The 1,130,260-nt window shown below is 39.2% G+C and overlaps 3 protein-coding genes and 5 long non-coding RNA genes across 31 annotated transcripts; 3 read left to right on the top strand and 5 right to left on the bottom strand.

The window, feature by feature from the left end:
• The first annotated feature begins 151,196 nt into the window (after positions 1–151,196).
• robo1 (roundabout, axon guidance receptor, homolog 1 (Drosophila)) lies at positions 151,197–518,922 on the top strand. Of its 8 annotated transcripts, XM_081615060.1 has the most exons (32): positions 151,197–151,571; positions 188,904–189,028; positions 271,323–271,412; positions 331,851–332,177; positions 444,726–444,883; positions 453,188–453,308; positions 455,991–456,129; positions 456,239–456,366; positions 462,627–462,635; positions 463,535–463,659; positions 464,375–464,546; positions 468,218–468,423; positions 471,358–471,439; positions 471,534–471,702; positions 471,798–471,964; positions 472,576–472,697; positions 475,210–475,435; positions 476,151–476,272; positions 478,316–478,487; positions 485,871–486,071; positions 493,111–493,137; positions 495,582–495,624; positions 497,901–498,055; positions 503,075–503,458; positions 503,982–504,098; positions 506,061–506,208; positions 508,394–508,618; positions 511,878–512,374; positions 512,463–512,624; positions 516,478–516,747; positions 516,827–517,014; positions 517,638–518,922. In XM_081615060.1, exons 2-32 carry the CDS (start codon positions 188,941–188,943, stop codon positions 517,650–517,652), a joined length of 5,055 nt encoding a protein of 1,684 aa, XP_081471186.1. In that variant the 5' UTR covers positions 151,197–151,571; positions 188,904–188,940; the 3' UTR covers positions 517,653–518,922. The 8 variants fall into 8 exon arrangements, with proteins under 8 accessions (XP_081471186.1, XP_081471189.1, XP_081471187.1 ...); XM_081615063.1 differs by lacking the exon at positions 271,323–271,412; XM_081615061.1 differs by lacking the exon at positions 462,627–462,635 and having other exon boundaries at positions 506,064–506,208.
• Positions 297,663–299,246, top strand: LOC145554689 (uncharacterized). The gene is made up of 2 exons (XR_014090672.1): positions 297,663–298,025; positions 298,150–299,246. It is a non-coding gene; the product is annotated as an uncharacterized LOC145554689 (long non-coding RNA).
• A 47,911-nt stretch (positions 518,923–566,833) lies between the features above and the next one.
• On the bottom strand, positions 566,834–1,091,875 carry robo2 (roundabout, axon guidance receptor, homolog 2 (Drosophila)). 12 transcript variants are annotated; one of them, XM_008424864.3, is made up of 31 exons: positions 1,091,382–1,091,875; positions 847,022–847,348; positions 687,802–687,959; positions 686,673–686,793; positions 686,057–686,195; positions 671,650–671,786; positions 668,865–668,876; positions 660,938–661,062; positions 657,977–658,148; positions 648,296–648,501; positions 646,909–646,990; positions 645,386–645,551; positions 642,416–642,582; positions 641,203–641,324; positions 637,863–638,094; positions 632,056–632,180; positions 631,796–631,967; positions 629,628–629,816; positions 628,794–628,820; positions 618,755–618,797; positions 609,150–609,277; positions 607,320–607,592; positions 605,386–605,511; positions 593,156–593,315; positions 590,926–591,189; positions 588,478–588,689; positions 576,726–576,908; positions 576,090–576,248; positions 574,771–575,037; positions 571,862–572,044; positions 566,834–570,804 (listed from the first exon to the last, which is right to left on the bottom strand). In XM_008424864.3, coding segments are annotated over exons 1-31 (4,803 nt in total). In that variant the 5' UTR covers positions 1,091,506–1,091,875; the 3' UTR covers positions 566,834–570,802. The 12 variants fall into 12 exon arrangements, with proteins under 12 accessions (XP_008423086.1, XP_008423090.1, XP_008423093.1 ...); XM_008424868.3 differs by lacking the exon at positions 1,091,382–1,091,875 and adding an exon at positions 866,834–867,532; XM_008424871.3 differs by lacking the exon at positions 576,726–576,908.
• Positions 888,655–889,837, top strand: LOC145554629 (uncharacterized). 2 transcript variants are annotated; one of them, XR_014090618.1, is made up of 5 exons: positions 888,655–888,736; positions 888,826–888,937; positions 889,131–889,198; positions 889,277–889,392; positions 889,489–889,837. It is a non-coding gene; the product is annotated as an uncharacterized LOC145554629 (long non-coding RNA). The 2 variants fall into 2 exon arrangements; XR_014090617.1 differs by having other exon boundaries at positions 889,273–889,392.
• LOC145554720 (uncharacterized) lies at positions 963,987–965,155 on the bottom strand. Its single transcript, XR_014090706.1, has 3 exons — positions 965,082–965,155; positions 964,652–964,805; positions 963,987–964,070 (listed from the first exon to the last, which is right to left on the bottom strand). It is a non-coding gene; the product is annotated as an uncharacterized LOC145554720 (long non-coding RNA).
• On the bottom strand, positions 981,406–983,752 carry LOC145554711 (uncharacterized). Its single transcript, XR_014090699.1, has 3 exons — positions 981,827–983,752; positions 981,688–981,728; positions 981,406–981,599 (listed from the first exon to the last, which is right to left on the bottom strand). It is a non-coding gene; the product is annotated as an uncharacterized LOC145554711 (long non-coding RNA).
• On the bottom strand, positions 1,038,990–1,045,843 carry LOC103474122 (uncharacterized). 5 transcript variants are annotated; one of them, XR_014090653.1, is made up of 8 exons: positions 1,043,944–1,045,843; positions 1,043,084–1,043,141; positions 1,042,918–1,042,965; positions 1,042,713–1,042,830; positions 1,042,451–1,042,576; positions 1,041,701–1,041,971; positions 1,040,381–1,041,465; positions 1,038,990–1,040,235 (listed from the first exon to the last, which is right to left on the bottom strand). XR_014090653.1 is itself a non-coding variant. In XM_081614883.1 (7 exons), the coding sequence occupies exons 3-7, from the start codon at positions 1,042,953–1,042,955 to the stop codon at positions 1,041,368–1,041,370; spliced, it is 651 nt and encodes a 216-aa protein (XP_081471009.1). In that variant the 5' UTR covers positions 1,042,956–1,042,965; positions 1,043,084–1,043,141; positions 1,043,944–1,045,843; the 3' UTR covers positions 1,038,990–1,041,367. The 5 variants fall into 5 exon arrangements, 1 of the variants encoding a protein (XP_081471009.1); XR_014090652.1 differs by having other exon boundaries at positions 1,038,990–1,041,184; positions 1,041,303–1,041,465; XR_014090654.1 differs by having other exon boundaries at positions 1,038,990–1,040,522; positions 1,041,303–1,041,465.
• LOC145554692 (uncharacterized) lies at positions 1,071,315–1,082,565 on the bottom strand. Its single transcript, XR_014090676.1, has 2 exons — positions 1,077,849–1,082,565; positions 1,071,315–1,077,725 (listed from the first exon to the last, which is right to left on the bottom strand). It is a non-coding gene; the product is annotated as an uncharacterized LOC145554692 (long non-coding RNA).
• Positions 1,091,876–1,130,260: the final 38,385 nt, after the last annotated feature.

Below are 1,130,260 nucleotides of genomic sequence, written 5' to 3'. Positions count from 1 at the left end.
TATAATCTACCACTACTTCAAAGAGTTTGGAATACCAAAGCCCCCAGACCCTCAACATCACAGATCCTCCACCATACTTACTATTTGCATCTGTTAAGTAATCTGGAGTGTTCCCTGCTGAAAAGTTCAATCGGGATTTTATTTTTTATTTCAAGACCAACCTTGACCAAGCCTGGCCATGGCCTTCCAATGCAGCATCGATGGATTCTCATCTCACATCAGTGCTCCATCTGAGCTTTCTCCCATTGAGCTGGATTTCTCCAGTAGAATTTCAAATGGGCTAATCAGAGAGAAGTTGTGAAAGATTGGCGTCAATTTTCTGCTCTATTTTAGAATTGTATTCTACCTATATGGGGTTGTAGCTTGGCAATGGTAGCAGTGGAAGTGAACATGTTGGCCTCTTTTCCAAATATTGAATTAACATTAACAGCCATCTTGTTTGGCTCGTTTTCTATTCTCAGTAAAAGATGGCTGTTTATAGTGCAGGTAACCTCCGATAAACTACATATCGTAAAATTTGGACTCGCATGTCCAAATTTTACTGTCACTCTAAAGGAAGCAGAAAGGTAAACTTTTGCACTTAATTTTTTGACATGCGCCTTTTATTTCATATCTATAATAAGCATTTTGTTTCAATTGAAACGATTTGAATCAAAATTTGCCATAAGGTATAAATATCTTTTGGCCTAACTGTAGGACTTAGTAGACTTAAAAAGCTCCTAAATTTTTTAAAAGCAACCCAGTGAACCCCAAAATGCCACTCACCAGTGGGATGTGGATGTTTTTATTTTCCCCTAAAGCTTTTTCACTGTTGTAAATCTTATCCCTTTATTTAAATGAGACTGTCACTCTTTTAAGTTCCGTATCAATAATAATTTACAGTTCAATTTTTAACAAAAGTTCAACTACTTTGTTCTGTAAAACAATTTTTGCTTTTAATTTTTTTTTAAATGTAGCCCTCACGTACGTTGAGTAAGCACATTTTGACCTACATACCTAATAATGTGGAAATGTAGTGAAAAAATAGAACGTATTTAAAAGCTTTTCCTCGCCTCTCATGAGGAGGGTGCTCCATTTATCTGTTGTTTAAATGTGAAGTGAATATTTAGCCATCTGTCTCCATGTCACCTCTCTGTTTGGCTGCTTGCTATTCTCCCACCGTCCGCCTCTCCGCGTTTCTGAGGACAGATTCATGCACAGCCAACTTTGCTCTGTTGTCAATCACAATTTTCATAAGACTGCCCTTGGAGAAACTAATCAGGTTTATAATTATTCTTGCGGCCTAATTATGCATAAGGCATTTGTTTAATGGGGATTTATTTTTGAGTAATGAATGTGTAGTCTTGTGGAACATTGCTTTTGCTCGCGGTGTGGCTGAGAGGAGTTGTGCCTCGTCTGCCAGACTCTTCAATCTAATCACCCAATCTGAGGCGAGATAAAGGGAGACGGCGCGGGCTTCCTCTTCGGCCTTGTATCGAGCTCCGAGAAAGATGATGGAAATCCCTGCAGGGCACAACTGATTCATATTGGTAGACTGCACTTCTTTGTACAGAGATTCTTATATCTATGAAGAGTTTTTTTTTGTTTTTTTTTTCGGTTGTTTTTCTAATAACTTCGCCTACTTCACTGCGATTTCCACATTTTCTCTATCGACTGCAGAATGCTAAAGTGGTCTGCTGCTTGATTTTCCAGGAAGACAGTAACTGTGTCTTCATTGACCATGTAATTCTGCAATTTGACAATTTGAAAACAAATTTGGCAATTCTGAAAAAAAAAAAAATTGATAAAAAAAATGTTTTGGTGGTAGGATGAGATGTTTTATTTTTTGGTCATATCCAAATTGGTTTATTTCACAAAACTACAAGAGAAAACTTCTGCATTACACCAGTCACATGATCAACAACTGGATGTTGCCACTGATGCAAACCATGAAGAAGAACAGGACAGGAAGTAGTTGGAGGATCATGGCCTAGCATGTTTTATAAATTTGCTTAACAGAAACACAACAGTTTTGATGTGTCGCGTGAACAAACTTATTCACGTGATCTTTTTCATTGTGTTTCTTATTTAATGGAAACAGCACAATTGCAAACTTTTAAAATGTTCTTTTAAATTAGGGGAATTCTGCAACATTTTGCATACATTTGTAATGGAAATACAACTACAGTAAAAAAGGTAATCCAACACTAGCTAGGTTTCCATTGACCTTATAGTTGAGCAATTTAAAATTACAAAAATAAATGTGCTTAATGGAATCAATTCCAATTTCAAACAAATTTTGAGCTAGAATGAGGTAGTTTTTCAAAATTAGTGCATTTCGCAAAACTTTGTGTAATTCGCAAAACTATAAGGGAAACACTTTTTTTGTGGAAAAGACAAAGATGAGAGGAACTAGTTGGAGGATGATGCAGTGGCACGTTTATCGACTTATACAGTGAACAAACATATTCACATGTCACTTTAATTGCATTTCTTAATTTATGGAAACACCACAATTGTCATTTTTTTGACACTAGCGGAATATTGACAAAGGTTTGCACACATTTGTGATGGAAACGCAGCTAACGATGAGTGTGAGGCTTGCAGCCGGGCCTTAGAAAATTCAATATGTCCAACACAGATGTGTCCAGACACTGAAATGGATCAGATACAAAGGAACAAACAAAGCGGCTTTTATGCTGGGAGTTTTGGAACAAAACAATACTCCTACCTGTGAAATACACAACATTACAATGAGAATTTACAATGTGTAGGAAGAGCCAATGAAGACAGACAATGCAGGTTGGAGGCAGATGTACTGTGTCTTCTGTGGATGCTTTGAGCCACTTATTTTAGGATTAAGTAGTCAGAGCTCAAAATATCTGGTGATTATTTTTCTTCTTCCACGAGAAGAGAGAGAGAGAGAGAGAGAGAGAGAGAGAGAGAGAGAGAGAGAGAGAGAGAGAGAGAAAGAGAGAGAGAGAGAGAAAGAAAAAAAGGTGATTACCTTTCCAGTGGGAGCCGTCCGCTTCCTGCTGATGTCTGGATAATCGTTTCTCCAGTGGCGCTCCGGTGATTCCAATAGCTCAGCGGTCGCCATGTAACAGTTCAGTACACACCAATCTAACAGGAACCACAGCCTTTTAGTGAATCTGCCGTACCATGGCGTACAGCATGTGAGGCATGACAAGCTAACAGCGTGACCCAAGCCAATATGTTGGCCTCAAAAACACAGCGCACTTTAATGATTATAACTCGCATTTCCTGAAGTCAGAATTTTACACGGGGGATAAACGTATGCATTCAGAATTTATTGAAACACCGTCTGAGTGATAGTTATGTATCAATGCATTTTTCAGACTTTTGTTGACTAAGACAAAAACTTCCCACACACACAGAAAACTTTGTTGGTGTTTTTTTTAAGTTTATCAGAGTTTCTAGGCATTTCTTGTTAGCAATGACTTAACTGAGGTTTTATGTGACAACACAGAGGCAAATTCATCGTAGCCACTCAGCACTAGACTGGAAAAGGGTCTCATTTATGTTTCCACCATATATAGTGAAAAGGATTATAAGGTCAGAGCTCACTCTTAGAGAACTGCTGTGAAGGTTTGCGTTTTGAGACCAAGTCTCCATAACTACCGTTAGACGTTAAAATTATACCAGAAAAAACATAAACAACTGCCGTTTGCTAACCTCTAATGGGACATTGACTGGAAATCTTGATCTGATGAGACTCATAAAGCCCTGCACACACGTCGCCATTCATTAGAATGAATATTTCCACCACATTGTTTAAAAAAAATATCATACTCTCAGAATTGGTTTTAGAAAAGTTTTCATCCACATGAACCCTCACAAATCCACCCCTGAGCGTTGTTTTACACATGCCAATCCCATAGGGGGCAGTGTAGCACAAAGATAAAACCTAGCAACCAATCAGATTGCTTCAAAAAACACCCATGACTTCCTGTTAGGAATTAAACATGGCGCAAGGAGGTTCATTTGTATGGACCGATAAATAAATGCTGTATTAGAATATAGACTTATTAAAACACAAGTAGATTGGGAATTGTCTCAAAGCAAATATGTAGATATATTGGTGCATTATTTATTGCAATATGTGATGCACAGGATCAATACAGCTCCGTTTTCCCACGTGCATACACAGAAACAAATATGGAGTTTTCTCAAATCTCTACTCTTATCTGAGTTTTTTTTTATAAGCAATCATTTTCAGTCATATTAAGAGGGATTCAGTGACTAAAACATTGGAAGTAGGTTTGGTATGACACAAAAGATAAACATATAGGAACACAAAATTTACTTAGTGTATTGGCAAAATGAAAGTGTACTTTGTGAGATGAGTAGAAGAGAGCAAAAACAGGGAAGCTAGGACTGTGAATGACCGAGAGAGACGGAGCCAAAGATCCGTATCTGTGTTTTTATTCCCAGCAGGAGTATCAATAACTAAAAACCATTATTTCCTAACATGGTAGGTGTTTTTTCCTGCCTTCCAAGTAAGGCCCTGCAGTAAAAGATGAACTTTTACTGCATTTCTCCACATTTCTATTTTACCCAGCAGCAGTTAAAAGTTGAGCTCAGCGCCCCACCGTGGGACATGAAACACAAATTCAAGGACTGTGAAATGACATGTTTTAAAAATGATAACTCAAAGTATTTTCTTGCTATAATTCTCCAAAAAAAAATTGAGAAAAGTTAGCTTAGCTAATAAAAAAACAATAGTGTTTTTTTTTCTAATGATACTACCTACAACACTATGATGTTGTAGGTGTTACATGTTGATAAAGTCGAAAATAATCGACAAAAGCAGGACAAAACAGAGAATTCAAAATGAAACTTGACACAGCAAACAGAGGTTAAACAACAGCTCTGAAGACTAATTCAAACTTGACCTCTGACCCTAGTTCACTAACATCTGTTGGTAGGAAAACTAAAACCTCCTTCTAAGCGACTCATGCTGAGTTATGTAGAGGAATAATTGTTACTTCTGCTCCCCGGTTCTCCTGTTTGCAAAGAAGTAGTCACTCGCTGTCACTTAGTCACTAACAAGTCTTTGTTGAAAAGTTGACTTGTGTGGCGGTCCACAGCCACGCGTTCATTCATATTAAAACCGTCAGGTTTCCTGATGGAGTAATCACTGTAAGGAATTACAACTGTCACGCTGAAAGTGAAGGGTCTTTATGCAACCTGGACTTCTGTGTTAGGGGAATCTTTAATCATGGGATGACAGATGATAACAAGAATTCATACAGTGGGATGACTGGGGTTTGTGATGCTCAGTGAATTTACTAACATATAAAAAACTACAATATTGCATGAAAGTGCAAGATTTTCTGACAGTCATCTCAGAAAGTGAAACAGTTTATAGAAATTTGTTACACATCGAGTAAGATATTTCCAGCTTTTATTTTTTATTGATTATGACTTTCGGGTAAAACAAAAAAAAAAAGGAGCAAAATTCAGTGTCTCCAAAAATTACAATACCACATTAGATAGACCACTTAAAAAGAGAAGTTTTAAAGAAGCAATACAACAAAGTAACTATCTTACCTTCAGTTGTTATAAAAATGCTACATATATATCAGAAAAAATTAGCCTTCATAGTCGAACATCTTGAAATTGGGCCTCTGTCTCTTAAAAAACTCCAGCTCTTTCTGAAACCTTCAGGAAGTCATCACAACATGGCTCCTCTATTAACCCTTTAACGTTTATCCAGTTGGACTCACAAGTAGCTCCTATAATGAGCTCAGCAGATGCACAGTTCCACCAGGTGTTTGCTAATTGCTGCTGGCTAGTCTGAAGGAGTGGGAGGGATACTCTGTGAGGGGGAAGCTCACAGAGAAGAATGGGACCATTTTTTTTCACATAATACAAGTCATGTGATCAACTACCAGATGTTACTACTGGTGATAAAGACAAAGAGGATGATGAGATGGCACATTTTTTTATGATATTGTTTGAAAAAACTTATTCACATCTGATTTTAATTACATTTCTCACTTAATGGAAATACCACAATTGCAAAACTGTTTTTTTTTCTTACATTTTTCAAGTCAGTTCATGCATTTGAACAACTAAAGCACCACACTTATCCTTTTGATTGCTTGATACTTTAAGACCAATGAAATGAAATCCCAAATTGTGGCATGAAATTTTCAAAAGTCCTTCAGCTCACTTAGCTAGCTCCCAACACACGAGTGACTGTTTACCGTTGTAGAAGAGTCGAGATTAACAGTGAGATTAATTAACCCGCGAACACGTCTCTCCGAGAAGACAACAAGCACTTCTCCGTCGCCATCCCTCCGGAGTCTCCACCAATCACAGGCCTAAATCCCTCCCCGAAGGCACACTGACGCAAATTGCATTGTTACTTTGCAAATTTGTTCAAGCAATCAACTCAATCTCACTTGAGGTGCCGTTCTGACAACAGGAATGATTAGAATCCTGCCCGGCTCGCGCGCCCGTCGCCGGGGACCAGGATGAGAGCGGAATTACAATGAAGTCTGAAATTGCGTGTTATTGTTCCCTCCTCCTGTGTTCCTGCTCCCGTCTCTTCATCCGGCCCCGTTTCTCTCCGTGCCCATGCCTGTCCCTTCTCTTCCGGCCGTCGCAGACACGGTAACAAGGTGTGACTGTTAGAAACGGAGCCAAAAGGCCAGTTGTCTTGGATGAGAGACCAGAATAGCTCTCGTCTCCGTCTTTTATTAAAGAGAATCCCTCCCATCACTCGAGCGTAAAAGTCTTGATTTTTAAGAGATGAAATATGTTAAATAAGTTCAGGTGTAAAGCGTCATTGGTTTAGAGCCGAAGGTCTTTTTTTTTTTTGTAACAGACGTGAGCACGCAACATGTGGTTTAAAGAGAACGTGTATAGGAGTTTGGGCAAGAGGGGCGGATTTGTCGGGTTTTCTTCAGGTTTTGGGGCAAAATACATTAAAATGACCCGGGGAATTGTGGTGAAACGTGGAGGGCAAAGGCAGGCGGCTTTCCACTTGCTTTATATTTATCAGCCTCTCCTCGCGCGTCCGCTTTCAGGGAGGAGGGCGGTGGGGGTGAAATGACCTGACGGGAGCAGAGGGGAGAAGCCGGCTGTTGATTTTCATTTCAGCGCTCCCATCTCCCAGCAGGATTGTCTGAGACATAGATAAATACTGCCAGCTCTGCGATTTATAAGCTTTGCAGCAGACACAATTTCACCCATTACCTGACTGATTCAAAAGTCCAACACGCTTCAGTCGCCTGCATACAGAGTGCCACCATTTCAGCTGTTTTTTTTTTTTTTATTCTGGTTGCTTTCTTTAATTCTGCCTCTGTCAACATCAACGGGGGGCAAAATTGTTCTGAATAATCTTTTGAGACATTGAGGATTTGTATGTTTCAAAATAAAAAAAGATAAGAAAAACAATTCACAAAATACAAATACAAAACTGTTCTCACCAGAGCCCTTATGGGAAAATTTGCAAGTGCAAGATTGTTATTGAAATTTGCAGTAATAATATTGTTTGTAATTGATATCCACTTTCTTTAGTCTATTTCTTTCCACAATCACAATAAACACTGTGGACTTTAAGATTTGAGTACTAAATTCTATAAAACCTGATGTCAATATATGTCCAACCAATCAGGCTTTTAGAAATATATCAGTTCCATCATTTGCACTTGAAATTTTCCATTTATCTATCAACCAATCAGCCCACAAACCTAGGTGTGTTCGGATGAAGTGAACTCGACTGTGTATGTGAATGCCAAGCAGACCACGAGACCGCTTCAAAAGCAGGAAGTGGACTATAGGACAGGGCATTCTGGGTAAATGCAACCCAAACAAACGGGCAAGTCTGGCACTAGTGAAAGAAACGGCTCGTTGTTGTTTTACTAAAAACAAAAGAGAAATCCTACAATTGCTAAAAACTGACACTACTTCATTTTTCTTTACATTTTGTGAAGAAGGAAGTTGCGCTCAGGGTCTTCCTCAGAGGTTTTTTGTGTCATTTGCTTCAGGGGTTCTTGGTGTAGCGCCAACGCAGGTGAGGAGGATAACGGGTATATTTCTAAGGGTTTGGTTTGTTTGACTCAGTGCAGAGTGAAAGTGAACCGCATCAGCTAAAAATGTAGCAAATGTTGTCATTTTTTGGGTCCCAGGTTTTTGATAATGTGGTGACTGCGTTCATCAACGACAACAATGTATCTCATATTCAAAGGGTGGCGCCAAATACACAGCACATAACAGAAATGTTGAGTTGGACCACGACCAGAAGAAGAAGAACAACAATAGTAGTTTGTACACAATCCTAGGTATTGCTGGGTTTCAGGCCCCTGACCCGGATGCCGAGCGAAATTCAGATGGAGGGCCAGAAGGGGATTTCTCCAGTTCAAAACAAAGCAAATTTGATCACGAGTAGCTAATGCCCTAAATGGACTGGAACATCCGAGGTATCTCGAAAAAATATGGGTATATTTAGGATATGATCCGTATTATCTCGGTAAAAAAAAGACTTCTCTTATAATTTTGAGGATTTACCCGCGTCTAGGCAATCCACATAACTATCTGGAGCTGCAGATCTGATATTCTACGATGAGCCAGACGAAAGTTTTTAAAAGCCTGGAGAATATAATAATTTAGTTTCAAGTTGGGTCAAGCATGTAGGATCAAAAGAAGCATTAAATGGCTGTCGACTTGTTTCTGCTGGGTGACTAGTGAGTTGTGCTATTTTAAGTAATTAGTCTATGATAACTATGCTATCACTAACACCGAACTAACCCATGTTATTTTATGAGCTTGAATTTCCTGGTAAATAATTTATTTAGCTTCTGTAAACCCAAATTCATGCTGGAATTGTACGTTAATGTTGAGTCGCTGTAGGTCGCTGGATTCAGGTCCAATAGGTCAACGATTTGCACTGATCTACAGAAACCCCATGTTCGTGTCTGTTCGTGGCCAGACTCGAAGCATGTTGGGGAATAGTAACAGCTCACTGTGACTGTGTGGCTGGGTTGGTTATATTTTATTTATTTAGTTTTCTTCTTTTTTTTATCATGAAAGTCCCACTGAATAAACATGTTTTCTGTCAGTGGCTAGGCACTGAGCTAACTGCTAACAACATTAGCACTCTGAGGACAACCACGCTAGGGCATGAAAATAATATATCCTACCTTACATATGATTGCTTAGCTTTCTAAGTAACTGTCCAATAAAATATCGGAAAATACAATTTAAATGACGCGATTGTTTCCTGTTAGAAAGTGGCGCTGAAAACTCTGGCATTGTTAGTTTCTGCACCTTCTGTTATTAGCTGAAGATTGTTGATCCACTTTTCTCCTCTTTTTCAGCAAGTTTTTTTTAAATTAACTCCCTTGTGACCAACTACCTTCGAAACACAAAAATAACGTTTATCTTTCTCTCTGCTGGAACGGTTGGAGCAACCGTAAAGGACTCAGACTTTAGACATTTTGATGCTGGATCAACAGAAATAAATGGGCTGAATTTACTTCTGGCCCTCCATCTGCATTGGGTGATGTTGGTGCTACGTCATCCAGCAATTTATGTCAAACAGGCTTATGGTTGAGTTGATGGTGCAGGAAATTGGGAGGTTATCAAGGCAGATATAGTGAAAAATATCTCACTGATGTTGTCATCAAAAATGAAATGGTGAAAAGCCCATATGAACAGCACCTGTGTCATCCACAAGAAAATTGGATGTGAATTTTTCAAAAACTGTCCAAGCAAATCATGGTCTTGTTGTTCACTGTGGGTTCGCCAACAAAACAAAACAATTCAAAAGTCAAGAAGTCCAGTACCACTTTTTAATTGCCTTGTCTGGGACTCCTGTTAATGATCGTGATCGCTAATTCTTTGCCATAATGGTCACAAGGGAGTTGACATAATTTACAAAACCATCCACTGAACGAAAAAGCATTTCTTTCCAAACATGGCGAAAGTCAGGTCAAGGTGAAGCAGAAGGTGTGCTTTAGTTCAGCATCATTTGTGCAAAAACAAATCAATGCTTCAATAATTTCATCCTCTGGCAGGAGTTCCATTTCTCTCTCCACAGTCAAGTTAAAAGGTCATCACACCAAAATCACACAAGTAATCTTATTTTTCCCCACTTATTTCTGGAGGATTCCATCAAGCAGATGCAGCGACTTATATTGGACCTGCAGCAGAGATATTAGCAACTAGCTATCTTCCTCTATCACTATGGAAGTATAGACTCGTCAAACTTTTTTTTTTTTTTAAGAAACTAATTTCAAAATTAAGACAGACTGAGCCTTATGTGTGGATAAATTTTATATATTCATCTTTTTTGTTAATCTAAGTATTTAATCCACCTTGGGGTTATTGATTGTCTTAATCTTTCCCTTTGTGTAGCTGTATTCTAATCTAAAACCAGCTATTATCTGATAAACACTTTAGCCTGTGTGTCCTGATAACATTATTCATTCAGTCTCGCTTTATCTCTTCAGTGTTGGTGTGCAAAGAAAAAAAAGATTCAAGATTACTTTTTGTAAAGAAAACATATATATATATATATATATATATATATATATATATATATATATATATATATATATATATATATATATATATATATATACTGCAACTGTTTGCTGTGCATTTCTTTAGTTCAGCAGTTATAAATTCCTTGGGAAAGATTATATTTTGAGATTAATCAGAACAGGCAGATGATGTAAAAATGGGCAAGTAGATATCTCATCTTAAGAAAGATGCACAGCAAATTCAAGAGTAATTCATACCCTGGGTAAAAATGTGTAGTAAAAGTCTGATTTCTTTGAGGGGAGCTATGAATGCACAACTGTACATTGTGCATTCACAATGTACAGTGTATGTACTTTACTTTAGGCAGGGCATGTACAGTATAATACCCTGCCTAAAGTACAGGGCATTCTGGGTAAATATAACCAAAACAAAAACGCGTGTCTAGCGCGAGAGGAAAAAATGGCTTGTGGTCTTTTGCCAAAGACAAAAGAGAAATCCTACAATCACTGAAATATACGATGACATATTAGAGTCATCAAAGATAGAAACAATAAAAGAGGAGTAGATTTCTGACAAAAAAATCAAAGAAAGTTTTGTGGAAAAAAACTTGCAATTGACTGAGTTTGAAAACTTTCAGATTTGCTAGAAAAACAAGCTTTGAGATAAATCTTAGGAATTTATTTGAGATTTGTAATTTCAAAAGTCGCAAATTTTCAAACTGAAATTTTTATGCTTTTTCTAGAAAATGTATACGATTAATCTAGAAAGTTTTTCAACTAAATTTTTGACTTTTGAAGTGTCAGAAATGTCCTTTTTCTGTTGAAAAGTTCAGAGAATTTTTAGGCAGAAATGTACTCCATTTCTACAATGATCGCAATACACAGTTGTAAAAATGTGACGCCACTTAATTTTTGTTTGCATTTTATGAAAAAGGAAGTTGTGCTTGGTGTCTTCTTCTGAGGCTTTTGTGTTGTTTCCTTCAGTAGTTCTTGGTGCAGCGCCCCCACAAGCGAGGAGGGGAACAGGTTTTCAATTGTTAGCGAACCCTAAACACCCTTAAAGCATGATGATGGTGATTTTATTCTGCATTTGATGTAAACAAGAAAAAATAACTTGAGCCCCCGTATTATCTGCTGAGTATTTTATAAAGTAAAATAAAATTGACCCACTGGGGAAATTTAAGTGCAACAGTAGCATATTTTAGTAGAAAAAGTATTAAAGTAAAAATAACTTGGATCAATCAATTTTCTCTGTTTTCGTCCAAAGTCAAATTCCTCTTTCAAGGCCTGACAGTAAAACAGGTTAATTGTTCTGGATGGTTGGATCACTTCCATGCACTTCATCCAATTTCCATTTAAATTGAGCCGTTGGAGCGTGACAGAGGCGACATTCGGCTCTGCTCGGTTCGCAGGTGACAGGCGGCGCCGCTGCTGGGTGTGGAGGAAAACCTGTTTACAGGTCATGAGGGAAACTCAAGAGGCTCGCATGAAATGAAATGAAATGCAAGCACACACCTTGGTGGTTCTCTCAACAGGCCTTTAAAAGAGACTGGAGGGAAAAAAAGAAAAGCCTTGTATAGTTGAAGCGGTCAAGTGTGTATACGTTACTGCCTAGTCCGTCTCCTGATGGTTGACGCTGTCACCTGAACAATGGAGGGGGACAGCTCAGGAGGGATGCTCTGACATGTGTACTCTAACCTACAAATGATGGGGTCACACTACATTCCTGGGAGAATAAAAGCAAAATATTCCACTGTTTGTAATCAAGGCGTTCGTCTTCCCCTGTCCTAGAAATTGTGAATGTTACTAAGCCATGGTTGTTTTATGGCGTTTTCTTTCCTACTAAAATATTATGAAGTCAAAGCGAAAAGATCTCAACAAATAAAGGATCCTGTTCATCACACAGACACTTCCAGACATTGAAGCCTTTGATTTAAATGTCGAAATCGGAGTGCAACAATGACCAGTCTCTTGTGCCCTTCATTTGTTTGAAATTGAAGTTGACACTTTTGCTCTTCTAGCTGTACATTTGCATGAGAGGTGGGAGTGTCACGAGACCAAAATTAATTTATTTAAGCCGCAGTTCAAGCTTCACTTTTCCCTCATGCTGTGAGTTTTTTTTCTGTCATCGTACTTAATGTTAATGTCAAAGCTGTCCTTCTCGCAAAGATGAAAAGTAGAAGATAATAATATTCTGCATTGAATTACAGGGAGAAAGAGACAGAAAAGGACAATAATAACCCATCACTCATCTTTAAAAGACCTAACCTGCCCCCTCCGATTTTAGTAGATAGTGATTTATCTATGTTGGAAAAGTTACAAAATATTGTGACGCTCGCTAAATTGGTAACAATGGGGTAACTGTTTTTTGCTGGGTGGTTCTGTCAGACGGTAGCTGATTTTCAGACCTTTGCGATGTTAAATAAGATCGGTGGATAAGATCGGTTTCTCATGAAAGTATTGACTGATTGACGATCTCCTAAAATTAAGAAAATCAGGGCCGATTTATTGTTGCCTCCCTTATGAAAAAATGTCTATTCAAACACAATAATCTCTTTAAACAGGATTATTACTAGAGATGGAAATCTTTCAGTATCTAGTCATTTGACTCGTTTCCAATTTGAAGGGTCACAGTTCAATTCAGAAATAATTTTTAATTCAGAAACCATCTTGATTCTGTTTAAATTATGTGACTGATGAGAAGATATGATGACATAAAAAATAGAATGAGTTTTTTTATTTATTCAAAACAAATCTTTAAGGTTCTATCTAATCTTGATCAAATTTTATCGGTTTATATTTAAAAAATAATAGGCCTGTGCATAAAATTCTGTAAATTAAATTAGCAGTACTGGATTATTTTATTTCTTTATTTATTTTGTATTTCCTTTATTTAACAAAGTAAACCCCGTTGAGATCCAGATCTCATTTTCAAGAGGGACCTGGGCAGAAGTCTGCAATACACGGTAACCTGGTTACAAAATAAAATTAATTAATACATATGCACAAGTGTAAAACAGTACAAAACATTTTAAAAACAGTGACACTGTTTAGTAGAATCTCGTTGCCTGTTTTTAAGGATCGCTCAAAATAAGTCCAGTGAAATCAATTTTGACATCTTGATTTCAGACTAGAGCTGATTCCAGATTGAAGGAGCCATCACACTGAAAGCCTGCTTCCGTTTTTCAGTTCAAAAACATGGAACATGCAAAAGAAAAATATTGTTAGAACATAAAGAATGGGAATTAACAGATCTATGTAAAAGAGAGTTTAAGTATGCTGGAGCCAAGCCGAGTAGAGATTTATAAATCAGAATCATCAGGTGATTGTTTCTCTGAACGCTTAAAGGAGGCCATTCAGCTTTTGCATACAACTCACAATGATGTGTGAGACGTCTGCTACCGGTTATTACCCAATGCTGGCAGATACAGTTCACTAATTGATAAGTTTTTGTGTATCTTAAAATGCAGATGTGCACCAAAATAACAAGATATTCATATTTTATTATTATTATTATTATTATTATTATTATTATTATTATTATTATTATTATTATTATTATTATTATTATATTTTGGTCTTTTTCTTGCTTCCTCTGATTAAGTTTTCAAACACCTCACTAATACTAAAAATAGAAAAGATTGAGTATTCTTCCCTCAGTATTAACATCCACACTGAAGAGTGTTACCATTTGCACAACTACCTTCAGTGTTGATGTGTTCATACACTGATTGGACAAAAGATCTGGCTTTAGGTTTCTGATTGGTTGGTCTCAGATCAGAGCTGGTCAAGCAGAAAATTGTCTGACTGCAGTCTACAGCCTTTTTATTTGTGCATCTCTATAGATATTTTCAATATTGATGCATTTGGAAAATTTGTGTGACAGCAAATTTTCCACAGATCCAACCTTCCTTCAGTTGTTAACCACTGGCTGGAGTTAGACCAAACCCACCCTGGCCTAAATACTTGAGAGCTCTGTTCAATCAAATCAGTACCAAAGCTGCAAGTTTATCACAGCATGTGGCTGAAAAGTCTCCCGCAGTGCGAAAATCAAAAGAAATCACACAAGACATGACAAGCATTGTCAGGTGTCACTGGCTTAAAAAAGTGGGTTAAGCACCCAGACAGAGTTGTGGAAATAAAATTAAACTGCACTTGTTAAAGGGTCATGTGACTAGACTAAATTTGACTAAAACATTAGATGGCGATTAAAACAGAGTAGGCAGTCAGGGCACGCTGATGGTCTTGTCATTGGGTTGTCACACCCTGTTGGGCCTAAATGCAAGAGGCAATTCAGATACTGGAATTGCCGCTATCAGAGTAGCTGGCTCTTAAAATCTGTCAGTTTTGCTCTGGGTTGAAGATAACATCCCAGTTCAGGGACAATTTAGATACTTGACATTGTTCTGTTGACAGACTGTAGTAGTAGGCTGGCATTTCAGGAGGGCTTAAACCTTAAATGTTATTGATGGAGTTGATACTTGTTATGGTTATGCCACTTAATCACGTTGACACATGTTGGAAGTAAGGGACAGGAGTATTGAACGGAGATAAAAAAATTTTTCCAAGTTGTTTTTGCCAGTACAGCCATTGGTTCTACTTGTTTAGCTGAAGCTAATTTGTCTGTGGACGTAGCACACCTGGTCGGGACTCAGACAGTGGTATCCGGCTTAGTAACCAACCAACACCTTCTCTCTCTGGACGTGTTTGTTGATTTGATCAAATCCCCAACTTTGCCTAGAAGATTTATTCCACAAAAATGTCTAGATGCTTACCAGTTGTGTTTTTTTTGTATATAGTAGGGTACATAGTAGCCTGAATACCATCTCCGGGATGCAGTATTTGATTGCATCTTACAAATCTTCCTGTTGAAATATGTTATCTCAATTGTCTTACCTTGTAAAAAACAGTGTTTACTACAAATTTGTGAATACGAGGGCTGCTTACTATTGCCGATTGCTCTCCATCTTTGTCTTCTTTCCTCATCAACAGTTTACCTGAAAATGACTAGGCTGGTTTGCATTTTTAGAATAAAATCAACTACATAAATGTGGTTTTATGCTACAAAGTGTCTGTTTTTTTTAAGTTTACAAGGATTAACTCTTACATATGTTGTTTTGACGTTCATCACGGCAGAGTGGGCTACTTATGAAGAGTGACGTCACATGCAAGTGGTCAATATTAACCTTTTGGTTTTTTGTCCCTTCCCACATCTTTAAGCTCCAGCTTATTGTGGTTCTGGAGCTTCAGTGTGGATACATTTCTTGGTTTCTAAGTTATACATCAGTGTTTCTGTTCTTTTATGTCTGCTGGTGCTGCAACTTTGGAATTTAATTTACCTGATTAACAACCTGATAAAGTTTGGGTGGTATTCACAGATATTATGCATTTGTATAAATTTGCCTTCATATTATTCCTTCTTGTGAATTCATGTGAATTCACAATGTGACCCATCAAAGTTTGTCATACGCTTTCTGGTGCATCTGTCTGTTTATTTCCGATATTAGCATATTTCTCTTCACAAGAGGTATTAAAGTTAGCTGGAATCCCATTGCTTGCTCCATGACCTCAGTGACTCTGTAATCCATAAGAAAACCAATCTTTAGTTTTATTTACCTCAGCTGGCTGCTTCATTTTTCTTTCAGCATGTCATGTTTGCTGACCATGTGCAACGTCGATCGACTTCGGTGACTTGCATCTGTCACACTCAAGCACTTGGGGGTGGGGGGTTAGCCCAACTCCTCATAAAACCCACACCAATCCGGGTCATCGATCCGTTCCCATATAGAAATGAGCCTCGTGTCACACGTATTGTTTCTAGATTGGAAAGGAGTTTGCCAACATCTGCTGCTGTAATTCACATACTTCTATTAGCCGGAGTGATCCCTCCTTTCTTCCTCAATGCCCCGAGTTAAGCCAAACCACCGTCTTGGGTTCAATTTTGTTTTTGTTCCCTCTCAGCAGGACAGACACTACATCACAGTTTCTAACATGAGAGAGCTGACATGTGATTACAGCATTAAAACATTAAACCAAGGGGAGAGGTTCCTTGACCCTTGTTTCTGACATCTTCTCAAAGGTCAGGGAGGGAAAATGGGGGTCACCGAACACACAAACATATTTTCTTTAAAGAGACCTAATGGAGCAGGAAGGGAAAGACGGGTCACACACCACTGGGGTCATATTTAATGTTGATATTTTCTTTTTAATTGGTACTCCCAGATCACATATGTTGTTTTTACAGAAGCTGCTGTTGCTCTTGCACAGTAGATGTAAAATATTCCAAAGTGGAGCGGTGAGGGTGCTTTGGATTATTCCTCTAACCAGTTTCAGAAACAATATTTAAATATATTTTAATAATCTCTGCATGCAATTCATGCTTGAAATATGGCTTTATGCAGGATTTTTATTTTTACTTATGTACACAATTCTAGCATTAATATTGCCAAAAAAAGAGGCCATGAATGAATTTTACTGTGTGTATTAGGCAACATTTCACAGCACCAGTCATTTGTACAGCCCTATTGACATTAACATGATTTTGCAGCTAAATTGGTGCAAATTTATAGCACACTCATATTGCTGTGTTGCCTTCAGTTATAAAAGTGATGAACATAAAAAAAATAAACTAAAAAGAAATTTGATTTTGTAATTTTATGTCTTGAAATTGGACCTCTGTCTCTTTAAGAAGCTCCTGCTCTTTCTGACACTCCGCCTTCATCATGTCATCACGACAGGGAGTAGTGATGGACTCTGACCTGAACCTTCAGAGCCACATTAAAATAGTTACAAAGTTGGCCTTCTATCACCTAAAGAACATCTTCAGGATTAGAGGACTGATGTCTCAGCGCGATCTAGAGAAACTCATCCATGTGTTTATCTTTAGCCGCATTGATTACTGCAACAGCGTCTTCACAGGTCTCACTAACAAATCAATCATACAGCTGCAGCTGATCCAGAATGCTGCTGCTGGCATTCAGACTAAAACCAGGAAGATAGAGCACATAACACCAGCCTTAAAGTCCCTACAATGGCTCCCTGTAGCTCAGAAAATAGACTTTAAAATACTGCTGTTAGTTTATAAATCACTGAACGGTTTAGCACCACAATACATTAAAGATCTGTTATTGCTGTGCCAACCGTCTAGACCCCTCAGGTCTTCTGGTTCTGGTCTGCTCTGCATCCCCAGAATCAGAACCAAACGAGGAGAAGCAGCATTCAGCTTCTATGCACCACAAATTTGGAACAAACTTCCAGAAAACTGTAAAACAGCTGAAACACTGGGTGCCTTTAAATCTCAAATTAAAACCCACCTGTTTAGAGTTGCTTATGGCTAAATTGCAGGTTTTAATGTCTTAGGTTTGAGAATCCTTATAAGATGCTAAAACTCTGAGGTTTGAGAAGCTTGTCATTACGGTGTGGTTTTGATCTTGTGCGACGGGCGAAATATGACTGGTGCTGAGTTCTCTGAAAGTATAACTTATTGTCTTCTCTGAAGAAGCATACTGAAACACAGTTTTGGTGGGAGTTTGTTCTTCGGAGGACAATAAGTCCCTATTGGAGCCCTTTCCGTGAAAAGGCACAACACAGATCATATCGCGTTAAGTCGCAGAGTCATTACTGTTAATCCTTGTATGATGTTGCTCTGCTAAAACTCTGTTCGAGGAGACCCCATAAGGGCAAGTTCTCACATGGATCGATGTTTTTAATGTTTTTATCTTTACTTTTAATAATATTTATATCTTTTTATCTGTTTTAATCTTTTTCAATATCTCTTTCTCTTTTTCACTGTTTATTCTGTTTTTATTTTTTATTTTAATTATGTTAAGCACTTTGAAATGCCTTGCTGCTGAAATGTGCTATACAAATAAACTTTGATTGATTGATTGATTGATTGATGGGCTGCACAGTGGCACAGTTGGTAGAGCTGTTGCCTTGCAGCAAGAGGTTCTGGGTTCGATTCCCGGGCCTGGCTTTTCTGCATGGAGTTTTCATGTTCTCACTGTGCATGCATGGGTTTTCTCCGGGTACTCTGGTTTCCTCCCACAGTCCAAAAACATGACTGTCAGGTTAATTGGCCTCTCCAAATTGCCCCTAGGTGTGAGTGTGTGTGTGCATGGTTGTGTGTCTCTGTGTTGCCCTGCGACAGACTGGCAACCTGTCCAGGGTGTACCCTGCCTCCCGCCCGGCATGCTAGCTGGAGATAGGCACCAGCACCCCTCCCGACCCCACCGAGGGACAAGGGTGCAATAAAATGGATGGATGGATGATTGATTTATTTGACAGTGCTTCTCATTTACAACAGTTCTAAGGAGCATTGGACTGAGAAATAGTTTGCATGATTTGCTCAGCATTGATTTTAAACCATTTATAAAATTCTGTCTTTGATATTTATAGATTAAGCACATCTTACAAAATGATGAACTGGTCCTTTATTACACCCCACTGTGTTGTGTTTTATACCATTAATTTTGATAATTGCATTTCTACTTCTGGGTCTAGTAAAATTGCACTTTAAACTTCATGGCTTTATAAGTAAAAAAAAAAAAAAAAAAAAAAAAAAAAAAGAAAGGATATCTTATCCTTATGTTCAACTCTATCTCCAAGTCAGCCAGATACACCTCCATTTTAAACAAAATTGACTCGGATCTTGCACATTAACAGTTTCCCTTGAGCTGACCTTGACTCGATCACAGAGCCTGAGGCGGTGGGCTGAAGGCTGGACTCCCCCTAAGCTCCCTCCCTCCCCTCCCCCAAAGACTGCCTGCTGTTCGACTGCAAGAGAAAAAAAAATACATGTCCGGATGCCTCCATTGCTTTGTACTCTGATCTTCACACAGGTTGCTAAAACAAAGCCCTCATTAATATTTACAGCCTCTCTGATGGGACGGGATCAATGGAGAGAGGTGAGAGAGATGGGAGAGTGGGCTTGAATAATCACCATCAACTCTCAGGCTCTTCTCTTTTTCTCTAAAGTGAAGAGATTTCTAGGGTATGAATACAGGAAGCCGGCAACGGAGTTCACTCGAATAGGAAAGTATTTGGAAAACCAAATTTTATCTAAGTTCTTTTAGGGTGTGCTAAAAGAAAATAGTCTGGTAGATTATTTTGCAATTTTGGTTAACAAAATTGCAACATTTTCAGCTGCTGTGGTTCTCTTTCACTCTGTGTCAAACAAAGCAAAACCCTTTGAGAAAACCTGTTCTCCTCCTCGCCTGCGGTGGCGCTGCACCAAGAACCACTGAAGGAAATGACACAAAACGTCTGAAGAAGACATTAAGCCCAGCTTCCTTCTTCACAAAATATATGCATAAATGGCAAGGCATCAAATGTCAGTGGTTGTAGGATTTCTCTTTAATCTTTAGCAAAAGACAACAAGCTATTTCTCCCTCTAGCGTTAGACTCACATATTTGTTTGCGCATTAGCTAAATGTCATCTTTTGCCTAACGTTACTGCCTCTCTTGACTTTCATTGTTTGGAGGTGAAAATGTTACCGACTCCCAGTGTCTTCATCGACGGGCCCCAGTAGTGCAGAACTCCACAGTAAAATCCCAACTATCCGATATGTTCTGCGCCTCCTGCAGGCGGGCACGCTGCGCTGCGGCCCCTTAAGCGAATTAGACGGGCAGTGCTCCCATCACCGGCTGTCTTGACTGACAGCAGCCCTGCAGAGCGCTCTTAAACCGCAGAAGGAGCAAGCTGTTAATCACAAGTGTTTGCCACCATTTTTTTCCTTTTGCTTTTCTTTTTTGTTCCGACTGAGGGGAGACCAGGCCTCGGTGATGAATGCCCTCACTTCTTCACATTTCAAAAGTACAGTTTATCCATGAGGAATGGAGCCACTTGTGCACGGGCGGGAGGGAAATTGCTTGTTTTTTTCCTCTGACCTGAAGCCAAGGGTGAGAAAGTGAATGGAAAGCGATATAAGAGCATCTGCCCTCCAAGGTGATGAATACTGTGCAAATTAGAAGAAGAGGCCTTCCAATCTACACCGCTTTTTTTCCCCCGCGCTCACCGCTCTAAGTTGTTTTCTATTATTTTCTCCACCGCTCACTCCTTCTCTTCTTTTTTCTAAGTTCTACTCTTTTTTTCTTCTTCTTTTCTTTTGATGGCAAGTTTTTCTATCCTCGCTCTATCCGTGGTGTCTGCATGCTGCACGAGCGTTCGGGTTGACAGGTTCAGCTCGGGGAGGTCAGGAGGGCAAGGGCAGCATTTGCAGGATGTGAGACAGAAAGCTGAGGCAGCACAGCTTTTAGTGGAAACACACCATGCAGCAGGAACCAGGAGGCCGTGCAGAACCTCAGACAACCATGACCTCGTTTTGAAATTTGATAAATATGTTTTTTTTTTGCATATGTGTGCACGCCATCAGGAATTATTGCTGAAAAGCAGAGCACAAAAGAAAAAAATAATGCTAAGAATAACAGAAAAAGATCATCACCTCTGCCTCAAGCCGGTATGTCGCACAAAGTATTTGCGGCAATGATAAATAGTTAAATAATGATCGTGTATTTCAGTCCAAAATCCGGTGAATGTTGTTTGTATGCGCATAATTAATCTGAGCACATAACGTCGTCTTTTTATCCCATAGCTCATCCTGCTGCTGCTAAATGATGAATGTCTGGCTCAGAAAAATGCTAAGAAACAGAAAAAAAAGAAAAAAAAAAACAAACTGCAGAAAGTCGAACACAAAGCCAGTGTGACTTAGAAGGGATGTGAGCAGAATAAGAAAGCTGAAGGCAGACTGCTGGACAGGCTTAAAAATCCACTTTTTCTCCCCAACTGAGCTCGTTTTCTTTAGTCCTGCTGGATTGAAATGGACATTGATCTGGGATATAAGAATTAGCTACTTTGTAGTTAAATGTTTTTTATAAAAGTACCTTGCAAAACCTTTCTTATCCATTGAACTCTTACTGCATTCTCTCCACATCACAACCACAAACTTTAATACATTTATTAATGGAAGGTGGATGTTGAATAGGTTTTAATTTTTTTTTTTTGACAAATGTTATTCTTGAAAGTGAGGCATGCTTTTATATTCAGTGCTTCACCCATACAGTCTGACTGAGCTGGAGCTACTTTGCAAGAATAAAAAACCCCAAAAAACAATAGACAAATTGTATTGTATTGGTCGGCCACTTTTAAAAACACACTTTTATAAAATGGATGAATGTTTTGCGTTGTGATGTGACAAAATCACAACCCAAGAGAACATCACCCCAGTTCCAACGTCCCTACACTGGGTCCCTGTAGCTCAGAGAACAGACTTTAAGATACTGCTGTTGGTTTAAAAATCACTGAGCGGTTTAGCACAAAAATACATTAAAGATCTGCTTTATCTGGTTGTATCAACCGTCCACCTCTCAGGTCTTCTGGTTCTGTTTCTGCTCTGTATCCCCAGAACCAGAACCAAACATTCAGCTTCTTTGCACCACAAATCTGAAACAAGCTTCTGGAAAACAGCTGAAACACTGAGTTCCTTTAGATGTCTTTTAAAATCCCATGTGCTAGGGTTGATTTTGAAATGTAATCAATGTAAAAATTAACGATGGCACTTGACTAATTGTAATGTTTCAGTTGTTAACTTTGTGTTTTATGACTTTGTCTTTTTTGTGTGTTTTTATGAAAGCACTTTGAAATGCCTTGTTGCTGAAATTTGATTGAATTTTTTGATTTGAAGTGACAAAATGTGAAAAAGCACAAGTGTGTGAGCAGTTGTACAAAGCACTGTAAAACTACCTGCTTTGAAGAATTTGCTTAGAATTTTGATCTATAATTTTCTGATCACTGATACAGGGAATATTTTCCACAGTTAGTTAGACTAAACTTTTTGTTAGAAAGTCAATGACTCCTCCATGTGATGCAACTTTTTGTGAATTGCTGCTAGATTGTAAGCTGATTGCCCAATCAAGAAAGGGAGAGACAATTAAATGTGTTGTCATTCTTGTGAATAAATGAAAAATTTAGCATTTTGCATACATTCTGATGTGTGATTTCTCCCTTTGCAGTAATTTTTTGAAAACAGTCTAGGACTGTAAGGCAGCAAATTTGGGTTTAGCAATCTGGTTTTTCAAACCAGAGATTATCAAGCAATCTGCTTGGGGGCTGAAATGATCAGGTCGACATTTTTAATGTTGCAACACTTATTTCATTCAAAATGTTCTAAAACTCAGTTTAAAGGAGTTTCAACCCTCGGAGAGCAAACTTGTATCCTGCAGACGATTCAACATTAAAACAACTTCCCAACTTCAAGTTATCCAGCTCTGAATCTTCTTGCTCAGCCAAAACTAATTAGTGCAAATGTCTGACAAGTGTGAAGTAAAATACAAACTTATCAAAAGAACCAGTGATTTTAGGCAGTGCAATTATCCCACACATCATTTTGAGACATGTACAGATCAGAAATCAGATTAAAACAAACAGTGAACTTCACATAAAAATGTTTGTTATGAAACATCTAATCAAACATTTTACAGTCTGTAGATACTCTGAGCTGAGCTGTCAGCAGATCCCAGGGGCCAAAGTCACGGAAGAGTGGCTTGTCTGCAACCAGACAAGAAAAGCGACGCCTACCTGTTTACATCGTCTGCGTCTGCTCGCTTTCCCTGGAGGTTCATTTCAGTGACTGTGGGTACATCAGTTAATTTGAAGGATGCAATTAAAACGGCGAGAGATATTTCCAAGCCCCGTGTTTGCAGCTTCATCACCACAACAATAAAAGATGACAAATGAGTTTGTGTTTTTTTTCCACCCCGTATGCCAAAAGGGTAGCGGTCGAGTTCTTTGGCACACAAAAAGAGACCTTTAGACCAACATATGCATAACAAAAGAAACCGTTTTATCCATTCACTGATAAAGCCACCTGTGTACCAAAATAAACACTGGGACGGTGAGATCTAATTTATGCATAAGTTGATTCCCATTTGGTACAGATGGATATAAAAAGTCAGGGAAAAAAATGGTCTCAACTGTCGCTGTGTCATGACAGTAACGCTATATGTGATAATCTGTGACAAAACTTTGTCTTGTCTGCCTTCTCCCAGTGCTAACTAAAAACAACCAATCAGAGCCAGGAGGCGGGTCTTACTGCTGTCAATCATAATCATGTGGCACTACTCATTCTCTACTGGAGCCTAAAGGTTATGCCACAAGATCCTCCTTCTTGGCATTTTAATTCAGATTATATTTCTCGCTGCTTCTCTTTGTCCAATTTTTCAACAATCCATATTTAAATTCATATAAATAATCTCCCACTTTCCTAGTGGGAAATTCGACTTAAGTACATTGTAGTACATTTTTTCGAGTGTGAAGTCGGAATTTCCCAGTTCCGAGTACAACGGGACCTCAGCTTTAGATTTGAAGCTATCTTGGGCGTCTTAACGAGCTCCGCGCTCCACTTCTGCGTTAGCGAAACTGTTAGCTTACCAGAACGTCTTAAAAAGCAAAGTTTCCTTCAGCTAGCTCTTGTAAAAATATGTGAAACAGGATTATGTTGTAATGTTTCAGTAGCTTCGACGAAGGAGATTCTTGTCAGGACAGCTAACCAAGATCCGAGAGAACCACTTGAGGAAAACAGAGGAAGCCTGGGGAGTTACTTCAGACTGCCATGTTTTCTTACTGCACTTCAAGGTAACATTCCAGTAAAAAATTTTTTTAAATACATTAATGAGCTATATAGAAAGCTTACAGTGTGAAATAATTGCTTCCAGATTGCAGCTAATTGATATCAGCTGTGCTTCACAGCTTCAAAGTTTGTCCTTCAGATTTGGACTTCTTAGCTTCTGAGTTATATCAGCCTGGACAAATTAGCAAGTTTTAATAAGTTCTAGTTGCAATTAAATTTTAATAATGAAGAAAACGATTGAGGAGGAAACCGATTTATCTTGTAATTAATGTCATCTTGGTTTATGGACTTTGTTGAACCAGCTTTACGTTTTATATTAAATGCGTTGTTGTAAAGAAAAGCCACTCATGTCGCTGATTAATGAAACAAATATCTGATCTTTGTAAACCAAACAAGAACAGAGAAGGCAGGCCAGTCGGTCACCAGGCTTGAGGTCCAAGTGAAACCAAAAATGAGACAATGACTATGTGTTTTAGACTGTGCAGAATAAGGAACATAGGCAGGAACAGTATCTTGTCTTCCTCTGTCTGCTCTCAGAAGCAGTGGTGAGAAATGACTCTCTGTCGGTCTCTCTGCAGGCCGTCCTCCTCCCTGGGAAAAGCCGCTCCTCTTCTGCATGGCGCATGATTTGTTCAGGGACAACTAGAACTTGATGATGATTTATGGTCAGCTGGGAAGCTGCAGCTGTAAGGTTACAAGAGCAGAAATAAAAAAAAATAAAAAAAATTACACATTTAAAATGGACATGTAGAAGTGTACACTAAGTTTTTACTTTGTGTTTGTCGCATAAGTTGAATAGAATCCCAACTCAGCTAACGCCTCCTGAACCAGACTGGTATTTACCTTCAAGTCACCTCTGTTTGAAAAAGCTCTATTTTGCTTCTTCTCCTTTTTCCTTTTATAAACTGTTTAGTCTAATATCACCACAGTCCTATCAATCAACATGCTATTCCTATTGAGGGTAGAAACACATCCATACTTGTAACTGTACTGTGTAGGCAAATTTCTGCATTGTGTTTCATATTGGGCTATATGGAGGGGAGTGTATGTATTTTTATTTTATAATGGAAAAACAGGAAGGCCTAAAATTGGAAAGCTGCAATGTCTGCTTCGTAGATTGGCAATATGTTAACAGTATTACCAGCAGAGCAGAGTCAGAATAATTTTCGTTTAGTTCTTTATCTGTAACTCAGTTTTCTATATTAAAAAAATCTTTTCAGTTTATTTTTTAAAACATAACATCACTAGAAACTAGATACTTATTTCAAATAAATAGCTATATGCTATCTCGTGGCACAGAAAATAGTTCTTAAAAGAAAATGAAAGACTTTCTCTTCTTTGCTCCTTCAGACTAGCCAGCAGCAATCAGCATACACCTGGTGGAACTGCACATCTGCTAAGCACATTATATGAGCTACTTCTTTGGTGATGATGTGATGACTTCCTGAGTTTCAGAAAGACCAGGAGTTTTTAAAGAGACAGAGGCCCAATTTCAGTGCGGCAAATTACAAAATCAAATTTCTTCTAACAGCATTTTTTGAACAACTGAAGTTAACGTGATTGTGCTATAAAATGGCACTGTATGCCTGGAAAACACACAATACTTCCCCTTTAAGAACGAATATAATGTAGTAACTTTGCACCGCTAATCGAGGTTCCTAAATTCTTTGCAAACAAAAACGGATGAAAAAGGAAGTGATGACCAGTGAGTTTTACTGGTTTATTTGCTGTTGTCAAAGCTTTTAAAAGCATTCCATCCATGACCTGAAGTAGCTTCGTTTCATCTGCAGCAGAGCTTTTCCAACTATTGGTTTGTGAGACCCAGCCCTTCTTCACAACTACATCCAGAACCTCAACCTTCGCCTGCTAAGCGCCATGGTGTCATGGTTTTGCACGTCTGAGCCCCGTCGTGTAAGCGACACATCTGCAGGGACAGCAGACACGAGGTTAATGCTATTCGCCGCAGAAAAACAAACTAAAAAAAAAACCTGGAGCCTGTTTTGGCACCGGTGAAGGATGAGCAGTGACGAGCACAGATAGCAGATGGTGGGAGAATCTAATTATAATTCTTTGGTGGGAAACGTGGCACTGTTGGAATGAAGCGCTGCCGCCCGCCACCCTGATGGCGAAAGCGTTTGTGCGTTTGGCGAAAGGTTGAGCAGTCCGGGATTTCGTTTTCAGGTCGCAGTTTCTCGATGTGGGTTTCGTCTGTGGAGGACAGGCCGCTTAACGGCACCAGACTGCAGCGCCGTTGGTATCTGCCAAGCGCGTCTTTGGAAGGGTAATTACCTGCCCGGTCACAAACACAATGAATATGGACAAAGCCGGTCGAACTGAATTTAAATGGGATGAGCCTGTAATGGATCCCAAACGGGGAGCGGGGTTTGAGCTCTGCCCCGGAGGGACTCACGTGTGATTTAGCCCCCTTCCCTCTGCATGTGACGGGGGAGACATTGTGGCATCTTCCCCTGCGTGCCCCTGGTGACCCTGAATGCTCCCTCTTCCGTAGGAGGGTGCATAATTGTCTAATTAAATGTGGGGAAAAAACCCTGCCCCGGCGTAGCTCATTAAAGACATTGCTCCATCAGCTCCTGACTGTCTTTCTTTTAAGACGGGCTCCTCATCCTGGCGGCGAAGGTCAAACGAAGAACTGTGCTCAGGACACATTGTCTTCCCTGGTTGACCAAAGAAATGTATTTCTGCGCATGGGAATATTTGTGTAATTTGGCTATTTTGACAACATGACTAACAGACACAAAAAACAAAGGAATCTACAGAGAGAATATCAAGAAGGAAAATAAAGTAATTTCAGGCATCATTTCTTTTTTGTTTTCTCAAGATGTCTCAGGAGTTTTTCTTCACCTGATTCGGTTCAATCGTGGACCAAAATTGCAATATTTGTTACATTTTCAGTTGATCTGGTTCGTTTTCACTCTGCAATGTGTTAAACAAACTAAACTCTTCAAAAAAAAAAAATAGGAAACAACACAAAAACCTCTGAAGACATGACCAGAACTTCCTTCTTAATCAAATGAAAATAAGTGCGTTAGATTTTAGCGGTTGTAGGATTTCTCTTTTGTCTTTGGTAAAAGACCAAGCCATTTCTCCGGCTAGTATTAGGGTTGCATGTTTGTTTTGGTTCTTTACCCAGAATCCCCTGCACTATAGTCTGGTTCCTGCTATTGGAGTGGTCTCCGGACAGTTTGAATCACACCAGAGTTCACTTTATGTCAATAAAACCAGTCAATGTCAATGAATGTTACCAAACATACCAAGAATGGTCTGGTATGTTTGGTGATGACTTCAAAAAGTGAGTAATTTCTTTATGACTTCCTAAAGGAAAAGTTATCCAAACTTGAGGGTATGTAAAATTATGAAACCTGCCTGGATTAGAGAATCCGCACCACAGTAAGTTAACCTTGTGCACCAAATTATTTTCCAAATTCATGGAAGGCATTTGTTGTTTTAATCAAAAGTATTTAAAGGATCCAGCGAGGAGTGCAAGTTAACTTCTGACCTAAGCTACATGTGTTAGAATGTAAAAACCTGGTATCTAAGTTCAAATGTTATATTTTAATCATGTCATCAGCATGCAGCAGGGAGTTGTTGTTTTTTCTGTTTTTGAAAACAAAGCTTTTTTTCCCTGTAATTTTCAGGGAAAAACTGCACACAGCTGTCTCCAATCGTATGCAAATCGTGTAACACTGCCGCGTCCATGTAAAATCGTGAAGCTTTGTGCATTACAACACATATTGTTATCCTCATGCTGCAAAAAATGTACACTCTGACACACATCTCACCAGATAATGGTAATGTAACCTTTCCAGTTCCAATCAGGTCTACAAACACATCTCTTCCTGCCGTATGCTGTCCTCATATATTTATATGTACCATAAATATTTCATAGAACTGATGTCAGAGGTGAACATGTGTCCTGTCCTAAATATTTCCACCCCCTCCACTGACAGACATTTTGGTTTTGGGAACAGCGTAGGATCTGTTTCTTCATCCAGGTGTCTCTTGTTAAGAAAGAGAGGTGAAAAACTGTTTTGTGTCAGTTCTTTGTGAAAATTGGTCTCATAATATGCTTGATAACTAATCTACTCACAACTTCAAAATGTTTTTGACGTTTTTTTTTATTTTATTTTCTTTTTAGCTTGGATCTGGAAAATTGACCCAAAGACAGCATAATTGGTTCATAACCTCTAACTTGAACAATTCAAGTTGAAGCCTTTATATAGATTTTATAAGTCTTTCCTGTTATTGTAAACTTTGGTTAACTGGTAGTGCTTACCTGTTATTGATATAAATTTCAATATAATCCAAGATGCATAACATAATCCATAACATGATATTCATGTACATCATCTTATGTTGTAGACCTGCTGTTAATTGTTCTCTAGTGGAACCGAACACCAATAGGATCAAGGTTCAGATTAGGTTTAATTAGGCTTAATTAGGTTCAGATTTTTTGTTAAAAATAATGCCAAAAAATGCTTGTTGCAAAATACCAACTATGACCGTTGCATGGTGTTATGGGGTGGTGTTAGTTAAGTTACACAGTCAAAAACTGGCAGCAATAATTTAGTTTATTTAGAGAAGAAAAAGATGGAGGTTCAATTTTTAAACATTTTCAACATGTTATTTAATCATTTATAAATGTCACCTTTTAAAACTAGATGTCTAGGTAGCAAGACATACATTTAGTTTGGAGCTAAACATTGAGTTTAGTTTCCATGTAATTAGTTTGCCAACTAAATAATTATTTAGGAATTAAATATTTAGTTTGCTGATTAATATTGAGCTAAATAATAAGTTTTCTAACTAAAATGTTTGCCAGCCAATATTTACTTTGCTAACTAAATATGTAGTTTGCTAGACATACATTTAATTTGCTAGCTTTATGTTTAGCTTGGAGCTAATTATTTAGTTTTGATCAAAAATATTTATTTGGCAACTAAATGATTAGTTTGAAAAGGTGACACTCATAGACAAATTAACCTGGTGAAACAATGACCTTAAAACCCCCATTTTTCCCTCCTATGGCAGGATAAATAACCTGAGGATTTCTGTTCATTTTTTGCCTGCGTAACTTTACAAAAGCCACCCCATAGTTGTTAGGTGGGTAAATTAGACTTTGCTTGTTTGTGCATGAATAATTTATGAATAGTAGTGCAGACTTTAGCTCCTTAGAAACAATAAAGACAGAGAACATAGTTCAGGACTCATTTTTCTAATTAGACTCAGAAGCTGCGGTTAGTTCATGTGATCCTGCAGCAATAATAATCTGAGTGCAGCATTTCGTGTTACCCAGCTGGTCCAGAGAGCAGCTCAAGTCACAGTTCCAGAGATTAAAGAGGTGATGCCCTGCATATCTTTACACTGTATTATGTTCATTATTCAACATTTAATAATCTCATTCAACCAGAGGTTGAATAATGAAGTGTAGGGGGATTTGTTTTTCTGTTATCATTGCAAAGGAGAAAAAAAAATGCCATGAATTTTGTAGCCTGAGGAGAAAAATATGCTGTGAAGTCTGCTGGGATGGGTTCCTCTGTGCTGCCTGCCTGAAACAGGAGGATGAGCAGGCAGCCGATGAGAATTTATCTTTATATCATCTAAGATGTCTGCAGACACCAGATTTGGCTATTATTTTACAACTATAATGCCTCGAGCAGCCTTTGTTTCTTGCAGATTCACCTTGTAACTCTTGTTGAGAACACAAACTATTTCTACTTCTTAAAGCTTCAAATGTGACAAAATTACCAGTTTTCATACTTAACAAAGTTCCACATACAGACATGGACCACCTCTGTTTGCTACCCCCTCTGTTAAAGATGTGAAAAACATACTATAAATAAATTCATATTGTGCTGCAGTAGCACATGGAAAAATGCAACCTTGAATTTTGGGACATGTATTCAGTGGTTTACAGAACTTCTTCAGAATTATTTCTAAATATATATGATAAAATCCCTGTTGGTACATTTGTTGATACCTCTGCTATCAATACTTTATACAGACCCTTCAGCCAAAAACAAAACAGTATTTTTACAACATTTAACAAAGTTGGTGCATAAAGAGAGGATATTTGCACAATCTGTCTAAAACTTCCAAAGACCTTTTTCTCTTTCCTTATTCATGTCATGAGTTGTAAAGTATTTTGGTCTGAAGTCTGAGTTGGCCATGGAAAAAGGTTGATTTTCAAATTTTTTCATTTCTACTGAAATACCACACATTTCCAGGTTACTGGTAGAGTCCACCAGATCTTTAATTAACGTGTTTTGGTACTTGAATCCATGATCCAAGATCCATGTACCAATGCCCTCTAACAAAGTGCCCCCAGTACTTTCCCACATCTTAATGAGTCTCTTCAGATTGTTTTTTTTTGTGATTGTTGCAGCAAGAAATGACTGATTTTTATTTTATAGTTTTTTTAGCTTAATTTTTTGCCATAACATGATCTTTCAAAAACAGTTAAAATTGCACATCATCTTCCCAAGAAGGGTTTTAATTCAAAGTGCAAATAACATTTTCATGTACCGTATTTTTCGGACTATAAGCCACTACTTTTTCCCCACCCTTTGAACCATACTGCTTATAGCCCGGTGCGGCTTTTCTGTGGATTTTCCTTCAACCACCAGGGGGCGCTTTAGCAGGAAGTGAATCATTGGCAGTCAAAATTAGAAATCAAAGAAGAAAGCATTAATTTTCATTTAGAACAAGCACTTGCTAGCAGCAGGCATGACGGAGAAATGTTTTCAAACTCATACCCCCTCATCATGGAAACCACACGAAGAAGTTCATATGATGCAGCTTTTAACTTGTGGGCTATCGATCTGGTAGTACAGATTGACAGCCCACAAGGCTGCGTCCTTGTGGAAAACCGAGAGCGGCGGAGATATCAGCGTGTTATAGCCCAGTACGGCTTATATATGTACGTTACCAGTTTTTTTTTTTCTTTTTTAACTTTGTGGGTGTGGCTTATAGTGAGGTATGCTCTATAGTCCAGAAAATATGATACCTTTAAAAAAATAAAATAGCCCAAATAAAATCATGTCCTGAGGAATTGTAAAAGTGCAAAAGAAAAATGTCATATTGGTCATTCAAGTTAACATGAACTATTTACAGCAGTCCTACAGAGCATCTCAAAATGGTTTAAAAAACAAAATGGTGTCATGCTCTCATTTAGCAAGGAAATACAGAAAACGTTAAGATGATTTGCAGAAACGTTGTGCAAGTCCGCACAAAATCTGTGGCCGAGTGCAACCTCAACATCGTAACTTACTGAAGAGACGGACAAATCTTTTGGTTCAGTGCTTGTTGCTGAAAAGCTTAATCTTAGTTTTATCTGGCCAAATCCTGTGGTGATGGTTGGAATGAACTAGCTTTTTATTATTATTATTATCATTATGTAGGGTTGTAAATATGGTGTAAGGGTTGGAATGGTGACCCCACTTTGCTGCAGCTCTCTATAAGTGAGCTGTAAACTTGCATCTCCCATCTCCCTCACTTTTCCACCTGCCTCTGCATTTTGTCAAGATAAATATGAAACCTCATGTAGAGTAGAGTTTAAAACTGACCGGTTTCTGATTCATGTCATATTCATACCTCAGGGAAATAGAATAGACTGTGAATAAGAAGTTCTTTGAAAGTCAGCTGAAAAAAAAGTTGAAGTCGTCTTAATTTTCCCCCTTAAATGTCCTCAAAATAAACGATGAGTAGAACCTGTAAGCATACAGGTTCTGCTAATGAAGTGAAATATGACATAATCTAATGCATATGAAAATGAGTTGGAGAGTGCAAAATGTGATTAAAAAGGACTTTTACTACTCCAGAGAGATGAATATCCCCATACTTAACCCTTTTAACCCAGACAGGATGCAGATCTATGCATACAGGCCAACAGAGGGAGCCCAATAGCTATTCATCTTCCTGCTGAAACACTGCAAGTCTGCTGTAGTGTGTGTTCTCAGAAAAGCTTTATTAACGGAAGTCAGTTTAGTCAGAAATTCTCCCAAGTTGGATGGACGATGGACTTTTCCAAAAGAGATGTACGCTGTGGGTGTCGGCCTGCCATGCATGGTCTAAAATCTGCCTTCTGGCCTTTGGAAGAAAGGGCAAAAAAAAAAAAAAACCCACATGGAACTCAGAGAAGCTGAGTCTCTACTGGCAGGTGTGATGAAAGAGACTTGGAGTACACAGCTGTGATCTGTCACATTTTGAAGGTGATTTAGGTTTCAGAGGCTTCCAGAGGGTTTTTTTCCCTTTCTGTAAGCTGCCTCGGTAACATGTCAGCTGCTCCGGCTCCAGAAACGGAGACCACACGTCTCCGGGGACCGGCGGGCTTTTCTACCCTGCTCCGGCGCTGCGCTGCTCTGCGCTGTGTTTGCAGGAGTAGTTATCCCACCAGGCTGTCATGCTCCGCCGGTGTCCCACACTCGTCATGAGCCGGCTCTCCTGAATATTCAGCGAAGATTAATGAGATTGTAAGTAGATTGTGACAGATAATTTAGAGGTAATGAGATTCAGACATTTAATTTGCATCGTGGACAACAGGACTTCTTTGAGATAGCGTCAATGTACACGCATTCTAACATCACCAGAGCTCCTCTTGAATAGTAGCTCGGCAATAATCTGATCCTCGCAGCTGAGGGATGATGGATTGACTTTATATTTTTCATTAAGTCAAAGATTTGTATTTTTTTCCTTAATGAGTCGCAGTGTTTCTGCTCAGAGGCCACAGAGGTGTGCGGCTGAGCTCCAGAGTTCTTATTTCACTCAGAAAGGGGTTCAGGAATATTACTCCAATAAATATTGGATGGAAGAGGAATTCAATCACTTCATTACACTCTGTGAGTAATACGTGCATGCGTTCATTAGGCGGTCCCTCAGTATCTGCGTTTAATATTCTTTGTTTACAGTGGCGGCTCGGATATGATGAACCCCATGAATATGGAGCAGCTAGCCTTGTCGCGCCGCTGCTCATCTTGTATTCCGCACACAAACACGGCGAATAAAATTGCAGCCAACAATAGTTACTGTAGGGTTTTGCTTCCCCCCCCCTATAAACATTTGATAAACTTCATGTAGTTACATAGATAACAAAGGAACTTAGTCTCAGATTTTTTTTTGCCTGGTGGTGAAATAAAACCTAGCTGTGTCTGTTGTTTTCAGGCACTGGAGAAACACAAAGGCAGCCTCTGGAGGGGGAGAAAAAGTACTGCAGAGGTGCTGATGAACACATTGGAGGTGAGCATCTTTCTGCATCCTTCTCTAAGTGTAGATGTGTGTACAGCTGTGGCTGTGAGGGGGTGGAGGGAGGCTGAGACAGGAAAAGAAGTATGAGGTCTGGCCCAGAGCATTTGGCACAAAGGGACCCTCTCCCATTATGCATGCTGGCTGCATCTGTGGAAGATAAGGTTTGGACCAAGGAGATAAGGTCAGGTCCTGCTAATGAAACACATGCTGAAGGTTTGCACGGAAACCTCCCCTCTCTGCTGCACATTTTTTATTCTGAAGGATTTCATTTCACTCACCCCTTAATATTACCTCATTATCAAGCCAACCTTATGTCTTTGTTACCTATATGAATATGTAGAGGAGCACCGTTTCCCCAGATCAGATCATTCAGCTCCAGCTACTGATGCAAGATCACCCAAGGACATATACAGTACCTCAAACATTTTTTTTCACATTTTTCTTAAACCTTATAAGCTTCAATGTGTTTTATGGGGATTTTAGAGAGTAAAAATCTGAAAAGTGAAAAGTCACTCAGGTGAAAAGTCACCTGAGTATTTACTCAGGTGAGCAGCAGCTTTGTTGCACTATGGGTGTTTTCTCAACTGATAGTCAGGTACATTCAGTTCAATTGGGGAACAAAATGGAAACTTTTGTTACATTTTTAGCTGCTGTGGTTCTGTGTCAAACAAACCAAATCCTTCGAAAAACCTGTTCACCTGACTGATAAGTGTTGCCAATATGTCAGGATTCGACACCAAAAAACAAGCAAACATTTACCACACAAAAAACAGTCGGTTTCGGTGTTATGTTTTCAGGCTTGATGTTTATTTTGCGATAATCTACTACATCTAATCGATAATCTACAACTCTGTCAGAGTTGGTATGTGGGTTGTCTTATTTATTATTTTATATTTATTTCGAACATGAACAAGTATAAAATTATGCACATGAACAAGGAATGCAAAAGACATTTTTGTACTACAATAATCTTAACATGGTCAAAAAGGAGTAGGAAGAAGCAAACTTTTTAATAATTTTTTTTAACTGATGCAAAGCACGCTGAATTCCACAGCACATCTGCATTCTAAGGTTGTAAAAGTCAAGCTAGCATAACTGACCTACTTTTGCTCGCCGTTTTTATTTCTTTTAAAACTTTTCCTGACCTTCTGATCTAGCTTTTGTGATGTTGACAATTGGATGCAAAGCACTGCTTCCCTTTTTCCTATATATATCACACGTATAATTAAGATTTAGATCTTTATGTTGACAACTTAACAGCTAAAACCAGTAGCGGAATCTTGCGTGTAAAACATCACGCTGTATGCACACTTATGCACACCACACTTTTGAGATTGGTAAAAACATTTAAAAAAATCATTGTTTATGCATTCTTGCACTGTTTATGACACAAAATTCTAATAAAATACAGGTTAAAACTTAAAATGGGGAATCTGTCAAGAGGTGCAAATACTTTTACTGGGTGCTGTTACATCCTACAGTTGCAGCCTTTAGTCTATGTGTGACTGAGATCATCCAAGGACATGTAAAAGGGATCAAGTTTATTAGGGGCAGTTTTTATGAAACATGGCTTCAGTGCTGGGAGTGTTCCCTGTCGGAGCATAGCTGCCTCATTGTTTATATCCCTGAGTTTTAAGTGTTGCTGGGGGCGCAGCACCGTGAATCCGCTCAGGTGACCGTTTTTACTACCAGCGTAGAGGAAGCTGGAATGTGTCTCTCCTCCCTGCCGGCTCCAGCCGCCATTCTGTGCCAGACGACAGCTTGACAGCTGTTTCCAATGACTCGAAGAGAAAAAAAAAGCATTGATACCCTCCCTTTAGCTGGCCTCATTTGGGACAAAATGGAGAGCAGCCAAGTACCCTCTTCACTGGGACGGAGACATGGACAGCAGAGAAAGGTCATCAGCAGAGAGAGAGAGAAGGGATGGAGGAGGAGAGAGTAGCCTGAAATGACATGGACCGTATTTCAGCTATTAATGAATTTAAACCTTTTACTTTTGCCTAAAGTGAACACTGAGCCTTTTAAATGTCACCTACCCAGAAAAGAAGCTTCATATTCAATAAAATTGGACTGTAGACCTGAATCAAACCACCCAGACTCTCTACAAATGTAGCATAAAACAAAGGAGTGATTAAATATAAATAGAGTGCCCCGATTACAATAAACCTCATCTTATTTCTGACTCAAACAAGGTAAACCACAAATATCAGGTTCACACATGCTTTGTTTTAGTTAGCTATGCTATACTGATTCACTGTTTGCACTTTAGCAGCTGGGATTCAACTACTATCATGCAAGTTTAGTTCAATCTGGAATGACTCAGACGGACAAAAGGGGAACAATTAAAATATTTAATGACAGGAATGAATAACAGTTCTTTGGCGCTTGGACCCCGGCAGCCAATTTAAGCTGAGATTTGATGTGAACTCGATGAACATCCTGATAACTGATTAGGGATGCTCTCCCCCGGGGCCCGACACTGGTAGTGGTGGTCAGGAAAGGGTGCCATCCTAGAGAGCCAAAGGATGTGGGTGGAGAAGGGGAGGTGGTGGGTTGAACGCAGCTGGGAAGCGGCTGACGGCTTGGGTGTGGATCCTTTTATGCAGAGCCTGATTGCTGATTGAACGCACCGGGTGAGGTCCAGCGCTGAGGTCGGAGATGAGCATGACGTCAATGGGCGAACGGAGGGGGCGGAGTCTTTCAGCCTGAACTTCCGCTTTAGCTCCATTTCAATCTGGAAAGACTCAGACGGACAAAAGGGAAACAATTAAAAGATTTAATGACAGGAATGAATAACAGTTCTTTGATGCTCGGACCCCGGCAGCTAATTTGAGCTGAGATTTGATGTGAACTCGATGAACATCCCGATAACTGATTAGGGATGCTCTCTCCCAAAAACAGGGGCTGAGGCCGAGGCCCGAGGAAAGGTGAGACCTAAAACTTGTGTGCAGACTTGAGGATGGAGGGAGAGAAGTACAGTACAGGTCAGCCAATGGAGTGCAAAAGACTAGAGGGTGAGAAGCTGGTAGGAGGGGATAAACTAATGAAAAGTGTCTGCGTTACGAAGTATTGCGAGACTCGAATGAGACATGAGAATGCTACATCTTACCCTGGTAGCCTGAAATGGGCGTAGTGGGGGAAAACCAGAGGTGTTGCTGAGCGGGCTGACAGCGGCCATGCAGGAGAGGGAAACCGTAGGCATTGCTGATCCATAGCATGGCACTGGTGTGAAGGCGCCGAGGCAAAGAAAGACGGTGCGGGTTGAAAACAGTGGGATCACGTGTCCGCTTGCCAGAGGTGGATTGTGGAGTAGGTGGCGAGGGAGCGGGAGATGGAGAAATCCCAGTCAGGCGAGAGAAAGGGGGAAGACGCTACTTGAAATCATCGAGGAATCTCTTGCATCTGAGGAGCGTCTAAGCGGAAAAAGAAGGGGCTGAGCCACCCTAAATACGTTCATGACAGTAGGCCGACGTAGAAGGACAGGGAATCGAGAAGCTGTGACGTGCAGATGAGGTTTTAACACAGCTGGGAAGCGGCTGACGGCTTGGGTGTTTATCCTTTTATGCAGAGCCTGATTGCTGATTGAACGCGCTGGGTGAGGTCCAAAGCTGAGGTCGGAGATAAGCATGACGTCGATGGGCGAACGGAGGGGGCGGAGTCTTCAAGCCTGCACTTCCGCTTTAGCTCCATTTCAGTGACGCCATGAGTGTGGCGTTTTTGAGTTTAAAAACGCAAATGATCTGCAAATGCAGCTATCGCTGCATTTGCAGATCACGGGATGTAAGAATTAGTTTAGCTTTATACTTGAAATAAGAACATCTTGTATTGTCTTTTGTAAATTTGATGTTGTACACGGAAAACATTTAGATTCTTGTCCACAAAATTCTGTGGCATGAGAACTGCAACTCAAAGACCATCTTTTGCACATGCTCCACTGTTAAAAACTTAAATGTCAAAGTTATGTAGCAGGGACCTGATAATAACGACGTCTCTTAAGTTCATGATAAGCTAGGATTTGCAGATACTCTCCTTGGCATGTGGATTACTTGATGTGGCTGTAATTTCAATCCATTTGGTTTTATTTTCTAACGAATTCAGAAAAATTTTAAATACCCTTTGCAGACACTGCAGTATTAAGCGCAGAACTCCCAGTTCAAGATGGACATTGATTACAGATGGGAAATGAAAACGGGAGCTGTAATTCACACAATTGCACTTGTTTAAATTTTTCATCTTTCATCTCTATAAACACACAATACACACAACCTTCAAGTCCTTAGGTACACATCCTGTTTAGCTGGAGAGTGAATCCATTTTGCCTAAATTCTTCATGGTATCGATTTTAATGAGTCAAAGAAAATGCTCTTGACAGATTTTGGTTCATATTGACATGATGACATGTAAGTTCAAAGTGTGACACACTATAAAAATACAATGCAGTAACAAATTATGAAGCAAACCCCATAAACGACATGACAATCATCAAAACGTAGCATCAAATATATTGATCAATATTCCAGTTACTATGAAATGCGGCTCTGAACAGGTGGGTTTCTGGCCTCGATTTAAAGGCACTGTGTTTCAGCAGCTTTGCACGTTTCTGGAAGTTTGCTCCAGATTGGATGAGCATGAAAACTGAATGCCTTTCTCCATGTTTGGTTCTGATTCTGGAGATGCATGGTAAACTGTAACCAGAAGGCCCGGGTGGTCTGGACGGTTGATACAGCAACAGAACTTTAATGTATTTTGGTGCTGAGCCGTTCAGTGATTTCTAAAGAAATCAGGTGTGCATTGGACTGTCAGTTATCCTCTGACCCCTTTTTGTTATTCACACAACTGGACCATTTTCTCTATCCATTGATAATTTTGGCTAAAACTCCCAGTAGAGTAGCAATTTATGAACTACTCAGACAAGCTCATCTGGTACTAAATGATCCAGCATTAAAATGTCCTCAAATTGCTTTTCTTCAGATCTAGATGCCTAATGGCATCAAGTTGCTACCATATGATTACCTCCATTACTTGTGCTAAGAAGTAACTGAACGGATCTACTTCATAAAGTGGTTGTGTGTGGGAGCAGATAGAATGGATTAATGTAATAAGAGTCTACATTCTTGTGCTTTTAACAAAGACATGCAAGAACCACAATAGCATGATATTAGCAGTCTTTCCCATCACAACAGAATAAGGCAAGCAACAATCAGTGTTTGTCGCAGTAATGGTGTCTATATCCAGGCATTGGCGGTTTCTTTTCTCCTGCTGCCGTGGATATTGATTCATTTCGTGAAATCTCATGCTGATAGCCACCTTCCTTCTACAAGTGCTGTGATTGCTCCTGGATACTCTGCCTCTATACCTGTTCAATGCAAATGTAATCTCGTAGTTAATAGAAGCCCCGAAGTGAGGATGCAATAAGTGCAATTGAAGAATTTATTTCCATTTATGTGTACATTTTTATCACCTATATGCAATAAAGAAGGACCAGAGATTGTACACAAAAGTGTTACCTCAGCAAATTAGATTCATCAAGCAAAATTACCATGCCCGCTATCCTAATAACAAGACGAGCCCATATCATGTCATGCAGATTAAATCGCTGGTTTAAGAGATTTCTGTTGTGGACGAGAATCAATAGTTTTCCCATGCCTCTTCAAACATTGATCGCCTCCTTTGAGATTTAATTAGTTCCTGAATATGTTCAGTGTAACATGAATATTGCGGTATAGCTATCGAACAGTGGGATGACCTATACTGCAGCAGCCCAGGGATCAATTATGAACGTTGTAATTTGCTATTGATGTAATTGATGAATTTGTCCAATTATACTGGAGAAAGTGGTCAGCCTTTTTCTCTCCGCAGCTCAATGAGCAGCCAAACAGTAGAGCCGTCGTCAGAGGGAACAATGAGCAAACTGTACAATAGGTGGGCACTTGGCATTTTAGCTGTTTGTTACATGTAGATTGAAAATGCACTTTATACGCGATCAACTCTTACACACACATGGTGTGAGTGGATAACAGATGCAATCTGTTGTTGCTTTGGATAAATATTGTATAATACAGTATTCTAACCTAAAACATAGGAAGACGAAGCCTAAAGGCATATTTCAACATTATTTCCACATTTCCTCGTCAGTTGGCTTCAGCTGTAAAGCTTAAATTCAATTAATGCACTAATGGAGAAATACAAATATCTAATAAAATGCTTCTTCTTGCTAAGGAGTGAGGATGCTACATTTAAAATGCCATTGTCCACTCGGATTGAAAGCAGAGGTGCTAGCTAAATTTTAAGCTCATAAAGTAAAGATTTATATATAGACTCATCCAGTGAGGACGTGGACATCATTGTGACTGTAGTGAAATTCTAAACTAAATTCAGATTTAAAACCCAAACTTAAATCTAATTCAAGACATAAAACCTTTGGCAACACTCATCTACAGGTTATCATCATTACTCCTGTTCTGACTGGCATTGTTACTCTAATGCCCACAGAGATTCATTTGTTTGATTGTATTTACCTAGAATGTCCTGCACCATAGTCCACTTCCTGTTTTTGGAGCGCTTTCTTGTCCACTTATGCATTCAAACTGCACCAGATTTCACTTCAACCAAACCCACCAGCGTTCGTTTTTTTTTATCCACATCAGAGTTTGGTTGCATATACACACCTCCCCAAATGAACTGGACTTTCTAGACAAATGAACCAGAGTTTGATTAAAGTGAAGTAAAGAGGGCTGGTGTAAATGCGCCTTAACTATGTTCTCTACTTAGACAGTTTGGAAAGGACAATTGAGTTTTTGTTTCACCCTTTCAAAACGTTTTCTGACTCCATCATATGTCTTGCGTTAAATTTATGTAAAGAAACATTTAGACCTAAATTTCCCCTTGACATAACTTTTGTGAAGCCTACATTTATATGCAAGTCCCTCAATGTCAAGAAGATTAAATAAAAACTCTGCGTCTACAACCACAAATCACTAACATATAATGTCCTATTTCTCATATGTAATCTTGGCATAAAACAAGTAATTTCAAATCATATTGGGGAAAACTCAGCTTTCACTTGTCTGCTAGAGCTTCTCTAAATGTGTTATTTTACTATCAAGTCAGCTCAGTTGCTACATTATCTTGGAAAACTGAAAGAAAAATTGTTCTTGTACGTTAATTCTACAGCGCGGATCGTTTTTTAAATTGCTTTTAATGTGCAGAGACAGTTGCACTTTTATCCATAATGGAAACCCAGAATAAATGGAGACTGTAGGAGATGTTAGATTACTACTAAATATTCAGCTTTATTATGCAGCAACACTCTGCACACATTCTGTGCATTCTACTACAAAACAAAGAAGTTAAAGTGTAAATTACCTCCATGTATTAGGTGGAAGTATCGGTTCTCTTGGAAGCAATCCATGCTAAATGCAACTTTTTGACTTTTACAGTCTAAATCTTTAACCTGCAATGGTAATACATATAATATGTCTTGTTACAGCTGCATATTTTTTTTAATCTTACTGCTGTAGAGCAGTGGTCCCCAACCACCTTTAAAACCGCCATCTTTTAATGCACTAGCACAGTTTTGCATGGCAACAATTAGAAAATAAAACTTTTTATTTATTCACATGTATTGAGTAAGGAAAAATGACCACATTAGAAATGGTTGCTTTTGTAAAATATTTGTTGTGCTAACCTACTGAAACAATTTCCTATAAAATATACCCAAGATTTTTGTAGTTTTAAATTTTTCTGTAAGAAACTAAGAACTTTGAATGATTTCTGAATTTGTGGTAAAAATATGTGGCACAGTTGGTATTTTATTTTAACCACTCTTCAAAAATGGAAAAGATGAGACTTTAGGAAAGTAGATGTTCTTTGTTAATCAGGAAACTTCTTGGAGAAAATGGCAAATAACTCATATTTGCCCATACCTGCAATGAGAGCAATGATTAAAGTTTACCTTAAATTTTGATTTAAAGTAAACTAATTTATAATTTAAAAAATTTAGTTTTTCATTTCCAACCCGCTAACTGCCAAACATAGACGATTGAGTACACGTTTCTTGAGCTGTTCAACTAAAATAGCTTGCGGTTGCAAATTATTTTCAGAGAGAAATGTTGATGGTGATTTTTATTAGTCAAATGTTAAGACAGATTTGAAAGTACTTACTTGAGATGCTATCAAATTATTATTACTGTATTTTTTGTATATTTTGGACTCCTGCCAGCTTCAATACTTTATGCATAACGTTAACACAACAGTTCTCTTTACCATGGTGCACATGAAACCATATGACCTTTGTAAATAATTAAATATAACAAAGCAAAAAAAAAATTGTACCATTACGTTTTGTTAGTTTGTGCGCCACCAATTATCAATGGTCCCATAGTGAAAAAAGTCAAATATTAGCATGACTTAAATATGTGTTTAGTAGAACAGCCACAAGAGGAATGTAAAAACCAATGCAGATTTTTAAAAATGAATTTAAATATGCTTAATTACATCGAGTGAAGCGGCTCCCACCACTCTGGCAACGTAGCAGCCACTCTCATTGTTGTTCCAGAGCTAATTAAAATCACTCTGAGGGGTTTGTGGAGCAACGCAAACCACCTAAAAGTTGATCAGAATTGAATGAGTAAATTAAATGATTAATTTTATCTTTTGCTGCTGCTTCTTTTAGTGCGTAAATGAATCATATGATTATAGTCATGTTTAAACAACTGTACTGTTATGCTTTATTTGGCGTTTTGTTTTTGTTTTTTTTTGCAAAACATCTTCGAGCTAATTAAAATTTCATAAGAGAGCTGCAGTTGTAAAAATGTGTGCTTTTCTTGTAAAACATGTCATTCTGTTCAGTACGTGATTTAATTTGTTCATTCGTTTAGTCGTATTTTTTTGATAAGCCACATCTGTTCCATGCACAAACACTGCTCATTGCACAAAGAGGCTACTTCTGCACCACAACAAATTTGCGGTGAACAGTAATGTCCACACATTGATTTTTAGATGCGCCTTGTTTTGGTTCAAATCAAATATCAAATACGCCGACATCGCTTTCATCACTCCTGACTTTTGGCAAAGACTGTAGGGTCAGATGGTCAAACATTGTGACTGCTAAATCCCACCTACAGGGGTTAGCAGTCAGTATTTCTTACTACACTGCTGCCTTAGCCTTACTTGAAGTCAAGTTATAGTCTGTGAGTCAAATATAGTCAAATATACAAGTTCTTACATACTTCAAATTAGAGACTAAGTGATGCTTGAATCGCATTTCATTTTACGCAATAAAATGTTTTTTTTAATTAAGATGTTATGTGCTCGCATTTTTTCTTTCATACTCGCATTTTTTCTTTCATGTCTTTTACTAGCTTAAGAAGCACCTACAGGATGGGAAAATCTTTTATTTGATTACTTGATCAACAGAATAATTGATAGATTACTCAGTTAAAAGAATTACTGTTTTAAAACAGCCCTAGAATGTTTGAGATCAGAGCAAAAGTAGACGGGTATTTTCGGCAGGACAAGAAAATGAATGTTCAGATATTGTCAATTCCAGTTAAATTTAGCAAAGAAGTTTCTCTAGGTGAACAAAAGTGGCATCTTCCAGAGGAAAACAAAAAAAAGGTTCAGGGTGTTAATTTGGCTAGTTTGGACAAAAATGCATAACCAACTTGTCAAAAATTTTGAAAACTTGGAGAAAAAACGACATTAAATGTTCTTTTTTACTCTGGCTGTATAATTGAATACACATCTTGCTCATTTTCAAAGTAACATGTTCTCTTCCATTCCTAGTGAATAACACAAAGGGCATTACTTAAAATTAGACATACTGATAATTATAAAGGAAACCTTTGCAACAGTAAAATGTTTATGTACCGTATTGGTACTGTATTTTCCGCACTATAAGACGCACCTAAAAACCTTCAATTTCCTCAAAAGCCAACAGTGCGCCTTATAATCCAGTGCGTCTTATATATGGACCAATATTGAGCCACAACAGGTCTAGCAACTACGGTAAGCAGCCGCCGACTTCATTTTCGCCCATAGAAGAAGAAGTAGCGCTGGGATAGTTGTGAGAACGCTGGTTTGTTAATAAAGTTTGACTGACCTATCTACAGTACCTACCGACCTGATAATCAGGTCGTCTGCAGGACATTTAGCATCACGTTCTCCACCAATATGCTGTGCGCGAACGGAGAAGGGTGACCATCGTCCGGCCACGCCCCAGCCGAGTCGCAGAAGGCTCTCCTCGCCGACCCGAGTCGGACTGTTTTGTTGACATTCTTTATGTCAAGAAATTGGCTTTAGATATTCATCTGGGGTGCTTCGACTAGGGTTACCTACCTTATAGTGCGGAAAATACGGTACACACAATCACACTTTTTAAAGGTTGTAAATTATAAAAATGTGAAAATTAGGGAGAAAAAACATTTGATATTTTTGTCTGGCACAACTTACTGTTGTGCCAGACAAAAAACATGTAATAATCTGGTTTGTGGACTTTGTGGCTCGTTTTTTTTATGCAGCCTGACTGTCAAATCAAATCTAAAACCAAAACCAGTCTTTTAGATGTGTGATTAGTTCTCAGTTTTGCAAAATCCATTTAAAGATAAAACAAATGGGGGAAAAAAAAAACAACACTTTTACAGATTCGCAGGAAATTGTAGATACTTTTCACACTTTTTATTGGTATTTTCTGGTTCCGAAAACATTTCCTGTGACAGTAATTGCTCTGAAATTTCTTCACTCTTGTCCTCGAATTGATCACATCAGACTTACCTCTGTTATCGAGGGGCTTTGTACAATTGTTGTAATTTCAGCCTGTGGGAAAAATAGCCCATCTTTCCTAAGCCGCCGCTCTTGTTGAATTGCACTTTGCGCTGCAGATTGGTGCTTATAGCTGCGACTGCCTCCCCGCCTGGCGTCCGCACAAAGCTACCGATGGGGCCCTTTGATGTTTGCCTCGGCGGATCAAAGATGTTAGTGAGCAGACCTGCCAGGTGTGCCTGCTCTTTCATCTTACTTACTTTATCAGTCTACTGCTACCTATTCTCTGTAAAGCGACACAACAACATGTCCCGTTCAGGCAGCATCCATAATTCACAGCGAGATTTTCTCGATTTCAGATAGCCCCCCGTTCTGGATGCTTGGAATGAATTTTTGTAGCGGTCTGTAAAAGCTAGTGGAGGACGTCATCTCTTTGCGCATACTCGCTTATCGTTCCGTGCCCAGATTTGATCTTAATCCTCTTGACCTCAAAGGAGAAGAAAGGAGGGTTCACGCTTTCTCGAAATCATAAATATTTGAATTTGTGTGACTGTCTTTGATTGCTTGCTCTTTTCTGTGGCAGCAAGTGTGAATGTTAGACTTGTGTGGCTTTCCAACTCCGACTCTTCCCTAATTGTTCAGATATGTCAGGTTTTTGGCATCTTTACCAAGCAGACATTGCGGCTCTCATTAACAAAGAGTGGTTTAAAAGCAGACCACCACTTCTTTTTTTTTTTTTTTTCTTTCTGTTTGCTATTCAATTCTGAAATTCCCAGAGGACACCCAAGTGCTTCATCAGAAAATTTCCACATTATTGATTAAAAATGAGATAATAAAAGCAACATAATTTGGTAGGCCCTGGGGTAAGAATATCGTGTCTCCGTTTACATTTCTGTAATTCATCCCTATATTCATCTGTCTGGTTTCTCCTCTCCCCCACGTGGCGTATAGATCACGTATGGCTAGAACCCGAGTCGCTCCAGCTCAGATCATCGACGCTTTGATCTCTGTGTAAGCAGATGACGTTTTCATGCATAATCACCGTATTGATTTGGCCCCTCCTCTCTTCCCATCCTATCCCAATTGATCTGGAAACTAATTGCGCCCTTTTCTCTCTCAGCAGCGTCTTGTTGGGATCAAGTCTTCATCTCTAAACTACCAATCTTGTTAAAGGGAATGTAAGCAATCTTAACAGTTTAGCAGGAGAAAAAAAAGACCTCTTAAATGGCAATTAATGTCACACATTTTAGTTTAAGAGTGCCATTTGTGGCTTTGGTAATTGAGTAAACAAAAGCGGGTTTTACATCTTCACCCAGAAAAATGAGCGTGTCAACAGGTAGCTGAGGGCACCGTCACTGTGAGTCTTTGTTTCAGTAGAAAATTGTTAAGCCCGACAGACTGAGAAGCTGTCGGGCTTAGAAGCTGTCCCTCTTATTTTGAGGGAAAAATCTTGATGATTCCTTTTTGCTTGGAAAATGGTGGCATATATGACTCTGCAACCATTCAAAGAATAAATCAAGCAATGAAAATAAGTATATTCAGGGTTTCTCACAGAAAATTTTCAGTATTTTGTAAGGGTGCTAGTGCAGACCATCAGTGATTAACAGAATTTTTATATTAAAAAATGCTAAACGTTGCAAAAAATTCGGAGGCATCATAATTTTTTAAATAACTGCGTACAGGACGGTGCAATTGGTGCTCATCTCCTCATTCCCAGTTCAATGTGTCCACTATGGGGGGGCAAGTAAACCCTGTTGGCCTGCCAGACTTAAAACATACTGTTACAGGGACTGAGGGAATCCCCAGTCCCTGTAACATGTAGGAGGATGAAATCTTTCCAAAACAGTAATGATGGCATACAGTCTATGAAACGTATTTGTCCTCTCATAGATTTGCTTTTGCTTTCTTGTCACTCATAATTGTTTCAGATTACCAAATTTTAATATTAAACAAAGATTATTAGAGGGAATACTTTAGAGGGGAAAAACACTAACCAACCTGGCCCTATGTGAAAAAGTATCTGCCTCCCTCAAACTAATACCATACCATACCATACCAACTTTATTTATAAAGCACTTTAAAACAACCATAGTTGATACAAAGTGCTGTACATTAAAACACAACATAACAAAAAAGTAAAACAAACAAAAAAAATACTCTTACAGTTTAAAAACAAACAAACATACAATTTAAAACTAGATCCTGCTGGAGTTGAAAGCCAAATAAAATAGATGGGTTTTAAGTAGAGATCAGGTTTTTTCCTGCCGATACCGATACCGATCACCCATGAGGGCCGATCACCGATACCGATCACATAATTATTATTATTATGTTTTTATCATAAACACTACTGGTTACATTATGTGGAAAAAGGAACCATGAATTAACCTTAATTTAGACAAAAACTTGTTTTTAATAACTTTTTCCAAGAAGAAAACTAAACAAAACAGGCATTCTGCAAATTGTACTGCTATCGGTAATACTATATTTAACAGATTGATAACATATGAAGGCCCAGAAGAGGTTAAATAATGCAAAGAGCCAAAATAAAACCTCTCAACATTGCCAAAAAAATTCAAGTATAAAACTTAACATTCAAAGGCAAATACAGGATCCATTACAATAAACAATCCAGAGTTACTGAATGAAAACTTCCTGATAGCATGGCGGCTAGCTGATTACTGCTAGTTCTGATTGGCTGTTTCTGACTAAGCAGAGTAATTATGCAGAACAGGGAGGAGATCGATTATTTTTTTTAGAGATTATCTGTCTCATGTTAGGACAGCGAAAGTTTTAATACGTATGTAAAATGTATTTTTTTAAGTTAGATGCTGCAGCTTTAAACAGAGGTTCGGTGTGAGAGTCACTACCAGGTGGAGCAGAAGCGGCGCTCCGTCTGTCAAATATTACTACCTGTAGCGCGTAGCAGCGATTCAACAGCGAGAACAGAACCAGCGTCTTACATCGCAGCTCGAAGACTTTTGATAAGTCTTGGGCTGATAAATAATTTTGCGGGTTATTTGTTTAGCTTTCTGACCGTCATGCTAATCTGGGTGAGTGTTTGTAACTGTGCGCTGCTTTACCTGCTATCTGATCCTCCATATGTCTTTTTACTGCAGTGAGCCTCGATGTAGCCAAACTCTGTCAAGTATGGTATTGTTTTTATGTCGTATTAGCTTCGTTGTGCTGATGCATTTTGACGTGCTTCAATTTTCTGCCGCAACACGCAAACTTTCCCAATTACTCAGTGCGTTATAGTTCCACATCGCTTAGGATTTGTTGCTGCGCGTTTGCGCAGTGTGAAGGAAAGAGGAGACCAGCTGCACAGGCAGGCTGCGAAATGAGATGCAGGTGATCGGTATCGGCAACAAGAGCCAATGATCGCCGATCACCGATCAGGCACTTTTTCACAAAAATCGGCCGATTATGATCGGTGACCGATTGATCGGCACACCTCTAGTTTTAAGACGAGCTTTAAAAGTGGACAGTGAAGGGGCCTCTCTAACCTGCAAAGGCAAGTCATTCCATAACTTAGGACCCATGACAGAGAAAGCCCTGTCCCCTCTGAGTTTCCTTCTGGATCTCGGTACCTCCAAGAAAGCTGGAGGTACCGAGAGGTCCAATCGCTAGTAAGCGATTAGCTGTAACCACCACTGTTTCTTGTTTTACTTTGGAACCATTCAGAGGTAAACTTACTAGAGTGGTTCAGATTGAAAAACATCTTCCCCTCATCTGGTCTGCACCAGAAATACTGATGGAAATGACATAAAAACATCTGAAAAGGACATGAGAACAACTTCCTTAATAACCAAACATAAACAAAAATGGATGACGGCAGATTTTTGTAGGGTTTCTCCTTGTCTTTTACAAATAACCATGAGCCATTTTTTCTGAATTTACCCTCAATGCCCTGCACTGCAGCCAGCTTGCTGCTTTTGAAGTGGTCTCCATTATGCTTCGCATTCACAAATCCCTTAGACTTAGGTTTTTAGATGGACCAGAGTTAGCATTTTTGGTCTGCATCAGTTTGATATTCACACCTCCCCAAACGAATCAGACTTTCTAGGCAAATGAACGCCAGATGAAAACGGGCACTTTCCAAACAAATCAACTTTTGTATCAACAATCCAATTGACATCTGCCAAATCTAAGTAAAAAGTGGCGCATAATACATTTTATCACAGATCTTTCTCTAGATTTAGACTTCAGTAGTATATTTGCCGTTATCAAGACTAGCTTATCTTCAAAGTGTTTTTTCTTTCGTATAATCATCAGAATAGTTACAATGGAACAAATGTTTTTTTTTTCTTTTAACACTGACACATGAAGAGAGAATGTATTCAGCGCTGACTGTGACTGATGGCTGCTGTCTGAATAAGAAATCTCAATAATCCTAAAAAAACAGGAAAATGAGGTGTGCTTCGAGTCATTTGTTTCTGAAGACAGCCTGGCTGCTGTATCCCATCATTGCCCATGAGGCCCCTTCACCCTGAACAAACCGATCCCATTTCAGCCACACAGAGAGTGATAGAGGGGCCTCTGTCTGCAGATTGGCAGGCTGTTGATGGAGTCTTTGACTGGAAGAAGTATCCAGGTTGAGGAGTACTGATTCAGATGGAGAAGGGCAGAACAAAGAGGACTCATCCTTGCCTGAGGGCCACCATAACTCACTACTGTCGCCACTTTGATCACTGGTATAGAAAGGGTTCGGAATCTCCTTTATTTCCTGACACACAATTAAAACACACACACACAGATCATTTTTAAATTAAGAGATTACATGCAAAGTCCAAGACTTAATGCACTACAGCACGTACAACACGTGGGTATTTACAGAACGGAGAAACTTCAAGGTAACAACATCCTACATATACAGAAGGGTTGATGGTGTTAATTGTTGAAAGATTCAAATCACTATACTTGTCTTTCATAAGTAGATGGGTTCAAAAGGCACATATGTGAAGATGTGAACCTAAGGTGTTATAATATACTGTTTTTTATTTTCTGTGACACTGTAGTTCTGATTTCCTGCTTTTTGCATTTGCAAATGTGACAACTGAGAAAAATAGTAGCTTAGAGTCATTGTTCTGCTGGAAGGAATACCTCCACCCCAGTCTCAAATGTTTTTTCTCATCTCAAACAGGGTTTTTTAGGGTTGACTTGTATTTAGCTACATTCATCCACATATTTACCGTAGACTGCATGATGAGTAGGTGTCCCATCAACTTATCTCCATGTCTTCTGAATTTATGGTCTCTTGGTTGCTTCTCTGATTAACCTGGAAGTTTAAGTGAACTAACATGTCTTGACAGATTTAGTTGTTCTTTGTATTTTCAGATTTTGGATTGGAAAGTGCTTTGCTTAATGCCTAGGATATTGTTTTTCTTTCTCAACAAATCTCTCAAATGTGTTTTCTGTTTATGATTCTGTGTAACTACTGACTAGTTTAGACAGTCGTGTCTGGGCACTAGAATTGTTGCTTGTCAACACTGGAGAACACATACAGGTTGCATATGTTTGAAAGTGTGAACAACCCCTGCAAAAAAAATCAGATTTGGCAAAAAAACGGAATTGAGTCACTTCAGGTTGCAATGTGAATGCAGCCTAAGGTTTCCACTGTTTACAAAAGTGTGCATCACCTGTGCAAATAAGGTATATTTGCACAGGGGATGCAAATATACCTACTAAAAGTACAAGCATACTTTGTGTGCTTAAATATCATTTTATCAATCAATCAAAACATGCTGCCAAATTACATCATTCTGAAAAGATGTTGAACTATGACAATAGGCAGTTATGTGTTTTTAGATGAGTCTCCTGAAATTGCAGAATTCAGATAGATATTTTTTTACTTTCAGAATATGATGTTGCAGCTTATTGTAAAAGTCTAAGAAAGGATTTATTGCCTTGAGTGATTGAAATCTCTGGAATTTTCTAACAAATCAATGTTCTACATGACAACTGAATATCTTCAACTGAATCTAACAACTTGAGTAAAAACAGCAGTCTGTCACCGAAAAGTTGGATTCTATATTATCACCGATGATGTTTATAACCTTGAAAATCTTTGAGGAAGTAACATTTGAAAACATTATTCTACCAGCATCATTGAGTGTTGCCATTCAGAACAGGTGCAATAAACACTTAGAAGACGGCATTATCTTGGCATTCAGTGTTTGCTCACAGACACTGGAAGATAAAATGTATTTTTATGTTCCCAGTAAATCGAAGACAGCAGAGCATTGAGCGCACTGACGGCAGAGAGCTGCATAAACTGGCTCACCGAGTAATGCAGAGATAGATTCAAGGGGATTAATCACTGGTGTTTGAATTCATTTCTAGTTTTGGGAGCTAACGGCACAATCCACCAGAGCTCCGCTTTATCTCGACAGGTTCAGTTAGGATTAATAGTGCCTTGTCCTCAATAGATCAGCAGTATGCAGAATCACTGGATTTTAAGCTTTCCTTGAGAGCTGCACATGTATCAGATAAGAAACTTGTGGCAATGTAACTCATTTAGCTTCAACAAACCGCCTATATATGTATTTTACACGGCCTTTTTACTGAAAGATTAAGCATAGTAGAAGTTGAGGCCACCTCATCAAAACTAAAGCAAGAAAATGTTTTATGCAACTGTACGTAAAGAAATGTGAATGTAAACAAGGCTCCAGATGGTTGATTTGGCTGTCATTTAAGTATTGAAATTATAGCCCAGTAAAAAGATGATTATGAAAACAATGGTGGCGTGGAATGCAGAATAGTTTGCCAAAAGACTCGGACAAAACATCCCCCAAAAATAATTGTAAACAGATGGGACATACAAACCACAGTAAGGCGAGAACAGACATAAGTGATGGCTAACAGTGGGAGAGGTGAGCTAACATCTGCCAGGGAAGCATTTCATCTCTGCGTCTGGCAGGAGTATTGCACTCTGATTTGAGTTTAAAATATGCTAAATGTTAGAGTAATTGTGCCCTGCGACAGACTGGCGACCTGTCCAGGGTGTACCCCGCCTCTCGCCCGGAACGTTAGCTGGAGATGGGCACCAGCAACCCTCCCGACCCCACTGAGGGACAAGGGTGACAGAAAATGGATGGATGGTTAGAGTAATTGTATGTGGCATGTTTTTGTATCCAAATGTGATGAGTAATCTTTAAGCCACATGTTGGGAATAAAAATGACATTTTATGTAAGCCCTGTCAAAACTGAAGGCCCCGGGGGCCAAATCTGGCCCACTAAAAGTTCAAGCATACTTTGTGTTAGTTAGTTCATTTTATCAATCAAATAAAAACATACATCATTCTGAAAAGATGTTGAATTTCAATATGTACTCACTGAATGCAGAGCCAGCTATTTATTAATATTTACAGTTTGTTGATGGATGGTTTTATCAGAAGATTCTGCCTCAACTTTGAGGACATTCGTGAAATGCAATCTTGACATGGCCCAAAATGAAAGTTTGAAAACCTTCCACTAAACATAAATGTTTTTCTTTCTTTTTTTTTTTTTTTAACTCGTAGTAGTTTTCCTATAAAAGCAAAATGTACTAGAGATATGAGATATTTATGGGACAATACTAATATAGGAGCACGGCGGGAAAGGCGGGTAAAGAACAGTACTTTCTGGGCCAAAATGGGAGACTTGCCAGGTGTGGAACTTCAGTTTTGCTGCTATTTGTTAGTTTGCTTTAGCTCTAGTCTATCATTAGCATTTAACGCTCCATTTTGATAAAATTTTTATATTTTTGTTTGTAGCACGTTTTAAAACTGTTGCACATTATTGAATGGACTGCTTCTTCAGAAATGTTTTGACTCTGTTAGAGTTTCAGCTACAGTCTGCAGTTTTACCTTATATATTTCTGTTTTCTCTAAAGCTGCGTTGTTACGTCTGTGCTGAGTGCTAATAGTGCTGCTAACGCACCATTTTGCTGTTAGTTTGGAACTTTATGCTACTTTTATACGGTTCGTTCACGTAACAAAAAACTATTTTTGCTTCATATCTTGAACTTTATATTCATTTTTCCAACTCAGAAAAAATTATTCTTTTTGGGAATAAAGAACCCCTTTTATTTGAAGGTCAGTGTGCTCTGTTAATCCCAGCTTCATATGGTTTAGCTATAATGGAGCTTAATGTTGTAAGCATATAAAAGTGAGCCATGCTTGTTGCATATTGGTTGTTTTTGCAACTGCTCGAGTCATTTGCTTCAAGTTTGGGCTGTTTAAAAGTTCATGTATTTGTGGTGAATATTAAAATACTGCAGCTGGTCTGCAGTATTCATAATGAATATAATTTGAATGCCTGAGCAAACAGCACTCCAATTGGGAAGTTATTAAAAAAAAAGTATATAGGTCAGCAGTTACAACAATTCAACAATAAAAAGCTCATTTCATAGTTAATTTTTCTGGAGCTTTGTGTTCAATTTTGCTGGAATTTATACACAAATTAAGTGGGAGGTTAGTCTGTTGATCTTGGAGGAAAATGTCTACTGTGATGCAAATAGGCTTGGCTTGATTCTTACTATGTCAGTAAATTTAGCACGGTGTCACATTATTCACACATATTTAAAACAAAAATTATAAAATTGCATTTATTTCACAGAAAAACATATTCATGCTACTGTTAAAATTATTCCCTGGCTCTAATTATATGATCTCGAACATATTTATTTTGATTTTGAAACAAAGACTTTAGTCTCGCCCGGAACGTTAGCTGGAGATCGGCACCAGCAACCCTCCAGACCCCACTGAGGGACAAGGGTGTAAAGAAAATGGCTGGATGGATGGAACAAAACTTTAGCAAAATTTAGAAAAAGCACCAAGACTTATTCTAAAGACCTGTTGTCTTAGTACTCAATACTTCCAATTTTCTGCAAAAATTAGACTTTTTTTTTTTTGGCATGATTGGTAATGCTACCAATTTACGGAGCCCTTGGCAAATTTCTTTTTCTTTTGCATTCCCCCCCAATAAGTGTATATTGCTTACTGCAATTGTAGAGATGGAACTGCATATGAAAATGACCCTTTATTAACCATTCAGACTACCAACACAAAAAAGACACAATCAAAACTGTCAGATGACTTGCCCCATGAAAATAATAGTTCAAATATATATATATATATATATATATATATATACATTTTTTTTTTTTTCTTACGGAAAGTTTGCTTATGTCTAGAAGGGAGATGAAAAGCCCATGTTTGACCTGTTAATGCTTTAATATTCTGCACATAGGTCTGTGATGCATTTCTACCCTCAAGCAAAATATTTAAAACTTCAGACATCTCACAAACAAGGCATTAACATACATGTAAAACTCTTACGAAAACCTTATAGCAGAAAGTACCAAGGGCACCGTAAGAAAGATGTTCAGTATTAAATAAACGCAATAAGTTCAGTACTTATTGTGAGGTAATGCAAAGTATTGCGAGGGATTGCAAAAGAAAAAAAATCCTCCATGTCCCATAGAGGGCTAATTAAATGTGGCTGCAATGAGACTTTTATGTGAACAGTTTACGATCCCAAAGCAACCTACATACACAGAATAACGCAGACGTCACACAGCAGCACATTGTTTAAGTAAATAATGGATACTTCTGCCTATGAATTGATTTTAAAGTTATTCAGCAACGGGAGTCGACAGTATCATCACAAAATCGTAAGGCAAAAGAAGCTAATAAAAACGCACAAGTAAAAGCAACAACTTTTTGGGGAGCATTTCAGAATTTTCAGGATTAGAATTTTTAGCCACAGTTTGTTTCCGCATTTACTGAATGTCACTTCTTCTGGATCAGAATTGTGAGGCACGAGTTGCGTTAGTGCTGTAAAAAAAAAAAAATGCGACAAAACCGTTTTAAAGTGTCACAAATCCGATTTTTTTTGGTGGGTGAAAAGATCAGAATTGGGCTGTTAAGAATGCTGTGAAAGTGTGATCCAGGTCGCATCTGGGGAAAGAAAAAATTGGATTTGGGTCACATTTGCCTGCTGTCTGAATGTAGTCTAAGTTTATCAGAATTTTTAAAGTAAATGTGATTATGGTTATTGCACAGATTATTACACCTTCTCGCCATTCTGGTCTTTATTGAGTAACATTGGGAGTAAAAACAAGCTGGTGTGGGTAGTTTAGTCCAACCATCTGCTCTGGTAACAAGCCTGCAGTCTGCTGCTTTACACTCATGCTGGTCAGTGCTTGCCGTCTGTCTTTGAAACTGTAACCATAGTAACAATGATGGATGACACTCTTTAGTCATTTTGGTTACATTGTAAAACCATAATATAGTTTTCCACCATGCCCATTTCATACAGATGGAGCTCAGTGTTGCCACAGAGGGAATCACTCATCATGGTACCTGGGCTGATGGGATCAGCTCTCAGGAAGTAACCCTTCGTCTGTAGGCTAATTGAGGTATTTTACACCTCTACAGATCACAGGTTGATACTTTGACATGCATTTTAATCTGAAAATTAGAGGAGAATTCCAGGTCCATATTCCTGAGCACCAGGGAGACTGTAAAGATTATTAAACATCTATATCAATTATTGGACATGTAACATGGGTAGTTGCGCTGGGTAATTCCACGGCTCCTGCTAATGGCCACCATCTGGACCTTCTTACTAACTTCATTGCATGCAGAGCAGGCTCTAAAATCACAAGTATGGAACATTTTTATGTTGAAAAGAAGGTCTGGAAGATAAGGGCAGGAAAATGTCTTCCATGTACAACAACATGTTGTGCATCTATAACTTCTGTTTACTTGGACTGCCTTGCAAAAGTATTTCCATCCTTAAACTTTTTCACACTTTTTATTTGTATTACTTGTTTTTTTATATAATAGCCCCACATACACCAGTGGGGAATTATTGAGAGGACAGAAAACAATACACATTAAATGTATAAGTACAGCTGTTTTCAGAATTCTACATAACATAAATCGTTACTTTGTATTGGTCTATATTTCACTAAAATACATTGAAATTTGTGGTTGTAATGAGACAAAAGGAGAAATTTGAGGTGTATGAATGCTTTTGTAATGTATTCTACAGCTCTGGAAAAATTGAGATCACTTAAAATGATCAGTTTCTCTTATTTGACTTTTCATAGGCTTATTTTTTGAGTAAAATGAACATTGTTCTTTTATTCTATGAACAACTGACAAGCAAAAATTTTGTATTTATTTGCAGAAAATGAGAAATGGTCAAAAATAATGAAATAGATGCAGTTCAAGTTTATATTAGTTTAGAAACAAAAATATTAATGTTTTAACTCAGGAAAAGTTCAGAAATCAATATTTGGTGGAATAACCAGGTGTTCAGTGCAGTGGACTCTTCATTTTCTCTAGAGTTGTATATCTGTAGCTCCTTATCATCTTGGTTGCTGGTAATAAAGATGAGTTTGTTAATGTCCATTTAATTCTCTATGATAACCACTAGCTCCAAAAGAGTGTGGATAAACTGCAGCGAGTGGGACTTCTCATTTTGTTTTCTGGCTCGGCTCCCTCTCCCTACTCTCGTTTCTCCGTTAACCTTTCACACTCTATAAGGCACTATAACATTTGGCTCTTGTTCCAGTGTGTCCAGTCTGCCTGCCAGCATGACAATTTTAATGATTTTGTACTTAATCTGTGGGAGAATTCAGCAAACCGTATGCCGACTAGAAAAGGTCACATAAATTCAGTGTTATTGGAAAAGGTTCAGGGCTTTTAGAAATGCTGCTCCCCTTCCTCTGTGCTCTTCTGGCCAGGAATGTTCTGTTCTCTTTTCTGCACCTTCACTGACTCAATGGATGAGGTTGGGGATGACATTAATCATGTTGTTTGGGTGCTCAGCCACTTTGCAGTAATTTTTCACACCAAGCAGAACTAGTATGTAAACATCTTACGACCATGAAAAGAATCTGGGTGTCTGGTTGCCAATATTCAAACCTTCTACTAACAAATACAGCACTGGCACTGTGTTTAGGGTTTGTCAAAGTGTACATTTCAGATTTATCATGCTAATTGATTATACATTTGATTTTACATTGTTGAGTGCTTTTATCCAGGCTTATATTTTTTGTTGTTGTTTGGTCATAGTTCAGGTATTATTTGAGCTTTTGAGATGCCAATCAGCTGTCATTATTGTGAGTTAAAGTTTTCAAGTAAAATGTTAGTTTTTGTGGCGCATCTGTATCTTATTTTGAAGGGATATATAAACATTACCATAGCGACCACAGTCAGAGCGTTTGGGTAGTGGTCGAGAGGAGATGAGTAGAGCTTGTGAGTCTTAAGTCTGGTTTAGACAGCAAAATTTAAGAATTGTCGGCTGATTCTCCAAACCTCTGTGACCACAGAGCTGATAAAAGTCCAACAGGTTCGATCGGTTCGTGTGTCCAAGGCAGGAGCAACACGAACCGATTCCACTCACGAACATCCCGATTCCAGAGGATAATTCAGAAAAAACCCCAACATAGCGGGAATTTAGAATAACCAAACACGGATGACGATGTAGAAGCAATAGTGATAGTTTGTGGAGTCATTTTAAGAGATAAAAGACGTAACAAAAAGAAAAGGCGGTGGATAAAAGACGGCGGGAGCAGCCGCTCTATTTGCTGCACTATGATTTTGAGGTGACTGTGTTTTTTCATAGTTAACATTTTTGACTGAATAAACATAATAATGACCTTTAGATTTAATAATAAACATTTCCACATATCATCTCCGATGTCCACCGGACTCTCAGTTGCGCGATATGTCAGCTGTTTGGTTCCCCTCTGTTCTTACGTCACCACGCTTTCTGATTGGCTACCTGTCACATTCAGCAGGTTGTATTCTTGTTCCCAGTCAGGGAAAAACTCACAGGCTGCGATAAAAAATGCCAAGACAACCCAAATTGGGCATATTCAGGATTTAGCGGGAACACCAATATGCAGAAGCCTTATCAGTTTATATTTTTGTCCTTGAGCCTTACTGCTTGGTCCCTGATGAAACCAAAGAGCACAGTGAGAAGAAGGAAGTTTGATCATAAAGCATAAAGATCATAACCCAGACTCCAACATCTCTCTGCCTGGCTTTCTAACCAGACAGAGATTTAAAAGCAGTTGAGGTGGATTAGCAGAGCTTGCGAACAACTTGTGGTGTTACCTAAGACACCACAAGTTTTCTTGGATGACAACATCATGGTTACTCCATCAAATATTGACTTCTGTACTCTTTGAGTTCAAACATTAGTATTGTTGCTTCTAAATGAATATGAATTTGTTTTCTTTGCATTATTTGAGGTCTGAAGGCACTGTGTCTTTTACATGATTTTGACCATTTCTCATTTTCTGCAAATACTAACATTTTTCCTTGGAATTTCGGATACATGTTGTCAGTTGTTCATAGAATAAAAGAACAATTTTAATTTTACTCAAAAATATACCCATAAAAACTAAAATCAGAGAAACTGATAATTTTGTAGTGATCTCTTAATTTTTCCACAGCTGTATATCATGGCTTCTTTTATGCTGTCTACAGGAAATGCCATCCCGCATGTCTTTAACATCAAATAAAAACACTTTTCTGTTCCCAACTGCTCTTACTATCCCATGATGCATCTGTGTGATCAATGGGACTCGTGGCTTCACTCTTATCCCTATCTGCCTTCCCCAGCAATCAGCGATGTGATGTGATCAGAGCCACTCGCCTGTCCTGTCCTCCCCTCATGTCATCCAGAAACAAAGTATCCTCTCTGTCATTTCTGACAGTCGTGTGACAGCAGGGCTGAGAAGTAAGGTTTGGGGGATGGGGTCGTCCAAGTGTTATTCATCTCTGAAAGTGAGGACTTAAACCTCCACGCCACCACTTTGTGCGACTCCTACCCCCTTCTTCCTCTTAAGAAACTCTCCGATATGAAGGATGGAAGATGAAGTGCCTGAACTCGGCATGCCGCAGGAGTTTTACAGCCAGATGTCATTTCAGTATCAGCTCTTTTATTATGCACGCAGTTTTATTTACAAGGATGGCTATAAAGCTGCAGCTCGCAAACAAAGCCGCCGGCCACCAATCATTATTATTCAATAGGAGACCCTTCACCCCCCAACCCTCCCCTCAAAACACTCTCTGTGCTGTGAGAGCGTCCGCGGGCCAGGTTTCAGACTGCACACATCTATAAAAGTGAGTGATGTTTAGCTTTTCTGGAGAAGAAGGGAAAGATCCTTCTGTCAAAAGCGGCTCTTAAGATGCTGTCAATCATCCGCCGGACCCGGCGGCAGCGCCACGAGGGAGCGTTTGTCTGCGGCTCACAGACAGTTCAAGGTTAATTAGTGTGCATCATCAAATATTGATAATGGAATGATCAGGCACTGCTTTTAGCAATGTGGGGTGCATGTGAGGCTAGTTTTTAAGGGAATGGATATTACAGTTGAATAGACTCTGTGATAAAGTGGCATCTTGGCGCCTTTATGGTAGTTGTTGTGGAACTGGGTTAATGAGAGCTGGTTAATGGGAGAACTTTTCCCTTGAGGAGCATAGAGTAATTATTTTATTTGTGAGGAAGTGAAAAACTTTTATCTTGACATAGGCAGTCACAAGGTTTTATTTCATTTTTCAGATGAGCTAGGTTTTTGTGCTTTCCAGATTGCAAGTTATGCTATGAAGTTATAATGTCATAGCTTCCCATTTATGACCAAACATCAGCTAAGCTAATGTATGAGCCATTTCTAAACAAAATAAACTTAAGTTACTTATCTCATCATCTTACTGTGTAAGTAACCCCATATGTTCGGTTCTTCAAAATAAAACCACTTGCTGGTAGAAATCTGACATTCATAGGTGTTAAAGGGGTGGTATTATTTACATAATAATACCAGGTACAGCTCCAAGTAACTGTTACCTTCGGTTGTTCTAAAAGAGTGCTGTATATATAAAACATGACTGAAAAGAAATTTGATGTTGAAATTTTAAGAGATAGAAATTGGGCCTCTGTCTCTTTAAGAAGCTGCCGCTCTTTTCAACACTCCGCCTTCAGCACATCATCACGATGTTCTCTTTATGCCATTTACATCTATTGTTAGGAGTGTTGAGTGTATGATAAAATATGATATAAAGCTCAAAGTTAATTGTACATAATACACCCTTTTAACACATTTTCATTGTTTTTTGAAAGACAATAAATAGTTCCATTACAGGTGGTGTACAGGTGGCGCATATTATGCAAAGTTAACGCCTTTGACTTAATGAAGGAGCATTGTTGTGATGACACGCTGAAGATGGACTGTCGGAAAGAGTAAGTGCTTCTTAAAGAGAATGTGTTAAATTGTAAAGTAAATTTTCTTTTAAGTCATGTTTTGTTATTCACAACATTTTATAACAACTGAAGGTAACAGTTATTGTAATTGTGCTATAAAATGGCATTATATGCCTGAAAATACATACTACCCTCTCTTTAAAAGCTCCGTTATATTAGATTTAATGTTGTTGTGTGTTAAATTAGGCATAAAGACATTGCAGTGGGCATGCTAGCTAGTAAGTAGTCAGTGAGTTGATCTTAATTTTAGTTATTTAGTCTTGACTTGAAAATATGACTTGTAAAAATCTCTGCCTAGTCATGTTTAACCTCCCACCACAACTCATAATAACACATTTTTTTAATAGGTCCATGTTTTACACTGAACTGTCTTTTAGAGGAGACCATAAAATTAGACTGTAAATGAAAAATCATCCAGAGATTTCCATGTGAAACAATCTAGAGCTGTTTTCTGAGGATTAGGCCTCATTCCTCACCGCAGGGATCCAGTATTTGAGCATGTAAACCAGACGAGTTTAATAGTCCGAAATGAAAAGACCACATCTAATCACCGCACGTTGAGAGCCATTGTGATGGCTTTGTTTTTTGTTCCTGTTAAAGTTGTTCCATGGATAATCTCCTGGAGTCTGTAATCCAGCTTTTGGAACAGACGGAAATGTCTCTCGATTCATTCCCATACTGACGCAGGCAAGGGGATTAGCTGATGCTACAAGTCTGCAAAAACAAACAATGGGCTGAAGAGTGGGGAAAAAAAGCTCCTATTTAGAATTTTTGAGCACTTCTGGAAAAAAAGTATCTTCAGGACTCTGGTTTTAGCTGACGAGAAGTACGCTGTGTGATGGCACAGTTTGTCATTCTTTAATTAGGCTAAGTGAATGTGTTGCATGTCCACAGGCGTAATGACATGCAGAGGCAAAAGGTTGAGGTGCAGTTTGTCGGTGAGATTGGCCCGCCGCCTTGTGTCACCAACTGTGAAAGGGGAAAAAATAAAACGTTCTTGCTAGCACAGACGAAATGGTTTAAGTGTGGTTTAATGAGAGACTGTCAGTCAAATAAATGAAATAATTGCTCCTGCTTAATTAAAATTATTCATTGCTGATTTTCCGGAATAGGTTGTTTTTGTTCCCGCCATGTTGAAATTGATTTCCACTGTGAAATGGCCATGCTGTAATCAATCGAATTAACTAAATCATGCTAAATGAACAGCCCTTTTCATCAAAACACACTGTTTAGCAGCCCCCGTTGGTACAGAAAATAAATATTTAACTTTCTACTTCTGCTTTATGAATATGGGACCTAATTTGAAGTGAATTTGATGTCTGACACGATTTAAAAATGGAAAAAATTGACAGTTTTCAAGCTTTTAAAGTGAAATCAACACATTGAAAACACTAGAACAAGCAACTGGGTTGTCAGTGCAATGTACATTTAATCAAAATAAACTGTAGAATAGTAATCTCTTCCTATTAAGTTCACCTTTGTTGTATTAAACATAATGTGACATGAAGACAAAGGTGGAATCTACAAAAAAACGACAAGGCTCCTTCTTCACAACGGTTTGAAATATTAACAGAGCCGGTGAAGGAACATAGCAAAACAGAGTAATAAAATATCACTGGCATTATATTGTAGAACTATAAATAGTGCCTTACAAAAGAATTGATCAAAACCTTCCACAGTTAGTCATTTGAGCACACGTGGTTAATTTGGATTTGGTGTCAGACTAATTCGTAGTACGATGTATAACTTGGCAGAAGGTTCTACAATATTTGTGCAACAGTTGTTTTTTTTTTCAATTATTTTATTTTGAGAGCCAAACTGTATTTGACCAGAACATCAGATACAGTCGATTAAACTTACCAAGTCTAATTATTGACTTTCTGTAAGACCTTCACTGCTGCATTCATGATGAGAGAAAATTACATTGAGATGAAGTCTTCACTAATAAGCCAACTTCTGAATGGAATAGTTGCACTGGATATGTTTGGGTGACTATAAACGGAAGCCATAATTATTGAAGTTGTGAAATGTTTTGAATTAAAATGTTCCTTCAGTTTCAAAGCTAACAACCAGTTTTTTTTCTCACCAAGTCTTGCTAAAATTATCTGAAGTTTGTTGTTGAAATATGACAAAAGTTTGTGTAAATACTTTTGTTAATCACTGCATGTAGAATGTTTAAAGCATGATTCAGATGTCTTTTTGATGATGCATTATAAAATTTCCAATTAATTTGTCCAAAGTTGACAGAGAAGATATTAGGGGGGAAATATATTATATGATTATTTTTTTCAAATGGAGCCAACACAGGTTTAGATTTCACTATTTTCCAAACTCGTTCTACTATGTAAACCAACCCAAATTGAAACTTTTTAATTGCTCACATCTTTATTTTAGCCAAGTTAGAAGGAAAATTTCTGCTTGAGGACTAATACAGAAATAGATCCCACAGAGTCTATTCAGCCAGCCAGAGATGCCAAAGCAAGGACTGTCTCATTTCCTTGTTGCAGCTTTAATTGACATCAAAGTGTCATTTTGTAATTTAAAAAAAATGTCTTCTCCACTGTGTGATTTAGTTTTTCCATCTGCCCTGACCTTTTTTCCCTGGCTTCAAACAGGCACACAGTGGTTTTCCTTTTGTCAGACGCTATCCAAGGTTGTTCTGTTTTTCTATAATCGCTCTTCCTGTGAAGTTGTTGACCACAGACCATAATGAAGCTTCATGTCACAGCTGGAGAGATGAGAAAGACTTTGAGGGTTGCATTCTGTTTTCCTTGTTAATTTTACTCCACATTTTACTCCCTTTTTATTTATAATTGTCAGTTTTTTTGTAGCTTCCTCTTTCACTTTGAAGTGGATAAGGATTTTAATTGGGGATGATTCAATCCAAATTTTTTTTCATTATCATTATAAGGATACTTATAACAACATGCATTCTCCAGTATGCAGAATCTGATAGCTGCATTTAATTACAGCACTATATTTAACAACAATAGCTATATCACTAGGCAACATTTTTCACATGCATATTCAGCAGTACATTAAGCAATTTATTGAATTAATTGTGACAAATTGATTGGCATAATCAACTAATTTAGTAATCAATTATTAACTGGAGTATACAGACTTAAAAAAGGAATGTTTGTCAGTAATTAAGCCAAAACTGAAAACTATTTAACATTTAAGATAAAACAAAAAGAAAAACCTTTTGTCTATAAATCTGTTCTACCCAGAACTCTCCAAGTAACTGCACCTGGTTTAAATCCAGTTAAAAAAACAAGTATTTTCCTATTAAGTAACTTTTATTAATTGGTTTTCCACTGTGGAAAACCAATTACAGAACTGAACTGGTAAGGCAGCCAGTTCAGTTCTGTATGTTATTTTCTCTGTTCTAATTGTAAAAGCGGCTCATTCAACCAAACGCATCATTCTTGGGTACCCTTCATAAGGCAACAGTACTGCTAAGTTATCACACAACGCAGTTTATTGATTGGGGGACAGAAAAACTAAACTCTTTGCTATAAGGGAGAGAAGTGCTAGCATGTCACATTTGTCGTATGATGCCGCATTTGGGTTTAACCCTGATGCCCAGTGAGTGTCCACCTGATGGTGGAAATGCTCTCCTGAGTACACCGGACCATAAAATAGCAAACTGAACCACACTGACTAGCGACGTTCAGTGGAAACCAGGCAAAGGTGTCGTGTTGCACTTTGCTTCCCAAATTGGCCGGAGATTTCCCTGAAAATATAATATCACTCCACCAGAGTACTATGTAATGAACAGAATCATACTGGAGTGCAAACACATAAGTTTCTTTTATCTGAATAGAGTTTTAGTAATGCAAACATTTAAATATCATACATTTCTATTTATTCTAAACAATGGCCAATATCGAATAAAAACATAAATCACCGCTGCATTAGTTAAGTATACAAAGCTCCCTTATGCAAAAACTTTACACATACTGTTCTTATCTGTAACTGATGCTTTGTAGGCAGGGATATTTGCGCATTGTGAAACATTTACTAAACTGGAACAAATTTTTCTGGCTAGTTATTTACCAAGCTCAATAACTGCACTTTGTTTTAAAGCTACTACATGTTTCTTTGGCAGTGGCAATTTTTATTTTTTAACAGTGAGAAAAAAGAGAGATAAAGACTAAAATACGTTCCAGATCAGTCGCTCTCTTAAAAAACAGATGGAACAAAAGTTACACAGTTTCTCTTTTTCTCTCTGATTGCCTTGCCGTGTCTTCATGTCTTCGCCTATCCCGGCTCCCTTAGTCTTACACCTCTCATCTGGCCTGACTCCAGATGAGTTTGTGCTCCAGGCGTTCAGTTTAAAGTTGTTTGAACTTTACAGAAAAGCAGGGAGTTATTGAAAAGAGGTGGACTGCCAAAAAAAAAAAGGAAAAAGAAATACAACCTCAGAGAAAGTGTGCGAGCTTCTACGAATTGTCTTCGATCAAGCTTTGACACGGAGCTGGATGAAGGTTTGTGTTGTAGAATCTTCTAAGGAGGAGGGCAAACAGATACCCGCGGCAGTTTGACAGCAGAAAAACTGAAAGCCACAGAGGGGCTCATTTGAAGATAGTGTGGTCTGTGAGGGTGTATACAACTCGGAGGTTCTGAGAGACTTTGCTACCTAGCAGAGTCTATATTGAGAGCATCTCAGACATGCCCAACACTGTCCTTCAGGTTATTAGTATGTGACCTCTGAATCAGGGTATAAAGTTCAGAGGCTGTATTGATATTTCTGAAGCTCAATCTATCACATCTGCTGGTGAAAACCTCCTGCAGTTCTTGGATGAGTTTAGATTCTGATATGAAGTTAAAAATAAACTTCTTTCAAGAATTCATCCCTGTGTTTCAGTTTATTGGACCTGGTGAAAAACATATTTTATATTTAGTTACAAAGGTATATGAAAACAATCTTTCCGGATATATTTTTGAGAAATAAACCAGGCAGGCATTGTGAGTTTCAGAGGGTGACACACATTTTTAGGTGCATTTCTTCCAGTTCTGCAAAATCTAAAGACTGTTGCGTAACATAGCAGTTTAGATGAAAGTTAAATATTCATTTGTTAAACATGGATGAAGTCATATTTGAGAGAAAAAATAATCTTTTCAACATTATATAAAAAGAAGCTACATTTGGAGCAGAATTTTAAGAAAATGCCTAAAATGTACATAGATTGTGAACATTTTAATTTTCCTCAAACAATATTTTCTTTTCTATGGTAATTTAACCATCAAGATTGTTGTGCAAATGGTAAATAATCTATACCTTGCTGCAGACGCAACCGCAATCTACCTTTTGAGCTAATGAATAGACCTTACCAGGGAGGTTAGGGAGGAAGAAACCTTACGAGAGAGGTAATGTTTCTTCCTTACCAGGGAGGTTTCTAAGCCTCCCTGGTAAGGAAGACACTCTGCAGTCTCTTATTTTTTAAATAGGACACCACGACCTTGGTCTGTCAATCCAGGTTTAACTGCCTCAGATATCCATACAATATTGCTGAGTCGCATCAAACAACACAATCCTACAACATCCATAGCCTTAAGGAACTCTGGGCGAATCTCATCCTGGTGGGATTGAGAAGATCTTTGGAGTGTTCTTCCCACCAACCCACATCGTCCTGAGTCAACACCAGCATCACGCCATCCCCAAAATAGACACCATTGGTGGTGCACCAATTGTTAATAGATTTCCTATAAAGCTTGACAATTTATATCTATTTAAAATGAGCAGGTACAGTGCTTCAGAGATTTCTTCAGATGTTTTACAGACTTGAATTTAAACATACTTTCTGTAGAGCAGCTTTTGGTGAACTGCGTACATCCGCTGGGGTTGATGGGCATGTTGTACATGGTGAAATCTGCTTTGTGAATCCAGAGCATACAAAAAAGATTGAGATGATTTGAGTTTTTTTTTTCCCATTTTCAAACTTGCCACTATATGAATGTTTCCTTTCAGTCATATAACAGATTAATTAGTTTTCTTCATCACATTCAATCCCATTAATTAAGAAATGTGATGAATTTGCTTCTCACATGCGCTGATGATGATCAATGATTTTTTTCATTGTCATCGTCCACCATCACAGACCAGGCAGTGGTTTTAACAGTGCTGTAGAATAGAAGATGAGGATTAAAAGTAATTCTTGCTCAACAACTTTCATAATCACCCATGTAAAACCCTCGATCTGTGCAGTGGCAGGGTGATTAAAGACTTTGGTGATTAGAAAATGAGTTATTTGTGGAGCAGACAAATGGCGCGGGGAAAGTGTGAATCAGTGTGTCTCAGTGCTACATCAGGGGGGGATGAGCAGGATTGTGCTATCTCACAAAACAAAAGAAAAAAATGTTTTAACAAATGGAAACTTCCAGCTAGTTTCAGAATACACTTAACTTGAACAGGCGAGCATCAGTGGAAGATAATGTGCCTCATTCTGCCTTTTGTGGAGACATACAGCTTGGAGAAAAATCAGATGTCGCCTCAGGAGCTGTAGTTATTGCATATTTATTAAACAAATAATTAACATGAATGTGTGAGCGGCTGCCCTCCACGCTATTTTCATTCCACTCTGTTCCCTGGCATCCGTCCAAGGCAGTCCGGGGAACGCTCAGACCTTTGTGCCATGGCAGACGGAGTGGGACGTAGGCTGGATGTATTAGACAGAATTAACATCATAGGGCTTCCATGGATACCTTTAAAAGAGCTGGACTGTGGATCGAGCAGTTTGGTTTCATTAAGAAAGGCCTTGGTGTGTTTGGAAGAGGAAGACGAAGGTTTCACCCAGCAACTGGCTGGGAGATCTTCAATAAGCCTCAAGCACCTTTGATGTTTACCTCATTTTGGGTGGTGGCTCCAGGGTGTGACGCCTCTCTGCTGCACAGAAGCTGCATATTTACACCGTGTTGGGACATAAATATGTATGCAGGTTAACTGATGTGTAACACTCTAATTGCAGGGGAAGAGAGCCTGAAATCTAATGCTTGTAGAGGAAAAAAGTAGGGCCCCTTGGAGACTTTCAGCTTTGTCCAGATTTTAGGAACAAAGATTAAACTTGTATTTTCTTGACATTTTCCCCTCAATTTTAATGCATTTCTGGCACAACCAATCTATTTTGCCAGCATTCATCCAATTAAATTCATAGTAGCTTTTGTTGTCCTTCACTTTATGCCTCCCTACCTCTGCCAATTAGGTTTTAACCACATGTGATTATGAAGAATAAATGCTAACGTTCAGCTCCACTAGAGGGTGGCACGTCAGTTTACCTAAGGCAAGCCTTTTAGACTTCAGGGGAGAGAAACAGAATTAAACACATTTTTTCAAGTATATGCTTTTCATTTTGGATGTTTGCATAAGAACACTGGAGCATTTCAGACTGAAAATCCCCGCAAAGTGGGGCAACCATGAAATCGCTTTAATTAGACCATCTGACAATTTCCTGGTGTCTTTAAACACAGCGGACTTTAACAAAAGCAACTGAGTGACCTTTTGATGTGAAGAGAGTTACAAATTTATTTAACTAAAACAGTTATGTGAAAAGTATTGTCCCTCCTTAAGGTTTCTTCTATTTTCAGTTTTCCATGCAATTAAATGTTTCAGATAAGCAGTTTAAGATGAAAAATATCTGTAGACACCCTGTATTCATGTGCGATGGGGACAATGGTACCCATGAAAAGTTTGAATCAGTGATTACTTGTCTATTATTTCATGACTTTAAGTTAAAGTGCATATCAAAACATACAAAATTAAGGTGGAGGATTGACCTAGTAATATCTGCAGTATGCCACTTTTATGAAACTGTTTTTTAAATACAATTGTGTAAAAGACATAACATGAGACAACATTTGTGAAAAATGTAATCTGCTCTGTCTTCTCAATGCCTAAAGCCATTAGCAAGTCAATGTGCTAATGGCGGAGAACCAACTTACCGATACAGAAAAAACACTGTCAGAGGCCATGTTACCAGCCTGAGCATTCACAGCATGCTCAACTGTGAGGAACTAGCCACAGTCTAGCAGAAAGCAAGGGTGAGGGTGTGAGCAGCGCGTATATGAGCATGATTGTAAGACCCTTCTCCAACTAAAAGAGAAGGGTTGTAAAGACCCTTCTCTTTACAACCAATCAGACCCTGGAAACAACCAATCCAGGGTCTGATTGGTTGTTTTTGACCGAGCTGTGTTTTTTTTCTGCAGCTAGCAGTAGAACCACAGGGAGGAAGCAGGGGAGCTCAGCTTTTTTTTTTTTAGATTGTTTCAAGTTACTTTGTCATGAAATTTTAATAAATATGTAAAACAACAAGAAACAAACCAAAAAAAACATATTGATTATAAAAGTTACAGATAGAAGGTTTAAAGCGCACCGTGAAATATTTTGCCGCTCTCTTGGCATGACTTCAAACAGGCGATTCATGTTCACAAACCCTCCTGTCGTTGGATGAAAGACAAGTTGCTGCTGCCAAGGGCGGCACAAACAGCCATTATTAGGAGACACTTGCATACTCAGTTCTTTTTGATTATCACAATTGATTGGACCTGTTGGATTCAATTGCTATTTTTTTTCAAATGAGGTAATCCTTTCAAAAGCTGCATATTAACTTCATCTGAAAATGACATGTTTGACATGAAACCTGTTCCAAAAATGACAATGTTTGTTGAAGAAATCTGTAGGAGAAATACTTTTATATCTTCATATGTACGTTTATAACTCGTTTTGACCCTCCTTTATGATTAATGTTTGAAAGGACACTTTGAGATTAAAAGAGCTGGACACAGAGCTCTGCGGATGAGATGACAGACATCCAATGAAGGTCAGGCTGTTTCTGATGTACGGACAGAAAGACAGCTGACACTTTTTGAACAAAGGTCAGACTGTCAGATCACTCCATCAGATCCCAATCCACTGATATCACCTGTAATGATGGCAGACACTTAATGGGATGCACCTTAGCATAAAAATGCCTAAAGCCATTTTGAATAATCTTTACAGAATTCACCACAATTAGCGGTTTTGTTAAAAACATGGAGTTAAAAAAGACTGTTCAAATGTTAACATGCATTTATTTGTGCACTCATTCTCATAGCTTAAATTCATTGTCAAAATTCAGTTTTGATCTCCAAACATTTCCAATTCATGTCATTACAGGCAAAATGCAAAAGAAGTTCCCGTTGACACATTTTCTTTGTGCCCTTGTGTGTCACTACAGATTTCTTTGTTGTAGCATTGAAGAATAAAAAAAAAGTTCCTGAAATGAATAATGTAACATGTTTACTTCAGAAGGATGCTGTGAGGAATGTGTTACATTAGAGATCTGTGTTGCCAATCTGAAATGGCTTCATTATCCGTCTGCACTGCTACAGCATCCAAAACCATTCTTTATCCAAATCCATCAGCTCTTGGCTTTAATCATCACTGTGTGCTTCAGGAATAGGTTTAAATACATCCGTTTGCAGAATGATGGGAAAAAAATCATTACAGCTTTAGATGTTTTGCTTTATAATTGAGGTTTTGTTGAGCATTAGATGAAGATTTTAAATTAAAATGAAAGAAATTTCTCATTGGAAATTAATTACATGGATCCTTGTAGGTGAAACTCTTCCTTAGCAACATTCGCCGAGTTCTATATATTGAGTTTAGGCATGCTTTGGTGACCTATACCTAATGCTAACAAAGGTCATCCCACCATCTAGGTGCAACAGATTCAGCAGGTTTATCCCATTAGTTTTGGGTCTAGTATGAGGGATAACCAGTAAACGCTAAACAGCTGATCCAAGAGACCTAGAAGGACAATAAAAGCGAAGCAACTCAGATATGGGTAAAGATATAGCCCCTTCTCCAGAAGAACTGGTTCCAGTAAAATTTGTCTTCATTTGCAGATCCTACGCTGTTCCTCCCCATTTTTTGAAACCACAGAAATGGTAAAAGCTGGGCGAAACTGGGTGTTGCCTACAAGTACTTTGATTGGCAGCAGACTCATCCATTGACTGACCCATGGAATCTGCGATGAGGCCAAAGTAAGGCTGAGTTATACTCGTGCTTTTGAAAGTTTGTGTTGAACGAGCAGAGCAAGAGGTGTGGCGTTTATTCTCGCGGTTTACCTTGGTGAACCTTGAGTACACTCCAAGTCATCCAACTGGATTGAAAGGTGGCGCGCAAACTCAATCCATGCCAAGTTACAAAATATTAGAGGTGCAGAACCAGACGTGAAAACAGCATATTTGGCTAACGCACCAGGATGGGGACAGTGGGCTGTGGTTCAGTGTATCAACGATAAACCTGGCTTTAGCTGGGGAGATGGTGAGTGGTAAATTGATAATTCAATGGTGAAACATTGAGGTCCAAACCTTTAGTGATTGTGGTGGAAGGGCGCATACAGCATCAACTGGATGGGGCAATGAACAAATACAGTGGCGGAGAAAGAACTAAAAAAATTTACTTAAGTAAAAGTACAAATACACAGACAAAAATGTACTCAAGTAAAAGTAAAACTACCACATTAACATTTGTACTTAAGTAAAAGTAAAAAAAGTATTGGCTTTTAAAAATACTTAAGTATTAAAAGTAAAAGTACTTGCTGAATGCATTACCTAATCCCTAATACAATATCATTAAGTGAACCGATCGTATTTAATTTTAATACATTAGAAATGTGCCATTTTAATGAACAATGCCACAGATAAAGCATGTTGTGTTTACACTCTGTAACATAGTTTAGACTTAGTTATGTGATTCTATGCATCATAATTTCAGGGATGGAAACTTGTCTCCTGTCCTAATGTAGGACAGTGCTTGAATGTGGTGGCGCATATCACCAAAGTGTTGGATCAGCTCTTTGGGTTGTGGAACGTTGTAAAGTGTGTCCTTTGAAGAACGCCGTACTTGGCGTTCGTTACTGTGTGCTGGTGGTACAACGGTCAGTATTTGCTCCGAATTCTAAAGGCGAAGCCGCTGCGCTGTCGGGTGGTCCGAATAAACGGTCCCAACCACGATTTCAACCGCCGTGTGTGTCAGTTTCCTGTCTCGTTTCCTTCCGACAAAAACCATTAAGACACAACGCAGAGTCCAGGGAACAGCGAGGACTCATCTCATATGGACAGGGTTACACTAACATAGCATGAACTTCACTTTTTTGCCACTAGTGGCATTTATTTTTAAAGAAAACCAACAGGTGGATGGGGGAGGACATGCGACCGAGGAGCCATGTAGCAGAGTTGTAGTCAAGACCACCGAACCCAAGACCAAGTCAAGACCAGCACCCCACGCTATGTGACACAAAAAAATAAAGTTTTACCTATCAACATTGCTTCTCAAATTGATCTGAAAGATCCACATTCCCATAAAACATCTAGATATTAAATACTTAGAGCTGAAATAAATTGATTCAGTAAAGATCTGTCCAGAAGAATCGGATCGTTCCTGAATGTCATATCAATGCAGACTTTGGTCACAGCATTGTCCCATATTTGCGACACCTCAGTCAACACCTCCACACAATAATTCAGCGCATGAGTGACAACTTTGTTTCATTGCAGATGCAACATGTGTGTCTCAGTCAGTACAGCTAACTTTGCTAGCATCACGCCCACGGAGCTTACCTTTCTTTAAGATTTCCTTCCAAGTGACGCTAAAAGTTGGACAAAGTCCCCACCGTCTGTGAAAGCAAAGCGCTGCTGATTTTACATGTCGCCATATGTTATGATTTATTCAGCGCTATTATATTACTGACGATTAGACAGACATCTTCTCCCGCTCAGAGGAAACCACTGTGTATGTCTTGGAGCTCTGCATGCGAGTAAAGGGGGAGTCAATGGGTAACAACAAACACATAAGTCACGTTATTGCTCGGATTTTACGACGCCACCTTAAATCCCTGAACTTCACGGAAAAAAGAACAATGCGACTTGGATGTAACGAGTAACGCAACACTTTTGTAGAAATGTAGTGAAGTAGAAAGTACAGCTACTTAGTGTAAAATGTAGTGGAGTAAAAGTAGAAAGTGTCCATTATTAAATCTACTTAAGTAAAGTACAGATACACAAAAAATTTACTCAAGTACAGTAACGAATACGATACTTCCCACCACTGAACAAATATACCAAGAGATTTCCGAGTGACTGGCCGTCCAAGGATACACCTCCAAAATGACATCAGCATGACTACAGATCCTGCTCGCTGTCCCTCCCGCTCTCACGTCCCTGCCATATTCACGCCTATACAGTGAAGCCTACACTACCAATACAGACACCCCAATTTGACTAGAACTGAACCAATATTTTTTTCAGTAGGTGTCTGTTCTATGTTTTGCTTAAATCCATGTGTCAAAATCAAAAGAAATACATTTAAGAGAGTATTGTAGCAATAATTTAGGATTAACAATTGTTTTTTTTTTAATTTACAATAAAACCAGACAGTGCTATATATCTGTTTACTTCTTTTTTTGGGGGAAAGTACACCGTTATCTTGGAACTTTCTTCTTTCTTTTGTAAACCTAGGTTTTCATATTTGAGATCTCATACTTGTCCACCGCTTCTGGAAATGACGATATAAAATTATTGACAGAGGACAGAATATCTGTTTTAGATTTTCCAGTGGCTCATCATTTCTTGTTCTCAAAGTTTCCCCTCATCCTACAGAAATGTCTTTTGACCACTTATGGGAATAACGTGAAAGCAATAAAGTGGTAACATTTGCTTTGCAGCTACTCCTGGGATCTTACGCTGCACAATTTAATTGAAATCATCCTTCAGTTGTTCAAGACGACAGTTTTAATTTACAGAGATGAGGTAGATTGGCCTTGACCTCGCTCCGCTTTGACGTGGATCACGACCTTTCAAGGTGCCTTCAATCAACCCGGTTTTCTTCCAATGATACTTATCATTCCTCCCCACCCCAGATATTGAAGTGCTTCTTCCTCTACCTTCCTGCTCCCTTTGTCCTTTGAAATCTTCAGCAAGAGAAAAGATCTATTTAAGCAGTAGTTCAGTCAACAGATCAGCACCTCTATGTGTTCCGACTGACCAGTGATATTGATTGCATAATGCTTTGTTCACTGAGCTGCTTCCCTCTCTTTGTTGCCACTATGTGATGGTAAACATCAAGCCAGTCTCTTTTGCCATTCAGTGGGAGAATAAAAGCAGAGACTGCACATTTGTGAAGAGAAGTACGGGTGGTAACCATAAGGTAGCATATTTTTTGCTGGCACTCATCATGACTTAAGTCCTGCTTATAGGTGACTTTACCGAAGTGTGAAATAAAGTCCACTCTACTTGATTAGAAACTGATTCCATTTGCTAGAAATGCTGTGTGCTGTTTTGAAATATACAGACACAGAAACTATATTCAGTTGCCGAAGTCACATTCACACCCTTTCCTTTTATAATTAATATTAATTGCTTGTCAGCTGTGTTGCATTTAATTCTCCATGCTTGACTGCTCTGTGGACTAACTGGAAAGTTTACTGGTGAGCAGAGAGTCGCATACTAAAACAGGTTTTATTTTAAGCGCATGACTTACAAAAAGTCAGATAACCATTGATAATAATATAAATCAATCACTAAAACCTTTAGATGCTGCTGGAAAACATTGTTAAATTTACTGTATAAATTGCCCAATGATGAGGCTTTCTGAGCAGTTTAGAGCCATTGCTGGGATAAAGTGGCATTAAAATGTTGTGATTAAGTGTTTTTTTTTCCCCACTGGAGTTCCGTGTGAATGTTTTTATATTAAGTCTATGAAAGGCCAGAGAAGAGGAAGACAGAAAGCTGTTCTTTTTTTTTTTAGCATAAAAGCCAAAAGAGGTTGAAAAAAAAATCCTTTTTCACAGAGAGGAGGGGTTTTCTGTCAGCTTGAGGGTCCCTTGGCTTTGCCTCAGGCATAGATGCTGCATTAAGGCTTGCCCACTCTCAGTATTAAACACCTCTGCCTGTAAATATTCTCTCGTCAGTCGATTCTCTGCTTTACTCAAGTTCATGTTCCACCCAACAACCGGTGGAAAAAAAATATGGAAAGATAAGGAAATATAAACAGTAATGCTAAAGCTGAAGTGAGCAGCTTTAGCGCAGACGGCTCTCTTTGAAGACTTGAGCCTAATCCCATCTGCTGAACCACCATCTACGCCTCAGCTTTTGATTCTCAGACTGTAAGACCTGTTTCTGCTGGAGCCGGGGAGAGGGTCATCTCAAGAGTCCAGAGAAATCAGAAAGCTTTAGCTTGGTAGACTTAAACCTTACATTTAAAGATGAACGGGCTTTATTTAGACATTTCTTGATAACAATATTACTAATCCTGTTTTTGTATATGTATTATAGTAGTTTTTCTTATTTTCACAAATTACTTCCAAAGGGCTTATCCAGTAAAATTAGTTCCTAGTTTTAAAGGGGGTTAAGACTAGTTTGTGCATTAAGGCAAAAGCTGAAAGAAAGTATTATTCTACACTAACCCAATAGATTTTATGTTTTGATGTAATTTTAATTTAGCGAGGCCACTGTCTTCCTTCGCAATACAAAGGAAGGCATGGTAGTTCACAGATAGCCTTCTTGGCAGACATGTTGCAAGCTTAGAACTAGCTCCCACTTCGTCAGTCAATCTTTAGCTTATTTTATCAGAAACTGTAGAGTACTCACTATTTAGAAATGGAATTAGATACTTAGCAACCTTGAACAGGAGCACTTAGTTTACATACTCTAGAACAACATTAGATTAGTTTTCTTTCCTCTTTTTTTTCTTTCCTTTGGCTTGTTATTTTGTTTGTATTTCCTTTTAACTCATGTAAAGCACTTTGAATTGCCTTGTTGCTGAAAATGTGCTATATAAATAAAATTACCTTACCTTACCTCGTCCCTAACTTATAAACAATATTTTATTTTGGGCCTAGAATTGAAGAATATGCCCTCAATTGCTTTGCCACAAAGATCCCTGAATGGACCTTACCACAGGGGCCGCGTTTCATTGGCTAATGCCCATTTTACGTCACAGCGCAGCTACCACGTGCGAAACTGTCTCACAAACACAAGCTACAGTGGTAAACACATGCTAATGGACATTGTGGACTAGCAGACCGGCAGAAAGTTTTTGCGTCAGGACTCGGAAAAAGAATGGTTCTCCACCGTCAGTGGGGTATCTGTACAGGCGATGTCAGGTATCCTAATCGTATTTGTGGAACTAAAATTCACAGATTTCCAAAATCTGAAACGGAATGCCTTGCTTGGATCAAAGCTTGTGCATGACCACATTTGCAGCTCAACCGTCGTAGGATCAATAAGAACAAAGGATTGTCTGCTGGTGTAAGTATTATTGCATTGCTTTCTTTGTGTTTAGTGAATGAAAAAAATAAAGTCAATAATAAACACATCCATTATGAAAACCTTTTAGCTAAGTACAGCATAATGGCAACACCGATACAACTTCTACACCTTGAAGCCTGTCTGTTACACAGTCTTACATTAGCTGAACAGATCAATATGCAATGTGTACCGTATCTGACATACATAAAAGATTTTATTTCACCTGAAAAGGCTTTTTACTAAACTGTAATCATGTTAGCCACGCTAGCACAGAGTACAGTGCTTCGGGCCTAGGGACACTCAAACATTTGCCAACAACAAAAATCACTGATTTCAAAACTAACCTTCCAAACCATGAATGCCCGACTTACCCAGCCTTGCAAGAACAATAGGCATCAGTGATCTTGTCCACAGTTATATTTATGCTGAGGGTCTGAGGATCTACTGTTTTCCTCATCGACCCGTAGCATTTCGCTGTGACGCGCACAATGTTGGAGGCATCGCCTGACTCAAACACCTTGATGTCGTCCAAAAAAGATGAGATTAACTTGTTCGTTCCATTGTCATGGCTGATATTTTGTAAAAATCCGGCAGAAATGCTACACTAATTGACTCAGAAATACTCTGCTTTCCTGTGCTAATGTGTATTCTTCCTGGTTTGCTTTGATTTCTTTGTAAAATCAAATGCATGCATTCAAGGTAAAGATGTGACTCCACAGTAAATGTAGGTAAAGATTAAAGCATGAACGGTTGCATGGACCGCAGCTAAAATTCTAGATTGATTATTGGTGACGATGTGGCTGATCCATAAGGTCAGATCTGTTCAGTCTAATTCTATGCTGTGTCTTTTGAACAACATCATGCTTTATTTACTTTACATTGTATTTAGAATCACCAATTTCCCTTTCTGTAAAGCTTTGCTGCAGTTACAGAACTGGTGCAGAGTTATCAGCAATTTGTAATTCAGTACATTTACATCTGTTTAAAAAATTAAATGATTCATGTCAATTCAGCTGGGTTTTTCTATATCGGATCAGTATCAGCTGACACTAAACCTCTGATATCTCTATCGGAAGTAAAAAACAAAAAAAACAAAAAGTGGATCAGTGCCTCCCTAGTAAGTAGGCGGCACATTATATTAGCAAATGTCTAATTACCGCTGAATGGTTACCATAGGAAATTCAAGGATTTCTCAAACATGCAAGAAAGCATCAAGGTAACAATTGAGGCATGATTTTTTTTTTCTATCAGGGAATAACATTATTACATGATATAAAACTCAAAATGGATTTTACATCTTACACTCCAAAAAAAGGCATTGGACAAAAAGGTTCTATTAAATGATGGCAACAAATAGAAAATTGACGCATCTACAATGCAGCAAAAGTTCTGACTTGTAAGTCATTCTCCTGTTCTCTGAATTGAGAGGAGCTCTAGAGTTAGAAGGATTGTACTGTACAGTATATGTGCTGTGAAGGAGACTTTAACACTAAACAATTAGTGATTTCAGTTTCTTTCAGATTAAAGGGAAAGGAAAGCCATACATGGTCCATCTCACTGATAATCAGCTCCTCTTACGGTTCGGCTCTGGCAGAGTGGTCCCTATGGAATAGGAGCTTAGGAAACCTTAAGGTCCCTTTGAAAGGCTTGGCGCCGGTTCATCCGCTGTAACAACGTAAAGCCACTTGCCACAGTGTATACTGTTGTAGACTTTACTTGGGCTTCAAATGTACGTCTCCCATTCAATTATTATCCCATACGGCCATTGGTTTTTCTGCTGCCACAGCAATGAAGAGAAAGCTCACTTTTAAGAATTTCAAAGCTGGTTTGAACAGTGAAATCTCCCCATAGCAACCACGGCTCAAACGACTGGGGTGCAGGGACTGCCAATTAGGAGTTCCAACAAGCCCCATTAGATCCAAAAGAAAAAAAACTGTTTTCAAAAGGCAACACAGAAGAAAGTGCTATTTTATGGAGGGTATAAAAAACATTTATGCCACCCGACTATATAATACGCTGCATCTCTTTTGCTTCAGACTCAGTTTTTGAAGGACAAACTATTATTATAGACAGAGTTGCTCACCTGCGATATGTCAGATGTTGGGGCCGAGTGCCAGTTGATGATACTTTATAATGAACTCTTTCAAAATGCCCTTCAACAATGGTCATTGCAATCATAGCTGTGGAGGGTACAGCTAAGGGGGGGAAACCAGAGACTAGATGTCATAACCACACAGAGAAGATTTAACACCACCTTGAAATGTTTTACCACTGTATGGTAGCTTTAAGGGAACATTTCATATCCTGTTCTAAAGTAGAACTAGTCATTTATTAAACAGAAGCTGTTTGATAAAGTTAGAATCAATGACCTGTCAAAAAAAAGGCCAGAGAAAAAATAGAAGTTTATAGGCTATCTCCCAAGTTTAAAAAAAAAAAAATGCAAGTATGACAAGTTCAGCTCTGGGTCGACTTGCTCCTTTGCCAATTTTTACACCCATTTTTCTCTTACGCTGCCATTTTGAATTAATACCAGATTGCACAAACGTTTGTTTGTGAAAAGAAATGGAGACCCAAAATTAGAATCAGTCAGAGATAAAGTTCAGGATAAATTCAGGAGTGGTAATTCTCACATAGCCTGGGCAGGGGAATCAAATGTATGATTGACCTTCAAAATAAACATAAAGGATTGCTGGATCTTGATAAGTCTGGTCATGTACTCTCAGAAGAGCTAAATCCATTTTATGCTAAGTTTGATTCATGTGATTTTACAGACAACTTGGCAGAATCCGGGTCTGCTTTAGAAAGTAACCAAAGCTGACATTTGAAAGCACTAATATTAGGAGAAGTCATGGCCCTGATTGTAATAGTGGACACTTCTTCTTCTGTGATACTTTCACATTCATCTTTGAGTGTAACTGGAAAAAGTCCCTGTAATACGGAAGGTCTATTGTTATACCCGCAGCCAAGGTTAAATACCCAAATGTCCTGAACGATCATCATCCAGTGGCACTTACACCCTCAGTGATGAAATCATTCGAACAGATAGTGAAAAGGGAAATATTGCAGACGGTGCAAAGTAAAATGGAGCCCTTTCAATTTGCTTGACAGGGAAGGAAAGGGGTTGAGGACGTTACTGCTACATTGCTCTATCTGGTTGTTGGGCATCTAGAGTGCATGAAAACACACACTGGTGTGTTTTGTTGACTTTTGTTTGACTTCTGTTCAGCATGGATCCCCACATCCTGGTTGATTTCTATATATTTGACTTTGGTACCATTTATTAGCTGGTGGATTTTTTTAAATAAAGAGATCACAGACATCACGTGTTAACAATACCGTTTCTAACCCCACTGACATGCTCCACTGGCTCTCCAGGGATGTGTGTTATCTCCTCTTCTGTTTGTGTTCTACATGGAGCATCAGAGCCAAAGTGAGTGTGTTTATTATTACATTTGCAGGTGACTCTGTAATTGCTACTCTTGGGTCATGATCCAGTTTTAAAACACTTTATCCAGGAGTGCAATAATTTGTTTGCAGCTAAATGTTTCAAAGACAAAAGAATTGCTGATTGATTTTTTTCCCCCCGAAGTCATCAGTCTATGATTGTATCAATGTGGATTATTGGTACAGTCGTAGAAATTGTTAGCCAGTATAAATATTTGAGCACCATTCTCAATAATAAGTAAGTCAGACAATTTTTTTTCAGGAATCTGGCTTTAATGTTGCTCTCTTTTCAGATTGGGTTTTTTTTTGTCTTTAATTGAATCAGTCAGAACTTTTGATATGGTGTGCTGGTTTGGTAACTTGAGCATGGTACATAAAGAGGTTAATGAGGATAGTTGAGGTCTGTGATGGTGCTTTAAGAGGCCTTAATCAGGTTTTAGAACAGATCCATTCTTAAATACCCTTTGCACTCTGAGTTCAGACTTATATAATCAAGAAGATTTACTAATGCCCAACGGGCAAGATCAAACCAGTACCTTAGATATTTTGGTCCCTTTTAGATGTGGAGCTTTTAAATGATTCTAGATTAATGGTTCTGTTGGATTCATAATAAAATTTTGTAAATGTATTATTATTATTTTTTTTATCTCCATCTAGAGTGTGTGTGTTATTGCTGCATGTCAATTTTATAGATTCAGCTGCAAATAAATTGCCCCTCGGACAAAAAAGTGTTTCAAATAATGCCAGTTCACAACAAATGTTGTCTCGAGGCACTTTACAAAAAAAGTCACTGATTCTCAAAACCCCAACTGGGCGTTTGAGAAGACAGAGCAGACACAAGAATAAACAGATGGATTGATATGAGTTCTTTTTATATATCTCAGTAAACTAGGACGGTATCATAATGTGTGGATATGTCTTTTAACCTTTATGATGCAAAAGCACCATCTTTAAATAAGAGAATATACCAGGCACTTTACAATTAGTTTGCATCTTATTTAAACACATACTAATCACAAAGTGGTATCTATGGAGTTGCAGTAAAAAAGAAAAAAAGTGTTTTCAGTGTGGGATCAGGGTGGATATTTTCATCTCTGTTCACCAGAGAATGAAACCCCTGACCTGTCAGAAATCTGGTGGCAATTTGTTTCTTCTTCACACTCACTCAGCTTTTAATGTCTCTGTCCAGGACCTCTGACTTCTCATTTGATCCCTGGACCAGTGCGGTTATCAGATCCTCGACTCTACCCTTATTGGATTCTGCTCTATTGACTGTAATGTTTTTGACAGAAGTGTGCTTACCCCCTCACAATGCCATGCCACTGGATTCCAATACTTTCTGCTGTGGTCAATTCTAATAGACAGATGATTTGACCTGTATCTGTGACCTGAAGATGGATACAGATGAGGAGGATGGGGATTAAACCAAGATGATGCAACTCTTCTGGACGATTCTGGTGTTGGAAACTTTTATTTATTGTTTAAGCAAGTAGATTAACCCGTCTTTAAAAAAATAGAGCTGTACTAATCACAGTTTTTCTTGGTTGATATCCCATTTTTAGTTTTTGTGCAGCTCTGATACAAAATACCAATATTGACATCGACCATATTTATTTATGTAAGAATTATAATATATAACATTTTACAGGTGTAATTAAAAACTGATTCGCCAAAACAATATTTTAAAATTTGTTTATCAATTACCACAGTGATTGATAATTTAAATTAGGAACACAAGAAAGACGACTTAAATGATGACCAAAAATGTAATATTTTGCTGTTTAAATGATCTCTTTAAGTCCAAAGCACCGTGAATAACATTAATAACATCAGTGGTTCTCTACGGCTTACTGGACGAGCAGAAAAAGCTGTTATGGGAATGCTTGAGCCCTGGTCTACATTTAGCTTAGCTGCCATTAGCTTTAGGAAAACTGGATACTTAGAACATTTTAAGGGCTATTTTATTTAACTCAGTGGCAAGAAAGAGTAACTGGTTTGCATATCATCAGCGATGTTGGCTGGTGGGTGGCCAGTCTCAGTGAAACTGTTCTTTTCAACTCTTGGACGGGCATCAAGCTACTTTCTCTTCTCACGTTGACAACTTCGATCTTGGGGAACCTGAAATTCCAAGGTTCCTTCAGCAGAATTCTGAATAAAACCAGGACCAGAACAATACAGTCGTCTGCATTTTGGATCCAGAGCTCCGGGAAGTCTTTGCTTCTCTGCTTAGGCTGTAGTGGAAGACGATGGATGGATGGAGGAGTTGTTTTTTTTTTTCAGTTAAATTACATTGTTTTAATACAAGAATATGTCCGTATAAGAACAACAAATTTTGTGTTTAATTCATCATATTTCCTGTGGTAATAAGTTGTGTTACAATGAATAAAAAAAATATGTGCGAAAGGGAACACAATTGTGTTCAATTATTAGCACGGATAATATTGACTTGAACCAATTAATTATTATTATGTTGGGTTTCCACACAATTTAACACATCTGTTTTTAGAGTGCTCTCTAACGGTCCACGTGAACCTGGACTCTGCATGCTACATCTTGAACTCTTCTTTGTGGCTAATTTAACTCAAATACTGTGAAAACATTTGAAGAAGAAAAAGAAAACATCTTTACTATTGACCATCTCACCTTCTTAAAGTGGCTGACAAAGAAAAAACAACAACAAAAAAGACACCGCCATGATTCAAATTTTAAGGTCAACCCAAGTCCGCCTCAAAGACAGAATCAATGATTGATGGAGGGCAATGTTTTGTTATGGTCACATTCTGCATCCAATTAGCACTGATCTATTGTTGGTGCATACTGTTTTAATGGCTGCAGTGGGTGGGAGATGATTGGCCCTTATATCATCTGTCTCCCTAATCACACATACCTCTCTTGAGCGGTGTATGAAATGATGCTTTGTACCTACATCTCCCCGTTGTTGGGAAAGTCATCATTAACATGCAGAGAGGTTACGAGCATCCACGTGCGGGGGCAGGAAGCTGACATGAATCATCATTAAAAAAAAATTATAATCCGAGGCCACGTTTATCGATCAGCTTGGAGCTGGTTACTAAGCGGGCTGAGCAAATTGCCTTCTTTAAGACTGGCACCATCCAGCTCAATAGAGATAAACTATTCTGTAAATACCTTCTTGGGGCATCACTTTTGTGATATTGAACCACTCCATTCTCTGTTAATTGCCTCAGTGTAAGGTTAATTGGCTTGTATTGGAGCCAGGAAATCCAGTTAGCTTTGCTTTTTCTTTATTCTTTCTCCAACAACCCATCGATTCCCTTAGTTTTGATCACAAGTAAGTTGGGCTTTTTTTGGTGTGTTTTTTACATAATGGTTGCGATAGGTGCACTTGGTTGAGAAATGTGTAGGAGAGCTTTCTTTGTTGCCTTAGCAGCTCCAGTTAAAGCAACAGTATGTAACTTTTATAAAAATATGTTTTTTTATGTCACCGTGTTTTGACAGTATGGTATGAGACGGATAATCTGCAAAAAAATCGAGCTCCTCCGACAACCAATCAGAGGCAGGCAAGATATATTTGCGCTGTCAATCACCCATCCATTTGGCATACCTCGCCTCGTCCCCTCTGGCTCTCTGCTAAGCTGCAGCTAGCATAGCCTGCTGGGAATGCTCAAGCTAGTTAGCATGGTTACTGTTGTCGGCAGATAAATGGTTTTCCTGTAATGATGAGTTGTTTCTCCAACGTTAGCACATTTAGCAGCAAGCAGGCCCGTGCAGAGACCACTAAAGGGGCAGGTGCTCAAAAAATAAAAAGGGCACATCTAACCGCATTCTAGGACAGAATATTAACAAAGCCACTCAGCTTTCAGAGTTTAAAAAACAATGATACATTACAAAAATGTGAGATATACAATCAAAGCTAATGAACATCTCCATATAGAGCATAACACTATGCCTATGTAAGATATTTTATTAGTAATTTCTTTCTGCAGGTCTATTGTGTTATAGGAAAGTATTGCAATATTCAAACCCGCAATTTAGCAAGATATGTAAATCAGAGCTGGACCAGACATATATTGTCTTTACAGAATTACACTATTAAAAATATAAACAAGGGCACAATGCAACATTTTAGTGGACTGTAATCTATAAAAAAAAAGCTGCCTGTTTGCTGCGGTGGAGATGAAGATGGTCCATTCAGGACAGCAGAGCTGCATCAAACTTTAATGTGGAACTGCAGAAAAAAGAAAAAAACAAAAGCAAAAATTGAATTGTTAATGCATTTCACCATGAGAAAAGCCTACTGAGTATTGCTTAAAAATACTTTTTTAAACATTTAAATCACATTCGTCTCATGAAGTGCATTTTTTTGCAAAACAAACTTATTTTGCATGTCAGAAATCTTTTCTTAATATTCTAAATTTTTGTTGGAGTCAAAGTTTTGCTTGTGATTCTCACATGACGTTGTGGGCAGGGCCTAAAATCGCAACAAAAGATTTCTGATGTGTGCAAATAAAAGTTTATGTTTGGCAAATAACTTTAAGTTCACAAGACAAAAATTAGTTATTTAATTTAAAAAAGTTTTTTAAACAAAACGATTTGTTTAAAAAAAAAAAAGAAATTATTACAATTCCAAAAGTTTTGATTACAATTTTATTTTACTTAACTGAGGTTAGTTTTTTTTTCTCTCCATTGAATAATTGGGAAAACAAATTTAACTGCATACTCTGCGAACCAGAAACTAAACTTAAAAGTCTGGGTTGAGTTTTTTCCCCTTCATTAATGATACACTTTTATTACATTCATTATATCTATCATGGTAATTCTGAGTGAGTTATTTTTAATTCTAAATTAATATCCTTGTTGGACTGTTATTTAAGTGCTATTCTCCTTCAAGATATGTTTACCTAACGCCAGAATAAATAAAATGTACATTATGTAGCAAAGGAAGTTAGAAGATCGGACATATATCCATTATGGAGATGATCAGTTTTGGACGGGCGATGTGCCCTTATTGCATAAGCGATACTGAAGAATGACTGATGTCATTAAAGATACAGGGAAGAAGCTTTTTAGTTATCTTGCTTTGCTAGCAAAGTCGTTAGCTAGCAGCTAGCTAGTAGCACACCAACAACAGCCTAATGTCTGTATGATAAAAATACTGAATCGATAGATAAGAACAGTTTTTCCTCACCTGGCTGTCTCCTCCCGCTCAGTAGTTCTTCAGAGAAAGTCAGACGCAGAGGCCTGTCAGTGTCTGTTGTATTTCATTACCTCTCTGCTTAAACCGCGACTCCGAGCTGAAGCAAAAACAATACTTCAACGTTTTCCGTCATCTGACAAGTAGCAAGTCTACTCCACTTTATTCACCAAAAACTGTTCTGTAATCTGGAACGTTCGCTACATTGAGCTCCAGTTAGCCGCCTTATCTCACTGCGCGAGAGGCAACTGCATCATGCGTCACGGGCAAAAGGTCAAAGGTAATAAGGTGACCAGATGTACAAAAAAAAATAAAAATAATTTTAGTACATGTTATGTGTCAGAAGAGGGCTTAGAAAATAATACAAAAAAAATAAAATACAATAAAAATTTACCAAAAGGGCACTTTGGGGCAAGGAGCAAAAAGGGCAGGTGCTCAAGCACCCCCACCACCCCCTCTGCACGTGCCTGGCAGCAAGTACATGAGGATGATTGAGAGCACTAAGTTCCTCCTCCTGGATCTTATCGGCTGTTTTTGTTCAGGAGCATTGCACATCTTCAAACGGCTCAGTAAAGGGGTGGAGAAGATATAACTTTTCAAAGATTTGCCAGACAAAGTTCAGTGTGGTTAAAAGTTGAGCTGCAGAAAAGGCTCTGGAACAAACCATACCCACATGTTGCCGTTTTATACCTTCCCACTAATGTGCTGTACCTGTAATCCATCAATACTTCTTACGTCTTTCATCGTAGTTCAGTGCTTTCTCTGTTATTGTAAGGATTAATTTATTCTCTCAAAGAGTTTTCTGTCAAAAGTTTTTCTCCCAAGCTTCTCGGGGAACTCGGCACAAGCATCGTAGATCTCGAGGCAATCTGACAAAGGTGAGTGGTTCAAATGAGATGTCTGTGTATATACAGCAATGGGGCGTCGCAGGGGTCCTGACAGACAGATTCAAATGTGGAACAAAGGCCACCAGAGCTGATGGATGGAGAGATGAATGGAGTGATAGATGAATGGACGACTGTGGAAAAGAAGACAGGAGTGATAAATGGGCAGAAGATGGATGTGGTAGCCTTTCAGATACAAAGAGTACCTGACTGTCAAACCTTTTGAGATGACAAAATCACTCCCAAGATACCAGGTCAACACTGTAGCATGGAGGAAAAAAAAGCAGGTAATTGAACAATATTAATGTCTCAGGAAGGATTACGGCTTCATTTGATGGATTTTCTTGTTGCTTATATTTGGTGGGTTTTCTGGTCCACTGCAGAGGGGGCCAGGCTCGGGAAAATGTCAATGACGATTAGCATAAGAAGAGGTAAGGGCAGGTTAATCCATGCATATTCCACACTCCACTGGCTGAAAAGTATTAATAAAAAAGAACAACACAATAAGGGGCTTGGTTTCTAGCTCTCACTGCAGAGCCCATTACAAATAAGTAGTTTGCTTCTGCGTGTGAAATATTTATTCCACTCACCTTGCAGTGCCTCATTTAAAGAACTGTTTTATGTATATTTATTCCTAATGGCAACACTTTCCGTACGCCAACCTGATAACGATGCAGAAAGTATTCAGAAGCAGACTTTTCTTTCCCATTCTCTCCCCTCAATGCTCTCCCCACCGCTCGCTTTTCACCATTTTCTCTCCTCATCTGACTGCAGTGTTGTCGCAGTGAGTCTGTGTCGAGGAAGCATGCGTGTGCATACTAACGCCAAACCGCGCCACGATATCCCCACTACGCCGACACGGAGCACCCTGTTGCCCCGCGCACCAGATCCCTATGAATAACGGAGCAGGCGTCGAGCTGTTTATTAAAGTTGATGGAGACAGATGGCTGTTGTTGTTTACAAGTTTAACTAAATCACCATCCGATAAGCTGTGACAGCCCACGGAAAGTTGGTGGAGGTAAGGCGGAAAACAGCAGAGCGGCGGCGAACTGATAGCTGCGAAACATCTGCAGCAAACAACTGGCGAGATGATTCATCACTGCCTGCGTTACTGCAGGAGTCTGGAGTCGTTACCTTTCATGTATCTGAAAGATAAATGAGCCGCTCATTTTCAGGTTTACCTAACAGTCCATCTGAGCTCACAAACGGTGAGAGGGGTCAGCTTCCCTGTCTGGTGTACGTCACAACGCAGATAGGGACAGGATCATTCATCTTCTCCTGGAGACAAGACACATGTTTATGTCCACTTTGAATACTACAAAATGGACATTCAAGGCCAGATTGATTTTTTAAATTTTAATTACGAGAATACAGTCATAATATTGAGAGTAAAGATGCAATATTATCAGAAAAAAAGTAGTCTTGAGAGCAAAACTTCAACCGTTATGATCCAAAATGACCAGTAGACACAGTCGATTGCATGTTTGTTTCTAAGTCCTGCTGATAATAATATGATCCTGATGTGTTGAAAGATTAATTCATTTGTAAAACCGATATAAAGTATAACTTCTCTAGATGCTCAACATTCCACATTCTGATTTTAAAAAATTTTTGTGGGGAATTTTTGTAAAATTATAACTTCATTCATTCCCTATGTGTCCTTACTGTGCCAATAATATGACTTTGATTTCCTAATATTCCGGCTTAATTCTTGTATTATTACAACTTTATTTCCATATTATTTTCACTTTATTCTCTTGTAATTTTATTATTACAATATTGTGACTTTGTTCCCGTATGATAAATTTATTCTTGTGTGAGTTTCTTCTGGTAATATGACTGTATTCTTGTAATTTTATGACTTTATTCTTGTATTATTAAGACTTTAATCTCGTTTTACCTAATTATCGTAATTTTGTGACAATATTATGTACACGAATATTCTTGTACGTAATTATTCCTATACAAGTTCTTGTATAAGAATAAATATGACTATGACTTTGTTCTCAAAATATTACAACTTTATTCCTGTATTATTTCCACTTTATTCATGGACAACTTTATTATCATAATGTTGTGACTTTATTCTCATATGAGTTCTTGTAATATAACTATTGTAATTTTTTTCATAATATTGACTTTACTCTTGTATTTTTACCACCTTAATCTTGTGCAGTTTTATTGTAATATTGTGGCTTTATTCTCGTAACAATCCAACTTTACTTTCATACAAGCTCATTCTTATATTATGCCGATTTTTAACATTTTACTTTTCTTCTGAGCCCGACCCTAATACTATACAATAAAATGCTAGTGTATTCATTTGATATTTTACTAATGTAGTGATTCATTACCTATTCAAAGTCCTCAGGGTGACGACTTGAGCCGATCATCTTCATCTCAGTTGTATTATTGTGTATTGATCAGAGCATTTGGTGAAGGTAAGCTCATCGTCAGTGGGATGGCTCTATAGTGAAAGGGGGAGCAGGGCGAGCATTATGTATGCTCAAAGTGAGATGTTTTGTCCCAGTGCAGGTCTCATAATAAATTGATATTTCCCACCGTCCCATTCTACTCCGTCAGAGGTGACATTGATATTCATGCATCACAGCGGGCTCCATGTCAATTTCCAAGACTTATTCAAATCTGCTCGGAGTGGAGCGCAAACCCTTCAGCAGCGTTTGCTGTGAAGATGATTGTGCGTCCTGTTTGAAGAGAAAATTACAAGAGCAATACACCGGGGGGATCTTTTCTCATTCAGCCGGATGTCTGCACACATCTCGCAGTGATTTAATCCAAATGAGCTGTTTTCTTCGGTCTTTGTCTTTTCTTTATCTGAGCAAAATTTATGGATTCACTGACTCACATGGGACACTGAGCATTAAACATACAAGCACAGATGTAGACTTGCAATATCCATTTGAGGGGAGAGCCTATTCCAATCCCCGGACCGGTGGCCTTAACCTTCACCCCTTGTTGCTATACCTAAGCTTAACCTTTGTCCTGCGGGAAGCACTTTGTAATTCTGAGCATGTTGAAGGCTCCACAGTTTACAATAAATCAGTAAAAAGAACAAAAAATTATTTCTAGTCAAGTTTATTTTTATAAAACATTGCAACAGCAAGGAAATGCTTTACCTCACAAAAACATAATATATAATAGATTATGGAAACAATAAAGATATTTATCAAAGATATTATTTACTGATGTAAAAATTAACGTCAAGCAATTTAATATACAATATATTATTGCTCTTATTGTTATCCAGACTTCATTGGACTTTAGTGAACTTCAGTGTGAGAAACTTTGCATCCTATTCATCTAAGAGGAAAACAGAGTCAAGTTTATTTCTTCACCATCTATTCTTGTCCAGTTTAAGTTCAGCAGAGTAACAAGAGATTCCCGTTTCCTTTTAAGAGGTAGGCAAATTGATCCAAAATATTGATATCGATACCAAATCTATCAGTATCAGACTAATACTCAAATGGTAAGATCACTATTAGTTTTTAATTTTTTTTGTGTGTGTTGTGGTTTCACAATAGTAGCATGAATAAGATTTTGCTTTGATTTGATGACATACTTAAATAATAAGTATTGTATTGACAATATTGATCCTATGTTTATTTTTGGATTGATACTAATATGCAACATCACACACCTCCAGTTTTTAAATACACCGCAGGACCCCTAACCTCTCATCATATTGAACATTTAGTTGCCTTTCAAACTTCTCTGTGCTACCTGTGATTGCATTTTACATCTCACTGATATTAGAAATGGCTAGCTATGAATACGCTATGAATAAATCAGTGAATCACATCATAAATTAAACTGAGCACAGTCATTTTTATTTGGACAACATTGTTAAAGAAATCCTCCCTTTAAATATTGTTGAAAAGCTGACATTTTGAGAAACGCTTAAATGTGACACATGGAATAGAGTAGTTTGTATTACCTGCCATTTTAGCCTGTTTTCCCCTCTCTATTAATTGTATTTATTTTTTTTTTACTAATTATTGTTGTCTCTGCTGTTTTATTTATTTTGGGTGTTTAAAATATTGTGCCGTTCCAGTGTTAAACGTTCCATTGCTATTATTATTGAATAAGTTGAAAATGGACTCAAAATGACTATTATCTTTTACTGCAATAATTTCTGGGACAATTTATCGTCCAGCAAAACGTATCTTGACAAGCTTATCTTTGAGTCTTCTTCACTCAGTAATACTGTTCCTACTGAAGGGTGTTGTTGTCGGTGCAACCTTGAAATGGTCATGAATATTGCATTCAGTTTTAAAGCTGATATTAGACTAAGATTAAAGTCAACAGCTTATTACACTCCAGCATCATCCCTTGACAAAACGGTTTGATAGAAAAAAAACTCAAAAACGCCCCCAAAAAAACAGACGACCTTAAGGATGCTGCTGGGAGTTTTAATATGCAAAAGTCGACTGAAACCCCCTTGTTGATCCATCAGCTCTTCTGACCCCAGGTCCCCCCCAATGCCTGACCTTTAGAGAGTCCAGCTGTTCCCCCTCACAGGATGTGACTGAAGGGGCGGGCCTCCCAGACACCGATTGATTGGAGGAGCATTAATCAAGCCAAGGGATTATGCCTAGCATGGAAAAAGGCTCCTTTTTCTATAGTAAACCAATTATACTTTTTATGGGATGAGAAGGTTAACCGGCTGCATGAGCAATCCGTTTAAACTGTTGACACTGTGTCTGGAGAGCTGAAAACGGAGGAGAGTAATGGCGGCGGAGGAGTTGGCGAGGATGTTGAAGCCTTGGAGGGGAGTGTACGGATTCATGAAGGGGCTCAAATGGAAATGGTACAGAAAATAGAGTGGAAACACATAAAATGATATTACAGGCCGTTAAAGTTAATTGGGGAAGTTGTAGTAAAAGGTCTGTGGTAGGATGGGCGCATGGTGCTGCCTTGCTTCTATAAAAATAGTATTTTCCCTTCATGCTGTGTTGAGCAGTGAAGGAAGAGGAGGTGAGGGGGTGGAGAAACTAATTCTGATAGAGTTTTTGCTTTCACACTTTAATGATCTCTATGGTTTTGACCGCTGCCATGATCTCAGACTTAATGACCCTTTTCTATTTTTAGAGAGGGGAGTGTCTAAATTACACCTGATGACACAAACATTCTTTACCGCTCCCCTGTAACTTCAAATCTTATCAGTGCTCCAACAATTACAGCACATAAAGCTCTCCGTTTTAATGACGCCTCTTTGTTTATGGGACTTAATCTTCTGAAACTTATGAGCTGTAAACAACATGGTCACTCTATTGTTTTCTTGATTGATTCACAGTTAGTATGACAATGCTGGAGCTATTTTTCCACGTCAATGAAAGCATTGTGCTTAAAAATTCATGTTTGACAGTAGCAGCCTGGTCCTTCTTGAAAGATTTGAACATTCATGCACTCAAATCTTCAGTTTAAATATAAAAACTTGATGTTCTTTTATCATAGTAATCCATCGTCTCGGGAATGCTTGAAGTTTTTCTTCATGAAAAGGATCCAATTTCTTCAAAATGTGGATAAAACTTTTTTCTTTTCCTAGTTTCTGCACAGATATTTCTTTATTATTATTCTTTCGTGTAAGAATTTTTGCTTTCAACTAAGCGAAAATTCACTGAAAGATTACGTTTTGCATCTTTTTGGTCCAGTAAAGACATAATACAGAATAAGAAGTTTGAAATTTGAAATTGTACCTGACTTGAAGCAAACAAGAAAATGCATCAGAAGCTACCTATTTTAGCCAGATATGACAAAACATAAGCAACATTTACTGCTTGTAGAAACTGATAAAACCTCATTTTCTATGATTTCTAACCATAGAAAGATTTGGAACGTTCGCTACATTGAGACATTTGGACTGACCAAAATGAATCTGTAAAATTTAAGTTACCTGTAAAAGATGATCCTTAGCTATTTAGCAGAAAGTTGCTTAAATAATTTATTTTCTTAAAACTTTTGTAGATTTGTAACTTAATAACAGATGAGGTTTACTAACAAGCTTAATTAAAGCAAATTAAACCAATATTAAACTCTTAACCTGCAGAGGAAAGCCTGTGTGCTGTTTTCCCATTGCATTTTATGGGGTTTAGGGTTATACAGTATTGTTGCCTAGATTTTTTTTTTTTGTGTAAAGAATATACACGGATTATTTTTTGATTGTGAAACAAATCTAACTCCATAGCTAGTGGCAAGTTGTTCATTGCTCCCTAAATCTGAAAATTATTCATTAGAATATACTTACAATGTTAATGTTGTTCCAATGACAAGTGATTTAATTACATCATAAGATGGAGTCTGGAAGAGTTCCGTGATTTCAAATACTTACCACAGTTTAAAAAAAATTTAAGTTTTGTCAGTCATTTAATATTCTTGACACTCCACTATATTCCAAGAATCTCTTAGTTGAAAGGAATGGATTATTTGCTTCAGTTGTTTGAGTTTTCGTCTGCGGCCTTGTGAGGATTCCCCTGCTGTCTTTTTATCAGTAAACGTTGAGCTGGATAATATTGTTTAAGACAGCTTTCAGCTATTTTAAGGCTGTTTTCGTGCCAGAGATTGATAGACACTTCTTAAATAAACTATGTGCATGTCTAAGATGGAGATTTATTTATGCTTTGCAAAACAAATCTTCTCTTTAAGCCGCTTTGCTCTTTAAACTGAATAGTTTAGTTGGCATTAAAGATGTTCTGCAGATTATCGGCCTGTATCTGTCATTCCGCTCTCCTTCAAAATTCTTAAAGTTTAAATGGACGAGTGTAGAAGATGTCTTTCTCCTTGCAGGCACTGTAATGTAATATTAAAAAAGATAACGGTTTGACTGATGCGTCACTAAACCTTCCAAGCCACACAAGCTGCATCATTTCATATGGTATAATATGAATGTAAATACACATTACATTCATATATCAGGTTTAGTATTCATTTTCCTTTTCCATTAAATGTTTCGATTCAGATGACAGGAGCAATATAAGCAGCGAGCAGACATTTTTTTCAAAGATAGAAAAAAATAGAACCACTTCTGTGATACGTCCTGCTTGGTGAATTTTCACATTTCTTGTCGGACATCTTCATTGCTAACTTTATGATATGTTCAGCTGATATTTGACATTTTTAAGCCACGTTGTGGATTTCTTTGTGTGTCTCTGTAAATGCTGTGGTGTTGTGAACTGCAGCACAAGAACAAGCACAAATAAGAAAAAAAACGCTTGACACAAGTTACGTCTCCATTACAAACGTGACAAACACATGACAAAATGTATTCACATTTTAAAAAATTGCCTCCATCTACTTCATTTTGTCTTCGTTGTTTGCACCAGGGGCAACATCTAGTTGTTGATCATATGACTCATGTGCTGTGAAAATAGTGTTTCCATTGCAGTTTTGCGAAATAATCAAATTTTAATACAGCCAAAAAAAAAACTCCTGATCCTAGCACTACATAGAATACATCAAGAAAAAAAAATATGTTTTTTCAAGATTGGTATGTTTCCATTAAGCATATTTATTTTCCAAATGTCAAATTGTGCAATTATATAGTCAATGGCAATGCAGCTACCGTCACTGAAAAAAACAACAAAAAAACAGAGTAGCTTTCTTGGTGCAAGGCAGGAAAGCTACAAAAACTGCATGGAGCTATTTTTTTAAGCTTCTCTTTGCTACTGAACTCAGCAGATTAAGCTTCTGTGAGAATAACGGTGAAGACTAAACCCATTCTAGTGCAAATTTACTCATGAAAAGAAGCTGATTCTAAACCCAACCTGGGACTTTTCTGTTGCTGATGTTTAGCTCACATTCTGATAGATTTATCTTTGATCACAGCAGAGGAGTGCAGGAGATTAATTCTCTCAGCAGGATCCTGTAACGGTGCGCAAAGTCCAGATGCTCCTCCATTTTTGGTCTTTGCTTACTTTAGTCTTGAGCTTAGTTGTGCTTTATTGTTTTTCTCCTCATGATATGTAATTATTTATATCGAGGGGTATGTTACGGCCAGTGGCCTTTTCTGTGTTAATTTGTTTTTTTTGCAGGGGCTAATCAGACTGATTTTACCTGGAAGTGGGTGCTGCCTTGTTGTCCTGTTCCACACCCTGAGGCCCACCGTGATTGGGTCATCAATTGCCGGCTCCACCAATCACTGTTGAGGCCTCCCTTTAAAAACCAAGGACTTCCTGGGAGAAGGCGTGACTAGTTTCTTTGTAGAGACTGCGTGCCACTCTGTTGGGTGTGTGTGGGATTGCTGTTAACTGTATGCTAATCTATATTCATGATAGAAATGTCATCTCTCCTTTTGGTTATTGTACAATATTTAATAAAAGCCTTCATATTTTTTACAACAGGTAATTGGGCATTATATGACTGGCTTAAGCCCACCACTATTATACATTGGATAATTGTGGCCCTTTAAAATGAAGCTTACTGAAAATTTCAAAATAAAAGTGTCAATATTCCTCTAGTGCAGTTGTCCCCAACCCCCGGTCCGTGGACCGGTACCGGTCCGTGGACCAATTGGTACTGGGCCGTGCAAGAAATAGTGAAATATTTCCGTTTTATGTATTATTTGAGTCTGGAGGATCGTTTATTTTGAAAATCCTTTAACCGGATTCTCTCGGTTACTTGCGCACCAACACTGAGGCCACAAGCAGCAAAATGAGTAAGAGATAGATCAGATGTCTTTGGAAAGTTTCTTTGCAAAGAGGAAAAGGCCCAGAGAAGAGACAGGAGAATGGATTTATCCCGGACCGGTAGGTGAGTCCAACATTACAAGCCCGCTCTGCGTAACATGCGGCGACCGGCTGCTAATGAGGCAATGAAACTTCGAGCTGCTTCACCACGTAGAGACCAAGCAGGCTGTGGATATAAGCAACACTTCGGGTGCTATTGTCTCTCATCACTCCCAGATGGGACCGTCTCGTTGCAGAAAAACAAGATCAGGGCTCCCGTTAGTCATTATCGTGTATTAAAGTTTTCACGAAAGTAAAATGTTTGTTTTTGTGGCGCATCTGTATCTTATTTTGAAGGGATATGTAAACGTTACCACAGCGACCAGAGTCGGAGCTTTTGGGCAGTGGTTGAGAGGAGATGAGTAGAGCTTGAGTCTTAAGTCTGGTTTAGATGGAAAGATTTAAGAATTGTCGGCTGATTCTCCAAACCTCTGTGACCACAGAGCTGATAAAAGTACAACAGGTTCGATCGGTTCGTGTGTCCAAGGCAGGAGCAACACGAACCGATTCCAGTCACGAACATCCCGATTCCAGAGGATAATCCAGTATAACCCCCAACATAGCGGGAATTTAGAATAACCAAACATGGATGACGATGTAGAAGCAATAGTGAACGTTTGTGGAGTCATTTTAAAAGATAAAAGACGTAACGAAAAGAAAAGGCGGTGGATAAAAGACGACGGGAGCAGCTGCTCTATTTGCTGCACTATTGATTTGGAGGTGAATATATTTTTTCATAGTTAACATTTTTAACTGAATAAACATAATAATGACCTTTAGATTTAATAATAAACATTTCCACATATCATCTCCGATATCCACCGGACTCTCAGTTGCTCGATATGTCAACCGTTTGGTTCCCCTCTGTTCTTACGTCACCGCGCTTTTTGATTGGCTACCTTTCACATTCAGGAGGTCGTATTCTCGTTCCCAGACATGAAAAACCCCACAAGTTGCGATAAAAACTCCAAGACAACCCAAATTGGGCATATTCAGGATTTAGCGGGAACACCAACACCCTCCACACCCCCGGGCCGCAGCAAAATTTTCCAAGTCTTGACCGGTCCGCGGTAATAAAAAGGTTGGGGACCACTGCTCTAGTGCATTCTTAGGCAGTGCACTGATATTAGCCTTTACCATAAAATAAAAATCTCCCAGGTTAGTGCACTGCCTTGGACAATATTCCTCCACTAGAGTGAGAAACGGAGTGAATTTCTGACCCAAAACAGATTTTAATTCGCCCTCACGCCCACAAATATGGCTCTATTGGTATGAAAGTCGGTCATGATGACACCATCACTCTCTCATCACTGCTATTACTGTGAGTGAGGTACAGATATGAATCATGGTACTATCAAAGACGAGAAATAACCCTCTCGCACCCTTCAAACGGTTTTCAAATATGTCTCACGGTTCCTGAACAGGAAGGAGTCGTTCGGACTAATTTTTTCAGAAAAACTGCTTTTTTCAGAAAAACTGACTGTGTCTCACAAAGATAAATTCTTTCTCCGCCTTTCTGTCTCACACACATGACAGTTGGTTGAGGGCAGAGCTTCCCTTTAGAACTACAATGATGGCTGAAGGTTAGAACTACATGCGCAAGGCAGTGAATTAACATTAGCACCAACATTAGCATTTCACTGCCCCACATTAGCATTAGTCTTTTCCCTAAAAAAAGCTTTTAGCTATTTTTCTTATTTATTAGCCACACTTAGTATACTGAATGGAGTAAGGCAACATGCTAGTGACGCACCACATACTACTGACATCATATAGGCTAATGTTAGCAATTGGCTCATCTTAATTTGTACACCAGTTTCAACATACTGAATGGCATGTCCAAAAGTCTAAAGTCCATATTACTCAACATGCTTGTAACTCTCTACATGCTATTGAGTACATTGTAGCTTACTTTAGAATTGATGCTAATTTGTGGCATCAGAACGCTGGGTTCCAACCGACAGGCACACTTTGGCAAGCCCTGTTTAAATTTCTTCAGAAATTTTCTAGTATTCTTTTTATTGTTATCCGCCTGTGCATGTGTAGAACAAACTCCTGAAGATTCCTTCACTCCTTCATGAAAAACTACCATAAAAGGGGGAGGAATGCAATAATACAGGATATTTATGGGAAAATAATAAAACGGGAGCACTGCGGGAAAGGTAGGGTAAAATATGGAAGTTTTCTGGCCAAAACGGGAGACTTGACAGTTATGTCCCCAATACAAGCAGTTTACATCAGTTGTCTGCAAATTACATTACCAGATAATCCTCCTGGTGGCACTTAAGGTAGCCCACAAAATGGCGACAACAAAAGTTGGGAGAAAACGGAAGTCAGTTGTTGTTCCACAATATGTGAAAACATTTTTTGAGTATGTTATCTTTTGTTGAGTTTTCATCACTCTATTGATGTTTACATAATCACAGTACAATACTTTGACCTTTTTAAATTCTGTATCTAAAAATTAACCAAACTATGAAAAAGCTGAAACTCTTCTAATAACTATTAAAAAGCTAAACAAAAACAAAACAATATTTATAACCGATAAAAACTAGCAAACCCGTTCTACAGACTAAATTAAACAAAGCCACAACGAAATAACACTATAATGAAAAACCCCAAACCATTATAATTGTGGTGTAAACGAGCAGCTGGATCTCAACAATGTTACCTTTTCACTGAAAACCAACTTTAGTGGCCTTAGTGGCTTCATATTTCACTGCTCATCTTGATTTCAAGGAGGATTCTTCAGCTGAGCTACTAGAGATTAGAGGGAAACCGTTCTACTCTAGACATTCTTAAAGAGAGGTTGTTATGCTTAATAGTTGCCACGTTGTGTTGCCTAGTAGTTTGAGGTTTATCTATTGGGTGAAAGCACATTATTTGGGTCTGGGGACTTAGTTAAATTTTTTTTTTTATTTTTGCTAAATTTGAACCGGGTGAAACCAAAACTATCCCACTTGAAGAGTTCTGGGTCAAACATATTTACAGACAAAGTTTTTTTATTTGTCTTAGATGCAAGAAAAGTATACAATTTTGGCTTAATTACTGAAAAATCTCCTTGTTGGAGTCTGTATACTCTAGTTAGCAATTAATTGATTACTAAATTAGTTGGCAATTTTGTCGACAATCGATTAATCCCGATTAATCGTCTCAGTCATACCTTCTCATTCATTAATAGTGATCACTGGGCTCTAATAATATTTACCATCACTGATAGAGCGAGCACTTTCATGTTATGGAAGCAGCTGCGGGTCAGCCTGACACACACACCGACTGACCCCTTACCTCAACTCAGTCTGGCTCGTCGATCTGCTGCATACATTAACCTACAGGCGGATAAACTCCATCTGTCCCTCCGGACCTTTGTTATTGCTCTTTACAGCTTATTTTCAACCAGAAATAAGTAACAACATGGCCACTTCTTCTATGACAGAAAGGAAAATATGGACAAAAGGGAAGGCAGGCAGTCACCAACTGTTGTCCATTTCAGTAACGATGTTCAGACAATTATCCCGAGTCGCAGCTGAAAGGGTGAGGCGGAGAACCTCACCGTGAAACCGCTGTGGAGGAGGAACGTTCCTCGCACAAGCAGTGCAAATCTATTATGTATCTCTGCCCCCAGAGGAGGCGAAGGGGAAGTATTGGAGTGCGTGTGTGTGTGTGTGTGTGTGTGTGTGGGGAGGAGGGAGGAGGAGGAGAATTGATAAAACATATAAGGAGAGATGCGCAGAGCATGAGCCGCAGTGAACGCTGAGCAAACAACGGCACAGCTGGATTCGGACAGACAGCTCGGCTGTTGGAAAGATAAGGCCACGCCGACCTTGAGGTTGTTGTTTACCTTTGTGTGTTGGCCGTCTTCACACAGAGCTGGAGGTTACAGTTTCTTAAGTGCCGCCCGTGCTGCGGTGCGCCTCAGGCCGGTGGAAGTATAGAAATCAGGCGGAGAGGTGGCCGGCTGCGTAACCCCGGGCTTTGCTTTGCCACCTGTCTAGACATCAGGAAGATAACATCCACACATTTAATCCAGGCTGGAGGAGATGGATTTTAGCACCTGGGTCCTGCTGTTTATCTGCACACATGCCTGCTCCCCCCACCCACACAAGTAAATGAGTGCATTTAACTCTGGAGCAGCTACAGTTGGCAATAAGAGTTAGCACATGTTGCCTCTCTTTGCTTCCTGGTGGTGTTTTGTGACCACTAGTGAAATCAAACAAATCATCTCTGTAAAGTCATAGAGAGATGCATTATTTTCTGTCGTATTGAACAATTTGAACAGAATCTCCTCCCTCAGGTGTTAAAGACGGTCAGCTTGTTCTGAAATCATTCCACTTTGCTGGAGGTTAAAATGCACTTGGGGTCTTAAAACCTCCAGCAAAAACCAGAACTGTTCAGAGATTAACAAAAATTAACTGATCAAAATCTGTTGAAACATAAATTGTAATTCATCACTTTTCAAAGAAACTTATAATTAAGATGGATTCAGTCATCATATAACTCATAAATATTACAAAAGGTACTTTTGTAATATTGATTTTTTTTTTTACTCGCACTGTTTAAAAATGCTGCTAAAGCATTCATATCACTTGAAATTTTTACGTAAAAGACCAAAAGAAAGCAGCATACAATTCTGAAAAATTATACATGATTTAAAATATTGTTTACAAATAAACTGAAAAGTGTGGTGTGCAAAAGTATCTAGCCACACCAAGAGGTTTGCTGTGTTTTTTGCATCAAAGTAAAAAAAAAAAAAATATATATATATATATATATATATATATATATATATATATATATATATATATATATATATATATATATAATGAATGTTGAGAGACCATTTCAACATACCTACAAAAAACGGATGATTAGATGGATATAATCTGTATCAACGACCTTTCTCAATCACAAAACCAAACTATTTTATTTGGTGGCACTTAGACACTACGTAAAACTCAGAATATCCGTTTTTGATTTTAGCAACCAAGTTTGAAAAACCACCATTACTTCCACACTCTATAATAGATGGGCTTAGTTTGTGTATTTTTACTTATTTCTTTGTGTTTCATAAAACTTTTTGCTTTGCTTTATAGTTTTCATTCCGATCTTTTCTCTGGGAAGTAGAGTTGAACCGGTTGTTTTATTTATAATAATACACAGTTCTACTTATGTTTTCTTCTCAAGTACTGAAATTGGCATTATGCTACTGTAAGTATATGTTTTGTAAGATTTGATTGTTCGGGAATCAGTAGAGATAGAAAAACAAAACAAAAAAACAAACAAACCAACCCAGAACTTAAAGAAAATTACTTCTGTCACATTTATATTACCGTATTTTCCGCACTACAAGGCACACCTTCAATAAATGGCATATTTTAAAACTTTTTTCATATATAAGGCGCACCGCATTATAAGGCGCATAGAATAGACGCTACAGTTAGGGTTGCCGCCAGTCCCGTATTGAACGTATACGGGACAAGATTTGTTCCATACTCTACAAATGTGGATGTGTAATAATAAAAAAGTGGTCCCCGAGTACTTTATATAGTAGGCTGCCCCAGTCGGTGTTTCACTCACGGTGTTGGTGTTGCGATATTGTGTCCAACAGCTTTCTGGATAACACAGACCAACCGACACGTTGCCGCCGCAGTCTCTGTCTCTCTTACCCCGACCCCCCATGGGGGTAGCTGGTCCCTTGGTAACCCTAGTCGAAGCACCCCGGATGAATATCTAAAGCCACTTTGTTGACATAAAGAATGTCAACAAAACAGTCCAACTCGGGTCGGCGAGGAGAGCCTTCCGCGACTGGGCCGGGGCGTGGCCAGACGATGGTGACCCTCCTCCGGTCGCATGTTGGTGGAGAACGTGATGCTAAATGACCTGCAGATGACCTGATTATAGACGGTCGGTAGGTAGATTGTTCAGTCAAACTTTATTAACAAACCAGCGTTCTGACAACTATCCCAGCATGCACCGCGCGCTTCTTCTTCGGGCGAAAATGAAGTCGGCGGCTGCTTACCGTAGTTGCTAGACCTGTTGTGGCTCAATATTGGTCCATATATAAGACGCACCGGATTATAAGGGTCACTGTTGGCTTTTGAGGAAATTGAAGGTTTTTAGGTGCGCCTTATAGTGCGGAAAATACAGTAGCTAGATTTTCAGAGTATAATAATTACAGGATTTCCAACTAAATAAATAAACTGAAATTATTATTATTTTGCAATTTTTTCTGTCACCCATTTAGCGTTTAAATTCTGTTCGCCAAAAAGCTTGTTTTTTGGAGGGTTTTATGGTCTCTTATGAATATCATAAGTGTCTTTTCTGCAGAGAGCCGCTAATTCAGTTAGCGGCTCTCTGCTAACTGAATTAGCTCTCTGCTAATTCAGTTAGCAGAGAGCTGCTAACTGAATTGTCCGTTTTTGGGATAAATAAAGTTGCTCAATTGATTTGGTTGATTGTTTTAGGTTATCCTGCTGAAAATAAAATGATGGTTAATACTTACTTTCAATCTTAACATTTAAATGTCTTCCTTATAGTTTGATTCTGAAGCTGAATCACAAAACAGTTAAAATATCTGTAATTAGATTTTTTATGATTTATTTCTGCCACATCACTGCCCATCTAATCCAAGTTGTCTGTGAAACAATGTTCATCGGGTTTCATAACTGCTTTATGAACCTCAAGTCAGAGTGGAAGAGCATTTATTGATGATGCGATAAGACATTAATTTGATGGGGTAATAACAGTAAAAGTGTGGAAAATGATCTAATATGTTGCTTGGCTAAGCATATTATTGGGACAAATTGTTAAGTTGTTGAACCCTGTGTTTTTTAATGTAAAAGCTTACCTCTGTGCCTTTTTTATTAGCAATACCTGCTTTATGTTATTCTCAAACAGTAAGTGCTTTGGTTCTTCAGAACGCAGAGTTTTATTTCTTAGATGTGTGACTCACAAAATGTTGGAATGAGCCCAGAAATATTTGATATACTCCCTTCATTTTTACTTACTGAGTTGCACAAGAGCTTTTCTAATGCTTTATCATTTTGAAAGCTGGTGATAAACACATTTTATGAATTCATGCCTGAACACTATCGGCCAAAAATTCCCAAACTGAACAAACACTCTTGCCTTTCCTTTAAATCAAATGTAGCCATCGACAAGGCCCTTTTCAGTCCTTTGGGGTAAATCTCTGCCAGTTTTGTATATTCAGGTGAAAACAAAAGTTTTGCGTCTACACTGAAAATGATGTAGTAGGTACGCCGGGCCAATTGGCGGCGCTGTAACACAGCCAGAGAACCACACAAAAAATACGGAATGCCACCATTTTTATGCGTGAGAGTGAGTTGCATGTGGGATAGAGATAGTGCCACGATGTTATCGTTACAAAACAAACAAAACAAGGAACAAACAAAGGCAGTAACCACATAGAAACAAGAAACTGGTGTTCTGAAATCCATCCACTCTGGAACCCGGTTTTAAAAATATTCCCTGAAGACGGTGAATTTGTGCGGATGCACAGCCAAGTGATGAAAAACTTTTGCTGATACACTTGAAATCAGCAAAAGTTGCCAACTCGGCAACTTTCTTGCTATATTTCAGACAGAAAAATATAATTGGTATCTGTCAGAATCAAAATCATGCTCGGTATCGGGGATCTGCCCGAAAACTGCAATTGGGCACCCCCGCCCTTTATTTTATATACATGACTTTCAGTGGTGGAGGAAGTACTCAAAAAATGTACTTAAGTAGAAGTACAAATACACAGTCAAAAATGTACTCAAGTAAAAGTCAAAGTACCACATTAACATTTTACTTAAGTAAAAGTAAAAAAGTACTGGCTTTTAAAAATACTTAAGTATTAAAAGTAAAAGTACTCGCTGAATGCATTGCCTAATCGCTAATATCATAAAGTGTGCAGATCGTATTTAATTTTAATACATCAGAAATGTGCCATTTTAGTTAACACTACCACAGATTAAACATGTTCTTATTGTGTTTATTCTCTGTAACAGTTTAGACTTACATATGTGATTCTATGGATCATAATTTCAGGGATGGAAACATCTTGTCTCCTGTCCTAACATAGCATGAACTTCATTAGTGACATTTATTTAGAAAGAAATCCAACTGAAAGGGGAGGGAAAGAAGGTGAGGGGAGGCAACCAAGGAGCCATGCAGCAGAGTTGTAGTCAAGACCACCGAACCCGAGACCAAGACCAGCACCCCGAGCTAAATGACACAATAAAATTAAGTGTACCTATCAAAATTGGTTCTCAGATTGATCTGAAAGATCCACATTCCCATAAAAACACCTAGATATTAAATACTTAGAGCTGAAATATATTTAACCAGTATCAATTAAAACTCACTTCATTCTGTTTTGCTTTCATCGCTGTGCTACAATCCGCAGAGGTCTCCTGCCATCCCTAGAAAAATAACGCCCTGGGCGGTTGCCCATATTGCACATGTCAGAAACCACAACTGAAACATCGCAATTAACGGTAAATATTGTTCAACTATGAACACTGTCCAACGGCGCAACAAGTAACCAAGCAGAATAAGCACAGTGACTGTTCTCACCCTCCCTCCCACTGCGATGTTTACCACCATGACAGGAGACGAAATCAATCAATGAGCAATGAGCTTGCTCTGTGTTCATACGTTCAACTTTTACTTATTCAGTGATTAAATAAATGTGTGTGTGTGTATATATATATATATATATATATATATATATATATGTGTGTGTGTGTGTGTGTATATGTATATGTATATATATACTGCAGTGTACACAAGAACAAAGAACGGCTCTCAGTGCTCAAAGTGAGGCTTCAGTCCTTAGGACTTAGTAAAGATCCGTCCAGAAGAATCGGATCGTTCCTGAATGTCATATCACTATATTGCAGACTTTGGTCACAGCGTTGTCCCATATATGCCACACCTCAGTCAACACACAATAATTCAGCGCATGAGTGACAACTTTTTTTTATCGCAGATGCAACATGTGTCTCTGTGGACGTGATGCTTAGCTAGCATCACGTCCACGGAGCTTACCTTTCTTTAAGCTTTCCTTCCAAGTGATGCTAAAAGTTGGACGAAGTCCCGCCGTCTGTGAAAGCGAAGCGCTGCTGATTTTACATGTCGCTATATCGATGATTTATGCAGCTATTATATTACTGACGATTAAATAGACATCTTCTCCCGCTCAGAGGAAACCACTGCGCATGTCTGGAGCTCCGCGTGCGAGTAAAGGTGGAGCCGATGGGTGACAACAGACACTAAGTCACGTTATTGCTGGGATTTTACGGCGCCACCTTAAGTCCCTCAACTTCACATTTTAACGGAAAAAAAGAGCAACGAGACTTGGATGTAACGAGTAACGCGACAGTTTTGTAGAAATGTAGTGAAGTAGAAAGTACAGATACTTACTGTAAAATGTAGTGGAGTAAAAGTAGAAAGTCCCCATTATTAAATCTACTTAAGTAAAGTACAGATACACGAAAACTGTACTTAAGTACAGTAACGAAGTACTTGTACTTCGTTACTTCCCACCACTGATGACTTTAAGACTTTAAAGCAGGGGTCCCCAAACTACGGCCCGCGGGCCGGATCCGGCCCGCCTCCATATTTGGTCCGGCCCCCTGAACAATACCAGAGAGCATTCAGATTGTTTTTCATATATTGTATTTTCCGGTTTATATGTAGATTTTTCTTCAACCACCAGGGGGCTCTTTAGCAGGAAGTGTGTCCTGTAAACTGTGGGTGTTTTGTTTTGCATGGCGCATTGCTGCCATCTGTTGGACTTTTAGGGAACTGCTTGACTTTTATGTTATTTAATCAGTGCGGTTGTTTGATAGCAGTAGAGCAGATGAACATGTGTCTGTTATGAACGCCGCATTCAGGTCGAGTTCTTAGAAGTAATGCCTGTAAGTAGCAGCTTATACTTCAAAACGAGCCTTTATGTTAACATATGATAAAATAAGTAACTTGTTTATTGAATTAGTTTTGGAAATACCTGCGGGCGATTTGATTATGTGCTACGTCATTGCTAACTAGCAGGCTGCTAAGATTTCTCAGGTCGTTACATAGCATTGCCGCTCATAGCATTCTGAGGTAGCTGTTGTGTCAGTTGTACTATGCATCTGAATGTAAACCACTTCTGTAAGCTGCTCTGAGCTCATCCTGAGTTGTTTGTGTTTTGACAGTTTCACTCCATTCTACGTGGAAATAAAGGAGGAACTAATTAATCCATACTCGTGTGAAAGGAGTTTGGCTGATGGTTAGTTTTGGTACAAGACACCACAGTGAGACCATTACGAAGTGAATCACTGAAAATAAAAGAAAGCGCCCATTAAAACGGAATTAGGTTTTAATAGGGTTTTAAATTCTTTAATTTGAGAATGTTGTTGGATCAGTTAAATAGCATTGAAGGGAAATGCTATTTAACAACTTTTTAAATAATACTGGGATCATTATTAGAATTTGAGGTATAGATATTAGGATCCAGTAGATGGCAGTAGTGCAACAATAATGGATGCAAGCTGCTGTTGAAATCTAAAGAAGAAGAAGAAGAACGTGCCCATTTTCTTTTAGCACATGCTAGTACCAACACGAAGGATCAACTGTTACAGTTACCGTTCGGAAACGACCGCAATCAGTTCAGTTAAATCTAAACTTGGCAACTTTTTCTTTTTCAACTGTAATAAATGTGATATTCAATTGACCTGTTATGACTCAAATTTTGGGTGTCCGCTCCCCTCTGCTGCTGCTCCATCGCTGTGGAAAACCTGGACCGACAGAGATATCTGAGGCTTATATGTATGTTTACTGGTTTAAAAATAACTTTGGGGTTGTGGTTTATTGTCCGGTGCGGCTCATAGTTAGGAAAATACGGATTATAATCCTTCCTGGATTTTTTTCTGTGAAGAACCCAGAGAGGGTTGTTTGGTTATTATTTATTCCATTAATAGTGTTATTATTTATTTCCTGACTTTTGTTCTGTGAAGAACCCAGAGAGAGTTATTTGATTGTGCTTTCTGGAAAACAATACATTTTTACATTTACGAACTCCTGCAATCGTCACACTTTTTCTGTTACAAACTGACTCCGGCCCCCCAGCAGAGAAGGAAAAAGTTATGTGGCCCTCACAGGAAAAAGTTTGGGGACCCCTGCTCTAAAGAGTCTTTTTTTTTGTTTTGTTTTGTTTTTTTAGAATACTTTATTTTGATATTCTAAAACTAACGAGACAATAACAGCTCCGGAACGAGATCTTTTTAAGGTGTTTGGACCTTTTGCAAGACTCATCAAATAAAAGTGATGTTTTTCCAGGACTCAACATTCTGTCCAGTTAGAAGCAGCTGATGGGAGCTTGGCCAGCCGGTTTTGAATCGAGTCCCTTGAGTGAAGATGCTCAGCCTGTCTGATGGAGATTTCTGCCACCTGTTAGGCCCTCGTCTCTTCACTGCTCAGTGAGGCACAAGATGAAGCGCTTTACATCTTGGTGATCCTCCTCCCGCTGCTCATCACTCTTCATAATACCCTGTCCCATCACCCCGCTAATCTGCTAAGCAAAATGAGCAATGCCCTGATCTTTTCTGCTACCTCCCCAAAAGCCAAGACACGCTTCATTTCAATTTGTTGATGACAGTGATGAGACACGGGTCGGCCCTCCCCCCAGCCTCGCCACAAGATGCCGAAACGACGGACAGATGAGCTTTGCTTAACGCTAGAAATGTATCCGCAACGCCGGCAGATGGCTGAGAAGTCCAGAACCGACCCAACGTTCTGTTTAGTTTCCATTAAACGAGCTGACACAACGCCTCGAATGATAAATGATTCAGATAAGGGTTCCTTTTTCTAAAGCTCCCAAGTAAATATGCATCCATGGATGTTTAAATCTATTAAGCAGCTTAATGTATATAAATGCTTTCTATTTGGACAAAAATAACACACCTTGGCCTGACGCAGCTAAAGACTGAATTCTTTGATCCCAGTGGACATGAACTGCTTAGAACAGGATTGGATCAAAAGTAACAAGACCTGATCTCTCACCAAGTTAGGCCAGCATGTCTTTTTTAAAATTTACTAGTGTACATTAAGATACGAGATGATCGGATGAAATGTGATTTTATTGTCTATTTTAGTGCCGTAATGACATGTCTTTAAAGATTAAAGTAACTTGATAGCCACTGATCACACTGACTAAAGATTTCCAGGAAACCATTGTTTCCTTCTACAATTACTCAAGACAAATCCACAGCTGCAGACGTCTTCCTACAGTCTCATATTACTTTTATTGTTTTTAAATACTGAGCCGTTAATCACACAAAAACTACCGATTTAAACAGTAAAATTAGGATGTTTTCTTTTTGCTGTATCCTTTAACAGTAGATTGATACAATTTGAATATCTTCTGCTTCCCTCTAGTCTACTGCAGTGACACATCATTTGAAATCTTGTGCTGACAAACACAATTTTGCACCAGGCTTAACTGGGTTTTATTTTATTTTATTTTTTTTAGGTATTCCATAAGCTTAAAAAAAGACTCCCACTGATATAAACCAGCATACATGTGAGACCTGATGTGGCGTTTGAGTCAATCCTTTACTCCTGTTCAAACTAAGACTCCAGAAAGATGATAGAAAAAGCCCATACAGTCCTTTTTCTGCCATACGCACGTTTTAGAAACAAGGCACAACAAAACGGGCTTTAATAGACGGCCCGTTTGAACGTCTGTTTGTTCCAGTCGTCTTCGTCGCTGCTCTCCCCTGGAATATAAATTTGTGGCAATGCGGAACTCTTGGCAACGCGTACTGTATAAATGCCACTCTTTTGTGACATGTAATTTGAAATAATCCAGTTAGAGCTGCCGAGAGCTCAGAGGATTTGCATTTTAATTATACATTTAGATTCACCGGGCTTGATTACTTTCATTCTTTGGCAGCAGGTTAATTGTGCGAGCTCGGTTCCACAAGAATCTGGACTCATTACTCGTGTGAATAATGTAATGAGGTTCTGCCGTCCAAGAGCGCTGACCACTTCCCTCAGACAACAGATGTTTTTTTTCCCCCATCATTTCAGTACTTTGGGAGATTTCTCAGCGTCTGTTGCAATCTCTGAATCTGCAACCGGAGTTGTTGATTCCGGTTGCAGACAAACTGTCTGAAGAGGAGGAAAACAGTAGTAGGGGGTTTCACCTTCTGCTTGGTGTGGAGGTTTCTTACTCATTTGCATCCATTGACTCTTATGCATGGCCAGTCAGCTCAACTAACACCCGCTTGTTTGGACCCAGTCCACTGGGAACCCAGTTTAGCTCGGCACACACGCACGCACACACCCCCCCCCACACACACACACGCACACACACAGTTGGAGTGGGTTTTCAAAGGAAGGATGCTGCAGGGTTGGGCTGTGCATCGGAAATCATTGCTGCCTGCAGTTCCCGGCGGACCGGAGCGCCACTCATTTGTAAACATAGTGGGTGTGAAAGGACGAGGATGGATCACGGCATTAAGATTTGTTGTTGTGATTTGTTTCCGAAAAATAAAAATCAGTTTTGCTATTGCTGCACATTATCTGGAAGCACTTGGGACAAAATGCTGATTAAAAACATGCAGCATTTAGTCGGATCTTCAAGCATCTACACTTAAATTGGAGTTGAGAAAAGTTTTAGTAAAACTCTGAGCTGAGAAACAAACAGCTGAATGTGTTGAAATGAATATTTCTGTCTGAAGTAAATATGATGGACGACCTGTATTAAAAAAATGTATTCCAGTTTAAGCAGTAGATAAATTTTACATTTATAAAATAGATTTTTTATTTTCTTCTTTTGCTTTGTGGTTGACTTTAGGCCTGTCACGATTAAAAGTTTTAGAGAATGATAAATTATCCCAATAATTAATGCAACAAATAGTAACAGTAGTTGTTTTGAGACCATTTTACCTCATTTATTTATAATGGTGTAAGTTCACCATCTCAAACACTTTTAAGCTTTAATTTTGTACAGAACACACCACACTGCAACTGGAAGACATTTTAAATATCCAAAACACCTAAACAATAAATAATAATAAAACACACACGCACGCACACACACACACACACACACACACACACACACACACACGCACACAACCAATACCATAAATAAACTGGATTATGTCTCTAAAGAAAATTGCCCTTCAAAAAATATTAATCCTAAGAATATTAATCATCATAATGTACATTTTGAAGCTTTTTTTTTTTTTATTTATGATGTGATTAATTGCTTACTGTGACAGGCTTAGCTGACACAAACTCATTTTTGTTTGTGGCTGATCTTATGCAGCTGGGAATTATTAATTTGAAGAACATTTTAATAGTTTGTAACCAGATGCAGTAAAGTTATCTAACCTTTTTATTGTAAAAGTCCTCTACCAATCTGCACTAAAACCTTCAGAGTTTCTCTCATCTATTTTTTAAAAAACAACGTTCATTATGAATTTATTGCAAAATTGGAAAAACTACTCGATAGATGGACAGTTGGATGAACAGAAAAGAGACAAAAGATGCCCGAGGCTTGCTTGGACAGCGCTGGGTGGATGATGGATTAATGTACAGACCAAAAAGTTTTTACCATGAGTGCAGCTGTATAAAACTTGTTTTAGAGCCACAAACATTATAACCTTATAACTATACAGAACTTGTGGTCATTTTTAAAGAACCACCAGTTTCTTTCCGTTTCTATAATTTGAAACAAAGAAAAATATAAAACATGTATTTTTTTTTTTTTTTTAAAGCATTGATTTATTGCATTTATCTCTGTGGAATGTTTATTTTGTTTTGGAAATGTAATGCAGAATTCAGAAAAATAAAAAAAAATCATGGTTTTGGACTTTTATAGTCAAATTATTAAGAGCCATTGTAGAAGGTCCAATGAGCCACTTGCAGCTTCAGAGCCACATGTTGCAAACCCCTGATATAAACTAAGAGTTGAGAGACTGAAGGACAAACAGATGGATAAACTAATGAATGCAGACATTTGTCCAGACTGTTTTTTTCTTTCGCCATACAGCTACTCCAGAATTTTATGATTTTGTGATATTTTTTTTGTTTTGTTTGTAGAGTTACTTTAAAAATACTTGTAAGAAATTTTAAGATATTTTCTCCCCTAAAAAAATCTGTATATAGAAGTAAAAAAAATAAGCAGACAAATTGGAACAGAAACATTTTTATTCTTTAAAACGGCTTAAATACATAGATTTTTGTTACTCTTCATATTTATCACAGATAATTTTAACATCCAGTTATTCTGAGGCAGCAGTGATGTAGAAGTAGGAAAAACTGCCACAGAGTTAGCAGTGACTTGTACCCAGTGGCGCAAAAAGTGGGTATGCAGGGTATGCAACGCATAGGGGCGCAGCACCAGAGGGGGCGCCAAAACCCCGTCTGATGTTTTCCCGTACACTAATGCGCGCCTTACGCTCCTTCACCTCGCGCACATAACGAGGTAAATGTAGCGAGTTTTACCCTTCACGTATCGTCGCCTCCGGGGGGGGGGGGGGGGCCGATCTATGTTTTTGCATCCACCTGAATAATGTGTAGTTGCGCCACTGCTTGTACCCAATGTTTTTGAAAATTTTTGTGGAAAATTTGCAACAAACTCAGAATCATCCAATATCTTCCAAAAATAGGGAGAAATGTTATTCTTGTGTGAATTCCCACGATTGCAGAATCACAAAACAATGGAAGGATCATTCAACCTGGAAAAAACTTGAATCCAATTGCAAACTTTTGCAGACAGCAAATGAATACTGGGTAGATTCTCTCACCTATACCTAATCCAAATGTCTGATAAAATAAAAGCTGAGCCAAAATGCGCTTTGAAAAATTTCCTTCACCGTCACCTACATCACCGTCAGTTTTTTTTTAAACTCCATAAATAGGTGTTTGTGCATATTTTTTTCTGAGATGACTGATATTCATACATTGATATTCTCCTTTTGCTGCCACATCTGGCGCTCCCCTGCTGTGCAGTTCGGCTTCAAACATCTAAAATGTAACCTTTCCGTCGCCGACCATCAGACAACTTTCAAATGTCACATCAGAATCTCCTTTCTTTTGATATTTCAACACCTCGCCCTCATTTGTTGTGACTCGAGTGACGGTGGGTAGCTGGGGTTTTCATTGTGAGGCTAGCTGACTTGTAAACGAGGAGGGGTGGACAAAAGGGACCAGATGAGACCCCATCTGGACGGAGCCCACATCCTGCCAACTCTTCCCCCAACGGTTCGGGGTGCTCTCCACTCATCAGCCGCCATCAAAGTGCGGCTGCCCACCAGCAAACCCTAAGCGGGCTGCCATTTCTTTGAATCCCTCATCTCATTACTGGAATGAGTGATTCAAAGAAAACTAGGAGCTGCTCAATCATTCAGCTCACTCACACGTCTCAGTCCATCCACTTTTTAAACAGAGTGAGCTTTGTAAATTCAACCACGATGGACCAATCTTTTGTAAAATCTCTAAGGGTAAAATGGACAGAGAGGATCCCTGAGGCACACCATGCAGTTTTTTTTTTCTTTCTGGTGCCTGTGGCCAGCCACCGGGTTGGTTGGTCAGACGTAAACATCCTGTTGGAGTTCCTCAGTAGGTATAATTTAACTTTGGTAGGTTCTTCCTTCTGTTTTTTTTTTTTTTTATTGTTTAGTTTTTTTCAGACATGAAAAGCTGCAGTATGTAACTTTAATAAAATACTTTTTTTTTTTTTATTTTATTTTTTTTACATATTTGTTAAAGCTGTCACTAAGGCATGAAACAGATAACCTGGAGATCCTCTGTCTTCTCCCAGTGCTAGCTAGAAACGACCAATCAGAGCCAGAAGGCAGGTCTTAGTGCTGCCAATCATCCCACCCCTCTTACTCTGTACTGCGCTACAGCTTCTTCCAGGTAGCAAAATCTGCCATGAATGCTAAGGCTAGTTAGCATAGCCACCGATAAGGGCACATCGACAGCTTAAGTGCAATAAGTTGTTTTTCCACCATTAGGACATTGAACAGCGTGTACACAAACTTAATTGAGAGCACTAAGCCCCTCCTCCTGGCTCTGATTGGTTGTTTTTTGACCAGGAGTGGTGCATTTTTGCAGATGGAAATAGTAGCTGTAGGAGATTGATCTTTTCACAGATTATCTCATAGCATGCGTTCACAATATGGTGACAGTTTTAACAAATATGTCACCATATTTAACTTTACTTTGTATATTATTTAACTTTACTTAAAAAAAGACAAATAGTCATAGTTTTTAAATTAAAGTTACATACTTAATTACATTACTGCAGCTTTAATGTTTGAATCTATTATTTGTACCAAATTTTTCTGTGTTTTTCAGTTTCATTATTTATTTGGTCATACTTATTTTTAGTCAAATGCTCATTCTAGTGGTTTTATTTTTGGTATGAGAGATGTAGCTGTCTGCCCAGGACTGCACAGGCCTTAACAGGGGAGTAGGTGTGTGTATGACCTCTTCTGTGTGTCCTAAATAAAGTAAGAACATTAGGAAAAGGCACAAGGGTGTCATGTAGGCAGAATAAGTTAGGTCAATTCAAGGACCCCCTGACTGACAGCCAAAAAAGTTGCATTTCTTGTTAAAATATTAATTTGAGTTATTCTTATTGTTTAAGCCAGCTTTAATTCTGTTTTAATCGAATACACCATGGTGCATTTTATAAATTTATTTCCTAACTTGATGAGAATCGATAAGGAATCAAACCGATAAGTGAGATCGATAACGGAATCGGTATTCCTAATTCCTCATCAATTCTCATCCCTAATTAAGTTATAGTCACTAGTTATTGATTGAATTCATGAAAGTATTTTGGTTTTGAGCAACAAAATACCAACAAGCAAAAGGAAGCAATTTTTTTCCTCTCCTCTGAACAGAGGAGTTTGTACACCTTTTAGATAAATAGATGTCCTCACCACTGTCTCATCTCCGTGGTAACGGTTTAACAGACAAACGTAACAGGAACCCAAATACTTTACACACTTCACTCAGTCAAAGACATATTGCTCTCAGTGGCACAGACGTATCATCCATCATACTGTAGAGACAAAAGTTTTGCTCATTTCATAAAGTTCTGAGATGAGGATGATTAACCAGCTAGCATCTCTAAAAGTGTGCTGTAAAAGTGTAAACTGTGTTTTGATTTTCTAATTAATTAGGGTTGGTTATTAGTTAGGACATATTCTAGCTATATATGGTTATTAACTAATTATAATGATCATGGTTTGGGTGTTATCAAAGTTCTAAAAGTCAAAGTTTGGTAAATCTGTTTAAAATAAATGATTGGTTTTATGTAATTTTTAAGTTTTATTAAAAGTTAAACATGGGATAAACATGTAAGTCTTAATGATTAAAATGAACAATCAATACTTGAGGTATATAAAACCTGAGTTTCATTTTTTGAATGAAAATGTTTTTGTAATGTGTTCTTGTAATGTGTTTTATTTGTCTTATTTCACATCCTGGCATTCTGCTCTCTTGTGAACAAAAGCATTTTTAACTGTTGGAATTAAGAGTTATGTAGAAGTTTTGCCTGAGGTAAAACATTGCAGAACAAATCTAATAATTTCCCGCTAGTATTTAAACCCTCATCTGGTTTCTGAATAAAGTCAATATTGTTATTGAACATCTGAGGTTCGATTTGTCTTTCAAAATTTCCTTTGTTAAAGGGCCGGTGTTATGTATTTTATAGGCACATGGCGCTTTTTGAAAGCACAATCAATGTTATCTTCAGTTGTAACATTAAAAAAGACTATACATTTAACATACAGTGGAGCCTCAAGAAAAATTTCATAGGCGTGTCGAGACCAGTAAATGAAAATTTAAAGGCTTCACAAGTGAAAAAAAACACAAAAAAATAAAATATATGCATTTTTTATTGTATTTATTTTATTGTTTTTTCTTTTTTTACATTTATGTTTGAAGAAGATGACTGCATGCCTTTGTATGAATTAAATATGATTCTCTGGGAGGGCCAGTGGCCATGGAAACATAAAATAAATTCGCCCTGAAATTGGACTTCTGTCTCTTTAAGCACCAGGCGTTTGCCAAGTGCTGCTGCGAGGTGGAAACTTTACTTGTTAAAATATTATTGAGGAGGAGCTTTGTGAAAATAGGCGGTGCTTTGTGGGAGCCAGTGTTGAGGCATAATGAATGGTTGCCATGGGAGATTAAATGATTTCTCAAGCATTCATGAAAGAATCAAATCAACACTCAAGGTATGTTTTTAATGAGAGAATGTTATAATTTCACATATTACTGCATCTTTAAGAAAAATACAGGAAGCAAATCTTCCAAGTCTCATATTTCATCCACAGCATTACATGATGGTAATTTGAGAGCAGTGAAGTCACCATAGGAGGGTTAGGTGGTTAGGTTAGGTGTTATCATTGCTGTTGTCTTAGATTGATATCTGTTTCTGAGGGATGGTAACTCCAGCCTCTGTTTTTCCTGAGTCTTTTCTCAGTGCAGTAGGCAGAGACAAAAATCTGTTCCCATTCTGAATGCTACGGAAAAGACTACAGCTTTTTCTCTAACATGAAATATTGAAATTTGTCAAATATAAACAGCTCAAAATTACCCAATTGTGCCAGCACCACAGCTTTCATCATGTCTATTGAATGACTTATGAGGACCTTATTGATTACTTTAAAATAAAAGTGCCCGATTTTACAATTCCTTTTCCAGAAAAGTGAGACAAATGGACGTCAAGTTGCTGTTCAGATCCAATCAACCTCTTCAGCATCTGCTCCAGCGTCATTATTACCCTCTTCGAATTAATTCAGCTGTCATGAAGTTACTGCTCTGTTATTGGCTATAATTGGACCTTGTCTCCTTCACTCAAACCTCTTATAAAAATAGTTTGTTTTATTCATATGCCCAGACAAAATGAAGTGTCTAAATGGAGTCATTAGGGCCCATTAAAGCTGAAGTGTGGTGCTGCACCTCCTGCGCAGGATCAATCTCTTTTTTTGTTTCATCTTCTCACCGTTGAGCTGATTTATGGAGAAGAGCCATGCGATGCTCTTCTTTTCTACTTAAAAACTAATCTCCATACCAGACAGGATCACATGAAAACCTTCATGTTACTTTTCCTCCAGGTAATTTCTTTTTTGTCTGTGTCTAAGTTAATTGAATTCATCAACACACTTCCGCTTATGCTCCTCTGCTTGATTGCTTTTTTTTTTCTTTTTCATTTCATGAAAGAAATGTGTAGGATCAAACGTCGCGAACACTGTCTTTCTTAGCATGATTATTGCATGAGCTGAAACGGGATTTCATCAGAAACCGTCCTGAAGACAACAGTTCTGTGATCTTTTTTTTTTTCAAAAGTAAAAGAAACTAAAAGAAGAGTACTTTTTGTGTGTATACAGTATTACAGAATATGAACATTTTTTATTGTTTGCCTTGTATTTTGTCTGTATTTACTGGACTCATGAAAACTCGGTCAGTAGGTTCAGAGTTTGGTATGAACAACTGGGAATTATATCAACACAGATAACTTAGATTATCTCTGATGCCAACTCAGCAAAGGCTGGATTCTTGTGAACAATTGAACTACTTTTTTTTTTTTTTTTCTTTAACAAAGTTGTTACTATGGAGAAAATATAGCTTACAATGACAACAACAGATAATAGATAATGGAACCAAAGGACAAGAGACAGCCACAGATGCAGCAATAATAATAAATATTGAAGAAGATTAAAATTAACAGTAAATGTTGATGTCTACAAGAATGTTATGAGCTCTCTATAATAATAATAATAATAATAATAATAATAATAATAATAATAAAAATAACAATAATACATTTTAATTGTAGGCGCCTTCCTTGACACTCAACATCACCTTACATAACAAAAACAGACATAAAATTGAAATACACATTAAAAAGTAAGTACAAAATAAGATTTAAAAATACAATGCGATATAGTTAATCTCACAAGAAGTACAGTTTCATCCTGAACAGTTTTTTTCACGCTTACAAATGATGATGTTCCTTTAACTGATGTTATAAAGTGAAAGAGAGAAAACAGAGTAAACCAAACAGAGATGAGAGAGCAGACAAAAATGACTCCCTCATTCAGCTCCTTCAGACTAGCCAACAGCAATTAGCAAACACCTGGTAGAGCTGCGTATCTGCTGAGGTTGTTATACGAGCTACTTTTCAGTGCAGCGCTGGTAAAAACGTCGTTAAAGGGTTAATAGAGGAACCATGTTGTGATGACTTTCTGTTGGTAGAGATTTAGAAAGAGCTGGAGTTTTTAAAGAGACAGAGGCCTAATTTCAAGGTGTTAAATCATGGAGTTAATCATCTTTTATGTCATATTTGATATGTACAACATTTTTATAACAACTGAAGTTTAGCATAGTTTTTCAACTGTGCTATAAAATGGCACTCTATGTTTGGAAAATACATGTTACTGACCCTATAGAAAAAAAAGGTACAAATTACTACACCCCCATAAATTCTGCTGAAAGGAAAAGGCTTCTAGAGACGGTCTAAGGTTTCAGATGGGATCATCTTGTATTTTGAGCTATCACAAATGTTTCCTTAGATCCTCATGAAACAGCTGTAACTTGTGAGAAAGGGTCATGACGTCTTCCAGACCGTTTTTAGTTCAGCATCTGCGGCAGTACTTTCTGGGAGATCAGCGGTCCTCATATAGTCCTAATTTGTCAGGTTCAACTCCAGAGTTCGCTTTGAAGTCAGTGGTGACCTGGGTGACTTTACCATTGGCTTTTATCAATCACCTTCATCTAGGGTGAATTAATTCCAGATTAGTGTGTGGGGTGGTAATTAGATTTCACGAGCAGAGAGTTAAGATCCTGTAGCAGAGCTTTGTGAAGCTGCATTGTGCTACAGAGGATTTGTGACTTGGTTGGAAGATAAGCACAACAGGGCGTGGAGGCGTGGTGATGGGGGGGGTACCTGCAGTTCCAAAGATGGCGAATATGTGCAAAGCAGGTTGTTGAGAGAGAGAGTATTGCATTGATTTCTCCGCAAGGAGGAAGAGAGACGGGCAATAAACTTGGTTTACTTAAGTTGACAATCAATAGAAATTTAAACTCTTCCTGGGGAAATGAGCATCAATTACCTGGAACACAGGAGAAGACTTACAGCTGATAATTACGTTTCGCACAAAACGAGTTGAGGAACGGACAGACTGACCGCACCATCAACCTGTCAGCCCGGGGTTCATACCAATCAGGACGTTCAGAAGGCATCTAAATGCTCGTTACTGCAGATCCGTACCAGTGAGTCCGCTCATTTTCCCTTCAGTCAGCTTGACCTTTTCCTCTGTGGCTTTAAAAGGCTGCGTAAGCTAACAGCATCACTCAAAATGGGTGAGAGAGGCATACAAACGGTTTGTTGTTTTTGTTTCTCTCCCTGTCTTTTTTTCTGGTTTGTATACTCTGCGTTGATTAGGAAGTTTATGGAGTGATGACCTGATTCCACTATCGCGCGGCCTCAGCGGTTTGAAGTCGTCCCAAGGTAGCATTTCTGGATAAATTAATGAGCTATTGGTTGCTGTGATAAATAAAAATCCCCCATCAGCATTGGGAGTGAGAGTCCTCTGCACAGACATTTAGTGCTGTTAAAGAAAAGCCGAGGTGTAAGTGGGGAACGGCGGCAGCAGGTTGTGAAATTAGTAGCTGAAGTGTATTTCTTGCAATATTCAGAAAGTATTTCAAATGGCTGACAACGTTTGTTACAGCTGCTTCTGTAACAAACAACAAATACCAAACATGTCCGCTTTTACAGAACCATCGCGGAAGTCTCCAATAAATCAGAGAGTAGCTAGATTTTTTTTAAAAAGTTGCTGGAGAAGTCTGAAAAGTTGCCAAAGTTTGCAACAATGTCTCTTAGCTTCAAAAACATGTTGCCAAATTTGTATTTTTGTGCCCTAGCTAACAAGATCCCTTCTACCATGAAGGCCGAGAACATCTTTTTCTTCTTACCTGAAGAATGAGTAGGCCGGGATGGAGAGAAATTTAAAGGTCACGCTAAATGAGGGAGAGAAAGACTGTCTTAATTTGATCTTCTATGTAATTTTTTTTTCACAAAATATTTTTGGTTCAACTTAAAATGTCAGGCGATACAATGTTGACATTACTGTTAAAAATGCACTTCTAGTAAAGTGAGAATTGATATTTTTATGTGGAAGCGGTGGAGGCAGAGGGGAGTATTGTGAGCATCTGTAACATGAAATTAATAAAGCGGATTGTAATTTAGCTGCTGTTGACATCAAGTAATCAGGTTACTTTCTAAAGGTATAAAGGTATACTAACAAAAAAGTGTAGGATATTTTCCTTCCAGCAGAAGAAGAAATAACTCAGTTACAGAAAAAGTGTTTATCCGCCAACATTGGTGGCTATGCTGACTAGCCTTAACATTCACAACAGACTGTGTTAGCTGGAGAATTGATGTGATTGACAGCACTAAGACCCGCCCCCTGGCTCTGATTGGTTGTTTTTAATTAGTCCTGTAAGCACTAATAGAAGGCAAAGGAGCGTGACATTTTTCACAGATTATCTGTCTCATACTATACCATCACGATATGGTGACAGTTTCAACAAATATGTAAAAAATATTTTAATAAAAGTTACATTACTTTTAAAATCCTCAATTGTACTTTGATGTCAGTAACCAGCTCATATGTATCCCTTACTCTCGTTCTTTATTTTGTTTTTCATGATGTGTTGGCATCCATTTAGAGAAATACCTAGAATCTATTTTTTGGGTTGAGTATGATTGTGTTATAGGCCTTCTTTTTTTTTTTTTTTTTTTTTTGTTTTTTTTAGCAGAATCACTCTTAACCTGGACCTTGCAACACCTGACTGAATACTCGTTCTCACTGTAAATGTTTTAAGTGGACTCTTCAAACCCATTAGCCGAGGTTGCTTTGTAATTGCGGGCTGATTACTGCCCTCCAAAGCAGATGCCTTGAGCTTCGTCGGGATAAACACAGCCCTTGCAGGGTTCAGCTCGCTCTTTGTGAAAGCACCTGGCTGGCATTGGTAAAACACTTTGAAGAGAGCTAATTAGCCTCTCTGACAACAGCATAATAGGGAGATAGACAAAAGGAATTCTTTTCCAATCCATGTCCAATCCTAAAGCAAATTAAAGTGAGAGTGAGCCACTTAAGAGCCACCGCTCAGAGCGAAATAGGTCGGTATATTACGCTGGTTGTTTCCACCCAAAACTGACTTTCATATTTTACTGCTTTCCTAAAAAAAAAAAAAAAAAAAAAAAAAAGAAAAGGTAGAAACATTACAGCTACCTGTTCTGTTGCACAGCCCGCAATAATTACAAATCGACAAGTAGAGGAGAGAATAAAAGAAGCGTTTCTAACAGTTTCAGTAGGACACAGCGAGAAATGGGCGGCAGCAGGACATAAAAGAGTAGCTTGTATCACCGTGCAGCTTCCCCCCCCCTCCCCCCACCTCCAGCCACAGCTGCTTTATACACCGAGTCTTTTTATGTACAAGTGCCTGCAGTCCTTCACTGCGAGCCGGACTCACAAAAAGCCCTCACAGCTCCGGGCCTGTGGAGAGGTGACACAATCAATAGCCTCTCCGAGCACAGATTCGTCATGCTGGTTTTGTCGATGTGGATGGCTTTATCTCCCCACCTTTTTATACAGTGCGGCTCGGTGCAACTTCTCACACGTAATTTTCAAAGAAGCCATACCAAAAATAGAGGACAAAAGGACAACGATCAAAATGGACTCAAAGAGATTGTTTTGCCTGTCTGCTGGAAAATCTATCTCTGAAAGTTCACACCTCTGGCACATCAACCAAATTAGAAAATACTGAACTGTATTATTCCTTTTGTATGAGGTTAGTGACAATTTATTCATGCCTCAGTGACTCTGGAGTTGTGCTGTGTTGAATGATTAAATGAAGGATGTCACTAAAGATTTTGAGCGTATACTGATCCTTATGGGTAGTTTAGATTTAGGTTCATTTAAAATCCTGAAAATATTCATAATTTGTCATTATATATTTTTATACAAAACCTTTCTCCACCAATCAAGTCTCCTAGTAAAAAAATACACCATAACACACACTGGTTCAGTCTGACTCCACTAACCCTAACAGCTGCTGTTACCACAAGCAACAGATGACGGATCTTAAATATGGACCAGGAGTTGCATTTGTAGTAAACTCATCAGCAGATCTGTCAGCAATTAGTGTGAGGATGTACGTGCTCAATATACACTAAACATATAAGACTACATACAGTATATTGTTGAAAATAGAAAATGGTTTTCAGAATTTAAAATGAACTCCTCAAATACATGATCTTTCAAAGTAAATAAAATAAAAAAAATAAAATATATAGGCTCTCATTAGCAGTCATTCAGCTCTGCAGAGGCCATTCACATTATTCAGATGTGTTGGAGAAGCAATGCAATTAAAAGTTGCAGGATAATGGCGCTCAAGGCCTGGAACTGGACGACTGGTTCTAATCTAGAGAAACAATGTGAGCCGTGAAGTGAAACATTTATGTGTTGAATGTTTCATAGCAATATCTGCAACAAAATGTGAAACCAAACAAATGTAACAATTTTGGGTCACAACTTTTTATAGAAATTTAATTAAGGTGCACAAAGCATATCTCATTTGAAATGTTTTGCACAAATTCAGTAACAATGGAGCTGTTTCACATTGGTTTAATTTCAGTGGAAACTAAAAATCTTTTATTTGAAATTAATTTTGACTCAAAGATATAGAAAACGTGAGTTGTAATTGTTTAAGACATTTATCTAACTTAACACAGCTCTAGTCATGTTCAGGTCATTATTATTCGAATTTTAATGTAAGTTGATAATACTGACACTGACACCAGCATTTTTATTTACAGCATTTTAAATTGAAATCCTAGAAGCAGTGTAGATTCAGATTTTATTAAAATTTTATTGGGGGCAAAATTACTTCTTCAAATAAAGATGAAAATGGCAAAATTTCTATCATGTTGCCATATGAAATGTGTTGAGATGTTAAGGCTTTTACTATGCTATGTGTGCTTGTGTGATTTTACATATCAATTAAAAAACTAAGTTGTCATCTCATTTTTGAGGTTTAAAAGAAACAAAAAAAATCTTTGGTTCAGGAAAAAGCTCATTAACTAAAATATTACTAAAGGAAAACTGGTTTGTAAATGTAATTCATTGGCACTAATCCTCATACATTTGCTAAATTTTGTATCTCTGGCCTCATTCAGATAAATACTGAAACATTTATGCTGTATTAAGCATCCAGTTCAGGTCTGACTCTGTGCAGAAAGAAAACCAGAAGGAGAGCAAGTGAATAGTGCCATTAAAACAGAATAAAAGATCACATGTTTTATTCAGAACCTCACGTTGTTCATAATACAGTATTATTGTGGGACGTGATTACACGCGCTTTTTATAGCCATTCATGAAAGCTGTTTGGTTACCTGATGAAACAAATATTAAGCAGGTGCAAATACGAAAGCTAAAAGGAAACCCACATTTTTTTTCACATTTAAATCTGCATCATAATGAAGAGGTATGTAATATCCAAGAACGCTAATTAAAGTGGCTATTGCTGACGTAGCGCTCAGAAGTTGCTTAACCCAATACAGAAATATAAAAAGCAAATTATCTGATCACAAAGCAAACTACATGTTCCATGCCTGTCACGTTTTGGAGTTGAGAATGTGGGAAATAGTTATCTGTCCACGGCTGCGTTCGGTGGGGCAATTGTGATGTAATTACTCTAATACGGTAAATGCTAATACGGAAGCATGGCGAGGTACAGGGGTAAAATGCGGTAGTTTCCCAGCCAAAACAGGAGACTTGACAGGTAGCGTTTTAGTTTAAATATATCCATGTCAGCACAACCACACATGTTATGACTGCAAACATGTCGCAGCAGACATAGCTTTTTACCTATGCTACCATAGCTTAGTGCCAGGACTGCTAGCTAAGCACTAACTATTTCAACTGCTGATTGTTTGTAAATTTTTGCTGTTATTTTCTGTTATTGTAACATTTTTTGCTGTAATACCCTTTCTGTCCCTTTTGGAGTTGGCATCATTCAGCACAAGCTTGTTTTTTCAGGTTACTCTGTTTGGATTTTGAAAGCACATGGCAATATTGACAAATTCTTAATTTATTTGAAGTACAATATAGTAGAATGTGTGCTGTTAATTTTTTTTCTTGTCTTTAATATATTTTTAAGTTTTCATTATTTTGTATGTACAGTTACCAGTTTATAAAAGGCAAGACGAAGGGAAAGGATACTATTAATGTGAAATCAGTCTGAGGAACAGTAAAAACCTCCTTGTGCCACTGACTAATCTATAGCTCTCAATTAAACTCTTTATAGGTCTAACTGGATTAATAAAACATCTTACTATACTTACACAAGCCATTTAATGGAGTGGCCACCAGTATTAAGTGCAGCTCTGGCTGAGCTGTCTGGCACTGTGAGACCTTGTCTTCCTGCCAGGCTGAATACATCAGCTCAGCAGGGACTCAAAATGTCAGAAAACCATCTCAATTTATTCTTCTAAACTTAATAAATAGCAATTAGAAGGGAATAAAATTAGCTTCATTCTGACTTTTTATGTATTTTATACTTGTTTTTGTTTGTGTATTTGACTTGTTCTTCAGTCAGAGTAAGCCATTATTTATTTAAAGAAATAAATGGCTGTTGAAAACACTGAATTTAATCAGAATAAAGAAGTAGCTTGTAGCTTTTATAAACAATATGTTTTTGTTTACACTTTTGGTTAAACTGCCACTGTATTGTGACTGTATAATATGGGACAGATAATCTGTGAAACTAAACAAGCTCCTTTGCAGAAACGCATCACAAAAGCACTGTTGTGATGACATGCTGAAAGCAGAATGTCGGAAAAAGTAGGAACTTCTTAAAGAGACAAACACCTCTTTTAAGGTCTCAGACTGCGAAGTCAAGTTTGATGTATGCATCATTTTTATTACAACTGAAGGTAACCCTCTGACTTGATTGTGCTATGAAATGGCACTATGTATGTAAAATATATAACACTGCCCCTTTAAGATAAAGCTGGGCATTGGACCCAACAATACCGATGAGATGAAAGCCGCTAATAAAGCAACTTTAGATTCCCTGAATACTCAGACCACTGGGTTTTGGCCTCCTGACTGGACTGTTCATAAAATGGACATACTTTTCAATAGGCAGCCATTTCTTGTTTTATTCAGCACTGTAATTTTATGAGAAATTTTAGTTTCGCTTTCTAGTTGCTATGAACCACAATCATCAAGAGCAACAGAAATAAACCCTTGAAACATGTCAGCCTTTGTGTGAGGATTCTGTTTTCACCTTCTGAAGACATTAGCTTTAATATATTTAGATTTGTTGAAATGTGAAATAAGTGTCAGCAAGAATCCAGAAGGAATATTGGATGTGACTGGACTGTGTTGGAGCGATATAACTTCACTTCCATTCATCTGTTTTATTTAGTATCCACAGATAAGAAATGCAAATTCAGGCCTGGGGTCTTGCATTTTGCATTTATTGTTTAGACCCGGCAGGTGCAGATAAAAATTGTTTTCTTTCTATGCACACAATACCCCCTCTAACTGATTGCAGTATTTAGAATACATTTTGTTGGGGAATGTGGTAGAATATATAAATAGTAGTATTTCTTTTAATCTATTTTTCTCATTAGATTTTTTTTCAACGCAACAAATCATTTTTTAGACATCTACATAGGTTTGTTGTTGGCAAAATAATTACTATGTTTTTCCTCTCATAGGCAGAACTAATATACCATAGAGCTAAACATCCAAACCTTTATTGAAGAGTCTTTTTCCTCCACTAAACTCGTCCTTCATTAAGACATGTGACAAGGCTGTGCGTATTGAATTTCCTTCAAATATTATAGGTATATGAGCAAACACCTGACTGTGTTCTTAGATTTTTTAAAGAGACAATTCTGCTAAACACAGCTGATGGAATACATCCTGCAGCTGGATTGTAATCCAGAAAAGTCTTTGTACAAGTCTCACTATTCCCACTATTCAGATTCATTTGTTAAACTTAACTTCTTGACTTGGATGTTTTGAGTAGATTTTTTATTTGTTCTGTTGCACACTAGACCCATCGGATAGAGCTGCTGGTCTGCATTGCTCAGACCACAAGCCGCGCCATAGCAAATGTTTTCTTGCCTAAATCAACACTTTCCACAATTTGTCGTTACATTTTCTTGTTGAGGGGGAGAAAAATCCCCGCATGGATGCTTACATACAAAGCTCAAAGACACAGAGTGATGCTTACAATATTTCTTAAGAGATAGACTACCCTAAACATTTGTGTTTCTGTTTCCAGTCCATGTCAGATTTTTTAAATCCTTTTGTCCAATGTAGTTGGTATTTTATTTATTCCTGTTTTAATCCAATAGAAGCAGCAAGAGTGTACTTAGTTTTTTAGCACAACTTTTTCATGTTTACCCAATGTTTACTTAATAAATAATTGTATAGAATCTGTTCTTTGTTTTCTATAAACTTGAGATTAGCTTTAATGTAGTTGGTATTTTTTATTTCTCAGTTTTTGTTCATGCATGTCTAACAGTCCTGTGTGTGAAGATGTCCGTTTCCCCATAGGGGTTAATAAAGTTAGCTGTGTCTTTGAAATAAAATACATTTTTATGTAATGTAAATGATGTTAGAACAATAATTACTGATTATTTAAAATATGTGAATGAATCATGATTTGCTTATTTGTTTCATAGATACATACCCGATTTATTGGATGTCCTTCCTTACCTGAGATGTTGGTGAGATTTAAACAGATCAGACATTTTACACTTGAATGGAGTGGACAATAAGAAGTAATAAAACAAGTCATAGTTACATCAATTTCACAAACAGGCTTATTTTTGAAAAGTTATTCTTGACTATGATTTACTGTTAGAAGGGTCCAGTCCAATCCCCCCACCCCATCCCACCATGGACTTGGTACAATCTTATTCAGTCGCTTCCAGTGATGACGGATGAACCCAACAAAACCTTTAGTGTACAGTTCATTTCAGTTCTCTTCTGTCTCTAATCATTCTGTTGCTGGAAGGTTGGATGCTTGTTAAAGTCAAGAGTTTACAGAATGACTAATGCTTGATTTGCAAGATTTTTCAACGTATAAAAATGACCTTCTCAAGTCTCAAATCCCTTTAAAAACCAAAAAAACAAAAAAAAATACATGTCCTGTCCAGCAGATTTGTTGTCTGAATGCCAAAGCCTAGCAAATTCACTTTCGCAAGCGGAGCATTACATATATAATACTTTATTACTAAAGGGAAAGCAAGAAGAGTTGAAGAGATGACAGAGTGAATACAAGACAAGTCTGCTTCTACACCTGCAGAAAGAGAGAAAGAAACAGAACCGAGAACCATAGCAACAAACAACGTGCATATGCAACATCAGTAGCTGTTATCCCCTTGTTATTTAATGAAAACGGCAAAATTGCACAATTGTGTTTTTTCAGTATTAGCAGAATATTGATAAAGTTTTGCGGGCATTTGAAATGAAACACATCAACTGAAAATAACTGTAACATGTTAAGATTCCCTAAAGGTGAATTGAGCCATGATTGCTGCATGGTTTGATGTTTTGTTAACCTTAAACAAACAGGAGGAGAAACCCAGTGAGCCATCAGTTCTCTGGCTGCAGGAAACAGTTTATAGTCTTGGCTGTGATGTTTATTATGTTATAGGAAACTGGAGCTGTGACTCATCAATACCACCATCTTCAATGAACTATCAAGACAGACTATCTCTAATTTTTCTGTAGTTATAAATAGTTATGCACTAAATGCTGCTTTGGAATATGTTTCTACTCTCTCAATGAAATGAGAAAAGAAACTTCATTATCGTCTTTAAACAAGGTCCCTGCAGGCACCGACAAGTTGATGAGCCTTCTCTTAAATTATACTGAGAAGAAAAAAAAAGAATAAGATGAAAGGAGATGGATGTCTTTAACAAGTGTCAGACTGCCACCTGCTTCTTTCCCCACAGTAGGCTCATGATCCTCTGTCCATGGAAGATATTGGAAAAATACAAATGCAAATCCTCTGCCTCCCGACTATTCCGCTTGGGAGATCTGTGAGCTGTCAGTTAATGAATGAGAGGCAGGGGAACTGTGAGGGTCTTTGTTTCTACATGGAAGACAAAACAGACAAAAGTGTCATAAATTAAACAGAATACAAGGGAGTGGGTGTGGATAATAAACGTGTGTATGCAGTGGTTTATTTTTTTCATGTGTGACCCATAAGCATAGGGGTTTTGGCTGACCATAACCTTTCATATGCGTGTGTGTGCGTCAGTGTTAACAATGTGTACGCGTTCCCACTCCAGCGACTGAATGCTATTTGAATCAGCCCACCTGGGACCCTGATCCCATTCTGATCCCGTGCCGCTGCCATCCGCAGCTCAGGTGTTGCATGAATGTGATTTATTTGCAAACAGAGAGAGCTCCAAATGGAGATGAGGCGCCGAGAGTGAGTAAAATACAGAGTAAAAATGCAATAAATGGTAAGGAGGGCTGCTCCGTATTACCTGAGAGCAATGCAGTATTACCATGCTGCTTTTTGGTAGCAAAATACTGAAATAAACCATTGAATTTTTTGTTTTTGGAACATCCCATCCATTTCTTTACACCATTGTCCCTTAATGGGGTCGGCAGGGGTGCTGGTGCCCCTCTCCAGCTAACGTTCCGGGCGAGAGGCGGGTTTCACCCTGGACAGGTCACCAGTCTGTCACAGGGCAACACAGAGACACACAGGACAAACAACCATGCACACACTCACTCACACCTAGGGACAATTTAAACAGACCAATTAATCTAACAGTCATGTTTTTGGACTGTGGGAGGAAACCGGAGTACCTGGAGACAACCATGCATGCACAGGGAGAACATGCAAACTCCATGCAGAAAGACCGGGGCCAGGAATCGAACCCAGAACCTTCTTGCTGCAAGGCAACAGCTCTACCAACTGCGCCACTGTGCAGCTGTTTTTGGAACATTTCAGATCTATATGTTTGACCACATTGTATGTTTGACCATACAAGACAAACAGATTCAGTTTATGTACAGAAATATGTAGCTGACTCAATAGGATCTCATTTACTTACATTCTTGTTCCATTTATAGTTTTGAACCAAAGCAGGAAAGGTCAGTGTATTAAAGCTGCAGTAGGTAGCTTTCATAAAAACAACAAAAACTTACAAGTTGTTTAAAACTGTCACTATGTACCAGTTTTAAACATGTATGAGACATATATGTGAAAAAATCTAATTTATCTCCACAGTTGCCTCCTCTCTGTGAATGCTAATGCTTGCAAATATGGTAAGTGATGACGGTGGATAAACAGTTTTCCTTTAACAGTTGTTTCTCCACCATTAGCACATAGAGCGCATACACTAGTTTGATTGACGGTGCTTAGCTGGACATTTCTGCAGATGGCAGTAGGACCAAAGGCAGAGGGTGGAGGAGTTTGTTTTTTCTACTGATTTTCTGTCTCATGTTATGATGTCTTGACATGGAGACAGTTCTAACAAATAAGCAAAAAACATATTTCTTATAAAATCTGCCATAGTTTTATGTCAATTGGTAAAAAGTTTTTCAATGATTGCTTTGAATGAATGACTGATGTAATAAATTTTATTTATTATATGCAGACTCAATTATTTTTTTCAATTTTAATTGAAACTTGCACTTTTGTTTTCGTACATTATGAAATAATTTGGTATTCTCTAGATTTCCGATGTCTAAAGACGAACAAATGAGCAAAACACAACCACTGCAAGACCCTGCTCCAAACCTGAAATGCATCCGGTGCCCCCACCATTGCTTATTTACTTAAGTATTTTTAAAATGTTTGCATTTTTTGAGACTTTATTGTTGGTGTTTAGATATTAATCTTCCAATCTTTCAATAACACATATCAGGTGATACTTTCAAATTTCCTGTCGACTTTAAACATTTTTTAACTGAAAAACATGACGGGTCGCTGCGTGAATGGCTGGTCTAGCACCACCGGACTTAGCAAGTTTTCTGGGGAAAACCTTGTGAATTAAAGGCTGTAAAATCAGAGGCAGTGCAACCCTCTGTCTCTTGGGTCTGTTCATCTTTTGCATTACAACCTGCGGTCCTGGGATGTGTAGCGGTCACACTGAAGAAATTCAGACGTATTCGGAAAAACTATGTACATATGATGCTACAATGTGAAGAACTATGACATTACATTTCACTTGTAGATCATGAACATCCCTACTTGTTAGTATTCAGTATCTTCCACACCCTGTTACTAACATCATCTGTGTGCTGTAATGCCTCAGCAGCCTTCACATCTATGGACAGATGTATCTACTGTGAGATCAATGAGCCTCACAGTCTTTACAACCGGATCTGTCAAACGTAATGATACAACATGACATGGGTGCGTGTTGCAGTTGCCAGAGTGTACTGCATGGAGCAATTTGATATTAGAACGTAGGTTCCTACCTGGTGCCAAGCTTACATCTGACCTTTAAACACAAAAAACCTCGGAGCGGCTGCTGTCACATTCCTCAGTTTTGTCATAATTATACAGCTGTAATAATGTCGTTTGAAATGTTGTGTTCAACGTATGTGCTATAAAGTAAAGCGTCTTGGCTTTATGATTGATTCCCGATATTTATTACAAATTCATATGTTCTGGACTGGCATTTAATTAATTGATGAGCGTGTAGATCCGGGCCCAGGTGAAAAGTCAAGTGTGTGAAATTCGTAGTGGCCGTGAAATTAATTCTTCCAGTTACTGTAAATGAGATGTGCTCCATCACTTTGCGCGGCAGAGGAATTATGGGAAATGAATTCAGCATTGCCCCAATCATCCCGTATTCATTCTCCATCATGCAGCTGAGAAAGGAACGAACCGGCCGCCGAGAGGCTCAGGCCTTCAGCCTGCTGCTCCTCCCTGGTGTGAAAAACGGCTGACCTCAGGAAAAGTCAGGACTAAAACAGATGGCAAAAAATATATTTTTATTTGTTTACTGTCTTTTTGTTTTTTTTCTAGTTTTGTTGTGTGAAACACTGTTGTTTCTGTTATGGAGTTCTTGTGCTTTTGCCTTTTGACATATTTTATATGTTTTCTGTGTGCGCAGTGCGGGCGTGCGCTTTTACCAGAATTTTATTTTTTTTTGCGTGGTTTTGCTTCTCCGAAACGGACAGATGTTATGTCTGCAGCGCTCCTCCAGAACGCCGCTCTCCTGGGTAATGTGCACCAACAAGGCTCCATTTGTTAACACCGCTGGATGAGTTACTTCCAGCGGTTTTTAATTCTTTGCAGCGGCGGAGCTGCGTCTGCAGTGGTTGAGCAGCGGACTGCGCATGTTAGTCTAATTAACTTCTGCTTCGTCATTTATTTCCTCTAGACTGCCAGCTCCTCAAATGGATTAACACAATGTTGCATTCTCTTTAGTTTTCTCTGGTCTGTAATGGAGACTTAAATTCCCATATGCTATGTTGGGAGTTTTACTGGATTATCCTCTGGAATCGGGATGTTCGTGGGTGGAATCGGTTCGTGTGGTGTGTTGCTTCTGCCGTGTGGCTGGAGGCACGAACCGATCGAACCGGTTGTACTTTTATCAGCTTTGTGGTCACAAAGGTTTGGAGAATCGCCCGACAGATCTTGCCGTCTAAACCAGACTTAAGACTCACAAGCTCTACTCATCTCCTCTCGACCACTGCCCAAATGCTCTCTGACTCTGGTCTCTATGGTAACGCTTACGTATCCCTTCAAAATAAGATACAGATGCGCCACAAAAACGAACATTTTATTTTCATGAAAATTGTAACTTATTTTAACTTGACTAACAGGAGCCCTGAGCTTCTTTCTCTGCAACAAGACATCAGGGAGTGATGAGAGACAATAACACCCGAGGTGTTGCTTACACGTGAGCCTGCTTGGCTCACGTGGCAAAGCAGTTTGAAGCTTCATTGCCTCATTAGCAGCCAGTCGCCGCATGTTACGCAGAGCGGTCCGGGATAAATCCACTCTCCTGTCTCTTCTCTGGGCCTTTTCCCCTTTGCAAAGAAACTTTCCAAAGACATCTGATCTGTTTCTTACTCATTTTGCTGCTTGTGGGCTCAATGTTGGCGTGCAAGTAACCGAGAGAATCCGGTTAAAGGATTTTCAAAATAAAAGATCCTCCAGACTCAAATAATACATAAAACGGAAATATTTAATTATTTCTTGCTCGGCCCGCTACCAATTGGTCCATGGACCGGTACCGGTCCACGGACCGAGGGTTGGGGACCATTGGTCTGGAGGACTGCACCTGGGCACTCCTGATTTGTACCGTCAATGTGGTCCGTTGATGGTGGCCAATATGCTAAAGTGGCCCTCGGTGAAATTGAGTTTGACACCCCTGCTGTACGGTTCCCTCCAGAAACCATACAGGCCACCAGTCTTCCCAATACAACACTGTGCACAACAAATCATGCCTCCTCTCTGTAAGAAGTATGCACTTCTCACTCATTCACCTGTGATTTTAATTGCATTTTTTATTTAATGTGAACAATTCAATTGCAAAATTGTGTTTTTCTAACACTAGCGGGAGTTTTGCACGTATTTATAGCGAATACATAAAACGGAAATATTTAATTATTTCTTGCTTGGCCCGCTACAACAGTAGCAGTCAATGCTGCTACTGTTGTATAAACTGCATTGATTCCTCATCTATTAGCTCTGGGTAGTTCTTGTTCTACCAAGATTACCAGAGACAAACACAAAGAGTTTTATATTTATAATGGGGAGAAGAATAGGAGTCACTTTGACAAACTTTACTCATGGATCTTTGGGCAAAGTAATGCTGCTCAGTCCATACTTTTCTACAATGCCAGTAAAGAGCTACGCTTTATTTCAACACATCCCTGTTGGGGAAAAGTCATGTTTCTGTCAACAGATTGTCAGTTTAACACATGCAGACATCCACACAGCAATTACATTCATCATTCTACTGTAAAAATAAACATTTTTAGTTACAGTTCTGTTTAAATTCAAGCTAATTTGTCATCTTTTAAGGCACACAAACTTTGTTTCGTGGAAATTAGTGAGGTCCCTCTGTGGTGCATTTATTTTTTCCAAATACGACGCTGACTGCTGAAAAGCAATTTCTGAGTGTTGCTGCAAACATCAGGCCTTTCTTACTTCGGTGCACAGTAATGAAGTGCAAGGTGGGCAGGTCTGTGTCTTGCTGAGTTAAGATAAAGAGGCTTTGGAGCAGAAGATGTAATTAGCCATATTTACCGCTGCCAGCATCGCAGCTAAAGCACACCATCACTGACTTTGTCACAACTCACTAATTACACCTTCCTCCTCATTAGATCCTTCTCACTCCAAGTCGTAGCGTAGCTGGAAACAAAACGCAGACATGAAGACTTTGAAAGACAGTGAGTGCAGCAGGTGATTTCTGACATCACCTGCCGCTGCTACGTCTGTCAAAGCTGCTTTAAATGAACTCGAGATCCAGTCACCCCAGTATGTGTCCTGCTGAATTAGGAGGATTCAGAAAGTGAGCAGCAGTCAACAAGATAGGGTTGCACAATATTGCTTTAAAACATGTAACAAAAATAGGAGTTTCACATCAGGTGATATTGATGAATATTGATTAGATTTTGGTTTTAAATATCTGAAATACTGCCACACTGCTGGTGTGACCTTTCCTATTTTATCCAGTGTCCTCTGGAGTTGTACTCATTTGATCTCTTCACTCTACTCTCTTGTTTTTTATTTTATTTTTATTTTTAAGCAGTTATGAGGCATGGTGGAGAAACCTGAAACTTCCGCTCTGCATGTTACTCAACAGGATGTTGCTAGGTAGCCGAAGAGTGAGTTGTTTTGTTGATGCCACCCAGCTTGCTTAGCTGGTCATGAGAAATTGCACAACTAAAGCCAATTCCCCCAGAATGCTGTGCACGTCTAGATCAAGTTAAATGAAGTTATTGAAAATTCTATCACATGTATTGTCTATTGATATTGGTCATACATCTATCATCACACATATTATTAACTTAGTGGCTAGTGGGTTGAAATGTCAACTCCAGAATGATGTCAGGCAAACAGAAAAGAAAAGCATTAAATATAAATAATGAACTGAAGATGCAATGGCCATTTGAGTAGAAGAAAATAAGTAAATATATTTTATTTTATTTCATATTATTACATATTGCTTTCAGTTACACTTTAGTATACTACATGATCGTGATCTGGTTTTCTTCTTAAAATGTATATGCTTTGATCTTCTGCTATGGTCAAAAATGGCAAAAATCTCCTGCCACATTGCTTCTCTTTTAAAACTTGTCTTTTAAACAATGAGACAAAAAAGTTTTTGCAATTGGATTTTTAGTCTGTTATTTAAAGCACAGATGCAGTCCTGCATTACTCTATCTCCCACTCCCGACCCGACCCACTCCCCAAAAAAACAAAAAAACAAAAAAAAAAACAAATATTGCTTTTTGAAAATATTGACAGTCATAGTGTGGAATGAAGCCTCTTTTCCCCCAAGTGTTACTCTAACCGGTTCTTCCCCAGTCAGCCCGGTCAGTTTCTAGATTCTACACACTTCCTCCTCATTTTTTGGACCCACCAAGCCAGAACTGTCTCATCCATTTGATTGGCAGCAGTATGTGTTCATTAATTGGCCCATGGATTCCTCCTTGAACTACCTCTCAACCAATCCAGATGCAGTAGTTGTGAGATATGGATCTGAAAATGGATAATTACATGGTCAAACCTTAAGATCCAAATCTTTTCATCAAGTGTGGTGGAAGAGCGTGTACAGCATCAACTGGATGCGTGTACACGCCTGGAGCGCCGGGGTTGATGCTGTACACGCCTGGAGCGCCGGCGTTGATGCTTGACCTGGTATTCATTACCCTGAGCAATTACTATTTAATGAATGCAAGTACATCTCATAATACTGAGTACACAAAGATAAATTTGTTAGACATTTTGGTTTACAAAGTGGCAAAAGTTATTTACAAGTACAAATTTTGATTTACAAGTTCAACATTTACATAGCAAAGTCTTTTTATACACGAGCACATTAGATCAACACATGTACAAAGCAAACAGTTTAATATGTGTACCTTATGAAACGACCCATGAAAGTCTTTCATGTTCATTGATGAAAATAAGTAACCTTGGGTAAAAATAAGAATCACCCAGATGTTTCATGTATGGCTTAAAAAAAAAAGACGTTCTTTAATCAAACTGCATTAAACAGGAGAAGTTTGAAAACTTGAGAGAGAAATGCAATGCTCCTCAGCCTAAACCGTCAATCAGAAATGTGACAGTTTGATGCTGAACACACAGATGGACACCAACGAAGAAGTTGCAGAAGTTGTTTGTTCGTTTGGCATTTTGATACAATTCTGAACTGACCACCAGACTGTCAAACTTTTCCAGCTGTCGCTTTGGCGCTGGGACGGGTTTACTACGACGCAGCTACACAATTGCTTGTTTTGGACTTTGTTGCTCACTGCAGATAAATTAATTTGTACAAAAGAAGAGGAGAAATTGGGAGACGATCGGAGACGGGGAAGAGCACGTAGTGAATATTTTAGTTTGGTTTCCACTTCAGTATGCCAATTAATTTAAAGTAAGTTATTCATCAGATACATGTACATTTCTGCTCTCAGATGAGTAATTATCAGCAATATTACACTAATTATTTATGCAAAAATGAGGCATACAGAAGTATAGAGATGAATTGCTTTGTGGAAGCAGATGGGAGATGACCTCTGTATACAATCAGGACTCTGTCAATCCAAACTACCCTATATTGATACAGACGATTATCAAAGCTCCACAGTGTGTGATCCAACAGAGAAACCTGAAATAAAAAAGTAAGACATGCAGCGCTGCATTATCATATAGATAACCAGTACTGTACCGCTCAACAAGAGAGCTGGAGATCAATAAGGAAGTGTGTTTATTCCCAAGTGTGAGGCGCAAAGAGAGTTGCTTTGGCTCGCCAGGAAAGAACGGAAAAGTAGAAGGAGACAGAAATCCGAAATGACTGGACGCACCAACAAAAAAAACATAAAGCAAAAGCTAATTTAATTTTAGCACTGTTCTCTTTCAGGCGGATGATAAAAGCCCCTGTTTCTTCTCCTTGGCGACAGAGCGCACCGTGTTGCATCAGCCGAGGCATTCACTCATCTTGAGAGCCACTTTCCAAAGGGTGATTGGATAACCTTTCCGCAGCGCACCTTAGGCTAAATTGTAGTGCATGTTTATGGTAGCAGATCTGCTGTTCAGGCCAAGACCCATAAAACACATAATCCTTTATACTGACACGTCCGATTGCAGAGAACTTGTCAAATGTTTTTTCAATCTATAAAATGTGCTCCGAGGGATTTTTACACCGGAGTCAGCATGGATGGATGATTACTATTTACAGTAAGCCGACCCACTAGTAGGAAAAGTCATCCGGTGAAAGCAGGAGAGAAGGACCTGGCACAAAGGTAGTTACAGGAAGTTTGATGTGCCGTGTAATTGTTTCACCTCAAATGACAATGGACAAAACTATTACAAAGCGTATCAAATTTTTTCTGAGTTTGGGTAAGTATTTAAATTTTTTTATTATTATTATTATTATTATTTCATTGTGTTGTGAGGATTCCTGATTAAGAATATTAAAAGTATTAGAAATTATGTTGGTTACATATTAATCTGGACTTCTGAAATCTTTGCTAATGCAAGGCTAAGTGTTGAGGGTTTTCTTTTTCTCTCTCTCTGCTTCTACCAAGATGGCCATGCACAGAGACTGATTTATTGTTTGCACAAAGGGATGATAGGGTAATTGAAACTTAGCAAAAACAGATGAGAAACACACTGTTTTCCAGACCTTTACAGGTCAGTGCAAATCTACTCATAGATGACAAGAACATGGGTAAGCCGTGACTCAAAGGAGATCGTCTTGCTACTACCCCTCAGGTTTTTCATCAATCTAAAAACTGACATCATTCGGATCATAAGTCAGGGGTTGTGTCAACTCCAACTAAGAGGTATTGTCAGAAGGCTTTGCTTGGCGGAGCTCTACCACAATGAATGTAACGGTTGAGAAAATGACTCACAAGCGGGATTTGCTAGAAAACAACAATAAAAACTAGCAAAAAGGCAGGAGATATGAAGGCTGTTATTAATGGTGGTGATCTACAGGTCCTTCTCAAACAATTTGCATATTGTGATAAAGTTCATTATTTTCCATAATGTAATGATACAAATTAAACTGTCATATTTTAGATTCATTGCACACCAACTGAAATATTTCAGGTATTTTATTGTTTTAATACTGATGATTTTGGCATACAGCTCATGAAAACACAAAATTCCTATCTCAAAAAATTAGCATATCATGAAAAGGTTCTCTGAACGAACAGTTAACCCAATCATCTGAATCAACAAAGTAACTCTAAACACGTGCAAAAGATTCCTGAGGCTTTTAAAAACTCCCAGCCTGGTTCATTACTCAAAACCGCAATCATGGGTAAGACTGCTGACCTGACTGCTGTCCAGAAGACCATCATTGACACCCTGAAGTAAGAGGGTAAGACACAGAAAGACATTTCTGAATGTATAGGCTGTTCCCAGAGTGCTGTATCAAGGCACGTCAGTGGGAAGTCTGTGGGAAGGAAAAAGTGTGGCAGAAAACGCTGCACAACGAGAAGAGGTGACCGGACCCTGAGGAAGATTGTGGAGAAGGGCCGATTCCAGAACTTGGGGGACCTGCGGAAGCAGTGGACTGAGTCGGGAGTAGAAACATCCAGAGCCACCGTGCACAGGCGTGTGAAGGAAAGGGGCTACAGGTGCCGCAATCCCCAGGTCAAAGGTCAAGACACTTTTGAACCAGAAACAGCGGCAGAAGCGTCTGACCTGGGGTACAGAGAAGCAGCACTGGACTGTTGCTCAGTGGTCCAAAGTACTTTTTTCGGATGAAAGCAAATTTTCCATGTCATTTGGAAATCAAGGTGCCAGAATCTGGAGGAAGACTGGGGAGAAGAAAATGCCAAAAGGCCAGAAGTCCAGTGTCAAGTACCCACAGTCAGTGATGGTCTGGGGAGCCATGTCAGCTGCTGGTGTTGGTCCACTGTGTTTCATCAAGGGCAGGTCAATGCAGCAGCCATCAGGAGATTTTGGAGCACTTCATGCTTCCATCTGCTGAAAAACTTTATGGAGATGAAGATTTCATTTTTCAGCACAACCTGGCACCTGCTCACAGTACCAAAACCACTGGTTTTGAGCTCAATTGGCCTGCCAACTCTCCTTACCTGAACCTCATAGAGAATCTGTGGGATATTGTGAAGAGAAAGTTGAGAGACGCAAGTCCCAAAACTCTGGATGAGCTTAAGGCCGCCATCGAAGCATCCTGGGCTCCATAACACCTCAGCAGTGCCACAGGCTGATTGCCTCCATGTCACGCTGCATTGAAGGCTGCAAAAGAATTCCTGACCAAGTATTGAGTGCATAACTGAACATAATTATTTGAAGGTTGACTTTTTTGGTATTAAAACACATTATTGGTTGGATGAAATATGCTAAATTTTTTGAGACAGGGATTTTGAGTTTTTATGAGCTGTATGCCAAAATCATCAGTATTAAAATAATAATGCAAGTTTGAGAAAGAAGTTAGTTCAAGCTAAAATGTTATTGTTTTTTTTTCCAGCTCTGCTTAATAGAATAATGCCCTGAGCATGAGCCATGTCGCCTAAATCTAAAACTGCAGCCAACAGCAAACAATGTGCAGCAGACAATCCTCCAAAAACTGAGACAGTTCAGAAAAGTGGGTGCAAAACGAACACTTGGTGTGAGAAAGATGGTATGTTCATCAGGATTTTTTGTGTGTGCTTTTTAAGCATTGTTTTAGGCAAATGTAAATGGAACTTTTTTGTCTGTTTAGTGGGCCTACACATTTCACTAAATATTATTAATCAAACATTAGGACATTAGAAGTACATTAACAAAAATTAGACAACCTATAAAACTTGAAGCAAAAACAACTCTGCATTTAATAAACTAACAACTGGACTAAATGGAGAAAAGGCCATTTCCTAAATGAATTTATGATTCACCAGCAAAACTAGAACTGAAATTATTTTTTCCTAAACCATTGAGTCAGTAATCATTCTTAAAATGTTCCTTGTGCTGCACTAAAATAGCCTTTTATGACACATATCAACATGAAACATTTTTTTTAAAATAAGCCTTTAAGATCTAAACTAAGGACTAAACAACTACATTTTGATTGAATTTTAATATTTAAGTGGTACAAATGTTGTTTAAAAATAAATTTCTACTCCAACCTGTTCCTGGTTAGTGGCTCTGTTGGCCAGCCTTCCTTTTCACAGAGTATTAAATTGCTACCCGCCTTATCAGCTGGTTGCCTCTTTAGCAGTTGGACATGTAGTTTTTTTTTTTTTTGATAAGATGCTTATAATCAAAAGTACAGAATCCATTTATTTAACCAGAATAAACCAACGGTCCAGTCTCCACATATTTTCCTCCTTTCAAATTCCAGTTAGTTTTTGTTTTTTTTGCAAGACTTATTGTAACACAAACACATTTTTGGTTCCTAGCTGCTGAAATATGGGCGGCAGAAGCGAAATCACACTGAGCCAAACATTTTCCCTAAAATATCAAAAACCAGAGACGCTCTGTCTGAGGTTATTTATCCACACAATCCACCATGTTCATTAGTAGACAATAGGATGCAGCTCAATTTACCTCTCATTAGGGTTCTAATGTGTGTTATTAAATACATCACCATGTCCCAATTAGAAAACACCGAGACCATACATCATTTTAATTGATATCCACCTCGAGCCACATGGGCTCCACATATTCCATCAGCATTCTGAGTGATTTTAGTATGCAGGGCGGAGAAGTGGAGCCTTTTTTTATTATTATTATTACTGGAGCACAGTCATTGGGGTTGTATTGGGGTGTGTGGGCGGTTTTGATTGTATACATCTTGATTTTTACATTTTGCGAGCAATGGGACATTGGAGAATAGCAGCGTAGCGTCTCATTATAAACACCGCATTTCCCAAGATACCGATGCTTTCTGTTTATTGAATGGTAATGTGTTAGGAGATGCTAATGTATTCTGCACCCTTGCATTTTGTTAAAACAATTGCATTTAATAAGCTATGGCAGAGTGCAGCTAGGACATTCAAATATGTTTGAGATAAGACTCATTTTAAATAGCGTTACAGAAATTAACAGGATTTTATACGTTTTTGTGACCAAAGAGCTGTTTGACTTAAAGTTCTGGATGTTTGAAAATATTTTATACTGACAATCTGCCATGTGGTGCAGAGAAGGAAACATGTCAAAACATTTCGTCTCCTCAGAATATCAACGTACTTTCTTTTCTTATTGCTGTAAAACCAAAAATTAGATTCACCAATAATATGCCAGATTTTCTGTTCAGTTATCAGCATATCAACACCATAAAAAAATCCTCCAGTTTAATTGTTACACCATTTAAAACTAAAAACTCGGATCATTTTTGTTAGGGGTGCACCGATATAAAAAATTGGGTCAATAACAGATATTTATCTATGTTATATACTGTCAATGACTATATTATTGAAATGTTTATGTAAAATTTTGATTTATAGATTAATTGCACCCCAACTTATGTTTTAAAGCTTTTATTTTTGCTAGTAATGATGACTTTGTGCTTACAGCTGATTAAAATATGATGTATAATATCAGACCAATTAAAAACATTCCTAAAGCAGAAAAGTGTCTACTGAAAAATGTTAAATACTTACTGAAGAATTGTTTCCAAAACATAATTTGAATTTGACAAACGAGCCTCATGACCAACACGTTAAAATGTATTAAATATGACTATATGTATTTATTACTTTTCTGACACCTTCAATAAAACAGTCACACTACTGATTTCACCACTGCTTCAGTTAAACTCCCCACAATCCTTTACTGCATCACTCTCACTGTCACATGACCAACAAACAGCAACAAGATGGAAATAAATATCAGTGACTATACTTAAATGACCAATATTGATCAATACCAATGTTGATGCAGATGTATCACGCATTCCTAATTTTAGGTTTATAATTACATTCATCAGCAACATGTAACTTGATGTGATTTTTTTTTGGTTTAGAATCGGTCAGATTTAGTTGCTATCACTCCAGAATTGTAGAACTACATCTCTGAAACAATAGAGATCTAGTTGTGCCATATAAGTGTCATGATTAATGGGGCAAGGGAGGACGCAGGCAGACCCATGTTGAAGTGATGAATGATGATTTAATGACAAATTCCACAGAACAGAACAATGGGGAGCAAGACGTTACACGACAAAACACGATGAGGATTCGGCCAGAGACAAAGACAACAGGTGGGACTAAATACACTGGGAGGGTAATCAAAGAAACGAGACACAGCTGGGAACAATCAACAGGGAAGACAGAGATTCACAAGGGAACAGACTAATAAACACAGAAAAACCTCAAAAACATTACACAGAAAACACAGATCACCACAATAAGATTACTAAAATCAATTTGCGTAATGTAAACACATGATTTCATGGCAACACACGCCAATTTCAAAGACTCCTTTTTGATAAGTTTTAGTGCTAGGACGAGGTTGTTTTTTATTTTTAGCTTTTTTTTTTTTTAACTGTATCAAAATAGGGTTATTTCGCAAAGCTGCGTTGGAAACATTTATTTTGCAAGCCATGAGTCACATGATCAACAACCGGATGTTGCCACCGGCAGAAACCATTTCCGTCAGTGGCAACTGGCGTAATTGAAACACAGTGTTTCAATTACGGTGTTTAATTGAAACACCGTAATTGCTAAATTGTGTTTATTTTGGCAAAGTTTCCTGCACATTTGTAATGGAAACGCAACTAGCTACTGAAATTGTTGTAACATGTTAAAAATGTAATGAAAACACAGCCATTTGAGGCCTCCAGTTTTCTGTGCTGTTACCACAAATTACTTCCAAAACATAAATTACGCCTCCGCTTTTTAATTTATCGGAAACAATCTGAAATCACTTGACTCCAAAGCACAATCGCAAAATAAAGATGGCGACCTCTGCAAAATAAGAAGTGTGAAAATCCATCAGCACTTTTGCACCTTCCTGGACAGAGTTAGATTGCATTGTATGGTCATCAGAACTGAGGCAGATAAAGTGACTGTCGATCAATAACCATTTCTTATCCTCACCCTTCATCTTCTCTCAATCGGGCGGCCAAAAGCTCTTTTCACAAGTGATTTTACAGATAACCACCTGTTCAAGTCCAGACTGGTTGAATCTTTTCCTCTCCTCGCTGCCGGCCGCTATTAAAGCAAACCACCTCCGACTGTACATTATATCTTGCAAGGCTGCCACGCAAACAGCAGCAGGGCAGAGGGGCCATGTTTATTATGTGCTCTTCCCTTATCGCTTCTCTTCCTTTATTTTTACTTTTTTTTTTTTTTTTTTTACTAGTGTGCATCTGTTCCGAGTTCAGATTCTTTGTAGGATTGTTAGGTCTTCCCATTGACCACGTACGAGAGGGATGTTGGAATGCTAATGGGCCTGTGCTCAGCAGACAATGATATTTACAAAGAAGATCACAGCCAAGCAGAACAAACATGTCACTTTTGTTTGAAGTAGGGGAAGTGAGCGGTGAGAAAGACCAAACAAATCATGTTTAGAATGACAAGCGAGATGCTAGACTTCCTCTCCTCCTCATCCTCCTCCTCATTGGATGTCGGCTGCTCCTGCAGTTTGCCCGTAAACTTGAAAACACACTAATTAGTCAGACAAAATGTTTGAACTCCGCAGAGATGGGCATGAGGGAGTCTGCAGCTCCTTGTTCATTATGTTTTACTTGCCTAACAAGTTGTGCTTTGTTCACCGTAATTATGAAAACCTGCCCTGACCTTTCCTCACCCACACAAAGTATTGTTTCATAAAAACAGCCTTTTTAAGCATTTTTGTGTTTTCTGCTGCTTAGACAAAACCCATAAACATTGTTTTAAGCAAGCAACATGATGAGAAGTTGTTTTTTTTCAGTGACACAAAAAAAAAGTTAAGATTTCCAGTAGGATTTGGAGATTTTGTATAAGCATGCCTAAACACTATTTAGCATCATTTTTCATTCAACTAACATACAAAACCAGTTTTTCAGTCTCATTTATGTTAAATGAGTAAGGCTAATGCATTTGGAATAAACTGCATTGGTACAGTTAAAATTAAATAAGTGTCAACAGTTCTTAATTTTTTAAAAAGTTGAAATAATTAAAGAATGAGGTTGTCACAATTAAAATTTTCAACTCAGAAAAAAAAATGCTACTCTCAGTCAATCCCGTTTTAATGTCATGTGACCCCAAAGTGTCTGGTTGGAACAGGGTAACCTGGTCCTTTTCAAGATTTATTTGTACCGCCAAATGCTGCATTTTTTCACTAAAGCTCAAGCGCCACAATGGCGTTGGATGTACCAGAAAAACTTTAGAAAGGCTTATAAAAAGAGATTACTTTTTCTTTCAAATTGCGATGTTTAATATCATATTCAAAAAAATATCTTATAGACTCAAAATGGCATACGCCATGAACTGACAGAACAGATAAGCTATCCGACTTGTGAAAAACCTGTAGGCTAAGAAACAGAATTAAGATGACAACTGCTGAAAAGAATATGACCTACCCAAATCTTTATTTTATTCTTTCTGAGTTTTGATATATGCACAGACTATGTCCTGGCCCAAGTCTTGAACTCTTTCCACTGGACCCATGTCTCATTGGTGGTGACTGTTTGAAAAGGGCACCACACAAACCAAACATAAACATTAATTTTCATTAGAGTATGACTCTATTCCATGTCTCTACCTTCAATTGATTCTCTTTTTTGATGGTTTTACTCTTTTTAGATAAAGCAAATCAATTGTTTTTCAATATTGCTGAGTAACATCTTTATTTTTCAATTGTGAACATTGTGACGCCATCAGGGTTATTTTTTGCCAGCAGTTGCTAATATTTGCTAGCATGATACCAGCAGTTGTGCCAGCATTTCACTAGGAGTTGTGCTAGCAAGCATATGCTAGACTATTGCAGAAAAAAATTCTAATTATAGTCTAAATTCTAAATCCAAAATTGTTTATAGATGATTGGAAAGGAATACTGAAAAATCAATAGTTACATTATGATGAGAAAAACAAAAAAGATGTCCTCACCTCGAGGCACTGCATCACATGCATCACTGCATGTGATTCAGTGCCAGAAAGTTCCTCATTTCAATGTAAAATACATATCCTAGTGAGGAATTTGCTAAAATAACAATATGTAGTTTGTGACAACTGTTTTGAACACCCAAACATTTTACAAGAGCTGAACCTAAGGGCGAGAATTACAATCAACTTGTGTGACAACTCCGTTCTCCACTATTTAGGTTATATGTATTTCCAGTGGCATCCTAACATGCTTCTTAATCAGGAAAAATCAAAAACTGTAACTGAAACTGAGAAAAATATTTTAACAACAAAGTCCTTTGTGAGATCAATTTGATACTACTTTATATTTGATGTTTGGGATAAGGATGAAACCTGTTCACGGTAGGTCCCAGCTCAGATTGCATATTATTATACCCCTTTTTTTGTGTGTATATTACCTCCCCCACAAAGTGCCGCCACACTGGCGGCTTCTGAAACGGGAATTGGTTGGATAAGTGGGAAAGCAGAAGGTGTATTACGTGGGAGCACGGGGCCCGGAGCTGGGGGAAGAGACGACTCATGCGTTAGATTACAAACGCCCTGGGCTTGTCAAAAAATACACCTGCTTATTGCTTGACGGTAATTTGTTTGGACATGAGTTATAATTCAATTCCATTCAAGAATTAACTTCCAGTACAGAAAGCTATTAGCTGGTTAGATGTTGATCAGTAGAAAATCCTCCGCTGCTGCTCCGGCCATCCCATGTGACTGGTAAAAGTTTCATGCCTTCCTATAAAATACCACCTATGAATTTTGTGCACTACGGAACCATAATAAAAATCCAATCTAAGCTTAAAAAAGATTCTGTCACAACAGAATTGAGTCCAATTCCCACAACCTGCTATGCCTTATGCTTTACTGCCTTTAATGAGAATGGTGTGATAATGCATGTAGGACACGTGTGGCGCTTTTTTTTTTTTTTTTTTTTTTTGTAAGCGGATGGAACCATCATTATGGGGCTTTCGTAAAACCTATTAACACACATTTACTGAAACAGTGAAGGATGTTGAAGAAGAGAAAGCACAGCAATTACAGATACAATCAAACCAAATTAAAAGGCTAATAAATATTAACTGATATTTAACTTTAATTAAAACTGCAAATATGACAACAATGGCTAGACAGGAAGGATGTTGTTATTCTTTATTGTTTTCTGTAGTATTGTAAAGTACTACAAAATTACAAAACAAACATAATACAGATACTGTATCAGTGTATCAAGTATTGTGCTGTGCATGTTGTGTTGTACTGACTGAAACTCTGTGAAAGTATTTTATCTTTTCATAGTGTTTTTAGCTGTTTTTCCATCAACGGTTTTTAATGGGTTTTAAGAATTCAAATTAACTTCCTCAGTTTCACAATTCAAATTCTTACACTCATGTAATATGGTTTTTGACTTTTCTGAAAAAGAGAATGTGCAAAAGTGGAGATGGAAACACTTTTTCCCCCCATCCACAGTGGGATCCAAACCTCCAGCAGGAGTGTCCAGCATGGAGTGACCGACGAGAGGCACTCGTGACTGGGATGAAAGTGGTGGATTGCTTCCATCCACAGGGGGGTCTGTGCCTTACCAGAGGCATAAAAACCAAAGTTCAAATCTTGAGCTCCATTTTTTGAAGATGTGTCTCCATGCTATCTTGCAATATCTACATTTTTGTTATTACAGCCCATGTGTAGCATCTTCATCTGATTAAATGACACTTTATGTTTGCTTCAAACCTGTAGAAGGAAACGTGTCTAATTCACATTTTTCTTTTTTAAGTTTGCTTAAAATTCACAGAACAATTGGATGGAAACACAGCTATTATGTACTCCGTGTGCATCTTCCATACCATCTTAGATTGTGATATTATGAAGATTGTTAGGAGTTTCTTATGAGTTACAAACAATATTCATTCACTTCTATTATTTCTGTTTTGCATAACCTGTGAGTCAGTCTGCATCCTCTCCTCAGATAAATATGTGATTATTTACCACAGAAATCACAGCACTTTTAAGCCATATTACATATGTTTTAATGATCCATCAAAGAGTTTTCTTGTGCTAATTCAGGGATCTTACTAGAGCTAGTTGTTCTCCAAAGTTTAATGAAGGAACAGCAAAGTGCTGGCCAGGAAAAAACAACTAACTAACAAACCAGCATTTTTATTGTTCATTTTCCTGCACAGTCGCTGGTTATTAAGAGTGGAACAATGCGACAGAGCTTACTGCATGACTTGCAGTTCTTAGGGCCATGTTTACTATCATGGGAGCTGAGCGCTATCAGAGGCTCGTCTGTGGGTGTCTGCTTCTATCTGAAATTCCAACACAAACCTGACTGCATGTTCAGGTAGTTGTTTGTTTTCTGTTTTAGGGAAAAAATTACTTTTTTGTTTGTGCTTTCGAAATGACTCAATTAATATCTGCTGTCTTTTGCTTTTAAAGTGTACGAAGAACTGATGCTTCTGCCTGGGGGGGAGATGCTCTGGCATTGCCTTAATTTGCATTTGATACTGTAGCATAGACTTTGATTTCTATATAAACCTGGTTGATCGTTATTTTTTTGACTGATAAAATTCTGTCATATTTATACCAAAGATCTCAAACACACATACTGTACGTGTAGACTGTATGTGTGCCATTCCCACAGAATCAATAAAACTGACTGTAATGTGTCAGCAAATACCCATTAATATTACGTCAGATATTATGCAGCACTGTCTGAACTGACCTCAGGTGAAACAGATGGATCAATGTACTTGCTGAATAATTGAGTTAATAATTATCCTGTGAGCGTTCAATTCACATTTTATTCCCACATGATCTGTTGAGTCTAAGCTATATATTAATGTAAATAAATAAGACTGTTAAGTAATGTGCCCTATTTTGATTCAACAGAATACTGCAAATTCCACATCCTTGATCCTAACACACATCCACTATCCAAAACAGGATTCCATGAAAAGACACTTTAGAGCAGGGGTGTCCATCTCATTTTCCTTTTGCGCCAAATCAAAATCATGAATGTTCTTAAAGGGCCGGTTGTGTCAGAATGCATTGATAAAACCAGTTAAACCTCTAAAATATAAATAAATTCTTAAAATTAAATAATATTGAATATCTTTTCAGCACCCCAAGGATTTTGCAATTGTTTTTGTGATTTTTAAAAACATTTTTTCAATAATTAAATGTTTCTGGTAGTTATTTAGAAATATTTGCACTTATCTGTGATGGCATATGCAACTTTTTATTACTTGCCGCATCATTATGCATTGTAACATCAAGTAAGGCGGCTATTAGTAGACGTAGAAAAAGGCTGCCCCCTGTGGGTGAGAGCAAACCGTCACTTAAATCCAACGTTTTTTACCAATTTTGCAAAAAGTCTGCAATTATCTCATACTTATGCATTAGCATGAAAAAATGCAGGGATTTGTTGATTTTGTGTGAATTTTCACAATAACTCACAAGAAATTGGAGGAACTAATCCATACAATAAACATATAAAAACTGCGTTGAATTGACTTATAAGATAGTATTTAAGCACACTGTTACCTTAAAAAAATCTAATTATGTGTTTTTTCATTTATCATGAAACGTGTGACAAAGAACCATTGAACACTCATATTTAGTCAAATGTCTGAAACGGTAAATTTGACCTTTTACCTAAAAGTTATAGATAATTGGTCTTTCATTCATCCATTTGATATTTGCAATCAACTTTATTAAAGATAGCTTTCAAATGAAAACTCAAGAACTCAATTTGTTCTTAGCGTAACATTTTGCCCAAGCAGAGAATGGTAAGTAGAATAAGGATAACATCTTTTTGTGAAGTTGTATTCCCTAAAAACTAAACAATACAAATTCTTTAACACAGCAAGCAGTAATATTTTTTGTCCAATTAATACATATTTAGGTTCTCTTATTAAGCAACTCAAGTCCAATCTGTTTCGACAAAATGTCTTGTTTTGACGTTTGCAGCTTGTCCACACAAATGGAGAATCTCCTCATTGGAAAACACCCTCGTCTTGTCTGCAAAACCAGTTTCTGCTACCCCCAGAAGGCCACAGCCAATTCAGTTGCAAATAATGAAACACTTTTCCTTGCATTGAATAGTGCCGAGATTGGCAGCAAAGTGGTGTGTGCAAAGCTTTTTGTAAAAGTAGACGGTTTTTATTTTTTAATAGTTTTCTTCCCAAAGTTAGTATTCAGAGGAGGTAGCGGCCCAGAACATGGTTTAATGCTGGGTTTCACATAAAGGCCAGTGTTCAGGCAGAGATGGTTTGGATTTCGATCCATGCTTTAACAATGAAAGCTGAAGTTATGACAATGTGTCAAGATTCAAATTTATCCTTAAAAATTTAGTGAGTCTTGAGATGCTTTACATTTTGCTTCCAAACAAATAAATACTTTCTCCCATTGCAAGTTTGAATTTTTTTTATTTTTTAGAAAACTGCATGCTAACATTCCTCATTGATTGTCTGTGCAGTCAGGAAACTAGTAAAACTCTATTTGATTTTCGATTTAAATGAGGCGAGCGGAAGCAGACATCACACGTAAAGCCAGTCCTGTCTATACCACGATCAATTTGTGACGACCAATCCTGACTTCTCTTTTGAGTTTGAAAGCTTCTGGGAAAGAAAAAAAAAATGTTTTAATAACGCTAAGTAAGGTTCTCCTGTGCTGCAGGCTGTCATGAGTTGGGATGACAACGTCACTGTAATAAATGGGCCAAGCAATTAAGACTGCAGGAAAAACAGAGTCTGAAAATCTACTACGGTTTTGGATGGTGATAGAAAATTTGCCTAAATATAACCTGGATAGGGTCTTTTTATTTTCCTTTTGCTTTTTTTCTATTGATTTCAGGCAGATATGACTAGTTTGATAATAACTTGTTCAGATGGACTGTAGTGTTGAACGTAGGTCTTTTATATTCTGTCCACTGAGAACAAGTCAGCAGTGTGATGTTCTCCGGCTTTTTCCAATGCTTTTGTCAGTGTACTTGCCCTCATTGTTTTCAAAGTCTTTGACAAAGGTCTGTTTATTTATTTTTTATTCTTTTCAGTTTTTATTAGTCACTCATGAGAACAGTTAAAGAAAAACGCCACTTTCATAGATACTGAACACATTTTTAAAAAGTTTTAATAAAGGGTGAACATTATCGTTAAATATCAAGAGCAAAGGTGCTTGGACTAACAATAAGGCTGCAAAATATAATTCCTCTTCAGGGTTCTGGCAGGAACTTAAATTTTACAAAGGTTAATAATTTCATCCACCTTACGAAAATGCTAATACCGTCCAGGGTTTCCCCCGGTGTATTTCAATCAGTCTGCCAGGCTTTACTTGCCTTTCAGAGCAGGTTCACAGAGTTTTAACAAAGAATGATACAAATTTTTTTTGTCGTTTTACCAATAAAAATGTGAAAAAAAGTCATATTTGTATTGAATCCCTAAAATCTTAGGGCACAATCATACCAAGCCTTTTCAGTCCACTTTAATCAAAGTCTAGTTAAATTGTCTGGTTTATTTGAACCATCTACTAACCGAGGTCTCGGTTCAGTTGAAGTGAAATCTGGTGCAGTTCAAATGCATATATGAACGCCCAGCGGACAGGAGACCGCTCCAAAAGCATGAAGTAGGGCATTCTGGGTTACACAATCAAAACCTACCCAAGACACTAACACTAGTGGAAGAAATGGCTTGTTGTCTTTTATCAAAGACAAAAGAGTCTGCTAAATCCTGATGCCATTCTATTTTTGTTAACATTTTTTCAAACAGGAAGTTGAGCTGTCTTCCTCAGAAATTTTTGTTTTGTTTCCTTCAGCATTGGAGCAGTGCCACCACAGACGAGGGGCGGACACAATTTTCACGTTTTAGAAACGGTTTAGTTGGTCTGACATGGTGCAGTGTGAAAGCAATCCGCATCAGCTGAAAATGTAACAAAAGTTGCAACTTTCATCCCCAATCGAGCCGAGTGTATTGGACTATTAGAAACACAGGAGAGAGTGCAGAGACTAAGTTTAAAGGAATGCTACGCTAAACATTCCAACTATTCAACATTTTGCAAGCCATAAACTCTAAACCCAATCGACCCAAATGTCTTTCTTCAGCAGCGGCAGAGAAGCTGGTGATTGGACGATGGGTGAAGATAAAAACAGGGCAACACTGTAGAAAACTTGAGACTCAGATGGAGGTTCACCTCCACTTCCAGATTTAACCTTCAGTCAGAGAGTTGTTCAAAGTATATTGATTACCAGGTCAAAGTCTAGACATAAAGGCTAATGTGTGATAGAAGGAGTTGAAACAGCTGTTCACAGAGACCCTCCATCCAATCAGACGGGCCTTTCAGCTAAGAATCAGCTAAAATTTCAGTGAATCGTGGATCAGTTTCTTCCACTTCACAACTCTGTAATGTCAAGTCTAAAGATAAAAAAAAGCATCACTAATAAAATACACCAAAGTGTGTTGGTAATGCGTGATAAAATGTGAAGCAGTTCTAGGTGTGTGGATACTTCAGAAGGCGTAGCGTCGGTGCCAGCGTCTGGATATTAGGAATCAGCATGTGGAAGTTCTGAGCGTGGATATCAGCGGGATATTTTTGGCTGTTTGTGCCGAACATGTGGTCTGTCTTTGAGGACACCTGACCTGTTGGGCTCGTCTTCTACAAGTTAATGTTCAAGTCAGCCAATCTCCCATCTGCAGCTGCTTTGTTCCCATCTGTTGGTTCTCTTGCTAGGATGCACACACAGAAAATATCGAAACTCCAGTTGCAAGTTGTGCATAAATTGCCAGATTTATCAGGCAAACCGAGCATCTCTGGATTTAGTTTTTATACTGTTTATGGATTTTCATCCCTATGTAACTTAAAAGAAAAGATTTTCATTCAGCTGTCAGGTAAAAGTTGTGTTTGATTTTGTAAAAACTGTGACATTACACGCCGCTTCCTACCAGCTGCCTCTGCAGCCGTACAGGCAAAGTGGCTTACATTAACAAATAACCCTATTCTGGCTCTTCCCCAGCATTTCTGAACCAATATGGCACCAACACAATAATGCATTTATCTCTGCAATATTTTTACATTACGCCGCACCAATCCCCAAATTACCCCAGGGTTCTTCTCTTCCAGCAACACCTGCCTTCCTGAATAAATAATGAACAAAAGATTATCAAGTGTTATTCTCCTGTTGGGGATTAATCCATGACCTCATTGTGTGTCATTGCTTTCTTCTTGTTATATGATTAACAAGTTGCAGATGCAGGCGCTTATCCTGCATATCAAACGCGGCTGCTGACTCCTCAGTTTTCTCCGTCGTTCGGGCGCAGCAAGTGAATGCAAATGGATGTGAACTTCAGCTGACTTTCAATGTCAGACTGCCTGAACAACAATAACATGTTGCCGCTTTGGAGAAATGAGCTTGTATCAATGCAAGCTGAATTTAAGCAGGAATTTGCGATTGGATTTTATGTGATTGTACTACTGGGACCATTTTCTCAATTTCAAGAGTCAATTTTCATGTCTTATCTGACCGGTGCACCTTCCACCTGAGTCTGAGTAGCTTGTAGCACACTTGAGAAATGTATTTTTATGACTTTCTTCTCGTCGTTCTTCCAGATTTGTAGAGAGAATGTTATGCTGAGAGGTTTTCTCACCGAAGCTGTGACATTCGACACAGTGACCCTGTAGCTCCTCCAGGGTCACTATGGGCCTCTTGTTGCTTTTTTTGGTTAAGGTGGACATCTTGTCTTAGTGGGTTTGCAGCTGTGCCATACTCTCTCATGAGTAGATTCAACATTGCTCTGTGGAACAGTTAAAGGGACAGTATTATGTATTGTTGGAGCACATAGGGTCCTTTTATAGCACAGTCAAGTAACTGTTACCTTCAGTTGTTATAAAAATGCTGCATAGATCAAATATGACCTAAAAGAAATTTGACTTCCCATTTTAACACCTTAAAATGTGCCTTTATCTCTTTAAGAAGCTCCTGCTCTTCTTCTCTTGGACTTTAATATCTTCAACAATGTCTTACGCAAATTGGACTGAGAAGTATTTTGTATGAAGCTGCCACTAGTCTGGAGGAACTCAGTCGCATGGAAGGGGCCAATCAACAAATTCAATGTGCTGCTCATTAAATTACATACCCGGAACCAAGCTGGGTCCATCTTGTTCAATCTTTGAGGTGATTCTAAAGAACTGGAAAGAACTTTTCAGAATCTACAAATGGAGACAAATTGAACTGGAGCTGCCTTGGGAAGAACCGGTTAAAGCCACACACACTGAGAAGAAGCTTTTGTGGTCCATCACTAAAAATCTCAATAAAGGTCTTTTCTTTATTTGATAAAATGTGAAAAGTGGTATCATTAGTTAATACTACTTTTTTATTAGCTGCGTTTCTAATGAAGCCCAAGGCGTAAATTCAACCAACCGGCATCACCTATCACCATGCCTTCGCCCCAGCCAACCAGGACACGCCACCGCTTCATCTCAATCCAATCACCCTGCAAGAGCTCATTTAAAAGGTGAAGCAAACACAGATCCACCCGATTTCAGCTGTGCTTCAACTCACCTCCTCCCCGTCTCCACCCTCAGCCTCCCGGACGCCTCCATGTCCCATCAAAACTCCTCTCTCCAAGCTCCGCTCCACCACCAGTGACCAGGCCCAGGGGAAGACCTACCTGAGCTTTGTTCGAGCCGATCATCCAAGCTGTGGCGATTTTCAGCATGCATGTCTTCTACCAGTGTCCGAGTGCCAAATTCTTGGTCAAATAAAATTGTCTAACTGCTGTTTCTCTGTCTATGTGAGTCTCTACAGATTGAACTATTTATGTGCATAAAACTTTAATATTCCGCTAACATCCAAAAAATGCAATTATGCGATTGTGGTGTTTAAATTAAGAAACTGAGTTAAATTCACATGCGAGTAAGTATAAGTCATTAAAAATCATGCTACGCCATGATCGTCTCAACTTCTTCCTGTCATCATCTTCTTCATGGTTTGTGCCACTGGTAACATTTGGTTATTGATCATGTGACTCGTGTGATACGTATCATTTCCCACAACAGTTTTGCCCAATACCCAATTTTCACATGGTCACAAAAACCACCTCATCCCAAAACCTTTCATCAAAAACAAGTTTTTTCAAAGTTGACATGTTTCCATTAAGCAAATTTTTTTTTTAAATGTCAAATTGCAAAATTGTGGTCAATGGAAACATAGCTAAGGAGTAGAATTAGGACTGATCTTTGTTCTGCACCTCATCTACACCTGCCCTCTTCCTCTCTATGAGACAAACGGAGCCTGAAGATACAAAGCAGGATCAGAGTCGGCCTGAATCTCAGTTCGTTCCCATTCAGCCTGCCTGAGTAATGACTGACAGAAGCAGAAGTTCTGTTTGTATTTATGCTTTCAGAAAAACATTAGAGTTTAAAGAAACATAAGCATGAATAAGTACAAATACTGGGTCACAAAATGGTCCAATACTTGAATAGCCAATGCAGGAAGAAAAGAGACGGCATAATGCATGAAGTGATGGGCCGTTTTGACGGGATGATGGAATACATAAATGCATTATACAGAAATTCAATTCTGAAGCCAATTGTTTGTGCTTGTGAGAATTTTCTTTTTGTTTTACAGATGAGGGAAAAAAAATGTCTTCAAGCAAAATACATTTTAAATGAAACTGCTGTAAGTCTTGAGATTTCTTTGGGCTTTGCTTGCACCAAGCTTTTGAAAATGATTAATTTCTAAGATTAAAACATAAAAACACCTGATGATTTTCCCTAAGACTCCTTAACAAACTGTTATTTTGCAGTTTAACATAAGGTTTACAATCCAGACTCAAGAATCACGGGAAGGAGATTTGAACTCTGTTTTGGTAAATGCTGCTGTTTTAAAGTCTAGAGTTTAGAGTTATGCTTACTATTGCATTTCCTTTATTTTAATTTACTAAATTCATTTACACATATTGCAGAAATAAAGCTTCAATATAACCATAAATGCACAATGTCCATTACTTGATTCTACCTTTAGAAACTATAAGCGATGTTTCAAATGAAAAACACATTTTTAATTATCTTAACAGAAAGAGTTTTTACTTTGGTCTTTAAGCAGAATTTAATGAGAGGTCAAACATTTCAGCCCATCATCCACCAATTTGCCTCTAATAGTGCGGCTCCACCGGGTGTTTACTAATTTCTGCTTGCTAGTCAGAAGGATCTGAGTTGGGAGTCGCTGAGGAAGGCTGGGCTGTGGAAGCTTGTACTGCATCTCTGAGGAGGAGCTGCGTCTTGAAGGCAGTGCTTGGTCCTGCCAGGCATTTTGCACAGCTGGATGGTTGCCATAGGAGACTAAAGGAATTCTCAAACAGGCATAAAAGATTTAAGGCAACACTCTAGGTCAGTTTTTGATTAAGAAATAACATAGCATGAATTAAAGCTGAAAAAAAAGACTTTACACAACGCTGACCCTTTAAATAAATTACTGAAATCAGTCAACTTTTTATGAAATTCTTATTTATTGAGATGAACACACGTTTTCTGAGTAAAAAGCCAGACTCTCTCCGGGTCCGCCACCCCTCTTAATCTTGTAACAACAGCTTAGCTTGCTTATTTATGCCTTGGGTTGGGTCTGACGAAGAGCTCTGTTATACAAATGCCATTTCTTATTATTGTTCAGTGTTGAGCTTTTAAGCTTCAGGAAACATGGATCTTCTGGGTTTCTGGGTGTCTATGAAGGAGCATCATGAAATAAAGCAACAGCCACGATTATTCTCTTGAATTAATTCCTTTTTTTCTCTCGTTTTTTTCTTTAAAGTTTTTATTCTGTAATCTCAGATCTGTTAAAAAAAGATCACAGGGTTTGTAATTCATAACCCCTTTGATTGTCCTGTGGCTCATTAGGAATCCCGTATTGATTGTGGTGCCATTGTTCGCGCACAGCGTTAGGACCCGGGGAGGCTGACGCTGCTGCTCTCCGCCAAAGCAGCATGGATACATTTGTATGCGCCGGGCTCTCCACTCTCCCCCGCCGCACTAGCCGCACCGCAGCCCGCAACACCGCATATGATACACGTTGTTTCACCACCCAAAAGGATAAGACTTATCGCAGGACTCTGCCTAGCAATGGTTCATCCTTGAAACAGCGGACTCCTCGCCTCTGCTCCCGCCGCTCTGTTACTGAAGACTCCCCGTTTTCTGCCGCTGGTGCAGTTCTCAAACACGCGCGCGGCGAACTAAAGTTTTGCTCAGCCCGCCGGTATGGAGCTGCTCTGCTTTTAGGGAGGCTTGTTTGAAGCTTTGCGTCATTTTGGAGAGGTGAGTGCAGTTTACGTTCTCTGTTAGCCGAATAAGCGCTCACAGCTCACGGATAAACGCTTTCTGCTGCTGTAGGGTTTGTCGGTGTGGTTCATTGACTCTGAGCTGCGGCTTCTCAGGCTGAGAAGCATGTTGAGTATTATGTTACTCAACATTTTTATGAATAGGCTAACATAAAAATGTTGGATATACGTAAATGCTTAATTGAGCAAAGTACAACTTTTGCATTTAAAAAAAAAAAATCACCGCTAAATATGAATGTTTCATATTTTGAGGGGAATTAAGTCTTGTATTACAAATTGTTTTTTCGCAGCTTGCGTGCTGCTGCGCGCGCGAGTTCGTTGTCAAAGCAGCCTGTTGACTGACAGGACGCTCGCGCAGCTCTCCCGGAGCTGTTCTTTTTTTCCGTGGTGCTGAAAGTTTCCCAGCTGGCCACATGACTTGACGCATCGAGGAAGGAAAAGACAGAAACGGGCCTTAAAAGCGCAGTCTTGCTGTCTTTTCTACAGAAAGACGTTTGGGCTTTTTTCTCTTTCTTTCTTTTGTCATTGAATGTTAGAATTGAAACCATCCTCTCATTTCCAGGAGAAACTGAAAAAAACAAAAAAACATAACTCAACGTGCTTTGAATCGATAGAGTCCCTCTGTGGAGTTTCATCAGTTGTGATATGCGACGTGAAAGGAAATAGTTTCCATTGTTCCTCTGTTATCTACTTTTGCTTTGATGTTCTCTCGAGACCAATAAATAATAAAAAATATATCCGTAGTTGTGATTTTACGTTAAAATCCGAATTTAGCTGAAAAGTAAACCGTCATTTACTTTCATAAAAAAAAAAAAAACTTACTTTAAGCGATTATTTGATGGATGGCGTGGTAAATACGAGGCTCTGAATTTCGGGGAGATAAATCTAGAAGGATGTATAGACAGGTGAAGAGACACCCGGTCTCTTCTGTAGCTTCCGTTTTCCCCACGTTTTCGTTTCCTGCTCAGTGAATCCAACCATCTTAGGTCACTGATAAAAAAACAAACAAATATTATTTATTTATTTATTTTGTTATTTTACTACAGTCCATTGATGGAAGGAATAATTCACTGGCGCCAACGACGGGGGGACCCCAGGGGACACCCTGCTGCTCCTTAAACTCCACCCTCCACAGTCTTTTATGCCTAATATAATTTCCAAAATGTTTTTTTTTAATGTATTTATGCACCTATTTATTCCTGTGCTTTTTAATTTTGTCCTCCAGGGTGCCACTTAAACATCAGTCCTTCTTCCCATATGGCTAAGATTTTATTAAGCCCCACATGCTATATTCTGGACGGGCCCTCGGTGGCCACTCCTTTAAAGTTTCTTATTGATTAATTTTTAAGGCAGCCATGTAAAAATGCTGGATTATGTAATTCTTGTTTATCTGTTCTGGAAAAAGCCACATTATAGATTATTCTGGAGCATGTCTGATGCCTGCTTCTGTTGGCTTTTGCAGAAAACAATGATGGCAGAAAGTGGCTGGAGAGTATCCCAAAATATTAAGTTACAGTTGAAAACTTATAGGGATGAAAGTTTACTCTGAGTAACACATCACAGTGTTACTCAGAGTACCACCTGTTGCTGCACATCCCTCATCAGTTAGCTGAAACAAGGCTTCCTAAAGGCATGTTACAGTTCTGAATATTTCTGTACATAAAAAATATGACCATATAAACCGTGCCACCCATTGCAGTTACAACAGTAATAATGTTTAATACTACAATTAGCTAAGAGCTAATTGCTGTTATTCAGCAGAAGACTGTAGACTGGCTGACAGCCTGATCCATTACCAGCTGATGTGAATTTGTAATCCTTGTCACTCTGTAAAGTACTGAACTCAGGACCATTGCTAGCTATTTGGGTGCACAGATCCTTTGTGGTGCCATTATCGTCCCACCATCCATCTTTTTCAGCAGTGGTAATATCCGGTTAATCATGTGACTTGTTTGATGCGAAAAAAGTGTTTACATTTCAATTTTGCCAAATGTGTTAATTTCTATACGGCCGAAAAATCCCCGCATCCTAGGGCAAAAGCATTTTGGCAAAAAATGTAACTTTTTTCCCCCCAAAATTGCCATGTTTTGATTAAGCAAATTTATTTTTGTTATTCCAGTTTTCGCAATTATGTGGTTAATGGAAACACAACTACTGAGAGGAGGGGCACCCCTGGAGAGACTGGAGCAAATATCTTACTTTTGTAATTCTCAAATCTATTAATCAGTTAATAAACCTGTAAATCCATCCAACATGGTAGCATGTGTACAATACGAGGTTTTTATAAACTATTCTTGTAAAGTGAAGGATGGGAAACAAACAAGAAATGAATGGTTATATGTTTTGGTGTTTTAGGTAGTTGGTGTGGGCTGTAGGTGCTAACTGTAGCAATCTTAAAAATACCACTATGTTAGTGTATCACAATATTTACAAAAAAGTTTAAAACATTTTTTAAAAATTCACTACATACTAGAAATGAATCTGATTTATGGCCAACAAAATTATACAGATGTTGAGCCATAACTATTCTTAAAAGCTTCATGCAAAAAAGTTAAGTAAAAAGAAAAAAAGTGCAGTTGAAGCAGTGATGTAGCTCCGCCCACATGCACAACACACTGCGGGTAGGACACCAAGTGGCCAGGGAGCACCAAATAAAATCTGGCTTAATCTTTATAATCATTCATTACTGCATATTATTTAACTAAACGTTGTGAGGCACGTTAATAAATCTTGAAGACTTAAAGTAATTTCTTTGTTAAAACATGTTGGATAAGAAACATTTCCCTGCATCAACTGGTGACCATTTGGTCATAAATTGGGGTAAAATAAAGCTGTGCAGCAAAAGATGTATGAAATTCAGGGAAGAAAAGGAAGTGAAGCAAAAAGTGTTTTTATCTGGTTGTTTGTGTTGAATCCGTGGCTTTGCCCACTGCGAGCCGCCGGTCACACGTCTGTGGTCGTTTCAGTAAGTCTCTCTAATCCAGAGAGGAAGACCAGATATGCCTTCATGGCACATTTGGGGCTTATCGGCAGACTTGGACATTTCCGCGTGGCAGTCTGAAGCAGAACATTAATAGATCTCATCTAACCGGATTATGGTGATATTTGGGAAGTGAGACAGGAAGAACCAACAACACTAACTAATGTGTGAATAATGATTCGATGAGGGACACAGAGGATTTTGCACATGAATCCATCAGAGCTGCGTTGCTGAACTGAGGCTGTGTTTGCAGCGAACGTCCCTGTTTGGAAAAGATACTCTTTCATTTGTATTCACTAGTAAAGAGATTAGAAAGCTCTCTAAGAACTCTGCAGTATTTTTTTAGCAGAGGAAGCATTTCTGTCTAGACACTTGAAAAAAAACATAATAACCTCTTGTCAGGTGCAAATGATAAAGGAAGTTGCCATCCCTCTCCTTCATCTTCCTCCACCCTAAAGACGCCTGAACGCCCAGAGGCTGATGAGGATTGATTTTCATTTTATTGTTTTTATTTTTCATTCCTCTGTCAAAACTCATGAAAACCAGTGTCCTGCAAGGCTGCTTGATTGAAAAACTCCAACCCCTCCTCCCCATTAACGGTCTGTGTGGCTTCTCCCCACAGAGCCCCGCGGCTGTGGCTCCTACATCATGGAGACCCCCGTTCCTCCTGACATTCGACCTCACATGCGAAAGGTCGAGTGCTGCTAGTGATCATCGGGTCTCATCATTTTCCCATGACGCTGTCATTTTGGTGCCCTGCGGATGGCATGTCGGTCATCCGTGCTGGCGAGTCAATTAGTCATGTCTGAGGGAAAACAATGCAGCTTTTCTGATAGGAGGATTTTCGGTCCATATAAAGGCAGGTTTTGCTCTATATGTAGTTGAGCAAACCCTAAAAGTCACACCATCAGAAGGATTTTTTTTTTCAAAATATGTTCATAGAATGTAAAAGCGTATGAGATATTTACACACTTGTACTAACCATGATGATTTCTAAATTATTATAAATATGAAAGTTCTAGGCAATAAATCAGTAGCAGTGTATATTGTGATAGATATACATATACATATCTATTCCAGTACAATGTTCAATAATTTCACTGCACTCCAATCCAGAACAGCATGACATTCTGGGCAATGTGAGGACAAGAAAGGCAGCCAGCTAAACAAAGTGGGTGGCAGCAACTAACTCACTCGCTCATTGGTTGCCTAGCAACAGCCTGTTGAGTAACTTGCACATATTCAGATTTCAAGTTTTGCCTCATAACTTCTTAAAAATTAAAAGTAATACAAAAAATAACAACAACATGGAATGAAAGGATAAAATGAGAACAGCACTTCCAGATAAAACTGTGGATAAAACGGAAAAGGTCGTCATGTCAACAATTTGACAGTATTTCAGATATTTAAAACTAAAATTAATCAATAATTATCATTACTGACCAATATAAAACCCTTATATTGGGATTTTGCTTTTATCCATATCGTCCAACCCTAACGAATTGAGTTTATTTTGAAAAACCAACACCGCTGGCTCCTGCTTGGCTGGCTGTGTAGCTGACCACTGTGCACTGTGCTGCTCTCATTAGTGAAGACCACAGTCTAAAGTAGAGATACCTAAGGAAGGCTAAGTTGAATGCATTTTTAGTTTGAGCCTCTGAAAACAACCCTAATGTTAACATATGTTGAATTGAACAATGGCAACATAGTAATTTAATATAGTTTAGCCATCATGTGTATGTTTGAGTTACGCTTTGAAGGCCTCATGATTATAGTATTTTATTGCCGTATCAAATGCCTTTCCACCCGACAGCCCACTACTATGGTTTAAAAAAATCCTAGAGGAAACCCTGAAAGGTGTTCTGCCTAAGAATAGCATCTCTGCAAATCACTGCAAAATTAACCCTAAAAAGCCAGCTATTCATTTTATCTTTCAAAGATTTTCTGCATGGTTTATGGGTAAAGCAAGCAATTCTGCTGGTGCAAGTTTGTCTTAATTCCGTGAGAAGAGGAGGAAACAGATTTAGGCATCAAAGCAAAAAAGACAGATTTCTGTTCACCAGTGTGAGAAGAGGAGATTGTGATCAAAGATGTGGAGATCAAGTGTTCTGTAAATAAAAGGCCCAGTTTGCAGCACTGTGTGGTGTTTGGTGCTGGTGAATACCTCAGGGGGAGATGTTTGAACAAAAATCTGTCACAATAGATTTGCATGCATGTGCACAGAGATACTGTCTGATTCACACACATACACAACAGTATCAACATCTCTGGAAACTTTTCACTTTTGTAATGTTCACTAGTGTTACATGATAATTAAACGCAAAGTAGTGTTTAATTATAAAGTGGAAGGGAAATACTTAGTTTTTTTCACTCAAAAACATGGTATTGATTTGTATTTAGTACCTTTGACTCTGATACCCCCAAATAAAATCCAGTCAGAGCACGCTAATGCCAATTCTGGTCGAGTCCAGTTTCTTACCATTAAAACGTTTTCCCCTAAAAACTGTTGTAAACGACATAATGGATGGAAATTTTTTTGATAACATGCCGAAAGCGGAGTTTAGAAATAGTAGGAGTTTCTTAAAGAGACAGAAACCCAATTTTATGGCATCAAATAGCAAAGTCAAATTACCTTTATGTCATATTTGATATGTACAGCATTTTTATAATAACTAAAGGTAAAGTAGTTAGTTGACTACTTTACCTGAAAAATACATTTAAAATGATTTTGTGTCTAACATTACTTCTGTAAATAACCAGTACTGAGAATTGATTTCTATTTCTAAGAACTTGTATTCTCTTCCAGGCTAGTGATTAAAGAATCGTGTGTGCTGATTCTCTTCACATCAGCAGGGAAGTTAGCCAGATGGTAGAAACTAAATACAGGGAAATACTGAAAATCTGTTATTTGCTGCAAAAGACTTGAAAATACGATGGAGGTTCACCTTCCAACAAGAACATGGCCCAGCTCTATTCTAGACCTCAATCCAATTCAGAATCTGTGTTCAAACCTTGAAATCGATCTTAAGATACCATTCAGACAATCAGAGTGTCTAAATGGATTCAGTCCAAAGGAAATCCCTCTAGAAAGTGTTGAGACATGGAACGCATAACAGAGGACACCAAGGTTTGTTTTCAGGAAACGGTTAGAGTCCCTTTCATCTTCTTCTTGACCTAAATTCTGTAGAAATTGTAGTTTGAGAATAATAACGATGTTAACAAATTGGAGACCTTTGGCCATCAACTGTTAGATAAAATGCATTAGGAATTCTGCTAGAAGCAGGTGGTAAACCACATTAAAAGCAAAAAGATGCTCTAAATCAGTGGTTCTTAACCTGGGTTCGATCGAACCCCAGGGGTTCGGCGGAGCCTCTGCCGCGGAGGTAAAGACACACTTGTGTAAAGTTGTAATGATGTCCCGCTTTGGCATCCCTTGCTGCAGAGGATCACATTACATTGCTTAGCCAATCAGTGCTGCGGAGGAGCACTGATTGAAGGAGCTCCACTCTCAGCATGGATTTGAACTTGTGTCTTTAATTACTTCAGCAAAGCTCACAGTTTTTACCAAATTTTGTAGCTTTCGGTGTACTTCTAAATCTGCTCCTTAGTCGCATCTTTTCAGGCCTGCTACTGCCTCTAGTGGCGTGGGGGTGGTAACACAACTAATATAATTACATTACTAAATCAGAATATTTATTATTTATTATTAATTTTTCATTCTCTTAAGAATGTAGAGCTAATTAAATGATCTAAACAAGACCTTAAAGTGGTTCCAGTTTCTCTCTATGACCTGTTGAAACTGTGTCAAATTTTTAATACCTTGGGTCGTTCCTGGACAGTCAGCTCAACTTTGCTGAAAACACTGACTATATTTTGAAGAACTGTTCTCAGACTCTACCTTTTGAGAAGACTTAGTGATATTGGGGTGATCACTAAGTCTTGAATTTGGGGGTGCGGGGGGGTCATATTTTATTTATCGCTACAGAAGGGTTCGGTGAATGCGCATATGAAACTGGTGGGTTCGGTACCTCAAAAAAGGTTAAGAACCATTGCTCTAGATTGACTGAATAATTGTGAGATGCTTCTTATCATGAAAAGTGGAATTTAGTATTTTATGAGAAACCATATATAATAGCAACTAATTCAATAGATTTTGATTAAGCTGAATTTGAACTGAATCTGTGCAATGAGGGATGTTACTTTACTTGGATTTGTATTCGATGTTGGAGGTTACTACCATGGAAGAAGCATTGGGTTTTGTAAAAAGTGTGTGGCCAAACCGATGTAGAGCTCCATAAAGTGTGAAATTGAAGAGATAGAGAATGTAGCAGAGAGTGTGCTCAGTGATTTGTCTCTAAATGAGTGCACTCCAAAAGTAGTCATGTAACCCACACAAAGCATGATCCCCGTTGCTGCTTGGTTCTGGCCTTCACTGTAGCAAATATTTTAGAAAAAAATAGAACGCACACCACTGAGGCTTGTCACTTAGTGTTTGAGGAAATGCTTAAAGGAAGACTGCTGTTCCTTTCAAAGGTTTGTATTGTTCACCTGCTGTAAGCTGCTTTATCCCTCTCCATCAAGTGATAAGTGCTTGATCTGTCAGCGACTCTTACATCCAACTGTTCAATGTCTAATGTAAGAACAGAACACCATTTTGTGGATTCAAAAAGCTTTTACTGTTCACTTTTACTTCAAGAACTATGTCTATGATTTTCACTTCTGAATATACCAAAGTTAAATTTTGTTGAAGGAGTGAACCTTGGTGTAATGGAGATGACCACAAAACACCGACCCAAAGTCTATGTTCATACAGGAAACAAATCCAATATTTTATTTCTTTTTTTCTCTTATGTGACCCATTTTTTGCTTTTTTATGGCAGTCTGAATGGTCCAATTGTGATCTCTTCACCCCTTGAACCACCAAAAATATCTGATTTGTGCCACTTCCATATGTGATACTAAGTTGAATACATATCCAATTGTTTTCCAATTGTGTCTAGCCTTAATGATCAAGAACCATTTTATCTGACATTTTATGTCATTGATATGAGACAGGCACCATAATTTTGCGCCAACAGAAGCCAGACACAGTAAATCCGGACATAAATAATGGCTAAAAATTATAATTATGAACTTAAGACAGACTTTTGTCTGTGTCAGTGACATATCCTAATCACACCAGTCTGGGCTATGACTACACATCCAAACAGATTTCTCTGTGCTTTATTTTTATTAGCTGCCTTCATCTTATGATTTTTGGGATGGTAAACTGCTCACACAGAAATCTGATTGCGGTCGCATTCAATTAGTATTATTAGCAACCACACAAAAGCAGTCTGATTTCAGCAAAAAATCAGAAATGATCATGAGCATCAAGACCTGCTGTGTGATCATAGCCTAAGAATCTCATGGATGTAAACAAAGAATCCCAAATGATTTCCAACACTAATATCACTGCTTTAAAATGTATAAACCCTAAATACTGTTTCACATTTTTCATTTTAAACCTCCAACACAAACTAGCACATATCTCTGAAATAAAAGGAAGCACTTCTATATGTTCAGCCTCTTTCACACCAAACATGAGCAGTGCTAGAAGCTTTGAAAAGCTAATTGAACTGGTCAACCCTCTGTTTAAACAGAGAAATGGTATGCTAGAGTTGATAGTGAAAATGACTAAGGTAAATTTATACACAGCAATCCTGAAAGAAAACCTGATAAAACTTGGAAAAGGTTTGAGACCTTAAGCAATACAACCCCTATTACACATCCAGACTTGCAACATAATTTGAATCAAGAAGTGCAACACTTTAATTTAATTCACTACACGAAAAATATATATTCTCACACCTTACTCTTGTTTTAAAAGCATAATTTTAGTTAAGTATATCATCCATACAGCCTTACATGCACACCGCAATGTAATGTAATGGAAGTCCCTCTCCAGGTGCAGAGAGGGAAATTCATCCCCCTTCGCCACTTTCTTCGTGCCATATCTTGATTTCCCTGGCCCCCAGTGTGCAGCAACACACTCACTGTGATAAACCTCCACATAAGAACCCAGACACACTCTCAATGGCACCCACTCTGCCCACCATTTGGCAGGGTATCTGTGGTCTATTATTTTGTGTTTCCTCTTGTGGTAAAGTGCTGCATTATTTAGCAGGTTTTTAAAACTCATAAAACAGCTTGGATCCCAGTGGGAGGCACTGGGGTGTTTCTCATTTCGGAGGTTTCTAAGGTGTCTTTTATACTGAAGTGCCTTGTATCTGGAAGAAATGCTGAGCTGACATGACAAAGGGCAACTGATAAACTATTTTTTGATTCAACTAAAGCATGACTTGTTTTCTTCCATGGTCTCATTCACTAACTCTACCTTGCTCCCTTTTAGTTTGATGAGTACTTGTAGTTCAGTGCTTCTATATTGCTTCCAGAAAACACTTGTTGAACCTATGCCCCACCGAATAAATGTGGTAATCAACAGAAAACACAAGTCAATCAATCAATCAATCAATCAATCAATCAATCAATCAATCAATCAATCAATCAATCAATCAATCAATCAATCAATCAATCAATCAATCAATCAATCAATCAATCAATCAGTGTATTGTTTTGTAGCTTCTTTTGGGACAGGTTTTGAAAAATACCAAATGACAAAGGTGCAAATATCCATTTGGTTTGGTTTGTCTCTGGTGGTATCTTTAAGCAAGTTTTTGCGCACTCAGCACTATCGTACTGTTTGATGTCAGTACCCATCTCCATATGGGACAAGGAACAGCACACACTTAGTTGATTTTTGATTGCCTGTTTGTGCCGCAGATGTGCGATCTGGTTTCATTTTTCAGATTTTAACTCTCTTAATTGCGCACGCGTGCACATCGATTTGCATGGTGCGTTTGTAAACTTCCATCTGTCTTTGTGAGCCTTGCGTGCGCCACGTGTGTAGCATGCGAGAAGAGATCCGTAACGGAGGTTGGGGTCATCACTATGCAGCGCATCGTTGTGTCTGGGCCCCAGGCGGAAACAAAGGCAGTAGACATCCTCTTTTGTGGCAGCTGAGCACAATTCATATTGTGTGTGCGTGTGCCTGTGTGTGTGCGTATCACTTTTTTGTTGATGGTAGGTAAAAAAAGAAAAGGTACATAGATTAATCTGGGCAATAGATGCGTTGAAATGTTCTTTCTTATGGACCACTCGAAATCAATGGTCATTATGTTTCCTGAATGGATGTGTGAGGAGTCCCTTTCTCCTGGTGTGTGTGTACACATCCTGCAGTAGTTGTGCCTTACTAATGATGGGCTCGCCGCGGCCCCGTGGACATCGTTTGTCCCCTTTAATTACCTGGAGGTAGTGATTGTTATTCATGGTGAGGGGCAGGGGAATAGTCGTCTGCACGCCCCCCTTCCCTGAGGCCTGCGTCTCTCAGCATTGATGTGGGAGGATGTGCGGGAAAACAGATGCTACCCCATGATTTCTGAGTGTTTGTACTAATGATGAGCTCCACTAGGCTAGCGTTCGAGCCTTTAATGGAGGTTCACCCTGATTTAGAGTCAGATTTTATGGATGGTGCCACAGTTTCCGATTTTGTTTATCACCGGTGAGTCTGCTTGCCTCTGTGTTTCTTCAGGCCTTCGTGTAATGTTAAGGGATTTGGTTTATGGTAAGTTCGGAGCACGGAGCTGTAGATATAATGATCTCTATTCACCTAGAAAGTTATTGATTGCTGTTTATTTCTTTGCAATATAAAGATAAAGTGGTGGGTGATTGAAAAAAGTTGATCTGATCAAATCAGTCAGACTTCTTTTAATACAATAGAGAGTATCCAGCAAACGTTATTGCAAAGAGGCTCATCCTCAGATTGGATGGAGAGCATCAGTGAATGGCAAATTTCAAGTCTTGCCACAATTTTTTCAATTAAATTTAAGTCTGGAATTTGACTGGGAAATTCCAACACATTTTCATTATTTTATTAAGATATTTTTTCTTTGTTCCATGAACAAAGATTCAATCTTCATGGATTAGAATATTGCTCTGTAGCTTGGCCCTGTTTTAAACCTCTCCACCACTTTATTCTCAACCTGTCTGGTGTGTTCCTTGATCTTAAGAGAATAGCACTGTTTCTACTCAGATTACAGACTTAAAAATTAATAGATTTGAGTTTATTTATGAGTCCGTGTTAAGCAGAAAACAACAATTGTATCCTTCATTTTTCACTCTGAGAACAAAAACTTTTTGGTTGCCTGGCAAGTGCAAAAAACCTCCTCAGATGTGATTCCCTTTAAGTCTTTGTCACACAATTGTCACCAAGACACACAGCTACTGATATGGACCACGGTGTGCAGGAGGGGCTGTGTTTAAGCGTTGGATTGGATGTGTCCAACAGGCTGGCTTAAATTCCCTCTGATGTCCATCAGACCTCTCTGACAGAAGGAGCTATTATTTTCTCATCGCCCTGGTGGCTGGGGTCTCCCGAGAGCGGCGTCACCGTGGTGCTGACAGGTCCGTAAACACGGCCGACCTGCAGGTGACGGAGTGAGAACTTGCTGCAGCGATGCCCCTCGTCCCGCCTTTCTCCTCGCTTTCTTCAATTCGTCAGACTTTTCCTATCTGTAAATCTTTGTGTTGTGACCTGATTCACCCTCAGCCCTCCCCAAAATACCATCCGGGGTCAGAGGTTGTCTGTATCGATGTGAATTCCAATAGCCCTCCAAAACCTTCCTATTTCACCATCAGTTTTCCTGATCAAAACATCCTTTTCCATTATGTTTTAAATAAGCTTTTGTGGCGTTCCGTCAGTTTGTTTAATGCAGCATCATAAAACATTGCAGATATTGCCACAGCCCGCTTCTGTGTCAGCAAGTCTCACTCCTGTATAACTAAGACAGATGACTGCATCGCGTTTGCTCCCCCCATGGGGCTTAGGAAGTGTTTGTCCTCCCAAGATGCTTCTTTCCAAACTCTGAAAAGGTTCCGTCAAGGCTTTGCTGCTTGTTGTAATGAACTATTCAGCATCAGCCGCAGGAGACATCCAGCTACATCTGGAAAAATGAGACAGAGTGTGATACGTCTGTTTTTTTTCTTAGTAATCTTTTAAATTGTGACATACTGTGGCAGACATTTAGACAATTATTCTGTTGTCTGGCTGTCTAATAAAAGTCTCACTAAGATTTGTCAGTATGCAACACTAATGCTGTTGGTGTGACTAACTGAATGTTGGGAGTTGTAAATCCACGATTGGACACATTTTTCATGTTGCTGTCCTTTGCTCTGGAAATAAAGAACAAAAGTCCTGAAAATGAAGAACTTTGAGAATGACTGAGCATGAAACACAGCAAATCAGCTCTGGGTAATCCCATTCTAGGAAATGATTGGTTGACACAAATATACACAGTATTTTTCCCACAATGTCAGAGTGATGATTCCCAGTAGTTTAACCAAGGGTTTTTTGTTGCAAAGGGGCAGTATTAAGTGTTTTCCAGACAGATTGTCAATTTAATAGCACAACCAAGTAACTATGATAACTTCAGTAGTAAAAAATGCTAGCATGTATATAATATTACTTAAAATAAATTTTAATGTGTAATTTAATACCTTGAAATTGGGCCTCTGTCTCTTTAAAATCTCCTGCTCTTTCTGAAACTCCACCTTCAGGAAGTCATCACAACTTAGCTCCTCTATTAACCCTTTAACAATGTTTTTGCCAGTGTTTCAATGAGATGTAGCTCCTATAATGAGCTCAGGAAATGTGTAGTTCCACTAGATGTTTGCTAATTGCTGCTGGTTAGTCTAAAGGAGCTGAGTGAGCGAGTCACGGGGAAGAGGTGATCTGTGAGGCAGAAGTACGTAAGCTTGGAAACTGCATCTCCTATGAGGAGCTGCGTCTCAAAGGCGGAGCTAGGTCCACCCAGGCATTTTGTACGGCTGAATGGTTGCCATGGGAGATTCAAGGATTTCTCAAGCATGCATAAAAGAATCAAGGCAACACTCCAGGTATACTTTTGATGAAGCATTAACATAATGTAAAGCTCAAAAAAAGCAAATTTTTCATAATACTGCCCCTTTAAACATCTGGCTATGTCATTACTGTTGTCCAGTTTACTAAGTTAAAATTAAGGATCCCTCAGTTCAAATTTTGTGGCTGATGTAAGAAATAAAAAAAGGATGATTTAGCTCTAATTAGTGTAACTTTAATGTGTAGATTGTAAGAATTTTCTAATCTTCACACTGCATTAAAATAACAGAATCTAGAGCAGGAGTAGACATTTTCCAGCCTTTGGGGGGAGAAAAGATCAAAGCTAATCTACCTTATTGATCCATTAAAATTGTTTCCTGTTTCCCCTCCTTGATACTGCTTCTATTTAGCCCTTCTGGACCACATTAGACCTCTGTCAGAGTAATTATTCTGTGCTACGAGGCAAACATTATCCTCTTCTTTCTAAATGCAATGAGCTCCATAAATAGAAAGACCTGCTCTTCCTTGTTTGTTGTCTGTGTTTTGAGTGCTTTGTATTGCCTTTATTCATCACTTTGTCTTGAAAGAACTTACTGGATACATTCATTTTATCTTTCTCTAAAATTACAGCAATGCATTAAGTAGAGACGCTTTACAGAATAATTCAAAAAGATGTAATCACATGGAAAGTTACCTAAAAACAGATTTTTTTTTTTTTTGTTATAAAGCATTGGTAAGTTGAGAAAACTGAAACATTCTAAAATAATTTAAAACATGTCCTCTATAAGATTGGTAACAGGATTATGTTGCCTAATGTATGATAATAAATCATCTGTAATGCCTCTCCAGCTCATTTTACCTTTGCGTCTTATCTCATTCACTCCTACCTTTCCTGCATGGAATCGATCAACATTTGATGTCTTTATTTATTGAGAAACCTATGGAACTAATTACATTGATTCCACTGGTTTACCTTCTGACTCCCACTAACAAGTATATGTTTTCAGGCTTTAGATGATCAAACATGCAACTACCAACAGGTGGCCTAATAATATGTTTAAATGTTGTTAACTACATCACCATCAGCTAAAGTTAGTGATTTCACACCAGCTCTGTTTAGTCCGCAAACAGTTCGTTTGCCTAGAAAGTCTGGTTCGTTTTTGGATGTGTGAATGCGCAATTGAACTCTGATTCGTACCAAAAAAATCAAACTCTGGTCTAAAACCTAGGTCTCAGTTCTGTTGAAGTGAACCAGAGACCAAGCATACCAGAAAACGCTCCAAAAGTGGAATGTAGACTATACTGCAGGGCATTCTGGGTAAATAAAACCAAAGTAAACGCATGTCTCTAGTGGTGTCTCTTTTTTGCTAGAGACAAAAACAAAAGAGAAATCCTACAACTACTAAAATCAACCACAACCACTTTGTTTTTGTTTACATTTCATGAAGAAGGAAGTTATGCTCATTGGCTTCTTCAGAGGCTTTTATGGTATTTCTTTCAGTGGTTCTTAGTGCAGTGCCACCACAGGCATGGAGGGGAACAAGTTTAAGTTTGTTTGCCACAGTTCAGAGTGAAGTCGAACCACACCAGCTGAAAATGTAACAAATGTTGGAATTTTGGTCTCCAGTAGAACCGCTTCTTCCAGAATATCGGATATGAAAACACCGTTAGTTAACCTCTTTCCTTTCATTTCTGTCTGAAACTCAAACTAACAAGTCTCTCCTCATCACCTACAGTGTGAAGCAAAGAATGGTTTCTAAAAGCAGTTCAGACATGCAAGTCTTATTAACAAGTAGTTCAAATGACATTAGGACTTAGGAGAAAAACAAATCATGTTTCATGTGAAATAGTTCAAACTGTAGATTTGATTTGACATCAAATATTAGATAAATGGCAAAACAAATTTTATTTCTGCAAAATATTATTATTTCTATATTAATTGTTGAATAAAATTGTCCAGTTTAAACACAGTTTTATTAAAAATTGCTATTAGAAAATAAATATCTTCAACTGTAATGAAACTTTAGGCTTTTTGAAAACAAAGGAGGCCTTACTGAACATGAAACTGTTGCAAATACCTAAATTCAATAAATATAAGCAAACATAACAAAAAAAAAATCTGTTTTTCTCCTGAGTGCAGCCACTGTCAAAGATCTGAAACATCCTGGAAATACATGGGGAGCAGAGTGCAGGTGCTTAAAGTCATGAGCAGATTACTGTGAATCGGACTGAAAAAGCATGGCTGAGTAGCTTCCACGAAATAAAATGTCAAGACTGGGTCAGAAAGTACCGGAGACAGACTTCCAATTTTTTATTGAAAATCTGAGAGACTCTTCTTGGAACAGAAGGATGTCTGGATTATTAATGGCAGCAGGACATGGCTCTAAGTCAGGTAGTGGGACGGCGAGGGAAGGACAATGGCTTGGAGTCCTCAGCTTGCTGAATGTTTTTGTGTTTGAATTGTTGCATGAAAAATCATTCCAGTTGCAACTGTGCAAGATAAATGAGACGGTGGCAGAGGAAGGCATTTGTAGTGCTTAGCAGAGCTGGACAATACTTCCATTATATGATTTTACACGTGCTTTTTCTCAGCTTGTCAGCAACAATCTCTCAGAAAACCAACCATTGATCCAGCATCTTTTTAATCTAAGATATATTGTTACAATTAAGATCATTGTGGTTATTTTGAACCAATATGACAGAAAACATCTGGAAAATGCCTTTAATAACTCAAAAGTATAAGTTAGATACAGGCATTATTATGAACTGTGGCTAATCTGGGAATCAAAGCTAAAAAAAAAAAGTAAAAAGAAAACAATTTTTATATATATATATATATATATATATATATATATATATATATATATATATATATATATATATATATATATATATATATATATATATATATATATATATATATATATATATATATATATATATATATATATAATATATATATATTTTTTTTATTTTTTTTATTTGTAACTAGGAATTGTTACAATTTCGAAATGTTTAAAACAAGAACATTTGCATATATACTGGTATGCACTGGTGTCGGTATTCACTTAATGATTGTGTCTGCCTTCTTTCTGAGTTGTAGTTATTCGATAAAATATCATCTTGAAATCTCACAAAAGCTATTATTGTTTCAACGTAAACACTTTCAAATGGGATATAAATCGAGGGTTTTGTATTTTTTTTATTTAAAGTAAATTAGTTTTTTTAATGTTTTGGTTTTCGATTTGTTAATATAAACGTAAAGCTTATTAGCATTGTGCTAGCTTGTCTTTTAGCACTTTAATTTGTATCATCTTTGGTCTTCTGAACTACTTTAATCCATCATGCCTTAGAGAAAACAAACTTTCTGAAGCATCCATGCGTTGACCTTTCTACTGGGACATTCTGAGTGAGGATTGTATCATTAGTCTCCTGTTCTGGCCTAACAGGAGAGGCACCTGATGTGGTCTTATGCTGCTGTTGCCAATCAGCTTCACGTTTGTATTCCACATGCCTTGGTTGCAGTGAGTGGTTTATTTAAGCTACTGCTGCTTTTCTGTCATTTCAAATCAGTCTGTTCATTTTCCTCTGACCTCTGAAATCAACAAGTCTTTCTCATTCACACAACAGCAGGTCACTGGATATTTAAACTTTTCCCTGTCTTTTTCTTTAAATCCAAGGGAACTTTGTGTTCCCAAGAGAATCTGCTTGAATCCTGCATTAAAAGTTAGTTGAATTTTCTTCTTTTCCCACTCTGCCTGGTTTGAACTTCAGAAATCCATCTTCAGCATGTCCGGATATCCAGTTGTATTATAACACTGTTATATATGATTAAAAGCAATTTTGTGTTACATGCACAAGACACTGTAAAAAAAAAAAAATCAGCCTATAATTTATGCAGATCCTTATTTTCATTAGAGGAGCAGCTCAATAATTTAAAATATCATTGAAAAATTTATTTATTTCACTAATTCATCTCAAAAAAGTGAATTAATATATGATAGAGTAATTTCACATAGAATATATTTCTGTTGAATCTGATTGTGGTCTACAGCTGATAATCCCTAAATTTAGTTTCTCCAAAAATTAGTGTATGCACACACCCCCACTCCCGCCCGCACCCCTTATGAAAAGTTTGCATCTGTGCAGCCTGATGCTGCACAGATGCAGGATGTAATCATTTTGATTACACCCTTTAGCTTAGCTGCATTGTTGTGCCACAGTGTTGTACCTTTTTCTGCAACACTTTTTCCTTCCACTCAACTTTCCATTTACATGCTTGGATACAGCAGCCTGGGGCTTACCATGCTTGTGGAGAATGTCAGTGAATTTTCTCTGCTCAGCTGTCATGTGAAGGTCATGTACAACCACATAACATTTTTATTGGTCTTTTGAAATTTTCTAATTTTCTGAGAACAGAATTTTGGGGTAGCAGGACATTGGCTACATCTATAGAGACTGTCCCTTTTGATTTACACCCTAATGACAAACCAGCACTGTTCTTGTTTAACTGCCTTCTCATAAATGACAAAGGCCAAAATATAATGAAACAACCAAGGAAAACAACAAAGTCTTTGAGCTTTTTATAAACTCTTATTCCACCGGTGATGGAGTTCTTATTTCATTTAGCTTCTGTGAACTCGATGGGTTAAAAAAAGTAACATTTTTTCAGGAATACTGCTTCCTTTAACACATTTGTATTCTTGCAGGGAAACGTGAACAACTAAAGAAACTTTTTTCTCTCTCTCTCTCCCTCTTTCGTTTTGACCCTGAATTTTAATTGGCTGTGGGAGATGGAGGCTGGGATCCCTGGTTGTCAATGTGTGAATACTCTTAATTAACTGGAACCTTGCAGCATTGTAATCTCTGGATTTTGGAGTATCATAATGTATTAACTTTAATTAAGCTCATGTACTATGCTTGGTAATTAGATGAATGTGCGTATTTGTGATGTGGATAATAGGAATACATTTTACACATGCTGAAATCAGGGGCTCTTGCTAATTACAGAGTGTGTGATAGCTCTAATTGGTGATTGCGAGCCTGTCTGTGGATCATACGCCATGTAGCCGCTGCTGCTGCCGCTGCTATCTGTGCGCCCGGCTTAGGCTAATGTGATGAAATCCTTATGGAGAGATGATGTGCTCTGCTGAAGGCTGACAGTCCCAAGGAGAAGAGCTGGCCGTGTTGGAGGCTTGTTGAACCACGGACGCGTTCAGGACCAGCGCTTCTGTCTGTCAGCGAATGAGACACTTCAAACCCGCTGTGTTTTCATTATCTACCTGTTTTCTCTCTCCCACTCTGCAGCGATCACTGTTGCAGGTTATCTTCTCTATAGTTTTCATGTCTCAGATCACACATTTGATCTTTGGCTGCTGTGTTGTGGAGCATGAAAGTCTACAGCGCCGGTTTGTAACGGCCAGCGGTTTGAATATTAGTGGGAGGAAGGGAAAGCGATGTGTTATTTTCACAGATCAGATTTTAAATGAGAGAGAGAGAGAGCACAGTTTAGCAGTTAAAATGGTTTTCTGGTCACAGATGTTTGTTCAGCAGTTAGTTTGAAATGCGAGGTATGTGTTTAGCACATTAGTGTGGTGTATGTGCAGATTCATCTGCTGAAGTTCTGTGGCAAATGTTTAAGTCATGTTCCACTGAAGGTTCCATTGGTCTAAATAATTAACACAACAGCCTTATCATGCATTTGTTTTTTTCATTTAAAATTGAGAGGTTTTAACTATACCCCTTAAAGATAAGGGGTATAGTTAAAACCCCCCAAAAGTTATATTAGAAAAGTTGTAAAACCTACAGTAAATGCCACAATACACCTCTAAAGGGAGTGGAAGCAACATTTAGATTTTAAATATGAGAAAGAAAAAAGCAAGAATAGAAGTAATGGAAAAGTTAAGAAAGTCAGATTATAAATTTTCTGTATCTAAGAAAAAAATAGAAGAATGATCACCCAAGGTTCAATCCTGGGCCTCGTCCTATTTAACATGCTACCACTAGCAACAATGAGATTAGTTGCCATTACTATGCAGATGATACACAGCTTTACATTACGATGCCACCAGGTGACTCTGAAACCATGCAAGCACTGAACAAATGCTTAGAGCAGGTCAGTGTGTGGATGTCCAAAACTTTCTCCAGCAAAACAGAAACAAAACTGAAGTTATTATCATTGAACCTAAAGAGGAACAATCTAGATTCAGCACATAGCTAGAAACTAGAGATCAGTGTGATGGACTGAAGGTTCAGACCTTCAGAGTTATATGAAGACAGTTAGTCAGACTTCTATCACCTGAAAAACATTTCCAGGATTAAAGGATTAATGTCTCAGCAAGATGTAGAGAAACTCATCCATGTGTTTATCTTTTATCTTTAATCGTATTGATTACTGTAACAATGTTTTCACAGGTCTGCCTAAATAATCCTTCAGCTACAGCTGATCCAGAACGCTTCTGCTGGCATTCTCACTAAAACCAGGAAGATGTAAGCTAAATCACTCAATGATTTAGTTTATAAGTCATTGAATCCCTTAGCACCAAAGTACATTAAAAACATGCTGTTGTTGTATCGACCTCCCAGATCACTCGGTTTGTCTGGTTCTTGTTCTGGTCTGCATCCCCAGAACCAAAACTAAAGACGGAGAAGCAGCATTCAGTTTCTATACTCCATATCTAGAGCAAATGTCTGGAAAACTGCAAAAAATGCTGAACCGCTGACTTCTTTTAAACCAAGGCTAACACCTCACCTGTTTAGAGTTGCTGTTAATTATTAGTAATTGGAACATTGACCATTTGATGATCTCTTGATGATTTTGATGATAGAATTTGACAAACATGTTTGTTGCTTGTTTCATACTTGGTGTCTGTAGCACGTTTTTTATCCTTTAGAGCACTTCAAACTGCCTTGTTGATGAAATATGCTACACCAGTATGCTACATCGTTAGGGATGATATCGCAGTTGCAAGGCTCTGAATGGAAAGATAAAATGTAAACAGCTGTGTTCAGTGATAGTTGAGTCTATCTTTTTTTTTTTAAGTTCAACAGGGAAAAAGTGGGCAGTGTCTATTCAGAACAAGGCGCAAATGGAAAGCTGTAAAAGCAGCACTGAAGTGGATCCTGTTAGCTGGATGAAACTCGCACAGAACCACTCATCAGAAGTAAACAGGCAGAAGGGCTGGATGAAGTAGCAGCAGATGTGAAGCTTTGTGAAAAAAAATTCCCAGTTGACTTAAGTTTCTGTAATTTGCTTCTCTCCTTTTACAAAACAATATTCCTGATTTTGCTGAGTTTCGTTTTCGGTTAAAGCTGATTAGAAAGCAAACCTATGAGAAAGAAGTATGGTTTCAGTGGAATGTAAAAACATAACTCATGCTACATAAATTCCTTAAATGACTTGTTTTATGCTTTGATAGTCTGTATGGACACTCTGCGATATTTTAGGTAAATATTGATGTTATTTATTTCACTCGAGGTTACTGGCCCCTCCACTTCCAAATCGCAAGACATATTGAGTTTTTGCATTCTTCTAATGCTATTTCGAATATAATGTGTAGCCATTAAATTATGACCACATCCCTAATGTTGTTAGGGAGAATTTTTCATGCCAGAACAGCCCTAAATCCTAAACGGTGTGCTGTGGTTTCTGGCACCAAGACGTTAGAGCCAGATCCCCTTCATTCTGGAAGCCAGAGGCCAATTCAGCACATCAGACAAGTTGTTGTGCCCCTTTGGAACCTTCCTGAAATGATTTATTTTTTTGCTTTGCTTTGTGGCATTATGTTTTTGAAAGAGGCCATACCCTACAGAGATGACCATGAATGAATTTCTATGGTGTGCAGTCAAAGTAAGATCCACATGAATGGCGGGACTCAAGGTTTCTCAGCAGAACATTGCTCAAAGTATCCAGCTGCCTCTGCTGGCTCACCTTCTGTACATAGTGGATCCTTGGGAATTTTTTTTTTTTTTTACGTCCGCAGGTACATGTGCCACACAATTTTTACATCATCCAAATCACACTGTTGTCACTCCTTATGTCATTGGAGTTTTTCTGTGACATAAAATGAAGGCGATTCATCAAACCCAGCTGCCTTTTGTCTGTTGCTGGTGGACTGGTTTGTGTGTGTGCTCAGCATACTGCAATTCAGTGTGTGTTTTCTGACACATTTCTATCAATAGAGAATGTGCTTATTCAGAAAATACAAGTATAGTAGCTTATTTGCACAGTGGCGCATTGATAGAGCTGTTGCCTTGCAACAAGAAGGTTCTGGGTTTGATTCCCGGCCCAGTCTTTCTGTATCGAGTTTGCATGTTCTCCCTGTGCATGCCTGGGTTTTCTCCGGGTACTCCGGCTTCCTCCCACAGTCCAAAAACATGACTGTCAGGTTAATTGGCCTCTCCAAATTGCCCCTAGGTGTAAGTGTGTGCGTGCATGGTTGTTTGTCCTGCGTGTCTCTGTGTTGCCCTGCGACAGACTGGCGACCTGTCCAGGGTGAACCCTGCCTCTCACCCGGAAAATTAGCTGGAGATGGGCACCAGCAACCCTCCCGACCCCACTAAGGGACAAGGGTGCAAGAAAATGGATGGAAGAAAATGGATAGCTTATTTGTTGGTGACACAGAGCAGCCTTTACTGTACATGTGTATCAACAAGCCTTGACTTCCCATGACTCTGTGACCGAGTCACCTGTTTCATCCTCAGATCACTTTTGACTACTTCAAAGCAGGAACGTCTCATACCCGTTTCAGTTTTGCTCTGTCCCTTGTCGAGCTCCTTTAACCCTTGTATGTAGAAATGGGGTCCAACCGACCCCACACACGTAAAACTTGTATCATTTACCATAGTCCTCTACGTTTGCCTCAGTCCTCGCACGCACAAGGGTTAAATCTTCTAACACATCAGCTTTAAGGACAAAAGCGTGCTTCCTGCCTAATAGTAGTTAACTTTAACCATCTGGGAGGCAATTCAGGGTTACAGAAATTCCAGGTACAGAAACTTCTTTGTGCCATCAAACTGCTAAATCAAAGGAAGAATGAGGATGTTTTCACACCTGATAGTTTGGACCAAAGTTGCAATATTTTTTACATTTTTATCTGTTGCAGTTTGCTTTCACACTACACTGTGTCAAACCAACCTAAACCTTTGAAAAATGTGTTTCCTCCCCTTCGCCTGTGGTGGCACTGCAATGAGAACTAATGAAGAAAATGACACAAAAACCTCTGAAGAAGAGACTGAGCGCAACTTCCTTCTTCACTAATGTAAACAAAAATGGAGTGGTGTCACGTTATAGCGGTTGTTGGATTTCTCTTTTGTCTCTGGTAAAAGATTTAAAGCTATTTCTCCTGCTAGCGCTAGGCTTACACGTTTGTTTTGGTTGCATTTACCCATAATGCCTTACGCTGTAGTTCATTTGCAGCTTTTGGAGTAGTCTCCGGTGCAATTAGTATTCACATTTGCAATCGAATCCAAAGTTGGGCTTTTAAGCAGAGCAGAATTTGCTGTTTTGGTTCACCTCAGATTTTAATTGTGCTTTCAGACCTCTCCCTAAAAAGAGCGAAGTTAGTGGCTATAAAAGAAAGGGTAGTTCCTCCATGTGATCAGTTTTCCTCTGCTATAACCATCGGATTAATCATGTGATTGCTCAAGAATCTCTTCTGTACCACTTCTCTGATTGGTGTCGTTATTCACTTGAAGAATGTGTCTGCCTTATTCCTCACTTGCAGTTATTAACTCTGCCAAAAAGCCTTTGTTTGGTCAATTTTTTTCACTTATTGCTTTGATTGCTCATTGTTAGAGGAAACCAATTCTGGCTTGAAGGGATTTGTAGAATTTCCCTCTAAAATTAGACAATTCAGCAACGTAGCGCTCTCCAAACCCAGCTTTTCCTTTAATAGAAAACCCTTCAGACTAATTCTTTAAATGGGACTTGAGAAATGCAAGTTTTGTGCTGTTGTATAATAGAGTACATTATCTTAAGCTCATATTTGTGAAAAATTATATTCCTTTTCACACAAAATTGTCAGTTTGCTCGTAAAGTCAGCACATTATAACGTGCCAGTGACACTCTTAAAAAGCAAGCTAGATCTACACAAGAAGTGTAACGCTTAGCGTGGAAACGGCAGCTGATGTGCCAGTGGCCCAGTTTCAAACCCACTCCCACAGTCGTGTTGTCTTCTGTGTGCCTGTGTGGTTGTAAATTCTGTTTATCCAGCTCCAGGCGTTCTCTGACAGCTGTGCACAAGCTAGCGCTACAAAGTGAGGTAAAGGCTTGTAAAGTCTAAAACAGCCTCACACAACCAACAGTCAGAAACTTCCCTCAACCCAAACTGCAGTATGACTGCAATCAGACATCAAGTCGAGTAGACGGGAAAACAATCGCTCACCATGATGTTTATCCGGACCGGGAAGGGGGCTGATACACAAAAGGCACACCGTGCCCCGGTGGAAGCCTTGATGCATTTACAAGGTGTAGCGCGGAGCAGGTGGAAATTTATGAGGCCATACGGGAGGCGGGAGGGAAATCGCCGGCCACTGTCGCTTCGAGTGAATGAAACCCCTAGCTCTTCCGTCCCCTGGAAAGTGCATCTGAAACACACTATTAACTTTCCCATTGCTGATGTCACTTTTTATTGCCCCGTGGGTTCAGCTTTTTTACAAGTTGGCAGACCCCGCTGGGCTGCTTTCTACAGCCAAATAGATGCTTCAGTCAGAGCAAGGAAACACTGTGACGGAGATGTGGAGACAATATTCTGAGGATTTAACTTGCCGAAATGAGTTGGTAAGATGCAGCTGTACGGTGATTAAAGAAAATGAAAAATAAAAACAAGCAAGTAAATAGTGAAGGAGCTTTCTGAAAGTCATGTCTATGACTTCTGTTTATGATGTTAAGGATTTTGCTGTTTATCATGCAGCTGCTCTCAAGAAAGGGCATAAAAAATTACTATTAATATGCAGTGTCAATATCTGCCCATAAGTTGGAGAGAAAACAAACTCACTTACATCTTACTGATGCTGTAAATCCTGTGTCAATCCACCATCTAACAATTGCAAGAATACAGCACTTCAGCAAACCTACGATATGTCCATACGTCTAAGCTGATGCTGTTAAGCCAAGAGGCCCCATAAGAGTGGTGGGAAAAAAGAGTGAACAAAATGCAGTTTTTCATAACTTCTGATGTGACTTAAGTTTTTTGACTTTTTGCTGTTTTGTCAAGGTTTTATACTGTTGTGACATTTGGTGTTGTGTTATTGGTTATCACTTTTGTGTATTGTTGTTTTGCTGGTGCCATGTGACCTTTTCCTATTTTGCTATGAGTGTTTGCTGTTGTTTCATATGGTGTTGTAGCTTTTTGCTGTTGGCTTTTATTCTTTTTGCAGTTAGTTTTTCCCTGTTGTCTTGTGGCTTTTTGGTATTTTTTGTTTTTTTGCTGTTGTGACTTTTGCATTTGTTGACCCTTCTGGGCCACTGTACATAGCAGCTCAGGAGGAGTTTCAGATCTCCATAGCTCCGGTAGGAGAATCTGTTGATGGACTTGCCATTAGTTATGAACCAATGAACTAATGAATCTAGCCTTTTTGGTCAGAGTGGAAAAAGAAAACCAACAGTAATTTAGCTCACCACACAACATCCAGGGGACATGGCAAACATGTGTAAGACGGACCAAAGAACCCAACACTAAACACAATCCCCATGGTAAAACTCGGTGGTGGCAGTATCATTCTGTGAAGAAGCTTTCCTTCATGGTAAGAGTTGTTTGAAAGATGGATAGAGTTAAGCTCAGGCTACTCCTGGAGGAAATACAGTCGTTCTAATTGAATGTGTGGAAAAGTTTCAGTGACATGAATACTTTAACTGGCACTGTAATCTGGTGACATATAAAGGTTACATGTTTCACCTTTTGCTAATGAGATATTAACGGCCAGTGATTGCCGCATGAAGGCTTAAAACCAGGCGCCCAGGGACCCACTCGGCGCTCATATGGCAGTGTTAAAACATGTAACACTTTTGTATGTAGAACAACAGCAAATGGCATTTAAACATTTGCTTGCCCCATTGTGCACTCGTAATTAACATTGCATAATCTACCTGCTTACATAGCAACTTTTGTAATTAGAGTTATGATTGCAGCAGGATAATGAAAGCGATTTTACAGCCGATAATGACTGTTGTGCTCTTGGCAGTTGCTGCTTTGAATGTGTGGCAGACTTCTGACATATGGGACACAAAAGGACACGGCAGCCAGGCGGTCAGCCTTTGTTCCCGCTCAGGCAGACCCAATCACTGCAGACAAATTGCGTTGTAAGCCTTCCAAATGAAGCTGGCCCTGGAAAAATGGCTCAGACACACGGTAGGGAGGAGAAAGGGGGTTGACGCAAAAGCCTCAGCTTTGAGGAAACTGTTAATGTAAGCTCCATGCTGCTCTCAGACTTTATCTTTAAAAGGGACGGTGATCTCAGTTACGCTTCTTATTTGAAACAACACTGATCTCCGAAGTTGCTTAGTATAGAAAATACTGGACTCTGTTAAATTTACATCTCTTCTTTTGTGTAGAAAACAGACATATGTGTACTTTATTGATAACATTTTTTTATTGATTTATGTAAAATACATTTAAAACATCAACTAGAAATCTGTTTTTGTGGAATTGTGCTTTTTATACAGTTGGGCATTTATTGACATAAAACAGCAGTAGTCAGCAGTGACATGTTGATGGGAGAGACTCAGGTCTGTCGTTGGAGACGGGTCAAACATGCAGGCTGCGGCCCAATCCATCACCGCCACAGCACAGAAGATGCAAGCCATGGACTTGGCTTTTAATTTAACACAGATCACATTCATAAGAAGATAAATGACTGACAGGAGACTTTGTGTGATCAAGTCTGCCTTTATAGTTATAATAAATAGCTTTAGCTTTAGTAATACATGTTATTGCTGTGTTTTTTCTCCCTTTATTTTAATATCTAAACATCTTAACACATTTGCATCTGACTTCCAATATTACAAAGATAGCTAACTAGCATAAAAACAAACTTTTGCTTTTTAAATTTGTAAAAGCATTAAGATCCCTGGTTAATGAAATTTATATGGACACTTAACAGAAAGAATCACAAACGGGAAACACTGACTAATCTCAACTATTCAAATATTGCTGAAGCAAGACACCAAACAAATTAATAACGTATAATTGTAGATCCCTTCCTTGGGCTGCCACCTTATCGTGGTGGAGGGGTTTGAGTGTCCCAATGATCCTAGGAGCTATGCTGTCTGGGGCTTTATGCCCCTGGTAAGGTCACCCAAGGCAGACAGGGTCCTAGGTGAGGAACCAGACGAAGCGCAGCCTGAAGACCCCTATGATGAGTAATAACATTGGACTTGGTTTTCCCTCGCCCGGACACGGGTCACTGGGGTCCCACTCTGGAGCCAGGCCTGGAGGTGGGGCACGATGGCGAGCGCCTGATGGCCGGGCTTTTACCCACGGAGCCCGGCTGGGCTCAGCCCGAAGAGGAGACGTGGGTCCCCCTTCCAATAGGCTCACCACCTGTCAGAGTGGCCAAAGGGGTCAGGTGCGTTGTGTTACGGGCGGCAGCCGAAGGAGGGGACCCTGGCGGTCTGATCCTTGGGTGCAGAAGCTGACTCTTGGGATGTGGAACGTCACCTCTCTGGTGGGGAAGGAACCGGAGCTAGTGTGCGAGGCTGAGAGGTTCTGGCTAGAAATAGTCGGCCTCACCTCGACGCATGGCTCTGGTTCTGGAACCAGTCTCCTTGAGAGGGGCTGGACGTACTTCCACTCTGGAGTTGCCCACGGTGAGAGGCGCCGGGCAGGAGTGGGCATACTTGTTGTTGTCCCCCATCTTGGCACCTGTACGTTGGGGTTTACCCCAGTGAACGAGAGGGTAGCCTCCCTCTGCCTACGGGTGGGGGGACGAGTTCTAACTGTTGCTTGTGCTTAAGGGCCGAACAGCAGTTCAGATTACCCACCCCTCTTGGAGTCCTTAGAGGGGTACTGGAGAGGGCCCCTCCTGGGGACTCCTTTGTTCTACTGGGGGACTTCAACGCTCAGGTGGGCAATGACAGTGAGAGCTGGAGGGGCATGCTTGGGAGGAACGGCCCCCCCGATCTGAACTCGAGTGGTGTTCTGTTGTTGGACTTCAGTGCTCGTCACGGATTATCCATCACGAACACCATGTTCAAGCATAATTGTGTCCATATGTGCACTTGGCACCAGGACACCCTAGGCCGCAGTTCGATGATCGATTTTGTCATCGTTTCATCGGATATGCGACCATATGTCTTGGACACTCGGGTGAAGAGAGGGGCGGAGCTGTCCACTGACCACTACCTGGTGGTGAGTTGGCTCTGGTGGTGGGGGAGGAAGCCGGTCAGACCTGGCAGGCTCAAACGTGTAGTGAGGGTCTGCTGGGAACGTCTGGCGGAGTTCCCTGTGAGACGGAGCTTTAACTCCCTCCGGCAGAACTTCGAACACGTTCCAGGGGAGGTTGGGGACATTGAGTCTGAGTGGACCATGTTCCGTACCCCCATTGCCGAGGCGGCTTATCAGAGCTGCGGCCGCAAGGTTGTTGGTGCCTGTCGCGGCGGCAACCCTCGAACCCGTTGGTGGCCGCCTTCGGTGAGGGATGCTGTCAAGCTGAAGGAGTCTTATCGGACCTTTTTGGCCTGTGGGACTACAGAAGCAGCTGATGGGTACCGGCGGGTAAAGCGGCATGCGGCTCGGGTGGCCGCTGAGGCAAAAACTCGGGCGTGGGAGGAGTTTGGAGAGGCCACGGAGAAAGACTTCCGTACGGCTTCAAGGCGATTCTGGTCCACCATCCGGCGACTCAGGAGGGGGAAGGAGTGCAGCACCAACACTGTTTATAGTGGGGATGGTGTGCTGCTGACCTCAACTCGGGACGTTGTGGGCCGGTGGGCGGAATACTTCGAAGACCTCCTCAATTCCACCAACATGCCTTCTGTTGAGGAAGCTGAGCCTGGGGACTCTGGGTTGGGCTCTCCAATCTCTGGGAATGAGGTCGCTGAGGTGGTCAAAAAGCTCCTTGGTGGCAGGGCCCCAGGGGTGAATGAGATCCACCCGGAATTCCTTAAGGCTCTGGATGTTGTAGGGTTGTGTTGGCTCACGCGACTCTGCAATATCGCATGGACATCAGGGGCAGTTCCCCTGGATTGGCAGACTGGGGTGGTGGTCCCCCTGTTCAAAAAGGGGGACTGGAGGGTGTGCTCCAATTACAGGGGGGGTCACACTCTTAAGCCTCCCTGGTAAGGTCTATTCAGGGGTCCTGGAGAGGAGGGTATGTCGGATAGTCGAAGCTCGGATTCAGGAAGAGCAGTGTGGTTTTTGTCCTGGTCGTGGAACACTGGACCAGCTCTACACCCTCAGCAGGGTCCTGGAGGGTGCATGGGAGTTCGCCCAACCAGTCTACATGTGTTCTGTGGACTTGGAGAAGGCGTTCGACCGTGTCCCCAGGGGGGGTTTGTGGGGGGTTCTCCGGGAGTATGGGGTACCGGGCCCTTTGACCCTGTGTCAGAGTCTGGTCCGCATTGCCGGCAGTAAGTCGGGCTCGTTTCAGGTGAGAGTTGGACTCCGTCGAGGCTGCCCTTTGTCGCCGATTCTGTTCATTACTTTCATGGACAGAATTTCTAGGCGCAGCCGAGGTGTTGAGGGGATCCGTTTTGGTGGCCTTAGGATCGCATCTCTGCTTTTTGCGGATGATGTGGTCCTGTTGGCTTCATCAGATCGTGATCTGCAGCTCTCGCTGGAACGGTTCGCAGCCGAGTGTGAAAGCGGCTGGGATGAGGCTCAGTGCATCCAAATCCAAGGCCATGGTCTTGAGCCGGAAAAGGGTAGAGTGCCTTCTCCGGGTCTGGGGGGTCGTCCTGCCTCAAGTGGAGGAGTTTAAGTATCTGGGGATCTTGTTCACGAATGAGGGAAGAAGGGAGCGGGAGATCGACAGGCGGATTGGGGCAGCGTCTGCCGTGAAGCGGGCGATGTACCGGTCCGTCGTGGTGAAGAGAGAGCTGAGTCAAAAAGCAAAGCTCTCGATTTACCGGTCGATCTACGTTCCCACCCTCATCTATGATCATGAGCTTTGGGTCATGACCGAAAGAATAAGATCCCGGATACAAGCGGCCGAAAGGGTTTCCTCCGCAGGGTGGCTGGGCTCTCCCTTAGAGATATGGTGAGAAGCTCGGTCATCTGGGAGGGACTCAGAGTAGCACCGCTGCTCCTCCACGTCGAGAGGAGCCAGTTGAGGTGGCTCGGGCATCTGGTCAGGATGCCTCCTGGACGCCTCCCTGGTGAGGTGTTCTGGGTACGTCCCACCGGGAGGAGGCCTCGGGGAAGACCCAGGGCACGCTGGAGGGACTATGTCTCATGGCTGACCTGGGAACGCCTTGGGATTCCCCCGGAGGAGCTAGAAGAAGTGGCTGGGGAGAGGGAAATCTGGGCCTCCCTTCTGAAGCTGCTGCCCCCGCGACCCGACCCCGGATAAGCGGCAGAATATGGATGGATGGATGGATGGATGGATGGATGGATGGATGGATGGATGGATGGATGGATGGATGGATGGATGGATGGATGGATGGATGGATGGATGGATGGATGGATGGATAATTATAGATAAAAATTATTTCAACATCTGTAAAAAAAACTACAAAACACCCTTGGATATTTATGACACATCGTTCGGTTGCAACTGGTTAATAAATAAGTATAAAATTAAGCAATACAGTTTTATTTAAATTATCCAAACTGTCACAAGTTCAACTGATAAAAAATGTAAACTACATTATGTGTGAAGTGCAAGTTTGCATCTGATTGGTTCACAATGACTGCTTCATTCTTCCTCAGCCAATCAGCAGTACTCATGCGAATGTTTTTGCCAATGGAATCACCATTTCTCCTTGCATTTTCACCATTTATTCTTTCACTTTGCTGTTATGCACTACTTTATGTTGTCTTAAATAAAAACTAGGCTTGTAGTTTTACCAAATATCAAAATTGAATGTGATGTCCAGGTATCTTCAAGGGACTGTCACACATTTCCAGTATTGAATGTAGAAATATTTTTCAGTGTTACATTTCTGCAATTTTCAATTTTTCACAAACCATAAAAATGTGTGTGAAAGTTTGCACCATTTAAAAACAATTATGCTTACCAGCCCGTAGCGAGCTACAGGACCTAAGGTAGCAAAGCTCGTCTTCCCCTGTAGAGCGTGATGCATGTTTTATTATGTCGGTCAACTGCGGGATGTCCTAATGGGTAGAGATATTTTACTCCCTGAACCTGAATATAAAGTATAGCTCTCTGCTGGAGTCTGGATGATTGTTCTGAAGGCTTGAAGAGCCTTCAGAACAAGCGATGTGACTCAAACAAACAGGGAAGGATAATCCTGTGGAACATCATCCACCTTCCACACAGATCAACTCAGATACCCAGCATGTTAATCCTTATATTTTAATCAAGTGAAGGTGCATACCTTCAACATAAACTGCTTAATCTAATGTTGGCACTTTTATGAGGACGGAGTTGCCACAGCGGCATAAAGGAGAGAATGGTTCAGAGACATAGCAGCGATATATCATAATATGTCACAGAAACAGCTCAACACAACAGACTTAATGAGATTTACGGGGGTCTCTGCACACAGACAAGCTTCCCTTCATTTTGTTAATGCCCAGAGAAGAGTTTAACATGTCAGTCTTGACAGGTTCATAGAAACAGGATTGTTTTACATTCCTAATATTTCCATGAACTTATGACTTCTGTCAGTCACAAACGCAGTTATTTACATTCCAGAAATAATATCATGTTGAATTGTAGTCTATGGTTAAGATGGAGTCTGATCATCTGTTGTTCTCTGAAGGAGCGGTATTATGAGTTTTACCATTTTACATCTTAGTTAAGTAACTATGTTAACTTCGGTTGTCATAAAAATTCTATATCAAATACGACTTCTTACTAATCAAGTTAATTTTGTATGGCAATTTCAGCATTACGGCAGTTCAAAGTGCTTTACATTGTGTAGATATAAACATCAGTTGTGAAAACCAATTACAGACATCACATTTTGTCAAGTGCCATCGTTTGAATTATCAATGCTCATCAAATATGTTGGTCAATGTTGCATTAATTATGGTTTCAAAGAAATTCTACTCAAGTATTTTTTTGGTCTTGATTTAAAGACTAATATTTTTTGCTTCCTAATTTATCACCTTGAAATTGGGTCGCTGTCTGTTTAAAAACTCCTGCTCTTTCTGAAACTCCATCTTCAAGAGGTCATCACATCATTGCTCCTCTATTAACCCTTTAACATCATTTTACCAGTGTTACACTGAGAAGTAGCTCGTATAATGAACCCAGCAGATGTGCAGTTCCACCAGGTATTTGCTAATTGCGGCTGGCTAGTCTAAAGGAGCCGAGTGGGAGAGTTGTGAGGATGTCTGCTCTGTGAAGCTGAAGCTTGGAAGCTGCGAGGAAAATGTGGAGCTACTCAGGTGTTTTGCACAATTGAATTTTTGTAGTTATTTTAATGAGATGCCAGAGAAAGTCCTGGAGAGATCAGGTTTTACTCCAGTTGCATGGAACATAGGGCAAAACACCAAAAGATTACAGTAGTACATTAAAATGTCTTTTTAACGTGTTCATTTAGTTTTTATTGTAAATAAAAGTTTCTGACATGCTACTCAAACACTCAACTCGAGTCTACGGACATTTCTAAGTCTTCCAAACTCTGAGAGAAATTGAAAGGACCATTGGGGAAACCCTATCTTTGGCGCAAATATTTCCTTAATATTTTTGTTTTTAAAACAGCCCATACCAGCAGCATGAGGTTGCCTACTAACATTTTTAATGTGGCTTCAAGTGATTCTTCTCAATCCTGCTCTGTTCAGAAGCCGTACTTCACTACCACGTGTCCAAGACACGCTAAAGGAGCCTACTGAGGTGCATTAATTGACATGACGCATCACTGCACTCCCGATTTGCGTTCCCCCTTTAGTTTCAACTTCTCCTTCCATTTGGGTTGTTAATAAGGCTGTGCATTGTGCATCAGGGGCAGAGAGCAAAGAGAGAAAAAAACACAATAAAGCAGTGATTAGAGTGGAGGCCTCAGAGGTAATATGAACTCCAATTAACTTTCCCTAAAGGTGCTATCGAAGCAGCGTGATAGTGAAGAGAGTGAAACATGTAAAACAATTTTACTTCTTCGCCAGGAAAGAGAATTTGTCGATCTGCAATGGTGAAGATGTAGCATCCCTATGCAGGTGGGTTTTAAGAGGTTGGTTTATGCTGAAAAGTCCCAGTGAAAAACCACATTCTGCATGGCATTGCCCCGGGTTACTAAGTGTTCAGAAATCCATTTGTGGACAGTGACTGTTGTGCTGATGGTCGATTGAGGGACTTGGTCCCTGAGCCAGCAGCAATGCTTCTTGTCACTGACTGATTAATTGGCTTGAATCCATTCAGCGGTCATCAAGTCAGATAAGGAGAGACAATGAGGGCCTTTCAGTCCTCTCCAGCTCAATTGGTAGTGAACTTAGAAGAAACAAGTATTGTAAAACATCTCCTTTCTTTTGATGCAATTGGGCTGAATAATGAGGAGGGAGAAATAGTCATTGATTGGATTGCCAGGCATCTTCACATAAGTGTTTGTGGTTTCCAGCAGGGAGGGTGAGGATAGATTTTCCTCTATCTTTAATCTGTCTGTTCATTAATCAAATGGCACTCTATGATGCTGCGAATTATGGGTTTAGCTCCGTACTTGCGTCGGGGTTGAAAAGGCCACCTTACTGCCATGTAACCCAAATTCCAACGCCACAGACCCCCAGCGCCCGCTTGTCTCTCTCAAGTCCCGACTAGTAATTGGGTGTTTATCAGACTGCCTGCAAAGAATGCCGCAGTGTTTATCAGACATCATCATCAGGAAAACCTATTCCACCACCAGGATAGTCTTTCGAATGAAAGTCTTGAAATCTTCTGGTGTAACAGGGACTTTATCAGGTATTACCTAGCATTTTCATCATTATTAAATGTAAATTGTGTGACTGTAACCCATAATTCCTTTGCCATGCTGTGACACCGGATCATCGAGGTGATAACGCACATGCAGCAGTGAGGTCCCCTCAGCTGAGATCTGATTTTTCCCTTTCCACAGTTCTGCTAATTGTGAAACCAGGAGTTGAAAGGGCTCGTAAAGTGGCCACTCTGCATCTACAGATAGCAATGTAGCAAATGCAAATTGGTATGAATATGGCTTCCTTCTCCTAGCAATGCTATTACAAAAGGAAGGTGATCAAGATAAGAAGGAAGGACAACACGAAACCTTGAGCTGGTTGTTAGATGTGGAACATACAGTACCTTTACCTTCATAGCCCTTGAACATTTGTTCATCTTTAACAATGCCGTCATTATATATTTTTTTGTCACTTTATGTGAAAAACACAAAATCATGCATACTTGTGCACTTGAAGGATGATCTAAAACCTGAAAAGCATGCATTATATTCAGTGCAGCCTGAGTAAATACATTGAAGACGTACTTTTCACTGCAACCACAGTTGCAAATTTTGGTTGCTCGTTCCTTTTGCCCAATAGGTCAGTGTGCTATAGATACTGTCTTGTGAATATCAGGTTGTCAGTTAGATTAAGGTCTGGGTTTTGACTGTGTATGAAGATGCTTCGATCTGCATTGTTCCATTGTAGGTTTGGTTTTATCTTTAGAGTCTGCATTGTGCTGAAAGGTGAACTTCCATCAGGTCTCAAATTTTGTTGAGGTTTAGTTTACATCTATCTTCCCATTAACTCTGACCAGCTTTCCTATCCCTGTGTAAGAGACCTGAGTTTTTCACCATGGGGATGATGTGTTCAATGTAATAGTGTTTTCATTTCAGTTTAATTTGAACACAGCCCCTATCTTGTGTTTGCTGTGTCTCCTACATGACTTTAAGAAAACTGAAAAGAACATTTCTCAAGTATTCTTTCAGCAGCAACTTTATTCCTACATAAAGCCCAGGTTTATAGAATGTGATTAATAGTTGTACTGTCAAGAAATTGTGCTACCTGGAGTGTGAACTGCTGTAGCTTTTTCATGTGCCTTTTGGCTTAAGAGAAATTCAGTGCTTAGCACTGTTTTATAATGTAACCTTGCTGTAAGCTTCACAACTTACAGAGTTGTAAAATAATCCACCTTATAGCTGCAATATGTAACTTTTACCCCAAAAAAGAAAAAAAAATCCTTTTTGCATATTTGTTAAAAATATCATCATGTTGTGACAGTATAAAATGAGACAATCTGTAAAAAAAAAAAAAAAAAAGCTCCTCTGCCTCCTCCTTTATATGGTTCTTCTGTCAAATGCAAGATGTAATCTCTGCCAAAAAAAAAACCCAATCAGAGCCAGGAGGAGGGGCTTAGTGCTGTCAGTCAGGCTTGTGTATGGACTGCGCTTGAGCTCCTTCCTGACACTTATCTTTTGACTGCTTCTGAACAACAGCAAGACCCAAGTGACGGGTCTGATATGGTATAAAAATCTTTTTATCATATCTGTGAGTTTTTAAAAAAGAAATAGTTCATTTTTGAGGTGGTATGATTTCACCTTATTTTCTCAGAGGAAATACTATCCAACAACCTTTCAGCATTCAAACTCATATAAGACTGTTCAAACTGTTTCTAAAAGCTAAAGCTAAAATTAGCCTCGGCTAATTCAGGTGGAAAGCACAAACCGTGCAACTGATTTATTAGAAGCTACTGATTGCATGCTATATTCAGCTTCTAACAGCAAAAAAACACCTGATAGCATTACTTAGCTCAACTCCAGCTGAAGTTAACATGTTAGAAATGTTAACTGTATGTTGAGTTTCAAAGTGGAGCTCTCTTCAACAGTTAGCCCCCTAGGCATTCGACTCTGTGCTCTGTGCCAAGAAATGCAGCAAAATAATAATGTCTTTCCTTTTCATGAATGCACGTGTTGCTCCTTTTAGCCCTGAAGGAGCTACGCTAATGCTAAATGTGAAGATAGAAGACTGGCGTAGGCTCAGTCATTGTGTCGCTGCCTTGGTATTCACGACAAAGCAAGTCCATCATATTTGAGGTGAAGCATAGCCAATTCGAGGAGTGTGTCATGCCTGAGGAAAGGGCTGCAAAGAGAAAGTCACACTGCAAAGCTGTGTTTGGAGGAAGAAGGGAGTCTGAAGACAGTGAGACACAGAGAGAGGCAGAGAGAGAGCGGGAGACGTATAGATGTTGGGGCTGTCGGGCACGCTGGATGTAATCAAACAAGGGTGAACAGGTTGCTCCACAGATGGCTGATCCAGAGAATCCTCCGATTTATTTCCCCGCCACAGACGGTCTCTGTCACCGTGTGCAGGTGATGACTGCACGGTGGCATTGTCTCACACACACACACACACCACTAAACTCAGATGCTTTTGTCTCTCGCCTGATATCAGTGTGAGGGGAATTTGTTGTGTGTTTAATGTTTCAATCCCTGCCTGCTGGAGTTGCAGGTCTAATATCATAACAGATGATGGTAGTTTGGGAGGGAATTACTACTCCTGATGAGAAGAGCTAAGACAAGCAAAAATAAAACGCGTACAGCAAAAATCTGAGTCTGACACTAAACAAATAATCACTAAATAACAAAGCCATTTATTTATTCAGCAACAGAAGTTGACTTAACTTGAATTTCAAATAAAAAATTAAACTTGTTAAACACGGATATTGTTCACCCTCAACTTTAGTTCTTTGCGTAGCCTCTTCAGCTTTTAAGACTTCCCTAAATGTTTATAAACTTCTTCCATCTCTTATTTGGAATCTTTTTCCTTTTGCTCACTGATATTTGATCACTTTTGTAATACAACTGTCTTCCCTAAATCCCTCCAAAGATTATGCAACCTCATTTTAAATTTGGTTGTTGAGAACTCCAATGTTCCAGTTCTCCATAAATGCATTTTCATTACAAACATGTGTAAAGCTTTGTTGATATTCCGCTAATGTTGGAAAAACAGTTTTGCAATTGTGGTGTCTTCATTAAGTGAGAAACACAATGAAAATCTCAACTGAATAAGTTTGTTCACATGTTAAGTCATTAAAACATGCTGGAAATGATGTTCCTACCACTTCCTGTCGTCTTCTATGTCTTTTCTGCTAGCAGTAACATCAGGTTGTTGATGACTTGACTTGTGTGATGTGAAAAAAGCTTTTCCATTGCAGTTTTGTGAAATACTCTAATTTTGATACAGCTCAAAAAACACTGTATCATATCTCAAAAACATTTTATAGAAAAGTGAGAATTTCTTTGAAAATTGGTGCGGTTCAATGAAGCAAATTTATTTTTGTAATTTCCATTTGTGCAATTATATGGTCAATCGAAATGCTGCTTATGACATCTTAATATACATTTGTCAACCACACTGTGGTTGGTGTGATTGGCATCATTGCCTTGTTTAGAAGTCCGGTGACGGAAGCTGATGCATTTTTATATATGACCTGAGTTTTCTGGGAATCCATGACACCAACACATGATCAAGACTGGCACTTCCTGCCATAGAAAAAAAAACAAGCCCACATCATTATTGATCAATTATCATGTTGGGCTACAGGCTTGCCCTAGTCTTGCACATGCCAGGCAATTCTGGTCCAAATCTTCAAACATTTCCGGTGTTGCTTTATCAGTCCGTTGAACATTCAAATCTCTGTAATCTTATCCAATTTCTCCTTACTCAGTTCACTTCCTAACATTTGGAAACTCGATTATTTGAGAAATAGTGAAGGCTTTTCAAAACCTTAAGCCAAGTATGGTTTAAGGATTGTGGAGTAAGGGATCATGAAAGAGTCCCAAAAGACTTCAATGTGTTAATGCCACGACTCTTACCGCTTTAAGGATATCAATATTTAAAGAACTTTTGGAATTTTTATGTAAATATCTTAATCATATACTGCCACGCAAACACAACATAATATATTTTCTGTGTGAGTTTACAAATCACTAAAGTACAAAATCATGTTTTTGTGAAACATGATTTATAACAAGTTTATACCTGTTACAGTTCTTAAAAGAAGAAGGATAATCGGAATTAATTCCAACAAAAGTTGAAAATTAATAAACAAATAGTCCCAAAAGACTACAATATGAATGAGAACTGCTCAGTCTCGAACAATCCCTTTTTATACCCTTAGCATGGTTGAGTCTTAGGAAAGAAACATAACGTGGTCATAACAGCTGAATAATCAGACATATTTGAGAAACTCTTGTGGAAGTTAATTTGATCAAATGCCATATAAATACAACGTTTTTACGTTATTTTAAAGCTCCATAAAGCTTTGTAAACAACACTCAGTGGTTTTGTTTTGCCTTTTCCTAGTTTTACGTCAAGTGATGCCAGGACAGTGAGCACCGTGATGCGTGGCGCTTGGTTGGGGACGACCCCCATCGTAATAATGGTTCTGCTTCAGCTGGCTCAGGCCGAAGACGCTCCTTTAGCCCCAGGTAAGAGTTTTTTATGTTCTTCTCTAACCGGCATGTCCTCCCATTAGTGAAGTCTGTGCTGTGCTCCATCTTCATGATTTGTCAGCATCTTTCAGTCTGAGTGATTGTCTGGCCGTCATATGTTTGACATCGTCGTAGACTGGAACTCATTACTGAAAAAAGCCATTTCACAAAAAAAATTTGAACAATTTTATTTAGCTCTAAACTGAAAGGTTTTGCACTACCAGTGATAACACAATTTGTGGCAATTTGATTTCCTAAGATATACCAGATTCTCATTTAGGTGCTTGTATCATGTGACTCTAGAGAAGTGGTTCTTAACCTGGGTTCGATTGAACCCCAGGGGTTCGGTGAGTCAGTCTCAGGGGTTCGGCGGAGCCTCTGCCGTGGAGGTAAAGACACACTTGTGTAAAGTCGTGATGACGCACCGCTTTGCCATCACTTGCTGCAGAGGATCACGTTACAGTGCTTAACTAATCAGTGCTGTGGAGGAGCCCTGATTGAAGGAGTTCCACTCTAAGGATTTGAACTTGTGTCTTTAATTACTTCATCAAAGCTCACCGTTTTTACCATATTCTGTAGCTTTCGGTGTACTTCTAAATCTGCTCCTTAGTCGCATCTTTTCGGGGTTGGTACTGTCTCTAGTGGTGTGGAGGTGGTAACACAACTAATATAATTACATTACTAAATCAGAATACCGCAAAGTCTTTATTATTTATTATTAATTTTTCATTCTCTTAAGAATGTAGAGCTAATTAAATGATCTAAACAAGACCTTAAAGTGGTTCCAGTTTCTCTCGATGTCCAACCTGTTGAAACTGTGACAAATTTTAAATACCTTGGGTCGTTCCTGGACAGTCAGCTCAACTTTGCTGAAAACACTGACTATATTTTGAAGAACTGTTCTCAGAGACTCTACCTTTTGAGAAGACTTAGTGATCATGGGGTCACCCCTATGTCTTGAATTTTGGGGGGAAAAAAATAATATTTTATTTATCACTACAGAAGTGTTCAGTGAATGCTCATATGAAAGTGGTGGGTTCGGTACCTCAAAAAAGGTTAAGAACCACTGCTCTAGATTGGATTATACACTGTTGGAAATTAATTTCATATATTTGAATGCAAAATGTTACAAACTTCATATGAGATAAACAGATATTTTAACTATCTTATACAATTTTTTTTTTCTAAATCTCACCCACTCCACATAATACACCACAAATATTTAGTTTGAGAAAATGCATGTACAAAAAATCCCAATGTGTCCATGTAGCTGAGCTCAAAATGAGCTTAAAAGCAATGGACTTGATTCATTGATTCATTTTATTTGCTTTATTTGCTGTGTTGGGATCTTGGCAGTGAGTATTTTTTAATAGCGATTATGTAGTTGGACTTAAATTTAGAGCTTAATACCAAACCTTTGAACCACCAGACTCAGAAATAGTTGTCTCCCACTGCTCATCAGATTGCTCAACAATCCCATCACTAAGACTGTCTGAGACTGCTTGAAAATACTTAGTTATATATAACTATATAACTATAGTTATATATATTTAGCAGTACATTATTATTTGCATAATATGTAATTATAGGCACACTTGTGTTTTTGTGTGTGACATTTCATTGCTAATTTCACTTATATTTCTTTGTGCATTGACAATAAAATAATTCCAAGTCTAAGTTTCGTCTAATATGTAAACTAAGAATTCTTTAAAGCCTGATAAAATATTTTGCCCCATGCAGCCACCTTGATGCTTTTTCCTCCACATGTCTCATTGTTCTTCAATGCCAATTTTGGTTTCTTCTGATCACAGCACGTACTTCCAGTATCCTATTATTTTTTCACATATCAAAAGTCTTTATTTTATCTAGCTTTACTAGAATGTATGTTTACTTTGATCTGGAGAGTATAAGTTACATTCCTCTATTAGTGTAACTTAGGGTGTATTCACATCTGAAAACTCCTTTGGTTTGCTTGTGTGGTCCAGACCAAAACTGAACTTTATTATTTCGTTACAATCGCTACACTCAGTAGTAGTGTTAGTGACACTGAAGGGCTCATTTTTATGTTATTACCCATCTCATGAAGTCCAGAATGTTGTATATTTCCCATAGTTTATACGGGTATTTTTCCTGTATCTTCGCACCAGTTTGTTTTGACCAGAACTTGGACCAAAATTTTTCATCTGTTTAAAGCAGAACAAATGTGTCAGGTCTGACTAGACTCTTAATAGGTGGGAAAAAAAACCAAACAAAGGCTAGTATCCCATGGAAGTTGTATCTTTATTTATTCAAAAGATGTTCACCTCTGTAAAACAGTTTTTTATTATAATCCTTTTTTCCAAAACAAATCACTTATTTTGCATTTAATTTAGTCTCGTGCACCTCCTAATTACTTAAGATGTCAGAGTTTTAGCATGACCCACATCTTCCCTGACAACCTCCCTTGTGCTTTGCTTAAATAAGAAAAGTATCTGTACTATGTATTTTTATCATAACGACGTTCGACAGTCGCCATAGTTACATCGTGTTGCCATCACTCTGTTTCCATCTCGTCCTGATCAGGCGGGACGACAGGTCCCTGCAGCCCTGCTTAGAGGAGCTGCTTTCTTATTCTGGTGTGTCTGCTGCTTTAGATTGCCTCTCACCTTTCATTCATTCTCTCTACCCGCCATCCCTTCATGCTACCCACTCCTTTCTTTTCTGTATTATTTTCTCGCCGGCGCTATCTTCAAAGCAATTTACCTGTCAACTGCAACGTGATACGTTTCTCCCCAGTATACAAAAGTACCAGTATACGTGTCCGTGTGACACTCGATGACTTCTCCTAACACCATAATTAGCATGTGTTGATGAGTAATTTGTAGCATCATCATCTGACTAGTAGCAGTTCCTATAACAACACAACACCTAGTCGTTGAGCATCAAACAACAATAAAAAAGTGTTTAATTTTTTTTCCCCCGAACTCGATCACGTATTGCTGAGCGAAATAAAACCTACAGGAAACTCAAGTGGCAGATATTGTGTCAGAACATTTGAATTTCTTCTTCTATTTAAGGCGCCTGCTGCCTGCAGCAGTATGTTCAGCCTTTGTGAAGATTTACCCCGACTACAGAAGGCCTGTCAGATCTGAGGTGTGTACTCTACTTTCAGCGTGTGTCATCATCGTAAAGAAGGAATTTCATAAATACCTGGATTAAGAAGAGCCGGGTTTGAAAAAAGAAAGGGGGGAATCTTTCTCTTACTGTGTGTCAGAAAAAAAAGATAAATATTAAGGCTTCGGTTTGATTTACATGGTTTTTCATACGTCGTGACTGACCTTTTCCTTTAGATTTTCTCTGTTCTAAAACAAAGAAAAAAACCTTTCTCTTGTCTTTTATTAAAGTCACTTCCTCCTTTTCTGTTTGTTGTGGAGGTTGCGGTATAGCGGCGTAGCCAACCCTCTCAGAATCATAAGTTATGTTCCACTTTCCTGAGTGCAGATTCTCTCGCACTCACATTTGTCTATTAGAATTTATGTTCGTACCGGGTCATTCTTCAGTTAATAAAACATGATCAATACTCGAGCAGGAAGTTGTAATATCTGTCGCAGTATGTATGGGTAACGATAGGAAGGTCAGAATGGTGGATTAATATCTCAGCCGCTCCACTTTATCTTAACCGTTTTAGCGGTCTGAAGGATATCTCGAGCGGCTTCCATGCTCCGTCTGTGTCTGTATATAATGCAATTAGGCGAAGACTTGAGCGAATGCCAGTGTTTTGGCAGCGCTTAGAGCTTAATATGCAGCTACAGAACAAAGTAAATTTATCTGGCTCTGCTTTTCTGCTACATGACGGATGGCAAACAAGCTGAATCATAAACGGTATTGACATGCTTTAACTTTTACTGTGTCATAGCTCCCATGAATCGACTTTGCAGGGAGCGCCATTTATTATGGTCTACAGTGTTTTAAAGGAGTGTATAGATTTTGTTTTATGTACAGTTTGAATTAAAATTTCTGCTGTTTCATGGAAATACAGTTGGTATTTTCTGTAAATCGGAGGGTCAATAAAAAGGGGGCAATGATACATCCAGTCTTCCAGGACAAGGCAATAAGCCATATCATTCCACGAGAATGAATCTTATAACGGAGGATTTGAGTCAGACTAAGCAGCTTTTTTTTTTCAAGTAATGGGAATTGTCACAATATTTTGAGAATAAAGCCAGAATATTACAAGTATAAAATCATTAGATTATAGGAATAAAGACACCATATTACCAACAAAATATGCAAAATTATAATAAAGTCTTTTTATGAGGAAAAAAAACTTTAATAGTTGTAACTAGAGGAAAAAAACTTTAATAATTGTAACTAGTTAATCAACTATGTGTTTTTTTTCTTTGCCAAAGACAAAACAAAACAGTCATTTGTACAATTGTTTCAAAGTCTTGCTACTGATTGTAATGCGATGCCGAAGTGTCAAAGGATTAAAAACCGGAACTGAACAGGGACAAGCAGCATTTAGTTTTTATGCTCCACTAATCTGGAACAAACTTTCAGAAAACTGCAAAACTGCTAAAAACCCACCTGTTTAGAATTGCCTTTAATTTATAATATTGGCAACATTGATCTTTATATGTGATGTATATTCGCTTGATGATTTTGATGATGGCATTTGACAATGTGTAATGTTTATTGCTGCTTAACTGGTTACTATTTTGTTATTATGTTTTTAAAGTGTAAAACATTTTGAGGTGCCTAGTTGCTGAAATGTGCTATACTAACAAACTGAACATGACTGAATATTTAAAATTGTGGTAATATAACTTTATTCTTGTATTATTGCAACGTTGTTCTATATTATTACAACTTCACTATATTAATATTAGGACTTTATTCTCATGTAATTGCAACTTAATTGTTGTTTATTGTCGCACGACTATTCTAAAAATGAAAAAGATGTCAGGACTTGGGGGTTTTTGGGTTTGGTTTTGCTTTTCATATATTAAATGTTTTAGTTCACTTGTTTTACCCTTCATGGTCATTTTAGTTTTATTATTTTGATGTAAATTATTTTGGCTAGTTTTGTTTCTTGCTTTCCTTATTTCAGTTCCCTTCTAGTGTGTTTCTAGTTATGTTTATTTCTTAGGTATTTCGTCACCCTAGGTTCAGTTATTCATATATTAGGTTGCTTCCTTAGTCCTTCTAGTTGTTCCTTATTTCAGCTCCCTCATAGTCTGTCTAGTATTCTTATCTTGCCACCTTAGATTTAGTTCTGTTAAGTCTACATCCATGCCCATCTTCCTTTAGTAATCCTAATTAGGTTATTTTTTAAGTCCTTCTTGCTCCCCCCGTAATGTTTCTAGTTTTCTTTTTTTTTTGTCACTTTAGGTTTAGTAAGTCTTTTTGTCTGAATTTATGTCCATCTTTCTTTCAACAGGAAGTCAAACTTAACTCCAGCCACTTTCATATCTGGAGCTCTTAATAACTTACTTTGCTAAACCAAGTCAAATGCAGACAACAATTAAATAGTGCTTCCAGAGACGGCCTTTAATATCACAAGAAATACCATGGTTGTTCATCTTAAATCACAGGAAGTTGATTTTATAAACTTTAAAGATTGCATCTTTTCATTTGTTAGCACTACCACTGTCAAAAATTCAATATTCATAGTTTTTTCTCATAAAAAGTTTGCTTTCCTCAAACCACTGGTGATTGTTTATCGGTGATGCTGCCCTTTAACTGGATTGTCTTGACAAGTGAACTCCATAAGACAGCAATATAACTGTCACACTGATGCAAATTTAATACAAGGCAACGTAAAATACTCTTTTTCCATAGCATCTGATTTAACATAACATCTGATTTTTTTGCTTAAAGAAAGTTGAAAACATCTTCCTCATCCTCATTTTCATCTTAATCATCCTCAACATACGGCGGACGCCTGGGCTCATGTTTTACTGCCGGTCGCCCCCCTCTTCCTTACCTTTACATTAAGCATTCAGTTTGCATACCACCCTGAGGGTGATTAAATATGTGGTTAATACAGCACCATGAGAGTATTGAATTACACAGGAGCCACGCTGACCTTTTTAAATTACAGAACCAATTGTGCAAGACGGCAAAGGAAGTTTATAACAGGTACTGCCAAGATGGAGCCTGGAGGAGAATGGATCTGCTGCCGTCGTCCTGCTGACGCGTTCCTTATTAGTGCTCTGCTCTATAAGCACTCTGTCTGACACTCAGACTTTCGCCTTATTCTTTTAGACTGCTGTTCCATCCAATGCACTTCATTGAAATCTCACTATATTTTGTGAACAAAAACCCATTAGCTCATTCTCGTAAATGAGCTGACCACCCGGCACAAGCGCACGCTCGCGTTCTAATTTGACATTTAATTTTGCCGTGGATGAGACTCGTATCATTCTTGACGCACGGTAGAGCCTCACTCTATAAATCTTGATCAGTGGCCATTTTCTCAAATGCATCCTAGTAAGCATATTGGGTCTGCTGATATCTGAAGGTCGCCTCCCTTCTCCCTGATTTAATTTGTAGCTGAGGCCAGAGAAAAATGAGGCAGAGCGCTTTAGCGTCAAGCCCACAAGTCCACAGAGTCGCTGCCATTTTTCAGAGATAGTTGTAATCATCTTCAATCCCCCCATTGAGAGAATTCAAAGCCCGCCTGGCATCGGCACAGGAAACTTTGCTTGGCAGAGGGCAGGAAAAGCTTTTTGCCAATGAAAAAGTCAAAATGAAACACCGGGACATTAAATACTCAGTGTGTGTCTCTCTTGCCAACTTTAAAAGTGACTCCTGATTGCTTTTTACAGCACTTTGCAGTACGCCTGGTAATTGTATTTCAGAGAGAAATCCTCATTTCACCACTTTTGCTCTCCTTTCTCGGGGGAGCATGCAGTGTTATTGGGGGGGAAGAGAGAAGATGGAAGATGTGGCATTTTATGTAATGAAATTCTCGTGACAGAATGTTTATTTTCAGTGGCATGATACAATTTAGTGACACGACTCTTTCCATTAAGACATATTGAACAGCTTTGTCAAAGGAACCCCCTTACCAGCTCCGTCCTCTGAATACCGGCTTCACTAATTCCTCAAAGCAAAACATCAAGCTTCATCCTGTCAGCCTCTGTGCCAATAGATATTCCAGTTATTGCGTAGTTTGCGTTTATTTAAGTGTATTTCAGAAGAAAACTAACCATCCAGACTTTGGTTGCATGAGACTAAAACATGGACATAACTTGACACAAAAACATCACATGGCATGTCAAGAAATTACTGGGACTGTATGCACTTGTTCACATTGACATTACACAGCAAAAATATTACAAAAGTAGAAGAGGGAAGCTACAGTTGAGGCATTCTGAAACTCGTATTGATTGTTGGATTTGTGTCTGGAAGGTAATTTTGCTGAGATTCTCTATCTGTGCATCCCTGTTGCAGCACTTTGATACATTCTTCCTTTGAACTGCTCCGATTTGCCCTGCAGAATTTTCCTTTTGCTATGTCCTTGCTATTATCGTGGTTGTATACAAGTACAGTGCCTTGCAGAGGTATCCATACCCGTGCCCTGAACACAGATTTTGTCAAAAGATTTCCTGTGATAAAACAACACAAAGTGAAGCATAACTGTGAAGTGAAATGGAAATAACACAAACAATACATTTTGTAGAAGTCAGAAACTATGGCGTACATTTGTTTTCGGCCCCCTGAGTTGATACTTTGCAGAATAGAACAGAAATGGAATGGACTTTTTTTGTGTTTCTCTGACTAATGTTCTTGTTACCAAGGTTTCAGAGTTAGTGCATGACCGTGTCTTGATAGGTTTTATCATTTGCTACTTTATCTATTGTCACAGAATGGACTGAGCACTGCTCTGTGAAATATTCAAAGGTTGGGTTATTGTTTTTTTTAACACAATACCGCCTTCGTCACTGCTTTACCTCTGACCTCTCTGGTGATCCTGTGATTAAATGACACCGGTATGGATTTTGTTTATGAATTATCTGACCTCTGTAGGAAACTGGTTGCTCTGGATTCTGTTTAAGGATAATAAAGAAAAGGAGACTGAATCTAAAGGTGTGCTGTTCTGTTTAGGTTTTTATTTTATGAATAATTTTCCTTACGTTCCACAATGATGTGTTGGTCAATCTAATAGCCAAATGAAAGATATTTAAGGTGGAATCATAACATGAAAAACAAGTTAATTTGTTTAAGGAAAATGAATCATGTTAATGCATTCATGTTGTGAATCACTGGGTTGATCACTTTTGTAATCAACCATATTTCAAGTCATTCACAATATATATTAAATGAATTAATCTTCTACATATTTTTTTATGTAAATGTACATCGCCTATAAAAAGTAATCACTCCTTTGGATGTTTTATCTTCTTCATTCCTTTTACAAATCAATCATGAACAACAAATTTTGATTTATTTTTTACAATTAGGAAAATTGTAAAAAATAATTACAAAATTGCAATTAAATAAGCATGTGATTGCACAAATATTTTCTCCTATTGGTGCTAGCAGTTTCACAATCAGTCAAACGCAGATCACCTCAGTGTAGTGAGTATCTAAAGTTGTGGTATAAAGATCATTCCTTCAACTGGTTAATAATTATTCCTGGGTGCATTACAGTACAAAGACTAAAGAAAATTCCAACTAGATCAGAGAAGATGTATTGTGAAGTATAAGCCAGGGGGGCAGATACAAAAAATCTCAAAGCCCTGATCATCTACTTGAGTTGAGTTCAATCCATCATCAAGAAATGGAAGGAATATAGCCAAAGTGTAAACCTGCCTAGATCAGGCTGTCCTCACAACCTGAATGACCATCTAAAAAGAAGACTAGTAAGAGAGGTCACCAGGTCACCATGACTACTCAGCATTCAACAACTTTCCCCCAGGAATGTCACCAGTCGGAGCTTTATTGGCAATGAGAAAACCACTGCTGAAGAAAAGTCAGATCAAGGCCAAACGATCTGAGAGAGACTCCCTGATCAAGTGGAAGGAAATTTTTTAGTCTGACGAGAAAATTTTTTAGCTTTTTGGTCATTAGACAAGACACAATTTTTTTTTTGGCACCAAACACTTCGCAATCCAGCATTGACACTGTGAAGCATGGTGCCTGGTGATTCTGGACAGCAGGCCCTGGATGGTTTGTGAAGGTAGAAGGTAAAATGAAAGCAGATAAACGAAAGACAATCCTGGAGGACGATTAGTTTCCAACTGCCAGACAACTACAGCTTCAGAGAACATTTATTACATTTAACAGACAATCTGAAGCATCCAGCTAAAGCTGCACAGAAATGATTGGAAGACAACAATGTGGATGTTCTGGAGTGGCCCAGTCAAAGCCCAGACCTCGGTTTGATAGAGAATTTGTGGCAGGATGTGAAAAGGTCCATTCATCCCCACCAACCAGACAGAGCTGTTTGAGTTTAGCAGGACGACTAAAGGAAAAACTGCAGCCTGACTGAAACCGATCCACTCAGACTGCATGCTGGCTTGAATAGTTTGATTTTGACATTAAAGAGGTTTTATTTGGCTTTTTTTTAAATCAAAAAGCCAAATTTTGTTGATCATGATAAAACATGAATAATTTTTTATTGGCATTTTATTGGTGTATGTTTTTCTTTCAATTTTGTAAGATATCCAAAAGAAAACAATAATATCTGTGTATCTTTGTGCCTTTCTTCTTTGTGTCTTTTACTTTAACAAAAAAGGACCAAACGGCAAATTCCATGAAATGTGAACATATTGTTGAAAGGATGTGACTCAATTTTTCCTGGAGCGCAGAGCCCAGTGCTTATCATCTCCCAGTCTCTTGCTCCGCTCAGCCATCATTTAATTACAGAGCGCAGTACTAGCTACTGTTCCCTCATCACACACCACCCTCAGGCTCTCATTTAATGATGCAAAATCTGCTCCAGGAAATCTGGGCGTTTACTCCTGCTTTTTTAATGTTGATTATGTCGCATTTTGTGTCTTTAGAGGGTTTTGATGTTGTCTTTACATAAAGTCAGAGTAGATTTTATTCAAGGCAAATGCACACATATTCAAGGTGGATTAAATGTCCTGGTCTACATTTCTCCATTTCCTGTATTAGGCCATATTTTTTCACGTGTTTTTGTGTGATCTCACCTTTTGTGAGCTTTGAAGTAGGAGTGTGAGATGTTGGGAATTTTGATATCAACCTGATAAATACAGCAATAATATCACTGAGGCCGATGCTGATAAAGTTTCTTGAAATTTTTAAAGTTTGTTTAATAATTTGGTGATTCGACTTCAGTTATGATAAAATGCAGGACAAACATATTGGGGAATTAAAAGTGTGCAAACATTACAAAGGTATGAAATTCTGTTCTCAAATTCAAAAATGTAAGCTCTTCATATTTGGTATTTCTGTTTCTGCGTATGCACTGGCATGATCTCTGAGGAAATTCCAATAATTTGCTGGATATATAGAAGAGAAAATGCGAACAAAAGGACTGATATGATCACACTAGTCTTGAACCCATACCAATAGTCGCTTTGGTATTGATGGTATTGATATTTAGATTGGTACACCCTAACAGGCACACCGGAATATAGAACTGACAGAGGAGGAGAGATGGAGAAATTTGTGAAAATGAAAAGGAAACCGTGAAGGAAGCAGAGGCAAGATAAGATCAGGAAATCCAATGAATCCTGCATCTCCTTGGTTATCCTGCAAATGTTAAATGTCATTCACTTTTTACCTCTTTTGATAAGCCAAAATACTAGTGGTACTCCTGAAAGTTTAGTACAAAAAGTGTTGATGTAGCTAACAAGTAACCAATCTTTAGAGTTAAAAAACTTTTGAATGCTAAGGTATTTTATGTAAAAATGTTAATAATTTCCTCTCTCTTTTTGAGGCTGAGCAGTCCTGATTAAATAATACAAACTGAGTTAATAAACTGAACTTAAAATTAGTTTTAAGACTAAAACCAATAAATATTCTGCAGCAACTTATAATTTAGGCTGTTTTGATAATCAGGTGAGTGTATGGTGATGCAAGAAACATGTAAATAGTGAATTGTATCAGGTTTTTTTATTTGAGGGTGGGGGATGGACGTGAAAAATAATTCTTTCCCAAGGGAGTCATGACAGAAAATAATTGAAAATTATAATTAATTGTTTTATAATTGTGGGGGTTTTTTAATGTTGAGAAAAATTAAGCAGTTTTTGTAAAACATAAACTCCTTCTCTTTGTACGAAGTATATCTGTGACCAGTGGCGCAAAAAGTGGGTTTGCAGCACATGCAACGCATAGGGGCGCAGCACCAGAGGGGGAATAATGTGCAGTTGCGCCACTGTCTGTGACTAATGATGTCCACCCATTTTGTATGTGGTATATTTTTGTATGTGTTGATTCATATAAAATCAACACATATAAAATTTATTGTGAGATGTTTCCATCTGGTCATGTAATACCCCCAAAATTGGTGTGACGTAAAACTGACATAATTATTAGGTGAATTAATCAGATAATAGGTCAGGCAGCCATACTGTCGCATCCATTTCAAACATTCGGCATGCAGAGGTGAGTGGATCTTCCTCAGTGCAGACAAAGCATTTGATTAGCATAGCATAAAATTTAGTAATATTATTGTCCTTTGTTTATTTGTAGTATCTCTTACATAAATTTTGTTGCAGTTGAATCAATAAACAACACATAAACTTGTAATTTGTAGTTCTGCTGCCATGGTGAAAACATAAGCAGCAGGATGTTTGTGAGTGTGACGGCGGTGTAATGGTGCACATTCTTTCCAGATAGAATTCTGCCATAGCTCATTGTTCCTGCCAGCAGCATCGATGTATGTAAACTTGTATTCTGGTGTTCGATGACGAGCTGTGCATGCAGCAGGGTTAAATCATTTCCATATAGACACGACACAGACACCTCTGCATCTCTTCACCCCATTCCCCAGTATGGCCTTCACGCATACAAGCACACGCACGCACACCCACACACACGCACGCACACACACACACATCCATCCCCCATCCTTTGAGCCACAGCAGGCCTCTCATGGGGCTTGTGCTTCGGGGCTGTGAGAGAGTGTCATCTCGCAAATGAATTTCTCCTCACATCCCTCTCTCTATTAAAGAAGCTGTTTGTGCTCCTGCAGCAGCACGCCACACTCCCCTGTAGTTGTTTGTGCTCTCACACACTCCGCTACTTGTTATTTGGATACCTGTGTCGTCTTCTCTGGCTACCTGTATCAAAGGGAAATAACAGGATGACTTATTCTCTCTTGTTATAATAAGTATTATTTGTTTTATGTGTTTAGCTCACTTCATGTCAGTATGTCATTCTTTTTCATTTTCTCAAGTTTGCAAAGACTTTTGATTTTTTTGTTTAGCCTTTTTTCTGCTGTTTATCCCAAATATTAGAATTATGTTTAGTAGACAAGCTTAACATTCAATCCTTATTAGACATATTATGATTTAATACTTGAACTGGGTTGGTCAATCAGTAGACAAAGTATACAAATGACTTTTTGCTCTGCTGAGAACTCACTTCAGTGCAGAAGTTGTTCTTGAAGAAAGACGACTCAACTAGGACTTCAACTAACAGCTATTTTAGTAATTGATTACTCTTTCTGTTATTCTGGTGAATAATTGTATTCAAAAATTATTACATTCTGCAGATTTTTCATTTAACCACTTAACCCTTTTTTATCCAATGTTAGAAATACAATTTATAACATAAACAAATAATTAGTCCTTTTTAAATAAGAACATATTATTTTTATTGTCTAACATAGGATTCCTTTAGTGTACACTTGATCATCAGTAGAAAAGGATCCATCTGCAGCTAAAAAATATTTCTAACATTGGAAAAGTCAGCCCTTTCTTCTTTACTTAACATTAATAAAGTGCACGGCTGATCTGGTGATTATTTTTGATTAGCCAATTAATAATTGGACAAAAAGACAGGCTTACTGTAATAGGATCTTTTTCCTTTATTTTACAACATTTGAACCAGAAGAAACTAAATCTAGTACACTTGAGGGGTTATGGACAGAACATATTTACAGGCAAAGGTATTTTTTTTATCTTAGAAGAAAAATATATATGTATCTTTTGTAATGTAAAAGATAAATATACTGCTGTGAGTATTTTGTTCTGGCCTTTATTCTGGCCTTTTTTCAGTCTGTATAATTCAATTAATTATTAATAGATTTATAAATTAGTCAATTATATTTTCAGTAACCAGTTCATAGCGATTAATTAGATCAGTCATTTCACCCCTAGACTATTTTTGTAATGAATGTGACTTTAAAAAAAAGAAATCATAGTTTTAAGAAGCTCCTAGAAAGGAAATTGTATTTTATTTTATCCTTTTTGCCAACAAGAAGCTGTAGATATTTTCAGAAACCGTGCTGTTTTACACAAGATGTACTAAATCTATAACACACAGACTGATGTCTTACAGTTAGTAATGCCAATATCACTAATTGTGCTGAACACTCTCATTGTGCTGCAGCCTATTTTAATATGCTAAAGTCAGCTGAAAATGTGATCATGTCTTCCATGTTTTGAATTCAGCTTAACTGCGGAGCTGTGTAACATTAGCTGCGTTTTCATTCACTTCAGTGGAATTACAAAAATAAATAAATTTGCTTAATGGAAACAGGTCAATTTCAAAGAAGCAAGTTTTTCGAGAAAATTGTTTTATGATGAAGTGTTTTTTTTTGGTTGTAATAGATGTTTTTTGCAAAACTGCAATGGAAACCCTTTTTTTTTTTCAAATTGCACGAGTCACATGATCAACACTGGCAGAAAACATGAAAGAGACGACTGGAATTGGTTGGAGGATGAAGGTGTGGCATGTTTTTTAATAACTTAATGTCTGACCAAACTTATCCACATGTGATTTTAATTGGGTCTTTATTTAATAGAAACACCGCATTTGTGAAAATGTGTTTTGAAACGAAGCTTCTGTCTGCTCTCCGTTACACAAACAGCGTGTGACGTCGCTTCTGGTTTATAAGCCTTTTTTAATCTTATTCAAGTCTAACTTGTCTCCTCTTTTACCTGCAAGGAATATTAATACAGCTTTAAGAGTACTTTGCTGCTATACTCGAAGGGTTGAACCATACCTTTTAGGAGTTGTACATTTAATTACCATTTGGGATGAAAAGAAACCATTTCAAACGCCGTTGTGTCGCTCCTTGAACACACGGTAGCAATGCCAATTGGGTTCACATGAGATGAGCATCTTAAAAGTCCTTCATCTCAACAGTTTGTCTGGATTCTGCACCTTGTGTGCACTTAACATGAAAAAAAACTGGTTTATTTTACAGACTTTCACATTTACGTTTTGAGTGTCCTTTCTAAGGACAAGTTAGCTTTCACTAACCATTGCTTGTTTGTGTCGCTGGCTTTACCTCTCGTTGATTCAGGGAGTACTTATTCCAGTATTAAACTTTTTAACCTGAGTGGAAAGAACAGTGAAATGCAGTACCAACTCCCACACCTCCACCGCCAAAAGGCTTGAGCTCTATCTCTACTTTCTATTGAATTCCAGCTTTAAAGGCTCCGCAGTGCGTCTGGGCATTCTTTGCATTTAGCCTAAACGGCCTTTGTAAAGTACTGAATTGTTAGCTCAATTTCCCATGCACACTCATCTTTTTTTTCTTCCATTTCCCATCTGAGAAAAGATATTGAAGGTGATCTCCCTGTTCTGGCAAGTGGCCATTTTAAATGAAGGCTATTTCAGCTCTTTCATTTGTCAATCAGAGTGAAGAGTGACTCTCCGACAGGTGCCTGACTGTGAGCCAGTAATTGTTGGCGTCCCCTTCTGCCCGGCGCGCGCGCCACTGCTTTGCATGTGAAAGGATCTTGAAAGAAGAAGTGATTGCTGAATTAATACTCAAACTGCCTTTTGTCTCCCTCGCTCTGGCTTCTGCTATCAAGAGACACAGAGGTGTAGACGAGCGGACAGTCGGAGAGGAAGAGCTCTGTTGTTTTTTTTTTGGGGGGGGTTTTCACCCGTTTAACTTTTTAAAAGTTTTTTCTCATTAAAAAGAAACTGCAATACATTGGGATTCATGCCTGACTGTCTTTCTTGAGTTATCTGTTCATAGCCTCTTTAAAAATTCAAGCTGTTGTAGCTTTCAGACTAGAAAAATAAATAATATTTCAAAGAATAGAACTGAAAGTTTGATATTGGAAAAACATACAGTATTTTCTGAGTAGCATACGACACAATACAGTAATTGTATTTATTTTCGGGAGATACCCTACAACACATGAACAACATTAGATAAATATACAATAATTGGTCTTAAAGTCTTGCTCCAGCATAGTGAAATAGTTTCTGTCACATTGTTCTGATGATGGAAAGATTGCTACAAAGTCTGTGATTCTTTGCAATTGACTTGTCTTGATTAAATAGTTTACCAACATTTAGACATTTTATAATAAGCTGAATTTAATGATAGTAAACTCTAACTAGGATTTAACATTAAGTAATATGACCAGAATCTAACTACTGGACTGTATTGTGTTAGAATGAAGTGGATTGGTTATAATTGGATTTGTTTCCATTTAACTAAATATACATTTCATTGGTTTGTCCTTTGACATCCCAAAGAGATAATCCATCCATCCATTCATTTTCTTCCGCTTATCCGGGGTTGGGTCGCGTGGGCAGCAGCTTCAGAAGGGAGGCCCAGATTTCCCTCTCCCCAGCAACATCTTCCAGCTCCTCCGGAGGAACCCCAAGGTGTTCCCAGGCCAGCCGAGAGACATAGTCTCCCAGGGTGTCCCGGGTCTTTCCTGAAGCCTCCTCCCGGTGGGACGTGCCAGGAACACCTCACCAGGGAGGCGTCTAGGAGGCATCCTGACGTCCAGCCCCTCTCAAGGAGACTGGTTCCAGAACCAGAGCCATGCGTCGAGGTGAGGCCAACTATTTCTAGCCGGTACCTCTCAGCCTCGCACACTAGCTCTGGTTCCTTCCCCACCACGTCCCAAGAGCCAAATTCTGCAGCCGAGGATCAGACCGCCAGGGTCCCTTCCCTCGGCTGCCGCCCGTTACACACTGCACCCGACCTCTTTGGCTCAAGAGTGGGGCCCCGGTGACCCGCGTCCTGGCGAGGGAACGCTAGATCCAAGGTTGTTGTACATCATAAGGGGACTTCGGGCTGCGCTTTGTCTGGTTCCTCACCTAGGACCTGTCTGCCTTGGGTGACCCTACCAGGGGCATAAAGCCCCAGACAGCATAGCTCCTAGGATCATTGGAACACTCAAAACCCTCTACCACGATAAGGTGGCAGCCCGAGGAGATACAGATGAGATTTGTTTTAATTTGGTTCTGGGAAAATATACTGAATGGTATTAATAGAAGGATATTTTTAGTTCAATCTTACAGCTTAGTAATATCAGTCACATTAAAATGAAATGAAAATGCATTTGTACTAACTACAGTGCCATATATTTGAATGCAAGACTACACATAAAATGTATTTACTATATGCAACAACTTTTATATTTCCGTCTATTTGATTTTTTGCACCTAATCCGTTAAGAAGCTGGCAGTTTTTCCAGATGTACTAAGCTCAGTAAAAGTCTTATCTTGAATGAGCTTCCAGAGGACAATTAAACAATCCTCGGAGGCACAAAACTCTAGCAACAGTGAAACGCATACTCAAATATAATATGTGCACTTTTTGTTTCGTTTTATCAATAAATGTTCCTTTTTTTAAATTTAATGACTTATTTGGTCTCTCGATGAATATAAACATTAGTCATTTAAATACATAAAAAAACAGATTTAGAAATATAAATCCATGAGTTTAAAACTCTGAAGTGTGAAGCAAGAAGAAGAAATATAAGGATTGAATATGGGTAGCTCAGAAGAGCAATCCTTTGAAGGTATCAGGTTACCTTACCTGTAGTACAGCGATGTCAGATTATCATAATAACTTGACATCAGATGAGTCTTACATCTGATGTTTTGCAAAGTAACATGGAAGATGTTCTGCTTAGAAAAGACAGAATCAATACAAAGGTTTTTCTTCAGCAGAGTTAACAACTGTCTTCTCTGGGTCGAGGCATTGGAGGTTTTCCTAATGCAATTGGGATATTTTTTTTATAAAAAAACTGTAATTGAGGAGCCTCAGTGTAATTGAGGCTCCTCAATTACACTGAGGCCAAATTGGATACAAAGAAAAAAAGTGCTGTTAAAGAAAGTCTTAGATAATACCGAACACATGGAGACCAGAAGAAAGAACTAGATAAAATATTACCTGGAAGTTAAACTACTGAAGTACAGGAAGCAAAAAAAAAAAAGGTTTTTTTTGCTGCTACAGAACCTTGAACAAATTGATCAGTCATGATGAATGGATGAAAGGTTTTGTTTGTTTCTCATACTATCAGTCCTCTATCTGAGTTAGTTCACAGAAGATCTAACACTGCACTGGCCACCGCAGCAGGGGAAAAGTGTGTTCCTTGCCGCATTACATGACTGGCTGTAAAAAGTGGTTTTGTTGTTTTCAAACCTTTAAGTTTTGAGGGAGAAACTTTTCAAAACTGTTAGACGGCATTATATTTATGTCTAAAAGCCGAAAACAGGAGACCTTTAAATTGTTAGTTTCAAAAGCTAGCAGAGAAAAATCATTACTTTGAGTAATGTTTGACAAGTATTGGAAGGCAGCTAAATGGTCGGATTATCAAAGCAAACATGACTTATAAGAAATCTAATTTCCCAATTTGATGCCTTAAAATTAGCCTCTCATCAGAACAGTGCTTCTCATTATATTGTTTACAACCTTTATTAGGAGTGTTGGATTTTGTATTAAGAAGCACTGTAGTTTATATGATTCGCTCAGCAGACACAATTCCAATTTTTGTCAGATTGGTTTTTTTGCCGGGGCCATTCACACTGCCGAACATATGCGACCTGTATGCGTTTTGCAGTGTGAACAGGCAAATGAACTGAAAGTGTCCCGCATGCGCAGTAGAGGGCGCAATAGCGTCAGCGTTCTCAGTGTTCTGCCAACTGCCATATAAAGAAGTGTTCAGTGTTTGCGGAAGTAAGTATGGAGGCTAACGGTGGAGCATAGTTTACATATTTGAAGTTGTTGTACGGCCAGGACAGCATATTAACAACTTAATCCTCGTATAGTCCGTCATGGTTGTTTTTCTTCCCGCTTGTGGGTACCAGGACGCAGAATAGAGAGATTTGTTGAGAATCAGTGACGTTCAGTTTGAATGAATGCGTCCTGAACATTAGGTCACATTTGAATTGGATACTTGTCGGATATGGGTCACATTCGAAAAGAATCAGACCTGTGCTGTTCACACTGCCATGAAAAGATCGGATACAGGTCGCATTATGTCAAAAAAATCGGAATTGAGTCACTTCAGGCTACAGTGTGAACACAGTCTTAGTTCCATCAGGTGTTTGCTATTTACTGTTGTCGCTAATTTGGAGGAGGTGAGTAGGGGAGGCTTGGATGATTTGTTAGGTGGAATCTCGACTGGGGACTGTAGCTGCAGCCTTTTGAGAGCAAGTGTTTTGGCACCTCATATGGTTGCCATGGGAGATTCAATGATTTCTCAAACCTGCTTAAAAGAATCAAAACAACTCTCCAGGTATGTTTCTGGTGAGGGAATATTAATTATAACATGACATAAATATCCAAAGAGTTGATAGTACATTAACTTAATGCAAAGATATGATCAAGGCCTTCTGTATGTTCATAGTCGTAGCTACTCCAAGTTTCTGTAAAGAGGTTTGTCAGGATGCTTGATCATTTTAAAGCTCCTTACCTTGCCATTATTGTCTGCCATGATAACTGACGTATTACTCCTCCGCCAAGCTGATGGCATCCAGTTATAAACCATTGACAGCTATTGTATTTTAAGGAAATGAAACAGTACTTTTTTATGAGTTTTTCTTATCTCTGAATGTTGTCTGTCCTGCTTTCCTGTAACGTCTGTAAGGAATCGCAGTCCCAACATGCTGCAATCTGTTCCACCACAACATTTTGGATAAGAGAACTAAGCCAACATTGGGAGCCAAGATCACTCTTTGGACATAATGACAAGTGAACTTAAAGATAAGGGAAAAAGATAGAGTCCAATTTTAGCTTTGGGCAGATGGTGGCAAAACAGTGTTGCTATATTGCTGTGTGTTTGCCCTGCTGAATGACTACCGTCTGTCCCTGAACTCTCATATGCACTTTATAACATTACACTTTCCTCGCCTGGATGAAAGGACGCAGGCCGGGCAGGTGGCCATAGCCTCTGTTTGATGGGCGACAAGAGATTTCCCTGCACTGATGATCATCGCCCCTACAATAAACCCCACACAGTACACAGCCCCATTCTCCTAATGTTCACGACAGGCACATGCTGCTTTAATTAACAAAAGGCCCACAGCCACTCCAGAACAACGTCTCCTGATCAATCATTTTCATTTAGAAATGCACACTTTCCCGGAAAGCTCCAACGGAAAACGACATTAAAAGCAGCGAAGCTCCTTAACGAGCGCTTAAACCAGGAGACAAGAAATTAGACCGCTGTCAGCACTTAATGGTGTGTATGAAAGACTGTGGGAAATTAATTTGGAACAAAAAAGAATGAAGATTTCCTTCCCCTTATCTCCGATGTGCACTTTGCTGCGAGAAGGTTGACATTGGTTTTATTGCCGAGCGGCACTGATGACGAGCCAGATGAGCGAAAGTGCTGACAGGAGGGAACGAGAGGGTGATCAGTCACTGGCTGGTTGCCCATCACCGGTGCTCAAGGATGCTGAGAGGACGTTGGCCTCTGTCATATGAATGTCTGAGTAAGGAGACCTATGACAGAGTCCTTGTTTTGGGGTTAAAAGCACACAACCTTAAAACACAGTATCAAAGACGGAGAGCCATCATAACCACCGTGCACTCAGGTGTAAGTTCAGTAAGTCTTCAGCACACATTTGTTTGAACTGACAGCTCGGTGGCTATGATGATGGTGCTGATGTCAGTAGAACCCTGATTGCATTCAGGTGACTTATGTCAAGTGTCAGTTTCTCTGCTTCGTTCCTTGTCTTCCACCTATCTCCCCTTGAATCCATATGTTGCACTTCCCCCCACATTGTCTGTTTCTCTGCATGTCTTGTATGAATGTCACGAGAGCCGGGGTAAGAGAGCTCAGAAAGCCTCTTTTGATGCTTTTTATTACCTCTGTCTGTCACACCTTCAGGCTTTGCTGTGTGATCAGAATTGCCTCTTGGAGTTGCTTGTACAACATACAGCTTGAAGGTTATATTGACCCGACTGGAGTGTCGTTCAAAACTATAGTAGATGAAGGAATTCAGCCGTTTTATTGCTTTACCACTGACAGTACTTAGTTTGTAGGCCTCATTAACTTTGATGGGAAAAAGAATTAAACGTGTTAATGTTTATTTAAAACACTGAGTCATACTTGGCTATAATTTTCAACGTAACAGACATCTGCATGTGGAAGTGGTAATATTTGTCTCTTTAGCGTTGTTGACCCTAAGAGACAATGTGCAGCAACCAGGAAGGACATCACTGCAATAACCTGTTAAATGACAGAGTATTTCAATGCCTTTCCTCATATGTCTGCCTTTCTGAAGATTTGTACTTGCATACAGTAGCCTGGTTGTTGCCATCCTTCACAGTTCAGCTCGATTCTCATCTCCTCTCAATGCCCTGTCTTTGCTTTCCCCCATCGACCCAACACAACAGAGGAAAGCCCAGGACATTTTTTCTTTGAGTCAGCAGTGCCAACCACTGTGGTGACATACCGATCATTTCAATAGTTTATTTGAAATAAACTATTGAAATAGTTTATTTCAAAAAATGACGTTTTTGCCAGATTTTCTTTTAGAAAACAGTTCACCAAAGTGAACTATAAGTTGCTGTGTCCACTCTGTCCTGATAAGTTTGAGTATAATGTAGAAAAGGCTTTGACAGCATCCATCCATCCATCCATCCATCCATCCATCCATCCATCCATCCATCCATCCATCCATCCATCCATCCATCCATCCATCCATCCATCCATCCATCCATCCATCCATCCATCCATCCATCCATCCATCCATCCATCCATCCATCCATCCATCCATCCATCCATTTCTTTATTGTTACCTGGACAACATGGAAAATCTTTACTGGTTACATTGTGCATTGTCTGGTCCTCTTTGACAGATTTATGAGGGCATAAAACTTGAAGGCAGAACAAAGCAGCCTCATCATTGTCTGCAGCATAATTTTCTTGGACTTGTGCGATCACTGTTTTGACAGAAATTAATTACCTCCAGTGCCCTTTATCACTCTGACAATGCCCGGAACTTTTGAGGTTGACAGTGTTGACTTCATTACCGCTCATTTCCATATGAACAACAGCACCGAGGAGACCTTCACCTTGCCCATTTACCTTTAGCCTGCTTTTAAATTGCAGTGTGATGCACACATACAGTCAGTCACACACACTCTCTATTTGAGTCACCCACTCACACTAAAGATCAACGTATTACCATAAATGACTTCTCTTGACAGTGTCTGACACACTTTTTTTCCCTTTCCGTTTGTGATTTTGTATCAAATTATATGTATTATGCACTGAAAGGGGTGAAAAGGGAACATATTATTTTAAAGATTGCTTCTCAATGAGATACTTGAAATGGACTAAATATTCTTTGTGGGCATGCATCCCTTTTGGTGTTTTGTTTTGCCATGCCCTCACACTTCTCATTTCTGTGCCCCCATCACTCTTTGTTGTGAAAGCAAATGGCTGCTCATCCATAAGAAAACCACTCATCCAATCACTTAATCAGAGCTATATTTGGAGATGAGCGAGTCAAGTGGAGATGAAAGTCTTTACTTGTTACTGATTGAATGTTGGAACATTATAGATTTTATACAGCCAATCCTCCTCCTTCTTGATTCTCTTTGTCTTATGAGGTGAATAAAATATTGTTCAGATTGCTGTGCAGCCAGGGCAGAACACTGTAGATGTTTTAGCATGCTGAGGATGTCCACCCTGGTAGCGTGCCCTCATTGTGTGCTGACATGGCCATTCTGTGCATGTCCAAGGGAGAGGCCAAGGTGCTGAGCTCATGTTTCCTGACCCAGCAAGCAACAGCCAGCAGAGCATAGTGATAAGAACAGAAACTTTTGATGGTCACTCAATAAAGACAGTGTTAGTGACTGTGTCTATGTAGCTTACCCTTAACAATATATGCCAAAAACAAAATCTGAATAGATGTTTGATGTGGTTTTTTTGTTTACTTTTATCAAGTTTCAAATTTAACACTTATTTAATAAGCCTTAAATAAGTGTTAAATTTGAAATCTTAAAAATGTGATGGGCATTTTACACCCTGGGCTCACTATAAGCTCCACATTAAAGTTGTGAGTTGTCTGGTAATGTAGCTCAAGTTCAGTCACATTAGCTGATGAGAGTTTATGAACATGTTTTCAAGTCTGGCCAAAGATCCTTAGTGTTTTCACACCTTATAGCCCAGTAGACCTGGTTCAATTGGGAACCAAAATTACAGCATTTCTTACATTTTCAGCTGGTGCAGCTCACTTTCACACTGCACTATGTGAAATGAACCAAACTAAATGAAAAACCTATTTTTCCCCTCGCCTGTAGTGACGCTGCACCAAGAATAACTGAAAGAAACAAAAACCTCTAAAGAAGACACTGAGCACAATGTTCTTCACAAAATATAAACAAAAATGGAGCCGTGTCAACTTTTAATGATTGAAGAATGAGCCATGTTTCCTGATGACGCAATTGTTTTGGTTGAATGCACTCTAACTCGTTTCCTGGCACACTTTGTTGAAAATTGTGAATTCTTGCATTCATTCCACTTTTCAATTATTATCCACTTTGTGTCAGTTTATTACACAACATAACAGAGAAGTGTTCTAAGGTTTGTGGGTGTAACATGAACAACAAAATGGTAAAAAGTTCCAAAGGTACAAGCACTTCTCCAAGACACTGCAGTTTAGCAACAGTTTCAAAGTAGCATTTGTTTGCAGCAAAGTTAAATAAATGACAAATTAAATATTCAGAAGGATTTAAACCAATTCTAATGATTCTTGTATTAGTCTTTAGTTGTCACCTGAACCTAAGTTTCAGTGAATGTCAATGGCTGAAGGTAAAGGTCCAAATTCTGTCCATCCAAAATGTCTTCCTCTCAGATCTAACTGGGTTTGTTTAAAAGTTATTTTTATCTTGAGATTTTTTTAGTGTGCATCAGCTGAAATGACAGAACAGCATCCAGAGTAGCAATTACAGGCTTTAATGAAACCTTTAATGGTAGATTTAACACCTGTCTTATAATTTTTATAGGAGCAATAAAGAAAGGCAGCAAAATCTCTTTGAAGAAAGCTGTGGAAAACCTCTCTCTGCTTAAAAGCACACACCCTCTTTAAGGTGTGTGTGCACTAGGTCCAGTCAGTGCTAATTGCTCTTGGAGGGAGGTTCGGGGTTATGTCAAGGTGACCATGTCGGCGGGTCATTCCTGAGCACCCTCATGCAGAACATTGCTTATTTATACATCTGATTTCTCTGTTCAATTGGTTTTGCTGCCCCCCACGACTAAGGATTAAGCCCAAATTCCCCAAAGAAGCCTCCTAATCAATAACGTGGTAGCTGACACAGCAGTCCTGGGCTGGGGTGTAAGTGAGTGAGGAGCTGACAGAGCTCGCATCACTCCTGCCTGACACGTTCTCAGCACATCTGACGTGTGCTGTCACAGTGCCCTCTCTGCTTTTACCACGTCAGCACTGAACACATCCAGAGGAAAGATTTACACCGCTTTGCCGCCATTTCTAGAATGTCGACCTGCAAGTTTTCCAATCCTTTAGCCCACCACGTCTTGCGTGTATTTGTGCTGCATGTGGTTAGGCTGGGTCCAATGCTGGCAAATAATTGTTAGAAAAAATTAATATGCACAGCCATAAAGAACTATTTTCAGCCCAGATTTAAACATTATCAGAAATGAGTCTTGTCTCACTTCTTCATGAAATATATTGTGTGTAGATTTTATAACAATCTAACACATCAACTGAAAAAGTTATTTGCTGTTTTTATTTTAAATATCTTCCAACACTCTCCTTGTTTTTACCTGTTCTTTTCAAATTCTGAAAAAAAAAAAATACATTAAAAGCCCCCACATTACTTGACTTCACAGACATCTCCGCACATACTTGAAGGGGACTCGTATTTACGACCACGTACTTGTGGCGCGACTACTTATGCAGCATTTTGGGGAAATTGTAGTCAGCAGTTTTACAGAAGAGATTCAACACATTCGAATGACACAACTTTTTATTAACTGTGTGATGCTGTGAGAGCTCTGGGGGAGCTAACAACACATTGTCTGAAATCCCCCCCCTAAAAACAAATCTTCATCCTTCTACTGCTTCCTGTCGTCTTCTTGGTTGGTTTTCACCAGTAGTAGCATGCAGCTGTTGATCATGTGACTCGTGTGATGCCAAAAAGTGTTTCCATTGAGGTTTTGTCAAATGCATCTATTTTGATATGGCTGAAAAACCACCTCATTTACCTTTTGTTGAAAAATGTAAAAATGTATGTTTTTTTAATTAAGACAAGTTGCTTTTTAAAAATTTATTTGTACTATACAGTACTTCTGACCTTAAAGATGATTTTTAGGTAACATTTATAGTATGTTTCTTTATGCTAGGCATATACTCTTATCTGTGTCATAGCCATAACTGCAAGTATACCGGGTCTCTCTCTCTCTCTCTCTCTCTCTCTCTCTCTCTCTCTCTCTCTCTCTCATCAGGCAGGTTGCAACAAACCTATGCATAATTAATCGGTCTAAATGGTTATGACACAAACATTTGATTTCTGTTATTAGGTGTAAAACATTGAGGAAGGTACTATTGTCCTGTTTAAAGTGACTGGATAATGACTGTTATCATTACTGGGTCCCCTATATGAGACATGTCTCTGCCTGGATCTCATCTTTGTTTATTCCCAGCAGTCAGCGATTACTTGCCTTCAAAAAGAAATGTTGCATACCATTCCAGGTAAAGTTCCCCATAAAAGTCTGTTTACATTCAGTCCCAAATACATCCTTGTTTAATGACACCAAGGTAACTGGTGTTCAGTTAAAGGGTTTTTATTTTAATTTTATGAGGGACAAAGAACATCATTGCAACACCAGAAGCAGTGTTTTATTTTGCAGTTAGAACTGCTAATCCTCAACACATGAGGCTTTAGAAGTTTAAGAGAAGAGAAAGAGAAAAAAAACTATCTAATGTTGTTCTAAAGTATGTCAACTAAGTGCTCTGGTTCAGGGTTGCTAAGTATCTAATTCCATTTCTAAATAGTAAGTACTCTACAGTTTCTGATAAAATAATCTAAAGAGTGACTGACCTAATTTCTTTTCTGGGTTAAAGTGAGTTCTCCACAATTCTTTTCTGGGTTAATAGTAGTATAAACTAAGCAGGGACTGTTCCTGTTAAGTATTTCTGGGATCCAAGTTCGTAGTTATTATAATTCTAATTCTGATTCCATTTGTGGGCTGTATAATATTGATCTAAATAGTGCGTACTCCACAATTTCTAATATTACTAATAAACTAAAACAACCCTTTTCTGGGTTAAATAGGGAGTACTCCACCTTTTCTAAAACAAAAAAGAGGAAAGGATACAGGGCAAATGGCAACATTCAGTCAAAACAATGGGAACAATGGGCAAAACAAAGACACAAGTGAAGGCGGTGACATCACAGGGCCATGAAGCCACCTTACTGAGCCTCCTGGCAAAGTCTGATAGAGGTGTTGTTATTAAGGCATGATGGGAGCGTTCAGCTTCACAACTCCATGGATACAGGAGGGGGTGAGGAGGGAAGTGCGTTGTGTTTATATATCTTCAAGGAGATTAGAAATATGCAGCCCTTCCAAGGCCACACGGGGAAAGCCAATTCAGAAACAGAATGTCTTTGGTCGGGAAGATTATAAATTTCAATCTTCCCTAAAGTCTCTCCGATACACATCTCAGTTCCCAATCATCCAAATTAGTTTGGTCATTCCACTGAACTGAAACTAGCAACTTCTCCAAGTTCGATTCCATCCCGTTAGTGAGTTTTAGAGTCCTCATCTCTGTCCACACCAACAGTCCGAGTGTTTGCCAGTTCGGCCAAGTCTGTCACAAATTTGTTGATAATCCAGGAATGCACAAGCTGCAAACAGCAGAAATCCTGTTATCATGAATAAATCCAGGGTGAATCCCGCTGGGTGTGTCCCTGCAGGACAAGAGGGCTCTCCTGTGCCCAGACTTCTCGTCGAAAATTTGATCAATTGCATTGGGAGATCGGTTGACCAGATCCATAATTTGTACATTTGGATGATGTGCAAAGAAAGGCTCCAAAAATATAGAAAAAGACAGGACAAAAAACAGAGCAAAAAACAGAGCAAGCAGGGCAGGCATGGGCAGGGAGGCTTAGCCAATGTTGAATTCTGAATTTATTGGTCACATTGCCTGGTTTTACACTTTAGGATTAGTGAGGTTAATAAAATATTTTGTACCTACAATAGACAACATATATCAGAGGAATTAAAGTCACTAACAAGCAGAAGCAGTCACTTTTTCCAGTGTTTTGAAACTTGTGTTGTTTAGGGCTGTATGAATAAATTGATTCGGCAATATATATCAATATTTTCCGCCCTCGAAAAGTATCGATTTTTCATCCGCGAGTATCGATCCGTTAAACCATAGGGGTCTATAGCCTTATAGCTCTTTTTAACGTCTAGTTTGATACGGCGTATAGCAGCAATACTCCGCCTCCGTCTGTCTCACTTTTAGCTTGAGCTTAAAGTGCACATTATAAACTACACACCAGTTTTTAAATTGTGTTAATAGGCCAACTATAACCGAAGTTATGCTAAAATTAGTAAACCATATTTTTCCGAATGTCAGAGAAATGTCAAAAGTGCCGCCATTCCCCGACTTTTCGATTTTGTGAGAGGGAATGAGCTTCCAAACTACAAAACGAAACGAAACATTAGATTCCTGTGTTTTTGGAAATGTAAAATCTTCAATAAATAACGATGGGCTGTATTTTGTTGCTGAGAAACGAAGTAAAGTTGCGCAAGTAACCATGAAAGAGAAGCGGAACGGAGCAGCTGCAAAAGCAGTGAGATCGCGAAATTAATGCAAATTTCGACTGGTAGCGGTTTCTGTTTTCTGTATATAAAGGATTACCTGAAGAATGAACATGGGTTGATAACATCCGAAGCGGGCGCGCAGCGGCGCTGTGTTTTGAGCAGGAAGACGAAGAGGAAAAACCCCCAGCCGGAATCCGCGGCGCAGTGAGGATTTCCATGATAACAATGGCTGATCGATCATTCTTATTAGCAACAGACAAAGAGTATCAGAGACTGAGAGAACGATGATATCCTGGCAGTCTGAGAGTCAGCTACTCAGAGATCCAAGCAGGGGAATAGCGGCGCTGCGTAGCTGCAGGGAGTCGATCACTACGGGGTGAGGCGGAGCCACGACTTTAGCAGTTAGAAGAAAGCAGCTTACAGCCACGGCTAACTCCGGGAGCCAACGTAGAAAAGCCTTTTTCCCCATAGTCCAAAAGACTGCATTTGTGGCTACATTTTACTCCAAAATGCAGCAACAGTGTCCAAAAGAAAAAACATAAGTGCAATCATTTGCATATTGAGAGTCTACAGAGGCTGATAATCTCCCCACTCTGCTCCTGGATTACTGTTTAAATTTTTGAGTTTTATGTCAAATCCACATGAATTAAATGACAGAAACTAATTCTCTCACTGCATCTTTGATTCATTTTGTCCAGCTGCAGACTGTTAGACTGTCCAATCAGAGTCAGGTATTGTGTAGTTGGTGCTTTTAATCCGTTTTCAGTTAACTAAATTCAAGTCTATGGAACACAAAATGTCACAAAAATCACTCTGGCCTTCTAAAATCTTTCAGAAAATTATAAAAATGGACTGGATTGTAGCGAATCGTATTGTTCAACAAATATTGTGATACACCAGAATATCGTATATCGCATCGTATCATGAAATTATTGTACACCCCTAGTGTTGTTGCCTTCCAGCTTCAGATGTGTTTCAGACTTCAAACTATCTTGGTTTTGTTATGCACCCCCGTCCTGTAGCTCTTTAGCTCTCTCTGCTGATAACTTCTCCATAACCCGTAATGCAGCCCTGCAACTGTCACACTCACTAATTTAGTAGTGACAATCCATCACCTAAAAAAAAGGTCCCATGGCTTTAAGTGTATTAGTGAACATTAACACTTCCATCTGTTGTGAACCCACCCCCACCTCACCCTTCCTGCCAGCCTCCTTTTGAGCGATGATGAAGGAATGGTGAGACCGACATTTATTGTTCTCTACTATTGACCTGCAGATTCAAGGTGATTTATCCTTCTTTTTTTTTTATTAGGGATGGTTGTTTTTTTTCTTTAAGTGAGGAGGTTTCACAATCACCGGCGCCACTCAGAACACCCCGGTGTGACCGTACGTTCAGCCGCTTCTGATTTGATTCATAATGTTGAAGAGGAAATTAAAGAAAGCAAGGAAGAAGTGATGTTCCAGTCTATTCATCAAAAATAAAGGCTGGTTTACCCTTGGAACAGCAGGAATTCCAAAAAAAGCCTTAAACGTGCCATTGTGGCTGACTAAAAAAACACGTTCAGATGATGCTCTATTGATTTGTTCACTTCGACGCAGTGATGCATGATGCAAGTATGCATTAGAATTGATAGAAAATAGGCTTACTGTAGAGATCCGTGGTCTACCAGCTAACTGCAGTAATACTTGTTGATGAGCGCATTATTATTACATAATGTAGATTAATCCTGAATTTAAAAAAAAACTATTATTATTTGGTTTGAAACTATAAAAGATTTTCTTTAACCTTGTTACATTTCAAGCTTGCAAAGTTAATCGTGGTGGACCACATTGCTAGCTAGAGTGTGATTAATCTAATTAGATTTTTTAATCAAATGAAAGAACTACTGTACATGTGCTTTTTAACATAATTTCTGTTGTGTTGTACCTAAAACATATCTATTAGGCCTGTCACAATACACAATGGCATGATAAATTAAAACAAGCTCAATAACTTCCATTTGCATGATTTATCATTTTTCGCTTTCTACCAAAAACTGGATTATAAAAGTCTTCAGTCTGGTTTATTGGTCTCAAATAGCCATTTTTTGAAGGATAACGATAATTTTGATTACAGAGACTTCATAATTTATTTTATATGTTCTTTCTTTTCTTTTTGTTTATTTATTTTGGACATTTAAAATATCTTCCAGTTCCTATGTTAATTGTTCATTAGGATTTAAAGTTCATTGAGCTTTAAAAATGTGTTCTTTCAATATTATGTCATCAAACATCACTTGAAAAAGGTATCAAAACAACAATGTAATCGCTTATAGCAATAACTTCAGGGATGATTTATCATCCAGCAAAGTTTGTTATTGTGACAGGCCTATATGTCATGACATATGTTGTTACCACAACCCATCTGTATAGATATCGGGAAATGAATTTTATGCCAAATTGCACATCCCTACTTCTGAGGGCAGATGCTGTCCTTCCCTTCCAGGCAGCGCAGTTTTAGCCTGTACACCGTGTCTACAGTCCAAACTTAAACATATAATCATATGTTTATATGATTTACCCCGAGGTGGAGGGCATAGGGAGGGCTACATCTCTTTATACCCAATTAAGCCTGCCACAGGAGGTAGATGGTCCCGACTGAAAGCCCCACTCTCCCTCTGTGCCCCATTAGAGTGCTGAGAAGCCCGGAGAAGCCGGAATCCCTGGCGAACAAAAGCCGTGACCTAGAGCCAAGGAGAAGCACTCCAGCTTCACACCTAAATATACAGATGTGACAACCGAATAAGAAGCTGCAGTGGTCCAAGACGGATAGCAGAGGGTTTTGAGATGGGTGTGTGTGCGTGTGTGTGTGGTTGTGTATCTGTCAGGAGAGGTGAGAGGTTGTGGTTTGTTTATTTTAAGAAAAAGAATGAGTAGGTTGTAAACAAGGAGAGAGGGGGGGATAGCAGCATTTTATAGACAGAAACACTCCCAAAAATAAAAAAGAAAGCTTAACCCTAAGTTGAATTTCTCCCTCAGTAGATTTCAGTGTCATCTATTTTCATTTCTTTCAATCGACCGTAGAAATCAGTCATGGCTACACGCTGTGTTGTGTATTAGTTGTTATTTTGTCAGTGAGCTGGCCAGCATTACCTCTACCTGGTCGTCATGCATCTATCCAAATCATGACAAATGCTCCGCTGTGCTTACCCAGAGGTTTTTTTTTTGCGCAGGTCATAATTCATGGTTCCCGGCCTCCCAGCCATTTGGGATTGGCCAGCCCCAAAGCTGGAGTCGAGTCAGTGCTGCTGGAGCGCTTCAGTGTCACTAACCCATCTGTCCCCCCTCCAGGCTGCTGTTTCTATCCTCAGCAGTCTCACAATCAATGACCATGTGGATGAGGGAGCGGAATATACTTCTGCCTACCTCCAAGTCTGACTGGTCTGGAGGTTTGTTTGTGCTCCATTAGGTTTTTCAGCTCTTGATTTTTCTTTTTCTGATCTATTGTTGGAGCACAGAGCATCAGTGGTTTCCAAACTTTTCTGGCCCCCCACCAATCCACAGGATATTATCCTCTGGCTGTGACCCCCTGTGCAAATCAACAGACAATGCTATAAAATATGTAAGGAAATATCAACTTTTAGAATATTTTTCTCTGTAAAGTTTCAGCAAAGAACTGTTTTCCATACTTCCATTCGACATGCACAGCATCACTCAGTGGCTTTCTTCAAACGTGGCACCAGATTCTGAATCCAAAGTGAGGATCCTCTGGATCTCCCAAAGGGCCACACCAGGATAAACCAGGTCTGCTTGCCTTTTTATGAGCATCCTTCAGGCGGACGGCTGTTGGAGCCAAAGTGATTATCCCTCCAGCCCAGATAACAGCCATGTCTGACCAGGAGTAGGCACCATCTTTTTATGTTTTATCCCTGACGTTCTGCTCTACTTGGCTTGATGTCTGGATGGTTTCCAAACTGCTGAATTTTTTTTTTCTTATTTTTCCCCTCTCTCCCAATATGTTTTCCCTCAAAATTATTCTTCAGGAGTCTGAATTAGACCATCTAGTATGAGTTCCTCTTGACATCTGAGAATAGAACACATGTAAGCTTTTGGGGAAATAGCTTTTGTGTATTTTTCTGTAAAGCAGTGAGTAGTTTGCAATTATGTATTTTTCTAATTTAATTGATTTGTTTATCAGTGAAGCATCAGACTTTGTCTTATTATTTTTTAGCTTGCTCCATTATTAAGTACAGATCAGCTCTTAGCTGGTCTGAATCATCTTTTTAGGAATGATTGTTTCTTTCCTAACGGGGCACAGATGTACCATGAAACAACACACAACAAACCAGTAAAGAAAGTCATTTAAACCGTCAATTAGAAGTTGGGTTTTATATTTGAGGATGTAACTGTATATGATGTGAATGTTGCTCTTTTTGTTTTTGTTATATTGTATGTCATACTGCCTGTTAAAAAAGCAAATTGCTATTTGGGTATAATAAAAAAACTCAAAACCTTCTTCTTTATGAGTGCAGATCCTAAGAATGCATTAGTCGGTGTAATTCAGGCTTTAGATTAAATATATTTCATTTACAATATGAGACTGATTTGCTGACCCATTCAATTGGTTGAGCTTTGAACATTAGTTTTGCTTTAGGTAGCCAATAATTGCTACAAGGGATGTATTTAATCCATAACTCTGAGGTAATTTCTCCCTAATTCAAATTTTAAACCAAAACTCTAAAGCTGATGAGTTTTTTTTTTCCATTTCTAATGACATTTGTTGGTTTATCCATTAATTTGTGTCAATAATCCTTATTTAATTCTTTAATTTTTATTATTTTTTATTTCCTTTGGCTGTCCCAAAGAGTGATAATTTCGAACAAGTTGAGCTCACATTTTATTTTATGTTTTATGTGCTGATTATTTGCAATGAGCACCCTACACCAACATCAGTAACTTCATAAATTCCCCGTTAGTTTCCATAGCACTTGGCTCACTATCCTGTGCTATCCATTAGTAGGGGCTTCATCATTCCAGCTGAATTGTGTAAACTCTTCTCACCTCTTCTCACCTGAACAAAGTTTTCTTTTCCCTAAAAAATATCCACTTTACAGCATTTAGAAAACTCTTTTTTTGGGTGACATTTTTAAGCATAAAATTAAGTATGAGACTTTAAATGTCAAGCAGATATTTCAGCAGTTGTACTTTGGAGGCTTGTCTGAATTTACTATCTTCCTATTACACTTTTAATTCATGCTAAGTGGGCGCTTGGATTATAAGCGTGTAGGCTTACTTTTTAAATTAGGTCAGCGATCCTTTTAATTTCAGGACAGTCAGGTAATCCATTATGAGACACACAGTTGTTTGTTAACACTGAAACTGTGGCTTGAGGAAATGACCTAATTACAAAGATCAGATTCTGTCTTGTGGTATACCAGTCGTAAACCACTAATAGTTTACTACATTGAGGCACAAATGGTTTTGTGATTCATCTGCTCACCAGATTTTTGTTACTTCAGTTTCATTTGGGTTTCTTTGAAGACAGACAGGGGTTGAATCCTGTGTGGAGATTACACCTTCAGAAAAGATAAAAGCTACTCAAGTGTAGATCAACTCGAGTGCCCCCTACCTAAACCTGGGGCCATTTTATCCAACAGAAGACATCATCAAGCGTGGATCTTGATGTGTTTGTCGTGTCTTGGTGTTATTGTCTTATGTAAGATCCAATTCAGAATGAGGGGATTGAAGTCAACCCACTTGAAAACAGCGACAGAACCAAGCTTGTGAGTTGTGAAGTAGAGGAAGGAGCAGCACTCAATAAAATCAACAATCCATGTTCCACTATCCCTACTTTACTTATGTAAGCTCTATACTAAATATAGTACTTCTTTTTTTTAATTTTCCCTTCAGGGGGAAATCATCTGTCTCAGTTTAGTCCTATCCTCACACCAACTTCATGTCCTTTCTCAACACATCCATGACTTGGTCTTCTTTCATAGTGCTCAACCTCAGCATCCTTTAACTCATACATCATCATTATCTCCAGAACATTTCCAACTATCTCAGTCTGGTCTAAATGACTCTGTCTCCAAAACATCTAGCATCTAGTTGCCCCTCTGATTAAATCATTCTTGATTCTATCCTTCCTCGAGAGCCTCAGTGTCTTGAACTCTGCATCCTCCAGTTCAATCTCCTGTCTTTTCCTCACTGTAGCACCACTTGTTCCACTTGTGCCGCTCTCATTTACACACATGTATTTTGCATTGTCACAACTAATCTTCATTTCCATTTCAACTAAACTCTTTTCCAGTACATACCTCTTGCCCTCACTACAGATCACAACATCATGTTCAAACACAATAGCCCATGGGGGAAAAAAAAAACTGTCTTCCCTCATCTGTTCGCCTGTCTGCCACCAAAGCAAACAAAAAGGGGCTTAGACCTGATCCCTGATGTATTCCCCCCTCCATCTTGAACTCCTCTGTCACTCCTACAGCACACCTCACTGCTGTCTTACAGCTGTTTTGCAACACTCTACCATACCTATCATGCTTCTTACTACGTATATTACTAGAGTAAATGTTTCACAAAGCACAAACGATGCTGTATTGAATAGCAATACATATAAAGTATGATGGTTTGGCTAGTCCTTGTATTACACATTTTAAACCAATCTGCAGTGGCTGTAATGTCATTAAAAATGCTCCATTCTGAATTTTCAGAAATAGAACAAATATTGAATAAATCTGAAATTGTGAGAAGTGTAGAATTGCTTAGTTCAGCTTTGAGGTTTTGAACTAAATGTGATCAGACACACTTTCGCACACTGTAAAAAAAAACGGCCTCAATTTTCGGTAAAAAACTGGCAGCTGTGGTTGCCAGAATTTTACCGTCTTTATACGGTAAAATTCTGGCAACCAAAACTACCAGTTTTTTACCTTGGTTTCAAAATACGGTAAAATACTGGCAACCAAAACTGTCAGTTTTTTACCTTGGTTTCAAAATACGGTAAAATTCTGGCAACCAAAACTGCCAGCTTTTTACTGTATTTAGGAAATGCAGAATTTTACAGTTTTTTTAAGAATACGGTAACATTCTGGCAACCAAAATTGCCAGTATTTTACCGTATTTCCCAAATACGGTAAAATACCGTATTTCCCAAAATATGTTAAATAAAAAATTAAAACCGTACAGTGCTGTAGAAATTACATAATTACATTACATTTTAATTTCCATCATGTCATGCTGACAAAGGTTCCTCAGTGGGGTTCAGGAATGAACAGTAGGGTGGGAGAACATCCATCAGCATCATGTTGTGGGTTGCAGCCATATCCTGATGTTGGACTGATGGAAACTGGCAGATGTCCTCAGCCTCTTCTGACTCTTCTTCTGCTTCCCTCCCAACTATTTCCTCCTCAGCCTCACTCTTCTTCTTCTCTCTGGCTGTCCAGATACTTGTTCTCAGAAATGTAACATTGTGTTGTGTTCTGGCTATATAGACCATATTGTTGCCAACTGATGGTTCACAAGATGCACCTGTTTCAGAAAACTGGTTGATCGTTGGATGAGCTAATGGTTCATACCATGGTCCTGTTAGAGATACTCAGGACTCACTTGGGAGCAATTTACCAATTCAGGACAGATTTAGAAAATAATTAATTATAAATTAACTAAAATATCATTGACATTATGACGACTTTAAGACTTATGCATGTTAAGACTTACACAATGAACTTATGCTGTTTTGGAAGTTGAAAATTCAACACAGACACGTTTAACATATTTTGATCAACACGATTAAAGCAAATTACAACGGGGGAAAAGCAGAGAAGTGCACATAATCAGTTACAGGATGTACAAAAGCAAAACTTGCAAAAGGAATGAGAAACTCATATTTTGATGTGCAGAAGTGACACAGTAATTTGAAGATTGAACAGGTAGCTTTAAGAATTTCAATTCTGTTCTGAGAAATGCACCCAAACTGACAAAAACTGTAAAATATTAATATTTAAATTCTCTTATCTCAAAATTCTTCAACTGTCTTGGACCCAGTGACTTTAGTGCAAGTATTTTGGGGGTGAAAGTCAAGAGGTCAAAGGAAAATATTAAATATTAGCTCTGACGCCAAGCTTTATACTTCCAAGTATTACCAAAGTATTGAAACAAAAACTAACATGTTCTTCACAGATTTAACTTGCATGCATGAACATTTCACACTCAAAGTAATTCAAATTAATTGCTGAACCAAACTTGGAAAAAGTTGCTTCTGCCATTAACAACAACTTTAAGCACATGCAGTTTAAAGTAGACCAGAAATATAATCTATGCAGTCGTTCCTACAGAAACATTGATGGAAGTGTTGCATCTGAGAAAATTAAATGTTCCATATAGTAAAAATATCTAGCTGCAGTGCATGTACATAAACAGCATGGCTCAGAAATTACACATTTCTTTATCAGTTGGTTAAAGTTAGCTAACTTCAGTTAAAACCGTGAAAGGACCTCACATGTGATGCAGAAATGTGTTTCCTTCTCCTCCTCCTGAACGCGCAAAAATAGCAGAAGCTTGATTTCAAAGACAGTAGCCGCATCCTGACAAGGACCAGGCCTAGGCTTCACAACTTTTATGATTTTGGATAACACTAGAATTGTTCTTTATTGAAGGTTCACAAATCAGATAAAGGTTTCACAAATCCCACATTTGGTTTTAAATATTTTGATATGAGCTGAGAATAATCTAGCCCAGATTTGAAGAGTCTAGGTGTTGTAGTTTTTTAGCTAGAGTAAATTAAAGATGCTGATGGTAGTGAAAAATTAGGTGGAATTGCCCTTTAGCCATTTCCCAAATTGGAAGCAGCAATTGGAAACCAACTTCTGCTTCAATTAACTGCTGGCAATAGTACAATATTTTTCTATGAACTTTACAATTACTTATATTTTTACAATATATTTCTGTATTTTCTACATTCATGACTGTCAAAATTACTTAGGATATATGTTTATTGAGTTATGATAATTCCATGTATTTTCTACGATAATATAATGCTTTGGATATTACAGTCAGTTTCTGTTGGTATTTTATCTTTTTTTTTACCATAGATTTACGGATTTTTTTTGCAGTGTCGACTTACTGTAATTCCATGTATTTTCTACGGTAACAAAATGTTTTTGGATATGACGGTCAGTAACTGTTGGTCTCTTACCGTTTGTTACCGTAAATTTACTGACTTTCTTTGCAGTTTCGACTTACGGTAGTTTTATGTAGTTTCTACGGTAATGAAATGTTTTTGGATATGACGGTCAAAAACTGTTGGTCTTTTACCGTTTACCATTAATTACTGACTTTTTTTACAGTGCATCATTAACTGCTAAAGATTAGCCAGTCATTGTATTCTGACCCTAATTTTAAAATATTCAACAGGATAGTGCTTTGGGAGACAGACTTTAGTGTCGTGAGAAGCAGTCTTAGGTCTCATGCCATAAGAGCAACCAATAATCACAATGTCGCAGGAAAAGGAGGACTGGAGTGTTTGACTTTGAAGGCCATGGTAGGTCAAAGAGATTTGTTTTTGTGGCCTTATCAGGGAAACGTGGTGTGCAAAAAGCATTGTCATCTGCAGAAATTGAGAAATCAGGCCTGCAGCTTGTGATAATAAATACCTTATTAAATTGGGTGGCTAGAGTGTGATAACATGAGTGTGAGAGGAAGGAAAAAGACAAAGAGAAGGAAACGGTCATTTAAGGACAGCGACAGAAACACGGGGGAAAGAAACTTTGGACATTTCTCATACTTTAAAGGCAATTAAGATATTGTACGTTTCAGAAAATCCCAGCATACTCAAAAGTGTTATTCCTTGCATTACTGCTTGCCCTTAACGTAGTGTGAGTGTGGAAAAAGAGGCACAGGCAAAACAAAGAGAGCAGTGTGTGTGCGTGGGTGGGTTTGTGTGGGTGAGTGAATCTGAAGCTTTATTAGAAGCCTATATTGCAGCCCAAATTACAAACCTTGGAGCATTTATTCCTGCCTCTAGACGTTAGTTCAACCCCGCGTTTGAGGCAAATCATCCTGTAATGATATTGCTTATTGCAAATAAGGGAAGTGATGGAAGGTAATGAATGAGGCGGAGGTACAATCCGATAAGGCGGCGTCTAACTAAGTGGGTCTCTCCTTCTCAACCTTCGGCTGGTCGACCCCCCGTCTCCCACTGCTTAGACCATTATTCATACCATAACAAGGCGATTCATTTAGGCTGTCGGAGAGCAAAATTAGATTCCCGCTTGAGCGACCATTGAGCAAAACATAAAGATGTTTTTTTTGAGCGCCAAACATACACCATTTACATAATTTTAACTGAGGGTTGGGTCTACTATAATAAGTTATGATAAAACTGTCATTAGGGGCAAGGATGCACAGGAAACAGGAGATGCTCCGCTCAAGATTAATATGGGACCTCACTGTGGTGCTTAAAATGTCAAGGGACACAGAATAATGAGACTGTCTTTGTAATGGTGACATACCTACGTATATGACCATATACTTGCATAATTCAGTGTCAGTACATTTGTGAGTCTGTGTTTACTAATCTGAAGGTCAAAATCTGTGGACTTTAATGTGCATCAACCATGTTTCTCTGTAAGGCAATGCTTATAGTTTTTACCAAGAGTGGAAACAAAAGAAATGAGGGAAATATGAAGAGAATTCATACTCAAATTTCATTATATTTTGCAAGTTATTTTTCTGATAAGAGCGTCATCACAGTCACTGAACAATATGGCAGATACTATCAGGAGGGTTACTTTTATCATATTGAATGGGTTAAGAAGTATCTTCTCCTTTTTGCAAAGCTGAAACATGAGAAAATAGAAACAGCAAATAAAATTTCATTTTAACATTTTATTTAAAAATTTTGCACAGGTTTTATTTTCTAAGGCGCAAATATGCTTCTTACAACTTTTCCTTTTTCTGCAGTGTAATTATTGGGATTTTAGATCACCTGATTTCATCCTTGAAATAATAAAAAAAAAGATGTTTGCACAAAGCAGGCAAATGTTACTCTCATTTGGCTAAGACACTGAGAAAAAAGTTACAATTGAATTTGATTAGCATGGCAAAATATACTAGTTATTTGTTTGAAGAGAGAACCATTAAGGATTTAACAGCTCTAGGATTTACAGTTACAGAGGCGATGGAAAAAGTTAAAACCACTTTGAAACAAAGCACTTGCTTACCTGATGAGCTGTGTGCTCACAGACAGTTGCTGTCAGTTTGGCTGTTTACTCCTTCTCTAAGGCAACGAAGACAGTATTGTGTTGTGTTCCCATGATAGAGCCTTGGGTTATTCCTTCCATTAAAGTCAAGATTCCATTTGCTGATAAACCTAGGGCAAAAAGTGTGTCCTACTGAGAGTTTGTGATGGGACCTCTTTCACTTGTTTGCTTCAATGTTTCCTGCCTGGATGATCTTTAGAGTAAATAAGATAACCCCCTCATTTTTCTATATTTTCTTTTTAAAATGTCCTTTCTTTTAGAAAGAAAGGGCATCTGTCATTACTCTGAGAGATTTTCAGACGGTACCTTTAGAGAGGCAATGTCACCATCCACATCTTCCTGTTTTAGTAGCCCTGACTCAAATGTGTTGTTTTATTTCAAAACTGAGTTTTAAAATGATCTGTCAGCTTAGAGTAGCAACGGAATGGTGGAATGTCATTTATTTAGGCTTCGTACATTGAAGATATTAGTTTTTTTGACTGTAAAATATGATGACATAAGCACTTTTTTACTGTGCGTGTGCGCCTCCCACCTCTGGATTGACTGTTCTGAGGTCAGAACAACTTATTTTATTCAGAGTAAAATGACACTGAATGCAACGTTTTATTACTCCCTGCTTGTATATGTGGAGAATTGTTAAAGCTCTGTCAAGGGACGAGCATTATATTATATAGGCTTTTTTTTTTCCCTGAATATCACAATGACAGTTTTCACTATTTTATCATACATAGAAACTAAGCAGAAGAAAATACCATTTACAATGAAGAACATTTTTTTAAACCGATTTTCAAATGCAATTCACATCTATCACTTAAGACCTGAAGTACACTGACTCAAACTGGTCAGCTTTAAAAACTGTTTTAGTTTAAAAGCAGAACTGAAATTAGGTCAAATAAATCAACTAAATCTGCCTTTCAGCAACAAATAAGTTAGGGTACATAGAATAGACATCAGTAGTGATAAACTGCATGTCCTTTCCTTTTCCTCAAAGGAAAAAATCTTTACTGGCATTTTGGCAATCAAACCTTATAAACACTGACCACTCAAATGGCTGACTAATTGTTTCTACTGGTATTTTTGCGATTTATCTTCATTGATAAGCTGTATTTCCTGGAGATGCTGTCACACAATTTTTTTGCTCCCTCCCTGGTTCTCTATCAGATTCATATTGGGACTCTGGACTTAATGTTACTTCCAGCAACTACCAGGGGTGAAAGTAAGGGGGTACGGCTGAGTACTGCGTACCCCTAAAAGATTTAGCGGGGGTACACAGTACCTGCAAGAGAGGGGAGCGGCTGTCTGCTGTAAAGAATCAACAGGTTCACTGTGCAGCCGTGAGTTCACCCACTAATCAGTCGTGACTGATTAGTTTTTCAAGAACAATCTAAAACACGACTTAATCAGTTAATGAATACCTTTTTTTTCCCATTTCATTTTGTTTCTGAACTCTTCGTGCTTTGCTAGAGCAGCGTGCAACGATCGATCTCGCCTTTAGGTGACAAACTGAACGCAGCCAGCTGAGACCAGCACGTCCTCCACTGATTGGCTCAAAATGTTCGTAACTTTATTAAAGAACAACAAAAAAATTAACAAAACGTGTTCAAATTAATGACCCAACAACAATAATAATCTCAGTGATTATTGTTTCAACAAGGTGTTGCGCAATTCTGTGCGTTTCGGTTCCATTACCAAATAACTAGCAGAGCAGGAGTTTAAAATGAACTAATCAACCATCGCTGTGCTCATTGAGCGCTTATTAATGATCGCAAAATAAATATCAAGCCTGCAAACCTGATATCGTAACAGACTGAATGTTATGTTTTTAAAGTAATCTCTGGTCGGCTTGGGGAGCGCAGGAGGTTGCCATGGCAACGGGTGTGCTTGAACGACAGAGAGAGAGAGTAAAAAGGTGCGAGTGGTTTCGAGTTGATCACCTGTTCAGGTTATTTTACCTTTGCTGTGGCTCTTTACAGGCGCTGTAATTTCTGAACATTCAATTAACGACAAACTTGGACTAATTACCTCGTTCTTTGTGAGAATACATCATTTGCAACAAACATCAAACATGTTAAATATTTTACATTAAGGATTTAACAAACAAATGGCTTCTACCGCGATAATTATGTGAAATTAAATTAATTGTCTAATATAAAAAATAGCTTGGTGCTGTCGGGCTCAGAGTCTGAGAGGCTTTTTCTTTATCAAACAATTTTTTTTTTGCCTCTTATTTAGTGGAAATATTGATGTCGATGAGATTTTCTCCAAAATAATAACCTTTTTCAACCTTTATAGCTCCACTGTTGAAAATGAGATGTTAACATTCACAAATAACATTGAAATAAAATTCAGTCCAATATCTGGTTTGAGATGATTCCTCTGGAAAATGTTGGGGGAAAAACAGCCCAACTTCAGAAGATGAGCTTTAACCTTACAGAGCTCTGTGGTTCCTTCTATCAGGATGAGATTCAGGGTGAGGAGGCGCCATGTTAGGAAGATGAAGTGGAAGCTGCAGGATCTTCAGAACAAACAGGTCATGATGCTGGGCTACTGATTATCCCTCTGTCTGGACACAGGAGCAATAGAACCAGTTTAAAAGCTAAAATGAATGGTTACATGCCAGACATGGAAAACTGGGATGCACTCCATGATGTTCAGAAATTAGGTCTCATGGCATCTCAAGGTGTCAACATTGCAGCCAGTGGGCTGAGGGAAATACAGCTTTATTTTGTAGCAATTCAAGAGCTACCAGCTTTTATCGCTTTGCAAAAAAATTAATCAGCACAGAAACTCCAAAGGACACAAAGAAGCAGTTATATATATATATATATATATATATATATATATATATATATATATATGTGTGTGTGTGTGTGTGTGTGTGTGTGTGTGTGTGTGTGTGTGTGTGTGTGTGTATGTAGTTGTCATAGTACCCCCAAGAATTTAAAACTACTTTCACCCCTGGCTACTACCAAGTTATTTCAAATTTATATTTACCTGGAGTATGAATAATATTGAACTAATGATCAGAAATGCTAAGTTGTTTATACCTCCACTTTTCACAGTGTTTTATTAAATGTGGCAGCTGTGTTTGAAATTTGACTGAGAAATTACTATAGGAGTGTTCTTGTATTTCCAGCAGGAAACTCAGAATGTCCAAATTTTTAGTGCAAACAGAGCACACCAGAAGTGCTGGCAGATTGGCAAAAACAACAAACTCTTGTTGTGCTTCGAGGGTCTAGTTCTTTGCATTGCCAGTGGGTTCTGCAGGTCAGTATGTCGTGAAAGTCAATATACTGTTCTTGTAATGTGTCATACAAAATGGCCGTAGGTTTATTGGTTGTTTCTAACCATATAGTAGGTTTTACTGAACTCATACTGTCTTTAATAATCTGTTGGTTCTGCTTGGTGCCACAGTTGTTAACAAGAGGCTAATTCTAGCATATTTTGATTTGCTAGTTATTTTTGCTCGTAAAATTTCTTTAGTGGAATTTCAATTAGCTGTATGCTGACAGAAAAAGGAGTTCTGCTGACTCTGACACTTAATGCTTTGGCTTGAATGATCAATATATTCCCTATTACAAAGCTTTAGCTTCTCTTATGGGCAGTGTGTCTGTGGCTAACTCAGCACAGCAGTGCTAGCAGGTCACTTAACTCATACATACAGGAAGCAGATGGATGAAATGGACTCAGAATTATAATGCATTTTCACTTTTTGATACCAAGACATCTAACCAGCAACTGTTGGTTAGATGTCTTGGTTAAATGTCAACACCAGGATTAGAAAATACTCAAATAACATCGAAAACTTTGGGATTAGACAGCTTAAACAAGCATTTAGCACTTTCTCTTGTCAGGTTATAAATATTTTATATCTATACATGTACTGGTCCTTCTCAAAAAATTTGCATATTGTGATAAAGTTCATTATTTTCCATAATGTAATAATAAAAATTAAACTGTCATATATTTTAGCTTAATTGCACATCAACTGAAATATTTCAGGTATTTTATTGTTTTAATACTGATGATTTTGGCATACAGCTCATGAAAACACAAAATTCCTATCTCAAAAAATTAGCATATCATGAAAAGGTTCTCTGAACGAGCAAGTAACCTAATCATCTGAATCAACAAAGTAACTCTAAACACGTGCAAAAGATTCCTGAGGCTTTTAAAAACTCCCAGCCTGGTCCAATACTCAAAACCGCAATCATGGGTAAGACTGCTGACCTGACTGCTGTCCAGAAGGCCATCATTGACACCCTCAAGCAAGAGGGTAAGACACAAAGAAATTTCTGAATGTATAGGCTGTTCCCAGAGTGCTGTATCAAGGCACCTCAGTGGGAAGTCTGTGGGAAGGAAGAAGTGTGGCAGAAAACGCTGCACAACGAGAAGAGGTGACCGGACCCTGAGGAAGATTGTGGAGAAGGGCCGATTCCAGACCTTGGGGGAAGCAGTGGACTGAGTCTGGAGTAGAAACATCCAGAGCCACCGTGCACAGGCGTGTGCAGGAAATGGGCTACAGGTGCCGCATTCCCCAGGTCAAAGGTCAAGACACTTTTGAACCAGAAACAGCGGCAGAAGCGTCTGACCTGGGGTACAGAGAAGCAGCACTGGACTGTTGCTCAGTGGTCCAAAGTACTTTTTTCGGATGAAAGCAAATTTTGCATGTCATTCGGAAATCAAGGTGCCAGAATCTGGAGGAAGACTGGGGAGAAGGAAATGCCAGAGTCCAGTGTCAAGTACCCACAGTCAGTGATGGTCTGGGGAGCCATGTCAGCTGCTGGTGTTGGTCCACTGTGTTTTGTCAAGGGCAGGTCAATGCAGCAGCTATCAGGAGATTTTGGAGCACCTCTTGCTTCCATCTGCTGAAAAACTTTATGGAGATGAAGATTTCATTTTTCAGCACAACCTGGCACCTGCTCACAGTACCAAAACCACTGGTTTTGAGCTCAATTGGCCTGCCAACTCTCCTTACCTGAACCTCATAGAGAATCTGTGGGATATTGTGAAGAGAAAGTTGAAAGACGCAAGACCCAAAACTCTGGATGAGCTTAAGGCCGCCATCGAAGCATCCTGGGCCTCCATAACACCTCAGCAGTGCCACAGGCTGATTGCCTCCATGTGACGCTGCATTGAAGGCTGCAAACGAATTCCTGACCAAGTATTGAGTGCATAACTGAACATAATTATTTGAAGGTTGACATTTTTGGTATTAAAACAATTTTCTTTTATTGGTCGGATGAAATATGCTAATTTTTTGAGACAGGGATTTTAGGTTTTCATGAGCTGCATGCCAAAATCATCAGTATTAAAACAATAAAAGACCTGAAATATTTCAGTTGGTGTGCAATGAATCTAAAATATATGACAGTTCAATTTTTATCATTTCATTATGGAAAATAATGAACTTTATCACAATATGCTAATTTTTTGAGAAGGACCTGTGCATATGTGTTGGTAGCATTTTGTATTTTACCAACACCATAAAGGTTGAAAATGTGCTTCCATAGATTTTGCATCACTGCTTCACTCTTCCTTGCTGTTCAACCTGGTGGCTTCGGTATGAGATTGACTCTCTTGCATCTGAACCCAATCAAACACAGTCTCGAGTCGTGTCAGACTGATCTTTCTCCTGACACGAGGCTTTATTGGATAAGTCACAGCCTTTTATGGAGAGGGTGTCAATTTTAAGACAAAGTCAAGATGGCAGTTGAGCAGAATCCATATTTAATAGTGGCAAACGGAGCAAACACAATCGAGGAAAATCAATACTGCTTTCGCGTTTGATCATATATCACCTTTCTCTGTACTGCTGCTTACCTCTCTGTCCTTTTGTCTCCCTGACAAAAGGTTGTCGATCTCTGACAATGAATTATAAACAAATACACAAAACACTTCCTCTTCTCTCTGCTGTTTGTGGACAAAGACTTATCTAAAGCTGTGTACACATAGAGTAAATAACTTCAAAAGTGTGCCATTAAATCTGCCAGCCTAAATACAATAGGAGAAAAGTCTGCTTCTACCATAATGTTGAGCACTGTCTTCCTCTGTAATTACAACAAAGCAAACGGCTGTGAAAGAAAGGTGGAAAATAGATTGCATTGTAAAAGTATTCACACCCCTGTTTTGCATTTTGTCATGTGAAATCCAAAAACTTCCATGGGTTTTGTTAGGATTTCATGTGGTAAGTGAACACAATCTTTGTAAAGCAAAACCATATGTTTATGGTTTTCAACACTTTTTACAGTTAATTTCCAATTCGTTCATTTTGTGGTATGTCTTTGTATTAAACACAGAATAATACCTCATGTTTTGTTGCAGCTACAAATCTTTTTAGATGTGTCAGGTTTGCATCTTGAGACGGACATTTCTGCCATTCCTCTTTCAAAAATAGTCAAATCTCCGTCAGTTTGGATGGAGACTATTTGTGGACACCATTTTTAAGCCTTACTATTGATTCACAATCACATTTAGGTGTGAAGTTTGACCAGGTCATGTGAACATTATAAATTGATCAAAACCATTTTATTATGGTTCAAGCTGAATCTGAGGGTAATTGTCCTGTAGGACAGACATATTGAGTTTTTTTTGCTGCCTTCTATAGATTTTTATTGTCTACTCAACTCCAACTGAGATCACCAAAGTACATAGTGTATCAGTAAGCACCAAAGAACTGTTATTGTTTTACGCATTTAATATCCAGTCATCTGGATGTGAATGGAGTCCCCTAGGGGTCTGCCACAATATCTTAATAGTTAGTTGTAAAAACAGTTTGAAAAAGTATTGTTTTTCTTTCACTTCACAATTATAGACTTCTTCTATAGCCATCTATCACACAAAATCCTTGACATTTAAGTTGTAAATATGATGAGTTACAATATTGTTATACTGTTGAATTGTTTTGAGTGAAAGTAGTCGCCTGCTTGAGCCGGGATGACTCTGTTTGTCAGGCAGCTTGTTCAGCAGCTGGGCCTTTGGGGCTGACAGCCATGACAGAGCGAAGGTGAAGGATGGCTGGGGAAGGACATGGGGAGGGCACCCACATGATGACCTGTCGACTCCTGTCACCCATCTTTTTCTACCTTTCTTGTCCTATTCACATGTTTCTACTACAAAGACCCACAGGTTTTGTGCATCATTTGGTAATTAAGGATCCTTGTAATGGATCTTCTGTATATTAAAGCCTTTGTTCGGAGAACACAAACTGGTGTCAGCAGTCATGAGTCAAAATTTTGGACAAAGGAATTTTGTTACAGATTGTGTTTTTGGTGAATTTGACATCGGGGGGCAAAGGCAATTTGCAATGCCATGAAGATGTGTTTATTTCCCTTAACATTTTTATTTAAGACCTCAAACATCAGTGTGGTGAACTGGAATTTTATTTAAGAGATGAACATAAATCTGTACCTACTTGTGAACTGGGTTTGTATTTCTGTTGCTTTGGTTAGCAAGATCGTGGTCTTGAGCTGCCAGGATAAGGTAGAGTGCCTTATCCGGGTTGGGGAAGAGGTCCTGCCCCAAGTGGAGGAGTTTAAGTATCTTGGGGTCTTGCTCATGAATGAGGAAAAAAATGAAGCAGAAGATCGATGGGCACATTGGTGCTGCATCTGCAGTGAAGCAGGTGCTGTACTGGTCTGTCTTGGTAAAGAAAGAGCTGAATCAAAAGGCAAAGCTCATGATTTACCAGTCAAGCGATATTCCTACCCTTTTCTATGATTATAAACTTTGGCTAGTAACGAAAAGAATGACATTGTGGATACAAGCGACAAAAATGAATTTCCTCCACAGGGTGTCTGGGCTCTCCCTTAGCCCAGAAGCTTGGTCATCTTGGATGGACGTTGAGAAGAGCCAGTTGAGGTTGGTTGAGTATCTGGTTAGAATGCCTTTTGAACGCCTCCCTGGTGAAGTGTTCTGGGCATGTCCCACTGTGAGGAGACCCAGTGGAAGACCCAGGACACACTGGAGGGACTATGTTTCTCGGCTGGCCTGGGAACGCTTTGGGTTCCCCCAGAGGAGCTGGTCCAAGTGTCTAGGGAGAGGGAAATCTGGGTCAAACTAATTAAAAAGGAGTTTTGTGTATGACTGCTTAGCAAGACCAGGTATCTGGGCATTGTATGCACAGTATCATGGTTATTCTTAACATTAAAGATCCAGAGGGAATAAATCTGTCACTATTCCCAAACAAGCAAACACTGTATGATAACAATCTATTTGCTGCTATTCTTCATAGATTGGTCAGTAGGGTCAACATGCAGTTAGACTGCTTTCTGGGACTCAGAAGAAACCCCATTTCAGCACCAGCAGGGAGGTGATTGACATTCAAGGTTTCGTTGTAATGTAAAAAAAATAAATAAAAAAACGTGCCTCTGATCGCTGTTCACTCATGCAGTAGAGCATGCTGGAAAATACCAAGCCCGCCAGGAGCTCCAGGTCCCCTATCAACGGGCAATGTGTCCCTCCACCAACCCCGGTGCTCAATCTGGTGTATGAGTACCCACAACCCCCTCCCCCTTCTCTTCCACTGCCTTGGCACACACACTCTGGTAAGCACTGAAATTCAATCAGATGCTTAATTACATCTTAACATGGGTTCCTACCAGCTGGCTTTATTCCCCTGTTTCTGATTAAAGGGATTAGAAAAATGAAATTTAACAGTGGATTTGCATATTTTTCTAAAAGGAGGAACCGACACATCTCTGCGCCTGTCAGACCAGCGCTTCTAAGTTGTGGAGGGGAAATAAGGAGGGGAAACAGATATAACTTCCTGCCTCTCCAGGTTAAGACAATTATTAGAGATAGGAGTTCAGATTTCTATCTTACACCATGTGTGTGAATGAAATAGAAGAGGAACCTAGTAATCATGGAGCACATTTCATGTTCGCTGGATACTAAACACTTTCTGCGGCTCATCATGTTTGCCTGATGAATGGCGTACAGCAGAACCGGGTGGCTTTGGGCTCCTTCCTAATGGGGCCAAGTAGACCCACTATCCAAGCTGCGCAAAGAAAATGGACCCATTAATCACAGAGATGCCACCATCATCTCCATATGATTATTCTCCTCATGTGTTGGCTGACTCCACGCTGCACGGGAATTATTTGCAACATCCTGTGCCATCTTCCTGCTCCCTCACCCGTTTTTTCCCTCTTCCTCCTCTTCCTCAAAATAACTTGTGGCCTCACTTTTCAACTTAATCTCCTGTCTGCTGTCACATTAAATATCTCCTCAGAGAAGATGGCGTTTTACTTCCACTGTTTATTACTTCACTATTAAGAAAGAATTCTGCTGGAAACTTAAACTGCACAGATATGAATAAGAGAGGCTTATTGCTTTGTCAATTTAAAAGAGAAAAATGTAGAAAATGAGAGTGTAAAGTAGATTATGGAATGTGGCGGGGGAATGAGGAGTAAAAGGAGTCTTTAATCCATCATATCATGTAGTTTAAACATGCATGTGTTTACTTTGACCAGTTAGAGAAAGGAATCCTTTGCTGCATCTTTGCTTTCACTTTGGGAACAAAATGAATCAAACATTAACATTTTGCTTTTGATGAAGGCCACTTTTAATTAGTCCCAATGAAACGGCGTGAGGAGGCTCCAAAGTGGAGAGTTAACACTTGGGTTTTCTGTTTCTCCATTAGGTTCACAACGCAACGCTGTACTGCCCCCTTTTGGAACACTAAATAATTTCAATCAAGGCATGGATATTTAAACAATACAGGTGCATCTCAATAAGTTAGAATATCCTTGAAAATTATTTAAATTAGTAAGTAATTCAAGTAATTAAGTTGAGAGGAAAATTAATATGATAGATTTATTGCAACAAGTTATTTATTTCAATTATTCCAATTTCATTGTACCTTACTGAACATGGACCTTTGTGTAATGGTGAGGGAACAAACTGCTAAGTTCTCCTTTGTTGCATCGATATGTAGTGTATATTATTTAGAAAATCTTTTCAAGAGATAATGGATAAAGGATGGAGGAAATACGTAAGTGTTCTGTACTTGTTCTGTTTCTTTGGGTTTGATCAAAGAAAACAATCAAAGAAAAGTTTATTTTCTTCTGTCTTCTTTTGGCAAATGAGCAAAATAAATGCGATAAAGTGAAGTGAAATAAAGTTTCTAGACACGTGGAAAACAGACTTGCTGTTCAAAATAACTACAAAATCTGCTCCTTCATTATCTCTAGAGATAAAGAATGAATTCTGCCTGTTTCAAATTGCTGGTTGGGAAGGCTGGGAATGTGGACTGGGTCACAGTGCCCCCGTGTGGTCATGAAAGGTAGCATTCCGTTTCATGTGTGATTAGTGGAACAGGCATTAGAACTTGTTGGACAAATATTTTCAGGTTTATGTTGGTTTTATGTGCAAAACACATAAAATCTTGGCTTACTTTTGTAGATGTTAACCAGATAATTTTAGAAAAGAATTGGGAATTTTATTTTATTTTATTTTATTTATTCATTTTGTAGAAAAAGTAGTTTCATGATTCCATTCACTTGATGTACCCATTTGTGCAACATACTGTAATTTAAAGAGAATACAGACTTATTCCAGTAATATTATGAATATACTCCAACATATAGAAACATTTGAAGAGCTTAAGTTCATACATAAATATTTTATAATTTTATTTGAAAATCATAAATCTGAAGAATAATCCAAACTTATTTTAATGAATGGTGCCCAATGAATTAAGAAAAGTTGATGGAAGAAGCAAATAATAAAGATATATATACAAACTTTAAACATTTTACGGCCCTACTGAAACTCTTCTCACTGGTATTATTTTCCTGGATTCTACATTAACATTTGTTACATTAACCCTAAGTAGAATAATAATAATAAAAAAAATGATTTCTTATTGTTTTTGTTACATACAGGTAATTGGATCATTTCTCAGATATCAGCCTAGTTATTTAATAGACCTGCATATTCCCTTCGACTCTGAAGATCCTATCCTTTAAATGATTTATTGCGCCTCTTGGTGATGAAAGTGATCTCGTAGCAGAAGAGTGTCTGATTTACAGATCTAATCTGAGCGGATCTCATTAGAAAGTCACTTGAACACATTAACCCCGCTTTTCTCAGGAGGATCTGTTATCACGGAGGAGATACCGAGACCGCTCAACCTGGTACTTAATAAGTCCAGCAGCGCCTCCTGCTGGTTGGTTCGTCACACTGCAGAGGCTGACCTCCGCAGCACCCTCTGAACATCTGCACCTGTTTTCAGGCTTGTATGAGTGTGTGTTTAATTCTCCAACACCTTTTATGTGACAGCAGATTTTTCACCTGGTTCTCATCAGCCGGTCCATACTGCACACACACGGCAACAGAAGGCTCTGTAGGGACGCATTCAACTGGAGGCGAGGGTAATTAAAAAAAATGCAGCTCCATAATCCAGAACAGGGTACATTAACACAGAGCTCGGTTCACGGAACACCAACGTGTTAAAGTTCAGATTTTGTTGTGTGGGAGGAGCAACTTTAAATTGCTTCACACTCCATAAAATATTCTCCTATTTTGTGAAGCCGTTTGTCTGACAATCAGCTTGTTGATGATCATCCTGATTTAGCACAGAAGGATGACAGCAACCAACCAGACTGCTGTGGTGTTCAGTTTCTTCAACTTTTCCTAGAACTGGCAACTTCCAACTTTATACACAATTTAATTTGATTAAGAAAATGGATGTTTTGTCAAGATAACACTGAACTTATTATTATTATTATTATTATTATTATTATTATTATTATTATTATTATTTATGAAAAGCTACAAGAGGAATTCTGTGAAAGCTAATCCTTAAAAACTGCATGTTTTTAAGGATTAGGCTTTTTTCTAAAATTTTAGATATGGTTTGTGACATAGATAATGTCATGTTTTGTAATAAATAATAATGTCATTTGTTTTGCTATTACGTTGTACTTTATAAAAATCTGTCCTGAAACGAACTTTCAAGACAAACAAACCAGAGTTGGATTAAAGCGGACTAAACAGGCCTGGTGTGAATGCATCCGTAAAAGCCACACTGCTGGTCAGGTCTTTACATCTCAAACATGTTTCTTTCAGAAATGCTGCATCACCCGCTACTTCAGCTGAAAAGAAAGACTAGTTTTATAACGAGCCCAGCCTTACATCATGTCTGTCTGCAGTCCAGCCTATTCCATTGCCTTTATTCCCATCTCCCATCAGAGGGAAGAGGGAAGAAAAAAAATCATCCCCCATTGTTCAATCAGGAGCAGAGAAGTTATTCAGTGAAGCTGAAGTCCTATAAGTTCAGACTACATTCACTTCCACTGTGCTGCTAAATCATGAAGCTATTTAAGGTACTTCATTGTAGTCAAACTTTTTTCCAGACATCCAACGTTGAACTTTTTAAAATTGAAAGGCTTAAGAATCTTTCAGAATCTGTCAAAACTTGTTTTCCTTTGTGTTTTCTAATATGTACCAATAAACATAACCTTCTGTTTCTCATGATATTATGGACCTAAATACAGATTAAGTGAACTGAACTGATTTTTTTCTTTCTAGAATAAAGTGCTTTTTAACTTCTTGTTGAGGTGTGATAACTGCATATTATGGTATTGATTCAATACCAAGTAAATAAAGGATCCCTATCGCTGATATCAGTACAATTCAACGTGAATTGTACTGATTCACGTTGAATTGTACGTGAATTATTAATTAATGTGTTAATAATTAATTAACGCATTAATTATGCGCTAATTAAAACGCATAATTAACTTTATGCATTTTGTGGATTTTCCTTTGAATTATTTTATTAAAAAGTTTATAGGTGTCACAGAATACTTGAATAACATATTCACATAAGAAACAGAAACAATAGAGAAACCAAAAAAGATGGTGTGCATTGTTTCCTAAATAGAAGAATGACACAAATTGTCATTTAAGAGTAAATCAAAGCAAAATCTTGAAAAAGTTGAGAAATGACAGTACAAAAATAAAATAATTCAAAGTATTGATCTGATACTGATAACAACGTAGCAGTGGCACTCCTCTGAAACTTTTCATGTGGGCAGCCAAGCAAGGCGCTTAAGAATTATTAGGGGTCACAGTTAAAAAAAAGAACACCCTCTGATCCCTCTTCCAAAGAATGCTAAATAACTAAATACATTTATAAGATTAAAAAGTAAATTAGAAAGTAAAGAAAGTAAAAGAAGAATTTGGCTAAGACACTGAGGAAAAAGAGCAACACTGAGAGAAAAAATTCTCTCAGTATTGTAGCATTTAACAAATAGAAAAATCTTTGGTAATCCCATCTAAAATGGGAAACGTTTACTGATTTCATATCAAACAGTGTGGAAGCATATATAAATGTATTTAGATTATTACATTTTAGTTAAGTTTTTATATTATAAATGGGTTTATTTTGGGGGTTTATATTCATGTCTTGATTGAAGATGACTTTTTATAAGCTGAATATAATTCTCTATGGGGCTCTGCGGGGTGGCCAACATGGCCCCGTCTCTGGGTCACCACTGCAACTTGGAAACTGTTATCGACATTTTGGATCCATACGCCCACCTTTTATCAGTTGCACGAGCCATACTCAAATGAACAACTATATCTCATTTACAATCTATTTAGGTGAAAAAAAAAATGGATGGATTGGATATTTACAGAGAAAACATGAGGCACGCATTGCAGGAACGGTGCAGATCTTTAGGCTGAGTGTTGAAGGGTAGTTAAGGTCCAGATGGCCTTAGCTACCAGAGCAGCTGTAAATCACAGGGCCGCCGATGCTATCAGGAGCTAGCTGGAAGCTCTTCAAGGTGAGAGCATTGACAAGAGTCATTACAGAAAATGAAACCCGGAGAGCGGGGCTGAGGGGCAAATGGCAGCCATCCAGCTGATCCTCATATAGAGCACATGCAGTAAAAGTGGAGCTGTTTCTTAATCACCTGTAGTAATATTAATATAGCTTTCTGTTTAGACTGAAAGTTTGTAGCTATACCACAATACTGCTATGTTTTTTGGGTTTCTTTGTGCCAATTTTTCGCAGTTTATCACATTATTTTTCTCCTCGCATTACCCTTCAGCTGCGTCCCCTCTGTGTTCTCATTGATTGGAAAGAGCTGTTGGAGGAGGAGGATTAAGTGTGTGTGTGCGTGCGTGCGTGCGTGCGTGCGTGTGTGTGTATTGGGGAAGAGAAGGCTGGAAGTGTGCGTTGGACAGCCGTGCTGATTGAGTAGGGCACCATAACCCAGCCTGGCCATGAATCCTGGGTGTGGCTGCGTTCATCATCCTCTGTACGTCGCGAACATAACTCAGTCAGAAACAGGAGGAAGAGAGGAGGAACTGCTCCTCACACCTGGGCAGAACAGCCCAATTCCTTACTGTGTTTCCAAACCAGGGTGTCACTGCTGTAGGTTTTGCTTTGGGCGGACAGCTCCCGGGCGTCGGAGTCGTTTCTGAGGCGGCCATGAAATATGGCGTAATAGGGCCCCTGTGAGCAGGTTGAAGCCAAGCTGTCATCACAGTGTCACCGGACAGGCAGAGTCCCGATGGCAGATTCATGCTCCATCTGCTTTCCGCCAAAGCACTATCATTAAAATTCCCCCCAATCACGCTGACAAGGGAGAGAGGTTTGTGAGTTATATTATAGTTTTAATAAACACAGGCACAGTTATCCTTCCTAAAATTCAGCTGCCGGACCCAAAACAAAAGCGCACATTACTTCAGGGTTGAAGTGTCTGCATTGGCCAACTTTTTGGCTTAGAATTGATTTTGAAGTACTTTAAAGACTTTGACCAGTTGTTACTGGTTTTACTCACACTAACTTGTCAGAACAGCCTTTATCTTGTTTTCAATGTGTGGGAGCGTCCCCCCGCCCCACTGCTACACTTGATGTTCATGCATGTTTCACAAATGTTGTGGGTTTGCCTCCTTTAGGTTAGTCTTTAGAGCTTGTTGCAAAACATTAACGTTGATTTAAATAGCAAAAATGAATGTTAGAAATAAATTAACAAAATAATGGACATTATGTAATTATATACAAACAAAATTATATCTGTGACAGAAACAATCTTGAATTCAGTTCCATGACAGGTTTCTATTTTATTTTCTGTGAACTTTTTTCCATACATTTTTAAGAAGGGTATAATTCACTTTTGATGGTTTTATTTACAGTAATTTAAATGTAAATACATTCAAACTGTTCAAGATTTTTACCATTTGAATTATGTTTTTAGAGCCAAGTTTCGTTTCCTATCAGATACAAACTTCTTCTAAATTCTAAATTTACCAAGGTGTAAACGCGTTCAGCTTAACTGTATCTTTTTGGTTTAGCTTTTACCTTATATTTTTAATTTAATATTATTTTTTTCCTAATTTAACCTTTGGTTACTTTATCAATAGTTATATGGCACCTAAATGTTTGTTGCTTGTTTCACTATTGGTGACTCTATGATGTTTTATCCTCTGCAGCACTTTGAACTACTGTGTTGCTGGAATAATCTTGACCTAAAAACTTGAACTTAATCTTCTGTAGTATTTTTTTGTTTTTGCTGTTCATTGCAGACATTAAGGAGCTATAATAAAAATAAAATAGAAAGTACAGCACAGATATAGCTGCGCAATAAATTCAAATAATGCACAGAAACAAAGATGCACTTTAGACAATTTCTTACTGGTTTTATATAAAACTGTGTTAAAAGCAAACCTGACACTAAAGCCATCAGAGGACTATTTTTTTCGTCTCTGCTCCAAATGTGAAAAAACGGCTCGTTTGTCTTAAAAGTTCATCACTGAAGTTGCAGCACTGTTGCTGACACTGTGCTGAGTGTTTGAGGGGCTCAGAGTTGGACAGAGACCCTCTCCCTCCCCCTTCCCTGAGTGTCTTGCTGTGCTCCAAGCTGTGTACTCATGTCCAGTTTCCTCGCCTGTTTCTCTTTGCTGGATGTCTTTGTACCATCCATCAACCATGCTGTCACTTCCCACAGGCTGAGTGAAGACGGGCCAGACTGGGAGCAGCCTAAGCACCACACCGACCAGCAAACTAGGATCTGGTGATTCAGTTGTCAGAAAATAAATTTTTTCAGTGGCAGAGAAGTTTGCATGAAAACAGTAAAGATACAGTCATAAATATTTTTTTTTTTGCTATTTCCAAAAATAAAGATCCATATTTAATTCATTTTTCTTTTGTGGAAAAAAAATCTAATGTCTTAATATTCCTTATGAGATTATTTACATTTACTCTGAGTTCCTCCCGGATGATATGACATATGACATATACAATATATGACTCAGAGCAGAGCCGCTGCTCCTCCACGTCGAGAGGAGCCAGTTGAGGTGGCTCGGGCATCTGGTCAGGATGCCTCCTGGACGCCTCCCTGGTGAGGTGTTCCGGGCACGTCCCACCGGCAGGAGGCCTCGGGGAAGACCCAGGACACGCTGGAGGGAATATGTCTCTCGGCTGGCCTGGGAACGCCTTGGGGTTCCCCTGGAGGAGCTGGAAGAAGTGGCTGGGGAGAGGGAAGTCTGGGCCTCCCTTCTGAAGCTGCTGCCCCCGCGACCCGACCCCGGATAAGCGGCAGAAGATGGATGGATGGATGGATGGATGGATGGATGGATGGATGGATGGATGGATGGATGGATGGATGGATGGATGGATTATTTAAATTCTACCTCATTTACAATACTGGACACATTTATGAATTCCTCTGTTAAAGCTGCAGTATATCATTTTTAGAAATAAATGTATTTTTTTACATATTTCTTAAAACTACCACTATCTTCCGACAGTAGAATATGAGACAGATAATCTGAAAACATCAACTTCCTCATTGCCCTGATTGACACCTGCATTAATGCTACACCCCCGACCAAAAGCAACCAATCAGAGGCAGGAGGAGGGTATTAGTGCTGTCAATTATGCTTGTGTATGCTAAACATGCTAAAAGTGAAGAAACAATTTACGGCATGTCCACCGTTTTTCTGAAAACTGATTTTAATTACCAATAGGAGGATCATGTCAGTCATGTCAGTGACCATTTGCGTCACTGACATGACTCAAATGGTGAAAAGCTAAACTTTTCTATTGCAGCTGTGCTAAGCTATATGTTGTGTTGCTACTTCCCTCTTAACCAGACTGATTTCCTGCTGTCACAAACTTGAGGTTTACATCTTGTTGCTGAAAACTGTAACTAACATTCACCTTCCAGCAGGACAACAACCCAACTCATAGAACCAGAGCTGCACCTGAGCAGTGTAGGTCAAAACATATTCATTTGTTTGAATGGCCTGGTCAAAGTCACAACTTAAAATCAATTCAGAATCCATGACGAGACTTGAAGTTCTCTAATTCAACTGAGTTTGAGTAGTTTTTTGCCAATTGTTAGGAAAAAAATTTAAATGTTTTCAATATTTCATTTTTGAAAACCACAATCTTGTTTTACCTCGTGCTGCGTTACTACAATAAATCCCACATAAGAACATTAACGTTTGTGGTTGTAAAGAGACAAAATGTGGAAAATTCAATGGGCATTAGTAATTTTCAATGCACTATTGTATGCTTTGGAAATGGATTTCCTGGCATATCAATCATGAAGTTCATATCTTTGAAAATAAAAAAAACGATATCGTTAAGAGTGATAGATGAGGCTACCTGTAGACAGTTTGAAAGTTCTGCCGTCTGGCATGTAATTTGCACTCCATTGTCTGAACGTCTTCTCAGCCGGCATTAGCAGTGACATTTAAGAAGGTAGTAAGAGAGTTGCACTGGCATCCTGAGGGGCTGAAGTGGCGTGTCCTTTGTGTTCTGGTAATTATTCTGGAGGCCTAATCACTAGAGAGCTCTTTTAATCAGACTTCCATCAGTGGCCAACGTAACACTCTTAATTACATCTCCGGCTGCGGCGTCGCAGAGAACTACTTCATCAGGTTTACATAACTGACAAATAGAGCATCATTCTGTAAGCTATTTTCCACATTATTAAATAATGGCAAGGGTGAGTGGACCTAATCCAAAACTGGGAAAGGCAAGCGTATACAGAGACTCTCAAGAGTACACACCTTTTTAAAAAAACTAAACCATGACACGATGTGAACGTTTTTCACCTTTCCTTTCCTTTGATGCTGCTCCATAGTTGACGCTGTAAAAGATCAAGAATTCGTTTGGCATGTGCATTTGACAGATTGACAGATTCGCTTCCTTATAAACACAGTTTGTAAGGAAGCGAATTAATGTCATTTCAAAACAGTTCCTGTATCGGTCACGTGACTTGCTTAAACTTCAAGAAAATACTTGATTGAATATGTACGCCAAGTCTGTTAGAACTTTTAAAGTTTTCTTCATATTTTCTACTAGCATTAGTTTTTTTCTGTTTAATATTAAAGAAAATATGTCACATACATAGATGCGTGAAAAAATGGATAGATCCTTTACAAAAACTTCCCATTTTCAGGAAGGTGTGTAAACTTTTAGGAGCCACTGTTAATCAGAATAACTCACATCGTAGCTTACAGTAATGGCTGGGTTGTAAAATGAATGTTCTCCATTTGATCTTACTGATCTAGTGTGTGGAGGTTTGTGGTTAATACCTCAGCTAAATAGAAAAACCGTTGATTCGGTGTGAATACTTCGTTAATGACAGCGTTCCACTCTTTTTGATGGCTTTTCACTTATCAACAATGAAGGTCACATGAAAGAGACATTGGGACATGCAGAGAGGAGGAGGTGCTGCTGACACCTTCAGTTTCCCACGTTAACCTGCACTCACCTGCCTTCTGACAGCCAGGGCAGCTGGAGGAAACGAGCTGTGTAACTCTAAACCCAAACTTGCTGAGCTTGTTTTTTTACAAAAATAGTCTTTGTGAGGTGTGTGAGCTTTTGTGTACCTACAAGAAGTGTGGCTTTAGTCTCTGCACGAAGTCAATGTGAGTAGTAGTAATAGAGTTTAATACTTTAACTGCAGAAATCTAACAGCAGGATGGCTAATCAGGCAGTTTGTGCTACAAATCATGTACATTGTTACTCAATCAATCAATCAATCAATCAATCAATCAATCAATCAATCAATCAATCAATCAATCAATCAATCAATCAATCAATCAATCAATCAATCAATTAAATTTTATTTGTATAGCATATTTCAGCAGCAAGGCATTTCAAAGTGCTTTACATAATTAAAATAAAAACAGCATGTCACATTAAATAAACAGTGAGAAAGAGAAAGAGATTTAAAAAAAAGATAACATTAAAACCCACACCCCTTTAGGACTTCAGTTAAACGCCGTTTAACTGGGATTCTAACCCTCAGGGACTTTAGTCAAAAACACTGTTTGACAAGGACTCCAACCTCTAGGTTTTTAGTTGAAACTCTGTCAACTGGGACTCTAAACCCCGTAGAACTTTAGTTAAACGTCGTTTAACTGGGACGTTTTCCGGGGGGCTTTACATCATTAAAACGTAGAAAAGAAATAAAAAGAAATTAAAAACATTAAAGACATAAAAACATGGAAGACTTCAAAACCCGCACTCTAACCCTAATTTAGCCATAAGCAACTCTAAACAGGTGGGTTTTAAGTTGAGATTTAAAGGCACCCAGTGTTTCAGCTGTTTTACAGTTTTCTGGAAGTTTGTTCCAAATCTGTGGTGCATAGAAGCTGAATGCTGCTTTTCCTCGTTTGGTTCTGGTTCTGGGGAGGCAGAGCAGACCAGAACAAGAAGATCTGAGGGGTCTAGACGGTTGGTACAACAATAACAGATCTTTAATGTATTGTGGTGCTAAACCGTTCAGTGACTTATATACTAACAACAGTATTTTAAAGTCTATTCTCTGAACTACAGGGTGCCAGTGTAGGGACTTTAAAACTGGTGGTATGTGCTCTATCTTCCTGGTTTTAGTGAGAATGCCAGCAGCAGCATTCTGGATCAGCTGCAGCTGTTTGATTGATTTGTTAGTCAGACCTGTGAAGACGCTATTGCAATAATCAATGCGGCTAAAGATAAACGCATGGAAGAGTTTCTCTAGATCGTGCTGAGACATCAGTCCTCTAATCCTAGAGATGTTCTTCAGGGGATAGAAAGCCAACTTTGTGACTGTCTTAATGTGGCTCTGAAGGTTCAGGTCAGAGTCCATCACTACTCCCAGGTTTCGGCCTGATCGCTGGTTTTTAGTTGTAATAACTGAAGTTGTGCGTTGATTCAGGTTCGCTCCTCTTTAGGTCCAAAGATAATAACTTCAGTTTTGTTTCTGTTCAGCTGGAGAAAGTTTTGGCACATCCACACATTGATCTGTTCTAAGCATCTATTCAGTGATTGGATGGGTTCAGAGTCACCTGGTGACATCGTGATGTAGAGCTGTGTATCATCCGCATAATTGTGGTAGCTAATCCTATGTCCTGTTATAACCTTAGCCAGTGGGAGCATATAAATATTGAAAAGAAGGGGTCCTAGGACCCCTTCTTGATGGAGAAATTTTTACTTTTTAGCTAAAAAATTAAGCATTCCTTTAAATTTAACTCAACTGAATTTTTTGGTAACACTTTCAATTATTTGGTAAATACTGACACTTTAATGAAAAGTTGACACTTTTAATGGATTTTTAGTGCAACTTTTAAAGAAACTCTGCATTAAAAGTATCATTATTTACCAAATGACACTTCACAACAACAGTCATAAACATTCATAAAGACTCCTTCATGTTTATGACAGGTGTTATGTCATGTTTATGATAGTGTCATGTCAGTCTTATGCACATCCCTTCAAATAAAGTGTTACCAACTTTTTCAACTAAACATTTTCATTAGAAATGTTTTTGATGCGAGTGACACACATTTGACCCACTTGTCTAAGGTGGTGGTTATATTTAGAGGTTCTAAGCTTTGTGACCTGGTGTAGTAGTCTGCTGCATCTGGCCGTCGGAGCATGGGGACACTAAAGTCATAAAGAGACAGACATGGTCGGCAACTCTGCTAAGAGAACACAATTTCCTTAATTGATAGGAATGATGATAGGAATTGACGATTTCCTATCATCAGCCGATAGTTGTATGAGAAATCGATCTAATCCGCTAATCATATTTGCCTCCACAAAGATCTGAAATTCATCCGCTGTTCCCTTTTGTTTTGCTGTTAGAGAGAGCTGAGTGACAGTTTAATCACCCCACATAGTAACAGCGATTTTGTTACTATATTTAGCAACTTTTAAGCCAAAAATATCATATGGGCCAAATTCTGAATCGGCAGGTCAGGTTTTTTAAAGATTGATGATCAATAATTGTCCAGAAAGATGAAATTACTGAGCCCCTAAACATACCCAGCATGGTTACACCAGCAGTCTGAAGTGTTAATGGAAGGAAATATGAATACATGAATATGTTCTTTACTCCAAATTCTGACCCTGCCATTAAAAAAGTTTCAGTGATCCTGGTTGAATTGCAGTCTCAGCTTCCTTCATAGCTGACAGGAGTAGCTGTTGGTGAGGTTTCTGCTGTGGCAGGCAGACCATCTGTTCCAAAGGTTTAAAGTGAAAATTTAAGGTTAACCTCATTGGTTGTTCAAGCTTCTGTTGCCTTTCTATCAAACGAGTATAACCATTGTCCTCTGACGCAAACAAAGCATTTTCATCCACACATTTTCCGTTTTCTTTATTTGACCAATCCATTTAAAACAGCAGTCGGTAATTTTTATAAGAAGAAAATATAGGATTTTTATAAATTCTATATTTACGAAAATCTGCCTTCTCCTAGTTCTCCCATACTAACAACAGAAATACTCCACTTAGTCATAAACAACCAATCAGAGCCAGGAGAAAGGCCCTAGCATGGTCAATCAAGCTTGTGTATGTGTTGCTCACACCCTTACCCTTGCTCTCTGCTACACTATGGCATCTTCCCGACAGTAGAGCCTGCCATGAAGGCTCAGGCTGATTAGCATGGCCACAGATTACAGCTGATAAACAGTGTTTCTGTTTATCTGCTGTACCGTATTGGTACCGTATTTTCCGCACTATACGGCGCACCTAAAAACCTTCAATTTCCTCAAAAGCCGACAGTGCGCCTTATAATCCGGTGCGCCTTATATATGGACCAATACTGAACCACAACAGGTCTAGCAACTACGGTAAGCAGCCGCCGACTTCATTTTCGCCTGTAGAAGAAGAAGCACGCGGTGCATGCTGGGATCATTGTCAGAACGCTGGTTTGTTAATAAAGTTTGACTGACCTATCTACCTACCGACCGTCTATAATCAGGTCGTCTGCAGGTCATTTAGCACCACGTCCTCCACGAACATGCTGTGTGCAAACGGAGAAGGGAGACCATCGTCCGGTCACGCCCCGGCCCAGTTTCAGAAGGCTCTCCTCGCCTACCGGAGTCGGACTGTTTTGTTGACATTCTTTATGTCAACAAAGTGGCTTTAGACATTCATCCTTTAATGCAGCTCCATCTAGTGGATGCATCACATAACTCCAGCCTCTACTGTAGCATCTATTCTATGCGCCTTATAATTCGGTGTGCCTTATAGTGCGGAAAATATGGTAAGTTGTTTCTCCACAATTAGCACATTGAGCAGCATATACACAATAATTATTGATGGCGCAAAGACACTCCTCCTGCCTCCATTTGGTTGATTTTGAGCTGGAGGGTTAATTTTTGCAGATAACTATAGTAGTTAAGGGAAGAGGTGGAGGAACTTGATTTTTTTCACAGATTATCTCTCACAACGCGCTGACAGTTTTAACAAATATGCAAAAAACTGATTTTTTTTTTTTTTAAACAAAAGTTACATGCTGTAACTCCTATCAGCAGATCAGCAGTTTCAGAAAATCTCATAAATCCCCTTTCTTCACCCTTCTGAGTCTAGGTTTAAACTTCAGCAAGCTATATCATAGCCATGTCAATGTTTGATTTGCTTACCATGCAGTTAGACAAATGTACAAAATAAAGTGGCAAGTGAATATATGTTCAAAAGTGCAAGAGCCCTTGCAGTTGAGGAACTGCCATCCACACAGCACCCTGTTCTCTCACTCAGCCTCTCTCTTCAGATTTCCCCTCCCTTCTTGGTCGCTCTCTTTCTCTCCCTCAGTCTGTTGACAAACTCAAGGCTGCTCTGTCATGAACCATCGCTTTGATTTATGCTGTCTTTTCGCATCAACACTGCCTCGTGTCATCTGAGCCATGCGGTAGGTAGACGAAGAGAGGAAGAGGGAGGTGACAGACATACACACAAGCTCCTCACTCTGTAACTGCCAAAGCGCCGGTGGCAAGAGTGACCAAAGCAACTTCTGCTTTGCATCCGGGAGGATCACTTCTATCTACCTGTGCTGTATCTGTTGCATGGAGGTTTGAGTCTCCATCGAATCGACTGAACTCTGGGAGACACTGAGGACGAACAAGAGTGCAAGGGGGAAGAAAATCAATTCTTCAGAGTCTCACAAATTCAAGCTTACTTTTTCTTGGTCCAGAGCTGTGATGTTTGCTCTCTGTCACGTGGAGGAGGTGAGTTCGCCTTGAGTCTGACCCGCGCTCGGCCGGCAGAGACCTGACCCAGGGCAGGCGCTCCAGGTGGGAGCCATTGAGGACATGTTGTTGTTTTGAATCACTCCGGACAGCTGCGCGAGGCATGACCACGCGTGGGATAGCTCCAGTCGCGGCCCTCGGCTCTCCGCTCTAGCACTGGATGAGAGCTTCAGAGGCAGGCATGGCTGGCAGGCAGATACCCCTGCTCCTACTGGTGGTGGCGGCGGAGATGCTGACCGGAGGTTGTGTGCCATGGGACGGCTCAGGGAAGCAGAAGGGAGGGTGGAGGGGGAAAGGTGACAGGAGCAGTGAGTAACTCATCTTTACATTCACATTTTTCTTCTTCTCTTGTCTCGTGCCCTTTTATACATTATCTTAGGTTGTACTTCCCCACGTTTGTCTTCACTGAACCTGCCAGTAAAGATCCCAAAAGCATTAAACTTTACGTGCCACTTTGATTATTCCGGTTGCTGGTAAAGCCTTGCCTCATTTCTCTGTGACAGCCACCTGGATATGAGAGTGAGGTAAATCATTTATATGTGGCCAACAGCCTTGGAGTGTGTTGCCAGTTTTAAGAGGTATCAATACCCGTGTGACTGCGAATGCGCATCTCTACCTCTACACATTACGAGGGCTGCATTTTACGCTTTATCATCCTTTTCTACACTTCTTCCCCGCAGCATCACTAATTTGCCCGTATGAAAATCTTCCTGGGTCTCACTTGCAGTCATCAATTGTTTAGAGCTGGGTTGCAAATAGCTACTTAGAGAGATGGGGCAGCCAATTTCCTTGGTGTAAGAGCTCAGTGTTGCTCTCAGTTCATTACGTATGCTGACACATGAGTGCATGCATGACGGGAGGAGAGAGCAGCAAGCTGCGGTCGCTTCAGGATATTGTTGCTGGCTTCAGGCTTTTGGCTGCCAGCTAATGGGATTGTTTGGCATGCCGGCACTGCTTGGAGCTGAGTGATGAAGTGAAAGGGCGGGTGGTGGTGAAGGGGTGGGAGGGTGTCCCTTTGTGTCTGTCCCCTCTTTGGAGGTTAACAGGGAGATCACTATCTTGATACTGTTCCAAGATTAAATGACTGGGGTGGGGTGGAAAAGGCGATGGGGGCAGCTGGGGGTAAGCCATATTCCTTTCCAAGGAGACACAAGCTGCTCTCAGGGTGACATGAAAAGTGATCTGACTCACAGTTTTAGGGAGGCAATGTCACCAGAACTTTGGTGCTATGTTTAGCCATGGATATTAAAACAAGTCAAGTCAAGTTTATTTATATAATACATTTCAGCAAAGGGGCAGCTTCTTTACATCATAAAGGCACCATTCAGTCAACAGTTATGAATAAAAGTATGTTTGGTCAAATGTTCCACTTACTACTAATCAAAGGCAACTTTAAACAGGTGGGCTGTTAGTCGTGATTTAAAGGTAGTCAGTGTTTCAGCTCTTTTGCAGTTTTCTGGAAGTTTATTCAGATTAGAAGAGTGTAGAAACTGAATGCTGCTTCTCCATGTTTGGTTCTGGTTCTGGGGATGGAGAACAGAACCAGAACCAGAAGAGCTCAGTGGTCTAGACCATTGATACAACAGGTCTTTAATGTAAAGCCATTCAGTGATTTATGAATTAAGGGAAATATTTTGAAACAAAGTCTGTAACATACAGCAGAAGTTTCAGTTATGAATTTAATGGGAATTTGTATATACTTCATAAGATATGAAGTGAATGGACTATTTTCACAAATAAAAATGGAAAAGATTTAAGGGTACATTTGTATTTTGCCCCCTTTGCCCTTTTACCTCTAAATCCATTGCCATTAAATGCCTTGAGAAATCATCTTATGGGTGAATAAAATTCCCCTGTGTATATAACTGAAAATGAACATGAATATAGCAGAACGATTTTAGAAAAGCTTAAATCAATCAGTATATTCATGTGTTGGGATGACCCAGTCAAATCCAGACGTAAATCCAATCAAGTAAATGTGGCACTGTGGATTGTACTCAACCATAAATACAAATCTCTCATTGTATCAGATATATTGTTTTGCTTAATTTACGACTCAGGCTTTGTTCCCACATCCATATATCCAGGTCAGTATATTCCAAACTGACCTGAGGATTCAATAGGCAGATACATAAAAGACTTTTATGTTCCATAGTTATTAATATAAAAGCTGCTCTGCTCCTTAAGCCTCAATCAGACTTATTAGCCTTTTGTAGTTTTAAAGCTGGAGCAGAGCACTGTTTGTTTTGAGAAAGTGAAAATGTCTGCTGTGCTGAAGTATGATCACACTCTCATGTTGAATAGGAAAAGTTTTTTGTTTTTTTAGCCTGCAGTGTATTGGAATAAAAATCTGATTAGTTTTCAGGTCTGAGGGTTAATTTTTGGTAGCACTTTATTTGAAGGGGGGTGAATAAGACTTACATGACACTGTCATAAACATGACATAACACATGTAATGAACATGAATAAGCCTTCATGAATATTTATGACTGTTGTCATAAAGCGTCATTCGGTAAATTATGACACTTTTAATACAAAGTTGACATTATTCAAAATGTTTTTGTTATGACAACTTGACATTAACCAATAAATCATTACTGATATAAATTTGTTATAAAAGTATTACTGATTGCACTTTAAAAATTAGGGAACTTTATGTTATTAAAGGTAAAGTTTAAACAGTAACACTCATGTACGTGTGTCAGCTGTGCTAATGGTGGAGATAAATTTACCGGGTCTTAGCGCTGTCAGTAATACTTGTGTATTTGCTGCTCACACCCCCCCTTTTGCTCTCTGGTTCACCACAACAGGCCGTGCCTTGGATCCTAAGTCTAGTTAGCATGGCCACCGATAATGGCAGATAAAGTTTTCCAATAACAGTAAATTGTTTCTGTTTCATTAGCACATTGATCGACATATACACAAGTGTGATTGACAGCACTAAGACCCTCCTTTGATTGGTTGTTTCTGATTGGGAGTGGTGTGTTTCTGCAGATGGCATCTGGACCACAAAGAGGAGGCAGAGGAACCTGATGTTGTTACAAATTATGTTTCATATTACACTGTAAGCACACAGTTTTAACAAAAATATAGAAAAATACTTTTAAAACTTTACCTGCTGCAGCTTTAAGCACAAACAGTCTTTGTTTTCATAGAAATGTATGAATGTGGATATGTAATCAATAATGAACTTCCATTTTCTGCCTTTTCTCTAAAAGCCTTTTCCTTCCTGCCCACATGTCTCCCGCCTCACTTTTACAAGATCTTTCACTGAAGCAGTCGGCTCAGGAGTGGGGTAGCAGTGATTTTCCCAACAGATGCTAACCGCACTCAAAATTACATCATAATTCGTCATTCATACATTGAAACTTATAGTATTCATGCATTAAAAAAATATAAGGCCAAATTTTTATGTGCAAAACCAAGTATTCGACTACAATCATTGCCCCACAGGAGGTTTTGTTTGTCCTGAACTAGCCTTGTTACAGTGATGGATGAGGTGTATTATAAGATTTACAGCTGTTTTGCTCAGGGGATTCCACATGAAAATGACCCGCTGCTTCTCATATGCACATGCTAACATGTTTTACATGTTAACAGTTTATAAAAGGTTTGTTTTGTGCAAAATATACATTCTTCTACTGTCTATACCTTCTTATCATCACACCGGTATGAACAATAATTCAACTTTTATGTTTTCTGTTTTTTGTGCAGCACACAGTTAAGCAATTTATTTCTTCAGAATATGAACTCTTACATCCATCAGATGGCAACAGTGACACAAAAGTCTGATGTGGTTTAAGGGAAGGAATGATTACTAATGAGCATCATGTGGTTTGGGTCAGAGGCCAGACAGCCTTAACCACAGACAGTCAGTCATCAGAAACCCAGGCCAAACCAAGAGAAGCTCACAAGCATGTAGAACAATTATTACAAATGCCTCACTGTATGTAAGGAATGCAGGATACTTTAAATAGGCCCCATGAGTATGAGGTCTAAATCTTTCTTCCAGCTTTGAGATCTTATGTTTTCTCTTTATTGTTTTGTTTTTAATTCCAATATTGAATTTTCAAAAAAAAAAAAAAGGTACACTGTCATTATTCTCATTCACCCAATTAATGGTTAGAAATGCTAATGAGCAGAGATAGACTGATATGTTATTTTTGCTTGTGTGTCTCAACCTTTGGCAGTTTCTATTTTCAAGGTTTCTTGGAAGTATGATTATCTTTTTAATTAGTTGCAAATCTCAATTATCGCTTGTCACACAAGGTCAGGGATAAGACCTTCGAAGGTCAGACAGCCAGTCATGCAAGGGGAAGAGGTGGAGAAGTAACTGGAGTGCTTCAATTTCCGTAATAATTGAAAATTCATTCCCCCTGACTGCTTTAAAATCAGGCTTCCTTAATTAATGACTGAAAATGGAAAAACAGGTGATATTAAGTCATGTTTTTTATGTTTCACAAATTACAAGATCTCCTAATGTGCTAAGATAGGTTAGTTTATTTTGCTGTGACCGTTCCTGCACAGGAAGTTGGATACCACTTTACAGTAAGGCTCCCCTTACAAATGGCTAAACGAAAGTTTAAAGTTATGTTATTAATTGATCTGTAGGCTCTTTATAAGTCATTAAAAGGTGTTTATTATCCATTTAATATGGGCAAGAAAGAGACAAAACTGGCCAGTTTTGTGCCAGAATAGTGAGCCAAAATTGTTTACATGTATATTTCACGTAGTTTCTAAATCAAACAGTTCAGATAAAGTTACTATCCTGTAATCACAATTGAGCATTTGTAACCAAAATTCTTTAGCATATAATATTGTACTCTTTTATTCCAACATAAACATTCACAACCGTCAAAGGGAGCCGTATTATAATGTTTTGAGGCTTATCACAAGGTAGTGACTTAGTCAGAAATGTTTAATTTAACAACTCTGACTGAGGTGTATAGGAAAACAGATTTTGCTCACTATTTGCACAGAAACTTGTCAACGTTCTTCCTTTCTCACTCCTAATTAATGCCTGAGAAACTCTCAAGTGTTTATAAGTTAACAACACATCTCTAAACTATTTATTAGCCATTTATAAAGGGAGCCTTATTATGAAGTGTACCAGAAGATCAATTCTGTAGTTTTGGCTCATATAGGTGTGGTACATGTTGTATCTCAGGTGGACAATTTTGACTTAGAGCTGATGATCAAACTGTACATGCTGAAATATTGGTTTCTCAGAAAGAAACACAAGGCATTTTTTTATTTACCAAAAGCAGAGTATCTACCAGCAGCATTAAAATGCAAGGCAGATGTCTGAAGATACTTTCTGAAATTCTTCAGGAAAGCCAAAGCAGGGAAAATCCAAATTCATCCTCAGACAGACCGTCTGCCGAGCTGAAGCAGCAAAGCATCACCATCCAACCACAGCTAAAAGCTAGCCTTACCATCCCAGACAAACATCTGCTTGGGTCTGCTTTCCCCTCACTCCACTGATGAGGTGGTAATTATAGGCAAGGCCTCACACCTCTGGTGAGCAGAATAACTTGATGCTGAAGTCACTCTGCCATTTCTGCTGCCATATTTCCATAATTTTGCTGACCTGAGGGTTCATAGCACTTAAAAAGGTGGATATTTATGAGCAAGGTCAGTATGCGTCAGCAGGATTCTTGCTTTGCTTGGTTAATTGTGCAACAACTAGATTTAATTGCATGAAGCAAACATTGTGCAAATGTTTTTTAATGCTTTTCATCCAACCTGAAACCAAAGGAAGATTTAAAAACAACAACAAAAAATCACCTCAGTGTCTTTTTCTGTTGTGCTCTGCTGTCTGGATTGATGCAGTAGAGGCAATTAGACCTTAGTGTGAAAATGATCCAGCTGCATCAGTAGTTAGATATAAATGGAGAGGATCTGTAAGTCAGCATCCCTTTACAGCTGGGAGAACATTCACAAACATTTCAGTTTTCATGCAAAAGTATTTATAGCCTGGACTGCTTTTCACATTTATCAACACTGCAACACCAGTCCCTGTCAGTGTTTATTGGGATTTTACATGACAGTAAGGAACGTGATCATGATGGTCTGGCTTGGTTTTGTTCCGTAATCTAAGTATGTTCTTTGCACTTCCCGATTAGTTGGATGGTCTAAACTGTATAGGATTATATGACGAGTGTGACAGAGCGATGTGATATAAAGTAAAGACAGCTGCAGGAGCCGCAGGAGGCTGTGGTACACAGTGAGAGCAGACAAACAGTACAATCTTCTAAACTCCATTTGATCTGAGAAGCATTGTATGTTGGCCAGCTTTTACTCCTCAGCCTCTTCCCTGACATGTCAGGCATGTTTCTTGGTCTTCATGACTGACTTGTAGATAAAAGGGGGGTTATGATGTAAAATTGACTATTTTTACTTTATGTCACAATATATTGTTATTCCCACATCGAAAACATACAAAAATGTAGCTCATCATACAAACTACTTCTCAGTCCAACGCTCCTAAGTGCATGTTGCATTTTTCAGATAAAAAAAAAAGCCATTTGAAAACCAGGTACTGTATGTCTTATCTTTCACTTTAGAGTTATGGGTTACTTTGTGCTCAACAGAAATCCCAGTAAAAGATGTTGAAGTTTGCGTTTTCTTTGTTACAAACTGTGTGAATAGTTGGTAGCATAGCACTCAAACTGTTGCTGAACTTGAAAATATTACAATTCAGTATTCCAAGAAATAACTACCTTACAGTCATTGGTTCATTCAGAGCTCTAGCTTCAATTGAACAGTCTGATTCCAAATAGTTTTTTATATTTATACATTTTAAACCTCAGACATGTTTTTGTAGCATTACTGTGAGTTGGAAATATCAAAAGAGTTTAGAAATTGCTGCAGACCACATGAAGGCACTGTTGGACATAATACCACTGACTGTGTGAGACTTTGAGAAGCGTCCCCACTCCATCGCCCTATGAGCCCTCTTGACTGTTTTGTTTTTTTCTTGTCTTTTTTTTTTTTGCATAATTTGTGGATTTGTGCCTATAGTAATTAGCTTAATCCATTAAAATTTTTAAAAGTCTTAACATTTTGGAATTAAGATGCGCTTACATTTTTCCTGTTTTTCTGCCCATTGTAAATTTAAAAATAACCCAAAAGAACCACACACCACTAACAGATTTATCGGAATTTAACGCGGTGCAGACCTGACAGAACGGAAAGCTGTGCGACGCCTAGACAGAAGGTGTGGAGAGTTGCACCTCGTCCCTGACTACATTTCTCGCCTTTGTGAATTTACGACCTTCTCCTCACAGCCTCTGGCCCTCCGGTGTCTCGGCATTCCCATGTGTCATGTGACACCACTTCCAACCGGCCAGCAAAGTCATCAAAAGCCGGGCCTGAGGCTTTCCTCTGCGGGGTTTATTTAACACTGAACACATAATACTACTTTTTGTCTGATGAAGCAATAAAATAATTCTTATACTATAAAGAGCTTTGCTTCTTGTAGCTAAGAAGCACATACAGAAGTTAATCTTTTTCTATTTAATTTAATTGCTGTAGGTTAACATCTAGAGGAAATTTGCACATTTTCTTTCAAGAAGCTTTTGTTAATGCAATATCCATGCAAACTGCTTTGGTTTCTTTGACATGAATGAATAATAATTATAATAAGAGTGGGAAATGTAATAACTAAGGGGGTAGAGTAGATGCAGCACTGGTCAGAAATTCAAATGTACACATCGTATGCATGAATAGCTTATTTTGGGTTGTTAATCATGCATTTGAACTGATCTTTTTGCAGGGTGGAATAATAGCACAAGATGAATACATTTTAGTTGCACAAATTTGAATTAATTGTGTTTTTTTATTGCACTCCACATGCACTCTAAATAATTCAGGCTCATATATAAATATATACCCAGCAATGTTCAGTGAAACAACACACTTATGTGTTGCCATCTGTAGTGTTGCCATAGTCAACCAGCAGTAAGAGAAACTAATGAAGATTTTAAAGAATATTATTCCAGTCAGAAAACATGGAGTGACCTAATTGAAGGTGTTTTCCCATCTGATAGTTTGGTAGACTTAGTTTGGTTGGGGACCAAACTTGTTACATTTTCAGTTGGTGTGGTTCACTTTCACACTGCAATACTGTCAAATGCACCAAACCTTTTGAAAACCTGTTCTCTCCTTCTCCTGTGGAGGCGCTGAACAAGAGACATTGAAAAAAACAACATGAAAAGTTTTAAAGAAGACACTGAGCGCAACTTTCTTCACAAAATGTAAGAAAGGCAGATTTCAGTGATTATAGGATTTCTCTTTAGTCTCTTTATTCTTTGGTAAAAAGACAATTTCTTTGGGTTGTAACCATGCAGAATTCCCTGTATTATTATCCACTTCCTGCTTTTGGATCTGTCTCCAGTCCACTTGATATTCATATTTGCAATCGAACCCCATCAGCATTCACTTCAACCGAACTGAGACCTTGGTTTTTAAGCAGACCAGAGTTTGGTGTTTTGGTTCATGTCAGAGTTTGATTGCACATTCACACCTCACCACACTGACTACTAAAGTTTGATTGAAGCGGACTAACAGTGCTGAAGTGATTTCACACTAAGTAACTCTCATAGGTCTCACTTAATTTTTTTGGTGAAGTAGCTTCAAGGTAACTGGTAAACCAAAAATAAATGAATCTGCTGCATATCACCAAATAAAGTTATGGCAAGGAGGAAGACATATCTTGCAAGCAAGACAGCCTAGCATAAGTAAAATGATTAATCCGTAGCAGAACTGACAGCTGTATGTAACAACATGCAAATAATTTAGCCCTGAACAGTCAATAATAGAAAGGAGTTCACATTCAGATCTTTTGTTTGTTGTGTGTGCAGCAGGGGCAGCCATCATAAAGCCAGTCAGATGTTTGACCAGTCAACTTATCATTAATCATGAAATAATTTGCAATGGGGGCTGCACAGTGGCGCAGTTGGTAGAGCTGTTGCCTTGCCCTCGGTTTTTCTGCATGGAGTTTGCATGTTCTCCCTGTGCATGCGTGGGTTTTCTCCGGGTACTCCGGCTTCCTCCCACAGTCCAAAAACATGGCTGTCAGGTTAATTGGTCTGTCTAAATTCTCCCTAGGTGTGAGTGTGTGTGTGTGTGTGCATGGTTGTTTGTCCTGTCTGTCTCTGTGTTGCCCTGCAACAGACTGGCAACCTGTCCAGGGTGTTCCCCGCCTCTCGCCCAGAATGTTAGCTAGAGATAGGCACCAGCAATCCTCCCGACCCCACTAAGGGACAAGGGTGTAAAGAAAATGTATGTATGTATGTATGTATGTATGTATGTATGTATGTATGTATGTATGGATGGATGGATGGATGGATGGATGGATGGATGGATGGATGGATGGATGGATGGATGGATGGATGGATGGATGGATGGATGGATGGATGGATGGATGGATGGATGGATGGATTAATGGATGGATGGACGGATGGATGGATGGATGATTTGCAATGGATTGATTTCGGACTCTGACCCAGTTTTTTAGCATAGTTCACAACTTTTCAACAGGGCATTCCAGCCTTCTTTTCTCCATTCAGAGATTGCTTTGTGTCTAGTCGTGTGAACACCCAGCTGTGTCCAGCTTTCACCCATTTAGCAGCTGCACATTGTACTCAGGCTTAAAGTTGTTTATTTTTTTAACAGTGCTGCTTTCTCAGTTTGCCTTCTCCAAGTTCATAATAATAATAAACTTGCATCACTATGGGTTCATATATTGGCATTTCTAGAATTTTCCAATTTATGAACCTTTGAGGTTGGTGTGTTGTTCTTAAACATTAGGACCAATTTTCCTTGGCATGAGCGTAATGACATGGATCAGATCTCTGACTGTCAGAACCAACTGGGTGTTCCCAAAAAAACATATCGGCAGTGGTTTTGGAAGAATTGTATTGTGCTTCCTGAATGGCCACCCCAGAGCCCTGACCTCAATCCAAATAAAATTTTGCGGACAATCTTTAAAAAGCGAGGTCAAAGACCTTAAAGTAGTGGATCCAATTCTGATGGGAGGAGAAGTTAAATATCCACCTAATTCTTTTTTAAAATCCTTTTTATTTTATCCTTTTTTTTTTAGGGAAAAAATTTTTAAAATGTTTTATTTTTTAATCAGCATTTATGTTCTTGACAAGTGCACATAAAGTTCTTACCGGCATTGCATATATACATGCTTGATTCTTAATTGTAAAAATTCTCTGGGTAGATTTTGCAAATGTGTAATAAAACACTGTGAATTTCTTACAGCCTGTAATTATGTCGTCATCTAATTGCCATGGGGCGAGTTCTCAGGTGGAAACAAGCTTTGATTTAATGAGGTAATGGTTTGATGAATCGCAGAAAAAAGAATATTGTAGGTGTTTTTGAGGACATATTTTAAGTTGCGTAACATAAATTAGCTACCTCCTTTTGCGGGAAGATGTACGCTTTTTTGTTGTTTTTGTTTTTCCCTTTACATCAAAACTCCTGAACACCGATTTGAATTCCACAAGTAAAATGAATGGCTTAACCTGTCAGACACAGCGGACAATCTGGTATGACATAGTAAATCTTAATCTAGGCTTCATCTTTAAGCATTTTGATTCAAACACCTGCCTCAGGTGAAATGTCTGCATTTTCCTCCCACGACACCATTTTGCTTTTGACAACCTAATGAATTTCCTCGCTTGACATTTTAACAGATCGTTTGTCTTTCTTTTTACACAGCACAACTTTCCTGTCAATGCCAACGGCTCTCCGTCAAGTCTATGAATGGGTCTAATCTTGCATGGCTTAAAAACTACTTCTCCTAAATTCCTTTCCAATGACCTATGTGGTGTTTGAAACAGTGATCCCTTGGATTTATCAACCAAAGAGCGGTGGAGTCACTTGAAAACTGCCTGGGAGTTACAGTCCAATGAGACGTAGGCCAAAATCAAACCCTTGCCATGCTACGACTGACTCCTACATCTGCAACAAGTTACTACAAAACGAGAGAGACCTTTCGTGTTAGTCATTGTGGTCTCACTGACTCTTTTGCATATCTCTAAATGACAGCAACCAGAATCCCGACTCTGCTACTGAACCTGCTTGTGCTTTATCTGATTTTCGAGTCTGCAGAGATGCTGGCTGCATGCCTGCAGTGCTCTTACCGCTCGTCTTCGCGTCCCAGAGCTCTATTTTTATGTCTTCTAATCAGAACTCGGCCCACTGGGGAGCATAAGTCGGTTTATCTGCGCTCTGTCATTGGGCTGTGAATGGTTTAGCAAATTAACATACCCGTTTCTCTCTGATGAGCACCGATCCATGATGGAACGAGTGTTTACTCATACAGCCGGGAACGTGACGCTGCTGACAACAGATAACACTTGTTTGTTCAGTTTGACAAGCTTCAGATCAGATGGCGACTGAACTGTAACAGCGGCAATCACGGGCAAATTTAAAAATAATCCTTACTTTGAAAATACTGCTATAGCTTCTGTGTGTGAGATAGGCAATACTACAAGGTACATGATGAAGAAGAAGTGCCAAGCAATGTTCTTCAGGTAGCTAAGGAGAGGTAATTGCATGTCAGCAGCAGGAACTATTCAGGAAACATTATTCCAGAGCATGTTGCATCATTGTGTTTCCTCTCCTTGTTTTCACCATAACACAGCTAAGAACAGATTAATAGGCGTGCGTAGTCGGAGCTGAAAGGTCTGTCATAACATCAAAGTTTGATCTTTTGCTCCTTTTTGATCTTTAATTAAAAAGTCCCATCAATTACCTTGACACAAAATAATGCCACAAACAGCCGTGAGGCATTCACATTATCTAAGGCCACTGGCAAACAGGGAATTATACACAGCCATTAAAGGAGCATTATTATGTATTTTCCAGGCACATAGTGACACTTTATAGCACAATCAAGCAACTGTGTCACCTTCAGTTGATACAAAAATGCTGTAGGCTATATATAAAAAGCTAAAAAGAAATTTTATAATTTGATGGTAAAATTGGACCTCTGTCTCTTTAAGAAGCTCCTGTTCTTTTTTTTGAGGAGTTATAAACTATTTATGGAAGGAGTTAAAGTGATGTTGTGGTTCATGAGAGCACTTATTGAAACAAAGTTCAACTAATATTTTACAGCAAGGAAAAAATAATTACAGGGTCATTATCCATTTTAACAATTAAGAAGGTTAGCATGGCAAAGATCACAAAAATAACATGTGTATTTTCAAGAGAACATACAGTCTGACATTGACACATTGGAAGCTTCAGACGTTAAAAAAAGAAGCAACATTGTTTTCTTCAGGTTCAGCCTTATTAGCATGTGCTGAAAATATCGCTCTCTCTCGCAGACAATTAATCACAGATGTGTCTCAACTTAAAATTTCCACTTTTCTTTTACATTTCTTCTTTTGTCTGTGTTTCCATAGACTTCATCTTTATGCACCTTATTGATACTAGAAGTAGATATGGTTCCTTTACTGATTGGAAACACATCAAATGGCTCCTACTTTATATTTCTGCTTGAAAACGCACCTTTAAAAACAGTTTAAATTTTCATTCAAAACGCCTCCATAGACTTTGTGGGCTATGGTTTTCACTGAGTGTTTTTGTTTAGTGCACATTCCAAATAGAGAAGGTAAAATAGAATGAATAGGTTACCTAGAACTTGGCATTATAATTCTGTAACATTGATAAGACTTGCTTTCTATTTCAGCATTTTGCGGACATGCAGTTTCTCTGATAGAATATTCTGTCTGTTTCCTCTTGATTATTTAAAAAAAATTCAAGTGCCAACAGCCATCGCTGACTCAAACAGCCTGCATAAATATCATAACTCTTGTGTGAAACATTTGGACGAAGCAGATTTCAGAGCGAGAGGAAGTCATAGAAGGTCAGAAGTCTGACGGCTGCAGGGGTGAGGACTTAGACAATCTGGCTCTGAGTCACGACTCTAATCATCAGATACAAGAGCAAACCTTGACACAATAAACAAGTAAGCTAACTACTAACATAACTTGCTCATGACCTTTAATACAACCTAATTCCAGAAATCTTGAAGTGACATTTCAGGAAAATCCATAACTTATTTTCTTTCTTTGCTTTACTTTTTTAAACTTAATTAAACAATACATTTATTTTGAAAAATATGTATTTTTTCTAACACACAAAAACTATATAAACCTATAATGTACCATACCTTCATTGCTGCAAGAAAGTTATTTTTGGTCTAGACCAATTTGAAATAAGACAAATTTAAAATAAGGAAAACTATATTACAATCATTTTTTTATGATTGCTATTTTTTAAGTTTAATTATCATTTTCCTCGTCTCTATACTTTCCAGTTTGCTTCTTGAGCTTTGAACGAAAAGCATTATGTCTTCAGCATATTGGCGATCGGTACCGACGCTCCGTAGGCTTTGAACTTGTTCAAGATGGCTGTTTCGAAACAAACATAAGAAGCTAAGTTCTGAGTGAATATTAAAACACGTTACATGATGAAAAGCTGTAGAAACATCACATTATTGGAAACTTCTCAGATGTTCTCCCACTTAACAGCGCTCAGTGGGGATAAAACTGCACTGAAAGCAGCTGTGGCAGTCACGGCACGAGCTGCTTACACGGCAGTGACAGACTGCACAGAAGTTCACTCTAGCAACCATGCAATATTTAGCGCCCTCACTGCCAATCAGCACAATTTGTCCTGAAGCTGTCTCACTATTTTTCTTTTTGTGGTTGGCTGCTGATCTCCCTCCAAGCAGATCTATCAGCATGCAAATTGACACTTTTTTCCCTCATCCACCCGTCACCCCACCAACCCCCTGAACATTTGCACTTTTATTTAACCACAAAAACCAATCAACCATTCAAAAATGAATCACATTCCAACCCCCGAGGAATGACGTACCTGTATTTACTGTGGGTTTTGTAACCAACGAGATAATGTTTGGGAAGAGATTAAACACACAAAAGTGCAATGTAGCTGTCAACACCAGAATCTGTGTGCATGCATTCACTCACAAATTGGCAAGTCTGATCAAACTGAAGAACTGTTTGTTATTTCACTGATGATCCCTCCAGCTGGAATTATGAAACTTTGACTGGAAAAGGACACTGGAGGATTATGTGAAAAATATCAGCTGTTAGTAACACTTTCTATTTCAGTTGACACTGGAGAAATGACTTGTCTAAATACGGCGCTTTGTCAGACAAGGCTAAAATTTTCACCAGCCAATGAAAACATAATGGCTGCAATGGATTAAAGAGTATTCCTCAGCAAAGTTTATGGTAATTTCTAAAAAAAACTTGATTTGCAATGTAAAGGTGTCCAATAAAGCAGATTTTGGAGTAGATCCAATCACTGATACTAATACTTTTTATTAAGTTTGATATATCATCAAACTTCTGACCTTTAGAATTTTTTGTAGTTTTTCCTTTGGATTATTTTGTTCACATCTAAAACAATATTTTGAAAAAGTTTATAGGTATCTACAAAATACTTTAATAATCTGTTAACATCCATCCACCCATCCATTTTCTGCTGCTTATCCGGGGTCGGGTCGCGGGGGCAGCAGCTTCAGAAGGGAGACCCAGACTTCCCTCTCCTCAGCCACTTCTTCCAGGTCTTCCGGGGGAACCCCAAGGCATTCCCAAGCCAGCCGAGAGACATAGTGCCTCCAGCATGTCCTGGGTCTTCCCCGAGGCCTCCTCCCGGTGGGACATCCCCGAAAAACCTCAACAGGGAGGCGTCCAGGAGGCATCCTTACCAGATGCCCGAGCCACCTCAACTGGCTCCTCTCGACGTGGAGGAGCAGCGGCTCTACTCTGAGTCCCTCCCGGATGACAGAGCTTCTCACCCTATCTCTAAGGGAGAGCCCAGCCACCCAGGAGGAAACCCATTTCGGTCGCTTGTATCCGTGATCTCGTTCTTTCCGTCATGACCCAAAGCTCATGACCATAGATGAGGGTGGGAAAGTAGATCGACCGGTAAATCGAGAGCTTTGCTTTTTGACTCAGCTCTCTCTTCACCACGACGGACCAGTACAGCGCCTGCTTCACAGTAGATGCTGCCCCAATCCGCCTGTCGATCTCCAGCTCCCTTCGTCCCTCATTCGTGAACAAGATCCCCAGATACTTAAACTCCTCCACTTGAGGCAGGACGACCTGGAGAAGGCACTCTACCCTTTTCCGACTCAAGATTAGACACTGAGCTTCATCCCGGCCGCTTCACACTCGGCCGCGAACCGCTCCAGCAATAACTGCATATCACGGTCTGATGAAGTCAACAGGACCACATCATCCGCAAAAAGCAGAGATGTGATCCTAAGGCCACCAAAATGGATCCCCTCAACACCTGGGCTGCGCCTAGAAATTCTGTCCATGAAAGTAATGAACAGAATCGGTGACAAAGGGCAGCCTTGGCGGAGTCCAACTCTCACCGGAAACGAGCCCGACTTACTGCTGGCAATGCGGACCAGACTCTGACACCGCTCATACAGGGACCTGACAGTCCATATCAAAGAGCCCGGTAACCCATACTCCCGGAGAACCTCCCAGAAGGCCCCACTGGGGACATGGTTGAACACCTTCTCCAAGTCCACAAAACACATGTAGACTGGTTGGGCGAACTCCCATGCACCCTCCAGGACCCTGCTGAGGGTGTAGAGCTAGTCCAGTGTTCCATGACCAGGACAAAAACCACACTGCTCTTCCTGAATCCGAGGTTCGACTATCCGACGAACCCTCCTCTCCAGGACCCCTGAATAGACCTTACCAGGGAAGCTTAAGAGTGTGACCCCTCTGTAATTGGAGCACACCCTCCAGTCCCCCTTTTTGAACAGGGGGACCACCACCCCAGACTGCCAATCCAGGAGAACTGCCCCTGATGTCCATGCAATATTGCAGAGTTGCGTGAGCCAACACAACCCTACAACATCCAGAGCCTTAAGGAACTCCGGGCGAATCTCATCCACCCCCGGAGCCCTGCCACCGAGGAGCTTTTTGACCACCTCGGCGACCTCGTCCCCAGAGATTGGAGAGCCCAACCCAGAGTCCCCAGGCTCAGCTTCCTCAACAGAAGGCATGTTGGTGGGATTGAGGAGGTCTTCGAATTATTCTGCCCACCGGGCCACAATGTCCCGAGTTGAGGTCAGCAGCACACCATCCCCACTATAAACAGTGTTGGTGCTGCACTGCTTCCCCCTCCTGAGACGCCGGTTGGTGGACCAGAATCGCCTCGAAGCCGTACGGAAGTCTTTCTCCATGGCCTCTCTAAACTCCTCCCATGCCAGAGTTTTTGCCTCAGCGACCACCCGAGCTCCACATGCCGCTTCGCCCGCCGATACCATCAGCTGCTTCTTGAGTCCCACAGGCCAAAAAGGCCTGATAGGACTCCTTCTTCAGCTTGACAGCATCCCTCACCGAAGATGTCCACCAAAGGGTTTGAGGGTTGCCGCCGTGACAAGCACCAACAACCTTGCGGACGCAGCTCCGAGAAGCCGCCTCGGCAATGGAGGTACGGAACATGGTCCACTCAGACTCAATGTCCTCCACCTCCCCCGGAACGTGTTCGAAGTTCTGCCGGAGATGGGAGTTAAAGCTCCGTCTCACAGGGTACTCCGCCAGACCTTCCCAGCAGACCCTCACTACGCGTTTTGGCCTGACAGGTCTGACCGGCTTCCTCCCCCTCCACCAGAGGAAACCCCATTAGTCATGCAAGGAAAAAAATAAGTAAAAAATAATTTAATCAAAATGTAAATGAATGCAATGTAGTTATGAAAACACATAAAGCAGACCCTCCAATCTGTGCTCCATTTTTGTCCATCCAACACAATGCTAAAGTGTTCAGCATTTAATTATCTTTGCGAGCCTTACAGTTAATGTGTCGAGGTGAAAATAGCAAATAAAAGATCTAAATTTGTTTAATATGAGTAAGCAATTCTCCTAGTTGTTTTCCTCTTGATGGCAGATCGTAAAACTGGTGTTAAATGAGCACATTTTCCAGGAAATCAATTCTCTCTAGATTTCTGGAAATGCTCAAGGTCTCTCGCCTCTTGATCAGAGTGTGTGAAAAGACGCTTGTCCTGCAGCAAATAATCGGACGGATTTGTTAACAGGCTCTGCCGTCTGTATCCCCAATGTCACCATTTCAGACTCATCCATCTTCTTTATGTGCCGCCTTGGTCACGATGACGCTGCCTTTAACAAGATTACAGCAAAACAACCTAACCTTGTCATATTCTCCTTTCATATCCTAAACATTAATTACTACATAATCAATAATTATTATTTCTTTTTTTGTTCGTTTTATCATACCAGATTCAATCTGTTAATTGCTTGCTCGATTTAGAAAGTCTCAGTTTCTCCAAAAAGCCACTTTCAACCTGATCCAACTGCTGTACACTGTAAAAACAGAGCGCACTGTGAATTTTTCTGTGACTAAAGAAAGACTCATGATTGGAAGGGTGAGGGGGCTGCGAGGGATGACACTCTCTCATGTCTGAGGGGAGACTCTGGGGAGCAGCAGGACGAAGAATGGGGCCAAGCCTGCTATTGTATCTCCTCTATAAGTAGTCAGTTATTTGCACATGTGTCACACTAATTAACCAGCAGGGGACTCTGATGTTGGGTGAGTTCTTGAGGCCGGAGAGGAGGTAACACCGTGGTCCTTGGTTGTCCTGACGCCCCTGGGGCAGCTGGGTACGCCACCTGTTAATGAACTCTGAAGTGGTCTCTAATTGGCCCGCTGACTGCAGACCACCCAGGGAAATCAGAGTTCACATGAAGACAGCTGATGAGGCTGCTGTGCAAACAGTGTACAACATTTCTTATGAAAAAATAAATAAATAAAAACATTCTCTTGATAAACTGTTTAATAAATCACAAAGTACAAGGAAAATTTGAGGAATTGTTGGAAAATCTCATAATTTTCCTCAAATGCATACAATTTCTAACTTGGTAAAGACCAGCCCCTTGTTCTACACTTCACCTCGGCTATTGACAAACGATAGCTTGCTGGAGGAGTGGACTCTGTTGAAGTTTGACATTTTACCTGATCGCTAATATTAGGCCGTAATGCATGTAAGCTATTAATGTTAAATCAATATTTGGAAACGTTGCCAACATGGACTGAACGCCTGAGTTCCCTTTCTACCGCAACAGTACAGAAAATCAATGTCATCATTCGTAAATTCTCCTTTTGTTTGTTGATTGCCCTGGGATTTCTGCCATTGAGCAGGAGAAAGGTAGAAATCCCAGACCAAACTCTGAAGGGAGATGAGAATCAAGCGCAATTGCATTAGAAGGCAATGAACAGGTGAAAAAAATGTTACACAATTTGATAAAAATGAAAAATGAGAAAAATCAAATAGAAATGATGCTGAAAGCAACTAACCAAACAGCAAATCAAACTTTTCCTTTTATTGCTATATATTGTTGAATATTATTTTAACAAATATGTTGTCTGCTTTTGTCCCAACAAACTACAATCACTAAAACCACTGACAAATAATTCTATTGAGCCATTGGTGTCAGAAGATGAACGTAATTGCTGATGTGCGTGTTTGTGTTAAAGATGTCAAGCATGTTACCATCTCATGTGTGAACCATCACATTGTTCATGTCATATTCATTAAAGGAATAGTTCACAGATCTTAGGAGGTTATATAGCGGGTCATATTTAACCCGCTCTTTCAGTCCCTTAATTTGGTATGAATTCAGATTAGCTTGTTGCTGAAGCTAAAACTAGCTGCCAGTGGGAGTTGTGCCGTCACCAAAGCAAACCATATTAAAATGAATCCAATCTCATCACTGTTGATTATTGGCATTAGCATGAAGCCTTGTAACATTTTTAGCTTCAAGTTGTTTTAGCAGTTAGTCTTTAGCAGGACCAACTAGCCCTCTGTTTTTTTTTATACATATCTGTCCAATTCGAATATATAACTGATTTCAATAAACAGTGTTTGGATTGAACTCCTATTTACTCTTTTAAGATTTCATTGGTTTGCTTTCGTCTTGGCCTCTCTCTGGCAAATTGTAAGACAAGCTCATTTTTATTCAAGCTAAATTTATGTCCCAAGGGAAGGATTTACTGAAGGTAATGTACTATTATAAGTTGCTCATAACCTTTTCAGGAAAGATCCTGAGCTATTCCTTAAACCTGCACACGTATCTGTGTGATTCTCAGTCTCTGGCCTCCTGCAGTGACGCCAGTCAGATACTGCTCTGTGGGTAAACAGATTACATGAGAGGAGCTAGATAATAAGTTTTGCTCGACATGCAGCCGTTTTAATGTCAGTTTAATTGCAGCACTACAGGCACACAGACGGCATAATCACAGCATGGGAGATTTTTTTTTTGCTTCTTACTATTATTACTGTTTTTATGTTGTCTTTGTGCTTAAGAAAACCTGCTCTGCTTTTATTGTCAATTTTCTAATGGTGGCAGGAGCCAGTAAAATGACAGGTCACCTTCCTCTTCACACTTTAGCGATATAAAGTACTCTCCAATGAACAATTCTGTCTGGTTGTCTGCTGCCCGTCCACAGCAAAGCCAGATCTCATTTAGGAAACAGATACTTCCGACAGACTGCCAGTCACTCAGCCAAAGGGGTTAGCTGATTAAGATTCCTCTTATCTCCCTACCCTAACTGCCCAGCCCCATATTAACCCGCTGTCAGCGGTACACAATGAGAATGGGCACGTCTCAGTCTGATTTATTTCACGCAGAGCCATCATAAGGGCACAGTTGGCCTCCTGTGTCCTCGATGAGCAGCACACACCCAGACCCTCGTGGCCCTTTCTTTATCATCCCCAGGCCCCTCCTCACCGTCCCGCCCTCACACCGCCTGTCTGACACACTCAACCTGTCAATCTGAAGCCGGCACACGCACAAAGATAAAGCCAGTATCAAAAGGAACTGATTAGCAATTAACGCCGGATCAGTGTATTTGCATTGTGAATGCATGCAGTGTGTGTGTGCGTAAAGATTGGCATTGTCAATCACGTAGAGTGTGTTCTGACTCCCACTCCCCCCTCCTGTCTATGTGCTCCTTTGGGGTGCAGCCACTTCTGGCTATTGATATGGTTGAGATGACTCTGTTTAACACTCAGAGTCCCACACAAGATCAACTCACGCTGAGCACAGAGAAAGGACCACATCCACACTTTAATCTGAAGGATTCTCATGCGTAAACTGATTGAAAAGTTGAAGGATTGCAGAGGTTTGGCTTGTTTTTTGTTTTGTTTTTTTTCTGGAGATGTTTGTGTTTGGATACCAGAGACTGGCTTTACAAAAAGGGACCCTGGTACTTCTGAGCATGTTTGCCGTCTGCCTCGATGGAAACAGAGGACTAGAGGTTTGGGCCGCGGGTGTGGAGAGTGGGCAGAATGCGTCCAGTTTTTCAGTCCCTGTGGTGTTATTGTTGACAGAGACTGGAGTCGCTCAGGACGATGCTGGTGAAGGGGCAACAGCAGCTCCAGCCTCCGAAACTGAGGACGACAACTCTTTGGGCTACACAGGTACTGCTGCTGCTTTGCTTGATGTTCAAAGAAACAGGAACCCCTGAAATTTGTTTCAATTTGTTGCTTCGAAATCAGAGCAATGTTTGAGTTTAGATAATATAAACTGAAGGTGTGTCACATTTTGTTACATCAGAACAGCTTTTGTTACTATAATGACATTTATATAAAAGTATATCTGGAGGTTTATATTTTGTCAGCCTAATTTAAGATTATAGAATTATTTATCCAGAAGGAAACCTAAACTTGGTTAAAGATTTTCTGTACAACTCCTATTAAAACTTTTATTTAATTTGATACAACTTAAATTGTTAAATGGAGTTGCTGTAATGGATTAAACATTCTCCATTTATTAATCAGTGATGGGCACAGCTAGCTAAAAACCTAGTTGTGCTAACCTAAAAGCACTACGCCTAGTGTTTACCAAAAGCTAAGGATAAATTCAAATGATACCAATCCCTTGAAGGACTATAACTCTTAAGTAACAATTTAATTTTAACAATATATTTTACACATGTATTATTTTGTTACTGTATGTTTCTCGTTTGGAATAAAGTTATTGGGGAAAAAAAGAGGAGAGGAAAGTAAACTGCTGCATAAACCTTCTTCACCCACTTCAAAATAGTAACATGAATATAAATATGTACTAGAAGGCGCACCTAAAAACCTTAAATTTCCTCAAAAGCCGACAGTGCGCCTTATAATCCAGTGGGCCTTATATATGGACCAATATTGAGCCACATCAGGTCTAGCAACTACGGTAAATAGCCGCCGACTTCATTTTCCCCCGTAGAGAAGAAGTGCGCGGTGCATGCTGGGATAGTTGTCAAAAAACTGGTTTATTAATGAAGTTTGACTGACCTATGTACATACAGACCTGATAATAAGGTCGTCTGCAGGTTATTTAGCATCACGTTCTCCACGAACATGCTGTGCGCAAACGGAGAAGGGTGACTATTGTCCGGCCACGCCCTGGCCCAGTCGCGGAAGGCTCTCCTCGCCGACCCGAGTCGGACTGTTTTGTTGACATTCTTTATGTCAACAAAGCGGCTTTAGATATTCATCCGGGGTGCTTCGACTACATTTAAAGTCGGGGGGGCGGGGGAAGAGAGACAGAGACTGCGGCGGCAACATGTCGGTTGGTCTGTGTTATCCAGAAAGCAGTTGGACACAGTGTCGCAACACCAACACCGTGAGTGAAACAAACCTAGTACTCGGTGACCACTTCTTTATTATTACACATCCACATTTGTAGAGTATGGAACAAATTGCGTCCTGTATAGGTTCAATACGGGACGGGTGGCAACCCTAACTGTAGCGTCTATTCTATGCGCCTTATAATGTGGTGCGCCTTATATATGAAAAAAGTTTTAAAATAGGCCATTCATTGAAGGTGCACCTTATAGTGCGGAAAATACGGTAAGTTATTTACGAGTTTACAGTCAAAAACCAAATCTTGAACACAGAAGTTGAACAGTGAAGTAAATTAGTGCCATAGAATTTATCCTGAATAGTTGACTTGGGAAAGCTAAGTGCGCTAAACATTTTCAAAGTTAGCTAAAAAAATCAATTAGCTCCACTTTTAGCAGATTAGTAGAAGTTTGCTCACCACTGACAACTTCTCTTACATACTTTTTAAATACAGTGGTGGGAAGTAACAAAGTACAAGTACTTCGTTACTGTACTTAAGTACAATTTTCGTGTATCTGTACTTTACTTAAGTAGATTTAATAATGGATACTTTCTACTTTTACTCCACTACATTTACAGTAAGTACCTGTACTTTCTACTTCACTGCATTTCTACAAAACTATCGCGTTACTCGTTACATCCAAGTCGCTTTGTGCTTTTTTTCCCTTAAAATGTGAAGTTCAGGGACTTAAGGTGGCGCCGTAAAATTCAAGCAGTAAAGTGACTTGCCGACCCGAGTCGGTGTCTGTTATCACCATCGCCTCCCCTTTACTCGCATGCGGAGCTCCAAGAAATGCGCAGTGGTTTCCTCTGAGCGGGAGAAGGTGTCTGTCTAATCATCAGTTATATAATAGTGTTGCATAAATCATAAGATTGGCGACATGTAAATTCAGCAGCGCTTCGCTTTCACAGACGGTGGGGACTTCGTCCCACTTATACTTACTTGGAAGGAAAGCTTTAAGAAAGGTGAGCTCTGTGGACCTGATGCTAGCAAAGCTAGTTGTACAGAGACACATGTTGCATCTGCGATGAAAAAAAGTTGGAAAAATGTGGATCTTTCAGATCAATTTGAGAAGCAATGTTTATAGGTAAAACTTAACTTTTTTGTGTCACAAAGCATGGGGTGCTGGTCTTGACTTGGTCTTGGGTAGGTGGTCTTGACTACAGCAGATGTTTTGTTCTAATAGACACCAAAGCTCTGTTGTGAACAGTTTAGCTGAAAATAATTTTACCCAGATGAATCACTGGCACACATTGTGAACATGCTTTGAACTTTTACACATTTAATCACATCGATTTTATGTGATAAGCAAACACAAAGTAGTACATAATTAAAAAGTAAAGGAAAATGATATATGTCACACTAAGTGACATATATCATTTTCCTTTACTCATTTCCCCTTAATTGTACCCATTGAAAACAACCACCTTCACAAGGTAACAAACAGTAAATAAAGTCATGCTGTTATGTGAAGGCCTGAAGTGTTTGATACAGAACACCAGCGAACAAACAGCCCCATGAAGACCAAGGAACAGGTCAAAGCTGTGGAGACATTTGAAGCTCTGTTAGATTATAAAATAATAGCTCAAGCTTTGACCACAGTAGCTAATGTTTAATCCATAATCTCAACATGGAAACTGAATGCACAACCTGAAATTAACCCAGACAAGCCAGATTAGGAAAGTATTGATCATAAATAAGCTCATGGGAACTCTGGAGGAGCTGCAGCTCAAATCGAACAATCTGTCAACTGGACAGTTAGAAGAGCCTCACCGCACAAATCTGTGTGATTTATATGAAAGTGTTAGTTGAAAGGAAGCGTTTGCATTTTGCCACGCCACAACCCCTTGTAGCAGATATGGCCAACACTCTGAAGAAGATGTTCTACTCACATGAAACAATCCTGGAAAAAACTTGTTAGAGGCTTTAGAACACTTGAGACGACGAGACATAGAAAGACTTCAAAAGACTTCAAAAGACTTCCAGCTGTAATTGCAATGAAAAGTAGAACAAAGTCTTGTTCCAGGCTTTTGAATGCAAAAGCTGGTAACAGTTTTCCGACTTTCATTCATAAAACATTGACAACCATGTATCTTCCTCCCTCTGTATAATTCTGTATTACTTTGTGTTGGTCTCTTGTATGAAATTATTCGAAATACATTGAAGTTTGTGGTTGTAATGTGAAAAAACTACAATTGGTTTCGTTTTTTTTTTTTTGCAAGGCACTTTTGTGTTTTATTGTAGTCTTAAAAGGTCTAGAAAACGTGTGTCAAATTCAGGATTGGGGGCTAAAATCTGTCCCTCTGTAGCTTTTTATGTGGCCCTCTAGACTCCAAATTACATCAATAAGTCCCTCCAGTTTTTTTACAAATATGCAAAATTAACCAAAATCAACAGATTTTTTAAGTGCTTTATAAATAAAATTAACATTGACATTTGTTTTTCTAATTTTTACTCGAAATGTTTCTCAGAATTGGCCAAAAATATTAAGTTTTGCCTCAGCCTTTCTTGATGTCAAGTTACAGTCTGTGACCAATACGGTGATTAATAAAATGTCATCATACATTAGTGCAAATATCATAAAAGTCATTACAAATATTTCTAATTTAGTACCATGAAATTTGTGATTTTGATTACAAAACCCACAAAAACAATCACAAAATCCTGGATGGACTGACCAGTGTGAAAATATGTTCAATAATATTTAATTAGAAGACACAATTACTGAATACTGAAACAGACAGATATTTATTGATATGTTAACAGTTTATTGGGTTTTATCAATACATTCTGGCACAACCGCCCCTTTAAGAACATTCAGACTTTTGATATGGCCCAAAATGAAAATAAGTTTCACGCCCCTCAGACATCTCCCATTTTTTTGCATTAGACAGCAGTGACTGATCAATATGGAATGTATAAAAAATTCTGCATCTGGCTTAGGTTTCTAGAAAGGCTTAGCACTTCTGCAGATGTGTCTCTGGAGACAATGAGGGTGAGTCGGGATGTTGGAAACAGGTTCTCACCCTAAAGAATCACTGGCATACATTAATGTGAGCACAAAGGACCTGAGTCTGCAGACGGCTGTGGATGACATGTGTTTTCATTGAGAGTTTCTGGCCTCTTTCCATCACAATGAAAGGGGAAGGTGTTTTACCACAATGAGGAAGCCCACACCCCAAGGTGATTTACGGGACCTCACACTGCCTCCAACAGAAAGAGGCAATCTAAATAGCAAGGGCCAGCTTTTTGCGTAATTGTTTGACAACATCAAAAGTTAAAAACAAAAAACAAATACATCTTCTATTTCTGTAATTTCACAACATCCAGCAATTCGAGCTGCCAATAGAAGGCCTAATTTAATTTAAACCCTTAAAAGTGGAAAATACAGATAAATTCAAATATGACTGAACAGAACCTGGTGTGTTTTTTTTATTGCATGAGCCATATACATTCCTTATTTTCTGCAACTGTAGATAGAAGTGTATTTGTGTCATTAGCCTAATTCCTCATATCTCTATTATTAACCAACAGATTCAGCTATTCTAAGTCATATGACATTTTTTTATAACACTCAAATATAATTTCTGTCTTTTAAAGTGTCCCTGTTTTTCCACTCACAGCTTCAGTCCTTTTATTTTAAAAAAAAGGATCAAAACATAATTTCTGCCTTAATGCCCTCACGTTCATTTTAAGAACCATAAATTTGTCCACTGCACGGTGCCAAGAGTTCACCTTTAATCTGGCCATTTAATCCCATCTGTGCATGAAAATGAAGGCAATCGACCCGGCCTGGTCAGTGAATTGGAAATGAGACTAATGCGCCTAAATACATTTGGCCTGCATCTGATTGGCCGATGTGCTCTCCTGCCACAGGCTCCATTTGTAGGTAATCCTGCTGGTAATCCTGACAGTTGATAGTTAAATCATTTAGGTCTCCTCAATTTTACTTGGTGTGTGTCCTTCATAGTTAAAGGTTTTACATCTATAAAATTATTCTTCTCTCCTGCATTACTTTTTGTTGTCTTCTTGCTAATCGGGCATTAATTTTTATCAGAGATGCACTGATCCAATATTGGGGGGAAAAAAGGGCAGATCCAGTCAGTCTCATTCTATGATTTTTGCAACGTCATTTTATTAAAGATAATAAAGCGACATTGAGCTTTATTATTTATTTTACATCATATTTGGAGTTCATAATTGCAGTTTCTGAACCATTTGAAAGAAGGGAAGTTGCAGTTTTTTATGTTCAGCCTGTTTTTGTCGGCTTCAGTTTCTTTATTTTACATTGGCTGTTCTCCTGTTTGAACTGACTGAGCTAAAGTTGTTTTTACATGTTTGACCAAGCTTGTGAAGATGTTGGTGTATTTAAATGTGCTGTTCTGGTGTGGAATTCAGCATATTTAGGTTTGTGTTTAAAATAAAAAAAGCGAAAGGTTTTAAGTCAATTCTGCATTGTTTTTCTGTCTGGCACTGTTTGGGGTCTGTCTCAGCAAATACTAAACCTCTTGCATTTGTATCAGAAGTGAAAAAAGTGGATTAGTGCATCCGTATTCAATCTAAAACTAAAAGTATACGGCTTAGGTTTGGGGGAAAAAGCTTGTAATTGTTTTATACCACTCATTTGGGACTAATCCAGCCCACAGCGAATGTTATCACGCTGACCTAAAGTTTGCACTACATTAAAAGGGTTTTTATTGGTCCCCCTTCATACCAACTCTGAGCCAGCTCATAATTGTTTCCCGATATCAAAGAGCTCTAGCAGAACTTCCCATTCATAATAAATGAGAGTGACCCATGTGAAGCGCGGGGGATTAGCGAGCCCTGCTCTCATTTTTACACTTAAACTTTGCTAGCTGTCTCTTGGCAGGCAGGTGGGGAGGCACACGGGGGGCGGAGGGGAGAGACAGCTCTTTGGTTCTTCTGCCTCAACATGAAAGGCCGAGTATTACTTCAGAGAGCACATCAGCGCCCGTATCCTCCCTCTCCTCTGACAGCTACCATTGCGCATGTGACACATCACAAAGGCACGGCAACTTCAGAGAAGCGGCTCTATTTGTCAGGCTACGGAGATAAGGATATAGGGAGGAAGAGAGGGAAGCGAAGGTTACCGCGCTGTCATTTCGGATTGGCTCCAGAATAGACGGGGTCCAGACTGCTGCAAGCCGGAACAGAAGGAGGGATGTGCAAAGAAGGAGTGGAAGAAAATCAAGATTTATTGTAAGAGACTGGGAACTGTCAAAGACATCGCTTAGTGTCAGGTCATGCGTCTTTTTTTTGGCGGGGGGTTGGGATAAAAGAGAGAACATTGGTAATACCACTTCTGAACTGCATAGACCCTTTAGAAAGGCTTTATATCACTTTTTTTGTTTTATGATATGTGTTTAGCAGACCTGAGTGAAGTTGGCCCTCCCACCTTCTTCAAATTAATATAAATTGTTGTTAAACATTAGTGCTGGTTTGCGCAGCAAAAATGTATGTTTCCGTTTAATCATTTTCAAGATAAAAAAAAATTAACAGAGCAATTTTTTTTTTCTCTGGTAAGGAGGACTAGCGGAGACAGCTGCCACCTCACATTAACAAAATCAAGCTAAATTGATATAAATTAATTTCTTTATGTTTGTCATTTTAAACATAGTGTTTCAAGACGTCATCAAAGGTCAACCAGCACATTTACAAAATCGAACGGGATATGGTGTTAATCAGCTGTGCAATATTTGTGCTGCTTTGTGCAGCAAAAACTTACACTTGTGTTGCTTTTATTTTAAAGATAATAGATGGTTCCGGTGGTCATCAAAGGTCAACGGGTCCACATCTATAAAAGTTACAAAATCCCTCTTCCACCTACATTAACATAACCAAATAAAATTTAAATAAATTACCGTAACTGTCATATAATAGTTTATGCAGCTAAAAAATTTCTGGTACAGCTGATTGACACCAAATTTGTTTATTTTTGTAAATGTGTGGTTTGGGGGGCTGGTTGACCTTTGATGACCTCTGGAAATGTTTAAAACAATAGCAGCATGAACAAAAATGTTTGCTGCACTAACCAGCCCAAACCTTTGATGGCCTTTGAAAACATTTGTTTATATCTTTAAAAGAATAGCAGCACAAACAAAAATATTTTGCAACACAAATGTTTGACACCATTTTGTTAGTGATTTAAAGGTGAGGGGGCTAACTTCACTTCACTCAGCTCTTTATCTTGACATTTTTACCAGTTCACCTGCGAAATGGCTCCAATACCCTCTGATTGAAAAGAAAGTGTGAAAGTTTGTGTTTGGAGGCGTTGTCCTCCCGAGAAGGCAAACCTCCGCCCAGTTTTCTTCTAGTTTTGCTCATTTGCAGTTTAATCCTGTCACCTGTGAACAAACCTCTTCTGTTCACATCCTCACCGGAATATTTCCCTGGCACGTTTCCAGGGCTAACTTTGTTTGTATCCATTACAGATCTCTGACCTCATTCTGCTTTGATTCCTGCAGGCTAAACAGCCTAATTCTCCCCTCTGCGGAATCCTGTGCAGTCATGTTGCCGCTGTGGTCTAAGAAGCAGCTCACATTTTGTGTCTTAGTCACTGTTCCAACTGCAGCATATTCAGGAAAACATAACCATGTTATAGTTTACTGTGTCTCTCTGTCAGACTGAGCTTTAACAGGCGATTCAACTGATCCTGTCAAAACATTTAATATGGACCTCAAACTAATATTTAGTTTGACTGCCTTCAACTTTGATTCTAGCACACATTTGCTGTAGCATTGTGTTGATACCACAGCAAATGTCACAAGATTTATTTCTGTCCAGTTTTGCATTCATTTTTCATCAAGATCTGGTATTGATGATGGGAGAGTCCCAAAGACGCTCATAGGCATTAAGCACCCATCTCTCTGGAAGAGGGTAAGTCTGGACCACATGACCTTCTTATGTCACTTCAGTGTCTAATCTTCATGCTCCTTTTGAAAATGTTATTCCTTTTTCAAAGTTAGCCTCAATGATTAGTTTTCTTATGGCTTCCCAGCTGATTAGTCCCTTGACTGATCCCTCCAGTGTGGAAATGTTCATACTTTGACTATTAAACATCGCCATGAGTTCTTCTGTTGTTTTTATTCAGTTTGATGTCACCATAAGTGATCGCAGATCATAGTCGTTCGGGTATGAACAGACTAGAAATGCAGCACTGGTGTTACATATTTCGTAAAATATTGTCTTCGCATTATTGGGTTTTCCTGTTATGAAGTCTGGTGACGAGGCAATTGTCTTTTTAGCGCTGACAGGTTTATCATGAATGAGATTGAGAGCTCTGTTCTCCCATCATCCTTTGCTATCATCGCTAGGCCCTTACGTGTGGCCTTGAGTCTCTCCCTGCTGAAAACCAATTTCCCTGACAGCGTCACTCTTATTTATATCGCCCCAAAGACGGAGCGCCAGCTCTGTGATACATCTTCATGTCTTCATGTTACACATTTCATCTGCTTGGTCTTTGTGTTGAGAAAGAAAAAAAAATGATTGAGGAAGTAAAAGATTCCTGCACTTTTAGCCGGATGCGGTCTTACACATCATCTCCGTGTAGCTACAGGGTTCAAATCCCACAGCAACAACAGAGAGAGAGCCCAAGATTTGCCTTGAGGAGAGATTCACTGGAGATACAATTAGATGTAACCACGGCCTACATAATGCTTCCTTCCAGCTTTAGCTTCGCAGAGGTCAGTGGAGGATTCTTTTTCCACTTTCCAATTTCTTTTCATCTCACTAATCTGCCCTACTTGACTGTAGCCATACTCAAAGGAGCGGCTCTGTTGGCCATTCTTGTCAGGTCGGGAAGTGGAGCGATGTGGTGAAGAGCCACTGGAGCAGAGGGTAAGACTTGAGCCGCTCCAAATTACAATGACTGTGTGCCGAGAATTCAATTAGAATATTCTGACTCACACCTCCAGTGTTCTCACGGTAATAAGGAGGACTAGCGGATACAGTTTGGCTAAGTGCTAATAATAAGCTTCTCTCACCCTGTCAAACACACTCAGCTTCATAGTGAAAGAGCTCGTGTTTTTCTATCTAAATGAATTTTAACGTTTTCTGTTTAACATCGGAGGAACTGTCTATTTATTTAAATTAAGATTTATTTCATATTTTCATTTAACTATCTATGATAAAAGATTTTATGTACCATTAGAATCACTAAACCAAATAATAAAAGTATGCAGGTCTGTGTCTAAAGTTTTATGTTTGCTAATCTACTATTTTTTCTAAATAATCTACCATTCTCAACTGTTTTTCCCCTCATAAAGCCATTTTATCTTTTTATATATTTGTTTTTTGCTTAAAAGGGGGAAAAATGTAAGCAAATTTTATTATTTGCAAGTTTACAAATGGATAAATGGCATATTGACAAAGTGAAATGTGATGAGACTGAACTTGGAATGAACAAAATAAATGTTAGTTTAGTCAGAGTGGAACTCTAAAGCAAAAATATCTTTCTGTTATATGGTTCAAATCATATTGCGATAATAATAATTATTAGTATTTAGTAATTGCATGTGTTGCTTTGGAATTTTTTTGTTGTTAAAACCTGAATGAGACATTTACATTTTGAGCACCAATAAATGTGAGCTAATCTTTCAAATATGGGAAAAAAACAAAACTGCGCCAGGTAGATTATCTAATTAAGAGAACATTCATCAGCTTTTGGTTGTTTTTTGCTCCCTTACATAGATCTCACCTGCACTGTGCTACTGCTGTTCTTAAAAAATGTCCAGACCAGAAATGTCCTTACCTTCCTTCTAACTTTAGGCACATCTGTCCACTTAGGCCTTTGAAATTGGCTCAGAAACTGCTTACACAGCTTTTTTGAAGGAGAATTGACATCAGTTTTGTTAGAAACAGACAAAAATATATGATGACATAGGGTCTCATTTAATAAAATCAAACCACTGTAAAAAAAAAAAGAAAAATCATTATCACACCAAGAGCTTATTTTTCTTTATACCTGCGAAGTCTTCTAAATTCAACATATTTTCTCACTTTTGTTTTTTCCAACTGGTAATTTACATCCGCTCCCTTACACAGATGCCTTAGCCTTCAGATCATTTAGTTATCTTTATGAGCAAACACAAAAATCCCCTGTAAGCTCACTAACAAGCCCTCCCTGTTCAAATGACTATAATAACTGTCAGCCAAAACTGATGGCTTGATGATCTGTGAAACCATTGCTTGTTTTATTGCTGATAATATGATTCATGCACAGACATGTTTTATGTAAAGTTCTGCCTGAGCCAGAGTTAGGTCTGTTTGTCTAAGTTTCTGTGCTGGAAAGAGGGGAGTGGAGGCTCTACTTTACTTTTCCTCTGCTCAGGATCTTCAAAGAGATTAGTCACTAATGTTGACTTTGAAGTGCCACTCGACTGCAGTTTTGATATTGTATTGCTTTATAGTTCACTGAAATGTTCATAACAGAAATATTCTAAGTGCTCAGTTAGTTTCCATGGTAACGGCAAGTGCCTTTGCCCATCAGCAGGAAGGAAGCTGGAATCAAACACAACAACTTTCCAGTCGAAGACCCCAACTCTATTAAGTGAGCCATGGCCCAGGTGGAACTTTAGGTTATTTTGTTTCTATGGGATATTAATTCACATTTTATATGGATTTCTGATTCAATAAACAAAATATCTACAATTATCTACAGAAAAATGGTCTAACTCTGGTGGATCTGTGGGTCTGCTGAGTTTACACTGCTACAATGTTCCTAAGATCGGTTGAAAATCACATAAATAATGATGAGCATTGTTCCATGACATGCTGAATGAGCAGGAGCTTTTTAAAGAGACAGAAGTCCAATTTCAAGATGTCAAATTGCCAAGTCAAATTTCTTTTAAGTTATTTTTGATATATACAGCATCTTTTTAACAACTGAAGGTAGCTTGTGTTATAAAATGGCACTATGTGCCCAGAAAATACATAAATACCAGCCCTTTAAGAGATATAAAATTTGTGCTGTTAAGAAAGGACAAACAAGACAAATCCTAGTAATTGTTGGCTTTCTCTAAATATCGTCAATTATTACCCTATAGCTTTTATGCCTATGTATTTTTTGTATATCTTTAAAATTATAATTTGAATATGGTAGAGACTAGAAATATTGTTTATTGTTCATAAGTGGGGGAAATCAAGTTCAATGGCAGATTCACATAAACAAAGTGAATACTTAGAACTATCCAAACAATTCAACTAATAATAATAATAATAATAATAATAATAATAATAATAATAATAACAGAAATTATTATCCTTACTACCAATATTATTTCCAAAATATATATTTAAGTTTTTCTTCGTTTTCTAAGTTACCAAAAACTATGCAAATGGCAAATCTATATTCTGTAAAATATTCCTTGCATTTTATATTTCTTTCAGTAATAATAATTTGCAAAATCTATTCCCTAAAGGAGAATCACAGTCTCAGAGACTTTTTTTTCTGCTCCTTAGTTTGTTGGAAGTCTGAATATGTGCAGCGTGTTGTTGATTAAAACAACCACAGCATCTGGTTTGAACACAAACACGCAAAGAAAGTTGCACAATTTTCCACAGTGACAATTCACTGTTCAGAACTTTGTTGTTCAACTAGTTTGATTTAAATGATCACTTAAAAGTTTTTTTATTCACTCAAGTTGCATTGGTCAGCTTGTGTGTTGCTTAATAACTGACCAAAACCTGATGATTGGCTGCCGGCATGTAAATACAGTTTCTAATGAAGAAGCACTTCAAATGGATGAAGACTTCATTTAGTCTTCATCCTAAATGCCTGCAGATTTCTGCAGAAATATCAAATTCTTGTGGCTTTCTGCAGAAAAAGTGTATATTTTGTATCTTTCCATATGGCGCATAACCTCCCTCCAGGACTGTTTGAACAGAAGCAACTAATAAACCTTCTATTGTCTGCCAGAGTGCAGAACACTGATGCTAACCTCCTGAATGTCTGCTGCTGCAAGGATTCCAACATCTGACTGCAGTTTGATGTTCCTGCCAGGATGTTACGGGATAGGATGGTTATTTTAATCAGCCTCCACAGGCCATGTCGAGCCTGACGCTAAACAGATGCTAATGTGAGGCCCATTAAAAGACACAGGGAGAGGGGGATTCAGCATGCGCAAGCAGGCAGAACAGCAACAGCCTGTTTATCGCTCCAAACTTCAGGCATCCTGTGAAGCGCCCCGGCTTTCTATATTCTTTCTACCCCTCCCCCTCCCTCACTCCCTCAACCCAAAACACTCCGTTTTTACTGCCGCCGCGCGATTCTACTGGGTGCTCCCTGAAGAGTTTGTTGAACTGTCTTTAACTTTATTGTTAATCATGAAAGCTAAGCGGAAAAGGTTATTGTGGTGAAACAAATTCTCACACCGATGTTTATGTTTTGTAGCTCATTGCTTTGCATTTTGCCGTGTTTGGGCCCCCCTGGCGCGCTCTGCTCTGCCAACCCCATTTTTATGAATACCTACTTGGGATGTTCAAGTAGGCATGTGAACTTTATAAAGTGGTATTTAACAGAAACAAGGTCATGAAGAACAATAGAAAACAAGAGTAAAATAAAAAAAAAGTCTAATGAAATAGTTTTGAGCTGTTGTGTTTTTTAAGGTTTTATTGCCTCTGGTGGCCTTTATTTGAGAGTGGTTAGACAGGAAAGTAGGTAATGACACGGGGGGAAGACTTGCAGCAAAGGTAATCAGGCCAGGACTTGAACCTGTGATGTCTGAATCAAGGACTAAAGTCTCCATATGTGTGTTGTGCTTGCCCACTGTGCCACCACAGCACTTTGAGCTGCTTTTTAAAAATTCTGAAGAACCCTTTCTTATTAATTTGGGTTTGCTTTTGCTTTTGCTGTCACTGTCCATCCCCTTATTATCACAGTGTAGTCAGGGAAGACTGTGGTCATATTTTCTTTAATTCAGTGGCCTAAGTGCCAGTATTGTTTAAGCTATAGAAACACAGGTGAAAAATATTGTACTGTTTTAGATTGGACCATCATTATTGTCTTAGTTTTGTTGGAATTTGGGTGGAAATAAATGCTGAAGAAATACAGCATTTATTAATTAATGCTGATGAAACTTGAACAATTCATCTTAGGCATGTTCACCTAAATATCATTTGCATGTTAAAGGAAAGGAATCGAAAGTCAGTACAAAAATAGATTAAAAAAACATAATGGACTTGGAGCTGAATCTTGTGGGACTTGCAGCAAGATTATTTATATAAAAGTTTACTTTTTTGAAAAGCTTTTTCACCTGAGACTTTGTTTGTTCTGAGTTTGAATTGTATATATTTTGTGGATTGTGGGCTCTGACTGATGCTTTTTTTGGGGCTCTCATGTATAGCTGAAGAGGCAGGCTAATTGTCCACCGTGGACAGGAACTGTCAGGTTGTTCGACAGCTACTGAAGTTTCTGTCATAGATGCTCTAAAAATATGACAAGACTCCACTTAGTGCTTGCTGAGTTGTGTCAGGGTCCAAATGTGACGGGCTTTTGCTTGACAGTTATTTATCGGATTTACTCCTTTTTTTTGACAGTCAGTGCTTAAGTTTTTGATGTCATATTCATGGCAGTTATTTATTAACCTTATTCATAACCGATATAGTAATTTGTTTGATGCTTACAAGATTGAGTCATGACAGCAGACATTGAGCATGTACCTTCAGTGGAGTTGTGGCTTTTTCTCCATTAAATATCCAACGTTTTCCTTTAAAAAGACACAATATGTCTAGTAGCCTAGTTATAAACGGTTTAAGTAGTTTGAGTAATATATAGTTTTTTTATTTTCTGCAGGCAACAGTACACTGGGAGCTGATGTAGCACGACATTGACTGATAATCCCTGTACAATACAATATTATAACAGAAATATCATACAGTTATAAAAAGTAGAAAATCTAACTCAAGACTTGGAAATAGGAGGAACAGGAAGGTTGGTTACTGAAACCCATATGCAGAACATTAACCCATTACTATAAAGTAACTGGATTATTCCAATTAAATCAGAATTAAAGATGAAAAACTATTATAGTCATAGATCTGTTTGTTACCATTTAATGATACAGTGATGTCTAGCGCCGACCGTTCACCATCAGAGTCTTCACCATCAGAGTCTTCATTGTTTCCTTAACTATATGGCTAAAGAAATGAAGTTTCATTAGAACCAACTCCCTCTTCTTCATCACTCCATCTGGCTTCTTCCTTCCAAACCATAGATAAATTGCTTAAATCCTCACTGAAATTGCTTTCAACGTCCTCCGCTTCTGGATACTCAGCCTTAGTTGTTTACGTTTTGACTTACCCTCATTACATCACAAGATGGCGCTGGCGTTTGACTATATTACTGCAGACAAAAACTGACACTGCATTTATAGTAGTGTCTGAGAAATATTTATTAAAAGTGTTTGTGTACACACAACATAAGCAGTAGTAGTTAATCTTTTTAAATCATGTCAGGGATATTTTAAGCGCCTAGCATTTAAGTCAACTGAGTCAAGAACATAGATTGTTTAACCAGATGTATATTTGTGTACCGTTTTAGTAGTTTATTTGTGTATTTATTTAATTGCAGTAACTCTTAGCTTGTGTAAACATCTTGTAACAGACTGGCAATACCTTCAAATGGTAACTGGTTGTATTAAAATTAAAACGAGTTGGAGGGAAAAACTTATGCTGAGTTTAAAGCCTCTAAATGGAACTTCAACAATCTGCTCTCTGTACAAGGTGACTCACGTGGAAATATCAACAAAAAAAGAGAAAAAAAAATCAGTTCCCATCTTGTATATTCCTGAGAGAAAAATGGTTAAATCCCAAATTGCAACACTTTCCTGAGGTTATAAAATGTGTTTCTGTCCACTGGGAAAATGACTTGTTGTGTGTTTCTTCTGAGCAGGCAGCATCTTTTTCAGGGGAAATGTTTTGTTTCATGCCATCCTGCTCAGTGGGATGGAAATGAAAGCCATGAAATAGACTTAGCAAGAGGGAAAAAGGGGAATGTGGGCCCGCTTTGCCTTACCCCTACTTGGCTGTCACCCCATCACCTCTGGACCAGGGGGTGAATGGGGGGCTTGGGAGGAGGAGGTATTGTGAGACCGCCAGTATGTCTGAAAAGAAGCCCAGTGTGTTTTCTACAGGAACCCCACGTTTGCTACATACACAGACACATCATAGGAAAAGACGGAACATCCCAAAACTCTCTCTGAATATTAAAAAGAGACTTATCACAGATAAATAGGCCGGGAAGATGAGAGACAGTCGCTCCATTGAGCAGCAGAATGGTGAAGTTCAGCATCTTCGGTGTGTGTATGGTCCCCCAATCCCCATTAGCATCCCAGTGGATTCAGAAGGATGGTGAAACCGACAGGGGTTTATGTACTTAGCAGATCTCAATAGCAGTGTGAAGAGCTACTAGTGGGAGACGTAGCAACATTTGCAGTTTGTTTTGATTATTTTTGAAAAGGTCTGGTTTAAAAGTTCTTAATTTTCTTTGTTTTTTGAAAGAATATCTGAAATGGAACTAGGACGATGGATAACTGTGGAATCTACTCTGTGCTTCTTTGCTTCTGCTAATAGTTGCTGAACTGGAAAAAAATCAGCAATTTGTTTTTGTTTCACAGCTCTGAGTCTGTGCATTGAACACATACCGTCATGCAAGTTGTGTGTTTTCTGGTAGTGGTGTTTGCGGGGCTCGTCATGCTTGGAGTTCCTAAACACCATAAAGGTTTCCGCAGGCACCCCAGCCTCACCGGCTTACTGAAGTCTCAGTGGTGTAAGCGGCTTCGCAGTCAACTTCACCAAAGCCATCAGACCTTGAGGCGTTCCCATAAATGCAGCCAGGTCTTCCTCAGTAAGTATTAAAGTGCTGCGTTACTGTACCATCTTGGAAACTGAGAAAACACTCGGAGCACTTTGCAGCAGGTTTCCTTTCATCCCCTCTTAAGTTCTTGGAAGTTGTTTTGTGCTTAAACTCCTCGGAGGGGGGGCGTGAAAAGCTTGTTTCCGCTTGGTCGGATGTCATTTCTCTCGCAACTGTTGCTGTGTTCAAGGTCGCAGCGGGAAGAGCAGGACAGAGACTTCATTGTTTGCACAACTTCAAATTTATACAGTGCGCAACGGAATCTGAGGGATTCTGACGTAGCATGAAAACTTTAACTTTAAGGATAGGGGCACGGTCACACTCAGAGTTCAAGGCTACGGAACGTCGCTTTTAAAATGTGACATTGATTGGAATGCAACAGTAAATCAGGGGTATGGAGTTTGATTTGAGTATTTTCTAAATCTGTAACTATGGAAAGAATATTGAATAGACAAACATTTGATTTGTATTTCTAGACTTTTGTTTTCGGGCTGCACAGTGGAGCAGTTGGTAGAGCTATTGCCTTGCAGCAAGAAGGTTCTGGGTTCGATTCCCGGCCCCGGTCTTTCTGCATGGAGTTTGCATGTTCTCCCTGTGCGTGTATGGGTTTTCTCCGGTTTCCTCCCACAGTCCAAAAACATGACTGTCAAGTTAATTGGCCTCTCCAAATTGCCCCTAGGTGAGAGTGTGTGTGTGCATGGTTGTTTGTCCTGTGTGTCTCTGTGTTGCCCTGTGACAGACTGGTGGCCTGTCCAGGGTGACCCCCGCCTCTCGCCCGGTACGATAGCTGGAGATAGGCACCAGCAACCCTCCCGACCCCACTGAGGGACAAGGGTGTAAGAAAATGGATGGATGGATGGACTTTTGTCTTTCCTAGTCGTCAAAAAGTTCTATCATCTATCCATCTGTTTTATTTTCTATTCATTTATTCTTCCTTTGTGAAGAAATGTCTGTTATTATTTCAAATGAATGACTGTATTTATCAGTGGTGGGACACGATTAAAATTTTAAATCAGATTAATAGGGTTTGCAATTAACTAGTCAAAATTAATTAATTTAATTGAAAACCATATTGTCAAAATCTCAAAAACCTTGATTGCCCCCACATTAATAAATAGACATTAGAGCCCAGCTGTGACAAAAATATTTCATTTTAATCTTAGTTAAATAATCATATTTAAATTGAAAACTATATAATGACAAAATAAATATTTTCAATTCAAAAACCTTGTTTTTACTCCTACATTATTGAATAATAATAATTATTATTCGAATAGGAGCAACAGTATTGTTTGTTTCCAATCTGTTTAAGTTTTGCAAAACTTTTTTAGAAATATGGACAGTGGACGCTAATTTAGGCTTGAACAGCTTCGCTGACAAGCTAACAAGTTTTAGCACCACTGGAATACAACAATAGTCTTTTTAAGTGTCACTTCAAAATGTTTTTGAAGCTAAATGTAACCCCTAATTTGCCAAATTTTGTCCATTGATTTATTTGCAGATATATCGTGTGTGTCAGATTTGCGGATGTACCAGAAACACGCAATAAAGGTTCCGGTTCAAAATTTTTGTATGTTAAAAGAAAAAAAAAGATTAATTGTGTTAACATTTTTAACACATTAAATCTATGTAATTAAGTAACTGACTGAAACTGACCCACCCTAGTATGTATATGATAACATTGTGGAAATGTGATTGAATGTGAGTCTGGAAGCTCTAAAAAATAGGACATGAAGAAGCCAAGACCGAATTCCTGTTTGTGTCTGTTTTGGTCTCTTCCTGGATATATTTGCATGTATCTGTTTATTACAGCTAATGCGAGTACAGAAATACAAACAGTCCTATGCGTTTCATTTGTGCACTTTACTCCATGAAATGCTGCATCACACATTTAAAATGCTTTCATTTAGCAATCAGAGCTGCACTTCTACATACCCTCCAAGGTTGATGGATCTAAAAGTGGACTTTGCTGATAATTGCTTCAATTTTACCACTCTCAGCTATGGGCTTGAGGAAACGCAACTGTTCATTTGGTGGTATTGAGCTGAGGAGCCACTTTGCAGATCCAGGGCTATAAAAGCTTTCAGGAAAATCAGGTACATGAGGAACCGAGTGAGAATGGAGTGTGTAGGACTGCAATGTAATTCGCACACGGAGGAATGGGAAATAAAAACATGCTCCGAGTTGAAGGAAATGCTTCTGTATGTGCTTTGTGTGAGTCATTATGCTTTCTCCTTTTTTTCTCAGTCTTCTGCAAGTTAAATTTTTTATTAAAGTAGGAGTTGTATTCCTCTTTTCTGCTAATACTTTAGTTTTAATTCAAACACCTTGAAATTTTATTTAATATTTGCATTTGCCACTGTTTATATGACACTGAAAAAGATGGATATGCTTTGCACTAAATAAAACGAGCAAAAGTTCTAAAGCCATCTGATGACGAGTAGCGGGGAATACATTATGCATTATCTTGATGTATTATTAACTCCATCTGAATTTGCGATTTAAAATTCACATTTAAAGACTCAAAGTTTAAGCCTTAATGACGTTTATTTTGCAGAAATAAATGTTCTTTTTCACTCATGTAGAGGACACTCTTGGCTTCTGTAGCCTTATTGGAAATTGGAGGTTTGCTCTTTGTGAATACATTCGCTGAGTACATAAAAATGTTGAACATGCTTTGTGCCTCATTACTGGATTTGAAAATCGGTTATGGAAATCTGCTAAACGTGACAGAGCAACACAAAGTGGAGTATGAATGTGAAAATGATTCGTAGTTTAAAAAACCTTTTTTATGAATAACAACCTGAAAATGTATGCATGGTTATTCAGCTCATTTTAATCAGACTCCCTCAAATAAAACTCTACATTACACTGGAGAAACCATGCTGGTGCAGCATTATGCTACGGGGATGCTTTGATACCATTGATAGGCAGATTGTGGGAAGTAAATACAAGACAAGAAATTTCAGGAAGAACACCTGTTAGAAGCTGCAAAACACTTGAAACTGGAGCAGAGAGTCCCTTTCTAACAAGACAAGGGCTAAAAACATTCAACCAGAGCTAGAATTTAACAGTTTACTGTTTCCTAGTGAAGGAATGGCCCAGTCAAAGATCAGATCTAAATTAGTGTGTGGTGTTGATTCTGCTGCTCTGGTTGAGCACACGGCTCAGCTGCTCGCTTGCTTGTGCTGAATATTAGTTCCACTGGTTTTGTGTTGAGTTCAATTTGGGTTTGAATAAATAAACACATGAATAAATGAATAAATAAAAACGTTTTGGAGCTAAAAGTGGATTTGTTCTTGAATTAGTTTGGCCAGCAACCACTGGAGGGAGCTATTTGAAAACAAATGCTTAGTGGAGCAGAGAGAACAGCTTTCAGCTGAACCCCGTTTGGAAGATTTTCTGTTCATTTTTAGTCATTCTTGCTTTGATTCGCCAACAATTCGGTTTAAAACATTAAAACTATTTTCATTGTTGCATTATTTCAGCGAAATCGGCTTTACTTCATCTAAGGTGGAACTAATATCAGAGACACGTTTTTTTAATGGGTGTCCCAAATAACACTTATAAAAATAATTAACAAATTAAAATAGAAATTATCACACTAAATTATTTTATTAACCAACTGATTAAAATTTGGAACTCAAGCCTGGGGGGCAATAATGAGCTGCATTAGTGAGCTCTTTTAATTGGATTATGCTAAAATACACAAGCACGTTAAAGACGTTTGAAGAAGTTTTAAACCAAAAGTCAAACGTCTGTGACTTTCAGTGCTCTGAAAAGAAACAAGATCCTGGAGCCTATCTCCAGCTGTCATCAGCACCTTGTATACCTAAAAAGTACGCAAAATACAAAATGAATGTGAGTTGAGCTGTTTTAATTCTGTCTGACATCTGAAGTCAGGTTTGAGGTTCTTATGGTGTCGGTTCAGAACCAGCCCAAGGCTTAATCTACCTAAGCTGCTGCTTGGGGCCCCTAAACCTTCAATTTAAGACATAATTTCAACATTTGCTTATTGAGAATACTGTTAAATTTGATTTAACCATTTCAACTTAGATAGATTAAAAGATTAAAAATTTTAACTTTTAAATGTAGGACTTAATTGGCGAGTTTACTTGTCAAAATGCAAAGAATCATTTTAATAGTTTGATTGCTGTGTTACCATAGCTGCTATGAGTTGAATCGTTTTGTTTGTTTACAAATATGTCTCTGCTAACAATAAGTAGTTATCATTGATTGCTTTTTAAGCTCAGCCAATTAAACTTGGTCCCCTCGCCTCGATTCCACCAAATCTGTATTGAAATACTCTCTGGAATGGCCCTGTATTGACTTGACTAAAATACCACAGGTAATTCATACATAACCAAAAATATAGAAGAAACACAATCAAAGTAGATTCTTTAATGGAAGGGTTGAACATTGACACTTTTTAAACATTCTGTTCAGAATAGAATAGAGCTGGCCATACAGCAAGCTAATGTTATGCTAGTGAGGCTATCAGCTAGTTAGCTTGGCACCAGTAGTTTTACAATGACCAGCTATGTCTTTGTGATGTAATGCCATTTTATAGCACAGTCAAGTAACTATGTCACCTTCAGTTATGAAAATGCTGTATATACCAAACATGACTTAAAAGAAACTTAAGTTCAATATTGATGCCATGAATGTGGACCTCTATCTCTTTAAGAAGCTTCTTCTCTTTCTGCTTTCAGCACTTCATCAATTGTTCTTAGGAGGAGTAGTTTGTATGATGACTTTCTGCTTCACCAGGTGTTTGCTAATTGCTGCTGCGGCTAGTCTGGTGGAGCTGAGTGGAGAAGGAGTAGGGGGGGAGTACTGTGTTGGGGGGAAACTCAGCTACAAGAAGGAGCTATGTGGAAATAGATAGATAATACTTTATCTAGGCAGTGCTTTGTGAAATCAGCCATTGAGGCACCCCTGAATGCCATGACTGCCATGGGTGAGTCAAGGATTTATAAAACACATTAAACAATCAAAGAAACACCCCAGGTATGTCTTTGATGAGATAATGACATCATAACATCATAATATGATATAAAACTAAGAAAAAGTCAATTTTATGTAATACTTTAAACGATGTAATCGTTTAAACGATGACAGAAACATCTTCCTAGTTTTAAAACGAGAACTTTCTTGTTGTAACAAATATCCAAATGTATTTGGATACTTCCTAAGCGCTCCATTCGTAATGGGAAATAATTTCTGAAAATAGCCCTCCAGCACTCAAAGCTAGCCTAGCATATAGCTCAGCTAGGCTACCTTTGGCCTAATTACGCAAAGCCAGTCTAATAAGACCAAAGCTATCCAGCTAGCCTACAGCTAGTAACCCCCACCGGAGTCTGCTGTGAATGCTCAGGCAAGTTAGCATGGCCATTGGACAGATAAACAGTTTTTTTTTCTGTAATGGTAAATCGTTTCTCCGCCTTTGTACATTGAACAATTTATACAAGGGGGGTGGAAGAACTAAAATTTTTGTCTCATATTGTCATAACATAAGAATTTTTTCTTAAGAATTTTTTCTTAAATAAACATAAAAGTTACATAGTCCAGCTTTAAACCACAAACCAGAAAATAGTTTCAATATAGTGGTAACTTATGAGGTCTACAAAGTGTACTCTTTTTTATATTTATTTATTTATTGTATATATCTGGTACTGCCTACTTTAAGGGGAATCCAGTAGGCTGACGCGCTGTTCTCCAGCGCTGCGTTCAGAGGGATCCAGGCGGGAAGAGGTTAATTTTCCTCTCAGACTCGGGTCTACTCAGGGGGGTAGAAAGGCGCATTACCAACTGACGGAGCACTCCGCTTTCTCTGAATGAAACGCTGTGAGTGGGAATCCGGATCCCCTCCTCTCTCAGCAAAAGATTCGCTCCAGGATCCGCACGTCCGGCAGCGGAGCAGCAGAGGAGGTGAAACGGGTGGAAAGTGATGGAAAAGTTGCGCTGATACCGGGTCCGATCCGGTGGATGAGAGAGAGAAAGACCGAGAGGGAGGGAAGTCGGGAAAGTTTCCGAGCCCAAAGTGACTTATCCAAAACTGGACTCAAATAATGTGACTGTGGACTACAGATTGCTCTACTTCGGTTTGGATTTATAAACTTTCACTGCGGATTTACAAGCTTGTTTTCTTCAGTTTCTGCACAGAGGAAGAAGTGAATGACTTGAGTGAGATCGCCTGGCTGATCAGCGACGGGATGAATTCAAAGAAAGGATAAGAAACTAGTTATTAGATTTTTTTTTTTTTCACTTGGGCTGAACTTCGTGAACAGAACATGCGCTGAAAGTGCTTCTGTGTTGTTTTCTAGGTTTTGTACGTTTTTATAAAAGAAAAACTAAAGCAACCCCCGTTTTGCCTTTGGATTGAGAGACTGCTTGTCATGAAGGAGCGGATGCCTAACCTGGTTTATTGAATCGTTTGGATTACATCGAAGCATTTCTTTCAGGAGACGCGCTGAATGATGTCTCCAACTTCAATCGGATTTGTATTTTTCTTAGCTTTTCTCCATGTGAGCTCAGGTAAGTTAGCCATTTCTTTTCTGGTCATCTGTTTGACTTTGCAAAAATGGAACAAAAAATTGCTTTGCTTTATTTATCTCCCTCAAAAATGTGTGTGTGTGTGTGTGTGTGTGGGGGGGGGGGGGTGGGTAATCATTTGTTAGAATTAGAGATGCACCAATCAAGAGATTGGAATCGGCCGATTTTTCCATGACCAACATTGACTTTGTTATATTTTTCTCCCTTTAAAACAAGCATAAAATGTAATAATTTGCTAGGATTAGAGACCCACCAATTGAGCGATCAGAATTGTAAAATTTTTGTGCATGATCAGCTTTGATAAGTTGCAAATCTATTGAAATTATAAAGGTTTTATGACAGACTTTAAAATGTGGTTTTAATCTCAGAATTCCTTCCAAATCTTTAAAGAACTGGGTGCAAATTTTCCTTTTCCATGTGGTATGACCATTATAGTGGAAAAAACAGAATTAGTCAAAATTAGATTTTATTTATTTTTTATTTTTTTAAGGGATAAACATCACTACCATTAAGGAAAAATCTGATCGGTGCATTCCTAACATAAAATATTTTCTCCTTGTTGGGAAAGTTTGTCCCAGAGCAAAAGTTACTCAAGACAAACCAGAACTGGGACTTTTCTCATAGAAATATTGCATTTTCTTTCACTTTTAGCAAGTTTCTGTTGTAATTTATCTGGGAAAAACCCAGCAGATTTGTGTTTTGGCTGTAAGAGGGTCAACATGGTGGGCAAAAAGGATTGTCCAGCTTAAAGCTGAGCACACTGAAAGTCACACATAAAGTGCTGAGGCCATGTGGGATCAGTGAAGAGAGCAGCTATCATCGGTCATAAAGACAGCCTAAGCCCCGTTGGGAACCGTGTTTCCCTGTATGTCTTGATTCTTCCACTGGTTGACGATTATTGCTGAGTTCGTCTTTTTTTTCTTTTAACTAAAAAAAGCTGCAGCAGATTTTAATTTCTGTTCCAATTTTATATAAAATAATTTTCCTTTGATTCAGGTTTGTCGTTGAACTTCCTGATGTGAGCTACCGACTCTCTTTTTCTCACTGTGCTGCTTGTACTGTTTTCACACATTTCTCTGTCTCACCCGTCCCGTGGCTATCTGTTTAGAATCTCCAGTCAGAGCTAGCTTGGGGTTTTCCAGGTCAGTTGCTGTAGACTTGAGAAATGAACCATTCCAGTACACAACGTGGAACGCAAGGTGGTTTCCGAACAAATATGTGGTGCAAAAGTAGCTAAATTAATGAAATATGTTTGGTCTCGATCAATAAACCCAACAAAACATCTTATTTCTCAATATCACTGTCTTTGCCAGCCCATTAGCCACTGGGGTCCTGGTGCTCTGCATTTCTGCTGCAATACTTTGGCCAACCTGTAATTATCCCAGTAACAGTCAGCTTAATTATTTTCAGGTTGAAACCTGAAAGGCTGTTCGGTCACAATTGCACCAAAGTTTGTTGTTTGTTGAATGCGTCATTCACTCTTAAATACCCACTTACCTCTTAAAAATGGAGAACAAGATGTTATATCCACACCTTTAAGACGCACCGATCTATCTTTGATTTTGTTTATTTTTTTAAAAGTCTGCCCTGCCATTCGTGGTTTTGAACAATTCCCCCTTATTTATTTATTTATTTATTTATTTATTTATTTAAAATAAATTGTGAAAGCTTTAATTCCAGTCTCTGGGCGATTGATGGGTGCACCTCCACACTTTGGTCGATCGGTTTCGTTTGCTTTTTGTTTGAAGGCAGAGAAGTCGTGTTGAGGAAATCTGGTGTAAAATCTAAACAGGAAATGGGGTCAAAGGTTATGGATTGAGGTCTATCTGCTCCACCTTCAGTTCCTCAACCCGTCCTGTTGTGTGAGAAAAGTCTTTCATACGTCTGGGTTTCCAGTTGCACCTAAATGTTGGGATATCTGAGGATTGTCTTTTTCTGGGGGAGTAGGTGAGATCTCAGTGCCTCGCCTTAGAGATCAACTGGACAGCAGATCTCACCAGCTGATGAAAGGTAGTATCTTAAAGCAATAGCTGACATGTATCCATAAAACATGCAACTTCCTTTTTTACAATTTTCGTAAACTTTACATGGTTCCTCTGGTTTTCCCTTTAAACACCCCACCCATGCTTAACAGAGACAGCTGAGTCGTCTTATTGCTGGAACAACTTCCACACTGAAGAATGTTTGTTATGAGAAAATCTAAAATTGTTAAATTTTTGGCTAGTAAATCCCTTATAGGAGTTAACCAAGCAGAAAATCGGTCTATCCTTACCAGCTGATTCCCCTTCGTTGAAAACTGGCCTGTAAGCAGAAGGCCAGTTTACGGAACAGGATTAGGGCAACTGGAAAAAAAAACAAAAAAAAACAGTTCTGACTTTAATCTCAGAATTCTGTTTCCAGGTTTCAGAAATGCTGGCCTGGTTGTTGCCTTTCTAAGCGGTTTCACACGATTCTCATCTCTCTTCAGTTCTCTGTTTGGGATTTCTCCCACTGAAGTGGATTCCTCTGGTAGACTTTCGTCCAGGCCAATCAGCGAACAGAAGGTGAAGTGGTTCCTGAGGAGGTCGATTTTCTGCTCTTGTTTAGAAGTGTAGTCTGGTTGTAATTTTAGTAGTGGCAGCAGAAGAAGTGTGCAAAACCCTTCAGTCCGTGTCAACCGCACATCTGAATATTGCCATATTAAATATTGATATTAACAGCTGACTAACTTCAACAAAAGTTTTGAATTTCCAGTCAGTTTGAGTCATTTATAGTTGTTTTCATACATTGTTTCCTGGCTACAGTAGTGCACACTTTCCGTTTTGATTTGTGGAAAAGAGTAAAATAAGATGGCCTTTGCCCTGTCACACTTGTAATGACTTGCTCTTGGCTTTGCTCTGTCTGACTGTTGTAAATTGATACCTTCATCTGTCAGCTCTCACCCTGTTATCTTGGACCTGTCCTCCTTCTAACACTCTAAATGCCTGTTATCTCCGCGCTAAGTGCTCATCAGACCTCACACTCCCCACACTGATACCGCTCAGGCAGGAGGTGACTACAGTCAACACGATAACCTGGATCATTCTGAAGAGATAATTATCAAGATGATGTATAAATATTAACCGGGATGGTAAAACCTTAAGGCAAATATCGGAAGTATCCGTGACAGTTTACTGTAAAGCTTCGATGATTGAATGCAGCACAACAAAGCATGTAATGATGAGTTTGTGCTTAAGATGATGAAAATACACTGCAAAAACACAATTTTACAAGTACTTTTGGTAAGTTTTTAGTGGAAACATTTTAGTACACTGGAAACAACACAGAACTAACTTAAAGGTAACTTTTTAACAAGATATAGGAGCTTCGTTTGAGTCAAGAATTACTTAATATTGATTAAAAAACAGTTCTATTTCCCTGGCAGATTATTTAACTTGTAACATTGGAAAAAGTCATAATGTGCCATTAGAAGTAGCACTTTTTCATCAATATCATTAATCCTTATTTTTTATTTTGAACAAATCAATGAAAACAAAATTAAAAACTTACATATTATATTTAAATATATATATATATATATATATATATATATATTCTTTTGTCCATTTTATTGAATATATTCAGTATTGAATACACTGCTTCAGTTCTTTAGCAACACTGTTCCACAAAGTCTCTCCACAGGTTAATATATGTTAGAGAATTATTGACTCAATAAAAAACAAGCTTGTTGAAAAGTTCTTTGTAAGTTTTTTTTTTTTGTTGTAATATTTCAAGTGTGTTAAGGTGTTTGCACTAAAACCTGACCAGAATTGCTCTGTAAGATTTAGTTGTTTTTTGCAGTGTGTGGGGCAGAGGGAGTGGCTCACCAGTAATCAGCCTTGGCAAAGACACGCAGGTTCTGACAAATTGACTCATAAGTGCTGATAAATTGCAGGGCTCTTCAGCCTCTTACATCATGGGGACATGACAGGACACAGCTGGCTCCGCACGGCCAATTAATGACCAGTGCCCACAGGTGAGACGTGTCTCCGTCTTCACCTCCACCTCCACCTTCCACCTCTCCCAGACTCCTGAACTCAACCCTGCTATGGCTCCTAATTATAGTGATGTTTTTTTTTTTCTTTGGGGTTTATCCCTAGGATCTGAAGCCGTCACAACACATTACGTCTTCTGGAACAGAAACATAATGAGGACAACTCTCGATTGCGCCATGCCAATTTCTTCCTTCTCCCACCTGTGTGATGTGACGGCTGTATCTCCATAACTTCCACTAATGCACATTAATCAAATCCTAATCCGAATGAAACAGGGTTTTACACCCCAAGATCCGGGATTAGGCGGACTTTGACTTAGTGAAAGCGCATGGAGGAATGCAGGAGGGGTAATCGGCATCCCTGTTTTTTTTTCTTCCCTTCCTTCATGGGAACTGCAGTTAAGTTCTTAACGACTGACGAGATAAACATTTCAAGGCAGTTTGTTTGAGGGCAGAGAAATTAGCCGGCGATGCTTAATGATCTGCTTTCCTCAGACTGCTCTTCCTCTAATGACCCAAAAGTGCCGCCTAATTGGATTAATTTGCAAATCCAACTGACGTCAATAGTTTGTAATTCACTCCGGCTGCAGCCTCGGCTCTTAGGCTTGCCAGGAGAAAAGAAGAGATATGATTATTCCATAAAACTGAGGATTCCCTGGCATTTCGGCACCGATATTCTGTTTACAGTGTGAATAAAGGGATGTTTGTTAAGTCTGATATTATGATTTGGTATTGTTTGTAACTTATTTATAAACATTCATTGCATTTTATTGGGATTTTATATAATACAGTATCATTTTTAAGAGGAAGAAAATGACATCTACTGTTGACATTTTTATCCTGCTCAGTAGATTACAGCCATCTTGAGTTAATAATCTAAAACACACATTTTCTGCAATTACAGCTAATTCAAATGGGATGGACACAGGTTTTTAAATAGCAATTTACAACTCTGGCCAGATATTTTCAATTGGATTTAGGATTGGACTTTGTCTAGGCCACTCTAGCACTAGAATATCTGTTTAAATTTAGTGCTTGGATTTGTTCATTTTTTTTGTATTGCAACCTTCTTTCCTTCATCTCTGCCCAACTTTCCGGTCCTTGTTAAAGAAAAGCGTTCCCACAGCATGATGCTGCCACTAACGCCACTGGGTTTCAATTTTTTATGTCTTACCTACAGATTAAACAACACAAATCTGGAAACTGTTGAGTGTGTTGCTATTTTTGCCCTTTTGAGTTAGCTGAAATTAGGTCTGTAATTTGACTGGGCCATTCTAAGACATAATATGCTTTGAATAAATTGATTCCATTGTAGCTTTGGCTACATGTTTCAGGATATTGTGTTGCTGTAACCTTTGACCCTGCCTGAAGTCTCTTGCAGCCTTGAACTGTATTTTTTCCTGAGTAGACTTGTTTGTAGTGTCAATCCTTGTCCAGCTTTGATTAATTCAAAAGAAAATGAACAGCTTGATACTGCCATAACTATTTTTTTATCCTGGAGCCTGCTGTGTTCAGGGTGATGTGCAGTTTTTTTTATTTCGGCACACATAACATTAGCTTATAGATGAAAAAGCTCATTGAGGGTCTCATCTTCTCATATCTTTCTCCTCCATGTAGTGCCGATAACATGCATGCGTCCCTAATTTATTTGTAACATTTTAGGCATCAAGTAAAATCGAAACGTTGCTGTTAACTTGACAAATGGTGAAACTAAATATTTCTGCAAGACACTATAACATCAGATAGATACATATTGAAACATAGTTTTATGAAAAGTTTTCACCCTGAGCTGCTGAGCGGGAGGCAGATCCAGAAGGTTGCTGCCCTGGTGAGGCAGCGTGGTTAATGCATTTCTCCCTGACAGCTGACGTGGAGGACAAACACTCTCCCCGTCTCCTGTTGGTGTTGAAGTGATGAATGGTTGTCCCCTCGCAGGACGAAAAGTGCTGTCTGCTTTCTGTCCCACAGCGAAAGTTGGCACGCTCTGGATTCCTGCAGCTAAGTTTACAGCTTTAAAAAAAAAAAAAAAAAGCTTGGAGGTATTTCTTCTTTTATTAAAGCCATTTGATCTGAGAGTTGTGCACGCTTCCTTGTAAAAATTTTAGTCTTCAAATTGACAACAGCAGCTGGGTTTCCATTACAAATATGGCCAAAGCTTTAATATTCCGCTGACGTCAAATAAACCCAATTTTGCTATTGCTGTGTTTCCATTGATGAAGAAAAGCAATTAAAATCACATGTGAATAAGATTGTTCACATGAGAATGCTGCGCAGTCATTCTCCTACCACTTCCTGTCATCTTCTTCTTGGTGGTGTGCACCAGCGTCAACATCCAACTGTTGATCATGTGACTGGTGTGATGCGGAAAAAAATTTTTTCCATCGCAGTTTTGCAAAATAAACAAATGTTGATATTTTTTTTTTCTTTTTAAACATCTCAACATTTTATCAATAAACAATAGTTTTTTTGTCCTGTTCTCATTGGGCGAGCCTATTTTCAAAATGTCAATTATTCGGCCAATGGAAACGCAGCTAGTGATATAGATATGAGCAAGAAGAAACAGCAGACATAAGGATTTGTCTGTGGACAAAAATGGCTTATAAGAATCCTCTTACCCATCTCCCTCCTCTCTCTCTTTTTTTGTCTTTTGGCCCAATTTTTTAAGACTTGCCTTTTTTGTGACTGGTCAGTGTGAAGTCTTTCTTAAAGCCAGTGGGGATGGGGATGGGGTAGCTGCATTGTGTTACCTTAACGGGGCTCTGGAATGGGAAAGGGATGGAGGAGGGGAGGAAAATGAGTGTGTGTGTGAGGGGAGGAGTGCGGCTGCACAAAGGCTACCCCGGGGTGTGTGAGGGAGGATGGAGGGAGGGAGAACGGAGAAGAGGACAGAGGAGACAAACATACCATGATACACCAGCTCTGGGAATACGTTTTGATCTGGCTTCTGAGCTCACATTGCATATTCTCAGTGGTCCCTCGTGGCGCTGAATGTGCTGATTAGGGTGATATGGGTGGAAGAGGGGGAAAAAAAAGAAGTGTGAGGCAGGAGTGCTGGTGTTGGTTTTTCTTTTTCCTTATAAAGGTGAACATCTGGGGAGATGTGAGGTTGTTTCTTTTTTTTATTTTTTTTTTAAGGAAATGCTGAGTAAATAAAAGGTGCTGGAGAGTCATTCAGCCAATTCTCCATGTGTCTGAATTCTGCATATTCAAAAGCTCCCAGAAGGCCTTTCTGTTGGGCTGTGTGGTGGCTGGAGTCCTGCTACCAGTTGGTGTGCATTCAAAAAGGCTCAGACCTCCCTCTCTTTCATTTTCTCCACCGGGGGAGACGGAGGGATGACATTCAGGACACTCTTCCCCTGTTTCCGTCCTTTCATTCCCCCTGCCTGAGTTCAGGCCTCCTCCCTGCCTCTCTAACTGGTCTATTAAAGGCCTGAACACTGTTTTGAAATGCTAGACTACTTTTTTTTTTCTAGTAAAATATGGAATGTATGGCAAACAGTGGAAAATCCTATTAGAGATTGGGGGTATAAATTAAATTGGGGGGCAATTGAAAGAGAAACTGCTAATTAGTTAGAATATTTTATGGAAATGAAACAATTAACTTAATCGTGATTAATTGAGTTTTGAAATAATGGTCAACTAATTTAATCAATTAATCGTTAACTGGAATATAGAAACTTAAGGCAATTAGCAGAAAGAACGGAAAATATATACATTCTCTATTAAAGATAAAACAAAATCTTCTATCCAGAATTTCTTAAGTGACGGTTTTTATTTCACGTGGTTCAAATTCAGCAAAAGTAAAAAAAAGCCTCCTATAAAGCATGCTTTGGTATCTAATTATTAGTTGGTTAATTGAAAAAAAAAAAGTAAATGAATATAAGCTCTGCGCTGTAAGGGGAAGTCAACCAGAAAGGGCCGAGCTTTTTTTTGCATTAGCTGCAGATGGATCCTTTGCTGGAAGTAATCAAGTGTTCACTAAAATTACTCTGTTCCAGTTTAGGCAAGAAAATTATTATTTTCTTTAAAAGATATTGAATTACTTATTAGCATTTTATGTGTTTTTGGCATTATATAAAATAGGCTTAAGTTCTTAAAAATCTGCAGAATGTGCCCATTTTTTTTGTATAATTAATCAATAAACTGTCAGAATAATCGTTATACTACTAATACTTTATTTAGCTCCTCCCACTCTGAGCTGACTCCAGGTAAAATTTCATGAAGTGAAAAAGCTTTCTCATTCAATCAAACATTAGTTCTCATTTGTATTGATGCTGCAGAGTTGTTTTACCAGCTTTGTAATTCTTTTTGCAAATTCTTCTTTGTAATATAGATTGGGAAAAAAGGTTTTGTGAACAACCGTTTCAAAGTTTTTCCTTAATAATCCTCAATTGTACTTAAATATGGACTGTTTTTGAGTTTTTTTTATTATCTAGCCTTTTTTGTGTTGAAGACCCAACTAATGTAGCAGCAACACATTTTACACGAGGGACAAATGAGAGAGTAGTGACATAAAAATCCACCAACAAACATTTACCTAAAGTTGAAGACTTTGGAGTTTCCATCTGCACTTTAAGTTCAAGTAAGATCTCCTTATTTTTTAGATGCAGTTAAGATTAAGATTATTCAGGTTTTAGGTGCTAAAAAAACTTGTTTTGTTAGCAAATCCACTACATTTTAAAGTATTCACTGTTTGATGTCTTTGATTTACTTCTTTTCCAAACCAAAACGAATGACAGTGGGAAGGAAATTCCACCCAGAGGGACTTTGCATTTGAAAACAGAGCAGTGACTGAAGTGACGAGCGTGCAATGTGACTGTTTTACATTAAATGTGGAGCAGACAGCACAGAGAGTGGAAAAACAACAACCCGTTAATTGGAACTCCCAGTTCCTATGATTTACACCATCCTGCATGCAAAGACAATAAGAATATGAATTTATGGGCAGTAAGTTCCAGTAATCATTGACAGACAGTAAGATAGCTGTTTTTCATTTCATATGAAAAGAAAAATGTGACTTATTTCTATAATAAAACACTAATTAGAGCTTCATCGTTATAATAATAAGACAATAAACTGTATGAAAGAAAGATGATGTGTTCTATTAAAGGGGAGTATTATGCAAATTTGACTTTCTTTTGTCTTATAATATTATTCCCTCATCAAAAACATACCTGGAGTGTTACTTTGATTCTTTCATGCATGTTTGAGAAATCCTTGATTCTCCCATGGCCACTGTTTAGGTGTGCCTTAGCACTTGTTCATACTAAGCTCTGCCCATTTACCCAAAGCTCCTCCTTGAAACTGCAGCCTCCAATCGAGTTCTCACTTGATTCCTCCAAACAGCAATTTGCAAACACCTGGTGGAACTGTGTTCCTGCTTAGCTCATAAGAACTGTTGTAAACGACATCAGTAGACAGCGTGGAAAAATATTGCTGTGATACCGTACTCAAGGGTTGGAGCTTCTTAAAGAGACAGAGGCCAATTTCAATGTGTCATTTTTTGCTATGATGTGAAGTTAGAGATCTTTTAAGTTATGGTTGCTAAAGGCAACAATTTTTGTAACAACTGAAGGTAACAGTTGATTGTGCAATAAAATTGCACAATGTGCCTGGAAAATACACAATGCTAAGTGCGTCAAATTTTGACGCATTTGTATGACTTGTTTGAGGTCATAGGCCAGGTTATGAGCTTATACGTCAGTATTCTTGCAAAAAATATGCGTTCACAAAAATGAGTCCTCTACACCATTTCTGTGTAGATGCAGGAAAAATAAGTCAAAAACCTTCCCATTTTAGAAACAAACTGCGTGGACCAGAACCTATGGTAGAACCATCTATCTGAGGCCCTCTTTACACAGAGCTCTTTAGTGAAACTATCATTTTTATTGCGATCTAACTGTTTACATGTGATCAGAGTTTGTATTTTTTGAAACACGGTATCAGAGTGAAACCTTTCAAAAACAATGACTGATAGCATTGCATTGTGCGTGTTCAGATGAACAAAACTTTAGATGGGGAATATATGTGCATTACATGAGTCCTTGGGTCATTGGGGATGAGTTGCTGCTTTCTAAATGAGCTTGAAGCTACTGTGGTGGAAGCTAAGGGTCAAAAGTGCAGTTGCGTTTCGAAGACATTCTGAGCTCACAGTCCCATCTAGTGGCCTGGCGTGACAATTACAGCAGATTCAAGGTGTCTTTCATCTTTGCAGTCTGGACTAAGTATGGAATTTTCTCCAACCAACTTCCATAAAGACCATCAGTTTCCAGACAGCGGTTTCATTTCAACATGACCTGAATGATTTCTAATTCATGTTTGAGTTCTAATGCGAAACATTCTATTTTAGCTTTAGCTGCATGCTGGTAGTAGTTCCTGCTTAAGAAAATCATTCCCACATCACTCTGTAGCCACCACTATGTTTCCCAGTGGGGAACCATTCTTTTTTTTTTCTCCCTCCATGAACTCATGCATTTCTCCCATCCCCTCCTCTCCTTGTTCCCTCCCTCTCTCACCATTGTATTAAAATCCTGGATACACTTTTGAGATGCTAAACCCCTTTTCTTCTCATAACTGACAGGGCTAAATGACATTAAAAAGCTGTGAGGAATAAATTAAATTAGCAATTAAAAGAGACTGCTAATTAGTTGATTCATGTCTCTGGATTCCCCCACTTTGAGCCGTGCCATTGTTGTTTAAATCCCATGAAGTGACAAAGCTCTGTGCTCAAATCAAATACTAGTCCCTGCATGTTTGTGTTTTCATATGCTGCAGAGTTTGTGCATTATGTTTTTTTAATTCTCATTTAGAAGTCGTTCTCATCCATAGCTGCATCAGCAACTCAATCAGTTCTGGGGGTTGGTGTGTGTGTGTGTGTGTGTGTGTGTGTCGGGCGGGGGTAATTCTGTCGCACAAAAGACAGTAATAAAAGTAGGAGGGGTGTCCTTCTATTTCAGGGGAAGCGCTGAAAAACATAATTAATAAGAAGGTGACCTTGAATTTCACCATTTTACGAGTCCCGCCATTCAACTGTAACCATGGCGAAGGGAGGTGTCGCATAACCTGGCTGATTTATTTTTTATTATTATTTTTTTTCTGTTTTTCTAGTGTGCAAAGATGTGGCTGCTTTGAGCTCGGAGATTAACGTTAATCGCGCCCTATTATCGGGTTTACTTTACGCTCTCCAAATTGCTGACATGCTAAATCTGCTGTCTCGACTGAAGTGAATGTTTAAATGCACAATATTAGTCATGTTATTTATTGCAGATAAGTTTTTATCATTAAAAAATGTAAGCTTTTTTCTTTTTTGACCACAATAATTTCCCAAACTTTTAAACTCATTTGCTTTTATAGGGCTGGTAATTATCCTTAATGTCAACTTTTCAGCTTCCTCCAACAGCCTCTCCTCCTCTGCTTTTATTGAGTATTGTAGCTGCCGCCTGAAATACTAATTCCCCAAAGCTCTCAAGACAAGATTACTTTTGCATTTTGCAGCATCCGTCAGTAAGTCCTAATCATAAGCTTCGTGCTTTAAACCATTAGCAATTCACTTTGGTTTAACACCTCACCCCGTTTTTTGGGACTCTCACTCCTCTCAAGTAATGTCACCTTTGTTAGTTCAGAACACACACTTTACAAAATGTCTGAAAGCATTCGCTAATCATTTTTGCCCTACTTCCTGTCTTCTTCCTGCTGCACTCAGTCTTGACAGCCCATGTTTATGTTGTCTTGAGCTCTGCCTTGTCCTATATTGAATACAATTATCTTTGATGGGTGTAGATGTGTGTTTGCCTTTCTGCAGTAGAATCAAATAGTACTGAGCTGCAACACTTTGTCTCACTGCAACCTTAAATGTTACTACTACTTCATTTTAAAAAGTTCTAATATTGTGAAAAAGCAAAAATGTTTCTTGTCATTTTCATAGAAATTCATTACACATTAAAATTTTTCAAGCTTTTATTTTTTTGAAATTTTAATAATTATGGCTTTCAGGTGAAGACCCAAAATACTGTCTAATAAAATTAGAATTTCACATTAAAAAGTTATGTTTGTGTAGCCAGCTGACCCAGAGTGAGTGACCGATTAAAGGCTCAGGAAACCTTTGCGGGTGTTTTAAGTTACCATTCAATTAATTTTTTCACAGTTTTCTAATTTTCTGAGGCACAAAGTTTTGACATTTTAAAGCCATATTAATCAAAAATCACTAGAAGAAAAAGGCTTGGAATGTTTCACTCTTTGCTTGATTATTTTATATGATATAAAGAGTTTCCTTCAGAAAACTTGCTAGGCCAGGTGGTAGGTGGCACTAGGGCACACCAGTAGTGGCCCACTGTGCTTATATGTTAAATGGTTAAAGTTCTGAGGTGCAGGAGCAGGCTTCATAACTCAAAAACTCACATCCAGTTCAATGCATCAACTCTGAACCTAGGCTGGTCCGTCTTTACCGTCACTGTTACACCACAACTCTACTCCTTGGGTACAGTTGTGATGTATACTGAAGCAGGAGGGAAGCTTCAAAGTTAGACTTTGAAGTATTTAAAAGTGAGACTGACATGGAGAATCTGTATAAATTGCACTCAGTTGGACACCATTTACTGATTCTGTAGTAATGCTAAAACAATTATTTAAGGGTTATGGGTTAAGTCAGTATTACTCAGTTTTATTTGCAAAAGACTCTGAGAACCATGTCTTATTTTTCCTTTAAATTCACATCATTGTGAATTTCACAGCGATGTGAAATTCACAATGATGTGAATTTAAAGCACAAAGCATTGCTCTGCTTTGTGTGTATCAAGTTTGAGGTTATCACAAAATGTGCTTTTACAAAGTTTTAAAAATACCAATACCAAAGCTGATGAGACTTTATGGGAATAAGATTGAGATATGATGGACTAATAATGTGACTGGAATGTGACAAAGTGAAAAACTTTAAGTATATGAACATATTTACATTGAAATGCATTTTGTTTTTCTGCTGAGCGTTTCTGCTCTGTGGTGTTTGCTGCCGGTTGAATCTGAAGGATTTACTGCAACCCATGAGTTCAGCGTGAAAATGATGAATCCTTTGACTACTTCACAGTTTATTACTTTTTGTGGGGGAGAAGTTAAGTACAACCAGTGGAATCCAGTGTCACTGGAAAGAAAAGTTGAGGTTATTTCCACTTACAAAACATTTTGGGAAAAGCTGTTGGAAATCGGAATATTTGCTCTCTCTCATCCATCACCTCGATTATCCCAATCTCCACTTCCATTTCCTACTTGAATTCCCCCCCCAAAAAAGAAGAAAATAAAAACCAGACACCTGGAGGTGTTTCTGTGCGGGGTGCAGACAACAACCTGATGAAAAAGTAATGAATTCAGATTCCTTCACCCCTATTGCAAGCAGTTTGGTTTGCATCATGAGAGAGCAGTGTTTTCTTTTATTTTATGTTTTTGGAACCGTTGTGTACCTGGACAGCTGGTACGTGTTTGATGGCAGGGTTTTGGTAAGTGGCTGCTGGAAAGCAGACGGACCAGTGAGCAGTTGTCTGCAGAAAGGAAATTTCTTCCTAATGCCAGACTGGGCACAGGCTTTCCTCCCTGCGGATGTCTAGAAAAAGGCTTCTTGGCAGACTTTTCCACTCCATTAATTTTTGACCAAATATTTACTGTGCATCTCCTGGCAAGCCTTGCATCCCTTTTTTTTGTTTTTACTTTTCCAAGTCAGGTTTTTGGATACTTTGGGGGCAATTTCTGTTCCATTTGGCTGGACTCGGGCCATGCCCTTCTCATTGGACTCGTTTCCGTTTCACCATATGGCTCCACTGAGTCTTAACCCCAGATTCACTTTAATAATACCTCTGCAGCTGCTATACATGAGGTGCTCTTGCGTACAATCCCTTACTAGAGCTTGCAAATGTCGGCATGGGAACGTTATGTGATCCATTCTCACCTCTTGTAACCTAAAGGGCACCAGAGGACGACGTGCCAAGTTGGAACTCGCAGATTTTGTGTACCTCTGACTGCATGGTGTTCATAAAACTCCCTTCCAACACCCAGTTGTCTGGGGTTTTCTTTATTATGTGTTTGGCAGAGCGTTTAGACCAGCCTACACAAGTATTTAAGGTCATCAGCTCTGCTACCAGACTCAGCTGCTCCAACTGTAGGCCAATACAGTGCCAGCAATCAAATAAATAACATTTAGAAAGCATTATGTGTTTTTTTGGGGGGGTCTTTTGGCCATGCCTCACCGCCCCAATCTGCTTTGGCACCCTCTCAGAGCTCTTTTCTCTTGGCAGCGAGCCCAAATGTCGCACTCTGTGTGGCTGGACTGTGCCAGCCAAGTGTGCTGCTGGTCCCTCTTCCTGCTCACCGCGCTGCAGCTTTCCCTCCGCTCCGTTCTTCCAACCACAACTCTTCCTGCTCTGCTCGGAAATTCTTCTTCTGCAAAGAACATGTTGTTGGTTTATACTGCCTTACAAAAGCTTTAAGGTGTCAAGTTTTTTTGAATGCTACAGTCACATACTTCAAATTTGATCTTACAAGTAATGCATTTGAAATGAAAACAGCTGAAACACTGATTGCTTTTAAATCTAGACTAAAAACCCACCTGTTTATAGTTGCTTTTAAAAAAATAATCAAACACTAATCAACAATTGATGGCACTTGAAAAAATGTAATGTATCAAATGTTGACTGCGTGTGATGACTATACTTTGGTCTAAGACAATGTGCTATGCAAATAAAATTTGATTGACTGATGGAAGTCAAATGATGCAGGGTTTTGAAAAAAATTCTGCACATTTTGCATTTAAGATAAAACAAACTTTTGTCTGTATTCTACCAAGAACCCCTGAAGTGGCAGTACACTTCACTTCACTCGGTTCAAGTTCTTTAAGAAATCTCTCATTTTTAGCACATTTTGCTATCCTATTATTAATCAGTTAAACCAAAAAATGAACAACAGATCAACCTTTCACTGTATTGACATTATATAAGGCAGAAAGGGCTGAACTTTTTAGATGTTGACATATGTTTTTTTTAGCTGCCGATTGGTCCTTTACTATAAAAGATGAAATGTTCACTAAAGGAATGCTGTGATAGTATTTTAGGCAACAAAATGTTATTTTCTTCAATCAACATGATGTTTAGTAAAAGCTAATGCTAACAAAGTTGATAGTCTCCATGTGACAAAGATTGCCATCAACAGGGTAAATTTAGAATTGCACATTTAACTGCAAGATTCGGCTTCAGGAAGTGAACATTACACTCGTGGTCTCGGTTTTATAGTTGACGAAACATTTTCAAAGTTAGCAAATTTCTAATCCACTATTAGCAGATTGCTGGTTAGTTTTAAATGGGACTACTGATGGTTTTCTCCCAACAACAGCTTTCTCCTTGTTAGTCTCTTTCATTAAACAACAGATTTGTGGGGTTTATAACCACCAGCCATCCTGCTGATGGATTCTCCCACCTGAGCTGCTCTGCCTGAGGTAAATCATGGGCCTCTCGCCTACTGCTCTGATTAATGTTGCTCAGCCTGCCTCTTCATCTAGATGGCCATGTAATGAAATGTTTTCAGCACTTTCCATTTTCAGATGAGGGATTGAACTCTACTCTGTGAGTTGTTCAAAGATTTTGAGATTGCTTCATTGCTGTTTTTCTACTAAGACAAATTTATACAAATAGGCACTGTTTAGCTATTATGTAACTTCTGAAGGTAATTCGCCAAACTAGACATTATTTAGAGATTATTAGAGTTATCAGAATAAGTGGGACTGACGGGGAAATGTATGTCACACTTTTCATCGCAATTTCCTAAAATCCCAACTAAATAAATTTAAGTTTGTTGTTGGAATTGGACAAAATATGAAAATGTTTGAGTTGGAATTTTCTTGCAAAGTTATAAACTCCACTGGTATGCGTTTCTAAATGAAATTACAGTTGGGTTTATTATGCATTTTTTATGCTCGTATATAGATTCAAATTTGCTCCAAAGTGCTAAATAATGAAACACCTTCAGCTTTCAAAATCACAGAGGGAAACAAAAATCAATGAGATTCACATTCTCAGATTTTGAAAACAAAATGGAGTCCTATTCCTTCTATTCTGCTGTTGTTTTGAAACATTCATGAATTTCCGACGTGGCTCTGGTCAGACCTCATTAAAAAGCTGCAAAACAGAAGCAAGAGATAATTGCCGACTCTTACTCCCCTGTGCTTCATTTCTGTAATCCCCGTTCTACAACACAAACCCTCAGCTATTCTGTGTGCTGAAACAGGAGGGTCCCCAGCCTGTCATCTGGGCTCTGGATTAATTACAGCCCCTTATCCTGGAGTTTCTGCTCCACTAACAGAGTGACATCTCTGACACCGGTGTTGGCGATGTTTTCGTCCCAGGTTGACACCAGGAATACATGGGGTCAAGCTGAGGAATCTGCGAGCCTGCGAAAGTCGCATTGTGATAAATAACAGACTGACTCTCCACTCGCATCCACCCTGTTCCATTCAGCCCCATCTGCCAGCTCTGCAGTGCCAACTTGACAGGCAGCTTCCTAACAAGCCCCACAGTCTTTCCCACCACAAAATTCCCAACTGGTTCCTGAAGAACTGATAAGATAGGGAGAAGAAATTGGATTTATTCTTGCAAGAATGACTTCTGGCCTCATGACCCGTTGCAGGGTTTGACAGCTTTTGTTTGTTTCTAACGACACTTGCTGCAGCAGACTGGTGTCGAGAAGAGCTGCAGCTCATCCACACTCGTCCCTTTGGTTTTTGTTTAAGAATTTTGTGTGGTATGTTTGCCTCCTAGGCTACAATAGAATGTTCAGTTTCAATGATAAAAACAGATCAGCAGTGATATTACTCTGATACCACAAAGGAATCTCTCTTGCTCACAGAGTTTTCTCAGACCTGTTCCATAGTTCTATTGCGACAGATCACTCTTCAGAGCACGTTCGAAATTAATCAAAACAAGTGGGATATCGATTCCAGATATTACATGCCTTTCAGAGAAGCAAGAATTTACCAGAATATAGACATGAAGCAACAGATTGCTTGTTACCATGAAGCTTTTCCAGCTAAGCTTTCATGGGTCGACATGGTGGACCTCAATATCCAAGTTCACTACGACGCTGTCATTTTCCCTTTCGAAGATGACATAGAAAACCCCATTAAGCCGGAAGATGAATCAACAGAGATCCAGGGGGAATTAACTCTTTCTGGCGACTTTGAGAGTCCAACATCATTGGAATTCGAGCAGGTAACAACTCCCTCTGCTGGCTTTGTGATTACCCCCTCAGTGGAAGTCATGGAAGAGACAAGCCAATACGTCATTGATCTCACAAAGCAGGTAGACGATCTTAAAGAATTGCAGAGTACGATTTTTGATCTCCATGAGGAAAGAGACCGAAGGATTGCATATCAGACTGAAGTCAAATCACAGCAGGAGGAGATTCAAAAACTGCAGAAAATAGGCTAACAGAAGGCTCCCTACAAACAGAGGAGTCCAAGCAAAGACAGACCTTGAATCAACAAGGGGTCTCCACATGCTTAGCCTGGCTCAGCCTTTGCGCCGACCCACTCCCAGGTTGCAAAGAGAATGCTCCCTACAAACAGAAGAGTCCAAGCAAAGACAGAACTCCTATCAACCAGGTAGGTCCGAGGAAAGATGGACCTTGAATCAACCAGGGGTCTCCCTGCATAGCCTGGCTCAGCCTTTGCGCCGACCCACACCCAGGTTGTAAACAGAGGAGTCCAAGCATAGCCAAACCTCCACACAATCATTGAGGTCTGAGAAAAGACAGACCTCCATGCGACCAACCTCCACTGATTGCATGGAGGGCCTTCATGTTGGCATTGGCATGAAAGCCAATCTATGCCCGGCTCGGCCAGTACGCCGACCCACACCCAAGTGTCACTAACCTAGGTCACTATTCAAACCTGGGTTTTGCTAAAGACTTGGCATTATGGAAATTTGAGGCTTTACACAAATTTAGGAAATAAAACCCCACCCCACACCCCACCCCCAGCAATGGCACGACGACCCCCCTAGGGGGCGCGCCCCACAGTTTGGGAACCTCTGATTCAACACACCAACAGAAAACAAAATAAGTGTGAAGTGTGCGGTTCCCTTTACTATAGGGTAAAGGGATAAAACCCAGCTGAACCAGTTGGATGAGCTACAGAGATATACGTAATGTTTACGAAGTCGTGCTCTTCACAAATTTGACCTTTTATGAAAGAGACGTAAAGACATTCCTCGAAGAGAGCCAGAAAAAATCCAGTTAAACTTGTGTCATCTGATTCGATGCACCGTCCCAACCATAAAACATTGTGGTGAGAACATCATGATGTGAGATTTATTTTCTGTTTTGTTTTTTTATGGGAGAAAAAAAAGACACAAAACTATTTTCTTTACACTTTTCAAATAAGTGATTCTTTGTGTGAGTCTCTCACATAAAATCTCAGTACTCTTTAAATTGTTTCTAATTGTAGCGCAACAGAATGTGAAAAAGTTTAACATGTGCAAATATTTGTGCAATACATTTATAAGTTATCTTGCTATTCATAGTAAAACAATTCACCCATTACTAAGAAACTATTTAAAAGTTACAAAGACTAGGGGGAAAAAAAGACGTTCCTGTTCTTTGGTGTTTATGCTCAAATCATGCTTCGAACCACGTTGTCTTCCAAATCTGTGTGTGTTTAGTAAAACGGCCTGAAGCAGAACTGAAAATATTGTTTCCATTGTTTTTGGTCCCCACTGGAGCCCAATCACAGGATCGCCCTGCTAAATGAGTAAAAGGATGTTTTTCCCAAATGAAGGTGTCGGGAACTCATGCTTGTGCTCCTGCTCTAAAGATCTCACCGGGTTCATTGACTGATGAGCCATTACTTTAAATGTTCCACAGCCTTTGAGCTCACCGTGTGCTATTTATCTCTGGTGCTAAGTGTCCCCTTATGCTGTCATCAGCAGAAATGTTGTCTCTTTATTACAGATGACGAATGAGGAGCAGGGCGATCAAAGGCGGCGACTGTAATAAAGCAATTCTGACTGGTGTCAAGAGTGCAATGGTTTGTAAAACTTCAAAACTAGAGCGAGAGTTTAAGAAAATATCTTATGTAGGACATGGGTCCAGTTTGTCTTTACTGTGTTTTTCTAAAGGGAAAGGTGCAGTGGTGAAACTCGATTAAACTTTTTGATCAAGTTAATTGCTTAATTTGTATTTAATCAATCAAAATTATTTGCATTTTAATGAAAAACCATATATTGACAATATAAAGATATTCAATTAAAAAATAATTTTAACTGCTTTATTATTGAATAAATAAACATATAAGCTCAAACAATAAAGATATTGAATTTAAAAAAAAAAAAAATTGCACCCCCTGTGAGCCAAAAGAAGTGGTTCTGTCATTTATCACTTGTTTGCGGAGACAGTGTATGTGCATCTACAGAGGCCGACAGGTACAAATGCGCAGCAACAGAGAAAACATGCCAACAACAAAAGAGATGCAAACAAATGAAATGCAGCAAACAAGAAGAGATGACGCAAACAAAAAGCAAATAAAATGCAGCAAACAAAAAAAGATGCAAACAAAAAACTAATAAAATGCAGCAAACAAAAAGCATATAAAATGCAGCAAACAAAAAAAGAGACGCAAACAAAAGACCCTCCTGCTTTTCTCGACCAAAACAGCAGAAGATGCCTCCTCAGCACTGCGGGATATTGTTGATCAGATCGACAAACTATTGACGTGAAGACTCGACAGACAACATTTCGCAAGTAAGATGGACATATCATTGTATATTTTGTGATTAGAATATTACTGCACAATGGCGCAGTTGGTAGAGCTGTTGCCTTGCAGCAAGAAGGTTCTGGGTTCGATTCCCGGCCCCGGTCTCTCTGCATGGAGTGTGCATGCGTGGGTTTTCTCCGGGTACTCCGGTTTCCTCCCACAGTCCAAAAACATGACTGTCAGGTTAATTGGCCTCTCCAAATTGCCCCTAGGTGTGCATGGTTGTGTGTACTGTGTGTCTCTGTGTTACCCTGCGACAGACTGGCGACCTGTCCAGGGTGACCCCGCCTCTCGCCCGGCACGCCAGCTGGAGATGGGCACCAGCAACCCTCCCGACCCCACTGAGGGACAAGGGTGTAAGAAAATGGATGGATGGATGTATTTATGTCCACCGGCGAAATACCAGCTAATGCTAGCTGGTATATGCTATAATGCTTGATGTTGAGCCCCCGCTCTGAAAGCTAACCAAGATTATCTTAAAAAGTTTCAGTTATTTTCTAACATTGACTTAAATTATCTGATACAAGAGCCTACTATAGAAATTAAACAATATATATTATAAAAATCATAATATTACATGTTATAACATTCACCAGCAAAGTTTACACAGGTGGCAATGGCAATTATTTATTTCACTTTGTCAAAGTAAGATGCCTCCCAAATCTCCCGTTTTTGTTTTGAAGGTTTCCCTAAAACACGATGTGAGAAAGAAGGGAGAAATGTCTTTAAGGAGAGACAGATTCACAGCACAGCACGGATTAATCTTGCATCGGATTTTGGACCCTTAAGTTAGAACTCGTCGGCTGGAAAACATGAAAAAACCTATATATGTGTGTGGGTGTGCGTGTGGGTGCGTGCGTGCGTCTGTAGGTGTGTGTGCTAAACATGTATAGCTTAATATTCAGTATTAATCAGGATTTATTTCTGTTTATATTTATATAAATATGTATTGATAAGACGAGAACGGTCCATTAGGCGTCTGTCTTTTTATTATGTCTATGTGAGAAACGGCCCGGTCTATGGAAGATGGGTCCTTCGAAGGCCACGAATATGGATGACCAGAAGAGAGAAACTGTAGCCTTCGGCTAGCTGCCTAGCCTCCTTCTTGGCGTTATGTTGTTTAGCAACTGTGGCAACGTAAAGCACAGAGCACCGAAGGAAAAAAAAACAGACTCGAAGTTTGTTTTTTACTCTTTATTTCTGTATTGTTTTTCACCTTTTGTAATAAAGGTTGTTCCATAGTAAAAAAGAAATCTGTTTGTCTGATTCTAAAATGTTTAAACACGTATAGCAAGGATTGTAAGCAAATTATTCATTTTCAAATACTCCAGATCTCAGGAAGTAAGACATTACAGTTAAATAAAACTGTTAGGTAACACTTTATTTGAATGGGGTGTGCATAAGACTGACTTGACACTGTCTAAAAAATGACATAAGGCCTGTCATGAACATGAAGGAGTCTTTATGAATATTTATGACTGTTGTCATGAAGTGTCATTCGGTAAATTACATTTTTAATGCAAAGTTGATCTAAAAGTTGCATTGAAAGTCTATTAAAAATGGCAACTTTGCATTAAATTGTCATTATTTACAAAATCATGCGAAGTTGGCACTTTAAATGGACTTTTAATGCATTTTTTAGATCAACTTTGCATTAAAAGTGTCATTTTTTTTTCCCGAATGACACTTCATGACAACAGTCATAAACATTCATAAAGACACCTTCATGTTCATAACAGGTGTTATGTCAGTCTTATGCACATAACACCTGTGCATAAGACAGGTGTTATGTCTTATCCACATAACAAGTGTAACATATAACACTTGTTATGTGTTACAGTTGGTAACACATAACAAGTGCTACCAACTGTTATGAACAAATTTTTTTTACAGCTATTACCTGGCTTAATATCTGTGTTTCACCTTCACTGATAGGGGAAAACTATCGGGAGTTTTTAAAACGATTTGCTGGGAGACGTGCGTTCTCGCTTGGTGTACCGAACCTGGAGCATCCGGCCAGCTGTTAATGCAGCGGGAGCAGACATCTCCGAAAACATCGGAGCAATATTGCAATTAAGTGATTTATTGATGAACCGAGCAGATATTTGAGATCTATACATCTACATTCTCGCCTAAAAACATTGTAAAAAATAATTGTGTAATTTTAAGTGTAATGCAGCAAAAATAATTTTGCCGCCATTGCTGCTTTTCTGAACACCCGTTTTAAAGGATGCAGATGCTAAATTTGGATACAGCTGTTTTTTGTTCGACTCCCTCTGCTGGTCTGGAGCACTTCCGTTTTCAGCACTTTTTGTTTGCATCTTTTCTTTTGTTTGCTGCATTTCATTTGCTTTTTGTTTGCGTCTCTTTTTTTGTTTACTGTATTTTATTTGCTTTTTGTTTGCTGCATTTAATTTGTTTGCGTCTCTTTTTTTGTTTGCTGCATTTTATTTGCTTTTTTGCCTTTCTTTTTTTGTTTGCTGCATTTTATTTGCTTTTTGTTTGCGTCTTTTTTGCTTGCATTTTATTTGCTTTTTGTTTGCGTCTCTTTTTTGTTTGCTGCATTTTATTTGCTTTTTGTTTGCATCATCTCTTCTTGTTTGATGCATTTCATTTGTTTGCGTCTCTTTTTTTGTTTGCATGTTTTCTCTGTCGCTGCGCATTTGCACCTGTCGGTCACCGTAGATGCGCATACACTGTATCCGCAAACAAGTGATACATGACAAAACCACTTCTTTTGGTATATGGGTGTACCAGAAACACCCAACAATGGTTCCAGCTTGAGACAGCTCTATGTAAGAAAAATTATTAATACAAAGTGATTAATTGTGTCAAAGTTTTCAACACATTACAATCTGTCATTAATTAATCAAACTTAATGTATTAAAGTCCCTCCCTAATTTCAACATGTCTGTGTGAATGAATGAAGCGCTCCAAATCCTATGCACCGCATTTTTTGTTTCCCTGTTTTGGGAGCAACACTGGAGAGCTGTTTTCCTAAGGCCTAAGTTTGCTGTTTATAGAAACCAAACAGAAACCAGAAAAATCTTGTTTTTTTTTAATGAGCCACTGAAATAAAGGGTTTTTCAATGGCTGCAAGTTGTTCCATCCTTTTGATTTGAAATCCTGAAACAAGGATGTCCCTTAAAGCTTGAACTTTTTCTTTTACCTAACAATAACAAAACATTTTGAATGTAGTGCTACTAATAGGTATAGATTTGTATGAGGTGGTTACTTTGTGAAAAGCTTGATTTCTTAGTATTTACAAAAAAGTTATAGCATGATACATATTTGTTATTGACAACAGGAAATAAACAATTATCAGTGTTTCCCAAAATAATGATTATACTTAGCAATGCACTGATTGCTGTTTTCTGGTCAATAACCAATCTTTAAAAAGCTTGATCTGTCCATTCTGATTTTTTAATTTTTTTGCATGAAAAGTTCTAAATATGGCAACAAAGTCACTACGTTTGCAATGGTGGCATGACTATTGTTAACCACAGTGACAACCTTATCTGTATGTCAGTCCTCACTCATGGAAGCTAAGATTGATTTGGTCGATCACCTAAAATTAAGGGAATCTGGGCTGATTTATTGTTGCACCATTGTTAGCTATGTTTTAGAATAATAGACTTGTGTTGAATACACACTAAATTTTGCAGTAGAATTAACTTGTTGCACCAAAGTATAATAACCCAAACTTAGCTTTTTAGTCAGGCAGCCAGCCTGCTGTCAGCTGCTTAGTAGACAGATAAACTACTCTTGGTTTGCCTTCTGCAGTGGTAAAATAGAACTAATTTAAATTTGAAACCAGGAATCATTCCAAACCATTCTGGTCTTAAACCAGGATGCTATCAGAAACCTTTTTCTGTCAATTGACAAATAGGCCGCAGCAATAGAGTAGGTAAAGGTCAACTATGAACTTCACCTACTCTGGCACTTTCTTTGGTATCACTTTAAAAAGACCATATAGTGAAGGAACACTAGGATAGTGTGTTTGAGACTGGATGCTCTTAAAACCTTGGTATATCTGATGCCACTAAAACCTTTTTCACACTGCAGGGTCCGGCACGGAACGACACGGCATGGCATGGGTTCAAAGTAGGGCCGACCGTTTTTGCATTAGCACTTCCAACCCGGTTCCACCCGGCTCCTTGGAATCACAAGAGCTGTGGTTCCAATCGGGCCGCCAAGCGGGGCTGCTTTGAATTCAGCAGCTGATTGGTTTAGAGTCAGCCGTTGGTTGTTTTGCAGTCAGACGTTGATCGAGTCTAGCTGGCTCTCACTAATCTGTTCTTACTGTATTTTGTAAAGAGTGCTCTTTTTAATATTTTTATTATTTTTAATTTGAAATTAATTGTCATGAAGTGTCATTCGGTAAAGACATTTTTAATGCAAAGTTGATCTGCATTAAGAATGATTTATTGTATTAAATTGTATTGTAATTGTATTTTGTATTGTAATTGTACATAATTGTATTTATTGATCTGCATTAAAAATGCATTACCTGGTCCCATGATGAGGTCATTTTTTTCCCTCTGCTTACTTCCTGACTAACGAATACAGAACGAACTAGATTGGTCAACAAGGAAAGAGAAAGTTTTCCGCTGCATCTCTGAGGAAATGGCTTCGGCTGCTGCATCAAAACCATTGTTTAGTTTCAAAAATAATGATGTCAGGTACAGCTTCGATGCCGCCCTCATTTATATCCAAACACAACCGGGTTGCAATACGGGTGGAACCGGACCGAAGCGTGCCGTGCTGTTCCGTTCCGTGCCGAACCCTGCAGTGCGAAAAGGCTTAAATGTGCCTGTGTCTGAGCCCACTCCAATATCAACAGGACCATTGTATTCAGCCTTATGATTGCCTCAGTTACTGTAACAGAAAGGGAGATAAACAATCAAATGATGCCAGTCAAGATGTTGTGATGTGTACAAACGAAAAAGGTATTAAGCAGTGTCTTTGTTTGACTTGAAAATGCACAAATTTGAACAGAGGTACCATTTTAAGTCAGGCGATACCGCTTCTCAAGTGCTGCTGTAGCGTAAGGGAAGATAACAATACACCGTTCTGTTTGGCAAATGGAGACAAAGAGATGAGGAGAGAAAGAGGCCATAAAGCCATCCATCACCCCCCCCTTATCGCCCCATCCCTGCGTCTCCACGTACACTCGCGCACAGGCCTCTAATCCCGGCTCTCAGGAGTGTAAGTGATAGCCTTGTGTAACATTAAAAACAGGTTTGATCTGATCCAACTGGCAAAGTCGTTCATGCAGCACATTCCGGGGTGGGATTGTAGGAGCTGAAATGGCTACAGATTCCATTTAGTTTTTCCTGCTTGTGTCATCCGATCAGCAGAAGTACAGTACCTCAACTCTTCCCCGGGTCTCCGTCTCTCTCCGTCTTATCTCTGCCCAAACCTCCTCTGTTATCTCCCTTAATTCAATAGAAGAGGTCGCCTTTTCTTTTGCGTTCAATCATTAAATTGGCCAGCCACGTTCCGCACTACGCATGCCTCTGGTCTTCTTCGCCCGGCTGCCCCCAGAGGGACATGCCCTCTGCTCTTATCTCTGCCATAAATCCCCCCTTAAGTCCCCTAATCACAGATTAATGGGGCTGTAGATAGGGAGTGCCCTACTGTGCCTGGCCTCCTTTATCACAAATCCATATTCCATATCTGTGTCAGCCTGGTGAAACACCTGATAATTATGGTCTTTCTCTTTGACCTTCACCTCCTTCAGTGGGTGAAATAAAACTTTACCGCTTTATAATTGGTGTAAATCTTCAGTTTTTTTTCTTTTTTAAAACATCTCTATCGATTTTAACGAGCAAATAAAAATGCTCATGTAAATGAGTTACATTTACATATACATAAATGTAACTCAGATAAAAAAAACACACACACACACATAGGGTAGGGAAAAAAGCAGACACACCAACAGACCAATCAACATAAAAACCAGTTTTTCTTGCCAATGACCTTATGACAAATCCTCTTTCCACATGTTGAGTTGGATATTATTTTGGACTAATCGAGTGTAAAAGAAAGTTCAGATTTCTCAAAATGTGTCAAGCTTGTCCTTAGTAAAATAGCAAATCTTCAAGGGCAAAGTAAAAAGTAATTCATTTAATTCATTGTGAAATTCCACAAAAATCAAGTTAATTTGTATAGCATATTCATTCACACGTCAGTTCAAAGTTCTTTGCTCTTTGCATCATAAAAGCAGAAAAAATAGAAGTCACTAAAACATCATTAACAATTGAGAAACCAATATGTTTTGTCGAGTTTCATCATTAAAATCATCAATACACCTAACATAGGTTGATCAGTGTTCCAGTAATTAATGGTCTACCCTTGATTTAAATGAATTCAGTGTTTCAGCTGTTTTGCAATTTGTTTTTGCAAGTTTGTTCCAGAATACTGGTGCATAGAAACTGAATGCTGCTTCTCCTCATTTGGTTCTGGTTTTGGGGATGCAGAGCAGAACCAGAAGACCTGAGAGGTCTGGAAGGTTGACCTCTCAGGTCAACCTTTCAGACCTGAAGGTTGACCTGCATCCTCTTTCTTCCATGAGGATGCAGGAGGCAGCTATTTGCTTCCAAAAGGTAATGCCCAGTTAGGACACCCTCATAATAGAATAAAAACCCTTTCTTGTCGGTGCATTTAATTCATGTGTCAGGAATATTAGATTTGAAGTGATGTAATCTAGTTGGAGTGATGTATTGCCTTGTTAGCTGTTTGTATTGTAATAATTAGGAGTTTGTAGATTGAGCTTGAACCAAAGTGCAAGTCTCTGATCACTCATTGCCCGATGCATTCTCTCTCAAATCTGTACAGCTTCAGATTTATTCGGTTGCAGCAATTAGAGTGAACTGTGTTGTGCTGTGAAGCTGTTTTTATCATTCAAGGAAGCAGACACATTATCCTGTCTCCTGACCTCGGGGGGGCTGAGTTGACAACAGATCTAAATTGCTTCACTGTCCTCCTTCCCTGACGAGTTCCTCTAGATTAAGGGCATGCGCCAGGCTCCCTTACTCTTCCCCACATGTTGCCAAGATAGTAGCCATGGAAAAAAAGCTGTGCAAAACAGAGGCACACTTATTTTGAAGCTATGGAAATCACTGGACTGCAACTGATTACTAGTGAAAGGTAATTGTTTTATAATTTCCTTATAATTCCTTTCAGCTTCTCTCCAGCGTTACGGCACTTCTTCCTGTATGTACATAGCGAGTGGAAAGTAATTAGGGTTCTATGTTTTGCAGGCATTATTCTGTTCTTGTGGGTTTAGGCTTTTATTTGAGGAGGCCAAGAGCGCTGTGTTTAAAGAATGACTGTGGGTCTGAAAAAAAGCAACCCTGTCTGGCTTTTTGTGGTCCTGAAGGCTGCTGGGAGTCTGAGGATATCTGAGGAACTCTCCTGCAGGGTTGCCGTGCCGGCTGTCAGCCATGCAGCACCAAAAAACAAAGTATATTCTCATACCTGGTTAAAACGATGTAACTTTTTAAAACAAGGACAAAGTTACTAGAGATTAATATTATAGCAATTTTTTGTTATCAACTATTTTAACAATTATTCTGACAATCAGTTATTGTGACGATCAATCAATTGTTCTGACGATGAATCAGATAAAAAATTGGCACATTCTGCATATTTTTATTTCACCACTTAGGGCTTTTTTATAGAATATTGTAAAAATCCATTAAAATATAAAAACTAAGTAAATAATAATAATAATAATAATATAATACAATAATCCTATCATTATAGAATAATTCATCATTAACTTTTTTTTAAATTAAAAAAATAAAAATGTTATAGCCTAATAAACGCATTCCTTTAGTGAACCACTTGATCATTTGTAGCAAAGGATACATCTGCAGCTTCTTCTATCATAGCGGATCTCAACGTGGGCGGTACCGCCCCCTGGGGGGCGTTCAGAGGGGCGCTGGCGGACATTTTTACAAAAGGGGGGTGCTGGGATTCCTTTGGGGGGCGTTTGGTCGAAGGTAAACTTTACACCTGATATCCACAACAATACCAATTTAGACTTTGAGCAACTTGGTAAAACTGTATTGTGTAACATTAAATCATGCTTGGCTGAAACGGTATCGATGGCAGCTCTTCTTCTATTCAGTGTTTGTTAGCTTCTGTTAGCTTTTTGGCGCAGCTTTGTTCTCCTGCTACTGGTAGCTTCACCGCATCAGTTCAGTGTTACACCGGCTGATGACGTTGCTGTGATTCACTTTGTCTGGTGTCTGATTTTCAAATATTGTATGTTTTATTGAGGATTTTTATATGTTTTTGGGAGTTCGGTGATCATGTCAAAGACGCAACTTATATTAGAAAGTGTTTTATTTCCGTTTGAAAGAGGCCTGCTTCCATGGAAGGACAACAGAAAAATCACTCTTATTAACATGTAATTACTAAAATCAAGATACCCTCACTGTGTATCCCTCTGAAAAATGAACCCATTTAAATAAAGAAATAAAGAAATCCCTCCATGGGTGATACCACGGTAGAGAGCGTTCATTTTATAGCGTTAACACCGGTGCTGTAAGTGGTCCGGTATGAAACGGATGTAATAGAACAACGGTACCACAGCACTTTTAAATTTCAATAGTCAGAATACCGAAATTGTTACCGTTGTTTTAAAAGGTTTATGTCAGTCTATATTTTTCCCATCGATACTTCCCGACCGCCCTGCACCTTATGGGGTTAAAAAAAATGACGCGCACATTGCGCAAAACTCTGAAACAGGAGAAGCGGAACATAAAACGGAGCGACGAACTAGATGTGAATTATGGCATAAAAACAGAGAATCCGATGCTGAACAGTGAAAAATCAACACTTGATGTGAAACACATGACGATTAGGCGGCGCAGCAGGTGATGAGTGAAGATTACTGATGGTGAGCGTCAATAAACGATAAAATAAATCTAGCAACAGAAACTAAACTAAAGTAGACATAGCAATAAACCAATAGAGGATCATACTAAAGAAAGAACAAAATGCAACAATAAACTAAGAAACTAAATACAGAGGAATAAACTGGTATGGCAAGACCTTTCGATCAAAACTTAATACAGAGGACTGTATGGCAAGAATAAACAGACACTATTTCCAGATAAAAGGTAAAATAATATTGTTGAAGTGCCATGGGTTCGTTGAGACCATATCTAGTACTGAGAATAAATATATCTTACAGACCATAACAGTAAATAACTTATCACTTAGTTATATTTTTAATTAGATTTGATATATTTATTTCTTCAATATTATTTTTCATGTTTGTGTTATTGTCATGAGGCTGATGACTCCATGACACTTTCAATTTGACTCACTGGGATTTGACTAAGAACCAGATTTGTTCTTTGTAATTTCAGTCCAGTAAAACTATTAATTTATAAATCAATAGACAGGTCCATATAAAGATACAATCCATGTTTCTGTCTCATATTTGTATGGCATTAAAAGGATCTGGAAGTTTTGTTTTTCCACTGAAAGCTCTGGTTTGCACAACAAATGTCATGTGGGTGAAATTTTATGGATGGTACTCTGATGTCCCATTCTCCTGAAGGCAGCACAGAGCTGCACCACCAGAAACCGACAGAAACGCTGAAGAGAAGAAGAGTTATGATTAATGTAGTTACAGTTCTACCCATGTTTTAATGTTGCAGAGCTCAGTCGTTTTGCAAAGTTTAAACTGGCATGTTGTACATCTTTTATCTGGTCATTCTGTGGAATATTTAGCAACTAGAAAATGGCACAGAACAAGAATATTTTTTCCACTCTGATTGGCTGCTATTAGGCCTACCGATTTTAAGTTGAATGTTCATTGCATTTTTCATAGACACCTGTGAAAATAATTTCTATTCCCATGGCTTTTTTGTTCTCTGGGGAATTATTTTTGATGATAAATAAAGAAACAAGCATAAAAATCAAAACATCTACAATAGCGATAGTAATATTAATGATAAAATAATAGTGCAAGGTATCCTACAAATTCTTTGGTGGGGGGCGGTGAGGGACCTGGTTAAAGGCTAGGGGGCGCTGGCCCGATAAAGGTTGAGAAACACTGTTCTAACATCAACATTTATAAAACCCACGCCTTTATGATTGACTTATCATCAATGCGATGTAGGACTGATCTATTGATTATTTTTTTGGATTAACCGATCAATAATTGGACAGTGTAAGGTGCAGACAAAGTCAGAGCTGTTTTTTTTCTTCTTTTCCTTAAATGCAAAATCTTTATATATTTTATACACTGTTGACTTAATTTCTGCTCTGAATACGTTGTTTTTTCAGCAAATGGTTTTTTTAGCCTATTGGTGCAGCTTGCATCTAAAAGATAGCTTGTGTATTTGTTGTTATTGTACATTAATATAATCTAGCTAATCAGTAATCCCAATAACTGTGGGATTTCCAGAAGTCTGCAACATTTCCAAATCGAATATGACCAGTGAATAAAAGCTCAAAATGAGAAAATAAAAATGTACTCTAGATCCAGAATGTTAAACTTTGCAAAAAAGTGGACATTATTTGAGCACCTTTGGTGTACTGTGTCCAGCCTTCCTGTTATCTTCTGAAAGCATCACTCTCTCCCAGCTTGACTGAACTTTGTTCATCTTGTCACAGAAAACAGTTTCTGTTTGAAAAGTTACTCTTTCGAAAACTATTACAACTATTACAACCAGTAGTTGTAATAGTTCAAGACTTCATCAGTAAAATAGTGTTGTTAGCACAAATAAGTGGTTGAGTGGAGTCCAATGACCTTAAAAAGGTTGAACTTTAGAGTTTCTGACCCATCAGTGATTGATAACTGGATGATGACTTCTCTGTGTTGTCTCCTTGTTTGCATTGTAAATCAATGTCTTACCTACTTGCGCCCTACATTGAGGAAGCCAGCTTGTGTTGTGTGATTTTTTTGACAGATCAGGAACCCAAGTGGCCAGATGAAAATCAGGTTTGGCACCAAAACACAGATGAATCAATTAAAAAAAGACCTGGTTACCTCAGCCGTAATATGCAAACAGCTGCTGATGCCTCTGGCTTATTGAGAACCATCACAAATCTCTTTATAAGGCTATTTTTATCCAGATCTGGAGAGTGATAGGAACCTGAACAAAATGCCCGAAGGCCCTCATGAGTCTTAGCATTTCAACTGCAGGTGGGTCAGTTTCAGTCAGGGACGTTTGATGGGATTGGACGATGTATGCCTTCAGCATGTTTGTTACCGTCAGGCTTTGCTGGGGGCTTTTTTTTGTATGTTTGTTTGAATGTCTCTGAGAACTGCTGTTTTCTAATTGCCTCCACTGCAAGCGTGAAGCTTCCTAAAGCTTAGCTTGAAGTTTGTGAATGTTTAAATGTGTGTTCATGAGTAAATAAAGGGGAGAAAATCAAAACAAAATAAAAGAAAAAAAAAACATAGAAGCTCACTGGCAAGTGTGAGGGTGAAGGCAGAGGGAGAATCTGGCCCCGAGCAAAAATCGATCAGATTCTTGCAGTAGAAGTCCCAGGTTCCCTTCGGTAAGGCTGTGTGTTGCATTAACTCATCTCACATTCTCTGTCTGCAAGCAAATGGGGAGGGGGCGGGGGATGGAGGCTGGAATAAAACATAGGAGAGAGGTGCTTGAAAGCAGTAGAGGGGAAGGAAGGGCAGCGCTGGGGGTGGGTGGGTTAGATTGACTCAAAGTAAAAAGAGCGAGAGACTCTGAACAGCTTGATTCAGTGGTGAAGTGTGCACTCTACTCTCTTGTTTCATTTTTAGAATTGGCCCTCCGTCTGTGCAGTAGTTACAGCAATTAAATCAGTTGTAATCTTGGAGTGCTTCCACCTGTAGAGTGGAGCATCAGGATGTCCTGTGGTGGGACACTCCCACCCTCGGCGTGGGTCTCTCTCTGTTTTTTTTTATGTTTTTTTTTCTTGACGAGGGGTATTGGAGTTGAGGTAACAGAGTTCACATCGAGTATCTGTTTGGATCAGCGTGGCAAAGTTGACACAGGACTGTACTCAGAATGCTTTCCCAACTGATCCTCCTCAGCTTTTCCATAACAGACTAGAGGTGTCCCAGTCCGACGTTGACATCGTAAATCGCTCCGATATCAGCCAAAGAAAGTCAGTATTGTATTATATCGACCTGCATTAAGATTGGACGCTGATAGAAGCATTCCACTGAAGTATTTTGTCCGCCCCAGAATTTCTATCCAGCATTTACGGGTGGGCATTTATTATATTGTTTATCATTTATCCTGAAAAATGTCTTATCATGACAATAATTTTGATTTACTGTTGTCAGGATACATTTATTAAAGCTATTGATGTTAGATAAAACAAAAAACAAAACTGAAAGTGTGACCAGAAATGTTGTTTTATTGTTTTCTCTGCTTTTTGTTCTACGAGAGTATCAAGTACGTTAAAAAAGACTAAAAATATAGATTAAATACAGTTACTTTTTGCGAATGCCATGTCTGCAAAACTACTCGTTACCTAAATAATAAGCAATAAAATGTTTTTTTTTAAACCATAATCTGTATCATTATCATATTAGTACAACAAAATGTGATAAAATTTTTAGTCAATTTCGCCCTCCTCTACTGGCAACACATGTATCCTGCTAAATGAGTCAGTTGTTTTCATGTCTGTTGTTGTTGACTATTGTTCTGAGTAAAATCACTTGATCAAGCCTTTTCTAACATTCCTCACTACAAAATAATAAAAGTATGTATGATTTATGCTGATATCGTATCATGTCAATATTGATATTGGCCAATACTTAAAGCTGCAATATTTATATCGCATCAGAGACTAAAAAGTTGTATTTGGACACCACCACTAACAGATATTACTGAACTTTACATCATATACCAAGCTTACATGTTAGTTATGCGAATCCAGCGTTATCATCTGCAATGAACACTCAGCACGTTTATTATTGATTGAAGTGTTCTCCGCTCATTAAGCCATACCTAAACAGTTAATGGTTCCTCTATAAAATGCCAACCCTCTCTCTATTAGTGCTTTGGAAATTCTATTGAAATATATTTTTAATCACTTTTATATTTCAAGGCATTGCTTATTTCTTACTAAATGTTCCTGTGTGGTGTTTAAAGAGCAACTTGCAACTCTGGAGTTGCAGACCCTGAGGTCTACAACTTCAGAGCAGCAAGTTCGCAATACCGACTCAATTTTCAGCATCTCACTGACTCGAAACGATCACCCAGATCTCCAATAAAAATTCTTCTGCTTTCCATTGTATTTGGAGTTTACATGTTAATCATGCAGATCCAGTGTAATCATCCACAGTGAGCACTCTTTGATCAAACACAGCGCTCATCGTTGCACAGTTCTCCTCCCAGTGGGTCACATCTAAATAGTTAATGGCCTCTGTAAAAACCCAAACTTCTGCTTCAAATTAGAGAGAAGCTGTCTAACTCTGGGTGGGTAAGAACAGAGCAGATAGCAGTGGCGCTTTTAAAGTCCTCTTTAATAAAACATGCTAGCATGCATTGGCGGGTAAAGGCGGTGGCAGAGGGGCAGTTGATGCAGCAGTAATGGAGGGTTCCCCATAACCGTTGGATGACCCTTGTTGTCATTAAGTCTGTTAGTTCAAAAGATTGTCTAATGAGAGTTGGAATATAATTAGTTTATTCAAGCTTGAGGCGGTTCCAAAAGCTGGAAAGGCTGGACTTTACTCAGTGCCAGAGAGTGAGATAATTAATCTCACCAGAGGGTTGATGTGTTCCTATCTAATTTTCCATCTGTTTCAGATATAATTTTTCACCCCTGCCAACTGTTAGTCGTGTATCACTAAATTCCAAAATATGCAGTTCTGTAAGCAAGCTTTTAAAAAAAAAGAAATATAAACGCTAAATTTGAACTGAAATTAATTCCCTCAAACAGATCATTCGCTTTGTCCAAATTGGAAAGAGAACATAAACAGTTTATGACAATGTTTTCTGAATAATTTTAAGCTAAAAGACTCTTACACCACAAAAACATAAAATCACACCAAGTCTAGTTTCTAGTTTAAATATCTTGAAATAAGACAAAACTAATTTATAAGTAACAGTGGAGATTGTTGTCAATACTTCATTAATACTGATGAAAAATTACTGGTTGGTGAAGTAATCTGCAAATGTAACAAGACATTTCATTTATGAGAACAATTTAGTGTTCCACTTATTTGTTTTTATCAATATTAAGGAATTATGAACTTAAAACAGGCTCTTGTGTCTTTCTGAAAAGTAACTTCTAAGTTAGTTTTGTCTTATTTCAAGTGTACTAAGATATTTGAAGTAGAAACGGAAAACTTTGACAAGATTTTGTGTTTTTACACAGAATTATGTACAGAAAGTGCAGTTACTCAGAATATCAATGATTTTGTATAAGTTAAGGAAGAACGAAAGGTTGATGAGATGCATACATTTAATGGGAGAGATGACAAAATGTAAGCATTTGTCATAATTTTATCAATGAGTTAATTTTCAAAACATCCACTCAGTTTTAGCCTGCTGTCACTGTTGGGCTAAACCTGACGTTTTTACAGGAGCCATGATCAAAATGTTCTCCGCTGGGCAGCTGGATTAATTATATTTCACCGGCCATGCTATGCATTTGCATTGAAGTGATTAATCTTTCAACAGAGCTGTCACTAATTATACTGATTTCACTTAAAAAAGAAAAAAAAAAAAAAAAAAGAACTTGGCAACCAATGGAAGATGCCTCCTCAGCACTGCTTTCTGAATAAAACCAGGGCGGAGGCTGGGTAGATGGAACATAAATGAGGCAGTGTGGCAAGTTCACGGGATACTGGGTAAATTAATTGCAGGCCGATGCCTCCTATTAGACCTGATTCCCTCTAATTGGTGCTGAATAGGCTCCAAAAGCCTACGGTGGGCAATATGGCGAGGAGGGATGAGCCCTGTGTCACTCTCTGACGAACAGAACTTGCGTGGAGAAGTGCAGTGCAAGACCCACCCTTCAGGAATTAACAACAGGGAGCTGATTTGCATGTAAATCAGCTTTGATAGCCACAGCTGAGTGGTCAGGGAGCAGAAGTAATGACCAGAGATGGCACTCGGGTGTTAACTCCTTTCACACGGCTGTTGACACTGACGGTGTCCCTGGTGATGTGGCTCCCTGTTTGGGAGGCCACTGTGAGGTGTGCTCTTATCTTATCTCTTATCTCTTAATTTCCTTTTGCCTTTAAGGTGCATTGCTTTTTTTTTTTTTACAGATCCCTTCCTTGTTTCTGTTGCTCTGTTCTTTGATCTGAGAAATGACGGTCACATAAATTGCAGCGTCGTTAACCTTTACTGAAGGAGCACATGCTCTAATTAAAAAGTAATGTTCCAGATTGGTCAGTTGTTATCTCTACCCTTTGTTTCTTCAAAACCTCGCATTTCACTCTTGACAGATTTTTTTCTCTCTGTGTTCATTTAATTACTCAATGTCAGTTCAGTAGACATGCAATAAGTATTGTCTTTTATGCATTCACACATGCTAAGTGTTGTCTAGGGAACTGAAAGAAAAAGAGGCACACATATAAGCAGTGAATGTGGGTTGGGATGGAGTACCACTCATAAATAACAGAATGTTAAAAAAAAAGTTATACTATTAAAAGGCTAACAATATGGTTAGGGCTTTCCAAAAATATTTATACTGACTGGACTTTTTCATGCTTGTAGATCTTAAGGCATTGTATTCAGCCCATTTGCTTGCACCTTTAGAAGTGGCCTAGTTCGTAAATATATGGTGTGGTAATAGTATTAAAACAACGACCTTAGTGTACCCAGTGGTTTCTGCTTTCTTGTCACAGGAGGCTATATCCATTCTTAAGATAGCTACTGATTGGATTAATGATAAGCCGACACCAGTAAGTGAGTGACCGGCGCTGGCTAATGAGAAGGAGAGTTCTGACTTGTGTAAGCTTTAGAGAGGCTGGTGACTAGCATGCGCAAGCTGGTCATCCATTGGATTGTAAAAATGTAAGCTTCTGTTCTGTTGTCCATTAGCACATATAGACTGGGCTTAGCCTTGCATAGGCTAGCATTAATCTTGGATAGGCTAACAACTAGCATAGCTAAACTGGTCACCTGTGACTTAATCTCTTCTTGGAAGAAAACTATATCAAAATAATTGTTGGCAGGGTTGCCAATTAATGAAACCTTTATTTGAATTGTGAAAGTTCAATAACTCTCACAATTCAATGTGGCAAGACGATGCGTTCACAAATAAAATAAAGTTTTCACAAATTAGACGCTATGTTTAAGTATTCCGATTTAGTGTACAATAATCTAGTTCATATTAGAAAAGTCTTATGTATTTGAAGTTTGAAATTAGACCCAATTAAAGACGTTTTGGTTTTAAAATATTAGGTGGAAACACCATCTAGCCATCAACTTGAATCAGAAGCCACCTTCAGTTTTGTGTAATAGATTATGTTTATACTTGATGTCACATTGGATTACAGTAAAATAATCTGTCTAAAGAACACATCAGTGCATCTAATGTATTGACATTTTTATTGACAAAGTTTTCTTTAAAGAAATAAGTATGAGTTGTGGGTGACCAGTTTAGGCATCCTAAACGTATCCAGTGTTGATGCCTGCCCATCCCTGCAAACGGACAGTAGTATGCAATCCAGTGTGTGACCAGGCCAGGCATGCTAATCATCAACCTCTCTAAGGCTAACGCAAGTCAGTACTCTAATGAGTCACTGGTGCTGGCCTAGTCACTGGTGCTGGCCTATTATTACTCAGATCGATAGCTGACTTTAAAATGGATGTAGCGTCCTGTGACATGAAAGTAGCCACCACGGGCAATAGTCTTAATTTTTGTCCTTATACCTTCCGATTAATAGAGTCCCTCTGTGAGTTCTTTAATCTAAGAACAGAGCTATTCAGGCCTCTAAAGTTTGTTAGAGAACATTAACATAAGAAGGGCATCACAAAGAACAAGGAATACAGCGGATAGGTCAGGGATAAAGTCCTCTAAATTTAATGAGGGTTAGGTTATGAAACAGTAGTTCAAGCTTTGAACGTCTCCCAGAGCACTGTTCAATCCATTATCTGAAAATGGAAAACATATGACACAACAGCAAATCTACAAAGACATTTCCACCTAAAATGACAGGTTGGGCAAGGAGGGAATTAAGACAAACAGTCAAGAGGCTCATGGTAGCAGCAGACATCCACAGTTCAGGTGGAAGTCTCTCGAAAGGAACAACCATTAGTCATGATCTCCACAAATCTAGCCTTTATGAAAGAGTGGAAAGCAGCAGGGCATCTTTGAAAGAACACCAAAGAAGTCTTGTTTGCGGTTTGCCACAAACTATGTAGGGAACATAGCAGACATGTTTCCCCACAGTGAAAGATGGTGGTAACATCTCGTGCTGTGAACCTTTCTTCAGCAGACTAGAGAAGAGAGAAGCAGGCCGGAGTTAATGAGAAGGTAGATGGAGCTAAACACAGGGAACCTATTGGAAGCTGCAAAAACTGAAGACTTGGGCAAAATCTCCCCTTACAGCAGGACAGTGACAATAAACATACAGCCTGCACTATAATGGAAGGGTTTTGATCAAAGCATGTTTATGTATTAGAAAATTTGAGTGAAAGTCCAGACCTAAAATCTGTTGAGAATATGTGGCAAGACTATCAAATCTATGTACAGATTTTCTCCATCCACTGTGACTGTGCTTGAGTTGTTTTGCAAAAATAAATGGGCAACAATTTTAGTCTTTGGTTGCCAAAAGATGGATTTTTATTTGCAACATTTGAAAACCATGAGTTGTTTTTCTTCTACCTCACAATCATATCTAAAACACACTGCAGGTTGTAATGTGATAAAATGTATGTCACATACAGTGCTATGCCTGTCTAAAATTTCTTTTTAAACTATTCCTACTAGGTGGGCAAGCCACCTATTTTCAGCCAAATTACTCTTTTAGATTTCTGAAGACCAACCTGCTCACTGTAATCTAATCAAGATGGTGAAAAGTTTTCACAGTTTCATTTCCTTTTCAGGATCTCGGCTGCGCCAAGAGGACACCCCACCTAGGATTGTAGAGCACCCATCTGACCTGATCGTATCCAAAGGGGAGCCTGCCACACTCAACTGTAAGGCGGAGGGACGGCCAGCTCCAACTGTGGAGTGGTACAAAGATGGTGAGCGGGTGGAAACAGACAGGGACAATCCCCGCTCCCAACGCATGCTGCTGCCCAGTGGCTCCCTTTTCTTCCTGCGCATCGTCCACGGACGACGGAGCAAACCGGACGAAGGTTCCTACGTCTGCGTTGCCCGCAACTACCTGGGAGAGGCAGTGAGCCACAATGCCTCGCTGGAAGTAGCAAGTAAGTGCACGTCTTCTGGTTTCTTTCTCCCTCTCCGCTGTTGAGTGCGAATAAAGACTTCTGGTTTCAGATAGAGCTGAATAGCAGGCTCCAGTTTCGTCCACTGTTTCTACTCTCAATGTGTTCATTGAGTTGGATAATCTCTCAGGAGATGGGCAGGATGTGTTTAGCCCAGAGGTCTCGGCAAGGCCTGTGGAGCCTTGGGGGGCGATGTGGTCTGATCATTCCAGGGTGAGCGCTTCACTAAAGGACCCCTTGGTAGGTGGTCAGGAGCCACAATAGGAACAAAGGCCTTTCTGTTTTGGCACAGCTTCTGCTTTTTTTGTCAGAGAGATAGATATGAGGCTTTTATTCTGAAGCCAATGCAATCGTTGCATCTGTGTCCAGTCACCTTTTGATGCAGAGGTTTCTTACACAGTTTCTTGAAATATGGATATCGAGAGACGGATATCGTTTGAAATGCTCCGATTTAGTGAAAAGGGGATTCAAGCACATGCAAGGTCAGCTAGTAAATATTTGTTCAAGCACTACATGAGTTTCTAAAATATATCAGTTTTTGCCTATTGCATTCAATGTTGACAAATTAGTTTCAAAGGGACCCTTCAGAAGCAGTTTTTGTCAGTAAGGTCAGCTCTTCAGACATATTATCTCTTTCCGTCTTGACTGGCTGAGAGTGCGGGGCGAGGAGGACGGCTCAGATATCAACCGCTCCTCAGGCATGCCCAGAGGCTGTCACCAACCCGCTCACTGTAATCTAATCAAGATGGGGAAAAGAAAGAATGGTACATGTGTGTGTGTGTGTGTGTGTGTGCGTGTGCGTGTGTGTGTGTCCGTGTGTGTGGGTTGATGGCATTTAGGTGTGAATGATTGTGGAGTGGGGTGGGTGGGGTAGTGGACTGCTTTTGGACTCTGCAGAGGCTGATTTGGAGGTGCCTGCTGAGTAGTTTGCAATTTCACTTGTAATGGTCAACTGCCTGGTTTCAGATGAGACATAAAACCTCAATTTGGAGTACATAGAACTGATAATGTACAGTGCCTTAATCAAAAGCATTTAGATCTCTTGAAATGTTCCACCTTTTTGAGATTTCAACTATAGACTTTATTTTTTATTTTACGTAACAGAGAAAAACGAGGCTGAACATAATTTATGACTGGAAGACTTGCTTGGTCCCTTTACTCATATAAAGTAAAATTCTGAAGTCTGAAGACTATTTTGTAAAGGCTGTTTGTTGAAGAATATAATAAAAACTAGCAAGAAAGGCAACTTCTCTAAAGTAAAATTGTTCTATCTAAAGTAAAATTGGTGTCTACCAATGGTAACGCTTGTGATAGAACAATTTTACTTTTAACACTTAAGAAGTGTGTAAAAATTAACACACTCGTCTTGCCGTTTTCTTACAATTGCAAGACGAACGGCATTGTAAGAAAAAGATAAAAAAAACAAAAGGATGCTTTATTTGTAATTTGCTGCCAGACCTGTAGGTGGTGAATGGTCTAGAGACCATTCACAGCATGGCATTCACACACATGGCTGTCAAATCAAAGGACATGTCAACGTTCTTGTCAAAGTTCTGCTGAAGACCTACATTCTGTTGAGAATCTGTGGTAGGACTGAATACTAATGACCACGGATGTTCTCCATCCAATACTACTAAGCTTGAATTACTTAGCAAAAAGTTAAACAAAGTTGAAAGCTATTTTTTTATTTACTATTATGCACTACTTTCTGTTCTATCAAATATACTTCCAATAAAGCTAATTGACGTATGTGGATACAACTAAGGCTACTCAAAATATTGTGAATATATCATCATCAATAATTGTTGGCTTATATATTCAAAGTGTCTAAATTTGCATTTCATATCTTATTGTCACCTTTAGCCAGTCTTACGGCTGCAGATGTTCAAATCGAACACATTGCCCAAAAGGCTAAAGATCACAGGATGATGGAAATGCAGATGAAACAGAATCATCATCGCAATATTTACCAAAATGTTCTAATATATGTTCTAATATTGTGACATCGAAAAAATATTATTTTTTAAGCCAATCAGTACTTTTGCAAGGCACTGTATATTCCAAAATTGTGAAAAATGCAGTTTTACGAATTTGGCTTAGCATGTTTTCACACATATTTGAGCTGTAGCGATTTCTCTCCCGTATTTGAGACTTTATGCTGTTTATGTATGCGGTGAGCTTTTCAACTTGAAAAAAAGAAGACTTTTGGCAAGGAATGGGAGCAGAGTACAAAGTACCACTGGCTCAGTCTCAAGTTTAGGCTGCTTATTTTCTGTAAGGTTCAAACAGACCAGTAATGACAAACCACTACTCTCTCTCTCCTCCATGCTTAGCGTATGCCTCTCACTCACTCCTCTCTGCAGCTTATGCTTAACTACATATAATTATGTTGTTTTAGCAACCAGAATGGAGGCCTGCCGACTAAAAAAAATGGCAGAAGGAGAGGGAAAAAAATATAACAGAAACCCTGACATTTCTTTTTTCAAGGCTACATTCAAATCCAGAGTGAACAAACTATAAGCTATAAATCTGCCTTATGAAGCTAGAAGACAGTTTTGTATTTATTTTAGTTCAAGATGTTTGCCATATGCAGTGAGTGCTTTACAGAGTTAATTTTAGTTTCAGGTGAAATTCCAAAGAAGGATGTCTTAGGTTTTAAAAGTGCTTACTTTGCCTTGGTCTCCCTCTCTGACATTAACACTTTAAAGGCTAAAACACAATTTTTTTTGAGAGAGAGAGGTGATTATCTCAGTATTTACAGTTTCAACAAGTACTGTTTTGCAAGGTTACAGAGCTAACCCAGCTTGTTTGGTTTATCATTAACTGAATGTACAGTTCAGCACACAGTCTCCCTATCTCTGGCCTCTAACCCAAAACCCGGTCTAATGCATTAGCCATGAATCCTGTTTGTGTTCAAACAAGCTTAGGATTTCCCCCCCCCCATTACTTTGTTGTTTTCTTTTTATTAAATATGTCAACATCCTTTAATGAACTTCCTTCTTAAGAATGTGCGACTGATAAAGAACAAAGAGTAAAACCCAAGAAAAGCATGTTCCACGTTGGAAGTGATGTGTGGAGGAGGCAAATTTTAAAAGAAGCTTTTCAAGTTTTTATGCTAAACAAACATTTTAGACATTTTTGAACAATGGTGGTCAAATATAAATTCAACCATCAAAGGCAACAAAGGAAATTACTGCAGTACACTTTATCGACTATTACAGGACGTATATGGCGGCATAATTATTCAAACTTTTTCCACCTGTGTTCAGGCTTGTAGCTCATGATAGTTGTACCGTGTAACATATCCGAAAAAATAAAGAAGAAAAATAAAGTAAGCTTAACAAATCCAGAAAGGAGAAATGGTAATGACATAGCGAATGGAAAAGTCAAATTAACATTTAATCAAGCCAAAAGTATTTATGGCAAATTTTTTGCTCCTATTTAACTTCATAATGAGAAGATTTATATGACAGTTAATCAATTAATCAATCAAATTTTATTTGTATTGCACATTTCAGCAGCAAGGCATTTCAAAGTGCTTTGCATAATTAAAATAAAAACAGCATGTCACATTGAATAAACAGTGAGAAAGAGAAAGAGATTTAAAAAAGAAACGGTGAGAAAGAGAAATAAAAAGAAATTAAAAAGTAAACATAAAAACTTTAACATTTAAAACTTCTTTAGTCAAACCGCAATTTGACAAGGACTCAAACCTTTAAACCTTCTTTACATAAAAAAAGATTAAAAAGTATTAAAAACGCAGACAGTGAGAAAATAAATAAAAAGAAATTAAAAACATTAAGGACATGAAAACATGGAAGACTTCAAAACCCGCACTCTAACGCTAATTTAGCCATAAGCAACTCTAAACAGGTGGGTTTTAATTTGAGATTTAAAGGCACCCAGTGTTTCAGCTGTTTTACAGTTTTCTGGAAGTTTGTTCCAAATCTGTGGTGCATAGAAACTGAATGCTGCTTCTTCTCGTTTGGTTCTGGTTCTGGGGATGCAGAGCAGACCAGAACCAGAAGACCTGAGGGGTCTAGACGGTTGGTACAACAATAACAGATCTTTAATCTATTGTGGTGCTAAACCGTTCAGTGATTTACATATATACTAACATCAGTATTTTAAAGTCTATTCTCTGAGCTACAGGGAGCCAGTGTAGGGACTTTAAAACTGGTGTTATGTGCTCTATCTTCCTGGTTTTAGTGAGAACGCGAGCAGCAGCATTCTGGATCAGCTGCAGCTGTTTGACTGATTTATTAGTCAGACCTGTGAAGACACTATTGCAATAATCAATGCGGCTAAAGATAAACGCCAGTTGGCTGGCTTGCATGGATGAGTCTCTCTAGATCGCGCTGAGACATCAGTCCTCTAATCCTAGAGATGTTCTTCAGGGGATAGAAAGCCAACTTTGTGACTGTCTTAATGTGGCTCTGAAGGTTCAGGTCAGAGTCCATCACTACTCCCAGGTTTCGGCCTGATCGCTGGTTTTTAGTTGTAATAACTGAAGTTGTGCGTTAATTCAGGTTCGCTCCTCTTTAGGTCCAAAGATAATAACTTCAGTTTTGTTTCTGTTCAGCTGGAGAAAGTTTTGGCACATCCACACATTGATCTGTTCTAAGCATCTATTCAGTGATTGGATGGGTTCAGAGTCACCTGGTGACATTGTGATGTAGAGCTGTGTATCATCCGCATAATTGTGGTAGCTAATCCTATGTCCTGTTATAACCTTAGCCAGTGCGAGCATATAAATATTGAAAAGAAGGGGTCCTAGGTTTGAACCTTGGGGTACCCCACATGTGACGTTTGACCTCTCTGATGAGAAGTTTCCAATTGAAACAAAGAAATCTCTGTTCTTTATGTAGGATTCAAACCAGTTGAGCACTGGACCGGAGAGTCCGACCCAACTCCCCAGTCGATTCAGTAAAATGTCATGGTCAACAGTGTCGAAAGCTGCACTGAGGTCCAACAGAACCAGCACTGTGGTTCTCCCACAGTCTGTATTTCTATATATATTTACAGTTTACTCAGCTAGGAGGCTGTAGCTGAGTCCTCTAACTTGGAAATTTAGCAAACTGGTACACTGTGCAGGGATTTAAAAGTGGTTTATAATAATAAGCAATGCATGAGTTGCTTAAGTCTCACTTTTTTTACACATCAGTCCATGATTTTCTCATTGGCGGTCATTGACACTACAGTAATGTAGCTGTCAAGGCATCATTCCATCACACTCGGTAAGTTCATCTGCAGATAATTTGTGCAAAACATATAAATTGGCCCTAAAAGTCACTTTAAGCTAAGCCTGTATATATAGCTTGAAAGGAAATTAAACTACTCTTACATAATCTGCATTTGAATAATTAATTTTTCTCATGCACAAAGAAAGAAGATAATCTTCAGCTATATACTTTAAGAACATGTTTTTTTTATCATAAATTTATACTCACAAGCCACAGTCGGCTTAGTGGATTGTCTGTTTACTCCCTTCTCTAAGTGTTTGTTCCAGCAACAGCATTAACTGTGTAGTTCAATTTGTATGTCTGTATATTATTTGTGCATATATAATTGATCATGACTCAAGTCTCTTTTGGCTTCTTTTAAAAATGTGTTTTAAGATTGTCTTCTTTTAAACCCAAATGGAAGACTTATCTTGATCTATGTTTTATGTGAATTTTTTAATGTAATTTGATTTATGTTTCGAATCAAATTACAAGTGTTTATTTTGTTCATACATGGTTTTTGAATAAAGTGCAATTAATGTTAATTAATTAATTACAGACAGTGCAGGTAACTTGATGAAAACTTTTAATCGAGTCCCACCACTAATGAAAACATGTTAAGGTTTGTGGTTTACAAAATTGAAAAACTTCAAAGAGTGCAAATACTTTTGCAAAGCAGATTCTTCAAAAGTCAATTTTTTTTTTATCATTCGCACATATTTAGCTTTTAGCACCAAGGCTAAGGAAGGAGGGCTTTACAGAATTTATGGTTTTGTGCCTCCATATTTGTTTAAAAATTACAAAGATAGACACAATGAGATATGTCTTCTTACTATATAATCTTTACCCAGCACTCTGCCTGGGGCTCTGAGAGGCCCTATGAATAGCTTGTTTCCCTTTTTTCTGGATGTGGAGATAGTAAAGTGAGGTAATGGACGGCACACTGCACCACTTGAGCGTGTGATAACCTCGGGGCTCAAGTTTTGTCTAGTGGCCTGGCTGACTACACAGTGTGGACCGCACAAGGTTGGCCGTGGGCCCTCACCTCCACACGCAGATGCCTCACACCAGAGGCCGGGTTTACTTTTCACAGCCACTAACAACAGAAGTAGAAGGATGTTTACATGAGTTTGGTGCACTGCATGAAACTCTCCTCAGCCAAGTTTATCTCACAATCACATTGATCTCTGTGCTGCTGAAAAATCTCTGTCACCATATGAAGACAGCTGGCTTCAATGACTATCTGATTATTGGGGAGGGGGAGGGTGTCAGCATGTCAGAAGTCTTGAGGGGAAGGGGGTCCGTCCCAGCAGATTTTGTGTCATCTGTTGCGTGGGGAACAGTTGGCTGGCTTGCACCGGTCTAAAGGAGGCATTGCAAGCTCCCACTGATGTGAAAACCTGTCAGTCAAGCTGTGATCGTGGTTGGGATTTTTTTGCAGAACCCCGTTTGAAAAATGTTCTGTTGAATTTGTATAATTTTGTGTAAAGTATAATAAGACTTTAGGTTTATTCACACCAGCCCTGTTTGGTCCGTTTTAATCAAACTCTGGTTTGTTTGGGGAGGTGAGAATGCAAAACTCTGGTCCGCCTAAAAAACAACTTAGACTGGCTCTTTCCTTGACTTAACACTAAATGGACTTCAAATATTAAGAATCCTGTGATAGAAAATCCTCAATATACCTTGATAGCTGTGATCGTCCTCTGCCTACTCAGGACTGTTAAAATGCAGCAGAAGTGGCATCAACTGATCTGGCGGTCTTCTAGTTTTGCTACATCTATGTGGCCGTTATTTGTTTCACTGAGTTTTGCAGCAAATTGGTGCAAGCAGCTCACTCAGGGGTCTTGCAGCAGAAGTCGACAGCGTAGGCACACACTCCTCGGCCCCTCTTCCTGTTCCATAATTTTGACTCCGGTGAAGTGTGCTTGTGTGGCTGATTTAATAAATCCTTCTTTATTTTTAGTCCCTCTGCTTCTAAACAGTTATGAGGTGCATACTGTGGTACAGCCAATTGCAGTCCAGCGTTGTGAACTTTAAAATTACAGTATGTCTGACTTCATTTCCAGGAGCAGTTGGATTTGTTTAAGGAGCCTATTCTGGTTAAATCAGTTCGACACATGCATTTCAATTTGACCACCTCTAAAAAATTTACATTTACGCAAGAATTGTGTGGTCTGCTGAATTCAGCATCGTTAGCAATTTGGGCTATTTGCATTATTCATTGCAACCTTGAGTCCAAGTTAAGTTAAATGCCATTTTTAGATAAGGTAAAGTAGGTTGTTAAATGAAATTTTTAGAGAAGGTAAATTTTATAAAAATTTTTTTACATATTTGCCTCTATGGTAGTGTAATATAAGACAGATAATCTGTGAAAAAATCAAGCTCTCTGCCTTTTACTTGAGGCCTTACAGGACAAATACACTGCTGATGCAGAAACAAACAATCTGAGCCAGGAGGAGGATCTTAGGCTGTCAATCATGCTCATGTACGCTATGCTCAGTCTCAACCCCTTGCTCTGCTATGCTACAGCTACTTCCCAACAACGGAGTCTGCTGTGGACGGTAATCCTAATTAGCATAGCAACTAATAATTTAGGATTAACATTTTTCCTGTGACGATAATTTGTTTCTCCGCCAATACCACGTTGAGCAGCACTTTCACGACCATGATTGACAGTGCTAAGACCCTCCATCTGGCTCTGATTGGTTGTTTGTGTTTCTGCAGATAGCAGCAGAACCACAGGGAGGAGGCAGAGAAGCTTGATTTTTCTTCACAAATTATCTGTCAGGCCAGAGGAATAGTTTTAGCAAATAAGTAAAAATCATATTTCTATAAAAATTCTATCATGCAGCTTTTATAGAAATAAATATGATACTGTGGGGTTTATGTAAGCTTGCTACAAAAGTATGTAAAACAACATATGGGCATAGACCTGCTAGGTATCAACAGACCTAAAACACTGCTTTTGTGTCCCACTGAGAGCAGCTCTGCAGAGCCAGCATAAAAACAAGCTCACATCTCTCTTTTTTCTGGTTGTGTATAAATGTGTGAAATGTCAGAAGATTTTAGAACCGTGTGTTTTGACAAACAGGCAAACAGAACCTCGCCCACACACAGCCCTCCCCACCAAAGCTAATACTGAGGGCTTGATAGAGGGCCAAGAGCAGAAAATACTTACCATGGGAAAGTGTAGAGCACAGCAGATAAGAGCCAGTGCAGAGAAGCAGGGCAGCTTTTTAAGAGTTTTAAGAGCTTTGTGTTGTTCTACAGTGAACATTGGCATCAAGCCTAAACACAACACAACACATATCCAGTCAGGTCAGAGGAACTAGAATGAATGGACTGGTTTACATAAGTGTGAAGGCTTGGATAGGACACGATGGGTGAGGCATCACTTCCTGTGCAAGTTATGTATTTGATTCCATCAATCTGTCAGTGCCTGAACACTGCCCTATTGAACAATATCTAGTCTAGTGCTTTGTGAAAAAGGAACTACCTGAGCGGAAGAGGCAGGTGTGCAGACGTGGTTAAAGGAGTGCATCAATCACTCTGTGCTCCGCCCACCTCTGATGGATTACATGGCCAAGACGAACCAGAAGGACGAGTCCTTCAGAAGTACAACAGACCAATTTTTATATACATCTTTTGTCTTTCTTAAGAAAACCAACATTTAAAAACAGATAAAGCTGTAAACTTTATCGCCTAAATGAGGTAAAATAGTTCATCTTACTCTGAAACTGTGACAGAAAGTTTAATGCATTTTTACTTTTGTCTACTCTGCTTTGCAAAATAGCTAAAGCTCAGTAGTATTGGATGGAGAGATTATGTGTCAGTCTTAGCACGTTTTCTCACCAATGAACAGCGTACATGAGTCATTGAAAATGACTAATTGCATGAAGGTACATGAGGTATATTTATATTTCAGCCATGCTAGCAGCGCACATCATCCGTTTGTGTCTTGTTGAGGCTTTGGAGAGACAAACTCCTTACACATTGAAGAGGCTGCATGTGCACCGTTTTAGGGAATCTGTAGTGGACGATTTTACAGAAGAGCTGTAGATCGAACACTTGCGAATGACGAAATTAACTTTTGATTAACTGTGCGATGCTGTGAGACTTCTGGTGGAGCCAGCTGCTTAAGGAGGCCAGTGCGTTCTTGCTGTATACAAACTGGTGTTTCTCGTGATGTGGAAAAAAAAAATTTCCATTGCAGTTTTGCAAAATACATAAATTTCTATGCTGCTAAAATAAAACAACTCATCCTATCGCAAAAACATTTGATCAGAAAATATGTATTTTTAAAATATAAAAAAAAAACATTTAAATTGCAGTGTTTCCATTAAGCAAATTTTATTCCTACTTCCAATTTGTGCATTTTTATGGTCAATGGAAACATCTTTCTCTGTTGGTCTATTACATAAAATTCCAATAAAACATGTTGAACTTTAATACAGCATTGCAAAATCTAAAAAGCATTTTAAGTGAATATTTATGGAAAGCATTGGACATATATTGCTGTTTGATGTCTCCTTATGTATATAACTTGAGAACCTAAAGTATGATCTGTTTAAATGCATCTGCTTAGCTGCGACTTTCTCGTCTCTCTGTCTGCAGTTGTGTAGGAAATGCTTCATCTCCTTTAAGGGGAAAAGAAATAAACTGATTCATGGAGTCCACTTAAACTGCTTTCCTGAGCGATTATGCCTCGCATATGTTGACGTTGCACAGGTATCGTAAAACGTCCCTGAAAAAGAAGCTCTGCTGCACTCTGCTCTGTATGTTTTGGTTGGGGCTTTAGTTTTCTTCCCTCCTTCTTCACGGTCGTGAATAGTTTTTGACTTCCCTGCAATCCTTTGACTGCTTCCAGAGCACAAAACCACCATGCTCACAATGGCTGCTGCATCCAGGACCCTCAAGTATGATATTAGTATTTTGAAGTGCTGGTCTAGAGCAGATAAGATGCACTATGTGTGATCTTTATTCAATTGCCCTTGGAGAGCCGCTCGGAATGAGAACTGATAGCTCATTCCGAGCCTTCCCTTCTCACTCAAAATAACTGTGTTTTCTGTACACACAAAGTTCAGTTCAAATGTCTTAAGTTGTTTTGAAGTATCCGTTTGCTTAGATTGCATCTTTGTCTGCATGTCATGAGGCAGATGAACGCATGCTGCTTTCTCTAATCTTCACCTCTTCTGCAGAGACCTTGATATTTTTCGTGCTGTAAAGTGTAATCTTCTCTTGGCAGTGTGGCCAAAAAGAAAAAAAAAAAGTCAAGAGTCTGCCTGAACATGTGTTTGTGTCTGTGAGGGCCGTGTGAGCAGTTCTTGTATCTGGTCATATGATGAGGCTTTCTGCTACACGGACATACTCTGGTTATTAAACCCAGTTAAGCCCTTGCTTGAAACCTTCCGACGTGCTCCTTCAAGTTGATGAAGCTATGGGGTGATTAAGCGGTTTGGTGAGGAGAGCTTGAAGGGGTTTTCACCCAGTACCTTAAAAGGGTCCAACAATGTAATCAAGGTCCACATAAGATGAGTCTGAGCAAATCATGCGACGCTTTGCCATTACGATTCATTCAGGGATGACATACTACCAACTTCTCAACTATTAGCTAAAACTAAAGCGTACAAACGAGACAAAGAGAAAAGTGGGGGGGAAAAAAACAGCTGAAATATAATCAGCTTTGTAGCATGTTGCTGAGTCTGCTGCATGACAGGCAGCCAGAGCTGGTGAGGTAAGCAGTAGACCCAAACACTGATAATGATCTGCCTTGTGCTCTTGGACTACAAATAAGACAGTCTTCTTGCTGCTGACTAGGAATAGTCACAACTCTGCCATCAGTCGATGACTAATGCAAACAGCGAATAAGTGCTGGCATTCTACTGACATCTAATTATCCTTGTTACCTGAGGTAGATAATTTGATCTTTAGGGTGCCTACTGCTTTAAAACGAGCCTTTTGTTGAGTCACACACACCCAAAAATAGGTCTGTATGAGAGAAAATTGTTGCCAGTGATTTCTTTGGGATTCTACTGGAATCTCTGAACATAACACGCACATTTTTTGTAGTGGTGAATCGACTGCAGTTTTCTGGCCGATCGTCAATTATCTTTAAAAAGCCTGAACTGCCAATTTTCTTTGTCTGAAATGTCGCTAAAGATAGCAAGAAAGTCGCCAACTTAGTAAAAGTGTTGTGACTATTGTTAACTGCAAACATGCAGACATGACCTGGTGGACCGGTCTGTCAGACAAACCTCTGTCACTGCAGAGCAGAAGAGGACAGTGGTTGATTTTTAGACCTTTGCTGAGGTTGATTTGATCGGGGGATAAGATCAGCTTCACATGCAAGTATCAGCCAATCTTAGATCGGTGCCGATAAATTGGTGCACTCCTAATCTGCTAGTTTTACTACGGGTAAAACTAACAGAATGCTAAATATTGAGATATTTAGCATTCTGTTAGTTTTACCCATAGTTGCATAAGGTTAAATACTGTGACAGATGATCAAGTTCACAGAAATTAGTGATGCACTGATCAGGATTTTGTAAACCATTTAAATTTTATGCACATTTTTGATCTGCTGCTGATCCCAATTTCTCATTTGGAACTGTTGAAAATGTATAAAAATATAATTGACAAATATTTTCTTGTAGTCACTCTCCCATGAGTTTTAAAGCTATTTATAGCAGCAGCAAAGGATTTGGTGCCTTACATTAGTGATTAGCATGGCTAATGAAAAAAAAAAAAAAAACAGAAATGTAAACTTACCTTCGTTTTGAGAATTCTAAAAAGTCTGCAATGTTTCCGAATATAACATTTTTGGTAACAGAAAGAGGTTAAGGACTCAAAATGAAACATCTTTGTCGTTCTGCTTTCAGCCTGCCATTGCCTGGTAAAAGACTTGCTTGGCACTTGTGAGTGGACAAAAATTATATATTACTCTGTCATAAAAAAATGCTATTTATTTTTAAATAGCTTCTTACATTCACCTCATTGTTGGTTAAAAAAATGAAAGAAAGAAAAAGGTAGACAGAAAAACAAAAAGGTTATGAGGTCTTATGTTTGTGTTAGATTAATTCAACACAAAATTAATATTGCACAAAAAGTACCGTATTTTCCACACTATAAGGCGCACATAAAAACCTTTAATTTCCTCAAAAGCCGACAGTGCACCTTATAACCCGGTGCGCCTTAAATATGGACCAATATTGAGCCACAACAGGTCTAAGCAACTACGGTAAGCAGCCGCCGACTTCATTTTCGCCCGTAGAAGAAGAAGCGCACGGTGCATGCTGGGGTAGTTGTCAGAACGCTGGTTTGTTAATAAAGTTTGACTGACCTATCTACCTACCGACCGTCTAGAATCAGGTCGTCTGCAGGTCATTTAGCACCACGTTCTCCACGAAGATGCTGTGCGCGAACGGAGAAGGGTGACCATTGTCCGCCCACGCCCCGGCCAAGTTGTGGAAGACTCTCCTTGCTAACCGTAGTCAGACTGTTTTGTTGACATTCCCTTTAGTGGAACTCCATCTAGTGGATGCATAAAGTAATTCCAGCCTCTACTGTAGCGTCTATTCTATGCGCCTTATAATGCGGTGCACCTTATATATGAAAAAAGTTTTAAAATAGGCCATTAATTGAAGGTGAACCTTATAGTGCGGAAAATATGGTACATATATAGATGTTATAGATATTGTAGTCCCCCCTCCCCCTTTTTTTTGAAAAATCTGGTCGAGTAAATTAATTAGATATTCATATAGATCCTGCTCAACCAAGGATTTTCAAGTTGTGGTATTTTGTGACTCTGTAGGGCAGTGGACCCCAACCCCCGGTCCGTGGACCAATTGGCACCGGGCCGCGCAAGAAATAATTTAATATTTCCGTTTTATGTATTATTTGAGTCTGGATGATCTTTTATTTTGAAAATCCTTTAACCGGATTCTTTCGGTTACTTGCACACCAACACTGAGGCCACAAGCAGCAAAATGAGTAAGAAACAGATCAGATGTCTTTGGAAAGTTTCTTTGCAAAGGGGAAAAGGCCCAGAGAAGAGACAGGAGAATGGATTTATCCCAGACCGGTAGGTGAGTCCCACATTACAAGCCCCTGTGCGTAACATGCGGCGACCGGCTGCTAATGAGGCAATGAAGCTTCAAACTGCTTCGCAGTGGATATAAGCAACACTTCTTATATAAGCAACACTTCGGGTGTCATTGTCGCTCATCACTCCCAGATCGGACCGTCTAGTTGCAGAGAAACAAGCTCAGGGCTTCTGTTAGTCATTATCGTGAGATAAAATTTTCACGAAGTAAAATGTTTGTTTTTGTGGCCAAAAAATTGTGAAAATCGAATTTTAATAAGTTTTCACAAATCAGAAAAAGGTTTCACAAATCCCAAACATGGTTTTAAATATTCTGCTATTAGAGCAGAATAATCTAGTCCAGGTTTGAAGTGTGTATGAGTTGTAGATTTTTAATTAGAGCAGTTTTAGTAATGACAGAGGTGCCAAAAATGGTGAAAATCGAATTTTAATAAGTTTTCACAAATCAGAAAAAGTTTTCACAAATCCCAAACATGGTTTTAAATATTCTGCTATTAGAGCAGAATAATCTAGCCCAGGTTTGAAGTGTCTAGGTATAGTAGATTTTGAACTACAGTCGATTAATGATGCGGAAGGTAGTGAAAAATTAAGTGGAATCGCCCTTTAGCTATTGGAAGCTAGAAATCGAAACCAACTTCAGCTTCGTCATGCAGAGGCCTTATCTGAAGGTTCACGCCCCCTTCATCCCCCGGGCTGCAGCAAAATTTCCAAGTCTTGACCGGTCCGTGGTAATAAAAAGGTTGGGGACCACTGCTGTAGGGGACCCTTATATTTCAAATTTTCTGTCCAATAGCATTCCAAGATTGAACATTTCAATTCAATCTCTACAAGTGGGTTTAAAAAACATTTTCACATTTTTGTTTGAAATTTTACAGCACTTATTGTTGGAGGCCACCGTGGACGTTATTCTAGTGTTCATAGAATGGAAATAGATATTATTTTCCAGTCAGGTTCCATCAAGATGAATGCTAATTCCAGTTGACAGATAATTTCTTGGTGCATCTGTAACAAAAACACAAGGATGGGTAGGAAAGCATCAAACTTACACTGAACAGAAATAAAAACCTGTTGCATCTTTAGATGTGTTTAAACATCTGCCTCACTTTATTAAGTCAGCAAATCGTGTTTATCCACCTCAGGCCTAACTATATGTGTGGTGAACAGCCCCAGTGGTGGGTATGTAAACATACACAACGCTTTAAGAAAGATCATAAGGAGACATGGAGCCAGGCAGAGCAGTGAATAGAACAGAGACACTCTCACCCCCTCTTTGTTCCCAATTGACCTTTCTAAACAGGGTGTGGCCAGATAACAAAAAGAGCTCCACGTAACCATATACTGGCAAAGAGCTGGATAAAAGACAGACACAGGGACGTCATGTGCGAAGAAAGAAAAGATGAGGACCCATTCAAATATCAAGCAGTTCTCTGTGTCGCTTTGGATACGTTTGAAATAGCTGACATCTGACTCAGCAGTGAAGCTTTGAATTGGATGGATATCGTATTGTTGTTCGGCTCGAGGGGAACTTCTCTATTCTTCCTCTCTGGACTCCTTCCATTCCACCACCACCTGGTTTACTATGGCATCAAATGCTAAGCTGTCATGGCTACCCTTCGCTTCTTTAACCCATTGGCTCACCTACGTTTCCATTAACCACAGAATTGCATAAATTGAAATTACAAAAGTAAATTCACTTAATGGAAACATACATTTTGGAAAAAGTAAAGTTTTTTTGCAAAAATATTTTGTGTGAGAATGAGATGGTTTTTCAGTCGATGTGTTTTGCAAAACTGCAATGGAAACGTCATATGAGTCACTTAATGAAGAACCGGAGGTTACTACTGAAAACGACAGAAGACGACAGGAAGTGGAAAGAGGAGAATCAATCAGCCATGAATATTATAAATATAATCTCATTTAACTGTTAACATTTGTAACTGCCATGTTTTTGATGACTTATCGCATAAAAAAGATTATTCACATGTGATTTTAATTTCTTATTTAAAGGAAACACCGTAATTGCCAAATATATTTTTGACATGAGCAGAATACCGACAAAGGTTTGCATACACGTGTGATGGAAACGCAGTATCAGTAAGACGGTACAGAAAGGCCTCAAGTCTTCTTCCTCTCTAAAATTAGCAAAGGTTTGACCCACCCTAATGCTGCTTTTCAACTCCAGTTTAACCAGTACTCATGTTTTGTTCTTTACTTACTTGTTCCAAAGAGACCCAATTTTTCTTTGGCTTGTTAAGAAAGTAACTTGTTTCCATAGTCATGCCTCAGAACTGGTTGTAAGTTCACTGTAAGAATATTGCTAATAGTAACGATGTGGCAGGTGATTAGCTCAAGAACCAATCTTTGCGTCTCATTGGGGGTTTTTTTCGCCCTCCGGTGGAATTAGCTTGGAGTGCCGACTCTGCAGGGGCAGCCCTAAGCTAATTTGCCTGCTGTTTGGAGCTATAATAGCTTATTGATTGTCTGACAGAGATGCAACAAGCAACATGGAAGGGTATCAGCAGGGGGGGGAATAAGTTAATCGTCTCTCTGCGTGTTGCTGAGGTTTATTAATCATGGTAGCCGAGGTTTGCTCCTGCCATTTAAGTTTTCCTTCAACTCCCAAAGAGTTGCCGTGCTCTGAGACCGATGGAACCCCGGCAGACCGGTGCAGCCATTCCTCAGTTGGCCTGCTTCACTTTGCCTGGCACCCGCCTTATTCCTGAGGGATGGAAGCTCCCCGCTCAGGGGGCCCACCTCAATCCACGCTTAACTCCTGGGTTAATTTTAGCTGTTCTTCACCGTCTTGGACTACATCTGTTGTCACACGTTTCAGGCAGCCTGAAAAACATCAGCCTGGCCTTGCTGATTCAAACCATAACTCAGATGCAGCTGGTTGAACCATCACGCATTCCTTGTGCGATTGCTTCCCCTTGCTAGCTGCTCCTGTGTACTTTGTACAGTATGAACAGGACGGTTGGAAAGTGTGCTTCTCAGGGGAATTCTGGCCCATTAGCACTGCCCTTATATTCACATGCTCACTACGGCTGGTTACCTGGAAACAGGACGTGTTGTTTTTATTTGACTTGTAGCCCCTCTGGTTGCCAGAAAGGATTGAGTTTATGCTTCCTTTACTTGATTTGATCCATGCAAAGCCCTCATTTGTTTCATACTCTAACTGCATCAGTTCCTTGCAAAAAGTATGCAAGTCCCTTGAACTTTTTTTTTGGCATTTTGTAACTACCTACAACTTTGGTGTATTTCAGGGAAAATTGTGTGCTAACCATGCAATGTTAAAACTTTTTGCCATCTGAGCCACCATTCTTCAGTTTTAGGACCAGATTTCTTGTCTTGTGATTAAAAACACACACAATTGAATGAAACCAACCAGTTTGACTTATGTAGTTTTTTGCAGTCCGTTATTTTCCCACATTCATATTGAACATTTTGGGTCTCTTGTCAATGTCAATGTCAAATTTATTTATATAGCACTTTAAAACATGTAAAAAACTGCACCAAAGTGCTGTACAAGAACGACAACACAAATGACAAAACAGAGCACAAAACAATACATCAATTAAATGCCAAAGAGTAAAAATAAGTTTTAAGAAGCGATTTAAAATGATCCAGGCTGTGGGCAGATCTAATCTGGAAAGGTAAGTTATTCCATAAAACAGGAGCAGCAACAGAAAAAGCTTGATCTCCTTTCCTCTTAAGTTGAGTCCGAGGAACTGTCAGTAATAACTGATTATTTGATCGTACGGTTCTGGACACAGATCGGAAATTTAAAAAGTCCCAAAAGATAAGGGGGGGCTAACCCATTTAAAACTTTATAAGTTAACAAAAGAATCTTAAAATCTATTCGATAAAAGACAGGCAGCCAGTGTAAAGATGCCAGAGTTGGCCTTATGGTCATGCTTCCTGGTTCCTGTGAGAAGCCGTGCTGCTGCGTTCTGGATCATTCGAAGTCACTGAATCTGTGATTTATCCATCCCTTTATATAAAGAGTTGCAGTAATCCAGACGAGTTGTTATGAAAGCATGAATAAGTCCTTCAAAGTCCTTAAAACAGAAGTAAGATTTAACTTTTGCTAAAAGCCGAAGGTGGTAGAAACTCAATTTAACGACAGAACTAACTTGTTTATCTAACTTTAGGGAGCTGTCAAAAGTGAAACCAAGATTCCTAGCAGAGGTCTGATAAGACCGAGCCAAGGAACCGAGAATTTGATCTGGATTTGTAGTCTGAAGTTTTTGACCAAATAATAGAACTTGAGTTTTGCTTTCATTGAGGTGAAGAAAGTTTTTTTCCATCCATAATTTAACTTCAGCTAAACAGTTTAGCAACAGATGAAGAGAATCATTTGTACCATTTTGCATTTTAAGGGGCAAATAAATCTGGATGTCATCTGCAAAGCAATGAAAGGAAATATTAATTTTTTGGAAAATCTTACCAAGAGACAGTAAATACAAGATAAACAAAATGGGCCCTAAAATTGACCCTTGGGGAACATACTTTAAAGGTCTGACCCCAGAACAGAATTGGTTAAGATGAACAGAGAAGGTTCTGTTTTCTAAGTAAGATTTAAACCATTCAAATACTGAGCCCCTCAGGCCAACACAGTGTTTTAATCTATGTAAGAGAATCTGATGATCTACAGTGTCAAATGCAGAGCTCAAATCTAGAAGTAATAAAACTGCAACGTTGCTTGAATCAACTGTTAAGAGGGGATCATTATACACTCGGAGCAAAGCAAATTCAGTGCTATGAGCAACTTTAAACCCAGACTGAAACTTCTCAGTTATATTATTATCTTTTTTTAAAAACATTTCAAGCTGAATAAAAACAAATTTTTCAAGAATTTTAGATAAAAAAGGCAATTTAGAAATGGACCTGAAATTTGCTAGGTCACTGGAGTCTAGATTGGATTTTTTAAGAAGGGGTTTAACCACAGCATGTTTAAGAGTAGATGGGACACAACCTGACTGCAATGAGGCATTTATCACCTTAAGGATATAGCTGCCAAAAATCAGACGAGTAGGAAGACAGTCCAATGGATAATTTGAAGGCCGCAGATGCTTAATAACCAAAGTCAGTTCATCTATAGAAACTGGCTGAAAATGTTCCAGAATAGCTATGCATTGTGGCATTCCATGGGAATCTAAATCTACCAGCTTATTCGAGCCTCTAAGAACTTCAATTTTTTCTATAAAAAACGTAGAAAAAGCCTCACAACGTTCAACAAAGCCTAAAGGGCTAGATATAATCGAGGGATTGACAATCCTATCTACTCTTCACAGCACATAAAACTAAATTAGTATTCATTCTTTCTTTGAAAAGGCTTGCTTTTTACAAATAAGACTGAAACTAACTGCATTTTTCTAGGTAATTCAATGTTTTATTGTCCCATTTCTGATTAAATTAAAATGAAAGCAAAGAAATGTGTTTAAAACACATTGGATCTAACGGTTTCCATTTTTGGAAGATTTGTATTTTTTATCTTTTCTGAAAGGTCTTGAATCAATTGATATTTCTTTCTGAAAACCACCTGTGTGGACAAATTCATACCATTTGTGAATTGTCTCCGTTGGCCATACAACATAATTATAAGGGCCACAAACAGACCCTGTACCACCTTTATACACCCCAGTCTTAAACAAACACACATTTGTGCATAATTGTCAGTTGAAGGGAAAATTACACTAAAGACACAACTTCCCAATTTAATCTAGGTTTGGACACTGAGTGAGCCGTTTTAAAACATAAATATTCTTTGACCTGCAGCATTCTGTTGCGTCTCTGGCTGCTTGTTCAGGGTCATTGTACTGCTGGGAGTTGAACTCCCTTCTCAGACTCCAGTCTATTAGTTTATGACTTGTCTTCTTTCAGGATTCCCCTCTATTTAGCTCCATTCATCTTCCCATCAAGTCTTCACATGTTGGCCAAAAAAATTCTATTTTGGTCTCATCTAATCCGAGCAGCCTCTCCTTCAGCTGTATGCATTACATGGCTTATGGAATTTTATAAAAGGTGCTACTTATGGCTCTATCTCTGACATGCCTCCCTGGCATTACTGAAGGAAAGCCCTACAGCATGGTGCATGCTGCTGCCACCACCAGCAATTTTCCTCCACAAATCTAATCTGGCATAATGGTGCTGTCATCACTTTGCTTGAATGACCACAGCCACATATTTGCTGTTGCCTTACATTATTTATGACAGACGGCAAACAAAACTTCTTAAGTCTTTCTGGTGTTACTTGGCATTCATGATGCTGTTTGTTCGCTGATGTTTGAATATCTTTATTCATACTCAGATTAGCTTACACACCATTTGGGTATTTAGAGATATCATGATGAAGGGGTTGAATAGCAATGTTTGGAAAACGTGTTAGCTTGGCATTTGGAAAAAACAAATGTTTTACCCACCATCATTAGTTGGGCTGCCCATCTTTTCTATTGGGCCTACAGGGTTGTGTCGCTTCATTGTGTTGGTTTGTGTTCAGTCAGAAACTAAAGCAGGTTGATCGGCAGTTGGACTTTGCCGCCCCGTTGCTTCGCCTGGCTTCTATCAAAGTGACTGAAATGCACAGAACCGTGGGCTCAGAGAGAGAAGAGCTGAAGCAATGAGATCATATAAACACAGAGACAGGGAATCGTTGACCTCGCACCCCCGTTCCATACACATGCCATCGCTGACCCGATGGCCGAATTCCTAACTGGCAGCAAGCAGGAGAAACATCTGGCCAAGGCGTCCATATTAACCGCCTACACCGTCCTCAGGTTTCCTCTGCTAAGATACTGCGTCAGAATCGGCGCGTCGCCTTGATGAGAGATGAAATGCCTGCCTAGAATCTAATGTTTTCAGATCAAACATGCCGAAGGACAGATAGCAAGGACGAACAAAGATATAAAGAGAAAATTGCAGACAAGCTGCCATTAAGTGTGGGATAAGAGAGTTAAAGGAGGAGGCTGCAGTTGGACTGATTGTCTCTGTTGGCTCGCGAGGCGGAGATAAGGAGACAGGTGGTGTTCTGTTCTCTAAGATCTCCGACAGCTGGCAACTCTCTCGCTATAAGCGTGCTGCGTGTGTGTGTCCAAGAGAGTGTGTGTGACATTTGTTTGTGAATGCATGTATGTTTATAGCTACATGTGCCTGCAACTGAACTTTTACCAACTGAAATATTGGCAGAAAAAAGTTTTTGTTGTGTGTTTTCATGGCAGTTTGTGAGCAAGACTTTTATTTAGAAAACCTATTGGACCTTAGTACAACGCACAATCCTAACCCATGCCAACTTATTGTAGAAAATATATATATTTTTTCTTTAATTTAACTTTTAAGCACCTTATCGATACTTAAAATGGGTAACTTTCACTATTCTTCACTCAGAAACATTGTTTGCTGCTGGTAGGAAAAGGAACAGATTTTTGATTTTCTGACCTGCAGAAAGTTGATGAGCTCTAGTCATCAGCCAATTTTGCGAGGGAGGACCGATTTTTCAAACGGTTTAGTTTGTTTGACACAGTGCAGTGTGAAGGAAAACCACACCAGCTGAAAATGTAACAATGTTGACATTTTCGTCCCCAATTGAACTGAGTGAAAACACTCTTTTTTTCAAGCTCAAAAAAGAAATAAAGTGTTTCTTATATTGCTTGTGGTTTTGACTCTTCAAAACCACAAGCAATATAAGAAACACTTTATGGTAGGAAGCAGAATTAGGATAAAGATAGAAACGTCTGTCCTCTGTTGCCCTGAACCAGTTTTATTTTATGACTGGTGATTTGTCAGCCATAAAGAAATATGCCAGAATAAAATATAGACATAGATTTTTCTTTTCTTTTTCATATTCTTTTTGTCCTTGCAGTATGCCACTGTTGTGCATTTTGGCCAGTTTGCAGTTCTTCACCGTATTGGCTTTGGTTTGGTTCCATATTCAGCACGTTGTTTGATCTGGTGTCTGTAGTGGCCAGCAAGAAGAGCTTGTGTCATCTCAGTGCCAGGCTGCTTTTGTTTGCAGGAAAAAAGAAAAAAAATGCTGGTTCTAAGTGGTCCAGAGGCACTTATTTGCTGTTGGCAAACAGAAAGCGATCTGCAGTGGTGAAGCAGTTGGTTGCCACAGTGGCCCCAGCAGCTGGCTTTCATCCCAAAGCTCTGCACAGACCGCTCGCAACGTAAGTCATTCTTGAATGAAATTCACTGGCAGGCTCAGAATCCAGATTCCCCTCCAGCGCTGCTTTGGCCCTACACAGGGAGAATCAATTTTCTTGACTACTATTGATTGATGTCAACAGGTATAAGTGACCCTTTTTTCTCTGCTTTGCCAGTATTTTTTTTTAAGTCTGTGTGATTCAGTTCAGCTTCTGATCTGCAACAGAGCAGTTATCCTGCACTTCATTTCGCAGTCACTCTAAATGGACTGTCTATTTTTTTGGTGATTAGGATATTTGTATATTCAAAAGAACAAAAATCTAACTGTAATCTAAAATTAAATGGATCCCTTTTTTCCAGCAGGGACAAAGTTCCTGATCTGAGTTTATGGAAATACAAATGAAGCTACATAATTATTTATGCACTGTTTTGTAAACAAAGTCATTTGAATGTTTTGAGTTTAATATGTTTGAATAATTTTGCAAGTCACATCTGTTTTGTACCTTTTTAAAGGGGAGTATCATGTATTTTCCAGTCATAGTTCCATTTTATAGCATAATCAAGTAACTACTTTATCTTCAGTTATGAAAATGCTGTATAAATTTGACTTTAAATCAAAGCTGTGTCTGACCAATTGAAATTAGGCTCTGTTTCTTAAAAAAACGCTACTCTCAGGTTATCATCCTTTCATTCACAACTGTTGAGACATTTTTGTTGATCAATCATTTCAATGGTGACTTAATAATATTGTGAATGAATCCTTTCAAGCCAGAAAAGCATTTTTAACTCTGACATTTATTGTTTGGTATTGGAAGGAGCAGTAATGATTATTTAAAAAACACTGAATAAAAATTAACACACCAGAAAAACTTCTTTTATTATTATTAGTCCCTCAGGCCTCAAAGGAGAAATATGTCGCAGCCTCTTTCAAGCTTGAAATGTACTTACAGAAAAATGGTTTCCTTTCATCCCGAATACAATTTCCAGCTACTTCACTTCAGGCAAAGCAACATAAAGCCATCATTGTCCTCCAGACACATATGCTATTTTAGCTGTCCTCATATTCCTCAAAGTATATACATTTTAAACATAATCTGGTATTTGTCTTGACAGCGAGGTTTCAAAGAATTCAGTAACATTCACTGCAGCATGTTGGACACAATTGTTGCATTTTTCTTGCTTGTATTTCAGCAGACTGTGATTGGGGTTGTATAGTTACGTATGAGTTTTGTTCCGAACTCCAGTTGACTGACACATATTTAGACTATATGAAGTCTTGATGTGCTTTCACACCAGCTCTGTTTAGTTCACTTTAATCAAACTCTACTCCTTTTCGTCTATCGTGCAATCGAACTCTGATTCAGACCAAACAAGTGAACTCTGGTCTGCTTAAACCTAGGTCTGGTTGAAGTGAAAACTGGTGCTGTTTGAATCCATTTGTGAATGCCAAGTAGACCGGAGACCGCTCCAAAAGCAGGTAGCCAACTATAGGGCAGGGAATGCTGGGTAAATACAACCAAAGCAAATGCGTGACTCTAGCGCTAGCAGGTGAAACGGCTCCTGATCTTATACCAACGACAAAAGCAAAATCTTACAAGCACTAAAATTTGACACAATTCCATCTTTGTTTACATTTCACGATGAAAAAAAGTTGTGCTTGGTGTCTTCTTCAGAGGTTTTTATGTTGTGTCATTCAGGGGTTCTTGGTGCAGCGCCACCATAGGTGACAGGGAGAACCTTTTTTCAAAGGTTTTGATTTGTTTGAGACAGTGCAGTGTGAAAGCAAACCACACCAGCTGAAAATATTACAAATGTTGCAATTTTTACCTCCAATAGAACTGAGTCTACTGTAGTATTATAAACATCCCTCATAAATATTTTTGTGTGCCTTTAATTCCTGAGTATGATTTTCAGATGTGAAGTTCAACTTCTTCATACCCTTTTTCAGACATATTCAGCAAAGAAGTGCTGTATTTGTATGTTCTTATGTATGTGTGGTATGTAGTAGGGTGTTGCTTTACAAATATGTACTTTGGTTTTATCTTGTTGGAAAGTCTGAAATAAATTCATCAAGTTCAATTTAATTCAGGTTTGATGTAGCAAAAATAATAAAAAGTCAAACACCACACAATGTAGGAGACTCCCAAGAGAGAGAAAATATATGAAAATATTCAAGATAAGAGAAAATTAGACCACATTCTTGTTATTTTTTTTGGTAAGTGTCTTGCTGTCTGGAAAGTGTCACGGGACAGGAGATCAAGGTGACTATCCCACTTATTACAAACAGCCCTGCAAGCCAATGGCCACTGGCTGCTCATCCCCGAGGGCAGGCAGGCAGAGCGAAGCGTAAACCCTTAAAGCAGGTTTTTAAACAAACAGTCTGCAGAGGAGCCTGCGTGTGGCTTTTCTGTTCAAATGCCTCCGTCTCCCTCTGCGCTCCCCTCCGGAGCAGCACTGTTTTACTGTCTGATTTATCTCTGCAAGGTGAGATAAGACTCTCCCTCAGTCCGTCTGTTAATCCTCTGAGCCACAGATGGCGGGGCTGGCACCGGTTTTCCTCCTAGACAAAAGCTTTGCTGGATGGAAATGGTAGACTACACATTAAACTTAAACCTGTATTACTTTGACTGCATTCCAGGGAAAATCCATTGAAGCAGAACAAAAGCATTTTAACAGGTTTTGTACTGACGAAAGAATTTTAGCTATTTTTTTTAAGCTAATGGAAGTGTGGAGGTGCTGGCCAGCTTGAGATGATTTATAATTTTGATTTTGATTGATACAAAATGCAGAATACACTCCTGCTATATTTTGAAGTTATTAATACTGATGTGAAACTCTATGCTGTTCTTTGTAAAATAGCAAAAAGATAAGCTGATTTTTGCTCTTTAATTAGCCAGGCTATGTGCTCAGGTAGCTAACTTGTGCTTGCTTTGTACTTGCTTGCTACTTGTGGTTTACCTTTGTAACTTAAAAAAATCAACTTTTTTTAAAAATCAAAAGAATGTTGGTCCACATTCAGTTTCCATAACATATCTTTGTGTTTTTTAATAAAATGACAATCTAATGCGGGCTGCACAGTGGCGCAGTTGGTAGAGCTGTTGCCTTGCAGCAAGAAGGTTCTGGGTTTAATTCCCGGCCCCGGTCTTTCTGCATGGAGTTTGCATGTTCTCCCTGTGCATGCGTGGGTTTTCTCCGGTACTCCGGTTTCCTCCCACGGTCCGAAAACATGACTGTCAGGTTCATTGGCCTCTCCAAATTGTCCCTAGGTGTGAGAGTGTGTGTGTGCATGGTTGTTTGTCCTGTGTGTCTCTGTGTTGCGACAGACTGGCGACCTGTCCAGGGTGACCCCGCCTCTTGCCCAGAACGTTAGCTGGAGATGGGCACCAGCAACCCTCCCGACCCCACTGAGGGACAAGGGTGTAAGAAAAAGGATGGATGGATGGACAATCTAATGCCTAGTGAAGCTACTTGATGCATTTTGTTGATCAGTTTAAGTGTGTTTTTCCACCTTTTCTTCAAATAAAACTTATTCAAAGAATGTTTACTTTTTTAAAGGAGTGTTTCTGAAACTTTCTACCAACACCATTCAGTAAATATTATAGGTGTGCCGATTGATCATCCACCGATCACAATTGGCCGATTTCCGTGAAAAAGTGTATGATCGGTGATCGCCGATGACGGTCTCTAGCAGATCACCTGTATCTCATTCGCAGCCTGCGTCTCTTCTTTCCTTCACACTGCGCAAGCGCGCAGCAGTAAATCCTAAACTATGTGGTGTGGAACTATAACGCTGAGAGTGAACGGGGAAGTTTGCGTGTTGCGATGGAAATTTACCTCAGGGGTGAAGCACGTCAAAATGCATCGACACAACGAATCTACTGGGACATTTAAAAAACAAGCTCTTGACGGAGGTTGGCTACATCGAGGCTCAATGCAGGAAGAAAGGACATCCAGAGCGGCCAGTAAAGCAGCGCACAACTATCAACACTCACCCGGATTAGCATCACGGTCAGAAAGCTAAACAAATAACCTGAAAAATAATGTAAAAAAAACTTTAAAAGGTTTGTTAATGCTTTCTGTATGTTTTATTTTGAAATGTTGATATTTTATGAACTCAGTGTTCAGTTGTTATTTATTATTAATGCATCAGACACAGACCAGCAGCCCAGGGGCGGATCTAGAAGGGGACCAATGGGCTACCAAAGAAATTATACTAAATAAATGTCTTATTTTAATACTCAGTGGTGGATTTTTTTTAACCTTCACAATTTAACTTTAACAATGAATTAAATATTCTAGTGCTGTATTGAGATAGGACACTTTTCATCTGTCAGGGATCTGCAACCTGAATCTCTGGAGACAGATGTGGCTCTTTGGCTCACTTATTATATCAAATGATGTAATATTGCTCTTTTATTTTTGTTTGTTTCAAAAAACACTGACTACCTTTGCCCTCGTGGTGAATTGGTTATAGAACCAGCCTCCAAACCTAACTCCTTTTTTGTATAAATTATTATGGTAATATTATTTAAAATACTAGAATATTCACATAACGTTTATACCTTTGGCTGTCTGAGGATATATTTTGAATATTAAATCAGGTGTTATGATCAGTTACTCAGTACTTGAGTAGTTTACCAAATATGTTTTACACTTCCTTACTTAAACGTGTTTAAGGTATGCTACTCTGATTGGAGTACAATTTTGGAGTACTCTACGTATGAACGATTGCTCTATGGTTCACTTTTTAAAAACCAAAAACACCACCATAAAATAACTGCAGCGGACGTCCCACCACATGAGAAGAACCACACGCCGTGGTGGGCGTCCCTTATTGTTATTTCTGAAAGGTGGCAACCCTACTATGGTATCAACGCATGCGCGATCTGATCTCCAAATTATGCCCCGCCTTTTCCGTGACAACTCTAACACACACAAAAAAATGTCTCTCAGACATACAAAAAATGTCTCACACATAAAAACTGAGTCTCTCACATACAAAAAAAATGAGTCTGTATTTTATTAGTTTATAAGTGCAATCTTAGTTTTATGTAAGGTAAGAGAGAAAAATTGTATGTGTGATATTTTGTAGTGTATGTGCACAATGTTAGTATTTTGTGTATGCATGTGAGATAAAAATTGTATGCGTGTGACATTTTATCTGTGTGCGCATGCAATTTTAGTATTTTGTGTATGCGTGTGAGAGAAAAATTGTATGTGTGTGTGATATTTTACTAGTATATATTAGTATATATGTACAGTTTTCATATTTTGTGTGTATGCATGAGTCTTTAGTAGTTTGTGAGAGACAAAACATAGATTTTGTCCTAAACGGCCCCTCATATCCTCTCCCTCCTCCTATGTTCTGCAGATTTACTCCGCGTCAGAAACAACCAATCAGAACCAGCATTAATCAGCTAGCCAATGCTATCAGGAAGAAGTGTTCATTTTGATGCAACCTGTGTTTGACTTTGAATGAATGTTTCCTTTTTTACTTGACATTATTTAATATAGGCAGATTTATTTGACTCATGTATATTTTATGGCACTGAGAGCCTTACGATTAAATATTATTTACTAATGGCAGGTTTTTCAGTTGTCCTTTTGACTGAATAGCTGCTGTATTGTGCCTGCAAGCGTGTTGCATGTTTTATGCCTAAATTAGGTGACTTTATTGCCAGATTAATTTTGTCAGATCACATAGTAGCATTTATACCTAAAGCAAAAAACTAACAGTCAATCCAGGTGATCGACAGAGATCGGCCTCATGGGTGATTGGTATCGGAATTGACAGCAAAAAACCTGATCGGAGCCGGAGCATCCCTAGTAAATATGTTTTTGACGCAACAGCAAATGCTAGTTTTGGACTCATGTAATATTAAATAATCCTCTGACTGGAGCCAAACCAAACCAAACCAACTTTATTTATAAAGCACTTTAAAACAACCACAGCTGATACAAAGTGCTGAACATTAAAACACAACATAATAAAAAAAAATAAAAACTTACAGTTTAAAAACAAAACCATACAATTTAAAACTAGATCCCGCTGGTGTTGAAAACCAAATAAAATAGATGGGTTTTAAGACGAGCTTTAAAAGTGGACAGTGAAGGGGCCTCTCTGACCTGCAAAGGCAAGTCGTTCCATAATTTAGGGCCAATGACAGAGAAAGCCCTGTCCCCTCTGAGCTTCCTTCTGGATCTTGGTACCTCCAAGAGCAGCTGATCTGCTGACCTGAGTGACCGATAGGGTACGTAGGGATGAAGAAGCTCAGAGAGGTAAGCCGGGGCAAGATTATGCAGTGATTTAAAAACAAACATAAGAATTTTAAAATGAATCCTAAAATATACAGGCAGCCAGTGAAGTGAGGCCAGGACAGGGGTCACATGCTCCCTCTTTCGAGTTCCTGTCAGAAGTTGTGCAGCAGCATTATGTACTAGACTGACTCCCAGATAAAGTGAGTTGCAGTAATCCAATCGAGTTGAAATAAAAGCGTGGATCACTGTTTCGAAATGCTGCCTGGAAAGAAAAGATTTCACTGACGCCAATTGCCTTAAATAATAAAAGCTGGCCATGCTGATGTGCACTATATATATATATATATATATATATTTATTTATTTTTTTATTTTTATTTTTTTCATGCAATTCCCTTTGACTTGCAGTTGATTTTACTGCAGAAAATATAATCAACTCCTCACTTTAAAGTCGAGTTAAGACAGTTGGGCTCCACTCCTGTTCAGCCATGTTAAACAGATGCTCTGTGAAGTGAGTTTGTGAAACAAAGTGACATTTATGAGACTCAAAGGAAAATATATGAACACAGATTTGTATATTTTATGTGTTGTGTGTGTATATATTCATATATTAAAAAATGTGCACAACTCAAACTGAAGCTGGGGTGTCAGTCAGAGACTAGAGAGGCACCCATCAGAATTCTGTGACTTTGTGAATTTCCGTCCCTGGTTTTTGTAAAGATTTTGCTGATTTTAGCTCAGATTCCTTTTCAAAACTACTGTTAGAGTAAACATTTTTTTTTCTTTTCTTTTCTCCAGTGAGGCATCAATAATTACTTACATAGGGAATAGATCACGCAGCAGTTTCTATATAGCCAGTTTTGCTAAAGTTGTTTGTGCATATCTTCTCTCCAGTATGTAGGTCAGTGTTTCTCAACCCTGGTCCTCACCGCCCCCCTGTCCTGAATGTTTTAGATATTTCCCTTCTGCCACACACCTGAATTGTATCTTGGGGTGATTAGCAGGCTTCTGCAGTACTTTATGGTCATGCAATCATGTGAATCAGCTGTTCTGGAATAGAGGCACCTCAAAAACATGCAGAGCAGGGGGGCGGTGAGGACCAGGGTTGAGAAACACTGATGTAGGTAATGAAAAATGTTTACAAGTCCATATGTTGTCTTTTTCACTTTTGACATTTGTGTTAGCAACTAGCTTAGTTAACACAACTACATAGTTAGCATAACTGTTGCTAATTAATTATATATTTTTAATGTTTTCATTTCCCCTGGTAAAGCCTAGATTTAGTGTATTCACTGATCACCATTCAATTTTTTAAGGATAAAAATGATCCATTTCATGCACAATTTCTGTGTAAAATTCTATTGGGAACCTTGATTAGCACTCTTATCCTGTGTCAGCTTTGTTTTGAAAACTTCTGACAGAGATCAATGTCAACTGAAGTCCACATTTGTACATAAACAATTTATAACCTCTGAGATTAATACTAGGTAACATTTGAATTGTAAAGAGAGTCATTTTGCCATCAATTCAGCCAGCAAATATGCTGCATCGCCAAACTGCATCAATTGCCCCCCCCCAGATGTCCTTTCCCAGCATTAACCCTTTGATCATGCTCCAATGAAGTGTCGTCACACATTCCTGTGGACTGGCATCGGAATAATGAAATTTTGCTCAGCTATGCGCAACGTTGAGGGTGGAATTTCATATCGAGGCGATGAGTGAAAGGTGAGAGAGGCGGTGCGCTAACGGTGTTCAGCTGCAGAGCATAAAACTGGTTGGATGTCGTCAACCTAATCAAATGACCTGCGCTATCAAGCGGAGATTTAATGAAATGCTCCGCCATCGCCACTTCACAAAGAAATTGGCACTTTTCCATGCCTCTTTAAATTTTTAATAAATGCTAAATACTTCCTGAGACATAATAAGAAGCACAAAACAAGCAGCTATACTTTCATTCATCCTCACAAACATTTGCGTCGGCCATGAACACAGCAGTGCTGGGGAAGAAAGTAATGCATCACTTTAACATAGAGTACAAAATGATGTAATGCAGGGATTTAGTTCTTGAGCAGCACTTATGTTCTGGATACCTCTGTCTCTGTCGCAGGTTATTACCGTATGGCATATGTTTTCCAGAATATTACATGGACATAAGGGCCACTAACAGTGTTTTTACATCATTTCCACTACATTAGCTGTGTTACCATTGACCACATAATTGCATAATTTGACATTTTTAAAATAAATTTGCAAAATGGACACATACCAATTTCGAAAAAGCTCAATGAAAAGTTTTGGTGCCAGAACGAGGTGGACTTTTTGGCCATGTTGAAATTGTTTTTTTTTTTTGTTTTTTTTTTTTTGCAAAACTGAAGCAGAAGCACCTTTTTCACAAAACACAAGTCATGCAAAAACCAGCTAGATGTTGCCTCTGGTGCAAACCACGAAGAGAAAGGCGACAGGAAGTAGTTGGGAGGACCATGGTGCAGCATGTTTTAATGAATTATAGCATTAACAAAACTTATTCACTAGTTTTGAGTTTCTTATTTTATGGAAACAGCGCAGTTGCAAAATTGTGGGTTTTTTTAACATTAGTGGAATATAGATGAGGGCTGCACAGTGGCGCAGTTGGTAGAGCTGTTGCCTTGCAGCAAGAAGGTTCTGGGTTCAATCCCCGGCCCCGGTCTTTCTGCATGGAGTTTGCATGTTCTCCCTGTGCATGCGTGGGTTTTCTCCGGGTACTCCGGTTTCCTCCCACGGTCCGAAAACATGACTGTCAGGTTAATTGGCCTCTCCAAATTGCCCCTAGGTGTGAGTGTGTGTGTGCATGATTGTTTGTCCTGTGTGTCTCTGTGTTGCCTGGCGACTTGTCCAGGGTGAACCCCGCCTCTCGCCCGGAACGTTAGCCGGAGATAGGCACCAGCAACCCTCCCGACCCCACTAAGGGACAAGGGTGTAAAGAAAATGGATGGATGGAATATAGATGAAGTTTTGCGCACATTTGAAATGGAAATGCAGTTATTGTAGCACAATCGCTTATGAATAAATATTAAATTAGTATTTTTTTAAAAACATACAGCCACCACTAATCCAGTGGTCTGTGGGGATTTTCTCTATTTTTTTCCACAGATGGTGGTGTCAGTGGTCAGCCTCAGCTTACTAACAACTGTTATCCTTCGGAAAGTAAACTGGAGGGCCTCAATCTCCCTGTCCCTTCTCTTTGACCCCCCAGCCACCATGCTCTTACCTTTAAACCAGCCTGTCTTTGTATATAAACTGTATGCATTCTGACAGCTTGTGTGGGAAGACACTCTTCTCTCTCTCTCTCTCTCTCTCTCTCTCTCTCTCTCTCTCTCTCTCTCTCTCTCTCTCTCTCTCTTTCTGTGTCTCTCTCTCTTCCCTTCTTGTTGAACCCTACTTCCACATTTTTCAGCCAGCAGGGAGAAGCTCTTTAAGGGCTTTAAAATAATCAGTGTTGGGCTGTCTAATTGAGCCTGGGCTGACCCCTGAATGTGACCGTGCTGTCTGGTTTCCATCCTTGCGTTTGATTGAAATGGGAAAAGTAGACAAGGATCCAACTCATTCATTTATGTTGGTTAATGCCCTGTGCTGCACGGCCCGGCAGTGGATTAGCACTCTTTAGATGAGTCTGCCATGCGGGGGGGCAGATGGGTCCCGCTTTCCAGAGACTCGATGGAAGAATGGAATGTGGAGCACACCATCAGGACAAGGACTGAATTCTGAGTCATTTTTGAGTCAATGTCCCTTTTAAACCTTTTTTTGTTAAGATTGGGTATTTGTAACTTTTTCCCAGCCCTGTCCCTATTCAGAGAAAAAGTAAGTTTTGAACGCGTCAACATTTTCTGAGAAAATATATTTCAAAAGGGCCAATCCACCATACTCCCATCGGCCAATACTAACATCGGTTAGTATCGGCCAAGGTTAGTTGGTCATATTGTTGCCACCTTCCTAAAATAATGGCCCAAGTCATGTTTTGCCAAGTGATTTTTTTATTTTATATATATATATATATATATATATATATGTATGTATGTATGTATGTATGTGTACCTAAATCATCTTTTTTCCCCTCCAAAATTACTTTTAACAAAAAATGACTTAGGCCAATTGGTTTATAATGATAAATTTTGTTTATCAGATGTATGAATATCAGATATGAATTTCGGAATTAAATAAAATAGTTTTTTTTTTTTATGAATTAATTAATTTTTTTCTTGGCTCAATCGGGTTTTAAATGGTCCAGTTTCCAGTAAAACCATAAGAAAATGGCATAAAAAAGTTGTAACTTCATGTTATTGACTATTATTTTGACTCCCAATATGAATAACGGTTTAACAGGCTTGGATTAGACCGCTGCAGAACAAGGCGCTTCCAGCAAAAACAAAAAAGCAAAACAATTAATGATAAGACAGACTAGGCTGGTAAGATATTTAAAGAATGGCTGCGTCAAACAACACAAGCAGCAGGTTTAATGTCCTGGTTCTGCTGTGCACACATACAACCAGTGAAAGCAATTAGAAAAGGTGTTTCAAAGGGATTTTAATATTGATTTGAAGGCAGACATTCTTATTAAAGTGCCAAAAAGAAGACTAAAACATCATTGGTCATTGAAAACATAAAGAAAACTGAGAATTCTTAATGAAGCTTAGACTGAAATGGGTAACACTTTATTTGAAGGGGTGTGCATAAGACTGACATGACACTGTCATAAACATGACATAACACCTGTCATGAACATAAAGAAGTCTTTATGAATGTTTCTTTGCATTAAATTATCATAATTTACAAAATCATGCAAATTTGGCACTTTTAATGGACTTTTACTACAACTTTTAGAGCAACTTTGCATTAAAAGTGTCATTATTTACCGAATGACACTTAATGACAACTGTCAAACATTCATAGACTTTTTTATGTTCATGACAGGTGTTATGTCATGTTTATGACATTGTCATGTCAGTCTTATGCACACCTCTTCAAATAAAGTGTTACCCTGAAATGCTCTAAAACAATATGAAATCCTTCCAGAAAGCCACCACTATTAATGAATTCAGTAATCATTTGCAAATTTTTACCAGACATTGCAACTTTTCCAAGAAATTGACCAATGACCTTCATGTTTTCTGTTTAGTTCCTGGACAATCACTGGAACTCAGCTGAATTTTGACCAATTCTCCTAGACCCCTTATAATTTAGCTTTCTATTTTTGTCTCTTGAAAGCCAAATCTGGAAGATAAATGATGTGCAAAACTAAACGGATATATAGTTTTTTGGGGGGCAAAAAACATTTCGAGTCTGGCAGAATTTGCCTCTATTGTATAAACATAACTTGAACGACTAACATGGACTTTTTCTTTGGCACTTTGACAACTCCTCAGAACATGAGTTTATTCATATTAAGGCTGTCTTTAATTGGGGGAAGGTTATGTGCAGCAATTTCAACTTTGTAAGACCATGTTTTGTAAGACCAGCTTAAAAAAAACGTGCAACTTTCATCGCAACTTTTTCAGAACGGTGCCGCAAAATCAATCGTTTTAGGCCGCAACATTCACAAAAAAAATTATCGCAGCATCCTGGAGGTACTGAATGAAGAGAAGCAAGAAAAGTTTGGGTGAAAGCCTGGGCAAGAGGAGGGGAGATTTGGACCCCACTTTTCTTTGTTCAGACGTGTCAGGCCCACAGGGAACACGGTCGTGCCCCCTTTGCAAAATAAGGAAAGTCAAATGGTCTTCAGAAATTGGGGACTACTTTATATGGAAATCCTTCCATTGCTTTGCATTAAAATGTACAAAAAGAGCATGGCACTATGTGTTCTGTATACACAAACACTGGACAGATGGTAAGGACCAGCCAGCTTCTAGAAGGTGCATACTTGCTATAAAGCAAGAGATGCATAATGAATATTCAAATTTATTCACTTCATGGTTTCTGCCTTGAATTATGTGAGGTAATTTTGCCTGAGTCTACAAAGTGCTGCATTTCTGTGGCAGGTAATTGAGAGCAGTGATGTGAATAGAGTGTCGGATGCGGTGAAGACCCGACTCTCCCCTCGGTGTGAAAGTCTCTCCGAGGCCCAGCAAGGACAGCATTGTTCAATTGAGGCACACAAAACAGGGATTAATTTAAATTTGGTTTACAATGCCATGCTTTTCAAGTTAACCCATCTGGTCTGTGCCCTGAAGTTGCCAGCTTCTCCCCCCGATTCCCCATTCGGGCTCCCCAGTGCTCTTTGTGTAAAGGAGAGGTAAATGTCAATTTTGCCTCTGTTTGAGGGGACAGGCCTGTGAGACGCTGAAAGAGAAAAAACAACAAGCACTACTTATTAAAAAGAGACTTCTAATTTTTAGGAAGTCATATGCTTATTCTATTACCTATGAATGTTTGGGAACATAGAAATGCAGTGGATGCTGGACATTTCAAAAACATTTATCATTTGTCTTGTAACAACAGAATTTTTGGATATTTTTGCTACAAAAATTGCTACAAAACTGACCAAAACATAGAAGCAACAACTTTGCAGACATTTCACTGACATCAGCATGCTAGATGCTTGAAAATGAAAGCCAAATGGACAGCAACACTAATAATTATGTGACCACTTGGGGGCAGTTGTTTAATATGAAAAAAATTAATTAAATTAAATACAATCAGGCGGTGATGTCATGCCAAAAGTAGCTTACATGGTCTTTACGTGATTGAACACTGTAAATACCACACCCCTAATTCCAATACACACTCTACTGACACATATACTGCAAAGACGTAACCATACTTGATGTTTCTCTTCATTTACACGTGTTTCAGCACACATATTACACATTTTTCAATACATTGCAGGAGAGAAAACAGCATGAGTGCAGCTTTATAAAAAAAAAAGAGAAATAAACCAATACCAAGTGGTGGGAGTAGTACAGGCCGAAATGAATTGACAAAAGCACGATTCGATAACAGAGGGACACGGGAACATCTTTCACTCAAGCTTTAACCTTTAAATAAAGATTTTATTTTTCCTCAGAAGTGGCAATAAGTCTTTAGGCTTTGACAAAGAGGAGACAGAGCTGTACAGAAAAAATTACAGATTGAAGTAAAGAGGGTTGATGTAAAGGTAGATTTGTTAATACAGTTAATTGCTCCCATGAAAAACAAAGAGAAATGAAGACAAAAATTGAGGAAAATCTGCAATTTTATTTTTTTAGTTTAGACTTAAAAAGGAATACTTGTAGAAGACGTCCATCTTGGTAGACTGCATTAAAATGGTGATATCCGAGAGCCTAAAGTAGAGACCCACATTACTTTCCATTTCTAAAAAAAAAACAATTCTTACTGTTCTGTGAATATTTTGAATAAATTTAAAAAATATATTTGCAAAAGGCAGGCTGAGATCATCAGAAATCTATATCAACAAAGCCAACTGCAATATTTTATTTATGACGAGTTATATGCAGAGCACAAAGATTTCATACCAGCCCCAATTTCTCAGAAATAAAGGCAATGTAAGAACAGCCTAAACTGAAAACACCTAAAAAAAAAGGTTTCAGAATCCAGATTTAAGGTTACTTCAACAAACGCTGTTTTTGATGGTCTAATTAAATTATGCTAAATATAAACACAGAAGACCAGATGTGTTGCCAAAGGGTTGTGCATTCCAGTTGCACATTTCTGGTTTTTTTTGTTGTTGTTTTTTTTAGGTCAACTCTCAGCAGTACAGCAAGGATTTAGCTAATATTTAATTACACAGTGGCTTAGGTCTAATGCACGCCTGCAGATTTAGCTCTCACTCAGTATTTGACATCATTCTTTATGTAGGACTGTGAATAAATGGACGCAGTTGTGGCCATGTCAGATGTGTTTAATCCACAGCAGACACAAGCATTGCCATAACGTTGCTTAAAAAGAGCAATTTTTGACCAGCATACTTTAATATTGACCCTTTTATGAAAACATCAATGCTTCAATTCTTCTCACATGGTTTGATTTGTTTTAAATAGTTTTAAGACTAAATAAGTATGAAAAAATAATAGTGTGTGGGGAAAAAATATTAGCATTTCCAGAATGTATTCCCCTTTCCACTTGATAAAAATAAGTTGCTCCCAATCTTTGTGCTCTTTATTTTTGTTTTTTATACCCATCCATAATTCAATTTGGACTAATTGTACCAATATTTTAAAGTTTTTCAGCAGTGGCATCTTACGCAACAGGTGTGTCAAATAACCATGTTGTCAATCACTTATTAGAGATGCACCAATATGAACATTTCAGACGATACCTATATTCCGAAATTCATATCTGATATTCATACATCTGATTAACAAAATTTACCAATATAAACCAATTGGCCTAAGTCATTTTTTGTTAAAAGTAATTTTGGAAGGGAAAAAAAAGATGATTTAGGTATATATATATATATTAGAGGTGTGCCGATCGATCGGCCACCGATCATAATCGGCCGATTTCTGTGAAAAAGTGTATGATCGGTGATCGCCGATCATGGTCTCTTGTTGCCGATCACACAAACCGATCACCTGCATCTCATTTCGCAGCCTGCCTGTGCAGCTGGTCTCCTCTTTCCTTCACGCTGCGCAAACGCGCAGCAACAAATCCTAAGCGATGTGTAACTATAACGCACGCAAAATGCATCAACACGATGAATCTAATATGGCATCAAAACAATGCCATGCCATACTTAATGGAGTTTGGCTACATCAAGGCTCACCGCAGTAAAAAAGGACATATGGAGCGATCAGGTAGCAGGTAAAGCAGCGCGCAGCTACAAACACTCACCCGGATTAGCATGACTGTCGGAAAGCTAAACAAATAACCGGCAAAATTATTTATGTCATCAAGCTGCGATGTAAGACGCTGGTTCTGTTCTCGCTGTTGAACAGCAGCTACGCGCTACAGGTAGTAATATTTCACAGACAGAGCTCCGCTTCTGCTCCAGTTGGTAGTGACTCTCACACCGAACCTCTGTTTAAAGCTGCAGCATCTAACTTAAAAAAATAAATGTTATATACGTATTAAAACTTTCACTGTCCTAACATGCATTATTTAGCCGCTTCAGAGCCTTCATATGTTTTCAGTCTGTTAAAGATAGTATTACAGATTTGCACAATGCTTGTTTTGTTTTTTTCTTGGAAAACGTTATCAAAAACAAGTTTTTGTCTAAATTAAGGTAAATTTATTGTTCCTTTTTCCACATAATGTAACCAGTAGTGCTTATGATTAAAAAAATAATAATTATGTGATCGGTATCGGGGATTGGAATCTGTATAAGCAGGAAAAAACCTGATCGGCACATCTCTAATATTTATATATATATATATATTTATATTTATATAAGTGACTGTGCTAATAGATTTCTGGCTGTCACTCCTGAATTTAACTTTAATTTTTTATTTTTTTTTTCAAATCTATCCCAGAGGCTGTTCGTTGCTGACTGGCTCCAAGGAAAGATTAATGCTGAGCTGAACTTGGACAGAAACCTTTCTCACCGAAAACTTTGGTGGAGCCTGTACACTCAGCATTTAAACAGAGCCAAACACACACACGCACACACAGAGATACCTCCAACTTGTGAATGTGACTCACGCCCTCACTGCTGCAGCCCTGCTCTGTTGATGGTGGGCTAAATGATCCATAGCGATGTATATGGAGTGCTGCTCCGCTCATTGGTCACAGACACTTGCTTTTTATTGAACTTACAACATTAAGTCCATACAAATGTTGACTCTTGTATTATCATCAAAGCTACTAAGAGCAAGACAACTCGCTGCCATTTCACTTTGACCCTGAATACACTACATCAGTTATTTTCTCTCTCTCTCTGTGTGTGTTAAAGATGTTCCAGTCAGGCCTTTTAGCTCAGATACTAAGGTGATACTGTTTATGAAGTGAAATACCATATTGCATTTATTCTCTATTACATGGTCTAGATTAGTTTTGTGATTTTGTTGAGCTTAACTTACTCAGCGATAATATTCCACAGGCTGCTGTCTTTCCTGACTGTTTTTCTCGACGGCAACAAAGATTTTGTCCTGACCAGAGCTTCTGAAAATTTGCTGGATAAACAACTTTAATTTACGCAGCCGCCACTTTACAGCAGGACTTTAGAGGTTCTGGTGCCAAATAACCACTGCACACCTTCAGGTGATGCTTGCTATGGTAAGGGAACCAGCACACTGTTAGGCTGGTGGTCATCATGCTAATCCTCATCAGTGTGTATTTTCTTTACAAGAAAAAATATTTACTATCTAACATCGTGCCAGTAGGAATAAGAGTGTATGTGGTTCTACCAAAACATGTGGAGGGTTAAAGTCTGTTTTTGTCAATTCTGTCAATTCTTGTAATACCTTTCATCACAAACTTTGCTTACTCGTCCAAATGCAGTTTGTGTTTAAATGAGACACTCAAACACAAAAAGAAAAATTTTGTTTTGGTTTTTCCCTTGTAGACAGACGGACAACAAAGATGAAAATGCAGAAGGGTACCTCATGCTAGCTGTGCTAATGCTACTAGCTAATGCTATAATTCTGTTGTTCAGAACAACTTAAAAAGTTCTGGAAAGCTGCTGTATCTGCAGCAGAGACGTTAAAAACCTCCCAGACTATGCAAGCAAACGCTGTTTAAATATTAGCTTCTCAGACATGAGGGGCGCTCTGGTAGATTAGCTTGCTAAATGTGAACTGCAAAATTGTATATATTTTTATAAATGAGGGCTGAACTGTCCTCTAATTTTTGGCTTTGGCCATAAGGATGAAACAAACCCTAACAAGACAGAGTACTGTGACTTAAGAAATGTTGCCACTTTATCAAAAATGGTATTAAAGTATCGGATATATTTCTTAGTATCAGTACTGAGTTTAAAATTTTAGTACTGGGATACTAATGGGGAGGATTACCCATTGATTTCTGTTTTCCTCTTGTTCTAATGTATTTTGAATTTACAGATTAATCCCATTATCCTCAGCCTCCTGTATCCTCTGGAGCCATTTTCTAATGTTTTGTCCCAAAGCTGACCCTTCTGGCATCCACCACTACAGCCTATGTGGCATTGCTCTAAACCTCAAACAGTTTACTCTCTGTTCTATTAATAAATGCCTCTGACAAACTATTGACTAAAAAATAAACGCCCTCAAGTTGGAATCCATAGACAGAAAAGAAATAGAACGTATCCTGTTGGTGAAACTGCTTGTTTGGAAAAGAGAAATGATCTTTGTGCCCTGACTGAGGTCTGCTGCTGTGATGAATGGCTGTGTATGGCCTTATTTTTTATTTTTATTTTTTTACTGCTCTGGGCATTCCACTGTCTGGGCTGTTTACTGTTACCACACCTCGCTTCTCTGTGTGTAATGGTAACCAGCCTCAGTCACACATGGGGCTGTCAATGCCAAGCACATTGCCCCAGTGTAGTTCTTCTGACCCCGTTTCAAAGCTGATGCACTCTGCTGGCCGGAGCCGTCGCATTCCAGGGACATAGCTTCATGGCACGTAACTTGGGAGATCTGAAGTGTAGAAACCAAAACAGCGTTGCAGCTGCAGAGGGGAATCATTGCGAACAATTGTGAACATGACATAAGGGTGGGTAGGTTGGGGGGGGTAATGTTCAGCTGCATTTTAAACCATTAGCTACTGTCTCAAACTGTTCAGGCAGCACAGCTGTATATTATTATTTTTTCTTTACATCAGATAGATTATGTGGCTTGTTAAGGCGAGATTTAGAGTCAGTAAATCTACATTAGCTGTAGAAAGGAGGGGGTGACCTTTCTAACTGTAATTAGACAGCTAGCCTGGCTCCAGCTTCACCGCCTTAGAGCCCAGGCTCGGTGGCGACCCCCATCACGACGTGCGGACATCCATTGATTGGCCGGGGACAGGTGAGGACGGCAGTGCGACCTTCGGTTGGACCACGTGCAAGCAAGTCCGTGTGGATTTGCGTGCGTCTCTGTTTCTTGTTAGGGAGGCAGCAGGCTTGTTAGAGAAATGTTGACGGCCGCTTTTGAACGCAGCACCTCAAGTCTGGATTTTCTTTTTCCACCAGCTAAATGAGTCTTTTATTTGTACTTACTGATTCGGAAAATCTTAGCCACAGTGAGAAAAAATAAAACCTTCTGTGGTTTGAGAGCCATCGTTTTCCCTTAACCAGTTTAGAGTGTAAGCAGCATGTTGGTGTTGACCTCAGTTAAAGTTTGCTGAAATACAAGAGACAACAATACAGTAATCTAAAATTGAGGTGAAACAAAGGACTGTTTTGGGGGCAGGCCAGAGGAGAGGGACATTTCTCATAAAAAAAGAGTTCACTGGATGTTAAAGCATCTAATTATTGAAATGGTTGTGCTTCTTAATACTTTCTTTCCTGCAAGCTTTCCCGGGATCTTTAACATCCATTCTTGCCGTAATGCTGGCTCCCTTTGCTGTCCATGGCTGTTTTTTATTTCTCCTGTTTTTCTAAGTCATCTGTTCCCTTTTTGCAGGTAGCGCAGCATTGTGATAGACAACAAGCCTTCAGCTCAGCTGGTTCTCTCTTCTTTTCACCTTCCTCTCCACTTTCCTTCATAAGGTTTTTTCTAAGGTAGTGTTTTTTAAAAAAAAAAGTATTTATCACAGACATTTTAGCTGCAGTTGTCCTTCCTGCATGGTCTGCTACAGTGCCTTGATTGCACATTTTGCCAAGATACAAACCTGAACTTCAGTTAATTTAACTAGCTTTGTATGAGTCTTCAAACGGCAGTGATGTAGAAGAAAATTATACATGTTTTAAGTTTTCGCTTTGTGTTCACTGATTGCAGATTTCTGACCAATCACCAATTTTTTAATTTTTTTTTTAAAGCTTGATCTGCTGATTCCGATTTTGGCCGATACCGATTTTTTAACACTGTCAGGTGTCATGGTGACCTTCAATGCTCCAAACTTATTGTCTTGAAAAATATTGAACAAACACCCGTGAAACAATGCAAACAATTTTAATTATATATTAGGTAGCGTTTTTAGTCATGTTAAGACCTTTGTGGAGGCAGATGAGACTGGTTTCACATATATTTATTGGCCAATCAGCAATCAACAAAAATTAGGAAATTGGGGACTATTAATCGGCTGGGTGATCAATCAGTGTAGCCCCAGTTGCTACAATTAGCAACTCTGAGAGTACAACCCGTTCTCTTTGTAGGTCACCTAAGTAGTGAATAGTGGAAACTTTGTGTAATTTTATGTTTTATTTGCAGTCTGCCGCAGTTACAAGGAAGAAGGTAGCAAACATGTGAGTTAAAAGTTTAACATTTTTGGCCCGCTCGCAAAAGCACTACGAGTGGTGGAAAGCCAACGCTACGGAAAACATAATGCTCACAGGGAAACATAAATGTGTTTCTTCAACAGGGAAATGGAAGACAGTCTACAAACTATTTCTTGAGTGGAACTAATTGCATGCTACACTTTCAAATTTTGTTTGTAATTTCTTCAATTAAATACAATGAAGTTTACTTTAGTAACATAAAAAGTGCCGGCCATCTTACTGTATTATTTAATTTTCTGAAGGTGTACTTCCGTCCACGCTGTCGAAACGTCACTGTTTTGCTTTAATGTTAAGCTCCTAGTGCTACATTTCACAGCTCTCCTTGCCATTTAGCGGTGCGCAACTCCCCGTTTCCCTTCCAGCTTGACTGTGCTAGAAGACTAAAACCCTTGTTGAGGTGTTGTTGTGGTTGTTGGCACAGACTGTTTCTCGAGGGGCTCCTTCAACTTTTCTCTCCTCTTTTAAGTGTCCCTGGCCCCTGGCCATCAACTCCCACCTCTTCTTGCCTCCGCCACAAAGCTGCTGTCAGTTCCCGGTCCACATGTTTAAGGCCCTCAAGCCTTTTATTTGAGACCCAGGCTCTGGTTAGGCGTCACTGTTCCAACAACAGATAGGGCACCATGAAAGGGAGGGTGCAGGCCTCCAATTCAGCTGTCCAGAAAGGCACTGAGGAAAACTAGATAGAAAAAGTGATGGAAATAAAGTAAAAACACTCTCCTTGGAACAATTGCTTTCTGCTCGGCTGACACTATGTACTCTGAAAGAGGTATCTTTGTGTAAAGAGGCAGAGTGACTATTCACACACACAGAGTGCCCTCAGTTCTTAAGGCTACATAAAAAAAACGTGTGAAAATGGTAGTTTGGCTGGGAGGAACAGTGGAGTTCAGCCAGATCCATACACAACAGTCTTTCTGTTAGGCTGCCTCTCTTGCCTACACTGTGCAGGAGCCCAGACACATTAACAAATACAAGCTCTAATAAAAAAAAAGAAAAAAACTCCACTGCTGGACAGTGTTCTGCTGCCTCTGCCAGAGGTCTGATAGGGTTTATACGAGGAACAGAGGAGCTACGCCATTCATTCCATTTGACTCTATTCTGGGTCTGTTTTTCTCTTTATATGGCTTTTGTTAAGTGCTTATGACTCACCACATACCCTAAACTACCAGAGATTTAATTCTTGAATTTTAACCCATTCCGTCATTCCCTGTACTCGCTACCTCTCGGGTATTAGCTTCTAATTAGGTCTGACAGAGTTACTGTCTCGCACATGTGCAGAGGATCCGGCAGTCTGCCGATGTTCTGAGGTGACGTAGTCCCTTAGCGGTACGACTAACCAGGTAGAGATGACAGAGCCTGTCAGCAGCTCCTTAGAGCGTCTGTGTTTAGGGCACTACAGACAGAGGCCCTAATTGGCAATCAGTGACAGAGGTCTGAACAGACTATTGTTACTGGACTGTTGGGCACTTGATCAGCCAGTGTGGAGAAAGATAAACTCAGGTTTAAAGTGGGAGTGAGAGTACATGGCTGCACAAACATTGGTCTAGTGAAGGTTGTAATTGTTGGCACCCATCAAGGATGACTTAGTTGGTATGTAGGATAAGTAGAGATGCACAGATGCAGTCAGTTTATGATTTGAAAGTGGTCTGTCTTTAGCCAAGTCCTTGGCAGCGATAGTGGTACGGATTTGTCTTGTCCAGTGGATTTCCAGCCCAAACTCCCTCTCTGTCTCTCTCAGGCGTTGCCTGCTAATGGTGGTGGTCACCTTCCAAAGCTGTGGCTACAATGTAGTGTCTCCCCACTATCAACGTGTGAATGTATGCGTAAATGAGTGAATGACTGAATGTAGTCTGAAGAGCTTTGGGTCCAGATATAGCCAGTTGGTTATTAAAAATCTATAACTTCTGGACTATTGAAAAAAAACATTATAGTTGTCATCTTCAGTTTCGGAATTGAACAGCCTCACGCACGCTTCCTCAGTCTCTCGTCTGTTGTTGCTTTCGATGTCACTTTTACCTCGAAACAAAATTCACTCTTGAGCTTTTGCTTTCCTCTTATACACCAATCCAGCCTTTTGAAATCCAATTGTAAAAATCCATATGTTACCCCATCCCAGTGTCTAAAGTGTGCAGAAAAACGTAGTCATTTTTCTCAAACTGCCAATACACCCCACATAAGCCCTATCAAGTTGTTGTAATAACAGTGTTACGTGTGGAAGTTGCTACTGATGGAAGAAGAATCAAAGTTTTCTATTTAGCTAATGAGGTGTTTAAAAATGACTCCAGAAGAATAAGAAGACCTGTCAGAAGCTATTTAAATCTGTCTTTGGTGCATTTCACAGAGAGTGAGACTTCATCAGGTGGTCATTTAGTTTCTTTACCATCTGGTTAGGTTGTTTTCATCCCTGTAAAAATGGGTATGAAAAATAGCTCTTTCCAACTGGGCATACATTTTTCACATCCCTGAAGTATTTGTCAATTAGACAGAGAAGCAAATTTGCATGTAATATTTTAGAACAAGGAGATGATTACGTAAGGATAATGGTGAATTACAAAACTGTAATTGAATATAGAGCAAGAACAAGTCAATTTTAGTTGTGAGGAAAGAACTAGCAGTATTTTCTGCTGATAAAAACACATTTAAAGAGTGAAACCTTTAAGCCTAGGCTCAGTTAAAGCTGCTGTTAAACTTTCCTTTCTGTGGTCAGAAGGCAGCATTTGCCATGAAAGGTTAGAATTAAAATGTCCACCGTACATGGTGGACATTTTAATTCCACCATGGAAATGCTGGAAATGTTTGAGTTGTAGTGATCTGAATTTTCCTTGGCATGTTGGCATTTTTTCAAATTTCACATTTCATCATTTTCCAAACCCAGAAAAGTTTTGCTTAATATGCCAACACCTTTCAGTTGTTTTTTTGTGTCATTTTCCTCTTGTAAAGCTTGGTAGAATAAACACCACTCACCTGTTTGATGTTAAATGCTTGAAGCGGATCTTCTGAACCAGTAGCTTTTTATACATCCAAGCTTCCCTTGTTGCCTTCTGTTACTTTCATTTAATAAATGCATCTCCCAGGTCACACAGTGTGCAGTAACTAGGGATGCATGACACACAAGTTTAGACCTTTTATTCTTTTATCTGTGTTTTATTAGGGTAATTTGATTTCTGCAGATGGCATTTAGGTATTTGGTTCCAACCCACCTCTAAGCTTTTATTCTCTTTCTATAGCTAAGCCTTGCATGTTGAGCTAATGTGATAAAGAGAAGACTACTGATATAAATAAATTGTTACTGGTTCAGAAGGCCTACAGGCCTTTGTTGGCCCATATAAAGGAGGTATCTAGTTTACAATATTTTCTTACACCCTTGTCCCTCAGTGGGGTTGGGAGGGTTGCTGGTGCCTATCTCCAGCTAGCGTACCGGGCAAGAGGCGGGGTACACCCTGGACAGGTCGCCAGTCTGTCGCAGGGCAACACAGAGACACACAGGACACACAACCATGCACACACACACACCTAGGGGCAATTTGGAGAGGCCAATTAACCTGACAGTCATGTTTTTGGACTGTGGGAGGAAACCGGAGTACCCGGAGAAAACCCACGAATGCACAGGGAGAACATGCAAACTCCATGCAGAAAGACCAGGGCCGAGAATTGAACTCAGAACCTTCTTGCTGCAAGGCAACAGCTCTACCAACTGCGCCACTGTGCAGCCTGTTTACAATATCTAGTCTCAAACATATACTATCTTCCTTTGTCTTTGCAAACTTTCTGAAAGAGTAGAACATGACTTGGACTAAGTTGTCCTGTGTGATAATAATCAAAGAAAAGAAACCAGTGTTTTATTTTTGTTTGTTTTTGGTTTGGTTTTTTTGGTTGCTGTTTGATTATGTCTTCCATCTTTACACAAAATTATAGATTTTCACATGAATTTTAAATAATAGATAGTTCCCCAAAAGTTACAATTTGAGTGGGAAAGTTTCCTGCCCTTCGGCTTTAAAAATGTACAAACCGGATTCCAAAAAAGTTGGGACACTAAATAAATTATGAATAAAAACTGAATGCAGTGATGTGGAGGTGCCAACATCTAATATTTTATTCACAATAGAACACAAATCACAGATCAAAAGTTTAAACTGAGAGAATGTATGATTTTAAGGGAAAAATATGTTGTTTCAAAATTTCATGACGTCAACAAATCCCAAAAAAGTTGGGACAAGGCCATTTTTACCACTGTGTGGCATCTCCCCTTCTTACAACACTCAACAGACGTCTGGAGACAGAGGAGACCAGTTTCTCAAGTTTAGAAATAGGAATGCTCTCCCATCAGGCCTCTAACTGTTCAATCGTCTTGCGCCTTCTTTGTCGCACCTTCCTCTTTATGATGCGCCAAATGTTCTCTATAGGTGAAAGATCTGGACTATAGGCTGGACATTTCAGTACCCGGATCCTTCTCCTAAGTAGCCATGATGTTGTGATTGCTGCAGAATGTGGTCTAACATTATCTTGTTGAAAAATGCAGGGTCTTCCCTGAAAGATGACGTCTAGATGGGAGCATATGTTGTTCTAGAACCTGAACATAGTTCTCTGCATTAATGGTGCCTTTCCAGAAATGCAAACTGCCCAGGCCACAAGCACTCATGCAACCACATACCATCAGTGATGTAGGCTTCTGAACGGAGCGTTGATAACAACTTGGGTTATCCTTGTCCTCTCTGGTCCGGATGACATGGCGTCCCAGTGGTCCATAAAGAACTTCAAATCGTGACTCATCTGACCACTGAACAGTCGTCCATTTTGCCTCACTCCGTTTTAAATGACTCCTGGTCCAGTGCAAACGGCTGAGCTTGTGGAGCTTGCTTAAAAATGGCTTCCTCTTTGCACTGTAGAGTTTCAGCTGGCAGCGGCGGATAGCACGGTGGATTGTGTTCACTGACGATGCTTTCTGGAAGTACTCCTGAGCTCATGCTGTTATTTCCTTGACAGTGGCATTCCTGTTTGAGGTGCAGTGACGTTTAAAGACCTGGAGATCACGAGCATCCAGTAGAGTTTTGTGGCCTTAACCCTTGCGCACAGCGATTGTTCCAAATTCTCTGAATCTTTTGATGATGTTATGCACGATTGATGATGATAACTTAAAAGTCTTTGCTATTTTATGCTGGGTAGCACCATTCTAGTATTGCTGCACTTTCTTTCTGCGCAACAATGGTGGAATTGGTGATCCTCTTACCATCTTGGCTTCAGAGAGACACTAACACTCTAAGAAGCTCTTTTTATACCCAATCATGTTGTCAATTGACCTAATTAGTGTTAATTGTTCTTCCAGCTGTTTGTTATATGTTCAATTTCCTTTTTCCAGCCACTTATTCCTACTTGTCCCAACTTTTTGGGATTTGTAGACACTGTGAAATTTTGAATCAACATATTTTTCCTTTAAAATGTTTTATTTACTCAGATTAAACTTTTGATCTGCCATCTATGTTCTATTACGAATAAAATATTGACATTTGCCATCTCCACATCATTGCATTCAGTTTTTATTCACAATTTGTTTAGTGTCCCAACTTTTTTGGAATCCGGTTTGTAATATTGTCATATTAAAAATGACCATAACATTGCATATAAAGGTTTTATACAGTGACTATAAAACAGTTTTGTTGTATTTCTGAATTTCTACAAACCAAGTTCTGGCCAGCCACCTTTTTATTTAGATTTTTTTTCTGTAGAGCTGTATGAAAGCAAACAGCATTGAATATATATCATCATTCTCGCTGTGAGCAGTGATTAATTATTCATGTTTGGACATAGGCAACTTCACATGAGATATATTAAAGATCTGTTTCTGTCTCTGTTTCCATCAGGCCTGTAACTGATCATGGTTGATCAAGCTGAAAATTGTCTGATTTTGCTCTCCAGCCAATTCTTTTGTTGCATCTCTGGTCAGGAGGGAAAGTTAGGGGTTGCTCATCGTGTTTGGCTCCTGTTACTCTTCATATTTTTATATCCCAGTGAACAGATTTTTGCTGATGGTTTTTAGGACCATAAAGTAAAGTACTTTACAGTAGGTTAATTTTATGCTGGTTTATTATTCTTGAGCATTGCTGTTTTAAAGGATTTAAGCTAAAATGCTCCTAATTCCTGGGTCTATTTTCAAATATCGCATATAAGGATAGAAAATCTCAGGTATGACAGGTTTGGTCATGTAGTGTGTGTGGTGTCAAGAGCACAACACACAAACTGATTTCAATCACCAACATTCAGATGTCAAACTGAAAATCTTGAGAAACCTCTCGAGAGCAAACATGGGTTCAGAGTAAACAAACATGGCCTACTGGGAAGAAGCAATGGAGACCGTTTCTGAACTACATTTAACGGAGAAAAAAAACAACACAAAGATGTTTGCAACATCCACTGAATTTTCTGGTCCACCATGACAGTTGTTTTGTCTTCTTCATGTTTCAGTCACCTCGCCTTCTGGCTAATCATCACATTCAACAGGCTACATTGCCGTTTCTCCTCCAACGGGCCAAAACATGTTGAATATTCCCAATTTTATATCAGAACGGACCAGATTGTTCTTCATGCACCACACACACACCACTAAGTTCTCCTCAGATTATCTTAAGAGCCATCTTCATAATGGGGGCATTAGAAGGGGAGTATCGGGACAAAAACTTGCATAAAAGAGCTAGGCTTTACCTGTTGCCAAACAGATGCACACTCACATTATCTTACCCATAAGTGAAAAGCTGGACTGCGGCACACGTGCCCTTACATGTCAGCAGTCAACGGGGTTCCTGCTCAGCATGTGTGCAGCACCCCACCTTGGCTCTGTCATGTTTTCCATATAAAAGCACCGGTGTGGTGGGCTCCTGCTGGCGGTGGGTTAGGTGTCTTGTCCCTCAGCTGTAGATGAGAGCTTAATCGTCTCATTATCTCAGTTGGTTCTGGGTGCAGATGGCATTTTGGCATTGAAGCAGGCTGCAGATCCTCTCTTTCAACTGTGGTTATACCCTGAGATCCCTTTGACTGCTGTTATTGCTGTTGGTGTGTGTGTGTCGGCATCACATGTGTGCGGTGTGTACATGTGAGAGTTTGGATTTGAATATATCCTCTGCTTGTTGCTCTCCAGGTGCCTTACCAAGGGCACATACTCCATCAACTCTGGTTGTGTGTTTATTCAAAGCTGATGAGAGATGTGATGTGTTCAAGGTTCACTTTTTCCAAAACCCGTATAGGGTTAAAAAGGCAGAAGCCCAGCTTATGCCTGATGGGAGAAAAAAGTTATTTTATAATTCTGTTAAATACCTACAATCATTTGTTTTACACTTTATTATTCATTCTTTCATTTTGGATTTTCAGAACAGATTATTGGAACTGCTCCTTTCCCGCTCTCTGTTCTCAGAGGTGTCTTTGGTAACTCTGATAGTCAAAGGTCATGTAAGATATTTACAAGGCTGTCAGCAAAAACAGACTCTGCCAGCTCATGAAATGACAAACTCTTGAAAACATTCTTGTAAATGTTCTGCCAACAGTGTAGAGAGAAAGGGGAGCAAACTGACAACTGGTGCAGAAGTAGTTGTGCTGACAAAAACCAGAAACCCCTCCCGTTATTGTCAGTGCTATATGACCAGGCAGTCTGTAGGTTTGAGGTGTACTCAAGTACGGCACATGGCCACCCAATGAACTGTAACACCAACTCACATCATTTACTTGCACTTTGTTGAAGTTTGAATCAAAAACACAATCCTGGATTTAAAAAAAAGCTGCACATTTTTCTCTATTTTTCTAAATATTTGAATTGGCCAGCATTAGACCTTGACATTGACTTTGCCTGGGGAAAGTCCATCTCTAACCTTTTTATAATTTTTGGTAACATGTTTTTAAAGTGTTGATATACCTGCTGTTGGTTGATTAGTTAGATCAAGTTTGACCTGCCCACAACAAATCACAGCTGATCAATTTTCTGCATTGAAAATTCAACATTTTGGCTAATTTATGCATTTTATTTATTTTATTTTTATTGCGTTTTCAAGGTAGATTGCGCAATTTTATAGCTAAGTCAAGTAACTGTTACTTTCAGTTGCTGTTCAAATTTGTTTTCATTTTTTTTAATGGCCTCTGTCTCTTTAAGAAGCTACCACTCTTGGTGACACTCCGCCTTCATCACGTTATCAACAGTACTTCTCATTATGTTGTTTACAACCGTTCTTAGGAGCGTTGGACTGAGAAGTAGTTTGTCCTAAGGTGGAGTTATGTGGAAATATGTGGAGCTTTGTGAGAAAAAGCATTTAGGCACCCTCAAATGGTTGTCATGGCAGCCTGGAGGATTTTCAAACATGTATGAAAGAATCAAAGCAACACTCCACGTATGTTTTGGTGAGGGAATGCTATCATATGAAATTTAAAATGTAATTTTTTCTTAATAACCTGGCTTCATTAAGCTAAATTAAATCACTAATGTAGTTCCCTAAATTAGAACTGCTTTTAAACAAAGAAAATTTGCTTTTTGTGAAGGAGAGTGGAACAGATAGACACTGCTGGCTGTTGGCCAATTATTGACAGATGAAAGACTGGTGTGTGTGTGTGTGCGTATGTGTGTTTGACTCTTTGAGCATGTGTGTATGTCTGTGGAGGTCATTCTGGGCTTCCTGTTGACAGCTGCAGGCTGGGGGCAGATTTACTCTCTAGCAGATGCTGCTTAGGGACACAGGTCAGTCTTAGGTTTACGTTATGCCATTTGGCTGCATCTATTTCTGGAGCCACTCTATAGAATGGGAATAGGTAAACAAAGTAGGGCTACTTTAAATGTCTGCACTGTAATTGTTGTATGCTTACAGCCCATGGGTGTTTCAGTACTAGCAGTTGTTCGCTTTAGCTGGTCAACATCATTACTGCCCAGGTGAAAAAAAAAGTATACTTTAGTATACTAAATTTTAACATACTTTAGTATACTTTTATCAATGTACTTAAACTGTACTATTTTGGAACAACTAATTTTGTGCTTAGTATACTTTAGTAGTATTTAAATAGTATTAAATTACAACTAATAGTATATTTTAGTATACTATTTGTACTTTTTTGGAACAACTTCAAGTGTACTTAGTGTACTTAAAGTATACTTTTTAAATATCATATTTCAGATCTTTATTATTATATTTTGATGTAATTATCATATTTTGAGTATAATAATTCTGTCTCAGAATTATATTAAAAATATATATTTAATATACTTCAGATATATTTTAAATATACTATTAATATATTAGTAATGTATTTAAATTACACTTAATTTTTATTTTTGATTTCCTGCTATTGATAATAAACTACAATTTTAATTACTCGTGAAAGTCTTTATTCCTATGTATCTATTTTGTAAATGACATGCATAACTACACTAAAGTACTTACATTGTTTTAGGCTAAAATTACATTGAAAGATTAATTGCACAAGATGTTCAAGGTAATTCAAATATTGTTTTATCACAGACATTTTTTATCACAAAACTTTATAAACTTAACACAAATTATAAGTTTTCTTGTCAAAAGTGAACATATGAACATGAAAATGTAAGTGTGACAATAAAACATGAAAGTGAGGATCAACAACAGAACATTCCCGTTCACTGCACCTTACAGAAACCTACAAAAAAGAACAATAGAGCAATTAAACAGAGAAAGCATTTGCATTTAAAGAGAACAGAAAAATGGCAAATAAAAAAATACTTACAATTTTAAGACGTTGTGGAATCGCCATGAATGTGACATCATAAGAACTGATGATGATTGGGACCAGATGCCTGGGGTGTAAAAACATTTCTGGGTGTCTTCTTTGCCTGTTTATGTTAGAAGTATAAAAAAAAATAGTCAGCAATGTCATAGAATCAGTTGATGTTGGCATTAACTATGAGGCTGTTTTAAGTGTGGACTTAAGGAGACAAACTACCTTAAAATCTTTCCATCCATGATCTGAACACACTGATCCTTGCAGGGTGGTGAGGGGGGCTGGTGGTGCCCATCTCCAGGAGCCATCAAATGAGAGGCAGGGTTCACCCTGGACAGGTCACCAGTCCATCACAGCGCCCTGAAAGTCAACAACAAATAAAATGTATGAAAGAGAAATGTTAGATTAACAAGGAGAAAAATTCTTTCCAGTTATCTTTAAATCAAATCATGTTTATTAAGCACTTGGTGTTGGTAACACACCAGTTTTTGTTGTTGAAAATGTAGCTAGCTCCTCATTGAAAAAACAAACTTTCATCATGAAGACGATGTGAAGGTTCATCCTCAGAGCTGGTTGGTGATCTGGTGGAGCCAGAGCTTCTTCTGAGACAGGAAAGTCTTTAGGTTTCCTAACACCTGATTTCTCTGGCTTCCTCTTTCATTTTCATTTGCTTAGTTAGACTGCAAACATATGTTGAAGATAAAATCATTGATGAACGAGTTAGAATAACAACAACGTCACAATATCAAAGTCTCTCTGTCTTATGGAGCTTAATTAAAACCAGGTTAGTTTATGAATTAAAGTATAAGTGGCAACACACAGCCTCCATGCAGTTATAACATGAAGCTGAATGATTCCTATTGTAATAATCATACAAGTCACGATAAAATAATTATTTATGAAACCAACATAAGTTATATATCTTTACTGCACTGTTTATAATTAAATGAAGATAATTAATAAGCAAACTTACCACCAGCTAGCAACACTTAGCAGCCTTCGTCCCTCCGGGCTCCTTTTGTGACACACATTTCATTTCCATCAGTTGTTGTCCCGTTGTGTTGTCGTCTAACTCAGACTAGGACGTCACCAGCTTGAATTTACCAAAATTAGTAACTATTGTCAAGGCCCTCTCTACTTTTAAGACAATAGTATGCGAGTAAAAATGGCAAATTTGAACAGCGTCTGTTATGTTCCCTGCGTTAAGTTTTTTCTTCTCTTTGTGGCGTTTTTTAAACAAATAAAATACCGCCACCATCTGGTCTGGAGTGTGAACTGGAGCTAATGCCGTTGATTATAAGGTTTTACGTCACACATCTGAAAATTGATTGGGTACTTTCTTAAAAATTACATCATGATTACATCATACATATTCATTCGTATTTTGTTCACTTAAAGTATACTTTTATTTAATATATTAAAAGTGTATTTTGGTACAATTATGTTTAAGTGTGTTTAAAGTTATAATTTCGAAATTGGTACAAGTGTATTTTTTGTATACTTCAGATATACTTATAGGTAGTACACTTAATATTTAGTATACTTAAAGTGTACTTTTACAAATTTAAGTATACTACTTTTTTTCACCTGGGGCGACAATAGGAGGCATGACTGGCCTCCCTCAGCATGCTAAAAGAAATCCACTAAAGAATCACTGTAGAATTCCAGTGACTTCTTTTATCTTCTTTTTTTTCTGGTTTATACTTTCTTCAGCTTTACAGTTCTGCTCAATGTCTTCAGACTTTTATGTCACACATAATGTGTTTCCCAATGTGATATTTTGTAAAACCTGGATATTCTCAGCGATTAAACATGGACCCAGCACCAAGTGCAGACACGCACGACAGAGACTGGTACCAATTGGTGGCCCCTCTGGGTTGGTGGAATTGTCTGGCTTTCGTCATGGAGGCTTCAAAGTACATTTTTGTACTGGCTGGCGTTAAACCACATCCAGGAGACCTTTAAACAGATTTGCAGACAAATAAAGTAGTTACCCTGCATGTCTTGTTAAAAGCCTCCATCATTTCAGCTCTTTTCTTTTATTGGGTCCTGCAGTGAGTCCGCCGAGGGACTTATTCAATTGTTCTGTTAAGTGTTGGCAGTTCTGACTCCAAGGAATGAATCCAAATGGAGTACATATGCTTAGCCAAAAAAGTCAAACAAAGAGGAGAAAAAAATAAGAAAATACTACCGTATAAGACTATAAGTTGAGCTTTTTTATAGTTTGGATGGTCCTGCAACTTATACTATAGTCCAGTTTCTCTTCATGTAAATGAAGAGAAAAAAAATTTGTTGTTTTTTTGACTGATGCATAAAATGTTAATTCATACTGATGGACATAGATCAAGGATTAAACATTATCGTCTGCAGTCGGGAGGAAAGCTAATCATGGGCTGAAAGGAAGAGAACCAGAGCTGGAGGAACGACTCCACAGTGGGATGCTTAAAGAAAGTGCTTTACTATGAGACTTGTGAATAGTGCAGTTACATCTTCAGGTCCTGGTAGTTGCCAAGGAGTTGAATATGATTGACTTTGGACCTTTCGGCCTTCTAGGCATTACCCCTCTGTCACTCACTGGATGCGTCTATGCTACGCTGCGCACTTCCCCGGTGCAAATTGCCACTAGGTAGCTCAGACAGTCGAACACCTGTTTTGTTAGGAACACCTGATGAGGTAGCACCAATTGTCAGAATGCTGACAAAGTGGAGTTGTTCCTGAGCAACCTGATTTAGAGCACTGACATCAGTGTGTCAGAGCTGCCAGCAGACTTCTGAGCTACAGTTCAGTTACCTGCTTTTTTTTGTTAAAAACCAGGTAACTGAACACAAAATATCACCAGAACCTTTTGTCATGTTTGACAATTTCTAAATAAATGTGACTTATATGATTTTTCTCTTCATAATCAATTTTTGACTGATGCAACTGATAGTCCAGAAAATATGGTACAGTTTTCTAGTTGTAATAAAATAAAAATTGACAGTGCTACTCAAACGTATTGAATTTGATCGTGTTTGATTTCATCACGACAAATTTAAATGTTTTTTTCTCACGTAATAGAACAACACATTTTATTGAAATTAAGAGCTAAATAATACATGTTTAAATCATGTCAATAAAAATCCTAAAACTCAATGCAAACTGTTGCCATTAGCAACTGGGTCTCTGTCTTTGAACATCTCGCAGAGCGCAGTTCAGTTCATCATCTGAAAATGAAAGAGAAGGAAATAAGTGAAAATATTTGAGAACATGGCCATCCACCTGAACTAGTAGCTCTCTTGCACCTCAAGAGAAGACAGCCGTGTTCATAGAAACATGGTGCTAAGATTTTGCAGTTTTAGCATCAATTGGGGGACACAGAAAATGTTCGGAAGAAGGTGGTCTGGTCAGATTTGAACTTTTTAGCCTACACACAAAATCCTTTGTGAGACGAAAACCCAACACTTCACATGATCCTGAACACACCAACCTCACTGTGACATATTGTGGGGGCAGCATCATATAGGGAGAGGAAAGCTGGACAGAGTTGTAAATTGGTGCTCTAGCAAACTAAAATTAAAAGTTAATTTAAGGAGGGATGGTGGTCAATGGAAGACGAGTGTGGAAACAATGTTACAATAAAAAAGGAAATTCCTATAAGTTAGTTGAGGTAGTTAGCTCACAAATGGTGTTTGAGGGGTATGAAAACCTTTTCAAAGCTCTGTAAAAGGAAAACCTCAGACCGATTGAGAAGTGAGTAAAAGCCTGGACAATGCTGAAATACATTTACTATTTGTTTAACTTGTAAAAATGCTTCTCAGATCTCTTTCATTCCCCTGTCTCTCCCTGGCAACTCACTGAGTCTGCCAAGCTTCTGAGCGGGTCAGACGACGCTTTCGCACAGCAAGCATGGATTGGGTTTCATTGCTCAAACATTTACCGTTTTGTTTGCTATGTATGAGCCTGCAGTTTGACAAAGGCAGCCATTGTACCTAGGGGGGGAAATTTTTGGGCTTTTCTTCTCCTCAAAGCGCTTGGCGTTGCGTTTCGGAAGACGGCTACATGACAGATAAAATTCCGCTTTTTTGCTTTTTTCTTCCCTTTAACAAAAAAAGAAACAAACAAGTAAATGCACATTTCTCTAAACCAGCATGGCACACTCAAGTGTGTGTTTTTTCTGCTACTGTCGAGATTTAATTTTAATGTCTTGGCTTGTTCAACATTTCCCATATTTATAGTCTTTAGGTTAGAATGGCCAGCTAACACATTGGTGGCTTCAAATAGCACTGAAGAAATCGGAAACATATTTTGTTCCAGGAAAATGTCAGCAAGATGTCCGCAGCATGCGCATGTTGAACAGCTTAGCCTTTCCTCAGTTCTACAGTGAGTCTATCTCTCTTTGGGTGGTTTAAAAAATTATATTTTTCTTATAACAATTTCCCTTTCTATGATCACAGTAAATACACAAATCATTTCAAAATTATTTGGAATAAAAACAAGTTTTTACTCTGGATGCACTTTTTCCACTTCTGATTCCGATAGCGATATCTGATTTTGTTGTTTCATCCGATACGATCGATAAGGAAAAGTAGTGCAGAACTGACTGAAAACGTTTAGTTTAAAAAAAAACAAACATAAATGTACGAAATAACTTATTTGATAACTCTGCATGGCTGCACAGTGGCGCAGTAGGTAGCACTGTTGCCTTGCAGAAAGAAGGTCCTGGGTTCGATTCTCAGCCTGAGGTCTTTCTGCATGGAGTTTGCATGTTCTCCCTGTGCATGCGTGGGTCCTCTCCAGGTACTTCGGCTTTCTTCCACAGTCCAAAAATATGACTGTTAAGTTAATTTATCTCTCTAAATTCTCACTGGAGATAGACACCCTTGTCTATGGATGGATAACTCTGCATCAGAACAGCACACTTAAATACACCAATAGCTTCATAAGCTTGGTCAAACATGTAAAAACAACAGTAAAGCACTCAGTGCAATTAGGAGTAGAACAGTCAGTGCAAAATAAATAAATAAACTGAAACTGACGAGAATAATAAGTTGTTGCTCAGACCACAAAATAGAATTAATAGATCTGCCTTTATGGATTGGGCACATTGCCACCAATACACAAACAAACAAAATATTTTAGTATTGGGATTGATACCTGTATTAATATCTGATCAGTTCATCTCCACAGATATATTTTTGCCTTACGTTTGACTCTTTTTGGCTTTTGCCATCAATAGTCAGAATTATGTCAACATTACTGGTAGGTATATCCAGACTATTCTGAGTCAATTTGAATTTTCTTTCAACGTGCCATCAGTACATTTGACTGTCCTTGCCAAATGTCCTGCAGTGTACAGTTTATGCTGAGCACATGAATGAATATTAGTTTTTTTTAGAGGCTGGTATGCTTGTTGTTCTGTGGTTCCACGTGGAATGATGGTGAAGGGTGAAATGAGAGCCAGAGTGTTTTCTATGAGCCCTGTGGGGGTCAGATGTGTTGACTAACAATATCCTGGCTCCCCTGATCTACAACTGCTGAGTGCCCCTCAGCTCCATGGCCCCCTTCTCTCCCAGCATCACTCTGTCATCGTGGTCCTTATGCAGGTTCCCTGCTATGTCAGCTGTCCATTCATCAAACATGGCTCCCTCATATATATAAAGTCTGAATAACATTGACACGTCTTTGTTTCCAGTGTTCAGGATGAGGATTTTTGGCTCCCACATTCTGGAAGTCTTTGACTCGAGATGGAGCGATAGGAGTAAGCTGGTTGACTTCCAGTTTCTGGTTTTGTAAAGCTTTGGTCTTTGAATTTTAGCATTTTTCAAATTCTTTTTGACTATTATAAAAAATGTATGATATATATTTTCCAGCCAGGGTATAATTTTATAGTACAATCACGAAATTAAGTTACCTTTAGTTGTTTTAAAAATGCAGTATCAAACATGACTTAAAAGAACTTTTACTTTGAAAGAAATTTGACACCTTGAATTTGGGCCAGAGTCTCTTTATGAAACTCCTATTCTTTCCGACAGTTCTGAAGAGCATTGGGCTGAGAAGTAGTTACTGTGATGAGCTCAGCACATTCGCAGTTCCACCAGGTGTTTGCTAATTGCTGCTGCCACTAGTCTAGTGGAGCTGAGTGAGAGAAGCGGAAACTCAAGTGGTGACAGCAGTTACAAGGAGGAGCTTCATGGAAATGGGCGGAGCTTTGAGAGCAAGCATTTAAGTAACTCCCGAATGGTTGCCATGGGAGATTTGAGGATTTCCCAGACATGCATGAAAAAAATCCAAGTAACATCCCAGAAATATTTTTGATGAGGGAACAATATAACATGATGTAAAAGTAAAATAATTTTCTGTCTCCTATTTTAAGTAGGAGCAGACACAATGGAGGGTGAACCACAAATATGAGAGGAGCTGCAGTCAGATGGAAGTTCACTGTTATTTTTAAAATGAAATATTAATTGATGGAGTTCACTTTTTAAGCCTCCTCTAGCTTTATGTTAGTAATTTGTGTGATTAGCATTGAACTGCTGCTGTGGAAATGTGATACATTCAGCTCATGAGAGAAGACGATACGAGACAAGTTGAGATTTAAGCTAACTTGGTTTTTCATCTTTCTGTAAAAATAACTTCTTCAAACACTTTGAACCAATATTGAACATTAATCTATCTGAGAAAATGAGGTAATCTCTGTACATGTTCACTTGAAGGTACCGTATTGTCAACTTTTCACACCCTCTGCCCTCATTTTATCTCCCATTAGTCTCTTATCACGGCAGAGGGGTTCTTGTATTGACCTTGTGGGAGAGGTTTGGTACTGAGCTCACGGAGTTTGTTGTCCATTGTTTGTCAAGCTGAAGGAATCGATTGGGCCGTGCTGACTCAGTGTGCAGAGGTTAAATGTCCTATTTGACTAATGTATTCTCTGTTAATGACGGTGGTAACAGAGAGACTTTCTAGAATGTACAGCCGACAGGTTGGGTTGTTGTCTAAAAGTTGTCAAGTGATATAGTGTTGATCATATATACTGCTGGTAGCTTTGAATACATTTAGATATGACTCAGTTTTATCTATAAGTGTATGAAGTTCTGTATTTTTAGTGCTACAAAGAGAACATTTTCACTACGTTGCATGATAACCAAGTCTTTGTTCTTCGTACAAATTAAAAAATACCTGGTTAAATAAAATTCAGCATATTAATTATGGAAAGCTGTATATGTATCTAAATAGAAATATTTACGGAATAATAAAATGAATGTTCTAAATGAACACCCAATCACCCTCTCTGCTGTATTGGTTTCAGTGTATGTTTGTGCCTCAACATATAGTTGTCAGTATATTCTTCCAGCAATATCAAGTTTGGGAGTTTTTTTTGCAGCAGAAATTCAATAAAAGTTGCAGCGGCTACGTGATGTGGTGATTCGATTTTCTGCTTTCCCAAAATGTGTGTAAGACCTCTTTCTCTCGATATCAATCTGTCGTTTTTCTAAACCATTTTGTGATTTGGGTACTCTGGACCATTCCTCCATTAGAAAGCCATCTTGGTTCCTACCAGAGAAAGGGGATACACATGGCTGGATTATTGATTCTCCACTTCCCTACTTTGCTCACCCCACATCCCTGCATCCCTCCGTCTCTCTTTCTTCTGACAACACACGGCTGATGAGCCCTGGCCCCGCCACAGCCAGAAGAGGATTCTCTGCATCCATCTCCAACCCTGCTAGGCAGAAGATTTCTCCAGAGGCCAGTGGGGAACAAGACATATTCTGTTACGGCCGGGGCAGGAGAAAGAAAAACGGGCTGATACCAGATATGAGTGAAATCAAATCTGTTTGACTTGCCTGGCAGCTACAGCCATTTTCCATGCAGATAGAGAATATGAAGCATGAGCAGAGGGAATGGAATGGCTCATGGTCCTTTTGACAGATTTACAGGACTGTCAGTTTTTAAAAGTAGATCCCGTTACAAATTGTTTTATTTCCGTAGGGATCGAGTTAGGAATTTGGTCAAACTAACAAATGGAATTACAGAAGAAAATGAGATTTCATTCATCGTTTTATTTCATTTAAAGTTGTCCGTAGTTGGTTACCGATGTCTGTTATGAAAGCCATGTAATTGTATTACAAGGCAGTTTTTAATGAATTGCATGTGCAGAACACCTTGGGGAAAAAAGGCCGATACAAAAGCAGCAACACAAATGGATCCACAGTGTGAAGGCATTTGATTGTACAGCTGAACCCCTGCTGTAAAAAATGTCATATCTGATATATATAGTATTATGATAACAACTGATGGTAATATAGTTGCTTAATTGTGGTATAAACTACATAATACTTCCCCTTCTGTAATGCTTAAAGTTGAAGTTAACGTCCAGTGCGACTGAGGCCTAAATTCTGAATAACTAGACATATGAGCTCAACAATAAAGATATTTATTGTTTTTAGTGATTTTGTCATCCATCGCTATTGTTTGCGGAAGTAGCTTGTGCGTCAGATTTACAGGCGTACCAGAAATACACAGAAAGGTTCCAGCTCACGACTTTTGTATGTTAAAGTCACAGCCCTGATTTAACACATTGACGTGGTCATGAGTGTGCCCAACTGGGATAAGAGTCAGCCGCTCTACATATGAGGCAATGGGTTCTCAATTAGAAGAAGTTAGATTGATACTTGAGGCTGTGACTCAAACACAAAGGGATTTTTTTAAAAAAAAAGTTTGGTTTGTTTGACACAGCGCTGTGTGAAATAGAACCGCAGCACTGAAAATTTAACAAATATTGCAATTTTGGCCCCCAGCTGAACTGAGTCTTTCAGACTCTCGGGTGTGAAAATACCCTAAATCACATTATGTATGTAGATCTAGTATTAGTGTAAAAATTATTCAAATTAGACTGAAAGCATGTTGTCTACAATCCTTTCCCTTTAACACTCTATGTACCTCTAACATATTGCCCAACTTGTGCATTGTGCACGGGTGTATAGGGCGTGCATAGTGCTCACCGATTGGCATCTCTGATATCTGAACCAACATTCAGGCCGAAACTTCAAAGGCGTTTGGCGTTAGGTGTTGCCGCGCTGTCCACCTTTGTGTGTTACTGTGCATCTGAGAAAATTTAAATTGCAGAGCGACAGATTGTTTGAGAAAGGAACGGCCATAAACGAACCTAGAGCTGAGCTCTCGGAACAGCTGCTGGTGCGATGTGAGGCGTTTCCACCACCCTCGTGACAGATGTGCCATAAAACCATACGCCGCTTTTAACTTGGCTCAACTAAGCCTGGCTTTATTGTCTTTCTCGCACATAAATTATGTACAGAAGTGCAAAGTGTCATTCCCGCAGACTTAGGTGAAACAATAAAAAGTCAGAACGAAACAGAGAAATTAGTTGAAGCAAGGGAATGTGGACGAAGTGGTGTAAAAGTGCAGTTTTTCTGTGGTTTGAGAGAAGAGAAGTGGAAATCTTCCAGAGGAATTGTTTAGCTCATCACAGCTTTGTGTAAATTAGAAGTCTTTTGTTCTGTAAGCCAAATTACTCGCTATCTATGTCTTTAACTAACACATTTTCACAAGCACATAGCACACGTACAGTGCCTTGTTAAAGTGTTTACACTAGCATTATTACGTCTCCTTTCACTTGGCTGCTTTGGCTTTAGTCGTACTCAAGCCTTTATCTCCTTTATTCCACTAACGTGTTTGAAAGCTGGCTGCTCCGCTAACTGGATGGAAGTGCATCCACATGGAGTGCCGTGTCCTGCCACAGGCCCCTGAAAGGCTGACGCCATGGCTGCGGTGGATGCTAATGTGAGATGCTGCAGTGTTCGTCATCTGGTATCAGTCAGTCTGTAATTGGAAAAGCCCCAGTGGTTCATTTCAACAACCCCATGCCCTGTTATAACCCCACCCACACTCTAATGGTGGAAGAGGCGCTGCCGTCCACACAGAGATTCTTGGGATGGAGGGGGGAGAAGAGAATCAAAGCAAGCCGCAGGAGGTGGAGTCTGATCTTTTGCTTCCTGTCGCTGTTTTCATGGTGCCCATCTGGTTTCTGGGCTGCTCACGCTTATTGGGACGGTCACAGTTCCTGAATGCTTCCTAACGTGATTCTTTGTGTACATGACTGTTTCTTCCACCAGCATCGTAACCCATTCTATAATTAATCAAACAATCAAAGTTTATTTGTGTAGCACATTTCAGCAACACAAGGCAGTTCAAAATGCTTTGATAAAATCATTAAAGTAACATCATAAAAGCACCATGCAGTCATCAATTGTGAAAGCTGTAACAAACATTGCATTTTGTCGAGTGCCAACAACAAAACGATCAGTACAAATTAGATATGTTGATCAGTTTTCCAGTTATGAATGAAAAGCAGTTTTTAGCCTTGATTTGAAGAAACTCAATGACAGTATTTTAGAGTCTACTCTCTGAGCTACATGGAGCCAGTGGAAGGACTGTAGAACCGCGGTGATGTGCTTTATCTTCCTGGTTTTAGTGAGAACGTCAGCAGCAGCGTTCTGGATAAGCTGCACCTGGAAGATTTTTTGTTTTTTTTTAGGTAGAACTGTGAGGACACTGTTGCAGAAATCAGTGCGACTAAAGAAGAGTTTCTTTAGGTCTTGGTGAGGCATCCTTTAATCCTGGAAATGCTGACCTTGCAACTGTCTTCATGTGTTACTGAAGGTTCAGGTCTGAACATGTCTCATGAGGACTTGTTTCTTGTGTCTTCATGAATACCTCTTAATTATATGTCAGCTGTCTGGAAACCTAACATTTTCTGCAGTTCATTTTTTGTGGTTCTGTGCTCGCAACATAATGCAAAGTTGCCCATCTTTGCATTATGCTAAAGGCAAACTGCACATCTTTGCAGGATTTGGCTGTGCTCTTCCTGCTTCTCGACCCTCTTCACATGCCATCCTATTGCCCCATACTTCTCTGTCACGGGCAACTTCTCCTTTTCACTTGCGCCGCATTTGAGTCACCTCCCGTCCCTTATGACTAATTAATACATTTTTAATTAGAACATTATTTAAATTACAGACTTACTAAATACATCACATTATTTCTCAATTATTGATATGATTTTTCAAAATCATTCATTACTGATATTTATACCATTCAATTATCCAGTTATCAAAAATTATTATCTATTGATTGCTTATAATTTTTACTGTCAATTATATAGCCCATAAAACTTAGATCAATGTTCCATCATTACAATTTTTCCATAATTACAAATACTTCCGCTTAAACACAGAAAGAAAGAGATGACAGCATGAGACAAAACAGCTTAACACAACCTCACTGCTAGTTGAAGTTTTATCCTGTTAGATGCAGATGTTTTTTTGTATTATTAATTTTAAAAACTTCTTCTGAAAATTTTATTTTTCTGAAAATCTAATCACTTTTCACCTTTTTTATTTGCATGATATTTTTTTCTTTCTTCTGTGGTATGTTTCATATGAAAAATTAGTTTCATACCCTCACTTAGAACATCCTGTGGTTCCGTTCTGCCTGTTTTAGAGCTGAAACAATTCCGTTATTCATCGTGATGAATGGGTTTTTTTTTTTAAAGTAATTATCAATCAATTTAGCAATCGATTCATCGCTCTCTGGGGTGTAAAGACTACCAACCAGAAAAGTCAGAGTTTTTCACATGTTGATGTTTGAAGGATTGTTTTTAGCCGCAGATTCATCCATTGCTACAAATGACCAATCGTTCAGTAAAGGATTGAATGGTATGTTGCATTTTAGGCAGTTGTTTTTTATTTTTATTCAAAAAAGGAATATCATTTCTTATTTGCATCTTTTAATGTATTTCTTAAATTGTATTTAAAAAATTTTAGTGGTTAAATGAAATATTTGCAGAATTTACCAATATTTTTAGATTAATTGATTAATCATCAGATTAATTGATTAATCAATTGCTAAAATAGTTTACATGTTAATATTTCTCCTATTATGTAACTGTAAAATCGCTACTTTGAATTAAGAAATGTTTTATTAGTTATTTTCAGTAATGTTTATTACATGCTGTAAGTACTGTGTAAAACCTTGGCAATAAAACTGATATAAAATATGTTTATGAGTGAAATATAGTAAAAGGAAGTGACAAAATGGCTGGTAAAAAAAAAAAGCTCTCAGTGTCTTTGTATGTGGAAACAATCTGATACAAAGTGATAAACACTGCAAATGTCTGTAATGGTGAAGAGGCCACAAAAATCACCAAAGTACTTTGATGTTTCCCTCTTCATTGTTTTTCTTTTTTCTTTCTTTAGACACATGCCTGCTGTGCACATGCTTGTTCTGTATGTATGCCTATATGTGTGCACTCTTTATGAAAAGAAGCTTGTGGAGCTAATTAAAAGGCCTTGTGCAGGACAGAACCATTCATCTTGGTGATGGGTCCAAGCTGTCACCCCACAGTCCTGTGGGGGAATGAACTGCTGCTTCAGGGATAAAGGCGGCAGCGTGCACTGCATTTGTCCTTCTCCTGCATCCCGACGTTCATGTTAGATGTCAGTCTAGTTTTTAACTTTATTGTGTTATGCTAAAATATTCAAAGGAGTTCTCTTTTTTCATCTCTTCATTGCCACTTTGATGGAAGGAAGTTCCCTCCTCCCTTCAAACGTCTCTCATAAACAGTGACAAGAGCAGCTAATGTTGCTCTTTGATGGACAGATAAAGATATGCAGAAGTCTCCCTCTAGGTATTCTATGCTCAGCAGGGTTTCTAGATCACAGGGCAATTTTATTATCGGTGATGGACCTGACAAAGACTGCTGGCAATGGAATTTGTAATTGATTTGACTTTTTAGTATGCATATGCTGCCTGCACCTCCTTTGGCCTCTGTTGCACGGCTCCTGCCCCAGCTCAATAGGTGAAACCAGGTTCTCCGTTCATCACCACCACGGGAGGCCCAATGCTGCTGGCAAGACACTCCGAGATAAATTACATCAATCTGAGCTCAATGTTTCCACCTGTAGCAACGCCTAGGTTGACTGAAAGTTACTTATAATATTTCCATGGATGAGCGAATGCGGTGTCTGTTATTGATTATGGATGATTGGAATTGATTGAGTACTTCTGACCTGAATAGTATTATCTGTGACTGAAAGGTGGACCTGCAGCTAAATTTTAAAAGCTAAATTTTTCATTAGCCATCACAGAGAGCAATCTGTGTTACACAGCTCTGCAGTAGAACAAGTTTTAACTAGTATTTTTAAACAAGCACAACATAAATAGAGTTGGTATTCTAAACATTCTGTATTACTGCTTAGCATTCTTACCATTACTAACTGAAAAAACATTTTCAATGTGTATTTCATGTAGAAAAACTGAGAATTCATAAAGTATGCTAAAGGGTCAAGCCCGGTCGGGCCGAAACTTAACTGTCAACTTTGGGTCACGTTGTTGCAGGACATTCATTTTTGTGCACACCCTTCAAGGTCAACACCTGTCAAGCCCCTCTCACTGCTGTGTATACCTCATAGTGTTTTGTTATATGTGTGGTCTAATAAGCTAAGTACAACCAAGGCAGAAAGGAACGATTATTACAAATTAACAAGTTTGGAGGAAGTGGAAAGGAGAAGGATTGACAAGCTGAAACACCAGAACCGAGCCGGAGGAGTTTAATGTTTTGGTCCAACAGTACGTTCACCTCGAAGCTACCCATCCTGCTCTCTGGCTGAAAAAAAAAATGGCTTCTGGAAGTTGAGTAGTTGGGTTTGATTTTGGCATAAACCAAACACACTCACAAAGTTCTTATCAATCACACAGTAGTTTTAAATGAAGAGGGGAGTGGAAAGTTTGCCAGGAGAGGGTGGTGATGAGATGTGAGGCTGCTGACAAAATGATGCAATTTTCATAGTTGTGACAATGAAAACCAATTAACTCTTCACTGAAATTAAATATCTGTCTGAATAAACAGCTGACGTGCCTCTACAGTAAAAGGCTGCCTATCAAGAGGCAGCTTAATTCTTACTGGTGCAGAAAGTTTAAAGTTGAGTCTTCTTCCTTCAGTAAAAATGTCCACACTGAAAAGTGTTGGGTTACACAACCTGTCAGCCATTTCTGGTCTGCACCACTAAAGGATTTTGAAGTTTTGCAGACTATATCTTGGTTATTGATTTTCATATAAATATATTTCACAAGAGATAAATGAATAAATGAGTGACACCTTTATTTCAAACTTTTAAGCAGCATTAAGCATAAAGAACATAATTTTAACAAGACCAACCCTCAATGTAATATGTAACCAAATTAAATACTTTAAATAAGGAATAACAGTTTGAATAATAAGGAAGTGGAGCAGGCAGGAGTTTATTAAAATCCCACTCCTATTTAACCTACTCTACACATATATATGTGAGACCATCCTGTCTTATAGATATTTATCTAAGTATAAACTATAAAAAAAACTTTGAAAACATGTTAGGCAAGTCTTGACTGTGAAAAGCTTCAAGGCTGCATCCTGTCCTGGTAGTAAAGGTAGATTAACCTGCACAGACTGACCTGTAACTCATCCCCTCTTTTGCAGGTGGATAAGTGAGATGTTTGCTTATTTAAAGTGCCTTGTATTATGACTTATAGCTCTCTCCATGCATGACAAAGTCACCCTGAGTCTCTGTGCCCCTCACCCTGAAGCGCTCACCCACCGAGCTGCACTATCGCTTTCCCCTACTGCTGTTTCTCTATTCAAGATCAAATTACAATAATTACCTCTTCTTAAAGGCTCTGGCACAAAGAGCACTGTCTAAATCCCTCAGCTCCACTTAGGAACAACAAGCCGCAGAATGTACCTAGATTTTGAATCCAAAGCCGAGATCTTTTGCATTATTTTCCTCTCTTGTTGGTAAGTGCAGTTTTAAAAAATTAGAAACGACGCAGGGTGGAAACAGCGTGTCTGGTTTTATCCATGGATTGCAAACAATGCCTGTGTGACCACTGCGGTTTTTGCTCTGGAAACCCTGTTGGTTTTTCTTGGCCAATGTGTACATGTGCATGTGCCGCGGAGCACCTGCCGAGCACGTAAACACAACACGGGTGTGATTTTTGTTTGTAAAGGAAGGGGTCAGTCCCTGAGGGAGTCAGTTCCACTGAGACACAGAATGGTGCATAGGGGTCACGGGAGAGGGTGGGGAGGCAACGGCCCTCACCTCCATGTGAACCTTAAACTACTGCCAAGAAAACTGAGAGGGGAGATAGGGGGTCGAGACTTGAGCTTGAACATACGTCTGCAGGGCTTCTAGAAATGATAGGGATTTCCTCTGCCTTTTTCAGCATGTCTCGCTCTCTAAGCCCTTATCTTCTGTCTGTTTGACTGCTGTCTTGAAGAAGGTACCTACTTTGCAAGTACCCTTTCCCACATCCATGCCTTGAAGAAGTAATAACCAGAAATTGAGAATAAAGTCAAGAGGTCATAGAGTAGTAGCAGTTGGCAAGGTTTCTCTCAAATTCTTTTGTCATTCAAAAAGAATGTTGGATGTTAAAAATACCATCATGGAACTAGGAAAAGTTTTTACTAATGTCTTTTCACACTTTCTTTTTGAACTCTATAGTAGAAACCTATTCAAGTAGAAGCCCTTTCCATCAACAAATCTTAAAAACCATATTCCCAAATAAAATGTTTTGACAAAAGTGCTTCCTCTACGATGGAGAATGTCCGTGTTGTATCTGCTGAACTGTTCAGGGTGGGAAATGTGTGTGAGAGGTTTTAATGGAGGGAAGCAGCATGAATCTCTGCGGGGTTGGCCCAATGTCGACAGCGCAGAGATATGGGCCTTGGTGGTGTGTACTGCTGGGTGATGGATGGACACAGATGGGGTTAGAGCGGGGTCACCCTGTTTGTTTTGTTGTGTTTAGGTGGAGATGTTTGCCGCACTTCATCACCATGCCTCAAAGTGAGAACGGCGGCCCCACCACCCACCCTCTGCCCCAACAACTCACACATCCACAAACACACTTAGAACGCCGTACACACACTCCCAGATAAAATGGAGCATGTTGAAAGATACTTAATCACCATCTTCAGGTAATGTGTGAAGGATTGTTGTTCCTGGTAACTAATTGGTTCCTCCTAGTTGCAGTTGGCTGCAAAGCTGCGGTGCTCCGCCACAGTAGTCTGTCTCTTCATCCATCATCGCAGGGATCCTTGAGATTTTTCATCATCCGACGTCCTCGTGTTATTTTGGGCTGCAATGTTTTAGTGAAATCAAGTCTCCTGGGCACACAAAACACACATTACTGTAAGTGATGTGAGATGTTGTAAACAGAGTGGAACAATCCTTTTTTCCTGCTGATCTGCTGTGTAATCAATAGGCTGTGGAGGGTGACTTTGTGACCACCTCTATCTTTATTTGTAGCATATGATGATCAGTTATCCTCAGTGCCTAAAATTAATAGCCCAAAATGATAAAACAGAACAAATTTGCTGTATAACAGGTGTCTGTGATGACCTGTTCTGTTTCCTTTTCTCTGCTTGAAATCTTTCTCTCTCTCCTGACTCATGAATGAATCCTTTCCATGTCATGACATGAGACATTTCTATTTAAAAGTTTCTGCATTAAGCGATGACGAGGGCAGGGCAATTATGGCTGAAAAATGTATCGTGACATAAATATTTCATGTCAGTCAAATATCCAAATTACTTCCAAACTGATGATGCGACCTTTCCTCTTTTATCCTCTTGAGCTGCTTACTCATTTTCTCCTTTCACTCCAGTCTGTTCATTTTTATTTTAAGCAGTCATGAGGCACGGTGGCGAACATGAAACTGCTCCCACAAACTCAGGCGTACTGTGTGTATTCTGTGGAATTCACTGACTCCGTGCACACTGTCCGCAAACGGTTGAGATTTCACACTCCAGGGCACCAATTGCCTACATTTTGTTGTAGCAAATTCCTTCATTTCCCACAATCCAAATGGATACTTGCAAATTTGATGAGCTAGTTGGGCGTCTAGCGGTGCACACAGAGTTACCAACTTGGTGTCACATTAGAACATTTTGGTGTGATTTTTGTTTCCTGCCAACCATTTTTCTTATACAAGTCAGTTCTTCCTAAAAATTGACTTTTGACAAGTCCATCATTCTTCTGCACTGAGTCTGCCTTGTGTCTGTGCGGACTCAATGCAGAGTGAAGTATGCCCGACTATGTTGGATACAACTTCAAACTGCTGCTGCTTACAAGCTTACCAAAGTGATCAAGTTAGTTGCCACCAACTTTACTTAACTATGCCATGAGAAGTTGAGTGGTTAAAACCTTTCCTCTGCCTACACCCCCCAGAATTCTGTATAGTTCTGGATTGAAGTCCAGCAAAATTATTAACATTCTATCAGATGTATTTTGATATTTATCACTTATATCTATTGCATTATTGTTTTACCGCTCAGCCCTTAGTGATAACAGTGGAAGTTCCTGCTGACTGATTTGATGAAGATCAGATTTTTCTGGTTGTGACCGGAAGATTACTGGTTGAATAAGCCAAAAATCAGAACATCCCAGCTTCTAGTTACTACTTAGTTACAATCGTCTACTTTCCTTTTCAAATGGAAATATAGTTCCTTTCTCTGCAGTCGTGTTCTCTGTATTTCTGACAGCTTTCTCCAGAGTTGAGTCTGTTACAGTTGGCACCCTGGCCAACCTTCTGTTATGCCATCTGCTAGCCACTTTGAATTGATAGAATGAAACTCTAAAGTGCAACAAAATGCAATGCATTCCCTCACAAACCACCTAAGCTAGTCTTCCTATTCTTAACAGGAACCTGGGAATGCCTAATCAAAACAACAAGACACCAGCACATTTGAAATGTGATGGCACATCCATAAAAGAAAACCTGTTCAAGCCACAATTAACAGATCATTTATTTTTTAACTGCTGTGTGTACTCCCTGCTGCCCTGGGCATCTGCCCATATGGCCCATATTAAAAGTTGCCCATGGCTATTGTTTAAATGTGATACTTATTTAAACCGAGCTGGTAATTACTCAACAGTCACTGAGTTATTCAGAAATTAGGTTTCAGATAGAGCAAGGAAGCACTACTTTACTCATTGTAAAGCACATAAACTACTTTACTCATTGTAGTTTATGTGTTCTCTGTTACCTTTACTCTACTCTGCCAACTGTTTTTTTTATGTTGTTTTTTTTTTAACCATTATATTGCACTAAAACTTTAAATGACTGACGGAAGGGTGCCTCCCTTTACTGGTGACCCACTCATCTTTACTGTTGCCCCATGTGGGAGCATGTCAGCTGCAGTTGTAATGAAGCTCAATGGAAAAGCTTTCACCTGGAACAAGGGAGATCACTTGGCCATGTACTCACTTTCATGCCAGACAGACCCCTAATAAAATGTAAATATGTTTATGTTAGCAGTGGTTCCCTGCAAGCCCTGTCACGTTTATCTTCTCGCCTCGATGTGGCATGGCTTGACTCCAACATGTCAGCTGTTGAGAATTATATAAAGGGTGTTTAGGACACGTTTGAGTTTGATATGCCAGTATGAGTTTGCAGCAGTAAAGGTGAGTAATGTTGTTTAACACAGGAGTGAAACGATACAGGAGAAATTTTCAATCTCTTATTTTTGGTTCTTATTTCTAAATTTGGAAGATTTGTTTATGTGTAGTCTGATCCACCAGTCTTAGCTTATCTAGATTTTTATTTGAAAACAATTAAAAATACACACTCAAACTTGTATTTCATTTTTTAGCACCTTGAATGAAGTCATTCGTCTGTAGAAAACACGACCTTCTTCTTTGAAGGTTCTTAGAGAGTTCTACTTCCTCTGAGTTTATCTTTAATGCTGAAAAAACACCTAACATTGGGTCTTCTTCACAGCTTACACAGCAAAGAGTAGAGTTGCTAGCGCAAACTAGAAATACTCAGGAAACGGTTTTGATTTTTAGGGAGACCGTTGGATTCCTAGCCTGGTTAAAAACCGCTTTGCTTCGTGGGTCCAGATGCTTGACTATTGAGAAACAATTACTTGTTGGAGGCGTGGAGTCTGTTAAAGTTTAAGGTAACACTTTATTTGAAGGGGGGTGAATAAGACTGATATGACACTGTCATAAACACCTGTCATGAATTTGAATAAGCCTTCATGAATATTTATGCTATGAAGCTTACTGGGAAACAACCACTCAGAAGAGAGAGGCCGAGACCAACAAGATTTCTGTTCATGCTCATTCAATATTTTGATAAGTGAGCTCATCTAAGCACCTTCTTTAGTGGCTCAACTTGAAACCATAGTACTGCTTAGTAATACTACTACTACTAATAATAGTAATAATTAGTATTAGAGATGTGCTGATCAGGTTTTTTCCTGCCGATTCCGATTCCGATCACCCATGAGGGCCGATCACCGATACCGATCACATAATTATTATTCTTTTAATCATAAGCACTACCGGTTACATTATATGGAAAAAGGAACAATAAATTCACCTTAATTTAGACAAAAACTTGTTTTTAATAACTTTTTACAAGAAAAAAACAAAACGGGCATTGTGAAAATTGTACTGCTATCTGTAATGCTATCTTTAACAGACTGAAAACATATGGAGGCTCTGAAGCGGCTAAATAATGCAAAGAGTCAAAATAAAACCTCTCAACATTGTCAAAAATTCAAGCATAAAACTTAACATTCAAAAGCAAATACAGGATCCATTACAATAAACAATCCTGAGTTACTGCATGAAAACTTCCTGATAGCATGGCGGCTAGCTGATTACTGCTAGTTCTGATTGGCTGTTTCTGACTGAGTGGAGTAATTATGCAGAACAGGGAGGAGATCAATAATTTTTTCAGAGATTATCTGCCTCATGTTAGGACAGCGAAAGTTTTAATACGTATGTAAAATGTATTTTTTTAGGATAGATGCTGCAGCTTTAAACAGAGGTTCGGTGTGAGAGTCACTACCAGGTGCAGCAGAAGCGGCGCTCCATCTGTGAAATATTACTACCTGTAGCGCGTAGCAGCGGTTCAACAGCGAGAGCAGAACCAGCGACTTAACATCGCAACTCGATGACTTAAATAATTTTGCGGGTTATTTGTTTAGCTTTCTGACCGTTATGCTAATCCGGGTGAGTGTTTGTAGCTGTGTGCTGCTTTACCTGCTATCTGATCCTCCATATGTCTTTTTTTACTGCAGTGAGCCTCGATGTAGCCAAACTCCGTCAAGTATGTCATTGTTTTTATGCCATATTAGATTCGTCGTGTAGATGCATTTTGACGTGCTTCACCCCACGTGCTTCAATTTTCCGCTGCAACACACAAACTTCCCCATCAGTGCGTTATAGTTCCACATCGCTTCGGATTTGTTGCTGCGTGTTTGCGCAGTGTGAAGGAAAGAGGAGACCAGCTGCACAGGCAGGCTGCGAAATGAGATGCAGGTGATCGGTTTGTGTGATCGGCAACAAGAGACCGTGATCGGCGATTACCGATCATACACTTTTTCACAGAAATCGGCCGATTATGATCGGTGGCCGATTATGATCGGTGACCGATCGATCGGCACACCCCTAATTAGTATTATTACTATTGTAATATTAATTATTCTATTAATGTAATGTTTCTGAGTTTCTAAACACATAAAGGAATAAAGTAAAATTACAAATGGAACAAAATCATAAAAGGACATTACTTAAACACATAGCATGTAAAACAGCTACTGTAAACATACTCCTACAAATTAATGCCACATTCTTGGTTTTATTATTCAGTTCACCTTTTCAATATGTTCAATTGCTGAATCTCTCTGAATGTATTCAAAGTGGCAGATGTTTAGTTTTTTTTTTTTTTTTGCATAGTTTTTGGAGGAATTAAAGCGTTGCCATCAGATGTTTCCTTGGGGATGGGGGTGCTCTACAAAGCAGCCCTCCTTCTGACAGAAATTTCAGCAATTCTGAAAACTCTTAAGTCACATCGAAGGAACGGGGGAGAGGAGACTGAAAATATAACGCACGAAGAGAAGTCTGCAACTAACACAAATGTGCTCGCATCAAAGCGAGTGTCTCTCCTCTCCCACTGTCTTTTCATCTTTTATATATCTTCTCTAACAAAACACCTCTTTGAGGCTTCATTCTCCGCCAGATATGTTGGTGATAATTAGGTTTACAATAAAATAGTCCCAGACATTTGGTGATGCTCCTCTACCCCCTTCTTTTGAACATTTCTTTTTCAAGGGTAATTTTGAGGAACTTTTCTTTTTCTTGAGGGTTGGGGGGGAAACAGTACCTGTCTGTGAGTATTTCATTTATCTTCTCCCTCTCTCTTTAACTCGCTTGTCTTTCTGCAGCTTGTCTGTGCCTACTTATTTTAAAGCTTTGGTATGTCATTACCTGGAACGGAGGTGGGTTCCTGGTGTGCTTTGCGCCATTTAGTTTTCCTCGCTTCTTCTCCTTTTCTACGCTGCCTTCAGATTTTTATTTTTTTTTGCCAGACGTGCACATTTCCCTTTCTGCCTCTGGTCTTAAGTTAGCATTCTCTTTACTCTCCACTGCACTCTCAGTGAGGCAAGAAGACGCAGCTGCAAGCGAGTACTATTTACACCCGTCTCTGTTCTGTTCACTGCAAACGGTTGCATAGCATGAGCCTCATTACATGAAAAGCAGCAGTTAATGCTCTGCAGACTGGAAGAGCATTCCCTTACACACTTGAATAAGATCCACACTTGATGCAGGCGTGGCTTCCCACTTATGGAACAGTAGGGCATAATTACTATGTAGATAATGACTACTTTATTAATTACAAGGCAGATCCAGCATGCTGTATGTGCAGTTTTGAATTAAAGCGGGCATTGGAAGCTCACGGCTGCTCCTCCAAAGTTTATGTCCTTGCCTGAAGACGAGAGTTCACTTAGTGTCGCTGTGTATGTTCTTTTCCACTCTTGGTGGCCAAAAGTTCTCTTAAAACGTTCCTAAATATGGTTGGCTTTGATGTTAGGGAATGAACTAATGTTTGAATGCTGTTGAAAGTGAGCCAGGCGCTTGCTAGTCGGGATGTTTTTTCATGCGACACAATAACCACAGGTTTCATTAGCTAAAGTTGCTTTTTCATGGTAGGTTCTTTACCGTTTTTTTATGCTATTCATAGTGAAGCCGGGGTGTGTCTGTGTCTAGCTCTGCTTGAGGACATTTAACTAGATTCAGGGCTTAGCTTGCAAAAAAAGAAAAAGAAAATCCAATCAGCTACTGTGTTTGCCATTACTGTGTTCCCCTGACACACATCTGATCGCTCTTGTAGTTTTGCATAGCTTGTTAAAACTTGCAGTAAGTAGGATTGAAAAAAAAATCTCCGAGTACACAAAACTGACAACAAAAAGGCAGTGGGGGTTAGCTTTTGTATCGGCCTTGGAGTAAGTATGAGCTTCAGTAACTATAATCTCTTATGTAATTAATTTGTGGTTTAGTATGAGTCCTCAAAGCAAGCTTTTGAAATAAGTCTTTTTTTTATATAACTGATCTGTTTCAGTTGCAGTCAGGCTCGTAATTCTTGATAGTTGTATTTTACATTTATTTTATTCAGCTATATGTATTTTTTTTCCAAAAATATCTTAAACATAGATATAAAAAGTGAGCACAAGACAGCCAAGAACTCGCCCAAAAGATGGTTTTATCTCCAGATATCAATCATCCACTCATGAAATACTCCAGGAAGTACCTTTGGTCCGTTTGTGTGGTTCGGAGGAAAAGCAGGCTTTATTTTATTTGGTTTGTTTATGTGGTTTGCTTTCTCATTGCGCTTTTTTTTTTACAAGTGAATGGTGCCTTGTAAACAAACCCGGGTGACGATCATCGCTCCCATTGGACGGAAACGACGCAGGCGGGACGGAGCACAGACCTGGAAAGAGCAAACTTTGCAAATTCCTGCTTGCTGCATTTCAGTTGTGCATATTTACGCCACAGATATCACAATTGCAACAACACTTTGAAGGTCAAAAGCAACATAGTTTTCTGTGGGTCATGTAGTTTGTTGTGGGTCATGTTCTGACCCACAACAATAAGCATCAGCGTTGCTAAGCAGAAAATAGCTGATCAGGTACAATTTCAGCAAAATCCCTACATGCAATAGCAGCATTAGCAACACAGAAGGGCTAATTTCTACTGTGTCGCCCAGCAGCGGAAGCTTGGGAAGTCCAAGAAGACATATATTTGCTGTCGATGGTTTGGTTAGGTCTGGACCAATAAAGGAAACAAACTCTGGTATGTATGTCAGGTGTGAATGCTTGCCCTTACAAACGAGAAGGGCTACAGTGAGCCTTGCCTGCTTGCAAGGTTTCTCAACAAAGTGAGAAACCGTTCTGCTCCAGTTCTAACCAGCATTTCTACTTTAACGTCTACAGTTGTCATGTCTCCCTTATCTCCTAACTGTGTTAGTTGAACATTTATACTAATATATCAGGAAACCATTCAGTGATTGTGAAAGTCAAACTTTTCTCCACATATAATTTAAATATTAAAACATCCTGAAGATCCCTGGTCAATTAATGTAAACCTGGTAATTCCATCTGTGGTTGATTTCCTCACATTAGTTGACCATAAAAAGTAACTTTAACTTAGTAGTTCTCATGTAGAAGATGGAGGAAAAGTAAAAATACTAGGATGCAGTCATATTCCTTCTTTTGGCTCAGACCCAAGGAAAAGGTTAATTTTAAGTAAAAAGACATTTCTTTCATGACAAACTTTATGCTCATAAACACAACCCACACTTAGTTCTGTGGTCTGGCTGTGGAATCCTTGTCGTCATGCTATGTGATCCAAGTACTTATTTCTCAGTTTTTGTAAAAAAAATAAAAAAACTGAACCTGAACCTGCTTTGAGAAACAAAAACAAATTTGATTTACTTTTTTGTAATACTTTTAAAGGCAAAAAAACCCAAAACATTTCTGTGTAATCTCATAGGAATGACATGAATAAGAACTTCAGCTGCTATTATCTTTCATTTCTTTTAGCCAGATGACAAGCAGTGAGGTTATTCCCCTCCTTCCTGTTGGGGTGTTAAATTCTGCATTGTGATTTTGCAAACACATACACACACAAAGACACTCCATCAAAAAGAATTTCTGTCACCCACTGTTGTCCTCCATTGCTCAGGAAATAAAAAGTAATTATTGATTGTGGTCACCCACAGATTACAATCAAAAAGACAAAATGCCCAAGGTCTTCCTTGAGCTCCAGACTGCACACCACAAACGCTCGGCTATAACATTCTCCATCCAGATGACATACCGCAGTTTTTCCTATTCTCCTTCCTCTGATAATACATCTTCTTGATAATATAGTGTCCTTTGAGTTCCAGGGAAGAACCCAGGATTATTAGAGCTATTTGTTTCTGCATAAATCAAGTGGCATAGGATGATGAATGGCTGGGCGAATGCTTCATGTGGCTATTTATTACAGCATAGCATCAGATTGATTTATACTTAATGAGCTTTCAGAGTTTGCACCAATTTTTATTGATGTCTTCATTTGATATCCACATCAACACACTAAACAAACTGTGCTCCTCTAATAATTTACCAAGGATCCATCTGTGGCCCTGCAATAATTCAAGTCTTTATATGGGTGGCTTAAAATGGAAAGTGCTCATTAATGGTATTTTTCTATTACATTATTTACACTATTAAGAAGAAATACATTCGGTTTAATGGCTTCTGGTGTGTAAAAAAAAAAAAAACATGTTATCTTGTTCTAGCACAGCTGGCATGGACAATAGACGTAGAGGAAGTATTAGAAGAAGGCAGTTCTACAGAACATGTGAAGCTGCATTTGGAAGGTGGTCGCATGTCTTTTATATTGTGTAAAATTAGCAGTTAAAGTAATTCTACACATAAAACCAACTTTCAAAAATGAAGTTAAAACATTAGCTTTACTAATTCTACTGTACCTACTGTTAAAGTTAACGTTAAAGTTTTCATTTGCCAGTTAGCACAATATCTGCATGTGATCTACTATTACTTTATTAGCTAGACCTAACACCATTAGGAAGAGCCGATGGGATTAGCTCTTGCTAATATAGTAATTTGAAATTAATTGGAAGAGTGGTTGCTGAAAGTGACAATAAAGCATGTTTATAAATTGAATACATTTGACAAATGCTAGCAATGCTAATGAAACACTCTCTCTTGTTTTGCGTTGGGATTTCCGAGCAGCCGGCCACACAAGCACTAGCTATTTGGACCAACTCTCTCCTCTTCATCCATTTGGTCTTTCTCATTACATCATTTCTACATTATTATATATTTTAATGTGCTCCTGTTTGAATTGGAAGAACTGAACATTAGTCAACCTGCAAAAATGACTGTTTTGGCTAGACAGAACTGCTTTGTAGCATCTCACACGTCAATTACCAAGATGCATTGCAGCGTTAGCAACATTGTGATGTCTGTATGGCAATATTTTATTTAAATTTACAAAAAAAAGTTAAAAAATGAACCAGCCTATGGTATTTTTGCTATAATAATTGTTTCTCAGATAAAATATATTGTTACAACAAACCATTGATCCCTTCAACTGTGAGATTTCCTAATTGTTACAGACATTTCCAAATACAACAGGCATTAAGAGACCATGAAAAAGTGTTTTTCTTTTTATTGCAACTGGCCAATAAAGCAATAAAAGTCCATGATATTACAATCATGGACTTTTATTTCAGATAGTTCTGAAATTGATCTTTGGTATGCCATGGCGATCCGCTTTAGAGAATCATGATCAGTTTGATAAGTAATGATCCAGCTTGCTCATTTGGTTAAATCGTGTTATTTTGCCCTAGGCTTTCTGTCTAAGGTAACCACTTTTGGACCATATGGTAATATGGAAATATTACCATAGTAACTCCTACAATATGTACTCCTGTTTCATTGTTACTTTAGCAATGATAAAATCTTAGATATTTACAGTGAGATGGAATTTTCTTTTTTGTTTTTTTGTTGGTTTTTTTGTTTCTTTCACAACAAAGCTTTTGCAAAATATGGCCACCCTATATTAAGAAAATTTTCTTTAGTGACATTCTTCCTGATTACTGCAATGACAATGTTTGTGCTTAACCTACATTTTACTCATTTCTCTTTCTTTTCCATCATCATGATTTCCTTATCAGACTTACTGTGACTAAATTGTAAATCGGCTCAGGGCAGCAGGCACACTGGTCTCTCATTGAGGATTCTCGTAAAGACTGATGAAGCACTGAGGGCCCTCAGATAGGTCAGCCTCTGTGCCCTTTTGACCTTTGTCTGCTTAACTCCAAATTATGATGTATTAAAGCACAAAGAACTACTAATGGCTGTGCAAGTATTAAACATCTGCCGTTCTCCTTGATCAAAGGGCCATTTAGACCGGGACATTAAATATGCTCGCAGGAAGTAGTGGTGAGTAAAAGAGGCCAAAAGTCAAGGCGAACGTGTGAAGTGGACCTGTGGCTAATTATTGGCTTACGAGGATCTTTATACCGGGAGCCAGCTGTAAGGCTGGAGTGCTATAGTCTTTAATATCCTGTGGGTAGTCCTCTAAATGTTTTCTCTGTATCTTTCAGACGCATTCCTGCTAGACAGAAACGGTTTCAGCCGCTTTGATGATGATTGCGCATGTCCTTTGGTCTTGGAAGCAGATGATAATCTGCCATGCAGGTGCCTTTAGACGCAAAATGCCATGCTCTTGATTGCAGCAGAGACCGTTTTCCGTCATCACTTGGTGTGACAGAGCAGCTTCCAGGCTTTTCCTTTTTTTTTTCTTTTTTCTTTGAGTGTTCATTGTCTCAAGTTTGGAGTTGTGGCTTCATTCCTGTGGTGTCAGAAATTATACAGCTGGTCTGAAACGACAGGATCCACTGTTAGGACTTGACTTGGCCGCCGAGTGTCATGCTGTTTGCTTCAAAACCCCTCAATTTACCAAAACTTAAATGAGACATTGAGAAGTCACCAGACATTCCTGAAGTGATTGAACGATCACTCTGCAATGAAAGGATGTAGAGATGAGAGACAGAGCTACCAAATTAAACAAGTTTAAAGCTAGAGCAAAGGTCTACGGGTTCCTATAAACATTGCCAGTGATTGCTGGAATTTAAGGTCTTCCGAGAAGTGAGGTGTTATAAATACCATGGTTTTACGTGATTTTCTTTAGTAGGCTTTCAACCAAAAAAAAACCTAAGTTAGTTGAACTAACTTTTATTACACTCTTTAAAATTATGAGCGTATGGTAAGCATTCACTAAATAAATCTTTCTCAGTACATGCAGGTTAAGTGCTTGTCTAATGAATTCCACATTTGCCAAGACGCTAAGCAAACTGAATCTACAAATACGAAACCAGACAAGTTTAAATATCTAAAACTTGAGGAGCTTTTAAACAGCTTAAATACTGTTTGGTTAAGCAACAAGTTATGTTCTGAAAGTCAGTGAGTCATCGGTGTCCGTAATTTGCAAGTAATGGTGGGTAATTCTGAGTTGCTATAATTATTTTCTCTCCTCCGAAGGGTTTTAATGAATGGCTGTCGTAGAGTCTTTGTTTTTAACCCTGGATGCACCAAAAAAAATCACCTATTTCCTGCTTGACAAAATAAAGTAGTAGTAGTAGATATAGTATTGGGGATAAAAGTAGCATTATTCTATTGTTAAACCTTACAGTGAAAAATTACTTGGGGTTTTTATTTAATCACAACAATAAATTCAAATTATTGATAACTTTAAACCCCCCAAAACATGGAATGTTGTTGCATTTATTATTTTCTCCAATAAAGCATCAACATATATCAATGAATTCAGAAACATGATTAAAAACAGCAATAAAAGCAATAAAAAGTGCAGAGTTTTTATGTAGCTGGTATTCAAAGGAACCTTTCGCAAAATGAGTTTTTTTTTTTTGAGAACATAGATATGTATTTGTGAAGCTTTGTTATTGAAGTTGAAGTTGCAAATGTTTTATAAAACACTTTTATCTTAATATATACCACAAAATAGCTATAAAAGTTTAAATCTATATCATTCATGACTATTTACTAGTTAGTACGAAATAAACAGAAGTCATGATTTGTAAATTTTATTGATTTTTTTTCTTCTTTTTCTTGGTCATTTTATCCTTCCCATACATACGTCACAACACATTGCTGGAAAAAAACAAAAGACAAAAAACAAGTACATATATAGATAAACAATATTAATGTTACTGCCAATGACAAAAACACAAACTGTAGACTGAAAAAGGTGTAGGGGGAAACTCAAGCTCATTATACCTTCACTCTGTTGTACATAAAGCATCACCAACAGCAAATCAAATGACAAACTAGCATTTCAATTCTAGGAACTTTAAGCATGACCTTACACTGTTAGTATAGAGTTCTGCATTGTTTAATTTTTTTCCCCAAAACGGTAAATTGCAAAGCTTTCTTCTTTTGTTGCATATGTGAAAGTCTGTCTAGAGTACCAGAAAAAGAGAGGCTTCTTTTATTGTTTTTTTAGAGTAAAACAGGCTACAAATTATTGTTCAAATGTGTGTCTTAATTTTTAACAGGTAAATTGAGTATTTATTTTAACTCTTGCTGAAAATGTGTTTTTTCTAAACAGTATTTTTACTCATGCTCATTTTGTCTGTAGGTATATAAGAGCTGTGTTTTTGTCCGGTTGTCTGTCTGTTTCTGTGGGTCTTTGACAGCGCTCTCTCCCCCCTTTTCCTCTAATTGGCCGGCTTCCCTCTCTGCTTGCATGCTAGATAATTGGACATGCAACCCCAACCTTCGCCTCCCAATCATCGCCTCTCTCCCCCCACCCCACCCTCCATTAGCATTCCTTATACTTCTCATCCCAGTGTGAGTCTCTCGGCGAACCCATCTTTGACCAGCGGATCAAAGAGAATATACAATCCGGGCCCGTCCAAACACATTTCAGCTCAAGTCGCTTGCCTCGCCTCGCTCACAATCCCAAATATCGCTGCGGCGTGGAATTAATTTTCATGTCCAGTACAGTATATTTTCTCTCTCTACCACCTGAACCTCCAGAGACAAAGCGTAGCATCTCCTCCTGCAGAACATGGAGGAGGTAATTTATTTTGGTGGGTGGGGGGAAGCTGCTGGAATTATTCATGAGTGGTTCAATATCGAAATACCCTCCTCTGCTCTGGCCCTTAATAATTCATGCTAAACACTCATCTTCATTGATATAGAAGCCAGAAGAGCCATTTGTCATTATAGCATGTCTAGTTCTAACTAGTACCCAGCCTTATTGTTGGTTGGCAGGGTTTAACAGGAGGTGGGGAACAACGCTGGGAGGTGGGTGGTGTTGTCACTCTAATGAAACCCCCTCTCTTATCATCTCTAGGATGGAGGCAGCTTGACTGAGTGAAAAAAAAAGAAAGAGTTTTTGACCTTTTGGCAAAGGACCACTGGTTTCAGGTTGAGTGATGGTGTCAGCTGCTAGTGTAAAACACCTCTATTAGGAATGCTTGGCATGCTTCAGCGCCTCTAATTATGAAGAATGCAAAACAACAGTCAGGAAAAGAGATGGGTGGTCACCTTTGAGTCAGCTGCACCCCAGGCTTACTCTCAACAGCTACTGTGAATACCTGGCAAGGCGTTCTTATGCTGAGTACTCTTCCCTTACACATGTATGCATGACAATCACTTGCTCTTAGTCTAGGGATTCTTTGTTCAAAGTTTTTGTGCGTAGTAGAAACCTTCTGAGAAGATTTGACAGCTAAATACTGCAGTTGAGGCTTTGCTGCACGAGCAGCAGGCAAGGAAGAGTTTATATCCTCCCCGCATTTACGATCACCGAGAGAAAGAGAGGGAGAGTTCAGACAAGCCTTGGAATCTGCCGAGGGGAAACAGCAAGTAAATAAAAAAAGTGAAAATGCCGTACCCAGAGAGATATAACTCAACATTTGTTTTTTCCTTCAAAATAGTCGGTGATGAAAGCCAGATGTTTGCAGTGTGTTGGACCCCATAAGGAGTCCTCGTAACGTTATCAACCGATGTGCATAGCTACCGGCCAGAGAGAGGTGAAGGGAAGTTTGGCCGGGAGGAAGAACGGATAGGCTGAGAGTGGAGGGCGACCCTGGAGATTTTCTGTCTGATGAAATACACAACGGGGTTCCTTTTAGGAAAGTTGGACAAATGTTCCCTCCTTTAGGAACAAATAAATGCACCAATTAGAATTTGAGGATCTATTTTTTTCTATTATTCCAAATAGTTCTATTTGAGAACTACAACTTACAAGAACAATGTTTAATTTTCACAATTTTTTATAGATGTTCATAAAAATAAAAAATACATTTTAAATGTTCTTCTATTATCTTAATTAGTGGAGGGAGCTTTAAATTAATAATCATAAAGATTAGTTCTACTGATGCTAATGCTGAAGTACTACAGTAACACTATATTTAGCAGAGGCTAATGCGCTAACTTCAATTGAAAACATAGCTGCCTTTGAAAGACTAAAACCCTCGAGTGCTAATTTAATTTTAAACTCTATAGTTTACACATTCTACAATGCCCTTAAATATATTATTTATGTTTATATCTTGCAGTGTTTTATTTTGTTCCTGTTGCTTTTTCTTTAAAAAAGACGTTCTTTGGAAAAAATACAACTTATCCGTGTTCCCAATAAGAACATCAATATGTCTCGCTGTTTTAGGAATTCTTAACAGAACCAAAACTTCAGCACACATGTCAAACTTTGTTCAGCTGAAAGTTTTTGAAACAGCCAAGTAAATTGCCGCTTTAGATATTGTCTGAAAATTTTAATTTAGGGGATACTAAGTGCTCTAAGCATTTTCAAAATTAGCAAAAGCGCTTAGGCGCGAAATGAAAAATTACCTGAGCTATTAGCGCCACACTTGCACCCTAATTACAAGTGGTAGGCTACCACCGGCAGTTAGGACTATTAACAGTTTAGCTTCCAAGAAATGTAGGTTGTCAATCTTTGACTCTTCTTCCCTCAACAACAACAGCAACACTGAAGAATGTGGTCAGCGAAACATGGTAGTACTCAGCTAAGAGTTTAAGTTTATTCTTAAAACTGATTCTGATCAGTAGACCATTTTTCTTTACATGAATATTTAAAATTACTTCAAAAACATTTTCTTGATAGAGGAAGATTGTCCACTGAAATGTCATCACAGCAAAACATTATGTTGAGAAAACTGTCCTCCATCTTTAATTGCTAAGATATAATTACAATATGTCATCAAAGCAATAAAAAAACCTATTAATGTTGTAAAGGTCATATTTGTCATCTCGTTCAGTTTTGCTGTCAGCAGTGCTCATAAAACATCTCTGTTTATTTAATGGCTGTCAAGGATTGCCGTTTCTCACAAAGGAATGTCCTTGTTCCCTCCCAGTGACCTTGAGGGTAATGGAGGAGGTCAGTCCTATATGGAAGAGCAAGACTTTTAAAAATGGAAAACAAAACAAAATAGGAGAATAAAACACTCAGGGTTGCTAATGAAAGCAACATGAAAGGAATTGCAAGGAAACCAAGGGAATATTCAGGATCATGAAATTGATTGTTTTTTTGCCCCCTGCTTTGTTAATCTGTTAAAGATAGTCTGACATAATAACCTGCTATTGTTTTTACAGCTCAAAACAAATAGAATCCGGTATTTAATATTTTTTGTAATTGTTATACTTGCATCCGCAGGGCTATTTTCCACTCGAAACTCAGCGGTGGTCAGCAGGGTGTCACAGGCTGGGGAGCAGAAAGTGGCCTCAAATGAGGTCCAGGTGTGCCCATAATCAATTTCATGGAGCTTGGTTTTGCAAGGCTGCATGCTGAAGGAGACTGTCATAATTGGGCCACCGTTTCAGACAGGTCATGGGTTTACTGCACTTTTTTTTCCAGGATAAACACACACAAGCACATACATTAATGCAGGAACACTTATCACAGGCCACTGAGCACAAATGAGATGGATTGTTTATGACGTCTCCTCGGTACCCATATGTTTCAAGGGCTAACAGCCTTGTTTATTCATTGTAAACTAAGAGCTGCACAGGTAAACTTTGCTGTTATTAAGGTGACATTTTCGATTCCACGAAGAAGAACTTTCAGTAGCTGCTAAATGAGCTGTTCAGGGCTCACAGGGCAAGAAAAATAGTGAGACAAAGCTTAAAATTAACCGTGCATTGCGATGATATTTTTGGAGTGTGACTGGAATTGAATGATTTTTATTTTGAGAGCACCTGGGCTGGTGGCCAACTTATCACAACCTTAAATGTCCAGTCATTTTATAATCTCTGAAAGTACCGTAGTGCTGCCTGGTGAATCTCACTAACACTCGTTAGTGTGGCAGTTGTTAATAACTTAAAGTTAGCCATTTTCAGAATCAGTGAGGTGCTTAAAAGAGAAGCTACTTTTTTCATTTCATACCTTTGTCTTTTTTGTGCTTTTATAGTTCATTTTGGTTGCAAAAAAAAAGAAAAACAAAATAAACTACTAACTCTAAAGAATTCATGTTGAGTGAGTACTTAACCTGAGAACGGTCTGTGTGATTTGATTAAATTCACTTTTTTATTGTAAAATGCATTGAGATGAGATCTGTTGTGAATTGGCGCAATATAGACTGAACTGAATCAAATTTGTTTCAAGGATTTTTACAAGACTTTTCTCTGGGAAGCCCACATGGACAGAAACATGTGACTGACTGAGAGACGCTCAGAGATCTGTCTCGTAATAACAAAGTCATTGTTATTAAAATGACTTTCACACTAAATTCTGCGTTCTAAAGAATAGTTAAATGAATTATGAAACCATCTTAATTGGTTTCCATGAGAACAGAGGAGGATGACAGTTAAAAAGAAAAAGAAAGAGCAGTGCATGAATACACAAACATATCTAGTAGCAGAAACATTTTTATGCGAACTGTACGCACACAAAAGAAAAAACATGAATTTAAAGTCTTTGGGTTTTTTTTTTCTTGCCTTAATGGCTACAATTGCTTTTTCAAAGACAGGCAGCAATGAACCTCATGGTGAGCCAGTTGTGATGGTAATTCAGTTATTTTTAATGGATACAATTTCAATAATGAACCTGTAGGAGGGGGGAAGATTTTCCAGACGAATTGCTGTTCACATGGTAAATGTAGATTATGTTAATGTGCCGTGTGGAGGGGTTGTCATGTCTTGTGAATTAGGGAGGTGTTGTATGTTTTACTGTGGAATTGAAGAACTCTTGTTGTAATTTCCCCCATTTTTTCCTCTTATGTGAAGCGAGGTGCAGCACTGAGGTATGCCACTGTGTTAAAATAGCTTAGAATTAGATACTGCTTGGTGAACTGTTTGGCATTTTCATACATTCTGCTGTCCTTATTAGTCACTGTTTTAAATCTGACTCTTTTGGTTGGATTACATAAATGACAGCAGTCTAACAGATGGTTTTGAAAGTTTTGTTCAGCACTAGAGAAGAGCTGATATGCAAGGATCAGGGACTAATGGCTGATTCCGTTTTTATTATTTTTATAAAAATAATAATACAAAGATCAGAGTTATAGTCAATATCAATGATCTGTCTAGCACTGTTTACTTATAAGAGTGTATGCTCCCTAGGGAATGTAGACATGTATTGAAATGTCAAGTACTCTGCGGCCAACATTTCAAAATCCTAAATCTTCAAAAGCTCGACAGAATAAAAGAGAGCTGCTTCACTGTAGCACGTTAAGGATTCTTGGTATCAGATGAACTTATCTGTTCCTTTTCCTGTTTTAATGAAGCTTCCCCAACACTGGTTTCAATCAACTTCCTTTGGGAAACAAATAGTGTTTGTACCTGGAAAAAAAGTAGCTACAAAATACCAAAAACGGTTAAAGAACAAAATGATTAAGATTAAATTGAGAAGAACATGCTGAAGTAAGGCTCTTGTTTGTAGTAGTCTGACGTAAACAGGTGACTTGCCTTTGCAAAAAAATCCAAGTGGGCTTTGTATATCTTCTTACTTTCTGAAAATGTCAAACTTTTAACTTTTTCCTGCAGTAGCAACTGAAGAGTTTCAATTTATGGATCATGGTGGAGCTTAAGTATTGTCTGTTAACTAAATGGAAATACTTGGGTTTACGTCTAACCAACTGTTTAAGGTTTAAGGTTGGTGAAGCTGAAATGTATTCCATTATTGGTAACCTGCTGATATCACAGTGCATCTGTAGTAACATAACGGCCTGATCTTAGAGTGCTAGTCTTGAAAACAACATCTTACATGTGAATTAGATGTGGAAATGACTGAACAGGTCTTGAAGGAATGGTTACAATGATGGGCTGATGACCTTCCAGTTGAGCAAGTGATACATGCAAAGGGGCCCTGCTTGGGAAACACTACCATTTGCTGTAAATTTAGTTATCATAAATCGTAGATGTTGGAACAGTGATATTCATCCATTTCCACTGGATGTTTGTGCTCCGTATAACATGATGGATTGCTTAGCTGCAAGTATGGCATATTTCCGAAACAAACAAGCAGTGAAGAGAACAAAAAATAAACAGTTCTGGCAGATGTAAATGAAAAAATCACAAATCCGCCACACTTCCTGCTAGCAAGGTTGCTGGGTTTTTTTTTCACCTCACAGCAGTATTTTCCATATGTGATAGAGATATGCATTTTCAACATTGGACTCAGAATATATAAACTTAACAGAGCAAGTAAGGACATTTCTGTTTTGATTATTATTTCTTTGTTGTAAAATGGAAATTGGTATTAAGTCTGACGTCTGACACTGTTGGAAAGTGTGTATTTCTTCTTAAACATTTGTAACCATATTTGTGAGAAAGATGATGAGTTCAGTTGCATCTATAAAAATCATAATCAAGTTCAGATTCTGCACCCAAGGATTTCATGTATCTTTGCTTAGAATCTGAAATCTACACACATGATGACAAATAACCACCATGACTCCACAGTGGCAAGATCTCTGCCACCAGAATTTGGTAAAGGTTTCCACATTGGGGGTAACACGAACAACACACACACTGTCTTTGAATGGTTAAGATTTCATAGTTGAGCATACTGATTCTTGTGATAAATTCCTTCATTTCCCACAATCCAAATGGAAACTAGCAAGTTTGCTGAGACAGTTGGGTGCCTAGCCCTGTTTCTATTCCACCTTTGCAGCCACCTGCTTGTGCAGTACAAACTAGCAGTTTGGCTGATGCTGATGATCGCGCAGACTCTCAACCTTATCAGCTCGGTGTCAGATACAAAACAGTTCGATACGATCACTGTTTCCTGTGTGACAAAGAGTACGCAGCCGTAAAAATTTACTTTTGCGCGGACTCGTAAGGCAGACATCTGCATTGAGCCCACCTCAAGATGGTAACCTGCTGATTTCATGTCTGTTGGTGAAATCAACAGCTAGTAATATGAGGATATTAGATGTCTTACTAGAGACATTACTGAAGGAATACATTTTGTATAGACTACTATTTCTTCAAATGTAATTCATCAAATCAAATGAGCAATACCAAATAACTGTGGGATGCAGGATAAAATGTCAAATCATCTCTTGGCAAAGATGAATTGGCAAGTTTCCCCTGGGCATATACATATATGGGACTTTGCTGCTCAAACCTGAAAAATATCGTATTGCCAAGAATTGCTACAGCAAAGAAATAATTGACCAGCATTCTTGGCTTGTCTCCCACATGGTCCTAGCACTCCCCCTCCCCTTTCACATACAAGCTTCTGATTGCTGACACTTACTAGGCAGGAGCTAGGGATAAAGACTACTGGACACAGAGGAGGTCACCGTATCCGGTTTCATCAGCGAGGATGAATAGATGTGGGGCAGCCAAACAGCACACTGCCCTCCCAGAGCTGCCCAGGGCACTGTGGTCCAGAGAAAAGAGAGGACGAGAGAACAAAAGAATGACTGAAGTGCATTCCTGAAAGGAGGAGAGACAGGATTGAATGACAGTGGAGGACAGGGGTCCAGTGGTGACATTGGTAGCCAGCGGGATCGAGTTTTCTCTCTGAAAAGCAGACTGGGATAAACAATGACTCTGGCATCTGTCTGGAAGGTAGAAACAGAGACCAGGACCCTTTGCTGTCGAGTGTTTGAGGTCCAGTGGAATGCCTTTAATGTAACCCTGCCCAGTGCTCTCAACAGATACTTCGTCACTCTTCTTGTAGAATGTAACATGACTCAAACTCTATTGCCACTTCAATTAAAGCACACTTACCCACTGTGGAGCTCCCTCTTGTTGTTGAAAACAATGCATGACAAATTTGCTGTGAGTGGCAGAGGACCGTGTCCCAAGATGACTTGTCCTCTCCTCGGGCCATATTCTGCATTAGATAAAGATCAGCATTCCTCCTCTTTACAGATGTGGGTCATGAATTCACAGTGGTTCAAGTAGCATCGCAGGAGAAGGAGATCTCAAACATGTTTCTAAATCCTCGTCTTTTTCTAATCAACCCAACATTGTGTATTGTTTCATCTAGTGAACAGGTTTAATGTTGGAGTATCTCTTATTTTGAAGTAAAAAAGGAAGTTGTTGACAGATTTCTTGTCATCGGGCAAAACTCTTAAGTAAGCATTGAATTAGCCTTTTAAATCATTTATGTGCTGGTTCCTTTTGCCTGGATCTAAAGGGGAACTAAAACCTTTTTTTAAACAACCTATCCTTGCAAATTTACAGCCTTGCATTTCCCTGCTTGATTCTCATCTCCCTTCAGTTCTCCATTGAGCTCAGTTTCTTTGGTCAACTTGGCCAATCAGGGAACAGAAGAAGAAGTTGAAGATTATGTTGATTTTCTGCTTTTGTTTTAGGATTATATCTGTAGTTTTGGCAGCAGAGGAAGTGAACAAAGCCATTCAATCCGCATTCCAAATATTGAATTAACACCATTACTTGTTTACAGTGCAGGCAATTTCTGGTAAGCTTCACAGCATCAAACTGGCACATTATGTAATGTGCCAGTTTGTAATGTCATGGGCAAAAGTTAGCAATTGGGTTAATTTTAAACGTCCACAGAGTCCAAACCTCCGGAAGGATTTGTATGCTCTGTATAAAGCAAAGTGTACAGAGCATAGATACCAGGTTTTGTTTTGTTTTGTACCAGGCTAGCATATTTTTGCTTCCTGTTTTGAAAGAAATTAGCTAACAATCAATGGTTCACTATTATTAGTCAAAGACATAAAGCCTTCATAAAATAATCAATAAAAGTACATTGGTGGTCCAAAATGGGATGTTTAGATAAAAGGAAAATTACACCCTTCATATCACATACACACAAACACACACGCAAACACACGCAGAGGAAGTGCAGCAACATAATGTCAGATATAAATCAAAAAAATGCTCCAGGAGACATCGGGGTCCAGTCCTCCTTGAGGAAATTCCAGTGCTGACATTCAGAGGTTTAAATGCTGTCTTATGGTGGGAAATCTCAGAGACACAGCCTGCTGTGTGCAAGGAAAACACAGGTCAACTGGTCCCAGTGGGCCTCCACACCCTGGTGTACACTCCACTATTACACTTCCCCATTGGTGATTGCTGCTTATTTGTTGGTGGGATTCAGCAAATGGACGAGAGGGAGCATTTCCCTGGTGTCTGTACTTCTGTGGGACCGGAAGAGGTTAAACGGTGGCCAATTTGCTGTGATTTATGGCCAATTACTTGCTTTCTTCTTCTTTGTTAAAGTCTAAATTATGTTTTGCGTACAGGATGTCGTGGACCTGCTGGGATTTCATTCTGTGAATTCAAATTATACGGTTACTAAACAAGAAGGCATATTTTAGTTAATACATTTTTACAGCTTGATTTTTAAAAAGGAAAGAGAGGAAAAATGATAAAATAATAGAATTGGGAAAAGGCAAGAAAAGAGACCAATCAATCAATCAAGTTAATTTCTATAGAATATTTCAACAGTATGGCAGTTCAAAGCGCTTTACATTGTGAAAACATCCTATATTCCATATAGTCAACAGCTGTATAAAACAATTTTGTTAAGTGGCATTGTTAAAATCGTCAATACACATCAAATATGTTGGTCAATGTTCCATTTCTTATGGTTCAAAAACAACTTTCTGCAGGTGGGTTTTTAGTCTTGATTCATAGGAACTGAACTGCGTTTAGGCTGTTTCGCAGTTTTCTGGAAGTTTGTTCCAGATTTGATGAGTGCCGCTTATTTGCAGCAGGAATAATTTTTCTTCCTGCCTTGACAAAAAGAGAGAAAATGAAAATAATATATCAGGGCCACCACAATTTTGACATTGTGAAGGAAATATAACTTTCACACAGCACATTTGGAAGGAAGCATTGCTTCGGTGAAGCTGTTATTCTAAATTATTATAAAATAAAGCTGGCATTCTGAAGTGGAAATATGCCCTACTGTTCTTACTTCTGCTGAAGAAAAAGGTTGTACTTTTTTTACACATGTCAGGAGCTCAAGGCAAAAATCGGGACATCCTGGATCTTGTCCATGTCTTCGTGGTCTCCGTGTTGTTGCTTTTCGCAACCTGCCAGATTTTTTGTGCCAGAGAAGCTAAGTGCAAGCCAGGAATTGCTTTCTTCCATCCAGGCCTTCGGGCTGTAGGTCGCAGTGCTGTATGCGGCAGCTTCTCCCTTTGTTCTCATACACTTCCACCGAGTACAAGTGGTCAGGCTGACCGGGTAGCGTACAGAAACACACCGTTACAATGAGGGCTCTCTTGAACGCTCACGCACACATTGGAGTGAGGAGTTCTTTCTGACTTTAATTGTGTTGTTGTATCCATTAGCCCTGTGGACTCATTATGGGCTCATGCAGGGCGTGGGTGGATGGGGAATCATGGGCCAGGCAGAGACATCGGGGGGCTTTCAGTGGACAGATGAGAAGGTGGAGGGCCTCTCCAGGCTGGGCATTCCTCCTCTGTCTCCCGTAGAGTGGCTGTGGATTGCTCTTATTACAATATTCAAGTTGATCACCAGCTGTCCTTATCTGACCCTTTTTGTGAATAACGTTTTCTGTTAGCGGCGGCACATAATTTCTGCCAGATTGTTGCGATTGTGTGACACGCAGGTCTGCCACGTTACAAGCAGAAGAAGAAGAACGGAGGGCCATGTTAAAAGCAAAGTTTCTGAGCAAATAGGACTCTGTGAAACATCTCTTAGCCAACATGGGAAGCTGATATTGTGCTTCATTTGTTTTCTGGATCCATTTTGCTTTCTTTCTTTCATTCTTATTGCTGGAAAAGTAATTTGTTTTGTATCAGTGAGATTTTGTTGGATTGTGTCTTCCTCTGCGGTCTGTCGGAGCTGTTTTTGTGCTTCAGGTTGGAAAATAACTAGAAGATAAAGTGGGGAATAAAATCAGGTCAGGTCTTCATTGTTTAAGCTTCATCTGGACCGGTAAACATTTTCACCCCGGGTTTGTGCTCATTATTTCCTCATGTAAAACGAGACTCATTAAGGCGGACTTGGAAGCACAGATGTTGGAGCAGAACAAGTAAATCTTGTACGACAGATTTTTTTTAAACCCCAATTCCTGTCAGAAATGTGTGAATAAAAGTGAACTAAGTAAAATTCTATTGTTTAAGAAATAATTCAATCTGTTTAGTTTGTTTTGTATTCTGATTTATAATACATTTGATTAAGTTTGACTAAGTTCTGCTTTTGTGAATTTCTTTCTATACTCTTTAAAAAGAAAAAGGCAAACCATTATTCTTTTAAGGTTTTAAAAACCCGCAATTTTTTTTACATTTTAAGGTCAGTTAATGGGATATCACAGAAAGTGATAAAGTGAGCAGAGGTTTTCAGCATAGAGTCACAACAGTACCACAAAATACTGTAATAAAACCTTAAGTCCGTAGTAGAATATATTTATTATTTTTTTATATCCCTTTTCTGTTTGTGTTGTTTTCTACTGTGTGTACAGATATATATATTCTTATAATAATTGCTTATCTTTGTTTGTTTTCAGTGAACAAACAATTCTGTTTTACATTTTTTGCAAGTATCATAAGAATCTCCAGCAGGCCAATGCTTCAAAAGATTTGTAAAAGACAGCTTATCAGAACCTCAATTCAGATTAAGTAAAAAAATGACCTTTTTTCTCCAGTTATGTTTTCTACTTATGGTGTCAAACGCCAACAACTTGTAGGCTAAAAATTCCCCATGTGCGTGCGTGGGAGGCTCAGCAGAGTCCATTACTCATGCCTGACGTCCTGTACAGCCGTGTCTGTCATCGCGACAGAGGATGCGGCTCTTTTGACAGCTTCAGTCTTAGGTGACTCTAAAGCATCCCGCTTGGGCAAGTGTGGCAAAACTGTGCCGGCGTACAGTCAGAGCCCCTTCCAGCGCCAGTGATGCGTCATTACAGACGGTGGGTTGAAAAGATATGGTGATAGCGCGTCAGGCACCGGAATTGTAAGGTTCTTATCCCCGTGATAATGACAGAGATGACTCTGGAACATCACACTGATCCTCATTGTCTAGTCCTCAGGGTTTAGACTGTGTTGGCTTTTGTTGTTCGCTTGTAAAGAGGCGAGGTGTTGAGTCTAACACCTGTAATTCACAGACTAGCTTCACAAGCTCCACTGTTCCTCTTCTAGTGTTTACTCCGAAGCAATGTTTGTTTTTTGTTTTTTTTACATCACACCCAATGACACTGAGAGGACTAGTGAGAGTGCTGAGGTGAACACGTGGAAAGATTAAATGGATAAGAAGAGACGTAACTCTGATGGAGATGTGAGGAGGTAGAATGGGAGAAAGTACATCCATCATCTGCCAGTGAATAATTCATGAAGTTAATCATGAGGAAATGCACTGCAATAAACGATGTCATGTTTTGCAGCTACTTTACGCTGAAAATGCTTGTTTAACAGCAAGTGAAGCTAAAGAATGAACATGGTAAGAAGTGTCTGGTGTGTTGGGTTTTCAGTCCTAATACAAACAACAAAGCTCTTGTGCGATCTTCCATCGATCTTCCATGATTCTCTTAGCTCCATAAATGCTTTTTCACCTCCAAACTTGCATGCTTTTTGCTATTAAAGCTGTATAATTAATCCATGGAGAAATATAGTACATTCACTTGAATTGAATGAAATTTTAACAATAAAGACTTCATGAATTGCGTCATAGTATTGTAGAATATTCCAAATCAGGCCTGACAGGTCAAAATATGAAAGTTTTTCTACTTGTGTTATTCTGAGGTGACTAATAAAAAAATGTCTTGAAAATAATATTTTTTTCTGTATTTTTTAAATTCATAAGTTTACAGATACTGACACTGTCTTTAAAGAATTTGGGAAAGTCGAGATGATATTGTAGCTTTGTACGTTTCGGACTGCTTGATTCAGAACATCTGTGGATGTATTTCAAGTGAAAGAAAAAATAAACTACAGACCTCAGAAGTCTTGTTTGTCCTTTCATGCCCTTTCTAGAAACCTGAAGTCAACTTTGTTAGCACAGCACATTTCAGCAACCAAGCAGTTCAAAGTTCTTTACAAAATAAAAACATAATACAGTTATCAGTTATGAAGCAAGCCATTAACATTACATTTTGTCAAATGGTGGTATCAAAATCATCAAGAATAATGATCACTAAATACATCAAATACGTTAATTAATGTATGAATTATTGGCAGGTTTAAGGAGATGAGTTTTCAGCTTTGATTTAAAGGAACTGTGTTTTATGGAAGTTTGTTTCAGATTAGTGGAGCACAGGACTGAACGCTGCTTCGCCATGTTTGGTTCTGGTTCTGTGGTTGCAAAGCAGACTTGAACCAGAAGACCAGAGAAGTCAAGAAGTTTGATACAACAGAAAATCCTTAATGTATTTTGTTGCTAAGTCATTCAGCGATCCAATGAGTGTCTCTTCATCTTGCTTGGGCATTAATTGTTTATTTCTAGAAATTTTCTTAAGGTGATAGAAGGATGACTTTGCAATTGTCTCTGTACGTCTTGCAGCTGTCACACCACTCAATAGTTCTGTGTCCTGAGGACCACTCTGTTTCATGTGAAATGTGCATATCAACCCCAGAAAAAAAAGAAAGACGTGTTGAAGAAGCTGTCAAATAAGGTGTCATTACTCCAAAACCAACATAAGAAGTTAGATTACAGTTTTCAAATACACTCAGGAGGAAAAATGATCATGCATTTTAGAGACGTCTCCTGTGATCTGATAATACTAAGATTGAGGCCTTTCTCACCCTGTTGATACACCTAATAATTTAAAGTGTTATAAATTGTTCTAGCAGTTTTGGCTTTGTGTGTGCACCTTGTCTGATGTGGAACTGCTGGTCAACCAAACCTTCCAGCATCCTCAAAAGCTCTGGTCTTCTCATCTCAAAGCCGTCTCCCAACACAAAGGCTGCTTTCCGAAAACCACAGAGCGATGCGTGTGATAAAAGAAGGCCCAGGGTATTGAGCTCCCATCCGTCGCCACTTCAAAGACCAGCAGAACCTAAGGGATGGTTCACCATTGTCTGCTACGCAGGTGCGTTGCCTCCCACAGGCTCTCTGAGGTCCCAGGAAGCCACAGAGAGGGTTTGCCCTGATGCTATCTCTCCTGGTAGAGACAACAAGCTGGAAACTCAGACAATAGAGACTCTGGATTTTTGGGGGTTTTTTTTAACCCAATGAGAACTGAACTCTGGTTCATCCTGAGTGGTCACCCGCATGCAGTGAACTGGTCTGAATTATGATTCCCTGCTTCACAACAACTTGAGCACCCCCATCTGCTTCTGCAGAGGGCCAACAAGCCCCAACACATCCTGGCCTTGATCTGCTTCTCCTTCTTTGTTGAGCACAATGTAGCTTTTCGACTGCTCAGCATCTTATCATCTGTTTGCTGGCATGTTTTGGTCTCGGCTGTAGCTAAACAGTGGTTTGTTTGATGATGAGCTCAGATTGTAGGTGGGGTGGTAGCGTTTTGTGATAAAGTGTCTTTCCATGTGAGAGACGTTGTCTTATCTCTGAGGATACGTGATGAGCAGAGGGGAAGTTTGTTCACCGAATCCCGGTTTGTGAACGTCGAGGACACTCGGTTTGCTGAGGAGATCCTGTGGAATATGATGACGTTTGTGAAGGTTTCATCATCCTTTTTTTGTTTTTACCAGCGAACCGTTTAAAGAAGGCTTTCATGTTGTTTGTTTTACATTTTGCTGCACTGCTCAGTGACTGCAGTGCACCATTTGGTTAAACATGCATAAGTATGTGCTTCTGTAAATTCTGAAAACATTTCATTCCTTTTTTGGCAGACATTGAATCTCTTCAGTTATATTTTTCATGGTGCTTCTGACTAGTTGTGTGATTTGTGGGGACTTTAAAATTTAAATATGTGGTACAAGTTCCTTGGTAGAGACAGCAGTCAGTCCCTCCAGAACACTGCAATGATTTTTTTGTGATTGTTGAGGTCAAAGTTGCACATCTTTTCAGCTGTATTTTTGCCATAACAAGTACCTTCCTGATATGGCACCCTCAATACAAAAATAAAAAATATCAATCTTCTGCAGACATTAATATTTCTTCCTTTGTCAAAGTGCAAAGGAAGAATTCCATATTTGATCATTCAAGTTAACATGAACTGCTTACAAAGTAGAAGCAAATTCTACAGAACATCTCAAACACACAAACAGACAGTGTTTGTGTTTCACAGACACACAAATACAAAAGGCAAAATGTTAACAATTATCGTCACACATCTTAGACATTGTGAAACAGGAAGTTGTGACAACAGGTGAAAATTGCAAGTCCACACAACATTTGTGAAAGATGAGTGAATCTACATTAATAGTTGCAATCACAACATCACAACTTCCAAGGAGGAATTGAGCTGTTTTGACTCCAAATAGAAAATGAGTAATTAAGGGATCCTCCCCATTTCTGCATGAAACCATAATGTCTCAAATTTATTTTTAAAGAACTCATACGTCAAATCATATTGTGTGTTGAGAGATGTGTTCATGGCCTAATCATAGTGAGAGTTTTGCTGAGCACCAATCACAGTCAATCAAGACAAACTTGTCAGATTCTAAACCATGGTGGATTCATTGAACATCATTGATATGTTTATTTGACATAAAATCAAATCAAATATTTAATTCTTTAAGGCGTTAAATGCATTTATGCAGTAATGTTGAGTCCATAAGCACAACTGTGGTTCAGCCATAAGCAAAAACCTTTTTAGCTGTCTAGTTGTTTGGCTATTGAGGTCTAGTCAAATCATTTTATTGTGCTAAACCTCACCTGGAATGTGGAATGGTGGGGAACTTAAAGCCCACTGATACTGCCTTATGGCATAGAAAGGGTGGATGGAGTCATTAATATTTTCTGTAGGGTCCTCTAGTCGGCCATGTTGCATCTGATGTGCCACACAAAGATGCTCTTCACAGCAGAACAGGTTGTTATGAGGATTCTGGGAAGGAGTGATGTTAGCTTCAGTTTCCACAGAAAGTTCAGTCTTTGCTGGGCCTGTTGCATGTTCTTTGCTGGTCCAAATGATACGTCTGCATCTCCCCTTCAAGAGAAACTCAAACATCTGCTACCAACTTGAACTATGCTGCCTTCCTGCCTCCAGTCCCAAACCTTTCGCATTGCTTCTCCATTTCCTACATTTCCTTTTCCCCAGTGCCAGATGGGCTCTTCTTGTCTTTAATAAGACAAAATGACACACAGCTGCACAGAAAGTATGAAATGGCATCTGTGGTGTTCTCTAAAAATCTGCTCAGTTTTAACCTCACTGCTTTGGATGGAAGGAAGGAATATGTTCCTTCTTGCTGCAGGTATTTTACAGGACAAAAACTTGTTTTTTGGGGGGACGGAAGGGGTTTCAACACACAAAGAAAGGGACAAAACTTGGTTGCTTAAAGGGACGGTGTCATGTATTTTCAAGTCACATTTCACAGCAAAACCAAAAGACTGTAATTTGACACATTGGAATTGGATAACTGGCCGTCTGTCTCTTTAAGAAGCTCATAACTTTGGATATAAAGCTAAAAAAAACTGATTTTACAAAAAGATTTAAGAAGAAGGAAACAGAGGAGACAATTCCTCTGAATTTCAACATGCATACAGCTTCTGTTCAATATTTATCTGTTTTGAAGCTGACAGCCACATACATTTTTTATGTGGCCACAATTGTCCTGTGGATGTTTTGGCAAAGATAATCTGCAGGGAATAGGACTGATAAGACATTTAATATTCCGATGTAATGTCCGGTCAAGTTTTAACTTTTATAAGAGCTGAAATTTCGTCTCTATCTCTTATTATTTTGTTTTCTACTACCATCTTGGCATATGCTATGACTAAATATCAGATCTTGCTCAATGTGTTTTGAAATAATTTTCTCATAACAATCTTACAATTTATTTTGCTACTTCCATAAACTTAGGTGCCTTTTTGGGGGATTTTATGTGATCAACAAATAGATTTTTTTTTCCTATGACATAAAATCCACAATTGGTTGTGTTGGAAATGTGTTGTCATAACATGATGAAATTCAAAAATGGTGTGAATAATTATGGCATCATCATGGAAGTTCACTGCAAATCCGTGGCAGTTTCTTATTAAAGCAACATCCCATAGTTACAGGACTACATGGTGCCAGGTTTTAGGACAGGTGGGTTAGTTGCGTCAGCCAAAACTTTCTTGACTTTCATTTTGGGATGAACTTTTGAAATCCAAACATCACAGAAACTTTGCCAAGTCGAAACAGAAAGAGGAAAAACTTTGAGTTAGAACTCAGGGTGAAATAAATTTAACAAGCCTAAATCTCTACTCAAAATATGTTTGCACAAAAAGTGCCTTGATACTCCTCCGTGTTCGCCGGACTCCAGGCTTCTCAGGTTGCCAGGATTGAATTCTGCAAGGCTATGCAAGACATGCACAGCAGCTCAAAGAAGCGTAAGGGAAAAAAAAGAAAAAGATTTCTTTTTCTGCTTCAATAAATCTAGCTGATATTTTGGAGTTCTCTGTGAGTTACGTCGGTTGCGGTACCTTTAAATTCCCCATGCCACTGGTCTGGGCTTTGAACCCTGGGGTGCAGCAACATAAATCAGCTCGCTAGGATGTTTAAGACATGTTAACAGTAACAAAGTATCCTATAAAACAAAGGAGTAAAAACTATAAAATTACACTTCTCTTTGTCTGTGCACCATCAGATAAAACGTCACAGCTGGAGTACCTGGGACTCCACGCCGCCTTTTGACCTTCCTCTGTCCGTTTCACAGGGATCAGAGCCATTTCTGGCACATTCACAGAACTTTTCTCCTTGGTATAAGCGGTGCTTAATTCTGCTTGTTGAACAAGTTGACAAGTGGTAGTGAAAAGCTATAGCGCCAAAGTGTTGGCCTTGATCTTCCCAGAGAATGCATCCATTCCTTTGGCAAGTGTTGAAGATGAAATTTCAGCTCCGTTTCTTTCTGGTGTACTATATCCGACGGCATTCCCTCGCCCCATTCATTTGACTATCGCTTCCCACTGTAACAGATCCCGTCCCCGGATAGGGTTATGGGGCATCTTTTCATCTTCTCATGCTCCAGCTGGGAGAGTTTAAGGTCCATGTGGAAAGCATTGGAACGGGGATGGAAGCTGATCAGAGAAAGATGTGGCCCGTTTCAGGGCCGTAGCAGCAGCGCATGCCTGAAGACTAGTACCGTTTTTTGCCTGGTCTCACTTTCCCTAGAACTGAGGCTGACCCCACCCAACCTCTTTACTTTAATGAACCTTTGCAACGTCTTCTGCTGGGTGCGCTTCTTCCACCTGCCTTGCCTGCTCTCTCGCCTCCCCTGCGCCTGGTAAAGTGATTGGAGTGGGATCAGCATGTTGGAAATGAAAGTGGCCATGACGAAAGGCTGAGGGATCGGCTGTAACATTACATTTGGATCCCTAAATAGTTACATGATTGTACCTCCTCATTTCTCTTCCTCTTTTTCCTCTGCGCCAGTCGATTTCCCTCAGTACAGACACTATCATATTACACCCTTCAGCCCAAACCCAACCCCCTACAACTGCAGCTCATGTAATCCCACTTTATGGTCCCTTCCCAACCAAGACACTGTTATCCACAGCCATCACTCACTCCTACTGTTTACTGGACCTCTATCAAGTTAGGAAAAGGAAGTGTGTTAGCATGACTTAGAAGAAGGGAAGACTTCAAAAAAAATTCTGAAATAAATAGGTTTGTTAAGCATGTATCATAGAAACATCCAAACACCTTATCTGTACTGGGTCTTCGTAAGCACAAATCAGTCAGACACAGCCCAAAAAAACAGCTAATAAAGTTATTTGGGTTAGCTATATGGTGCACAAACTTAAAAATGTCATTTTATATATACAATCACAATCATTATTTTTAGGCAGTAAACTAAAATATTTCTGTGCATTTTTAAAGGGTGCTTAATTTTAGCCACTTAGGTGTGATATCTATTAGGGATGTACAATATATCGGTATTAACATTGATATTGGTATTTATTTTACAAGCTCGTATAGGTCTGAAAAATTAAACTGAGCCGATATCAACAATCAATATTTGTTTCCATCTTTTTCTTTCTGGAGGAGGTTAGTTATGTGTGTTTGTTAGGTCATGTGACACTGATAGCAATGCTGCAAAGAATTGTCAGGAAACTGAGAGCCAGTGATAATGTCAGATATCGGGGAGATGTTTGTTCAGGGTAATAAATAACATTGTGCCAAAGTAAAGTTCTATTTTTGTGTCATCCTACCGTCATCAAGCTCCTTGTTCCACAGTTTTCCTCTCATCACGTTCTTCTTGCTGCTCCAACACAAAGGTCAAATGTGGTGGCGTGCATAACCAGTATGTTTTAGATTTTATTTCAGGGCATCAGAGTAAAGGTGATAATTACAAATGCATGCTACATTTTTTGACCTGCATTAAAAAAACACCATTAAGAACGACCTATTTCCCATGCAATCCATAATCATGCATTATTTTGTGTTAGGATGGAAACAGTTGTGATAAATCAATCATTCAAATAATAAACTAATTTAGTAATCAATTAATCATCACAATAATTGATTAATTGATTGCTAAAAATATCATTTGTTTCAGCTGTACTTTGTGTTGGTTTATCTTGCAATATATAATTCAAAATGAATATAATACAAATGAGAAGGTAGTTGTGACATAAAGAAATAAAAGTTGAGGATGCGTAAATGTTTCAAGGATGCATTATTTTGTGTTGGGAATGAAACGATTAATGCGATTAATCGTAATAAATTGATCACTGAAATAAGCTAATTTAGCAATCAATTACAGTAATCAAAACAATAATTAATCGGTTACTAAAACAATCATTAGTTTCAGCTGTACTTTATCTTTCAATATGTGAATCAAAATAAACGAGAAGGTGGTTGTAATATAAAGAAATAAAGGTTGAGGGTGCGAAAACATTTCAGGGATCCACTTGACCCGCAGCAAGTGGGCGCAGACTTTAAGCGTCTCACCTCATCCACACCAGGATCCCGTTCTCGTTGTCCCGCTGCAGTTTGCTCAGCTCCGCTATTTAATCCTACTGCATCTGTCTCCACTGTTTGTAGATAATATAGCTTTGTTTTGAGAAGATGAGCAAGAGGCTGAGGAATGTCCTGTTATCTGGCCGTGGGATCTCGGAATAATAGCGAAGTGGAAAAAAGTCCCAGCAGATGTTTGGACTCCGAAACGATCCGAGGAGGGCAAGCAGCGGGTCAAACGGCACTATGCGGGAAAAGTGTGTAGTGTTTATGGATTGAATTTCTCCAGTGGCCGGCTAGAGTTAGCTAGCATGCATGTTCCTGTCTCAGAACACCTTCTTGAGTTATTCTCCCTGCTGCACAAATGAGTGCGTGTCATTCTGTTGGGAGCATTTGCAATGACTGTGCCATCCTGACTGCAGCTAATCCATTTATCCATTATGCATCTGCACCTTCTGTCCCTTTTTTGTTCTTCAAGACGTGGTTACACAGATGGGCAGGCAAACAAGCATGCATGTTAAAACAGACAGCTACACAGATCTCACTTTCGCAGGAAGAAAATCAAGAAGCCTACTCACATCTTAGTTTCCCCCCTTTTAACGCCGTCATTGCTGCTCCAGGCTCCACGCGGCTTCTTTGTCATAATAAAAACAAGAAGAAGGGGGTTAGGTCCGAGTGGGGGAGAGCTGACGGAACTCCAAGAGTCAGGAATGTTAATTGGCAAGATTGTTTTAATAAGGTCCTCATCCCTGCAGATGCGATGAGAAGGTTAGCTAGTGGGGCCACACAGACAGAAGGTCGCCTCGCAGTGAGATACCGTCAGAAAACAGCAAGTGACATAATGTGAGCTGGGCTGTTTAAAACCTCACAGGAACAAAAAATATATTTTGAAATAGACGCTCTGGGTTCTTTTTTGGCGGGTTTTTTGGAGGTAGAGGGGTTTAAAGCCGCAGTATGTAACTTTTATAAAAATCATATTTTTAAAAACTTTCACTATGTCATGAAAGTATAACATGAGAGAAATAATCTGTGAAAAACAAAGAGCTCCTCTGCTTTCTCCCTGTGGTCCCACTGCAGAAATACATTATGTCATAAACCAACATTTTGAATGTCAACTTTGTATTAAAAGGGTCATTATTTACCGAATGACGCTTTATGACAACAGTCATAAACATTCATGAAGGCTTATTTGTGTTCATAACAGGTGTAATGTCATAAGTTGAAAATTTAACCCATCGGTAACATTTGTCCGTGATAAATATAATGCACCAATTTGATGCCATGAAGCTTACTGGGAAACAACCACTCAGAAGAGAGAGGCCGAGACCAACAAGATTTCTGTTAATGCTCATTCAATATTTTGATAAGTGAACTCATCTAAGCACCTTCTTTAGTGGCTCAACTTGAAACCATAGTACTACTCAGTAATACTACTACTACTAATAATAGTAATAATTAGTATTAGAGATGTGCCGATCAGGTTTTTTCCTGCCGATTCCGATCACCCATGAGGGCCGATCACCGATACGATCACATAATTATAATTTTTTTAATCATAAGCCCTACCAGTTACATTATATGGAAAAAGGAACCATAAATTCACCTTAATTTAAACAAAAACTTGTTTTTAATAAGTTTTTACAAGAAAAAAACAAAACAGGCATTGTGAAAATTGTACTGCTATCGGTAATGCTATCTTTAACAGACTGAAAACATATGGAGGCTCTGAAGCGGCTAAATAATGCAAAGAGTCAAAATAAAACCTCTCAACATTGTCAAAAATTCAAGTATAAAACTTAACATTCAACGGCAAATACAGGATCCATTACAATAAACAATCCTGAGTTACTGCATGAAAACTTCCTGATAGCATGGTGGCTAGCTGATTACTGCTATTTCTGATTGGCTGTTTCTGACTGAGCATAGTAATTATGCAGAACAAGGAAGAGATCAATTATTTTTTCAGAGATTATCTGTCTCATGTTAGGACAGCGAAAGTTTTAATACGTATGTAAAAATTTTTTTTTTTTTTAGATTAGATGCTGCAGCTTTATGCAGAGGTTCGGTGTGAGAGTCACTACCAGGTGGAGCAAAAGCGGCGCTCCGTCTGTGAAATATTACTACCTGTAGAGCGTAGCGGTGGTTCAACAGCGAGAGCAGAACCTGCGTCTTACATCGCAGCTCGATGACTTAAATAATTTTGCGGGTTATTAGCTTTAGCTTTCTGACCGTTATGCTAATCCGGGTGAGTGTTTGCAGCTGTGCGCTGCTTTACCTGCTATCTGATCGCTCCATATGTCATTTTTACTGCTCGATGTAGCCAAACTCCGTCAAGCATGGCATTGTTTTTATGCTATATTAGATTTGTCGTGTAGATGCATTTTGACGTGCTTCACCCCACGTGCTTCAATTTTCCGCTGCAACACGCAAACTTCCCCATTCACTCAGTGCGATATAGTTCCACACCACATCGCTTAGGATTTTTTGCTGCTAGGCCTATAAACGATAAATCAATTAATTGCAAGATAAATTAAACCTATCGACCTCATTTTAATTATCGGCTTTATCGTCTCTTCCTGCCTTTTTTCTTTCTGTTGATGACACTGATTGAAAAACGGCTCAGCTCCGGTGCTCTCCACTGGCCCTCCCTCCCTCATTTCCTTTGTGTAATGTCCTGCGCACACTACACGAGTTGTCGGCCAATTGTCGGCCCATTTTCTAAACCTGAGAGACACATTAGCCGACAGAAATCCCAGGTACAACGGTTCAATCGGGTTCGTTGTGCCGTGTGGTGTCCAGCCACATGGGCACAAAATAATGGCTACAAGTCCAGTTAACTAATTTTAAAACCAGACATTAATCAACGCTTTACTAGAATCTACCTGTGATGCATGTGGCTAGAGTCAGCGTAAAGTCCTGACTGAATGAAAATCATTATAACCTATTGATGTCACTTTAACGAAGAACAGCTGAAAACTTACCGGGTTTATCAACTGCGGTAGCAATTTGGCTCCAACTCCTCTCCTTTTCATTTCTATATTCTTTGCACGAAATGTTGAATAAATATTAATGTTGTTTCTACATATCATCTCCAATGTCCACTGGATTTCGCGTTGTGCAATGTCAGTTGTTTGGAATTCCCCTCCATAATTTCCCCTCAGAAAGCACGGAGGAGAATCTACGCTTTCTGATTGGCTACCTGTCACATTCAGCGTTAAGCTCCCAGTCAGGGAAAACCCCTGATTTAGATCGGAGTGGCCACGACAATCTACCGTAACACACCACACACTGCAGGATGATCGGTTACGAAATCACTAGCGAGAATCTTAGATCGGCCAACGATCTAAGACTGTCATAAGAGGAAAATAGGGACAGAAAATCGTGTAGTATTGCATTAGGCAGTCGGATGTGCCCATCTTCTCTATCTAAATCTAGTGATTACTGAAGGATAATACAGACTTCATAATCTGCACTCTTTTGGTTGAATGCAGTATTTATTTCCACTTTGGCTTTATGTTGCTTAGTTTTTATTCAAGTATGTTTTTTGTTAATGGAGACTGAGGCTTTATCCCAATATCCCAATATCTCCCAAGGAGCTTTCCTTTAAAAAGGAAAAAAAGGAAAGCTCCAAGGAAAGCTCCTTGTGATTCATGAGACTGGGTCTAAAAAACGATAAAGGCTTTATTTTTGTTTTTGGTTGTTTTATTTATTTAATTGATCAGTTCCAGTGTTATGTGTTCTTTTGAAAATAAAGTGCATCTATGGCAGGAAATCGCATGCATTAATAGTCATTTTTATTAAATCAGTGTCAAAAGGTCTTGAAACAATATTATCGTTTATCGCAATAATTTTTTTAGAAAATTAATCGTCCAGCAAAATTTGTTATCGTGACAGGCCTAGTTGTTGCGCGTTTGTGCAGTGTGCAGGAAAGGGGAGACCAGCTGCACAGGCAGGTTGCAAAATGAGATGCAGGTGATCAGTTTGTGTGATCGGCAACAAGAGACCGTGATCGGCGATCACCGATCATACACTTTTTCACGGAAATGAAAAATCGGTGGCCGATCGATCGGCACACCTCTGGTAGAAATAGCTACAACGTGTCTGTTAATGGTAATAACAGTTGATATTTGACTTTTGGACTGGCTGCTTACTAGTTAGATGTGATCACACTGCTGCCTTGTGTCTGTGTTGAGCTAGCCGATGGCTAGAGGCTGTCATTGAACCGAGGTTTACCGTTTCTCCCCGTCCTGGGAGATATTGGGACCACATTTAAAAAGGAAAGCTCCTTGTGATTCATGAGACTGTGTCTAAAAAACGATAAAACCTTTGTGCCTAGTTTGGACACAATCATAAACATCTTGCTTTTATAACAGATATTTGTGCTGCTGTAGGTGTGCACCTTCCCTTATGAAGGTGCTGCAGATAGGAGTAATTTCTCTGCTTGTAAAATGTTTTACTTCTCTCTCCCAGCTATATCTCCTTCATTATTGTTTTTATTGCTATGCTAAAGCACTGTTTAAGAATGGAAACAAAATGTAACTCCATTGGCACTTAGGCTTGTGATTAAATGTGGAATTTTTATTGAACTTGGCCTTTACCTAATCAGACTGTTCCTCACCCAGTACATGCAGTAAGCCCTTTCATGTGTATTCTCAATCTACATGCTAATCTTTTAAAAGCTCCCAAAGCTACAGGGCTTGTCAGTATTTTTTTAATCGCTCAATATAAATGTGATAATTTCATGCAGATGTTGTTGCACAGTCTTGATTTAGTTGGGTGTTCCTATCAGGATTTTATGAGATCCCCCCCCCCCCCCTTATTTGTTGCAACATTCTTAGAGAAAGTGAGCGTGTTGCTCCCCACATGCCGTGTTTTGCCTCTTACATTTCAGCTGTTGCAGCTCGAGCACTCAACCCCTCTCCGGCTCACTCCAACTCCCACTCGGCCAGCAGCACTCTAATCAGACAATCACTGTTTATTGAACTACGAGGTGCCAAGCCAGTCAGTCACTCAGTCGCTCGCGTAAACCTACCTCCCCGCTGCCCTCAGTGCCTTTGGCTTTGTCCACCATCTCGCTCTCTTCAGGCCTGACGAGAAGACTTATGACCATTTAAACAAACACAGCCACTCAATGGTCTCCCTGTCTGTTTGGCTGGGGGCAAAATTTTCTTTCAGTGGTGTGTGCGTGTGTGTACGTGATGAAAAGCGTGTCTTAGTGTAGTGTGTAATTGTTCTTGGATACCAGCACTCCTGAAATCCTAGGAGGAAATGGTTATGGTCTGTTCCTTGGAGCCGTTCTGGGGCACCACAAGTGCACATTTGCCTGAAGTTCACTCATCACGCTAAAATCCAGCCTGATTTGAAAGTTTACACGATTACATACATTTTTATTTGTCTCTTAAATTAATAGCATTCTCTCACCATTGTCATTTAATTTTATCTCAAAAGACTATATAAAATGAGCATGGCTATCACAGTTAAGCAGAAAATGATTTCCACATAAAAGAAAAACCCATTTTCTACAATGTAACTTTTTAATGTACATTGTAGACTTTAAATTTTGGCAACAAAATGAGCTATATACGAGCTGAAACATTGTGATGAATCTATTAAAATAATCACCAACTAGTAATCGATTAATTATTATCTGGAATATGGAGACAAAAAAATCGAGAGTCTAAGCGCTGTAAATTATGCTCATTTGTGAGCTTTTTTGTTACTGCTACACCACAGCTTCTTCCCTCCAGCAGAGCCTGCAGTGAATGCTAATGCTAGTTAGCTTGGCAACCAATGATGACAGAGTAATAGTTTTTCTATAGCAGTAAATTGTTTCTCCACCATCAGCACATTAAGCAGTGTGTACACAAAAGTGATTGTCAGGAGGCTAATACCCGCCTCCTGACTCTGATTGGTTCTTGGCCAAGCTGTGTGTTTCTGCACACAGAAATACACAGAACACAGAAACGAGACAGAGGAGTTAAAATTTTCCACATATTATCTGACTCTTGTTATACTTTCACAACTTTAAGAAATATATATAAAAAAACAACATATTTTTGTAAAATTGACACATTGCAGCTTTAACGTGTTGTATAAAAAAGTTTCACTTTAGACAACTTGCAACATCTCCATAGCAGTAGGAATACTGATTTCACATATTAAAAAAAAAATCACTAATACTTTCATTTACTAAGTAACAACATCCACACAGAAGAGCATGGGCTGGAGCAACCTGGAAGTGCTTAGCATAAGAACATCCAATTCTTTGAGTTAGTCCAAAATCGACAAATTCACATTTTAATTAAATTAAAATAGGAAATTCTAAAAACTGCAACCAATAAAACCTTTGTTGCTAGTTTGGACATGGTCATAAATATCTTACGCGTTACTGTGCAAATACAAAAACTCGATGCCTGTTACTTTATCACAAACCATACTGTGTTATCTCATACCATATATGGGGCTTATTTTCCTTTTAAGAAATGGAAAAAAAAAATGACCCAAACTAGACAGGAATCCATGACCGTTCACTTAATCTGTTCTATTCTTACATGTTTAATTCACAGATGCCTGTTCCTACAGGCATTAACTTGGCCATCCTTCATCCGCTCAGTGACATAATGCACTGAAGTGAACAATGACCTCATAGCATCTGGAGCACGCAGGTGTAGACCCCTAAAGGCGGTTGGGGCCGATGTTGTCTCTTCTCGCTGACATATTTACAGGTCTCCACAAAATATCTGAAGGTCAAAGAGTCAACTAAGACTTTCAAGTACTTCAAACCGGCGCATCTCTACAGATGTAACCTATGAAATGTCATTGATGCACAGAAAGCATCTGCCTTGGAGAGCAATTATCTGTGCAGAATCTAGATATATTATCAAAAACCATAAAGTGAATCATAAAAGAACAAAACATTCACAAGTGGAACTTGTTTGAAGATTTTATTGGTATGTCAGCTTTTATTTCAGCTCTCCTGTCAGTTTTATTTCTGCATTTGTGCATGTAAAGTTTATGTGTATAATCCTCTATTCAAGACTCTGTTACTGGTGTAGAGTGTCTGCAAGGTGGCCACGGGCTCAGAGTGAAGGACTGAGAGCCAGAGAGAGAGGGAGTAGAGTGTTCACTTCGAGCAGTTTTATCTGTCTGGTGAAGAGGTTGGAGGAAGAAGAGATATAAGATGGAAGAGGTGAAGAAGAGTTTTTTTTGTTTTTTCTTCAAAGTACTGTTAGAGTCTTACAATATCTTCGCACCCTCAGGGAAAACACCACATATATGCGGTGCAAACAGACACGGTCTCTCCGCACACGCCGCTGGCAAATGATCCACCTGCAATGATCTTTCAGCAGGCCATGGGGGGCTAACACACCAATGCCATGAGGCCGTCTTTCATGCACATCTATGTGAGCTGAGAAACAGGTAGGCTAACAAGGTCATATGTCCAAGGGGGAGGTGAGAAATTTCAAGACAAAGTGAGAGTTGTGACGCGGTTAGATGGAGAGGTGTGAGGTGTGAGCTGGAAGCTGAGGAAGTTCAGGACGGAGGAAAACCTGCAAATAGAAGGTTTTTTTTTTTTTTCATGGCTTAACCCCTTAACTAGCTGCTTTCCAAATGTGCGCAAAACTTTGGCAGTACTCCGCTAATGTTGAAAAGGCACAAATTTGCAATTGCAGTGTTTCCACTCAGTAAGAAACACAACTGAATTCACACGTAAATATGTTTGTGTATGCAATAAGTCCTTAACAATCACACCACACCAATCAACCTCCAAATACTTTCTGTTGCCTTCTTCTTCCTGGTTTGCACCACTGTTTGTTGATCATGTGACTCATGTGATGTGAAAAAAGTATTTCCATTGCAATTTTGAGAAATAAACCAATTTTGATATGACTGAAAAACCAACTTTTCCTAGCACCAATAAGTTTTTTTTTTTGTTTTTTTTTTACGTTTGCGTGTTTCCATTAAGTGATTTTCAAAATGTCAAATTGTGCAACTATATGGTCAAGGAAAATGCGGCTCCTGTCATGAGAATACCAGTGTCCTCATGGACACATTGACTTGCATGAAAGTATTTTTGTTAAGGGGTTTGGAAAAAAAAACTGGATTGCACCACTTTAATTGCAAAAACGCATAATTTTACCAAGTATTTTTGGTCTAGTGTCTACTGCCAATATCTTAGTACACTTGAAATAAGACTAAACTAACTTATAAGTAACTTTTCAGCAAGCTTGTTTTAAGTCAGTAGTCCTTACGATTGATGAAAAAGCACATTATTTCACATATAACTTGGGGAAAAATAAGTGAAATAATCAATACTAATCACTTCTTTCATAAAACATGTCCCTATGTCTTGCTGAAAAGTAAGTTAATTTTGTCTTATTTCAAGTGTTCTAATATAGCTGCACTGAAATTAGTTGGCCTGATTTTGTGTTTTTGCAGTGTTCAGCATGAACATCTGGGTCTGCTGTTCTATTTGATGTTTTCATATGTGTTTTTTTTCACCTTGGCCTAATAATATTGGATGGTGTTTACCTGATATCCTCAAACTGTTACAGCTTGAAAATCATTCAAAGTTGGACTTGAGATATTTCCAGGAAACTTGGAGGATCAAATTTTAAAATGATAGGATAAAGGACAAAGACATTATTTTTATTTTTTTCCCCTCATCTTCTTGTTGTTCCTCTCTCTTCATTTTCTGTGGTTTCATAACTCACTTTTCTCCCCCTTTTACGGTTAGTCTTCTCTGTCCTTATTCAGGGAACAAAGCCAAAGGAGAGACCCATGCCGTGCTCCGCGTCTCTGCTGAGTTGACTTCCTCTGCTTTCTGATAAACCTTTAATTCCCCTGGTGCGTGTTTTTGTATCCGTCCACAGATTTGCAGGGAGCTTGTTTTACTTGGTTTAATTTCCTCAGAATGAAGCTCATCTGATCTTCCCACCCGGACTTGCGTGTGGCATTAGGTCTTCATTTTCATTAATGTTGGAGGGGCAACACAGGAATCTCATTTTAATTTGACATTTAAACATCTGCTTTCAATTTCCTGTGGAAAAGGCTGGCTGTGTGTCTGTGGACAGAGGATAGCTGAAAACCGGTGAGTTTCCAGAACTAAAAGCGGCCATCTCGGCTGACCTTTAGGAGACAGTTTGAATTGAATCAAAACTAAGACTATAGCACACTTGGCAACTTTCTTGACACAGGACACTATATTCATTCTGAAGCCAGCTACTGATCTGATTAATGATAGGTTGGAAACATTAGATAAGTAGCCAGCACTGACTAATAAGAAGGAAACAAACTACTCACCAGCTGTGTTTCCATTTAAAAGAAAATGCAATTAAAATCACACATGGATAAGTTTGTCATTAAAAAATATCCTCAAGAAAGACAGAACCAACACTGTGGTTCTTCCACAGTCTGTCTTTATGCGTATGTCCTTGAACACTTTGACGAGGGCAGTCTCAGTACTGCGGTGAGCACAGAAACTGGACTGAAAGACGTCAAAGCGGTTGGTCATTGTTAAGAAACTATTTAGCTGTTGAAACATTTTTTTTCTGTCATTTTGCTGATGTTTTGCCCAGGCTAAGCCTGGGCAAAACAATCTAGTTTTTTGTGTTGATAAAATCCCCATAAAATGTGCTGAGGGTTAGTACTGGTACTGTACCAGAATGTGAGCAAGCTCAAGGTGAACAAACTAGTAGAGCATGGCTGATTAAAGCCTAAGTAGACCCCAGCAGATGTTAAAAATGTGTTTTGAGAAATACATTTGTCTTGTGCAGAGTCAGCAGTCTCACAGGATGCCTTGTCGGTCATACGAGACAAGAAGTGTTTTGTTCTGACCAATGAAAAGAGAAAATGGGGTGCAGAAGGGATCCCTTTACCTTGACGAAGCAAACTGATATCTGTCCAGGTCCGGATATCCGCCCTGCTCCATCCCATCATCAGCATATTTGAGCAAATCCAAGATGGACAAAGAGCCGTCTTCATGCTGAGACCTGTGGCCTATTTCCACATATTAGACTACAAAATGAAAATCTCTATGTGCACACACACACACACGCGCACACACACACACACTGAGTCTAGCTTTCCTGTTAATAGCCCAGGAAATATTATCTGCTGGGGGACAGCTGCAAACTCACAGAAGAGACAGAATAGTGGAGTTGGCTCATTATCCTAAACACAGATACAGACCACACCACACATTCTAAGGACAGCATAGAGTGTGACAGCATTTCCCCCACTTCTTCCCCTCTCTAGAATCCAAGAAGGGGGACATTAACGGTGTGTAGGACTTTATGGTACAGGAAGTATCAGCATCGGATTGATCCAAGAGGACTAGAGGCAAGCCATTCCGTCACAGGTCGGCCTCTGACGAGTAGAGGAGTTCACAGCATCCGGATCCAGACCTGTTTGTCTGTCTGGGAGACCGTCTGGCTGCCTCCATCCCAGAGGAATTTGTTTTCCACTTCGCAGATGTTCAGGGCTGTCTGCTGCGCTGTACTCAGCTGTGTTTATAACAAAGAGGTGTTGGTTTGGAGGAGGAGAGAGGGCAAGGGGTGTGCGCGCCTACGAGGGGGGTTGGAGGTCACCATGTTGTTGGTGTAAACACTAAAACATGCCAACACCCCCATATTCCTCAGGCTCTTGACATGTAATTTCTTTCTTTGCTTGTTTCACCTTTACAAGTTACAATTTCTTTCTCTTATCCCAAAGGACCCTTGCATGTGAAAGAACGACCATAAGCCTGGTGGGGGTGATGGAGACCCCCACTGAGTGGAGACGGAGTGCAATTATTGCTACACCTACCAAAGCCACTCCAAAATGCACTTTACACTCCACACTGGAGCCTGGTCTTTATTTTGAATTTTTAAGTGGATCTCAATCATGGGATGATCTGAGTCAGAGCTGGCAGCCCGCATCTTCAAGCGTTTGGCTCGTTTAGCTCCTCAAGGCTGTGGATTCGTTCAGTAATCCTCTTCAGACCAGATTGGCTTTGCTGACACAAATATGGAGTGTTTCTTCAGATGGAGTTGATGCTTTAATGGATCGGATGTTTAGTGTTTACATTCGCGTTCCCGAATGACTCTATCCTTTGGTAACCACATGGCATGAACACAGCACACAGCTGGGGTGCTGAGTAGGGGCCTGAAATCTAGGACGTCCATCATGCAACTGCCGTTAATGTGGTTTGTGAAGAGATGTGTGGTTGTACAGCGTGCCTCCCCCACAGCTGATGAGTCATACCATTCTAGTAGAATATCACTGGTGAAATATGGTGTTCTTCTAAATCAACACCAGTTTGGTTGTGATTGCATCGTTGTGATTATGCAATAAAGGGCTGTTCTTGTTTTATAAAACAAAAATCTTGTTGAGATGAAAACTCAGCATTACCAAGTAGAGTCAGACTTACTAAAAATGTAAAGATTTAAAATATTTGGTGGCTGTCAGTAGCAAAGGGTCTGTCAATGGGCCTCACTTTCACATTTGACTGAAATGACTTTTGAGCAATTGAAAGCAATAGATCAGATTACGTGGGGTTTTTTGTTAATAAAAGATTAAGAAATTTTAAAACATACATAACTGACATGTTTTAGATCATAAAAACACTATGAAGTGTATGGACATACAGACACAGGCAGAACATACAGGTGGATGGGTTTTTTGTTTTTGTCCAGATATTTTAGCATATATGAATGAATGACTGAATGAATGAATGAATGAATGAATGAATGAATGAATGAATGAATGAATGAATGAATGAATATGATTTATTAATCGGAGAGGAAAATTCACAATCCCCTTTCTCATTAGAGATTAATTGTATTTAATATGCATTTTTTTGATTAACCAGCTAATATCGATTTTAGCCAAGTTAGAATTCTCTTTATGAATCGAAAGTGCGAGAACAGCATTAAAAATAGACTATTCTCTCAGCCGTGCTGTATTGAGCAGTTATTAATTATATCTATTCAGAGAAGAGACGCTGTAGTACAAAGTGGGGGAGCAGTTGCTGTAAATGTGATCTTAAATTTTATGGACAAAATAATTGGTGATATGTTAATAAACTGAATTGAAATGAACTTCTACACCTAAGAGTTACGTTAATTTTACCACCAGGTAGCACTTACCTATAGTGTTAAAATATGTCAGCATGTTGAAGCATGTTCCCGCCTAGTCACTGTTGGCCCTAAACAAATTGACACACTGGCCACTTCTGGCTAGCGGCTCTTTTTTTTTTTGCCACATTTCCAGTTGTTGTTCATCTAAAGCAACATTCAAACTTTATGGAGAGAATTTTGTTCGACTTTCAGTTTTCCTTATGGTTTCTCTGGTGGGTTCTGCAGGTTCAAAGCTTTCACTTGAGCTTTGAGTCATTTTTTGACGGTTGATGCATATAGTGGACAACTCTGGAGTATCGTGAACAAGATGTTCTAAACACTTAAGTGAGATAGTTTTAGAGAAAGATCTACAGCTGAAGTTTAATGTTTTGCTGATAAACTGCAATGAATTCCTCCTGAAGTCTTAAATATTGTAAGTTTACAGTATAAAGTAAAAGCCTTTGGGGTTGCTGAGGGACTGACGTGAGTACAGCAATGTGTAGATGTAAACTTATTCCTTTGTGCACACTTTCTGTCTTTGTAAGCCTTACATTTATCTTTAACTCTAAAGAGACTGGTGGCTGCACCAAATCCTCATACAAGTAGAATGTGACTCAGATTGTGTGATATAAATGAGGCAGGTAAACTGATGACTTGTGGTCATGTTTGCAATTTTTCACTGAAGGTCTCAAAAGAACACCAGAGTCACTCAGTTCATCATGTCAGAGCCACGCCATGTGGGACTGGTATGAATAAAACAGATCTGAGATTAAGAAGATGGCACCCCCCTTTAGGTTCGTAATGAAAATCCAAAGTTAAATCACCGCTTTCTTTTATCCCTTCCAGTTGGTATAATCTATGCGAGTAAAGCTGCCATTGTGTCCCTACCAAGACGAGAATGGAGGGGGATGAATATGATGTAGTTATTTCATGTTAGGTGATTGCAGGAGAGGGAAACATACAAGACCAGAAGAAGACAAAAAGTGATTATTGAAAACTGAAGTTTTCAGCATATGCTGAATGTATGAATGTATTTATGATTATTCTATTTGCAAGCCTATATGAGCCAAAACGAAGGTCAGGTCCATGAGAAATGCTGATGAGCAGTTATCACGTACCTGAAGGTTACATTTCTTTTAATGTAGTCCACATTGCATGCAGCACATCAGCGGAGATGTTTCAAAATGTATGTTAAAAAAAATCTGTGTACTGCACTGTGTACAGCATACTAAAAAGGATTAACCGTCAATGTTTCCCTCTTATGCTGTCTAAACATAGAAATAATTGTAATAGTTGTTTTTTTTCACAGTATTTCACTAAAATTATCTTTTCTTTTCTGTTTCTTGTAGTTCTACGAGACGACTTCAGGCAAAACCCTGCAGATGTGATCGTAGCAGCTGGAGAGCCAGCCGTCCTGGAGTGCCAGCCTCCACGCGGTCACCCTGAACCCACCATATCGTGGAAAAAAGACGGAGTCAATATTGATGACAGAGATGAGAGGATCACTGTAAGTACTTCACAACACCGTTTGTATTGTTGCAAATTTTGCACTGCTTATTTTATCATTGTGAGACTCATCGCCAATTTACAGTTCTTGTAAAGTTGTGACCTGCTGATACTGATTTATTTTTCAACTCTGATTTCTATTTACAATCATTACAAAAATTAAAAACATTTTACTTTGCCTTGATGGCCTTAATAGTAAGAATGACAGGAAGTCAATTTTATATATGATTAAATAAGGCAACGTCTAGCCACATAATTGGCTCTCATTTCCAGGGTCACAATTTTCACACTTAAGAGTACTGTTAGCACAAATTAGCAACACTCAATTTTATTTAGCTTGTATTTTCCCAAATTTCTGGTAAAGACCAGCATCTTGTTCTTTGCTTTGCTTTGTACAGAGGGTCTGGACCTCGACTATTGAGAAACAATTGCTTCCTGGAGGTGCAGACTCTGTTAAAGTTTTCAATTGTTCCCAAAATTACAATATGTATGTATTCATGCTAACGTTTGGCTGTCAGATATGTAATGCGCCACTTCCACTCTATGAAGGTTTCTGGACATTTCCTGCCCTTTAAAGAAAGTCTTGCTCTCGCTCTCTTTTAGGGTGTGTTTTTGCCAGCCTTGCTTTAATCAAACTCTAGTTTGTTTTCATAGAAAGTCTGGTTTGTTTGGGAATGAACTCTGGTCCACCTTATAATCTAGGTCTTGGTTCGGTTCAAGTGAACTCTGGTGTGGTACAAAATGCACATGTGCATGCCAAGAGAACTAGTGACCGCTCCAAAAGCAGGAAGTGGACTGTAGCACAGGGGATTCTGGGACAATACAACCTACTAGCAGGAGAAATAGATTGTCTTTTAACCAAGTCAAAAAAGAAATTCTACAACTGCCAAAATCTAACTCCTTTCCTTTTTTGTTTAGATTTTGTGAAGAAAGCTTAGCTCAGTGTCTTCTAAAGAGCTTATGTGTTGTTTCCCTCATCTGTTTATGGTCACTATCAGATGTGAAAACACCCTTAAAGTCACAATTAGTCACAATTACTCCACCAGACTGTACTGGTCACTGCCCAATTTCTTGTTGCATCTTTGTTTTTAATGACCCTGTGATGCAGGTAAAGAAAATCCTCAGCTGAAATGTTTGATTATTTTTGGATTTGTTAATGTAGGTCACAGTTAGTTCTGCTTCATTAGTCAGGAGCCTTGTATTGATTAAGATCTATTGATGAGATGGAGGAGGAATCAAAGGAGAGAAAGTTTTACTCAGCAGCTCTTCGGCTGTAGAATCCATGCAGCTATCTGCAATCAGCATTAATTAAAAGACCAGCAAAGCCAGCAACCTTTTATCAATTAGCTCCATGTGTGTTCTTACAAAAGATCTGAGCAGAATTTCTGTATTTGCTCTTTTATAGAGGACGTTGTTTTTTTAAATCTTATTTTCCAAGAATTCAACCAAACACACATTTATGCTCCAAATCGATAAATGATTGCTGTTTCACGAGCTGTCTTTACCAAAGAAATGTAAACAGTTTCCCAAATGAGAACAGTTAGGTTGAAAAGGGCTCCTAAACCAGGCAGCTATTGTTTATTTTCACTAAGAGCCACCGTGAAAGATTAGCAGACCATGCTTTGCTGCTAAAGAGCAAAACTGAAAGAAATGAGCAAGTAATCTAGTTAAAGGGAAGTATATATCATGCTTGATCTGTCACTGCAGATGCAGTGGAAATACACATGAAAGCATTTTGTTGGATGGGTTTATTCATCTCTTCTGTTTTAGGGAGATGACAAGAATCCATGCTAGATATTTAATCTGATAGAATATAAAAAAGAGCATCGTGATACCAAGTTGAAAACAGCAACTTTACATTTCCAAAAAAATTATTCTTAGTTTTTAATGCTTTGTTCAACTGTTATTATTCCACTTAAAACCAACATGCTTTTCCTCCATTTGATTATCTTTTTTACGTCACACTTGACATACTTTGAATGAAGATTGTGAACACTGCTGCCACCGCTGCGTGCTGGCCAAATGACACTGAATTGTGCTCTTGTAGCCTGTGGCGGGTGGCAGGCTCTGAGCAGCTGCTGTTGCTCACCATAAACTTCCCATCAAACACACAACCTCACAGGCTGTGCTCCCTGACGACCTTTTCAATCGGCCTGCTAGATGTCGTCTTTGACCGTCTGAAAATGTGTAATCAGCTGTGCTGATGGATGGCTGCCTGGATGCTGTCCTCTGGAGGGCCATGTCAGCAGAACTGGGAGAATCATGGGACATCGTCTAGAATTTGTTTATGTTACTGTAAATTTGGTGACTGGACGCTGCAGGAGGGGAGGGCAGGGGAGGAGCATGGAGGTCGGAATCTCCGACCTTCAGTTCAGTTCACTCTTTCTCCTTTGCAACATGCTGAAACGTGCGGTCTCCTTGGTGATCGTACTGAGGTCCTAAACCACCTGCAGACAGGATTTTATTTTTGCACATGGATGGTTTGTCATATAGGGATGTTCTGGTCATTATTTTTATCCCTCAACACACATCCAAACCAGTATTGGTATTTTGCGTCGCTAAGGTAATGGTGTGCAAAGGCAGTTAAACACTTAACTCACTTTCTAGATGCCGCAATCTCTCCTGTCCATTTTCCCTGAATGGGACAGATATTTTGTCCCAACCAGAGTTTCTGCAGGTCAGTTTCAATTTGCTGCTCTAAAATGGGTTTACCCACTTAAATCTGGGGCTTGTAAGTTTTATAAAAAATACGTTTTTTCATTATTTAAAATTACCATTATGTCTTGACAGTACAGTATAAGACAGATAATCTGTGGAAAAATTGAAGCTCCTTTGCTTTCTCCCTGTGGTCCTGCTGTCATCTGAACAAATACACTGTTCCACAGGAAACAACCAATCAGAGCCAGGAGGAGGATCTTAGCCCTGTCAATCTCCTTTGTGTACATGCTCCTCAGATCCTCCCCTTTGCTTTGGAAATATCATTTATCTCATTATGTTACATAACTCTAACAAAATATGTAAAAATATTATTTAATAAAAGTCACATACCCCAGCTTAATGTGTGATTTTTAATTTTCTGTCAATCTAAGTGTGCATTTGTTCATCATGTTTTAAAAAGTTTTATTTCTCCTGCTAACCATGTCTTCACTTGGAGCACCTTGTTGAAATGCTAAGTTAATGCTAGCATGTTTACCGTCTGTTTTAATATGACTTGTTGATAATTTGGTTCAAACATAAATCATTTAATTATGTTCAAACTAAACTTCATTGGGTCATCATACAGCTGTACATCTCATCACAGACAAAGCAGGTAGCATAGCACACACAGTCAATGTATGTTGTGCTACCCGCACAGGCAGATTTGAAAGGATTCTCACAGAGAAATGAGAAGTTATGTTGTTTAGCCACATACTGCTTCTGCTAGTCACGGCTGCAGAATTAGTCTATCAGGAACAAGGCGGAGGAAAAAAAAAGAAACAAAGAAACAAAAATCCAAGCACTTAAACCTTGTCAAATGTCTGCTTTACTCTAGAGCTTGTCAGGAGCATAGTAAACGACAGAAAAGCAGCACATTGTCCCCTTCCTTTTGTTTTATTGTTGTGGCTAATAACAAGCTTGGAAAATGAACTGCTGTGTGGATTTGAACAAACACGATTCTGAATGTGGGAGGTTTTACATTATCAGCAATGCCAAATGACATGAGACAAAAGGCGACAGGATAGAGCTGTCTACCTGTAATGCAGGGATAATAGTCAGATTGCTGGGACTTTCGACAGGCTTGTGCGCTGAGAGAAGAGAATGTGCACAGGCGAAAAAGAAGAGATTCACCGCATTCATCATCTTTAGCCCAGTCTCAGGGTTCCTGCTGCTCTGGCTCTCCACGTGTGCTGGGGGAGATAGGGAAACTACAGATATGCAGTGGCAAGAATCAGCATAGAATGGACTGGCCTTAAGGTGATCCTAATGCCAAAAGCCCTGTGGAAACCATGGTACACCTTCTTTCTGAGCTCTTTGAGCCGCCCTGACCCTGGGCCTTTGTGATTGTCACAGTATTTTAGCTGTTAAGCCTTTCCTCAAACAAACAGTAACATAATGATACTTCAAACCCTTCCAGCTCCACAGGGTGCCCTAAATAAGCCAGTCTTCCACTGCTTGTCTCCTGCTTTATTATTAATTTTAAACAGAGGGTGAAGGGCAGAGGAATGCCGCCAGACCATAAGATTTGTCCTTAATCTGTCTTAAGTTTCCTGATTCTAACCTCATGGACATGTAGACTAGCAGAGATGTCAGAAAATGTTGACCTTTCAAGATTTAAACCAAAATACAACCAATAGTATGTTTGGCTGTGTAGATGTTGTGTTTATGCTGATGTGCAGTGTTTTTTTGTTTGTTTTCTTTTTTCTTTTGGGGGGCAGGGGGGTTGCCAAAAGGTTCACCTTTGGTTCTATCTGTACAAAGCACCTTGTTCCACATGCTTGCTGTGCCCCCTTCCTGACCCTATTTGCAGTCTACCAGCAAACAGGGAAAACTGCATAGCAGGTGTTTTTTTTAAAATGCCAGCATCTGTGGCAAGTTTGGAAGCAGTGTGTCATTGGCTTAATCATGGTGACCTCATGGGTATATTAAGTGCTGTGTTGTAGATTCACCGGGGGGTCATAAAATGTGGGCAGTTCTAACACAACATTCCTCACTAGAAAGCCAGGAGACTTCAAATCCTGAACACCAAGGCTGTTGTCCTGCTACTTTTACACCTACACACCTGAATCAAATTGCTGAATCATCTCCTCAATAAACAGTCAAGTTCTCCAGAGTCACGCTCATAATCTCAGTATTTGACTCAGGTGTGTTAAAAGCAAGCACATGTAAAAGTTGCAGGAATCCAGGCCTCGGGGTCTGGATTTGAAAACTCCCTTCAATCATAGATCCGGTTATTTTGGAGCTGTGTCCCCATGCCAGGGCTTTTGTACCTTTAGATTTTCTGCCAGGAGTTCCCTAGATTTAACTCCATTCATCTTTGCTTCAACTATTGAAGAAAACTAGTTATATGACATGATACTGCACCATGTTGATTTCTGTCTCTTTTGAGCAGACCACCTTACTCAGTAAGGCTGCCGTGTTCTTCACATGGTTTGTGTCAGAATGTCCCATTATTAAAGGACAGCCAAAAGAACCTCATGGACACATTATGTGATGTGATGCACATCAACTGAGACATCACAGAATGTGTGGGATCATCCCGGCAACGGAGTTTTAACAAGGTAGTAACGGGCAGGTCAGACTTTTGTGATATAGTGTGTCAAGTTCTCTGTCAGTGCTTTTCTAATGGGGATATCGATTACATGCTTGCAGGGGGTAAAGCCGCTTCTGAAGGCTGATGTGTGCATTTAAAACCTTAAGCTCTATCTGAGCAGAGAGATCACTGGCACACCATGCTATTGTCTGCGTCTGTACTGACTGCCACGGTTGTCAGCTCACAGGGCTGCTGATGGGCCTATGCCGGGGCCCCTTTGCTGCCTTTCTGACTCCCTGAGAACAAAGCATCTCCTCTGGCCTGTAATCAAAGCCCTGGGAAATAACAGACATGATATTCACCTGGACAAACACACATTTACCAGCGGGTGTACATGTGTGTGTGTCTGTGCCGTTTACTTGATGCCAAGAAGAATGCTTTCAAAAAAAGTGTTCCCAGTTCAATGATGGTCTAAGTTGTTTGAGATGACTGGAGGAGCACTTGCAGTCCCAGCAGTGCCTCAGGTGTTACCTGAGGTGTTACCTGAGGCACTGCTGAGGGACCGTCCAAAGATTTGTATTTAAAATGGCTTACCCTGAGGAGGAACAGGCCAACTGACTGAGAACAATAGGAAGAAGCTAAAGAAATTCCTGTTTTTGCTTGTACAAGGACAAACATAAAAGTGCTGTAATCACTTCCTGAATATATTTCTGATGGTAAACTATTGTGTATATTGTCTCGTCTTATCTTTTGAACTTTTCCACATTTTGTCACATGTCTTTTAAGCTGAAGTTTGTGGCTGAACAGGAGGTAAAAAAGATTCATGGTTTTCAAATTGTTTTACAAAAATCTTGAAAATTGTGTTCATTTGCAAACAGGATTAGAGGGCACCCCTAGCTAAAACGTAACCTGTGCTAACCCTAATGGACTAAACAAAAACATCAGTTCTTCTATTGCAAAAGCACAATAGCAACATGGTATTTAGCTGAAGCTTATGCTAAAATACTAATTTCAATTAGCGCTCAAGTGAAATTATATCTGCCTTTGAAAGATTACCACCCTCCAATTTAAACTTGACACTATAGATTGCATGTTCAATAAGGTCCTTAGATATTGGATTTGTGTTTATATAATGTTCTACCAGCGGTGGAGAAAGTACTCAAAAGATTTACTTAAGTAAAAGTACAAATACACAGACAAAAATGTACTCAATTAAAAGTAAAACTACCACATTAACATTTGTACTTAAGTAAAAGTAAAAAAGTACTGGCTTTTAAAAATACTTAAGTATTAAAAGTAAAAGTACTTGCTGAATGGATTACCTAATCGCTAATATCATTAAATGTACCGATCGTATTTAATTTGAATACATTAGAAATGTGCCATTTTAATGAACAATGCCACAGATAAAGCATGTTTTTATTGTTTACTCTGTAACATAGTTTAGACTTAGATATGTGATTCTATGCATCATAATTTCAGGGATGGAAACATCTTGTCTCCTGTCCTAACATAACATGAACTTCACTTTTTTTTGTCACTAGTGGCATTTATTTTTTAAAGAAATCCAACAGAAACGGGATGGAAAGAAGGTGGGTGGGAGAGGTCATGGAACCGAGGGGCCAGTAGCAGAGTTGTAGTCAAGACCACCTATGCGAGACCAAGTCAAGACCAGCAACCCGTGCTACGTGACACAAACAAATTTACTTTTACCTATCAAAATTACTGCTCAAATTGATCTGAAAGATCTACGTTGCCATAAAAAAAACTAGATATTAAATACTTAAGAGCTGAAATAAATTTAATCAGTAAAGATCCGTCCAGAAGAATCGGATCGTTCCTGAATGTCATATCAATGCAGACTTTGGTCACAGCATTGTCCCATATTTGCGACACCTCAGTCAACACCTCCACACAATAATTCAGCCCATCAGTGACAACTTTTTTTCATCGCAGATGCAACATGTTTCTCTGTACAGCTAGCTAACACGTCCACAGATCTTACCTTTCTTTAAGCTTTCCTTCCAAGTGACGCTAAAAGTTGGACGAAGTCCCCACCGTCTGTGAAAGCGAAGCGCTGCTGATTTTCCATGTCGTTATATCAATTTATGCAGCGCTATTATATTACTGACGATTAGTCAGACGTCCCCTCCCGCTCAGAGGAAACCACTGCACATGTCTTGGAGCTTTGAGTGCAAGTAAAGGTGGATGCGATGGGTGACAACAGACACGTAAGTCACGTTAGTGCTCGGATTTTACCGCGCCACCTTAAGTCCGTGAACTTCACATTTTAACGGAAAAAAGAGCAATGCGACTTGGATGTGACGAGTAACGGGACACTTTTGGAAAAATGTAGTGAAGTAGAAAGTACAGATACTTACTGTAAAAATGTATCCATTATTAAATCTACTTAAGTAAAATACAGATACACAAAAATTGTACTTCCCACCACTGTGTTCTACATTGTCCATTTTTCATGTTTCTTGTTAGAAATAAAGTTATTAGGGAAAAAAAACGAGAGCGAATATGTGGAGAGGAAACAGAACTGCTGAGTCTTCACCTACTTCAAAATAAGAGCGTGGCTTGATCATCTATCACAACTTTATTACTACTTGAAGAAGTTGATAACCAATATGGAGGACCAAAACTGACATAAGAAATAAAAGCATAAATATATATTTTTGCTTTTATTTCTTAATATGTCAGTTTTGGTCCTCCATAAACCAAAAACTTCAACACAGAAAAGAAAATTAGTGCTGTTGAGGTTATCTGGAAAAATGAATATAGACGAAACAAAGTGTACCAAATATTTTCAAAGTTAGCAAAAGCGCAAGCAAAAAAAAATACCTCTGCTACTAGTTGATGTCTTTTATCATATGTCACTACCAGCTTTCCACATCTAAAGACTCAGTTGTTGTTGTTGAAAGTCTTCTTTCCAAACCAGCTTAACATCAGTCAGATTGGATGGATTTTTTGTTTCCTTGTGTCAAGAAGGCCTTAGTATGTCAATGGCAAACAGTGTAACTTTCTTCTTCTCCACATTTAGGTTCTAATTACCTTTTTGTATTCACTCAGATACGTGGAGGCAAGCTGATGATCACGAATGCCCGCAAGAGTGATGCTGGGAAGTATGTATGTGTCGGCACAAATATGGTCGGAGAGCGTGAAAGTGAAATAGCTGAACTGACAGTTCTGGGTAATTAAGCTTCTATTTTTTATTTCTCTCTTCTTTGCAGCATGCCAACCCATTGTCTGGTTAATTCTCTTCTTTTTGTTTGCCTGCTGTAAAAACAAAGTCCAGATGTTTAGTCTCTGACTTGCAGGGTACAAAATGATGTCGCTGACCTTTAGCCCACAGTGTGACATGACTCACAGTCTCTCTGTAAACCGGGTTCCTGGGCTGCTTATTGCAGCTTCATTTCTGTGAGCAGCTGGACTAGATTTTACATGAGTCACGTTTGACCCAGATACTCATCTGGGTCCTGAACAAAGCAGAGGTTCCTAATTACATCACTAACTGGCTCATAATATATCACAAGCTGTCATTAGAGCACCTATAAGAAGAATTTAGGTATTTTTATCTTAAATTTACAAAAGCTTAGCATCAAGTTCTTAGCTGTAAACTGTTGGGATGCGTGGATAAAGACAAAGTGTGAGCATTAGTTTAGGTCAGGTGTCCAGATGACAGATATTTGATCTTGGGCTCAGGTTTAAGGAGTATTCTGTGATTACAAACAATGTAACACACATCCAGGTGTTTACTTTTTCTTTCTTGTTTTTATCTATTTGCAATACATTCACAACTGTGTTTTATTCTGCTTTTGAACATGACATTTTTACGTGAAAAAGATTCTCAACCTGGGACAAAATGCTTTTTTTTTAAATTAATTTGAAGAATTTTGTCGATAAAACATGCCAAAAAGCAATTAGTGGAAACTGCTTTGTTTTATTAAATTCCTGTTGCGGAGCAAGTCAGTCACTGCCTCCATGCATTGCATGGCAGGCACCTATTATTCTACACCTAATAGAATGTCTCTTTATTATAGATAATTCATTTTTCTTCCGTCAACGTTAATGTGGCTCATACCGCTGCGTGTCCACCCACAAAAGTGGTATCAAATCATGCGGCTCGATGCCGAGAAGGAGCTTTTATTTTTATTGGGGATCGGAGTTACGATGGCGACGGAAAAAGTGAAAAACGAGCGAAATTTCCAAGTGCTGAAATGCAGAGTGTAACTGACACCAACTGCCGCTTTTTTAGAGTGAGAAACGGAGTGGAATTTTGACCCCAAAATTATTTTGAAATCGCAAAACTTGTACTATTGGTATGAAAGTTGGTCATGAAATCGCACCGAATGCCTGCTCCGGTAAAATGTTTTCGAAATTTCTCTAGGGCTTACGGTTTTCTGTCAAGGTGCTTCAGAACAAAGTGATGGGACAGGACTAACTGACGCTCCACCCCAGTGTTTTACATACATTTCTGAAAAATGTCTGAGCTCAGCGCACACCATATTTCTCTCATCACTGCAATTAGTGTGAATGACCTACATATATGAATCACCGGACTATCGGAGATGACAAATAGCCCTCTCATACGCTTCAAACGGTTACAGATATAAATTGCAGTACTATCGGAGACAAGAAATTGCCCTCTTATATGCTTCAAACGGTTTTTGGATCACTCTTGCGGATCCTGAACAGGAAGGAGCTGTTTGGACTCCTTTGTTCAGAAAAACTAACTGCTTCAAACAGTTAGAATTCAATCTCTCCCTGTGTGTCTCACTCACATAATAGTTGAGTTGCTCTTTAGAACTACAATGACTGAAGGTCAGAACTACAACATGGCGGAACTCTCAGATACCACACATTAGGGCTGAGCTGGCATTTAGAACTACTTGCTGTTTTGGGCATTATATAGCTGGACTGTTACACGTTGGATTAATGTGGCCATATGTAAGAGTAATGAAGCTTACTGAAAATTTCAAAATAAAATTCTGCATATTCCCTTCAGGTTAGTGCACCGCCATAGGCGTTGCAATAATATCAGCCTTTTTTATATTTTTTTTCCTCAGGATAGTGCTGCGCAAGGCAGTTCATTAACATTAGCACAAATGTTAGCATTAGCACTAGCATTTTACCTAAAGTTAGCTATTAGCTAATTTTCTCATTAATTAGACATGTTTAGTATACTGAATGGAGCAAGTAAAATTAAAACAACATGATCCTGTTGCTCTGCATGCTACTGCCAGCATTTAGGATAACGTTAGCATATTGGCTAATTTTAGCTTATGCATTAATTTTAGCATAATGAATAGTACAAGTACAGCTTAGTCAACATGCTTCTGCCTCACCACAGGTTATTGACTACATTGCAGCTTTCTTTAGCATTAATGTCAATTTTTAGCATCATAATGCTGGGTCTAAGCCAACGGGCAAACTTTGGCATGCCCCGTAAAATGTCTGCAGGAATTTTCTAGTTTTTCTAATTAATTTGCTGCTAATCTTGGCCATTTTCCTTAAAATATACATGTTGTGTCAGACTAAGGGAATTTCTAATTATTTTATTATGTGCATTTTGTTGAAAGACCCTTATGCAAATTACTATATACATTTTAAGATGGTAGAATAAAGAGGCAACTAAAAATGGGGAAAGCATATTGCAAAGGTGCGAGTGAACACAGTTCAAAAGTAGTTACTAATAAAATGATTGTCTGACTGGAAAATAATGACATTTGGTTTTGTTTTTGCAGTAAATAATCAACTTTAGTGGTATAAGTGCACAGAAGGATAATAATACTCACAGTCATAGCCAGCTAGCTTAATGGCTAGATAGCTAGATAGATGTCTTTGTCATTTATTTCCTGTTTTCTTTCTACAGAGCGTCCTAGCTTTGTGCGTCGCCCAAGCAGCACGGTGGTCTTAGTGGACCAAAGTGTGGAGTTTAAGTGCGAGGCTCGTGGTGACCCAGTTCCCACTGTACGCTGGAGGAAAGACGATGGCGACCTCCCGAAAGGACGGTATGACTCATCCAAGCAAAGACTCCTTTTTGATCCCTTTGTCTGCGCCTTGGGTTATTTCTGATATATTTGCAAAAAATTTTATTTGTTGGCACCTTTACATATCCAGATATGAGATCCGTGAGGACCACACCCTGAAGATCCGCCGCGTGATCTCCGCTGACGTAGGCTCCTACACGTGTGTGGCAGAGAACATGGTGGGCAAGGCGGAGGCCTCAGCCACACTCACCGTCCACGGTAGGCCACACCACAGTTCAATAACCCCTACAAGTCTAAAGTTTTACCCTGTTTTGGCTTTGCTACATGTGCTATTAATAGCCCCTTGGACAGCCGCTCTAAATTCATTTCCATTTTGAGTTTTAGTGCGGCTTGATTGAAAAGTAATTTAGCCCAGCTACAAAGCAACAATAGCCACCAGCATGGCTTCTATATGATCATCACTTTAAACTCTCTTCTCTCTCAATTAGCTGATTGATTTCTAATAAAAAAGAATGCTGAAATCTATAACGATTGTAGAGCTATTGCACATGGGAGCTCAGCACCAATCGATTTCATTTGCCTTATACAAGTGGTATTTCTCTAGAGGCACTTCGTCCCTCATGTTTTCAGAGTTACAGTTTCGTTTGTGAACCAATGAAATATATGCATGTGTCTCCTGTGGCCCTCTCAATCGGACCTCTTATTAACACGGTCAGCCTATAAAGCAGCTGGTCACAGAGTGTGAACATTCAGAAAGAAACCATTCAGAGAAAAAAGGGGGTGGGTGGGATCACCCCCCAAAAGTCTCCTGAGACTCAGGGGAACACAGGGGCCATTTAACAGCAAAACTAATGAGAATGTTTGGAGTCTGGTGAGACAAGAGGGGAGAGAAGAAGGGAGGAAGCTTTGAGCGCAAAGAATGAGGATTGGTTGGAGGGGATACGGTGAGGGCGAATGCCGGCGTTTGAGGGTTGGCTTGCAATTGATGCGGAACGGGTTGGGAATTGGGGCTGGGGGCGATAGTTGGGAGGTGGGGTGGTGGTGAAGAGAAATTTCTACAGTGAGGTCAGTCATATTAATGTCACCACCAGCAGAAATTTAAAGAGACAAGGCAACTCTTTTCATCTGCCAACCCCCTAGAAGGAAACACAGATAGCTCATTTTCACATGGCTACCCTTTACAATTATTTCCCACTTTGCTCAGTAAGACACCAAACCTTAGATTGGTTTGAGGCATAAGATTAGGTCCACCTGCCAATACGCCCATCAATATATCTCCTCTTATTGCTTTTTTTTCTCCCCCATTCTTTCTCTTCCCTTGATGAAAGGTTAGTTAATGAAAGGGAACTGCATTGATGCATGCCTCAATAAGCTGTTCTCCTGACTTAGAATCATATTTGAAATGCTAAACCCTCCCCTGTCCTCAGTGGAAATTAAATGTCCTAACCTCAGGGCAATTCCCTGCTGTCTGCATGATCATACTAAAGCACTGGCCCTCTTTCTTTCTTTCTTTCTTTCTTTCTTTCTTTCTTTCTTTCTTTCTTTCTTTCTTTCTTTCTTTCTTTCTTCATACATCATGCCTTTCCACTCGCAATCTGGTGAGAGTTAAATAGTGCAAATCCTTCAACTGTCTTTACTTCAGCCAAGAAAACTCTCTTGCCACAGTTATGAAGAGGAATGTTTAAAAAAAATGATGGCATGGCAGGAATCATATTGTTTAAATCAGATGCTGACTGATGCCCAGAACAATTTCCACTCTCTCCTCAGAGTGAAGTTTAAGCAGGCCGGGATGCACAGAGGCCAGCGAGGCTGTGGGTAGAGAGTAGTCCAGCTAATTAAAGGCAAGCGGGCCGCAGTCCCACGCTCGGAAATGACATGCTTCTAATTACAGACGCGGGCACAGGGATGGAAAGAAAAGCTGGGTAATTGTAGGTCTAAATGGGCCAAAGCAGAAGGGACGATGTATAGGTAGTGGGATGTCGCTGTAGTAGTGAAGAAACCTGTGATGTGGGGAGCAACAGTTTAGTTTGTCGGTTTAGCGGCCGCCGCCGTCAGCCTGCATCAAATCTCCAGAGTCGGGCTTTGTTGCTTAGCTTCTGCGACAGAGGACCCGTGCTGCAGAATAACAATAATTCAGAGGTAAAAAATTGCTCTCAAAGAGGCTTATGCCAGGGGTGTCAAACTCCAGTCCTGAAGGGCCGCTGTCCTGCAGTTTTTAGATGTGCCACAGGTACAAAACACCTGAATCAAATGGTTTAATTACCTCCTCAGTTCTCCAGAGCCTTGCTAATGACTTAATTATTCTATTCAGGTGTGGTGCAGCAGAGGCACTTCTAAAAGTTGCAGGACACCGGCCCTTGAGGACTGGAGTTTGACACCCCTGGCCTATGCTAATCGACTCAGTAGCTGAGACGCTGAAAAATGAACAATTGAAGATTTTGCAACTATTGTTTTGGAAAACGAAGACTCTCCTTTGTTGTTTTTGCAAATCGTGTTTTAAAGAATTTTGAGTTTTATTTATTTAGTCCACAACTTTCAGTTTTATGCTTGCCTAGCTCAAAAGGGGTCGTTATCCTACCAAAGTATTGAAAATGCTTCCAATGTGAGAATTACAAATACGATAACTATTTGCACAAAGTGTTTGAATGCCATGACTCACTAACCGTCAACCACTCTTAATAATAATACATCAGACGCTTTTTATGATACTCAAAGAATGTTTTCTTCAAATGTTGGACTACAATGTTATTTTATTGTCTATTTGATAGAGACAGATACACGAAACATAGATCAATGCCTGCATCACAATGTTTACTGCATAGCTAATTTGCAACACTCATCTCTAGAAAACTTAAAATGAAGAGTTGAGGTCTGTTTTGTTTTTTTTTTGTTTTTTCTTTTGCTTTTTATAAAACCTTTTATCTGGGGAAATAAATACATTTACTTGGAATCAACTTCACTTTAACATTGTTAGAGTACAGTAATTACGGATGCATGATATATCGCCATTGATATCGGTATCAGTCCAGTACACAAAACTGGGATGACATTAACAACCAACATTTATTTCCATCGTGTTGCTGAACGGGAGCAGAGGTTGGTCCTTTGGTTTTTGTTTGGTCATGTGACAGTGATAGGGATGTAGCAAAGGATTGTGGGGAGTTTAACTGAAGCAATGGTGAAGTCAGATTTATCAGCAATTATAATTGATTGAGGTGTTTTTATTTTAAGCTGTCGAAAAGGTAGTGAAATATGTATAAAATTAGTAAATATCAGCTGTCGGCTGTAAAAGCAATATTAATGGATATCGATAACAGCCCAAAATTTCATATTTTGGGCTTTCTAAGAGTAAATAAAGATCAGAGCAAACAAAAAAAAAATCATTGTGGGGTTCCTCAAATGCACATATTTGTTCAACATCTACAGCTCTGGAAAAAATTCAGAGACCACTGCAAAATGATCAGTTTCTCTGATTTTACTTCTTATAGGTTTATGTTTGAGTAATGAACATTGTTCTTTTATTCTATGAACTACTGACAACATGTCTCCTCAAATAATGCAAAGAAAACAAGTTCATATTAATTTAGAAACAATGATACTAATGTTTAAACTCAGGAAGAGTTCAGAAATCAATATTTGGTGGAATAACCAGGAGGTTTTCAATGGGGCTCAGAGCAGTGGACTATTCATTCTAGAGCTGCACACTTCAGAGGGGATTCCTCTCACCTTCTGTGGTCACATTCTCAGTGAACAAAGACAACACTGTGGAAGTGGCGCTCGGGGCTATTTTTCTTTCAAACGGCTCTGCTCCCACAACGAACTCAATCAGTGAATTATTGTTTCACATGCTTGTTTATCAGCCAGCTACAACTCCTCTGGACTTATAAATATGTCAAGAAAAATATTCACGTGATTGATCGAACCAACACATAATCGGCCAAGTCACTTTCCGTATTTATGGCTTCATTGTGAAGCCGTTAATCTAAGCCACGGCAAAGATCTCTTTTTTTCAGTCAACATATACGAACGATTTCAAAATTAGATGGAAGTTTTTCTGTGTCTGGCGCGGTCAGATAATGTTTGCTCCATGTGTGTGTGAGTTGTTTTTTTTTTTTTTTCAAATTAAGCTTCATCAGTAAATGGCATGTTTCTATAAATGAGTTGTTCAGACTGCATTGACAGTTGCGGTCTGAAAATCAGTGTGTTATTTTCTTTCTCAGCTGGCTCACTTTGCTGTTGGCGCTGATTTATGTGTATAGAAAGTCTTGAAAAGAGTTATGGTCCCCAGAGCAGTGTTGCTAATAACCCATGTAAAGGGACTGGATGGCGGCTTGGAGCTGGTGCCAGCAGAGTGTGAATGAGAGGAACTTTTTTTGTTAGCAAACGTTTTGCTGTTCTAGTGGTGATAAACGGTGAAACCTGTTTGGGTGAAATGGTTTTTCATAGAATACAAGCTAAACATCGTTTGTAAAGATGGGACATTATCTTTCAAGACTGAGCACATGTAGGGGAGTGACCTTTGACTGGACCCCCAAGGCTGCAATCATGACCTCAGCTACAGATTTGTTTTTGTGTTCATCTGACCTGATCATTGAACTGTTATTTCTGACGAGAGACGGAGCATTTAAAGCATGCTGTTACAGCGATCAATGGATTATTAGAAGGGTTTCATATACAACCTGACTCCTGAGGTGTTGGGGATTTGTACTTTCTAATTAATCGTTTTATTGATAAGGTTCCTCCTAGAATCTGATCAACACAGAGTTTAATCCAAACATTTTTAGGTCTGGTGAAATATGGGAAAAAGAATGGAAATAACATAAATATAAATATTTTCTTCCAAAATTTAGTGCCTGTTTTATTGTCAACTAAACCCGTCCGTCCGTCCATCTATTAATTTTTTCCCCTATATTCCATCTATTTTTTCATCTCTTTCTCTTCCATCTATCCATCCGTTAGTCTGAAATTAACATAACACTGCTGTTATGAATACAGAATCAACTGCAGTTTGTTCATGGAAACGTGTCAGTACCTTTAACAGAAAATCTCCCTCTGTGCTAAAAACCAACAGGAAGCAGAAACTATTCAGCCGGTTCAGGCTCTCTTCTCACTCGTGGTCCGCAACTGTGATCAGAAGCAACATGGTAGAGGTTAGGTTACTTCATTAAAGGCTTAGACACATATGAATGGTTATAAAAAGGGGAGGGTGTGTTTGCGCGCGTGTACGTGCGTGTGAGAGGGGTGTCTCATGATGGTCCGTATCTAGGCCCACTGGCACACAGATAGACCTGAGCGTCTTGCATCGGGAGTGTTTGATGTGAGTCTTATCAGCATTTTAAAGGCCAGCTATAGGCAGCGGGAGGAGGAAGGGTCCGACCATTATTCTGACCGCCAGCGTTTGTTTCTGAGGAAGCCGCTGAAACAAACAGATTAGATAAGGTGAGCGATTGACCAGAGGGGGATTTAGGACCAGCGAGTGACAGTTAACCTTCACCTTGTGTTTTTATGGACCCGCTTTAAATATGCAAAGCTGTGTTTTGGGAACTAAGATATAGCAAACCAGAGAGGTCCTAAAAAAAAACAAAAAACTTTATTAGAGTTCTTCCTTTGTTAGCACCTGGGTAATCAGAAAATCTGTTGCAAGCTGCAAAAGACTTGAGACTGAGGTGGAAATTCACCTTCCAGAAGGTTGACAAAACCTAAACATCAAGCTAGAGCTTCAGCTGACTAATTTAGATCAAAACTTACACAACTCTGGAAACCCCACTGAACCCCACTGAAAATCTCCTGGTTATTCCACCATTTCTGAACTCTTCCTGAATTCATACATTAGTTTTGTTTCTAAATGAATATGAACATATTTTATTTGCATTATTTGAGGTCTTAAAGCACTGCATCTTTTTTGTTGTTTTGACTATTTCTTATTTTCTACAAATAAATACTAAATTGTAGCTTAGAATTTTGGAGACGTGTTGTCAGTAGTTCATAGAATAAAAGAATAATGTTAATTTTACTCAAACGTGTACCTATAAAAAGCAGAGAAACTGATCATTCTGCAGTGGTCTCTTAATTTTTTCCAGAGCTGTATGTGGGATAGAATGGTCCAGTCAAAGTTCAAACCAAAATTCAGTAGTGAATTTGTGGCAAAACTGAAATATGTGTGGTTACAAAAATAACGTTGAAAATCATTTTGTCCTGTATGAGGTTCATATTCATATTTATGGGATTTATCCAAATAAATTGTGTATTTTTGCTTCAAATTGTCCTAACTGTAAAACAATTTAAATGCTTTCTTGTTTGTATCCTGATAACCCAGCCTAATACTTCTGTCCATAGGGTTTCCATGAAGGATGAAACATGTATATTTTGTTCCCACAGGATGAAAACAACATGATCATTTATATCTTTGGAGATCATGCTGTTTTTCCCTTATCTTTCATTTGTGTTGTCATGCTGTTTTTATTTGGTTATTCATTCTGGCATTTTGTCTTTTGTGTTTTTTTTTGTTTCCTTTTTAGTCGTGTCTGGTAAGTTGAAATGTCACCCGTCACCTTTTCACCACCCTGACAGAGACAGGAAGGTGTCACAACCCCCCCTACATTCTTCACCCATCACCTCCCCACCCTTCAATCAGCAATCATGTTTCTGTTGTCACGGGCAACGGGGACAAAAGGACATTAGAGGGTAAAAAAAAAAGCTCATCTTGTGCCTCCAAGGTAATGCTGCATCAGTTCATTCTTTTATTTCCCCCCCATTTTTAAACACCCCATCACCAAAAATAAAAAATAAAAAAATATATTAAAAAAATCATCTGGTACTTATAGACAAAATGTGTTCATATCTTAGGTGATAGTTTTGATATTGCATTCTTGTATTTATTATTCAGTTTGTGTTTAAAAATGACAAAAAGTTGATTTTAGGCTTTTGTGTTAGAGGACACAGTCAGAGTACGTTTAGCCTATTAAACCAGTGTCACCACCGAACTGCATGGTTGTCGTTTGGCTATAACGGCACTCTTTATTTGAGCTAGAATTTGTCATTAAGATGCATGAACACAGCATTCTGGTGAGGCCTACACCATTGGAAGTTGTCAGCTTGGACAGATGGCTCAAATTAATTCCCCATTTCCATGTAAATTTTAATGCTCCATAGCTTTGCACATGCAAATGAGCAGTATGGAAGTAACTATTGTTTTTTTATATTTATTACATCTATCATGTGTGTATATTTTGGCTTTAAATACTACACTCTAATTTGTTGTTGCCATGCAGACATTTGAAACCAAGCTGTAACAAATTTGAATACAGGCAAATTTCTCTTGTCTTCCATTCAAATAATGGATGTGTGATGGTATATTTTGTGCTGTAGTGATGTTGTAGTGTGTTTGCCTAAACTGGAGTTAACCATTGGCATGGCTGTCCTGCAGTGCCCCCAGCGTTTGTGGTGAGACCGAGGAATCAGGTGGTTGGAGTTGGCAGGACGGTGACGTTCCAGTGCGAGGCCACTGGGAACCCACAGCCGGCCATTTTCTGGCAGAGGGAAGGCAGTCAGGTAAAAGGAAGAGCAAAGTGTTAAATATTTCAGTTTCATTTTAAATGTTTTCAGCTATTTTTCACATTGCAGCCCAAAGCTTTACTGGTTGTGCTGGACTTCCATTTATTTTTCACTGTCAGAGTTTAGGGGATTTGAATTTAAAAAAAGCAACCATTTCACAATATTAGTATGTAAAATTCATGTAAAATCCAACCAAAATACACTAAAGTTTGTGTCTGTAATGAAACTGAGACCTAGTCTACAGGTAGCCAAATATGGGGAAACAAATCCATTTTTATGCAGGTTGGCCTTTCATCCACAAACGAAACTGTTTAATATAACTAAAAGCAATTATTTCTAAAACCTCAGATGTTGCTAATTAACAGCAATTACACCAATATATATGTCCACACAACTGAACCTTCTGGCACCATGTTTAATTCCTAACAGGAAGCTCTGGTTGATTTGAAGCAGTCTGACTAGCTGATGGGTTGCACAGCGGATTTGTTTTTATCTGCAGGTTCATGCAGATAAAAACTTTCTGAAACCAGTCCTGTGTGTACAATATATTTTTTAATGATGTGGCCCATCAGTTGTATCCGGATACTTGTGTAGAAACGTTAAAGGGTGTGAAGATTTTATTTTTTAAAGCACTGTATGCAGGCTTGTAGGATCAATATTATGGCACATCAAGGCTGTTTTTTCCAAAGCCTCTGTTCTGGTTTTCTTACAGAACCTCCTGTTCTCCTACCAACCACCTCAACCCTCCAGCCGGTTCTCTGTATCTCAGACCGGGGATCTGACCATCACAGACGCAGAGCGCTCCGACATGGGATACTACAGCTGCCAGGCTCTGAACATTGCTGGCAGTGTGATCACCAAGGCCCTGCTTGAGGTTACTGACGGTAGGAAACCATTTATCTTTAAGCTACTTTCTAAACTTTTCTGTAAAATGAACCAAAATGATTTTACATCTATTATTCTTTTATCTGTCGCAAATATTCAGAAATGCAACTATGTACCTTTTGATGGTGCAGACACACAGTACATAGTATTATGCAATACTATTTACTATTATACACTAATATTATTATTTACACATGCACAAATAGCTGTTGAGTACAGAAAATCATTTTTCCCCATCATTTTGGTGCCCGTTTAGTCCATATGCATATAAAGGATATCCACTTTTTGTAGCACTGTAAATATGCACTGAAACTATTTGGACAAATTCAAACATGAACACAGATTTCTACCACACTATTTTGTTTGACAGAACTTTGCATCATAACTTGGGGTAATCTGAGTCAAAAACACACACGCGCATACATGCGCACACACACTAAAAGCAAAGTGAGCCATGGCTCTGGATGCAGCTTGAACACACAAAGCAGATTTTGATTATTTTCTCTGCAAATTACTACAAAACTTTGTATTTCGTGAAATTCTGAAGTGCAAATCCATACTTTTAAATTACCCAGCTGTGTATTTTTTATTTTTTTTTGGCTGTTAGTGAAAAAAGCAAGACACACACCACTGGACAGTTTCATTAAAGACCTTGACTACACACAGCAAACCGTGGGAGAGAGTTAATATCACAGAAAGGGAAGTTGATATATCGGATCTATTGGAATTTGAGATAATCTAAAGCTTGTGAGTACAACACTGTTCATCTGTAATGTTGTGGTTGTGCTCCAAAGCATATTACAATCCGTGTTGAGGTTTGTGAGGTTTGGTCTGGCCTGTTCTGAGTGTTCCTGTCAGGAGGTTGAGACTCTCTGGTGCCTTTGCATCCAGACCCATGGCTCACTTTCTTGCTGCTCTGGCTTCATGCTGGCTAATGTCTCCTTCAGTATTCCATGCTTGGCTTGATTCTGTCTAACATCGGGAGACTGCGGCCGTGTGGTGAGGCCTGGGCCGGCCCCTCTAATTACGCAACTTAGCCAATCGCCGCCGGCCACGTGGACGAGCCGGTTCTGTGGGACCGGGTTCTGCTGGTCCAACAGATATCTGGGCAGTCACCACTCCATCTATGACACACCTAGATTCATCCCCTCATTTACCAGAATGTCCCTCCTCATTAAAGGCCTACAATGGAATGCTCTATCTCCCTGGCTGCTCTCCTGTTTCTCATTCTGTCCTGCTCTCTGGATAATAATAACAGTTATTAAAGTGAGCGGGCCACTCTGAGGCCAACACTTCTCCGCAGGCAGATCTGGTAATAACAGGTCATGCTGACAATGTTTTAGTAATTGTACCAACCCCTTTACACAAAAGCGGAGACAAAGCAGCTGCAGATTACACTGCAACACATTTCCAAAGATCTATGCACACATAAATACATCATTATATGTTGCTTTACTGTGTTTGCTATTAATTTAAGCTTCCCTCTGTGAACGTAATTTGCAAGTAAATCAGAGGAGTAGACCGCAACGGTCATCAGTAGGACTATGAATATTAATAATGACAAGAGAGACGGAGGCAACACTACGTGGGAACATGATGAATCGCACACGGCACAGAGCAAATACAGTGAATGAAATTTATTAAAGTTCCTCCTTTGCGTCTTGTCTTTCTGCGGACTGAAGGATGCCAACTACCAAGATGTGACAGATTTTATGTGGCAGATTTAGCTGCGTCAGCAAGCTTTTTACAGTCATTCAAACAGTTATTTCTCACATTTAACTATAAATGAACTATGTACAGATTAAAATATAAGTATATGTTTTTGCTTCAGTTTCACTTCCCAAACCTAGGAAAGATTACTGCTAAAGTGATATTGTCAAGAAATCACTAAAATAGAAACTGTCTGAGAACTTGAAATAGATTTAAAGGCAAACACAAAATTCCTGATCTCAAAATTTTAAAAAGACATCAAAACAGATGACAAGGTATGAACATTTATCTGGAAAGACTTACAAAGGTTTTATTCAAAGGCTTTGTTCTACGCTTTGCTTCGTTCAGAGGGTCTGGTCCCTTGGTTATTGAAAAACGATTGCTTGCTAGAGGTGTAAAATTTTAGCCAAACATCGTTTCTTGAATTTAATGCACCAGTTCAAGCTTGCCAGAAATTGTGTGCACTGTAAATAACCATCCTCCACCATGATATGAGAAGTGCTGAGCTGAATGAGGCGGCTCTTGATGTTAGTTCAATATTTGGAGGCATTGCCAACGTGGACTGAACGGTTTCGCTCACTTCCTCCACTGCCGTTGCCAAACTACAGGCAGACTGCAATTCTAAAACAGCTCAGAAAATCAAAGTCCTCATTGACTACTTACCCTTCTGTTTGCTGATTGGCTTGGCTGAAATTTTATTGGAAGAATTCAGCTCAATTGGAGAAATTCCAGATGGAGCACTGAAGGGAGATGAGAATCAAGTGGAATTGCATGAGAAGGCAATGACCTTCCTTTCAACCAGAAAAACGTAAGGAATGTCTGGTTACGTCAGTCACTTAGCATAAACGCTAAACCACAAAATTAAGACGAACCATGAATACCCCCTTAAAAATAAACCAAACAATAAGACAAACCCTGCAGTTATTTAATCAGTTTTGAACTGTTTAAAACACTCAAATGTGGCAGAAAGAACCAATTCTAATTAAATCAATGTTTCAAAGTGCTCAAGTAGATGGGAACCTGAGCAAAAAGAGAGGCAGAACCACTTCAAGAAACAAGTAAAGAAGTCTCGATGACTCCTACTGAAGCGTTTGGTAACGTTCTGGATGACACCAGTGAATTATGAATAATCCTGTTGGGAAGAGCGGACCTGAATTCCTCCATGGTGATGTAAAAGACTAATTGCCTGTTGCTGTAAGCACTTGATGGCAGTTGTTGCTGCCAAGGGTGGCATAGTTTAAGGGATGATTACGTTTTCACATTAGGCCTGAATGGTTTGAATAGATTTTCCTTTCCCTGGTTAAAGAAATGAATAAAAGAAGCAGCATATTTTATTCATCTATTTACTGAGGTGATCTGATTAAAATTTGGTTGAGGATTGGAAAAGTTGAATCGTAACTAGCAGGCCAAAAGAGAGGAAGTTGATCAGGGGGCATAGACTTTTTTTTTTTTTTTTACATCTACCTACCTAGAAATCATATAAGTACAGCACCATTGCTTTAATAAACTTAAAGCAATGGAACACATAGAACACATAATTTATGTGTTCTGATGAGTTTTTAAGCCTTTTTTTGTTTCTTTGTTGTGACCCAGGGGAGGGGGCTTATGCCGTGATGCATACCGCTAGGCTCCTGATTGAAAAGGAAACGAAGCTTTTCATTTTAATTCTCAGCAATTATTTGGCCAGCATCAACGCCTGCTGCTGAATGATAAAAATAAATAAAAATTGCTTCCAGTTCTTAAAAATCTAACTTAATTCCTTTCCTACGATCTGTTTTCCTATTTTTGTGTCGCTGCTCTCTGTTTGTTCAGGTCCCACTCTCCTCTACTTTTCGTGTTTGCTTTTTTCTCCAGCTGGATATAATTGACTAAATCCCAGTTTCCTTTCACCTGGCCACACCATATTAGCAGCTTCCACAGCTTCTCGTAATTGCCCGTTTTCCTTCCTCTGTTCCCCCAGTTGTGTCAGACCGCCCGCCACCAGTTATACGACAGGGGCCCACCAATCAAACGGTGGCTGTGGACGGAACCGTGGTCCTGAGCTGTGTGACATCTGGTAACCCTACACCCACCATCCTCTGGAGGAAGGACGGCGTTTTAGTGTCCACACATGACTCGAGAGTCAAACAGCTGGACACGGGCGTGCTACAAATACGATACGCAAAGGTAAGGCAGCTGGTTCCAGGTGACAATTGGGATTTTATGTGCGTCTGAAGTGGAAAAAAAAATGGTACCTTGTTTTCCAAAATTCTATGCGGCATTCCCATCCCCATTTCCTGAGCCGTTACTTTATAGAACCAGTTTTTATGAAAAGCTGTTGATCTTATGGTGTATATCACTATCTGCTTTGCAGCGAAAGATTGTATCACGAAAATTATATCACGTTAAAAGACAATTGACTAAAATTAACACATTCCGAGTCCTAGCCCCAAAATATAAGACTTTTCCCTTTTGGAGTATAAGACGTAGATTTACCCTACTTGGTTTTTCTATTAGATTCCAAGTTCCATTCCAGGAGGTTTTAAAGTTGTCCATGCTCTCCCCATAATGAGCTTGGCAAACCCCTGCTGGTTGGTAAATAAAGCATGTGTTTCTGCCAGCACCCGGCTCTCAGCGGGCTGTCAGTCAGTTGTCGAGGGTTTGAAACAGAACCTGTGAAGTTGAACACCGTGCAGCTCCTGTCAGCCAGTCAGCAGCAGCAGCAGGTTCTGTGTGTGTCATCCTGCATGTGTCCGTATGCTCGGGCTCCACGGCAGAACCCGTGACGCCAAGAGCTCTTGGGCAGAGAGACGAGCAGGGGGTTTCCCGACGTTTCCTCCAGATTGAGGCGTCGGCAGGTCAGGATTCATGTCAGCTTGTCGTGTTCTGATGAATGCTGGCGTGTCTTGCTGTGACAAGATTGCGGTGTGATTGGGACGCTATTGCGAGGCAGGCAGGAGGCAATGCGTCTGAGCTGAGGCAGAGGAAAAACTCTGCAAGCACTTCACATTAATGAACTTGTCATATCTCCCAGACAACGTTTTAACAAAGATGTTTTTGACATGTTGGGGTAATTTATTTTCTTAATATGGTTTTGTGAGTGTTGTTGTGATCAAATTTTAATAGAATTCCTTCCTGGCAAACCAAAAAATACACACCTCAGGGACATTTAGGAGGGGACATGATTATATTTTGTTATTCAAGCAATTTATCTCTGTTTTCCGCAGTTTTGTTTTGCTCAGCGCAGTAGCCTTTAGCAGATTATAAATCACTGACAAAGCAGAGCAGACTTATTTGTCTTGGAGGCTTTCCCTTCAGTTAACAGAGTAGACTTCTTGAAAATGCATCAGTGTGAAAACTGTGTTTTTCACTTTGGTAAATAATATCTGCTTTTGTTTGCCTTATGAAGTTTTTAGCAGAATGGATATACTAATAGGGCTGCACAGGGCGCATTTGGTAGAGCTGTTGCCTTGCAGCAAGAAGGTTCTGGGTTTGATCCCCGTCCCCGGTCTTTCTGCATGGAGTTTGCATGTTCTCCCTGTGCATACGTGGGTTTTCTCCGGGTACTCCGGTTTCCTCCCACAGTCCAAAAACATGACTGCTAGGTTAATTGGTCTGTCTAAATTGTCCCTAGATGTGAGTGTGTGTGTGCATGGTTGTTTATCTCTGTGTTGCCCTGCGACAGACTGGCGACCTGTCCAGGGTGAACCCCGCCTCTCGCCCGGAACGTTAGCTGGAGATGGGCACCAGCAACCCTCCCGACCCCACTGAGGGACAAGGATGTAAAGAAAATGGATGGATGGATGGATGGATGAATATACTAGTATATTAACAATAGCTCATTTAGAAACAGCTTCAGGGAAAGACCACAACCACCAAACCTCAAATCAGACATGAACCGGAAACCACTGGAACTCCAAGTCAACTCTAATCAATCAATCTCATCTCATCTTGGAGGCAAAACCTACCAGATATATATCTAATTTGGCTACACAAAGTGGCACAAATTAGTTTTTTTAGGGGGTGAAAAGATTAAAATTGGGTCAATCAGACAAAGATGAAAAAGTTGTATATGGACAAAAAACACAATTGGATCTGGGTCGTGTTCGTCTGCAATCACATCTGGCTTTGGCACTGGGAAACAGCCTACCACAAAGCTTCTGGGTTCACCTTCCCAGATCAAGTATTGAAAATTCATAGACGTTTAAAATTTGGGTTTGACGAAAGAAATCAGCAAATTAAATGAACACAACCACAAATATCAACCCAGAACTTTTCCACAAGCTTTTGAGTGGCTATGAGGGAATTAAATTCTTATTGAAAATGTCCATATATTTCAAGAACTTTATTACCAAGTGAAACACTTTGAATTCCACATTGTGAAAGTTTTAAAGCCTTCTCTTCCTTTTCTGTTAAATATCAATTTAATTTTCTGCTTATAGGTAATAGGTAAAACATGATATTTAAAATTAGAATATTACATCAGACCAATAATATATATAATATGATTCACTGTGGAGTAAAAAAAACACACTGAATTTAAACATGTTGTGCAGATTCCTATTTTTAAAATTATATTATGAAAACAATGTCTGTTAAAAAATAAACAGACATTGAGGCTGATGATGCACTTAAATGAAATTCAGACTGAATCTGTAGTTTTCAATTAAAATGTAACTAAACTGTATTACTAATAATTTCATGGTGCACATTAGTTCATAAAGGATCAGCTTTTATGCTTAACTTCTAATAATCTGTGTGATCAGGGTAAAACCAAAGCACTAATTGTCACCACATCAGTTGTTCAGACCAGCAGTGGGTTTTAGTTCTTAGAACAAAGTGGTGTGATGGAGAAAAAGCCTCTCATTGGTATGTAATTCTGTGAATATCTTTTTCATTTGACTAAGTGTTTCATAGTTTGACTCATCCAGCTGCTTTCCCCCAGTTGGGCCTTAAAAGAGACGACACCGAGATCATCAGGCAGTGGCTGCTGCCTGCGGCAGATTTTATTTAGATATTTATAAGCAGAACGGTGAAAGTTGGTGTGAAGAGGGTAGTGACGGTTGGACTGATTTAAATAATTTGCATTATCCAAATATCCTTTCCCCTCTTCTCTTCCAGCTTGGTGACACCGGTACCTACACCTGCATCGCCTCCACTCCCAGTGGAGAGGCTTCATGGAAAGCCTATTTGGAAGTTCAAGGTAAAACAAAATCATTACGGTGAGAAAATATCTTGTGGTTTAAAATTATCTGAAGTTATGTAAATGCTTCCTTTCATTTCTGTTCTGCACTCAGAATTTGGATCCCCCATCCAGCCAAACAGACCGACTGACCCAAACCTGATACCTAGCGCTCCGTCAAAACCAGAGGTCACAGACGTTTCCCGGACCTCCATCACCTTATCCTGGAAACCCAACCTCAATTCTGGAGCCACACCCACTTCCTACATCATAGAAGCCTTCAGGTGAAGATCATCAGCCATTTTACACACAAACTGATTTCTGTGGGACTTTTATTGAATCCTGTTCGATTGAAATGACGTCCATTGTGTGTTGACAGCCATGCATCCGGCAGCAGCTGGCAGACGTTGGCAGAGCATGTGAAAACAGAGTCGTTTGTGCTGAAGGGCCTGAAGCCCAGTGCAGTCTACCTCTTCCTAGTGCGAGCTGCCAATGCCTACGGACTCAGTGATCCCAGTTCCATCTCAGACGCAGTGAAAACGCAAGGTGAGAACCTCCTTCTTCGTACACAGAATCACAATTGGGTATTTTTGGCAATGTTTGTGTGCACAAACAAGGAATTTGACTTTGATTTTACGCCCTCACATCGTTTAGATATTGAGAATAATAATATAAATCAGGGTTTCCACCAGAACACCCTAGGAGCGCCAGGGTAGTCATCCAGTGGCCCACCATGTTCTTGAGTTAAAAAAAATGTTTAGGTTCTGTGTCCGCACAGTATCTTCGGAGACCAGAAACAATCATTTTTGAAACCGGGTTCCAGAGTGCATAGATTTCAGAACGCCAGTCTCATGTTTCCGTGTGGCCATTGCAGCAGCTATTTTTAAACGATGACATCAAAGCTCCATTTCTCTCACAAATCCTAAACATGGCACCATTTTGTATTTTTTGTGTCATTCTCTGGCAGTGTTGCAGTGCCACCGATTGGTCCAGCATAACCCACTACATTACTTTTTGTGGTGCTGCTGTGACCTGTCTTGTGAATGCACAATTTTTCATTATTATACCATGCCTGACTGGTTGTGCTGCACTCTCTGTCTGTAAATCTGGCCATAATTTTCAGGTAATTCGACTTCAGTTGTGCTTTTCCCACACAGACATTCCTCCCACCAGTCAGGGCGTGGACCATCGACAGATCCAAAGAGAACTTGCAGATGTGGTCATTCACCTTCACAACCCCACCATCCTCTCGTCGTCGTCCGTCAGGGTGCAGTGGACGGTGAGTGGCGGCTTTCTGCAGTAAAACTTTCACCAGCAGCTGTTTTTTTCCTCGAACATTTGCTACCAGAATGGATTTGACATCTGGTCTCCGATGGCTCCCAGGTGATCCTGATATACTCACTTTGTCAAGCATCTTAGCTGAGCTAATCATACGAGCTCAGCTAAGAGCTTTTGTAGAAGACGAACTGCAGAAAGCATTTTGCAAAAGATCCCTGTGTTCATCTGGCGTCTGCCTGAAGAAGAATCTGCAGCATTTTTTCCTCTCACTCCAGCTACACTAAACCTCCGAGCTCAGTTGTCTTGTAGCACAGAGCAGCAGTGGTGTAGCGTGCCAGTCTGTGCCCGGTCAGATTGGAAACATTCGACTGTTAAAATAATACGACTAAGAGGGAAGAGATGGCAGGCCCTTGCCTTTAGGTGGAAATGGCTCCCAGATGTGGAACCGGATAGGCAGTGAACTACAGCTGGGAGCTTATGGTGGCATTTCTGCGCCGCTACAAAACTGAATATGAGGTACTAATGGGCTTCTGTAACCAATCACACACACAATATCGCAAAACCTCCCCAGAGTAGACATTAATCTGCTGGATGAGTCGCTTAATGGTCAAAACGCACTTCTCTTTTAACAAAAAAAGGCCACCCCCGCTTCCCTCTGTTCCCAGGTGTTATGAAGTGCCACTGTGAGTGATGAACACAGCTGAGGAAAACGTGAAAATGACTCTAACATGTCAAGACTGATTTAAAACATCACTACCTCTGGTTACTTTGTCTCTCTGGAATGTTTCAGAGAAACGCGTGTCACGAGGAGGCCTGATGTCGTTAAGTGACACGATTTTCCTTTGCATTGCGGTGATACGTATTCCTGTTGGGCAATTTCTTGATTTTTACATTTTCCTTTGCTGCAGTTTTCCTTCTAATGGAGACCACCTGAGCTAGCTGCGTATTTTTTTTCATACAGGAGGGATAAAGAAATCAGTAAAATCTTTACAAGCTTCCCTTCCAAAAAGACCCTTAGGGACATTATTGCTCCAGTTAGTGGTTTGTTTTCATGAATTCTGCTGTGAAAATTTATTACCTATTGATTACAGTAACAAAACAATCTGGCCTAATTTAGCTTTTATGCTTTTTTTTTTTATGTTGCGCTGGATGCAGCTGAATATTTTGCAGCGTCAACACCTCCTGTTCCCTGGACGGATTCTCCCCCAATGTTTGACTTCAGCAAGCATTAGAAAGCAGGACAGGATGAGACACGCTGCTTTGAGAGTCTGGGCTCTATTTAACCAGCTCCAGACTTGAAGGAACCTTTGGCCAATGACCTCATTGTGCGGTTTGCACAAATCACTACTGCTCCAAATGGCGCATAGACACAGTCAAAAAAGAGGAATCTGGATAAACAGATGGGTGATGTGATAAACTAGTATCCCAGTTCATCCTCTGCCTGGTCTATAGTTGCACAGATTCATATTTATTCTACGATGACATTTTTAAAATTCTGGCATAATTCTAACACTAAACTTTCCCACAATTTGCAGCAGTTTTATGCGACAGACGAACAAAAGTTATGTGTTCATGTTAAGTGGAACTGAAGGTTTTGAGTTTGATTTTTTTATTTTGCTAATGGAAATGTGTAACGCTTGGGCGTTCATATGGATTCAGCAGGAGTCAATAGTCATTGACTCACATGGGTTATAGAACTTCATGTTGTTGGAATCAAAGCTGCAGGTGGAAACGGCCCGAAAAATAGAATAATTCAATAAATGAGCCACAAACATGGCTCATTTATGGCACAGCACAGTGTGTATTGGCTACGTTATTGCAACTTTAACAAACAGAAAGATGACTCCAAGGTCAAAACAACAGTAACTATTCTAAACCACCGACAGTAATAAATAACAGATGAAAAATAAACAAATTTACTGTAAGATTTCTGTATGACTTCTTTTCCAAAACCCAATAATAAGCTCAGTCAGTAGAAGGACTGTGTCACTAATTTATTTTATTCAGTGTAGGATTTAACACGGCTCTTTCATAATGTTAATATTAGGGATACACCGGCATGAAAATTTGGGTCTATATAAAAATCTGATATTAATATTACTGTTATGCCTGATAACTGATACCGATCCTGCACCACATAACTATCACTGTCTGTCACATGACCAACCCCAAGAAACAAAACAGCAACTAGGTGAAATAAATATAGTTGGACTGGTTCTATTTGACAGATACCGACCGATATGTTAAAGAAGGACTAATATCAGTCAACACAGGCCGATATTAGTCATAATGAATGCCTTATTCCAAAGGCATTTAATTGTGATAAATTTCAAATAAATGCAGGTCAAAACATTTCAGGTTTATATTCACGAGAAATATAGAAACCATGTATCATTTTTCCCCCCACCTCACAATAATACATACACTGCTTTGTGCTGGTCTACCATTTAAGGTTCACAATTTGACAAAAATCAACCTGTGCAAACAGCTCCATCTTGGTTTCCTTCTCTCAGGTGGAGCAACAGTCCCAGTACGTCCAGGGCTACAAGGTGATGTACAGGCCAGATGGCCAGCAGAGGAGCGAATGGGCCGTGTTCGAGATCCGGACCCTCGGAGAGGACAGCGTCGTTGTGACACAGCTGCGGAAGGGCATCACATACGAATTCAAAGTCCGCCCATTCTTCAACGAGTTCCAGGGAACAGACAGCGAAGTTAAATCTGGCAAGACCCTGGACGAAGGTGGGGGGGGGAATTTATGCCAATGTTTTTGTGTTTCTTTTCCCTCTATATCTACACCGTTTCATACGAACAGCTTGCATGTTTGAAAGCATATCGCATCTGTTCAGGCAGGCAGTGAGTGGTGGCAGCTCCCCCCCCCTCCCCCAGCCCCCCACACAACCCCCCTTCATGCATGCATGTGTTGTACTAATTTTTCATTGGGTGTGGTTGTAGCAGTCTCTTGAGGTTTTGGTTGAAACTCAACTGCAAATTTTCATACGTCGCAAACATTTCAAGAGAAGAGGGAGTGCGGAAGTGTTTACTAGAACGCGTGCGTGTGTTGCATGAGTGGGCATGTTTTGATCTTTTTCTGCTTTTTCGGTCTTTGTTCTGGCTTTTGTTGATAATTGTGTTTGGAGCTGGAAGCCTCATTTCTTTTTCTCCACATAAGCAGCAAAAAACCCCAGCTCTATACTTCAAGTTTAATATTTTGTTTGACCACAAATTTTATTCATACACCACAATTTAGTCCATCATCATTATCATCATCACCCACTGTTTGTGTGGAGTAAAAATTTCTGGGCACACGTTCTTAGATAAAGCATTGTAATTTTTCTGTTTAGTCATTTGGTCTCACTCAGAAGTAAATCCTGAAAACTGAGCAGCATGTGTGAGTAAGTGCATTCAAAAGAACTATGTACACGTTATTTTTTCTTCTTTTGTGTTTCTCCAAAAGCTCCCAGCGCGCCCCCTCGTAAGGTAACGGTGACGGAGAGCGGGAGCAACGGGACGGCTGTTGTCATCTCCTGGCAACCCCCTCCAGAAGAGGAGCAGAACGGGGTGGTGCAGGAATACAAGGTAACACACACACACACACACACACACACACACACACACACACACACGCACACGCACACACACACACTCACGCACGCAGACACGCACACGCCCACACACACACACACACACACACACGCACACACCCACACACACACACACACACACACCGACATTCACTCTCAAATAAATACAGCAAGCATGTCTCAGGTCTGAGCAAATGGGACTTGTTCTGCTGAAACATAATAGAGATGCAGACATGGCTGTAGACTGAGCAGACAAAAGAGAAAGGTAATGTAATTCCTTCTGGAGGTATACCTTTGTGCTCCCATCAGGGCCTCTTCTCTGTGTGCTGAAAGAGTAGAAAAAGGTATGAAATTAAACTCTGGGGAGTGGATGGCAATGCTTTGGAAACAGTGCCATCTTGTGGAGGTTGGAGAATCTTAGTTTGTTGCGTTTCAAGCGGTGGAATTAAGGAAAAATCTGTCATGTCTATCGCAATAATAATGTTTTTTCTGTTAACTCTGAGCTCCCCTTCAGGAGAAAAGTTTTATCTGTTTTTAATTTATTTATGTGGGGGTAGAAGGAGTGCAGCAGGGGTGGGAGTATGCTATTATTTGTCAAAATTAAAAGCAAATATTTTAGGAATAAAATGGTAAAAATAAACTCAATAACTCTGAACAATATGTAAGTGCTCAAAAAATGTAATCAAATCATTACCTGCAGTTAAAATGTGCACATAAATAAATGAAAAATGCACATTTGTCTAAAATAAACAACGCTATATAGTTATTAATCTAGCTTTGTTTCGTTCTGCTTCCAGACACAGAAGAGAAGGCCAACTCCTTTTCTTTTTTTTTAGCCACTTACTAAAATCCCAATGTCTGCACTTTTCTCTTCTTCTGTTCCTGGTTGCATTATTTAGGTCAGGGATGTCAAACACATTTCTATTTGGAGCGACAAGGAAATTCAGTGTTCTTTTACACAATAAAAGCATAATACAGTAAACCAGTAAAACATTACATTTTGTCAAATCTCATCAACCTAATATACTTTAGTTATCCAACTGTAAACAGCTTGGGTTTTATCCTTGATTTAACAGAACTCAGTGTTTCAGTTGTTTTGCAGTTTTCTGGAAGTTTGTCCCAAATCTGTGGTGCATAGAAGCTGAATGCTGCTTCTCCATATTTGGTTCTGGTTCTGTGGATGTAGAGCAGATCCAGTACCAACAGACTTGAGTGGTCTGGAAGGTTGATACAATTTATAATAAGAAGTATTGGGATATTGCACCACTTCTTTCAGAGAGTTTAACATAAATAGCATAAAAGTATAAAAAAAGAAAAACAAAGCAATACAGAAGTGAATACAAAACAAAAAACATGCAGTTGGTAAACATTTAAGAACATGGCCACTAAATTCTAGCACTCTGATATGAACATATAGGATATTTTATATTTTTGAAGTTATAACATATAACATCTGTTTAACAACTCTAGGAACTCGTATGTTATGCAGTGGGACTCCCTTTTTTTATTGGAAAACCCTTTTGGGTCCCCAGGCACACTTGGGAATAAAACGTTCAGTTTAATTTTCCAGGTAATTTTTTTTTCTTATTATCATCTTTGGAGTAATTTCATGCTTTTTAAACCCAGCTCCATACCCCCCACTCCCCTCACACACACACACACACAGCGCCCCCACACACAGCGCCCCCACACACACACACCCTGCTCATTACTGAGCCAGGGATTACTGAGTGGCAGAGTGCTCACTGCCACAGCAGAAAGTGCTGAGCCTCTGTACTTCCATTACACACACGCACATATATATATATATATATATATATATATATATATATATATATATATATATATATATATATATATATATATATATATATATATATATACTGGGTTATGACTACTGGGCCCCATTTGTTCATTGGTTTAGATACCTTACTGGTGTAATCCTGTACCCACTGTGTGCCAACATGGTGGCAACATTTCAATCAAAGGCTCATAACAGTGCATTTGTTTGAATTAATCCTGGTCTCTGTGATGGCAGATCTGGTGTTTGGGGAATGAGAGCAAGTATCACATCAACCGGACGGTTGACGGGTCAACGCTGTCCGTGGTCATCCCCAGTCTGACCCCTGGGATCCGTTACAGCGTCGAGGTCGCAGCCAGCACCAGCGCCGGTCCCGGGGTCAAGAGTGAAACCACGTTCTTTCAGTTTGGTGAGTGGTGGACATAGCCACACCTTTTTCAGTCTGCAGTCATGTCTGCATTCTCATAAATTACATTAAGAGAAATTAGAAAAATTGCATAAAAGTGTGATATTTGTGGAAACAGGAAAAAATCCTCTCCGACTTTCAAACTGTACCTTATTAAAATTTACTGTCTCAAAAAATTTGAATATCACATCAGATCAATCAAAGACAGATGTTTTAAGCACAAAGGTCAGGCTCCATTTGTCTGCGTCTGGAATGAATCATTCGTGACAATCCTCTCAAGGCTGCTGTTTTCCATATTGCACCTTTCTCTAACTAAATTTCGTTCTTCCACAAAATTTTCTGTGCTTGAAAACAGAACTCCAAACAATCAGCTTCTTTAGTAATTGCAGTTCTGTATAAAAATATATAATTTAAGTTGGCAAATTAAAATTTACCATTTTTTTGTTGCGGTTAGGTAAGTTAAACATGAAATATGAAGCTTAAAAAAGGGTTTTGGTCATACAGGTCTTAAATACAAATAATGGTCTTTAAAAGTCCTTAAAATCTTACACTTAACTTACTGACACTGGCAAATTTTCTTACAGTTCTTAAAAAAGAAGTCAATATTGGCTCAAAATGGTACAAAATAGGAATTTGACCCCAAATGTTTGATTTGTGCATCTATAGTTGCCTGATATTCCTTGGAAGTGAATCAAACCCAATCACTTAAGAAATAATTATAGCATTAGCCCATCCATTTTAAATGAAGAGCTTTCAGTATCATGACCTTATGCCAACTAAACAACATCTCTGTAACTTCCTTTATTATTGTGAGACATGCCCAGGCCTCTACCCTCTTTCCTCCAGCCATCCATCCATCCATCCATCCATTTTCTTCTGCTTATCCGGGGTCGGGTCGCGGGGGCAGCAGCTTCAGAAGGGAGGCCCAGACTTCCTTCTCCCCAGCCACTTCTTTCAGCTCCTCCGGGGGAATCCCAAGGCGTTCCCAGGCCAGCCGAGAGACGTAATCCCTCCAGCGTGTCCTGGGTCTTCCCCGAGGCCTCCTCCCGGTGGGACGTGCCCGGAACACCTCACCAGGGAGGCGTCCAGGAGGCATCCTTACCAGATGCCTGAGCCACCTCAACTGGCTCCTCTCGACGTGGAGGAGCAGCGGCTCTAATCTGAGTCCCTCCCGGATGACCGAGCTTCTCACCCTATCTCTAAGGGAGAGCCCAGACACCCTGCGGAGGAAACCCATTTCGGCCGCTTGTATCCGTGATCTTGTTCTTTCGGTCATGACCCAAAGCTCATGACCATAGATGAGGGTGGGAACGTAGATCAACCGGTAAATCGAGAGCTTCGCTTTTTGACTCAGCTCTCTCTTCACCACGACGGACCAGTACAGCGCCCGCTTCACGGCAGACGCTGCCCCAATACGCCTGTCGATCTCCCGCTCCCTTCTTCCCTCATTCGTGAACAAGATCCCCAGATACTTAAACTCCTCCACTTGAGGCAGGACGACGCCCCTGACCCGGAGAAGGCACTCTACCCTTTTCCGGCTCAAGACCATGGCCTCGGATTTGAAGGCACTGAGCCTCATCCCGGCCGTGACCGCTCCAGTGAGAGCTGCACATCCCGATCTGATGAAGCCAACAGGACCACATCATCCGCAAAATGCAGAGATGCGATCCTCGACATCTCGACTGTGCCTAGAAATTCTGTCCATGAAAGTGATTAACACAATCGGTGACAAAGGGCAGCCTTGGCAGAGTCCAACTCTCACCGGAAACGAGTCCGACTTACTGCCGGCAATGCGGACCAGACTCTGACACCGGTCATACAGGGACCTGACAGCCCGTATCAAAGGGCCCGGTACCCCATACTCCCGGAGAACCCTCATGAAGCCCCCCTGGGGACACGGTCGAATGTCTTCTTCAAGTCCACAAAACACATGTAGACTGGTTAGGTGAACTCCCATGCACCCTCCAGGACCCTGCTGAGGGTGTAGAGTTGGTCCAGTGTTCCACGACCAGAACGAAAACCACACTGCTCTTCCTGAATCCGAGGTTCGACTATCCGACGGACCCTCCTCTCCAGGACCCCTGAATAGACCTTACCAGGGAGGCTTAAGAGCGTGACCCCTTTATAATTGGAGCATACCCTCTTTCATTTTTATGCTTAGTGCAGATGCTTGAAGACTGTAATTTGGGTGAGTTCTCTCACCCAAATTTGCCATAGAGAAGTTGTCTATGGCAAACTTCTCTTGCCATAGAGATATTTGATTGACAATGTGGTTCTGCAGTTCTTTTTCGTGTGTTGTGTTAAATGTTTTCAGTTATGTTAGCTAATTAGTCGAATGTCACATTGGTATACTCAGCTCCCTCAGCAAAGAAGCTAGCAGCCGCGCCCTTCTCCATTCTGTCTTTAAATATGTTTTCGCCTCTGCTCAACTTCAAACAGCAAACATGACCAATATATCTTCAAGTGTCGTTTTTGGCCAGATAGACCAAACATTTTAAGGAAATTTTGTTGCTATTTATGTTTGATCCGCATAGCTAGCTTGCTAATGAGTAAGATAAGAAAAAGATAAGCACAAACAGCACAATTTGCCTCTGCTCAGCTTCAAAAAGCAAAGACGACAATATAATCGGCTCGAAACTTCTTGAAGAGGCATTTTTATCCAAATTGAACAAGCACTGTTTATTTTTGAGCTGTTTAGCTAGTTTGCTAATGAGTAAGACCAGAAAATAGTGGCACAGACAGCACAAGTTGCCTTTGCTAAGCTTCAAACAGCAAAGACGATGATACAATTGGCTTGAAACTTTTTGGACCATCATTTTTGTCCAAATTGACTAAACATTTTTGGGTAATTTGGCCACTGTTTATTTTTGAGCCGCTTAGTTAACTTGCTAATGAGTAAGAATGGGGGAAAAAAACAGCACCATGAAGCAGCAAGCGAAAGAGAGAGAGACCAGGAGAGGAAAAATGGCTCCATCTGGTTTTAAATGTGTGATTGAGTGGGCCAGGATGGGAATGAAGAAGCATTCCCTGTGACGAATACAATTTATCTCACTTGAAGAGTTTCTGTGGTGATTGTTGCCATGTACCAACACCGAAGTGGGACAATGCGCCTCGGGGACCAGCGCTTCACCCAAACACATTTGTCACACTCTCAGGCTTGCACGCGTCATCCTAAGCCTGGATACCTGTACAATCCCTCATGGGCTGCTTAGTCACATTGGCATGCTCGGCTCCCTCAAACAGAGTCACAAATTGAGAAGCCAGGCAGCCAAATAGAGACATAGACTCAGCAGCTGAGAAATATGAAGAGATACGGTATGGTAAAGTCAATGCGTTGAGTTTTTGTTGGGCTTCTAGCGATCCTTCAAAAGAACGGCTATTGAGTAAAAGACTTCACTCTGAAAAACAAAAGGACAAAGTAACAAAAGCATAAAAAAAGGAAAGTCACAACACCAGAGGGTGGGGCCAGTCAGAGAAGTCTTTCATGTAACAGACATGGGGGAGAAGCAGAGACAGATGAGAAAAACAGATGAGAAGCAGGTTGTAGTGAGCAGCTGTGCATACGACGTCGCTACATCACGTTTCACAGCTTCCAGGCATTCGACGCCTCAGTTTTTCACAGTTGTGCCTCTGTTTGCTAATTATTGCTGTGTCTGTCTTTGAGGGTGATCTTTCTGGATTTGTTTATCTGTTTAGGAAATCACCGTCGCTTGGTGTAAATGATGCCTCGTGGTGTTTTTCTAACCGGTTCCATCATCAAGCTCCGCTCACCTGTCACTGTTGACTGGGATTTGCAACACAACCCAGATTTACACTCACCTGCTTGGAGAAAAAATAATCTCCTCTATCAAGATGCACAAATTAAAGTCTTGGGGGTGAGAGGAATATTTAAGATTCCTTTAGAAAAACGTAGAGCTTTAAATTAGACAAGATCTTATCTTGAACTGTTTTCAACATATTTTATTAATGATTACCATGAATACAAATTCAAATTCTGTGTGTATTTCAGAGAAGAGTTATAGCCTGTGTTGCTAATGCTGGGTTAGGAGTTTGAAGCCAAGAATGACATTTTTTCTGAGTTTAGAGCGTAAAAAGCTGCTTTATTTGTTTCGCTGCTACCTATTGTAGCACCAAATATATTGCTGATGTATATTTAGCAATCCCAGACATTAACAATATAGTTCTAAGATATGAACCTGTATATGTACAGCCATATTGTATAAGACACTTGGGACTGGTCAGGGAGTCCAACTTTCCATGTCAGAATGAAATGACTTCACTAGAAACAACAAATTTACATAATTGACCAAGGTAGCATAATTGTACACTATTATTTACTCATTTATTTTGAACATATTAGTATAAAATTGCACTCATGAACAAGGGATGCAAAATACATATTTTTTGTACAGCAATAATCTTAACATGCCTGAAAAGGAGAAGGAAGAAGTTAGAAACTTATGAACTCCTAACCCATAAACACATGCTATACTTTCAGATGGACACTTATTGTTAAATCAAATGAAATAAATAAATAAACATAGGTTAATTCATTTTAGATTTAATTTGAGTTTACATTTCTAAATATACATCCATACCCACACACACTCATATGCATTAGCCTCAATCTGCATATTCACATTAGTGCAACCTCTCACCCATATTCCTATATCTTGTGAAAATGACCTCCTTATATTTAGGCCCGAGCAGCTAAGCGCTGCGAAGGCCTATTGTAATTGTACTGTTTATTATTATGCAACCGCCAAATGAATTGGCTTTTTGGGGGCTTTATCATATTCAAAAACTCACCAAACTTGGCGGGCGCATCAAGTCTGCGTGAAAATTACGTATTTTAAGGTTGTCGCAAAAATCGCACAAGACACGGCTCAAGGGCGCCACCTAGCAACTTTCAAAAGACTTACTTTATCATAGAGACTTGAAATTCGGTACGGTTGTAGAGCTCCCCAAGACACTCGGAATTTACAATTAATGTCATAGTGCAAGTATGACAGGAAGTCGGCCATTTTGGATTGAATTTCCGATTTTGACCCCATTTTGGCCATTTATAGCCGTCGCATTTGATCAAACTCCTCCTAGGGATTTCGATCGATCGGCGTCAAACTCGGTCAGATCGTTCATAAAGCATGGCCAATTCAAAGTTATCAAAACGGTGAGTTTTCGTGCATGCTGAAGGGGTCATACAAGGGGTCAAAGTTCACCGACTCGCCATGAAACACGAAACTGTCATAACTCTTACACAAAAGATCACAGAGGCACCAAACTTTCAGTGATTGATCATCATCGGGTCCCCTAGAATAATGAATGGTCGAATGATGACATCACTGAGGACACGCCCCCTTAGAAAAAGAAGTGTCATGTTTTACTCTGTACGGTCGCTATCTGACCCCTTTGAACTAATCAACATGAAACTGTGTCCACAGTTTCATGTTGGTGTGTTGTGGATTCCAACCCCGTTTGTTTTCGATGGAGTAGGAGGGTGTGGCGGCGTGGCGAAGTGATCTGTAACGCCGTCGCAATACGTTTGGCTCTAGATTCCACAATTTCCAGTTGAGCTGCACCAAACTCACTAGGATCGATCTTTGTGGGCCGCTCGACAGGAATCCATAACAGTCGTTGATGGGCGTGGCCTAATTTCTCTACAGCGCCCCCTAGATTTTTTTAAATGATCAGCCCCAAGCCATGATTTAACCTAGAAATATGAAACTTGGTACACGTGTGTATCTTGTCAGGACCTAATAAAAAGTCTCTTGGAGCCATAGTCAAAACCCAACAGGAAGTCAGCCATTTTGGATAAAAGCCGCCAGTTTGTCAGAGACGTCGCATCTGATCGAACTCCTCCTAGCGTTTGAGATACAGACTTCAAACTCAGTCAGCAGAGAGTTGAGACATTAAAGGTCTAAAGTTATCACAGGAATTTTTGTAGATCAAAGCATGTGGGCGTGGCTAAGTGCCAAACTTTGACTATTCGCCATAAAATATCAAACTGACAACTTCCACATAGAAGGTCACAGCTGCATCAGACTTCCTTCGTCTCACTACTGACCAACCCTCATCACATTTTCATGGTCATATGATGACATCACCTTAGCCCCCCCCACTTCTGAGAGGAAGTCACCTGTTTTTTCTACTGTATGTCTTACTTTTATTGTGTAATTCATATGGAATTAATCCTCTGCCACCTCACATAATATGACCTGATGATGAACTCTGATGATGAACTCTGACTAGTGGGGGTGTGGCCACTGGCTGTCCCTCGCCATATGCATACAATTTTCTGAATCACACATGCGTCTTCCGATTGGCACCAAACTGGATACGTATGACCTTTGTTCAACGCTAAAGAGCCCAACAGGAATGAATTGTAATTTTTCTCCACTGCGCCACCTAGGTCATTCCATGAGCTATATCTCCTTTCTACATCCACTGATCTGCACCAAATTTGTGGAGTGTCGCCAGGGAACCATGCCGAACTCATCGGTGTGTACGGTATGGCGGACGCGCGCTTCAACTGTGCGAGAGCGTACGCGGTGGCAGGCGGTGCTGGATCCCCTGCGGTGGCTATAGGCTGGAGCAGCGCTTGGCTGCGAGGGCCGCTTGAGGCTCCGCGGAGCTTTAATTTATTTTAAATTGTATTACATTTTGACTTTGTTTTAACTTCTCAGTTAACTTGTTCCATAATTTTAATCATGAATTAAAATACAAAAGCTCTTTCTTGTTGTGCATAAACTACAAATCCTTAAGTTTGAGTAAGTTTAAGTTGTATCCCCCTTCTCTTTCAAAAAGCATGCTCTGTATGAGCTCAGATAGAAGTTTTATACCTTAAACATAATTTGAGAAATTTTAAAATCCACCAGATCTTCAAATTTCAGAGTTCTAGAATTTAAGAATAATGGGTTCGTGTGCTCATAAAAACTGACATTAGGGCTGATTCTAATGGCTCGTTTCTGTATGATAATGTATGGTTATAAAGAGCTTTTGTAATTAATTCCCCACACCTCTGAACAATGTTAAATATGGCAAAATCAGATAGTTTTATATATATAAAGGAACTCTTTATGTGTCCATAAAGAGACATTCTTTCAAGTTGTTTTTTTTGGTTCACCTTGTTGAAGCCTGAAATATTTTTAGTTTTCCAAGTGCGTCATGTTTAACCTAAACTCTTCCAACCAGCTGAAATTGTCTGATGTCGGTAACGACCCGGTTTCTCTGTTCATTCCTACTTTTTTATTCATTTCTTTTTCATGCCTTTCCTTTAGCATAAATCTCAGACTTTTCTTGTTTACCATTAAAACCATTCATACGCTGATCAAACGGACCCTCTGAAACATCCTGCTCACGTCTCTTCTGATCCTGCCCCGCTTCCAGATTCATCTGGGCGAATGACCGAGACCGTGAACCAGGAGAACCCGCTCTCCCAGCAGATCTCAGATGTGGTCAAGCAGCCTGCCTTTATCGCAGGAATTGGAGCAGCATGTTGGATCATCCTCATGGTCTTTAGTATCTGGTTATACCGGCACCGAAAGAAAAGGAATGGCCTCTCCAGCAGCTATGCAGGCATACGCAAAGGTAGGCACACGCAGATGACGGCACACACTTAAAATTTAAGACTGGGGGCTAGAAAATGTTGATGATAATGCATTGTTTGCTAAACATCCATGTAATCATCTACTTGTTTGTTGTTTTTATCCTCAACGCTGCCAACTTCTCCTGTCTTCTGTCACAAAAAAATGTATTTGTAGAGCGCGCAGAGCCATATCTTATAGACTCTCTTTAGGAGGCGTCAGCGCCCGCTGAGAGTACAGCATGAAGACGTCTTTTCATGAGTCTGTCATGCTCGTTCTGAGAGAGTGTGAAGTGTGTTTTCAGGCAAGCACATTTTCAGATCAAAAACTCCCTTTTCTTTTTTTCCCCTCTCTGCAACTCCCATCTGACTGTGTTGAGAAAATAGTGAATGTTTGCGTTCTAATCTCTGTTTATCAAGGACATCCTGACATTTTCACATGCTTTTAGCTTCCCCATCCTCCAAGAGACGGGCCTTCGGAAAAGGAGGTGGACATGTAGCAAGAGATTTATATTACTTATCTCTCTGGAAGATACACAACTGGCTCTGTCTTTTCTCTGTCTAGTTGTTACCTGATTTAAGTCAAAGTGACAGAGTTCACGACGCGCCTGGCCTCTGCTCACGGCAGCTCAATGACTAAGATAGTCATTAGCCGTTTTATCTTAGTCTCAATTATGTGTGAGCTAGGTTAATGTGTGGCCTTGGGCTGTGCAGCTGCTTGCTACTGTTAGCGCTGCCTTCTTCCTTGGCTCAGGTTTGGTGCTGAATGCCAAGGTTAGAGGAGATCCACCCTTCAACCTTGATGCACAGACAATAGACTGATTTAGCCACTAATCTCAGACTGCCTTGCAGAAAACCACGTCTTCAACCTGCTGCTTCCGTGGTTGACGGAAAATGTCAACTTTCATTCACACGTACAGACACTTGTGTGGGCTGTAACAGTTAGAACCACTGTGTTTTTGCTCATGTCTATGATTACAGTGTGCAGTAATGACGTGCGGTCAGGCATGAAAGGAGAATGGCATGCGGAATGAGGTTCCCCTTTGTCCGTCTACGATTCTATATGTTGATGTTTACTTGAATAAAGAAAGAAATAGCTCTTCAGGGAACGGTAGGGAGGCACGCTCCCCCCTCTTGTCATCCCCAGCCCTCCATGTCTCCTCGTGCATCGAGACCACAAAAGGCCACAGTCTTTGTTAGAATGGATAACCAAGAATGTTTTCAAAAGAGTATAATTGCAACCACATGAATCAACAATGTGCAGTTAGGGTGAAAAAGGTTGAATTGGGAAGTGCGCGCATGTGGGAGTGGTGGTATATGTAACACATTAAGCGTAGATTAAAATAGTCATGGAAAAAAATGAATAGTTTCTTTTTTTTCTTGAATGCACCAATTATAAATTTGTAGCTGATCTCTGATCTGTTTTTTTTTATTTTTGTTTTTTTTAGGTTTGGCCTTTCTTTTTGTTGCTCTCTGTCCTTGAATAATCATAAATTATTTATATTACAAGAAAAAAACCCATCTCTCTCACACAATGCGTGTGAGAGACAGTAGTCTATGTAAGATGTTGGTTTTACTGATATTTTACCAGAAAAACAATGTGATTGCATAGTTCTTATATAACCCAGTTTTCATCATCTGACATCAAGGATTAGAAATGTGGACAGTTGAAATTAGCAGCTGTACTCTAGAAGAAAGACAAAGAACAAAACATAGCTTTAGTAAACTGAGACGATTAGTATAAACTGTACTTTTAAAGAAAGAGATAAAAGCTTATAGTTCACATTTTTAATCTTAGCGATTAGCACAGCAAGCATAAATATTAACCGTTTCTTAGAGAATGTTCATTCCTATTTCAACTCAAAATTTTTGAAACACTGCCAAACATGTTCAAATTGAACATGAGTTACAATATTGTAGCTGTGCTAATCACGTTAGTAATTAGCACTAATTGGCACTAACTAGTGGTTAATAAAAAACACTCTTTATTAAGAAATAAGTAGCAGTTACTTCTTCATAATAACAGCTACCATAAAGAAAATACGGCATCAAGGCATCATAGAGGATGTAATGCTGCTTTTGGGAAAATAAATTTGCTAGGATTCTCCTTGTCAGCCAGACAACAATTTTCAGTGCTAATCTGCAGACAGAACGCGCTAAAAAATAAATAAATAACGACTACGTTTTGATCATCTTCTCTCTTTAATATCTTCTACACCAGTGTTTCTCAACCATGTTCTGGCCAGTGGCCCCCTAACCTTTATCCAGGTCCCTCACCGCCCCCCACCAAAGAATTTGTAGGCTACTTTGCACTGACTATTATTTTATTATTAATATTACTATCAGTATTGTAGATGTTTTGATTATTATGCTTGTTTCTGTATTTATCATCAAAAATAATTTCCCATAGAACAAAAAAGTCATGGGAATAGAAATTATTCTCACAAGTGTCTACAAAAAATGCAATAAACATTCAAGTTAAAATTGGCCTAACAGCAGCCAATCAGAGTGGAAAAAATATTCTTATTTTGTGCCATTTTCTAGTTGTTAAATGACCAGATAAAAGATGTACAACATGGCAGTTTAAACTTTGATATATTTGCAAATGACTGACCTCTGCAACGTTAAAACATGGATAGAACTGTAACTACATTAATCATAACTCTTGTTCTCTTGAGTGTTTGTCAGTTTCTGGTGGTGCAGCTCTGTGCTGCCTTCAGGAGAATGGGACATCAGAGTATCATCCATAAAATTTCACCCACATGGCATTTATTGTGCAAACCAGAGCTTTCAGTGGAAAAGTTCCAGGCCCTTTATATGCCATACAAATATGAGACAGAAACATGGATTATATCTTTATATAGACCGGTCTATTGATTTATAGATTAATAGTTTTACTGGACAGAAATTACAAAGAACAAATCTGGTTCTTAATCAAATCCTAATGAGTCAAATTGAAAGTGTCATGGAGTCATCAGCCTCATGACAATAACACTGACATGAAAAATAATATTTAAGAAATAAATATATCAAATCTAATTAAAAATATAAATAAATGACCAGTTCTTTACTGTTATGGTCTGTAAGATATATTTATTATCAGTATTAGATGTGGTCTCAACAAACTCATGGCACTTCAACAATATTATTTTACCTTTTATCTGGAAATAGTGTCTGTTTATTCTTGCCATACAGTCCTCTGAATTAATTATTGCTTGAAAGGTCTTGCCATACAAGTTCATTCCTCTGTATTTACTTTAGTTTCTTTGTTTATTGTTGCATTTTGTTCTTCATTCATTTCCATTTAGTTTCCTTTGATTAGTATTATCCTCTCTTGGTTTATTGCTATGTCCACTTTAGTTTCTTTTCTGTAGCTATATTTATTTTATCGTTTATTGACGGTCACCATCAGTGATCTTCGCTGATCACCTGCTGCGCCGGCTAATCGTTGTATGTTTCACATCATGTGTTGATTTTTCACTGTTCAGCGTCGGATTCTCGGTTTTTATGCCATAATTCACATCTAGTTCATCGCTCCGTTTTATGTCCCGCTTCTCCTGTTTCAGAGTTTTGCGCAATGTGTGCGTCGTTGTTTTTTTAACCCCCGAAGGTGCAGGGCGGTCGGGAAGCGTATCGATGGGGAAAAGGCAGACTGACATAATCCTTTTAAAACAATGGAAACAATTTCGGTATTCTGATTATTAAAATTTAAAAGTGCTGTGGTACCGTTGTTCTATCACACCCGTTTCATATCGGGCCACTTACAGCACCGGTGTTAACGCTATAAAATGAATGCTCTCTACCGTGGTATCCATAGACATAATATAAGAGTAGACCCCGCATTGGCTGCTCCAGCGCAGGAAATACAGCGGCCATCTTGGAGCGGTCGTCCCTCTTACTTTGCTCAACCAAAACAGCAGAAGATGCCTCAGCACTGAGGAATATTGTTGTTCGGATCGATGGACTATTGGTGTGAGGGCTCCACAGACAACATTTCACAAGTAAGATGGACAGATTATTATGTATATATTGTGATTAGAATATTACTTTACTGTATTTATGTCCACCGGCGAGATACCAGCTAACATTAGCTACAGTGCTTGGTGTAATACGGGGTTCAGCTCCACTGTGAAGGCTAACTGAGATTCTGTAAATCTAAAAAAATTATTCTCTAACATTGACTTAGATTATCTGACACAAGAGCCTATATTAGAAATGAAACAATGTAACATATATTATAAAACTTATATTACTTGTTATAACATTGACCAGCAAAGTTTACACAGGTGGTAAAGACTATTATTTATGTGCAATTCTTTCACTCTGTGAAAAGTAAGATGGCTCCCAAATCTTCCGTTTTCATAAAAACGATGTGAGGAAGAAGAGGGAGATATTTTTAAAGAGAGATGGATTCACTGCAGCATGGATGAATCTCGCATCGGATTTTGGGCTCAATCTCAGCTGCTGCATCACTGTGAAGCTAGAAATTCTCAGCTGCAAAACAGCCGACAGACAATATATATTATATTACATGTTTATATGTGTATACATATAAACATGTATCCAATATATATTATTCAGTATTAATCATTTATTTTTTATGTATATAAAATAAATATGTATATTATGTATTAGATATATCCATCCATCCATTTTCTTTACACCCTTGTCCCTAGTGGGGTCGGGAGGGTTTATTAGATACATATATATTATATGTATCTAATATATATTAGATACATATAAAGAGGTATCCAATATATATTATTCACTATTAATCATTATTTGTGTTTATATATTTATATAAATATGTATTGATATTACTAAATAATTTATTAATAAATTATGAATGGCTGTGTGGTTTGTAAAATGCTCATCATACATCAATATCAGAATATTCTATTCCTATTCTATTGTTTTTCCCACTAAGCATATTTAAATACACTGAACTATGTACCAATACAATTAAAAAATACTTTAAAAATACAATTGTTTATAAATGTAGCTTTGATAGCTGTTTGTATAAGGTTTCCAGTAACAGAAAAGCGTGTTATAATCGATTAAATGCGCTGATACGTCATTGTGCCTGCCATAACGCTGAGTCTCCACTCAGCGTTATGGCAGCGGTCCACTACTCCTAGTGGACCGCTCCAAGATGGTCACCCTAAATCTCGTCAGCGACAATAGGCGAGAACGGTCCATGAGGTGTCTATTCTTATATTATGTCTATGGTGGTATCAATACCGTGGTATCAACCATGGAGAGATTTCTTTATTTAAATTGGTTCATTTTTCAGAGGGATACAAAGTGAGGGTATGGTGATTTTAGTAATTACATGTTTATAAGAGCGATATTCTGCTGTCCTTCCATGGAAACGGGCAGCTTTCAAATGGAAATAAAACACTTTTAATATAAGTTGCTGCTTTGACATGATCACAGAACTGCCAAAATGTATAAAAATACCAGACAAAGTGAATCTCACAGCAACGTCATCAGCAAGTATAACGCTGAACTGATGCGGTGAAGCTACAGTAGCAGGAGAACAGAGCTGCGCCAATAAGGTAACAAACACTGAAGAGAAGAAGAGCTGCCATCGATACCATTGCAGTCAAGCATGACTAATGTTACACAATACAGTTTTAGCAAGTTGCTCAAAGTCTAAACTGGCATTGTTGTGCATTTAAGGTGTAAAGTTTACCTTCGACCAAAATGCCCCCCAAAGAAATCCCAGCGCCCCCCTTTTGTAAAGATTTCTGCCAGCGCCCCCTGCCGTCCTCTGAACGCCCTTCAGGAGGCGGTACTGCCCACGTTGAGAATCGCTATTCTACACCAAAGGGAACTGTTATCACCATGACCTTGTAGCACTTTAGTTTTGTTCACTGATTGGAATAAGATGTTACTGGTCACAATCAGTCACACTTAAATCTGCCGATTCCTCCTCATGGATGAAAAAGTGAAGATGAAAAAGGCATTTGTTTGTATAAAGACCCCAAAACTAACAAATATAGTCATTCCTCACATGAAGCTTCATCTAGACGTGAGATAAACATCTTGTGATGAGCCAGTCCAGGTTGACAATGGAGACCTGATTTATGTATTTCAGTCATGTTTGCATTTGTCGCAGACTGTTTTGGGTAGCCAGTGTCTCCTCTTCAAAGGCATTCATCAGAGAGATAAAAGCCACATGACAGCAGATATCTTCAGGACAGATTCCAACACAAGATTATTGCATTTAGAGGATGTTTGTTGGCACAAGTAATCCATGAAGTCATTATTTGAGGATAAAAACAACGTTAGAGGAGCACAATTGCTCCTCTTGGATTGTTTTGGACAAAACCAGAGTGGGTAATGTTGCTACAATTTGCTGTAAGGATTGCATCAACTTCAAACCTCACAGCATTACTCTTTGCTTTTTGCTTAAAGAGTAAAGCAAAAACAATAGTTGTCCGCCAGATTTATAGTATGAGGTTTGGTATGAGATTTTTGCTTGAGCACCTGGATAACGTTTTTCTTTGAAAATGTTCTAAGGTCTAAAATCATGAGAGGAAAATGGCATGCAGATTTTTAAAAAGACGCAGTTGTTTTGAATCTAATAGATTCAAAACAACTTGGGCAACAAACTTGGGCAACAAAAAATACACCTCTTACATTTATATTTTTACCCAAGTCCAACCAAGGAAAAAAATTATTTAATCTTTGGGATGAATATTAAGAAATAGCAATAGGTTTCAAGTAAAAATGCTAAGCACAAATAATATTATCCCTTTTTTATTTCTGTTTCTAATTTAGAGAGACAAATAAGATGCTAATGTTACCTGGTTAATGAGAAGCTAGCCTGCACTCTGCTGCTTTACAGTAGCATAGATTCCTCGTGTGTGACCCATAACCAGCAGGCTTTTAACCATGTAAGGTTAATATCAGAACCAACTGCTGGTTAAACAAGAATTTATCAATGGATCAGATTTCAGGTTGAAAGTCAGGTTTAAAAACATCTTAAAGATTACTTGCAGTTTGAAAACACTAACATTTCTCTTCTTTTCCCAACAGTGCCATCCTTCACATTCACACCAACAGGTAAGCAATTTATTTCAGATATGTGCAAGCATAGGGTGTCAGCACATTCTTAAAGCATCTTAAATTCATAAAACTAAATGTAAGTTGGCATTAAATACATTAATCGGAGGTCTTAAATTTTGTTGTTGCAGGACTATTCAATCTCATACATGCATTTTTTTCTGTCAATCAAAAGTTTGCGTGGTGTGTTGACATCTTCATTGTGTTCTGACTTGAGGAGGTTGAGGCTACTGGTAACTAGCTGCTAATATACGTCCTTGCTAGCTAACTAGCTAGCTTTTTTGTGCCTATCATGGAGACAGGCTTTGAACTCAGGAAAAGTCACTGGGTGCAACAGGAGCACCCAGTGACTTCAACTTTCTTGTGGAGTCACTAGCCTTTGTGTGCACGTCTACATCTACAAGTAAAAAATTTCTCCTGCACGGATGTTGCAGATCGCTTGGCTGGAGGAGGGCTAGCTTTTACCACCTCATTGTGTCAGATCCATAGGAAACAAATGGAAAAGGAGCAATGCTGCCTTTCTTGTGTTTGAGCCGCTGGAAGGCGTTAGTTTTCACCACTGCCTCAGTTCTGTGAGGACGGGCACAATTTCACTATTTTTTGTTCTGCTTGATTCTAGTACAGCAGGATCCTGCCACCATCACATGTATTTATAGAGTTTTTTGGTTTCTGATTTCACCCAAGGTGCCATTGAAGAGTCTTAAATTTGACTTACTTGTAACCTGCAACATCTGCCATCTTTGATTAGACTATTAAAATAAAAATCACTGACCTAATAAAGTCTGCACTTAGCAAAAGCCAGTAAAATACACCAGTCATTTGCAGAGTTGCTTAAAAAACAAAGGTTCTGCTCAGTGTTTTGGGTGGAGTCAGAAGTCGGTGCCAGAGATCAAGACGCCACTCTGCTAAGAGGCTATTAAAGCCAGTAGCAACTTGATCAAAGCAGCTGCTTGCAACATTAGATGGGATTTTAGAGAATGACACATCACTGATGCACCATTTAGATAACTCCGGGAGGTCATTTGTGAATCAAAGTGACATGGCGTGAAGCAAATAGAGAAAGAAGCTTTCCTTCCATATGAGTTTGTTTCTGGTCCGCTCGCAGACTGAAACCCATTGGGGAAAAATAAATTCTTTGTCTGTCTGAGGCGTGGCATGGCTGAGAGTAGATGAAAGGACACAGCAGTGAGCTACATAGAGGGGAAAGAGACAATGTGCTTGTCTCTTTCCCTAAGGTTGATCTTGTCTGAGCATACTCTCTTATCTGTAGCTACCGTTTTATTTGCTACTTTTTTTTCTGCCTCAAGGGTTGCAGTGATGCAGACTCTTATTGCAGCTGCACGCTCGTTTCGCGATCTGTTGGAAATATTTCAGGTCAGACTCATTCTTCACTGTGTAAGGTTTTTTTTTAGTTTTAGAGAAGCGAGACTGTGAAGGGTATGATGCTGATTTCAATCTACAACCAGACAATTATGCTTCCTACGGATATGAGGGACCCCAGCTATTTTCTGTTTTAAGAAAGAAAAAAAAAGAAGCCGGAGAATGAACAGAGCCAAGACCAGGGCTCATTCTCTATCTACCCTCCTCTCCTCTCAGGGTACAGATTGTAATTAAAGTTGGAGGTTTATCTCCCTTTCACACACCGGCAGCTCGGAGTTTCTTGAAAGTGTTCGACTGGCAATGTGAGGAGCTTCAAACGAGTTGAACCTGAGCTGGAAAACCAAAGAGCTTTGCGTTTTTGTTAATCATAAGCCTATTAGGGTGAATCCTCCTGCACCACACGTGTGACTCAACTGACACCATGCAAACATGCCAGCATTTAAAAAGTCAAAAAATAATTTGTTACAATAGTATTCAATCTTTTTTTTTTTGTCATGGTACAGCCACAAACTTTGTACACAATTCTGAGATTTGTAAGAACTGAAAAGTTTGGCATTTATTTAGCCCACTGACACCACTTAATTAATTTTGATGTCACCAGTCACCTTCAGCACCTCTGTGTAATTAATGTGAAGGTTATAGAAGTTTGTTAGGAAACATTAGTGATAAAGTTACAAGGATAAAGTTAAGAAATTAAAGCAGAATTAGCTCATATAAATTATTCTCCAAATTTTGAAAATTTTATAAAGTATTGTTCAGTCTAGGAAACAAAAGAGGATCATGGCACAACTATGAACCTGGCTGTTACGCCATGGCTGTTACGCCATGGCTGTTTAAGGTTTTCTTTTATTAAAATTTAAATGCATCCCACATTTTGTTTCTTTTAAAAAATAAATTAAGAAAATAAAAAAATTCCGACTTATTTCCCTTAAACTTTACAATTATAATGCTGGGGCATTTCTTTAACCATCAATAATGTCCTTTGGTTGTGTAAAGAAATTGTAAAATATTGGTATTTTACATTTCAGTGAAACTCTACTGAAAATTATTGTCTCTCTTTTCAGTGGCATATCAGAGGGGTGGGGAAGGCGTCAGCAGTGCTGGAAGGTAAGAAGAGTTTCCATAAATTCTATTTTTAATAAATAAAAAGGGGTTGTGACTGAGTAGAAGGTTGGGCAGTGGCACTTTTCCTTCACAAACACTAGGGGGAGAGCTGAGCCTTTTCTAAAGTAGCAGGAGGTGGAAGTAGGTGCACAAAGTGTGTCGTATTACTACAGGAACAAAGAGCTGTGCAGCCTGCCAGGGGCCCATCCCCATCACACACACTGAAGAGCCACATCCAACCACAAGGCTGTGCCACAGCATCACCATAAAACCTTAATGGAGATGCAAAGCTCGCCTTCCCATACAGTGAAGTGGTGCATTGTGCATAAACAAGTGAGACCTTTCAGAACTAGAACCACCAAAACTCATTTGTATATCCACTAGATGGCCTCTGGCATGACGCCCATATAGCTGGTAAATGGAAAACAGACACACACACACACACATAAAAAAAAATGCATTCAATTATTACCCGCTTTCTGCTCAGAGTACAGAATGTACTTAATGCCATGTCATAAATGCATGTGTGTGTGTGTGTGTATGTGTGTGTTGTTCATGTGTTAATGAATAGTTAGCTTGAAGCCATCAACAGTAAATCCATATTCATTACATTACCCAGTTGTATGATTGAATCCCGGACGCAGTGAGGCTGTGTCAGTTCTGCATGAAAACAATGGTCGTTCGATATCAACACAGAACCACTGGGGTGATGGAGGAGCCATTGTGAGATTGTATTTGGCTGTACAAGACAAATGTGTTCATTACCCAAAATGAATCCAAGAAATGAGTCATTTAGGACAGAGTGAGGAAATGCAATTTGATGCTAATTCAGTGCTGGAGTATTCAGTCTGGGAATCTTCCTGCACAGACGGTATTCTATAGTAGACCGTCTTGTTCTGGATGCTAGATTGAGCCATTTAATCAGTAATAGAATATGGCATGTTCTCTTTCTAGACTCAATGTTTGGCCAAAGGTCAAACAGGACTCTATTCCACTTAACAGGAATAGAGTCCTGTTAAGTGCCCTTGTACATTTTGAAAAATGATTTTATTTCTGAACTTTTATTGAAAAAGTGAAACACGTTATAAAAATTTGGTACATGGTTGTTTAAAAACTAAAAATTCTGTTTACTAGAAAAAATTGATTATTCACCTTGCCTTCACATACAAGGCCTTCACCTTGTATGTGAAAGCCTAAGACATTCAAATTGTTAAGGATACAGTCATTCCAAATGATTGTTGCTAAAGATGCTGCTGTATCAAAGCATATTAAAGATTAGTTGAGGGAAAAACTTGAGGGTTGAGGGTTGTAGTCTTTCAATGTCGAATTTAAATGTGCAATTTAGCATTAGCTCCTGCCAACTATCTTAGAATCAGTTTATAGTGGATACTTTATTTTAATGTTAGTTGAAAATAATTAGTGCTTTTAAGTAAGCAAAACTAAATGTTTAGTTCGTGGTGCTGCAGAATACCCTGCTGCAATCAGTGACTGCTGAAAACCTGTCAAGACATCAGTCTTTTCCATGACTGTTATGTCCATTTTATAACATTTCTGAGATAAAATGGATATTTTATCTAATTCCTGTCATTTTGTCTTATGTAATATTATGTAATATTCTAATTTACTCAATTGCTTCATTTTGGTTTTATTAGCTTTAAGCTGGAATATCACACTAATGAGCAAAAACTGCTTTCCACTGACTTCCTAATTGTCTGAGACGCATATTATGTAAAACGTTTGATAGAAGCTAAATAAACAGAAACAAAGATACAGAAGAAAGAGTTAGTGTTTTTATGCCTTCTGTTCACCTAAAAAAAATGAAAGAGATATTATGACACCATGGAATCTATTCAGAGTGCACTTGTGGTTCACTGACTGCTCGGGATGTACATTTCGCAACATTGGGAGTGAATTTTATCTGGCTGTCTAATCCAAGCGGATCGCTGATGCTCACGGAGGCTCAGAGAAAGTGTTGTCAGCTCTAGGCAAGTCGAGCACACACAATCTATTTAGCTGGGCTTGTGTTTTTTTTTGGGGGGGGGTTATTGCCCCCTCCCACCCTGAAATGTGTTCCCTTTGCGCACGTTTGCCCAAAAGGCAAAAACTACTGAAACCAGATTCTTTTTTTTTTTTTTTAAGTTTTCCTCTTCTCAGCTGGATAAATAAACTCCTCCATAATCTTCTGTTTCTGCGGGTGCTTCCTGTTCACTCGGATGAATGTCGCTACGGTGTTGGCCAAGCCTGTCTCTATTGTTAAACATTTGGGTTTTCTTTTATAGGCCCGGTTTGCTAAACATGGGCGACTCAGCCACTCAGCCCTGGCTGGCCGACACATGGCCCAACTCCTGCTCCAACCACAACGACTGCAGCATCAACTGCTGCACAGCGGGCAACGGCAACAGCGACAGCAACCTGGCCACGTACAGCCGACCAGGTAACGCAGACCAAAAGTAAACAGTTGACTCTTGGAGGTGACGGCGCAGCCTCTTAACAAAATAGTTACGGTGATAAGATATGTGGGAGCCGGGGGAATCTGCAGTGTAAAAAAAAAGAAAGAAAGAAAGGAAGTGGGGAGTACAATCTGATATCTGGGTTAGCTCTCTGGAGAGTCGGTGTGCATCTCTGCCTTCTGCAGGTCTGCGCAAGAAATAAAAACAGGAGAGCGTGTTTTTGTGTGTTTGATTTATCTGAGGTTAGGGTAGAGCTATTTTAGGCAGGAAATAAAAGGAGTACACTGAGCAGGGCTTATAGCTCTACTCTATTGCTAAACAAATTGCTCTGCTGATTTCCATACAGTTGTTATAGCCAGTAATGTAATTTCCTCTAAGTGCTCAGTTGTTTAAGAAATGTGCAGCAGGCGAAGGAGGTCAGGGCTGGCCTGCAGACGGCGTCCAGAAAGGGAGGATGGAGGGAGGAAGAGGAGGAGGAATAGGGTCAGCAGAAAGAGGGATAGGATTAGACTGAGTCCCAATTCCTAGAGTTATCCCTTCCCCAACAGTGAGGTACCCGGCCCCTTCATTTAGGCCGTCATTTGAAATATTCCTTTGAGAAATGAGTTGTCAATCTTTTGTAAAGCCTCTTAAGGAAAAACAAAAATGTATTCCCCAACAGACCCTGGAAATGGTTCTAGAACATTATGTAAGGAGTACCAACTTAGAAAATACTAAGGAAAAAGAATCAACATGAATCAAAATGCACCAACCATGCAACATACACTGTGAAAACACTCAATCTTAGAAAGTGTTTTTTGGTCTACTTTTCTAGTGCAAATATCTTATCACTCTTGAAATAAGACAAAACCAAATTATAAGTAACTTTTTAACCAGATATAGAAGCTTGTTTTAAGACAGTAATTATTGAAATATTGATGAAAAAGTACTAGTTCCTCTAGACATTAGAAATATCTTCACTGAGGAAATATATGCATTTGTGTATTCTTGCAAGTACAACTTTCCAAATGTTCGCTTGAAAGGCTTCTCTGTTTTGGAAATTATAAAAAAGGCATGAGAATTTAAGCTAATAGCTTGTCGAAGAGGGAAGAAAATCAAAAGTGGACTTCTACCAGCAATAAAAATGTGCTATACAAATAAATTACTATAGGAAAAAAAAGACAAATCTGAAGACGTAAAAGCAGTTTAGGCAAATTCGTTTTCTATGAAACTTTAAGATGTTAACATCTCGTTTACACAAAATCCATTTTGTGTTCTTTAGAAAACAGTTGGAGGTGGTGCACCACTAACTATCCTCCCATGTGAAACACACTCAGAACAGAAAATGTTAGAAGTGGAACAATCAATAACATTGAATTCACTTAAACAGCTATGCTTTTTTTTTTGCTTTTTGTAATGTTTTATTTACAGTCAAACTCAAGAAATTTGAATATAAGCATTAATGTGTCTCGTTAGAGTAAATATATTAAATAGAGATGCGCCGATCAGGTTTTTTCCTGCCGATACCGATACTGATCACCCATGAGGGCCGATCACCGATACCGATCACATAATTATTATTATTATTTTTTTTAATCATAAACACTACTGGTTACATTATGTGGAAAAAGGAACCATGAATTCACCTTAATTTAGACAAAACTTGTTTTTAATAACTTTTTCCAAGAAGAAAACTAAACAAAACAGGCATTGTGCAAATTGTACTGCTATCAGTAATACTATCTTTAACAGACTGATAACACAGGAAGGCTCTGAAGAGGCTAAATAATGCGAAGAGCCAAAATAAAACCTCTCAACATTGCCAAAAAAATTAAAGTATAAAACTTAACATTCAAAAGCAAATACAGGATCCATTACAATAAACAATCCTGAGTTACTGAATGAAAACTTCCTGATAGCATGGCGGCTAGCTGATTACTGCTAGTTCTGAGTGGCTGTTTCTGACTGAGCGGAGTAATTATGCAGAACAAGGATCGATAATTTTTTCAGAGATCATCTGTCTCATGTTAGGACAGCAAAAGTTTTAATACGTATGTAAAATTTATTTTTTTAAGTTGGATGCTGCAGCTTTAAGCAGAGGTTCGGTGTGAGAGTCACTACCAGGTGGAGCAGGAGTGGCTCCACCTGATCAATCGGCACACCTCTAAAATTAAACATAGTTTATTGGTCTGATATTATTTTAAATCTCATGTTTTCATTAGCTATTAGCATGAGAACTAAATGTGTTGAAACAGTTTTTGTCTAAATCTATTTAATGTGTTTCACTTGGTGATAGTTACTGAAACATTTCTATTTTAATTTATTGAATGGGTCTACTCCATAAAAACTTTACATTTTCTCTTTTCAATCTTTTTCACTTGAGAAGATATTTTGTGGGGCTCATCTCCAGCCTTTATTTTTTGTGAAAGTATCCATTGACTTTCCTATAAATAACCAGTAGAAACGTGACAAAGGCTCAATGTTTTATAAAATACCTTCATAGAAAACCGTTTTGGTACTATTTTCAGAGCTTGCTAAAAGTGAATGAGATCAAGCACTCGTTTTAAAACTAATTAAGGATCATTTTGTTCCGATTGCTCTGTAAGGCAGCTTTACACCACTTGGAGAACAGTGACCTACAGAACTTAAGCCTGGATGACAGGGCTTAATGTTAATAGTTTTCAGCCACGACCAGCAACCCTGTCAGTGGAAACTTGGGCTGCAATAAAATGTTTTATGTTCTAAATTATGCTCGATGGGGGCTCCGGCTTTGAAAGTGCCACATAATTCCTGTCCAGCTGTTCGACCCAATATACATCCAGCCGCTCAATCGCTTCTCCCGACTTCCAACCTCTCCCTGTGAGGATTAATAATTCATTCCGCAGACTTCATAGTCAACTTCAGTTTTTCTTGGTGCTAATCACCCTTCCGAGGTTGAACGCAGCACGCAATGTTTAACAGGGAATAACAGGCAAAAACAGGCAGCCCTAAGTCGCTCACATGATGCCCCGCTGTACGAGCTGCTAATAGCTTGCCAGACGCAAAGCTTTGTGTGTGTGCCAAAACTAAACTCCGCACATTAAGAGGATCACCGACTGGGTGACAGAGCAAAGAAATCAGAGTTAATATCCCTTTATCTGAGCCATAGGGGCGCTTTCGCACGTCAGCCCTTTGAAGTGTTGATGCGTAGCTCAAATGTGCGGTGTGAGCCGCGTGTACCTATATGGTCGTCTCTGGTTTTTTACCGCGGGGGCTGGCTCTCAGATCTGCTGGAGGATTTGAATATTTTATGAGCCGGAGAAAATTGGATCTGTCAGTGAAGCTGTGCTTTTACGGCGCGCTTCGTTCCGTGTCTTTGATACAGACATGTCTGTCTGTCCTTCTCCATGAGTGAAGACGCTGCCGCCACCATCAGATGGTGGAGAACAGAGATGATGCCCACACAGAGTCATTAGTGAGGCTAAGCAAAAAAAAAAATTATTAAAAGCCGATTCCTGTATACCCAGGGGTGAAAGTAGGGGGGGTACGGTCGGGCACTGCGTACCCCTAAAAGATTTAGCGGGGTATGCAGTACCTGCAAGAGAGGGGAGCAGCTGTCTGGTGTAAAAATCAGTGGGTTCACTGTGCAGCCGTGAGTTCACCCACTAATCAGCCGTGACTGATTAGTTTTTCAAGAACAATCTAAAACACGACTTAATCAGTTAATAAATAACTTTTTTTCCCATTTCATATCGTTTCTGAACTCTTCGTGCTTTACTACAGCAGCAGTGCAACACGTCGTTCGCGGAAGGTTTTGAGTCGATCTCGGCATTAACAAACTGAACACCACCAGGACGCTGAGACCAGCACGTCCTCCTCTGACTCGCTTAAAACGTTCGTAACTTTATTATTTTTTTAAATCAACAAAACGTGTTCAAATTAATGACCCAACAACAATAATAATATCAGTGATTATTGTTTACAAGTGAGATTGAACAAGTGAGCAGTGGGTCAGTTATACTTGCCTAACTATTGCTGGTCTGCTATTGACTTTGATAACCTTAGGATGTGCTGTGCAGTTCGGTGTGTTTTGGTTCCGTTAGCGCTAAAACAGGTCAACCCGCCCACCAAGTCATCAGTAGAGCAGCTGTTTAAATCAACTAATCAACCGCCGCTGTGCTCAGGCGAAAACTTATTAATAATCACAATATAGACATTAAGCCTGACAACATAATGTAACGGACTGGATGTTCTGTTTTAGCGTTTTTTTTGTGTGGGAATCGTTTGCTCTTTGGAGTTGATTCCTCTGATCGGTAATCTCTGCTCTCTCTGCTCATTAAGCTGTTGTTTGTCGGTTGCCATGGCAAAGGGTCGTGTGTAATACGGACCTACAGAGCCAGAAAAGGCGGAATAGAAGTTGTTGGAGCTATTTTTCTTTATTTCTTTATCCATTTGAATTTTGTTACTTTATTCTTAAATTTCTATTATTCGTATTGTATTGTTGGTTGATAATTGTTGATTTTATTTATTTTTTGTTTTATTATTTTTCTCATTTATTTTCTAAATTTAGACAGGAAGTAATCTGGATCAGTCCACTTTCTATAAGTGCATGGACCTGGTGAAGGACCAGCAGGGTTTGGGGCCGATGGTTTTTAAGAGAGGTAGCATGAGAACAAGTGAAAGTTTGATCTCTGTAATTGTTTGGTGAAAGAGGAAAATAAATCACCAAGAACAATCAATAAGTTTGAACATTGAACCTTCTTTTACCTGTGTCGAGAAATCTACTAATATAGATTAATCAGTATTATTCTAGGTGATTTTGATGATGGCATTTGACAAAATGTAATGTCTGTTGCTTGTCATAATTGGTTGCTTGTATTGTTTTTATCATGTAAAGCACTTTGAACTGTCTTGTTGCTGAAATGTGCTGTACTAATGAACTGGACTTGACCCAAATACTATAAGCCTTTCAGCTTTACATTTGATCAGAAGCTGATCAGTGGTATAGTAAAGACTGACTTAAATTCCCTCCTCATGTTCCCCAGCCGACTGTATCGCCAATTATAACAGCCAGATGGATAACAAGCAGACCAACCTCATGGTGCCAGAGTCCGGCGTCTACGGAGACGTAGACCTATCCAACAAGATCAACGAAATGAAGACCTTCAACAGTCCGAACCTCAAAGATGGCCGCTTTGTCGGTCCTGGGGGCCAGCCGACGCCTTACGCCACCACGCAGCTCATCCAGTCCGCCATCATGGGCAACAACATGAACTCGGACAGAGGGACCGGAGGGAGTGGAGGTGGACTCGGGGGTGGAGGGGAAGTAAATGAGAAACACTGCTGGAAGCCTCCTTCCATCCAGCAGAAGCAGGAAATGGGCTCCCAGCTTCAGTACAACATCTTGGAGCAAAACAAGCTGAATAAGGGTGAGTGTGTGGCTGCAGGGGGGGCAGCCACGGCTGCAGAAGTCATCTCCGAGCCATGATCTTCCTCCACTTGACTTTCCCTACTGTTGTTTCGGCCTCTGGCTGTTTCAGCCCGCTGTGGAAGACTTCATGCTCATCAACCCTTTGGCTTTCTCTCAGTCCTTCTCAGTGAACACAGGCATCATCACTCCTTCCGTCTGCTTTTTCTCTATACCATTCATGTTCCGCTCCATCTTCCTTCCTGCATTTCTTTTCTTTTCTAAATTGGGATGTTGTCAAGCACTGTCCTGGATTTAGTATTGTGAAGAGGGCAGATCTTTTACTCAGGCTATTATCAAGTTAATGTACCTCTCTGATAGAGTGATACTCGTGGTGTTTTGTTGCATGTGTTCACATTTAATAATTTGCTGCATGCCTCTTGCCATGTGTAGCTGTTTGTACGATGCTTCTTCTGCGCTTAAATTTTCTTTTCAAAGTAGCCAAAGAGTTCTGAACAAACTACAAACTGCTTTCTCGCCGACAGACCGGTACAGAGGAGGTGACAGTCCAATGCCCGCCACCATCCCCTACAACCAGACCCATGACACACACACCGGAGGTTCCTACAACAGCTCAGATAGAGGCAGCAGTAGCACCTCTGGTAAGAAGCTTGGAGCTTATAAGACTGTCTTCATGTTGAAAGACAATTTTATACACATTAACATGGGTATGTGAATGCCATACGCATAATGCCTATAGCGCAAGGCAGAGTCTGCACCCAAAACAAACATGCAAGTCTAGCACTGGTGGGAGAAATGGCTTGTGGCCAAAGACAAAAGACATCGCTAAAATTTCACCACTCCAAATGCCTGTCCACTCTCTCCACTGCATTTTTGTTGACATTTTATGAAGAAGGAAGTTGCGTTCAGTGTCTTCTTTAGAGGTTTTCATGTCGTTTCCTTCCTTTGTTTGTAATGCAGCGCCACCACAGGCGAGGAGTTGAGCAGGTTGCTCAAAGCTTTGGTTTGAGCAACCTTTGCGGTGTGAAAGTGAACCACAGTGGCTGAAAATTTAATAAATGTTGCAACTTCAGTCCCCAATAGAACTGAGTCTAACGGATTATCAGATGTGAAAACACTCTTAGATTGTGAGGAAAATCCAGATTTATTCTATCAGCACAGCCCACCAAGAGATGTACATGCACGTTTCTGATTTAAAAACATTGCTGAGGCTGACATAAAGTTACAGCACACTAATAAGTACTGGTTTAATTGATATACCGTATTTTCCGCACTATAAGGTGCACCAGATTACAAGGCACACCTTCAATGAATGGCCTATTTTAAAACGCATTATAATAGAATAGACGCTTCAGTTTGGGTTGCCATTTTGTTCCGTACTCTATTACACATCCACATTTGTAAAGCAGTAGCCCCCGAGTGCTTTGTATAGTAGGCTGCCCCAGTCATTGTTTCACTCATGGTGTTGGTGTTGCGATATTGTGCCCAACTGCTTTCTGGGTAACACAGACCAACCGACACACTGCCGCCGCACTCTCTGTCTCTCTTCCCTCACCCCTCTGCCCCCCCTGGCTTTAAAGGTATTATCAAACTTTATTAACAAACCAGCGTTCTGACAACTGTCCCAGCATGCACTGCGCACTTCTTCTTCTATGGGGAAAATGAAGTCGGCGGCTGCTTACCGTAGTTGCTAGACCTGTTGTGGCTCAATATTGGTACATATATAAGGCGCACCGGATTATAAGGCGCACTGTTGGCTTTTGAGGAAATTGAAGGTTTTTAGGTGCGCCTTATAGTGCGGAAAATATGGTAATATTTCCTGACCAGGACTATTATATCAATTATATAAAAGGGCCTCGATTGAGATACTGCTATTTTTAGGAATCAATATTTTATAGTTTACTTTTCCAGTTTCTTAAAAAACATTTCACAAAGACAGCAGCTCCTTGACATGTAGGCTTTTTCCATTTTGTAGGCGCAAATGTTTACCAAAGATTTTACCATATTTGAAGGAAAATATGGAGGTACATTTTAATTTTGTTTTTCTGAATCCGGTTTTGTAGTCATATTTAGCATCTGCTTATTTTGACCTAATTCTGTTAAATGGCTTTACTTTCCATTTTGGGGCAGCTTAATTGCATCAAGTTCTCAATGTCTGTATGTGGACAATGACAAATGACTACACAGTGCAGACGGCATGCAACACTGCCACCTTAATGCCATGTATCCATTCTGATATTACGTTTGAAGTTCAAACCATTAAGAAGAGGCCCTTACTGCTCCTTGCACATCACAGCTCATTGGCTCACCATTTTAATAGCTTGCTTTTAATTGGAGCCGTTTCTGCAGTTTTGCTCACACCTTTTCTCCAAACGCCGGCTTAAACCGCTGGCTTTTCCTCTATAGCCAGCATTTTACTCATCATGTCTTTACAAAACTATGCAAATTAAAACAATTTCTCTCTGTCAGCCCTGTTAATTTACATTTTGAATACTGTAAATTTATGTTTTTGTTCAGAATTGATGTTTTTCTATTTCAGAGTTTTGAGTTTGTACATGGGAACTGTTTGTTGTGACTGTCAGGGCGTCCTTTTCTTTCCTAAGCAGGGAGTCAGGGTCATAAGAAGGGAGTACGGACCCCCAAACTACCCAAGCAAAGCACAATGAATTGGGCTGACCTTCTTCCCCCACCCCCGGCAAACCCAGCCCCATTGCGTAACACAGAGGAGTACTCACTCTCTTTGGAGGAAAGGTAAAAACACAATAAACACTGTTTGGGTTTTTTTTTAAAGAGAAACAGAGTTTAGAGATTCATAGCAGGTTTGTGACATCTGTTTTAGGCTAAATTTATTCTGATTTCTTATGTTTAGGAAAGTTTACAATGTCCTGATGGCTCTTGTTCACGCTCTAAAAAGTCCTTTATAAAACCGGGAACAAGTGTAAAATTAAATGGAGGAAGAGCAACATGGCTGCCCTTTATAGAGTAAATCAAACAAGCCTTAAAATATCCTTTAAACATAGAAGTTTCCATGGTAATCTCTTACCATTAGATTCCCCATAAACTTGCAACAAAAATGTCTCCTGAAACCAATTTGTTGGTTGTTTACTATCAGCTCCTTCATTACATAATAATGCATTTTTTTTACGTCAAATCACCATCATAAACTTCTACATTTATAGAACAGCAGTCATTGAGGTCATTAGTTTGGTGTATATTTACCTCGTCTTATTAGGTAGGGGTTCACTAATAACATAGTATTATGTCATATCTTCAGTTAAATTTAAAATATATTTGATATAGAGTCAATAAAAAATGTGAACATGTACCATAAAGTGAACATTTAAGTGAATGTGTTTGGAATGAGGATCCTTGTGGACTGTTTTTTTTCCCCCACAGATTTTTATTAAAAAAAAAAAGTTTTTACAACATTTTGAAATTTAGGCTGTTGAGCTTTTTTGACAAAACTTCTCCTGCTGTAGAAAAAAATGAAGTAAACATTACATTTACAGCGAACCCTTGTTTTTCTTAGGGGTTGCGTTCCGAAAATTGAAACCAAAGAACAAAACCTGCTTTCAGATCAGCAGATGTGTGTGTGCATCAATCAGGCCTTAATGTGATCCGGAGTCATGTCATTAAAGAGTCTCCTCCAGCTGCCCCGAGAGATTCACAGCTGTATCTACGGCAGAGCGATGGATCTCGTCAAGCCTCCGTTGGGGTTTTGCTGCCTCTAGCCACAGTTTTTTTTCCAGCTGGCATTCAAAGTTTCAGTTTCCATCTCCTGAATGGCCAATCTGTATTAAATACCGTAACTTTATTGGCACTCAGGTAGAGAAGAAGCGCGGAGACTGTTTTTACAGTTTTATGGTCAATCAGGACGCTGATTGACCATATGATTGACACTGTGAAAAAAACTGCACAAAAAAATCTGCGAAGGAGCTATACCATGAAAGGTGAACCGCGTTATAGCGAGGGTTCGCTGTATATGAAATAATTTATAAAAAGCAACTGAGTAATTTGTAGAATGGCTGTTTATCTGAGTTTATCTAGATCAGTGGTTCTTAACCTGGGTTCGATCGAACCCCAGGGGTTTGATGAGTCGGTCTCAGGGGTTCGGCGGAGTAAAGACGCACTTGTGTAAAGTCGTGATGACGCCCCGCTTTGCCATCACTTGCTGCAGAGGATCACGTTATTGCTTAGCTAATCAGTGCTGCGGAGGAGCAGGAATAAGAAGGATTCCGTGAATGCGAACACTGGGTACCTCAAAAAAGGTTAAGAACCACTGATTTAGGGTGATCTGTGAATATTTACATCTTATCTACCTCAGCAAAGGTCTGAAAACTGGTCACTGTCTCTTTTTGCTTTGCCATGAGAGAGCCAACATAGTGACTATATTTAGTGAGTTTTCAGACAAAATAAAACAGAAATTGTATTTGCCAAAAGCATAATCAGTCAAGCTCTTCAAAGATCCGCCAGAAAACTGCAATCAGTTTATAGCATATGAACATGAGTTAGTTATTCTTTAGTTTTTTAAGGTTGGTCTTAAAATGCTAAAAGTCTTTAAACATTTGACTGAAATTTGCACCATTTGTATTGGGTGATTTTCACATTTAAATATTGAAATAATATTAGGTTTTTTTTCTCAGTAACAACTTTTGCACTATAAAGTATTGTCAACACAACTTGATAGGACTCAACTGTTATGCATTTAATAAACAGAAAAGATTAGATTTTTGAGTTTCTGAATCTAGTAACTAGATTACTATTCCTTGCTATTCAACTCTTGTTTAGCACGATTCTTTCATTCATCACAAGTATTTACCCCAGGAGTTTTTTTCTTTGACTTATATCAAGATGGCATAAATATTTAGTGCTTTTTTCCATCATGTTTCCATTGACTGATGTGCAGCTAACAAGCCTTGTTTATGTCTTGTTGCAGCTGTGATCCTGACATGCAGTGCCCCATGCCTCCATCTCACATGTACCTGCAGCCTGATGAGCTGGAGGAGGAGATAGAGCGGGGTCCGACTCCTCCAGTACGCGGGGCAGCCTCCTCCCCAGCTGCTGTGTCCTACAGCCACCAGTCCACGGCCACGCTGACCCCCTCCCCCCAGGAGGAGATGCAGCCCATGCTTCAGGACATGCCGAACAGCCACGAACGAAGGTATGCCCGCAACACAAGCATGACATAAGTATCTAAAAAAAAAAAAGAAAAACCAAGACTGTGCTGGTGTTCAGAAAACATTATTTTTAAGATCCATCCTGTATATTTAAAATTCATAGCTGTTTGTCATGATTTACTCCATTAACTGCAGATTTTGTATATTGCATTGCAATGTCAGCCATTTTTCAAAAGCACATTTTGGCCTTTGGGGTGATTTCTTACCTTCAGGGAAGTCGTTTGTTTCAATTCATTTCCAAACTAGGAGGAAAAAGGTTTTGCCTTAAATAAATTCCATTTATTATATGTCACTAAACATTACGACATGTAGAAACCTTTGTAAAATAATCTGTTAACAAACCATCTAGTCTCTAGTTTTGCACAGTTCAGGATCATTTTGGCAACTAAGATTTAACTTCAGTAACTATAATCACAATTTGAAGCATTTGCTACAGGTTCACATTGTGTGTGAAACTGGATTTTATTACTTCAAAACATAATTGTTATTTTAAATGGCCTGGTGATTAGCACAATTAGAATGATTAGTACCAAACTATTTTTAAGAAAGACAAGAATTAGCAACTTTGCAAATTAGTAGGCTTTAAAATTAAAATATACATTTTATAACAATTATAAAATTACAATTTTATAATTGTTATAAAATTATAAAATTTTATAGCAATTATAAATTTGTTATAATTTATAATTGTAACTAATTGTGTGCTAACTCTAACACAATTAGAGTTAGCACAACTCTAATTGTACTAACTCACAATTAGAGTTAGCATTGTTAACTGCATCTTAAAACAAAGATGAACAACAATTGGTTTTAGTAACTGTACTTGCTTACAACTGAATTAAAATTTTAAATCTTTTACATTTTATTTTATCAATAACCACGGGTAGCTTGACTAAGTATTTTCAAACCAAGACAGAATGATAGCAGAGCTCACATTTTTAATGTTTTAGCCTTTTGATTAGCTAAACAGTGCCTGTTAGCACTGATAGCAGTTATTATGTCAAGGATGCGGTCAGGGTGTCAGTGCATCCTTAAAAAGTCAGGTATCTCAAATTAAAGCCTTAAAATGTCTTAAGTACATTAAACAAAATGTAATTTTTCCCTCAAATCACAGATGTTACATTTTGTTGCAACATAACTATTTAATCTCATACATTCTTGTGTAGCTTATGTAGTGTTTTTCTCCTCTCAGGACTTTTCTGTTAGGCAAAAGTTCAGTTGTGCGCAGACATTTTCATTGTGTTCTGGGACTCGAGGCTGTAACTATCTGCTAACACACCCTTGCTAACTAACTAGGTTTTTGCATGGTTAATATCATGGCAAATAGATCATTAAAATTTTTAAATTTGACTTGCTGGGTAATGTTGACCCTTAACTTATTTTCAGAAACTTCCAAAAGGCCACAAACATTACTCATGATGATTTCTAACCAGCCTTTTAACTGTCATGAAAACTAAAGCTAAAAAAATGCCTCTGCAGTTACAGCAACTGATGTCTGTGTACTGCCGTACTTTAGTGCTGAGATATACACTCCTGATCAAAATCTTAAGGCCAGTCAAAAAATTGCAAGAATTTGCATTTTGCACTATTGGATCTTAAGAAGGTTCTAAGTAGAGCTCCACAATGTTAAAGGAAAAAATCAATGCAAGAGACAAGAACTTTTGAGCAGGGAATTTTCTGAAAACTGCATTTACACTCAAACATAATTTTTTTCAGCTGATCAAAACTTTAAGACCATAATCTTTAAAAGCCCAAAGCTGTGCAAAAATCTGGATTCCATGTCATTTTCTGTCAAGTCTTTACACTGTCAAAACCTCCTGATGGCAAGAGCAAAAAAGCTCACTGACTTTGAACGTGGTAGGATTGTTGAGCTGCATAAGCAAGGCCTCTCACAACGTGTCATCACTGCTGAGGTTGGACACAGTAAGACACAGTAAGTCCATTTTTTAAATGATCCTGAGGGTTATGGAACAAAAAAGTCAAGTGGTAGACCCAAAAAACTTTCACCAGCTCTGAGCCGCAGGATCCGATTGGCTGTCCGTCAAGATAAGGGACGATCCTGTACCCAAATTAAGGCCATTACTGGTGCTGACTGCAGCCTAATAACCATCAGATGGCATCTGCGAGAGAAGGGCTTCAGAAACAGAAAATGTCTTCAAAGGTCACGTCTTCTTCAACGCCACAAAATTGCCCGTTAGGACTTTGCAAGGGTGCACCAAACATGGGACATTGAAAGGTGGAAGAAAGTTGTCTTCTTTGACGAGAAAAAATTTAACTTTGATGGTCCTGATGGCTTCCAGCTTTACTGGCATGACAAGGAGATCCCACCTGAGATGTTTTCTAAACGGCACAGTGGTGGGGGCGCCATTATGATCTGGGGTGCGTTTTCCTTCAATGGAACAATGGAGCTTCAGGTTGTGCAGGGGCGTCAAACAGCAGCTGGCTATGTGGAGATGTTGCAGCGGGCATCCCTCATGACTGAGGGCCCTCGTCTGTGTGGTAATGATTGCTGCAGTTCACAATGCCCGCCTGACAAAAGAGTTCTTCCAAGAGAAAAACATCAATCTTTTGGACCATCCTGCATGTTCCCCGGATCTAAACCCAATTGAGAACATTTGGGGATGGATGGCAAGGGAAGTTTACAAAAGTGGACATCAGTTCCAGACAGTGGATGCCCTTCGTGAAGCCATCTTCAACACTTGGAGCAACGTTCCCACTAGCTTCCTGGAAACACTGGCATCAAGCATGCCTAAACGATTGTTTGTAGTCATCAACAAGAATGGTGGAGCTACTCAGTACTGAGTCCTTTTTTTTGATACTTTGATTTCTGCTTTGGGGGGTTTTCGGGTTTTTTTGAGCTATGGTCTTAAACTTTTGATCAGCTGAAAAAAATCATGTTTGAGTGTAAATGCAGTTTTTAATTAATTCCCCGCTCAAAAGTTTTTGTCTCTTACGCTGATTTCTTCTTTTAACATTGTGAAGCTCTACTTAGAACCTTCTTAAGATCCAACAGTGCAAAATGCAAACTCTTGCAGTTTTTTAACTGGTCTTAGGATTTTGATCAGGAGTGTGTATATATATATATATATATATATATATATATATATATATATATATATATATATATATATATATATATATATATATATAGTTTTTTCCCAATGATTACAATAAAGTAAATCACACAATATGAAGAAAATTCATGTCTAAAAAACTCAAAATTTATCTTTCCACTTACCGAAGACGCCATGGTGTGAGCCCTCCCCCGCCTCCGAGGCCCCTCTCCCCCTCACACACATACGGCTACATCAGCAGTCCCCTGGTGTTGGACACTGACGGTCTGGACGATGAGGACATACTGGAGGAAGAGGAGGAAGACGGGGATGAAACGGACGCGGAAGTAGCCAAGATGCACTACCACCACACCCACCCCCACACGCATTCTCACCACCCCCAGATGCACGCCCGGAGGTTGCTACTACGAGACCTCGAACAAACACCCGCGTCCAGCATGGGTGACCTGGAGAGCTCGGTGACGGGCTCCATGATCAACGGATGGGGGTCCGCCTCCGAGGAGGATAATGTCTCCTCGGGGAGGTCGAGCGCAGTCAGTTCATCAGATGGCTCCTTTTTTACAGATGCGGACTTTGCTCAGGCGGTTGCTGCCGCAGCAGAGTATTCAGGACTCAGGGTGGCAAAGTACCCCAATCCCCAAGGCCAGGAAGTGGGAGTAGCTTCAGGTAAACTCAGCTACTTCTACTGGAGCTGGAGGTATTCTGAGAAACTTGACATATGCCTAAAACGCGTTGGTCTATTTTGTCTTCTCAGCACGAAAATACCAAATAAACCAGCCAGGCCACCGCCCTGGCAGCCCAGTGTCCACAGATAGTAATATGAGTATGGCAGCTATTCACAGAAGGCCTCCAAAAAAGCAAAAACAGCATCCTGCAGGAAATCCAGGCAGCCAGCGCCGCGAGGCCTTTAACGAAGGTATTTGAACTTTATTTAATCATTCGATTAATCATGATCGATCGTTTCAGCCCTAACAATCAGGAACAATCTGTTGGTGTAACTTGCGCAGCAGCAGTTTCAGGTTTTGCCACCATGTCTCATAACTGCTTAAATGTTGTAATGGCATGTTTACATTTCATCTGGATAAAACAGGAAAATATTTCAGATATTTAAAAAAAATATATATTTATATCAACAAATTTGAAACGCTTGTATTGCGATATGTTTTTCAGTAGCTAAGATCAGTTTGGGTCAGCGGCTTTTTTTTGATTCTCTGATGTAGATCAGAGAGGAAAAAAGCAGTTCATAGTAATGAACTGGTGTGTGTAAATGACTGCGTGTGTGTGTGTGGAGCCAGAGTGTAAATCATCTTCTCCTCTGTGTTCATGCACACGGGTCCATCCTGTCCTCTGGGAGTTGTGTCCAGTTCAGCAGCGTTAGCACTGGGATGCTCCTCTCCCCTGGCTGGCTCTTCAGCGCCACCTTTAGCTTTGAGCAGGTTAAACACCTGAACAGCCACTCACACCAACAATAACCTTGTTAGCTAAAAGAGCCACCAGCGGTTTCTGCCGTCGGTTCTAAACGCTCGGACCTTCCCACCGAAAAAATACTTTTAGATTATTTCTTCCTGCTTTGATCTTGTGGAAGGGTTGTTTTTTTTAAGATGCATCTGTTTGCTGGTGTTCAAACACACACGCGCACACGCCCACCCCTCCACACACACACACACACACACGCACGCACACACACACACACACACACACAGGCACGCTTCCTCTGGTGTGCACAGTGTGTGCAGCCCCAGAGCTGGCTCTCCTCTTAGTGTCAGGTGTCCTTGAGTGCTGGAAGCACTTGACAGGGAGATTTAATATCCAACTCACTGGGAGCCAGACCAGCTATATCACTGCAGAATTCCCCCCTCTCATCCCGCTCCACCATCCCCTCCACCATCATCCTTATATTCCAACACGTCCTCTGCCCCTCCCTCACGCTGATCTCTCCATCCTCTCCCCTGTCTTTGTTTGAGCAGGGGAGGGGAGCAGACTGACAGCTCTGCAGTTCTGTGTATCAGTCCTTTTGCTGATTGCATTTGATCTGAATGGATTGTTTTTCATTTGGAGGTTATTGCCATCCCTCCTCTCCCCCACCCCCATAGGCTGTCTCTGGTCTGGAATCCTGCTGTTGAGGTGATAGGTGAGGAAAGGTGGTTATAAGCATTTAGAAGGGAAAAAAGAGCCTCAGATTCTCCGATGTCTGAGAATATGGCTCAGTAAATTAGAATCTCATCAATAACTGAAACCGATAAAATACTATGTGATATCTTTCTGTGAATTTTGATAATTATTGTTTCCAAGTGTGGAAGGAACACATGTTGCATTTGAAGGGCAACACTTCAGCCTGGTTGTCTCTATGTTGCACATAATTTGTGAGTCTTCATTAATCAATCACATTTTAATCGAAAAGCATACAAATTAAGCAACATTTTCAATTCAGAAACCCTTTGGTGGTAAATTAATGAATAAATAGACATATGTACTCAAACAACAGAGCTTTTTATTGTTTTTATGTTTATTCTAGGTTTATTGTTTTAGGTCACTAAATCAGATTGGTCCAAAGTGCTGCTCTACCCGTTCAGCCTTTCTTTAGAAATGTGGACTGTGGATGCTGACGTTAGCCTGCTTCTGCTACATGAGTAGCTTAGATGTGAATAGCTCACTGATAGGCTAACTCCGTTTTAGCTAGCTTCCTATCAATGAATCAATTGAAATTGAACACATAGTCTTTTCCAGCGTTCCATCGGATCATTTTATGAAGCAAAAATGAACTCCCAGTGGGCCAGGCTTTGTTGTCCATCGCTTGTACGTTAGATTTACGGGCGTACCAGCAACACCTGAATACAAAGGTTCCGGCTTGGTAAAAAGAAAAAAAGAAAAAATTAATTTCTAACCTGTTCTATATGATGAAACGAAAGTCACACACACTTGTAAAAATATGATATATTCTAAACATATATATTGGGATTTTTTAAAGGAATGCCAATGAATTTGGAGAAGGAAGACAAATCTTTGCCCTTCTCTACGTCTCAGACCCGGTCACTTCCCTCATGTTTGCACAGTAGATAAAAATACCCACAAATACCCTCTTCCCTCCAAGATTCATTGTGTGTTTGACTCCAGTGCTTTTCTCTGGCCCACTCTCCTGTCTTTTCTGATCCTTCTCAGCCTCGCCTGCTTAATTAACCAGCAGTCTCATAGATTCATCCTCCATGGCGAGCTCACAGAGACACTTCTTAGACCTGAGCACTGTCCTCCCCAATCATAAATCTACCAGGCAGGTGGCTCCACCCTGGTAGTGAGCTATAGCTCACGAACAGAGGCATTGATCGGACTCTGAGGCCGAATTCTGGAGGCATGGTGGATATAAAAAAATAACTGCAGATTCCTCTCTGCTTTATGATATACATTTCCTCCTCCTGCTCACCTGTTTGTATTCAGAGGCAGTATGTTGGAGCACACAATAACTGCAAAAGTCTACTGAAACCGTCAGTGTCTGCAAATGAGATAAAAGAAAAAAATCATCAACTGGCCCCTTTTTGAGAGAACAGTTAGTGGTACTTATATTTTCTATTGATGTCCCCAATAATGCACTCAAAAAAAAACATTAGCATGACATTCAGTCATCAGAAAGATGATGTCCTACTAAAAAGGGTCTTACCTTTTTAGTAGGACACATCTCTGCCAGACATAAAGTAGCATGCTAAATTGTGTTATGGTAGTTCTACTCATAACAGTTTAAATAAAATTTATTTTCCGACTTTACAATCCCAGAACTTTGCTTTGATGACTACTGTTTCAGCTTCTATCTTTACAGCTGCCATTCTCTGTAAAGACTTCCTCCTCCTGCTCACCTGGTTGATAAAATCCAATAACATGACATTTGTGGTCTTGTAGGCCAAGAAGAGACCTGCCCAACACTTGTATGTCAAAACGTTTCAGATATGTGCTTTCTATCATGATGTGATATTATTTCCCACGTTAGACTCCCTCCTACTGCTGTTTGGGTTATGGCTTCAAACACTGCACAGGTGGTAGCTCCGGAAAGTTAGCAGTAGTCACCTGGTTGAAGTTACAAAGAAAAAAAACGCAAGCATTAATCCCAGGGAATACTCAAATATGTTACTGATGACTCAAATATGTTATTGTATGACATTGTCTTGTATGACTATCACTTTGGCAACGTTGCTAATTGTTAGGAAAATGTAAGGTTTTCTACTGAAGTTACAGATCTGACACATGGGATCAAATGGGTTTTTTTTCTTTTGGGGCATAAAGTCGTTTCCACAACCTGAGGGAGAAAGAGAAATGCTTATTAACACATTATTCCTGTGTAATGGTGATAAGATTAAATGCCATTGATTTAAGGCTGGTGAGGCTTTTCTCTGCCGTGTTTCTCAGATGGCCTTGTGATGTGTGAGAGGCCAGGCTCACCCGCCCAGCAGCTCTTGTATGAATAATGGCTCAAGGACAGCTAGCATTGATTCATTGACACGGGAAGTTGAGCAAGCCACTGACCATCACCCCCCCTCAAACCTCCTCTCCTGCCTCTCGCTCAAATCTCATAACTCTGCACCTCGAATGTCATCTGGTGTGTTTATCGTCCGCTCTGAAGACTTTTCGGTCAGCATGTGTACACACGCCGCAGCTGTGTTTACGCATCACCCCGCAGGTGTTAGTGATGGGTAAATACTTTCAAGGGTGCACAGTTAGAAAAAACTAAACAAAAACTGGGTTTTTTATTGTGCGGTTGATCACTTCCTGTGTTTATCCACCAGATCTCCCTCCTCCACCCATTCCTCCTCCAGCGGTGCTCAAGTCTCCCACACATCCCTCTAAGGTGGCTCTGGAGGGCCGGGGAGTGATTTCCCCTAAAGCGGGCGAGGGCCGGGACAAGCGGGGAGGGGGTTACCGGCCTCAGGAGGGCTCGGACCCCAGAACCAGCTCATCTGAACGGAAAGACGCTCAGGACAGACAGAAGACTGCTCACGGAGGGAAGGGGAACAAACCCGAGAGCAGCACTGCCAACAAGGCGCGGCAGAACACAGGTACTGCCACACTTACACTGCTGTCGGTTAAATTTCTGTTCCAAATGGAAAGTCACACAACTGCTCTCTCTCTCTAAAGAGGATGTTCTGCCATACAGCCGACCACAGTTCCCAACAGTCAACAGCCCCAGAGACCCAAGCTCCTCCAGCTCCATGTCCTCCCGGGGTTCGGGGGGCCGGCGGAGAGGGGAAGGAGCACGCAGAAACCCTGGAGACCTGGTCATCAACAATTCTGTAGCCTATCACCAAGCAGAGGAGGAGCTAGAGGTACAAGCTAACGACAGTCGTCAAATCTAACTGGACTCCAGTCATACTTATGTGACAAATGGTATTGCTTTAGGCTCAAAGCTGATAAACCAGAACATAAAAATCAGTTTCAACAGCTTGACTTTAGTTTCAACTTTAGTGAACCATTGCATTATACCATTGCAAATGGGCCAAGTCATCACTGCTGACTTGGCCCATTTGGTACTCATGTGTTGGAGATGTCTGCTTCATCACAAGACCACAAATGTGACAGTGTTGACATACAGAGCCAGGTATTAGAGTAGGAGTGTTTGCCAGAAATGTCAACCCAGTAGTTTGGTAAAGGAAAAAAAAATCCCACTTCCTCCAGGGTATGTTATTGGTTTTTGCTCATCTGTTCCCTACGCTCACACTGCAGGGAAAGGCAGCTCAAATTTGATTTATTTATTTTTTGTCTATACGCGACGTTTTTCATGAACCATACAAATATTTGTGTGTTTGTGAACACACAAATATTACACAATCAGCTAGTTACATGCTGGCACATATCAGAAGAAGTTGACTTATCTTTTCTATAGCAGCACTGGCTGCCCGTGTTTATGTATGCTCTAGAAAACTGACCCGTATCGTTTCTTCTCTCCCAGATGCTAGAAAGCTGAAGACGTCGAGATGAAAAAGGAGGAACTGTTCAGATTTTTCCCAGAGGAGTGGAGCACCATTTTTTTCTCTTACAATTTTAAATATCTCAGTATTTTACCATCATGTTGGCTGCCATTATACTGTGTAACATCAAATGTGTTTCTTTACATCTGGAAAAACAGACCAATGCTTTTTTTCCCCCTCTAACTTATCATTTCTTTGCCCGCTTTTTTTTTTTTAATAGGAAGGTGTGAAGGTTAATTCATAAAAATAAAAAAACAACAAAGTAACAAAACAACGGTATATTTATGTCGAATTCCAATGCAATATGCAGTGAAATTCTGCTTCAGACTCAACCTGCCTTGACAAGAGCTTGAGAGCGCCTATCCAATGAGATGTTACTGGAAGAAAAGCGGCCGCAAACAGGAAGGGGGGGTAAACTGTCTGTAAATATACGTGTGTGTAATGTCTTGTTTTGCCCATTGTGGTACCTCAATATAGTCTTCCTCGTTTTGTTTAGAAGATCTAATTTCATTATGTCGGTAAATAAAATTATTTTATAATTTCCATCCATGTTTGTAAATTGCTATATTGTTTACCTGCCTCTCCCGCCCCCCATAAAAAAAGTGCCACTTTGGGATTATGTTTGTTCGTCTTTTTGTAATGCACTGTTATGTTCTGTGTTCTCATCGATGTTTTTTGTTTGTTTGACTTTGGTTTTAAAAGCACAATCACTAAACTTTATTTTAAACCATTCTATCTATTAACCTTTTTCGTCTTACTTGGAGGAAAAGAAGTGAGACAGAAAGAGTCTAGTTAATCCTGATGATGACGATGATGATGATGATGATGATGATGATGATGATGTTGGTAAAGTTTGCTGTTTACGAAGGCTGTGCTTGAAACAAGACTCCACCCCCTTCCCCACGCTACGATTGTCTCCCTCTCCAGTTCTGATGCTAGCTCAAGTGATAGACAGTTAATGTGAGTCATAGCTGCAATGTAAATATTCTCTTTTCACAATGACCATACGTTCAGCTATTGCACATGAATCAAAAAACGGTTTTGTTGCCTACAAATGCACTTAAATGAATGTCAAATACAGGAAAACATGTCACTTTGGGAACCTGGAGAGGTTTTGATTGGGCAAAAAGAGTCTTTTCTTCATACGAAGGGGCCAATTTGAACCCTGTTTCCAGAAGATGGGGTGCTGTTTATTCATAGGACATCTGCAAACATTTGTTTCGTAAAGTAAAAAACAAAAAACTGAATAAAAACTTCAAACTAAAATATTTGTCATTCGTTCATTACTTTTACAGAAAAAGCTTCTTTTCTAATTCGTTGTTTTGTATGCAGTTTCTCATCTGCTCTTCCAGTTGCATTCACACCTCGTCAAATGAACCAGACTTTCTAGCAAACGAACAGTTAAAGCAGACTAAACGGGTCCGGTGTGAATGCACCATTACCATCTTTTTGTTCAGATATTGAGGAGTAACTAGCTTTGACAATACAGACTTTCCAAACATAAAGGTTCTGTTTGTGATGCTCTAACAATTCAACAAGGCTTAGAAAAATCTAAAATGTGCCAAATGCATTCAACTCCTTTAATCCTTCATAAGATAAACTTATGAAGGATACACACTGGCCACCACAAAATGAACACAATGTACTTCAGGAACATTGTCAAGGTGACAACCATCCCTGCCACACTGGCTAAACAGCCATTTATTTTTCTCATTGTAGCTATTCAAATGCATCACCTAATGCCAGTTCCATTAGTGCTCCCCATTACTCACAATGTCAGCATGCCATGCCACTTTGTAAAGGCATTTGGAGAACAAGAGGCAGACTAAAACCAACAGTAAAAGGGATTATGTGTAATTTGACAGGTCTAGTTTGCTGCCATTGGAGGAGGAGGCTCCAATGGTTACATAAGCAAGCCAATGCAGAAATAGTTGCATTTGTCGATTTGACAAAAAATACCCACAAAATTCAGAGGATGTCACTGTCGCCTGATTGGTTGCTAAAATACATGTTTTAGTTTATTACATGTAACTTGCATACTGCTTGTTCTCTCAGAGGTAATGAACTGGCTTATGGGAGCCTTTAAGATAGAGCACTATCTGACTTATTCAAACATCAGTGATGAAAAAGAACCTCTCCCTCTCCCTACTGAGTCTCAGAATTGGAGAGGAAGGCCTGTTTTTACAAGCTAATGAATATTGCTAACCCCCTTCAGCGATCTGTGGTGTCAGGAGATGTTCATAAAAAGCTATGGGATTCACCGTCTAACTGTGCAGGGGTTGTTATGACGATTTTCGGAGGAGGAGATGCAATATTTTCTGAAATGCTTCACATTTTGGGACATTAAAACCACAAACGATAGTGTCTTTTATTGTGTTTCAAGTGACTAAACACCACAAGGTAGAGAGAAATTATTAACGTTTATGAAGGAAAAATCTAAAATGTGCCAAATGCATTCAACTCCTTTAATCTGATACAATATTTAGGGGACTTCAAAGTTGCCTCATTACTGAATTGAGTCCAGCTGTCTATGATGTCATCTCATAGCTGTGCCTTGGTGGTTTCCTAGAGAACATTAATGACCAAACGGTATCATAAAGACCAAAGAACACAGCAGCTATGTTAAGTTAAATTGGGATTATAAGCAGAGCCAGGCTTATACTTAAAAATACTCCAAAGTAAAATATTTGATGAAAAGGCTAATGTTTTTTCAGACTAAATTTTAAAAAAATTGTAATTTTAAAAATTCTCATATTCCCATTTGAAATTAAAAATAAAATGTAAGACCAAATAAATTGACAAAAATTAGGACACAAAATCCAAATTTCTCCCTCATAAATAAATCAATATTTAAACTAGGTAAAATGTAAATAGGAACAGTGCAAGTCGACTGTTGGGAATATTACAGGCAGCTAAATGTAGCTTGTGGTTTCTTCCACTTCTCATTATAAACCAATGCACCAAGCTTCAAACATCTACAAACCTGTGAATCTAACAAGACATGACCTCCCATAAACTATTAACCAGAGAAGCAGCCAAGACTATTGATCCACCTCTCAACTTTTATTGAGCATTTTTCAAATCTGGTCTATCTATAGACATGAAAAAAAAACAATGTTAAGATGTCTTTTTATCTAAAGAGATGGTGGTTGTGTAAATAAATGGAACCATTACATGTGTCAGTTCTTAAAAACGTCACATCAGAATAAATCAAATCTGGTGAAAACCATAAAGATTTAAAAATATGATAACTCCAACTTTAGGTGGACAGTAGCATCTCAAATTCAGGGAACCCTTAATATTTACTGATTACTCCAAATGCAGCCAGCTCTTCCTATCTCAGACATATTCCTATCTGAGCAGCTCTCAGACATCCCTCCCCCTGCCTTCGTTCCCTCAGGTCGTCTCTAATAAGCACCTTTCCAACCAGGAACAAATTTGGAACAGGGAATCGTTCCCTTATGCCTCAATCCATCATTTTAATGAGTGGAGGTGTGTCCTGGGTTCTCAATGAGATGCAGCTGATTAAAGATATTAAGCGGATACACAGTCAGCCCGGCTGCATAATGGTATATTCACAATGAGGCCAGACTGTCTGTCCTGGTCGTCACAGTTACTCTACCTGTGAGTTCAAGAACAATGCCTGCGGATGCAGCCTGTGTTTGAGTGCAGGGGCTGTCTGAGTAAAGCTACAATGAACCCATTTTTGTTTTCATGCTGTAGCCAACTACAGTATGAAAACAATCACAGAGTTGTTTAATAGTCGTAATCTTTTAAAAGTAAAGCTGTTTAAAAGTAAAGCTGTTTAATATTGACTAATATGCAATATTGTGATGTTTTTTTGAGAGTTAGAACATGAAAAAGGGGATATCTTTCACAAAAAAAAAACATTTGGCAGAAAATTACTTTTACAACTACATTTGATTATGTATCAAAACACACTGCATTTTTATATCTATGCAAATATAAACTTCCCATTAAAATAGTTTAAAGAGAATAAATTAACAACCTCCTGCCCATGTTATCTTGTGCCCTGGTTGGCACAAGATTTTTATGATAACTAAGTAAAAATACTAATGTTTTACAGCATCAACAACAGCATATTTTTTAGCGTATTTAAACGCTAAAAAACACTACAAAAATCTTCTTTTTTAGCATTTAAATACATTTAATTGTGTATTAAGAGCTATCTACGCAGCAGCAAGAAAGCATTGGGTATCTTTCTTGCTTTCTTGCATCTTTCTTGCTGCTGTAAGAAAGATGGTATAATGGTATATTCACAAAGTATCTTTATATTCAGTTCGACTCATATTTTTCCAATCTGTTCAGTTTTCTCTTTTCTATTATTTCTAACTATTATGCCACAGCCTTTTCCCAAATTCACCAGTTTTATCATTCATTGCAATTTTGTAGTCCAAGATCAAGGATGCTGAAGCTACAAGTGTAGCTCCAGTCAGAATGTTCAGTTGGTGGATGTATTAACCCACACAATTCATGCTCAGTTTGTCTTTCCTATGGACACGACAGACAGTGTCCATGTGTCTGTAGCTAATAACGCCAAAAAGAAAAACTTTTTTAAAAATATATATATAGACAAGAATTTATCATGTGTTCATATCGTCCTCGCCGTTGTTTTGATGGAAATCGCACCATAACTCTTGTTGATGTTAGCACTCTTTGCTAGCTGCTATTACATGATCAGTTTGCTGCTGTTTTTAGTCGTTTTTGTCTTGGGGAACATATGATCTGAATCTGTGACATTTCTGCTCATAGCTGAAACGTCACTATGAAACTACAAAAATGGCTCACCCGTTTTGCAACAGAGCTCAGAACAGAGGCCAGAACTTACAGCACACTTTAGAACAAAAATGACAGTTTATTGTTGGTATTGAGAACAGAGATGATATTCTGTTACAGTAATACAGTACTATTCAATCAATCAATCAATCAATCAATAAAAAGTTATTTGTATAGCACATTTCAGCAGCAAGGTGATTAAAGAAAAAATAAAAACAGCATGTGACATTGAATAAACAGTAAGAAAGAGAAAGAGATTTTGAAAAAAAAAAGATTAAAAAAAGATAAAACCATACTTTTGTCACGGAATTTAAACGTCTGTTGTCGCAGGACTCCGCCGACTGTTTAACACAGTTATTATCCAGGCCCCGTCGCCTAACAGGACAAGGTCTCCAACCTTGCAGCACCAGGCTGTCACGCAAATTTTTGCGCTAGGACTTCGCCGTCCTACACGGATTTTTGTGCACTATTTTTAACTTGTTAGAGTCCAGAATTTACAGGGTTTTACTTTTACTTTTGTTACGGATTTTAAGCGCCTGTTGTCGCCGGACTCCGCCATCCGTTTAACACGGGTATTATCCAGGCCCCGTCGCCTAACAGAACAAGGTCTCCAACCTTGCAGCACCAGGCTCCGTCCACCTGTCACGCGAATTTTTGCGCTAGGACTTCGCTGTCCTACACAGATTTTTGTGCACTATTTTTACCTGTTAGAGTCTAGAATTTAAAGGGTTTTTCTGTATGCGCAATGACCCTCAGTCATTCACCACTTTTACATCGTTAGAAAGAGGAATAAAAAGAAATTAATAAATGGATAAAAAGTAAAGATAAAAACATTAAAAACATCGAAGACATCAAAACCTGCGGGTTTGATAGGGTTTCTAACCCTAATTTAGCCATAAGCAACTCTAAACAGGTGGGTTTTAAGTTGAGATTTAAAGGCACCAGTGTTTCAGCTGTTTTACAGTTTTCTGGAAGTTTGTTCCAAATTTGTGGTGCATAGAAACTGAATGCTGCTTTTCCTTGTTTGGTTCTGGTTCTTATTCATAGAAATGAATAGAAAAAGTAAAAAATAATAAAATTGTTCAGTGACCATCAAATGCCATTTAGCATTAAGAGCAATTCTATGGTTTTTGCTCGTGTGAAATTTTCCACCAAAGAATAATATATTCTCTAACAAAAGATTTACAAATTTCCCAAATTGAGGACGGCGATTACTCTGCACAGCAACATGCAAATCACGTACTAACTTGTAAGCCACATTAACCTCTCCTCCTCTTTCAGCTTACTCCCTCTTTATTCCTGCAGTGTTTCACTTTCTTTTTCTCTCTTTCCTATCAATGATTGAAACTACTGTTGCTTTCAACTCGATCCCAGCAGCTGAAAACTAATTTCTTTTGTGCACATTCAGGCTGTCTCTCATTTCTGATCACCAAACTGCTTCATTAACCTCCTTCCCATGCTCGGAGGTAATTAAGTGAACAGCTGTGCGCTGTCTGACAACTCATCTTAGTGTTGCAACCCTCTGCGGGAACGGTGGCAAGGAAGCCGTCTTCGCAGGTGCGCAGTGTTTAGACACCGGCACCTCTCCACCACCATTTACTCTACAGCTGCAGGTCAAACGCCACCTCTTCAGATAATCAGTCAAAACTCTCCCAGGATCAGCAGCCAACTACTCGTTGTCGTGGTTTCATGTCGTTGCAAAAAAGTTGTTTCTAATCAGTTTCAAATGCTTTAAGCTCATTTCGCCTTGTGAAAATGTAGCGCTCATGTAAAAGGAGAAGCATCGGGCAACCTGATAAGGACGCATGGAAGGCAGCCAATTTTTTTTTATTAACCCAAGAAGTAATTTGGATGATTTGTACATCCATTTGTCACTTAGCCAGTCATTCTTAGCCAGCCTGTGGGGTTGTACAATTAACCCAGCGGAGTACAGTTTCCTCATTCCATCCCTCCAATTCAGCCTCTTTTTTTTACCTGTCATGTCTGCTTTGCATCTGTAACATGATCACATTGAAGGTTTATTAAGGCCCATAAATCACAGCCTTTCTTGCAGAGTGCTTCTGATAATCGTGTGGTGTTGTAAACCTCACGATCAGCTGGATTAGTCACATAAGCAGCAGAATTGATCAATTTAAACACTTCAATAAAACTTCTATGAACAGTAGGCAAATAGCTACAGCCCTATTTCTGTAAAAACAACGACTCTTTAAATAACCAAATCCTGTGAAAAACAGAACTGAAATACGGCCGCATAAAGGTGTACATCTATACACCTTTATACAGTCTCAACTCTTTGGTGCAGAAGTGGTTGAAAAAAGATCTAACAACTGTGTGTTTGTGTGGAGAAGGGATTTTACATGAAAACTGACCTTTACCAACAATTCAAACTAGCAACACGGAAAAGACAAAACCTAAACTGTGAGGTGGCAATTTAAGTCAAAATTGTAAAAAAAAAAAATACCACAAGTAGTATTTATTTGCTTCTTTTCTAAAGTTTAAAACTTTACAAAAGTTTTTGAAAGAAAAACGTTATTGAAAGAAAAAGTGTTGAAAGAAACATTACAAAACCTTCTCTAAAGAGACTCCTCTCAGATATATGTGGCCTGTTTGTGGTGCGTTTGTATCTTATAGAAAAAGATACAAAAACTGCTAACATTTCATAAATGAGATATTAACATACGTGCACAAATATCTTATATTGTATTAAAAAACCTTGTACACACGTGTAAGTGTATATGCAAACATTTCCATCACAATGTTGAAAGACACATAACATCGTACATACAGAATTAGTTTCAGAAAAGTTTTCATCCACATGAAGTCGCAAAAATCCATCCCTGAGGTTTGCTTTAAACATGCCAAACCCATAGGGGGCACTGTAGCGCAAAGCTTTAGCTTACCCATGTCAGCTAATCAGACTGCTTCAAAACAACCACAACTTCCTGTTAGGAATTAAACATGACTCCAGTATCTGAATAAATAAACACAAGATGACATTGATCAGGAATCGGTATGTGGATACTGCTGATTATTTATTGCAGGCTCTACGGGACCACAAATCTTCGTTTTCCCACACAAAGGCAAATTTGTCAAATCTCCACTATGGTCTGAGTTTTTATAAGTAATCCTTTTAGGAATATTAAATGCCATTTTTTGTGTGGGTGACAGGCCAAAAACGTATAATCGTTTTTCCCAATATCCGACTTTTTGAATATTAATGCTACATGAACTCATGAGTTGTTGGGAAGGAGCGCAAAAGTAATATAAGGGAATGCAATACTTCTGCGATACAATGCAAAAGAAAAATATTCCTCCATGTCTCCTTGGGACACCAGATAAATCCTCAACTTTTTGTGCAAGAAATTTTTTTCTTTCAAGGTTTTTGTTTTGCTTATTTCCTTTTAGGAGACTTTTAGGTTTCCGTCACAAGTTTTACTACTGTAAAAAAATACAAAAATAAAAAATAATGTGTCAATTTCTGAAGAGACTCACAGAAGTATACTTCTGTGAGTCTCTGAGTTTAAGCCAGCTTAAACTCAGCTAGGTAGCTGCAAAAACTCAGGCAACCAAAGCAATCAAAAGCAACATTGTCATCTTTACATTGAACAAAAAAACCCCACTGATCATAGCACTTCGATGTAAATGACAGAAAAGGTGTGGCGGTGGTTGATTTTTGGCGAGAAAGCATAATAGGAATAAATTGGAATGTTTTTTCAGTCAGATGACTTGAGGGCATGTTGCTGATTTGAATGACGGCTGTTCTTCAGGCATTGATAGATGGAAGGTGAGGACACGGGTGAGCGAGCTGCGTGGGCGGAACAGGTAGGGGAGGAAGACATCGTTTGAGTTGGGGCACCTCTGGGTTCAGCCTTCATTTTTACTCCTTTCTACTCCATTCTCTCTGCTGCTGACAGGCTGAGACATCGGTTCATCACGCTTTGTGTGGCCTTGGGAGTCCCCCCCCCTCCTTCCTCTCCACATGAAATAGCTGATGTGCTCCTGTTGCCATCTTAAGCTGTTGTTTCACAGCCTGGTCATTTTTCTCTTGACTGTGACCTATTCCAGAGCTTACCCCTTTTCTTACCTCCATTCATTTTTCTATGTGACGCATCTGCATTTTAACCAAGTAATTTAAAAGTAGATAATGTTGATGATTGCGAGAGGCAGATGACATTGTGCGAGTGGCTCCACGCCGTATGTTATTTGACAGCAATGCGTTTCTAGACAGTGTCCGGAGCTTGTTCCATCGATTATTATTTTTCTTTCCACTTCAAAAAGACTAATGAGCCCACAGAATTCCACTAGAAAGGTTAATACAATATTGAAATGTCAGGAGATTAATGGTATTGTTCTTTTTTTCCTATGGTCCTGTAGAAGCAGGTGACAAATGTCTTGCCCTTTTCACTCCTTTCCCTCCCATTTGTGATCTGCTTCTCATTCTCTTCGACTATGTTTCTTTCCATCCCTGATTTTTCCTCCATTCTTTTGTCTTCTCCTCCTTCACAGACCATCGTCTCCAGATACCGAGGACTCATCTCCCAGACTCTTCATAAATGCTATAGCACAATGTAGATGACTGGATGTGCGTACCTGTCAGTAAATTAATAGCATTGATTTGTCTTCATTAAGAGGCAAACAAGACTTCAACACCACGAGTTTCCTTTCCATCAAGCGTGGACACACTTGTGCTTATGCACCAGACCATCAAACTTTTAGTATGGTGGTACAGAGCAGCAGGAAAAATGCAGAAGAAAAGACAGAAAGAGTTATACAATGATGAGCTAGATGCATGATAGTGAACAGTCAACTGTGGTTGCAACCAGAGCTACCATGAAATGATTGTGATTAGGCAGAACAGTATTAAGAAAATGGTGCAATTAGTAGAACTGTTGCCCTAGACCAGCGGTCCCCAAACTTTTTCCTGTGAGGGCCACATAACTTTTCCCTTTTCTGGTCGGGGGCCGGAGTCAGTTTGTAACAGAAAAAGTGTGACGATTGCAGGAGAGCCTAAATGTAAAAATTTATTGTTTTCCAGAAAGCACAATCAAATAACATTCTCTGGGTTCTTCACAGAACAAGTCAGGAAATAAATAACCAAATAACCCTCTCCGGGTCACAGAAAAAATCCAGGAAGGATTATAGTCCGTATTTTCCCAACTGCTGCCCTGGACTATAAGCCACAACCCCAAAGTTTATTTTTTAAACCAGTAAACATACACACATAAGCTGAAAATATCTCTGCCGCTCCAGGTTTCCCATAACGATGCAGCAGCATCAGAGGGGGGCGGACACCCAAAATTTGAGTCATAACAGGTCAATTGAATATCACATTTATTAGGGTAGAAAAAGTTGCCAAGATTAGATTTAACAGAACTGATTACGGTGGTTTTCGAACAGGAACTATTCTTCCTACATCGTCATCCGTGTTTGGTTATTCTAAATTCCCGCTATGTTGGGGGTTTTACTGAATTATCCTCTGGAATCAGGACGTCCGTGAATGGAATCGGTTCGTGTTGCTCCTGCCTTGGACATACAAACCAATCAAACCTGTTGTATTTTTATCAGCTCTGTGGTCACAGAGGTTTGGAGAATCGGCCGACAATTCTTAAATCTTTCCGTCTAAACCAGACTTAAGACTCACAAGCTCTACTCATCTCCTCTCGTCCACTGCCCATACACTCTGACTCTGGTCGCTATGTTTATATATCCCTTCAAAATAACAGAAGCACCACAAAAACGAACGTTCTACTTTCGGGAAAATTTTAACTCACGATACTGACTAACGGGAGCCCTGAGCTTGTTTCTCTGCAACGAGACGGTCCCATCTGGGAGTGATGAGAGACAATAGCACCCGAGCTGTGTTGATTGAGCACAGCGTGCTCGATCTCTACGTGGCAAAGCAGCTCGAAGCTTCATTACCTCATGTTACGCAAAGCGGCTTGTAATGTGGGACTCACCTACCGGTCCGGGATAAATCCATTCTCCTGTCTCTTCTCTGGGCAAAGAAACTTTCCAAAGACATCTGATCTGTTTCTTACTCATTTTGCTGCTTGTGGGCTCAATGTTGGCGCGCAAGTAACCAGACTTTCAATGATTCACTTCCTGCTAAAGAGCCCCCTGGTGGTTGAAGAAAAATCCGGAAAATACGGTAAATGAAAAAAAATCTGAATGCTCTCTGGTATTGTTCAGGGGGCCGGACCAAATGTGGAGGTGGGCTGGATCCGGCCCGCGGGCCGTAGTTTGGGGACCCCTGCCCTAGACAGTTAGAAAACATGATGGTTGTCATTGCCCTGTCTGAATTATTCTGTGTCAAGACAGTATTCACTTTTCCATGTTTTCACTCCCTTTCCTCAAGTATCCTCTTAAGAAAATGCAGGAAACAAATGTTTAGAGCTTGGCAAATTTATTAAAAGGAGAATACCAAGAAACCACGTGTACGATGATGCATCAGGCTCTTTGTAGATAGAAAAAAATTAAAAAGGTACATTTCCACTAAAACAATCAAATTTTAACCTCAATCTATAGTTTATATTTAAGCATATTCTTGTGCTGGAATGACCCAGTCAGACTGAAATTGAACTTCTGTAATCTGTAGCAAGATGTGAAAACTGCTGTTCACAGCTCGTCTTCTTTCAGTTGAGACTGAACTGAAGCTATTTTTGCAAAGAACAAGCTGGTAGACGTACCATGCCTGTTGAGGCTTTTTGGTCTGAAAAATAATAGTATATATTTGAAAAACTCTTATTTTCAGACACCTAACTTAACTGCCTTGTTTTTGTCTTTCGGTAGACATGTACCCAGTGGTCATAGTACCCCCAAATTCTTGGGGGGTACTATGACAAAAAAAAGACAAAAAAAATTATATATATATATATTGCTTTGGAGTTTCTGTGCTGATTAAATTTTTGTGAAATGATAAAATCTGGTAGCTCTTGCATTGTTACACAATGGAGCTGTATTTCCCACTGGCTGCAATGTTGACACCTTGAGACCTAAATCCTGAACATCATAGCATGGAATACATCCCAGTTTTCCATTCATTCATATAACCATTCATTTTAGCTTATAAACTGGTTCTATTGATCCTGTGTCCAGACAGATGGATAATCATGACCTTTTTGTTCTGGAGATCCTGCAGCTTCCACTTCTCTTCCTAACATGGCGTCTCCTCACCCTGAGTCTCATACTAATGGGATGAACCACAGAGCTCTGTTAGGTTAAAGCTCATCTTCTGAAGTTGGGATATTTTTCCTCCAACAGGTTCCAGAGGAATCACCTCAAACCAGATGTTGGACTGGATTTTATTTCACTGTTGAAAAAGGTTATTATTTTGGAGAAAATCTCATCAACATCAATATTTCCACTAAATAAGACGCAAAAAAAATTTTTGATAAAGGAAAAGCCTCTCAGACGCTGAGCCCGACAGCACCAAAGTATTTTTTAATATTAGACAATTAAATTTCACATAATTATCATGGTAGAATCCATTTGTTTGTTAAATAATTAATGAAACATATTTACCGTGTTTGATGTTTGTTGTAAATGATGTATTCTCACAAAGAACTAGGTAATTAGTTAACGCACAGAATTGCGCAACACCTTGTTGAAACAATAATTACCGAGATATTATTGTAGTTGGGTCATTAATTTGAACACGTTTTGTTAATTTTTTTGTTGTTCTTTACTAAAGTTATGAACATTTTGATAAGGAGTCAGAGGAGGATGTTCTGGTCTCAGCGTCCTGGCGGCGTTCAGTTTGTCCTAATGCTGAGATCGACTCAAAACCTTCAGCGATCGACATATTGCACCGCTCCTCTAGCAAAGAACAGTTCAGAAATAATATGAAATGGGAAAAAAAGCAATTTATTAACTGATTAAGTCGTGTTTTAGATTGTTCTTGAAAAACAAATCAGTCACGGCTGATTAGTGGGTGCACTCACGGCTGCATAGTGAACCCATTCATTTTTTACAGCAGACAGCCGCTCCCCTCTCTTGCAGGTACTGCGTACCCCCGCTAAATCTTTTAGGGGTACGCAGTACCCCCTTACTTTCACCCCTGCATGTACCCTATCTTTTGTGCTTGGTGTTTCTTTGCCGCGCAATCTTGACTCCTTTGCTCCAACAGCACCCTGGCAAGGGGTCCAAGTTTTAATCAACTCTGCATAATTGGAGTGATTCCCTGTCTTGCTGTATATTTCAGTCCATCTGTATAATTACAGTGAATTAAAGCCTTTGTCAAAAGGAATGGGAAAGAAGAAGACTCACACAGAGCCATTGCTACCAGTCCTCCCCCCTTCTCTACCAGAGCGCTGTAGCTCACACAATTACACGCCATCTTGAGAAAAAGGAGAAATTACCTCCTTTGTCATCTCATTTTTCACTGGTTGGGGTTAAACATGAACATGAGCCCCGACAATAATTAATGCCGTCAACGACTTTAGTGGAGTTCATTTTCACAGATTGGCGAATTATCTGGTGTTTTTACACCAGATAACTCTGATCCAACTTATACCTCTGGCTTTTGGACTGAAGGTAAGAGTGGTTTTTTTTTGGTCAGTCATGTCACTATGTTTCGATGAGACGAAAAGCAGCTGCTTGCAGGCAAACATGGGTCATCATTACTCTGTGTGAAGCAGCAATCCCTAAGGTAGGTCATTACTGCAGCGTGTCAATATCTAACGCCGTTCAAACATCAGACCTCCTATGGTCAATTCTTACTTCCTGTCCATGGTTCAGGCTGTTCTTTATCTCCCAGCTAAACAAAATTAAGCGATTCAATGCGTCATCAAGATCTATGCCTTCCAATACCAAGCACAGAAATGCCAATCTCTCCATCTCTTCTCTTTACATTCCTGGCCCGCTGCTGTGATGCCGTCACTGGCTTCCTGGTTATAGGCTGACCCGTTGTCTCGTTCCCTCTAATTTCCTCATCTCATCCATCTTGCAGCCGACAGCCACTATCTCTTCCCTTACCTGTATGTGGCAGACATCTGGAGAGTATGACCAAATCACTTTACTATCCCGCAGGGGAAACAATTGTCCAATAACTTCCACCACCATCCAGGAAGTCCTGCATTAACCATGAAGCTGGTTTGCCAAGTCATAAGGTTTCATTCGTTTTATCAGAGCTGCCAGATTGCTTGAGTAATTGCTATTCCGCACCGTGCCTCTCTTCTTTATTACTCTAAACTCAATCCAGCAGTGGTTCGGCTCTGAGGTTGCATCAGTGGTTAATGCACAGGTGATATGCTGTAGGCATTGAGAACAATAACACAGCCATTATGAAGGTGATAACGATGACAGTTGCTGCTTGAGTAACAGATCTGTGTTGCCTGTGCAGGAGATTAATACCATAAAACAAACCTGATGCTCTTTGTCCATAATTAAATCTATATTTTTTCCTTTAGTTACAGGCCCAGGAGACTTTATTTGCCCGACTTTTTGCGAAAATGAAGCAAACAAAATCTGCTTTTCCTTTTTGTCTCAAATGTTTCAGATGTGGCAAACTAGTGAGCCATAGCCTGGATTCTAAAATATTTGGAATCCAGGCTGCTCTATAAACTATAAACTATAAATGCTCATTGAATTTATTATGTAAGAAGCTAGCTGAACCAATCTTATTCTGTGTGAAAAAGTAAAAGAAATTTTACCTGTGATTAACCATGTTTTCTTAGAAAGCCGTGTTCAATTTTAGCAGCGTCAAGCAGAACAACATGTTGTAAACATCTTTAATCTGCCTAGTCATCTTTAAAAAAAAAAAAGAATTGCTAAGCATTTTTAGGGGGAATTATGGCTATTCACGTCCTGATATATACAATATACATTTGTATATTGTATATATACATCTGTATATTGTATCCATTTTTGTCCAAGAGTGTGGACAAAAATGGTGAGAGATCCAAGGCCAGAACCACCCCCTCACCCCCCCAAAAAAACAGCATCCCAGAAAAAAGATTCTCATATGTGGTGGTGAAAGTGTAAAGGCTTGAAGCTGTTCTGCAGCAGACTAGGAAGTCCAACTTTAAATTCATCTGAATGGCATGGATTAGGTGATGCTCAATAACCGGTCAATGTGGTCATGTTAAAACAGTCCTGCAAAAAAGATTGGGCTGAAATTCCTCCAGAGTGATGGAAAAAACTCACTACCACTTATTACCAACTCTTAAAGACAGAGTTTCAGAGGAAAAAATTAATTAGGGGGTAGCAAGATCTCATCATACAAGATCTCAATGTAGAAAAAAAGACAAACAAAAAAACTCCACATTTATTTTGAGGTCATTGCTATCCAGTGATGTGCGGTGAGGTTCATAGCTGGTGAGGCACCGACTTAATCAAAATAAAATTTACTAATATATACCCCCTGCATGTTATTGTTTACATAAGGAAATTTTGCACATGCGGACAACGCTGGAGGGCTAAAAGACTATTTCTCTACATCTTATGCTTAACTGCGCTGCCGCCGTAGAATAATTTCGTTAACTCAATCAAACGTGGACATGTAGATATTACTAATTTTGTGCTGTCCATGTTAAAGGGAGAAACCGTTAAAGTACAACTCAAAACCACTTCTTTCTCGATCTCTGTATCAGCGCAGCTTCTGTATGGCTAGCTCACTGTTACTCTTACTCTGCAGTTGTGGAGTCAATGTCTAGGATCATGAGCGCCCCCTGCCAGGAGGCAAGAGAACTGCCTGCCTCACCTCAAATCTGTTCTCTGCCATTTATGATCTGTGTTTCGCACATGAAACACATTACACACACAGCTGATGACAATAAAAACACTACATTAAATACATAAGCTAAATTGTGGAAAATCAGTTAATACATTAAATGTTTTTAAGCCATTTTATTGGCGATGTCCAGGCAGGAGGAGCATGCTCTCATAGGTTGCGCAATCCCAGGTGAGATGAGGCTCACTGCTGCATCACCGGCTTCACTTCTGAGCATTTGAATGGGAAAATGCAAAAATCCAGCAATTTTGAAGAGAAAATAATCCGAATTGGTGAAGTTAAATGAAATATAGGTACTTTGTAGTACAAACCACAGGGTGAAATAAATAATTTTATTATGTATTATTTTTCCATAATGACTGGTGAGGCTCTGCCTCACCTCCTCCCCTGATCGCACACCACTGTTGCTATCAGCACAGTTTCATCACATGAAGTTGTAATAAAAGATGCCCCATCTGAATCACTTGTTTGGGCAGCTTATCGGGTTCAAGTAAGAACTATAAATGGCAACAATGTGACAAACTCGACACAAACAAAGTAAAAGTTGTTCAGACACTGAAAGAGGCAGGAAACATCCCAATAATAACCAATTATGTGGTTATTACTGCGATGTTTTCTGCCTCTTTCAGTGTCTCGTCTCAATAACTATGGGTACTGAGCTACTTGCTCACAATACTAGCTGCCGATCATGTGATCAAAATTTTATTGATATTATGTTGATGTGGGCAAACACAATTGCTGTGGTTCCATTAAATATGAAACGCAATTAAAATCACGTGTATTTGTCAACACAACCCGGCATGTTTTTTGATGAAAAAAAACATGCCGGGTAATCACCATCTTACCACGTCCTGTCATCATCTTTGTGGTTTTTGCCAGTAGTGACGTCCAGTTGTTGATCACATGACTCATAATTATTAAGTGTTCCCATCACAGTTTTGCGAAATACAATAATTTCGATTCAGCCGAAAATCCTCCTCATGCTCAAAATGATCAGAAAACATGACCCTTTTTAAAATTGCCGTGTTTCTATTAATCATATTCTTGTAATTCCAATAAGCACACTTATATGGTCAATGGAAAAGCAGCTACACTCCATCAACATCCTCTGGGGAATTTGGTGCTGCAGATCATAGTTGAAGCACTGTCAAAGTCCAAAAAGATTAAAAGAAATCATAAAAAAAGATCAGTTTAAATTTGGGGAAATCCATGAAAAATACAGAATACAGGCCTTTATGAAGAATAAATCTGATCTTTGACTTTTTCTTAATATCAAAATGTCATCCCTTCTCATGCAGTACTGTGTCTCCTCTTACACCCCTAAATTTTAAACTTAATTTTGTATCTACCTACGCTCTTTGGTAATTAAAATTTGAAGAACTGAAATATTTAAGAATGACAAAAAAAATATAAAAAATTTAAACAGCATTGTATGTCCCGTGTCTTTCTGAAGCATCCATCTTCGGTTCTGCAACAATTTGAAACATTTAACAATAACCTTAGCCCTAGCCCAATTTTCCCATTGCTACCTTTTTCCTCCTGACCCACCTCACCTTTCTGTCTCTCCATCATTGTCACCGCACTTCTAACTTCCCAGCAATTGTCGTTTTTCCTTGTAAAATGTTTCCGACAGCCAATTTATACAGTGGCAGAACGCATCTATCGCCCTGAAGGCTGAGATGTGCTGCTCTCTCTATTTCTCTTCCCTGATTTCACTTGCGGTCAGACCTCTAGGCCTTCGCTCTGCACTTCTCAGTCGCAGTGCTTTTGTCCAGCGGTGGTTTGCTTCGAGTTTGGCAGATGAAAAATCTGGTGTGTAAAATCTGACAGAATTAACATCCTTGATCAAGCCAAACTATCATATCACTCCTTAGTTGTGAATGGATGGAAATTTGATATAAGACTAGGATTAATTTTTAAAAAATCTTTTTAAATGAGGTGCTGTCAAACTGATCTGGGTGCTCTTGAAAATGTGAACCCTTGAAATCTGTATCTTTTTGGTAACATCCAAAAGTTTGAATTTTATTTATCATTTATCATTAATATGGCGATCATAAATAACACAATAATTTATAATTATAAAACCATTTTAGATACATGTAGTTTTTACACCACGTAGTTTTTAAAACCAGTGTTTCTCAAACTTTTTTGGGCCAGCGCCCCCCTAGCCTTTATCCAGGCCCCTCACCGCCCCCCATCAAAGAATTTGTAGGATACTTTGCACTATTATTTTAGCCAGTGCAATAGTGATAGTAATATCACTATTGTAGATGTTTTGATTTTTATGCTTGTTTCTGTATTTATCATCAAAAATAATTTCCCAGAGAACAAAAAAGTCATGGGAATAGAAATTATTTTCACAAGTGTCTACGAAAAATGCAATAAACATTCAAATTAAAATCGGTAGGCCTAACAGCAGCCAATCAGAGTGGAAAAAATATTCTTATTTTGTGCCATTTTCTAGTTCTTAAATCTTGCACAAAATGACCAGATAAAAGATATACAACACTTAAACTTTAAACTATTTGCAAAACGACTGAGCTCTGCAACATTAAAACATGGATAGAACTGTAACTACATTAATCTTCTTTTCAGTGTCTCTCAGTTTCTGGTGGTGCAGCTCTGTGCTGCCTTCAGGAGAATGGGACATCAGAGCATCATCCATAAAACTTCACCCACATGACATTTATTGTGCAAACCAGAGCTTTCAGTGGAAAAACAAAAGTTCCAGGTCCTTTTAATGCCATACAAATATGAGACAGAAATGTGGATTATATCTTTATATGACTATTGATTTATAGATTAATAGTTTTACTGGACATAAATTACAAAGAACAAATCTGGTTCTTAATCAAATCCCAGTGAGTCAAATTGAAAGTGTCATGGACTCATCAGCCTCATGACATTAACACTGATATAAAAATAATGAATAAATATATCAAATCTAATTAAAAACATAAATAAGTGATATATTATTTACTGTTATGGTCTGTAAGATATATTTATTCTCAGTACTAGATATGGTCTCAACAAACCCATGAAATTTCAACAATATTATTTTACCTTTTATCTGGAAATAGTGTCTGTTTATTCTTGCCATGCAGTCCTCTGTATTAATTATTGCTTGAAAGGTCTTTCCATACAAGTTTATTCCTCTGTATTTACTTTAGTTTCTTAGTTTATTCTTACATTTTGTTATTCATTTATTTTCATTTAGTTTCCTTTGATTAGTATTATCCTCTCTTGGTTTACTCTATGTTCACTTTAGTTTCTTTACTGTTGCTAGATTTATTTTATCGTTTATTGACGCTCACCACCAGTAATATTCAATCATCACCTGCTGCGCCGCCTAATCGTCATGTGTTTCACATCATGTGTTGATTTTTTCACTGCTCAGCGTCGGATTCTCTGTTAATTCACATCTAGTTCGCCGCTCCGTTTTATGTCCCGCTTCTCCTGTTTCAGAGTTTTGCGATATGTGCGCATCTTTTTCTTTTAAGCCCCTAAGGTGCACAGCGTTCGGGAAGCGTATTGGTGGGGACAAGGCAGACTGACATAAACCTTTTAAAGCAATGGAAACAATTTCTGCATTCTGATTATTGAAATTTAAAAGTGCTGTGTTGTTCTATCACACCCGTTTCATACGGGACCACTTGCAGCTCCGTGTTAACGCTATAAAATGAACGGTCTCTATCGTGGTATCACCCATGGAGGGATTTCTTTATTTCTTTATTTAAGAATGGGTTCATTTTTCATTTTTCAGAGGGATACACAGTGAGGATATCGTGATTTTAGCTACCAGTAGCAGGAGAACGGAGCAGCGCAAAGAAGCTAACAAACACTGAATAGAAGAAGAGCTGCCATCGATACAGTTGCAGCCAAGCATGATTTAATGTTACACAATACAGTTTTACCAAGTTGCTCAAAGTCTAAACTGGCATTGTTGTGCATTTAAGGTGTAAAGTTTACCTTTGACCAAACGCCCCCCAAAGGACTCCCAGCGCCCCCTTTTTGTAAAAATGTCCGCCAGCGCCCCCTGCCGTCCTCTGAACGCCCCCTGGGGGGAGGTACCGCCCACGTTGAGAACCGCTAAGCTAAACCTTAGAACCTCAGGTTCTGTCTTCAGATTCTTTTAGCCTTTAACATAATGAGCTACACTGATATTAATATTAATCCTGTTAAGGATTAATATTACGTCAACCCAATTAGACACAGTACATTCCAGGCAGCAGCAGCTTTATCTGATTATCAAACCAATGAAGATCATAAAACTCACGTTTAACACATGTCCTTAAACATGTCTCCTGGAGGACACAGAGTTGAAGCAGATTAAGGCAAACATTTTTCTTGGAAAGAGGCTAAGACGCTTCGCAGATTTTGTTATAAGTTGCATTTTTCCAATTTGTGCTCGTAATTAGGGTGTGCAGCACCCAGACATTCAGCGGATAATCTGGCCTTTGTGTATTAGATGGGAAGTGGACCATGAAAGTAATTGGTGAGTGTAGCACAAATTGGATCCAAGTGTGATTATTTTCTTTTTTTTCCCCTCCCATTTCCTTTGAGGCAATATTGGCAAGGCGATTAGAACAATGCTACTGTTGGCATTTTCGAAAAGCGTCATTACATACATGCACACATGTAGAACCAGGAGTTAACGAGGTCCTCTGATCAACCAAAGAGGTGGAAAGAGTCACTTTTAAACATAAAACATTCATCAGCAGTATCAAAAATTTTAATTAGGATTCCTATTTGATGCTTTCAGAATAAAATCAGGTATTTTTTGTCCAACTTTAATATTTCAGATCAGACTAATTTTAATATACAAAACAAAGATCATCTTAGTAAATACAAAAATGCAGTTTGATGATGATGATTATTTCATTTAAGTGAGAAAGACTACTCAAACCAACATAGTCCTATATAATTTAAAAACTAACCTAATTTTCTGAAAGCTCAATTCAATTTCCTGAGCCACACCCAGGCCCAATTACTGACAGATCTGTAGGATCACAATATCCTGAACCGAAGCGCTATGAATCACGAAGTACGTTAAAAGACCAATGAAACGGCCACATCAGGCCTTCATCTTAAAAAAAATAAATAAATCTATACTTGTTACAGTATCAGTCTAGAAATTGCTACAGTCATCCAGAATGACTCCATAAACATGTTGTTCAAGTATTACAAAGGGACGAAAATGCAGTCCATTCTTAACAAATGCACAATCTATAAATAAATCCAGAGATGTTTGATTTCAATTTATCTATATTCACACAAGATAAACTCTAAAAAGCGATTCATTTGGAGAAAAAGGAAAACTAATGAGATCCTCAGCTTGAGCAGCGACCCACTGGGAGTTCAGGAAGCCATTCAGATTCATACATGAATGATTGGATATATCTGCAGGCTGCGAGTGCTTCCTGCTGGTAAATGGAGTTTTATCAATATGCCTGGCTGGATCCTGAACAGGTCTATTGTGTGGATGGAGTCTAGGAGTGGATGGGAAGAGCGTTTCCTCTGAGGACGACAAGCTCAGTGGGAACCAATATCTTCAAAAATGTAAACACCAGACAACAAGGCAACATGGCAAGAAAAATAATGCAGCATTCATATTTATAAAATCCCTGGTATCTTTTTAAGTAAAATACAAATATTTTGTTGCAGATTGCATAGAGTATGATCAAGTTGTAACTTTTAAAATCTTCTCTAAAATAACAGAACGCATTCACATTGAGCTGATAAGTTAAATGGACATGTAGCATTACTGCCACTCACTGTGCCAGACTAACAGTTGTGCGGTGGCTCCCCTAGTGGAATAGAAATCAAGATAAGCTCCCAACTAGCTCATCAAACTTGCCTGCATCCATTTGGATTGTGGGAAATGAAGGAGTTTATCACGAGAAATGTAGCCAATCAGAATGCTTGACTAAGCTATCTCAATCATCCGCAGATGGTGCACACAAAGTCCACATCATCAATTTTGCTGAGGGTACTCAGGTTAAGGGAGGCTGAATCCAAATGCATAGCACACATGCTAGACTTTCATTTGTAAAAAAATTATGAAAACTTTGGATAATTTTTAAAATCTATGTCACAATTTAGAACCATCATATCAAAGCACCTAAAAATGCATAAAGCTTTGGCATGAAAAATCTTTGAATCAGTATAAACACTTTTGCAACCAATTTCCATTAGAGTCCATTTAGTAAGCACATTTTAAAAAGGTGCACCTCTTAGCATGACTATGACCATAATTTCTTCTTCAAATCATTAACATGTGTTAATTGACTCTACAGCCAAAATTCAGATGGTTTGTAGTCTCTATGGATCGACACATATTCCAAAATCTTTGCAAGTCTAGTGGTGTAAATCTCAGCAGGCTCAGCAATATTAGTGAAGTAACATGCTTAATATCTGCGGAAACAAAAATTAAACTGAGACTTAAATGTAGTAGTTTTTCCCAATAATTGTATCTTCAACAAAATTACATTTTGTGTGGTTATGTCAAATTTTGACTTTGCTTTTCCTCCTCTCAGAGCCTTTTTGAAAATGCAAAGCCATAGTAATTAATGTAATGAGTTTACTCTTTTTGGCTGAATCTCAACTTTGATTCAGCTTTGATTGCCTTCTGCAATTTTCCCAACTGCCTAACAAATCAGGATTTGAAAACCAGCTCTTCAGAGAAAAGGACAATTATTGTTGTATTGCATCTGAAATCAGTTAGTTGTAGCTCAGCGATTCCCAACAAGCCAGTCTTTTTAACTGTTCTCTTGTCTGAAAAGTTGCATCTTGAAATGCTTTTTTTTTTACTCATCGGTGGGTTCTCCGCCCATCAATTACTCACTGCAATCTCACACTGAACACAAACAGTGGAACGTGTCAACACCTCGAGACACGGCCCCTGCACACACGTGAAAGCCTGAGCGTCCAAACAAAGCGAAACCCCTGACAGCATAAATTACTGGGTGGAAAAAGGTGAAGGTGCTGTACATGTATCAAGCCTTGTCTGCTGTCAGAGACAGCAGACAAGGAAACAAAGGAGCCTGGAGGAGCTGAAGGATGCATGAGAGACTGAAGGGAGCAACAAATGCGATGGAAAGAAAGAAAAAAAAAAAGCATGGTCAGGACGACGAGGAGAAAAATCCTCCAGCGGTGTCTTTCAAGGGACTGTCAGATCCCATGAGAGCAGCATGGTAAACAGGAGGCAAAAACGGCCCACGCTGCTGGATATTTACAGAAGATGTTCAGACTGTACAATAACAACGCCATATTGTGGGTGGCCTTTTCTTTTTTTGTGAGATAAAAAAGAAAAGTAATTATTGCTTTCCAGTAAATCGGAAATATAGTTTAAAATAATATGTTAACAAGCTAGTTTACAGGATAATTCATTAGAAATATACTTGGAAATAAGCTGGGTTTTAGGGAAGCATTTTATAACAATTGAAGCAACTTCAATTGTGCTATAAAATGGCATTATGTGACTGGAAAATACATAATACTGTCCCTCTAAATATTTTTTAAATGTATATAAAATAAATGAACAACAATAATTATAAAATACATTTCAGTAACGTTACTTAATCAGTTCATCTAAAGTATTATTACAATTTCTTAAGTTTATTTATATAGCACATTTCAGCAACAAGGCAGTTTAAAATGTTTTATGAGACAAACAATAGTACTGATATTATGAAACAAGCAATAAACATCAAATTTTGTCAAATGTCATCAAAATCCTCAAGCAAATGTAAAATATAATAAAATTTTCAGTTATTGGTTACAAGCAACTCTAAACAGGTGGGTTTTTAGCTTTAACTTAAAGGATTTCAGAGTTTCGACTGTTTTCTGGTTTTCTGAAAGTTGGTTCCAGATTAGTGGAGCATACAAGCTGAAATGCTGCATGTTTGATTTTGTACACATTAACAATAGATCTTTAAAGTGTTTTGGTGCTCTGTTTTAATAGTTTTAGGAAGCTAGGTTTATTTATTAGTACTGCTAGTATAACAGAAAATATAGCAGCATATAAGTAGACACAACTTCTTCACCCAGCCGATCAAAAAGTGAGCTTGCCATTCAATATAGCAGACACTCCAACGTTGTGTTTCCTCAGGGCAACGAAGCCAACGTGGTGCTCTGTGGCGCCGAGGCCCACAACCTCCAACACAATCCACCGCTCTCATTGTGTCCTTGCTGGAAGAGGAGCTGCTGTGGAGTTTACTTGATGAAGGACATGTATGGCTGCTTCTGCCATTGTGGGGCCCAGCTGAGAAGCATTTATCACAATAGGAGCACCTGGTGTTCAGGAAAGACTCAAACTGGAACCCCAACAACCGGAGCATCTCCTCTAACAAAGAGAGAGAAAAAAAACAGCAACATCTTCCTTTGGATCTATCCCCCCCTCCCAGACCCCTTGCTTGGCAGCAGCTTTTAACATGCCTCCATCTCCCCGTGTTAATTTGCTGCTTCAGTGACACGCATCATTGGGGGGAGTCATTTCTAATAACCCTGCCAGCGCCCGTACAAGTGCCTTTGAGTCACGCGCTGACATGTCATTCAAATTATTAAGCATAATGGTGACAGTGATGCATTTCTAAAGCCCCGCTTCCGTTCCCCGACACGACTGTGGAAAGCTCAACACAGCCAGCCAATCTTCCAACAACTCCCCCTCCTCACCATCCCATTTCTTGTGGTAGAGCACGTACCAAGCTGCTGAGGTGAATCCTTTCATTTCCCCAACAAGGTATGAGCGCCATCCATAAGGCAAATGGCAGGCAGCACATCATATTCTTTAATATGATTTTAGTCTAAACCTTCTCTGGTCCATCTCAGACTGCTTGCTGTAGCAAGTCTGAGATGGAATCGTAGCATTACAAGACTGACAAGACATGTTGCTCTTCTGCAGATTTTTTATTTGGTAATTTCACAATCGCATGGCCCTGACCAGCTGGAAAATGCCACGTGTTTTGGATTTAAGAAAGCTAAAAAAGCAGATGCCTCGGTAATAAAGACAATTAAAGCAACAGCTGCACCATCTGCCACTATCCGTGACCGAGGTAATGAGTGCCAAACGGAGACTTAAAGGAATACTGAGAAGCTAAGTGCTGCCTTGCACAAGTTTTCATGCCACTTGAACTTTTTTGCATTTTGTCCCGTTTGGTTATTCAGATTTTATGCATTACACTAAGAGTAGTCCATAAATGTGAAGTGAAGGTCAAATCTGGGTCCCGCTTAGCGGGAACAAATACACACAGAGTCCACAGAGCTAGAGCTCTAGCTCTAGCTGCAGCCAACTGTTTTTAGGGGTGCATTCACACCAGCCCTGGTCAGTCCACTTCAATCCAATTGTAAAGAAAGTGTTGTTGGTTTAAGGAGGAGTGAATGTGCAATCGAACTCTGATTTCGACCGTAAAAGTGAACTCCTAAAATCTTTGGTGTCAATTCAGTTGAAGTGAGCTCTGGTGCTGTTCAAATGCATATGTGGATGCAAGCAGACTGGAGACTGTTCCAAAGTAGGAGGTGGACTAGCGCATGGCATTCTGGGTCAGAGTCACAAAAGAAAAAACTGGAAGTCTAGCAAAACAGAGAGAAATGGCTCTGAGTCTTTTACCAGAGAAAAGAAAAATCCTACAACCGCTAAATTCTGACGCTACTTCTTTTTGACATTTTATGAAGGATTTAGTTATTTTTAAAATCAAGTTATCAGTAAAGTAACAAAGTTACTTTTAAGGTTAACTGCACCCTCAGTGATATTAGTACAGCTGTTCTGTGAAGGATAGAGAGGGATACTGAACAAACATTCTACATGACAGCCACCTGAAGAGGTTGTGATATAAAACTATCTGTTGACACTGCAACTAAGACTTGTGAACTACAAATCTGTCTTTTATAAACATTTAAAGAAGAAAGCAACAGCTACATCTATGGAGAAGGCCAAAGCATACACATTTTTGGACTATATTGAGAATGCTACTTTTAATGGAAAACCAACAGTATGTCACCCTGAGCTACCATGCAGGGTGACAATTGACATGATATGCAGCTGCTTCTCTTCAGTAGAGGCTGTGAAATTTCTCAGATTATGAAAAGATGGATAAAGGAATTTACCTCAATATATATTCATGTTAAAAAGGGTTCAGTCAAAACATCAGACTTACGTACACCCAACGAAGACGTTAAAACTGCTGTTTAGAGAAACTTTCTGTAAAATCTGAAAGAGCTTAAGCTATGAACTGTTTCTTTTCTCAACAGAAAAGAAACACTGTTCTGTTGGGAAAAGTGTTTCTACAAAGTTGTGAGGCTGAATACAAACGCTTGGAACACATTTCAGATTTATGTAGCTAAAAACTTCTGTAAACAGCATTTTTCCTTCCATTCTGTTAGGCAACATTATGTTGGTGTGTTACATAGAATATGTTGAATTTTATAGCTGCACCTAGGCCGGTCATAAATTCTGTAGAGCAATAAATTGTCGTAGAAATTATTTGTGATAAATTACTTTGAGACCATTTTCTACCAACGTATTAATAATGATCAAGACAGGTGTGCCATCTTTGCAATGGTACACCATTGCAAAGATTAATAAACATTAATATTTAAAGAACATTTAACACTGGAACTGAAAGACATTTTAGATATCCAAAATAAACAAAATCATAAACAAGAAATGAAGAAATCTCAATAAAACAAAAATGTCCACATTAATTTTAGACTTGGACCAACTTTTCTTTGCATTTTTTATGGTAGCTTTTCAAAAATATCAAAAGTCAGTATATATTTAAAAAGTAATCAAACTAAAGCATGAAAATGCAAATTATTGCTTATTGTGACAAAATATCAAAAACTTAAAAGATATATAAATACATCTGTAAACTGCTGCATATACAAACATTCCTAAACATGAAGGAAGAATTAAGAACAAGATTTATTAAAGCAAGTGGACGAGCGGGTGTTTTGGAACAAAAGGGAAAAAAAGAAAGAAAAGTATTTAGCTTTAGCTCAAACTAGTTCATTAGAAGGCCTGAGCCTTCTAATGAGCCAACACTGACTTGATGGGGAGGCTGTTACAACCACTAGGGAGAGAACTAAAACATGCAGGATGCCGGCCCTCAAGGACCGACTTTGGACACCCCTGGTCTAAAGTTTATTGTATCCATGTATTGAAGGTCAATGTATGTTTTTTAATGGATTTAAGACTTTTTAAGGATGCAGACACTCTCTGATCTGATAAGACAATATGATGCTCCAAAGATCAAGACAAAATGTCTTGTTCCACTTCTGATCAGTTTTGATCAAAAACCATTTATGTGAATGTTTGTCAGTATATGCTAAATTTCTTACTCTCGTAGTATAAAACAAAAATATTATTTTTGATTAGTGTATAACCCATTTCATAATTCATTTAATTTTGGTATAAAAATTAACCTGTTTTTTCATAAATATACATATTTCTGTATGCATTCTTTTAATGTATTGAATGAAGGCCCCAACAAACAGCTTCACTAGTTTGAGGTCAGTGTGTACCTGAAGCAGACTTCATGCATTGTTCGTGTACTCTGTCACATATTAAACTGTAAAGTGGGAAACTATTCAAATCAGACTGTCTTATATTTGACACCTCTGTCTCTTTAAGAAGCTCCTGCTCTGTCACAATAATGCTTCTTACTATGCCGTTTACAAGTGTAATTAGGAGGGTGGGACTGAGAAGTAGTTCCCATGAGCAGGTTCACAGTTCCACCAGTTGTTAGATTGCTGCTGCCGCTAGTCTGGAGGAGCTAGCAGCAACTAGAAAGGTGGAAAGGTGTGTTCTGTGAGAAGGAGCTTTGTGGAAATCAGGGCTGTAACGATTGGAGTGCCTCGATTATTAAAATTCCACTAGGAAAATGTACCTGCCTCAAAGCTTCGTTAAATTATGTTTAATTATTTGGCGCATCGTGTTTTGCCTGGGTCATTATTTGTGGTAGGCAGCACTGTCACTTCCGCCTATTAGTTGTTGGTACGTGCTAGCAGCATGACTTTGAATGTTTCGGCATTTTACCAGGTTTTGGGGGGACAAATGAGCTTTTGTGCTGTCAGAACTGAGTCGTGACGTTTCGGAGCGTCTCAGTTCTCTCTCTCTCTCTGAAAGACAAGTTTTATGAACGAAACCCTCAAAGTTTACAAAGCCATGGCCTCATCTTAACTTTCCAATTTTTTTTTTCAAAAAGTGATTAAAACATTTAGTTTATGTGACTTGTAAACCTTGACATATCAATAACAACCATTCTGCTACATACAGTCAGTCTAAGGTTTATTATATCCAGGTTTGTTATTCTCTATTTCCTCTGAGAACAACTGTAGCCTTGGAAACTTCAAAGGGAAAGAAGATTCCTACTGCAAGTTCTTTGCAAACTTCTCTACCTGCAGAGTCCCTCCAGTCTCTCAGTCAATTGTGATGGTGTAAAAAAATAAAAATAAAAAGCCTGTCAAGACATAGTGCCAAGACATGGTGAAAGAAAAAATATCCATGTATTTTTCTGTCCATGTGTGGGCTGTAGAAGATATTTTTTCATTTCTGTTCAGATTCCTACAACTAGACACAAAACCTGGCCTTGGCAGAACTGCTTCTGTTTTTCTAATATTTTAATATTAAATGCAGAATGGGAGTTAAGAAATGCTTTGTTTTGGTGGAAGTATGAAAGGGCACAGTTCTTTGAAATCCTCAGAAATTAGCTCTGAATGCATATTGTTAAAATTAAAATGTAAAACAAGGTTTTTGTTATGTAAAAAAGAGAGAGAGAGAGAGAATTGAATGGCAATTCAATTGACTGACAGAATATTACAAAACTTTCACCACGTAGGAAATATTTATTTTGCACATCTCAACTGATACATCTGTACATCTGTTACAGATGTACACAAAAACACAAAAAAGTAGAAGGTGTGCAAGAACCTAACATGGTAAAAACCAGTCCCTTGTTCTAGGGTTCGCTTCGTACTGTGGGTCTGGGCTCTCAGCTATGGAGAACTGATTGCTTCCTGGAGGCGTGGCCTCTGTTAAGGTTTTAGATTTTACCCAATCTCTATGTTTTGCCATGACGTGTGTAATGCGCTAGTTCAATGCTACAAAGTATCTTTTGATTAGATTTAAGCAGTGAGACTTCGAGTTCACACTTACCATTACTACTTAGCTAAAGATCAGCTGTCCTGATGGATTTTCCAAAGCTGTGTCTTTTAGACAAAGCCATAGCTTGCAAACTGGTTACAGAGAATCAAAATGATCTCATCATAGAAAGGTGCGAGTCTGGAGAAGTTTATGAAAACAACTTTCTAGAATACATTTCAAGAACAGAAAAATGTAGGACAAAAATAGCATTGCAAAAACTGGACTTTTTTTCAAAACGTCCACATAAACTATTTGTCCTGATGTGGATGAAAATTTTTCTGAAGCCAATCCCATGTGTACAATGTTAGCTTTTAAAATGATGCGATAGAGATATTTGTTGTTCTAAAGACAGGGCTACATTTGTTCAAGGCCTTGAATGATCAAAAACTAAATAAATGGTTACTTTAAATCTACACTGTTCATCTGGATAAATCCGTCAGTCTGTCAATAATGACAGAAAAATTTCATCTTTTTTTCCCCCCACATTTCCAACTCCTGCTATTTTCATGTTACTCTACACTTTTGAGAGGCATTAGACACAGACATGTCACCTAATATAAAAACAATAAAATAAAAAATCCTACTTTATAAAGACAGATGTATTGACTTTAACACAGCTGTCCTAATTTCTGTAAAATGATGGTGACTAATCCTGGCCTGGATACTGTAGCAGCGTGTCTTTAATTAACCGGAGTCAGACGAGGTTTTGGGGTGTCCCCCACTGTGTTTGTTAACATACACCATTAATCAAACGGGGTTTCCATTAAGCAGGTCACTCAGGATCATGCTAAACAATTAGGTTCTGATTAAGAGATTGTTCATCAAGCCGTCGCCACTTGCAACCGGTGGCATGTTTAAAGCCCACAGAAGCACAATACCCCGCACCTACAAAGCCCTGAATTATGGCACTCAAAGCACACTGGCTGTACACGCCCAGTGTACTTGGAGTCAAACCTGCACAACACACGCACACACATCACACACAGATTTTTCAAGTTAGCAAAGTAAAATAACACATATTTCTTTTCAACAGCTTTTACCTTCCCCTGGATGCCATTACAATAATGACGGCTGATTTCTGAGCACATCTGCCAACAGAGTTTTCTCTCTCTTTTCTCTTTTTTTGAATAAAATCATCACTCAGCTTTCATGAACATCCTTGTGCTTGTGCTGAATGAATAGGACCCTTTTTTGAAAAGACGGCAAGGTGAAATGCACCCCTTCCCACACACACACGCACACAACTTACACCCCCCCGCCACTCTCTCCACTCCATGTCTAACTGAACTACAAATCTCAAGGAGAGCAGAGAATTGAATGGAAAAAATAAAGTGTGTGGGCAGGCGAGGATGATGGCGAATGCTGGAAGAAATTAGCAGAATAAAGAATGAGGTAGAGTTAAAACCAGAACAAACACTGTGCATTGACCTGTCACAAATGGTCCTGGAGAAACCACATGGTCCTGGTAGAAAATTTACCATGTGATTGTAAATAGCCCTTCCAAGAAACTTAACTTGATTACTAATTAAAAGCACTTGGACATCTCATAATCAACAGGCTAACAGGAAAGTAGTTGCAGCATAAAAGAAGCACCAGGCTCCCAGTGTGGAAGAACCATATGTGGAACAAGTTACTGGTGGTTAACCATGGCCAAAGAACGACCTCTGAATTTTTGGCCACTGCGTCCCACCACGATTATTTATACAATAGAGTTCGTAGGAGTCAGAAACGGAAGTGATTACACATCTTAGTAGACCAACAACAAGAAACTATATTGATATTCTTGAAAAATGTGTAGGAGAAATATCTGTTAACAAAATGGCTGCTGTCAGAATTGACCCATGTAGCCCTGGGGTTTGAGAACCACAAGAAGTGGGGGTTTATGTCTTCTGATAGGTAACTGGGGTTAAGAATGGGTAGTGGAGTTACATAAATGTATATTTCGGTGATTTACCCATTGTAGAGTATGGAGAGGGATGAATTCCTATGTCTTGAGAGTAACTGAGATTTACGAGGGGAAGTGAAGTGTACGGAGGGAAAGAAAGAGGAGAGAGAGAGGATTCTGGGAAAGGAAAGGGAGAACGAGAGCGGAAGGAGAGAGGGGAAGAAAAAAGGAAAGACGGATTGGAACCATACAAAAAAAAATCGTGTAAAACATAGTTGGTGAGTTAGAAATAAGATTATACGCAGAGTATAGTTCACAATTGAGTAATGGGAAGTGTGGATCCGTTAATGAGGACTGTTACTAATTAGAGGACACTGCAGCGGAGCACGCCCCCTGATGAGTGATGAAATGAAAGCTGCAATACAAAACTTTTATAAGAACATTCAAAACGGACCGACATATGTTTGCACTGTGTGTCACAGAGCTCTTTTCCCCAATCAAGTGAAGCACTGTAAAAGAGATAAATATACTAAGAATATGCGTGTAGTAGCTGATTGTCAGCAGGTACATATGTTCACGTGTGTGAATCTGCTTGCTCAATCCCATGTTCTGTACCCGAAGAGAGGGCAGGGGAGTGGATCTGCTACACGTGTGACAGCCATCTAAGCAGGGGAAAGATGCCATCGATTGCTGCCGCCAATAACCTTAATTTATCTCCTGTTCCCCCAGAGCTTGCGGAATTGAATGTACTTGAAAGGCAATTAATTGCAAAAATTCTACCTTTTGCAAAAATAGTGTCCTTGCCCAAGGGTCAGCAAAGGGCAATACATGGAGCAGTTGTCTGTGTTCCTTCTGACATGGAAATTGTTGTAAACAGTCTTCCGAGGCCCAGCTCAGCTTTTATAGGTGAAGCTGAAGAGGAAAACCAAGTACAAAGGTTATCAATACATTTACACAGTCAACATGAAAAATGTGTTGGCTGGACTGAGCAAGCTTAAAGAGAGTCATCCGGATTACAAAGACATAAGTATAAATGAAAGTGCCACATTTTAGGGTTTCCAGGAGGACCAGCCAGTTGGATACACAAGCGGAGGAGACTGAAATGGATGCAGCAGCAGACCAGCAACTTGACCACATAGGGGCAGAGCATCAGGCACTTCAACCTGGTCTGATCTTGGACACTTGCATGCAGCCTCCTGACATAGCACAGGAAGTACTGTCTTATGGAGAGGGAATTTTTAGCATTGCGCCGGCCCAGGGGAATAAGCCCAGTGTTCCGAGACTTGAAGCCAAGGCATATCCTGTGCATTTCCCAACTGGAGTAAACACGTTAGATGAATCTCGCCGTGTTAAACTTTCACCAAGTATGTATTTCAACGTACGTCTCTTCTCAATAGATAGTTGGTCTGCAAAAGACCAGAGTTACCTTTTCTTTGCTCAGTTTGTTACAGAAACTCATATTGCCAATGATAGTATGTCCATTCAGACAAGGAAAGAGAAACCAAGCACCAAAGATGGAAAAAACATTTCTAGCAAAATGCTACAGGACAAAGACGAGTTGGAAAAACTAATCCAGAACAAAGAGGCCACCCGTTTCATGTAACCCTTAAGAGGAACTCCCGCTTATTGGGAGAAAGGATTACGTGATTTGCACGCCATGGTGAGGCAACTTGGAAAGTCCACTTTCTTTTGCACTTTCTCTGCTGCTGAAATGAGATGGCCAGAACTCATTGAGGCCATCAAAGGTCAACATGGAGAGCAGGTAAGGTTTTCTGAACTTGACTGGAATGCAAAGTGTGACATTCTTAGGAGCAACCCTGTCACCATCATGCGCATGTTTGAAAAGAGAGTGGATGCACTGTTTAGAGACCTCATTCTTTCCCCTGCACATGCCATTGGAGAAGATGAGGATTACTTTTATCGTGTGGAATTTCAGGCAAGGGGTTCACCCCATATACATGCTGTGATATGGCTTAAGGACACACCTGAAATGGAAGACCCCTCATGTTGCGATGAAGTGATAAAGTTCATAGATCGTTACATATCCTGTCAGTTGCCTGATGAGACAAAAGATCCCAAGCTCCACAAAATTGTATCAAAGGTTCAAATGCACAGCAAAAAAAGGTAATGTTGAATGCCAATTTGGATTCCCCAATTATCAATGGAACACACCAGAATCACGGTCCCTGTATTCAACTTTGATCTGGAAAATGATGACGAAAAACCAAAGCTAGAAAAGAAAAAAGGTAGGAGAAAGTCCAAAAATCCAGATCAAAATTTGTCTCAAACCTACAAAGAGAGGCTAAAAAGAAACTGAAACCAATAAGGGATTTACTAAAGGATGTGAAATCATCTTTCAGGGATTTAGAAGAGTTACTCCATGCTTGTAACATGACCAAAGTGGAGTACAATGGCCATGTTGATGCTCTGACTTCTGGAATGGTGGTAATGATGAAACGTGATCCTAAAGACAGCTGGGTGAATGCGTACAACCCTGATCTCCTACGTGCATGGAACGCCAACATGGACATTCAGTATGTGCTTGATGAGTATAGCTGCATTGAGTACATGATGTCTTACATAGCCAAGCCAGAGCATGAAATGGCGCAATTCCTCAAGTCTGTTGTTGATGATTTAAAGACGGCCAATGTCAGCCACAGTGATGAAATGAAAAAAAAATCATACTGGCTTATTCAAAACATAGAGAATCGGTTGCGCGCACTTGTAGCCTACCTCTCAATAAGTCCTCACGGAGTTTCCTTTTTCTTCAAAAAGATGAATATGGTATGAAAATGAGCCTTCAGATGAGTAAACTCGTGAACATGGCCGCAGATGAGGAGAATGTTTGGATGACAGGATTGTCAGAAAAATATCTCAACAGACCACAAATGCTGGAATTTGAACACATGTGCCTGGCAGAATTTGCGTCAGAATACAGGGTTCTATACGGTAAACAAATTGAAGGACCAAACGCAATTCCCCTCCTTAATGATGCAGGATACATCCAGAAAAGAACTATGGGCAAACCTGCAGTCATTAGATTTACTCGTTTCTCTGAGAAAAAAATCCCCGAAAAGTTTTACAGACAACTTCTGAAGTTGTATTTTCCACACAGAAGAGATGAGGACCTTAGAAACGAGGAACACACAACCTACAAAGCCTTTTACAATAATGGTTCCCGAGGTAGGTATCAGGTAAAACTGTATGTGGATTTCAACCGCAAAAGGTATGAAGGGCAAGGTAAGAAAATTGACAAGATTATGGGAGAACTGAAAATGCAAGGCCTGGTTCGTAACGCTTGGAACACTTTTGCTGCCGAGGTTGAGTTGGACCGTTTGGAATGCGCTGCTGAAAGACTACCAATGGAAGAAGAGGAAGAAGATGAAATTGATGTCAATAGTGGAGACATGCCAAAAATTGAAGCTCCTAAATTGAGCCCTGATTTCATCAGAGAAATGTACAGGAGTTTAAATGAGACTCGAGCGTCTGTGTTTTACGCCATTCGAGATTGGTGCTTGAAGCGCGTCTGGGGTGACGACCCAGAACCATTCTTTTATTTCTTGATGGGAGGAGCTGGTTGTGGTAAATCTCATGTCATCAAATGTGTTTACCAGGAAGCAACCAAGTTCTTGGTCAGCTTCCTAGACTTCTTGATATTGGTGACATGTCCAAGCCCACTGTGCTCCTCACAGCTTTTACTGGTACTGCAGGATACAACATATTGGGGAAGACTTTACATTCCATCTTGAAACTGCCCAAGAGTTTAAAACCACCGTACAAGGGACTTGGAAATTCATTGGATGAAGTGTGGGAAGTTCTTTCCAATGTGGAAATCTTAATCATTGACGAAATCTCCATTGTCTAAAGACCTACTTGCATATGTTCACTGGAGATTTCAACAAATCAAGGGAAACACAAGGTTTATGGGGGGGTCTCGGTTTTGGCCGTGGGCGACTTCTTCCAGTTGCCACCCCTTGGACGAGCAAAACCTCTTTGTGTCGTCGAGGATGGCGTGCTTGATATCTGGAATGATAATTTCCAGATGGTCAGCCTAACGGAAATCATGCGGCAGAAAGATGACAGAGCATTTGCAGAGCTCCTGAACCAGATTAGAATTAAAGGTAATGGGGATTTGCTCAGTGAGGATGACAGGGCTCTTTTGATCCAAGCTGTTACTGACCCCAACGAGTGTCCAATGGATGTCCTACACATTTTTGCTACAAACAAACAGGTGGACACCCATAACACACCAGTTGTGGCCTCTTTAGGTGCAGTAACAGTTGATATTCAGGCAGAGGACTACAAAAGGGTTACAAAGACAGGAAACATGATTAACTTGGGCTGTTGCATAGTGGGCAACAAATGAGACTTATCTAACAGCATACAGGCTGGTTTGGGTTTTAGGGTAATGATTATAAGAAATTTGGGTATAGGATGGTCTTGTAAATGGAACATTTGGCACCATTGCTGATATTGTTACCAGTACCAAAGATGGAGCGACTAGTGTCCATAAGATAAGATCTACGCTGATGAAAACATCAGAGTAGCTATGGAATCAATGAGATCAGCATCGTTCTTGCACACCAGACCGCTCTTGGATTTTCAGTCGGGTCATCAGGGTCCAACTTTAACAATTGTCCACCACAATGTTGAAGGTCTTGTCTGTCACTCTGAGGACATGAAACAACATCATAAACTTATGTTGGCAGATATCTTATGCCTAACGGAGACTCATTTATTTGGATCTTCTGTTCCAGCTTCTTGCCAAATGGAGGGCTATTGTTTCTTTTCACGGAACAGACAGAGTCGACATTGCTACCAAAGAGGGTGGGGGAGTAGCGACTTACTGCCGGAGTCTTCTCCAACTGCAGGAACGGAGATTCTTTAACATGGTTACAGATCTTGAATTCAACATTGTCAAAGTGGACTCCCCAATCACAGGCCTCATCGCGACCGTTTACAGGCCACCAAGTTATGATCTTGGAACATTTTTAAGAAATCTTCAAAACCTCTTGGATGGCCTGAATTCAATGGATATTAAGCCCACTGTTATATTAGGAGACTTCAATGAGGATCTTATTCCTCCTGGGACAAAAGCAATCTATGAGTTGTTTAGAGCAAAAGGCTTTATTCAACTTATCACTGATCCAACTACAGAAAAACGTACTCTTCTTGATCACATTTACATCTCCCATCCAGAATACTGTGTCCAGTCGGGTGTCTTGCAGACTTACTACAGTTACCACAATCCTATATATTGTGTGTTGACTAGGCCTGTTGCGATAAACGATAAATCAATTAATCGCACGATAAATTAAACATATCGACCTCATTTTAATTATCGGCTTTATCGTCTCTTCCTGCCTTTTTTCTTTCTGTTGATGACACTGTATGAAAAAAGGCTCAAATCCGGTGCTCTCCACTGACCCTCCCTATTTCCTTAGTGTAATGTCCAGCGCACACTACATGAGTTGTTGGCCAATTGTCGGCCCATTTTCAAAACCTGAGAGACCACACATTAGCCGACAGAAGTCCTAGGTATAACGGTTCGATCGGATTTGTCATGCCGTGTGGTATCCAGCCACATGGGCACAAAATAATTTTAAAATCAGGCGTTAATCAATGCTTTACTAGAATCTACCTGTGATCAGTGGCGCAAAAAGTGGGTATGCAGGGTATGCAACGCATAGGGGCGCACCACCAGAGGGGGCACCAAAACCCCATCTGGAGGGGGCTGTGCGCCGATGATGTCCCATACACTTCAGCACGCCTTACGCTCCTTCACCTCGCGCACATAACTAGGTAAACGTAGCGAGTTTTACCCTTCACGTATCGCATCCACCTGAATAATGTGTAGTTGCACCACTGCCTGTGATGCATGTGGCTAGAGTCAGCGTAAAGTCCTGACTGAATGAAAATCATTGTAACCTATTTATGTCACGTTAACAATGAACAACTGAAATCTTACCGGGTTTGTCAACTGCGGTAGCAATTTGGTTCCAACTCCTCCCCTTGTCATTTTTATATTCTTTGCACCAAATGTTGAATAAACATTAATGTTGTTTCCACATATCTTCTCCAATGTCCACTGGACATTGGAGAAGATATGGAGGGGAATCCGCGCTTTCTGATTGGCTACCTGTCACATTCAACAGGCTGCGTTGACTCTCCCAGTCGGGAAAAACCCCTGATTTAGATCGGAGCTGCCACGACGATCTACCGTAACACACCACACACTACAGGATGATCGGTTACGAAATCACCAGCGACAATCTTAGATCGGCCAACGATCTAAGATTGTCATGAGATTGAAAATAGGGGCAAAAAATCGTGTAGTATGAACTATTGCATTAGGTAGTCAGATGTGCCCATCTTCTCTATTTAAATCAAATGATTACTGAAGGGCAATATAGTATACAGACTTCATAATCTGCACTCTTTTGGTTGAATGCAGTATTTATTTCCACTTTGGCTTTATGTTGTTTAGTTTTTATTCAAGTACGTTTTTTTATAATGGAGACTGAGAATCCATTAACACTGGAACTGATTTAGTTTATCAGTTTCAGTGTTATGGGTTCTTTTGAAAATAAAGTCTATCCATCTATGGCAGTAAATCACATGCATTATTAGTCATGTCCCTTAAATTAGTGTCAAAAGGTCTTGAAACAATATTACCGTTTATCGCAATAATATTTTAGACAATTAATCGTCCAGCAAAATTTGTTATCGTGACAGGCCTACTAGTGTTGACTTTAGTATAATCTGCATCTACAGTGGCTTGCAAAAGTAGTCATGTCCCTTGAAGTTTTTCATATTTTATCACATTACAACCACAAATGTAAAAATACAGTGGGGGAAACAAGTATTTAACCCTGGTGTGATCGTAACATTCTGTTTACTCCCCTTGTCCTACAGGTCAAAAAGCGGGTCAAAAAAAGCCCCAAAATAAAGCAACTTACTTGAATTTGATATCCAAAATCTATTTTGCATGATGAAACAATCTGTTATCAATTAAATTAAGTTTAATTCATTTTTATAATGTGTTTTTTTGTTACACAACATAAAAAGACAACCAACAGTATTATACTTTTCTTTTTACAACCAACCAGCTGCCATAAGGTTTCTTTTACACAGTAAAGGTTTATTATTATAATTATATAAATGTGAAGTAATTACTTCTGAATTAACTATACTGAAAGGTAAAAAAGTCAACAATTAACTTTTTTGTCAACAGTTAATTAACTTTATATAGTTTAGGACATCAATTATGAAAATACTTCCCTCATACAACGTCCTTCAACATTATAAATAAATTATAAAAGAGTGAACTGTTGACAAAAAAGATCCAAATTGTTGACTTTTTTCCTTTCATTATAATTAATCCAGAAGTAATAACTTCACATTTATCTAATTTCAGTAATAAACCTTTACTGTGTAAAAGAAAACTGTTATGACACTTGGTTTGTGGTAAAAAAGAAAAAAAGGTGTAATATTGTTGATTGTCTTTTTGTATTGTAGAACAAAAATACATGATAAAAAATTAATTAAAACTTAATTGAATTAATAAATAACAGATGGCAAAATAGATTTTGGATTTAAAATTTTATTAATTTTTTTTATTTATGGGCTTTTGTTAGGGTGGGTCATTTTTGACCCGTAGGACAAGTGGAGTAAACAGAATGTTACGATCGCACCAGGAATCGCTGTATTACTCAGTATATACTGAGTAACACAGCACACATTTCAGTTTATTTGCAAAAAATTAATTCAATCATCTATATTTTTTAAGCCTCCCTGGTAGAGTCAATTCTGGGGTCCTGGAAAGGAGGGTCTGTAAGGTCCAGGAGAATGCATTGGAGTTTGTCCAAACAATCTACATGTGTTTTGTGGACTTGGAGAAGGCACAATTAAATATATTTGTGGTTGTAATGTCACAATATGGAACTGCTCAAGGGGTATAATTACTTTGTAAGCACTGTACATCTTAACCCTGAATTCATAACATGGGATTCTTTTTGGAGAAGATGTTAAGATCTCACTTCATTTTTAATGTCACTTTATCTGACTGTTTTCTTTCGTACATGTGACAATCAGAAAGCAGTGTGGATTGTTTTTCTTTATCATTGTTGCAGTGGGTTTGATTCATTGTACACATTTCTGAATTATGGTGTATGCTTGTGGATTTTGTTGTAGACATACAAATATTCTTGTATACTTTGTGAATCTTTTCAGTACTTATTTAGTTCCATAGAAAGAAGGCTTCATAAATACGTTTTGTACGTGCACATGAAAGTTTGTTTGAGCTTTGAGAATACGAAAGTGGCTGAGCTTGAAACACTTATCGGTTCTCTGTCAGAGGAGTTGCTGGAAATATTGCACCAGGGAGAAGTAGATAAAACAATCAGCTACTACATGTATATTCTGTTCTATTTTGAAATAAATAGATGTTTAAAAATGTCATGTATATTAATTTGTTTTTTTTTCTTTTGTTTTTGTTTTTTTTACTACAGAGTCACTCCAGATTGGATGCTGAAGAACTACTTGGCCAAATAAAAGAGCTTTGAAGACCTATATTAGTTTTTTATATAGTTTCAAATAGTTTTTAATGTTTGTATATATTTAAAATAGTTTCATTTGTACTGTAGAAACTGCAATATGTAAAATTAGATTGGATGTCTGAAAATAGAAGTTAGTCAAATCAAGTAGTTTTATGTCTTTTTTTAAGCTATTTTTTTATAGTTTCAAATACTTTTTCATATATGTATATGTCTATAATAGTTTCATATTTATAACAAGTGGATCATCATGGCAAAAGCCATAATGTTTCGCTTGTAAAAGTAAAATTGTTGGGTCTCACCTTTACACTCAGAAAACAACCCTGAGGGCCACACGGCTGGACAGGACACATGTAAAACAAAAAAGAGATAGCAAAATATTTTTATTGCAGAGGCATTTCAATTAAATTTGTTGTATTCTTTAAATGTTATAATTTTTGTTCACTGTAATCTTTACCTGTAAAAAGTTTGTAGAAATCTTTAACAAAAGTTCAATATATATATTTTTAAACTGTGACCTGTTGTTTGTGTGGTTTTATTAACATTTTTATTTGTCAGTCATGAAGTCCATTAACATACCTTTATAAGTGACCACATTCACTGATATATACATTTAAAAATATTTTATTGATTTCAAAGGGGAATTAAATAATATTGTTTCATATTATTGAACTAATATATTAATAGTAAAATATATTAATTCATATATAATTTTATGTTACATATATAATTGTATATTAATATTAATAATATTTAATATTATCATACGCTTCAAACGGTTTTCAGATCGCTCTTGAAGATTCTGAACGGGAAGCAGTTGTTCTGACTGCTTTTTTTCAGAAAAAAGGACTGGTTTAAAGAGAGAATTTTGTCTTCCTCTGTGTCTGACTTGCATGACAGCTGCAGTGTTCTACCATGGTAGAACACTCAATTATTACAGAGGAGGGCTGAGCTGGCATTTAGAACTACTTGCTGAATGGAGTAAGTCAATGACAGACAACATGTCTGTCACTGACATGTTGTCTGTCATCAGTAGCATGTGATGCTCCACATGTTACTGATAGTCTTCAGGCTAATATTAGCTAATATTATTATTTATTTTAATATACTTAATGGTGCAGGTATAGCTTAGTCCATATGCTTCTGACTCTCCACAGGTTATTGACTACATTGCAGCTTTCTTTAGCATTAATGCAAATTTTTAGCATCATAACGCTGAATCTAAGCCAGGGGTGCCCAAAGTCGGTCCTTGAGGGCCGGCATCCTGCATGTTTTAGTTCTCTCCCTGGTGGTAGTTACAACCTCCTCAGCAAGTCTATGTTCCTCTTAGGCCTCCAATGAGCCATTATTTGATCCAGGTTTGTAAAACCGGGGAGAGAACTAAAACATGCAGGACGCCAGCCCTCGAGGACTGACTTTGGACACCCCTGGTCTAAGCTGACGGGCACACTTTGGCATGCCCCTTTAAAATTTCTGCAGGAATTTTCTAGTTATTTATCATTCTTCCGTGACCGTTAACCTGGCCTGAACCGTTGCATGCACCCCCACAAAAGTGGTATCAAAACGTGCAGCTTGATCCTGAGAAGGGAGCTATTACTTTTAGTGGGATTATGAGTTGAAATGACTACATAAATTGATAAAAACAAGAAAATTTGTGGCTGTCTCACAGAATCAGTAATCTTTCTCTCTGAAACCTACACACAGCACAGTGGATTTCTGACTTCAAAACTATTTTTAACTCCACCTCACAGGCACAAATATCGCCCTATTGGTCTAAAAGTTGGTCATGACATAGATACACAAGCCTGCTCCCGTAAAATGTTTTCAAAAATTTGCTAGGGCTTTTGGTTTTTTGTCTGGGTCCTTGAGACTGACGCTGGGTGTCTCACAAGTATAGAAACTCTGTCTCCAGCATACTGTCTGGCAGAGAGTCGTCCAGGTGCACATAATTAATTACCATAGCAACGGGTCCCAGAGAGAGGCAGTGAGTAATTTCACAAACAGTCGCAGAGAGAGGTCTCACAATGCATTGTGGGAAGAATATATATTTCCAGTGAATATTCATATTTTGCTTAGATAAAATTATTATTTCTCTGAATTTTTGAGTGAATTAAAATCCTTAGTATGAAGGATGAAATTTTTTTTAGAAATAAAGAATTACCGACTGTCTATATGTTTTTTATTTTGGACCATGAGTGAGAAGGATATGTGCGAAACTTATAGTCGTCAATCCCCTGACAATTTTAATGTGCATGTGGTTCAACACCTTATACTGCAGCTGTGAAACAGTGATCTGTTTCAATGCTAAGGCATCGTGAAAGAGCTTGCAAATGCTCCAGTCATTATACTTTGGTGGTGAACATGTTCACTATGTCAGTATTGCATGGATATGTTTCTGATACTTAAAAAGATAAAGTTTAGTATTGTGAGCTATAGATACAATGCTGGGTCTGAAGTGACACGCACATTTCAGCAGGCCCTATTTAAATGTCTTCAGGAATTTTCTAGTTTCCTCTTTTATCCAGGTTTATTTGATCAAAGACTTCTCAGAGAATCCCATTGATTACCTCGAAATATCTTTCAGTGCATTGCTAATAAAGACAGAGATCGTCCACGTTGTCATGACAAACCTGTGGTTCTCACTCCCATTACCTCATATCATCACCGCGGACCACCAATTCTCATGTTACGTCCAAAGGGAATGATGAGAGGTGAAGAGGTGAGGGGGGGAGTGGAACAGCTGCATTTAATCAGCCACACAAAGTGCAATACAGGGAAAGTGCTGGTCAATAACGGCATGTTTTTATCCAAACAGCTAGGAAAATTACACATCTTCAGGACTCATTTATCACATGTAGAGCCATGATGGAAAAATAGAGAGAGATGTGGGCTGCAGACAGACAAGAGGGAGGGAGAAAGGGATGAAATGCTAATTTTTGCTGTGTACCACACAGCTGCTCTAACTGTTTGACATGTTTGATGAATGGTGTTGCCTTGCTTCTGCTGCCCTCTCACCTCCACTCATTGTCACCAGTCGGCCGACAAAAGCAGGAGTGGAGGGGAGAGGGGGATAAAAAACATCCTGCAGCACAAGCAGTAGATGCTTCCTTTCATCAACACGCCACGGAGACGTATGAGAGCACATTCCTCAGCAATCTAACAATATTGGTGTGAAGCGTTTGTGCTACATTTGTGCAGCCAAAACTTTTGTTTGTGCTGCTTTCGCTTTTAAGATAATGACAATGACCTCCAATGACCTCTGAAATCATCATTATTAGTATCTCTAAAATGACAGCGGCACAAACGAAAGTTTTTACTCCAAAAAGCAGCACAAACATTTGACACTAATTTTGTTAGATTTGAAGAAGGTGGGGAGCAGGGAGTCACATGCGTGCTCACTCCTGCTTATTGCGCCCTGATAACCAGTGGTGGAGAAAGTACTCAAAAAATTTACTTAAGTAAAAGTACGAATACAAAGACAAAAGTGTACTCAAGTAAAAGTAAAACTACCACATTAACATTTGTACTTAAGTAAAAGTAAAAAAAGTACTGGCTTTTAAAAATACTTAAGTATTAAAAGTAAAAGTACTTGCTGAATAATACCTAATCTCTAATACAATATCATTAAGTGAACCGATAATATTTCATTTTAATACATTAGAAATGTCCCATTTTAATGAACAATGCCACAGATAAAGCATGTTGTGTTTACACTCTAACATAGTTTAGACTTAAGTATGCGATTCTATGCATGATAATTTCAGGGATGGAAACATCTTGTCTCCTGTCCTAACATAGCACGAACTTCACTTTTTTTGCCACTAGTAGCATTTATTTTTAAAGAAATCCAAAAGAAAGGGAATGGACAGAAGGGGCTTGGGGGAGGACATGCAACCGAGGAGCCACTCACGTTGTAGTCAAGACCACCTACCCAAGACCAAGTCAAGACCAGCATCCAAGACTATGGAGAGCCTTTTCAGCCAAAATTAAATAATTAAATAAATAAATGGGTGAAATAAAAATCAAAAATGAGTGAAATAAACAATTTGTTAAATAAATAATTTAGCTTTTTCATTATCCCAATTTTTCATTTTTCATATCAATTTCTCAATTTCCTTTTTATCATAATCTATTTTTCATTTACCCATTTTTCATTAATCTATTTTTCATTTAACCTTTTTAATTTAACTTTCTCATTAACCCAATTTTTCATTTATTTATTTTTCATATCAATTTCTCTTTTTCATTTATCTATTTTTCATTTATCCCTTTATCCATTTTTCATTAATCTATTTTTAATTTAACCACTTTTCAATTTTCCTATTTCATTAAACCAATTTTTTCATTTATTTATTTTTCAGATTATCAATTTCTCTATCATTTATCTATTTTTCATTTGTCCATTTTTCATTTATCCCTTTATCTATTTACCCATTTTTCATTAGCCTATTTTTTAATTTAAAATTTTTTTTAATTTCCTTTTTCCATTAACCTGATTTTCTATTTTCCAGTTTCATTAATCAATTTCTCATTTTATTTACCCATTTTTCTTTTATCTATTTTTCATTTAACATTTTGATAACTTATTGATAACCCGTTAGTAGGTCGCCATCTTTCTTGAAGCAAAGTATGGGTGTGACGCTAACCAACCAATTGGGGAAGTTGTAGCCTGATGACGTGCCTCTCCTCATTTGCATTTATTTTTTCCAAGTTTTGCGGGGAAATAGAATGTGATAAATAAGAAAATAAGGAAATACTAAATGAATAAGGGAAACTGGAAAATTGGAAAATTAACAATTATTCAAACAAATATTAAATGAAAAATAGATAAACGAAAAATGGGTAAATAAAAAAGGGATATATGAGAAATTGATTAATGAAACTGGGAAATAGAAAATCAGGTTAATGGAAAAAGGAAATTGAAAAATTGTTAAATTAAAAAATAGATTAATGAAAAATGGGTAAATAGATAAAGGGATAAATGAAAAATGGACAAATGAAAAATAGATAAATGAAAAAATTGGGTTAATGAAATAGGGAAATTGAAAAGTGGTTAAATGAAAAATAGATTAATGAAAAATGGGTAAATGGATAAAGGGATAAATGAAAAAGAGAAATTGATAATATGAAAAATAAATAAATGAAAAATTGGGTTAATGAAAAAGCTAAATTAAAAAATGGGTAAATGAAAAATAGATTAATAAAAAAAAGTAAATTGAGATATTGATAATATGAAAAATAAATAAATGTAAAATTGGGTTAATGAAAACGCTAAATTATTTATTTAACGCATTTTTTATTTATTTCACTCGTTTTCTTCATTTTTTTATTTATTTTACTCATTTTTTATTTCACCCATTTATTTATTTAATTTTGGCTGAAATGGCTCTCCATACAAGACCACCTACGTGACACAAAAAAAAAGTTTTACCTATCAAAATTGCTTCTCAAATTGATCTGAAAGATCCACATTCCCATAAAACACCTAGATCAGTGGTTCTTTACCTGGGTTCGATCAAACCCCAGGGGCTCGATGAGCCGGTCTCAGGGGTTCGGCGGAGCCTCTGCCGTGGAAGTAAAGACACTTGTGTAAAGTCGTGATGACGCGCCCCATTTTTGCCATCACTTGCTGCAGAGGATCACGTTACATTGCTTAGCCAATCAGTGCTGCGGAGGAGCACTGATTGAAGGAGTTCCACTCTCAGCATGGATTTGAACTTGTGTCTTCAGCAAAGCTCACAGTTTTTACCAAATTCTGTAGCTGCCAGTGTACTTCTAAATCTGCTCCTTAGTCGCATCTTTTCGGGGTTGCTACTGCCTCTAGTGGGGTGGGGGTGGTAACACAACTAATATAATTACATTACTAAATCAGAATACCGCAAAGTCTTTATTATTTATTATACATTTTTCATTCTCTTAAACATGTAGAGCTAATTAAAAGACCTTAAAGTTGTTCCAGTTTTTCTCGATGGCCAACCTGTTGAAACTGTGGCAAATTTTAAATACCTTGGGTCGTTCCTGGAAAGTCAGCTCAACTTTGCTGAAAACACTGACTATATTTTGAAGAACTGTTCTCAGAGACTCTACCTTTTAAGAAGAGTCTTAAAAGGTAGACTTTTAAGACTCTTCTTAAAAGTCTACCTTTTAAGAAGACTTTTAAAAGTCTTAAAAGACTTTTCTTAAAGACTTTTACTTTTTAAGACTTTTAAAAAGTCATAAAGGTTTTTAAAAGTCTTAAGTCTTTTAAAAGTCTTTATGACTTTATAAGACTATTTAGTCTAGATATAGCTAGACTAGATCTAGACTAGATATAGCTAGACTAGATCTAGACTAGATATATCTAGAGTAGATATATCTAGACTAGATATATCTAGACTAAAAAGTCTTTTAAGACTTAAAAGTCTTAAAAGTCTCATATGTGACTAGATATGTGACTTAGATATCTAGTCACATATCTAAGTCTAGATATGTGACTTAGAATCACATGTCTAAGTCTAAACTAGTTGGGTCACCCCTATGTCTTGAATTTGGGGTGGAAAAAATCATATATTATTTATCACTACAGAAGGGTTCAGTGAATGCGCATATGAAACTGGTGGGTTCGGTACCTCAAAAAAGGTTAAGAACCACTGACCTAGATATTAAATTCTTAGAGCTGAAATAAATTTAATCAATCCATCCAGAAGAATCGGATCGTTCCTGAATGTCATGTCAATGCAGACTTTGATCACAGCATTGTCCCATATTTGCGACACCTCAGTCAACACCTCCACACAATAATTCAGCGCATGAGTGACACCTTTTTCTCATTGCAGATGCAACATGTGTCTCTGTACAACTAGCTTTGCTAGCATCACCTCCACAGTGCTTACCTTTCTTTAAGCTTTCCTTTAAGTGATGCTAAAAGTTGGACGAAGTCCCCACCGTCTGTGAAAGCGAAGCGCTGCTTATTTTACATGTCGCCATATCTTATGATTTATGCAGCGCTATCATATTACTGACGATTAGACAGACATCTTCTCCCGCTCAGAGGAAACCACTGCGCATGTCTTGGAGCGCCGCGTGCGAGTAAAGGGGGAGGCGATGGGTGACAACAGACATGTAACTAAGTCACGTTATTGCTTGGATTTTACGGCGCCACCTTAAATCCCTGAACTTCACATTTTAACGGACAAAAAGCGCAACGCGACTTGGATGTAACGAGTAACGCGACACTTTTGTAGAAATGTAGTGAAGTAGAAAGTACAGATACTTACTGTAAAATGTAGTGGAGTAAAAGTAGAAAGTATCTATTATTAAATCTACTTAAGTAAAGTACAGATACATGAAAATTGTATTTAAGTACAGCACCACTGCTGATAACTCGCATCCTGCCGCAGTCTGTTTTTGCTGAGCAAAGCTTGTTTTTCTCTCTCTCCCCGGCTAACTGGCCCAAATGTGATGCAACGATTACATCCAGGTGAGAGAAAAAAAAGGCGGCTTTCTGGGGCGGTGCAAAGACACAAGCACTACTAAAATCTCTGTTTGTGGCTCATTCAGATGAAGAAGAAAAATAGGAAACAGGTGGAGTATACCACACACACACCCCTACACACACACACACACACACACACCGGTAAACAGTTGGAAATAAAACATGAGGAGGAAAGTTGCTTCGTTGGCAAGAAGTGGAGCAGTCATTACTTGTACGTGCTTGCCAGGCACAAGCAGAGGAAGAGCTGTGAAGCAGATGCAGTTCTTTCTCCCTGTCTGTCTGATGGGTTTGTTTAAAAGGGTCGGATGGATCAGGAACCTTTTTTATGCACACAAATGCAAAAAAAGCCGCAACAGAAATGAAAGAATAAGATCTTCACACACATTATCTTCTCATTGTGTGAGGGCTCATTTTATTTCAACAGTGGGATATTTTTAAGTAAAAACAAAAGCAAAACAAAAAAAAAAAAAAACCCAGAGGTGTGCATAATCAAAAAAACTCAGGAAAAAAAACTTTAAACCGAAGCAAGCACTGAATAAATGTAGGTCAACATCGATATAGTTGCAGAAAACAACACATTTAGTTGTGTTTGGTGATGTAAATGTGTGATCGGGTATCAATGGTTTCTTATTTGTATACTATGGATTTAGATAGGGCAACCCAGACCTGTAGAGTAGGGCTGAAACAATTAATTGGATTAATCGTGATGAATAAATTAATTTAAAAAATAATCGTCAATTAATTTAGTAATCGATTAATCGTCACTCAAAAAAGACAATTTGTTGACAGAACAGTCAAAGGAATAACTGAGGCAAAACTAGTCAAGAAATATACATTTTATTGCATTTAGGCAAAAAAATGTTATCTACAAAAGGAATTTATTTGCTTATTTGCCTCATTTTGTGCATTTTTAATATTGTATATATATAAAAAAACAGTGGTGGGAAGTAACAAAATACAAGTACTTCCCTACTGTACAATTTTCGAGTATCTGTACTTTACTTGAGTAGATTTAATAATGGATACTTTCTAATTTTACTCCACTACATTTTATGATATGTATCTGTACAGTAAGTAACAGTTATGAGAATTTTAATTTGATCAGAGAAATACACTAAAGGAATGAGCTCCTTCTACAGAATCTCCCTCAAGAAATCAAAACCAGTCATAATTATAAGGACCAGGTTTCAGACTTTTTTGCTTTTCTGAGGCATCAAACTAATATGTGACAACTGCACAAAAATAAGTATTTTTCTAGCAGCAGTTGTAGTTACATTTGTTACGTTTCACTCATTGTACTTTATTTTCTGATTTTATTTCCACTGAAAATCTATTGTTGGAGTCTCTTTTTTTTCTACATGAAAATTAAGAGAAACTCATAAATTCAGAATAATTAAGTTCAGAGGCAAGTGTGTGTGTGTGCGTGTGCGTGCGTGTGTGTGTGTGTGTGGGGGTGTGTGTGTGTGTGTTGGAAAGTGGGACACCACAATGCATTTGTGCTTAGGGCACTTAAAAAGCTAGCACTGGCCCCGTGTACAGATTCAGAACAAGAAACCCCTGGTTGACCAAATTTAATTTTTAAGAGTGTGCGGATAATGTGTGTGATATTAAAAAAAAAACAAAAAAAAAAAAACAAATTGAATTAAAACCCACCAACAACTGTAGTAAACCTACAACATTTATGGAAAATATGAAAAGTAATACATTTCCTGAACCTGGAGCTCGGTGGGGACATAAATCAGGTCTGTTCTAAATTCAGTGATTGCCTCCAGGATTAAGTTGGTTTAAATTTGTAACAGCCTCTGGACATGATCTTCAGAACTTAAAAAATATGTATGTATATAATTAGCAGTGAATTATCTATTACCAGAATAAAAGTGATTTATTCACTGTGATGAGCTTATATAATGTTAAATATATATTAACATTATAGTTATAATGCAAGACTAATTATTAAACTTTGCTATTAGTAGATACTTTAGCTTAAGAAGTAGGTCTGAAAGTTTCTGTCAAATGTCTGCTTAAGAGGCAAACTTTCTTATTAACTATTAATTCACATGCAATTTAGTCTTTTAGTTTGTTTTTTGGATTAAAAAAAGCATCATACACACAGTAAATGTTAGCATGCTAATGCTAATGTTAGGATGCTGGGTTCCAGTTACATAGACTCGAGTTCTAGTTAAGAAATTGTAATTCCAACATGGCGTCACCATTAGATGCTGTTTGCAGTACATATTACAACTATCATTTTAAGCTTTACATTAGTCGACACAACTTTTAATTTGTTCAGTTTATAGTTGCAAGCACATTGATTTTAGGCGCACTCTGTGCGTTTTGATTTTTATCTGTTTCCCCGACAGTTTTCTACTAATGTTGCGATGAGTGGCCATTTTGAAATGCAGTTTCAACTACGACTGGAAGGCAACATTACCATAGTAATTGCAGTTTACTATGCTAATGCATTAGCATAGCAATGCAGTATACTATGCTAACTGCTAACTAGCATTAGTTAGTTAGCATGCTAATGATATGCCAACTAATTAGTTGATATTTTAAATTTATCTCCTTCAAGGACAAAGGATTTAAGTCATTTAAATTCATTTTTCAAAAATACTTTTATTTGATATTGATCCAGGTACAAGGAAATAAAAGATGGACTTATTTTACAGGTCATGAGAACTAAACTGTAGGAGTTTATTTTCTTGATTCACTCTCTATTTCGGAGAAGAACATGCAAGAGAATACAGGAGGAGGTGTACAAAGAGGTGGGAAAAAAAAAGAAAGGAGAACCGACCGTAGAAATGGCATTGGCTTTGGAGTGTTACCTCACTCCATGCTGTATAGGAAAGACTTCACCCAACAACTTTCACTTTTTGTCATTTTTAATCCGCTTTTATAGCAAAAAGGAAAGACACAGATAGGCTACAAAGAACCAACAATATTGAGAAAACAAACGGAAAGAGGTAAAGCACTTTGAAAAAGACATTTTCTCTTTTGTCTTGACGAGCAAATTGTGTTTTTACTCCCCGTGTCAAAAAGTTACGACTCGAGAAGAGCAGTGCAGTGAACATGCAAGACAAAGAGCGACTTGGATGACAACTGACCGACGTGTCACGGTGCTGAGAGCACAGTCTCCACATCACCTCTTAACGGCCTCGCTGCTCAGCCCCGACCCCAAGGTTCACAAGGAACAAAGATAACAGTTAAAAAGAAAAAAAAAACAACACATTTTATATCTTACAAATTTGTATGCATATTTCACAATATACCTTTATTAGCATTTTAATAAATACAAAACGACACTGTGATTTAAAAGAAAATTGAGTATTAAAGACACAAAAATGCATTTAGACGTTAGAAATATCAATTTCAAATTTGGTATGTTCTTTTACTGACATCTTGTCTTTAAGTTGGATGAACCAGCACATTGGGATCAAAGTCCACAGCAGAAAATTAAAAAGTAATGAAAATAACGGGAAAAAAGGAGTATAACGGATTCCAACATGGGATGGAAAGTGTTTATTAATAAAAAAGGAATGGAATAATCAAGTGGAGATGTGTATGGATATATACACATATATACACATACATAAACACCACCAGAATGCTAAATAACCTGAGATACTCTCTGCACCTCATTCCCAGAACACTGGCCACTGGGTGTATCCTTAAAAAAATAAAATAAAATACGACAATGGTGTTACGACAACAGTACAACAGCATTTTGATGGCCTTTAGTTTCCCCTATTCCCCCATCCCCATTTTTTATCAACATTAGCAGTACAAAAAAGACAAAAACAAACAGTCATTGAACCACAAAAATTCTGAACATTACAATTGAAAAACATTGTTGTAAGCAGCGTCTTGGGAGTCCATAAAAGGCATACAAAGAAACAAGCTTAGCTTCCAAAAAGGACATTTGTTGGAAAAGATTCATATCTAAAAAAATCTGATGTTGTGAAGTCGAAAGCGGTAAATGATACGAGCATGTTTTTGTGGCAGTCAGGTGGATAAGAAAGGGTTTTTGCTTCCCACTGTGGCTCTAGATGTGAAGGCAGTGGAGCCATTGGCTAATGTACAAGGCCTTTGCTTCGTCAGCTCTCTAACCTAAAAATGTGCAGTGTGTAGTAATCACCATTAAAAAATAAATAAAAGTTTCTGACAATACTATGCTGATTGTACTTGTTTTGGATGCTGGCCACTTTGCCCTTTTGTCATTTCTGACTTTAATAGGGGACTTTAAAGACAAATCAATTTTATCTAATCCATTTATAGTTCACTGAGTTTCCCCCTGTGCTTTATAAGCCTGATGAGCCACCAGGCTTTACTTGCCTCCCCACCAGGTTAAGCGTCATTTATTTTAAATATTGTTTTTAAACACCAGTGACAGTGAAGACAGATTAATCTAGGTTTATTGATGACACATTGAACTAGATGTGTCCATGCACTTCCATTGACCTCACTCTCAGTTTTAATAAGTGTTGCCAGGCATGGGCCAAATATATGTATCAAGGTATACCAAGGTCTCAAAAAAATTATTTTAAAAAATGAAAAGCTTCTGTGGTTTAAAGTAGATTTGAAGAGTTTCCAGAGTGACCTAAGTTTTCTCCAGTTATCTCTATTTTTCCCCTATACACTGCCTGTAAAGAGATCTGCAACATTTTCCACAAGCTTAAATTGTGTTTTTTTTCCTCCCCATTGGCAACCATCCTAAGTGAGTGCCTCTTATCTTAATAAGGTAACACTGTTGTAAAACAACTGTAGGTAAGTTAGGAGTAGGATTTAAGCAGGTGAATGCAGGCTAGCTAGCCACACTAATAACTTGTTGATTTTAGAGCAAAAATGTGATGAATTCTGTACTATAACATTCACCTTTAAACCCTGAACCTTATTTAACAAAATGCTAAATAATAAGAAGCTAAATATAACATTAAACTGTAATAATCAGCAGAATGTACTATATTAGCAGCAGTAGGAAGACTTGTTGCTTTTAGCACATGATGTAGCTCTCTACATGATGTTATAAAGATTTTATTATGTAAATAGCATAACACTATGCTGTTTTCACAGGTTATCGTAAAATGATTCTGGCCCATGTCTAAAATGAACTGGTTTCAACCTGGAATTAAGAACTAAGCTAGTTGGAATTTTTAATTCTCAAATAAATCAAACATGAATTTTGAGATTTTATGATTTTTTTTCTGCTCTTAATTTCTCAAAATTGTTAAGTAACCGAAGAATTAATTGACATGTTACAGGTATGTATGGTTAAACTGTATAGAAATCGACAAAGAGGCAAACTGACCATTTGTTTCACATCTGAGTAACCAACTTTCCCACATTTGCCACATTAATAACTCGGCTGTTCCCAGTAAACTAAATGTTTTCTTCATTGATACGATTGGTGATAACAGATTAAACGATTAAATAAGTGCTAAAACAGCAAATGTAAAACAAAATCAGCTCGAATAAAATGTAAACAACGTAATTTAGTTGTTGAAGGAAGTTTAGATGGGTTTGTAACTTGATAAAAAATAAAACCCTCTTTGTGCCATGATGTGATGTCAGCATCCAGACAAAGTTCACCGCTTGTTTTTTTTTGTTTTTTTTTTAAAGTTTGAGGCTGTACTGTGTAGGAGCATGAGATCCACTTTGTAAATGTTTTAGGCACTAAATCATAAATTTAAAAGAAGGAGAACAATAAATTAATACCTAGCCTAATCCATGAGTTGCCTACGTTTCAGATCCGTTCCCAGGCTTGTAGCTCTACCTCGCGCCTTCAGGACTAGCGTCTGCCACTCGGTTCGTCTCTACTGTAGAAATGGATGCTGTCTGTGAGAAAAGCATGACTCTTTAATATCTCTCTGTACACTAGAATATAATCTTCTTCTCTTTACTTTACAGTACAGAAACTCCTCTTCACATATTCGTCCGGTTCTTCATGTCAGCAGGAGCTATGTTTTTGTGCTTATCACCAAAAATTGCAGTGCAAAAAAACAATAATTAATATTAATAATAATGATAATATTAATAATAATTCATGGTAGCTATTAACAAACAATGGATTAAAAAAACAATTATCGTATGGCACAAAAGCCACTTAATTCACATATAGTACAATTAACCAGATAAAACCCAACTGTTATTGTATATGGAAATAAAATAATAATTAAAAAAAATTTACTCTATTGGGTTTGCATAGCAATGCAACAACATGGCAAAGAAAATATTTACAGGAAACAAAATTCCCTTTTCCCGAAGGGTAGATACAACAAAGTTCCCCCTCCCCCCACATAGATGTTTCCTTTTTTTTTTTTCTTCTTTTTTTAAACTTGCCTTTTTCTAACAAAAAGAAAATTACAGTAAGGTAGGTGGTGGAAAATATTTTCTTGAGGACAAAACCATTGTGAGATGTACAGTATGTTTGTGACTTTACATCACATGTATAGTTCTGTGAAACTGCTTCGTCGCTGTGGCGCCCTCCGCTGCTGCGCACCTCCCCTTCTGAGAACGCACAGGTAAGAGGAGAAAGTTTATTGGCCTGGACAGGAGCCCAGGAGGGTCACTCTGTGGAGGAGATGAGCATGGAGGGAAACATGAAGACGGTTCAGAAAAACATCTAAGTAAAAGTGGAAACAAATACCTCAAAAGCCTTGTAGAGCAAAAGTATTCATATGTGTTGAATGTTTCCACATTTTGGCAAGTTATGACACAATTTACGGCTACAAAGTTTAATAGATTTCACTTGTGTGGTCAAATATATAGGTTGAACTACTTTTAAATAGCATATTAGAATATAAAGTTGTTAAATACAGAAGACAATGTCGATTGGGGATTGTGTCAAAGCAAGTTTGTGGATAAATTAATACTGTATTTGTTGCAGACTGCAATGCGCGGGACTCTAAATCTCAGTTTTCCCATGTTCACACGCAAACATAAATACAGAGTTTTCTCAAATAATTGTTTGTAGTTATATTAAACTCAGTTTTTATGTGGATGGAACTCTAAAACACATAAAAATGGATCCGTCTTCCCAGACACACGACTATGTGTTGACTAGGTCTTAATCAGCTGTTCAGCAAAAGTCAAAAAAAGTTTTTAAACAAACAGAGAACAGAGAAAACATATGGCAGCGGCATCAGCATGCTGTGGGGTTAATTTTGTTCAGCAGCAAAAAGGGAAGCAAGTGGATCAATGTGAAGTTTTATGAAACTATGCAGGCCAAACACTTTTGTTCCACTGTAATATTAACATTGTGTACATTTTTAAATTAACCAAATCTTTTTTATACATTTAACTTGCACATATAACTGCACAGTATTTATGTTGAAATGTTGTCCATTCTGTACAGAATTGTATTTTTTAACTCTGTTTTTGTGAGTCTACTTGTATCGATTCCCTGTTGCCAAGGACATTTCCCATTTTGTGGGACAATAAAAGATATTTCTATTATATTCCAAAAATGAATGGCTGTGCAGGAGTTTTAGAACTATTGCCATATATGTTTAACACGTAGTGTCCAAGCCAGTAAAAAGGAAATGCATGGCAGTAAACACTGTTGCTTTGTTTTCATTTTTGTGTAAAGTCCTAAAAGAATGGCGCTAACATGGAAACAAGCCCTTACATAACTCTCCATGTCCGTTGGCCCCCAGAAATTCGGCATGCTCCGTGGCGGTCCACTGTTGTGGTTGCCGCGGCCCGTCGGTCTTGCGTGGCCCCGTTGACCCCTTGGAGGACGCCGTCCCAGAGGAACTGTGGCCCCCGGGGGAGGGGAAGGACGGCTTGCTGTACGGGACACACCCATCCTCTGGAAAACAAAATGCAGACATTTCAGGTGGACAGTTTTACAGAAAAATCACAGAAGAAAAAGTATCAAAAAAAGTATTTTGTTCTCGGTAAATATATTTCTAATAAAACTAATGACAGAAAGGATGACGGTAACAACCCCCAGCAATCCACATATTTAAATATAATGAAAAGAAACGTCTCCACGGCTTGTTTTATATGTAATGAAGGGGAGGGAAAACATGAACATGAAGTCAGGAGTTCAGGATCCAGTTGGCTGACAGGAGACATTTTGAAGTTCTCTTATGCTTTTTCACTTCACATTAAACTAGTCAGTAATTAATTACTTGTATGGATTTACTTTATCACAGACACATTAAAGTGGTCTAGAATGCATCTAGAATTGAACTGAATTGTGCTGCTCATGGTGAAGTTACTCAGTTCGTTCTGACTTGTTCTTATTCTACACTTTAGTTCATCGTTTTTTAGTCGAGGCGTTGCATGTTTGAGCAATTATTCCCTCTGGCTGTGGATGCTGGTCTTACGATTTTCTATATTTGCACATAACAGGAGTTATGTGTAACCATGGCAACGCGCTATTTCTTTTACAACTGGAAGCAGATGATTAGCATGTAGAAAGCTCAAATAAAACCTGAACCATGACTCTAAATCCCAGAGGAGATTTGTGGGAGAAGGAGGAAGTTCAAACCATCTTCCATCCATCTTGATCTTAAGATTTAAATTTAAAATGGAGCAAATGAAGTGGATTAGCAGAGCTTGGTATCCTGGTAATGCTACTGTGAAATATCTTCTGTCTGGAAATTCAGATGTTGGTCTATCATGACTGTCAACAGTCTTCAGTCAGAGGCCTTTATAGATTTGTTGCAAAACTGACTGCTACAGTAGATAAATTCCTGCCCAGAGCATCACCATCCACAACAATCACCTTAAGATATTTGGATGATATGAGTTAAGAGATTTAATTTCCTTTTGGGATAAATGAAGTATTTTTTAAACTGAACTGAATTAATGTTACAAATGTAACATTTTTGTATGTGTGGACAAATGAATTAGCAGCAGGAAAACATTGATGTGGTCAATACTTTCCCTCAAACTGGAAATGTTTGACAGCTACATGACGTAGGGCAAAAGAATAAAAAAAAGCCCTCCATCGGAACGTGACATCTGCAGAGCGGCAGTGCCAGCAAGCAATGCCAGGCTGTGCTACATGACCTCTCCTTCCAGTCACCAGATTTATCATGGGGAACAACAATAGAGGGTCCACTGGTTGGAACCCCCCGCCTCCCCATCACCCACTCTCCCACTGCAGGGCAGCTCAACATTAACCCTCAGCAGTCTCTGTCATCACGTGAAATCTCATCAAACTGCTTCCCACTGTTCTGCTAATGACTGTAATTGAGCCCGCCCTGACCTCCAAGGAATCTCCTAAACATCAGTCAGGACCCTCGCTTACTGTGGCCCCCATTGTTGTCTTACACCTATCAGTTAAAAAAAAAAATCCCTGGCACCAGCAGGACCGGGCAGCGCAGCACGCACAGACAGCGCTAACGATCACACACACACATCCACGCACGCACACACACACACAAATGCACAGATGGAGTGCAGAGCGGCGGCCATTACGCTCCATCTATCGGCTGCTACGCCCTGCTACGTCACTTGGAGCGGAGCGGGCCATCACGGGGGAGAATCCTGGAAAGCAGATAAAGTGGCAGACGGCGCAATCTGCTCGCTCAGTCTCGAAGCGGCGTGGAAGCTCGATTTAACACAAGAACTACGGGAACAAACACCCTATAATTGACGCACAGCTGCGCCCACTGTCTTTGTTCTTTTCTTGATTTCACTGGAAATCAAGAAAAGATTTCCAGTAAAAATCTTTTCTTGGTACTCTTGGTACTCTTTCTAAATTCCAGAATCATATGAGGTAAATAGAAGATGTATTTTTTTTATTTTTTCTAATATGTGGATATCCAATTGTTAAAATTTCAGTCCATGATAGGGAACTACTTCAGCACTTAAAACTCAAATTGTCAATTTTATCTTCAGCTAACAATATGGCTGACCGATGTGGCTTAAAAAGAAAATCTTGTACTTTGTCCTACCAGATCCGATTCACATTTTATTCTGCTCTCTTCCTTTTTTGAAAAAAGAAATGACAGAAAACATTTTCAAAAGATATTATTTCAATCATCCCTATCCTGGGCTGTAAGAAGGAGAATAAGGGCGAGGCAAAGAGAATTTTTGTCTAATTACGAAATCTGGTCATAATATCAGTAAAAAAAAGGCACAATGTTAGCAGAAATTGCAAGAAAACAAGTGTATTATTTACGTGTGCATACTTGTAATAATACGATTTTATTTTCATACTTATGAAAAAAAACATATCCAGTCAGAGGCACATAGTATTCTCTTTAATAGAATACTATGTGCCCTAGTATTCTATTAAAGAGTTTACCCAAATTCAATGTCCAGTTAAAAAGAAGCTGTAAAACAAGATGGCGGCCTTGGGGGTGGGCGTAAAAAATGAAATCTTCAAAACCAAAAATTTGATTGATAAAATCAGTTTATAGGCCAGCCTTATCTAACAAGAGAATACCTGAACTTGCTTACAGGTATTCTGTTTGACACTGAAGCGCTGCAGCTTTAAACATCATAACTTCACAATTTCTCTATAGTTACTGTTAAAAGTTGCCTTGAGTTTGGAGATGGTCTTGGTTTCCTCTGTACCTGATTTGTGGCACCTGCGGGCATCGTCAGTCCGGTCCATGGAGCCCAGCCGGTCCTGGGCCTGGCGATGATGTTCCAGAGAGGTTCGCATCTGTCTGTCAATGGAGCTCTTCATGTCGTCTGGCCCACAGAGCGGCCCTGACATGGGCGTGCGCTCCAGAGACGAAGCCTTCCTGTCCGTGGGTGGTGCCATGCTGTTTACACTGCGGGTGCCCTGGATGCGACCCTGGCCCTGACAGGGAGGAGGCTCAGGGGGCGGAGGTAGGTCTTTGTAAAGAAAAACCACATGGTGAATCAAATTAACTGACACGTGTATCAAATTGGGATTTTATGAGACAAACCAAGACAAGCAGTTCATAATTTTATTTGATAGAAGGATGTAAACATACAAAACTCTATAAGTGAGAGAAAACTAAGATTGGACATCATCCTGTCAGCGCTATACTGTGGAAAATATTTTCAGAGTTGATGGAAAGATGTATGGAGCTAAACACTTAAGTAAAATCATGAAAGTACAGATCTAGATACTGTTGGGAATCTGTGAAAAGACTAAAAGACCTGCATTAAAGCTCTCTGTCCAAAATAACTGAAACTGAATAATGAATAATTTCACTCAGAAAAATTAGCAAATACTTCAGCATTTAGATGAGCATAACTGGTGTGCCAAAACAATTGGAGCTGTAACGGAAGTGAAAATTGGTTTTAAAATTTTTTAATCCGGGTTGGGGGTGGCATCCATTTGTAGTCACCCCTAGGGGGTGACTACAAATTTATTTTCAGATTTATTTTCTATAAAATATAAAAATTGCTGCTACTCTGTGTTCATTTATGAATAAAATTATAATATAACCAATAGTGGGCAGAGTTCTGCTAATGTGCTGATAGCTTAAAATGCATTAGCATTAGTGAATGCAAAAATTCACACATACAAAGTTTTTGAGAGTGTCTTCAGGTTCTCCTTGTGATACATGGTGAGTATCGACATGGCTGAATTTAGCGACTTAGAGTTGGCTAAGTAACATGTTAGTATAGCGCTTTAGCATTAGCTTCTGCTAAGTAATGTGTTGCTATTGAACTTTAGCATTAGCAAAACTAATGTTTATTGTTAGTGGTGCAGGGCAGCAAAGCTAAATTTTTGGCTAGCAGTGCCTGCTAGCCAAAAATACAATATTGCTTGCATAGAATATTGTAAACAATGCAAGAGCAGAACAGTAATTTATATGACGAGTAAGATCTTAAATGTTTTAAAATGTTATAAATGTTTTTAGAAAACATTTCACTGAACCAACTGGATTATATTTACGCCGTGTTGGCCTCACCGTCTGCACCAGCGTCTCTCCGGTGAGGTGTTGTGCCTTGACTTCGTGGTTTGCGGGTGGGCCTGGTGACCCTCTGGTGGCCCAAGCTGTGTGTGCCGACTGTGCTACCATCTGTTGAAAATGGACTGCTGGGACGGGGCCTGTGGGACAAGCCTTTACCTGCAAACCAAGAAATCGGTCAATCCAAATTTATACTCGCAGTGCATAAAAAAAAAAAAAAAGATTCCATTAACAAAAAGGCCGCCTGGTTAATAAAGCCTGAGGAGCCGCCACCCAGAGAGCAGAGATGGAAGTGATACCATTAAAGACACATGACATCAACTCAGTTTGGCAAAACTGTTTGAAGAAAACGGTTTTCATTCATTCACAAGTGAAGGATTTAGAGCGAGAGAACAAAAAGTGTAAAAGCTTGCATATTTAACTGGTCTCCCATGTTTTACTTATACAACCCATGGAAGAAAAAAGGAGAATCAAGAAGAGGGCCATGCACAGTCTTTGTGCAGATTCCAAAAAAAGCAGAAAGGCCAAGAAAACATGAAGGCAGAAACCATCAGCCAGCTGATGACAGAGGGAATTATTAGAGGAGAGCGGCTCCACTGCAGCAGCACAGTGGGTATCCAGTTTCCACAAACCAACCTCTCTTGCTGAGGCTAGTTCCCTCAAGGCGGTAGCCTGCCTTGTCTGCAGCAGCCACAAGGGCCTGGGCAAAGCTGCAGTGGGTAAAGATGGAGCCATCGGAAGAACTGCCCAGACTGGATCTATGGCTGGAAAAATTACGCTCATCCTCCGAGGCCGAGCCCCACCCATTCACCATGGACCCTGTGGAACACCACAGCTTTCAGGAAGAGTGTTCTGGGAGTTCATCATACAATAAGGCAGTATTGTCCTGGATCTTAAAACTGTTTTAGTTCTTGGTCCTTGTGGATCATAGTTTTGGTATTCTGGTTCCTGTCTCTTTTTTCTTTTGAGCTTTTCTGATTTCTTGAGTCATTCTTGAATTATGCTCCAATTAGTAATTGTGATGTTTTTATTCCCTCTCCATCTAAATCAATCAACCTGATACTTGTTCCATTAAGCACCCCTGCTCAATATTTATATCACCCAGCTTCATTCATTCTTTGTCAGTTCCTTCTGCTCTAAATTCTAGATTTAGGACATTGCTAAGTGAATTTCAGTTTTTGTCATTTAAGACAGTGGTCCCCAACCTTTTTATTACCGCAGACCGGTCAACACTTGGAAATTTTGCTGCGTCCCGGTTGGGAGGGCGATAGGGGGGGCGTGAACCGTCAGATAAGGCTTCTGCATGTTGGTGTTTCCGCTAAATCCTGAATATACCCAATTTGGGTTGTCTTAGCCTTTTTATCGCAGCCTATGGGGTTTTCCCTGACTGGGAACGAGAATACAACCTGCTGAATGTGACAGGTAACCAATCAAAAAGCGCGGTGACGTAAGAACAGAGGGGAATCCCAAACAGCTGACATATCGCACAACTGTGAGTCCGGTGGATATTGGAGATGATATGTGGAAATGTTTATTATATGTAAAGGTCATTATTATATGTTTATTCAGTTAAAAATGTTAACTATGAAAAAACACAGTCACCTCCAAATCATAGTGCAGCAAACAGAGCGGCTGCTCCCGTCGTCTTTTATCCACCGCCTTTTCTTTTTGTTACGTGTTTTATCTCTTAAAATGAGTCCATAAACTATCACTATTGCTTCTACATCGTCATCCGTGTTTGGTTATTCTAAATTCCCGTATGCTATGTTGGGAGTTTTGTGGAGTTTCTTCTGGAATCGTGATGTTCGTGACTGGAATCGGTTCGTTTCTCCAGCCACACGGCAGAGGCACTTTTATCAACTCTGTGGTCACAGAGATTTGGAGAATCGGCCGACAATTCTTAAATCTTGCCATCTAAACCAGACTTAAGACTCACAAGCTCTACTCATCTCCTCTCGACAACTGCCCAAACGCTCTCTGACTCTGGTCGCTATGGTAACGTTTACATATCCCGTCAAAATAAGATACAGATGCGTCAAAAAACAAACATTTTACTTTCGTCAAAATTTTAACTCATGATAATGACTAACGGGAGCCCTGAGCTTGTTTCTCTGCAACGAGATGGTCCCATCTGGGAATGACGAGAGACATTCCCAAATGGGAATGACGCTGGTTCTGACGCTGGTTGTGTTCTCGCTGTTGAACCGCCGCTACGCGCTACAGGTAGTAATATTTCAGACGGAGCGCCGCTTCTGCTCCACCTGGTAGTGACTTTCACACCAAACGTCTGCTTAAAGCTGCAGCATCTAACTTAAAAAATAATAATTTTACATACATATTAAAACTTTTGCTGGCCCAACATGAGACAGATAATCTCTGAAAAAATAATCGATCTCCTCTGCCTCCTCCTTGTTCTGCATAATTACTCCGCTCAGTCAGAAACAGTCAATCAGAACTAGTAGCAATCAGGTAGCCGCCATGCTATCAGGAAGTTTTCATGCAGTAACTCAGGATTGTTTATTGTAATGGATTCTGTATTTGCCTTTGAATGTTAAGTTGTATACTTGAATTTTTTGGCAATGTTGAGAGGTTTTATTTTGACTCTGCATTATTTAACCTCTTCAGAGCCTTCATTGATTTTAGATTGTTGAAGATAGTATTACTGATAGCAGTACAATTTGCACAATACCTGTTTTTTTTAGTTTTCTTCTTGGAAAAAGTTATTAAAAACAAGTTTTTGTCTAAATTAAGGTGAATTTATGGTTTCTTTTTCCACTTAATGTAACCGGTACTGCTTATGATTAAAAAAAATAATAATTATGTGATCGGTATCGGTGATCGGCCCTCATGGGTGATCGGAATCGGCAGGAAAAAACCTGATCGTCACATCTCTAGTACATACAGACACATAATGCTACTGAGTGATCCTAGAAAAATAATATTTAAATCACTACACTTAAATCACTTTGTTTCTACCGCAGGCTGTTTCTGTTCTTGTAAGAGAAAAAATGTTGTGAAGTCATTTTGTTCTGGCCTGCCCTCTTTCAACTATTACAAACACATACCTACAAAACACACACAATCACACACACACACGCACGCACACACAAAGGAATGCACACAGTGAAGCAGCAGGACTGTCATCAACTGATTATGAACTTCTTTTGATAAAGAACAATACGAGCACTTGTGAAGACATGCACCTCTGGTGACGTCTCACTGAACACTGTATAGAAAGAAACACCTGGTGGTAAGAGCAGAGTTTCATCCTGCTGCTTAAAAAAGCAGAGCCACCCGTGGTTAAGCAGCGGGGATATTTTAAGAATCGGCATATAAAAATTTATTTTTTAATTCCTGAATGTACTTTAAAGGGTAAATATATTTTGCAGCTACAAAAACTAAAAATATTAAAACTATGAAATTTTGTTTTGCATCAATTTAGTTTTCAGATAAGACAAGGAATTTTAAAAGGCACTTTTAAAAAAAACCCAAAATGATTATTTGGAGTTAGACACTTAAAAATAGTAAGCATTTTCATGTATAGATACTGACTTGAAGTTTGTAGCTTTGATGTCCTTATCGCTAGGGTTACTTTTGTTTTGCTGACAAAACACCTTTTGTAAAGGGAATGTGTCAAATGGATAAACAGAGAACAAAAACACTTTTACTACAAAGATTGTCTGAACAGAAAATGTTGGTGAGCTCTAGTGTGATGAAAGATGCAGGAAGACTTTATTATTGTCTTTATTGTCTTTGTCTTCATAAACAAGCCTCGGGTCACTAGGTGGCAGCAGTGTTCAAATGAATCAACAGGCCGCCTGTTCAAACCAGTAGAAGAAGTAGCTTGTACAAGCACACTGGTGTACAGAGCTGATGGAGGAGGATACAAGTGCGGGAAAAAATGGAAGCACGGGTTTAGTAACACAAGTATGACGGAGTATTAGAGCCAGACCAAGAGAAATTTTAACTGTGAAACTTTTTGTGTTGTATTTGTTGCTTCTTGGCCAGGACTCCCTTGAAGAAGAGGTTTTTAATTTCAATTGGCTTTCATCCTGGTAAAATTAAGGTTAAATAAAACAAAACCAACCCAAAGCTAAGGGATGAAGACACAGCACAGTTCGCACCACAGCTACAGTCAACAGTTGAAGCAGGGAGTCTGCAGCCAGACCATTAAGGCGTCTATGGAGGCTGTGGGCAACACAACCTTATTAGCATTAATCCAGGACAAAACTTTTGATAGTTTAAAGCAGATCCCATGATATCAATAACCACTCGGTCCAAATAATCCCCCTGTGTGTTCAGCCATCATAATTAACCCCACAAAAACTAAACAAACATGAATTTAATCAGTACTTGGCAAAAAGTTTTACATCTAGTCAAACCGGGTCAAAAAGAAACACAGGGAAGATGCATATACACTGTCCAACTCATGACTACTGGATTATACACATCCTACTGTATTTCTTTGTGCCTTGATTTTTTCCCCCCCATACATATAAAAAGCTGGGCCAGCAACTTTAAACATAAAAGTGTCTGTCTGCCAATAAAAATATGGCACTTTGGCGAGCAGAAACACGGAGAACAGTCGGCTAATGTGACAGCTTTCAGTGGAAATGGTTTGGCAGACTTTGCCTGAGTGGCACGAACCCAAAGAGCTCAGCTCACACACTCCCATCTCTTTCCTCACACACCGCAACGCCATGGAACAGGCTGGTTTAACAGAGAACCGGGATGGTTCGAGGGTAAAGGCGGCCGAGGCAGCAAATGGGATGATTGTTGGACCAATTAAAAGGTCAGTCTGCTGCCACCTCACAAGAGTGGCAGCAGATGGACGCTGAAGCGAACACGACTCGCACAACAATCCAATGCCTCTTGCTCCCCTGGATTGTACTATCCTTTGAAATAACATGTAACACTTCTGAAATTGGGCAGAAAATGATGACTGTGGTTTATATATCCAGACACGCTGGGGAAATCCCCCCTCAAAGTTTTCCAACTTCCCCCTCCGTCTGCAGGCCTCCTTCATTTAAAAAGAGACGGCTGCCACTTCGCTGGATGTGACTTTGGGGAATTGCACTTTCGGCAGCAAAAGTTGCAACAACTTTCCACTTTGATTGCAGGAAAATTCACTCAGAATTATTGGAAGACTTCTGCACAGGCTCGCAAAAGGTTGTGCATCTACTGACATGACCCATTTCTCTTTTTTTGTGCAGCCGTGACTGATATCGGAGGGAGTAGCCGCTTCGAGCACTCTGTCTATCCTCTCTCTATTTTCTTTAAATTTCTTTCTTTAGAGTTTTTTTTTCTCTGAGAAAGAAAGACAGAAATTCCACTGGGCCCAATCCTCCCACAAAGAATAGAGAGGATAATGAAGTATTGGCAGTGCCAGCCAAAGCACTGAGGCTTCCAAGTCCTCCAGCTCGGCTAAGGGAGCACTGCCTCAGCAAATCACATCACAGAGCAACTTTTCAGCCACACTTAGATCCACTCTCTATAGAAGAAAACCTCTTCTAGTCTGAAACATCAGGCCAATCCAACATGTTATCATTCCAGTTTAATTAGATTGGTGTGAAGACTTTTTGATGTAGGTAATCTACACGTCTCTGTCAAATTGCCACTATGTCGCATATATCGCATATATAAATCACGCATATATATATTTTTAGCTCAGCTGTGCTAGTAGGGTTTTTCTGACTTAGCATTCTTTATCTAAAAGAGGCAAATAGTCATTTAAAGAGAGGCAATTTAAAGTATCAAAATCTCCCTTGCCAAATGTATCAGTCAAGAGAAGGGTACCAAAAAAAGCTGAAGGAGGATACAATTTCTCTGCATCTCATTCATGCATACATTAAAGTCAATATAATACTGGCTTCACCTGAAGAAAAGTGAGATTTTGGATCTGCTTAGTTCATAAAGAAAATTGACAGAAAATCTTTGACTGTTTGGAGTTTTATAACATAATGCTATTCCCTCTTCAATCACACACTGCTCTTACAGTGGTGGTCTGACTCTTTTTATGAACATTTGACGATGTTTATGCATATTTCCTTGAATCTCCCACGGCAACCATTCGAGGGTGCCTAAACTACCACGTTGTTACATTTTTAAATTCACATATCACATTAGATGGAAAAGGTCACAAGAATTGTAACGGACGTGCATGATATATTTTTCCCCTGCATTTAGTTACCGTTAATGTAATGTTTCAAACCACAACTTTTACTATCTGTCATTTTATCATATCTCAAATGAGAGCAATGGGCCGAAATGTCCTCTCTCTCTAAAAAAAAAAAAAGTCAGCTAACTCCTTACACGCTCCATGCACTGACAGAGAAAGGCCAGTAAACACTGGATGGTTTGGGGGCAGTAAAACTCTGGCCGTGTCCCTCCTGCCTCTAAAACTGATTTATGACGACGGAAACCATAATCTGCATGTCGTTATGAGGGAAAATGATTCCCTCTGACGAGAAGCCGTCTCTACCTGCGGTCTAGTGAAGGGACACTACTCCTCGCGGGGCTTTATGGAATCGGCCACAACAGTCTCCCCAGTTTTACAGCTCTTACATTACACGACCTGTACAAAAACCAAGTAATACCTTTTATCTCACTGGCTTAAGAAAGAAATCTTCTGCAATACCCAAAACAACTTGAGGACTTAAATTGATCAGCTAAAGATAGGCTCTATGAGCCCAGAGCACAGTAAAAACACATCGCCTGAGCAGAAACACTGCTTGAGGAAAAAAGAAAGAAAGAAAAAAAACCCTGAGGAGATGGAGGATATTTTCCAAAGCTTTAGTGAGGACACTTGATTTACTAGCCTTTGGTGTAACATTATGAAAACAGAACTATTTCCATATTACTGAAACAATGTCAGATCTATCAAGCAACACCTGACAAGAGCCTCGCTCTTGCCCTCCCTCGCTCGCTGAGCATCAAAACGGCAGCCACGATAAATCTCGGCGGTGTTCTCCTATCTGTCCTCTCTCCTTTCTGTTCACCCTGGAGCAGGGACCGATGGGCTCAGAAGCACACGAGTGGGGAGATAAGGAGAAATATTGCTGTCTTCATAGCAATACAGCGGAGAAGAAATGCTGCACATTTGAGCACAGTCACCGCAGCAGCATATGTCAAAACAAACGCGCTGTTCCATCATCCCTTAGAAAGTCACGTTTTAGCATTTAGACCCGCTATTTCTGCTATGGCCATTTTAACACATTTAAATTGATCAGTGTGGAATTAACTTTGAGTTTATTTATGTGAGAGGGACACGCACGACAATAAGCTTTAAAGCTGCAGTATGTGACTTTTATTAACAACGTGTATTTTTTACGTATTTCACTGGATGAAAAGTGGAATTTTCGACAGCTATTGACACCTAGTTCTGCTGTGCGCATGGAGATTGAGGGCTATCGGCAAGAGGTTTTTTGTCAGAGTGGAAAATTGTAGAGCACTGTCAATGGTCAAAAACGCTGTGTGTCCATGTTCCCTTATCACCCCTCTCCCCTTGTGCCTGGCAGAGGTTTTCGTATTTAAATGAAGTTGCTGAGAGCCATGCAAATGCAAATAAACTGTTGAGCACCGCCTTGTGACTCTCATTCCTGTTGTAGCTATAACCCATTTTACCTTCTGTTCACCTGTTTACTAGACTCAGGACCTGGCCAAAACCCCTCAGTGTTATTGAGAAATAATGAGATTTAAGTATAAAACAGGCATTAATGCTGAAAATGTTGTAATGTTACAAAGTCACACAAATGGAACTAATTTAGTGTGACATTCACCATCCAGCACTGAACACACGTAGCTCAACTTAGGGATGTAACCTTAACACTTAAGTGTGCATATCAAAGTACAATTTTCAGGGTAAATCTGATGATATATTGTCAACATTGCATGTCTGTCAAGTTTATCCAAGATTGTGTGATGGAATGCAGACCGCTGTACACATTTCCAGGAGAAGTTTTTCTGCCAACGTGAAAACACTGAGCTTTACATAAAGCATTAGTTGTGTCATCATGACAAAGTTCCAATCATTTGCACATGTAAAATGTTGGTCATTATAATATCACAGGCAGATGTTCATGGCATACTAAGTTGTTGTTGACTCTTCTGAAATTGTCTCCTAATCTGGACTTTGTGATTAAACATTCTCAGTATTCCAAGCCTGTATTCCAACATGTACTCCTTCAAATGAAGATGTCAATACATGTTGGTGTTGCAGTGCAATGGGCCAAACAGTTTAACACATTTTGAGACGTCTGTATGTATTGTTCAGTTATAGAAGTATGCCATGAAGAAGTATGTTTGGAGAAAGAATATTAAAACAATAATCTATCTTATCCATTAAAATATATATTACATGTGTGTTAGGAGCACTAAAAAACTTAGTTTTGATTGAATTGATGATATAAAAGAAGAATATGCATGAATACATACAAAAGACTTTTGTTAAACGTGATCTTACTTTGACATTCCTCCCATCTGAAGATTTATATTGTGATTGCACAACTTAATCAAAAATAATAATAAAAAAACATGTTCCAGAGTGGTTCATTGTACATAAAATATTTTTGTGAATAATATTCAAACTAATGTTAATGTTCACTGATTGCTTTATTGCAATGCTATATTGGACCCAGAGTCATGCTATATTGGAGTGGTAGTGATACCATTCCACATCACAATACAGGACTTAAGAAACTACAAATGATTTATCAGTATTCAGTTGCTTAACTCTAAAGTTTAAATTGAAGAACAAAATGGTTGAAAGTGTGTGATACCTTCTTATAGAGTATAAACATTTGTATTCTTTTTTTTAAAGTGTTGTTAGTTAAGCACTAAATATAACACAGATGATGAATCATTATATTCTGTATAAACTAAAAAGGAGACAGCTCAAAATAGAATTGAGTAAATAAACATATATACATTTAAAAACATTTTAGCAATTAATTATAATAAAAAATAAAATATACTGTCACGTAACTTTTGATAAAATAACTTTTTAGAATTCTTTTTTTCTGTCAATTTTCATTGCAGTAATGCGCTTTCATAGTCGGTCAAGCAGCCACCATTAAACTCCAGAGGAAGATTTGCACCTGTGGTAACGGGTGCTACTGCTAAATCCAACATGAACGAAAGTGCCCGTGCGTTGTGTAAAATGGTGGAAAAAATACTATTTCACGGAGTTACTTTTTCAGTATCGTTTTGATATTAAGCAATGTTCCGGCGGAAAACAACAGATGACACCGCGCCGACTCTAACTCTAACTCACGGTAAGAAAGTTTTTATGAATAGCGAGTACGTGCAGCGAGGCGTACGTGCGTTGATTCCCGACTGTATAATGGTTGGTTGAGAATAATTTTAACTTATTTACTTATGTATTTTTGAGAAAGCGATATATTTGCTAGAATATTTTTTTAATTTTACATTTATTTCCACAGACACTCCACAAAATGGGAGTCACATTTGTCAATCAGAACTCTTCAGGAACGTTCTGATGTCCGTGATGAGGACAGAGATGCAACTGTGTGTGAGTATCTACTATTTTAGAATGTTGATATTTTATGCTTCAATATTGTTTATGTACATAATGTAATTATGCTATGTATTGACAAAGCACAAAAATGTATTCCAGCTGCATCCAGGACTTACTGGCAGTCATCCAGATGTAGCTCAAGAAAGAAGCAGGTAAGATCTAGAGATGTCACAATTCCTTGAATGATGACTGTGATTTTATTAAAGTCCATCAAAGCAAATGATCTGCCTCAGAGTTTGTTGAATGATGTTTTACTATTTATTACCAACTGCTTTTAATTCTTTTTTTCTTTCAATTGTTTCCAAGTGTTTTCTATTTTTCATTAAAGTTTTTATTTTCTGTAAGAATGTATTAATATAATGTGTTTTGTTTTTTTGTTTTTTAGTTTTAATGTCTTATGTGTGCATACTAAGCTGGAAGTTGCCAAACAATTTCACTGTAGTTTCTAAAAGATGCCTGTAGCTCATAATGATTGTTCTGTGTTAACAGCTGATGGAGGAAGGCAGAGAGTACTGGCAGCAGAGGAGGCGGCATTCTGGGAGGATGGTTATGAGGCATTGTCAGGATGAACTGTGGTGAGGTTGAGACCCCACGTTCCCCCAACCAGGAGCTCAGTGACATCAGGACTACATTACAGGAAGAGACATCAGGTCTACACGACAGGAGAAATGTTGGGCCTGTCTTGAATGCAACATAGTGTTGGATCATGTTTGGACAAAAAAACACAGCCAGATAGTCCAGAAATGGACAAGCATTTATGTCTTATTTTGTGTGCAAACAGTAAAAAAAATAAAATGAAAAGGAAAAAAACTTCTGTGCCTCATTTATGTTCCTCATATATGAACATGTTGCATATAAGCAATATCAACAGAATATATTTTAATACAGCATTTATTTTTTACATAGATTTTTAAAATACAGCATTAAAAATATTAATGATTGGGGCGGGGTTTATTTATAAAGACATAACCAATGGGTCGTGAGACACTGAAAATGCAGACTGTCAATTGCTGTCGGTATCTGTCGCAATCGACATTGCGACATACTGTCGCAATCTGCGACAGTATCTGTACAGTATACGTACGAATACATACGTATTTGCAGCGACGAATACGTACGCTGACGAATACGTATTCGTCAGAATATGCTGCGTCAGAATACGCAGCGTATTCTGACACTGCGTTTGCTTCAGAATACAGGGTCAAAAATCCCACTTTTCGTCCTGTGTTTTGTTAAATCTGTTACAGTGTTGTGATCGGGAACCATGGGGCAGATAATATGTGAAAAAATGTAGCCTACTTCCTGTGGTCCTTCTGCTATCTGCAGAAATGCACCCCTCCTTGTCAGAAGCAACCAATCAGAGCCAGTAGGAGAGTCTTATTGTTGTCAGTCATGCTTGTGTACATGCTCTTTACTGTGCTAAAGGTGGAGAAACAACTTAATAATACAGGAAATCTGTTTATCCTCCATCATCCATGGCCTTAGCATTCACTGAAGACCGCTTAGCTGTAGCAAACGGGAGGATGTGAACAGTGTATGCACAAGAGTTAACAGTGCTAATACCCTTCTGTGCACTGCTCACACTTTCCCCCTTGCTCTTCTATGCTACAGCTGCAGTGAATGCTAAAGGTATTTAGCATGACCACTGATGACAGCAGATAAACAGTTTTCCTGTAGCATTAAGTTGTTTCTCCACCATTTGCACACTGACAGCACTAAGACCCTCCTCCTGGATCTGATTGGTTGGTACTGACCAAGTTTTTAACATTTACCATTTCAGCTTTTAATCTCTATCCCATTAAAAAGAAAATGCTGGGATATCCATGTATTAGCCTTTGAACATTTCAAAGCTAATACATGGAGGCTGCTGTTTGAGTAATGCTGTTTTAGTCAAACTATAAGACTAATATATATATATAACATTATAATACATTTATAATGCATTCCCACACGCCCTGCTTCGTAATCCACCATGCTGTTAACCATAACAGCATTTTCAATCATTTCACCAAAATCCATACATAAAGTTTGACAGCGGATGCTGTATAAGTTGGTCTCAGTGTAAAAATGTAATTTGAATCCAAAAGAATTGCCCTTTCAATAATAAATGTAACTGAAATGGTGCTATTTGTTTCTCATCATTCTAGTTCCATTACAATGAAAGTTGTGCCATATGTGTTAAAACAGCACATAAAGATGCATATAAACTGATCATTTCATTTTGTTTCCTTCCAGTTTGTTTTTTAGCTCCATTGAGCTCTTTAGCGGCCCCTTATAGTGGAACTGTGCTTTCCGTCAGTGGAGGATAGTGACCAGCCAGCAGACCAGAACCTGGCTCTGCAGTGATGTGCCCTTCATCCACCTCTCCCCCTAAATCCAACACCGGCAGAGGGCTGTAAAAGTTTTCACTGAATTGTAAAAAATGGTAATGCTGCCACTGGTCTGGAATCAAATATGCTGCACGTGAAATTTATTTAAAATCTTATTGGGAAGATACGGGTGGCGCCGGCTCTGGACTCGGGTGCCAGTTAAATCACGTCCATTACCCCCCACCCTTCCCTGTCTTCCTCTTTCCTGTCACATCCCCTCTCACTATCCTCTTTAAAATTCATGGACTTTCTTATCTCTATTTTAGAAATAATAATTGTAATTCCCAACAGTCTGCCAGAAGTGCTCAAAAATTGGACAGGGCTACACCAGTAAGCAAATTCATGTAAAAAAAAAAAAAAAAGACCCAAAAAAATGTACAGAAGACCAACTGTAGAACAATGGCATTAAAAAGCAAAAATAATCTTCCTAATTAATAATGTGGGTCCAATCAAAAACAGTATTTTTTGATGGTAACCAACCTACCTGTTATAGAGCTGTCCAGGTTGTCCATGCTAGACCCTGGTGTGTGCTCGAGACCGCGGGGATGTCTGGCTCCGTAGCCCTCATCCTCATCCTCGTCCTCCTCTTCCTCCTCGTCTTGCAGGTCAGTCTCCAGGTCGGAAACCATTGTGCTCGACACATAGCCCACTGGCGGAGCTGGTGCCAAGGGAGGAAGAGAGCCTCCCTGCATGTGCCTGGGAAGGGAAACTTCATAGATTAGGTGAATATAGCGGAGTACAAAAATTCTGCTATTCTGGTGCTAAAGGCAAGACGTAAAGTTATTGTTCGAGGCTTGCCTCACATCAACGGTTGAACAACTTTAAACAAATCCGCTAATTCCAAAGGTCAGCTTGCATGCTAACACAATGACCTTGTGAAGGCATGCGTGGATGATACGAAGGCATCCTTCTCGGCGGCTTGTCAACACATGGCTGTCACCTTAGTGGCTGACAGCCGCATTTGTTAGAGGGAGTGCAAAGTGTTTGACGCAGTTTGCAGTGGGAATTGGTTGTAATTACTGGCCCTCTGGGGTTGTCAGAGATGCTCTCTAACCAACATAGTCATTACTGGGTAACATGACATCGTCTTCCTGACAAGGCATCCCTGATTCCCCCAACCCCCACATCACAGCCCGCTTCACGATTATGAATGAATGCCAGTCTCTGGTTATCTCGGCGTCGATGACAGAATGAAGCATGGCCTTCATCTGACTTGCATGAGCACAACAACAATGGAATCCAGAATGTATGTGTGTAGGGGAAGTAAAGAAGTAAACTGGGCAAGAAATTGTGTCTGTTGGAGTAACCAAATGTAGTTGTTGCTTAGAGTGGTAGCATGGGCCTATTAAAGTTGAATGATTAATGGGTTTGTATCCATGACACAGAGTTCATGTGTGGAAAAACAGCTGAATAAAAGTTAACACTTGCAAAAACAAGCAAGCAGAATCTGCGCGAGGCATTTTGAAAGTAAATTACCTGTTTCAACTGCCAAAAAATACCATGTGGTTACCTAAATACATTCACTATCCAGTTAGCTAGCCAACTGTGATCTTGTGTAGTTACGGGGTGGGGGCGTGAACCATCAGATAAGGCTTCTGCATGCTGGTATTCCCGCTAAATCCTGGATATACCCAATTTAGGTTGTCTTAGCCTTTTTATCGCAGCCTATGGGGTTTTCCCAGACTGGGAACGAGAATACAACCTGCTGAATGTGACAGGTAACCAATCAGAAAGCGTGATGACGTAAGAACAAAGGGGAATCCCAAAGAGCTGACATATCGCGCAACTGTGAGTCCGGTGGATTTTGGAGATGATATGTGGAAATGTTTATTATTATATGTAAAGGTCATTATTATATGTTTATTCAGTTAAAAATGTTAACTATGAAAAAACACAGTCACCTCCAAATCATAGTGCAGCAAACAGAGCGGCTGCTCCCGTCGTCTTTTATCCACCGCCTTTTCTTTTTGTTACGTCTTTTATCTCTTAAAATGAGTCCATAAATTATCACTATTGCTTCTACATCGTCATCCGTGTTTGGTTATTCTAAATTCCTGTATGCTATGTTGGGAGTTTTGTGGAGTTTCTTCTGGAATTGTGATGTTCGTGACAGGAATCGGTTCGTTTCTCCAGCCACACGGCAGAGGCACTTTTATCAACTCTGTGGTCACAGAGATTTGGAGAATCGGCCGACAATTCTTAAATCTTGTCATCTAAACCAGACTTAAGACTCACAAGCTCTACTCATCTCCTCTCGACCACTGCCCAAACGCTCTCTGACTCTGGTCGCTATGGTAACGTTTACATATCCCGTCAAAGTAAGATACAGATGCGCCACAAAAACAAACATTTTTCTTTCGTGAAAATTTTAACTCACGATAATGACTAATGGGAGCCCTGAGCTTGTTTCTCTGCAACGAGATGGTCCCATCTGGGAGTGATGAGAGACAATGACATCCGAAGTGTTGCTTATATCCACAGCCTGCTAGGTCTCTACGTGGCGAAGCAGTTTGAAGTTTCATTGCCTCATTAGCAGCCGGTCGCCGCATGTTACGCAGAGCGGGCTTGTAATGTGGGACTCACCTACCGGTCCGGGATAAATCCATTTTCTTGTCTCTTCTCTGGGCCTTTTCCCCTTCGCAAAGAAACTTTCCAAAGACATCTGATCTGTTTCTTACTCATTTTGCTGCTTGTGGGCTCAGCGTTGGCGCGCAAGTAACCGAAAGAATCCGGTTAAAATATTTTCAAAATAAAAGATCCTCCAGACTCAAATAATACATAAAACAGAAATATTGAATTATTTCTTGCGCGGCCCGGTGCCAATTGGTCCACGGACTAGTACCGGTCCATGGACCGGGGGCTTGGGGACCACTGGTATAGAAAACATGACATCAATTCAGCACAGTATATAGGTCAGTGCATGCAAATGTACCATGTCTGTTTAGCCATGTCCAGTTGGTATGCTCTGGTCAGCTCATCCAGATGGGCCTGGAGCATGGGCTGCATCTCATCCCGGGGAGACGGGGTGAGGGTGGCTGTGGACTGCTGTCCAAAAGAGACGGCAGCCGGTGAGGAGGCCACTCCTCGTATGGGTGGCGTGGGAACCCTTTCCTCCTCCTCTTCCAGCTCATCTTCCATGCCTTGATGAAGGTATGTCTGCACAGGCATGGGTGGGCCCCAGGTGTCATTCTCATACCTGAGGTAAGAACGGAAATCACCCAGCCAAGAGATTTGTATTTTACAAAAATGAATCCACGGAAAGCATTTTCTGATTACAAGAAAACAATCTCTGCACAAACATGAACCTCTGTGACCTTGTAGAACTTAAGAATGGGTTTGTTATATGACTGGTTTGAGTAAAATTATAGTGCTTGTCAGGCTTCATTTCCTCATAGCTGTGCTTATACGTAATGAAATAATACAAGCCATAAAGAAAAATGTTCATTAAAGAAATTTGTCGCCGCACATGCCATAGGACATAACGGGTTTAATCTGCTGCCATTAAGAGCAGCCTCAGATTTACAGTCGAGGAGACTCTTCATTTGCCAGATAGCCTATTAAATCAGATGACTCCCAGATTGGAAAAGGAGGTTAGAGGAGGCAGCACCTCATGCACCAAAAAGAGGGACACTTTGAACCAGCTAAATTAGCTTCTGTTAGTATAAAGTGAAATCTGTATGAGGTGCTTGAATACACTTCAACTACCATATTTTCCGCACTATAATGTGCACCTAAAAACCTTCAATTTCCTCAAAAGCCGACAGTGCACCTTATCATCCGGTGCGCCTTATTGGACCAATATTGAGCCACAACAGATCTAGCAACTACGGTAAGCAGCCGCCGACTTCATTTTCGCCTGTAGAAGAAGAAGAGCGTAGTGCATGCTGGGATAGTTGTCAGAACACTGGTTTGTAATCTATCTGCTGACCTATCTACCTACCGACCGTCTAGAATCAGGTCGTCTGCAGGTCATTTAGCACCACGTTCTCCACAAACATGCTGTGCGGAACAGAGAAGGGTGACCATCGTCCGGCCACGCCCTGGCCCAGTCGCGGAAGGCTCTCCTCGCCGACCGGAGTTGGACTGTTTTGTTGACATTCCCTTTAGTGCAGCATATTGGTTGCATAACGTAACTCCAGCCTCTACTGTAGCGTCTATTCTATGCGCATTATAATGCGGTGCGCCTTATATATGAAAAAGGTTTTAAAATAAGCCATTCATTTAAGGTGCGCCTTATAATCCGGTGCGCCTTATAGTGGGGAAAATACGGTAATTTAAATGTCTAAAAGTGACAGCTTCCTTCAACTGTCTGCCTTATACTCTAAATATGCACGGTGCAGTACCGTCATCATGCAGGCATGTTACAGAGATCTGTTTCAATTTCAGCAAGGTATTGTCAGGAGACATTATGCAAACAATTGCTGCACATTCTACACCCTTGATCCCAATAAACATGCTATTCAGAACCTGCATGTCAACAGATGCTCAGAACCTCCTAGAGGTCTGTGTAACAAATACCCTTCATGTTATGTTTAGTCCTGGGTTTTCTGTTTTCAATTCTCCAATATTGATTGGAAGATAAGAAACAGTGTAACTGCAGCTTAAAACATAATTGCTGAAGTGTATGGGTATGCAACGATGTTTTACAGAAACAAAATGGTAAAAAAAACAAGGTAAAATGGCAACGTGTTGATAAAACATGGGGGTAAGCCATATGCTTTGCTGTTAAAAGCTCTAATTTTCTAACTCTATGCTCAATTGCGCTTGCTATTTATTTTTCTGTATTTTAGTATCTTACATTAAAATTTACAAGGAAACTTAGAATTTTTGTTTCTGCAAAGTGCAGACATTTATTATGAATTGGCGATTTATAAATAAACTGAATTGAGGCATTTTGTTGAACAAAGAAACATTTTGACACTGCTTATAAAAAGAAAAAAAAGGCACTGAAAAAATAAGCAACTACATGGAGCAATGAAATTAAAATGGTCGCTAATTAGGATACACTAAAATAAACTGCAATAATTGGTTATTATTCATGATGCATACACTTAAACACTTGGTTTTGATGTGAAACTTACCCTAAAAACATTATTTTTTTCTTTTTTTTGATCAACTGAAAACATATTTGCTGTATCTACCGGCGCTGTTCGCACGCTTACCCTCCTCCGTCATGGTGCTCATTGGGATACAGGTCCATCTCTGTGCCAGGTAGAGGGTGAATCGGGGGAGGGGGCAGGGGAACATTGGCCCAGTTGGAGCCATTAGCTTTGGGAGGTTTAGATCCAGCCTTGGTTTTTTTCTTCTTTCCTCCTTTTCCACCTGCACGAAGGAGACCATTCATTTAACAGACATAGTCACTGAAAATTACATTTTATTAGAAAATCTATTGAAACGTGACAAATAGGTGGGGGAGGCAGTGTAAATAACAGCAAATGCTGTTGCTGTGTGACAAATGTGCATTCTAAAAAAAAAAAACTCAATTTGGTGCAAACATGCTGCTTAGATTACAAATCCATTTGCACTCGCTTTCAGCATACTGCTGGAAAGTCGTACACAATTTCAAACACAAGATTTCAATGGGCTCTCCGCCCGTCTCCGATTACACAGAAAAGCTCAAGGCCGCCTGATGAAGGATGAAAAGCATGCTCCTATTGATTGATTGGCTGAAAAGCCTCAAATCTCCATAGAAACAGAAGAGAACGGCAGTTAATGCAGCAGAGGCAGACCTTTGTGCTCCACCCATCCCTCAGTGTCCCCTTTAACACCAGGCTTTGGGTCCTCACAATGAAATATCTCACTTCACAGCATCATTATAATGAATGGCTTGTGTAGTGTCAGTGTGTCCCTAATGGAATTCACTGAGAGTCTATTACTACTTTCATTTCTTTTATTACACCGGAGAGCTGCTAACCCCATCTATTTCCACTCATAACCCTCCAACACCAAATTCTCCACTGTCACATCCATCTTTATAAATCTGCCAGCCAGGTCAATACCAAGTTTTATACGATTTGGTCACATCGCAAGCAATGCTTTTATTTTCTTTGGAAGATATTTGACTTTAATCTTGGATCCGGTTTTAGGTTCATATATGTACAGCATAAAAAGATTCCAAAAGGTTAAACTATACCAGGGTTGTTTATTTCTTGTTACCATTATAGCATGTTACAGTTTTTGAAAATTTTTCTGTGCTGAGATTTTCCATCCATTCATCCATCCATCCATCCATTTTCTTTCACCCTTGTCCCTCAGTGGGGTCAGGAGGGTTGCTGGTGCCTATCTCCAGCTAGCGTGCCGGGCGAGAGGCGGGGTCACCCTGGACAGGTCGCCAGTCTGTCACAGGGCAACACAGAGACACACAGGACACACAACCATGCACACACACACACACTCACACCTAGGGGCAATTTAGACAGACCAATTAACCTGACAGTCATGTTTTTGGACTGTGGGAGGAAACCGGAGTACCCGGAGAAAACCCACGCATGCACAGGGAGAACATGCAAACTCCATGCAGAAAGACCGGGGCCGGGAATCGAACCCAGAACCTTCTTGCTGCAAGGCAACAGCTCTACCAACTGCGCCACTGTTCAATCAATCATAGTTGGGTGATTCTTTTTTTGCGGCAACATTCCATGTCCCCATGTTTTGCTTACAATTATTTTTTGTAAAATGTGCCAAAAGTATTTTAATTATAAATTAGTATTAGTAAATACAAAAAGCAGTTTTCAAACAACAATTTCATGTTTTAAAGGTTAAAATTCCTTATTAGAAACTTCTTTGCAGATTCATTTTTAACTCAGGTCATGTACAAATGGAGACGAGTGCCGTATTGTTTTGTAAACGGCTAAAAGAATGTCAGGATCCAGCACCACATGATGTAATGGGTATGCCAGGCATATTGGTGGTTACACTGAAGACCTGTTAAGTGTTCAGCTCAGTGCAAGATGGGGGGAAAAAGTTTGTAAAGAGGAACAGTGAGGCTGCCAGGCCCAAAGTTAGGAGGTCCAACAGCAGCAGCACAGCTCCAGCCTGCTGGCTGGAATAATTTGAGATTGTATAACTAAAAAATTGTTGTACAAGTTTTATTATTTGATGCAAGCATTTACAGTAGATGAAACTGACAGTACAAAAAGTGCTGCTCATGTTGGCTGCAACCTTTACAATAAGATGGTTCATCTACAGAGACGTCAAGAGGTGTAGTATGTGTTGTGAGGAATAAAAAAAGTAGAAAGAAGATAAATAATGTAAATTCCCACAGATTTTAAATGTGACCTCACTGAAAGACCAGACCGTGCAAAATCTGAAGCTGAAGATAAGCAGCCAAATGTAATAAGAAACAATCCCCCAAAAAGCAAATCATAGTTTGGATCTATGTACTTATCTGTAAGTACATGTTTTTACTTACAGTTAATTGAAAATATATAATCCAATATAAAAAAAAAAAAAAAAAAGGAGGTGAGTGAAGGTAAAGGACAGACTTTTTGATGAGTTTTTATAGGGCTGATACTTTGACGTTTAACTTAGAATAATTAATTACATAGAAATTTTAACCCGTTTAAAATTATCAATGCAATTAACAGCAGCTTTTTTTACATACAAAAGTCTTGAGCTGAAACCTTTGTATTGACAGAACACCTGTTAATCTGTAACACAAGAGACGTCCGCAAACAACAGCGATGGACAACAAAGCTGCTTCTCTTGGCTAACTGGAATTTAATTTCTACTTCAGAAAATGATTTGGTGGGATGCTGGGAAATGACTATTGTGTTCAAGTTGTACTAAAAGGAGATAGCTTATTAGCGAAGCTACTCGAGTCTAAGCTATTATTTCAATGCTAAACATGTCGCAGCAGAACAGTCCCCAGTGCTAAAGTAAGCATACACAGTCCACATTTCTAAATAAGTTTCACGAGTTCCTGACACACTGGGAACTGAATTGGTATAATAGCACTGTGCAAATGTACTACAGATTCAATCTTTGCTTTGCGGATGTTGATAGAAAAGTACAGAGAATGTCAGAGGGAGTTGCATTGTGTTTTTGTAGACCTAGAGAAAGCATATGACAGGATTCCAAGAGAGGAGCTCTTGTACTGCATGAGGAAGTCTAGAGTAACAGAGAAATATGTTAGAGTGGTGAAGGACATGTGTTATAGCTGTAAGACTGTGGTGAGGTGTGCTGTAGGAGTGACAGAGGAGTTCAAGGTGGAAGTGGGACTTCACCAAGGATCTGAGCCCTTTCCTATTTGCTGTGGTGATGGACAGGTTAACAGATGAGGTTAGACAGGAATCTCCATGGACTATGATGTTTGCAGATGACATTGTGATCTGTGGTGAGAGCAGAGAACAGGTGGAGGAAAATCTCGAGAGATGAAGGCTTGCCCTGGAAAGGAGAGGAATGAAGGTTAGCCGTAGCAAGACAGAATACGTGTGTGTGAACGAGAGAGACCCAAGTGGAGACATGAGGTTACAGGGAACAAAAATAAAGGAAGTGAAAGATTTTAAGTACTTAGGGTCAACAGTCCAGAACAATGGTGAATGTGGAAAAGAAGTGAAGAAACATGTCCAAGCAGGGTGGACTGGGTGGAGAAAAGGGTCAGGTGTGATGTGTGATAAAAGAGTATCAGCAAGAATGAAGGGAAAGGTGCACAAGACAGTAGTGAGACCAGCAATGCTGTTCGGTTTAGAGACAGTGGCAATGACAAAGAGGCAAGAGGCAGAGCTGGAGGTAGCAGAGATGAAGATGTTGAGGTTCTCTTTGGGAGTGACAAGGATGGATAAGATCAGAAATGAATACATCAGAGGAACAGTTCATGTCAGATGTGTAGGAGATAAAGTCCGAGAAGCCAGATTGAGATGGTTTGGACATGTACAGAGGAGAGACACTGAATACATCGGTAGAAGGATGCTGAGGATGGACCTGCCAGGAAAGATACCTAGAGGAAGACCAAAGAGGAGATTTATGGATGGAGTGAAAGAGAACATGAAGGTAGTGGGTGTGAGAGAAGAAGATGCGAAAGATAGGGTTACATGGAAACGGATGACTGGCTGTGGCAACCCCTAAAGGGAAAAAGCCGAAAGGAAAAGAAGTAACTTAAGTAACAAATTAGAAACCAAAAATATATTTTGCTGTTGAGCTCATATGTCTAGTTATTCAATAATTTGGCAGCAAAAAGAGTTTTTGAATTGTAAATGTAGCTTATTTTATTGATATCAGGTTTTCAATAAAAATCTGATTAATTGTGATTACACACAATAAAATTTTTTAACCTAGTCTCACAACTAGTTTTTTTGTTCTTGCTGTGAATTGAAAACTTGTTTGCTTCATATGTTCAGCATTACATTGATTATTTAAGCATTAAGGAAAAAATGCTAATAGCTGGTAGCAACTGATTTGAGGAATCAAACCCTCTTAAATCTAAAAGTTAGAGTACAGGAAAATTATTTATCCGAGAACCAAACTTCACAGATTTCTCAGGACAGTCACTACTCATATGCATGCTGGAGCAGTAACCGTCCAGAATATGTTACAAAGAGCATGTTTGTTTGTAGTTGTGATTATTATTATGTGAAGAGAGTTAACAAAACATTTTAAAGACACAATTTCAACTTATTTTTAACTTGTCTTTGGAAAATAGTAAACTATAAATGCCAAACTGAAATAGCAAGATAAACTGTGTAAAGAAACACTAATAACTACACATAATGTACCTACAGAAGCCAGCCTCTCTGTTGGGTGTTTCATGACACAGCCTTTGCTTTGTGTTTTGCAGTGCCAACAACAACAACAACAACAAAAAACTTTCACTGTTGTGAAACTAACAGAAACATGGCGCTATCTCTCAACTGGTTTCATAAAAGCCAGATGGCAAACAAATAAGAAGCAGTGTACAGTTCTAGTCAAGTAAAAAAAGAACACGAGTCGCTGTTAAAAATGTTTCTATTTTCCTTAGCCAACAATAAAATGAAACTTGTTAATGTAGGCAGTAAAAAGCTTGGTGCAAAAGAAGAAATGCTGGCAGGAAAGACAGACGTTGTGTCACAATGAGATTAATACAGGAAGGAAGTAATAAAAGAAAACAACTGTAAGCCCAAGGCAGGTGGCAACACAGCGTAAGTATAGTCTGAAAGTAATTGGGTTTTCTAATCGCGCCTCTGGGCGATGCTTGACTTTTACCAGTAAATAGTAAGCTGACATGATTGTTCAATCATCCTCAGTCCCTCCACACAAGATCGGACATCAATATTGTAAATGAGCCTCTTCCAGGGAAAGATGGTCTGGCACTGAAATTGCAACAGCTCACCCGAATATGAAATATACGCAGTGCGGCCGGGAGCTGTGCAGGAATTACACAGCAGACTCGTGTCTTTTGATAAAATTGGGTCTCTCTTCAAAGGGGGAGCTGATACTAAACATAGACCCAGCTTTGGGTATTTTTACCCAAGGTCTGGGCACTCCCGGGCTTTAACTGCAGGGCTGCTCAGCCTTGAGCTTTGTTTTCACAGCGTGCCTCAGTGCTTAGGAAAAAGCCACAGGACGGAGATTCTCAAAAGCCTTCGCAGTCGCGAAGATCCCAGATGAACAGAAACATATTGGTATATCAAAAGGTTTTGAAATGAATGTATAGTTTTTGCAGCATCCACATAATGTAAACCTGAAACAATTTTAAAAAATACAACCTTTTTTTTTAACAATCTTTATAATTTACTTTTTCAACTTGATCAGCGCTTTTAGGTACCGTATTTTCCGCACTATAAGGCGCACCGGATTATAAGGCTTCAATGAATGGTCTATTTTACAACTTTTTTCATATATAAGGCACATAGAATAGATGCTTCAGTTTGGGTTGCCAATTTGTTCCGTACTCTATTATTTGACATCCACATTTGTAAAGAAGTGGTCCCCGAGTGCTTGTTTCACTCACGGTGTTGGTGTTGCGATATTGTGCCCAACTGCTTTCTGGGTAACACAGACCAACCGACACGCTGCCGCCGCACTCTCTGTCTCTCTTCCCCCGCCCCTCCGCCCCCCCTGGCTTTAAATGTATTATCAAACTTTATTAACAAACCAGCGTTCTGACAACTATCCCAGCATGCACTGCGCACTTCTTCTATGGGGGAAAATGAAGTCGGCGGCTGTTTACCGTAGTTGCTAGACCTGTTGTGGATCAATATTGGTCCATATATAAGGCGCACCGGATTATAGGGCGCACTGTCGGCTTTTGAGGAAATTGAAGGTTTTTAGGTGTGCCTAATAGTGCGGAAAATATGGTACTCGGTCCTCTATGACTTCAGGCTCCTTAGGGTATAAATATGATATGACGGAGTGCCCCATTTCTTTCAGCCTATGTTTATCCTGCCAACATGTCCAGATGGTAAGGGATGTAAAAAAAAGACAAAGAGCTTATGATTACAGAAGTGGGAGACACTGGCTCTGCATGCAAGTGACTCATTTAACCTTGATGGCCCTATCAGTGACTTAACAGCCCCATTACTGTGATTGTTCTGACTGCAACTTAGGGAGCGTTTACATCAGCTATGTTTAGTCTGCTTTAATCAAACTCTAGTATGGTTGCCTCGAAAGTCAGTTTCATTTGGGGAGGTGAGTGAATGCACAACTGAACTACAGACCTACACCTCTGCTCAGTCTAGAGCAGTGGTCCCCAACCACCGGTCCGTCAGTTGCAAAGGGAAAAAGGCCCAGAGAAGAGACAAGAGAATGGATTTATCCCGGACCGGTAGGTGAGTCCCACATTACAAGCCCGCTCTGCGTAACATGCGGGGACCGGCTGCTAATGAGGCAATGAAACTTCAAACTGCTTCGCCACGTGGAGACTAAGCAGACTGTGGATATAAGCAACACCTCGGATGTCATTGTCTCTCGTCATTCCCAGATGGGACCATCTCGTTGCAGAGAAACAAGCTCAGATGAGCTTAGTCATTATCGTGAGTTAAAATTTTCACAAAAGTAAAATGTTTGGTTTTGTGGCGCATCTGTATCTTATTTTGACGGGATATGTAAACGTTACCATAGCGACTAGGGTCAGAGAGCGTTTGGGCAGTGGTCGAGAGGAGATGAGTAGAGCTTGTGAGTCTTAAGTCTGGTTTAGTTGGCAAGATTTAAGAATTGTCGGCCGATTCTCCAAATCTCTGTGACCACAGAGTTGATAAAAGTTCAACAGTTTCGATCGGTTTGTGTCTCCAGCCACACGGCAGAGGCAACACGAACCGATTCCAGTCACGAACATCGCGATTCCAGAAGAAACTCCACAAAATTCCCAACATAGCATACGGGAATTTAGAATAACCAAACACGGATGACGATGTAGAAGCAATAGTGATAGTTTGTGGACTCATTTTAAGAGATAAAAGACGTAACAAAAAGAAAAGGCGGTGGATAAAAGACGACGGGAGCAGCCGCTCTGTTTGCTGCACTATGATTTGGAGGTGACTGTGTTTTTTCATAGTTAACATTTTTAACTGAATAAACATATAATAATGACCTTTACATATAATAATAAACATTTCCACATATCATCTCCAATTTCCACCGGACTCTCAGTTGCGCGATTTCCAAGTGTTGACCGGTCTGCGGTAATAAAAAGGTTGGGGACCACTGGTCTTAGAGCCTAACATTTTACCTAGGAGTGATGACAGAACAGTAAAACCTTTTTTGTTATGTCACAAATATAAATATGCAAACTTTATATTAGCTGAAACTGTGCTCTTTGTTCAGATGAGACCAGGATTGAGGTCCTCAGCAAACAAAGGTGGGTTTAGTAATGAGGAGATGGATTCATTCTACTATTTAGTATGGTGGAACATCTATCTGTCTTACAAAGACTCCTGGAACCTTGTTAGGGACCCTACTGTTAAGAACTATAAACACTGGACTTTGTCAGAAAACTGAAAATACATCTTCTATTTTTCAAAAAGTTTATAGTCCAAAGCCGTTGGTCAACTGAAAAGACATGATTAAAAGACAATTTCCTTTTCCTTAGTTATCTCAGTTCACTGACCCGACTCTTTACGAAAGTAGATGAGGTGAGATGAAGAGAAGTGAGGACCCTGGACTCTGAACAGTTCAAAGGATTGTTCAAAGAGGAACAGTCAAGTCTCCATGTATATGCTCCAGTCTTAAGAAATCTTCCAATGATTAATTCAAGGTTGGATCTTCTATCAATTTAACTTTCAATTTCAATTACAAACGGAATTGATATCTACCGGGGTGCCACTAAATTTATTTATATATATATATATATATATATATATATATATATATATATATATGTGTGTGTGTGTGTACTAGCTTTTTAATTTTCTAGCTTTGTACTAGCTTTAATAAAATACATAGTAACTAATGAGGAGACGTGCCTTATATAAAAGAAGTGCCTGAACTCAGTGTCTCAAACACAGGCGTGGTCCTCAGATGAGTATGGACTGAATGTTCAGAGGCAGGCTGGGTGGGTGTTTGGGTCAGCAGTCTTCAGGGTCTCTAACAGCTCCAGAAAACACCGGTTACCTCTTCTCCTCTACACTAAAAAAGGTTTTAATGAGCAGATTCCTGTCCCCAGTGGAGATCCACGCTGTTATGAAAGCCGCTCTATTTCTGTTCCTTTTCATCCTGCTTCCCTCCTTCATACCTAACATTCATTATTCCTTCCATCTCCTTGGAGGGGGAGCGAAGCACTATAACTTACACTCCTCCTCCCCCCACATCCTTCAAATGCTGACTTAGCTTTGGCGGAAATTTATCTAAAGCTAAAACTCTGAGCATTGTTCCACGTTACTAAGCAATATAGGTTGAATTAAATAAATTGAGTTGGTAACATAAGATAAATTAAAATTTTAATGCAATAGTGTTTCCTACCCTTAATATGAGTACAATGACATAACTCAGACACCATAATGTTGAAGATGATAAAGTCTTTGTTATGAACTTCCATTTAAACGTACAAGAAAAATAATCACTGCAAGACTACGCAACAGTGTTAGTTCTTGTTTATATTCTAAACCTTTCATACCTCTGTAGGTATTTCAAAGTCATTTGTCAGAAAAATGCAGGAGTCTGTTTTTGTTAACAATAATCTTCAGGATTCAATTTAATAAAAGTAAAAACATAATAAAAGATGTTCTTTCTGGATATTAAATTGCGCCAACACCTCTGCAGCCTGCTGATTAAGACATTTTATTCCCTTTTTTTTTAATTGGGGAGTTTGGAAACAATAAAATCAAGTAAATAAAATAAAAATCAATAAGTTATTCATTTTATTAGTTTTTATACTTTACACCAGGCTGTATTCACACTAACAGATACTCTACAAAATCTGGATTTTTTGTTGCGTTTGCAGTTAATCTAGAAGTTTATATTAGAGAAAATATTTTTAAAAACGCAAATTGGAATCACTTAATATCTGTAGAGAAGCTATTTAGACATGATTAGAAACAATGGTAACACTGTGCATGCTCAATATCACAATACCACAAAAAAACAGCTGAAGTCAGTTTATCCCTCTGCTAACTCATCCTAGCATTTTGAAGCAACACATTGCCACATTTTAAAATGTTTCTTTGAAGATGGCTACAATCTTACTTCAAAATATATGTTTGCCCACCCGCCACAGGCTTTGGTCATTTTGCCTTTGGAAACAGTGGGTAAGTCTTAAACAAAGCAACAAAAACTCCAAACAAATAGCGGAAAGGGAATTAGCCAGCAATATCTGAAAACCATAACAATACTGATGCCATTTTAATTTTCTTCAGATGTTTATTTTGTCTGTACCGCTTCAAATGTAAGCTAAGTAAGTTAGCTTACATTTGAAGCTAACTTGTAAGCTAAAGTTAAAAATTACCAGACCAACGCAAGAAAAAATTTAAGTTTTGCCATACTCCTGGAGCATCTTCTTTGTTTGAATGTTAATGGCACTATTATTGCCACCTTCAGGCGGGGCATAGGTATCACTGCTTTTTGGTTTAGAATCACGCAGTTCATGTAGGTGCAGGTTTATTTCAAAAATGGAGAAAAAAGATTTCAAAAGATATCACTAATATTGTAGCTGGGGCTTCAGAACTATCTTCTAATTAATAAAAAGAGCAATTAATATGAAAACAACTCATAATTGTTGCTATTTTTCCAGTGACACTTTACAATTTACCTGTATGCAAAAATGTCATTAAATCTAAAGGATTTTTTGCCACTTTTGTTCATTCAGAATCAGTTATAATACAGACTAGAGCCTGACTGGAGCCCCCCACCTAACAAGCTGGATGTCTATAGGAAGAATCTGCCTGTAAGGCATGGCCACTTCAGATCCTTCACCCTGCCTCACTGTGGGCACAGCATTGAATTAGAGAGCAGTTAAGGCAGTGGCTTGTAACTAGATAAAAGAGGAGAGAGGAAGGGAGGCAGGCATGAGGGCTGCCTGGGTGTCCTATAAATGACATTGTAATTCTCTGAACATGGGTTTTAGTGCAGTCGGCCACCATTAGGGGATGAGGGAAAAGGGAGGTATTTTTGCCACTTTAGCCAGCCAAGCATCTCTAATGGTGTCTGTGTGTGCACGTGTGGATAAAGTTCACTCTGTCTGAAAACTCCCTCTGCCTCCACTCCTGTCAGCCATGTTCTGCTTCCACTTCTTTGTGCTCTGATTGTCTTAACAGACGTCTCTTATCACTTCGCTTAATGTACAAGTCAATAAATTAGAAAATCATCGAAAAGTTTGTTTACTTCAATATTTTAAATAAAAAATGAAACAGAGTGATATATTTAAAAAATGCATTTATGGCTAAGAGCTAATGAAAAGTCCAAATTTGATTTCTCATAAAATTTGAGTTCTATAAGAATTATGAAAAGTTATTTTAATGTCTGCCTGAGAGTTAAATGCATTGATGCAATTCCTGCATCAATGAGGTGTGGCATAGAGTCAATCAACCAGTGTTAAAACATGGAAGTCTCGTTAAAATGTTTGCTTTGTTTAAGGCTTCATGGTTGGTGTTCAGGTATTAGTCTCCCTTTCAATAAAACATAATTATCAAGTGATATTTTCAAATTTTCTGTCAACTTTAAGCAAATTTTAACTCAAAAATTTGATGAATGACTGGATTCATGACTGCCCTAGTACCCAACCACCAGGCTTAGTGAGTTTTCTGGGGGAAACCATGCAGGTCTTAACTTTTGTTGCGATTATTTAATCTTATAGTTTTTGTTTCTCACTGGGAATTTTCTATCAGGCAAAAGTTTGAGTCACACACAGACGTCTTAATTGCACTCTGTGACTTGAGGCAGTTGGGGCTACCAGTAAAAATTTACTAACACACCCTATCTAGCTTGTTTACGTCCATCATGGGTAAGTGTAAATTTATTGCCAGTTGGCTGGATGATGTCTTCACCTCTGGCTCACATCTGTTGCTAACCCATACGATGCTACGTTCTTTCTGTGCAAAAAAGCTCGGCACTATGAGGGTTAAGACTGTAAAGAGCCATATGCAGTGTGAATAGCACAGAGCTGCTACTAAGAGCCAAAAAAAGACCTCAGAAATGTTCAGTTTTACTCCCTTGGCGTGGCTAAAGCTCCCCAGAGATTGGTCAGCGGTGCTGCATTTGTTGCAACTAAACAATGAAGTTGGAGGTTTAGTGAATTTCAAACACGCACACACATGCACATATAAATATTTTTATGCATACATTTGGTAATGATGATCTTAAAAAAATTCCTAAAAAGTTGTACATTTCAGTTGGTGAAACCTGCAGAGACCCAATACAAACACCCAGGCTGCTTTAATGCTGGCGTCCAGCTCATGTGTTTCAGTTGGTGTGGAGTTTCTCATTTTTCTTCCAAGCCTCAACCCCTGACCTAAACATAAACCCTGCCTCAAAGCCAAACCTCTATGGGGTTTTGGTTAAGCCAGTTTACTGGCCAGTCAGGCACAGTGACACCAACTCAGTAAATTAGAAAATTTACTGTAAATTAAAAAACGCAAACTGGTGGAGTCTGTGTTTTTATTAACTGGATGTTTTACTAATTAGTAAAACATCCAGTTAATATTTGATTATAATCAAAACAGCTTTATATTTTCAAAATTATGTTTTACTTTTTGAATGGAATCACTGAGATAACTTAGATTTTCATTAAAATGCACTTCTATACATACAAAAGTCTTATTCCTTTAGAAATAAAATATCAATTATTCCAAAAAGGTACAAAGAAGTGGAAACACTGGAGGCAACTGACTGAGCAAAGCGCCTTCAGTGACGGGAGGAGAGAATGTGTTTATGAAAATGCCGTCTGCACATGCAAATAACAGATCAATAAAGACATTGGTCAATCATAAAGATGGGCTGAGGAGCAAATCGTCCCAGACTGCTTTCACTCTCTGCTGCGTAAACCAACCTGAGAGACTGCCGCTTCGCTCTGAGCTGTTGTGAGAGCTGGTGGTGCTGAAATCTTGTGATTGGTTGTGTGGGATTCTATTAGACAATCCGTCGGCCAATCGGTAGTCGGGAATGAAAAGAAGGGCTACAGTGGAGGTTAGAGGGCAAAAATCACAGTGGCATCAGGTGACTGGCAGTTAGCACAAGCACATGCAACAACATGCAGTTAGAGCAACAAAAGCAAGCAGGATCAATTCAGGAAACAGCATCAACACGTGGATTTCACAATTCAGTTTCTTAAGAGCAACAGACAGCACATTCACTGGGAAAGTCAGACTTTCTTTTTTGATATATATACATAAATAATTTTAAAAATGTGGCTCTAATCTTCTCCCCTCACTATTCTCCGTTCTTGGAATGGAGAATAGTCAGAGTCAGCAGTGGAGATTATATTTCAATACTTGTCTAAATTCAGAAAGATATAATCACATTTTATCACAAGATTCATTAAAAGAGGGGATAAAGTAGAAAAAATAAAATAAAATGAATTGGTTTTAGAGTGCTAGAAAATTAGATTATAAATACATATTAAAATAGAGCCATTAAAGTATAATTAAAAAAATCCCTTCTCAAATTTATGATAATGATCTTAGATGATTTTCTTCAATATTAGGAAATATAAAACAGATTGACAATTATGCTAAAGCTAAGGGAGGAGTAGGCTAGCTATGAAAACTTCACAAGAAATTAATGGACGGCTCAGCTGTGTAGCTCTTTCATGGGGGTTTATCTGACCTCAACCACAGAAACCAACATGATGACTGCTAGAAAATAACTACAAATACACTTTTAAAGACATCCACTTTTCACCACAGCGAGGTTAGAAGGGATTTTCAGACTTTTGGTGGAGTTTAAGTTTAAGCACCAATACGTTGTGCTTTTACAACGGAACAAACGAGAGTTCAACTTCCCTCACAAAACAGAGAACTTTGAAGGCCTGATATAGACACGATGCATGTTATTGTTTACATAAGGAAATTTTGCTCATGCGCACAACGCTGGAGGGCAAAAAGACGATCCTTTTACTTGCCATCTATAGCTGCACTACTGCGGTAGAAAAAAATTCTGTTAACAAAATGAAACCTGGAGATGTCGATAGTATTAATCTAGTGCCGTGCGCCACAGCAAAGGGAAAAATCACTCAGAAAAACAACTCAAAACCACTAGCATTCTTCCCTTTTCTCACTCTCTGTGTTGACTTTGCCAAACACAGACCTGTTGCCATAGCAACTGACTGACCACAGCTCCACTAATGTGTCAGGATTCGACTCTAGAAACATCCCACATAAAGAACAAATCATTCAGTCTGTTACAGTATCACGTTTTCAGGCTTGATGTTAATTTTACGATTATTAATAAGTAATATCTGAATATAGAGGTGATTGAGTGGCCAATTTAAACATCCATTCTACTGATGATCTGTCAGAGTTGGTGTTTTTTTCTGAACTGAAACACTCGAAATTCCACAACACATCTACATGTTTGTCGTTGTAGGTCAAAGTCAAGCTAGCAAAACTGACCCACTTCCCTCTGCCAATTTCCCTTTCTCTTGATATTTTTTATCTTAATTAAATACCTTTTCCTGTCCTTGTTATCTAGTTCTCATTGTGCTGACAATTGGTAGCAAAGCACTACATCCCTTTTTCTTTCATATATCATGCGTACAATTAAGATTTTGTGCATAATGTTGACAACCTGACAGTTAAAGCTATCGGTAGTCATCATCAGTGAAGTTTTTTTGCCCTCCAGCAGCCTGCTGGTTGGTGGGATCTTGCGCACATGATGTCACATTATAATGTGTCTATATTAAAGTTTTAGAAGAAATAAAATCTTAAATGCTAAACACAAGAACAGAGCTGATGTAACCAGGTGTGAGAGGGATCTTTGACTCACTGTTGTTGCAGGAGTTCTTGTCAGGCAGGGAGTAGCCCAGGTTTGCCATTTCCTGCTTAGTCTGAAGTGAGGCCTTCCACTGGGCATCAGGCAGGTCCACAGCCAGCTCATGGATGCTGCTGGAGTGGAGGATTTGAGTGGTGGCATAAGGATTGGCTTGGGATGTTTGACCAGGACTGTTGTAGTTAGCCTTGGTTGTAAAGTCTATGCTGCTGTAGATGGCTCCGTCAGAAAGCATGGTGCCCGTTTTGTCTCCCTGTCCAGTGGGGAGATCTGGTAAAGAGAAGAAGAGAGAGCTAATTCAGGGTTAAGCCGTATGCTGACTAGAAATGCTGCCTTGAAGATTTTTTTAAAGTAAGATGAAGTACAGAAAATATTTTGAAAAATCAAATGATTTTTCTCTTGTTCTCGTTTTATCAGGTGGGGAACATCTATTATTTCAACAGCTTCTTAGCTATAGCTAACAAAAAAAAAGTTGTAGCTGAAACTGTTAAATTTCATGCCTAATTTTCTTATGAAAGGACATTATGGAAGGAAAACATTGGTAAGCTTTTTACTGGTAAGCATATCTATGCTTACCAGTAATAAGTCTCAAAAATTAAAACTAAAGCATTACCTGCTTTGAAATATTTAGATTTTGGAGAGGACCCTGTTCAAGTTTTAAATGTTATCCAATCACTAATGTTTGGCTATAACACACAATTTGATACTATGAAGCTTACTGGAAATTGCCTGTACTGTAAACAACCATACACTACTGCAAAGACAGAAGTGGCGATCTGAACAAGATGGCTCTTGATGTTTCTCAGTATTTGGAGGTGTGGCCTACACAGACTGAACAGCTTCGTTCACTTCCTACGCTGCCGTTGCTAAAACTACACGGAGACTACATTACTACCACCACAAAAAACACTGATACCATCAATCACAACTTGTTCTTCTGCCTGCTGATTGGCCCGGTTGAAATTCTACCAGAGGAATCAAGGTCAGTTGAAGAAATCCCAGACAGAGCACTGAAAGGAGATGGGAATCAAGTGGAAGTGGAAGGCACATGCTAACAGTTAGCTAGTTAAACTGCAAGTTTTTTCAAAATTCTTTGACATCTGGTGTAAAACACCCAAATCAGTCAAATTCAAGATCAAATAACAAAAACACACCCAACATTACAGACAGAGGAAATGCACTTGAAGGCTCAGATGAATACAATAAAGGTGGTTTAATGTTCTCATCTTCTTCACTCTTAGGATGAAGAGCTGTGTTTTGCCCCCTCGTATCCTCTGGATATCTCCATACCCTCCCTTTCCTGTTCCCACACATGAGGAGTAACGGCCATGTTTAGCATGTGTGCGCCTGCTGCACCAGATGAAGAGAGAGTAAGGGAAACAAAAACCATGCGGTTTGCATGCCCAGTGAAGGGGAGATGATGTAAAGCCACGGCGGAAGTGTCCACATCTGCGCCAGTCAAGCTGTGTCTGTCCTTCACGACTCGCTGCTCAAGACCATCCTTTCAAACATCCATCCCCCCGCCTGCCTCTCCTCTTCACATTCCCCTACTCTGAAGTATGGCCAATGACACCAAGCTGAACTAGCTGTCATCACTCAGTCTGGTGACAGCGGAGTCCCCCTGCTGTTAATGCTCGAGCCGCCGTCTACTGTGAAATATAAATATGTCCGGATACGTATGAATTATGCGGCAACGTGTGCATTTCATATGCGTACATGTTATGGTAAATAACAGGGGCTCCGTTTGAACACAAAGGAAGGCAGGAAGGCCGACTTTCATCTCTTGCGGTTTTAGTTTTGAAGTATTTGCAGCGTTGACGCACTCACCTCCTCGACCAAATTTAGTCAAGTCGTTTGGTCCTCCGGAGCTGCTGTTGACGGGCAGGCTGGTCGCCGGCCAAGAGTCGGCTAACCAGGGGTAGCCCGGGTCACTGGCGTTCAACAGGCCCGGACGGCTGGACGAAAACAAAAGGTTGAAATACAACATTCAAAATATGTTTTCACAAGATTTCTGGATTTCGAAAAAATTAAATAAAGGCCATTAAACATACAGTAATTTGAAGCCATCGAAAACATTTAAAGCGAGGAGCATCCCACTAGTGTGCTCAGAGGCAAATTTCACTGTTAAAAAAAACAGCTAGTATGTATTTTGCAACAATGAGTTATCCTGCCACCGATGTTTCTAAATTGGTTGAAATAAAACGTCCTGAATATATGATGATGTATCAGGGCCATGGTAGATGAAAAAAGGGGAGTAAATTTCCACCAAAAGCTCTGAAATTTCCTAGACAAAAAGGACATTTTTGAGTTTGAAAAGTAAAAAATGTGCTATTACAAAACTGAAAAATCTTGAGTTTAATCTCAGAAATTTTATAGAAAAAAAGTTTGAATTTTCTGAGTTTGACAAGTCATAAATTTGTTAGAAAAAAAATTAAAGTTGGAGATTAAGCTCATAAACCTTTGAGAAGAAACTTAAAATGAGATTAACCTCAAAATGTCTGAGTTTTTTCTAGGAAATATTTGACTTTTCAAATTGGTTTTCAATCTTGTTGCCATGTTCTTTCTAGAAAATGTCAGATTTTTTGGACAGAATGTTACTCTTACTTTATGCTCAAATATCTGAATATGAAAACCTGAAAAACAGAATCTTCAAACCTGTTTCATTTGGCACAATAAAACACTCTTTTTAAAAAAACATTTTGTGAAAACGTGCATATTTACGTTTGAGCTTGCAAAGTTCAGCATAGTGAATAATTGTGATTAATTACAACGGTAGAGTGTGATTAATCTGATAAAATATATTAATAAATTGACAGCACTAGTTAATTGTTACTTTTTGCCTAATAATACATGTTTCTGTGACATAAGCCTCTGAACCAAAAAAAACCCTTCGAGGGGAAACAGCACTCTGATACATTTCTGGTTTCAGAAAGTTGGGATCCTTTCAGGCGAACAGAGCAGTTTACTTCCTTTTCTCTCCCGCTATGCCTTTGTCACATTCATTCAGCTATTTATGCAAAAACACACTGTGGATACATACATTAATAGGATTTTAATAGGATTAATAGGTTTTAATAGGATTTTAAAGTAGTGAACACGTGTCAAGTGAAAAAGCAAGATTTTCAACATTTTGAACTTAAACACATGTTGTGTGCAACCTTCTTTACTCTCTTATCAATAATTGCCTTCAAAAGTCATTTCTTTATCAAATGGATCTCACTTGTGTCTAGATTAATTTCAGCATACAAATGTTAGTTTAGTAAAGGCCCTAGAGTAGCGGTTCTCAACGTGGGCGGTACCGCCCCCAAGGGGGCATTCAGAGGACGGCAGGGGGCGCTGGCAGACATTTTTACAAAAGGGGGGCGCTGGGATGCCTTTGGGGGGCGTTTGGTTGAAGGTAAACTTTACACATTAAATGCACAACAATGCCAGTTTAGACTTTGAGCAACTTGGTAAAACTGTATTGTGTAACATTAAACCATGCTTGGCTGCAACTGTATCGATGGCAGCTCTTCTTCTATTCAGTGTTCGTAGCTTCTGCTAGCTTCTTGAAGCAGCTCCGTTCTCCTGCTACTGGTAGCTAAAATTACGATACCCTCACTGTGTATCCCTCTGAAAAATGAACCCATTTAAATAAAGAAATCCCTCCATGGGTGATACCTCGATAGAGAGCGTTCATTTTATAGCGTTAACACGGTGCTGTAAGTGGTCCGGTATGAAATGGGGGTGATAGAACAACACAGCACTTTTAAATTTCAATAATCAGAGTGTAGAAATTGTTTCAGTTGTTTTAAAAGGTTTATGTCAGTCTGCCTTTTCCCCATCGATACTCTTCCCGACCACCCTGCACCTTAGGGGCTTAAAAAAAAAGACGCGCACATTGCGCAAAACTCTGAAACAGGAGAAGCAGCACATAAAACGGAGTGACGAACTAGATGTGAATTATGGCATAAAAACAGAGAATCCAACGCTGAACAGTGAAAAAATCAACACATGATGTGAAACACATGACGATTAGGCAGCGCAGCAGGTGATGAGTGAAGATTACTGATGGTGAGCGTCAATAAACGATAAAATAAATCTAGCAACAGGAAATAAACTAAAGTGGACATGGCAATAAACCAGGAGAGGATAATACTAATCAAAAGAAACTAAATGGAAATGAATGAAGAACAAAATGCAAGAATAAAGTCAGAAACTAAAGTAAATACAGAGGAATAAAATGGTATGGCAAGATCTTTTGAGCAATACTTAATACAGAGGACTATATGGCAAGAATAAACAGACACTATTTCCACATAAAATGTAAAATAATATTGTTGAAGTGCCATGAGTTTGTTGAGACCATATCTAGTACTGAGAATAAATATATCTTACAGACCATAACAGTAAAGAACTTATCACTTATTTATGTTTTTAAATAGATTTGATATATTTATTTATTCAATTTTATTTTTCATGTCAGTTTTAATGTCATGAGGCTGATGACTCCATGACACTTTCAATTTGACTCATTATGATTTGATTAAGAACCAGATTTGTTCTTTGTAATTTCTGTCCAGTAAAACTATTAATCTATAAATCAATAGACCGGTCTATATAAAGATATAATCTGTGTTTCTGTCTCATATTTGTATGGCATTAAAAGGATCTGGAACTTTTGTTTTTCCACTGAAAGCTCTGGTTTGCACAATAAATGCCATGTGGGTGAAGTTTTATGGATAATACTCTGATGTCTCCTGAAGGCAGCACAGAGCTGCACCACCAAAATGACAAACACTGAAGAGAAGAATAGTTATGATTAATGTAGTTACAGTTCTATCCATGTTTTAATGTTGCAGAGCTCAGTCGTTTTGCAAATAGTTCAGAGTTTAAACTGGCATTGCTGCACATCTTTTATCTGCTCATTTTGTGTAATATTTAACAACTAGAAAATGGCACAAAATAAGAATATTTTTTCCATTCTGATTGGCTGCTGTTAGGCCTACCAATTTTAACTTGAATGTTCATTGCATTTTTGTAGACACCTGTGAAAATAATTTATATTCCCATAACTTTTTTGTTCTCTGGGAAATTATTTTTGATGATAAATATAGAAACAAGCATAAAAATCAAAACATCTACAATAGTGATAGTAATATTAATGATAAAATAATGGTCAGTGCAAAGTAGCCTGCAAATTCTTTGGTGGGGGGCGGTGAGGGACCTGGATAAAGGCTAGGGGGTGCTGGCCCAAAAAAGGTTGAGAAACACTGCCCTAGAGGTTTGCTAGGGAAGTTTTCTTGGAAAGATGGGCAAAGAGAACATTAAACAGAGAAGAAGTCAAGAGATCAATGTTCAGAGATCCACAGCTCAGGTGGTAGAATCTATGGACTAGACATCTATTCATGTTAAGGTAAACAAATGAGGCCTTTATGGAACAATGACAACAAAGCATTGTTGAAAGGAAGTCAATATTTCAGTAACATCAAAGATGGGGCTCTGGGTAGAGGAAACCTAAAGTTGAACTTTCTTCAATCCGAAGCAGTGCCTTAATTTCTGGACAATAAGCTGTGACTTTTGTCACACAGATCACGGGTGGCACTGAGGAAGTCTGCAATTAACTAATTCTGAGGCTGTTCAATTCTGACACAGGAGAGGAAGATGACTTTAGAGGTCTTACTGTAAAGGAGGACAATGAAGATGGCGGTCAATTACTTTTCCTGGTAGGCCACAGTACTTTATTAAAAATTGTTTTTACCAGCTTAAGTAGATGCTACAGAACTACTGCACAACTTTTAATTCGATTAATTTTTTTTAAAGGTTTCGTTGGCCTTTATTTGAAAGTAGTTTGACAGGAAAGAGGGTTATGAGAGAGGGGGAAGACATGTGGCCAGACCGGGAATCGAGCCTGCGACCACCGGCATCAGGACTCAGGCCTCAACACATGGGATGTGCTTTGCCCCTGCGCCACCACAGCACCTTAATTTGATTACTTGATTAGTTGTCAGAATAATTCATAGATTACTCAATTACTAAAGTTAGAACAGTGAAATCTGTCAGAGAAGGTTGACGGAGTTAAACGTCATGCATCTCTTAAAATAAAATTCACTTTTCGGGAATGCAGGAGATCTGAGACTTGTAGAGAAGTTCACCTTTCAGCAGGACAAAGATACAATGGAATGTCTCGAATTAAAACATATTAATGGGCTAAAATTGTTAAAAAAAAATTTTTTTTTAAAGTCCAGAAAATATTTGATATATTAACATCTTCCTTCTGTACTTGTAGCTTTATTTGAAGCCCATTATGGAATGTGCGACCAGCGAAGCTTTGCGACACAGTTAGCGTCAGAGCTGGCATTCTGACGGCAGGGTTCATTGTCTGAGCTCCAGCAGGGTGATGGGTTGACTCCCAGAGACTTGGAGAGAGTCAAACCCCGAGGACAAGGCCAGGTAATGGGTGAGCTGCAGTTGCTCTCCATCTCAGCTACCGGTTCTAATGAGAAAAGCTGTTCAGCAAAAGGGAGGAGTTCAAATGAACTACAGTCCTGGCAACAGGCTAAGAGCCCTCGCCGTGGCTCCTGAATGCCAAAGCAGGCCCTCGGGGGAGACAAGTCATTCAAATTGATGGTTGTGCATCAGACACATGCACTTTTATAGGGTAATACATCTCTCCCTGTACTTCCACCTCTGTTTCTGGCTGCCATGTTCCACCGCTGCCATCATTCTTTCTTACCATACCATATTTTCCTAACCCCATTTTCCTTTTATTGTTCCATACACAGCTACACATCCCCATTCTGTCTTTTGCATATTTAAAAATCTTTCATGCTGCAAAAGAAGAAGAAGAAAAAGAAGAAGAAGAAGAAGAAAAGCCGAGTATAAAGGCATTGTTCTTTCTTCTAAGTAGCACTTGGAAAGGAAGGAGCAGACGGTGGGAATTGCTGTATTGTCCTTGCATTTGTCACGCAGCAGTTTTCGGCAAAGCATAATTACAATAAGACTGATCTCTATCAAGGGTATTTGTTAAAGGTGTATGTTTATGTGTGTGTGGGGATTGGATAGGTTTCGGGGACATCCGGCTGATGAAATGTTGACGTTTAACTTTTATTCCCCGTCCAACCCGAGGACGGATGGCAACCTTGGGGGATGAAATTCGACTTGAAGCAACAATACTTCCTCCTTCCCAAACATTTCAGTAACTTACGACGAGTGAGAGTGAATCCATAAATAGCGGCAAACTCGGCCGACGCCGGGCTCCCGATAAATACGCCGATCGAGGCAGATTCATTCCAAACCGACTGTATAAATCTGTTGTTTATGATTCGGCAGACCAGTTGATTAAACTTGAATTTAAAGTGCAGATGTTATCTAAACACAATAGAAAACACAAATTACTTTGTGGATTAACCCTCCGAGAAGATGATCTCATTTATGATTTGGATCCTGGGATGATAGAAATCTCTATGGCAACGGATTTATTCAAACCTGTTCCCTCAGCATGCTTTGCTCTTCCAAAAGGAGTGAATCTGCTCTGCTAAAACATTGATCAGTGTGGAGATAGGAAGTTATTACTAGCTCCTAATTACTATCTCTTTATTGGCGGAAGGGGGAGATGCGGTTAAGGAACCGTTATCAGCTTTTTATCAATTTTAACTGAGCAGCCAAAGCCAAATTGTTCAAGTCTCTACAATCTGCAGCCTATTCATCTTCCATGAATCATTTATTTTGTGATCGATTAAGTATAATTGTTCAGTCAGGGCAATTTGGCTTGAGCCAGGGAGAAAATGGAAACAGATGTGACTTCATTTGCCGTTGTCTAATTAATGCTACAAACATTTCATGCAACAAATTATTATTATTATTATTATTATTATTATTATTATTATTATTATTATTATTATTATTATTATTATTATTATTGCCCGATATCATCAGCTTCACAGATTCACTTTCAGGACAGATGGGAGAGTTATAACATCTGGGATGTGATGGCATCAGAGTGGCTAACAGAGGCAGACCGGAGGCTCGATGGTGAGGTCTGAGATGCATCACCCAGGCTGGTGATGGTGACTATCAATTCATATGAAGATTGATCAAAGTATTTTTTTTTCGGCAAAATATAAGGCATACAAGAGAACAGCAGGTTCTGTGTGGAGGATTACAGTAGTAGTTTTGAGACCAAATGAAAAATTTGAGATTACAAAATGATCCTCTTTACTGCAATAAAGAACAGACGCATCTCAGTAAAAAAAAAGAATATCTTAAAATAGGACTATTACATAATGTTCCATAATAGCAGTAAAAAAACCATATTTTATGCAAGAAAATCCACAAAAGGTCATCGCTAAAGAAGCTGTTCACAAAAGTGTGTAAAAAATGTGCACCAGCAGCAGAGATTATTTCTAGACTATTGAGGGCAACGGAATATAATCCACAACACTAACTTTGAAGAGAAAAAAAATAAATATATTTTCCACACTTGTCAAAATGCCACAGGTGTCCATGCTGTGTGCCTTGAGTTTTTAAGAAAAAGTTTTATCACAATTATTTGACTTTTTTTATTTAGCTTATATTACTAACAAAATGTGGGGGGAAAAAAACATTAATAAAAATTGTCTTGTGTCACAACATCCTGTGTGTACATCAGTGTGTCTTTGGGAGTGGGTGCATGTAAATCCAAAATAAATAAATAAATAAAATGTAATGGGGTAGTTTACTTTTATTTATTTGCTGGCTGGTGCTTTTTCCGTAAGCTAAATGTGACTAAGTGGTCAAGCTTTTAAACCGCTGAAACACTTGCCAAAAAGAAGAGAAATTAAACAGATGTCCCTTAAAGCTGCAGTTTGTAACTTTTATAAACAGTATGTTTCCTGCAAATGTGTTAAAACTAACATGTAGCTGTGACAGTAAAACATGAGACAGATGACCCGTGGAAAAAGTCCATCTCTTCTTCCGCAGAAGCAACCAATCAGAGCCAGGAGGAGGGTCTTAGTGCTGTCAATCACACTTGTGTACACACTGTTCAATGTGCTACTAGTGGAGGCACAGCTCACCATTTCAGGAAAACTGTTTATCCACTATCATTGGTGATCATGCTAACTAGCCTAAGGATTCACAGCAGGCTCTGGTGCGGGGCTAAGCAGAGAACAAAGGGGGAAGTTGTGAGAACGATGTGTTTTAGGTATGTGGTTGTATTCATTTAGGACCCAACAGTATCATCCCTGACCTCACACACCCTTCCTCAGTCTCTCCTTTGTTGTTGTTTTAATGAAACTTTCTTCTCACCCTTTAGCCTGTCTGTCCTCCTCATCATGCAGCAATCCAGCTAATGAAAAGCCACCCGCATCACAGTGTTCAAAATATGTTGAAAAAATTAGCAGCTTATAGTCTGGAAATTACGGCAACTGTAGTCTTGAGACAATTGTGACGCAGGGTTTAGTCAAGAACATGAGGACTGCAGCTGGAGCCGGTGCTTCGAGAGCCAACATACACAAATGTATCCAGTTCATGGGCTCCAACCGCTGCATTACTTCTGTTAATGTACTCCACAATATGATAGATGGTTAAAAGTCCTCCTTGCAGATAAAAGTATATTTTGCATTTTCCTTGAAAATCAAGGTGGGAGAGGTTGTTTGAGGTTCAATGTGGCGTTTCCACAGCCTGTGGTGACCTGAGGGGCCGTGTCACCTGCTGGTGTTGGTACTCTGCATCTTATCAAGTCCAAAGATGTCTAACATAAAATTTTACAGCACTTTTTTTCTCTACTTGGAATGCTATGGAGATGCTGATTTACTTTTCCAGGAGGAGGTGGAACCTGCTCACAACACCAAAAATGCCAACACCTGCTTTAATTGCCACTGAAGCTCAGAAGAGAGAGAACTGTTAGTGCTGATGCACCAAAATGATTGGAATGGCAAATTATTATTTCTGTTTCCTATTAGAACAGTCCTTTATTGTAAACTTTTCTTAAAACTCTTAGCTTTTAACACACTTTGAGACTTTTGCTTGTATAAGTGTTTTGTTTTCATTGTCATCTTTTATTCTTTTGTCCTTTCCAAATTGTAAATGTTCTTTAATTTTATCTGTCCAACTCTTTGTCACTGATGTTGTTGTTGTAAAGTGATTTATAAATAAAACAGTAGTAGAATGGCACTGCTTGCGACATAATACCCAACCTGGGTTACTGTAAAACCTTAGCAGTGCCATTATTGAGGGAAAAGCAGCCATGACAACACGTCTTCAGTCAAGTCATCATTTTCATAAAAAACCAAAACAAAAAAACAAAACACTATTATAGGTCTTATAAGTGAAATTTCCATTTACAGACGGAACATGGCGAGATATTTTAGGACTTAATAAAAAGCGGGAGAAGTTGATTTTGCAGCATTTGGTCTGCTGATCACTGATCACAGCCAATCAAGGGAAAATTGTGCAACTCAGAATTTCTGGCCGATTGATTGGTGCATCTCGAGAAAATTGTGGCGTTCAGAGCTGCTGACAAAAGATTTCTAAAGCATCCATTCCATCCCCAAAAGAAAAAAATATTACAGATGCGGAGTGAGAATTGGAACCGCTTATGTGGAAAATTGAAACAAAAACATAACAGCAGAAAGTAGATGAGAAGCGGCATGACAAGCAAGTGGTGTGGCTAATTCATTAAGGGATTGGTGGCATCTCGCAGAATAATTGGGTGGAAATCGCCCTTTTACTGCATTGATGCAGGAGATATAAAAAAAAAATTGCTGATGCTAGCTTACGGGATGAACACCCTCCCAGAAGAAGAAAGACAAGCGGGGTCACGTTTAGTCACGATCTTTCAGTGAGCATTGGAGATGTGCTGGTTTGTCCCGGACCAGATGTGATAAGCAGAAACCTAGGATCCTCCAGGGAGTCTCATGAATCCCCACAGAGGACAACTGGTGCCACCGAGACGCGCCCTGGTCACTGCAGTTTGTCCCATTCCACTAACACGCACTGAAAAGGAGCAGGACTGCATGGAGATGTTCACACACACACATTCACACACACACCTCTCCCCTGGGTAATTATTTTTACATTATTACATGTGCTCAGATCCCAGCTGCCCATGCAAGATGACAGCAAATTTATCACTCAAGAGGGCTTTGGGGTTACCCGTAGCGAGCAGGCTGAAGATAAATGACAAAATAAAAGTCTCTCTCTGCTTAAATTGTTTCTGTTAATTCTGCTGAGGAGATTTATGAGTATATCTATCAATGCATAAATGGAGATGTGGTAGGGATGTATATTTGGAGGGGGTGGGCAGGACTGTGCGGTAGGCATTAGAACAGGTATTGGTAATTTTTGTAAGCCATCAGTCATTTATCAGCGTTAGAATTGGGAGCGGTTGCTGTAGAGTTCATGCGTGACTCTGGAGGAAAGATTGTGTGAGCCACAGGATTCAATGCTTTTATTTTGGTGGCAGTACTCACCTTCCATTGCTCATCAGACCGCCGTCGACTCTTTGGAACGTCACTAAAGGCAGGAGAAAGGAAAGAAAGAGGACAAAGAGAAAAAGCATTATGTTAATGGAAACACAAACATGGCTTTAAAGACATCACAAAGCCATTACTACCCTTTGGAAGCCACAGAATTGCGCAATTTGACATTTCAAAACAAGTCAGCTTATTAATGGAAAACATGCCAATTTTGACAAAACTCTCTTTTTCCGCTACAAAGTTTGGCACTAGGATGACCAGACAGTTCTTTTACTTTGAAGTGAAGCAGGTAGAATATAAATGCACTCCAAACTTTACAAATAATTTATCAAAAATATTGAAGGAAATGTGTTATTTTGGCGGGCTGCACAGTGGCGCAGTTGGTAGAGCTCTTGCCTTGCAGCACAAAGGTTCTGGGTTCGATTCCCGGCCCTGGTCTTTCTGCATGTTCTCCCTGTGCATGTGTGGGTTTTCTCTGGGTACTCCGGTTTCCTCCCACAGTCCAAAAACATGCCTGTTAGGTTAATTGGCATTTCCAAATTGCCCCTAGGTGTGAGTGTGTGTGTGTCCTGTGTGTCTCTGTGTTGCCCTGCGACAGACTGGCAACCTGTCTAGGGTGAACCCCGCCTCTCGCCCGGAACGTTAGCTGGAGATGGGCACCAGCAACCCTCCCGACCCCACTAAGGGACAAGGGTGAAAGAAAATGGATGGATGGTGTTATTTTGGCCTGTCACAAAGAACCCAAGAAGACATTCCAGTTTATATTTATAACGCTAAGACGTATGAAAAAGTTCAGAGGAGTTTTGCACTACTACTAATACGACGATACCCTCTATATTACTAGTCTGGTCCAGTTTGTCCTTGTGCTTCAGCAGCAAAGTGCTCATCCTTTTTGTTTTGTATTGTTAATGGATTTACCATGGGTTGTGGTTGTCCCTCTGCAGGCGATGTCTTTGGTTCCTTTTTTTTCAGCCTGTATATTGCTTCGATTTACATAAATCAAGATGTCATGTGCTCTTCAAGGACAAGGTGCCAGATGAGAAGCAAAACTCATTTCATCTCTTTGATTTTGCTGCCGAGTCACTATCAGATTTGTGATTAAACTCCAAAAAAAAAAAAAAAAAAAGATTAGAAAAGGCAGAGGTCTCATTAATCACTCTGAGTTTTTTTTTTTCTTTTATCTGAGACACCGGTCATGCGGCTAGCAGGAATCCCTAGAAGCCATGCATGTGGTCTGATCCAGGAACAAAATGCAAAGATAAAAAGAAGAACTCCCCCTCTGGCTTGTAAAACTCCTAAATTGAGGCATCCTTATGATGACAAAGCAGCAGGGAAAGTTCTAAGCTTTTAAGAACTTCAATGGATTGAAGTGAAAACCGTCAGGTTTATGGAATTCACCTCATTCCAATGAGAAAAAAGGAAAGATATCAAAGAACTGCTTTACTAAAGGCAGAGAGAGAGAGGAAGGAAAGCTGTTAGTAATTTGGCTCATTTGTTCCACAGATGGAGATTAAAGAGAGGAAGACTCGACATTCTTCCTCTTTTTTTTTGCTTTTTCCAGTTTCATTCAAGTTGATTCCAGTACAAGCTCGGGCAAGCGATGGTTTTTTTTTTTTCTGAAAAACCGATGAGAGGCAGGAGGAACTCTCAAAACACATGAGAACTCTGCAGACGGGAGTCGCTAAAACAGTGAATCCCTATCAGAACTTCATTAATCTTCTCAGTACCTTGCATTTTTGGGGATTTCATGCAAAAAACTGAAACAAATTAGAGCGAAATTGTTTTGCAAATAAAAATTTGAAAGTGTGGTTATGTGGGGTATTTTGAGCTGCAAAAGAATCGAGATGAGGACAGAGGTTCACCTTCCATCAAGACTAAAATACTAAAACTAAATACTAAAAATATAAAACCATGCTACGATGGAATCTAACTGAAAATCTTAGGCAAGACTTTAAAGTTGTTGTTCAGACACCCTTCATCCAATCTGACAGATGTCGTCATTTGTATGTCGAAATGGGGTCCAACTGACCACACACGTAAAACTTGTATCATTTTTCATAGTCCTCTATGTTTGCCTCAGTCCTTGCACGCACAAGGGTTAAACTATTCTGCAAAGAATGGGTAAAATATGCATTATCTACAGTTGAGACCAGATATTTAAATATACTGAAGAAAAAAGTATTTTTTCTGACGTTAATTCAAACCAAACTCTTCTTGTGTTAGCTTAGTTAAAATGACCAATTAAATTAGCTAAATGTCAGTTTTAGAAATCTTTTTTTTTTTTTTTCTCTTTGAATTCAAAAGTTTATATCCATCTGGTCAGTAAGATTTGGGTCAAAAACCTTTTGGGTTTCCCTTTACAAGCTTCAGAAACCACCAATCAGAGCCAGAAAGAGGGTCTTAGCACTGAGAATCATATTTGTATACTGTGAAGAAAACCTGAGATTATCCCACTTTACCATGGTGGAGATATTAGTTTAATAGTAACAATAAATAAAGTTGCCTTTAAAGTTAATCACACAAGTAGCATCCAGACCCAACAGATGTGATGGATAAACCCTATAAAAGGTGAGTGCAAAAGAGGAACCGTTGGTTAGATCCTCCAGGCAGCTTCGGACCAAGATTGAGATGGACAAAGAACTCTGCAGCTGAAGAAGAGCCGGGGCCACAGACTCGAATATGTTCTGTGCATGGGGACCAACTCGTCAGCCCTGCAACATGTGGCTTCAAATTGCACTTCTCTCATCAGCTGGGTTGAGACCCCAAAGACAAAGACGAAGACCAAAGAAAAGATGAAGACAAAGAAAAAGGCAAAGACAAATTACAAAGGCAAAGAGGAAGAACTGGTGCGTTCCTTCCGTGAGACCAGCTCGTCTACAACTCAACGGACCAGAAAGATCATGAGACAAGGTAAAGGGAGTTTCAGAGCCGCAAGTCAAGAAGCTGAAGACCGCAACGCACAATAGGAAGTCACCCTAAGACCCGAAACCTGCTGCTCTAAGTCAGTACTCTTCCTGCCAGCGCCCAAGGCCTGTGTGACCTCACCATCCAAGCATAGGCGAAAGCTCGTCAGACCTGCAGGGATTGCTTTACTAATAAAATAGTTAGCATAAAGAAAATCTAAGAGATGTTGTGGACATTCAATTAATGAGTCACCTCGAAGTTCTTTGATGGTTGTAAAATAGCTTTGATGTTTGATTCTGGAGAGGAAAAGGTGGAAAATGTTTGATAGGTTCCTTTCAGCTCAAAACTATATGTTAAACAACATCCTTGGGACTCGCCCGAGTAACTAAAACCAACCTGGTTTAGTAACAAGTGCACGTTGTAATAAGAGAGAAAGAGCGACCGTTAACAGGTGTGCCCTGTGGAACTAGTTGACTGCAGGCTGCTCAGTCTGGCTAATTCACAGGGGGAAGACGGGTGGGACATCTGGATGGAGGTCGTCAGAAACCAGGCAAGTCTTTCTCAATACCAGCTTAAACAGAGTTTACTTCAGGCTTGGACAGGGTAAATCCCAACAGATTTAGGAAACTCAATTCACCAGTTAGACCAGTGTTTCTCAACCTTTTTAGGGCCAGCGCCCCCTATCCATTATCCAGTTCCCTTACTACCCCCCCATCAAAGAATTTGCAGGCTACTTTGCACTGAATATTATTTTATTATTAATATTACTATCCTATCACTGTTGTTGATGTTTGATTTTTATGGTTGTTTCTGGATTTATCGTCAAAAATAATTTCCCAGAGAACAAAAAAGCCATGTGAATAGAAATTATTTTTACAGGTGTCTAGGAAAAATGAAATGAATGGACATTCATCTTAACAGCAGCCAATCAGAGTTCTGTGTAATTTTCTAGTTGTTAAATATTACACAAAATGAGCAGATAAAAGATGTACAACAATGCCAGTTTAAACTTTGAAATATTTGCAAAACAACTGTGCTCTGGATCATTAAATCATGAATAGAACTTCAACAATATCAATCATAACTCTTCTTCTCTTCAATGTTTCTGTGAGTTTCTGGTGGTGATGCCTTCAGGAGAATGGGACATCAGAGTATCATTCATAAAATTTCACCCACATGGGATTTACTGTGTAAACCAGAGCTTTCAGTGGAAAAAACAATAGTTCCAGATCCTTTTGATACCATACAAATATGGGACAGGAACATGGATTATATCTTTATATAGACCTGTCTATTGATTTATAGATTAGTAGTTCGTTGCTCCGTTCTATGTCACGGTTCTCCTGTTTCAGAGTTTTGCGCAAAGTTCGCATCGTCTTTTTATTTATTTACAGCACAAGACGTAGAGCAGTCGGAAAGCGCGTATCGATGGAGAAAAGCAGACTGACGTAAACTTTTCATCTCCGGTATTCTGATGATTAAAATTCAGAAGTGCTGGTGCTACCGTTTCATACCAGATCATGCTCTCCATCGAGGTAACACCCATGAAGGGATTTCTTTATTTAAATGGGTTAATGTTTTTGAGGGATACACAGTGAGGGTATCGTGACAATAAAAGTGATTTTCTGTTGTCCTTCCATGGAAGCATGCAGTAACCAGGCAAACATTAAAACACTTTTTAATAAAAGTTGCATGATCACATCACATCACTGCCAAAATATGTGCACAAAAATCCTCAATAAAACATAAAACATTTTAAAATGAGACACCAGACAAGTGAATCACAGCAACGTCATCAGCCGGTGCAAGGCTGATGCGGTGAAGCTACCAATAGCAGGAGAGCGGAGCTGCGCCAAAAGCTAACAAACACTGAAGAGAAGAAGAGCTGCCATCGATACAGTTGCAGTCAAGCATGTTTTAATGTTACACAATACAGTTTTAACAAGTTGCTCAAAGTCTAAACTGGTATTGTTGTGCATTTAAGGTGTAAAGTTTACCTTCAAGCAAACGCCCCCCAAAAGAATCCCAGTGCCCCTCTTTTGTAAAAATTTCAGCCAGTGGAAAATGGCTGAAATTGAATGCTGCCCCCATTGAGAAACGCTGGGTTAGACGGAGAGCTAAATGTGGTAATGATGGAGAAACAACTTACAGTTACAAAAAAAAACCTGTTTATCCGCAATGATGCTAACTAGCCTTAGCATTCAGTTGGCCAGGCCAGCTGTAGCGTAGTTGAGACCATGGGGGCTGGAAGAAGTAAGCAGTGCTATTGTTATGTTAGCATGGCCACAGATGGTGGTAGACAAACAGTTTTTGTGTAATGGTATGTTGTTTCTCATTTCAATTAGCACAGCTACAGCATGTACATTAGATCAATTGACAGCGCTAAGACCCTCCTCCTCGCTCTGATTGGTTGTTTCTGACTGAGCTGTTAAGAAACAACCAATTTTTTCAAACAACTTTCCTGTCAATAGCTTCCCATATTTTGTTGGTTTACTTGCAAATGTCAAGTTGAAAATCGAAGATGATGACATCATATTTAAAAACACCTGAGGCCTGTAATTAATATCAAAGGTGGATCAACAAAGTGTTAAGCAAAGGCTGTGAACACTTACATAAATATCGTTTCAAGGGTGTCTAAACACTCAAAAACGTTTTTCTTCATAATGGGATATTTGTGTGTATAATCTTTAGGAAAGATATTTATTTAATACTGTTTGGAATAAACAGTATTTCTGCAGATGGCAGTAGGACCACAAAGTAGCGGCAGAGGAGTTTGACATTTTCAGACTATTTGTCTCATATTTTACTGTCCTAACATAGTGACTGTTTTAACAAATATGTAAAAAAAAATTTAATAAAGGCTACATTCTGCAGCTTTGGTTTGGACGCTCTGAACATTAATGGTATCAAAGGTTTTGCTTCATCCTCCGAAGCTTGTGGTTAGGATGTAACCAAATGGTGTGAACACTTTCAACAAGGTACTGCATTTAGGACTTCATTGTATACATCCAGCAGCTCTGTGTGGATAAAAATTCTACTTTTGAGACAGGCAGACATCTTGATTCAACTAGAGCCAAAGCCTGGAGCTCTTTGTTCCTCCACCGGCAGAAGTTGCATTCAAGAAAACTCTGTTGTCTGGGTGAGGACTGACAGGAGCTGGCTGAGGAAGCTTCTGAAGTCTCTATCTTAGGGCTGGCACATTTCTGGACTGCCGAGGAGCATTTTAATGTTAGACAGACTGACACGGCTAGTCCGGGCTGGGCTGGACAAGCACTTTCTCCAATATGAATGCAGATTAATCCCCTTTAATAAGCATCAGCATTGGGGAGGGGGCTGACGAAGTGTAATCAGCATATAAAATTTCCATCAAATCTAATTCCTGCTGGCTGTGTGCCATGCCAGTATTGTGATTTATCTCTGGTGTACTGACAGCTTTACTGCACTGAGACAGGACACTCGATACATCAGCTAATTGTCAATAGAAAGAGAGCAGCACTGTAAAGCCCCTCGATCACATTCTGATGCAGTCTCAGCTTTTGATCTCTGCTGAACTGAACGTTAAATTGTGCTTGCCAGTAAAAGGCTTTTTTTTAAAAAAAGAAAAAAAAACATGCTTCCTCTTTGGGGTCTAAGAAGACTGACTGAAAACCGCACAGTTTTTGCAAAGATTACTCATCTTTCATAATGTGTCGACGTAATGCTTTAGAGCAGTGTTTCTCAACCTTTTTTGGGCCAGCGCCCCCCTAGCCTTTATCCAGGTCCCTCACCGCCCCCCACCAAAGAATTTGCAGGCTACCTTCCACTGACCATTATTTTATCATTAATATTACTATCACTATTGTATATGTTTTGATTTTTATGCTTGTTTCTGTATTTATCATCAAAAATAATTTGCAGAGAACAAAAAAGTAATGGGAATAGAAATTATTTTCACGGGCGTCTACAAAAAATGCAATGAACATTCAAATTAAAATTGGTAGGCCTAACAGCAGCCAACCTGAGTGGGAAAAAAAATCTTATTTTGTGCCATTTTCTAGTTGTTAAATCTTGCACAAAATGACCAGATAAAAGATGTACAACATGCCAGTTTAAACTCTGAACTATTTGCAAAACGACTGAGCTCTGCAACATTAAAACATGGATAGAACTGTAACTACATTAATCATAACTCTTCTTCTCTTCAGTGTTTGTCAGTTTCTGGTAGTGCAGCTCTGTGCTGCCTTCAGGAGAATGGGACATCAGAGTATTATCCATAAAACTTCACCCACATACAAAAGTTCCAGGTCCTTTTAATGCCATAGAAATATGAGACAGAAACATGGATTATATCTTTATATAGACCTATCTATTGATTTATAGATTAATAGTTTTACTGGACAGAAATTACAAAGAACAAATCTGGTTCCTAATCAAATCCTAATGAGTCAAATCGAAAGTGTCATGGAGTCATCAGCCTGATGACATTAACACTGACATGAAAGATAATATTGAAGAAATAAATATATCAAATCTAATTAACAAAATAAATAAGTGATCAGTTCTTTAAGATACATTTATTCTCAGTACTAGATATGGTGTTAAACCCATGACATCTCAACAATATTATTTTACATTTTATGTGGAAATAGTGTCTGTTTATTCTTGCCATACAGTATTAATTATTGCTCGAAAGATCTTGCCATACCATTTTATTCCTCTGTATTTACTTTAGTTTCTGACTTTATTCTTGCATTTTGTTCTTCATTCATTTCCATTTAGTTTCATTTGATTATTATTATCCTCTATTGGTTTATTGCTATGTCCACTTTAGTTTCTTTCCTGTTGCTAGATTTATTTTATCGTTTATTGACGCTCACCATCAGTAATTTTCACTCATCACCTGCTGCGCCGCGTAATTGTCATGCTTGACATCATGTGTTGATTTTTCACCGTTCAGCGTCGGATTCTCTGTTTTTATGCCATAATTCACATCTAGTTCGTCACTCCGTTTTATGTCCCGCTTCTCCTGTTTCAGAGTTTTGCGCAATGTGCGTGTCGTTTTTTTTTTTTTAAGCCCCTAAGGTGCAGGGCGGTCGGGAAGCGTATCGATGTGGAAAAGGCAGACTGACATAAACCTTTTAAAAATTAAATGGGTTCATTTTTCAGAGGGATACACAGTGAGGGTATCGTGATTTTAGCTACCAGTAGCAGGAGAACTGAGCTGCGCCAAGAAGCTAACAGAAGCTAACAAACATTGAATAGAAGAAGAGCTGCCATCGATACAGTTTCAGCCAACCATGGTTTAATGTTACACAATACAGTTTTACCAAGTTGCTCAAAGTCTAAACTGGTATTGTTGTGCATTTAAGGTGTAAAGTTTCCCTTCGACCAAACGCCCCCCAAAGGCATCCCAGCGCCCCCCTTTTGTAAAAATGTCCGCCAGCACCCCCTGCCATCCTCTGAATGCCCCCTGGGGGGCGGTACCGCCCACGTTGAGAACCGCTACTTTAGATTAAGTAGAGGTCACATTCATATTCATGCATGCTTTGACAAAATTGTTTCTATTTAAGGTTAAGGTGAGAAAGCGAGGCGTCCCAAAGTAATCCCTATTTTTGTCATTTGCAGCCAAAAATGTCAACAGGATTTTATGTAATGATCGGCACAGCACAGTGTAACCCTAACCCTTGCAAAGTGGAAGCAAAAGGATCAATGGTTCTCAAACAATTTTACAAAATGAAATCTACAGTGTGGCATTCATCACTTGTATCTATTGTCTCTAAAAAGTTCAGAAATGACTTAGAAGGGGCAGTAATATGTATGTTCCAGGCACATAGTGACATTTTATAGCACAATCATAGTAACTGTTAGCTTCAGTTACTATAAAAATGCTGCATATATCAAAAATAACTTAAATGTAATTTGACTTCTTAATTTCTGTCTCTGTCTCTTTAAGAAGCTCCTGCTCTTTCTGACACTTTGCCTTTTCAGCACGTTATCACAACGTAATATGCTTCTCATTATGCTGTTAACTTTTCTTAGGAGCTTTGGACTGAGAAATAGTTCATATATTGAAATCAGCAGACACCAGGTGTTTGCTAATTACTGCTGCCACTAGTCTGGAGGAGCTGAGTGGGGAAAGTGGGGGACAGGGGTGATCTGCAAGGCAACAAATTACAAAGTTAAAGTTTTTTTAAATTATGTGTTATATGTATAACATTTCCATAAATTTAAATCAAGCTTTTATTAGTATTAAGAACATTTTTATTCTTATTTTTCTTTTCTATCTTTTATTACTTCTATTGGCCATGGTTTTGTGTTTTTAAACATCAAAGTTGTTCAAGATGTCAGTTCAACATCAAAGCTATGTTGTACTGAAGCTAAGATAGCTTTGATTTTGATTATGTTAATCTATATCAAAGTGAAGGTATCATAAGCTTGTGCTTAAATGTATTAGTTTCGTCCCCAGTATTGTGTTTTTTTTTTATCCATTTCTGATTTCTTTATGGAAAAGTCAAAAAAAGAGATAGAAAAATAAATAAACTTAACACAGTTACTTGCTTGTGCTACAAAATGGCATGATGTGTCTGTAAAATACACAACAAAGCTCCTTTAACATTAGATTTTAGCCAAGGAATCTGAGAAGGTTCAGCCCAAAGCTGTGTGTAAAAGATGTTACAGCAAAAAGAAAAATTAACAAAAGTCGTCCTGAACAAAAGGAAAAACCAGTTGTCTAAATGAAACTAGAGGAATGTAGACAGGTAAAGCACAGCATGATTTGATCACTGGAAATAAAACTAGCAGGAGGAGGAAAATGGATAGATTGAAACCGAGCTCTGAAACCAGAACCAGATTGCTACAACAGACGAACAAAAAGAAAAGAAAGGGAAAAAAAGGGCTTTAGGCTTGGCAGGGAAATAATTTTGGTATGCAGGGTTAAAAATCATGGCTAGTAGCAAAAACTGACTTGTAAATGTTGTTTGGCAGGTTAAAGTGTTTCCACCCATGTGAGGTTTCTTTTTTTTTTTATTAGCCATGATCAAGACTGTTGTAGTCTTGATCATGGCTACAACAGTTAAATTGGGTAGGAGGATGACTCTGCGCTCGGGAGGGGGTTAGGGTGAGGGGAGGTGATGGGACAAATGAACAGTACCTGCAGGGGTGAAGGTGAAGGACTGAACTGCAAAACAAGAAGACAGAAAAAGTTGTGTGTTAAAAAAGCCTGCAGAGCAAAGCAGTGCTTTGAGAGGAGGGGATGTGTTTGTGTGCGTGTGTGCGTGTAGGGGGAGTGGAGCTGAGATGCACTGCTGCAGCCAGAGAAGCAGCCGGCCCATGGGCCGCTGAGCAGGTGCCACAAATTAAACAGAAAACAAAACACAAAATGTAACACATGAAGATGAAGCAGCAAACATCACTGCCGCAGTTCACGCTTTTCCCCGGAAAAATGAGCACATGTATTCCCGTAAATGTGCTTTTCTTGAATGTCTGATTATTAATAGAGAAAGAAAAAAAAAACAAAGAGAGTTTATTTCCATTTCCACCTCTGTAATGAAAGCCACTGCACTTGGCAGAGGAAGCGGACTGGCTTGGGGATATCGACCATGAACATGTAAGGGTCAGTGTGTGGGCGTAGAGCCGGACTATAGCTGCGGCTCCAACCACTCCATTCTGGCACCTCGACTCCCCCACCCTGGGCTAATAACTCTGTGGGTGGAATTGTCAAAAAAAAAAAAAAAAAACCAGCAGCCTGCCGGAAACGATCCGAGCTAACATCTGTCTCCCCGCAGAGCCGGAACAGAGCATCCATCTTGATGATATCGCTAGCAGCAGCTATGGTATTGACGGATAATGATCTAATGATAAAGCATTCTCGCTTTGAAGGGAGAGGAAGAAAAAAACAATAAAAAAATGAGCAGAGCGAGAGAGGAGTGGAGGACTTTTTTTCATCATTTTTGCTCAGGCACCTGAGGAGCCAGCCGCTGCTAACCTGCATAGTTGCTGAGACCCTTTCTCTTCTTTCTCCTCCAGTAGAGCCAGATGCTGAAGCCCATGAGGATGACCCAGCAGGCGCCTCCAATGCCAGCGATGAAGGCTGGCTGCTTCACCACGTCCGTTATCTGCTCCGTGATGCTGTTGTTCCGGTTTCCGTGTATGATCACGTCCCGGAACTCTTTCCCTGAGGGCACACAAACAAAGCAGACAAGATTAATACACATGTATCAGCACCAAGATGTGAAGGGAAACAGGGGGAAAAAAATCTACGTATGCTTTAAATCTCTCGTGGGAAACTTCAGTCGTCGATGAAGCACTCCGTGACTTTGAAATATTACGTTTGTTCACAGTAAGAAATACACAAAGGATTGTTTGGAACCAGAGCTAAAAATAAGCAGGTCTTGATCATTTTTAGCAGAGCTGGAGTATGTAACTTTTGTAAAAATGTTATTTTCTTACATATTTGTTAAAACTGTCTCCATGTCGTTACAGTACAATATGAGACAGGTTATCTGTGGAACAACTCATGCTCCTCCTCCCTGAACTAGGCAATTGAGCTTGATTTTTTATAGATTAGCTGTTTCATACCATACTGTTCTCAATGTGGTGACAGTTTTAACAAATACGTGAAAAACATTTTTTTAAGAAAGGGTACATACCCCAATTTTAAATGTGCCGATGTGAACAAACAGAACTACAGAAATACAGAAAAAAAAACATTTCCCATTAATCTAAACAAATTCACCGTATTGACGACTCAAGCTCAAAAGCAACAACTACTTTTGCAACATGTTTCATACTGTATTATAGTTCATGTCTTCAATCCAGTGACATGGACATATGCTTCTGCTATTCCAGATACAGACCCAGACATAAGAGAATATTTTGAGATTTGTTTCTGGAGGGGCAGTGAAGGAGGTTCATGTGGTTTTTGTGTGGTCATGTGACAGTGATAGTGATGGAGCAGAGGATTGTGGGGAGTCAGAGGTGTGGCCGTTTTATTTCAAGTTGTCAAAAAGGATGGTGAAGTACATGTAATATTGATAAATATTGGTTTTTGGCCAAAAGAGCAATATTAATATGAGATATTGATATTGGCCAACAATTTTCATATCGATGAACTCCTATCTTGTCTGTTAACCAATCTAAGGTTTTATCTCTTGTTAGCAGACATAAGCACATCGTCTTCACCTTTAAACAACGGTACTGGCTGCATCATGCTCTGGGAATACATTTCTTCTGCACCTCTAAAGGTTCAGAGTTTATTCAGGACATTTAAAGAGGCTTTTTGAGTATATTTGTGCTATTCATGTGCTCTGAAATTGCCCCACTGCGACAAATAAAGTCATCTGAGTTGAATCAAAAATTGTGCAAGTTTTCCAAGACATTCTGGTCTTGCTGTGCTTCGTCTAAGGTTTTATCAGGTTTTGTCGAGTTTTAGAGGAGGATACTGACCGTCAAAGCTGAATAAAGAGCAAAAAAGGTTGTGAGGTGAAACAGAATGATCAGACTGGAAAAGACAAAGTCTAGCAGCTCACAGCAAAGCCCCAGGTGATCAGGCTGTTTGCTTTGTTCAGCCTCTAATTCACTCCACCACCTCTGCAACACACCGCATGAAATGAGAACAGAGCGCCACGGACTCTATTGATCCCCAATCCCATGTCAGCTCCCGCTAGCCGGCTTGACAAATATTTCTAGCAGCGAGGTACAACCAGAATCACAAAGCACCTCACTGTAACACCGCTAACTTCTCACGGTAACAAACACATGGATTATTCACAAACACTGCGACATGCCGAAAAGATGCTGATCTGCATTGTTCTGCCAAAGCCGTCTGAGCGCAGGCACCTCTGAAGACAAGCAAATGAAAAAAAAAAAAAAAAACTATATTATGAGTGCAAGCTCAGTGTTCTGCTCTCAGAGATGGATTATGTGAGTGACACTGGGGAAATAAGAAAACGCTGCAGGCCAAGTCATCAGTTATGGGTCAAATCAGAGAAAATCTGCCAGAGCTCCACATAAATCACAGTCAGAGTGCATTTCCAAACACCATTTCAACAATATCATCTGTTTGGTTGCTTTCTCCCCGCTCCCTCCAGCATCACTCTCTCTTAAAAAGTGGACGCCGAAAGGCTGCGACAGATTTCTATCAATTTATCTCACCGATGATTATAGACTGAGGTTCACTCTTTACTCCCACTCCTGCACTGGTGCTGGCGGCGACCTCCACGTGATACACCACGCCCACCTGCAGCCCGCCCACCACCACGGAGCGGATGGCTGCATCCACCGTCTTGTTCACGTGGAAACGTGTCTCATTCCCTAGACACCAGATCTGAGAAGGAAAAAAAGAAGAAGTTGATTTTAATGTAGTCATGTAGAGGTGCGGTAGGAATGGATGGCGGTCGCTTCCTGAAACGGACCTTGTACTCCTGGATGATGCCGTTCTGGTGGTCGTGCGGAGGGGGGTCCCAGGAGATGCTGATGGAGGTGCTGTTCTGGTTTCCCACTGTCAGGACGGTTACCTGCTGAGGGGGGGCGCTGGGAGCTGAAAGAGAAGGAGGAGCAACGGTCAGACGCAGCATGGCGAGGCTCTAAAACGGTTTCTCAATAGTCAGCGATGGGAAATGGAAAATATACGGAGACTCGCTAATGTTTACAGACATCACACACATAAGCTTTAATCTACTTACTGGAACTTTACATAAGAGGCTCACACAATGTTGTTAACACCAATCTGTTTTACTCAATGGGAAGCTTAAGGCTGTAGTATGTAACTTTTATAAACAATCAGGGTTTTTTTCCCCCCATATTTCGAAAAACTGTCACTAAGTTGTGACTGTATGTGACAGATAATCTGTGAAAAAAATCAAGTTCCTCTGCCTTCTCTCTGTGGTCCGGCATAAATAATCAGTTTCTGGTCTGAAATAACCAAACAGAGCCAGGAGGAGGGCCTTACTGCTGTAAATATTCCTTGCTAAATGTGCTGATGGCTTAGGAACATCTTAACATTGCAGGAAAACCGTTCATCAGCCATCATGCTAACTATCCTGAACATTAACGTCAGGAAAGAGCTGCTGTAGCAGAGAGCAAGGGCTAAGCCCCTCCTCCTGGCTCTGATTAGCTGTTTCTAACTGAACTGTGAATTTTTGCAGATAGCAATTAGACCACAGGCAGAGGAGCTGCTTGTTTTACCACATATTATCCACATATAAACGGCTTGTAGTCCGGAAAATACGGTATATGAAAAAAAATCTAAATGCTCTCTGGTATTGTTCAGGGGGCCAGACCAAATGTGGAGGTGGGCCGGATCCGGCCCGCGGGCCATAGTTTGGGGACCACTGTTTTAGATGCATCTCAACTTCAACACACCTGAGTCAAAGAATGAGGTCGTTAGCAGGACTCTGGAGAACCTGACTGCACTGAGGAGGTGATTCAGTTATTGGATCCAGGTGTGTTCTACCAGGGAGAGATCTAAGAGTTTCAGGACACTGGCCCTCGAGGACCAGGATTGCCCACCTCTGGTCTATCTCATATTATCTAAAAGTTACACATTACAACCTTAGGACTTATGATGTAATAAAACTTTACACTTCTTCATCCTTGACCTGTCTTTTGTGTTCTTTGGTCTTCCTTGTTTGGTTTGTTCACTAATGTTCTCTAACAAACCTATATAAATATTTTCTAATTAAGTGACTTCCAAAGTCACCTCCCGTTTCATCTGGGACTGGTTTGTGGCACAGCAGACTATCCAGACTTTCTTCTCCCCAGCCAGTTGGGTCAATTTGGTAAGACATTAAATTCTGAGGTTTTAGTACCTTTGATAGATACTCTATTCTTCCATAAGAGTGCGTGAAATTGAACCATAAGAGAAAAGGGGGAAAAAAACAATGACAACACCAGTATTCATGTCTTTGGAAAAGAATAGCATTTTGTAGGGAAGGCACAGTTGACTGCGGGTTTGTAAGGATAAGATCAGGTCAGATCTGACATGGCTGTCGGCTGTCTTTAACATTTGACTGTGATTTCATATATCAGCCTCTGCTCTGCTCTGGTGGATTTGCACAGAGGATACTGGTATTGATTTGTGCGATGATGGCCTGGCAGAGTCAGGCGAGACTTCTCAGTTATGCTAAGACTCTGTCAATAGGCTTATTGGGATGAAGAGCAGACACCAAAGAAATATGAAAAGCAAAAAAAAAAGGCATTTAATAGGTGGGAAACAATGTCTAAGTAAACACATCGACAGACTCTCATCGATCAGGCGGATGAAACTAAAGCCAGTAGGTAGGGACGGAGGGAGGTACCCGGGAATGCATCGGCTCCGTCTGCAGGCAGACAGGTGGAGAGGATGGAAACAAGAACAGCCCGGGCTTTCATAAACCTCTATTGTTATTCTGACCGCAACAATCTTCTGACCCCGCAAAGCATGAGACGAAAAAAAAAAAAAAACTGTTGGCCCAACTGGAAATAACACTTTAAAAATAATGTTTTCTCATTTCCGTAGTGGCTGTCAGGTTGGCGGTTGGGGAAGGATCGGCGTGGCGGAATACTGACAGGTCAATCACTCCTGGTGCTGCCTCTCCCTCACCTCACCTCACCTCCATTCAAAATGGCATGTGTAACCCCGTAAATCTGTGCTCATCCCTCAGCGCAATTGGCCACACGGGCCCCAGGAGAGCCAGGAGGCCCTGGCATGGTGGAAGATGAATGGTTCCAATGATGAACTCAACACCTTGGCCAGATTAGAAACAATCTACCGAGCGAGCATCTGATTGAGCGAACGCGCCCGGTGCCGTGCACGGCACAGTGTCGCGATCAGGTGATGAAGTGCCTGGCTTCTCCGCGGAAGCCATCAAAGGCAATGTCGTTCAAAGTTAATGTTATGAATGATTTAGCAGCTGATTATCATGCATATTTGTGCTAAACAATACACATTTTTCATTAGAGGCCTTGGAGGCTGTGCTAATAGGGCCATTAGTGGAGTGATGTATGGCAGGCAGGAATGTGACCCCCCTGTCTCACATGTGCTCACCATGCTGTGCTGAATGATGGGAGGAAGACAAACAGAGCTGATCATTACTAAAAAGTAGCCAATGGTTAATGACAAGGCGTGGGCGGTGTGGGATCTCCCTAGAGAGCGACATGGAAAATTAGCCGACAAATAAACATTTAGGTGACGACAAATAATTTTCTTTTCTTCCTGAATAAGGACTGTTGTTGCCTAAAGTATATTCCACCTCAGGTAGACTTTCAGGTGTAATGAGATGGGAGTCAGAATCAATTTATCAGCCTAGGTACACAGACCACCTCAAAGGCATTTGTTTAACATTTCACATTTTTTCACATTATAAAAAATGTGAAAAAATAATTTAACTGGGATTTTGTAGCCTCACAATCTAAGGTCTTCAAATATTTTTTATGAAAATTGGAAAAGTGTGATGTGCATTTTCATTTACTTCCTTTTACTCTGACGAACTTCAATAAAATTAGTTGCCTTCAGAAGTCAAGTAGAGCCCACTTCTTTGGAATTTCACTTTAACTGCTTTTACATCTTCAAGCCTTTTAAGTGATGCCTCAACTAAGTTTGTTGCCCATTCTTCTTTCCATTATATTCTTAACTCACTAGTGCTGGTTGCTTTGATTCTTTCTTTCATGTTTGAGGAATCCTTGAATCTCCCATGGCAACCATTCAGATGGGGCCTAAACACTTCCTCTCACAAAAGCTGTACCTATTTGCACAAAGCTCCTCCCTGTAGCCTACCTCTCCCCCACGCCTCTTCCCATCTGCTCCTTCAGACTTGCGGCAGCAGCCTTTAAACACCTGGTGAACTGTGAGTCTGCTGAGCTCATCATACAAACTACTTCTCAGTCCAACGCGCCCGAGAATTGTTGTAAACAGCATCATAAGATGTTGTGATAATATGGTAAAAGCAGAGCTTATTAAAGAAACAGAGGCCCAATTTTAAGGCATCAAAATACAAAGTCAAATTTCTTCCAAGTTATGAAAAAACTGTTGGCCCAACTGGAAATAACACTTTAAAAATAATGTTTTCTCATTTCCGCAGTGGCTGTCAGGTTGGTGGTTGGGGAAGGATCGGCGTGGCGGAATACTGACAGGTCAATCACTCCTGGTGCTGCCTCTCCCTCACCTCACCTCCATCCAAAATGGCATGTGTAACCCCGTAAATCTGTGCTCATCCCTCAATGAGGTTACTATGTTACACACCTAGGGAGAATTTAGAGCAGAGGTGTCAAACTCCAGTCCTGAAGGGCCGCTGTCCTGCAGTTTTTAGATGTGCCACAGGTACAAAACACCTGAATCAAATGGCTTAATTACCTCCTCAGTTCTCCAGAGCCTTGCTAATTACTTAATTATTCTATTCAGGTGTGGTGCAGCAGAGGCACTTCTAAAAGTTGCAGGACACCGGCCCTCGAGGACTGGAGTTTGACACCCCTGATTTAGACAGACCAATTAACCTGACAGTCATGTTTTTGGGCTGTGGGAGGAAGCCGGAGTACCCAGAGAAAACCCACAAATGCACAGGGAGAACATGCAAACTCCATGCAGAAAGACCGGGGCCGGGAATCGAACCCAGAACCTTCTTGCTGCAAGGCAACGGTTCTACCAACTGCGCCACTGTGCAGCCCAGTTTACTTAATGTCCTGAGATGAAATTTTGGTTTTCTAATTTTTTCAGTCATATTGTGGTTCTGGAGTAAAAGTTGGGTTTATTCTGAAGCTTTCCCCACTACGTTAAAATGTGTGCCGACGGTTTCCTTATCTGCCTTTTATTGTTTCTCCATCTTTACTATGTTACCTCAACGAGGTAACATAGTAACCTCATTGAGCTATAAAATGGGACTGGAAAATACATAATGCTGGCCCTTTAAATAGAGCTGGTTAAGATGTTGGGATGACATTTCATAACCGAAACACTTCTGTGATGTGTTCTTGTTAACTAATGTTCTCCAGACCATTAAGGCCTTCGAAGAAAAGGCATTTTTATACTGAAAACCAATTTCACACACCTGTCTATTAGGTGACATCTGAAGCAACCATATGTCACCTTATAGATAGGTGTGTGAAAACACAGAGGTCTGTGGTACAAATGTATAAGAATGCTATTAATAATTTTTCAAGACCATGTAAATATTTATATGGAGAATGAGGTTCAATGGCTAAAGGGAATAGTTTCAGTTGCCCTAACCTTCTGATGGAGTTCTCTAATTGTGTTAGCTAATGGATACCCTAAGTTTTAATCACCTCTTGAACTCGATTTTTTTTCTGGCCCCCATTAGTCATCCAAGGCAGCCTGAATAGCCCAGAACAAAGTGTCTGACAGTGTATTAGCTATGAAAAGAAACAGAAGCAACGTTACGACAAAAATGGAAAACGGCTGGAATTCTGGAAGACTGGACTAGGAACAGAGGACAGGGGAGGGGGATACCATCAGCACAGGTAATAGCTGGGACATGTAGCCTCTGAGGTCTATCGGAGATAGGTCTGCTGGCATGTGTGTGTGTGTCTGTGTGTGTGTCTGTGTGCGCGCGTGTGCATGTGTGTTGGGGACAGCTGGGATGTGGTGTGGTAGCAGTTCCACTCCTGTGGCCAGTCAGTGTGAGCAGTGCATGCACACACTGGCCACAGGAGATACGGCCCCCTTGACGAAAGGGAAATAAACGAGCCTGTCAACACAACAGGATGTGAACTGTCTCCCAACACATGCAGGCCTGTATATGCTTTGTTAAGATAGGCTTCACCTCCACATCGAAGCGCTTGTATCTTTCTTTTTTTGGTTTTGAGAGGATGTGTTATATAAGTCTTCAACCATACAAAATAACTCAAGTCATTAAAACCAAAGGCTGCCGTGGTATTGATGCATGCAGTTTTCCTCCCTGCAAAGGTCAAAATAGTAAATTCATTCAAACAAAGGCACTCGTGTCCTCGTGAGTGATTTTTACCACGCTGCACTACGGCCTTGTCAGAGTCTCTATAAATTAAGCTCTGGGTGACAGCTCATCTTTGTAGCAGGAGGTGTGTGAAGTTTCCAATCACAGTGTAAGTGTGTGGATACTGCAGCAGCACTGCCAAACATGAGTCAACAATATAAAAAGAGATATATATTACAAAGATATACATTGAAATGATGATAAAAAAAAAAAGCAGAAGAACACACTCAACTAGCCTAGAGGCTAATCTCCATAAACTCAATTCGTTTGAGTCTTACCCTCTTCGGTGGTCCGCGCCGTCTTTGATTCGCTGTCTATGCCTTGAAACTCGTTGAAGTACGGCCGGACCTTGATCTCATAAACGATGCCCTTCTTCAGCAACGACAGGACGACGCTGCGCTCCGAGGGCACCTTCACGTCCTGGGTCTGCCACGCCCCTGGCGAAGGAAGCCCAGACGTCTGCCTGTATAGAACCCGGTAACCCTGGATGAACTGGGACTGACGGTCCACCTGGGGAAGCAACAAAGCCAAGGTTATGGTTGGGAAGAAAGCATGTGACGGCGACTTAGTGGTGTTTTCCTGCAGCATGCTTTACAAGGCTGCATGCATGGCACTTTAGGAGCTGTTACTTATTTAATGGGGCTTTTATCACCAGCCATGCAACACTCTGCTCAATTATACCCACCCTGACACTACCTCACGCTAACAACTCCACCTTAAAGGAAGTATATACAATAAATAAAACCTGGTGACACCTTAAAGCACGTCTCGCAACTATAAGAACGTCATGCGGCCACAAATGCATGTTCCCATGGGAACGTACAGCAGAGGTGTCTTTAGCAGACATTTTCCCCTTAAAATAAAAGAAAAAAAACCTAAGAGGAGATCTCTGTGATGGAAAAAAACCCCAAACAGGGCTTTCCTTTAAAATTTGGGCCGCTTAGGTAAACAGAAAAAAAAAAAGCTGAATTTATGCAGAGGAGGAGCCAGCACATAACTCACTGTAATGGCTTGTTAACAGTAGAGGAAGTGAGCGCTGCTTTCAAGTGGGATATTAAGCAGCTGTTTTTCACCAGCACAGACTGAGTAAATCAGCACAATGGATCTCAACCCCCCAACTCCCACCCACAACCTTGTTGGTGTTGGACTCTTATTAATGGGATGATTTGGAAATACAAAAAGCGGAAATCTCTGCTTACTGAAAAAAAAGGACTCCTGATTGATTTAGGCCGCCATGGTTTGGTGTTTGTTAGCTTCACGTTACAATCATAAAGCGAAAGGGTTTAGCATTAAATTAGCAGCTAGTTCTGGAGGAGGGAAATGGAGGGGGGGAGGCTTACTGCAGGGGTCAATAAACATGTCAGCGGGAAAACTGCTCATGTTGTTCGTTTAAAAATGCTAACCGCCACCCCATCTGCTAAGTGATGTGAGGTAAATACCTGCAACTGAGTGATTTATGGCGCCGTGCTCAACATAAATGAATGAACACCTCAGCCTCTAAGAATCCGAGCGGCATTTATGTCCTCATTACCAAGCAATTAAAATAGAAAAACCGCTCGAATCCAGGAAGGAGATGCTTCTTTTTTCTTTTTCATTCCCTCAAACCCACATAGCACAGACAGACCTTGCATATAGGAAGATAAACGCATTACCTCTGCAGCAAAACCAGATTTCGCAACCATTAGCGATATTTTAATTTATCAGGGCAGACTTTGTTTTAGGGAGGAAAGATGGAGGACTGATGAACATCCAGGTGTCTCTGACATTTCCTTTGATGCTGGTTGTGGTTAAAGAAACCATTTCTACAGCCATTTGATGTTTGGTTACTTTAAAGTTGCCAATTACAATATTTCAAAAGCTGTAGTCAGGAGGGAACGGACTGACAAAAAAAAAAAAAATCCCCACAACAAAACAAACTGTCGCCTGCAGGAGAAGCTTCAAAGATGGATCTTTAATGTCAACTATCTCGGCTTTATGACAGGCGTCTGCAGAACTAAAGATGGAGAAACAATAAAAGGCAGATAAGGAAACCGTCGGCACACATTTTAACGTAGTGGGGAAAGCTTCAGAATAAACCCAACTTTTACTCCAGAACCACAATATGACTGAAAAAATTAGAAAACCAAAATTTCATCTCAGGACATTAAGTAAACTGGGCTGCACAGTGGGGCAGTTGGTAGAACCGTTGCCTTGCAGCAAGAAGGTTCTGGGTTCGATTCCCGGCCCCGGTCTTTCTGCATGGAGTTTGCATGTTCTCCCTGTGTATGCGTGGGTTTTCTCCGGGTACTCCGGTTTCCTCCCACAGTCCAAAAACATGACTGTCGGGTTAATTGGCCTCTCCAAATTCTCCCTAGGTGTGTGTGTGCATGGTTGTTTGTCCTGTGTGTCTGTGTTGCTCTACGACAGACTGGCGACCTGTCCAGGGTGACCCCGCCTCTCACCCGGAAGGTTAGCTGGACATAGGTACCAGCACCCCTCCCGGCCCCACTAAGGGACAAGGGTGTAGGAAAATGGATGGATGGACATTAAGTAAACAGAAGAGAAAGGTTGTCCCTTTAAAGAAAAACTGAAGCAATTTCTGAAATTTATACTTTTGAGTTGCACAAAGTGATCAAGTATAAATATAACATCACACCCGTTTCTCTAAGTGACACGTCAAAAGAGTGAAGACAAGAACACATGTGAAATGGATAAAATACATGTGGATGAGACATTTCTTTCCATTATACTTTAGTTTGCTTGTACTTTTTCATAATTTCTACTTATTAACTGATGACTCTAATTTCATTAGATATAAATATAATTTTTAACAAGACCAAGTCACCACTTGGGTCTACCAAGTCTCCAATATAATCATTAGATCTTATAAGATCTGCTGATTGCATCTTGGCGACACCCCAAAAGAGAATAACTAAAAAAATACACAAGCATTTATCATATTATTTATAGTATATTGCTTGATAAACTCTAGCTCTTTCGCTATCATTTCTTAAAAAATGGTCTTATTGGTCTTTAATGGTTTCTAAAATTTGGTCAATTAAATCTAAAATTGAGTTTCTGTAACAATTTCTGCGGTTTTGACATGAAACAAACTTATATCCATATCCGTTGTTAAGTACGGTGGAGGTTCTGTGATGTTGTGGGCCTCTTTCTCTTACAAATGGCTTGGGAACCTTTCACCTTCCGTACCAAAAGCTTTTCCTTGTCTTAACTTTCATTTACTTTTGCAGAGACTAAGCTAACTCCTCCCACTGCAGCAGTAGCAAATGTAATTATAAAAATAAATGTGGTAAATGGAAACACGGAAATTAAAAAAATAAAATAACTAAGATTAACACTGTGTAACTCTATCATGACTTCATACTCAGAAGGAATGGAAGAAAAAAAATAGTTTTAATGTTTTAAACATGTTTTTCTACAAAAGAATATACTTAAAAAATTTGAGTTTAACAATTGTTCAGTCATAAAAAACATATACGCAAATAACAGGAGGATTTTTTTGAGGCCTTTCACAGTAATCTCATTTTTTTTTTACATATAGCATCTCATGTTTAAACATTAAAACATGTTGCAGGTCAGAAAAAAAAAAGAAATCAGATTTAGTCACCAGTCACTTACTGTCCATGTGACCTGAATAGTGGTGGGACTCAGGACAACAGGATTATGCAGGCGAACTATGACCTCTCCGAGCTCTTTCTGCACATACCTATGGTCCACTCCCTGGGCTGGAGGGCTTATATCTAGAAAAAAAAATGAGAGCAGAAAAGGGAGAAAAATGAAGGCGCTTTCTATCACTATGGAGAAAAAAATTGGGTTTGAAATGTTTATCAGGGACTTTTCTGCACGTCCTCTGGTCTGACTGAGCAACCGCAGCGGCGAATGAACTCAGAATTTGTGACCCTCGGACACATTAGATGGAAGATTAATGGACAGTATGACACACTTTTTCAGCTCGTTTCCTTCCCCACATGTGTTTTATGTTAAAAGAAATAAAAATTTTACTATATGAGATCATGAGAATGGTAAAAAAAAAAAAAAGAAAAAAAAAAGCGACCCACTGTGTGAGTTATTTACCGACACACAGAGCAAAACTCTCACAGGAGGAAATTGTATTTTAAAATGAAAAAAGAAAAAAAGACAGCGCGACACAGTGCTTAATCTCCACCCACCTGGATAGAAAGAGTTCACAGAAGACAAGTCGTCACATATCACCTCAAAAATATTAGGGTTTTTGCTGAAAATCAGATTTACGGGGTTTTGTTGCGTTTATTTGACAGAGTGTGGGTAAAGACTGCTTTTATTATATTTTCCAGTTTTTCTTTTTTTCTTCTAAATGGAAACTTTTTCTACACACTGAAGACTGCGGTCTGCTCAGGACGTAATCAAATCCTCTCTGGCTTTGGAGATGGTCATTTTCCACCACTATAAAGATTATCAAAGCGTGGAATGAGATAATACTGTTAGGCCTTCCAAAAGTAGACATGCTTATTTTACATAATTGCTTAACCCTCCTGTTGTCCTCATTTTCTGTGTATAGGGAAAACACATACAAATCTCGGTTATTTTGACCTGAGGACAACAGGAGGGTGTAGCCTTAATGAGCTAAGCTCAACTGAAGAATTTAACCCCTGGAACTTTCTGCAATGCTTCAGCGCGGCTATCTGCCGCAAAGTTGCTGAGAGAGGATGACGAGGATCGCTTTTTAGAAAGAGACAGAGGCCGCAGCGTGTAATAAAATAGAATATATACTCATAAAAAAAAAAACATTAAAAAGTGACTATTACAGTATTCAATGAATAAAGACTGATTATTTTATGCTAATGTGGAATACCTTGAGTTCTAACAGGTTCAGACATTGGGCTCGGATCACTTAAGCCTTGGCCGTTGACGGCTCGGACCATGAACAGGTAGATGGTGTTGGGACGGAGGCCTTTGACGGTGAACTGGGTGGTCTTGACATGGTCCGCCACGGTTTGCCAGCTGTTGCTCACAGACTGACTGTAAGAGAAGAGAAAAGATGCGTTCACACCGTTTTTCAGTCCAGTTTCCTTATGATACTCCAGATGTGTAAATGCGACACTAAACCCAAGAAAGACTGAAACTCCCCACATGCTTCAAGCAGACTCAGTGTTGGCTCAAAGCAGATGTTTGCTGGACAAAAGAACATTTTTACGACCGCATATGCTTACTCAGTGTCGCACAGCAAACTGGAAGCGGTGTTAACATCATAGGCAACACCAAGCTGATGAGGTGAAGAGTTACACGGTGCAAGAATGTTAATCAACCAGACTGTCATTTTGTGCAGGACTAACAGTTGTGTTGTAGCACCAAGTGGTGAAGAAATGTGGCTAGATGCCCAGCTAGCTTATTAAACGTGCTAGTATCTATTCAGATGGTAGGAAATTAAAGAGTGTGTCATGAGAAATGTAGGTAATTCAGTGATTCTTGAGAATAGGGACAAAATAGGTTTTAATTTTCCCCAATTTTTTAAAAATTATTTCTCAACCTTATGTATGCAAATATGACAAATAATGTTTTGGAAATATAAAGATGCTAAGGTGCAGACTCCCAGTTGCAACATTTTTTTTTTATTACATTTTTAATCGACCTGACCCAGAACTTTGTCATCACCATCTGACAAAAATAAATATAAAATTATTTTTAAAATACCCTATTAGTGATATTTTTACTCATTTTTACAGACAAATGCTTCTCAAGAAACAAAATAAATATTTAAAACAAAAAACAACAAAAAGTCCATCAGTTGGATTTGACAGTGCATGACGGAGTTGACACAGAACTGAAGGTGGTGACAAACTAGTGAGCAAAAAGAAAAACTTGATACATGTGAAGTAATGCAATTTATGTAAAATACATTAACATGAATTAATTGCACATTTAAGTGAGATTTGACAACAATTTAACTGAAAAAGTCTCAAAAACTGATGGAGTTGACATCTGACGGAGTTGACAAAATACCAAACTACGTCAATTTATATGATGTTATTCTGAAGGAGGCCATATTGTAGCTCATCAGGTCCATGAAATCTTTACAATATACCAAAATTAAGTTTTTATTTCACAAAATTTCATCAAAGTTTTGTAAATTGACAGTTATGGTGTTGACATATCGTGGTTGTGACAAGCAACTTAGGAATAAAACAAAAGAAAAAACTAAAGAATAACATATGCTAACCAGAGCTAACTAGCCCTCTTAGCAAAGGAAGAGAAAGAAAGTGGTCATGGGGTCCTTAGAAGTTCTCATGCCCCCCAATAATGCCTGATTTTTTTTTTACATTCTTTTTATGTCTGACGGTGTTGAAAAAAACTACGGACAACTTTCAATGGAGTTGGAAAATATATAAAAATGATTTTTAATTCAAGTTCTTGATACTTTTATAATTATTTATATGACTACTTATACTTAATTGTCATAATATATAATTTTAGTATTTCTTTAATTGTTTTAAACTATTATAATGTATTGAGTTCTGCTCCTGGACAAGGGATTTTAAAGAGACCAGCCACCTACTACTATACAATGTTTAAAATATACATTGTTGTGCTCACATGACCCAGGTTAGTTTAGTCAGATATTTGAAAAAATTATATTTTGTGTATATTTTATTCAAATTTTGTGCTTTATCCGTAGGACCTGTTTTGTCCCTATTCTCAAGAATCACTGAATTGGTATGCTCCACTATGAAGCCTCAACCATCAGCGGGCTGGAGTCCGCGCCGGTTACAGAAAACACACAGTACGCCAGCGTATGTGTGAGAGTTTAAAGTGAGAAAATGTCAGTATAACCTTGAATACAAAGACAGTAGAAGTACAGAGATGTGTAAAGTTATCTAAACTGGCTAAAAATCAATCCTCCAGCTGCAGCTGATCCAGAACGCTGCTGCTGCTGGTGTTCTGATTAAAACCAGGAAGATAGAGAACATCACCCAGTTATAAAGTCCTCCCACTGGCTCCATGTAGCTCAGAGAATAGACTTTAAACTATTTATATTAGTTTATTAATCACTGGACGGCTCAGCACCACAATACATTAAAAATCTGCTGTTGTTGTATCAACCTTCCAGACCCCTCTGGTCTTCTGGTTCTGGTTCTGCTCTGCATCCCCAAAACCAGAACCAAACATGGAGAAGCAACATTCAGCTTCTATGCACCACAAATCTGGAACAAACTTCCAGAAAACTGCAAAACAGCTGAAACACCGAGTTCCTTTAAATCAAGGCTAAAACTTCACTTGTTTAAAGTTGCTTTCGACCCATAAAAACTGGAGTATTGACATATCTGATAGGTATTGATATGTTTGATGAAAACATTTGACAAAATGTAATGTTTGTTGCTTGTTTCATAATTGATGACTGTATTATGTTTTTATGACACAAAGCACGTTAACTGCCATGTTGATGAAATGTGACATACAAATAAGATTGACTTGACTTAAATGGAAAGTGTGATTTCTGACATGTCAAGACATGCCTATATCTATCTTGTTCATTCAGACAGAGAAAGAGATAAACAGAGAGAGAGAGAGACAAAGAGAGAGTGAGTGAGAGAGAGAGCTTTTAACAGATTAACAGGAAGGCATATTACAGAAAGTAGTCACTCCATTTCATACTTTTGAGCTGGCAATTTTTGGGAAATTTTTAGAAATTTTTAATATACTGAAAACTATGTTTATGCTGTTGTTATTAAAGAGAAATTAGAACAGACTAAAATAAGCATTAGGTCAAAACTTAAGGAAAAAGTTTTGACCCAGAATCAACCTCCGTACTGGATAGTAAACGAACCTGAAAGCTTCAATGACAAAGGAAGAGACAGGAGAGGCTCCGGTCACCCCGGGCTGCCACAACAACGACACGCTGTTCTTGGTAACGTCGGTGACCTGGGGTTTAGACGGTGGACCTGGAAGCTCAATCTCATCATAGCTCTTTGTGACAATCACTGCCGATGATTCTGTTCAGAGGAGACAAAATGGAGGAGAAGTTTAACTTTACCACACTCCAGACTTTTTGGCAACCTGGTAAAGATGGATTACAAGCCTTCCATCCATCCATCCATTTTCTTGACATCCTTGTCCCTCAGTGGGGTTGTGAGGGTTGCTGGTGCCCATCTCCAGCTAACGCTCCGGGCGAGAGGCGGGGTACACCCTGGACAGGTCGCCAGTCTGTCGCAGGGCAACACAGAGACACACAGGACAAACAACCATGCACACACACACTCACACGTAGGGGCAATTTAGACAGACCAATTAACCTGACAGTCATGTTTTTTTTGGACTGTGGGAGGAAACCGGAGTACCCGGAGAGAACCCACGCATCCCCAGGGTCTGGTTACACAGGGAGAACATGCAAACTCCATGCAGAAAGACCGGGGCCGGGAATTGAACCCAGAACCTTCTTGCTGCAAGGCAACAGCTCTACCAACTGCGCCACTGTGCAGCCCGATTACAAGCCTTAATATACATATTTATAATACTATAGCAGCAGTATCTCACACTGTCAAACTTAAGAATATCAAACCGTTAAATTTTTTCAGTGGGGGAAAATTTGGTTTATCATTTATCATGATAAGAATTTTGATTGATTGTTGTCACAATAAATTTCAGTTATTGATAGTAAATAAAAACAAAACTGACAGTTATGCTATTTTCTCCAATATTTGTTCCACGAGAGCATCAATAAATATCAGTAAATTCCAAAATATGATTAAATACAATTACTGTGTGCAGTTCAGTGATAAAAATCACACTTTTTAAAAATAAATAGTTTTGTCTAATCATAATCTTGATCATTTTCACAATAATACCACAAAATATTGCGATAAAATTCTAAGTCCGTATCGCCCACCTCTGATTGTTTGAAACCCCATGATAATTCTATAAAATCAACAAGGACCTATTTTTTAAATACAAAGTTTACTTTTTAATTTTAATTTTCAATTTTTAATTTAGAATCAATGTCATCCTGCTTCTGTATTAGATATTAATATGAAGAGACAAGAGAACAAATCAATCAGGTAAGGTAGGTGGGATTGTAAGTTAGGAAATGGCAAAGAGTTAAAAAGTTAAAAACAACAGGAACTGTGATCAAAAATGGCAGAATGAGTTCTCATTACGCACTGTGAGAACGATTGGAAGGTCTTCAAAAAAGAAAAAGAAATCTCAGTTTTAGAGAACACCCAAAGATTTTTCACTGTGAGATTATATTACAGGATGACAGAAATGTGAAATATTTTATTCTAATACATTCAGCACATTACAAGACTCTGGAACCGACCAGAAGTTACAACAACTACTGAGGATGTGATTCACCTTTGACTTCCAAGAAAGCGCTCCACGACGTTTCCCCGCTTGAGCTGGTGGCCACACACGTGTAGATCCCCGAGTCTGAGAGCTGGCATGAAAGCAGGAGTCAGAACAACACCACTGGCAGCATCAGCACACAGATCAAACACACATTTAGATTGAAAAGTCTCCTGCTGTAACACTTCCACTGAAGACAATGGAACACCACGGGGCTGTGGAAGCTAGCCCTCTGCTGGACAAACCGACCGTCATTTCAAATTGCTGACGCTAATTTCCTAATGAATTCCATTTTCCACTCACCACCCTTCCATCACTTTCCCACCACCTCCTACTCATTTCCCCCCTCTGACCACAACAAAGCTGGGCTAATTAATTTAGGGTGGGCTGCTGGAACTCCTGGACCGATGACAGCTGGCATGCCTCTCCATCTCTCTCAGGAACTTTGCTTGTTTGTTGGTTTTTTGTTTTTTTCTGTCCCCGTGCTTTCCCTCCATTTATTAAATAACATGTCAGTGGTCTGCAGCTTTGTCAAGCATAATGGATATTCCACTGAGGCCTCTGAGTGGGTGAAGGAAGTTGCGAGCCTCTTAAATTCAATCTCGTGAAAATGCGCTTCGTGCGTACGTGTGAGTATGTTTCAGTAAGTGAATATATATTCACTCAAACAGCTGGAGTCCATTCATCCATCCACAGCTGAGCCTGGTCGAGGTCTCCACACCTCTAACTGATGCTATCAAAATCAATGCGGGCTATTCATCTGGACATCAGGTCAGACCTTTTTGATCTAATTTGCAAGCTCAACCATACACAACATATTAATATATCATGACAACTTTTAAGATATAAGACTAAAGAATATTATTTGAATGTCAGTATTGTATTTCTGCTACAAGCACAAGCTTTCATGTGTTTTATTGGGATTTTATGTGACAAGCTAACGCCAGCTGGCATACTTGCAAAGAGGAAGGAAAACCACAGATAAAGATCTAAATCTCTTTGGTTCACACTTCGGTTCTCTTCGGTTCACACTTGATACACAATTCAGATTTTTTGCAGAAAAAGATTTTTTTGTGTGTGCTTGTTCATACTAGTAATTAACTGCGACTGAAATAATATGTGAATGGTTTGCTATCCCAAAACAACCTGCATGAGTAGAAGAAGAACGTTGACATAACACAGCAGCGCACTGCTTATGGACGTACTAATGGGTGAAGCTGTTTGTGCATAAATTTTAAAGAGTTCACTTTTCTGGTCCGCATTAAAGTTCGACTGACCAGTCCCCAAATTAACCGGACTTTCGAGGCAAATGGACAAGAGTTTGGCTAACCCTTGTTGGCTTGTGTGAATGCACCCTTAATGTTCCAGAAAAAGCAGAGAGGACTGAATCTGTTACCTTGATGTTTTTGATTTGCAGGCTGCCCAGCTCCTGAAGCGACATGCGGGAGTCCTTTCCCAGTAGACTGACCCCGTCCTTCAGCCAGCTGACGGAGGGGATGGGGTCTCCAGATGCCTGACACTTCAGCAGTGCAACACTGTCCATCCCCAGGGTCTGGTTGGACGGGCCTTGGCGGATGATAGGTGGGGGTCTGTCTATGAGAACTTAGACAATGAGAAAAACAAAGAAAACAAGAACATGGCATGACTTTACTGATACTGGTTGAATGGTTTTTATGTGAACTATAAAAATGTCCCAATTCACAGCATGTTGCATGACACACACTGAGAAGCGTGTTGGTTATCTGTCACAAAGCGGACCGTTTTTCTTCAAGTTTAGCAAATGTGCAACAAAACAATGAGTATTGCTGTATTTCCAAGAATTGTGGAAGAAAAGTTGAGTAAGGTTTTCTAAGTTCATTGATGTGGCAGAACAATGGCATCCGTTTCCACTTACTGCTGGGATAATCTTATTTTTACACACTACCCTAGACTCTGTGGTACACTTAGGCGGTAAGGCTAGCCTCGCCTTATTGACTCAATATGGGTCAGATAAATACTTCAGCATGTGCAAAGTCGGACACAAGAAAAGGTGAGTTTTAAATACTAAATGTTCTTCCATAGACGTTAGTGTATGTTCTCAGTATTTTTGTAGTCGCCCAAAGTAGGGCTTAACTGTTATGTTTTTTTAAAAAATACACCGTTTTAAACAGTCTACAATTTAAAAATTCAGTCATTAATTATCTTTCTCTTCAAGGTGCAAATATTAAATTCTATGTCTCTCAACTGAAAATCTTAACCACTAGTAGGAAAATTACTCAATCGCAGTCAGATTGGCTTGAGAATCCATGTGAACTTTAATTGTAAAGCCTTGTCCCAGATTCCAAATCAGATTTAGGATTGGATTTTGCACCATTCCTACGCAAATGCTGCAACCACCTGGAAGCCAAACGTTGATCAAGCTCCTCCTAAACTCTTACAAGGTTCAATGATACTGCTGAAAAATTGTTCAACAGTAGCTTCCATTCTGCCCTTCTAATCTGCTAATGTGCTAACAGCGCAGTTAGCTTCCCCTAAATTGTTTTCTCCATACAAATTCTGTAGCTCCAATTTACTTGGCCGTTTCATAAACCCTCAATTGAATTAAGTTTTAAATCTGTGTTGAAGTTATGGTTATTGACCTAACTACGTATTCAGGTAGTTAGATGTTTATACTAATGCTCTTCTAACAGAGTTAGCAATACTCAACAACTATAAAATGAAAACCTCAAAGAAAAGGCTTGTTCCATAGACTCACTTTCTGAAGTGCAACCAAGTTAGTTGTGTAAAAACAAATTTGCTGCAGTTTAGACTGATATATTATGTTGCAGCCCATGTGTCTTTGACATGCTGGGTATTAACATGGCTGAATCTAATGCTATCGCTAGCTTCTGGGAAACACTATGTTGCTGTAGCACTTTAGCATTAGCTGAACTAAAGTTTATGATTAGTGATATTGGGTTAGTGCAACTAACTTTTTAGTTAGTGGTGTCCACTGCTGTGCACCACTAACAGTTATCCTGTCGATTAATATTCTCACCTGAACTATGGGTTGGTGCGTTGCAATGGATTTTATTTAGTGTGTATATATAGGGGGCTAAATTGTACATTTCAGATTTTTATTTATAAGATATGTAAGTATAAAGAAGTTATTTTTCTTTCACTTCACAGACAAGAACTACTTTGTCTATCTAGTATACAAGATTAAAATAAAATATCTTTTCAAGTCGTTGTATGGATCTGTACCAAATAAAATGAGTAGCATCCTCTGTTTAAAATTTTTGCTCTATTTCCACTTTAGGTGAAAGCTAATACTTTGAACTCCATTTACACAGGGACCTTAATTTTCTAAAATGTAGTAGAAAGAAAAGAAAAAAAGCCTGTGGGTCCATTCAATGAAATAGAGGCAATCTCCAACAAAATTTGCACCAAAGCACAGAAACAGTTGATAATTTAGACTTGAATAATGTGGAGTCCCCGTGGCATCACAGAACCTACATTAATTAGACAGTATGGATTAATGATGTCGGACCTGCAGGGGCTACTTACCAAGTCTACCTCAGTAACCTTTCAACACATTATCACACTGGCACTTCCAAACCCTATTTTCTCTTTCACACTTCCACCTGACAAAAGGAAGTGATTCAAGGTAATTCAGTTTTGAGCTGTTATAGTCGGGGCCCATCGCTTGGGGTCACCCAAGACATTGTAGGGGTAAAAAAATGTGCAGGAGGGAGATAGATTATCCACCACGAGCTAAATGCACCACATTAATTTCAGAAATTTGTTTTAAGGGCAAATCTAATTAAATGAATCAGAAGCAGCAGTGCAAATGTAAGCACATTACAATAGTTGGCGGCTGTCTTGTACTTTAAATTATTTCTACAAAGACAAGGGAGATCCCTAATGAAACAAAGATGCATAACTAAACCATTTTTTCCCCTTTCTCTGCTAAACATTTCACACTTTTTACCAGAATGTTGCTTTCACAACTCTGTTGTAAGTGTTAAATGAGCGAAGATGGTAAGAGAGTTAAATTGTTTTAACCAGAAGTATCTCAGAAAACAGACAGCCAAGCTCTGTCATGAAATGTGATCCCTCAGACTCTGGTGCTGATGGCATGTAGGGGTGACAAAAGGAGGAGGCAAAGCTCAACTTGGCCTTGGGTCTCTGGATCAGGAATTTCTCATTACAGATATCCTTGAACTCGACAGACTGCTGGCGGGACTCAGGGCAGTAAATCACACAAAGAGTGCGGCAGGTGTGGCCGTGACCTTACCCTGGCCCTTCTCTACTCCGTCCTCCTTTCTCTCGTTTTATCTCAGACCTGCCTCACCCTCACTTCTGTTAACATTCTCCAATATGTGTCGGAAGAAAACACATTTTTATATATATATATATATATATATATATATATATATATATATAATCAGTGACGTGCGGTCAGGGGAGGCAGGTGAGGCAGAGCCTCACCTGTCATCATGGAAAAATAATGACTATCTTATTATTATGTCTTATAATAATAAAATCCTTTATAAAGATATTTTCACCCTGTGGTTTGTACTATAAAGTACCTATTTTTCATTTAATTTAACCAAATCTAATGTTATTTTTCTTCAAAATCGCTGAATTTTCGCATTTTCCCATTCAAATGGTTAGAAGCGAAGCCGGTGAGGCAGCATCGAGCTGAGCCTCACCTGGGATTGCGCAACCTCTCGCTAACTGCACTGGTTGCCACTCTGAGAGCATGCTCCTCCTGTCTGTACGTCGCCAATAAAATCTACATGTCTAAGTTTGATTGAGATAACGGAATTATTCTGCAGTGGCAGCTCGGCTAAGCATCACATGTTAAAGAATAGTCCTTTTGCCCTCCAGCATTGTACGCATGCGCGAAATTTCCTTATGTAAACAATAACATGCAGGGGTCTAGATTTGTAAATCCGATTACAATTAAGTCGGTGCTTCACCAGCTATGAACCTCACTGCATGTCACTGATATATATATATATATATATATATATATATATATATACCCAAGAAGTACCCAAGAAGTACAGCCAGATGCCCATACCTGAAGCACTCGAAACTGCCAAACAAAGGCTCCAAGCCTTGGCCAGCCACCTAAAGAGATACACGAGAGAGAATGAAGCCAGGAGGATTAACCGGCTCTTCGCCACCCAACCAGCTAAAGTGTACTCTCAATGGCAGGGTAATAACAACAGAGCAGACCCACCCAAGCTGGAGACTGAACAATACTGGAAAGGCATATGGGAAAGGGAGGCGTCCCACAACAGCAATGCACAGTGGCTAACCTCTCTACGAGAGGACCACAGCAACCTCCCTGAACAAGCCCCGGTAACCATCACTGTGGCAGATGTCCAAGACAGAGTCTCGGGTATGAAAAACTGGACAGCACCAGGACCTGACATGATCCATGCCTACTGGCTTAAGAAACTCACTGCCCTCCATGAGCGATTGGCAGCTCAACTGAACCAGCTGCTACAAAATGGGACTCACCCTGAATGGTTAACTGAAGGGCGCACAATCCTGATACAGAAGGACCCCTCAAAGGGTTCAGTCCCATCCAACTATCGGCCAATAACCTGTCTCTCTACAACATGGAAGCTCATGTCAGGCATCATAGCGGCTAAGATAAGCGGGCACATGGATAAATACATGAGCAAGGCACAGAAGGGCATAGGCATAAATAGCAGAGGAGCCAAACACCAACTCCTTGTAGACCACACAGTCGCCCGAGACTGCAAAATCCGACACACCAACCTGTGTACCGCTTGGATTGATTACAAGAAAGCCTATGACTCAATGCCACACACTTGGATCATTGAATGCTTAGAGATGTACAACATCAATAGGACTCTAAGAGCCTTCATTGCAAACTCGATGGGGCTGTGGAAAACCACCCTTGAAGCCAACTGCAAACCACTTGCACAAGTGTCCATCAAATGTGGCATATACCAAGGAGATGCTCTGTCCCCACTGCTGTTCTGCATAGGCCTGAACCCTCTCAGCCAAATCATCAACAAGACTGGCTACGGATACCGACTCAAGAATGGGGCCACGATCAGTCACCTTCTCTACATGGATGACATCAAGCTGTACGCCAAGAGCGAGCGAGACATCGACTCACTGATCCACACCACCAGGATCTACAGCACTGACATTGGGATGTTATTCGGACTAGAGAAGTGTGGTCGGATGGTTACAAAGAGAGGGAAGGTCGCCCACACAGAAGGGGTCTCAGTCCCAGGAGGAACAATAGCAGACATAGAGCACAGCTACAAGTACCTGGGAATACCACAAGCAAATGGCAACCTCGATGAGGTCACAAGGAAAGGAGCCACAGCCAAATACCTCCAATGAATAAGGCAAGTTCTGAGAAGCCAGCTCAATGGCAAGAACAAGATCCGTGCAATAAACAGCTATGCCTTACCAGTAATCAGATACCCTGCCGGAATAATTAGCTGGCCAATGGAAGAGATGAAGGCCACGGATGTTAAGACTAGGAAGCTACTAACCATGCATGGAGGATTCCACCCCAAATCCAGCACCCTGAGACTGTACACGAGCTGTAAGGAAGGAGGCAGAGGACTAGTGAGTGTGAGAGCCACTGTCCAGGATGAAACATCCAAGATCCATTAATACATCAAGGACAAAGCCTCAATGGACGATGAGCTCAGCGAATGTCTCAGGCAATGGGGAACAGAAGACAAGGTGCTGGAAGTACCATCATGGGAGGACAAGCCCCTACATGGGATGTACCACCGACAAATAACTGAAGTGGCTGATGTCAGGAAAACCTACTAATGGCTGGAGAAAGCTGGACTCAAGGACAGCACAGAGGCTCTCATCCTGGCCGCCCAGGAACAGGCCCTAAACACCAGAGCAATAGAGGCTCAGATCTACCACACCAGACAAGACCCAAGGTGTAGGTTGTGCAAGGAGGCCCCTGAGACAGTCCAGCACATAATAGCAGGGTGCAAGATGCTGACAGGGAAAGCGTACATGGAACGACATAACCAAGTGGCGGGCATAGTGTACAGGAACATCTGTGCAGAATATGGACTGGAAGCCCCGAGATCAAAGTGGGAAACACCACCAAAGGTGGTGGAGAATGACCGAGCTAAGATCCTGTGGGACTTCCAGATCCAGACAGACAAGATGGTAATGGCGAACCAACCGGACATTGTGGTGGTGGATAAAGAACAGAGGAAAGCCGTTGTGGTGGATGTAGCAATACCAAGTGACTACAACATCAGGAAAAAGGAGTATGAGAAATTGGAGAAATACCAGGGCCTCAGGGAGGAACTGGAAAAGACCTGGAAGGTGAAGACCACAGTGGTGCCTGTGGTCATCGGGGCCCTCGGGGCAGTCACCCCCAAACTGGAGCAGTGGCTCAAACAGATCCCAGGAACAACATCAGACATCTCAGTCCAGAAATGTGCAGTTCTAGGCACAGCCAAGATACTGCGCAGAACCCTCAAGCTCCCAGGCCTCTGGTAGAGGACCCGAGCTCAGAGGATGAAACAGACCACCCGCGGAGGGTGAGAAGGGAATTTTTTTTTTATATAATAAAAGAAAACAATTAAAAATAAAATAAAAACAAACATTTAGAAAAGAGAAAAGAAAAACAGGAAAAAAATACAGCAAAATATAAACAAATATTTAACTCCAATAGGATAATTTTAAGAATATTTGCAACAAAAAACAAAACACTCCGCCCCTCCGATCAAAACAAAAACAAATCAAGTGTTTAATTTCAAAAGCAAAATAAAAAATGTCCTATCTAGAAAAGTTATTTCAAATTCAAAAATACTTTATTGATCCCAAAAGAAAATTAAATGTTATAACTCAAATTAATTCAATTTCTTCAAATAGCTATTGTAGATGAATACACAACAAATTTGTAAGTGTTCCATCAACTCCTACAGAGTTAAATTTTACACTTTTAAGGTGTCTATATAGGTCCACACTGGATGGTGTAGAAGTTACACTTTTGAAAGTGTTATTTGTGATAGAGTTGAATCAACACTCACAGTAGTTGAAATCAAATACACTTCAGTGTTAATTTACCCAAAAACTAGTGTATATTGTCAAAAGTTAACACTATAAATGTGTTAATCTAACACAGAACAGTGTAAAGAATAGAACAACATAGAAATCTGAGTTTTAAAATTCTACTGGCAGGGTGTGCTGTGGTGACGCAGGGGTTAAGCACAGCCCACATATGAAGGCTCTAGTTTTCAATGCGGCTGTCGTGGGTTCGCTTCCCGGTCTTCCCCCTCTCTCATTACTCACTTTTTTTTGTCAATTTACTCCAAAATAAAAGCCAGTAGAGCAAATAAAACCTTTGTTCCCCCAGAAACTACTGGCCATCAATAATTTCCAAATTCATTTTAAGACATTAGATGCTACAAAAACACCAGCACCATTCGCAGAATATATTTTATTTCAAAACATCAAACAGCATTGACAGCAATATACAACAAAGGTCATACATTCATGAACTTTGAAAGTTCATTGGAAGCGGCCATGGGTGGTCTTGTGGTCACCAATAGTGAAGTGTCTTTGGTGTTGCTCTTGTTTTCACCAATATGAAGGAGGAAGACTTCCAGTCTGGAAGGAAAAACAAAAAATATAGCAGAAACATTAGGATAATAAATAAATATTTTAAAAAGTAGTGTGAGCAAAACTAATCAGACTCACCTGTGTGTGTCACCGTCAGTCATTCAAATTACTCTGCCCACCTGGTTTACAAGACAAAGCACAAAAAAGTCAGAAATAATTACTAAAGAAATTAGTCAGCTTATAGAAAAAAATGTGGACAGCATTAAAAGTCGTGCCAACCTGTCTGAAGAAATGTGTTGAAGTCTTCATAACAGGCTTCAGTCACCAACATGACACACTGACAAAGAAAAAACATTTTGGCAGTTTTTAGATGTGCCACAGGTACAAAACACCAGAGTCAAATGGCTCAATTGCCTCCTCACTGTGTCCTGCTAGTCACCTAGTTATTGTATTCAGGTGTGGCACATCTAACTGTTGCAGGACAGTGGCCCTCCAGGACTGGAGTTTGACACCTGTGGCTTAGATCAAGCCAACCGTCCAGCACAGCCACTCCCCCATTTAGCAGTCTACAGCCAAAAACTTAAAGAAAATGACCCCGCAGCTAAATAATGCTAATTCAAATGGCCTCCAGATTTTCCTGACAGTTTCAATGTTAGGTTAAGATCATAAACAGTCCAGACAAATAAATGTACGTTAAGCAAACTGTGTATATGAATCAATACTCGTGTAAACGTAAAAATAATGCCTCCATAAGAAATAGTCAAAAACATGATAATTTTAACATGGAACTTACCTTGTTACAATAAGCTCCAGACAAGACGCCATACTGCTGCCTCTGCTCCTCAGGCAAACATGTGACGCAGTAGCGGAACAAGACGGCATCGGCCGGGGGGCGGGACTAATGACCGGGCTCAAATAATAAAGCTCATGATAATTTAACTTTACAACATAGACATGCGGAGCTAACAAGTTTCACCACCACAGAGAGGGACTATGCCATTTTGAAGTCCATCTGACATGAAATACAATAAAGAACAGAAACAAGAGTCTACTGGTCACTAATGATAAAACAACACAAATTCAAAACATGTTAACGTTCCGTAGCTCTAGCTAGTTTGCTATTTGTTGCCAAGTGACTGATGATGACGTTGGTGACAAGCTCTACCCAGAATGCACCTGGAGAAAATAAGGATGATTAATTTGTAGTTTTGTGTGTCAAAGTCAAATATAAGAGCGAAAATAAAGCCAGTCATGTGGCACAACATTTTATTCAATATTTTACGACCTATGTCACTAAAATCAGTCAGTCTGGTAAAGTTTTTAGCAACCATGAGTCAACTATGGGGCACCCTAATATATAAGCTATCTAAATCAACACCAGACTGAGTGTTGAGTTAGAAATCAACACTGGTCTGAACTAACTCTATGGAACAATTTAGGGAATCTAACACTCACCAACACTCATGTTGAATTAACACTGTGTTCTTAACATTCCACACTTGCTCTGGAAATCTGACACTTCTGAATTTGCTGTGTAGTTTCTAAATACTTTATACTCAATATATTTATAAATACCTTATAATTAAAAGTAAAAGTTGCTGGAAATCTTAATTTATAAAAACATTTAAAAGAAAAGCAAATAAGATATTTATATTCAATAAAAAAATAAAACTAAATAACTTACTGCAATGATCCAATAATGATAAAATAAAACGACACTCTCTACCATTATTAAAAACAAGCAAAGTTGGAAAGCAAAATGAAAATATCAATCTTCAATAGGATGATGCTTACAAGCATTTTTACTGGTTCTACAATGTTTTGCTGAATTTGATCTTCAGTACTCTTGGAAAAGAGATAGTAAATACAAGTTTTTACACTTAGAAATATTTCAAAGACAAACCTACAACCTATAACACCAAAAAATGCTTAAAATGGAGTTCTCGCTCTGCATTTAATCTTTCTGCAAACAGGTACTTCAGCAGGCACGCGGATACTCGTCTGTCTTGCCATCACAGCAGCTGAGCAGCTTAGAGGCTCCCACGCTGAGCCAGGCGCACATGATTCATTCCATGGAAAGCTATTGTCATTCACTCAATCTCTCTGTCTGCCCGTCCTTCGCTAACTCCCACATACACATATTTCTGCCTTGCACAAATGCTGAACAGGGAGCTCAAAGGAACTCAAGGGCAAAGCTTTATTTCTAAAAAAAAAAAAAAAAATAGGGAGAATTTTAATTAAATTTTGTGGTTTTTCTCATCTATTCTGCACCAGCGACAATGAGAACTCTGTTTGTGTTTGTGCTGCATACTTTCAAAGTTGTTTGAGGTCAAATTCTCTAGAAAACTGAAGAAAGCAGCTGATTTTTTTTCTCCTTCCTTAGAATCAAGAAAACATCTGGTTTGATTGACACGTTTTCAGTGTTTCTATGGTGTGTGTCGGTGCTGGAGTGGGAGGGGGGGGGGGGGTCAACCGTCAGTGTTTCTCTTCCCTTCCCTGCCCTTCCACCTCTCACCATCTGTGACCTCCAGTTGAGCCTTAGCGAGAATGCTGCCCGCAACGGTCAGAGCCTGACAAATGTAGTAGCCGGCATCTGCTCGCTGCACAGATGAGATGGTGAGCTCTCCGCCGGGCGACACGGAAAAGCGACTGTTGGACTGCGGGGGCTGGCTGGGGAACAGCAGAATCTGAAAGAAAGAGGGGAAACAAACAACCAATTAGAGAGAACACGAATGCGGTGCGCCTCGGACAAATTACAAAAATCAGCCATCCACGAGGCACGAACAAACACAGAGGAGATTGTGCCCAATTCCAAACAAAGAGATTAAAGTGTTACAGCTAGAGTATGAGCAAATTCATCTCCCACTTGGCTAACCAAGCTCAAACTGCAAAACGTGTCAACACTTTGCAACATGTTTTTCAGAGGTATGCTAGTAAAAAAATTTGTGCTTGATGGCTTTATGACTTCTCTTCTCTCTGCTTTAACTAGATTGTAGAACAGTTCCCACCCCAACCCCCCCAAAGGTAAGGGAAAATCAATTCATTTTATAACTCCTGGCAAAGGAAACAAGACTTGCTGCTATTACCGAGTTGTGTTGCACAAAAAAAAAGAAAAAAAGGTTCTGCACCTCCTTTCAGTTTTACAAGAGTTTGAATTCTCTGAAGAATGCACTTCTCTGAGAAAAACAATATTCTTCACCAATCAGGCTCTAGTTTTCTCAGGCCTTGTGCAAATAAATTATCATTCATCCTTTCTGTGGAAGGAAGCCGAAGAACCCGAAGAGAACCCATGCATCCACAGGGAGAACATGCACAACTGTGCAGCCCTCCAAATTTCATTCTAAAATGTTAAGCAAGAAGATAAAAAAAATTAGGCCTTATTTGTGCCTGTTTAAACTAGATTTAATTATACCTAATCACATCATTGTAACAAATTATGTTTGTTTAACTTAGCCATCTCCACCTTAAGCACTCGTGAACTCCATTACGCTGGAGTATGTTGAAAACGCTGCGTTTTAATTATCCCTAATTTGCACTCTGAACAGATACCTTTGTATCTCGGCGGTGAGGTAGTGGGCGTGTTGACAAACAGATGGGAAGAAGTGCATCTGCGTGTCTAAGAAGGCTGCTTGCGGTGCATTCGGTTTGATTTCAGAGTGATGCATCAGTAATCTTAAATTCCCGGTTCCAGTGACGTGTGACGCCGCCTTAGGTCGCCCACAGGTGCGAGTGTCACTCCGGATCTCTGTGCGAACTTGCAACTTGATTCAGCCTCTAAAATAACTGTTTCGTAATTGTCAGCGTTGACTGACTGCATCGCGCAAGCCGAGTCGTATCTGCGGTTCATCGACAAGTCCCGACGCGCTCTTAATTGGCGCCGTTGTTGACCGTAGAGAGGACACCCAGGTATTTGAATCAGCTTATCTGCTGGAGAGAGGGATCGGATCGCTCTTATCAGTTCAGGTTCATAGAAAAGCGATTAGAGCTCCGCCGGGCCCGCTGTCGTTTGGCTGCTCGGCTCCTCTGTGGAACAAAGGTGCGGCTTTGTGTCTTTAGAGGAGATGCTGATGATAGATAAAACACTTTGTGCCACGGCATGGTGAACAGAGGGAGCACTTGTACAAACAGTGCAGGGAATCCAAACAAATCAGTGTTAATGACACGGCGCTTTACAGAGCATAGACACCGCTTGGAAATTTTCCCCATTTTGTCACAGTGCAACAGCAAACTTCATTTCACTGGGATTTTTCATGGTGGACCAATCAAAGTAGAGCGTGATTGTAGAGGGCAAGGAGAAGAAAGCATGGTTTTGGAATGTCTCTACATAAAACTAAGAAGTGAGGTGTCTAATTCTAACTCAGTCGGTTTTTGACTAATTTTAGACAATTGGCTGTCCCTTTCAAATTAGAAGCAACAGAGTAAAAGAGGTTGAATGCAAATTCGCACCACACCTTTTGGGATTTTTATTTATAAAAAATAAATAAAACTATGATTGTTTTTTCTTTCACTTTATAGTGTGCTGGTCTATCACATTAAAATCCCAACAAAAACAGGCGTATATAATTCTCGGTATTTCTGTAATACCCCATCCCCATTGTGATATGATTCAATGGGTTATGAATACTTCTGGAAGGTTTTGTGTATATTTGGACTGAAATGATTAATCGGATTAATTGTGATGAATCAATTACTGAATCAATAGTTGACTTACTTAATAATTGATTAATAGTTAACTGGAGTAAAAAAAAAAAAAAAAAAAAAAAAGATTATTTGCTGAAAGAATGTCACACTCGGAGCAGTGAATATGCCAAAACTGCACAAATAAAAATATACATTTTGCGTTTAGGTTTAACAAAACATATTTTGCTAAATATTTTCTATCCAGAACTCCTCAAAGCTGTGTTTTTTTCTATCCAGAAAAACACAGCTTTAATTTCACCTGGTTCAAAGTTGTAAAAAGAAAAATGAAAATTAATAATTACCTACTGAGCAACTTTTGCTATCTAATTATTATTTGCTTAGTTAAAAAAAAAAGGAACGACAACTCATCTCTACGTCATACTGATATTCGGTCCATCAAAAAGGGCGGAGCTTTTCATATATTTAGCTGCAGATGCCTCCTTTCCCACAAACAATCCAACATTCACTAATGCTATTATTGCGATTTAGGCAATAAAATATTTACTTTTTTGTTTGAAAATGAATTGAATTATTTGCCTATTTGCATCTTTTACTGAATTTCTAATATTGTCAGAAAAAGAGGCTCAAATCAAAAAAATGTGCCAATTTTTTATAAGGTTTTCACAATAATCAATCAAATAATCGATTGCACAATTGACTGAATAATCAATTACATAAGCTACTGCTAAAATTATCATCAGTTACAGCTCTGGTGTATGTAGCTTTAATAATGTCGGTGGAATAAAATGACCACGTTTTTTTTTCATGGTGAGTTCAGGGTGTGTTGTGCTCTTACCTGACTTCCCTCCTTCTGCCAGAAAACTGCTGGTTGGGGATTTCCTTTGGCTTCACACGGGAAGGTGGCAGTGCGGCCTTGTGACACGATCTGATCCCGTGGGCGGATGACAAACTGGGGTGGAGCTGGAGTCAAAGCACCAAAGCGACATTGTTAGAAGGTGACTGGGTAGACTGGGAGCTGGAGAAGTTCAAGCAGAAACGAGCAGCAGTGCAGAAAGGAAAATGACGCTGCCGTCCAGAGCTTCCATGCAATTTCAACTTTGTTTTTTCTCTGAACAGAGAAGACCACCAGGGACTGACACTGCCATGGTAACCAGATTGGTCATTCATTCAGGTAAAGGCTGAATCTGAATGAATGACAGTCACAGTGGCATTCACACAACGAGGTGCCTCAGTCACAATGTCATTTAAATCTGGGACAACACAAAGGCACAGCCATGCCTTCAAAACATTCACACTTCAGATTTAGATGGAGGAAGGACTAAGAATACTGCTGTATCAAACCAAAAACACGACTGTTTGTGTGTTCAAAGCCCCGTTCTTAAAGAAAAAGGACATAAGCAAAATCGGCTAAGATTCGCAAAAAAAAATTACCGACAGGCCGAGAGAGCAAAGGCAAAACATTTTATAGACTAACAGAAGACAGATTGTTCTTTTAAGATTCTTACAGTTTATCGGACGAACCCCCAAACACTGAATATATGAGTCATGATGTTCAGTGAGGACCATGGAGTGGTCAGCTCAATCTCCAATACAACACGGGGGGTGAAATCAAACATGTCGTTTCTGAGACAAAGTGGAGAACTGCGAAGGAATGTTGGAATGCAGTTTAACTTTCATCAGTTGTGGTCGATTATTTGAAACACAGATGTGGTAAAGATTCTAGAAGCAGTGCTTAATCTCAATATTAGTTTAGTTATTCCCAAGAATATAGAGGAGGATTAAACATGAAACAAAACAAAAAAGAATCTGACTCTAATCTAAGATTTATCACTTTTTTTCTGAATTCTGGGCACAATGACAAAGATGAGCTGTGCCATGAGTAAAAATGTCAGATTTTAATGGGATTTTTGTTTAATGACAGTTTAAAGTCAGAAATCTGAGATTAAAGTCTAAACTCTTTTTTTATGTCCCTTATTATCTTCCACACAAAATTAGCTAAATCTTCAAGTATTTTTCAGTTTTTGCTGTAAGTATTAGACTTTTTAAAGAAAAAAATGCTAATCCTGTCATTTTTACCACCTTTATGTTTCTTTTTGCATCACTTCTACAAAGAATACAATAAATTTGACTTACTTACTATGCCTTTCCGTTTTCATTTTGAATCGACTCTGTTGTGCGTATGACAAAAGCCGTTGCCGTTTTTAATGTATTTGGACCTCCTTTCTCTGAACAATACTGTACATAAAGCTGATTGTTGCATTTGATTTTGTAACGTGAACGTGTTTTCCTTTTGATAGCCAGCAGGAAAAAAACTCCTTTGTTTGCAAAAAAAAACAAAGCTGCTTGTATTGAAGACAGTAGAACAATAAGCCCAGCTCTCCTTTGATTTATTACCTCAGAGAACAATTGCACAAAAGCTTTACAAATTGCTTCTTTCAAATCTTACAGGCACATAATGTTCAGATGTTGGTGCTTAATTCACTTACTCCAAAATAAATTTCTGCCAGGACAGTAATTGATAGCATTTACTCTGACAACATATCAGAGCCATTGCAGTTAGAAAAAAGGGAGGAGTAAATTTCTGCTAAAAAACTCTGAAATGTTCTAGAACAAAGAAGGATATGTGTGAGTTTGAAATTTCTAATATTTTTGACTTTTGAAACAGTGTCAAATGTCCATGTTTGTTAACATTTTTTAGGAAATCTAAAAAATGTCCTTATTTTTTCTAGCAATATTTCACCTTTTTCAAACTCAGAAATGTCCATATTTTTCACAATATTTTCTGAGAATAATCTTGACATTTCTGGGTTTTTTCTAACCAATTTTTAGCATTTCAAAGTCAAAATTTCTTTGTTTTTTTCTGGCTAATTTTCCAAAACTCCTTTTTTTAATCTGCAATCGCTCTAATATGCCGTCATAATTTACAGACTGATTCAAACTGAGATAGTTGTATTGAGGATATAAAAACTGTTTCCATGGTAATATACATCCTGTGCATGAAGATTCAGCTCCACAAATAAAAAGTATTTAACAGACATTTATCATATAATCAACGCTGTGGACTCCTCTGTTGAAAAGCACATTGATGACATAAGATACGTTATAAACAACTCATCTCTCTCTGTGGGAAACGAGACTGGAGGAACATAATAAAGTCTGCAGAGACCAAATCCTCACAAGTGCAGACAACAGATTACAAAGGTTATGATTGGTACAGACAGAAATTCAATGACATAACAAATGAATTGTTGCAGTGCAACATCTTTACCCTCTGTTTCTTTTACTTTCCATGTAAGTCTTTCTTCTAATAAGCCAGCTGGTTTCTGTAGGGCCAGTCTCTGCCCATTTGGCTGCTTTCTGCATGTAATCCCTTTCAAGGTGGGGGGGTGGTGTGTATTTGTCAAAGATACACACAGTTGGGAATAGTACAGATGGTAACAGATTTACTGCCTTCCCGTTTGGCCTTCTGGAGCTTGGATATCTCGTGGCTCTCATAACGCCAGGCCTGATACACAGCTCCTAAATCATGCTCTGGCAAGGACATTGTTCCCTCCCTCTTCATCCTCTGCTCTGCTCCATCCTATAGGCTGCATTACTAAGTACTCACTAAAAATATGGTTTCAAACGTTATACAGCCTTCCTTTATACGTCGCTGTAAAGCTTTGCCCTTCCTTTTTCTAGCGTTGCCCTTTCACTTTTAAACAAGGCCGATGGTGTGCGCCAAATACAAAAAAGCTAAATAAAAAAAAGAAGATATTTTAATATCCTGTTGAACTTTTACAAATTTTGTCAGAACTTTGTTTTGTTTTGTTTTTTTTCTGTAAGGGGCCTCAAAATAGTTTCCATCAACTGTTTTGAAGCATATGATGGAAACGGCAAAATTCAGAATAACTTAATCAGTTTTGCAAAAAACGTTTATAATCTTGCTTGTGGTGCTTTCAGGCTTCTTCAGAAAAAGAGTTAATGCGCTAATGGAGAGATGGAAACACATTTGTTAAAAAAGTTCCAACATATCAAACCTTCTCATCCACCGTGCCTTAGCAGAGGCACAAAACTAAAAAAAATAAATAAATTTAAAAAAAAATAAAAATCCAAACCTCCAGCTGAGATGGAGAGTTCTCCAGTTAAGAAAAATTGAGAACTCCCCATTTTTCTGAGATTTGTGGTCCATGCTAGTTTAGAACTTCTACTTCCTCTTAATCGCAGCATCTGACTAAATTACGCTGATTGATTCCCCCCAAACCAGAAAATAGAAATACGCCTCATTAACATTTTCTTCTCTTAAAGTTTTTTTTTGCGTCATTTCAAAAGTTTGCTGAAAATTCCCATGAAAACTGAATGTAAAAATATAGCAAATGATAGCTTAAAAATGTAAAAAGGAAGTGGCCGAGTTGGCAGAGCGTGGGCACCATGTGTGGAGCCTATAGTCCTCACGAAGTCCTGGGTTGATTCCCGGTCTCGGACCATTTGCTACATATCTTCCTCTTCTCTGTCCTCTCCATTTTCTGTCCTTGAGCTGTTTAATAAAATCCACTACACTCCAAAAAAATCTTTAAAAAATAAATAAATAAAATAAAAAAGGGGAAAAATATTAGAAAATTGTGGACGGCATTCAGTATGTCTTCAGCCCCACTGATTCAATACTTTGAGGAACTTTTTTGAATTAAAGTATTCCCAGAGAATGACCATACCATCACCTTCTTAAAATAATGGCTTAATAAAATTTCTTGCCAAAAAATTCATCCCTCCATCCATCCATTTTCTTGCACCCTTTTTCTCTCAGTGGGGTCGGGAGGGTTGCTGGTGCCCATCTCCAGCCAACGTTTCGGGCGAGAGGCGGGGTACACCCTGGACAGATCGCCAGTCTGTCGCAGGGCAACACAGAGACACACAGGACACACAACCATGCACACACACACTCATACCTAGGGGCAATTTGGAGAGGCCAATTAACCTGACAGTCATGTTTTTGGACTGTGGGAAGAAACCGGAGTACCCGGAGAAAACCCACGCATACACAGGGAGAACATGCAAACTCCATGCAGAAAGACCCCAGGCCAGGAATCGAACCCAGAACCTTCTTGCTGCAAGGCAACAGCTCTACCAACTGCGCCACTGTGCAGCCCTTGCCAGAAAATTATTTAAGCAAAAAGAAAAAAAAAAAAAAGATGTAGGCCATTATTTCTGGAAGGTGACAATGTTTGACCAGTTCTGCATAGAAGCCACAAATGTTACGTTTTTGACCGACCATCTAAATCACCTTCTTCCACAATTATTATGTCTCCTACATGACTTCTGGAAAACTTGTGTGATTATGACTGTTTGTAATGTATTGATCGCATGTTGAGAAGAATAGAAGGTCAGAGGGTGATAGTTTTACACTCCTACGTTCTATGTTTGGATCCAGAGACCCTAATGGGATATGAGAAGCTGTTTCCTGCCATCACTTAAAGAAACACATGATTGGAGAGGATGGTGGTGGGAGGGGAACATATTTAATTCAAAACCAGCCACATCTGCCTGGTTCAGAGAGAGCTCTGCATGCAACAGCAGTCAGGGTGAAAAGAACAAATGGACAAAGACAGAGAGACAGAGATCCTTTTGGTGCTAACAGTCACAAACATTTCGTCCTCCTTTAAAATCCCGTGTTGAGTCATATTTATTCAAACGTTGACAGCAATTACTGTCTCTTCCCACAGACTGCTTGAATGTGTAATTTCCTCAGTTTTCAAGGGAGCTGACAGTTTGACAATCACCAAGCAGCTACTGCTGTTTTGGCAACCCGAGTCCTGCCACTGAGGGAGCGTTTTATTCTTATTTTTCTTACACCAGCCCAGCCTGGTGTTCGAAACGCACTTCCGCCATTCTTTCCCTCCTCGTTTGTCCCCTCCCGATGCACCTTTATCGTATGTTTCTGCTCCTGAGGGGGCACATCTCATCAACGTGCCAACTCTAATCATCTGAAACTCCAAGTGCTGCAAATTTGGTATTTTCTTGATCTTTATCTGTGGAAAATAAAATAAGCTTCCTAACTGGGAGACATGGGCACCAGTAAAAAAAAAAGTCTCGCCCAACACAAATGGATCTCAGTTTGGCATTCCAGCAACCCACAGATGGTGTCAGGACTCGCAACGGAAACACAAACTGGAACATATGAGATGACAATGTCTGTGACGCTGATGCAGCCAGCCCACTCAGCCGTTGTCAAAGGACAGTCTACAATCTGAAGAACTGCCAGAGTGGAGAAATATGGATATCATTTGCTAAAGCTGAGCTGTTTTACATGAAACATTCCTGCTTACAAATATCTCCCTGTGTAATTTCCTTCAAGTGATTGTTTAAATTTTACTACTCACAGTCATTTATTAGTAGCTGAGTGTTGTAAATAAAAATAAATTATAATATTAGTGTGGGTCTTCATTTAGTAAAAACTAGAGATGTGCCGATCAGGTCTTTTCCTGCCGATTCCGATCACCCATGAGGGCAGATCACTGATACCGATCACCGATACCGACCACATAATTATTATTTTTATAATCATAAGCTCTACCGGTTACATTAAGTGGAAAAAGGAACCATAAATCCACCTTAATTTAGACAAAAACTTGTTTTTAATAACTTTTTCCAAGAAGAAAACTAAACAAAACAGGTATTGTGCAAATTGTACTGCTATCAGTAATACTATCTTCAACAAACTGAAAACATATGAAGGCTCTGAAGAGGTTAAATAATGCAAAGAGTCAAAATAAAACCTCTCAACATTGCCAAAAAATTCAAGTATAAAACATAACATTCAAAGGCAAATACAGGATCCATTACAATAAACAATCCTGAGTTAGTGAATGAAAACTTCCTGATAGCATGGCGGCTAGCTGATTACTGCTAGTTCTGATTGGCTGTTTCTGACTGAGCGGAGTAATTATGCAGAACAAGGAGGCGGCAGAGGAGATTGATTATTTTTCAGAGATTATCTGTCTCATGTTAGGACAGCGAAAGTTTTAATACGGATGTAAAAATAATTTTTTTAAGTTAGATGCTGCAGCTTTAAGCAGAGGTTCAGTGTGAGAGTCACTACCAGGTGCAGCAGAAGCGGCGCTCCGTCTGAAATATTACTACCTGTAGCGCGTAGCGTGTAGCAGCGGTTCAACAGCGAGAACAGAACCAGCGTCTTACATTGCAGCTCGAAGACTTAAATAATTTTGCGGGTTATTTGTTTAGCTTTCTGACCGTCATGCTAATCCGGGTGAGTGTTTGTAGCTGTGCGCTGCTTTACCTGCTATCTGATCCTCCATGTCTTTTTTTTACTGCAGTGAGCCTCGATGTAGCCAAACTCCGTCAAGTATGGCATTGTTTTTATTCCATATTAGATTTGTCGTGTTGATGCATTTTGACGTGCTTCAATTTTCCGCTGCAACACGCAAACTTCCCCATTCACTCAGTGCGTTATAGTTCCACGTCGCTTAGGATTTGCTGCTGCACGTTTGCGCAGTGTGAAGGAAAGAGGAGACCAGCTGCACAGGCAGGCTGCGAAATGAGATGTAGGTGATTGGTTTGTGTGATCGGCAACAAGAGACCATGATTGGCGATCACCGATCAAACATTTTTTCACGGAAATTGGCCAATTATGATCGGTGGCCGATCGATCGGCACACCTCTAGTAAAAACTACACTATGAACACTAATCTTGCGTACAAGTTTAGACTGACTGTAAACGATTCTTTACAGTCAGTCGGATTCAGGTTAATCGGATTAATCGTGATAAATCGATTATTGAAATTATTATCAGTTTATCTGGCAACCAATTAATCATTAGCTAGAGCACACGCACTCAAAAATATTTAAAAAATATCTTCTAAAATACATGTCAAGAAAAGAAAGCTGAGATTTTGAGATTTTCGCATTTTGACTTTGGAAGAATTTTATTTGAAACTGCACATTTTGTTACAAATTATCAATAATTCACCAAAGAAACGCTGTTGTTGCATTTTAGGCAATAGATTTATTTTGCTTTTTGAAATTAAAGGGATTGATCTTTTCAGCTGCATATTTTAATGTACTTCTGATGTATAAAAAAGTGGTTAAACAAAAAATCTGAATAATGTTGCAACTTAGTTATCCGATTAATTGATTAATCATCAGAATAAATTATCTATTGCTAAAGTAACTGTTGCTTGAAGCCCTTTGATACAGACATAAAATGGTTTAGTAACTGAAGTGAAACAGTTTGGGAAGTAACTTCCCAATGAAACCACAAGTAAATACAGATCAATGATGTATCTTTTTTTTTCTTTATCAAATTTTAATCATTTGGATTTTATCTGACCTGAACTTCCCAAAATAATAATAAAAAAACATCAAAATTGGGCATTTAAAAAAATAACTTCTGGCTTGATTGTAAATTTGACTAAAACACTTTCTATTCACCAATAAATAAATAATAATAATAAAAAAAGCTCATCAAATATTCTTTCTTGTGTAAAAAGATCCACCCCTAAGAATTGTTGAGATAGCAGTTAGCAGCTAGTTGTAATTATCAAGACTCTGGCATTTTTATGCATATTGATAAGCTCTATGAAGTCAAGTATTTCATATTCTGCAAAGTTGTAGAATCTCTAGATAACATGATATAGAGACATGGAGCCGGCACTTTAAGGAAATTGTTGTGTTAGTCAAATACACAAACATCAGTCCAATGGTAATGATCTTAAAGCATTCAACGGCTGTAATGGTTAAGTGAAAAAGCATGCAAGATGAGTACTTACCAACAGGGCGAGCTGAAGACACAACAAAGGTGGAGTGGATACACAAAAGAAACAAAGTAAGACACAGACGGACAAACAGAAAAGGAACAAAGCAAACATGATAAAGTAAAATAAATCAGAAAGAATGGCATGTTGAGCCAGAAACATGACAGAGAAGGTCCAATAGGGGGCTGTCCACTGTTAAGTGAGTTCAGGTGAAAACAAGATTATCTCGGATCTAGAAAACTGATGAAAACATCCAAGTGTGATGAACCAGATTGTAATGTGGCCATTTTTGCTCTTCAGGGACAAAACTGCAACTGGACCTTCTCTGTCTTCACAAATGAAATCTACTTTTCCATAGGTGATGTCGTCAGAGCAATGAAAATAAAACATAAACAGATGCAACAAACACCCAGAACTCATTATGCTGGTAACATCTTTACACTGAATCATATCAAATCTCCATCTGCAGCAAGAAAACCCTGAAAAAAATGATCTACGCATGAAGCGGTGCCTGGTAGAGAATATTGAGGAAAGTACTCTTATGTTTTGAACTTTTCTACCTGTTACAGCCATACACTTCGATGCATTTTATAGGAGTTTTATGTCATGGATCTACAAAACGTTCATTCAAAATTATGGATGAAAAGTTGAAGAAAACAATGGATTTCAATTTTTCATGGTTATGAAAAACTACAATAAGAATTGTGACTTATAGTTTAGAAAATACGGTAATCTCAGCCTTCCAAAATAGCTCGTAAAACTAGCAACTATAAAGAACCAACACGTTTTTAAATATAGATATAACAATAAAAGCATGTTTTACCAGTTTCTCAGTTTTGTTGCGCTCAATGCCCACATCATAATGACACTAAAAATTCACAGCAATTTATTTAGCTTTAGTTTTCTTGTCATTAGATTGTAAAATTTTCTTTATTTCAAAACTTAAAAATAGAAATAACATTTCTTGAAAATAGCATATTCCCCCATGGTAGACATTTACAAGATATCTTTTTTCAAAAGGTAATATAACATTTGTGGCTCTAAAAGAGTTTTATGTGGCCTGGCTGAGGGCAGGAATGGCTGTTAAGACTGTAAAGGTTGCAGGTCCAAACACGGTCCAGGTCTAAGTTTAGCTGACAATCTGTTGTGTTTCTAGATTATGTAAATCTTTTTATTTGTAAAAATATTGACACCCATGAATTGTTTTCTTGGTACTTAGTGTTAGTTTTTTACATAAAATTCTAATAAAAACACTGAAGTTTGTACAGTCATATTCAAAAAGTTAAAATATGCATTCAGATGAGTCTTGTCATATTAAAAGTACTTTTTGAAAAGAACCTTTAAGCCGATATGAAGCATATTTTTTATTGAACACAAATTTCAGTATTTTTTTTAATGGTCTGATGTAATATTATCATCTTAAATGTCATGTTTTCAAGTGGAACATCATCATACTTAACATCTCTGTGTAATTAATCTATATAATAAAATTTTCAGTAATATTCCAGAAATTTTGTACATGTGCACAACGCTGGAAGGCAAAAAGACAGTTCCTTTACTTGCTACCTGTAGCCGTGCTGGAGTCGTACAACAATTTTGTTAACTAAATGAGACCTGGAGATATCAGTATTATTAATTTTTTGCAAGGTACCACAACAAAGGTAAAATCACGCAGAAACACTGTAGAAGAATAACTCAAAGCCACTTATGTTCTTATTTTTTCACATTCTCTTTTTTGGCTATGGTATACACAGACCTGTTGCCATAGCGATTGACTGATAACAGCTCTGCTAGTGCATCAGGATTCAACACCAAATAAAATGCAAACATTTCCCACACAAAGATCACAACATTCAGTCCGTTACAGTGTTATGCTTCCATGCTCTTTATTTATTTTATGATTATTAATAAGTCTGAACAACACTCTACTGATGATCTGCCAGAACTTGTGGGTAGGTCATTTCTTTTTCTTTTTTTTAAGTTACTTAACTGAAACACCAAATTCCACAGCACATCTACATGTTAAGGTTGTCAAAGTCAAGCTAGCATAACAGACCTACTTCCCACTCTCTCACTATTATTTTTAATTAAAACTTTTGACAGTGTTAACAGTAAGACGCTGTCTGGTTTTCTTCTAACACATGTAAACTTAAGATTTAGCTTGTTGACAACTTGACAGCTAAAACAATTTGTGGTCATCGTCTGTGAGCAGCTTTTTGCGAGATCTTGTGCGCGCCATCACGTTGTAACATGTCTATATGTGGCATTATGCTACTGTCACCAACCTGTTTCCAGTCATCTCCTGCAGTTTTCTGAGGCCCTAAAGCGCTCCACAGAGGCTGCACATACTGGGTGTAATGGAAAAACAGACTGGTGCAAATAAGAAAAATTATACTCAGAACAATTTTATTAACCTTGCAAACCTCAGGTGTGGTTAGAGACGGTGTACACCAGTAATTTGTGAAATGGCTTTGCTGACTGGGTGGTTGCAGCATGGACACTAGCAGAAGGGGGAAGGTGGAGGGGGGCAACAGTCCGTAAGAATGAGAAGAGGAAGTAGGCTGACAAAGTGTGTTGCTGATGCACTTGGAAATGCAAATAATTAAACAGATTCATAGACTGTAAACATCTCTGTTGGTTATGAAAGTCTGTGTAGCATAAAGAAATCCCTGCAGAGAAAACTGCCAATTTAAACCTCATGCTGGCGTGAGAGCGAGGACCACAGCGCACCTTGGCGTCTAGATGAGCTGCTGCTGTGTGCTCAGATTGTAGAGAGGAAGACAGAGGAGAAGTGTTTTACCTCTGACTGTGAGAGTGGCCGAAGCTTCCAGCTTGCCCACGCGGTTTTCTGCCACACAGGTGAACGTGCCCTCGTCGCTAATGGAGGCTTTCTTCACTCTCAGCATATAGTCGTCCTTGTCGTAGCGGATGTCGTACCTGGAAGCAACCACACAAAACATAAAGTTGAGTTAGAGCCCTATACATTTACCTTCAGCTGCGGTGGAGTTTTACTGACAAAGATTGAAAGAAATAATACTTTTTAAAAAAAGTTTTTAAAGCAGCACCACTCAGTCATCACAAGAAAGTCCTCACTTGAGGTTTCTCATGTTCACTAATAATATGTTATTAAGTGTATAACTGTTGCAGTGTGTGTCTACAGGATGTGCATCACAATCATTTTTATCATATAAATTGTTTCTACAACCAAATGTCTTACCCACATTTTGTGTACACTGCTGGTCAGCTGGCTGAAAGAACACTATAACACTTTTACTTTGATTATGTGGGGAAAAAAACTGGTAAGAAAAACATAAGAGTCTGCTTTACTTTTTTTTCAGCATCAACACTGTGTCAAATTAATAATAATAATAATAATAATCAATGTCAACTGCAAAAATTTTGTTTTATTTGTAGTTTTTCTGGTATGAATATATAAAGTTTTTATCATTTCATACATTTTAGTTTAAATGTTTGTTGTATACAGCATGATGGACTGAAACTGTTATTATAGTTAAGCTTATCATAACACGTTAATCTCATATTGGTCCATTTGAAGAGGTTGATGGCTCCCTGGAAGAAGTGCAGGGAGCCATCAACCTCCCTGCACTTCTTACTGCAGGTTGCATTAAAGACATCATCGCATCCTAAGTAATTGGTCTGTAAAGAAGAAAAAAGCACTAATCTTAGTCTAAATTACACTCTCTCTTAGGATCTTCATTTTGTTGAATGTACTATAGTTCGCTGCTGCCTAGGAACCATTATGTGGACTTTAAAAAATAAATAAATAAAAAAAAGAAAACAGCAGCACTGAAATTATACAGCAGCTTTAAAGTAAGTATTTCTATGTGCCAGAAAACACTTAATCTGCAGTACAAAGACCAATAACAACACACTGTGCTGTGTGCTGAGGTCTGCTCAGGTTAACCTTTCACAGACAGAAAAAAACCTCCAGAGATGGATTTTTCTTTTTTACAAACTACACCTGAGCAGAGGGATGTACCTGACTATAACATAAACATACAGTATTGTTGTAGCAGCATGGTATAGTACTGTAGTAGTATGACTTGAATTTTTGTAAATTTGTAATTTTTAAACAGATGTTTTATTTAAAATGGCATTTTATATTAACAACTTTATGGTTTATAGACAAGTGAAGTAAAAAAGGCTTTATTCTGCTTCATACAACATAATAAATGACAGTTTACAGCAATACTTCTTGATGTGACTGTAGGGGAACAGTTTTCCACGGTCCATTTCCTTCAGAGGGAGAAAGACCCCTCTGCTCCAACCATCAGGTGTACTGATGGCAGCTTGCCACTGGCAGCTGAGGAAGTAATTTACCCTGTCTATCCACGTCTTGTTTTTTTTTTAACCCACTGTTATGACATTTCCTGAGAAAGCATTCAAAGGCAATTTTATTGAAGCACATTCCTCAGCTATGACTGCTGGGTTCCACCTTTCCACACTGGCACTTAAGGAACCATAATGATAATTTGACTGAGTCATGACTGAATGCTTTGTTCTGCAGGGAGAGAGTGGATGTACAGTTCCAGGTACCGGTGGTTGGTGTAGATAAAGGATTTATTGTTACAAAAAAAAAGAAAAAAAGATGAGTGGCATGGTAAGGAATGAGATGGCACATTTTAGGACAAGCCTACCGTCAAAGGAAAAACAAACCCCAACAGGCAGAGTATCATTTCATATCCTGCCTTCCGGATACAATGGATAGAGCAACATGAACTCTCGAGTTACCAGGGAGGGGGGGTAGGTGACGAAAGGCAACAAAGTGACAAGAACAAGTTAGGGCAATACAGTGGATCCCTAGAAGTGCTAATAAGCAATATGCTAAAAATTTTTAAGGCAGAGTTACAGAGTCATAAATATTTCCTGTCATACTGTTCTTGTGGTTCAAAGGACTTTTAATGACATACCAGAGGAAGCGTTGAAATGGGTAAGTTAGAATAATGCAACTAAGCTCCTACCACCGGCTGAAGGAAACGACTCAAAAACCTCTGAAGACGTGAGCGCAACTTAATTGCGTAAACATTAATTGGAGTGGCATCAAATTTTAGTGGGTTTAGGATTTCAATCCTAATCAAGGATAGTAGAGTAAATGATGTTACATGATAAAAACTGGAAACTGTATTTTTATACAAAGGTTTTCTAGCCCCGGGCCTAATTTGCAAACCCAACCACTCATTGACTTCTCATTTGTCTTTGGCAAAAAGACCACAAGCTATTTCTGCCGCTTCGACATGTTGATTTGTTTTGGTTGTGTTTAATCAGAATGCCCTGCTATGCAGTTGGCTTCCTGCTTTTGGAGCAGTATCAAATGTAATCACATGCATTTGAACTGAACCAGAGTTCATTTCAACCAAACCGACCTAGGTTTTTAGGCAGATCAGAGTTTGCAGTTTTGGTCCACATCAGATTTCGATTGCGTATTGACAGCTTCCCAAACAAACTGGACGTTTTAGGCAAACAAACTAGAGTTTGATTAAAGCGGTATTAACAGGGCAGGTGTGAATGTAACCTTAAATGTAATAGGATGTTAATGCCATAGTCTTTTTGTGCATATCTCTACTATTTCATATTGCAGGTATACTCCAGTATATTTACAATGTTTCTGTTTCTATTCCTACCTGTTGATGTAAGTTAAAACTGAATAGTTTACAAAAACTGCAAAGAAAGTGGGTGCTTAAGTGGGATGAGTTTGTCATTTTAGGATGACGAATATTTGCTTGCAGTCTTATAGTAATCCATGTTTTCACAGAAGCTTGAATGTTACAGAAAAAATATTTCTCTTTTGTTGACATGGTAGCAAAGTTAGCTGCCATGCTGCAACCCATCTACTGTTGTGTTGCCTAGTTTGGTTGTAGTGATTGGTTGAGCTACTTTTGGCTCCATCTCATCTCTGCCCATTTTCTTCCATCAACAAGATATTTTCAGTCACAGAACTTCCTTCCAAGGCATATTTTCTCCTTTTCTGATCATTCAGTACCAATAACTTAAATAGATCCCTTTCTAATTGACTTAAACTCCCCTTTTTTCCAGTTCTGATGAACATCACCATGTTACATACAAATTGCATACATTAACATACAAATTGTGTTAAGTTGTTGACTTGTGACTGGAGAATTAGCTATTTCTGTTAACTGGCAATCGAACTGTTGTACCTGATAACTGTACAGTGAAGAAAATACCGTTAAAAAGACTCTTTACCTTTACAGAAACTTTCATTAGTTACATAACCCATCGTCACTCAAAAAAAAAAAAAAAAAAGAGAAAACAAACAGCAGTTGAAGTGTTCATTGAGGTTCCCACAGGCCTGACTGAACCCTTGTTGTTTTGGAGATGGCAGGTATGCACATATTAGACAAGAATCTTATTGTTATTGGTCCGGCCTCTAGCAACCTCTCAAAAGACAACCTCGAGCTGATTCATGACTTATTAAAGGGACATAAGCGCAATCAATCTGTAATCAACTTCCCATATGGAATCAGCTTAGATGACAAGATGAGTGGAAATACTCTCAGGGATAAGAGGCGGCTGCGGCCACACAAGTAAGTGCACACAGCAGAGGGGAACAGTAGCTCTTTATTGCGAGAGCTCTGTTCTCCATTAGAAAAGGAATGTAATTCCACATGTATGAGGGCTGCGGAAAAGACTGGAGCGCCAAGTTTGTTCCACTGGACTCTGCCTGCATTTCAACTAGGATAAGACATACTGTACACATGACACAAACAAGACCATCATTCACATACACACACTCACACACAAACATTCTGAATCCAGGGTCTTTCGCTCTTGCGGGTTGATGGGGAGTGATGGGAATGTAAGCAAATGCCAAAACAAAGCGGTGTTTTTCTTTTTCCTTGCTTGTCAGCTTGATGTGTTTTCAGCATGTGAAGGCTGTGCTGAGATGAACATTTAATGGGCATGCTTTAAAAGCAATCCATCTCAAAGATCCTCCAGATCATTTTTAAGGATTTGACTTTAAAGTGTCTGTCAGGAACACAGCCACCCTTGTTCGACCTTCTCTCTTGTGCCAATTCACCTACATTAAGAGATTTCCTTCTTTCACTGTACAAACAGCTGAATAATCGTGTCTACAAAGGAATTTTGTGGCAGAATCTTATCTGCAGTACCTCTTTAAGTTCGGATTGATAGATATGGTAGCAGGGGGGAGGAGAGAAGGCTGTGTGCCTACTCTCGGCATGAGTCAGAATCAAGATAGAGTTGGAGTTTAATTCCAGCAAAGAACCTTAGCCTGGCTTCTCTGCCAAAGACCTTTTCCTGCTTCATTTCATTCTGCCAGCTTGATCCAGTTTCACACCATCGGACTACTGATTTCCCTCAAGCTGATCAAAGGAAACGAAGTCTATCTGTCCAGAACTTGTTGCCCGTAAGAGAGAATCAATTACCCGCTATCAGTTCTCATCTGTCTTCAATGCAGCCTTTGGCCAGAGCTGTGGTCCCTGGCAACGTCTCACAGCCAAAAACCCCCCACTGGCATTCATCAGCAGTTGGGCAATAATTGTAGAATAGTTTGTCAAAATTTCCACCTTGAAGCCTGCCTGTTTTGTGGGAACTATTTTTTTCTTTCCAAATTAGTTATTTGTTCCAAGGCGATACAAAATCAAAGTGTTTTTTTTACTGAATTGAAATTGGTTTTCGGTGAATGTTACGGCACGGCTGAAAAAAAAAAAAAAACGTTGTGAAAATAAAAAATGTGGAGCCACTGAACAGAGATCACTGATCATTTATTTTTTATTTAAGGAGAATTTGTCTTTGAGTGGAGCAGAAATTAAAGAACAAAAACATCTAAGGAATCAATATTACACTGAGGAATTGGTGCTTTCTTAGTAAAATGTGAGAGAGAGGGTTTTCAAAGCACTATAAGAAATGATTAGGTGCATATTCCTGGCATTTAAAAATGCATTGCCTAAATCATTACTTAGTATTTTTAAAAATTCACTGAGAAATTGTCTGGTGACTGGTATTGACCAATTCTCAGCCAATTGAAACCTTTAACAGTCAGATAATGCACCATATGGAGTTCTAGTATGATGCTACTACAGAGTGAAGACAACTTCAATTTAGGTATTTTTATGCAGAGGAAGCAGAGAGACGTAAGAAGCTTTTTAGAAGTTCTGTTGTTCGACATGTCTGCAGGTCTATAAGGCTGCAAAAGAGTGATAGAGGACTTTGAGGATTTCTTAAAAGAGTATGGCAAAGTTGTTGTGTTTCATCCTGATGAGCTGTCAATCTGTCTGTCATAGAACTTGTTGCTTTGCCTTTCACAAACTCAGAGTAAAGGTTCCACATACATTGAGATAGTAGGGTTCATTCACATCAGCCCTGTTTTGTCTGCTTTAACTAGACTCTACATCATTTGTCTAGAAAGTCTGGTTTGTGTTCGGGGTGTGAATGTGCAACAGAACCGTACTGAAATCAAAAAAGTGAACTCTGTTTCACCTGAAAAGCTAAGTCTCGGTTCGGCTGAAGTGAACTCTGGTGTTGCTCGAATGAATATGTGAACCCTAAGTGGACAAAAGCAGGAAGTGGACTATTGCATTAAATGCTACCAAAACAAAGATGCGAGTCAAGCGTTAGAATGAGAGATGACTAGTCCTGTTAACAAAGACATAAGAGAAACCCTACATCGCTTTAAATGGTTCAGAGACCACTACAAAATCAGTAAATGGACTAAGAGCACAGCATTCTGTGTAAATACAACAAAATCAACACATGGAGGTAAAGGCACTCATGTAAATATGATCAGATGAAAATATATTGCAGTTACCTGTAACCACATAGATAAACAGACAATGTTATTAATAAAGTTTCATGAAGTAGGATGTTTAAGCTCAGTGTCTTCTTCAGGGGTTTTTGTGTCGTTAGCTTCAGTGTTTTTGGTGCAGCGCCACCACAGACCAGGAGGTAAACAGGTTGCTTAAATGGGTTTGGATCATTTGCCACTGTTCAGTGTTAAAGTGAACCACACCATGTGAAAATGTTGTAATGTTAGTCCCCAATCGAACGGAATCCACCAGACTATTTGGTGACTATTAGGTATGCTAACTGCACAAACTGTGCTAATTGCAAAAATACTAATGTTTGTTGAAATACAGGCTCAATAACAATTTTGTGCTTACTTTAAAAATATTGGTAAAACTCTATTCTACGTCAATTGCTTTCTCAAACATCTCTGCTATAAGCAATTGCCATTCACAGCAGCTAAATCTCAAAGAAATATTGAAATGTGGAGATCTGAAATCAGTCATAAAATTTCAGATCTGTGCATCTACATCAACCTCAGCTCAAGCTTGCACCCTAAGCACCTTACGTATTGAAAGAAGTAATGGAAACAGGAAACAGATCCTGTTATCTTTTCCTTTTGCAAAGTTGCATAAGGGAAAAAAAAACGGAACCCGCTGAAACTGGATAGTCAGCATAACACGGGCACTTCTGTCACTTTAGCTTTAACAACTTACTCAAATAGAATGATCCATCCATGCACCTCTATCATAGCTCTCTCACGACACACAATTGCAAACACACACATGCGCTCACGCGCCCCCGAGGAATTGAGTAAAAAAAGAAACAGCCTTTTCTGCTGAATGTTGCAGTGGCTCTGCTGTGGAGGTCAACAGGAACAAAGGGGATGGGGGGGCTGAATGCATATGGACTGCAAGACATTAGTGGCTCTGATAAGGCACAGGAAGAGGGTACAAGGGTCCAAAACAAATGAGGAGACCTATGGAGGGGGAGACATGGGAAGCACACTAATCTTGCAGGCAAATAAAGCTGGCAATGCACACTGCTGAGGTCTTTTCACAGGGGGCTTCTCAGGGTGAGACGGAATCTTTAGCCTAACAAGATACAGTTTTCCTCTCCTGGCAGCTGCTGTCAACACTGTCCGTCTGATACCAGCAGTATTACACATTTGGAAAGATGTGCAATACATAATTTTGGGCACAAAAATTACAATTAAGAACAATGAAAATTTGAGCCATATACCAGGTTTTTTGGTTAAAGATAAAAGATTTTTTGGGGGGAAGCACAATCTCATAGCATCAAAATCTTATTCAGTGAACACTGATGGAGCGGTATTATACGTTTTCCAGTCGCATGATATCATTTTATAGCTCTGTTAAGTAACCCTGTTACAGTGTTACCTTCAGTTGTTATGCAAATGCTGCATACAAGAAATATAACTTAAAAGCAAAGAGGAGCGCAGGTGGTGCTGGCTCCACTCAGGCATTTTTCACAACTGAATGGTTGCCATGGGAGATTAAAAGATTTCTCAAACATGCATGAAATAATCAAAGCAACACTCCAGGTATGTTTATGATGAGGGAATAACATTATAACGTGATGGGGAGCTCTGAAGAGTTGTTGACCATGACGCTGGAACTAAAACAAGATTAGAGGCAGGTTAGCTTTAAAGATAAGGCAGATAGGCAATCCAGTAGATGATACTTTTTTTTGGTGATTTTTAGTTTATTTATTATTTAGAAACGCCTTTAAAGCAGGAGTGGAACTAGAAAAATATCTATGAGGTGGCAAGAGGATGGCAATGATTTTTACATGGGTGGCAGCATATTCATTCTCACATTTAGCGTACATAGACCCAACATTGAACTTAATTTACTTGATGATTTACTTGTTGCAAAAATATTTTAAACTTGCATTGTTTCAAAATGAGCTTCATGCCACACTGAGGATTAAATATCATTTCTTAATGTAGTATAGTTAATTATTTTTACGTCTTTCATACTGCTGCTAATTGATATGTATTCCTGGATTGGACAGCACCTATTAGTCGCTATGTGATGCTTTGAGTTATGTCCAGAAAGCCATTCTATTACAATGCAGGACGAGCAGAAATCTGTCACAAAAATATTAGTAGCGCCATCATTTATTATCAGATATCTATTAAGTACGGCTTAAAATAAAGCTGAGAAAATTGATGTTTTCTGCATAAATTCTCCCTGAAACAAACCTATGAACAGTTTGGTTTCTGTTAGTTCTGTCAAGATGCAAGAAATGGCAAATTTCTTTTATATTGGTAAATCCATCCATCCATCCATTTTCTTTACACCCTTATCCCTTAGTGGGGTCTGGTGGGGTGCTGGTGCCCATCTCCAGCTAACGTTCTGGGCGAGAGGCGGGGTACATCCTGGACAGGTCGCCAGCCCGTCGCAGATATTGGTAAATCGTTTTATTTTAAATATGCTGTAGGAGTTCTTATCTATCGATTCAGTATTTTTATCATACAGACATCAGGCTGTTGTTGTGATATTAGCTAGCTGCTAGCTAACGACTTTGCTAGCAACGCTAGATAACTAAAAAGCTTCTTCCCTGTATCTTTAATGATATCAGTCATTCTTTAGTATTTATTATGCAATAAGGGCACATCGCCCGTCCAAAACTGATCATCTCCATAATGGATATATGTCCGATCTTCTAATTTCCTTTGCTGCATAATGTACATTTCATTTATTCTGGCGTTAGGTAAATGTATCTTGAAGGAGAATAACAATGAAATAAAAGACTCACCCTGAATTACCCTGATAGATATGAAGTGTGTAATTAATGAAGGGGAAAAAACTCAACCCAGACTTTAAGTAAGTTTAGTTTCTGGTTCGCAGAGTATGAAGTTAAATTTTTTTTTCCCAATTATTCAATGGGGGGGGGGAAACTAACCTCAGTTAAGTAAAATAAAATTGTAATCAAAACTTTTGGAATTGTATTGATTTATTTTTTAAAAAACAAATCGTTTTGTTTAAAAAACATTTTAATTTAATAACTACTTTTTGTCTTGTGAACATAAAAAGTTATTTACCAAACATAAACATTTATTTGCACACATCAGAAATCTTTTGTTGTGATTTTAGGCCCCGCCCACGACTCATGTGAGAATCACAAGCAAAACTTTGAGTCACAAACAAAAACCTAGAATATCAAGAAAAGATTTCTGACATGCACAAATAAGTTTGTTTTGCAAAAAAGAAAGTTAACTTAATGAGACAAATGTGTGATTTAAATGTTTAAAAAAGTTTTTTTAAGCAGAACTCAGTAGGTTTTTCTCATGGTGACATACATTAACAACATTAACAATTACATTTTGTGTTTTTTTTTGTATTTTTTTTGCAGTTCCACATTAAAGTTTGATGCAGCTCTGCTTTCCTGAATGGACCGTCTTCATCTCCACTGCAAGTGCAGCAAACAGGCAGCTCTGTTTTATAGATTACAGTCACTAAAAGGTTGCATTGTGCCCTTGTTTATATTTTCAATAGTGTAATTCTGTAAAGACAAAATATGTCTGGTGGTCCAGCTCTGATTTACATATCTTGCTAAATTGTGGGTTTGAATATTGCAATACTTTCCTCTAACAAAATAGACCTGAGGAAAGAAATTACTAATAAAATATCTTACATAGGCATAGTGTTATGCTCTATATGGAGATGTTCATTAGCTTTGATTGTACTGTATATGTCACATTTTTGTAATTTATCATTGTTTATTAAACTTTGAAAGTTGAGAGGCTGTTAATATTCTGTCCTAGAATGCAGTTAAATTTGCCCTTTTTTTTTTTGAGCACCTGCCCCTTTAGTGGTCTCTGCACGGCCCTGACCCTATGCCACCCCAGTAGATCCACCCCTGCTTTAAAGAACACAGATATAAGCAATAGCTGGACTTGTTCTTTTATGACGAACTCTGGTTGTTTTTCAGCTCTATCTCCTCCTCTGTTCCATAGAGATGGAAGGCGCCTTGGCGCTTCAGATAGGCACTCTAGGTGCCAGCGTGTGCATGTGTTTGCCTGAGAAGCAGCTGGAGCCACTGAGCATATTAACAACCTGTTTACTCAGCTGAGGTTCCCCTCCCCTCCACCTCCTCCTAGAATGAAAGCAGTACATTACAGAAAACCCACCGAGAGACTGGAAGCATGTAAAAAGGCCAGCAAAGACAAGTTGAAACAATACAACGGTAAAGAGGAGCGGTCCTGCTAAGTCCTTGCCTCTTTCCACAGCTTATCATAATAATAAGGACAGCGTAACCTTTCGGAATGAAAAAAAAAGAAACAAAAAAGCAAACAGAGGCCACTCCCCGCTGTGTAGACAACTGCTTGATCCGCTGTGGGCTTTTATTCCCTTTCACACAAAGTGAAATACCAGAAGGGACTGCCTTTCTGTTTCCAGTTCTTCTTCAAATGTGCCTGTCACTTATCAAAATGGAAACTTCTCTTGTGTGGGAAAATCCATTCGTCCTTGATGTTCGCTGAGTGATGATAAGGAGCAACGAAAACAGGAAGAAAATGTCAGAATTAAAATATCTACATCTGAACGCTCATCTTCGCTGGCACCACTAAATATGCTTTGGAGAGGAAAAAAAGAACAATAATTTGTAGATTGCAATTAGAGGCAATAGAATATTTATCTCTTTTAAATTTTCTGCTCTATATTTCGCCATGTTTATCATCCTAAAGTATGGCCACACTTCAAAGGGATATTACAGTCGGCGATGGACGCCAGAGCATGACACATATCCAACTCCATAATAAATCTGTTAATTAGTGTACAAAGTGAACTCCGTTCCAGAGCCAACTCCCTATCAAAGACTGGAGTGAAACACTTTTATGTGTTTGCCTTGGCAAGGGGCTCGCGTCCCACTGCCCAGTGAACCGAATCCTTATCAGACGCAAACAAGCCTCCTACGCTTGTCTCGGCGGCTAGCCTTGGGAGATGTCAGGCCTGTTGAGTGTGTGCTTTATGAGGTGATCCAAGCAGAAAGCGACCGGCCTGCTGGCTAAAGACAGAACGCTGGTCTCTTTGAAGTCCACTTCTGACAATGACACCGATGCTGACCGTGACTTGAGTGACTCGCAAGCGAGGGAATAGGTTGATTCACACACACGCACGCACGCACGCGTTTGTTTCTGTCTCTTGGGCTGCAGAGAACACAACAACTAGATTTCTCTGAGTAACAAGAAAATATCCATGACAGACTATACCGAGGCAATATTACATATTTTCCAGGCATGATCAAGTAACTACTTTACATTCAGTTGTCCTAAAAATATATCAAATATGACTTAAAAGAAATTTCTCTTGTAATTTAACACCTTGACATTGGGCCTCTGTCTCTTTAAAACTCATGCTCTTTCTGAAATTCCACCCTCAGTAAGTCATCTCCTCATTGCTCCTCTATTAACCCTTTAACAACATTTTTATCAGTGATGCACTGAGAAATAGCTCTTATAATAAGCTAACAGACGCACAATGCCACCAGGTGTTTGCTGCTGGCTAGCTCCAAAGTTTGGAAAATGCAGATAAGAGGAGGACCTTTGTCCTCAAAGGTGGAGCTAGGTCCACCAAGGTGTTTTGCACAAATAAAATGCAACAGGAGATTAAAGGATTCCTCAAACATGCATAAAAGATCTAAGGAAACACCCCAGGTATGTTTTTGGTGAGGGAATAACATTACAACATGATGCAGAGCTCAAAAAGTTAATTTTACATAATATTGCCACTTTAACATTTAGTCACAATAATCGAGTATCACAAACATTGTCTCCTGTGTGTGATGCTCCAAATTTGTCTACATTTTGTTATGTTTCATGTCCTGTTCATGCTGTGTTAAGCACTCATTCAGCTCACCTGCCACGCCTGATTGCTCACCTGTTCCACCTGGGCCCCGCCACCTCTCAACCTCTGTCTCCTTGCCAGATTAGCGACAGCCATGAGCCAGTAAGAGATCCAGCGTTTCCTTCCAAGCCTTCAGTGTTTCTACGACCCTCTTCTGTCCATGGATTTACCCCCCCTGCCAAGCCCTTCACTAGTGATGGGCAAATGAAGCCTCATGAAGCAATAAAGCTTTTCAACCCTTTGCTTTGCAAAAAGGTTCATTACTCAATGCTTCATTTATGACTCACTAGTGACATCTGCTGGTGAAACTGTAACAGCCTTGTCACTCAGTTGAATCATACTTCCAAAAATTACTAAATGCAATATTGCAAACTCAACAGGAGAATCAATGAAACCATATTTAATTGTCATATGTTTCAATTATTAAAATGATTTGTAGCCAATCTAATCGTGGTATATGTTTAACGTCAGTGGTTGTGTTGGGGTTTCTTTTATGTCATAGACGGATTTGACAGTAAAGACATTTGATGTGTCTTGGGAATGCAGTGCCTGTTGGGGCATTCGCTTTTTCTTGGATTTCTAGTTGGCTCATCTCTTATATTTGGCTACATGTTGAATTTTAGTTCTGCAACAGCACTAAATCTGTTTCTGCTGTGCAAGACTGATATATCTTTGCCAATCAGACTACAAATAATAGTGGAACTTTGTAATAAATTGGGAGGTGGAAGGTTAATTATTATCTAAGAAGAATTTTATTGTGAGCAATCATTTCAAAGTATTCACCGATGTCAGAGATTTTCCACTTTCTGGCTCAGACAATCAAGTTTATTTGTGCAGCACGTTTCAGCAACAATGCAGTTCAAAGAGATTTACATCATAAAACCACAAAAATATAAAGTAATAAAAAATAAAAAAAATCTACAATTGAGAAAACCAGAAACAAACATTACATTTTGATTAGTGCCATCATCAATACACATCAAATATGTTGGTCAATGTTCATTTTATCTTGGCTACTGAAGACAAATATTCTCCTCTGATGCTCGACCAAATGGACAGCAACCCATGAAGCAGCACGGCTCATCGCGCTTTTATTTTGAAAACCAACACACAAAATGAAGCAGTCACGTGACCCATGCAATGCGAGGCATCGTTTATTGCCAGTCACGTGGTTTTCAGCAAGATGACACAAGTCTCGAAGTGGGGCTTCATTGGACACACCCCCTTTTTACTCGGTACATGCCTCGAAGCCTGGCTTCAGATACTCCATCACTACCCTTCACGGATCCCTTCTGTTCTGGATTTCTGGACCCTGACCCACGCTCTGCCTCACAACCACCGAGTATTGCCAGCCCCTCAAGCTAAGTTTGCTCTCTTTGTCCTCCTGTATATGGCCTCTGCCTGATTATTGACAAAGTCCCTGGGTGTTGCGTTTTGGATCTTCTTGTGGAGATCTTCATTGCTTCCACAGAAGCCTGTTCTACTGGTTTCCTGCACCTCCCTGTCATCAGATCTTCAGTTCCCCTGCTCCACCCGCCTACTGCTCTAGGTCAGTTAAGCTGAACATTTCTAAGATATCCCTCTTTTATCTGTGCATCACCAGCCGTCTCCCCTCTCTCCTCAGTGCTGTTTGACGACCTCTTCCTGAGCAGCAACCAGTATCTGGAAATTAAACTTGTTTTTAACTTTGTATACTCCTGTGTGTGTGGTTGAATTTCCGGGTCCCCACTGAGTGTCCTTACAAATTTAGACATTCAGGGGGTCACAATAATTTGTGACCTGAAAATATTGTGCTCCAAAAAATGATATATGAATGACAGTCTTTTTATTCTTTAAAAATGTGTAAGCTTTTGAAATAACTATATTAAGTAACTTTACATGGGGACTCACATTTTAAACTCTGCAATAAATTTCAGTTACTAAATATAGAATGACAACATGTCTGAAAACAGATTCTGTTTAGATTATATCTACCAGGACAGAATGTATCCTGTTCAGAAAGTTAATAGGATTTGTTTTCTTTTTGGTTGTCCCACTATCCAAGGCCTTCTGATTGGCTGAGTCCCTTGTCTGGCCATCAGGTCCAAGAAAGCTGGATACTCAAATTCACACTAAATGAAGCTGAGTGTCTGAGTCTCGAGCTGATGCAATCCTGTCTTTAATCTACTTAAAAACCAAAAAACTGAAGAAAAAAAAGCAATGCTTGAATTAGCTTCATATTCCTAACCTTTACTGTCTTATGGCTGAAACTCTTAGCTACTTGCATATGTTGGACTTTGTTTTGCAGTCTATGTATCATTTCATGGTTATAAAAAACATTTTCTGAAAAGAAGAAATGTTTTAACCAAACTTCTGGTACATTCAAGATTTGTAACCAGTGCTGTTAACAGATGTACAAAGTGAACTCTGGCAGCTGCATCAGGAGGAAAACCTGAAGAGTTAAGATACTACCTTGTACCAGCCGTTGGTACAGTCCCTGCCAAATCAAATGTAGTCTGTCAAGTCGGAACAGAAAACAGATTTTTTTTAGGATATTCCCTTAAAAGAGTGTACCTCCCACGAGGAACATCGATGTCATCTTTCCTCCAGCGAACATTTGGTTGAGGGTCTCCTTGTACCTGGCACCGAAATTCAACCGTCTCCTCTTCTAGGACCACCTGGTTGATTGGCCTCCGAAGGAAGGTTGGTCGCTCTGCAAGATGTGCAGAAAAACAGATAAGCATTTTTTTTTCTTTTTTTTTTGGCTGCTGTGTGCAGCTCTAACACTATCCATCATGGATCCGAAAGGATTATCTCTTATAATCCTTCATTTTCTTGTCAGTCTCTTACTTCTGTTCTTCAACAAACAAGAGAGACATTTTGGAATAGTACCCTGAAGCCAACACTGAAACAAAGCAACTACCATCTAGCTTCTATGGTTCATTTCACTCCAGCTCTGCTTTATGTCATGACAACATAATAGCAACTCCGAAAATAAAAAGTCATAAAACTGAATGCAGCCCAGCAGGACAAATCTGGCAACAAAGTCTAAGCAACAGGGCTTTAAAATCAAATTCTGAGAGTACCTGGACAAAGCCATTATTTTCATGAAGGTATGTAGTGGCATTTAATCCTTTACACAGGCCAACATAGATTCATGTTTCAGGGAAAATCAGTAAATAATGCGTACCAAAGACAGTTACTTGTGCCGTCTCACTGTCCCGTTCTCCAACCATGTTGGTGCCCACACACACGTACATGCCAGCGTCAGTCTTTCTTGTGTTTGAGATCATGAGCTTTCCTCCTCGAATCTGAAGGAGAAAAACAAAAAACATTTTCCAGATGTTTACTTTTTTACACTGACTTTTTTCTTTCATTCAGTAAAGTCTTTCCTTGTAAGTTCATTTGGGACAAAAGGTGTTAAGTGCACACCAACAAAATCACTTTAACATTACAGCTCAGCAAGTTACAAACCCAAACTTTAGAGAATTTTACTGAGATTTTACTGACAGAGAAACATAAAGTGGTGCATGTTTTAAAGTGGAAGGAAAATAACACATGTTCAGCCATCATTACTGAAGGCTATTTTTGTTTTATTACCACTGGTTTCTGAAAAGGCGAGTGTTAGTTACATTTATATACAATAGGCAAGTATAAGAGTTTTTTGAGAGAGTCTCAAATTTCAACTATTTGTTGTTCTTAACCCTCATGAATACCAGAAGTTCCTCTATAGTTAGCTGAAAGTGTTTTAAGAAGTGCAACGATCAGTTTTTCACATCTAGAGAGTAATTTATTTTAATCATTCTTCTTTGAAAAACAAATCAATTCTGTTTGGACAGAATACATCACTGAATAACTATTTCTTATTTGTGCTACTGTCTCTAAATTTAATTTAGATCTGGACTTTGACTGGACCATTCCAAGACATGACTGTTTTAATATAATCCTTTCCGTTGTGGCTTCTACTGCATATATCTGGTATGATTGTCTTGCAGGAAGGAGAAATGGTTACCAGGTTGTTTTTCAATCTTTCAGTTTGCGAACATCGTAGTGCGAACATCTCCATAACGATATCACCAACATGTATGGCATGTTGCTGGGGTCTTCATTGGGCTATGTCTTCACCTCAGTTCTCTAACAAACCTGAGACTTTCACAGAACAATTAGATTTAATTTGAATTGCTCTTGGTCAGACCATAAAATCCCAGTGAAATAAACTGAAGTTCGGGGTTGTAAAAACAGTCTTAGCTAGAATTTTTACAGTTTAACAGCTGATACTGATGTTTCTGTTTGTTTAGATCATCTACAACAGTACTCACAGTGACCCTGTCTTCCTTGTCATCGATTCGCACTTTGTCTTTCTTCCAGTAGATGGTGGGTTCAGGATGACCTCTGGGAGGGACACATTCAAGTATTGCTGGCTCTCCTGCTGCCACCACCACATCAGTAGGATTCTGCCTGAAGTCATCTCGCAGCACTGTGTGAACAAAGAGCCACTCGGTTAGGGAAAAGTGAATTGTTGCACATTTCATTACATTAAAACCACAAACTTCAAAATAGCATGGACCGCTGATATGATGCAAGCCATTTTTTAACATATAAGCATCGGTCCAATAGATAATACTGGGCTGATATTTATTTCTTGTTGCCTTTTGTTTCTGGATGGTGAGTGGAGCCAGTTGGCCATGTGGTTTTTGTTTGGTCATGTGACAGTAGTAGTGGCGCAGGGCAGAATTGTTGGACGTCCAATTGAAGATGACAAGCAGTGGTCAAGTAATTTTTTAGAAAGGTAGTGAAATATTTAAAACATCGTTAAAAATTAGTTAGGAGGAAAAACATTGATGTTTATATCAGGTATTGAAATCGGCCCAATTTTTTCAAAATGGGTCAACCTTAATTGTATTACTTAAAATACTAAATATATCTTTATAAACATTAATATGCAGTGGAAACCATCTTAGCAGCACCACAGAAGCTAATGTTGACAGTCTTCCTTATCTCTGTTCTTGAATATACAGCCAATCAGTGCCAAGGAAAACGAATGGCACTCTTGGACTGCTGTTTTGCAAATATCAGCCAAGTACCATTGCATATAAGTCTAAGCATTTCAGCATTTTCTTTTAAATATTTTAGAATTAAATTCCCAAAATTGGCAGATTGTCCATGATTCCTTTAAAGTTATTTTCCACAGAAAAATCACAAATGGTCAATAGAATCTGTGAATATTGAACCATAGCGACAAACAAATTATATACTTTTAAATTTTTTTTATTTGTCAAAAACGGTTGAAAATCATGTAATTTGTCTTTCATTTCACTTTGCACTACTTTGTGTAAAACATCGATAAAACACACTGATTAAATACACTGAAGTCTTGCTCGTGCTTTACATTAGCAAAATGTATATTTCAAAGCAGGAGTGGAAAAGTCTTTTCAAAATGCATTCTTATTTATTTTTTTGTGTGCACCGTGCACTTTGAAATGTTGCAGGATCTATCTGAGCCATTAAAATGGAATATGCAGCTTCGTCTGACTGGGCAAAGCAAAGCGAAAGCTAATTGGAGCTAATGGAGGTCCCAGTGGAAGCAGCAGAACAAACAGAAACAGAATGCCCTGAAGCCTGGTGTCATTCACTTGTGAAGGCTAACAGGGCTGCTTCACTTTGGTAGTGATGTACACGTACACTTTTACACACATTCAATCGTTCGCTAACACACAAAAAGCCAGTGGGTGGTCGGATGAACAACTGTGGCCTTGTGTCTAATCACCCCCCAGGTAGGCCTTTCATTAGAGAGATAACCTCTTGCCCTGCGGAGTGTTCAGAGAAACACACAACAGCAGCTCATTATCAGACGAGGAGCGCTAGCGTCGCAGACACACAGCGATGCGCAAACAAATGCAAATGCTAAAAAACAATCAGGCATAGAACCAATGAGGAATGTAACCCCAGAACAGGAGGCAACCTTTGTAATGAGAAAACATGAAAAACAAAAAAACACTCCATGAAAAATAGTTTAAATATATAAACCTGCTCCTCCTCACCTGCCACATGGATTGAAAAAGATTTTTAAAAATCTATAACAAATCTAATCCTTGACGGAGCTCTTTAGTAATTTCATTGTCGGTCTTTATTCCATTATCAAAGCAGAGAAGGGCACACCATTTCTCTGATGGATAAAAGGACGGAGGCTTATTGGGTGGGTATTTGAAGGTGCTTAAAGAGGGCTAAATTAAGGGCAGCACCACAGGTCCTTATTTAAATTCCATGCAGGGGCGGCGGCAGGGACGGTCGGGGTTATAAGAGGGGATAACTGGTCCCTGCGCTCCCGGCTTCTCTCATCTCTTCATTTGCTCTCCTTACCCTCTCTGCAGAAAACGCTGCGGCCATTGTTTCCTTATTTATTTATTTAGACCAAGGGCCGGCGGATTGGAGGAAGGGAGGATGCTTTCAACCCAATTATCCTAGGGATGCACAGGGGGCGCAGAGAATAGGACTTTTGTGTGACTTGAATTCAAATGAAACCTTTACACAGCAGGAATTGCAAGAGGAGGCAGAGATGGAGATTTTCACTCCTCTTACGCAGGGCTGCCCTCTAATCTAAAGAGCTAAGGTAATTAGCCAACTCCAGCACGCCGGACCACCGTCTCTAAGCTTTCTGTATTTGCATTACAAACAGGCGTCCCGCAGTTTAAAAATCATAGTCTGGTGCGGACCGGAGTTTTCAATATCACGTCGGCTTTAATTGCTCTCTCCCATTCACCGCTGATAGCACCCGTGGGATTTTTGTTGGAATCAATTTCCTTTGAAACAGAATGGCGACAAAAGAAACACGCATTAGGTGCATCATTACGGCGCCCATGCCTAGCTGTCTAATCTAATCTGTTGTGGCACATTGTGTCATGGTAAATGCATCTCTTACCCCGCAATCTACATAAACGGGAACAAACACAAACAAAACACAAAATAAGATCCAACACAAACAGTACAAACATGCACCTGTTGACGAGAGATGATGTTTGCACTAAGTGTGGGTACGGGTAACCGTTACAACACCTGGCAGGTATATTAACAAGTCAAATGAGAGGCAGAGTCATTCCAGTTGACGCTGTTCTGATCTAAAGTTTTCAAACACTTGTTGCCAGCCTAACTCTAATCACATTGTGTTTTTTTGGTCTGAGGACATAATCACTTGGAGATAACCGCCAGTTTAAAGCATAAAGTTTACGAATTTTTAAAGAATTTGAGGATGGACCAAACTGGGATCACTGTCCTGATGCAACACTCGACTATGCCCTGTTTTCAACAATCAACGTTGTCAAATGAACCAGTACACTACGAGCAGCAAAAAAGACTTTGAGTATGACGACACTGGTTATTGTAGCCCCATAGCACAATACATTTTTTATCTCATAAAATATTCACTAGCTGCATTTCCAAAACAAAAGTGTGCAAAAATTTGTTGATAATGTCAAAACAACTGAATTTCAGAAATGCTGCATTTCCAATAAGTAAGAAACGCAATAAAAACCACATGCGAATAAGTCTGTTCAAGCTTAACTCATTAAAAATCAAGCCGGCTAAGAATGTAAATATTTATAATCAGTAGTCAGTGATTTTACAGAAGAGCTATGGATTCAACAGTTTTGAATGACAACTTTTTATGAACTGTGAGATGGTGTGAGAACATTCGCTTTGTTAGTGTTGTGTCATAATTTTTTAGCTATGATTTTCTCCGGGTGTACTCATGTTCAGTTTGTGTTGAGTTCATTTAGGTCGGGCTAATATTGTTTATGTAGCATAGTCCGAGTTTTGTCAGTGGACATTGAGGTTATTACATTATTGTGAAGTAAACTATTTTACTAGTGTTATTAAATTTACAGTATTAATACTGATGTGTGTTCTGATATGTCCTCTTGAAGGCAAACTGACGTATGAAATGGATGAGCTCAATCCTGACTGGGTTCCAGTGCGGAACATGGATCACTGCGAAGTAAACGCCACATCGGACCGACATGCGCGTGGTTTTCCTTATTTTCAGTCCTTTATAGTGTTTATAGTTAGGTTAATTCTTTAGTTACTTAAGGTTTTGTCCTTGTTTGTCTGAGTCCATCTCAAGCCTTCTTTAATGACTATAGTTTAATTCTATTTTATCCTTCTAGTTATTTCTTATTTCAGCCTCGCTGCAGTGTTACTAGTAATGCTTATTTCTTAATTTGATCACCCTAGGTTCAGTTGTTATTCCATGTTCTTCCATGTTCACGTCTATATATACATATATATCTTCCATGTTTTCTGGGCCCGAGGGCCTGTGGTCATCGGGGCCCTCGGGGCAGTCACCCCCAAACTGGAGCAGTGGCTAAAACAGATCCTAGGAACAACATCAGACATCTCAGTCCAGAAATGTGCAGTTCTAGGCACAGCCAAGATACTGCGCAGAACCCTCAAGCTCCCAGACCTTTGGTAGAGGACCCCAGCTCAGAGGATGAAAGAGACCACCTGCGGAAGGTGAGAAGGGAATTTTTTATTAATTTTTTCTTCCTTTAGTAATTCTAGTTAGGTTTTTTCTTTGTTTAGATCTTCGCCACGTTGCCAGTCGTTACCTTAGTTATCCCTTGTCTCCTGTTTCATTGTGTTTTGGATTTCCTTGTTTTCCCTGGATTTTGGATTTTGTTTATTTTGTTCATTAAAATAACATCCACATAAATACGTCTACTGCCTGCTGCGTTTGGGTCCACCGCCACACCACATCATGACACAAACCAGATGAAAGAGACCATCTTTAAATAATTAATGTGTAATTAAACAATAAAGGTGACACGTAAATTTTATGAAAGAGACCACACTGTAAGTAAATATTTGTTGTATTTAACATATTACAGGTAAGTGATCATGTAATGAAATAGATCAAGTCCTAGAATTTTATGTAATTGAACATTACAGGTAACAAATGTGATGATCGCCTGAAGTAATACATTTTATGAACTTTAAAAAAAAAGAGCTTTTAAAATGGAATGAAAATATGCCTAATCTATATAGTTTAGTAGAATAATTTCACAGATTTTGAGTTAATAAGTCACATGACCTAGAAGCTATTGAAGAAAAATACTAAAGAAAAACTAAAAAATATATAGTGTTAAAATGTAATAAAGATGAGTGTGCCTCATTTATACAGTCTAGTAAAATAATTTCACACAGATTTTGAGTTAATGGGGCACACGATTTGGAAGCTATTGAAAAAAACATTTAATATTTAAAATATTGAATATGACTTAAAAAGTTTATAGAGGATAGTGTGCCTCGTTTAATAGCGTAAATTGCCACTTTTTTGTATTAGTTGGTCACAAGACAAGGCATTTATTTACAAAAGTGTTTGGGTTGGAAATTGACGGTCCCTATGTGAACCTCCGAGCGCTTCAGGAGGCATCGGTAGAGAACAGCTGACCAAAATCAATGTTCATAAATCGGATCAACCTTAAGCTGAACGTCCCTTACTCCGCGGAGGGCGAATATCCAGTTTCCAATTTCCAAAACAACTTCGCTGCAGTCGGTAACACAATGAAAACACCAGTGTTCTGACTAGTTTGTTTTGGTCTGTGGGCTGCAAACATGGTGCCGAGTGACGTAAACGTCATACACTGTGACGTCAGCTCCTAAGCTCTATAAACAAATGTTACATCTATGTATCTGTGGTCTGTGTTAAAATATTAGCATTTATGGGGCCCCTGAAGCCCAGGGACTTTATGGATTAAACAGCAGTGCAAGTAATTGATTTTCATTTTCATTGTATTTTTTTATTTGTTTTTAATACTAGTTGTGGGTTTAAATATCATTTCACTTATGCTGTTTTCCCATAACATACAATTACCCAGTAACATTTTTACATTTCCTGTCGTCTTAACATCTTTAAATACAAAAATACGATGGAATGCCGGTGGACCGCCTCGGCACCCTTAGCAAGTTTTCTGGGGGAAACCCTGCATAGTGTATCAGGGGAGTTCAGTCAGGAATGGAGGAGCATCAACACTGCGGTGAAGTTTAAAGCCAATGAGGTGAAAGAAGGCTGATCCGTTTTCCCTCCTCTCTTTTTTTTCTAAAGAATTTTCATTGAGCAAATAGCAAGTATCAACAAATGAAACATACCGAAAACTATGAGGGGCCATTTAGGACAAAATCTATGTTTTGTCTCTCACACACTACGAAAGACTCACGCACACTCAAAAAATACTCAAATTGCACATACTCCTCCTTGGGCTGCCACCTTATCGTGATGGAGGGGTTTGAGTGTCCCAATGATCCTAGGAGCTATGCTGTCTGGGGCTTTATGCCCCTGGTAGGGTCACCCAAGGCAGACAGGTCCTAGGTGAGGAACCAGATGAAGCGCAGCCCGAAGACCCCTTATGATGGAAAATATCTTTGGATCTGGCATTCCCTCGCCTGGACGCGGGTCACCGGGGCCCCACTCTGGAGCCAGGCCTGGAGGTGGGGCACGATGGCGAGCGCCTGGTGGCCGGGCTTTTACCCACGGAGCCCGGCCGGGCTCAGCCCAAAGAGGAGACGTGGGTCCCCCTTCCGATGGGCTCACCACCTGTCCGAGGGGCCAAAGGGGTCGGGTGCATTGTGCTATGGGCGGCAGCCAAGGGAGGGGACCCTGGCGGTCTGATCCTCGGCTGCAGAAGCTGGCTCTTGGGACGTGGAACGTCACCTCTCTGGTAGGGAAGGAACCGGAGCTAGTGTGCGACGCTGAGAGGTTCCGGCTAGAAATAGTCGGCCTCACCTCGACGCATGGCTCTGGTTCTGGAACCAGTCTCCTTGAGAGGGGCTGGACGTACTTCCACTCTGGAGTTGCCCACGGTGAGAGGCGCCGGGCAGGAGTGGGCATACTTGTTGCCCCCCATCTTGGCGCCTGTACATTGGGGTTTACCCCGGTGAACGAGACGGGAAGCCTCCCTCCGCCTACGGGTGGGGGGACGGGTTCTGACTGTTGTCTGTGCTTAATGGCCGAACAGCAGTTCAGATTACCCACCCTTCTTGGAGTCTTTAGTGGGGGTGCTGGAGAGTGCCCCTCCTGGGGACTCCCTTGTTCTACTGGGGGACTTCAACGCTCACATGGGCAATGACAGCGAGACCTGGAGGGGCGTGGTTGGGAGGAACGGCCCCCCCGATCTGAACTCGAGTGGTGTTCTGTTCTTGGACTTCTGTGCTCGTCACGGTTTGTCCATCACGAACACCATGTTCAAGCATAAGGGTGTTCATATGTGCACTTGGCACCAGGACACCCTAGGCCACAGTTTGATGATCGATTTTGTCATCGTTTCATCAGATCTGCGGCCGTATGTCTTGGACACTCTGGTGAAGAGAGGTGCGGAGTGGTTCACTGACCACTACCTGGTGGTGAGTTGGCTCCAGTGGTGGAGGAGGAAGCCGGTCAGACCTGGCAGGCCCAAACGTGTACTGAGGGTCTGCTGGGAACGTCTGGTGGAGTCCCCTGTGAGACGGAGCTTTAACTCCCATCTGCGGCAGAACTTCAAACACGTTCCAGGGGAGGTGGGGAATATTGAGTCTGAGTGGACCATGTTCCGTACCTCCATTGCTGAGGCGGCTTATCGGAGCTGGGGCTGCAAGGTTGTTGGTGCCTGTCGCGGCGGCAACCCTCGAACCCGTTGGTGAACACCTTCGGTGAGGGATGCTGTCAAGCTGAAGAAGGAGTCCTATTGGGCCTTTTTGGCCTGTGGGACTCCAGAAGCAGCTGATGGGTACTGTCGGGCGGCTCAGGTGGTCACTGAGGCAAAAACTCGGTGTGGGAGGAGTTTGGAGAGGCCATGGAGAAAGACTTGTGAACGGCTTCGAGGCGATTCTGGTCCACCATCCGGCGTCTCAGGAGGGGGAAGCAGTGGTGTGCTGCTGACCTCAACTCAGGACGTTGTGGGCCGGTGGGCGGAATACTTCGAAGACCTCCTCAATCCCACCAACATGCCTTCTGTTGAGGAAACTGAGTCTGGGGACTCTGGGTTGGGCTCTCCAATCTCTGGGGATGAGGTCGCCGAGGTGGTCAAAAAGCTCCTCGGTGGCAGAGATCCGCCCGGAGTTCCTTAAGGCTCTGGATGTTGTAGGGCTGTGTTGGCTCACGCGACTCTGCAATATCGCATGGACATCGGGGGCAGTTCCCCTGGATTGGCAGACTGGGGTGGTGGTCCCACTGTTTAAAAAGGGGGACTGCAGGGTGTGCTCCAATTACAGGGGGGTCACACTCTTAAGCCTCCCTGGTAAGGTCCTGGAGAGGAGGGTCCGTCGGATAGTCGAAACTCGGATTCAGGAAGAGCAGTGTGGTTTTCGTCCTGGTCGTGGAACACTGGACCAGCTCTACACCCTCAGCAGGGTCCTGGAGGGTGCATGGGAGTTCGCCCAACCAGTCTACATGTGTTTTGTGGACTTGGAGAAGGCGTTCGACCCTGTCCCCAGGGGGGCCATGTGGGGGGTTCTTCGGGAGTATGTGGTACCGGGCCCTTCGATACGGGCTGTCAGGTAGAGTGCCTTCTCCGGGTCAGAGGGGTCCTCCTGCCTCAAGTGGAGAAGTTTAAGTATCTGGGGATCTTGTTCACGAATTAGGGAGGAAGGGAGCGGGAGATCGACAGGCGAATTGGGGCAGCGTCTGCCGTGAAGCGGGCGCTGTACCGGTCCGTCATGGTAAAGAGAGAGCTGAGTCAAAAAGCGAAGCTCTTGATTTACCGGTTGATCTATGTTCCCACCCTCATCTATGGTCATGAGCTTTGGGTCATGGATACAAGCGGCCGAAATGGGTTTCCTCTGCAGGGTGGCTGGGCTCTCCCTTAGAGATAGGGTGAGAAGCTTGGTCATCCGGGAGGGACTCAGAGTAGAGCTGCTGCTCCTCCACGTTGAGAGGAGCCAGTTGAGGTGGCTCGGGCATCTGGTAAGGATGCCTCCTGGACGCCTCCCTGGTGAGGTATTCCGGGCACATCCCACCGGTAGGAGGCTTTGGGGAAGACCCAGGACACGCTGGAGGGACTATGTCTCTTGGCTGGCCTGGGAACGCCTTGGGGTTCCCCCGGAGGAGCTGGAAGAAGTGGCTAGGGAGAGGGAAGTCTGGGCCTCCTTTCTGAAGCTGCTGCCCCCGCAACCCGATCCCGGATAAGAGGCAGAAAATGGATGGATCGATGGATGGACACTACTACAATATCACACAAGCCCACAAATTTTCTCCCACACGCATACATAAAATCCTAAAATTGCACGTATACACTACTAAAATGTTACACACGCTACACATTTTATCTCACGCATACACAAAATCCCAAAATTGCAAATACACACCACTAACATGTCGCACACGCACACCAATTTAATCTTTGTCGCACACATACCCTGTACTAACATGTCGCACACGCACACTCAAAATACTAAAATTGCGCACACACACATACAATATTTCTCTCACGCATTCACAAAATACTACAATTGTGCACATTCACTACTAAAATATCACACACGCAAACAATTTTTTTGTCTTAGTCACAAGACTAAGATTATAAACTAATAAAATATAGACTCATTATTTTGTATGTGAGAGACTCAGTTTTGTATGTGTAAGGGACATTTTTTGTGTGTGTGAGAGGGACTCAAGTTTTCTATGTGAGAGGTGTCATGGAAGAGGAGGAGCATAATGTGGAGATCAGATCGCCCATGCGTTATACCACAGTGAAGTTAGCTTCAAGTTATATATTGGAGCTCCACGGTGCAAGCGGCGTTTAGCTCAAGGTTAATCCGATTTATGAACGCTAATTTCGGCCAGCCATTCTCTACCGTTCCCTCCTCAAGCGTTTGGAGGTTCACCTAGGAGTTATTCCGGTTCTAAGGCAGCTTACTCCGGCTCTAATGCTGGTTCTAAGGCCGCTCACTCTAGTTCTAACGCCGGCCATAACGTCGGATATAAGGCCGCTTACTTCGGCTATAAAGCGGCTCTGATCTCTAAATTATGCCCCGCCTCTTCCGTGACACCTCTCACACATACAAAAATTTTTGTCCCTCTCAGTATACAAAAAATGTCCTTCACACATACAAAACTGAGTCTCTCACATACAAAATAATGAGTCTATATTTTATTAGTTTATATGGGCAATCTTTGTCTTGTGACTAAGACAAAAAAATTGTTTGCGTGGGATATGTTAGTAGTGTATGTGTGCGATTTTAGTATTTTGTGTGCGAGATGTTAGTATGTGTGCAAGAAAGATAAAATGTGTGTGTGCATGTGCGAGATGTTAGTACAGTGTATGTGTGCGACAAAGATATAATTTGTGTGCGTTTGACATTTTAGTAGATTGTATGCGCAATTTGAGTATTTTTTGAGTGTACGTGAGTCTTTAGTAGTGTGTGAGAGACAAAACATAGATTTTGTCCTAAACGGCCCCTCATAGAAAACACTTACATGAGCAGACAACCAGGGGCACTAAAGAAACCCATACATACATATGAATTGTTTTTAGAGCTTTGTAGTTGGTCACATTTTTCACCTGTGATCCAGTCCTGCAAGTTATGTTTCATCTGTGACATACAATATATGTCGAAATGATCACTTTAACATTAGTTCCTGCTAAATATCATGTTGCAAATGCTCTTTAATGTTAGCAGAACTACAATTTATGATTAGTGCTTCAGGGTTAGCACAGCTAACATTTTAGTTAGCGGTGTCCACCACTGTGTAACTTCCGAAGGCAATTTTGTTATGCTGAGTGTTGGAGTCAAGCGGGCTGAATATGAACAAGCACCTAACTTGTGAAATTCAAAAAGTTTTACAGAGCAGTGCAGGGGAAATCTTACCCAAGACAGACTTGGTGCACAAAAATTCAAATGGACACTGTGATGCTTCTTATTTTACAATGCAAACAAGACGCATCATTGCACAGAGGTGGCCAGCAAGGACAGGATGAGGAGTAAGATTTGGGAGAGTTCGCCACTATAACACGAGACATTTCTTTCTGGACGGTGACACTGCTTGCCGAAAAGATTAGTGGGAAACCTTGAATGAAGCAGCAAGCCTGCATATGAAGATAAGTGCTGAAAAACACATCCACCTACAGGAGAGCATCGGGCATTGGAAGGTTGCTCTTTACACCACTATCTCAAAAAGTCCTTTTTTTGATTTTCACATCACTTTGATAGACAGTCACATGATAAATATTTCTAAAAAAACACAAAAGTACCGGGTATGCATACGTTTACAAGGAAATGTCTGACTTGCTATTTACAACATGAAATAACCCCCTGCTGTTTTACAGCTATCCTCCCAGGTCAAAGGCCTGGGAGGCCTTTTAGCCCTTAGGCCAAACCACTGGCACCCGAACCCGCCACCTCCCCTGCACACTGATTAGAAAATAAACGATGCACACACAAAAGGAAAGTGTTGCAGAGCAGTTGCTCAAAGCTATAATATCTTTTCATTCAAGTGTTCTTGCGCTTCATCCGGCAGAGTGCTATTATGATGTTGCTGTTTTCAATTCTGCCCTGAGAGAAGAGACACAATATATATGACAGTTGACAAAATGCACCGAATCTACTCTGTGTGCTGTCATTGATGGTTTGTATTAGTCTTGACGCCGAAGGCTGGAGAAGGACAATACCACACCACATAAACCGCTCTGATGGCCGATAAGCCTAATTTGTCTGGATGCAAACCCCTTCCTGTTTCCTGTTACTGGCTCGTTTACCCTCCCACCGACCAGAGATGACCTTTGCCCCTCTATCCAGATGCAGAAATTACCCTCTCAGCTGGTGGGCGAGCACCAGTTTCACACATATCTCCTATATTCCTCCATGGAGGGGGTTGCAGGTCAAAGTAGGGAAACAGCTGCAAAAATATGTTCGTCTGGCAGTGCCCAAGGCCGAGAAGAGGCTTCCATCCCCTCATCATTAGCACTACTCATAACCATCTCTCAATGTCTGACTTATTCACATCATCATTGGAGGTCATTCCCTGACTTTCCTTTTTCTCCATTTTCTCTTACTCATTTTCCACACGTTCCATACACCCCGACCCGCCTCCTTCTAGTCTTCCCCTCGCTTTGTCAGGGTTCTATCTCTGTGTTTCTGTTTCTGCAACGACTGCAGATGAAGCCATGCACGTCCACACGCAATCATTCCCCAGAGGCCATTGGCAGATCCGATAGCATCACCAGCGCCATTCTCAGTATCTGCAAATCCTGCGCTAAGGGATTGTAAATAATGCTGTCACTTTCACAGATAAGATAGAGGCAAAATGGGAAATAGTAAAAGTAAAGAAAATTATATGACTGGCATTGATTTTATAGTGGGGCGGAGAGGGGTGCTTGGGGAAAGAAAGGAGGGAGGGTGGAAAAACGCAGGTGGTGATACCATATGAAATGTGCATCTTTAATAGCACCTTGGAGCAAAAACACACAGCTTCTGTGTTTGGTGAGTCAAAAAGAGAGGCACAACGTTGTGTCTTGTTAAAGTATTTATACCCCTTCTGGTGGGAGAATCTATGTGTTTCATTGAACAACTTTTTGTGGTGCGGCTTTTAGAACCGGTCCAATGGAAGAGGGGCAAGAAAAAACTTCTTACTGAAAAAAAACTATAGTTAGTCTCTATAGTTTAGTGGAAACCACAAATAAGTTAAAATTGTGTTCTTTTCAGATGAGATCAAATTTAAGCTTTGTTTTTTTTTTAGCACAGAACTAAGAGGGCACATTGCTGTGAACACACCCTAAGCAGTGAAACGTGGTGGTGGGGATAATTCTTTGAGACAAAAACCTATTAGAGGCTGGAAAAGACACAAGACGTTCACATCTGTATTTAAATTGTGCCAGAGTTCTTCACTTCAACCGAACCCAGACCTAGGTTTGTAGGCGGACCAGAGTTAACTTTTTTGGTCTGGATTAGACTTTGATTGTGCATTCACACGTTCCCAAACAAACTGGAACTTCTAGACAAACAAACTAGATTTTGATTAAAGTGGAGTAAACATGGCTGGTGTGAGTCCCTTATTGCTAATGACCTTATTGCTAATGACCGTACATTAGCTAATACTTCTCTAACAGTACTAGAAGTACTCATCTAATTACTCGCCTTAGATGAGTAATGAATGGTTGAAATAGAAAGTGAATAATCTTTATCTCAAGCCAACAGATTTAATATTATTTGCTGATCTATTTTCATAAATAATTTCACAAAATTGATCCCATTTCTCATGCAATATTCAGGAATTCATCAAAAGGAGGAGGGCACTTACTTTTTAGATGAAAAACCTGATGATGTGTCAGAGATATCTCTTTCATTTCCACACATTTAGAGTGAAGTAAGATGGGTTTTTCAAAACAGCAGCATTTATGGCAAGACAGGAAACAGTGTGACAGCAGCTTTAGAAGGGCCCAGTCAAAGTACAAATCTAAATTCTGAATCTGTGGCAACCTTGGGACGCGCATGTAAAAGCTGCTTTAGATCTGACTGAGCTGAATGTGCAAAGTTGACAGATACGTAATTAAAAGACTTACAGTTGATGTTAGCTTTAAAAATATGTTTTCAAGGCACAATTTGACTCACAACAGGAGATGCCAGTTTGTTGGCTCATCAAGGTCAAACTACGGAGGTGGTGAGCAACAAAGAGGTGATGGGGCTGAGCTCAGACAAACGGAACACATTCCATCACACTCATGCTTCCATCTCTGATTGAGTAGACAGGGCTAAACAAACATCTGTATTTAAAAAGCAGTGTCGTTCAAAGCCCATTTATCAAGCGGCACCCTTAATTTGGCCTAACAAGCCCCAGAGCAGCACAGTAATGACAGTAGGACCACAGCGGGCCACTCTGCTGGCCAGGAAAAATGTGCACTGTTGCTCCTGTGAAACAATACAATTAACTCTTAATGAACCTCTTTTCCTTTACGCCCTTTAACAGCTCCAGTTACAGTACGGAAACACACACACGCAGACTAAATTCGATTTGGCTTAATCCATGTTTTATGGTAATGTATATCTCATTAAAATGTTATTTAAAAACTCATTAAAATTCACTTGAAGAAGTAATGGCTTCATTACGGTAATACGGTGAAAAGCAAAGAAAAAGACAAGTAAGGACAATGAGAAGAAAGAGCGCAGAGCGACAGCTTTCTAATCACTTAATTGTGTCTAAAATGGAATACATTTGCATATTAAATAACACCGTGCTGTATCCTCCTTTGTATCTTTTTTTTACCCTTCTCCAGCTTCTGTAATTAACAACCGCTACAATTAAAGATGTATTTTTGCCCCGGAATGATTTCGCCGGCCGCTCCAGTTTTCTTTCTGCCATTTTATTTAGGGGGGGCAGGCTTGGCAGATGCAGACGGTGTGCTGAAACTGGAGCTGGCTGATACTGATGAACAATGTGCCCGCGGGCCTTTGTGTCTGCTCCGATAAGGCTCGGTGCCATGCTCATGCTCGCGCCGGGTCCAGAGCGGACACTCTGCAGCCGGAAGTAAGACATAAAGGAGGGAACCGAATGGAAGGGAGCAGAGGTGGGGTTGGGGCTGGTCAGGTGACTGAAGATGAGAGAGAGGAATTGATTTCCTGCCAATTCAAGCACAGAGAGAGCACAGACAAGGGTTCCGGGGCGTCGCCATGGAGCTGGTGGGTCTACTTCCTGCATCGGAGAGGAAGGACACGGAGAGGAAGAGGAGGGAGCAGCTTCTTTTCTACAGCATCACTACGAAAAAATATTGTCAGGTTGATTTGCTACAAACAAAAGTTTCTATCCATCAACTAGATTCAATGTCATTGGAGATTTTTATGATTAATAAACCTTCAGTTTCATGGCATTTATGCATAAAAATAAAATAACCTGATTTAATTGCTTTAAATTACAGAAAAGCAACTATATGCATGTATTCCTTTTACTGCAACAATATTAACAAAATGAATGTTAGCAGTACTATTTACCTTAAGAAAATGCACAAATTCCCACTAAATACAGTTCTCTTAAAAGAGGAAGCATTAAGTTGTATTCATTGTGATAATGTGCTTAAGGCAGTGTCACAGAGCAGAAGCTTCTTAAAGAGACAGAGGACCAAGTTCAAGGTCTCAAACTGGGAAGTCAAATTTCTTATAAGTTATGTTCAATATAAGCAACATTTTTAGAACAACTGAAGGTAACAGGTACCTTCACTTGTTCAGTTGTTTAATTATAGCACTTGAGTGCTATAAAATGGCACTATGAGCATGGTTAATGCATAACACTCAAGACTCAGGTATTGAACCCTGAGGGACTCCACACAACACTAGAGCAGATGAGGATCTGAATCAGCATAAAATTTGACTTTTTGTTTTTGCTGCATCTCTCTTTCTCATAACTGAGGTAAAAGTGTAATAAGCTTCTTTCAGTCAGCTGACCAGCAATTCTCAGCAACAGATTTCAAGTCACTGGTATGAAAACATGTCAAAAGGGGCCTAAACTTCATGATGTTGGTGATTTTTTTTTGGTAGTTTTGAAGCAATAACTTCTCACCTCTTGATTCTGTCACCCAGCTCCTGAATATTGTCAGCTTCCCCACCTCACATCCTTGGGTATTAAAATTGTGTACAATCCTGCCATCACACCGTCGCCCTCTGTGCTACAGTTACCAAGTTTGAACCCCATGCAGCGTTCACATGTGGCCATTAAACTGGAGCAGATGTTGTAGGTCCAGCTGTGACTCAATCTGTCAACCTGAAGGTGAAGCTCCATAGCCTGACCTGAAGGAAGGGGGGGAAACAGCTTCCTTTGCCGTTTATGAGCTGTATGTGGTGATGACGATGTTGTCCATATGTCTGCATAAACTTTGTGCGTCTTCTGGGGTAATGACACCGAGGTCGTGTCCTACCACAGGGGAAAAAAAACCTCCCAGGACGCAGCTGAACTCAACCAATGAAGACTTTAATAGACTTCTCAAACAAACTTTACACAATTTTTTTATCCCCTCCAGCTCACCAACTCAGACATCGCTTTTGTTTATTTTAGAACTGAAACCTCTTACGGCATCCTGTTTGGTTGTCCACAGTGCAAATCTCCATATAATCACTAATAGCTTCCCTGTCCTTCCTTGTGCTTGCTGCAGCTTCCTCTGTGTCTGTTTTATTGTTTTGCTCTGTAATTGGATTGGCAGTAACGGAGAACACCGAACGGTTAGGAGCTTGTAAAAGGTGTCACTCTGCGATGGCGACCCCCGGTTTTAATTAAGCTCTTGGCTGGAGTCGAACGGCTTTTATCTGGTGCGGTCTGATGAGCCCTGAGTGCGAATGTGCCGCAGGACGAGCAGGAGGAGGAGAAGAGGAGTTTTTAACAGCTGCGGTTTACTGTACTCCCGTTTTTCCTCCCTGCATGCCAATCAATGCGCATGCACCAATGTGAGATGCATCGTAAAAATTCTGTGCTAAGCGTTATGGTGTCTCTTTGTGCTCGTTGTGGCAGAGGCACACTTATGTTTAATTTCAGGTGTTTGTCAGATACTCTCAGCTGGGCTGTGGTTGCCACTGAATAAGTCTTGTATTACCATGTACCATGTTGTCGTGGTTTCTTGGTTTTGTTTTTCTCTCTTTTCGCAGGTTTAGAGGCAGACTTCCTGGGTGTTGACTTGTGTTGTCTGTGTTTCTCTCTCTCTGCTCTATTTCTATCTCCTTTCCTTGTAAACCTTTTCCTCCACATTTTTCCCTCTCTTTTCTCCTTCTCTGTCCACTGCATTTGAAAAAAAATCCCCAATTTTTTAAAATAAAGTTGAGACCACATATTTGGAGACACTGAGTAACTGTGGAAGGAAACCAAAAAGGCTTTTGACTCAAATCATTCATTGTAGAAGACCGCTATCCCTGATGTAAACTTCTGAATTCGGGGAAAGTTACAAAAAAAATTTCAAAAAATCTTTTATCGCCAACTTTTCTGGCATTTAGCAAACATAAATAATTTTGGTAATTTTACCTAAACTAAAACAAGAAACAGCTGGTCTGGTTTAGCTTAAAACAGTGAGAAAAAAAAGTGTTTGTGTCGTTTTATTTGGTGAACGTACATTTCAAGTGGAGCATCATGGGGAACGCCGTAACGCTTTGCTTGTGAAATTAAATCTGTTAGCATTCAAACAATTTTGAGTGTCACATCACAGGAGAAACATTAATAAATAAATACATACCTAAATAAAAGAGGCAGCCTACAGTGGTGTGTGTGTTGGACTGGATGCAATGTGGATGCAATGTGGGTGCTCGATAAAACAGCAGAAAGCAGGTTTGAGCAGATTTAAAAGAACATGGATCTTCCAACACCCTGCTGCTTTACATTCTGCTTTACTCTCAAATCTGCATGCGAGGCTGATGCTGTAGGCAGCGCTGCATGAGGCATAATGATTAGAGAGCTGATCATCACAGTCTTCACCCCCCAATCCTCCAAATGGGCTCTTCAGATCATTTGTCCTTCAATCAATACTGCCTGAAAGGAAGAATCCCACACCTAAGGACACTTTGTGCCGACACTTTGTGCCCCGCTGCAGATCACAAGCGACACATTTTCCATGCTGGGGATCCGCCCAGTGGTTCTGGATCAGAATCTTGCAGAGGATGTTAAACTTTTCCCAACATCCATCAAGCGCTGCGAGTCGGGCCGTTTTCTTGGCGACAGAAAGGCTGAGGCCCACCGAGAGCAGCGAACATAAAGCAGCAGGAGGAGAGAGGTGGGCGTCAGATCAAATGCGGCTCAGACGGAGAGAAGTTTAAATATTTTATTGATTATTTCATGCAGCTGAGATGTTGAAAAGGAGCAAAAAGATTAAACTGAATAAAGGAATGGTCTTTACAAGAACGTCACTCATGGTTTGTACTTGTTTTCATTTCAGCAAGAGCCTTTTAATGTATACTGTGCTAGATTTTTCACATTTGTTGCATCAAAAACTTTAAATTTAATGCACCTTATAAAAAATTGTATGCGACGCACCTAAATAGAGTAGTGCCTAATAGTGAAAATAATACTTTTGCATATACTCCAGAGGAACAAACCGTTTTTAATTTCAGTCCACATGCATCTGCTCTGTGAAGGAATGGTAAGCAAACAATCAGAATCACTGGTTACTCTGGAGGAGCTGCAGAATTCCACAGCTTAGGTTGTGAACAACCATCAGAATCACATCACAGAGAACATATGAAAAATCCACTTTTTATCCTTTTTATACACAATGTTGTGATCTTAAGAGTCTCCAGAAGTGCAAAAAACATTTAGCTAATTCTCTTCTGGTCCTGTGTAGTTGACTCACAGTGTTCTGTTTGGGTCATATTTTTCAATCCGTTCAGTTTTCTCCATTTCCTACTATGTTTTGTGAATGAGGAAATAGAGTATGTACGATGGAACTGCTAAACAAGGTGATGGACTTCCGGCTAACCAATTTTGCACATCTGCCATTTTTATTTCTTGTAGCAGTTCAATGATGCTGACTCTACAAGACTATAAGTCAAAATATCCGGTTGCTGGATGTATTGACCCACGTCTTCTGCAAATACATAAAACCATCCTCCCTCATCAGTATCTTTTTGAAGTGCCTGGTTAAAATGTATTTTTCTTGGAAATGTACCAACATCACTGTTGAATGTCCTCTTTGTTTGAATTGAGAAAAGTACTTCAATGATGAGTACTTCAGCAACCTGCACCAGAATCAAGAAGGATCTGGCGCAGGTTGAGAGGTCACTTCCTCATCGATGGAAATGATGGTCAGCAAAGCGGTAAGCTAATAAACTTAAAATAACCAAAACAAAGCCGTGTGTCTATCACTACTAGGACAAATGGCTAACAAACACAAAAGAGAAATCCTACAACCCCTAAAATCTGACACCACTCAATTTTTGTTTACATTTCATGAAGAAGGAAGTTGTGCTCAGCGTCTTTTTCAAAGGGATTTCCTTTGGTATCTCTTTATGCAACGCCACCACAGGCGAGGAGGGGAAGGAGGGGAATGTGTTTGATTAATTTGACAGAGCAGCTGAAAATCTAACAAATCGTCACCTTCCTAAAATAATAACCCAAATAATTTTTTGTCTAAAACATCTTTTGGAAAGAAATAAGTGGTCATTTTTCTTACACTTCTAAATCACTTGTGAAAATGACTAGGGCTGCTACCTTAGGATAAAATATTGCAGCTTTAGTCCCCAATCAAATTAATTCTACTGGTCTAAAAGGTGTGAAAACACCCTAAGAATTTGTGGCAAATTGAACATTTATGCTCACAAATGTTCTCTGTCTAACCTGACTGAACTTGAACATGTTGGTAAAGAAGAAATGGCAAAAAATTCAAATATAATAGAGACATACTCCAATATAATGTAGATTTTTCCTATTTAGTTATACTACTTTGCAATGGTCTAAAAATCTAGATAATACAATCTTGTGTTCTTGTAATGCAAAAAAAATAAAAGAAAGTTCAAGGCAGAAGATATTTTTGCAGTCTACCATACAGTATATTTGTAAGCCATTAACAACTGAAGCGAAAAACCAATTCAGCGTTTAGTTAGCAAGAGCATGTGAAAAATCCTCCCATACAACCGGCACAGCCATCAGCTTTTAGATCACATTCTTTTAGATCACAATCACATTTCAGTAGGCACGTGGGCAGAATAAGGCTCATGCCTTATTCTGCCCACGTGCCTACTGAAATGTGATTGAATGCTGCACATAACATCCAAATACAAGGAATAAATTGCTGCACTGCTGCTGCCTGCTCAGCAAATCACTGCTACATTAGGCCCACCTAAGTACCACACACTAATACACACACAAATTACTTTTTGAAGTGCCCGCGCTGTCTGTTTGTATGGAAAGCACTTGCCCGGCACATGGCGGGGCAATTCACCGACAACACTAACAACTTGATCGCGCTACGCTCTGCTGAAATGAGGAGATATTTGGACTCGGAGTCCATCGTGTTAGCTCATAAAAAAAGAAAAACACACCCAGGTACACAAAGAGGAATGATTACAAGGTGTGCGTGTGTGAAGTAAGATTTGCTGAAATCCTAAGATGACACCTGCCACATTAAAGGAGTATCCATATCATAGTCCAGTTGTTTATTCCACAATCCAATTAAACGTAATTGTCTTAGTTCCATCTGTAATCAGCTTAGCGCCTTGCAACAGCTGGATGATGTACCTGTGTACCAGGCTTTTGTAACCTCCATGCTAATGAGGGGAATTTAATTCATTTCGGGGGGCATGGAGGAAAATCCAGGATCCTGATTCAGGTAATCTGCCTTGTTGGAACCATTAGTCTATATATCATAAAGCTTGTGTGTGCCTGTCTGAGTCGAGCCACGCTCATATTATCATGCAAATGGAAAAACAATCTGAAACACGCCCAGTGGCTGCCATGCTCGGGATGAGCGCAGGGTGCTGTTTCTAAACCTCTCCATTTCCCCTTCCCCTGCTGCTTTCTGCTTCGGAAATTTTTCGTTGATGGATGAATTTTTTTATTTTATTTTGCTGTTTTCCTCCAGCGTGGGTGCAAACGCGTTCTCTTCAGGGCCTGGAGACAGGCGGTTAATTATTTAGCTGAAGAGACGTGGCTAAGGAAGCAGCTTCTAATCCGGGGGGCCGCGCGGAGTTTGGTCAACAGTATCGACTGCACTGCAGATGGGATAAGATATCGTTGCAGGGCACCGATGACCTACATTGCAAGGACAAGACGGTGGCTCAATGGCAGCGCTAGCAGCGTGGTGATCTCTCAGCTCTCCAGGGCAAAGATTCTGCAGCCGAGACAGAAGAGGGGAAAAGAAATAACGCCTGTGTGTTAGTGTATAAGCTGGATGTGTGTAGCGTAGAGTGTCCCCTATCAACATGGTTTTTATGTGACCCAGTAGGAGGATCCGGTTTGCAGCAGGTCACACCCCTCACCAGTTGCTGCTGCGTAACATGTAATCAATGGGATGATCAAACAACAATTAGGGATCAATCCACCAAGTGACTGAGTCTAAAAACACATCATCAACATTTATCTTTCAATATATCACATCCCAATGTTTGTCAAGGCCAGCTAGTCTTCAAAACAACAAATCAAAAATACAATGAAAATAAATATCAACTACTTGCACTTCTGTTTAATCCAAATTAAGTCAGCGGCTCCATAAAGCCCCTGGGCTTCAGGGGCCACATAAATGCTAATATTTTAACACAGACCACAGATATATAAATGTAACATTTGTTTATTGAGATTATCAATGCTGCTAAATTTGATTCAATGCATAAATAAATATATAAATTAAAAGATTTTAAATTGTTTAAAATTTAAATGTAAGATTTTAAGTTTCTGGCAAATTTACTTTGAAAAAGTTCAAAGAACAATCTTCATAGTTAGATTGTTTGGTTACCATAGCAACAATCTGATGCTGGAGTTTAATCTTTCAGTTTGAGCTCTGTTCACAAATACAAATTAGTAATCTGCAATTATCACTGACTGTTTTTAGGTTGGACAATTAAATTACTCCCCCTCTCCCAGATTAAATCTAAAATAAAAGCTGTCAGAGGTGCTGACGTTTTTAGCAGCAAGAGGGGCCCCTAAGTCTGTCTCTGCTCAAGGCCTCATACAACCTTGGACTGGCCCTGCAGGATGAGTTAAATCCGCTGCACTGCGCAGAGATGCGCTACAAACAAGAGATTTAATTCAATGTTGCTAATGTGGCTTTAGTACCTCGTCCATTTCGTGTTGGTTGAGTTTTTAATAAAAGTCGCAGAAGCTGTTCTGGTTGCTGGAGTTTGTGGGACGAGTTTCTCAGATCTCCGCGCAGCTGCGCACATTAACTCTGTCTGACTAAGTGGACAGAACATTTTATATGGTTTGATGCATCATGTAACCGGAAAAATAATACTAAAATAATAATAAAACAATATAAAATCAGCTTGATGTAAATGTCCATACAGGTCAGCCTGTGTCCAGTTTGAGTGAAAGGAGGCGCGCGGGATCAGCGCTGACGAAAACTTAAGACATCCAGCTGCTGCAGCGCGAGGCACAGAGGAACCAGCGGTGTGATTGGTCAGGCTTTAAATGCATCAATTATAAACCTATCTTCTATAAACATATTTTAAAGGAATTTAGGAATAAATCTGCTCCGCCAGTGAAACACTCAGAGCAACAGAGACGCTTGCAATCCGGCATAAAAAAAAAAGCAATTCAAATTTTTTTTATTATTATTATTTTCCTAAAATAATAATTACTTGCGGTGGCGCAAGTAAAGCATGGCGGGTGCCAGGACTATAATACACTGGGGGAAACCCTGAAAACTGAATATATAGTAAAGTTTAATTTTTTATATATATATAAAATCTAACCTGATTTTAAATCAAACACATAATTTAAAATAAATAATTGAAATGTTACTTGCCTTCTTTCTGATTGGGTGATTTATCAAGCTGATTTGCTTCTCAAGTTAGCACAGCTAGCACAAAATTGAGAAGTTTCTATCAAGAAACAGACCCAAAAACTCTAACAGCCCCTGGCCAACTAGCAGAAGGTCTGAGGTAGAATTTATCATATAATTGATGTTTCTTTACATATTTTGTAGAATTTTTTGTTGGTTCCCTGCCCAGAGTGGATCCCTGCCCAAGCCATCGTTGATTGGGGAGTCATGGCATGGAAAAGTTTCAAAACTATTCAAACTCCAGAATTTTAACTTTTTCTGCCATGTGACTTTAGAGTGACATACATAAAATCCAGTAAACCAATTCTGTGTAGATGTCACCTAATGTTTTGGTTGCACTTTGTATTAGGAATGTACCGATTGCCGTTTCCTGGCCTATCACCAACCCTTAAACGCCTGACCTGCTGATTCCGATTTTGACCTTTTTTTTTTTTTTGACACTGACAGGTGTTATAAAGTCACAACGCACCTTCAATTCTCCAATCTTACTTTACTGAACAATACCTGTGAAGAAAAACAGATGTGACCTGGTGGGCGGGTCTGTCAGTCAGAGGGTCTGTGGTTGATTTTTAGACCTTTAAAGTTCAAGCTGCAGGAATACTTTTCCAAACCTCTGTGACTATTATATAACATTGTATCCTAAGAGGGAAACAACAAGACCCAGGAATCATCCTAAACATCTGTTCTTTTCTGAAAACCTTTCAACCAAAAGCTGGTGAAAAGGTGAATGTTCCTGCCATTCATGACAGACTGCACATTTTTTCTTCGCTTTGATTAATACTGGGTCTTTGAAAGGTCACAGAGATAAAAACAACATTCTGAAATCATCATTTTTAACTCAGGAAAGCAGAAAGTTGTGCTACAGCAAGGAAAAAAAGTTTTTCTGGCCTCCCTTTGACTCCAGGTAAGAGCCGTCTCTCAGATGAAAATTTGCTGTCTTGAGACAAATCCCATATAACACCAACACATGCACGCATACAAGAAACTGTAAGTCCTCCTGTATGTACAAAGACCCGAGCAGACATTGTGTCTTCTGGGTCTTCTCTCTCACAGTAACACATTTAGGTAACTGCTTTCCTGTGATTGCCCCTTTTTAATGATTTGCCCCCTGCTGGACACTGTCATGCAAACAAGCCATATGGAGAAAGAAGGATGTCTGTGATAGTAAATGCATTAAAGTGTTATCCCCACAAGGGTTAATCAACATAGATAAGAATATGTGCTTGTTTTAGTAGAAACTAATTCTTGATGCTATGCATAAAAACGCAGATGATCTGTTACACAACAACCGCATGCATGCATACAGCCTTCCTACGCCATTCAAGTCAAATTGTCTCCCTCTGTTCTACATGTAATTAAAGATTACAGCTGAGTTTTTTTTTCTCCCCTGTCTTCTCGACATATCTGGGCGCTAATTTTCTTCCCTTCACTCGACTGCAGTCGAAAAACAAAGGCGGTGGTTGTCAGCGCCACAGCACCAGCCTTATCCCTCTCTTCAAACACCTCCATCTCTTTCAGCCACATAAAAGAGCAGACTAGAGCGGCGGCAATCGCAGCCGGCGTGTTGTGTGCAAGCCTCTGCTCCGCCGCAGCCGTCAAACGGAGGTACTTCTGTATTCATGTGCCGCATCACTCTGGGCCCTTTGATGGCACAGATCAGTGTCTGAATGCACAGCACTGCCACCACAACGCACTGCAGGTCGGGAAAATATTCTACTAAATGCATGATGGTGCAGATACAGAGTAGGGCGGTGCACATTTGTTGCATTCAGAAATGTTTTTGACCTGATTATTCCAATTAGTAGGCAGGTGCAGCTCAGTAATTGACTCTATTGAAAACGCATAGGATGTAGATAAAGTTCTACTTATTTCTATACATTTTACAGATAATTTGACAGATAACTGATAATAAAAATAATAATAGTAAACAGATGTGAGCTACAAAATAATGAGCACAACTGCTAACGTGACAGTCATCAATGCTAGCTGTGTTTCAATTGACCACATTATTGTGCAATTTGACATCCTTAAAATAAATTTGCTCAATATAAACATCAAATTCAAAATAATTTTCTTTTCACTAAAACAATTTGGTGCTAGAAAGAGGTAGGTTTTTTTCTTGGCTGCATCAAAATTGGTTTATTTCACAACAGAAACACTGTTTTAGTGTCACATGATCAACAACCGAATGCAAACCACAAAGAAGAAGAAGAAAAAGAAGAAAGGAGGAGGGTGGTGCAGCATATTTTTAATATTGCGTGAACAAACTTCACTTGCGATTTTAATTGTGTCTCTTATTTAACGTGGTCAGTGGAATATCGACAAAGCTTTGTAATGGAAACGAGGTCAGTGAGCCATAAGGCTGTCTTTTTCGGAGGGCTGTATCCTAGCTTATAATTGGAAAGTTGAGAAGAAGGAAAACATTTAGCAACCAAAAAAGGTGCATAAGCAACAGGAAAAGGATAAAAAATGCTAAATGGTCTGCATTTAGCATTTTGACACTTTATCAAGCCAAAGGATTCCAAGACGTTTTAGACTACACTCAATCACTCGTCCATTCACACACACAGATGGTGGTTGCCCAGGGTTTCCCCCAGTGTATTATAGGCCTGGCGGCCCGCCATGCTTTACTAGCGCCACCGCCAGGCTAAGCCTTTCTTGTTTATTTTTTTTTTTAGGAAAATAAATTAAATAAAAAAATCACCTTTTTTTTAAGCCGGATTGCAAGTGTTTCTGTTGCTCCGATCGTTTCACTATCAGAGCAGATTTATTCCTAAAAGATATGTTTAAAGTTAATGCATTTAAAGCCGGACCAATCACCGCTGGGCCTCTGCGCGTTGCCTCGCGCGCTGCAGCAGCTGGATGTCTAAAGTTAACCTCAGCGCGGATCCCACGCTCCTCCTTTCACTCGAACTGGACACAGGCTGACCGCTATGGATATTTACATCAACCACCTGTGAGAAATTATGATTAGTTATGAGGAGTTATTGGTTAAGGTGAGAGTTTAAACCCACCGCGTTAGCTCTGGTTGCGCAGCTCTACGTGAACCGCAGGAATAACTTGTAGTCGCACTTTCAGAGGTGCTTTGAGCAGCTGTGAGAATGATGTATATTTGTGAACAAAACATTATGCGGCGTTTGCATCTCAACACGCTGCCCAGCGTTTGGCCCTGTCTTCCCTGTAAAGTTTAGGTCTGTGTTCCCGGTTAGCCGGTGCGTTAGTGGTTAACGACCCAGTGCTAATCACTCATCGTGCAGGTTTAACCCGGTGAGGAGCTTTCGCGCTCTCCTCGCAGTCACGCATCACGCTGATTTTATATTATTTTATTATTATTACTAGTATTTTTCCGGTAACACTAAGCACCAAACCGTATCAAATGTTTTGCCCACTTAGTCAGACAGAGAGTTAATGCACGCGGCCACCGGACATCTGAAAAACTCATCCAGAAATTCAACCAAACAAAATATTTTCTGTGTCCCCTTGTTAAAAACTCAGACACGAAATGAAAGCGCTACTAAAGCCACATTAGCAGCATTGAATTAAATCTCCCATTTGTTGCGCATCTCTGCGCAGTGCAGCGGATTACCACATCATACAGGGCCGGTCCAAGGGTGTATGAGGCCTGGAGCAGAATATGACTTAGGGGCCCCTTTTGTTGCTAAAAACATCAGCACCTCTAACAGCTTCTGTGTTAGATTTAGTGAAATCTAGGACAGGGGGAGTAGTTTAACTGGCAAACCTAAAAAGCAATAAATTATAACTGCAGCTTACTAATTTGTATTTGTGAACAAACGGAGCTGAAACGCAAAGATTAAAATAACAGCATCAGATTGTAGCTGTGGTAACAAACCAATCTGACTATGAATATTGTTCTTTGAACTTCTACAAAATAAACTTGCCAGCTCCTTAAAATCTAACATATACATGTTAAATAATTTAAAGTCTTTTAATTCATATATGCTGAAACCATTATGTCAAATTTAACAGCAATAAAATTCTCAATAATCAAATGCTACATTTATATATCTGTGGTCTATGTTAAAATATTAGCATTTATGGGGGCCCTGAAGCTCTGGGGGGCCTGATGGAGCCGCTGACTTAATTTGGATTTAACAGAAGTGGACATAATTGATATTTATTTTAATTGTATTTTTTGATTAGTTGTTTTTAAGACTAGTTGTGGGTTTATATAGCAGTTCACTGACTATGTTTTCCCATAGCATATAATTACCCAGTGATATTTTTACTTTATTGTACTTAACATCTTTTAATACAAAAACACGGTGGACCTCCAGTGGACCGCCTCGGTGCCCTGACCACTGGGCTTAGCAAGTTTTCTGGGGGAAACCCTGTTGCCACAGTCCATAAAATGGTATTCAAAAGGCATTTCTATATTAAAGAAAATGTCGTTGGTCTTATGTTATACTATCATGTAAGAAACTACATTTATTTTTTATTTTTGCTGGCCATAGACCTTAATTGTCACTATTAAGAGCACATAAAATGTATCTCTACTTCTGTAGAATGACATTTCCACTTTTCCAGATCTTTTTTTCCACTGAACAACTGAAATGAATGACCTTTTTTGTGATGAGATTATTTTGCACCTGTTAATCTTTAATTTTGACAATATCATAGAACATCAAATGCCACTTCAGCAACTTTTCCTCCAGCATCTTTAGAAGCTCAATAGGAGTTAACAACTAAGCAGCAATCCAGTCAAGAGACAGGAAGAGAGAGAAGAGAGGAGAGTGAAGTGTTTTTTTCCCCCGCCATCTTTCATTATTCAGCCTAAAGCCATGAATATCTGAATAAATGAATCCATGATAGCAGGAGCGGAAGCTGCATTATTTTCACGGAGCGTGTCTAAATATGTGCATAGGAAGAAAACCTCCTCCCTCATCCTCCTCTGAAAGGTGGTCTTAAAATAAAGAGCTGGGAGCCTCACTCATGCCTGACTACCCCTCCTAAAAAAAGTAAATAAATGCCCAAATCTGGAAGATTGTCCTTTGTTAATGACGCTTTGGTCAATAGGAGAAATATTGTGATTGGAGGTGCTATTAAGAGGGACTGAAATGATCTTGTTCTTGCTCCAGTGGAGCCCTGGAGAAGTCACCCGTACATGATGTTCCTGCTCCTTTGGCTGCTGCTGAATTAAATATGAGGGCACATGGGAGGACAGCAGGAATGGGGCAAAGTGTCTCAGTTTAAATAGCAGGGAGGTGATATGTGAGCACTCTGCTGTAAAAGAAAGGGACCCCTGGCCTCACCATGCCATGGTGACACCTGGCACTTAGCTTAGTTCACAGGAGTCAAATCCCACCAGGTAATTGTTTCTTCTGTTTTACATCAACATGACCCCGTTGCAAAGGGCTTCTAGCAAATATGCTGAATTGGACAACGTGTATCACCCTTGTGTGGATAAAACCTCCTCGTTTTAGCACTCCTTCACAGACTCCATCAACGCATTTGACAAAATACAAAAATGTTAAACTACCATTTCAAAATTTGCCAGCCATTTTTCATAACTACTTCAGGTTTCAACCAGGGATGCGCCGATCCACTTCCGATACAGATACAGATATCTGACTTTAGTGCCTAATTGATTTAAAACGTTTCTTCCTTTAAACAGGAATCAAGAAGAAAAAGATCCAGAGGAACTCCTGGTGTACTTATTCTTATTCTGCATAGCAACCCGGAACAGGAACATTTAGTTTATATCCTTCACTCAACCCAGAGCAGGAATTAGAACAAACTTAGAAATCAGAGAAACTCCTATTAGTTTATCTAGAGAAACTACTCATTATCTTAGAACATTTAGCACCATTTACTTTATAGAATCAAACAAGGAGAACCAACATTTAGATTTACGCCTCACTAATCTTACCAAACATGGAGAACCAACATCTAATTTTATTGTCTTTTTGTTTTGCTTTTTAAAAAATGTTGTTTGTATTTATGTCAACACAGACATAAATTTACTGAATTTCTCAATGCAGAAGTCATTTATTGAACCAGTTGCTTATTAAACTTTGCAGCTCAATTGTGTTCTATAAATTAGCCAAATTCATGGCAGAAACTTCTGTGTGAAAACTTGTTTTAATGCATTCTTGTAATGCAAAATCTACTCCACACTGTGCTGCCTCTAGACTACGCCTCAAGCTATAGATCACTCTCCAGTGATCACTCTCCAGTTGGTCTGACTTGACTGTCAGACCAACACATTGCACCTTCATTAATAGCTGCCACTCAGGTCTGCCTTACTGAATGTACAGGCCATAAATTAGCCCCAGCAAAAAGAGGTACAGCGTACTCCAGGGGGAAGTAGAGAGGCATGCTGACCAGATGTTGGACAGTGGATTCAGATGTCATCTCAACCAGGATTTAAATGCTGGCTTTTTTCTAACTTAATTTATGCATCAGTTTATAAGTTGACCAGATTCTGTAGCTGTAGCTTCACATAAAAATACACACTGTTTGTACCTCCATAAATTATTTTCTACAAACCCCTACAACATTGCATCCTGATTACTCATGCAAGCATCAATCTTTCCTTTCCATTCCCTTTCCCTTGATGAGTTAATTTCTCTGCCATTGCCCCGTTGTCTGAGTGACCCTGTTGGCCCAGGAGAATCCCCTAACAGGCTCCTTTTGCCCATCAGGATTGATCAGTCCACAGCTCCCTGTCAGACACGATCAATACGTCATTCCTTCAGTAGCAAGGCCCCGCGCCTCTGCTGCCTCTTCCTTCCCTGCGACGCTTTACTTTCATTTTATTATTATTTCTCACAGCAGATCGATACGAGATAAACAGACCCACTGTAAACCACACCACAATTAGAGCATCGCCTAATCTTCTTGTTGACTCCATCTCCTTTCAAACCACTACCCCGGCGAATGGAACACAAATGATAATGAAACCTAATGGAATTCCGTGGAATTAAATCACTTTAAACAATGAGAAGGCAGGCACACTGAGGTATATACCAATCAATACCTCATAGGCACCCGGGCTTAACGGGCTTTTCGTCATGGTGATCATCATTTAAACTGGTGGCTTTCGGCAGATAAAAGTGAAAAATATGAACAAACACAAATGCCATCATTCTGGATGTGACTCCAGTGAATTTTTCATGCAATGCATATTATTTCTCATTACAGAGAAGGACTGAAGGTGTGAGCTAACACAGTAAATCACAAAAGACCATTTAATTCAGTGATTTGATAAAATTCAAATACCTGTATAAAATCATCACACACAGGATGCTCAAGCATTAATTTTTGTTAATTATGGTTACTATGGCTTAAAGTTGTGTTAATTCATGACTAAGTTATGGTCAACAGTCATGCTACCTTCATAGTTGCCTTAGCAGTCACTGACAAGCTTCACAAGTAGGATAATCCTGAAAGTAGTGCAGTGCTTTATCCCAGCATATCAATGGAAACTGAGTAGAAGGAAAACATGTCTTCTTAGAAAAACTTCAAGTTCTCTAAGATTTCCTGGTAGAAAGTTGCACATACAGTATGTCCTATCATTACCAGCTGTGGAAACTTTGTATTGGACACCAAGCTAATTGGATTGTGTGCCTCTCTACTGCAACTTTCTGCCGCACTTTTTCCATCCGCCTAACTTTACATTATTATGCTTAGAGACAGGACTCTGAACATTTGTGGCATGAATGTGACACTTTATTTTAAAAAGTGTCACATTTTTAAAACGAAAATGTGACACTTTATTTGTCACATTAATCAAAACCCCAATCAGTACATGAGTTGGTGTTTTCATCAACTATAAGACAGCACCATGAAAATTAACACAAATTAAAAGCTTAAAATTAAAAACTTATGTATGAAGTGATTTGATGATACTGTGATATTTTAAGATGCACCTGTATGTTACTGTAGTAAAATCAAAGAAACTGGGTTCAATTTAACTACCGATGTGTAACATTTATATAGGTAAACGCAAGAAAACTTTTTTTTTTCTGGAAATATGATTTAAAAAACTAAATATCAAGATATTTTATTGCTCCTTATAGTTAAGGTTAAAACTGCTAGTGAGTGCGGTTTCTGCATTGTCATCATGTTCGCAGATGGTTCATATTGAGACCAAAAATGGATGACTAGATAATTCAATCACTGAATTATGGATTTGCCACGCCTATGTAGCTTGGCCTGTATTTAAGGGCACACGTGTTTGAGAGCAGCGCTGCTAATGCGAGAAGATGTCTGCTCGGCGCAGGGCAGCAGCGTGGAACTGCTGGAGTAATTAGCGAGAGAGGCTCCCGAGCTCCCTGTGTAGTCCGGCCCTTTTGAAGGAGGGAGCTCAGGCCGATCAGTGGCTCCTCTGATGTATGTTTGTGAATCTTTCAAGGGAGTCAGAGCTGCTAACGAGGCCTCATCTATTACCATTTGAGAAGTAATTAGCGTTGTTTGAGGACTGGAGCGGGGCCAAATAAGAGTAGCTCAATCTGGGCTCCGCGCGCTCCCGTAGCCCCACAAGGAGGCAACAGCAGGAGGATGAAGTGAACAAGTCGAGGGAGACTCCCCAGAGAGGAGGCGGGAGGCTCAGCAGCCGAGCAGACACACGGTCGCCATACTGTGGCACAGAGTGCAACAAAGCTGGCAGGAACAGAGTCTTTGTTGGGGAAGAAAGAAGCTCTAAAACAAACATATGCACGTTTCTCACCATTAATTAATCCTTTAAAGGTATCGTTTTCTCCAGAAAACGTTCCCATCCCTTCTCTTTCCCCCCCATATTTGGCTGGACTGAGAGTCTCAAGTCTAGGCTCCGACTGGCCCACCCAGGGTGATTCACAGGCTGCTTGTGAAGCCACTCTTTTGTTATCTTGGCTGTGTGTTTCAGGTCATTGTCGTGCTGAAAGATGAATTGTCACCCTTGTCTGGGGTCCAGAGCATTCTGTAGTCAGTCGACTCACATCATCTCCCAATGTTTCGGTTGTTGTGGAAAAATATCCAGTTAGCATGACGCCAACACCACCATGCTTCACATTGGGGATAGGTGTTAGCCAGATGATGATGTGTTTTGGCTTCTCCTGGTCTGGTTAGCTATGTGCTTTTTGGCCATATTTGGGCAGATTGCCATGTGTGAGGAGCAGCTTTCGTCTGGCCACTCTACCCTGAAGGTTTGATTGTCCAAGTGTGTTAGCAGTGGTTGACCTTTCTTGATCATTTCATCACCACAAGGGAATCATGGAGCTCGATCTTTGTAACTGTACTGTCCTTGGCCATCTCCTTTACCAACACCCTTCTTTTCCCTTTATTCAGTTTGGCCAGTAAGCCATATCTAGGGAGGGTCTGTTTAGCTTATTTCATTTTGTTTAATCCCAAAATGCTTTTTGGAATCCTCAATTTTTTGTATCTTGCTTTAAATTAGTGGTTTGACATATTCCCAGAGGAATATGTTAAAGAACTTAAGAAAATTCCTTTGATTCCATTGTTTGGATTCGGCTTGTATATATAATGCCAGCTTTGAGATTTTGTATCTGTGATCTCAAACTGCAAACAGCAGTCAAGCTCTACAGAGCTCTGCTAATGAGCTAATACTGGAGGCAGGTGTGCTGAAGCAGAAAGACATCTAGAAGTTACAGGACACCAGCTCTTGAGGAATGCAGCTTGATACCACTGCCTTACGAACTATGGGGCAACAGGGGTAGCAGTCTGTCCTCTAACCGGTGGGTTGCTGGTTTGAACCCCCACACTGTCAGTCTGTCATTATGTCCTTGGGCAAGACACTTCACCTGCTTGCCAGCATGAAAGAGTGAATGATTGAATATAGCGTGAAGTGCTTTGGGATCCTCTGATCTTGATAAATCAACATACAAGTACAGCCCCTTTATAATTTGTCATTCCAAATTAGGCTCTACTACTTTAATTTACCAAAGCTGGACTTGAGAACCTTCTGCAACTGGATTTAAGAATGATTACCCAAACTCACTTTGCTTAGATGTTTTTAAAAGACAAGTTAAAATCAAATAATTTTAGAACATGTCTACCAAATTTTGACAGAAGAGGGAATGAATACTCTGGTGGTACTTTATTTGTAGAACTTTATTTGTCCTTACCCACAGAGCATTGAGTCACAATTGATTCCTCAAATGTCCTTAACCACCAACACGCCGGTTCCTTGTGGGAACTGACAGATTAGGAGCGAGTGGTGACCAATCTTCAACTCTCAGGTCACAAAGAGGTAAGAGTGGATCTGACTCACTGTTCTGTTAGCCGTTTCAGTTAACCTCTAACCTTTCTGGGTTGAGTTGACCAGGCCACCGATGTTTGAGTGGCCTTTTGGGGTCATGACTGTTTTTATTGAACATCAGCAGTGATTTAGTGGAAGTTAATGAGCTGTTAGGCTTTGTCATGACTTACTCAACAAAATGTAGGACGAGCGGATTAGAAATGCTACATACTAGAGGCAGTTGTAAATAACTGTTTATTATGATACCGTTTGTCTGAGCTCACAGCTCTGACATGACAGTCATTGACAGCTGGGGAAAACTTTAAAGGCCAAGACATGGATTTTCCATAGCGCAATCAGGTCTCTAGAGAGCAGCAGTGTCGCTGCAAGTGGGAAGGCTACTTAGCAGAGACGGTAATCTTTATCAGAGCAAGTAATTTCTTCCCCTCTCTTCCTCACTCAGCCTCTACTCTCTAAGGTTGTTGAGCAACAGAACTAGGCTGGCCACTGCGCATTAGTATGCAGCACGAAGACAGTGAATCAATGGAGTCTGGAGGACTTTCCACTCTCTCTCTTTGCTGTATCTCTACTATTAATGACCAGAAACCAGGGCCTGTTCCCTCCCCTTGTAGCCAAAAGCCAAATTATAAGCTGTAAATCAGCACAGCGTTTATGTGCCACCATAAACCAAAGTGACTAAATCTGCAAGGACAAACACATCTTTTACATCTAAACTACAAGATCAGAAGCTATGCTAAAAGTAGGGACCAAAGATAAAAAAAACAAACAAAAAAACAAATCAACTACAGTGTGAAATGTGGGAGAAAAATACATTTCTTGTAATTTTTTGTTGTGATGGTAAGATTGACAATTATAAACAAATACATGTTTTTCAAAAACCTTGACGTTTTTACATGTTTCTTTGTGTTAAAAGCACCAAACTATTGTCTTTTAATTGGGGTTTTATCATCACATAATTATGAAGAGGGTAAAAAAAGCATACATGTATGATTTCCCTTTGAAAGTATTTTTCAAGTAGATTTAGGTCTGGACTGTAATACATAAATATGGCTTGATGAATACCATTCTTTTGTATCTCTTGTGATATTTTTAGGATTGTTGTCCAACAGGAACGTTCAGCTCAAGATTTTGCCCCTAACAAATTTTCTTCAAAGATTGTTCTGTATTTAGCTCCATCCAGCATTATGTTGCTACCACTATGCTTCACCATGGGGATACTGTATACAGTGCTGGTTTTCTGCCAACACTGTACGAGTAGGCCAGAAAGCCTGTTTTGACCCGATATGATGTGAACACTTCCTAAGGTTCTTCTATTTGTCTAAACGACTTTCGGGACTTTAAACAGTCCTTCTTATGGTTTCCTTGATAAATCATTTTCTTTTTACTTCAGAAATGTGCACTACTTTGTGCATACAGCTAATCCCAATAAAATAAAATAAAAAACAAAAAAACATTCAAGTACAGCTTGACTGCACTCATTCTCACTTCATTCTAGTGGAAGCACACAAACAAGGTGAAAAGGAGAAAATAAGAGACATAGTATTATTCTCACATACCATATAAAGTGCATGGTAAAATAAAATGCCTAAACAAATAGTAAAGCTGAAGGGGAAAAGGCTTTTAAAAGACTAAAGCATAGCAATGGGAATCAGAGCAAGGATGAGTTGTCATGGAAGAGCGGGGGAAAGAGAGGATTGGTAAAAGCCTGATAAAATAGAAGACTGTAACATCACTTCACTTGTTTGCCATCAGACCAAGAAAAGGTTTAGGAGTGCATGAGTTACATCACCATAAAGGCATGACAATGTGTGTTTGTGTTAGAGGTGTGCCGATCGATCGGCCACCAATCATAATCGGCCAATTTCCGTGAAAAAGTGTTTGATCGGCGATCACGGTCTCTTGTTGCCGATCACACAAACCGATCACCTGCATCTCATTTTGCAGCCTGCCTGTGCAGCTGGTCTCCTCTTTCCTTCACACTGCGCAAACACGCAGCAACAAATCCTAAGTGATGTAGTGTGGAACTATATCGCACTGAGTGAATGGGGAAGTTTGTGTGTTGCAGCGGAAAATTGAAGCACGTGGGGTGAAGCACGTCAAAATGCATCAACACGACGAATCTAATATGGCATTAAAACAATGCCATACTTGACTGAGTTTGGCTACATCGAGGCTCACTGCAGTAAAAGAGACATGGAGCAATCATATAGCAGGTAAAGCAGCGCACAGCTACAAACACTCACCCGGATTAGCATGACGGTCAGAAAGCTAAACAAATAACCTGCAAAATTATTTAAGTCTTCGAGCTGCGATGTAAGACGCTGGTTCTGCTCTCACTGATGAACCGCCACTACGCGCTACAGGTAGTAATATTTCACAGATGGAGCGTCGCTTCTGCTCCACCTGGTAGTGACTCTCACACCGAACATCTGTTTAAAGTTTCAGCATCTAACCTAAAAAAAAAAAATTACATATGTATTAAAACTTTCGCTGTCCTTACATGAGACAGATAATCTCTGAAAAAATAATTGATCTCTTCTCTGTTCTGCATAATTACTATGCTCAGTCAGAAACAGCCAATCAGAAATAGCAGTAATCAGCTAGCCGCCATGCTATCAGGAAGTTTTCATGTAGTAACTCAGGATTGTTTATTGTAATGGATCCTGTATTTGCCTTTGAATGTTAAGTTTTATACTTGAATTTTCTGGCAATGTTGAGAGGTTTTATTTTGACTCTTTGCATTATTTAGCCACTTCGGAGCCTCCATACGTTTTCAGTCTGTTAAAGATAGCATTACAGATAGCAGTACAATTTGCACAATGCCTGTTTTGTTTTTTTCTTGGAAAAAGTTATTAAAAACAAGTTTTTGTCTAAATTAAGGTGAATTTATGGTTCCTTTTTCCATATAATGTAACCGGTAGTGCTTATGATTAAAAAAATAATAATTATGTGATCGGGATCGGTAGGAAAAAACCTGATCGGCACATCTCTAGTTTGTGTTCATGTGTGTGTGAGCAGCCGCAGCTTGTAAAAGAAGAATAAAATGATTAGTAACTGAGTTGAAAGAATAAAAGGGAGTGAAAAGGATGGATAGTGTTAAGAAAATATATTTAAAATAAGCTAGTTGTAAAACTTAACCATATCTTCAATAATTAGGTAAAATTAATGGTGTTTCAAATAAGGAAATCTACTTCAAATTATATTCACGGTACAATTAGAGTAATCATTTATCTAGGACAGTAGTCCCCAACCTTTTTATTACCGCGGACCGGTCAAGACTTGGAAATTTTGCTGCGGCCCGGGTGGAGGGGGGTGGGGGGTGAACCGTCAGATAAGGCTTCTGCATGTTGGTGTTCCCGCTAAATCCTGAATATACCCAATTTGGGTTGTCTTAGCCTTTTTATCGCAGCCTATGGTGTTTTCCCAGACTGGGAACGAGAATACAACCTGCTGAATGTGACAGGTAACCAACCAGAAAGCGCGGTGACGTAAGAACAGAGGGGAATCCCAAACAGCTGACATATCGCGCAACTGTAAGTCCGGTGGATTTTGGAGATGATATGTGGAAATGTTTATTATATGTAAAGGTCATTATTATGTGTTTATGTTTATTCAGTTAAAAATGTTAACTATGAAAAAACACAGTCACCTCCAAATCATAGTGCAGCAAACAGAGCGGCTGCTCCTGTCATCTTTTATCCACCGCCTTTTCTTTTTGTTACGTCTTTTATCTCTTAAAATGAGTCCACAAACTATCACTATTGCTTCTACATCGTCATCCGTGTTTGGTTATTCTAAATTCCTGTATGCTATGTTGGGAGTTTTGTGGAGTTTCTTCTGGAATCGAGATGTTCGTGACTGGAATCGGTTCGTGTTACCTCTGCCGTAACACGAACCGGCTGGAGACACGAACCGATCGAACCTCTTGGACTTTTATCAACTCTGTGGTCACAGAGATTTGGAGAATCAGCCGACAATTCTTAAATCTTGCCATCTAAACCAGACTTAAGACTCACAAGCTCTACTCATCTCCTCTCGACCACTGTCCAAACGCTCTCTGACTCTGGTCGCTATGGTAACGTTTACATATCCCGTCAAAATAAGATACAGATGCGCCACAAAACCAAACATTTTACTTTCATGAAAATTTTAACTCACGATAATGACTAACGGGAGCCCTGAGCTTGTTTCTCTGCAACGAGACTTCAGGGAGTGATGAGAGACAATAACACCCGAGGTGTTGCTTATATCCACAGCCTGCTTAGTCTCTACGTGGCGAAGCAGTTTGAAGTTTCATTGCCTCATTAGCAGCCGGTCGCCGCATGTTACGCAGAGCGGCTTGTAATGTGGGACTCACCTACCGGTCTGGGATAAATCCATTCTCCTGTCTCTTCTCTGGGCCTTTTCCCCTTTGCAAAGAAACTTTCCAAAGACATCTGATCTGTTTCTTACTCTTTTTGCTGCTTGTGGGCTCAATGTTGGCACGCAAGTAACCGAGAGAATCCGGTTTTTCAAAGTAAAAGATCCTCCAGATTCAAGTAATACATACAATGGAAATATTGAATTATTTCTTACGAGGCCCGGTGCCATTTGTTCCACGGACCGGTACCGGTCCACGGACCGGGGGTTGAGGACCACTGATCTAGGATATTTGTAGTGAAACATTATACACTAAGTTGAATTAAAATACCTTATTAAGGTTAGTTCTCTTTAATTAGAGCACCGCTAGTTTCCTTGTGTATGAGTTTGATCACTTGATAAAATTCTAGACAGGGTCATAAAAAACATCTGTCTTTATTTTAATGAAAAATAATACTTCTTTGTACTTAAAAATGAAACTTGCTAAGGACACTCCCTCTAAGTTCAGTACAGCGTCGAAGGGAAAACACGCCCTCCCGTTTAAAGTGTGGGACCCGGAACTTCAAACTTTAGATCGCCATGAGGTTCCCTGACCTGGTCTCCGAAGAAACATCCGTAGCGGTGAGATGTTTCTTCGTAATATTTTGTCATGTTTTTGGATGTCTGTCGTGTGAGGTAAATATTGCTGGTTTGTGATTTTATTTGAGTTCTGTCAGTGTCATTAGTTGTTTGTCTAATAAAATGTTATGCTTTTGGACGTGGAGAAACGTGTTGTCGCGTTTTTATGGTTCAGCTGATACAATGACGACTTCAATAAATACGGGCAGAGGAGGAAAATAAACGAGTCAAAAGGTTTTTAATTATTCCTCTTCTGAATCATTTTAACAATAGCAGATGTTGGCAACATTCAACAGTTGTTGAACACGAGGAGTAATAGCAAACATTTTAATCACAAGACTGAAAAGTGAGAGGGTGGACTTTAGCTAAACCATAAAAATTAATGTGCCAAAACACAAACAGGCCAGGATAACTTTATAAATATCTCTGAGGGATAAATCAGAAGCATCTCAAAATCTTCTTGGGATTTAAATCTACTTATAGAAAAACAAGTACCAGTACTGCAGAAATGACAGCACAGTATCTCAAACATCTAAAACGTTTTTCACATTTTGTCAATAACTTTTTAAATAAACATGGAAAAAATAAAAATGTGGAACAAACCTGATCAGTTAAGACCAAAATGAAACCTTTTGGGATATGTGTAACATGAAAAGCACATGTGTGGCTTATTTCATAACAAAAACATCAGTCTATGATTGTAGTGTGTGTCAGAAAACAGTGTCTCGCTATATATATAAAATTTAAACAGACCTATGCATGCTAGTTTGCATTGACTTTTATGGGAGTTTGCATTAGCAGGTTAGTGAACCAGGGTAGCATTCCAGATGTAATCAGAACTGTAAAATTATAACTTTCCAGTTGGAAAAATCAATCTCCAAAGCCAAACTTCCCACGAGGAAAGTGTCACATAACAGATTACATAACATATTATCACCAGTTAGGAGTCGTATGGCCAGCTTCATGTTTCAATATGGCCACTTCTCACATCAGTACTAATATTCTGTGGTGGAAACATGCTTATTTTACAAGTCTAATTAAACAAACTAAAAATGGTGTTTTCTGATGGAAAGTTAAGCTTAAAATGACGTTTGTAAGAAGTAGAATAAATAACGACTGTGGAAAACACCACAAGTTTGCTGGACTGTGCCTTGTAGCCTTGTCTGGACTGTGATTGGCTGGACAACCTGTCAATCATGGTGGACAACAATCTATCAGAGCCTTTATGTGCTGGAACTTTCTAGTGTGTGGTATAACGTTTTTTTTGTAGTAGTAGTAGTTTGCAGTAGTTCAACAGCTTAGCAACTATATTATCAAAGAGGAGTTATAAGTGTGATGTTTGCTGATGGTTTAGTTTCATTTGCATCAAGAATTGTAAGTTGACCGATAATAAAAAGACGCCACATCTTTGAACAAATGCCTGCAGTTTTTTCTGTTACAAATCACCACGCCCTTTAGTTCAGCGACTATGGGCGTTGCCATGTTGAAATCCCAATTTCTTAACTGGGAAGATGTTACCCAGGGTGTGATAATAAACCCATGTTAGTCTCTCATCGGTTTACATTTTACTTAGCATTAGCGGTATGCATTATGCTAACGTTCACATGTGTAGTAACATTTTGAGGTCTTTCTGTATATTTTACTGCTGTTCTGCACAGAATGATTGAGTCACAGTTGAGTTACAGAGCACGCTTGCGAGGCGACACATTAAATTGCTTTATTTGTTTTAGAAGATTTATATGGTTTAATACAATGGAAGTAAATCCATAGACTGTTCACTGTCTGTCTAGCAAGAGACACATGCAGTCAGCTTCACATCCTGGAAAGACAGAACATATATAAAATATACATTTCTCAATAAATAAAGCTGTTATGCATGCTTTTTCTGTTAGGCACAAAAAAAGCAGCTTTAAAGGCAGTAAACTGTTTTTTTCACATATTAGAACCCAATTTTTATTGCAACTAAAATATGATCTGATTATCATTTTAATATGCAACAACATACATTGTGTCCACAAACTGAAGTTTCCAGTGAATATCAATGTAAAACCAAAACTAGATGCTCTTGAATTTCAATTCTTAGGGACAGTGTTGTCCTCCCTGAACTCATGCTTTATATCTGCAGGCTTATCACATATATCAATGAATCTCAGCACAAGTTGTCCTGAATATGTGAAGCAATCAGGAGGATTGGCATACTGAAATTCAATCAGCAACTTTCAATACTGCTGCCAAACAAGATACCTTTTGATAAAATAGTGAGCCTTCGCTTGCCAGATTTAATGGATATGTGACTTTGAGCATCTAGTCCAAATACCGGCGCTACATTGCCATTTTAGTAGTGTGTACAACTGTTTGTAGGTCACTGTGCTTTTTATGGATTGTCAGTGTGTGTCAAACATTACAGCAAATGCTTCAAAATTGGCCTCCTCCTCCTCCAAAAAAAAAAAAAAAGAGCTTTAGGACCAGACCACTTAGCCTCTTCCGTTTCTGTGGTGACAGTCCAGTACAGAGGAGAGACAGTCTAATTTCACTGCAGGCTGACATCCATTTAACTTGAGTGATGATGTGGCAAGGCCCCCATGTGCACATGTGAACATGTGAATGCTTACATGGTAAGAAATAAAAACACACAAGCAGGAAACCAATCTAAGAGCAGTATTTTCAAACCAAGGTGGGATCGTTAGATGGAACATTAAATGACTTCGGTCTTCGGTTTCGCACTGGTCGAATTTACTGGCTTGCAAACTGCTGTACGCTTCAATGCATCATGGACCCCTCCATTGTTATCCAGTCCAGTGTCTTTAGCTTTTACCCCAGTCCCATTCCTTACTGACATGCTGTAAACAAAACTGCTTCATCTTAATAGCTCTCTTTACTCTCAGCCATCAAGAGCCTCTCAAGGTAAAGGTTGATGGGGACTATACATGAACCTTTCAGAGAAAGTTAGAAGCGAAGGATGAGACATGACCAGAGACAGGGGCCCCTGTGGGGCCAAGGAGGCCTCCATCGCAATAGCAGCTGATGAAGATAAATGGACGGGAGCAATATGGCCTCCCTGTGGCAGCCTTTCATCTACAGGAAAAGGGGGTTTGGTATAGCTCGCTGAATGAGGGACATATAGCCTAATTGGTGACCAGCAGGGTAGGGGATATACTGGGATAGCGTCTCCACCAACTGAGTGGCGTGTATGTCAATCCATCCTGAGCAAGGGTCAAAGATCAAGTGATCTGCGGTGAAGGAGGTGGAAGAGGGATGAGAGTGGTACCTCTGAATGGTGTTAGAGTCAAATGCATTCATCAAATCACATATTTGGTGTAGACTTTTCTTTTCGAATGTACTTCCAAACATCAGCTGATGATTCGTAGGTTTTCATAGACAGGTGTCAGTGAATATGGATTCAAGATGGAGGAGGTGTTTTTCTGTGGTAGGATCCTACATGTCTTGCCTGTAGAGAAGCCTCCCACCAACATCCTTGCAGACTAATTACTTCAACATCTGTCCACAGATTGTTATTCTCCATATTGTCCTTGATAGATCTTTGTTAATAGCATTGATTCTACTCAGTGGTACCATCAATCTGAATTATACAGTGTTGTTATATGTCAAGTTGAGTGGCGTACCCTTTGAAATCTAATTCCATCTGTCAGAGTGGATCGGATTTGTGAAAACCAGATTTCATCCAATTACATAGAAAAATATTGGTATTGTTCGCAGTTTAAATGTCCTATAGTATCCTATAAATTCATATATAAATTGAGTATGAGGTTAATATCTTATCCACAGCAGATAGCTCAATTGGTGTTTTCATTTAGTATAAATCCAGATAAGTTTGTCCCGCAGGCTGAAGCCACTGACTAAACCAACTTCTATCATCTTAAAACAACTCCAATCTCCAAGACATTACAGCAGCATTACATAATTGTGTCTAAATAAAGAGGATTGATTGATTGATTGATTGATTGATTGATTGATTGATTGATTGATTGATTGATTGATTGATTGATTGATTGATTGATTGATTGAAAACCTTTTTCATGAATCTTTAAATCTTTTGTTATCTTTGTTTTTTCACAACAGGCAGCCGTTACTGACAGAGGAAAGTGAGGAAAAAGGCAGCGCTCCACCAATAATGTTGCTGTGTGCGACGTACAGAGAACGGTCAGTAAATGTCTGATAGAAAAGTGAGGCACTCTAAAACTGACAGAAAATAACAATAGTAAAAATCTATAAAACCACAATTCTTTTAGCTACAACAAAGTTTTAGCTTTTTATACCACTTTACTTAAAATAACAGCCAGGAGAACAGAAGACGACTAGCTGTTACCTTCAGGAGGTACACTGATCACATGCCTGATCTAAAAAGTTAATCAAAGGCCACCCTAAAAGCTCTTACACAAAATCTGTGTCTAAATGAACAAATGTGGAGTTATATAAAGGGAAAGGAAGAGGTTTGGCCAATAAATTCAAGGAAAATGTTACAAGTTTGACTTTCTGCAGTGGACATAAAAACATTAGACAGAAAAGACTAGGAATTGGCCAGTTCCAGCTATTAAGGTATATCAAGCATTTTGAAGTCTACAGTTTCAAATCTGCTAGTTTTCCTCAACATCATTGGCCAAAATCATTTTAAGGTGATACAATAGAATCCTACAGTTTGAGCAAAACCGCACTTCAGCTGTAGGGAAAATACTCAAGCCAATGATGGCTTCCAAACAAACAGAGAGCCATCCATCTCTCACTGTCTAAGGTCACGCGATTTCAGAATAACAACGTCTGATCGACAAGTGCCTTGTGTGTTACAGAATAAAAAACTCTATGCTTTATGATGTAGAACATTATCAAACCTTCATGTCCTCACCACTGCCCGTCAGCTCTGCATGCAAACACATGCATACAATCAAACACGGGCTTAACTGAATCCAGCCAACTGAGCCGAACAGACAGTCTGACATTTCATCTCCTTTTTCAGTTCAAACCCATTTCTGTCCCAGAGAATTATTTCACTGAGAATAGTGTGCAGCTTGGCCTTAATGGACTAGGCCCAAACAGACTGACAATCCTGTAGAGAGGAATGTCAACATGCTTCCCTATGCTATAATGCTCAAGTGACACAACAAAAGGCAGATGTGAATGTGAATGGCCCCGGAGTTGAGACTGCAACAGGGGAGTATCCACCCTTTAGTCTATTCAGAGGGAAAGCGCCAGCAACACTGTGTATGAGGGGCTTTTATCAGTGACTGACATGGCTAATCACGCCACCCTGCGACTGAGAGGAATGAGAAAGACATAGCTATTAGGAGAATCCATGTGAGAAATGGCTTTAAACCCTGTTATTTGCTACCAAGGGAACAGATGGAAACACATTTAAAGTTGGGTCTAACTGGGGAAAAAGATGATTGAACAAGAACAATCTATGACAAGATTGACAAACCAATAAAATGACAGGGTAAATGGATGCATTCAACAGGACAGTTGGAGCAAAATTAATTAGGTACCAATACAACTAAAATATACTGCCAGCTTTATACTTTTTCATCTGAAATCCTTTAAAAATGTAATTTCTGTATTAAAAAAATGATGTTGATGTATTCCCGTTGTGTTCTTTATACTGTACTAACCCATTGAGCTGTTTCCTCAAAGTTACTTCAACATTTTCTCACTAATATTTTAGGCTTAGTAAAAACATATTTTAGGTCTAGTCTTCTTCCTGCAGGTTGTGTCTGGGAATCCAAAATATGAAGAATAAATGGCCTTTCCTGCCATTTTTCAGGCCTTCACTGCCTGAAAAATGGCAATTTTTACTCTTGAAGTAAAAGCTGCCAAAATATGTGCGAAAGATCACAACAAATCAAAGGTTTTTTAGTCTGCATTTTTATGAATTATCTTTAGCCAACTTAGAAATGCAGAAAGATTTAAATATATTTGTTTTTAGCTTGAATATTGACTGACATTTCAAAATTGAAACGCAAACTTGTTTTATAATCAGTACAATTGCGTGTTTTATCAAAATGATGATGTGAAAAGGCCTCGGCCATGGATTCTTTACTGCTACCTTCCCAAATTACGAAATGCAGATTAAAATCAAAATTAGGATATTCAATAGGTCTCTTTCAACTCTTGATAAATGTTTAACCTGAATCTATTTAAATAGGATTGTAAACTTGTAAGCAGCAAAATGAGAAGCATTGTTGTCACGTGCTTAAGGCAGAGTGTCAGAAAGGGGAGGGGCTTCTTAAAAAGACAAAGGTCCAATTTTAAGGCGTCAGATATAGCCACAAAATGTCACTTTTTGTCAGGAAAATACTTAATACCGCCCCTTTAAATGTCCATTCACCAATTCCAAAACCTAATTTTGTAGCAGATTTAGGGTTGTTGACTTGTTTCTGTTGTATTTTTCTTCATTAAATCTGTAGAAAGTAGATTTCACATAGACATTAAAAGGTTTTTTGTAAATTATTTTGTCAACGAAGACAAAACAAAGACATAGTTAGGTGAGTAATACATTTAAATGTTAGTAACTTTCCCTTTGTTCCACTTTGATCACATTCTGCACCTCCTAAATACATCTTAATCCTGAGAAATAAACAGGAATACATTTGCTTTTATGTGATAGAGATCGCTCAATAGTGAGGAAAATGATCTATTCCCCAGGTTATTTTTTAAATTATGTGTATACATATAGAAGTACAATCTATGTAAAAGCAGTGTAGGCTGGATTTCACTCTGGAGGTACAAACCACGTCTGCATTTACTTATAAAACAAAGAAAAATGAGATGAACAACAGAGCCATCTGAATACAAAAGGCTTTGGGAGCTTTATCTGGCAGCACCATGTGGGAATGATAATGACCATCTTGGATCCAAAAGGACAACCATTCATCTTAACCCTTGTCTGCCTGGCAAAACTCATAATCCCTGTAATACCCACGACCCCCCACTAGACAGACAGCAGGGAAAAAAATTGTACTTTGAAAGGGAGGGATAAAACTAAACAATACCTAATTTCCCCCAGTTCGCCTTCGACTCAGCATAATTATTTAACAGTCCCTGGAAGACTCTCTGTTAGTCGGTGTTAATTCGGCCTTTTACCAAATTGTCACCCCTCTACACTTCTGAGATTATGTCACTCTGCAGCTCACCCCTCCCTCTGTGTGATTCTCTCTACTGGTCCTTTAGTCAGACTAACATCATTTCCCTGGTGATAAATCATTTCATTCAGCTTTCTTTGCTTTATTCACCTTTTTTTCTGCAGCTAGACCACCGTCAGCTGGAATATTCTCTTTAAACATCCTCATCCATCACTGCAGGGAGGCTGGGCTGAGCATCTTGTGCGTAAATTGTTCTTTTTTGAGTTCGGACTCCCCTTTTCTCCCCCTCTTCAGCCTGTCTTAAAATAGCCATCAAGATGAACGATGGAGAAGGTTAGATGGGTCTATTCTGACCCGCGCTGACTCCTGATGCCCTCCCTGCCCCTTTTGGCGGTACTAAATACTGCCGTCTTCAAAGGGAGTAAATAGTCTTCTCATTTATTTCAGACAGCTTGCTTATTTTGGATTTAGACTAAAACTCTGCATGTTTTTGTGTTTTCTGCCTCTTTTGGCAGAAAAGAAACTGTTCTTTGTTTTCTTTGTTTTTCTCAAACTTCTTTGCTGTGTTGATCTGCATCAGAATTCGAAAGCCTTTAAAATACCCACAAATCCACAAATAATGTTTGAAGATCCGTGTATTTTCTTTCACTGAAATCCCTTAAAAGTTGTCTGAAGTCACGTGAGCACTTTGCATTGTAGTATTGTTCATGAAATTTGGATTTACTTCACATATTTTGATGCGCTACAACAAGAGTCAATGTGCTTTAGTGAGCTGGAAAGAAATGGACATGTGGTTTTTGAATACTTGTGATATCTACAGTTCCTATAAAAATGATTCACCATCTTGGATGTTGTACCTTTGCAATCAATCATGATCAACAGAATGTATCTGTTTGGACAAAGAAATATTATAGAAAACTCTTTAATATCAAAATGGAAAATGGATTTCAACAAATTAGTGGCAAAAATGTTTTACAAAAATGAAGTAATTGTGTAATTTTTCACCCCTTTATACTGATCTAATTCAACAGAGGTCCAGATAAATAGCGCTAGTAGCACCACAATGAGTGGAATGGAGATAATCTGAGTCTAGTGAGAGTCATTGTTGTATAAACACTGCTGTGTCTAGAACAGTGGTTCTTAACCTGGGTTCGACCGAACCCCAGGGGTTTGATGAGTCGGTCTCAGGGGTTCGGTGGAGCCTCTGCCGCGGAGGTAAATACATGCAGTGATGATGCGCCCCGCTTTGCCATCACTTGCTGCAGAGGATCACGTTACATTGTTAAGCCAATCAGTGCTGTGGAGGAGCACTGATTGAAGGAGTACCACTCTCATCATGGATTTGAACTTGTGTCTTTATTTACTTCAGCAAAGCCCACAGTTTTTACCAAATACTGTAGCTTTCGGTGTACTTCTAAATCTGATCCTTAGTTGCGTCTATTTGGGGTTGGTACTGCCTCTAGTGGCGTGGGGGTGGTAACGCAACTAATATAATTACATTACTAAATCAGAATACCGCAAATTCTTTATTATTTATTATTAATTTTTCATTCTCTTAAGAATGTAAAGCTAATTAAATGAACTAAACAAGACCTTAATGTGGTTCCAGTTTTTCTCGATGGCCAACCTGTTGAAACTGTGGCAAATTTTAAATACCTTGGACAGTCAGCTCAACTTAGCTAAAAACACTGACTATATTTTGAAGAACTGTTCTCAGAGACTACCTTTTAAGAAGACTTAGTGATTATGGGGTGACCTAACTAGATTCTAGTTGGGTCACCCATATGTCTTGAATTTGGGGAAGCATGGTGCCTGTGAAGCAGGGCGTGCTGCTTCTGGGCAGCAGGCTCTGAAAGGTAAAATAAGAACAGCAAAATCTACAGATATCCTGGAGGACGATTTGTTTCCATCTGCCAGAGAACTACGGTTTCAGAGAACATTTATTTTCAAGCAAGACAACAACCTGAAGCATCCAGCTAAGGCTACATAGAAATGGTTGGAAGACAACAGGGTGGATATTCTGGAGTGGCCCGGTCAAAGCCCAGACTGCAATCTAATAGAGAATTTGTGTCTGGACTTGAAAAGGGCTGTTCATTCCTACCAATCTGACAGAGTTGGAAAGAACGAAGGAAAACTGGAGCCTGTCTGGGGCTGATCCTCTCACACTGCATGCTGGGATGGCAACCAAAGGTGCATTTACTAAATACAGACTTAAAGAGGTGAATATTTATACAGTCACTTATTCTATATTATTTTTTATTTAATTGTCACTATTTTGTAGAAGTGAGATTTTACATAGACATTAAAAGATTTTTTGTAAATTATTTTGTCAACAAAGACAAATTTGGTTGACAGTGACTGACTTATATAAGAGAAAGAAGTGGTAAAACAGCCAAGAGGGTTTTTTATACATTATATTTTAAACTCATTGAAGTTATATTCAGTAACCCTGATTCAATATTCTAGGACAACCTTTGAAAACTTTCACATTAGAGTTCTGACTATATATTTTTAGCTTGCTAGTAGCTAAGCCTATACCCCACACTATAATGTTTTTCTTTAAGGATTCGTAAAGGATTTTCTCATGATTAGTTCCATATTTAACCATATTCCTAATGTAATGATGCTATCACCAACATGCTTCACAGTGGGGATGCTGCATCTGGGTAATGTCAATATTAGTTTTTAGTTACGCATATACTTTTTTTAGTTAGCTGCATTTTTTGACAAACTGAAGTTAGTGATTGCAATGTGACAAAAATGTTAAATTCACAGAATATGAATGTTTTGCAAGGAATTCTGATAGTATAAAAATATTCAAACCTGTGATAAATACGATTATTTTTTTGTTGCTGTACTGTGTTACAGAAAGAACTGGCAGGCCCGTGTCTCTCTTTCTAGTGAATTACCATTTCATTTTTCAAAACTGAGCGAAAAGATTACCTGAGAATGATCTGTGAATGTAATAATGGATCAAAAAGGAACAGAATACATGACCCAAATTACAGCATATTGTCAGAAAGTCCTGAAGTAAAAACCCTTTAACAAAACCCGGCTACAACAAAGGGGGGGAGGGAGGGACAACAAGCCAGGAGTGACTGACGGCTCCAAATAAAAAAATCAGTCAAGCCACAAAGAACAACATAAAGCCTGAAACGGTACTAACTGCGTGGTAAATCTGATTAAGCATCAGAGCGAAGATGGCAGGCAAGGCTAAGTGACTCAATGGATGAGTAAGTGAATAAATAAAGGAGAGAAGATTGTGGTGGCCGCCTGCCACGGCATCACGTTATTCCAGCAGCCCTGGGTGTGTACGAGCCAGGCTGCTACAGGCTAAGTTTCTGCAATTACTCTGACTGCGCTCTGTGCCGGTGAGCTAATTAGACATCGGCAATGCCCGGGTACTCACTGTCTAGAAGAGGAGATGAGTTACAGGACATGAAGATGTTTTCACCTGAAGACCTCCCACACCAAGGGATGCATTACCTTGTTTACAACCAAGATCGTAAAGGAGAAATGAGCCCAAAAGGAAAGGGAGTGAAAGTGGCTGTTTGCCCATGTAGAGCTCTTTATGTCGCTTAGCGGAGGCATATGAACTCATGCTAGAGGTCAGGCTTAGGTCTCTAGATACACACAATTTTTGTCCTGAGTACATTCAAGCCAGAAGAGGCTAATAGAACAAAAAAAAAAAAAGAAAATCATGACAGTGGTTTAGAAAGACTTTCCTACTTTGTGACAAAACTCCTAAAGAAAAAAACATGAGATTTTTATCATTTTGTGAAATTATGCCAAAATTTTCTTAAAGCTGCAGTGTGTTTTATAAAAAATATTTGTTTGCATATTTGTTGAAACTGTCACTGTATAGTAAGAGTTTGGTATGAGAAATATAACCTGTGGGGGGAAAAAAAAAATCGAGCTCATCTGCCTTCTCCTAGTGCTAACTAGAAACAACCAATCAGAGCCAGGAGGAGAGACTTAGCTGTGTCAATCACCCTCTGCATGGTGGTTTTTCTGTAATGGGAAGCTGTTTCTCCATAGACATGAATACGTAGACGCCTGCGATACATCACAGAGTCCGCCATACTGAATGTGGCTTCTCTGCCAGTAAGCTAATACAAGTAAATGGACCGAACTTTAGAAAATGCCGTTCTACAAAGTATTTTAAGATGACACCTGTCATTGACACATTTTCTCACACACACTAATATATTTGGTAATCAAAGAAATGACTAAAGCCAGAGTTTCTAACTTTTGATGTGATTATTTAATTGTTTTGGGGCATTTCTCAATAAAGAACACAATGTTTTTATTTGATAGAAATTATTCCGATAATTTTTATATTGACATTGATGAACAGACACACTTTTACAGTGTTTCATTAAATAACATATTTACATAATTCCATAATTTAATGTACATTTAACATTTCAAGACAAGAAACAATTTTCTTTTATTTATTTTTTATACATTATTGAGAAGTGACTTTTGATTTATAAATCAGTCATTGTCAAGCATTAAACTACATATTTTTCTTACTTTTTCCAGAGAAAAAATATGTATTACAGTTTGTCAACTCTGCTATTGACAGCAAAGAGTGAAAATAATTCTAACAGAGTAAATTATTTTTATTTCTATTTCATTGCATAAGCTGTATTAATACACTAATACAGCTTAAATATCTTCAGATTGAGATATTTAAAAATACACAAAAAGTGAAAGAATAAAACATTTATTTATTATACTGGGAACAATGGTCACATGCAGGGCTTCAGTCTGCTGGTCACACTGGGAGAACTCCAATGACTTCTGAGACATCCTGGTACACAGGCTAAAGCCAAGGATAAAAGAGAAATAATCAAAAATTGTAGAAAAAAGACATTTTCAGCATGTTGGGGCTCCGACTCGTAGCATCTTTAGAGCATAGCTAAATACCAACATGGTGAAGCTGAGCTGGGAAATAGAGACTGAAGAACAGCAGCTCCAGCTCTGATCCTGACTGATCTTTCCTCACAAAAATGGACAACGGACAAAATCCCCAGGTCTTTAATAAACTTCTCCTCTATCAGTGGTTTTTCATCAGCTCTCTCTCATTAGAAAACAGTATGATAGCTGAGTGTTAGCTGCTACGCTAAGAATCAGCGGTTACTTCGAGCCAATTTAGCTACATAGGAAATATTTCTCGGTTGTTTAGAAGCAAATTTCTGGCTGCAAAGTCAAGTAATTCTGATCTTTCATCCTTACCTGTGAAAGGTAATGCCAATGAATCCAGTTTGTTTCGTAAAACGGTTGAAACAAGTCCACACAGCACAGGACTTAAGGAGCTCCCATCGCTCTGCTGCCATATAGAAGATTGCGGTGCCGTAACGTACGACTCAGCACTCCATGAGGCGTCTACGTATTCATGTCTATGTGTTTCTCCACCATTAACACTTTGAGCAGCGAGGTTGACTGGCAGCGCTTAAACCTTCCCTCTGGCTGTGATTGGTTGTTTTTTGTTTGGGATAGTACGAGGTGGAAGCCATTGATTTTTTATGTCTCATATTATACTGTCACAATAGGGTGACAGTTTAAAGAAATATGAAAAAAAATAAATGTTTAAATACAAACATTACATACTGCAGCTTTAAGCATAGTTAGCATTTAATAAGTACTTTGACTACATTAAGACAAATGATAAAATGTCTCAAACTGCTTTGCTTCACCTAAAAAAGAAGGATAAATATAAATGGTTACCATTTACATTTACCTTTAAGGGGGGAAAACATTAGCATTAATTATAATTTTAAGGGGAGTCTCCTTTCAAATCAGCACAGGCAACATCTACAAAAGATCTTAGAAAGGCACTTTTTCTGTTCAGAGGAAAAAAAGCAGGTGCTCTAGCACGTCTTGTGCTAACGATGTGTTTGTTCCTGTGCATTTGGGTAGGAAAAAAACTGATCTAAGGACCCCAGACAAGACTGTCTACAAGTTGTGTAGTAAAATGTAAAAAGTAAGTACATTTTCATCCCTATAAGATATAAAATCTATTATAAACTGGTCTCTGCAAAATCATAAAACTCTAATGGATAGAATCCCTCTGTCTAGAAAATTTCTCTGCTTTGGCAGATTGTCTGCATGTTCAAGAACCTCTAGGTCTAACATCATCATACTCCCCACGCCTAATTCAGCTGTGAGGGGTCTACTCCCTCCTTTTCTGGAGAGACACCATAATTTTGTGTGTACTTAAACAGCACTGCTGGCAGGCCCCCTCCAGGCCCAAACTCTTCTCATTTTCAACAAACACACAAAGCTCTATTTCAACAGCCATCTAACATACTAGACTTTTTCTGAGAGAGTCTGCTTAAACAAACCCCTCTCACATCACAGCTTGCCATGTTGCATCCTCAAAAGAAGAAAAGGAAAAGAAAACAGGAACTGATGATTGCGCTCTTCTTTCACAATGTTAATAAGGAGCGTCTCATGATTAATGGAACGGTGATCTTGCTGGTACACGCGAGCATGAGAGTTCTTGGGTACTGAGCTTTCTCATTAGAAACACAGATTCCAGCCTCGACCTAATGAACAATAATAATACTCCTGTTGGAACGCGTCGCCGAGATGAAACCTGATGGCCTCTGCTGGTAATTGGGTAACCATCCACTCATTAAAGGGGGAGAGCAATAAAAAAGCAATAACACTCAAAGTGCCATTGGAGGAGGAATTCAGCACTTTCTTTTTGACAATTCATCAACAGCAAAGCCCTGCCTATTATCCGAACGAGAGCCCTGGGTCAAATAAACATCTCCCATTCTGCATAGTTGGTTTGATGGGTAAACAGTCTTTGATGCCTTCGTTGCCACACGCTGAAATTCTATGTGGATACAAATGTCCGGGCAAGGAAAAGAGCTAGCTTTTAGTGTAGTTCAAGTCCATTCGGTGTCTCCAGTGTTTCTTATATTGGAAACTTTGTTGATTACCTTGTGTGTTCTCCTTACCAAGCGGGTTCACCAACACCAATCAGGCATAGTCTTATGGGCAGCTGTTTTGTAATTTGTTGTGTCATTGTAACAACTCAAATGATACGGGGAAATCAATTTTTGAATTCTATGAGATAAATTGAGACTTTATTAAATTACATTTTGATATTTAGTGTTCCATCTTCTGTTTCCAGGTGTTTATTTGTGTTACATTAGGCTCTCACTTCTGACTGAGCTGTTGATGAATGCTAAGTGCTACTAGCAACTATGGAGAGAGACAAGGGAGAGACAAGAGTATGGCAAGAATAAACAGACACTATTTCCAGATAAAAGGTAAAATAATATTGTTGAAATGTTATGGGTTTGTTGAGACCAGGGGCGGATCTAGCTGGGTGGCAGGGGTGGCAGTTGCCACCCCAAACGAGAGCCTCACCACCCCCGTTGCCACCCCAGCTAGCGACAATGAATTCAATAAATAGTTATGGCAAATCGGACATTAAGCGCATGAAACTCTTTTTTCCCCGACAACATTGAATGCAACACAATGTAACCTGACACCTACTAAGTAGGCTAAGTAGCGGGAAGTGCGAGAGAAGGACAGAGCGCGAGGCAGCAGCATTGATAGATGTATATGTTACTGGACTGGACATTATGTGATTTATCGTAAGTCACACATGAGCCATTGCTGTCCATTGAGTCAGAAATATTGGTGGTCAGGAAACTACTACAATCACGCAAAGAATCAGAACAACAGACGCAATGTTTAGTAGTTAATTCAACCATAGATAATGGTAAAAAGGGCTTCAGATTTCACAGGTGAGGAAAACTTTTAATTTAAAGAAAAGATTGAACAAGTGAGCAGTGGGTCAGTTATTCTAGCCTAACTGTTAGCCTGCTACTGACTTTGATAACCTTAACATGTGCTGCACATTTCGGTGTGTTTTGGTTCCGTTAGCACTAAACAACCCGCCCACCAAGTCATCAGTAGAGCAGCTGTTTAAATCAGCTAATCAACAGCCGCTGTGCTCAGGCGAAAACTTATTAATAATCCAAATATAGACATTAAGCCTGACAGGATAATGTAACAGACTGGATGTTCTGTTTTAATGTTTTTGCTACTCTTTTGTGTGGGAAATGTTTGTTTTTTGGTGTTGATTCCTCTGATCAGTAATCTCTGCTCTATGTGCTCGTTGAGATGTTGTCTGTCGGTTGCCATGGCAACGGGTCCGCGTAAAGCGACATATAGAGCGAGAAAAGGCAGAATAAAAGTTGTTGGAGCTATTTTTTTTTTATTTCATTATCCATTTGAATTTTGTTACATTATTCTTAAATTTCTATTTTTTGTATTATTTATAGAGTTTATTTGTAGGTTGTTAATTGTTGATTTTATTTATTTTTTTGTTTTATTATTTTCTTATTTATTTTCTAAATTTAGACAGGAAGTAATGTGGGTCAGTCCACGTAGATAAGTGCAGGGACCTGGTGAAGGACCAGCAGGCATTTGGGTTTGGGGCCGATGGTTTTTAAGAGTGGTAGCATGAGAACAAATAAAAGTTTGATGTCTGTAATTGTTTGGTGAAAGAGGAAAATAAATCACCAAGAACAATCAATAAATTTGGACATCGAACCTTGTTTTGCCTGTGTCGAGAATCATGACCCCAGTGCCTTAGCAGTGGCTTGGTGGAACTTTTATTGGATGTTTGGCTTTGCGAACAGTCAGAAGTGGTTCTGTTTGGTTCTTCACCTGTTTATCAGCTTTATTGTACCTTTATTGTGGCGCACTGCAGCCACTGCAATTCCTAAAACAAGCGACAAAAACTGAGCCAGTTCCCTGTGTTCTAAAAACATGGTGATATTTATAACAGTCGTCAAACTACGGCTTCTATAGCATATTTAAAATAAAACGATTGACCAATATAAGTAGATATTCGCCCTTTCTTGTATCTTGACAGAACTAACAGAAAGTAAACTGTTTATAGATTTGTATCATGGAGAATTTATCAAACATCAGTTTTCTAATCTTTATTTTAAGTCGTATTTAATATATATATCGATGGCGCTACTAATATTTTTGTGACAGATTTCTCCTTGTCCTGTATTGGGACAAAATGGTTTTCTGGACACAATGCATGTCAATTGATATGCATACCAGTAATGCATATCAATTAGCAGGAGTACGAAAGATGTGAAAATAATTAACTATACTACATTAAGAAATTGTATTTAAGCCTCAGTGCTACATGAAGCTCATTTTGAAACAATGCAAGTTAAAAACATCATTTCATGTTGTTTTTAATATTAAATAAATATATAAAAAAAAGGCTAGGGGGGTGCTGGCCCAAAAAAGGTTGAGAAACACTGTTCTAACAGGTGATGCTTCTGTTCTGTTTGAATAAGACTAAATTTTATTTGTCATTGTTAGTACAGAATATGGCATGTACTATATATATAATGAAATACATTTGTCAAACATTTAAGATACTTAATGATCAAGAATGGTAACAATGTGAAAAAAAATATATGTATTGAATTCTAAGTAATATGTTTTCTTATTTTAAAAAAACTGAATTGTTTTTTACTAGTACTTTCTCTTTCATATATTTCATTTACCAGCTTAAGTTGCTACTACTGAATGGGACTTATTTTTTTATTACTGAATTAATAATCAGAATAATCTATATATCAATACTAAAATAATCTTTTACAGCTGCCAGTTCATATCTCTGGTATTGTAGCTGGTATTGTAATGTAAAGTCTGTACATTACAAAAGGCTAGATTTTCTGTCAAGTTCTGCAAGTCCAATCGTTACCCAATTTCTCACACCTCTTCATTGTAGTTTATTTTCTAGATGACTGTTGCAGGGAAACTTTTTGGATAAGAATATTTAACTTTCTTTGACTGGCTCGGGGAACAATGCCAGGAATTCTACTCCTTTGATTGCATATTGCAACACACCTCTGCACACAAGGCCTGTTGCTTTGAAAGCAGCAAAGGGAAATGATATCAACCGAGAGTGACACAAAAGTCATCCTCAGGTCTCATTCCAGCAGATACTTCTGTCTGGTACTGACAGAGTTGGCAACCCAGCAGTTCATCTCGACTCGGGAGATAAAACCTGTCCAAATCCTAACCTCATCTCTGTCCGTAGACTCAAAGAGAGATGTAGAGTCAACGATACAAGAACCAGGCAATTCTATTCTAAGATTTCCAAACGACCTTTTTTTATGACAACACTCCTCTGAGTTCTCAGTAATAAACACATGAATACATGAGTTAGCTGAATTATCTTCACACAAGAGGTCAAGCAAAAGTGAGTGTTATGCAACATGCAAAAACAATACAGTGTTCTTGGAAGATGTGAAACCTAAAAATATCAAATCTATCATGCAATTACTTTTATATGTGGATTAAATATAAATGAACAGTAAATGTGACTGTAATAATAATTGCACTAGCAGTAGTACAGACCAAAGCCAGAATAGGATGCCAGGTGATTGCGAGCCCAGACCTTGAAAGCAGAAAAGGGAAAGGATATCCGCCTCTTTCCTTCTACCCAGCACATAAGACACCCAACCTTAATGTTTCCTCCCAGTAATTGATTTGCCCATGTGGATGGGGATCCTGATGGGTTTTTTGGGGGCTCAGCTTGGCTGACAACCAGGAACCAGGATCATTCTGGAGACAGGGCACACTTCCAGAATGATCCCTCAATCTCCATTATTAGGGTGAGGTTTTACCTTTATTGTGGTAGTATGCCATTAACATTTTACAGCTTTTTGCATCAGAAGGAGGTCTGTTGAGGTCTGTTAGGTTTCGCTGGCCCTGCATTCCATCTTACCTGGTAAAAACCAGCCCCTTGTTTTACACATTACTTTGTCCAGAAGGTCTGGACCCTCGGCTTTGAGCAACGATTGCCTGGGTCCAGGCAATTAAAGAAATTTAAAACAAGTGGACCTGACTATGCTCAATTGCTATTGTTTGGCCGTGACACCAGCTTGATGAATGCTTAAGTCTTGCATGCTGGTTACATATTTGACCGGTCAGATGAACTTTCACCACCTTTGATTCCCACCCCCATTTAAATATTATTTACCAAGGTGCTACATGTCTCCCAGTGATGTGAACATGTTGGTAAAAAAGAGAATAAAGAGCGAGAAAGCTGTGGAACCATCAAACACAAATCATTGCCCAAATTTACCAATATCATGACAAATTACATATTTTTCTAATATAATGCAGTCCTACACTTAAACTCCAAGAAAATAGCAGGTAAAGGTGTTTTTTTTTCCTTCAATCTTCGTCTTTGAGAGATTTTTAAAGAGGACATTTTTATGATGCTGGAATGGAAATGAACGGTATTACACAGATTGTTTTGTGGTTTTATATTTTTTTAGTCCATGTTTTCCAGCTGTTTTAGAGTTACTTTTTTAAACAAAAAGTAACTGTCCAACATTTATGAAATTGACAGTGAATTAGATTACATCTAAAATTCCCTTCAACTTTGTCTCATTGCGGTCTGAACAACAATTTGCCTAAGGTTCTCAACCACAGACATGACAAAAACACAGAATCTGACATACGTAGCAATCAGGAACGTAACAAGTAAAGACCTCAACAAGCAGAGGGAATGAGCTTCATGTTTCTATTGTGTGAAGCCACAGACCACGGCATTACGTCGCGGGTTCCTCTAGGCTTCTATGGTTTCACAGTTTTTTAAGACTGAACATTGAGAAGGAAGGACCTGACTTCCTATCTGAAAGAAGACCAGCAAGATAGCCTGTATAGAAAATCCTTCCTTCTTCCCCAGCAGTGACCTTGGGAAAATAAAACCTACTGAGGGAGGAGTTTCTTGTAACCAAGATGTAACAATGGATGTGATAATTAGCAAAGACAAAGAGAACCTCTGTATGCTTTACCGCTAGTGAACGGAAGGTCAAATCAAGCCGAGGCAATACATTAAGAGGAAAGATGAACAGTTTGCTCCAGATGAAGCTGTGTCAACAGGAATGGGACATGTGAAAATGGAGTAGAGGAACTTCCTCTGTGAAAGTGATGAATGTATTACGGCTGTGGAGGAGCCATGTTCACGGCCTTGAGACTGTGAATACAAGCTAAACCAGCTGTAGAGAAAGGGGTGGGGGCAGGAGAAAGTTAAACAACTCTCCCAAGGCTTCTATATCTCCAGCCCCCTGATAGAGCAGTGTGTAAGGAAGGTGAGACCTCTTTCACATCCCTGCACCAGTTCTCATGAGGACTCGCCAAACTCCTCAGCTGCCGTGCGCTTAGGGAGGCCATCTGGTGCCGAAAACACGCTGGAAAGAGCCGAGGCGGTGCTAGCCGCTCACCACGCTACACTCTCACACACATATTTGTCCTAGAGAAACACTCCAAGATTATCTCACACTCCATCCACACTTCAACTTCCACGGCGCTGTTCTAATTTCATCCAATTAAGCTGATTTCGTAGTTTTGCTTTTCTCTCTCTCTCTCTCTCTCTCTCTCCCTCACTCTCTCTGTCTTCAGTGTCCCTCACTCCCTCCCTCCATCCGCACTTACCAGGATCCCAGCTGGGCTTAAACATACACAGACAGGTCCTCTGAACAAATATTAACTGCTCGGCTTGGGAGGATCGGGTGTGATCTTTAAGTGTGTAAGTTAGGGGAATTAAAACATGTTAAAAATCCTTTTAACAGTGTTAGCTCTTATTTAAGGTAATGCTCTCATCCTTGCGTCAGTGTTAAAAGTCATTTAGGTTCGGCTTGCCTTGTCGCAAGCAAACAAGACATGCATTTATCTCCATTTATTAACTCAATTCCAATCTCTTAAACTAGTTTTCACTTACCTAGACAGACGGCGATCACAGTTGAGGAGAAGATGGCAGAAGAAATAAATAATTGTCCAGAAGAAACATGCAAAAAAAAGGGAAAGGGACTGATTAGAAACAACTGAGTTATTTAAAGGGGCAGAATTATGTTTTTTCAAGGTGGATAGTAGCATTTTATAGCACATTCATTCAAGTAACTACATTATTTTCAGTTGTTAAAATAATGCTATATACAACAAATATGACTTCAAAGAAATTTGACTTAAATGCCTTGAAATTGGGCATCTGTCTCTTTAAAAACTCCTGCTCTTTCTGAAACTCCGCCTTCAGGAACTCCCCACAACATGGCTCCTGTATTTATTTACCCTTTAACAATGTTTTTACTGGTGTTGCACTGAGAAGTAGCTCATAATGAGCTCAGCAGATGCCCAGTTCCACCAGATGTTTGCCAACTGCTGCTGGCTAGTCTGAAGGAGCTGAGTGGGGGTATTGTGGGCGAGGGCTGCTTTGTGAGGCGGAAGCTCAGAAACTTAAAAACTGCAGGTTCAAAATGCTGGGTGGACCTAGGGTCTCAAAGGTGACTCTAGGTCCACGCAGCTGGGTTTTGCACAGTTGAATGGCTGCCATGAGAGATTAAATGATTTTTTTTTTTAAAAAAGCATCAAAACATGTTTCTGATGAGGGAATGACATTATAACATGGCACAAAGCTCAATAAGTGAATTTTACATGACACTTTACCTTTAGTACAACAAATGAAAAACTTACATTTCATCAAAATCTGAAAAAAAACCAGACCTGTATTGCAGTGCCTGCCCCACATCTACACACACTCTTCATCTCTACACAACCAACCCTTCCAGCTTTTCCTCTCCAACATCTGCTAATCCCCAGACCTCTGACCCCAGGAAATTTACTCTGTCAACCTTAACCATTCTCTTTCTTTTTTCCCCATCTTTATGCTTGGTGGATCACCATTATCCATTACCTTTTCATTGACTGCAACCAAGAAAAACTATTTAAATTCCCCTCAACCGGCACCCACGTGCAGGCTAAAGGCATCTATTCTGGGATGGGCTGGATTGTAGGTGTTCCGCTTGCTGCATACAGTAGGATGCCTTTGGTAGAAACTGGAAACTGGTCAGAAAATAACAAAAATCCTATATTTTTCCACTAAGTGAATCCATCACAGTATAGGCCAACAACCCAACATACAGTAACAAGAACTTTCTTCTGCATGGAAGTAACTTCTCCAAGAGGAAGACCTGAAATGTGCTGTTTTCAGTCCCGGTGAAGTCATATAATTGTTCTGGTGTGTCGTCACTCATATGGGAAATCAGAATGGGCTAAAATTTGTATCAGCACTGCAGGTAAAACCTTTGCAAAAACCACAGATCAGAAATTGACCAAATCAGCTCCAATCTCTGTATCTCTAACCCTGACTAAACCCATTTCAAAAGAAAGAGCGCATTTTGAAATTTTCATGACCCTGTGAATTCCAACAACCAGCAATGCCTGACGAAAGAGCTTTGAAAAACACATCGCAAATTCACTGATATTTTTATTATTTATTTACTTTATGCCTCTCTACTTACCTTACCATTAAATGCAGCTGAACTGACCCTGGTTTGGGGCATCACTCTACAACAAAATGTTGCTCTGATGGAGGACCAAAGCCCTACAATCTCATTTCATAGATATTCATTCTCTGAGCGGACAGACCTGTCGTAAATAAAAAACCCACAGAATGAAGCCAAGTGCTGTGGTGGAGGAAAGCGGAGTAGATTTGTGTGGAAATTGCCAAGAGGACACTAACCTCATCTTTCTTAGGTCAGAATGCTAAGCGCTTAGTAAAGCTTGGTTATTCCTAACTAAGGGTAGCCAATCAATTCCAACAGCCCCCATGGCGGTCACCAACCCTGGACCCCCAGTACAACTGGCATCTTCTTTCTACCTCCTGGAGCAAAAGGAATAGGCAGCTCAAGTGTTCGGCTTTGCTCAGTTAATTGCATGAGATATAACCCTGAATGCTTTGTGGAGCGGTTTTTCAGGAGCAGCAGCATTCTCCGTCAAATATTAAGAGATTGACCAATCAGTAGGAAGGTATTCAGCACAACTTTCCTGAGGGACGAAGAAGAAATAATCCTTCCATCAGAACAGGAGGTGAGTTCTTTGTTCCACAATTCATGTGTGTGTTAGGCTGACTATAGAAAAAAAAATTAAGTACAATTGAACCATGTGTTGTTGGACCGGAGGGGAGGGGTTCTCATTTGGGAGCCATTGCATGCATGAATTTGAGCATGATCTGTAATATTGCAAATTCAATTTAATCATAATCAGATTTATTTTTCCATATTATTATTTCCCCTCCAACAACCAGCGGTAAGTAGGTCTATTTTGGAAACCACCAAATCGTAGCACTATAATGACTTCCATTTTTTTGCTGTTATTTTTGGGCCACTGGCCTGTACCAGGAGGCCACAAGGCTGCGGTGACCACAAAGGAGTAACTCTGGTCCTCTTGTGGGTCTTGGACAACGTTCTGGGACCCAGACTTGGAGTCCATTTAAAATACTGTTTTGTTTTTCCTTCTTTCCACCCTTCATTTCACCAGGGCAGTGAAAAAAGCCCCACTGTGGACTGAAAAGATATTTCCTTTCAGGACTCAAGATTATGGAGGTTGGTGCAGCAAGTCCGTACTCCACACTGACAATAAAAGTCCCCCAAGCACTGAACAAAAGAAAATGATCACTGTATGATTTCTCCACGGATGTATGAGATTATCTTTGCAGGCATATCCTAAAATAAACTGAGCCTGAAAAAAAACATCACAGAAGGAAATACAGAGCATTTTTATATTTAAAAACACATATCTAAAATAAACAGACGAAAGCCTTCCAATATATAAAAAAGAAAACATGGCTTGATTGCTGTAAAAAAATCTAAAAAGCAGGATGTGCCATGACTTGCTAGTAAACTCTTCCATAGTATGTCAAGCGTCAATGATATGCTGCAGAATGTCTTTCAAAAACATTCACGAAAAAACACTTTTAGTCATGTTAATGTTATTTCAAATTTTTTATTGCTATTATGTGACTACAAAAAAAAGAGTAGCACATAACTAAGAAGTGGAAGGAAGTAGAGTACTTTGCACAGAGTCAGACTGGATCAAGAGTATCTGTTGACAGTCTGCAAAACCTTTCATTTGTAGTTGGATGTAGGTGTGTTGGATTGTAATTGTGATGATTAGGAACCATCTATCTGCCAATAAACCGACAAATTCCATGTCCAGTCCCTCGACAGCCTGGCCATCACCTTCCTTCACAATTCCAATGGATACTCATTTGCCTTTAGTGCTCTCTCTACTTAGAAACGATTGCTTCATCGAGACATCTGGACCCTCTGGATGAAGCAAAGTATAGAATGAAGGAATTTTGGTTGCTAGGATGTTCCTCTTAGCCATTCACCAAAAAGATTGTACTTATTGTGCTCCTGTGGCGATAAACCCAGACCTCTGAGGTGAAATAGAAGCCCTCTCTAAAACCATTCAATTAACTCTCCAGACTCCAGTGCCCCCAACAGGATGTGCAGCTTTCACATCAAGAAGAGACCAAACCTCAACATGTAGTCACACTGGGTACAATTACAGACAACTACTTCTCAGCCACACCCCTTTTCAAAGCTAAAGTGGCATCATGTAAGACCACAGCAAAACGATCCCGCAGCTGTCCAGCCTGGAGGGCCAATTAGGTAGCTTTGGGATATCCTAATGCACTTAGCATCTGCCAAAAGATATATATAAAGCTCTACTTTCAATGGAGAACTTCACAATCAAAAGATTGCTAAATTCTAAGACTTCCAATTTGATTCTAAAACCAACAAAAAGAAAACCCCCTCAAACCAACAAACAAAATCTCCCAAATCCATCCTTATTCAAAGAGAAAACAAGAAAGACCAACCTGGCAACACTTCGTTCGGCTTAACCTTTTCTTGGCTGCCGAAAAAGAAAAAGTTCCAGCTGTGTTTTTTGCCACCATATGCATGAAAAAGGCCCATCAAAGACCATATTTCTTTCATTCCAGGCAATTTCCCTAATCCCTGATGAGCTGCAGGGGAGAAGAAAACATTATGGATGTGGGTTAGCAGGTGGTGGAGAAGGGATTTGGTTTGTGCTGCATGAGTTTGCGAGTTTATCTGAATACGCTATAGTCGGCACGGCGAATTATTTGAGTATTACACACTCAAAAACCTTTTTGTTTTTGAGTGTGTGTGTGTTTTTACTTAGAGTGTCAGCATGGATGTGTTTATGTGGAATTTTTTTATATATCCCAGATAAACACAGACTACAGATCTTTCACAAAAAAAAAAAAAAAAAAACGAAAACGAGATGAGGGAAATCCCTGAATTAGTTCCAAAGGATTAATTTGTCCAATCGTCTACTAATCGCTGATAAGTTCTTTCAACTGGTGAGGCCTGTGCAGAGGGCCTCCCATTCACGAATCCTCCCATTTCAGAGAGAAGAAAAATATAATCAGTGTGCCATCTTACTCAAACAAAAAAAAATCCACATGCTACGCTAACTGCATTGTTTCTGGAAGCACTAAAGACATTGATGGTTTGCTGGCAATATTTCCAACTCGAAGCACAGAGAGAGGGGGGAGGGTTGCCTCCTGGAAGCAGTCAGTCCAATTTCCTCATGTCACCACCAGGTAGCTCCTGACAGCTCCGAGATGCGGATGACAATAATGAGGAAAAGCAGCAACTCACAATGTCAGCATTTTCCTCTCGGCATTCAGACAAGCCCCCAGGCTATGGAAGGGAGCCCTGGGGACAAAGCCTGGGCATCATGGGAGTGCTTCTGGTGAGCTAATTGCAACATTTTACCAGATATCCTTTCAGCAACAAGCAAGTCACAATTTCTGCGTTTTCCATCAATCTTAATTAATCTCAATTAGGTATGTTAGGTAAGCTCAACTTCAGGACCTCGGTGTAGTACACTTGTATTTTTTGCGACAAATCAATACAAAGTAGTACCTTGCTAGTAGGGGTGTCAAGATACAATTTTTTTTACTTCCAATATGATACCGATATTGCAGCTTTGAGTATTGACTGTTAATGATATTCACCTGATATTATACAAGCACAAATAATACATGCTTTAGTTACTTATTTTGTAGTGTGGAATATTAGAAAAGGTTTAATCAAGTGATTTGTAAACAGAGAACATTATTATTAACCAATGGCTCTGCGTGTTGGATACAAGCTCTGCTGGATAGGAATGCCGACATGGACTTCTATCAGCTATGCAAATATTGCAGATTTTTCACACCACTATGTGATAATTTTGTTCAAAATTTTGTTGCTTTCCAAAACTGATGTTATTATGGCAATGATAAAGTAAAGTGTATATAAAATATTTAGATGCAGACCAATATAATCACATACTAATTTTTTGGCTGATTTCAAATCAATTTACGATATCTATATCAGATCGGGAAGTGATTTCTAACTAAAGTCTGTCTACTGTATACAGCAAAAAGGCGAGTGTTAATTTAACTCTGAAGAGTGTGAAACACTGAAAAAGTGTTAATATCAACTCTGTGGGAGTCAACAACATAATTCCCAGTGTTGATTTAACTCCCACAGAGTTGATATTAAAATTTTTTCAGTGTTTATATAGTCCACACTCTTCAGAGTTAAATTAACACAGGCCTTTTTGCTGTGTAGGTTTTGCAGTGCAGTAATGTCTGTCCCAGGTATCTCCAGCTGGGAGTTAACAGCATTAGTGGTTGCTGAACAGTTCTCAGGAAGCTCTCCACCCAGATTTCTAGAACCATTTCAGAGTCAGACTGGGGATGTTCCGTTTCCACTCTGGCATCCCCCAGGGGACTGGGTTTTGGTTTAAAAACTTCAGAAGATCATTCCTGCTTAAAAAGCATCTCAACGGTTACTGGAAATGAAGTCAGTTCGAGGCGCGTTGGGATGGAGTGTGTCCACAGCCAGAGTAAATAAACAGTTTAGAAAAAAAAAAGAAGAAAAAGTTCTTGAATGGGAAATTGGATACGTCACAAATGTCAGAAACAAAAGATTTTGCTTCTATTGTTAAAACTAGATATTGTTATTCGTGGACAAGAACGATCAGCGGCAGTTGAAAAGACCTGCTTCTCTTCTCAAAAGCCTAAACTCCAGCTACAAGGGAGTTTCCATTACTTTCCGGCAAAAGATCTTGGCACTGACAATGAAAGAAGGGGAGGGGGAAAGGAGGAGTAAAAAAAACTGTGAAATCTTCCTTGGCTTACATCCAAGTATCCTATTCCTTTTCATCTGAACCCTGGCCTCACACTCTGTTTGGCTGCCTGCCAGGGAGACTTTTATTATTCTTCCTTTTTTCTAAGTCCATGCTCTTACTCCTGCATTCTCTTTGCTATTGTGTTCTCTGGAGTACTCTTCTATTCCCTATAATGGTACTATCACATTAATCACCCAGTGTCTCCATACTGCTTGCATCCCCATACCTGTTATTGTATCTAAAACTATTTAGAGTCACAACTATGTGTGAGGCATTTTCCCTTCGTGTAATAACAGAGTCATTAAATATCTGACAGAGGGAGGTTAAACAAATTGTACCATGTTTGATGGATTGGTTCAATTTGCTCTGCCTCAGTTCTCACTTGTATGTAAGGAGGATTGCATATAAGTGGCGGCGCTGAGCAGCTTGGAGTGCTTCAAAAGCACTTTTTTTTCCTCTCCCAGCCACTTTCTTCTCTACATCTACTGCACAGAAAGAAAGCAAATGATTTATGAAGCAAACAGATTTCTAAATGAGCATGCAGCACTTCAACATGCAACACTACAAACCTGCTGATGAGAGAGACAACAAAAGAGCTGGACGTGCAGTTCATAGCCACCTGGCTTCCCATGAAACAACATACGTATACTTCAGCGCCTTGAGGATATAAAGAAGCAGCCATGAATAAAGCCATTCTCCATTACGACGTTTTTTTACATTTTAGATGAAAATCAACCACCGACAGCTGCTTGAAGCAGACTACGGGCTGAATTAGGGTAGAACAAGATGAACAAATGAAGTGGTTAAAACTTTTAAATACTGTCATATGTGTTTCATGCACATATTGTAGCAATATATCAAGCTCACAGAATACACCATATTAGGGTAAAAAGGACTTGGGGTGCCTTCACTAAACTCCTACTTGTTTGGGCAGGTGTGAATGCACAATCAAACTCTGATGTGGACCAAAAATGTTGGTTGAAGCCGTGGTCAGCCTGCAATCCTAGGTCTTGGTCGGTTGAAGATCTATGATTCAAGAGAACCGCAAAAGAGAATTCAAACCTCTGTTGCAGTTTGAATTCATATGTGAATCCCAAGCGGACCGAAGACCGCTCCAAAACCGGAAGTGGACTATAGTGCAGGGTATTCTGGGTAAATTCAACCAAAGCAAATACGCAAATGGTAGGAATAACTTGTGGTCTTTTACCAACAACAAAAGAAAAACTCTAAGACAACTAAACTCTGATGGCGTTCCATTTTTGTTTACAGATTGTTGACCTTACACCTTCAGAAGTTTTTACGTTATTTTCTTCAGTAGTTCTTGGTGCAGTGCCATCACAAGCAGAGGGAAGGGGGGAATAAAACAAAGAAATAACACAACAAATCATGACATAGTGATGATTTGTTGGTCCTAATGCCAAAAAAGAACTGAAAATAAAGGTTCTATGAATCTCCAAACTGTCTCAAATAATGTAGTGCAACTTAGATTTCCTCAAAACGGTGAAATAGCCTTTCAGGCTCTTAGACCAGATAAAGATTCATAAAGTAATACCAGATTTAATGTCATTGGTGGTCCGCTTAGCATTGGGTTCTCATACTTAATCATTCAGACGTTGCCTGTTACTGTCTTTTTTTTAAATCTTCTACCCAAAATGTTACCAAAGCTGTTGTAACTAGGTTTCGTCCACCTTTCTAAAGTGCGGTAACAATTGTCTCCATCATACACTGACAACTAATCAAGAACATCTTTGGTTATTTTAAAACATGCGTCTCAAGCACAGAAACAGGGTTATAGAGCTACCTGGACTAACAACAGCTTTAACAGCCACTGGCAGCATTTAGAAAGACAAACTTCACCTTGAGTAGAACTAACATGTCATTTTAATATTCCCACATCTCAAAAGTCGCATCTTATTCCAACCACTGATGATATTTCCAAATATTTATTCCTGTGTTCTTGTATTTTTGACCAATATGGCAAAGCATGCTGGTTCTTCATCAGAAAAAGTAATGAGAAGGGGGGGAAAGATTGGTGGACGGTAGTGATGTGTGGGAAAGCGAGTGTGGAGTTGGGTGTCAAGAATATCAGTTCTGTTCTTCCCCTCAGGGCTTTGGAGACGTGGAAGCAGTGGGAAAGGAGAGCAGGTGGATGGGAATGCAGAATCATTGCATATGCATGATACTTATAAGGCAAGGAAAGGCTAGAGGAAAAATGTTTCCCCAGTTGGGACAGCTAAGAAGTGCATATGAGAGATTGGAGCTCAGACAGATTTTAGCCCTTTGACTTCAGTCCATGCTTAAAACCCCTTTCCCCCCTTCTCATTTCAGGTCTTCGGCAACCAGCATCAAGTTGTTTACCAGTTCTCTCTGGAGCAGTCCCCAGTCCACACTGGAACTAATGTGCTTGAACAAGACATCTAATGGCTCCTGTGAGCATCAAAGGCCTGCCACTATGACTTCTACAGAGCCCCCCTTCGGCAACAACATGGGGAGACAACGGGATCGGGGGGCACCCCGTGAATTTAGATCACAGCCCAGACACAGAGGTAACACAATAGGCTGCTATCATGACAACACCAAAACGAGAGTACAAAGACCCCTTATTGAGATCAATGACTTTTAATGTATGGTTTTCTGCGGTTGTGATACTTGTCGACTCACATTATTTCCTTTTGGTATTTCCCCACTGACATAATTCTTGTTAGATGCCGAGCTGCAAGGTAAACTTGTCAAAAACTAAACAGAAAGTGTTATAAAATTGAAAGACACTTGAAAAATATTTAAGCGAAAAAACAAAACGACTCCCCTTACCCACCAGGCAGCGTAATAACCTTTTAAATCAAGGGTGACATTTTTAAGTTGCCGTACCAGAGATTCTGGCAATATCAGAACTCTGATATTAAAACCAGTGAATGGCAGTAACCTTATTGCTCTGTTTGATGACTTGTAATATGATACTACCCCTCCTCCCTTCAGCTTCAGCCACCTCGGCTCTTTGCCTTCTCCCGAGAGACTTCTCGCTCCTGCCTGGATTTGCCCTCGCCTTGACACCAGTTGCTAATGACACAACTGTCAAGAAAGGCCAGTGGCAACAATAAAGTGCTGAGACCCTTATGTTGTGTGTCTTTTTGACATCAATGTCTCAATGATGAGATGAATATAATTCAACAATAAAAGGCCTTTACATTGTTAAACTGCTAGGGGAACAGAATCTACTGTCGGAACTGTCAGGTCTAACGTACTAACCTTAATATTAAAGTACTTCATTGTGTACTTATGCAATTAATCCTGTGCTATACCAGTAATAACCAGCCTAGTTTAGGATTTCCAACATTTTATTTTCATGCAAAAATAATCACCTTGGTTTTAAGAGCGTGTGCTGTCAGGATGTCTGTACCAACAAGAGAGGTGCTGGACAATGGTCAATAGTAATTTTATCCTCCCCATTGGGAAATTAATTTGTCCACATAAAAAAGCAAAACATACATATGCTTTTGTAGCTGTGTTGTTCTGTTTTGTGTGTAAAATATGTATGCTTTGTTTTTATGTGGACAAATTAATTTGTCCACATAAAACAGCACAGCACAAATGTCTCCAAAGGGAGAACGGTCTCAACATAACATGACAGAGTTTGCCTTTCTCAACACCTGACTGTTATAAAACTGGACATGAGTCTTTCCTGAAAGCCTACCAGTCACTTTAACCAGATTACCCAGTCTGGTTTTATTGACCAGAGACAGATTGCTTTTGTCAACTTTATAGTTTGGTAATAATACAACAAATAAAAAATTTATAAATAAAAAAAAAAAAAAATATATATATATATATATATATATATATATATATATATATATATATATATATATATATACTTTTTATTTATATATAAATAAAACATTTTTATAATTTGTATTCATTCAGTAAATGTCTGAAAGTAAATGTCCATTTACTTTCAAAAATGGACATTTGACATGGAAAATGGTAGTTATAATGTCCCTTATATATATATATAAGAAGCAATTAAAAACTCAAATATTTGTAATTATCCACTACTTTGATAGAATCTCCATTTACTACTATTAGTGCAAGATGGGGGATTGCTTTCTGAAATCAATTATCACACAGCTTACTCAATATTCTAAAAATTGTGTTATTTTAGGAACTTGCTCAAACAAATGAAAACAGGAAAAAGTTTAAGTAACAATGTCGCCAGACAGCTCATGATCCCTTAATAATGGTGTATTCGCAGCAGCCTTGTTTAGTCTGATTTAATCAAACTCAGTTTAGTTTTCCTAGAAGGTTTGGTTTGTTTGGGGAGGTGTGAATTCATAATTGAACTGTGATGTGGACAAAAAAGTTAAAACTTATGTATTAGTTTGGTTTATCTATCATTTTCAAATGTAGTGCAAATAGGCAAATGAAATGTGTAACTTTAAAAACTGTACCCCATAAAACACAGTATCGGTGAACAGCAGGCAAATATCTGAAGTAAGCAAAACAAAGTCAGGAATTTAACCACAGTCATATTTTGTAACAGAGTCATTTGAGTCACTGGGAATAAAATCGGTCCTGATAGGAGCACATCAGACATGCTGGCGTTTCTGTTTGACGTACTATGAAAGAGCGTCATATCTCTGTGTAGCCGTTGATGAAGGTTATGTCAAATTAACTGTCAACACCTGGCTGGAAGAGTGTGACCGCGGTGTGAAGAGCACAATCTGGTTGCTGCTGCAGTGCAAGGGCAGACGCCAGGCTGCAGGCTGCAGAGCAGGTGAGACATCCGAGTCTGAACCGTAAGAGGGCCTGACTGAGAGAAGAGGCTGAAAAGGAACACAAGCCCATTAATTAGTGCGCCACAAATGTCCTCATAATTAGGCCTAATCATCTGAGCATGGCACCGACCATACGGCTGTGGCCGTGCAACCATGCTGCTTAACTGGCCCACGGCGCACTAGGTTCCACAGGGGAGAGACAGCAGAGGAAAGAAATCGGGAGGCAGAGGAAGGCGAATGAGAACACTAAACAAAATAGGTGAGTTTGTGTGACTGCTATGCATGTGACAGCAGCCGCTACGCGTTGCGTAGGCTCTACTCTCTGGTGGTGTAGTAAGGTGGTGTACTTCAGATTAGAAATCAGCCTAATTGGCCCACTGGGCACCCAGAAAAGAGCTGAGAACAGGGTAGCTGTGACAGCAATTTCCTCTGCAAATAAATCAGCTACTCTCCCTCTTCACCATTCTCCTGCATCGTAACCATTTTGTTCCCCTTTCTTTGTATCAATGACCCTACCGGCGGAATTTAGAGTTTATTTGATTATACATTTTATACATACAATTGCATTGTAACATGACTGATGTTTTGAAGAAATTTCCCCAAGTGGATGTTCTAACATCCCAAGCAGTTGTTGTTTATTAAAACAGTATATCAATCAGATCATACAAATAGCTTATTTACATTAGGGCTGAAACAATTAATCAATAGTTGTGATTAATCATGCCTATTAAAAAAATCTGTCCCACCCAGAGGCATATTCATCAGGCAAATATAAAACTTAATTGGAGGTAAAACAAAACTTCCAATTAAGCTCCTTTCGCATCCAATTATTAATGGATCAATCCAAAAAATAAACAGAACAGCCCTACAAAGTACAAATGCTAAGTCGAGCAGAAAGGATTGATGTTAGAAGTTTTTATTTAGCTACAGATGCATCCTTTGGTACAAAAGACTGAGTGCTCGCTAAAGAAATGCTGTTATTGCATTCTAATCACTAAAATCTTAATTTTTTTATTTTAGAAAAGGAACTGAAATGTTTATTTGTATCTTTATCTATTTCTAATATTGCATAAAAAGGATTACGTGGTTAAGAAAAATCAGCAGAACGTGTCAATTTTGTTTAGTCCTATTAATCAATTACTTGCTGCAGCCCTAAATTGCATTTCTATTATAAAACATGTGATGTGGTGATGCAGAACTTGTTGCACTTTCTGCTAAGCACAACACCAGCAGCGAGAAGCTCAGGGACAGAAGGAGTCCTGCATCTAATTATTCTGCCAGTCCCCTGAAAGTGGCAGGAATGAGACCACAAGGATGCAGTAAGCTCCGCCCCTCCTCATGCCGAACCCTCTTATCACTGTTGGGCAGACAGCTTAGTTTTAAAGAGAATATTCCTCACTCCCTGTCACTTACTCATTTCCGGATTATGCGATTCCACACCAATGGCCCGTTGCGTGAAAAAGCAAGTAGGAGGGGTCGATGCATTATGTCAACAGGGAAGCGCTACCATGCACAGACAGAAACTGCAGCCCACAACATACCACTTAGCAAAGAGGCACACTGAGATTTAGATTGGATGGGTTCAAATTATACCCGAGAGCTTGCAGCTTAGTTAGAGGGAGGATTAAAATCTACTTCACATCAAGAGCTTTGGGGTTATGACATCCACGGGAACTGACCGACACACACATGCTCCTGCAATTACTTCAGTCATCCTCGACAAAAATCAGTCTGGACCCAGTGGCTACTTGCCAATCCTTTTAAAAATAAGACCTGTAAATTTACATACTGAGCCAAAACTGAACAGCTAGAATCAGACGATTTTGTGTTGATCAGAACTGACCAACACAAAATCGGGTGGAAGCTTAAAAATACATTCTTGTTACTGGTTGAATGCAACAACAACTTGTAAAGACAACGCCACCCCTCACAGTGGAAACAACACTCAAGCTTATCTACTTTCAGAAATGGACATTTGACATGGAAAATGGTAGTTATAATGTCTGTGAGAAAGTGAGAGAAAGTAAGACTTTCAGCTGATTACAAAAAGGTTGAATGGGGTATAGTACAGCTGCTGTTTTATCAACATAGAAGATGGTGGATTTGGAAATGGTGGCCCTGGAAACAGTAAATTGCTGATAAGACAGCAGTTTTAGCAAAGACTAATTGTTAATACAAGATGCTAAAGAAGTGTACCTAACACCTGAATGCACTTTTTTTTGGCCATAAACTGGCCAAAAAATAGGTCATTTAGGGTTCAACCTTTATGTGTCTTTGGCATTTTTGCGTACGTTTCGTCTTTGTTTTGAAACATTTTGCTCAAAGCATCTCTGTGCTGGCCCCTTTGGTCAAACGCAGTGTACTGCAGTTGAATTCTCTTATTTTAAGATGCTTAAATCAGCACAGTTTTACGTCACACCAAACCAAATTCCAGAAGAATTTGGGGAGGTTACACTTTAACAACCGGATAATATGGACATTAAAAATGAAAAATTTTATAATGATGTTAACATGATCTCCACTGCAACTGTTCAATAAAAGTTCAATAAAAAATAGGTTAAAAAAACAACAACAAAAAAAATGTCTTTATGAAATCTTTTGCATATAAACCTAAAGTCGTCTCCGTGTGGACAGGGTCTGATTGCTCGTTGTGTACCACAGGAGCAATTCCTGCATATTAATTATTTCTCCACTGGCAAAAAAAAAAAAAATCTAAATGAATAAAATTAGTCTGTTCTTAATGATTTGCCGATGGTGAGCTTTGGGGAGGGCCTCTGCTCCTGGTATAAATAATTAATGACTGCTCATGGCAGGTATGCTAAAAAAATATTTTAACACCATTTTTATGCCACTTCATATTAAATTACATCTGTGATGTTTTTTTCCATACTGTTGAAATGGAAAAAAACATCACACAAATTAACTGCCTAAGAAATATTTGAAATAAGCCACGGCAACAATGTGAAATATGAGCTCAGATCAGCTGCATGCACGCAGTCAGAGTTAAAATGAAAAGTTATTCTCCGAGGAGAGGCAGATAGGGGTTAAAACACAGAGTGGTAAAGCCTGGTAAACATCTTTGGCCCCCGCTGCTAATCAGCCCCCACTGCGCTCTGCCTCCTCCTTCTTCTGTCTCAGAGGAGCTGCCACTGCCTGGGCCACCATATTGTCATTAAAGACCATGGCACGGCGAGGGACAAATGAAGACTCCAGAGCCACATCTCAAGAGGCCCGACTGCTCCACCGAGGACCGCTCTCTGTTCCAGCCACAGTATCTTGCCCCAAACAAACAGAATCTGAGATGGCTAAGCAGACAGACCTGTGTGCAGAGTTAAAAAATAAAAAAAACACAACAGTTTTTAAGGTTTCTTTTTCATCTCTTGAGACTCAAGATTCTGTTTACCTACACCTAAAACTGAGTTCTCTCCCCTAGATTTTCTTGGAAATGGGAAGGGGGAAAAAAAAAAAAAAAGAAAAGGTGGTTTCAACTAAAATCTATCCTCAGGCTTTTTACCAGTCAGGATTGAGATTAATTCCTTCCAAGCGTAGTTGGCTAAAGAGAAGGGTTTAGGCAGCAACAGAACAGAGCCTCCATGCGCCTTCAACTATCAGTAGGATCTGTCGCCGGTGAATCCTGAAAAAACTGGAGGCTGGGCCTTAAGACGGGGAGGACAATAATCATCTACAGCATTTGTGTGATGTGCGGGGAGCGGGTAGATGGGGCGCCAGCAATGTCTGGGTGGTCAAAAGAGAGGAGAGCGAAGGGTACTGGGAGGCTGAATCCAAACGAGGGGGCTTTTCCTGCGGGGTAAAAGCGCTTGTGCGTCTACAGCAGATGGACCATTGTCCGCGGAATCGGAGGGAGTGGGAGCTGAGCGCTGCTGCTCAGGGTGGCCTTCTTTTTATTCCACTCTTCACCTCTCCGTCTCCCCAAAGTGTCTGGCTTTGTTTCCCCGTGTTTTTGTTAGTGGCTGTTTGCTCCTCACAATGAGTCGTACTTATGTGGAGGATTTTTGTAGTCTTTTTTTTTTTTTTGAGTTTGTGAATTATGGTGGTGAAGACGGGTGCACTACTTTGTGCATAGCCATCACATCTTATCCAAATAAAACAAATTGAAGTTTATTTGTTTTTGTTATGTGGCAAAATGTTAAAGGGAATGAAAACTTCTGCAAGCCAGCTCAGAAGTCTGGTTGTGGCAGAGGAGGGAATGCAGTCTGGCTCTCTCCAACTGTGCAGTGGTTCCCTCACTGAGAACTGAATGTAAAGCCCACCACATAAATCACCCGCCACCCAAACAAGCTTTGATGAAAACAGCCGTCAAACAATACAGCAGATTACAGCGGGAACCGTCCACCACGTGCACCGTAATCTCCTCACCATGCGCCGCTTTCTTGGAAAAACTGTGACTGTATATGAACGGGAAGAATAGAATAGAATAAAATAGAATTCAACTTTATTGTCACTGCACCGTCACAAGTACAAAGCAACGAAATGTAGTTTGCATCTATCCAGAAGTGCTATACAGCAGTGGTTCCCAAACCCCGGTCCGTGGACCAGTACCGGTCTGTGGACCAATTGGTACCGGGCCGTGCAAGAAATAATTGAATATTTCCGTTTTTTGTATTGAGTCTGGAAGATCTTTTATTTTGAAAAACCTTTAACCAGATTCTCTCGGTTACTTGCGCGCCAACACGGAGCCCACAAGCAGCAAAATGAGTAAGAAACAGATCAGATGTCTCTGGAAAGTTTCTTTGCAAAGGGGAAAAGGCCCAGAGAAGAGACAGCAGAATGGATTTATCCCGGACCGGTAGGTGAGTCCCACATTACAAGCCAACTCTGCGTAACATGTGGCAACCAGCTGCTAATGAGGCAATGAAACTTCAAACTGCTTTGCCACTAGAGACTAAGCAGACTGTGGATATAAGCAACACTTCGGGTGTCATTGTCTCTCGTCACTCCCTGATGGGACCGTCTCGTTGCAGAGAAACAAGCTCAGGGCTCCCGTTAGTCATTATCGTGAGTTAAAATTTTCACGAAAATAAAATGTTCGTTTTTGTGGAGTATCTGTATCTTATTTTGAAGGGATATGTAAACGTTAACATAGCGACCAGAGTCAGAGAGCGTTTGGGCAGTGGTCGAGAGAAGATGATAGCTTGTGAGTCTTAAGTCTGGTTTAGACGGAAAGATTTAAGAATTGTCGGCCGATTCTCCAAACCTCTGTGACCACAGAGCTGATAAAAGAACAACAGGTTCGATCGGTTTGTGTGTCCAAGGCAGGACCAACACGAACCGATTCCAGTCACGTCGCGATTCCAGAAGAAAATCCACAAAACTCCCAACATAGCATATGGGAATTTAGAATAACCAAACACGGATGACTATGTAGAAGCAATAGTGATAGTGTGTGAAGTCATTTTAAGAGATAAAAGACGTAACAAAAAGAAAAGGCGGTGAATAAAAGACGACAGGAGCAGCCGCTTTATTTGCTGCACTATGATTTGGAGGTGAATGTGTTGTTTCATAGTTAACATTTTTAACTGAATAAACAATAATGATCTTTAGATTTAATAATAAACATTTCCACATATCATCTCCAATGTCCACCGGACTCACAGTTGTGCTATATGTCAGCTGTTTGGGATTCCCCTCTGTTCTTACGTCACCGCGCTTTTTGATTGGCTACCTGTCACATTCAACAGGTTGTGTTCTCGTTCCCAGTCAGGGAAAACTCCACAGGCTGCGATAAAAAGGCCAAGACAATGCAAATTGGGTATATTCAGGATTTAGTGGCAGTTTTCACCACCCTCTGCAGCGCCTTCCGGTCAGAGACAGAGCAGTTCCCATACCAAACTGTAATCCAGTTGGTGAGGATGCTCTCGATGGTGCAGCGGTAGAAGTTCGTGATGATCTCTGAGGACAGGTGGTTCTTCCTCAGGGTCCTCATGAAGAAGAGGCGCTGGTGCGCCTTCTTGATGAGTTTGGAGCAGCTGGTCGTCCAGGTCAGATTCTCGGAGATGTGGACCCCCAGGAACTTAAGGCTGTCCAAACGCTCCACCTCTGTCCCCTTGATGTGGATGGGTGGGTGTAGGTCAGCGTTCCTCCTGAAGTCCACGATGAGCTCCTTCGTCTTCTCCGTGTTCAGCTGCAGGTTGTTTTTGTTGCACCACTCAGCCAGACGGTCCACCTCCTCCCTGTAGGCGGCCTCATCAGAGACAACGATGAGGCCGATCACCGTAGTGTCATCTGCAAACTTGATGATGGCGTTTGAGCCATGGACAGGTCTGCAGTCATAAATGAGGATGGAGTAGAGGAAGGGACTCATCACACAGCCTTGTGGCACTCCGGTGTTTATGATGATGGTGGATGAGAAGTGGTTATCCAGGTGGACTTGATGGGGTCGACTGGTCAGGAAGTCGAGCAGCCAGTTGCACATGAGTGAACTGATGCCTAGGTCTGTGAGTTTGTCAATGAGTTGTGATGGAATGATAGTGTTAAATGCTGAACTAAAGTCTAAGAACAGCATTCTGGCGTAAGTGTTCTTGTTGTCCAGATGAGAAAGGACAGAGTGCAGCGCTATGGAGACTGCGTCCTCTGTGCTCCTGTTCTGCGTGTATGCAAATTGGTGGGGGTCCAGTGTGGGGGGGAGACAGGATCTGAGGTGTGCTAGGACCAGCCGCTCCAAGCACTTGGTGATGATGGGGGTGAGGGCTACCGGGCAGTAGTCATTGAGTCTGGTTGGGTTGGAATTCTTGGGGATTGGGACGATGGAGGTAGACTTGAAGCAGGTCGGTACCCCAGCGCGGGCCAGGGACAGGTTGAAGATCTCCGTCAGCCAGCTTCTAAGAGCACGCTCTGAGGACACGTCCAGGTATGCCATCAGGACCCGCAGCCTTGTGGGATTTAATCCTGCTCAGAGCCGCTCCTACGTCAGTGGAGAGGAGAATCAGTGGCTGTTGGTCTGAGGTGGTGGTTGCCTTGGTTGCAGTGGTGTTCCCTCTCTCAAAACGAGTATATATGTTGTTAAGCTCGTTGAGGAAGGAGACGTCAGAGGAGGCAGGGGAGGTGTTGGGATTCTTGTAGTCTGTGAGAATCTGAAGGCCTTGCCACATACGTCGGGGGTTGGAGTTGGAAAAGTGACCCTCCACCTTCTTTTTGTAGTGGTGTTTGGCCTTCTTGATTCCCCTCTTCAGCTCAGCCCTGGCTGCACTGTAGGTCTGTGTATCCCCTGACCTGAAGGCGATGATGCTGGCCTTGAGCAGGAGATGAACATCTCGGTTCATCCAGGGTTTCTGGTTGGGGTACATGGTGATGCGTTTATGGGTGGTGACGGAGTCTATGGTAGTGGAGATGTGGTCTAGTACAGATGAGGCGTACTGATCCAAGTCTGTGTGGTGGAAAGTATTCCAATCTGTATTCCTGAACCGATCCTGGAGCACAGCGTCTGAACCCCCTGGCCACACCTTTACTCTCCTCACAGTGGGTTTCACACGTTGGATGAGTGGTGAGTACCGAGGTGTGATAAACAGGGAGAGATGATCTGATTGTCCGATGTGGGGGAGGGGTGACGCCTTGTACGCTCCAGTCAGACTGGAGTAGACATGGGTCTTGTCTCCTCTAGTATGGCAGGAGACGTGTTGGTGGAATCTGGGGAGGACTGTCTTCAAGTTGGAGTGGTTGAAGTCACCGCAACAATAAAAGCAGCCTCAAGGTGTTTGGTTTGGTGTTTGCTAATGGCCGCATAGAGTTCTTTCATGGCTAGCTTGGCATTAACATCCGGGGGGGATGTACACAGCAGTGAGGATGATCGAAATGAATTCCCTTGGGAGGTAATAAGGTCTGCATTTGACCATTAAAAACTCCGCATTCTGTGAGCAGTGACTTCCGGAGTCTGTGCACCAAGCTTTGTTAATATAAATGCACAAGCCTCCGCCTCTGGTCTTGCCGGAGTCATGTGCATTCCTGTCGGCTCGGTGTGTGGCGTCCAATTAGCTGGATAGCATCGTCCGGACAGCTGTTGTTTAGCCATGTTTCAGTGAAAAACATGACATTTGAGTCCATAAACCATCTGTCACTTGTGATGAAAAGTCGTAACTCGGCCATTTTATTGGCCAGAGAACGGAGGCGAGGAAAATGATGGGTAAAGGGAGCCGGGGTGGTGTTAGCTTTAGCCTAGCTCGCACCCCTCCACGCCTACCCCGCCTTTGTTTACGATCTCTTCGCCGTCTGCGCGCACTTCCGCTCGGGCGGGAGAAGTGGACAGCCTCCAGTGTTCTGGAGATTTCTGGTGGAGATTTCTGTGATGAGTGGTAGATCGGCGATAAAAGTGATATTGTTGCTCCACAGATTCAGAAGCTCATGTCTGCCATAGCACAGCAACGCTGGTGCAGTTCTGGAAAAAAAGTCCGGTAAGAAATAGATAGAAAACCACTAAATAGCAGGTCCTGGAGAGACGCTGAGCCTTGCGTTGTTCACGCGCCGCCATCTTGATTTATTTAAAAACAAATCTATAAAGTGGCCTGGGAATACAAAGGACTTTGTTGTGTTGTAAACATAGAAACTCGTCTAAAACAGCTTCTTTTTCACTGTAAAAGTGATAGCCGTGCGCCGTTCCTGCATCCTATGCTTTTCTTAGAGTGGTATATTAAAAAATGGCCTTTGCTTCAGCCATATGGTAACATTTTCCCAACTTTCTGTGGTTTTCTGTCCTGCTGGTAGTCATTAATTACATCAATATTCTAAAGACAAGTATACCATGATAAGTCATAAGTATCCCTCACCACACAGAGAAACATTTCCAGGAACACCAAGGGCATGTTAAGACTTCCTTTCACCTCCCTCCCTTCCCCCCTGACTCCTGAGTGAAACACCCTGAAGCTGGCACGACTTGACAAGATGTTTTGACGTAATGTTGGTGGGTAACCCCTTCAAAAAAACCCACCCCACTCCCCCACCTCCCTTCCCCTTGCACCAGTCACAAAAGCCTTTGAGGTTGTCTGCACGAGTGGGATGTTACAAGCCTGCATGAGGTGGGTGGTTTGAATAATTATCCCAGGTCTCCCTATTTTACCCTGAAGGAAACGCAGAGATGGCCAAGAAAGAGCAAAGCAAGATAAAAAAAAAAGGAGTAAGAAAAAAAAATAGCTTGGCATTATTTATGACTCTCTATAAAAGCTGTAGCTAATTACAGTGTTTTAGACTTATAAATTACAGATTGTGGAGCTCCCGTTATAATTAGAGCCATGGAGGCCGGGTTTTAGGGGGTGGAGAGGAGGTAGGAGGCAGGGCTGCTGGATAAGGCCACCTCTACTGATGTGGTAAAGCCGGGTAGAGAACATATCCCTGAACAGGACTTTGCAGGCTGCATGCGGCCATGCTGGGCTGCTTACTGCAAAATGCTCTCTAATCCATACAGCCAAACTAAGACCACCATGGGGATGAAAATACAGTATTCTGCTCAACAATGCTTTCGGATTTGGTATGTGTTAAAGTGCTTTTTGAATTACCAATGGAACTTTTTCTTATTTCATCATGATCCAACTTCCAATGTCAACGTACTTAATGAGGATTTTAGAAACCAGACCAGAGATTAATTTATAAGTGTGCGTTGATTTTCGTAATTTTTTGAGATCAGCAATCAGATGATACTTAAGAAATTGATCTTATTAATTCATCTTAGACTTATCTACCGCCGCATATATCTGCATGTACGCCTGTCATGACAACAGAATTTTTTGGAACAATAAATAGTCCAAGAAGTTATTGCGATAAATGAGAAAATTGTTGTTTTGAGATTATTTTCAAGTAATATAACAATAATAGCATAACAAAGCAAGATCTCTCAGAGATCAATAAACGTCAATTTCATTTAACACTGGAACTGGAAGACATTTTAAATGTATCTAATTAGAGAGGGAAGTCTGGACCTCCCTTCTGAAGCTGCTGCCCCCGCGACCCCGACCCCTGATAAGCGGCAGAAAATGGATGGATGGATGGATAATTAAAATATAAAAAATAAATAAAACCAAAAAAAAACAAATAAAATGGAAAATGAAGTATATGTAAACCAAAACTGTCAAGTGAGAAAAACAGTCACATAAATGGAAATTATCAAACTTGTATTGATTTATCATGTGATCAATTGATTATTGCGATAGGCCTGGTCTGAAGGTGTGGGTTTCCTTAGAAATTTTATAAGCTAATTAAAATATTTAACTGGGTTTAATATTTAACTGGGATCAATTGGAATGTATGTGTGATTAAACTGAAATAGTAAATTGCCTGGAGATGACCTTTGTTGTGAATCTGTGCAATATAAACAAATTCAATTAAAATTTAGCAATATTTAGCAACTTGTCAGGTAAAAACAAAATCAGTATCAGCTAAAGTTGTCATTGGAAGTCGGGCTTTTGAGAGACTTTTGAGATCGGAAAGTAAATGGCAATCGGTACACTCCTAAAACATAGCTTTTAAAAGGGTCTTAATTGTCTGTAATAGGCAGATTTTCTAATTGAATACCATTGTATTTAGCTCCGTCAACTTTAACTTTTACCTGCTACCCATCTTTGAGGAAGAAACCACAGAATGATGTCACCATCACAACATTTCACAGAGAGGATGGTGTTCATGTAAATACTCATCTGTGTTCAATTTTCAATTAAATTACACAGACTGGATCCATTAAAAGACATTCAAAAGAAATTGGCTGGATTTAATTTAGGGGAATCTGAGTAGTACTTCTGCAGAACACATATTTTTGGATTTGTTTTTATTTTTTATAAACTTTCTCTCCACTTCACAGCCATGCATTACTTGAAATTGATCCATTACATAAAATTACATTCATGTTCGATTCTGCAAGATGACGTAGTATGAAAAGTTCAAAGGGTATGGATATTGTTGCCAGGCTCTGTATATTTCTTGGAAGAGTAGGAAAAAATCTGTGTGAGACATATCGTGAACTATCGATTTGCTCTTTCCAGCAGCTGATGCAGAGCGGGACTGACAGGTTTACAGTAGGGTGCTAAAGAGGGTTAATCCTGCTCATCCACTCTCCCTCATTAGCTGGATTATCAATAGGTTTAGCATGCCGTGGTGGAAAATGCACAGACACATTTCAGCCTCGTTGTTTCAATGGGAGCTTTCCAAAAAGCCAGGTCATGCCCTGAGGATGTTTCTGAGGTCAGAGGTCACGTCAATAGTTTCCATTAATGCACTATTCATTGTCAACTGCATCATTATTGGTACTAGAAAGAGTTTTGATGACTAAATCGAGATTATCCCAGATAATATCAAGAAACCACAGAATATTACAAGGATGAAATGAAATTACTGTTTTTTTTATTATTTCACTCCATTATCCTGAGCAGGGGCCACTCAGGAGGTCACAACTGCCATTTCTGGTTTGAACATATTAGACTTGAGTGTCTGGAGTAGACACTCAAGCCTAATATGAAGTTACACCAGCCCCTCACACTAATGCAAAGCTGAGAACATGATAAAGTCCCCCAGGTTTTAGTGAAGTGGAGAGTAACGGCTCAGGTCTACAGGGCATCTTTAGAAGCTTAGGATAAAGCTCAGCTAATCCTTTGCATGATGCCTTTTCCCAATCTAAAAGGATACCTTCACCAAAGACGGAGGATAGGTTCCACTGTGTTAATACATTTTAAACTTTTAAAGTCAATGTATCCCAACATCCATCCCTTGTTTTGGGGTGTTTAGGATTGGATTGTAGGGGTAACAAATCCTTCAGACAATCCCAGAAGTCCCTCCAAACATTGACACTTTCTAGATTATTCTGTTAAATTTCAGGATATTTACAGCCCAGACAGCATATATAATACCTATAGCAAGTTCTGGGACTGCCCAGGTGTTTCCTCTGAGTGAAAGAGCATGGGGGGAAAATCTACAACTGATAAGCTTAGAGTTTTGTAGCTTGCCACCATCAGCGTGTGAATGTGTGCGTGATTAGGTGAATGGCTGAATGTAGTGTGAAGCGCTTTGGGGTCCACTGAATTTGATAAAGGGATATACAAGAACAGGACATTTATCTTTTAAGAGCATTGGTTTTTAACTGTTCTTTTTCTTCCCTATAGTAGACTTGAACGGTACCCTTGTCACAGCACATCAGGTCCCAATCTGTCTACCCGTTTCCTGTCTATCCTACCTTCCTACCAATGAAAAGACACCACCAAATTTAAATATTTCTTCTGAAGGCAAACACTGCTCTAAACTTGGATGAAGCAGTAGACTTTGATTTCGGAACGAAGGCCTCAGACTTGCTTGACAATGTCAACAGAACCACTTCTACTGCAAAGAGTAAAATGAGACTCTTCTCCTTATGACTACACCTCCAGATCCTCACCATGATCTCCACAAACATCCACATTGATAATGGACACATCCATCACAGCTTGAATTTTCTTGGAGTTGTTCTACAAAAGCCAGATACACTTACAGTCAACCGTCATTGGCATGAGCTAGTTTGAGAATCTGTGTGACAGCCTGGTGTAAAATCACCACCTTTTTAAGACATCCATGTATTGGACACAAAAATTATAACAGAATGTGATTGAAGTGCGCTTTTCCCACAACCACATGTATCGTCGTTTTAAGCGAGAGAACAAAGTAAGAGGCTTTCATCAGCCAGCTGGCCTGTACCGTGCTGTACCATGTGCATGACTCTTAGGTCCATAAAGCTGCCGAAAATTCTGGACAGTCCAGGATTTTCTCAGGTACTCCATGTAACTGGCCTCAAGTCGTAAGAGCAGTATGATGAAATATTTTGGCAGATTTAAAACCAGATATGCCAAAGTGTCTTAAAATCTTGTCGTACCTTGATACAGTTAATGGTGAACCCCCTTAACCTTTCCAACTCTTCCAATCAATCCAGGTGTACAATTTCTTTTCTAGCTATACAATAAGATGCTATCATAGTTGGATTTTGAAACAATAAGCCTAGTTCAGACAGGATGACACTAGGCCGTGAAAGAAAAGTCTTCAATCCAGGGGGAGTAATCCAACCCTAATCATTAGCCCCTTGCACCAGACCAGAGACACCTTTCTTCTCTCTACATACAGAGGAATTCACAACAGATGCTGTGAATTAACGATGAGGCCAGAGTCACCGAAGACAGATGCTAAGCTCTGTCACCTAGTCTCCCCCGACCCCCAAGTATCTGAATAGTGCAATCCCCACACCCCTCCCCCCCATCTATATTCCTCTCCAGTTCTTTACCCCGGCCCCAGGCTACAGGTAGGGCCTGTCTCATTAGGGTTGCTGACAGCCCCTGTCCTCGCCCTGATCCCTCATCATTAGAGCATGTAAATCTCCCCGTCAGCTACAGACACACACACACACACACACACACACACGCAGACGCACACACACGCATACACATACACGCACACACACACACGCACGCACACGCACACACACACACACACACACACACACACACACACACACACACACACACACACACACACACACGCATTCACCCCAAACATACACCTCTGTGAGGGTGGGGAGGTTCCCCCAGTTGCATTCACCTGAGGAATACAAGCCGCTAACCCTTAGGACTCGAAAGGTTGGGTTCCTGCATATGATCAACATGATCATATGCAAAATGATCATATGTAATAAAACTGGACATTGCATGTCTGGACATTGCTGGAAATTGCATGTCCAGTTTTATTTCAGGACATGCAATTTTGAGTAAGAGCAAATTTGAGCTGCAGCCTGTGCAGATGTGTTAATTTAACATTAAAGGTTGGGCGTTTATCGTATTGTTTATCATTTATTGTGATAAATGTGTTATTATGATAAGAGTTTCTATTTATTGTTGTCATGATGAATTCCAATAATGTTTGAAATCCCCCCAAAACTGCCTTCTTACTATTTGCTCCACTGTTAATTCAATCAGATTACTGAAAAATATCAATACATTTGAAAATATGATAAAGTGCAGTTACTAGGTGCAGTTTAGTGTTAATAATCACACTTTTTATGTGGCTGGTGTCCTAAAGAAGCGAGTAATGACTGGGAATGTTTTTCAGTTTTTGTGCTTGTGGAAATTGTGACAGTTACCTTAAAAAGGAGTGATAAATAGTTCTTATGACCACTTTTATCATTATCACAACAGTACCACACAATATTGTGATAAAGCTTTACGTCCAAATTGCCCACCCTTATTAAAAATGAAGAAAAGTTGTAATATTGTAATATCGTGTTTTAATGCTTAAAGACTAAAATGAATAAACGCAGAAATCGGGGGGAATAAAGAAGAGTGCATGCAAAGAGAAGCAGCCAAGACAAAAGTGGTGGATCTGCAGGGCAAGCATCTGGTGGGTCCCAACTGGATTGGTGCTCTACAGTTGCTGCATGTATAATTCAAAGTAGCCCTCTACTCTCTCTTTTCCTTTTCCTCCAGCCATGTAAATGAGCCCAGACACGGCATATGGAGACAGGGTGTGGAGGAAGGGGGATCGGAGGAAGGGAGAGCAATGGGGATGTGTAAGTAAAAAGAATATGGAGAAGATGGGTGAGAAATGAGAGGCTGTGGGCAAGATAAGAGACAAAGAAGAAACAGAGGAGGCGAGAACAATACCAGAAGCACATGAGAAAAGTTGGAGGGACTAGGAAGTGAAGCAAGAAGGGCTTTCCTAAAAAAAAAGTCAAAAACCCATGTTGTTTACCTCACTTTATGACAGTTTCACAATGCAGAATGCAGGCCACATGCTGAAGGAATTCTTTTCTAAGGGTGCCTTCAAGGAAAAATCAGTTTCTGCAGACAGATCTCCAGGGAGAATTCTGGCTGCTTACACAGAAAGCTTTAATGACTGTAGGTTAGGTTAGACTGAGCAGCGCATGTCTGCATTTTTGCATACTGTTGTTTTGTGCGTGATTCTCAGTGGAAACTTTCAAAAATCCTTTCAGACTATGTGTGGAATAGCAAAGCACAATTATCTCTGAAAGCTTTTCATATATATATATATATATATATATATATATATATATATATATATATATATATATATATATACACAATCTTTATTCCAGACACAAAAAGATCCATAGTAAATAAAAGGTAAAAAAATGAGAAAAATAAAAATAAACATGACATATTCACTGTCATATATATATATATATATATATATATATATATATATATATATATATATATATAATACATTTGACCTGAGACAGTTACTCACCTGAGGAGATTTTTGGAAAGGATGTTGTCATTGGGCCAGAAAGGGGAAAAAGCAGAAGAGAGAGAGGAAAAATTAAGAATTAGGACATGTTTTCAGACTTATATTTATGTATAATTTTGACAAATCATGTAATTTTAACCGCTGCAGAAAAAAAACACAACACAGGATTTCCTGACAAAACCAGAAACAACCTAAAAAAATTTAATTTAACACATTCTTATGTTTATTTAGAATAGTAATAAAACATTTAATAATACAACAATAGTAACTGCCATAAACTGATTACAAGTCAAAATGAAGACAGAGAAGCTAAAGGGGCATCAGAGAGAAAGACTATAAAGTTCCAAAAATCTTTAAAGCATGCAGCCCAGGCTGTTGACAGACTGCTGTTGTTAAAGGTTACTGATGTTTTTGGAGGGTGTTAATTGTTATTCATGATGTTTCTAGCATGAGCAGTAACTGAGGCTGGCTCTTTTTGAAGTCCTGGATCAGGTAGGGATTTATTGACCGTTGCTGCTGGGGGTACAGGTCCACAGAGGTCTGTCTGTCAGTCAGATTGGAAGAATTCTTGGTGGGGGTGGTGTAGGTCTAAGCCTTATACCGCCCCCTACTATGTCCTATTAATTGTATGCCTTTGACTCTCCTTAAACCCCAGGAATGTAAACAGCAAACAAAAGATGACTACAGCAACACAACTTGACTTAGTCATGGTAGCATTCTTGATGAAAAATTTTAGAAATGTTTTATAAGTTCGCTCGTGAGGAAGCAAGCATTTTGGCACAAATGTGCAAAAGGGGAAAATTCATGTGTGTGTATGTGATGCAAATTGAAGGCATGCAGCCATGTGTCAAACCTACAAGGCTGGCCGCTGAGAGATTGACAAAGCTAAGCTCCTGCTGCACCCCTTCTTCTTTTTCTCCCTCCTTTTTTCACACGCACACAACACACACACACATGTGTAGACACTCTGTCAACATGCCTGTCAGAGCAGAGGAGCCCTGACAGTCACTCATTCACTACTGGGACTACTGAATAGTGCTAACAGCTCAGTTTGTAAGCATTACTCTCCAGGAATATAACACCAAAGTCCTCTTTCTTCTGTGTCATAAAAATGATAGGTAGGAAACTAGCTAACTAGCTAACTAGATACACTTTCATGACTGTAGGTTAGATTCAGACAGTCAAGCTAACTGATATTTAGCAATTCCATCCCTGTAGCAATGTAGCTAATGACATACCAAGCTAACTAGTCATCCAATTTAGTCATTTACCATGGTGTGAAAAGGTAATTTTCTCTCTTGCATATTTTGTTATCCTTCAGTGTTTCAGAACAGCAAACCAATTTAAGTATTAGTCAAAGGCATCACTTAAGTAAACACAAAATGCAGTTTATAAGCACAAAAAACCTCCAATCAACAATTCTGAAAAGATGAGAGGGCAAAAATTCCTTCACAGCTGAAAAAGACTCACTGCAAGTTATCAAAAATGCTTCATTGCAACTGTTACTGCTAAGGGTGACTCAACCAGTTGTTAGGTTTTAAGGGGGAAATCTCTTTTTCACACCATGACCTACAGGTCCATGGAAGTTTGGATTTTTTTTTCTCCCTCATTAAAAAAATACTTTTGTTTAAAGACTGTATTTTGTATTTACTTGTGTTGTCTTTGGCTAATATTTAGCTTGACGATCTGAAACACTGAAATGTGTCAAAGATGCACAAAAATTGGAAATAAAGAAGAGGGCAAACACTTTTTAACACCACAGTACACCACTATCCAGCTAACCACATCACCAATAATGTGGTTAGATTTTATAGCTGAATTCTAGGTAGCACTCTAACCATCTAGCTGCTCTAGTTAGTTATCTAGCCTAACTAAAAACTGAGCCAACCAGCCATTTCATTTTACCAAACAGCCATTTAACTAAAGCGCTATTCAAGCCATCCAAAGTAGTCTAGCCTTGCCGCTAACTCGCCATCTCAACTAGAACAAAACTCTTCACTTCGTCCTGCGATGGGTATTCACCCATCGCAGGATGGATGGACAAATGGATGGGTGTAGGGAACCAGAGATCAAAATTACCTTTCTTCTAATGACTTACTTCAAAAGAGAGGGTCAGGGAATGAGCAGAACCAGAATGGATAGGTGAGTAAACAAATGTAAAGACAGACAGAGAGATATAACTTCATTAATCCCTTAGAAATGTTCCTCTGGGAAATTCCTCCTACCTGATAACGTGACAACACCCTCAGTATCTTTTCACTACTGAGCAAATACACATGAGGGCAGGGAACAGAGCTAACGGGTAAAAGTCCAGATAAGGAACCTGAAGGAGATGGTATCAGTGTTTATATTAACCTGCCTCGTTATTGGCATCATCTCCGCTAATCCCAGTGTAATCTGCTTGACAGAAATTCTGTTCTGTCACTTAAAGAAAAGCTCAAATTCTAAATATTTTTTTTGTCTATTTCAGTCTCCGCCACTCTATTTCTCTCTTACTCTCACCATGTCCCCCGCTCCACCCACCTCTGGGTTTTTCTCTGATGGAAACGCAGCCAGGCAGAATTTATCCGTCTGAGATCAAAAGGAGGAAAGAAAGGGAAAAAAAGAGCCGACAGGGGCGATCTGAGGAATGATTGCATGTCCAGGCATGACTCCTCGGAAAGGCACACGGGTCAAGAGACTTTCAATATTAATATTTGACACAAATGCCACCAGCAATACTGTTTTCATCTTCTTTTTTTTGTAAAGAAAAACAATATATATATATATATATATAAATACTCCTGTATGTCTCTCTTTCTACATCACCTTCTGCTAAATCTAGTCCCATTTGGTTGCATGTCATTTTTTTTGGGAAACGTATAAGTCCCATACTGTCTATGGCGTTGCTCTCAGGGGGACCCCAGTGAGATGTGTAGAGTGTGATGGGATCATGGGGAGCCGTGGCCTCTCTTCACCAATTACTAAACAATTTGGCCTTGTCCTAATCTCCTCTGAAAACACCCGGTTGGAAATGATGCAGAAAACAGTAGGTTGCCCACAAGGCCCCACAAGCTAATCCTGGTGCACTGAAGTGTGTTTCACCCTCTCTTCTCAACAGTAATACACTTCAGCTTCTTTTGGGTTCACGTTCAATCACACCTCAGAAGGCGTAGATAATATCATCAGCTGTCTCCAGAGACATGAAGTCGTACTCAAGCTGGAATATTATGCCCTGAAGCCACCTCTTAATGGGTCTCCTATCACGTCTGACCTTCTAAAACAATGCATTCAAAGCGTAAATGTTACATATGAAACAAAACTGTTTTTACTGAGAATTTGAAGGGCACGACAATTTTTTTCTAAACATTAGGAAGCTATAGGAAAGAATTTTGCACACCAGTAACAACACTTATAAGTAAACATAAGTCCAACAATTAAATGTTATTCCAAAAGGCATTGGGTTAATTCCTAGAATTAACAAACTACAGCAAAGCTAAGAGTGTAAGATCAGAAATTTGATGCTAATATAGGATCTTTGGCTTTTGTCAAAGTGTGACATGGCATTTCATTTCCTCTTGAAGAATTATAATTAACAATAAGCAGAGCATTCTTTAATAAACTTCTGCCATGCACTGTCATCAATTATCCTTTATAGGATCTGAGGTGAAGTGAAACATAGTTTGCTAATTTATATTGACAATGGACTTAGAAGTTTGTGTTCCCTTTGTTGGCACGAATAGCTTAATTTTCAATGTTGACTTAAAATCCATCTCTGGTAATATTGTAGACCCTTATCTTAACTCTAAGATTTAAAAAGAAATGCTGGCATCATATCCAAATACAAAATAACACAGAGAGGTTAAAAGTTTAAACTGATAGACTGTAACTTTGCTCCAATACATTTCCTGCTATCTACTGAAGCTCCTGCTGAATTTTTTCCTTCACCAATTCAACAAATTGTCCTAAATGGATGTCCTGTGGCAGATTTTGCATAATTCCTGCAAAATTTAAGCATAAAACCACCCACATTTTAAATGACTGAAATGGCAAAAGAACAAAACCAGCACCCACCTGAGTCTGGCTCTCCTCAGTTTCCTTGGCAGGGTTTCCCCCAGTGTATTATAGGCCTTGCGGCCCGCCATGCTTTACTAGTGCCACCGCCAGGCTAAGCCTTTCTTGTTTATTTTTATTTATTTTTTTTAGGAAAATAAAATAAAATAAAAAAATCACCTATTTTTTCAGCCGGATTGCAAGTGTTTCTGTTGTTCCAAGCGTTTCACTATCAGAGAGATTTATTCCTAAAAGATATGTTTATAGAAGATAAGTTTATCAGTGATTCTTGAGAATAGGGACAAATCAGGTCCTATGAATAAAGGACAAAATTTGAATAAAATATACACATAATTTTTTTCAAATATCTGACTAAACTAACCAGGGTCATGTGAGCACAACAATGTATATTTTCCAGGTATTTGCTGAATATTTTTTTTTATTTTAAACGCTGTAGTCGGTGGATGATCCCTGTAAAATCCCTTGTCCAGGAGCAGAACTCAATACATTATAATGGTTTAAAATAATTAAAGAAATACTAAAATTATATGACAATTAAGTATAAGTAGTCATATAAATAATTATAAAGGTATCAATAAATTTAATTAAAAATCTTTTTTATATATTTTCCAACTCCATTGAAATTTGTCCCTAGTTTTTGTCAACACCGTCAGAAATGAAAGAATGTAAAAAAAATTGGGCATTATTGGGGGGCACCAGAACTTCTGAGGACCCCATGACCACTTCCTTTCTCTTCCTTTGCTAAGAGGGCTAGTTAGCTCTGGTTAGCTTATGTTATTCTTTAGTTTTTTCTTCTTTTTATTCCTAAGTTGTTTGTCACATCCATGATGTGTCAACACCATAACTGACAATTTACAAAACTTTGGTGACATTTTGTGAAATAAAAGCTTAATTTTAGTTTACTGTAAATATTTAATGGACCTGATGAGCTACAATATGGCCTCCTTCAGAATAACATCATATAAATTGAGGTAGTTTGGCTTTTTGTCAACTCCGTCAGATCTCAACAGAGTTTTTCTGACTCTTTCAGTGAAATTGTTGTCAAATCTCACTTAAATGTGCAATTAATTCATTTTAATGTATTTTACATAAATTGCATTTCTTCATATGTATCAAGTTTTTCATTTTATTCACTAGTTTGTCACCACCTACAGCTCTGCGTCAACTCCGTCATGCAGTGTCAACTCCGTCAGATGAACGTTTGTTGTTTTTTGTTTTAAATAATATTTATTTTGTTTATTTATTTTGTTTCTTGAGAAGCATTTGTCTGTAAAATGAGTAAAAATATCACTAATAGGGTCATTAAAAATTATTTTTTATTTATTTTTGTCAGATGGTGATGACAAAGTTCTGAGTCAAGTCGATTAAAAATGTATTTTTTTTTTAAATGTTGCAACTGGGAGCCTGTACCTTAGCATCTTTACATTTCCAAAACATTATTTGTCATATTTGCAAACATAAGGTTGAGAAATAACAAAATTGTATTATTTTAATTGTATTTTTTGATTAGTTGTTTTAAGACTAGTTGTGGGTTTATATAGCAGTTCACTGACAATGTTTTCCCATAACATATAATTACCCAGTGATATTTTTACTTTTATTGTCTAATTAACGTCTTTTACTACAAAAACACGGTGGACCACCAGTGGACCGCCTCGGTGCCCTGACCACTGGGCTTAGCAAGTTTTCTGGGGGAAACCCTGCTTGGCAACTTAATTTTTAACACCTCACTAACGCTGAAAATAGCCAGCTTTACATCTTTTTTTTCCCACAATGTCAACGTCATCATATGATGGATTTACTTAGTGGATATAAGATCAAATTTTTGAGGTTCTAACTGGCCCATGAAGGTCTGACCTGAGCAATTCTGCTCAAGCAATTTTTAGATGTCACTTCATATAGCAAACCAAACAAATAAAAAAAAACAATCAAAAAAGCAAAAAACAAAAGCAAATTCATATGTGCATATGTGTCTGTTTAATTTATCCTTAAATTAACTAATGGTAACCTAATTAACATCCCAAAATGGTCTAAAGTTTGCTGAAGTTATTCATTATTTCAAGTGAAGGCAGCATTAATAATGTGAAGTAGTCCACAGGCCAGGCTTTCATCCAAGACCTCAAATTAGATTGAATCTAACTCTTCCTGACATCTTTCGCTTTGTCCTTCAGTTTTAAACAATGATTTCATCAGGCTCTCATCACATTGCTCTGCCCAAAGCTATCTGGATGGAATGCTTGATTCCTGATCCTTCCTCTGCCAGCAGGAGACAAAATGTACTCTGGTCCTCTGTGTGAGTACATTTATAGAGAGGTTGGTTCAGTCAAAAGTAGGATAAATGATGAACAGATATGAGATGTAGCACTGGAGGTGCCGTCAGTTAAAATGTTTACGTTGTCATAGTGATACTTTAGTGATACCTAACTCAGCCCAAATTTTAAAGGAATCTGGCCTCTCTACAAGCTGTAACCACAACTTCGTAGAGTTTACTACCCGGGCCACAGCATTCGCAAGCAGCTGTTCTCCATCCTGTGGCCGACGCAAACACATCTGGTGTCACAGTTCTGAACGGGCCAACAACAAAGGCTGTCCTCTTTTGAGCTTGCACCACAAAGAGAAAGATAGACATTTGCAGCATCGCCTCAGGGCCACACTGACCCCCATCGTTCTCTAAGCGGAGCACCTCTCCTAAATGAATCAAAGGTGCTCCTGCACACCGAGGTGAAACAGCATATATCTCTCTCTCTTTTATGGCGAGGATTATGGTCTCCTTCTCCTGTTTCTCTCTCAACCACCACGCCTCCTCCTGCACTAAATTACTTCACACAGCATCACCCTGGCTTCCATTAGTCCTTTCAATCTGCCTCCCTTCAGAATGACAAGCCCCGGAGCTACAGGGGATGGTAATGATCTGTGCATGCTTCTGCATTGTACACCCCTACTCTCCCGATTCTCCCACCATCCCCTCCCACAAATCTAATCCCTTGAGATCTGTTCTGCCTCAAAACCAGTGACCGCTTGCCTGGTCCAGACAAGTCAATACCCCCCCAAACCCTGCACTCACCAAATTGAACTGGGTTTCGATGCCTGGACTCATAGAGGATATCTCTGCACCCCCTACCTGATCTCCTAGTACACCCCCATCCATTAGTGAAAGAGATGGAGGGCTGCTGTAAATTATAAACAAGTTCCACTCTGTGAACAATAGTGTATCCACTCTGCATTCCTCTACAGACAGAAATCTACGTCCTCAGACATTTTTTTCCCCCCCATATCGGAACCCAGTGGAGACATAAATAAAAGATGTATGGTTACGGTTTTGGAGCTTCATTGCTCACAAACTAGTGCAACACTCTACATACTGACACACTATAGAGCTAACAAAGCTTCAAATATGTAAGATTCATGCAAAGAAAGAGAGCTAAATTGGTCAGCTGGGACTCAATTGGGGGCAGGATTATCATACAATAAGCAGATTGAATCCGCCTGTCGGAAAGCGCAGGTTATGAGAAGAATAAGAGTGACTCCGTTTTGTTCTGGTGGAAATCTCCTCCTCAGCTTTTCGTGGGGTGAAAAATGGCTGAGGATAATTAACATTCCTCTCAGAGCATCCTTTCCATTAAATTCGCATTAATGAAAGCTGGAGATAAAGAATTGAAATATTTTCTGTCACCCTCATTCTCATTTCCAGAATGAGGCCATATTAAAAACCACCATTAGCAATTACTCTTTGTGTCTCCAGCACAATCTTTTATCTTGCGTAATCCCCGGTATGATTTGAATCATCTGAGCTGGAGTGTTAATATTTAAGGTTGACTCGGAATAAAAACTGAGCTTGGTGATGATTGTTTGGAGTGGAGTTCAACCTTTAAGGGCTGAACTTAAAGGCTGCAATGCTGGATGTAAAGCATTGCGGGGCTGCTTTACATCCAGACTGTGGCTATGTTTCTATTTGCCACACAATTGTACGATTTGACATGTTGGAAATGTATTTGCTTAATGAAAACACTGCAATGTTGAAAAAAAAACCATATTTTTAATGAAATGTTTTGGATGAGGTGGTTTTTTGGGCCGAATCAAAACTGGCTTATTTCACAAATCTGCAACTTAAACACTTTTACGCATCACACGTGATTGCCACTGGGACAAACAGGAAGTAGCTGGTGGACGATAGCACAGCATGGTTATTAATGACTTATCAGATGATCAAACTTATTCATGTGTGACTTTAATTGCATTTGTCTTCTTAATTGCAATTTTTTATTTTTTTATTTTTTTCACCATTAGTGGAATGCGGCAAAGTCTTAAGCACATTTGAAACGCAGCTTGTGACCAACCGATCGTCCAAAAGAAAGGTGAATTTTGGGTGAGCTAAATTAAGAAAACAAATTTGGCTCAAAGGAAAACACTTTTTATTCCATCTTGGTGTCAATATATTATAATATAAAAGTCATTCACCACCTATTCCCTTTTTTTCATAGAAAAACTTCTAAAAGCACATTTTCCATTTTGTGTATTCCTTTTGTTCTGAATTTAGCATTGTGAGCTTTAAAATGTTCTAATACAATACACAATTGTTGAAATGAACAAAAATCAAATACTCTTGCACCTCCTTTGTGCTTTCCTGAATTATAGTCCCTCTAGATGTGTTTGTCATCTAATCCTCAAACACTCTGTATGTATATACTAGAGATGTGCCGATCAGGTTTTTTCCTGCCGATACCGATTCCGATCACCCATGAGGGCCGATCACCGATACCGATCACCGATACCAATCACATAATTATTTATTTATTTTTTTAATCATAAACACTACCGGTTACATTATGTGGAATAAGGAACCATGAATTCACCTTAATTTAGACAAAAACTTGTTTTTAATAACTTTTTCAAGAAGAAAACTAAACAAAACAGGTATTGTGCAAATTGTACTGCTATTGATAATACTATCTTTAACAGACTGAAAACATATGAAGGCTTTGAAGAGGCTAAATAATGCAAAGAGCCAAAATAAAACCTCTCAACATTGCCAAAAAAAAATTCAAGTATAAAATTTAACATTCAAAGGCAGGATCCATTACAATAAACAATCCTGAGTTAGTGAATGAAAACTTCCTGATAGCATGGCGGCTAGCTGATTACTGCTAGTTGTGATTGGCTGTTTCTGACTAAGCGGAGTAACTATGCAGAACAGGGAGGAGAGCGATTATTTTTTTTAGAGATTATCTGTCTCATGTTAGGACAGCGAAAGTTTTAATACGTACTATGTAAAATTAATTTTTTAAGTTAGATGCTGCAGTTTTAAGCAGATGTTCGGTGTGAGAGTCACTACCAGGTGGAGCAGAAGCGGCGCTCCGTCTGTCATTGCTACAGGTGTTGCTACGAGCAACTCTTGTAGCGCGTAGCAGCGGTTCAACGGCGAGAACAGAACCATATCGCAGCTCGAAGACTTAAATAATTTTGCTGGTTATTTGTTTAGCTTGCTGACCGTCACGCTAATCCGGGTGAGTGTTTGTAGCTGTGCGCTGCTTTACCTGCTATCTTTACCTCCCCTTGCATCAGATCACGGCAGACCCCAATAACCTCATGTTCCACAGCTGAGTGACACGCACTTAAAACATAAAGGGTATCTGAGGTAGAAAATCAGTAGGTAATCAGCTTATTTCACTCGCTTAAAACAATACATAACAGTTTGATTTGAGGTTAAATATAATACTATTTCTAAAATTGTTAGCGTATTTTGTTCCTCTTGTCTGGTTTTGGTATTTCAGGCTTACCAAAGTAGAAAATGAAATACAGTAGACCTCCTCGTATTAACGGTTCAGTATTTGTAGATTTACCTAGTTGTGGATTTTCTGTGGAATGTAACTCACCTACTTGTGGATTTTGTCTCGAGAACATATCTCAAACTTTCAAAATACAATGCAGGTTGGGAAGCTGAAATATGTGGACAAAATGCTACTGGACATTTGCAAAAGCAACCAAACTGCCCAAAAGCGACTGTAGATAGTACATAACCATCATGTTAAGATAGTTTCCACTCTGCATACTAATGCATGTTATGGTATATTTGTTGCTTGAACAATCAAAATAGGCATAAATAAGAATATAAGTTATCTTAATTATCTCAGGTCATTAGCAGTTATATTTACCTGCCAAATTGTTTCTCATCAAAGAAAAGTCTGTCTCTCAAAGAGATATCCGGTAGCTAACAGCAAGTGACTTCGCCTGGTCATGTAACTGTAAGCTGTCTTGGATTAGCAGTACACAAAACCTTTGTTCTATTTGTGAACACACGCGGTATCATTTCCATAGACAACTCTAAAAATCTCAATACATAGACTATTCAAAGCTAGACTGAATTGTTCCACACAGTCTACAGAATCTTTGCGTCAGTTTGGAACTGGGAATTTTTTTTCTCCAAAAAAATTGGCTAAAATTTTGTCTCACCTTGCTCTCATGGATCTAATATTGTGCACTGTCACACCCTATCTTTACCAGTGCTCACTCAACCCTTAACTGCTGACATTGAACGTGAGGCAATGCCCTCTCTGTTCATGTTTCTTGGCAGCTTTAAGGGCCATTGTAGACAACATGGTGGAGACAAAGACAAGAACTACTCAGTCTGACTATCCACTCAAGATGGAGAGGAGTCAATTGATGAATTGAACGAAGAAGGACAAGAGGATCATGTAGAACAATGAGAACAGTGGGACAAAAGGAAAAAAGGAAAAAAAGCAGAAGTAAGCAAGAAATATCTGACCTTGGAAAGATCAAAATGGCAGAAACCAGAAAAAAAATCAAAACGAAGACATTGTAACACAGGTTGTCATGACTGTTTAAACATTTCTTATGCTAGAAAGTAAAGTGACGTCAATTCATTGGTAAGTACAGTAAAGACAACCTTCTAAAGTATCTCTTGGTAATAACTCAATCTGGCTAAAAGACGTTTTATCTTAATAAAAAAGTTTATCAGAACAAACTACAGGAAAGAAACAGTTGACAAGTATTGCTGTTTGAAACTTTAACATTTGTTTAAATTTAATTTGTCATAATGATTTCAATATATCCTTTCTGAACATGCTTTCAGTCTCAGAAAAAGCTGCAAGTGATGTCAGGAGGTGTCAGCACAGGGCTGAGTCAGAGTGCTGTGTCTCTGTTAGCACTGAAGATGACCCACAGTGGACAACGTGAGGGACAAAGAGTCTGCAGTGAGATTTCAATAGAGAGCGTAGTGAAAGGGGGGAGGAAGTCCTCCAGGACTCATGTTACTATGTATTATGTAAAAGCACTTACACTGTCCTATTCACTCATATCAAAACCACTGCTGGGTCCACTCCCTGATAGTCCCCTGTTACACAGTGAGCCAGTGGACCTCACTTTCTGTTTGATCAGTGTCTGTGTGACGTGTCTGTACTTTTGTCCTGCTGATAGTCTTTTGGTTCAACACAGCCACTTATTGGAGAATCACTGCCAAAATAAAAAGTGTCTCGAATGAAGCAGGAACTCATTCAACCCCCCCTGCCCCTCCAATTCTCCTGCCAATTAGACACTGTTGAGAATTAGCATTTTGAATTTGTAATGTGCAGAGCAGGACCCTAGGACACCCAGCTATCAAAGCAAACGGCTGTATTGCTGACAGTGGTGGTGCATCATGGTCCCCGCTATATTTCAGCTGTTTGCAAAAATTAAATTTTGATGTTGATAGGAGCAAGGGCATTATCCACTTGGAGTTATTAATTTGGCTGTTCTCCGGAGGAGCAGGGGGGATGTTGATACTTTCACACTGCTGATCCACAGATATTCATGGGCTCTAATTGATTTGGCTGGTGTGGATATTTCAGCCGATAAGATATTGTGGTGCGGACAAGGCACACATGGATAAACAGCTGTGTGATGTTTGTTCTAATGGTTGAGGGACCAAGTGCAGGGTGGGGGTAGTGGTGGGGGACCAGGGGGTTTGGGATTGGCCAAACACTTTTCACATTTGACCCATATATTTACACCTCTTTTGATAGAGCCTGAAGCCAAATTCAATAAGAGCCACTAATATATTCCAATTGAAGCTGATGGCAGTGGATCATCAGTTTTGGCATAATCACTGTTATTGGAAAATAACAGCTAAATATAGCTAAAATGTGCGAATGGTTGAGACCACCTCTAAAAATGCAAAAAACTGATTTTTTTAACAGTTAAATTAGAACAACTTTAATATGCAGGGTTTCCTCCAGAAATCCGTCTAAGGTGATAGTTGTGCTGGGGCAGCCCTCCAGTAGCTCCACTGAGTTTTTATGTTAGAAAATATTAAAAGTTAACAGAAAATGTTGGAAATAAAACATTAAAAACAAAGAAAAGACAGGAGTTTTAACTAAAACTAGTCTTTCGGTAAGTTGTGTATGTATACTATAATCAAATGCCATAAACGTTTTAAGTAGATATTTGTCTGCTAAATTTGACTGATGTTTCATTATACACAAACCAAGTTTAACCTGTCTATGCTATCTCTCTTACTGGTGTATAAAAACTAAATCATGTAAAATAAACAAATGCGCTTAGCCTGGTGGGGGAGCAAGTTTGGTGGCCCACCAGTCTTAATACACTGGGGAAAAAGACAGCACTACAGCAGAAGCTAATGTCTACAATTGTCCTTATTTCCGTGCTTGGGGGTACAGCCAATCAGCAGCAAGAAAGATAAATGGAGTTCATGAATTAGCTGTTTTGAAAACACCAGCCACCTAGGCACCTGACCTAGGTGCACCTAGGTCAGGTGCACCTAGGTTTTTCAACTTTCCAAGCTGCATTTTCTTTCAAATACTTTATGTGCTATGTTATGTGATATGATATGTGCTATGGAAAATAATAATAATAAAAAAAACAGTGAAGAGGCATGTTTTAATGAATATTTGAAGTTACATTTCACAGAAAAAGCTGGGAATAGGTGAGAGTTTGCTGTATTTTTTAATTGCTTTATGTTTTCAATGTATGTTGAGTAGTAGTAGTAACGGTACTTATTTAATGGTAATTTATTTACTTGACTTTGGCTGAGCATTCCGGGTTAGCCCCAGCTAATCACGTGTGGACAAAACTACAGAGAAACTAAGTTGTTCCTATGATAAAGAAAACTTAGCAAAGCAAGGCATCGTGGGGTGTAGCAGCCAAGATAATCTTTCTTTTAATGTCAACATCACTCTAAGGAGGTTAAAAATACTTAGTTTAACACACATTTTGTATTTTGTATTTTCGTGTGCTGTCTTTGGCTATTATTTAAACTGGTTTGATTTTCTTTAAACACAAAACTGTGACAAACACGCAAAGTAAATAAGAAATCATGAATGGGGCAAACACTTTTCACACCTATTCACACCATATGTAAATAGATATGCTATTAAACAAATCTATTCACCATTTTAAAGAATTCTTGTGTTAAAATATTTATTTTCTTTACTCAGCTTTGTTGTACAGTAAAAGGCCAACTCACACCCTAATGAACTAACAATGATGAGTGCCTGCACAAAGACAGGTAGAGTCTTTCTCTTTTAACAGGCGTTTCATCTGCCTCCTCAGTCTTCACTCACACTTGCCACACAGGTCTAACACATAACTACACTACAACAGCATCCACACACCTGTTCAAAGACAGTAGATGCATACAAATTTCCCAAAAAAAAGAAACGCTTCCACAACCAGGGCGAAAACCAATCACGGGGTCTAATCTCATTATCAGCTGATTTCAATTTAGCTGTCTAAAGATCCTGCACATGCTGTGGAACTAAAATAAATCACTTCAAGCTTATTTTGACAAGGTGGTGGTATGGAAGCAAAACGTACTCCTTGATATTTCAATGGAAAACCAAAAAAAAAAAAAAAAACAGGGGATCTGGAAGCATGCTGGCAAAGGCATGCCAGATGTCAGTGGATTTAATGGGGAATAAATGGAAATCAATCCCTTTCACTGCTTAAGACAACCAATCGTAACACATTGTTTTAATGGTCCCACTGGATGACATCCACATAATATGTGGAGGTGAGACGGCTCCACTGCAGACTATTATTATACCCGATGGTTACAAGTAGACACAGATAGATGAATGTGAAACATTAGCTGATCATAATAAGAGTACCATTGTGAGGGTTTAATGCAGGTCCATTATGAAGAGGGATATGATATATAGTCACTTTTTATTTACAGATCCGACACTGCTCTACTTACAAGCATGAGGTTTTGTCAATTTACAGTGGGGATGACAAAGATCAAAAACACAAAAAAGAAAAATGGTTCGATTTCTTTTTCAATTAGTGTACAATAAAAAGCTAAGGTGGGCAGGATTTGGAATACAAGTACGACGAATGGTTAAAGATGGTTTCCAAAATCGAATGGTAAAATTAAAAATTCAATCTGAATGTGTACAACATACATTAGTGCTACGACCAAAAACAAACTATAGTTTGGAAGATGTTGATGAGCAGAGAATCAAATCTAGTGCATGACTTAAAAGCACAAACATCAGTATCATCTGACTACTACCATGACTGCACTCTGTAATGCTAGCTGTTCTGACCACACTAATCATTACATGTCAAATCTTTAATTATTTTGTTTATTTTAGGGCAACTGTCTCACACACCGTCATTCCTGCTACTAGCATAATTAATTAACTCGTGCTAACAGTATGAAGCTTGGAAAAAAAATGTTCTTGTAAGGCCTAAAATTGATACTAACTGGCCAAAGTTTATAAAAAGAAAGAAAAGAAATAAACAAGACAAGTAATCAGATTCAAAATTCTGAAGTATAAACACTTTGAGTATAGGTTAAGACTGATGCATGAAAATGTGTTCCCGCCAGAACATAAGTTGAAACTTATGTGTGCATAAGTTGCGTTTCCATTACGAATGTGCTCAAAAAAGTAAATATTGCGCTAATGTCACAAAAACACAATTTTGCAATCATAGTGTTTTCATTAACGTTAAATATGAAACGTAATAAATAATCAGAAATAAATAAGTCTGTTTATAAAGAAAAAATATGCTCTAACTACTTCCCGTCATCTTCTTCATGGTTTGCGACAGTGGCAGCATCAAGTGTTTCCATTGCAGTCTTGTGAAATAAACTAATTTTGAAACAGCCAAAAAAACACCTACTTCTTGTGCCAAAACTTTTTATGAAAAAAATATTTTTTCAAATTGCCGTGTTTCCATTAAGCAAATTTATATTCAAAATGTCAAATTATGCAATTATATGGTCAATCTAAACACAACCAGTGTCTTCCATGTACTGCCGCGTGTCAGAAAATCAAAAGAGGCTCAAGAGTGAACGGCGTTTACCTCAGTTCGCTTTTTTTTTTTTTTACTCTTGTCTGTAAAAAGGAGTCAAAGCAGGCCATTTAATGGGAGCCGACACTATGGGGAACTTGATGTCACCAGAGACAACCCAGCAAATTAGCTGATAATTAAATTTTTCTCCATTAGGGAAAGAGCGGAGTAATAACTCACACAGTAGGACTCCGCACTCCATTAATGTCTCCATTTTCTTCATGTAGGAGGATAAAGGAACGAGACGGCAATGTCAACAGCTCAAAACCACCAGAAGACGTGAGGAGATGTGTGGGTGTCAACATTCTGATCCAATCTTAGGAAAACAATACCTCGTTCTGATCATGGTAAACAGAAGAAGTAAAATAGCTGTCTAGCTGCGACAGTGACCACAGTTTTGTTTGTTTTTTTTGTTCTCCAGCACAGGTGAGAGTAATTCTCCAGGACTGAGCGCATCTGCTTGTGCGTGAGCATGTTTGTAATCAGCCAGCTGTTGAAGGGGCTTTTGCCTCCAGCTGTTAGCTTGGTGATGACAGTGGTCTATGGCCCCACCTTCATGCTCACTGATCCGAGTAATTACCTCGTCCATCTGACCCCCCCCTACCTCCACCTCCAGCCCCCTCAGACACGACGTCGCTACCCCGACGCTCAGGCCAAGGCAGCTGGCTGTCACAACAACAACCAGTCTGGGTGAACTCTAATGTTCCATACAGCTTTATAATAGACTGAACTTTCAGATCATCTCTCTGTGTTTTTTTCTTTTTTTAATCAGGATACAACAATACTCATTACAGCTAACATGACTCTCACTGAGCAATTATTTTCGAAACAACAAAAAAGAAACGGAAGATAACCGTCGTTGTGCACAGCGTCAGCCACGACAAGAACGTCTTCAGCAACTGATGACGAGCAAAAAAGAAACGGAGACAGGGTACACATGCTGAGCCCAAAATCATCCGCTTCCCCCTCCCCGCCTCTCCCACTATTACTTCCCTGTAAACGTCTCTGTAGCTTCCTTTCAGTGAGGATACAAGAAGGACGCGGATGACGAGTAATTTCACAGCTGAAAGACTTTCCAGTCCCTGATTTGATATCATTTGTAAAAAAAATAAATAAATAAATAAAAATAAGAAGAAAGTAAATCTTCCTGCTCTACATCTCTCCCCAGTGGGATATAATGCGTTCTGTTCATCTCATTTTCTGGAGTGGTGGGAGTGTGCAACAGCAGACCAATCTCAACTAGGCCAGATGGGGGGAAAAGAATAACAGGAGAGCAAATTGAGAAAGGGCAGGAATGAAATTAAGACAAAAGCAGTCTGCTTTCCCTCAAGGAGTCTAGTGGTGCATTAATGTGCAGTGTGTATCTAAAAACCATAACGGAATGCAACACCATCTATATAACCTGTGATCAGGCCCTGAAAATAAAGCTGTTTTTCAAGATAAGCTCACATTTATAAGCAGATATGAAAATAATCCCAAACTGTGCATCAAACTGCTTATCATGCACAAGCAACACCTCACACACACGCTTCCTATTCAGGGTTTTTCCCAGAAAACTTCTAAGCCCGGTGGTCACATTTCCTGTCCACCGGCGACAGGAAATGTGAAAATATTACTGTGTAACATTATGGGAAAACAGTTGGAAGTTGCTGGCAAATGTACTTTGTAAAAGTTTAAAGAACAATCTTCATAGTTAGATTGTTTTGTTACCATAGCAACAATTTGATGCTGTGAGTTTAGTCTTTGAGTTTGAGCTCTGTTCACAAATAAACTGTAATTATAACTGATTGCTTTTAGATTGGACAATTAAATTACTCCCCCTCTCCCAGATTAAATCTAACACAGAAGCTGTCAGGGGTGCTGACGTTTTTAGCAGCAAGAGGGGCCCCCAAGTCAGATTCTGCTCCAGGCCTAATACAACCTTGGACCGGCCCTGCAGGATGAGTTAAATCCGCTGCACTGAGCAGAGATGCGCTACAAACAAGAGATATAATTCAATTCATATAATTCAATTCATATAATTCAGATATAATTTAGTACCTCGTCTCAGGAGTGGTACCTCGTTCGTGTCGGTTGAGTTTTTAATAAAATTTGCAGAAACTGTTCTGGTTGCTGGAGTTTGTGGGACGAGTTTCTCAGATCTCCGCGCAGCCGCGCACATTAACTCTGTCTGACTAAGTTGACAGAACATTTTATATGGTTTGATGCATCATGTAACCAGAAAAGTAAAAAAAATTATAAAATAATATAAAATCAGCGTGATGCGTGACTACGAGCGCGAAAGTTCCTCGCCGGGCTGAACCTGCGTGATGAGGTTAGCGCTGGTTCGTTAACCACTAACACTCTGGTCAACAGGTGTTACGTCAATCCGCGTTTCCCCATCTCAGATACGGTTCCCCCTGCGTCTTCTTGCCGCTCCGCACCGCCCAAGCGGCAAAATACGCGCGTGCTCGTTATGAGCACTGAGAAAGCACGCGCGTAGCAAACACGCGCTTGTTCGGCGCGCTTGTCTGGGGAACTACGGACACCATGAAAGCTTAAACAACATGTTTCGGCGAAGTTGTCACACTTTCTTCACGCGCCGATTTATTTTTTTCGCATCCACCTGAATAATGTGTAGTTGCGCCACTGGGGATCGCTATCTGATGGCCATATTTCACCCATCAAATACCGCTTCCCCTATGTTAAAATCACCCATCAGATACCGTTCCCTACTGTAAAACCAGGGGAACCCTATCTGATGGGTGATTTTCAGTCATCAGATACCGTTCCCTCACTTTTGATCACAGGGTGAACTGTATCTGATGGGTAATATTGACCATTAAAATGTATTGCCCTGTTTTTATTTCATATAGCACTATCTATCTATCTATCTATCTATCTATCTATCTATCTATCTATCTATCTATCTATCTATATTATGTGACATATATATGTATTTATTATAATTATTATTATTAGTTTTATTATCATTAGCTTCACGCAAAAACGTGAAGAAAGTGTGACAACTTTGCCGAAACATGTTGTTTGAGCTTTCACGGTGTCCGTAGTTCCCCAGACAAGCGCCGAACAAGCGCGTGTTTGCTACGCGCATGCTTTCTCAGTGCTCATAACGCGCACGCGCGTATTTTGCCGCCTGGGCGGTGTGGAGCGGCAAGAAGTCGCAGGGGGAACCGTATCTGATGGGAAAACGCGGATTGACGTTACACCGGGACCACATATATAAACTTTATCAGCACAAACATGATTTTAGCAAAGCTAGCTGTACAGAGACACCTAAGCATTTGTGATGAAAAAAGTCACTCACTGCCTGAATTATTGTGCGGAGGTGATGACTGACTTGTCGCATATGTGGGACAACGCTGTGTCCAAAAGTCTGCAATATAGTGATGTGACATTCAGAAACAGTCGATTCTTCTGAACGGCTCTTTACTTATTAGATAGGACTGCAGGGTTTCCCCCAGAAAACTTGCTAAGCCCAGTGGTCAGGGCACCGAGGTGGTCTACTGGCGCTCCACCGTGTTTTTGTATTAAAAGATGTTAAGTAGACAATAAAAGTAAACATATCACTGGGTAATTATATGTTATGGGAAAACATAGTCAGTGAACTGCTATATAAACCCACAACTAGTCTTAAAAACAACTAATCAAAAAATACAATTAAAATAAATATCAATTATGTCCACTTCTGTTAAATCCAAATTAAGTCAGCGGCTCCATCAGGCCCCCCAGAGCTTCAGGGCCCCCATAAATGCTAATATTTTAACATAGACCACAGATATATAAATGTAGCATTTGTTTATTGAGATTATCATTGCTGCTAAATTAGACATAATGGTTTCAGCATATATAAATTAAAAGACTTTAAATTATTTAACATTTATATGTTAGATTTTAAGGAGCTGGCAAGTTTATTTTGTAGAAGTTCAAAGAACAATATTCATAGTCAGATTGGTTTGTTACCACAGCTACAATCTGATGCTGTTATTTTAATCTTTGCGTTTCAGCTCCGTTTGTTCACAAATACAAATTAATAAGCTGCAGTTATAATTTATTGCTTTTTAGGTTTACCAGTTAAACTACTTCCCCTGTCCTAGATTTCATTAATCTAACACAGAAGCTGTTAGAGGTGCTGATGTTTTTAGCAACAAAAGGGGCCTCTAAGTCATATTCTGCTCCAGGCCTCATACACCCTTGGACCGGCCCTGTATGATGTGGTAATCCGCTGCACTGCGCAGAGATGCGCAACAAATGGGAGATTTAATTCAATGCTGCTAATGTGGCTTTAGTAGCGCTTTCATTTCGTGTCTGTTGAGTTTTTAACAAGGGGACACAGAAACTATTTTGTTTAGTTGAATTTCTGGATGAGTTTTTCAGATGTCCGGTGGCCGCGTGCATTAACTCTCTGTCTGACGAAGTGGGCAAAACATTTGATACGGTTTGGTGCTTAGTGTTACCGGAAAAATACTAGTAATAATAATAAAATAATATAAAATCAGTGTGATGCGTGACTGCGAGGAGAGCGCGAAAGCTCCTCACCGGGTTAAACCTGCACGATGAGTGATTAGCACTGGGTCGTTAACCACTAACGCACCGGCTAACCGGGAACACAGACCTAAACTTTACAGGGAAGACAGGGCCAAACGCTGGGCAGCGTGTTGAGATGCAAACGCCGCATAATGTTTTGTTCACAAATATACATCATTCTCACCGCTGCTCAAAGCACCTCTGAAAGTGCGACTACAAGTTATTCCTGCGGTTCACGTAGAGCTGCGCAACCAGAGCTAACGCAGTGGGTTTAAACTCTTACCTTAACCAATAACTCCTCATAACTAATCATAATTCCTCACAGGGGGTTGATGTAAATATCCATACAGGTCAGTCTGTGTCCAGTTTGGGTGAAAGGAGGCGCGCGGGATCCGCGCCGAGGAAAACTTAAGACATCCAGCTGCTGCAGCGCGAGGCAATGAGGTACCAGCAGTGTGATTGGTCAGGCTTTAAATGCATCAATTATAAACCTATCTTCTATAAACATATCTTTTAGGAATTTAAGAATAAATCTGCTCCGCCAGTTAAACACTCAGAGTAACAGAGACGCTTGCAATCCGGCATAAAAAAAGCGATTTTTATTTTTTTATTATTATTATTTTCCTAAAAATAAGAAAGGCTTAGCCTGGTGGTGGCAAGCATGGCGGGCTGCCAGGACTATAATACACTGGGGGAAACCCTGGTATTGGTTGTCTTAATTTTGCACTTGACTGGACAGTCTGGGTGTCTCCCAGTGACCTACTCCTCCGTCCCTCTCCCCCCCAGTCCTCACTATCCACACTCAACCTGAAGAGGCTGCGTCAGCTGGACTGGTCTGGGGATCAATGCTGGGGAAACAGCCTCATAATGGCCTAGATTAATGATGAAAAATTTAGTGTCATCCGGTAGGCTTGTGGAAATTTATCACCAGGGAGGTGGGGGGTAGGGGGATTGAGAGAAGGGGAGTTGCCAATAGGAACATCTCGACACCACCCTGGCTTGTGGGGCTGGTTGGCGGACAAGAATGTGGCAGCCACGTCCAGCTGGAGCCCTTATGGAGGAATTCTCGAGGGGATTCTCAAAGAGTGGGGTGGACACTCGTCAACTGATTTCAATAGATAATAGAGCTGCCACTGCTTCAATTTAAAAGGAAATGTCTGCAATCAACCTAACAGATAAACATGTTTGTGAAGCAGGATCCACCTAAATTAGTTACTTAGTTAGTTGAATTATTCAAATATATTCATAAAACAATTTGTTGCAAAACATTGTTAATTTCTGACTTATTGTTTCGGTAACAAATCTTACCTACGTTTTTTTTAGCTTGTGTGGTGTCCAGCAGGTAGCTTTAAGACTCATATGTTTAAACAGGCTGTATTATTTATTAACATGTCACCTTATAAAAGGTATGAGAAAAGTTTCACTGCTGTGGAAATTTCAGCACCAGAATGGGTTGAAACTTTTCCAAGAGTGTGCTAACTTTAACGCCTATATGCAGCTTTAACTGATTTAGCGTTGGTGCTAACACTTAAGCTACGTTGGTGACAAACTGAGCTTCTTAATCTTGAAGTTGATAATGAATTTCTCATTTCAGATGTTGTCGTGGGAAAAGCTTTACATGACACCTTGTTAGTGTAAACAGAAGGTTTTGAGTCCAGCTTTACCTAGTTAACTACAGCACTAAGGCTAATGTCAAACTTGCTAGCAAGCTTAGCATGTTGTCCCCGATACTGGCATTGTGAATGAATCTCACATACTATCTTTTTAAAAATGCCATTAGCATTAGTCTATGGTAAACATTTTTACAACATTAACAACAAGCCAGATAAATCATAATCTTTATAATAATATGAAGAAACTTTACTAATTCAGTTATGTTGGTAGGCTAAAAATATCAGATTTAAACTAGACATTTTTAATTGCCTTTTAAGCTTATTAACCAACATAAGACTTCTCAAAAATAGGCTATATAAAATATTAAGCAGCTTTACTGGCTTGTTTTCAAAGTGTGTTCATTTCTTCCCAAAGTAGCACTTTAAGACTGAGAAATCTCGATGAGGCAGATGATAGTCAATACATTGAAGAGTTTTATCTTTAAAAAAAAACCCAAAAAAGAGTCTTTTACTGGAAATAAAATAATGCGCAGACAATCTCTTTGGGTGCAATCATGATCTTCTCAAAGTTATTTTGCGAGACCTTCAGGTTGGATAGGGGACAATTTACTTGTCCTCCAGAAACTGAGAGACAAGGCTATTAAAGCTCTGTCAGAGGAGGAGTGGCCTTGAGGAATCTACAACCACAGGATTTCAATTGTCTCCAAAATTACCTTTCAACAACCCAAAAGTAAAGTAGTTGTGGAAGGATATGAACAAAAGTCTGCAGGCGATTCCTACTTACTGATCTTACCTTTTCAGGCTCATGACTATCCTTTTATTATTATTCAAGCCTGCAGGATATTCTGATATTATTCTGGGTTAAATAACTATTTAATCCGTCTTCTAAAAACAACTTCTTTTTGCTTATTTAAACAAACGCAATTTGACATTGCATCTTGAATGTAGGGATTCAATGACAAATTGGTTTTGCAATTCACTGATTTGTAATAAGCCAGTCAGGTCTAAAAAAAAGCATGCTATTTTTTCCTCAATCAATGAATGTACCATACGCTTAACAAGTTGCACTGACAACACCACTCTTGAGTATGGACGTTATGGTTAGAGTAAGCTGGCCATTGTTACGAGCCTATGCCTTTTCACTAGATTCTCATCTCTCTTCAGTGCTTTGTATGGGATTTCTCCTTTGAGCTGGATTTCTCTGCTTCCAAATATTCAATTAACTTTAGTAGCCATCTTGTTTGGTTCAGCACTTCACTCTTCACAGTGGAGGATGATTGTTAAAGCGCAAACTGGCTAAACATTAGCAATTGTGTACATTTTAAAACTTCAATAAAGTCCATGCCTCCAAAAAGAAGTCGTTTCTCAATAGCTGAGGGTCCAGACCCTCTCTACGAAGCAAAGCGTGGGACAAGAAATGATATTATGAAAACTTCAGTCTCAAACACACAATGTGACGATGCCCCAGTTCTTAATACAATGTAATAACTTACCCTTTACAACATAATGAATGTTTACAATTTTTTTGTGTAGTGACGAAAAAAAGACAAAACTAAGCAGTGTAATAAAATACATCAGATTATTTTTTGCTCTTTTTACTTAAAACTCTTTATGAGAAAAATATTTTATGTCGCAACAAAAAAAATGGTCAAAGCAGTAACATTTTTCATGCAAAGCTGTTCAGAGGTTTACAAGAGAATCAGAGTTTGGAAATCCAAAGAGAAACCGCATCTGATTAGCACATCTAATAAGGGTAAAGAAAGTTTCAGTCTCGGAATCTTTGCAATGAGGTATACACACTGTTTGCGCCTCATATTCAGGGACTTACTCTTTTACTTTTATTACACTTTATGGTGATGTTCACTCTGGCATTGTCTGACTCAGACAATCTGAGCATTAATGCATCTGTTTAGCTTTGTTTTCTGCATTCTTTTCCTCAGTAGTATGTCAGCTTTGACCCTGAGCTGTGGTAATCTGTAAGCCCAGAAAGCCTCAGGCAAATCTCTTGAGTTTTCCCCCCTCTAAATTCAACCAGTTAGTCCTGATCCTATTCCTCTCCCCAACTACACAAAGCTTTCTTCATTAAGTTGACAGTACTCCCTCCCATTCCTGACGTAAATGTTGGTTTTCACCTTTTTTGGCTTCACCACAGTAATAAATGCCTTAAAGTAATTTCAATAATGGATAGAAGGCCTCCATCCAGGAATGTGGAACATAGGCAGATATCCGGTCATGAAGGATTGGTGGGGGTGTGATGTGGGGGTGAGGGGCAATTCAGTGTGTGGTGCATGCAAGAGTGCAGGTGTGTGGACTGGTGATAAGGACAGTGGTACTGTCATTACTCATCCCCCCACCAACAACAGCAAATAGACTGCCAGCAGATGACTGGTTTGCTCTGGCAGCCTTTGAAAGCTTTTCCACAACTGTAGAGAAGAGTGTGTGGCGGAACAGAGTGGATAAGGAATAGATAGCGAGAAAAAGTGCATTTCATCCTTCCAGGGAAGACGGGGAAAAATGGGCTGTACGCAATATTGTTGAGGCAAGAATCATTTAGAAAAAAAACGAGGTGATCATGCCGGCTGGCTTCTTCTTCTTTTTCTTTCTTTCTTCAGCGCAATTAAGATTAATTAAGTGTTGCTGATGCACTTCATATTTTCAATGCAGGCTCTTTCATTATCGCCAACGTACAGTGTTAAAGAACCGTACAAAAACATCACTTGAAAGGAATTTGCTGAGAATAGCATGACAAAAGGACTATTACGTCATTGGCCAATAAATCAACTTTTCAAGATAATAGCTTAGAGGAAGATATCCCTTTTCCTCTAAGGATTAATGGACACCAATCCAAGGTATGACGGTTGATTTTGGTTGTGATTAAGGAGGTTTAAGAGCTTTCTATAAACTAAGAGCAAAGCACATCAGCAGAATAAACACGTCCTTAATGTAAATGTATTTCTTTGAAATGTTTCTCTGAATGAACTTTACAGACTTCACCCCACAAGCACAATATGTTTTGGGTTTTTTTCTTCTTTATTTTTACCCCAGTAAAGAAGCTTAGAAATTGTTTACGTAAATGTTTTTCAGTACCTAAATCTAAAATACTTTGAAAATTAGAATTTTGTCTTACATTTAGAGAATGGAATTAAATAATACATTGGTTAGCTACTTATGCATAGCTACAAATGCCCAACATTCCTACAAAAAATCTAACTAAAGTGCTTTGTAACTCATACCTTTTTAAAAAAATATATATTTTTTTCTCATTTATGAATTCTAAATTTAGGAAACGGCCAAACTAGAGCTTTTTCAGTGCAATTCTGCTGATGGAAGTCTATTTTATCAACTCTGTACACCCAGTGGTTGACCCAAAACCCCAGCAGTTCACCAGTCTACCCAACCACTGTGTCCCTGTTCTGCCTTGGTGGCCTCTGGGGCAAGAACAAAGTTCTGTCTGACAATGTACCATGTAGCAGCACACTACAAGTAACAAATTATGTAGCAGCATGCAACATGCATAAGGATGTCCAGGTTCAACCACATAACCGGTGATTGAGACCTTTGAAGAGAGCTAAGGGACTGCGTAAAAGGGCAAATCTTGGCTGTCATCTGTGACATTTATCATCGTCTTTTCTCAGAGACACGTCACTGTTTCACTTTTGAAATATCAGAAATGTTAATACTATTCACCAGTATTGACTGATTTTCAGCATAATCAGCCCTAAATGATGATTGGCTAGTTTGTAGCTGATTGACCGAAAAGCCAATCATTTCTCGGTCAGTGAAAGAACAATGTCCAAGCTTTGACAAGAAAACTCAGAGAACATACAGAGATGTAAGAAGCTATATAAAAAAAAGAAAGAAACATTTTCTAAGACATGTTGTGATATGTCTCTGGATTACTAGAGCTGCAACAGAGCAAGAGAGAGAGCAATACTTTAAAATGATAAAAGGAATCTGGAAAAAAGTTGCAAACTTGCTCTTTTTTATCTATTTGAGGTTGGCCTTTGTCAGTCATGTTGACAGCCTTCAGAAACTTTCAGAGTTAGAATAAGGATGTACATTCTCTAAGACAGAAAATTACAGAGACTTCTCTCACACAGTGTGACATCACCTCCTAATAATGATCACTCAGTCCTAAAAAGCAGAAATAAAATACATTCAATGTCACTCATATCTAGGGGTGGAAGATGTGGACTTAGAATTTATTGTGATATTTTGTGACACTATCCTGATAACAATAAAAATTTTGGTAAAGAAACTACTACTATTTTTAGGTAACTATGACTGTGACAAAATGCACAGCATCCAAAGCAGTTCTTAATTTTAAAAAAATCCAGATTTAAAATAGGATTCTTTAGGACAACACTTACTTAAACTCTCCACACAGTAATTGCAATTGAAGATATTGTCAAAATGTTATAAATAAAAGTTCTGATAATACTATCAGTTATTTTTTTTACATTATTTGAAATTTATTGAGACAAAAATGAAAATGAAGTTTTTCACAAGAAATGATAAATAATATGATAAATGCCCATGCTTACTTATATCACCTTAATCTGCTCTTAAAGAGAAAGTAGGATTTGATAAAATCTCTATTGGCAGGTAAAAGCTGTACACATATATATATACACACAAAATTCAAATTGGTACATCTCTACTAAGAATGCTGCAAGATGCAAATTAAACAAATCTGAAGAGACTTTTCATCTCAAAACTCCAAAATAATATGCAAAATATTAATATGCAAGTTGAACAAAGGCCAGGAGAGAAGACCAGACTTCTAGTGGTGCCACACATCTCCATCTCTCTCTGTCACCTGCTTGGCATCGCCTCCCTTTAATTAGCTGGTAGTAATCAAACAGAGGGAGATTAAGACCCTAAAAATACTGTAGGCAGAAAATAAATCCTCGGGGGACACAAAGGCTTTGCAGAGGAAAACAAAACACTGCCACTGTTTATTATGTTGAATTGGGGGAAAGACTGTTTGGGATGGAGGGCACAATAAAGGGAGAGGAGGTGGAAATTATCTCCAAAATAATGTTGAGGGGAAAAAAATTGTGGCAGTAATTAAACTGAACAAAAAGAGTCCAAACACACAAAACAAAAGGACATACAATAAACACAGCATTTTAACTCTCTTTCTTATCAGTTTGATAAGGAGAAAATATTTAAATGTTATGTGCATTTGGCAACACACACTAAAGTATGATGGATGATGTATTTCACACTCAGCTCCTGTCACATAACATGATACAATACAATGATAAAACAAGTGATGGTTATTTTCTCCATTTTGTACAACCGCTCAACATCTTTTTGTTGAACTTCACTGGGAAGCAGCAGTGGTTGTACACTAGCAACATATGTTCAGATTGAACTAATTGAGTTAATTTGCAGAAAGCCTGTTATTTGTTATCATGCTAAATGGCTAATGTGTAAATCAACACTGCTAAACACATACAGGCCAACAATTCAAGAGCATGCCTGTGTGTTTAATGGGAACATTGCAATTAGCAAAATAACACAAAGTGAAAATATAGGAAAGGCAGTAAAGATGTGTAAATACCCTGCAAGTAGTTCTATTTTTTAAATTTAAATTGCATGTTTAAAAAAATCTACATTTTTAAATTTAGAAAATTCTTACATTTTATACAAGTACTTCATTCCTATTCAGTAGTGAAAATAATCCATGTTAAGAAATATCTATTAAAATCATCAATGACATCATTAGTTGCGCCTTTAATTTAAACCGTTTACTTTAAGGATGTTTTCACACCTGGTAGTTTGGTAGATTTGGTTTGATTGGGGAACAAAGTTGCAACATCTGTTACATTTTCAGCTGTTGTGACTCACTTTCACTCTGCACTGTCAAACGCACCTTGTTGACCTCCTTGGCTTTGGTGGTGCTGCACCAAGAACCGCTGAAGGAACAACACTGAAACCTCCTGGATTCTGAATGGTCATGTCGCATCTTATCCAACTTCTGTTTCACTGATGTGAGACATGAGTCAGATTTCTGCCCTAAAAGAAGCCAGACGCTGCAAATCCGGACATACAAACGGGTAAAAATTAAAAAATATTAAATTATGAAAGAGGTCTGGGCCAGTGGAGCTCACTATATTACAATCCTATCACTCCTGGTTCAGACTACACACAAACAGACTTCTTCACAGAAGTTGCAGTCATCGCGGCACAAAAGGCTGTTGCTATTAGTTGTGTTCTTTTTATTATCTTCCTTCATGTCCTAATTTTGTGACATCATTTGAAATTTGAAAAGCTTAAAATAGATACATAAATGGCAGTTCCCATAAACAGTGCGCTGCTGTGTGATGCCTACATTCTTCTTCTTTGCATGCAAGCCATACATTGATTGCCGTCGCCTAAAGTTAGTAATATGAACAACAAGGCATAGACCATCTTTTTTCAGTGGAAAAATAATAATAATCAAAATTGTACAGTGGGACACTGAACCAAAAATATAATTAAATAAAGTTTATTTTTTATTTTTTCTTTCAATGTCCTTTTCGGGGCTCCGTAGAAATTGAGCATCAAGACTTGCTGCGTGAACGTAACCTGAGCCTCTTCATCTCCATCTCATTTGGCCACCTGGACCACGTCAGATGTAGCTTCCACTTTCAGTCCTCCTCTGTATTCCAGCCACACACATCCTAGTATGCCTGGACATAAAACCTAATGCTCACACACAACCTTGACCTTTTCCCATGGAAATAGCAGGTGACAGTGGAAGATCAAAGAGAGGGAATGGGGAGCAGATAGTAACAAGGAACGTGGGGCTGAATTTGAGATGAGCCAAACGAGGAGAAAAAAAAAAACTAAATGTGTGTCAGATTCACGGTTAAGATGAAACCTTTGATCTAAGGATCTATGTATTTACTTTGATCTAAGAATAAATTTCTACTTACATTTATGACCCTGTATCAAATTTGTTTGAAGACGCATACCTTCCGGCTGACTGTGATGGTCAATTCCTTAACTGAAAAGCCGTACTCTTTGCTCTAAAGACAGCAGAGGGCATAAAACTAATACTGTGGTTTGTTGTACCGACTGTGGTGTGTTAATGTATGTGGAGGATTGAGCTGTGGTGGTTTTATTTTTTTTGTTTTTTGTTTTGCTCCCCCTTTGTTTTAGCCAAGATTCAGTAGCCGAAAAAAAGCCTTTGTAGCTTTGATGAGTATAATTATGCTTTAAAGAGTGCCGCAGGAGCAAATTCATTACCCAACATGCTAACTCTGATTTGCACACACTCTCTTCGCCTCTATCCCGTAGCTGTACACACACATGGATGGGGCCCGCAGATACACAAGCGGCGTAGGATCCCCACAGACCTGCAACTCCGCAGCCATGGCTGGCCTTTCTGTAAGGAGCTCTGCAACTCCCCATGCAACTCCCTCAGAAATGCGGAGTAAATATTGGGAAGTAAAAAAAACAAAACAAAAAAGAAAAAAAACCCAGCACACACCAACACAAATGCTAATAGAACAAAATTTGTTCCCTTCTTACTATCCACCCACGTTGCTTTGGACCGTAATCGTTGCATCTTCCTGGAGGTTCTTTTTTTTATTTTTGAAAATAGCAGAATAACGATACAACTCTAAATTTTCTCCCAGGCACATCGGCACATATGAGGCATCCAGTGGTGATCCTCATGACTGCAGCAAAGAAAAAGCTCCATGATATACATAAACTTTTGGCCAGTGAATTTGCCCTTTGACTGTGTTGTTTTTATCTTTTACAGACTGTGATACAAGGGAGAAACATATTCATGGAAATCACTCTCACAGTAAACTACAACACATAATGAATGAATGAAAGGAGGAGATTATATGGGTTTTGAGTTGGTTTAAAAAATAAAATAAAAATCTGATAAATGTGGAAAGCTTTTGTAATCAATAACCATTAAGTGTTTTGGGGAATGTTACCACCAGCTTGGCACAGAAAGGCAGAATTGCACAAATTAGATCAGACGGGAAAGACAGCATCTGGGAAAATATATTTTTAAGTTTTTCAACAGATTCTTGGTTTGATTTAGGTTTGGACTTTGACTGGGCCGCTCTAACATGATCAAAATGATTTTATTCTAGCTCTGGGTGTTTAGATTTGCTGTTGACTGGGCAATGGAACTGGGCTTTTCTCTGATTGTCCTAGTTCTGGTGCCACGCATCACATCGATTCAGACCAAACTTCTTGCTGTTTTTAAATCTAAATGGATACTTTTGCAATCAACTGTAAAAATTGGAACAACAGATCTTAGAAAACAAAGACCAGACCAAAATGTCAACTGTGTGCTTATCAAGATCTTATATATTTTAACATTTGCAATCTCTAGAGGTGATTTTTTTTTCTTTGAAAAGGTGCCGCTTGTCGACTCAAAGCCTTTCATCGTCACCCAGACTTGTCACTGAGTTGGCGTTCATTTGCCTGTCGTTTATTTCCAGTCGACCTTGACTTCCAATGCAAAACTTCACAGTAGGAACCTATTAGGCATCAACAGTCCAAATAGACAGGCTGATGGTTGTCTGTGTGTGTACGTACTTGTCTAGCTATCATATTTAGAACAATTTTTGCATATTTACTAAGTCTCTGAAGACTGATGTGATTTATGGGGACCAAAGCCCGGTCTTAATACGGTGGACCCCCTTGATTAGTGTCAGAGGTTAGTTTTACAGGTATGATGTGAATTAGGTTTTGATTAAGGTTAAGGTTAGGAACAGACTAGTATTGGTTAGGGTTAGGGAAACTGTCTGGGTTAGCCATGAATGCAGGTACTAAAATGAACAGAAGTCAACACAAAGTCTTAAGGTTGCAGTATGTAACTTTTACAAAAACTGATTTTTTTTACATATTTGTTAAAACTGTCACTATGTCTTGACAGTTTCATATGAGACAGATAATCTGTGTAAAACCTGAGCTCTTCTGCCTTCTACCAGTGCTAACTAGAACCAATCAGATCCAGGAGGAGGGCCTTTGTGCTGTCAATCACCCTTTGAGTGAACCTGCTCATCTGCCCTCTGTAATGATGAGTTGTTTCTCCACCTTTAGCACATTTAGCTGTGAGTACATGAGGATGATTGATAGCTGTAAGACCCTCCTCCTGGCTCTGATTGGTTGATTTTTGGTTGGGAGCAATGTATTTCTATAAATGGTAGTAGCTCAGGGAGGAGGTGGAGGAGATCGATCAGTTCACAGATTATCTGTCTGGTATCTCCTACCACAACATGGTGACAGTTTTAATAAATATGTAAAACATTTATTTTTGTTTGTTTTAAAAAAAAGTTACATACTGCAGTTTTGATTTGGGTAGGAACACAAACCTGTGTTTGTGTGTCTTTAGGACCTTATATTTTAATCATTGTAGGGCCAATTTTTAAAAACAACGACTATTAAGAGGTGTTTTGTTGTTTTTGGGTAAGGTTTACAATTAAGGAATGAATTGATTTTAGATTAGATTTAGTCCCAGGTAACTCTTAGGGACTAGGGTAAAGGTAATGAATAAGAGAAATATGGATGATGGAGAGCTGACCATTAGCTCTCCGTCAGATTCAGTTACTCTGAATCTGTGATGCATTTTTTAGTATGTTAAACTGTGTCTTAGAGATGCTGCGGTCGATTTACACGGTCACAATTATTTCTGTCATTCTTTCTTCGGAAAAAATAAATAAATAATAATTTAAAAAAAATAATAAATATATATATATATATATATATATATATATATATATATATATATATATATATATATATATATATATATTAGCAGCCTATATATATATTAGCAGCCTCTCATCTCCTCTTTTTTCTCAGCATGTCGCCCTGTGTGTCTGTGAGGATTCATCATGCATCCTTAGGAGTCGATCAAGGGGAAAACACCTCCCTCTTTCTTCCTCCTCCAGCTCCTCTTGCCCTCATCCAACATTAATGGCTGTTGGTTTTTTAATGAGAAAGCGGGTGTCCCTGTACGCCATGTCCATCAAGGGCTCGCAAAAAAGAGGGGGTGCTGAGGTGGGGGAGGGAAAAAAAGAAGGCACATAGTGGTGCAAAACACATCCCCTGGCTGTGAAGCTCAAACGGCAACTTTGCAGGGTGGGACCATGGGAGAGTGTGTGTGCTTCAGGAGTGGGGGGCTAGATAGGCTCTCTCAGTAAATATTGCCATGCCCTCCTTCAGCCTTCAAAGAGAAAAACAAGCCAACCGCAGCATTCTGCTGCTCTGGCTCTGCTCTCTGCACTGTGAACTAGCAGAGTGTGTTATGGTAATAGACAAGCCTGTAAAAGCTGCTGTGTTTTGTGAATCTAAAAAGACCTTCGCAAGCAGCACACATAACTGCAGACTTTTTTGTTTCCCTTTTTGCAGTGAAGGGAGCTGACTTGCCTAATTAGTTGCAGCATCAAGGACTGTGTGCAGAAGCATACTTCTATACTAGTATAGGAGTATACAGTATACTTTGTGTAAACAAAATGTAACCCTAAACCAACCTAATTCCATTGACTGTGCTCACAGTTTGACCCAGCTGACTCTTAAATGCTATAATAAATTATGAACCCTGACATGACATTCTGCTAAGATGAGATATATTTGATTCACAAAACTACAGTACATTGTCTTACAATAGACCAAATTTTAGATACACTTTTCAACACACTTCAGTCCAATAAACGGCTTGCTAGCATGCCTCTGCAGAATTGAGTGACTTGCTGAAAAGAGAAAAAGGTGTGTTTGAGCAGGGATGCAGCCAAACATGGCAGGATGGCAGCTCTGCCCAGCAGCAGACTATAACTAGGTCACATGAAATAAGGAACAACTGTAATGCAGGTACAAATTAATTCATGCATGGTGTAAAATGAAAGAGGTTCACTTTCAAAACCAAAAAAAAAAAACACTCAAAAAACTAAAGGTGCACATTTATGTTAACCTAGTTTTAAAAAACGGTAAGCTAATTTTGTCAATACCACAAAGATCGCCCTTTTAGATGGTTGTCGGCACACAACAAAAGGATTGACAAAGCCTTCAGTAATTTCGAACTGTTTTTCTGTCAGTTACGTGGTAGAAAAATTTTTTTTTTTCTAGAGTTACAAACAAAAGACAAGTGATTTGACAATGTGGCAACTGGCTAGTTTTTCTTTGCTAACAATTCTAATGACAGCATCAAGTGTATTCAGTGTGTTTTATGTCCACCCAAAAAGTAGATGTTATGCTGTCTTCCAGTTGTACTCAGAACTGGGAAATTCCAACTTCCAAACTGAAAATATTAACTGGAGTACACTCTGAAGTTTCCACTTATAGCTTCCTGGTTATGTCTTAGGCCAACTTTGCATGTCAATAGGGCCGCTTCTCGCATCAACAGTAGAAAGATGTAGAAACTAGAGGTGTGCCGATCAATCGGTCCCCGATCATAATCGGCCGATTACCGTGAAAAAGTGTATGATCGGTGATCGCCGGTCACGGTCTCTGGTTGCTAATCACACAAACCGATCACCTGCATCTCATTTTGCAGCCTGCCTGTGCAGCTGGTCTCCTCTTTCCTTCACACTGCGCAAACACGCAGCAACAAATCCTAAGTGATGTATTGTGAAACTATATCGCACTGCGTGAATGGGGAAGTTTGTGTGTTGCAGCAGAAAATTGAAGCACGTGGGATGAAGCACGTCAAAATGCATCAACACGACGAATCTAATATGGCATAAAAACAATGCCATACTTGACGGAGTTTGGCTACATCGAGGCTCACTGCAGTAAAAAAGACATATGGAGGATCAGATAAGTCTTCGAGCTGCGATGTGGTTCTGTTCTCGCTGTTGAACCGCTGCTACGCGCTACAGGTAGTAATATTTGACAGACGGAGCGTCGCTTCTGCTCCACCTGGTAGTGACTCTCACACCGAACCTCTGTTTAAAGCTGCAGCATCTAACCTAAAAAAATACATTTTACATACGTTAAACTTTCGCCGTCCTAACATGAGACAGATAATCCCTAAAAAAATAATCGATCTCCTCCCTGTTCTGCATAATTACTCTGCTCAGTCAGAAACAGCCAATCATAACTAGCCGCCAGCTAGCCGCCATGGTATCAGGAAGTTTTCATTCAGTGACTCTGGATTGTTTATTGTAATGGATCCTGTATTTGCCTTTCAATGTTAAGTTTTATACTTGAATTTTTTTGGTAATGTTGAGAGGTTTTATTTTGGCTCTTTGCATTATTTCGCCTCTTCAGAGCCTTCATATGTTATCAGTCTGTTAAAGATAGTATTATGAATAGTACAATTTGCACAATGCCCGTTTTGTTTAGTTTTCTTCTTGGAAAAAGTTATTAAAAACAAGTTTTTGTCTAAATTAAGGTGAATCATGGTTCCTTTTTCCACATAATGTAACCGGTAGTGTTTATGATTTAAAAAAATAATAATAATAATTATGTGATCGGTATCGGTGATCGGTATCGGTGATCGCCGTCAGGGGTGATCGGTATTGGTTTCGGAGGAAAAAACCTGATCAGCACATCTCTAGTAGAAACTTGTTTTTCATTTTTATCAGACACGTAAGAGTTCATCTAAGATCAGTGTTGCATGTAGGACCTCCAGGTTTAAATCGAAGAAGTAAAAAGTGGCGTATGCTTATGAAAAATCTAGCTTAGTGTGATTTCTGTAAGAAGGACTGTGAACAATGTCTATGACCGTTGCCATATTGAAATTCTGACTTCTTAACTTATTCGCTGTTACCTCGGGTCTGACATCAAACCCAGCTCAGGATCACGCCATGATTATGAAAAAGGAAGTAGTGGAAAAATTGTGGATTAATCTTTATCAAGCAAGTCTCAAAAACAGCGAGAGCATTTTGAAGATTTGTTGGACCTTAGAATCCACAAAATATGATCCACTTAAGTCTGAACCCTAATATTACATTGATCACACATTCATTAAACACACAGGTTGTGATCTCTGAAGTCTTTACTCTATGCAAAAAATAAATCACAAAATATTACCAAATTCTAATCTTATTCAAGTGTACATAACATTGTGTACCGTCTCATTTTGTCAGCTGAATGTATAGCCTGAGCATAAACATAACATCAAAATTGGAAGGCAGATCTTGAAGAAACCAAACCGTTACAGTGAAAGCAGCATTTGCTTTGCCTTTGAGCCTGCCATGAGTCAAATTTTTCTGAGCCAGTTCAAAAGCAGTCCTGTCATAAAGACTTTAATTTGCTTCTGCTTCTGTTGTTCGTCAAGTGCCAAACCAAACAGTCATTGCAGGACTCTTAGAATAGCTCTTCATGACTCTAGATTAATCTTTTGAATTTGCTTTGGACTGATCAGGGGCTCTTCTAATGGACTGATATATAAAATATATTGTATTTTAAACTATTTAATTTTACTTTTTTTTCTTTTTACCAAGTGTCACAATGCGAGGACTAAAACATGTTGCTGAAATGTTGTGTGGCATAAAAAGAGATTGGTTTCATTAGCGGACGAACAGACACAAAAGCTATTTGTTTGTTGTGTCTCTGTAGAGCTCTCAGCCATGCCCTGATGCCGCACTCTGCTAGCTTCAAGAGTGGAGCGCATACAACCATATTGGCACTGAGAGTCTGAAATGACATGCAACAAAGACTCAGAGATACTGGCAGCCAATTAAATAAAGGAAATGGCCTTCATCATTGTATGATTAATGGACCACCCCATTAGTGCATAATGTTAGGCCCCCTTTCTATCACTACCTGTGTGAGTGTGCATCAGATTCGTGTGTGTATATACTAGAAAGTGAAAGGGATGGGTGGGAGGGTGGTGTTGTGGGGGTGCCAGAGTCCCCAGGCTGTAGTAGCCAGGGGTATTCATCGCACTCTCCTCCTTCCGAGTGATAATTCTGGTGTTATTCAGGCAGGAGTGGGATAGGCAGTGCTAGGCCAGTGATGAAGCACCATGGCCTTTAGAAATTCATTTTCGCCCAGGATTTGTCTCATTCCCATTCAGCGCTGGTCTAGTCCCAGTCACACCCATGCAGAGAGAACGTGGGTCATTACAGAGCCTTGATTCATAGTCAAAGACCCAATTCTATCAACAATTTGAAAGAAGAAAAAAGCTGTCAGAATATAACAAAATAAGCTTCAAGCAAGAACTGGGGCACTGTTCTTGAAGAAACCTAGACAGAAAGCAAAGAAATGATGGAGAAAGATTGATGGAGATGAGAGGGATTTTCTAGTCTGGCGCTGGTTTTTTCTTTCACTGTAACAGTGCATATGTCCAGAAGCTGTCAAGAATTTTACAGGTTTTCTGCCTTAATGAAAACTCCAATCTGTTCTTTGCTGCCTTGCAACAAAGAAAAGTACACCTAAGAGACAGCTAGACAGGCCGGGTTGATGCCTCTCTCTGCCAAATCGCAGAAAAACTACAAGTTGCCTTATTAAGTCAGTGGCCTTGTATTCATGACACTACATCAACCACAAACATCTCAGTACAACTACAGCATGGGCATCAGGGCATATAAGATTCTAATGGAATTGCCACAGAGTAAACATATTCCCAGGCTTCACAGGGCTAAGATCAAGATAAAAACAAAAAACAAAAATGTAGGACATGATCCATTTGCTTTTATATGGAATAGTTTATAAACCAAATTGTGGCTTGTCAATGCACATTCAAAATGGTATTATCTTGAAAACAGTGATGTTTGAGAATAGAGAATTAGTCTTTTCAGTGACTTCTAACCTTCTTTCAGTCTGTTGACTGTTAGTGAGCAGCAATAGGTGCAAAGTGAAGGTCTCAGATACAATATTCTCTACAGAGCAAGTGAAAACTCTGCTAAGTCCAGCACCAGTTGAAAGTAATCCATAAATCCATTTTCTGTACACCCTTGTCCCTTAGTGGGGTCGGGAGGGTTGCCGGTGCCTATCTCCAGCTAATGTCCGGGCGAGAGGCAGGGTGCTCCCTGGACAGGTCGCCAGACTGTTGCAGGGCAACACAGAGACAGACAGGACACACAACCATGCACACACACCTAGGGAGAATTTAATATAATAATTATTGTTTCAACAAGGTGTTGCGCAATTCTGTGCGTTTTGATTCCATTACCAAAATAACTAGCAGAGCAGGAGTTTAAAATTAACTAATCAACCACTGCTGTATTCAGGGAGCGCTTATTAATGATTGCAAAATAAATATCAAGCCTGCAAACCTAATATCGTAATGGACTGAATGTTATATTTTTAACGTAATCTTGGGTCGGTTTGTGGAGCGCAGGAGGTTGCCATGGCAACGGGTGTGCTTAAATGACAGAGAGAGAGAGAGTAAAAGGGTACGAGTGGTTTAGAGTGGATCACCTGTTCGGGTTGTTTTAACTGTTTAACTTTGCTGTGGCGCATCACAGCCGCTGTAGTTTCTGAACTTTCAATAAACGACAAATTTGGACTAATTACCTTGTTCTTTGTGAGTATAAGTTATTTACGACAAACATCAAACACGGTAAATATTTTTCATTAAGTATTTAACAAACAAATGGCTGCTACCGCGAGAATTCCATCCATCCATCCATTTTCTTTACGCCCTTGTCCCTTAGTGGGGTCAGGAGGGTTGCTGGTGCCTATCTCCAGCTAACATACCGGGCGAGAGGCAGGGTACACCCTGGACAGGTTGCCAGTCTGTTGCAGGGCAACACAGAGACAAACAGGACAAACAACCAAGCACACACGCACACACACACACACACACACACACACCTAGGGACAATTTGGAGAGATCAATTAACCTGACAGTCATGTTTTTGGACTGTGGGAGGAAACCGGAGTACCAGGAGAAAACCCACGCATGCACAGGGAGAAAATACAAACTCCATGCAGAGAGACCGGGGCCGGGAATCGAACCCAGAACCTTCTTGCTGCAAGGCAACAGCTCTACCAACTGTGCCACTGTGCAGCCTACCGCGATAATTATGTGAAATTAAATTAATTGTCTAATATAAAAAAATTGTTTGGTGCTGTCGGGCTCAGAGTCTGAGAGGTTTTTTCTTTATCAAACAATTTTGTTTTTTGCCTCTTATTTAGTGGAAATATTGATGTTGATGAGACTTTCTCCAAAATGATAACCTTTTTCAACCTTTATAGCTCCACTGTTGAAAATGAGGCTCTAACATTCACAAATGACATTGAAATAAAATCCAGTTCAACATCTGGTTTGAGGTGATTCCTCTGGTACCTGTTGGAGGAAAAATATCCCAACTTCAGAAAATGTGCTTTAACTTAACAGAGCTCTGTGGTTCCTCCTATCAGTATGAGAGTCAGGGTGAGGAGGCGCCATGTTAGGAAGAGAAGTGGAAGCTGCAGGATCTTCAGAACAAACAGGTCATGATGCTAGGCTACTGATTATCCCTCTGTCTGGACATAGGATCAATAGAACCAGTTTAAAAGCTAAAATGAATGGTTACATGCCAGACATGGAAAACTGGGATGCACTACATGCCATGATGTTCAGAATTTAGGTCTCATGGCATCACAACGTGTCAACATTGCAGCCAGTGAGCTGAAGGAAATACAGCTTTATTTTGTAGCAATCCAAGAGCTATCTATCTATCTATATATATATATATATTTCTTTTTTTTTGTCATAGTACCCCCAAGAATTTAAAGCTACTTTCACCCCTGACTGTAGTTCTCTTCCAGGTTTTGGAGTTGTCTCTAGTCTGCTCAGTATTCACACGTTTTCACCTTAACTGAGGCATGACCTAGGTTTGTAGGTGGACCAGAGTTTGCTTCTTTGGTCTGCCATAGACACCGATAGCAAATTCACACATCACATAAATGAACCAGACTTTCTAGGCAAACAAATTACAATTTGACTAAAGCAGGCTAAACAGGGCTGGTGTGAATGCACCTTTAGCTACTCAACCTTACTTTTGAAAACATCGTTAAAATGTTGCTTGTTCACTGTTTTCCACAGCATAAAATATTTCCACTGATGAATTGGTCAGAATGTTTGGTGAAGTAAAAACATCGTTAATAAATAAATGTGTTTTGCTAGTTTTAGATGCTGGGATCTTGGTGCTAACAATGTAAAGACTGATATAATGGTGATTCTTAACACCTATTGGCAACATTATTAATAAGAACTTTGAAGCAATGGAACTGTAGATTATCACTGCAGCCAGACTTCACTAAAGTGTATAAACTCCAATAAGAAGACCAAACTTTCAGAGCATTAGGGCTCTTCACTAATATTCCAGGCAATTCCTTTATTTATTCATCTTTTAAAATTGCTGAATGTATTTTTTCTTATTACTGTTGGAGCTTCTAAATTGCATGTTTGCTTGAGAGAGCAGGAAGTGGGCCTACTACAGTAAAATCACCTCAGTTAAGTACTCTCTTCCACCTCAGTAAAGAACTCTAAACACAGATATGGTATGATGGGAAATTTAAAGGGTTTTAAACTTACATTTTTAAAACCCCTGTGCAGTAAAAAACCCAAGGCAACGACAACTGTGAATGACTCTGAGCTGCTGATGTTACCCTGATATCACACGGAGGGCAGAGCTCATTTCCAGGGACAGTCTCCCGTCTCCCATTAAAAATTCTTGGATGAACAGCAGGCGCAACAACAAATGTCCTCTCTGTGGTCCCTCTACTGCCCTTCACTGACCATGTCACACCCCCAAGACAAACATGCACCCCTAAAACATCTGTTCAGCAGGAAACCCTTACATCCTCCATCTGCACAATGTGCATCTTTAACCACACCCTGCACCCTCTGCCACAACATTCACTCCACTTAGAAGTCCATCCATATCCAAAACCCCCCTCCCCCAAGTGGACATTTGCAGACACATAGCCCGTATGGACGGCACAGGGCTAGGCCCTTGCTTGGCAGCGGTCTCGGCCTGACCGTCTGTGCGTTTGCTCCCTAAGCCACCACATCAAGATTACCTTCACCAGGGACAGGGGGAGCTGGAGTTGGCTCGGCATCAGGACCGCAGAAGTTCCATAATGCCTCCTCTGGCTGCCACAGGGATGGTTAGCTGCTGGCGATCGCCCGCTCTCACAACAACAAGGCTCGCAACCATCAATCAGCGGATCCCGGGACACATTATTAATATGTAAGTGTTAATAGGTGAAGCTACAAACTAATTGCACACTGGAACGGGATCATGTTTAATACTAGAGTCCATTACGCTCTGGCTGTTCCAAGCGCGGGCAAATGAATAAAGACAACATGTTATTTAAACATGCGTGGGGAAAATAGAGACTGACAGCATCAAAAAGGTTGCCACTCTGCATGGCAGCTGTTACTCACATCTGCTGGCCCTTCGTATCTGCACTCCTTAATACGAGCCGCTTGGGTAATTACACAGTTTTCCGCCTTCTTACTCATTCAAATCTCTGTGCAGGAGGCGACACAAAGAGTCAGCTGCACTGTAGAGACCAAGAACGGGACAAGATTCCCTTTTTAACCACGTGGGTTCAGGTCCTCCAAAGTCTTTTGTTTTTTCCTGACACTTTTTGACCCAGTCACAACATAATGCTTGCTTTAAATTCAGATTAAATTCAGAGAGGAGATTATTAAAATAAGTGATGATGCATCTCTTTACCCCCCTGCCTCACTTCCACCAGGTCTCTAATGAGCATGTCACAGGGAGAATTAATTTCTTATTGTTTAATTGATTTCCAAACACCTCTCATCCATCATACTGCTTTCAATATCTTACTCTTTTAATCTTTGTCTGGTCCTTCATCATATTTCTGTAGCACAGGACATTAGACATGGGGGAGCAGGCTCAAACTGTGCTACAAGCATCTATGACCCACAGTCACTCACACTCATACCGTGTTTCCTAAAAGTCTTCACACCCCTTCACTTTGGTCACATTTGAAATGCAAATGCAGTTTAGCGGTATTTTAAAATCTGAAAATCTGATATGTGGCATACGTATTCAGCCCTATCTTTTGCAACAACTAGAGCTGCAAGTCTTTGGGGTTCAATAAAGGTCTGTCGATTATAGTTAACAAAAGGTGATCCACATTCCTTTATGTTTTCCAACGATGAACTGAACCCTGCTCTTTGTAGTTTCAATTGTTGGAACAAATTACTTTGCACATCGTTGTAAAAAGTCCAAACTAGCAGAAAATTGTGATACTTTAAATATTCTGCATAAAAGAGCAGGGATGAACAGAGATCCAGAATGCGGCCTTTTTACCAGAGAACACAACTAACATCTGTTCTCTATTAATGATTCCTCGCAGAGCTTACATGCTACTGTAATATTCACAAGAGCTGTGAGAAACAAAGTAATGGGGATGTGTTCCGGGACATGAAGCTGTGTGTTACCGAGCTTAAAGCCCACACAAAAACAGCTTGCGCTTCGCAGTCTTAACAATGCCCAAATATATACTGTAGGCATAATAAACAGCCGAGCTGGAAAGTAGCAGGGTCTTTTGTTGAAAAATAAATGAGCACAAATGGCTCGACAATATGGCTTAATGAATATTTAGCTGTGTAAGATTGCTAAATTATGTTTATTTACTGTTGCAACTGGAATGAATAATGTTAACTTGGCTGGTTGTTGTGGAGGTCCAAAACCGACATAATAAGAAATAAAAGAATAAATACATAAATAAAAGAATAAATATGTATGCAACATAATAAGAAATAAAAGAAGAAATGTATAAATAAAAGAAGAAATATATATTTTGATAAGAATTAAAAGCATAAATATATATTTAGTTTTTTCTTTTCCTTACACATGAGTTTCCGTCAAGAAAAATAGATATTTTGCTTTGCCTTTTTTGCTTCTCCCTTTTTTGCTCGCTGTATTTCTGCTCACAGTTTTTCCGTTTGCTGTTTTTCTGCTGCATCGTTATATTAATGAGGAGAGCTGCCTTCTATGTCTACTACTGGCCAATAGAGCTTTGGAACCAACGTCCCTAAGTCAGACGTTGTGGGGCGTTTAGGTGCATTCGCTCGGTGCCATCTTTGCAGGCCACAGACCAAAACAAATTTTATCCCGGTGGTTTTATTGTGTTACCGACTGCAGTGAAGTGAACCTCCGAGCGCTTGAGGAGGGAGCTAGAGAGTGGCTGGCCGAAATTAATTAAATAAAATCATAAATAGGATCAACCTTGAGTTAAACGCTGCTTGCTTGGCAGATATTGGAAAATCCAATATCCAACTCGAAACTAACTTCACTGCAGTTGTTAACACAACAAAACCACCGGGATAGAGTTTGTTTTGGTCTGTGGCCTGTAAAGATGGCACCAAGCGACTGCACCTAAATAACCCACAACGTCTGACGCAGTGACGCTGGTTCCAAAGCTCTATTGGCTAATAGTAGACATAGAAGGCAGCTCTCCTCATTAACATAACGATGCAGCAGAAAAACAGCAAACGGAAAAACAGCGAGCAGAAATACAGCGAGCAAAAAAGGGAGAAGCAAAAAAGACAAAGCAAAATATCAATTTTTCTTGACGGAAACTCATGTGTAAGGAAAAGGAAAAACTAAATATATATTTATGCTTTTATTTCTTATCAAAATATATATTTATGCTTTTAATTCCTATCAAAATACATATTTCTTCTTTTATTTATATCTTTTATTTCTTATTATGTCAGATATATATATATATATATATATATATATATATATATTCTATTATATATTTTATATATTTTAACATATTTATTCTTTTATTTATATATTTATTCTTTTATTTCTCATTATGTCGGTTTTGGTCCTCCATAGGCTGTGTGTGGGAAGAATATAGCCATGCCTCTGAGTTTGCAGCCGTGTCCTTTGAAAATGCAAGAGGAACTGCAACAGTCCCTGTCATGTATCAGCGCCCACGGACGCGCCCATCCTGGGGGCGACCACTGCACAGTGTCCTGTCCCGTGACACACCGGCATAATGAATGGCCTAGCTAATGAAGGCTTACTAATTGATTATGGTGAAAACAGAGTATTACTCACAATGCGAGTGCAGTTCCAAAGGGCGCCGAGACACTTTGTCAATGCTCTGTTTTCCCCATCTGCCCAGCCCACAGGGTCTTTACATCGACCTACTGACCAGCACTGACACCACACATGGGATGAAGTGTATTACTTGTGTAATATTACATTATCCCCTTGCGTTCTTGTTTTTTTTTTTTTAAATCAACTAATGCGCTTCCCTCTCTGTGCGTGAATTTATTTGCATTAATTTTGAAAATGAGCATGTTGTACATTATGCTGCGAGGTGTACACCAAGCCAAACCAGGTGTGTCCCTCAGTTATGGAGGGGTGAATGGGGATTTTTATGGCCTCGCTCTCCGAGTTGTTGCTCATTGAAGCACACAAAAGCTGCTAAGGTGGGAGGGTGTGCAGAGGACCACTGCCTTTGATTAACTAATTAGCAGACATTATCAAGACTCAACAGAAGTCATTACGAGTGGGCTTTGGCGATGTGGTCGTCATTTCCCTACGGACCCTCAGCCGCCGTCTCCGAGGCTCTGGCCGGTCTGCCGCTGCCTGGGTCACTTATTAAATCTATAACAACTAACTTTGCTTTTTAAATTAATCTCTAATTGACTTTCTTGTGTTGAAAGCAACGCAGCCGATCCGGCTTGTATAAACTGAATTACTGATTTGAGATGCCGCATTGTGTTCGAAGACCAGGAAAGCTGAGGAAAGGAGACCGCTGACCCGACTGTTTATGTTTCTTTGTGTCATTCTTGGCCCAGACTCATTATCATACGTACATTAATTTGCACGCCCATTAATTCACACCGAGCCGCCTTCTTGCCTTTTGTTTATCGCTTTCATCTCCCTCTGACGCTAGATGCAACTTATTAATGTCTTCACATGTACAGTTTCTGCAAACACTAAACAACATAATGCACTTCTGATATTACCTTTTAGTGCCAGCAGGGGAAATTAAAGACAAACACGGTGCTAATGGCAGGATCCATTAAGGGACTCTCTGAGGGAAGAGTTTAACTTTCCTGATCCAGTGGGTTGAACTTGCTTCTCATTGCCATCTTTGCCTGAGCTCAAACAAGTGATGTCCTAGCAGGCAGGGGCCAAACTATAATCAAGCAATGATCATAATTCACTCTAATCACAAGAGAAGGAGGGCAAAAAGACTGAAATTAAACTCTGGATTACTGCCTCTGAGTACAGGGACGTTTCGGTAACTGTTAGTTTCTTCCAGTGGATTTTAATATATGTTTACTGTGCTCGTGCTGGCAATTAAAACACCAAGTTAAAGGGAGTGCCACAGGCGTGCACACACACTTGCATGCACACATTCTGGTGTGGATTTATAATGCTGGGATGTAATGAGAGGGGAATAGGTTTAGTGATGCGATTGCTCAGTATGTGCCTCCAGTCTGGGGCATTAGAAAGCCCTTCTGCAGATGCAGCAGCATGCTGTGAGCAGTAAGGAGGCAAAACAAATGCCCGGTTTGGGAAGGGTCTGTTCTGGTTTAATTGAGTCCTTTGGGCTGGGCCTTCACTGATCAGAGACCAGTTACAGGAATCCGGTTTCATGGTTTCCAAACAATGAGATTTCAGAGAAGGGATTTGTATTCCGTTGGGATTCAACTCTAACCTTTTTGTGATTTTTGTCCTTCTCTATTGGTTATCTGGCGCTGTGTTCCTGTGTTGTAAAGCCGATTACTTCAACAATGCGGACATACTCGGTTGAACAGTGGAGCTCAGCAAGTGGCTCGTACATATAAAACATCAGAGCGACAACGTTCTGTTGCTCACTGATGCAAAAAGGAGTGGATAGTTCATCAGAACCAGGGACAGCTTTAGCAGATACGGAGCATCTCTCACTTCTGGGAGGGTTACCAAGATGTTGGTTATCCTCACAAGAGCAAATACAAATAATGATGCACTGCAGCTGATAGGAACATAGTCAGAATCTTTGCTCTGTGATACTGAGAAATCAACTTCTGGCCAGAGCTGGACAGTATTCGGTTTGAGCAGGCCTGTGGAAATCTCTTATGGCCTCAAAGCTTGGAAATCTCAAAGCTTAAACATACAAGATTCCAGGTCAAACTCACAAAAACAATCTCTGTTGTGAATGTTATTTTTGAGTGGAGAAGATTTGACTGACAAAAAGCATGAGTGAGGTGTTTTATGATAAAGTCAGAGGAAGAACTGAGATGGTAGAAGATTTTAAAAGACAAAACAAGAACAGTGAACCTGTTAGAGGTGGGCTCACATGTATCAAAAAGTTTTAGGCTGTTTTCACACAGCTGTCTGATATTTTTAGACAGACTTGAGAAGATACTGTTACAATAATCAGTGCAACTAAAGATAAATGCATGGATGAGTTTCTCTAGATCTTGCTGAGATATTAGTTCTCTAATCCGGAAAATGTTCTTTAGGTTATCAAAGGCTGACTTTGTGGCTGTCTTTATGTGCCTCTGAAGGTACAGGTCAGAGTCCATCATTATACACCCAGATTTCAGGCCTGTTTGGTGGTTTTTAGTTGTAATAACCGAAGCTGAGTGTTGACTCTACATTGTTCCTCTTTAGGTCCAAAGATAATAACTTCAGTTATCTTCTATTTTCTCACAAATTTTGCAATATAGTGCTACATTAGGTTGTTTATAATGTAAATAGAGGTGTATTGACAAAATCTGGTTTAAAATTTCTAATGGAGTTCTCATATTTGACTGCCAATTCCTCTGTAGAAACTTATAGCCAACTCTTCCCAAATACACCGTCAGCAATTGTACCATTAAAATTGTTACTTTTAATACTTTTGCTTGCAAATTTAGAAAAAAGTATAATAAAAATGAGCGGGCTTTGTATATTTTTTGGAGAACAAGGAGCTAATTTATTTGGGGGAACTGAAATATAAGTATACTTGTCTACTTTTGAAAATGAAGAACCCGTTGCCTTTGGGCATTTAAACTGTTTGATGTTGCCTTTACTAATGACCGCTCCTGGCAGGAAGGATGGGAAAAAAAACTGCTTTCTTTTTCTTCTTATATTACAGTTCTTACTTGAAGAAATAATCATCAAAAACTGCATTCAAAGCTTTAAAAACTATAAATCAAATACAAAAATTCTATCTCTAGTATAGACCCAGAACTATCCCCATACTACGAGATGGGGGATAATCCGACTTGCATATGTAATTGTTAAAATATAAGAAACTGCAATATTTACTTCCTTATTTGTTCTAAATGATAACTGTTAATCTTTTAGCTTTGCTTTTTTGTTCAATGTATTTAAGTCTACATTGTTTTCCACTTATCTTGACAAGGACTTCCTGAGAAGACAGATATTTTATCTCAATGGCTGATTCCTAGTTAAAGAAAAGAAGCAAATGCAGAATTGGATAGAATTCTAAAATCTAATCTTTTAAATTAGGAGGATTAGACAGTTATCTAGAAGAAAACTCTGAAAAAAGATCCTTAAATATAGAAACAGGATAAGCTAAAATATGCCCACACAACATTTACATTATCTACTAAGCCAATCCTGTAACAACATGCTTTCATGGCTCCTATAAAACTCCCTTATTCTTTATATTTCTTGCTGTCTTCTTCTCTCTAACCAATTCCTGGGCAACAGAAAAAAACCACAAAGACAAATGGATTTGGCCTTTTTAAAAGAAGCATCAAGCCTCTTCAGTGGGCAGAAGCTCCAAAGCTGTGTCCATGTTCCCTTTTCGTCTCCTGCAGCGGCATTAAGTACTGGAGGCTCTAGATGAGCTTCCTGTGGAGCAAGAAAGGCCAGGACAAACACAGACGGTGGGCCAGTTTTAATAGGCACTCGGCCCACTCAAGTGTGCAGTTCATAAATTAGAGACAAGAGCAAACAGAGGAAGATGGGAGGATGAGCAAATACAAGCAGCAAACAGATGACAGAGACCTGGTTGCCCTCGGGATTATAGAATAACTTAGCAGGAAAAACAAAACAGCAAAAGGGAGACAATAAATCCAAACTATGAATGTAAATAGAGACAAGCATTTTCTAAAATTCTGCCAAAAAAACCCCTCTAAATTTCATTCAGGCTAATCATCCAAAATTCATTATGTTGTGTTTGAGAGGAGGAGAGCATTGGGGTGGAGGCAGATGCTGTGCCTCAACCCACCTGATGCCATGACACTTTCCTCACATCACTTCCTTTTGTGGCTCAGAGTCATGGGCAGAGGAGAGGAGCAGACACAAAGAACAGACAGGACCCTCTCTACAGGACCCTATTTGTGCCGTTGCCGCTCACGGGCGGCGGGACAAAGCCATCAGCTGCCTGGACACCTCGTTAGCCCGCTCCCTGCAGCTCGCGCACGGTACAGAGACAACTGCAGCCTTCCTGCTGAGACCAGCTCATCGCAACAGTGGAGCACACACACACACCCACACACAATGTGGCACTGTAGAGCACTGAGGACCAGAGGGGAAACTGTTATAAAGCACACCTGTTCTGCAGAGTCCTTTCGCTACATGGTTTCTGATGGATATTGACTCAGGTTGTTCAAGCTGATCTTTTCAAATGCAGACCACATCAAAAGGATTTCACACATGCAGGAGGGACTAAGGGAGGTAGAATGAATTCAATCTTCTTCTGCTCAGGCCATTATCGTTTTAACCTTTTCCTGTCCGTGCTGAATGAGAGATGAGATAAAAGGTTTAACTACATGTTCAATCAACCTTGATAATGAACAGCATCGTCAATCAACTTAAAGAGGCAGAGCTAGCAAAACCATGCACACCGTTCACTTTATCATGTTAATACCACAAATTGAACTTTTATTTTCAAGTCATGATAAAAATTCTCAAATGGATGAAAGTCTGCTCCATACTTAGGCGCACTGTGCGTATTCTGTCAGCTGCGTGGATAATGCACACACCGTCCATGGACGGTTAAGATTTCATAGTCAAGTGTACCAATTGCGAAACATTTGTTGTGACAAATTCTTTCCTTTCCCACAATCCAAATGGATAGTAACTAGTTTCATGAGCTTTCAGGGTTTCTTTTCCACCTGGGTAGCCACTGCACTGTTTGAGTGGCACAGAACAGGTGTGCCACACGAACAGGAGCGTCCTTGTGACTGGTTGCGCCGACCCTCAACCTTAGCAGCTCAGTGTCTAATTTAAAAAAGTTTGATGTGAACACTATTATTTCTAGTCCTTCTACTACTGAAGTGTATTTCTCAGATAGAATTTCAAGCGGACCAATCGCAAACAGAAGGGGAAGGTGTGAACGATGACGTTGAATTTCTGTGCTATTTTAGAATTGTACTCTTCCTGTAATTTGGGAGTCTGCAGCACACGCAATTTTTACTAAACTTGCTAGCATCAAACTGGCGCATTATATGTCACGAATAAATTTAGCAATTGGGTGAAATTGCTAACATTTGGTCAAGAGGCAATGCCTCTAGTAAGTGATCGTTTTTCAATAGCTAAGAGACCGAACCCTGGAAAAGCAAAGCTAAAAACAAGGAACTGGTTTTTATCTTCCCATAAATCTGGACCAACTTCCTGGTTATTTAATAGCGCAATCACAAAAAAAGAGATTTGAAAAAAGAACAAAAAATGCAACAACTTTACTTTTGCAAAGCGTTGTATGTGGGACCCATAAATGGGACCATCCATACTAATATCAATGGTTAATTTCCCAAAATATAGTTTTGGTCCAGAACTCAACCTCCCGCAATCTACCAAAACTCTATGAAGCTGTTTCACATCACACGGCCTATTCCTGTTTGTATCCCATCGAATTTTAAGTGGGTTTAGAGCTGGGCTTTCTTACTCAAAGCCCAATAAATATGCAGGAATTAGTTCCAGCTTTATATGCTTATATGATCCACAAGTCAGTACACAAAACAGCCCCATTCGCCACACTCCACTTCATTCTGGTAACACAAAGAGTGAAAGAAAATGTCACACAGTCAGAAACACATATTCGTATACATGCAGGCGTAAACACACAGCCATACCCACATGTATAGAAGAAAACAAGCAGCCATCTGCCAACACAGGCATAAACATACTCTTAGCAAATATTTAAGCAGAGCGGTAATGAGATTTGTGGCCGATTTCTGTTTTTTAACAAATAATTACTGTGGGTGAAAGAAGTTGCTTTAAAATTAATTTAACTCATTTAAAAACAAGCAAACAAATGATTTGGAGTTGACATTATAAGGTGTCTTTAAACATAATCTGTTAGTAATTAGCATATTTAGGAAAGAATTGCACTATATTAAAAAAAAACAACAACCACACCACTAACATTTTTTCTCTGCTTCAGTTAAACACCCCAAATCCATAAACAACTATAAGATGGAAATAATTATTGTCGCATTTTTACTTATAAGACCGATGTGTTAAAAATGGCTAACATCACCTTAGTAAGAAAAAGCCTCGAAACAAACAGAAAACACAGGAATGTCAACAGTAACAGGAACCAGAAAAGTAACAAAAGTAGTAAGGAATGTCTTTGATAAGCACTTATCCAATTGTAAATTTCTGTTGGAGTGGACATAATTATGCTGAATATACAGTTTCCACTTATACATCAACTTAACCCTTATTGCTCTTCCACAGGACCGAATTTAACTGAAAATAACTAATCTGCTAAAAGTGTTGCTCTTCCATAGCCTTAATGAACTGCAAACCTGTTTCGACAAGTTAAAGAAAATACCATTGTCTTTTAAATTGAGTCTTTGTGTCACCAAAGGCTTCCTTTTCGGAATCCTCACTGTTAGTGAAAGTAGCCATCTTTAATCCTTTGCCTAAACCAAGCCACAACAGGGTGTGAGCAACCTGGCAATGATAAAGCATGTTGTGTTTACTGATCAGAAAAAGAGTGTATTTTTGACATTCAGACTAGCGGTGCTCAGTGGTCAGAGTTGGTCATACAGAAAATAGTTGGACTGCTAAACAATTTGATATACTCAAAGTGTGCATTTTGGTTCTAAAATAGTTAATGCAGTTGACAGTTTGAAGACATCCATTGAAATTGCAGCTATGGCTAGGTTAGAAGGCAGCAGGATGGGTGCAGCCACCTACCATGTATCAATCTGTACAACCTCCACTAACAGCTGTGGAGTCATATGTATCTGTCTGCTTCTACCTACTGCTGTCCATCCACAGCCACACATTAACCACTGCACACATCCATCAGCTCACCCCTGCTGTTTTTTTTAATCTGTTTCCACCCCCAAGGACACAGGACGCTTCAAAATTACAGTGAGGAAAGGTCACCCCATCCAATTAGAACATCATCAGAGACGTAGACGAAAGGGTCGCTCCTTTAACCCCCAGTGACACATCGTAAATCCTGCTCTGTTCAAAAAAAGAACACCCACTTTGACAAGATTCTGAATGGCTTACTGATTACAGTTTTTGTAAGTAAAATACATATATGCATCTTGGCTTAGATTGCAGATGTAAATTGTGGTTGCAGCTGATGTGCAACGTAATTGCATGTGAACGTGCTGCAAGGGGTTATTCCCCAAAGATGAACCATATTATCATGTTATCAGTCCATGTATTAACCCTGTGGTGACCTGAGTGCTGAGATCAATCAGGTCTACGATCAGGTTTAGATCAGGGTGCCCTTGGTGCCCTTCCTCATCATTCTCACAACCTGCTCTTAACAAGGTCCATGCTTCAACTTGAAACATGTACATGGACAATTAAAGCTAGATTAATCTTGAAAATGAGTGGGTTAAGGAAGAAAACGCTATCCAGTGGATTAATCTACATTGTAGGCACCAACGTCTTAGTTTAAAATAAGGGAGGAATATAAGAGAAGATGGTAGAGGGAGAGATGGAAATAGAAGAAGAGTGGGTGGGTCACTGAGCTTCATGCTACTCTTGGACTGAGCTAAGCCAATTAGAGACAAGTGACAGCTGAGCTACACAGTCGTGACACAACTAGACCACGGTACTGCTCTGTGCCCCTGCACCCTGCAATACAAGCCTGACTTGGACCCCAACAAGCTCCTAACAATTGGCGCATGAAAGTGGAAACACCCCCTTAATGCATCCCCCCATCAGCCCAGATACAGACCAAACCCAAAAGGGTGAGAGAGAATTTTTAACAAAGACCCCTCTACACACAAACACACCTACACACACACGCACACGCACACCCACACACACCCTTGCCCTCCAGTGCCCTGCTTCCTGTGCTTCCCAGAAGGAAGTGGTTGGCTAAGCACAGCTCTTTGCCTGCTGCCACAATGCTTGGCCAACTCCCTTGACAGCTGATGTTGAGGAGTCACTGCGACGACCTGGCAAATCCCTCTGACCTTTGCCCTGGTGCTTTAAAACCTGTGAACCCGAGACAAGCAAAAGCCAAAACCCTGAATATGAGAAGTGAGAACTTTCAACTGAAAGAGAGGGTAGGTTGGAATGACCAACAGCAGCTGTCATTGCTGCATTGCTTTCTTCCTGTGAGCTGATAACGGTGAAACCCTCCCATAGTTCAGTTGGGGGGGGAGGTAGTGGGCCACCAGGTTGTGGGTTGTCAAGGCTCCAGGCGGTGCAGAGATCTTGATTAATGAGAAGGGGAGTTGCACTGGAAGGAGCGCAGCAGCACGTGCCTTAGTGGCGATAACAACTAGAACTCTTGACACGTTGTGGCGGTGGACGTTCAAAGAGGGCAAGTCACAACACCTTAACAGTCACGGCTACAATGTAGGCCTTTAACAGGCAAGTACACAGTCACAATGAACTGAAATTAGGTAAACAAAAATAAATGATTCCATGGGAAACCCCATGATGATGAAACTGGATATGCAATCCCCCTTGAGGCATTCTCTTATTCATGCTTGCATGAGCATCAAGTGTATAGTCTGTGCTTGACATTTTTGGGGAGGAAAAGGAAGATGAGGGATGACAGTAAGGAGTGATGGGGGTTGAGAGACACCCAGCAGGAGGGTGGGACACAGCGGCGCTTAGCACATGCAACGTCTGCCACTCAAGAAAGTTAATGATGCCACGTTCTTGGGCCACCCCCCGCCCCCCACGCTATGTTAGAGGAAACAGAGAGCTAGGGAGAAAGAATAGAGTGTTGTTGGTGAATAGAAAAAGTAAAGATCCAAAGTCTTTTTTTGTTTGTCATTTCCAAATATGTTTGTGTCCTTTCTTTAAGTGCCAAATCGTGTTTCAAATTTAGATTATTAGAATCTTGTGGCTGATTTCCAATCTCTGGACAATTTCGTAATATCAGTTTTAGCTAATTACAAATGTTCCACAGTACTTTTACTCAAAAACATTTTCCTCCAAGCCTTCTTTCAGTGGCTTGGAGGAAAATATTACTTATATTGGGTTAGATGTGACAGGGTGAATATTGCCAACATTGTACATTTGGGCAGAACAGATGTTTTCAACTGTCTTTAGCATCTTCTTTAGCATTTAATGCAACTTGCAAAACTAAGATAGCAGTACCCATGTGTATTGCCAGAAAACCATATGCATATGCATATCCTTCACAAGAACTCCCAAAAATTTCAAAAGGTTGCCAAGAATCTCAAATCCATAACCAATAAGTTGAAAGCTCTAAAGGATAAAGTAGAGAAAGTTTGATTTAATTTGTTCAGCCTACATAGTAGCTGCAAAATGCGTTGTTCCCTCTCACTCTCCTGCTGCATGAATGAACTACATACATGTCTTCATATTTTTGGGAGAGTTTCCCACCCAGCAGATCCAGTCAAACAAGCCGAACCATCTAATTCCAATCAATAACATATTTTTTTGCGTATTCTCAAATGAAAGGCTTTTGAGAAGGGGTTTTGCTTCAAACTGGCCAAACGTTTGGCCAGTTTGAATGAAGAAGCATGGGATGCAATAAGGGTTGAGGGTAAAAATGACAATCTGATCTACCAATTAGTAAATGTACTAATGTAGTCTGTGAATAAGATAAATTTAAGAAATGAGTCGAGATGTCCAAACTGAATCTGAAGCTACTTTTGAGATGATAGCAGTAACAAAAGAATTTGAGCACTATAAGAATGAATAAACTGACAGATGGTCATATCTTTTTGTCTGTAATTAAATTATGTGTTCCCTTCTTCCTCTGACACAAGAATAACCCTGCCTTCTCTTGCCATTTCTGTCTTCATTCATCTTGCAATAACACTGGCATAACTCCATTAGCAGTGTATGCTAGTGATACTATCCAGTCTGGCAAATGGACCTGTATGCAGCTCTGTTTTCAAGGGGGTCAGATGATGGTCAATCAATGGAAGGTCACAGCAAGAACTGACCAAAGGTCAGCCTTCCCAATCCAGAACTACAAAATGCCTAACAGCCCCTGCTCCAATAAGAGGGGAGCAAAATTTTAAGAACTACTGTCATTAGGTTTTTGTAGGAAAAACTATTTACATCCTTCTTGTTAAAGACATTTTGTTATCCAAGGATGAAACAAACAGCTTATATGCAGACAAATACAATTTGAATTGTAGCAGACTTTTTAATGTGAGGTCTGAATGACTGCCAAAACAAGCAATTAAACTAATAACGCATTAACATAACCAACTAATTGCAGAAGTACTTTACACTGATTGTTTTGGATGAAATGGTTTTGCATAACAAAAGGAGCTGCGGTGTCAAAGTTGCTGTTCCACACAGACACCATATGGAACTTCAAACAGAGGATGTAGCAAAGCGAACATGTATGTTTCAGAGTATGGCCATGATTTACAATGGCAAAGTAAGCCATTCTTTCGGCTCCATTACTAGACAGTGTCTTGCGGTTTATTTTTTCCCCTTTACTGTGCCATGTAAACCTCCGATGGGCACACGTCGACTGTGCCAGTTGGATGAAAGAGAGGGGGATTGGAGTCTGCTACAGTGCTTGCGTGCAAACATGTGTTCAAGATACAAAGGCTGTATGCTTCCTACACATGTGCGGTGGTTCAGGGAGCTTAATTTGTGCATGAAACAGGAGAACATTAATGACTTTTAAAGATCGGTGGAGTCAAATGAGCACACTCATCAGTTAGACACGCACCCTTTGGTGATCACTTAGTGTCATTGGATTTCATTTCCTGTGGAATGAGGAGATCTTGGATGATCCAAGACAAATCCCTGCAATTACATCAGCACTTAAGATGATTCACTGCCTTCATTTCTGCCTCGCTGGGTGGTGTGTAGTCTTGTGTTTGGAATTACGGTGGTAAGACTAATGTATCAAGAGAATTTATTGAAAACAAACAGCTATACAATAAATTCCTCATGACTTCACTCGAGGAAAGAAAAAAAAAACAGTCATGAAATAATATCCCCACTGAATCAACCTCAAGTGAAGAGAACTGTAGAGACAAGCACTCAATTCTCCATACACCCCATCCAGACCCAAACACACCCATACAGTGAAACAGAGATAAACACAGGCAGCACCTGCGTTTTGGTTAATAGCTTTGCCCCGTACAGTGTAAAGCACGAGGAGCAGCAGCAAGAGGCAGTGAGATAAGATTCTGCTTAGCATTTGAATGGCAGGGCGGGTGGCTGGGAGTGGGGGCTGAGTTCTCTTCAGCTGGCCTTTAGTTATGCTAGTGCTGAAGTGGTCTGGGCAAGTTGGATTGGTCTCCTCTTTGCCAACCAATGTGAAAGCTCATATCTGGCAATGTGCAGTGTCTGTCACTGTGCCGGTCTGTCTGTCTGGCTAGCTGGTTAATAATCAGTGTAGCTGGCTGCTAATCACGCTGCCAGCTGTAGAGGCAGGTGGCAACACATACCACAGCTCCCAGTTTTATTCAGAATGGGATGCCATCTCACTACACCTGGTTAAGCTGTTTACTAAAAAAAATTCCATCGCGATAACATTTGTCATATGAGTCGATATCGATATATATCACATCAAATATTTTTGTCAGTATTTAATTCTCCTTAAGTGAGATTTGAAGATATCAGCAGGTCATTTTGGATTTTAAAGATTTATTTTTAAAACTCAACATGTCATACAACGGTTTTGAATAAAGAAGAGATACATTTTAAACTAAAGTCATCAAACATTACAGAATGGAAAGGAACATATTATTTTGTTGACGTATATAATTTAATAAAATAGGCATTGAACTATACACAGCAAATCCAGGAGACCCAGATTAACACTGTGAGATTTGATTTCAACACTTTTAAAGTGTCTATATGGGTCCAAACCAGAAAGTGTTAATTTAACTCTTTTTGGAGAGTTGGTACCTCAACTCTTATAAAGTGTCAATTATCAAATCTGCTGGAGTTAATAATTTAACACTTACTAAAACTAATTCAGTGTTAGATCTTAATATTAACTCTCACATAATATTTGTTTAACTTCTTAAGAGTTAGTTGTAATTAACATTAGATAGGTACTTTATTGTTTTGAACTTTTAAAAATTCTTTGGAAAATAAATATTTAATAAAGAGGCAATAATTTTCTCAAATGCATTTATTTCAAAACGTGCACCATAATTACAAAACATATTACGTGGAAAATGTGCGTGTTTCACATGTCACTTTCATTCACATATTGCTTATTTGAAAAGACTAACATATCAGCTGTGCAATACAAAATGCAGTATGCTTAATACATTTTTCTTCAATACCAAATGCATGAAATTGTTCAAAGTACAAGGTGGGGAAAGTAAAGCCTGTATCAATGCATGCAGTTCATGTAATATGATAGAGTACATTTTCTTTTAACAAGTAGATTGCCAGATATGTCCATTACATAACAGACCAACCTGACATTCAGATCCATCATTTCTTATCCAGTTTCTGTTTCTGTTGATAAGAGACAGTTCCTCTCTGCACTCCACCAGAGAGATGTCCACTCACTAACAGACTGTCTTCAGGTTGTTGGGCTGTCCGTGACGTTTGGCAGGAGACATCAATATGCTCCTCTACAGACAGTCTTCAGTCTCTGAGTAGGACAGCCAGCGTCGGTCTCTGGATCATACCAAACAAAAAACATAACAATGAGGAATGGAACAAAGGAATACATTTTTACTACAACTCTAACAACAAGCCTCAATTACAGAAATGTGGGGTTTCAGAAATATTAACACTTACATAATCATTTTTGGAGCTTTAATCTTCGAAGAATCCATGGAGGGATCAGGAGGGGGAAGTTAGGCTGATGACTGGCGATTCATCCTCAACCAAACTGGTTCTAATATATACACAAAGGCAATAAAAGGATTAAAACATGCTGAAAAACGTATCTAAGACAACAGTGGGAACAATGCTCTAAACATAAAAAAGCCTTTTAAATTTTTTCAAAGGAAAAAAATCGATCAGAATGGTTGATAAATCTGACCAATATGCATGTAAACATTCAACATCATGAAAAACCACTCCAGATTATTATGGATCTGTTCAAATTAGCCAATAATTTGACTGAATGTTCACCGGCTTGATTTTTTTCAACACTTATACTCCGCTAACATTCGGCATGCTAAGCTAAACATGCTAACACCGAGCCGTGTGGTGAACGTGACGTCTATCATACAGGTTGAGCTCAACTCAAAATAATAGTTATAAACCATCTCAGAAAAAAAATGACTTACCAAGCGTGGTAAACACTTCAGACAGGTGGAAAGTAAATAGTCCTGAAATAACTTGGCTTCTGTCGCTTTGCTTCGGTGGGAATCTGTGATTTTGGGGCGGAGTCAGAAAATTAACTCCTTCAGTGTTATAACCGCTGTAGGAGTTCAGAGTTATTGATTCCATTTTGAGACCTCTAGATTTGATACGGAAACACTTTGTTTTAACACTGGATTTTAACTACTAATAATATACACCCCAGAGTTACATAAACAGAAAGTGACTCTATAAGTGTAAAATTGACTCTGCTTTTGCACAAAGTCTAACACCAAAACATTTAACACTTTTGAATTTGCTGTGTAGATTCTCAAAATCTCTCATTTGTATAACTCATTGATTTAAAAAATGTAATAAAAAATATTATGAAAAGGTTAAAAAACAAAAACAAAAAATATTTACATTGTCAGGTAAATTAAGCCATTTTCAATGTAAAAAAAACAACAGAATAATAAAGTAGATATTCTCTATGTTCAGAAATAAAAAAATATATAAACTCTTTATATCACTGTGCAAATTTCAACAGCTTTCAAAATTATATACATAAAATAGACAGATTAACTAACATTTACTTCAGGTAACTAATGTCACTAATGTTACCTGAAGTAATTAGTCGTTGGCTGCCATTACTGTGCTGTCTGCATCAACATAACTCTGCATGACGCTATCCTAGCCACATGAATGGTCCAGCACTGAGCAACTTTTATTATTGGGTGATGTACAGGGGTGAAAGTAGGAGGGTAAGGTGGGTACTGCGTACCCCTAAAAGATTTAGTGGGGGTACGCAGTACCTGCAAAAGATATTTTTTACAGCTGCCTGCTGTAAAAAATCAATGGGTTCACTGTGCAGCTGTGAGTGCACCCACTAATCAGCCGACTGATTAGTTTTTCCAAGAACAATCTAAAACACGACTTAATAAGTCAATAAATAGCCTTTTCCCCCATTTCATATTGTTTCTGAACTCTTCGTGCTTTACTCGAGCAGGGGTGCAACACGTCAATCGCGGACGTTTTTGAGTCGATCTCGGCATTAGATGACAAACTGAACGCTGCCAGGACGCTGAGACCAGCACGTCCTCCTCTGACTCCTTAATCAAAACGTTCGTAACTTTACAAAAGAATAAAAATAAATGAATAAAAATAAAAATTAATGACCCAACAAAAATAATAATCTCAGTAATTATTGTTTCAACAAGGTGTAGCGCAATTCTGTGCGTTTCGGTTCCATTACCAAAATAACTAGCAGAGCAGGAGTTTAAAATTAACAAATCTACCACCGCTGTCTTCAGGGAGTGCTCATTAATAATCGCAAAATAAATATCAAGCCTGAAAAGCTGATATCGTAATGGACTGAATGTTATGTTTTTAAATAATCTTTGCTTGGCTTGCAGAGTGCAGGCGGTTGCACAACAGGTGTGCTTAAATGATAAAGATAGAGAATAAAAAGGTAGGAGAGGTTTTGAGTTGATCACCTGTTCGGGTTGTTTTACCTTTGTTTAACCTTTGCTGTGGCGCATTACAGCCACTGTAGTTTCTGAACACACACATATATATATATATATATATATATATATATATATATATATATATATATATATATATATATATATAATTTATTTACTTATTTATTTATTTATTTTTACCCCTGGTGATGTGGGAAAAATATTCAATGGCAAATTTGTAGACCTTCAATGTATTGCAGGTTTACAGTACCTTCTACATATATTTCGGCATATATTGCTCTCTTTTTATTGCTCAGTTCTACTTCTAATTTGTTGTACTGGATCTTATATCCACAACCATAAAGCATTCTGGGAGATGTAGGCAGAGGAGATGATTTAGCTGCTCAACCTCTCAGGGCCAACTAAGCAAGGGTGGCGGGTAACTCTTTGGTTACCTGGCAACCACCTGTTGAGAAACTTGCGTAGTTTCAGATTTTGCCACTGTGCCTCATAACTGAACAAAAATAATAATAATAAAAAAAAACATGGAGTGACAACTGTGGATGAAACAGGACATGCCATGCCACCAGTTTGGTAGTATTTCAGATATTTAAAACAAAAAACTAATTAGTAATTATCAATATCGCCAATTATTGGCATCACAAACTAACATGAAATGCTTACATTGTGAATACTTTTTATTTTGCAGCTCTATATGTATGCAAACCTTTTCAAATTTTAAGCGTAAAAGAACATAACACCATGCAACAAAATGGGAAAATATTCAAGAATATGCATAGTTTTGCAAGACATAATATACAATCTTGCATCTTGGATGTGCTGGAATGATAATATTTTTGATTTCTTTTAAAAAAAAAGTCATCTGAATGGGTGCTGCACTTACTAAACTGCAAAAGTAAATGAACACCATGGCCAAGCCTTAGGGGAAGCCCCAGAGGAGTCTAACAGGCAGAGGCAACACTTAGGAAACACAAGAAGCCCAAACTGAGAAGCCATTGGCTGGTAAACAAATAGTCTCACCTTCAACTAGACACTTATCTACACCCACAACCTCCTCTGCTTTCATTCCCGCTGGATGCAGCGGCGCAGCCATGGAAAGGTCAAGCGTAAAGTGGCATGGATTCACAGCTGTCTCAGAAACTGCTCTCATTTCATCTCGCCTCTGCTCACTTTCGAAAGAGCCCAAAATACTTTGAGTATCACTTTCAAACAGCAGGGAAGAAAATGGGAAAAGGAGGGAATGGAAGAGGAGAAGGAGAAGGAGAAAGCACATCGGAAGAGAGAGGGGAAGAGAAAAGGAAGAGATGTAGACAGCGGAGAGTGTATGATTAGGTTTCAGCTCTGCCCTGCAGCTGCTCAGAGCTCTGGGCAATGATAGGTGTCCCTCACAGTGAATGAAATCCAAGCAAAACATACATGATGTGCACAATAAATCTAACTAATATATATAAAAACAAATTATTATGCAAAAAAAAAGCAATTTTAAAAAATACAAACCCAAAAATGGTTGTGCTATAAAAGTCTAACAAGTTTTCAAGTACAGAACGCCTAGCTTCCTTTGGTCGGTTTTCTGTTTGTCTCCTGTGTTCTCTCATATTCCTGACTCTTGGTTTACTTTTTCCGCCCTCACAGTTGAGTTCTGAATCTAATGAAGCCGAGATGCAGCATCTTCTACGTTCCCTCGAGAGCCACTTTGAGGAAGGATTGTCCTTAATGTTTGCACAACTAGAAAAACAGCCACAAAAGGACTTCAGCTTAAGCATTTTTAGAGTGTGTTAGTGCACTTGCGTAAATTTGCATGAGCACTTATCTGTGTGCAGCAGCTTTTACCGGGACAAATCCATCAGACCGCTGAAGTGTGTGGTGTGACAGTTGCACCCCAAAATAAATAGACAGCATCACAGAAGTCTAGCCAAGTTGCGACCCTTTACCAAGATCGATCCCGTGACAAGCTGCATTGTGGGCCTTATCGTGCAGAGCGAAGGTTGCACGATAAGATAAATGAACGGATAAATGTGTGTTTAAGAAAGTATGTGAGAAAGAAACCACAGAAATAATGGCCTTTTGAGTGAGGGGCAACTGCACAGAAATACAGGTGTGAATCAATTTTAGCGACTCTGGATTCAAACCCGTATCAGCTCCTGGCTGAACTTCAGCCCTCCGCCCTGTCACCTCCTCCCTGGCTCCGTATAATGGATTACCATCTCTGGCAGTCTCAGAGGATCTGCGAGAGGGAGGGAGGCTGGGTGATGGAGGTCAGTCACAACAGGAACACATTCATTGGAGGGGGAGCACTGAGTTAAGGAATTATGGTGTGACAGAGATACAGGGTGAACAGAGGGGAGCAAAGGGTCCTTCTGGGGTCAGAAGTGTCAATTCCTTCTGGACCCCATGCAAGCCACCCTCAGTTCAGAGCCATCTAGAGGGATTTAACTCAGCGTCAAATTTTGATTAACATTATTACAGTCCACTTGTCTCTTTGCCCACTTGTCAACAGTTAGAGGAATGTTAGCCTGGTAAAAACTAGCCCCTTGTTCTGCACTTTGTCTGGACCCTCAGCTAAAGAGAAATTATTGTTTGCTGGAGGTGTGGACTCTGTTGATGTTTTAAATGATTGGGTCTGTTTTCACCCAATCCCTAATGTTTAGCAGTGATGTACGTACTGCACCAGCTCGATGACGTGCACCAGAAATTACATGCACTGGAAACAACGAAGTGGGAAGTAGGGTCACAAAATTTTGACTAGCAATATAATGTCTAAAGCATTCCTCTTGCTCTGACTTTAATTGCTCAACATTTGGAGGGGGGCCAACATGGACTGAATTCTCTGCCATTGCCAAACCAAAGGCAGATTACATCCTAAAACACTGCAGAAAATCGTCATCAATCATTCACGACGACTCCTTTTGTTGGCTGATTGGCCAACAATCAGCCAACATAGTTTATAGTTTCTGCAGTTGAAACTCAACTGTAGAAATTCCAGATGGTTCATGGAAGGGAGATGAGAATTGAGAAGAATTACGTTGAAGGGTAATGGCCAGTCATATAATTCTAGCTACTTAAAATCAGAAATAAGATGGCGGAGTGTGTTGGGATGGCCTGACGTTTTCACTGCCTGCCTGTTTGAAGCATAGATTAACACAGCAAAACACCTTCAGAAATATTTCTGGTGGCCAAAAGAATCAATATCTTTGCTGTGGAAACTAAAGGCTATATGGCAACTGGTCAACCAGAAAAAACCCTTTATTGGTAAAACAGTACTATGTTGTCCAGACAACAGCACGCCTTGGCGTGGAAAATGTTAAAGATTGAGGATGGCTCAAACTAAGATGTTTGTCAGTGAGAACAGACATAGGCACTCATGAAGCTGTTTATTAGGAGATGTCAAAATATGTTAAGGGAATTTTGGCTTATTTCGAACTGAAGAAAAGCAAGACTGAGCAGATAACAGGAAGGCTAAATGTACTGCGACAAACATATTTTGTCTTTCATTCTAGATTTGGAAATGTGTGCAATCTTTTGAAAATCTAAGGGTGGAGATAAGGAACTAGAGTTCACACACAAGCTCTTTACATCAACTTGTCTCTCATGCAGACAGTGTGACAGCACCTCTGCTTTTAATACAATGCCTTGAAAAATGTGCGTTTGAATATTAAATCTTTGGAAACAATTATTGATATTATTAACATAAGTAACATTATTATAGCTAATGTTATATTTAGTAGAAGTGAGAATAATTGGTGCTTTACCATGTAAAAATAATTTCACTGGTTTTAAGACATATTTAAATCCAGTGAAACTCTGTAGAGGTTGAAGAACACATTAACAGGCATACGTACACTAGAAGCTGTTTAATGACTACATTTTTAAAAATCTGCCTATCGAATAACTGTAAGTCCTTAATACATTTCAAATGTATGTGTGGGTCAATATTAAAACAGAAATCAAAGTCCAATCATCTCATGAAAGCAAAACCTTTGCTCCCCATCTGCGTTTTAAAGCCAATCAATAATAAGCATGCAAACAGATTTCAATAATTCACACAGCTCCTAACTGCAGCAAAGAGAGAAAGTAGATGTATTTTTTGTAGAAAATGTGCAGCAGTGCCATGTTTACAGATTTTACAGACCCCGCACAAGCAGATTTTTTTATCCTCCATCACTGCCTAACAAACATGTACGCTGTATAGGAAGGCTGAGGAGATGTGGAGGGATGAGAGGTGAGAAGAGGCAAAATTAGAGGCAGACTGTAGAGACAGAACTATAGACCTGCATTGTCAGAGAGGAGAGGCCATCAATAAAAGTGTCACTACGAGGAGAGAAGCGGGGAGATTGGGAAGGAGAGAGAGAGTAGGCCGTATAAAAGAAACACAACAAAAGCCGGTGAGACGGGTGCTTCATCTTGCTGGGCGCTAATAGACGTGAGAAGCGCCTGGTTCAGCATTCTTAGCTTGATGGCTCACTCGTCTGCTGACAGGCTGTGGCATCCATAATAGAGCAACACACATGTTTAAATGCAGCTTAGGTACTTAAGACTGACACGATTGTCTAAGTAGAGCAGTAAAAAACAAAAGCAGACCGACCCAGAGCTAAGAAATAAAGCCAAAATCATGGCAAGCCTGGGTTTATTAAGTGGTCTGCATCTATGTGACCTTCCCGCTGAGCTTTCCATCTTTGTCGCCGGCTTTTGCTACGTTGCTCGATTACTGTTGTCATCATTCAGCCCCGGAGTGCAGCAGAGTCGGCCAGTATTTCCCTTCCTAGAGCACACTGTTTGTTTTCTCAGTTGCAACAAAGACAATGTATGTCCCTAGGTAGTTCAAGGGAAGTCCTAGCTGGGAGAAGAAAAGTAAAAATGCAGACTCAGGACATCATGCATGTGTGAGAGTCAGTAAAAGGTCAGGCTGATGGTAGTGACCGCAGCGTATCCACATGATTTGTCCTCCGTAGAGACTTCTTTCCCCCTCAAAATGTCTTCTCTTCCTACGCACAATGTTCTTTTAGAGTGCACAGCACATGGATTATAAAGTGTTCAAAAAGAAAACATCATCTGCATGCTACTAGTTGAATGCATTTAGGCGGATATTGTGAGAGCTAGCTCCAGTTGATGGGAGTAGCTAAACCCTGCTGCAAACACAGCTGATACATTTAATCAGAGATTCTCCACTCTAATAATTCATAAAACGAGATAATTTTTCACATCCTTACTTGGTTCTGATGTCTGTCTGATAAATGGGCAACACTTCAAACATTTCCATGCACAAGTTTAGCATGAATTTCTTTCAGCTTTGTCACAACCAGGGTTTGATCAAACGTCTTTTCGACGCAACACAAAATCTTCCAAAGTATTTTTAGTCTATTTTCGAGAGCAAATATCTTAGTACACTTAGAGTAAGACAAAACTGACTCAAAAGTAACTATTTGGGAGTTTTTTCTAAGTCAATAATGTCTTAATGTTGATGAAAACACACTTCTTCATTGGCAGATTATTTCATTTATGGGAAAATGTCTTGTTGATGAAGTCGTGCTTTTATTATTTTTCTAACGTTCTGACACATTCTGTAAAAATATAAATTTTTGAGACCCTAGTTTATTTTACTGACTGCAGCATGCAAACCTTAATGTGTTGTAATGGTTGCATTATTGCTGCTTCCTTCATTACCCTTCATTATTTCTCAAGGACTTCAGCACTGATTAAACCTCAGCCCACCAGGGTTTTCACAAGCGTGAGGGCAGGTGTCTGCGCTCACGTGTCTGTTGTTTGTGTGTACCAGTATCATTCCCGAACAGGAATAATGAGTCCATATGAGCTTGTGGAAGGATCCACAATGTGGCTCATCCTCTCTCCCCACCTGGCCGGCTCCTCTTGGCCTAGCCTTTTATTAGCTTTTCCTCATGTTGGACACAACAGGAACAGCTTGGTACCCTCCCTCCTCCTCTCCTCAACACTCACACCTCTCCCAACTCTATTTTCTCGCTAATTACCTTGTTGTATGAGAACCAAATTCTACCTAACGGTTCTCTTAATTGCAAAACTGGGACACTAGATGATATCAAAGGACCTTTCTAAAAGTCATCCATTCCCATTTCAAGCGGCATTTAGAACCAACCCAAGACATCTGTTTTATTTCTGTATCATTTGCATTTTTAAAAGGTTAGAAACCAAACGTAGCCGCGAGGGGGATGAAGCTACATGTGTTTTCATTCATTTGTAATACCCCACCACACCAATGACTAAACATTTAATGCACAGGCAGGCTACACAGTGCATGTCAGAAGATCTAAATACCACTTGGAATCCAATTAAAACTGTAATGGGTCAGTCAGAGTTCAAGATTTTTTTTTTCCTCCTGGAGATCCAGGAATGTGCGACAGTCATCCACCTGAAAAGATGGGACAAAATTAACATTTTCCTTGGGATCCTGTCGCCCCAGGTGTGGCTTGTCACACTTAAATATACACAGATATTTGCAGTGCTGGCAAATTATTCAACAGCCACAGCTGCAGCAAGAGTTTCTGACAGAATCTTCAAAATGATTTATAGACCTGCTCATTGACCTACTTTAGTGAGTAGAAAGAAAAGAGGGCATACTCATTAATACCCAATACTATTGTATATTCATTCTACATAGCTGGCCCATGGACTGTCTTGATTAGGACCAGATTACAAAGCAGCTATTCAGATTTCCTCCCGGCAATATGTTTCAAGGTTCTCTGTCTTTGTGAAGTAGTTAATGGTTGTAAGGAAATCACTTCTCTACAGTGTCTTGCCAAAGTATACATTGAATGTTCCTGCCTTTTTTGATGTTATACTCACAAACTTCAAAGTATTTTGTTAGGATTTCACGTGGTAGAACAAAACACAAAGTATTAAATATAAATAATTTTGAATTGGAAGAAAAACCTCCATAGAAAAACATCTATGTTGATACTTTTCAGCACAATTACAGTTGCAAGTTTAAGTTGCATCTATACCCCACTCTCACATCTAACTGAAATCTGTAAAATACTTCAAGTTCCGTCAGACTGGGTGCATGAGGTCTATAAATATCAACACTTAGGTCTTGCCACAAATTCTCATTTAGATTTTGGTCTCAGCTTTGAACATTTTGTTAGTTGGTGAACTTCTGAAACAGTCTAATGTATTTTTCAACCTTTAGGAAATCATTTTGCTGAGGATTACCCTGAATTTTGCTCCATTAACTGTGGAGATGGTGTGTTCAGTGTAATCTACAGATAGTTACCCACCTAACACTAAGACAACAAGGCCAAAAAGTATAATTATTCTCTTAGTTGACTGTAGTACCTTGTTCCACATGTTTATGGAGTTCCCTACATGACTTGAGACAAACAGCAATTGAACATCTCACGGCTTTCATTCAACAAGTTTCTTTCTGCCATAATTTCACAAGGGCCAGCTTTTTGAAGCACACAACTAATTCTTTAGTCTGGTAAAAACAAACTCCTTGGTCTACCCATTGAAATCGAGACTACGCAGCATCGACTCTACCCCTATTCAGGCAAAATTTACAAGGAATCTGTGCTCAACAACTACCACCTGAGGAAGGATTCAGTCTATTAAAGACATGGTAAATCCATTAATAATGCAGCACAAGTTCTCTAAGACTTCTCCCTCCTCTTTCCTTTCTCTCCACCTTAGCTAGAGTGGCAAGTGCTGCTGAGCTTGAGCTTCGTCACACCACAAATAGTCTTGAGACAGTCAAGTCTGTTTCAGTAGCTGCAATTAAATTATCTCGCTAGGGTCTTGTTCAACCACTTGAGAATGAGTGGGAGCAAAGGTGTGTTCAATACATCAAAGCAAGAGGGAAGCAGAAGAAAAAAGGAGGTGGTCTGTTGGTTGCAGGACATATCAAACCTTTGGCTGATGGAAACAGATTTACATGCTACCTTCACTTGACTATCTTAATAAAACTCGTCACTGCCAAAAAGCCCAGTGTAGAGGGGTGTAACAGTTCTCTTCACCTTCTTCTGCTTCATAAATTATATTCACTTAAGGGTCTCCCATTTTTCATCCTAAGCCAAAGAGTTGTTGCTTGGTTGTGAGTTCATATTCGCACATATCTTTCATAGACACACCCTCCATTTAGCTTTTACAAAACGGTTACAGAGAGAGTGCCACACCTCTCTGCAGACCGCCTCCTCCATGAACAACATATCAGCACTTTCCATTCAGAATCTCTTAGCCATGTGACGGTCTTTGTAGTTATTTAGTAATGAATCATACAAATGTACATAATGTCTCACCACGTTGGACAATGTTTCTAAAAAGTGTTCCACGGACCTGCAGATACAGAAACCAGATGGTGGAAGTGGACTAATTGAAGCAATCCACATTGCTATCTGAGCCCATTTCTTCATAAAACATGCCAACAACCTTTCTCCAAACACGACAAAAGTGTCGTGTGCAAAGGCACAACACAACACTTTGCACAGACCTCTGTATGAAAAAGTTCAACCCATGTGATGAGAAAGGGAGGAGGATGCTTTCCTATGAACAAGATGACAATTTTCATGACACAACTACATCAATGAGAGTCAAAAGTAGCATGGGAGAGCCTTAAGGCACACAGGAGCTTTTTATTTTAGCCCTATATGGGTTTACAACTCAGGGTGGTTCAAAGCCTGTATGACCACTGATCCAGACTAAAGATGTCTGCTGAAAGCCCACAAGAACTACCAACCCAGAATGGAGATGCTCGCTCAGCTTCATTACACCCACATATTCTGCCAGAAAATGGAAATGTTCATTTCCACCCAAGTATTCCCTTCTGAGCCTACAGGAACTTCATTGAGGAGACATGCATTAGAAAAATCAAAGACTGAAACTACAGGATATTCAAGAGTGTGAACAATCATATGGCATAATACCAAAACAGCAGCAGAGTCGTGTTTCATAAGAACTGACTATGTTGTTGCCCTTGGCGGGACAGTAGTCTGGCCCATGCACCAATCCTACAAATCAACTTCAGAACATTTTTTATTCCATATCTCTTAAATTACCTGCTATTAAAATTGCAGTAAGTCATTAATGCCTTGATATAATACACTACCTTCCACAGGACGAAAAATGGGATTTTCGTCAGCTATTGACACCTTGTTCTGCCGTCCGCATGGAGATTGAGGGCTTTCGGCAATAGGTTTTTCAGAGTCAAACACTGCCAAAAATGTTCAAAAACGCTGTGTGTCTGTGTTCCCCTATTACCCCCTCCCTTGTGCCTAGCAGAGGTTTTTGTATTTAAATAAAGTTGCTGTGTGCCATGCAAATGCAAATCAACTGTTGAGCACCGCCTTTTCACTCTTATTCATTTTGTAGCTAACCCTTTTTTACCTTCTGTTCACCATAAGTATGAAGTATGTTTGGAGAAAGAATATTAAAACAATCTATCTTATCCATTAAAATATATATTATATGTGTGTTAGGAGCACTGAAAAACTTAGTTTTGGTTGAATTGATGATATAAAGGAAGAATATGCATGATTACATACAACAGACTTTTGTGAAACATGGTCTTACTTTGACATTCCTCCTATCTGAAGATTTATCTTGTGATGGGAGGTATGGCACAACTTAATCAAAAATAAAAATAAAAAACATGTTCCAGAGTGATTCATTGTACATAAAGTATTTTTGTGAATAATATTAAAACTAATGTTAATGTTCACTGATTGCTTTAAAGACCCAGAGTCATGCTATATTGGAGTGGTAGTGATACCATTCCACATCACAATACAGGACTTAAGAAACTACAGATTTTTCAGTGTTCAGTTGCTTAACTCTCAAGTTTAAATTGAAGAACAAAATGGTTGAAAGTATGTGATACCTTCTGATAGAGTATAAACATTTGTATTCTTTTTTTAAAGTTTTGTTAGTTAAGCACTAAATATAACTCACGGATTATGAATCATATTCTGTATAAACTAAAAAGGAGACAGCTCAAAGTAGAATTGAGTAAATAAACATATATACATCTAAAAACATTTTAGCAATTAATTATAATAAAAATAAAATATACTGTCACGTAAATTTTGAAAAAATAACTTTTAGAATGTATTTTTTTTCTGCCAACTTTCATTTAACACTTCAGTCCAGTTGGTGGCAGTAATGCGCTTTCATAGTCGGTCAAGAAGCCGCCATTAAACTCCAGAGGAAGATTTGCACTGGTGGTAACGAGTGCTAACTGCCTACACCCAGTGGCGCAACTACACATTATTCAGGTGGATGCGAAAACATAGATCGGCGCCCGCCCCCCCTCCAAGGTAATGAAAGTCAGGGTGAAGGAGCAACGCTCACCCCCCCAGGTAAGGAACGTCAGGGTGAAGGAGAGACGCTCAATACCCCCCCCCCCCCATCCCCCTCCCTCGAGGCGACGGTACGTGAACGGTAAAACTCGCTACTAATTACCTAAGTTATGTGTGCGAGGTGAAGGAAAACACCATCGGCGGGAAAACATCATCGGCGGGAAAACATCATCGGCGGGAAAACATCATCGGCGGGAAAACATCATCGGCGCGCCGCCCCCTCCAGACGGGGTTTTGGCGCCCCCTCTGGTGCTGCGCCCCTATGCGTTGCATACCCTGCATACCCACTTTTTGCGCCACTGCCTACACCCAACATGAACTAAAATACCCGTGCGTTGTGTGAAATGGAAAAAGTCCTATTTCACGGAGTTACCTTTTCAGTATCGTTTTGATATTAAGCAATGTTCCGGCGGAAAACAACAGATGACACCGCGGCGGTCCAACAAGACCGAACTCAAGGTAAGAAAGCTTTTATAAATAGCGAGCACGTGCAGAGAGGCCAGTTGCTTTGTTTGTTTCTTACAGAAAGCGGTCTGTCGTTTTCTTAATGTCGTTTTCCACCAGAGGGCGTCCTGAGGCTTTGCCTGGAGGGTTGGCCTACAGCTCCGGTTTCAACGCACCTGAGGTCAATCTCGTCAGCTCCTATATTAGGAGTGAGTCGCCGTCACTTCACAGCCAGATTGTCACCTGTTTGGTACTTCAGGCCCCAGAGTTTTCATCTCTGTTCAGACCAGTCTAGAAATTCTTCTAGTGATTCTTTGTGTGTCTTTCCCTCAGAGTTCCGAGATTGCATGTGCACCTAGGAGTGGAAGTTACCACTTACCTGTCCACCCTCCGACGCCGCCTCTCCAGCCGCCCATTTCCTTCCATCAAGCCCTGGACTCCCCAGAAGCCCTTTTCCCCCCTCCCAGCTCGGACCCGCTCCATACCACGTAAGCTCCACCTACTCCGTTTACTGAAGATTCCAACTGAGCCTGAACTAACCATACCTGTCCTCCTGTGCTCAGATATCTGGCGTGAGCTGTGTGAAGAGATCCAGGATCCAAATATTACCTGTCACCTTCCTGTTTGGTTTCTTTACAATAAACCACTTGCAAATAACACCGGTGTTCTCAGTTGTGTTCTGCATGTGGGTTAGAAAAATAGAATCCGACATGACAGCTCAACTATGAACACTGACCAAGGAGCAACAAGCAAGAAGTAACTAAACAGAAGGAGCGCATCGTGACTGTTTTTACGATGATCGCGAAAAGTGGCAACTGAAAAACAGCTGCCCCTTTGAACAAAAACAATCAAAGAGCAATGTACATTCTGTGCGTGCTCTTTCGTTCTTGTGTTTGTTATTTGTTAATTTAAATATCAACGTACATAATTCAATAATATGATGATGCAGTGTACACAGAGCATTACAAGAACAAAGAACGGGTGTATTGTCAGGTCAGATCGTCATACGCTTAGCACGAACTCAAGGTGTTCTGTCAGATCAGCATACGTTGTCAGATAGTCATACGCTTAGCTCAGACATGCATACACTGTCATTACCATATGATTTTATTTAATCAGCAACATAGAATCATGACGTAGATCATCATACACTTTGTTATTAACAGTTATATGGCATCCTGACTTAGCGGTTAAGTGGGTTATTGAGTTTTACACGGGCATGTGTTGTAGTTGACTGCAGCTGCAGCTAGACCCTGCTTTAAATACACTTTGAAACCACGACAACGCATGTATATCTATCTAGTTATCATATTATGTCATATTATAAACAATTTAATGACTTATTTTCGTCATAACTTGTTGCGTATCCTGAAATGACAATTCCACTGACTGTCGGACTTCTTAATGCGCATGCGCTGGCTTGCTCAGTGCATGTATGCTATCCTGACAGCGTATGGCTATCTGACAGAACAACGGCTATATCTCTCAGACACGTCATTACCATAAGATTTCATTTAATCAACAACATAGAATTGCTGATTACCTGCTATTAAAATTGCAGTAAGTCATTACAGTAATTTTGTTATTAACAGTTGTATGGCATCCAGACTTAAGGGTACACGGGCGTGTGTTGTAGCTGACTCCAGCTGCAGCCAGACCCTGCTTTAAATACACTTTGAAACCATGACAGCATGTGTTTATCTATATAGTTATTATTGAAAACAATTTAATGTCTAATTTTCGTTATAACTTGCTGCGTATGGTGAACTGACAACTCCTCTAACGGTCGGACTTCTTAATGCGAATGTGTAGGAATGGTACTGACTGCATGTATGCTATTCTGACAGCGTATGGAAATCTGATAGAACAAAACCTCTCAATGAGTGACACTCCAGTCCAGGGTTTCCCCCAGTGTAGTATAGGCCTGGCGGCAGGCCATGCTTTACTAGCGCCACCGCCAGGCTAAGCCATCCATCCATTTTCTTCCGCTTATCTGGGGTCGGGTCGCAGGGGCAGCAGCTTCAGAAGGGAGGCCCAGACTTCCCTCTCCCCAGCCACTTCTTCCAGCTCCTCCGGGGGAATCCCAAGGCATTCCCAGGCCAGCCGAGAGACATAATACCTCCAGCGTGTCCTGTGTCTTCCCCGAGGCCTCCTCCCGGTGGGACGTGCCCGGAACACCTCACCAGGGAGGCGTCCAGGAGGCCGTGCCTCTCCAGGTCTCACTGTCATTGCCCACGTGAGCGTTGAAGTCCCCCAGTAGAACAAGGGAGTCCCCAGGAGGGGCACTCTCCAGTACCCCCTCTAAGGACTCCAAGAAGGGTGGGTAATCTGAACTGCCGTTTGGCCCATAAGCACAAACAACAGTCAGAACCCGTCCCCCCACCCGTAGGCGGAGGGAGGCCCCACCCGTAGGCGGAGGGAGGCTACCCTTTCGTTCACCGGGGTGAACCCCAACGTACAGGCGCCCAGATGAGGGGCAACAAGTATGCCCACTCCAGCCCGGCGCCTCTCACCGTGGGCAACTCCAGAGTGGAAGTACGTCCAGCCCCTCTCAAGGAGACTGGTTCCAGAACTAGAGCCATGTGTCGAGGTGAGGCACACTATTTCTGGCCGGAACCTCTCAGCCTCGCACACTAGGTCCGGTTCCTTCTCCACCAGAGAGGTGACGTTCCACGTCCCAAGAACCAGCTTCTGCAGCCGAGGATCAGACCGCCAGGGTCCCCTCCCTTGGCTGCCGCCCATAGCACAATGCACCCGACCCCTTTGGCCTCTCCGACAGGTGGTGAGCTCATCGGAAGGGGGACCCACGTCTCCTCTTCGGGCTGAGCCCGGCCGGGCTCCGTGGGTAAAAGCCCGGCCACCAGACACTCGCCATCATGCCCCACCTCCAGGCCTGGCTCCAGAGTGGGGCCCCGGTGACCCGCGTCCAAGCAAGGGAAAACCAAGTCCAAAGTTTGTGTCCATCATAAGGGGTCTTCTTGTTAATTTTTTTTTTAGGAAAATAAAATAAAATAAAAAAATCACCTTTTTTTAAGCCGGATTGCAAGTGTTTCTGTTGCTCCGAGCGTTTCACTATCAGAGCAGATTTATTCCAAAAAGATATGTTTATAGAAGATATGTTTATAGTTAATGCATTTAAAGCCGGACCAATCACACCGCTGGGCCTCTGCGTGTAGCCTCGCGCACTGCAGCAACTGGATTGTCTAAAGTTAACCTCAGCGCAGATCCCACGCTCCTCCTTTCACTCGAACTGGACACAGGCTGACCGCTATGGATATTTACATCAACCCCCTGTGAGGAATTATGATTAGTTATGAGGAGTTATTGGTTAAGGTAAGAGTTTAAACCCACCGCGTTAGCTCTGGTTGCGCAGCTCTACGTGAACCGCAGGAATAACTTGTAGCCGCACTTTCAGAGGTGCTTTGAGCAGCTGTGAGAATGATGTATATTTGTGAACAAAACATTATGCGGCGTTTGCATCTCAACATGCTGCCCAGCGTTTGGCCCTGTCTTCCCTGTAAAGTTTAGGTCTGTGTTCCCGGTTAGCCGGTGCGTTAGTGGTTAACGACCCAGTGCTAATCACTCATCGTGCAGGTTTAACCCGGTGAGGAGCTTTCGCGCTCTCCTCGCAGTCACGCATCACGCTGATTTTATATTATTTTATTATTATTACTAGTATTTTTCCGATTACACTAAGCATCAAACCATATCAAATGTTTTGCCCACTTGGTCAGACAGAGAGTTAATGCACGCGGCCACCGGACATCTGAAAAACTCATCCAGAAATTCAACCAAACAAAATAGTTTCTGTGTCCCCTTGTTAAAAACTCAGACACGAAATGAAAGCGCTACTAAAGCCACATTAGCAGCATTGAATTAAATCTCCCATTTGTTGCGCATCTCTGCGCAGTGCAGCGAATTACCACATCATACAGGGCCAGTCCAAGGGTGTATGAGGCCTGGAGCAGAATATGACTTAGGGGCCCCTTTTGTTGCTAAAAACATCAGCAGCTCTAACAGCTTCTGTGTTAGATTTAGTGAAATCTAGGACAGGGGGAGTAGTTTAACTGGCAAACCTAAAAAGCAATAAATTATAACTGCAGCTTACTAATTTGTATTTGTGAACAAACGGAGCTGAAACGCAAAGATTAAAATAACAGCATCAGATTTTAGCTGTGGTAACAAACCAATCTGATTATGAATATTGTTCTTTGAACTTCTACAAAATAAATTTGCCAGCTCCTTAAAATCTAACATATACATGTTAAATAATTTAAAGTCTTTTAATTTATATATGCTGAAACCATTATGTCAAATTTAGCAGCAATGATAATCTCAATAAACAAATGCTACATTTATATATCTGTGGTCTATGTTAAAATATTAGCATTTATGGGGCCCCTGAAGCTCTGGGGGGCCTGATGGAGCCGCTGACTTAATTTGGATTTAACAGAAGTGGACATAATTGATATTTATTTTAATTGTATTTTTTGATTAGTTGTTTTTAAGACTAGTTGTGGGTTTATATAGCAGTTCACTGACTATGTTTTCCCATAACATATAATTACCCAGTGGTATGTTTACTTTTATTGTCTACTTAACATCTTTTAATACAAAAACACGGTGGAGCGCCAGTAGACCGCCTTGGTGCCCTGACCACTGGGCTTAGCAAATTTTCTGGGGGAAACCCTGCATTCCTATCTAATAAGTAAAGAGCCGCTCAGAAGAATCGACTGTTTCTGAATGTCACATCACTATATTGCAGACTTTTGGACACAGCGTTGTCCCACATATGCGACAAGTCAGTCATCACCTCCGCACAATAATTCAGGCAGTGAGTGACTTTTGTCATCACAAATGCTTAGGCGTCTCTGTACAGCTAGTTTTGCTAAAATCATGTCAACGGAGCTTACCTTCTTTGAGTTACTTTTCTAAGTGACAAAAAAAGTTAGACGTAGTCCCCACCGTCTGTGAAAGCGAAGCGATGTTGAGTTAGCTGTGGCCATCGGATTTCTTATTATTTATGCAGCGCTATTCTATTACTGACGATTAGACAGACATTTTCTGCCGCTGAGAGAAAACCAATGCGCATGTCTCAGAGCGCCGCGTGTGAGTGAAAGGTGGGGAGGGGAAGGGGGAGTAACAGAAACACTTAATTGCTTGGATTGTAATCTGTGCGTTTCACACTGAAAACAAAGATGTTAACAAATAAACTGGACAGTATGCTGTACGTTTAGTGACATTTTCACAGTTGCGGTCTCGACTGGTCTTGAAATAAAATGCAGAGTCCTCAGCGCCCGAGACAAGACCAAGACCAAATGCGGTCGAGTCCGAGACGAGAACAAGACCATCAAAAAATGGTCTCGAGACCAAGACCGACTTCGAGTACCACAACACTGACTTTCAGACTAAATGAAGATTTTCACAGTTAATAACTATTGGAAGAAGCAACCATTTTGACTCTGCAATGATATAGTTGTTGGCTCAAGTTCCAGATATGCAGAGGAAACCTATTTTCTGCTATCAATCTTAATCATCATAAAGTGGCTTTCTCTTTGTATCTTTTTAGCCACAAATGTAATTTAGTGGACTAGAGAAAAATACCAAGCAGAAGTACTGCATTGCTTCAGATCTGTTGTATTCAACCTCAGTTCAACCCCATGAGTGAACTTTTTATCCCAACTCCTTCAAACCCAGAAATATATTCAAGTAGCATAACTACATTTTCCTTACAGTGGATTAGGCAAAGAGCATCGGAAACTGTTGGTGAAAAAAGCAAGTACGAAATGACCTCAAGAAGGGTACAAAATAAAAATACATCAAAATACATCCTGAACTTTACAAATAAAAACATCAAAAGGGGTTAAATTACCACCAGTCTTTTAATAAAATAAAGAATAAATAGGTCCATAGTCCCCAGACACTCAATATGCTAAGAAACCAAACATAAACCAACAACACTTCAAAACTCTTTTGCTGCCAAATTATTGAATACACATATGAGCTCAACAACAAAGATATTTATAGTGTTTAACCTGCTACTTAGGTTACAAAACCATACAACTAATGCAAAGTGCTATTATAGCCATTCAATTTTCAAGTGTTTCAAGAACTTCTGAGAGTTCATGTAACTTTTTGAAAAGAGATTTTTTTATAAATGTGGACTGTAGACTGTATACATTAGTGTTGGGAATGTCTATCCCGCTGCAACACACTTAGCATGCAACACACTTAGCATTGAGATGCTATTTTAGGCTAGAATAGCGTCAGCGGTAGGCTAACTCCTTTTAGTACAACTTGCACGCAACAACAGTCTTTCCCGGTGTCCAGTCAGATTGAAAAATGTACCTCCTGTCGGCCAAGAGAAGCAGTTTTGTTGTCCATTGCTATTTGTTTGCTATGTTTGACAGTTGTGCATCAGATTTCCTAGTGCGTGGAAATACAAAAGTTCCATTTTGAACTTTTACAGTTAAAAAAAAATAGCTATGAATTGAATTAAAGATTTTAAGTCATTAAAATGGATTTAATTAATTGAAATGTACAGGTTCAAGTTCTGGTCCTACAAAAAGCAGGTTATTTATTATCTCCTCTCTTCAAAAAACTAAAATAAAATACATATATATCTGAAAGAGTTTGCTTGTTGTATACATGGAGTCTACAGAAAGTGTTAGCAGAGAATTATTCCAAACCGGTCAAATATTTGTAACGTTCAAACTAAAGCATCTTTTAAATCTCTTCAATGAGAGCTGAACATAGTCTGTCCTGTTGCCTGTTTCCTAGTTAGCTATAACAAGCCATATTATTAAATGACAAGTCAAAACAACAAAAGCAGATGGAGACTTCCCACGCCTGGACTGTTTGAGGTCTCTGGGACCTGCTGTTTGAAAACCCGGCCTAAGTCTGTTTGGGGAGTGAGTGTAGATTCATCTTCAAAGGTAATCTGAGTCACAGTTCAGGTTCTGCCTGTCCACAGTCCAGACAGCTTGAGCTAAATGTCCATCAGGAGCCATCCCTGTCATGCTAGCCCTAGTGAGAGACCCAATGTCTGCCCTGCCATCTTGTCTCTTTCATAGAGTGACAGCAGCTTTATGTCCAAACTCAAAGATCTGTGGACAACTTCACAACAGCCCCTCTGAGCCAAGAACACATCAAATTCACCAGATTCACGGCTGAAAAACTCATTCGTCACAAGTCATTGCCCCAGCTAACAAGAACCTTTTAGACCTCACGAAATCATTATGGAGTTGGCAAAAAGAGAACAATGAAATCAACTCTAAGAATAATGTAATTACAGTTGCCTCAAATTAAATGTTGATTTGTTTCCTCTTATTCCCAGTGGTAAGTGGAGTGCAATTTCCTAATACAAATGATGTGTACAAACAAATTATAAAATTTCATAATGCTGAGTGGAAATCCAGGTTTTTTGACTACAGCAGGATCTGGACTTATTTTGGCCAGCCAAAGACACAGTATAAATAGAATTAAAATAAAAAATAAAAAAAAAGATACAATGACATCACGACTCACATGCTACTTCCAGGGACGCATTACGGCTGACGGCTTCTCCCAGGTAGTTCCGGGCCACGCAGACGTAGGCTCCCTCGTCGGGTTTGCTCCGTCGTCCGTGAACAATGCGCAGGAAGAAAAGCGAGCCGGTCGGAAGCAGCATGCGGTGTGAACGTGGGTCGTCTTTGTCCGTTTCCACCCGCTCCCCGTCTTTGTACCACTCCACTGTCGGGGTGGGTCGCCCCTCCGCTTTACAGTTGAGAGTGGCAGGCTCCCCTTTGGATACGATCAGGTCAGAGGGATGCTCCACAATCCGGGGCGGGGAGTCCTCCTGGCGCAGACGGGATCCTGAAGGTAAAGACACAGAGCAGTGCAATTATTAACAGAAGAGAGACTATTTTTATGTAAAAAAAATTCAAAACATATGGCTTATTAAATCCATTTTCAAACAAAAACTGTCAACAATGTAAATAGAAATTGTTAGTAATAAAACAGAACTCATAGAAAACAAAACAAAAAAGAAATTAACTCAAGATTAGTACAGATATTTGCTAAAAGAGTTGCGCTCACAAAATGAGAACTGGAGTCTTAAGCACATTCATTGTTACCGCCATATGCACAGTTGATTGATAAAATGTTTCACATTTCAAAAGAACGCCAATATTAGCGACATGTATTTTCCAAACATCTATCACAAACTTGGACAGTTTGCTGCTAATGAAATTAAAGTTAGCTTAGAGGCTTCATAATTAGTTTTCTTGATAAACAGACTTGTTGTGCACAACACTCTCACATCCATCAATGAACTATTAACAAATGCTAAGTGCTATTAGCAACTATGGAGGGAGATTGTGAGGGACCACCAACAAAGTGACAAAAGGTGTCAAAAGTGTGGAATCAGTTTAAGCTAAATGGAAAAGAAATAGAAGTAGAAAGAAAGTTCACGTCCTCAATATTCCAACACTTCATCTGGAAACATCTAGTAGATGCATCAAGATCGCTTGTGGCGGCGAACAGGGGATGTTTTTGTTCCATTTCCAAAAGGTTGACTTTTATCTTATTGTTAACACCAAATCTGGGATGTTATACATGTACAGCAAAATAAAATTTTTGTTTACATTTAAGGTTGTTGCTGATTAAGAAGAGTAATAATTTGGAAAAAATATAGACTAGAAATATCTATACAAAATTTTTAAGCTTCAAGTTTGAATCTAAAAGCGATGTTTGAATCATATTGCATTTTGCACTATAAAATGTTTTCTTGTTAAAAACAGAACATAAATGTGTTTCACTAGCACTTTTTCTTTAATTATTTTACTAGCTTAAGTAAAAACTACATAACGGGACAATGTTTATTCATTACTTTATTAATGGTTACAATAAGCAATGGATTACTAGATTACTAAAATAAATGTGTACAGCAGCCCTATTTTAAAACAAATAAAACATCAAAATTTGATCAAAAGACCTGGATCGATTTTTGAGCAAATCCATCATGGTTTTCTGGTAATGTGGACATGCAAACTACAACTGGAAGATTTAGAGTTTCACCAGAGAGATCTGCTCTAATAACGTGTAGCGTGGACAACATAATACTTTTCTTACAGTTGAAAAGCCTGCAAAACTGATGTGAATATGAATTGCAAAGTTCTTTTTTTTCTCTTTATTTGGATGGATGTTAGAGTTCAGATCGATGTCAAATGCTAATCCCCTGTGGCTCAAAGCCATGGCCACTCCTTTTCATTAGGGTTGCAGTGACTGAGCTCTTGGAGTCTGGTGGCTAAGATAATGCTCCCCAAGTCTGGACGCTGTATCCGTTTGTGACCAGGTCTTACCCCCAGAGATAAGGAGCCATGGGCCACACACATTTACATCACACAAGCCATGGAAGCCACGCAAGAATCAAGCACTTTAATCCAGTACCAAACAATCAAATAACTACTTCAAAGCAGAGCAAATCAAGCTAACTTATCCAACATTTAATGGAAAGGTCTTTCCGTTTAACAACATAAAATTGTCCCATCACTTACTATGATTTTGCTGGCAGCTGCACACTAACTAATCAGGACTTAGATCAAGTTGAGACCTGAAGTTGAGCCGAGTTGATGACTATGACCTACTCTGGGTTAGTGCAGTGGGTTAATAGGACGATGCATGTTATACTTAAGGCTAATGTACCACAAAGATCTTTCTCCTTGGGCTTCAGCTAAACTCAACAAAGGATTGAAGCAGTTCTGAAAGTTTGGGTCTTTGTTCAGCTACGTTTGCACACGTTTCCACACTATGGCAATCAACTATAAATCTTTGTACTAAAATTTTACAAGCACAAATATCTGCACAAAATGTCTGTCAAAGCTCCTGAGCAAAACACACACACACGCATTCAAATGACACACATCTCTGCACAAAAGTCCAGAAGCCCACCACTCAACAGGAATCAGCCATCAGACAGTAGCATATTGACCCTGAACAGGAGGAAGCCTGTTCTCTCTTCTTCCTAATTTCGGCTAATTCGCTCCATTTCCCCACCATTGATTAGTGATCAGGTCTCGTGTCTTTTGCCAAATGGGGCTACAGATGGAGGTTTGTGCATGAGTGGCTGGTGACAGCATGTTCCCACAGCTCATGATCTAATCTTACTGGCATTAGGTAGTGAAGCAGACAAAAAAAATTACAGTAGGTTTCTAGAAAAAATTTTCTCACTCAAAAATTAGTAACAGTAACATTTTGTACAGAGTGAGTTTGAGTTGTGGCAATGAGAGACTCAACCTACAAAGCAGCAGTTAGAACCACGGCGTTGATTAATAGAGAGCGAGATAAAGGAAATTGATAGACACCCCCCTTTTCCCTTGATGAAGTGTCAAATACACATTTATTTTTATCTCATTGAAGCATGTGTTTCCCCTCGCTGCAATCCACAAAACCACACAGGGGCTTTCCACTAAGTCCAATGTGCAAGCACAGGAGCAAACCACGGCGACTACATTCGATTTATCAGTCTAATTTCTTTAAATCCAATTTGTATTCCAATCTACTGCCTTCTAATCATATAGACCGTGAGTCTCCATCTGCTCCAGTCTTTCCTGTGGACATGAACGCAGCAGATGCCTCTACTATTGTACTTCCACTGCCAGGGAAAAGCCAATCTGGGTGAACAGAGGGCCCTACGTTGATGGTCAATGTCCTTGCTGAGTGGGTTGCTCTTCTGTCTTCTCCCAGTGCTAACTTGAAACAACCAATCAGAGCCAGGAGGAGTGTCTTAGCGCTGTCAATCACCCTAAAGTTCCCCTCCTTTCTTACCAGTTGTTTCATTGCAAAAATCTCAACATCAACATGTTAATCTGTATCTATAGGCTATTTGTTGTCCAGAAGAGCTAGATACAAAACTTTCTTCATCCAGACATCAGATCTTAGCTCCTCGCAAAAGTCGAAGTAAATTTTCTGTTTCCTACCGGCTCCCTTTACCCCCAGCCCCACTCTCTTTGCAGTAAATGGGCTTTCTGTTGCCCTTTTAATGCGATCATTGGTGCTGTGCAATCAAGTGCTGTCTGAGCTGAGGCAAGTGCACTTCACTGGGGCTCAGGGCACACGCTCCAATCAAACATGGTTGTGTTTCCTCTGCCCCATCTGCAATAATACCACCATTACTTTTCACCATGGCTGTGCAGTCATTCACTCCTGGAGGAAAGCAGGAAATAGAGAACAAACAAACAAAGAATGCAGCCAGGGAGGGAAATCATTATGGTGAACCAGAAGATGATGGGGGTTTTTTTCAGCCTATTATTATTTATTTATTTTTACGTCTTCTTATGTCCACATCACTGAAATGGATGCGACTTTCCATTAAATGTGCACAAGCTGAACATGTTTGCATTCTTTTCATGACTCAGAGAAAGTAGCATGAAAGTAGAGCAAAACTCCACTTAAGTTTCTGATTTGAAAAAAACTAACAAAATCATCTCTTTATTTCTCCATTAATTCCAAGATAAAACATCTCCAATTATATCTCCGGTTACACTGACCACACACAGAGTTAGGCTGTGTTTTCCATTATCTTGGTCACATATTTATTCATGTGTGCAACAGAAGGTCAGGCCTTTGATGATCTTTTTGTAATTATTTTTATTAGCTCCCAGGAGAAATTCTAGCCTACAAACCAAATCAATACCCACACCAGTCTCAAGCAGAGCATAAAGGGAAGGGCTCCCCAAAGAGATATTACTTATTCTGCCAGCAAACATTCGCTGATCACAGGTAACCAACGGCAACCTTGGACCAAGGCGAGAAGTTCCAGCCTCGGAGGCGCTGTAAAAAACATCAAACGCTAAAATGGAAAACTGGGACAAGTGGCTCTAGCGGCGTGGTTCAGCGAGAAGGAAACTTGGAATGGAAGTGTACAACACCTGATGCCTCTGAGCTGGGATACATTACAATGTCTGACAAAAGTATTCACATGCCTCAGATGTGAATACTGGATGGTAAGTCCACTCCTCAAAACTCCTCTGTTTTTTGAGGAGTTTTTCTGTTTTTTTAAATGGCATTTTACGTGACAGACCAACACAACCTGCCATGTAATTGTCAAGTGGAAAGAAAATTATGCATATACATAACGTGGAACTCAGATTACAATTTGTACATCTTTAAATAATAAGTCACTACCATATTTGCACATCTAGACCTGTTTTTGCCCTCACTCTTTGGGATATTTCTGAGTGTTAGGGTCTGAGAACATCACTTTTCAAATACCGTCTCAAATTCGATATTTATTACAGGTGCACCAATATGAAAATTTGTGCTGATATTGACATTAATATGCTGCTATGGCCAAAAATAGATTCTTAACAGATACTTGATATATATTGCATATGTATCAATAGTTTAATACCTTGAAAAAACAACCGCATCATTAACTTCATCACTGCTTTCCTGATGCAGCTAAAATCCCCACAATCCTCTGCTGCATTACCATCACTGCCACATGACCAGACAAGAACCATATGACCGACCTCCTCCCCTTCTCCTCCAGAAACAAACAGAAACAAGATGGAAATGGTTATCAGTTGTTAATACTTGAATGCTTTTATTTTTCAGACCGTTTCCAATATGTTAAAAAATGTGAAATATCATCCGATCCTGATGTTAACACTGATATATTATACATCCCTAATTTTTATCCAGAAAGATCTTGAATTATTTTCTGGTGCTTGCTAAAGAAAAGCATTCCCACAGCATGGTGGCTCATCGCGGGCATCGTGCTTTCTGGGTCATATCTTTCCTTGACACATCGCCTTCGTGTCAGATCCATGTGCTTTATTTCAAACTAAACATTTCTCCTGGTTCCGTTTACCATTTTCCCATTTGGTTTCCTCTCACTGCTGAGACTCCACCTTTGCCCCCTGGTGTCTATCCGTTTCACTTGCTCTCTGTCCTATTACAGCCTGCTCTCAGTGTTTTCGGGCGATGGAGTCATATTCGTCATGTCATCAGAGACTGAATGCAAGAGAGCAGCAGGGGTGGGGAGGGAGAAACTGAGGGTGGTGAAAGACTGATGTTACTGGTCATCTGTGCCTCGGCACCAGAGCGCTGAAACACTTCCGAGCGGCACACTCTGCGCCCGGGATTCATCTTTCTTACCAGTGACGGGCGGTCAGGGGAGGCAGGTGAGGCAGAGCCTCACCTGTCATCATGGAAAAATAGTAATAAAATAATTTATATATTGCTATTTTCACCTTGTGGTTTGTACTACGAAGTACCTCTTTTTCATTTAACTTCACCAATTCTGATTTTTTTTTTCTTCCAAATCGCTGGAGTTTCACGTTTTCCCATTCAATGCTCGGATTCGAAGCCGGTGAGGCAGCAGTGAGCTGAGCCTCACCTGGGATTGAGCAACCTCTCGCTAACTGCACTACCAGCCACTGAGAGCATGCTCCTCCTGCCTGTACTTCGCCAATAAAATGATTAAAAAATATTTAATGTATGAACTTAATTTCCATAATTTAGCTTAAATGTAGTGTTTTTTGTCACCAACTGTGTGGGTGTAACGTGTTTCGTGTGCTGAGGAGTGATCAGAAACGGCAGAGAACAGATTCGAGGTGAGGCAGGCAGTTCTTTTGCCTCATTGCTGGGGTCGCTCATGATCCCAGACATTGTGACTTCACAACTGCAGAGTAAGACAGTAACAGCAACCTAGCAGCTAGCCATCAAGTGCAGCAATATATTTAGTTCTATTTCATCCCTACTGACCGCCAGAGGGCGGTGCTGAAAGCACTGAATGTTCCCTTCGCGCATGCGCTGTTCGAGCAATACTATCAACAGAGTCACACCTGTGACACATCGGATGATCAATCAGAGGCTATATAGCATGACGTCATCCAAGGCTCTGTTCCTCTTTTCTTCTCGCGTGCTGTTCACTGTAAATGGCATCAGCCTTTTTGGATTTCTGAATCTTTCACCGTCGTTGGACGCCCGACTGCCTGTTGGCCGGAGTTGTGTGGCATCGCCCTCCTAGGGCTGTGACGGATCTTTGTTTGAGATGCTGTTTGTTGGTGATGACAGCGTTTGCGCTTCCTCTCCCAACTTGCAGCTTATGACCATTGTGTTGGAGTTAGCTGTGTTAGCCTTTCTGAGTTTATCTTTTCTTCAGTTTTTGGCATTGATTGGTGAAGGCAGCGTTCGCGCCCCCTCTCCCGATCTTGACTGGATGTCGCTGACCGCGTCTGCCTGTCGTTGGTCTGCTGGTTTTTTCTGTAACTGGTGACGGTAGCGTCTCGCACCCTCTCCCATTCTTCAGCCGATCGTAGCTTTGTGCTGTTCTTACCTGACACTCTTCGTTTGTTGCTTTAATTGGTGACGTCAGTGTTTTCGCTCCCTTCTCCCAGTTTAATTTTTTCCTTTATTCTGGGCATAGCTGACGATGTCAACCCCTTTGTAGCTCTTTTTTTTGTGATTGGTGACGGTAGCGTTCTCTGCCCCTTCTCCCAATCTAGTCTGCTCTGTCTGCCTGTAGTGGGACTCGCTTCAGTTTTTGGACATGGATAGCTCCCACTGTTGTTCGCATTGTGGGGCTGTGCTTCAGGCAGATGATGGTCATGACCTGTGCCCTGCCTGCCTCGGGCATGATCACCTGGTTGAGGCCCTGTCAGATAATCTCTGCATGAACTGCAGCTACATGGCCCAATTACGCCCTGAGTGTGGAAATGACCTTCCACCTTCTGGGCAGGTGGCCGCGCCTAGGCGCTCTAAGCGCTCTAAGCACAGAACTGAGGCCACAACCTCTGTGGTTCCTCCTAAGAAGATGCGAGCAAAGTCTGACCAGGTCTTTCCACAAGGGTTGAGCGGTTGTCTGCAGAGCTGGCGGAGATGAAATCCCTTTTTCAGGCACGTCAGGTGGATGCTCCCCTGACTGGGTTTACTTCCCCACCTATGCCAGAGTTGACTGTCGAGGATGATGTGCTGTCTTTGGCTGCCTCTGCCTCTCACTTTGGGAATGTGGAGGAGGAGGCACAGTCGTCTAGCGCTTCGGAGACTGACTCATGCTCTTCGACTCAGAGTGTGGCTAGTGGGTTTGGTGACAGCTCAATGCGGGACATCATGCGTATGGCCTTGAGACAGCTGCAGCTGGATATCCCGCAAGTGGTGGAGTCCACTGCTGGCAGTGCCTTTTTCAGGCGTGGACAAGGCCCTTCTCCCTTTTCTGTCCCTCCATCGGAGGAGTACCTCAGGGAGTTGCATGCCTGTTGGCGGGACCCTAGAGCCCTTACACATCTCTTCACAGATGGTCGGGTGTTGGCAGCAATGCATGAGTCAGGCAAGGCAGGCTTGGATCGCATGCCTGCGGTTGAACCTGCTGTTGCGTCACTCATTGTGACCCCAGATGAAGCCCTGCGTGATGATGTTCGGTGCCCACGGGCTCAATGTCGTATTACAGATGACTTCCTCTGTAAGGCGTATACTGCTGGAGCGCGTGCCGGCTACCTTGGCAATTCCTTGGCGCACCTCATGTTTGCCCTTTCTGCATCCCTTTAGGATACCAGTGGGGCACATGCAGCTATTGGCATTAGCGATGCAGAGCTTCAGACCTTTGCATTGATGTCCAGGGAGCTTGGGCGTGTGATGTCTTTTCTGGTCCAGGCTTTCCGACAGGTCTGGCTGGCTCAGTCCACATTGACTGAAACATGCCGCAGGACCCTTCGCAGTGTTCCGGTGGTGCCGGGGGAGTTGTTCGGTTCCGCTACCTTGGAAGCACTGGAACGAACCGTTGAGGCGCGGCAGACTAGACAACAGCTTTCAGGCCTCAGCAGAGGTATGCCCCCTCCTCATCGTAATCCAAGGCGCCCATCGGCTGGCCCCAGCATTCGGCCGCCGCCTCGGGGTGCTGCTCGGCCTAGTAGGTCTTACCCTCGTGATGTAGAGCAGAGACCCAGCAGGGACTTTCGTGAGCCGGACCGCCGACCGACCAGACACACCCGGGACACAGACTTTGGCCGCCACCCCCCATGGCCCCTAGGGCTCATGGGGAGAGAAAGTGAGGTCCGGTACCCACCATGTTGGAATTTCTTCAGTCTCTTCTTGATAAGGGACGCTCTCCTTCGACGCTTAAGGTATATGTAGCGGCTCTATCATCTGGTCATGCTGACATTGATGGTTGTACAGTGGGGAGCCATAATCTGGTTTCTCTTTTTCTGCGTGGTGCTCGTAGGCTGCACCTGCCAACAGCTCCACGAGCACCAGTTTAAGACCTGTCCTTGGTCCTCAGTGCTCTGTGCCACTCTCCATTTGAGCCTTTGGTTCGTACAGACCTCAAATGGGTATCATGTAAAACTGCCTTTTTGTTGGCTATTGTCTCAGCTAAGAGGGTCAGTGAGCTACATGCTCTGTCAGCCCGTCATGTCTCAGATGGGGTTCAGATGGTTCTGGTGTTACCTTGTGGCCAAACCCGGCGTTTGTCCCTAAAGTATTTTCTCATTCTCATTGTAACCAACCATTGAGGTTGGAGCGTTTTCAGCCTACGTCGGGGGAAGCTGGCAATAGTTCTGAGTTATTGTGCCCAGTGAGAGCACTGGAGGCCTATATTGCAGCCACTGCTGCTATAAGACCCTCAGACCAGCTTTTCTTGTGTTATGGGGATCCTAGATTAGGCTGTCCTCTGTCCAAACAGTGTCTCTCCCATTGGATTGTGGATGTCATCTGCCACGCCTACGCTGCAGTGCGTCACCCCCGGCCAGTCGGCGTGAAGGCACACTCTACCAGGAGTGTTTCCACTTCCTGGGCAGCCTTGAGGGGAGTTCCACTGGAAGCTATATGTGCTGCTGCATCATGGGCTTCTCCGAGCATGTTCACTAGATTCTACAATGTGAACATGGCCTCGTCTCATCCTCTGGACCAGGTTCTTTTGCAAGGGTTCTCTGGGTCTTGCGTTTTCGCGAGAAGATTCTGTAGGAACAGAGCCTTGGATGACGTCATGCTATATAGCCTCTGATTGATCATCCGATGTGTCACAGGTGTGACTCTGTTGATATTATTGCTCGAACAGCGCATGCGCGAAGGGAACATTCAGTGCTTTCAGCACCGCCCTCTGGTAGTCATCCGGGATTCATAGAACCGTAGTTACATACGTAACTTTCATTTTCTTCTCTTATTCTTACCACAGCAATCACTTATTAATAATCCCAAAATAAACATTAAGCCTAAATCCATACTACTGCAACAGACTGAATGTTCTGCTCTTTGTGTCTGAGTGTTAATTTTTTGTGGCGTTGTTGTCAGTTGCTATGGCAACAAGTCTGTTTGAAGATAAAGAGCCTGCGCTGATACAGAGAGCGAGAAAGACATGGTTTTGAGTTGTTCTTCAATTATTTTTCCCTTTGTTGTGGAGCAGCACGAAATTAATATCTACATAATGGAGTTATTCTACGGCGGCAGAGCGGCTATGGATGTCATGTAAAGGAGTAGCCTTTTTGCCCTCCAGTGATGTCCGCATGCGCAAAATTTCCTTACGTAAACAATAACTTGCAGGGGGTCTAGATTTGTAAATCTGATTATGATTAAGTCAGTGCCTCACCAGCTATAAACCTCACTGCACATCACTGTTTCTTACATCAGGCTGTCATTGGCAGCTCCAGTGCAACCCACTCACCCCATCCCCTCCAACACCAGACAGACACACAGCTCATCTCAGGGAGGGGTCACCGGAGCAGTCCAGCCCCAGAGGACCCGGCGAGCCTCACGGTGTCGACACGAAAGCGAATGAAATGTGTTCACAGGTGCAGAGCAGTCTTCCATTTCATCTGCTGCTGAAATATAGCAAGTGGTCTCTTTGAGCTAGTTAGCTTTCAAGCTGCCATGATGGGCTCTGTTCCACGTCAGTGCTCTGAAGAGTGTCCTTCCCTTCTCCCACTTAGATTTATACTCTGAAAGCAAACACGGGAGGTAATTCTACAAGCTCCCCGCAACCTCTCAATGCATCCGTGCTCGACTCCCAACAAATATCAGATAGAATTCCACGCCGAGTGTATTTCAGGCAGTGACAAGGTTGGGGGTCATATTGACTTTGCATCTGTGTATTTGCCCTCTCACTCTTTCCTCCCATACAGATGGGATATATAAATAGATAACTGTGGGAAACAGAATATCTGATTTTGCTGCAAAGGATCCAATCTGCATTTCAAGAAGCACCTCCGCTGTTTTTAAACAGGCTGCTCCTGTTGTCAGTCCTCATCCTGATGTTGATGCTATGGGCAGGAAAGTAGAAGCTATCTCTTACAGCAGACGTCTTGGAGGAAGAAAAAAAGATGAGATTGTTGACAAGAAGCTGAAGTGCAAAGCGAGGACATGGAAAAATTTAGATCTACTCATGGAGAATGTGAAAAGTGTGCTGCTCCCCCTCTGTATGGTCTGATTGGTGTATGGAGATTAGCAACAGCTCTGTTGGCCTGTCAGGATGCTGGTAGGGACTCTAAACTGTTTGATGCAGATTAAATGATTTTCGATGCTGGGGCCACTCAAGCATGTAGCTCAACTTCTTCATGCCTCCCGCTCTCTTTCCCTGCAGATTCTTTTGATCAACGTGGACTTATCTTCGCCTGGAAGCTTGATATGAAATTTTAGAGCCATAAAATCTATAAATATTGAAAGTATAAATATTGAAACCTGAATAAATTATAGTTGGGGTTCCTGTTGTTTTCTAAAAGAGATCAACCATTTTCAAAAGAACGCTTTGACATAAAAAAAAAAAAAAAAAAAGCGTTTGTAGACCATAAAAAAACAGAAAAACGTGTTTGGAAGAGACTTTTACTACAACATTTATATATCCAGGAAAAAGTGAGAAATAACTGGATAATTTTAACAGGGAGAATTTTGCTTCAAGGAAAGCAAAAATCCAAAGTCAAGAAATGAGAAACGAGTCCTTACATCAAAAAAAAATCAACAGCCAGATCACCATGGCAACAACAGATGTTATTTATGAGCATTAATAAGATAAGAATATGCTTATTTCACAGCCATCTTTACTTTCTATGTCCTTCCTTCGTACAAAATATCTGCAGATGTGTCTGGCTAAATTAATAATGGTTCTCTCTAAACTATGAGAAATAAGCCTTAGTAATTTTTTCTGTGACGGAGCCAAATGAATGAGAGAGCATGTGACTTATTACAGCCAAACACCATGCTGTGGGTAAGCTGACTGCAGACAGATTTATAGCATTTTAGAGGTATAACATGAGTCACACAAATTCTAATATAGACTACAAACACAGAGCAGGTAAATGCAGCCCAAATCCAATTTTTTTTCTACCCACATGCGACACATATCCAACTGCTTCATGAGAGTTTGAATGGATTGTCAAATCCATTCACCTGCCCAGCAATTGTGCAACTATGTGGCACTAAATCTGACATGTAGCTGATAGTTTTCAAAGCATCTGCAATTTGAAAGGTCAAGTCACATTTAATCTGACTTTTGATACAAGACAAGCACCAGAAAGCGGCACCAACCGGAGCTAAACGTAAGTGCAACAAATTCCAATTAGACTCTGTAATTAACTTAATTAAAATGTTAATTCCCACCATTAAAAGTAATGTAACTACAGTAAACTACAAGTCTTGAATTGGAAAGCTGTACATATTTGCTCTTTGAAGATGCATTCTTGTGCACTTTCGATTTACAGGAAAATCAATGAGTGATATATGAAGGCATATCAATCAACATTTGTGTAGTCAAACCAGATAAGAAGCCATCAGATTTTGTGATCTTTTCAGAGTTGTGACCATGTGTGATATTAACAAACCTGCTCCGAAAACAACAACAAAAAAAAGAAACGGATTATTTTCAAGTGTAGCCACATTCCAACATATAACCCAGGAAGATGCAATGAAATGTAAGGTATCATCCAATTCCCCCCTCAAGCATTTTAATCTCTTTACCTGCATTGCTGAGCTGCCACTGCAAATTGAATGAAGAGAAATAAATAAGTGTGTTATTGCTGGGGCTGAAGGGGGCAGGGGAAGCCTCCAGGTGTCCTTGATACTCTGCGTTGAGAGGTGATAATTGGAGGTGTTGCGCGCATGCTGACCTGCAGTGAGCACATTACTGTGTCCCTGCAGTCAACACCCTCCTGTCGCTCCAGCAATCCCCGAGCCAAACAATACCAATGTGAGGAATAGGAGCTGTAACGGCAATCCATCCAGGTGATGGACTCACAGAGCAGGGGTAATCAAATGGCTCTTATACCCCTTAGTGTTTGTTTTTTCTTTTTTTTTCTTTTAACAGAGCACCCCAGGGCGTTGCGATGAGATTTATTAAATTTCTATACTGTGGGACACTATGTGTGGCTTTTCTTTATACTACAGTGTCAAGGGTGACGGCAGTAAGTGGTTAAAGGGCTTATTCACTTTACTTGGGCCCATAAAATCATGCTGACACAAAAACAGTATATAGAGTTCAGAAGTATTCACAGATACACATCCACTTCGATTTAATAATCCTAAAACTGGGTCTGTTACCAGGACGCTAAGTAACAAATGTTTACGAGAGGCTTTCCAGAGAAAAAAAAGAAAGAAAGAAAGTCACTGCCACCCTGGAAGTGAACCAGGAAAATAAAATCATCAAGGGTGTGATTGTTTTTTGTTTTCAAAGCTGGTACAAGAGTTGTGACTCTTGGCTGATGTCCCTTTCCACACAGACTTTCACTGCAGTGCCGCTCTCATAGGGAGTCATTAGTTAAAAGAAAAATCGCCCTGCTTGTAGAGCCCATGTTATTGACATTGGGGACCACGTGATAAAAGATTTGCCGCTAAAGTTTTTGTGTTATTTTAATTATGGTGAATATAAAAGGGTAAATGGGTCAGGATACTTTAGCACTTGAGCTGTTCTTCTTAGTGCCTTGCAAAAGTATCACAATTTATCCAACTGTTTCACAATTTTCTAAATGAAATCACAAACTCCACTGTATATTATTGGGATTTTATATGACAGCCTGACAAAAAGTAATTTGCATTTGTGAAGTGGAAAGAAAATGGCGCAAGATTTACAGAAATTAGAACAAAAATATAGTCAAAATAGAGACATCTTTCTATAATGACCTATGCTCAGTCGGATTACATTTGACCAGATTACCTGCCTCTACTAAAAGAAAGCATCGTCATGGCAGCCTTATACCTTACTTAAGTGTTTAGGGTGATGCTATGCACTCTCAGCCACACAATATTTTACTTCTAAGCCAAACAGTTCCGTTTTGCTTAGGCCTGTTTCCAGGTTATCTCATGCCGTTCACACCAGCCCTGTTTAGTTAACATTAATCAGACTAGTTCATTTGTATAGAAAGTCTTGTTCTTCTGGGGAGGTATGAATGCGTGATCAAATGCTGACGTGAAACAAAAAAAGAGAGCCCTGATTCACCTAAAAACCACTAAATTTCTGTTTTATATAGAGGTATGTTGTTTTTGTGTCGTTTCCTTCACTGGTTCTTGGTGCAGTGCCACCACAGGTGAAAGGGTGAACATGCTTTTTAGTCTGTTTGACACAGTGCAGTGCAAAAGCGAATCGTACCACCTGAAAATTTAACAAATGTTGAAACTTTGGTCCCCGTTTGAACCAAATCTACTAGACTATCAGGTATGAAGACATTCTAAAGTTTTTGACTGGTGTATCAGTTTAGTTGGACAGTCTGGATCCCTAGGTAACCTCTAAACCTAGAAGTATTCAATTAGAAATCCAATAAGATCCATTAAAAAAATGTTGTTGTAATGTGAACCAAAACCAACAACATCGCTGAAGCAGTCTACCAACCACAACCTAAAAGCACAGACAAAAAAAGATGTTGCTCTTTTTTAAGTACTCAAGCTGCAGCACTATACATGGTCTGAGGTGGCAGAACAAGATACTTATTCAGTGGTCCCACTACTCCAAACTGCTTTCTTTGCAGCTGCATTTGGGCCACTGCTGCGTCTGATGGATGTGTTATCAATTGTCGCACTCCAGCTGTCCGTCTTCAGACATCTCGCTCCGAGAGACAGCTAATGCATTTTTATTGCTGGTCTTCACCTCATTCAAGAAACTGGTGAGAACAGGAGCTCAAGTAAAACTGTCATGAAAACTCATGACAGCAAAAACAATGTCAGATGTTATTGACAGAAAAGACAAAAAGGAAAAGCAAGTAGAGTATTTTCACTTATTTGAGTAGGGCCGTAATTAAACCTCTTTATGTCTGCCTGTAGGGACGGGGACATATGTGTGGGCTAGTACCCATGAGCATGTATTATCTGCCGTGTACTTCTGTGAGTCATTCAACCTTGACATCTCTTCCACCTTATCAAAGGGGAGCTTTGAGGCAGTCAGACAGAGCAAGTTGAGGGCAACTGGACACACAGTAAACAGATGCTTCCCAAGACAACATTTCAGAGGAGCATGCACCATAAAAACACAGATAGGGCAAACATGTTATCCCTTTTTTTATCTGACTTCCTGTCATTGCTATTCTTCAGTTTGCATAGATAAAATTGCTCTTCACATCTACATGATAGTTATCCAACCAACCAAGAGTCCGTTTGAACAACTGGAGTTCAAAAGCTTCTTTTACCATCATCTCATAAGGGATTATAGAACAGTAATTAGAAGAGTATTTTCTGTTGGCCTGACCCTTAATTGGCTGTTTTGGAAACAAAGACGTTGACAAAGCAGAAAGGGGATTATATCTATGCCCCCCTGGGCCCCAAAGGGGAAAAGCACAGGTGTGTATTCTTGAAGTTCAGGTGTGTGAGGCAGGTGAAGGCATTTACAATCTGCCTTTACTTCACAGTCAGCACACTCAATTCATCATGTTACTCCTCCCCCCAACCCTACCTTCGCATACACTCGTGTCATACACAGCCAGCACAGGTGTGCAACAAATCCCTCAGTGTTAGAATTCCACCCTCATTGATAGACGCTCGCACAAAGACAGCATACGAACACAAGAAGAAGACATGGTTAAAAGAAAAAAAAAGTTTGCGATCGAGATCGTACAAATCATACAAAAAAGCATGCCGTCTACCAATTTTCAGTATTCATTTCAGTAGTAATCACTGGCTTTTCTTTAGGCAAATGCATTCAGTTATTATGTAACTTTCTGCTCTGTAAATGTCACTGCTATGCATGAGTGAGGCTCAATAAATTAGCAGTATTACCTTCGATACATTCTGCTGGCATACAGAAAAACCAACCAAGTGCATTGTCGGTGGATGACATTTTCTTATGCGCATGCGGTCTGTGAGGGGATAAAGTGAATGATCTGCGCGGTCTAGGGGAGCAACAATATATCAATCTCAGGAGACGAGACGATGCACAATTTTGTGTTCACGAGAATGAGATTTCAAAACTATTTCTGGGAAAACAACATATTTTTTTGGCTCAAAAACCAAGAAAGCATTGACAATGTTTATTTTTATCTAATTAAAAACAGAATAAGGGCTTCATAAATCTTAAACTATACCTTCATGTATCTGATCAGTGTAAGAATTTTAGATTGTTAATGGCAAATGACTGCAGTCCAGTTTCTAATTGTAAAATAGCCCTGTATCTTAATATTCTCAATAAGATTCTGAATCAGATGCATCTTTAACAGCTAATGGTTAGCTAGTCACAAATTTATCACAGTGCTAACAAAATATATATTTCTTGTCAATAGCCATTTTTTAATCAAATATCCAGAGCTGTCAGAAAAATTATTTAAAAATGTGTGGTTTGTTTACTGTTAATGTAGCAGAGAGTTGTAAGCTAGCAACAGACCTTTATTAGCGTAATGTCAGCACCACAGGGCATATGAAAATATCTGCTCCCTTTTAAGCTACAAAATAAGATTATCAAACATAGAAACTCGGAGCCTTTGTGATTGGATCTCATGTTATAGTATCAAGCTCTCATGCTAACAGCCAGTACCTAGGCTTCAATTTGACAAAAAAAATATTGTGGAGTGTGTGAGCTGGAATTATGAAACAGAAATGTATTGACTGCTGTTTAGGAGTTGTTTAGGAGTCCTAGACATATTCATATCTAGGACTTACAGCCATTAGCTAGCATGTTTTGAGTCATACTTACTTTTGACAATAAATATTGTAGCTTTTAATTCCAAGTGAAGTCTTTGTGTAGTGCCAGAACTTTCCAAATACAAATCTGAGCAAACAGAAGTCTGCAAAACTCAAACGTTGTTTTGAGGGGTGGAGTGACGGCTTTTGAAACATGATCCCAACAGCTTCCTGCCTTTGCTGTTTAGGAGTTGACAAGCCCTTGTCACCAGTCAAACAACACTGATCATTTGAATACACAAGGACTTGTTTGCATTCACCTCTCCCTATTCCTTTATTCCCCTCAACTCCCTTCCTGTTATAATCACTGTCACAGAGTCTCAATCTCGCAGCTCAATTTTGATGATAATCAGAGAACAAACTGTGGTATGGGGGCTGAGGAAAACGAGTAGGCTGACAGTGATGAGACAGGGGGAGACAGTAGATAGGAGCTTCCCATAGATCTCAGATGAAGGTTCGTCATTATAGCAGTCCCATTCCAACAAATGAACCACAATTACAATAGCATTGCTTAAATGCTGCCAGCTCAGGCAGAACAATCACATTTGGGGCAAAGCATCACAGCAGCTCTAACACAATGACCTCAGCCTTCCTCATCACTCACCTAGACTACTTTAATCTAGGTTTACTTTCCATTATAGAGCAGTGCTTTAAGCCTCCCATTTAATCATGATCATCAACAGAGCTGTTAGTCTCCCATGTCCTATCGCAATAAAGTATCATCGCTGCCATTTCCCAGCCTAATATTGTACTGTTAAACAACTCTTTTGTCAATTTTTAGATTTGATTATCCTCATCCTCCCTCCTTTTGCCTTCCCTTTCTCCTACTCACACTGCAGTTTGAGTTTTTCTTGACTCAGCATTAGACAGACCACAACCATTTTTGCGGATCAGGTGCCGCTCACGAAGTGCCCTTCCTAAGTGGTCTTCTCTCCATGACCAATTTAGGTTGTACCATCTTTCAACACCCAAGATGAATGTGATGTCACCACCTCCTACATCAGTTGCAAGCATGTGGGAGATCTATGAATAGCAGAGGCTCATCAGTGGGGTCCACATTGAAAAGCATGATATAATCCAGCACGGATAACCACGCAGCTGCTTACAGTCGCAATGACTTTCTACCAGATATCCACCTTGGCTACAGCTTTCAAGACTAATGCTATTTTTCTCCTTTCAGTCTCTCTCACCATCAACTTTTCTCTTCTCCACACAGGGAGTATTAATCACAGAACACTAAACAGCTACTGACGCCATTTAGTAGGCCTGGCTTTGTTGGGCTTTGGCTCCCAGTCAATTCAGCTCCAGCCCCTTTTTGTACACCCAAGTGGGCTCTTCAAAGAAGCTCCTCCCCTATCCAAGGACCATCATATTACCTCTTAAAAACCTGGGTGATGGGTGAGTTTTACTTAGATGTGGGTGTAGAGCAAAGCAGAGAGGGAAGGAGGGCAACAGGTGAATGATTGGGGAGATCCACTGCTTTGGAGAAATGGTGCACCCTTCTCCCTTTTGGGTGAGCTCGTAATGCCATCAGCCTGTGCCTAGCAACCAGTGGGGTTTGGCCGAGGAAATGAAAAGATGCAAAGCAAAATGAAAAAAGAAGAAAGAGAGACTGGAATACGCAGAAGGCATGAACACTGAAGTAAAAAGGATCAGGGATAAAACTTGCAGCTGTGAAGAACTAGAGCAGGGGCTGGCAGGTGAAAGAAAGGAACAAAATGGGACCTTACAGACTCTTGCATTTACTCTAAGCTTTTCTTCTAAGATAAGCAGTATGACCAATGCAAACCCAACATGTTACAATCAACACATGGGCTATGATGTGTCTCAAAATACCATGCAATAATAAAACTTGTCTTTATATCTATCTCAATTTTCATCATTTGCACTGGGCTACCTTTGATGACTGTGATGAGTCACCACATTAACTCTGCTCCCCCCATTAAATGAGTTCTGTTGTAGGCCACTGAATCCCAAGAAACCATATAAAATCTTACTGCAAGGATGCTTACTTTGCATTTGGTGAATGTCTGGCTGTTCAGAACAGGGAATTGAAATTACTGTAATTAATCAGCATACAGCTCATTTGCTTTTCATATCGTTATTATACCATTTTAAAATATGAACATAACTCTTGGCAGTGTATGTTAATCTTTGGTTCAAGCCAGTTTCTGCTGTAATTCAACAATGGCAATTCTAAGTCACAGCAGTAGAAGGACCAAAGAAATGCATCTAAAAACTGAATGTGCAATAAAAATCAATATGCAACCCAAAAAGATTAGAATTACGTCTGCTTAGGATTGCTAACTATCAATTTAGGATATCTAAAATGGCTTCTAAGCATGTCTTTTGCTATTTTACAGTGGTCTCAACATGTTTATCAGACATGTAGCCACTCTCATGAGACCATTGCAAATTATTCAAACTGAGACATGCCTGCTCTAAAACTGACTGCATCGTATAGTCTTGGGGACAAAAAATTAAGTATTTTTATGGATGCACCACTGACTGTGGCTAAAAATGATTTCCTGATTTTATTAGAAATCTGACTTACATATTTAAATTTTAATTGTTCATGAGTTGTTTTTTCCCCTTCTAAAGATTGTAACAAAAAAACAACGGGTTGTTTGCTGCATGTAGCAATATTTACTCCAAAAGAATTATAAGACTATCCTTATATATCTATTAAAGCATATTCCTAATCTTTATCTGAATATCAGTGAACGCAAAACAGTCAGTCAAAGCACATACTGTTGTACATGATGTGTTTATAGACATAAATGATGGAACTTGTAAGTTTTGTTACATTTCATCAGAAAATAAGAAATGAATTATTTTACTGAATGGAGCCAATCAAGAAAAAAATGTCTTATTCTATATTTTACTTATGGGTGTAAATTCATCTTCAAAATGCATCACATGGAGGGTCATTTATGTCTGGAACAGCAGGTCAAAATCACTGCAAGCAACAGAACAGCAATCATCTCCTGCAGTGGGAGGCTATCTGTTGGATTGAACTGCCTGGCCGTTTTACTTTCACGCATTAAGATGCTTAATCCCAACAAATTATGACAACCACTCATCGATGTTTGCCTTGCCAGGGTATTAACATTCACGTTCATTTACTATTCATCACAACAATAATATTTCTAGCAACTTATGGAATCTAATCTGGTCAAAATAATTCGTCTATTTAAGTGAGTTGCCAGCCTCAGCGCTTAATATAGTTTCATATCTATTGAAGATGAAGTTTTACATAACACGTTAAGAACTTACCATCAGCTTGAAAGTACAGTAATCCACTAACAAGGATGAACGCTAGCGGACCCATCCTTGCATATTAAAACATCCACAGCGGTCGCGCAAATCCTCTAATTCACTGCGAGGGCAAAAATAGGTAAAGACTGCGCTCAAGTCCGCTCCACCGGCTCTGGGAGTGATGGACAGCTCCCAACACTGTCCTACTCACTGACAAAAGCCAGCTTCAGTGTCCAAACACACAGAGGATCCATTTAACAGTAGTTCACCCGGAGCTGCTCATCCAGCCTCCAAACTCTCGGCTCTTTGAGGAAATTTTATCCCAGTTTGTCCGGTGAGTTCATCCGCAATTTTTGCTGTGTAACGAGCCGGAGCTTTTCAGAGTCTTTCGGGGCAGAAATTAAAGTCCAGGCTGAAGAAATGAAAACAAAAATTAAACGCACATCTACGCTTTCCTTCAGAGGCAACTCAGGCACCTTTCAAATCTTCAGCGTCTGCCTTTGAGGACAACCAGGAAACCCGCCTTCAAATTTCACGCGCGCCCCCCAAAAAGTTGTTTTATTCTCAAGAAAACCGGCTTTCAAAAGCCCCATGTGCGTAGCTGTGCGTAGCCGGTAATATAGCCCCAATAAATGTACAGTCACACTACAGTTCAACATCCTCCTCTCTCTCTGTGTGTCTCTCTCACGCTCTCTGAGCGTTTTGGTGTGAACAGTGCGACCGCTAGGAGCGCATGGTCTCCCACATCCCAACACAGTGAGGCTGAGCGGGCGGCTAGCGAACATGGACCGGTACCAGAGGGCGGGGGTAGAGCAAAACAGCGTGGAGTACAAAATCTTATTATTATTATTATTATTATTATTATTATTATTACTATTTTTACCAGTGGTTCTACTGGACAATCACTTTGCTGTGGTTTACAGGGAACTTCCCTACTATGGCACGAGTAAAAGACTTCCATTCAAGGAGCTAAGTGGACAAACCTTTATATATTTGCAAAGAATTTATTGTAGGTCACTCATATAAGGAATTATTTACCTTCTAAAGCAAGCTCTGAGACGAGAGAAAAAAGCAGCATGCCATTAGAGTGCTGGAGGTTCAACATTCACACTAGTCAACAGGTAAAATGTACCTTAATTCAAGAGGGGGAAAATCATTCAGAATATTGAAATCTAATCTCTTCTGTGAGAATGTGTTAAATTCTCAATCAATGGACTCAAAACTAAATTTACTGAGGAATCTTAGGCTGCTTAACATGTGAGGGGTTAATGTGTTCAGATGCTGATGCAGAATTGTAAATATGATCTTTGTCAGAAATCAATGGCTTGATTGCCCCTGCAAGACGAGAAGAGCTGATGCGGCTCTGCATACCAACAATAAACTCAAAAGTCTCTTTTTCCCCCCCCCCCTTTTCTTTCCTAAGTAGTATGCAGCTAAACACGGTGAGAACAAACCCAAACCACTGCAATCCAACATTTGATCAGGGATGAGACTGAACATGTAAAAAAAAGAAATCCGGACTCAATATGCCGATGTTTAGAGATGGAGGGTGGGGTTGTGTTGTGTGGTGTGAACTACTGCCCAGCAACCCTTCACATGATGATCCCTTGCAAGGCTTTACTGGAGTGTGAGCTATGAGTTGTGAGCTCCCCCTACTGGTATGTGTTAGAACAATTCTTAGTGCCTGTGTTTTCCTTTGCAGCCCCTCGAAGAGGCATAAAATAAGAGGACATATGCACAGTCAACAGTGATAAAATAAACAGCTTTGCTATTTATGCAAGAGGCAAGTGGAAATGCACGGAGGCTGTATGTTCAGTCACTAAATAAAGATCTGATGAGTATCAGAGTAAAATAGTTTTGCAAATGTATTCATGCCGGTTTATTTACATTTTGTCACATACCACAAACTTGGAATTGAGATTTTTTTGTAGCAGACCAACACAAAGGTTGGAATCTGCCTCAGGGTGAACTTTATTTGAAAGACCTGGTTTCATGTTGTTAATTAAAGGGCTTTATAAATAATTTAGCAAAAACAAAGTCTATATACCACAGTATAAATTGACTTTAGGAGAGTGGGTTTTCTTTAATGACGTTTATATTGTGGTGAGAACATTATTCAAGAACAACATGAATCAGAGATGCATCCTAACCCAGGAGCTGCATAGATCAACAGCTCAGATGGGGGAATCGGTCTACTTGACAAATAATGATATATTTGACAACATGGGGAAAATGTTGTTATAGGTGAAATAATATGCCAGTGGAACTAGTACTTAAGCATTCAATATTAAGGACTTACTGACTAAAAAACAAGCTCTTATATGTAGTAGAAAATGTACTTAGAAGTCTTATTTCATGTGTTCTAAGACATTAGCACTAGAAAATAGATAAAAAATACTTTGTAAGATTTTGTACTTTAGATAGCGTTAGCTTACGTCATCCATGAGGTTTATTACTTTGCTGTTATAGATGCAGAAGCTTTACTGAGCTTTATTAGTTGCTCTCAAACATCAGTGTCTGAGCATTAGGACAGCTAGCGTAATGGGATTTGCTGTCTGCCTGCCTGATAGGGAAAGTACCTTCAAACAACACTTTTATATTTGCCTTCTTTGCTGAAGAGGGTCATATACACTGGATGAACTCAGCCACCTTACCATTATTTAAAACTTCCAGTCACAGATCATTGTTTTGCACAGGTGAGCAGCTGATGACAGAAGTTAGTCGATTGGGAAAAATGGGTTAGTTAACGTGGATTTTGACACCAATGAAGATCTGTGAATAATATATTTTTCTTTTATTGTTTCTATTAAAGGTTGATTATTTTGACAACCCTACTTTGAATAGACCATCCCTGCTGAGAAACATGATGATGCCAGCATCATGCTGTGGGGAGGCTTCACTTCAAAAGGAACAGAAAAGCTGGTCAGAGGTATTGGGAAGATGAAAGGAGCTCAGCACAGCAATGACAGAAGAAAACTTTTTAAGGCTTCAAAAGATTTGAGACTCTGGTTAATGTTCCAGCAGGACAATGATGCTAAACCATAGGTGTCTCCTCCAGTGCTTCAGGGTCAATGTGGGGGACGACATGAGCGCCTCCCCGGTCCTCAATCGGAGGACTCAAGACAATTGCACTAGGAACTAGCCCAACTTGGTAAGATTCTGTGTCTTTGTAGTGAAGCTCTGACACCAATTGTACAGGGATCTAACAGCCCACATCAAAGGGTCAGGCACCCTGAACTACCCCACACTTGAGTCCAAAAAGTACCTGCTAGAACTCCTTCTCCATGTCCAGAAAAATACATATAGGCTGGTTGGGTAAACTTCCATGCACCCTTCGGTACCCTGCAGAGGTTGCAGAGCAGGTCCTGGAAATTAAATTTAATTTACATTAATAATCTATGAAAAGAAATTATCATTTGGATCTAAATGTTTCCCAAATGTCCTATTTTCCTTCCCTTCATTTTTTATGGATAATAGCCAAAGAATATTTTCTATGTACTGACTTGCTAAAGTTTTGCTTTACACATAGACAGCCTCAAAACCTGCAGGAATGTGAACTAAAGACTTGGATTTCTACTTTTATGATTTACATCAAAGACATCCACACAACAAAGTCCAGAGTATGTCCTCTGAAGATATCTTTGAAAACCCAGCTCTCCCCATTACAAAGTACGGAGGCTAAGACCATGACAAAGGCTTTGGCAAAGGGAAACACTTCTATCACCTTTAATAATAGCTTTGACTGCTCATGGCTTTTTTTCATCTGTTTGTTTATTGAGCTACATGTCGACGCTTGCCCTGAAAAAGGCCCTTTCTGGGAGCAGCAGCGTTGTTGCAAGGACTCTTGCTGGCTCTCACTGCAGGATGTTGCTGTCAGCTGGCCAGACACAGTGATTTGTCTTCATATTTTAATATGTTTTCGAGCCGCATGCAAACGTTTTTGCTCAATGTCTCCGTGGCGTCCCAGATTCTACCGTATGCACACGCAAACAAAGAGCTGAGCAGAAATTTATTGTGTCAGTGTTGCTGAAGGTTCAAGGCAAATAAAACAGGGGGGAAAAGTGGGGAATTGGAGACAGGTCATTTACAAAGAAGGAAAGCCCACTTCAAACAAACAATAGAAGCCTCATTGATGGAAAAGGAAGTAGAGTGTAATTCTCCCTCAAGCCCAGCCTTTTATTCCCCGCTCTCAATCACTTTATCTGTTGCAGAGGCTGCGATATTCCCCCGGTTTCTAAATATCAGCTCAAAGTGGATTCATTTTAATTAAACTGGGGGCTGTGTTTGTTCAGGACACAACATGTTACATAAAAAATGAGATGGAAGGGGCTAAGCAACGGAGATGATAACTCACGGACACCATCATATGAGTTTATGCTTCATTCCACTGCTGAGAAAAAAAACACCACAAATTTTTTATTAGGGCTGTATTTTTAGAATATTACTGCCACACAGGGTCTTCAGTGTTGATTTGTTGTTTCATTTTTGAAAAAAAAAAAGAGTATTCAAAAACAAATGAGGGTGATGTCACTGAGGGGAAAGTAAAAAGAGTGTGTGGGTTTGGAGAGGATGAAGTACTGATGCCAAACAGTGGTTAAACACATTTGGGGAAAGTGTTTTTACTACTTATTTTGTTAGAACAGAGCATTTCTTGTCTCCTAATTACATGATGCCACAATTACTGTCTCATTCTTGTCCAAGTATGTCTTTTAAACAGGATAAAAAGTATTACTCAATTATTTGGCTTCCCATTTATCTCCAAACATCTGCTCACTGATGGATCAGGGGTCAAGTTGTCTCATTGTTCTGGGGCCCCCACATCTGTTCTGACCCACAGTGCCTTGTAAGAGTATAGATACCATCTTACCTCTTTTTCATCTTTTGACACACATCCTCAAACTTCAATGATGACAATTGCCTAATACACAACTCCATCCATGAATTCTCAGTAGTTTATGTTCTTGCTAATTAAACACATTCCCAACAGCATAATAGTTTTCTGCCACATAAGTGGGCTAAAAAGTTCCTGTTTGATCTGACCAGAACTATTAAACTTAACTCCATAACTTTATCATCTGCTGTGTTTCTTGATCTTTGGGATGTTTTTAATCACTAATGTTCTACAATAAAACATTTGAGAGCTTTGCAGAACAAATGTATTTATACTGAGATTAAAATATACACAGATTAAGTTCTTTTGTGAACTACAAACATTCATCCTATTGGTTGCAATGATTTCTATATGTCAGAGCAAAGGACGCAGAAGAGTTGCCAAACACTGCTCATTTTTATCTGTAAAACATGTTGATATGACAGATACAGCGTCATGATCAAAAAAACTGAACTCAACTTTCATTGGTTTGCTTATGTCAGTTTATGTCAGTTCCAGGTTTCTAAACTCTGCCTATATTCTGCTAATGTCAGAAAAAACACAATTTTGCACTTAGTTGCATTCTTTATCTATTAAATAAAGAATGCAACTAAAATAAGTGAATACATTTGTTCGCACAATAAAACATTAAAAACCATGGCGCATCGTGATCCTCCAATTACTTCCTGTCATCATCTTCTTCTTGGTTTGCGAAAGTGACAATAGTATTTCCATTGGAGTTTTGCAAAAAAAGAAAGAAAAGAAAAAACACCTTATACTAGCTCCAAAACTTTGATTTTATTTATGTTGCCTTGTTTCCATTAGATGTATTTATTTTCAAAATATCAAATTGCGCAATAATTTGATCAGCTTATGACAGTAAGCCTCACACATTGGTTGTGAGGCTTACTCTTACAACCAATGTAATGGCATCAATAGAGACAAAATTTGTAATAAATATCTGCATCGCAGGGTTGTCTACCATGCAGCCTAATCTAGGAAATTCCAATAAAAAAAAACATCAAAGTTTGTGATAAAAATGTGCACAAGTTCAAGGAATATGAATAATTCTACAAAGCCTTGTGAATTCACTCAAGTAATATGTTTTCTTCTGTTACAGGGAACTCACACACATGTTGGCTCAGCTTCATGGAGCGACTCTGAACACTAGCGTTGCTCCTGCCGTAGATAAAAGCCCAGTTGAGGATCAATAAGGCGTCCTCGAGTGGAGAGTCTAATATCTTTGAGACAATCAGGAGTGTGTACAATGGCAGCAGTGCACTCTGGGGTTTTTTGCTCATGACACATTGCCACAGAGGCATTTGTAGCATCTTAATTGCACGTAACCACGGCACAATTCAGAAGCAAACTATGAATCACAAAATACGTAGTCTCAGCAGAACGGCCTCTCTCGCATGCATCTTGAGGGAGAAGGAGAAAAGTGTTTTTAATTGTGTGGTGGGTCAGAGGTTCCGGTACCAACATCACTCATGATCAGATCAGAGTGGTATTTAGGGAGCTCTTAGTTGGATATCTTTCAAGGCTGAATATCCCCTTTCCTGAGTTTGGGTCCTGGCGTGGGGATGATTAGGAGCTGGAGGTGGGAGGAGGTAGTGTGTGATGTGCGGAGGGGGTGATTAATGTAGATGTCAGCATCTCGCCCCTCCCCTCTACTGCTTCCTCCCCAGCATCAGTAATGACACCTGGGGAAGGCAGAATGGGTCTACCTGCAACCCAGGCTCCCTCAGTAGGGCATGATTCTTCCCTATGATCCTCCTCTGTCAGCAGTCCTGTCACCGGGCCCGGATCAGGCCCTTATTAATGGGCCTCTATGTCAAACACAGATATTAAGCTGTGCTCTGCTTCGCGCCCAGTCTCGGCAATAAGAGCCGCGCCCGATGACACATTTCCAAACAATACAGTGACAGAAACAGGAGCGCACGCGCGTGCACACCTCACGACGCCCTCATAACTCTTAAAAACATTACTGTGTGCCTGCTGACGTTCCCTGAAATATCGCTTTCTTCTTTAGCAACTTTTACAGATAAATTCCAGCATGACAAACAGTGCAGAGATCTATCTCTCTCTCCTCCCTTCCCTTCTGCTCTTTAATACACATAACCCGGCATCACATTATGCTGAAAAAACTGACAAAGCTTTCACAGTGATGTATAGCTCCAACAATGCAAAACACTCGCCTCAGCAGTGAATGAGACCCATTCGGTTATAAAATGTAATAGAGGAAAGACTTGGTAAAACCTCTGCAAGCGCATATTTACCCTCGCTGAAGGTTCTGTTGCTTTACTGGAGTCTTTTCAGGGGGGGTTATCATGATTCAATAAAAACAGCAAGACATTTACGAGAACTCTCTGCCCCCTTTCTTAAGGGGGCAGTATTATGTAAAATTGACTTTTTGAGTTTTACAACATGCTACAATGCTATTCCGTCATCAAAAACATAGCTGGAACGTTGCCTTGATTCTTTCATGCGTGTTTGAAAAATGCTTTCATATTCCGGCACACAGCGCACCCCTCCCCTGCCACTCCCTCACTCAGCTCCTTCAGACTAGCCAGCAGCAATTAGCAAACACCTGGAGGTAATTCCGAGCTCAATAGGTACTTAGTTCAACACTGGTAAAAATGTTGTTAAAAGGTTAATAGAGGTGGCTTCTGACATTCTTCCTGAAGCCAGAGTGTCAGAAAGAGCAGCAGTTTTTAAAGAGACAGAGGCCCAATTTCAAGGTGTTTCAAGTCAAATTTGATATAGACAGTATTTTTTATAACAACTGAAGGTAACAAAGCTGCTTGATTGTAATTTAAACATTTTTTGAGTTAGGATGAGACGAGACAGAGGGGAGAGCTCAGAGGTTCTGACACTTGAGCTGGGCGAGGAGAAAGGCTTCCATAGGACATAAACCATGTCAGTAATGCATCGTCTGTTCTGTCTCTGTATCCACTGGAAAGGCACAGGAAGGGGAGCTGGAGGCTCACTATCAAATGTTGCAAAACTGAACATTACTGTGTGGGGACTGCAGCTTACTGAAGCAAGTGTGTGCCTGTTTCATGTTTTGCCTTGTATCACATGAGAATCGAGCTGAATGAAGTACAATACTGTCTCCGTAGGCAACCCTCATTTTCTGTACATTTCATTTTGAAACTAGAAGGAAGAGTAGAAAGTTCACCAAGATGGCTGCCACCTTTGATTGAATTTATTATCCTCGTGCTTGAAAGTGATTGAGTTTTGGACATCATCGGGTGCTTAAAAATGGATTTGTTGCCAACCAGACACTTTCCAGATGTTGTTGCATAGTTTATCAAAATCTGGTGCATATTTTATATCCATTTCTTCAAAATGGTAGATGTTGAAACATCGCACTCAACCATAATAGATACTCCCTGGTGTAGCTTTACCTTCAAGTATTTTGATGATAATTTGAACTAAAAATAAAAAATATGGATTTATCGGTCCAAAAGACATTTTAACTATTGATCTTCAGTGATTTTGAGTGTAATCTGACATTTCCAAATGTTGTCTTCTTGTTTCGCTTCCCAAAGAATGGCTTCCTGACAATTGTTGTTCTGCTGAGGCCATTTCTGACGAGGCTCTGACAAACAACAGATGGATAGATGAAGGATGATGAATATTTGAGGACCTAGCTTTTTCTTTTTTATTCACACTCTCCAGTATCCTCAGTTTGGAGGAAAACTGTGCCAGATGCACATTTATTGATTAACAGTCTGAATTCTAAGTTCCCTAAAGGGTGCTGTTGACAGCGTTTTGTTGATTCAGCAAAATAAATGACACATTTCATAATAGCAACCTTTTTTTTTAAATATCACTTTGTTTTTTTTTCTATGCTGGATTATCCGTTTTTGTGTACAACACCTCATATTCCTCACACCTCACACTTCCTAAGTGTTTCTGTATATTCTTTGAAACACCTTCTGAAATACCTCAAATATTTGTGATGCAAGAAGAAATACAGGTCCTTCTAAAAAAATTAGCATATTGTGATAAAGTTAATTATTTTCCATAATGTAATGATAAAAATTAAACTGTCATATATTTTAGATTCATTGCACAGCAACTGAAATATTTCAGGTCTTTTATGTTTTAATACTGATGATTTTGGCATACATCTCATGAAAACCCAAAATCCCTGTCTCAAAAAATTAGCATATCATGAAAAGGTTCTCTGAACGAGCAGTTAACCCAATCATCTGAATCAACAAAGTAACTCTAAACTCCTGCAAAAGATTCCTGAGGCTTTTAAAAACTCCCAGCCTGGTTCATTACTCAAAACCACAATCATGGGTAAGACTGCCGACCTGACTGCTGTCCAGAAGGCCATCATTGACACCCTGAAGTAAGAGGGTAAGACACAGAAAGAAATGTCTGAACGAATAGGCTGTTCCCAGAGTGCTGTATCAAGGTACCTCAGTGGGAAGTCTGTGGGAAGGAAAAAGTGTGGCAGAAAACGCTGCACAACGAGAAGAGGTAACCGGACCCTGAGGAAGATGGTGGAGAAGGGCCGATTCCAGACCTTGGGGGAAGCAGTGGACTGAGTCTGGAGTAGAAACATCCAGAACCACTGTGCACAGGCGTGTGCAGGAAATGGGCTACAGGTGCCGCATTCCCCAGGTCAAAGGTCAAGCCACTTTAAAAAAAGAATACAAATGTTTATACTCTATCAAAAGGTATCACAAACTTTCAACCATTTTGTTCTTCAATTTAAACTTGAGAGGTAATCAACTGAATACTGACAAATCTGTAGTTTCTTAAGTCCTGTATTGTGATGTGGAATGACCACTACCACTCCAATATAGCATGACTCTGGGTCTTTAAAGCAATAAGTGAACATTAACTTTAGTTTGTATATTATTCACAAAAATACTTTATGTACAATGAATCACTCTGGAACATGTTTTTTATTATTATTTTTGATTAAGTTGTGCAATTCCTCCCATCACAAGATAAATCTTCAGATAGGAGGAATGTCAAAGTAAGATCACGTTTCACAAAAGTCTATTGTATGTAATCATGCATATTCTTCTTTTATATCCTCAATTCAACCAAAACTAAGTTTTTCAGTGCTCCTAACACACATGTAATATATATTTTAATGGATAAGATAGATTGTTTTCTCCAAACATACTTCTTTATGGTGAACAGTAATTAAAAAGGATTAGCTACAAAATGAATAAGAGTCAAAAGGCGGTGCTCAACAGTTGATTTGTAATTGCATGGCACACAGCAACTTAATTTAAATACGAAAACCTCTGCTAGGCACAAGGGGAGGGGGGTGATAGGGGAACACGAACACACAGCGTTTTTGACCATTTTTGGCAGTGTTTGACTCTGACTAAAACCTCTTGCCGAAAGCCCTCAATTTCCATGCGCACGGCAGAACAAGGTGTCAATAGCTGACGAAAATCCCATTTTTTGTCCTGTGGATGCAGCAGCTATCAGGAGGTTTTGGAGCACTTCATGCTCCATCTGCTGAAAAGCTTTATGGAGAGGAAGATTTAATTTTTCAGCACAACCTGGCACCTGCTCACAGTGCCAAAACCACTGGTATTACTGACCATGGTATTACTGTGCTCAAATTGGCCTGCCAACTCTCCTGACCTGAACCCCATAGAGAATCTGTGGGATATTGTGAAGAGAAAGTTGAGAGACGCAAGACCCAAAACTCTGGATGAGCTTAAGGCCGCCATCGAAGCATCCTGGGCCTCCATAACACCTCAGCAGGGCCACAGGCTGATTGCCTCCATGCCACACCGCATTGAAGGCTGCAAAAAGATTCCTGACCAAGTATTGAGTGCATAACTGAACATAATTATTTGAAGGTTGACTTTCTTGGTCATAAAACACATTTCTTTTATTGGTCGGATGAAATATGCTAATTTTTTGAGACAGGGATTTTGGGTTTTCATGAGCTGCATGCCAAAATCATCAGTATTAAAACAATAAAAGATCTGAAATATTTCAGTTGGTGTGCAATGAATTAGAGTTAAATTAGAGTTTAATTTTTATCATTACATTATGAAAAATAATTAACTTTATCACAATATGCTAATTTTTTTAGAAGGACCTGTACAATGCCTAAAAAGGAACCTTGACAGGTAACCGAAAATTGTTGGATATTATGTTCAACAATGGCAAGAGTATCTGTCCCAAAGGAAGAGAAAAAAATCAATTTAAGGTTGGTTAATATGGGTTTATGTTTATCATTTAATACACTAAAACCTGCTATTGTTATATCAACCTTCCAGGTCTCTCAGGTCTTCTGGTTCTGGTTCTGCTCTGCATTCCCAGAACCACAACCAAACATGGAGAAGCAACATTCAGCTTCTATGTACCACAAATCTGGAACTGCAAAACAGCTGAAACACTGAGTTCCTTTAAGTCGAGACTAAAAACCCGCCGGTTTACAGCTGCCTTTGATTAGTAGTAATTGGAACATTCATCATTATATTAATGTGTATTTGCTTAATGTTTTTGTAGATGCCATTTGACAAAATGTAAAGGTAATTGGATATTTCATAATTGGTGACCATATCACACTTTGATGGTGTAAAGCACTATGACCTGCCTTGTTACTGAAATGTACGATGCAAATAAACTTGAATTGTACATGTATCAACCTAAAAGACGGTAACATCTTCCAAAAGTAATGTTTGAAGTATTTTTTATTAAACAATCCAACAAAACAAAAGAACAAAATGAATCATTGAAAATCTAATGATTAACTGGATACAAGCTTCCAAAACTCTTCTTAAGATTCAACTAAAACAATATTTGTAGACCTTACTAAACAAATATTTATGTAAATAAATGTTTGAAACATCTGTACACTGATCAGCCATTTTATTAGGTACAACTGTCTTACAGAAATAGCAAATCAGCCAATAACTTCGCATCAACAGATCTGTTGATGCGATGTTGATGCCAATCAGAAATCACAGTTATAAGCACGGAAGGGACTGTGTTTAAGCATCTAGACATGGTAAAGTCAACTTGCCAAAAGTTCAACGCAAGCATCACGGCTTAATGAAAAGATTAGTTCACTTTAAAGTTCCAGCGTACTACACATATTTATGCAATTCCTACATTACATCCTCTCCTTGAGAGACAACACCTGCACTTCAACCCAGATCTTTTTTCAGAAAGTGCACACGTCAAAACAGAATCTGCAATCTGCAAACTCCACCCCATGTTCAAGCACAAGAGTTCAAGAGTAACCTTTCCTGGGCCATCCGCCTTCTCCTTCCACTTTCCCTACTTTAAGTTGACTCGTCTTTTCCTCCCACTCTCATTAAATATTCCAGATCCAGCTCCTCAACCACATCCCCATTATTTGTGGAATTTCCCTGTCAAGGTGAAAAACAGCCAACTCGCCCGGCCCTGAGAGGTGCGGCTAATTAGCTGCCCTACTTCCATCCTTCCTGAGCATAGCCACTTTAATCTGCGTCTTTGGAAACTCATCAAGAGCGTTGGTCCCTGTCGAGGGCGGGACCTGATAACCGGTCACTGGATGCGACTGTGACAGCGCGGGGTAAACAGTTTGGTCTGTTGAACGATGGGCAACAGCTGCTTATGAGTAAGAGGTGAATACTTGACAAGTTAGAAGGGAAGGGAGGGAACGAGTAGGGGGTAAGAAGGATGGAAGAACAACAGCTTCTATTTTTTTAAGTATCTCTCCAGACTTGCTTGTGTTAGGACGTTGCCCTCCTTTCTCCCCGTGCCTCCTCTGCAGAACCACAAAACTACGGGCGTCATTAGCAAAGCTTGAAAAGTTTCGACTGATTGGAAATCGCTTTTGCTTTGCACTGCTGACCGGAAAAAGAACTGATAAGATGCCATGAGGAAAATTCAGCCGAGTCGATCTTCCAAACATCTGTCTCTGTTAAAATGAGAAGTTGTTTGTTTGTTTTCATCACCCTGTAGGGGATTCTGGAATAGGCACAGCTGGTCTCATAACCACACGAGTAACTAAAATAAATGGATTTATTCAGGCTGTGCACATCACTTGTTTGCTGAAAATAACCTCAAAAAAACAAACAAAAACAAAAAAACAGCCAAGTTTCTTGGTTCTTAGGAGGGGCCAGGTTTCTTATCTACACTGTCCCCAAGTCTAATATTCTGAACTTTTTTTTAGTTCTTTGGATATTTCACTAAAAACAAGTGGTACTCAGACATTTTGTAATCATCACTAAATCAAGAAACACAACAGGAAGTGCCAATATAAAAACATTAAAGACTAATGCAATAGGATAACTTTTTTTAATTTGTGTTTTTTATAGAGTGAAATGAAATGATGATAAATTAAAGTTGTTTCAGAAAGAAACACAGACAGAAAGTTAGCTTAAAGGCCTTTGTTCATCCTGGTGTTTCTCAGTAGTTGAAATTTCCTGCATCAAAATTATGTAAATAAACTAGAATAATGTCCTGAAGTTGAAATTCCAAGTGGGCAGGTAATGTAATGTAATACCAATCCAACCTCAAAATCCAAAATGGCTGCCATGTGTGTTAAATGTACCAATACCTTAACTTGTGCTTTCAATGGTTTCTGTTTCTTTACATGGAATACAACATTTTCAGACATAAAAGTGCACAACCTCTTTAGGTCAATGTACCCTTTTAGTGTTTAAATGAAAAAAAGCATTACTGTCCTAGCATGAATTGTTGACGATAGCCATTCTATCCTAGAGCACAAAGCAGCATAAACAGCTGAAATGACTGAAGCAAGTCTGTTCCAACTTCTGATATTGATCCATTCTGGCCTGTTTCTCATTCTCTGTTCACACAGCTCCCTCACAAACCACTATTTGTGTTGTAAACACACTCTTGACCTATTTTGAGTGTCTCATCTAAATCAAGTTCTTTCAATCCAGATAGTTTAAAATCACATCTGATATGCCTCACAAAAAATATGTTCAGTATATTTCATAACCACAGTTGATCTGACTCATACATCCTACCAAGGAAAACTTATTTTCTGATTCGTGCCCTCATCACACAGAGTGCCGGTTGCTGAAATGTTATGCAGCACATTATCCATAGAATATTAAATTTGGAAAGTATTGAAGAAACTTGCAATATTAACATTGATTCCATTGAACCCAGCTTTCCAGAACAATTTTCTTTCTTTACCATTACAGCCTAACTACTGTCATCGCCATAAGATTTAGCCTCTGTGCTACTGAAGACCATCTAAATACATTGCCAATTTTTAGAATGTAAATGCCTTACATATGAAATATAATATCCTACTAAATATTGCATCCAAGCAGTCCAATGCCATTTTAATATCGCAAGTGGTGATATTGTAAGATTGCAATTTGATATTTTGTACAGCTCTACTGTTTTAGTCACAGTTTTAGGTCTCACTTTTCCTCGGGCCTCGGCCTCAGCCCATTTTTGGGGGAGAGCATACCATATCAGTTATCGGGATGTTCATTGAATTCACATCAAATCTCAGCTCAAATCAGCTACCGGGGCCAGAGCGCCAAAGAACTGTTATTCATTTCTGCCATTAAATCTTTTAATTGTTCCTTTTTCTCCATCTGAGTCTTTCCAGATTGAAATGTAGCTGATAGCGTAAATTCAGGCTGGAAGACTCTGCCCCCTCCGTTCGCACATCCCATCCCGCCAAGCCCATCTCCGACCTCAGCGCTGGACCTCACCTGGTGCGTCCAATCATCAATCAAGCTCTACATAAAAGGATCCTCACCCAAGCCGTCAACTGGTCCCCAGCTGCATTCAACCCACCACCTCCACTTTTCACCCACATCCTTCGGCTTTCCAGGATAGCACCCTTTCCCGACCTCCACCACCAGTGTCGGGCCCCGGGGGGAGAGCATCCCTAATCAGTTATCGGGATGTTCATCGAGTTCACATCAAATCTCAGCTCAAATCAGCTACCAGGGCCCGAGCGCCAAAGAACTGTTATTCATTTCTGTCATTAAATCTTTTAATTGTTCCTTTTTCTCCGTCTGAGTCTTTCCAGATAGAATTCCTATTTGTCCTCATAGGTGGATCTTTGTTGATTCCACGCTATATTCTTTTTCCACTCAAAGTAACAATAGGTAAGACCAGGGGATCAAAACTAACATTTCTGAACGTAAGCACTGTATCGTTTGGAAACAGAAGCGAGCCACTGGTAATAAATTTTCATAATGGATGTAAACTAGCTAGCTAGCTAGCAAGCATATATTAGCACCTGATTACCAATAGCCCCAACACCCACGATGGGTGAGATTGACACATGAATTTAAAACTTTTTAAGGATGCGCGGACACTCTGCTATAGATACAGATATACACTGGGTTTTAGTTTGTTTTTTTTTTGTTAAAGAAAACTTAATTCAGAGTTAATAAAGCCTGAGCACACATCTTTAAGAAAAGGGGAAATTTAATGTTTTAAATTTCCCCTTTATAATGCCTTTGTTCTATTGCTATTATTAGAGGCCTCATGTTACTCTTATTAGCTTCCTGGTGTGCCCACACACAATGAACCACTTACATTATTTTTTCATTTCAGTTAATTAGACAAAAATAATAGTTTAATAATACGCTGGCAATATGGAACCTTTGAAGAACTAATGATTTAGCTAAACATGTGCAGGTAAACACACAACAGAAACTGTCATTTCTATGAAGTGTGCAGGAAATATGCAAAGGAAGACCACACATATTACCGACAACTGAACTTTGTGTCAGTAAAATTGTTAATCTGCATGTGTCACTGCTTCTCAAGGTTTGAATTTCAGCAGCTTTAGAAAAATAAAAAAAGATATTTTCTAACAAATACCAACCCAAGAAAAATTTTTGTTTACAACACAGGTATTGTGAATGTTTCACAGGAAAAAAGGTGGGTGTGAGCATGGAGCAAGGGGTTTAATTAAACCTTTTGTAGCAGTGGCATCTGATCAATAAATAGCGTTTAAGGATGGCTAGGCTTTCCAATTGCTGTAAGTCATACAATTTATTTTTCTGTTTGAACATGTAGCCAATGGATAGTTTTACACAGGCAATTTAGCAGATTGACTTTAAGTTGCCGTGCAGAACTGTGCAAATTGCGCAGTGTTTTTGACAGATGCTCATTTTCTTTTCTTGCACTTTACAAAGTAAGAATAGGAAGATTTTTCTTTTTTTTTTTTTTTTTTTTTAGGGCAACCCAAACCAGTCATTTCAACACACACCTGATAGCTGAATTCCTCTGTGCTCATTTTATCAGACATATAACAGCTCAGCGCTCTGTGAAGGAGGATGAGGCTGATAAAAGATTTAGGCTGCATTCATCAGCAAAAAATGAAACGTAAAGTTTTACCTTATGCGCCTTCGCTCCATTTATCAAAGCCTCCTTAAGTCACTCCCAGCTCCCTGTTTTCATGGCACTTCATTTACACACTGCACACAATATACTAACAAGGATTTGTGTGTACATCTGCATATGTGCTTTATTAACCGCAATAAAAGTGTTGTGTTGAGAATGTTTCAGCTCTCGCCATTGTGTGTTTAGGGTGCAAATGTTAACACTCAACAGTATAACGCAGGAGAAACACATTGTAAGGAAGCAATTAATAACTGCCTCCAATAAAACATTTAGTTAAAAGTATGTTTAAAAGATACAACCTATTCCACTCTTTCAAAGCACACACTTTTCTTAAACCTTTTTGTCCTTCCTTTTCTGTAGAGTGGCTGCACTTATGCCAAATCAAATATTTCCATTTCCTTCCTTTTAAAAAGAAATCATAATTCAACATTGGGTGGTAATGATGAGTTAAGGTATACTCTGAATGTACAAATGAAGCAGCAGCACTGCATTGAAAAACTGCTGCTAATTCAAAGGAAATTTGCAAATAAGTTAGTTTGCATGTTATGTTTTGCTTCAGGTTTAAAAGTATGGGCAAAAAAGTTTAAATAATCTTACATTGTCAACAAGCAAATATTTCAAATACATTATTACATGCATTTTTTTAAAAGATTTGTCAAATGAAGTTTAAATATAAATGGCAACATTGTTGTAGAAACGAAGTGGAAAGTCTGAGCTGTGTGTAATATCACTTTGCACCAATCTGATGGTTGAGTAGCATTAAAAGCAAGTGAGCTAGTGTTTATTTATTCAATGATTTAGCTCCAAAAGGGTTTTTTGAAAAAAAAAAAAAGTTTATTTTGTCAATATATGGTTTTTGCTTTAATGTGATTAATTACAGATCTTGCGATTAAAACTTCTGAGTCCTACCACTAATTAGAACCCCTTAAAATGTCCTCAAAGTTCATGTCATGAAACATCATAAGCCTGCCTATAAACTTCTTCATTCATGTGTCTAACCTGTTTTTTAGAAGGTAAAATGTAAAAAATCTTCCAACCATATAATGAGGAATGATCATAAAATGGCATATCAGGGCCATGTTACATAGAAAAACAAGAGGAGTACATTTCTGCTAAAATACCCAGAAAACATGAACTTACTCTCAGAAAAATTTTCCGAGAAAATTTCTAAGTTCTTTTCAGAAAATTTCTGAGATTTTATTGATAATGTTCTCTTTTTTTCTCTACCTACAATGCCTCCAACACGCTGTTGTAGAATCATATCTTTTGCTCTTCTCCAAGTCGTTCATATGATTTAGGTTGAAATTTTGTGCATATATATATTTTTTTTTTTTGGAACACAAATTCACTGAAACCTGTCCACAGTATAATCGTAAAACGAAAATGTAATACCTCTGTTTGCATTTAAGTCACTCATCAATATTTGTGGACTGCCGGGGTAAATAAAGGGAGCGAAACAACATTGATTTAAAAGGGGTATTCCGCTCATGCAGACTGCCCCACCCATGGATGCTGAGTGCTGTCAAGAGAATCAATCGAGGGCTGGACACATCAGAGGTTCAAACTTAATTCTCCTCCCAAAATGGAAAGTGATTTAGAGCCTAAGGTCAGCGTCGATCCCCAATGGCATATTACGGCGCCCCATCACCATGCGTGACCCTTTCAGGGGGTGGAAAAATTTCCAGACATAAGCGCCCCCGGCTTCCTTGGCCGCTGTAAATGATTCAATGTCACCAATCAGAGCTGAGTGACTGTCTGACACATGATGAAGCTGCATACATGAGCCAGAAATCTGTGGTTCAAACACAAAGTGATAGAAAAGAGCTCAAAGTTGTGCAAACACTTTAGATCATATTGAAATAAATGGAACATTAAGGATGAAGAAAGATGTGCGTCTGAACTCTGTTACTTAGCTTCCCGATGAATGGAGTGCAGTGCTTTCCAAAACTATTCCCATGCTTTTATTTTTTTCTCGATATGTCACACATACCAAACTTATATGCCTTTTATTTGGATTTTACTTGATAACAAAGCTCCAAATCTTTTGGGGATATCTATCAGTATTTCAAATCTTTATACAAAATCAGTTGGATTGGATAAAAAGTTTCTGCAAACATTATTTTTAAAGTATTTAGACCAGTGATTTAACACATCTGGATCAAACAATGGATCGTTAGAGGTCTAAGAAGAACACTGACATGCTGAAAAGGTTGTTACTACCACCAGGGAGAGAACTAAAACATGCAGTATGCCGGCCCTCGAGGACCGACTTTGGACACCCCTGATTTAGACTATCCTAACGTGAATATTCTTTCATCTTAGCCAGGGGTGTCATTGGACTTTGGACACCCCTGATCTAAGCAATTGCATTACTCCTCTTGTTGACTGTTTAATCGACTGTCCCAGGTGCCACTTGCAGATTCTAATAGGTTTTCTTTCAGTATTGTCCCACAGCATGATGCTACCACCACCACGTTTCATGGTGAGTTCAAGGTTTTAGTTTTTGACCACTCTGTGTTTTGTTTGTAGAACAAACTTTTGGTCTGCATGCCCCTGACCAGAGCGCCTGCCTCCACGTTTGCCATCAGCTCCACATGGCTTGTGGAAATATTTGAAGCAGGACATCTCGGTGCTTTCATTCAACAACTCAACAATTTTGCCCTTTTTTTGTATGAAATCTATTTTGCGGAGTCCATATTTCATTAGGTTTCCCACCTGAGTTGGTCTCATGACAGCATTCTTTGATTAATGCTCTCCTTGCCCAGCTTGTCAGTTGAGTTGGACGGCTGTTTCTCTGAGGGCACTAGACTGACTTTTGTACTGGTTGCACTGGTGTGTCCAACTCTTTTACTTAGATGCATCCGCACAAAGTTAGATACACCCAAAATTTCAACCACTTATCAATTTTACAGGTAAACTGTCATTGTCAAGCTAAGGTAACATTGACCTGTAAATGATTAATTAACAATCTAGTAAAAGTTAGTTTAAAAAAAATAAAAATAGCATTGAAAGAGCTTCTGTGAGCTGAAATGTACACATCTCAAGATAGATTCAATAAAAGAAAATCTAAATTAGACATTTTAGGAGCTAAATAACTTATGAACATCTCAAACCAAGCAGTCAAGCGCTAACAGAAGAAATGACTCGAGATCTTTTACCAAAGACGAAAGACAAATCCTATACCAGCAAAAATCTGACACTTTTGTGTACGTTTTGTGATTAAAGGAAGTTGCTGTCAGTGTTTTCTTCAGAGGTTTTTGTGTCGTTTCTTAAGTGGTTCTTGGAGCAGCGCCCCCACAGGTGAGGAGGTCAAGAGGCTTTTCAAACGGTTTGGTTTGTTTGACGCAGTGCAGAGTGAAAACAAACAACAGCTGAAAATGTAATAAGTTGCTATTTTGGTCCCCTACTGAACGCCCTACAACTAAAAGATTTTGTCCTAACAGTCTGAAAATTCTCTGAGATGTTCAAAATGTGGGATATTGTTTTAGTATTTCATCGTTTTTATAACTTTGTGCTTGGTGTGTTCTTTCATGTTTGGCTTTTTCGAGTAAAGGTGACATTATGCAAACGTACGCCCTACTTAGACACATTTTTTGTAAGGCCACTTATTGCCTTGTGTGCTTTACTTTGTGTCAATATAAAATCCCATTAAAATATATTCAAGTTTATTGTGACAAAGTAGGGACGTTTTCCCACAGGACAGACACTTTGGCAAGGCCAAAAAGAATAAAAAATTACATGATGCGGGATCAAATAGAGCATTTTATTTTAAAGCATCATTTATAATGCAACCTGATGAAAAAGAGGATGTTTGCTGTGCTGATGAACTGAACAAAGATTTTGTTCTAGTAGTTGGAGACATTGTGATTCAGTGCGAGTTGAAAGGAAGCCAGATTCCCCAACAGAAGAAAAGGAAGCAGCCATTTATCACCACTCTGCAACAGATTATAGAAAGAAAAAAATCAGCGCTTTGAAGATCAATTTTCACTTTGATGTTTAGCAGATCGTGTTAATTTGTGGTGCATTGTATCTGTACGAAAAAAAACGGGACAAAAACCCCCATCTTTGATGGATGTTGAGCAAAAACACAATCTTGCAGAGCTCCCCGTGGTTTGGCCTCATTCTATCACCTTTTGCTGTGAGCCGCCATGCAAATAAATGAGATGAAAATGCAGCATTGCTTGTTGTTTAAATATGGAAATAAGTGGTTTGACTAATATGCTTTGTTTCCTACTCTAATAGGCATCCGGCACACGAGACCCAGTTTCCCTAAAATACGTCTCGGTACACAGTAAAAAATGCTGGGTTATTTTCATAACCCAATTTCTGGGTTGAAGGTGTTGGGTCATAGGTTGGGTTAGTTTGACCAAATATTGGGTCAAAATTCATAACGCAAGAGTTGGGTCAGAAATTTACCGGAGGTTTACAGCTTGAACACTTCTGTTGGGTCAGGGGGTAAATTTACCCAATCGGTTGGGTTAAAGACGTAACTTGGAAGAAGCCACGCCCCTCTTCACAAGCCTCCATTTTCAACAAGACTGTGAACGTTGCATATCGGGCTTCTCGTCTACTTTGAAATAAGACATGGTAAATAAAAAGAACTTTACGATAACGTTTCAACGTGAATAGGGTTTTATAAATAAATAGATTTTTTTTCAAACATGTTTGATATTTATTTTTATGGTTATTTAAAATGTTTATTACGGTAGCTTGCTCTGACAAAGAGCTTCGGTGTACGGCTGTTGGGGAAAAAAAAAAGATGAAGGGGAAGGGCCCAAGTTGTCAAGTAAATTAAATTCAGTTGTTTAATATAACCTCAATCATATTTGTTAGTAACTTAACATGTTCAAATGTTTAAAAATCGATTTAGTTTTAAAAGGAATGATAGCTGACGGTTTGTCCCGATTTTCGCTGGGTGCAATATGCGCGCGCATCCTCAGCGGGTTTAGGCGACAACACCAGCAGTAATGGCGGAGGAGAGCGAGCAGAGCTTTAATAAATTGGGTATATTATGCTTTTTGAACATAAAATAACTTTTGCAAAGTTACTATAAATTAGTTGTGTGTCATTTATAATAACTATGTGCTCGGCTTATTAACATATAGCTTAATTACAAACATGCTCGGACGTGTTCGGACTTATCCGCTCCCCTGCTGCCGCTGGCTCGTCTCGCCCGCTCTGTCAGTTGACCTTGTCATCGTGTGCGGCTCGTTAAGCCGAGAGAGAACGACCGTCTCCCGGCACATTGCTTTCAAACTCCCGCTGGCTTTCGGCAACGAGTTAAAAGCAAAAATAAGACTATCTAATGTTAATGTTTGCTAATTTTATTATTATTGTTACTATTAATTACAAATACATTTATTTAAAGTTAGTGCTGAAAGTTATTCAGCACTAACTTAGTGTTTAAGTTAAGTTTTACTTCTAAATTAAATTATGTGTTATCTTATTTTATTAAGTGCTATATTTATTTTTAGGAACATAAAAATTACTCTGAACATTTGAAATTGCTGGCTAATTACAAGTTATTTGCAGTGGACACAGCTATAAGATTTAATTCAGTCATTCTTGAAGTTTGATTTGTGATTTTGTCTTTTCTGATAGATTTTGTAATTTTACATCCAGGATCTTCAGGAGAATTAAGCGAAACCCAAACTCTTCGTTCTCAACAAAGACCTTCTGTATGGCCAAGAACATGTGTCTGCTCCCTCAAGGTATTGAAGCTCAGAAGAAATGTTCTCTAAAATGTTTTCATGCTTTCTAGTTACTGAAACATTTTAAAACTAGCTTATGTTTGATACAGAAGAAGATGTAATCCTGCAGCTGCTGCCAGTACTCTGCCCTACTTACTCATTTGGGAGAAGTTTCAGACCCATCAACCTGGAGGTTCAGAAGGCTTCATTGATATCCAGTCTGTAAGTCAACATTAATCTCTGAATTATGCTCAAATTGTTTAAATAAGTGCATCACATTCAGTAGTGAGGTTTTGTGTTAAACTAGAATCAGTCAGAAATTAGTTTTTGAGAATGTACCTTTAAATTCACTAAAGGTGAATTTAAAGGTACATTCAATTGCATTTGTGTCTTCTCTCTCTTGTTCTCAACAGAGATCTTTTGTACGGCCAAGAAGAGGAAGGAGCGGCCATCTTCTCAACAACATGGATTTTCTCCCTTAAGGTATTGAAGCTCAAGAAATGTTTTCTAAACTGTTTTTAACATTTAACTTTTTAACACAAGCTTATGTTTGCCAGACAGGCAAGATGATGTAGCCCTGCAGCTGCTGCCAGTACTCCTCCCTACTTACGCATTTGGGAGAAGATTTTCAGACCCATCAACCTGGATGTTCAGAAGGCTTCATTGATATCCAGCCTGTAAGTCAACCTTCATCTCTGAATCATGCTCAAATTGTTAACTGTTTAAATAAGTGCATCACTAATGGTCTGTTTTTTCTGTCTTCTCTCCATCAGGTTGGGACAAACCTGGTGGCGCATCTACAAAATGCGACAACCCGTATGTCCTCATGCAGGGAGACAGGCAAAAATGCTAAAGTGTCGTTAAAATGCTCCTTGTTTAATGGCTGAAAGTTTTATTTGTAGTTTTTTTTTAAAACAGACTTTTTACAAGAAATGTTTTCTAATGTGTAGTAACAGATACTTCTGGAGTTGTAGCCAAATGAGTTAAAGTGATTTAACTATATATATATATATATTATATATATATACTTTTAAAACAACTTATGTTTTGTAACTTTTGCAGGTGAAATCTGCTGGCTCTATATATGCATCATGTGGAAATAAAAAGCTTTAAATTCATATGGTTTTTAATCCTGTTTTTATATAGTGAAATTTAAAATAAATCTTTTTTTTTTATTTTAACCCAACTATAGTGGTACAATAACCCTTATGTTGGGTTATGAGTTTCAACCCAATTTTGGGTCAATTTAACCCAACCTTTGGTCAGTTGCCATGACCCAATGTGCTGGGTCAAACCCTCAACCCAACCCAGTTGAGTTAAAACAACCCAGCGTTGGGTCGGTCCATATATGACCCAGCGCTGGGTTATGAATTGGGTTATTTTTAACCCAGCAGTTTTTACTGTGTACCGGCAATGCACATAATGTGTACAGGATGTTTACAACATCGGCGGCACAACAAATAAAAGGAAATTATGCCTAACATGCCATGTAACCATAAAGAAGTCTGAGTAGCAGGAGAGCATTTTCGTATTGACGACATCACAGATTTATGGGCTCTTATATGGCTTTTGTGTATTCATAGCTTTCAGGTCTGTTTGGTTTAATGTTCTTGTGCTGCCGGTGGGTGTTTGTGGCCTAGTGTGAGATCGGACTTCTTCAGTGCTCAGACTATAGGTATTTAATAGCTCTGCTGGGACAGGGGAGAAAGTGCTTCTTCAGCTCTCTTTAATGGAGAAAATTGAACAGGTTTCCCAGTCCTGCACTATAATGAGGGCCTCCCCTTGTTCCCCACTCTCTCCGCCACTCCCACCATCAGCTATACGTGCATCCCATAGTCTATTATTCACATACAGTTAGGGTCAGAGCGGCTGGCCGGTAATTATATCACTTTGACCACCTTTTGGTTTTTATTTTGTCACAGGGAGCTGCTCTTTATTGGGTGCAGGCCTTCCCTCGGGTTGTAAAAGCTGCAGCGCCCCTCCTCCCTCACCTCGGGACAGGGGCGCTGCCTGCCCACGATCAATATGCCACTATCGTTAACTGGATTTGTTGCCGTGGTGCTTTCTTATGAGCCAGCAATTAGAGTGCGAAGTGGCAAGGCCAGAGTACAGGAGGCTAGGGCCATGGAGGCCTGTCCCTCCGGAGGGGAGGGTTTAAGGGGGTAAGGGGGGGTGTCAGGGGCACGAGTCCACTTTTATTAAAGGTTGGAAAAGCTGCGACCCAGACTTTCTGTGTCTCCTGCAGCTGTGGGGAGTCAAAAATATATATGGGCAACAGTTCCCAAAGACAAGGAGAGGTCACAGGTGAGTCGTACAAAAGTAGAAATACCCGCTCAATTTTTCCATGTTTTCCCCAGAAAACTAAATGCTTTTTATTAGGATTTTGTATTCTAGTCCAACACAAAGTAGTGCAGCGTGTTCTCTAATAAACTTTTGACACCCTCAAAAAACTAACAGCACGCCCTGAAGACCAAGAACCGCCAGACTGATTGGGAACCAAAATTACAACATCTCTTACATTTTCATCTGATGAGGTTCACTTTCATGCTGCACTGTATCAAACCAACCAAACCTTTTGAAAACCTGTTTACCCCCTCAGTGGAGGGGGTAAACAGGTTTACCCCCTCAGTGGAGGGGGTAAACAGTGGAGGGCGCTGCACCAAGAACCACTGAAGGAAATGACACAAATCCCTCTGAAGAAGACACAGAGCGCAACTTTCTTCTTCACAAAATGCAACCAAAAATGGAGTGTCAAATTCTAGCGGTTTGTCTTTGGTACTTTCTCCCACTAGTGTTGAACACATGCTTGTTTTGGTTGTATTTACCCAGAATGCCCTGAACATATGCCCTGCGCGACAGACTGGCGACCTGTCCAGGGTGACCCCCTCTCGCCCGGAACGTTAGCAGGAGATAGGCACCAGCACCAGCACCCCTCCCAACCCCACTAAGGGACAAGGGTGTAAAGAAAATGGATGGATGCCCTGAACATATGCATTCAAAACGTGTCAGAGTTCACTTCAACTGAACAGACCTAGGTTTGTAGACTGACTAGAATTTGCTTTTCCAGTCCGCATCAGAGCTTAATTGTGTATTCACACCTCCCCAAGCAATCTGGACTTTCTAGGCAAATTAACTAGAGTTTGATTAAGGTAGACTAATCTGGAACAGCTCTGGATGCACCATTATACAATAGAAGTCTGGTCTTGATGGTGTAGAGACAAGAATAACATAATTGTTGCAACAAAGCCTTATGGCTTCTTATGAAGTCTGCTTTGCAGCCACGTAGAGGACACAGTAACGATAGAGGATGGCGTTCTGGCCAGATCAGACCAACACTGGTCTGTCCTACCTGCTAAACATCATGTATTTGGAAGGTGGCATTGAACTAAAGTACCCAGAGAGAACTCACACATTTACAGGGAGAACATTACAGGCGGTCGGATCGCCGGCGATCTGAGTTGCATGTAAATATTTTTCAAATGCCGGTAGAATTCGAACCATGTAAGGTAGAGCAATTTTTTTTTTTTTTTTTTGCATATAAAACCGTAAGAATTTTTACTTACTTTTCCAACAATCCACATGTCCCAGAAGCGTTACATGGCCGCATTACGACTTCACAGATTTATAGTAAACGGAGGAACCAAACACATCCATATAGATGGATATCCATTCGCTATATCCATCTATATGGTTTTTAGATCTGCGCAATCACTTCCTGGTTTGGATCTCCCATTCTCACGTCGACAGCATAAGATATCGTGAGATATTTTCACAGGACTTCATTTCCCGTCGGACTTTATTTACGGGTACAAAATGCTGTACCATACACATTGTCCCACGTATACAGCGTACCTGCACCCATAGACATTAATACGTAGACGCCTCATGGAGCGGGCGGACCCGTTGCTGCGATACGTAACAGCGTCCGCCAGATTGAATGTGGAATATGTGCCAGTAAGCTAATACAAGTGAATGGACCGAACTTTATAAAGTGCCGTTCTACAAAGTATTTTAAGTTAATACCTGCCATTGACACATTTTCTCACACACATTAATATATTTGGCAATCAAAGAAATTACTAAAGACAGAGGTTCTAACTTTTGATGTGATTATTTAATTGTTTTGGGGCATTTCTGAATAAAGAGCACAATGTTTTATTTGATAGAAATGATTCTGATAATTTTTATATTGAATTGATGAACAGACACACTTTTACAGTGTTTTATTAAAGAATATATTTACATAATTCCATAATTTAATGTACATTTAACATTTCAAAACAAGAAACAAATTTTCCTGTATTTATTTTTTACACGTTATTGAGAAATGCCTTTTGATTTATAAATCAGTCATTGTCAAACATTAAACTACATATTTTTCTTACTTTTTTCCAGAGAATAAATATTTATTACAGTATGTCAACTCTGCTATTGACAGCAAAGAGTGAAAATAATTCTAACAGTAAATTATTTTTATTTCATTACATAAGGTACATTAATACACTAATACTTCAGATTGAGATATTTAAAAATACACACAAAGTGAGAAAGAATAAAACATTTATTTATTATACTGGGGACACTGGCCACAGGCTTCAGTCTGCTGGTCACACTGGGAGAACTCCAATGACTTCTGAGACGTCCTTGTTCACAGGCTAAGGCCAAGGATAAAAGAGAAATTATCCGAAAGTGTAATAGAAAATGCATATGTTTCGTATATGTTTCTTTCACATTCAGAAAAAGACATTTTCAGCATATTGGGCTCTGACTCGTAGCATCTTTATAGCTAAATACCGACATGGTGAAGCTGAGTTGGGAAACAGAGACTGAAGAACAGCAGCTTCAGCTCTGATCCTGACCCATCTTTCCACACTAAATCCTCTGGTTTTTAATTAACTTCTCCTCTAATAGCGGTTTTTCACCAGCTCTCTCTCATTAGAAAACAGTATGAAAGCATTAGCTGCTTTTACGTACGACTCAACGCTCCATGAAGCGTCTACGTATTGATCTATGCCTGAACCACCTCTGAGGAAGTGGTGTACAAAACGAAGCCACGTGTGCTGTACATGTTTTTTTTTATTTTTTATTTTCTAGATCTTTATTGAGAAACAGTAACGGCACGAACGGGACACAAATAGCATACATTGTCGTAAAATGTCCACCACAATATACAAAGTCTATATGACACGCACATTTCTTTTCTGGCTTTGGATAGATGTTATAAACTTGGCAGTATGTGAAAAACTAACTTCTGCAAAAAATCTAAATACAAGTTCTATGGTTCAGAAGGCCCCTGTGCAGATTTTTGTATTGACAAATTTGGTAAATAAGATTAGGAAATTGTTATATTTGCAATATATTGGAAAAAAATTATGAACCGAATTACGTTTTGGGGGATTTTTTTTGCAGTTTTTAGCATTTTATTTAGTTGTTATGGATTAATAACATATAAATTGTGAAAGACCTGGATTTAAGGATTGTATTGATGTATTGGTTATTGAAATGCTACAAATAATGGCTGTGCAACATCCAAAAATGTAAAAAATAAGCTCATGCGAACCTTTATAATTGTAGCCATAAAACTCCTAAAATATTCATCCATTCGTTTAAAATAATTTCACAACAACATAAAAAAAAGATGAAGGTTAAATATTTTGGCTCAGTGATAATTTGAGAATCAATGCTTTTATTGTGTCGGGGAACACAAGTCGACTGCTGACACACTTTAGGATGTTTGAGCTGTTTGAGCAAGAAAACAGAAGAATAATAGATTAAGTTAAAATGAAGAAATCTGGTTACACCACAGAACTATAAGGCGGTCACATCTAGACTAATAAAAGGAGATTCTGATTGTGCTGAAAACTCTCTGTTGTTACAACATAAACTCGACTCAGCAGCATTTGGTTTCTGGCTGTGTCTCAATGTGTCTCCACTGTTGCCCTCCCGTCACAGCGCTGACCCACGGTCCAAGCACTTCTGAGGAGCCTGCTGACTGTTGGCAAGGAGAACACAGAAGCTGAATGATTAAATATTAGTCCAGGCTTTGTACCTGGTTACTGATTATCATGTACATCGCTAATCCCTTCTTGACCATCCTCTTATCCTCTGATAATTTCCTCACCTATCCAGCAGGATGAAGCTGGTAATTAAAAAAATAATAATAAAATAAAATACATTTTTTCTGCCATCAATGAAAAACTGTCTGACAGACGATTTACATTAAATGTTTGTTTTTTTTTGACAAATCTACTAAGACAATCAAAATTAATGGGATTAATTTGAATTAATTCATTTTAAAAAAAGTTTAAGGATTTGATGTATTAGTGCTGTGTGGGAGACTGAACTACAATTTCCCTGAGGGTAAATCCCAAAGGGATGAATAAAGTTTCTATCTATCTATCTATCTATCTATCTATCTATCTATCTATCTATCTATCTATCTATCTATCTATCTATCTATCTATCTATCTATCTATCTATCTATCTATCTATCTATCTATCTATCTATCTATCTATCTATCTATCTAAGAGCAGGACCACAGGGAGGAGGCAGAGTAGCTCAATTTTTTTCATAGATTGGCTAATATAGCTACGTTTCCACTGACCATACAAGTGCACAATTTGACATTTTGAAAATAAATTTGTTCAACGGAAACTCAGCAATTTCGAAAGATCTAATTGTTCCATAAAAGGTTTTGGCATCTTTTTTTTTACTGTATCGTAATTGGTTTATTCTTGCAAAACTGCAATGGAAACACTTTTTCTGCATTACAAAGTCACATGGTCAACAACTAGATGTTTGCACGGGCGCAAACCCCAAAGAAGATGACGACAGGAAGTGATCTTATTTAATGGAAACACTGCAAATGCAAAATGGTGTTTAAGCTTCCCCTTTTTAGACACATAAATGAACCAGATCATTTAAATGAACTAATCCACATCAACATTTCTGGTGGTGCACCTTTAAATACACAAACTATGTGAATGAGTCCTGAATTCAGACTGGAAACAAAAGTAAATCTTCAATCTGTCCAGCAGGAACTAAGTTGCTTTAAGGCAGAGTACCTCCCATGTTCAACTCGCTGTCTGACTGCTGTGCTAGCAGCTTAAAGCCTCCAAAAAGCAAACAGAATGAGTGTGTGGGCATGTGGCCTTGGGTAAACATCATTATTTGGATTTTACTACACTGGCCCTGGTGTGCTGTTTTGCTGGCCTTCACACTTTATCGTCTGCTATTGAGGTCTAAGACATAAACTCAAACGGGGTCATCTGTGCTGGGGAAAGCATCAGATTCTTATCCAGCACAAAAGAAACAGAGATATAGATGAGAAAGAGACAGCTGTAAACAGCCATATTATAAAACTGGATAGCATTAGCATTAGTAAACTGTACAGCATCTTGCGTCATAATGACAAGATGCTATTACGCTGTGCTTCGGTTAAAAAGAATGATCACATTTTCAATAATGCCCTCACCTGAGTAAATCTGCTTTGTTGCAAAAGAAATCCAATCTGGAGAACCTCAGGACTTGCAGGATGCAAATAGGTAGAATATTATTTGTAAGTGTGTCAATTTGTTTTCAATAACTGCTAAATGAGAACGTGTGAAATCGATTGGCTTCTCAAACTGCCAGTCCAGATAGAGTCAAATGTGTCCACATAGTACCACAATGAGATTCCAGTGGATTGTTATTAAGCTCTTGCCATCTTGGAGACCAAAAAGCGGATACGGGAGAAAACAAGAAAGGATGTGCAGGTCAAAAACGATCGCAACAATTTAAACGTGGCGAGGAGCTCCAGTTGAGCTCAATGATTTCTGTGCAACAGTGTCATCCAAACCCCTTGCAGAAAAAAAAGGGCCCGTTTTAATAAGGCTCCTTGTTCTGAAACTACCTATTGATTTTCAGTGCGGCGGGTTGTGGGGTGGCAACCTGCTCTGGTTCCCGGCTCTCACAAAAGCTAAATTGAGCCATTTAGAAACCGGGTATGTCTATAGACACTCCTGGTCAGCTCTGACACCCCCAGCCAATTTGTTTCCATCAGGTGGAACTTTTTTTTTTTTTTCCCCAGGAGCTGCAGTTTCACCACAGACCCGCTGCTGAAGAGTCTGGCAGGTAGTCTGTGACTTCCTGCCATATTCCTGCATGGATTGAGGTCTCAATCATTTGTGGTTTTGTCAGTGTTGTCAATCAATTAAAAAAATTAATCATTAATCACCCTCTATCACTGTGATTAATCATGACTAATCACTATGCCTAACTTTGTAAGCTTGAAATAAAAATATTCACACAGTTATGGTACTTGCAGGAATGGTGCCCTTGTCAAATAAATTTAAATTCAAGTCATTATCTGTTTTTTTATTATTATTTGTAGCAGAAAACAGGTAACATAGTCTCCCAGTAATCAACAGCAAGTAAAGAAAACTTACTCCACACATGCATACAATTTGGCGATTTATGCATACAATTATGTTTGGCGATTCAGGCCAAAAATAACCAATCAGAGTCCAGATTAGTGTCTTAGAACGGTTAATAATCCTCATGTACTCGCTGCTAAATGTGCCAATAGTGGAGAAACAACTTCCTGTTACAGAAAATCTGTTTTTCCACCATGAGCAGTGCTCACACTAATTAGCTTGAACATTAATGCTAGCTACAGGGTAGCTAGCAGCTAGCAGAGCAGCGCCACACAGAGGGGCAATTGACCCACCCCCTGGTTCTGATTGGTTGTTCCTAGATAGCACTGGGAGAACTGGGAGAAGGCAGAGGAGCTGGATTTATTTTCACAGATTACCTGCTTTAGAGCATACTGTCAGGACAGTGATGGCTTCAACAAATAGGATAAACTGCAGGCTACTTTTCAGATTTTAAAAGACTGCTGGCGTCTCTACCAAAGCACAGTTAAAGAGGCTAAAAGGGAATATTTGGAAAATATCATTTCCTCAAACAGCCATAACCCACGTGTTTTATTTAATACCATTGACTCTGTACTTAATATTCCACAGAATGCCTGTTTGGAAGCTTCTCCTGACATGTGTGATAATTTGCTGCGTTTCTTTATTGAAAAGGTTGGTAGTACCTCTTATCACAGCTCCTGACTCTGACCCCTCTGTTTCGGTCCCTTGCTCTGCTGCTTTCAAACAGTTTGAGCCTGTGACTGTTTCACTTTTAGAGGACGTGGTTGGCCGCATTAAGCCATCAGGTTCCCCCCGTGATCCTGTCCCTCCACAATTTTTTAAAGATATTTTATCTAGCATAGTGCAGCCCGTTCTTGCAATTATAAATAGCAGTCTGTCCTCAGATATGGTGCCCTCTAGTTTTAAACATGCAGTAGTGCAGCCCTTGCTTAAAAAACCTGGCCTTGATCCTACTGCTCTGGCAAATTATCGGCCTATTTCTAAGCTGCCTTTTCTTTCTAAGGTTTTAGAAAAAAATTGTGTACTGTCAGCTGAAACAGTTTTTAGATGACAATGGCATTCTGGAGGTTTTCCAGTCAGGTTTTAAAACTCTTCATAGCACAGAATCTGCTTTAATAAGAGTTCTTAATGACATCCTTCTTGCATGTGATTCTGAAAACCATGTTGTTCTAATTTTACTTGACCTAACTGCTGCCTTTGATACAGTAGACCATGACATTTTAATATCGAGATTACACCACTTTGTAGGTATTGATGGCACTGTTCTTAAATGGTTTAGGTCTTACCTGGAGGAGAGAACTATTTCCGTGAAAATTATTGACTCTGAATCAACTGCTGCTTCAATGCCTTATGGTGTCCCGCAGGGCTCAATTCTGGGCCCTCTGCTTTTCTCACTTTATTTACTGCCTCTGGGTTCTATACTTAGGAAACATGGGATCTCATTTCATTGTTACACTGATGATTGTCAGATTTATTTTCCCCTGAAGCAGAAGGATGTCCATTCCGTTAAACATCTCCTGATGATATTAAAGCTTGGTTGGCCTTGAACTTTTTAAATTTTAATGAAAAGAAAACAGAAGTGATTGTGTTTGGACCCAGTGGCTCCTGTGAGTCCTCCTCTGTTGACCTGGGACCCTTGGAGGTATATTTTAAACCCGTTATTATAGATCTTGGTTTTAAGATGGACAGTGATTTTAAATTGGACAGCCAAATCAGAGCCATGGTTAAGTCCAGCTTTTATTATTTAAGGCAATTGGCGTCAGTGAAATCTTTTCTTTCCAGGCAGCATTTTGAAACAGTGATCCACGCTTTTATTTTGACTCGGTTGGATTACTGCAACTCACTTTATCTGGGACTCAGTCAGTCGCTGCTCTCACGTCTGCAGTTGGTTCAGAATGCAGCTGCACGACTTTTAACAGGAACTCGAAAGAGGGAGCATGTGACCCCTGTCCTGGCCTCACTTCACTGGCTGCCTGTATATTTTAGGATTCATTTTAAAATTCTTATGTTTGTTTTTAAATCACTGCATAATCTTGCCCCGGCTTACCTCTCTGAGCTCCTTCACCCCTTCGTTCCCTATCGGTCACTCAGGTCAGCAGATCAGCTGCTCTTAGAGGTACCGAGATCCAGGAGGAAGCTCAGAGGGGACAGGGCTTTCTCTGTCATTGGCCCAATGACAATGACATTGGGCCATTGTCAGAGAGGCCCCTTCACTGTCCACTTTTAAAGCTCGTCTTAAAACCCATTTATTTTACTTGGCTTTTAACACCAGCGGGATCTAGTTTTAAACTGTATGTTTTTGTTTTTAAACTGTAAGAGATTTTTTAGTTTATTTTAGTTCTTTTAAAAAAAAATTATTGTTATGTTGTGTTTTACTGTACAGCACTTTGTATCAGCTGTGGTTGTTTTAAAGTGCTTTATAAATAAAGTTGGATTGGATTGGAAATATGTAAAAAGACATTTTTTACATATTTACGAGCTGCAGCTTTAAAGGATTATGACTTTTTTAATGAATGCAACTGCATTTAATTGGATGAAAAAATAGAAGAAGCTAAAGCTAATACACCACGATACTAACATCTGGGTAGATGTCCACACTCAAACCATTTTGCCGTTTTTAGAGACAGCTGGTTAGCTTTCTGTCACAGACATGGTGGCCTAATGATCTGTCTGCTGTTATTAAAGGGGAAAACATAATCTTGAAAGTTTCTGTGCGCTACCTATATACATTTACTTCCATAAGTAAATGCATGGTAAGTAAATAATAACACAGATACTACAACATCCTTTAACTCTAGGTGGTGTAATGCAAAGCTGAGTGCCTCAAATCAACAGCAACTGAGATTATTTACAAGTGGACAACGCTGTTGCAAGTTTTCCCAAGAGGAAACATTCCGGGAGGTTCCACCTAAGGTCAGACTGTGCAATCAGGGAAAAAAAAAAAAGAGTAATGTGAGGTCATCCGTCTGATAGGTGAAGCTTGGCCAAAAGCAGTTCATGAAACGGTGCAATGATCCCATGCACAGCAGCAAATCTACAGCAGAATGGCAGAGATGAAGAAAGATTAAAGATTAAAGATTGAGGTCTGAACTCAGTCCAAGTACAGACCTCAATCAGAACAAAATGCAGCAGGTGAACCTTAACAGAGCTCAGCTGAGTAAAAATAAATGCCAGGAAACGTCAGTGAAAGAAAGCAAGTTTGTAAAGAAAAGTGAGCCAATATTCCTGCACAACGGTGAGATGGATGAGGTCACGACTGGGTCGTTACTTCAACTTATTACAGCTAAAGGCTCTACAAGCTAAAGTCTAGATTTTAGTTTCACTAGAGAGTCTAATGTGGAAGGTTTTATCACTGGTCTTAGGTTGAACAGAATTTTAAGACCTTTTAAGGATCAGATTTCTTAAATAATGTTTATCTAGAGACCATGTTGAACTGAAACAATGGGAGACACTTTTAGCATGTAAGAGTTCCTATGCTGGTGAACCTGCATAGAAAATAGTGTCAAACAACAAAGCAACAACCATCCAGCTTCTAATTACAACATTGATGCCAGTGTAGCTGGTAGTGCCAACTGCTTGGTGACCTGTAATAGTTCACTGGCTGAATCTAACCTGTTCTAATGTTCTGGACTGGCCAGCAATGGTCAACAGAAAGTCCAAAATCAAACCTTCACTGGGTGTTCATTTTAAAATTTATTTCCAAACATGGCAAGTTTCATTTAAATGGCTTCACTTCTCATTGTTTGCTAAATTAGCACTAACTCATCCAGTCAGAGAAGGTTAACAACTTGAAGAGTTTTTCTTTTCTAGGTGAGTGAGACAGCATCAGTGTCTGATCTCCCAGCCATCCCAGACAAAACAGTTTACAAGCAGTTACTGTACATTACTTGAACAACATTCTGTTTTATTTATACAGAGAAAATACAATACATACTGTTAAATAATTCCAAAAATAAAGAAAGTGTGGTATATTTAGACTTATTCTCATAGATTTTATAGCTAATTACTATTTGAAAGCCCTACTGACAGGCTCATAGTCTACACCTGCTGTCAGCTCTCTGTATTATCTTTGCTTAAGAGGAAACGTAAAGTAAAGCCTCTTCTAAAATGGGCATGGCATTAAAGGGTTCTTTACTCGTATGTCCCAACAAAATTTGTCTCCATTTTTAGATTCTGCATAGATATTTTCCGTTATTTGGAAGCACTGCAGGGAAGGTACAAGCACTATTTTGCGCTAGCGATTTGATTGGCAACAGATTGGATTTGTTGACTGGCCTGTGGACTTACATCAACATTTCAATTTGCTACATGACCGTAGCAGCTGGCGAGCTGCAAATTGATAATTTCATATTCAAATATTATGGTCCAAAGCATTAATTGTGGGGGGCGGGGTTAGAGCACCCACAGTGTCAACGGGATGGGGCAACATACTAATCGCACCAGCACTAGCACTTTTTGAATGAAAAGATGGAAGAACTGCCATGTTTTTCATGTTTGTTGTTTTTGGTAACAATTTATTTGATGTGGTGTGAATAAGACTGACATGACACCGTCATAAACATGACATAACACCTGTCGTGAACATGGGTAAGTCTTCATGAATGTTTAAGACTGTTGTCATAAATGTCATTTGGTAAATCACGACACTTTTAATACAAAGTTGACATTATTCAATATTTCTTTTTTATGACAACTTGATATTAACCTAAACAAAAATGTCTGTTATGACAACTTGACATTAACCAAGAACCATCATATGTCATAAATATGTCATAATAGTAGTAATAATGATGTCATTAAGTGTTATTACACTGTCAAAAGCTTTAACAGTAATAAATATTTCCCCTACCTGAAATAAAGCAGAACAAATAGGACCAACAATAAAGATTTCATTAAGCTTTATTACACTGTCAAATGATTTAATAACAGTCATTAATAATTCCTCTTACATTAAGTGGAACAAGTAGCAGCAGAGTTGAAGGTGTCATTAAGTGTTATTACAGTGTCATTAATATGATCTCTTACCTCAAGTAAAGTGAGACAAGTTATAAAGATGTCATTAATTGTCATTACAGTCTCAAATGCTATATTAACAGAGTCATTAATGTTAGCTTTTACCTCAAGTAAAGTGAAACAAGTAGCAACAGTCATAAAGATGTCATTAATTGTCATCACAGTGTCAAGTGCTATATTAACATAGTCATTAATGTTAAGTCTTACCTCAAGTGAAGTGGAAAACACTGGACTACTTATAACTACCATCATAGCTGTAGAACAAACCCTTTGTACATTTTAATAAAACAAAGGATTACTTGTTCTTCAAACAGATGGTTTAACTTCTAGTCAGTATACTGAAACTCTGAAATACTGATTGAAAAACAAAAACAGAATTACTTAATCTTTAACTTAATAAAATAGGTTCTTTCAATAAGCCTAAGATTTTTTGATATAATTGTGTCAGCCAGTTCCTTCGTTATAGTCTTCCTGTAATGCTCTGAGAATAGGGAGATCTTTTTCTTGTCTTAATTTCCTGGAAGCAACTCTTTAAAGGTGTCCGGAAATGCTCAGAAATTATCGTTGTTCTTGCAATGGTTGTGGTCAATGTTAATCATGGTGAAAACCTTTTCATGAATTCAAACTTAGTGAATCTCTTCTGGACATCCTCATAGTGGGTGATGACTCAATCCACTGTGGTCACTTAAAAAAAGGAACAAAAACAAATAAACAAAAAATGTAATGTGATCTTAATTCAGCATTTATTTTAATACCATTCCAAAAATGTCCTTTGCTGCACACTGTCAGAATGGTAGACTGGCAGACAAATGTCTAGTTAACATGACTGGTTTTTATAAAGTGCAATATAATTATTTCTTAATACAAGTAGCATAATAACTGGAGCTGAACAAAATTATTCTGGATTAAGAATAATCAGATACTGATTAAGTATTTGTTTGGCAGAAACTCACACAGCCTGTTGTTATTCAGAATGCATCATTTAATGTATTGTTTTAGGCACATGAGTGTATCTTTTCACTTAATGAGCATTCAAAATTATTTACAACCAGATACTCTGGCTTATGGCTTAAGAAGTTTATTAATAAATAAATTGATTAAACACCAGTTTTACATTTGACAACAATTAGTTGCCTAAAACGTAGCTTGTTAACTTAACTGGTGGATGTTGATTTCTGCTCCCTCTTCCCCACTTACCTGTCTCCTCACACTCCCTTCACCTGGAGAAAATAGTAACACAAAAATGATTTACCTAATTTTCTTGGGGAATATTGCATCTGCTTCTTTCTCTTTGGTCAAACAGGGACTTCTTTCTCTGGTGGCTGGTCCTCATGATCATACTCCACACCTGTTGCATGTCTTCATTAGTCACCTTTGTCCATCCCATTCCCCACCATGGGTCTTCATGTGGCTAAAGTTGCCAAGCAAAGAACACAAGTACCATGTCACATCAGCCGAGTTGCTAAATAATGCACATAAAGGATAACTTTGACTAACAAATTAGCTTTTAATTTGTTAGATTTAAATTGGAGGGAAAAAAACCTCCAAAAGACCTGTCTGTCTTTAAAATATGTTTAATATTAAGGTCTAATATTGCAGTAAGGGAATTTAATAACTTTAGCTAACATTAACTAACAGCAAGGTAGGATTGGCTTGAATTGCTCATAGCTAACATTACAAAGAAGGAGAACATAGTCAAGGTTATTTTCTCAAAGAAAATGTAAAGTTAATAAGACACATACCTCATATGTATTAGGTGTCAAACTTCGACTTCTTTTTAAACAGGAGGTCTGGCCGTTATAACTTGCATTAGGTTGGACCCACAAGATGGAAGACTTCTTCACTGCACGCCTGTTCGTGCACTGCAGCCTCTCACTGCTGTAGATGGTGTATTGCACCACTTTAAATAGCCTTAAATAATGTTTCAAATGCAAAGTTCATAAGTGCTTTGCAGACACCTTGCTGTAAAACTTCAGATCAATTAGAAATTTAAGACTAAACAAAATGGAAGAGCAATATAATATTATCAGATAAAGCTACATCATTTTTAAAGTTTAATTGGTAATATAACAAATTTAACAAATTTATGACAGATCACGACTTCCTGGTTAATGTCAAGTTGTCAACAAAGACATTTCTGTCTAGGTTAATGTCAAGTTGTCATAATGAAGACATCTTTGTCAAAGTTAATGCCAAGTTGTCATAACAAAGACATTTTGAATAATGTCAACTTTGTATTAAAAATGTCATTATTTACTGAATGACACTTTATGACAACAGTCATAAATATTCATGAATATTCATGATAGGTGTTATGTCATGTTTATGACAGTGTCTGTCAGTCTTATTCACACCCTGTCAAATAAAGTGTTACCTTGTTTTTCTATGTTTTTTCTTAAGCCCCTTTCTCTACAGGCTGGTTCTAGTCAGTCCCAGTCAGATTCATCTCCATTTGCAGATTCACCGCTGCTCCTCCTCCTTTTTTTGGAACCACTTCATTTGGTGGAACTAGCTGAGCCAAGCAGGCTATTGCGTGCAAGCAACTTGATTGGCAGCAGACTGCATTTGTTGATTATGCTGTAAATTTCCATCAATGGAGAAGCAAAGTTGGTAGTTGCGGAAGAGAACACAGCGTCAACTGGGCGTGGAAATATGCAACGACAAAAAGTAGAGAGATTTCGGAGAAACTAGACGAAAAAGGATAAACGTACACAAATGACCTCATCGGAGCGTCGACAACAGATCCACATTCCTGCCCATATTCACACCCAAAAGTGAGGGACTCACCGTCAATGGAGACACACCTAAACTGACCAGAACTGAACCAGACATTAACTGTCTAGAGTGAGACTTAATGGAGACTTAAGAGAACTACAGCAGCATGCACTGGAGTCCTATAGAGATCACCTAACAGTTTCCACCTGAGCTTGTGGTGAAAGTATTAAAACGATGAACAACTGTTCATCATTTTAATGAATGATTAAAGCAACCATGGCAAAGCAAATGGTTGCTTTGCCACTTGAGATGCCAAAGCAACCATCTCAAATAATCTGAACCCAAGGTCAAACACGAGCTCCTTCATGTCAGCGCCTCAATTAAAAAGAAACAGATTAAAATATTTTCCCTTTTAGCTACGAAGGCCAAGTCAGACAGCGACGCTTCGATGTGAGAAAACATGAGCATTGTACAATGGGTCACTCTGGTTACAGCACAAGTAAGAAAATCACAGAAACTCATGTAGGAGGAAAACAGAAAGAGAAAAAAAGTGATAGGAAAATAAGAGGGGAGGGAAATATTCAAGGTCACCTTTCCTCCATTCCCTGACGGCTGCGAAACATTTCTGTGTACAGTGCTGCTGCACAATCATAGCTCAAACCAATTTTACCAGAGGAATCAATATGGCTGAAATATTAGGCTTTTATGAGTTGCTACATTTGGCTGCAGGCCCTGTGAATGGAGTAATGTGCTCAGCTTTAAGCAGCCCAGACATTCAGACGGGGTGTGACAAATTTACAAGAGACGAACAAAGAGGAGCACAAAGGCTATATTACTGTAATTATTGTTATCATCATTATCGATCGCTACATCAATACCTAGCTGGAGCCGCCGCGCTCAACTATAATGAGGGCATAATGCACAGAGACTTGCAACTCCTAATCAAAACACATTTTGTACCAGTTTGGCTAATTTGCGAAGACTTTAAATGAACCTGTATATGCATCTGGGTGCTTAAAAACTATTTCAAACTTTGACTGTGTCTCTGTGTCTATGTGTCTATTTTAGAAAGTGATAAACAAGGGGACAGCTTTTTAATTTTAATAGCTTGTTAATTGAGCTACTGTGTTAGCATTTTGCTGCGAGGCAAAAGCTAAACAACCCTTCTTCTTTATTTAAATATATATATCCTTTAAAGCTTCCCTCTTTTAGAGGTGTAGTTAATATTGTCACCACCCAGATCTAATGAGCCTCAACAGTCAGGCAAGGCAACAAATGCTGGAGCATCATGCTGATACAGAATCTTGAAAATTTATTTTATTGGGTTTTTTATGTGACAGACCAGCACAAAGTAGAGCAGAGATAAAGGCCAAGCCACACACAGGCATGATTGACAGCACTAACACCCACCTCCTGGCTCTGATTGGTTGTTTTTAGTTAGCACTAGGAGAAGGCAGAGGAACTGAATTTTTTGTCAGATCGTCTGTCTAATTCCATCCTGTCACCACGTAGTTACAGTTTCAACAAATATTTGAATATATATATACTGCTCAAAAAAATAAAGGGAACACTTCAGTGTTCACTTAAATGTTAAAGTGTTCCCTTTATTTTTTTGAGCAGTGTATATATATATATATATATATATATATATATATATATAAAATATACAGCTCTGGCAAAAAAAAGAAGAGCTCACTGCACTGAACCCCATTGAAAACCTCCAAGTTATTCCACCAAATATTGATTTCTGAACTCTTCCTGAGTTCAAACATTAATATTGTTGTTTCTAATTGAATATGAATTTGTTTTCTTTGCATTATTGAGGTCTGAAAGCACTGCATCTTATAATACAAGCAAAGATTTTGTATTTATTTGCAAAAAATTTGAAATGGCCAAAATAATGCAAGAGACATATTGTCAGTAGTTCATTTTACTCAAACATATACCTATAACAGCTAAACCCAAAGAAACTGATCATTTTGCAGTGGTCTCTGATTTTTTTCCAGAGCTGTAAGTTTTTTATAGTTATATACTTCAGACTGAATACGAAAAAAATACACACCAACATTTTCGGTCATATTGTGGTTGTAAAACAATTCATTAAAACCATGCATTCTTTTGATTTCACTTCACAGTTCATTTTTGTTTGTCATAAATTTAGTCCTAATTTAAGTTTGTGGCGAAAATGTCAAAGGGGACTAATACTTTCTGAAGGCGTTCTGTGGGGTGATTCTGGTATCCGACAGTCGCTCGTCCTCTAAGGAACGGAAGCCGCTCCGCCACCGTTCGCCCGATGGCTGGAAACGTGATGCTGGCAAAGCCGTTACGAAGCCATAAAGAGTGAGCTGCTGGGGGCCCCCTGGCAGTGCTACAGTCATTAATGCCCTCAATTTCCCTTAATAGCTTTTTCAATCCCAGCCCTCAATTCCATTCGTCCCCACACCAAACCGTATTTCGTCTCCTCTCACTGCCTGTAATTAATCCATTCATCTCTAAAAAGATCAGATCAATGCCGTCTAGGAAGAGAGGGAGACTGGTACAGGGAGACGTTTGTATACCACACTGTGGTCAAACACGCAGCCAGGCCGAGCACGAGATTATTGATAAAACACTGCTTAAAAAGTGGTGAAGTGCAACTCCATATAACAACATATTTACAATGCTGCATCAATAATGTAGAACACGGGAAAAACTCCATCAAGCCCCGGCAGCATTTCAATACATGTCTGAGTTCTGACAGCAAGCTATTACAAAGCCCAACGGGATCATACAGTGAGCATTCCTACTGGAGAGGATTTTTCAATTCCAGTCTCATCATATTACTTTCCTCAGCTAAATGTCATGCACAGTATATATATATATATATATATATATATATATATATATATATATATATATATATACACACACGCACGCACATACACATACACACAAAAAAAAATCAATTTCCAATTTTTGTATTTGAAGGGCCAGGCGCGTTGGGCGCGGAGAGCATAATGCCAGATCTGGTCGTATCTGTCGTGACGTTTCACGAAGCAAAAAAAAGCTAGTTAAAAGGACACGTTGGAGAAGCAGCCGATTCATTTCACCGCAGAAATGAGAACGTACAAGACTCTGGGTGAAGTCCTGTGCATGTATTAATCTCGTTTTTCATGATTTAGAAAAGCTGGATCACTACCGGCTCGGCGCCGTTGACCCCGCTACTAAATTTCCCTCCCTGCTCCGGCTCGGAATCAATAACTAATTTTTTTGGAGCTGATTAGTTTGCAGTGGGAAGGTGGACACTGTCTGATCTATCCTCAGGATATAATCAAGCACTAAAAAAAGAAGTGGACATTATTACAGCTGGAATGCGAGCGAGGTGGTTGTAAAGGGATGCTGGTGTAAATGTCACATCGTCGTGACTATAAAGGCGACAAAATGTTAACTTTCAAGTTGCAGTAATAATAGGAAATAATGGCTTTGATTTTTGTGAGTTAAAAATCTGAAGAAAATGGAGAGAAATAATAAAAACAGCAGAGCTATATGTTTTCAATCAATGTCTAAGCTTACACTTAAATACTAAATGATTAATGCTTCGCTTAACAAAAGAAAATAAAAACAAAACATGTTGAAACTAAATTCTAAATAACAGAAATAATAAAGGTCTTGGAAAAGTTTTGATCCATTCATCAAAAATAAATAGTAAAACATGTATAATACACATTCTCATTAAATAATACAATTCTTTAAGTTATTGCAACTTATTATTTTTATATTTTATTCCCCTTCCAAATTTGTTTGATTTTCCTGTACAGTTAAAACCAGAAATTTTAATACACCAAAACAAAAAATAAATAAACAAAAAAACACATAAATTTTTTCCTCTTTCCAAAATTAAAACCAAACATAATTTCAATTCTTGAGTGAAATAATAGAGATTTATTTATCCATGCCTTTAAAACCAGATATTTACAACCAGTATATATATACGTATATTTACTTATATTTACTACCAGTATTTTGTAGTGTTGGTCTTAAACTCTAGGGACTTGGGTGAAACCTTTCATGTTTTCTTCCACAATCCTCTCAGTTCGCTGAGTTCTGGTCCATTCTCCTGATAGAACTGCTGGAACTCAGTCAGGTTTGAAGGTCGCCTCACTCACACACACCTATAGAGATCTGCTCACAACTTCTCCACAGTACTGAGGTCAGGGCTTCATGGTGGCCCCACTTCAGTGCCTCTTTAAAAGCATTCTCCATCCATCCATCCATCCATCCATTTTCTTCCGCTTATCCGGGGTCGGGTCGCGGGGGCAGCAGCTTCAGAAGGGAGGCCCAGACTTCCCTCTCCCCAGCCACTTCTTCCAGCTCCTCCGGGGGAATCCCAAGGCGTTCCCAGGCCAGCCGAGAGACATAGTCCCTCCAGCGTGTCCTGGGTCTTCCCCGAGGCCTCCTCCCGGTGGGACGTGCCCGGAACACCTCACCAGGGAGGCGTCCAGGAGGCATCCTGACCAGATGCCCGAGCCACCTCAACTGGCTTCTCTTGACATGGAGGAGCAGCGGCTCTACTCTGAGTCCCTCCCGGATGACCGAGCTTCTCACCCTATCTCTAAGGGAGAGCCCAGCCACCCTGCGGAGGAAACCCATTTCAGCCGCTTGTATCCGTGAGCTCGTTCTTTCGGTCATGACCCAAAGCTCATGACCATAGATGAGGGTGGGAACATAGATCGACCGGTAAATCGAGAGCTTCGCTTTTTGACTCAGCTCTCTCTTCACCACGACGGACCAGTACAGCGCCCGCTTCACGGCAGACGCTGCCCCAATCCGCATTCTCAAAAGCATTCCCAAAAGCATTCTCCTAACTCTGAATGTGCACCTCTCCCGTCTCCTAACAGGAAGTTGCACTGTCCAAAAAACCAAACCACTGACAGCACCTGAGCTGTTAGAACACCAACTTTTCCCACATGCCTCCCCAACTGTAATACAGAAGGAATAATGTAAATGGGCATTCTAGATAAACAGGAAACAGTAGCAACTAAAAATTCACTAAGTATCATGCACTGTAACGTAAACGGGTAAATGTACAGTAGAAATTTGAAGGAATTTTTCCGTTTTTAGTTTTACAGGTATTTGTACTGTATTTTCAATTTTACGCATTGCATCATGGGAACAAGAACCCCCGCAAAGCGCGACAACTGGTCAGACGACATTTCAAGTTCGCTAGCCGGACCCTGGAACATTTATCTTTTGGACTTCGGTTGGATTAAGAGCTGGCGTTACCTTTCTGGCACCTCCGTGGTAAAGTAAAGTAAGCAAGAACACATTCTTTTCTGTGAATAAGGTTTTGAAATATGTGTAGTTGACTTTGTGAGAGTCCTGGCACAGTCTATAATTGCAAACTTTTACAGTTTTTTTTTGTTTTTTCCAAAAAACGTATATATTATTTTTTAAATACTGTGTTTGCTTGTGTATTGTAAAAATAAAACGCGGCGACTGCTGTATTACTATTCATGTATTTTACCAAACTCAAAGTACCGGCCATTTTTTCAAGTCAAACTGAACTGGGCGCGTGAAAGCTAACCGTTCATGGCGTCATGCTACTTATGTCTCAATCCTGCTTTTTAAAAATATCAAACTGCAGTTGTCTTATTTGCTAAACATGATTTGATATCCCGGTTGTTAACATAAAAGCAGTTGGCCATTTAACTTCGGTAAATATACTTTCCATATCAAGTTTGGGGTTTTAGAATATGGGTAATGTCGCCTGGAGTGGGGGGTAGTTAGAGGTGGTGGTGGGGAGTATGGTGGAGTCAAACTACGAATGAACGTAAACTTGGGGGGAGCGGGTGCAGCCATTAGACCAGGGGACAGATGAATGAACGTAATGTGGAGGTGGAGGGAAACCGTTAGACCAGGAGATAACGGTAAGACTGGGGTGGGGACGGCTCGTGTTTCAGTCAGCGTTAAATTTGTTGCATGTTCGGTGCTCTAATCAGGCAAGTTGAGATTAGGTTAGGTTGATAAATTGTTACAGTGGGTCAGAAGCTTCTTGCCTCATAAATTGAAAGTCAGTGGATTGTACATACAGATGGTTAATTTTCCTATTTCTAAAATAGGAACAAACATCAGTGAGAGTACATAAAAGTGACATTTGCAAAAACAAATTCTTCTAATTGGGAGTTTTTACTGAAATGCCTGCTTGCAAACTCATTATTGGTTATTGTAGCTTAGCTTAAAAACTATATAAATAGTACTGTTCTAAATTTGTTGTCAGAACAAATGATTTTATTTTATTGTAAAAAAATATTTGTTGAAGCTGTCACTGTGTTGTGTGATATTGCATGAGAGATAATCTGTGAAAAATTTTTTAGCTCTTCTGTTAGCCAGTGCTAACTGAATTCAAACAGTCAGAGCCATGAGGCAGGTCTTAGCGTGTCAATCACAAACTCTTGTGGTGCTGCTCATCCCACTTCTCCCCGATCTCTTGCGTTTGGCTACGCTGCAGCTAACTGAACCTATCATGAATGTTAAGGTTAGTTATCATGGACACCGGTGACAGTGGATAAATGGTTTTCCTGTAATGGTAAGTTGATTGACAGCACTAAGACTCTCCTCCTGTTTCTGATTGGTTATTTCTAGATAACACTGGGAGAACTGGATTTATTTTCACAGATTACCTGCTTTAGACCATACTGTCAGGACAGTGACGGCTTCAACAAATATGTAAAAAAAAACGTTTTTTACATATTTACGAACTGCAGCTTTAACGTTTATTTAAACGTTCACCTTGTTGAGATTTTTTTTTTTTACCACACCTACAAAGTAAAACTATACCATCAATAAAAAATAAAGCACAAGTCATTTCTGATCACAAGATTCTGCTCAGGGTAAAACAATCTCATTTTCTTTCTGTAAATGCTGTTAAAGGAGTCATAAATCAATTCATACATTCTGTAGCAAAGTAAGCCTCGTCTGCAGAGGGGTATATAATACATCTGTCCTTGTGAGCCACAGTGATTCTAAGGAGAGCTCCAGCCCACACAAACACCGCTTTAAAAAGCTGGTGAATCGCCTCTAATGGGTGCCATGAACTCTGAGTGGCGTGAACCTGAGGTCACGCTTCTCCGCTCTCAGAAGCAATACTGCGATGCTAAAGGAAAGAAACAAGACACAGTTTTTTCAAGAAAGTGTACATACACTGTGGATTTTAAAGTTTAGCAATCAAAAGTGTCCTCTAGATTCAAATAGCACTGAATATTTTCCCGGTTCTGTGTTGCCAACATGTTGAACTTTACTCCTTGCATGTGTTATTTTTGTTAGAAATTGGGACAATGGATATGTGCAGACTGACAACCAAGGCTGCTGAGTTGCAACAAGTATATATTTCAAATACAGCCAAATGTGACGATTTAGCCAGTTAAACTCATATTTCTAGCCATGAGGGAAGAAATATGAGTTTAGCTTTTAGAATAACAACTTTTTATTGTAGAATATAGTGTGGCATTAAATATAAAAACACTTGCAGTGGCTACCTGTCCCAGGTGTACCATAGCTCTTATCCATTAACTATTCAAAACAGGATTAATAAAAAAATAAAATGTGATATTGGCATCAACATCGGTATCGGCCGATATAATTCATTTAACGCAACACATCAGTGCAATTAGTAAAACTGGGTTGCTACTAACGACTGATATTTATGGCCATCTTGTTGCCATTTGTCTGGAAGGGAAAAGGAGAATGTTGGTCATGACATTCATAGTGACGCAGCAAAGGATTGTGGGCAGTTTAACACAAGCAGAGGTGAAGTGAGTGATGTAATTTTTTTTCAAGGTTTTGAAAAGGTAGTGAAATATATGTAATATGTACAATATCGGTAAATCAGTCATCCGCCATAACAGAAATATTATCGGATATTGCTATCGGCCCAATTTGTTTTTATCAGTTCATCCCTAATAGTTTCACTAATTTTATTCAGTTTTTGATCTGAACATTTTGTCTGTTTAAAGTTGATTTTGAAACATTATAAATGAAACAATCAACAATCTGATGTGTAATGATGGCACTTAACAAAATGTAATGCTTCAGATGTTCACTTTATGTTGCTATGATTTTTTTTATTTTTGGGTTTTTGTGATGTAAAGCACTGTAAAATGCCTTGTTGCTGAAATGTGCTATGCAAATAGGATTGATTGATTGATTGATTGATTGATTGATTGATTGATTGATTGATTTCAGCTTTATCATCTGTGACTGGTGACAATCTGGTCAAAAACTCAAAAATTCAACCTTTGTTGAATCCATAAATGAACACAAATCCACATTGAGTTGACAACACTCTTCAATGTAAACACTTTTACTAGGAACAGCTGACTGAAAGCTATTTTATCAACAAAGTCAGAGAAAGTCCACAGATAAAATAAGCTTTTTTAAAAGGGAACCAAATAGGTCATGGGTTCAAATGGAGCTTAAAACAAACACAGCACTGCCTCCTTAAATGAATTATGTTCTATGTTAAATTAGTTATACAATGCAAACTATTGTCTGAGTATTTTTTCTATATTATAAACAGCATGTAAGAAGCCCGATCTTATACGTCACCACCTTCTCTTTCTTACATTCTCCACACTTGACACAAAACTGAACATCAAACAGACGAGTGGCAAAAGATATACTAGCATTGCAGCTGTTAGCCATAAATTCAGAGCTGAAACCGAGGAGTTATTGGAATCCATTAGACTAGCAATACCTGCACCACTTGCCCATTTGCCTAGTGGAGCACAAAAATCCCCCATTGCTTAATTTATTCAGTGTCAAGGGATCACTACCCTAGAGAGCAGGAGTACAAGTTGCTTAAATCACAAGACCACAACACTCACACAAACACTCAGGAGAACACATCCACTAAATTCATGTTGTTTGGATGGAAAAACAGCAAATGCAGAACAGAAGCAAGACAAGTTTTTTAAAGAAAGAAATACTTTCTAACCTGCCCACTGTAAATAATCACAGTGAGTCGGGTCTTTCCCATCGTTCACCTCATGGCGATGCTGAACAAGGTAGGGAAGGGTTCTGGTTTGAAGTGGGGAGAAGGTCTGAATTGAATCAGCAGGTTTGATTTTACAGGCCTGATCCAAATCAAAGCAATTAGACTATAATGTGCTTCATAAACCTGGAAGAGCGGGATCACCGAGGGGGAAATGAAAGAATTACATTCACATGTTCAAAGATTTATAGGAGACATTCTAAAGGGAAAATGAAATTACAAGCCCAAAGCTTGGCTTTACGCCTTCAGCTCTCTTAAATTTGGACTATTATCATCATCTGTTGTTGTAGGACAGAGTCCACTAGGTATAGGTATAGCTAACAGAAGTTAAGCAGCCTCTGCTGTTTTAGTTGGGACAGATAAAAGGGACAGACTTTAGTTAATGTAAAGTATGTTTTTTATACTTTTAGTCAAAATGAGTCATTTCTAAGTTTAAAATCCGTGTACTAAACCCAAGTAGCATAGTCATGACACAAAGACATGTTCAACAAATGAGTATATATATTGTTTTGTATGAAAGATGCATGTTGCAGCTTTAAACTAAAACATTTGGTAACACTTTATTTGAAAATGAGACTGGCATGACACTGTCATAAACATAAAATCTGTTATGAACATGAGGGAGTCTTTATGAATGTTTATGACTGTTGCCAGGATGTATCATTCGGTAAATAATGACACTTTTAATGCAAAGTTGCTTCAAAAGTCAATTAAAAGTCCCATTCTTGCATAAAAGTGACATTATTTAACAAGTAATTAAAAGTTGGCACTTTTAAAGGACTTTTCATACAACTTTTAAAGCAACTTTGCATTAAAAATGCCATTTGACAAATGACACTTCATGACAACAGTCATAAACATTCATATGACTGTGAATGTTATGGTGACAGGTGTTATGTCATGAAGGTGACATAACACCTGTCACCTTCATGACAGGTGTTATGTCACATGTATGACAGTGTGATATTAGTCTTATGCACACACATTCAAATAAAGTGTTACCAAACATTTTAAACAGGTCCAATCAGGGCACGGTTTTACAAAGAAATCAGTGAGAGCAGTTACTCTGATGAATTCAGCCTCAGTTGCTAAACAAATATGATTTCCTCCAGTCTGTCCGACCTCACAGAAAGCTCCTTGTGAAGGAAAAATTCCGTCACAGAGGTGTAACATTTCTCCCAACATAATCCCTTGCCCACACAATAAGAGCCAGAACTGATAGAGGCCACATCTCATCCATGCCCTCATTCTGGACGGGACCTTATCTTCTGGGAAACACATTTCAGCTGGGCCTGTCCTCTTGCAGGAGACCAGCCTGCTGACGGAGGCATGGGATGGAGGGGTGGAAGGAGGCGTTCAGGGGGCCGTTTAGGACAAAAACTATGTTTTGTCTCTCACACACTACTAAAAACTCATATACACACAAAAAATATAAAAATTGTACATATACACTACTAAAATGTCACACACATACATTTTTTCTCTCACATGCATACACAAAGCACAAAGATTGCGCATACACACAACTAAAATATCACACACGCATGCAATTTTTCTCTCACACACAAAATACAAAAATTGTGCACACATACACACTACTAAAATATCACACGCATACAATTTTTTCTCTCACACACACAAAATACTAAAATTGCAGACATACACTACTAAAATATCACACACACAATTTTTTTTCTCACACGTATACATGAGACTAAGATTGCACAAATAAACTAATAAAATATAGATTCTTTTTTGTATGTGAGAGACTCAGTTTTGTATGTGTGAGAGACATTTTTTGTATGAGTGAGAGTTGTCACGGAAGAGGCGGGGCATAATTTGAAGATCAGATCGCGCAAGCGTTGATACCACAGTAAAGTTAGCTTCATGTTGGATATTGGAGCTCCACGGCGTAAACGGCGTTTAGTTAAAGGTTAATCCGATTTATGAACGCTAATTTCGGCCAGCCGTTCTCTACCGCTCCCTCCTCAAGCACTCGGAGGTTCACTTAGGTTCTCTAACGCCTTACTCCGGCTTTAGCTCCGCTTCCTCCTCAAGGTCTTGGAGATTCACCTAGGGCTTATTCCGGTTCTAAGGCCGCTTACTCCGGCTCCAACATCGGTTCTAAGGCCGCTTACCTGGCTATAACGCCTGTTCTAAGCAGTGGCGGAGCCAGAGGGGGCGCCAGGAGGCCAGTGCCCCCCCTGTCATCTGGTTATAACGCCTGTTATAAGGCTGCTTACTTCGGCTCTAAAGCCGGAGTAGAGCCCTAAGTGAACCTCCGAGCGCTTGAGAAGGGAGCGGTAGAGAACTGCTAGCCGGAATTAGAGTTCATAAATTGGATTAACCTTGAGCTAAACGCCACTTACGCCGTGGTGCTCCAATACCCAACATGAAGCTAACTTCACTGTGGTATCAACGCTTCCGCGATCTGATCTCCAAATTATGCCCCGCCTCTTCTGTGACACCTCTCACACACAAAAATGTCTCACACATTCAAAACTGAGTCTCTCACATACAAAAGAATGAGTCTATATTTTATTAGTTTATATGTGCAATCTTAGTCTTATGTATGCGTGTGAGAAATTTTTTGCTTGTGTGATATTTTAGTTTATGTGCGCATTTTTTAAATTTTGTGTGTGTGTGAGAGAGAAAAATTGTGTGTGTGATATTTAGTAGTGTATATGTGCAATTTTTGTATTTTGTGTATGCGTGTGAGAGAAAAATTGTATATAAACAATTTTTCTCACACGCATACATGTGTCATACATGTCATACAATGCCATACACATATATGTGTGTGACATTTTAGCAGTATATATGTGCAATTTTAATATTTTGTGTGTGTGTGTGAGGTTTTAGTAGTGTGTGAGAGACAAAACATAGTTTTTGTTCTAAACGGCCCCTCATAGTTCAGGGCTTAACCCGGGCTTACTGTAACTCCTCTACCACAACAGATCTTCCCCAACCCTCCAAACTCAGCACCGACACATAGTCCCTGTACCGGTCCGTCCGTGAGACAAGACACAAGCTCTGCACAAAGACATATTTACAGAGCCCGTCTAGTTATTAAACTTTAATCCCACCAAGAAGAGCATATTCCGATAATGAATTATAAATGACACAGGTTGGAGTCTCCTATATGACCTCCACTTCACCAAATCCACCAAGGTGGAGTTTAATAAACTGTGTTATCAACAGAGTATGGAAGTTGCCTCCACCCATATGGAGTTTTTAAATATATAACAAAAATATGGGAGAGACAGGAGGGAAAATCTAATCTCAGCTGCAGGGGAGCAGCATATAGCCAGAATGGTGCACATACATCATGCCGGAGCATACATGCAACTGGTAAACTCAGGCAATTATGCAGAAGGTAGCGCGAATTTAGTCACAGGGACTCATCAGTGACCCAACTGCATTTCATTTGTTTAGTCTTTGGGGAGCTTAGCATTAGCTTTCCCCATCTGTCAAAATTGGCAACAGACAGTAAATGAGTTCTGAAATTCACCGGAGACCAATTGTCCTTTGTTCAAATTGTTTCATCAGCACTCCCCTGAGGTGGAAAATAAAGACTGTCCTCTGGAAAACACCCTGTCCTTTGTGAGTTACTTTTATTTTTCTCAAAAAATAAAATTCACTCTCCGAGTCTGATCATGTTTTATGAATATTATTTAAGAATACAACACTAGCCAAGTAGCAGAAAATGTCAACAAAAGAAATGCTAGAAAGTCTGTTGGTTAATTAACTCCTTAGGCAATTTGTACACCTGTTTCTTACAATGATAAGTTTCTTTGTATGGCAATAAACCCAGGGAGTCCAGAGTGTGGCCTTTCAAAAGATTTAGTTCGACCCCTGATTGTAAGTCAAGAACTGTTAAAAAGTTTAACAAAATTAAAAGCTGACCCAAAAAATATGGAAATTGTCTTTTAATAAGCCAACCCAATAGTCTGAAGCCTTTTATATGTTTTGGATCTTTAGTGATATACAGATTTCATAAAACGTTTTTTTTTTATTGTTGAAGCGTTAATTCACAACAGACTCATTTTTGCATTTTTATTTACTGAATTTTGAGGTCCATCAGTAATTAAAATCTGCCAGTTTCAGCTCCTGGGGAACAAAATTTGGTCACCGCTGCAATAAAGACATAATTTTTCAGTTTATTTTTCCCTGTAGTAAAATATTCTAATAAAAATGCTGAACTCTCAAATAAATTATCAACAGACATTTGGATTGTACTCTTGTTCTGAAAGAAACCAGTACAACTTTCTAGTCCGTAATATCTTTCCGACTACCAGTTTGTTTCCGAACTGGTCAACTAGCAAATCAGTGGTGGTAACCATAGCTACATAAATCACTGCTTAGATATTCATCACAGCATTAGTATAAAGATTTTATATTGGGCCCTTTGGACAAAGTCCTTTCTTCATTATCAAGTCTCACTCTAGCTGCTTCAGGTCTGGTTCGATTCTAGTCAAGTGGGGTGAATCTCATTGGTAGAGAGTTCATCACTATGTGGGTGTGAATATGGGCAAGAGTTGTGATGTAATTTTGGACGTGTGCCTTTGGAGGGTCAGAAATCTCTGATCCCTGGTATATTTGGTAGCTATAGCTGTCCCCCGTCCAGTTGACGCTGCATGTGCTCTTCTTAAAATACTGCAACAGTAATCCAGTGATGTAAATCCACTGGCCGATCAACAATTGCAGTCTACTGCCAACTGAATTGCTTCCGTGCAATAACCAGCTTATTTCACCCCTAAAATGGCTCCAAAAAGAGGAAGGAACTTAACAGGATCTGCAAATGGAGACAAACCCGGGCCATGCCCAGAGAGAAGGGCTTCAGATTCAGAAATACAGCCATGCAACAAAATAAAAAACCTCCATCTCAAAGCACATTGTATTCCCTGCATCCTCAGCTACTCAGACAGGTCAGGTGGCCAGGCAACCCCTTCTCCTTGTCATTACAAAGGGCCTACCATTTTCAACGCATTGTCAAAGGTTATTCTCATCAAAAACAGAATCAAACCAACAACACACACTCTGCCTCTCAGCACACGGAGTCCAAAATAAAGACGTCTTGGAGCAAGGGGTCACTGTGAACGTGTGAACAGCCCTTCTCAAACACCTCTTCTCCACACATATGGTGTTCCATCTTTACGACTATCAGAGCTCTTATTTCATGGTTTTATGCACTTCATTTCTACTTTAAGTTCATAGCATTATATTCCTGTTATCTTTGGACATTTAAAATTGCAGGAAGATAACTTTTAGGTGTATTTTTTTTTCAATCTCACTCACCTTTCTCTGGTTTTTACTTTGCTTTCATAGAAAAATCTAAGACTGGGTATTTAAATAAATATGTATTTTACTTCTCATGATGTTACAAGTAAGCTGCCAAGGCTCAGCCAAACATCACTAAACTAATTGTTGCATACACATTGAGATCTTTCCAAACTTTTGATGTGGAAAAATAACCCTATTATTTGGCAAGACTGGCCTTCACAATCAGGTGATGGTGCCTAGGTCAGAGTGATTGTAGTGTGACCAGGAGCCAGAATGACTTCCTGTATTATGTGGCCATCCCGTGCGGTTGAGACCGGCGGTCTGTCATTACGGGTTGGAATCCTGCTACTAAATTGCAGGGCATGGCTGTTGACTCCCTGATTCTGGCTTAATAGGATCCAGGGTCGTCATTATCAGGCACAAAAGACCTTCAAACAGCTGCTTCTCCACCTAACAAACCACATTCTACTCCCATCCCGGTTCACACGTCCTCCCCTGATCACAAAGCTAAGCTAGTATTTATCAAAAGGCCTGATGTGAACTTCTTGCAGCTGTAGCCATGCTGGAAAACAGACATATAGGGAAGCTCACTAATTGCTCCATCTGCACACCCAGCCAATTGTGAGTGTAGATGCATTTGCATTGGCTTTACATGAAGAAGACAGAAAACAAATCTGTTTCTTTGGGTTAAAAAGTGACAAAGGTACACATGAGGCACATTCCTGTACTGCCTTTCTGGAGAACCAGTGGCTGCTGTCAGCTTTGGACAAGACTATCAGTACGCTACATGCACTGCAACGTACAAGCAAACAAAGTAATTGCCCAGTCAGAGAGCAGGATTGTGCAGGTAAATGGCAGGTGGTGATGATGAGCAGCAAGGCTATTGTGCCAAGCTGGCTTTTCTTAGCCCAGTAAAAGAAGCTCCCTGACGGGTCCCCTCTGTGGGCTTCATGGATTGAGGAGGAAAAAAGCAGGATCATCTTTGGTAAAGTAGATTTAGAGAGAAAATATCCCTCAACTATTCTCCACATAACCAAGATGAAACTACCTCCATTACTCTAAATTCTTCATAGAAATGTGTATCAGTATAAACCATGAAGCCTTTATAAATGGTAAACTAAAAATGGCAATGATGAGTACGAGTCAATTTTGAGGGCAATGTTTGGTACAGATCTAACCAAAGTTCAGAATTAAGTTTTTACTATTTACATATTAAAAAAACATGACCTGTGGGGTTTCAATGCTCTATTCTCAGGTCAGTTATTTTCAATCCCTACAAGGTTCCACATAGTTCAGATGATGGAATATTACAGCATCTCTTACCATATACACAGTGTGCTTGTTACAGGCAGCTTCATATTTCTCTGAAACTGCAGCTCAAAGCTTTGTTCCATCAACTTTACCAGAACAAAACAGTTTAGAGACAGAATTGCAGTTTTATTCTCCTCAGTTATTAGCAAAACTTGCAATGTGAAACTGTTACCCACTTTAAGTCATCAAAAATATAAATTTATATTTCATGTGTTCCCTTTATGTGGTGCTTGAATTTGAATTCTACGTGTTTAATGTATTTCTTGTCAGCAGAATGTCCTTTGCTTTTGTTTCCTTATTTTCTAGTAAAGTACTTACCCGTCTATAAAAAATGTGTGCAAATAATTTGTCTTGCTATATGTTACAGTAATAACATTATAGAAAGACTCACAAAAGCATCAAAAAGATTAAGAAGGCTTTCTGGAAGCTATAGGTAAAAACAAGAAAGTAAATCAAAAGTGAGAGAGAAATTAGTCAGGGGAATGAATGGGTATCATTTTAATCTAGGAGTATTATTGCGTAGACATTATATTGGTTATTTATTCCATTATTTATCACAGCATCTGTGAAATCTTCTAAGATGTGGAATATGGCTGTACCTTGTCAATATTCTTTGATCAGAAGGCAATAAAGCTACGTTAGCTCAACTCCCCAGCGCTAGCCCCTGCTCCAATATTAAAACCTGTGGGGGTTTCATCAGAGCCCAGGGCCCAACAAGCAAGTGAGCATAAACCACGGACCAAACCCCAGCGCATTGCTTAGCCACATTACCCTGCAACCCACCAACCCAAATTTCATTAGAAACTCATTACAGAACAGAGCTGAGCCACAGGAGAACAGTACTGAATCACAAAGTGCCAATTTAACACCAGATTTCACCAGCAGACTTCCCTTCACTTTGGCCTGGAGTGAGCTATAAAACATTACAGTTTCAAATATTCTCCAGGTGTTACCAACATTTTAAAAAGATTTGATCCGTTTAAAATATCTTCAGAACATGTAGTGATAGATTTAGCTATAAAACATATTTATGCTTTATAGCATAAATATGCTATAAACATAAACTACAACAACTCAGTAGTTGTGCATATTTCTGATGACTTAAATATAATCCAACCAATAATGAAATAAAAAAAGTTTAAATGCAACAAAATTAAGAATTCACATCATTTTGTGTCTATAAACACATTAAACACTAGAATGTACCTTCATACAATTTTTCTGCATTTAGTTATAAACCAGAGAGCTTTTATGCGTAAATGACGATAATTTTGGAATTTCTTCATTTTCAGTTTGATTCAAATATACTGGCTCTATCAAAGAAACTGGCAAACATTTCATTTTTTTCTGAGTTGTAGCCCTCTGGAAACAAAGAAAAAAGGCATCTCTCAAAAGTGGAATTTGAATCACACCCAAAGAAATGAATGAGTCTTTATTTAGGGATGTAATCGGTAAAGCAAATTTACGAAAAAATTTCAACTAGAAAGATGGTTTTTACCAAATCGTGTCCAACACAGGCTGACTTTTCACCTGGTTTTTTGTGTGTGTGTTTTTTTTGTTTTTTTTAACAGTCTTTGTGTTAGACGACCTGTAATCTCTGATTCCCACCCATCAGCAGCAACTCATTACACTGATAGAGAGCAGCCTTCAAACCACAGGTCATGATCTTTTTCCACAGCCATATTTGATCAATTGACACGGTTCCTCTGCTTTATCACAAGTATCAATATTCAACTAAGCAACAAAAAAGGATGTGATTTATGCAGTGTATTTGTGAACTTACCTAGTTGGGGAAAAAGATCCCCGAAGGAGTCATTAGGAAGCAAAGAGGAGACAAAGGAAATGAGAAAGTTAATGTTAGAGGTTTGGCTAAATATGACTTACACAAACGTTTTACCATTATCAGTATTAAAGTACACCAGTGTACAAAGTTAGATGTTCAGTTGGTTCATGTTAGAGACGGGCTATAGTTTGTTGTTGCACCGTTTCTACAGATAAAAGACCATTTAAAAAGATGCGGAGCAGCCGGACTAACTGCAGGTGTAAATGCATTAACTGGCAAACTACAAGGAGCTGGTCTATTAACCAGCCATCTGCAGGGTGTTACCCAGCAGATAAATCACCTAATCACCACTTAATATCAACCCGCTGTACTTGTGTAACTCTTTAAAGGGGGGACATTATATAAAATTGACTTTTTTGGGTTTATGTTATTCCCTCAACACAAACATTCCTGGAGTGATGCTTTGATTCTTTCATAAACTGAGTGTCTGCTCAGCTCATCATAGGAACTATTTCTCAGTTTAATGCTCCTAAGAACAGCTGGAAACGGCATAATGAGAAGCATTGTTGTGATTACTTCCTGAAGGCGGAGCATCGGAAAGAGCAGGAGCTTCTTAAAGTGACGGAGGCCCAATGTCAAGGCATCAAACTGCTTAGTCAAATTTCTCTGTAGTCTGTCATATTTAGCATTGTCATTACAACTGAAAATAAAAGTTACTTGATTGTTCCATGAAATGACACTATGTGCCTGGAAAACGCATAATACTGCCCCATACTAAAAGGTACGACATTATTCCAAACAAAACAAAATAAGAATTAAAAACTGTTGCTGAATTTACTGAGTGCTATTTCAGCAAATGTATCTACGTATAAAAAATCTAAATGTAATTCCAAATACTGCAGAGAAAACAATCTGTAGTTAGGATGTCATGAATCGTGGTGGAGACAGTGAAGAGTCGCAGGCAGGCCCAGGAGAGAAGATGAGTGTGGTTTTAATTAAGATAGGCAGTTCAAACAACAGTCCAGATATAGGCAGCACAGCAGAACAGAAGCTCAGGCTCAACACCGGTAGCAACTGTATCAACGAGAGCTAAAGCCAACATAGGACTAAACAGTTCGACAGTGACTGACTGACTGACTGACTGACTGACTATGACATGCAAGACAGCTTAGACAGACTGGTGGTACAACATTAGACGAGGACCCAACAAGAGACAAGGCCAACAAGTGGAGTTAAATACACAGGGAGGGTAATCAGGAAACAAGACACACCTGGGAACTAATCAGGGGACCAACAGGATGACACAGAGACTCACACAGATCTAAATAACATAGAAACCCTAAAGTAAACACACAGAGAACTCAAATCACATGGGAAAAATCCAAACCCCGACAGTTGGTGTTTTGTTTTAAAGGGGCGACATTATATATATATTCCAGGTATGTTTCTGAAGAAAGAACCTCATCATGGAATAATATAGCTAAAAAAAATTACTTTAGAGTAATATGCTCCCTTTGACCCTTGTATGTAGAAATGGGGTCCAACCGACCCCACACACGTAAAACTTGTATCATTTGCCATAGTCCTCTACGTTTGCCTCAGTCCTCGCACGCACAAGGGTTAAGTAAATACAGAGTGATCATGATATAAATTTTTGTTCATATTTTGAGTTGATATCAAACAGTGACATTTTTACAAAAGGTTGTTTTTTTAACAGTGAGTCATGCCGAGTCCTGCCACACAAAGAGCTTCAAAAGCCAATCAGGAGATGATTTTCTGTTTATGTAGCCAAATTTCTAATTAAGATGTGATGTTCATTACTTTTTCATTCACTGACGCCAATATAATAAAAACAAGTTTATTCTGTGAGTCCTATACTCGTTTAATTTACTAAAGTTGGAGGATTGAAGTAACAAGCACTGACTCTGTTCAAATGTCCGATGAGGCTGTGAATATCTTCTAAAAAAAAGTTTTAATTGAGTAAAAAGTTATTTTCTTTAACTACAAATAAACAAGAAATGTATGTGAAAAAAATTGTCTAATAGAATCATACAACATTAGTGATTTAAAAAATTTTTTTAAAATGTATGCATCAGTTTTTATACCAAATCAATGCATTCAGTTAAACTGGAAGAAATATAACCTGATTAGAATATGACACGTATGTCAATTGTAAATAGTATAGTAATAGTTTAAATGAACACAAAAGTATTTTGAAAATGTTGTTAGAAGTATTTAATAAAAAGCTCCAATAAGCTCTTATTTTAAGAGTTTTTAATAAAAGCTCTTATTCACTACTGAATTGTGTCAGGAGTTAACCTTTTCAGTTAAAGCCTACAGATAAAGGAGTGCTATTTTACAAAAACACTCGAAACCCAAAGTCCAGCTACAAATTAGCATAAATTGTATTCAAACGGCGAAGAGGCTACATGTTTGCATGTTTGTAGTAATTGCCAGTTTGTACAGAAGAACGAATAAATCCAACAAAAAAAAAGAACAAGACTTTGTTAAATTCAGTGGAGGGCATAAGTGGTGGGAAGTAACAAAGTACAAGTACTTCGTTACTGTACTTAAATACAATTTTCGTGTATCTGTATTTTACTTAAGTAGATTTAATAATGGATACTTTCTACTTTTACTCCACTACATTTTACAGTAAGTATCTGTACTTTCTACTTCACATTTCTACAAAACCATCGCGTTACTCGTTACATCCAAGTCGCATTGCTCTTTTTTTCCGTTAAAATGTGAAGTTGAAGAACTTAATGTGGTGCCGTAAAATACAAGCAATAATGTGACTTACGTGTCTGTTGTCACCCATCGCCTCCCCCTTTACTCGCACGCGGAGCTCCAGACATGCGCAGTGGTTTCCTCTGAGCGGGAGAAGATGTCTGTCTGATCGTCAGTAATATAATAGCGCTGCATAAGATATGTCGACATGTAAAATCAGCAGCGCTTCACTTTCACAGATGGTGGGGACTTGGTGAAACTTTTAGCGTCACTTGGAAGGAAAGCTTAAAGAAAGGTAAACTCAGTGCACGTGATGCTAGCAAAGCTAGCTGTACAGAGACACATGTTGCATCTGCGATGAAAAAAAGTTGTCACTCATGGGCTGAATTATTGGAGGTGTTAACTGAGGTGTCGCAAATATGGGACAACGCTGTGACCAAAGTCTGCAATATAGTGATATGACATTCATGAATGATCAAATTCTTCTGGATGGATCTTTACTAAGTCCTATAGGACTGAAGCCTCACTGAGAGCCGTTCTTTGTTCTTGTGATGCTCTGCGTACACTGAAGTAGCTATTATTATTTTTATTTCATTAAAAAATATATAGATTTATTTAATTGGTGAATAAATAAAAGAAGAACATAAGCACGCAGAGCATGCTCATTGCTTGGTTTTTGTCACCTGTCATGGTGGCAGACATGGAGGGAGGGTGAGAACAGTCCTGCTTGGTTACTTCTTGCTTATTGTGCCTTGGACAGTGTTCATAGTTGAGCGTTGTTTACCATTAATTGCTATGTTTAATGGTGCAGACAGTTGTGGTTTCTGACATGGGAAATATGGGCAACCGCCCAGGGCGTTATCGTTTTAGGGATGGCATGAGATCTCTGTGGATTGTAACACCAAGATGAAAGCAAAGCAGAATGAAGAAGAGTTTGAATTGAGACTGATTACATTTATTTCAGATTTAAGTATTTAATATTTAGGTGTTTTTATGGGAATGTGGATCTTTCAGATCAATTTGAGAAATTTTGATGGGTACACTTAATTTTATTGCGTCATGTAGCTCGGGGCGCCGGTCTTGATTTGGTCTCGGGTTATGTGGTCTTGACTACAACTCTGCTACTTGGCTCCTTGGTTGCATGTCCTCCTCCTCCCACCCTCTTTCCATCCCCTTTCTGTTGGATTTCTTTCAAAATAAATGCCAATAGTGGCAAAAAAATAAAAAGTGAAGTTCATGCTATGTTAGGACTGGAGATAAAATGTTTCCATCCCTGAAATTATGATGCATAAAATCGCATATCTAAATCTAAACCATGTTACAGAGAGTAAACACAAAAAAAACATGTTTTTTCTGTGGCATTGTTCATTAAAATAGCACATTACTGATGTATTAAAATTAAATACGATAGGTACACTTAATGATATTGTATTAGCCACTAGGTAAAAGTGCTTGCATTCAGCAAGCACTTTTACTTTTACTTAAGTATTTTTAAAAGCCAGAACTTTTTTACTTTTACTTAAGTACAAATGTTAATGTGGTACTTTTACTTGAGTACATTTTTGTCTGTGTATTTGTACTTTTACTTAAGTACATTTTTTGAGTACTTTCTCCACCACTGTTCAAGATATAATGAATCAACAAAGACTGAAGAAACAATCCCCTTTCATGTTAGCAACCGTTCCCCAATTTCCATTTTTATAGCCGCAAAAAGATCTGTTTAAAAGCCGCTGTCCGCTCTAATGAGATGTCGCTTGATTTAGGGTCAGGGAGCTCCAAGACTACAGTGTTTCAGACACGCCGCCCTGACAGTCAATAGAAATCAATACAGCTGATGCAATTATTAATACAGTCCCGGGCAGTTGGATGTGAATGAGACAGATAACATTAGGGCAGATTGATCTAGAGGGAAATGGATTTCATAAAGAACTCAATACCTTCATTATATTGCACACAATGGGACGGCTGGGGAAGCTCAAAAGGTGCTGGTCATTGCAATTCTGAGCTGCCTGGCATGCTATCACCCACAGTAATTATGACGTTAAATCTAAATGTTTAGTTGCATACAATCGCATTTTGCCCATTTTATTTATTTATTTATTGCTGTTGACTTGAGTATTTTACAGCTGTGCGACAGTTACATTTATACAGCATTTGCCGCATTTCCAAATTATAAACCACAATGATTCAAACCGCAGATATAACCATGCAATTATTGCCAAAATAAATAACTAGATTGTAGTAAATAAATCTGAAATAAAGCAGCATGTATTGTGCATCCATCATGTCCGTGCTGAGCAACGAGTTCAGCAAGGTGCTCGTGTGTCTCAGGTGTCGGGTCCAAATGAATATTCACCTTGAAGATGAACCCTGCTCCCCATGGGCCCATGTCACTAAATAACACTGCATTAAGGCGGTAAACCTAAACACAGCTTTACACTCTGTTTGTTCAGGGGGCTTTGCTGGAACGACCTCTACAATCAGCTTGAAACGTGAAATGCCAATAAAGTCGGCTTATTGTCACCAAATCCTTTCTGTTACTGCAATATTAAGTCATTAAAAATCCAGACTGGATTGGCTCCCTTTTTGTGGAAAATAACTCGGGGTTTATTTGATTTACTGAATTATATATATATATATATATATATATATATATATATATATATATATATATATATATGTGTGTGTGTGTACCCCTAAAAGATTTAGCGGGGGTACGCAGTACCTGCAAGAGAGGGGAGCGGCTGTCTGCTGTAAAAAAATGAATGGGTTGACTGTGCAGCGTGAGTGCACCCACTAATCAGCCGTGACTGATTAGTTTTTCAAGAACAATCTAAAACACGACTTAATCAGTTAATAAATAATTTTTTCCCATTTCATATTGTTTCTGAACTGTTCGTGCTTTGACTAGAACTGATCGCGGAAGGTTTTGAGTCGATCTCGACATTAAGTGACAAAATGAACGCCGCCAGTAGGGTGAGACCAGCACGTCCTCCTCTGACTGGCTTAAAACGTTTGTAACTTTATTAAAGAACAACAACAAAAATAATCAACAAAACATGTTCAAATTAATGACACAACAATAATAATAATCTCAGTGATTATTGTTTCAATAAGGTGTTGCGCAATCCTGTGCGTTTCGGTTCAATTACCAAAATAACTAGCAGAGCAGGAGTTTAAAATTAACTAATCAACCACCAATGTGTTCGGGGAGCGCTTATTAATGATCGCAAAATAAATATCAAGCCTGAAAACCTGATGTCGTAACGGACTAAATGTTTTTAATGTGATCTGTGCTCGGCTCGAGGAGCGCAGGCGGTTGCTGTGGCATAATGACAGAGAGAGACGGAAAGTAAAAAAGTGCCACTGATTTAGAGTTGATCACCTGTTCAGGTTGCATTACCTTTGTTTACCTTTGCTGTGGCGCTTTACAGCCGCTGTAATTTCTGAACGTTCAATAAACGACAAACTTAGACTAATTATCTCGTTCTTTTTGAGTATACGTCATTTACAACAAACATCAAACACGGTAAATAAGTTTCATTAAGTATTTAACTAACAAATGGCTTCTACCGCAATAATTATGTGAAATTAAATTAATTGTCTAATATAAAAAAATAGTTTGTTGCTGTCGGGCTCAGAGTCTGAGAGGCTTTTACTTTATCAAGCAATTTCTTTATTTATTTTTGCCTCTTATTTAGTGGAAATATTGATGTTGATGAGACTTTCTCCAAAATAATAACCTTTTTCAACCTTTATAGCTCCACTGTTGAAAATGAGAAGCTAACATTCACAAATGACATTGAAATAAAATTCAGTCCAACATCTAGATGTTCCTCTGGAACCTGTTGTAAGAAAAATATCCCAACTTCAGAATGTGAAGTTGGGATAATAATGTTCAGATGTGCTTGTAACCTAACAGAGCTCTGTGGTTCACCCTATCAGTAAGAAAGTCAGGATGAGGAGGCGCCATGTTGGGAAGATGAAGTATATATATATATATATATATATATATATATATATATATATATATATATATATATATATATATATATATAAATATTTTGTCATAGTACCCCCAAGAATTTAAGACTACTTTCACCCCTACAGAATACAGAATATTCACAATTATACTATTTGCTTTAATAATGTGCTTTTAAAAATTTGTGTTATTCAGCTGAATCAAAAAATTGTGTTTTGTTGTGATGAACAGCTGGAATGACCAAAGAACAGTATGTTTAAATCTGTAGGGTGAACTTTTAAAAACAATATTTTTATTTTTATTATTTTTCTTTTTTACATAAACGGACCGTACGATGAGGCAGGTAATCTGTGAAAAAATAAACCTCTCTCTCTTCCCTGTAGTGCTAGTGACATGCAGTAATGCGCTGCTCCACCAAAAACAACCAATCAGAGCCAGGAGGTGGGTCTTAGCGCTGTCAATCATTCTCCCCTTTGCGCTGTTATGTTCTTCACATCACAACATGCAAATCTGCCATAAATACATTCAAGGATTGATTTCTACTAAGTTGGTGGCTCAATCCAAATTCAAATAATAAATGTGACTTTATGGTTTAAAAAATTTTAATCGAACTTGAAGTAATTCACTTTGAATGTATTTCTGTAGTTATCTGTGAATTTCTGGGCAGGAGATTTAATAAAACTACATGATATTTCTCTCCAAAGCAAGCCTGTCTCACACAGTCGTATTCTGTTGTATATTGTAATTTTCCCTAGAGGAAAGTAAATTGTCATGAAGATCCCTGGCTATAGATGTTTCTGCTTTAGGATTTGCAGCCTGCATCTACACTGAACTCTTCTGCAGTACAAAGGCTTTTTTATTTTTATTTGTGCAACATTTTTTCTGAGAAAACAAAAAAAGAGAACATTTTCAGTTTTTCATGTGATACTGTTGAAATTTACACTTGTCTGTAAATTTCAGAGAAATTTGGGATGCAATCGGGATGCATCATTGAATCCTTTAAAAAAGCAACATAACTCTGCTGTACATTGTGCTATTTTTATATTCTATCCTGAAATGTGACAGCAGCTAGTGTCTCAGCTAATCAGCGACTGCTGCTCTGCCAAGCCCAGGAAGAAGGAGGCGACGCATACTGTACACAGGTACTGTAAGAACAAAAGGTCACCAAACATCCAGACACACACACACACACGCACACGCACGCACGCACGCACACACACGACGTACACACACCCTTTCTGAAGTTGCACATACACAAGCCGAGGTCCCACATGTAAGTGGTTGGGAGCATTGCTACAGATTTCTGCAAGCTATTGCCATTTCTCTGCACTAATTCAGTATTTACTGTAAGCAGCAAATCCTTTGATACTAAAGCCCTAATAACACTCAATCCTATTTCTGCTGAGTCCGTTCACATTGGAAGAAGAATCTGAAAAATCCCAGCTTATCAACTGGTCAAGTAAATCATCTCAAACATTCGCAGGTAGACAACCAGAATTTTTAAAATACAAAAAATAAGCAAATCTGGATAACTGATGCCAATATAGAAATTGGTGTGAGATTTTGAGTCGGTTTTGTTGAAGTTTTCATTAAACTAAATTTGGATCAGAGAGCGGGACAGTATGTGTTCCAGTCAGCAGAAGCGCTAATCTAAATTATACTGCAGCTTTAATTACAAATCAGAGGCTCAGCTTCACAGATTAGAACCAAAAAATGCTGAACACAGTTTTTGATTTTAATCACCAGTGTCTGACTGCATGAGGAACGGCACTAATATTTCTGTAATTAGCATGCTGAATTGGGGTAGCAGAGGCCAAGGCTCCCTTCCACTCTCAGATACACATGCACAATTTAAGCGTCAATAATAATAGTAGTAACCAGTTTAATAAACAGGGACGAAGGTTTAATTTAGGCAAGAATAGAGTGATTAAAATATATGAACGTCCAAAATGTAAACCAACGTGTTCTCTGTAGGAGTGGGGAATATAATATTAGTATTGTTTTCATAATTGTAGAAAAATAGAGCGACGATTTCCTTCAAACTTTAACACTTCATCCTATCTTTTAACTAAGTGTTTTAAATGCTGGACGTGCAAACTCGCAATTTTCACCAGTCATCGCAACTTTTCCGCAAACCTGACCAATCACCGTAATGTTTTCTATTTCTTTTCTTTTATGATCAATACACTCAGCTGAATCCCCTCGTCCTCCTCACTGAACTTCCTGTTTCACAACGTCTCTTGAAAGAAACCTGAAAAAAGTATATGACACTTTTTTAGGTTCTGTAGGATTTACTTCCATTGTGTCAGTTCATGTAAACATGAATAACCAATACTTTGCATCTTGACATCTTAGGACCTGATTTAATTTATAGTAAGGATCAAGAAAGTTCTTGAAAATGTTACCGGTTAACTGTGCTAAAATTTGTCTTTTTGGAAAGGTAATGCTATGGCAAAAATAAAGTAAAAAAAATAATTGCAATTTTGACTGCAATTATTTGAAAAAGCTGCCACAAACTCAGACCACAATTTTTTAAAATTTTAGACCACAGCAATCACAGAAAAAGCATCACAACATTCTAGAAGGACTAATAACTACTACTAGCAGTACTAGTAAATGTTCTGTTATCAATTTTTCTTTAAGAGCTAATTTAAAAAAAAAGTTTTCTAGAAGAACATAAACGTCAGATAACAAGTGATAAATGTAACCACATTTTCAACAGACACAAAAGTATAAGTAAATGCAACTACTACGTACAACAAAATCAATAATGACAATATTAATTCAGTTAATTAAGGGGAATAATAATATTAGAGAAAAACAAGTTCTAACAAAGGAAGCTCCACCCCTTTGCCTCAGTAATTATGTATTTTCTTCTTCTTGAATCTAATGGCAAATTAAAGAAATTACAATGCCAATTTTAGAAAATAGCTTGTGTGTCAAATAGGCAAAACAATAATAGCCTATTATTGGAGAAATAATAGGCTATTATGGAGAAAGTAAACTCTCCATAAAGTAAACTCTTTATGGAGAATATGTCGCTTACAGCTTATGAGGCAAGTAACATATATTCTCTACATTTAAACGAAAGAAAAATCCCATCATTCTCAAATTATGCTTTTATTAATTTCAACGATTCTCCAGATTTAGCCCAACTTTTGTTTAATTGCTGTCAGAAAAATGTGAGAAACATGTCAAAGGATCGCAAACAAAAACAGAGATAGAAAACTGTTTCAGGCAAGGTTAAGGGTGATTTTAGAATATTCTCCAGCTTGTTTGGCCATGTTGACTGTAGCTAGAGGTAAGCCATAATTATTGGTTTGCATTAAGCCCCCCTGGTTTCATTGTGGAGCCTGGCAACAGAACCCCAGCACCAAGTTTCCTTTCCTGCTCCCTCTATAGATAGGAGCAGAGAGCTGCTGGTAAGAAGAGATAAAGCTCCGTTCTGAGTGCTTTCCCTCCGCAATCTACCTTGCATTGCTCACCCGTGTGCTGAAGGAACAGCGATAGAAGTGCGAGAGGCAGAAAGTGGATTAAAGAAAACACACTCTCACTACTTCCATAGTCCAGTCCAGAACTGATGACTCGGTGAGGTACACACCGTGGCGTGATTATGCTCTGAATCATTTGTGCACCATTTGATTTTCATTAGCCAGGAACAATGTTTTAGCTGCAGAATCGTGCATCAATCATGTCTTCTCGGGCTTCTGAAAAGCAAAATGAAGACAGCAAGTATACAATGCGAGCACAGCTGAGAGGCGAGCATAAACCATCCCCCCATTTCTTAATGAAATTAGCTTTTGCCTCGCTAGAGACATGGCCAGTAGCAAAGAGAGGTGACAAAAAAGATCATCATCAAAGGTCGCTCTCCTTCTCTTCTTATTGCCTTTTCCCAAATAATAAGCACAAGTTCACGTAATTCCTAAGGTCATGATCAAAACATTCTCCAGGACGTGAATCACGTCAATTAAACATTTCCATATAATTTTAACACAATGGCTGAAAATTCAGAATGACATAATTTCTCAATAATTGCGTTGGCTTTTTTAATATTTCATGATTAGGAGCCATGAGAGATTTGTCATGAAATCTAATGTCTTATTGCATGGATGTGTGTCTGCTCTCTGGAAGACAGAATGATACTGATCTTGCAACAGCAAGGGAAGAAAACAGATGAAGCACAGGAACATGCTTAATGTAAAATTACTCTTAAAATGGGAATTGGTAGAGGAGTGAACAGTAGTGTTGACATCCATAGTAAGTTAGATTAAAAAAAAAAAGATAAAAAAATTTCTGAAAAACAGAGAAACATCCCAGATGATTCAACTGTTGGTTTAACTAAAGTTAATACTTCCTAAAATCCACTCTTCTAAAATTTCTTCGGAAGCGTATTGTAGTCGCAGAGGGAAAAAAAGCTTTTTAAAAAGCACTTTACATCATGATAATTAAATTATATAAACACGAAAAACACATTCTAGTCTAGACTGTGACAAATAGAACAGTGATTTGTTGTCCAAATCCTTCTCTGCGTTTTGCCCAGCTGGAAAACCATCAAATTGACAAATGAATATAAAAAACATTTCATATTATTCTGAAATTTGTAACACGGAGCAAAAAACTGAAATTGCTTTCCCTCCATCCACCAGGTGGCGGCAGAAGGGGAGATGCAACTCATAGACATAAGAATAGACGCCTCATGGACCGCTCTCGCCTATTGTCGCTGACGAGATTTAGGGCGGACCTCTTGGAGCGGTCGAACGCTCCACTCAGTGTTATATGTTTGACAGGCACAAAGACGTATTAGTGCATTTAATCGATTATAACACGCTTTTCTGTTACTGGAAACCTTATACAAACAGCTATCAAAGCTACATTTATAAACAATTGTATTTTTAATTGTATTGATACATAGTTCAGCATATTTAAATATGCTTAGTGGGGAAAACAATAGAACAGGAATAGAATATTCTGATATTGATGTATGATAAGCATTTTACAAAGCACACAGCCGTTCATAATATATTTAATACATTATTTAGTAATATCAATACATATATATATTTGAATATACAAGCAAAAATAAATAATGTTTAATAATGACACAAATAATGATTCATACTGAATAATATATATTAGGCTATACATGTTTATATGTATATATGTAAGCATGTATAGCCTAATATATATTATTTGTCGGCTGTTTTCCAGCCGACGATTTCTAGTTGAAGAGCGATTCAGCAGCTGAGATTGAGTCCAAAATCCTATGCGAGATTCATCTGTGCTGTGCAGTGAATCCGTCTCTCTTTAAAGATATTTTCCACTTCCTCCTCACATTGTGTCTTTATGAAACCTTCAGAACAAAAACGGAAGATTTGGGACGCATCTTACTTTTGACAGAGTGAAAGAATTACATATAAATAGTCTTTACAACCTGTGCAAACTTTGCTGGTCAATGTTATAACTATGTTACATTGTCACATTTCTAATGTAGGCTCTTGTGTCAGATAATCTAAGCCAATGTTAGAGAATAATTAATTTTTTAGATTTACGGAATCTCGGTTAACCTTCATAGCGGGGCTGAACCCCGGTATTACACCAAGCACTATAGCTAATATTAGCTGGTATCCCGCCGGTGGACAGAAATACAGTAAAGTAATATTCTAATCACAATATGTACACAATAATATGTCCATCTTACTTGTGAAATGTTGTCTGTTGAGCCCTCACATCAATAGTCCATTGATCTGAACAACAATATCCTCCAGTGCTGAGGCATCTTCTGTTTTGGTTGAGCAAAGTAGGAGGGACGACCGCTCCAAGATGACCGCCATATTACCTGCGCCAGAGTAGCCAAATGCGGGATCTACTCATATCTATGATGCAACCATTTATTGTAGCTACACAAGCACCACTTTCTTTTTCGTGCGTCCCAAAGCAGAGTGGTCATTTTATTGTCTGAAACGGTTGCTTGGCAACGACCCTCCTCTATTTGAGAGAGTGTGTAAGGAGGGACGAAAGGCTTGTGAGTATAGGTTTGATCCGTGCAGACAGAAAGGTTGTGCATGAGGAGAAAATATGAGCTCAGCTAACCTGCAGCTACATCAGGTGTTTGCTAACAACTGCTGCTGGTCTGGAGGAGCTGAGTGGGGGAGTCGTGGGAGAGGAGTGCTCTGTAAGACAGAAACTCTACTGGAGACTGCAGCTCAGAGGCGGAGCTCTGTGGAAATAGGCGGAGCTTTGTGAGAACAAGCTTTTAGGCGCCCTTGACTGGCTGAAATTCCTCAGACATGCATGAAAGAATCAAAGCAACACTCAAGGTATGTTTTTGATGAGGGGATAACATTATAACATGATATACAGCTCAAAAAAGTCAATTTCACACAATATCCAAGTCGTTTCTAGTTACAATAACTGCTATAAAACAATATTATATTGATGCTGTATATGTATATGTATATCACTTCCTGGGTTTGATGGGAAACACCGACTTTGAAGCAGCAACACCACTCCAGTAGGACAGCCCTCTCAGCATCCACAAATAAAATCACATAAATAGCCTGACTTTGGACCCTGCTATAGAAACACACACAACTGAGAAGATATTAAGTAAATCACATTTTGAAGGAAAAAATACATTTTCCCCAAATTTTGTGATTAAAACATGTGTTAGCAAATCAAACATGCCTTGGCTTTTTTCTGGTGTGTTTCTTGTTCTGCTTAGCTATCAGTAAATAGTGTTTCTGGACACTTGCTGACTCAAAAACGACATTATTTTGTGCATTTTAAGTAAAGACGCTCAATAATTTCACAATGTCAGACTATAATCACCTGAAAAGGTGTTGAAAGTAACGGCTTTTGGAAAAAACAACAACAAAAAAACAACCAAAACAAGAGAAGTGGAAATGCCCTAGAAACAAAGCATCCCAGCTGGGGAGACTAACCAAGATCTTGACACAGAGCTGCCATATTTGGACCCAAAGTGGACTCTAAATGACTCACTGGGACTGTTCCAGAATATGGCTTGTAGTTTATACAAAACATCCAATCACATTGGCAGCCATTTCACATATTTGAATCCAAAGGTATTAGAGCGGTGATCAATCTTTTTTTCTTGAGTCCACTGGCTTATGCAACCACCTGCTGTCCGGTTGGCAGTGCTCCTGGACTGAGGGGCCGGCCCACACTAGTTTGTTGGGAGTTTGGGGGAAGACACTCTTTTGCAGGCACCATAAGAGGTTAATGAACCTGATGTTAGTAAACATGAGGGTCAGGAATAAGATATGAAGCTGGTCCCCTATATAGAAAAAAAATATTTCAAGCGCAGCTCATATGAGAGCATAAATCTGGTGTCAGAAATGAGTGAATATGGCCAAACAGCCAACATGTGGCAAATGGGTGGCTTAATCTATGTTTGATGGCCTGTGTTGTAGTGCCAAAATGAAGCATCACCATGGCAACAAAATTGCAATTAGGGAAAGTAGTTCAACTCCCAAATCATTCAAATGAATCAGTGTTTTATTCTGTGGCTCAGCCAATAAAGTATAATGGCCTGAGTCATTTAGGTGAACGGGGACCAATTGAGGAGCGAAAATAAAAATTGAAAATCTGCAGCTGGACATAAAGTAACTATTGCAAATATAATTAAACTCCCTAAATGCTGTGCACATGTTAATGTACTGGATGGCAACATTGGATGGGATGTAACAAAGTCCTGATTTAAGAATGTGCGCTGTACTTTGCTTCCTTCTGTGTCTCCATAATGAACTGAGTTGGCAAATGATTTTCTAAAAGTAATGGTAAGGGTACAGTTTAGTTAGTTTTCCTAAATGTATTCAATTATTTTAATTTGTGACCTCATAAAGATTCCCTCAACAATATAAATCATAAATCCAGTCATTAACTATATTGCAATGCCTACAGTTAAAACTGTATTTTGTATGTTTCATAATCCAAATCACTACAAGGCAAAATCATATTGAAACCTACTGTCTACTTTTCATGATGTAGCACTATATGTACACTGCTGATTACAAGTAATGACACCCCTTGAACATTTTCACTTTTTGTCATCCTCTAACCACAAACTCCAGTGTTTTATATGATAAACCAACATAAATTAGTGCATAATTGTAAAGTGTAGAGGATGAACCTATAAGAGTGGCTTCCATATGGATTCCACCCACTTCAGTCTAAATAACATTCAGTGCCAATAGTCCTGATTCCAATAGTCCTGCCTTCAAAAATCACCTAAAAAAACAACAAAATCTTTGTGTATATAAATATCAGTCCAGCTGTCCTGTGAGGATTGTCAGTGAACAAATAGCATAATGAAACCAGAGAACACAACAGGGTCAGGGTTAGAGCTGTGGAGAGGTTTAAAGGAGGGCTTCATCTAGTTCTGAACTCAGAGTCATTCAAGGCTTAAAGAGGGGATGTTATGCATTTTCCAAGCACTTAGTGCCACTTTATAGCACTATCAAGTAACTATATCACCGTCAGTTGTTATAAAAATGCTGTATATGAAAAATAACTTAAATGAAAATTGATTTCCCAATTGGCTTCTGTCTCTTTAAGAAGCAACTGCATTACAGTAATGCTTCTCATTATGTGGTTTACAACCGTTGTTAGTAGCATTGTCATGATGAGCTCAGCTCTACCAGCTGTTGATAACTGCTGCTGCTGCTAGTTTGGAGGAGCTGAGTGATTAAGGCGGGGTTTAGGAAAACTCTGTGAGGCGGAAGCTCGACTGGACAACGCAGATCTGAGGAGGGGATTTGTGGAAATATGCGGAGCTTTTGTATGAGCAAAGTGTTCATGCATGCCCGATGGTTGCCACAGGAGATTCAACGATTTCACAAACATGCATGAAAGAATCAAGTCTAGGTATGTTTCTCATGAGGGAATAACATAACATAGAGCTCAAAACCGTCAATTTCACTTAAGTCCACATCTTTAATTGGTAATGACAAAATGTAAAGATGTGTCACCCCTGCAAACTGGACAAAATTGAACTTTATGGGGCCTGCAGATGACTGTTTGGTATAAAACAAACAGGAAATTATGGTTGCATCTGCAGAGTGCTGGTGAAATTCCCTTTTTACAGAAATCACAAGAAAGCTGACAAGAAGATGCATCTAAATCTGTAAGGTATCACCAAACCTAAACATACAACGAGGGCACAGATGGGATGGTTTAGATCAAAGTACGTCTGATGGCCAAATCAAAGTCCAGACATAAATGACACAGGCAATATTTAGGTGATGTTCGAAGATGCTCCCCATCAAATTTGACCAAACTTGAGTTTTTTCAGAAGATCAGCCTCTACATACCAATTCAGTAGAGACTTACTCCCAAGGACTTTCATTTGTAACTTAGGTGACTGGATTTAACATTTAAGATTTGCATTTGTTAAAAAACTTTAAAATTCAAGTATTCTTTCCCATCCTCCACACAATTACCCAATACTATGTGTTGGCCAATCACATTAAATCTCCATGGTGTAAATATGTTCAAGAGGTGATAGTTTTCGGAAGGACACTACAAACTTTACCATGGCATCAGCAGCCTCAAAATGACAAACCCTTTCCACCGTTTGCTGAGCTGCTTCATGTACGTCAATGTCTTTCTGTAAGCAGCTGCTGATGTTAATTGCTCCTCCTCTTGCTACTGTTTGTTCAACATCCCACCACCCTAAATGCCTGTAAATTGATGAAATAGGGGTAATCAGCAGAGACAATGGAGTGAGATTATTCAGTGAAAAGGTCGATTTCGTCTCCATAGAGAACCTATCAGAGTGGCTTGCTTGTGTTATGACACAAGCGTAGAGTGGAATGACAGAAGGCCGCGTCCTTTAAAACAGACAGGATTTTCATTATATGCGAAACAAACGCAATAGATGTAGAATTAATTCTAAATGAGGAATGCGCTTGTACTTGGACCACCTGCTGTTGGTGGGACAAGTTAAAAATGGAGGCTGAATTGGCCGAATAAAGCTGATGTGTGCGTGCTGACAGTTGGCCTTTGTTTTGTCAAGATGGCTGTTTGGGTAGATGGAGATACTGAGAGCATTGAAGCTGAGCCATTTTCAGAAAGCTGTGAGCCCTCCGTCTGCCGCCCAATCAGAAAAAACAACCAGACCTCAGTCACAAATGACATGAAACGCACTGTCATCTTCTGAAATCTAAAACTAAATCTACAAAAGGACTTAAATATTGTAACTTGTACTTTCTGGTATGGTAGTCTTAAACTCTTCAAACTGGCATTTAACTCTTCTTGCTTCTCAAATCCAAAGAAAATGCCTGTGCAAGAAGCAAATCTTAAGCAGATGTTACCTCACACTCCCTCTTGCATGCCTGTTTCATCTCAAATGAAGACTGTGCTTCCTTTCACAGTGTTGCACTCTGTTTTCCACATTGCCGGAGAGACACAAAGAAGCAGAAGATTGGGTTTGGCCCATCAAGAGCGTAATGGTGCTGCTGGTGAAATATTACATCTCAGCTACAGCTGGGGTACAACATGCGTGTGGCTCCTCCATGGGGACCAACTTTGAGCACCTAATGCAATCAACCCAACAAATCATGTGTGTGTGTGTTTGTGTGGTGCGTATACGTGCTAGCATGACATTTGAGCAACACAATACACAAAAACTTCTCGGCAAACATTTCCATAAGTCAAATCATCATCTTGCCAATCTGATTTGGGTTCAGCGTGTTCTGGCTACAATTTGGTTTATTAAAACTGTCATTCAGACATTTTCAGAGCTTCTGGGTCGGACGCTGTTCACTAACTGACGGACAGTCCAGGGGGCGATGGAGATGGATGATGAAAATTATGTTAATATGCAATCAGTTTTATGAGAGGTTAAAGTTGGGACAATAGTAAAAACACCTTCAAATTTATCCTCAGATTTTCTTAAGAACCATCTAGACTAGCGGTTCTCAACGTGGGAGGGACCGCCCCCCAGGGGGCGTTCAGGGGGCGCTGGCAGACATTTTTACAAAAGGGGGGCGCTGGGATGCTTTTGGGGGGCGTTTCGAAGGTAAACTTTACACCTTAAATGCACAACAATGCCAGTTTAGACTTTGAGCAACTTGGTAAAACTGTCTTGTGTAACATTAAATCATGCTTGGCTGCAACTGTATCGATGGCAGCTCTTCTTCTATTCAGTGTTTGTTAGCTTCTATTAGCTTCTTGGCGCAGCTCCGTTCTCCTGCTACTGGTAGCTAAAATCCCGATACCCTCACTGTGTATCCCTTTGAAAAATGAACCCATTCAAATAAAGAAATCAAGAAATTCCTCCATGGGTGATACCACGATAGAGACCGTTCATTTTATAGCGTTAACACCGGTGCTGTAAGTGGTCCGGTATGAAACGGGGGTGATAGAACAACACAGCACTTTTAAATTTCAATAATCAGAATGCAGAAATTGTTTCCGTTGTTTTAAAAGGTTTATGTCAGTCTGCCTTTTCCCCATCGATACTCTTCCCGACCGCCCAGCACCATACGCGGTAAAAGACCAAAAAAAAAGCCGAGGCGTACATAGCGCAAAACTCTGAAACAGGAGAAGCGGAACATAAAACGGAGCGACGAACTAGATATGAATTATGGCATAAAAACAGAGAATCCAATGCTGAACAGTGAAAAATCAACACATGATGTGACACACATGACGATTAGACGGAGCAGCAGGTGAGTAAAAATTACTGGTGGTGAGCGTCAATAAATTATCAAATAAATTTAGCAACAGGAAAGAAACTAAAGTGAACATAGCAATAAACCAAGAGAGGATAATACTAATCAAATGAAACTAAGTGGAAATTAATGAAGAACAAAATGCAAGAATAAACTAAGAAACCAAAGTAAATACAGAGGAATAAACTGGTATGGCAAGACCTTTTGAGCAATAATTAATACAGAGGACTGTATGGCAAGAATAAACAGACACTATTTCTACATAAAAGGTAAAATAATATTGCTGAAATGTCATGGGTTTGTTGAGACCACATCTAGTACTGAGAATAAATATATCTTACAGACCATAACAGTAAAGAACTGATCACTTATTTATGTTTTTAATTAGATTTGATATATTTATTCAATATTATTTTTCATGTCAGTGTTATTGTCATGAGGCTGATGACTCCATGACACTTTCAATTTGACTCATTAGGATTTGATTAAGAACCAGATTTGTTCTTTGTAATTTCTGTCCAGTAAAACTATTAATCTATAAATCAATAGACCGGTCTATATAAAGATATAATCCATGTTTCTGTCTCTTATTTGTATGGCATTAAAATGAACTTTTGTTTTTCCACTGAAAGCTCTGGTTTGCACAATAAATGCCCTGTGGGTGAAGTTTTATGGATGATACTCTGATGTCCCATTTTCCTGAAGGCAGCACAGAGCTGCACCACCAGAAACTGACAAACACTGAAGAGAAGAAGAGCTATGATTAATGCAGTTACAGTTCTATCCATGTTTTAATGTTGCAACTATAAAATAGTTTTGCAACTATTTTTGTTGTTTTGCAACAAAAATAGTTGTTTTGCAAATAGTTCAAAGTTTAAACTGGCATATTGAACGTCTTTTATCTGGTCATTTTGTGGAATATTTAACAACTAGAAAATGGCAAAGAATAAGAATATTTTTCCACTCTGATTGGCTGCTGTTAGGCCTACTGGTTTTAACTTGAATGTTCATTGCATTTTTCTTAGACACCTGTGAAAATAATTTCTATTCCCATGGTTTTTTTATTCACTGGGAAATTATCTTGATGATAAATACAGAAACAAGCATAAAAATGAAAACATCTACAATAGTGATGGTAATATTAATGATAATAGTCAGTGCAAAGTAGCCTGCAAATTCTTTGGTGGGGGGTGGTGAGGGACCGGGATAAAGGCTAGGGGGGCGCTGGCCCAAAAAAGGTTGAGAAACACTAATCTAGACTAAAGCTCTCAAATTCAGAATCAGGTTTATCAACCAAGCTGTATAAACATAAAAAAAAATTTTGTTTGACTCATTCACAGTACATTTATGATCACACCCAACACATATAAACTGGTGAGAATAGTGCAAATATTTGCATTTTTATTTCATAATTGAGTAGCTGACTGTAAAGTGTTCACTATATACATCTTGGGGAAGAAACTGTCTGTAGTTTTACAAACAGCACTCTGTAGCACCGACTCAAAGGTAACAGTGTAAACAGTTTGTGTCCAAGATGTGCGGGGTCTGCATAGACCACTCATGGGGTAGCCTCCTGCAACTTTTAGATGCGTTTCTGCTTTAATAGCCGTAAATCAAATAATTAGGTCATTAGCAGGACGCAGTAAAACGTGCTGGAGAGGAAACGACCATTTGATTCAGGTATGTTGGACCAGGGACAAAAAGGACAGAGCTTTATTACCCCCATTTAGATCCTGTTGCTTTGCAAGTTTACTGTAAGCCAATTATTATGAGACCTGAAGGCATGTGCTTCAAGATTTAACAAAAACTACAATAAATGGAATATTTAAACTCTGATTTATTGTAAACTGGTTTAAACATTCCATAAAACTCAGGTTGTAATCCACTTGTAAAAACAAAATAAAAAAAAAATTATCTGTTGATGTCACAAAATCTCATCTAGTTTTAACACAATATAGTGTATCATCTCGTCATGTGAGTATCTCATTACAACTCTCACAGTTATATCTACATACACATTACATACTAGTTTATTCAGTTATAATGAGTGATTAATAGACTTTTTTCATTTGAGCTGAATAGTTTTCTTTTTAATAAAAACTAGTCGTAAGTTGTCATGCTAATAACATTCAGACACAAAGTTATTTAGGAAACTTCTGCCACATTTAGATAGTTTTCTACAATAAAAAAAAATGCTGCTAACATAAATGATTCATAAGCACCCTACGTGGGGTGCTGTGGTGGTGCAGGGGCAAAGCACAACCCATGTATGGAGGCCTTAGTCCTCATGCCAGTGGTCGCAGGCTCAATTCCCAACCTGGTGACATTTGCCGCATGTCTTTCCCCTCTCTTGTTACCCTCCTTCCTGTCAAACTACCTTCAAATAAAGGCCACTAAAGCCAACAAAACCTTGAAAAAAAAAAGCACCCTAGGAACAGCTAATAACAGCTAATAACATTAGCTGTTATTGCTAAAGCTAGCATCTTCTTTGTAACCTATCCATTTTTAAAATGTCTGGAATAGTCACGTCTATCTCATGTATGACAGACTGATCAAAACAAGACTGAACTGAGAATGTTTGAGATTTACGAACCCTTCACTGAGTGGAAACCGTTTGATAAAATCCCTTGGAATCAGAATTAGAAAATCCTAAAACGACAACAATGTAAAGCCTTACAAAATAACTAGCCAGTTTATATGTGATTATCAAGCAAGAAGACTGCTGTTTAGTTTTTTGACTAATTGTGTTAATGTGTAACTGGAATTATTTGAAAAGTTAACACTGACTTTCAACAACCATAAAGATCCACAATCGGAAAGGTCTCAGATTTACTCTCCCAGGAGATCATTTGGGTAAACAACATAAAATGACCCAATCACCGTGTAATCATACAAAGCACACAACCACTCCTGAAAAATGGCATTTCACATGCATCCTATCCCATGTGCCAGAATGCCCATCTGTTGTTGTAAATTATAAATGAGCCATTAAAATTTTATCTGCACTGAACGACTTTCATTTTATAATTATGAGAGTCTGAGGTATCAAATCCTCTGAAATGTCTACCTTCATTTCATATAAGAAATATACAAAGCCTTATGCCACATCTTTGAAACCAAAGGTCTGTGGAGTAAACGTGCAGAAATTTAGATCCAGAGCCGCTCCCCTTCATTCTCTACATAAATGCTGCCACCTGGTGATATATTAAAGGCATCCCATGCACATCCAGAGAAGCTGCTGTGAATCCGAGTCATAGAACTATCCAATTTGAGCTTCACACACACACGTCCCATGCAACATTCCAAGTTTTAATTGGAATGCTTACCAGCTGTAACGGTCAAAGCAATCAAAGCACAGAGCTGATTTAAATACACACGAGTGCATCATTCACATCTGCTTGCACATCAATCAAAATGGCTGGTTTGGGTGGTAGGGTTAATGGCATTATTTGTCATGCCAAGGACGTGAGCACATGCTTGTTGGATGTGATGTCTTTATTAGCAGGCATATCAGCAGCCAACTCAGTGCCTTTCTCCATGTGGAGCAATGCCAAGCTGGTTAAATGCTCAGGGCTGTTTGACTGAGACACACACACACACAGCCACAACAATAACTGAGGGAAATCACTGGGAGCTAAAAAGTCTGTGTGAAAACAACAACTAATTTGTTCAAAGATAAATAGACACTTTTACAAATAATACCTGAAAAGTACAATGAAAATGTGTCTGTAGATATCAGTTTTTAGCTCTAGCCGCAGGTGTTGAATTGGACTTATATCTGGACATTTAAAAAGCTAAAGTTAAATGTTTCACAAAGAGGTGCAAACACCTTATATTTAGCTAAAATGACTTTCTTTTTGCTACTCTTCCTTAAAAAGGATTGTTCTGTCAAGAGATTCTCCCACCTGAGCTGTGGACCACTGCAACTCCTCCAGCGTCAGCATGCATCCTCTGGTTATAAATCTTAGTTGGTTTCCAGTTTTAAACCCCTGCACAAATTGATTCCTGTTCATAAAAGTCCTTTAAAGAGGGATGTTAACAAAAATTTACCTTTTTTGAGCTTTATATCTCATTATAAAGTTATTTCCTCATCAAAAACATACCTGGAATCAAGCTGAGCTTCTACCTGACAAAGCACTCCCTCCACCACTCAGTTCCTCTAGACTAGCGGCAGCTGCAATTAGTAAACACCAGATGGTACTGCTGAGATCATCATAGGAACTACTTCTCAGTCCAATGCTCCTGAAAATGGTTGTAAATGGCATAACGAGAAGCATTGTTGTGACGACTTCCTGAAGGCGGAGTGATAGAAAGAGCAGGAGCTTCTTAAAGAGACAAAGGCCTAACTTCAAGGTACCAAGAAATTTGCTACGTCAAATTTATTTTAAGTTATATTTGATATATACGTTATTCCTTGACAACTGAAAGTAACAGTTACTCAATTATGCTAGAAAATTAAACTAAGCAAAACTGTGGATGGAAAACGTAAATAATACTGCCCTCTAACCAAACTCTGCAGCTTGTATGAAACTGGGATTCAACTACAAACAGATAAAATCTATTTGACTTATGGAGGCACTTGGTGTTGCACTGGATTTATTTAGAGGCATCAGAGTAGGGGGTAAGGGGGGCTCATGTTTTTACAGTTTCAGGGGTCTGACTACCTTCGCAAGGCACTATTTATGGTGTTTGGGCTCCAACTGCATGACAAGGATCATGCCCCCTGCTGGCATGTTTTCTCTGTGCTGTCACATCCCATCAGAATATATCAGCTTCAATCAGCAGGGTGCATCCCATACCTCCATAGCTGCTGATTGTGTGAACACTCATTAAGACGGTCAAAATAAGAAACACTTCTTAATGTATAGGCAAAGAGGAACATGAAGAAAAATGAAGACCCGAGACATAAATAAATAGAAAGCTGTTTTAATGGAGTGAGACCTCGTTCTCCGACATGAGAGCGACACTGCTCCCCACTTAGTTCCTGTCCTCAGGGCCTAATTTATCAGGGCTCTATAGACAACAATTTGTTTACCAGTGAAAACTCAACCAGCAGTAAATCTGATAGGTATAGGCTTAAAGTGAAGAAACGCACAATTAATCATTGTTTTATTGCTAAAATCTCAACTGGTATGTGTTTTTTTTATCCTGCATTACCATAGAAATGACCACTAATATGCACATGTGAAGATTGGAGTAGGGGGTGGTGGTGGGGTGCAGCTGTTAATCCTGTTAGCGTCTCCATACATCTGAGGCTCTGCTGCCACCAGCTCCCATCCTGGGAGGACGGGGACAATAATAATCCACAGACACTCAGGAACGCTCACCGCTGGAGGCAGAGGAGGGGGGCAGCGCTGAAACTTACAGCTATTCCTCCTTGTAATATGCAACTCGGAAATTTTTTTATCCCCCCTTTTAAATGGTAGCCTGCTGCAGTACAACAGATAATGCTGAATGCCGAGATCCTGACTCAGGGAGAAGCCAAAATACATGCAGTTCTGCGGAATTTAATACTGCTGCTGGGAGGGAAAATTACTTTCAGAAAGAGACTCCTTCAGGATACTTAATGCTGTTCAGCTTTTTCTCTCATTCAAAGTTAAACAAGATGTATTTGAATGAGTCATCGAATATAAAAACAAAAGCAAGAAAAAAAAGAACTACAAACTGCTGCAACAATGAGAAACCTTCACCGGGGCACTAAGGGCAGTCACCCCCAAACTGGAGCAGTGGCTAAAACAGATCCCAGGAACAACATCAGACATCTCAGTCCAGAAATGCACAGCCAAGATACTGCGCAAAACCCTCAAGCTCCCAGGCCTCTGGTAGAGGACCCGAGCTCAGGATGAAACAGACCACCCACGGAGGGTGAGAAGGGAATTTTTTAAATTATATATATATATATATATATATATATATATATATATATATATATATATATATATATATATATATATGCTCAAAAAAAAAGGGAACACTTAAACAACACAATATAACTCCAAGTAAATCAAACTTCTGTGAAATCAAACTGTCCACTTAGGAAGCAACACTGATTGACAATCAATTTCCCCTGCTGTTGTGCAAATGCAATAGACAACAGATGGAAATTATTGGCAATTAGCAAGACACACTCAATAAAGGAGTGGTTCTGCAGGTGGGTACCACAGACCACTTTTCAGTACCTATGCTGTCTGGCTGATGTTTTGGTCAGTTTTGAATGTTGGTGGTGCTTTCACACTCGTGGTAGCATGAGACGTACTCTACAACCCACACAAGTGGCTCAGGTAGTGAAGCTCATCCAGGATGGCACATCAATGCGAGCTGTGGCAAGAAGGTTTGCTGTGTCTGTCAGCGCAGTGTCCAGAGGCTGGAGGCGCTACCAGGAGACAGGCCAGTACACCAGGAGACGTGGAGGAGGCCGTAGGAGGTCAACAACCCAGCAGCAGGACCGCTATCTCCGCCTTTGTGCAAGAAGGAACAGGAGGAGCACTGCCAGAACCCTGCAAAATGACCTCCAGCAGGCCACATGTGTCTGCACAAATGGTTAGAAACCGACTCTGTGAGGATGGTATGAGGGCCTGACGTCCACAGATGGGGGTTGTGCTCACAGCCCAACACCATGCAGGACGCTTGGCATTTGCCAGAGAACACCAGGATTGGCAAATTCGCCACTGGCGCCTTGTGCTCTTCACAGATGAAAGCAGGTTCACACTGAGCACATGTGACAGACGTGACAGAGTCTGGAGACGCCGTGGAGAGCTGTCTGCTGCCTGCAACATCCTTCAGCATGACCGGTTTGGCAGTGGGTCAGTAATGGTGTGGGGTGGCATTTCTTTGGAGGGCCGCACAGCCCTCCATGTGCTCACCAGAGGTAGCCTGACTGCCATTAGGTACCGAGATGAGATCCTCAGACCCCTTGTGAGACCATATGCTGGTGTGGTTGGCCCTGGGTTCCTCCTAATGCAGGACATTAGGAGCTTCAATGCCTTCATCTTGCAGTTCCTGCAAGATGAAGGCATTGAAGCTATGGCCTGGCCCGCCCGTTCCCCAGACCTGAATCCAATTGAGCACATCTGGGACATGATGTCTCGCTCCATCCACCAACGTCACGTTGCACCACAGACTGTCCAGGAGTTGGCGGATGCTTTAGTCCAGGTCTGGGAGGAGATCCCTCAGGAGACCATCCGCCACCTCATTAGGAGCATGCCCAGGCATTGTAGGGAGGTCATACAGGCACGTGGAGGCCACACACAATACTGAGCCTCATTTTGACTTGTTTTGAGGACATTACATTAAAGTAGGATCAGCCTGTAGTGTGTTTTTTCACTTTAATTTTGTGTGTGGCTCCAAATCCAGGCCTCCATTGGTTAATAAATTTGATTTCCATTGATGATTTTGTGATTTTGTTGTCAGCACATTCAACTTTGTATAGAACAAAGTATTCAATGAGAATATTTCATTCAGATCTAGGATGTGTTATTTGAGTGTTCCCTTTATTTTTTTGAGCAGTGTGTGTGTATATATATATCAGTGACGTGCGGTACTGACTTATGACTTAGACACCATGCATGTTATTGGACCTACGGAAATTTTGTGCATGCATACAACGCTGGGGGGCAAAAAGACTAATTATGTCATCCATGGCCGCGTTAACTCAGTGAAACTTAAAAATGTAGGTATTAATTTCGTGCTATGATCCACAACAAAGTGATCTGTATTCGCCAAGCTACGCAGACTCGTTGCCATAGCAACTGAGAACAATGCCACTTCATGTTTTAGGATTTAACACCAAAAAACATTCAAGAATTTTGCACACAATACAGAACATTCAGTCTGTTGTGGTAGTACGTTTTAGGCTTAATGTTTTATTAATAAATAATTGCTGTGGTAGATTAGCTACCGCTTCTACTTTACTGAATTATTTAAACATAAACTGTAGCCCACAAAAAGTACATTTCATTAAAAAACTAAACAAAAGAATCATCAAACTGTCTCGAAGTAAAACTTTCAGCTCCGGTGTTCCTTTAGTTATCATCTCCTGCTTCAATTGAAAATCCACTTTAGAAAACTGTTTAAGTGTAGAAATGTAGTCTTTCATGTTGACGTCAGAAGAGAGAAGAAAACAAATATATCGCTGTACTTTACTTATTTACTGTATGGCTAGCTCACTGTGTCTTACTCTGCAGTTGTGCAATCACAATATCTGGGATCATGAGCGACCCCTGCTATGAGGAAAGAGAACTGCCTGCCTCACCTCGAGTCTGTTCTCTGTCGTTTCTGATCGCTCCTCCGTACACAAAACGCGATACACACACAGTTAGTGACAAAAAACACTATATTATATACATAAGCGAAATTATGGAAAATCAGTCCATATATTAAATGTTTCTTAGCCATTTTATTCCCGGCGTACAGTCAGGACGAACATGCTCGCAATCGCAGGTGCGGCTCAGCTCGCTGCTGCCTCAACGGCTTCACTTCTGAGCATTTGAATGGGAAAATGCAGCGATTTTTAAGAAAGAACTAATCAGAATTGGTAAAGCTAAGTAAAAAACAGATACTTTAGAGTACAAACCACAGGGTGAAAATAGCAATATAAATGATTTTATTATTATTAATTTCCACTGATATATAAACCCCAAATCCAGCACCCTGAGACTGTACACAAACTGTAAGGAAGGAGGCAGAGGACTAGTGAGTGTGAGAGCCACTGTCCAGGATGAAACATCCAAGATCCATAAATACATCAAAGACAAAGCCTCAACAGATGATGTGCTCAGCGAATGTCTCAGACAATAGGGAACAGAGGACGAGGTGCTGGAGGTATCATCATGGGAAGACAAGCCCCTACATGGGATGTACCACCAACAAATAACTGAAGTGGCTAATATCAGGAAATCCTACCAATGACTGGAAAAAGCTGAACACAAGGACAGCACAGAGGCTCTCATCCTGGCTGCACAGGAACAGGCCCTAAACACCAGAGCAATAGAGGCTCAGATCTACCACACCAGACAAGACCCAAAGTGCAGATTGTGCAAGGAGGCCCCTGAGACAGTCCAGCACATAACAGCAGGGTGCAAGATGCTGGCAGGGAAAGCATACATGGAACGACATAACCAAGTGGCGGGCATAGTGTACAGAAACATCTGTGCAGAATATGGCCTTAAAGCCCCGAGAGCAAAGTGGGGAACACCCCCAAAGGTGGTGGAGAATGACTGAGCTAAGATCCTGTGGGACTTCCAGATCCAGACAGACAAAATGGTAATGGCGAACCAACCGGACATTGTGGTGGTGGATAACCACCAGAGGAAAGCAATTGTGGTGAATGTAGCAATACCAAGTGACTACAACATCAGGAAAAAGGAGCACGAGAAAATGGAGAAATACCAGGGCAATAGTATTTCTCCATTCTCAAAGGAGAGGAACTGGAAAAGACCTGGAAGGTGAAGACCACAGTGGTGCTTGTGGTCATTGTGGTCATTTGAGGGCAAATGTGGTCATTTGCCCTCAAATGATAATTTGTCCTTTACTTAGAAAAAATGCACACAAATCATGTTAACATGTTATTAAAGTATTTTGTAAACATCTATAAAGTTTGTGTTTTTCTTTCTTTGATTCATTTTTTTCAAACTTGGGACAAAGTATGTACAAACACACTCAAAGGTCAGAAGTTTGATCACATATCAAACTTAAATAAAAAGTGTACATTTTGGTATTGACAATATTGGCCCTGCATTTACTTGGTATCGGGTCGATATGCTGTATCACAGTGGTCCCCAACCCCCGGTCCGTGGACCAATTGGTACCGGGCCGGGCAAGAAATAGTGAAATATTTCCGTTTTGTGTATTATTTGAGTCTGAAGGATCTTTTATTTTGAAAATCCTTTAACCGGATTCTCTCGCTTACTTGCGCGCCAACACTGAGGCCACAAGCAGCAAAATGAGTAAGAAACAGATTAGATGTCTTTGGAAAGTTTCTTTGCAAAGGGGAAAAGGCCCAGAGAAGAGACAGCAGAATGGATTTATCCCGGACCGGTAGGTGAGTCCCACGTTACAAGCCGCTCTGCGTAACATGCGGCGACCGGCTGCTAATGAGGGAATGAAGCTTCAAACTGCTTTGCCACGTAGAGACCAAGCAGGCTGTGCTCAGCAACACAGCTCGGGTGTCATTGTCTCCCATCACTCCCAGATGGGACCGTCTGGTTGCAGAGAAACAAGCTCAGGGCTCCCGTTAGTCAGTATCGTGAGTTAAAATTTTTACGAAAGTAAAATGTTTGTTTTTGTGGCAAATCTGTATCTTATTTTGAAGGAATATATAAACGTTACCATAGCGACCAGAGTCAGAGTGTTTGGGCAGTGGTCGAGAGGAGATAAGTAGAGCTTGTGAGTCTTAAGTCTGGTTTAGACGGAAAGATTTAAGAATTGTCTGCCGATTCTCCAAGCCTCTGTGACCACAGAGCTGATAAAAGTAGAACTGGTTCGATCGGTTCGTGTCTCCAAGGCAGGAGCAACACAAACCAATTCCAGTCACGAACATCCCGATTCCAGAGGATAATCCAGTAAAACTCCCCAACATAGCGGGAATTTAGAATAACCAAACACAGATGACGATGTAGAAGCAATAGTGATAGCTTGTGGAGTCATTTTAAGAGATAAAAGACGTAACAAAAAGAAAAGGCGGTGGATGAAAGACGACAGGCGCAGCCGCTGATTTGCTGCACTATGATTTGGAGGTGAATATGTTTTTTCATAGTTCACATTTTTAGCTGAATAAACATAATACTGACCTTCAGATTTAATAATAAACATTTCCACATATCATCTCCGATATCCACCGGACTCAGTTGAGCGATATGTCAGCTATTTGGGATTCCCCTCTGTTCTTACGTCACCGCGCTTTTTGATTGGCTACCTGTCACATTCAACAGGTCGTATTCTCGTTCCTAGTCAGGGAAAACCCCACAGGTTGCGATAAAAACTCCAAGACAACCCAAATTGGGTATATTCAGGATTTAGTGGGAACACCAACAGCGCCTCATTAAAATATTTAACAGCAAATACATTTGTAGCAAGGACACAAAATAAATTCTTCATTTTATTAATAAATCAAGTGGAGAAGAAGAAAATCCAAGTTGCCTCAGAGTCAGTGGGAAGTTTCCACAGTCATTGATGACTTGGGGAGTAATCTGGTGGGAAATTTTAAAGCACTTCAGACCATTTTTATGCTGGCCAGCTTTATGAAGATGCTAATTTCATTTTCTAAAAGGACCTGGCACCTTCCCAAAAACAAAAATTCCAACACCTTCTTTGTGCTTCCATATGCTGTTAGTCAGCAAACTATTGCTCCCAGTATCCCTGGGGTATTGCCAAGAGAAAGAAGAAAGGCATCATATCCAGCCTGATAAAAATCAGCCCCTTGTTCAATGCTTTGCTTCTTGCAAAGGGTCTGGGCTTTTTACTATTGAGATATGATTGCTTCCTGGAGGCGTGGCCTCTGCTGAAGCTTGAGACCTTACCCAATCGCTAATGTTTGCTGTGACATATGTAACAAACCAGTTTGATGCCATCAAGCTTACTGGAAATTGCCTGGGCTGCAAACAACCATCTTCCACTGCGAAGAGAGAAGAGCCAAGCCAAAGGTGGCTGTTAATATTTGGAGGCGTGGCCAACACAGACTAAACGGCTTCGTTCACTTCCTCTGCTGCTGCTACCAAACTACAGGCAGACCAAAATTCTACAATAACTCAGAAAATCGACACCATCATTAACAACTTCTCTTTCTGTTCGCTGGTTGGCCCGGAGGAAATTCAACAGGAGAAATCAAGTATAAAGGGAGAAATCCCAGACGGGGCACTGAAGGCAGATGAAAATTGAGCAGAACTGCAATGAGCAGGTTCTAACAGACCCAAAATGAAAACAATCCTAAGGCTACTACTAAAGGACTTCCTTATCACCTAAGCAGAGCCACAGGGTGATCACAGCCATGTTACATTGCATTGATGCAACAATTCATGAGCAGGATGCCTATTGTATTGCCTGTTATGCAGTAGAATAGCTGTTGATTAACATTAACAGAGAATGTGACCGCTGACCCTGCTGTCACACAGACCTGGATGGTAATCGTTTTTTGTTTTTTTTTGTTCATCCTTAACATTAGTTTAGATTAGTGGTTCTTAACCTGGATTCGATTGAACCCCATGGGTTCGATGAGTCAGTCTCAGGGGTTCGGCGGAGCCTCTGCCGCGGAGGTAAAGACACACTTGTGTAAAGTCATGATGACGCACCGCTTTGCCATCACTTGCTGCAGAGGATCACGTTACATTGCTTAGCCAATCAGTGCTGTGGAGGAGCACTGATTGAAGGAGTTCCACTCTCAGCATGGATTTGAACTTGTGTCTTCAGCAAAGCTCACAGTTTTTACCAAATTCTGTAGCTTTCGGTGTACTGGACTCTTTCCACCTCAGCTTCCGCGTTCGGGGACAAGCGGCTTGATTGTTTCCGATCCAATAAAAATATCATTTTACAGGAGGTGCTTGCAGGGCTTGGCCGAGGTTTGTACATCAATCCGAAGCCCCAACAAGTCAGCTGGAGAAAGGTTTTAAGATGTACGCCTCGTTATACATTCACTGACATGAAGGTGAGTTTTACTTAAACTTTGTGGCTAACATTAACCTTAGCTTATGCTAGTAGGCAATATTCTCGGACATTGTTCTTGTAAAAATGTGCTATTTAAGTATCTAAACATTCTAACGGACAATATTTTTATCTTATTTTCAAGTATACTGTGTGTTTATTGTCGTTAGTGTCAGAGACTAACGGGGGAGGTTACAGTTTGGGCTTCTAGCTTCCGAAGCATGACGGAGCACAACAAGCCTCTTAGCTTAACAGTAGTGCAGCTCTGGTGTCAGAGATCTGGTTCAGCTGACTGTTCAGGTTCAAAGTTGCTTTTAGAAAAATATGACCGTGTCCCTTAAGGTCTCCGTGTTATTTCGTTTTATTACCTTTGCATGTTTCTTGTGAAGAGCTCAGATAGAACGGTGTTTACGGATAGGATGGTGTCTGGCTCTGGTCTGCTCTCTCGTTCCCATAAACTCGCTCTTTCAGGCTTAATGCAGAAGTGATTCCATGGAAATAACTCAGGGAGGCTCCTTTATTTACCATCCGTATCCCCGGTATTTTTGGGCTGATCCGGAGTGAAGTGAAGGCTACAAACTTTGTGTTGTGCAGCGTTAGCTTTAACTGGTAGTGGCAAATATTTACAAGCCACCATCTTCTTAATTCAGGATCGCTTGGAAATTAATTAAAACTTAAAAGCCCATTATATTAGGAAGACAACAATGTTCATAGTATTGCTTTTATTTGCATCTGAAATACGGCTTAGTCTTTTCTAGCAGTCATGGTAACTCAAAGCGGAAACAAGTGAGCCGCATTAGCTCCTGGAGATGTGACATCAACGCTGTAGGTGCAAAGAGCCCCTTCTAAATCTGCTCCTTAGTCGCATCTTTTCGGGTTGCTACTGCCTCTAGTGCCGCTACTGCCTCTAGTGCCGCTACTGCCTCTAGTGCCGTGGGGGTGGTAACACAACTAATTACATTACTAAATCAGAATAATGCAAAGCCTTTATTATTTATTATTAATTTTTCATTCTCTTAAGAATGTAGAGCTAATTAAATAATCTTAACAAGACCTTAAAGTGGTTCCAGTTTCTCTTGATGGCCAACCTGTTGAAACTGGCAAATTTTAGCTACCTTGGGTCGTTCCTGGACAGTCAGCTCAACTTTGCTGAAAACACTGACTATATTTTGAAGAATTGTTCTCAAAGACTCTACCTTTTAAAAAGACTTAGTGATCATGTCTTGATCACCAAGTCAAGACAGAGGATCTTGAATTTGGGGAAAATGTCTTGAATTTCCCCAAATTCAAGACATGTCTTGAATTTGGGGGGAAAAAAAAACACATTTTATTTATCACTACAGAAGCGTTCAGTGAATGCGCATATGAAACTGGTGAGTTCGGTACCTCAAATAAGGTTAAGAACCACTGGTTTAGATATGAATTAGTGAATAGTTTAGATTTTTATTTTTAAAAATTATTTTCATTAGCCTGACTCTTTAGTTGACTATTTGCAGTGCACACATTTTGTTAACTTTATTTGTCAGTTCTTTATATTTTTGTTATATGCAACAAATTGATTTCTTTGTTTTGAGTTACCAGTTTCCTTTGGAGCTGATGCTGGAGGGTCACAGAAGAGTTCCAGCTAATTGATGTTCATATATGGCTGGCAAACCTCCTTAGCGGGTCATTCCATTTGTTTGCCAGGGGATGAGGAAATTTGGTTTTCTTTAGTTTAATCTGACAATTTCTTTAATGTTTCTTCTATTTGGCAGTTTCATTCTAATAGTGTTTATTTAATTTAAAGAGTTGGTATTGTATTGACTAGTATTTGTTTAAGTTCTTGTATGTTTAATTACCCTATGTGTGTCAGCCGTGGTCTGATCAGCCACTACTTAAGTTCCCCTCATGTCTTGTTAAGTCAGTTTTGTGCTTGAGTTCCTTGTGTTACTACCTTTGTTATGTTGACCTCAGTTTTGGGCCCAATTCTTCATTGTTTAACTATTTTTGAACTTTTTTGTAATAAATTAAGATTATTTTTGGAATCCATTCAACGTCTCTGGCTGGTCTATGTAAGAACCCTCACAGAGATAAATGCCTTAAACACATCACTCTTTGTGCAATGACTCAATTTGACTAAAAAACATTTTTCAACGGTAGTTTAAGTTGCTAAGATTCACCTGTTTTGTAAAATGACTCAGTAAAACACTGTGTCTTTTCAAAGATATATTTATGCACAGACATTATTTTAAGATGTTTGGTATCTACATCCTGAAAAACATTTATGTTCTCTCTCTAAAACTGAGCTTGAACTAGTATTTTACATTATCAACCAGTTTTTCTACATTTCATGGTCTGTGCTCATGTTTTTTGCTTTTATTGTTATTATCCGAGCACCGTTTGTAGTGTTATTTATTAATATAAATAACATGCTAATGCATACACATTTGTGGTCAGACGGATGGCAAAACCAAAGCCATTAGTTGATAATACGCTGTATGCTTCTCCCTGTTACTCATCTCTAAATTGCATTAACGTCTTGGCGTTCATCAGGGAATCCATTCGTCTTCCCAACGCTTCCAACGCTGCCAACGTTGCATCGCTCAGCCGTCTGTGCTGAGAAACGCTGCCTTAATATGTCTCTGCTGTCAATTTTATGAAAGTTTATGCCACGCTGTAAATTTTCAGTTGGATATTAAAGGGTCTGAACATCACCGGCATGTGATTGAACTGCCTTTCCAGATCTGGGCGAATGCATTTGCAGCTATTATTTCGCCAACAATGCATCCTCTGGGCAAAATGCAACACCCACATGATGGGATATGCTACTTAACAAAAGGAATGCATATCAAAGCCTATCAAGAACAAATAAATGTATATGTGTGTGTGTGTGTGTGTGTTTTAACAACATGTGCCATTAGTCTTGTTTGGATGGCACAAAATAATAAACACACACGCAAACACACATGCAACAAATCAGAGCTTGTACATAAACTGTGTGATGAATTAGACTCTACTCGCAGCTTCCCCCACAGCTGCAGTATGGTGGAGTAAAGACATATGGCTAAATATGTCCTCCTACCCCACCCTGTGGTCTGCCTCCGACATGCTCGCCCCGCTTTACCAGAAAGAGGAAGGCAAACAAAGAAGTGGAGAAAACGGGTCAACCCCGATCGCACCAGCGCCACGTTATTGCAACCTCTGACGACTTTGTGATGTATACAGAAAGGTGAATATTTTATTGTAATGCATCTGAGTTAATACGGCAGCTTGGGATCTGGGGCATTAAGGGAGCGTGAATCTGCTGAGTTTATTTAGCCAGGGCCTAATCAATCAGCGCAGACACTGGGTGCTCTGTTCTCATTACACAGATAAATCTTACATCCTATATTATAAATTACACAGACTTTTTTTTACCAACCACCGATCCCTCAGTGAAGATATGCTGTGTAATAAATGTTTGGTTTTTATGCTAAAATGTGAGCAACAGTAATAACTTCGAGGAGCAAGTATGGAAATGTAGAGTTTTCCCGTTTCCATTATAATGTCTTTATTATAAAAACTGAAGGTTTTGAAGTGAGTGAGACCCTGGAGGAAAACCAGCCTGATATGAATGCAACAATACTGACAGGATACAGAACGATCGTGAATAGAATTACATTTCTGCTTTCCACCAAATTCACTGCTTTACATTGGCTCAAGAAGTCAGTCTGACAGGCTAACACGATTTCTTCCTTGAAGAAATAACAATGCTTACTTTTTGCTTTGTTTTTTCTACAGACCAATAAAAGTCCATCTCGGTGAAAAAGGAAAGATGTAGTCGCTGACAGAATGGGGGAAACGAGGCGCCGGACCTGTTAGACGCTAAACTGCTGTGTTCACTACATGGGAGAGGAATTGCTCAAATTCAGATGCAGGAGATAAACAATTAATATATACAGTGGGGCAAAAAAGTATTTAGTCAGCCACCAATTGTGCAAGTTCTCCCACTTAAAAAGATGAGAGAGGCCTGTAATTTTCATCATAGATGTACCTCAACTATGAGAGACAAAAGGAGAAAAAAAATCCAGAAAATCATATTTTCTGATTTTTAAAGTATTTGCAAAATATGGTGGAAAATAAGTATTGGTCAATAACAAAAGTTCATCTCAATACTTTGCTATATACCCTTTGTTGGCAATGACAGAGATCAAACGTTTTCTATAAGTCTTCACAAGGTTCTCACACACTGTTGGTGGCATTTTGGCCCATTCCTCCATGCAGATCTTCTCTAGAGCTGTGATGTTCTGGGGCTGTCGCTGGACAACACGGACTTTCAACTCCCTCCACAGATTTTCTATGGGGTTGACATCTGGAGACTGGCTACGCCACTCCAGGACCTTGAAATGCTTCTTACGAAGCCACTTCTTCGTTACCCGGGTGGTGTGTTTGGGATCGTCGTCCTGCTGAAAGACCCAGCCACGTTTCACCTTCAATGCCCTTGTTGATGGAAAGAGGTTTTCACTCAAAATGTGACGATACATGGCCCCATTCATTCTTTCCTTTACACGGATCAGTCGTCCTGGTCTCTTGGCAGAAAAACAGCCCTAAAGCATGATGTTTACACTCCCATGCTTCACAGTAGGCATGGTGTTCTTTGGATGCAACTCAGCATTCATTCTCCTCCAAACACGACGAGTAGAGTTTTGACCAAAAAGTTCTACTTTGGTTTCATCTGACCATATGGTATTCTCCCAATCATCTTCTGGATCATCCAAATGCTCTCTAGCATACTTGAGACGGGCCTTGACATCTACTGGCTTAAGCAGGGGGACACGTCTGGCACTGCAGGTTTGAGTCCCTGGCGGCGTAGTGTGTTACTGATGGTAGCCTTTGTTACTTTGGTCCCAGCTCTCTGCAGGTCACTCACTAGGTTCCCCCGTGTGGTTCTGGATTTTTGCTCACCGTTCTTGTGATCATTTTGACCCCACGGGGTGATCTTGCGTGGAGCCCCAGATCGAGGGAGATTATCAGTGGTCTTGTAAGTGTTCCATTTTCTAATAATTGATCCCACAGTTGATTTCTTTACACCAAGCTGTTTACCTATTGCAGATTCAGTATTCCCAGCTAGGTGCAGGTTTATAATTTTGTTTCGGGTGTCCTTTGACAGCTCTCTAGTTTTGGCCATGGTGGATTTTAGAGTGTGACTGTTTGAGGTTGTGGACAGGTGTGTTTTATACTGATAACGAGTTCAAATAGGTGCCATTAATACAGGTAACAAGTGGAGGACAGAGGAGCCTCTTACAGAAGAAGTTACACGGCTGTGAGAGCCTGAAATCTTGCTTGTTTGTGTAGCTGACCAAATACTTATTTTCCACCATATATTCCATATATTGCCAATAAATTCTTTAAAAATCAGAAAATGTGATTTTCTGGATTTTTTTTTCTCCTTTTGTCTCATAGTTGAGGTATATATCTATGATGAAAATTACAGGCCTCTCTCATCTTTTTAAGTGGGAGAACTTGCACAATTGGTGGCTGACTAAATACTTTTTTGCCCCACTGTAAAAAAACACAATGTGTCATCATGCAAAACTAAAACTAAAAAGCTGGTAAAAATGTGGATGTTCAGCACATGGGAAACTAAATCTGACAGAACTAGACAGCAACCCAATCAATAATGTTAACAATTCAACGACAGCCTCCTTCCTCTCATCTGACATGCTGTAATTGTGCACTGAAATAAGGTTTAATTTAGCTTGAATGATCAGTTATTGACTCTTACGCCTTCCAAAAAAATAAAAAGAAACCCACCATATTTTTCCATCATTAGCCACAGAAACAAATCAAATGAAAGCCGTACTTTACAGTTGTGTGTCAAACCATCAAGAGCGACTTGTTTTTGGAACTCTGCCTTTCAATTAAATGGCTTCGGTATTTGCTTTTTACTGACTGGTTCAGCAGCCAAACTGTAAAGACTCAGTATCTACAGAAAACAACATGGAATAAAAATACTTCGTTATAAGCAACGTTTCCATTACAAATCAATATTCCTCTAATGTAAAAAAAAAAAATTCACAATTGTGGTGATTTGATTAAATATGCGATACAACTAAAATCACATAAGCTTGTTCACACAATAAGTCATGACAAAACACGCAGCAACATGATCCTCCTACCACTTCCTGTTGTCAGTAGCAACATCTGTGTCATGAATTGTGGGTGTAGTGGTGAGGCAGACGCAGGTAGACCCAGGTTGAGAGTTGAATGGTGGTTTAATGATGATGACACAGCTCAACAGTCCAGGGGACTCATGCATAAAAAAATGTGCGGCACCATATTTTACGCACAAATCGGTGTGTATAAAAATTAACTTTGCGTCAAAGTTTGCGTAAATATACGCACACATTTTCGCTGCCGTGAAAATGTGCGGCACCCACGCAAACTTTTTCTGTGAACAATATCAAGTTACAAAGCGTCAAAACTCACCTAAATACACTGAAAGCTGACTACATTCAGTGTTTTCTAGACCAAGAAGCATCAAACCCAATGTTTTTTTCATGATTTAATTTTTTTATTGCTTAAAAGTAAACGATGAACTGAACCGTATGTATCCCCAGACAATAAAGTAACACGAACACAAAAGAAAGAAAATAAAAATAAAAGGATGTGAAAACCTCACTCAAATGTAAATAGTACTTTTGCTCAGTTTTTGTCTCGTAAAGATGTAGCGCGTTGGTCTGTGCGCCGAAGTGCATGAAATGCATCTATGGGATTTCATTCTCACAAAAAAAAAACCCAACAAACAACAAACAAAAACAGCATTGGATCAGCAGATTAACTCCAAACAGGTTTGATTATTTTCAAGGTGATTAAGGTGTGTAGGTAATCACGTATGTACATAGCTTTGCAAAAATGTGCCGCGTAATGAGCGTTTTGGTTCTGATGGAAAACATCGCCAGTGGAAGTATTTAGAGGGAGCGATTCATCAGAGATATTATTTATCTTCTGTTAATGATGGTTTATTAGTGTTTAGATTAATCCAGACTGATCATCCTGGAGCTCTGAGCAAAACTTAAAGAAGGAGCCGTGCGGTACCAGTACAAGTACAGTACAGTACCAGTGCAACTGCAGTCATCGAGCCGTCTGCTTTGTGAATGCGCCTTTCTGGACAGAAAGTATCTTTATTCTGCAAATGTACAACTTCCCAGCCAGCATACCTATGTGGGCCCCATATGGGAAAGAAGAGGGCTGCCAAAATGGGCCCCAAGTGGGTTTGTCCGCGGGTTCCATGGTGGCCCCACATGGGTTTGCCCACGTAATTTAAATGGGTGCTGACTGGGTTTTGAGTGGGGCCCAGATGGATAACTTACGTGAGGCCCATCTGTGGCCCACTAGGGTCCTTTCGTGAATTTTTACCTGGGCCCCAACTGGGTCCAAAATGGGCTAGAATATGGGTACCAAGTGGGTTTGTCCGCGGGTTCCATGGTGGCCCCACATGGGTTTGCCCACGTAATTTAAATGGGTGCTGACTGGGTTTTGAGTGGGGCCCAGATGGATAACTTACGTGAGGCCCATCTGTGGCCCACTAGGGTCCTTTCGTGAATTTTTACCTGGGCCCCAACTGGATCCAAAATGGGCTAGAATATGGGTACCAAGTGGGTTTGTCCGCGGGTTCCATGGTGGCCCCACATGGGTTTGCCCACGTAATTTAAATGGGTGCTGACTGGGTTTTGAGTGGGGCCCAGATGGGTAACTCACGTGAGGCCCATCTGTGGCCCACTAGGGTCCTTTCGTGAATTTTTACCTGGGCCCCAACTGGGTCTAAACTGGGCTAGAATATGGGTACCAAGTGGGTTTGTCCGCGGGTTCCATGGTGGCCCCACATGGATTTGCCCACATAATTTAAATGGGTGCTGACTGGGTTTTGAGTGGGGCCCAGATGGGTAACTCACGTGAGGCCCATCTGTGGCCCACTAGGGTCCTTTCGTGAATTTTTACCTGGGCCCCAACTGGGTCTAAAATGGGCTAGAATATGGGTACCAAGTGGGTTTGTCCGCGGGTTCCATGGTGGCCCCACATGGGTTTGCCCACGTAATTTAAATGGGTGCTGACTGGGTTTTGAGTGGGCCCCAGATGTGTAACTTACATGAGGCCCATCTGTGGCCCACTTGGGACCTTTCATGAACTTTTACCTGGGCCCCAACTGGGTAAACGGGCAAATAGGGTACCAAGTGGGTTTGTCCGATTCCATGGTGGCCCACATGGTTGCCCACGTTTTAAATGGGTGCTGACTGGGCCAGTGGGTAAATTACATGAGGCCCATCTGTGACCCACTAGGGTGCTTCAGGAATATTTCCGGCCCAAATGGATGTAACTGGGCTAGCTGGGTAACAATTATTCCACATTTTCCATGAGCGCCCATATCCTGTAGCCCATATGGTTAACAGGCCCTGACTGAGTTTTCAGTGGGAGCCAATGCCTTTTCCTGTAGGAACAAGGTCTTTCTCACCTAACTGGAACTGAATTACATTAATAGATAATCAACAACCAAAGTACTAATGCTTTAGCAAAAACTTGCGTATAAGAAAAGATAAATATTATTTGTGTCAAGCTTTTATTTAGTAATTGAAGTATTGTCAGTTTTTTAAACTCTTCAATTATAAGAACTTATTAACACAGAGCAAATAAGCCACAACAAGAAATGCACTGGTAAAAACAACAAAAAACGACATTCATATGGCATGTGAAAATAACAGAAATTTAATATAACAAATGTGTAAACATATCTATATGTAATATAATTATACTAGTTATCTATCACTAGATATCTAGTATGTAATAATATTATATATATAGTATATCTAAGATATAATATATACAGTGCTGCTGAAAGTTTGTGAACTAGTTGAGTAGTTTAGATTTCTTTATTTTACCATGATTTTATTTCTCATTACCACTTTTTAAATACAGTATGAAAGTCAGGTTATGTCATCAATTCCATTCACCCTTTTGAGGAAAATGTGTGAGTTGAAAGCAAACTAACTAAAAAATGGAATCAGAGCATCTGCAAAAGTAAATGAACACAGCTGCACTGGTAAAGTCAACTAGGTAAAAGATCAGGTGAAACACATCAGAGTGCTCAAGTAATCAGTTAAAACAGACATAACAATGACATCCTTGGAAAGTTGGGCCACACTGGTTGAAAGGGAGAGGACCAAAGTGATTTGGTTGGTTGTGTCAAGGCATAAGAACAGATCGACAACGCTGAGAGGAAAGGAGACATCTGAGGAATCAGCAAGGTGGTGACAGCCCATCAGTCTGGGGAAAGCTACAAGAACATCACGAAGATTCCAGCTTCATCCATCCACTGTAAGACAAATCATTACAATGGAGGGCACTAGCATCACCGCAACCCTGTCCAGAAGTGGACAGCCACCAAAACTTCCACAAAGAACACCAGAATAATAATGCAGGTAAAGGCACCCAGCATCACCTCTAGAGAGCTGCAGACCTCTGTCAGCATCTGTGATAAATGTACATGCATCTCCAAGGCAAAATATCAATAGACATGGTATTCATGGAGAGCTTCTAGAAAGAAACCCTGCTCTCAAGAAAGACAAAGTTGTCCGTTTAAACTTTGCCAGAGAGCACTTGGACAAACCAGAGGCTTCTGGAAGTCCATTCTCTGGAGGATGAGTCCAAAATGTATTATTTGGCCAATCAAAATGCATGTTTGGAGAAAAGTCAACTCTGCATTTACAGAAAAGTACCTCCTCTACAGTGAAGCACGTAGTGGAAGTGTGAAATCTGGGCCTGCTTTTCTCCTCCTGACCTGGACCGACTCCATATATCCAGGAACCATCATTCCCAGAACTATCAACAAATTCTTGACCAAACTCCTGCCATCAGTCGGGAGTTGAAGCTGGATTACGGATTATGCAACAACAATGATCCAAACATCCAGCAAAAGGAATGGCTTAAGAGAAAGAAGATTTAAACTCTGGATATGCCCAGTCAACGTCCGGATCTCAATTCCATAGAAATGCTGTGGCAAGATCAAACGGCAGCATGTGCCAGATGTCCCTCCAACCTCTCTCAACTGACAGAGTTCTGCAAGGAGAACTGGACAAAAATCCCAAACAGCAGATGTGAGACAGTCATCTATAGTAACTGAAGATTTGGTTGAAGTAATGGCTGCAAAAGGACAAGCCACAAGTACTAACTGAAAGAGTCACGTACTTTGCACTTGGCAGGTTGTCCTTTTCACAGATAAAATACTTTGTTGAATAAATAATGAAAATATATTTTTTTCTTTGTGTTCCTTATTTGGAAGGTCCACATACATTTGAGCTTTGGATGTTCATTTCACATGATATAAATTTTTCTTTGGAAAACAATATCCATGTTTTGTCAAGCAGCACTGTATATATCTATATACTAGTTATTTTAAATAACTATATTAGTTATCTAGATAACTACATCTAGCTATATATATATATATATATATATATATATATATATATAATATATATAAACAATATACATCAACATACACACACCTATATAACTTTCACACTACGATTTTGTCAAACATTTTAATAACCTATATGCCACACTTGAAAGCTCTCACACATCATTGTAACTGTCCATCTTGGAGGACCTGCCCACCTGAGTCTGAGCTGGCTGCCTCCCTAGTCGCTCTAACTTTCCATTTCCACCTCTGTCCCGGCTCCAGTAACCCACTTCCAGAGTGCCTTTTCCGTATCTTTATGTGATTCCGAGGATGGATCCATTTCTTTTCAGTGCTCCTAAATAACAAGCAAAGGCAGAAATTGTATTAGTGTTTTACTTTTAGTACAATGTAACATTTATGAGATTTGCATCTTCCCCTTCACAGGGCAAAAATGCTTGCAGACATCTGCCAAAATCAGAGCACTCTTGAGTCAACATGTTATCATTTATACCTAAAGCGAAAAAATAACAACCAATCCAGATGATCGGCAGAGATCGGCCTCATGCGTGATCGGAATTGGAAGCAAAAAACCTGATCGGCGCATCTCTAGTACACACACTATATTCTTATTGTAAATTTAAAATATATTAATCTATATAAATCAACTACTGACATAAAGGTTCTATCATGTTTTGTATAGTTATTTTGTTAATACTGTTTGAAATGCAAACAATATTACCTTCAAATTGTCAGCAATCAAAAGTTCTTGACAACACAGTGAAAGAATACTATATGAATAAAACCAAAAATTGAAGTCTCAGTTTTAATCTTTAAAAAGAAAGAAAAGATTACTAAAAATAAACAAAAGGCCTATGACAACCAAAATAAATTAACAAATGTTTAAGAAAAAAAGTGAATATAAAAACTGATCTTTACCATACAAAACATCAGAGGCGCAGGTCCTGGAACTTGTTTCCCATGTCGGCCAAAAAGGTTGAACTGGAATGCCAATTCAGGGGACATGAGGAATCGCACAGCTCGTTTTACTGCATCATCTATACCCTCCTCCAATTTCTGCAACCATGGCAACCTTAAGTATAATGACAATTACAAGACAACATTTTAAAATCGATTTGTTATTGTTTCACACATATATCTTATATGCTTACTTTTATACATGTACAAAATATTAATATGTTATATATATTAAATGTTATCAATTTAAGTCACAATAAATTTTGAAGGATTAGGAGGAAAAAGTAAAGCAAAGAAACCAAATGGGTAAAATAACAGAGCAGCTCAAATGACAACTAGGGAGACAGAAGATCTAGAGTTGTGTGTTACGTAAGTCCCTGTTCCACATTACCTTCTACGTCATTTTTCTGGAATATCATCCGTTTGAAGATCCGATGTTGCTTCTGCCCTTGCAAGCCTTTGTCGGTTCTCCATAGTACTCTTTAGAAAATAATTTTAAAAAAGTATTAAAACACTGGTAAATCTAACGCTCCATTTTCATTGACCAAACAAATGGCTAGTTGAGACCTAAACACCAGACTTAATGCTTGTCATGCAGTTTGCTTTTTTCAGTCAAACTATGACAGAATAAAACGCTTTAAAATATCACTTGCACAATAAAACAAACATGATTTTAAAATATTTACTACAATGCCTTCATTCCATTTACAAAAAAGCTTTTAAGCCAAATATACTGAAACCACATGGGCCCCATTTCTGTCCCATTCCCAGTTAGCCTACAATAATGCTGAATAGAGTCTATACATTTAGCCCAATGGGCTGACAATATGGGTCCCATTTTAGGTTAAACATATGGGCCTCATGTAGTTAGCCCAGACAAAACCCATGCCCATTCATCATTACCCATAGCCCACAACACGATTCAATGCAGTTTCATTTTTTAAAAATGCACCTATGCAGCCAAGCCAGCGTGCATGGGATCCAGCCATGCATGCTGGATTAACTGATAAAGATTATTAAAACCCATGTACACAGAATGAAAGCAAAGAGTACTCTTTATAAATAATGTAAGTGGTTTTATCGTGTCAAGATACTTTAAAAGTAAAGCAACCTCTGCTAGCAACGTAGATTCATTAGTGAACTGATTTTATTCTGCCGCGTTGGCGCTCAAATTTACTGGTGGAAGCAGCAAACAAGATGGCGCCGCAGCGTATTTGAAAATGATGTGACCCAGAACAGTTTGAAACGCTCTGCATCCAAATATTCTTACCTTAATGATGGCAGATGACTTATTGCGTGTGTGTTAACAATATCAAAAATAATTATCACCTAAAAGCAAAAAAAAAAAAAAAAAAAGAAACAACTAATTAGGTCTCTTTTGGGGTACTCCGGTCAACCATTACGAGCAACATATTTTTTAACTAGCGATTTAAAATCTCTCCCTAAAATTTGATACTATATAGACAAAACAGACAGAAGTGTACTTACAGATTATTTAGTAGAACGCCAGCAAACCTGCAGACTCCACGCCAACGGACTGATGATTTTGAAACCGCATATCCATCCGCAGTTAACAATTGTACGTTTCCAAGAAACAAAGATTAATTTTGAGAGTGCTACAATGGTTTAACAATTGTAAAACCGATGTAGCACTCACGAACGTTCTCAATTAAAATAAATAAATATAGTCGTCCGTCCTTATTAAATGTGGTTTGGAACTATTTTCTTTAGTGGATGTGTAAAGTGCCTACTTCAATTCACCAACCTTTATTGGCAACGGTGCCAGAGAAAAATGAACAAAAAGGTAAAAAAGATTATTGAAAAAAGATATAAAATAATCATTAAAGAAATGTTACGTTTTTTTATTTTATTTATGCTGACAACTTGGAAAATGTTTACAGATGAAAAAACAGATGCTCATAATTTTAATGTTGTCTTTCTCAATTGATGAGCTTTCTTTTATTTATTTTCTAAACATTTATTTATTTTGTAATATTTTTCATGATGGTCTGATCTGAACTATTTCTCCAAATAAGAATTAAGTCCTGCTGTGAAAAAGCTGCAATAAACACTTTGGATGTCTGAACATCCAATTGATAATAAAATTAAATTAAATTACATTAAATTTAAAAAAGAAGCAAGGACCAAAGTCCACTCTGAACCATGATCTATTTTGAGTGAGCAGCAGAAGATTATGCACATTTAAAACAGATAATGTCACAAAAACATTATAACACATCTGGACTGTTCTAGTGTAAAATAATAAAAAGAAAAATGTTAGGAGTTCAAAGTGTAGCTTGAACAATACTGAACTGGTTTAAAAAATAAAGCATTGAAGCATATTTTGGTCTTCTGGAAGCCTAGTGTCATGTCGGTGTTAGTAAATGAGCCAGACACAGAAATCATGGAGTGAGCATGTTTTAGGTTCAAATACAATACCTCTTTATGACCACCAAGACGAAGTCACCATCCAAGGAGAGCTTTTCATTTTGTAGAAAGAAAAGCTGTACCTTTTATCAACTCCAATACAGGCCAGCTGAGTAACAATTTCCTTAACTAAAGGCCATCAATCTGACATCTCGGGTAATTTTTTTCAAAGTGTTTATAATCTTGCTCTTGCAGCTTTTGTTTTTGATATATAGTGAAAAGATTGTAAGTGACAGGGTAACCACAATGTCTAATATGATTTTAAAAATTTATTCCCATTACCCCACATAATAAAGGACCAGGGTCTACTTTTTCCTGTCCAGGTCCAACTCATATAAAAATGGCCCATGGTTATCTCATGTGGGTTCAATGCGGTCAGCCCACATGGGCTTCCCATGTTGGGCCCATGATGCTGAAACTATACGGGCCCCACATAGTGTTGCCCATTTCCAGCCCATCCCCAGTTAGCCCACATAAAAAAGGAATGGGGCCTACATACCCATGCCCAGGTCCAACCCATGTACGGTCAGCCCATACTTATCTCATGTGGGTTCAATGCGGTCAGCCCACATGGGCTTCCCATGTTGGGCCCATGATACTGAAACTATATGGGCCCCACATAGTGTTGCCCATTTCTGTCCCATTCACAGTTAGCCCACATAAAAAAGGAATGGGGCCTACATACCCATGCCCAGGTCCAACCCATGTACGGTCAGCCCATACTTATCTCATGTGGGTTCAATGCGGTCAGCCCACATGGGCTTCCCATGTTGGACCCATGATACTGAAACTACATGGGCCCCAAATAGTCTTGCCCATTTCTGTCTCATCCCCAGTTAGCCCACACAAAAAAGGAATGGGGCCTACATACCCATGCCAAGGTCCAACCCATGTACGGTCAGCCCATGCTTATCTCATGTGGGTTCAATGCAGTCAGCCCATGTGGGCTTCCCATGTGGGGCCCATGATTTTTAAACTACATGGGCCCCTCATAGTGTTTCCCATTTCTGCCCCATTCACAGTTAGCCCACATAAAAAAGGAATGGGGCCTACATACCCATGCCCAGGTCCAACCCATGTACGGTCAGCCCATACTTATCTCATGTGGGTTCAATGTGGTCAGCCCACATGGGCTTCCCATGTGGGGCCCATGATATTGGAACCACATGGGCCACACATAGTGTTTCCCATTTCTAACCCATTCACAGTTAGCCCACATAAAAAAGGAATGGGACCTACATACCCATGCCCAGGTCCAACCCATGTACGGTCAGCCTATGCTTATCTCATGTGGGTTCAATGCGGTTAGCCCACATGGGCAACCCATGTTGGACCCATGATGCTGAAACTATATGGGGCCCCAAACAATGTTGCCCATCTCTGTTCCATCCCCAGTTAGCCCACATAAAAAAGGAATGGGGCCTACATACCCATGCCAAGGTCCAACCCATGTATGGTCAGCCCATGCTTATCTCATGTGGGTTCAATGAGATTAGCCCATGTGGGCTTCCCATGTGGGGCCCATGATACTAGAAGAACATGGGCGCCACATAGTGTTTCCCATTTCTGCCCCATTCACAGTTAGCCCACATAAAAAAGGAATGGGGCCTACATACCCATGCCCAGGTCCAACCCATGTACGGTCAGCCCATGCTTATCTCATGTGGGTTCAATGCGGTTAGCCCATGTGGGCTTCCCATGTGGGGTCCATGATACTGGGACCACATGGGCCCCACATTGTGTTTCCCATTTCTGTCGCACCCCCAGTTAGCCCACATAAAAAAAGAATGAGGCCTACATACCCATGCCCAGGTCCAACCCATGTATGGTAAGCCCATGCTTATCTCATGTGGGTTCAATGCAGTCAGCCCATGTGGGCTTCCCATGTGGGGCCCATGATACTGGAACCACATGGGCCCCACATAGTGTTGCCCATTTCTGCCCCATTCACAGTTAGCCCACATAAAAAAGGAATGTTGCTTACATACCCATGCCCAGGTCCAACCCATGTACGGTCAGCCCATACTTATCTCATGTGGGTTCAATGCAGTCAGCCCATGTCGGCTTCCCATGTGGGGCCCATGATACTGGAACCACATGGGCCCCACATAGTCTTTCCCATTTCTGCCCCATTCACAGTTAGCCCACATAAAAAAGGAATGGGGCCTACATACCCATGCCCAGGTCCAACCCATGTACGGTCAGCCTATGCTTATCTCATGTGGGTTCAATGCGGTTAGCCCATGTGGGCTTCCCATGTGGGGTCCATGATACTGGAACCACATGGGCCCCACATAGTGTTTCCCATTTCTGCCCCATTCACAGTTAGCCCACATAAAAAAGGAATGGGGCCTACATACCCATGCCCAGGTCCAACCCATGTACGGTCAGCCCATGCTTATCTCATGTGGGTTCAATGCGGTTAGCCCATGTGGGCTTCCCATGTGGGGTCCATGATACTGGGACCACATGGGCCCCACATAGTGTTTCCCATTTCTGCCCCATTCACAGTTAGCCCACATAAAAAAGGAATGGGGCCTACATACCCATGCCCAGGTCCAACCCATGTACGGTCAGCCCATGCTTATCTCATGTGGGTTCAATGCAGTCAGCCCACATGGGCTTCCCATGTGGGGCCAATGATACTGGAACCACATGGGCCCCACATAGTCTTTCCCATTTCTGCCCCATTCACAGTTAGCCCACATAAAAAAGGAATGGGGCCTACATACCCATGCCCAGGTCCAACCCATGTATGGTAAGCCCATGCTTATCTCATGTGGGTTCAATGCGGTTAGCCCATGTGGGCTTCCCATGTGGGGTCCATGATACTGGGACCACATGGGCCCCACATAGTGTTTCCCATTTCTGCCCCATTCACAGTTAGCCCACATAAAAAAGGAATGGGGCCTACATACCCATGCCCAGGTCCAACCCATGTACGGTCAGCCCATGCTTATCTCATGTGGGTTCAATGCGGTTAGCCCATGTGGGCTTCCCATGTGGGGTCCATGATACTGCGACCATATGGTCCCCACATAGTGTTTCCCATTTCTGCCCCATTCACAGTTAGCCCACATAAAAAAGGAATGGGGCCTACATACCCATGCCCAGGTCCAACCCATGTACGGTCAGCCCATGCTTATCTCATGTGGGTTCAATGCAGTCAGCCCACATGGGCTTCCCATGTGGGGCCAATGATACTGGAACCACATGGGCCCCACATAGTGTTTCCCATTACTGCCCCATTCACAGTTAGCCCACATTATTGCTGAATGGGGCCCATACATTTAGCCCACATGGGTAAGCCCATGTGGGTCCCATTTTAGGTTACCATATCGGTCCCATACAGTTAGCCCAGATAAAACCCATGCCCACTCCTAACCCATGTAGCCCACATTAAACCCAAGTGGGGCCCACCCATGCATGCTGGCTGGGTTATGCACATGATTCTGCTATTTAGAATAAACATCCACATTCCCCTCTCACTGACTCTCTGATACGCTGCCCGTCTTTAAATCCCAGCTGAACGCCCTGTTGTTCAAACGGGCATTTTCACAATCTCTTTATTTATTTATTTATTTTATTTGGATTTTCTTTTTTTTCTTTTAAATGTATTATTTTACTTTTTGTGAGGTGACCTTATGTGTCCTGAAAACACCTTTTAAATAAAATATATTATTATTATAATAAATACTCATACTGTTACAAACAAGCACTCTGCCATGGTTACTGCTTCACGTGGTGGCAGACTTCTGGGTATTTATACTAATTTACATATTTGTTTATGGGTGGCGACAGATCGGACCAGCAGCTGCGCTCTATTTCCCGTAAATTAGGATTTATAAAGGAAAGGTGCTCACTCAGCCACGTGCGTGCGCATGGCTTTTTGCATCCCTTTTTTTTGTGCGCCGCACATTTCTAATTTTTTTCCGTACGCCAAGTTTTAGTGTGGAAACTGCGCATTCTTTTATGCATGAGGCCCCAGATGAGCAGGCAGAACAGTGAAAGGAAGCTAGGCTAATCACTGGTAGCAACTAAACATGAACATGACTGAATACAAAAGCTGAACCGACACAGGACTTTACAGTTCGACTGTGACGACTGGAGTATGACGCTAGACACACGACAATACGACATGGTAGACAAGGATCCGACAACAACAGGTGGGTTTAAATACACAGAGGGCAATCAAGGGAAAAGACACACCTGGGAAACAATCAAGGGGAAAGGGACAGGACACCACAGACACTCACAAAACCCAAAAACACAGAAGAAACTCAAATCACAACAATCCGATTGTTGATCACATGGTTAAAATAGTTTCCATCGATGTTTTTCTTACATACATTAATTTCAGTAAGGCCACAAAACCATCTCATCCTAGCATGAAAACTTTATCAATAAACATGACTATGTTTCAAAATCGCCGTGTTTCAATTTTGCAAATTTGTTTTTGTAATTCCAATTTGAGCAATTCTGACTACCAGGAAAAAAAAAATATTGTCCAATCACCTTTTTTTTTATCCCACAATCTTTGTAAGGTAATTAGAATACTGAAAACTTTTTTTTGGGAAAAAAAGTTTTATTTTTGAAATATGATGTGTCCACTACAGTGGATATCGGAACCCCATACATTTGAAATTGAACCTTGATGGCAACCAGTTTGTCCCAAAGAAAATATCCAAACATCAACATAAGAATGAATTTCACATTGACAAAACTGAGCACTGTTGCCTAGCAAGAAGGTTCTGGGAGGATGGATGGATGGATGGATAGATGGATGGGTTAGTTTGAGGATGGATGGATGGATGAGTGGGTGGATGGATGGATGGATGGATGGATGGATGGATGGATGGATGGATGGATGGATGGATGGATGGATGGATGGATACAGAAAAAACAAAAATAATTTCAAATGTCTACTACAGAGGACAATTTTTCAACTTTTAAATACTACAATAAAATACAGTCAAAATAATTTATAGAATGTTTTAATATGCTGCTAAGAGACTTATTTAGAATATGCCAACAAAATTTTAAACCAAAATTTGCACAATAAAAAGTTTTATGCACTTTGTCTCTCCCCATAAAATGTGCTTCCACTGATGAACGTCATTTTTATGAATGAGAAAAAGGAAGGTACAAAAGTCCCACCCCTTCACATGTGGTATCATTGAAAAGCCCTAATTGTCCTCTGTAGATGCCAAAAGGAATTAATTCAGTAGAATGCAGGGGGTGGGAGATATTCAAGTTTAGAAATGTCCTCTACAGAGGACAAAAATGAACAACTGGTAGTCAGGAGGATATAGTGAATGGAAACACAGCTATACACTGAGAAAAAATCATGTAATCCAGCTCAAAAACATTTTATTTAGTTTGTTACAAGTACTCGAATAATATTTATCTAAATAAATATATTAAGTTTATTAGGTTGCCATGTTAAACAAATGTAAATAAAGTAAGTCTAACAAGCTCAATTTGATTACATGTAACAAACTCAGTTGTTTTAAGTTGGAGCTCCATTTTCTTTTTTTGAGTGAAAATATCAAATGGGTAGTTTTATGAATTTTGCCACAACCAGCCATTTTAGGACAATCGTGATCTTGATATGGCCCAAAATGAAAAGGAGTTTCACACATTTATGTAACACAAACAAACTTACAGAATTTCTTTGTTTTCCTAACCATACATGGTGCACTATATAAAAAGCACCCTTTGCTCAGTGTTACGATGCATCTTTTTCTTTAGCAACGCCATAAATTGAACCATTAATGCATTTATTGTTTATTGTGTATTTTTTTGTTTTTCCTTCTTATAGAAAGCATTTGTACGAGACAATGCGTGGTGTTGAAGTAGTTGGTGACTCGATATTACTCGATATTATCCTCTATTGCCTCAAAAAAAATGTAAAAGTATTATTGCTGGAACAGTATCGTGTTGTTTTTTATTTCCTTCCTGTTTTCTCAAACCTCAGCTGACTGCAGCAGATGTCCATTTATGCCAAGATAAAATATCTTCGCTAGTTACCATTAAATGATCAGCTGCACTTGCCTTTATGCAACTGGAACCAAACATGAAGCAGCATTCAGTTTCTCTGCACCACAAATCTGGAACAAACTTCCATAAAACTGCAAAACTGCAGAAACACTGAGTTCCTTTAAACCAAGGCTAAACCCCCACCTGTTTACAGGTGCCTTTGATTATAACCAAAAAAATGATCAATATCAATGTTCTTAGGTTTATGTTTAGTAGATGATTATAATGATGGCATTTTACTAAATGTAATATTTGTTTCATATTTAGTTACTGTATTATGTTTTTATGTTGTAAGGCACTTTGAAAGCCTTGTTGCTGAACTGTGCTGTACAAATAAACTTGACCTGACTTTAGATCTTTAGATCTATGTGACTGGTTTGAACCTAATTGGATCCTGTGTAATTGGACATAAATTGGATCAGTTTGTCTAACAAATTGCTTTGTGTGACATCTGTTGTAAAATGGCCAGCATGCAAATAAATTAAACTGATTTCAGAGTCTTAATAATTTCTACACTTAGTGAAACTAAGAGGAGGCGAAACGCGGGAAGCCAACTAGGGACACAAGCATGGGGCAAATGCTGCTGATCATCTGGTGAAATGACACTGAGCTTTATCAATCACCACGCACACCACAGATATAAATACTTTTTCATAATTTCGGTGGAGAAAAAAATAACATGTTTGGTTGAAAAATAAAAAATCTGAACTGGAGGTGTTAGTAAATGTGTATATGTTTAAGTTTGTGAAGCAAGAGTCTTGCATTCGTGTGTAATTGTGTGTGTCAGTTTATAAGATGATTTTAATTTTTTCTTTAAGACGTTTTTTTTTCCTCAGTGCCACTCAGCACTGTGGAAGCGAGAGGCAAACTGTGGAGGAAGGGAGCTTGTCAGAGCTGTCTCACTGGGTGATGTTAATATGGCAATGCTAAGCTGTCACAGGACTTAAGCAGCTTACAAAGTACAGGGAAATAAACTTGATGATTCCACAGCAGTTTGCAAGACTTTTTAAATCCTAAAGAGTTTAAATGCACATCCCACCTCATGCTGGCCATGGGAGAACTTGACTGATGAAAAAATAAATAAATTATGCGCTTTAATGCTATACACAGTTTCATAATGCTGGATATCAAAGTAAAAAAAATGGTTAGGTTCTGTGCTCCCATACATAATGTGTTCCCTTCTATTCCAACTATCGAAGGGGTTTCCACCAGAAACTTTGCATCAAGGGATCTATGAAGTGTGCATTACTCCTGTTTTCTTTTCAAAGTAAAGGGTTTTAAGCATGGAAATCAAGCAAATATGTTTTTGGTAAATTGCTGAAAAAAAATCCATAATCAGATTGGGTATATGTGCTTCTGCACTCTTTTCTTCGGAAAGTGTCTGTCAGCATGTCAACCTAACTATAGATGCGTTTCCATTAACCATAAGATTGCTAAATTGGAAGTATGAAAATAAATTTGCTTTATAGGAAACACGGCAATTAAAAAAAAAGAAACTCATGTTTGTTGCTAACAGGTTTTTGCACTAGATTGAGGTGATTTCTCACCGTATTGAAGTTTGACTATTTTGGAAAACTGCCAATGTAAACACTTTTCTAGCATCACACAAGCCGCACTAGTTTGCATACAGCAAGCAATGTACTTTTCTGTAGACACTGGCCTCTTTGGACAATGAGCTGCTGGCTCCACCAGAGGTCTTGCAGCATTGTACAGTTCATCAAACGTTGACTTTGAACACATAATGCTCTACCGTAAAATCACTGACTATAATTTGCCAAAAACGCTGTATAAGTAGCCACTTAAAAATATAAGGGGCTTGTTGCTCCAAAGCTCTGATGGCTGATAGATGAGCGCCATCTGAAAAATAAACATCTTAAGTGTTTATTTTTCTTGATCAAGCGTGATTTTAATTGCATGTCTTAATGTAATGGAAACAAGGCAATGTGCAATTTAAAAATGTTTTGTACACATTTGTAATGGAAACGCAGCTAGTGTGACTTAACATTTCATGACTCTGCCCTACAAATGTTCCAGTCTATCTGTTGTCCACAGCTCCCTTCAGGTCACTCCACAAATATTGGCATGACCTTTCCAAAATAGGAATATTGTTCAGGTGAATTTATGCTTTGCTGCATATGGAAGTATGCTTGTACTCACTGATCATAATTTCATCCACCTTGTCTAAAATGTCAGTTCAAAATAACCCCATAGAATGTCGCTGGCAGCATCTTGTACCTTTGTAGGCATATTGTTCTTTGCTTTGTTTTAGTTCTGGAATAGTGAGCTAAATACTTAAACTTGGTTTTATTCAACTATGACTCAATATCCTACAATGTTTTGTGATATTTTAGCTCTAGCTGAGGGATTCAAATGAGAAAAAATAAATAAAATCTCACTGCAAATTGCCAAACGCATCATGGAGAACCATTGTAGTGACGATGTGCTAAAGGGGGCATGTCGGAAATGGAAGGAGGTTCTTAAAGATGGAGGCCAATTTCAAACTGTCAGATTACAAGTAAATTTTCTTAAAGTTGGGTTTGATATATACAGCATTTTCTTAACTGAAGTTGCCATAGGGATATAAAATACATAAAACCAACCGTTAAGACATATTCTATTTGACTAACAAATCAGTCTATGTGATAATTCTTTAATGCATTGCAATCAGTAAGAACTGCTCATCAAATCTTCATAAACAAGCCCCTTTGCTTCTAACCAACCAGTAAATATCCTTCAGCAAGCAACTTGTGCCAAGTCACAAGTTTCCCTCAGCCCATATCAGATCAGGTGGCATGGCAGGGATTCTTACTGACTGCTATTAAAACAATCCATCACTAAAATGGCCCTCACAGCTCTCGTGAAATGCAATTCCAAATGTTGGACGCTGCATGGAGAGCACTATATGTCCATCATCGTTCGGTGATCCAGTGTCATTTTGGCCAGTAGAAGCTCATGTTTTATTGTTTAGGAGAGATGGTTTTATGGATTTTCTGTCAGTTTGTTGGATATCAGCTGTGACCCGCAGACCAACCCTTGTCAGAACCAGGGTCCCGTGGTAGCGGCAGAGGTCCTCCGCCGACAGTCCTAGTGAATATTCCCCGCCCTCCCGGTCCGCGCCCCTCAATCACCAACCATCTGCCATCAATAGCACCATAATTTGACCCAATTTTTTTTTTTCTTGTAATAATAATACCTCCAATAGCAGCCTTAATCCCAACATGTGGTAATGCTCAATTACAGTCTTTAGGAGGACAGGATCAGCAGCAAGGACTGCAGCGTGCAGGGGAGGTGGAGAAGCAGGTGGATGGTGGAAGGAGTTGAACTGAGGAGAGAACAGGAGAGGAAAGGGATAAGGGGGAGGAGAGACTGCATTTTATTGCCATGAAAGGCTGCAGATGAAGAGACAAGCAGAGCAGCAGTGGATATATCCCAAATAGCCTGTCACCAGCCGACAGCGCACTGGAGCGTGTAGAGCACAGACTGGGTTGAACCGGGCCGGGGAGAGAGGGAGCAGGTTGTCTGGAGGGTCTGCAGGAGATGTTAAGGGTTGGTCAATTTGACTCTGGCATAAACAGGAGATTGGAGAAAAACACATCGGATGATGGAGACAGGGGACAGGACGGCCTGGGTCATGATTACAAGCCTGGCTCATAAACATTTTTCTCTGACTGTGACAGAGGGACTCTGGCTGATGGGAAGAAAGAGAAGAAGTGGATAAAAAAAAGAATGAGGGAGTCGAACAGCTAGAAATTTTGGGAAAAAAAGTTGAGCTTTGAAATAAGGCACGGGGCTTACGGCCCGTCACTGCTGCGTAAGATATCCGGGCCAGAATAAACATCCCTCTTCCTTATCCGTTTAGCTGTGGATGTTGATTGAGGGTGCTGGCAGTCAGACGAACTGCAATCAACTTCCCATCACAACAGCAGCCATCTTACACAGTGACACTGCCAGCCATGCGAGGGCTCCTGCAGCCAAATGTCAAATGTGCATTTGCAAACCAGATTATATTTACACAGTCGATGTTCACAGTGTTTCTGTAGGCAGAACACGTTTGCAAACTTTTAAACAGTAAACATCGATGGTATATGAGAGTAGTCATCACACTGTTCAATTTGACTTTGAAGCTGCAGTATGTAACTTTTATTAAAAAATGAATAATTTTCAAATATTTGTTAAAATGATAAGCATATTTGGAGAGTGTGATATGACAGTGAGACATGACAGATCATTTGTGAAAAAAAAAAATCGCACTCCTCTACCTTCTCCCTCTACTAATTAGAGAAATACAGCAGTCAGTCAGAAGCAACCAATCTGAGGCAGGAGGAGGGTCTTAGCACTGTCAATCACCAATGCGCTCACTCCTTTCTGCTTGCTCTTGGCTAAGCTACAACTGATTCATCATAACATAGCCTGCCACAAATGCTAAGGCTAGTTAGCAAAGTCACCAACGACGGCAGATAAAGGGTTTTCCTGTAATGGTAAGTTGTTTTTCCACCATTAGCACATTGAGCAGGAGGTTGACTGACTGCACAAAACCCTCTTATTGACTCTGAGGGGGAATGGGTTTTTTGCATTAGACAACATTGACATTCAGATCTTATCGTTTAGTGGAGGAGTGGCGGAAAGATGTTGCCCATGTCGCTCATATCAGAAGCTGCCACTAAATAAAAAAATGCAACATAAAGGTGAAAAATAATTTGTTACAAAAATATCAACATACACATACTTGGAAGAACTAGCACTTAAGGAGATGAAAAAGTTACTTTTCCTTGATATAACAAGCAAGGTATCATCCTTGGCACTGGCAGCGCCGCCTCAGTTGAAAAGAGGAATATGCAATTCAAAAAGTCCAGCTTGTCATCATACAAACTGTATGGTGAAAATAAAGCTCAGTCCACAACTGTACCAATCTGCTGAACTATTTGGTGTGAAAAGAACCTTGGTGATGCTATTCAAAACAGTCAAAACCAAGAACAGAACAGTCTCCTGAACATTCTACATGATAGTTTAAATAAACTGTAATGTTTCACAACTGAAACGTCCATGATAAAAAGCAGTAGTAGTTGTTTCAATCAGGGCCAGTGGCTACACCACATTCTGCTCAGTGAATAAGCACGCAGCTTTTCCTCCACAACATTGTGCCAAAGCCTAGCATACCAGCTAATCATTGCATGTTGCTAACGTGTTGCTATTGAACACCCCTATTCCAGGATTTTTGAACAACTTTAAGACTCTGACCAATGACTTTTCCTATAAAACCAGGTGTTCTCTGTGATTGTTTTAAAGTGTTCTATATTAATCTATATAGAATGCAACACCATCACAGATAAAATGCACAGCAACTCTGACAAATTAAAAGTGTTGAATTCTGTTAAATAATAATATGCACAACCTAGCAACCTGCTGTGTCCTAGAGTCCGTCTGTTTCTATCAGTGAGGACTCATGAGGGATACAAAAATGCCTGAGAATGAGCAGACTCCTCCCAACACACACATTTTTTCCCTCCACTTTTCTGTCCAACATCCTCCAGAGGGAACCTTCATGTTCTCTTGTCAGGTTCTGTTCCACTGATTTACCCATTGTTCCAACACAGTCCTAATATCCCGGCCAAAATACACATACAAGCAGTCACTGGTCAACAAAGCCGTGGCTAGCAATGCATGAAGTGAAAAAAGAAAACAAGTGGAGCTTCTCTCCTCTTCCTCTCTTCCACCTGCGACACCAGTCAAACAGCACAACGCCTGATGAGACTGATAAAGTGTCTGGACCAGCAAACAGCCGAGCCCACTGATCTGCAGTAGTTTCAGCAATGTGGAGTGGGAATGTAACCTTCTAAACACTGCTGAACACTGCAAATGGAAAAAAAGGTTACACACCTACTGGTGGCTTGAGTGTATTCTCTTGAGTGAAGAGTAATGTGTTGTACACAGATTGGTTTAATACTTAAGTGTCATAGCAAACTTGACTTGACTTGCTGTTTTAAGCAGCCAATCAGAATGCAGGGTCTCTATAAAGGCAGTGCTAACCCCGCCCACTGACTTTGATGTTCGAAGTCGACAGTTTAAAGGTATTCGTGATGTGCTTCAGCACAGAAACATGACATTTCTTAAATCATGAAATAAATTGATCTAGTTTTTAAAAGGAAATCGATACATTTAACTGAAGCACATATAATTAATACGATATTTAATGCATTTGTGTTTATTTACAGTTTTAACAAATTAATGACATTTTAATAATTAATGTTATTTATTTACTGTAATTTGGCACTCTTCTCTCTCCATAGAACCAGTGATGTTAAACAGTCTTATAGAAATCCTTACATAGCCTAAATTACATCCAGTAATCGTCTGACATCATAAGCCTATCTTGGCAGGCAGTAACACTGTAGTATTTTTGCAGTACAAAAATGTATTTTGCTCAACCCTATAGTAAATCATCTTACACTTTTACTGAAGAAACAACTGTTTACATGCACAACCCAATGCATGATCAATGACCTTAGGGAGGGTCATGGAGAGAGGTTGATAGGTTGCGCAGTAATTAATAATAAATAACTGACCCCACACAGGGAGAGGTCAGGCAGACTCACAGTGGTGATGCCCTGGCCCGGCAGCTTGCTCTTTCCCCTCATAACATCCAAACATTAACACAGCTTAAAAAGCCAACAACAATTTCTGTCACTGCTTTGCTCACACAGAAGGAACACAGAAGCAGATTACTGAGGATGAGAAAAACTAGGGATGCACCGATCTCTGATATCTAAGGTTTAGCATCGGCTGATATGGATCTGATACAGAGAAACTTTTGACTTGATACGTTTTGTTTCTTAAAAGCACAAACATAGATGTATTGAATTACATATTTATTTATTTGATAACTCTGCACCACACCTTCACAAGCTTGGTCACACATGTAAATACATACAACACAGCTTTAATTTGTTCAGTCAGCTCAATTGAGTACAACAGCCAATTTAAAAATAAATAAATAATCTGACAAAAAACAATAGGTTGAGTAAAAAAAAACATTCTCTCAAACAATTCAGAAAATGTAACTAGGAAATTTACATCATACTGTAAATAAATTATATGTACTGTATTTTCCGCACTATAAGGCGCACCTTCAAAGAATGGCCTATTTTAAAACTTCTTTTATTTATAAGGCGCATAGAATACACTTCAGTTTGGGTTGCCAATTTGTGCCGTACTCTATTATTACACATCCACATTTGTAAAGAAGTGTTCCGCAGAGTACAAGGCTGACTGGGGCAGCCCCCGAGTAGGCTGCCCCAGTCATTGTTTCACTCACGGTGTTGGTGTTGTGATATTGTGCCCACCTGCATTCTGGGTAACACAGACCAACCGACACGCTGCCGCTGCAGTCTCTGTCTCTCTTCCCCTGTCCCCCGGCTTTAAATGTATTATCAAACTTTATGCACCGCGCACTTCTTCTACGGGGAAAATGAAGTCGGCGGCTGCTTACCATAGTTGCTAGACCTGTTGTGGCTCAATATTGGTCCATATATAAGGCGCACTGTCGGCTTTTGAGGAAATTGAAGGTTTTTAGATGCGCCTTATAATGCGGAAAATACAGTATTAATAATGTAGCTCGGACCACAAAGCACAGAACTAGTTAGATTTGCCCTTATGGATTGGGCAAATTGTTGCTGATAGCCTATTTTTAATTATTTTCAATATTGAGACTGATACACACAGCAAATTCGGAAGTGTTCAGTCAACTTGTAGAGTTGAATTCAACACTTTGAAAGTGTCTATATTTGTCCACTCTGGATGGTGTAGAAATTACACTTTTGAAAGTGCTATTTGTGATATAGTTGAATCAACACTCACAGTAGTTGAAATTAAACACATATCAGTGTTGACTTACCCAACACTAGTGTATTTAGTCAAAAGTTAACACTATGAATGTGTTAATCTCAGAAGTGTAAAGTATATATTAACATAGAAATCTGAGTTTTGAAATACTACTGGCAGAGTGTGCTGTGGTGGTGCAGGGATTAAGCACAACCCACATATGGAGGCTCTAGTTTTAAATGCGGCTCTCGTGGGTTCGCTTCCTGGTCTTCCCCTTCTCTCTTACCCACTTTTTTGTCAATTTACTGCCAAATGAAAACCACTAGAGCAATTAAAACCTTTTTCCCAGAAACTACTGGCCATCAATAATCCCCAAATTCATTTTAAAAGACATTAGATGCCACTTGAGTCTACAAAAACACCAGCACCAGTTGCAGTATGTAATCTACTTTTATTTCAAACATCAGCACTGACGGAAATATACAATAAAGGTAATTAATTCATGGTACTTTGCACTGAAGGTGAAGTGTGCATTGAAAGTTTATTTTAAGCGGCCATGGATGGTCGTGTGAAGTGTCTTCGGTGCTGCTCATTTCCCCCAACATGAAGGAGGAAGACTTCCAGCCTGGAAGGAAAATCAAGAAATAGCAGAAACATTAGGATAATAAATAAATATTTTAAAAAGAATTGCAAGCAAAGCTAATCAGACTCACGTGTGTGTCACCATCATATTCATTCAAATTACTCTGCCCACCTGGTTTACAAGATAAAGCATAAAAGTCAGAAATAATTACTAAAGAACTTAGTCAGCTTATAGAAAAATTTTGGGACAGCATTAAAAGTCATGCCAACCTGTCTGAAGAAATGTGTTGAAGTCATCACAACAGGCTTCAGTCTGTTGTGATTATTGCCATCACAACAGACTTCCAAAAACATTTTTGGCAGTTTTTAGATATGCCACAGGCACCAAACACCAGAGTCAAATGGCTTAATTGCCTTCTCATTGTGTAGATTCTCCAGAGTCCTGCTAGTCACCTTATTATTCTATTCAGGTGTAGTGCAGCAGCGACACATCTAAATGTTGCAGGACAGTGGCCCTCCAGGACTGGAGTTTGACATCTGTTGTAAAAGCACACTAGGAGGACCCGAAATCAGCCACGAGACAGGAGTGAGCAGAAAACCACAGATCTTTATTGGAGACAGCCAAGGGCGGCACACTGGATAACTAGCTGTAGCACTAGCTAGAAGATAGTGCGTGGGGGCGGAGGGAGAAGCGCAGATGCAGGGCAGCGTACTCACAACCGAGGATCAGAGGAATAAAGTCCAGATCCAAGTTCTTGGTCAGCCGGGCCGAGGTCATACACGAAGGGGAAGATAGCAGAGTCCGAGGGAGTGGGCGTGAGCGGCGTCAGAGAACAGGCTAGGGTCGAGATCCGGGTAGGCAAAAACAGCAGTCCAACAAGGGAAGGCAAAAGGGGAAAATCCAAAGGACAAGAGCGAGGCAGTAACACACAGGGCGTGGATGAAGAGCTAGAAACTACTTGCTGAAAGCGTTCGATAATCTGGCAGTGTGCGGGTTGCGGAGGGAGGCTTAAGAAGGGGAGCAATCAGGGAGCGACACAGCTGCAGGGAATCAGGGAGATGAGGGACACGACATCGATGGACTCAAAACAAAAACAACAGGCACATGTCACCATTACATCTGTGGCATAAATCAAGCCAATGATCCACTCCCCTATTTTGCAGACTACAGCCAAAAGCTTAAAGAAAACGACCTCCACAGCTAAATAATGTTAACTCAAGATATTAATTACTTAGAGTTGAAATAAATTTAATCAGTTAAGATTCGTCCAGAACAATAGGATCGTTCCTGAATATCATACCACTTTATGCACTTTGGTACCAGCATTGTCCCATATTTGCGACACCTCAGTCAACACCTCTACACAATAATTCAGTGCATGAGTGACAACTTTTTTTCATCGCAGATGCAACATGTGTCTCTGTACAGCTAGCTAACACGGAGCTTACCTTTCCTTAAGCTTTCCTTCCAAGTGATGCTAAAAGTTGGACGAAGTCACCACCGTCTGTGAAAGCGAAGCGCTGCTGATTTTACATGTCGCCATATCAATTTATGCAGCGCTATTATATTACTGACGATTAGACAGACATCTCCTCCCACTCAGAGGAAAACACTGTGCATGTCTTGGAGCTTTGCGTGCTCCAAGACAAGGGGGAAGCGATGGGTGACAACAGACACATAAGTCACGTTATTGCTTGGATTTTACAGCGCCACTTTACATCCCTGAACTTCACATTTTAACGGAAAAAAGCCCAATGCAACTTGGATGTAACGAGTAACGCGACACTTTTGTAGAAATGTAGTGAAGTAAAAGTAGAAAGTATCCATTATTAAATCTACTTAAGTAAAGTACAGATACACGAAAATTGTACTTAAGTACAGTAAAAAAGTACTTGTACTTCGATACTTTCCACCACTGGTCAATACCTTGATGTATGCGTGACTTACCACGCATACATCATGGTGCAAATCACGATGTATGCACCACGATGTATGGGTTTGTGTTGTACAAGTATGACATTATTTTTAGGCAACTCCTTAGCTTTTTTTTATGTGACAATTATATGAAACACATTTAACATGCAGTCGAATAGATACCGAGCACGGTAATTTAAGAACAGCCTAGAGCAGCAACGCTTCAGTCTGATCCAAACCACACAAGTAGTCAGTCAGATTAAGGTCCAAAACTTTCGCTTTACAGCCGTTTAAGTGGTACTGACCCACATAAAAAACCCACAGAACAAATGGTACAAATCACATATTTCTCGAATCCCGAAAATATGACATCCACCTTTGCTGTTTCAAAATTATAATCCACGTTTCCACTTGGCTGCTATAATCTGTTCTTGCTTTACACAACGTAATTTCTCATTTTTTCCCTCTGAGATTCTGCTTAGAAAATGAGGTTATGAAGTTAAACTTTTATAAACTAATGCCTCTTATAAGCATCATTTTTTGTATTACTGTTGGTGCAGATATTAGGCGGACACTGTGCTTTGCCTGCTAGTAGTTTAAATTAATTTCAGCTGCACACTTTCAAAAGAACATTCAGATTTTAACATGCATTTTCTAAGTAGTATTTTAGTTCACTCTTACTCAGTAACTTCAGTGTTGTTACACCTCTGAAACATTTTTTGCAGTTTCTTTGAGATGCCAGAACTATTTCATTTAAACATTTAATTTCCTGAGATATTGTCAATTTTTTTTCAAGCAAAACTCTCAAAAAGAGCTGAGGATTTATTAGTTTTGATTACGTTGTGTAGCTAAATATGGACGCTTTCTAGTTTTTTGTTTGTTTTTAATTTTTCAGGTTTGCATTGTAACACCTCATGATGTGTTTCTGAGCCATGATCGTTGTGCTGATTACCTTTCCATTGGATCTAAGCCCCTGGACCTGCTGACGGCGTCCCATCAGTCCACGTCTGATGGTCTGCCGGATCATCACAACGTGGACTAACTTTTTTTTTTACAGTACTTGGTTAAACTATGATCTTGAAACCGGAGCACCAGATATGCAAAAATCTACCTGCAGACCTTGTTGGCTACCCTGACACTGCAGTCATCCTGGACGGGGCTGAGCCGGTCTTCCTCTCCTCCAGAGTGACGAGTTTTCATCACCAGTAAAGGCAAAACAAGTCTGATGTTTGATTAGCTGCTAGGAAGTATATTATATATTCACTGTTCATTTTGCCATCCTGTTTGTACCTACAATAAAATTGAATCTCATTTGTAATACTTTACATTTCACAAACCTTTTTTTCACCATTTCTCTGTGTTTACATTATATCAAGTACGTGCTTGTGAAATGTACTTTTATAATATGTTACAGGAATTCAAGTGAGATGTAGTCATATAATTTAATTTACTTAATAAGGCTGAATGATTTGACTTACATTTTTTTTCATACCAGATTTGATTTTAATCGATTTCTCCCGTCCTCAATTTCTATAATAAAATCACAGAAAATATTTTCAAAAAGTGCCTTTATTTCAATCATCTGTTCTGTGAGTTGTATAAGGGAGCATTACGGCCAGGATACAAGAAATTTTAATTGCAAGAATGCAGTCATCATTACAGCAGAATGAAGAAGCAATTTTATAACAATGTCTTAACATTACAAGTCGTTTTAATGAGAAATAAAGATTCAGATTCATCTGACGTAACCAGCTCAGTCCATGTGGTTCTGACATTTGTCAGTAATCAAGAGGATGTACATTTAGACCTCAACTGACCAGGTGAGCATTAAGGTAAAAATAAAAAAATACTGTATACTGTAGTATACTGTATACAAAACGGAAAAAGAGCAACTGATAGAGATGAAAGAAATACTGATAGAAATACTTTCTATATAAAGAAAAGCAAAAAATAGCAGGAGAAAAGTTGTTGGCAACATTAGCTCAGCCAATCCCTCCTTCCAGGAAGCCATCAAAGAGAACTCCTGTCCAACTCCAACTATAATAAAGAAAGGAAGAAAGAAAGAAAGAAAACGGAAAGTTAAAATAACAAATAATGCTAAATTAATAATTCAGATCTAATGCGTTCTGGAATCTATTGACATTTTACAAAGTTCACAAATCAATTAGAAGGTTTCAGAAATGTTTTATTTATTCTGCTGTTAGTACAGAGTAATCTAGTTCGGTTTGAAATGTCAATGTGTTGTAGTTTTTAAAATACAACACATTAAAAAAGCTCAAGATAGTGGAAAATTAAGTGTAATCGCACTTTAGCTATTTTCTGAATTAGATGCTACATTCGGAAGCTAACTTCAGCTTCGACTGATAGCTTGGGCACAATATAGAAGGATCTATATGTTTATATAGATATATATATCTTTATAGATATGTAGATTGCACACTGCACAGATAATCAAAACACTTAACATTTACATAGCACTTTTGTAAGCTTTTGTAAGCTTGTCCCTGTTAGCTATAATGAGCCATTATGATGAATACAAACGATTTATTAACTTACCTTCAAAGTTACTGTGAAGTTTTGACACATCCAGCTTAAATCCTTTGTTGTTGTTGGAGCATTTCAGGACATCTGAATAAGCACCGTTAATAGTTCTGCAGCGACTGAGGAGCCACTGTTAACATACTGTTGCTTGTGCACCGGAACCCTTCTATGTGGCAAAAAAATGCGGAAGTGCTAAAACGGAAGTCCGTGACATATGCCCCATTTGGTAAAAACTGTGAGCTTTGCTGAAGTAATTAAAGACACAAGTTCAAATCCATGCTGAGAGTGGAACTCCTTACTCGTCTGCAGCAAGTGATGGCAAAGCGGGGCGCGTCATCACGACTTTACACAAGTTTGTCTTTACCTCCACGGCAGAGACTCCGCCGAACCCCTGAGACCGACTCATCGAACCCCTGGGGTTCGATCGAACCCAGGTTAAGAACCACTGCTCCAAATGCACTTGAAGTGCAACAAAAACTAAAAAAAAGACTAAACACAAACAGATATAAGATTAGTGTTTTGCATCATCACAACATGCATTAACACACACACCTATCTTCCCACGTAGCGACTCCGGAGCCCACCACAAACACCGCTGCGAACAAGCTTCTGCTCTGGCTCCGCCAACACCCTTCACATTCTCTGTGAACACTCAGCTGAGCTTTCAGAGGTCCCTCTACATTATTGAGTAGCTTGGATTTTAAATGAAACACTAAACTCATTCAACATGCTCTCCTAACCTTCCTTTTGTGCCTGGCTTGGATCTTCAATTATCCATCCATCATGAGCTCATTTGTATCGGAACAAAACAGCCACTCCATCACGTCTCGAGAAACTGTGGAACTGTGCATATTTCTATTGTAAAGTAAAACGCGACGCACACATTTACTCATATGGTATGAGGATCCCGCCTGAAGCTGAAGGACGGGTGCAGCGGTCAAGTGGATGCTGCAGACGCCAAGGGGTTTGGATCGATTTGGTTACAAGTGGAAGTATGTTTACGTGCACCTTTGTGTGTGTGTTGTTTTTTTTTCCATTATGAAAAATGTAATTATAACAAATGATTGAGACTCCCATTGACAACGCAGAGAGAACCCGGTAACTGGGTCAGCAACGTAAACATAGTTAAACAAGAGCCGGGTTTTCCGTGTTGCTTCCGCAGACAAGATGTAGAGTGACACCAGAGATATAACTTTGAAATATGGATGCACTGGGACAGTTTATAATCCCAGTTCCCAGAAATGGTGTACAAGTTTGTGTGAGTGTGAGGCAGGGGGGTGGGTTAAGAGAGGATTTTCTTTATAGCTACACAAAGATGTTGGATATAAGGGGAGCTGGTAAAGGTTGTCGACAGTGACGTTAACTACAGGCTAGAAAATGGATGTTTCCAAAAAATATCTTATGTTGTCCAATTCAACATTTTTTATATACTGTATAGTTCACAGTATTCTGTTCAAAAAGTAGGATATTTGAGCTGTATACTGACGCCATCACCTTTAGTGCGCAACAGCCATCAACAGCTTATTGTAGATGGAAAATAATATTGTGTGGATTAAAAAATATATTTTACATTTTATATTCTCACATTTTTCGCATTTCACATTTTGAATACAAACTTCAAAAACTGATATGTAGATTTTGAGAAGATTGTGAAGCAAAGGCCAGTAAAGGGTCTAGAAAAATTCACAAGGTATGTGTTGAAGATAAATAATTCAGTTTTCCTCTCTCTTTTAGCATACTCATGTATACATATATGCACTCACATAGACAATGTGCACAAAGCTAAGATTGAAGGACGTTACAAACTAGGGAACGCCCTCTTTAGGGCGTAATATAAATAGAGGCTAATAAAGACCCTTACAAACTGTTTGATGACAATTACCCTGGTTTCACTGGACACAAAAATCTATGAAGTATTCTAAAGAGAAATATGAGACACAGCAGACCCAACAGTTCAGACACTGATGTAGGAATTCATACAAAGGGAGCATAAACTGAAACATATGATGTACAGCTTATATTTGAAACCAATGGGTTTGTCGCAATAAAAAACAACACACACAAGTTCAATGCAAATACAATGTCTTAATTTGTTACATAGTAAGACATCAAATAGAACTGTGTGTAATAGGGCCTTAGTTTGTCTGTGGTTCCTAAACAAATGTAATTTTAGTTCTTCATTAGAGCAGAGCATACATATATAAGACTAGATATAAACAAAACAGCAGGTGAAATGGAAGACGTAGAACCAGGGGAACTCTCATGAGTATACATCATATTTCAATATCCTGCAAGGTTATTGTCTGAGTTAAAATTGGCTTTTGAAACAGTGTGTGTAAAGTCGTTAACATCACCTCCCTGCAAATTTGCAGTAATCACCTCCACCTATACAGGGAATGGTGATGTAGAGGAACCCTCTACGTTTGAATATCTCCTAAAATAGACTGAGGGGAAATCCATCCATCCATTTTCTTCCGCTTCATCTGGGGTCGGGTTGCGGGGGCAGCAGCTTCAGAAGGGAGGCCCAGACTTCCCTCTCCCCGGCCACTTCTTCCAGCTCCTCCGGGGGAACCCCAAGGCGTTCCCATGCCAGCCGAGAGACATACACTGAAAGAAATAACTCTTTGGATTAACATTAAAAAATCAAGGAAAGATTTTCCATCTGACTGCTTTGCTTTATTTCAGCAGTATGTAATTCTTTTACTCCAATTTAAAGGAAATGTGTTGGTTCAACTTAACTTTTGAGATTGATTCAACTTAATTACTTTAGTTGAACCTAATGTAATTTAATAGAGCCAGCCCAACTAATTTGCAATGTTTTAGACCAAATAATTGTCTTTACTTGATTAAGATTAATGCAAATTTAATTGAAACCAACTTATTTTACAGTGATAACTTCACACTACTTAATTAAGTTGATCCAACTCATGAAAATTAAGTTAGCTGAACAAACATGCTTCATGCTGAAAGAAAGCTATATAATCGTGTGGAAAATCTTTCCATGATTGAATTATGTTAATTCAAAGACATTTTCTTAAGTGCTATTAAATTAAGTGTTTTAAGACCACATTGAAAGAAGAAAGAACACTCAACAATTAGAAAAAGTACAACATGAACTGTATTTTCAAAATTGTAATCCATTTTCTTTTTACACAGCACAAAAAACAGCTGAGTTGAAAGTTGAAATAAACAACAAAAAGTCAGTTTTGTTTTTTCAGAAAAAACTGGGCTGTGTTGATCACTGTTTAGCATAGATCAAATTCTTAACATAAAAAGTGTCATTAAATTCGCTCAACTTTGCGAACTGTAACAATTCAAATTTAGTTTTTGACTGCAGTCTTTGGAAAAACATGTAAAGATACATTGCCCAAGTTGTTCATCACTTCCACCCCCTCCAGGACAATCCCAACATCCTCATTGGCATCGCCAGGCTCTGCACTCTCTGGTCGAATGACAAAGATTCCACAGACAGTCTCGGCTACGGCCATTTGTGCACCTTGATCAACGTCCTACGGGAACAAGGGTGGGGTATTTCACATCTCATTAAATAAAAAAAGAACTTACACTTGTTTGGCTGACTAACAACTAAGATCCATCAAGGACCTGTCTGTGTTAATTGTGAGTCCAGTGGTAGGATTTTCCATTTAGAAAAGGTACCATATTTTCTGCACCATAAGGTGCACCTAAAAACCTTACATTTTCACAAAAATCGTCTTATAATCCGGTGCACCTTGTGGTGCGGAAAATATGGTATATTGTCTCATTATATGGAAAAACATGAAGAGAAGGCCCCATATTCTGTGGCCAGTTCTCCTCAACTGAAATGACAGTCTGAGGATCCACCACATAGACTGTCGTTCCAAATCAGGCATACTTATGTGCAAGTACAAAGCCCTGACTCTGTACACAAACCAAACATCTTATACATGAAGAACCTGTCTTGTTTTCTGGATGGAGGAAATGCCATGACTATGTGTGGTAGTCATTTCCAAAAAGATCAGTACTAATGTCTTAGGTAAAGTTACTTAATATTTTTGTCTGCGTATGAAACAGTGCTATTAAAAAAAAAAAGCTCAATAAAACAGGCCAAAGATCTTTTTGTGGAGTTTAACTCACCTAAAAATCCTCATTTTAAACCCACTTAACCATAACTGTAATTATATCAATTTTACTAATGATTCTCCTTTTCTGTTGGAGAAATCTAAAAGCATCTCAAAAGTCAAATTAAAATTGAATGTACCCAAGTGAAAAAAGAAGAGTTTTAATGATATTCTCTTATTTTAAATTTATTAGTAATTCACAGGAAGTCCAATTAACTCCAACTATAATCACCTCTTTTGTAGACACAAAGATAAATTAACATGCCATGTACTCTTTCACCAGCTTCTCTGGATCTTCATTCAGGTATGCACACAGACCTTTGAGGATGCACTCTCGTCTGACTTCAGCAGTGTTTTCCTAAATATGCAGATCAGAAAACAATGAGAACAATCGCAAAAATCCAGCAGTATACTATAGGGTCACACACTTGAAAACTTAGCTAAATTCAAAGGAAGTCACAACGAAAGTGATCAGTGGCTTGCAGCCTATTTGAAAGATCTTTAAAATTGTTATTCTCCTTTCATTATGCTATGACTAAAATTAAGTTTAACATTTTATTTAAACTTCTAACTGAAGTTGTCACCTAAGAAATATTTATGTCTGAAACAAGGGCGCAGTATAGGGGGATATACTGTGAAAAATCTATTTCTTCTGCCTTCTCCCAGTGCTAGAAACAACCAGTTACTGGCAGGAGAGTTTTAGTGCGGTCAATCCCAATCTCATGTTGCTGCTCATCCTTCTTCCCCCTTGCTCTGTACTATTCTGTAGCTAGCATAGGTCTGATAGCAGCTCATATCTACTAGACAGAGAGAGACAACACTCCTTACAGTTCCACATCCCCACGGAAATAAAGACAAATAAAACAAACTTGCCAAATACAAGTTTCGCTGAACCCTAGCTTTATAAGCGCTCTAACACTAGATTCAGTCACTTTAGATCTGGCAAAACTTACTATTAGCCACTGCAATCTAAAACTTGATGGCCAATGACCCCCTTCACCAGTGCTTATGTAGGTGGATAACAGACAGGTGATGTTCTGAAAGAGATCAGATACATTTTCAAACATTAAAATATGTAATTCACCCTAAGCAGGGTTGTATCTGAACATTCAAACTTTTAGTACAAGTCTCTTGAATGCATCATGAATCAATCAATCAATCAAATTTTATTTGTGTAGCACATTTCAGCAGCAAGGCATTTCGAAGTGCTTTACATAATTAAAAACAGAAACAGAGACATGTAACATTGAATAAACAGTGAAACAGATAAAAAGTAAAGGTAAAAACATTGAAGACATTAAAACCCGCACTAACCCTAATTTAGCTATAAGCATCTCTAAACAGGTGGGTTTTAAGTTGAGATTTAAAGGCACCCAGTGTTTCAGCTGTTCTGAAACTGAATATAACCACTGGGCACATGCAAGCATACCTGCAGAACAGTGGTGAATTGAACATGGTAGAAAGAAATAGTAGCATAGGCCAAAATGAGCACATGAAAATCAAAACAAAAACCTCAACATTTCAAAATTAAACCAATAAACTTCAAAATAGTTTTTGAACTACAATTATTTGGGGAAAAACAAGTACAAAAACAAAAGACATCTTTAGAGCAGAGGAATATATGTATTTAAAAAAAGCTCAAGTCTGTTCATGGAGTAATAGGAATAATGGACAATCCACTGAATGTTTCAGCCAGAAAAAAAGAATAGAAATCCATAGCTTATGTGGACATTGCGAGCACATTTAAAGCTCTGACAGCAAAGGTTCCTCCGACTCAAATTTAATACTTTTTATTATTAATAAATTAAGAATCTGTATCATGATAGAAAGCCACAAAAGTGTGTGTGTATCCAATGTCCACTCTGCATTTACCTATGTAGTAACAGTACTAAAATAAAAAAATATATATATTTAAATAGACTTGTGTTTGGCCCCAGTGTTTAAAATACACTAAGCCTCAGACTTCAGAGTTTGTATCGCAACAGATGCTGAATTTACATCAGTGCAACTTTTTTCCTGGGAACTTCAGCAACCTCAGGAGGAGCAAAACTGTGACATTTATGGGGTCCGTTTGTGTCTCGAAAGCAGCTTTGTGACCCTTACACAGCATATAGTTCTACAGACTGTTTTTTTTCCCCACAAAATGCACCAAACATATGGTGCGGCGATAAATTTAAACTTACCAATGATATCACAAAAATCTAGCTCCTTTAAGCTAACCAACTTAATCTACAAAACATAAATAATGTGACACAAGCAAGGAAAAAGCAGAAAATGGAGAAAATGGTAGAGAAACTCTAATTAATTGCCAGCTAACCATCGCTTCATGTGATGTTAGCACATGTTAGCCACTGATTTGAGTACATCAATTAATTACATAGAAACGTGACCGAACATAGAAAAAAATATTTTTTTAAAAGTATGATGATTTTAATTTCCATCTTTTTATTTGGATTTTTATTTTGATTTAGATGGATGAAAATAGATTGAATCTTACCTTTTTCAAATTAAGCAGATGCAAACCAGGAATCTTCCCGCTTCTCTTGAAAGAACCATTTGAAGTTTTCCCAGACACAAGACCTTGCGTAATCTCTCTAGCATCTCGCGTGATCTTCCGTAATTTCGCTAGCATCTTGCGTGATCTTCCGTAATCTTGCTAGCATCTCTCGTGATCATCTAGTCTCGCTAGACCCTCTTTCGGCGGGAGATTAGTCTGACTAAATTGAATCACGTTGTCTCAACTTGAATACATGTTATTAACGCTGGGTTGTTGAATTTTATGTTTATTTTGATGTGATTTTGTCATATTTGCCTTTGAAACATAAAATAATTCTGTTAAACATGTTATTTATGCAATGACCACTTCAATTCAATTGTGTTTTGACACAAGCATGGAGCAAGCAGGAAATGGTGCAAATGTTAGAAAAATGCTGATTAATTACCAGCTAAACATCACTTCATGTGATGTTAACACGTTAACCACTGACTTGAGTACATCAATTACATAGAAACATGAACAAACACTGTGGATATGTGCACAATCCTGCCAGGAAAGTTTAGTATTCTCAAAACTGCAGCTGGAGTTTTCCTGGCACGTAAAACAATCATCTCGCGGGTCCTCTTGTGATTTCCCATGATCTCGCATGATCTGCTGTGATCTTGCTCGTTGCCTGCAGCACAAGATCAGTCTGACTATAATGAATCATGTTATCTCAACATGATTCAATTTCATAAACGTTAAGTTGTTGAATTTCTAGTTTATTCAACATGATTTTATCACGTTTTTGTTTAAAATAGCGGTTCTCAACGTGGTTCTCAACGGGGCGCTGGCGGACATTTTTACAAAAGGTGGGCGCTGGGATTCCTTTGGGGGGCGTTTGGTCGAAGGTAAACTTTACACCTTATATGCACAACAATACCAGTTTAGACTTTGAGCAACTTGCTAAAACTGTATTGTGTAACATTAAAACATGCTTGGCTGCAATGGTATCGATGGCAGCTCTTCTTCTATTCAGTGTTTGTAGCTTCTTGGCGCAGCTCCGCTCCTGCTACTGGTAGCTTCACCACGCTAACACAGCTCACCAACAGTTCAGCGTTACACCGGCTGATGACGTTGCTGTGATTCACTTGTCTGGAGTCTGATTTTAAAATATTTTATGTTTTATTGAGGATTTTTGTACATATGTTTTGGCAGTACTGTGATCATGTTAAGCAGCAACTTATATTAAAAAGTGTTTTATTTCCGTCTGGATGCTGCCCACTTCCATGGAAGGACAACAGAAAATCACTCCTATAAACATGTAATTACTAAAATCACGATACCCTGACTTTGTATCCCTCTGAAAAATGAACCCATTTAAATAAAGAAATCCCTCCATGGGTGATACCTCGATAGAGAGCGTTCATTTTATAGAGTTAACACCGGTGCTACAAGTGATCCGGTATGAAACGGATGATAGAACAACGGTACCACAGCACTTTTAAATTTCAATAATCAGGATACAGAAATTGTTTCCGTTGTTTTAAAAGGTTTATGTCAGTCTGCCTTTTCCCCATCGATACGCCCTGCACCTTAGGGGGTTAAAAACAAAAACAAACAAAAAAACGACGCGCACTTTGCGCAAAACTCTGAAACAGGAGAAGCGGGACATAAAACGGAGCGACGAACTAGATGTGAATTATGGCATAAAAACAGAGAATCCAACGCTGAACAGTGAAAAATCAACACATGATGTCAAACATGTCGATTAGGCGGCGCAGCAGGTGATGAGTGAATATTACTGATGGTGAGCGTCAATAAATGATAAAATAAATCTAGCAACAGGAAAGAAACTAAAGTGGACATAACAATAAACCAAAAGACGATAATACTAATCAAAGGAAACTAGATGGAAATGAATGAAGAACAAAATGCAACAATAAACTAAGAAACTAAAGTAAATACAGAGGAATAAACTGGTATGGCAAGACCTTTCGAGCCATACTTAATACAGAGGACTGTATGGCAAGAATAAACAAACTATTTCCAGATGAAAGGTAAAATAATTCTGTTGAAGTGCCATGGGTTTGTTGAGAGCACATCTAATACTGAGAATAAATATATCTTACAGACCATAACAGTAAATAACTTATCACTTATTTATGTTTTTAATCAGATTTGATACATTTATTTCTTCAATATTATTTTTCATGTCCGTGTTAATATCATGAGGCTGATGACTCCATGACACTTTCAATTTGACACATTAGAATTTTATTAAGAACCAGATTTGTTCTTAGTAATTTCTGTCCAGTAAAACTATTAATCTATAAATCAATAGATCGGTCTATATAAAGATATAATCTGTGTTTCTATTTCATATTTGTATGGCATTAAAAGGACCTGGAACTTTTGTTTTTCCAATGAAAGCTCTGGTTTGCACAATAAATGCCATGTGGGTGAAATTTTATGGATGATACTCTGATGTCCCATTCTCCTGAAGGCAGCACAGAGCTGCACCACCAGAAACTGACAGAAACACTGAGGAGAAGAAGAGCTATGATTAATGTAGTTACAGTTCTATCCATGTTTTAATGTTGTAGAGCTCAGTCGTTTTGCAAATAGTTCAAAGTTTAAACTGGCATGTTGTACATCTTTTATCTGCTATTTTGTGGAATATTTAACAACTAGAAAATGGCAAAGAATAAGAATATTTTTTCCACTCTGAATGGCTGCTGTTAGGCCAAATTTAAGTAGAATGTCCATTGCATTTTTTGTAGACACATGTGAAAATAATTTCTATTCCTATGGCTTTTTTGTTCTCTGGGAAATTATTTTTGATGATAAATACAGAAACAAGCATAAAAATCAAAACATTTACAATAGTGATAGTAATATTAAAAATAAAATAATAGTCAGTGCAAAGTAGCCTACAAATTCTTTGGTGGGGGGCGGTGAGGGACCTCGATAAAGGCTAGGGGGGCACTGGCACAAAAAAGGTTGAGAAACACTGGTTTAAAACATGAAATTATTGTGTTAAAAGTACATGATATTCTTTTGTTAATGTAATAACCCGCTAAGTAAATTTTTTTGAGTGTAGTCCCTCCAGCGTGTCCTGGGTCTTCCCCGAGGCCTTCTCCCGGTGGGACGTGCCCGGAACACCTCACCAGGGATGCGTCCTGACCAGATGCCCGAGCCACCTCAACTGGCTTCTCTTGACATGGAGGAGCAGCAGCTCTACTCTGAGTCCCTCCCGGATGACCGAGCTTCTCACCCTATCTCTAAGGGAGAGCCCAGCCACTCTGCGGAGGAAACCCATTTCGGCCGCTTGTATCCGTGATCTTGTTCTTTCGGTCATGACCCAAAGCTCATGACCATAGATGAGGGTGGGAACGTAGATCGACCAGTAAATCGAGAGCTTCGCTTTTTGACTCAGCTCTGTCTTCACCACGACGGACCGGTCAGCGCCCGTTTCACAGCAGACACTGCCCCAATCCGCCTATCAATCTCCCGCTCCCTTCTTCCCTCATTCATGAACAAGATCCCCAGATACTTAAACTCCTCCACTTGAGGCAGGACGACACCCCTGACCCGGAAAAGGCACTCTACCATTTTTCGGCTCAAGACCATGGCCTCGGATTTGGAGGCACTGAGCCTCATCCCGGCCGCTTCACACTCGGCCGCGAACCACTCCAGCGAGAGCTGCAGATCACGATCTGATGAAGCCAACAGGACCACATCATGCGCAAAAAGCAGAGATGTGATCTTAAGGCCACCAAAACAGATCCCCTCGACACCTCGGCTGCGCCAAGAAATTCTGTCCATTAAAGTAATGAACAGAATTGGTAACAAAGGCGGAGTCCAACTCTCACCGGAAAGAAGCCCGACTTACTGCCGGCAATGCGGACCAGACTCTGACACCGGTCATACAGGGACCTGACAGCCCGTATCAAAGGGCCCGGTACCCCATACTCCCGGAGAACCCCATACAAGGCCCCCCTAGGAACACGGTCGAACACCTTCTCCAAGTCCACAAAACACATGTAGATTGGTTGGGCGAACTTCCATGCACCCTCCAGGACCCTGCTGAGGGTGTAGAGCTGGTCCAGAGTTTCACGACCAGGACGAAAACCACACTGCTCTTCCTGAATCCGAGGTTCGACTGTCCGATGGACCCTCCTCTCCAGGACTCCTGAATAGACCTTACCAGGGAGGTTTAAGAGTGTGACCGCCCCTGTAATTGGAGCACACCCTCCGGTCGCCCTTTTTAAACAGGGGGACCACCACCCCAGTCTGCCAATCCAGGAGTACTGTCCCCGATGTCCATGCGATATTGCAGAGTCATGTGAGCCAACACAACCCTACAACATCCAGAGCCTTGAGACCGCCCGGAGTTTCATCCACCCCCGAGGCCCTGCCACCAAGGAGCTTTTTGACCACCTCGGCGACCTCGTCTCCAGAGATTGGAGAGCCCAACTCGGAGTCCCCAGGCTCCGCTCCCTCAACAGAAGGCATGTTGGTGGGATTGAGGAGGTCTTCGAAGTATTCCACCCACCGGCCCACAACGTCCCGAGTTGAGGTCAGCAGCACACCATCCCCACTATAAACAGTGTTGGTGCTGCACTGCTTCTCCCTCCTGAGACGACGGATGGTGGACCAGAATCGCCTCGAAGCCATACGGCTCCATGGCCTCTCCAAACTCCTCCCACGCCCGAGTTTTTGCCTCAGCGACCACCCGAGCTGCATGCCGCTTTGCCCGCCGGTACCCATCAGCTGCTTCCGAAATCCCACAGGCCAAAAGGATAGGACTTCTTCTTCAGCTTGACAGCATCGCTCACCGAAGGTGTCCACCAATTTACTTGAGGGTTGCCGCCGCAACAGGCACCAACAACCTTGCGGCCGCAGCTCCGATAAGCCGCCTCGGCAATGGAGGCACGGAACATGGTCCACTCAGACTCAATGTCCCCCCACCTCCCCGGAACGTGTTCGAAGTTCTGCGGGAGATGGGAGTTAAAGCTCCGTCTCACAGGGGACTCTGCCAGACGTTCCCAGCAGACCCTCACTACATGTTTGGGCCTGCCAGGTCTGACCGGCTTCCTCCCCCACCACCAGGTAGAATTCAGTGGACAGCTCCGCACCTCTCTTCACCTGAGTGTCCAAGACATATGGCCGCAGATCCGATGAAGCGATGACAAAATCGATCATCGAACTGCGGCCTAGGGTGTCCTGGGGCCAAGTGTACATATGGACTTCTGTGCATGGTGTTCGTGATGGACAATCCATCACGAGCACAGAAGTTCAACAACAGAACACCACTCAAGTTCAGATCGGGGGGGGGGCCTGAGGTGAAGTAAATACAAGATTACCTGCAATTCCAAACTACCAGCCTTCTAAGAAATAGAAAATGCAAGAAAATCATAATGCTTTTCTGGGGCATTCATAAATCTTATCTACGCTTTTCATTGCCTGTATAGATTATTAGCATTTTTATGTTGCTTAAACTGGGGTATAATATGGAATTGAAGATGTTTAATCCCACTTATCCATTTAAAGGGGCAGCAATATGTATTTTTAAGGCCCATAGCACTTCTGTTAAAGACAGACATATCAAACATAAGTTAAAAGTAGTTTGATGCCTTTTCCATGATGTCCTTTACAACCGTTCTTAGCAGCGTTGGACTTGGAACTAGTTCCTATGATGAGTTCAGCACTCTGGATGGCTGCCACGAGATTCAAAAATCCCTCAAACATGCATAAAGGAATCACACTCCAGGTATGTTTTTGATGGGAATAAGATTAAAGCAAAATGTAAAGCTCAGAAAGTTGATTTTACATAACTCCCCCGCAATGCTTTACATTTTAAATGGTACCATTACAGACTGAGTTTTTAATGTACTGTAAAGGTACAGTTAATTCCAAGTCAGTTTAATTGCTTTCAAGAAAACAAAGGCAAAAAAATTAAAAATCTGTATATTTTATAGGTGTGCTGAATTTTAAGGAGGAAAAAGAATGATGATGCCAAACCTGTTAGCCCTCCTGACATTTATTGGTGAATAGCATGGACTGTTCTAGCTGCGTTTCCATTATATAATGTCTGCAAAATTTTATTGATATTCCAGCAATGTCGAATAAACACAATTTTACAATGCTTCCATTAAATAGGAAATACAGTTAAAATCATGTGAATGAGTTCGACCGCGCTATGTCAGTAAAAGAACATGATGTGACATCATCCATCTACACTCAAAGAAATTAATCATTGACATAATTTTTTTATATCAACAGGTTGATACCCAGGGTATTAACCTGTTAAATCAACAGGTTCCACATTGTTAACTGAAAGCAAAACATATATAGTAATCTGACATTATAACTTTATGTTTAACTAAGACAAGATTAATTAACTAACCCAACTACTTCAAATCACTTCAGATTGATAAAATAGAAGTTAGTAGAACTAACTTAACTTTTTTGTGTTAGTCTGACAAAGCAAACACTCTTTCAGTGAACTTATGTTTCATTTGTTCACTAAAAATAAACAAATTATGTTACTTTAACAACTAAAATTTGCTTTCTATCAACCAATATGTTTTTTAAATTCAACTAATTATTTTCTAGTTAAGTTAACTAAATTCAAGTTTGTCGACAGGTTCCACACAAATGAATTAAGTAGGTCTAACTTAATTTTGTAATGTTCTTTAACACCGGAGATCTTACACATTACATTATTTTAACCAGGTTAACAGTGACAAGAACATAAAATGACAAACAATAACAAACTTTCAACTTCAAATATCTAATATTTGACATCAGGCCTAAGCAAAATCAAAGAAATAGAATCTCAAAGGATAATTCACAGTCTAAATTTCAGTAAATATTAGCACCTCCTTTCGTCATCTTCAGCATTTCTGCCAGTAGTAACATCCAGTTGTTTTTCAAAGAAATACAAAAAAGCGTTTTCATTGAAATACATTACTTTCAGTAACATACAGCCGACAAACCGCCTCCTCCTACCACAAAAGCTTTAGGGGAAAAAATTGTTTTTTCTAAATAGGCTAATTTCCATCAAGTTTAGTAATTCTAATTTGTGTGATTTTAAGGTCAATGGAAACACAACTAATGTCTCACAACCAATGACAACCTCTCCCGCGTGTCTTGAGATATCATTCCAACTGATCTATTGCGTGATCTTTTAGCATCTGTCACAGATTATCTATCCTATCCAGAACTGGGCTCAGACAGCCACTCCACCATCCTGATTTTCACATCCCTCAAAAAAACTAAATTTTTCAAAAGAGACTCAACAACCTGGCTTGTATAGTTTGTTTTCTAAAAGACCTGACAGCAATTGTAAAAGTTTATCTCAGGTGAGATTAAAATGAATGAATTATTTCAGTGGTAATATCAGATGGACTATTGCTGCAACACATCCAATGATTGAGGTGATTAATGTATTGCTTGCACTTTAACCAAATCATTTACTCAAGTGCTGACAGTATTCTACATCCCGTTTAACTTAGCCTTGAGACTGAAGTGCTTTGAATATCCACCATATTGAAAAACATCTCAAGATTCAGTTGATCTCATTTCTGAATGTTTTGCATTATGCTATGGGTGGAGAACACTTTGTGGTTGAAGCTATTCCCCAGTTGATCCACTATCTTCCTCAGCATGCCATTCCTCTGACAGGGCCTTGAATTCAGCATGGATAATCCTTGGAGTAGAGGGCTAATGCCCCGAGATCACCCCCAGGAGAAGCCCTCCTCCTGCATCCCAAATGACGATCTCCGTTTTGTCGCTAGTGCCATCCGTAGCAACACAATAATTAATGAGCTCAACCATCCTATCGCAGAAGAAGCCTCCATCCCCAGCCTCAATTGTCCCTAGTACGCAATGATAATTTGACTTACGTGGTGCTAATTTCATAAAAGTTAAACGGCAATTAGGAAAATGTGTCTTTTTGACGGGCGGAGGGATTAAGGCTAAGCTGCAACGCCATGACTCTTTACTGGCTCCAGGCTTATACCGGGTATGCGCGCTGGCGCTCGGCAACATCATTATCGGTCATCACATTAATAACCCCATATCTTCATTCGATGTGCTACATTTAATTAAAGCGTGAGGTTGTGTGACAAATTAATGCCTAATTGGAAAGCACCTTTTGAGCAGTCTCTTTGCCCTACACCAGCTGTGGTCAGTTATGAAGTGAGAGAAGTTGCTTCATTTGCTTCTGAACAACCTGCTTATGTAGTTAACTTTACACCACGTACAGCATTACAATGTACCTTGTTCTTCTAAACTTGGGTCAAAAGGCAGAAACAAAGGGACAATATAGTTAGTCATGTTCATAAGCTTGTAACTTCAAATTCATTTTTGAAGACTGAATAATTCTTTTCAGATGCCTTCTAGTATGTACATAATACAATAAAATTACAAGGAGATTTTTGTTTTTGCTCAGTTTTTTTTTTTAATAAACATTGAGATTTGAATCATAATTAAAATGTATACATTTACGAGAGCTGATAGCCAAAATAAAGAATTTAAAAAGGAAAATAAAACAGTGAAACAAAAAGCTACAGTAACTAAAAGACTAAACAATAAAACGATTAATGCATTTTTTTTAATGTGTTTAAAATCTATTAAAATTCCAATCCAGGAGCTTAGGGTCTTCTGAATGGCCAAATTCAGAATTTTATATCCAACTTTGTTAAAGGGAGGAGTAACCAAGGGAGGTTAAGTCAAATTGTTCTCCCCCTTTATGAGTAGCCAACTTTGTTGGCTACACTGTCTGGGAGGAAAATACAGCCTCATCTTACAACAATGTCGGTTTTTAGGGCCGGTCATAACTTATTTCAAAACCTTCTGGATTTTAAAATCCACACAAGAAGACCGTCATAAAACTATCTGCTTAAAGTTCCTGTTTCACCAACATGTAATACCACTAGTGATGCACAATATATCAGCCCTACCATGGGTATCAGCCAATATTGCTAATTTCTGATAAATAAAACTGGGCTGATATTAACAACCAATATTAATTTATATCTTCTTGTTTTTGGAGGAGAACTGGAGGAAGTTTGTAATTTGGTTTTCGGTCATGTTACACCTTGATGGTGAGGCAGCAAAGGATTGTGGGGATTTTAACTGAATCAGAGAAGCAGTGGTGAAGTCAATGGTGTGCTAGGTTTTTTAAGGTGTTAAAAGGATAGTGAAATATTTATAACAATCAACATTCAACTGGATATTGGCAGTGGTGGGAAGTAAATTTTTCGTGTATCTGTACTTCACTTTAATAGATTTAATAATGGATACTTCCTACTTTTACTCCACTACATTTTACAGTAAGTATCTGTACTTCCTACTTCACTACATTTCTACAAAACTATCACGTTACTCGTTTCATCCAAGTCGCATTGCTCTTTTTTTCCGTTAAAATGTGAAGTTCAGGGACTTAAGGTGGTGCCATAAAATCTAAGCACTAACGTGACTTACGTGTCTGTTGTCAGCCATTGCCTCCCCCTTTACTCGCACATGGGGCTCCAAGACATGCGCAGTGCTTTCCTCTGAGCGGGAGAAGATGTCTGTCTAATCGCCAGTAATATAACCCAGGTGAAAAAAAAGTATACTTTAGTATACTTCAAACGTACTTTAAGTGAACAAAATATGAATGAATATGCATGAATTTTGAAGTGCCTTAATAATTTTTACTATTTATTAAAATTGCATACAATAAAAAATGATAATCATGATGTAATTTTTAAAAAGTACCCAATCAATTTTCAGATGTTTGAGGTAAAACCTTATAATCAACGGCATTAGCTCCAGTTCATACTCCAGGCCAGATGGTGGCGGTATTGCACACTTTCATTTATTTAAAAAACACCACAAAGAGAAGAAAAAACTTGAACGCAGGGAAGATAACAGACGCTGTTCAAATTCGCCATTTTTACTCGCATAATATTGCCTTAAAAGTAGAGAGGGCCTTGACAATAGTTACTAATTTTGGTAAATTCAAGCTGGTGACGTCCTAGTCCGAATTAGACGACAACACAACAGGACAACAACTGATGAAGCCTGCTAAGTGTTGCTAGCTGGTGGTAAGTTTGCTTATTAATTATCTTCATTTAATTATAAACAGTGCAGTAAAGATATATAACTTACGTTGGTTTCTTAAATAATTATTTTATCAATTTTATTGTGACTTGTATGATTATTACTATAGCAATCATTCAGCTTCATGTTATATCTGCATGGAGGTTGTTTGTTGTGACTTATACTTTAATTCATAAACTAACCTGGTTTTAATTAAGCTCCATAAGACAGAGAGACTTTGATATTGTGAGGTTGTTGTTCTAACTCGTTCATCAATGATTTTATCTTCAACATATGTTTGCAGTCTAACTAAGCAAATGAAAATGAAAGAGGAAGCCAGAGAAATCAGGTGTTAGGAAACCTAAAGACTTTCCTGTCTCAGAAGAAGCTCTGGCTCCACCAGATCACCAACTAGCTCTAAGGATGAACCTCCACATTGTCTTCATGATGTAAGTTTGTTTTTTCAATGAGGAGCTAGCTACATTTTCAACAACAAAAACTGCTGTTACCAACACTAAGTGCTCAATAAACATGACTTAATTTAAAGGTAACTGGAAAGAATTTTTCTCCTTGTTAATCTAACATTTCTCTTTCACACGTTATTTGTTGTTGGCTTTCAGGGCCCTGTGATGGACTGGTGACCTATCCAGGGTGAACCCTGCCTCTCAGCTGATGGCTGCTGGAGATGGGCACCACCAGCCCCCCTCTCCACCCTGCAAGGATCAGTGTGTTCAGATCATGGATTGAAAGATTTTAAAGTAGTTTGTCTCCTTAAGTCCACACTTAAAACAGCTTCATAGTTAATGCCAACATCAACTGATTCTATGACATTGCTGACTGTTTTTTTATACTTCTAACATAAACAGGCAAAGACGATACCCAGAAATGTTTTTCCACCCCAGGCATCCGGTCCCAATCATCAGTTCTTATGAAGTCACATACATGGCGAGTGCACAACATATTAAAATTGTAAGTATAAATTTTTTATTTGCCATTTTTCTGTTCTCTTTAAATACAAATGCTTTCTCTGTTTAATTGCTCTATTGTTCTTTTTTGTAGGTTTCTGTAAGGTGCAGTGAACGGGAATGTTCTGTCGTTGATCCTCACTTTCATGTTTTATTGTCACACTTAAATTTTCATATTCATTTGTTTAGCTTTGATGTGTAAACTGATAATTTATGTAAAGTTCATAAAGTTGTGAGTAAAATTGGACAATTTTAAAATGTCGGTAATAAAACAAAATATTTGAATTACCTTGGGCATCTTGTGTAATTAATCTTTCCATGTAATTGTAACCTAAAACAATGTAAGTAGTTATACATGTCATTTACAAAATGGCATGTATAACGGCATGTAGGAATAAAGACTTTCACGAGTAATTAAAATTGCAGTTTATTATCAATAGCAGGAAATCAAAAATAAAAATAAAAAGTGTAATTTAAACACATTACTAATATATTAATAGTATATTTAAAATATATTTGAAGTATATTAAATATATATTTTTAATATAATTCTGAGACAGAATTATTACACTCAAAATATAATAATTATATCAAAATATAATAATAAAGCTCTGAAATATATTTAAAAAGTATACTTTAAGTACACTAAGTACACTTGAAGTTGTTCCATAAAAGTACGTATAGTATACTAAAATATACTATTAGTTGTAATTTAATACTATTTAAATACTACTAAAGTATATTAAGCACAAAATTAGTTGTTCCAAAATAGTACAGTTTAAGTACATTGATAAAAGTATACTAAAGTGTGTTAAAATGTAGTACACTAAAGTATACTTTTTTTTCACCTGGGAAAAGCGTTGCATAAATTATAGATATGGCAACATGTAAAATCAGCAGCGCTTTGCTTTCACAAACGGTGGGGACTTCATCCAACTTTTAGCGTCACTTGGAAGGAAAGCTTAAAGAAAGGTAAGCTCCGTGGGCGTGATGCTAGCAAAGCTAGATGTACTGACTGAGACACATGTTGCATCTGCAATGAAAAAAAGTTGTCACTCATGCGCTGAATTACTGTGTGGAGGTGTTGACTGAGGCAATGCTTTTCATTGCCTATAGAGGCAATGAAAAGCATGACCAAAGTGCAATATAGGGATATGACATTGAGGAATGATCCGATTTTTCTGAACGGATCTTCACTAAATCCTATAAGACTGAAGCCTCACTGAGAGCCATTCTTTGTTCTTGAAATGCTCTACGTACAGTGCAGTAGCTATTATTTTGTTTCATAAAAAAAAAAAATATATATATATATATATATATATATATATATATAAATTTTTTTTTGGACAAAGCCCTTGATGTAAAAATAAAATAAAAATTCCCTTCTTACCCTCTGCGGGTGGTCTCTTTCATCCTCTGAGCTCGGGTAGTCTACCAGAGGCCTGAGAGCTTGAGGGTTCTGCACAGTATCTTGGCTGTGCCTAGAACTGCACATTTCTGGACTGAGATATCTGATGTTGTTCCTGGGATCTGTTTTAGCCACTGCTCCAATTTGGGGGTGACTGCCCCGAGGACCCCGATGACCACAGGCACCACTGTGGTCTTCACCTTCCAGGTCTTTTCCTGTTCCTCTCTGAGGCCCTGGTATTTCTCCAGTTTCTCGTGCTCCTTTTTCCTGATGTTGTAATCACTTGGTATTGCTACATCCACCCACCACAACGGCTTTCCTCTGCTGTTTATCCACCACCACAATGTCCGGTTGGTTCGCGATTACCATTTTGTCTGTCTGGATCTGGAAGTCCCACAGGATCTTAGCTCGGTCATTCTCCACCACCTTTGGGGGTGTTCCCCACTTTGATCTTAGGACTTCCAGTCCATATTCTGCACAGATGTTTCTGTACACTATGCCTGCCACTTGGTTATGTCGTTCCATGTACGATTTCCCTGCCAGCATCTTGCAACCTGCTGTTATGTGCTGGACTGTCTCAGGGGCCTCCTCGCACAACCTACATCTTGGGTCTTGTCTGGTGTGGTAGATCTGAGCCTCTATTTCTCTGGTGTTTAGGGCCTGTTCCTGTGCTGCCAGGATGAGTGCCTCTGTGCTGTCCTTGAGTCCAGCTTTTTCCAGCCATTGGTAGGATTTCCTGATATCAGCCACTTCAGTTATTTGTCGGTGGTACATCCCATGTAGGGGCTTGTCCTCCCATGATGTGTACCTCCAGCACCTCGTCCTCTGTTCCCTATTGTCTGAGACATTCGCTGAGCACATCATCTGTTGAGGCTTTGTCTTTGATGTATTTATGGATCTTGGATGTTTCGTCCTAGACAGTGGCTCTCACACTCACTAGTCCTCTGCCTCCTTCCTTGCGGCTCGTGTACAGTCTCAGGATGCTGGATTTGGGGTGGAACCCTCCATGCATGGTTAGTAGCTTCCGAATCTTAACATCCATGGCCTTTATCTCTTCCATTGGCCAGCTAATTATTCCTGCAGGGTATCTGATTACTGGTAAGGCATAGCTGTTTATTGCACGGATCTTGTTCTTGCCATTGAGCTGGCTTCTCAGGACTTGCCTTATTCTTTGGAGGTATTTAGCTGTGGCTCCTTTCCTTGTGACCTCATCAAGGTTGCCATTTGCTTGTGGTATTCCCAGGTACTTGTAAATGTGCTCTATGTCTGCTATTGTTCCTTCTGGGAGTGAGACCCCTTCTGTGTGGACGACCTTCTCTCTCTTTGTAACCATCTGACCACACTTCTCTAGTCCGAATGACACCCCAATGTCAGTGCTGTAGATCCTGGTCGTGTGGCTCAGTGAGTCGATGCCTGGCTCGCTCTTTTTGTACAGCTTGATGTCATCCATGTAGAGGAGGTGGCCGATTGTGTCCCCATCCCTGCCTTTGCAATGAAGGCTCTTAGAGTCCTATTGATGTTGTACATCTCTAAGCATTCAATGATCCAAGTGTGTGGCATTGAGTCATAGGCTTTCTTGTAATCAATCCAAGCTGTGCACAGATTGGTGTGTTGGGTTTTGCAGTCTCGGGCAACTGTGTGGTCTACCAGGAGTTGGTGTTTGGCTCCTCTGCTATTTATGCCTACGCCCTTCTGTGCCATGCTCATGTATTTATCCATGTGCCCGCTTATCGTAGCCGCTATGATGCATGACATGAGCTTCCAAGTTGTAGAGAGACAGGTGGTTGGCCGGTAGTTGGATGGGACTGAACCCTTTGAGGGATCCTTCTGGATCAGGATTGTGCGCCCTACAGTTAGACCCTTCAGGGTGAGTCCCATTTTGTAGCAGCTGGTTCAGTTGAGCTGCCAGTCGCTCATGGAGGACAGTGAGTTTCTTCAGTAGACTCAGTAGAGGTTAGCCACTGTGCATTGCTGTTGTGGGACGCCTCCCTTTCCCATATGCCTTTCCAGTATTGTCCAGTCTCCAGCCTTAGTGGGTCTGCTCTGTTTGGCAGTTTCGAGTGCTTCAGGTATGGGCATCTGGCTGTACTTCTTGGGTACTGATCTTTTCATTGCACCCCTTTGGAGCTCTGACAGTTGGCTCACTTCCCTCAGAGTTATCTTGATTTTAGCCTCTAATCGTCTTTCTATGGTGGGTATTGGGTCTCATGGTTGCTCTTATAGCCAAGCATCTCAAGGATCACTGATGCTTGGTAGGGATTGTTCTCAATGCTGCATTCACATCTTCAATGAGACTTTCTGATGGTGCTTCACTCAGCCGTTGTAATTGCCGTCGAGGTTGGTAGGACTGAAGCCTCACTGAGAGCCGTTCTGTGTCCTTGTGATGCTCTGCGTACACTGCAGTAGTTATTTTATTTAATTTATATATATATATATATATATATATATATATATATATATATATATATATATATATATATAATTGGCGAATAAATAAAACAAGAACGTAAGAACACAGAGCATGCTCATTGCTCTTTGTTTTCGTCTCCTGTCATGGTGTCAGACTTTGCAGCAGGAGGGAGGATGAAAACAGTCACGGTTCTCCTTCTGCTTGGTTACTTCTTGCTTATTGCGACTTGGACAGTGTTCATAGTGGAGTGTTGTTTACCGTTAATTGCCAGACAGTTGTGGTTTCTGACATTGGCAATATGGGCAATGTCAGAAACCACAACTGACATTGCCCAGGGTGTTATTTTTTTTAGGGATGACAGGAGACCTCTGCGGATTGTGGCACAGAGATGAAAGCAAAACAGAATGAAGAATAGTTTGAATTGATACTGGTTAAATTTATTTCAGCTCTAAGTATTTAATATCTAGGTGTTTTTATGGGGATGTGGCTCTTTCAGATTAATTTGAGAAGCAATTTTGATAGGTGCACTTAATTTTATTGTGTCATGCAGCACGGGGTGCTGGTCTTGGTCTTGGTTTGGTCTCGGGTTCGGTGGTCTAGACTACAACTCTGCTACGTGGCTCCTTGGTTCCAATGCCACCCCAGGTGAAAAAATATATACTTTAGTATACTAAATTTTAACATACTTTAGTATACTTTTATCGATGTACTTAAACTGTACTATTTTGGAACAACTAATTTTGTGCTTAGGATACTTTAGTAGTATGTTAAAATGTTAAAATCTTTCCATCCATAATCTGAACACACTGATCCTTGCAGGGTAGCAAGGGGGCTGGTGTGGTGCCCATCTCCAGCAGTCATCAGATGAGAGGCAGGGTTCACCCTGGAGAGGTCACCAGTCCATCACAGGGCCCTGAAAGCCAACAACAAATAAAATGTATGAAAGAGAAATGTTAGATTAACAAGGAGAAAAATTCTTTCCAGTTACCTTTAAATCAAGTCATGTTTATTGAGCACTTAGTGTTGGTAGCACAAACTTACATCATGAAGACAATGTGGAGGTTCATCCTTAGAGCTAGTTGGTGATCTGGTGGAACTAGAGCTTCTTCTGAGACAGGAAAGTCTTTAGGTTTCCTAACACCTGATTTCTCTGGCTTCCTCTTTCATCTTCGTTTGCTTAGTTAGACTGCAAACATATGTTGAAGATAAAATAATTGATGAACGAGTTAGAACAACAACCTCACAATATCAAAGTCTCTCTGTCTTATGGAGCTTAATTAAAACCAGGTTAGTTTATGAATTAAAGTATAAGTCACAACAAACAGCCTCCATGCAGTTATAACATGAAGCTGAATGATTGCTACAGTAATAATCATACAAGTCACAATAAAATTGATAAAATAATTATTTAAGAAACCAACGTAAGTTATATATCTTTACTGCACTGTTTATAATTAAATGAAGATAATTAATAAGCAAACCTACCTCCAGCTAGCAACACGTTAGCAGCCTTCATCCCTCCGGGCTCCTTTTGTGACACACATTTCATTTCCATCAGTTGTTGTCCCGTTGTGTTGTCGTCTAACTCGGACTAGGACGTCACCAGCTTGAATCTACCAAAATTAGTAACTATTGTCAAGGCCCTCTCTACTTTTAAGGCAATATTATGCGAGTAAAAATGGCAAATTTGAACAGCGTCTGTTATCTTCCCTGCGTTCAAGTTTTTTCTTCTCTTTGTGGCGTTTTTTAAATAAATGAAAGCGTGCAATACCACCACCATCTGGTCTGGAGTATGAACTGGAGCTAATGCCGTTGATTATAAGGTTTTACATCACACATCTGAAAATTGATTGGGTACTTTCTTAAAAATTACATCATGATTATCATTTTTTTATTGTATGCAATTTTAATAAATAGTAAAAGATTATTAAGGCACTTAAAAATTCATACATATTCATTCATATTTTGTTCACTTAAAGTATACTTTTATTTAATATATTAAAGGTGTATTTTGGTACAATTATGCTTAAGTGTGTTTAAAGTACTAATTTCGAAATTGGTGTTTTTTACTAGTGTTTTTTTAGTATACTTAGATATACTTATAGGTAGTACACTTAATAATTAGTATACTTAAAGTGTACTTTCACAAATTTAAGTATGTTTGAAGTATACTAAAGTATACTTTTTTTCACCTGGGACTAGTGGCAAAAAAAAGTGAAGTTCATGCTGTTAGGACAGGAGACGAAATGTTTCCATCCCTGAAACATTGAGTTTTACCTTATTTTAGCACTTCACTGTCCAAACATTCAGCAAAACCAAAACATCTCAGCGAAAAGCTGAGATGAAAAATTAATAAGTAGTATTAAAGAAGTAAAATAAATCTTAATCAATTAAGATGATTTTATTGGCTATGCCATAATTTTTTTTTATTAAATCCAATGAAAATCCATTCCAAAATTATCTTTTTCTTTCCCAACACAGCAACATGTATCAGACCAACGTCTCCTGTAGCTCGTCACTAGTCGTAACTGCTGTTTTTTTGTTTTTTGTTTTCATTTCCATGGCAGCAGCACATTGTACCTTGATCACTAAAAGTTAACCTTGACATGAAACAGCGCCCAACACACCACTTATATTCTCATGCAATCTGCTGAAGACTGACATAATTTCTTACAAGTGCTCCATAAAGAAATCACTGTCTCAATTTAGTGACGTCTAGAGATACATAAGCACAGCCAGACACATTTGAAATCATGTTGGTGTAAAAATCAGTGGAATAAGAGAGATATTCATAAGACATAGGACAGATATGCTGACATGTATATACATAAATATGCAGACAAAACTGTCATCAAAAGTGAGTGTACATGTTTGGTTCTCATATACGAAGAGAGACAAAGAGACACTGGCAGCTCAGGTTTATGCTCATCCCTAAAACACAAAACAGCACACAAGGGGTCATTGAAACATAAAATGACATATTACAGTTGTTTACAATGTTATTGACCTTATAAAACTTCGCAAAAAAACAAACTCCCATCCTTTGAAAATGTACCTGCTGGCACAAATGAATATTTAGAAACAGGCAGTAAAAGGAGAATAATCTATCCCCAGGCAGAGGTAGTGCCCCAGAGCAACATGTAGTTTAAATATTTGTATAATGACGTTCCTTTTAATCAGCAAATTATGCCTTGAAGCAACATAAGTACAAAGATTTGGTGTGTTTCCAAGGCAAATTTGAGGAAAAATAACTTAAGAGGGGACAGAACAGCAGGAGGGTAGAAAAGGAGTGTGTATTAGTGTGTATTTAATGGTATACGTAGTAGTGAGGAGTGGCTCTCAATGGAGAGCCATAAGGTAAACACAAAAGGAACTGTGACTCCCTGCCAGAGGTATCGAAAAGCCAGGTGATGGCAGTAATGAAAGAAATGCAATAATAATGCAATAATGCTGGTTGGGTGAGTCAGCGGGGGCCTCTGGCACTTTCTCCACAGTGCAGAAGATGACCTGGTTTCTCTCTTGTTCCATTCCTTTGCTGCAAACACGGGGCCAAGGTGCTAGCCATCAATAATAAATATACACAGTTACTGTTGCCACAAGCCCCAGAGCTGCACAGGGCTAAGATGGGGGCTTATTAAAGTTCCTCCGTTCTGTTATTGTTTAACCTCGGAAGATAGTGGTGTTATGAAAAACAGAAGGACAGAATATTTCGGGTCGGCTCGGCGATGGGAGAGGCCGTTTGGAAACTGCAGACATGAAAAAAAAAGTTTGAACTTGGTAGGACTGTATGGCACCTGAAACATGAGAAAGTTTCATAGTCAAACTTGTTCATGTTTTCTCAAATTATAGCAAACCTTAATGTGTTTTATTTGCACTTTGTGCAATAGATTGACACAAAGTCAATCAGTTGTGTGAAGGGGAAGAAAATGGGGGTTTCTGATATGGGCGATCGTCCAGTGTGGCATCTTGTGGGGGGTGGCTGGCTCTACATGTGCAAGACTGACAAAAAAGATTGTTCTACTATGTAACAAACAACATTTTTCCAATTTCTTTATTTTTTGTTGAAAAATGATTATTTTCCTTCTATGTCACAATCAGTAACCTCTTGATGTTGGTCTAACACAAGAAGTCATAGAAATGCTTTTTAATCATTGTTTAATTCGACAAAATGAGAAAAAGGTAAAGCTGTTTACTGTTCTGGCACAAAGTCAGTCATGATTTTTACAGTAGCTGTGGCTTTCTGGTGGAAGAGTATGTTCAGAGATTTGTACCATCATATACTGAATTTGAATAAATTATAGTCAAATTTGCACTTCTCAGATTGAATCTGAATTGCTCAACTTGAAGAAATCAGACAAGGCTTCTGCATATTGGTGTTCCTGCTAAATCCTGAATATGCCCAATTTGGGTTGTCTTGGCCCTTTTATCGCAGCCCGTGGGGTTTTCCCTGACTGGGAATGATAATACAACCTGTTGAATGTGACAGGTAGCCAATCAGAAAGCACGGTGACGTAAAAACAGAGGGGAATCCCAAACAGCTGACATATTGCGCAACTGAGAGTCCGGTGGATATTTGAGATATGTGGAAATGTTTATTATTATATGTAAAGGTCATTATTATATATTATATATTATTATGTTTATTCAGTTAAAAATGTTAACTACGAAAAAACATAGTCACCTCCAAATCATAGTGCAGCAAATAAAACGGCTGCTCCCGTCGTCTTTTATCCACCGCCTTTTCTTTTTGTTACGTCTTATCTCTTAAAATGAGTCCACAAACTGTCACTATTGCTTTTACCTCATCATCCATGTTTGGTTATTCTAAATTCCCACATGCTATGTTGGGGGTTTTACTGGATTATCCTCTGGAATGGGGATGTTCGTGAGTGAAATCAGTTCATGTGGTGTGTTGCCTCTGCCGTGTGGCTGGAGACACGAACCGATCGAACCTGTTGTACTTTTATCAGCTCTCTGGTCACAGAAGTTTGGAGAATCGGCAGACAATTCTTAAATCTTGCCATCTAAACCAGACTTAAGACTCACAAGCTCTACTCATCTCTCGACCACTGCCCAAATGTTCTCTGACTCTGGTCACTATGGTAACGTTTACATATCCCTTCAAAATAAGATACAGATGCGCCACAAAAACGAACATTTTACTTTCATGAAAATGTTAGCTCATGATAATGACTAACGGGAGCCCTGAGCTTGTTTCTCTGCAACGAGACGGTCCCTTCTGGGAGTGATGGGAGACAATGACACCCGAAGTGTTGCTTATGTGCACAGCGTGCTAGGTCTCTACGTGGTGAAGCAGTTTGAAGGCTTCATTGCCTCATTAGCAGCCGGTCGCCGCATGTTTCCCCTTTGCAAAGAAACTTTAAAAGACATCTGATCTGTTTCTTACTCATTTTGCTGCTTGTGGGCTCAGTGTTGGCGTGCAAGTAACCGAGAGAATCCAGTTAAAGGATTTTCAAAATAAAAGATCCTTTCTGACATTCAAAACTAGCCTGTACCCGCGCTATGGCACTGAAAGCAGCTTGACTTTTTTTTTTTTTTTTTTTTAACTGAGGGTTAAATCTATGATTCTTTGTGTGTGCACTTTACATATTTAAGGAGAATCTCTGGATGCTGTCTGCTCATGCAACTGCGAAGCAGTCACTGCCATAAAATAAATAAGAGACAAGCACTTGGCAACAAATGACACATATTCCCTGTCACATAATAACTTCCATAACCATCAGTCAGGGTCTGCTCACAAATCTTTCTTGCCTCTCTGCTTGGCGACTCAACTGCTTTTGCGTACTTTACCTCTGCGCTGCTCTTCAGGGCAGAATTATTTGAACGAACAAAGGGATCGATTGAGCCAGGCCACCATTTGATGTTTATTTCTGTCTTGTCCCCTCAATAAATGTATGTCGCAGACATAAGGGGAGTGGAGACAACAGTCACATGATGAATTACAATGTAATATTACTCCTTCATGTGTTCAGCCCGTTTCAGATAGACCATATGTTTCGCCAAAAGGACCTTGAAATTAATCTGTAGCACCCTCCCAAATTCATTGTTCCAGTAAGGTTCTCGGTGAGATCGATTTTACACTATATTACTGTAAATGATGACTGGCATGTCAAAGCTCCAAGCTTCCCACCAAGATAAGGGTAAAGCAAAAGGAAAGGGTTAGGGCAATGTACGCTTGTAGGGAGTTAGAGGAATAAAAATGTTAAAGTGTGGTCAACTATTATTTGGCATTGAAGTGCTTATTGATTTAAAATACCTTATCTAAAATACCTTAGATAATGTGAAGCACAAATGGCAAGCAATGTAGCTGTAAGAAAATAACAGCTACACTGGGTTATAAAAATGATACTAAGTTCACTAACACGAGAAATATTTTGGGGAATCTGAGAATATATTTTTTTCACAAGTGCAATTAAGATTTTAATGATAAACATGTTTTCAAAAGTGTTGGTGTTGATTTGATTGGACCATTTCCTATATATTTTTAAGTGTGTTACAACGTCAAAGAAGCAATGAAATGTCTACCTTTGTATTTTCACAAACATTTTGTAAACCTTATTTTGAGCAAGAGGTGAACAACTGATCTGTGAAAAAACTCTTTAGTTTTAAACAATGTTAATACTTCAAATCATAATAGTCCCAACAGCCAATAGAAAAACCTAATTAAATACTTTCTTTTTAATCTAGATTAATCACAATTCTTATTAAACACCAATATGTGACATTAATATGCAAAGTCTTTAAATTCACATTAATTTTGGTTGACAAGTGAATTAGAAATTAGACATAGCCAGACATGTAAAGTATTAATTTATCAATGTCTGCGGCCCTGAATCCTGGTCAACTGTGGGACGGTTACGCTGTTAGGGAAAGTTTTCCTGTTTAGACTTGACAGCAGATTTATTGTTACCCAACATCCCTTTTCAACATGAAAGTCAAGTAGAGCTCAACTCGGTTCAACTCTACAAAGTTCGGGTGGTTTTCCTTTACAATTGAGTATCAGTTCTAGTCGGTGGGTTCATTATACAGTGAAAAGTAGAGCGACATTCTCTATACATGACAGAAATAGCAATGGAGGACATAGAAACTATATTGATCATTCTCCTCAGTCTGCCATTGTCCTTACGATTTCCAAATACACTCAGTAGTGCTGCTGTGAGTTTTTACAAATGGCTGGTTGGGTTATTGTAAAGGAATCGCTCTCTTAAAGCGACCAGTGAATCCGTCCCCTAGCCAATCACTGGCCAACAGTCTTCTGACGTTCAATTTTTATCCCAACTCGACAAGCTTGGTACCCAAGAGAATAGTTTCATAAAAAAGGGGCTAGTGCCATGTAACCTTTATCTGTAGAGAACCCTTATAGTTGCCATAACATTCACACAAATCCTCCAACTCACAGTAAGGAAAGGAAAAGCTTGCTATGACTTCTTGGTTTTGTTGTGTTCTCTCTTTCTGCACATGTAGAAGCAGACTTCTGTTGACTTGTGTGCTCTGTGCTTTCTCTCTCCTCTACACCTATTCCCACAAACCTCCCTCTGTTTTATTTTCCGTCTCCATTCCATTTGGAATAAACCCAAAGCAATTTCTAATTAAGTTTTACATAGGCCTGTCATGATAACAAATTTTGCTGGACGATTAATTGTCTAAAAAAATTATTGCGATAAACGATAATATTGTTTCAAGACCTTTTGACACTGATTTAATGGAAATGACTAATAATGCATGCGATTTCCTGCCATGGATAAATACACTTTATTTTCAAAAGAACACATAGCACTGGAACTGATTAACTAAATCAGTTCCAGTGTTAATGGATTCTCAGTCTCCATTAACAAAAAACGTACATGAATAAAAACTAAACAACATAAAGCCAAAATGGAAATAAATACTGCATTCAACCAAAAGAGTGCAGATTATGAAGTCTGTATATTGCCCTTCAGTAATCACTAGATTTAAATAGATAATATGGGCACATCCGACTACCTAATGCAATACTTCATACTACACAATTTTTTTGCCCCTATTTTCAATCTTATGACAATCTTAGATCGTTGACCGATCTAAGATTGTCGCTGGTGATTTTGTAACCGATCATCCTGTAGTGTGTGTTGTGTTACGGTAGATCATAATGGCCGCTCCGATCTAAATCAGAGGTTTTCCCCGACTGGGAGAGTCAACGCAGTCTGTTGAATGTGACAGGTAGCCAATCAGAAAGCGCGGATTCTCCTTCGCGCTTTCTGAGGGGAAATTACGGAGGGGAATTCCAATAGCTGACACAGCACGACCCGAAGTCCAGCGGACATTGGAGATATGTGGAAACAACATTAATATTTATTCAACATTTGGTGCAAAGAATATAGAAATGACAAGAGGAGGAGTTGGAGCCAAATTGCTACCGCAGTTGATAAACCCAGTAAGTTTTCAGCTGTTCATCGTTAACGTGACATAAATAGGTTACAATGATTTTCATTCAGTTAGGACTTTACGCTGACTCTAGCCACATGCATCACAGGTACATTCTAGTAAAGCATTGATTAACGCCTCATTTTAAAATTATTTTGTGCCCATGTGGCTGGACACCACACGGCACGACGAACCGTTATACCTAGGATTTCTGTCGGCTAATGTGTGGTCTCTCAGGTTTTGAAAATGGGCCGACAATCAGCCAACAACTCGTGTAGTGTGCGCTGGACATTACACTAAGGAAATAGGAAGGGAGGGTCAGTGGAGAGCACCGGAGTTGAGCCCTTTTTCATTCAGCGTCATCAACTGAAAGAAAAAAGGGAGGAAGAGACGATAAAGCCGATAATTAAAATGAGGTCGATAGGTTTAATTTATTGAGCGATTAATTGATTTATCGTTTATCGCGACAGGCCTAGTTTTACATGTATATAAAGTGGAGAATCACAGCAAAAGCCATGAGAGTAAGTCTGCTGGGCCTCACCTTGGCACTCAATTCTGCTACACTGCTAAACATGACATGTTAAAAACCTTCTAAGCCCTTACAGGAGACTGTATGGTTAATCAAAATTGTCCACATTCCCAACAAGGTCTATGTTAGCAAGCAGTGGTGTTGTCTTTGCTTGCAGCAACTTGTATTTTAACATGAGATAAAAAAAAAAGGTTCACACAATTAGCACACGATTGTGATCACTGTAGTCACTTCTGTGTATGTTCTTTGAGCATCAACATTTGATTGTTGATGCATCACCTACAGAGTGCATTAGTGTTTCCACTGCGCCACCGTATAGAGAAATTATTATTTTTCTGTAATTATCCATAAAAGTCTTAGTCATGATTGAAAGAGATTATTTCAGAAGAAGAATAAATGGGAATGAAAAGAGGACGATCAAAAGCTCAGAGCTGTTTGATGGGACAAAATATGTAATAAAAATCAGGGGCTGAATCCGTTCTTCCACAAACATGTAGAGGTGAGGCGATGTGGACCACAGAGCAATGTTTGTTTATCTGCGGGGAAAGTCACACATCACCCTTCTCACTGCCTGCCACTGAGAGGTCATAAATTACCTGTCCAAAAGCCATCAATCTACACTGGGGGCGACAGCAAACCTCCAGCTTACACACAATCTCTCACGCGAACCCACATGTACAAATATGTACAATACACAAAGAAGCACACACAGTCACTGGACCAATCTACATGCACATGGACCCGACTGCGCTCTGATGACACTGTTATCCATCTCACCGGTCTGCTTTGCAAACTTCGTTCACCTGCGTTTAAACGTTCTGTGCTTTTAGAAACACCAGAGGAAATGCTGTTTTTGAAGCCAGCGCCGCAGAGAAATGAAAACCACTCTCCTCCCGGCTGCATAAAAAAAAAAAAAAAAAAAATCATTGGCATGCTTTAATCTCAACTTTTATTGTAGACGATAGAGAACCTCAGCAAAAACAGAGTATTTTTTGCTATTTTACACTGTAAAAGCAGGCCCTGGACAAAAAATGTATTCCTTTTCAGTGCTGTGATAACACACTTTGATAAATATTCTCTGTTTTCAGCAAGAACCAGCTGAAACTTCAAGTCACATCCACTTAGATCCATTCAGCATTAATAATGCACAAGCCTTTATCTTCCTTCTCTGACCTCTTAAATCACTATCACAAAATTTCTGGTCATGGAGTTAAAACTCTCTTCTACTTTCATCTGCTCTGCCTCAATCCATTCCTCTTCATTACCTGTAATCTCATCAATCCTCGATTTTTTTTTTACTCCGCCCACCAACAGGAGGGATGAGAACCACCAGGATTGTTCACAGAGAGATTATCTTTACTCCTAGTAGCCCTCTGTTGCCAAGTGGCAAATACCTTGTCTAACACCAGCTAGAACTAGTGAGGATGTGACTACATTTGTAGAAAAGAAATCCTGTTTCAAGCGGAAAAAAGGAAAGGGAAAAAAATAAAACATTGATAAAGTATAGCATGCCACGCTACAGAGCAGAAGAGTTCCAACTATTCACATTTTTCATGCTTATGTTTTGGTGTATGTGTATGCCGATGCACACACGTGAGCGTGACTGCAAATGAGAAAAAGATAGGGAGAAAATCTGATGAATCGTCTCGTATATGGCATCCATCAGCAGTTCGGTGATTTATGGGGTTAATAACGGAGTCTATTCACGAGCCTGCAGTGTTGTTGTTTTTCCGTTGTGTTGAGATGACAGAAATACTATGGCAAAACCACCCATTTGTTCTGTCCCATCCTCATTTAAAAACCTATAAACCCGGCCCTCGCTGGCATCTACACTGCTTGGTGCCATTGACGAGAGCCTGTTCACGTTTGTGAACATATTTGATCAAATGTTGACTGTTGGTATGCTTCTTCTTCATCAATGAAGGAATGATCAGGACATCAATCAGGACAAAATTGCATCATTCCAATGTGTTGCAATGTGACGAGGGAGAACTGATATTTGCATGGAACTTCAAAAGCAGACAATGGAATGCTGATGATTTCGTAACACTGGCAGTTTTTCTTTTTGGTTTTGTAAAAGCTTTTCAGATCAACTCCCCTGTTTCTACTAAAGAACAGCCTTTTTTCAGCATGATAGTGCCACTTCCATGCTTTACACTGGAATAATTTGTTCAGTATAGTTTAAAGTTGGGTTGAAAAAAATATCAGGATATAAGCATTTCATATCAGCTGACATCAATAATTGATTAGGTTTTTATTTTAAACACTGCCAAACTGGTGATGTGGCATTTCCTCTCCTGTCCACAATTTCCTCTTGAGCTGTAGAATTCATGTTTTCCTTTCACTCTGCCCCAAACTTTATTTTTAAGCAGTAATGTGGTACAGTGTCAAACATGGAACTTCTCCCCCATACTCAGGCGTGTGAAAGATATGGATTACATTTTTTTTTAATTTAATTAAACAAATTAACTGACTTTGCAAAAAGTATGGGATCTGTATTGCCAATACCAGCTTCAATTTTACTTGGTATTGGATCGGAAAGAAAATCTGTTGTATCGAACATTACTACTATCTCACTGACAATTTGGGCGCTTTCCCATTTGAATTGTATGATGTCATAAAAGGGGTGACAAATATGATAAATAAAATATTGTTCAAACTAATATTAGTAACTTATAAAGTGATCATTTGAAATATAAACCAAAAATTAAAATATTTATCATGACATTGAGCTAATCAATGTCGTTGATTCTAATCTCATTGTGTGGAATACCAGCCATTTCAAAACACACATCAATAGAAATTTTATGACATGTCAGTAAGAGGTTCCACATCTTGCATCAAGAAGATCAGATTAAGAACATCCATAGCAGATGGAAACATGTCAAGAATTATCTTGATATATAAACTGATATTGTCTCTGAAATACTGATATTGCCTCTGAAATTGTTGTGCTAAATGTCAACCGTTTAAATATTAAATTATAATTTCCAGTACACTCTGCCAACTTATACAAGAGTATAAGTTCATGGGTTTTTTTTATTTTTGATTGACAATAACATAAAGGATTCCATTTGGACATAGTCTGTTTTAATTACCCAAAGACATTTCATTAAGTAAGTGATTTCTCTTTTTGTGCTTGAAATAAGAAAATTTTACTTATATAAAATAAGTTCTAGACTTGAAGTTTGATTGGTAAATATTGATATTCTAGATTCTAGCACATATTTACTCATAATAAGTAATGTTTTCTTAATATCAAGCTTTTATATCTTACTGAGATAATTAAGTACAAAAACACTTAAAACAAGAAAAATATTCTAAAATAAACCCCTCTTGGTGAGAAAAATTATCTTGTCAGAAAGAAAACAAGAAAAATCTCCTTATTTTAAGATATTTATTCTTACTAAGATTTCAGTTTTTGCAGCATGCTGTATGTATTCTGTGAAATGTTAAGATTGTCCCCAAACAGTTGAGATTTCATAGTGAAGCGTACCAGTCGTCTACATTTCTTGTGACAAATTCCTTCATTTTCCCCAATCAAAATGGATACTACCACGTTTGATGCTCTAGATGGGGGCCTAGCCCTGTTTCTTCTCTACCACTGCAGCCGATTGGTTAGGCTGACCTTTCCTTTGCCTACATCTCCCAGAATGCCAGTTCTGGATCAGAGTTCAATGAAATTATCAACATTCTATCAGTCATACTTTCTATTGATATTGATCACATGTCTATTGCGATAGCTATTCTTATTATTTTGTCACCCTGCTGAAGTTTAAAGTCAAACTTTAGTCACAGATAGCATCTGATGTTAGCCCCGCGAATTCTATTTGGGTCTCATCTGACCAGGACCTTCTGCTGCATCGTCAGTGTGCAGCCTATAGCGCTCTCTTTTAATGATGTCTTTCTTCTTGCCACTCTTTCATTAATGTCACATTTGTCTATTTGTGCATGACTAATAGTAGTTTTAAAAATGATCCCATCTTAGATATGAATCTCTGCAGGTTCCTCAATTATAATGGACAAATGGACACTGTTATGATTAATTCTCTGCTTGCCTGACCTGTCAATTTATCATGTCTTGGCAGGTTTGTAGTTGTTCCATATTCTATTTTCCAAAGACTACAGCAGTAGAACGTTGGATTTCTGAAGAAATCTCACTGCTATTAGTTATTTTCTAAACAAACAAACTAGTTTTTGTAATAATTCTACTGTGATGTTACAACTGGTTCATTCTGGAAATGACGTTACATCTGAGTTAAGCATATTCTGGTTCTAAGACATATTGTAAAACCACTGGGATTTGGCTGAATATTTTCATACCAACCACTAGTGGTGATATCACCACCACCATAGATATTTTCTCTGTATTCTATGAACTTTTAGCTGTGCTAAAGCACTGTGTGTGCTACTGTTTTTATCATGACAGTCAAAGGTCATAGCAAGCACACCATGCTTGCTATGGAGTACGCACTGAACTTTCAGTGTGTTTTATTTGTGTGGCAATCATATTAGTAAATCAACTTGAACCTGCTAGGAGATCGTAGACTCCCAGTTGAAATTTTGACATCAGGCAGTAACCAGCTTATTGTATTTCCAACTGGGAACATGGAAAATGACATTCCAGTACAAACTAATTGAACTGCATACTGGGATTTCCTTATTCTGAGTTGGCAGACTTGGAATATTTCCAGATAACCAAGGACCTGCTGTCAAGTCTAATCTGTAAATTTATGGAGTACATAAAAAAAAACAGGTGCAAGTTAATGAAAGAGTGTTGAATCTCTGAATACAGAGGAAAGTTTATATTTTAGGGAATCTCAAGTGTATTTGTGACGTGAGAGAATATGTTCTCACAAGAAAGATTTACTTTGTTCTAAAAGGACCTGAAGTCATTTATTACAGAGCTCACTCTCAGAGACATCTATGGGTCATTATTGTGAAACTAATGCTAACATGAACAGGTTTCCAGCAAAAGGTCCGTCAGTCTCACTGGCTAATAAATCACAAAAACACTTTCACAGATATTAGCTTAGCTGCCAGAGCTGCCATTTGTGGCTTCCTGAGATACTTTTTTACACCAAATAAAAATTGTTAGAGACCCAGACATCAAGTACAAATCAGTTTACTCTGTTTAACCTCTATCAGATCTTTTTGTTTTGTGATCTTATTGTGTTAAGTCTCATAATCAACTGAGGTTCTGACACAGAATGAGGGGATTGAAATTGATCCGTCTAATAACTCTAAGGCAATCAAAGCCTGCAACTACTATGAACGTTAAGGGCTACTATGGGATTGTGGAAAGAGTGATTCATAGCTGTAGTTCAGACTATGGGTTCGCACATAACAGAGGTGTATCATCGTTCAGTATCCTGCTAAGCTGAGTTAGGGTTGCCAGCCGTCCTGTAAAATACAGAACCGTACCGTAATTGGATGGAAATGTAGCGTATTGAACCAATACGGGACGCGATTTGTTCCGTATTCTACAAATGTTTATGTGTAATAATAAAGAAATGGTCCCCGAGTACTTTATATTGTAGGCTGCCCCCAGTCATTGTTTGACTCACGATGTTGGTGTTGCGATATTGTGCAACACCAAAATCGCGATATTGTGCCCAACTGCTTTCTGGGTAACACACACTAACCGACCCCCCCCCCCGCTTTACATATATATTTTAATTTCTGAAAGGTGACAACCCTAGCTGGAGTCCAAATGTATGGCACACGCAGCAACAAAAGGCTGTGAGGATATAATAAACAAAAACCTGTACTAAAAAAACTGCAGCATTTTACTGCAGCTTATCATTCTGTGGGAATCTAATATTGGCCAAAACCTAGACTTGAGTGCAAATCTCAGTCCCATCATACGGCTATTTTGTTCATATACTTAATTGACAAAAAATTGTGGTGTGTTTACAGCACACTTATTATATACAGCACATTTATCAACAAATAGAATTTATTTAATCTACATTTTTTGAAAATTACCTTATATGATAACTAATCACTTACACCCAAGAAAAACACACAAAAAAAGGCGTTTTCACAAAGACATTAACTGTAATTCATGTTGGATGCACCTGTCTCAGTGTCGTCTGGGGTAACGTAATAATGAACATTGTCTCGAGCTTTATAATGGGGGCAGCCATTTTACACACAGGGTAATAAAAAGGTAATTAGGAATTCCCCAACCGTTTTCTGTCGTTTGGCAGACTCCTTAACACAAAGCATACGTTTCAATGAGCCTCTGCTAATCTCCACCAGAGATGAGGAAATTGGCTCTCTTCAGTCGACTCCATTCCACTTTTTCATCTGTGGTTCTGCCCGTTTTGGAATTCACATGCAAAGATTGAGCGGAAGGAACAGGGCAGGAGAGCCGATGTAAGAAGGGGAGGAAGTAAGCAAGAAAACGGAAATGAACAGAGAGAAACAGAGCTAAAAAAAACAATACAGGGTGTAGGCAACTGCTCAAGCGCAGCGGGGAATGGAAATGTTTACCTACTTAACGCTACGGTAGTGCAGATTAGTTTATCAACCCTGAGCCTGCATGATCCGGAGTTGCGAGCGGGAAGGTCGATGAGAGCAGCATGCGAGAAAGAGCACCTGCAGAATGTGTTATGAAAGGTAGCAACAGAGCGGCTGCTTGGAGGGGGGAGACTGGGCTGGGGTAGCTGTTGCCTATCTGCCGACACTGTATCTGTCACAACAGAGTACAGGTTAGAGAATGTGATTGTGGCGACTGCCCCAAGCTTGCTAGAGCTAATGGGAAGCTACAACCTCCGCAGCGCTCTAATTGCTGCTCTAAGTTGTGCTCAGGGAGATAAAACGCAGCGGCGTGAAGCGGAATGTGTGAAAATTCATATTGTTTGAGGTGCAGAGGGAGACAAATTAGCCTGTTGATAAAGGTAGCCATGGAGAGAATGATGGTGTGTTTGGAAACCTGTGCAGCTTGATGGATCACCTTGTCACAGCCTTGTGTGCAGACCTGTGCATCTGTTTGAGTTTACCTGCATGCTTTAAACGTACTTAAAAGTTGTGTAATTATCGTTATTCTAGCCGTGTTATCGGTAAACAATTAAAACTAAACCAGATAATCTATAGCCAATTCCAGAAATGAGGAGTCACACAAGTACAGTGGTGTAGAAAAGTGTTTGCCTAAGTGGATTTATTCAGTTATTACTCTTCTGTCAGGCTTGAATGTTTCAGATCAAATAATTTTTTGTGACGCAGCAATAACCTGAGTTTATGCTAAAAAGCAATCAGCTTTCAAATGAGAATTTTACTTAATAAAAAAAGGGTATCCAAACAAACCTTCCCAGATGTTAAAAAGGGAGAACTCTCAGATATTCCAGTCTGAATACTTCAAGAACTGATCACAAAACCACTCAAATTTTACCTGTGATGTGTGGTGAGGCCGACAATAATGAGAGAAAATCAATTTATCCACTTGATTTTTCAAAATGGTAGGGTTTTTTTGTTGTATTGATAATATCAACATTTTTATGGTCAGAAAATTGTAGAATTTTAGCAGGAACAACAAGCAACAAGAAATTTTCTTCTATGCATTGAGAAGAAAGAAAACAATTGGAAAATTACAAACAATACAGTCAGAACAGAACCGTCAAGGCCACTGAACATTAAAGCTGCCAGATTTTTAAAAGTAACAAGAAAATGAGAGAAACGAACATTTTTACGTTGTGAGAGATGTTCATGGAGAGATAGTTGTATGGATATCATATGAAAGTAATGGTAAGATTATACATAATTATCAGTTTTAATCAGAAAGGAAAAAATTATTATAGAGAAATAATAATATTAAAATTATTTTGTCTTGCTGTTAAAATGTTCAGTTGTATGGAATTAATAAAAGATTTAATTAACGTCAAAATTTAAATAAAGGTTTCTATGTTGGATTTTGGATTTGTGCAAGTCGGTGCCTCACCAGTCATAAACTTCACAGTTTGACCCTAACAACATAAAGTAGATATTCAATAACAAGAGATTGTATTCACGTTTTAAAGGTCAAGAACAGAAGAAAAAGTCATTTATTTGCTGACAGAAAAAAGTAGCAGCAAAAATATTATAATAGCACAACTTATCGTGGAAGTCACAGAAGCGCTGCAAAATTGAACTTTTTCAAAGGCGTTTGTTTTGTTGTATTTGTTGTTAAAAAGGGTCACAGGCTGCTCTGATACTGCAGGTTCTCAGTGCAGCGCCACCTCAGTGAGGTGGGGAACAGGTTTTCCAAATGGTTTGGTTGGTTTGACACAATGCAGTGTGAAAGTGAATCGCACCAAATGAAAATGGAGCAAATGTTGCAATCAATAGACTTGATTTGATTGGAAACAGAGTGTTTTTACATGTAAAAACACTGTTAGTACGAACCTGAAAAAGGAGGTTAAACAAAGGAAAGAAAGAATTAAAATAGCCCTAAAAAAAAATTTGTTTTGTCAGTGTTTGAAAAAAAATAGCAGAGCATGACAGAGGTCTTTGCATTCAGTTTGTAAAAATAAAAAAATTGCTGGCCTAGATTAGATAAAAGATTCTTTATTCTAGCGACAGAGCTTTCAACCAGCCTTTTATTTCTGTTGTCACACTAATGCAATTTCTTTTGACAGACAATCCGTTAGCCGAAAATAGATCCATCAGCATGCTTAGAATATTGTGGGGCTCATAGACATGTTCACTCACACTCTATGCACACATTAAAGAGCCATGCACTATGGGGTTAAACAGCAATAACAGTGGTACATGCTGCAGATGAAGTGTAAAAAAAAAAACACTAAAAGGTTCCCAGAGACACACACACAGGCACGCATGCATATACACGTTTTTAGTCTTATAAAAAATCTGAAGCTCAAGCTGGAGGCCTTGATATGACAAAGACGCAGCTCTAGGACAGAAAAGCACTTTTCCCTCACCAAGGCTGATTGTTGTGAAATGGAATGGAAACAATGATACCTATAGCAAACAACAAGCAGGCAGACAGCCAAAGACAGAGCGCGAGCTAACGTCACATGAGCACTGTTGCCACAGCCGGCACAGTTCAGACGAAGGCTGTTCATCGGTCAGAACTTGGAGACGGCAGACCGGAAGGTGGTTCATTCTGCAGACATTAGCATTTAGCAACAAAAACAGCTGATCATTGCTCCTGCTCTGTGTGGGTTTGGATGAAAAAGTTTGGAGTCCTCCCCCCACTCTCCCTGCCCTGTGTGTTTCTTTGCTTGTTTATTACCCAACCTCTGCAGCGCATCCCAAGTTAAAGTGGCTCGGTTAAAACAAAACGCCTTTGTGCTAATTATCTGCAATTTCTCATCTTCAGAAGACCACTCTTCCCCCACTTTTGTAATTGAATGAATTTGCATAATAATCAGCTGTGCTGGCTAGCTGTCCTAATTCATGTGGTTGTAAAGGAGACAGGTTCAGGAATTCCTTCTTAGGACTGGAGATGTGAGGAAACCAACGCTGCCTCTTGGGACTATTTTACTCACTAATTTGTCCATTAATGTGGCTTAGATCAGAAAATGATTATTTCTAATTTGACTTGATGAATAAATCTGTGAAGTTATTTTGCTGGATGATAAGTTGTCCCAGTAATAATTGTGATAAACAACAATATTTTTGTTTTCAGACCATTTTCAAGTAATATATTGATCATTTCAGAACAATGCAAGTTCTACCTGTCAAAAACCAGTACACTAACATTTTGTAAAGAACAATTAATACTGGAACTGAAAGATATGGCAAATATATAAAAACAGAAATAAAAACCATACACAATCGAAACAATAATTAAAATTATCAAGTTCAGTTAATTTAAACCCATTAATTATTGCAATGAGTTTACTTGATAAACCACCATTAGTTTCAAACTACACATGATTACAGGATTTAAGTGAAATTTTAGATATTCATTATTTACATAATTCACCACAAATAAGGTTTATAACAAGTTTATTACCACTTCTTAATGTAACAGCTTATCCTCAACTTTTTGGTGCATTAAGTTTAAAATCTCTTTGGCAAATTGTATTTATTAGATGCAGCATCTTTTGTTGTTAATTTTTGGTGCTCTTTTTTTTTTTACACATCCTGACATCATTGAAACATTTCTTATCCAGAGCGAGATAATGTCAATACTTTGAGAATTCTTCCCCCAAAAGAAAAAAAAAGTTGTCAGAATATGTACAACACATTTAAATTTAAGACACTGTAAAAAGAGTATTAGGCGTATTAGGAGTATTATTAAGAGTAAACTAAGAAGTTACAAAATATTTAGTTTGGAACTACATAAAAGTTTGAGTTGACTTTTTGTAAAATTAAGTCAAAGAGATTTTAAATGTTTATTAGAACAAAATAAACATTAAACATGACTTAAATTTGTCATGTTAAACCCCCTCATGAATTAAGTTATAAAAACTTAGCAAATTGAGGGGGAAGGACTTAATGAATTGAGTTGGATGATCATAATAAATTGAGTTGGTCAGATAGGATACAAAACTGGCATTGAACTCAATTGTTTTAAGTAAAGTCAAAGTGAAAAGTTCCTGTAGGTTAAAGATGTGTAAGTTTTGAGTTTATTGACCACAAAAAAATAAGTCGTAGCAAAAGCAAAAATAATTAAGTGAAATTAATGTACATAAGTTCATAAGATGAACTGCAGCCTAAATACACTTTTTAGAGTGTAGAAATAAAATAATTAAAAGCGTCAATTGATTGAGATTTTTAAAAAAATTAAACATAAGTTTCTATACTCGGGGGGGGGGACTGCTGCCTCACCAATCATGAACCTCATTGCCCCTCACTGTCTCATACAGAGCTGAAAAGGGGGGGAAAAACAGTAAAAATGTTTATACACAAGGTGTATAACTGAGAAAGGTTGGTGTAACTTTGACCAAAAGTGACGTTATTCCTCCATATCTGTGCCTGGCTGCTTTTACAGGAAACCGGGATGATAAAAGATGAATAAATTTGACATTCTGGGATTAAACTGAGAATAATAAGACAATGTTTTATGTATCTCTTTGATACCAAAACTAAAAGTATAAAGCTGCGATCATGATCACATTTGACAATTAATTATATGACCTCGAATACATTCAATTTACCATGTTCTGCTTTAATAAAAAGCGATCTAATAATAAAGTAAAACAACTGAAGAGTGGAAAAAATATGACTCGACAAATACATTTAGCAGTGATCCCCAGAGTAACTAAAGCTGTCGGGGATAGGACGGTAAGTGGCATTTGATTCGGTTCCATGCTGTTTTACAGAAGGAAATCTCATTATTCATCCATATTCAGCTCAACACCTTCAGGTAAATATTCAAATGAGAGTTCAAACAACATTCTTGCCCACGCACAGCCCTCTAATGTTCCTTAGCCAAGCCTTTCTAGTTAACGCGCCTGCCAACAAAAACCTCAACAGTTAATATTTTGGTAACACTTTATTTGAAGGTTGAGGTTTATTTATTATTTATTGTTTATTTATTTAATAATATATTTATTATTAAAGGTTTATTTAACTGTTGAGGTTTTTGTTAGCAGGCACGCTAACTAGATATACTGACATGACACTGTCATAAACATGACATAACACCTGTCATGAACATGAATAAGCCTTCATGAATATTTATGACTGTTGTCATAAAGCGTCATTCGGTAAATTATGACAGTTTTAATACAAAGTTGACATTATTCAAAATGTATTTTTCATAACAACTTGACATTAACCAAGAAATCATTACTGATATAAATTTGTTCTAAAAGTATTACTGATTGCACTTTAAAAATTAGGTAACTTTATGTTATTAAAGGTAAAGTTTAAACAGTAATGATTTCTTGGTTAATGTCAAGTTCTCATAACAAAGACATTTTGAATAATGTCAACTTTGTGTTAAAAGTGTCATAATTTACCGAATGACGCTTTATGACAAGAGTCATAAATATTCAATAAGCCCTCATTAGTAAATACTGATTCTGCATGAAAAGTTTTGCTTGTATGACTCACTAGTAATTCTGATCACATAGAAAATATAATAGTCTATATGCCTTCCAGGATTTTTGACTTTTTAAAATTAACTTTCATGTCACAAGCAACTATTCAGCACTGCAGTAAATTAACAGCAGAGTGGCCTGAGCACAAAGCTCTTAGAGACCTTGGTAGGGTGCCTGTCTGTTAGGTCCCCAAGTAACGGCATTCAGACAGTATAATGAGTATTTCCTCTGCGCTGGATAAATCACAATATTTTGTTTGCTGAATATATATTTTGTCTCTGTTTCTTTCTCAATAAAAGCTAATGAGAGGAAATTAAGATTCAAATATACTCATCTATAGATTTGTTTTTGTATATTGGTTATTTCAATATTTTTATGGTCAAAATTGCTGAATTTATACATTAAAACAGGTGGAAAGAACCATACCATGCCCCCACCTTTCCATAGGGAAGTGGCAACAGGTGAGAAAAAAATATAGAAAAATGTTGATTTCATATACACTCTAAAAAGAAGTTAGTTGAACCAACTTAATTGACTTGCTTCAATTGGTAACAAGCAATTCAATGAAGTTTATCCAACTTAATTTATTAAGCTTAACCAATTCAATATATTATAATCATCCAACTCAATTTGTTAATTTTCTTTTTTAACAAATGTATTAAGTATGTTTAAGATGACAAATTTAAGTCAGTCTTACTCAAATCATTTAGTTTACTTCAAATAAAGAAGTAAATTAATAAAGGGTCTCTTTTTTCAAAGGGTTTTTGGCTGAGGCAGCCTTTATTTGAGTGTAGTTATTCAGGAAAGTGGTCAACGACAGAGAGGAAGACCAGCCGCTAAGGTCATCAGGTTGGGCATCAAACCTGCAAAGGCTGCGTCAAGGACTAAGTCCTCCTTATGTGGATTGTGCTCCCCCTGTGCCACCACAGCACCCTGGCTGGTGCAGAATCTGTCCCTGGTAAGCTTGAGTCATGGTGTCAGACAATAGGATACAAATATGGTATTGGAATTAATTCTTTCAAGTAAAGTCAAAGTGAAAAGATCCTTTAGGAAATGATTTGTAACTTTTAAGTTAGAGTGTATTTAGAGGACACTGTAAAAGGAGTATTAGGTTGTAAACTAAGAAATTATAAAATATTTAGTTTGGAACTACTTAAAAGTTTGAGTTGACTTTTTGTAAAATTAAGTCAAAGAGATTTTAAATGTTTATTAGAACAAAATACATGATTTGAGTAAGAGTGACATAAATTTGTCATGTTAAATACAGCAAATTGAGATGGAAGGACTTAATGAATTGAGTTGGATGATCATAATAAATTGAGTTGGCCAGATAGGATACAAAACTGGTATTGAACTCAATTGTTTTAAGTAAAGTCAAAGTGAAAAGTTCCTTTAGGTTAAAGATTTGTAAGTTTTGAGTTAATTGAACACAAAAAAAATAAGTTGTCGTAGCAAAAGCAAAAATAATTAAGTGAAATTAATGTAAATAAGTCCATAAGATGAACCGCAGCCTAAATACACTTTTTAGAGTGTAGAAATAAAATAATTAAAAGCGTCAATCAATTGAGATTTTAAAATAAATGAAACATAAGTTTCTATATTGGGTTTTGGATTTGTACATCTAACTTGGGGGGGGGGGATTGCTGCATCACCAGTCATGAACCTTATCGCCCCTCACTGTCTCATACAGAGCTGAAAAGGGGGGGAAAAAAAACCAAAAATGTTTATACACAAGGCGTATAACTGAGAAAGGTTGGTGCAACTTTGACCAAAGGTGACGTTATTCCTCCATATCTGTGCCTGCCTGCTTTCACAGGGAACTGGGATGATAAAATAGCAAAACTGCAAGCTCTGAAGTCTCACATGCCTACTTTTTTTCTTCTTACGTGAATCCTTTATTAGACCCGAAGCTCCATCTGAACAACAGAAGATTCAAGATTTTCGGATTTCAAACCCCTGTTGGCTGCATTACTCCTCCGCCCCGCTCGGCCCCGACAGTTGCCGTCCACCTTTCCTTAAAAACAGCTGCCTCCCACTTCCCACCTGGCGCAACTCACAGTTTCTCCATGGCTCCAATCTATGATTCGAGCTCCGCTGTGGGTTAATGCTATTGGACACACTCCCACCTGATTCATGATCTTTACCAGTGGAAACTGACGAACATGTGAAAAGTGTGTGAGGGAGAGGGAGACTGGGGGGGATCCAGATGGGCTCTATGGAGGAGTAAATCGGGATTAGTTTGGGGAAAACGCCCTCTCCCAGAGATATGGGGATAAACACTCAGCACGGCCCACGCGGCTTTTGGGTAAAACACAAAACGGTTGACAAATCACAGCGGCGCGGTGGCCTGGGGGACAATATAAAGGAGCCCAAAGAAATTATGTGTGGAATGGATGAAAGGAACGGTCACCCCACAGGAGTTAAGGGCTTCAGTAGGAACAGTTTCCTTAAAAACACTCAACATGGGATCAAATGAATCACTCAATAAAAACAAAAAAAAATTCCCTTCCTGCAGAAAACTCAAGCATGCTTGTGCCGCTAAAGCAGCTAACTGTGCTGCGAGGAGAGACGGCACTGAAATGCCCTAAAAACAAAGTTAGAGAAGAAAACAACAGACAAACACACACACACGCACCCCCCCCCCACACACACACACACATAAATCACTTGAATCTGGGAGACAACAGCAGCACAACGTTGTTGCAGTAAGCTTCCAAGTCTCAAGCCAACTTGGAGGGGGACTTCATGTTTAGTTCACTTTGGAGTGAGAGTGGGAGTTTTGCCCGCAGGGAATTTTGTTTTTACCTAAGCTGAGAAGTCTGCTTAAAACTGGGACACCTCTGTTTGGAATATGGGACCATCAGCAAAACACAAAATAACTTATCCAAGGTGTAGCCTATTAATGCAGGTTACCACCTGCATTAATATGTACATAGGTACATATAGTGAGATCCTAGTTTTCTATTTTGGAAATATAAATAAATCTCCAACAAACCACACCTGTGCACACAAAAACCTATACTATTATTCCAACTATGCCAAGGTTTCTTAGCCTTCATGCTGATATGTTGAAATTCTATTTTTAGGCCAACTTAAATAAATAGCGACTAACTAACTAACTAACTAACTAACTAACTAACTAACTAACTAACTAACTAACTGACTGACTGACTGACTGACTGACCTAACTTAACTTTTTGCTTTTAGCTGTGTTTCCATTTCAAATGTACACAAAACTATCTATATAACAATAATGTCAAAAAAGCAATTTTGCAATTCTGGTGTTTCCATTAAATAAGAGATGCAATTAAAATCCAACGTGAAGTTTGTTCACATGATGAGTCAAAGAGGTCAAAAGGACTGATTCTCAGGCAGATGTTTTCGGACCACAAAACATTTTTGTGCAAAACTAACAGTGCACATCTTTAATTGGATCCATTATCTGACATAGTTTTGTTATATCTGCATTCATGAAAGCGAATATGGAAACTGAAAGATGACAAGGGGAGCCAGAAGGACGATGGGGAGATACAAGAGAATTGGTTATATAGCATAAGGATGGGTCACTCCACTCACAGTAATTGCTCTTGACATTTAATTGTCAGAGTGGCATGTTGTTTAATCAGATGTATCCTCAAGCATCTAATTAGTTGTGGCAAAGAAAAGGAGGAACACTCAAGCGCAAACAACCCCTCGTTCACTTTGTGGTTTTTAAACATAGTTCAGCATGTATCTGATGTTGAGTAATCATTTAGACGGTGGTTTGACCAACTAAATGTGACTTAATTGGTAATGTCTTGTCTGCCTTTTACGCGCAGTGGAGATGTGTGTGTGTGTGTGTGTGTGTGTGTGTGCGTGTGTGTGCGTGTGTTGTACACGCACACACACACACACATGCCATCACGCAAGGTTTTTATTGACATTTCAACCTTGCAAATAGGAAAGTTTTGGCTGACTCTTGTCCACATTCATTACAAGCCTCCTCCACTTCTAAGTCAGTCTCACACGGTGACACTCTTGAGGTTAAAAAAGATTTTCAGCGCTCGAAATTGGCAATTAAAGTCAAGTGTAAAATTGTCAATGTCATTGAAGCCAGGAAAGTATGGCTAATATCTATCATTAGTTTGATAAAGGTTTTCCAGTCTCCTTCAATCTCCATCAAGGCTCACTTGCTTCAATAGTCACAATGTGGATGATCTAAGACTTTTCCTCCATTTATTATTCAAATTCATCACATGGTTGTGGATGTGTGGATGTTCTCAGAAAATCAAGATCACACTCCGGCGTTCTGTGACGACGAGGAGACAGTGCCTTCCAAAAGTATTGATACTCTCATATTTTACTGTATTTTCTTGGAATCTGAAGCCATAAAATAGTTTCTAAATGTGACATGGAAGGTATTAGATACTCGGTGTAAAGGCATTAACTCACCGAAATTGACCTCTTTACGTTTTGTGTGCATTTTTTCACCTTAAATATTTTAACACTAACTAAACAAGAACAAATATGTGATGTTGAAAGGAAATGGAAGCTGCCAAAAAGGGGGCAGTGTAGCAGTAAGAAGAGATTTTACAGCCTAAAAGCATAGTGGAGTGCTGCTAAAAAGTTGGCACAGTAAAGACAGCTGTCGTGATTCATTGGATGAGTAGAGGAATCCAATTCTTAAAATTTCTAGAGCCTTTGATAAATTATGTTTTCAACTTTAGTGCTCTGTGTTCAGGCCAGATGATTATTTGTATTCATCTATGATTATTAATATGAACATGCACTCTTGACCATGGAAATTCTGATTCTGAAAAACCTACAAACTGATGGGCAGTTATACAGCCTTTGAAAAGCAGAAGTGGAGCCTCGTCCATAACCAACAACAATACAACAACTGGTTGCTCGATGGTAAGTCAACAAAAAAATACTTGTCTTTTCAAGCAGCGCACACATCGGTAAAACCAGCAGACCAGACGTACTGAAGCTGAGTTGCTAGGTTACGGGTGGCGCACTGCTGATTTGTGACGTTATATTCCAAAGGTTTTTGAAACAGGTTATTTTCCGGACACCAGCAAGCATTAAGTTATTCCCAAAAAACTGGCTGCGTGTTTTAATTTTTAAACATTTGGGAAGCTTCAGGAGCAGTGTAGAGCCAAATGGAAGTACAAAAATGTGCTAAATATTTTCATATTAAAACATTTTTGTGAGGTTCTATTTTTTCTGGATGTCTTAGGGTTGTGAAGATGTGGTGCTTGCTCAACAGAAAGCGCATCGCCCTCTATTATTATGGTCTTTCATAAGTGCAGTCCCAGTTCAGCCATGTTTTCCCTACATTAGCATGCTGCTGTGTAAGATGTGCAGAGATCCATACCTAATGAGTCATCCTCCCCATCTTCCCAGTAGCAGGCTCCCAATGAGCTGTGCCCCATTCCAATTCCCTCTCAACCCCCCCAACCTCCCTCCTCCTCTACGCTGAGGGGCACAAACCCCCTTCCACACTGCCAGGCCTCATCCTCCGCCGCTCACCTGGAACAGCTCGCATAAGCACCTCTATAATGGAGTGTGACATGTGAAAACATTTAACTGTGAGACAGGTTCATTTGAGCTGCATCATTTCCAACCCATCCAGACAGGAGACGTGTGGCTTTCATTACACTTAATGTCCAGACATAAAAGAGCAGCATGCTGGTGCCAAGTACTATTTGGAACCTTCCATTTGTGTTTTACCTTCAAATGAATAAGAGTCACAGGGGCATGAGAGGTGCATGCCTTCTGTGTTCATCGCTGAGGTTGATAGGTCAGTAACAGCTTGGCTTCCAATCACCTGCCTTATATTTGGAAGCATTCTCTGTTTCTCTGCCTTATCAATAAGCAGCCTGATGAAGGTTTATTCAAACAAACAAAAGAAATTCAATTTCACACAAAAATCCTAATTCTCATTTACTACAATTCAGAATTGATTTAAAATGTCCCAAAGTTAATAAAAAAAAAATAAGACAAATCAGCTGTCTGTCGGCCTCCGTTTTATAACTACGTGGGATGATCTGACGTTGTCACAAAAACAATGCTGGAACGTATGCATGTACGTATCCAAAACAAGAAGGACACTACAAAAATTAAACAGAGAGAGATTCAACCAACTCTGTCTTCAGTGAAGGGAGACATTTGGACTCATTTAGGTTTTAACCAAATGGCTAGAAAGACTGAGCTTGACATGAGCTTCGCAAGATGAAGATGAAGAACTTCAGGAAGTCCACAAATATGCAAAGCCAAAGTACAGCTGTACCAACATATCCGTTCGTACATTTTACAGAGCTCTGTGTGTTGTGTTGTGTGATTGTTTCATAAGTTTGCAGCCTTTTTTATGCCAAAAACATTTCGGACAGCAAAGCTGACATTTCACTTCAACTAGTCCGCTTTCACTACCAGGTTTTTGTATCCACATTATGAATTTACCCAATGTGGTGAGGAATTATGTACAAGTTAAGATTATTCACTAAATAACTACAAAAATTTTGAAATTGCTAAAAACGTCTCTCAACGGAGGAGGCTGTCTCCATAGAAACAAAATGACAGATACAAGGAGAGAGTAATTCCACTTACGCAAGGATTAATATGTAAAATTTTGAAAAATGTGAATGACGCGTTAGTGTCTCCATTTATCATTGTGCCTTGAAAAGCAGACTGGAGCAGATCATGGGGATCCTTTGCACACCCATATATTAAAACAGAAATTATTACAGTCATTTTGAATCAAATAGTGACCGCGAAAATCAGAATCAAAACATGAGATAGAAGATTCCTACAGTAATATTTAATAACACTGCAGATTAACAGCTTGGTGACTTGCTTTGTTTAAATGTCATAATATTGTGTGTATAGAACCTGATGCTATGCTAATACTGTACAGTATTTGGGTGATGATTGTTTTCCTTATTGTACTCCAAGTATATTTTATATTGCTAACACAGGGATGTTTTCACTAAGTATGTCAGCCTGATAGGCTGCACAGTGGCGCAGTTGGTAGAGCTGTTGCCTTGCTGCAAGAAGGTTCTGGGTTCGATTCCCGGCCCCGGTCTTTCTGCATGGAGTTTGCATGTTCTCCCTGTGCATGCGTGGGTTTTTTCCGGTTTCCTCCCACAGTTCAAAAACATGACTGTCAGGTTAACTGGCCTCTCCAAATTGCCCTTAGGTGTGAGTGTGTGTGCATGGTTGTTTGTCCTGTGTGTCTCTGTGTTGCCCTGCAACAGACTAGCGACCTGTCCAGGGTGTACCCCGCCTCTCGCCCGGTATGCTAGCTGGAGATAGGCACCAGCAACCCTCCGGACCCCACTGAGGGAAAAGGGTGTAAGAAAATGGATGGATGGATGGATGTCAACCTGATGCTCTAGTTGCTTTTTAGCAAGTAGCAAAATCAGCTGTCTTCAGATGAACTGTTGTATTATGGAGTCCCTCACCTCGACAGTCAACCCTTTGCAAATGTAGCTGCTTTGTTGAAGTCATGAGGTGGGTTCCCCCTCTTCACCCACCTCTCCTGTCATGGTAGCAGATTTCATGGCTGCATTTATGAGAACCCTTTGGTCTAATCGTTGCTGCCCTGCAGAGTCTTTTTTTCCAGCGCCAATTCCATCCGTATGTCAGGCTCTTAAATTACCCTGGCTAAGCACCTACTCCCACCCTACTGAGGGCCATTACGCCACCTATTCCACACGCTCTGGCTGTAAGGCTCTCAGAGTAGCTCAACAAGCCAGAGGTCAGACAGCCAGCAGTCCCCTTCCTCAAGTTACAGCTACTTGCCAATACAGGAATAATCACATTTTCAACTGAGTAGCATCAGCAACATATTAGGGCTGTCTTTGATTGATCTTGTGATATGAAGTTCTTTCTCAGATATTAGTCATTTCTTAAGTCAAAGTCAAGTTTGAAGTTTTTCACCCTTTAATTCAACACACAGAGGTGTGACTACCATAAATTATAAAAATGAATGAGGTAAGTAGAGATTTCTATTCAATGAAAACCGGGTAAAGTAAATTAACCTGTCTTCCCAGATGAAAAACGTATACTTTAGTATATTTCAAACATACTTACATTTGTGAAAGTACATTTTAAGTATACTAAGTATTAAGTGTACTACCTAGAAATATATCTGAAGTATACTCAAAGTATACTTGTATCAATTTCGAAATTAGAACTTTAAACACACTTAAAAATAATTGTACCAAAATACACTTTTAATAAATATATTAAATAAAAGTATACTTTAAGTCAGGGGTGTTTAAGTCTGTCTTAGAAGAACAGACAAAGAATAAAATAAGTCAGAAGCCAACATTTTAAAAAGACACAGGAGTCAAAGAAAGACAGATCTGGGCTTCTATATCTAGAGGTCCTATTAAATCAGCCTATCAAGTTAACCTGAAGGATCATAAGTGCTTTAATATTTCAGTGACTCATACAGAGATGCCAGTCCTTCCTTCTGGCCGCACATGCTTGGCTGGGAGATCAGACCTGCTATGACTCTGGCCTATGAGTGAGTTTCTCTTTTATGCCTGCTTTCCTGCAAACTGCTCCTGGAGTTTTCCAAAGCCCATTGTTTTACCCCTCGCTGTGCTAATTTATTTAAAAACATAACACCCTGACAGCCAAAACCCCAAGATGCCTTTATGGGTTAGGGAGGTGATCTTTATCCAAAGCAAGTTGGACCATCCATCTGTTTGGCCCAGGAACCTCGGCATCTGCTCTCTGCTATTGTTAAGCTTCGTCAGATGACAAGCCAGGACCCTGGTGGTTGGAATCTCGGCTGCTTCCCATGCGCAGTCAGGAGTGTATGCACACGCAATGCAGTGTATGTGTTCGCAAGTATCTTCAAGGGACAGGAGGAAAGAGAGAGCGAGAAAGGCCAAGTGCTGGCTCAAGCCTCGGTCTTTATTTTGGTAACCGCGAGCGGAAGCAGCAGTCACCAGAAAACATGCCCTCCCAGCAGACCTGCTTGGGTGACCTCCAACCACAGTAACAACTTTCTCCAGAGTAATGGCTCACAGAGGCACTGTCAGGCTGCAGATTTCACTGGTGCAGGTCATATATATATATATATACACTGCTCAAAAAAATAAAGGGAACACTTACAACACAATATAACTCCAAGTAAATCAAACTTCTGTGAAATCAAACTGTCCACTTAGGAAGCAACACTGATTGACAACGGGGACCCTCGTCGGGTCAATCAGTGTTGCTTCCTAAGTGTACAATTTGATTTCACAGAAGTTTGATTTACTTGGAGTTATATTGTGTTGTTTAAGTGTTCCCTTTATTTTTTTGAGCAGTATATATATATATTTTTTCCCACATCCAGTGCAACTACAAAGGATCATCAAACATAGGACCTTTACATTAATATCTTTAGAGGAGCAAAATGGTTTTATACTGTGGCAAATCGAGTCATTTTTAGACAGGAACTGCTAGTAAAGGAACACAATTCTTGTAAAAAAAAAGAGCATTCCTAACTATTTGGGATTGTTTGTTACTATGTTTAGCTACCATTTAAAATATGATGAAAATAGATTTTCTTTGAAAGACTACAAAAAACTTATCTCCAGAAAAAGGGGCAAACATTAGTGACTTGCTAAAGTTTAAAACTTCAACCCTGTCCACACCTCCAGGAAGCCATCGTTTCTCAACAGCTGAGATGACATAAATAGCATAGAACATCGGTCTGGTTTCACCTGGCAAGAAAAATATTCTGTAAAACTGAAAATACTCTTCCTGGTTACACAATAAAAACTAAAAGATGAAATGGTTTGAAACAACTTCTCTATACAAGGTTTCTACCACACTATGGAACGGTGGTTAGCACTGCTGCTTTGCATCAAGAAAGTCCTGGCATCGAATCTCGGTCAAAGGCTTTCCAACGTCATTGGCTGGTAGCAGGTCAACGAACTCCTAAGACACACTTAGGCCATTATAGTGTTTAAAAAATAAGTAATTAATTTGTCATCAGTGGGTTAATACAAGCATCACCCTCTTTGTTAAACATTTAACATTTTGACCATGTCAAACGTGTAGAAGGAAACCTTATTACAGACCATCCAGTGTAAGCACATTGTGTTTTGCTTCTTCCTGTATTAATCTATTCTGCCTTTTTCACATTTGACTTTTCATACATTTTGGAGTTTTGAATAATTAAGAATGTTGATTCCCAAATCATGAAAGATTAATGCATGAAGAATGCATAATTAAACCCTTTTATTTCTGCGCCTTCTGACGTACTCCTTGTTTGATTAGCGTTTTGGGGGAAGGCTTAGAAGTAATGAGAGGAGACACATCTGCACAATGTAATGATTAAAAATGTAGCTTTTTTGTTTTTGAGAAGGATCTTACAGACACATCCCATTCTGTCACATGTTAGATATCTATAATTAGAAATACAGTTGTAATATGTGGGTAAAAAGAATAAATCAAAGAGGTTTACACAATAGCTTGCAAGGATAATGTTTTAGGTTGTTATGTATGATTCCAGTAATCAACATACTAGTATGCAAAGGATAATATAAGAATCTGTTTTACTACACAGAATGTAAAAAAAAGCCCAAATGTTAGGTAAAGAAAAGTAATTTTATTTTATAGCACATTTTCAGCAACAAGGCAATTCAAAGTGCATTACATGAATTAAAAGGAAATACAATACAGTATAGGGTTGCAGTGAAGTTCTGTTATTTGTTTACACTCAGTGCCAAAGATCCAGAGTATGAAGACAATAGTTTGTAGATGTTGTTGGCAAATTCAAATGAACTTAAGCTAGCATTAAAGAATATATCTCAGCCATCACTTTCAGCACTCTAAGAAATTATCTTGTAAATTTACAGTAACATACTGGCAGCTATAGACGCCAGACATTTACTGTAAATGCACAGTAGCTGTACCGTAATTAATCCTGACAGCAGATTACCGTTAATGCAAGTACGGTACGGATACTGTGAAATAACGGTAAACTTCTGGCGTCTATAGCTGCCAGTAGTTTACAGTTTTTTCGAAAGAACGGTAAAATACTGGCGTCTGTAGCTGCCAGTAGTTTACCGTAATCTACCGTTTTTCTGAAAGAACGATTAAAAAAAAATGCTGATACCTACAGACGCCAGGTTTTTTTTTTTTTCCACCGTTCTTTCAGAAAAACGGTTAAAAAAAAGCTGGCGTCTGTAGATACCAGTATTTTACTGGAAATGTACCTTTTCAATCCTGTAATTACCTTTTAAAGTGTTAAATACTGTAATGACGCCAACACACCGCAGATGTAGTACCGCCAACAGGATGTATTAGAAATAAGAGCGAGTTGCTATTCCTTAGGCTGCAGCTGCGCCTCTAACAAATCGTTACACTCAACTGAATAGCTTCACTGCTAACACACACTGAACTCTCCGCTCTTCCGGTGTTGTCAGATCCCGCTCCCCTGATCCCTTCGCCCACATGACAGGTCCATCACATGTTAGTGGAAGTCAGCAGAGTCAGATAGGGGAACCCCATAACACTCTACACATAACAGTGATCACAATGCAACTTATAACAAATACACATTACCATATGGACCCCAGTAGAACTAAAATACAGAATCGTTAAAATACTACGGTGGTCGACAGGTGCAAACACGCAGCAAACAAAGAAAAGACGCAAACAAAAAAGAGATGCAAAAACATATATATATATATATATATATATATATATATATATATATATATATAAGTGTTACAGACCACTAGAGCTTTGTGTCCGAATTCAGGGTCTGCATCCTTTCAAGCTCATTCCTTCGTGGGCTTGAGAAACGTCCCGGTCTACGGAAGAGGGGTCCTGCGAAGGCAGAGAGCATTGCAGAGAAGCTGTAGCCTTCAGCTAGCTGCCTAGCCTCCACCTCGGCGTTATGTTGCTTAGCAGCCGTGACACAACATGATTTAAACAATGTTTGTAGGCGAGAATGTAGATGTATAAATCTCACATTTCTGCTTGGTTCATCAGTGCATCACCTATTTCCAATATCTGTCCGACGTTTTCGGTGACGTCTGCTCCCTCTGTATTAACACGCAGCTCCCCTCGCCTGCTGCCAGCTGGTCCAGGTTTAGCATACCAAGGGAGAACACCTGACTCATTTAGGCTTTCCCAAATGACAGTTAAACACAGATATTAAGTCAGGTAACATCTAGTTGGAATATTTTGTTTCACTAAAATATTTCATTTATTGCTGAGCAAATCGGTTTGACTGATTAAAGTTAAGCCTAAAAACATAATAGTTTTATTAAACTGTATTGTCTTACCTGAGATTTGTTGGCCACCGTAAAATACAGTGGTGAAAGTAAGTATACCTTCAAATACTGGCGTTCCAGTATTTTTACTGTGAATTTAGTTTTATTACTGCATTCACTTTATGAGTAAGCTACTGCCAAGAAAACTGTAATGCTACTTTTTAAAGTACAGTCTTAGTTTTACCATAGAACATTAATACCTAACCCAGTGTAAGCTTCTTAGAAGTGCTACAATTGGTGCGGTTCTAAAATGCATAATCTGCATAATCAGAACTTCACATAACACAGAAGAGGATGTAGTTTACTGTAAATGCACAGAAGCTGTATCGTATTTAATCCTGAAGAGGATGCATCACATCCCTAACCCTGTGTTATGTGAAGTTCTGAAAAAGGACTTCCAAAATCTAAAATTCAACATGGCTGAAATAACGTGGAATTCTAGTATTAACAGGGTTTTAAAATGTGAACTATTAATGGTTTAAGAGTCCAAGTGGCACTTACTTTATTAGATGCAGTTGAAGGCACCGTCCAACATGGAAAAAGAAAAGGATACAATTTAGATCCTGAATAATATGGAAACAGAAATATTTCAAAGAAAAGAAAAGGACAACATATAACCTGAATGAGATGCCACTCAAAGTCCATCAGGTTTTTGATGAAGGTGGAAACCTGAACATTGACTGTCACTTTTTTTTTTTGAATGGTCTTTCCAGTCTTTTTGGATACCATCTTCCCATGACTGGCTTTTGTGCCCCTTTCTGGGTTAATCTCAATGAAGTGACTAAACAATAAAATCAAAAATCAAAAAATTCCTGAGAATATAAATACTCTGGCATTCTGAATACGGCTGGTACAATATATAAATAAAGCTGTTTTTAATTATGTAAAGAGAAAACATCACCACCTTTGTCAAATGTCAATCATAACTTATTAACTTAACCTTCATTGCTTTAAAACTTTTAAATAATGTCATTGTATTTTGCTCATTGTAAAAAAAATCATAGGAATGGTTTTACTGTTGAATGAACTCCAAAGGTTGCTCGGGCATCTGGTAAGGATGCCTCCTGGACGCCTCCCTGGTGAGGCGTCCAGGAGGCGTATTCCGGGCACGTCCCACCGGGAGGAGGTCTCGGGGAAGACCCAGGACACGCTGGAGGGACTATGTCTCTCGGCTGGCCTGGGAACGCCTTGGGATTCCCCCGGAGGAGCTGGAAGAAGTGGCTGGGGAGAGGGAAGTCTGGGCCTCCCTTCTGAAGCTGCTGCCCCCGTGACCCGATCCCGGATAAGCTGAAGACAATGAATGAATGAATGAATGAATGAATGAATGAATGAATGAATGAATGAATGGATGGACGGACGGACGGACGGACGGACGGACTCCAAAGTCTTGGCTGCCTCATGTTGATATTGGAGGTTGAAGATGTAGAAGATGGACAACACTGTCCTGTCTGGAATGTCAGCTGGACCCTCTCAAAGACAATATGGCCTTCAATGCTGACCATACAGAAAACTGCTTGCCACAGGGACTGTAATAAACCAAGTCCTTCATTGGAAGAACATAAAACAAATCCTCTCATTGATACAGTATGCATTTAAATGACCATCATAATAAAGAGTGTCCACTCTGCCAGGTAAAGTAAAAGCAAGGATCTTAAACTCCTCAATTGTTGCGCAAGTCACATCAATGTTGAAAACTGTAGGTTGGATTAATTTACAGAAGTTTGCACTGAAGGTGAAGAGTGCTTTGAAAGTTCATTAAAAGCTACCTTGGATGATCTTGTGATCACTGATGATGAAGTGTCTTTGGTGCTGCTTTTGTTTTCACCAACATGCAGGAGGAAGGACTGTCCTGGTTGCACCGCAATGAGGAAGGCTTCAACACTGGCTTGCATCTTTGGCATAATGACAAGAAGACGAATAATAAAAATTATTAAATATATTTAGCAACACAGCTACATTCAGATAGCAAACAAAGCCAATGAGAAAGTGCTTCTACAAATAAGTAGGCTCATTAGAATAACCACATACCTGCACATATCTGAAAACATGGTCCACAGTTTGACATGAGCTGTTTTGGTTCTTCTTGTGGCCTTTGGATGTAGGACGAAGCACATGAACCAACAGAAGAATACCTGGTTTTCCCAGCCTGGAGGAACAACAGGATAAATAGCAGACACATTAGGATAATAAATAAACATTTTGAAGAGAAGTGAGCAAAACTAATCAGACCCACCAAAATACTTTGTCCACCCGGTTTACCCTGTAGAGCATTTTTCACCACCTACAACATAAAGCATAAAAATGTCAGAAATAATTACCATGAACACAACTCAGACACTAGGCATAATAAAAATTAGTCAGCTTATAGAAACATTCTGGAGATGATTTCTTCTGCCAACCTGTCAGAAGAAATGTGTTGAAGTCATCATAACAGGCTTCAGTCACCAACATGACATACTAATGAAGAAAAAAAAAAGAGTCAGTCAATATATTATTTATTATCATTATTATTTATAAAGACAAAAACATTTTGGCTTAGCTTTGATCGCATAGATCAAACCACCGGTCCAGCACAGCCACTCTCCCCATTATGCCGTCTATAGCCGAAAACTTCAAGAAAACGACTCCGCAGCTAAATAATGTTAACTCAAACGGCCTTTCTGACAGTTTTAATGTTCGTTTAACCACTCGACACCCCGTGCTACAGCTGCTTGGCTAGCTTTAGCTGCTAACAAAAATAATAAACCAAGGGTGCTCACGTCCAGTCCTCGAGAGCTACCGTCCTGCAACTTTTCGATGTATCTTTACTCCAACAGACCAGGATCAGCTCTGAATATACCTGCTAACCAGCCATTCATTTGATTCAGATGTGTTAATTGGCGCAGGGAAGCATCTGAAAGTTGCAGGATAGCAGCTCTCAAGGACTGGACTTGAGCACCTCTGTACTGAACAGTCGTACCGATATCCAAAAAAATAAACTTGCGTTAAGCATAAGTTGATACTCGCGCAAACAGAAAGTTAATGCATTCATAAAACATAATCAAAATCAAAAACATGATGATCTTAACATGAAACTTACTTTTTTTGAATAGATCTTTATTGAGATATAGAATACATAACCGTGTAAACGCAGCATACATTGTGGTATAATGTTTGCCAGGGAGTTACAAACATTGAGACAATACATTACCATTACATTACATAAATACATTAAAGAGAGAACAAAAAGAGCATGTTTTAATAGATTTGGGGAACTTACCTTGTTATGATAACCTCCAGACAAGACGCCATACTGCTGTCTGCCGGGCAAACACGTGACGTCACAGATACATAGCGATTGTGGGAGCAACTCTTTATCAAACACCATCTCTTTAGGGAAACTGACAAATCTATCTTTAAATTTGACTAAACAAGTGTTTAATTAACATTGTATTTTAACATACAACAACAATCAAGACTGCCAGTCGTCAGTCTTGATTGTGACAAGAGAAGAAGAAATCAAATTGACAATGTCCTACCGTATTTTAGAATAACAGTATGTTACTGCTGAAATTCCGCCATAAATTTACAGCCATTTCTAAGAATGAGTGTCAACATGAATGTTAAAATCCCACTCTGAAATGACCTTATCCCCAATCAGATAAAGGGCCTGGTGGACGACACAAAACAACAAATTCAATATTCGTAAACACATTGTTGTATTAGTTGGGCTGGGATTAGTAAATAAATCTGACTGAAAAATGGTTGTTATTCTTCCTCATGTTTTTAATTTGCATGATTTGCTCCTTCTACATCAGCTTTTAGCTCAGTTGATTTTTGGACACTCTGGGTGCATGGCCATACAGAAGCTGCATAAATCTGTGTTAAACTACCTCTTCCTGGTCTCAACATTAGGTTACTTAAAGCCCATTTACTCTGTTATGTCTGGCTTGTTATGTCTGTATAATCCTAAATATAGTCCGATGAAATCAATTACCTGATGAAATCAATTACCTCCATAACTAGTTAGTAACTAAAGTCCATTTAAGGATGAATTAATGTTATGTTAATGTTGTTGACTCTTTCTTCACAGTAAAACTAAAGAAAAAGTAGCATAAAAATGAAGCAGCACACCAGACAGGTCAGGGATAAGGTCGTTCAGAGGAGAGTACAGTTATAAAACAGCATCAAAAGTTTATAACCTATGCAAATCATGGTCTCCATTTTGTTTTAATGGTGAACAGCATGAATCATTTTCCTTTCAGTACAAGCTGTATTAGTTAGACTTGTTTATAGGCCTGTCGTAATAAGCAATAAATAAAATAATCATAAAAAATAAAACAAGCTCAGTTTTCTTTTGCATGGTTTATCTTCTCTATCAAAAACTGGATGACAAAAGTTTTCTATTTGGTGAGTTGGTCTAAGCTGTTTTATTTACAGAGACTTCAAAATTCATTTTATTTATCATTTGTTTTTGTTTATTTAGACAAAAATTGGATCTAGAAGATACTTAAAATATTGGATTTTAAAAATGTCTTCCAGTTCCAGTACTAAATGTTCATTAGAATTGTAGTGCAATGTGTTCTTGTATTATTATGTCATTCTCATAATACTTGAAAATGGTCTCAAAACGACAATTTTATAGTTTCTGTGTTTCTGATTTAAATTGTCCAAAATTGGTGTGACAGACCTTGTTGGTTTGGCACACAAAATTCCACTTTAACTTGAATAGGTTTGAAATTAAAGTGATTACAAGATGTGAAGAGCGCATGCATGAGCTTTTAGTTCAGTAAATGACAAATGCATGCAAGATCCAATTATTTTGACAAAAGATGATGATCGAAATAGATATTAATGATCAGACGCAAAGAAAAATACAATCAACAAACATGCCTCCATATTAAAATGGCCTTAGCATGTTTACCAATATTAAAATGGAGGTTAGAACTGCAATCAAAATGCACATAATGTGGTTCCTGGAGGTCACAACATGGGTGAGTCAATAAAAAAGGGTTGAATAAACAAGGCTCTTAATGCATGGCCATTACTGTTTGCTTTAATAATCAGTGGGTTAATGCATGCCTCACCCTCTTTGTTAAAGTAATTATTTTGTGTGTGTGTGTGTGTGTGTGCGTTTGAGTATGCGTGCGTGGGGGTGTGTAGGTGTGTGGGCGTGTGTAGGTGTGTGTGTATCTAGCCAACAAAATATTGGTCAAATAGTTTTCAGCTTGTTAAAAACCTGCTTTCTTAGCAGCAAAGTGTGCTAGAAGGAGTATCAAAACAAAGATTAATTCAGTGAATACTGACATCCATGTATGTGGAGTGGCATCAGAAAAAACACATCCATACAAGAGTCCTTATTTGGTAAACAACCCAAATATTTGGATTTGAACTCTGTTGCCTGAGTAGCAGAGATGAAGTATTAAGTAAAGAGTTTTGCAAATTTCCGCTTCAAGTGTAAAATTATTCAAATAATCAATGTTTCTAACAGAGTTACTCTCTACAGCAGGGTTTTCTTTTCATTGATGTATAAACATTGTTTCAAACTCAAATAAATCTTGATATTGTTGATTTTAAGATTTGAACAAGACAAATTCCCCAGCTGACAGTAGAGAGATTTGATGAAATAATCGATAGAACCTGCAAAACAATATCCAGCCATGTTCATAAAAGCATCTTATATCAATAAATTACTTAAAAAAGTAAAACTCCTACTAATATTTATTCCCTGCTGGGTGAGATATTTCTGGTTACAGCTGTCAATTTGTCTTGATTATAATTTTCACCTGATAAAACACAAACCCAGTTTCATAGAAATGTCAAATGTTTGATAAAACACCAATAAGAAAGAATCTTTAACACTGAAAATGCCAGCCTAATTAAAATTATGTCCATATAGTGAATAGCATGCACACATAATACTTGGTTGGGGCTTTGTTTTCATGAGTCATTGCATTGGTTCAGTGCAGCATGGAGGCAATTAGCCTGTCGCTCTAATCGTAGCCTTCTGCTTGTCTGACTGGAGAAGAAAGAATGTGGCGCTCTGGAATTGGCTGCACTGACTTCAGATTTAATACTTAAAAACTTTAGAAACTTTACAGTGGACTTCCAGGGATTCTATGCCGCTCCACTCTGCCACCTGATTTGCTGAACTTGATATTGAACTGAATTCCTAAATGTGCTTCTATATGAAAAGTAGGGCTGTCAATTGATTTAAAAAATGTAATCATATTAATTACACCCTGTCACTGTAATTAGTCACAATCACTATGCCTAACTTTGCAAGCTAGAAATTTAAATACGTACACAGTTGTGGTTCTTGCAGGAACGGTGCCATTGGTAAGCCCCCCTTTCTGCCACTCTACAGCCAATTAAAATACAAGCACATTTTTTGGTTTGTTTTTTATGGAAGCTGTAGCAGCAAGTAATGTAGTCTCCTGGTATTCAACAGCTACCAAGGGAAATTTACTCCATTACACATGGACTACTACTACCAGCTTAGTAGTAAGCTGGTTCATGGGATAACTGACAGATAAAGTTTATTTTCTAGTGGTTGGACTCCCCTCTCCTTCCTGATGCCACCCTGGACAACTGCCCATAAAATGTTCTATATTTGTTGCCGTCTGCTGTTGTGGAAAACTTTCACCTTTCGCTGTCATTCTTCGCTCCATCTGTACTGAGCACTGTACACCGGGTACTGTCAACTAGGTAACCCTCCACTGGAGAGAAACTTGGGTCAAAATAGGTCTGCTTAATCTGCATTATGTGATATTAACACATTAAAATCTTCAGGTTAATTGCATGCGTTAACATGTTGTTGACACCCTTACTTAAAAGATTACTTTTGATCTCCAGTCTTCCTTTTCCTCTTTAGTCTAGTAAAGACAATAGTAAGGTTTATCACAATGAATTCAACAGCTACAGTCCATGAAAAAAATATATTTTTATGTGATGGCTTTTTATCAATGTACTTTTTGAACTTGAATTATATAAACAATTTATGTTGTCTCCAAACATTATTAAAATAAGACTTCAAGCAGATTGAGTAATATATGCCTGGGTTTATCCGGGCAAATTTCACAGTTTCTGTTTGACGTATAGAGTTACAATTCGAGTCAATAGCCAAAATTGTCACACTTGCATCAAAATGATGATTGCTTCTTTTAAAATAGAAATCAAAGAGAACATCTTGCCACAGACAAGCCTCAACCAGCCAATGTTGCTTAATATCAGTAAAGCTTACAACTTCTAAAGCAAAGCCATTAAAAACTATTGGAATCAAGATAAGGCTTATAGGAAATGCTGAAGTCAAGAGCAGAAGTTGCCCAAAGGCAACATTTCTTTTTTTTTTCAAGGAGTAATTAACTCTTACATTATTATAACCAAGGGTGTATCCCAAGTAATTACCACTCCTCAGTTTTGCACTCAGCAAAGCTGCATGAAAGTCTGATGCGCTCATGTTTTAATATTCGGCTGCTTTTTAAAAGAGATCCAAATGGCGAAATGAGCCTAATCCTTCCATGCTAAACTGACACCCTCGTATGCCATCTGTTTAAATACAGTAAATCTGGTTTAACATAAATGGCTCATAATAAAAAAAGATAGTAATCCTTTAAATTAGGGCAATGAGAGAGACCAATATCTTCAAATGAGAACTCCACAGTCTGACACAGTGCCCCAAATTTCTGGCGGCCTCGCATAGTCTAATGAGACGTATAAAAAAATCTTCCATTTCTCTGATTTGTTTTGGTGGGTAACAACACAAACACAAAAGCAGGTGATCTAGAAAGGTGGCAACAAACGACATGATCGTGAGTTAAGTACAAGCGATGGAGGTTAACAGAGCAGAGCAGCAGTGTTGTTGGGGGTGGAAGGGGTGTACAATTTATTATCCTCCAGCAATTAGCCAACAACTGCTACAGGCTCTTTGATTGTGGGATGTTTAAAGATTAAAGAGATAAGAGAGGGGAGCCACAAACGCAGCAGCAGCCCTTCCTCGTGGCAGACACTGGCTGCAGGCGCAGGAGATAGCGAAAGCTCAGATAGTCTCCAAGTCTGACGGGAAGGGTCAGATAGCAGAGCTGAACTGATCCACTGGCGATAACTCCTGTCAATCAGGCCTTAGGCTTGATTAATACATGCAGCTCTTGGGAAAATTAGGCCAAACGGGAGGCTTGAAGTGAAGGGGCTGCAAAGAACAGAGATATGAGGGATGAGTCGACGAGACGCGGTGAAGGCTGTTTGTTATTGACGAAGAACTGAGGAGAGGAGTTAGATCAGGCACTCTGAGGAAGCTGAGAGCAAATCACAGGCGAGGCTTTTGACTGGTTTGCTGCCGCCATGTCAACCTGGGTCAAGGCCAAACAGAATCTGTCACTGTCTTATGGTTTCCATCAAATGTCTGATGAGAGACATGGTTCTGTTCATGACCTCTGGCCTTCACTGTCATGTCTGAAGTTCATTTTTCTATTTATCGGCCATAGGGACAGTGGTTATTTTAGCTCCACGAGTGAACAGACAGCAGTTGGTTTTGAATGCAAGCAGTGTCTTGTCAAATGTCAGCGTTTGTGTCAAAATGTAGGAAAGAAATATCACTTGTACGTACAAATTTAAGGATTAAGGAGGTGGCATCAGGGGTGAAAGTAAGGGTGTACGGCAGGGTACTGCATACTCCTAAAAGATTTAGCAGGGGTACGCAGTACCTGTAAGAGAGAGGAGCGGCTGTCTGCTGTATAAAATCAACGGGTTCACTCTGCGGCAATGAGTGCACCCACTAATCAGCCGTGACTGATCAGTTTTTCAAGAACAATCTAAAACACGACTTAATCAGTTAATAAAAAACTTTTTTCCCATTTCATATTATTTCTGAACTGTTTGTGCTTTGCTAGAGCAGCGGTGCAACACGTTGACCGCGGAAGGTTTTGAGTCGATCTCAGCGGTAGGTGACAAACTGAACGCCGCCAGGACGCTGAGACCAGCACGTCCTCCTCTGACTCGCTTAAAACGTTCGTAGCTTTATTAAAGAACAACAACAAAAAAATCAACAAAACGTGTTCAAATTAATGACCCAACAACAATAATAATCTCAGTGATTATTGTTTCAACAAGGTGTTGCACAATTCTGTGCGTTTCAGTTCCATTACCAAAATAACTAGCAGAGCAGGAGTTTAAAATTAACTAATCAACCACCGCTGTGTTCAGGGGTGGTTGATAAGCCTGCAAACCTAATATCGTAACGGACTGAATGTTATGTTTTTAACGTAATCTCTGGTCGGCTTGGAGAGCGCAGGAGGTTGCCATGGCAACGTGTGTGCTTAAATGACAAAGAGAGAGAGAGAGAGAGAGAGAGAGGGAGAGAGAGAGAGAGAGAGAGTAAAAATGTGCGAGTGGTTTTGAGTTGATCACCTGTTCAGGTTGTTTTACCTTTGTTTACCTTTCTCATGGCGCTTTACAGCCGCTGTAGTTTCTGAACATTCAATAAACGACAAAATTGGACTAATTACCTCGTTCTTTGAGAGTAGGCCTATACGTCATTCACAACAAACATCAAACACATATGTTTCATTAAGTATTTAACAAACAAATGGCTTCTACCGCGATAATTATGTGAAATTAAATTAATTGTCTAATATTAAACAAAAATTGTTTGGTGCTGTCGGGTTCAGAGTCTGAGAGGCTTTTCCTTTATCAAATACTTTTTTTTGCCTCTTATTTAGTGGAAATATTGATGTTGATGAGACTTTCTCTAAAATGATAACCTTTTTCTACCTTTATAACTCCACTGTTGAAAATGAGAAGCTAACATTCACAAATGACATTGAAATAAAATCCAGTCCAACATGTGGTTTGTTTTCTGTGGAACCTGTTGGAGGAAAATATCCCAACTTCAGAAGATGTGCTTTTAACTTAACAGAGCTCTGTGGTTCCACCCATCAGTATGAGAGTCAGGATGAGGAGGTGCCATATCAGGAAGACAAAGTGGAAGCTGCAGGATCTTCAGAACAAACAGGTCATGATGTTAGGCCTACTGATTATCCCTCTGTCTAGACACAGGATCAAAATAACCAGTTTAAAAGCTAAAATAAATGGTTATATGCCAGACATGGAAAAATGGGATGCCATGATGTTCAGAATTTAGGTCTCATGGCATCTCAAGGTGTCAACATTGCAGCCAGTGGGCTGAGGGAAATACAGCTTTATTTTGTAGCAATTCAAGAGCTACCCAGCTGTTACCGCTTCGCAAAAAAATTAATTAGCACAGAAACTCCAATCAACTGAAAGCCACACATCGGTTCCTACATAAGCTAGATAAACAGACGGCTACAATCCACAAGCAGTCCCATATCACATATTTTTGCTGTTCTCTGCTTAGATGGAAGCAAGGTGAGTGTGTATACACACACATAATAATTTTATATATATATATATATATATATATATATATATATATATATATATATATATATATATATATATATATATATATATAGGCCTGAGCAGTTAAGCGCTGCGAAGCCCTATTGAAATTGTGCTGTAAAATATTATTATGCTTCCGTAAAATAAATTGGTTTTTTGAAGGCTCTATCATATTCAAAAACTCACCAAACTTGGCGGACGCATCGAGACTGTGAAAAATGTACGTATTTTAAGGTTGATGCAAAAATCGCAAAAAAAACGGCTCAACAGCGCCACCTAGCAACTTTCAAAAGACCCTTTTCTATTAACTTACTTACTGCAGAGACATGAAATTTGGTACACTTGTTGAGCTGCCTAAGACACTCAGAATTTACAATTAATGTTATAGTGCAAGTATGACAGGAAGTGAGCCATTTTGGATTTAAGATCCGATTTTGACCCCATTTTGACCGTTTACAGCCGTCGCATTTGATTTGAACTCCTCCTAGGGATTTCGATCGATCGGCTTCAAACTCGGTCAGATCGTTTATAAGGCATGGCCGATTCAAAGTTATCAAAGGTTTGTATTTTTGTGCCTGCTAATGGGGGGGCTTCCTGGGGTCAAAGTTCACCTTTTCGCCATGAAACACCAAACTGTTATAACTCCTACACAAAAACTCACAGAGGTACTAAACTTTCAGTGATTTATCATCATGGGGTGATGATAAATCACCCCATGATTTATCATGGGGTGATAAATCATGGGGTGATTGATGTAATTAATGGTCAGATTAATTACATCAATCTGACCATTGATGTAATTATCAATGGTCAGATAATTACATCACTTAGGGCACGCCCCCTGAGAACAGGAAGTGTCATGTTTTACTCTGAACAGTCCTTTTCTGACCCCTTTGACCTAATCAACATGAAACTGTGTCCACAGACAGAAAACATGTTGGTGTAAAGGGAATTTCAACCCTGTTTGTTTTCGATGGAGTAGGTGGGCGTGGCAATGTGGCGAAGTGACCTGTAACACTGTGTCCGTACGTTCTGGCTCTAGATTCCACAATTTTGAGCTGAGCTGCACCAAACTTGACATGAGTGATCCTGGTTGTATCCCTTACGATCCTATATCATCATAGTCTGACGTCATCTAAGCCCCGCCCCCTCAGAACAGCAAGTGCCCTTTTTTTCCTTGGAAAGCTCCATCTCTGGTTCTTTCAACCTAATCAAGATGATTCTGTGTTGGATGACAGATAACAAGTTGGTCTCACTTGCTTTAAAATGTCAAGAGTTTTCAATGGAGGGTGTGGCAATAGCGGCGTGGCGAAGTGACCTGTAACGCCTTTGTCATACGTTTGGCTCTAAATTCTATATTTTCGAGCCGAGCTGCATCAAACTCACTAGGATGCATCCTTATCCATCCCCGAACAGGAATCCATAACAGCCGTTGATGGGCATGGCCTAATTCCTCCACAGCGCCCCTTAGAATATTTTAAATGATCAGCCCCAAGCCATGCTTTAACATAGAAATATGAAACTAGGTACACATGTGTATCTTGTCAGGGTGTACAAAAAAGTCTCTTGGAGCCATGGTGAGAACCCAACAGGTGGTCGGCCATTTTGGACAAAAACACGCCATTTCCTCCTGGGGACTCCCTTGTTCTGGTCGTGGAACACTAGACCAGCTCTACACCCTCAGCAGCGTCCTGGAGGTGCATGGGAGTTCGCCCAACCAGTCTACATGTGTTTTGTGGACTTGGAGAAGGCATTCGACCGTGTCCCCAGCGGGGTTTTATGGGGGGGTTCTCCAGGAGTATGGAGTACCAGGCTCTTTGATACGGGCTGTCAGGTCCCTGTATGACCGGTGTCAAAGTCTGGTCCGCATTGCCGGCACTAAGTCGGGCTCGTTTCCAGTGAGAGTTGGACTCCGCCAAGGCTGCCCTTTGTCACCGATTCTGTTCATTTACCTTCATGGACAGAATTTCTTGGCGCAGCCGAGGTGTTGAGGGGATCCATTTTGGTGGCCTTAGGATCGCCTCTCTGCTTTTTGCGGATGATGTGGTCCTGTTGGCTTCATCAGATCGTAATCTGCAGCTCTTGCTGGAGCAGTTTGCGGCCGAGTGTGAAGCGGCCGGGATGAGGCTCAGTGCCTCCAAATCCGATGCCATGGTCTTGAGCCGGAAAAGGGTAGAGTGCCTTCTCCGGGTCAGGGGGGTCGTCCTGCCTCAAGTGGAGGAATTTAAGTATCTGGGGATCTTGTTCACGAATGAGGGAAGAAGGGAGTGGGAGATCGACAGGCGGACTGGGGCAGCGTCTGCTGTGAAACGGGCGCTGTACCGGTCCGTCGTGGTGAAGAGAGAGCTGAGTCAAAAAGCAAAGCTCTCGATTTACCGGTCGATCTACGTTCCCACCCTCATCTATGGTCATGAGCTTTGGGTCATGACCGAAAGAACGAGATCACGGATACAAGCAGCCGAAATGGGCGTCCTCCGCAGGGTGGCTGGGCTCTCCCTTAGAGATAGGGTGAGAAGCTCGGTCATCCGGGAGGGACTCAGAGTAGAGCCGCTGCTCCTCCACGTCGAGAGGAGCCAGTTGAGGTGGCTCAGGTAAGGATGCCTCCTGGATGCCTCCCTGGTGAGGTGTTCTGGGCACGTCCCACCGGGAGGGGTTCACCCAGAGGAGCTGGAAGAAGTGGCTGGGGAGATTTTTTTAAATTAATATTTTAAATGTATTTTATTTAACCTCTTCTATACTTTTAGAAATACATTAAATGATTTTAATAATAAAATCATCCAATTCCTTTTCTAAATCATATTTTACTGCCTAAAATGTAATGCCATTCTGAATTTGTAGCAAAGCAGCTAAATATATATATATATATATATATATATATATATATATATATATATATATATATATATATATATATATATATATATATATATATATATATACATTTTTGGGATCACCAATTAATAATTTGATAGCAAAAGGTGTTAAATAGGATTTGACTTCAGTTTTTTATTTTTACTGAATTTGTTACTTGAGGAGCTTTGAGTAGAACGCATTTACAGATCAAGAGCATTCTAATATTTAATGTGAAATGTATATACTTTTTGTACAATTTTGGCTCAACTATTGCTCTGACTGAGTGTGATGTTTTTTCAGCAAATGACCTTTTCTGAATCCATATGGTCTAGTTGACAACTAATGATTACTAATTTAGTTGACAATTATTTCAATGTCTGATTAATTATTATTAAACCAATTAATCGTTTCAGACCTAGCCAGGACATAAAATAGTTTAAACTGATTATCATTTCTGGTTTAATATTTAATGAGACATACCAGAACCTTGTCTGACAGAATACAGCTTCTTTTCAACTAAACCAAAGAGTATCAGCCCAAAAGATTTGTGAAGATATACAAAAATAGTTTTTGGTTTAAAAACAAAATCACTGACGTTTGCTGTACAGTCACCTAAAGAAGCACGTTTGAGATTTTTCAATACATGGGTGGATTTGTTCAACTTCACTGTGAGACACACACCATCATGGTTGTTCCCATTTAGCTTCTGTCACCTGTTCAGCAGAACATTTGTTAAAATGTGCATGGCATGCAAACACACACCCGTTTAATAAGGCAAGAGGAAACGTTTGCATTCAGATTCACCAAATTCCAAAAGAACACATTAAATTTCATGTAAAACAGCAAAGACACATGTTTTCTTCATTGCCAAACATGTCTCATGTAAAACCCATTGCTTGCCATGTCTGCTTCACAGTTTGAGTCTGTTATGTGATGTGCTTCTTTCAGGCTAAAACTGACATGTAAGCACAAAGTCTTGTCCACCCACACAAGCTGCAAAGAAAACAAGTGCAAAGATAACTTTCCAAGTTTTGAAATTGACATGTTATAATAACAAAACGAAACTCATAACGCAGTAGGCATCCCCCAGGAGCCCTTGACACCAGAACCATAGCAGCAACTGTTGTTAAGCATATTGATTCTTTACATGCTTATCCCACCATGTTCTACCAGCTGTATTAAATTCAAATTGTCCTTGTCCTTGTCGGAACACCAAGACAAATCTCTGCTACATCCCACTCCTTTGCAGAGTTAACCCTAATGGCCTTAGTCAGAGAAAAACAGGAGGGAAAAAAAAAATGTTCTGTGTAACTTTTTAATATCTGCAGCTGATTAAGATAAAGTCGGGCTGTCTCGTCGGCTAGCGATTTTCCTTCCCATTCTCCTCCAGAGCCAATTTTGTTTGGTAGGGGACAATGGTAGATAAAGGCGAGAGCTGGCGAGTTCTCTAATCTGAGCAGCGCTGGAGCAGCTGGGGTAACGCTGGAGAGTAGAGCGCTTTCAGAGCACAGAGAGATAAAAAAAAGAAGAAGAAGCCCTGATTGGGATCAGTAGTTGAATTTGGGTGTAAGATAGAAAAGGCAGCACGTCATTCGAATATGACAAAGCTTGGAAAACCATCCTCTCCTCTGAGTCAATCCTCTGTCACTAAGTGGAAAAACTACAAGAATGTCAATTTTCAGTTTTTCTTTATTGCCATGTAAACCTAATGTTAAGGTGACTATTTAAGAGCTGGGCTACTTATATATGTCAACACAATGAATTTTGAAAATTTTTCTGACTTGAATAAAATAATATTCACGACACATTTTTTGTTCAGACTCACTGACGTTACAAAAAATATTTACATTTTCTAACTGGAAAAAAAATCTGTAACTTAGAAACTTAAAAAGTTGGAAAAAATGTAACATTTTGTACTAAGTCATCTTGATGTTATAAAATACCATAAAGTTATCAGTTTTAGAAAAAACAAATTTAAGACCTGAACATTGGAGGAATAGAAAGGCTGGTCACTGAATGCCATATGCAGAACATTTGTATTACCTTATGTCTGGATTATCTGAATTAAATCAAAATTAAAGATGAATAAATATAATATTCATAGATCTGTTTATTACAATTCAGTGATTTGGAGGTGACAGCCAGAGGTGACAGCACTTCACCATCAGATCCTTCTTCCCCAGAAACATTGGAGTCTGCATTGCTTCCTGAACTACATGGCTAAAAAAGTAAAGTTTCATTAGAACCAGCTCGATCTGCACAGTACTGCAGGTGGTAGCACTGTTGCCTTGCAGCAAGAAAGTCCTGGGTTCGTTTTGATTCTGCATAGAGTTCCCTGTGTATACGTGGGTTCTCTCCAGGTACTCTGGCTTCCAAAAAAGAAAAAAAAAACATGGTTGTTAGGTTGATTGACCTCTGTAAATTCTCCTCAGGTGTGTGTGTGCATGGCTGTTTGTCCTCTTCGCCTCTGTGCTGGCCTGTGATGGACTGGCAATCTGTTCAGGGTGATCCTGCCTCTTGACCATTGACCGCTGGTCGCACCAGCACCCCTCACAACCCCACTAGGGACAAGGGTGTAGGATAATGGATGGACGAATAAACAGATAGAACCAGCTCCCTCTTCTTCACTATCTAGCTTCTTAAAAAAAAAATTAAAAAAAATAAAAAACTGCAGACATCATTCAAATCTTCACTGAAATCGCTCTCATCTATCTCTGCCTTTGTGTTCTCAGACATAGTTGTTTACGTTTTGACTTACCCTCATTAAATCACATGATGGCACCGTTTGACCCAATTACTACAGATGAAAACTGCCACACAATTCAATGCCATGGAATTTATAGCAGAGAGATAAATATTATTAAATTTATGAACTACTGTGCTTTTCACAGAATGAAAGCACAGTAGTTCATCTTTTTAAATCAAGTGGTTTTATCATGCCAGTAACAGGAATTTTAAAAATTGATATCCTCAAATCATTCAATGAGTCATTACAGCCTGATATTGGTCCATCACATACGCTATCGGTACGCACACTGATGTTGAGGTTGAACCGTGACAAAATGTGGAACTGATCAAGGGGTATCAATATATTTGTGAGCACAAGAACTCATAACCCTTAAACAAAATGATGCTGGAGTTAATAAAGGTGCAACCCTGGCAGGCAGAAAAGAGCTTCCAGTTTCAACTGGATAATTACTGTTGCTCCACTCACAGCTGCATAATCAGGATCCTTTCATGCCATGAAATGAACAAAAAGTACTCACATAAATAGGACAAGTTGAAATACAAACAGCGACTATGTGTTCTATTATTGAAACCTAAAATCATATTGGAGTTGTCTTACACAACTAGTAACATAAAGTCCCTTCAAAGAAATGTCACAGAATGTAGGATTAATGTCAAATCGCTACTGGTAAGATGAGTTATGGTTAAAAATATAACCTCAAACTAATTGTTTGGTGGCCAAATCACAGAATATAACTAGAATATATTACATTATATCTTCAAATACTACTTGATTTGACTTAAATAGTGTTAATGTTTAGAGTTCACCTTTAGCTATATAAATTTAACCACACCTAAGAAAATTTATATCAATATCTGGACATTTCTTTTCATATACCTGAATATTCAGTGTCCTAATCTGTACACATGATGTAGGTAACTGATAAGTATACCAAATGAGAAATGGCTTTGAACATTAATACATTTTTAAAATAAATTATAAATGTCCAGTTATAGAATTGCTTAAGTTATTTTTTTTATATAATTGTTTTAATATTCTACCACCTGCATTGCTGCATAAGCCTTCATGTGAAAATCCTTTCTTTGCTCAAAAAGATGTCTTTAAAAACCCAAAAAACTGTTTTGTCAGATTATGAAACAAAATCTTTAAAATAAAAGCAATGTCAGCACTGGATTACAATTTCAGTTTTTTCTTTATTTATTTTTTTGTTTGTTTTTTTGGGAATGAATAGATAATTATTCAAACCATCACTGACAGCTTTAATTCTGACCAGATGAGTTAAATATAATGGCTGGGAAGAAAACAAACATTATCAGAAGAATGTGAGAGTTTTATGTTAAAACAAAAAGAAAAAAAGCCCTGTTTAGAGCAGAAACGGCAGTAGAGGATCTGAGCTTCTCAGGTAGCCAGACAGTCATTCTTCTTCTAAATTTTGCATATCGTTTAGAGAAAAGCTTGGCTTTGGAATGAAAAGGACCAAAAAGGAAACAAGCAGAAGCAAAGCTTATTCACCATGCTTTTGTCTTTGAATTTCCCTAACACTCTCCACTTCACATATTTTGGCTACAGCAGTCAAGAAAACATACATCGCATTTTCAAAATTTTAATAGCTATTGATACTTTGAAGACGCTGCAATACAGGAAACCAGCACCAGATGTTCTGGTTCTAATTGGAGAATAGAAAAAGAAAGTGAGTGGCGAAGTCTTTCTGCTGACTGACTCATCTCAAGGCTGTAAGGCTCTTAAAAAGAGCTTGCAGAGTTGCATGTTGTTAGTATCATGGCTGTGATGCGCTGGTGCTGATCTCTAAATAAGATTTCATTCCCCTGCTCCATGGATTATAGCGGCAAAAAGATTCAGCTGCTTTCGATCTTTGGGAGAAAAAAAATGGCACAGAATCCAAGGTTTTGAGACCGATTTGTTTGTTTCTATCTTATTCTGCTCTTCACACATTCCTTCAGATTGCAGGGTGTTCTATAACAAACAAAATCTCCAGGAAATAAGTGAACAGCAGTGACACAAAGGGGTTAATGACTTCAATTAAAGTCCTCAAGCTGAGTAAACTCACTTCTGTTGTCTCTGTTCTCACACAAAACCAACCAGAGCTGTCAGATCAAAAACAGAACCCCAATTTCCACCACACTGTTCCTTTCCTCCGTCTAATAATAGCATGCACTCGAGCTGACCATCTGACTGTGTTCCACGGTGTCATTTGCATTTACTACATCTGTGAGCTGAATGGGTGAAAATCTAAAATAATCTCATTCCTTTGTAGCCCGTAATATTGATGCCGTCAACATGTTTGCTGTCGCTAAGAGAGGAGATAAAAATAGACTAATATTTGCTTTCACTTTCCATTCTGTAAAAGTATTTTTGATTTTATATGATTTGATTCATGTTCTAAATGTAGAGAAATACACTGGGGCAAATTACCAAGTTCTTCCAATTTAGACTCCACACCACACCAAATTTAGGATTCCGGGGTTTCTTTTTGTTTTTTGTTTTCATAACTAGACATAAAATCCTGTGAGGCAATGTCTGAATATATATAATTTCCACAAGTCTGAACTGATTTATGTTTTCGCATCCACCTGAATAATATGTAGTTGCGACCCTGACTGCCATCTTGGTAGGCAAGCGCAGCACAAAGCACAGATAAACAATGGCGTGGAGATCATAATGAGGAAAGTATACTAACAATTCAACCTGGAGAGACTCACATGGAGATAAACAGCAATTAAAAGGTTTTATTGACATAAATGAATTAAAGTTCTTTGGCTCAGACCCTGGCAGAGGACATTGTGCTGTGAATTGCAATAAACTTGGATGAGCATTTGCGATGCTGATTTGAGACATTTTCCCCCTAGAGGCCCGATAATGGAGGTTGGAAAAAAGATGGAAGACTGAAGGAGCCAGGGGTATGGAGGTGGAGAAAGGGAGGAGGTGGGTTGAGACCGGCTAGAAAGCGGATGATGCCATGAATGAAGATCCTTATAAACGGAAGCTTGATTGGTGATTGGATATGACGGGCTTGGTCCGATGCTAATAGGGTGGCGGAGGATGGAGTGTGACGCAGTGATTGAATGTTGCAGGTGTGGCTGAAGAGTCTTCCAGTTTGAATTGATGGACAGGCTTCATTACATAATTCGGTCCCTTTATGTATCAATAAACCAATCCAACTATAGAGCCTAAACAGATAAAACAAACAATTCTCTCATGTCTACAGCTGGGTGGATCATAATGTTGACCAGGAGAGATCACAGTTTTCAAGCCTGTTATTTTTTTTTTTTTTGCTTTCATTGACTCATTTTTGCAAAATCTGTATACTCCCAAAAAGCATAACATTCTCACCTTAACTAACAACTCCAAAAATCTAGCAAGTTCAATGACAAATTGAATGCTGCTGTGAGTATAACTAATGCAGTGGTTCTTAAAATTTTTTGAGGTACCGAACCCACCAGTTTCATATGCGCATTTACTGAACCCTTCTGTAGTGATAAATAAAATATGATTTTTTTTAACCCAAATTCAAGACATAGGGGTGACCCAACAAGAGTCGGGTCACTCCATGATCACTAAGTCTTCTTAAAAGGTAGAGTCTCTGAGAACAGTTCTTCAAAATATACTCAGGGTTTTCAGCAAAGTTAACTGTCTAGGAACGACCCAAGGCATTTAAAATTTGCCACAGTTTCAACAGTTTGGCCATCGAGAGAAACTGGAACCACTTTAAGGTCTTATTTAGATTATTTAATTAGCTCTACATTCTTAAGAGAATGAAAAATGTATAATAAATAATAAAGACTTTGCGGTATTCTGATTTAGTAATGTAATCATATTAGTTGTGTTACCACACCCATGGCAAAGAGGCAGTAGCAACCCCGAAAAGATGCGACTAAGGAGCAGATTTAGAAGTACACCGAAAGCTACAGAATTTGGTAAAAACTGTGAGCTTTGCTGAAGTAATTAAAGACACAAGTTCAAATCCATGCTGAGAGTGGAACTCCTTGCTCCTCCACAGCACTGATTGGCTAAACAATATAACGTGATCCTCTGCAGCAAGTGATGGCAAAGCGGGGCGCATCATCACGACTTTACACAAGTGTCTTTACCTCTGCGGCAGAGGCTCCGCCGAACCCCTGAGACCGACTCATCAAACCCCTGGGGTTCGATCGAACCCAGGTTAAGAACCACTGAACTAACGTCTGGTGCAGATTTGTAATTAATTAATTTCAGGCCAAACATTGTCTAATTTCAATTACCTGCTTGTTTCTCAGCACAATACTATTATTTTTTTCTCCCTAATCAAGTCCAAGTTTTATCTGCAGACTCAAGAATTTAACAAAGACGCTGACAATGAGGAACATTGTCGCTGAGCCTAGTAGAGCCTTTGATGCCCACTGCACTGTTTTTAGAGAGAGAAGTACAAAGTCATCAATCAGCAAGGAAGAATTGTAGGTAATTTTATATTTAAATTGTTTCGCACCAGTCTTTTTTGGGTACTTTGGGAGGTTTCACACCTGCCTTGTTGATGACCAATAATTCAAAGTAATTTTCTGTAATCTACTGCATCTAATGTGAGGAAATTAGGTTATGTGACTCAAATAAATATCAGCAATGAACTGAAGGCCTTTTAGGAGAAATATATGTCATATTTTATAAGCCAGTTGATATAAAGAGGGAGCTAGAACAACAAGAATGGAGTATAACATAAAGTCTTCCACCGGGAAGGAAATTTCAGTTATGTTAAATTTTATGGAAATGTCAAACTTTTTAATAAGTATTTATCCCCTGCCTGTAAAAATAAACTAATATGTATGAAATGATATTAGGGGGATTGTAGACAGAATAAGGGAGGGTTTTAAAAAACTTGAAAATTTGAGAATTTTTGACTTTTGAAACTCAGAAATTTCTGAGTTTTTTACTTGAAAATTTCTGAAATTAATCTCAGAATTTCAGATTTTGATGAAAATGTACTCTTTCTCCATTCTCACATCTACAATAGCTATGATACTTCATCACAGATGTACTACAGTTTAGCATGTGGTTGAAAACATTTTTTAGAGGTGTGAAATTATTGTATTATGGGATGAAATAAACCATAGGTTTGATGTGAAGCAGAGGCAAATCAAACCAGAGCACTAAGGAAACCAGAACAGACATTTGACTATTTGTGGGAAAAACAACAAATAGTACCTCTAACTATGGAAAAATAACAATAAAAAAGTTTAATATGCAATCAAGCTAAAGCAAGACCAGTGAAACACTGAAATTCAGAAACAGGGGCTGCTTGAACCTCAAACCCCCAAATCCTGCAGGTAACCACTTGGTCTATCATGAAGCATAATCATCCATCCATCCATCCATTTTCTTGCACCCTTTTTCCCTCAGTGGGGTCGGGAGGGTTGCTGGTGCCCATCTCCAGCCAACGTTTCGGGCGAGGGGCGGGGTACACCCTGGACAGGTCGCCAGTCTGTCGCAGGGCAACACAGAGACACACAGGACACACAACCATGCACACACACACTCATACCTAGGGGCAATTTGGAGAGGCCAATTAACCTGACAGTCATGTTTTTGGACTGTGGGAGGAAACCGGAGTACCCGGAGAAAACCCACGCATACACAGGGAGAACATGCAAACTCCATGCAGAAAGACCCCAGGCCGGGAATCGAACCCAGAACCTTCTTGCTGCAAGGCAACAGCTCTACCAACTGCGCCACTGTGCAGCCCTGAAGCATAATCAATGTAATCCAATTGAAAGAAACAAATGTGATTAATTAGGTTTACATTATATATTCGGTTAAACGATTAAACTCAGTAAAACCCTTAAAATTCAAGCTTCACAACAGTGAACCTTTTATTCTAGGTTCAGCCGTATTTGGGCCTCATTTAGAACCATGAAGGGATTTCTCAAAATCATTTTAATAAATATGTTTTCCCTTTCAACATCTGTTCTCTGTAGGTGGGTCTGGCTCTATTACTAAAAAAAGCATTTTCCTTTAAGTCTGTAGAGTTGGAGTTTGAGCGTCAGTCAAGCGATGTGATAAGGTATTCAGTATCGCTATTGATCCCAAAGATGTTATCAAAGTGACTTAAACGACAGAAACTTTTTAAGCTGCTTTGAATAAATAATTGAGCACACTGTTTGATAAGTAGACGTGTGTGTGACTGACTTGAAATTATTTTTCTAAAGTGCTTTGAGACGACATCCAGGGGCGGAGCTATAGGCTCGGATGGGGGCCCGGGTCTGGAGGTACCAGGGAGGAAGGAATGGTTTCAAGTCGCTCAAATGTCTGATTATAGACGGAGAAAGTGTGCCCTCGCCTGTTGAGAAAGGTGTATTTAATGTTAAAGTCAACAGTTTCAGTTTCGCTCCTGTTCATTCACAGCCTCTGCGGTGACATTACAGACATTACAGACATTGTAGGTAATGGCGAGCTGCCTCATTAGGCTGAGCTGGAGGTGTAACAGAAATGTTTCCACATCTGAGTGGGCCCGGTAGAAGCTGAAGTGTGGCAAAGCTGTAGTTCGCAACAGCTGTAGTGTAGCGAAGTACTGGTGCACTTAAACGTCCAATAGTTCTCTACAGCCACTTCCCTGACCCGTCAGCTGTCCAAAAGCTGCTGCAGCCAGTCTTTTGTCACTCTGTTGTAAATCCTCACTCAACTTACAGCACTTCACAAAATGTATTAGGACCATTTAACTTTTAAGCATTTTCACGCTATAATTTCAAGATACAATTTTGGGGTTTTATGCGTTTGATGAACACAAAGTAGAAGTGAAGTAGAAGGAAAAGGAAAGATGATTGCAACTTTACAACAATCTGAAAAATGGTAGCTGCATTCCCTGAGACTGCAATCGCAGTGGCAACATTTTCTGACGTACGTTCCTGCTAGTTTTGTCCATTTACTGCAAAATAACTCAAGCTCAGTCAAACTGGATAGATATCTGAACATCCAATCTGAAGTCTTAAGCAGAGTCTAACTTTTTTTTTATCTTCCAGAATTGCCATCCAGTTCAGTGTCAAATTTGACCAGCATATCATATCAGATTGATTATTGTTTTATAATATGTACTTGTTTTGGACTCTGCAACTTCATATCTGACCTTTCTGCTGTTTTTCTTTCTAGTGCTGTCAAACATACATTTGAGGATCTAATAGAACAGATTTATAATACATTTAAATTTACAAGCAGGAGACTTTTGTTTTGGGATATCAGATTAAAAAGGGGTTAAATACAAATTTATGCCACACTGGGGGTCAAATTTGCATCCTTACAATTCTACTTCACATTAATGCAGTGTTTTTCAACCACTGTTCCACGGCACACTAGTGTGATCGTCAGGTGTGCCGTGGAAATTATTCAATTTTACCTACGGTACTTTCCGGACTATAAGCTGCTACTTTTTCCCTAAGCTTTGAACCATGCGGATTGTAGCCCGATGTGGCTTTTCTGTGGATTTTTCTTCAACCACCAGAGGGCTCTCTAGCAGGAAGTGAATCATTAGAAATCAAAATTGTAAATCAAAAGAAGAACGCGCTAATTTTCATTTAGAACAACCACATGCTAGCAGCAGGCACGACGGAAAAATGTTTTCAAACTCATATCATGCAGCTTTTAAGTTGAGGGCTGTCGATCTGGCACTATAGGAGGGAAAAAGAGCCGCTGCACTTAAGCTCGGTGTGAACGAAACCATGGTTCGGCTTTGGAGACGAAGTGCTGCGCCCTTAATATATCCAGCAGATTTACTAGGACGCAGCCCTCTGCTGGGTCCTTATGGAAAACCGAGAGTAGCTTCCAGGTTTTTTTTGTTTGTTTTGTTTGTCAAAAAAAATTGAAGGTGCTAGTATGCTGTGCTCTATAGTCCGAAAAATATGGTAATTGGTATTAAAAGATTTTTTGAAATTGAATTATCTGCAAATAGTGCCATCTTCGAGTGTCTGCTGTAGCAGTGACTAGCGGCGTAATCATGTAATGTTCTTACCACTAGATGGCAGTAGGTGCAGAGCATCCATCCATCCATTTTCTTGCACCCTTTTTCCCTCAGTGGGGTCGGGAGGGGTGCTGGTGCCCATCTCCAGCCAACGTTTCGGGCGAGAGGCGGGGTACACCCTGGACAGGTTGCCAGTCTGTCGCAGGGCAACACAGAGACACACAGGACACACAACCATCCACACACACACTCATACCTAGGGGCAATTTGGAGAGGCCAATTAACCTGACAGTCATGTTTTTGGACTGTGGGAGGAAACCGGAGTACCCGGTTTCCTCCCACAGGGAGAACATGCAAACTCCATGCAGAAAGACCCCAGGCCGGGAATCGAACCCAGAACCTTCTTGCTGCAAGGCAACAGCTCTACCAACTGCGCCACTGTGCAGCCCGGTGCAGAGCATTTTACATAAAAACGAGAATTAGTGATGCATGAACGTCAAGGTAGCGGTGAGAGCATTGTATCTAGCAAGACTGTGATGACAGTGATGGAAAAGACACTGGAGCTCAGCAGTAGTTGGAAATAACATGGGTCCATTTCCCACAACTTATATCTGTGTGAAGTGAGCTTCTGAAGCCTGGCTACTATAAAAACTAAAAACAGAGAGAGACTGAAATCTTCAATTTCTGCCAGGAAATCAGCTGTTTTCATCCAAACATGCACAGGTTTCACACTAGCTGGGTAAAATATACAGATATTGACATTTTGTACATGCAACTCTTCATATTATAACAGTGAATATGAAGTGAAATGTTTCCCAAATATTATTGCTTCTTTCAGAATAAGAAATATTTTCTGTATTCCGGCTATAAGAATGCTTGTGGATTAGTTTGTAAAACATTTTGAAGTTTTCTACAACTTCTTTAAATTTAACACCACAGTGTTATGGCACTTATTCAGGTGTATTTTTGAAGTGGACGTGTTAAGTGGAATTTGAAATAAGAAATGTAAAATGTGATAAAAATAAATTTTTGTGTTTATTTGATTCCTATTCAAGAGACTTTGATAAGAATGATAATATATGTATAGGCGGCTACAGAGTATCTTTGTTTACATTTTTGGTAGGTGGTGTGCCTCGAGATTTTTTCAATTAAAATAATGTACCTTCGCTCAAAAAAGGTTGAAAAACACTGCATTAATGATCACTTTATATTGGTCTATCATATGAATAAATTAAGATGCAACATAGATTTTAGACACAGCGTTTAACATGTTTCAATTGCAATCTGTACAGCTTTTACATTCAACGGTTCAATCAGGAACCTTTGTTCTGCTACGTCCTTAAATCTAACGCACAAGCCACATCCACAAACAGCAATGGATGACTACTGCTTCTCTTGACCCACAAAAGGTTAATCTTTACTTCTACAAAATGATCTGAAAAAGGCAGTTGTTGTGTTCAAGCTGTGCTAAAAGGAGTTAGCCTATCAGTGAAGCTATTGAAGCCTAAACTAGCATCTCAATGCTAAACATGTAGCAGCAGCACAGACATTCTCAAAGCTAATGTCAGCGTGCACAGTCAGTATTTCTGTAAAAGATCCATGAATGATCAGGGCTTCCTGGATAACTTGAAAGCTGAATGAGTATAAAATCACTGCTTTAATATGTCTATTCACTATTGTAGAAAAAAAATTATTGAACATGTTGCCCATTTTGTTGATATAGATTTTTATTAGTTACAGATCCTGCAATTAATTCAATCTTTTGAGTCCCACCAAAAAAATAAAATACACTGAGGTTTCAATGTCGCAAATATGTGAAAAAAGTGACCAGAAATAGTTACTACCATGATTTTCAGTCAATAGTGTGAACAAAAGAAGCAGCATTACTTTCAAATTAAAGACACGTCAACTTGAAGCTGCACGAAAATACAGGACTACATTTTAGTTTCATAGTGGTCAAAGGAAGAAAATAATGTACTATATTTCTAGCACACTCTGAAAATCCACTTCCTTCGTCCTCAAATGAGCTCTTCACCTTTTATTATCTAACGTTTGGCTTGGTTAGGAGTGAGAACGATGTTACACATGGCCATTAACACAAAAAACCTGTTTGAAGAAAACAAATGCCTCCTGCCTCTCTTTCTGAAGTTCGTTTAACAATGTCCTAGAGCCACCATTTTCCAATGTGTGAGGAAGTGCCGGCAAACAAGACATCTATCAAACTGACAGACAAAACAAATTACAAGGCAAACTGAACCTTAATGAGTCACCACAGCTAATGGTGTCAAGGCTGGTTGGCAGTAGACCCAGACACTTGCATGCTGCTGCTTTCACGCTCTTTACAGCACTGCTTCTCCAGCTCCCAAAACATCTTACTGAGGAGAGGAAAAGTTACCTTATGACAGCATTCATGTGCACTATCGAATCAATAGCACAAAGCCTATTAAACTGCAGAAAGTCAACATGAGGCTCTCATGCAGGTGTGATCTATCTATTCTGTCAGTGGTACTCTAAGTAAGATTATTCTTTAAATGAGTGATGCAGTCTCTCTAAAGCCAATAAAAGTGTAATTACATGCCTCGGGCTTTGGTGACAAAGTCTTGCACCAGTGACAGCTATCTGAAAATGAGGAAAAAAAGGATTACCTTCCCCTCTTCATCTAGCTTTGGCATGATCACCTCTCCACAGGGGTCACCTTGGACGTAACACCACAATTTACCAGTCATTAAACTCTTAATCCAGTCTCTGTGTGCACACCCTTCGTCTCATCTTTCAAAGCACACATGACCTTTTATTCACACCTCTCCATCACCGCATCATGACCGTCCATTTCAGCGAAAACTTAAAGGTGGCAGACTCTCCGGGAGCATTTATGACACAAATGAAAACACAGATTGAAGCTCGTGCGAGGACAGATTTTTCTTATTTCATACATATTATCACCTCAAGCAAAACTGAAAGTGACAGGTAAAACAATTTCCTGCCCGTTACGGCACCTTACGGCCGTTGTCTTTGGGTCAGCATTAGATGACTTGTTTTGGTCTCGGCAGGAAATCGTGCTCAGAAACCTCAGCAGAGGATCTGCAGGGGAGACATCAGAGGCTGCTTTTTCATAATTGTAAAACTATATGTAAAGGCAGAAGCATTACATATTGAGATAGATTTTTTTATGCCTGGTAAATGATAAATGATAAATTGGACAGCAAACACTAACCCAACAACAGAAAAGTGCTCATGTGGATAATACTGCACTGACTGTAGCCGTATAATGGCAACCGTTAAGTAGCATTACCTGTCAAATAGAAATCTGGAAAGTGTGGCTTGGATTTGTGTCACGTCCACTTGTATATACTTTGTAGAACCACCTTTGTATACAATTTAAAAAGCAGGTCTTTTAGTGTATGTTTCTAACATATTTACACATCTGCTGAATTTGTCAAAATCTGCCTTAGGGTGCTTTCACATCTGATTCAATTGGGGACAAATTGCAACATTTGTTACATTTTCAGCTGCTCCAGTTCTCTTCCACACTGCGCTGTTGGAAAACCTGTTCCCCCCGTCGCTTGTGGTGGCGCTGGACTGAGAACCACTGAAGAAAATGACACAAAGCCACAGACCACAGCTTCCTTCTTCATTAAATGTAAACAAAACTGGAGAGGAGTCAGATTTTAGCAGTTGGAGAATTTCTTTTTTTGTTTTGTGCTAGCACTTGTGCTAGCACAATGCACAAGTCTTGACTTGTGCATTTGCTTTGGTTGTATTTACCCAGAAAGCCCTGCACAAATGCCCACTTCCCGTGTTTGGAGCGGTCTCCAGTCTATTTGATGCTCACCTATGCATTGGAATCGCACCGAAACCCAGGTTTTAGGCAGACCAGTGTTAACTTTTTTTGGTCCACATCAGAGTTCTGTTGCACATTCACACCTAAACGAGTCAGACTTTCTAGTCAAATGAACTGGAGTTCAATAAAACCACACAATAATGGTGTGAATGCACCTTTTGTGACAAGTTTTTTGCTGCCTCCTACAATCTCCTCTGAGGTCAGTTGGGGACACTGTTGGATTTAATGGTATCAAAGTAAAAAAAGATAGTATTTACAATTTGCTTTTGTACAGCAGTATAACTCACACTTGGCACCAGGACAATAATTATAGTAGATTGGTTTTAAATGATTCTCACTTAGCTTAGTCTTATTTGGATATAAGTCCTTTCATGGTAATTTATATCTTGTTAACAAAAACCTGCCGTAAGACAAAGTTTATCAGAGCATCAAATTATTTGAACAAGTCTGGAACTGTGCATTACACACCTGACTTTAGTAGGTTTCAAAAATGACTTCATGTGTCTGCTCTGTCAGCACGACTGGAAATGGAACCCTGTAACCTGAAGTTCACTTTGAGGGGTACCTCAATGATGGTAAATCACTGATAACACTGTCATATTCAAACTTGACCGATACGGCAGCTGTGATTTAATCAGTCGATCTTAATAACGAGGAACAAGAAGTTAATCCATTGTTATGCATTATTTAACGGTAAATTAAGGTCTTTGGGGTTAATTAACTAGTGGGCTCAGGATAACGTTAATAATGCAGCACTAACATAGGGCAAGAAATAAGACACTGGGGAACGCCCCATCTTAACTGCAGCTTTGAGCTCTTGTTCAAGAAGGATAGCAGATTTAGTCTGACAATTATGATTTTTAACATCTTCTTTTACACTTTAAAGAGCTGGAAGCAGCCGGATTTAAAGTAAAGATCATAACTGTAATGGCAATCTGCTATTTACAATATAAATAAAATCTTTATCCGAATGCAGGACAAATCTTCCAGTGGTGATTATTAATGTAACTACACACTTCCATTCCCCATCAGTTTAAGCATAACGTCAATTACTCTTAATGTAAAATTAAAATAAATATATTGGGTTAGGGTTATGTACATGACAGTTTCGAAAATGATCTTCTAAAGTGTAGACAGAGTTTAACCTAGTGGGAAAAAAAAGTACTTTAGTATATTTCAAATACACTTACATTTGTGTAAATATATTTTAAGTATACTAAGTATTAAGTGTACTACCTAGAAATATATACGAAGTATACTAAAAGTATGCTTGTACCGATTTTGACATTATAACTTTAAACATACTTAAATATAATTGTACCAAAAGAAATTTTTAAGTTTTAAGAAATATATTAAATAAAAGTATACTTTAAGTGAACAAAATCTACATTTGCCCAAGTGCAAGTATACATTTGCTCAAGTGTAAATTTAAAATATTTTTAAATATGTTTAAAATATCTTTTAAGGATATTTTTTGTGTATAGTTTAAAATATATGCTCAAAATAGAATTTTTAAAAATTCACTTAACGCTTACTTTAAATTATTAATTTCAGTATGTTTTAAATTACATCTCAGTGTATACTTTAGGCTAATAAAGTATGCCTTTTTAGGTGCCTTAATAATCTTATATGATAGAACAGTGCATAGACATAATATAAGAATAGATGCCTCATGGACCGCTCTCCACTCAGCTTTATGTGTTTAGCAGGCACAATGACGTATCAGCGCATTTAATCAATCATAATACGCTTTTTTGTTACTGGAAACCATATTCAATCATCTATCAAAGCTACATTTATAAACAATTTTATTTTTTAAGTATGTTTTTAATACATAGTTCAGCATATTTAAATATGCTTAGTGGCTATAACAATAGAATAGGAATGGAATATTCTGATATTGATGTATGATGAGCATATTACAAAGCACATAGCCGTTCATAATTTATTTAATAAATTATTTAGTAATATCAAAACATATTTATACACTCCTGATCAAAATCTTAAGACCAGTTAAAAAACTGCAAGAATTTGCATTTTGCACTATTGGATCTTAAGAAGGTTCTAAGTAGAGCTTCACAATGTTAAAAGAAGAAATCAGCGTAAGAGACAAACATGCCAGTGTTTCCAAGAGGCTAGTGGAAACGTTGCTCTCCAAGTGTTGAAGATGGCTTCACGAAGGGCATCCACTGTCTGGAACTGATGTCCATTTTTGTAAACTTCCCTTGCCATCCATCCCTAAATGTTCTCAATTGGGTTTAGATCCGGGGAACATGCAGGATGGTCCAAAAGATTGATGTTTTTCTCTTGGAAGAACTCTTTTGTCAGGCGGGCATTGTGAACTGCAGCAATCATTACCACACAGACGAGGGCCCTCAGTCATGAGGGATGCCCGCTGCAACATCTCCACATAGCCAGCTGCTGTTTGACGCCCCTGCACAACCTGAAGCTCCATTGTTCCATTGAAGAAAAACGCACCCCAGATCATAGTGGCGCCCCCACCACTGTGCCGTTTAGAAAACATCTCAGGTGGGATCTCCTTGTCATGCCAGTAAAGCTGGAAGCCATCAGGACCATCAAAGTTAAATTTTTTCTCGTCAAAGAAGACAACTTTCTTCCACCTTTCAATGTCCCATGTTTGGTGCACCCTTGCAAAGTCCTAACGGGCAATTTTGTGGCGTTGAAGAAGACGTGACCTTTGAAGACATTTTCTGTTTCTGAAGCCCTTCTCTCGCAGATGCCATCTGATGGTTATTAGGCTGCAGTCAGCACCAGTAATGGCCTTAATTTGGGTACAGGATCGTCCCGTATCTTGACGGACAGCCAATCGGATCATGCGGCTCAGAGCTGGTGAAATTTTTTTGGGTCTACCACTTTACTTTTTTGTTCCATAACCCTCAGGATCATTTAAAAAATGGAAAATGACTGTCTTACTGTGTCCAACCTCAGCAGTGATGACACGTTGTGAGAGGCCTTGCTTATGCAGCTCAACAATCCTACCACGTTCAAAGTCAGTGAGCTTTTTTGCTTTTGCCATCAGGAGGTTTTGACAGTGTAAAGACTTGACAGAAAATGACATGGAATCCAGATTTTTGCACAGCTTTGGGCTTTTAAAGATTATGGTCTTAAAGTTTTGATCAGCTGAAAAAAATCATGTTTGAGTGTAAATGCAGTTTTCAGAAAATTCCCTACTCAAAAGTTCTTGTCTCTTGCACTGATTTTTTCCTTTAACATTGTGAAGCTCTACTTAGAACCTTCTTAAGATCCAATAGTGCAAACTGCTAATTCTTGCAATTTTTTGCAAGAATTAGTGTATACACTCCTGATCAAAATCTTAAGACCAGTCAAAAAATTGCAAGAATTAGCAGTTTGCACTATTATTTGTATAGTTATACAAACACAAACACAAATAAAAAAATGATTAATAATGACACAAATAAATAATGATTAATACTGAATAATATATATTATATACATGTTTATATGTATGTCAGCCGACAAGTTCTAGCTTCAGAGTGATTCTGCAGCTGAGACTGAGTCCAAAATCCGATGCGAGATTCATCCATGCTGTGCAGTGAATCCGTCTCTCTTTAAAGATATCTCCTTCTTCTTCCTCACATCGTGTCTTTAGGAAACCTTCAAAACAAAAACGGAAGATTTGGGATGTCTCTTACTTTTGACAGAGTGAAAGAATTTGACAGAGTGAAAGAATTACATATAAATAATAGTCTTTACCACCTGTATAAACTTTGCTGATGAATGTTATAACACGTAATATAAGTTTTATAATACACGTTACATTGTTTCATTTCTAATGTAGGCTCTTGTGTCAGATAATCTAAGTCAATGTTAGAGAATAATTAATTTTTTTAGATTTACAGAATCTCAGTTAGCCTTCATAGCGGGGCTGACACCAAGTATTACACCAAGCACTATAGCTAATATTAGCTGGTATCTTGCCGGTGGACATAAATACAGTAAAGTAATATTCTAATCACAAAGTATACACAATAATATGTCCATCTTACTTGTGAAATGTTGTCTGTGGAGCCCTCACACCAATAGTCCATCGATCAGAACAACAATATCCCTCAGTGCTGAGGCATCTTCTGCTGTTTTGGTTGAGCAAAGTAGGAGGGACGACCGCTCCAAGATGGCCGCCGTATTTCCTGAGCCGGAGCAACCAATGCAGGGTCTACTCTTATATTATATCTATGGAACAGTGGTCCCCAAACTCCGGTCCATGGACCAGCACCGATCCGTGGACCAATTGGTACCAGGCCGTGGTACCAATTTACGGAATGAGGATTTCGACATTTTAAAACAAAGAAATAAATGACATAGTTAACGTTTTCAACTTTCTTCAGCATCTTACAATTAGCATGATTAGCACAACAAGGTCAGCCTTCCTACTATCTGCTGGAAGTCTTACCCTTTTTCTCACTGCTTGAATCAACAGCAGACATGTCTTGAGATATTGCATACTCTTAGCTTTCCTTTTAAATAGATTCTCATATCTCTGAGCGTCTCCTAAATTTAATTTTTACACAACTCAGCATGTTGAAAATAGCCAACCTTACATCTTCCTCCTGCAGTAACAACTTCAACAAAGAAGAAAAAAGCAACTAGAGCGACAAAAAAAAAAATTGGATAAAAAGCCAGAACATCTTCTGCTGAACTCAAGAACCGATTGAGTTAAAAATCTTCTGCTTCCTGTCACCAGCTAGTATTTCTGTCCATATTTAAAATAAACTAAGTAGAAACAGAATAAGCAGCAAGTGGTAACTTGAAACTTTTGTGACACGTGAAAGCAGCACATGTCACTTCCTAAACCAGCACATCCCGGTTTAGGAAGACGGGACAGCGTTGTTGGACAATTTAATCTGACAGTTAAAAGCTGTTGCTCTACAGAAATGCTGCCCTGACATACTTCACACAAAGTTAAAGCTTCTTGCAGCCTCTCCTACATGCAGCATCTGGTAGGAGAAACTCGACAAATGAAGCTAAACCTGCAACCTCTAAATTCTGCCAGGAGAAGGCCTTGTTGTAATTATAAACGGTGAAATTGCTGAAATTAACCTCCCTATTTATGTTGTGTACAACAATTTTAACAAAAATTCTATAAATTATCTTTTATACAGTTATACTTTAAAGCAAGCAGTTATTTAAGCAGATATGCTAGAGGTTAAACATTTCATATAACAACATATAAGTGAGTTTACAATGTCTTAGGTACCTTTATGGTAACAGCATTAGTCAAGTTAACTGAATATTTCTTCTACACAAATCCCAACATTTGAAAACACAAAAGCAGGTGTGCAAGTCAAATCTATGAGGACCAGATGAAAGTAGTGAGACTGTTTAGGTCACAGCAGGTGAAATGTTCATATTTTAAGTGCAATCACTTAATTTCACTGTTTACATGAGATTATAGGTGCTAGAGTCAGTGGTTTTTGACACTAGAAATAAAGAAAAAATGTGCTTAAAGTGTGATGACACAATGTAGATATAAAACAGCTCCCAGTCAAAAACAACCAATCAAACAGGAAAACAACTTAGATTTACAGAAATACTGTTTATCTGCAGTCATATTGCTGTGGCCAAGCTAACTAGCCTTAGCATCCACAGCAGGCTTTGTCGTAGCTCTTTGAGTGGCAGAGAGGAAGGGGAGCGGTGTGAGCAGGATGCACGAGGATGATTAGCCAGGCTAAGACTGGCTCTGATTGGTGATTTCTGATCAGGAGGGAGAGGTGTATTGTAGAATGTGAACTATCTGCCTCAAGTTATACTGTAATGACATAGTTACAGTTATATTTTTTATAGATGTTACCTACCGCAACTTTAATAAACGTTCTTAAAATTGCATGATAAAAAAAAAAAAATACAATGCAATATTTTGTTACTGCAATAAAAGATCCACTCATTTTAAGGCTTTTGAAAAAGGGAGTTAGAATGTGAATGTTACTGTAGAGTCCTGTGTTGATTTTAGAGCTGGAGAATGTAATATTCACATCATAGTCCATTAATATATGTCCCAGGATTGAAATGTTCCAATTTTTAAAGCACACCTCGATCCAGCTCAGGCAGTGGAACCTCCTCACCAGCTCCACGCTGGCACAGGAAGAGGCTGTTGCTTGACACACAATATTGGACAAGACAGAAACATGGAACATTTAGAGGAGGATGGAGATGGTATCGTCACACCAGACTTGCCAGCTGTGATAATGATGTATAATTTAATTGAAGACAGTGCTTCTATCCTCCACAGAACCCAAACTACTCTTCACTTGTAAATGCATTATTCAGGCTAATGGTGACCCTGAAATAGAAAAAAGCTTCTTATCTCTTTAAAGTTTTATTGGAGAGAGCAAAGAGAGGTAAGAAGGTATATGGAGAGAAAGTGAGCTAGAGTGAGGGAAAGAGTCACAGAGAAGTTGAAAGAGCTCACCGAGGTGTAGTTTCATCTACTGCCTCGCTTCGTGAAAGCTTCCTGTGTTTGACCATGACAGCAACAACAGAAATTCCTTCAGACAGAGATGCTGATGTGACTGTGTTATAAACTGCGACTTCCATGGAAATGACTTTCTGCAAAACGAGTGACTTGGAGTAAAGGAAGTTTCATAGATAATCTCACAGGCTAAATTGCTAATGTTTCACTTTAAATTGCCAGATAGAAAAAAAAAAAAAAAAACTTGAGCACCATCACGGCCGTTACAACAGGAACCATCTTGTCTGAGCAAATGAGAGCGAGAAGGACAGATACTCCACACAAGGCAAGCAGCCATGCATGCATTATTACACACAGACCATCTTCATATGTGAGCCAGCAGGTCCTGTGCATCAGCTGAGGCCAAAAAAATTAAATAAAACATTGAATGAGTTTGCAGTCATAAAACAATCAGATATCTATCCATCAAGCTGAGGTTGTCACATTTGATGTTCGGGAATCACCCATTTTAAAAAAACTGTTATTATAAAGTGTCATTTTCTCTGCATTTAGAGGATTCTTCATTAGAAGTCATGTGATGGTAATGTGGCAATTAAACTGTGATGGGAATGAAAAGTGAGCTGATTTGATGGGTGTTTTGGGGGGGAAGAGTGCAGCAACTAGCAATGACACTCAACCCAACAACCTAATCATTGTCGTAGTGTGTAATTTTCAAGTAATTTACATATTTAACTACTTGTTACTACGTCAATTTAAAGAAACTTGGTTAACACTGATCATTTCAATAAAAATCAGTATGATTGTGTCAAAAGCTCCATACACATAGTCTAGATAGAACTTTCTCTCATGGGTAGAAACAAAAAAAAAAACAGCATAATCAGATAGCTAACCAGTCGGCCTTGCTCTGTGCAGTGTAGACTTGAAACTCACAGCATTAATGCAATGAGATCAGCTAAAAAAAATACAATCAGAACAAAATCAGAGGAAGAAAAGACATCGGAGACTATAGTGCTGAATACAGTAGAGGTTTGTTACAGCAACATACCAACGTTTGCTTTGAACAGGGAAAAACAAATCATAAGCTGCCTTAAAAAATATATTCCATTTGAGCTTTTACAAATTTTGTAAAAACTAGAAAATCTGGTGTAATTAATATTATATGCCAAAAAGAACTGTGCTTAACTTTTAAGTGGAAGTAAAGTGAAAATGTTTTTATATTTCTTTACAAATAAAAATCTGAAAAGTGAAAGGTGCATTTGCAGTCAGCTACTGGTATTAATGGGGAAAAAAGTGGATAAAAATTTTACAGCAAAAGCTTGAAATTATGCAAAGTTGCCATCACTATGTAAAACAGTATCTTTATTGTTTGTCCTGGAACATCAATCATTTTTGCCAAATTAGGATTTAAAATTGAATTGAAATTTTATTTTCCTCATCTGATTTGAAAACAAACGCTCTAAATATGTTTACCTACCGTTGACTCGGTCCTGCGATATCTGCATATGTAATCTCACCCACATATTTCAGCTCGTGCTAACTGTATTTATTTAGTGTAGACGCCAATAAGTCGAACACATTTGAGGAAATTATTCTTCTCAACTTGCAGTTTCACAGGGCCTAATGATCTAATTAATGGAACATGGAAACATGGGCGTGTTTCTGATTTTCTGACCCCTGTTGTACTGAGACTTCAGTCTCCTTCTCATAATTACACTTACATGACACTTCCTCTTATACATGACAGTGTCTTACATGTAAACACTGTGTCATGTAAACACTTTGATCAGAAAATGTAAAATAAATAAATAAATAAAATGAATAAAAAATTCTTCACCTACATTTATACAACATGAGGTTCTGAAAACAATGTTCTCAACAGCAAAATCAAACTGAGTCACTAAATGTCAACAACTCCTCAAAGTGTCACAGGAACAAATGGTGAATGATGTTCCCCATGCTCTGTGACAGCCTTAACTGTGTTTTCTGACTCAAGTCAGCTCACAGTAATTGCAAAAGTAATGACACGAGTTTAATTGTTCTGTCTGGCTCTACTGAAATTTCCCCCATCAGTTTGTGTTTTTCTACACAGCAAATCCAGGAGGCCCAGATTAACACTGTCAGATTTGATTTCAACACTTTTAAAGTGTCTATATGGGTCCACACCAGAAAGTGTTAATTTAACTCTTTTTGGAGAGTTAGTACCTTAACTCTTATAAAGTGTCAAATATCAAATCTGCTGGAGTTAATCATTTAACACTTACTAACACTAATTCAGTGTTAGATCTTAATATTAACTCTCACAGAGTACTTCTTTAACTTCTTAAGAGTTATTTGTAATTAATATTAAATAGGTACTTTATTGTTTTGAACTTTTAAAAATTCTTTGGAAATAAATATTTAATAAAGAGGCAATAATTTTCTCAAATGCATTTATTTAAAAATGTGCACCATAATTTCAAAACATATTACAACGTGGAATAATGTGCATGTTTCACATGTCACTTTCATTCACATATTGCTTATTAAAAGGTCTAAGATATCAGCTGTGCAATACAAAATGCAGTATGCTTAATACATTTTTCTTCAATACAATATAATATGCATGAAATTGTTCAAAATACAAGGTGGAAAAAGTAAAGCAAGCAGTTCGTGTAATATGATTCAGTTCCTCTCTGCACTCCACCAGAGAGATGTCCACTCACTAACAGACTGTCTTCAGGTTGTTGGGCTGTTCGTGAAGTTTGCCCGGAGACACTAATATGCTCCTCTACTGCACCAGACAGTCTTCAGTCTCTGAGTAGGACAGCCAGCGTCGGTCTCTAGATCATAACAAACAAAAAACATAACAATGAGGAATGGAACGAAGGAATAAATTTTTACTACAACTCTAACAACAAGCCTCAATTACAGAAATGTAGGGTTTCAGAGATATTAACACTTACATAATCATTTTTGGAGCTTGAATCTTCGAAGAATCCATGGAGGGATCGGAAGGGGAGGCTGACGACTGGCGATTCATCCTCAACCAGACTGGTTCTAATATATACAAAAAGGCAATAAAAGGATTAAAACATGCTGAAAAACGTATATAAGAAGACACAACATCAGGAATAATGCTCTCAATGTGAAAAAGCCTTTTAAATTTTTTCAAAGGAAAAAAATCGATCAGAAAGGATGGTAAATCTGACCAATATGCACGTAAACGTTCAACATCATGAAAAAACATACTCCAGATTATTATGGATCTGTTCAAATTAGCCAATAATTTGACTGAATGTTCACCGGCTCGATTTTTTCCAACACTTATACTCTGCTAACATTCGGCATGCTAAGCTAAATATGCTAACACCGAGCCTTGTGGCGAACTTGACGTCTATCATACAGGTTGAGCTCAACTCAAAATAATAGTTATAAACCATCTCAGAAAAAAATGACTTACCAAGCGCAGTAAATAACTCAGACATGTGGAAAGTAAATAGTCCTGAAATGACTTGGCTTCTGCCGCTTCGCTTTGGTGGGAATCTGTGATTCTGGGGCGGAGTCAGTGAATTAACTCCTTCAGTGTTATAACCGCTGTAGGAGTTCAGAGTTATTGATTCCATTTTGACACCTCTAGATTTGATACGGAAACACTTTGTTTTAACACTGGATTTTAACTACTAATAATATACACCCCAGAGTTACATAAACAGAATGTGACTTTATAAGTGTAAAATTGACTCTGCTTTTGCACAAAGTCTACTAATACCAAAACATTTAACACTTTTGAATTTGCTGTGTATCCTCACAGCTGTTCTCAACTTCCAGCAAGGGTCACTGAAAGAACAGAGGAAACCTGTGTACTTAAAGGAGCAGTATTATGCAAAATCGACTTTTTTGAGCTTTACGTCATGTTATGTCATTTCCTCATCAAAAACATACCTGGAGAGTTGCCTTGATTCTTTCATGCATGTTGGAGAAATCCTAGAGCATGTCTGCAACAGCACCTAAAAAATTTATAAGGGGTGATAAAATAGGAAACTAATAACCTTGTAAAGGCACACCTAAACATAGTTTCCACATTTAGTTTACAGACGGTTTTATTAGGGATGACACTATATGGCACATATATCATATGTATCAGTGTGTGCAATTTTCATAATGCATTATATTTGGAGTGCAATAATTGTTGGCAAATATATTGCATGTGTTATGAACTTACATTCTTCATTCTAATGTAATATTAAGCCAATTATATATTTAGCCTTACAACCCGAGGCTGGCTGGGGTTAAAATTCAACCCATAATTTTAAAACAAAAGAACTTGGTAAAAAAATAAAAACATTCTTAATTAAAACTACTATTTAAAGATAACATTTTATATATAAATATAATAAATTACAACTTATCTTCCTCTTAAGACCAGAGCAAATTACTCAAAGCCTAGATTTTTTAACTCCTGAAAATGTAAAAAAAAATGATGAATTTTCTCCCAAACATACACTTTAGGAGAAAGTGAAATTTGCGAGATTTTTTATGATAAATCTGGCAAATTAGTTTTATCAGATAGTGTTCATATTTATGATCAAAGAAGTAGATTTTACTTATTTTATACCATGTACTCATTTGTGGGCATGAAAAAAATCTATCATCAGGTGAGTGAGCGTGCAGAAGACTCAGTTTGGATAAAATTAATTTACAGAACTTTCAGGAGAAAGAATATGTTTGAAGGGAAATAGATCATTTATAGATGGTTTTCAGACGTCAAAAAGCCGAGGCTTGGACCACAATTCTCTGTCTCTAGAACAGTGGTTCTTAACCTTTTTGAGGTACCGAACCCACCAGTTTCATATACGCATTCACTGAACCCTTCTGTAGTGATAAATACATTATGATTTTTTTAACCCAAATTCAAGACATAGGGGTGACCCAACTAGAGTCGGGTCACTCCATGATCACTAAGTCTTCTTAAAAGGTAAAGTCTCTGAGAACAGTTCTTCAAAATATAGTCATGTTTTCAGCAAAGTTGAGCTGACTGTCCAGGAACGACCCAAGGTATTTAAAATTTGCCACAGTTTCAACAGTTTTGGCCATCGAGAGAAACTGGAACCACTTTAAGGTCTTGTTTAGATTATTTAATTAGCTCTACATTCTTAAGAGACTGAAAAATTTATAATATATAATAAAGACTTGGCGGTATTCTGATTAAGTAATGTAATCATATTAGTTGTGTTACCACCCCCACGGCATAGAGGCAGTAGCAACCCCGAAAAGATGCGACTAAGGAGCAGATTTAGAAGTACACCGAAAGCTACAGAATTTGGTAAAAACTGTGAGCTTTGCTGAAGTAATTAGACAGAAGTTCAAATCCATGCTGAGAGTGGAACTCCTTGCTCTTCTGCAGCACTGATTGGCTAAGCAATGTAACGTGAGCCTCTGCAGCAAGTGATGGCAAAGCGGGGCGCGTCATCACGACTTTACACAAGTGTGTCTTTACCTCCGCGGCAGACGCTCTGCCGAACCCCTGAGACTGACTCATCAAACCCCTGGGGTTCGTTCGAACCCAGGTTAAGAACCACTGCTCTAGAAGAAGCTAATGTAGCCCTAATGAAAGACATGATGCCAACTTGTCCTGCACTCTTCACCTGATGTTTTCTCTGTCACTCCTCCTGGTATTATCCTGTCCCTGTTTTAAAACTCCTCCTCATTGTCTGCTACTTAACAGCAACAATTGTAAACTTTTTAGTACTTTTTCAAAGAATGAGTGAACACATCCATCCATCCATCCATTTTCTTGCACCCTTGTCCGTCAGTGGGGTCGGGAGGGTTGCTGGTGCCTATCTCCAGCTAGCATACCGGGCGAGAGGCGGGGTTCACCCTGGACAGGTCGCCAGTCTGTCGCAGGGCGAATGAGTGAACACAAATATGATATATCAACTTAAGAAAAGCGCAAACAGGAAGTGAATTACTCAGTATTTTTCTTGAGCTGTAAAAAAAAAAATATACAGGCTGTATTTAGATATAACTATTTTTATTGCCAAAGAAAAATGCTTTCTTTTGCAATAATGAAAAGTGAACCTTTTTCCAGTCCGTCAGCATATGCGTGACCAGCCACTAACTTTATTTATTTATTTTCAGTTTTTTAACCCCACTCATTTCTTTCTCCATTCTTTTTGGGATGTTGGCTCCTCCTAATTGCTTTCTTTTGTTTTTCAGGTTTGGACGGGAAGTTTATCTCTCTCCTTAGTAACATTGCAAACTCTCAGGATGACCCACTCTGACATTTCACTGCATACACTGCAGTGCGCGGGCCACAGCGCTTTATACGGTTACTAAAAAATACAAACAGAAACACACATTCCCACCACCGACTGGTTCAGCCCGGAACAGACCAGTTGTTTGGGAAACCAACCAATGGCCGACCTGGCACTAATGACACTGTAACCTTTAGTATTTTAAGCTCCGTACGAAACCAGTTTAGAAGTAGCTTTATCCACAGTGTGTGACATGCAAGAACCCGTGTGACTTCATAAAAATTTTTTTTAAAAATCAACGACCATGCTAGCCAAAGAAACAACAAAATGACGCACAAAACCTGAGTGGCATTAATTAAACTAGTCTAATTTATTACAATTTGTGGAAACACAATTGCTACACCCATCAGATCTTGATTTTGAGACAACTGAATAAAACATGCTGTCAAAAAAACTAAAAATAAAGATCAGTATTAGTTGTTCTCCCAGTAGAGAGGATTCCCACTTGGTGAACCACCTCCAAACAGGCTGATGTAGGCCACCTGCTATGTGGCTGTGGGAGGTTGTTAATTCTTCAGGCTGTAGTTCAAATGCAAAATATATTTATAATGCTATTTAAAAGAAGCAGTGGCATGTTTTGTGTTACTGAGGATGACGAGGAGAAGAAAAAAAAGCTACCATAGGTTTTAGAAACGACTCAAGTCCTCAGACTCTGTGATGACATCAGTGATCAGTTAAATCAGGGGTGTCAAACTCAATTTCACCAAGGGCCACTTCAGCATATTGGCCACCCTCAAAGGGCCACATTGACGGTACAAATCAGGAGTGCCCAGGTGCAGTCCTTCAGACTGCAATGTTTAGATGCATCCCTGCTAAAACACACCCCAGACAAAAGGTTGACTTCTCTCATCAGCAGCAACTCAGTTCTGTAGAGACTTATAATGAGTCAATGATCCAGGTGTGTTAAAGAAGGAAAGCATCTAAAGTTGCAGATGGTAGCTCTGGAAAACTAGACTTGGGCACCCCTAGCATAAATATATGAAAATACAGTGTTAATAATAAATTAAACAACACCTCATATTGTTAAATAACGCTTTGGAGCGTCTGGTTAGGAAGCTCATTCAAAACTTTTGGTTGAAATGGTGCGTTAAATTCAAGTCTCCATTACAGACCGGAGAAAACTAAAGAGAATGCAACGTTGTGTTAATCCATTTGAGGAGCCGGTAATTTATTTTGAGGAAATAAATGACGACGCAGAAGTTAATTAGACTGTAACATGCGTAGTCTGCTGCTCAACCACTGCTGAAGCAGCTACGCCGTTGCGAAGAATTAAAAACCGCTGGAAGTAACTCATCCGGCGGATTTAACAAATGGAGCCTTCTTGGTGTACATTACCCAGGAGCAGTGGCGGAGCTAGACTTTTAAAGTTGGGGGGCCAAGGAGAGGCCAGGACTACCTCTGGGGGGGGGCAAAATTTAAAATGTGTGTGTGCACATCTATATATCTATCTAGTCGATATATATATATATATATATATATATATATATATATATATATATATATATATATATATGACTTAAAAAAATAACCCCTCTGTTTTTAAGCCCCTCTGTCATTTGACAAGTTATAATTAACACCTTTGACTGCACATGGAGACGTGACAGATTTTACGCAAAGAGTTAATCGCAGAGGCAACTAAAATCAATCAATAAAAAAATCCTTTCTGAATATCCTCTCATGGACACTGAACTAAATGCGTCTTTCTCACCGGGAGCTGGCAGTGTGTTGAAGAGTTATGGACAGGACACCTTGGTTAGGAAGCTCATTGCAAATCTTTAGTTGAAACGGCTCCTTTAACTCCAGTCTCCAGTACAGAACACAGAAAACTAAAGAGAATCCAAAATTGTTTTAATCCATTTACAGTCTAAACTAGGGGTGTCCAAACTACGGCCCGTGGGCCAGTTTTTATTGGCCCGCAGCAAATTCTGAAAATATTATTGAATATGGCCCGCACAAGAAGCTTGAGCTCAGCTCTGTTGCACTTCTCAGTTTCAACACTGGATGGAGCCAGCCACATATGGCCCACACAAGAAGCTTGAGCTCAGCTCTGTTGCACTTCTCAGTTTCAACACTAGATGGAGCCAGCCACAGAGACGAAATTAAGAGAAGAAAAACCATTACTCTGAGTCACCAGAAATGGCAGCACAGAAGAAACACAAAATAGCAAGTGAGTGTAGGAGATTTCAAACACGGTGGGAAATGAGTATTTTTTCAAAGAAATCAACGGAAAGTGTGTCTGTTTGATTTGCAGTGAAGATGTTGCTGTGATGAAAGAGTATAATGTCCGTCGGCATTATGAGACCAAACATCAGAGCTACACATCGTACACTGGTGCTGAATGAACACAGAAAGTCAAGCAAATGGCAGCTAGCCTGCAAGCTCAAAAGCAGTTTTTTTTTTCGTGCTAACAAAATACAAGAAAACGCTACAACAGCAAGTTATGAAGTCGGTAAACTTATTGCACAGCACGGCAAACCGTTTTCAGACGGTGATTTCATAATGCAGTGCCTCATCAAAGTCACAGAAATAATGTGCCCAGAAAAAGTGCCTGAATTCAACAATGTGAGCTTATCCAGAAATACAGAGGTGTGGAGAATCGAGGACTTGTCAGCCAACTTGAAACTTCAGCTGAGAGACAAAGCTTGTGCTTTTGATTTTTATTCAATAGCATGCAATGAGAGCACAGATGCCACAGACACCGCGCAACTGTTAATTTTTTTGCGGGGAGTAGATGATCATTTTTGCTGTACTTCTGTACAGCAAAAAGCTGCTTGATATGATGAGCCTAAAAGGCACAACTACGGGAAAGATATTTTTGAAGCAGTATCAGAGGCAGTTGAAAAGATGGGGCTTAAATGGGACAAGCTCTGTGGAGTAACAACGGATGGAGCTCCGGCCATGACGGGCAAGCGCAAAGGAATGGCATCGTTGGTGTGCGCCAAAGAGAGTGGAGGTGAGGCTGTTAGGATGCACTGTATAATCCACCAAGAAGCACTGTGTGCCAAGACTGTCCAGCTGGGTGATGTGATGAATACTGTTATAAAAACTGTCAACATAATTCGGGCTAAAGGACTGTACCACAGAGAATTTCAGGCTTTCCTATCTGACGTGGACGCTGAATACAGGGATATACTCTACCACTCTGTAGAGTATATCCCTGTTCTCTACAGAGTACAGGGATATACTGTACGCTGGCTCTCTGGCACATCAGAGAGCCAGCGCACTCTGATGTGCGCTGGCTCAGCCGTGGCTCTGTGCTGCAGCGGTTTTATTTGCTACGATCAGAAATCGACCGGTTTTTAAAAGAGAAGGACCGACCTCTTCATGAATTAAGTGACCCTCTGTGGCTGGCAGACCTGGCATTTTTAGTTGATCTTACCCATCATCTGAATACACTGAACAAGAACCTACAAGGCAAAGTTGTGGCTGGTGCCACAACTGTATGCGCACATGAAAACCTTTTGCGTAAAGCTCCGCCTGTTTGAGACACAATTACGAGAATCCTGCGCTGTCTGAAATCAAGTCTGCTTTTCCAAAGACCAGCCTTTCTGCTAAAAAGGAGACATATGTGTTTGTGATTGCATCTCTTGTGACAGAATTCAACCGGCGTTTCCAAGATTTTTCTGTCAATGAAAAACAAATCAAGCTGTTCTCGACCCCCTTACTGGTGGATGCAGAAGAAGTGGAAGAAGAGTCTCCAGTTAGAACTGATTGAAATGCAATGTGATGATTCTCTGAAGAGTCAACATCAGCTTCTCTCGCTCCCTGAATTTTATCAGAGTTTGGATAATGCCAAGTTTCCTCTGATGAAACTCCACGCAAAAAGAATGATGAGCTTGTTCAGCTCAACATACATATGTGAATAAACATTTTCTCAGTTAAATCAGAGCAAAACCATACTGAGAACCAGAATGATGGATAGCCATCTCTGTGAAGTCCTTCGTGTCTCAATCACTAAACTTTCTCCTAACATGTCAGTCATCCTTCAATCCAAAGGACAGCATCACTGCTCCAACTGAGTGCAATGTTCTTCGCATTATAGATGAGTTAGAAATACACACAGTATTAATGTGTCAATATGTGACCTCTAGTGTGTGGCCCGGCCCTTTGTTTATTTTTCTGTATTTAGCCCTCACTGAAAAAAGTTTGGACACCCCAGGTCTAAACAGAGGAGCCAGCAGTTTATTTTAAGGAAATAAATAAAGGTGCAGAAGTTAATTAGATCCATGCACAGTGCACTGCACAACCAATGCGGACGCGGCTTTGCCGCTGTAAAGAATTAAACTTAACTCGCCCTGCAGTTTTAACAAATGGAGGTGAAGATGTTACCCTGTCACCCAGAAGGAGAGCGGCGCTCAGAAGGGGCGTAACATCTGTCCGTTTTGGAGAAGCGAAACCATTAAAAAATAAATAAATAAAAAATCCTGACAAAACCACACGCCTGAACCACGCACAGGGTTAAAAAAAAAAAAGGAAAAAAAATCTTACGGAGTTCAATTGTTCGGTTTGGTTCAGACAGATCCAACTGACCGATGAACCAGCGCAGGTTTCTCTGAAGATGCGACCAGGAAGAATTTGTGAAGCTGTGAGTTCAGACCCCAGCAGGTGAAGTGCTAATAATTTAAGCGGAGTCGCTTAACATTTGTTATAAGTTATTGGAGCCACAGTCAGTGGTTTGTGTCACTACGGAGAAGAAGTTAGATGCATTTATCTGCTTTATGTGTGATGGGATCTGGATTCAATTAGGTGAATATTAACTAAACTGCATAAAAATGTGGCTAGTCTATGTTAATATGTTTTGACAGGTAATTTGACAGGTAAAAATAGTTCTGGTCTGACCAGAATTATTTGCCTGATGGTGGCTCGGGCTTCTAATGAGTTTACATTTAATGAGTTTGCAACCCACAGAGAAAACCTAAAGAGAATGTGTGATCCAGTTGTGTTGATCTATTTATTGTAGTTTAAGTAGAGGAATAGCAGCTGACTGTTGAGGAAGGAAAGAAATTAAAGTGCAGATTCGTTAGACAGAAACAAGCGCAGTGCGTTGGGCAATAAAAGCGCATAAATGCTCCACCGTTACGCTCCAATTAATCACACATGAGATGACAAACGCCAAATATACAATACATAGTTACACTGCTTACGTTAATGGTATTTTAAAAACAAAACCAGTAAAAACTTAACTGAGTTAATATGTCAGATTCCCTCCTCGCCCTCGTCTTGATAAGAACAGAGAGCAGTCGCTGGTTTCGTGTCCAGACTGTGACCAAGTGATGTGTGATCAAATCCAACTGAATTACCGCAGATTTTTCTGCAGATGGGAACCAGGAGGAAGTGCGTTCAGACTCCAGTGGGTGAAGTGCTGGTAATTTAAGTGAAGTTGCTTAATTTAATTTATTAGAAGTTATTGGGGCCACAGTCAGTGGTTTTTGTCACTACGGAGAAAAATGTAGATGCATTTATCTGCTTAATTTGTGATGGGATCTGGATTCACTGTGAATATTAACTAAACCGCATAAAATGCGGCTAAATAGCCGATGTTAATATGATTGTAAATTCACGAGTAAAAATAGTACATGAACGATTTTTTAATTTTTTTCATGTTGTCGGTCAAGATAATGGATAACAAAAAAAGTCTAGTGCAACCTGCCGCCATGACACCAACTCACATACATCTTCATTCACAGTCTTACTTGTATGACAAGCTAACATTTTGATGTTAGCTTGTCGATGTCTCAGTTTTATTCGCTGGGAAAATTAATAAAATTAATAAGCAGCTTGAGGTCACTCTGCTGCTCTCTAGTGGCGAGAAGCCGTAATGTTGGCTGGTAACAATCGGAATGCATTATGGGAGATGTAGTTTGTAGTCAATTCGTGCTCAAAACCTATTTTAAGTCAAACATGGGCCTATAAAACCCCAGGGGGTGGGGGGCACATAAAATGACATAGCGGGCCACATGTGGCCCGCCGGCCTTGAGTATGACACATGTGAGTTAAATAAACACACTGACTGCATGAATCCTTCTAACAGCAGTTAGTGAGATTTTCGCTTGCATCTCCGAATTTTTGTAACTCAGTGTGAATCTTGCACGCCACCTCTCATGTGGTCACTAATTTCAAGAGCATAGTAAGATACAAAACATCATTTCCTTCAGTCTTTGCAGATGTTTGGTCGTACTACCGTATAGAACCTCGACCAGGGAAGAGAAAATTCTCTGTTTTGATCAGAACACCTCAAACAACATACCAAGAGCAAAGTAGCCCAAAGTAAACTGTTATAAAAACAGATTTATTCTCAGATACTCACATTTCGTTCATATACAGTTCACCCATGGAAAGATGGTAATGATCCATCTGGCTCAGGTTCTATAGCACCATACCCCACATGCAAACACTAAGCAGTGTAACTGTCAGCCAGATGGTTATTACACCAAGGATCACTGGTGTCAGAACGTCTTCATTCTAGACATTCCAACCCCTGAACCTCACTGAGAATCTGCTGGTTTTCTTTAGAGATATAAACTCAAGCAAAGGACTGCATAAAAATGAGAGAATAATACAAAATGAGAGAATAATACAAAATTTTCTTGTAAAAAGAAAAAAAACGATAATTTGCATAGTATAGCGAATGCGGCATCATTTGAAGTTAAGCTTAAAAGAGGATGAAGTTGAAGAGTCAGGATACGTTCTATGAAATTATTTATGACAATAAAAGTTTAAAAAGAGATAGCTTGGACTTTGAAAATGTTGACAAATGATTAATGCTTAGAAATGCATTCTGAAAGGACCCTGTGCCTCAGTGTAGTGCTGTGAAGCTGCTGCTGTTGAGGAACATTTTCAGATGCTTGTTTTCTGTTTTTAATGCTCTGGGCAGCTCTGACCAGTATTTATACTTTTATGGAGTACAAGCATACATAGTGGTAGAGGAAGCAATTTGAACTGTAGTAGCCTGCACAATAATCTCGTGTGAGTGGGAAGTGATGATATTAATTCTATCCTAGTCTAAAAATTTGATATCCTACCGATTTCCATCCTGAACAGTGCAATTCACTAAGCGTTCGGCGACAGAGGAGTGCAAGTGTTTTATCTGTAATAGGTATTGCTCCCTTCTTTTTACAATTACTCTTTAGCTGACTGCCTCAGCAGGACCCTGTTTAGTAAATCAGTTTTTGAGAACATTACAGAAGCGGTCCTCTCTTCTGGAATTCTGGGTTGTTCTGCAGATCATTTGTCTTCCTGGCTTTGTGTTAACACAGCGAGGCTTCTCTCCACCTGGTACTGTCTTCACATTATCATTTATTGTAGTTAGGTGCAATCAAAATGCCTCCAATTGAATTTCTACCGCCACTGCTAGGCTCACTTCCATTTCTGCTGTGGAAGTGGGCCTAGTGAGCCTGGCTGTTTGTGAATTCCAAGTCTCTGCTGGAAAGTGAACATGAATAAACAGGAATTTGCTTGATAGTGGATGTTGCTGGACAACATGCTAAAGTAAGTAAGGGACTTGTTTTCTAAATATGACGCATTAAGAACGCATTATGAAAATGTTAGAACGTGTTTTAAATCATTAAAGGAAAAGAAAAGTGAGTAACCTAACGGCAAGGTGAAACATGACAATATGAAACAAACCGTCTATGCTGAACGGTTTGCTTCATAAACAAACTGTTGAATCCTTACACTTTAAGCCAATCACATCTCATTTCTCAGATGTTCAAATACTGTAGAACTTGGACCTCCTCAAGGATACCACAGCAAGACTGGACAAAAGGTGGGTCACAGCAAGAGCTATCCTTACCATGTTTGCTACTTTACAGTGATATTCACAGAGAGAAACGCTGGTCCAGCTGCCTGGCTGAGTCATGCAACCTGCTCTGAGGTCTCTGGTGTCGAAGAAATGAACACTTTTTAGTAAGTTGTTTGACATTCAATTGAAGCAAAACCTTTAAGCATCAGGAAGAAAACCTTCCAGGTACGTTTCATCCACACATGATTAACTGAAACCTTATTGTAACATTTTTCAAATGTGTTCATCAACAAGTCATATTAAAACTGAGAAAACATGATAACCTACCTAATGTATTGTTTTAAAGTGATTTTAACAATAAATTTTTATTCTTATAGTTTTTATTTGTCTAGTCAAATATATGTTTGCAAACAAATGGGAAATCTGCTTCCTAAATCAAGTTAATTTAACAGCATAGTATGCTCAGTCATTAAAAGTAGCTTAAAAAGTTTCAAAGGAAATTCATAACACTATAAATCTTCAAAGTATTCAAGAACATGCAGATGTCTGATTTCATTATTGTCTAAGCGATAGACACTCTTCAGCTCATGGTTATTTCTGAATGACTTAGATCAATATCTGTTTGGGACAACCCTGGGATTAAATCATTAAGCAACTGAAAGTTGTTTGTTTGCTTGAGTTTTTGTGGAGAAGCTAATCCAAATTTGTTCCTCAACATTAGACACCTCCAGTGGGAATGTTTGATGTTTAGAAGACTTTGAATTGGTGATTATAATAACGCATGGCCACATTTCTGACATTAAATATTTTTTTGTACAGGGCAACCTCTTATTAAAAAGTACAGAACCATAAAGTTCAAGTTTTTATGTAGTAGGTTCTACATCCAGATGGTTTAAAGGCACAGTATGCATTTATTTCTTGTGCAATCTTGTCTCAATTTGATTAAAGTAGGAAAAGTATTAAAATGCATCTGTGGAGTGGCATATTACAAATTGGGAAAATTTTAATAAATGTGACACTAAATGGATGTTGTTCACTAGTTAAGTCCTCACTGCTTAAATACATTTTTAAGTTAAATGTTTTTCTAAGCATATTTTATGTAACCTGAAATAACACAAAACACTTGCTAACACCATAGAAAATATTCTATAAACATGTTAATACAGAAAATGTTCTGTATCCTTTTGCGTCACAAAAGTCTAAGTAAAGATAATTCTGAACATGTCAGAATATTTGGTCCAATAGGGAAATGGTTCATGGCTTAATTACTTGGAGTAAGGTCACTGCACTTCATTTCACTAGAGGCCACTGGTAGCTGGAATTTTATAATGAATCTGGTTTTACCCTTGGCTTGGATTGCTAAGTCATATTTGTACCAAAAGCATTGGCAGTTAAACTGCTCTTAGCAAACCATAAATTAAAAATGTGCACCAAAAATGCAGACTATTTTTGCAAAAGAGACACAAAAGTAAAACTTCTGGATTCTGTCGTTCGTTTTGTTATTTCAGCTGAGGTTAAGATGCAACGCTGACCCTCATCAAAACTTTCATGTGCAGATGATGCACGCTCGTGACAAACCCTGTAGAAGTTGCATTTGAGGAAATGCAAATCAGAACTAGGGTGAGGCAGGATGAAAGCATAAGTGGCAAGTAATCATTAAATAGATCACGATAGTGGCACTGGCTCTTTGAAGACCCTCACGTCCCACTGAATCTTAGCCTTGAGGACTAACAATGCCAATAGGGTGCAGAGAGCATCTTTCAGCCTTCTCGATGAATGCGAGCACGAAGATTAGAGGTTCTTTTAATCTGACAAAGGGGATTAAATGCTATGAGAAAGGCGTGAGGACCCGTCCCAGGGAGGGGTTGAGATGAATTATTTACACTTTTGAGTCTTTAAACTCCCCTAAAAAAATCACAGTTCTCAGACACTGGTGGCATCTTCAGCAGACCAACCATTCCAAGGAGAACAGATAAATAAGAACTTATTAGAAAAATAAAGACTCCCAAGCAGAAACTAGATGTTTCAACAGATCGCTACAGATTCCTTAAAGCATAGAGAATTTAGCAACCGCACTAAAACAAGAAGAAAACGTGGCAGATTCAGTCACTCAATCTGGAAGATGACCTGTCAGTGATTTGACCACTAATCACATGTATTTCTGCAAACTTACTTTGAATATACCTCAACCATCAAAGTAAGTCATAAAAGCACAGTTCCATATGCAAAAAGTCCAGATATTTTGATACCTCTCCTGGTTGCATAAAGCTGAGTGTTTCAAAGCAGAGGTCTGTCTTTGATGAGTGTAGATCAGCGCCGGAGCAGTTCCAAACAGAACTGGCCACAGACATGGAAATATTTTCACTATCTTCCAGATAGAATCAATTTACCTGATAAAAACTAAAAAACGAAAAAAATCTGAGTTGTCCATCATCACTTACCCCCCTTATTCCATCTGCCTTTCGTCCTCGCTTGGCAGGACAGTTCAGGGCATTCAGACAGCACCAAGAGAAAAAGCACAAGTTTAAACACAAAAAGAAATCCAGACTTTGCCCTGGAAAACATGTCCAAGAGTTGCTGGTGGCCAAGTCACTTTCACATGGCTATGTTTCCTCCCAGAGCAGTGCGGCTGTGGCGCATGGTAGTCCACGTGTGGCCTGTCATCATCAGTCACACTGGTGTCAGCAGTGGGTTTCCATCCCGACCATACTGCCGCCTTGCGATGTCCCGGATGGGTCTCTCAGTGATGCTGGAGGTCTGAGCGAAGCTGCATCTCCACCCTGGCTCCTTTCTGACCAGAGCGCGCGGGAGTCAGACGGAAACACACAGCTTTCTGTGCGACAGCCGAGCCTCCGCTTCGCTCGGTACAGTGCATAGGAACTCGCTCCCACACAGGCTCGCTCACACACTCTCACACTCCCCTTCCTCCGTCTCTCTCATGCTCACTGCTGCCACCACGACTGATGCTGATGCTGCAGAGGCTGATGCTGAATTACATCCTGTTCTCCTCACTCTGGATTTTACTGGGAAAGTATTCCTCTGCGCTTTAGTTTTTTTTTTTGCTTACGGCTGCATAATGTGGAATAGACATGATGTGGGAGCAAATCCACATGCTGCACTCCAGGAAAAGATTTCTATAGGTGTGTGTGGCTGTCAGAGCACAGATTAGCACACAGGCAAGTAAGTACAATGAGTATCTGGAAACTAAAGAACAAGCTGGATGTTTGTAGAGATAATCCTCATTATGAGGAAACATGCAAAGTGACTGTTTTGTACTCAAAATCACAACAGGACCAGAAGAAAAAAGATCTGGGACAAAAAGGAGAACTCAAACGGCAAACTGAATAGCTGCTTCTTCCTCAACTGAGCCCTTAGCAACAACTCAGAGAAAATAAGAACCGTTAAATTTGTGAGGACAAGGTCAATGAGTTAAGCATCTTTAAAGAAGTAGTGCAAAATATTTGAAGTGAGTTTCTCTTAAAAAGCGATTAAGTTATGAATCACTTCTATGCAGTGAATGGCTTTCTTCCTGTCTTCATTTAGTGTAAATCCAGATCCAAATCATTGTCTGTACCAAAAGTTTGAACCCAACTCCTGGTCTGATGAGTCCACAACAGACTTCAACAATTCTAAATGAAAACTTCAAAAACACTGTACCAGTTTATGCCAACACAATTTTATAACTGTACTGTATGTATCCAGAGAAAACATGATACAAGTTTCCTCTGGATAGGTATCGAAAGAAGTCGTTTATTATGTCCACTGGAAATGGAGGTAGGAGGTGGTGCGCCAGAAAATCAAACCATTCAACCAGTTTTCCCTGTGTGAAAACTGAGAATGAAAAAAGTGGAGTTTCCAGTAAAGGTAACTACCTGTATAGAAAAGCATATTAGTGTAAGTTAACAAAATAGCATTCAATAGCATTCAAAATAGCAACTAGATATGACTATAAGTTGCACTTTTTTTTCAAAGTTTGTCTAGTCCCACGACTTGGTTATATGTGGGGTTTTATTTTCCTCGTTGTTTAGACCGCCTTGTTTAGACTGATGCATTTAATATTAATTCATATTGATGGATATGTACCAATGTGCAAATATTACTGTCTGCAGCCAGGAGAAATGCTAAATGTGAGCTGAAAACTAGCTGACCAGAGCCACTGGGTACGCTCTTAGAAATGACTGTAAATTTACGGCGGAATTCCAGCTGTAACATACTGTTATTCCAAAATACGGTAGGATAATGTCAATTTGATGTCTTTTTCTCTTGTCACAATCAAGACTGACGACTGGCAGTAAACTACCGCAAAATAATTGTAAAATACTAGAGGTGTGCCGATCGATCGGTCACCGATCATAATCGAGCCGATTTTTGTGAAAAAGTGCATGATCGGTGATCATTGGCTCTTGTTGCCGTTACCGATCACCTGCATCTCATTTCGGAGCCTGCCTGTGCATCTGGTCTCCTCTTTCCTTCACACTGCGCAAACACGCAGCAACAAATCCTAAGCGATGTGGAACTATAACGCACTGAGTGAATGGGGAAGTTTGCGTGTTGCGGCAGAAAATTGACCATAGTGTGTGCATTTCGGTACCATTACTACAATAAAAAGGGACTCAAAGACCCTGATGAGCAGAGCAGTAAATATGAAGCCTGAAAACCTAATATCTTAATGGACTGAATCTTTTGTGTTTTTAACTAATCTCTGCTGGGTTTGTTGGGCGCAAGCGATTTCCACGGCGACAGGTTTGATTAAATGTCATTAAAAAGTTAGAGGGTTAGAGTCGATCGCCTTGTTTTACCTTTGTTTACCTTTGCTGGGATGCATCACAGCTGCTGTAGTTTCTGAACGTTCAATAAACGACAAACTTGGACTAACTACCTCAATCGTCTGCGACTATATTTCATTAAGTAACAAACAAATGGCTTCTACCGCGATAATTATGTGAAATTAAATTAATATTTTTTAAAAGTTTTGTGCGCTCTGACATCTTGCTTTGAGTCTGAGAGGCTTTTCCTGTATCAAACATGCTATTTATTTAGTGGAAATATTGATGCGATAAAACTCTCTCCAAAATAACCTTTCAACTTTTAAAGCTCCACTGTTGAAAATGAGAAGCTGACATTCACAAATGACATTGAAAAAAATTCTAGTCCAACTTCTGGTTTGTTGCGATTCCTCTGGATCCTGTTGGAGGAAAAATATACTAACTTCACAAGATGTGGCTTTAACCTAACTCCTGTCAGTCTGAACTTCTCATATTTAGGTCATCAAACCAAAGTTCAGATCTACCATAACTGGTACCATCGCCACCAGGTCAAAAGTACAGCTTTTTGCCGCAGTACATTCATTAATGTTTCCATCATGCATGTTTTCAGATGCAGACCATCCTGCAGGCCTCTGGTCTCAGTGTTTCCCTTCAGACTCCCAGTGGGCTCACAGCTTCAGGATGACCAAAGACCTTCACCTTTCTGGAGCAGGAACACCCGGCCAAATGCACTGGTGACTCATTCATTTAAAAAAAATGTGGCTATCGATACCATTGATATGCACGAACCGTCTGTATTTTACTGTTTTGAATAAACAAAATGTTTTATTATGAAATCTGTGTTCTTTCTGTAACCCCTCTGGGTTCCCAGAAACATAACAAATGTAAGGTATCCAAATGCATTTATTAAAAAGAATTCATTTATTAAAAAAGGATATAATTCTCGGTCCTTGGGTTAAAAGAGTGGTATCCAAATGCATTTATTAAAAAGAATTCATTTATTAAAAAAGGATATAATTCTCGGTCCTCGGGTTAAAAGAGTGAAGAAAATAAAGAGTTGATTTAAAAAGACAATAGTTGAAGTAAAATGTGTTCTGTCACTTTAAGAAAGAACCATACTGTGTAGTTTGTCTGTGAAGACTATAGTGCTGGGTATTTTTTGGGTTGTTCTGCTCAAGATCGATTTTTATTGGGTGATTGCACTTTTTCTGAATTTGGATTGACTGAGGGGCGGGACTAGCGGGAGTGCCGCGAAAAGAGGGAGAGGACGGGGAAACTCGACGGAGTTGGCTGGACGCTTTTGTGTGAGCTGTTTTGTAGACCGAACTGCTGGAAAGGTGCCACAGCCAAGGTGTGCACTTGGACCAGGGGATTGCTGGAGGAGCGAGGTTGGAGCGAGCGGTGAGCTGGATGCTGGAGGTTTGAACTGGAGCGGTGGAGAGGGACAGGCCCGCTACACCTGCACGGGGCCCGCTGTTTGGAGCTAGCTGCGCTTTCCCCGCCTTTGAGAAAGGCACGGAGCAACAAGCTGCTAGAGGAGGTTTGACTTATTCGGACCTTTGCTAAACCTGGGTTGGTGCATCAGGCCTGCAACGGGGTAATGACTATAATGCTGGCTTTTATTTTTGTTAATTTTTGTGGGCCCACTTATTAAAACTTGTATTTTCTTTTGTGTATTTTGGGAAGTCTAATGGACTTTAACATGTTTGGGACTGACTAAAATAAGTTCCGTAAAGGAATATTTAAAAGTTTGAACATACAGGGAAAGTCCCTATTCTTAACCAGGTGTCTGAGCCTGTGATTTTCATTTGTATTTTTACCTTTTGAAGTTTGAAGTGTTAAATAAATGGTTTACGTTCATTAAGTTTCATTATTGGAGGGTCTAGTGGGAAGTAGTCGAATCCAGAGCGCTATATCTAACATAGATATAAGAGAGCGCTACTTAAATGGAGGCACCGCTGGGATTAAAACATCACAACTAAAAAAATAAATGAGTAAGTAATACATTTGACTTACGTATGTGAAAGCTAGACCCCAAGGGTTATTCTGTTTATGTTTTCCATGTTAATGTCTGATCCAAGTTACTATGTTATTTTAGGTACATCTGCATTTTGAAAAAGGTAAAAGTAAAACATCATTAAGACTTTCCCATGAGAAAAAGTACATCCTTAGCTACATAATGTCATTGTTGGAAAACTGGTGTACAGGGGAGGGCTTAGACGCATCCCATGCACTTGTAGTGAAACAGGTCCCCGTAGAGGCCACAGTTAGGCACATTGAAGAAACTTTGATGACTATCAAAGCCCTAGGACGAGTTAGGGTGAGAGGACGCATGTTTAACCCTCAATCACAGTCATTGATGGTGTTATGCCAGTGTAGTGAGAGAGTAAACACAAAAACTATACCTCTAGATGTGCCACCTATTGAAGGAGGTGAACTGTGGACATTGCATGGATCAGCAGATGAAGAAGATGCCCCCACTGGAGAAAGACAGACAGATCCTCTTCCCCAAAGTGGTTCCACAGCTACTGAAGAAGCAGCTGCTCCAGAAATGCTGCCATCTGATCCTATGCCAGGAAACTCTGCAGAGTCAATCATAAGAGCAGTTGGTGATCTGCTAGCAAAGACAATGAGGCCTGCCCAAGAAAGTAATGTCTTCAGGCGTCTTCGTGTATATTCTGGCATAAGTCCCACACCTCCAGGAGAGGAAAGTTTGGATACATGGATGGAGCAAGCACAGTTAATGGTGGATGAGAGTGACTGTTCCATTCGGGAGAAACGGAAAAGGATCATAGAAAGCTTGAAAGGACCTGCTCTGGAAATTGCACAAGCCGTGAGGGCTAATGATCCAGATGCATCCCCTGAGGAATATATTGAAGCTCTAGAAAGAGCATTTGGATCACCAGAGAGTCCCGAGGATCTCTACTTCTCCTTCAGAGGCTTACGCCAAAGCGCAGGTGAAAGACTTTCAGATTTTTTACGGAGAGTGGAGCGGAACCTAACAAAAGTTGTTCAGCGAGGAGGGATAACTCCCAGGCGGAGAGACAGTCCTCGTTTAGACCAGCTCCTCTGTGGATCCACAGAGTCTGAACTACTGCTATTACAGTTGCGCCTAAAAGAAAGAAAGAATAATCCTCCTTCCTTCCTGACGCTGTTGAATGAAATCAGAGAAGAAGAGTTTCAACAATCACTGAGAAAGAAAAACATTGCTCCTTCAGCTAGACCAGTTGTCAGGCAAGTGAGGGTGGAAGATGAAAATAAGTCAGAATCTGAAGTTCAGGAGCTGCAAGCTCAAGTCAAGATGCTGCAGTCCCAAGTGTCTGAACTCACAACTGGACAGTTAAAAGATACCTCGAAATCTCAAAAAACTTTCCAAATGAATGAGATGAAACCCAGACAAACTGATGAAGTTCAAGCTTTGAGAAAACAAGTTGAGGATGTGCAACATCACCTCCATATGATGACAGTGACGCACCTAAGTCCTCCTCAGACTAAAAGTGCAAGATGGAGATCAGAAAACAAAGATTATAAAGCGGCTAAAGCTTCTCCTAACGCTCGCAGCCAAAGAACAACCCACACTGACCAGGATGAAGAGGATTTCTTCTGTTATAGGTGTGGGGAAGGAGGACATGTGTCTACTCATTGCACAGCCCCTGAAGACAATGGCAAAGTCATTCAGAAACTGATTCGTTCTCTAAGAAGACAAAAACAAAATAAGGAGACAAACAAACAGGACAAAGAGACCTCGAGCACCAACTGCTCTGTCAAAAGGAATGCAGTAGATGCCAGACAAACTACAGAAATCCCTAAGGGACTAGTAGGAGAGGCCTCCCTCAGTAAAGTAATCATTGAAGGTCAGCTGATAAACGCCCTGATGGACAGTGGTTCTAGTGTTACAATAATATTTGAAAGCTGGTACATTGACCATTTGTCCCACTTACCTCTCCATCCTATTTCCAGCTTGGCCCTTTGGGGACTCAGTGAATCCTGCTATCCATACAAGGGCTATATAGCTATGAATGTTGAGTTCTTGGAGGATGGTCTTCACACTGAGCCAAAGACAGTGTTGGCCCTGGTCTGCCCTGACCCTAAGGGTCCAGATCAGGCCCCAGTAATCCTGGGAACTAACGCCTGTCATTTTAATCACCAGCCCAAGACTTCAGATGAAGCTGAATGCCATGGACTTGCTCAGTCATGGCGAGTTTCTGTCAGTACACCAAAGACAATTAAACATAAACACCCCTCAGGCTGGCTGGATGATAATGTTGGACACATAAAATGGATGGGTCCTGGACCTCTTAAGGTCCCCCCTGGTGGTTCAGCACTGGCTGCCTGTAAAGTCATTGCAAAAGAGTCCTGGGAGCAGGATATGTTGGTGGTTGAGCCTCCTGAGCAGCCATCTCTCCCAGATGGAATAATGGTGACACCCTGTGTTCTATTACCATCTGACATGAATGTAAACAACTTCTCACTGGTGTTAAAAAACGAGTCAATAAAACCTAAAGCTATCCCTAAAGGCACCATTGTGGCATGTATTCATAAAGCCAACATTGTGACAGAGGTGCACAAAACCAAAGAGTCAGGTCAAACAGTAGATCCTGGATTGTTTGATTTTGGCGACTCCCCAATCCCAAGTGCCTGGAAGGAGAGGCTTGCTAATAAGCTGTCAGAGAAAGCTGGAGTGTTCTCCCTGGAGGAATGGGATGTTGGACTGGCCAGAGGAGTCAATCATACCATCCGCCTCAGTGACTCACGACCTTTTCGAGAAAGATCAAGACGTCTTGCTCCTGCGGATATCGATGACGTGCGAAGCCATTTGCAAAAACTGCTGGCAGCAGGAATAATAAAGGAGTCACGCAGTCCTTATGCTTCGCCCATTGTGGTGGCAAGGAAAAAGAATGGCTCCATCAGGATGTGTATTGACTACCGCACCCTGAATGCACGAACAATCCCTGATCAATACACAGTTCCTAGGATTGATGAAGCCTTGGATTGTATGACAGGAAGCCGCTGGTTTTCTGTATTGGATCTAAGAAATGGCTATTACCAGATTGGCATGGCTGACCAAGATAAGGAGAAAACGGCCTTTATCTGCCCCCTAGGGTTCTTCCAGTTTGAGCGTATGCCCCAAGGCATCACTGGAGCTCCTGCTACCTTTCAACGGTTAATGGAGAAGGCTATTGGAGACATGAACCTCTTGCAATGCTTAGTATACCTGGATGACCAAATAGTGTTCGGCCGGACACTAGAGGAACACGAGGAACGTCTCCTCAAAGTCTTGGATCGGCTACAAGAATATGGCCTGAAAGTGTCTATCAATAAGTGTCAGTTCTGCCAACCTCAGGTCAAGTATGTCGGCCATATTGTGTCTGCTTCAGGCATAGCTACTGACCCAGAAAAAATCAAAGCAGTCCTTAACTGGGAGCCGCCCACAGATCTTAAGAGCCTTCAGTCATTTTTGGGTTTCTGTGGCTATTACAGAAGATTCATTGCCAACTACTCATCCATTGTGAGACCCCTGACAGACTTAACCAAAGGCTACCCTCCTGTTAAAAAAGGACAGAAAGCAGTTAACTCTAACTCTGCCTACCTTAAAAAATCTGAGCCCTTTGGAGACAGGTGGATATAAGAGAGCGCTACACTTCTAATCTGTGAAGTTCTAATTTAATCAAATCTCATGTTTTCACGTCCCAGAGACAATAAAATGGATCGATCGTTTGTGGCTTAAAATAAACGAAACAATCTTAATAGAATAAAGCTACAAAAATAGAATACAGATTGAAAATTTTGGACCTTTTTTTTTGGTTTCATTACACTGAAGATTCTTCAACATGAAGCTAAATAGTGAGTGGAGTACCTTGTATGTAGGACAACGTAGAAATGAACAAACATGACATATTGGGTTCTTAATAGCAACCCTAGCAGTTATTTTACACAGCTTGATTTATTGAATAATGATTGTGTTCATTTACGGACGCCTTCAATTGGAAATTTGCAATCTGAAGCGTCAGTGAAATAGTTTAACCAGTCCTTCCTCAGGTCGTCTGCCCTGCATGTTCCAGGTGTTTCCTTCTGTCACACCTGGCCTCAGTAAATGTCTGATGGATGAGCTAATGCTATCGTTTGTATCAGGTGCTCTGGAACAAACACTTTAAAATGTAAAATGTTAATGTCCTGTATAACAGAGTGATATAGACAAATGTTTTCATCTCATTGTGTTATTTCCACTCTATAGCTGAAGTTCATCACATTTCTGGATGTTCTGTGTTTCAGTTACATTGAAATTAGCAGGTTTTTAATCAGGGCCACAACACCCTGTGTGTGTTGGGTTTAAGAAAAGAGGCTGCTCTGTTGAGCATCAGCATTCACTTTTCCTCTGTTTGGGTGAACTCTTCTCTGTGGAGGTCGGCCATCTCTCTGGTTCTTCCTGAAGGAGATCCATCAGGAGTTCTGGTTCACTCATTCTTTCAGCTCGATGCTCCGTAGAGCTGCCACTGGATATTGCAGTTCACTTACGATGTACAGTAAAGTCTGCTCCTTATAGTTGGATCACAGCTGGTAGCTACGAAGGTGTCCCGAACCTTCAATCGTAAGCCAACTTCAGCGGCCGCTTCGTCCAAACTATAAAAACTCCCGACGGTGAAGCTCTGAGTTAAATGAGAGCCGCCAACTGAAATACGTTCTGTCTGAGCGGCCACACGAAAAATAAAGTCAGGAGTAATAACACTATTTTCTAATGAAGTTAATGAGCTTCAGCTTATTGATAACCCGTTAGTAGGTCGCCATCTTTCTTGTAGCAAAGTATGAGTGTGACGCTAACCAACCAATTGGGGACGTTGTAGCCTGATGACGTGTCTCTCCTCATTTGCATTTATTTTTTCCAAGTTTTGCGGGGAAATAGAATGTGATAAGAAAATAAGGAAATACTAAATGAATAAGGGAAAATGGGAAAATTAACTATTTTCAAACAAATGTTAAATAAAAAATAGATAAAAGAAAAATTGGTAAATAAAAAAGAGATGAGAAATTGATTAATGAAACTGGGAAATAGAAAATCAGGTTAATGGAAAAATGAAATTGAAAAATTGTTTAATTAAAAATAGATTAATGAAAAATGGGTAAATAGATAAAGGGATAAATGAAAAATAGATAAATGAAAAAGAGAAATTGATAATCTGAAAAATAAATAAATGAAAAAATTGGGTTAATGAAATGGGGAAATTGAAAAGTGGTTAAATGAAAAATGGATAAAGGGATAGATGAAAAATAGATACATGAAAAAAAATTTGATATGAATAATAAATAAATGAAAAATTGGGTTAATGAAAAAGCTAAATTAAAAAAATGGTTAAATGAAAAATAGATTAATGAAAAATGGGTAAATGAAAAATAGACTAATGAAAAGGAAATTGATATGAAAAATTGGGTTAATGAAAAAGTTAAATTATTTATTTAACACATTTTTTATTTATTTCACTCATTTTTTTCATTTTTTGATTTATTTTACTCATTTTTTATTTATTTCACCCATTTATTTATTTAATTTTGGCTGAAATGGCTCTCCATACTATGGAGTTATCAGTCTGTTAAAGATAATATTACCGATAGCAGTACAACTTGCAGGATGCCTGTTTTGTTTAGTTTTCTTCTTGGAAAAAGTTATTAAAAACAAGTTTTTGTCTAAATTAAGGTGAATTCATGGTTCCTTTTTCCACATTATGTAACCGGTAGTGTTTATGATTAAAAAAAATTATAATTATGTGATCGGTATCGGTGATCGGCCCTCGTGTGATCGGTATCGCAGGAAAAAACCTGATCGGCACATCTCTATAAAATACAGTTTTTTTCCTAGGCAAGACATTTTACTTGTATTTGCATCTTAGAGAACCAGCATTTAAAGACGATATTAAACGGAAAGCAAAAAATACTTTCCATAATAAATCTTTTAGGGAATGAATCGAAATCTACAGAGCATAATCAAAAATACTAGGATACAGTGTTGGTGTTATATGTTAAAAATACAATGTTAATTAAATATTTGTTTAGTGAAATTTAAAGATAGATTTGTCAGTTTCCCTAAAGAGATGGTGTTTGCTAAAGAGTTGCTCCCACAATCGCAACGTATCTGTGACGTCACGTGTTTGACCTGGAGACAGCAGTATTGCGTCTTGTCTGGAGGTTATCAGAACAAGGCAAGTTCCCCAAAGCTATTAAAACATGCTCTATTTGTTCTTTCTTTAATGTATTTATGTAATGTAATGGTGATGTATTGTCTCAATGTTTGTAACAACCTTGCGGACATCATACCACAATGTATGCTGCGTTTATACTGTTATGTATTCTGTATCTCAATAAAGATCTATAAAAAAAAACACAAAAAAAAACAAGGTAAGTTCCATGTTAAGACCATCATGTTTTTGATTTTGATTATTTTTTATGAATGCATAAACTTTCTGTTTGCGCAAGATTTGTTTGGATATCGCGGTAGGACTGTTCAGTACAGGAGTGCTCAAGTCCAGTCTTTGAGAGCTGCTATCCTGCAACTTTCAGATGCTTCCCCGCGCCAATATGCCACGGATTTCCGTTTTAGCACTTCCGCATTTTTTTGCCACATAGAATGTGGACGGTTCTTTCGAAAGAACGGTAAAGTACTGGCAGCTATAGACGCCAGAAGTTTACCGTTCTTCCACAGTATACCGTACTTGCATTGACGGTAATTTACTGTCAGGATTAATTACGGTACAGCTACTGTGCATTTACAGTAAACTTCTGGAGTCTATAGCTGCCAGTATTTTACTGTAAATTTACAGGATTATTTAGAGTGTAGATGAAAAATGTGATGTTGGTATTCTGACAATCTGTGCTACCTTGTCAGATTTTCTGACTGCAGCTCATCTAGATAGCCATGTCTACCAGTGCTATAGCTTTGAAAACAACACTTGCTGAGGTTACCAAGGAGATGAATATGAATTACGTTTCAGGTGAACCTTTTTGGTGTTGCCGCTTCATGCAACCCAAACACCTCTCTATCACCACAGATTTACTCTGCATGTGTCTCCATACCGATCCGGTCATGCAGTCATCCCTGTCCATCCTGATTGAGCGGACATCGGTGTGAGACTTCCAAGTCAAAGTCAACAATTTCTACAAGTTTGTTGAAAAGCTGAAACGGAACACATATCCACGGATCATATCTTTAACATGGACAAAATACCCCTCTCATTTGGCAATTTCTAAATAATCCCAACGTACTTCTTCATTGCAACATATTTGGTTATTTGCCTCTTCATGTCTAATACGACATAGTTCAGAGAATGGAGTCATTATTTGAATGGTTTGATTTTCTACAGCACATTGATTTATGTCAAGAAGTTACTCTGACCAGCAATGCTTTACACACTCCTTTGTCAATCACATCCAAAATAAATAGTGACACGCTGCTTTCTACAGCCACTACACCAATACAATAATGGTCAAGTATGAGTTTAGTTTTCCACCTTCTCAGATAGTGGGTTGGTTCGGACTAAAAAATGTAGGTTTATGACTGAAGTCGACATAGGAGCTATCTACTGCAGGTAAGATACTTAAAAAAATAAAATCTTATAAATTTATCTTTGCTTTATAACTGTTGTCCTCAAAATATTTTAATTTCCCTTCTGATTGATTTTAAAGAACATTTTGAAACTGAACACCAGTCACAACTTTCTGATCAATGTTTCTCTACACAATAACTGTCCAACTATGAGTGCATCTTTGCTCAGCAACAAAAAAAAAATTACACATTTTATTATAACACCTAAGATTTTTAGGATAAGCAAATGTAGTCTTCTAATACTAAGTGCATTTGTCGCCAGTACTACAAGAAAAAAAAAGTGTTTAAACACTAATGTGATATAAAAGAATTGTCATTGCTAACAACTAACCATGTGTGGGTGCGTGTGCATGCGTGTGTGTTTGTTTGTTTTGGGGGTACAGGATTTTCTAAGAACAATGTTTATAAAGATTTTATTCAGATTTCTTAAAGCTCCAAGGTGTTTATCCTCCCACATTCACAGACCATTTCTTTCATAAGCAATGAATGTGTTCAGTGTTATACACAAGCTATGGCTTTAATGTCCTAATTACAGCTTCTGTGGCAACCTAAAGTTCATAATGTTTTATACACGATTCAAATTAATATTCTGAAACCACACAGTGTTTGCTCATTTACCACCTACCCATTTCTATTCCTTCACACCATCTTGCCTTCACATTATGGAAACCTGCAACACCATCAGGAAGCTATAATTTAGCTTCCTCCATTGGAGGAAAGAAATCTGTGTTTTCTGTAATACACGCACATTCCCAATGACAACCAGGCACAGAGGTAGAGAGTAAACCTTTTTTGTTATCTGTTTACAATTATTTGTGATAGAAACTTTAACAATCCGTGAGCTTAATGCTTTACTAAAAATTTTATTTCCAGGATAATCCAAATGCTAATAGTTATCAGTTTTTATTAGCTAAACTGACAGCTCATAATTCAGAAAGAGGTAAATTTAGAAGTAAAAAAAGAAAAGTTCTGAAAACTTTAGAAACACAAAAATAGCACCCGCAGCAAACAAAAGGTACAGGCTGCAGCTTCTCCTGCCTCATGTAGAATAATGTGACAAAGAACACCTGGAATGTGATTTCAATGTGTCTTTGCCCATATCCAAACGGGCCTCTTAAGATAAAGTTATTTATTCTTTTCACTTTCTGATTTAAGGCTTCAGTAGGTAACATTTATAAAAAATAAAATAAAAAAAACCCTATTTGTTCAAACTGTGATAGCATGGTATTAGACAGATAATCTGTGGGGAAAAGAAATAAAAAAAATCTAGCTCCTCTCCCTTCTCCCTGTGCTAACTAGAAACAACCAATCAGAGACACTGGGCGAGTCTTAGCGCTATCAATCACCCTCCATGCATAACCGCTCATTCCCCCTTGCTCGCTGCTGTGCCCCAGCTAGTAGAGCCGGTTATGAACAATAAAGCTAATTAGCATAGCCACAAATTACGGCGGTTGAAGTTTCTCTTCACAGATCATCTGTGTCACAACATGATGATAGTTTTAACAAATGTGCAAAAAACATTTTTTTTGTAAAATTTACATACAGTAGCTTAATATTGTAGCACAGCTGGAAGAGGGAGGAAAAATGTACAAATAGATGGACGGGACTTAAACTCTGCTACTTTTGCAGGAGTGAAGAATGACAGAGCTAAGAAACATGAAGGTATTAGCCCCTACAACCACGCTGGTAAGTCTGTCATTTTATCACCCCCAGACAAGAGCCCCCTGGATAAATGTGGTCAAGCAGGACAGGAGCCCAGCTTCGGCAGAGAGGGGGTGCAGGACGGCGATAAGGACGAATCTCCACTGGGCAAAATGTGGGAGCTAGGCAAGAGGCCCCGGGCGGAGAAACTCAGCCAACAGCTCTGGCTGCCTAAACCTCTTAAAAAATTTACACACCAGCATTGAACACACTCAGCAAATATAGGTTAGTGCCTGCATGTCGTCGGCTCGTCTGGAGCGTGACTGCGTGTGCGCACGTTTGATTGCACACCTCGCTGCAGAGCATCTGAAGGCACACGAAGCGCGCACTTCGGAGCAGAGACCGCCCGATCGCTCGACAGGAAGCGGCGCCGGGAACGAGGCAGACGGAGGAAGAAAAAAAAAAGAAAAACGTATTCTTGACGGGGCTGACAGCCGCTTGAAAACAGACCATGAAATTTGCTTTTTTCACAGGAAGTGACAGACCGAGCACCATGAATTGATCCCCTGATGGAGATCTGGCTCTCTTTGTGTAGTCATTTTCTCCTCTGCGCATCTGCCTGCCCAGATACTGGATAATCTACTCGCTGCCGGCATTCCTAATCCAACCATCCATCCCCTTTTCACTCTGCCCATGTGTGTCCCACCACAGAACAAGGGTGCAGTTTTGGAGGGGGAAAAAAAAAATATATATATATATATGATTTTTTTTTTTATTGATTTATTTTTTCTTCTCTTGACTGTTGTGCAGTCATGAAATGATTTCTCACACTGAACCCTCTGGGAAATGATCAACCGTCTACTTATAATTAATCAGATTCAAAGGAACAATAATCAAATAATCAGCAGCAGAACCTATCTGCACACTGGATAATGTCATTTTTCTTGAATTTTAAAAAGACGGCAGAATTAGACCTATGAATATAATGAAAACATGAAGTGACAACAGTTCTGCTCCTATATATAAATATGAGCTAAAAAGATTAATTCCAGACATTCCGTTTTGGTTTTAATTTTTCACAAAGGGATTATAGTCAGAAAAGCATCGCAGATGAATAGAGCAGTACTCGCAGTATGGCTCCTGGCAAGCGAATGTTTAAGATCATAAGCTGATTATGGTCTTTGTCAGCCAATTCAAATAAGTAAACAAGCTGGAGCAGGGGGGGGGGAAGAAGAAACTTGTGGGAAACGATTAGTAAAGATGTTTTTAATGTACGAATGAGCAGCGCTTGCCGAACAGATGACTGAACAGTAAGTTATAAATGCAAGGGCAAGCCAACTACTATCGAGTTTGTGTTGAAGGGGAAGTATCATGTGCTCTAAAAATGCTATAAATTTTAAATATGACTTAAAAAATGTTACTTGGTGATTTAATACCTTAAAATTGGGCTTCTGTCTCTTTAAAAACTCCTTTCTGAAACTTCACATTCACAAAATCATCACAACATGGTGGCTCCTTTTTTAACAACATTTTTAACAGCATTGTATTGAGAAGTAGCTCCTATAATGGGCTCAGCAGGTGCACAGTTCCACCAGGTGTTTGCTAATCGGTGCTGGTTAGTCTGAAGGAGCTAAGTGGAGGAAAGCTGCTCAGTAATGCAGAAGGCTTCAGAGGTCCAAAGCAGTCTGAAAGGCAGCAATAGATCTTACCATGCATTAAAAAAGTTGAATGGTTGCCACGGGAGATTAAAGGATTTCTCACATGCATAAAAGAATCAAAGTAACACTCCAGGTATGTTTTTATGTTTTTGTTGAGGGGATAACATCAAAACATGACATTAAGCTCAAAAAAGTTGGTTTTACAGAATACTGTCCCTATAACTTTGAATATAGATGGATGAAAACTTACATTATCCCCTTTATAATTTAGAAGCACATCAGATTCAAGGGGGAAAAAATCTATTAATTTCTGGTCAATTCAAATTACATATTGACAAACCGTTTTGTAATCTAATAAAATATATAGCGAAGGCTGCAGATAATAAAATGGTGTGCAGTACAGCTATTCAATCAATTCCTGCAGCAGAAATCTATATTTGAGTTTTACATGTCACCATTCAGCAATAGGCTGGATTTGTTGCAATTTACATGAAAACTGGGATTTAAGTCAAAACTGCGGCGGAAGCTGAAGGCGCAATTACACCAAGAATACATTCCTTTACAATCAATCCTTTTTACCACATAAACTTGTGCACAGAATGTGTCTGTGAATGGCCCCACGAGTCAAAGAACAGAGAAGTAATAAGAATCAGAATGAGTTAGTGATGGCTTCTTAAAATATGGCAGCAGCTTCTATTTACAACCTGTAATAAAACTGCCTCTGCTGCGATTTATGGAGATGCTTGCCCCCACAGAACCAGACCCTTTTTGCCAAGGGCATGTTAATAACCTGCATAGATTCATTTTTTAATATATTGGCAGATGGACATTTTGTCTAATAGAGCATTGCAAACTGGAAACCTGGCACTAAAACAAAAAAAAAAGAAAAAAGCGTGGAGATTATACAGTATTCAGGTGGCAGCATGGGTAAAGCCTGCTAATCTTCATCACTTTGACAAAACGACACTGCTACCGTGTGTTAAGACTTTATATTCCTCCCGTTCTCAAAGAAAGAACCCAAATACTTCCAAATGTACAACTCAAACCAGTTTTGGGATTGTACTTCATATAATGGACACAAATGGTACAATAAGCACCGAACAATATTAATACAAAGAAGCAACAAGACAAGGATAACAATTATAAAACAGAAGATTAACTATCCCAGACTTCTAACTCTCCCCTTGATGAAAATGTGTTCAACTTTTATCATCTCATGGCAGGTTATCAACAAACTAAATGATCTAAAGGTTATTTATTTGTAAATAATTTTCTTTAATTTCTTTTCATATTGTTACCTCTGAAGAAATAACCAGAAAGGCTAGATCTGTTTTAATTGGACTTTTCAGCATTATTCAGTAGGTCTTTATATATAGTCATAAATCAGTGAAAAACTCTCCTGACATGCACAGATAAACAGTCTCTAACTCTTAAAGTACTCTACTGAATAAACTTACCTTTATTTATGGGGTAATTTGAGTGAAAGCAGGTGTCAACAGGCAGAGAGCTGCTAACTTTATATATGCTTTCATGTGTTTTATAAGGTAATGTGTGCACTGTCGTTCCTTCACAAATACCGTACCCATCCACAGTATTAAAAAAGAAAAATATAAAACATGGAATTAAAATGCAGGATTTTAGAAAAAACTTTTTCCAGTTTCTAAACATCCCAGTCACCCAATATCAAAGTAAACTGTGACTGTGGACACTTGAAGGCCGAAAATAGTTATAAAACAAATGGGAATGACACCAAGACCAGCATTACTACTGGACTGTTTTTTTTAAACACTAAAGAATATACAGAATAAGGTATTTTCCCAATGTGGATTTTGCAGAAGTTTCTGGAGCACAATTCCTAAACACAATTAGGGAGAAAATAATTGAATATAAAACAGGTTCTAAATGCAGGGTGTTCAACACTAACCATCCACAGGGTTTGACTGATGCTAATGTGGGAGCTGTGGCTCAAATAAGCTTTGGAAAATAATAATGATGTTTAGGACTTAAACTGGTATAGTGAAATGTTCACATTCCTCAAGTTTTCATTTAATTGATTTCCATGTATGTTTACCACTGAAATCATGAGGAAATATCGTGAAGTATGAAATGCAGTTTTATAGATGCCAACACTGGTTAGTGAAACTGTTAAAAACAAAATTCTTTATAAATACAAGTGTGACTCTCAAAAAATCTCAGAGCACTTCAAGATCCAGTTTCTATACAGAAATTGTCATCTTAATGCAAAAACAGGAGAAACTGATGTTCTGAGTTCTAAGCAATGAATCAGTTTATTGCGTCAATTGCTCAAGATTTTTCTGAGGAAACCCAGATGACTGTGTGGAGTCATAACATCTTCCTTAACAAATATATGGACATATTGGACAATTAACTTTGCAGACATTTCTCATACTGAAATGCATGTGACAAAACTGGAAAGCAAAACTCACTTTTAGCAGAAAGGTGTCTCCTACAGAACCTGGTTTTAGCAGGAAGACATGGAGACACTTAGCAGTGTTTGTGTCCAACTGTAGAACTGGTCGGGGGTCGTATTCTATTTCATTTGCTGTGGCAGTTTTGGGTGAAGTGGACGGTAGGAAAGTGGACAGAAACAGTGATCCCAGGCCACAGATGGGCCTGTGTGTCTGACGACTTTGAGAGCAATGTATTTGTTTCACACATTTACACTTCCTGGATCAATAACATAAATCAAACGTTAAAACACTGACGCCTCTTTTCTCTGTTAGCGAGGCAGACAAAGAGCTACCACCAAGATGCAATCACAACACGCAGGACTCCAAGCTGAAGAATACCATTGATCTCTTGCTGCTGCTGGATTTGAAACCAAAGTGCTCAGGCAGTCAATAAACTGCAATGCAGAAAGGCATTTCTGATGCTCTGTATGACAGATTAATTGGAATAATTAGGAAGGGTCCTTGAGATATGCACAAAAGGTTTTAATGGTTATTGATTTCATTTTCAATAAGTTTGCTACCTCTTTAAAGAGGTAAGTACTATGTCAAATCATTTTTTTTTACTTTACATCATGTTATAATGTTATTCTCTAATCAAAAACAGACCTGTAGTGTTGCCTTGGTTCTTCCATGCATGTTTGAAAAATCCTTTAATCTCCCGTTGAAACCATTCAGCTGTGGAAAACGCCTATGTGGACATAGCGCCAACTTCGGACCCAGCACCCTCCCCCGCAACTCCCCTCATTCAGCTCCTTCAGACTAGCCAGCTACAATTAGCAAACACCTGGTGGAACTGTGAATCTTCTGAGATTTATATGAGCCTCTTCCAGTGCCACGTTGGTAAAAACTTTAAAGGGTTAATAGCGGAGCGATGGTGTGACAACTTCCTGAAGGCAGAGTTTCAGAAAGAGCGGGTGCTTCTTAAAGAGACAGATGCCCAATGTCAAGGCCTTAAATATCAAAGTCAAATTTTTTTTTAGTCAGATTTGATATACACAGAAGGTAACAGTTGATTATGATATAAAATGGCACTTTGTGTCTGGAAACGTATATTACTGCCCCTTTAAAAGAATAAAGACGATTATCTTCAACATTTTTATGATTTTCCTTTTGCAATTTATTTAGCGAACAGAAGTAGCCCTTCTGTTCATGTTGACCATGTTCACTTATTATCACCACTCTTCAGAGCAGCAGCTTGACACACTCTTCATCTCATTCTCCGATAAATACACAGGCTCCAACCATCCTGAAGGCAAATCTTCTCTTCTCCCACAGGCCTCTGTTTCTCTCTGAACACTTATTAAATCCAAATTATGCCTTCCGTTGCAGTCAGCACAGCATTTCTGCTTTCTGACAATGCAGCAGAATTAGTTTGTAATCATTTATTTGTTCACCACAGAAATTCTGCGAAGTGCTAGATGTGGCAATGCTGTTGCAGAGGCTGGAATGCAGACAGCTACAGTGCTGTTTTACTAATTCTTCAGCAAATGATGAAGCAGATAGAGCAGAGGAAAGGAGTAAAGGAACAAGCAAACCATGAAACATATACTACTGACGTAGTTGAAATGTAACAAGTATGGCGTCATTTTTATTGAAACTTAACAGTTAATAAAGATGAAAGACTTTTCAGCTAGAGTGACACAAAATAATTGTGACAACAAATACATACAAAGCTTAAATTGGTACAAGTAGTACCTGTGCCATTTTATTTTTTATTTGGCATTTTAAATCACACGCATCACATGTAAGAAATTTGTCTAAATATTTCTTGAGGTAGTTGTAAAATGGTTCAACTTAGTTGACGTTGAACATTCGACATCAACTGAGCAGAACCTTAAATTGTACAGTATGTGCTCACACCACAGTCCTACTCATGCTACCTGATCTACACAGGTGCATCTAGTAAAAACAAACGCCATTAGGTAATGTTACAGAAAGGTGAGAAATGGGCTGTATTGAAGCTGAGGTGCCAGTAGACATAAATCATTACCTTAGAATTTTGCTTCAGGCTGTTGCACAGTCTCATTCATTTAAATACTGTACATTTGCAAACTATCAGGGGAGCACACAATCAATCATCAGCTTTATGCAGTCCAGGAGCTCGTTTGCACTAAGAATATAAACTAACTCCAGGGCAGTTATTTATTATCAAACACAAAATAACTGTGGCACAAATGCCAAAAGGTGGTCTGGGATCAGCAAAGGAAGCTATCATTATGAACATACACACACACACTGATTGTGGGGTGTTATTTAGTCAGATGAATGAAAAGAACCCCAGTGCTTTCAGAGTAACTTTCTGGAGGTGTTTACAAAATGAGATCTCTCTCCACTACAGGCAGACAACCAGGGGAGACGGCTGGTAGACTGAAAGCTATACTCATCCATTACCCCACATCATCAGCAACAATCACATCATCTCCCAGACACTTCCAGGTAGACTTGAGCCCCTATTGGTGCTGCCCGCTGAGCCTTCACACAGCCACTGACGCTTGCAGCCCTGCCTACCATTTGATCAGTTCACTGAGTGCAATCAGCTAAATGATGCCCCATTTATCCACTTTAAATTTTGACTATTTAGAAACGGCAGGAGAGAAATGCATTCTTACTGAATCAGGTGCTTTCATGATGAGTTTCCATAATGATGTTTTTTTTGTATCCTCCAAGTCATTTGTTCTCATCTAAAAACAAGATTACTTCTGTGTTAGCAGCAACAAAATGGTGTCATATAGAGGGGCGTGTAGAGAATGCACCTATTGTTAACCTATTAACTCAGCTGGGGACAATGTACAGCACACACCAGAGGGGTAGCAACCCCTGGTAAAAGGATCAAATAACATCACCTTTTACTACAGAAACATAAATGCAGAAGGACTAATTTGCATAGCTTAACAGTGAGCTTTTTTGTTTGGTTTAGGACTGAAACAAGTAATCGGATTAATTGTGATTAATCGATTATTGAAATAAGTGTCAATTTAGTAATTTAATAAAGCATAAAGACTAAAAAAGAAGTACATTTTCCAAAACACTGCCTTCCTCAAAGCAGTACGAGCCAAAACTGTACAAAGCACATTTTGCAATTAAGATAAAAAAAAAAAAACTTTTTAAATTTGTTCTACCCGTGATTCCTTAAATGACAGTTTTAGCTTCACCAGGCTCAAATTCTGTAAAAAAAAGGGTTGACTAGTTAACAGAAATACTAGTCAACAGATCAGCCCTCCACTGTATTGGTAAAGCAAAAAGATCTGAACTTTTTACATGTTGACGGACAGATTATTTTACTAAAACAATTTAATTCATTTGCATTTCCTTATGTATTTCAAATATTGTATTACATAAGCGCTTAATTGAAACATCTGCATGATATTCCAAGATCTTTTATCCAGTTAAGCAGAATAAATCGGTAGAATAATAGATGACTAAGCTAACAGTTAGCTGCAGCCATACTTCCCTTTTTATTCAGGGTGTGTTATTACACAATAGTCAGCCACACCCCTACCTCCTCTCAGACTCCTGCTGACTGACTACTGACCAGCTCTTCGTCTAATGAGTCCGTGAAGCCTCTACCTCCTGAGTATCCCCACAGATGAGTTTATAGAGGGCATTCTGTTAAAACTGGAAGCGAGAAAGATGCGTCTAGACTCTAACTACCTTCAGATGTTGAGATTATGACCTTTTACAGTTAATGGATCGGACATCCAAGTAGCCCGACTCCAGAAACCACCCCAGTTAACGGTAGCTCTTTCTCTATCAATAACGTGCACTTGTTACAGTCTAGATAATTTTAGAGACTCGGCCTGAGTCCCAAGGTCATTATTTATCATAACTAAAGAAACGTCTGAAGCCCCCCACATTTCACTAGGATCATGAACATTGATTTTATGTTAACCAGAAGAATTGTTATTCCTGTGACTTAATTCATTTGACTGTCCACAACATCAAGTAGACTTTAACATTTTATTAGCAAGCTTTAGCAGGGGAAATTGACATACAGCTACTTCAATCAAAATCAAAAGATTAAAATATAAAAGAATTTTAGAAAACACACTTTCCTCTAGTCCCTATACTGTGTCACTAAACCTTAAGAGAGACTTTAATATGCAGTTCCATTCTTTCCCAGATGCTGAGTTGATCTTGGCAGCAGAAAACTTTAAATTCCATGGTGAGGGACCCATCTTGCCATAGCAGAGTCCTTTTTCAGAATAAATCCAAAGTTGAACTGGTGAAAGTTCTTCATGAGCTCAGTTCTTTATCCATGGGGGATCTTTGTCTATCCCCCATGTCCACTGCAGCATCGTTGAGATGTTTCTTGGGTTGAGAGTTAGGCAGATGTCGAATCAGAACCTCGGGTTGGATCATCGGATCTTGTTCCTTTCTAGAGCAGCGCAAAGTCTTCGCCTTCCCGTGGTTTCAAAGTATTGCCCCAATCTTGATCCTGCATCTTCTTGTGGTCTTGTCTCGAACGCTGCTGGAACAAAGAACTCCGTTCTTCTCCTGCCTCTACCTTTTATACTCTCAGTATTCTAGCCTTGTGCGCCTCTGTGACTTACACAACCATCTACTGTTGCGCTTACACAATCTCCCATTGGACCATTACCTCAGCCACTTTGGCTATCCACTTCTTTTCGACATCTGGCATTTCGATTATTTCGCAATCCCCCTTTTCTGTTCCTCTTTTCTCACGGTCCTCGTTTCCCACGCAAGCTCTTACATTGCGACAGTATTAGGGCTTCTCATCTTACTTCATTTATGATTTCTTATTTTTACTCTTTAAAATCAAGTTCACATAATTCATTACATTGATTAATGGTATATTCTTAAAATGAAGATTGCACAGGTTTTAATCACTTCGAATCATAATACTGAATTACTTGCTTCTTCTGAGTTTCTATCACAATACAGATTGTACACGTTTCATTACAATAAAGATTATATAAGTTTTAATCAACATTAAATCATGATTCAAAGGTTACTTGTTTCCCTTGGGCCTTTATGATCTGTTTTCTGTGTATCCCGGAGAGATCTCAATCAGTCCCAGCCATGTTTCATGACAGGTGGCAGTTTTGGATTTTCACCCAGCCTCGCCGTTTTTATAGTTCTAGTACATTTAATTAAATGATTAGTCTTTGTGTAGATATGAGCAATTTTAAGACCTGCAACCAGAAAATATTTTCTTGCAGTCATTTTCTGACTGAGGAAGATCAACACACATCTCTATGTTTTGAATGGGATGTTCTCTTATTATTGCACAAAGAAGAAGTTTGGGTGGACCATTATGCTAATGCTGAGGTCCAATTACGTTGATTTTAATTCCAGCATCAGTGATTTTGCTAAAAACTGTTATTTTCACAATGAATAAATAATTTTTTAAAAATCTAAAATTTAAGGTTGGGGGTTTGTACAATTTTAAGTTTGGGATTATGGTGTTTCCAAAGGGAAATTATTTTTCATGACTTAGATAGATTTTAATTGTTCCTTATTTAATGGGAATAACGCAATTTTGGAATTTTGTTTTTTCTACATTAGAGGAATATTAACGTTTTGCGTTTAATTAAAAACACTGTTCCTAAAGAACGTTCACCACAGTGCATTGGACATAATCTCCTTTCTGCAGTGGAAACTGAAATTCCTTTGGACCAAACTGCAGCTAACCGCAAGTCAACCATTAAACAGACCGATTATGAGGAAAAATTAAGGCACTGTATAATTTCATAAACATTACTTTAAACAAAGTGACAAGACAAGCTGTCTACTGCAGGTAACATACTGATTGGGTCCTTGATAACATCACAAAAAAAATCTGATTAAATTTTATTTACAACATCAAATGTGAAATTAACCACAGTTTATCAGCATGGTTTGCTGTGATGATTCAAGGTTAAATTGATAAACAAGACGTCGTCTGGTCATATCTGGGTGGGAGTCGATTGACGCCACAGAATCTTTGAGGTTTGTTTGTCCCTGGCTTCACCTCGCTTCACTGTAGGAAGCTGTGAGCTCTGGCTGAAGGAAACCCATTGTATGCAGCATAATATCAGTGCATCATGTCAAAGTAGACGAGAGCAAAGAAGCAGCAATTAAAGTTCACACGTGAATAGTTATAATCAATATTTACTCAAAGTCTCCTGTCAAACGTAGATTGATTTGTAAATTCAATCTTTGGTCATTTCCATTTATGTTTTTATGTGAGGTAACAATTCCCACAAACAAAGATTTTTCTGTGATATACAAGTATCTAATCTAACAGGGAATGGACAAATAGAACATCTCAGTTTTTAAAAGTGAAAGTAGTCAGATTAATATTTAAGCAAAATGGTTTCTTAAGTGAAATAAAATAACATTTTTCAGCTATCTTTTTGAAAATATGAATTAGCTTCTGTCTAGATTTCATTTGCAAAAAACACCTTTGACATAAAGCTATAAACATGTAAATTTAATGAAGATCACACAAAATAACAAATGTTAAATGCTTAAAAAATGACCCAGTAAATTGATCAGACCTTACTCCAAATGATAGTTTCTCAAACACTAATCCAAATTTTGTTAAATTTGACATATTTTGCTACCTTAAATTCCAAAGTTATCTGGAGGAATTAATTATCCATTTTCTAAATGTCAAAAATCCTAAAATGGATGCATATAAAAAAGGCATTATATCATCCCATTCTCTGGAATCTCCTCCATTGTAATGACTTCCATTTGTGCGGCAAAAAAAAAAAAATCAAATGGATTAAGAAAATAACCAACACAGTGGATAAACTAAAACCTCTTAATTAAATTAGCTTCTCTTGAAGGTTAGCCAAATTATTAATGTAAATGTGCTAATGCATTGATGAACAGGGGCATAACACTTAACAATAGTGCTTACTTTGATTAATGAGATAGCAGGATGTGATTAAGAGGGCCATGATCAGTCTTCCAAATGGACAGGATCTCAGTGCTTACCTCTCTACAATTCCAAGCCAAATGGCTTGGTGTGGACATGTATCTTCACATTTACAGCACTTCCTCTCTAAATCTCATGTCCACCTGGAGATGGGTTTTCACATGAGACAAGTCCGCTTTGGACTGGCAATCACCTTTAGTAACTGAACTGATGCACCTATCCATTAGCATTAACACTGGGCCTTAACTAGGAAATCGAATGAGCCTAGAACAGAGTAATATGTGACATGTGGACTTGAATGTAACTGAAGAAATTAAAGAAGTCCTGAAAAATGTTTGATATTTTAAAGAATTAATATTTTGTGGTTTTTTTTTTTTTTTCCTTTTACATATTTTTTCCAACTGTCACTATGTCATAACAGTATAATGAGATGGAAAATCTGTGAAGAAAATAGTCAAGCTCCTCCACCACCTTCCAGAATCATTTGATGACCAGTCATCTCACTTCTAATTCACAACTATTCCCTACCGTCACAAAAACATGCGTAGTTCAAGGACATGAACTCTATTTGCTGGGCACAAGGAAAGTTTAAAACACATGCATAATGCACTGCTTAACAAGATTAATGAAGTTGTCTAGAATAATTGGAAATAACTAAATACAGCATTTGCTGACTAATACCATCATTCAGTTCAAACCTCAATCTAGCATTTAGAGCACCGCAATGCAACACAGTTGGATTTGTTGGAACAGTGCCAAAAAAGTTGTGACGTAATTTCCCCTTTTTAAAACCACATTATATATATATATATATATATATATATATATATATATATATATATATATATATATATATATATATATATATATATATATATATATATATATATATATATATATATATATATATATATATATATATGTATACATACACAGGAGTGGCTTCATAAATTACCATTGTGCTGTTTATGTTTGAACTTTCCTACCTACATTAGATTTTGCTGATAAATGGCATGTCCGTGTGTTGTTCAGTCACATATAGACTCTGCAATTAATCAAAGCATGCTGGAAAAATAGGAGGCTGATTAATCACAGTGGCTTTATGTCAGCGTAAAAGATAAGTTTAAGACTTGGCTGCGATAAAATTCTCCAATGGTCTAGAAAAACCAAACTAAATCTAGGGTAATGGAATAATCCTTGTAGTCTATTGAAAAACGAATCAGGCTCGCCATTAAACATTTGCTACAAAATTCAAAACAAGTTGTAGTTGCTAATGCTAACAGTAAAAAGACATTTTTAAAGTGCATTTTTATAGAAATATGTATTACTTCTATAAAAATGCAAATACGTTGTGTTCAGGAACCTGGTTTCTTGGAAAGACTTGACCCAGCCAGGAAGCCGCATCATTAACTGGTGGTAGGAGTCAGTGAGTCAGCAAGGGATGTGAAAGACACAAAAAAAACTGACAGGAGAGTAGTGGAGGAAAGGGACAGAAGAAGTGTCAGTATTGCTTTAGAAGGCAACGAGAAACACTGATTGACAGGTGAACCCGTGAGGATTAACCGGCCTACATCAAGCTTTCAGAGAGAGCTCATCTGGCACCAACAGAGCTTTTATGTCAAACAGGAGAAAAGGCTGGAGGATCCCTACACACAGCCACATGTCTACAGCTATGGCTCGGACCCATGCTAAGCAGCTTTAATGATCAACGTGTAATGACAACAGATGACACAAGGACACAGTGATTATCGTCTCAGAGGTGAGTCTGCACAGGATCTACACGTATTCCTAGACAAGAGCACTGGTTGAAATATGCTATTCTAAATTAGTGACATCAAAGGCCTGAAACTGGAAAAAACATGTACTTTTATAAAAACACATAAATAGGGGGAGAATACCTGATAGCATTATTAAAAATCACCTACATAACAAGGTCCATTTTGTACCTTGATCTAAATCAAAATCAGTAGGATGGCATGGCACCCAGAGAATGCTCTCTAGCAAACAATCTTTCATTCAGTAGCATCACAATAGACTGTACATGCACATGTATAATCAATGAGAATATATTACATGCTGAAGGGGCTTAGTCCACGATGGTGCATTGCGTTGCTAATGGTAAACTTTGAGACCTTTGAGAAGTTTCAGCTCTCTTTAGATCAGTCTTCTAATATAGTTCTGGGTGTACGCCTTACCTTTCTCATGATACATGAGATATTGTGTATAGCCCAAATACTCCCCAAACCATTTGCGTATGGTCCTGTAGTCTATCCACGTCTTGTGCAGGTCTACAATTTTCTCTCTGGTGTCCATAGACAGGTGCTTGGTCTTTTCCTTGATAGAAAAGTTGGAGTCTGATTGAGTGTGTGGCCAGGTGTCTTTTATACAGGTAACAAGCTCAAACAGGTTCAATTAATACAAGCGGATAGAAGTGAGTGGATGATAGAAGGGCTTTTCCTATCTTCCACTCAATAGAGATAGATAGAGAAGATGAAGTTAATTTGGGGACAATCACTTTGAAGGTTTGGATTTTTATTTTTTCTTTCATATTACACACCTTCTGTTAAACACTGCATTTTGTGTTTACTTATCTTTAGTTTTGGTAATGTGAAAAATTTAAGAAGACCTTGGGCTTACCCATCTTGAGGTTGTGTACAACCTCTAGTTAGGTAGAGGTTGTTGAGTTAAAATTTTATAACTAAACATTGTAACTCAAGTTTTAACTTTTCATCTCCTCGGCTGGTTTGGTCACATGAGCTGCAGAACAACAGACAATCTTTTAAGAATAGTTTGAATGGCAGGTAAAATAGTAGGTAATAGTGGTGAAACAAAAAACAACTCTGTCTCAACTGTTTGCTGAAAGAACATGAAAGATGGCAAGAAATATTTCATCAGAGAGCATCCATCCTCTTTATTCATCAGTTTGAACCTCTGAGCTCATGAAGGTGTTATTGTGCTCCTCTGGTAACTAAGAACATCTATTAGACATCATTTATTGACTGCAATAATTATTCTTAACCAAACTAAATAATATTTAACTATTGCACGCTAAGTGTTTTGCTCTATTCACAAATTGTTGATAAACAATCATATCAATCAATCATATCTTTATTCCAGACACAAAAAAGTCCAAAGAAAAAAGGTAAAAACAAGCTAAATAAGAGAAAAATAAAAATAAACATGACATGATATTATTCACTGAGTCACAAATAAATGATGACGCCAATGATTCCATAATCTTGAAGAGAATACATTACTAAATCCTAAAAGCAAGATTTACTAAAATTGCAATTATATTATTGCATGACATAGATAAGCTACACATGCATTTATACATAAGATTCCTGAGCACAGCTGCACATGTGGGAACAGCATTATGTACAAACATATGGCGCTAGCACTACTCCATCTAGGCACTTTGAGAAGTAGCCTCATGCCATCATTGTATAAAGTATAAAGTTTCTGCAGGCTACTTTTGTATCGTCGCCACAGATGGGCCGTGTAATAATGTGATTCTATAAATATGATTTATCATTTTAGAGTCGAAGGAAATTTTTCTCGTTGATAGATTAAATAGTTTCATCTTATTTTTTTCTATATATAAGACTCTACCAACAAAAAGTCTCTCAATAATATACATGGCACTTTAAAAACAAAAATTTAAATTTTTGCTTATATCTGTTTAACAACCCTGGTTGTAATAGCCTGGGTTATTATTCTTCTGTTAACCTAATTAATTTGTTTGTTATTGACTTTTGTTCAATAAAATTTCTCACGTATACACTGCGAATGGTATTTTTATTACAGTTGACCATGTTGTTTTTCATGTTTCCTTATGTCTTTTGTTCCTCCCATAATTGATGGAGATAAAGAGATGTTATTTATAATGTATAAAAGTATTGACATTTAATTAGCTCTACATCCTTAAGAAAATGAAAAAATATGTTGTTTTATAAGATAATTTATCTTTTACGGTGCCAGTAATGCCAGAATTAATAGTAAATAATAAAGACGTTGTGTGGTAATCTGATTTAGTAACGTAATTATGCCACTCCCACGGCACTAGAGGCAGTCACAAGCCCGAAAAGATGCAACTAAGGAGCAGATTTAGAAGTACACCGAAAGCTACAGAATTTGCTAAAAATTGTGAGCTGTTCTGAAGTAAATAAAAGAGAAAAGTTCAAATACATTCTGAGAGTGAAACTCCATCCTAAGGGTGAAAATATATCACAGATTTCAAAAGAAAATAAAAACAGAAGTATAGGAAATAGCGCCCCCTTCACTTCCGGATTGCAATGGTCCCATTTCCAAATAAGGTATGAAACTGACAGAAAGTTTCATACTGCTGCAGCAAACGGCGAGGTGTAGTTTGTCCATTTGGCATTCCCATATGCATTTGAACAGCACTAGAGTTCACGTCAGCCTAGAACAGGGGTGTCAAAGGTTCGGTGTCAAAGGTACGGCCCGCGGGCTGGAACCGGCCCACCGAACGAGTTAGTCCGGCCCGGGGGCTAAATGCATTATCATTATTCAACAATGGTTATTTAAAAAAAAAAACATGTACTTCATTTCATTGAAAATCTGCAGTTCTGATGTAGTGTTGCATCATGGTGTCTGCTCTAACAGCAGAAGGTAGCATTGAGGGGGCGTTTAAACGACAATGATCCAACAAAAATGGAATTTTTGTTCAGTTTTTGTTGGATCATTTACATGAAAACGTTCTAATTACAATCTTTGTCTACACAGTAACGGTACACATCGAAAACGTGTAATGCTCTCACCACGCCACTAGTTGGTGCTAGGTCCTTTGAAACTAAGTGTGCATGTGTTTAAAAAAACAATAAAAAAAACATTCTTCTTGAAGGCACGTGGATTCGCATTTCCCCATCCTGATGGGGAAATGCGAATCCACATTAGAGAACGGTACTCTATGGGAGTACCGTTCTCCCATAGATTGGGAGAAAACACTCATTGTGTATATCTGATTAGGGCACATGCAGCTGGAAAAAGTGGGATAACTTTGCTAAAACACCTTGTTTGAGCTTTTACGGTGTCCGTAGCAGGCCCAGCGGCATGGGGGACACTGCCCGTCCACAGAGTCAGCCGTGCACCGCCCCACCCCCGGACACGAAGCTGTTTATTGTTTTTTCCTTGGAATGGCCAACAGTCTGTTATTCCTATATCAATTTGATACAATGGCCAACAGTCTGTTATTCCTATATCAATTTGATACAATAGGAGCTTCCCCACTTTAGTCAATAGGAGCTGGGGATTCTCTGGAAGAAAAGATAAATTTTCTCCGTTTACACAACAACGGCCATCGGTACGTTTCAGAAACATCGCACTCTGGAACCCATTTTCAATCTGTGCTGTTGTCAGAGAAAACATTCGATTTTTTCGTGTAAATGTACAATACAAATGCAACAGAACTCGTTTTCACCTGAAATTGTTTTCGTGTAAATGGGGCCTGAGCTTCAAGTTCTGTAAACGGCTTTGATTCTATCGCTTTACCAACTTTTTATTTTGGCCCTGGCAGCCTCATCAACAAAATGTCTTTGTCAAAAAGGTGAAAAGCAGACAGAGTGCTGGATTTTTCAAGAAAAAATTACTTCTTTGTATTTGTTCACGAAGGTGAATGGAAAACCCGTGTGCCTTATGTGCCTGCAGCAGGTTTCGGTGCTTAAGGAATACAATATTCGACGCCACTATGAAACTCAGACATGAAAACTTAAGGCGCGGGTTGGCCCGTTGCTGAAATACGTCACAGCGTCCGCCATAATGAATGTGGAATTAGCCAGTAAGCTAATACAAGTAAAAGGACCGAACGTCAGACATTGCCGTTCTATAAAGCATTTAAAATAAATTCTTGTCATTGACACATTTTCTCACACACATTAATATATTTGGTAATCAAAGAAATGACTAGACAGAGTTTCTAACTTTTGATGTGATTATTTAATTGTTTTTGGGCATTTCTGAATAAAGAGCACAATGTTTTCATTTGATAGAAATGATTCTGATCATTTTTATATTAACATTGATGAACAGACACACTTTTACAGTGTTTAATTAAAGAATATATTTAGATAATTCCATAATTTAATGTACATTTAACGTTTAAGACAAGAAACTATTTTCTTGTATTTATTTGTTATGCATTGAGAAATGACTTTTGATTTATAAATCAGTCATTGTCAAACATGAAACTACATATTCTTACTTTTTTCCAGAGAAAAAATATTACAGTATACATCAACTCTGCTATTGACAACAAAGAGTGAAAATAATTCCAACAGATGTTAAGAAAATAAATTTAAAATATGCTAGTTGAAAAAACTTAAAAATATGATCAATATTAGATAAAATTAAAAGTGTTTTAAATAAGAATTCACTCCAAATTATATCCATGGTTTAATTAGCATAATCTCTTATGTAGGATAGTTTTATTGAAACATATTACACTAAGTTGAATCAAAATAACTTAGCTTGTAGTTCTCTATAATTTAAAACACAGCTAGTTTATCTGTGAACTGAGCAGGCATTCACAGGGGGTCGTGGCTCTGTGTGCGAGTTTAACCTTGTTAAGAGAATAAAAATAAAAACTTCTGGCTCATTATATTCTCTTGTGCTCCCGGATTCAATGATTCCATGCGTGGAAACAAAAGCCACACAGAGATGACAGTCAACGCTCCACATCATACATTTTCAGAGTTTATTCTAACATTTAAAAGTATAAAATCACTACAATCTGGAAAGACTCAGACGGACAAAAGGGGAACAATTAAAAGATTTAATGACAGGAATGAGTAACAGTTCTTTGGCGCTCGGACCCCAGCAGCTAATTTGAGTTGAGATTTGATGTGAACTCGATGAACATCCCGATAACTGATTAGGGATGCTCTCCCCCGGGGCCCGACACTGGTGGTGGCAGGGACGTGCAGAGGGGGGACCTAGGGGTGCTTGAGCACCTGCCCTTTTTGCTCCTTGCCCCCAAGTGCCCTTTTGGTCAATTTTTTTATTTTTTTTTTTTGGTATTATTATTTTCTAAGTCCTCTTCTGACACATAATAACATATACTAAAATTATTAGTTTTTTGTTGGTTTTTTTTTGTACAACATAAGCCGGTCTTATTGTTACCTTTGACCTTTTGCCCGTGACGCATGACGCAGTTGCCTCTCGCGCAGTAAGATGAGGCGGCTAACTGGAGCTCAACGTAGTGAACGTTCCAGATTACAGAACAGTTTTTGGTGAATTAACTGTTCACCAAAACGTTTTTGGTGAATAAAGTGGAGTAGACTTGCTACTTGTCAGATGACGGAAAACGTTGAAGTATCGTTCCTGCTTCAGCTAGGAGTTGCGGTTTAAGCAGAGAGGTAATGAAATACAACAGACACTGACAGGTCTCTGCGTCTGCCTTTCTCTGATGAACTACTGAGCGGGAGGAGACAGCCAGGTGAGGAAAAACTGTTCTTATCTATCGATTCAGTATTTCTATCATACAGACATTAGGCTGTTGTTGAAGTGATATTAGCTAGCTGTTAGCTAACGACTCTGCTAGCAAAGCTAGATAACTAAAAAGCTGTACCGTTAATGATATCAGCCATATCAGTATTTATTATGCAATAGGGGCACAACGCCCGTCCAAAACCGATCATCTCCATAATAGATATATGTCCGATCTAATTTCCTTTGCTGCATAATGTACATTTCATTTATTCTAGCGTTAGGTAAATGTATCTTGAAGGAGAATAACACTTAAATAAAAGTCCAACAAGGATATTCATTTAGAATTAAAAATAACTCACCCTGAATTACCATGATAGATATAATGAATGTAATAAAAGTGACATAAATGAAGAAGGGGGAAAAAAACTCAACCCAGACTTTAAGTTTAGGGTCTGGTTCACAGAGTATGAAGTTGAATTTGTTTCCCAATTATTCAATGGAAACAAAAAACTAACCTCAGTTAAGTAAAATACAATTGTAATCAAAACTTTTGGAATTGTAATGATTCCTTTAAAAAAAAGGTTTTGTTTAAAATACTTTTTTTAATTAAATAACTCATTTTTGCCAAACATAAACATTTATTTGCACACATCAGAAATCTTTTGTTGTGATTTTAGGCCCTGCTCAAGACATTATGTGAGAATGAGCAAAACTTTGAGTCACAAACAAAAACTTAGAATAACATGAAAAGATTTCTGACAAGCGCAAATAAGTTTGTTTTGCAAAAAAGAAAGTTAACTTCATTAGTCAAAAATGTGTGATTTAAATTTTTTATAAAGTTTTAGGCTTTTCTCATGGTGGCAAGCATTAACAATTCAATATTTGCTTTTGTTTTTTTCGTTTTTCTGCAGTTCCACATGCATCTCTGCTTTCCTGAATGGACCGTCTTCATCTCCACTGCAAGTGTAGCAAACAGGCAGCTCTTTTTATAGATTACAGTCACACAATGCAAAGGTTGCATTGTGCCCTTGCTTATGTTTTTAATAGTGTAATTCTGTAAAGACAAAATATGTCTGGTCCAGCTCTGATTTGCATATCTTGCTAAATTGCGGGTTTGAATATTGCAATACTTTCCTCTAACAAAATAGACCTGAGGAAAGAAATTACTAATAAAATATCTTACATAGGCATAGTGTTATGCTCTATATGGAGATGTTCGTTAGCTTTGATTGTATATCTCACAATTTTGTAATTTATTGTTGTTTATTAAACTCTGAAAGCTGAGAGGCTGTTAATATTCTGTCCTAGAATGTGGTTAGATGTGCCCTTTTTTTGTTGTTGAGCACCTGCCCCGTTAGTGGCCTCTGCACGGCCCTGGGTGGTGGTGGTCAAGAAAGGGTGCTATCCTAGAGCCGAAGGATGTGGGTGGAGAAGGGGAGGTGGTGGGTTGAACGCAGCTGGGAAGCGGCTGACGGCTCGGGTGAGGATCCTTTTATGCAGAGCCTGATTGCTGATTAAACGCGCTGGGTGCGGTCCAGCGCTGAGGTAGGAGATGAGCATGACGTCGATGGGCGGACGGAGGGGGCGGAGTCTTCCAGCCTGAACTTCCGCTAAAGCTCCATATGGAGCTTCGGAGCGTGACGTCACTGCTCGAGTCGAAGGGGTATCGGCGCCATCTTTGGTGTCCATAAAAACAACAGTCTCGCAGATTTTTTTAATCCAAGTTACTTAAAATAATTTAGCTATGGTTTTATTTATTTTATATGGTTTTGTTTATTTTATGTGATTAAAGTAAACAATTATATAATCAGACATCTGTCAGGACACTGGGTTTTTGGGTTTGTTTTGCTTTTCATTTTATTTAGCTTCATGTTTTAATTCACTTTAGTTTAGCCCTTCATGGTCCTTTTCATATTATTAGAGGTATTTAATGTAGTTAGAATTATATTATTGCTTTTCCTTGTTTGTCTGAGTCCATGTCAAGCCTTCTTTAATGACTATAGTTTAATTCTATTTTATCCTTCTAGTTATCTTATTTCAGCCTCCCTGCAGTGTTTCTAGTAATGTTTATTTCTTAATTTGATCACCATAGGTTCAGTTATTCTTTAAAGTCTGAGTCTGTATCTTTCTTTAGTAATTCTAGTTGGGTTATTTCTTTGATTAGATCTTCTAGTTTCTCTAGCTCTGTGTTCCTTAGTTCTTATTGTTAGATCAGCCTTGTTTCTATTTGGGTTCGGTTATGGTTTCCCTCATATCTTTCTCTCCTAGTTCATCAGGTTTTCTTTACTCTTAGTGTCTTTTGTATTAGAAGTATTTTTTAGTTCCCCGTTTCCTCCCGTCTGTGTTCCCAGCAGATCTCCTTAGTTTTCCTGTGCCACCTTCTCCCCAGCCCTCAGCAGCTCCTGTGCCAAATTACTCACACCTGCTGTCATTCTTCTCATTTAGGCCATTGTCCCACTACTTTAGCTCCTCTTTTTCAGTAACAACTTCCCAGTCCAACTTGTTATCCTGCTCACCACGTTGCCAGGTGTTACCGTTGTTATCCCTCGTGTCTCCTGTTTCATTGTGTTTAGGATTTCCTTGTTTTCCCTGGATTTTGGATTTAGTTTACATCCACATAAAGTAAGTCTACTGCCTGCTGCATTTGTGTCCACCGCCACATTATGACACAAACCAGATGAAAGAGCCCATCTTTAAACATTTAATGTGTAATTAAACAATAAAGGTGACAAATTTTATGAAATAGATCACACTTTAATAAATATTTGTTGTATTTAACATTCCAGGTAAGTGAACATGTAATGAAATAGATCCTGTCCTAGAATTATATGCAATTGAACATTACGGGTAACAAGTGATGATCATCTGAGGTAATACATTTTATGAATTGTCAGGTTTAACCCCTGACATAAGTATATAACTCTGCAAAAGAAACACGGAGACAGAGATTAGAATTCAACTCGCTGCGAGGAGAGGTGTTCGGAGATGCAACCAGTCACATGCCCCAAACAAACTCTGGCTTGCATTCCGCTCTCCCCGCTTTTTATTTGGGGAAAAGCCCTGGTTACAAATGGTTTCTAAAGGTGGGGGAGCAAACAGGCTGAAACTGGTTTACAGTATGCATTCCTCTTCCTTCTCCAGATGCCCCCAACTGGCCTTCTTCTCCTTATAAGGTAATGGTCAGCATGCATTGTTGACACCAGCAACTCTGTCTGCTGGCGTCCTGGAGCGGGGGTAGTTTTACAACCACATGAAACAAATATGTGACACAAGTTTCTACTAAATCCACACACTATTCATAAACAGAAGAGATACTTTTATAGATAACTACATTATTTAGAATGAAAACTAATAAGTAGAAAAAGATAATATAACATTTATCCAACATGAATATTTTTAAAATATTTTTTCAAATATAATTTTGGTTAAAAAATAAAAAGGGTCAAAATGGAATAAAAATATGCCTAATCTATATAGTTTAGTAGAATAATTTCACAGATTTTGAGTTAATAGGTCACATGACCTACAAGCTATAAGAAAAATACAAAATTTTGACTACAGAAATAGCTAAAAAATATATAAAATGTAATAAAGGTGAGTGTGCCTCATCTATACAGTCTAGTAGAACAATTTCACACATATTGAGTTACTGGGGGCACAATTTGGAAGCTACTGAAGAAAACATTTAATATTGAAATTATTGAACATGATTTAAAATTTTAATAGAGGATAGTGTGCCTCGTGTAATAGCATGAATGACCACTTTTTTGTATCAGTTGGTCACAAGAGAAAGCATTTATTTACAGGAGTGTTCGTAAATTGACGGTCCCGATGTGAAACTCCAAGCGCTTGAGGACGGACTAGTAAAGAACAGCTGGCCGAAATTAGCATTCGTAAATCGGATCAACCTTGAGCTGAATGTCCCTTACTCTGCGGAGCGCAGGATATCCAGTATCCAACTTGAAAACAACTTCACTGCGGTCTGTAACACAATGAAAACACCGCTGTTCTGAATAGTTTTTTTTTGGTCTGTGGACACCAAAAACAATTCGGTTTCTGGTGTCCTCCGACAGCTCTTTCGTCTTCACCATAGTGGAGTTTGGAGTGTGACTGTTTGAGGTTGTGGGCAGGTGTCTTTTATACTGTTAATGACTTCAAACTGGTGCCATTAATACAGGTAATGAGTGGGGGAAAGAGGAGCCTCTTAAAAAAGAAGTTACAGGTCTGTGACAGCCAGAAATCTTGCTTGTTTGTAGGTGACCAAATACTTATTTTCCACCATTATTTGCAAATAAATTCTTTAAAATTCAGACAAAATGATTTTCTCAAATTTTTTTTCACATTTTGTCTCTCATAGTTGAGGTCTATCTATGATGTCAATTACAGGCCTCTCTCATCTTTTTAAGTGGGAGAACTTGCACAATTGGTGACTGACTGAATACTTATTTTCCCCACTGTATTTTAATCAAGACATGTTAAGTTTTAAAACTATCACATTCTACATTTATTTTCTTAACAATCCCTCTTTTAATCTCTTTTAAGAGATTACACTCTAAAATATAAATTTAAAATATAATATGACAGAGTATAAACCTAAATTCAGAAACACCATCTTATAGCTGAAAAATTACACCCCCCTTTTTAGTATGCAACCTTCTACATAACATTTGTTGTTAAATTGTTGGCATATTCATTGCAAATAAAATCAGACCAAATCAGACAGCAAAATCATATAAAGGATTCAAATCCTAAAACAAATGTTCAAAGTTGTCTAGCTCAGAGTCATGTCTTGCCAGAAAAAATATTTAAAATGCATAAAGAAATCTTAATGTTATACTTAAATGATTTTTTTTTTTTTTTTTTTTTGAAAATTCAATCAAATATTCCTTGTCGGTGTACTGGAACAGGGTCTCACACCCTATCTAGAGCTCCCTAATGTATTTTAAAATGAAATAAGTCATTCCTTCCTATTTGAATTAATGTTTTATTTGCACTGGTTTGCCAATTGATACTCTAATTATTCTTTATTGTTTCAAGTCATATATTGGTCTTGTTATCAAATCTTATTTCAATAGTGTTGGAATAAATGTATATAGTTTTATCTCATCTTTCTAAGTGTGTGTGTATTTAGAACTTCTTGAGTAGAATATGCTGTTTTACAGAAACTAACTGCGCGTGACTTGAGGAAATAACTGACAGCAACCAACTGCGCGTGACTTAAGGAAACAACTGTCAGCATTGATCGCACCCTCAAGTGAATCTGCAACAGCACTGAAAAGGAGAAATGCAGAGGGAGTCGTTTCCTCTAAAACCCCCTCAGACCGTTTCCTGTAGAATATAGTGTTAGGAGTTGATTGTGCGATATGAAGCAAGCTTGAATAGGTTTCAGTTGGTGGGTTTCCCCCTGCCCCCTTTAGTAACTGAACCTCATGTAACTAGGGCGTTCCTAAACTAAATAAAAAGCCTGGAGAGCGGAGACTGCTTCAGAGTTGGGTTGGAGGATTGTAACTGAGCAGTCTCCGAGCAACTCTCCTTGCAAGTATACAGCTCATATTTGTCTGTGTCTCTTTATTGCAGATTGGTGAACAAATGTAAGGTTTTAGACCTAACAAATAGTTATATTTATTATCACTAAGGGAGAGATTTTGTGGTAGCTTCTAGTTTTATTTATTTCTCTTTAAAACTTCATTCCTAATTATCAACTCTCCTGTAATTTTCCTTTTGTATTATATATAACTCAGTAAACTTAACATTTTAAGAAGCTTCTCCTTTAGAACTGTATTTTGTCAATCTTTTGACCCTCTTTTTATATAAGGTCTACACGAGAAATAAATGTTTCCCATTGTGCTGAACCAAAAACCTCCTGTAAATTTTAGAAGCAGTTCCATAATTACTAATTTGTAAATCTCCAATTTAGACCAATTTAATTTGAATCATCATATTTTCTTGTCATTTTAAAACCTCAAAGAATGATTAGCCTGTTTTACAAGAATAAAGTTAACCGTGTCACTAAATATCAAAAATGACTTATTTTATTCTAATCATAGTTTTAAATCCCAAAATTTCAACCATTTAACTTTTGATCCATTTATTCTTTTGAAAACCCATCTATAAAATATTTAATTGAATAGTGAATTACCCTTTTTATATTGTTTATCAATTATCAATAAATGTTTTCAGTTTTGGGGAGAAAATTGATACAACTAAATTTATTAAATTATGTAAATATTTAGTTTTTGACCTTCGTGGATGACTTAGTTAAACAACTTATTTTAAATCATATGAAGAGAGATGCAACAATCCAACGATAACTTTCCTTGTTTTAGGAAACACTATTTTGTATTTGACAGGTGATATCATTAAATTTAGTGTATTCGATTCATAAATTTTAGTTATTCCATGTATCTCCCTCTTTTTCTATAACAGAACATTATAAAATGTTCTGTCATAGAAAGTTAAAAGAATCCCACGCAAATTATTGAGATGAAATCTGCTGCCACTGCTAACTTCTGCATTATACAACACAGTTGGATGTAATTAAAACAAGGTGTCCCAGATGCTGTTACAATCTGCACACCTCAATCAAAAAAGTAACATTTGATTGAAAATTTGTTAACTTGGTGCCATTAGTTCAGTATGTTACATCGACATCCATCAATCCACCTTAACACTTTAAATAATAGTGCCATTGGTTCAGTATGTTACATAGACATCCATCAATCCACCTTAACACTTTAAATAATAGTCTTCAAATTTAAATTTTAGTTTTGTTTTCTCTGAATTATAGCCATTGTAATGTGAGCCAAATAAAATTTAGATCATCTTCCTTTGTAGTTGAAGCATGGCAAACAATGCAAGTC

The sequence above is a fragment of the Poecilia reticulata genome, chromosome 13, assembly GCF_904066995.2.
Source record: "Poecilia reticulata chromosome 13, P_reticulata-male-v2, whole genome shotgun sequence".
NCBI lineage: Eukaryota > Metazoa > Chordata > Actinopteri > Cyprinodontiformes > Poeciliidae > Poecilia > Poecilia reticulata.
The sequence above is the reverse complement of the archived record's forward strand: the minus strand, read 5'-3'. Positions and strand labels throughout refer to the sequence as shown.

Excerpts from the sequence above, each read along its gene's own strand:
- robo1 (XM_081615057.1), top strand. The coding sequence starts at position 287,269 with ATGCAAGTTGTGTGTTTTCTGGTAGTGGTGTTTGCGGGGCTCGTCATG. Across the intron at positions 471,965-472,575 it reads AGACGCAGTGAAAACGCAAG|ACATTCCTCCCACCAGTCAG; the intron begins GTGAGAACCTCC and ends TTTCCCACACAG. Across the intron at positions 504,099-506,060 it reads AGGCAGCAGTAGCACCTCTG|CAGGGAGTCAGGGTCATAAG; the intron begins GTAAGAAGCTTG and ends TTCTTTCCTAAG.
- LOC103474122 (XM_081614883.1), bottom strand. The coding sequence starts at position 1,042,955 with ATGCTCTACAGGGTAAACCGGGTGGACAAAGTATTTTG. Across the intron at positions 1,042,831-1,042,917 it reads CGGGTGGACAAAGTATTTTG|GCTGGGAAAACCAGGTATTC; the intron begins GTGGGTCTGATT and ends TTGTTCCTCCAG. Across the intron at positions 1,041,466-1,041,700 it reads CCTTTGGAGTTCATTCAACA|TCACTTCATTGAGATTAACC; the intron begins GTAAAACCATTC and ends TTTATTGTTTAG.
- robo2 (XM_008424864.3), bottom strand. The coding sequence starts at position 1,091,505 with ATGTTTTCCAGGGCAAAGTCTGGATTTCTTTTTGTGTTTAAACTTGTG. Across the intron at positions 642,583-645,385 it reads TTTGTCATTGAAGCTTTCAG|TCAGTCTGTGAGCAACAGCT; the intron begins GTTCGTTTACTA and ends CTTCTCTTACAG. Across the intron at positions 638,095-641,202 it reads CTATTCAGGTCACATGGACA|GTGGACCGTCAGTCCCAGTT; the intron begins GTAAGTGACTGG and ends TTGCTTCCCCAG.